The sequence below is a fragment of the Podarcis vaucheri genome (assembly GCF_965113315.1).
Source record: "Podarcis vaucheri genome assembly, chromosome: 14".
NCBI classification, from domain to species: Eukaryota; Metazoa; Chordata; class Lepidosauria; order Squamata; family Lacertidae; genus Podarcis; species Podarcis vaucheri.
Genome location: NC_138752.1, coordinates 42,154,270 through 43,307,702, shown reverse-complemented (window position 1 = coordinate 43,307,702; position 1,153,433 = coordinate 42,154,270). Strand labels below are relative to the sequence as shown.

The 1,153,433-nt window shown below is 44.9% G+C and overlaps 16 protein-coding genes and 4 long non-coding RNA genes across 41 annotated transcripts; 8 read left to right on the top strand and 12 right to left on the bottom strand.

Annotated features, from left to right (window-relative positions):
• Positions 1–98,579: 98,579 nt before the first annotated feature.
• On the top strand, positions 98,580–199,594 carry FAM20C (FAM20C golgi associated secretory pathway kinase). Of its 2 annotated transcripts, none has more exons than XM_082199749.1 (11): positions 98,580–100,721; positions 117,323–117,501; positions 142,987–143,065; positions 181,804–181,896; positions 183,918–184,033; positions 188,909–189,089; positions 191,170–191,279; positions 191,929–192,010; positions 192,978–193,037; positions 196,580–198,235; positions 198,340–199,594. In XM_082199749.1, the coding sequence occupies exons 1-10, from the start codon at positions 99,919–99,921 to the stop codon at positions 196,830–196,832; spliced, it is 1,956 nt and encodes a 651-aa protein (XP_082055875.1). In that variant the 5' UTR covers positions 98,580–99,918; the 3' UTR covers positions 196,833–198,235; positions 198,340–199,594. The 2 variants fall into 2 exon arrangements, with proteins under 2 accessions (XP_082055875.1, XP_082055876.1); XM_082199750.1 differs by lacking the exon at positions 198,340–199,594 and having other exon boundaries at positions 196,580–197,349; positions 197,386–197,606.
• Positions 199,595–246,764: 47,170 nt separating this feature from the next.
• Positions 246,765–258,973, top strand: FOXL3 (forkhead box L3). Its single transcript, XM_082199905.1, has 5 exons — positions 246,765–246,997; positions 247,241–247,369; positions 250,043–250,211; positions 256,465–257,524; positions 258,006–258,973. The coding sequence occupies exons 1-4, from the start codon at positions 246,822–246,824 to the stop codon at positions 256,939–256,941; spliced, it is 951 nt and encodes a 316-aa protein (XP_082056031.1). The 5' UTR covers positions 246,765–246,821; the 3' UTR covers positions 256,942–257,524; positions 258,006–258,973.
• A 137,096-nt stretch (positions 258,974–396,069) lies between these two features.
• LOC309519185 lies at positions 396,070–416,282 on the bottom strand. The gene is made up of 3 exons (XR_014213733.1): positions 416,147–416,282; positions 414,673–414,813; positions 396,070–396,181 (listed from the first exon to the last, which is right to left on the bottom strand). It is a non-coding gene; the product is annotated as an uncharacterized lncRNA (long non-coding RNA).
• Positions 416,283–503,692: 87,410 nt separating this feature from the next.
• Positions 503,693–571,124, bottom strand: PDGFA (platelet derived growth factor subunit A). 2 transcript variants are annotated; one of them, XM_082199937.1, is made up of 7 exons: positions 570,408–571,124; positions 567,993–568,089; positions 530,889–530,993; positions 529,247–529,434; positions 508,446–508,572; positions 506,274–506,350; positions 503,693–504,563 (listed from the first exon to the last, which is right to left on the bottom strand). In XM_082199937.1, the coding sequence occupies exons 1-6, from the start codon at positions 570,468–570,470 to the stop codon at positions 506,295–506,297; spliced, it is 636 nt and encodes a 211-aa protein (XP_082056063.1). In that variant the 5' UTR covers positions 570,471–571,124; the 3' UTR covers positions 503,693–504,563; positions 506,274–506,294. The 2 variants fall into 2 exon arrangements, with proteins under 2 accessions (XP_082056063.1, XP_082056064.1); XM_082199938.1 differs by lacking the exon at positions 506,274–506,350 and having other exon boundaries at positions 570,408–571,117.
• A 38,375-nt stretch (positions 571,125–609,499) lies between these two features.
• On the bottom strand, positions 609,500–730,502 carry PRKAR1B (protein kinase cAMP-dependent type I regulatory subunit beta). 6 transcript variants are annotated; one of them, XM_082199852.1, is made up of 11 exons: positions 730,188–730,502; positions 728,361–728,564; positions 707,607–707,777; positions 704,804–704,895; positions 681,663–681,724; positions 679,243–679,289; positions 668,301–668,459; positions 650,637–650,697; positions 646,884–647,005; positions 614,615–614,696; positions 609,500–613,862 (listed from the first exon to the last, which is right to left on the bottom strand). In XM_082199852.1, the coding sequence occupies exons 2-11, from the start codon at positions 728,535–728,537 to the stop codon at positions 613,690–613,692; spliced, it is 1,146 nt and encodes a 381-aa protein (XP_082055978.1). In that variant the 5' UTR covers positions 728,538–728,564; positions 730,188–730,502; the 3' UTR covers positions 609,500–613,689. The 6 variants fall into 6 exon arrangements, with proteins under 6 accessions (XP_082055978.1, XP_082055979.1, XP_082055977.1 ...); XM_082199853.1 differs by having other exon boundaries at positions 728,361–728,545; positions 730,232–730,502; XM_082199851.1 differs by having other exon boundaries at positions 728,361–728,545; positions 730,188–730,500.
• Positions 609,500–764,983, bottom strand: LOC309519154. Its single transcript, XR_014213694.1, has 2 exons — positions 764,818–764,983; positions 609,500–612,599 (listed from the first exon to the last, which is right to left on the bottom strand). It is a non-coding gene; the product is annotated as an uncharacterized lncRNA (long non-coding RNA).
• DNAAF5 (dynein axonemal assembly factor 5) lies at positions 733,739–761,056 on the top strand. Its single transcript, XM_082199708.1, has 13 exons — positions 733,739–734,312; positions 736,903–737,087; positions 737,648–737,772; positions 738,455–738,570; positions 742,211–742,443; positions 744,563–744,775; positions 745,797–745,940; positions 748,538–748,706; positions 749,244–749,391; positions 754,122–754,272; positions 757,014–757,161; positions 758,381–758,572; positions 759,917–761,056. The coding sequence occupies exons 1-13, from the start codon at positions 733,754–733,756 to the stop codon at positions 760,060–760,062; spliced, it is 2,529 nt and encodes an 842-aa protein (XP_082055834.1). The 5' UTR covers positions 733,739–733,753; the 3' UTR covers positions 760,063–761,056.
• On the bottom strand, positions 752,112–754,115 carry LOC309519200. Its single transcript, XR_014213748.1, has 2 exons — positions 752,385–754,115; positions 752,112–752,338 (listed from the first exon to the last, which is right to left on the bottom strand). It is a non-coding gene; the product is annotated as an uncharacterized lncRNA (long non-coding RNA).
• Positions 763,711–818,437, top strand: SUN1 (Sad1 and UNC84 domain containing 1). 11 transcript variants are annotated; one of them, XM_082199689.1, is made up of 22 exons: positions 763,711–763,839; positions 786,903–787,106; positions 789,894–790,084; positions 794,861–794,887; positions 794,975–795,169; positions 796,358–796,480; positions 798,130–798,213; positions 798,778–798,888; positions 799,585–799,683; positions 801,575–801,668; positions 803,470–803,528; positions 805,036–805,181; positions 806,018–806,254; positions 806,837–806,923; positions 808,174–808,217; positions 809,009–809,147; positions 809,767–810,021; positions 812,179–812,263; positions 813,697–813,812; positions 815,210–815,377; positions 816,022–816,114; positions 817,012–818,437. In XM_082199689.1, the coding sequence occupies exons 2-22, from the start codon at positions 786,976–786,978 to the stop codon at positions 817,123–817,125; spliced, it is 2,598 nt and encodes an 865-aa protein (XP_082055815.1). In that variant the 5' UTR covers positions 763,711–763,839; positions 786,903–786,975; the 3' UTR covers positions 817,126–818,437. The 11 variants fall into 11 exon arrangements, with proteins under 11 accessions (XP_082055815.1, XP_082055814.1, XP_082055816.1 ...); XM_082199688.1 differs by having other exon boundaries at positions 763,755–763,902; XM_082199690.1 differs by lacking the exon at positions 763,711–763,839 and adding an exon at positions 765,844–765,957.
• A 3,736-nt stretch (positions 818,438–822,173) lies between these two features.
• GET4 (guided entry of tail-anchored proteins factor 4) lies at positions 822,174–851,010 on the top strand. The gene is made up of 9 exons (XM_082199895.1): positions 822,174–822,403; positions 838,989–839,067; positions 839,856–839,937; positions 841,059–841,208; positions 846,662–846,800; positions 847,610–847,750; positions 847,839–847,914; positions 850,118–850,190; positions 850,588–851,010. The coding sequence occupies exons 1-9, from the start codon at positions 822,252–822,254 to the stop codon at positions 850,674–850,676; spliced, it is 981 nt and encodes a 326-aa protein (XP_082056021.1). The 5' UTR covers positions 822,174–822,251; the 3' UTR covers positions 850,677–851,010.
• Positions 851,011–851,450: 440 nt separating this feature from the next.
• Positions 851,451–858,490, bottom strand: LOC309519194. Its single transcript, XR_014213742.1, has 2 exons — positions 853,809–858,490; positions 851,451–853,343 (listed from the first exon to the last, which is right to left on the bottom strand). It is a non-coding gene; the product is annotated as an uncharacterized lncRNA (long non-coding RNA).
• A 1,072-nt stretch (positions 858,491–859,562) lies between these two features.
• Positions 859,563–932,294, bottom strand: ADAP1 (ArfGAP with dual PH domains 1). Its single transcript, XM_082199858.1, has 11 exons — positions 931,801–932,294; positions 921,160–921,290; positions 918,688–918,779; positions 913,101–913,183; positions 886,443–886,555; positions 883,180–883,326; positions 876,611–876,694; positions 870,651–870,713; positions 867,966–868,037; positions 865,735–865,963; positions 859,563–864,550 (listed from the first exon to the last, which is right to left on the bottom strand). The coding sequence occupies exons 1-11, from the start codon at positions 931,883–931,885 to the stop codon at positions 864,522–864,524; spliced, it is 1,128 nt and encodes a 375-aa protein (XP_082055984.1). The 5' UTR covers positions 931,886–932,294; the 3' UTR covers positions 859,563–864,521.
• Positions 932,295–954,498: 22,204 nt separating this feature from the next.
• Positions 954,499–957,620, bottom strand: COX19 (cytochrome c oxidase assembly factor COX19). The gene is made up of 3 exons (XM_082199972.1): positions 957,430–957,620; positions 955,979–956,090; positions 954,499–955,166 (listed from the first exon to the last, which is right to left on the bottom strand). Exons 1-3 carry the CDS (start codon positions 957,509–957,511, stop codon positions 955,079–955,081), a joined length of 282 nt encoding a protein of 93 aa, XP_082056098.1. The 5' UTR covers positions 957,512–957,620; the 3' UTR covers positions 954,499–955,078.
• A 14,280-nt stretch (positions 957,621–971,900) lies between these two features.
• On the top strand, positions 971,901–987,474 carry LOC309519036 (cytochrome P450 2W1-like). The gene is made up of 9 exons (XM_082199793.1): positions 971,901–972,215; positions 974,645–974,807; positions 976,355–976,504; positions 978,708–978,865; positions 980,080–980,253; positions 981,672–981,813; positions 982,836–983,020; positions 984,718–984,859; positions 986,544–987,474. The coding sequence occupies exons 1-9, from the start codon at positions 972,018–972,020 to the stop codon at positions 986,732–986,734; spliced, it is 1,503 nt and encodes a 500-aa protein (XP_082055919.1). The 5' UTR covers positions 971,901–972,017; the 3' UTR covers positions 986,735–987,474.
• Positions 987,475–989,352: 1,878 nt separating this feature from the next.
• VWA3A (von Willebrand factor A domain containing 3A) lies at positions 989,353–1,039,513 on the bottom strand. 5 transcript variants are annotated; one of them, XM_082199622.1, is made up of 36 exons: positions 1,039,044–1,039,511; positions 1,035,296–1,035,370; positions 1,034,992–1,035,063; positions 1,034,406–1,034,477; positions 1,032,529–1,032,649; positions 1,031,870–1,031,994; positions 1,031,720–1,031,794; positions 1,026,993–1,027,047; positions 1,025,512–1,025,610; positions 1,023,833–1,023,939; positions 1,021,715–1,021,840; positions 1,020,396–1,020,504; positions 1,019,550–1,019,615; positions 1,018,129–1,018,254; positions 1,017,000–1,017,138; positions 1,014,874–1,014,977; positions 1,014,502–1,014,582; positions 1,013,627–1,013,721; positions 1,012,830–1,012,949; positions 1,011,844–1,011,918; positions 1,010,755–1,010,899; positions 1,009,879–1,010,071; positions 1,008,607–1,008,677; positions 1,007,136–1,007,294; positions 1,006,586–1,006,676; positions 1,004,417–1,004,530; positions 1,002,348–1,002,445; positions 1,001,844–1,001,996; positions 1,000,627–1,000,735; positions 998,991–999,135; positions 996,896–997,040; positions 996,364–996,515; positions 995,578–995,704; positions 992,054–992,151; positions 991,553–991,616; positions 989,353–990,305 (listed from the first exon to the last, which is right to left on the bottom strand). In XM_082199622.1, exons 2-35 carry the CDS (start codon positions 1,035,355–1,035,357, stop codon positions 991,568–991,570), a joined length of 3,678 nt encoding a protein of 1,225 aa, XP_082055748.1. In that variant the 5' UTR covers positions 1,035,358–1,035,370; positions 1,039,044–1,039,511; the 3' UTR covers positions 989,353–990,305; positions 991,553–991,567. The 5 variants fall into 5 exon arrangements, with proteins under 5 accessions (XP_082055748.1, XP_082055752.1, XP_082055749.1 ...); XM_082199626.1 differs by lacking the exon at positions 1,007,136–1,007,294 and having other exon boundaries at positions 1,039,044–1,039,513; XM_082199623.1 differs by lacking the exon at positions 1,019,550–1,019,615 and having other exon boundaries at positions 1,039,044–1,039,512.
• Positions 1,039,514–1,042,273: 2,760 nt separating this feature from the next.
• On the bottom strand, positions 1,042,274–1,089,422 carry MOSMO (modulator of smoothened). Its single transcript, XM_082199976.1, has 3 exons — positions 1,089,119–1,089,422; positions 1,053,162–1,053,374; positions 1,042,274–1,047,732 (listed from the first exon to the last, which is right to left on the bottom strand). The coding sequence occupies exons 1-3, from the start codon at positions 1,089,222–1,089,224 to the stop codon at positions 1,047,548–1,047,550; spliced, it is 504 nt and encodes a 167-aa protein (XP_082056102.1). The 5' UTR covers positions 1,089,225–1,089,422; the 3' UTR covers positions 1,042,274–1,047,547.
• Positions 1,089,423–1,089,986: 564 nt separating this feature from the next.
• Positions 1,089,987–1,101,994, top strand: PDZD9 (PDZ domain containing 9). The gene is made up of 6 exons (XM_082199981.1): positions 1,089,987–1,092,113; positions 1,093,453–1,093,509; positions 1,095,692–1,095,871; positions 1,096,296–1,096,488; positions 1,099,471–1,100,283; positions 1,101,655–1,101,994. Exons 1-5 carry the CDS (start codon positions 1,091,900–1,091,902, stop codon positions 1,099,994–1,099,996), a joined length of 1,170 nt encoding a protein of 389 aa, XP_082056107.1. The 5' UTR covers positions 1,089,987–1,091,899; the 3' UTR covers positions 1,099,997–1,100,283; positions 1,101,655–1,101,994.
• Positions 1,101,172–1,116,809, bottom strand: UQCRC2 (ubiquinol-cytochrome c reductase core protein 2). Its single transcript, XM_082199794.1, has 14 exons — positions 1,116,633–1,116,809; positions 1,115,304–1,115,396; positions 1,115,042–1,115,191; positions 1,112,403–1,112,467; positions 1,110,043–1,110,099; positions 1,109,408–1,109,532; positions 1,108,706–1,108,803; positions 1,107,299–1,107,356; positions 1,107,100–1,107,195; positions 1,105,393–1,105,592; positions 1,103,851–1,103,931; positions 1,103,032–1,103,108; positions 1,102,001–1,102,154; positions 1,101,172–1,101,417 (listed from the first exon to the last, which is right to left on the bottom strand). The coding sequence occupies exons 1-14, from the start codon at positions 1,116,792–1,116,794 to the stop codon at positions 1,101,334–1,101,336; spliced, it is 1,500 nt and encodes a 499-aa protein (XP_082055920.1). The 5' UTR covers positions 1,116,795–1,116,809; the 3' UTR covers positions 1,101,172–1,101,333.
• A 3,537-nt stretch (positions 1,116,810–1,120,346) lies between these two features.
• On the top strand, positions 1,120,347–1,136,971 carry CRYM (crystallin mu). Its single transcript, XM_082199529.1, has 8 exons — positions 1,120,347–1,120,604; positions 1,123,970–1,124,120; positions 1,124,755–1,124,817; positions 1,125,617–1,125,718; positions 1,128,044–1,128,227; positions 1,133,144–1,133,265; positions 1,133,962–1,134,046; positions 1,136,612–1,136,971. Exons 1-8 carry the CDS (start codon positions 1,120,426–1,120,428, stop codon positions 1,136,674–1,136,676), a joined length of 951 nt encoding a protein of 316 aa, XP_082055655.1. The 5' UTR covers positions 1,120,347–1,120,425; the 3' UTR covers positions 1,136,677–1,136,971.
• A 3,113-nt stretch (positions 1,136,972–1,140,084) lies between these two features.
• ANKS4B (ankyrin repeat and sterile alpha motif domain containing 4B) lies at positions 1,140,085–1,152,428 on the bottom strand. The gene is made up of 2 exons (XM_082199837.1): positions 1,151,915–1,152,428; positions 1,140,085–1,142,380 (listed from the first exon to the last, which is right to left on the bottom strand). Exons 1-2 carry the CDS (start codon positions 1,152,076–1,152,078, stop codon positions 1,141,297–1,141,299), a joined length of 1,248 nt encoding a protein of 415 aa, XP_082055963.1. The 5' UTR covers positions 1,152,079–1,152,428; the 3' UTR covers positions 1,140,085–1,141,296.
• Positions 1,152,429–1,153,433: the final 1,005 nt, after the last annotated feature.

Here is a 1,153,433-nt window from a genome sequence, read left to right as displayed (position 1 = left end):
AGATTAACTTCTGACAGCGAGGGGCAAAGTTTGAAGCAAATCTGTTTTTTTAAAAAAGAAATCCTCTAACATCCCTTCTTGTGATGGATTCCATCTCCAAGATCCTTCACCATCAAGATCATTGGAGTCATGCAGCCCAAGTGATAGTGACTTACCAAAGTGCCGTTTTCCCAAGTGTCTAAACGCTGAAGTTTTATTTGAAGATCAGCAGATTTCGCAACGGCAAGCCAAGCCTTGTGATATCCCTTGTGTGACAGACGAGCCACCCAGCTTAACAGGGGAACATCTGCATCTTCAAAGGGGAAAGCAGAGGTGTGCTTTGACCCCGAGACTCTCAAGAATACAGGTGGAAGTCTTTTGATTTGATTTCATCAAAGGGAAGAGGAGTTCAGACACTTCACTTTCCATTCCAATTATGCCTTTGGAGAAAGACCAAAAAAGAAAGAAGAGGCGAGGCTTTGACCAGAGGGGGGTGGGGAGGGAATGAGAGAAACCACAACTCTTGTTGTCAAAGGAGAGTGAAGGAAGATCAGCTGACCTGTGTTTATTCCGGGCAAGTTGTATTCCGGGATTTCGTATATATCTATTTTGGTCAATGACCAGAAGAACTCTGGGAGAAGGAATCCTATCTATAGCAGCAAGGGTATTGTTAGGTGGTGACTGGGGGCACCCTGTATTTTCTTGGCCAACCCCCATACTTCCTGTCCCCTTTCCCTTTCTAACACCCCTTTTTGAGGGGGGTGGGAATGCTTTAAATGGCAAACAGGGTGTGCTAAAAATTGCAATCCCAAGGAGATCTCACCTTTCCTGTCACCTTCATTTGCCCAGGGGCACTCTATACGTTTCTGCCTGTGCGCTGAGTACCTTAAGTGCCCCTGGCCTGCAGCTCTACCGTCTTCATTCAGTTATCTCAGATGCATGAAAGGACAGAGGGTCATGTTTCAGTGGCAGAGCCTCTGCACTGCATGTGGAAGGCCCCAGCTTCAAGTAGGTCTGAGAAGGTTCCCTGCCAGTAACCCTCCAGTGTCCACACCATGGGTGTTCCAATGTAACTTGGAAAAAGAGACATTGCACATACTTTTGTAAACCAAGGAATCTTTAATAAAAAATACATTTAAAAGAGAGAGAGAGAGACTCTACAGTGGACACTCGGGTTGCGAACGTGATCCGTGCGGGAGGCACGTTCGCAACCCGCAGCGCCGCATCTGCGCGGGTTGTGATTCGGCGCTTCTGCGCATGCGCAAAGCGTGAGTTAGCACTTCTGCACATGCACAAGCACTGAAACGTGGAAGTAACCCATTCCGGTACTTCCTGGTTCAGCATGGTGCGCAACCCAAAAACACACAACCTGAAGCGTCTGTAACCTGAGGTATGACTGTACCTTGTTTTCTCTGCTTTTGCTGCCACCGGGGGAGGAATAGCTTTCCCGAAGCCTTGACAGAGCCTTGACATCATGTCAAGTCACGTTGCGACGTCATGATGGCACGGCACGCGTGCGCACTCCTGCGACGAGGCAGCACCTTGGCCCAGGGCCTAGGTTGGGGTCCACTGTGGCCACACTCGCACCCTGGAAGTATTTCCACAGTGGCAGAGGGCCCTAGTGCCAGAGCACCAGAGGTAAAGTGGCATGCGGTGGGTGGCAGTGGGTGGCGGCGGGTGGTGCATGGCAGCAGGGGCGGAGGCTGGGCAGCCATGGCAAAAATATTGTGGGTGCCTGGAGTTGGCACCAGTGTCTGCACACATGACATGGCATCCTTCCAGATGCCTTTGCTGAAGTTTTCAGCAACTGGTATTGAGAAGCATACGGCCTCCAGCTGTGGAAGTGCTACATAGCCATCCTGACTGGTAGTCATTTTTAGCCTTCTCCTCCTCCATGAAGTTGTCTAATCCTCTTTTCAAGTCATCCAAGGTGGTGGTCCTCATTGCCACCTATGGGAGCTGATCCCATAGTTCTTTCTTTAGTCTGTTCAGCCAAGATGCCAAAATAGGAGACAGTTCCTGATCAACTTAAGCTAAGCCCTGTCCAATTTCATTTTAGAAATTAAGCGCAAGAAATTGAACACATTTTTATGATTGTCATCCCAGCGAAGTCAGCACTTCAGAAGCTAACATCCAGGTCTGTGTGTGCTGAATCTAAGAGAAAACAGTGGCATTTAATATGAAATGAATGCAAGCTGCAGGCAGACACATGGCAGAGAGAGAGAGGAATATTCCCCTTGTTTTAACACTTGCATAGTTCTGAATAATTATCAGGCACTTTTTGGTTCCCCTGCCGGTGGCTGATTCTCGGTGTCTCATTTGCGCCCATTTAGTCCAATCGGTTGTTGCAACCACTGCAAATCTGTTTTTGTTCATCCACAAGGTCATCATATTAGGGGGGTGGGGAATGCGTCTGACGAAAACAGTGCGACTCGACACGGCTAATCAAATTAAATGGAGGTCTGGGCAAATGAGGTGAAGGACAGTGAAGGTAAAGAAGAAGAGGCTGTCATGAAACAACGGCAGCCCAAGGAACAAAAGGCCACAAAACAGCAGGAGAGCAACAGAAATGCATAGGGATGGAGGGAAATCTGGAGTGATCTACATCTGTCAAAAGTGGGGTGAATATGAAGGATGGCGTTGGTCAGCAAAGAGAGGGGCGGAGAAGTGGCTGGTGCAGGCAAGACTCTGACTTCATCATCTCCTTTTGGGTGTTTAAAGTGGTATGATACTGCTTCATGTGTATTGTGCAGATGGGGCCATAGTCTAACCAGCACATAAGCTTTGTGCAAGCAGAACAGGATAGATGATGAATAAACAGGTTGTCTCAGGAGCCATAAATGCATTCAGGCAGGGCCGGATTTAGGTTTGATGAGGCCCTAAGTTACTGAGATAATGCGGGCTTTTATATGTCCAGCTGTCCTTTGTCAACAACAAATTGTCACTGTTTTGCGTGTTGAATATATGCTATACGGTAATTTATGGACCTAATAGGTATCGAAAGCCATTTGCACATGTGCAACCAGTCCATGCAGAATGTAGGCACCCTATATATAGAAATGAGCAAACCAGTGATATTTCAGGGAGCTCTAACTCGGCCCTCCATATGTTTTGAGACTACATTTCCCACCATCCCTGACTAGCTAGCTAGGGATCATGGGAGTTGTAGGCCAAAAACATCTGGAGGGCCGAGTTAGAGGAAGCCTGTTATACGCAAATCTGGTGCTGGGTTCAGGTCATTTCTACTATTAAAATGCCAGTTTACGAATTGTCCTTGGGCAACTTTATTAAATTTACTTGTAAGATGAAAACAGCCATTACTCCCCCCCCCCAAAGTCTTGGGAAGTGTAGCTTTGTCAAGAGTTGATGGGAGACCCTCTTAATCCCCTTGCGCAGCTTCAAATTCCAGAATTCCCTCTGAATAGAGATTGATTGCTAAGACACTCTGGAATTTGTAGCTTTGTGGGAGGGAGAATAGGAAGGCCTCCAAGCCTCTCTCAGCACCCAGGACTCTTGAGGGGAAGCCGTGACTCTTCAAAGTGGTGTGTTGCTTCTTCAAATGGGACAGGTAAGACAGAGGGCATTTTAAACAGCCAGCCGTGGATTCCCGTGGAAAGCTGTGCGCTGCCATCAGCCAAGAAAGCCCTGAACTGAATTGTGGCTTTCATAACTCAGAGCTGTTCCACATGGCTGCCCACTCAACACCTGCAATCCATCACACAAGCATCCCTGGCCTGTTTGCTCATTGTCATGTACCAGCAATGGATTGGATTTAATTTAAAATGGTATTCAAATGTCTACTGGCAGCGGTTCCAATGAATCCTTTAAAAGGGGGGGGGGGGAGTAAGGACAGACAAGAATGTTGGCAATGGAAATGCAATTAATAGTCCATATGTCCACTTAATCTAAAACACCTAATTTTCTGCCGGCACCTGTGTTTTATTCAGCATTAATTTGTATCTATGAGAGCGCAGCAACTCTGGTACTGGGCTCACTGGGAGATCGGAATCAGCATTGGCCAAGCTCCAAAGAGCTGTTTTAAGTGTTCCCTGTGGGATTTATCTTCTTCCTCTCCACCCTTTGCTTCTTTCTTTTGAACAACAGGCTGCATTGAGACATATCTATTTGCATTTCACCGGTTGGTTGTCTTACTAGGTATAAGCTGCATGGGCAGGGATGGGGATTCTCAGACTTAGGGGCCAAATATGGCCTCCAGCTCTCTTCATCTGGCCCTTGCGATTGTCTCTAGGCCATGCCCCTTCCCATGCCACACCCCTCTCTGGCCCATTCACTCATTAATTATTATTATTTTTTCCCTGGCTGGAGTGTGCCCTTGAACTGTGACACTGTCTCTTGCTTACCTGCATGAATGCAGAACAGATCTGGATTGAATGTCCTGAATGTAGCCTAATATGAATCCACTTTTGGCCTCCAGCCATGCCCATCACTGGGATGTTTCCACCTCAATAAGGTTGCCCATGAAGGACTGTGGTTCTGGGGCTGAAAACACTTCCCCACCCATACTGCAATGGGCAGCTTTCTGCATATATTGTTGTTGTTGTTTCGTTGTTTAGTCGTGTCCGACTCTTTGTGACCCCATGGACCAGAGCATGCCAGGCACTTCTGTCTTCCACTGCCTCCTGCAGTTTGGTCAAACTCATGCTGGTAGCTTCGAGAACACTGTCCAACCATCTTGTCCTCTGTCGTCCCCTTCTCCTTGTGCCCTCCATCTTTCCCAACATCAGGGTCTTTTCCAGGGAGTCTTCTCTTCTCATGAGGTGGCCAAAGTATTGGAGTCTCAGCTTCAGGATCTGTCCTTCCAGTGAGCACTAAGGGCTGATTTCCTTCATAATGGAGTGGTTTGATCTTCTTGCAGTCCATGGGACTCTCAAGAGTCTCCTCCAGCACCATAATTCAAAAGCATCAATTCTTCGGCGATCAGCCTTCTTTATGGTCCAGCTCTCACTTCCATACATCACTACTGGGAAAACCATAGCTTTAACTATACGGACTTTTGTTGGCAAGGTGATGTCTCTGCTTTTTAGGATGTCTAGGTTTGTCATTGCTTTTCTCCTAAGAAGCAGGCGTCTTTTAATTCCATGGCTGCTGTCACCATCTGCAGTGATGCATATATACCATCCACCAACAAGAATCCCTCAGCCTATAAGCATCCCACTCCAAAACCAGAAGAATCAAGCCAATGGGAAAAGGACCTCACAAGAGCAGATGGCTCTGAAATGGAGAAGTTTCGGAAATTCAGGAAATATCCCATCACATCAAGATGACCTTCTTACAATCCAGTTTGGAGACCCCCTGCTTAATTGGACTGAAGATCCAGCTTCTCTTGCACCCTGTTTTCCACAGTAGTCAACAACTGGGTGCTTTCAGGAAGCTCCTTAGCAGTACTTGAAGGCAATAGTTCTCCTTTTCTGTATGTGTATTGGCACATGTATACTGTTAGATATACCATATGCAAACTTGGAGGCTCTATTCAATGATGATGGCCAATAGCCATTGTTAGATCTGACCTCTATGATGGCAAACATCAAGGATGCTATGGCTGAACAGGCTGGTGGGCAAAGCAAATGCAACTTAGCACTAAATGAACAGAAGAATAGACTTGCAAGCTCCCAGATGTATGTAAATGGGCAGGGCATTAAAAAAATGGATTTCAGAGTCAGAGGTCTCCCACTTGCCCCCGTTTTCAAATAAGCATTGTTCGCCCTCTAAATGTAGCAGCCACGTAATCTCTTAGCCACGCACCTGTTTTGGTCCTTGAGTGTTTCTAACCTTAAGCAATCAAGTTTAACATCCACCTCGCCATGTTGCGACCCTGCTCGCCTCAGCATTTTCCATTACATTAATGCATCAGGGAAAGGTCAGGTATGAAACAGGATTTGAGTTGAAAAGTCTGTAAGGTTAAAAAATGTGTGTGCGTGCGTGTGTGCACAGGGGCAAGGGGGAGAATATAAGATATTGACTGAAAGGCCAACTCTCCAAATTAGGCCTCCGAGCGCTCTGTTTAAATATTCCAAGACAGTCGGTGAGAAAAGTCAGCTGGCGTGGTGGGTTTGGGAATCCCGGGGTGGTCATAGAAGAATACTGATATGATGTCTGGAACAGAAGTGGAGAACCTCATACCAGATGCCCATCCTTTTTTTAAAGCATCTTTACTGAAAGTTCAAAAAGTACATAATTATATGTGCATTAAACATTGTGAGATGTAAATAAAAGAGAGAGAAAGAGAATCCATGTAGAAGGGAAAATAAAGGGGAGGGAAACTCAAAACTGTATACTTTACAAGGTTGTTATTGTACTTCACCAGATCTTAACCTATTACAGTATTTGTAAACATGGGTTCCAAATATCACTGAATTTGTCCATGGCAAGTCTGCATTTATATGCAAGTTGTTCGTATGTTGCCAGTTTGTATAAGTCTTCAATTCAATCATACAAGTGAGCCTCCTTTTTATTTTTCTAATTCACCAGTATCAGTCTTTTTGCTGTGATAAGGGAATGGAGAGTCCACTCGTATTGTCCTTTTGTAAGGTTCCATGTGCTGGGTATAGAATTCAAGAGGATATTTTGCTCGGTGAATGTAAAGTTGTTTCATACAGTTCTGTTGATAGTTTCAGTTGCTTTCGGCCAAAAATCTTTCAATATAGGACAATGAAAAAACATATGTTTTAGAGAAGCATTTTCCCTAGTGCATCTCCAACAGTTACATACCTTGGATAGCCCTTTTTTAAAACAAATGTAATGGGGACCAGTATATTCTAAATATTATTTTCTGTTGTATGAGCTTTGAGGGGAGCTGGGCAACATGTCCATGTTGATGGGTGTTTTAAAAGAGTCAGTTTTCCCTGATAATAACGCAGGAGAGTTCTGTAGTTAACTGCTTGCGGTAGCATTAAGGTATTGTACTCATGTGAAGGCTGACCTGTGTCCACTTAGAATCACAGAATTGTAGAGTTGAAAGGGAAGCCAAGGATCACCTAGTCCAACAGCCTGCAATGCAGGAATGTCAACTAAAGCATCCATGACTGACAGGTGGCCATCCAACCTCTGCTTAAAAACCTCCAAGGAAGAAGGGTCCACAGCCTCCTGAGGAAGACCATTCCACTCTCGAAGAGATCTTACTATCAGAAAGTTCTTCATTATGTTTAGCCAGAATCTCCTTTCTTATAACTTGAAGCCACTGGTTCAAGTCCTACCCTTTGGAGCTGGAGAAAACAAGCTTGACATCTGAAGGGAGCCAGCGTGGCGTAGTGGTTAAGAGCGGTAGTCTCGTAATCTGGTGAACTGGGTTCGGTTCCCCGCTCCTCCACATGCAGCTGCTGGGTGACCTTGGGCTAGTCACACTTCTCTGAAGTCTCTCAGCCCCACTCACCTCACAGAGTGTTTGTTGTGGGGGGGGGAGGGAAAGGAGATGTTAGCCGCTTTGAAACTCCTTTTTGAATGCTGTAACTCGATAGTGAGACCTGGGAGTTTGATGGGTGTGGGTGTGGGTGTGGTTGGAAGGTGGTTTGTTTGGTTGTTGCTGTTGTTTTGTTTTTGTTGTTTTTAAGGGATGGCATCCAATTTCGTTGCACTTGTGCAATGTTGCACTAGTGTAATGACAATAAAGAATCTATCTATCTATCTATCTATCTATCTATCTATCATCTTAGGGTAGTGATAAAGCAGGATATCAAATCTAAACTCTTCTTCTTGTTGTTCCATCTTCCATGTGAAAGCCCTTGAGATATTTGAAGAGGGCTGTCACTTATCACCCACCCAGAGGTTCATATTCATAGTATAAGCAAGCACTTCTGGATAAAACTAGCCTTTTTATTGGCTCACACTCCATGAGGGTTTTCAGCTTGATGGTCAAACTATACAAGATGTCTGTAGGGCCACTGATTCCACATTGCTAAGCTAAAGCTTCCCAAGACTGTTTGTTTTAACTTCCTATAGCATTCCTCTGACCTGAACCCTCCAAGGCACTGCAAGTTTCGTCTGAGGGTGCAGTTGGTGGTGGCCTTTCCTCCTCCTTTGCAGCTTCCATCTCCCTGCCTAACTATATGGACCTGGTCAAAACGTCCCATGCAACTGCCGAATTCCATTAAGGCAGCATGATTTCAAGGTGCCTCCTGATGTAGCACGCACACATATTTCTCAAATGGAATCTGATGTTTCCTAATATATTACGATGGGAGTTAATAAGATCAAATTATGTCTGATCATACTACATTAGGACGTGTCACGTCAAATTAGTCATTTGGGGAGTTGTAGCCAGGCATGGAGAGCAACTCCAAATAACTTTCCCAAGGCAAAGAAGCAGGAATCAAAGTGAAGAGTTTGGGGCTGTGTGCTCAAGTCACTCCATAGTTCCTGGAGTCAAGTCCTTTCCTGAAACTTTCTGTTCTCAAGCACCATGAACCTTGAACAGTGATGCAGAGATCATGGAGTGGTTGGAGACCTGTTTCCAGGCACAAGTGTTGGTGCTGATCTTTATTATTATTTATACCCCGCCCATCTGGCTGGGTTTCCCCAGTCACTCTGGGTGGCTTCCAGCAAAATATTAAAATACAATAATTCATCAAATATTAAAAGCTTCCCTAAACAGGGCTTCCTTCCTTCAGATGTCTTCTAAAAGTCAGATAGTGGTTTATTTCTTTGACATCTGGTGGGAGGGCATTCCACAGGGCACTACCAAGAAGGCCCTCTGCCTGGTTCCCTGTAACTTGGCTTCTCGCAGTGAGGGAACTGCCAGAAGGTGCTTGGCGCTGGACCTCAGTGTCCAGGCAGAACGATGGGGGTGGAGATGCTCCTTCAGGTATACTGAGATAAGGCCATTGATATGGCTATTATACTTATATAAGATGACGAGGAGGAAGAAGAAGAAGATGTCATCAATTTTGATTTCTTACCCTTCTTACCTTTCAGCATAAAGTCCTAGGGTGGGCTGCAACAATTTAAAAAGACACCATTAAAAGCAGTTTCAAACAACTTGAAGAAGGTGTGTCCGGCAAAGATATCTGTCAGGTGTCAAAGACCCAAGTAAAAAGACCACAGAAACCGCATCATGAAGGTGTCTGACGTACCTCCATGCAGAGGGTTTCCACAGCCACATTCCAGCCATGAAATTCCAAGGTTTTCTACACAGACACACATTCCACCAATCAAGCAAGCAAGAAACATCATCCCAACTCACAGGCACATTCCAGCCAAGCAAAAGCACCCAAGAGTGTGGAACAGGTCCATTGAAGGGCATGTCCTGGAGAGGGGTCATAGCTTAGTGAGGGCCCTGTGGGGGCCAGACAGAGAACCTTGAAGAGCCATATTTGGCCCCCAAACTGAGTATCCTATAACTTGGTGTAGAGCAGGGTTTCTGAAACTTGGGTCTCCAGAACTTTTTGGACTTCAACTCCCAACATCCCTTGCTAGCAGGACCAGTGGTCAGGGATGATGGGAACTGCAGTCCAAAAACAGCTGGAGGCCCAAATTTGGGAAACACTGGTGTAGAGCAAGTATAAAAGGGCCAAGCACCTTCCATCTTCCGCAGCTGTTCTGCTATGTATTCATTATATACTATCACGGCCTTTTTGAAAAATATTCCTTTTGAAATTACGTTGGGCTTGGAGCCTTTTTAAGTTTCTTGAGATAATGTCTCGGAAATTCTTTTCCCATTGTCTTCTTTGTGCTCCCAAGCTTCTCTTATCGTGGAGGGCTATAAATATTGACACTTGTTCTCAGTTGCAAGACTCCTTAGGATCACATTATAAATAGAGACAATAGGAATTCAGAATTCAAAGAAAACTGTTTTAAGAACTGGGTTAAAGGAGGAGAAGCAGCAGTAGGAGAATAATATGACTATCAACAATTCACGGTGCAGAAAAGTGCAGGCTTCACTTGCACCTGGGAGACAGCAGAATCAGCACAAGGCAGATGTTTAGTGGGCACGTCTTCTGCCACCAGCAGAGATGGATGAAACAGCCTTGATCTGCTCCATGTTCCTTGTCCATGAGAAGATGGGCAAGTCCATCCCATGCCAAATCCATGTTGCATGGGGGGGGAGGGATCCTTTAAAATATTTGCAAAGCGGTCAGAAATAATATCAAAGGGGGGGGAAATGCTGTGGAAAATCGCTTAGAATTTTATTTTGCTCTCTAGCACCTTCTGGTGTTGCATGTTTATAACACATTCAAAACACTGTTTTCTGACTAATGTAGCTGAGTCCTGAATGCGTTAAAACAGTTTTTAGTTTACAAAAGTAGTATGGATAGAGGAATCTGTTCCTTTCACTTCACCTCAGTTTCATTTTGAAGATTTTTATTTATAAGTTTTCAGGTTTGCAGTTATATCATTTCCCATTCTTACACAATTCCTTTCGACTTCCCACCCAGCACTTCACGACAGCTCTTTGTACATCTTGTTTAGCTGCATTGATTCCTTCACCTTATTTTCTACCGTCATATCCTTTGTGTGATCAACTGTTGGTCACAAGATAACCCCTACCTGGAATTTGTATTTAAGATCATTTTTTTTGTAAGTATTCCCCTAAATTCCCCCACTCACTCTTCGTCTGTTTATCATCTAGATTTCTTATTTTAGCTATCATACTCTTCAAGAGAAACCCCGGGGAAAGAACAATGACTAAATAAACACTTTCCCACAGTTTCTCATTCTCCCCAGCCTTAAATTCCCTTCTCCCTGTTTCAACCGCAATGTGTGATTGTGTTTTTAAGAAATCCTCATGGAAATCCATTAGCATCTTAGTTCAAATTCTCCTAAAACACACATTTCTGTGTACTGTTTTGCCTCGGAGGTGAAGAAGCTTTGGCCTTCCAGACATTGCTGAACTACAACTTCCATCTGTTAACGGAAAAATCCGAGGGCTCCCTTGGACAAAAACAAAGACACCAACCAGGATTACTTGGAGCAAAACAGCAGCCTGTAGGCTTGGCCTTTATTGAACTGTTGCAACAGGGTGCTCCCCTCACTTGCAGGTGAGAGGAAAGACACAGAAAAAATGGTTCCAGTTACAGATAGGTAGCCATGTTGGTCTGCCATAGTAAAAATAAAAAAATTCCTTCCAGTAGCACCTTAAAGACCAACTAAGTTAGTTCTTGGTATGAGCTTTTGTGTGCATGCACACTTCTTCAGATACACTGAAACAGAAGTTGCCAGATCCTTCTATATAGTGAGAAGGTGGGGAGGGGTATTACTCAGAAGGGTGGTGGGAATGGGAGATTGGCAGGTAGCTGAGATGAGCCTGTTGACGACTCTTAACGACTGCAATAGATCTTACAGGAAAAGGCAAGGGGTGAGAAGGTGAGAAATGGCTTAGTCATGTATAATGAGATAAGAATCCAATGTCTTTGTTCAGACCAGGTCTCTCCATGGTTTTAAGTTTGGTAATGAGTTGCAATTCAGCAGCTTCTCTTTCCAGAAAAAAATGGTGTGCAAGGTCTTATAAAGACTTTTGAAATTGCCACCCTGTAGATCAAGACCACCCCCAGAAATATCACACATACATCACAGAAGGGGTGTAACCTAAGACCACCCCTAAGACCACCCCTACATCACAGAAAGGAGGGGTTGAGGGAGGAGTATCCTGAGGGAGGAGGTAACTGTCACCTGGCTGGTTCCCCCTTTCCCCATGAGTACTTTCCAGGTGACAGAGGGGAGTTTGCAGTTTCCTGTCCCCAGAGGGAAGAGCTGATTATTGTCCTTTATTCCAGTCCCTGCTGAATCCACTCCCATATGCAAGTTCTTTGTGATCTTGATGGTCTTCTGTCTAGGACCATCAGGGTTGGCATAGCAACTGGTCAGGGCTCCTGTGTATGTGCTGGTATGCCCAAGGGATTATGGCTGCCCTGTATCAAACCTTCCCCATTTTGTAGTCCTTCCTTCATGGAGTAAAATAAAAGTGGAACAGTGCAAATCCGATGTATGGTTGATTTTCTATGAATTTATAACAGAAGCGTAGCGTATGTAGTGTGTGAGTGTGAGTGTGTGTGAAGTTTGTACAAACTGAATGATTGGGGGGGGGGTTTCCTGCGACACATCGTCCTTGGGCATTGGCCATGCTTGCTGCAGCTGATGGACACTGTAGTTCAGCAGGACAGTTCAGCAGCTGATGGACACTGTAGTTCAGCAGGACACTGTAGTTCTGGAGGGCCAAAGGTTCCTCATATTTGTTCTATATAAATCTATCTGCATAGCCTTCTCAAGAAATGGAGGAGCAGATTTTGCCAAAGCAAGGAATCTTGATCTGCATCTCTTACAGATAAATTATGCTGCCTAACCTCAATGAGTGAAGTCTTGGCTCCCTTTATAGTGCTTTTTAAAAATGTTCTGGAAACCAGAAGGAAGGAGAGATTTTTTTTTTATCACTTGCATCTGATGTGTGAAAATTCTTGCAGAGTTTTCTAGGCAATTTTAAGAGCACGGCCTACATGCGACTTGAGATGGGAAGAAGTGTAATGAAAATGCAGAGATGTGGTTATGTAAATATTTATAACAAGCCAATTCACTAACCATCCTCCCCTCACCTCAGAAAGTGTGAAGGGGCTGAGAAAGCAGGAGGGTGGCAGAAGAGGGAGGGGAGAGACAACCCTTCTTCTCCCACAAGTGACAAACAGAAGTATAGCCTGAGGGATTTGAGTCAAACTTTAGCATGCATTGAGGTTAAATTTGTGAAATGTTCTAACATCTCCACGGGCACAATGTGCAGCAACCTCATTCAGGGGCAAACCAGTGATATCAGACTTAGAGAGTGTAGGTGCATAAGTTAGCAGAGTATAGAACCTGTTCTTTCCTACAGAAGTCTTCCAACATCTTTGGGAACAGATTATGTGAATGAATGCCCCTTTAGATTGTTTTTGGGGTGTGTGATTGCATTCTGAAACAGAGCTTTGCAAACGGTGGTCTGTGGACCACCAGTGGTCCATAAGCTTCATCCCTGTGGTCTGCAGTGTGCCTGTGGGTTTGTGGTTGAAGGTGGGACACAGCACACACATTGCTTTATATTGATTTTCACATTGGTTGCTTAGTTTATTTCTTAAACTTTTTTTTTTATTGTGTTGAAATTTGAATTCTTTGGAATTGCAGTGTCTCCCATAGGCAGGAAAGCCATTAAGTGGTCCACCAATAATACTGCTTGAGTGGTGACGTGGACTGGTTGGATGAAGAAGAATGGTGGGGACCACCAGCTGGGGAACCCCCAAGGGAGCCCCCATGGGAAGAAGGCTCACAGCCAGGGGATTGGTGGTAAGATGACAATGAGTTTTCAGAGGGGGAAGAGGGAGAAGGCTGGAAGGAGCAGGTGTCTGAAGCTGGAGAGGCAACAGGGTTTAGTGAGCAGGAAGAGGCTGTGGCAGAGAGCAGTCCAGACTCAGAAGCAGAGGGGGTCAAGAGGCAGAGTTGCAGCAGGCTGCTGAAGAAGCCAGGCAGACTCCCTCTCCTGCTGCAACCAGCTTCCCTCTCCCCTGGTCTCCCAGAATATGCAGAGAGCAGACCGGTGAGAGACAAGATGACAGAGCCATAGGCTGCTGGGGAATGAACCAGGGGAGGAGCCTTAGAGAGCGGTGAAGAATAAGGAAACCCCAGCAAAAGAACAGTGGCAAGAGAAATTGATGAACTATGCAGAACTGGCTAAACTGACATGCAAACTGTGAGATAAGGACAAATGTGACTTCAAAGAAGAATGGGAACTCTTTACAAATTATTTAAAAAAACAAAATGAACTGGACTCCTTGGCAGGTTTTGAATAAACATACACAAATCTATTGATGGTTAATATAGTAGATAGATAATATAAGGATTTATACAATTTTACAGTATGCAGAGAACAATATGCGTTGAGAAATCAGAGAGAGGGGCTGAGGGATGTCTTGGGGGTGGGTTTGTTGGGGAGGTGGGCGGGAAAGGGGGGAAATAATGAAGATGATATGTTCTGATATTTTGTTATGTTGAAATTGTTAATAATAATAAAAGAGAGAGAGAGAGCGGTGGGAAGGTGGGAACCTTCAGTCCTTGCAACTGCCTCATTGGGACCTACTTGGAAGAGTTGCTGAGATCACTAGGCCTGCACCGTTTTGGTTTCTTTGCATAAAGAGTTAACTTCACTGACACTGGGTGTTTTATTGCTGACCTCCCCTGATTCTGACTCTTTGACAAGCTGTCCTGCCAGGCTTCTCCATTATCGCCATCTGGAGCAGGACTCTTGTGCAGAGCCAAACTGACTATTCATGGCATGAAAAGTTGTAGGATTTCAGCAGCAAGTTATGGGATATGCACCACTTGGAACCAAAGTAGTACGGCCACCCTGAAACCTTTGCAGCATGTCACCCAACTTTTGGGGACAGGAAAGCGGTACATCCGTGCAGTCATTCTGCCATGCCCCTTCCTCCCACCTGATCCACACGCTCTTTCTGTCAGCCCCTGTCTCATTCCTGGTCTCTTTTTAACACCCGCTCCTCCCAATCTGCACTTTTTCTCCCACACCATACCCAATCTCCACGTTCTTTCTCCTGCCTGAAGATCTGTGCTCGTTTTCTGGCAACCTCTGCCACATCTGTCACTTCTTTTCAATATCCATCTCTGAAAAGAGAGGTATAGTTGTTTGGAAGTTAGAAAAAGAGACTGTGTTATATACTGAAGTTCTCACCCTGGGCCAGCAGGGGGATAATATAGATAGTTATGCAAATAAGGGATCGAAAGTGACGTTCAGTGATTGGATAGTTTTAGAAAGTTGTTACAATTATGTGTACTGGAGCTCTGTATAAGCAGGCTGACTGAACCCTTCAGCTCAGTTCTGTTCTGGCCTCTGAATAAACAAGAGCTGTTTGAAGAATCACTGTGTCATCTGATATGTTCACCCACAACTTAACAGTAAGCTCATGCTTGGGGGAGCATGTGGCTATAAATATTAGGTTTTAATTCATCTATAAGTTTCTGCAAGTAAAGTTTTTGAATGTTAAAGTCTGGACATTGTTCTGATTTTCAAACAAGAGTGTCAGTCGTATATATGATTTAGCTTCTTTACTCTGGCTTCAAAAGGAGCTCCACTGCCTATGCTACTTCTGGTAAATAGGAATAGCATAGAAAGCTATCTTTGACTGCATCAGATCATTGGTCCAATTAGCTCAGTGTTGTCTGCACAGACTGGCAGCTGGTCTCCAGGGTTTCAGCCAGGGGGCATTTTCAGGCATACCTGGAGATGCTCTGGATTGAATCTGGGACCTTCTGTGCGCAAAGCAGATGCTCCACTGTTGAGCTAGAGCCCATTTCCAGCAGTGCCATGGTTTGCAGCCCACTCTGTCGCATGTGATCAATCCCACATTAAGTAAAGTCTATTGTTCTGGTTCTAATCGCTGTCTTGTCTTGCAGTTTCATATCAAACAGAGAGCTCCCCGAAGCATAATTTCCACCTACTCCCCCCACACACACCTCCTCTGTCACTGCCTAGCTTTCTCTGTGTCTTATTATTGTCTTCTTGGAATTATTTCATTCTAAGCATCAAATATTACCTTGTTGCAAACATCGGTTTTCTTAGGAAATCTGTCCTCTGGGGTTGTTAATTAAAATATTTCCATGAATATTTGAACCAACCTGAAATGCTTCCGAGAAACGGGGAGGGTGGCAGCGAGAAAAGAAACAGCTCTCTTTTCAATTAAAGAGGCAGCCTTTGAAATACAGAGAGTTGCCATTTTCCAAATGCATTTCTGAGCTGTGGGAGTTTCCTCCACTGCCATTAATTTAATTTGGGAAGAACCCTCTAAGAATCCAATGAATAAAGGCTTCAAGGGGAACTGAACTGTTAACACCCGCTCTGTCCAATTTCCAATTAGGGGCAAGGCTAGGAGTTGAACTGAAACTCATATGCAGAAACTAGAAACAATTTATGCAAGATCGTAAGAGGAGTCCTCTCATGTCAAGTCAATGGTCCATCTTTCCCAATGTCTTGTTTGCAAGAATGTTCTTATGTGAACTACCCTGAAATCTTATGATGAAAGGTGGCATATAAATCAAACAGACAAGGAAACTTAAAAGTAAATAAATAACTAGAATGGCCAAGTTGCCTTTGGGAAGACCACCAGCAAAGAACATGAGGGCAGGAATTCTCTCTCCCATTGATGTCATTGTTGTTGTCATCTTCATTTCTGAATTGCCTCCCATGAGGCAACCCTAAGCAATTTACAATAGAACAACATTCATTACCTTGGGGGGGCAGTAACTGCCTCTCCACCTAGCCTTCCTCACAGGGTTGTTGTGGGGATTAAAAGAGATGGGGAGGGGAAACCATGTAAGCCACCTTAATGTCAGATGTCAGAGGATCCAACCTCCATGGTAGGTTGCCAGGAACAGATAAGACAAGGAAAGTTCTTACCAACTGCTTTTTATTCAATATTCACAGAGAGAAGCTTAGAAATGCAGCCTCTTAGAGTAATGGCATTGCTCTGAGGGATAATAATACAATAAACCAACAACACCACAAACTGGCTAATAAGTCTAAAACCAAATTTACTAGAATAATAGCTAGAATAGAGATATATAACCATTCAAACAACAAACATACTAAGGTGCCATGTGCAAGACAAAGCCTGAAGATACTGTAAACATGGAGTGGATAAATGTACAACTCTATCTTGACAAGTTACATGTGCAGTAAACGTTATACAGACTGGATAAATGAACCGTTCAACAAGTAGCGTAAGTCCAGTCACAGAATGGCAACTCCGTGACGCCACAACGGCAAGGGTAGCACACTGGACAATATGGAAAAATTTTTCAAAGCTGTTTTTCAAAGATTGAACTGGATGAGATATTCTTCAATGGGTCTTGAGTTGGAAACACAAAGCCGTATGCATGGATCAATCATGGGAAGGCAAATCAAAGCCACCACCCTGGTGAGAATAACGCAAGTGGGCAAAAGGAGACCTGTTCTCCGGATATATTACAGGTTTCGCTACATGCTTCATCAGTCCAAAAAGAATAAGAAGAGTTTGGATTTGATATCCCGTTTTATCACTACCTGAAGGAGTCTCAAAGCAGCTAACATTCTCCTTTCCCTTTCTCCCCCACAACAAACACTCTGTGAGGTGAGTGGGGCTGAGAGACTTCAGAGAAGTGTGACTAGCCCAAGGTCACCCAGCAGCTGCATGTGGAGGAGCGGAGACGCGAACCCAGTTCCCCAGATTACGAGTCCACCGCTCTTAACCATTAGACCATACTGGCTGCATGATACAAAATAGCACTCCCATTACAGTGTGTGGTAAACTCATAGGGAGTCTCCACCCCCTCCCTCTCTCCCATTATGCGTCATCACTACAGGTGCTGAGATATGCCCTCTGCCTCTGAGTTCTCTGCTCTCCTACTTTCAATGCCTGTTGGGTTCTGGGAGAGGGGGGGTCTGGAGTGCTTTCTAAAAACACTGTGTCAGTGAGCTGTCTCCCCTCTGGTGCTTCTTCTTCCTCCTCTCCCATTATTTCCCAGCTTTCCCCCTCATCTGCCTCTGAGAAGTGACCTCCCTCAAACCCCTGTTGTCATTCTGAACTGTCTTCTTCTCTGGAAGGGTCAGGCTGGGAAGGTGGTCTCCACCACTCCTCCTCTGCTCAGCCCCTGACACTTAAGCTCCTTGGAGGAAAAAGTGGAACAGAACTGCAATAAATAAGTAATAATAACATATTTTAACCAAGCCAGTTAAAACAGTATAAAAGCAATTATGAAAACAGTTTTTAAATAACGTCAGTACATCTCAAACATCATTTTGTATTCAAGACAAATACTAAGTAAAGTAAAGAACTTAGAAGGCACAGTTGAAAGAAAAGTTTTAGCAGGAACCAAAACAAAGAAGGTGTGTGTCTGACATGCAGTGGGAGGGAATTCCAAAGGGTAGGTTCTGCCACACGAAAGGCTTGATTCTGATATTGTGTAAAACGGACCTCCTGATTAGGATGGAATCTGCAATGCTGTATGTGATAAATTCAGGGCAGAAGAGGGAGACAATGCCTTGTTACAACACCATGGGATGAACTCTTTTTTTACCCAGCATATGAACGTGAACATCCCATCCTCTTTCAGATGCACCACCTCTACACCAAAGCGCCAACAAGGTTTTCCAAGCATCCTGTTGCCATTTTAAATCCTTGCAAATGAATGGGGTGTTTTTTGTCCCAGCAATTTACTCAGGCAAGTATGTCCTGGAGTGTTTCTACAGAGTGAAGCTTCCGGTACGACCCTCCCTTTATCTTCCTAGTCTTTTTCTCTGAACTGATTTGAGAGAAGGTTCCTTTTGGCATTTTTTTCCTGCTAGCTGGATCCATGCCCAGCCTTGTTTTCATGTTCTTTGGCCTGGGAGGACTTTGTCAAGATTCCAACTGAGGAGGTGGACAAGCATTTGAAAACATAGAGCTGTCCATCCATACACCCAGAAGTGCAAACGTGTGCTAAATTTGGAGCCAAAAATAGGAACGGGTGGTGGAACCAATGACGAAGGAATGATAAGTCACGTTGGAATCCTGGGAACTGTTGCTTAAGAGGACTATTACTGTTAAATGAGATTCAAACCATATTAGGAGTGGTGGTGGTATTGATTATGATGTTGAATCATTATTGCATTTCTTGGCCAAGCTTCACCAAACGGTCCCAGGTGAGTGACACACCTCTTTAAACTGGCCTTTGACTCCCAATATATGTGTTTTAAGGTCCCACCCATGACTGCAAGTTGTTTTAAACTGTTTCAGTATTTAAATTTAAATTGTTGAAACCCACCCTGGGACCTGAGAGTGAAAAGCGGGTCAGAAATTGAATTATCAAATACAGTGGTACCTTGGGTTACATACGCTTCAGGTTACAGACTCCACTAACTCAGAAATAGTACCTCGGGTTAAGAACTTTGCTTCAAGATGAGAACAGAAATTGTGTTCCGGCAGCATGGCGGCAGCAGGAGGCCCCATTAGCTAAAGTGGTGCTTCAGGTTAAGAACACTTTCAGGTTAAGAACGGACCTCCGGAACAAATTAAGTACTTAACCCGAGGTACCACTGTAAATAAAAACACAAGGCAGCTAAAACAATTGTTTTTAAAAACTACCCCCAAAACCCCGAAACAATAATTCCAAACAGCACATTGCAGCAAGGATGCCAAAATAAGTTCTTCGGTTTCCAAAGGGCAGGACAAAGAGGTGCCAATATGTAAACTGCATCTCCTCCCCCCACAAATGGGGATCATCCTGTAGCTCAGAGACAAGGCTGCGGACGTCATATTCCAACTGGCTTCCAAGAGTCACCCTGCATGCCAGATCTCACATCTGGTCTGCAGGAAAGCCCACTCAAGGGAGGGGGAAGACATTCCAAGTCAATTTACAAGTTGCAACAAATTATAATGTTGAGGAACCAAAAATATCTTCCTGCCATAAAGTGTGGCCTGTGAACTGTCGATGGTTATTCTGATTCAGCTGCTCTTGGCAGAGAAAAACACGCATGAATAATAATAATAGGAAAAGAAGAGGAGATTTTCTTTGCAGTCAGGCAAAACCAGCACAGAATATTGCAGGGAGGGCCTGAGGGGAAGAAATCCAAACAAAGGTGGCATAAGAATGCAAATGGCGGGGTATTGGGGGAGGGCAAGGCACTCTGAGCAACAGAAGGAGACATGGCATATTTTGTGTTGATCCAAACTAGAGGTGGATAAATCATTACTCCATGGCCATATCGGCACCATACGTAATACCACTTTAATTATAACCACAAAGAATCCTGGGAAGTGTAGTTTGTTAAGGGGGCTGAGGGTCCTTAGGAGATGACCATTTCCCTTACAGAGCTAAAATTCCCAGAGTTCCCTGGCAAGAGGGGCTGACTGTTAAACTACTCTTGAACATTGTAGCCTGCCTCTGAATGCCTTCCAGCTTGCTGAGTAGCCTTCTTCAACTCAGAAGCAGCTTGTCAGGTGGGGGCTGAGTTGTCTTCCAAGCGGCTGGGTTGCTATTGCTTCACTGGAGGAAAAGAGGTGAGGCAATGGGGAGGTCAGCATGGTGCAAACACATTGGCAGAGCCAATACAGTTCTCCTGCTGGTGCAATTGCACTGCACTGACCTCCCTGTGCAGTTCTTCAGCCAAGGAATCCATGCAAGAATGTGTAAATTAACGAGAAGTGCATGCAAAAATGTGAATCATAATAATAGTTGCTGTTGTTGTTGTCCAGGTTTTTACGAAGGCACCTCAAAGCTACTTGCAATACTTGCACTGAAAAGGCCTGTTCTTGTGTTGCCATGGCAAAATAATGCACAAAAATGTATTCTGCTTGTGGAAAAATGCTTTCGAAGTGCACAAACAAAGCACAACAGCATACCAAAAAAAATGCATATATTGGGAGAAATGCAACAAAAAGTAGAATTTTTCATGCAGACTTCATTTAATTGCAAGTGCAGGCAGAATTGGGGGGAACTAAACGCAAGGTTGGAAGAATGAGAAGCTGAGAGAAATCAAAATGGGAGGGATTCATTTTCCATCCCTAGACCAGTTGGATCTTTTCTCCCATCAAACCCAGAGGTCTTTCAGACACTGTTTTAAAAAATACGAGGCTATGATTTGTGCCCCTCTGCTTTCCTCTCTTACAAACAGAATTCCAAACACAAACTGTAAGATGTGGAGAAATAAGAAAGGAACCCTCTCTACCCCACCCCCTTAAAATAATAATCCACCATGATGGAAATGGGGGGGGGAATCAAGTGCTGAAGCATTTCTGATGATGGGATAAGTCTAGGATCTTTGTTCAGAATATAAATGGATACATTAAAGAGTGCATGCAGCAGCCCGCTGCCTTAAGAGGAGTAGTCAAAAATGAGAAAGTCGGCTTCATAAAATGACACCCATCGTGTAAGCTACTCAGAAAACATTGGACTATATATACACTGGGGGAAAATGCCAATTTGCTCTTAAAATAGCTGTAAAATTGGTAGGCTGCACTCCGAGCGTATACACACATTGTTGACACAGTGGCTGCGCTGCAAAACGGAACGGTAGAAAATGCAGTATTTGTAAGAGGATGGGGGAAAGTGGTCTTTGGGGCCCTATCCTTTCCTAGAAATCTGTTCCCATATTGGTGCTGGCCTGTAGGCTGTTGAGGGCATGGGTGCTGATGCCCAAATCCCATCAAGTTGAGAACCAGAGTTGGAAGGAAATACAGGGGCAGACATGGAGGTTGGAGTGGCCAGAAGTGGGGAGGGACAAATAGGGTGTGGCCATCCACATTCTCCCATGCACACAGAGAGACAGACAGACAAACAAACAGACCGACAGACAGACAATCACACAAAATCCAGTGGCATAGCATGGGTTGTCAGTGCCCGGGGCTGCACAGAGAGGTGGGAGGGAAACGGACAGAGGATGTGTGTGCATTCAACTGCCTAACAGTGTTTGAGTCACCCAGGAAATCACAGCTGCAGAGATAAGAAGAGTCATTCCGTTGCTTGGAGAGCTCAACCCTGACTGGCAGCTGCATTTTAGGACCTCAGGCCGCCCTAAGACCAAACTGAATATAAGGCAACTATCTATGTATCTTCAACATTTCATGATGGTTTCAGGTTAAAAGCCAGATGCTCACAACCTTTACCGTTGTGCAATTTCCTTGGGGTTTTTTTTTCTTTGAGACCTGGCACCAGATTTCTCTGTTGTGCCTCCTTACTTTCAAGAACTGGGACAAGCAACAGAAATAGTGTCAGTGTGTGAAGTCTAAGCAGACAAGTGGGGAATTGGTGAGGAGAGGTGAAGAACACTGAAGCTGCTGAGCTGTCAGGACTGATAAGCATTTTACAGCAGGTCTGCCCAGTCTCCTTCTCGGTGGCCCACTTGAAAACAAGAATTAGTTTTGAGGCCACAGCATGGCTCCACCCACTTCCCATAGCCAGCCTATCAGTTCCTCCTGACCAGAGCGGGCTACAAATTCGACATGAGTGAATTGGTGCAGGGAGAAGTTCAATTCAGTTCATATTTTAAGGTGAACTTACCTAATCTGCACTTTCTGAAGCAATACGCAAACTAAAAAATACACCCATCTTCCAAAATCCAAATTTTGCAATGCAATTCTAACTTCCCTTTCCTGGGAGTAAGCCCTGTTGAGTTCAGTTGCCTCTACTTCTGAATCAACATGGTCAGGATCGCAAGAAAGACGTGTAACAATATACATATTTACTTAACATGCAGAAGATAACATGTACTGAAGAAACCAGAAAGGGAAGATGAGGGAAGTCAAGGGGAGGGTGGGTATTGCAAAATATAAAATTTGGATATGTGTAATTACAATCTGTTGTGACAAAGAAACTTAATAAAAATGTATTATTATTATTATTACAGTGGTACCTTGGGTTAAGTACTTAATTCGTTCCGGAGGTCCGTACTTAACCTGAAACTGTTCTTAACCTGAAGCACCACTTTAGCTAATGGGGCCTCCTGCTGCCGCCACGCCGCCGGACCACAATTTCTGTTCTCATCCTGAAGCAAAGTTCATAACCTGAAGCACTATTTCTGGGTTAGTGGAGTCTGTAACCTGAAGCGTATGTAACCTGAAGCGTATGTAACCTGAGGTACCACTGTATTATTATTATTATTACTATTATTATTATTATTTAAAGGGATTGCACTGTAGCAGAACAAGTTGGAACTTGAAGAAATACTTAGGAAATCAGATTTTTTGGGAAAGGTAGGATCTACTCATGAATTGATAAGGCTCTAGATAACTTTCAACCCAATCCTCTCCACTACTCTAGAAGGGAAACTAATAATTGTCCAACAGAGAATGAAAAGCAATCTGGAAAAATTGTTATGAAGAAGTGAAGCAGATAAGGTGGATAAGAAGAAGTGGAGCAGATAAGGAGCTTGCTGGATCAGGCAGTGGCCCATGTTATGCAGAATCCTGTTCTCACAATGCCCAGCCAAATGGCTGTAGGAAGCTTGCAAGCAGAATCTGAGTGCAAGTGCATTCTGCTCTCCTGTGCTTTCCAACAACTGGCATTCAGAAGCATTTCCATACCCTCCAAGTGTCCTAATTTTCCAGGGGCAGTCCTGGAATTACAAAAGACATCCCGGTTCTCTGATTTGACCCTGGAATGTCCCTGTTTTCAGCGCCAGCGCTGCTGCCCCTGAGCTCAGGGAGGAGGGGGAGGCAGTGGCGTAGCGTGGGGGTGCAGGGGGGGCCGGCCGCACCGGGTGCAACATCTGGGGGTTAGGGTTAGGGGGCGCAAATCCACGGGTTAGGGGGCACAAATTACTTGCCTTGCCCCGGGTGCTGACAACCCACGCTACGCCACTGGGGGGAGGAGCCGACGCTTGTTTTTATTAAATAAAATAATTTTATAAAATAAAATAAAATTGGGATTAAGGTGTTTTCTTAGGACAACAGAGGGTGTGTATGCTGTGTCCTGTTGTAGTAGCAGTGGCGGCACTCGAACTTCTTCTGATGGGAAATGCCCTGTGGGGGGGACACAAAAATTGGGGGGGGGTCAAGGATGATCAGTTGTGGGGGGAGTGAGAAATGTCCCTATTTTCATCTGAGGAATGTTGGAAGGTATGCATTTTGCCTTAACTCTGGTGGCAGTACATAACTATGAGCAGTCAATGATAACCTTCTCCTCCATGAATTTGTCTAATGCTCTTTTTAAGCCATCTAGGTTGGTGGCTGTGGTGATCACACAGGGTCCCTGAACGTTTAACGGTCTATTGATCCCTGTGCTACCACTGTGCTCGCTTCCCCGCTGCCACCAACCAGTTACTCTCTGGTAAAACACTGAGTCCAGTCAGTTGTTAAAAGTGAACCCAAAAAACAAGTTTATTTTAAAAACCATAACAAGTTTATGGTTTCTCAGATAATATTCCTGTCAGTATCTTAACTTTAGTTTCTTTACCGGCCTATACCTTCCTAATACCTTCTGAGTGATTGTCTCAACTGTTGGACCGACTCCTCTTGACAAATTCTCTCCCTCTCCCACACCAGACTAGCCCAACCCACAGACTTATCTTCTGTGTCTCTTCTAACCCCAGACTGTCTTCCCAACAACTCTAACTCTCTTAAAAAAACCTCTGTGCTTAAACCTTATACACAGATAACTCTGCCCCTTGGGTTCCCATTGGTTAGTCATGTTGCAATTAGTTAACCCTTTCCCTATGAACCTAGTATGATGTCACACACATAGGAGGGCAAACGCCACAGTGGCCATCGTATCTTCCTGTGTGAGGGAGTTCCACAGTTTAACTTTGTGCTGTGCAAAAAAAGTACTTTCTTTTGCCTGTGCTGACTCTTCCAACACAAAGATGCACACTTTGTACAAGTTGTTTTCTTTCTTTCTTTCTTTCTTTCTTTCTTTCTTTCTTTCTTTCTTTCTTTCTTTCTTTCTTTCTTTTTCTTTCTTTCTTTCTTTGCTTTGTTCATGCTATTATAAATAGATACAAATTAAATCATCAGGCACCTTAGCACTTTGGATTCAAGTCTAGCTAGCAGATATCCTTTGAAGGAAAGGCACCAGCAGGAGTCTCAGGGGCAGAACTGGCCATGATACAATAGAGGAGATTATAATGAACATCATTGGAATAGAAAGAAGTGGAGAGGCCCAGCAGTTGAGAAGGAAGTAAACCTTGAGGGATATGATGTAATCTGTGCACAATGCCAGAGACAGCATGTGGGAGAGAGACGATGGCAGTCACCAGGAATTAGCTGAATATTTAAACACATGCACACCAAATCCATCAGCAGGAACATATGCCGTTTTCCTGACACACTGTGAAGTTTGGATACTATACAGTGGTACCTCAGGTTAAGAACTTAATTCGTTCTGGAGGTCTGTTCTTAACCTGAAACTGTTCTTAACTTGAGGTACCACTTTAGCTAATGGGGCCTCCTGCTGCTGCCATGACACGATTTCTGTTCTCATCCTGAAGCAAAGTTCTTAACCCGAGGTACTATTTCTGGGTTAGCAGAGTCTGTAACCTGAAGCGTCTGTAACCTGAAGTGTCTGTAACCCAAGGTACCACTGTATAGGAAATGGGTCCTTTTATACTGGGGGAGGGGGCCAGGATGGTGGGGGCCACATTGCTTTAGGAAGATGCAAACTGGTGATCTCAGAGAAACGCATCTGAACTGTTGCCATCATCAAGGTGGAATTGCTATTTGCATCTCAAACCCCTGGTCCAGTAAAAGTTCAGCTGAACAGGCCATTCACTTGCTTTGATGCAATGATAATTATTATTATTATTATTATTATTATTATTATTATTATTATTATTATATTTATACGCCATCCTTCCCGGTTCAAAAACCAGGCTCAGGGTGGCTAACAATAAATTTAAAACACTTTAAAACACTTAATTCTAAAAGCAGCATAAAATACGGTATAAAAACATGAATAACAATAAAATTCAAAAAAACAATCAGATAATCCCCAGGGCTAGCTAGCTAAATTGGTCCTACCTGGGCCAGCGAGGAGGCCAGGGGAGAATTTGCTGTGGGGTCTCAGAGCAGGTGATCTTCATAAAAAGGGGGGGAGGGAAGAGAAGGGAAATACAGGTTACATACGCTTCAGGTTACAGACTCCGCTAACCCAGAAATAGTGCTTCAGGTTAAGAACTTTGCTTCAGGATAAGAACAGAAATCATGCTCCGGCGGCGCGGCAGCAGCAGGAGGCCCCATTAGCTAAAGTGGTGCTTCATGTTAAGAACAGTTTCAGGTTAAGAACGGACCTCCAGAACGAATTACTGTAAGTACTTAACCTGAGGTACCACTGTAAGGGGAAGGGAACGGAGTGGTTTGTTTTCCCCCAAGCCATGATGAGGTGTGGGTGAAAAACAACCGACTAAAGCACAGTGTGCTTCTGAATATCAGTCCCTAGGAATCGCAGGTGGGCAGGGGGCTATTGTACTCGATTCCTTATTTTGGGCTCCCCACAGGCATCTGGTTGGCCACTGTGAAAGCAGGATGCTGGATTAGATTGGCCAGCGGCCTGATCCAGCTGGGCTCTTCCTGTGTTCTCATGACTCACTTCGAATCTGGCAGCAAGACAGAGCAATCTGACAAGCACCTGTTTGTGCAGGACATTTGTAACGCCTCGCATTCAGCATGTGAGCCTGGAGCGCTTCCAGCTGTGTGACTTCACATTCACACACGGCCTGGAGGACATCGGAAGGATGCTCTCCGGGCCCAGAGGGTGATGGCCAAACTTGGTAAAGGTCTGACTGAAATCCAGCAAACTGGAATGTGCAGTACTCTGGTGGGCGATCCCCTGGGACTCTCATGAAGACCACATGGACCTCCTTGTGTGCTGCAGGAGGACAGAAATGTATGTACAGTGGTACCTCTGTGTAATAGGTATGAGTTACTCGTGCGTAAACTGGTGCCTTTCTCGGTTAATTTGCCTTGTTAAACCTTTCTGACTGCACAGCCCCTTCTCATCGTGGCTGCCTCAGTCACTGGCAGAATCCGTCAGTGGACATTTCTTGAACCTCTTCCAACATAAAAGTTGTTTGACCCCCAGTCTCCTCCTCCTCTCACTGCGCGGGAGTCTTCTGCGCAGGGAAGGCGTGGGTAGCGGAGGACCTGGGCTCTCCTCACTGATGTCCAGTGAAGAGTCCTGGAGCCCTCTCTCCAATTCCCCCGTCTGCCCCCCTTTATCCCTGGTGTTGCGCTGATTGACATTCCCCTCTACTGAGCTGTTTCTCCCCCTGCTGCTGGGTCCTTCGCCAGCATCATCTGGGAGCCTTCCCTTCGCCTCTCGCTCCGATGTCAGTTCCCTGACACTCTGGTTACAAACTTAATTCGTTCTTAACCTGAGGTACCACTTTAGCTAATGGGGCCTCCTGCTGCCGCCATGCGATTTCTGTTCTCATCCTGAAGCAAAGTTCTTGACCCGAGGTACTATTTCTGGGTTAGTGGAGTATATAACCGGAAGCGTATGTAACCCAAGGTAACACTGTATCTGCAGAAATAGACCAAACAAAAATGCCTAAGGGTTCCTTCTTTCTCTTTCTTTCTTTCTTTCTTTCTTTCTTTTTCTTTCTTTCTGCATTAACTACTTTTCTGCTAAAATTATAACTCAAGCAAGGCATTGTAATCCCAAAAGAGGTTTAGTTAGCCTTTAGCAGAGGCCAAGTCTTTAAAGTGGCAGACCCTGCCCTGAACTCCTTGCCCATAGACATTCAGCAGGAGTCACCCCTGCTTTCTCTGTTATCTTTTTGAAACAGTGTTCTGCAAACAGACCTTAGGAATGTGAGTTTTTTTACCAACCAGATTTTAATGCTTATTGATGTTTTGAACATTATTGTAGCATTGTGGGGTTTCTTTTTAATGCTGGTGCCCATTGGGACTGGTAGGGAGGAAGGCAGAGAGGTCAACAGAAGGTGGTGCTAGAGTTAATGGCAGGCAGAGCCAATCTGGTCTCCATCCTCCCCACTGCTGACTTTTACAACAGCAACACTGAGATGGTAAAAGAGGAGGGAGCTGACTCACAGTACTACCCCAAGGACTGGTTGTAAGAAGGGAAGCAGGTTGGTTTAGGGAAGACGGTGGTTAATGGGGTAATGACCCAGTTGCCCTAATAGACCACTCTCCACTTTATGCCACACACGCCCTTCTTATATGGTGTAGGAAAGTGTGGTTTATAATTTACAAGCCCCCTACCCCCAGCTCTGTGATTCTACTAATGGCACCCCCAAACTCGACCCTCCAGATGTTTTGGGACTACACTTCCCATCATCCCTGACCACTGGTCCTGTTAGCTAAGGATCATGGGAGTTGTAGTCCCAAAACATCTGGAGGGCTGAGTTTGGGGATGCCCACTCTACTAGAATAAGAATAGAAGAATAGAAGAATAATAGAATAACAGAATCATAAAAATGTAGAGTTGGAAGGTTCCCTGGGGATCATTTAGCTCAACACTCTGCAATGCAGGAATCTCAACTAAGGCTCCATGACAGATGGCCATCCAACCTCTGCTTAAAAACCTCCAGTGAAGAAGAGTCCACAACCTCTTGAGGGAGATCTTTCCACTGTCAAACAGCTCTTACTGGCAGAAAGTTCTTCCTGATGTTTAGTCAGAATCTCCTTTCTTGTAACTTGAAGCCACTAGTTTGAGTTCCTCCAGAGCAGGAGAAAACAAGCTTGTTCCCTCTTCCAGGTGACAGCCCTTGAGATATTTGAAGATGGCTGTCATACCTCCTCTCAGTCTTCTCTTTTCCAGGCTCAACATCCCCAGCTCCCTCAAACATTCCTCATAAGGCTTGGTTTCCAGACCCTTGACCATCTTGTTCGCCCTCCTCTGCACACCTTCCAGCTTGTCAACTTCCTTCTTAAACTGTGATGCCCAGAATTGTACAAAGTATTCTGGGTGGAGTTTGACCAAGGCAGAATCAAGTTGTACTATTACTTCCCTTGATCGGGACACTATACTTCTGTTGATACAGTAATACTGTATAGTTTTTCAACCCAACAAAAAATTAAACATTATCTTGATGCTGGGCACAGTGTACACACACACACACACACACACATCCACACCATCTGTATGGATGGCATCAGTTCAAGGTTTCCTGGATCATCATACCTATCTTTGCCTGTCATGACCTTGAGGGGATCTTTCTGGATGCCTCCCAAATCATTTCCCTGCTTAGCTATTTTGCTGAAAACTGCCAAGCGTGTTCACAATTAATGCCAATCATTGGGCTGGTTGCTGTGATGTCAACACCTGTCCCCGGGCCAACTGCAGCACTCCAGGCTGCTTCATGTGCTGAAAATACATATTAACAATGGAGTACGCATGCCCATCAGAAACATGAAAGGAAGCTGGCCTTCTTTGAAAGTTTAAAGCATTTTGTCTTTGCTGAAGGTGCTGCTTGCTAAAATCAATGAGAACAGGTTTGTGAATCATTCTGGGAGAATCTAAAGCAAGGGTGCTCATCGTGGTACCTTCTAGATGTTGTTGGACTCCAATTCCCATCACCCCTGACTCTTGACTGTGCTATTTAGTCCATTTCTTGAGGACCTACTGGGCTTTTACCCTGGCACACTACCAGCACGTGTGGTTAGGGCTGGGCAGTGAATCAATACATCATCAAAAATTGTTTTGAAGTCCACATTGTGGTGAGGATTTCATAATATTCAACATGGTGATACCCTGGTTCCTGTTGTTCCAGTAAGTCCCCAAAGTTGTTGAGCTTTTTTAAAAAAGGAAACACTGAAATTTTTTGGGTGACTTGCTGAAGATCCAGGACAAAATGCCGCCTTTCGGAAATCCCAGTAATGTCTGGGGAAAGCCAGACATTTGACAGCCCTAGCATGTAGTATGTAAAAAGCCATGATATAGGGCAAACTGCAAAGCTTGTCACCACTTCTCTCATGATTTCTGCCTCCCCTGTTGCTCGGTACTATAAAATAACAGTTGTAACAATATGTTAAAGGTAAGTAAGGCAAAGGTAAAGGTAAAGGACACTTGGACGGTTAAGTCCAGTCAAAGGCGACTATGTGTTGTGGCGCTTATCTTGCTTTCAGGCCAAGGGAGCCAGCGTTTGTCCAGGTCATGTGGCCAGTGTGACTAAACCGCAACAGAACACTAGAGCGCACAGAAACGCTGTTTACCTTCCTGCTGCAGAGGTACCTATTTATCTACTTGCACTTTGACGTGCTTTCAAACTGCTAGGTTGGCAGGAGCTGGGACAGAGCAACGGGAGCTCACCCCGTCGCGTGGATTCGAAAATGTATCAGTTTTAGACCTCTAGTAGTAACAGTTTCCAGGGCATTACCCCATTCTCCTCCACACAGTTACATCCTTATTTCAGTCATCGTGATATATTGGTATATCACAATGTTTGGCTAGTGATATATCACGATGTTGAAAGCCCCCTGGTCAGCCCTACATGTTGTGCTGGATAGGAATGGGAGGGTGACAACCTTCGCTGTGAGCCTGTGCCAAATCCAGCATGTTGGTGCAAGGCAGGGGAAGGGTTAATATTTTTCCACCCTGTAAAAGGTGTAAGAGTATCTGCATGCCTGAAAGTGCAGAGATAGCAGGGAGAACAGCTGGGACAACTGTCATGAATTAAGCAAGTCTGTGATGTGGTACAAGGATTTGCCCCAGGGAGTTAGATTGGGTGGGTTTAAGAGCTAAGCTGCAGGTGTGCCACCAATAAGAAGCATTACTGACTTGCCAAGTTCTTTCTTTTATTGCTAAAGCACACACATACAATCAAGCACCAATGGCAATTAGTGTTACCATGACATGTTCCATAAACTGGATTTTTTTGTTTGTTCCCTGAACAGAATATGGATTTGGGTCAGGGGTCTGCAACCCACGGCTCCGGAGCCGCATGTGGCTCTTTTACAGCTTTGCCGTGGCTCCGGGGCGGATACTAGCGAGGGAAGGAGGCGCATTGTGCGCCCCGACACTCCCCACTATGGCGGGCACTGTACTGGTTGTGACGTCGCATGGGGGCGGTGCGTGCATTAGTCATGCACCGTCCCGACGTCACCTTCCCGCCTGCCCGATACATTGTACGCTGGTCACGGCATTGAAAGGGGGCATGTACGCTGGTCAGTGTTTTGAAGAGGAGTGAAGAACACACACACACACACAAAGGTAACTTGCTAATTTAACGTTTATTTCTATGAGGAGGAGTAATTCTGAGGGGTCAAACAAAGAAATAATAAAAAGTGACAAAAAAGTTATTTTTATAATGACGAGTTCTGCGGCTCCGTTTTTTTCCCTTCGGAAACGGGTCCAAGTGGCTCTTTTTGTTTTAAAGGTTGCAGACCCCTGATTTGGGTGATAGGTTAGGTCGGCTCTTCCAGACCTTGGTTCTGCATATGATGTTAGACCACCAGCAACCACTCAGCAACCATGGCCAGTGGTCAGGAACGATGGATGTTGTGTGGTCCAACAAAATCTGGAACAGAAGGCTGGGGAATGATGTCCAGTGCCCAAGGTCCTGAAATAGTATTGCAGATATTATTATTTTCCAAACGAGCAGAAAGAAGAAGCAGTAGCATCCTTCAGCTAGCTCAGAAAGATGGCTTCTCAGGGCTGGCCCACTCATGAGGAAAGGTGAGACGGCTGTCTCAGGACGGCACCTGGAGGAGGAAGAGAAGGAGAAGTCACCATGGTCACATTAGATTAGCATAGGCAATATATAGCCAAAGTTGTCCAACCATGCAAACAAATCAAGATGAATACTCAGTAAAGTGGTTGCCCAGGAGCTCCCTGGGTGTACATTTCCAAAATATAAGATAAAAAACAAATAAACCTACATACAGCAACAGTGTTGTGTGTTGTGTATGGACCTATTACGTCAGGCAAATGGTCAGGGATGCCTATGCCTGCATTAGACAGCAGCCTCAGCAAAAAGGAGGGGATGTTGTTGTTCCATAGTGGCCTCTCTCTCTCTCTTTCCCTCACCTCACTCTCACTAATCATCTCGCTCACCCTCACTCTCGGTCTCTCCCTTGCTCACCTTCTCACCTGCCTTAGCTCACTCGCTTGCTGCCACAGCCACTGTGTCCCCAGTACTCATTGCCTCCTCTTCATTGGCAGTGCCTGACCACCCACCTGTCTGCTTGCCTCCTCCTCCACCGTGTGCAGCCAGCTTTCCTTGTGGGTCTCCATTTTGAAAACCAAAACTTTTCCCTGCCCCCAAGGAACAAGAGGAGAGGAGGAGGAGATGTCACTCAATGAGCTTCATGGCCAAGGGAGGGTTTGAACCCTGATCTCCCAGGTCCAACCATTCTAACCACCACACCACACTGGCTGAGGAACCTCAAATGGGGAGCAAGAATCCACCGGATCAGAAAACATTGGGCTGTGAACCCAGGATCAAATCCCAGCTCAGCTAAGACATTCAGTGGTACCTCAGGTTACAGACGCTTCAGGTTACAAACTTCGTTAACCCAGAAATAGTACCTCGGGTTAAGAACTTTGCTTCAGGATGAGAACAGAAATCGCGCAGCGGCGACAGTGGGAGGACCTATTAGCTAAAGTGGTACCTCAGGTTAAGAACAGTTTCAGGTTAAGAACGGACCTCCAGAATGAATTAAGTTCTTAACCCGAGGTACCACTGTAATTCAACATCCACCTTCAACATCCATTTTCTACCCTTGAAATTAAAAAAGTGCATGCATTTGCACCTCTTTTCTGCCTTAAGGATAAAGAGAGTACCATAGGAAAAATAATAAGACTGTGAGGAGTGGGGAAGAGCCAGTGAATCATCAACGGGGAGGAAAATGTGGACTTGATTTTGCAAACCGGTAAGCCCACATTCTTTCAGGCTGTCTCAGAGCCCCTGGGGAGTGTGATGCAGTCCCAAGATACTGAGTTAAGACTCCTTAAAATTGTGAGTCATTACAGGTTACCAGGGATCACTAAGACAGGCAGGAGAAATAAAGGCATTGCACAAATGTATTACCCATTTTAATTAGAAATCCGTGGGTGAAGCCAATTGTTGAGTAATTTGACAAAGGTAATAAAACCATCCTGTTTTCTTTCCAAAGGTAATATGCTCGGCTGTAAATTGTATAAGTAGCAAGGGGATGACTCTGACCTCTGATGTAACAGTAGCACTGATTCTTGCCAGGAAATAGCCCAAGAGAGCTGAAAGGAAGTCTGAATTAAGCTGACCTGTATAATTCACCAATTCCAGCAGGTTATCGAACTGCGCTCTCTTCTCCGGCGTTTTTTCAAGAGACGGGCAGCTCTCACTTATGCCGACAGGAGGGGAAAAGGCGGGGGGGGGGGAGAGAGAGAAGTATGGTTTCTGATTGTTTCTACCAAAAGGTCAAGCCTGGCATTAAGTAACACGTGCGTCTTTCTGACCCGATGGCGAGCTGCTATATAAGCGTTGAGTGGTTTTTAGAAAACGCCAAGTGGAAGTATTTACTTCCATCACACGGAGGGATGGAGAGCGCCGGCAGGCCTGGCTGATAGCAATCATGAATCTGTTGCTTCAGAGTGTAGGCCGAGAACCGAGAGAATTTGCAGAGGAGCAGATGTCAGCTGAAGAGGACTACAAGTCCCACAGTGGTTGAACAATCAATCCCGGGGAACTCTGGGGACTGTAGCCCTGGGAGAGGAATAGGGAGCCTCTTATCAGCTCTCAACATCTGTAACTACCTACAGGCCCCAGGAGTGAATGGGGGAAGCCACAACTGCTTCAAGTGGTATAATTCTACTTTAAATGCAAAGTGCAGATTGGGCTGCTGTGTCTTGGGTCTGGAAATACTGAACGTGCCCCAGAATTCTTTGTCATGCTCTGGGGCAGAAACCCTGGGGTTTTGAAGCAAGATGCTAATGCATGATCAATGCCATGCCCTAAGGCCACCTGAAAGCCGCTGCTGTAGTCAAATGAGAGAACAGGTGGGTGACAGTCTCAAGTCACTTGTCTGTTATGATGCAAAATCATCATGGAGAGGGACCACTGCAAAGAGCTACAGCCAAGAATTTGTTAGGGCCTCCTCTACTATGCCTCAACCAGGGGTGTAGTGTGTGGGGAGGTGCTGCCAGGGCAATCACCCCAGGCACGGGGTTTTTTTTGGGGGGGGGGGACATGCTGCTCACACCACCCTCCTTGAGCCAGCCCTGGTTGCTTTGCGAGACTGGGAACTGATCAGATCCCAGCCTCGCAAAACAGCTTGGGGAGGGAGGCATGAGAAGGATGCAACAGCCATGCCCCCCTCAATCCCAACCCCCCCCCCAGGGCAAGGATAGGATCAAAGGGTGTATGGCTGCTGTGTCCTTCTCACAGCGTCCTCCCCCAGCTGCATTGTGAGACTGGGGTCATTCCAGTCTCGCGAAGTGGCTGGGGGCTGGTGACACTCTGGTGGTGTCAGTGGCGAGGGCTGAGCTGGCACACAGCAGACTCCATTTTCCCTCTGTGCCCCCCACCCTCTGTTGTGCATGCCCCCCCCCCAGGCACCATAAAAACACACTTGCCAACACAGTGTTTTTCAACCTTGAGTTTGCGGGTCTCACTGGACTACAACTCCTGTCATGCCTGACCGTTGGCTAAGCCAATACAGGTCAGCTTCATTCAGACTTCCATTAGCTATGCTGTCTAATGAATTTGTCCATCCCTAATCTTCACAGCACACGGGTGGCGCTGTGGGTTAAACCACAGAGCCTAGGACTTGCTGACCAGAAAGTCGGCGGTCCGAATCCCTGCGACGGGGTGAGCTCCCATCGTTCAGTCCCTGCTCCTGCCAACCTAGCAGTTCAAAAGCACGTCAAAGTGCAAGTAGATAAATAGGTACCGCTCTGGTGGGAAGGTAAACGGCGTTTCCGTGCGCTGCTCTGGTTCGCCAGAAGCGGCTAAGTCACGCTGGCCACATGACCCGGAAGCTGTATGCCGGCTCCCTCGGCCAATAAAACAAGATGAGTGCCGCAACCCCAGAGTCGGCCACAACTGGACCTAATGGTCAGGAGTCCCTTTACCTTTACCTGTAATCTTCACTACCCCCAGTCCTACAATATGGCCTTAATGCCCTAGTGGCGAGTTTCCCAGAAACCCTTGATTGGTCATGGTGGAAAGCAGGACTCCAGATTCGATGGACTTTCCGTCTGACCCAGCAGGTCTCTTCTTACCTCCTGAAGCTCAGGACATCGTTTGAGAAGTTTCATTTTCCATTACTTCCCGATTACGGGAATGCACTGTGACAACTTTATACCTGATTCTGTAAGCCTAAATTTAATAAATTCAGGAGCGCCTGAAGTGGTTGAGATGGAAACATCTGAGCAGGCTTACCTTTGCTCTGATTAACCACTTGGCTGGGTTTCGGAGGACTCTCTCTAATCACACGGCCTTGTTTTGCTTCGCTAAGCCCCCCTCCCCCTCCTTCCAGTTGGAATAGATGTTAGTTAGAGAAGAAATTGAAAAATGAGCTTGGTGACCTATCAGAGGTGGATGATTAATTGTTCGGAGATTGCAGTCATGATTACAGAGCCTTTCATCTCAGGTGACGCTAATTAGGTTTCTCATTCTTCTGCATGTCTACGTGAGACCAGAAGCAAGCATCCATAGCGCTTCCCCACCCCCCACAAAAACCCCACAGCCTCTCTTGGGCTGCAGAGCCCATAGACTCTTGCTTATTATGCACTGCCATGGTATTTAATCAGCCTTCTTCTTCTTTTTTAAAATAGGAAGCACCACCAGTAATCATCAAGCAACACAGAACAGTAAATATCCAAACAGCAGCGCTAGCAAAGACTCAGATTCTCGGCCATGGACCCAGAGTGGGTGGATGTGAGGAGCTCTTTGCGTTGCTATGGCGATGGCATTCTACCTGTAACCCAGCCATATCCAATTACTAACAGGGGTGTTCTTAAGGCGCCCAGAATCAATACAGGGCAGGGATCCTGTGCCGTTCACAGAGAAGCCTCTGGCAGGTGCAGATTTGTCCATCATAGTGGTCTTGGCAAGGCAGTAGTTTTGAAGGAGTGCTGTGTTGTTAAATTGCTAACTAGCTGGATCAGGTCCGCAGCCCAAATATTTTCCAGGGGCAGTCCCAGAATTATTACAAAAACCATCCCGGCTTCTGATTTGATCCTGGAATATCCATATTTTCCCTGCCAGTGCTGCTGCAAGGGAGCATAACATTGCCTCTCCATGGCCACCGCTGGCCTCCTCCCTTGGGCAGCTCATAGCAGTTGCTAGAGAGCAGGTGAGGTGGACGAGGGTCTGCCTCCATTGAGGCCCAGCCCCACGTGATGTGCAAGCTCTGAGGGACAGGACTGTCCTGGGCAGAAAGAAAGGGGGAGCAGAGCAGAGCACAAGGAGTCTTGGTTTGTTTTTTGTTTTTAAATGCTTTGTGCATTCACATATAATCTTGCCCCTTTCTAAAATTTATTTATTGCTGTGTGTTTTTCTTTTTGTAGATCTACCAAAGAATAAAATAAAACCAGGATTAAGGGGTTTTCTCAGTGTGGTGGAGGCCGTGTGTGATGTGTCCCATTGGTGAAATGGTGGTGGCACTTGCCCTTCTACTGTTTGGAAATGCTCTGTGGCGGAGAGGGGAACAAAAATGGTGGGTTGAGGAGGGTCAGTTGGGGGTGGGGGAGTGAGAAATGTCCCTATTTTCATCTGAGGAAAGTTGGAGGGTATGCACACAGCCCAAGTAGGGGAGACTTCAGCAAGTTGGTGGCACAACAAGCATCTTCTCATTTTCCCCTCAGGTGGTGAAACAGGCTGGGCCACAAAATCTGGGGAGCTAGAAATTCCCCACACCTGCTTTATGTGACAGGTGACAAGTTTGCGTAGGCCTAAACTGGGCCAAAACCGGCTTTCTTTGTGCATAAATGGAGCGGGGGCTGTGAATGGACTCCATTCTGTATTCATTTTCCTCCCTGACGAGTTCGCTCTCTGTCACTTTCTGAGTTATTTCTCTTCAACTTGGAGGAGGAAGAGGCGGAGGGGAAGCGTTGGGGGACTAGGAAGTTGAGTTCTCTTGCCAATGAAGTTAAATATCAAGTCACAATTAGGCAGCAGCACTCAAGACTGAATACCTAGAAAAACTCTAGCAAGCCTGACAAGACTGAAGTGGTGTAGGGAAATGTCAACAGACACTATCAACTCTTGTTGGGCCTGGAGCTTTTCACAGGGAGCTCTGCCAAAGGAGTGTAGTAAACAGCTTCAGATTCTTAAGTGCCAACCAGCACAGGATACGATGAGGGAGATGGGGGGGGGATGTCACAGAGAAATGGCTGAAAGCAGATTTTGGAAGGCAGAAGGGATGAGGAAGACAAATTTTGAAAATGAATGTTTCAAAACAATAACAAAAAGGGTACAGACGGAGGGGAAAGAGGGGCTGTAACTTAGTGGTAGAGCCTATGCCTTCCATGCATACAGTCAAAATGCAATAAATAAACGCCATTCCACACCCTCCAACATTTCTCCAGTGAAAATAGGCAACTCCTACTCCATAATAGATGGGACGCGGGTGGCGCTGTGGGTTAAACCACAGAGCCTAGGACTTGCCGATCAGAAGGTCGGCGGTTTGAATCCCCATGACGGGGTGAGCTCCCATTGCTCGGTCCCTGCTCCTGCCAACCCAGCAGTTCGAAAGCACGTCAAACTGCAAGTAGATAAATAGGTACCACTCCAGTGGGAAGATAAATGGCATTTCCGTGTGCTGCTCTGGTTTGCCAGAAGCGGCTTAGTCATGCTGGCCACATGACCCGGAAGCAGCACGCCAGCTCCCTCGGCCAATAAAGCGAGATGAGTGCCGCAACCCCAGAGTTGGTCATGACTGGACCTAATAGTCAGGGGTCCCTTTACCTTTAAGGAAAAGTGGGACATTCCAGGATCAAATCAGAAACTGGGACGGCTTCTGTAAATTTAGGACTGTCCCTGGAAAATAGGGACACTGGATTGTGTCTGCCATTGTGAAGTTGAGGTCTGGAGATACAGGTTGTATCACTAAGCTCTACTCCAAGTAGGGTCATTGAAATTAATGGCTCCAAGTTGTCTGGGTCTGGACAGAGCATGGGGTTAGGGGTCCCAAAACCACAGAGGCTTACTTCACCCTTTGTCCAAGGCTTACACCACAGGGATATTGTGATGTTGGTATGAAATTGATGAGGTGTGCAGCATGGCTGGTGCCCAGTGGGACTGGTAGGGCAGAATGCAGAGAGGTCAATAGGTGATTGAGGTGGAGCCACAACCAATGACAGACAGAACAAACTGATTGTGTCCCCATGCTCCTCCACCCAAGCGAGTTCTACAAGGACAACACCAAGACGAAGGAGGAGGAAGTTGACTGGCAGGGCCACCCTGTGGGCCAATTGTAAGTAAGAAGGCAGGCAAGTTGGGGGTGACTAAGGTGGGTGCCCTAGTGATGGTACGTGAAGAGCATATGATTATAAGTGGATCTGGTGTCACCCACTACTGAAAGGCAGCCCCAACAGTTTTACATCAGAGTAATTGGGCCCCTTAGCCCAGGCATAGGCAACCTTCGGCCCACCAGATGTTTTGGACTACAATTTCCATCATCCCTGACCACTGGTCCTGTTAGCTAGGGATCATGGGTGTTGTAGGCCAAAACATCTGGAGGCCTGAAGGTTGCCTGTGCCTGCCTTAGCCCCTTCAAACGAAATCCCTCGGAAGGTGTTGCCATCTGCTTCGTTGGAGGTTTTTAAGCAGAGGTGGGATGGCCACTGTCAGGGAACTGCCATCGGAGGGACAGGTGGTGGAAGGGCTCACGGAGGTTGGGAGAGACCCAGCAGCTGAAGCAGGAACCAGCAGGGGGAGAGGTGGGTCTCTGAGGGAAAGCGAGCAAGAGGGAGGGCTCAGGGACACGTCCAGCGAGAACAGTGGGGAGGTTTCTGGACCTCCCATAGGGAGACCCACTCCTCGCCGGAAACTGTCACGCCGTGAGTCCAGAAGACGTGTTTCCGTTAAGGAGCTTTTATGTTGGAAGCGATTCCGAAAGCAGCCACTGTCGGAATCTGCAAGTGACTAGAGCAGCCATGTCTGAGGGGCCCCGTCACAGACAGAGGTTTGTGGACTTGAACAAACTCTGAGGGACTACGATTTTACACACAAGCAGCTCATCATCCCATCACAGCCACCTATCAGGGATGCTTAAGCTATGATTCACAGGGGGTTGGACTAGATGACCCTCAGGGTCCCTTCCAACTCTACAGTTCTTTGATTCTGTGAACACGCTTCCTTGTATGTGATCTATAGTAAGATTTTCTTTCTTCGCCACACCTCTTTTGCCAGCCCTCGGGGAAGTAGACTTTACTGGGCATTTATGCAATCATATTTATTTTTATTTATTTTTTATTTTATTATTTTATTTTATTTTATTAAAGTTTTTTAAAATATAACAATGAAAATGAAAAATAAAAAGAAACAAAATACGAAATACAACATAAAAACAGTTAAAAAACAAATAGTTTTCCATAACATACCTTCCTTACACTTATTTTATTTTTAAAGCATTGTCTGGTTTATTTTTTTTAGCATGTTGTATTGATGCTTTTGATTTTATTTTAAAAGTCTTTTAATGTTTGGTATGTAATGTTAGGTTACCATTTTATGGTTGTTAAGTTGCCTCCATTGGGTGGAAAACCAATGTCACAAATGAATTAAACTAAAATGCAGTACAATTGTCTACTCCTTTCCTCAGCAGGAATTCCCATTGTTCTCCAGGGAACTGTGCGTAGAACTACAGCCTCAGGTATAGAATTTAAGATAAAAGACTTATAATATGCAACACTTTTTCTGTCAACAGCTCCCTGACAGTGGATTACATTAAACGGCCTACGTAGACATTCCTTTCTATTAGTACTACGCTATTCTATTAATACAGGGGCAACTAACATGGTTATCTCCAGATGTTTTTTGGACTACAGCTTATGCTCTTATGAGATTTGGGACAGAAACAAGAAAGTACTTCTTCACACAGTGCATAGTCAGATGATGGAACTCTCCTACATGAGGCAGTGATGACCACCAATCTAAAGGTAAAGGTAAAGGTACCCCTGCCCGAACGGGCCAGTCTTGACAGACTCTGGGGTTTGTGCGCCCATCTCACATCTATTGGCCGGGGGCCAGCGCTGTCCGCAGACACTTCCGGGTCACGTGGCCAGCGTGACAACGCTGCTCTGGTGAGCCAGAGCCGCACACGGAACGCCGTTTACCTTCCCGCTGGTAAGCGGTACCTATTTATCTACTTGCCCCCGGGGGTGCTTTCGAACTGCTAGGTGGGCAGGCGCTGGGACCGAGCAGCGGGAGCGCACCCCGCCGCGGGGATTCGAACCGCCGACCTTTCGATCGGCAAGCCCTAGGCGCTGAGGCTTTAGCCCACAGCGCCACCCGCGTCCCCCTTCTTCACACAGTGCATAGTCAGATGATGGAACTCTCCTACATGAGGCAGTGATGACCACCAATCTAGGAGACTTTAAAAGAGCCATCAGCCATCAGTCCCAGCTGTGGGAATGTTCTGGGTGGCAGGAGTGAAACTCGGAAAATTAGAATATCGTGGAAAAGTTCATTTATTTCAGTAATTCAACTTAAAAGGTAAAACTAATATATGAGATAGACTCATGACATGCAAAGCGAGATATGTCAAGCCTTTATTTGTTATAATTGTGATGATTATAGCGTACAGCTGATAAAAACCCCAAATTAACAATCTCAGAAAATTAGAATATTAAATGAAATCAGCAACACAAGGATTGCAAATAGAGCAATATTGGACCTCTGAGAAGTAGAAGCATGCATATGTACTCAGTACCTGGTTTGGGCCCCTTTTGCATCAATTACTGCCTCAGTGTGGCATGGCATGGATGCTATCAGCCTGTGGCACTGCTGAGGTGTTATGGAAGACCAGGAAGCTTCAATAGCAGCCTTCAGCTCTTCTGCAATTCTCGGTCCCATGTCTCTCATCTGTCTCTTGGCAATGCCCCATAGATTCTCTATGGGGTTCAGGTCAGACGAGTTTGCTGGCCAATCAAGCACAGTAATCCCATGAGCATTGAACCAGGTTTTGGTACTTTTGGCAGTGTGGGCAGGTGTCAAAGTCCGGCTGGAAAATGAAGTCAGCATCCCCATAAAGCTCGGCTGCAGAAGGAAGCATGATGTGCTCCAAAATCTCCCGGTAGATGGCTGTGTTGACCCTGGACTCAATGAAGCACAGTGGACCAACACCAGCTGATGACATGGCTCCCCAAATCAACACAGACTGTGGAAACTTCACACTGGACTTCAAGCATCTGGCATTGTGTGCCTCCCCATTCTTCCTCCAGACTCTGGGGCCTTGGTTTCCAAATGAGATGCAAAAGCTGCTCTCATCAGAAAAGAGATTTGGGGAGTCCATTAGACTTGGTTCGAAAACCAAGGTTTCCAATTGGCTGCAGGAGCCACGTTGGACGTCTGGCTTCCAAAAAACGTTCGCAAACCAGAACCCTCACTTCCGGGTTTGCGGCGTTCAGGAGCCAAAACGTCCAAGTACCAAGGCGTTCGACAACCAAGGCACAACTGTATACTGGTAGAGATTGTAGTTCTTCCCATCCTCTGTACAGAGACTATAGCTAAATATGTGTAACATATCCCCTCTAAATGGAAGACATAGGTGTCCAAGGTTAAACTAAAATGAGGGTGATTTCTGGGCCAAGAATTATGGTTTGCTTAAGAGGGTTTGTGCCTGTGTGCTGACTTTTTTGGCTTTTCAGTGCTGGGCTTCATGGAATATTCACACCACATAGTTCTGCATTGTTAGCCGCGCATAGCTCCACAGGCAAACATAATTCTGCCATATGGTGATGAATCAACAGATGCCAAGGGAGTGATGGAATCTTCAGTATTGTCAAATGTGCAATCGCTGTTGTGCCAGACACTCATTCACTCGATATCTGATTGACGTCAGCAAAACTGGGTGAAGGCTTAGAAAGCAACGTGATTTGGGAAACAGGTTAATGACAGTTGAAAATCTAGAGGCCTTGCCTGATTTGGATAATTATCAACCCTTACTTAGGAACTGGTCATTTATGGACATGACCTATCATCATCATCAAGGGCTCTAGGAGTGCAGGAAGGCCTGAGGCTGCTGTGTAAACTGTTGGCTGAGTTTTACACCACTCCCCATTCTGGAGTTACTCTTTGAGGAACCCAATTTATTACAGTGTTTGCTTATTTACTTAAAATATTTGTAGCCCAATTTGTTTCCAAGGAGGGATCCCAGAGCAGGTTGCTGCTGGAAAAGCATTAAACATAATAATAATAAAACAAAGCAAAAACCATATATATAGATATCTGCACACCTAGACACACACAGAGAGAGTTAAAACAGAAGTAAATCATATAAATGCTTGGGTAAATAAATAGATGTTTAGCTAATGCCAGAAATGTTCAATGTTTGACACCAGTTTATTTGGGAGGGGAAAATACAGAACTAATAGAAGCTGTCATGGCCAAGCCATCTTTGCACAAATCAGACGTCAGTCTCACCAGAAATTTTCACAATTATTTTCTGACTAACTGATCATCTTTGGAAACTTTTCAATAAAATTAATTGTTGGGGGGGGTTGTGTTGATGGATTTTTTAAAAAGTGATTTTATTTAGATTCTATTTTGCATATTTCCATTGGACTTTTTTTTTTAAGCTGTTCCATCTACTATTTAATGGGTAATCCTGATTTATTGTGCACTGGTGTTTTGGATTACTTTTATGTTCACTGCTACCAGGGCCATCTGCTAAAAAGCATCAATGCATCACTGTGCCATGTGGTAAGAGAGCTGCGGTGGAAAACATTTTCCAAGGGCAGTACCGTATATGGTGTCTTTTGTGTGTGTGCAAGTGAATATTCCTTCTGCAGCTACCTGATACCCCAATGCGACATGTATTCCCAGGACAAAGTTTGATTTATAAGGGAATGGTGGCAAGAGGCAGCTGTTCCACTGTCCATGGCAACTGTGCATAGGAATACACTGAGCTGCTTTATACTGAATCAGGCCATCGCTCCATCTAGCTCAGTAATGTCTACACCAACTGGAGCAGCTCTCCAGGGTTTCGGACAGGCAGCCTTTCCCAGCCCTACCTAGAGGTGCCAGGGATTGAACTTAGGACCTTCCGTGTGCAAAGCAGATGATCTACCACTAAGCTATACCCCTTCTCCCTAAATCCAGAGTTTAATCCAGAAACTATGTGAATGATGCAATCATAGAAGAGTTGGAAGGGACCCTAAGGGTCATCTAATCCAATGCCCTGCAACACGGGAATCTCAGCTACAGCATCCATGACAGATGGACATCCAATCTCTGCTTGAAAACCTCCAAGGAAGGAGAGTTCACAACTTCCCGAGGTTGCCCTGTCGAACAGATCTTACTCTCAGAAAGTTTTTCTGTATGTTTAGTCAGGATCTCCATTCTCGTAAATTGGGTCCTACCACCACTGATGTTGAGTTTGTGGTCCTCCTTATATATTTGCATTCATTTGATCCCACCTTCTTCCCGAAGGAGCTCATGGTGTCATACATCATTCTCTCCCTCAGTTCATTCCCACAACAACCATCTGAAGTAGGTTAGGGTGAGGGGCAGTGACTGGCCCAAGGCCACCCAGTTGAGCTTCATGGTCAAACAGGGATATGAATCCTGGTTTCCCAGCTCCTCATCCAGCACTCTAACCACTGCCCCACACTGGTTCTGCTTATTCCACTGGGGTGCAATTATGAATCCAGATCAATATGTCAGAGGGACTGTGGCCGTGACCAAGGTCACTAAGTGGGAGTTTTTAACTTAAGTCTCCTCGTCTGGTACCCTGACCATTGGATCACACTGGCAATAAAGTAGACCAAAGATAAATATGAACGAGCTAAACGCATAAAACAATTGACAATACTGGCATTTGCTTAAAAAACAACATGTGGTGTATCACAGAGATTTCATGAGTAGAGATGGGGGGGGAAATAATTCCATCTAATTTGCACTTCCTGAAACAATACACAAAATTGAGAAACAACTATCCTTAAGAATTCACACTCCTCCAAATGTTGTGGTGCAGTTCTCCATCCCGAAAACTGTACAAAAAGTTGTATGTTGGGGAAGCATGGGCATAAAAAGGCACATATTCATGAAAGTGATATTGTTAAATATCCATTATATTAGGGGAAATTGCTTGCAAAAGCATGCCTATTAAGCAAAACTTCATATAAAAAATGTGTCTATTAGGAGGAAAAGGCACCAAACTGCTGGTGAATTTTCATGAGGATTTTTAAATTATTATTTAAGAGACTGCAAACTGATGTAGAAATGTGGCAAACTGGATGTTCACAAATTCAGCCCAGGTTCCTGCATGTTTCCTCTTTCTTTCCAGTGAGAACATGCAAGGCAGCATCTCACTAGATTGTCCCCTCAGATCAATCTGTATTCCACATTTCAGGGCAAGTTGTCCATTAGCTACACAGCATTCCAGAGGTGGTTAAAAGGCTCGGCCATAACACAAAACCTCCTCACTCCCTAGTGCCTCCAGAAAATATAAATAATGCATTTATCAGTGTCTCCATTGTTTTCTCGAGGCACAACCATCAGAACTATGAACAAGGCAGCAGTGGCTCTTTGGAAATTAAGTTACATGGTCATCTAAGCTTATCGCTGATAAACTGAAATGTATGCCATTTGGTAATTTAATCCTGCCAGTGTAACTGTGCTTCACGATCAGGATTGGTGGGTTCTCTGTCTCTCCCACACCCACCCACGATTTCCTAGCTACAAAATTAATTTAAGAAATGAGCCTAGATGACATGAAAGTCCCTTTCTTTCTCCGAGGTGGTAGGGGGTTTCAGCACCGCTTGTTGCTTAGAAGGGTTTGAAAAGAAGAGCGGTTCATTTTACAGGACTTCAATCTGCCTCATAAAGGGACAGATTTCTGCATGGGGCAGCAGTTGGCGTACATAAACAGGCCTTTGTCTTCGTAAAAAAACCCTGCTGTGGGTCATTCAGGAGCGAGAGCAGCTGGGTTTTCATGGATAAGGCACCCAGCTAGTGATTGGGGCAGGTATGCAGAATGGAGGGGGGGGATAGAGACAGCCCTCCTTCCGGATAATAATTTCCTTGGTGAAGGGCAGCTGAGCATTCCTGCAATTTCCTTTCCACTGTAAACTGTTGCTACGTGTGTGGTTAAAAATAAAGAGATTCTTAGTCATTGTAGTTTCCTGAAAGCACCTGGGAGTTTTTGGCTTGGAGGTAAAAAATTAACAGCAAGTTTAATGAGTCACTAAAGAGAGGCTTGGGATGCGGGTGGCGCTGTGGGTTAAACCACAGAGCCTAGGGCTTGCCAATCAGAAGGTCAGCGGTTCGAATCCCCACAATGGAGTGAGCTCCCGTTGCTCAGTCCCTGCTCCTGCCAACCTAACAGTTCAAAAGCACATTGAAGTGCAAGTTGATAAATAGGTACTGCTCCAGCGGGAAGGTAAACAGTGTTTCCAGGCACTGCTCTGGTTCACCAGAAGCGGCTTAGTCATGCTGGCCACATGACCCGGAAGCTGTACGCCGGCTCCCTTGGCCAATAAAGCGAGATGAGCACCGCAACCCCAGAGTTGGCCACGACTGGACCTAATGGCCAGGGGTCCCTTTACCTTCAAAGAGAGGCTTAGTGGGGGCACCAAGAAAGTCAGTTTCCCGTGTTCCTCGCCTCTTACCAAATCACTGCTGCTCATGCACTCCCTTCAAATCCTTAGCCGTCTCTTTCCATTTGGTTGGATTAAAATATGCATGATTTGTTATTAATTAAAGGATGATGATGATGATGATAAGCACCAGTGCTAATTTTCTAGATAAAGAGGTGCCGGAACTCACCATGAACACCTCCCTCGTTCTCATAGAATGGCAGTAGCGCCTACCTGAGAGGTGCTGGAACTGAGTTCCAGAGAGTTCTGACTGGGGGGGAAATAGCCCTGATTACCACTTTGCAGATTTTTTTTTTCAAAAATCCCCCATTTTCTTTTCATTTTTGTGTAGCATGTACCATTTCCCCTCCACGGTGCCTCAGAACTATGTGGAGTGTCGCTGAGGATGCAACATGATAGCCAAGCCGCCATCACCGTTGCTGCCACTACTTCCAGCAGCAACCAAAACAAAGCAACTTTAGAAATGAAGAGAAGGGGGGGACATGTATGATCACTTCTAATGGTGATTTTTGACCCAAGAGAGTTTGGGTGAATTTCCATGCAGAAGCTCCTAAGTTCCATCTCCAGATGAATCATAGAATCATAGAGTTGGAAGAGACCACAAGGGCCATCGAGTCCAACCCCCTGTCAAGCAGGAAACACCATCAGAGCACTCCTGACATATATGAAAGGCTCAAGCTGCAGGTAAGGAGAATGAGACCCTGGAGAACCACTTTCAATCAGTGTAGACCAACTTTCCTCAACCTTGGTGTTATGTACTGAGTTGAATAGGATCCAAACTGCAGCAGTCTGATTGGTCCTAGAACAATAGGATCCAAATTGCAGCAGTCTGATTGGTCCTAGAACAATAGGATTCAGAATGCAGCAGTCTGATTGGTCCAAGAACAATGCAGCAGTATGATTGGTTGGCAGGAACCACCCAATCATGCTCCAGATATAAGTGAATCCACAACCTGATTGGCTTACAGTAGAATTCCGGAATTAGCCAATCATGTGCAGCCCATTGTGTAAATAATGTATATAAAGCAGATACTTTGAGGGGACTTTCATTCATTCCTCCTCACCACTATGAGCTGAATAAAGAGCATAAAATCACCTTGCGACTCTGAGTATATTTCACTTGGCTTTCTATATTGTTGGACTATGACCTTCATCAACCCCAGCCAGCATGACCAATGGCCTTGGTTAATGGGAGCTTCTGTCTGTTGCAGGGATTTATGTATAGGTGGGGGGGGGTTGCCCCTCCAGCAGATATCATACACATGCAGCCCACTACCAAAATCAGCACAATCACTTTTGTAACTTTTGTGATTTGTCCCCAGAAAACACTTCATCACAGTTTCTTCCTATCTATTCAAAGGGCCTGGTAAATGTATCTATGTACTGGGCTCACAGGGAAAACTTCAGAAATTCATATAGACATGTGAGCTCAGCTACTCAGCAGCCCCTCTGGCTGAGTGATAATTCCTGGCATCCTGATACCTGAGTGCCAGACAGGTAGCCATTCCAGAAATAACAAACCCAGATGAAGACAAAAGGGTGTGATTAGCTTGGCTGGGAAACAGGGAAATGTAAATATCTCTTCTGTTACACTTGATGGGTGTTTAGTGGAGGGCAAGGAGAACCATGGGGCAGGGTCCAGGATGCTCAGATTACTGCCACCAGACCTCCCCTTTCATGATGTAACCATGATGTATTAGTGATGTAGTTTGGGGGGTGTAACATGGGAATTAGCAGTTAATAAAAGTTTGGGGGCTCTTTTGTTCAGGGCTTCCATCTTGCTTCGTCTTGTTGTGAGTTGGAGTCCTGTCGTGACAGTTTCAATAAAGACCAAGCCTACTGGCTGCTGTTTTGCTCCAATTTTCCTGCTTGGTGTCTTTGCTTTTTGTCCAAGGGAGCCCTCGGATTTCTCCAATGGCACCTGAAGATCCAAGGTCAGGGAAGGCAGGCTGGATCAACATTACGACACAGTTTAAGGCATATTGGCAGTGGAAGCTGGTCCATTAGGGAAAATGGGGCAGTGCCCCACTGACCTCAGCAAGTTCCCAGCTGCCTGCCTTCCTACTAACAAACCCACCAAGGGGGAGGCACTGTCTGTCAGCTTCTTCCTCCTTAGGCTCGCTGTTGCCCTTGTAGAGCTCAGCAAGGAGGAAAATGGGGACAAACTTAGTACTGCCTGCTGTTGGCTTTGGCACCACCTACTGTTGACCTCCCTGCTTTCCACCTTGCCAGTCCCAATGGGACGTGCCACCACCGGCAGCTTCCGCTTCCTAATGTAACCCGAAACGGCCCTCAACTTTAATCCAATCCCTGTCTTTAATTCCTTCCCAGAGATGTGTGATTCATTATTAATCCCCCTGCAGCACAAAACAGGAAGGGGCAAGGGGGCTTTAATTAAAGGCACAGAGAGGGGCCTTGAAAACCTCCGGAGCATTTTGCAATTGCATATTGAATGTGCTTAAGTGGCTACAGATAAAGTAGTCCCTGCAGCAATTTGTAAACAGCATCATATGGATTCTCCACCACTTCTTCTGTTCAAGGGGGTGGGGAGACTGGCCTTGTAAATAAATGCAAGAGCCTTGAACCTGACCCAAAAGCGTATGAACAGCCAGTGCAGCACTGGAGTTCTGTGCTGGCAATTGTTTGTCCTCATCAACAGACTAGTCCTAGTATTTGAATTGGAGGTTCAGATATTCCTCACCGTTCACTCTGCCAAATGTAGCCCCATTGAAGGGTTTGGTGCTTCCACTTGGGAAAGAGTCCAACAGAGTATTGTGAAAGCTACAACCACTAATTTCTACTATTAAAGTCGTGGAATAAGAAATGGGAAAGAAAGAGCTATTAGGTCATGCTTCATCTACAGGCCAAGCCCAGCACACATCCTATGCCCACATATCTCTCTCTCTCTCTCTCTCTCTCTCTCTCTCTCTCTCTCTCGCTTTTGACCAATCAAATTTTAAATGAGTAGCATAACTGGGATTCCTTCCACTGTGGACTAGGGCTCAGGGAAAACTGAAATGGCAAATGGTGTGGGAATCCTTTCAGACAGCTTTCAATTGCTTTGTCCACATCTCCTTAGTTTCTCCAGATGTCATTGGACTCTTTCAGTCCCAGGTAGCATGGTAAATGGTCAAGGGTTATGGGAGTTGTAGTCCATCAGCAGGTACTAGTAACTTCCAGATTGGACCATTGCAATGCACTTTACATGGGGGCAGCCAGGTTTCTGCTGCTGTATGGAAAAGCACATGAATCTGGCCTTTGAGAAGTTTGTAAGTAAATCATTTTTAGCTTACCCAATGTATGGTCTCCTTCTATGCTAAGAAAAGTAAGGAACTTTGGAAGAAACTTAGAAGGAGATATTTTAAAGGTCTATATTTCCATGCTTTGCTTTGCTGCATATTATTTTATTTTGAATCTCTACTGGGGCTCTCTCACCAAAGAGTACTTGGATCCTAGATCCAGATAATTCTCCTTTTTCAAAAAATTCTGTACCAATATCTATTTACCTTTTAAAAAACCAAAAAACGACAGTTGCAAATCGCTGTGCAAATCGCTGCAAACAGCAAAACGGATATTGTGGACAAATTGTTTGGTGAACATTTTATGCCTCCAACAGCCCTCTGTTCGCATGAAAAATGCTTGAAAGTGAAAATCTGGCACAGTCATCTCTGGCTCCCCCTTCATCCACTTCCACACACTTCTGTGATGCTCTCTAGCCCATCTTTGACTCTGCCTTGGCTGTTTCCCATGAAAGAACACTCTGCCTTCTGTTCAAACTCTTGGGCACACAGACTAGCATTAAGGAATGGCTAAACAGTAGCTGCAGTCATTCATTCCATCCCACCGAACCAGAATCCCTTCCCCCTGTACGATCAGCCCACTCCACTGGCCTCACCCTCCCACCTCAACCAAAGCATCCATTAAAAACAGAATTATTATTTTAAAGAAACAGCCTATCAAAACCCTCCCAGCCAGTCCACAACCCTCCAGCTCTCACCCAGAAGGGTGGATTCATCTTTTAATGATGCCTTAATCCATTCCTCTCTCTGCTACAACACATTGCAGCCGCCCTCTATTTGCTCGGCGGACGCTGTTTGACTTTCCGTAGCTGGTTGCCTTTGCTGAAGGGTGGGAGAGGTCTCTAGCATTCTGCAAGAACTCCTTTCAATTATATCCCCTTCCTAATGCCTGAGTATTAGTTCCACTTATCTTTGGCTAATAGTTCTGCTCATAGTCAAATACCTATTAACATAAAATCAACACAGCAAATTTGTCTGAGTCCTTGTGTCATTAACCCATTTAAAGGGGATCTGCGCTTTGCACTTCAAATATGCTTAATTATTGACTTAATAACAGGGAAAGAGAATGTGGTCTTTAGCTCCAAAAATAGAGGAGATATTTGCCATTCATGAATTTCTACTACAGCTTTCTTCTCAGAAACAATCCCGTAAATTCAGTGCTGAGTGCTGAATTTTAAAAAATTTAAAACCAAAACAAAACCCACCACCTTGTGCCAGCATCACCTGCACCATTTCCTGAGGATGTTAAAAAGAAAAGAAAAAGTAAGGCTACATACAACAGGAAAGATGGGCAAGATACAGTTTCCAATCTGTATCACTTTTGCATTTGAACACCTCTCTTCTAGGGACGCGGGTGGCGCTGTGGGTTAAACCACAGAGCCTAGGGCTTGCCGATCAGAAGGTTGGCGGTTCGAATCCCCATGACAGGGTGAGCTCCCGTTGCTCGGTCCCTGCTCCTGCCAACCTAGCAGTTCGAAAGCACATCAAAGTGCAAGTAGATAAATAGGTACCACTCCGGCAGGAAGGTAAACGGTGTTTCCGTGTGCTGCTCTGGTTCGCCAGAAGCGGCTCAGTCATGCTGGCCACATGACCTGGAAGCTGTACACCGGCTCCCTCAGACAATGAAGCAAGATGAGCGCCGCAACCCCAGAGTCGGCCACGACTGGACCTAATGTTCAGGGGTCCCTTTACCTTTGCCTTTTACCTCTCTTCTGGGTGGTTTCCACACTGGACAACCTGAAGGTCCCTGCGGTCCTTTCTTAGGGTTCCTTATCATTTATCACTTTTCAGAGGATGGATTGTAGCTCAGCGGTAGAGTATTTGCTTTGCATGCAGAAGGTTCCCTCTCCAACCCCGCATCATATCCAGGTATGATACCCATGAAAGACTCCCTGAGTGAGACCTTGGAGAGTCACTGCCAGTCAATTGTAGACAATAACAGCCAGTTGGAGCAACAGTCCGACTCAGTATAAGGCAGCTTCCTATATTTGTAAAGAGGCCTTGGACTTCAAATAGAGGTCCCCTTCAAATATAGGACAATGTGTAGGGCATATGGACGGGGGCAGAGGAAGGGGAGTGCGGTGGAGAAATGTCGGAGGGTATGGAATTATCCGACCCCCAAGCCAATTCTGTATAGGGAAGTTTTATAATGTTTAATGTTCTATTATGTTTTTATATATGTTGGAAGCTGCCCAGAGTGGCTAGGACAACCCAGTGTGGGGTATAAATAGTAAAATTGTCATTATGGAATGGGACATTCCTATTTTCATCAGAGAAATGTTGGAGGGTATGTCCCCTCACAGAGCTACAATTTACAGACTGATTTAATTATCAGTCCCTCTTCTGAGGAAATTCTGGGAATCGTAGCCTTGTGAGGGGAATAGGGCCTTTCTCTCAACACCTTTAACAAACTACAGACCCCACAATTCTCTGGGGCAATAATTCCCTCCCTGACTACTTGAAGTGGCATAATACTGATTTAAATGTCTGGTGTGAACATGGTCTGCATCTGCCAGTCTTTACACACACAAAATGAGCTCATTTGCAGCATCGCATGCTGTCTTCCCAGCTCCTTGTCGTCTATTTCCACTCCCCCAGTTGCTTTGTCATGGTGTAACTTTATTTATATATTATTTCAGCGAGCGCAGTAATTTACTTCCTTACAGCTACCTTTAAGGTAATTTTTGTGTCTGTAATAAAAACAGAACGAGACTTTGCACCAGTTCTTTAAAACCTGATTGCTTATAACTCTTTGTCGAAATCTTATTTTCCCAGTTGCGATTCTATTCTTGTTTAGTGTGGAATAAACCCCCACCCTGTGCTTTCCTCCCCATTTTTATTGAGGCAGCTGCTTATTTTATAGGGTGCCACTGTAATTCTGGCTATTTTTGTAAAAAAAAATTAAAAAAACCTGGAGAAGGAAGGAAACCTATGCAAAAGCAATAAAATGTGACAGGGAAGGAATTTATGAAAGTGTCCTTGAAATTCCTAGAGATATTTCATTGATATTAGACAAAACTACCTCCTGTGCTCCCTGCCTGAATTTCCTACAGATTTTCAGTGACTAGCAGCTATTAGAAGATATCAGCACTATACATGATCAAGTATTTTTTATTATACTCACGGTGCCAGATTCTGGCTTTGGGCCTGAATTCACTCTGAGACTGCCTGTGTGCCATATTTTAAAGCACACACCTCTCCCACAGAATCCTGGGAATTCTAGTTTGTTATGGGTGCTGGGAACTGTAGCTCTGTGCTGGGTTAAACGACAGTTCACAGGGGTTGCTTGTTGTGGTGAGGGGGGGGGAAGGAATGTGCTTTCGATGTGCTTTATATATATAGTAGGCAGCCTGAGAGGATTCAGTTGCCTTTTCCTCAGCAATCATTCATTCTTATAGCAAGGCCTGTAATTCTGTGCCAACAGGTCTGGAGCCAAACCAGGACCACTGAGGAACAAGGACAGGATGTCCACATACTTGTGGGACCTCCAAGGTTTTACAAAAAATGGAAAAGCAACATGGGGGGAGATAAAGGTGGACCAAACAGTCCGTGACCAAATAGTCCAGTACTAGGCATGTTCAGTAGGGACGCGGGTGGCGCTGTGGGCTAAAACCTCAACGCCTAGGGCTTGCCGATCGAAAGGTCGGCGGTTCGAATCCCCGCGGCGGGGTGCGCTCCCGCTGTTCGGTCCCAGCGCCTGCCCACCTAGCAGTTCGAAAGCACCCCCGGGGGCAAGTAGATAAATAGGTACCGCTTACCAGCGGGAAGGTAAACGGCGTTCCGTGTGCGGCTCTGGCTCGCCAGAGCAGCGATGTCACGCTGGCCACGTGACCCGGAAGTGTCCCCGGACAGCGCTGGCCCCCGGCCAATAAATGTGAGATGGGCGCACAAACCCCACAGTCTGTCAAGACTGGCCCGTTCGGGCAGGGGTACCTTTACCTTTACCTTAGGCATGTTCAGTAGCTGCAGAATATTAAGCATCAGTTTGGGGTGAGGAACCAAAAACCAGGGAGTCGGGTTAATGAAATTTCCTGCTTGGAAGGAATGGCTGACTTAAACCCTGACCAGTGACTCAGCTACATTAGTCAAAATACAACGTTATTTTATTTTATTTATTTTACAAATGTAAATTAATTACAATACCAAATACATATCCATAGAGTGAGATTTCTCTGAATCTTGAGACTTTCTGCCCGATCCCCTCCATGGTTCCTATTGTCAACATTTCCAACTGCATATTATTTCATAGTCTATGTTTTGTATCTATCCATATTGTCCATAGTATTTGTTACATTACAAGTTTTCATCTGCTTACAGATGAATAAATAAATTACACGTTTTAAATGCGTCATAACACTGTGACACCAGATGGCACTGTAGAGTTCAGCAATGTGATTTTGCATTATGAGCTTTACAACGCGTTTTCCTGAAACTTTTTTTTATGTGTCTAGATCCAGCCCAGGAACACTACTGTTGTAGTAGTAGTAGTAGTAGTAGTAGTAGTAGTAGTAGTAGTAGTAATAGCCCATCTTTTTACCTGACAAGGACTCAAGGCTGCTTACAGATAACAATAGGTAAAGGTAAAGGGACCCCTGACCGTTAGGTCCAGTCATGGCCGACTCTGGGGTTGCGGCGCTCATCTCGCTTTATTGGCCGAGGGAACCGGTGTACAGCTTCCGGGTCATGTGGCCAGCATGACTAAGCGCTACTGGCAAACCAGAGCAGCACACGGAAACGCCATTTACCTTCCCGCCGGAGTGGTACCTATTTATCTACTTGCACTTTGACATGCTTTCTAACTGCTAAGTTGGCTGGAGCAGGGACCAAGCAATGGGAGCTCACCCCTTTGCAGGGATTCAAACTGCCGACCTTCTGATCGGCAAGCCCTAGGCTCTGTGGTTTAACCCACAGCGCCACCCGCATCCCTACAGATAACAATAGGAAGCACTAAAATAATTACACATTTATAGAATTAAGACTATCTATAGTTGTGTGTGTGTGTGTGTGTGTGTGTGCGCACACACACATATGAAACACTATAACTTTTTGTCATAAGAAAAAAACAGGCCAACCAGAGTTTATTTGAGAAGCAGAGCGGCTAGTAACCCTGATCTTTATTAAAGGAAAATAAACTGTTTCAACAGGGTCCCCACTCGCCGCACACAGGAGGGAGGAGAACCCTGAACAATGGTGCACAAGCTCTCATATAGACTCTTGAAACTGCCCACCCTGTAGCCCAAGACCACCACCCCCCCAAAAAAAAAATACATCATACATACATCACAGAAGGAGGCGGTCTAGAGCAAAAATCCTGCCTGCCAGGATACCTGATAATGGTCACTGGTTGCATTACCTGGGCAGTCTGGCCATTCTTTTGTGATTTAGTTCCTGAATCCAGGTCACAGGCTCCCCCTGTTCATACACAAATATGCCCTTAAGACAGGATTTGCAAGCAAAAAGACAATGGAAGGCTTCCCCCCATTCGCCTCCCTTACTGCAGCGGAATATCTGAGGTCATTGGGAGAGCCAAAACAGCTTCAGGATTGCTTTCCCATACTATTTCAGGCACATGGTTCATATATTTAGATATGTGTGCCTTTATGAATATTCTACATTTGAGACCTTAAAATTCTTATAACATTTTGCAGGTAGTGGTTAACAAGAGGCAATAGGAATCTGCTTAATAATAATAATAATAATAATAATAACAACAACAACAACTTTATTATTTATACCCCGCCCATCTGGCTGGGTCTCACAAGCCACCCTGGGCGGCTTCCAACAAAGTACAGTGGTACCTCGCAAGACGAATGCCTCGCAAGACAAAAAAACTCGCTAGACGAAAGGTTTTTCCATTTTCGATTTGCCTCGCAAAACGAATTTCACCTATGGGCTTGCTTCGCAAGACGAAAACGTCTCGAGACTTTGTTTCCTTTGTCTAAAAACAAAGACATGTTTTGTTTATAAAGTTAATTTATTTTCCCTTCAATTTTTGAACTGCTCTTTACAGTATGTGTGACTTTAAAGAGCAGTTAATAAACTGTTGTTGTACCAAATTTGGCTTTGTTTGGACTTTTTTTGACCATAAAGGTAAAGGTAAAGGTACCCCTGCCCGAACGGGCCAGTCTTGACAGACTCTGGGGTTTGTGCGCCCATCTCACATCTATTGGCCGGGGGCCAGCGCTGTCCGCAGACACTTCCGGGTCACGTGGCCAGCGTGACAACGCTGCTCTGGCGAGCCAGAGCCGCACACGGAACGCCGTTTACCTTCCCGCTGGTAAGCGGTACCTATTTATCTACTTGCCCCCGGGGGTGCTTTCGAACTGCTAGGTGGGCAGGCGCTGGGACCGAGCAGCGGGAGCGCACCCCGCCGCGGGGATTCGAACCGCCGACCTTTCGATCGGCAAGCCCTAGGCGCTGAGGCTTTAGCCCACAGCGCCACCCGCGTCCCTTTTTTTGACCATAGGAACGCATTAATTGATTTTCAATGCATTCCTATGGGATTTCGTGATTTGCAAGACGAAAAATTCGTTAGACGACAAAACTTGCGGAACGAATTAATTTCGTCTTGCGGGGCACCACTGTATTAAAATACAGTGGTCTGTTAAACATTAAAAGCTTCCCTAAACAGGGCTGCCTTCAAATGTCTTCTAAAAGTCTGGTAGTTGTTCTTCTCTTTGACATCTGGTGGGAGGGCATTCCACAGGGCAGGTGCCACTACCAAGAAGGCCCTCTGCCTTGTTCCCTGTAACTTGCTTTCTCGCAGTGAGGGAATCACCAGAAGGCCCTCGGCCCTGGACCTCATAGTTACAAGCTTTGTGGGAGTCAGTCTGGAGGACACCCAATCTAGTTTGTACGGCAGGGGTTTGGCCTGGGGTGTGCGAAAGCAGGTTGGCTGTTGCCTCCACTGTGGGCTGTGCTGGAGCCAGCAAGTTTTTAAAATAAAATAATAAAAGAGAGAGAGATGAGCAGAAAACACTTTCTGACACAGTCCAAATGCACAGATTCCTGCTCTACCCCTGAGCTAGAGTCCTTCCCTATATTTCTTATAACATCTAGTTCTGCTCCAGGGAAAGGCACGCTTATGGATTTTTTAATTTCATTTTTAGGAGAGCTCCCTCCTCCCCAATTTAAAAGAACGAGAGAGTTTTTGCCAGATGGGAAAGGGTTTCCCTTCTCTTGAAACAGAAGGATTTCCATCCCTGCAGCCTTGGCACCCAATCACAAAACTGTCATGGACTTCAAAGGTGCCAGACTTCAGCAGTCTCATTTGCAGCCTGTCAGCCAGGACGGCAGCTCATTGCCGAAATCTGCAGCTGTGTTATGGGGAGGGGACGGGGAGAGAACCAATGGGAATGCTTATCTTGATGCCTGGGTAAATGTAAATTGTGCAAATGTAGCCAGATTTATCCTGATTGCATTTGTGCGCAGAAAGCAGTATTCATGCCACTGTTGTCATTTAAGACTGCAGTCAGAAACACATTTAAGGCTGCAATTGTATACACCTTTGTCTGGGAGCAAGCCCCATTGAGCAGAGTTTGACTTGCGTCTGAGTAAACATGCATCAGAGCATGCCCTAAAAACGATAAATAAATTAGGCACAAGGACATCATAATATCATTTGTTCCCATCTTTTAAACATGGCTTGCAGACACACACACACACACCATATTGCCTAGGCAATCGTTTTCCTATTATCACATTTCTATGAACAGAATAATCCTCCTATTATCTACCCTGAAAGAAAGTGAAATAGCTCTGAAAGAGTGTGGATGAGGGTAAGCTAAGAGCTGCAGGAAACCAAGTCCTGCTCAGAGTCTGCTCATTGCAATTAATGGACCTGACTTTGGTGGGTCTGTTAAGTTCAATGGGTCTACTCTGAGTAGGAGCACCGTTACATTTCACCAGTGCTACAGAGAGTCCTACATGTCCACATCAATTTGCAAATCATTATCATTTTTTAAAAGTCCTCAGCAGAATTTGTCAGCCTTTTAGGGCGCATTTCTCCCAACACACACATCTCTGCAACCCATTTCCCCTAATATAATGCGATTTTGCATCTTATTTTCTCAAATACATGCCTTTGAGCCAAAGGTTTCTCCTGTTTTGCACAGTTTTGCACATATGGTTTGGCTGGAGAATCGCACTGCAAAATATAGAAAATTTTGAATCTCCAGTGTTAGCCACATTCCAGTTTGTTTCAGGAAGAGAGAATCAGGGAGTTTCGTATTAAGCTGAGAACTGAACCAAATATTTTCCCCATAGCCAAGGTACAACTTGGCAACCTTTTATGCAGAAATTCTAGCTCAGCTGTGCTACTTAAGAAATCAAATGTGCATAATTTGGTCCTCTTTCAGTGATCACATTTCACCAAGCAAGTAACACTTCCTTCATTGCCTGTGTGTGTGTGTGTGTGTGTGTGTTTTACCCAGAACCCTCCTCTCCTTCTCTCTTGGCATGTAAACATTTCTGCTGCTGTTGCCGAAGTTAAAGAGAACTGGAGAGCTGTCAAGGAGTCAGCGTTCCCTTCCAAAATACTCAGAGACCTGACGGCGTGGCTGTGGGATCTTCAGCATGCAGGCACAGAATCCAAAGCGAGCGGTATTTACGGAACGAGGTGACTCAGGAATAAGCAGCATGCACTGACCCTGCCAGGCTAGGATCCCCAGCTGCTCATAGGAAAGGCGCCCACACGTCGCCAAGTGGGTTACATCATCTGCGCCTCCGTAAGTGGGAGTCTTGCAGCGCTGACACACCACCTGGGTTTTATACCGTTTGTCAGTTTTATATTCTGCTCTGCTGAGCCAGAATTGCCAACACGCGGTCACCAGACAACCTCCCAAGTTCATGTGCTTCTTTCCTTTCTTTTCCAGGGGCAGAATACACACACACACACACACACACACACACACACACGATGAGATTGCATCATTTTGTTTGCAGGCGGGGGGGCGGTGAGAGACAGACAGTAGAGGAGAAAGACAGAAGACAGGGAGAGAAGAAGCTCAAATGGACTGAAAAGAAAGTGGAAAAGAGTTCAGAATTGCTTGTCACTGTCCCATGTTTGTTAGTTCTTATGAAGGATTCCTCCTCCCCCAGTTGCAGCAAGAGCAGAGAAAACAAGATACAGTGGTGCCTCGGGTTACATACGCTTCAGGTTACGTACACTTCAGGTTACAGACTTCGCTAACCCAGAAATAGTACCTCAGGTTAAGAACTTTGCTTCAGGATGAGAACAGAAATCACGGTGTGGCGGCGCAGCGGGAGGCCCCATTAGCTAAAGTGGGGCTTCAGGTTAAGAACAGTTTCAGGTTAAGAACAGACCGCCAGAACGAATTAAGTTCTTAACCCAAGGTACCACTGTAGAGTCCTTTTTCATGAGTTTTTTCAATCATAATAGTGAGAGACAAAAGAACGCAACCAGCCTTAACAATGGCGTTGCTCCAAAGTGGGCTCCTTCCTTCTCCATCCCAGCAACAGCATCTCCCCTTACGGTGGTCGCTCGGGGTCAAATGTCTCTGGTTCTGTTGTTCTTGCACTCTTAACGAATGCCAAGTTCTGGGAGAAGGGGGATCACAAATACTCTCCAGTGACAAAGTGTCATCTGGCTGCCCTGCTGCAGTCATCATCCCCCCATTCTTCTAACACTGCCCGACTCTTCTGTTCATCTATCTCTGAGCTGTGACTTTCCTCAAAGCCCTCTTGTAAATCAATCCTGCATCCAGTGTGGTGTAGTGGTTAAGAGCAGTGGACTTGTAATCTGGTGAACCAGGTTCGCTTCCCCGCTCCTCCACATGCAGCTGCTAGGTGACCTTGAGCTAGTCAAAAGTCTCTCAGCCTCACTCACCTCACAGGTTACAGATAGGTAGCCGTGTTGGTCTGCCATAGTCAAAATAAAAATTAAAAAAATTCCTTTCAGTAGCACCTTAAAGACCAACTAAGTTAGTTCTTGGTATGAGCTTTCGTGTGCATGCACACTTGTGTATCTGAAGAAGTGTGCAAGCACACGAAAGCTCATACCAAGAACTAACTTAGTTGGTCTTTAAGGTGCTACTGGAAGGAATTTTTTTATTTCACCTCACAGGGTGTTTGTTGTGGGGGAGGAAGGGAAAGGAGATTGTTAGCTGCTTTGAGACTCCTTCAGGTAGCAATAAAGCGGGATATCAAATCCAAACTCTTTTTCTTCTTCTCTTCTACTGCAGCATTTGAAGACGGGGCGGGTGATCTCCACCATTCCTCCTCCTCCATCTTGCCCTCTTGAGTCCAATCCCTGACACCTCCTCACACACAGATTATTGTTTAGGGCAAGACTGCTTCACACACCACAAAATAAAGACCGTGGTCCTAGCTCTGTGCTTTGCGTGGTGAGCTGGCCTCTCCGCCCACAGTTGGGTCTATCCCACCCCACGCAGGGCCTCAGTTCAGAGCAGGGAGGGCTTAAGAAAGTAAGAAATGCATGGCTGAGTCAGGCCCAAAGGCCCGCCTGGTCCATCACTCTGGGATCAATGTGGTCGGCTGGATGCTCTGCTGGGAAGACCACTTGGGAAGACCAATTTCCCATCCTTTGCTGTGCTTAATTTTGCCTTGGGCCTCACCACTGATATTTCGCCCTCAGGACGGTTGTCCAGAGATAAAAGTGAGCAGAGCAATCAGTGGCGTAGCGTGGGGGGTGCAGGGGGGGCCGGCTGCACCGGCCGCAACATCTGGGGGTTAGGGTTAGGGGGCGCAAATCCATGGGTTAGGGGGCGCAAATCCACGGGTTAGGGGGCACAAATTACTTGCCTTGCCCCGGGTGCTGACAACCCACGCTACGCCACTGAGAGCAATGGCATACCGTCCAACTTTTTCTAAGCAAAATCTGGGGCACCCCCCTCCCCAGATATCATTCTGCCCCTCACCCTTGCCTCTTGCCCTCCCTGCCTGCACCACTCACCTTCGCCCTTCCTGCCCACTTGCGCTCCTCGCTCTTGCTGCTCTCACCCGGCGCTCTGGCGATCAGTGGAGTTGCACCAGGGCACTGGAACGGAAGGAGCTTTGGCACAACGCTGCTAATGATCACCAGAATGAGCGTCTTTTGGTCCATTACTCACAAAAAGGGAAGGGGGCATTCCAGGATCGAAACAGAAACTGGGATTGGCTTCTGTGATGTCCCACTTAAATCAGGACACTTGGTGGGTCTGCAATGGAGGTGGGTTTTACTTTTGTTGCTTTCTACATGCACTCATGTGCTCCTCTCTAATCACCAGGTACATGGGTGGTGCTGTGGTCTAAACCAGTGTTTCCCAACCTTGGGCCTCCAGCTGTTTTTGAACTACAATTCCCATCATCCCTGACCACTGGTCTTGCTAGCTAGGGATGATGGGAGTTGTAGTCCAAAAACAGCTGGAGGCCCAAGGTTGGGAAACACTGGTCTAAACCACTGAGCCTCGTGGGCTTGCTGTTCAGAAGGTCAGCGGTTCAAATCCACATGATGGGGTGAGCTCCCATTGCTCTGTCCCAGCTTCTGCCAACCTATCAGTTCAAAAGCACACCAGTTCGAGTAGACAAATAGGTACTGCTGTGGCAGGAAGGTAAACGGTTTTTCTGTGTGCTCTGATTTCTGTCATGGTGTTTTGCTGCACCAGAAACGGTTTAGTCCTGCTGGCCACATGACCCGGAAAGCTGTCTGTGGACAAATGCTGGCTCCCTCGGCCTAAAAGCGATATGAGTACCACAACCTCATAGTCGCCTTTGACTGGACTGAACCATCCAGGGGTCCTTTACCTTACCTTTACCTCTCTAGTCACCACCAAGAGGCATCATCTGGGTTCAGAGACACATTCCAATTGGAGGGGGTGTGGATCTAGGAGAGTGCAAAGCAAGGCTAGTAATAGAGATATCAGGAGGGTGCATGGCCTGGGGAGAGTTTGAAGCACCAGACAAAGATGCCTGGAGGTCCTGATCTGGCCCCTAGACCAAAGGTTCAGAGTATTTAATCTCTACTCTTTTTTCCTTTCTTTTTAAAGTCTTCATTTGTTCTTTTCTGATTCCGGTTTCTGTCTTTTGTCACGACCTCTGGTCTGGGCACGCAAACCAATTGTGACTTGAGTGCCACAGGGGTAGAAAATACCTTGTTTGTCCCTTCTCTTGTAAGGTCAGCTCTCATCTGCTGTCTAAAGTATATGAAGAGGACATAAGATTTCTTAGGTCTTGGCTGACCTCGGTAGCATTATCTGCCAGGGCCACTTTGCCAAAAAAATTGCTTCTACCCTAAGGGAAACCCTGAGAGCACATTTTATTCTGTCCCCCTGCCTCCCTGAAGATGACACAACCCACTCAAAACTCCCCGGCCTCTTTGCCAACTGTGCTGCAGCCCTGACAGATATTAAATGACATCTTCAAAGAAGGCTTCAAATAATGAATTGTAGGATTTCCCCCCTTCAGCCTAGTGCTAACTCAAAGCGTTTCAGTAGGAAATAGGCCTTGCTTGGCAGTATCTGCCAATAAGCAATGCCCTTACTCTCTGCGACAAAGTCTGGATTAGAATCGTAGAATTGTAGAGTTGGAAGGGAGTCCCGAGGGTCGTCAAATCCAACCCCCTGCAATGCAAGAATCTCAATTAATCATCCATGACAGATGACCATGCAACCTCTGCTTAATAACCTCCAAGGAAGGAGAGTCCACAAGCTCCCGAGGGAGTCTGTTCCCTTTTCAAACAGTTGTGACAAAGATCTCTTTCAAAGGTCTCTGGACTGTAGCTTGTGGGATTGCGATGCATATGGAATCCCTATAGGGAAAGTGACGACCTGATCTATACCAATTTGGCTAACGCCAGACAGGAACTTAACAATCTAACAGATTCTACACTTCTCTGAATTTTGCAATAATAATTATAATAATAATAATTTATTATTTATACCCTGCCCATCCGGCTGGGTTACCCCAGCCACTCTGGGCGGCTTCCAACAGAATATTAAAATACAATACTCTATTAAACATTAAAAGCTTCCCTAAACAGGGCTGCTTTCAGATGTCTTCTAAATGTCTGGTAGCTGTTTTTCTCTTTGACATCTGGTGGGAGGGTGTTCCACAGGGTGGGTGCCACTACCGAGAAGGCCCTCTGTCTGGTTCCCTGTGACTTGGTATCTCGTAACAAGGGAACTGCCAGAAGGCCCTCGGAACTGGACCTCAGTGTCTGGGCAGAATGATAGGGGTGGAGACACTCCTTCAGGTATACTGAACCGAGGCCGTTTAAGGCTTTAAAGGTCAGCACCAACACTTTGAATTGTGCTCAGAAACGTACTGGGAGCCAATGTAGGTCTTTCAGGACTGGTGTTATGCAGTCTCAGCAGCCACTCCCAGTCACCAGTCTAGCTGCAGCATTCTGGATTACTTGTAGCAATGCAGTTCTTGGCAGTTTAAACCAGTGGTGGTGGTGACAGAGGGACCTCCAGGTATAATTAGACCCCCCTAGGCTAACTCCTGAGGCAGATTTGGATTAGCTATGTCCACCTGCCATACAAGTGATACAGCCTGCAGAGAACGCCCTTTCAAAAGCAATGCAATGCAGTGACCCTGGAGTCCAGTGGTAGCTAGGACACTGAATCAGAAGCCACAGGTATGGTTGCCAGACCTCCAGAGCTGACCTGAAGTCTCCAGGTTTGCCTGGCACCCCGCAAGTGACAAAGGGAAGGATTGAGTCTCCAGGTGGGCATGAGAGCTTTTCAAAAAAGTTTGTTAAATTAAGACTGGCTATAGCTCTGAATGGCTTCAAGCAGAGCTCTTTCCTGTTCCTACCTCAAGATGCCAAGTATGGAAGTTGGAACCTTCTGCATGAGAACCAGGTGCTCCACCAATGAATGCCAGCCCTTCGCTCTTCAGGGCAACTTGACCTTGAGTTGGCACTGCGCTCCAGCTTACTCATAGTAACAATAATAATTATTTATTATTTATACCCCGCCCATCTGGCTGGGTTTCCCCAGCCACTCTGGGCGGCTTCCAACAGAATATTAAAATACTCATAGAAGGAACTTCTTCTTTTGAAAAACTTTCCATAATTCCAGGGCACCACAACATCACCCAATGCATTATAATACATAAGAACTTTCGCATGCCCCTAACAATAACAGTGCAGTGCCCGACAATTTAGTACAAGATGAAAAATACCTCAAGGACCACCTCTCCCCATATAAACCACCCCAAACTCTGCATTCATCATCTGAGGCCCTTCTTCAAGTGTCTCCTCCACGAGAGGTTTGGAAGGTGGCAACACAAGAAAGGGCCTTCTCAGTGGTGGCTCCCTTTTTGTGGAATGCTCTCGCCAGGGAGGCTCCCTGGGCACCTTCATTGTACACCTTTAGGCATCAGGCTAAAACATTCCTCTTCAATCAGGCCTTTGGCTGATTGATATGCCCTTTTAAATATGCAGTGGGTTGTCTTTGTTCTTATTTTTATTATGTGTTTTGTGTTTTTTATATTGTAATTTTATATTGTGAACTGCCCTGAGATCTACAGGTATAGTGCAGTGTACAAATTTAATTAATTATTATTATTAATAGTAATAATATTACAGTGGTACCTCGGGTTACATACGCTTCAGGTTACAGACTCCGCTAACCCAGAAATATTACCTTGGGTTAAGAACGTTGCTTCAGGATGAGAACAGAAATCGTGCCCCGGCGGTGCGGCGGCAGCGGGAGGCACCATTAGCTAAAGTGGTGCTTCAGGTTAAGAACAGTTTCAGGTTAAGAACAGACCTCCGGAACGAATTAAGTACTTAATCCAAGATACCAATGTAAAAGGAAAATGCATCAATTTAACAAAAATGGCCGGGGACTGCTTAGCCAGGAAGGCGCCTCGTTAATCAATCTAATCAAAAAAGTTTCTGGGAAAGTGGCAGGGGTACTGCACCTCTCTGACTGACCACATGGTGCTAAAAGGGATCCCACATATCTGCAGATCTGTCCCTCCTGCTATCATCCTCATTCCCTTTTGTCTCTACGTAAGTTTTCCAGCTAGGGCAGGAGACCAGACTAGGGCTTGGAACACCATCCCTGCCACAACAACTTCTGAAAGGAGTTTTGGAGATAAATAAAAGCACACCCAGTGGCTTCTGTATACCCAGTGGCTTTCAGGGTTGGAACAAAGGATAAATTCCCCGTCATTGCAAAGGGCAGTCCAGCCACATCTGCTTCCCCTGAATGCTGAAGATCATTCTGTTATGTGGAACCTGTGACCCTTTGGATGTTGCTAGACTACAACTCCCATCATCCCTGACCACTGGCCATCAGCTGTTTGGGTCTGATGTGAGTTTGAGTTTCAGATTCCAGGCCTGCTTTAAAGCTACAGTAGCAGGAAATATCCGTCTCCTGCATTGCATGGTTAAAGGGAGAAAATTGCTCTTCTGTGGTTTAATACAAACTTCCAACTAAAATGTGGCTCTTCAACTCATCTAGGCTGGGGGATATCATTGGACTATTGCTGGGAGAATTATTAATGTTCTAATACGTTCCAAATATTTCTAGCAAGTGGGGCAGTTTTAATTCCCAATGAATGGCCCGCACCTGCAAAATTAACCCCCTCCCCTCTTATAAATCAAAACAGAAAAGAAAGGGGGAATGTATCACATCTGCCAGACATGAATCAAATTCTCCTCCAGCTATTTTGTTGAGGCGCTATTGTTTCACTGCGATTTCCCCGTTTAATAAAACCTGACAGAAGCAGAATCTTCAGCTGCTTTTTGCAGGAGCCTGCCAAGCCTGAAATTATATTTCGCATTATCCCCATTCTGTTTGTCTCACTTGGGTATTCAGTGAGTAGATCAAGAAAGGAAGTAATGCCTAGTGGCTAAATTATTAGATTAGAAGTCTACAGAACTGGGAATAATTCTATTGACCTACATCCACAGCGCTGTAGAATTTAATTTGTGCATGGGACTACAAAAAGACTGCAGGTTTGTGAGATGTGTGGGATAACCAGCCTCATATAACCACCATGCTTAAGTCCAATTCATGCATGAAGGGGTTAATACCATAAGAGCAAACTGTCCTGCCAGGCTTAGCTATGTCCACTTTTCTTACCCTGTGAGCAAATAGGTAATCAAGCCTATTGTTCCTCCCCCAGTCTACCTGAGAAGCTCAGTGTGTGATGAGGTTTGTGCTTCGTAATTTAGGAACTTTTACCACTTTGTAACTATGTCATACCCTTCAACATTTCTCTGATGAAAATAGGGACGAACTAAGGAATAGTGGGGACGCGGGTGGCGCTGTGGGTTAAACCACAGAGCCTAGGACTTGCTGATCAGAAGGTCGGCGGTTCGAATCCCCGCAACAGGGTGAGCTCCCGTTGCTCAGTCCCTGCTCCTGCCAACCTAGCAGTTCGAAAGCACGTCAAAGTGCAAGTAGATAAATGGGTACTGCTTTGGCGGGAAGGTAAACAGTGTTTCCATGTGCTGCTCTGGTTCGCCAGAAGTGGCTCAGTCATGCTGGCCACATGACCCGGAAGCTGTACGCCGGCTCCCTCGGCCAATAAAGCGAGATGAACGCCGCAACCCCAGAGTCGGTCATGACTGGACCTAATGGTCAGGGGTCCCTTTACCTTTAAGGAATAGTGGGACATTATGGGATCAAATAAAAAACTTGGATGGTTTCTGTAAATCTGGGACTGTCCCTGGGAAATGGGGACACTTGGGGAGTCTGCTATGCTAAGTTTTACTGCCTGTGCAGATGTATGGAAAAGCACATGAACCAGACCTTTACAGAGTTTGTAAGTAAACCAATTTTAAATGACCAAATTTATAGTCTTTTCCCTATACTGGGGGAAGAGGGGAACTTGGAAGGAACTTGGAAGGACATATCTTAAAGGTTTAACTCCTATATTTCCATGATTTACCTTGATGCATATTTTGTGATTTTAAATTTCTGCTGGGGTTCAGAAGAACCGCACCAAAGCTTAGTTGCCCCAAATTTGGATCTTGGCATCCAGAAATTCACAGACCAGATAGGCAGACAGGCAGCTATAGAGATATAGCATCAACAAGATCTACCAAAGGGAAAGTCTTCCTTGGAATGTTCTCCTAGGGACACCTGCTTGGCCTCTGTGAGAATAGAGCATTGGACTAGATGGGCCTCCAGCAGGCTTTTCCAATTGGGACGCAGGTGGCGCTGTGGGTTAAACCACAGAGCCTAGGGCTTGCCAATCAGAAGGTCAGCGGTTCGGATCCCCGCAATGGGGTGAGCTCCCGTTGCTCGGTCCCAGCTCCTGCCAACCTAGCAGTTCGAAAGCACGTCAAAGTGCAAGTAGATAAATAGGTACCGCTCGAGCGGGAAGGTAAACGGCGTTTCCGTGGGCTGCTCTGGTTCGCCAGAAGCAGCTTAGTCATGCTGGCCACATGACCCGGAAGCTGTACGCCGGCTCCCTCGGCCAATAAAGAGAGATGAGCACCGCAACCCGAGAGTCGATCACAACTGGACCTAATGGTCAGGGGTCCCTTTACCTTTACTATGTAGTAGTACCTTGGTTGTCAAACGGATTGGTAATCGGACGTTTTGGTTCCCGAACACTGTAAACCCAGAAGCATGTCTTCTGGTTTGCAAATGTTTTTTGGAAGCCGAATATCCATTTTGGCTATCAGCATTGTTTCTGGGGCCAATCAGAAGCCACGCCTTGGTTTGCAATTTTTTTGGAAGTTGGAACGGATTCCATTTGACAACCAAGGCACGCTTGTACTAAGATAGAAGGCAGAGAGACCAACAGTAGGTGTAGCTAGAGCCACCAACTAATTGTGGTTTTGCCCTCTTCCTCCTCCCTGCTGTGTCTGATAAAGGCAACACAGACTAAGAAGGAAGAAGCTGGCAGTCACTGCTACCCCCTGGACTCCTTTTAAGTAGGAAGGCAGGCACATGGTGGGTGAGCTCATTAAACAACCACTGTCTGTTCTGGAGAAAGCAGCCGTCACCGGTTCCTTGGCAGGATGCTTAATCAGAACCATTCACTCCATGGGAGCCTTGGTTCCTGGCCATCAGTGCATATTGTTGGCATGGAGGTGGGAGGCCTTGCGCAGGAGCAGAGGGAGAGGAACATGCCCACCAGACTGCTTGCTTTGTGCCACGTATTATGTGGTCCACAGGAAGGAACCAAGAAAGCTGAGCATCAGAACATAGAAAGCTGCCTTATATTGAATCAGAAGAAGAAGAAGAAGAAGAAGAAGAAGAAGAAGAAGAAGAAGAAGAGGAGGAGGAGGAGGAGGAGGAGGAGGAGGAGGAGGGGGGGGAGTAGTTTGGATTTGATATCCTGCTTTATCACTACCCGAAGGAGTCTCAAAGCAGCTAACATTCTCCTTTCCCTTCCTCTCCCACAACAAACACACTGTGAGGTGAGTGGGGCTGAGAGACTTCAGAGAAGTGTGACTAGCCCAAGGTCACCCAGCAGCTGCATGTGGAGGAGCGGGGAAGCGAACCTGGTTCACCAGATTACGAGTCCACCGCTCTTAACCACTACACCACACAAGCTTAACCACTACACCACACCACTACACAGTGGTGGAGCATGACTCCAACACACCCAGGACGGGAGGGTGAGAGCAGGAGGGGGTGGCCACCCACCCCCGTAAGGGGGCGGGGCAAGTGGCAGAGAACAAACGCATCGCACAGCCAACCCCCACTGCCAGCTGGAGCGACCCCAGCCCCGAGCGGAGGCTGTTGCGCCCTTCTGGCACCCCCCCCTCCCAAGATCTGAGCCTTGCAAGGCTGCTCAGTGTGGGGACGCGGCGCAAACAAAAGTCACCTGGCTCAGTTGCTTTGCTTGTGTTTTGAAAGACACTTGTTGCTGCAGGGCGCCTGTTTGTGCGTGTTGTGTTTTCCTGCGGAAGGTTCTGCTTCCAAGTTCGCACCCGCCCCATGCTCCAGTGGGATAGAGTCAGGCTTCACCCCCCACTCCCCACGGCTCCCCAAGCCGCCCCCAGTTCAGGATGGTAGTGCCAGGAGGCGGGCAGCACTCTTGGAGCCGAGCGCCGGCATCGGGGAAGTGGCGCCCCCCTTTCCAGCTGGTTGGCCATTTTGTCACCTCCCTTATTGATGACACCTGGGGCGGATCGCACACCCCGCACTCCCCTTCCTACCCCACTGCATCTACACTGACTGGCAGCTGGGGTATCAAGCAGGATTCTCTCCCAGGTTTACCTGAAGGTGCTGGAGATACCTGGAACCTTCTGCCTGCAAAGCAGATGCCACTGGAGGCTGATCCATCAAATCTACCAACCTCAGTCAGCCCTCACCACCCCCCACCTGCATATCTTCTCACTTACAACATGCCCAGGGGATCATGGCCCTAACTGCCAGCTTCCTCCCCCTCGGTCTCAGCGTCACCCTTGTAGAATCCAGCAAGGAGGAGGATGGGGACAAAGCAAGAATTAGTTGGCTCTGCCTGCTGTTGGTTCTGGCGTCACCTACTGCTGGGCTCCCTGCCTTCTGCCCTACCAATCACAATGGGTACCAGGTACCACTGGCAAATGACATATCACCTTTCCAACACCCCAACATAACAGCTGGCTAGGGCTGATGGGAGTTGTGGTCCCAAATATCTAGAGTGCACCAGTTGAGGAAGGCTGCCTTCTTTGTAGGCGTGCAAGGTTTCATCAGAAAACTAATGAAGCTATCTGCTTTACTTGGGCCCAGTGTCACCTAATGAGGCTGCAAATTTAGAGAGACATTTCTTTTGGGAATGGGAGGGGTGCTCTTTGGATGCTGTGCTCATGTGTTAGTGTTTTAGAAAATAATAATAATAATAATAATAATAATAATAATAATAATAATAATAATAATAATGGACATGGCTGATTTCTCCCCTAGACGATTTGTGGGAGGTTTTGCTTCATACATTGTAATCTCTTTTACAGTCCCTATAGTAAGTGATGAATGGGAATCTGGAGTGTAAGGCTTCGAAGAATGTAAGCAGAGTTCTGCTGGATCTGACCCAAGGACTATCTAGTCTGGCATTCTCTTCTCACAGTGGCCAACCAGATGCCTCTAGGAAGCCCCCTGGCAGTGTATGAGCACAATAGCTCTTTCCCACTGGTGACCCCCAGAAACTGGTGATCCTGACAGGCTTCTATGGCATCTGTGGCAGGCAGCAGCTGCCACACACTGATCAATACCAGCTTGCTGGGTCTGTGACCTGCCATTTTAGCTTTCTAACACATTCCCAACATAGCACTGAATTTGTTCCAGGTCAACCATCCTCTGAAGACCTTTCAGAAACTGAAGCTAGCCCCGAATCCAGCAGCCAGATGGTTGGCTGGGACCAGATGCTCAGAGCATGTAACACAACTTCTGGTCCAACTGGTCTAGCTACCAGTTGGTTTCTGGGCTCCATCCAAAGGGCTGGCTTTGACCTATAAAGCCCTATGCAGCTCAGGAGTCTCATACTTCAATGGCAGCCTCTTCCCGATGATCCTAGTTTGGTCACCAGAAGCCCTTCTCCATGTACCTTTTCAGGTCTTCTCAGTGGTGGCCCCTCATTTCTGGGATGCTGTCTCCAGGGAAACTCAAAATGCAGCATCTCCTTCCCTTGGCCCCAATTTTGATAGCCCTGAGAAGCTCCAAGAGGGCCAAACTCAGGGTGATTCAGGGCTGTCTCAACTTGCTCTGGGTGAAGGCCATATCAGCCCATCAACCAGACTTTAGATGGATTGATGGCTCACCTTACTGGGTATGTGCCTCATGCACCTCCAGATTCCATTTTAGGAAGTGAGACTTGACTCCTTAAAACTTAGCAAAGACCTTGAATGGGTAGCATTTCTAAGTAGTTAGGAAGATATATACCAAGTTATTGTACAATTGACAATGGCTGGTGCGTGTTGTACTGTTGGAAAATATGCTACAATTCAAAACTTAATTGGTTTTTTATTATTATTGCCTGGCCTTCCTGCACTCCTGTGCGTCAACGCAACTAATACGGCAGCCTTACGTGTGTCAGCTACTTTGAGGTACTGTATTTCACGTACCCCAGAGCTTTCTTGCATGCTGCTGTGTCAATAATCTCCATATATAAACGTCTCTGAGGCCTCGTTGCCGCAAATTGCAATCGCAAGTTTTAAGAGTTTTAATGGAAGAGGAGGTCAATAACGTGTGCTGTAAAAGAAAGAAAGAAAGAAAAAATCTTTCTGAAATTGTACATTGTGAGATTTATGGGCTCCAGTTTTATACCTTATGGCTTTGGAAACAGCAGCAGAAAGTAGAGCCAATGTGGTGTGCTGCTTAGGATGTTGGACTAAGACCTGGGAAACCAGGGCTCAAATCTTCACTCAGCCATGCAGCTCACGGGGTCACTTCCGGAGCCAGCCATTGCCGCTCAGCCTAAACTACTTCACAGGGGTGTTGTGGGGATTAACTGAGGAGGGGGAGGACCCCCTCCTTGAGCTCCTGGGAGGAAATGCGGGCTGTGAATGCAAAGAGCATGTATAGACACAATAAAGAGCTGGTGGGGGGTCTTGTGGGATGTTATGACAATGCAAGTGAAGGTGCTCTTATGGTCTCATTCTTGCAAGTCTGTGTGATGGCCTGGGACTTGGGCTCAGACTCAGAGCCAGTGGAGTCTCAGTCATAGCTGTCAACGTTTCCCTTTATTTAAGGGAAATTCCCTTGTTCCAAATAGGATTCCTCGCAAGAAAAGGGAAAAGTTGACAGCTGTGGTCTCAGTCCGCACCGGATCCTTTGCCTCACGTGGCAGCTGAACCTAGTCTGGGGCCTGATTCTGAAGAGCCCGTCTGCACAGGTTCCCCTGCAACAAGCACCAGCTGGGCCGAGACAGGGGCCTGATCCTGCCCTGGCTCCAGATGCGGGGATTACCTCATTGCCTTCAGCTGGGCCATCACTTACAGCTGTTCCATTAGTCAGGAGAGGCTCAGGCGGCCTCTGGGTCTAGTAACCCACCGACATCTCCCGAGCTACAGAGACTGAGGTCTGAGAGACGGAGAGACCCGAGTACTCGCAGGAGGAGTGCTCGTCTTCGGGTGAGACAGAGTCACCGGGGGATCAGGACCGGACGTTACCCTGACAGAGATAAAAGGCTGCTGGACCCAGGTTGTGGGAGCAATGTTGCTGTTTACCAGAACCTGCCTGTGATCCTGTGCCTGACCTTGCCTGGTTTCCTGCCTTGGGCCTGTCCGACTGACTCCTCGCAGAACCCTTGGATTTGGGACCGGACCTGGACCGTGTTGCTCGGGTTACCCCTGGGCCCAGCACAGCCTAATTCTTGACCTGCCTTTCAGCACCTGCTACTGAATCTGTGTGGTGAATCACTGCAGGCTGCGGCTCCTCACCCCTGTAGAACCTTCTGACCCTGGGCTGCTTCCACTCACCTAAGCTGGCCATTGGATCTACCTGGGCTGTTCTTCTTGCTTCAGCTGAGCCTCACTTGAGCAACCAGTTACAGATAGGTAGCCGTGTTGGTCTGCCATAGTCAAAATAAAAAAAAATCCTTCCAGTAGCACCTTAAAGACCAACTAAGTTCTTGGTATGAGCTTTCGTGTGCATGCACACTTCTTCAGATACACTGAAACAGAAGTTGCCAGATCCTTCTATATAGTGAGAAGGTGGGGAGGGGTATTACTCAGAAGGGTGGTGGGAATGGGAGATTGGCAGATAGCTGAGATGAGCCTGTTGACGACTCTTAACGACTGTAATAGGTTTTACAGGAAAAGGCAAGGGGTGAGAAGGTCTTCATACCAAGAACTAACTTAGTTGGTCTTTAAGGTGCTACTGGAAGGAATTTTTTTATTTTGAGCAACCAGGTAATTCTGAGTCCAAGTGTGTCTCCTTGTTGATTCTTTGGTCCTGACTTCCTTCCTCAGCCCCATCTCCTGGCTTGTCCTCTGGTCCTCAATTGTCCAGGGCTCCCCTCAGACTGGGGAATGGCTGCAGCTAAATGGAAGAGCATCTGCTGTCCATGCAGAAGGCCGCAGGTTCAATCCCCGGCATTGCCAGGTAGAACTGGGACAAGATCCTTGCCTAGACTTTGGAGAGCTGCTGCTAGCCAATGTAGGCAATACTCAGCTAGGTGGACAAATGGTCACAGCCCACCCCTGGTACTACCACTGATGCATTTTCCCCATTCAAATCTCTCCTGGCTTTTTTCTTCTAACCTGCAACAAATGCACTAGAAATTTTACTGTTCTCGTTCCCACCTGCTTTCCTTCCAATTTACCAATTTCTTTTGCATATGCACAGTTTCACCAAGGCTTTAACTCCTTCTGTTCAGAGGCTGCCCTGGGACAGTTTGCAGCCTGGGGCCTTCGGAATAGGGGTGGGAAACCTTTTCCAGAGGCCGCATTCCTTTCTGGGTAAATTTCTGAGGGCCACATGCCAATTATAAGAATGGCCAGAAGCAAAAGTTGTTGGTGGTATTATATCACACTCTATTTTCCACCCAGGTAAGCAAGGAGCGGGACGCGGGTGGTGCTGTGGGTTAAACCACAGAGCCTAGGACTTACCAATCAGAAGGTGGGCAGTTCGAATCCCCACAACGGGGTGAGCTCCCGTTGCTTGGTCCCTGCTCCTGCCAACCTAGCAGTTCGAAAGCACATCCAAGTGCAAGTAGATAAATAGGTACCACTCCAGCGGGAAGGTAAACAGCGTTTCCGTGCGCTGCTCTGGTTCGCCAGAAGCAGCTTAGTCATGCTGGCCACATGACCCGGAAGATGTACGCCGGCTCCCTTGGCCAATAAAGCAAGATGAGCGCCGCAACCCCAGAGTCGGCCACGATTGGACCTAATGGTCAGGGGTCCCTTCACCTTTACCTAAGCAAGGAGCATTGCAGTGGCAGACTGTGGGTTCTCAAATCTCAGTGGTGCCTAGTGCGATGCTAAAATCCAGTACCCCCTCCCCTGCCTCTCGCGCTCTGTTCTACACCATTGTTACAGCACCCCCTGCAGCCAAACAGAATGCACTACCTTAGAACTGCCTCTGAGCATTATCAGACTTCAGTAATAAATCCTAGCCAGGTCAAGAGAGTCAAATTACTTTTTAAAGAAACAACGAAAAGAGGGAACGGACAGGAAGACAACCTCTGATGCCAATCCATAGCAGTGTGCGAATCTGGAGTGTGCAACTGCCAGAAGCCCACACACGTCTAGGCAGATCAAATCAAGTGCTTCTTCAGAATCGCACCTTGCCATCCCTAACTGGGTCAGGTGGGAGTTACTGGCCGCCACCCTAACCACCCTTAAGCCAGTCCGAATGTGTGTGGATTCGTCAGAGGTGTCTATCTGCTTATTTCTTCCAGCTCGGCTGGTCTCCGCCAGCTGCCAAACATGTGGGTGGCTGGAAGGCTGCCTGGTGGCATCCCTGCCAACGGAGTCTGGTGGAAAGCTCCAAGAGAGGCCATCATAAAGGTGGCAAGGGGGCCGGCCTGAGCCAACCACCAGATCCTGATCTGGTCTCACAAGTGGCCAACTTCAGGCCTGATCACTGCACCAGCATGGACCTGGCATAGGGCCGGACCCAGTCTGCCTGGGTCCCCTTCTGTTTCTGCCACTGCTGCCATGAATAGCTGGTTGGGGGTACAGTGGTGGACCCCCCTCCACAGAGCCCCAGCAGTGGAGAAGTCAGGCTTGCTCTGATCACTTCTAAACATCTGGAGAGCACTAGGTCAGGGTAAGATGGTTTAGACTGCTGTAGCCTCAGATTAGCTTGGCATAACAAATAAAATAAAAACACTATGTGACTCACAAGGGTGTATTTCTGTGGCTTGATCTACCAGGGCTTTGGCACCAACCCTAGACAAGATGCAACATCAGAAATTCTCCGCCTGGCCCATCACTGGGCCACTGTTGTCTTCCCAAGGCCTTCTGTTTTTTTAAACTTTCTACTCATAGAGCAAAACAAAATAAATTGTGGTGTATGCATGTTTCCTTGAACCGCAGGAGCCTACTGAAGGCGGGGTGGGGAAACAAAACAAAATTATGGTATATCGCTGTGGTGAATCTTTTCAGAGCACTCATTTGCATGCGCTTCATTAGGACCTGGATGAACTCTGGAGGACAGGAGACGACTGGCTGCTGCAATACTAAGAGTGGGGTAGGGGGGACCAGTTGTGTATCAGTTGTTTCCAAGGTTAGAGCTGAGTTGGAAGTTCCTTGAAGAAGGTTTCTTCCTCAGAATAGATAGCTCTTAGGGGCACTGGCGGAGGAAGAGGAGTGCGGGGGGAGCACACCACCCCCAGCAGCGCAATCCCGTGAGGTGCCATTGCGGCTGCCCCCCCACCTGTGCAGGGCACCATGCCCCCAGGATGCACGCCACGCCCCTGCAGGGAGCGCATCACGCCCCCAAGACACGTGCCAGCCCAGCCCCCACCTGTACTCCGCCCCCAGTGCCAGAGCATAAAGCTCCGCCACTGCTCAGGGTTGAGAGAAAAAGTAGTCCAGGCTAGATTACTGCCATGTATTCTATTTGGGGCTGCCCTCAAAGACACACCGGAAATTGCTAATTGTGAAAAATGCTGTGCCAAGAATGATGGTAGGGGCAATAGGCTTCAGGCGTATTACCCGTACCTCAAATCAGCCACACTATTTCCACTCACATTTCCACTGGAATTCTCTGACAACCAATCCCTCCCTCTCCCTCTCTCACAAATAGAATCATCATACTGTTGAGCTGGACGGGACCGCAAATTGGAGTCCCCCCATATAGGGGTCATGTTATACATGGAAAAATACGGTAATTGTTTTCATCGATAATTTTCATTGTTTTATCCCCTTTTTGCAAAGCACTTTAAGAGTTCCCCCAACCATTAAACTTGGGTATAAATTTTATAGAAAGAAAGAAAGAAAGCATTCTATGAAAAAGCAGTTTCCGTTTGGCAGGTTTCTCCCTCCCACAACATGGTTATGTCCTCCTGATTTCCCACCTCCAGGCCTGGCTCCTTTGTCCCCCATTCCTCTGCTTTCTTGCCTTGACGCCCTGGCACTGCAGCTCAGTGGGTGACACCTCGCGAGGGAACAAATGGCTTCAGGCATCACCTACCCCATGGTACTGAGCAAAGCACAATTGCATCCCTTGCTGTTCTGAATGGGGGGGATGCCTGTCAGGAGATGCGCAAATGTCACCGCAGAGAAACGTGATCTTGAAACATTTTGGAGAGGAGTCAGACCTGCTGCCGCTGGTGGGCAATATCAAAACCACTGCTCTTCCCACCAACACCTGGGATTATCCATTTGAAGTCTGGGGCCTTATAAAGACCTTGCTGTCTGACAGAAATCTCACAGGAAGCTGGTGTTTCGCTCCAGGGAACAGACCAAAAATATGTACATAAAAGGCCTCAGCTTTTCAAAGTGAAAACTCCCCACCCTTTTTATTCCCTTTAAATAAACATTAAAAAGTTGTAGTAGTAGGGAAAGAGTTAGCTGCCCACCAAGCCAGTTCCATGTTGGCAGAACTCTGAGTACTTGAAGCTAACATGAGCCACATTCCGCAGCACTAAAGCCATATTCCGCAACCAGAATAAATTATATGAATTTACCTCGGTGCGTTTTTAGAGACCGGCAAATTCTCCTCTCTTTTATTTATTTCATTTTTATACCTTCCGGCCTCCAATGAGCTCAAGGCAGAGTGCCTGGCTCTCCTCCACCCATTGGCCAACTTGATTATCTCAGAGACCCTGTGATGCAGGTTGGGCTGAGTGGTCATGACTGCATCCAGGTCAGCATATGAGTTTGATGACCGAGTGGGGATTGGAAAGAGGGTCTCCCTACTCTGACCTCTCTGCCATGCTGGATATTTTTTAGAAATCTACTGGATGTGTTCTAAAATCATAACATTCTGGGAGGATAAACTAGCTGAAATTGAAGGGATTGTAGGCTACATTATACCTGTTGATCGTCTAATTTTACTATTTGCTAACAATGGTTATTATTATTATTATTATTATTATTATTATTATTATTATTATTATTTTGCACTAACAGAAGACAGGGAATTTATACAGCATCTGCAAACTGCTGCCAGGTTGGTTATTTGCCAAAACGGGAAGAAAATAAGGACACCATGAAATAACAGATAACCCAACTGGGGGGGGGGCATCATCTTTGCTGCTAAACTTAAAAATATGATGAGAACCAGGGAAGGTACACAGTCAAATAACTTCATTGTGAGAAAATGAAATCTTTTCATAATTTATGAAAGTAATAAGGTTCAGGATGACATGAAGCCATCTGTATTCCTCAGAACCATATGTTTTTGTCCTGCCATATTTGACTTTGCATTGCATGGGGTTGGGCTGGATGACCCTTGGTGTACCTCCCAACTCTATACAGTGGTACCTTGGGTTACAGACGCTTCAGGTTACAGACTCTGCTAACCCAGAAACAGTACCTCGGGTTAAGAACTTTGCTTCAGGATGAGAACAGAAATCGCATGGCAGCGGCGCGGCAGCAGTGGGAGGCCCCATTAGCTAAAGTGGTACCTCAGGTTAAGAATAGTTTCAGGTTAAGAACGGACCTCCAGAACGAATAAAGTTCTTAACCCGAGGTACCACTGTAATCCAGTGAGACTATGATTCTACAACAGATTCTAAATCTGTTTTGTATGTTTTTAGTCATGGATATCTATTTTCTTCTGGTGTTTGTCAATTTGAAGGCATCCTGTTTTGTCTTGTCTATTGGTCTCTACGTAGAAGAAGAGGAGGAGTTTGGATATGATATCCCGCTTTATCACTACCCTAAGGAGTCTCAAAGCAGCTAACATTCTCCTTTCCCTTCCTGCCCGACAACAAACACTCTGTGAGGTGAGTGAGGCTGAGAGTCTTCAGAGAAGTGTGACTAGCCCAAGGTCACCCAGCAGCTGCATGTGGAGGAGTGGGGAAGTGAACCCGGTTCACCAGATTACGAGTCCACTGTTCTTAACCACTACACCACACTGTATATAATAATGAATTATAATTGGGGGGTGTACTATCTGGAAATGCAGTGCATCTGGAAAATAAAACAAGCTCTCTAAGTTAATTATGGAGAAGGCAGTTGACCTTGGAACCTCTCGGGCCTCGTTTATGTTTGGTGACACCATCAGAGTCAAACAGGCTGCTCATGACAAGTGAGTTTGGTGGACTGCGATTTGTACTGTAAAATACCTCCTGGCATTTACAGCCGAACTGGCCAGGTGGGTGTGTTAATACGACTGTTATTAACCCCCGGCACTCTCTTTCAGGCAGTGCCAGTGGGACCTGCAACAAAGTGTTGCAGCATGGCATGCTTCTCTTCAGGATTCCAGATGCTTCATTCCTCCTTCCCCTGGTTTTCCATCCTCTTTGCCTCTCCAAAGCTTTACACGTCCACTGAGCATGTTTAGTCCCCTTGGCCACTTTATGTGTGTGTAGTTTCCCCCCTTGAGAGTTTCTTTCTAAATATTCTTTTAGACATAAGCCAACTGATAGCCGCCACAGCATTAAAAAAAACCCCTGAGGTACCTATTCATACATGTAAGCTGTGATTCTTGCATTGTAGCGGGTTGGACTAGATGACCCTCGGTGTACCTTGAAGTTCTACCATTTTGTGACATGTATATTATGATCCCTTTGTTATAAGAAAATACTGCTCCTTTTCCCTTATGAGGAATTCCAGAGCCCAATACAGAGTCCTTAAGTGGGTTCCCTATTGGTAGGAGAAAATAACAGAGGCCAACCAGAGTAAATTGAAAAGCAAAGCGGCTAGTAAACCTGATCTTTATTCAAGGAATTGTTGCAACAGGGTCCCCACTCACCAAATGTAGGAGGGAGGAGGACCCTGAACAATGGTGCGCAAGCCCTTATATAGACTTTTGAAACTTCCCACCCTGTAGCCCAAGGTAAAGGTAAAGGGGTCTCTGACCATTAGGTCCCATCATGAACGACTCTGGGGTTGCGGCGCTCATCTCGCTTTACTGGCTGAGGGAGCCGACGTTTGTCCGCAGACAGTTTTTCCGGGTCATGTAGCCAGCATGACTAAGCCACTTCTGGTGAACCAGAGCAGTGCATGGAAACGCCGTTTACCTTCCCACCGGAGTGGTACCTATTTATCTACTTGCACTTTGACATGCTTTTGAACTGCTAGGTTGGCAGCCCAAGACCACCACCCAAAACATCATATATACATCACAGAAGAAGGCGGTCTACAGCAGAAATCCTGCCTTCCAGGATACCTGATAATGGTCACTGATTGCATTATCTGGGCAACCTGGCCATTCTTTAGTGATGGCTAGTACCTTAGTTCCTGAGTCCAGGTCACAGGCTCACCGTATTCATACACAAAGACACCCTTAAGACAGAATTTGCAAGTGAAAAGACAATGGGAAGGCTTTCCCCATTTTCCTTCCTTACTTCAGAGGAATATTTGAGGTCATTGGGAGAGTCAAAATGGCCCCAGGATTTCTCTCCCACACTATTTCAGACACATGGTTCATATATTTAGATATGTGTGCATTTATGAATATTCTATATTTGAGACCTATATTTATTCTATATTTCAGACACATGGTTCATATATTTAGATATGTGTGCATTTATGAATATTTATTCTATATTTGAGACCTTGAAATTCTTATAACACCTTGTTGATTCATCCACTTGTGTAGATATGTGGATCTTCAAAATACCAAACATTGTCAGCAACTCAAGGGCAGAATAGCGTTTTGCTGAAAATCTGGTGCATGGGAATATTGTTCTGCTGAAAATCTGGTGCATAGAGAGAGAAAAGGAGGAAGAGAAGCATGAAAATGACAAGCATCAAAGAAAGAACAAAAGCCAAGTGAATTAAAGAGAAAAACAATGAAGTTAAAAGAACAAGGAGTTTGATAAGACCATCTGAATTTAATTTTTTTAAAAACCCCAAACCAAAAAACCCTAATGAAATAATGAGACAAGAGAGGAATAAAGAGTGATGGATGCGCACTCTGAGTGCCGTTTGCATAAGTTCAAATGGGCCAGAACAAATGTTTGCTCTTCACTTATTGGCTCTCCAATGAAAGCTGCTTCTCTTGTTCCAATTCCCCTCTCAGATTCCACCTAAACATTAGGAAGAACTTCCTGACAGTAAGAGCTGTTTGACAATGGAATTTGCTGCCAAGGAGTGTGGTGGAGTCTCCTACTTTGGAGGTCTTTAAGCAGAGGCTTGACAACCATATGTCAGGAGTGCTCTGATGGTGTTTCCTGCTTGGCAGGGGGTTGGACACGATGGCCCTTGTGGTCTCTTCCAACTCTATGATTCTATGTGAAGAATCAGCCGAAAGACGAAGAGGGTGTGTTTTTTTATGCAAGGATGATCAGACACAAGCGTTCAGGCTCCTTCCCATATCAATCTACAATCACTCTCAATGTGCTGGCTCATGCGCCAAACTAGGAAGGGGAGTCCGCAAATGTTCCAATTAGGGACAGGGGAGAAATTTGATTCAGTTTGCATTTAAAGCCAAATCTTTCTAAAACAATATGAGAACTGAAACACAGCCATCCTAAGGTGCAGGCAATGCTGATTACCAAACCAGAGCAAATTGCATTTTAATTGCTAGTTTAAAATGTGCTGTGATGAATTTTAATCATTGCTTTTTAACTAGTTTGCTTTTATTATTCTGCATCTTGCAACCGGTGCTTTTAAATGTTGTGAGGTGCCTTGAAACCCCAGCTTGGGAGAAAGGTCAGCTAGGAATATATTAAATAAATAAAACAAATCCTTCAAAGATCTCAACTCATTTTGCAATGCAGTTCTCCAACTGAGGAATGTTTACAGAAATGCATATATTAGAGACCTAGCACACAGAAATGTGCACATTAATCAATCTGCATACAAAAAAATGAGTTTATTGGGGGCGGGAAATCACTCTAAAATGCTAATGAATTTTCATGAGAATTTTTTAAAAATGGCAGAAAAAATGTAAGGAATTGAATCCAAGATTGGTTCTCTTCATTTCTCATTTTTCCAAAGTGGACAGATACTTCCATTCCGAGCTCTAACCCAGTGAAGAGTGAAATGCCAGGTGTGAAATCAGGGTTGTTTGAGCCAGCGGCGTAGCGTGAGTTGTCAGCACCCGGGGCAACGCAAGTAATTTGCGCCCCCTAACCCGGGGCAAGGCAAGTAATTTGCACCCCCCCTAACCCCTAACCTGCGAGTTGCCGCTGGCGCTGCCGCCCAAACGACGCCGCTTGCCCGGAGGAGGAGGGGGGCAGAGAGGCGAGGAAAATGCAACATGGCCCAGCAGCTGCAGCAGCAGCGGCGGAGGCGGGGCTGTGAGGAGGGGCTGCCTGGCGCGTCCTCCACGGCGAGCGCTGAGAGCCGCTGCCTGCCGGGCGCCTTCAGCCCGGACGCGCGCACAGCTCGTCGGTTCCGCGAGACATGCAGCTCTGCTACAGCCTGCGCCCAAGGCTCTTCGGCGACTCCGGAGGCATCGAGCGCGCCACCCCCAGATGTTGGGCCCGGTGCGGCCTGCCCCCCTTGCACCCCCCACGCTATGCCACTGGTTTGAGCTATGACTGCCTCTAGGTTTGAGGAGACCTTCAGCAAAGCGACCCCTGGTGGGGCCTCTTCTATGTAGATAGAAATGGGTAAATCTGTCCATTTTGTTTTCTCTTGTTCTCTCATTTTTCCAGCCTCATATTCAGTTCTCCACATTTCCCCATTGGTTTGCAATTTTTAAAGTCCTTGTGGAAATTCAGTATGCAATTTTGTCCCATTTTGTGCAACGCTGTTTTCCCTAATATATGATGCATTTTCAGCGTCGCTTTCACTAATCTATGCATTCATATGCACACTTTACAATAGTATAGTGTGCATCTTTGTACATATTCCTTGGCAGGAGAATTGCATTGAAAAATACTTGTCTTGTGTTTCGGTTCAGTTAATATACATTTTTATGCTGTAAACCACCCTGTACTCTTTGGGTGAAGTATATCAATTTAAATTTAAATTTAAATAATAATGCTAATAATGATATTCTGTGAACCGCCCTGAGACCCCTGCAGTGCCGGATTTGTGTATAAGCTAAACAAGCTATAGCTTAGGGCCCCACTTTCTTGGGGGCCCAAAAAAAATTTAAAGGGGGAAAACTGGTTGTACATTTCCAAAAAATAAGATAAAAAACAAATAAAATGAAACGTACATACAGCAACAGTGTTTTGTGTTGTGCAGGCTCCTATGATGTAAGTAACAGGCCCCATCTGCTAGCTTGCTCCCTAAAATATCACTGGCTTGCTCATCAATTACTTTAATAAAATACATATTTTGTTATGTGCAAATGGCTTTAGATACCTATTAGGTCCATAAATAACCATACAGCATATATTCAACACAAAAACCAGCGACAATTTGTTGTTGACAAAGGACAGCTGGGCATATAAAGGGCCCCATTACCTTCAGTAGCTTAGGGACTCATCAAACCTAAATCCGGCCCTGGACCCCTGGGTATAGGGCGTTATATAAATTCAATCAATCAATATTATTACTATAATTATTATTCAGAAAGTGTGACTTAGGGGTGCTCTCCTTTAAATGTGAACTAAATCATATTCCCGTGCCCCATCCCTACCTCAGGCTTACCTGGTGGTGGCAGCACAACTATGAGTGGCCATTTTGAATTCTCTACAGGACCCCAAATCTAGCATCTGCCTCCTCCAACCTATGCTTTCCCATTTTGTGAGGAGGGGGATCGCCGACACAGCTTCAATTATCAAACGAACACCATTAAAGGAAGAGAGGAAAAGATGGAAACCATTTAAAATGAAGGGATTTGAGACAGTGCACTTGCATTCACTGTCCCGGCCCCTGAAGTGGAGACCAGGTGGCCTCTGCCGTCTTCAGTGTCCTTATCTTCGCCCACAGCAAGTTGCCAAGAAGCACAATGAACAAAAGGAGGCTGTGGAAGGAAGCAAGGAGGAGTTCTGTGGTCAAGAGTTTGTTCACCTCACCACGCTCCCGATTTATGCCTTCCTTCCTGTCTTGAGCTCGTGACTCAGGAAGCTTGGCTTCCAACCAGTGAATCACTGCTTCAGTCAAGATGTTTTTTCTCGAGGAGGGTAGGAGTGGAGGGAAACCAAACCAAAAATTAACACAAAACAAAGGTCACTGAACAGCTCTGTTGACAGAGCAGCTTACGGTACACTCCAAGAAGCCAGAACAAAGCACAAAATCCACCACTATCTCCTTCTGTGTCATAATTTCCATGGTAACCTTAACTAGATCAGCCAAGAGTTGACCGATGGAAGGGGGCGCAGGAAGCATAGGTTTGAAGCTTTAAAAAGAACTTTGTGGGAAGGCTCCTGGAAACTTTGGCAGGCGTGATCATTGTTGACCTCCCAGCTCCTTCCTTAAGTCCTCTGGTGTGTCCACCGACCTCACGGGTGGAGAAAGGTAAGTCTCTGAGGTTGGACAACAGCTGGAATTTGTCATAGTTAATAATTAAATTTATATCCCTTCTTCCCTCCCAAAGGAGCCCTGGGGGACAAATTGCCTGATACTTATTATCTACAGAATTTAATCGGGGTACAATGACTGTATGTGGGGTCAAGATGGGTGGCTGTCAGTTTTGATTTCTCTCTGTTTCTCTCTTAAGTTCAGGTCTACAGCAAGTCCTTCTTAAAATTCATCAGCATTTCAGTCTGAATTTCCCTAGAACACACCAGATTTGGCAGAATCCCGGATAACACACTGATTCAGGCAGGTTCAAGTTGACCCAGGATTTAGCCGAATCAGGTTGAGACAACCCAGGATTGCCACAAGTTAGAATGGGTCCATCTGGAGTAACTCGAATCTGTGAAACGGGGTGGTAGTCTGGCAGCGAGAAAAGGAGGGCAGCAGGAGTAGCCTTTGTGGATCTCTTTCTTACCCTCCCTCCCTCCATTAACTGCATCTTTAATTAAACCCTGATTCAAGATCCAGTCAGGAGGAGAAGAAGGTGTATGTCTCCTCCTCCACAAAATCTGGCTGCTTGTTTAGTTGGGGTTTTAGATGTGCAAGGATCCCAAATCAGGCCCAGAACAGGGTCAGGATTAGATCAGAAGTACCAGATCAGGCCCCAAATCTGATTGAAGGTAGACCCATACACAGCCCAGCAATTTCTCCTGATATAATGCTGTTTTTGTTTGTTATTTTGCATGTTCAGACCCAGAGACCTCCACCCTAAATAAAAACACATTTGACTCAGATTTTATTTTGGTTTTTGGCAGAATTTAGGCCACAACTTGATTGATTACAGAAAGTGAGTGGTTGCATAGCCTCTGATTTGACTAGCTCCCTGCACCCTTGCAGGTAGCGCTGATTCAGAGCTCTATCATAGGTCAGCCAAGGGTGAACACCTGTGGTAGGTAGAAAGCCTGGTTACAGGCTATGTCCACTCCCCAGATGCTCCCCTGGACTCAGGCATGGGCACAACCCCCTCTTGGGGGTTGACCAAACCAAGTTGAGTCCCTGGATTCCTTTAACGGAATACCCTTCACATAGGGATGGCAAGACTGTTCCCCCATCCCTATCACCTGAACCAGTGCCTATCCACAAAGTTGTGACAATTTGCTACATGGCAGGTGAAACCCAAATGGCAACAGCCAATCAGCCTGGTGGGGAAAATCCCTGCCGTGCCCCTGTCCCAATGACAAACAACACGACGGCATAGCAAGGTCAATCGCAAAATGCCCTAAATATAGGGAGAGGTGTGCGGGTGTCCCGATGCACGAGCCAAAAGAAGAAGCTCTGGGTCACATGCATGGGTTTATATAGGTCCCTCAATCCATTTAGACTGCACCCCATTGGCCAGATTAAACCCAGCAATGAGGGACCTACCAGTCGGGTGTTGTGACCGTCCAATATACCCACCCACAACAACAAGGTCAGTCTCCAGGTCTCACCACAACACGTGCCCTTTTTTAGGGAGGACGCACTTTCACTAACATAAGACATTCTAACGCACACTTTCACCAAATATAGGCATTTTGTTTACACATTATCCTCCGCAATAGAAGCCTTTTCATACACATGATTTGGACGGCACCACAAAATTTGCCCGAGTGTGATTATTGAAGGATAGCTAAGTTCTGGTTCACAAACTGTTTTGGAAAATGGTGGTCACTCCTGATCTGGGGTATGTGGGGAGATGAATGCCTAGGGGCATCTCTGCATGGTGGCAAGACCCCCTACCTTTGTAAGGCAGAAGAAAGAAGAGTTCACAGGAGCTAGCAGCTTCTGGGAGAAGTTGCTTAAATCTCTCTCGCCACTTCCTGAGTGGCACTGCACATTCTTTGCATGCAGAAGGTGCCAGGCTCAATTCCTGGGAATTGTAGTTGAGTGCCAGGGGGTACAGAACCCCTGCCTGAGGCTCCGGAGACTCACAACCAGTCAGAATGGGCAATACCAGGGTAGATGAACTAATGGTTTGATCAGACATAAGGCAGTTCTCTGTGCTCCCAAGTATCTCTCCGCCTGATACAAGGTGACTAAATGACCTCAGGAATTCCCTAGTTTTCAGAGGGCTTGGAGGTCAGACTCTTATATGACACTCTGAAGTGCAGAGAAACAACCCCTCTGTACACTTTGATCAGTGCAGAAGGAAGATCATTTAAAACAGCACAGGAATATTAGGCTCCACTCTTGATCTCCATACATTTAGGGAGGTTTTTTTCCTGAAAATATCGTGGTCATGCTTACCCGCATGGATTCCACCCCACTAATTCATGTCTTGCTCCTTGATATTGATGCAAAGCAAGTTTTTCCAATTCTTTATTCTTTTACCAGTGCCACTGAAAGTACAAACTCATATGCATTATAAGACACCCCCAGTTTCCTCAAATAACCAGCACTTAAGCAAATACATACAATAATGCATTTAACTTTATATTTTAAAAAATAGCTTTACTTGCCCATGCCTATAAAATGCTGCAAATAAATAGTATTGCAAGGGGGTTAACCGTTTTATTTATTCATCTTTACCATAATCTTTTATTGTATTTTATTGTAATATTTTGCTGGGGGCTACCCAGAGTGGCTGGGGAAACCCAGCCAGATGGGCAGTGTATAAATAAATTATTATTATTATTATTATTATTATTATTATTATTATTATTATATTTTCATCATCATTATATTCTATTCATGAATTGCTTCCATGAAGCATACCAAATATATGCATATTAAAAACAGGTAAAACATTATATATGACAATTTAAATCTCTCTCTCTCTCTCTCTCTCTCTCTCTCTCTCTCCTTCTCTCTCTCACACACACACACACACACCCTTTCAGATTCAATACAGACAGAGATACCAAGTTATAGTTTATGCATTTCCCCCTCAGATGCCATATAATTAGCAAGGTTTAAAATCCAACATTTCACAAATAGCCAAAACAAAAGCAAGTGTGCTGATATATGTGGGACTCACTCAGACCAGAGCTGTCTGAATAAGTTAGTGACCATTAGTTAGTGACCTCCCACATCCCTGCATGCATTCGCTTGAGTGTCAGAAGAGACCCTCCATATGTACAAGGGTACGTCCGAGAGGGTCTCTCTCTGCACAGCTGGGAACTGGGCCTTCACTAGTCAGTTGCCTCTGCTGACACGTTTGGGGAATGCAGTTCCAGCCCAACCGTCCAGTGTGGATAGAGGGAAGGCAGGCAGGCAGGTTTCAGTCCTAATCAGGGATCCAGTAACAAAGGGGAGTCAGGCACAGGTCTTTCAGGACCCCGGACAGGGGACAGGGATCAGGCAACTTGGTCCTCTGAAAGCAGAGCTTCCCACAAACCCTTTTAGGTGTCATTCCATTTCAGAATCACTTCCTATGAAGCTTCTTGAAGCGATTTCTGAACTCGATAGAAGTATATCTAAAGAAGCACATGTATGAAAATCAGTTTAAACAACTGCATATTAAAAACAGTTGCACATATTAAAAATAAAGGTAAAGGTAAAGGCACCCCTGCCCGAACGGGCCAGTCTTGACAGACTCTGGGGTTTGTGCGCCCATCTCACTCAAGAGGCCGGGGGCCAGCGCTGTCCGGAGACACTTCCGGGTCACGTGGCCAGCGTGACAAAGCTGCATCTGGCGAGCCAGCGCAGCACACGGAACGCCGTTTACCTTCCCGCTGGTAAGCAGTACCTATTTATCTACTTGCACCCGGGGGTGCTTTCGAACTGCTAGGTTGGCAGGTGCTGGGACCGAGCAGCGGGAGCGCACCCCGCCGCGGGGATTCGAACCGCCGACCTTTCGATTGGCAAGCCCTAGGCGCTGAGGCTTTTACCCACAGCGCCACCCGGGTCCCCATATTAAAAATAGCTGTGTGTTATGTATTACATGTATTTTCCTCCAAGCAGCTCAAGTTCTCCATGGTTCTCTTCATTCTCCCAACAGCCTTGTGAGGCTGAGAGATGGTGACTGGCCCAAGGTCACTCAGTGAGCTTCACAGCTGAGTGGGGATTCGAACCCCGGTCTCCCAGGTCAGAGCCCAACACACTAACCATTGCGCCACACTGGTGAAGGGAATTGCATATATGAAACAGTTTCAGATTCCATAGAGATACTGACTGTCATAAAAGAAATCTCCATTTAGAAGGCTTTCTGGAGGAAGAAAGTCTTCAGCAGGCAACAAGACAATCAAGACAACACCAATCTGATAAGTCACAGGAGTTTGTTCTAAAGAACAGGTGCCACCACACTAAAGGCATCGTGTGGAACGGCATTGAGCTTCATGGCTGAGTGGAGATTCGAACCCTGGCACCCTAGGTTCTAGTTCAGCCCACTAACCAATACACAACACTAGTTCTTGCCTCAGCGGAAAGACTGTGAAGTGCTGACCTAGAAATGGAAGACTCTGTCTCAGCAATGGAGGATGATCCATTAGAGTGAATGGGCAATGCTCCACCAATGTCAGTGTGCTTTCAACACACCAGTCCTGAAAGACCTTACATGGGCTCCCAGTACATTTCCGAGCACAATTCAAAGTGTTGGTGCTGACCTTTAAAGCCCTAAACGGCCTCGGCCCGGTATACCTGAAGGAGCGTCTCCACCACCATCGTTCAGCCCAGACACTGAGGTCCAGCACTGAGGGCTTTCTGGCGGTTCCCTCACTGCGAGAAGTGAGGTTACAGGGAACCAGGCAGAGGGCCTTCTAGGTGGTGGCGCCTGCCCTGTGGAACGTCCTCCCATCAGATGTCAAGAAAATAAACAACTATCTGACTTTTAGAAGACATCTGAAGGCAGCCCTGTTTAGGGAAGTTTTTAATGTTTAATGTTTTATCATGACTTTAATATTCTGTTGGGAGCCGCCAATATTATTATTATTATTATTATTATTATTATTATTATTATTATTATTTCATTGTGCACCCTGTATGTCTGTCTGTCTTTTAAAAAGGTCATTGCACTAGTCCTCAAGGTGACTAGCCCACACAAATAAAGGGAACATGGCCAACACATGCAAAGGAAAGAGAGCAGCTTCTTGAAAAAGCTGATCTGCTGAAAGGAGAGGCAGTGATATATTTTCTAGCTGGCTCGGCATGCCACACACACAGCAGCCTGCCTTTTGAAGTCCCTCCCCTCCACAATGGAGCCCTATCTTGTGTTGCTCCTTTTATTTTCATTATCTAGCCAGAGCTTACTAGCTCAATGCAGCTCCAATGAACCTTAGCGAAACGATGAAGGGAAAGGGATGACTAACCAGACAAGCAGAGCTGCTTTTTTGTGGGGGGGGGGAGGCGGAGAGGCGGCAGCTGGCAAGAGGTGATGCGAACAGGATGGCAACTGCAGCAGACAGGTTCCTGCTCCCTGAGAGAAACAGAGAGGGGAAAGAACATGAACTGGATTTTCAGATTTTTGGTGCATAGATAAATGGATAAATTGATCTGAGGTCCCCAATATGGCACCTGTGGGTCAAGCAGTTTCCCTGGACAAAGATAGCCCTACTCAATGCTAATCCTACAATGAATGTGACCAGTGCTATTTTTCCAGAAAAACAGGTGCCGGAACATTCCATGAATCTCATTCTCTTAGAACAGCAATGGTGCCCACCTGAGAGGTGCCGGAACTGAGTTCTGGCATGTTCCAGCTGAAAAAAAGCCCTGGATGTGACTAACTAGGGTCCATTCATTTCAATGGATACAGCGCTAGGTGTCCATCGAAACCCTCTGTCCACTCTCTTAAAAGTTTTTTCTTTTTCTTTTCTGGCTTTTGGGAGTTGGTGGGAATTGGCCTGCTTTCTTGCGATCCTTGGGGGGGGGGGGATAATTCAGATGGAAATTCCCATGTGTCAAAAAAAAAAGGTTATTTATGCATGCCACACTGCAGCCTGTGTTTCATTAACCCAAAAATGGGAAATGAGCGAGGTCTCAACCAAAGAAGAATGGCAACTTAAACTGATGGAATATGCACAGCTTGCAGATCTAACTTACAGAATAAGAGAACAAGAAGAACATTCAGTTAAAGAAGATTGGAAAATGTTTATTGAATATATGGGGGGAAATTGTGTACACTTGAAAATGTTGGCAGCATTAAGATAAATTCAACAGTGTAAATAAGTTTTGATGGAAGTAATAATGGGTTACTGAATGGTTTAGTTTAGATAATAATAACAATAAATTATTATTATTATTATTATTATTATTATTATTATTATTATTATTATTAAAGATATTTATTAAGATTTTCAAAATATTACAAAATGAAAAAAGAAAAAAGAAAAATACAAAATAAAAATAGTTAAAAACAACTCAATCTTTCCATTACTTATTTTTCATTAGCTTGTTTCCCGGACCTCCTTACGCCTCCCTTTTTTGTATTCCAGTTCAGTTTGTTGGTTCAGCAAATCCTTCCCCTCTTTGTTTATCCTAGTCTTTAATCTTAAAATATTGTGACATTAAATTTTTACCTATTAGTAATCCATTTTTCATATTCCCTTATAGTATTACAGCTAAAAACCACTTAATTTCTATCCAACATCATTCTAACACTCATTAATTTTACAATATTTCTGTAAATAGTCTTTAAACTTTTTCCAATCTTCTTCCACCGACTCTTCTCCCTGGTCTCGGATTCTGCCAGTCATTTCCGTCAATTCCATATAGTCCATCACCTTCATCTGCCATTCTTCCAGGGTGGGTAAATCTTGTGTCTTCCAGTACTTTGCAATAAGTAGTCTTGCTGCTGTTGTGGCGTACATAAAGAAAGTTCTATCCTTCTTTGACACCAATTGGCCGACTATGCCCGGGAGAAAGGCCTCAGGTTTCTTCAGGAAGGTATATTTAAATACCTTTTTCATTTCATTATATATCATCTCCCAGAAAGCCTTAATCCTTGGGCACGTCCACCAAAGGTGAAAGAATGTACCTTCAGTTTCTTTACATTTCCAACATTTATTATCGGGCAAGTGATAGATTTTTGCAAGCTTGACTGGTGTCATGTACCACCTGTATATCATTTTCATAATATTCTCTCTTAAAGCATTACATGCCGTAAACTTCATACCTGTGGTCCACAACTGTTCCAAATTATTATTATTATTATTATTACCCCACCCATTTGGCTGGGTTTCCCCAGCCGCTCTGGGCAGCTCCCAACAGAATATTAAAAACAGAATAAAATATGCAGGGATTTATGCTGTGTAAAATGAACAACGGAAAGAGAAGAAGGGTATTATTGACATTTTAAGGTTGTATAAATGAATATTCTAAACTGTAAAACAGAAAATTTAATAAAAATTATATATAGAAAACAAAACAAAAAACAAAGTACAATTACAGCACTTTGATTTCCAGGTGGGCCCTGGCCAACCCGCAAACTTGGGGACCGGACCCCTGAAATAGATACACACATACAATTTCCCCCTTAAGTCACCAAGATGCCACATCTATCTGGATCCCAAAGTGAAGCGTAAGTTTGCATAACAGCATTTCTCCAAATACACCCTCCAATCTCTTCTCTCTCCGCCCTGATCTCTTCATGGTTTTTGTTCCTGGCCATTCCAAAGTTGCAGTCTTGTGCTTACTTACTTGCAGGGGTGGCTGGTACCTATGGGGTCTGGTAGGGCAGAAAGTGGGGAGTCCAACACTAGGTGGAGCCAGAGCCAATGACAGGCAGAACCCACTAATTCTAGTTATCTCCCCATCCTCCTCCTCTGTGGTGAGTTCAACAAGGGCAACACCAAGACTGAGGAGGAAGAAGCTGAGAGCCAGGACCCCACTCTGATTGTACAAAAGCAAGTGGGGCTGCTGGAATCTAGACTGAGGTTGGTGGGACAGTGCCCCATTTGCTCTAAGGGGAGCAGTCTCCACTGAACACAGCAGGACCTTCGATTAATTGAACTTACATAGTGTTCCGTTGCCAGGTTAGCGAGCCCTTGGGGGCTGAGAACTCTTGGGTTTGGTTTGCATGTGCTCCCCACGCATCGTGCTGTGCCAAAACACCGATGCCACTATATAAATAGTCTCTATTACACAGTAGCTCTAAGCGCGAATCGTAGTAAAATTCCCAGCTGGGCCTATTGTGTTTGTGCAGACATGCATGTTGTCCAGAAGCCAGCTGAAAACAAATTTCAGTCGCTTAATATGTGTACTCAGGAGAACCCAGACTCATTTAATTTAAACAAATCACGCAAATTCCCACCATTGCCAACGTGACTGCGAAGGCAAATAGATAAATCTGGGGGAGAGATCTGGCAAACCTGCCTTTTCCGGCAAACCGTATCATAAGCGTGCACAAGCGATAAGAGTTACCACGCAATTGCCAATCCTTAAAATACAATACAGAGGGAAGGATGCAACAGAGGCGTGAGATGTGGGATTTGTGCCACAGGTCAGCTCCACCTTCTTCACTTCACATTACTGCTGACTCTCAGGGAGACCTGTCTAAAACATCAAGCATTGTGCCCAGCTTGCTCCCACTGGGTACACACACAGGGGTAGAGCAGTGATGGAGGATCACACACCTGGGGAATCAGACCATGTCAGCATATAGTAGGTGTGCTCAGACACCTACCCTGGTTGCTGATTTGCTGCTGATACAGGTTCAAGGTGATATATATATATATATATATATGCAGGTTTTGGTGTCTTCGGGTGTCTTCCCGTGTAAGAGTCGGGGTGTCTGTGCGACGTTTCGACGAGGTCTCACTCGTCATCTTCAGGCTGGTGCTTTCGGCTTCTTGTTACTGGAACAGAGCAGAGTCTGGTGTTTGAGTTCCTATAAATACTGTTGAGGGGTGTGGTGTATAGCCTCCAACGTTCTGGGCAGAGAGGAAGTTCCTAGATTAGTGTGCCTTTTCTTCTTTTGTTCCTTAATTACTTGAGGGATATCTTGGGTGATTTCATGAGTGATATTCTGAATATCACTGGGTGGGTCATTAAGTGTAGATTAGTTGCTAAAGCTTTCGTGTCTTGACCTCTTGAGCTTGTGAAGAGTTTTTCTGAGAAGATGGCTGTGCTGCATTTAGTTGTGCTCTGGCTTGGCTTCGTGTATAGGGGCGAGCTGTGGTTTTGTGCCTTGTGCCAGCCAGATCTGTGTAGGGATTGCAGGGGGGTGCAGCATCCGGAGGTGCCACTATAGTTTGGCTACTGGATGGAGTCTGTAATATGTCTGTGGAGAGGGTCTGGGTTTGGGTCTGGTACCCGTGAAAATCTACGAAAGCATATATATATATATATATATATATATATATATATATATATATATATATATATATATCAGGACGCGGGTGGCGTTGTGGTCTAAACCACTGAGCCTCCTGGGTGTGCCGATCGGAAGGTCAGCAGTTCAAATCCCTGCAACAGAGTGAGCTCCCGTTGCTCTGTCCCAGCTCCTGCCAACCTAGCAGTTCGAAAGCATACCAGTGCAAGTAGATAAATAGGTACCACTGCAGCAGGAAGGTAAACAGCATTCCCGTGCACTCTGGTTTCCGTCACAGTGTCCCGTTGCACCAGAAGCGGTTTAGTCATGCTGGCCACATGACCTGGAAAGCTGTCTGTAGACAAACACTGGCTCCCCCGGCTGGAAAGTGAGATGAGTCACCTTTGACTGGACGTAACCGCCCAGGGGGTCCTTTACCTTTACTTTTTTATTAGTATATAAAGCACTTAATAACTTGAGAACTGTTTACCTGCAAGATGGGCTGGCAAGATGACTCTTACATATGCCACATAATTTCCTCTTCTACCATGTAATAAATCATTCTTTTAGCATGGCAGCACCTACACTCTGGAACTCCCTGCCTATTGACATCATACCATAGAATGTGGAACGCAGGTGGCTCTGTGGTCTAAACCACTGAGCCTCTTGGGCTTGCTGATAAGAAGGTTGGCGGTTCGAATCCATGCGATGGGATAACCACAAGGAAGGGGGAGTAAAATGGAGCGACTGGAAGCCTGTGGGAAAGCACTCCAAATTTGTGTCGGTCCTCTTCATAATAAGCTTCTAAAGCCAATAATTTCTAATGAATGCTTTCATGTGGCATCACCCTGTTCCAGTACTGAATGAATGGGCTCCATTGTCTCAGCGAGGCTTCTTTTAATTTACTTTTCCCACCCCAGAGAGGTTTGAAACAAGTCACCTTATGCATTAATATAGTGCTCCAATTATTTTTAATATCTCAATTGCTGGAAAATGTCCTTATTTGGAGAGTGAAGCCATTAAAATCGTACCTGTGGTTAAGAGATTTGCAAGGAGATGCCTAGAGGGTCAATTTAACGTTGGGTTTCCAGCAGCCTAATAGGACAGTTATAGGCATCATATCCAATAGATTTCCAAAAAACTGCTGGTACAATGTGTCTCTCTGCCTGCATTTGAATGATTCCTTATCTCATTGACCCTATCTCTCCAGTGTTTCCTGTATCTCAAAAGCCTCTTTCTGGAGAATGCCGGATCCTCAGGACTGATTTTGGAGGGGCTCGGGGACGGTAATGTGGAGGAAGAGGGGATGGAAAAGCCCCATTATATGAGTGAGCTTCCACACCTCCAGATCTGGCACATTCTTTGGCCTATCTCCATTTAACATCCCACCAGCCCCTGCCAGCCTTAGACAGCATGGACAATAGTCAGCGATGATGGGAGCTGTTGTCCAGTGCCTGCCTTGCCACAGATTCCCTATTCATTTGTCTAGTCAAGGAGTGGAGAACCTCCAGCCTGCAGGGCAATCTTGGCCCACCAGGGGGAGTCCAAGCTGGCCCACAAGGCCATTTCTGGCCAATCCAGACTCCTCAGCTGATATCACTTGTGACATCATCTGATGGGTGGTAGGGTAGGATTAAATTTGTTCGTTTGTGCATTTTTATCCTCCCTTGCTCAAGGTGGTGTCCATCATTCTCTCACCACCATTTTATCCAAGAGACCATATTGGCTGTGATTCCTGGAAGCCTCTTTCCTTTGGAACCTACCTGGACCCTGAGATCATCTTCTGAGGCCCTCCTTCGTGTGCTGGCTCCTCGAGAGGTTTGGAGAGTGGCATCATGAGAACAGGGCCTTCTCTGCAGTGGCTCCCCATTTGTGGAAAGCTCTCCCCAGGAAAGTTCGCCTGGTGCCTTCATTACACACCTTTAGGCACCAGGCAAAAACGTTCCTTTTTAACCAGGCCTTTAGGTGATCTGTTTGGCACCCTATACCCTTTTTAAATGTGGCTCTTCTCTCTCTCTCTCTCTCTCTCTCTCTCTCTCTCTCTCTCTCTGTGTGTGTGTGTGTGTGTGTGTTATTGGGTTGCTTTTATTCTGATTATATATGTTGTGATCTTTTCTGTAAACCACCCTGAGACCTCTGGGTATAGGGCAGTATATAAACAACAACAACAACAACAACAACAACAACAACAATAATACCTGCCCATTGAGAAATAAATAAATAAATTGCACCCCAGTATAATCCCTGACTGCTCATTCAGAGCAATCAAAATGGGCAAAGAGAGAGACTAAAATGGGGCAGGTATTGCTTCATCTACTTCCATGATCATCCAAGTTGTCAACATTAGTCTTTGGGATAGGGGTAGGGATCAGAATCAATAAGGCTTGGACAGAAGTCAATTTAGAAATCAAAGCTGACAAAGCAGCATCAATGAGGTCATGAGCAGATCCAAGACTGAGTTCTGAATTCTGAAGGGAGCATACTAGGCAGGTGGTTTTGAATCAGAAAGGAGAGCTGGAGTTGAATCTTGATGAATTATAGGTGGAGTTAGCCAGAACCTAGGACCGGGGTCTGCAACCCGCGGCTCCGCATGTGGCTCTTTTACACCTTTGCCACCTCTGGGGCGGATACTAGCGAGGGGAGGAGGCGCATTGTGTGCCCCAACACTCCCCACTGTGGCGGGTGCTGTACTAGCTGTGACGTCGCATGGGGGCGGTGCGTATGTTAGTCACGCACCGTCCTGACGTCACCTTCCCGCCTGCCCGCCCACTACATTGTAAGGGGCATGTACGCTGGTCACTGTTTTGAAGGGGAGTGAAGAACACACACACAAAAAAAGTAACTTGTTAATTTAACGTTTATTTCTATGAGGAGGGTCAAACAAAGAAATAATAAAAAGTGACAAAAAAGTTATTTTTATAATGACGAGTTTTGCGGCTCCCAGTTTTTCTTTCCTTCAGAAACGGGTCCAAGTGGCTCTTTTTGTCTTAAAGGTTGCAGACCCCTGACCTAGGAGAATCAACTGGCTCCCCTGCCCCCGAATGCTCATTGCTTGGAGTGTGCATCAGATTTGGTGGGGAGGGAGTTAAAGGTCAAGCAGAAGTGAGGTGCCTCAGTGAGATTTTGGGCTTGTTAGACGTGAAGCAGGACACACCAGCCTGTGTGTCAAAGCAGACACCCACGGAACTGTTTCATGGCGCCTCGATGATCCAGGTATCCAAAAATGCTGCAGACAAATGCCCGCTAAAAGCAATTTCCCCAAGCCTATCATTTGAGCAATCTCACCATGGTGAAGAAAGAGAGAACATCCGAATGGGGAGTACGCCTAGGGATAGCTCTGTGGTAACTGACAAGTACAGTGGTACCTCGGGTTAGGTACTTAATTTGTTCCGAAGGTCCGTACTTAACCTGAAACTGTTCTTAGCCGGAGGTACCACTTTAGTTAATGGGGCCTCCTGTTGCCACCACGTGATTTCTGTTCTCATCCTGAAGCAAAGTTCTTAACCTGAAGCACTATTTCTGGGTTAGCGGTGTCTGTAACCTGAAGCGTATGTAACCTGAAGCGTATGTAACCCAAGGTACCACTGTATAGCTTGTAGTCAGAGGGAAAGATGTTATCCCGAAGTGAATCCTTTCTAGTCCTCCTCTCCCCACCCCCGCCCCAAGAAAAAACACATTAAAGGTACCTAGTGCAAAAGTCACTGGGCTGATTTGCCTGAAACTAGCAGGTTTCTTGCCCAGGGGAACCTCTTTCATAGCTGAAAATTTCAGACCAATTGTCCTGAAAATACCATGGAAGATTAAGTGATTAATTCTTCCCTCCCCAAGGTGGTGGCTGCCCCAGCAGAAAAACCATGACAATTATCTTTTTGGAATTTGGTAGGATTCTTTGACTCAAAAGGGGCAATGTTGCCTGTGAATTTCATTCAACTCTGCCCTCCCCCAATAAAATAAAAGTTACAGAAGATTCCTGCAACTACCATCCACTTCTGCCAAAATAAGGTACTTACTAGGTACCTGCCACAAAAAAACTTCTGCTCCTTAAAAGAGCACTGATTGTCAGTCTTACACGCAACAGTTAGTTGCAAACGGTTGTCTGTGTTACATTTCTATAATTATATTTGTTGTTCAGTCACAAGATCATACACCAGACTTGCTGATATTAGCTACTCATATCAATAATGCGGGGGCAGAGGGGAAAGAGGAAGAGAGAAAGAGAACAGGAACTGTTTCCAGGCAAAAAATAATGATAAATCACAATAGGTGCCACCATATACGAAAGAGTTCATTTTATTACATTTATCAGCCAGCAAAAAACCCATATTAATGGCAAGCAATTCCATTAAGAGCTCATTATTTCCTTGTGTTTATAATAGGGGAAGCATTATCAAGGGTAATATTCATCTGACACAGCAGAAACTGAAAGCGTGAAACAGTTTGGGAAAGTCACAGGAGACGACGTTGAGCTTAATTCCTAAAAAGAAATAGTTATATTCCTCCCCACCCCCACCCCCCAACTGAGTTCTGCTCATCAAAAGCATATCAAACCTTCATCGGAAGGGATGAGGGTGCAGAGGCGTCTATATAAACGCAATGTATATATTATTGTCTCGGTAATCCCCGTAACAAATTAAAGTAGGCAATTTATGTTAGCCGCACATTGCAGAGGGAGACCAACCCAGTGTGTCAAAGACTAAACTGACATTTCAACCAAGGACCTGCAGGCATTAAACCACTATGCTACAATTAACTGATATTGTTATAATTTGGCTATTATTGGGGGAATATTGGAAAACCAATAAGAACTTATTAGTTATTCTGCAACGCTATTGTCAGGGGTTCAGGAGCAGAGGCGAGGGCAAGGGAGGAAACAGAGAGCGAAGGGGAGGAGGCAGAAGAAAAGATGAGTGATGACGACGACCCGAGATCTCCGAGTCTTTCCAGTGAATCAGAAGATTCACAGGAAGGAGCGCCAGTGGCCAGAGCAAGGGGGGAGCTTAGGGGGACACCCCAGGAAGAAGGGTCCAGAGGGGGCTCAGAGAGCAGCAGTTGGAAATCGGGGCCAGCATCACCAGCAGAACGCAGTGGGGAGGAAGGGCGCCAGGTACCGAGTTCTGGCAGCTCGCAGCAGGAGGGAGGGCATGAGTCAGGAGTGGCCACACCTCCATCGGGGAGCGAGGAAACGGTCAGGTGGCAAGTGGAAGGTTGGGCGCGCGCGCCAAGTTCAAATACACAGGAAGGTGGAGCAGTAAGCAGCCCGGAAAGGGAGCCAGGTCCTAAAGCCCGACGCAAGGAGACAGAAGGGTCCGGGGGGTCAGCGTCAGAAGCGTCCAGAAAGGAAGAGACCACGGGGGGCAGAGGGACCCAGAGAAGAATGGTCAGGCGGAAAAGGTGGAGTAAGGCTAGGGTACTTAGCTGGTGTACAGGGGGCGGAGACTCAGACGGAGCTTCGCCGGTCTAACCCATAAGACGTAGAGTTGCACGCAGCAGCTTGAGAATGGAAACTGTAATTCAATAAAGACTTTTACTAAGTAACCGCTGGCTAGCGTGATCCTCTGTGAGCTAGGATCTTGAAGCAGCTCTGACAGCTATCTTCATTTATTGCATGGTTGGAGAACCTAAGCTTTGGGGCTTAATTGCAGCCCTCCAAGCCTCTCTATCTGGTTCTTGGGGCTTTCTCTTGGCCACACCCTCTTTCCCCAAGCCACACCCCTCCCTGGCCTTGCATCACAGCCTCCTTGAGGGTTTTTGCCTGGCTGTTATGTGCCCTGGACTCTCATAGAGGTTCTTGCTTGCCTGGATGGATGATAGACAGAAGAGGGTGAATGTGCAAAGTTTGGACTGCACTTCCCATTGCCCCTGAGCATTGGACATGATTGCTGGAGCAGATGACATACCCCCCAACATTTCTCTGATGAAAATAGGGACATCCTATTCTATTATTGGGAAGTGGGTGGCGCTGTGGGTTAAACCACAGAGCCTAGGACTTGCCGATCAGAAGGTCGGCGGTTCGAATCCCCGCGACGGGGTGAGCTCCCGTTGCTTGGTCCCTGCTCCTGCCAACATAGCAGTTCAAAAAGAATGTCAAAGTGCAAGTAGATAAATAGATACCACTCTGGCGGGAAGGTAAATGGTGTTTCTGTGCGCTGCTCTGGTTCGCCAGAAGCGGCTTAGTCATGCTGGCCACATGACCCGGAAGCTGTATGCCGGCTCCCTCGGCCAATAAAGCAAAATGAGCGCCGAAACCCCAGAGTCGGCCATGAGTGGACCTAATGGTCAGGGGTCCCTTTACCTTTACAGTGGTACCTCGGGTTACATATGCTTCAGGTTACATATGCTATAGGTTACAGACTCCGCTAACCCAGAAATAGTGCTTCAGGTTAAGAACTTTGCTTCAGGATGAGAACAGAAATTGTGCTCCATTGGTGCGGCGGCAGCGGGAGGCCCCATTAGCTAAAGTGGTGCTTCAGGTAAAGAACAGTTTCAGGTTAAGTAGGGAGCTCTGGAACAAATTAAATACTTAACCCGAGGTACCACTGTATTCTATTATTATTATTATTATTATTATTATTATTATTATTATTATTATACCCCACCCATCTGAATGGGTTGCTGCAGGCACTCTGGGCAGCTTCCAACGTATATAAAAACACAATAAAACATTAAACATCAAAAAGCTTCCTTATACTGGGCTGCCTTTAGGCGGCTCGAGGGTCGGATAACTCCATACCCTCCAACATTCCTCCGATGAAAATAGGGACGTCCTAAGGAAAAGCGGGACGTTCTGGGATCAAATCAGAAACTGGGAATGCTTCTGTAAATCTGGGGATGCCATTGGGAAACAGGGACACTTGGAGGGTCTGAGATGGGAATCAGGGTGCAACAATGTTGGCTATTCCTGACCCAACAGTCAGTTTCATTCCAGTGGCTTTTGGATTCGTCTTGCAGTCATCTCATACAGAAACCACAATAAAATCTGGCCTGGTGTGCCTACTTAACCCTGGAGAGCTGCTCTGGGAGCAATTACGTGTGCATTTATGGATTGATTATTTTTGCATTAAACGCGCGCACACACACACCCTGTGTGCATCTCTCATCCTTCTGTAAAAAAACAAAACCCAAACCAAAATAATGACCTTGCAAAAGGAGCCAGATGCACTTCTCCTTTGCATCTCGTTTGCGAAATGTGCTCTGTGTAATGCAGACGATGACAACAGCAAAAAAAAATATTAAAATAATAATTCAAGTCCCTCTGATCCGACGCAGCCAGACTGCCCTCATACTTTGCAATCATAGATTTTCTTCCTTTCCCCTCTCTCTCTCTTTCTCCCCTGCTACCAGGCCTTCCCCTCCTCAAACCTTTGAGAAAAAGACGCCCTCTTTTTGCCCTAGTTGGATCTGCAGTAAAAATGAGAGAGATACTGGGGGGAAAGGAGAGAGAGACAGCTTTTGGGCTGAGGTTTTCCTGTTACTATCACTGTAGCATTTATTTAGCCAATCTCTTAACTATGACGTCTGGGTGGATGGCTTGCTCATAATATTTTAACACACCCACCGAAGGCCGGCGCTGCCTCCTCCTCTCTTGGCCAGCCAATCTGCGGCATTCAGTGTGGCTCCGAGGGGGGAGTCGCGCTGCACCTGCCAAACGCTCCCTCCGAGCGCGCTCTCTCTCCCTCCTCCTCCCCCTTTTCCTTTTTTGCCTTTTCACATTTATTTACCCCCTTCCTCTTCTTCCCCACGAAAAGCAGATCCGCACAACCCAGCGCGGATACAACCCCAGCTGCTGCCTTGTTCCAAGAAGGACCGCTATTGAATGTGATGCTTCTATAGATCTTTTATTTCCCCCCCTTCTAATTCGCCAAACCCCCCCCCCCCGCACCACCCTATTTAAATTCTCTATTTTGGGTCATCTGGGAGGTTACTATTTCTTTATCTCTCCCCCTTCCTCTTTGGAGCAAATGACAGTATTGCATTTTTCTTATATATAGTGCGGGTTTTCTTTTTTCTCCTGCACTGATTTATTTTTTAAGAGAAAACCTCTGTCCTTTCAACCCCCCCCCCCTCTCGCTACCCAATTCCTGGATGAGCCGATCGCTCTCGCCCAAGCGCTGGAAGGAAGCTCCGGAAAGAAACATGTTAAAGAAAAAAACCAGCGTCCAGCCAATGTTTTGAAACAGTCGCGCAGAGAGGGAGAGAGCGAGAGAGCGAAGAGAAAACGGCCAGAGGAGAGAGAGAAGGCAGGAAGATTTTCGCCTCCTGCCTTTTTCCAGCAGCCGCCTCGCTCGTTTTGCAGAGAACCGGGTAGGAAAAGAGAAGCTCAAACAGAGGACCAGAAAAATAATGGGCTGATTCCTTCTCCACCATCACCCCCTCTCTTATGGTCCTTTTCTGAAATCTCGTCATCCACCCCCCTCCTTTTACCTTTTTAATTTAATTCTTTTTAAATGCTGCTGATTTCTTTTCCTTTATTTCCCTTGGCTTCTTTCTCCCTCCCTTTTCCCCCCAAAGGCAAAAAGAGGCCGATGTTGTGTGCGTTCGGGGAGGTCACGTCCAACATCCGACTCTCTCTTTATTTTTTGCATCTGTTTTGACCCCTTCCTGCATTTAACCCGTCCGATCGCGGGGTGCTCCGAGGACTTTTAATTTGCAACTCTACAGATCGCGATGCTGCTGCTGCTGCTTCCGTCGCCGGCTGCTCCTCGGTTTTAAAAAGACTTGCCTGGTGCGGGGGTAAAGAAAAACCGATTCATTTATTTCTGGAAATGACTGGCTGGACCGGACCGGGAAGTCCCGACGCTTTTGTGTTTCTTTTTCTGTGAAAAAGCCCACCCAACTCCCGCCAGCCTTTCTTCCCACCTGGCTGGGGTCCCTTCATATATTTATTTCCAAATTAACCCCCGATATATATATATATATTTATTTATTTCCTCCTCCTTTCCAACCGAGCCATGAAGATGATTTTGGTGCGCAAATTCCGGATCCTTATCCTGATGGTGTTCCTCATCGCCTGCACCATGCATATCATGATCGACCTGCTGCCCAAGCTGGAGAAGCGGGCGGCGGGCGCCGACGGAGCCGGAGACGGCAGAGGAGGCGCTGGCGGAGCCGGAGGAGGCAGCGCCAACGCGGGCTGCTCCTGCTCGCACGCCGCGGCCGCCGCCGCCGCTGCAGCCAGCCGAGCCGGGGAGAAGGAAGGCGCGCGGGGCTGGGCGCCGGCTCCGGAGCTACCCGAGCAACCGCAGCAGCAAGCGGCTGCAGCAGCGCCGGCGGAGAGGGCCGGCGCCTCGGAAGCTGCCGCTGCAGCCCCGGGCTGGCCTAGCAAGCACACGCTGCGGATCCTGCAGGACTTCAGCAGCGACCCCAGCTCCAACGTGAGCTCGCACTCGCTGGAGAAAGGCGCCTCGGAGCGGGCCGAAGCCTTCAAGCGCGCGCAGCAGGAGAAGCAGCAGCCAAAGGGGCCGGATCTGACCCAGAAAGCGCTCATCCAAGATGGGGAGCTGCGCCACGGCCAGCCGAGCAAGAGGAGGCAGCAGCAGCAGCAGCCGGGGAACCGCCTGGGAGGCCACCGGCCTCGCCAGCAGCCGGGCTATGAGGAGGAGGACGAGGAAGGCGCGTATTTCTCCAAGCTGGCGGCTCTCTTCGAGCACCCGCTGTACAAGCTGCCCGTCCCGCCGCTGGGAGACCAGGACGTCCTGTTCAGCGTCAACAGCGACATCCGATTCAACCCCAAAGCGGCGGAGAATCAGGAATGGTGAGTTGGGGATTGCTGGGGTGGGGTGGGGGGAGAAAAGAGGCTTTGCAAAACGCCCCGCCGTCGAAAATAGAGGAGTGGGGGGGGGTCTACGGTAGGAGTGAAACTAGGCTTTCTTTCACCCGGGGCAAAAACCCAGGTTGGTAGACTCCCCGTGCGCATTTGCGCGCACGCACACACAGGCTGGGAGTCCCAATAGCGCCCCTTTGGAGGCTTCACCCAGGGCAAAAAACCCCACCCCGGCTAGCTTCCCCACTGAATTGGGGTTGGGGGATGGGGAGGAGAGAAGTGGCTTTGGCTTTAGGTAACGCCCCACCGCGCCGTCCAAAATAGAGGAGTGGGGGGGGGGTCTAAGGGAGCGTTGCCTGAAGCGGCCCTTTCGGATTCTCGGCTTAGGAGCAATCCTTAAAGAGCCTTGTCCTAATTGATTCTCCGCGCCCCCCACCCCTTCCGCACCGGTGTCTTTCTTTGCCCGTTCAGATTCTTGCATTGAGCGATTCTCTGCCCCCCCCATTAAATAGAGTGGGGAGTCTTTGCCCCTTCTGGTTCTCTCCTGAAGAACAGGCAGCGTTGCTTGATTCTCTTCTGTCCCCTAAAATTGCAACAGGGAAGGAGTCAGCTGGTGCTGTTGCCCCTTCTCCACCCTCAGAGTTTAATATCTCCCCCTTCCCTGCCTGAAGACTGGAAGAGAAACTTGCATGGGCTGACAAGCCCCCCACCCATATACTTCAGTAGCAGCAGCATAGAGGGAAGGGGGCAGAAAGTATTAGCTGATGTTGGCGGTACCACCTTGCTGGGTCTTGCCTTCCCTTCTTGAAGAGAGGGAGAAGAGAATCTTACATTGACAGTCTGCCCACCCACCCTGTAAATAAAACAGGGAATGGGGCTTTCTAAGAGAGCTTCGAGTGATGTTGCCCCCTAGGAATCTTCAGCTCCTTCCAAAAATTACCAGCTCCTTCCTTAACAAAAATGGATACGAGCCCCCTCTTGACATTTACTGCTCTCCCCAGCCCAAGAATACAGTGCAGAAGTCGTAGTAGCAGTGATAACATTTCAGAAATCTTCCTCCCTTATGAAAAAAAATTGGACAAGTCTTGCATTGGCTACCACCAGCCCCCCTTAATATATTTTTTTAAAGGCCTCACACACCCTACAAAAATATAAGAGACAGCCGAGTTCTGTAACAGCATCAGCTGATGCCACTCCTTCTGATTTTCTCCTCCCTTCAAACCTAAAATATATAGGTAAGATTCTTGCAGTAGTTAATGCCCCCCATAAGAGTCTTATAGTGATTGACACTCCCTTCTTAAACTAGATAAGATATCCTGAGATAGCAATGGCTGGTGTCTCTCTCTCTCTCTCTCTCTCTCTCTCTCTCTCTCTCCTGCTCCTAGTTTTGCAGTTATTGATGCCAAGGCTAACATTAACAAATACAAATATTTTACTGACTGTCACCCTTCCAAAAAACAAACAAACCAGAGTGCATTCTATGATACTGCTTTCTCAGTAAGTTGTTCCTGTGGAAGATATTTCTCTTCTCCAGCTGTTGTAAAAATGAAGAAGTCTTGGTTGACCTCCCCTCCCCCCAAATAAATAACGGCAGAGATAACATTTCTAAGAGAGCACTGTGTGTTGTGAAAGGTAGCTTTGGTTTATGTTAAACCCCTTCTTTGATTCCCACCCACCCACCCCGCCTGCACTGTGGAAAGAGATAAGGATCTCAGGGGCAAAATGGCAATGTTTTCCTTTAAAGATAGCACCTGGAGATGTCTTGCCCACCCAACCAAAAACTGAAGAGGCAGAATTGCCATGTCTTCTTCTCACTCTCAGTGATTCTCCCACTGGTACTGCCCCCCCTTCAAACAACAGATAATGGGTAGTGGGTCTTTCAAAAATAACACAAACTAATGTCTTTTATAATACCACTTTGAACTTCCTGATTAGTCCTCAGTGTCTCTCTGCCTATGTGCAATCAGAATTGTTACCCTTCTCCCCAAAAAGGAAGGTGAGATACAGTGTTTTTAGGAATCCTGTCACTGAGAAGAAGGTTGTTAGATTGTTTCATCTGAGCTGAAATGGGTTTGCAGAGTTAATCTACCCAAAAGACAAATAACTAGGAATAAGAAGAAGGATATTCATGGTCTTTCCACCTGTCAGTGATCCCCCAGCCCATGTTTACCCCTTGTTAGGTAGAGAAAATAGAATTTGGAGGATTTTATTTCAGTGGAGGTGCCAGATTTAATTCACCACAGCAAGAGGAACTGGATAGATGTTATGACTTCCACCACAGCCAGCCTTCCCTTCCCAGAAACCTTTCTTAAAAAACAACAAGGAGTTGTGTGAATGGAGCCTGCTAATCTCATCCACCAAAGATGAAGCTGTGATGGTGAAATAGGAAGTATGTCCAATCCCATCTCGTTTCTCCACTGCCTTTGTCAGTGTATAATCTACTCACCTCCAACCCTTTGCTGGAACTGCTGAATGAATTGCTTACTTTTAATTATATAGGATGTGTCTCTAGCTTAAACGGCTGTTTCACCTGGAAATAAGCCCCATCAACCATAGTGGGATTTACTTCTGAGTAGACATGTACAGGATTGTGCTAGTAGTGGGTTCCTGAAGAGAACCAAGTATGTTAGAAAAAAGGTGTGTCTTTCTCTCTCCCCCTCCCTATCTTTTCAGGCTTCCGTGTTCCCACTTTCTCTTTTTTAAAAAAAACAAACCCCAGGGATGAAGATCTTAGTATATTGTCCAATAATTTGAACTGCTGAGGGAACTCCTGCAGATTTAAGCCCAGACACACCCTGGCAGGATGCAGAGAATTTGAGATAACCATGCTGACATCCTCGCCCACTGCCACTACTACCACTTCCAGTGTTCGAAACTCCCATTGTTCTAGGCACATTTCGCAACAGGGAATTTCATTAGCGTGAGCCGTTTCTGAGCCCTGGGTGCAGTATTGCGCCTAAGATTTCAGATTAAAACTGCAGAGTGGAAGGAAAGGAGGACCTTTTTTCTGCCTCCCTACTTCCAGCTACTCTCTGAAGATCGGAGAAGAGACCCTCTTGAAGAATATTAGTGAGGTGGGCAGGGGAAGGACTAGAACATGTGAAAAATGAGCATAATATTTTAGCTGCAGTTCATTCATATTTCAGCTCTGTATTCTTATAAAAAAGAGTGCCTAGACATTCCGTAGTTGTGCCCATAACCTAGGTTTAAGGTGTTATTCAGCTCCTAGCTTTCATATCTGTTTCTAACACTGACCACTACTATACTAGATCCCATTTTCCAGATATTTGGTGACACCACTAGATATTGTTCCCACAGGAAGCAGTGATGGCCACCGATTTGGGTGGCTTTCAAAGAGGATTATTCGAGTCAATGGAGAGGAAGGCTATTGATGGCTACTGGCCAAGACGGTTATACTCTGCCACCACAGTCAGAGACATTAATGCTTCTGAATACCAGTTGTTGGAAACCATAGGAGTAGGGAAAGTGCTCTTGAGCTCTGGTCCCACTTGTGAGTTTTCCACAGACATGTGGGTGGCCACTTTGAGAACAGGATGTGGACTAGATGGGCCGTTGGTCTGATCCAGCAGAGTTCATATGCTCTTACCTTTCACACTCTGGTCATTTGCTGATTGATCCTGTAGTCTAGGCATGTCCCAAAGTCCATTTTGGGGGCCTGGTCGGTTTAATCTGTCCCCTGTGGCAGTTTATTTACTGGGTTAAAATCCCCAAAAATATTCAATCCTAAAAAAGGTCAACAACTTTGGTCAGCCCTCATGGCCCTCCACTTCATCAAATCTGGCCCTCTTTGAAAAAGGTTTGGACACTACTGCTGTATTCCTATACTCACTAAGAGTGAGCCCCTTTGGATAGACATGTGTAGGGCTGCACTGCTAACTTCCAAAGCTGAAAGAATTGCAGGTGGTCTAAACACTGTTTGCAAAAACTCTTCCCACCCCTTAGGATAGCATTGTAGGAGTTGCTGTTATAAAGATAAAAGGAAGTGCAAATCCCCTCAATGTTGAATTCTAGGGTCCATCTCCGAATAAGAGTATTAGGAGCTGGATCAGGCCAAAGTCGCATCCTGTTCTCGCTGTGGCCAGCCAGAAACCTATGGGTAGCCTGAGAGCAAGAGCTGAGTGAAAGAATACTCTTCCTGCCCCCTTTGTGATTTCTAGAGGCTGGTATTCAGACATCCATTTGATGCTTTGCTTACTGCATTTATAACCCACTTGTTCCTTCAAGGAGCTCAACGTGATGCCTTTAGATCTCCACCTCCCCGTTTCTTCCTCACTACAACCCTCTGAGGTAGGTTAGGCTGAGAGTGAGTGACGGGCCCAAGCTCACCCAGTGAGCTTCATAACCGAGTGGAGATTCGAACCTTGGTCTCATATGCTAGTCGGACACTCTAACCACAATACCACACAGGCTCTCTTTTTTATTGTCCCCGAAAGAGTCAGAGATCCTACTGGATAAGGTGCAAGCTTCCATTCTCTCCCCCGACAAAAGTAATTTGTCCATTTACACTCCACCCAACAAAGACACCCTTTTTGTATATGCAAATGTCATGTGCTAAATTGTAGCCCCAAAGACATAGATATATAACAAAAGGTGTGAGCTGTATCCTTCCTCCTTTTGTGGCCTCATTCAGGATTGTCCCTTCCCTGCTGTTAAACAATGCATTCATAAAAAATGAATACGGGTGGATAATATTTTTATTGTACAGGTAGGTAGCCGTGTTGGTCTGCCGTAGTCAAAAGTAAATAAAAAAATTCCTTCCAGTAGCACCTTAGAAACTAACTATGTTTGTTATTGGTATGAGCTTTCGTGTGCATGCACACTTCTTCAGATACACTGAAACAGAAGTCACCAGACCCTTATAGATAGTGAGAGGGTGGGGAGGGGTTATTACTCAGAAGGGTGGTGGGAATGGGAAATTGGCTGATAGGTGTGGTAAACCTGTTGACGATTGTTAGTTGGTCTTACAGGAAAAAGCAAGGGGTGAGATGGCTAAAGACAGCTTTATCATGTATAATGAGATAAGAATCCAATGTCTCTATTCAGACCAGGTCTCTCCATGGTTTTAAGTTTGGTAATGAGTTGCAATTCAGCAACTTCTCTTTCCAGTCTATTTCTGAAATTCTTTTGTAATAAGACAGCTACAGGTTTACCACACCTATCAGCCAATCTCCCATTCCCACCACCCTTCTGAGTAATACCCCTCCCCACCCTCTCACTATATATAAGGGTCTGGTGACTTCTGTTTCAGCGTATCTGAAGAAGTGTGCATGCACACAAAAGCTCATACCAATAACAAACTTAGTTGGTCTTTAAGGTGTTACTGGAAGGAATTTTTTAATTTTCTTTTTATATTGCTGGAGGCAATTGCTGGGTCCTTTTTTCTGATTGAACTAGTCCCCCTTTCCCTCAATACAGAGGGATGACTTCTTGGATATACAAGGCCAGGTAGGCAGGCTCTTTTCTTAACTCCTCTCTGGACTCCTGCTCTCCTCATATTGTCCCTTAAAATGGCAGGGCCTTTGATACATACATCTGTTACATATCTTTCCCATCTGTCCTCCAATGAGCTCAAGGTGGTGTCATATACATTTCTTATTTCACTGCATGTCCCTGTTCTCGTAGGTGCATTATATATTGAGGCAGCTTGCTTATTTATCTCCTCTCCCCATCCACATTGGATGCAAAGTCCCAAGGATGCCACCTTCACCTTTTTACAGCAGCTTTCCTCAGCCTGATGCCCACTAGATGAGGCTCCCAACCAGTGCCGGATTTATATATAAGCTAAGGGACGTGGGTGGCACTGTGGGCTAAACCACAGAGCCTAGGGCTTGCCAATCAGAAGGTTGGCGGTTTGAATCCCCGTGACAGGGTGAGCTCCTGTTGCTCGGCCCCTGCTCCTGCCAACCTAGCAGTTCGAAAGCACGTCAAAGTGCAAGTAGATCAATAGGTAACGCTCCGGTGGGAAGGTAAACGGCATTTCCGTGTGCTGCTCTGGTTTACCAGAAGTGGCTTAGTTATGCTGGCCACATGACCCGGAAGCTGTATGCCGGCTCCCTCGGCCAATAAAGCGAGATGAGCGCCACAACCCCAGAGTCAGCCATGACTGGACCTAATGGTCAGGGGCCCCTTTACCTTTACTTTAAACAAGCTATAGTTTAGGGCCCCACTCTCTTTTGCGACCCCCAAAAAAATTAAAGGAAAAAAACCTGAATGTACATTTCCCAAATATAAGAGAAAAAACAAATAAAATACAATCAACAGTGTTTTGTGTTGTGTAGGCTCCTATGATGTAAGTCATGGACCCCGCCTGCTAGCCTGCTCCCTAAAATATCGCTGGTTTGCTCATTTCTATATATAGGGTGCCTACATTCTGCATGGACTGGTTGCATGACAACATGTTCAAATGGCTTTAGATACCTATTAGGTCCATAAAGTACCATGTAGCATATATTCAACACGAAAAACAGTGACAATTTGTTGTCGACAAAGGACAGCTGGACATATAAAGGGCCCCATTACCTCCAGTAGCTTAGGGCCTCATCAAACCTAAATCTGGCCCTGCCCCTAACCCTCTTTCAGCCCCAGATCAGTGGTACAGCAACTGCTTTGCATGCAGAAACCCCCCAGATCCAGTCTCTGGCATCTCCAGGTAGGGTTAGGAATGTCCCCCCTCTGAAATTCTGGAGAGCCAAGCTGGTCATTGGATAAGTGGACCCGATGGTCTGTATAAGGTAGTGTCAATAGGTGAAGTGTTGCAGCTGAGAAGGCCTTTAAAGATGCAAGCCTAAACATGTCTACTTAGATCCAGCTGATTTCAAGAAGGCATACCCCCAAGTGCATACAGCCTGAGATGATGGCCAGATGGGAGGATTTTGCCCTGTGTGGCTTTGCCCATCATAATTCTTTGAGGTTGGTATGTGTGTTGAAACTGCAATGGATATTCCCCACGCCCATCCCTTTGCTGTGCAACTCGTAAAAACCTTCGTTGCCCTCTCATCTGGACCCTAATTATTTATTTCCATCATTTATATCCTGCAGCTTCTTCAACATAGATATTTGTTTGTTGTTGTTCCCAAGCTGGTCTACAGGGGGGGAAAGTACCATTGAAAATAAACGATTTAATAGGATAACAAGGTTTATTACCTGTTGGAACCCTTTTAGTACACAGAGTGAGTAGCATTTAAACTAGTGAATCTTGGTTAGAGAGTAGATTTTGTTCATTGCAGTCACACACATACACATAAATGCCTGCACGTAAAAAGTAAAATAAAGTTGTTTATTGTAGGAAATAAATAACTTGGACAGAAAAGGTGTCTAGTTTTAGAGGTTGGGTGGCCATTTGTCTTGGCTGTTTTAGTTGAGATTCCTACATTGCAGGGGGTTGACTTGACGACCCCTAGACTTCCTTCCAACTCTACAATTCCTTGAACTAGACAAGAACAAGGCAACCATGCTTACTTCCTTGTTCTCTCAGGGAGGGGGAGAGACAGGGGGGGGAGGAGGAGGAGGAAAACAGGGTGCTACCTGAGAATATCATTCTAATATCAAAGAGAGAGGGATTAAAAGTACAGGGATAGTCTGGGACCGTGGTCCCCAACTTTTGTTTGTTTTAACCCCATGCAAAACCCCTCTTCTGCAAGCTGGGTCGCACCCAAATGCCCGGCATAATATAACAGAAAGCCTACAAAAAAAAAACCTAATGCAGCAAATTAAAAACAAACCTAAAGCAGCAACAACCAATTTAAGCAGATGGTAAAATCAAACGGCTCTGAGTTTCGGAACGCTTACATTAGCAGTTCTTCAAAGCCTGGGAAAACAGGAATGTTTTTTGCCTGGCGCCTAAATGATAGTAATGAGGTCTCTAGGCAGACTCCCTCAGGAAGGGCAGGATGAAGGCGCTGAACCCTCCTCTTCTCCCTTTTTTTCTCATCACACATGAAAAGGGATCTAGGGATCCTCCAGTTGGACCAGGAGGGCCATGCTCTACCTCTACTGGCTTCTGAATTCCAGCTTCTGGGAATTGCAAATAGGGAGAGAACGATATGGCACTCAGATTCCGCCTGCTGGCTTCCTAGGGGTTGGACATTGTGGAAACAGACTGCTGGATGGGATGGGACTTGACATAATCCAGCAGAGTTCTTCTATTTTCATGTTCCTCATAAGGCCTATTGCTAGTGAAGGCTGCAATCTGAATACCACTTATCTCTGGGAGCGTTGAATCTGGTAGGACTTACTTGTGAGTACTCACGGGTAGGACTGTAACCAGTTCAGTCTGAAAGCTCAGAACTGGATGAAAGACACCTTTAAGAAATAAATAAAAATCATTATCCTGTTATAAGAATTTTAAGTTTGTGTGTGTGTGTGTGTGTGTGTGTGTGTGTTCGTTCATAACTGTATATATAAACCACATGTCTGAAACCCCACAGATTAGATCCTGAACAAATTGACCTCAAATATTTCTCTGCAAGGTCAAGGTGGGAAACATCCCCATTGTCTCTTTCCTCACAAATCCTGTCTTAAGGGCACATTCAAGATATGAACAGGGTGTGACCTGTGATCTAGATTCAGGAATTAAGTAGTTATAATAACAAAAGAGTGGCCAAGACCCAGATAATGCAATCAGGTAACTTGCCAGACAGGAGATAAACAACGCACTCAGATTTCTGTTGTAGACCGCCTTTTCTGTGATATAGGAATGATGTATCTGGGTGGTGGTCTTGGGCTCCACCCCTTCTGTGATGTATGTATGATGTTTCTGGGGGTGGTCTTGGACTCCAGGGTGGACAATTTAAAATGTCCATACAGTATAAGGGCTTGCATGCATGGCTCTGGGTCCTCCTCTTCTCTCCTGTGTGTGGGGTAGCACCCTGTTGTAACAGTTTAATAAAGATCAGGCTTACTAGCTGCTTTGCTTCTCAATATTCTCTGGTTGGTCTCTGTTATTTTCTCCTACTAATACATAACCTACAAAAGGACTCTATATGGGCTCTTGGGTACCCCATAAGGGAAAAGGAGCAGGTTTTTTTTTACTTATGTCATCCCAAAAGTGCACCACTGAAGAATTAGCTCAGAGTCAATTTTGGCAGGGATATCAAATCAACTTCTCCCCTGGTGGAGAACTCTTTCTTCAAGGCATCCTTACCAAGGCATCCTTCCTAATGCAAAAAGTGGGGGTGTCAGCATGGTCAAGGGGAACTCCAATATTTTCCACATCATCATCATCAACAACAAAACCCTTTAGGGGTATGCGTGTCTACATATAGGCACCAAACCTGGGTATTATGGAACCTGAGTTCTTCCAGGTGGAGAAGCTGTGATTTAAGATGAGGCCTCAGCAACCATGAGGAACTTTTGTATACTTGGTCATTTTAGTAAAAGGATCAACCTGGGTGGTGTTGGGTGAGTTATTCATTGTGAGACAAGTCAGGAGTTGCACATGTTGTTTTTATATTGCAAAAACCAATGGATGATTCTGGAGATTGATTGTATATATATTTCTTTTCAAAGCAATCTCATGTTAAGGGCATATATTCAGGGGTGGCTTGTATTTGGACCAATATGGGAAAGGTGTGTGTGTGAGAGAGAGAGAGAGAGAGAGAGATAGAGAGAGAGAGGGGGGGACAGACAGACAGACAGACAGACAGACAGACAGACAGACAGACACCCTGAGACCAACAGCTCAATGAAGGCTAATCAAGCTTAGTGGCTACAAAATGCTGACTGGCTGTTCTAGGAAGGGATTGGAATAGAATGCAATGGAGTAGCCTGGAAATGGACCACAGGTAGCTGGCTGGCCAGCATCCTGAACAGTAACATATTTTTTTTACAAGTCCACTTGTATTCCTTATATTCAGTCAAATATCTTTTAACATTGGGGGGCTCCAGCTTCTATAGATCATAGCGATCACATCTTCTTTTAGCAAGTTTTCTATCACAGTTCTGGGGTATGTGTGTGTGTGTTTCCAATATATTGTATAGAAAATGTGCTGGTTTAGTTATGCGAGAGAATTCCTGTCACACTTTTCCATCTAGAGCACCTGCAATTCAGCTTACTTTTTAAAGGTTATGACATTGTTGCTTCTAAGCTTTGAAATGCTGTCATTCGGGGAACTGTTTGATTTTCTCAGCAGTTGAGAAAGGGCTTACGACTGTGCCAAGAGGGGCTGAAACAAGATAACGTTATAAGTTATTTACCTGCACTTTTAAATCCAAACACAGAGTTGATGTGTGTGTATTTGTGTGTTAACTGACAGTATGCAAGGTGCTTTTTATCATTAAACTTAATTCCCTGTTTTTATTTTTTTAAAAAAATATTTATTCTTTATTCCTGTACTTGGGCTGCCACCACACACCGGGGAGTAAGTCCCACTGAGTTCAATGGAATTGACTTCTTAGAAGACGTTCATTGCTTTGTGTTGCCTATGGATTTTCAAAATTTGAAACCCTGTAAATAAAGGCAACAATTTACTGGCGATTGCTCCTGCCTGAACCTAATAGGAATAAACAGGAGCTGCTGCAATGAATGGAGAAATTCCCTTTCGACTGTACATCTATTTGAAATACCCATCTCACTCTCGCTCTGCCTTGTAGTAAGAACAAACAATAAAGTAGCACAATTGCCTTCCAAAACCTCCTGACCAGACAGCCTGTCTCCCTGCATACGTGTATCGGTAATCTTGGCACCTGAGAACACAAAAACGGTGGGGCTAAAAAGCAAACTGCATTTTTCAGTCAGTAGTGGACCTTCCTGCTAAATGTAAAGCATACACCACTATTGAAAATGTTTCTCCCAAGAGCTAGGATGCCACGAGTAATTTAGCAACAAAATACAAGAGGTGTTCTTTTATATAATACCCTATATGCAGCTACCTGCACTGCTATACTTGCAAATGACCGTAAGAGGCATGGCTTGCAAGTCCCTTTCAGGTTTGCATAAAGCTACACATCTGGTATTATTTAGCGCATATCTATATAACACGCACGTACATTATATTCGTCCGTGTTGCTCCCTCTTTTCCTGCCCTGCTCAACCCACCTCCTTTTCCATTAGAGCCTATTCCCACTCACAGGGAACCCCTACATTCACCGAGATTTAGGGTGCGGAGAAAAGATTTGTAAGTTCCTACAGAACTTTAATGCAAATCTATCTCCGAATGGGGGACTGATACGGAAGGGGGGGGCATGTCTTCTTCACCTTCTTCTTCGCTACAATATATCCATTTATTTCCAATTGTCAATGTCAAAAGGGGCTAAATTCTATAAAATTCATAGAAAATCAACGTGCCAATTTGCTCAATTTCTCTAGGACCCCATGACACCTCCCCTGTCCTCCATAATCCCTCAAGCAAGGTGTCAAGACCCTAATCCGGTCAAATCGCTCTGCCAAGCCCTTCCTCCGGGTGATGCCAGGTGACAGACTATGCATACATGGACCATTGTCTTCTCAGGATGTGCTTATCTGCGCATCTCTGCATATTCCACCCTCCCTCCTCCATATCTCCAGCTCTCTGCATATTCCCCCCTCCCTCCTCCATATCTCCAGCTCTCTGCATATTCCCCCCTCCCTCCTCCATATGTTAATCCGGTGTAACCCAACCTCTTCCTAATGTATTCGTGATGTAATCTGTGTAACCCAACCTCTTAATGTATTCGTGATGTAACTGGGATGTATTTTGCACTGTATTCTGGGATATGGAGGGAAATTTCAAAAGTTCATGTCACCCCTTTCTCGGGGTTCAATCTCGCCTTGAACCTGTTGCGCAATAAACTTGGATCTTCTGCAGTTTGCTCCTGCTTCCGGCTGAGCTCATTTTCTTCCGCATGGACCCGCGGACCTAGTCCGACGAGCTGGGTGGCAGAGTAGCCCTGCACCCAGATTTTAGCCGTAACACCCCCAAATGTTAATGTTAGTTTTCTCTTGAAATGTAGGTGTTTTTTTCCTAGACAGTTTACAGTATTTTACTCTCTTTTTGTAACACTTTTAACCTTTTGTTGTTTGTAATTGAAAATGAGAATAATGGCTTATTAAAGGATCTGAAATTGGGTTGCTTATTCAGATCCAGGGGCAGAGCAGAGGCATCCATTTACTGCACAGAACAATTCTGTCTCCACTGAACAAGTGCTTTCTTGCTCTGGTTTTGTCATGCAAACCTGATCTGAAAGCACAAGACACAAAATGTTTTCTGGAACCCAAAACCTCCCCCAAAATACACCAGAAATCTCATGAAAGTACTAAAACACCTCCAAAACATTGCTGTTTGTTTGTTTTGAGAGTGGACGAAAGTTAAGCAGACATTTATCGTAATTATTATTGATCTGCCCAGCACCCTCAATGCGCACTGTGCTTTGCACCATACAAGAGGCTAGGTCCCTGCCCTGCTGAGCTTACAATTTAAAATTGGAGATGTGAGGGAAATGGCAGCAGGAGCTAAACAGAGGAAGACCAATGAATTTGCTCTGGTCATTAGCTGCAAGTTCTGCTGCCAAGATGCTACTTGCTACCAAGTGTTTTACACTTTCCGTGTTACTCTTTCGTTGTCTTGATGGCATATTTAGTCAGTTTCAAAATTTGCCCATAAGCTGCCTTGGAGAGCCTTTGGCAAGGCGGAAGCGGGGTGGGAGCTTTCCCAGGGAATAAAATGAAATGTCGAAACCGCACATTCCAGATCCTCTCCCCCTCCTGAAAGCTAACAAAGCTAAACACACATATAAAGTGGGAAAAGGGATGTGAGAGCTGCACTGTAGAATATTAACTCCTCTTGCAAACAGGAGAATCAGCATCAAAGGTCACAAAGAAAAACCATTTGCAAGTATGGATTGCTTAATGGGGATTTCCCCCCTCTATCCCTGAGAGTTTTGAGTTATCTTCATGTCCTAAATGGCAGCTTGAGAACTCTGCAGTCTTCAGCTATTGCTTCATACTGCAGTGGCGTAGCATGGGGGGTGCAGGGGGGGCCAGCCGCACTGGGCGCAACATCTGGGGGTTAGGGTTAGAGGGCGCAAATCCACGGGTTAGGGGGCGCAAATCCATGGGTTAGGGGGCGCAAATTACTTGCCTTGCCCCGGGTGCTGACAACCCACGCTACGCCACTGTCATACTGTTATGGAAAAATCTAGGTGTGAGGCTGCTCAGTCACCCAACTCGTCGGGCAGAGCCTGTGGGTCCCTGAAGAATAAAGGAAGGAGTCCAGCCACCAACCGGAGCAAATAGCTGTAGACCAAAGTTTATTGCGCAACAGGTTCAAAGAGGAATTTTGAATCCCGAGGATGGGGTGACAAGGACTTTTAAAACTTTCCCACCATATCCCAGAATACAGTTTGTACAGCATCATTGATACATCATCGACACATCACTGAAATGTTGCAAAAAGGGGAGGAGTAGACAGGGGTTGGGATGCAGGTGGTGCTGTGGGTTAAACCACAGAGCCTAGGACTTGCCAATCAGAAGGTTGGCGGTTTGATCAGAAGGTTGGCGGTTTGAATCCCCGTGATGGGGTGAGCTTCCGTTGCTTGGTCCCTGCTGCTGCCAACCTAGCAGTTCAAAGGCACATCCAAGTGCAAGTAGATAAATAGGTACCGCTCCGGCAGGAAGGTAAACGGCGTTTCCGTGCGCTGCTCTGGTTTGCCAGAAGCTGCTCCCTCGGCCAATAAAGCGAGATGAGCGCCGCAACCCCAGAGTCAGTCACGACTGGACCTAATAGTCAGGGGTCCCTTTACCTTTTTAGACAGGGGTTACACTAGTTTAACCTTGGCAAACATGTCAGGGCAAGACCCAGGTAGAAGATTAGCATAGGCAAACAGCTCTGAAGTCCCACCACCCAAAGTACAATAGAACTCCCTTTGCATGTCTGGACCCCTTGGCAAGTCTGGTGATGGGATTAGGCTTTCCTTGGCCAACAATCAGCTCAGCAATTGTCACCTCTGGGCACTTCCTGGAGTCCCTATTTTTCAAGGGCAAAACAGTGTTGGAATGGAGGAAACTGGCAAAGGAGTTGATTTTATATGATTGTTAAAGCTAGGTGACTTCCCTGAGCTGCCAAGTCGAAAGGATACATTGAAGCATAATATTTGTAACATTTAACAACTTTAAAGATGTGCCCCCCCCCATAATTTCCATACCAATACTGAAAAGGCGTTTTTGGATTTCCTCTGTGGATGCCACACTTGCCAACATGAGCAGGTGATTCTTAACCCAGCCGCACCCCCCTTCCCAATGTACTGACACAGCCCTGTTGCATTGTGGTATGTTATACCTGCTCTGGCAGACAACCAAGATGGGTGGTTTTTGTAACTTCACATCCCGCTTTTTAAAAAAGTCTTCCTTCCTCGGGATCAATTCATATTGGAATGAAATAGGTCAGACATGTCCAAAGTCCGTTTTGGGGGCCTAATCCAGCCCCTGTGGCTGTTTATTTCCTGGGGTAAAATCCTAAAAAAAGAAAAAAGCAAAAAAGCTCAACAACTTCAATCCTAAAAAAAGCTCAACAACGTTGGTTGGCCCTCACGCATGTTCACTTCATCAAATCTGGCCCTCTTTGAAAAAGGTTAGGACACCCCTGAGATAGGTACATCAGTTTTTTTGGGGGGGGCATGTCATGAGGGGTGGAGAGAGAACATCTCCTGAAGACCAAACCATTCTTCTTGGGATGGGGTGTGTGATAGGAATTTTGAAGTCTTAGATATATGTTAAATGTTCATAAGTGTACCAACCAAGCACGTACATAGATCAGCACAGGAAGACCAACCTGGAACCATTTTGATTCCCAAACTGTCCCAAACTGACCAAATGTTTTCTCTGCAAGGTCAAAGGAAAATGGAAAGGCCTCCCCATTGTCTTTTCCTTCACAAATCCTGTCTTAAGGGTATGTCTGTGTTTGAATAGGGTGTGAGCCTGTGACATGGCCCACAAACTAAGTATTTATCATTACAAAAAGACTGGTCAGGCTCCCCAGGCAATCCAATCAAGTAACCTGCCAGACAGGAGATAAACAAGGACAGGAGAAAAACAACATTCAAATTTCTGTTTTAGACCACCTTTTCTGTGATGTAGGTATGATGTATCTGGGGGTGGTCTTGATCTACAGGGTGGCAATTTCAAAAGTCCATATAAGTCCTTGCACGGCATTGTTCTGGGTTCCTCCTCTCTCCTACGGGTGAGGGGAGCACCCTGTTGCAACAGATCAATAAAGATCAGGCTTACTAGCTGCTTTGCTTTTCTGGTTGGCCTCTATTATTTTCTCCTACCAATAGGGAACCTATGCAAGGACTCTATATGGGCTCTTGGATACCTCATAAGGGAAAAAGGGCAGATTTTTGTTTACAATAGGTGGAGGTTTCTAAGTTCTTTCACATTTATTTGGGGGTCGACTTAGAGGTTGCCAGCGTGACACCCATGGGCCCAGTGGTGCCCTTGAAGTCTTCCCCTGGTGCCAGCTAAGACTTGCAGCTCCCTCCCCCTACACTCTGCTCCTCTGGTCATGAAGTGGTGAGGGAGATACAGTGGTACCTCTGGTTAAGAACTTAATTCGTTCTGGAGGTCCATTCTTAACCTGAAACTGTTCTTAACCTGAAGCACCACTTTAGCTAATGGGGCCTCCTGCTGCCGCTGTGCCAGCGCTGTGCGATTTCTGTTCTCATCCTGAAGCAAAGTTCTTAACCCAAGGTACTATTTCTGGGTTAGCGGAGTCTGTAACCTGAAGCGTCTGTAACCCAAGGTACCACTGTACCCCCTTTCCCCCTCTCCCTTGAAAAACTAGAGCATGGCATCTGTTGATTGTTGTTTTATTAGAGAAGGTGACTCAGGAAAGCAAGGCCTAGAGTTTGCTTATGTAGGCCTGGCAAATATTAATGTTTAGGGCCATTTTTGACAGTGTTTTCATTTTGCTTTCTGAGGTGCTATAGGATTATGCACTTTATGTAGACAGTTAACTGTCAACTGTCTTTGAAGACAGTTTTGAAACTTCACGTGGTCCAAATTGAAAACACACAAAGAGGGTTGTTAGCAAAGTCTCTTTAAATAATGCAGATGGAGTCCAAGCCTTTAATGATGAAACTATTTAGTGCATAGTTTAGTGTGTAATTTTAGGAGAAATAAGCAGAGAGCTTTTGCACACTGGCAATTTAACTTCAGGACTTGTACACAGCAGGGAGACATGAAACCAAATACACAGAGGAAAAGCTCCCTCAGAACTATGCAGCCAATCAGAGTATCTGCTATCTCAGCAAACATCATGCCACTCTGTCTGGCTGCTAAGCAACACTGCCACTCATCCCCCTCTTGGCTAGTTGACTATAACACTAACAGAATCAGCACATAAGTTACACATTGAATGATCTCTGCCATTGCACTTCCAACGCAAGCAAGCCAGAACACTCATCTGCAGTACAACAGAGTTTAAGAATTGCTGCCCTGACCTATTGCTTTTCTTGGCACCTCCCCAGGCTTGGAATCCGTCCCATTTGCTCCCCTCCCCAATTTCTCCTCTCCCTCACTGACATGTTGCAAAGTGCATTGCTGGCATTTTAAGGAAACCTAATCTTCTCCCGTCTCTTGTTCTATTTTATTTTGGTAGGCAAAATGAAGGCAATGAAGACGAAGAGTTTCTACCCACTGGAGAAACGTCAATTGATTCCTATCCAAACTGGCTCAAATTCCACATTGGCATTAATCGATATGAACTGTATTCCAGACACAACCCGGCAGTCGGAGCCTTGCTTCAGGACCTGGCCTCCCAGAAAATAACAAGTGTCGGTAGGTTGATGAAAACGCAGTTCCTAACAGCAGACTGTGCAAATCATTTGTTCCTTCTTTTTGTTTCTGCTTGTGGATGAGGGATATTTTACTTGGGTTTATACTGGTTGCTCCTAAAAGATGGTTCCAATAAGGTTTGCTTTCTGCTTTGGGAGGCTGTAAAGAGAAGCCACTGCTAGCTATGAATTGGCTTTACAGCAAACCTGCTACTGGCTCCAAATTGGATTTAAAGCGAATCTGCTCCTGGCTCTGTATTGGCTTTACAGCGAACTTGCTGCTAGCTCTGAATTGGCTTTAAAGCAAAGTTTCTGCCAGCTCTGTATTGGCTTTAGAAGCAATTCCTAAGAACAACCCTTAGAGGCGTCTAGTGGCAAAATGCAGCCATAGTGTTGAGCTGAGAGGCAGAAACTTTATGGGGCCTCTTTGGTGGTGGTGACACGTGAGAAAATCTAGAACTTCTCAGGGATAGGGGCTTTGATGGACAAAGAGCATTGGCTTTTTCCATTCTTCTTTCAAATGTAGTTTGCTACCAATGCTCATGCCTGGCCCACAATGCCCACCTTGGAATAACCCTATTTAGTATTATTCTAAAGGAGGGCATGCTGGAGGGAATGGCTGCTGTTGATAGTATCTGAACTACATTAAATAGAGTAGAATCCCACTGCCTATCCAGTGTCCCAGTCACACCCTAATAGTCCTCAAGATTTTCTCCCTTCCCCCATTTTTTTTGAGAAAAATCTATATATTTGTTTGCATATAGGTTCCTTTTATATACTACCTGTTTCTGTTAGTGAAGGTGCTTTTCATTTGATAACAATGACGTGCAATCTAAGAGACGTGCTACTAAAGGAAAAACGGATGAGGAGGGTAGAGAAGAAATAAGGCCAGGTGCTAACTCTTTTGTTGCTTTTACGTAATGAAGTTACATGTTGCCCTGGCTGGAATGGCCAGCGGTTATTGGTTTGTTGTTCCTGTTTTTATTAAGTATTATGCGTTTTTTATCTTGTATTTTTATGTTGTGAACCGCTCCTGAGATGAAGAGCGGCATACAAATTTTAAAAATAATTAAGTCCAGAAGGGAAGATCCAGGTAGTGGGTCGCTTGCAGCTGAGCCAATGGAAGGGGCTTTGATTCTTTTGCCTCTTTCTCAGACATGGGTGGATGGAATGATAGAGCTGATGCAGGCAGCTCTGGCAAAGGAGGAGACCCCTGAGCGGACAGATGGGGTCTCACCATCTTGCACCTTTCTCAGATGCATTTGTGCTGGTTTATGCCAAGTTAGACACGTTTGACTCATGTGGTTAATATGTTTCATTGATCCGTCTTGCCACCTAACTTTGATCTGTTATGCCTCCCCACTTTTACATGTTTGAAGAATGTACTCCCTGACTAGTCTGTTTAACCCAGTTCACATCCGCACTGGACATTTAATGCGCTCTTATACCACTTCAACTCTGAACAACGGTATCCCCTGAAGCATCCTGGGAACTGTAGTTTGTTAAGAGATTTGCTAGGAGACCTGTATTTCCCTCGCAGAGAAATACAATTATGAGGAAGAGGAGTTGATTGTTAAACCACTCTGGAGTTTGTAGCTGTTTGAGGGGAACAGTCTCTTGACCACTCTCGGCACTCTTAAACTACAGTTCCCAGGATGTGGGGGTGGGGGAGGAGCAGGAGCCATGACTGCTACAGTGATGCAATAGTGCTTTAAATGCACAGTGTGCATGTGTTGCCACAGATGGGAGCTGTGAAGTTCGGCACTAGCGGGCTCTGTGGAGAAGCAAACCTGTCTCTTGGCATCTTTGCCAGTCCTGTACAGTTTTGGCAGATGCGGCAGCTCGCAGCCTTCCCAGACCAGCTGAACCTACCAACATTTAATAATAATAATAATAATACTTTTTTATTTATACCGCGCCCATCTGGCTGGGTTTCCCCAGCCACTCTGGGCGGCTCCAAACAGAATATTAAAAACATGATAAAGCATCAAACATAAAAAATTTCCCTGAACAGGGGCTGCCTTCAGATGTCTTCTAAAAGTCAGATAGTTGCTTCTCTCCTTTACATCTGATGGGAGGGCGTTCCACAGGGCAGGTGCCACCACCGAGAAGGCCCTCTGCCTGGTTCTCAGTAACCTCACTCCTCGCAGTGAGGGAACTGCCAGAAGGCCCTTGGCACTGGACCTCAGGGCTGAACGATGGGGGTGGAGACGCTCCTTCAGGTATACTGGGCCAAGGACTCAAAGGACCCATGCCCTCTATACTGGGTCACCATTCTTGCTTCTGTCTCAGGGTGCCACCCAGGCAATGAGGAGGGACAAAGGGTTCAAACATGTACATGTCCTTTGGAGAAAAATCCAGTAAAGGTGGTTTCCTGGTGGGAATAAATGCGAAGGGAGCACTAGGGCCACATTTCTTCGTAGGCCACATTCTCGTGGGCCACATACTGTTCAGGGCAGGACCAACGGCAAACGTGGGTGGAGCAACAGAGATGATTCTTTCCTTGGTACAGTGGGGTACAAGAATCAGAGGTTCATATATACAAACACATCTCTTTCTCCATCCTCCATTCTGGCAAGCAAGAGCCATTGCCACAGTTCAAGGACATACTCCAGCCAGGCAAAAACCACAAGGAATGTGTGAAGTATGGCCTTGATCCTGCAAGGACTTACGGTCTGGTTTGATGAAGAAGAGTTTGGATTTGATATCCCGCCTCTCACTCCCTTTAAGGAGTCTCAAAGCGGCTAACATTCTCCTTTCCCTTCCTCCCCCACAACAAACAGTCTGTGAGGTGAGTGGGGCTGAGAGACCTCAGAGAAGTGTGACTGGCCCAAGGTCACCCAGCAGCTGCATGTGGAGGAGAGGGGACGCGAACCCGGTCCCCCAGATTACGAGACTACCGCTCTTAACCACTACACCACACTGGCTCTCCACAGAGCCAGTAGCAGCCCAGGAGGACTCCACAGAGTTGCAGGCCAGGGCCAGGGAATTTATTTCTCACAGGTCTTTAGTTTTCTGGTTTGATCCAGCACTGCAAAGATGGATAGATCCCCCATGAACCTACCTGGGTTGGTTCTCACAGTTTAATATCATGACGTAACAAGGTGTCATTGGCTTAACACCTAGGAGCACTGGTGTACAGATTACAGAATGTAGCACCAATTATCAGTTGACAACCAAGAGATTAGCACATATAACAGGTGGAAGTGTTTTCCGCAGGAATTCTGACGTGTGATTCAACTTTGAAACGTCTCCACATTTTTGGCACTGTTAAGGAACTGCCTAGTACATTATATTTGCACAAGCCTTTGAATATTCTAGTTAGGATTAGTCAGTGGCAAAACCCTGAACGCAACTTCTCAGCAGCAAACAACACTGAATTCACGGGTGCTTACTTCCAGGTTGAGAGGGTAGGGTGGTAACCTGAAATGCAATCTTAATAACTTAACTGTGGTTGCTGCTGCTGTTTTAATTTATTAATCACTTGCAGCATAAGCAGTCTTGGAAAGGGAGCAGCCAAATTAAAAACAATAAAATGAAGCATAGCATAGAACGGGGAGAAAAGAGTGAATCATAATACAATAATAAAAATACTCCGTTCATACAGCACACCCTGTAAAATAGCTAGAAACATCGGCAGCAAAATCAGAATCAGTGTGGTGTAGTGGTTAGAGCACATACCAGGACATAGGAGACCAGGTTTTGCATTCCTATTCAGCTGCAAAGCTCCCAGGTGACCTTGAGATGGTCACTAATTCTCAGCCTAACCTACCTCACAGGGTTGTTGTGAGGACAAAATGGGGAGCAGAAGAACCATGTATATGCCATGTTCAGCTCCATGTAGGATAGAAAAGGTGCAACACGCATAAATCTGCTCAGAAGCATGTTTCGCTGAGATCAGTGTCACCTACCGTATTTTGTGCCCCATAGGACGCTCCGGCCCATAGGACGCACCTAGTTTTTTTGGGGGGAAATAAAGAAAAAAAATTATTTCCCCCCCAGGTGTGGGGCTGGAAGAACCAGGTCGGGGAACAGCGGGAAGGCGCGCTCTGCCTCCCCGCTGTCCCCCGAGCTTGTGGAGCTGGCTATGGGGAGAAGTGCGCTGATCCCGGGACTGCAGGCAGCTCTGCGCGGCCATCGGGAGTGGGACGGGACTTCGCGCCCGGCTCCCAGTGGCCGCGCAGAGCTGCGCTGATCCCGGGACTGCAGGCAGCTCTGCGCGGCCATCGGGAGTGGGGCGGGACTTCGCGCCCGGCTCCCGGTGGCCACGCAGAGCTGCGCTGATCCCGGGACTGCAGGCAGCTCTGCGCGGCCATTGGGAGTGGGGCGGGACTTCGCGCCCGGCTCCCGGTGGCCACGCAGAGCTGCGCTGATCCCGGGACTGCAGGCAGCTCTGCGCAACCCTCGGAGCTGGTCTCCCGAGGGTTGCGCAGAGCTTCCTGAAAGCTGGAGAGCCAGAGGGGTCGGTGCACACTGACCCCTCTCGCTCTCCAGGCTTCAGCGAAAGCCTGCATTCGCCCCATAAGACGCACCCACATTTCCCCTTCATTTTTGGAGGGGGAAAAGTGCGTCCTATAAGGCGAAAAATACGGTACTTGCAAGTAAGCTTGAATAGGATGGCAGTCTTAGGTGTTGAATAAGCTCTTAAAATAGAAATTTAGGAACTTATGCCCTTCCAGATTCTCCTGGACTACCAGTCCCATTACCCTTGAATCATATTAGAAACTCAGATATAAAAGCTAGGCACCTTAAAACCTAGGTTGCGATCATCACAACAGAACGTCTGTTTGCCAGGGGGTTGGACTAGATGACCCCCGGGATCCCTTCCAGTGCTACAATTCTACGATTCTGTGGTCTCAACTACATTGCTTGACTGTAGTTTGCTCTTAAAACAATTCTCGCCCCCCAGTATGCAAGAAGGAGAAACACATATGGCGGCAAAGGAGATGGTATTTACTACGGACCAAGGCAGAGGTCTTTAAAATGTGGTTATGAACCTGGCACCTGGAAATCTCTACGTAGTCGGATTGGACCCACACCAGGAGCAAAACACACCTGGCGCTTGGGGAATTTCAAACACTGCCCTTGAACTGTTGGCTGTGCTGGATGGAGCTGATGGGAGTTGTAGTTCAGCAGCACCAGGGAGGCCAGAGGTTCCTCACACATGCTTTGCTCATTTTTTTGTGGAGGATCCTGATGTTGCCAGGGAATCTTTGCAATCCTTTGTCTTCTGGGGGCTGGTAGGAGGTGAACACCTGGAGACCACAGGTGCCTCTCTGTCCCATCTTGAACCAAGTTTGACACACCTGGAGACCACAGGTGCCTCTCTGCCCCATCTTGAACCAAGTTTGACATTGCTGAGGCATCTGATCCAGGATCAGGACCTTCCCTTGTGGGGAAGTAAAGCTGAATGTGCAGCAGTAGACTACAGAAGGATGAAGGGGATTAGGCAAGCCTCGTTGCCATGGTGACAGGGGGAAAAAAGAACTCCACATAACACTCAAGCAGACAATGTGACCTTTTGGGAGTGGATAAAATGGAAGCCAGTAGGCCAAAATAAGTCAGGTGTGCCCCACTTACCTCCTCATTAAACACAAAACCAAACAAAAGAATGGGAGACACAGCTGAACTAGGTCAGACAACTTGCTTTGAGAGCTTCAGCTACTTGGTTCTTTGCTGGCTCCATTCAGACTTAATGTTGCTCAGTCCTTTTTTCTGTTAAAATGCATACTCCGGGGTGCCTAGTGTCCTCCAGTTGTTGCTGGATTACAACTCCCATCATGCCTGACCATTTGCTCTATTGGCTGGGGCTGCTGGGAGCTGGAGTCAAACAAGGCCTCAGAAGGCTCTCTGGTTCCCCACTCACTCTCACTTTATTGAGATGATTTATTTATTTATATACTAGTGGGGACTTACAGGCGTTGCCTGTGAATTTGTAGAAACACCTCTCCCCCTCCCATTAATTTGGTTGATTTTTTAAAATGGATTTTAAAAAATTTGTGAGTTTGGATCCATCACACCAAAGGTCAGGTGAAGGCACGCCTAAGTCGTGTTTTGGTCTGCCATCTTAATTCAAAATGGCACCCGGCGTCCAAATGGCAATGAAAACTGCCATATTGGGAACCCTCCTGTTGAGTTTGGATGTGCAGCGCTTTGAGCTCCTTAAAGGAAAAGGTGGTAGATAAATGCAATTAATAAATTAATAAATCTTCACAGTCACAAAGACTAGAACCTTGGTTTAAGTTTTGAGCTCAGCAGGAGGCTGAATTCTAGGCCTATTGCTATCAAATGCAAGCACCTCTTTTCAGTGCTCCGGAGCAGAATTGTGATTCTGGTCTTTATTACCACCCTCACATGCTGTAGCGTTAGTTTCAAGATCTTTTATCTTGCGTAGCTCCTGGGCAGTGTATGTTTCTTTGAAGAGTTTCTGTTTGAGGCACCTGAGTGTGTTTCACTTTTCATATGTGAAATTGTGTGTGTGTCAGCAACCCACAAAGCATCTTTCAAAATACGTTTGAACAAAGGCAGGGGTGGAAAATCCCATACAACTGTGTTTCTGTCTCACTGCTTTTGAGATACAGAATATTGGTGGCTGACTTAGGCAGGCAAGAGTTTGGTGGGGTCATATTTCGCCAGCTACTTTCAGAAGCAAGGCCTTCTGAAATTAATAATGGGACAGAATGTTTGGGAGCATGTCAGATGGACAGTATAATCTAGTGGTGTCAAAATTAACAGAGCACCTCTAAGGATTCCAGTGGTACCTCGGGTTACATACGCTTCAGTTTACATACGCTTCAGGTTACAGACTCTGCTACCCAGAAATAGTACCTCGGGTTAAGAACTTTGCTTCAGGATGAGAACAGAAATCGTGCTCCAGTGGCATGGCAGCAGCAGCATTAGCTAAAGTGGTGCTTCAGGTTAAGAACAGTTTCAGGTTAAGAACGAACCTCTGGAACGAATTATAACCCGAGGTACCACTGTATTCAGATTTGCAAAATGCTGGTCATTTTAGTATGGGAGAGATGAGAGGAACCTGTGACTTTCTAGATTATTATTGCAGTCCCTCCAACTGTCCCTATTTCCCAGGGAGAGTCCTGGATACAGAAGCTGTCCTGGTTTCTGATTTGATCCTAGAATGTCCCACTTTTTCTTTGTTGCTGTTGTTTAGTCGTTTAGTTGTGTCCGACTCTTCGTGACCCCATGGACCAAAGCATGCCAGGCACTCCTGTCTTCCACTGCCTCCCGCAGTTTGGTCAAACTCATGCTGGTAGCTTCGAAAACACTGTCCAACCATCTTGTCCTCTGTCGTCCCCTTCTCCTTGTGCCCTCCATCTTTCCCAACATCAGGGCCTTTTCCAGGGAGTCTTCTCTTCTCATGAGGTGGCCAAAGTATTGGAGCCTCAGCTTCACGATCTGTCCTTCCAGTCAGCACTCAGGGCTGATTTCCTTCAGAATGGATAGGTTTGATCTTCTTGCAGTCCACGGGACTCTCAAGAGTCTCTTCCAGCACCATAATTCAAAAGCATCAATTATTCGGCGATCAGCCCTCTTTATGGTCCAGTTCTTTTAGCACGTCCCTATTCTCATCTGAGAAATGTAGGAGGGTATGGAGTTATGTGACCCCTGAGCCAAGGAGATAAGTAACTATACAACCTTTAGAAGACACCTGAAGTCAGCCCTGTATAGGGAGCTTTTAAATGTTTAATGTTTTATTATGTTGTGTGTGTGTGTGTGTATGTGTGTGTGTGTGTGTGTGTATGTATATATATATATATATATATATATATATATATATATATATATATATATTGGAAGCTGCTCAAAGTGGCTGGGGCAACCCAGTTGGATGGGCGAGGTACTAAACATATATATTATGATGATTATTATTATGGAATAGGATGTCCCTATTTTCATCAGAGAAATGTTGGAGGGTATGAAGGTGGACACACACCCCCCCCCAGCTTTCACCTGGGTGTCTACCTCTTCTCCCAGTCTCCCACCCTGAGAGACTGGATTTGCACAAAATGTTGATCATTTTGGACTGCACTTTTTCAGGAAAGAAGTTGGATCGCAAAGCAGTTTCAGGTACGGCCGCAATTGGCCTCCTTAACAATTTTCAGGGGTGAAAATTATGTATTTATTCATAGATATGGATTCCCTCTAGCAGAAGAGGAAGAACCTTTGGCCCTCCAGATGTTGCTGAACTGCTCCCCGGCCACTAGCCATTTTGCTGGGACTGATGGGAGTTGTAGTTCAACAACATCTGGAGGGCCAAAGGTTCCCCATACCCAGTGTTCAGGACTGGATTGGATTGCCAGCCAGCAATGTACCACCTATCTATTCAAATTCAGTTACGCAGGGCTTTTAAAGCTGAGGAAAGGGGGGTGTTTGTACTTATGAGAGAAAGTTGCCATAGCAGTGCAAGGTAATGTTTTACTAAATGAAATATTTACACTTAACACTGCTACATATGGTGTAATTTTCAAGCAATTAAAGAGTGCCATGAAAACAAAAGCCAAAAAGACGACCAGATGCTACTGCAGAACGCAAGTCGTGACCGGCTGGGAGGGATAGCCTGTCATTTTCGGTTTCTCTGCATTTCTCAGCTTCCCAGTCTTCTCTTCAGTCCTCCACGTATCAATCAGTTTGCAATTTATTCATTTTTTAAAATAAAAAAAACCCTCATGAAAATGCCTTTGCTTTTTAGTGAAAGCCCATTTTTGCAAGCTATTTCCCCTGATATAATGCACTCTATGTATAGCTTTCACTAACATATTCGTTATCTTATCTATTTATCTAGTTTTCAAAGTTATACAGAAATACCTATTTTAATGCACACTTTCCCCTAATGTACTGTATGCATTTAACTGGAGAATGGCATTGTAAAATTGGGAGAAGTGTGAATTTGCAGGGATAGAATCATAGAATCATAGAATCATAGAGTTGGAAGAGACCACAAGGGCCATCAAGTCCAACCCCCTGCCAAGCAGGAAACACCATCAGAGCACTCCTGACATATGGTTGTCAAGCCTCTGCTTAAAGACCTCCAAAGTAGGAGACTCCACCACACTCCTTGGCAGCAAATTCCACTGTCGAACAGCTCTTACTGTCAGGAAGTTCTTCCTAATGTTTAGGTGGAATCTTCTTTCTTGTAGTTTGGATCCATTGCTCCGTGTCCGCTTCTCCGGAGCAGCAGAAAACAACCTTTCTCCCTCCTCTATGTGACATCCTTTTATATATTTGAACATGGCTATCATATCACCCCTTAACCTCCTCTTCTCCAGGCTAAACATGCCCAGCTCCCTTAGCTGTTCCTCATAAGGCATCGTTTCCAGGCCTTTGACCATTTTGGTTGCCCTCCTCTGGACACGTTCCAGTTTGTCAGTGTCCTTCTTGAATTGTGGTGCCCAGAACTGGACACAGTACTCCAGGTGTGGTCTGACCAGAGCAGAATACAGTGGCACTATTACTTCCCTTGATCTAGATGCTATACTCCTATTGATGCAGCCCAGAATTGCATTGGCTTTTTTAGCTGCCGCGTCACACTGTTGGCTCATGTCAAGTTTGTGGTCAACCAAGACTCCTAGATCCTTTTCACATGTATTGCTCTCAAGCCAGGTGTCCCCCATCTTGTATTTGTGCCTCTCATTTTTTTTGCCCAAGTGCAATACTTTACATTTCTCCCTGTTAAAATTCATCTTGTTTATTTTTGCCCAGTTCTCTAATCTGTCAAGGTCGTTTTGAAGTGTGATCCTGTCCTCTGGGGTGTTAGCCACCCCTCCCAGTTTGGTGTCATCTGCAAATTTGATCAGGATGCCCTTGAGTCCATCATCCAAGTCGTTGATAAAGATGTTGAATAAGACCGGGCCCAAGACAGAACCCTGTGGCACCCCACTAGTCACTCTTTTCCAGGATGAAGAGGAACCATTGATGAGCACCCTTTGGGTTCGGTCAGCCAGCCAGTTACAAATCCACTGAGTGGTAGCATAGTCAAGACCGCATTTTACCAGCTTCTTTACAAGAATATCATGGGGCACCTTGTCAAATGCCTTGCTGAAATCAAGGTAGGCTACATCCACTGCGTTCCCTTCATCCACCAGGCTTGTAATTCTGTCAAAAAACGAGATCAGGTTAGTCTGACATGACTTATTTTTCAGAAATCCATGCTGACTATTGGTGATCACAGCATTCCTTTCTAGGTGCTCACAGACTGTTTGCTTAATGATCTGCTCCAGAATCTTCCCTTGTATTGATGTCAGACTGGGATAGCTGTGTTTTGGCTTGCATATTGTTCCAAAAAGTGCAAATTAGAGAAGTTTGCATTATAAGTCTAACTGAACCATATTTATCCTCCATCCCTACAGGGTGGTTGCTAATCATGAGATATTGGTGCTTTAAAATGACTGTGATAATCTGAAGGTGGTCAGGCGAAAGTTAACCTGGTTGAGCTGCAGTGACTTCCCCTGCCCCCTGGAGAACCCTGAGAATTGTAGTTTTCTGAAGTTATTTGATAATTCCATTCACAGAACTACAATACCAAAGAGTCCTGCAATGGGGAAGGGCCCCCATGACAGTAAAACTGGTTGAACTATATGGAATACCCCAGACATACACTACTTTGATTTGTGTGGGGCAAGGATGGTGCACATGTGAGCCACACAGATGCTGTTGAACTAGAACTCCCACCATCCCTATTTGCCATGGGCTCGCCAATCAGAAGGTCAGCGGCTCAAATCCCCATGACAGAGTGAGCTCCTGTTGCTCTGTCCCAGCTCCTGCCAACCTAGCAGTTCGAAAGCATACCAGTGCAAGTAGATAAATAGGTACCACTCCGGTGGGAAGGTAAACAGCATTTCCATGCTCTCTGGTTTCCGTCATGGTGTTCTGTTGTGCCAGAAGCTGTTCAGTCATGCTGGCCACATGGCCTGGAAAGCTGCCTGTGGACAAATGCTGGCTCCCTCGGCCTGAAAGCAAGATGAGCAACCCCATAGTTGCCTTTGACTGGACTTAACCATCTACGGCTGCTTTGCCTTTACCTTAATGGAATCCAACAGTGCCACAAGGTCCTAATCCTTGGGCCAGAGAAACTTGGACCAGGCTCAGATGTCTGCTCATCCTTCCAATCCACTAAGCTGACCTGAAAAAAGACCTGAAGTCTGCTTTTTTTCAGCCAGAACTCAAAAAAACTCAGTTCCAGCACCTCTCTGGGGAGCGCCATCACCATTATAAGAGAACTACGGGGGCATTCATGTTGAGTTCCTGCACCATCAGCCCCCTTCAGCATGGGAGACACCAAATGGGAATTGCAGTGCAACAACTCTGGAGGGCCACAAATTCCCCTTTCCTTTTCTATGGAGCTCCAGACAATGCACATTGTTTCTCTACCTCCTCCATTTTCTCTGGTCCTAGGCATTAGGACCTTGTGGCAACCAGCACTGCTGGATTCCATCAGCCTGAGCCAACAATGATCAATAAGTAGGAATGGTGGGAGTTCTAGTTCAACAACATCTACGTGGCTCACAAGTGCCCCAGGCCCAAATGTCTGCTGAGCCTTCACCATTATATTAGGAAATGTTGCTTTGCAAAAAGAGGAAGTATATATTAGGCAAAATTGCACACAGATAGGTGTATATTTGGAGAAATTGGCAGTCAAACGCTGCTGATTTTTCATGTGGACTTTTTTAAAAAAAGTAATCACAAACTAATGTGCAGAACCAAATTTAAGGTTGGAGAAATGAGAAACTGCAGTTGAGAGTTTGGACCATTCATGTTTCTTTTTTTATGTTATCTCCCCTCCCCCATTCATTCCATGCTATGCTCTTAAAGGATAATTAGATCCTTAATATTATTTTGAACTGAACACTGGCAGTATATTTTCTGGGAAAGGTGAGCATTCTGAGCTCATAGGCTCAGAAACATAATTATCTGAATCAAGACTCAAAAATGACCATAATTAGCCATTTCTTTGTGCAATTTGAAATTTACATCTGCAATAATGCCACCTGCATGAGCCAAAGAGTTGTTTAATTAGAAACGCGGCATGGTGTAGAATGGTTAGATGCAACTTGCTAATAACATTGGGCCTTTTCCTTCCCCAAGTTAAAATTAACGGGAGGCTTGAGCTTGATTTCTTAGGGAAGAAGGTAGGCCTCAAGGTGGTTTGTTTTATTTCCCTGCCCGAAGAAACGAGTGCCTAACTCGAGTCAGTTCATTTCTGAAATCTACAATGCGTCTTGCTTGGGTGGGCGAAGTAATTAAAGAGGTGCATGCAGTTATGGAAGCAATTAGCGAGTGGGACCGATAAGTAATCTGGGCACTGGTGAAATGAAAATGAGTTCAGAGTTCAGCCCAGAGAAAGTTGTATTCAGTGGCGTAGCGTGTGCAGGGGGGGCCGGCCGCACTGGGCGCAACATCTGGGGGTTAGGGGGTGCAAATCCACAGGTTAGGGGCACAAATTACTTGCCTTGCCCCAGGTGCTGACAACCCACGCTACACCACTGGTTGTATTCAGTTAAATATTTGGCTGTGTGTGAGATCCTATGTGTATTTACCCAGAGGTCAGCCCCACTGACTTAGAGATGCATCTTGAGGGTCAAAGTTCATGTTCTGACTATGAATAAGTCAGAAAGGGGCCCATCTTGTCTAGCGCCCTGGCCAGTCCAATTGCTGCAGGAATACCACAGGCAGGGCACAAAGGCAACAGTCTTCCTGCTCTGTTACTCATAAGAGCCTAAGAAAAGTCTTCTTGGATCAGGACAATGGCTTACCTAATGCCAACACTCTGAACTACCACCCTAACTCTCCATTCCTTGAAATGCTAGATTTCCCTGTGCAAGGATTATTTTGCCTGGGAATAATAGAATTGCAATTTGTTCCTGCTTATTGGGGGTGGGGTGGCACATCCCACACACTGTTTGCCCCATAAAGAACCAAATCTATTTCTATCTGTGACTTATGAATTGGTCATTGGCTTGGAAATGGAGGAAAAAACAAAAAGCTGGTGTTTCCATCTGTCAGCAGATTTTTTAAAAAAGTAAATGATATTCTGGTGATGGGGAAAAATAAATCACATGCCAAGTCAAAGACATGACTGAGACAGACCTACTGACTTCCCCCATTGATTGGTATCCTTTCTCAAGATATCTAGAGCTATCTAATACAATGCCTTACTCTGGCATCTGAATTTTACATTAAAGGCCTCATTTGCGCTATACATTTAAAGCAGTATCCTACCACCTTAAGCAGCCATGGCTTCCCCAACAAAGGATCATGGGGACTGTAGTTTGTGAATGGTGCTGAGTGTTGTTAGAAGACCCCTATTCCCTTCACAGAGTTACAGTTCCCAGAATTCCCCAGGAAGAGGGGCTGAAGTTAGTTAAACCACTGTGTCCTAGTCAAGTGAAGTAAGAGTGGCACTATATTCTGCCTTGGTCTGACCACATCTGGAGTGCTGTGTCCAATTCTGGACATCACAATTTAAGAGGCATGTTGACATGTTGGAACATGTGCAGAGGACGACAACCAAGGTGATCAAGGGTGTGGAAACCAAGCTTTATGAGGAATGGTTGAAGGAGCTGGGTATGTCTAGCCTGGATAAGAGGAGAGTGAGAGGAGATATGATAGCCATCTTCAAATAGCTCAAGGGTTGTCACATGGAAGAGGGAACAAGCTTGTTTGCTCCTGCTCTGTAGGATAGGACCCAAACCAATGGATTTAAGTTACAAGAAAGGAGATTCTGACTAAACATCAGGAAGAACTTTCTGACAGTAAGAGCTGTTTGACAGAGGAACAGTCTCCCTCAGGAAGTGGTGAACTCTTCTTCATTGGAGGGTTTTAAGCAGAGGTTGGGTCATGGATGCTTTAGCTGAGATTCTTGCATTGCAGGGGGTTGGAATAGATGACCCCCAGGGTCCCTTCCAGGTCTACAATTCTGTGATTCCATGATAGGAATAAGAGTTCTCCCAACTATGGTGTATCGTGAAACAGTGACATTTTGTATCTGGAGATGTAGTGATTGTGGCACAACTTGAGACAACTTTGTCAGAGGATTAGACAAACACATGGAGGGTAAGGCTAGCAATAGCTACAAAGTCGTAATGCATATATGGGGCAATCAGGGACACGGGTGGCGCTGTGGGTTAAACCACAGAGCCTAGGGCTTGCTGATCAGAAGGTTGGCGGTTCAAATCCCCTGATGGGTTGAGCTCCCATTGCTTGGTCCCTGCTCCTGCCAACCTAGCAGTTCGAAAGCACGTCAAAGTGCAAGTAGATAAATAGATACCGCTCCAGCGGGAAGGTAAACGGCGTTTCCGTGTGCTGCTCTGGTTCACCAGAAGCAGCTTAGTCATGCTGGCCACATGACTCGGAAGCTGTACACCGGCTCCCTCGGCCAATAAAGTGAGATGAGCGCCACAACCCCAGAGTCGGCCACAACTGGACCTAATGGTCAGGGGTCCCTTTATCTTTAGTATCAGAGACAGCTGGTTGCTGCTGAACATTACAATTCTGTGATTCTATGGAGAGAGGGCCATGTCTTGCTTGTTCTGTACTGCAGGAGCAGAATGCTTGACTAGATGGACTTCTCCTGCTCCAGAAGTACGCTTCGGAAGTTTCTTCATGGTGTTTCCTGGGAATTCAGTGCCTTGCCTGCAAATTGAGTTGAAACAGAGGAGGAAAGGCAGCTAGGAAAGGATTGTCCCATGCTATTCATTTACAGATACATATAGATAGAAGGGCAGAAAAATGGGTTCTACTTAGCACAGTTATAGTCTGGAAGAAACAGGAAAACATGGTGGTTGGAGATCAAGAGTCCCAGGGGCAGCTTCCAGTGTTTCAGATCGGGGCTGTCCTTTAACCATGAGAGAAGGCAGCTTGAGAAGCACATTTGTGTTGCCTCTGCTGTTTTTGGACGATTGGCAGCTCCCCCTCTGATGAGGATCTCATGACCATTTGAGGATGGCTGCGGAGCAGGATGACTCTGCAGGTTCCATAAACCACTGGCTTCCTTGATAACTTGCAGCTGCCTCGAGTTTCGAAAGGAATAGAGGGGAAAGTCTGACTTTTAGGACGGCTGTGAAGTAACAGCCTGTTACCCAACCCAGGCAATCAGTAAGGTTAAATGACAGGGAAGGAGATTTCTTGTCCAGGCAGGTTTATTGCAGTTCGGTAATGGAATGAGATACATCAGCAGGATTGCTTTCTCTGGAGATGCGATAGTAGAGGAGGCTGGGCAAGCACTGTTTGGGGAAGGGAGCTGGGTTGGTGCATGGCTGTTGGGGACTTTGTGGCTTCCTCTGCATAGACACGGGGTGCAAGGAAAGGGTCGAATCGTGCGCTGCAGTGTGGAGGTGGCTAATAGGGGAAGGATGTAATAAAACTGGGGGGTTTCCTTTGCACTTGATCCACAAGCTGCAGTTAGTGCAGAATGCTGCAGCACAATTGCTGGCAGGAGGGAGACCTTGTCAGCATATAACACCTGTGCTCCGAGATCTGCACTGGCTGCTGAATTGCTGGCGCACTAAGTTCAATGTGCTACAGTTAGTATAAACGTAAAAGGACCCCTGCCCATTAGGTCCAGTCGTGACCGACTCTGGGGTTGCGGCGCTCATCTCGCTTTATTGGCCTAGGGAGCCAGCATGACTAAGCCGCTTCTGGCGAACCAGAGCAGTGCACGGAAATGCTGCTTACCTTCCCGCCAGAGTGGTACCTATTTATCTATTTGCACTTTGACGTGCTTTCAAACTGCTTGGTTGGCAGGAGCAGGGACCGAGCAACAGGAGCCGAACCGCTGACCTTCTGATGGGCAAGTCCTAGGCTCTGTGGTTTAACCCACAGCGCCACCCGCATCCCACAGTTAGTATATGAAGCCCTTAACAACTTGGGGTCTCTGAGATCACTGTACCCTATGTACTCAGTTGCTTTGAACAGCAGAACTGGCACTGGTTACAGGTGCCATGTAATGCCTTTCCTGGTTTTGTAAGAAATCAATCTTTTAGTGTGGCAGGACCCTTTGGAACTCCCAGCTTATTGACGTCAGGCAAGCGCCTTCACTGTACTCTTTTCAGCGCCTGCTAAAAAACATTTTTGTTTAGACAAGCCTACCCAGATATGTTGACTGTTGACTTGTATGTTAATCTGTTTTTGTTTTATCACTGATTTATTTATTTTTTACAATATTTAAATAATTGTTTTTAGCTGCTTTTAGCAATAATATTATTGCTTTTTTGTTAACTGCTTGGGTTTTGCCTGTACAATCAAGCGGCATACAATTTTTGTAGGAAATAAAATAAATAAATAAATAACTGGGGCTGTGGAAAAAGGCCTCTAGGAGAGGGGGGTTGAGCAATATTAAGCCCACCCCGTGACCATGAGATGTCCTCTTAGGCAAGGTTCCCCTTTTGATTGTGACTTTTCATCTCCAGTCTAGAGCATGTGGGCGTGACATTGAGGTTATGAGTATTAACTGAGAAGCTCTCAGCACCACTCGCTTCAAATGTCACTTCACTCTCTTCACAGGGAACTCTGGGAATTGTAGCTCTGGGAGGGGAATAGGGGCATCGTGATAACTCTCAGCACCCTTAACAAACTACAGCTCTCATAAGTCTTTGGGGGAAGCCATAATAATAATAATAATAATAATAATAATAATAATAATAATAATAATAATAATAATTTATTATTTGTACCCCGCCCATCTGGCTGAGTTTCCCCAGCCGCTCTGGGCAGCTTCCACAGAGACCAAACATACACTAAAATATCATACATTAAAAACTTCCCTGAACAGGGCTGCCTTAAGATGTCTTCTGAGGTAGTTGTTTATCTCTTTGACATCTGAAGGAAGGGCGTTCCACAGGGCGGGCGCCACTACCGAGAAGGCCCTCTGTCTGGTTCCCTGTAACCTCACTTCTCACAATGAGGGAACCGCCAGAAGGCCCTCAGTGCTGGATCTCAGTGTCCGGGCTGAACGATGGGGGTGGAGACCATGACTGCTGAAAGTGGTATCACAGTGCTTCAGATGTATGGTATAAATGTCTTAGTCTTATAAAACACAACTGCTCTTCCCCTGCAATGTGCAGCTGTTGGACATCTTCTGGGGCACACTGTCAGCTGATACAGAGCAAGAACCCAAAGGCCTAGCTAGAGTCCATTGATTTGACCCTACAGCAGGGATGAGGACCCAGTGGTCCTCCAGAGGTTGCTGGACAACAATTCCCATCATCCCTGACCATCAACCAAGCTGGTTGGGAATGATGGGCGTTGGAGTCCAACAACATCTGGAGGGCCAAAGGGTCTCCACTCCTGGCTTCATCTCACCATAGGTGCTAAATGGACAGAATTGTGCATGTCTCCTCTTCTGTAACTATTGCATCTGTTGGGGCCAGGCTGAATAACTCTCCTAAGGACCACCTTAAGGAAAGCCTAAATCCAGAATAGCCAATGTGCTACCTTCTGGATACTGTTGGACTACAACTCCCATCATCTCAGGACCATTGGCCAGGGTGGCTGAGGCTGATGGGAACTGGAGTCCTGCCCTAGGATCCTGTGCTGGAACATGCATCTGAGAAGATCCCCCAGAATCCTTTGCAATATGAAATTGTTCTCTAGCATACAAGCTGTCATCTAAAATGTTCCAGTAAGATAGAAAGTTTTTGGGAAATGGAAAGGCGGGTGATCCAAAGGGAAGATGACATGAGAAGGAGGTCAGGGCAGGAGAATATAATTAAAGGTTTGATCGACAGCCAAACAGTCATGGAACACTTTCCTGAGTGCAGTCCTGAAACTCTTCCAGTTTTCCCCCTCTTTTACCTGAAAGTAAAAGTAAGCTGAAATTCTAACTCTCAAATTGGCTGTGCCCTTCTCCCTTGACTTTGGGGTCAAGGTGATTGCTGGTCTTTTTGTTTGTTTGTTAATCTTTATATAAGATTACTTAACTTACTCTTTGCTTTCCATTCTTTGGGGTGTGTTTTTTCAGATGCTGAAAGATTAAATGTAACATTTGCATTTGAATGCACTTTCAACACTATGTAAACGTTCTGGGTAATCTTTGCCAGAGTTAATGATATATACCTTGGGGAGTTGTAAAGGCTATGACGAAAATAAAATCTCTGCTTCCAGCATTCATACATACCTAAGGGCTTCTGGGGGAAAGGGCGATTATGACTGTGATTAGAGGAAACTTTAAAAAAAAAAATCACACCTCTTGTTTTATATTCCTTTTGAGGCTTTTCAGAGAACCTTGTGGATCTGTTGGGTGGGGGGAATCCAGTGTCTTAATGGAGTCATACTTTTATCAAGACCAACTGAAAGGTGGTGTGGAACCTCCAGCCCCTGGGTGCAAACAGGCTTTCTTAAATGGCCCAAGGGACTGCTTTGGCCAAACTACACCCACCCCACCCGACAGGGATCTTCTGGTGGAAGAGAAACTGCAGCAGATGGGGAAAAGTGGTGTGTGCCACAAATACAGGGTTTGAAAGGGAAACAAGGCATTTTTGCCTTCCTGCACATGAGACTATTGCAAGGCAGAAAGCAGAAGTAAACTGTTATAAGAATTCCTGGGTCTCAAATATATATCTAAATATATGAACCATGTGTCTGAAATAGTATGGGAGAGCAATCCTGGGGCCATTTTGACTCTCCCAATGACCTCAAATATTCCTCTGCAGTAAGGGAGGCAAATGGGGAAAGCTTCCCCATTGTCTTTTCACTTGCAAATCTTGTCTTAAGGGTGTCTTTGTGTATGAATAGGGTGAGCCTGTGACCTGAATTCAGGAACTAAAGTATTAACCATCACAAAAGAATGGCCAGGCTGCCCAGGTAATGCAATTAGTGACCATTATCAGGTATCCCAGCAGAAAGGATTTCTGCTGAAGACTGACTCCTCTGCTGTAGACCACCTCCTTCTGTGATGTATGTATGATGTTTTAGGGGAGTGGTCTTGAGCTACAGGGTGGGCAGTTTCGAAAGTCTATATAAGAGCTTGTGCACTATTGTTCAGGGTTCTCCTCCCTCCTGTGTGTGGTGAGTGGAGACCCTGTTGCAACAGTTCCTTTAATAAAGATCAGGCTTACTAGCCGCTTTGCTTTTCAGTTTACTCTGGTTGGCCTCTGTTATTTTCTCCTACCAATAAGGAGCCCATGTACAGGCTCCGGAATACCCCATAAGAGAAAGGGAGCAGTTTTTCTTGTAACAAAACAAACAAACAAAAAACTTGGTAGTCTTTTTGCTGCTAAAGAGAGCTGGAAATTCTGGTGGGAGCCAAATTGGCCTCCCATTTTGAGGCCTCGTTAGCATGCCGTTCCAAGGCCATTACTGGCAGCAATGACTTAGTGTCATTATTATGTGGCTTCCTTGAAAACTGTTGACACAGTTCTGCCTGCTGTAAATCCTTATGACAATGTTGTTTGGACAGAAACGAGAGTCTCGAGTTGTCATCTCCAAATGTGCAAACAGAGTCTTGGAAACGTGAGTGGCTTTCTTGTAAAAGAGAAAAAAAAAGGAAAGGAAAGGGGGGAAAACATTGGTTGGTCTGACACAGGAATGCAAAGCAAAATTGCCATGTGTCGTTCATAAAAATAGGACCGGAAACAAGAACATGAAACTCAGTGTGGTTGGGAACGCGTGGGTGGGCTGGGCATATATTTGAGTCAATTTGGATGACGTACACAGATCCTGGCAGGCTTCAGGCTTTTATGGACTTCTCAGTTCTCGGAGCACCATAATGTCAGGGATTGGCAATGTAGCATCCTCCAGTCGTTGTTCCATTCCTCCAACCCCCATCAGCCGCAGCCAACATGAACAACGGCTTGAGAGCATCACGTTGGCTACCCCTGCCATACATAATGCTCCGTTGAAAATATGTCTGCGCACATTCTTCTTATTTCCTGTAGGGTTTTTTTCCTTTTTAGGTTTTTTTAGGGGATGCTGTCAGTCTGCATGATTTTTTTTCCAGGGCTGGAGTGGGGCAAATACTCCAAATACACACACACACACACACACACACAATCCTGGGAACTGTAGTTTTCTAAGGGTGCAGAGAGTTGTTAGGAAACGATTGCAGTTTGGAACACTGAGAGTTTGAAAATCTCTTTGCCAAACTTCAAAGGGTATAATGCCACAATTATTTTACCAAAAGGATAAATTCCAGCTTGACGCTTGCTCCTGCTATATGTCAACTCCCTTTGCAGGAAGGAACCCCTCCTCCCCCAATTGCATGATGTAAAATGAGTGTGTATTTATCAGTCTAAAAAGGTAAAAAAGGTAAAGGACCCCTGACAGTTAAGTCCAGTCGCAGACGACTCTGGGATTGCGGTGCTCATCTCGCTTTACAGGCTGAGGGAGCCGGCATTTGCCCGACTACAGTTTTTCCAGGTCATGTGGCCAGCATGACTAAGCCGCTTCTGGCAAACCAGAGCAGCACACAGAAATGCTGTTTACCTTCCCGCCGGAGTGGTACCTATTTATCTACTTGCACTGGCGTGCTTTTGACAGGAGCTGGGACAGATCAATAGGAGCTCACCCCATTGCAGGGATTCAAACTGCCGACCTTCTGATCAACAAGCCCAAGAGGCTCAGTGGCTTAGACCACAGCGCCACCCGCGTCCCATTTATCAGGCTGTGTGTGGCCAAATGCCAGAGGACTTTCTGACATTGACCTGAGCTTATCTCTCGTGGCTTAGGTTCTTACAGCTATATATTTGGCTTTTTCTGGTTGTATTTGTAGTTTGGTTAATGGTTTTGTATTTTGTTGCTGGCAGGAGGTTTGGGCAGGGGCTGCTCACTTTTGTTCTTTTGTCAAACTCCCAGGAGAATGCTAAGCTGCTGGGTGGATGATTGCTCAAGGTATCAGTTGTGTTTGCTGGGGAAAGTCCAAAATCAACCTGGTAGGATGGATGATTCTGCAAGTGTTTTCATAGACAAGGAATAGTCAAGAGCCTGTAAGTGCCAAAAAATGAATCACTATGGTCATATTGGCAGTGATAATGCCTTTTGCTTGTCTGGATTATGGGTAGACAAACTAAGGTCCGGGGGCCAGATTTGGCCCAATAACCTTCTCAATCCAGCCCACGGACAGTCCAGGAATCAGCGTGTTTTTACATGAGTAGAATGTGTACTTTTATGCAAAATGCATCTCTGGGTTATTTGTGGGGCATAGGAATTCGTTCTTCCCCCAAACAAAATATAGTCCAGTGCCCCACAAGGTCTAAGGGACAGTGCTGAAAAAGTTTGCTGACCTCTGCTCTGGATGGAGGCTAGAGAGGGTTTCATGCATGTGTGTAAAAAACTACCCTAGTGTACAAAATTTGCATCCATTGCCAGGCTCATTTTGCCACTGGCACGTAGCGCTTAAAAGATTGCCCAGTAACGAATGTGGTCATTAGTCCAAAAAAGATTTCGCACTCCTGTTCTGCATGATTATTCTTATTCATTAATTCATATACTGCCAAAATGGCTTCTAAGTAGTTTACAACAGTGAAATCAATACATAGTAAAAATACGCCATAAGAAATCCACAATTAAAAAGCATAGCAGTTAAAAAGCGTACAAATTTAATAAAAAAATTAAAAATAAAAATAAAATAAAACCAGAAATTCTGCTTGCCCAAACAAGTGTGCCTTCAGGATGAGGTGGAATACCAACATTAACAATGCCTCTTGTATCCAGCTATCCCTGGATAGCTCAGTTGGTTAGAGCATGGTGCTGATAATGGCAAGGTTGCAGGTTCAATCCCCATAAGGGGCAGCTGCATATTTCTGCATTGCGAGGGGTTGGACTAGATGATCCTCAGGGTCCCTTCCACCTTTACAGTTCTATGATTCTTTGATTTCAGTGGGGGGGGCATTCCGCAACACTGGCGCCATCAGTGAAAAAGCCCACCTGCATGGTACCACAAGCTGATGATCTTCATACATTGGCAGCAGACTCATTCTTTGAGTCTGGATATTGATAAAGCAAGCACAGAATCATCCAAAGGCAATAGGGACGCATAAGCAGGCTTGGAGAAACCCCAAATTTTGTACTCAAAAAACCTTTGGCAGACCCTAGGGCAACCCTTCCCCAATAACCCCAGTCCAAATGGGGACTGAGAATTGGTAGTCGCTGTGAAATGCTGACTGATTGATCATCAAGAGGGACATGAAAAACCAGAGAGGGAGAATGAAAGGGAATGGAGTACAGTGGTACCTCGGGTTAAGTACTTAATTCGTTCTGGAGGTCCGTTCTTAACCTGAAACTGTTCTTAACCTGAAGCACCACTTTAGCTAATGGGTTTTGCCTTTTGCCGCCGCACGATTTCTGTTCTCATCATGAAGCAAAGTTCTTAACCCGAGGTATTATTTTTGGGTTAGCGGAGTCTGTAACCTGAAGCGTATGTAACCTGAAGCATATGTAACCCGAGGTACCACTGTATTCTGGAAAGGGAATTGCTGGCTGGCTGGCTGGCTACCTAGAAGGACCCCTGAACAGAAGTAGCCCACCAAACAACATTTTGTTTCAGGTGCCACTTGTTTTATAAACAAGTGAAGAGAGTTGAAATGAGGACACACGGCGTGTTCTCAAGCAGCCTTGACAATGTATGGCGAAATTTTGTTACCATGCGCTGTGCATTTGCAAGAGACCTGACTTCAGGCAGCTGCTTCGAGTACTGGAAATGAGGTTTTGCTTTCTTTAAAATGACAGCATGCTTTTCTCCCCTTAAATGCATTCCGAGTTTTGGCCTACTCAGCACCACCAACTTAATCTAATATGTGAAACCTGTGCGTTCCTGCTCTGCCTATTCGGTGCAAATTGCTTAATGCACTTTAATTTCTAATTATTTATTTGTTCCTGTGGGATGGGTCGGTAATGCAAGAGAAGGCTAGGGTCAGCAGAAAACAGCGAGGCTGGAGGGACTGTTTTGCTCAAGCCGAAGAGTAATTAAACTGACCGGATTTGCATAACATTTTGTAGCACAGAAAAGAAAGGAGGAGGGAAAAGGACAGATTACAAGCTGGTGACCTATCGGTAACAGAGCACCGAGAGGAGTAATTAAAAGGACGTGTAGCTAATATCATTGGTTCAGGGAGAGAAAACGTACAGGGCCAAAGAAACTGAAGGACAACAGATCTGAAGTAGAATAATGTGACATTTATTTACGCACGCACACCCCCAAAAATAAATCTGGATTATTTTTTTGTCAGCTCTCCAAAAGATGTGGGTTATCTGACCTTTGGAAGGAAGGGGTTTTTATTTTATTTATTTAAAGAAAGGACGAAATTGCACACACTAAGCTGCCTGACAGAATCAGCTTTGAAGATAGTGCTTTTAAAAGCTAAGGTGCAGCTTGTTACATGTTGTCTGCTGCTGGTGTGATGACTTGTGTGTTTGTGCATATGTGTTACCACCCCTGAACCCAGCCCCGCCTGCAATGCCTCCAAAGAGAATCCAAATAAGGAAGAAAAATTGGGAGATGAGGCTAGTGGCTACTAGCCATCGTAGCTATCTTCAACCTCACTGCTGGAGGCAGTTTGCCTCTGGAAACCAGCTGCTGAGAATCATAGAATCATAGAATCATAGAGTTGGAAGAGACCACAAGGGCCATCGAGTCCAACCCCCTGCCAAGCAGGAAACACCATCAGAGCACTCCTGACATATGGTTGTCAAGCCTCTGCTTAAAGACCTCCAAAGTAGGAGACTCCACCACACTCCTTGGCAGCAAATCCCACTGTCGAACAGCTCTTACTGTCAGGAAGTTCTTCCTAATCTTTAGGTGGAATCTTCTTTCTTGTAGTTTGGATCCATTGCTCCGTGTCCGCTTCTCTGGAGCAGCAGAAAACAACCTTTCTCCCTCCTCTATATGACATCCTTTTATATATTTGAACATGGCTATCATATCACCCCTTAACCTCCTCTTCTCCAGGCTAAACATGCCCAGCTCCCTTAGCCGTTCCTCATAAGGCATCGTTTCCAGGCCTTTGACCATTTTGGTTGCCCTCCTCTGGACACGCTCTGGAATCACAAGTGGGGAGAGTTGGTCCTGCTTATGGGCTTCCCATATGCATCTGGTCACCCACAGTGAGAAGAAGATGCTGTACTAGATGGGTTTTTGGCTTGATCCAACAGGCTCTTATTAATATTCTTATGATGCTTAACCCTGTTGGTTTGTGTGGGGGTTTTTCGGGGGGGGGGTTTCAGCATCTCCTGTACTCTCCCAGCTTAGGAACAACACCCGCTTTGCCTTCTTCAGACTCTGAGGACTGCCCCTTTAACCTCTGTCTTGGAGAAGCCAGTGATTCCAGAAACAGGCAATGGTTCTTTGAGGAGCAAAGCTTCTCCAGGGAGGTGGGTCCAATTCCAGAAGACATGCTCGCTAGCCTTCATGGGGCTTCCAATGGATACAGCTCTTTGCTAAGGCAACATTCCCCCCATTACCTACAATAGAGCCAGCAGAAGAACCCACTGGGAGCTATCCGTGGTCCTGATGAGACTTGTCTGGCTCCGAATATACCTTGCCAAGCCACATTCTCTTGGATCTGGACTTTACTTAGCATCACCCTCCTTCCTGAAGACACTGCTTGGCACGTCCTTGCCAAGTGGCACTTGAAGATGTGGCCTTACTTTTGTAAATTCATGGAGGAAAGGGCTGCCAGTGGCTGCCAGCCATGATGGCTATGGTCTACCTCCTCAGCTAGAGGCAGGAATGCTCTGAATACAGTACCAGTTGCTGGAAAAAATGGGGTGGGAAGCGTACTCTTGCGCTGATGTTCTGTGTCCTGGTTTCCCACAGGCATTTGGGGTTTACTATTGTGAGAACAAGATGCTGGACTAGATGGGTCAATGGCATAGTTCAACTGGCTATTCTTCTGTTCTTAACCTTGCCTTGAGGGGAAGCTAGGAATGGGGGATAAATATTGGTTCACTTCTTGCTTCAGTATGAACCTATCCAGTATGGAGACCAAAGTGCACATTGCCTTACAAATTTCCCCTTTTCCAGATTTTGCAATCCAGTTTTCCCAATAACAACAAAAGAGAATAAGAATGCATATATTAGGGGAACATGCATATACTATATGCGCAGAAATGCATGTATTTGTGGAAACCATGTGCTAAAATGCTTGCAAGGGAAGTCTGCTTGCATGTGCTAGGAAAATGTGTGCTAAAAGGCTGGTGAATTTTCATGAGGGCTTTTTAAAATAACAGTACTAATAATTCACAAACTGATGTGGAAATCTGGTGAAGATGAGACTGAAAACTGAGCAACTGGGAGAAATCGAAACTGACAAGCTCATCCAGCTCTCAAGGAGACCACACATGAAAAAAGCTTCCCAGTGTTAAAAATGGCACTGCTGTGTTTTTGATGCTGACTGCCCTATAAATAACCCTTCTTTCTCGCTGCAGGTGGTTAACTGTGACATTTCAGTATTAAAAATTTGCTGGGTGTCTATTGAACTGTACGGGCATGGTTTAACTATTTTTCTCTTTCTTTCTCCCCTTCTGCTTTCCCCTTCCTCTACAGCAATGAAATCAGGAGGCACCCAGCTCAAACTGATAATGACATTCCAGAATTACGGGCAAGCCTTGTTTAAGCCAATGAAGTAAGTGGGAAATCCCTGTCTTTTAAAAGCAAGTTTACAAAATTTCTGATGCCTGCGAAGAGATCACTAATGGGCATTCTTGTCTGTAGCCAAGCTTGTGGTGGAAAGAGATATGACAGTAATGACACAAGGAGCAATGATTGTTTGGGTGCCCCTACCTGCTTTTAAATTAAAGGGAGGCCTCGGGTGTGTGTGGAATCTGGTGCAGACTAAAGGTAAAGGTAAAGGGACTCCTGACCATTAGGTCCAGTAGGGACCGACTCTGGGGTTGCGGCGCTCATCTCGCATTATTGGCCAAGGGAGCTGTCGTACAGCTTCCGGGTCATGTGACCAGCATGACTAAGCTGCTTCTGGCGAACCAGAGCAACGCACAGAAATGCCGTTTACCTTCCCGCAAGAGCGGTACCTATTTATCTACTTGCACTGGCGTGCTTTCGAACTGCTAGGTGGGCAGAAGCAGGGACTGAGCAACAGGAGCTCACCCCGCCGTGGGGATTCGAACTGCCGACCTTCTGATCGGCAAGTCCTAGGCTTTGTGGTTTAACCCACAGCGCCACCCGTGTCCCTATGGTGCAGACTACAGCATAAATAAAAGGGACTTTTAACACTTTCCCCTACATTGGTCCCAATCAACCCCCACCTCCATTCAGGTGTAGATGATATTTGCATGGGGGATGGAGACATAGCACGAAATAATATTTTGTGCTGAGGATACATTCACGACCAGAGGCGTAAACTCAACTCAGGTTGGTAAGGCAAGCATGCACTAACCAGAAAAGCTCATTTGCTTTGCAGATGTCTTACTGCTTTCAACTTGCCTCCTGTATGAACCTCTGCCAGACATTAATGAACTCAGGGAAGGTCAAATATGGGTTAAGGCTCATGAGTTAGATTTGGGTTTAAGATTCCAGATTTACCTTGGACTCATTGTGGGGAAGAGCTTGGAAAATAATTCATCTTCAGATGGTAGGAAAACTGATTCACGTTTACGGTAATAGCCAAATGCATCCCCCTGCCCTGCCGCTCCCAGATTTCCCTTTGGTTGTATATTCTTTTGTGATTTGTGCTCGTGATTGCATCAGTAAGTAAAAAAAATATAAATCCAAATTATTATATTATTAATTAATTAATTAAATTTGTTAGTTGCTTTTTTGCTATGGCAACTCAAAGTGATGTGCAGTATTTTAAGCAAAAAATAATAATGCCTACATACAGTAAAACCAGCATATATGTGTATACACACACACACACCTGCATACAACCAGCTGTCTACAAGCTGCTGGGATCCTGCACATGCCAGATATTTAAGTGTCTTCTTGGCCCCAGATCAAGCTAAACCTTGGGGAACAGGCTGACTGCTCTGATTTAGATCTCTGAATTTGCAATAAGCTGCAAGGTGGTCGAGAAAATGCACCAAAGCGCCTGCGTTTCTCAAGCTCCCAGCACCACTTGGCTGCCTGTTTGGGGATATTTTATGGGTGGCTTGAAGTTATTTTGTGCATAGCTACTCCAATCCCCCTTCACAAAACCCAAATCCCCTGCTGGTTCTGATTAACAGAGCAGATGAAAAGATAATGGAAAAAAACATTCTCCTACAGACAGACTTGCCCAGTTGCTCACATCTCCGCACCTTTTGGATTGGAGCTAATCCTCCAATCTGTGTTAGTTAAAACCTTTTGGGGCCTTGTGATAATCTCTGGTGATCTCTACCATTTACCTGGTGCCATCAACAACCTTTCCCTCTCTTCCTGCCCCAACCAGGCCCTGCAAGGAACAGTCTCAGTCACAAACAGTCCAGTCCTGTGCATTGTCTACTTAAGAGCAGGAATAGGGAATGTGTGGCCCTCCCGAGGCTGTTGGGATTCCAAAAGACTCAGCCAGCATGCCCAGCGGTCAGGAATGATAAGAATAACATCTGGAGGCCCCTCAGGGCAGAGACCTCTTATGATTTGTCCTGTATCAAATGGAGCAGCTGCAGCCAGTGGCCAGTCAGTCTTCTGTATTCTCCTAGGCTACATATGCACTATGCATTTGAAACAGGCGACTCTTTTCAAAGAATCCTGGGAACATTAGTTTTGAGAATTGTAGTTGACGGTAGGATTACCATATTTCCAAAAAGTAAAAACCAGGACACCCCGAACGTTGTTGATGGGTTGTTGTTTTTTAAGGAAGGCCCCCAAAGGCCACCTTTCAATTTTTCAATCCCACCTTTGAAATCCCGGCAATGTCCAGAAATATCTGGATGTATAGCAGCCCTAGTTTATGGGGAAACTACAGTTCTGCCCGGTGGTGTTAGGGTGGTTCACAGATCTTTGCTTACCCAAAAGGCGATCAGATTGAAGAACAGCAGCAGACCTGGATGCTAGGGTGAAGATGAAGATGTGCTGCAGCTCTGGAAAAGGCAGGGTTGTGCCTCTGAATTCCACTTGCTGGGAACAACATTAGGAGAGAGATCCTGTGCTGTGTTCTGCTCCTGGGTTTTCCATAAACATCTGGTTGGCCACTGACTGGAAGGTGGACTGGATAAGCCTTTGGCCTGATCCAGCAGGGCTATGTTCTGATCATAGAATTGTAGAGTCGGATGGGGCATCCAGGATCATCCAGTCTAGGCTTCCTCAAACTCAGTCCTCCAGATGTTTTGAGACTACAATTCCCATCATCCCTGACCACTGGTCCTGCTTGCTAGGGATGATGGGAGTTGTAGTCCCAAAACATCTGGAGGGCCAAGGTTGAGGAAGCCTGATCCAGTCCAACCCGTGCAATGCAGGATTGTGCCTGGTACCGGTTTTGTTTTGTAGTAAACAAAAATTCTCTGACCGGCCACAGCTCTCCAGGGCCTCGGATCTAGGCCTTTCTCATCTCGGATCCTTTTAACTAGAGGTTAGGTAAAGGTAAAGGGACCCCTGACCATTAGGTCCAGTCGTGACCGACTCTGGTGTTGCGGCGCTCATCTCACTTTATTGGCTGAGGGAGCCGGTGTACAACTTCCGGGTCATGTGGCCAGCATAACTAAGCTGCTTCTGGTGAAGCAGAGCAGCGCACAGAATCACCGTTTACCTTCCCGCTGGAGTGGTACCTATTTATCTACTTGCACTTGACGTGCTTTCGAACTGCTAGGTTGGCAGGAGCAGAACAACGGGAGCTCACCCCGTTGCGGGGATTCAAACCGCCGACCTTCTGATTGGCAAGCCCTAGGCTCTGTGGTTTAACCCACAGCGCCACCCGCGTCCCTAACTAGAGGTTAACTGGGGCTTAAATTTGGCACCCTTTACCTGCAGACCAGCTCTGCCCTCGAGTTGCTGCCCTTTCCTTTGTTGGGAGAATGTGCAAAAGAATGTATTGGATGGACGTTCCATATTAGTGACTTGTGTTGGAGGCGAGCCCTGTGGTTGTCATCCAGAAGGATGATAATGCACCCATCAAGATTTCTGTTTGGGGAGGGGATTCCAGGAACCTAAAGCAAGCCGAGGAAAGCAGAAGGGCACCTTGGCGACAAATACCGTAGGCTTGGTTTTCTTAACCCAGGAGGGATTGGACTTTCAAATTAGGGACGAGGGTGGATATCAAAAGCGGAGGTAAGGAAATTTGAATAAAGGCAGGGGCACACTCGAAGGAGGTCAACACTAAAGCGGAAGCGTGGTGTGTTTATTACACTGGGTTTTGCAAAGTTGCTTGGGGCCACCGGAGGTTTAACAAAGCCGTTCAGCATCCGTGTTGGGGCCTTGCCGCAATCATAGGCTCATTTCCTTGCTTTGTTTCCCTGGTATAGAAGTTCAATTATTAGTTCCCTCCAAGTGGGTCCGTAAAGCAGGAGAGCCGTGGAGGATAAGTGGCTTTGAGTGTCTATTTAGTATTCCTCACATCCATGCTAAACATCAGGTTTCCTGTATGAAGCCTTCAGAAGACTGCAGTACTTAATTTTTCAAATGAGAATCAGCGGGGCTCACAAATCATGTTTTCTGGCCTAGTGGCTTTTTCCTCCCAGTCTCGGATTTTTTGTGGGAGGGGGGCATGTGCTCTGCTTGATGGAGCACAGGCCACTATTTCAGGGATAGCGAAACCTGCATCTCTAAAGATGTTGTTGGAACTCCCGCTCTCATCAGCACCACCCAGCATGGCCAGTGGTCAGGGATGATGGAACCAGGCTGCCCAAAGGATCTCCTGGTTCTCGGTAGTAGAGCATCTGTTGTTTTGGTTCCCTCATTGCGAGAAGTGAGGTTACAGGGAACCAGACAGAGGGCCTTCTCAGTAGTGGAGACCACCCTGTGGAATGCCCTCCCTTCAGATGTCAAGGAAATAAGCAGCTATCTTATCTTTAAAAGATATCTGAAGGCAGCCCTGTTTAGGGAAGTTTTTAATATTTAATGCTGTATTGTTTTTAACACTCGACTGGGAGCCGCCCAGAGTGGCTGGGGAAGCTCAGCCAGATGGGCAGGGAATAAATAAATTATTATTATTATTATTATTATTATTATTATTATTATTATTATTATTTGCATGCAAAGGTCCCAGGTTCAATCCCCAACATCTGCTGTTGAGGCTGGGAATGTCCACTACCTGAAACCTTGGAGAGCCACTGTTGGACCATATAAGACAATGCTGAGCTAGATAGACCCAAGAGTGGCTGGGGCAACTCAGTTAGAAGAGCGTCAAATAAATAATAAATTATTGCTATTATTATATCTGTAGCAACAATATACAGTGGTGCCCCGCAAGACGAATGCCTCGCAAGACGGAGAACTCGCTAGACGAAAGAGTTTTCCGTTTTGGAGGTGCTTCGCAAAACGAATCTCCTATGGGCTTGCTTCGCAAGACGAAAATGTCTTGCGAGTTCCTGCGGGGGTTTTTTCCTCCCCCCCTTTTGCTAAGCCGCTAAGCCGCTTATCAGCTGATCTGATAAGCTGATAAGCCGCTAATAGCGCTAATCCGCTAATCCGTCAATGGGCTTGCTTCGCAAGACGAAAAAACCGCTAGACGAAGAGAATCACAGAACGGATTATTTTCGTCTTGCGAGGCACCACTTTACTACTGCAATATTGAGAAAAAGTTTGCAGTAAAGGAGACAAAGTATCATTGCAGTTGCAAAGTGTACATTTCCACTAGGCTTTACGAGGAACCATAAAGCACAAAATAAATAATAATTATATCAAAGAATACTTTAAGCAGCAGACAACAAGGCTTCTGGGCAAGGTCCTGTTTCAAAGATCTTCCTCAGATAATAATAAAGTTCAAAAACCTTTTGAAGTTTTCACAAATGGGAGGACTCCAGGAATGTTTATCTCTCCAGAGACATTACTTGATTCCAGAAGGATAATACTAGTGCGAGGGTCCAAAATTATAATGATATACAGTATTATAATGATATTTTGTCTACTTGAGGGAGTTGGGTATGCTCAGCATGGAAAAATGGAGACTGAGGGGAGATGTGATAGCCATCTTCAAATATTGGAAGGGCTGTCACATGGGAGATTGAGTAAGCTTATTTTCTCCAGCTCTGGAAGTTAGGACCCAATCCAATGGATTCAAGTTACAAGAAGGGATATTCCGATGGAAGAACTTCCGACGGAAGGGACAACTTTTTGACTGTAAGAGCTGTTCCACAGTGGAACGGACTCCCTCAGGAGGTGGTGAACATTCTTTCCTTGAAGGTTTTGAAGCAGATTGGATGGCCATCAGACAGGGATACTTTAGCTGAGATTCCGGCATTGCAGGCGGCTGGACTACGTGACCATACCAGCTTATCTTTCTGGCATTTGCCAGGGACTACGATGATGATGGTGGGACGCGGGTGGCGGTGGGACGCGGGTGGCACTGTGGGTAAAAGCCTCAGCGCCTAGGGCTTGCCGATCGAAAGGTCGGCGGTTCGAATCCCCGCGGCGGGGTGCGCTCCCGCTGCTCGGTCCCAGCGCCTGCCAACCTAGCAGTTCGAAAGCACCCCCGGGTGCAAGTAGATAAATAGGTACCGCTTACCAGCGGGAAGGTAAACGGCGTTCCGTGTGCTGCGCTGGCTCGCCAGATGCAGCTTTGTCACGCTGGCCACGTGACCCGGAAGTGTCTCCGGACAGCGCTGGCCCCCGGCCTCTAGATGTGAGATGGGCGCACAAACCCCAGAGTCTGTCAAGACTGGCCCGTTCGGGCAGGGGTACCTTTACCTTTCCCTTTACGATGATGATGACCTTTGAAGAGTCTTTTATCTCTTGAACTGAGCCGCCTTGCCTTTGCTTTTATTCCAGTGATCTTGTTTTGTACCTTTCCTGTGTTTTATGATGTGGACAGTTTGATGCCATTGTGCGCAAGGCATTGGATAGAATTTGAAGCAAGTTGTTCGTTTCTTCTTGTCTGTTATTAATCTACCTAATAAGATCAATGCATAAAGAAGCATTTTGGAGACCACTGTGGTAGCGGAGGCTAAGGTTCACTTAGGAAGGCAGACATTTACCACCATGATCCCTGGGCTATGGAGTTCCCGTCAGGTTGAGGTCATGCTTGTGTCCTTCAAATTAATGTCTGACTAAGGCTGAATCCATGCTATATATTTAAGACAGTATAATCCTGCTTTTGTGGGACGCGGGTGGCGCTGTGGGCTAAAGCCTCAGCGCCTAGGGCTTGCCGATCGAAAGGTCGGCGGTTCGAATCCCCGCGGCGGGGTGCGCTCCCGCTGCTCGGTCCCAGCGCCTGCCAACCTAGCAGTTCGAAAGCACCCCCGGGGGCAAGTAGATAAATAGGTACCACTTACCAGCGGGAAGGTAAACGGCGTTCCGTGTGCGGCTCTGGCTCGCCAGAGCAGCGTTGTCACGCTGGCCACGTGACCCGGAAGTGTCTCCGGACAGCGCTGGCCCCCGGCCAATAAATGTGAGATGGGCGCACAAACCCCAGAGTCTGGCAAGACTGGCCCGTTTGGGCAGGGGTACCTTTACCTTTACCTTTAATCCTGCTTTAAAGCCATGGCCTCCCCCCACCACCAAAGAACCCTGGGAAGTGTAGTTTGCTAAGAGTGCTGAGAGAAGTTAAGAGACCCCCTCATAGAACTACAATTCCCAGAGTTCTCTGGAAAGAAACATTGACTGCTAAACCATTCTTGAGGGCTGTAGCTCTGTGAGAGGAAATAAGAACAACTGTCAGTACCCACAACTCTCAGCACCCATAACAAGGTACACTACCCAGGATTTTGGTGGGGATGCCATGACTGTTTAAAATGGTATCTATAGTGCGTTGAGGACCTAAGAGGAAAGAGAATGCTGTTTTTGTGGTGACACCCAAGCTCTAAATCTCTCTTTCCAGGAGAGTCCACCTCACCCCTTTCCTAGGTGGTCATCAAATCTTCCTTTTAAGCACATTGTTCAGCCTTAGCGACTTCAATGTAGCCTGTCCAGCTGCTTTAAAATGCTGCTCTTATTATTTTTAATTTTCTGATCTGCTCCTGCTTGTTTCTTTCTGACAATTAAGTTTTTAGGACTTTTTCAATTGAAAAAAATACGTTTGTATTTATTTTTAAAGCATATGTGGATCTCCTTTTTCCACTAGCCATCTTGAGGTTTATGTGTGAAAGGGACATACAAAAGTTTTAAACAAAGAAAGAAATAAAGAACATGTGTGTGATAGCGAAGCAACAACAACACTCAATGGTCTGATCTTCTCAGAATGTTTCTGAATGTTCTAAATGTTCAGGGAATAAAACTGTCGGAATATTTGCAGTTACGTTTCTGTTAGCAGAACGGCAGTGGTAATTTTGGCTGGGCTAGAAACCTCAGTCACAGCCTGGGAATATTACCTTTTGAAGGGCAGGTTGAGTAGTGGAAATAATTTCCAGGTGATAGGGAAACTGACAGGCAGCGAGCTCAGTTGTTGAGGAGAATATACAGGGAAGGTAACAGGACTGGAAACAGGAAGGGTAAGTGAAGGAGAAAGAGGCTTGAAGAAACTGGGGCGCACGATGGGGTTAATAAGATAAGGGGCAGATTTACTTATTGATTTGAGCCAACCAGCCTGCACTTGGACTGCAGGCTTCTAATTGCTTTATTCTCCGACCTCTTAAATCAAATGAAAGGCAGGGAAGGAAGACTGAAAGAATGCCCTTGCGTGAGCGGAGCCCACCGTGCAACAATTATTTCATTTATTTGAAGATCTACATCCTCCATCCTGAACTAATTGCCCATAAAAGGTTGCAGGGTTAGCCAGCTCTATTTACAAATCCTTATTGCCCAATGCAAATTCTGTTGCTAATTCTGCATGAATCAACCCCAAATGAGAATGCTTCCAGGAAACACCAAGGGAGTTCTGAACATAGCTGAAATGTATCTAACAAACAATTAGCGTGGAGCTTTGCTTAATATACTGCAATATTCCCCACATATTGAGATTTCTCATGCCAGGCTTTCTTAAACGGCTCGATACGTAGGGTGGGTAGGAAGCCACCCAAAGCCAGCCCAGCCAAATGCTGGAAGGTTAGCAACACCAAGTGGCTTTTTATTACAGTGGTACCTTGGCTCTCAAACTTAATCCGTTCCAGAAGTCCGTTTCAAAACCTAAGCGTTCTAAAACCAAGGTGCAAATTTGAATTGGGATATAGATAAAAGTACAAGCTGCAGAGCTGTGCAAGACAGGGAATCCTTGGGCTGGCTTATGCAAACCAACCTGGCTGGCCTAGCAAAGAGCAAATCTGTTAACATGACAAAATGTGTTGATGAGCCGTCTAAAAGGAATCATTTGGCCTGGGGAGACACATGCTGCCAAGGTAATGGGGTGTGTGAAGTGACGGGAAAAGAGAGTTTTTAGCTGGGTGTTCTGGGAGGAAGAAGGAGGAAGAAAGATGGGGATCCATGTTGGGCAGGCTGGCTGAAGGCTGGCTGGGAGAGATGCCTTGGACTCCAGGGCTGCACTGCTTTGAGGGGCAAGCACTTCTTGAAATGCCCATGCTGTAGGATCTGGACTCCCTCCATGAAGACTGAAGGTGTAAATGGGTGAATAGACCATATTTCTCAAAGCTACAGCAGTCGCCACTGTGTCTCAATTCTCCAAAGCTCCACAGACCCGGGGTGAGTGCCTGAAATCCCATGGGCTCTTGCCAGCAGAGGGAGGATGAGGCAACCAACTTTTGTAGTTTTGTAACATTATGTTCCCTGGATTCCCCAAACAGTTGTGTTACCCTCCCTCTTTCTCAGTTTTCAGTTGGTATCTCCTCAACTCGTGCCAGGAAAAGACAAATAAAATTACTTGGAGAAGCTGCGGGGCATTCCTTCCTTTTAGCATGGCGAGGGTGTGGCCATCTTCACAGTAATTTTTGAATTACCTTTCTACTAAACATGCTCAAGGCAATGCAGAATTAAAACAACAACAACATAGAAATGACAGTCCAATAATTTATTGGTGTCTCCTGCTTTCAAAGGGCCAGAAATTGGTGTACAGTTGCCAGGGCCTGAGAACAGCCCAAGCAAGTTGTGGCTGGATGAAACTTGAACCGACAGCTGGATTCAAACAAGACCTGCTTGGTGTCTGTGCTGTTTGCAACACAACTGCACAGTCACCTGCAGATTTTCATAAATGTGGCTACCTACCCTTAATGTGATTCACAATCCTTCTTCCCTCCCTCCGTCCTTGTTCCTAACATTTGTACCTCATTCATCACCCAAAAGATGACCCACAGCAGCTTGCAGATCAATCAAACCAGCATAACCCTTGCAGGCATGACACAAGAGGAAAGGGGAATGGAGAGGGAAGAGGAAATCAAGAATGCTCAGACACCAAATACTTAAGGCTATATGGTTCTTGTTAGTCATCATAGACAGCTGAGATTTGGAGGGGGGGAACAGTCACCTGTGATAGGACCTTCTCAATGGTAGTTCCCAACTTACAGATGCCTTCCTAGTGAGATGTGTCAGTCTCCTTCATTGTTAACTTTTAGAATAAACTTGAAAACATCTCTTTTCACCCAGGAATTTGAAGGTTGAAAAACGTGCCCCTGGCCACCCTGAAATTAATCATTTTGACAGTAGGTGATGGTTTAAGGAATTTAGAGGTGTTCATCAGGTTGTTTTAAACTGTTCACCACCAGCATGCCTCTATAACTGAAATACTTTGTGCAGACCTTGTTTTGGAGATCTGGGTTTGCCACGAAATGCCTGCTTTGTTCCCCTGCCAGCTTGCATGGGCGATGGCTGGTGTTAAGTGGCAGACATCTTAGATGGAGCCTAACATCAGCCTGTAAGAATCCAAAACCCTTTGAAAACGATTCATTTGAAAAGGAAAATAAAATAACATTGCATGCATTTCTGACTCTGGGGATGGGGGTGGGGGAAGGCGGAATTAATTTGGCACACTTGGCTTCCAGCATCAACACACCGCTCCAGAGTCAACGTAGCAATTAATTCAAATTGCAGTGGCTCCCCACCTTCACTCCAGCATCTTCCTAAATGCAAGATGCGTTCAGTAACCATGATTCTAAAAACACTGGGATTGCTCTGTGACACGCTCTGCTGAAGGAGCCACGGTGGATGCGCAGAGAACGCCACTCTGGCTGGAGAAACAGCTTAAAGCAATTTCCCATGAGGATGTCGCTGTTGCAATCCTTCTGTGCACAAGAGGCTGATATTCCAGATTTGTGATGCGACAAGCTGATCTGAAGGGCAGAAGCTGATAATCAAAACATTCAGGACTGCCGTGCATGTTCAGAACTAAGAAGTGCCTTGTGTCTGAAGATAGGAAACAGGAAATGCCTCTCTCTCTCTCTCTCTCTCTCTCTCTCTCTCTCTCTCTCTCTCTGTTGTGAGCATATATTTTGACGGAGAAGCATCATTGTTTTCTATTCTGCCCTGTATTCACCATGTGCAGCACTGTCTCCCTTCAATTCGCCTCCTGCCCAGAATCATGCTATTTGTTTCGTCATGGCGAAAGTACATAACTTACGTAATTTACGCAATTTACGCAATTAATTGCATAAATTGCCTTGCCATGCTGTTATTCCACACCACTCATTTCCATGAAAAAGTGACAAAGTGGAAATTGGGGTGAGTGGTGTTAATCAATTGCATATTGTTTGCAGACTAAAAACCAACAATAACAGCAAATGCCAATTATATTCAACGGATTGATTTCTGCACTGGACATGGGATGAACAAGCAGATATTGGCATTATCCATTCCCATTTTCACCAGAATCCCCCGACATTCCTTGCTAAGCATGCTTGCAATTTAGCAGAACAATCCAGCCCGTGGTTCAAACGCAGGGTGTGTGCATGCTTGCAAGGGGAGCTGCTATCATGGCTCCTGTGTGCAGCAGTGACCTGGACACAGATTCGGAGGCTGCAGTGGCACCAGATGGGGAGCTGTGTCTGGGTATCTCCTACCACATATCACAAGCCTGGGAGGGCACCAAGAGGAACAAAGGAATGTCTTGTTCCACAGGGCTACAATTTCCAGAGTTCTCTTGAAGAGGGATTAGAGCCTAGGACTTGCTGATCAGAAGGTCAGCAGTTCGAATCCCTGCGACAGGGTGAGCTCCCGTTGCTTGGTCTCTGCTCCTGCCAACCTAGCAGTTTGAAAGCACGTCAAAGTGCAAGTAGATAAATAGGTACTACTCCGGCGGGAAGGTAAACGGCATTTCCATGTGCTGCTCTGGTTTGCCAGAAGCGGCTTAGTTATGCTGGCCACATGACCCAGAAGCTGTATGCCAGCTCCCTCAGCCAATAAAGTAATATGAGCGCCGCAACCCCAGAGTCGGCCACGACTGGACCTAATGGTCAGGGGTCCCTTTACCTTTACTTTAGGAACTGTAGCTCTGTGACAGGAATAGGCACCTCCTAACAACACCCGAAGCTGGACGCGGGTGGCGCTGTGGGTAAAACCTCAGTGCCTAGGACTTGCCGATCACATGGTCAGCGGTTCGAATCCCCGCGGCGGGGTGCGCTCCCATCGTTCGGTCCCAGCGCCTGCCAACCTAGCAGTTTGAAAGCACCTCTGGGTGCAAGTAGATAAATAGGGACCGCTTACCAGTGGGAAGGTAAACGGCGTTCTGTGTGCTGCGCTGGCTCGCCAGATGCAGCTTGTCACGCTGGCCACATGACCCGGAAGTGTCTGCGGACAGCGCTGGCTCCCAGCCTCTAGAGTGAGATGAGCGCACAACCCTAGAGTCTGTCAAGACTGGCCCGTACGGGCAGGGGTACCTTTACCTTAACAACACCCTTAACAAACTACAGTTCCCATGATTCTTTGGGGGGGACAGCTTTAAATGTGTAGTGTGAATGTGGCTTGTGAGAACAAAGATGCTGGAGTAGCTAGGCCTTTGGTGTGGAGCTAGCAAGGCTTTTCTTAAGTTCTTCACAGAAAACAATAACAGCCCATCTTCCCCATCAAAATCGAGCTTGTTGCTTCCTGTTCTGCAGATGTGTTTACTATAAAACTGCTTCTCTCCCTCTCTTTTTTTTTTAAAAAAGAACTAAAGCACATTTTTGCATTTACAGTGTTGTCCTGTTTCTTTTCCAAGTCCTGCCCACACCAGGTCAGGCCTAGGTAAAGGTCCAGCTCTGAATTCACGGAAGTGGGCACTTTTGGCTCTGGCAGTCAGTATTTACTGTCAATCCCACCCCTCCACCCCCACCCTTAAGGCCTCTGGCCAGCTCATCCTTTCCGTAGGGCCTATTTAGTAACCCTCAGCTTCCTGCCTGTGGACATGTCTAAAAATCAAAGGTAAATATATAAACAGCAGGAACTCTTGCGGAGAAGGCAAAACCAATACAGAGGTTTCCGGATCCCTGGGTTCAAGCCTTGCTAAAGGCTGAATGACTAGGCGGCAGTCCTCAGAGCACTGGATGGGTGCAAACAATCCACACCCCAGTGTAGTGAAGAAAGCGTTTTGGCTAGCAGGGTACTGTTGAGGCTCAATAAGCCGGAGGAGAAGGAGAAGACGATGTTTGCTCAAGCTTCCCTGTACCATAATGCTCACCCTGCAATTGTGGCTGAGCTCTGCTGAGGAAAAAGCTCGGGCAGAAATTACAGGGTGTTGTAGACCGAGGCTCTAGGACTGTTTGGCAGTTCTTTAGTTCTAACAGGACTAAAGAAAGCTGTGCTGCTCGTGTTGTCCTAGCATTAAGGGAAGCTAACTTGGCTAAACTTTACGGAATAATGTTTTCAAGGAAAAGAAACCGTCCTCATCTAAATTAAAAGGACGTGGGGCGAACCTGTTGGATCAAACCAAAGGCCTAGCTCAGTGTTTCCCAAACTTGATTTTCCAGCTGTTTTTGGACTACAGTTCCCATCATCCCGAACCACTGGTCCTGCTAGCTAAGGATGATGGGAGTTGTAGTCCAAAAAACAGCTGGAGACCCAAGTTTGCGAAACGCTGGCCTAGCTAGTGCAGTATCCTGGTTCTCCAGATGTTCTGGAAAACAGACCCCATCATTCCCTCACCACTGGCCGTAGTCGCTGGGCCTGATGGGAGGTGTGGTCTGAACCATGTGGCAGGCAGCAGGCTCAGGAAGGCTGGAATGGTGTAATATTTTTCATCTGTTTATTATTACATTTGTATCGCACCTTGGTTACTAGCCATGATGGCTATGTTCTGCCTCCACGTCCAGAGACAGTGATGCTGGAAAGCTTGGGAGGCAGGGAGTGATCTTCTGCTTGGGACCTGCTTATGGGCTTCTCATAGAGAGCCAGTGTGGTGTAGTGGTTAAGAGCGGTAGATTCGTAATCTGGGGAACCGGGTTCGCGTCTCCGCTCCTCCACATGCAGCTGCCGGGTGACCTCAGGCTAGTCACATTCTCTGAAGTCTCTCAGCCCCACTCACCTCACAGAGTGTTTGCTGTGGGGGAGGAAGGGAAAGGAGAATGTTAGCCGCTTTGAGACTCCTTCAGGTAGTGATAAAGCGGGATATCAAATCCAAACTCTTCTTCTTCTTCATTGGAGCATCTGCTTGGCCATTGTGAGACCAGGATGCTAAATGGGCCACAGGTCTGATCCAGCAGGTCTCTCCCTATGGCCATACCTTTCCTCCAAGTAGCTCCAGCTGGCCTTCTGCTTCCCCATTTTTTATTCTCACCGCAAGGCTGAGAGACAGTGACTGGCCCAAGGTGAGTGGGAATTCGAACCCTGCTCTGCCAGGTCCTGGTCCAACACTCTAACCCACAGGTGGGGAACTGGTAGCCTTTCAGATGCTGCTCCCATCATTCCTGAGCATGGGCCTGATAGGAATTGGAGTCCGATGAGACCCAGAGGGTCACAGGTTCCCCTTCCCTGCTCTAACCACTCCACCACATTGTCCCCTGAACCATGCTGCAGCCTGCAATGCAGCCTCCACTCTCTGTGGTTACTAGGGAGATAAAGAGTTGCTTACTGAGATAGCGAAGCCGGAACCGCTATACCGTGCGAGAGTGAGCCAGGAAAGGATCTAGCGTTGGTGCTGCCCAAGAGAAGAGGGAATCCATGCAGAAAGAGAAGTTCTTGCAGTGTGGCCAAGCTGCCTGCTCAAACCCCTGCCATTCTGGCACACAGGATGTTGTCTGACAACTCGTGTGCAGGCTCAGTGCCATCCGGGCAGATGGATGCCATTCGTCTGGCAGGCAAAGATGCCTGGCTGGCTGTCCCTTGCGGGTGTCAAGGGCAGAAATGCCCGGCTGGTCTGTAAATTGCCAAAATATCTCTCTCTCTCTCTCTCTCTCTCTCTCTCTCTCTCTGTGTGTGTGTGTGTGTGTTTCTGGAGGCTATTATAAGCTGATGAGGAATGCAAGAGGTAGCAGGAAGACTATAGGTCTGTTGTTGAAGAATTTTGATCATTGGGCCATGACTGAACCCACCATCTGTCTTGGGGTGATCTTTAACTGCTCCATTGTTAATAAGTGGGATCCTTTGTGGAAAGATTCATTGATATGCCTTGGAAGTAAAATGCAGAGCAATAGAAGCTGGCAGGGTCAGAACTGTTGAGGACCTATTTGCCCACCTCTTCTCCATCTTCTCTCATTTTTAGTTGAGTTCTGAACATTTCTCTCTTCTGGAAACTGGGTGGGAGAAGAGCGAATCCACAAATTACAGGAAAAATGCAGTGACCCCCCCCCTTTTTATTTGCCCAAGAGCCTTGAACATTTGGCTTCCAGATGTTGCTGGACTCCAGCTCTTGTCAGCCGCAGCCAGCATGACCAGTGATCAGGGATGATGGGAATTGCAGGCAACAAGATCTGCAGGGCCACAGATTTCTTAGCCCTGATATACCAGATTCAAATTTCTAAGACCCCTCCCTGCCCCTTGAGATATGCCTCATTCCCAGATCTACACCAGCAGCCAATCTGCATTCAGCTGTGAAGGTTGTTGTCCCTTTGAGGAAGAGCCATATAGCTCAGCGGTAGAACATTTGCTTTGCATTCAGAAGGTTCCAGGTTCAATCCCTAGGTCGGGCTGGAAGAAAGTCTGAAGGCAGCCCTGTTTAGGGAAGCTTTTAATGTTTAATAGGTTATTGTATTTTAGTGTTCTATCAGAAGCCACCCAGAGTGGCTGGGGAAACCCATCCAGATGGGTGGGGTATAAATAAATTATTATTATTATTATTATTATTATTATTATTATTATTATTATTACCACTACTACTAGTAGTGTTCAAAACTGGGACAGAAAAACTATTCGCCACATGGTTCCTGGAACCTAGGTTGCAGGTGCAACAACAGAATGTCTAGTCATACCCCCATCTCATTCAGTCACACTTTCTATTGATATTTTCAAAACTGTTATTTTAAAATGTGATATTGTTATCTGAATGTATGTGTGTGTGTTACATAAAGTATTTTGCCAGATTTGAACTTGCATGTTTGGCGTGGGGGAGAAGAGGCAAAGCGTCACACAGAAGGGAGCAGCCAGCGATCTAACTTGTGTGCATTTCCATGCCCTCAGTGGTCAGCGGCGGCCATTTTCTTCTTGAGTCTAAGTCGCCACACGAGGCGCCAAGACATTGTAGAATCATAGAACTGTAGAATCCAACTCCCTGCAGTGCAGGAATAGTGTGCCCAGCGTGGGTCTCGAACCCAGAACCGTGAGTTTTAAGAGCCTCGTTCTCTACTGACTGAGCTAGCTGCTCGCGATCTGCCAATCCCCGGTCACAAAATGTATCCGGTGCCCGACTAATTCTGAACCCTGGGAGAGGCCGCTGTCTAAAACCCTGGAACGCTTCTGCCAGCCAGTGTGGATGATACTGAGCTCAGTGGACAAAGGACCTGACTTTGCATAAAGCAGTTTCCTGTGTTCCTCAACCCAAACGACCTCATAGGGTTGTTGTGAAAATTAAATTTTGGGGAAAGCTGTGTATGCCTCCATCAGCAACTTGGAGGAAAGGCGAGGTGCATAGTAGTGGTGATGGTCATGATGATACATAATCAGTGTCATAGAGAAGAGGTTTGTTCCTGCAGCTGCATTAAATTAGCTGTTCTGTGCATTCACACACAACGTGAGTCATGCTAGGCCAAAGGTTGAAAGGCGCTGATGTTTCATTAAACAGCAGGATCGTTACGTCTCAATTAAGAGACGTTGCGACTGCCAAAACCTTTAAGCATGTACTAGGGGCTGTTTTTGCCGTTTTGTTTTGTTTTGCAGAGCTAAGCAATGTTGGGCTGGGGTTGTTGTTTTCCCGCCCTTGCTTCGGCCATCATTTTCAAATACTAGCACCATTGTGTGAGCAGATGAAACCATCAATAGGAGCCTGGAATTTAATAAGCTCACTGCTGAAAAGCTCTGTTGAAGCCATATAAAATGTCTTTCTTGGGAGAGGGGTTACCCCGTCCCCCACCCCTTCCCTGGCAACTCTCCAGCGATTCAAGCACATTGCTCTGATTGTGAGAAGGTCCCCCCAGGAGGTTTTTGTACAGGTTGGATGTGCAAGAAAATAACATTTTGCTTATATTCCACCTTCCTTCTGTCACAGGGAGGTGCGTATATGTTTCGTAGGCAGTCTCCCATCCAGAAATTGACCAGAACTAGACCTGCTTAGCCTTATCAAAGTGGTTGACCCATGTACTTTCGGAACCAAGCACCGCTGCCCGTGCTGGATTAATGCACAAGCCCAGGGGTCAGCACTGTCCCTCAGACCTTGTAGGGGGCCAGACTATATTTTGAAGAAGAAGAAAAAAGAACGAATTCCTATGCCCCACAAATAACCCAGAGATGCATGAAGGTAGGCCTTCGTTTGCCTACCTATGCACAAGCCCAATAAGGTACAGTTTAGGACTGTCCAAGGCCTCTGAATACAAAAAAACAATTACAAAGCCTGCTTCTTCACCATACATTTAAAGCATATAACTTCCCCCAAGGAATTATGGGAACTGTAGTTTGTTAAGGGCACTGGGAACTGTAGCTCTGCAAGTGGGGATACTACCATTCCCAAAATTCATTGGAGGAGGTTACATGCTGGGAATGTGTTGTTCTTATGCAGCCTAAATTTTGAGTTTCAAATCCTTGGATGGAACGGGGAAACCTGACTTTAAAACAAGACGTTATCATTGTGATATGACAAAATGCTTCCTAACGGCATAACTTTACCTAAATTTTATCAGACCATGTGTCCATAAGCGGTCAAATAGGTGGCATGTGAGACGTGGTTCAAGGTACAGAGCCTCTTAAACTTATATAGGGCTTTGACCTCTCTAAGGCCCCATCTGCACTATATATTTAAAGCAGTATCATACCACCGTAAACAGTCATGGCTTCCCCCAGAGAATTCTGAGAGCTGTAGTTTGTCAAGGGTGCTGAGGGTTGCTAGGAGACCCCCCTTTTCCCCTCTCAGGACTACAGTTCCCAGAGTTCCCTGGGAAGATGGATTGATGATTAAACCTTTCTGAGCAACTTCTCATGCTTCTATGCAACTTTCATATGCTTTTGAATGTAACCTAGCAGGATAACCTTATAATTGATTACACTCTTCTTGTGGAGCTACACTTAGAAGTACATGTTTAATTAACACATACAAATTTATTTGCTTTTCATACTTGGCCTCTGCAGGTGGGCAACAATAAATCTCCTTGGAATTAATTTTTCACCTAGATGAAGAAGCTCACCATTCCCTTCTCCCTCCTACCCTTGAGGCTGCATCGGGGATGGTTACCTAGATACCTTGCTATAAAGGATGTGCTTGCCAGAGCCATTTAAATAGCTTGATTTGTCATCGAAATGCTGGCATCATTAGGGAAGTGCTCTTTGGCTGCAGTGCTGTCAGCTCAATAGTAATGATTCCTTTTGGCACAGCAGAGTGAGATTCACTTTGATTGCCAAATCTCACTGCTCTTACATGATTGTAACTCGCAAACGGAGAAGCCCAGTCCCCAAAATAAGTTTCTTGATCCCGCCCTCCCTCCCTGCATCCTGCACAACAGTAGGAAAAAATACTATTTTTTAAGGACCACGCAGAAACTTTCCCCCACCCCATTAACCATAAAATTAAGCTATTTTTTTTTGGGGGGGCACACATTTTTTAAAAAGAGTATATGGTATTAGGGCATACCATGGCGGTAGGGTTTTTGGGGGGATTCTTAGCAGCTTCCAGAGCAGGAAACTTTCCCCAGCCCTATCTTTGAGTTGCCAGGGTTTGAACCTGCGACTGAGATGCTCTACTGCTGAGCTACAGCCTGTTCCCAATACAAGGCAGCTTCCAATGTACAGCTAACGAAACACGAACAGCAAGGGATTCATTATGCCATCACCAGGGGAAGCCCAAGCCATCTGTTGCAACTTTGATGAATTTCATGTCTGCCCTCAGTTGCTTCGGGGTACAGGTGGATGAATTGGGGTGCTTGCAATTATGCTATCCCTCCAATTTTAAAGCTGAAGGTTCTTGTTAAGAGTTCCAGACTCTGCTCGGCTCTTTAAAGAAATTGATTTTGCTTGCATTATAAAAGCCTGAACCTGACAATGAGTCAATTTATTTAGTGCTTTTAACAGCAGCATGTGGGGACAGGAAACCTCGGTCCATGGTAGCTTATTCATGTTTGATTTTTATAGGTGTTTTTGCATGAAATGATTGTGGTGATGATATTTATTACTAATTTATAGGCTTCTTGATGCCAAAATAAGCTTATATAAACACTGAGAACCACTTCTGTGGTGGCTGAGGGCTTTGTAGCTGCCCTGATGACCATGGGGCTGCCCCAACATGTCATTGGACCAATGGATGTGGCAGTCCACACTTCGGACTTCGTTTTCTCAACTGGGTAGGAAGAGGGTGGTCTGAAAGTGGGGGGTATTCAAATCAGCCCCTTGGCATGGTCAGATCATTTCCTGTTACAATTTCGGCTTTCAGCACCTTTCCCCCTTGCAGATGGGTCCAGTGAGTTTTCAGACAGCCCTGGGGGATTTTCCGGCTGATATGACTGGCGCTCCTGTTGAAGCCCAGGACAACATCCCAAAGACTCAAGATGTTGAAACGATCTCCCCTGAGCACCCTCTCCTACTTCGTGGAGCCTATTTGGCTTCTTTGTATACTCTGTATCTTAGGTCGAGGAAACAAGCTCTGAGATGACTCCAACACAAGTGGAGGAAAGGACTGGCTAACTGCAATTGCATGAGCAAGGGCTCATCACTGAGCCTAGCTAGCAGCAGACATTTATACCTCCCTGTACAGCACTGCCTTCAGATATCTTCTAAAAGTCATAAAGTTACAGTGGATAAGAAGTTAATTCATTCCAGAGGTCTGTTCTTAACCTGGAACTGTTCTTAACCTGAGGTACTGCTTTAGCTAATGGGGCCTTCTGCTGCCGCCGCGCGATTTCTGTTCTCATCCTGAAGCAAAGTTCTTAACCTGAGGTACTACTTCCAGGTTAGTGGAGTCTGTAACCTTAAGCATTTGTAACCCGAAGCGTTTGTAACCTGAGGTGCCACTGTATTTATTTGTTTGACATCCGATAGGAGGGCATGGCACAGTATGAGTGCCACAACTGAGAAGGTCCTCTGCTTGGTTCCTTGCCACTTCACTTCTCGCAGTGAGGGAACCACCAGAAGGCCCTCAAAGCTAGACCTCAGTGTCTGAGCTGGATGATGGGAGTGGAGACACTCTTTCAGGTATACAAGGCCAAAGCCACTGAGGGCTTTAAAGGTCAGCACCAACACTTTGAATTGTGCTTGGAAGCATACTGGGAGCCGATGTAGATCTTTTAGGGCCAGTGGTAATAATAATAATAATAATAATAATAATAATTAATAATAATTATTTATACCCCACCTTCCCTGGCCAGAGCCGGGCTCAGGGCGGCTAACACCAGTAAAATTACAGTAAAAACATAATAGGAAAAAAAACGCAATTTAAAATACATGCTAAAATGCAATTTAAAATGCAGCCTCGTTTAAAAAGTAGCCCATAGATCAAAACCAGAAGGGGAGGAAAACATAAGGGTCAGAATGAGTCCAAACTAAAGGCCAGGCGGAACAGCTCTGTCTTGCAGGCCCTGCGGAAAGATGTCGAGTCCCGCAGGGCCCTAGTCTCTTGTGACAGAGCGTTCCACCAAGTCGGGGCCAGTACTGAAAAGGCCCTGGCCCTAGTTATATGGTCCCCTTGGCCGCTCCCAGTCACCAGTCTGGCAGCCACATTCTGGATTAGTCCCAGTTTCTGAGTCACACATTATCCTTCCCGTAGTTTCTGTATGGTTAAGGCACCTGCAGTTGGGAGCATAGGAAGATCATTGGTCCATTGAGGCCAGTATTGTCTACACTGACTGGCAGCAGCTCTCCAAGGTTTCAGGCAGTTATCTTCTCCCAGCCCTGACTGGAAATAACATTGAGGATTGAATTTAGGACCTTCTGCATGTAAGATACTTCGCTACTGGCTCTTCCTTGCTGTTCTTCTGCTGACCTATAACATACTGCTCCTTACCCTTTTCCATTTTTAATTGCTGTTCCCGAATGCTTTATATAGCTAGTCTTTTAGATTCAACGTTGGCCAGGCCTGTGATTTATTTGATGCCATTAAAACCAAAGCAAAAAAAAGGCAAGCATTTTCTCCCGATTAGCAAGCTCCAATTCCGCCTCTACCGACGGATCAGTCAACACAGGTATTTTCGTAATTGGAGATGCATCGGGATTGTTTTATAAGTTGAATTTATCGGAGGAAGCATCTCATCATAACCGATTTTTTCTTCCCGTAAATCTGGGCGCATGCATACATCTTCCAGGTGGTGATTAAATTCCTTCGGTGACACGCGGTGTATTTTCTGAATGTCTTCCTCATAATGAATATATTTATCATCGTAGAAGCCCACAATATTTTCTGGCTGTTGTGCCAGTAGATCTCCGTGTATAAATAATGCAAAGCGTGATGGGGGGTGGGTAATCTCCCCCCCCCCACTCCCATCGCCCAGCTTTTCCACATCTATTATGCCATTTTTAAAAAATCTCCTGCTGCTCTTTCAGCTAGGGACATGCGGCATGGAAAGAGATTTGAGAGAATGTTTTCAGTGATCAGCAGCCCTGGAAGCAGGGAAAAGTTGATGCCTGTATCTGCAAGTGCCAAGTCAGGTAGTTTTACTGGCAATTGCTGGCGTTAATTACCGCACTGAATCATAGCGGGTGGAAAGCGCATAGAATTGTAGAGTCAGGAGGGAACCCAGGGGTCATCTAGTCCAACCCGCTGCAAGTGGAAAGCTGAAAATTGAAGCTGAAAGATTAGCTGAAGTAAAGTCCTTGGAAATCAAGGGAATTTAAGCCCTGTTCAGGAGATGGGGCATGTTGCCTAGCACTTGCCCCAGCATCACACACTCTGACTCCACCCCCACCCCAGCATCCATCCATGTTGCACAAATAGCCACAAAGAAGCCGCCTTCACACCTGAGGGATTTGTTCTCCAACAAATTGTGTTAAGGGTCAGGGCAGTGCTCAGAATATGGGAGGGGAAAGGAAGTAGAAGGCTTTGCACAAGCCCCACCTCCCAACCCCCACCAATTTTAAACAAAATAATGCTCTTTGTATCCCCCCCCCAAAAAAAAATAACCCCAAGCATTCATATCAATTGGTAGGAGTCTGGAATTTCCTGCCCTTCGCCTGTAATTTGAGTATAGGTTAGTAGAAATAATAATAATAATAATAATAATAATAATAATAATAATAATAATTTTTAAAAAAGCGAGGGTGCCTTTGCAGCTCTGCAATTGTTTATATCGACTAGCCAGTCACTATAGTGATTATCTGTGTTTTTAATTGCAATTTTTAAAATGGCGGTATAGAAAGGCTTCTGTATATAAATGGGAGGAGGGGCAGCACATGGACACCCCCAGAATCTGGGAACATTGAGTGGGAGAGAGGAACAGTAGGTCCACAACTTGCAGTGATTCTTGAGGGTCAGGAAAACTTGCCTCTGCTGAGTAGGGACATCAGTGGGACAGGTTGTTTTTGACCTGGAAATGTGCAGTTTTTGAAACCAGCAACAGACGTCAAAAGTCTCAAGCTGTGCACCTGGCCTAGCACTCCAAATACTCTTTAAGTTCTTGTTATGTCTTGCCTTTGGAGTGTTGCAACAGCCCACAGACATAATTTCAGTGTTTCTGTTTTGATGTCTTACTGAACCTTTTGGTGGGTTTCAATCACGGCTTTTATCTTCTGTGCCGGCTTTTTGCTTGCGGTTTTACGGTTGCAGTCGGCGTGGACTGTGAAGCGGCATATAAATCATTCAGATGAATGAAAAAGGAAGAATGAATAGAAGAATGATCGATTAGACCCCAGGCCTTTCTGGAAGCTCCAAACCAAGAAGATATGGACAGGGCAGTTCTCAGCAGGCTACAACCGACTTGCCAAGGGATGTAGCTGCCATCTGTGCCAATCCAGGCTGACGTTCAAGTATCGATTGGCTATTTTAATTGAAAGTGTACTTTGCAGCGACAATTTTAGAGCCCTTAATTAGCTGCGCACACTTGTGGCAAATCAGTATTGCCACCATGTGCTGTTGGCAAGTGCCAGGGATGGGGAAACTCAAAGCTCTCCCGATTCTGTTAGTTCCTGTCATCCCCAATCCTTAGCCATGGATGGCTAACAATATCTGGAGGGCCACAGGTTCCCCATCTCTGGTCAGCGTGCAGACCTACCAGTTACAGATCCAACCAGTTACAAAATCTGGACTGAACTCGATACCGCAGTGAACCGCAGACCTGGATGCTAAATGCAGCCATTTTAGGACGGGAGAGAGACAGGGGGAAAATCACGAATTAGAAACATTCCCATAGGAATCAGTGGGAATCGTGGACTCATTATGCAAACACTCACTTAACAAACAATTTCCAGGGAACCTATTTTGTTTGCTAAACAGGACCTGCATGCATTGCTCTTATTTTGTACCCCACCTCCCTCTGGTTCTGTGCTAAAGCATTGCAAGGCCACATCCTGCACTGATGGCTGCATGCCTTGCAGGCGCCCTCAATGCCATCGACATGTTAAACAGTCCCCCCCATGCTTTCCTGTCCAAAAATCTAGGATTGCTTTTTCCTCCTGCCTCCAGATACCACCACCAGGCTGCATATAGCTTCGTTTAAGTGACTGTTTCCTTGTCCCTGTTAACCCGCCTCTGCCGTCACCACCTCTTGCTGATAAACAGCGCTGCAAGCCTTCCTGGAGACAGCATAACTTCTCCAAGGGCTGCATAAAGCTAACACAGAGCATCAAAAGTGGTACCCTCTGCCCTTCCTCATGCATCATCCCCCTCCAAGTCCACACATCCATTGGTTGCTCCTCCCAGTGACACTGTGCATGCCTCAAAGTTGGGTTGTTCGCTTTTTCCAGGGGGGCAGCTTTGTTAACCTCTTGCAGCAAAAACGCTGTTATCATGGCCTGAGCTTTCGTCAGCTATCCCGAGTGCTTCCGTTTCTCTACCTGCTGTGGGACTTTGAATGTTCAAGCAGGTCATCCTTTGGGAAGGGGGAGAGGAGGTTAATAATAATAATAATAATAATAATAATAATAATAATAATAATAATAATTTATTTATACCCCGCCCATCTGGCTGGGTTTCCCCAGCCACACTGGGCAGCTTCCAACCAAATATTAAAAACAATACAGCATCAGACATTAAAAACTTCCCTAAACAGGGTCACCTTCAGTTGTCTTTTAGAAGTAAAATAGTTTTTTATTGCCTTGACATCTGATGGGAGGGCGCCAGTACCGAGAAGGCCCTCTGCCTGGTTCCCTGTAACCTCACTTCTCACAATGAGGGAACCGCCAGAAGGCCCTCGGCGCTGGACCTCAATGTCTGGGCTGAACGACATTCAGTTTAGACCAGGGTTTCTCAAACTTGGGTCTCCAGCTGGTTTTGGACTACAGTTCCCACCCTCCCTGACCACTGGTCCTGCTAGCTAGGGATGATGGGAGTTGTAGTCCAAAAACAGCTGGAGACCTAAGTTTGGGAAACCCTGGTTTAGACAAATATGAATATGACTATGTAAAGGTATGGTTGGGTTTTTATAAAATAAAATAAACTCAGAGGAGAAGTGCTACCAATGAACTTCTTCTTATATTTGTCATTCAGCGCTTTCACATTACAGTCTCCCTTTGGACGTCTTTTTACTTGAGGTTGCCTACCTTAAAGTCACTTGCAGAGTACCCTAGAACAGTGTTTCCCAACCTTTTTTGGGCAAAGGCACACTTGTTTCATGAAAAAATTCTCGAGGCACACCACCATTACAGCCCCGTGACGTCAGCGCGCAGCGTCACGCCGGGAGAGACGCACGAAAGTGTAAGTTTCAATTTCCCCCTCCCCCTTGCCTTCCTTCTGTGCCAACCGCCAAAAAGCCAAGAATCGCGGGACCGCCGGCGGAGGGGGGGAGGGCGAGCGGAGGCAGCGGCGAGCCCCGTTCCTCCCCATCCGCCCCATTCCATGCAAGGCGCGCGAACAGGTGTGAAAAGGGGGTCAAACCTGCGGGCCGGCGCCGGGGAACCTCCAAGCTTTGGGGGTGGGGGGGGAGGAGGCAGCAAAGCGAGGCAGGAAGGAGAGCGCGGCTTGGCTGGGTGAGCTTTGGCAGGGGCAGGGAATGAGAGCCGCGAGGCGGGCGCTGCGGACGGAGGCGCTGCCCGCCGAGCTCGCAGGCAGCCAGGCAGGCAGACGGCGAGAGCCCCGCGCTGGGCAGCCTCTCCTCGCCGCCGCCGCCCCGCCTCTCGCCGCCCGACTCGCCCGCCTCCCTCCGGGGACGGCGCCCCAATCGAAAATTTGACTTTAAAAAAAAACTTTCGAATTTTTTAATTTTTCCCGCGGCACACCAGGCAAACTCGCGGCACACAGTGGTTGAAAAACACTGCCCTAGAAGGTCAACATGCCTCCTCCTCCTGGTTTTTCTGTATTTCCCCTTCCGATATCCAGATTTGATATCCTTTTTGTGTAGAGACTGGCCTGCTTTTCAGCTTTGGGGTATTTAAAACTATGAAAATTGGCTATATCGTGAAATCAATCTAAAAAAAAAAAAAAGCATGTCAGCATTTAAAGTTTCTGACCGATTTTTTTTTAAGATGATTTCATGATATAGCCAATTTTCATAAATACTCCCAAACTGAAAAACAAGTCTGCACTTTTGAAAAACAACAACCCTGTAATCAATATTATTTTAGATTTTAAGATGAACAACTTTGTTTTATTAATTTTTTCTTTTACAGCTATGGATTGTAGGAAAGTTGTACCCAGTAGCCATTCCCACCCACCCCCAATTATGTCCAAAAACCATAAAATTTTGTTACAAGACATAAGAGACCCATAAATTTTATTCTTTGTTGAGAAAGAGCATGTCTTTGCAATAATTTTCACCATCAAAAACTTTTGATTGCATCGTGCCCTAATGCTGAAAATTCAGGTTTCCTAAACCTAGTTTTTCCACCAAAAAATGCTACATTTATACATTTTTTAAGGCATTTATAAAATCTTTTGAGTGCTGGTGTATTTTTTCCTGAAATCCTCATCATGTTATTGATCTCTGTGTAAAATTTCAAAGAGATCTGATCATTGGTTATGGAGGAAAAAAAAAATACACACAAGGCCAAGGATCTCAAGAGGGACAGAAAAACAGACTTCACAAAACTTTGAAGTGCTATAAAATTTAAACCGTTTGAGATAGAGAGGGGAAATTTAAGGGTTTTTTTTTCAACCATAAGGGAAGGGTGTACACAAAGTTTCACCAAAATCTGAGACAGTGGGTGGCGATACCCTTGTTTTTTGCGTTGATTTGATGTGGAATGACCCGCAAATGACTTGAACCCGTGGTGTTGTGAGTGACATCATTAGGCCCTGTGACAGGTCTGCCAGGGTAGACACAGTGGAAGAGTTGATCTCTGGGTCTACTGTAAGATTCTGGTTCCCTGTGGCCGTATCTCTGCTCTGTGGGGTAGGACAGCATTCCAGATGTGTTCCTTGTTGGATGGCAAGTGTTTATATAGATAGAGCTTCTGATTGTTGAGAGCACACAGCGAGAGGAAAGGAGGGTCCATTCAGCAGGCCACATGCATCAATTCCCCTTGCCTCACAACTATGGATGGGGGGCGGGGGCGGGGATTCACTGGATTGGTGCTTCCTGAATTCTGACAGCTGTCAGTTGCCTGGTGTCATTGTGACATCAGGTAATTGGCAGGTGGGTGGTCCTGGACACCTGTCAAAATCAACCAGAGCTGGGTAGAGAAATTAACTTCCCCACCTCTGCTTTGTAGGGCTTGAACCTGGCTATTCTAGCAACGCGAGACTCCTTCTCCAACAGAGCTCAATTGGTAGAGCACGAGACTCTTAATCTCATGGTTGTGGGTTTGAACCCCACAGTGGGCAGAAGATTCCTGCATTGCAGGGGGTTGGACTAGATGACCCTAATGGTCCCTTCCAACTCTTATCATTCTATGATTACAATTCGGAACGTTCTGCAACCTTGTTTGCAATTAGGCAAAAGGCCTGGAAAACGAGAAAGGAAACTTTGCAGCACAAGAAACATAATAAAATACCCTATTGTATCAGAGCAAATCCCATTACTTTTATCCTTTTTTCCCCCTCTTGCAAAACACAACCTGAAACAATTAAAACTCTCCCCCCACCGGGCACCTCGCCCTTTGCTGTGCATTAAAGAATGTTAATTGCAGCAGTAAAACAAGTTCAAGGGTGTGTGTTCTTTATTAGGAAATGGCACTTCTGAAGATTCAGACACTTTTAGCCCTAGGGTGTGATTATAGCGCTGTAACCACATGCCTCCTATCACGGCCAGGATAATTATTAAATATCTTCGGGATTTTGAGCAGAGACAGTCTGGGAGAGGAGGTGCACTTTTTTCCAGGGACGCAGCTCAGGGGATGAACATCTGCCTTGATTGCAAAAGTTTCCAGGTTCGGTCACTGGTCTCTCCAATTAGGGCTGGGAAGAATTCCTGCCTGAGACCTGGAGAGCTGCTGCCAGTCAGTGTCAGCTATATTGAGCTAGATGGAACAGTGGTCTGCAAAAAAAAAAAAAAAATAGAAGAAGAAGAAGAAAAGGAGTTGCTGCACCTTGCCTGCTGATAGGCTAGGACTGGGCCAAATGTCTGCTGATTTTCAGGCTGGACGCGGGTGGCGCTGTGGTCTAAATCACTGAACCGCTTGGGCTTGCCGATCAGAAGGTTGGCGGTTCGAATCCACACAATGAGGTGAGCTCCCATTGCTCTGCCCCAGCTTCTGCCAACCTAGCAGTTCAAAAGCAAGCCAGTGCAAGTAGATAAATTGGTACCACTGTAGTGGGAAGGTAAACATCGTTTCCGTGCACTCTGGTTTCCGTCACAGTGTCCTGTTGCACCAGAGGCAGTTTAGTCATGATGGCCACGTGACCCAGAAAGCTGTCTGTGGACAAACGCTAGCTCCCTCGGCCTGAAAGCAAGATGAGCGCCACACCCCATAGTCGCCTTTGATTGGACTTAACCATCCAGGGGTCCTTTACCTTTACCTTCTTCCCTGTTTGTTTGCAAAGCCTTACAGTGGTACCTTGGTTTAAGAACAGCTTAGTTTATGAACAACTTAGATTAAGAACTCTGCAAACCCGGAAGTAGGTGTTTTGGTTTGTGAACTTTGCCTTGGAAGCAGAACATGTTCCGCTTCCTGTTGAGCGTGTTGCATTTGTAAATTGAGTCCCCCGCTGCTTTGGGAAAGCATGCCTTGGTTTAAGAATGCTTTGGTTTAAGAACGGACTTCCGGAACGGATTAAGTTTGTAAACCAAGGTACCACTGTATTTCCTTTTGGCTAGAGTCATGCCAGCCAGGGCATGTAACACTGTCATAACACTTTCTAGCTTTTCTGTCCTGGAGACAGTATATCTCCATCCTGATGAGGAGCCGCGTGTAGCATTATTCTCCACCGATTTGTCTACTCCCCTTCTGAAGCTATCTGAGTTGGCAGCCACATCTTATATGAGCTGATTTCATAAATTAATTTTGCATTGTGTGAAGAAGCACTTCTCTCTCTGATTTACATCTCCTGCCAATCTTGTTTCATTGGCGGACACACACTCCTTGAATTCTAGCATTATGAAAGGGATAGAAACCACTCTTATCAATTTCCTCTCTGCTGCACATCATTTTATCAAACCTCTTTGTCTTCCCCTGTGCTAAAATGGGGGGGGGGGGCGGGGAGAGTGAGAGAAAAACGAAACATTTTTATTCGGGTTTTTCAACTCGCCTTGTTCCCAACAGCTTAGGACAAGCAGCAGCAGATAAAACAAAGTAATCGAAAGATGTGGAAATGTGAAAACGCATTAAAAGTACCTGCAAAATTAAAAGAGCGTATGGCTCATTCACAAGTTCTGAAGAACAATTTATACATCCATGTACTCCCTTTAATAGCTAATGACTCAGCAACTAATCAGTCAGTGGCTTCCAACCGATGGGCCTGTTTGAGTGGGAAACTGGGTTCCTGCATTTTTCTACTGCTCTTGAAAGGACCTTTTCCTTGCCTTGCTAGCTTGCTGCATGGTGACGAACCCCCTCAGTGGAGTGCAGTGAAATTTTTCATAGGGGAACAGCTCACGAGGGTGATTGGGGTAGGGCGTGATGTGTGCATGTGAGCATCGCACCTCCCTCTCTAAGCCAGGCAGAAGTTCCCCAGGCTTTGAGAAAGAGGTGCCAGGTAAACATTGGCTAGCCTAGTCCCCCTGGTCTACTGATCCCACACCACTGAACCCTCTGCAGTCTGTGGAGCATTCAGACATGCAATCCCCCCCCCAACTAGAGCTTGATGAGGTATAGTCCAGAAAATGCTTGAACACGGATGGGAAACCTGTGACATTCCAGATATTCTTGGACTACAACTCCTGTTGGCTGTGCTGTCAGGGGCTGGTGGGAGCTGGAGTCCAGCAACATGCAGAGGGACACAGGGTCTCTACCTGTGCTTCAGTAGATGATATTGAAGATTATATAATATTGGTTTTGCCTTCTTCCTTTTCTAAAAGTGTTCTATATCACATACACACTTACCTGGGAGTAAGCCCAGCTGAACTCAGTGGGGAAGTTTAAGCCTCGGATTGCACTGTCAATCTGCCTGTGCTAAAAAAACAAGAAACAAACAAAAACCAACAACCACCAAATTTCAAACATGAATCATAGAATTGTAGAGTTGGAAGGGACCCTGTGGACCATATATTCCAACCCACTGCAATGCAGGAATATGCAGTTGTCCCTTAAGAGGACACAACCTGCAACCGTGGCATTATCAGCACCAAGCTCTAACCAGCTGAACTATTCAGATGTTGTGAAAAATAAACTACAGGACAGTTTTCTTCCTGGAGAGAGAGAGGGGGGGGGGAGGGAGGGAGGGGAAAATAGTTTTGGTGAATACATATTGGATGCTGATATAGAAGCATTGCAAGTATATCAGTTGGGAGCATGCATACCTGAACCAGCCTATGGCAAGCTGCCATAGAAAGAGCATTGCATTTGATGTGGTGCATGAGCACATGAATTCTTGGGTCTGTGGTTGGGAGGCTTGCGTGAAATTCTTCCCTGGATTTTTGAGTTCCCAGTTTTGTTGCTCTGTTGCTTTGTGTTTTATAGATGCTAATTCCTTCTCTGGTGATTTGTTAATAATTCAATTAATTATTCAATATGATTTATGCTGTATTTGTGATGTTTTATTGGGTTCAATCACACTGTTGTTAGCTATTGTTTGGAAGCCACTTTGTGATTCATTCGACTGAAAAGCAGCATAGAAATGAATTAAATCAGCTGCCTGACATTCTTGCCACCCTCCTCCCCTCCCTATGGCACCATCATTCAGGCAAAGGGGGCTGAGTGGGGCAGGGACCCATGGGGGCAGTGGTCCAAGTACATACACCCCGCTCTGCCTTCCTGGACATAACCAGTACAGTGGTACCTCTGGTTGCGGACACGATCCATTCCGGGGTGCCCTTCGCACACCGAAAAGTCCATCACCAGAGCAGCGCTTCTGCGCATGTGTGAAGTGCAATAGAGTGCTTCTGCGCATGCACGAACCATGCAGAACACTTCTGCGCATGTGCGAAGCACGCAGAACACTTCTGCGCCCATCACCCCTAGCTAGCAAGGCCAGAGCTCATGGATGATGGGAGTTGTAGTCCAACAACATCTGGGGACCCACAGTTGAGAACTGCTGCTCTAAGTCATCTGCTTGGCCCCTGTGAGGTCAGGATTGGGCCATTGGCTTTTACCCAGGAGGCTCTTCTTATGTGCTTATCACTAAATGTGCCAGTGTGGTTTTTTTGATCCACTTTTGTTGCACTTTGAGTGCAAGAGTTCCCCTCCAGATAGCAATAATTCAGTGAGGTTGGTGGAACCTCACAATGCTAACAAAGTAGGATGGCATGGGGACCACCCAGTATAGATCCACCACTTTCACTGTTGTGGTGCTAAAGACAGGTTGCAGAATACACCTACTGGGGGGGGGAACCAATTGGTTAGGAGGACCCCTCAAATTACTGCAGTGTTGTTTTTCTTGTTGCTACTTTGATTTAATTGCTTCTGCGGCTTATGTCATTTCCCTTTTGAACATCACTTTATTTCGGTGTAGATAAAAGCTTTTTTATCCTCTTCTTTTTTTTAAAAAAAAAGGAAAGGGAAAAAGAAGTCTTCATCTGTTAATAAATTCTCCGCCAAACTGATTCCCTTATTGGAATACAGAAGCCCATTTGGATGACGCTGGTGTCAGCAGAATTTCAATTTTATATTGGGAGAGAGAAAGCAATGTACATCGGAAATGGTTGACTTGGGAATTATATATAGTCAGGCTGTCAGCCGATTAAAGATTATTTAGTTGATTCATCAACCGGCTTTCAATTAAATCAGTGCAGTTTAAATAAATTGCTGCATGACCAAAGCAGCAGTGTAGGTGCCTTTTTGAGAATATTGAAGGCAAATGAACTCTCCTTTAAAAAGAGAGATAGAGGCTTCTGTTCTCCTTACAAAGCCACAGTTCTATTCTGCAAGTTGTAGCTGTATGAGGGGAATGGGGTCTCCTAGCCACTCTCAGCACCCTGAAGCTACAGTTCCCAGGGTTCTTTGGGGGAAAACCAAGACTACGTAAAGTGAGACTGCTTTAAATGTATAGTACAGAATTCTGGCTTTGTTCTGTGGGCTCTCATCATGAATAGAACATCCATTTAGTGCATGGTTGACGCATTGGGCTCTATTGAACAATGCATGTGCAATGGATCTTTGGTTTCCCTGCAGTCCTCCAATACCCTTCCCCCCCAAAAAAAAAAGGTTTTCCACAAGTTGGGGAGGGGGCAACCAAACATTGTAGGCTTTGTCTTCTGGGGCTGCAGTGGAAAGTTGTCCTGTTTCAGTTGGAGGAAGAGGAGGCCAGAAGGTCCCAACTTTACACCAAGCCCTAGATCAAGCTCCACATGGGGGTGAGGAGCTGGGATCCTTTGACAAGGCTGAGGAGGGGCCATCTGCACCCAGGGCGAGTTCAGCCTCTGACATCGAGGAGGAATGGGTCCCAAGTTTGAGGGAAAGCCTTAAACTCTAGGTGGAAACCCAGCCAATCCAGAGAAGCACCCAACTACAGGCATTAGGGCTGGGTGATATATTAATATATCATCCAAAACTGGTTTGAAATCCGTATTGCGATATCGGTTTCATAATTTTTGACTTAGCAACATACAGTGGTACCTCAGGTTACATACGCTTCAGGTTACATATGCTTCAGGTTACAGACTCCACTAACCCAGAAATAGAGCTTCAGGTTAAGAACTTTGCTTCAGGATGAGAACAGAAATCGTGCAGCGGCGGCATAGCGACAGCAGGAGGCCCCATTAGCTAAAGTGGTGCTTCAGGTTAAGAACAGTTTCAGGTTAAGTACGGACCTCTGGAACAAATTAAGCACTTAACCTGAGGTACCACTGTATTGTGAATCATGATGCATGTCTGCACTGGGTTATATATCGTCCGAAACTGGTTTAAAGTCCATATCATGATATCAGTTTCATAATTTTTGTCCTGGCAACATATAATGCAAATCATGTTTTTTTTTTGTGTGTGTGTGTGTGTGTGTGTGTGTGTGTGTGTGTGTGTGCTATGCAATAGCCATCATGCAGGAAAAACAATGGCTTAGTCTACATAGTTCCATCCTTATTTCAGACATTGTGATATATTAGTATATCGTGATGTTTAACTGGTGATATATCACGATGTTGAAAACAATATACTGCCCAGCCCTATTCCTCATCAGTAAAGGACTCTTTAGGAGTAAACTCCTCCTCTCAGAAGACAAGGGATAGGAGTCAGCTGAGGTTGGGTGGGGTTCGAGCAGCTACAGCTGAGAAACCCCAGTGCTGGGCTGGACTTACTCCTGGAGCAACTTCTGGGCTTTGCTTGTTACTGGATCATTGGCCTGCACCAAACCTGACTGCAGGCTGCTCAGATTTTGCCTCTCACTTGACCCTTTGTTGTGGAATCGGCTGGACTGGACGCTGGCCTTGGACCTGCCCTTGAATGCTGCTTCGGTTGCTGCCCTGTTGCTTCTGGCAAGTCCACTACTGACTCAGGAGCTCAGGGAGAACAGGACAAAGGTTGCCAGTCTCTTTTTAAAAAGTTAAATATTTTATTCATTTTCCAGAAAAAGGATTTAAGCGTGAACATAAACATTATCAAAACAATTGGTTTCCTGCTGCTCCCAGCCCTTCCCCCAGAACAGAAAACTAATGCATCAGATTTCCCCATAAACCTATATATATAGTTGGTGAGTGCCAGTCACAAAGGTGTTCCTTTGAGTATTTTATAAAAAAAGTACCATAGTTCAACAAACTCATCTGTATCATAGGCATCATTCAAGGCAGGTACTTAGTTTCTCAGATAAAGCAATTGTCTATACATTCTGTTTCCATTGTGCAATGTGTAGACAAGAAGGTCCTTTCCCAAAATGGTTGCACCAAGTTACATGTCCACCACATGTGGAAAGTCGTGCCCGTTACCTTGTCCCCTCTCCACCATGTGGAAGAGGATGCTTTGGCCATATAGCTGAGTCTTACAGGTGTTATATGCCATCTAGGTAAAAGGTAAAGGACCCCTGGACGTTTAAGTCCAATCAAAGGTGACTGTGGGGTTGCGGCGCTCATCTCGCTTTCAGGCCGGGGGAGCTGTTGTTTGCCCGCAAACAGCTCTCCAGTTCATGTGGCCAGCATGACTAAACCACTTCTCGTGCAATGGAACACCGTGACAGAAACCAGAGCGCACGGAAATGCCTTTTACCTTCCCGTCACAGCAGTACCTATTTATCTACTTGTGCTGGCATGCTTTCAAACTGCTAGGTTGGCAGGAGCTGGGACAGAGCAACAGGAGCTCACTCCATCCTGCGGATTCGAACCACCAACCTTCCAATCCGCAAGCCCAAGAGGCTCAGTGGTTTAGACCACATCGCCACCCGCGTCCATCTATGTATTAACTTAAAATAATTTTCTCTAATGCAGATTGATGTTAATTTTTGGAGGTGGTTGCCCATAGGTTGTTCCAATCTAAAGGTCTCCAGTCTTAGGTCAGTGGAGGAAAAGTCTCCTTTGCCTAATATCAGTGGATTCTCGATTCTCCCTGCAGCCCCATCAACACAGTCTGCTGTGGCTGGTCTGCTTTGTTGCCTGCACCAATTCTCTTGATGGCAGGAGGAGGGAAGTGGAAAGCTCCATTGTGTGAGCTTGACTTTGACACCTTGTCCATGTCAAATCTAACCCATTGACTTGGCCTCCCTTCCTTATTACATTTGTCGGTTACATCCTGTTCTTAGAAATGGCTGGTGTGTAACCAGATGTGCCACCGCCGGTGCCAAAGAATTCAAGCACCCAGATTCCAGCGGCGCTAGAGAAAGGCGTTGGGTCATTTTGGCACCGTGTACCCATTGATGCATTAGCACAGCAAGTACCATTCATTTTCCCAAGGACGCACTAAGCCCCCGAAATGCATGCCAAGTGGTGTTAGTAAAGAATCTTGCAAGTGATTCTAATCTATGTGCAAAATTTATTAAGCTTGGTGCAAGGGACAATGGCGCGACAGCCTCAGAGGCATTCCTTTTGTCTACAGGCTGCCTCTTTCATTTAGGATAAATCAGGTTTACACTACCTTGGGGCAATCTCGATTCAGTCTCTGCACAGTCAGAGTCAACATCAGCGAATGCAGGGGAATAGCTTGGAAGACGTTGGCAGCCTTCCTTTCAGGTGCTAAGAAGTTGTTGTTGTTGTTGTTACAGCTCGTTTGTTGCTTGTTACACAAACAAAATGTGCATAAGCAATGTAAAACGTGTTTAAGAGCACAAGCATAGGTAAAAAATACATTTAAAGAAAGAAAACACGAAATTGCTTTGGTGTCACAACTAAGAGCAAACAATAAAATTGCAATCCAACAATGGGCAGGCCAGAAAGTGAGTTTTTCATCTGGCATGGAAAAGGTGTCAGCGGAAGCTCCAGGCAGGCCTCACAGGGGAGGGCATTCCACAAATGGGGAGCCACAACTGAAAAGGCCCTGTCTCCTGTCATCCTCCTCTGAGCCTCCCTCACAGGAGGGATTCTGTTGCATGTGCAAACGCAGGACCAACTCCAGAAAATGTAAGAGAGCGATATGTAAGGGGGGGAATTGTAGAATGTATATATAATTCTGTTTTCTATTATATACATGGTCAGGGATGGTGGAGGGTCACAAGTTAGCTGGGGCTATCTTAGTGCATTAACTTCCATGTGACTCCTCTGAATTTATGTATATTGTATTCTTAAATACAATATACATAAAAATGCAAAACTAAGGTGCAGGTGGCAGTGGGTTGCGGGGTTGTCAAGATTAGTAATAGCCATCTATATTGTTGCTTGGAGCTGTGGGGAGTTAATAGAAAAGTAACATTTCCAAGAGTATATTATTCCAGCAGTGCTGTAATGACCACTCCCTATGTCCGAGAGGCAGCAGCAATGAACAATTAATGTTTTCAGCAGATAGCTCTGCTCTCATGAGAGAAGAGTTTGGATTTGATATCCTGCTTTATCACTACCCGAAGGAGTCTCAAAGCAGCTAACATTCTCCTTTCCCTTCCTCCCCCACAACAAACACTCTGTGAGGTGAGTGGGGCTGAGAGACTTCAAAGAAGTGTGACTAGCCCAAGGTCACCCAGCAGCTGCATGTGGAGGAGCGGAGATGCAAACCCAGTTCCCCAGATTACAAATCTACCACTCTTAACCACTACACCACACTGGCTCTTTGTTGGGTATACTTGGACGCGGGTGGCGATGTGGTCTAAACCACTGAGCCTCTTGGGTTTGCCAATCAGAAGGTCGGCATTTTGAATCTCTGTGATGGGGTGAACTCCCATTGCTTTGTCCCAGCTCTTGCCAACCTAGCAGTTTGAAAGCACACCACTGCAAGTAGATAAATAGGTACCACTGTGGCAGGAAGGTGAATGGCATTTCCGTGCACTCTGGTTTCCTTCACAGAGTTCTGTTGCACCAGAAGCGGTTTAGTCATGCTGGCCACATGACCTGGAAAGCTGTCTGTGGACAAACGCCGGCACCCTCTGCCTAAAAGTGAAATGAGCGCCACAACCCCATAGTCGCCTTTGGCTGGACTTAATGGTCCTTTACCTTTACCTATAGTTGGAGATATCACCACAGGCCCTGTGGAACCCCTTGAGATCCTTCCCAGCACCTTCACCCTTCTGGGCTTTTGCTCTACTAGAACTTTGCATCTCTCCCCAGTTCTTCCTTTTCTGGCCCCACTCCAGAAAAGAGAAATGGTCTAGCAGATGTGTCTCTCAGAAATTCTCCATCAGCAAGCCCCACAGCTGCCCGAGGTGGCTCCTGGTGGCCCGTTGCAGTCTGTATGCAAGTGGAGCCCACAACAGCCCCTCCTGTTGGTTTTGACCCACGGACCCAAAAAAGTTAGCGGCCACTGGCTTGGCCATTTCTCCAGCCACATTGGCAATACTTCAGCTTCGTAGAGACTCCATGTGGAAGGGGCCTGAACATGACATAGAGCATCTTCTCCTGGGCACCCACAGGCAGTGGGGCGGCGCTTCAGGGCACACTAATGCTAGGCGTGGGATGAGCCTGCACTGACCCACACACCCCTCTTCGAATGCACATAAGGTTTTGATTTTAAGCAAATAATCATCATAATAATAGTCATTCTGGATCGATCCTGCCCCCAAATGCACCCGAGATGAAGGAACTACGGGTTCTTCCTTCTCTTGAGCTTATTAATATGCAGGAGAGCACGGCACATGCCAAGTGACTATAAATGCGGAGATGGAGAGAACATTGGTGGAGCTCAGATGTAAAGCGGAACTGTCATGTTTTACAGCGGAAGCAGTGCAGCAGCCAAAGTTGAAAGAGAAGCACGATGACTTTCGGAAATGTTATAATTGGGATTCACAAGGGTCTAATAAAGCAACCATCTTTTCTGCTGCTCTCCTTAGATGTTGTTCGACAGAGAGTTTGTGTGTTGAGAAGGGATGGTTTGTGGGGGGGAACTTTCCCATATACATGTGTCGCTTGGAACCTGGAATTTTCTCATAATTAGGGCTTGTTTGCACAGTTGTAGATGTGAGAATGTTGTACAATGCAGTCACATGGCACATATGACGTAACTTAAGTTGCAGCTCCATCAGCAGTATAAGGGTGGTAATACTGGACTACCTCACAGGGCTGTTGTAAGATTACTAAAATAATGTGTTCAAAGCCACTCTGAATTAGGAATGAATGAGACCTTCTACTTCCAGCCCCATTTTCCATGTGTTGATTCTTAAGTCTATCCCACATTTTTTCCACATTGAGCAGAGACCCTGTTTCATGTGTTTGAATCTTCTAGATTGTCTTTCTGTTTTGATGTTTTAATTATTTTTTAGACTGAGCACCACTTAGAGATTTTTTAAAATATTAACTGGTTTTTATTTAATGCTTTTAAATAAATAAATAATTTGCAGCTTTTTAATATAAATTGCACAGAAATTCAGATTTAAGTAGTATCTCATCTCAAAATACATAGCAATTCCATTTTAGCTTAATATATGCATTTCTATATCTATTTTAGCCCAAGATCCATATTTCATAGCAGCTTTTGAGCTAAGAATTTTACAGGAAACCTGCAACTTATGTGCATTAACTTGTGTGCAATCAAATTTTTGCTCGTGGCAAAAAATATACATTAAAATTAAAAAGGGAGTGGGAAGCAGGCAGTGTTCCAGGGAAAATGACTTCAGCAATCCCAGTTACCATTGAACCCAGTAGGTCGTAACTACAGTCGTACTTCGGCTCCCAAATGCCTTCAGAGTCAAATGTTCCTGCTCCCAAATGATCAAAAACCGGAAGTGAGTGTTTCGGTTTTCAAACGTTCTTTTGGAAGCCAAATGTCCAATGGGGTTTCTGTGGCTTCTGAATGTTTTGGAAGTCAAATGGACTTCTGGAATGGATTCCGTTCGACTTCCGAGGTACAACTGTATATGAAATTTTGGCTCTAGGAACGACCCCCAGAACGTAACCCTTGTGCAAGTTGCGAGCTTACTGTATTGCAGATTTTGAGGAAATGCGAATGTTGAAGGAGAAATGTTTGCCATCCCTCAGATTAGGCCCCATCTGCACTCTACATTTAAAGCAGTATCTTGCCACTTTAAACAGTCATAGCTTCTCCCAAAGAACCCTGGGAGTTGTAGTTTCTAAAAGGTGCTAAGAACCCTAATAGGAGACCCCTATTCCCCTCACAGAGCTACAATTCCCAGAGTTCCATAGAAAGAGAGATTGGTTGTTAAATTGCTCCAAGAACTATAGCTCTGTGAGTGGGATAGGGGTCTCCTAATAGGGTTCTCAGCACCTTTTAGAAACTACAGCTCCCAGGATTCTTTGGGAGAAACCATGGCCATAGTGCTTTCAATGCAAAGACCAGGTGGGTCTTTAACCTGGGAGCCTGGATTAGGTAAGTTTGCACCAGCAGTCACAGGAATCATGTACTGTTATGTACTGAAGTTCTCACCCTGGGCCAGCAGGGGGATACTGTAGATAGTTTTCACTCAGGTCCACATATGCAAATAAGGAATTGAAAGTGACGTTCAGATTTGGATAGTTACAGAAAGTTGTTACTGTTGCTTTGTAGTTGAGCTCTATATAAGCAGGTTGGCTGAACCCTTCAGCTCAGTTCTGTTGTGGGCCTGTGAATAAACAAGAGCTGTTGAAGAATCGCTGTGTCGTCTGATATGTTCACCCACAACTTAACGTGTACCTCAAGCATCCCTGCTTAAAAGGCTCCAAAAGCTTCTCACTACAGAGACTTACTAACCCTTTTGTTGCTTAGCCTCAAGTGTGCAATCTTCTCCTGTCTTTCTTTTTACAGGCAAACGAGAGAGCAAGAAACTCCCCCAGACTTTTTCTATTTCTCGGACTACGAGCGGCACAATGCGGAAATTGCAGCATTTCACCTGGACAGGTAGGGAGCACAGAGCAATAAAAACAAAAAAAATGACAGGGAATCACCTACTGAGTTTTAGGTTTGTATGTTGCGTGGATATCTATCTATCTATCTATCTATCTATCTATCTATCTATCTATTTATTTATTTATTAAAAAACAACCCTTGTGAAGTCTGACTCGGTGAACTGTGTGCCTGCTCAGTCCACTGCCTGAGGTGCTAACAGCTATTGCAGGGATAGGAAACTCCAGCCCTCCAGATGTTTGGGACTACAATTCCCATCATCCCTGATCACTAGTCCTGTTAGCTAGGGATGATGGGAATTGTAGTCCCAAACATCTGGAGGGCCAGAGTTTGTCTATGCCTGAGCTGTTGGGTAACTTCAAGCCCCCGTCTGCTCTCTTTCCTTTTCTTTGAGAGCCAGTGTGGTGTAGTGGTTAGAGTGCTGGATTAGGACTTGGGTGACGAGGGTTCGAATCCCCACTGGGCCATGAAGCTCGTTGCGGGGGGCAGTGCCATATTTACATATAAGCTAAACAAGCTATAGCTTAGGGCCCCACTCTCTTGGGGCCCCCCAAAAAAATTAAAGGAAAGAAACCTGAATGTACATCTCCAAAATATAAGATAAAAAACAAATAAAATAAAACCTAGGTACAGCAACAGTGTTTTGTGTCATGTAGGCTCCTGTTTGTTATGTGACTTTAGATACCTAGTAGGTCCATAAATTACCATGTAGCATATATTCAACACGAAAAACAGTGGCAATTTGTTGCTGACAAAGGACAGCTGGACATATAAAGGGCCCCATTACCTTCAGTAGCTTAGGGCCTCATCAAACCTAAATCCGGCCCGGGGGAGGGCAGTCAGTGCCTCTCAGCCTAACCTCCCTCACAGGGGAGGGGAACCATGTACACTATCTTGAGCTCCATGGAGAAAAGGAGTGGGGTATAAATTAAATAAATTAACAAGACTTGGGCCAGGCAGCCTTTCAAACAGATGACACATTCAGACAGGGTACTGTCCATTGTAAAGTAGGGCACCCGATTGCCCCTTGCTGAGGTCTATAAACAACACAAGCAAAAAGTCTGCCTTTGAATTCAGTAGTATGTACAATGCTTAAGGGCAGTGAGTTTGTTTAGTTCGCACATTCATGCAAATCTATTTTACATTTCCTAAGCAATCCGCGAACCAGAGCATAGCAATCCTTCAAAACACTTCTCTGAATGTTGGCGTTCTGTTCTCCAAACGAGCAAACAAAATGTGTTTAAAAAGCACATATATTGGGGGGGGGGATGTGCCCGAAAGTGTGTGCATTTGGGATAGTGATACAGTGGTACCTTTGTTCTCAAACTTAATCCGTTCCAGAAGTCCGTTCCAAAACCAAAGCATTTTGAAACCAAGGCACTCTTTCCCATAGAAAGTAATGCAAAATGGATTATTCGGTTCCAGACTTTTAAAAACAACCCTTAAAACAGCAATTTAACATGAATTTTACTATCTAACGAGACCATTGATCCATAAAATGAAAGCAATAAACAATGTACTGCAGTCACACAATCAATCAATTGATCAATCAGTAGCTGAACTGGGTTCCACACAGTCACAAAAACAAAAACGCAAAATAAATAGCAAAAACAGACTGACCTCAGCTTAACACTCAGAACGGAAGTATGGCACTCAAAACGGAAGCGTGACAGTCAAAATGGAGTATATTTGGCTTCTGGAAAAAGTTCACAAACCAGAACACTTACTTCCTGGTTTGCAGTGTTTGGGTTCCAAGTTGTTTGAGTACCAAGGCGTTTGAGAACCATGGCACCACTGTATATCAAAAATGCACTACAGATGGGAAAATGGCTTGCAAAAGTGCATCTATTGAAAGAACTGGCTGCCCAAAGACCCAGAACTTTTCATGCAGTCTGGTACAGAAGTGGGCAAAACAGATTTCAAGACAGGAAAAATGAGAAACTGAATTGGCCAGGATTGTCATTTCAATGCCATTCTCTCTCTCTCTCTCTCTCGCCCCCCCCCCCACTGCTCAGAATCCTGGATTTCCGGCGTGTCCCACCAGTCGCAGGCAGATTAGTTAACATGACCAGAGAAATAAGGGACGTTACGCGTGACAAGAAACTATGGAGGACCTTTTTCATCTCACCAGGTATGTACTTCCGTTCTGAAATGTAATTCTCTTTCTTATTAAAAAATCTTTATGACAATATATTCCAGAGGGCTTTGCAGCAATACAGCAAGTAAAATTACAAACTGGATAAGGCAATCAACCATCTAGCTGCACAGATAAAAACTACACTATTTAAAATAAGCCCTTTTTTTGCCTGACATAGAAAATAAAGCAAGGTTGGCAGCAATCGAGCCTCTCAGGGGAGGGCATATTTTTCTAACTGCCATAAAAACAAGTCTTATTTTAACATGGTGCAGGTCAGGTTGATGGTTCCCACTGAGTCCTGCATCTTTTAGAAGAGGGAAACTGAATCTTCGGCCTTCCAGATATAGTGGACTACAACGTAAATACACTGCAAATACATCTTTCTGCCCAGAGTTGGTTAATCTCCCCTAAGGTCTCCTTATATATAAAGCACATGGCTTACCCCAAAGAATCCTGGGAACCACCATTTGTTAAGGGTGCCAAGCTTTGCGGGAGGTAAGCTACAGTTCCCAAGATTCTTTGCAGGAAAGCCATGATTTGTAAATGTATGGTGTGGATGTTATATTCAAACTATGGTGGCTCATTCCCCCAGAAAGCAGTGATGGCCACCAACTCGGATGGCTTTAAAAGAGAATTGGATAAATTCATGGAGGAGGGGACCATCCCTGGCTACTGGCTGTGATGTCTATGATCTGCCTCTACAGTTGGAGGCATCCATGATTCCAAATACCAGTTCCTGAAACCACAGGAGGGGAGAGGGCTCTCATGTTCCTATTCTGCTCCCTGGTTTCCCATGGGCATCTGGTTGGCCACTGTGGTTGGCTAGACTAGGTGGGCTGTGATGGGCTGAGACTCAGACTCAGAGCCAGAGGAGTCTCGGTCTGCACCAGATTCTTTGCCTCAGGCGGCATCTGAACCGAGTCTGGGGCCTGATTCTGAAGAGCCCCAGTCTGCACAGGTTCCCCTGCAACAACCTCCAGCTGGGCCGAGTCAGGGGCCTGAGCCTGCCCTGGCTCCAGATGCGGGGATTACCATGTTGCCTCCAGCTGGGCCATCACTTACAGCTGCTCCACTACCAGTTGGGCAGGAGAGGTTGAGGTGGCCTCTGGGTCTAGTAACCCACCGACATCTCCCGAGCTGCAGAGACTGGGGTCTGAGAGAAGGAGAGACCTGAGTACTCGCAGGAGGAGTGCTTGCCTTCAGACGAGACAGGGAGGTGAGTCACCTGGGGATCAGGACCGGCCATTACCCCAACAGAGATAAAAGGCTGCTGGACCCTGCCCCAACGTTGCTGTTTGCCAGAACCTGCCTATGATCCTGTGCCTGACCTTGCCTGGTTTCCTGCCTCGTGTCCTGCCTTGGCCCTGTCGGACTGACTCCTCGCGGAACCCTTGGATTCAGGACCGGACCTGGACTGTGTTACTCGGATTACCCCTGGGCCCAGCACATGGGCCCTTGGCCTGATCCTGCAGACTCCTCTTACGTTTCATGCAGGATGGAGTTTATGGCTCTCCATTTCCTCCAGGGTCCAAACCTTTGTGCCCATCCTGTTCCCTGAATCGCTGCCTTTTGATGCCAGTTTTCCATACTCTGCTTATACTGGTGAGGCTTAATGAACTTCAGCATTCGTAGAGAAAGACCCCTGGTGACGTTTTGTTAATAACAGCTGACTGGCAAAGAAATGGGCAGGGGGAGCTAGATCACCTCCACGTAAATATTTCAAGCGATTTGCAGATATTTAAAATTCTTAACTGGACTCCTCTCGCTAACAAAAATAGACAGAGGCTGCACCGTTCTATGAACGTCTAAAATTATATAAGGATTGTAAGGAGACGGTTATCTTAGTTGGCAGCCTGAACAGTGAGTTCCTGGGCTTCTGTTGTTTTAAGTTCCCAAGTTGCCTCTGCAGTTTTACTTCTGGAAATTACTCAGGTTGTTCCTTAGGCTTCAATATATAACCAGGGTTGTTATAATAATGACAGAGCTTTTGCAACCTTTGCTGAAGCCTGGTGGTAAGGATGAGGAAGAAATTTGATCGAGTTGCATTTAAAGGCAAACCTATTGAATTCCAAAACAATGCATGAACTGGAGCACCCAGCAGGATGAAAACCCACCTCCTCCAGCTGATTGACAGGTGGACTCCATTTGTGGAAGATGACCTCATGCATCAAACTGGATCCCCTGACAAGCTAGAAGTTCCTTTATGGGTCTGGGGCTGCCCCACAGGCAAGCGGTTCCTCATCTCTTAAACACACACACACACACAAACACACACACACAGCTGTTTTGGAGTTTCTACAGGGTGTTTGGGGCTGAAAAATGGCCATCACAGTTTTGTTCAAGAATTACTCTCCATCGAAGGCACCAGCCTTTTGTTCGAAGAAACCTGCCTGAAAGTGGCAGGGAGGGGGAAGGCGGGAAGTCGATAACACAATGCTACATTTGGAAAGAAAAAGAGGGCTGGAGCACTTTAGACTAAATGTGAGGAATGGAAATAGGTCAGTAATTATTTAAATGCACTGATACGTCCTTTTGCAGTTGGGCCGACTGCTATAACTCCAGGCCTTGGACGAATGAATGGTAATTTAGCAGCAAAAAGAGACATATTAACAATGTCTGCCATAGTTTCCAGAGTAATTGAGGTGGTAGTTTACCGAAATCAATGTTACATAGTTAGTAAGTGCTGGGGCTTTTGTTCAGGTTAACCAATCACAGGGGATTATGGATTTCCACCCCAGTATCCCCCCTCCCTCCAAGTAAGCAAACAATAGCATATCTGCTCCTGTTACCCAGGAGAGAGAGATTAAGATCTCTCTGTGCTTCCTTTGAATGTGTGTTAGATGAGTATCGCTCTCCAGGATTTGAACGTGCAGAAGGATAAATGACTAACTGTGCAAACCATATTTCTAACCCTACCAAGACACAGAGGACTCTCCACAGATTACACAGCCAGAGGCCCAGGGTTTTCTCCCAGCTACCCAACGGGGCACCACAGCCTGTGGCAAGCCTAAAATATGACTGCCTGAGGCAAAATATAAGATGACGCCTCCCTCTCCATTCTGCAAGAGAAAGTGGATAGAGAAAAGCTTTTTTTCTTCCTCTCCCATTAACAGTAGAACTCAAGGGCATGCAATGAAGCTGATTCGGGACAGATAAATGAAAGTTGGAACTCCCTGCCACTGGAGGCAATGATGGTCACCAACTTGGATGGCTTTAAAAGAGGAGGAGACAAATTCCAGGAGGAGAGGGCTATTGATGGCTACTGTCATGGACTGGCTAGATGCAGAGGACTGGTGGGAGGCTACAGTTGGGGAACCCCCAGGGGAAGAAGGCTCAGAGTCTGGGGATTGGTGGTGGGATGACAATGAGTGGTCAGACGGAGAAGAGGGAGCAGACTAGGAAGAGGAGGTGTTGGAATCTGAAGAGGCAACGGGGTTTAGTGAGCAGGGAGAGGCTGTGGCAGAGAGCAGTCCAGACTCAGAGGCAGGAGAGGGGGTGGGAGACACAGAGATGAGGCAGGCTGCTGAAGAAGCCAGGGAGTCTCCCCCTCCTGCTGCAGCCAGCTCATCCAGTCTCCCAGAACCCACAGAGAAATGAAGAGAGCAGAGCAGAAAATGCTTCTGTGCAGATGCAGTCTCTCAAAAAACCCTGCAGAAGAGGAGACTTAGGCAATTGCAGGAAAGCAGGGACCTTCTGTCCTCACAACTGCTGCATTGTGGAAGACCTACTGGAAAGAGTTGCTGGGATCACTAGGCCTGCGCTGTTTGGGTTTCTTTGAATAAAGAGTTAAATTCACAGACATTGTGTTTTTTATCGCTGACCTAGACCTGACTCCCATCTCCTGAAGGCTCCTGTCATCTTGAAACTTCCGCCATCAGCAACCCTTCCTCCTGGTTACATTAGGACAGTATTCTTCAGCCTTTGTTCTCCAGACGTTGCAAGACCAAACTCCACTTATCCCAGACCTTTGGCTAAGCTGGCTGAGGATGATGGGAGTTTTAGTCCAAAAGGCCAAAAGGTTGAAGAACACCCCTACTTTTTTTGGGGGGGACCAACTGATTTTTGGCTTTTAACCTCCCAGAATTGCTTCCTGCAGTGAGCATTCCACCTGGGCATTATGTAGCTTCATTATGTAGATGTTTGAAAAAGTCAGTATGAGAATTTGCTTATGTTCTCCTTTGGTTCCCCACCTCACCCCTCTTTTGTATCTGTCTCAAAGCCATTATGATAAACAGGAAACTGCTGAAATGCTTTGGCAAAAAAGGCAATGCGTAAATGTAGCAAAATAAATAAATATATATAATTCCCTCTAATGGCAAACTCAGTCGGTGAGTGCTGATTAGGATTTGTAGCCAAAATGGGGCCACTGAAAAACACGACAAAGTTATTGGCATGCTCAGGGAGATGTTGAGGCTAGTAGAAGTATATTTTTTTTATAAAAAAAGAAAAGAATATATAGAGAGAGAAACAAAGGAAAAACCTAGCTCACTGAGAACTGAGCAAGCCGAACATGAGTACTGGGGTGTTGATAGTCAGTTTGGAAAATAAAAACAAGGAAATGGGAGGTGGTTGGAATGGCATAGCCTGGAAAAGGGGCTTGGCTGGCCAACTTGCAGGAACCCTGAAGCTGAACGTTCCTCCTAGGAGCTGAAGATATCTGCTCAGTAGCCATAAAAACAGGAAAGCAGGTGGTGAACAAAATGGAGTATTCTGGAAAAGGGCACGTCTGCCTGGCTAGGAGCTGAGGATACACAGCAGCATTTTGTAGCAGGTCCCGTTTGTATCAGCTAGTCATTCTGTTGCTCTCTTTTAACATCAAAGACATGGAAGATGCTCCCTCACCACCTCTCTCTTTCTCTCTCTCCTCAGCCAACAACATCTGTTTCTACGGCGAGTGCTCTTACTACTGCTCCACGGAGCATGCTCTTTGTGGGAAACCAGATCAGATCGAAGGCTCCCTCGCTGCCTTTCTGCCAGACCTGTCTTTGGCCAAAAGGAAAACTTGGAGGAATCCGTGGAGACGTTCCTATCACAAGCGCAAGAAAGCTGAGTGAGTCCTCCTCCCATTTAGGCAAAAGGCTTCCCGGCACCCCAGCGGCTATTTTTGCTGGGCCGCTTATGAGCAGCAGGCAATTAGTTTTCCGAGGTTTTGTAGCCAGACTTTGATTCAAAACCTGCTGAGAATGATGGGCACGTTTCCATCGGCTTCAGTTGGCTCTCTTGAGGAGAGCAAAACCATAAACCGTTCCAACCCATGTTCCCCCATCTGGACACCACTTTTATTTAATTCAATTAAGTGATCTTCTTTTCCCCCCTGCCGATGTCATAGTCTCCATAGGAGAGTCCGCTTGAAATGCTTCAAAATCAAAGCTTCTGGACTCCATTGCAGCTGTGCTGAATCACATACTTAGGAAGATACCTTATACTGATTCAGATCATTGATCCACCTACCTCTGTATTGTCTGCACTGACTGCCAGCAACTCTCCAGGGTTTCAGGCAGGGATATTTCCCAGCTTTACCTGGAGGTGCCAGGGATTGAACCCGGGACCTTCTGCATGCAAAGCACATGTTCTACCACTGAGCTGCAGCCTTTCCCCTTGCATTCTCTAGAACTGATAAAGAATCTGCCCCCTTCTACACCAACACGCATCTGTACCAAAGCAGAGATGTGAAAGGGAGAAATCTGCGTGTCTCTGTCCCGCACTGCCTTTTCTAGGTATTCTGTTTCTTCCTCCCAGATTTCTCCCTGTGCCCCCCATTCGCATCTCTGTACACCTGCATTGTGGTGCAGAAGGAGTTGACCAGATGCAGCTCTAATGAGATGCACAAGTGTTTACCACTTAAACAATTTTGTGTTTACCACAGCTACACAAGTGTTTACCACTTAAACAATCAGACAGTTATCACAGCAGTTGTGTTCATCACAGTTAAACAGTTACAACACAGTTGTCATTCTTAAACCACTCAGAGATCCTTTGACCCTTCTGACTACCCCAACATTCTCTTTTTAATATGTGAATACACATAACCATCTTTCAGCATCTTTCTTTGTTGTCCTCTAATAGCTCTGTGTATTATCTGTCAGCCAATGTCTGTTGTCAGTTATCTATGTTGACATTTGGGGTCTCTTCTTGACCTAGGATTTAGTGTATTTACTTTGCTCAGCCAACCTCCTAGCGTTTAGTTCTTCGTGTCACATCTTTCCAGATCGTATTCTATCCCTTCCAGTTGGGGTAGGAACTATAAAAGAACCACAGCTTGTCCGTGCGTCTCCTTAAAAGCAGCCTGTTTGTTAGTAAAGCTCATGCACAGATTTCAGACTGCAAAGTTCTGAATGCACAAAATGAATTTGGAGATGAAATAAAATGGGGACATTCTCCTACGCTACCTTACCAGCAGGTGGGTCGTTTGCTTACCTGGAGCAAGAAGTGAGCAGGGAGGTCAGTGTGGTGGAAAAGCAGGAGCAGGAGTGCTGGATTGGATCCTCCCTCTGTTGTGTTTGCACTATGCTGACCTCCTCATCACCTCCTCTGTCTCTCAGAAAGCAACAGCCTTCTGCCTGCTGGGAACCCAGTATAGTAACTCTGCCCCACCCAGGGAGCTGATTCACCCGAACCATCTTATATGTAATTGGAAGTGATCTTTTAGATTCCTGGCTATTTATAGAATAAATAGGCAAATGCCACCCTGTCAAAAGTACGTCCGTCTTCCTTTGACCTTTCATTACTTGAAGTCTGTGACATGATCTTTCCAATATAACTATTTGCCAAACTCTAAAGTACCAATACTGTAGATTCTTGAACTTAATTCTCCTGCCTCAGTATTTAGCTATTGTCGCTCTCACTGTGAAAAGATGACTAATCAGTTCCTTCTCCTTCAGATCTTGCTAAATAAATAAGTCTAAAACTGTTCCCTACACCACACTGGCTGTCAGCTTCTTGTAAGGGTGACTGTAATACACACACAAAGAGAGAGAGAAATAAAATTGGGACGCATGCCAGAAAGCCCTGAAGATTTTCTCCTGTTTATTTTGAACTCAAGGAGAAAGCTCCTGCTGACTTTAATATTGAAAAGATAAGAGCTGTGTGTTTTTCCATCTGAATTCTCCTAACACTGTTGCTTTTCCCAGGTGGGAAGTTGACCCGGACTATTGCGAAGAGGTCAAGCAAACACCGCCCTATGACAGGGGGACCAGAGTGCTGGATATAATGGACATGACCATTTTTGACTTTCTCATGGGTAGGTTTCCTAGATCTCGAAATAAAAATGGCACCGTGTGAATCCCAACTCAATCCTGCACATGTTAGCAGGCCTTTGGGATGGAGGAAAAATTCATTTCATTTTTAAGCAAACACACACACACACACACACACACACACACACACACACATCCTGCACTGATACATAGATTGGCATGTAATTATTCTTCTGATGCATGGCCCCCTCAATCGTGGGGCAAGGTGACAGGCTTGCTGTGGAGGGAATCGTGCTCCATTTGGAGGAAGCGGCTCAATGCAAAGTGCTTTCTCAGCAGAGGGGGAAATGTTCCTTTTCGACTCCAGAAGGAGCCTTTCCCCCTCTGCAAAGATCTTCCATAAATCGTAGAATAGAATTATGGACTTGGAAGGGAGCCCACCAGACTGGTGTTTGCACACAACCCCCTCTCAACCTGATGTCATTATGGCGTCTTGTGATTGACAGGTGGGTGTTCCTGTGGGGGGCAGCAGAGTTAGGGATCCATTACCTATCCATGGTTTACTGTCATGTGTGAACGCAACCAAAGTTTGATGGAAATATGTGCAGTGTTGCTTTTCCAGGCTCCGAGCCATTTAATAAGTATTTGGTGTGCATTTGTGTTTATCCCTCCTGCCTTTCCCCCCCTTTATAGGCAATATGGATCGCCATCATTACGAAACCTTTGAGAAGTTTGGAAATGAGACATTTATTATCCACTTAGACAACGGAAGAGGGTAATTGCTGGTGTTTCTTTCCCTTTTTAACCAATATATTTGTTTAATTTCCCCCAACATTTTTACCCACCTCCCCTCACAGAACCATCTGACACCACCTGCCCCCTGGGAAGGGTTCTGATGATGATTATTAATATTAAGTTACTTATTTGCCACATTTTCCTTAAAAGCTGAGGCGTAAGGAGTCACAATAAATAAATAAGTCCACAACCAGTCACCTTATCATTCCTGCAGACCAGCATATAAACTGGCCATGCCGTAGATCTTGAGAAAGTTCTTGTCACTTTAAGAATTGCACAGAAGGGGAAACTCTGCTTACTGCAGATGTCCCACAGCAAAAGCTGCTCTTAAAGCTACAGGGCCTTCTTAGATTTTTGCGCTGGCAAAAGGCCATAGCTCAGTGGTAGGGCATATACTTTGTATTCAGAGCATCTCCAATGAGTGCTGAGAAGGACTCATTTGCAGAAGAGGGCAACCAAGATGATAAAGGATCTGGAAACCAAGACTTACAAGGAATGCTTGGGGGTGTCGGACATGTTTAACCTGGAGAAGAGAAGACTTAGAGCGCATGGGATAGATAGCTGCCTTCAAATATCTGAAGGGCTTTCACACAGAAGATGGAGCAAGCTTGTTTTCTGTTGCTCCAGCAGGCAGGACTCGAACCAGTGAATTCACCTGACAAGAAAGCAGATTCCAACTAAACATCGGGAAGAACTTTCTGAGGGGAAGGACTGTTTGATTCCCTCAGAAGGTGCCCAACTCTTCTTCCTCACAGGCTTTGTGCCCACAGAAGTGGTAGCTTATTCCAGCCACCCACCATCAGGGGGCATCATTGGAAAGAGCTGCAGTTTTCCAGACCCAGCACTGCACGCCTACGTTTATCCTGGTTAAACAAACTCCATTGCAAAACTGATGCCTCAAGATGCCCTCCTGACACTCTCTTCTCTTGTTTCTGTCTCTGTGATAGGTTTGGAAAATATTCCCACGACGAGCTATCCATCTTGGTGCCTTTAAATCAGTGCTGCAGGTATGCCTTCCCTTGTCAGTCATGAGCCCAGTGGCAGCCTCATGGGGGATGATTTACGGGGGTGGGCGATGTCTCGAGAAACACTAAGTGTTTTGAGGATTGGTCTGTAGTGGTGGCAGTTCTCTAATGGACCTCCCCGAATAGCTGGGAGTGAACCACATGCCCAAAAGCCATTTTAATTTCACCAGGGGGAAGTACAGTGGTGCCCTGCAAGACGAATGCCTCGCAAGACGGAAAACTCGCTAGATGAAAGAGTTTTCCGTTTTGGAGGTGCTTCGGAAAACAAATTTCATATGGGCTTGCTTCGCAAGACGACAATGTCTTGCGAGTTCCTGCTGGTTTTTTTCCTTCCCCCCCTTTTTCTAAGCCGCTAAGCCGCTTATCAGCTGATCCGATCAGCAGATAAGCCGCTAATAGCGCTAATCCGCTAATCCGTCAATGGGCTTGCTTCGCAAGACGAAAAAACCGCTAGACGAAGAGAATCACAGAACGGATTCTCCTCGTCTTGCGAGGCACCACTGTAGTTGTTGTTATTTATTAAATTTATGTACAGTGGTACCTCGGGTCAAGAACGTAATTCATTCTGGAGGTCCATTCTTAACCTGAAACTGTTCTTAACTTGAGGTACCACTTTAGCTAATGGGGCCTCCCACTGCCGTGCGATTTCTGTTCTCATCCTGAGGTAAAGTTCTCAACCCAAGGTACTATTTCTGGGTTAGCAGAATCTGTAACCTGAAGCGTCTGTAACCCGAGGTACCACTGTACTGCCCTTTATCCACAGATCTCTCTTTTTTTAAAATAATAATAATAATAATATTCAACATTCAACATTAACTTACACAGCAATACACAATAGTACAATATATACAAACTACATACACATACTTTACAGAAAAAGAAAAGAAGAAAAGTAAAAGAAGAAAGTAAAAGATAAAAGATGGAATAAATAAAATAAACTTCTGATTCTCCGCAGATCTCAGGTCGGGTCATAACATAAAAAGACAAGATTAAAGAAACACAAAATACATAATAGAGGGAGGAAAACACTTACATAACCATCCTGTCAGTGCAGCATGGTTACTTAGCACCACATCAGATGCAAGCCGTTGTTTCTATGTTTCAAGTCACCCCTAGAAATATCTGCTCAGGCGTCAAGTCACTGGGTAGGCCGTTCTCTCATATTTGGCCCCCTTCTAAGATACAAGCCTATCCTACAGGGATACTAAAATGCCCTTCAGCTGGAATAGAGATGTTGCCTCAGATAGCATGGCAAATAATCTGTGTCATCCAGGAACATCTGGAGGGGCCATAGGTTCTCAACCTAGAGTTACACTGACCAGAGAAAAATTGCAAAATAGGGCCTTTGTACATCTTCCATCAAAGCAGCAAACTTGGCATGTACCCAGGGATGGAGGAGGAGTTTTCACCCACCATGGCAATCTAAACTTTGTCAGAGACTCGTGGCCCAGAGCATCTATGGGGGTGGGGAGGAAGAGAAGCACATTTGTGAAAGCCCCTCTTTCTCTGCCCTGTAGAAACTCATATCCATTTGGTATTTTGGAACTGTTCCAGCTCCATGCCTAGTTTACCCTCCCTCCCTCCCTCCTTCCCCTTGCAGCGTCCCCCAATTTCCATTGTGTTGTCCTTCCTGGACCAGCCGTTAGAAAACCAAGGTGATGCCTACTGAGAAATGAAACAGCCCTTTGAGATCTCAGGTTACTTGATTCTTTCCGAGGGCACAAAATGTACCTTGGATTCAGTGCATTCCAGTCCCCGGAATTAGATGACTAGTACTTGACATTTAATTAAATCTGGCTTTTACAGAACAGAGCACAAGGGTGAGGGAGAAAGAGGGCCGTAAATGAAGAATGTAAGAAAAACCCTGTTGGATGAAACCAAAGGTCCAGCATTTTGTTCCCACAGTGGTTAACCAGAGGCTTTCAGGAGAGCCACAAGCGGAGGCTGGAACACAAACAGCTCTTTCCTGCTGTTGCTCCTAAGCTGTTTAGTATTCAGTGACATACAGCACAGAGCAGGGGCTTCCAAAATGGACCACCAGTCATCTGCAAGCTTCACTCCGGTGGTCTGTGGCATGTTCACAGTAAACACCCGAATTTTTTTGAAATTGCATTTTTATTGCTTCTTCCGTTTCTTCTATTGCATCTCACAGCGTTGCAGTTCTCCCGCGTGCAAATTGCAACACAGCATAAGAAATAAGAGAAACCATAAAAATGCAATTAAAAATCGTGCGGCATCTGACACAGGCAGAAAAATCATTAAGGCTATCAGCAGTTCTCAAAAATGTTTGGGTGCCGTTGACACAGAAGCTCTGGATCCCAGACTACGCTGATGGCTTGGTTGCTCTCCAGAGACCACAACTGCCTCCAGCTGCCATTTCAAGGCTTCTGCTGCTTTCTGGGTTCAGATCAGAATGGGGAAGCTTTTTCAGCCTCAAGCCTGTATTCATTTTGTTGAATTAATTAAACTAAACAGTGTTAATTGAATTTCAAATGAATGTACAGCAGTTACAAGCTACCGGTCTCTGCAGCCACAGCAGGCGCTGTGATTCTCCAGCCATATGACTTCACCCCTGGAGGTGCACTCCATTGTCCTTCGAGACAGACAGATGCCAACAAAACTTGCATTTTATTGTGTTGTGATCGTCCTTAGTGAGTCAAACAGACCCCTGTTCTGAATACAGTGGTACCTTGGTTCTCAAACTTAACCCGTTCCGGAAGTCCGTTCCAAAACCAAAGCGTTCCAAAACCAAGGCGCGCTTTCCCATAGAAAGTAATGCAAAGCAAATATTAATCCGTTCCAGATTTTAAAAAACCCTAAAACAGCAATTTAACATGAATTTTACTATCTAACAAGACCATTGATCCATTAAATTAAAGCAATTGTCAATGTACTGTACTATAAAATAAATAAGACAGTATTGCAGATGATAAAAAATTCAAATTAATTATTTCGTTAACTGCACTGATGATAGTCATTGTTATCCATTTCCGCAGTCACACCATCTATCAGTAGCTGAACTGGGTTCCACACAGTCACAAAAAGAAACTAACCGAAAAAGCCTCGCAAACAAAAACGCAAATAAATAGCAAAAACAAAAGCGCCAAACTTAATACGTTCCGGAAGTCTGTTTGGCTCTGAAATGTTTGAAAACCAAGGTGCAGCTTCTGATTAGTGCAGGTGCCCCAGAAGCAGCAGCCAAGAGACATTCGGCTTCTGAGAAACGTTCAAAAACCAGAACACTTACTTCTGGGTTTTCACCATTTGGGAACCAATGCATTTGAGAACCAAGGCACCACTGTAATGTTTTTATCAGGTAGGGTGGCCTGGGGATGAGTTTATGGAACTCATGGGGAGGTGGCTTGAAAAACTTTGGGAACTGCTGCTCTAACCACTCCACCGCAATGCCTCTCTTCCCCTGCTACCGCCAGAGCCAGCAGCGCTGGCAGAACTCCATGTACCACTCGCCACGGCAAACCTTAAATGCGGTCCTTTTCCCTCACCTTGCCTCTTCCTTTCCTTAGAATACGGAAGTCCACCTACCTGCGGTTGCAGCTGCTAGCCAAGGAGGAATACAAGCTCAGCCACCTGATGGAAGAATCCTTGCTGATGGACAAGATCGCGCCCATCTTGTACAAGCTGCACCTGGAAGCAATGGACAGAAGGCTCCGGATAGTCCTCAAGGCCGTCAGTGACTGTATAGAGAAAGATGGCTACAGCAACGTCGTCGAAAATGACTTTGTTTCCGACGTGAACACGATGGCTACCAAGAGGTAGTGGAGATCGCAGGACCACGTTTTTATTGGTTCCGTGAAAGAAAGAACCGGAGCCGGGGAGGGAGGAACAGTCTTGCGAGGGACTGTGTATGCCGCTGTGTGAATTCAGTGAATTCAGAAATTGTGATAATACCATTCTCAAAGTAGCTAAGGCGTTGACTCTGGAGAGGATTTAGCCCTGGGGCTCGGGCGCAACCAGATGGACCAGTTTGGATGCCCCTTGGGGAATCTACAAGTTTTTGGCAGAAGCGGCCTCCCAGTTGCCACGGCCTCCATGCAGTCCTTCTTCCCTTCAGCCCTAAATTATTTCTTCCCGTTGCCCATGGCGGCACAAGGGTTACACTTTGTGGGCGGAGCTTCTGGCAAGCCCCGCCTTGTGTGGTATTGCTGTAGATCCTGCAATGTGGTTGTGGCCAAGCCCTCTCCAACCTATGCGCAGACACAAGACATACAGGCATGCGGGGCACATGGGCGAAGCATACCAGCAATGTGGGGAAGGGCTTGCAGGAAATTTTGAGGTGGGTAAAGGAATGGTTGTCTATCTCCGGATCAAGTGATTAGAAAAAGAAATGCACTCATTGCCACACTTTTAAAAAGAGCCGATCCCCAAAACGTGATTTGGAAAAATATTTTGAGAACATGAATTGCCTGGTGGCAAAATGCACTTCTTTCCTTTCCTTTTGAGCTAATTTTTTTTGTACAGAAAGCAGATCTTTATTTAATATTTTGTATTTATATATGGAAAAAGTTGTCCTTTTTGTTTCGTTTTGTTTTTTTTAAAAAAATGCAAGCCTGAGGGAGGGAAGGAGAAAGCAACCGCCTCATGTTCACAGCTCACGATTTACTGTCAAAGAAGGGCCATACAGAAATAATTCAACGCTGTTTGCAACTATCCTGGGACTCTTTTCCACTTAGGAATCCCAAGCAGGGAGAGAATCGAACCATTATGTGCTCCCCAAGTTCAAAACTGCATGCGCATAGGAAATGTAACATGTCAAGGGGAAGGTTTGGCCTATAAATATTGTTCCTGGCATGCTAGCTTTCAAAGTGCAGAACAACTGGCGACATGGAAGAAGCTTTCTCCTCCCCCTCCACACCCACAGAGACGTATTTAAATGGTACAGTCTTATAGAAGAACATGCTTAGGAATCAAAGAATCAGAGAATTGCAGAGTTGGAAGGGACCCTGTGGATCATCTAATCCAACCCCTTGCAATGAATTTCAACTAAAGCATCCATGACAGGTGGCCATCCAACCTCTGCTTAAAAACCTCCATTGAAGGAGAGTCCACCACTTTCTGAAGCAGTACGTTCCATGGTCAAACAGCTCTTACTGTCAGATAGCTATTCCTGATGTTTCGTCGGAATCTCCTTGTGACTTGAATCCGTTAGTTTGGGTCCTACCGTCTGGAGCAGGAGAAAGCAAGCTTGGTCTGGAAACCAAGCCTTATGAGGAATGGTTGAGGCAACTGGGTATGTTTAGCCTGGTCAAGAGCAGACTGAGAGGAGATATTATAGCATCTTTATATGGAAGATGAAGATGGCTATAATATCTCCTCTCAGTCTGCTCTTGACCAGGCTAAACATACCCAGTTGCCTCAACCATTCCTCATAAGGCTTGGTTTCCAGACCCTTGTTCATCTTGGCCATCCCCCTTTGCACATGTTCCAGCTTTTTAAATTGTGGCGCCCAGAACCTCACACAGTACTCTGGGTGTGGTCTGACCAAGACAGACTAGAATGGTACTATTACTTACTTCTCCTGATGGGGAAGAAATTTGGTTCAGCTGATATTTGAAGGTGAACCTACTTACCACAATGGTACATGAACCAAAATGCAGCCATCCATCGAAATTCTGCATTTTGCAGGGCAGTTCTCTAAGCTAGTGCAAAATGTACAAAAAAAGTATGTATGCTCCCATAAAACTTGGGTCAGAATGCACATATTAGTCTATCATTTTATTGGTCCAATTCGCTTGGAAAAACATGTGCATTAAGTAAAATTGCAAACCAGAATGTGTATACTAGGAAGAATTTTGCACTAAGATGCTGGTGGATTTTCATGAGGACTTATTTTTTAAAAATTGCAAACTGGTGTGGAAATGTGAAGAAATGAACTCAGCACTGGCAGAAATGAGAAACGAGGAGAAACCGAAATTGAGAGATCCGCCCATCCCTAGCTATGCCTTCTGCGTTTATTTCTCCATGTGCCATTAAGATTCTTGTGTTCGGGTTGTTTCCTTTACTTTATTTAAATTGCTTCCGCCCCAACCCTACCCATGTCTGCTCAGCGCGTCAAGGATGGAGACATCTCAGAAACTGTTTTCAAAGGCAGAAAGCCCCACTCGATAAACGGCAACCCGCCTAGACATAGTCAAAGCTACAGCGACGTAGTCAAGAAGCGGATTTTGATAATTTGTGCATTGACAGGAATACTTGAATGTGGTTTTACAAAGTGATGTAAAAAAAGATATATGACAAATTGTACTATTTATCCATAAGGAAAAGTAGCGGCTCTTATCTTTCTAGACTGTCATAGCAGAGCAGCTGCTTTCCAGACTTTGCTTTTGATAGTTTTTGTGTAAATATATACATATACGAGTTTAAAAAAAACAACCTGAAGATTTAAAAAACAGACAAAAAAAAGAGGCTGCTTTTGGCAGTGATAGACTTACTTTTGCAGCATTTTTTTTTTTTTTTGGTGGATTTGTTTGCAATGTGGTCCCAGTGCAATAAAGATATGGCAAATGTGTAGCCAGAAAGTCTATGCGATGCTTATTTTGTCCATTTCAGCAGAACGAAATAAGGGAGAACGAAAACTCGGGAGAAGGAACTCACTGTGTAGTAGGGCTTCCCCCCTAAAGATGTGGCTAGACCACAGCTCACATCACCCCAGCCAACAACATCTGGAGAGCTTCAGGGTCTCCACCCTGCTGTATAATCAGAGAGATATCCCTATGGAAACAGGCTCTGAGCTGGCCCTGCCCAGCCAGTGTCCCCATTGGACAGGAAGGGCTTCCTGTTGGACTAGGAACTTGTCCCAGCAATGAGATTCTCTTCTTGGCTCTGCTGCATTCTCTGCCTCTCTTGGCTGCGACTTCTTGGCTCCTCTCTGGGTTCCTACTTATCGTCTCTCCTCCGACAGCTACCTACAGCTCAGCCCTGACAGCTTGGGTGCAAACGGAGCCCTCAGTCACAGGTGCAAAGTCCCGGGACTGCATTCAGGGTTGAATTTCACCTTAAGTGTTCTCTGGCAGCGGCACTTCATGCTGAGGGCATTGCATGCGTGCGTGCATGGCTGGGAGGTTGAAACACCTTTTTCTGCTTGTGTGACAAGCAGATTAGCAGAAGAAGATTCAGCGGCTCTGAAAGGGTGTCACTGTTTATTAGATCAGGAATCCGAGAGCTCAGGGGAATTAACATGACGAAGCGCAATGTCCTCTTGGAAGCTCAGCACACATCCTTCCAAAGGAGGGGGGCGGTTGCTTGAGTGCACCTTAAATCAGGGGGAGGAAATTTCCATAGGAATAAGAAAAGTTGCAGGGCTTCAAGGGTTATTGTTATTTACAGGGCGTTTTTCCAGCCAGAACTGACTGGAACTTTCAGGTGGTGCCATTGCCATTCTAAGAGAACGAGGAAGGCATTCATGGTGAATTTTGGCAGCTCTTTTTCTAGAAAAACACAACTGGTTATTTCTAATTACACCCCACCTTTGCTCCAGGGGGCATGCATCCCCCCCTCTCTGTTTTATCCTCACAAAATCCCTGTGAGGTAGATTAATGCTGAGAGACTGTGACTGTTGCAAGGTCACCCAGAGAGCTTCATGACCGAGTGGGAGGATTCGAACCCAGGTCCTACTCCACTACACCACACTGGTTCTCAATAAGGTGTGCTATCACAAAACGGAGTTCAGTTGCTTGTTAGTTGTTCAGATCAAGAACCACATAACACCGGTCCTGAGAGATCTGCATTGGCTCCCAGTACGTTTCCGAGCACAATTCAAAGTGTTGGTGCTGACCTTTAAAGCCCTAAACGGCCTCGGTCCAGTATACCTGAAGGAGCATCTCCACCCCCATCATTCAGCCCGGACACTGAGATCCAGCGCCGAGGGCCTTCTGGCGGTTCCCTCATTGCAAGAAGTGAGGTTACAGGGAACCAGGCAGAGGGCCTTCTCAGTGGTGGCGCCCACCCTGTGGAACACCCTTCAGATGTGAAGGAAATAAGCAGCTATCCTATCTTTAAAAGACATCTGAAGGCAGCCCTGTTTAGGGAAGTTTTTAATATTTAATGCTGTACTGTTTTTAACACTTGATTGGGAGCCTCCCAGAGTGGTTGGGGAAGCTCAGCCAGATGGTTGGGGTATAAATAATAAATTATTATTATTATTATTATTAGGTGAAAAATTTCCTCCACATACCCAGCACATAATAAAGCGAAAGTTGGGATTCGCAGTTCTTTCAAATTCGGCAAATGTTCTGGTATCGCTGCTTGAGTTTCAGATGTGCTGCTTCAGATTCAAAATCTGAATTTACACTTCAAATGTGAAATGTCGGCAACATGCCATTGAGGCTTTGTTAGTTGTTCTGCGATGGAAGGTTTTGCAGTGCAAACAATTCTACAGAATTTCAGCAGGCAGCTGCGAGATTTGCACTGAATGGAAGAGAAGTGGTATGTGTGCCCTGAAACATTTGCAGGCAAAACAGTGGAAAGTGGGATTGAGTATAACTGCCCCAATACCATCATGAACACAAATAATCATGAACGCACAATAAAAAAAAAAGATGTCTCGGCCCATATTCCGACTCAAAACCTTTTTTCCTAACTCAGTATTGTGTACCCTGACATGCAGTGGTTTTGCAGGGTCTCAAAAAATTGAGTCTTTTTCCAGACCTACCGTATTTTTCGCTCTATAAGATGCACCAGACCACAAGACGCACCTAGTTTTTGGAGGAGGAAAACAAGGAAAAAAATATTCTGAATCTCAGAAGCCAGAACAGCAAGAGGGATCGCTGCGCAGCAAAAGCAGCAATCCCTCTTGCTGTTCTGGCTTCTGGGATAGCTGCACAGACTGCATTCACTCCATAAGACGCACATACATCTCCCTTTACTTTTTAGGAGGGGAAAAGTGAGTCTTATAGAGCAAAAAATACTGTATCTAGAAATGTGAGGGGTTGATCCTGGGCCTTTCTACGTGCAAAGTAGATGCTCTGACATTAAGCAGTGGCCCTTTCCCAGAGTGGTTTTGGCTTTATGGCTTTGTGTTTTGGCAGACATCAAATATGAAACCTCCATAAGCTGTCCAACACTGTCAGTTATTAAATATTTCACAGAGCTGTCAAATAACATTTGAATATTAAACACTATTGCACACCGACCTTCAGATGCTGTCAGATACTAAGATCCATTGTACGTCAGCTAAGAAATACTGTCTCCAGTGCTAAATATCATTGCAATGCCATCAAGTCAAATACTGCCAGGCTGCTGCCATTGCATGTCTGGATTAAAGGCTAAAGAGCATTGCATGCCTGCTGTCCCAATATCAAATCGGAAAATCATTTACAATGTCAATTGCAGAGATGATATTCTATGAATATCTTCCAATACATGTGAAAATGTAAGGTGTCATGTTCTGGCAGCCATGCTAACCGCAGCATGAGAAATGGCAGGCAGGGTCAGGTGAGATGTTTAATGTGCCTATAGTGAGGTTTTAAGGGATGGGGGTGGTGCTGTGGGTTAAACCACAGAGCCTAGGACTTACCGATAAGAAGGTCAGCGGTTCGAATCCCCATGACAGGGTGAGCTCCTGTTGCTCGGTCCCTGCTCCTGCCAACCTAGCAGTTCGAAAGCACGTCACAGTGCAAGTAGATAAATAGGTACCACTCTGGCAGGAAGGTAAACGGCGTTTCCGTGCACTGTTCTGGTTTGCCAGAAGTGGCTTAGTCATGCTGGCCACATGACCCGGAAGCTGTACGCCGGCTCCCTCAGCCACTAAAGTGAGATGAGCGCCGCAACCCCAGAGTCAGCCATGACTGGACCTAATGGTCAGGGGTCCCTTTACCTTTACCTTACACCGTCTTCCATGCAGCTGGAGTCAGGAAGCAAAGCAGACCCAAAGCTGAGGACCAACGAAGGAATAACATTAACATCCCTCCTGCCTTGCAGTTCTTGGTCAAATAAGGGCTTGCCAAGCCTACAGAAGGACTACCTTCATAATCAGTTGTTGATCAGTTGCATCCAGCCCTGACTTCTGATTCTTCAGAGCCCAAACCCCTGATTTTTCAAGTTCCTCCCTAACTCAGCTCCATCCCCTCAACTCACCAGAAGGCCAGTATATATTTTATTTTTAAAAACCAGAGGCTGGCAGATGCCAGATCAACGGGTCACATCCAAGGCAAGGCCTTTTGACAGGTTCTGTGCTAAACTGCGAAGAGAACTCTCTCCAGACTCTCCATATAATCAGTGTTAACAATTCCCCAGAAAGCTAAGAGGCACTTAAAATCTTTTTTTTCCTAGCCCTCAAAGCCTGCTATTGTGAGCCTTTGATAAATAAATAAGCTGAACGTCTCTCTCACTGTCTCAGGCATAATTCCTACTATAAATAGCCCATTCTGTTGATTTTTAAATAATTCTTATTAATCAGCAAAGTCAGTGGCAGTTTTATAAAAGCCAGATTAAGTCCATTATATTTCTCTAACTGTCCTATTCACCGCTGAATAGTTTTACCGATTCTCTGGGTTCCTTACTTAATACTGTTCAAAAAAAATATTATTGTGATATGCCTTGACATTCATCTTACTCCTTTAATTTATATATATATATATTTATTCTTTCCTTGCATGGAGGATTCAGCTATGCTTCTTTATAAACCTCTCAACATCAGAGGTTTCTCAAAGTTGGGCAGCTTTTTGAAAGAGGTGTTGGGCCGAGTAATCCTATTAGTGTGGGGGAGAGGGAAAATCTGTGGGGAAAGAGTCACCAAATCCACACACACCACCCCGTTTGTGCCGGCCAAGATAGAAAGGAGAAAATATATTTGGAGGGGAGAGCCCTCACACTTTAGAGCAAATAATTAGGGAACAAGAAATAGTGTCATTGGAGTCAGGGTCTGGGACCCAAAGTCCCCATGGTGAGCCTATAACAGGAGATGGAACATAAGGAAACTCCGCCCACTTTCCACAGTGGGCGGTGTTGTGGCCGGGCATCTGGGACCTTCAGTGACCCGGCTGTGGGGTGGAGGGATGCCGCCCGTGTCATACTGACTCCCGGCCATGTCACACCCTTGTAGCAATCGCCACAACTTTGTAAGGTCAGACATTGGGTCAGCCTTTGTTTATGGGAGAGGAGATTGTAGCTTCCGCCAGCCCCTCCGCAATAAGGGTATCCTGTTAAAGGGATCTGGGGGTGTGGATCCCGTCCGAAGCCTGGGCATTGGCTAGGGCCATGCCACAAACCCAATGGGGACCCCATGAGATGCCCCAATTTTACATATGTTGTAATAATAATAATAATAATAATAATAGTAATAATAATAGTAATTATTTATACCCTGCCCTCCCCAGCCAGAGCCAGGCTCAGGGCAGCTAACACCAATTAAATTTCAGTAAAAACATAATAAGAAAAAAGAAAATAAAATTAAAATACAGTGGTACCTCGGGTTACATACGCTTCAGGTTACAGATGCTTTAGGTTACAGACTCCGCTAACCCAGAAATACTACCTCGGGTTTAGAACTTTGCTTCAGGGTGAGAAAAGAAATTGTGATCCAGTGGTGCGGCGGCAGCAGGAGGCCTCATTTGCTAAAGTGGTCTTCAGGTTAAGAACAGTTTCAGGTTAAGAACGGACCTCCGGAACGAATTAAGTTCTTAACCCGAGGTACCACTGTACAGGTTAAAATGCAATTTAAAATGCAGCATCATTTTAAAAGTCAAAACCATAAGGGGAGGGGAACATAAGGGTCAGACAGAGTCCAAACCAAAGGCCAGGCGGAACAGCTCTGTCTTTCAGGCCCTGCGGAAAGATGTCAAGTCCCGCAGGGCCCTAGTCTCTTGTGACAGAGCGTTCCACCAAGTTGGGGCCAGTACTGAAAAGGCCCTGGCCCTAGTTGAGACCAACCTAACCACCTTGTGACTTGGGACCTCCAAAATGTTGTCATTTTTGGACCTTAAGGTCCTTTGTGGGGCATACCAGGAGAGGCGGTCCCGTATGTACGTAGAGCTTTAAAGGTCAAAACCAGCACCTTAAACCTGACCCTATACTCCACCAGGAGCCAGTGCAGTTGGTAAAGCACTGGAGGAATGTGATACCGCGGCAAGGCTCCCCCTACTGGTGGTTTACCCTTAGTGAGACTTCCTGAAGACTGGCAGGAGTCGGGATATAGCCAGGCTTCACTCAATGCCTAAGCCAAACCACTCACATCTGTAACCAGTAAAGTTGTGGCCTAATATATCCCATTAACCTAAAATATTTGTGTCCATGTGTTTATTATCTGAGGGAACTGTGGGGCATGGAAGTAGGGGAAGGAAAATGGGGAATGGACAAGCCCAGAGGAGGAGTCCAGGGATGAAAAGGGGTGTGTGAGCTCTTGTAGAAAAGGTCCCATCCAGTAGGATTATATTAGCTCTCCAAGGACCCTACGGAGGGCAAGAAGTGATGGATAAACATAGAGCTGGACCATAAAGAAGGCTGATCACCGAAGAATTGATGGTTTTGAATTATGGTGTTGGAGGAGACTCTTGAGAGTCCCATGGACTGCAAGAAGATCAAACCTATCCATTCTGAAGGAAATCAGCCCTGAGTGCCCACTGGAAGGACAGATCCTGAAGCTGAGGCTCCAATACTTTGGCCACCTCATGAGAAGAGAAGACTCCCTGGAAAAGACCCTGATGTTGGGAAAGATGGAGGGCACAAGGAGAAGGGGACGACAGAGGACGAGATGGTTGGACAGTGTTCTCGAAGCTACCAGCATGAGTTTGACCAAACTGCGGGAGTGCCTGGCGTGCTCTGGTCCATGGGGTCACAAAGAGTCGGACACGACTAAATGACTAAACAACAACAACACAGTAATCTTTAACCTGATCTGCTCTGTTTCATACTTCAGCAGCAAGTTGTATATTTTCACCGATCAATGTTTATCTGATACCATTTCTTTTGTGCCCCTGCCAGTTCAGTGGGTGGATATCTGAGAGGAGTACTTTTTCCAGGATGGCATGGCATGCCCTCCCCAGAGGTTCAGCTGGCGTATAAGCTGCAGTCTTCTCTATGCCAGGGGGAAATGTTTTTCATTTTCCTGGGCTTTCAGATCTGGAAAACTCTTAATGCTTTCTGTATCTCTTGGGTATTTCTGGAGTTTAAAGAGCTGTTGAAACTTTGAGGCAGGGGGTGGGGGCTGTTGGGAGTTTTGCTATATTGGTATTATCCTCTGTTGCTGCTTATATGCTGTAATGTGCTATGTTAGTCTTTTATGGTTTGGGCAACTTGTCGTTTCCTTGAATTTTCATAGCCCATAATGCATGAAACATGAAACAATGATCCCCCTACTTCCCTGAAAATAACAAAAATAATTATAATTATCCTCCCCAGTTGCAAACTTTTATTCGGGTTCACTTAGCGTAAAACAAACAGAAAGCAATTTCTTCAGAGGCAATTAGTACAAATATATCATTCGCTCCTTTTTTCCTCGTCCCAGTTCATAGGCTCTGTTTCCAAATATGTGATTGCTCACCAACTTTCTTCCATAAAACGATCCCCTTTGGAGTCCTAATTTGCCGTGCTAATTTATCTGTCATGAATAAACCCCAGATATTTTTCTAAAAAACCCCAATTTAATTCTGTAGGTGTTTTGATAGATTTCAATTTGCCGTGCTATCTGCACTGATCGGGCAGCTGCTAGCAAAGTATCAATTACGCTTTTATGGTTTTGGTATATGGCAGTTCTTACTTCTGTTGTAAGCCGTCCAAAGAACTGCCTTTATTGGGAAACATATACAAGCCATAAATAGAATCCATAAATTTGTGTGTGTGTTGTATTCTTTATTTAGCAGACTTCTATCCCATCTTTCTTCCATTGTGGAACTCAAGGTGAGATACTAGATGTTATAGTTGTTGTTTAGTCATTTAGTCGTGTCCAACTCTTCGTGACCCCATGGACCAGAGCACGCCAGGCACTCCTGTCTTCCACTGCCTCCCACAGTTTGGTCAAACTCATGTTAGTAGCTACGAGAACACTGTCCAGCCATCTCATCCTCTGTCCTCCCTTCTCCTTGTGCCCTCCATCTTTCCCAACATCAGGGTCTTTTCCAGGGAGTCTTCTCTTCTCATGTGGTGGCCAAAGTATTGGAGCCTCAGCTTCAGGATCTGTCCTTCCAGTGAGCACTCAGGGCTGATTTCCTTCAGAATGGATAGGTTTGATCTTCTTGCAGTCCATGGGACTCTCAAGAGTGAGCACTCAGGGCTGATTTCCTTAAGAATGGAGAGGTTTGATCTTCTTGCAGTCCATGGGACTCTCAAGAGTCTCCTCCAGCACCGTAATTCAAAAGCATCAATTCTTCGGCGATCAGCCTTCTTTATGGTCCAGATTACTGTATATATGGTTTAATGGGTCAGAAAGTTGGAGGAAATAGCACAAGGATGGAAGAATGAGGAAATCCCGACAAAAGAACAGTGGCAAGAGAAACTGATGAATTATGCAGAACTGGCTAAATTGACATATAAATTGTGAGATAAGGACAACTGTGACTTTAAAGAAGAATGGGAACTTTTCACAAATTACTTTAAAAGACAACAAAATGAATTGGACTCCTTGGCAGGTTTTGAATAAGCATACACAAATTTATTGATTGATAATATGGTAGATAGATAACATAAGGATTTGCATAATTTTATAACATGCAGAGAATAATATGTGTTGAGAAATCAGAGAGAGGAACTGAGGGAAGTCTCTGGGGGAGGGGAGGGAAGGTTTGAGGGGGTGGGGGAAAAGGGGGGAAGTAATAAATATGATATGTTTTGATAAGTTGTTATGTTGAAATTGCCAATAATTTTTTTTAAAAAAGAAAGAAAGAAAGAAAGAAAGAAAGTTGGAGGAAATATACCAATGGAGGTTTGGGAGAAGCTACAGATAATTGCACAGTTCTCCCTGCATTCATGGATGAGGGGGAAATTGTTATAAAATAATGTGCAAGTGGTGTATTATTTATCCAATTTTTTTTTAAAAAAAATCCCTCACATGTTGGAAATGTCAGAAAGGAAAATACGCCCCCCCCCCAGATGTGGTGGAAATGTGAGCTAGCAAAAAGAAAAACAAAAAAGAATGGATAAAAGCTGAGTTAGGAAGAATTTTGGGTTATGAGGTTCTGCTGGATCCAGTAATATTTCTGTCGAATTATTTGGAAAGATTGACAAAGGAAGAACATAAAGAAATGAGTTATAATTCATCAGCATCTTCCAGAATCTTAGACACTGGGGAATGTCAAGGAATGGCACGATAAAATATAGGACAGTAAATAATGGCAGAATGAATGTATTATGTAAAATTCAAGGATTACAATTACAGGCAAAATATTTTTTTTATGTGAAGAAGGAACCAATTTGTGGATTATTGTAAGCTACCCGGAGTATATCCGAGTGCTAGTTATTGATGACGGCAGCTGAATATTGTTTGTATAATGAGCCTCTCTTCTTTTTGTCAATACGGCTTTGAATTGTGTGTGTGTGTGTGTGTGTGTGTGTGTGTGTGGTCTCTGAAGATGCTCATCGGATCCAGGTAGGTACCTGTGGAGGGAAGTGTTCCTTCAGACAAGACTAATAATTATTCATACAACATATAATAACAAATAACACATTTCTGACATTTGCTATTATTATCATCAACATCATCACTATCTCCATTTACATGTTGCTTACTACCAATGAAATGTATCAAAACAACTTACAACAGCAAAAACCATAGAAATGCAAAACTATTAAACTAAAAGTGCTCATTCTACAATATTCGAACAAGGAGAAATTTTACCCCGTCCCACTAAAAGATGAAAAGCACAGTGTTATTTTTGCTATGTTTACTAGAACCACACCAGTGTGCTCCCCTAAATCCACCTCTGACCTATATGGCCAGTCTAGACCGCATTGCCCTCCCTCTAGTAGGTTTCGGTTTTGTCTAATGATGTCACCTTAGTGATGTCAATTGCCATTGTAATGCCATCATGCCCAGTATGTGATTCCAGATTGCCAACAACAACACAAAGATGAATGTTGGAGGGGAGTGGGATGGCCATGGACTTTGGGGAAAGTGGCTGCAGACAGCCCCAAACTTAGTTATCAGTTGTGTTTTTGTGGAGCTAGGAAAGCCCTCGAGAGCCAGTGTGGTGTAGTGGTTAAGAGCGGTAGTCACGTAATCTGGGAAACCGGGTTCGTGTCTCCGCTCCTCCACATGCAGCTGCTGGGTGACCTTGGGCCAGTCACACTTCTCTGAAGTCTCTCAGCCCCACTCACCTCACAGAGTGTTTGTTGTGGAGGAGGAAGGGAAAGGAGAATGTTAGCCGCTTTGAGACTCCTGAAGGGGAGTGAAAGGCGGGATATCAAATCCAAACTCTTCTTCTTCTTCTATACATTTACCTTAGCTGTATTGCCTTTTGTTTGCCAGGAATTGACTTTGTGTTGGCCTTTGGCCATCACTCTGTCTTTGAGACTCTACTTTCAAAACAGACTTGTTAATTCCTGGAAAGCAGGAAGAGGGAAACTCATCTGTTATTCATGCGAGTGGCTGTATGGATGTGTATCGGGCCCCGCTGGGATTCTGGAGTTCTGGCAGATGAGATAATACATTGGCACCAGCGGAGGAAAGAGTGGAAGAAGTGGAAGATCTATGGCAAAGAGCAGAGTCCTATCGCAGCTCAGATCCATGTACTGAGGAGGCCCACAAACTACTAAGGAGGAGAGTACAGTTGGAGACAAAATGTCTTTGGATACCAGTTGTTGGGAACTGTAAGGGGGAAAGTGTGTTATTGCACTCAGGTCCTGCTTATCGGCTTCTCATTGGAACATCTGGTTGGCCACCTGTCGAACAGGATGCTGGACTATTGGCCTCATTCAGCAGGAGTCTTCTTATGCTCTTAGGAACACATTTCAACAAGTCCATTTCTCCAAGGAGCTTCAGTTGTTATGGAATGCAGATGGGCAGGCGAGAAGCGACAGGAAGCACAAGTGACATACTTCCTGCCCTCTGCACTTATTTGTATTGCTTGTCCTCTTCGTACTGCTTCCCTTGCAATTGAATGTTACGTTCTTACTGCAAGGACACCTTGCGTTTCCTAGTCCCGCCCCACAAAAACCCATCCTTTCTGATGTCTCCATCATCATCCAAAGGCAACTTCAGAAGGGGAAAGTGTTGGCAAGAACCAGAAAGTGGGAAATCATGGTGTCTTAAGCCCTTTAAGAGATACCTAAGGCAGTAACTCATATGATGATGCATGGTTCGGGTATACTGGACTTCACAGCGCCTTTATCAAAACAGCTAGATATTGACAATGTGACATTGAAAACACCTCTTTGAAGCATTATTATTTATTAACTTTCTATAGAGCCCATCATATGAGGTGCACAGGGTAGTTTACAATATGAAAACACAAAAATGCATAACATAGTAACAAACAAAAACAATAACGTTCCCCAGTTTAAAAGGCCATTAGGTTGTTTAATTAGCCAAAGATCTGGGACAAATGGAATGTCTTTTCCTGGCACCTAAAGATATGTAATGAAGGCACCAGCCTCCTTGGAGAGAGCATTCCACAACCAGGTAGCTACCACAAAGAAAGGCCCACTTACATGTTGCCATCCTCTGGAACTTTTGTGGAGTGGCCCATGAAGAAGGGCCTCAGATGATGATTACAGGGTCCAGGTCAGTTCATATGGGAAGAGGCATATGATATGGGCATGTCCTGTGCTTAGGTATGGAATAATCTGTCCATTTCAGTTTTCTGAATTTCTCAAACATTTTGAAAGTAACTTCAGTTCTCCAGAATTCTAAAGTAATTTGCTATTTTAAAAAAGCAACTTGTGAAAACTCCTCCATGTTTAAGTGCAAATGACACGCTTTTGTATGCGGTTTTGACTAATGGATAACTTTTCCGGTAGCAGTTTCTCCTAATACAATGCATTTTTCTATGTCGCTTTTGCTAATACATTGCATTTTTATGCACAAATTAGTCTAATACATGCATTTTTGTAAGCATTGCTTGGTTGGAGAACTGTATCACAAAATTCAGAGAAGTGCAAATTTCGAAGGATGGCTGGACTCTGGTTCCCACGCTTTGGGTTGACAATCTTAGGGACTGGCAACCCCAGAGGTGATGCCAACTGGGCTCACGGGGACGGGGTGGTGTGTGACTGGGCAACAACAGCAAGGAGGAAAGTCCACCAGCAATATTTTCCACCAAAACCTAGAATTGGCCTTGGCTTTATATGATTCCAAAAGATAGCGATTTCTTCCATTTATCCAGAAATGTGCATATGCAATTTCAAGGTCCTTTGGCCATTATCTCACAAGTGCTACTGCCACAAAGAGCTTTATTCGAAATCCCACAGTCCTCCGCTCCACAATTTCCCATGTATCATATTTAAGTAAGATGCAGGATGAAGTTACAGTGACTGACAATAATTTTCATCACCGGGGCTGCCGAAATTGCAGCTAGAGCCCTCGTGCCCTATTACTTCCCCAGGCGAAGATCCACTTGATTTATGGAAAACTGCAATATATATCATCCTGTTCGGGCCTGCAGGCATGCTGCAATCATTATGAATGCAGCCCCAGTGAATGATGAATAATCCTCTTCCCTGCATAATCTCAGACCTACCAGACGTCGGCTTTGAGGGTCTCGCTGACCAGGACTTTAAAGTCATATTTGAGTATAGACTATTATTTATTAACAGAACTCTGTCGGAGGGAAAGCCTGCATAATGCGATAGTAGTTATTGCATGCAACATCTCTGTTCAAGTAGCATCACAGCTGATAAAGGCCAAAGCATCCGCAGTCCAGGGTAGTGGGTAGGTTTTGCCCATATTGCAAGGTTCTCCTCAAACATTTTATTTCATCTTTTCCCATCATTACATTTAACTGTATCCTGGAAGAACAAGGTGGTGTAGGTGGTTCTCTTCCTCCCCATTTTATCCTTGCAATAGGCCTGTGAGGAAGGTTAGGCTGAGAGGCAGTGACTGGCCCAAGGTCAGTCACCCACCCAGAGACTCGTAATCTGGTGAACCGGGTTCGCTTCCCTACTCCTCCACCTGCAGCTGCTGGGTGACCTTGGGCCAGTCACACTTCTCTGAAGTCTCTCAGCCTCACTCACCTCACAGAGTGTTTGTTGTGGGGGAGGAAGGAAAAGGCGAATGTTAGCCACTTTGAGACTCCTTCGAATAGTGATAAAGCAGGAAATCAAATCCAAACTCTTCTTCTTAACTTCACGGCTCAGCAGGGATTTGAACCCTGGTCTCCCAGGTCCTAGTCTAACACTCTCACCCCTACACCACACTGGCGGCCATTCGTGTTTGTGGGTAAATTAAGACGCCTAGGGTGTCCATTTACAGCTCACTGTCATGGACTAGTTGGATACAGGGGAATGGTAGGAGGAAACAGCTGGGGAACCATCAAAGGAAGAAGGCTCAGAGCCTGGGGAATGGTGGTAGGACAATGGTGAGTGGACAGAGCAGCAGTGTAGCTAGCCGTTGAGTTACTTGGGGCGGCGCACACACCCTGCAGCCGGGGGCGGAGCGAGCCACCAATGGGGGGGGGCAAGCTGCGCATGGGGTGGGGCGAGCCAAGGCAGGGAGCGCTGCATGGAGCCTCTCTGCAGGGGGACCTCAGCTGTAGGGTGGCTGAGACGGTGGGCAGATGCAAGCCCGACGCTGCTCGAAAAAGCAGCACCAAGCTTGCCGGCAGTCCGCCTGCCACATCCCCCCCCCCAGGAGAGATGCGTGGCTCAGGCATGTTGCAGGCCCCACGGTGTGATGCCCAGTGCCCCCCCCGCCTCACCTAGCTACGCCTCTGGATTAGGCAGATTCGTGGAGGAGAGAGCTGTCGAAGGTTACTAGCCATAAATGCTGTGCTCTGCCTGCAAAGTTGGAGCCAGCAATGCTTATGGTTTCTGGAAATCACTCAAGAGGAGAGTGCTCCTTCAGTGGAATAGGAAGTGGCATGCAGTGGGTGCGGAAGTTATTCAAAAACACATATTTTTGGCATTTTGTCACCCCCTCCTCAGTGATGACACCCGGGGCAGCCTACACACACACCTTCCCATGCCACTGGGTCAGAGGGAGAAGACGGGGTAGGGGAGGCTGTTGGAAGCTAGGAGGTAACAGGGCTTAGTGAGCTGAGAGAGTCTGTGACAGAGATCACAGAGTCCAGAATCAGAGGCAGCAGCTGAAGCAGGAGCTGCCGAATATCAATTCAGACCATTGGCCCCTTTTGCTCAGTAGCGTCCACAGTGATGGGCAGAGGCTCTCCAGGATTTCAGACAGGGAACATTCCCAGCCAGCCATACCTGGATAGGTTTGCCCAGTCAGGAGCATCCTGGAACCTGAGATTGCAGAGTCCAACTTGAGCCCTAGACCCTGGTGATGTCATGGGGGTGGGCCCTGGAGACAGAGGTTAATTGGGAGAGGGGAGGGAAGGAGGGCAGACCCTCCAGAGTGTATGTGCCATAATTACACATACATACACAAGTATGTTAAACCACAGAGCCTAGGACTTCCTGATCAGAAGGTCAACGGTTCGAATCCCTGTGACGGGGTGAGCTCCCATTGCTCAGTCCCTGCTCCTGCCAACCTAGCAGTTCGAAAGTACGTCAAAAGTGCAAGCAGATAAATAGGTACCGCTCGGGTGGGAAGGTAAACGGCGTTTCCGTGCGCTGCTCTGGTTTTTCCAGAAGCAGCTTGGTCATGCTGGCCACATGACCCGGAAGCTGTACACCGGCTCCCTCGGCCAATTAAGCAAGATGAGCGCCGCAACCTCAGAGTCGGTCACGACTGGACCTAACAGTCAGGGGTCCCTTTACCTTTACCTTACACAAGTATGTATGTGTGTATATCACTCTTGCCCACATGGATATTCAAGCCCTCCATATGCCGCATGATGAGGACTAGGAAAACCTGGAGACTTCACTTCAGAGCTGGAGGTCCAGCAACCATATATCTGGCTATGCTGATGTTTGAACCCAGGATTTTCTGCACGCAAAGCAGATGAGCTACCCCTGAGCTACCTTGTCTTCCCTATGCTCCATAGGGTCATAGCTCACGGTCAACCAGGGCATGGGTAAGATTGGCCAGGCTCTCTCTGCCTGGGGAAGAGTTTCAGCTGATGCACCAGAATTTCTATTAGAAGGCCTTTCTGCCCACACCCAACTCTAGCATCTCCCCAGGGCATTGCTAAAACCAGGCATTCTTTAGATATTATGGCTTGGGACCTGCATGAATTAGTTTGCTTTCCCAATCAAGGGGGGGGGCCCAGACTTCTTGTACAAGCAGCTGAGGCGGAGGCATATTCAAATAAGTTCACACCATGAGAGGGGAAAGATAAATTAGTTGCACCCTGTTCCAACGGCGCAACTGTCCCCTGTGAGAAAAGGTGTGATTTCCAATCTGGTTTTGATGAACAGCTGCTTCTGCTCGGCTGTCTCCACATAACAAATACATCCCTAGCACTTAAAATGAATTAGCTTCCTCGAATCTCCCTGATATATATATTTTTAAAAAACAAACAAACCGGCACATGCCTCTGCTTATTTATTCATTCATTAGTTCTTATTTTTAATGCACTGTGATTATACTGCTATAGATATCGTTCTCAAGGGAATCCCAGGGGAGAAGGCTATACATTTTTCGTACAAACACATCTTCTCCCATAAATTAGAGGGAAGGCTTTCAAAGCGAAGCAAAACCTTCATTTCCTCGTTTTTCTTATGTTTTTCTCAAGGAGGAGGAGGAGGAAGGCATTGAGCTGAGGTAATTGCTTAAAAAGACACCAGCCTTCTCAAGTGCAAATGGGTTTAGTAAAGTCTCTTTTGAAACGCAGGAAGATGCCTTGTTTGTTTGCTTACCATCTTTATCTTCCAAGGAGCTCAAGATGGTGTACGTGGGCCTCCCTCTTCTCATTTCATCCTCACAACAACCCTGCGAGGTGGGCTAGGCTGAGAGACAGTGGCTGGCCCAAGGTCACCCAGCACGTTTCATGGCTGAGTGGAGATTTGAACCTCAGTCTCACAGGTCTTAGTCCAACACTTTAACCACGACGCCACGCTTGGTTCCAGAACTGTCTACATCACAAGTCCAAAATTGCTCTCCTGTCAAGATTCACTTGAGGGTCAATCCGCTGAGGATTGCGGTGGGAAGAACCCAGACAATCTGGGCAAATCTGTCCATTTCATCCCCCCTCCCCACCAGTTTCTCATTTTCCCTAGTCTTCAGTTTGGTCCACCCCATTTCTGTAACAGTCTGCGATGTTTTGTTCCCTTTGAAAAAGTCCTTAGGAAAGTTTGTCACCGTTTAAGTCCCAATGTACACATTCTTGCAAAGCAATTTCCCTTAATATAATGCAGTTCTGTATGCTGCTTTCACTAATATGTGCATTTCATTGCACACTTTAGCCCAGTTCTATTGCAATTTTGTCTCCGTTGCCAGAAGCAGAAATGCTTCTGAATACCAGTTTCTGGAAACCTCTGGAAGGGAGAGTGTTTTTGTGCTTGAGTCCTGCTTTCGGGTTTCCCGCAGGAATCTCGTTGGTCACTGTGAGAGCAGGATGCTAGACTAGACTGGTCCATTGGCCGGATGCAGCAGGCTCTTCTATGTTCTTGACAGGCTACCTCCAGAAGCGGTGGTCTGTACATCACCAGAACTGTTTAAGCAGAGGTTGCAGAGGAATCTGTACAGTGGCACCTCGGGTTAAGTACTTAATTCATTCCGGAGGTCCGTTCTTAACCTGAAACTGTTCTTAACCTGAAGCACCACTTTAGCTAATGGGGCTTCCTGCTGCCGCCGTACGATTTCTGTTCTCATCCTGAGGCAAAGTTCTTAACCTGAAGTACTATTTCTGGGTTAGCGGAGTCTGTAACCTGAAGCGTATGTAAGCTGAAGCTTATGTAAGCTGAGGTACCACTATAGAGTGGTACCTCAGATGAAGAACTTAATTTGTTCTGGAGGTCTGTTCTTAACCTGAAACTGTTCTTAACCTGAGGTACCACTTTAGCTAATGGGGCCTCCCGCTGCCACCGTGCAATTTCTGTACTCATCCTGAAGCAAAGTTCTTAACCCAAGGTACTATTTCTGGGATAGTGGAGTCTGTAACCTGAAGTGTGTGTAACCCAAGGTACCACTGTAGTTGCATTCTGCGTTGCAGATCCCGGCCAAGAGGTGAGACCAGATGACCTTCTAGCATCCCTTCCAAGTGATTTGATGCCCTGATTCAATACTCAGTCCTTGCTTCAGAATGACTTGGGGCTTCCCAGAAGAAAATGAAACAGTCACAGAACATCCCTCCCCGCACTTTCTGCAACTAATAACAAAGACCTAATTATATATTTAAAGATGGGGGGGGGTGAAGGAGGGGGAGTCAGAGGGAAGCAGCTTCAGGGAGCAGAGCTGATCTGAATTCACTGTTATTTCCAGCGGCTCGTCTGATTAATGGTTATGCCTCTTGCTGTTTCTGTTTGATAGGTGCAGGGATATGCGGGGGGGGGGGAGAGGGACGTGTGTTCTTCATAATTGCCTCCGAGCCTGAATCAATGAGGCTTTCTCTTCCAGAGTAAACAATTTTCCTCTCTCTCTCCCCCCCCCCCGCTTCTCCCTTCCCTGCTTCTAAAATCACATGGGGGGGGGGAGAAGTGTTGAAGTCTGAGCTGGCTAAATTGGCACGAAAGGTTTTATGAGTTTGAAAGCTGATATCAGGTTTTCTCTTTGGGGCTTTTTTTGGGGGGGGCTATGCTTGCACCGGGAAGGAGAGAAAGGCTGCAGATTAATAGGAAGCTGTACGCCGGCTCCCTTGGCAATAAAGCGAGATGAGCGCCGCAACGCCAGAGTCGGTCACGACTGGACCTAATGGTCAGGGGTCCCTTTATCTTTACCTTACACACACACACACACACACACACACACACACTTTACTGGAAACAAAGGAAGCTGCCTTACCCCAGGTCAGACCATTTGTCCACATGGCCCATCCAGGAGAGTCTACTCAAGCCTTCATCCAACTTTATGCGCTTCAGATGGTTTGAACTGCAAACTTCATTCAGTTTGCATTCAGACCAGAATGACCAATGGGCAGGGATGGTGAGAAGGGCTGTAGCTCAATGATAGGGCACCTGTTTTGCATTCACATGGTCCCACCTCCGATCCCTGGTATCTCCAGGTTGGGCTGGGAGACAGACGGATATCCTTGAGAGTTGCTATTCAACAGTGTAGGCAGTACTGAACCAAATGGACCCAATGGTCTGATTCAGTATCATCAAACTGTAGAGTTGGAAGGGTCCCTGAATGTCATCTGGTCCAACCCCCTGCAAGGCAGGAATCTCAACTAAAGCTTCCATGACAGATGGTCATCCAACCTCTGCCTAAAAACCTCCAAGGAAGGAGAATACACCAACTTCTGAGGGATACCATTTCTCTCTCAAACATCTCTTACTGTCAGAAATTTCTTCCTAACGTTTAGTCGGATGATTTTTAACAAGCTTGTTTTCTCCTGCCCTGGAGACTAGGACATGAACATGACCCGGAAAACTGTCTGCGGACAAACGCCGGCTCCCTCGGCCTGAAAGCGAGATGAGCACAGCAACCCCATAGTCGCCTTTGACTGGACTTGACCATCCAGGGGTCCCTTACGTTTACCTTTTAGAGGGACAACAAATCTGAATTTCCAGTAACACATTGAAACACTGTGCTGAAGGGAAGCCCCTTGGGAATTCGGGACTCTGCGTGGAAAAGTGTGGAGTCGTGATGGCTTAAGGGTTTTTTGTGATGATCCTGGTATTTGTGGGGCAGTTGGAGGGCATGGTAGGGCCTGTTCCCTAAGCCATCCAGGCAAGCAAAAGCACCTAAAGATGGGTCAGAGCAGGGCTGGTGAATGATGTGGTCTGAGGAAGTGCCCTGAGGACCAGAAGGAGTGGACAGGTGGGCTTCATTTGGTCCAGGGCCTGATGTTCCCCATCCCTCCTTTGGAAGAAAGGAATTTATATGCACTGCATATTTCTTAATCTGAGTGCTTCTCAGTACTCCCAGTGAGAATGTTTAGCCCTATCCCTTCAGGTACATTATCTGTGAGATTTCTTTTTCCGTATTCCAAGCTCTTTTATGTGTGCATAAGGAGATACTATTTATTTATTTATTTTACCCCTTTGACACCAGGTTGGTGATAAGTTCTTGATAACTACTGCTTGTGATCCTGGGTATCAGTGGGGCTGTGGCTGATAGGGCACCCGCTTCAGCCAGGAAGAGCAGGGAGCACGTTCCTGCACTCTCTAATTGATAAAAGCATGTTTTGAACAGAGAACAGAAGTCGACATATTGCTCAGGGGGGCTTCTGATAATGGAAGTTGTTCCGTTTCCAGATATATAGGCACTTCATTTCCATGCACTTAGCGAACCTGAGAGTTCTTGTGCAAATTAATATGAGTATATAAAACTGCCTTTGTGCAGAGTCAGATCACAGGGCCATCTGCTGAGGCTGGCAGCCACTCCTTGGGGCCTCAACTGGGGAGACTTCCCCATCTTTGATGCTGGGGATTAAATTTGGCAACCACTGTGCACTGTACATTCAAAGCAGCACGATGCTACCTTAAACACTCATGCCTTCCCCCAAAGAATCATGAGAAGTGTAGTCTTCCAAGGGTACTAAGCATTGTTGGCAGAGCCCTGTCCCCCTCATGTTGTTGTTTAGTCGTTTAGTCGTGTCCGACTCTTCGTGACCCCATGGACCAGAGCATGCCACGCATTCCTGTCTTCCACTGCCTCCCGCAGTTTGGTCAGACTCATGCTGGTAGCTTCGAGAACACTGTCCAACCATCTTGTCCTCTGTCGTCCCCTTCTCCTAGTGCCCTCCATCTTTCCCAACATCAGGGTCTTTTCCAGGGAGTCTTCTCTTCTCATGAGGTGGCCAAAGTATTGGAGCCTCAGCTTCACAATCTGTCCTTCCAGTGAGCACTCAGGGCTGATTTCCTTCAGAATGGATAGGTCTAATCTTCTTGCAGTCCATGGGACTCTCAAGAGTCTCCTCCAGCACCATAATTCAAAAGCATCAATTCTTCGACAATCAGCCTTCTTTATAGTCCAGCTCTCACTTCCATACATCACTACTGGGAAAACCATCCCCCTCATAGAATTACAATTCCTAGAGTGGTTCAACAATCAGTCCCTTTCCCCAGGGAACTCTGGGAATTGTAACTCTATGAGGGAGATAGCAGACTGTCCAGATGCTGTCAGTGGCTCCTGGCTGGTTGCCCAGGAAAGTATATAGACAAGGAGAAGTTTCTTACAGTCTGTTTTTTATTTCAAAATTTACAGAGAGAGGCTACAGAACCCAGCCTCTTGGGTAATGGCGTTGTCCCGAGTGAATCTCCACTCCCTGTCTATCCCACTTCCTCACAGGTGCTGCTACGTGCCCTCTGTCTTTGAGCTCTTTGCTCTCCTACTTTTAAGGCTCGCCCAGTTCTGGGAGATGGAGGGTCTGGAATGCTTTCTAGTGACAACATGTCAGCCAGCTGCTCCAGCTCTGCCTGCTCCTCCTCTCCCATTATTTCCTAACTTTTCCCCTCATCTTCCTCTGAGCTCTGAGCTCCTGCAAACATTTGTTGTAAATATATACTGTCTTCCTCTTTCTCTTCCTCTTCCCTGGAAGGGTCGGGGTGGGAAGGCAGTTTCCACCAACACTCCTCCTCCTCTTCCCACCCACTGACAGACCCTTCAAGTATCCCTATTTTCCAGGGACATCCCGGATTTACAGAAGCCATCCCAGTTCCTGATATGATCCTGGAATGTCCCGCTTTCCTTAGGATGTCCCTATCTTCATTGGAGAAATGTTGGAGTCTATGGAGTTATGCAACCCCTAAGCCATGGAGATAAGTAACCATACAACCTTTAGAAGACATCTGAAGGCAGCCCTGTATAGGGAAGCTTTTTTAAAAAAATGTTTGATGTTTATGTTTTTATATATTTTGGAAGCCATCCAGAGTGGCTGGGGCAACCAAGTCATTTGGGCAGGGTATAAATAGTAAAATCATCATCATTATCATCATTGAATAGGACATCCCTATTTTCATCAGAGAGATGTTGGAGGGTATGAGATAGATATGCTATATAGCCAGTGCTTTTCCCCCTAGGGGTACGCATCCCCCTAAACATTTTGTGTATCTTTGTACTTTTGTCCATTTGCAGCATTTATTTTCCCTGATTTAAACTATACAGTGGTACCTCGCAAGACGAATGCCTCGCAAGACGAAAAACTCGCAAGACGAAAGAGTTTTTCGTTTTTTGAGTTGCTTCGCAAGACGAATTTCCCTATGGGCTTGCTTCGCAAGATGAAAACGTCTTGCAAGTTTGTTTCCTTTTTCTTAAAACGGTTAATACCCAGGGAAACCGTGCTTCGCAAGACGAAAAATTCGCAAGATGAAAAAACTCGCAGAACGAATTAATTTCCTCTTGCGAGGCACCACTGTAAAATGGTGGTTTTCTTGAGTTAAAATGAGAGTACCCCTAAACATTTTTTTAAGAAAAAAGCACTGTATATAGTGCTATAGCTCAGATCAAAGGACTTGCCAGGAGCTGCAGAGCAGTCCTAAAATGAAATAACTGCTCAGTTTAAGATATTTTACAACATTATTTACTCCTAACAGGCCCCTTAATTAGCTGGCTTGCCAGCAACACAAGCATGAAATGCCTTGATGTGTTATTTACATAAAGGGAACATGGCAATCCATTTGGTCCTGGCTGAAACAGGCCTGGAGAATTCATATGCGGGTGCCTGAAAGCATCTTTACCCATCCCTAGTGGTAACAAACAAAAAGCAAGCAAGCCCAGACCCCCTTTCTGGGCTACTTCCCTCGCATCCCACCCATCTCTGTTGTGCTCTCAAAGCACATGTTCTTCTCTTAGTTCGGTTCGCTTGAGATCATCACATATTCATGGAGAACTAAAGAATGGCTTTAAAATGCATTTACCTTGTAAAAAATAAAATAAAAAAAGCGCAGCTCTTCTTTCAAAACGAACACTGGTGAATTATGAATGACGACACGCGGAGCTGAAAGCCTCGGCTTATACATTTTTAAAACTGGCCTCTCGTTTCTGATAATACTTTCTAAAACCCACTGGACTGCAGTCTGTAGACTATTGCAAGCGAGCAAACAAACAGGGGGGAAATATTGAGTCCGTGCCATGCTTCATCCTCCGAGGATGCTCTCAGGTGCTCTGGAAAAGCTGCTTATCTTGCAGCTCACCCTGCTTTCGCAGTGAGGACCAGACAAAATGCAGATTTGGCCCGAGATGGGCTGGGAAATGACTGCTTAGATCAGCTTACAAGGACTTTGTGCCGGGTGCGTATTCTGCGACTGCACACAAAGGCAGGGAATGTGCAGGACTCACCTCCCCAAAGATCTTAGCTTCCAGTAAAGAAACACATCTATTCATAGGGTGCATTGAGATATAGGGACTATTGTCTTAATTTTCCTAGTGGCTCTCTTTCTCTCTTTTTTCTGCGGGAATGTTCAGGGTGGCAGGATACAGTGGTACCTCGGGTTACATATGCTTCAGGTTACATACACTTCAGGTGACAGACTCCGCTAACCCAGAAATAGTACCTCAGGTTAAGAACTTTGCTTCAGGATGAGAACAGAAATTGTGCTCCGGCGGTGTGGTGACAGCAGGAGGCCCCATTAGCTAAAGTGGTGCTTCAGGTTAAGAACAGTTTCAGGTTAAGAACGGACCTCCAGAATGAATTAAGTACTTAACCGGAGGTACCACTGTATATTGTTTATTAATATCCTTCCTAACTTGCATTAGCAGGTTCCTTTACTTAGCAGAGTTTACATTCCCCTTTTAAATGCACAGTGGGTAGCTGGTTGCAGGCTCGTGTAAGCTTCTCACTCTTATACAAAATAAAAAAAAATCCTTCCAGTAGCACCTTAAAGACCAACTAAGTTAGTTCTTGGTATGAGCTTTCGTGTGCATGCACACTTCTTCAGATACACTGAAACAGAAGTTGCCAGATCCTTCTATATAGTGAGAAGGTGGGGAGGGGTATTACTCAGAAGGGTGGTGGGAATGGGAGATTGGCAGATAGCTGAGATGTGCCTGTTGACGACTCTTAACGACTGTAATAGGTCTTACAGGAAAAGGCAAGGGGTGAGAAGGTGAGAAATGGCTTAGTCATGTATAATGGGATAAGAATCCAATGTCTTTGTTCAAACCAGGTCTCTCCATGGTGTTAAGTTTGGTAATGAGTTGCAATTCAGCAGCTTCTCTTTCTAGTCTATTTCTGAAATTACTTTGTAGTAAAACAGCTACTTTGAGATCTTGTATAGAATGTCCTGGGAGATTGAAGTGTTCTCCTACTGGTTTCTCTGTTTTGTGATTCTTGATGTCAGATTTATGTCCGTTTATTCTTTGGTGTAAGGTTTGGCCTGTTTGTCCAATATAGAGAGCTGAAGGACACTGTTGGCATTTGATGGCATACACAATGTTAGACGCTGAGCAATTGAATAGTCCCGAGACGGTATGTGTGATGTTGTTGGGGCCAGTAATGGTGTTGTCCGGATGTATGTGGCAGCAAAGTTGGCATCTGGGTTTATTGCAGGCTCTGGTGCCAGTGTCCGTGTTAAGTCTGGTTGTAGTATTATTGTGGGTTAGGAGTTGTTTAAGATTTAAGGTTGTTTAACATTTCTCACCGTCTCACCCCTTGCCTTTTCCTGTAAGACCTATTACAGTCGTTAAGAGTCGTCAACAGGCACATCTCAGCTTTCTGCCAATCTCCCATTCCCACCACCCTTCTGAGTAATACCCCTCCCCACCTTCTCACTATATAGAAGGATCTGGCAACTTCTGTTTCAGTGTATCTGAAGAAGTGTGCATGCACACGAAAGCTCATACCAAGAACTAACTTAGTTGGTCTTTAAGGTGCTACTGGAAGGATTTTTTTTTTTTTTGACTATGGCAGACCAACACGGCTACCTATCTGTCACTCTTATACAATTCAGTCTGTCTCAGATTGAGTTGTACGTTCCTGGTACGTTCCCTTGAATCCCTCTTAAAAGAATAAAGATGCCACAATCTTATTCAAACTCAACAAAAGATGTTTACTTACATCAGTTCACAGTTGGATTCCTGAAGGCAGACTTAGTTGCAAATATGTACATGTGGATCTACCCCATATGGGGGAATAATCCCAGAGAGCTAACAGAGCAGTCCTAGCTAAAAGCTGGCAAAACAAAGAAGGAAGTTAAAAAGAAGGAAGGGTGCTGTGTGACTTGTCCTTTTGTTACCTGGACAGGTTAGGTCACGCCCACCTTCGTTCTTTTTTTAAATGATATTTATTTTTAAAAAGAATTTTTTAAATCACAAAGAAAAGAAAAAGAGAAAATTACAGGGGGGGGAGACAAAAACAGGAATAATAAAAAAGAAAAAACAAAACCACCATTTTCAAATTCTCCACTTTCTTTACCTTCTTTCCATGACCTCCTCCTCCTCCCATCTCTTGTATCTTGATTAATAATTGTCACAGCAAATCCTTTCCATAATTCATAATATTCTGTCATCACGCCCACCTTCTATCACATGCAAAAGGAAGGATGCTCCAGCCAGGAGGAACAGGAAGTTTCGACTGGCTGGACCAAACATTCCCTTGTATGTCTTCTCTAGCATTTCAAGGAATGTTGTACTTGACTGCCTCTCATGGATCACATCCCATATTTTCACTGCAACTTGTCCTCACCACACACACACTATCCGGAGTGCTCATGTGCCTATGTTCTGCTCGTATCTGCTCAGCCACTGTGAGAATAGGATGCAAAACTAGATGTGCCATTGGAAGGATCCAGAAGCCTCTTCTTATGTAAGAGCTGCTGTCCTTTTCTTTCCATCATGGTTGCCTGAAATATGGAGCGGGTGGCGGAATTGGGATGTGTTGTTTATCAGATGTATGCATCAGCTTTCTGTGCACCCGACACTGCAAAGTTAATCAGGGTTTTTCAGGGATGGTTTGCACACTTCCAAGTCTGATTGTGCCATTTACAAGGCGCCTCAAGCGCGCTAGTGGCCAAAATTGTGGAAAACTTTTGGGAAAAGTGCATTTCTGAGATTTGATGACACCAGTTTTCTTTGGAGTAATACCATAAAATTATATATCAATGGAAAGATAATTTAATGAGGAATGCAATGCAACAAAGTTTGTTCAGTTATCTGTCTTCTATCAAAAATTATAGCCAAATAATCAGAAAAAGGAAGGACAACTTGCTTAGTAGCAGCAGCTTTCCTTCATTTGAATGTAGCCAATGAGCATGAGTGTTGAGAGAGCCAATCGGGTGTTATGAGCCATCGAACCTCGGAAATACACTTGTTCCAAAAGGTTTCCACAATTTCAGCCGCTAGTGTAAGTGCAAGGACTTCCTAAGCCAGGACTGGCCCAAGACATTTTTGCACCTAAGGCAAACCACCAAATGGTGCCCACCCTCAGCCAGGGGTGAGTGAAGATCTACACAAGGAACAAGGGAGGAATAAAAAACTACATCAGCTGTGCTGCTCCTGTTGATCCTGCCACCTGAGGTGGTCTGCTCACCTGGTCTCATGGTAGGACCGGCCCTGCCCTAAGCGTCCCAGTGGCTCTATGGTCTCAGCTTTGCAAATAATGCCTGATGTTCACCCCACCACGTGAGAAATGGGCCTTGCTGACTGGGGAGATGTGCAGGGCTCAAGAAGGAAGGGGGTGGAAAAGTGGAGGTATCTTTCATTTTGATGGACAGGCCTGGGTTTTACAATTAAGTATCTTCCCAGGTCACACTATAGAAACCATTTTTTTCCTTGTGCAGATTAATTTATTTGCCAAAATGTAGATACTGCTTACTTGTAAATTAAACCTGTAAGCTGGGTTAATGGAGAGGTCTCCATGGGGAAGAGGCAGAGATCATAGAATCATAGAATCATAGAATCATAGAATCATAGAATCATAGAATCATAGAATCATAGAATCATAGAATCATAGAGTTGGAATAGACCACAAGGGCCATCAAGTCTAACCCCCTGCCAAGCAGGAAACATCATCAGAGCACTCCTGACATATGGTTGTCAAGCCTCTGCTTAAAGACCTCCAAAGTAGGAGACTCCACCACACTCCTTGGCAGCAAATTCCACTGTCAAACAGCTCTTACTGTCAGGAAGTTCTTCCTAATGTTTAGGTGGAATCTTCTTTCTTGTAGTTTGGATCCATTGCTCCATGTCCGCTTCTCTGGAGCAGCAGAAAACAACCTTTCTCCCTCCTCTATATGACATCCTTTTATATATTTGAACATGGCTATCATATCACCTCTTAACCTCCTCTTCTCCAGGCTAAACATGCCCAGCTCCCTTAGCCGTTCCTCATAAGGCATCATTTCCAGGCCTTTGACCATTTTGGTTGCTCTCCTCTGGACACGTTCCAGTTTGTCAGTGTCCTTCTTGGCAGCAAATTCCACTGTCGAACAGCTCTTACTGTCAGGAAGTTCTTCCTAATGTTTAGGTGGAATCTTCTTTCTTGTAGTTTGGATTCACAACAACAACTCTTGGAGATCAACAACAACAACTCTTGGAGTAGCAAGGAAGAAACCGTTCTACCACCCTACTCTTTTTCTGGGGGTTTAGGTTATTTTCCACCTGCTACCCCCCATGCAAGGGACGCGGGTGGCACTGTGGTCTAAACCACACAGCCTAGGTTTTGCCGATCAGAAGGTCGCGGTTCAAATCCCCACGGCGGGGTGAGCTCCCGTTGCTCGGTCCCTGCTCCTGCCAAGCTAGCAGTTCAAAAGTACATCAAAATGCAAGTAGATAAATAGGTACCACTCCGACGGGAAGGTAAACGGTGTTTCTGTGCGCTGCTCTGGTTCGCCAGAAGCAGATTAGTCATGCTGGCCACATGACCCGGAAGCTGTACGCTGGCTCCCTTGGCCAATAAAGCGAGATGAGCGCCGCAACCCCTGAGTCATCCACGACTGGACCTAATGGTCAGGGGCCCCTTTACCTTTACCTTACACCCTATGCAAGTCAATGGAGAGTTCTTTCTCTCCCAATGAAAAGAGTTTGCATCCCCCTCAAAAAAAACCCCAAATGTGGGGGAAGAGGCTCACCCCACACCAGTGATCATTGGGGTAACAGGATTCTTTGTGGGGGAACATTTTCCCACCCCAGTCTTCTTTGGGGATCCATGGTCTGTTTTCACCATCCCCCTCCCCCTGTGCAAGTTAATGGAGAGATCTATCTTTCCCTTGGAAAAGAGCCTGTAACTCCAGAAATCCACAAGGGAGAAGTCCCTATAGAGCAACAAGGTAATTGCTGGTGGATGAGATCCCTTCAGTGTTTACTGGAAATCTGTTATCCCTTCTCTATCTCATCCTTGTCCCCTTCCCCCAGAATTCCTATGGTGATCACCCCCAAAAGGTAAAATCAGCCTTTGCGGAAGAACTGCTGGCATTTTCTGGGCTTCATTCCCAAAGAAGTGGTGGTGATGCTTGAAAGTTGAATCAAATTCTGGCCTCAGATAAAATAAAAAGCTTTAGACTGTGCTTTTGCTTAAAAAGTCAAAATTTTAAAGTGCTCTGTACAGAAACTCCTGGGTGTCACTGTCGACAGTTCGGATGCCTTAATCCACTTTGGAAGGGCTGAGATGCCAGCAAATTTCATGCACTTCTGCAAATACATTTTGGGTCTCCCAATTATACTGAATGGGGAGGGGGCAGAGCTTTGCTCCCAAATAACGTCAAATTGAAAAGATACAGAGTGGCTTGGGAACAGATTGGGGTGCTTACCTAAGCTGCAGATGCAGATGTCAATACAGACACCTATAATTTATTTTTAAAAACTAAGGATGAATGGTAGGTCATCGGGAATTGCTTCCCCATAGCAATTATGTATGTGCTGTTGTTGCTACACTGTGTGTGTGTGTGTGTAGAAATAGTTTTTAACTGTTTTTATATATGTAACTGTTTTATCTTGGTTATTATATTGTACATCACTTCTGGGATGCCTCATGGGAAGCAAGTCATAAATGAAATGAAATGAAAATATGTTGGCTAGAGAATGGAGTGTTAGAAGGTCCTAAAACGTCACAATATTCTTTCATTTCATCCCTACCTGTGTCTGTTCTGCTCAATGGAACATTTCAACCCAACTTAAGTTGTGCTCTATTGCCCTCTAGTGGTCAACCCTTTTAAAGAAGGAACATCAGCTGACAATTCCATACACTTTTGCGGGCACAGATATCCTTTTTCTCCTCCCCCAATGGCCTTAATGTTTGTTTTTCCAGTAGAAGCCAAAAATAACAACACCTTTCCCCAAAATAAATCCGGATTCCATCTCACTGCATCATACCAGCATGGTGCAGTCACTGGAGAGATACACAAAGAAGCAACAGCGGTCACATCTTGAGTCTACGCCATACATGAAAGCACATTTAAAAGCTTGTGGCATTTCCCAAAGAATCATGGGAACTGTAGTTTGTTAAGGGTGCTGGGAATTGTAGATCTTCACAAGGTAAAGTACAGTTATCGGGATTCTTTGGGAGGAAATCCATGCACTTTAAGTGAGTTTTCAGTGACTGGGATCATATTGCAGTGCACCTCTCTAACCAAAGGATGTCTGCAAGAATGTGTAAATTGCAAGGAAGGGCATCTAAAAACCCATGCATTAGTGAAAAAAGCAAACACAAATGTGTTCTGATAGAGAAAGTGGCCTGCAAAATTGTGTATGTTGGGCAAAACAAAATGCAAAAATGTGTCTGTTAAGAGAAAAGTGCCCTAAAATGCTGGCAGATTTTCACAAGGACTGGAGAGAGAGAAAATATTTACTATTAATGTGTTGCAAAATATATTGTTATCAGATTGCACCATCTAGAGGAGAACAGGTGAACATTATGGCATCTCACTGAATGACTGATAGTCAGAGTTTCAGGGGGGAAAGGCTGATCATGAACTCAGAGCTGGTGGACTTCAGTGCTGAGATGTTGAGTGGCTCCCTGGATTTATTCTCCTCTTAGTCCTCACAGGCACACAGGAAACTGCCTTTTACTGAATGAGACCAATTGAGGCAACTAGCTTGGTATTGTCTAAACAGACTGGCGGCAGCTGTCCAAGGTTTCAGCTAGGAGATTGTCCCATGCATTGCAGAGATTGTTTTTAATGGCTTTTAACATTTTAAAAGGTTGTAACCCACCCCGGGACCTTACGGACCCTCCAACTTTTCCCAGATGGAAATAGGGACATTCTATTCTACATCAGGAAGCTTCTCACATGTTAGGTCTTGCTGCACACATGGGCTTTATCTGTCAGCTTGAACCAGTTACAGCCAGTGACCAACTCTGGGGTTGCGGCACTTATCTCGCTTTACTGGCTGAGGGAACCGGCGTACAGCTTCTGGGTCATGTGGCCAGCATGACTAAGCCGCTTCTGGCAAACCAGAGCAGAGCACGGAAACGCCGTTTAGCTTCCCGCCGGAGTGGTACCTATTTATCTACTTGCACTTTGATGTGCTTTCGAACTGCTAGGTGGGCAGGAGCAGGGACCGAGCAACGGGAGCTCATCCCATCGCAGGGATTCGAACCGCCGACCTTCTGATCGGCAAGTCCTAGGCTCTGTGCTTTAACCCACAGCGCTACTCGCATCCCAACCTACTTCACAGGATTGTTGTAAAGAAAACTTGTTCGAGGGAAGGGATTGTGTACAACAACCTCAGCAGATAAATGGAATGAAATAACATTTTACTGTAAGCTGCCTTGAGTCCCTGCCAAGGAAAAAGGCGGGATATATTACTACTAATACTAATAGTGCTACTAATAACCATCATCATCAAAACTGTGAGAATGATCAGGAACATAAATCCTGTTGAAGTCAGTGGGACTTGGTTCTAAGTAAAAATGCTTAGGGTTGCGATGTGAGACTGCAGTCTTTACCCAGTTACCTGGGAGTAAGCTGCATTGACTTACTTCTGAGCAGACATGTAAAGTCTTGTAATGTAAGGCTCCATTTACAAAAAGGAATAACACCAGTTAAACTGGCCAATATGTATAGAACAAAAAATGAATGTTGGAAATGTAAGGAAAAGGAAGGTACTTTTTACCATATGTGGTGGACATGTAAAGAGGTAAAAGCTTTCTGGGAAATGATATATAATGAGCCAAAGAATATGTTTAAAAACACTTTTGTTAAAAAAAACCAGAAGCTTTTTTATTGGGTATAGTGGGTAGAAAGATAAAGAGACAAGATAAAGAGACAAGATAAAAAAATTGTTGTTATATGCAACAACTGCGGCAAGAATTTTTGCAGTGTGAGGCTGCAGTCTTTTCCCAGTTACCTGGGAGTAAGCTGCATTGACTTACTTCTGAGCAGACATGTAAAGTCTTGTAATGTAAGGCTCCATTTACAAAAAGGAATAAACATTCCACACATTTCCTTAAAAATTGCTGTCTGCTGAAGCATTGTCATTATAGAATTTTAAATGGATTGGTGACATTTTTCTTCAAAATTATAAGAAGGGCTTCATATGCCAGCTTCACCATTTCCTTCCTTTGGTGCAGGTATTTTATTTTCAGTATAAACAGGACTCAATTTTTGCACCTACACAGAGAGAGAGAGAGAGAGCGTGCAAAGGCTCCTGTTATCAAGAAGGACAGGAAACCATTTTAATTGTTCTCTGAGACATAAAGGAAAGGAAAAAGAAAAACTGGGGCATTTAGAATCAAATGGGAAACTGGGGTGGCTTCTGTAATTCTGGGACTCTCCCTGGAAAATTGGGACGCTTAGAGGGTATGACCTGATGGTGAAGGCGAGGCAATAAATAAATTAATAATACAGTGGTACCTTGGCTCTCAAACTTAATCCGTTCCAGACGTCCATTCCAAAACCAAAGCATTCCAAAACCAAGGCGCACTTTCCCAAAGAAAGTAACGCAAAATGGATGAATCCGTTCCAGGCTTTTTTTAAAAAAACCAATAACCCCTAAAACAGTGATTTAACATGAATTTTACTATCTAACAAGACCATTGATCCATAAAATGAAAGCAATAGACAATGTGCTGCAGTCACACAATCAATCAACCAGTAGCTGAACTGGGTTCCACGCAGTCACAAAAACAAAACAAAAAAGCCGCAAAAACAAAAATGCAAAATAAATAGCAAAAACCTCAGCGTAACACTCAAAGCGGAAGTTACACTGTGTGGCACTCAAAATGGAGCACGTTCAGCTTCCGAAAAAGTTTGCAAGCCAGAACACTTACTTTTGGGTTTGCAGTGTTTGCGTTCCAAGCTGTTTGAGTACCAAGGCGTTTGAGAACCAAGGTACTACTGTCATGTCTCTTGTTGGTATCTGTCTGTCTCAGGAGACAATGGAGTGCACCCCTGGGAGTGAAGTCAAACCATTGTGTTAGTAGCACCAAAGTGACCCCTCTGGGATGCAAGCCTGGGCTGCCCAGATGACAAATGGAGAGAGCCATCAAGAAGGACACTGACAAACTGGAACGTGTCCAGAGGAGGGCAACCAAAATGGTCAAAGGCCTGGAAACGATGCCTTATGAGGAACGGCTAAGGGAGCTGGGCATGTTTAGCCTGGAGAAGAGGAGGTTAAGGGGTGATATGATAGCCATGTTCAAATATATAAAAGGATGTCATATAGAGGAGGGAGAAAGGTTGTTTTCTGCTGCTCCAGAGAAGCGGACCCGGAGCAATGGATCCAAACTACAAGAAAGAAGATTCCACCTAAACATTAGGAAGAACTTCCTGACAGTAAGAGCTGTTCAACAGTGGAATTTGCTGCCAAGGAGTGTGGTGGAGTCTCCTACTTTGGAGGTCTTTAAGCAGAGGCTTGACAACCATATGTCAGGAGTGCTCTGATGGTGTTTTCTGCTTGGCAGGGGGTTGGACTTGATGGCCTTTGTGGTCTATTCCAACTCTATGATTCTATGATTCTATGATTCTATTCTATGATTCTACGAGCCCTACTTTGCTGTGGGCCTCCCACAATCATCTGCTTGGCCACTGTGAGAATACGTTGAGCTAGATGAACCACTGCCCAAATCCAACAAGGCTGTCAGTATCTTCTCTGAATTACTGGTCGATGGGGAGAAACTGGAGAATTGCATTGCTGAATGACGAGGAAGCATCAGTGACCATCGTTCTTCAATCATGATTTCCCCCGATGTTGCTAGGCTACAACTCCCAACATCCCCAGTCAACTTTCCCAATGGTCCAGGATAATGGACATTGTAGTCCCACAACATCTGGGGAACCAAGGTTGAAGAACACTGAGTTAGTCTAACCAAGGGTGATTTCTCAGCAAACATGTATTGTGTTCATTTTCAGCTGTATCTACCGCTTCTTCCATCTCAAACCTTTGTCACCTGCTGGGCTATAAAATCATCTCTCCCACACTCAGTTTTAGGTGTCAACTTAGAGATAGAATTAATCGCTGCCAAGACTTGCTTCAAGGGTTGGTGTGTTTCTTGATTCACAGGTGATCTCCACTTTGTAGGATCTTTTTCACAGGTCACCGGTTCCGCTGCAAATCACTCGAGCATGTCTGAAGAATATATTTATTAATAATGAAACAGTGTGTGTTAATGCCTTGATGATAGAGTGATTAATAATTTGTTTCCTCAGATGTCACACTGCTGAACGATGAACGGCCTCCCTGCTGATTTAGAGGTAGATGTGAAAACTTGGTTTGAATTTTAAAAGAACTGCAGTAAATCTGCATCAAAAAGCCCACCAAATATATTCGGTCAGATCCACCTGGCAGTGTGAACATAAAAGATGCAGCCGTAGGCCCAGCTTACAGACATCAGAAATCACCATCACACACACACACACACAAATGCTTCTGAAAGTCCCCCACACTCAATTTCTCTCCCGATTCTGGCATTCCCCATTATATAGACTAATATTGTAACCTTTCCTTATAGGCGAGTTACTTATTTATTATTAAATTTATATACCGCCTTTCATCCGAGGATAACAGGGCAGTTTGCAGCTTAAAAAGTGTGAAGAATGGGTGTGTTTTGGCTTGTGCATTGTATGGAAAGGATGAAGTGGGGTGAATTTGGTAGGTTCACATTCAAATATGAACTGAATCTAATTTCTCTCCCATCCAGTGCTTTTTTTAAAAAAAAATGTTTAGGGGTACTCTCATTTTGACTCAAGAAATGAGTTTTATAGTTCAAATCAGGAAAAATATATATGGTAAATGGACAAAAGTACAAAGATTCACAAAATGTTTAGGGATATGCATACCCCTGCACCCCCCAGAAAAAAGCGCTGCTCCCATCACTAAGAGACCCTGAGGTAGGCCTGTTCAGGACAATATCCAGGTGTTAAAATCTTCAACGTCATTACTGCTGTCTTCTGTTCAGTTCCCAGAGTAGTCCCATTACAATTAATGGACCTTCATGCTCATTAATTACAACTTAGCACCTTTAACCCAGACAGTGTTTGAAACAGAATGCTGTGATCTGACAGGCCTTTAAACTAGAGAATAGTCCTGCTTTATGTAGGACACAAGTCCTGCAAGTATACTTAGGATACCAGACGACCCCATTTCCTGCGGACAGTCCCTGGATTTACAAATCAGTCCCCTGACAAAATCCACGTATTTAGCAAGAAGTTGAAAAGTGTCCCCGGAGTCATTGAAAAAAAGATGGTCACCTTAGAGTATACCCCGGCACAAAACATTTGCTCATTTTATTTTTAAGCGGGAAAACTTTGATGGAGGTTTGAAATGTTGGTACAGAGTGGTTATTCCTGGCAGCTCTCTATCCAATTCCATGTAATGATTTGAGCAATAAACAAGGGTGATTTCAAAAGGAATGGGTATACTGTTATAAAACACCACTTCAATCTTCAGTCAAGAGTTCCTGTGGAAGACCTTCCTTTCTCCCCGCAACCCTAGTGCACAACTCCCTGCAGAGCTGGGGGAACTCTGGCCCTTCAGACGTTGTTGGACTCCAACTCCCATCAGCCCCTGCCAGCATGTCCAACCATTGGGGATGATGCGAATCATGGTCTACCAACATCTGGAGAACCACTGGTTTAGGAGATGTTCACAAATTACCAATTCGTGCGAAGGGATTGACTGTTGCTCAAAATGACGAGGTATCTCTAAACTGCAAACCATCAGCACACCAGGAATGGCTATAAATGCCGAGCTGAGACCCTAGGAGGGAAGAAGGCCTGTGTGGGCCAAATCCTGCCCAGGGCATCTGGAAAATTCAGATGTGGAGTGATTATCCTCCCCCCCTCTCCATTTAGCTTCATATGTTGAGCTTCAGGCTTGCAGAGTGTAATTTCATCTTGCAGAACTCATGTTAGATCACAAGACACACCTGCCTTCAAACAGAAGGGCATGTCTTTAATCAAAGCTGCTCCTTCGTAGCATGGAGATTTTGTATCGATAAGGCAAAGTGCAGAGACCCTTTTCCTCCCTCGCCTCCTTTGAATTCCATGGCATTCAAGGAGGAGATATGCTTCATTTCCTGATTAACCGGGCATTTCCTTGGCTCTTTCTGTAGCTAACCGGGAGGTACGTAATTGTCGACAGACAAAAGTTCTGAGACATGTGATAAGAGAGCTGCCTGTGTATTATGGCCTACCTTCGTGTGCACAGCTAGTGAGATAGAGGCATCCTGTTAGCCACCGCTGGAAGCTACTTGCTAGAACAGAAAGACCTTTGGCGTATTCCGGTAGTGAGGTTTGCAGGCAGAAAAAAGTCCTTGTAGAAATTGATCAGCATTTGAGTGATGAATACACATGCGTTTGTTTACCTAACAGCTTTCAGTACCCTTTTGTCGCCTGCTGAAGACATTATTTAGACAAGCCTACCCAGATGTTTAGAAAGTTTTAATTTCTTTAAGTCTATTTGATTGCAGTTTTAACCTTCCATATGTTTTATATTACAGTGGTGAATTTTTTTTTAGTGATAATTTTATTGTTCTATCTTTTTTGTAAACCACTTTGAGGTTTTTTCTGCAATCAAGCAATATATAAATCTTATTAAACAAACAAATAAACAACAAACTACATAACCAATCCTCACCCCCTAGGCTATAAATGGATGTGGATAATACAATAAAAGAGAAAATGTGCAGAGCTTTGCAAACTAAGGTTTGCTAGAAATGCAACTCATCCTATGTTAATGGTGTTTTGATTTTTATAGACCTGATACAATTTCTATTATACCAAAAGTCTGGAATGTACTAAAGGGGCCCTTTTTGTATCTCCTTCAATATTTCATACCTGTTTTCTGTCATTGTTTTGTTTTATGATTGATTTTGCATTTTACTAAAGCAAACAAATAAACAAACTACACTTCCTAGGATTCCTTGGGGGGGCGGCGGGACATGATTGTTAAAGTGGTATCAGAGTGCTTAAAATGTATAATACAGATGTGACCTAACTTAGCACTTACTACTAGGAATGGGACTTAACATTGGATACAAACCATTCCTTTCAGCATTTGGAAACAAACTGCTATTTTGATACAAATCATTGTTTCTAGTGTTTGGATACCAACTGTTGGTTTGATCCAAACAATTGTTTCTAGTGTTTGGATACAAACCATTGTTTCTAGGAATTCTTATGAAGAACACACAATAAAACAAAAGGTGTGTGTGAGGGAGGGAGAGAGGGAGGGAGAAATGAATAAACGGGAGGAGGATGCTGCAATTTTTCCCCTTCAAGGAATTATTGACACCAGCTCCAAAATACTGTGTTAGCAGAAGACTTATCTGCTGCAGTCTTCACAGTAGGGTTATCTGCCCCTTTAACGTGATAGATGGTTGGAGACGTGAAGGATGATAGATGTGCGAGTCCAAGTGGTGATTCTAATTTAGGAGGTGGGGAGCTTGGTGTGTGAAAGAGAGAGACTGTCTGTCTTTGGTGAAATGTTACATAGAATCCCTGACACAAGCTCTATCAAGGCTTCACTCTGGCAGCAAAATTTGCCTCACAACTGTCACTTTCACCAGCAGGCAATCTTCCCAGAATCAACGATGAGGCTCGTTAAAAAGAACTTTTCTCATGCTCTTTATAGTAAAACCAAGGAAGGGTGACGGGTCAGTACAGACTGTCCTCAGCTAAAGTCAGGATTAGCTAGGCATTTACAAACTTTTTGGTGAGCAACATTGGAGGGGGGATGGTGCCAGGGAGAATCATCTGATCCCAAAAGTTCTCTCCTGTCTTTAAAGGTTCCTTCAGTCGACCCATTTATTGAGCCCTGGTCCTTATTTCCTTGCACAAAGCTGGCATGTAAATTAGATGGCTTTCAATTTTTACTGTGCTCTAATGGGGTGTATCTGGTACTGCCTGGGAATTTGTAGAACCCCCCCCCCAAATAATAATAATATTGTGAGTCTTGAATAATATATAATTTGTATGTCTGTGTCTAATCTTGCCCCTTTCTAAAATTTATTTATTGGTGTGTTTTGCTTTTGTAAATCTGCCAAAGAATAAAACAAAATAAAATCAGGATTAATGGGTTTTCTTAGGGTGGTGGAGGGTGTGTGTGTTGTGTTCCATTGGCGAAGTAGTGGCTCTTGACCTTTTCCTAATAGATGGGGGGGACCAAAACATGGGGGGTCGAGGAGGGTCAGTTTGGGGGGAGTGAGAAATGTCGCAATCTTTACCTGAGGAATGTTGGAGGGTATGGGCTTTGCACACCTGTGGACTGTTTTGGCCCGGCTGGAATGTGTCTTTGAACTCCATATTTCGTATTTGCCTGGATGGAGGACAGAGAAGTGTGTGTGTGTGTGTGGAACCCATTCTTCTGCAGAAAAGCAAAGTTTGCATTCATTACTCCACCTACTTTTGCTACTGGCCCCGCCTACAACTTGCATGTGGTCCTCAGAAAACTGCCCAGAAGGGAGCTGCACATCTCAGAATGGTCTACAAGTCGATCACTCTTCACAGGGAATTCTGGAAATTGTAGCTATGTAAGGGGGAATTTATAGCCATGTAAGGGTGGCGCTGTGGGTTAAACCACAGAGCCTAGGACTTGCCGATCAGAAGGTTGGTGGTTTGAATCCCTGCGACGGGGTGAGCTCCCGTCGCTCGGTCCCTGCTCCTGCCAACCTAGCAGTTCGAAAGCACGTCAAAGTGCAAGTAGATAAATAGGCACCACTCTGGTGTGAAGGTAAACGGCATTTCCGTGCACTGCTCTGGTTTGCCAGAAGGGGGTTTGTCATGCTGGCCACATGACCCGGAAGCTGTACGCCGGCTCCCTCTGCCAGTAAAGCGTGATGAGCGCCGCAACCCCAGAGTCGGTCACAACTGGACCTAATGGTCAGGGGTCCTTTTACCTTTACCTTAAGGGGGAATAGGCCCCTCCTAACAACTCTCAGCACCCTTAACGAACTCCAGCTCCCAGAATCCTTTGGAGGGTAGCCATGACTGCTTAAAGCAGTATCATAGTGCTTTCAAATGTATGATGCCCGTATATTCTCAAGCTTGGGTCCCCAGATTTTGTTGGACTACAAGTCCCATCATCCCTAGCTAGCAGGACTAGTGGTCAGGGATGATGGGAGTTGTAGTCCAACAACATCTGGGGACCCAAGCTCAAGAAAGGCTGCCTTAGATGGATTCGCTTGCACCCCTATCCACTTGCAAGCAGCAGGGAGTGTTGTTGCATACAGCAGCCAGCCACTTTCCACAGCTGCCGCTCATTTTCCCCCCGAATCTGTTCTCTCAGCAAAAGCAGTTTAATTAAAATTGGTGCGTAACTGTCTGATGCCATTTTGGGCACCAACGAAGGCGGTGAACATCTGGAACAAGTTCCTCGTCCACAGTTAGTGTTTAAGTCAGAATGTAAACACTTACATTCGTCCAAACAAACCTTTAATTGGCTAGGCAGTGCTGTGAAGACCAGTGGAATAGTTCAGGTCAGCATCCCCTGAAATATGCAATTGTGGGAGAGGGATAAGAAACACCCCAATTTTATTTAGGTGTATCTTTTTATCATGTTCTTCAGCCCCCCAAAATGTACTCAGAGTGACTTACGAGTCATTAAAATTATAAGAAGAAGCAGCAGTCCCTGCCTTCAGGCTTACAATCTAAACAAGGCACAACACAAAAGGAAAATGTATTGGGATGTGAGGAGGAAAAACCAAAACTCGGGCTCAAGTTCATAGTAACCATTTATTTATTTATAAAAATATTTCTATGCAGCTCATACAGATATTATTAATAAACATGTGGTTTAACAATCCATTTCTCTTTCCAGTGATTTATGGGAATTGTAGCTCTGTGAGGGTAAGGCGGGGGGGGGGGTCTCCTAACAACTCTCAGGACTCTTCCCAAGCTCACAGGATTATTTGGGGGAAAGTTATGTCTTGCTTAAAGTAGTATGGTACTGCTTTAAATGCACATTGCAGATGGAGCCCTGGACTGTGCAAATTGTATCTTGACTACTCATATTGTTTCCTTCTGTTGGCTACTTAGCTTCACTTCATTTGTAATCTGTGTTTTCTCCAAAAAGCTCAGGGTAGCACCTATAGTTCATACACACACTCACATTTTATCTTCACCACAACCCTCTGTGGTAGGACAGGCCCAAGATCACCCAGTGAGCTTCATAGCCAAGAGAGGATTCAAAGCTAGGACCTCCTACACACACATAAACCCTCACTTTCTCCTTCTCTCTACAGTGGTACCTCGAGTTAAGTACTTAATTCATTCAGGAGGTCCATTCTTAACCTGAAACTGTTCTTAACCTGAAGCACCACTTTAGCTAATGGGGGCCTCCCGCTGCCACCGTGCCACTGGAGCACGATTTCTGTTCTCATCCTGAAGCAAAGTTCTTAACCTGAAGCATTATTTCTGGGTTAGCAGAGTCTGTAACCTGAAGTGTATGTAACCTGAAGCATATGTAACCTGAGGTACCACTGCATCTCGACTTCAGGACAAGCTTTACCCTTTTCTGACTTTTATGCAGCCCTCAAAGGTGTAGAGCAGGCTTCCTCAACCTCAGCCCTACCAGATGTTTTGAGACTCCAGATGTTTTGAGTTCCCATCATCCCTGACCACTGGTCCTGGTAGCTAGGGATCATGGGAGTTGTAGGCCAAAAACATCTGGAGGGCCGAGGTTGAGCGTTTCTGTCCTAAGAATAGGTGATGATTTGACTAGCTTAAATATAATCAATTAGAATTTGAGGTCACCTGGGAAACATCTGTAGCCCTTTGCTCTGAATTTCTAAGTGGAAAGCTGCAGGTGCTGATCAATTAATCTGTTACTATAATTGATTTACGGGACGCGGGTGGCGCTGTGGGTTAAAGCCTCAGCGCCTAGGACTTGCCGATCGAAAGGTCGGCGGTTCGAATCCCCGCGGCGGGGTGCGCTCCCGCTGCTCGGTCCCAGCGCCTGCCAACCTAGCAGTTCGAAAGCACCCCCGGGTGCAAGTAGATAAATAGGTACCGCTTACCAGCGGGAAGGTAAACGGCATTCTGTGTGCTGCGCTGGCTCGCCAGATGCAGCTTGTCACGCTGGCCACGTGACCCGGAAGTGTCTCCGGACAGCACTGGCCCCCGGCCAATAGATGTGAGATGGGCGCACAAACCCCAGAGTCTGTCAAGACTGGCCCGTACGGGCAGGGGTACCTTTACCTTTTATAATTGATTTACAGTGCAATCACAGAAGTAGAGTTCAATGAGACTTACTTCCACACTTGGACTTATTTCTGGAGAAGAAGATCCACAGGTTTGTACACTACCGTAAATCCCTTTGTAATCAATTGAAAAGTTATCCCTGATTAACTGGGCGAGACTTTGTCTTTTAAAAAATAATGCTAATTAATTTTAATGCAGGCACAAAATGCAGCAGAAAGGAATTCCCCCTTCAATCTCATATATGAAGGAATGCCTATTTTAAGATGGCATATAAGAAGCTTATAGAATCATAGAATCATAGAGTTAGAATAGACCACAAGGGCCATCGAGTCCAACCCCCTGCCAAGCAGGAAACACCATCAGAGCACTCCTGACATATGGTTGTCAAGCCTCTGCTTAAAGACCTCCAAAGTAGGAGACTCCACCACACTCCTTGGCAGCAAATTCCACTGTCGAACAGCTCTTACTGTCAGGAAGTTCTTCCTAATGTTTAGGTGGAATCTTCTTTCTTGTAGTTTGGATCCATTGCTCTGTGTCCGCTTCTCTGGAGCAGCAGAAAACAACCTTTCTCCCTCCTCTATGTGACATCCTTTTATATATTTGAACATGGCTATCATATCACCCCTTAACCTCCTCTTCTCCAGGCTAAACATGCCCAGCTCCCTTAGCCATTCCTCATAAGGCATCGTTTCCAGGCCTTTGACCATTTTGGTTGCCCTCCTCTGGACACGTTCCAGTTTGTCAGTGTCCTTCTTGAACTGTGGTGCCCAGAACTGGATACAGTACTCCAGGTGAGGTCTGACCATGGCAGAATACAGTGGCACTATTATTTCCCTTGATCTAGATGCTATACTCCTATTGATGCAGCCCAGAATTGCATTGGCTGGGCACAAGATGTTGGACATAACATAATGATGGCTGATTGGGAACAGTTATGGACCACAGGTATGAAGTTTACGGCATGTAATGCCTTAAGAGAGAATATTATGAAAATGATATACAGGTGGTACATAACCCCAGTCAAGCTTGCAAAAATCTACCATTTGCCCGATAACAAATGTTGGAAATGTAAAGAAACTGAAGGTACATTCTTTCACCTTTGGTGGACGTGCCCAAGGATTAAGGCTTTCTGGGAGATGATATATAATGAATTGAAAAAGGTATTTAAATATACCTTCTTGAAGAAACCAGAGGCCTTTCTCCTGGGCATAGTCGGCCAATCGGTGTTAAAGAAGGACAGAACTTTCTTTATGTATGCTACAACAGCAGCAAGAATACTTACTGCAAAGTATTGGAAGACACAAGACTTACTCACTCTGGAAGAATGGCAGATGAAAATGATGGACTACATGGAATTGGCGGAAATGACTGGCAGAATCCGAGACCAGGGAGAAGAGTCGGTGGAAGAAGATTGGAAGAAATTTAAAGACTATTTACAGAAATATTGCAAAATTAATGAATGTTAGAATGATGTTGGATTGAAGTTAAGTGGTTTCTAGCTGTAATGGTTTAAAAGAATATGGAAAAATTGGATTTTTAATAGGTAAAAATTTAATGTTATAATATATTAAGATTAAAGATCAGGATAATAAGGAGGGAAAGGAATTGCTGAACTAATAAATTGAACTGGAATACAAAAAAGGGAGGTATGAGGAGGTCCGGGAAACAAGTAAATGAAAGATAAGTGACGAAAAGATGGAATTATTTTTAACTGTTTTTTATTTTATTTTATTTTGTTTTTGTTTTGTTGTTTTTTTGTTTTTTCATTATGTAATACTGTGAAAACTTTAATAAATATTTATATATACAGTGGTGCCTCGCAAGACGAAATTAATTCGTTCCGCAAGTCTCTTCGTCTTGCGAGTTTTTTGTCTTGCAAAGCATGGTTTCCCACAGGAATGCATTGAAAATCAATTAATGTGTTCCTATGGAGACTGCCTTCAGACCAGGTCCGGGGACAGTCTGTACCCGGACCTCTTCTGAAGGCAGGCCGGGGGGAGAACGGCAAGCTCCGGGGACAGAGGTGAAGGGGCAGCGCTCCTTCGCCTCTTTCCTCGAACCTCTTCTGTAGGCAGGCGGGGGGAGAACGGCTTTTCTTCCCACCGCCAGCCTTCAGAAGGCTGTTCTGAAGGCTGGGGGTGGGAAGAAAAGCCCTTCTCCCCCCACCGGACTTTAAAAGAGCTGCGGGAAGTCCGGCGGGGGTCCAAGGGATTCCCTCACCGCCGCCAGCCTTTAGAAGCGCTCGGGGAAAGCAGCGCGCTTCGCTGCTTTGCCCAGAGTGCTTTTAAATGCGGGAGGCGGTGAGGGAATACCTTGGCCCCCCGCCGGACTTCCCGAAGCTCTTTTGAAGTCCGGCGGGGGGGCCAAGGGATTCCCTTGAAGTCCGGCTGTCCCAGAGATTTCCCTATGGGCTTTCGTCTTGTGAAGCAAGCCCATAGGGAAATTCGTTTTGCGAAGCGCCTCCAAAACGGAAAACCCTTTCGTCTAGCGGGTTTTCCATCTTGCGAGGCGTTCGTCTTGCGGGGTACCACTGTATATAAAAAAAACAGAATTGCATTGGCTTTTTTAGCTGCCGCGTCACACTGTTAGCTCATGTCAAGTTTGTGGTCAACCAATACTCCTAGATCCTTTTCACATGTACTGCTCTCAAGCCAGGTGTCACCCATCTTGTATTTGTGCCTCTCATTTTTTTTGCCCAAGTGCAATACTTTACATTTCTCCCTGTTAAAGTTCATCTTGTTTGTTTTGGCCCAGTTCTCTAATCTGTCAAGGTCGTTTTGAAGTGTGATCCTGTCCTCTGGGGTGTTAGCCACCCCTCCCAGTTTGGTGTCATCTGCAAATTTGATCAGGATGCCCTTGAGTCCATCATCCAAGTCGTTGATAAAGATGTTGAATAAGACTGGGCCCAAGACAGAACCCTGTGGCACCACACTAGTCACTCTTCTCCAGGATGAAGAGGAACAATTTGTCTTCCGCCAAGTCAAAAATATGGGTTCATTTAGCTCAGTATTGTCAACACTGACTGGCAGCTGTTCTCCAGAGCTGGCAGTGCCACCTGCCATACCTGGAGATGTTAGAGATTGCACCTGGACCTTTTACAAGCCAGGTAGATGCTGTAAAATCAAAACACTTGATAAAGTTGCTAAAATTCCTTGCTGCATTAATCACCTTTATATTACCAATTGTCATTTTCTATGTTTCTAATATTTGCTTGGTATTCCAATTTTTAAAATATCCTTTCCCCTATTCCCAGTCTGCATGCATTGTCCATTGCACCCATGCCTAGACTTTGGATTGGATAGAAAAGTAAACAATTATTGCTCCCTTTTATTAACAATTATGGGATGGGGGGATAACCCCCCTGGAATTATAAAAAGATCCAACTGCATGCATCACATTCTTTTAATCATTGTCATAATGATATAATATTTCAGCTCGGTTTTAATATGAAAGTTTTATTTTGCTCTGGCTTTCTCTCTTTTCACAGAAAGCAAATCTTACATGGCATTTTAATCATCCGCTTAATCTCCCAAATCAAATAGTTTACAGCTTTACATTCTGGAAATATACACCAGAAGGGTTGAAAAAAGTGCCCAGTAAAATTATGGTTTTATGATAATGCCGGGTATGAGTTACAGTTTCCCCAGTAAAATCACCGCAGCCAAACAGATGCTAAGGCAAAACCATTGCTCAGCTTCACTCCTCTATAATAATTGGGACACCTGCTAATGTTGCCATTGCAGTTAAAGGTCCTCCTATATTTCTTTTGTAAACATTCTTTTGGGGAGATTTATCAACTGGCCATAAATAGTCAGCCAGGGATGAAATGCAGCACAGAAGGCCTTAAAACAAAAGACACACTGCCATTTGGATTTCAAAAGCACGTTGGCAGCATTCGGTTGTTGTGTCTATTTGCTCACTGTAGGAATCCAAATTCCTACTTTGTTTGTTGACTTCAAGTAATCTAGGGCAGTTGTCTAGTTGTTATTGTTTTTCCAATCTGCAAGAAGATGCACCCAATGGCCCATGCTTGACATTCGTTTTTAGAACAACCGCAACACGCCCAAACAATGCAAGGCAGACAAAACAGGGTAAGTTAAATTTAGCACGTTAGAGCAACTCGCAAAACAGAAATGTTGCTAATATTACCGAAATGCTTTCAGCTCCCTGAAACTCCTACAGGTAGGTTGTGTGAGAAGGTTTTACATCCATATCCCATTTCATTTTAGGAAAAATTCCATTCCATCCCCCCACACCCACTTCTCCCTTTCCTTCCAGGGCCGGATTTAGGTTTGATGAGGCCCTAAGCTACTGAAGGAAATGGGGCCCCTTATATGGCCAGCTGTCCTTTTGTCAACAACAAATTGTCCCTTTTTTGTGTGTTGAATATATGTATGGTATGGTAATTTATGGACCTAATAGGTATCTAAAGCCATTTGCACATAACAAACAGGAGCCTACACAACACAAAACACTGTTGCTGTATGTAGGTTTTATTCTATATGTTTTTTATCTTATATTTTGGAAATGTACATCCAGGTTTTTTTCCTTTAATTTTTTTTGGGGGGCCCAAGAGAGTGGGGCCCTAAGATATAGCTTGTTTAGCTTATACAGTGGTACCTCGGGTTACATACGCTTCAGGTTACAGACTCCGCTAACCCAGAAATAGTACCTCGGGTTAAGAACTTTGCTTCAGGATAAGAACAGAAATCGTGCTCTGGCGGTGCGGCGGCCGTGGGAGGCCCCATTAGCTAAAGTGGTGCTTCAGGTTAAGAACAGTTTCAGGTTAAGAACAAATTAAGTTCTTAACCCGAGGTACCACTGTACTTAAATCCGGCACTGTTCCCTTCTCTTCCCCAATAGTCAATTAGCATTCTGCGACTGCTGAGCATGCTCAGTTCCCATTTGGCTCTTTTTGAGACTCTTCCCCTCCAAGCACGCACTCCTTAAGGTTCTAGTTTCAAAGATTTTTAGCACATCTGAAAGCCTTGGGGTTCTCTTGAGCTTGATGATACCTTCATCTTGCACATGGATGGTGCTGTTTTGGTGACAAAAGGTTCTGCACTCCACCCCATAACTTCTGAAATGGAAGCAATGGGAACTCGGCTTTCTATGCTTGGTGTAGAGATGCTCAAGGCATAAGATGTGCCACAAATTCCTGCACTCTTTGCTGTGCCTCTGTGGACACAATATGGGGCAATCTGAAACCAGGGATGAGAGAATCTGTCTGCTTCAGTTTCTCCCCGTTTCTCATTTTTCCAGCCTAAAGTTCAGTTCCCAACATTTCCATTCAATTTCGTGATTTTTCTTCCTTTTTCTTTTCTTTAAAAAAGTCCTCGTGAGAATTCATCAGGATTTTTGTGCAAATTGCTTCTGATCAACCCATCTTCCCTATGCATTTTGTCTAATAAGCATATTTTCCCCAAAAACGTTCTCCTTTAATATCATGCTTTGGTGTTTGCTTCTTTTTTTCCTTCATAATATAGATGCATTTTTATAGACACTTTTCACCATAACATAGACATTTGGCTTGGCTGGAGAACTGCATCGCAAAATTTGGAGAAGTGCGAATTTTGGACAATCACTGAGCTTCCGCTCATAAAAGTGTGTAATCAGTAGATTTGCCTTTAAATGCAAACGGATTCAAATTCCTCACCATCTTTAACCACCCTGTGTCTGCCTCCAGAGTGTATGGAAGAAGAACACATGAAGCTGTTAAAAAAGAGTGCTACATAGGGGGGGGGACCTGTGGCCCTCCAGAAATGGTTGAATAATAATAATAATAATAATAATAATAATAATAATAATAATAATAATAATAATTTATTATTTATACCCTGCCCATCTGGCTGGGTCTCCCCAGCCACTCTGGGCGGCTTCCAACAAAACACTAAAATACAATAACCTATTAAACATTGAAAGCTTCCCTAAACAGGGCTGCCTTCAGGTGTGTTCTAAAAGTTTGGTAGTTATTTTTCTCTTTGACATCTGGTGGGAGGGCGTTCCACAGGGTGGGTGCCACTACTGAGAAGGCCCTCTGCCTGGTTCCCTGTAACTTGGCTTCTTGCAGTGAGGGAACCACCAGAAGGCCCTCTGCGCTGGACCTCAGTGTCCAGGCAGAACGATGGAGGTGGAGGCGCTCCTTCAGGTATACTGGGCCAAGGCCATTTAGGGCTTTAAAGGTCAGCGCCAACACTTGTCAACTCCCATCAACTCCCAGCCAGCAAAGCCAATGGTCAGGGATGGTGATAGTTGCAGTCCATCAACACCTGGATGGCACTGTTTAGCCCTGATTTACACACAGAGAGAAGCTTGGTTCACACACATCACTGTAAGCCAAAGCTAAGATTAACTCAGTACTAGGATTCTAGATTCAGGTAGGTAGCCATGTTGGTCTGACGCAATCAAAATAAATTAAAAATTAAAAAATTGTCCAGTAGCACCTTAGAGACCAACTAAGTTTGTTCTGGGTATAAGCTTTTGTGTGCATGCACACTTCTTCAGATACACTGAAACAGAAGTCACCAGACCCTTATATTTAGTGGGAGGATGGGGTGGGGTTTGGGGAAATTAGGAATTGAGGTGAAATTCAATTCAGGTCTCATTTAAAGCCAAATCTACAAAATTTGCACATCCTAAATTACCATGTAAACCGAAGCATAGCTAGCCTTTGAAATTTGCACTCATCTGAATTTTGCAATGCAGGTCGCCAATGAAACAGTCTTTACAAAAATGAGTTTATTAGAATAAAGTGTGCATAAAAATGAAGATGTGAGTGAAGATAACATTCAGAAATCCATTATATTTGGGGAAACTGCTTGCAAAAATGTGCACACGTAGAAATGAAGCAGGTACTTTCTATTTCAACCTTGAAATGTCTGCTGAAAACATTTCTATTCCACCAGGATAGTCTGACCATAGTTGTCCATAAAATCATAGAATCGTAGCATTGGGAGGGACCCAGAGGATCATTTAGTCCAGTGATGGCCGAACATGGCCCTCCCGCTGTTTTGGGACTACAACTCCCATCATTCCTAGCTAACAGGACCAGTGGTCAGGGATGATGGGAATTGTAGTCCCCAAACAGCTGGAGGGCCAAGTTTGGCCATCACTGATCTAGTCCAACCCTGTGTAATGCAGGAATATGCAGCTATTCCATATGGGGACCTAACTTGCAACCTTGTTCTGATAACCTCCAAGTCCATGTTCTGATAACCTCCAAGTTGTACAATTGCAATGCCGTTCTTGGCCAGGGAAACACCCTAAGGGCTGGTTGGAAAAGCACCAAGGGCCACATTTGACCCCTGGACCTGAGATTCCCTACCCTGATGTAGAGAATATTTCATTGGGTGGACCAGTGATCCAACTTCCTTTGTTCCCGCCTTTCCCACCGTTTTCCAACCCAGCCAACCCTCTTCCAAAACAAGCCACCGATTTGCATTGGCCTCTCTTCTCCTCAGAGTAACTGGCTTCCTGGGGGAAGTGGCTGTCTTCAAATAATTTAATTATCATGTAGCGTGCACACCTTTCAGGGAACCCCCTCCTTTCCCATAATGAAACCGTTGAATGATTTGCCTTTAGTTTTACAACACATGTTGGAAACCACTCCAAAGCATTGCAAGAGAAGGAGGGGGGGGGGAGAGAGAGAGAGAGAGAGAGAGAGAGAGAGAGAGAGAGAGAGAGAGAGAAACTATCAAATTGTTACAGGATTGGATGCCAACACAGAGAGTTATTAGTCTAATTCATCCTACAGATCAAAGCCCACACAGGCAGCTATCCTGCCTACAGCTATTTTCCTTTTACTTTCCTACTTGACAGTAGTCCCCCCCCCACCAGTCCTTCTGTTCTGTCCTCTTTGACACACACAGAGACACACACATTTGTGTGTATTCCCTCCCCAGTTGTGGAAACAGAATTTACGCCCGTTGGGGGGGGGCGGTTTAAAAAACAAAACAAAGCAAAACACCAGGATGGGCAGTTTGCCATGTCCTCTCAAGGGGTTTTTATTTATGACTCAATGAGGGATGGATTTTGGAAAAGAAAAACGACAGCAACCCAGAGTGATTGGGACTGTCCTATGTCTCCTTTATTTGTCTTAAACACCAAGGAAGAGAAGGAACTCTGGAGCCTTGTTTACAAGAAAGAGTTATGAAGCCAGTTGGGCTATTTAATTTGGCCACATTGTGTATGTCGTTGGCAAGTGGGAGGCTGGTGCCCATCTTGCCAGTGGGGGACCACCCAGGAAGGCAGGATTGCATAGCTACTGGCTGTTGCATACACCCAAGTTCAAAGGTTCAGGAGAGACCTTTACCACACTTGAATCGGTTAGTCGCTGCCTTTTTCATTTTCCTCCAGCGAGAGCAGGGGGAAGGGAGAACGAGCCCACCGAGGATATTCAGAAAGGGTTGTTTGGGGACTCCAAGACTGCAACAACAAAAATTGCCACTGTGTGGATTAAAAAGGGGGGGGAGGGAGGGTGGAAGCAAAGGAAAAGAGGGAGGAGAGAAGAAACAGAGAAGCATCATTCTTCCACCTCTCTCCCTCACTCTTTCTCTCCTACTTCACAGAAGCCAAAAGAGGACAAGGAATATGTTTGATAACACCCAGTACCCCTATAATTGCTTTAATTACGATGGGGATGATTACCCAACCTGCAGCTCTGATGAAGAGAAAAGGTTCACCAGACCAGCATACAGGTAAGCTTAACTTTTCCAACTCTCTTTCTCTCTCTCTCTCCATATTGTCAGTTGCTGGGGAATTCCTCTGTGATTCTTTGCAACACTCATCCGTAAGCATCTTCCAGGTGTGGGCAAACAAAAACAAAATAAAATGGATATGGGGTTGCAATGATTTTTGGATTTTTTTTTAATGACTCGTTTTTATGCATTTCAACTGCTCGCATTATTTTAAAAATAGGAGCCAGTTTGAGCTTGGGATTTCAACCAGGGGGGCTCCAGACTGAAGTGGCAAAAAAAGGTTTGCTTGGGTGGCCTCAGTCTGATCAGACTTTGCCTACTGCAGAGGGTTGTTTGGCAGATAAAATGTGTACAGTGTCATAAGTATTTCCCCCAAAAAATGTAGCCTTATTTTAGTTTTAGAATTGATAGGGATTGCTGTCCTCTGATCAATCTCCAAACCCCCTCCCCATTCTCTACAACAATCTAATGAATATGTCTTAAATGCATAAGGTGCTAAATTAACCACTTTAGGCAAGGATATAAGTGAAATACTCAGGACCTCAGCCTCTTAAGCAAGTCTGATTAGTCACTTCTAAATCTTTCAAAACGGCTGGATTTTGACTTACTAAGTAGCTAATCAAATGTGCATATTACAAAAAAATATCTAGGTTCATTTTTGAGAGATTGAAGGAAGCTTATGGTTACTGAGCAAAAACTTACGACTCATTATTAAAAAAGAAGATTGTCTTTAACCGTTTCTTCTTTATTCTCTCTTGCATTAACACCACACCTTAAAAAACAGAGTATGTCCGTAACTCTCAGATCCACTGCTAAAGATTAATCAACCAAAGCATGAGTTGGTTAATACACTATTTACATTAAGTTGCACTTCCCAAAGATCACAAAGAGAAATACTTCCTGTTCCACTATGCACAGTTGTATGGGAATAACTGGGCAACCAATGCATGTCTACTCATAGGCAAGCCCCATTAAGTTCTGTGGGGCTTACTCCCAGGTAAACATGTGTAGAATTGTCACCTGAGCTCCCTAGAACTCAGTGGCACATGCCACATCCAAGTCAACCTGGACAGAACTGAATTGCAAAGTGATCCATTGATATGAAGTGCAACCGCCTGCCACAATTCACAGGAATTTCAGTGCTGAGAAACTTCTGTTGTTGTTGTTGGTTTTTCAAAAAAAGTTGCAAAACGTGCCTGGGCATGCTTTTTGGTGGTGGTGTGTGTTTGTGTGTTTTAAATCAAAGCTCTTTCACTTGAGTGGAATGGAAAAACAGTTGCCAAAACAGAGAGATTGCATTTCTCACTGTGCAACTGGAAGAATCCTTAAGTATTTTCCTTATGCAGTCAGCAGCAGTCCTGCTACTTCTCATGCAATAATGGGCCAGTCATTGCTGTAGACGAGGACTGAAGGAGAATCCAGGACATCTCTACTAGGCGCAAATCCTACTTTCAAGATCTCTTTTTAAAGAAACGTTTTGTGCTTTCCGCAATCAACTTTCCTGAGTCATAAACGCCCAGGTGTTCTCAGTGAGAGAATGTGACTTGATTTGAGAGCTAACGTGAGATTTGGACTCAAATTCCAGCATGCGGACTTTGTTTGTCGATGACTTGGAAGTTTTTCCAACTTACCCTCTTCTTGTTGCGACTCACCCTGGGACCTTATGACAAAGGGCAGTTAACTTCAATGGGTCTACTCTGTGTAGGACTAGTGTTGGACACAACCTAATACCCACTGACCCCACCTCATGGAGCCCAGTGCTTCAAACAACTCTCTCAAGAGACTATCCAAAGAAAGTGGGCATCTCAAGAGCAGCGCTGTCCAATGGACGGAGCTGTGCAGCGCAAATGTTAAGAGCATGAGCGATGAGCTGGAAAGCTCCCAGTTCAGTTACCACACTGACCTCAGGCAGGCTTCTATCTCTCAGTCTCAGTCTCCACTGGTAATATGGGAGACAGTGTGGTATAGCAATTTGAGCGCTGGACCAAGGCTGATTCACATCCCCACTAAGTTATAGAGGTCACTAGGTGACCTTGGGCCAGAAACACACTTTGCCTCTGTTTCTGATCCTATCCTACCTCACAGAGTTGTTGTGCTGCGAAAATACGGTGGGGTAGAGAATTACGAATGTTCACCTGTGTTCCCTGAAGGAAAGATGAGAAATAAATAAATAAAGCAGGGGTCATCATCACCATCATCACCATACATTACTGCAGCAATGATTTGAGAACTTAGAACAGCATTATGCATGAAATATTTCTAGGGTTGGATCCTGACTAAGGCTAAAGCTGTAGTCCTACTGAAAACAAAGGCACTTACTCCTGAGGAAGCGTGTTAGTTATTGGGCATTGGGTCTCATTGTTATTTAGGTCCCATTGTTGTTACTTTGGTTTCAATGGGACCGTTCTGCATAGTTAGTCCTGACTTAATTGAAGCCCCATTGACTTCAATGGGAAGTCACTGTAACTAACCATCCTATGCATGTCTATTTGGAACAAAGTCCTTGCCATATTCAGCGGAGCTTATTCCTGAATGTGTATTGTTTAGGATCACAGCCTTGGAGTTGGATTGAATCTTATGTGATGTTGCTTCCAGAGTCTCTATGCCCGTAGCATCGACACCTTTCTCTACAGGATGGCATTGCGATTCGTTTTCTTTTGTTTCATGTTGCAGCTACATCGCTTTAATTGCAATGGCCATTCAGCAGAGCCCCTCCAACAAAGTGACTCTTTCTGGCATTTATGACTTCATCATGAAGAAATTCCCTTACTACAGGACAAACCAGCGAGCCTGGCAGAACTCCATCCGCCACAACCTCTCCCTCAACAGCTGCTTTGTCAAGGTAGGACCAACAAACCACAGCAGCAGTCCACCACCTGGAAAGGGAGACTTGGGTTCTGCAAGCTGCTCTGTTGGGAGCCCTATTTGCAAGAGGATGCTGTGCACATCTGGCTGTAGAATCAGCTCAGATGTGGCCATAGGGAACCAGCACTGTGCTGAAAACTGTCTCTTGATTTCTCCCCTGTGAAAGGAGGCTTTCAATAAGCCTCTCAGCGCCAGTTGCTGCGAATCACAAACTGGAAGAGCTCTGTTGCGCTCACATCCTGCTTTCAGTCTTCCCATGCCATCGTCATTATATTAAATTTGTATACTGCCCTATACTCATAGATCTCAGAGCAGTTCACAACATAAATTAACAGTGAAACCTCAGGTTGCGAACATGATCCGTGTGGGAGGCACATTCGCAACCCGCAGCATTCACAACCCACAGCGGCACCTCTGCGCACACACTGGTTGCAATTTGACATTTCTGTGCATGCGCACAGCACAATTTAGTGTTTCCATGCATGCGTGAGCGCCGAAACCCTGAAGTAACCCATTCTGGTACTTTCGGGTTCAGCGTGGTGCACAACCCGAAAACACACAACCTGAAGTGTCTGTAACCCGAGGTATGACTGTACAAAATAAACAACACAAAATACACAATAAAAATAAGAATAAAGACAACCCAATAATCCCTCCATCCATAACACTTTTAAAAGGGCCACTGTGAGAAGAATAATAATAATTTATTATTTATAACCCTGCCCATCTGGTTGGGTTTCCCCAGCCACTCTGGGCAACTCCCAACAGAGTATTAAAAACACGATAAAACATGAAACATAAAAACTTCCCTAAACAGGGCTGCCTTCAGATGTCTTCTAAAAGTCAGATAGTTATTTATTTCCCTGACATCTGATGGGAGGGCGTTCCACAGGAGAGGCGCCACTACCGAGAAGGCCCTCTGCCTGGTTCCCTGTAACCTCACTTCTCACAGTGAGGGAACCGCCAGAAGGCCCTCGGAGCTGGACCTCAGTGTCTGGACAGAACGATGGGGGTGGAGACGCTCCTTCAGGTATACTAGAACAGGACTAGAGCCATTAGCCTGATTCAGCAGAAATTTCCTTATGTTATTATAATCACAGATTCAAACGATTGTAGAGTTGGACCCAAGGGCCATCTAGTCCAATGTACAAATTACAGTTAAAGTACATCTGACAGATGGTTATCCAACCTCTGCTGAAAAATGGAAAAAAAGTCTAACAGCTTCTGAGGAAGTCCATTCCACTATCAAATAGCCCTTGCCATCAGGAAGTTCTCCCTAATGTTTAGCCAAAATCTCCTTACTTGCAATGGGAATTCATTTGTTTGGGTTCTACCTTCTTGAGCGATTAGAAAACAAGCTTGTTCCACCTTCTATGTGACAGCCCTTCAGGTATCTGAAGACGGCTATCATATTCCTCTCTCTTCTCTTCTCCAGGTTGAACATGCCCAACTCCCTCAACCACTCCTCATAAGGCTTGGTTTACACTCCATTTGCATGTCTCCATCTCTGGACCCTTGAGAGATGCTTTAGGAAAGGGGTCAGCAAACTTTGTCAGCAGGGGGCTGGTTCACTGTCCCTCAGACCTTGGGGGGGGGGAGGGCGGATTATATTTTGGAAGAGAAAAAAATGAACGAATTTCTGTGCCCCACAAATAACCCAGAGATGCATTTTAAATAAAAGGACACATTCTACTCATGTAAAAACACATTGATTCCTGGACTGTCCGCCAGCCAGATTTAGAAGGCGATTGGGCCGGATCTGGCCCCCAGGGCTTAGTTTGCCTACCCATGCTTTAGGGTTTTGGTGCGTGTGGAGTTCTGAGCTTCCTTTGGCATTGTGAGGTGGCTGAGGGTGGTGTGTGTGTGTTCTTTCCAAGAAACATAACTCCATCTCTTTGCAACCTCCTTGGCTGCCTGTGCTTCCTGATCTGACGTCTTCCTTCGAACTTTCAGTGAAGCATGGGCACCCAGGAGACCTGTAGTTTGCAGGCGATTTGTAGAACAAAGGAAATGAAACTCAGAAACGCCCTGGGTCATCTTGAAAGCAGAAGAAGCACATGCACATCTGACCCAGGGAAGTTTCACCAAAATGTGCTCTCCTTTTGGATAATTTTTTTTTAAAAAAGCAATTTATGTATGGAGAATGACCAGCAAGGAACAGGGAGGCGAGGACAGGAATAGGTTTTCAGCATAGCACTATAGGAAACGAAGAGAGCTCTATTATAGCAGTTCTCAAGATGTTGGGTCCCAAGATGTTGTTGGACTACAACTCCCATCATCCCTGAGCTCTGGCCTTGCTAGCTAGGGATGATGGGAGTTGTAGTCCAGTAACATCTGGGGACCCACAGGTTGAGAAAGGCTGCTCTATGATGATGGGTGAGGCTGTTTGTCCATCGAGGCCTGAATTGTCTTCTCTAGATGAGAGCAGCTCTCCGGGGTCACAGACAGGGGGCTTAGCTGGTCCTTTTGACAGCAAATGTCAAAGATCTGACTTGGAATCTTCCATATGCAAGGTGTGCTCTCTACTATAGAGCCGTCGTCCAAGCATTCTCGAGGTGCAGCTGCATGAGCAAAAATATCCCCTCTATTTCTGAAGTCCAGGTTGCGAGTGCTATGGCTGGTGATGGTTGGCAACTATGGTGACTGGTTGGGTGGAAGGCAGGGAGCCCAACAGTAGGTGGCGCCAGAGCCAATGGCAGGAAGAGCCAATGAATTCTCAGTTTGCCCCATCCTCCTCCCTGCTGGGTTCTGCAAAGGGCAACAAAGACTATGAGGAAGAGGAAGTGGACAAGCAGTGTCAATTCCTGGACTTCTTGTAAGCAGAAAGGCAGACTGGTAATAGCTGACTGAGAATAGATGGAGGTTGATGGGGCAATGCCCGTAGTGGAGAAACATCCATGGGCTGTTGCTTATGGAGCTAAAATGCCACCACCACCACCCCACACACAGAGGGTATTTGGAGGGGAAAACTTAAGCTGGAGCCCCCAACAACCGAGTGAGGACTGAACATGCTCAGTGGACATGGAATGCTGGCTAATTCTTGGGTTCGATGATTGAAAGCCAAGTGGGAAGGGGAATGGAATGGAGTTTCCTGTACAAGATTCCTTCCACGCTGCAACATTTTGTTGCAGATCCCATATTTAGCAGGATTTCTATACCGCTAAATCATCTGTAGCCTCTAAGCGGTTTACATATTTAACTCATGATTTCAGCATGTCCTCAGTTGCAGCCACTGCTCTCCGATGATAATGCATAGGAGTGCTAGTGTACATTTATCAGCTCATGTGCAGGTGGAAGGTGTGCTGAGTGAGATGCTAAATGACTGTGCGACCCAGGAACATGCAGGCCATCTGGATAGCAGGCAAATGTTACATAGTGGGACCTTAGCTCAATGGTGGAGCACATACTTTGAATACAGAAGGTCCCAGGTTTAGTCAGTTGTATCACCAGTGAAAAGGATCGGGTAGCAAGTGATGGGCAAGATCTGTGCCTTGAGGAGATGCTGCCATCCAGTGAAGGCAATAGAGTGGTGCCTCGCAAGATGAAATTAATTCGTTCCGCGAGTTTTGTCGTCTTGCGATTTTTTCGTCTTGCGAAGCACGGTGTCGGGAAAGTTTTGGAAAAGCTTCAAAAATCACCAAAGTCTTTAAAAACCTCAAAAAAGCCACCACACCGCGTTCTATGAGTTGCTCCTCGAAGTCAAGTCGCAACTGTATTAACGGTGTTAAGAAAAAGGAAACAAACTTGCAAGACGTTTTCGTCTTGCGAAGCAAGCCCATAGGGAAAATCGTCTTGCGAAGCAACTCAAAAAAACAAAAACCCTTTCGTCTTGCGAGTTTTTTGTCTTGCGAGGCATTCGTCTTGCGAGGTACCACTGTAGTGATCTAGCATCATTGCAAACCAGAAAAAGAAACTTCATGCAATGGTGTGGTTCTTTTTGCGTGGCATTTTACTGATGTCCTCGTGAGGTCTTGCAAGGGGAAAAAATATCTAAATATAACTGTTCCTACAATCATATGGAGATTGCTGCTATCTAGAGATGTGGGAGAAAATTGATTCAGTTCACATTTAAGAGAAACATACCTAATTTGCACCAAAATGCAACCTAAAACACAGCCATCCTTTGAAATTCACACTTCTCCATATTTTGGGCTGCAGTTCTTCAGCCAAGTTATTTGTACAAAAATGTGTATACTAATGCAAAGTGTGCATATAAATGAATGCAACATGCAGAATTGCATTACATTAGGGGAGAGTTACTTGCAAAGATGTGTATATTAGTTAAAACCGAATGTATTTATTAGGAGAATCTGCATTAAGTTGCTGATGAATTTTCAGGAGGATCAGCAGCAACAAATACCCGTGGAAATAGGGAAAACTGAATTTAAGATTGGAAAAATGAGAACCTTGGAGAACCAAAATTGACAGATTTGTCCATTCCTCCTTTTATAACAATGTGTTCTCAATGCAGGTTCGTAACATAGAGGGGAGAAAGATGCAAATCAGCTGCAACAAGCTGCATAGCCAGAATTAATTAATTTTTAAAAAAATTTTCTGCATTGATCCAGAATTAAGAAGGGGAGGATCTTAGGGCAGAGCAGACCCTTGGGATGATATAGCAAAAGCCTTGCACACAAACACACAGAGAATATCTCCAATATCTGTGTTCCCTAATGTGTATTAGGGATGCGGGTGGCGCTGTGGGTAAAAACCTCAGTGCCTAGGACTTGCTGATCGTATGGTCGGCGGTTCGAATCCCCGCAGCGGGGTGAGCTCCCGTCTTTCGGTCCCAGCTCCTGCCCACCTAGCAGTTTGAAAGCACCCCTAAGTGCAAGTAGATAAATAGGTACGTTTCCGTGTGCTGCGCTGGTGCTGGCTCGCCAGAGCAGCTTCGTCACGCTGGCCACGTGACCCGGAAGTGTCTCCGGACAGCGCTGGCCCCCGGCCTCTTAAGTGAGATGGGCGCACAACCCTAGAGTCGGACATGACTGGCCCGTACGGGCAGGGGTACCTTTACCTTTACCTTAATGTGTATATGACCAGATACTCTCCAGATATTTTGAACTACAGCTCTTGTCATTCCTCACCCTTGAGCCTGCTGGCTGAACAGGGAAGATAATAATAATAATTTATTATTTATACCCCGCCCATCTGGCTGAGTTTCCCCAGCCACTCTGGGCGGCTCCCAATTGAGTGTTAAAAACAATACAGCATTAAATATTAAAAACTTCCCTAAAGAGGGCTGCCTTCAGATGTCTTTTTAAAATAGGATAGTTGCTTATTTCCTTGACATCTGATGGGAGGGCGTTCCACAGGGTGGGCGCCACTACCGAGAAGGCCCTCTGTCTGGTTCCCTGTAACCTCACTTCTTGCAGTGAGGGAACCGCCAGAAGGCCCTCGGTGCTGGACCTCAGTGTCCGGGCTGAACGATGGAGGTGGAGATGCTCCTTCAGGTATATAGGACCGAGGCTGCTTAGGGCTTTAAGGGTCAGCACCAACAAGATCATTAATAGAGGGCAAGCTGCCTTTCCGGAAAGCTTATACACCATGATGGATATTTTCCTCACATAACTCCTGATAAGCTTTGGAGGAACCACAAAGCTCTGTGGAACACAGTTTGAAAGCCACTGTCCAAGGTTGGTAGGGAGAAAGAGAAGCTCAGCTCTAAGTAAATGGAGATCGTTGAAAATGGAGATCTTTTCAACCTCTTAGCTGCTTCTGAATGGAAGGATAGAAAATGCAGATATTGTTTTCTTCTGATGTATGCTAGTACATAGCAAATGAAAGGGGCTATTTGCCTACAACTTGTATAATTAGAGAGCCTGGTCTTCAACAGTTTGTCATATATGTTTATACGAGACTTGCATTTAAACGGACACAGATGTTGAAGCGGCTGTGTTTGTAGCACACACGCACACAAATGCCGAATTCGGGTTTTGCTTTCGCCCAGACTTCAGCTCCGCAATCTGTTCAGAATGCTGTGCATCAACCTTAGACCTTTGGAATGAATAGCAATAAGAAAACTGAGAGAGTTCCTGTGCATGTGCAGAGTGCAATCCCCCACTCTCTTCCACTCTTGGATTAGGGGATAAAGGTCTGAGATGAGGGAAAGGTTGCAGTTTCCAGACAGCCTTGACAGATGGTTTTATATTTCTCTTAAAGGCAGTCACTGACAGAATGGATGCTTTTTCTCTCTTTTTTATTATTATTTTAAAAACAATGAATTGCAGGTTCCCCGGACAGAAGGCAATGACAAAGGGAAGGGGAATTACTGGAGCTTTGCATTGGGATGTGAATCTATGTTAGACCTGTTTGAAAACGGGAACTACAGGAGGAGGAGGAGGAGGAAGAACGTCAAAAGGGAACCCAGAGACAAACGGCCAAATGGCGGGAGCGACTGCTTGCAAGCTCTGTCCCCGGTGGATTCCGGATTCCCCGGAATCAACTCCTGTCCCGGTCAGAGAGTGCAATCCCAGCCCAAAGCTTTGGAGACTTGCGAGCTTTTTCCAAACGCCGCCGCCAGCCAAGAGAGTCTAAACAGCTCCTCCATAGGAAAATCTGACTCCGAAATTAAATTTAGCATTGATTACATTCTCTCCTCCCCAGACCCTCTGCCTGTCCTGAGGTCTCCATATCACACGGAAGATAATAAATACCACCTCTTGGATTCTCAGCAGCTGGTGAACCTTCAGTTTTGGACAATGTGAGCTTGCAAACTGGGAGGCAAACTGAGAAGGAAACAAGGGACTTTTTTCTGTCCAACAGTGACTGCAGTCATCCCCAGGAACAGGAGACTAGATGCTTCATTGGGCTATTCAGTATCTCAAAAATGAATTTCTCTGAGGTTGGAAACTTACCACTAAACCATCCTACTGCTTGTGAACTTGCTTATGGGTCTGTGGCACTTGCCAGTTCCTGCTTGAATCGAGTGTATCTGGTGGCCCCTTTCCTCCCTTATCGGGCCCAGCTGGGCTTATTCTGTGCACACCAAACAGCACCAAGTAGCTGGGTCAAGCTGCCATTTTTATTTCCCACAATGCCCCTAAAATGGGCTGCGAGCACCTCTGGCTCTCCAGAGGTTGCTGAACTACAACTCCCATCATCCCTGATCATTGGCCCATCCTTGGTGGGGCACTGATGGGAGTTGGAGTCCAGCACTGATTGGAGGACCAAAGGTTTTGCGACCCTGCCCTAAAATGATTGCTAGACCCAACTGCTTGGAGCTCTGGTCTGAGGGGAAATATTTAAAGGAAGGGTTCAGGGCAAGAATCAGTTAGTGGGGGCAGTGGCGTAGCGTGGGTTCTCAGCACCCGGGGCAAGGCAAGTAATTTGCGCCCCCTAACCCGTGGATTTTAGCACTCGAGTCTCTTCCGTGCCCCCCCCAGATGTTGCGCCAGGTGCGGCAGGCCCCCCCTGCACCCCCCATGCTACGCCACTGCTCCCACCACAAGTCTTCAGGACAGCCATCCGAAGGCTGGCGCGGGGAGAAGGTCTCTCCGCCCCACCGCCAGGCTTCGGAGCAGCCTTCCAAAGGCTGGTGCGGGGAGAAGGTCTCTCCGCCCCACCGCCAGGCTTCGGAGCAGCCTTCCAAAGGCTGGCGGCGAAAGGAGGTCTCTCCGCCCCACCGCCAGCCTTCGGAGGAGGTCCGAGGACAGTGGGGTTCCTGCTTCCTCTAGGAGGGCTGGCCAAATGCGCCCCCCCAAATGTTGCGCCCGGTGCGGCCGGCACCCCTGGCACCCCCCACGCTACGCCACTGAGTGGGGGCTGTCAGGTTGATAGGGTTCATCCCACAAGGATTCCAAGTGTGAAGCCAGCCTTAATCGGTGGTATAAAATAAAGGTTTTCTTTTCCATGGTCATCTGATTACACTTCACTACATTTCTATTCTTTCAGGATGTTGGAATGACTATGGCCAGTTTTGTTCTATGGTTGCTGTCCACACACACACAGAGAGAGAGAGAGAGAGAGAGAGAGAGAGAGAGAAGCAGGGGGTTTTTCAGCCAAAACTCTGCCACCTCTCAGCTGGGCATCATTGCCATTCTAAGAGAACTAGGGAGGTGTTCATGGTGAGTTCCAGCACCTCTTTTTCTAGAAAAATAGCACTGCGGACACAGGTGTATTTGTACTTGCAGCGATTACACAGAAGCAGCTCAAGAAGAAAATACACACATACCAGAAGTGGGCCAAGATTTCTCTGAAAACATTTTTCTGAGGAGAATTTCTGATCTGGCTCCCTAGAAAATAAAACTTACTTTGCCAAATGTTCTCTGAATATTCTTTACAATTTGTTTCTGTGGCAGCTGCCACTTCCCACCCCTACAATGCTCTGGAACGACAATACGTCTGGGGTATTGTGGATGGTGCAACTTGGTGGGTAGGCCGCCAACACAGTAGCCATAGAAACAACATCAACAATCTATGCAAAAAGAAAAGAAAAAAGCTCTACTGCTACCCTCTGAGAAAATATTACAGAATTTTTAAAAACCCCTGGATAAATTTAGTGGTTTGACCACACACACCCCAGCATTTCTCTGTCAACAAATAGTGCTGATAATTTAGAGAAACCATTGGTACATTACTATTCTTGGTTATTAAATTTGTATACCACCCTTCACCCATAGGTCTGTGAACTGCCCTGAGACCTCCGGGTATAAATTCAATAAATAATAATAATAGGTCTCAGGGTGGTTCACAGGATAAAAATACAGGATAAAAACACAAAATACATAAGAAGAAGAAGAAGAAGAAGAGTTTGGATTTGATATCCCGCCTTTCACTCCCCTTCAGGAGTCTCAAAGCGGCTAACATTCTCCTTTCCCTTCCTCCCCCACAACAAACACTCTGTGAGGTGAGTGAGGCTGAGAGACTTCACAGAAGTGTGACTGGCCCAAGGTCACCCAGCAGCTGCATGTGGAGGAGCGGAGACGCGAACCCGGTTTCCCAGATTACGTGACTACCGCTCTTAACCACTACACCACACTGGCTCCTGAGCAAAACAAAAACAAACCGAGCCAGAGCCAAAGGCAAGCAGAACCAACCAATTCTAGATTTCTCCCCATTCTTACTCTCCTCCCTGCTGAGTCCTACAAGAGCAGCATTGAGGCTAAGGTCAGTGGCGCATCTGCCCTAACGGACCACCCTGTACTGCTTCTCAGAGCCAGTGTGGTGTAGTGGTTAAGAGCGGTGGACTCGTAATCTGGGGAACCGGGTTCGCGTCTCCGCTCCTCCACATGCAGCTGCTGGGTGACCTTGGGCCAGTCACACTTCTTTGAAGTCTCTCAGCCCCACTCACCTCACAGAGTGTTTGTTGTGGGGGAGGAAGGGAAAGGAGAATGTTAGCCGCTTCAAGACTCCTTCGGGTAGTGATAAAGCGGGATATCATATCCAAAACTCCTCTTCTTCTTCTCAGTTCCTCTTCCCTCTTTCCCATAAAATGTGTGTAGAGAGGTCGTTCCAGCCTTAGAGCCCACCATCTTCCAGTTTCAATGGGAGGGAGATGGTTTTGATGACCAAAAAATGGACCCAGAAACTGTTTAACAGAACTGTCTCCCCAACCTTTGCCCTGCTGGTACTGGTAAAGGTGGTCCATCTGTCATTGATTCTTACTATCATCAATTGCTGTGTAAATGTGTACTTCCTTCCCAAATACCTGCTTAATTGTGTGTGTCCCCAAACATCCATAGCCTGGACCCTCCTCCCTCTAGGGCTGAATCTCCAACATCCTGGTTAGGATTCAGTAGCAGACCACACGTTATTCCTAAACCGCAGACAGAACACAGTCTATAGGAAGTGCAAATCTCTCTCTACCTGTGTCTTATGCCCTAAGAATGTAGGATTCTACCTGGGATCCTCATATCTAATAATTCACCCACCTCTATTTGGCAGCTTCTATGGCAGCCTTCTCCAACCTCATGCCTCTCAGATTTTGTTGGCCAGTACTGCCAATGGGACGCGGGTGGCGCTGTGGGTTAAAGCCTCAGCGCCTAGGGCTTGCCGATCGAAAGGTCGGCGGTTCGAATCCCCGCGGCGGGGTGCGCTCCCGCTGCTCGGTCCCAGCGCCTGCCAACCTAGCAGTTCGAAAGCACCCCCGGGGGCAAGTAGATAAATAGGTACCGCTTACCAGCGGGAAGGTAAACGGCGTTCCGTGTGCGGCTCTGGCTCGCCAGAGCAGCGTTGTCACGCTGGCCACGTGACCCGGAAGTGTCTTCGGACAGCGCTGGCCCCCGGCCAATAGATGTGAGATGGGCGCACAAACCCCAGAGTCTGTCAAGACTGGCCCGTTCGGGCAGGGGTACCTTTACCTTTACCTTACTGCCAATGGTCAGGGATGATGGGCATTGTCCAAAACATCTGAAAGGTACCGGGCTGGGGATGATCACTCTGCTATATGCTTGACCCATTTCTCAGATTTCCCCAGGATTGTGAAGTTTATGTTGTTTTACTTTCCCCCCACTGTGCTCAGAGTTACAGCAGCAGCTGGAGGAAGCAGGCAAGGTATGACTCAGGACATATGGACAAAGGCTGTTATGTGGAAGTCAGTCTCCAAATTCAATCCATTGGGCCCAGTACTTGGTTCACAAGAGTAACCTTCTTCACTGAAAGCATGAAGCAAATGCAAAATTATCTTGCAGCATCCGTGCACATCAGGACAGCCTGTGACACCATTCCTGTTCTAGAGCAGGGATAGGGAACCTCCAGATATTGTTGAAGTCCAACTCCCATCAGCCCCAGCCAGCATGGTCAGTGGTCCAGGATGTGGAAGCTGTAGTCCTGCAACATCTGGGGGACCACAGGTTCTGCATCCCTGTCCTAGAGGGAATGTTGTATCTGGTTCATATGGTAAAAGCCAATTGGGGACAAGACAGGAAGCATTCATAAAGAGCTGACATTCGGTTAGGGAACATGTTTTTACCCAGCACCAATAGACCTGTTGACCATATGCAAACCACCAGCATAATGACACACACTTTGCAGTGATTGCTGCAGTCTGCATGGTGATTTCTGTTGCTTCATTGTACCTCAATGTCCAGCTGAACTGTAGATTTGCATCTATGGAGAAATCAGTTATTCACTAACACGATGCTGTCATTTCCCTTCATGTTTCAAAAGGAAACCAAACTGATTCAAAGAGTACAAAGGAGGTGTCCAAGGTGCGCACATTGTTGACTTTGTTTTACTTCTGTCTGTCAAAGGTTAGACAAAGTCTACAAAAAAAAAAAGGTGCTTTAACCTCAATCTTGATGGCTTGTGAGAAAGTTTTTCAGGAAGTTGTGAGTGCCTCTTTGCCTGTAATTGATAAGTATGGACAAAACTTGAAACTTTACCTGCTGAATAGATTCATATGTATAATATATATGTGTGTGCATATATATGCAGATTATATATGCAAAACAAATAGATTTATTTCCACCTTTCCTTCCAATAATCAAGAAAGTGATGTGATGCAATTTCCAACAAAACTAGTGAGATCCCTAATGTTCTTACCTTAACCTCAGTACCATGAGCAACACACATATGTATATCGCCTCATTTTTGCTCTAGCCAGTGCACTAATAATCCATTAAGTTTCACTGAGATAGAAGGAGGAACCTTGATGTCAATTTCCCCACTTTGGATAAGGACTCGCTGGGGGAACCTCTGGCAAACTCCCTTCAGCCTCAGTTTCAACATCTATAAAATGGGAACAATACTATCTTTCTTTACAGGGATGTAATGAAGCATGCCGAAAACTGTATAGCACCTAAATATATTTATATAAACATGAATGATATATATGATCAATATGCAGTAGTTCCTTCAAAAGGACACATTTGCAATATTGGTAGCTTGTGTTTCTGAATGGTAGCATCAGTGTGAATTCCTCATAATTTTGTAATACACTCACTCTGGCAGCCGTCAATGTAAACCCTGTTTTTCCTTTCAAAACGAAACAAATTTCAGAGCGACAGGCAACAATAATATCAAGCCAATCTGTAGTAAGTTTATTTACATTAGCCGAACAGAGACTTGTTAATGTATATATTTCATTGAGTGCAGCTTTGCATCTTTCCATAGAAATATAGACAATGTTTTTGAGCGCTTGTCCTTTTTGTCTCCTAATGTCCCTATCCATGCACAGGGATCACCAAGATGTCATTCGCTTCTGGTCTGCTGGCTCTTAATGGAATCTCAAGTAACCTGCATTTTCATTTCAAATAAAAAGCAATTGTCTAGTCACCATGATTGTAGAGATAGTTCTTCAGTTGTGATGGCAAACATTTGAGGTCATGACCTTTGGCCTGTAAACCATTAGAGTGGTACCTTGGGTTAAGAACATAATTTGTTCTGGAGGTCCGTTCTTAACCTGAAACTGTTCTCAACCTGAAGCACCACTTTAGCTAATGGGGCCTCCCGCTGCTGCCACGCCGCTGGAGCCCGATTTCTGTTCTCATCCTGAAGCAAAGTTCTTAACTGAGGTACTATTTCTGGGTTAGCGGAGTCTGTAACCTGAAGCATATGTAACCCGAGGTACCACTGTACATTGGTACCTTGGTTTGCAACCGCTTTGGATTACAACCATTTTGGATTACAACCACATCAAACCCGGAAGTGCTTGTCCCTTTTTTTGCATTACAACCCTTTTGGGGGGGATTACAACCATTTTGGGGGGGGAGGCCCCATTGGCAAAAGCACGCCTTGGGTTACAACCTGTTTTGGTTTACAACCAGACTTCCGGAACGGATTATGGTTGTAAACCAAGGTACCACTGTATTCGTCTACCAGCTCTTCACAGGCTAACGATCATATTGTTTTCACTTTAGCAGTCCCCTGTACTTAATTCATTCTGGAGGTCCGTTCTTAACCTGAAACTGTTCTTAACCCGAGGTACCACTTTAGCTAATGGGGCCTCCCGCTGCCGCTGTGCTGCCGGAGCACGATTTCTGTTCTCATCCTGAAGCAAAGTTCTTAACCCGAGGTAATATTTCTGGGTTAGCGGAGTCTGTAACCTGAAGCATCTGTAACCTGAAGCGTATGTAACCCAAGGTACCACTGTATTCATCCGTTCTTGTTATTAATAGGTTGAAATCATTTGGGCAGATTCCAGCACAGCAGTAAGTCTCTCATTGCGCAATGGGTTGTTCCCCATCTTCTCCCTACCCCCCCATCCCTAAATCTGTTCTAGAGGTTCCCACAACGCTCTAGAACAGATTTGGAGAGAGTGCAGGGCAGACATGGCAGGAGGAGAGGGGAGAAAGTCCCACTGCACAAGCAGAAATCCTTGTACTTCTGGAACATGGTAGTTGGACACCATATTTTTTCTACAGCTGAGCAGGAGGGGGTGATCTTCACCTTGTTTGTGGGTGATTATATGGAAGGGGAGATTTAACGAGTGACAATATTCTCCAACAGTTTGGAGGTGCGAAAAAGAAATCCCTCTTCTGATAAATTTTGCTTCAATTGATGCTGAATAAAGCTATAGTGCAAATTCATAGTGTTGGGTGAAGGAAAGCTCTGACAAAAGAGAGGAGGACTGGGAATTGTGAGAGCCAAGCACATTGCTTCCTTCAGCGATATGAAAGTATACCAGGACGGATTCACAGTTGTACCTGAATGCTTCCCAACCTTTTCATGAGTGGAGAAATTGGGGGCATATCGTCAAATACCCTCTGGGGGAGTGAAATTCTGTCAGTTTGTGGGAAGCGCCTGATAAAGGACATTCTCAAGGGATTTAATGTTAGCTCCAGATTTTTACTTTAACAGTGGAGAGCTCAGTTGGTTAGAGCGTGGTACTGATAACGCCAAGATTGCAGGTTCAATCACCAAATGGGACAGCTGCATATTCTTGCATTGCAGGGAATTGGACTAGATGATCCTCAGGGTCCTGTCCAACTCTACAATTTTATTAAAAGAAAACACCCCTTTGTAGCATCAGCTCAAGACCAACGAAAGCATTTGAAACGGCATTAAAGGTTACCTGGAACAGGTGTAGGAGACACTCTTCGACATGAAAGCTTCATTATGTGAGCAGGCAAAAGTGGGCAGAGCAAAGGATGTGACTTGCCCTAGAGATGGTAGGCTATATTCCAGCCTTAGGTTTTGACACACAGACACACACCTCTCTCTCCATCCTCCATCTGGGCAAGCAAGAGGTAGCATCTTTTCAAGGCAAAGGCATAAGGTGAGGGGGGTGATCTAGGAAGGAAAGTAGCCTGAAAGCCAGAGAGAAATCTGGAGGGCCGCTCCCTGCCCCCAGCCTGAGATTCTCTACCCCTGACCTGGAGCACTGGTAACCAACATGGTGCCCATCTATAGCACCTGCCATCTGTCACCATTGGCCATGCCAGCTGGGACTAATGGGAGTCCAGCAGCAGAGTGGCACCCTCCCTATAGAACACTCTCCTTTCAGATGTCAAGGAGATAAAGAATCACACCACTTTTAGAAGTCATCTGAAGGCATCTGAAGGAGGTTTTTAATGATGTTTTTATTATGTTTTTAGATATGATGTGAGTTGCCCAGATGGGAAGAGTATAAATACTACTACTATTACTGCTACGACTACTGCTGCTACTACTACTACTACTACTACTATCTACTATTATTACAACTTGCTCTAGGCATGCACCTACTGATTGATTTAATTTTTTTTTACAAAAGTGTACACATAAAAAAACTAATATAAGAGTGACCTATGTTGAATTGCCACCTTTGCAATGTCAATTTATGCCATGTTGTTATGCTAAGCATTTCCTCAGCCTTGGCTGGGAATGGGCCAGGGCAGATCGCCGAAGAATTGATGCTTTTGAATTATGGTGCTGGAGGAGACTCTTGAGAGTCCCGCGAACTGCAAGAAGATCAAACCTCTCCATTCTGAAGGAAATCAGCCCTGAGTGCTCACTGGAAGGACAGGTCCTGAAGCTGAGGCTCCAATACTTTGGCCACCTCATGAGAAGAGAAAACTCCCTGGAAAAGACCCTGATGTTGGGAAAGATGGAGGGCACAAGGAGAAGGGGACGACAGAGGATGAGATGGTTGGACAGTGTTCTCAAAGCTACCAGCATGAGTCTGACCAAACTGCGGGAGGCAGTGGAAGACAGGAGTGCCTGGCGTGCTCTGTTCCATGGGGCCACGAAGAGTCGGACACGACTAAACGACTAAACAACAACAACATCCGCACCATGCATTTAAATCTTATACCACTTCAACAGTGACGGAGAATCCCCGGGAAATGGTAGTTTGCTAAGGGTGCTGAGAATTGTCGTTCTGAGAGGTCAGCGCCCTTAACAGCCTACAGTTCCCAGGGTTCTTTGGGGGATGCAGGGCAGTCAAAGTGGTACGAGAGTGCTTTGAATGTATGGTGTGGATCTGGCCCTCAGCAGAAGTCAAGTTATGCATTACAGCATGAGGAAAGATCTTGGCACTCTGCAAATGTTTTCTCTAACATGCATCTCCATCTTCATGCAACCCATTCTTCTTCTTTTTAAGGTTTCATGTACAGCAACTACCAGAATCCAATCTACCCCTAAACCATTTGATGCAGTTGCAAATTCATGCACCTGGACCTGTATGTGTGAACATCTAGACTCGAACCCTTCTCTTATTTTCTTAGATGCAACCCTGGTCTATTCAGAGTTATCAGGAGAGCGGCTATTCTGTTTAATGCATGGTAACTCTACACTTTCTCTGTGTGTGTTCTGCTGATAAATATACCCTCTGGCTACATTGTGTTTACACTTACTGGGTTGCTGGCCTTTACCAAAGAAAATGAGATCAAGTCTGCCCCGAGTACAACTCTGCTTAAAGGTAATTGGGTTATTAACGAAGTGGAATATTAAAGGGGGGGGGAATCTGAGTAGGTATTTATGCACTAGGATCTTTTCATTGCCTTTCTGAATTTTCATCAATAGTAAAGTTGCAGTAAATATGGGCAAGCATTTAAAAAGTAGGCACACGGAAAGCTGCCCGAGTCAGACCATTGGCTCATCTAGTTCAGTACTGTAAAAGGTAAAAAGGTAAAGGACCCCTGGATGGTTAAGTCCAGACAAAGGCAACTATGGGGTTGCAGCGCTCATCTCGCTTCAGGTTGAGAGAGCCGGTGTTTGTCCACAGACAGCTTTCCAAGTCATGTGGCCAGCATGGCTAAGCTGCTTCTGGTGCAATGGAACACCGTGATGGAAACCAGAGCGCACGGAAACACCGTTTACCTTCCCACCTCAGGGGTACCTATTTATCTACTTGCACTGGTGTGCTTTCGAACTGCTAGGTTAGCAGGAGCTGCGACAGAGCAATGGGAGCTCACACAGTTGTGGGGATTCAAACCGCCGACCTTCTGATCGGCAAGCCCAAGAGGCTCAGTGGTTTAGACCACAGCGCCACCCACATCAGTATTGTATACCCTGACTGGTAGCAGCTCTTCAGCATTTCAGTTGGGTGTCTCTTCCATTGGTATCTGGAGATGCCAAGGATTGAACCTGTAACCTTCTGCATGCAAGCAGATGCTCTGACACAGTGTTATGGCCCTTCTCCTAAATTACCACAGTATGCAAGTAGGAATATATACTACTGTCAGCTGTGTGCTCACCCTCTGCCTCCCCAGTGATGCACCATAGCAACAAATATCCTGTAAAGTTGTGCCATCTCCTGTAAAATGCAGCTGGTCCCACCAGGAACCAGGGTGAAGTAGAGGGAACATGCCTCCATTGCCGAGACAATAAGACTGAAGCTCCTGTGCGCTGGGCATACATTGAAATATGCATCTGACATTGAAATCAGCACAGTGCCAAAGGATGGCACTGTAGACAATGCAGATGTCTTCATGTAAATCTAAATGTACTTGTCATGCAGGGAACCAGGCAGAGGGCCTTCTCGGTAGTGGCACCCGCCCTGTGGAACGCCCTCCCACCAGATGTCAAAGAGAAAACAAACTACCATACTTTTAGAAGACATCTAATAGTCTGTTGGAAGCCACCCGGAGTGGCTGGGGAAACCCAGCCAGATGGGCAGGGTATAAATCAATTACTACTACTACTACTACTACTACTACTACTACTATTATCATCATTATTATGCATTTAGAGGCATGCCAAATGCAAATGCATGGTCAGGAGCCCCAGCCTTGTGACGTGGGACATTTGGTGTTCAGCCCACAGCAACCTCATCAGACTCAGAAGGGAACAGAGGAGTGCAACATCGGCCACTGCAGCTGACAGGTAGAGTTAAGCCTCCGACTTGGCCAGACCTGGTATCAAAAGTAGAGGCCTGACCTTTGTCTGGTCAAGAGAGCACCACTGCCTGTCTGTTGCATTTCAGATACCTTCAAGTGATTGCAGACAACCATGGGAGGAGATCATGTACTCCAGGTCTGATGTTGAGTGTGGCGTCTGAACCAGTTATACCTGGGGGGGGGGACACAACTGTTTTAAGGTAGGTCATGAGGAGTAATGATGTTCCAGAGTCTGAGCTGTCAGTAGACCACTGTACACTCATTCCAAAAATGTCTGAGACTTTATAGGACATCTCTCCACAACCTACAGGAATAAGCTATCACCTTACCTGTTGTTTGCCCCAAAGCACCGAAAACCATGAAAGTGATGGGTGGTTGGTGAAGGACCCTGGGTGAGAGGCAGGGTAGGGAAGATCTCCCAGGGTGAGAGAATGGGAGAAGAAAAGAAAGCTCTCAGGTGAGAGCTGGGAGGCTCCACCCCTGCCTGTGCGAGATAAGAGTTAAGGGCTGCATTTGAGAGAGGTCTCTGCATTTTTCTTTCTTTTTCTGTTTTCATTTAGAATAGTTTATTTTTAATTGTATTGTGTTATGAAAACCCTTCATAAAATTGTGTGTGTGTGAAGAACTGGGATACCTAGCAGCTATAGCTTTGCACCTCTATCAAATGAATACAGCAATGTTGTTGTTGTCTTGCTTGTATCCAGAACAGGGCACTTCTGAAGGGATTGTGTTTTGGGATAACCCCAAGTATCTGGGACTTCTGACTCTCTTCAAAAGTGGAAGATTCTGGAATCATGTGACCATTCCCAACACTGCAGGTCCTAAATCACCAACTGTGGTCCTCAAGAGCTTGCCAAGTCAGATTCGTCCCCGACTTTTGGGAAAGCAAGTCAACAAAACGAATACAAACCTGTTCCATTTGCCTGTAAAGGTTAGCATGGGAAGCTGACATCAATCGACAGCAAGTAAAATTAATGTAATACACGCTGATACCTGTTATCTTGGTCCACATTAGATTCCAGCAGCAGGATAAAGCTCTCAGTGTCCCTGATGCTTAATCAAAGGCATTTGTGTACTGCTGTTCTCCTGGTGTTTGGTTTGCCAGGGATATCAATCATCTTCCTAAAAACCTAGGGACATTTTTTCAATTTACCTGGTGTATTGTAGTCTGACGACTTCCAAAAGGTTTCCAGCCCTTAAAATGAATGACATTTAATATAGGACAACATAAGAGAGGTTAGGGCTAGATGTGACCTTATTCAAATGTCGTTGCCATTACAAAGCCATTCCCAACATAATTATAATTAAATACTTTATGCCTTTCTTGCAAATCCTTTTGATCAATCACTGATATTAACATTAATATGGCATTGCCCCTCAGCAAATGCCTCCCCGCTCAAGTGTTTACGGATCATCAGGTTTCCATTAACAAAGTTGCAAGGTACTACCACACACCAGTCCTGGGTAAATTTACGTAAATTACCTCTTCATGAGAAATGGGGAAGGAGAGGAAACTTCCAGGCTTTGCCTGGAATAGGAGAACATCTCTTCTGCTTCTGTTTCTTTTTTAAAAGTATATTTCTAAGCAACAAAGCCAGATAATACACATGCAAATTAAAAAAAGCAGACACTGACAATGACAAAATAAGGGACAACTTGATGCATCTCAGTGGACAAATATCTTTTTTTGATGGAGTTACAAGCTTGGTGGATCAGGGGAATGCTGTGGACATACTGTATTTTGACTTCAGTGAGGCTTTTGACAAAGTCCCCCATGATATTCCTGCAAGGAAGGTGGTAAAATGTGGGCTGAACGAGGTAACAGTTAGGTGGATTTGTTGACTGGCTGAATCCAAAGAGTATTCATTAATGGTTCCTCGTCATCCTGGAAAAACGGGACAAGTGATGTGCCGCAGGGTTTTGTCCTGGGCCTGTTGTCGCTCAACATCTGTATAAATGACTTGGATGAAGGAATTGAGAGGATGCTAATCAGATTTGCCGATGACACCAAACTCAGAGGGGCAGCTAATTCCATAGAAGACAGAGTCAGGATTCAAAATGACCTTAACAGATTGGAGAACTGGGCGCAAACAAACAAAATGATTTTCATCAGGGGCAAATGTCAGGTTCTGCTCTTAGACAGAAAGAACCAGATGCACAAATATAGGATGGGGGACACCTGGCTTGCTAGTAGTACATGTGAAAAGGATCTAGGGGTCTTAGTAGACCGCATGCTTAACATGAGTCAACAGAGTGATACAGCAGCAAAAAAATCTAATGCTATTCTAGGCTGCATCAATGGAAGTACAGTGGTATCTCGAGTTACAGACGCTTCAGGTTACAGACTCTGCTAACCCAGAAATAGTACCTCGGGTTAAGAACGTTGCTTCAGGATGAGAACAGAAATCGCACGGTGGCAGCGCGGCGGCAACGGGAGGCCCTATTAGCTAAAGTGGTACCTCCGGTTAAGAACAGTTTCAGGTTAAGAATGGACCTCCAGAACGAATTAAGTTCTTAACCTGAGGTACCACTGTATAGTGTCCCAGTTTGCATCTGTATTGAAACAATTCCCAATACTTTTTATACATGGAAGTGTTTCAAAATGTTTGTATTGTATTGATACAGGGACTAGTTTTTAATTATTTTATGTAAGGAACTATTTTCAGTTGATTGGTTTTCCCCCCCATTTCTTGCTTTATAGCTGTAAATGTTTTGTTTGTTTTTATTTGTTAATTGCCTTGGGACCCAGTGATAAAAGGAAGGTAAGTAATCTAATACAAAGACTCTCTCCCTGGAAGAGAGGGGAGTGGTTGTGGGTGGGAGACCGAGCTCCGCCCCTGGTAGGGGGCATTAGCCCCCTCCCCTCCTACCTGGCTGGCGCCCACGCCCACCGGAGGTGGCCAACCAGGTGCCTCCGGGGGGCGTGTGTAGTAGCTTAATGCTGTGGTGCCAGCTCCGCCTCCTCCTCATTCGTCGTCGTCCCTCAGCGAGTCACCCACCCTCCACTCCCATTTAGCTCAGGGTATAGGTTTTTGGCCTTGCTATGGACCTTAGGTTGGTTGCCCCGGTTGTCTGGGGGGCCTGGTAGGAATTTTTCCATTTGGCATTAGGCCTTCTGGTTTTTTCGCCTACCTCGTAGCAATCGTCACAACTTTTGTGGTATTGGTGGGTAGGTTAGGCATTGGATTCATGTGTTGTGCTGTGTCAAGGGCTAGGTGTGGCCATCGCCTATGCTATCTACCGTGGGTTATTCCGTTAAAGGAATCTGGCGGTCGTGTATTCCGTCCGATGCCTGCTTGGCGGGAGGCCATGGCACGACCCTCGGTGACATCAGGGGGTGAGCCTATAGTTGGATGAGCATCAACAGGCTCCACCTACTGGTGAATAAACCCACCACCTATAGTCATCCAATGCCTAAGCTAATACCTTTTCACTGCTGTAATCAATAAAGTTGTGGCCTTTTCTTGCCCATTAACCTTATATCACGTGTCCTTGTGTATTTATTTCACATAGCGGGGTCGGGCCCTTGATCCACAATACAATACAATACAATACAATACAATACAATACAATACGTGTTGCAAGAATAGGAAAAGGGCAACATCCTGTTCTATTCATAGTTACCTCAACTTTTCACATGGATGACCTCTTCAGAAGTTTACACCAGAAACAGTTTTAGGTTTCTGTTCATCATCTTTATTTCATTCCAAGCATTAAATTGAACAATCTATTTAAAAAGACACAAGACAGGGGTGGTTTGTTAGAGTAAGTGTGGGTTGTTGTTGTTGTTCTTTAAGGAAAGAAGCCATGGTGTATTACCTACAGCTGTGTTTTGCTACAGATGAAATTAAATGAAGGCAAATATTTGCAAAATGACATATTTTTACATCCCTACAAACGCCCGATGCGTTTCATGTAAATTACGGAAACATCAGTGGCTTTGTTGTTCTAAGTAACTATTTCCTTTGAACCAAATGAAATGCCTGTTGTGCAGCGATACTGCGGCTTATAAATTAGCGGTTCTCATACGCTGCCCTCCCCCGCCCTTCTTCCTCATGCAATTACCTCCTCCGTAAGCTTTAGGCTAACTTCGGGAGAGCAGAAAATAAATAAATAAAATGAAAATTAAAGTAAACTGTGAAGTCACTGAACTGAAACTTGTGACATGAGACTAATAGTAAACAAGGGTAGGTCAGGTTACTGTGCCATGAAAAGAAAAGAAAAAATTTGAGGGCTCCTACATGCACCCCAGCAAAAGAAACAATTTTTTTTTAAGTTGACCAAAGGCCTACTTTTGTTCCTCTAGAAATATCTAAGATCAAGATTGAGTTTTTAATTAATGCCCCATGTTATATGACTAATCTGGACTAACAGAGCCCATTGCCAGATAGTAGCTAAGCAACTGGGTTTGTGGAACATGGGCCATTCTGTCCTACCACTTTAAAGAAGAGGAGGTTAAGGGGTGATATGATAGCCATGTTCAAATATATAAAAGGATGTCACATAGAGGAGGGAGAAAGGTTGTTTTCTGCTGCTCCAGAGAAGCGGACACGGAGCAATGGATCCAAACTACAAGAAAGAAGATTCCACCTAAACATTAGGAAGAACTTCCTGACAGTGAGAGCTGTTCGACAGTGGAATTTGCTGCCAAGGAGTGTGGTGGAGTCTCCTACTTTGGAGGTCTTTAAGCAGAGGCTTGACAACCATATGTCAGGAGTGCTCTGATGGTGTTTGCTGCTTGGCAGGGGGTTGGACTCGATGGCCCTTGTGGTCTCTTCCAACTCTATGATTCTATGATTCTATGATTTAAACAGTAATGGCTTCCCTCAAAGAATTCTGAGGACTGAGGATTCTTAGGAGAACCCCATTCCCTCCACAGAGTTACAGTTCCCAGAGTCAATCCCTCTTCCAGGGATTTCTGGGAATTGTAGCTCTGTGAGGCAGGAAGACCAACAGTAAGTGGAGCCAGAGCTAGAGCTTCGTTGTCTACAAAGACAACAGAGGAAGCCAACAGCCAGGACAATCCTCTGAACTAGCTGTGAACAAGAAGACAGAGAGGTGGGGACCAGCTGAGGGCAGGCAGGGGTTAAAAACACATGATGAACCTGCTGGGTCAGGCCAATGTCCCATCTGGTCCAGCATCCTGTCCTCACAGTGGCCAACCAGAGGACCGTAGGGAGCAGAACATGAGCACACAAGCACTCTGCCCTCCCATGGTTTCCAAAATAATTATACATTCCTTATCCATCTTCTGAGAAAAATACAATACTTTGTGCAAAGCCACAGAAACTTGCATTATCTGCTGATAGAGCGTGCATCAGCTCTGGAATGTGGCAAGCTATTTCTGGAGCTCGTGTTGCTAATTGCTGATACTGCATGTCTACGGGAGATCGATGGACGTCTGGAGGCGACATGGAGTCATGATGGACTTTGTCTCCCTGGCAGTATCCCAACAGCTGAGACCCTACCTGCCTGCATACTGTCTCACCAGATTGGTGCAGGCTCTGGTTATCTCCCGCTTGGACTACCGCAATGCGTTCTATGTGAGGCTACCTTCGAAGGTGACCTGGAAACTGCAACTAATCCAGAATGCGGCAGCTAGACTGGCGACTAGGAGTGGCTGCTGAGACCACATAACACCGGTTCTGAGAGATCAGCATTGGCTCCCAATACATTTCCGAGCACAATTCAAAGTGTTGGTGCTGACCTTTAAAGCCCTAAACGGCCTCGGTCCTGTATACCTGAAGGAGCGTCTCCACCCCCATCGTTCAGCCCGGACACTGAGATCCAGCGCCGAGGGACATCTGGCGGTTACCTCATTGCGAGAAGTGAGGTTACAGGGAACCAGGCAGAGGGCCTTCTCAGTAGTGGCGCCCACCCTGTGGAACACCCTCCCTTCAGATGTGAAGGAAATAAGTAGCTATCCTATCTTTAAAAGACATCTGAAGGCAGCCCTGTTCAGGGAACTTTTTAACATTTAACGCTGTATTGTTTTTAATACTTGATTGGGAGCCGCCCAGAGTGGCTGGGGAAACTCAGCCAGATGGGCGGGGTATAAATAATAAATTATTATTATTATTATTATAGTTTGACTGTGCAGTATGTGAAGAAGCACTTTCTTTCATCAGTTCTGAGTCTTCCAACATTCAGCTTTTATGGATGTTCATGGGTTCTAGGGTTAGGAGAGAGGGTCTGTCCATTTCCTCCATGTCCAGCCTCCAGTGGTCCCTACCATGCCCCCCAAACTCCTAATGTAAGTAAGCAGAGTAATGCACATTACCATCTAGTGAGGGTCCCCCTTCCAGTAAGACCACAGAGTCCAGAGTCTAAAATGCAGTGGTGCCCCGCAAGATGAATGCCTCGCAAGACGGAAAGCTCGCTAGACGAAAGAGTTTTCCATTTTGGAGGTGCTTCGCAAAACGAATTTCCTATGGGCTTGCTTCGCAAGACGACAATGTCTTGCGAGTTCCTGCTGATTTTTCCCCCTCCCCCCTTTTTCTAAGCCGCTAAGCCACTTATCAGCTGATCCGATCAGCAAATAAGCCGCTAAAAGCCGCTAATCCGCTAATCCGTCAATGGGCTTGCTTCGCAAGACGAAAAAACCGCTAGACGAAGAGAATCACAAAACGGATTCTTTTCGTCTTGCGAGGCACCACTGTAACTTAACTTCACAGCTGCTAGGTCTGCAACGTTTGCCGTCGCCCATTTCCCTTGTGCAAAATGTTTAAACTTAGCTGGAACTCTGAAAAGTTTGCTTCTAATTATTTTCGCAGATTTTTAATTTTGATTGCAATGAATGGGCAGCGCTTCAAAAATGGTCGGTTCTTTGGCTGCCCACAATACAAAATGAATGGACAAGCTGTTAAGATTGATAATCAGGCTGCTGGTCTCCTGGGCTGTGAGCTAGTTATACTGATGGACCCTGTAAGGAAATTGAAATCCGGCAAACACAGAGCTGCAGCTAGAGGCTATTAAAGAAGAAGAATCAGTATTGTATTCATTTTAGCCAGAACATGATGAGAACACCAGTGGGAATTATATAAGCATGTTTGAAAAAGCATCAAATGTTACATTTTCTCACCTTTGTTCAACAGCTCAAAATGCAGTGTTCAGAGGTGGGGGGGTGTATTAAGAGCTCAGAGAAGGAAGGACATTCAGCAAGGTCATATGAACACACAAACACACACACACAGCGGCAGGAAACAACATCAATATTGCCATAAATATCTCACAGCAGTCAAATTCATTCATGGCAGTAAAAATAAAGTTATTTTCATTATTAGAACTTCAACCACTATTAGTATTATTGTTCCTACCATGTTATTACTATCATTACTATTATTGCTGTAATTATTTTTATTATCATTACTGCTACTGCTATTATCACTTTATGAAATTACTACTTTACTACTACTCTTATACTTATTATTACTTCTACTACTAATTCTATTTTTTCTATTTATTCCTATTACTATTTGTATTACAGTGGTAAAAAGGTAAAGGGACCCCTGACCATTAGGTCCAGTCATGGCCAATTCTGGGGTTGCGGCGCTCATCTCAATTTATTGGCCGAGGGAGCTGGTGTACAGCTTCTGGGTCATGTGGCCAGCATGACTAAGCCACTTCTGGCGAACCAGAGCAGCGCACGGAAACACCGTTTACCTTCCTGCCAGAGTGGTACCTATTTATCTACTTGCACTTTGACATACTTTTAAACTGTTAGGTTGGCAGGAGCAGGGACCGAGCAATGGGAGCTCACCCCGTTGCGGGGATTCGAACCGCCAACCTTCTGATCGGCAAGCACTAGGCTCTGTGGTTTAACCCACAGTGCCACCTAAGTCCCTTATTACAGTGGTACCTCGGGCTAAGAACTTAATTCGTTCGGGAGGTCCGTTCTTAACCTGAAACTGTTCTTAACCTGAGGTACCACTTTAGCTAATGGGGCCTCCCGCTGCTGCCGTGCCACCGCCGCACAATTTCTGTTCTCATCCTGAAGCAAAGTTCTTAACCTGAGGTACTATTTCGGGGTTAGCAGAGTCTGTAACCTGAAGCGTCTGTAACCTGAAGTGTCTGTAACCCGAGGTACCATTGTATTCTACAACAAAATATTGCAAAGTGGGGTCCTTCCTGCCTCTTTCCAGGATACTCCATTCCATTCCACCTTCCACCCAGTTTTCTGTCCCTGCCCCCGTCAGAGCTAACCAGCATTCCATTACCACTGAGCATACGCAGTCCTCACTGACCTGCTTTTCCTCCCCTGCCCCTGAGAGTCGTATTTATGCTTGAGCAGATCAGATCTCCTCTTGCAGAATGGCTCCTTCCTTTCCTCTTGCCTGCTCTGTAGCCCCTTATGTGTCCCAAAAATCTGCTCCGGAAGGGGAGGCAAGGCTGAAGAAGCCCTGCTGCACGTGTCAAAGCCTATATCTGTAGAATGCTGGGTTTTCCCCAGAAGGTTCCCCCCACCCAAAGATTCGCTGTGCTACTGTAAAACTTGGATTTCCCCCCAGGTCTGCTGATACCACCCCCTTTTGCATTTGGCTACATGTGGACTGATACTCCGCATGCTAAAATCATTATTTGATTGGTTTTCAGTATTTATACCCCATACTTTCTATTCCAAACTTTTTAACCTGGTGGCTGAAACACTGCAAGTTTGGGACCAAGTTAAATGCCTTTGTGGGGAAATATTTAATAACCAGGGTGCAGCCACAAGTGCAACTCACCCAGTCAGGGAAGCTCAAAGAAAAGTTTCTAGTGATAATCTTAAGAGCCACACAAGTTCATACAGGAATACCGAACAGAGCTTGCCAATCAAGGGGAGGGGGGAATGAATGTGTACAATTATATAAATTTACTGAATGACATACTTTGAATAACTTATTTTCTCTGCCTAGACTTTACATCCGTTTTGATTCAGGCTAGGAACAGCCTGTTTGGTTGGCGATTTTCTCCCACCAGCAGCCAAACAAGTTAGAAATTATTCCAGCCTTTCTGGTGTGTTTACATTAGCAAGGAACTTGGCAAAATTGCACGTGAAATTATTTTAATCCCCGGCATGACAAAGAAAGGAAGTTTGAACAAAAGTGGTATGTAAACATTCTGTTTTCTCTATAGTAGATGTATTTGAGAAATTAAACATATTTCTGAAAATGGAACAAACTTGTTTACTTTCATAGAGTGGCTTAAAAAGAAGTAGAATGTGAGCACAGTTTGTGCCTCTGGGTATACCTGACAAGAATAATAGGACTTCAGAGTCAAATTATGCCAGAAAATACTCTAAATCCACTTCCAATTGATCATTTTGGTGTTTTTGGCAACTTTCCCGGGGGCAGGTAAAATTCTGACACCTTGTATGCAGAAAAGTCTTGCCTAAATACAAGGTAGATGTGTTTTTATTTTGTCCTTTTATGTTGTGAATCACCCTGAGATCTACGAATGAAGGGTGGCATACAAATAAGGGGTAACCCATAGCCCCCCATAAGTTGTTGGACTCCAATTCCCATCAACCCCAGACAGCAGAACTAATGATATGGGATGATGCCTCAAAACACCTGAAGGACCACAGGCTCTCCAGGTGCTCTTGAACTGTGCCAAAGCAAACATCCTTCATGCAGGGGTGCCTGGAAGAAACAGTACGAAAAGCTTTCCCTGAAAAATTGGCAAGCCTTTAGGATTGTGCTCACTCCAAGGGACCTTTTGCATCCTTTCAGGAGAGCTGTCGGGTCCTGATCATGCCCATGTTCCTTTGAGTAAGGACTGTAGCTCATTGGTAGAGCATCTGCTTTGCATACAGAAGATACCAGGTTCAATCCTCCAGGTAAGGTTGGAAGAGATTCCCTGTCTCAAACCGCTGCCAGTCAGGGTGGACTATACTGAACTAGATGGACCAATTACCTGTTGAAAATGTATAATTTGCTCCTGGAATAGGATACCAAAGATGAACAGGTCTAATCTGTGATGATACAATGGGCGAAAGAAGTAGGACATAATATACAAATGACAAACTGGGAGAGGCTATGGAAAATAGATCTGAAATTTGCGGGCATGTTCTTTATTGAAAGAAAATTATATGAAAATGATGTACCAGTGGTATTTGACCCCGGTAAAACTAGCAAAAAATGTATAGAGCAAGTACCAATATATGCTGGAAAAAGAAGGTACCTTCTATCATATGTGGTGGACCTGTAATATAACTAAAAAAAATTCTGGGAAATGATATATAATGAAATGAAAAAGAATTTCAATATAACTTTTGTTTTTTAAAAAAACAAAAACAGAAGCGTTTTTATTAGAAATTATAGGTACCGAGATCCCAAAGGACCAGAGGAAACTGTTCATGTATGCTACAATGGCCACCCGGATGTTACTAGCCCAGAGATGGAAGGAAGAGACAGCCCTGACCAGAGAAGAATGGCAAATCAAGTTGATGGACTGTGCCAAAATGGCAAAACTAACTTGGAAGCTCTGGAATCGAGAAGACAATAAATTTTTAAAAGAATGGGAAATGTTTATAATGTATATACAAAATCATTGTAAACAGGTCAAAACATTAGCAGGATTCTAGATACACTTGTAATGTAACAGAACATATAGATAACTTAGGAAGATGAAAAATGGGAGAAGTATTGATATGCAGTTGAAAATAGAATCAAAAGGACACATGGAAGGAATGGGGTGAAGTCAGGAGATTCAGAGTGATCTTGATATTTGGATTTTGTACTGTTTTATGTTGTATGTTTATATTTTTGAAAATTAAATAAAAAGATTATTAAAAAATAATAAATAGATGGGCCAATTCTCTGACTCAGTAATAAGGCAGCTCCCCATGTTCCTGGTTCAACAATGTTCTCAAGGTGTTAGACCCAAGTGCTCTAAATCCTCCTTCAAAAGGGTATCAATGTAACTTTTGCACAGATGAATGTCCCATTTGCATTCAGAAGGATTATCGCCATCCGTGTGCAGAATGCTAACTTCCCAGAGAAAGACCCCAGGATCTCCGTGATATTTGTCATATAATGGCTCCGTTTATTTGTGTAAATATGAGCATCCATCAACTGCACAAAACAGACTTTTCATTAGCCATTTTACCATGGCGGGGGAAAGCTATTAATTTAGTCAGTTCCTTACAATAAACTCTTGGGTTGCTGCGATACCAGAAACTGATGAAAAGAAAATAAATGTTAAGACTGTATTAGATGTAAAGGTTAATCCATAAATCAAAAGGAAAATGTCAGTTGCCTTTTAACATTGATTGAGATGTAATTTGGTGTCGGTAGCAATGTGTTTGTTATATAAATTCGCAAATTCTCTCCTGTTTAGGAGCCCAGGTCTTTGTAACCTGAAACAAATTAAGTCATTTGTTTTGTTTATATAACCACATCAAGATTGATCACCTTGTTCCATTTTGCTTTCCATGAATTGCACATTTAAAAAGAAATGAATATTTACAGCTGTCTGTTCAGCTCCTGATGGCTGGCAGACATGGAATGCCACATTGCCTTGAGTTTCTATTAATTTACTTTAAATATCATTTCGTCAAATGCATGCTTATTTTCTATTTTAAATGTTATAATATTGTAGACTTAAAAAAAAAACCTGACTGGGAGAGTGTGTACAGAAAGGGCCTGGCTATATCTCACAGATAGACTACTGTAATATTCTCGCTATGAGGCTGTCCTCACACCTGCAGCTTGTGCAGAATACTACAGCCCAGGTGGCGAATGGTCCTTCTTACCAGACATATATGATACTATGGCTAAGACATCTGCACTGCCTGCTTATCAGCCGCCAAGACAGTTTGACGGTATTGTTATTTACGTACAAAGCACTAAGTAACTCTGGACCAGGTTACCTGAAATATCACATTCCCCTCTCTATTGCCTGTTAAGGAAATCCTTGTTTGTGGGCTATTGCCCTTCTGTGATTCTGTTGTTGTGCTCCTCTCTCCAGGAGGGAAGAAGGGAGATGGGAGTCCTGCTTCAGATTTGAGGCCTCATGCTAGGAAGGAGAAGTACCCATTGTGTCCACCCTCTGGTCTCCAGTCTCAGCCCACCCCCATGCCTAGGAGCCAACTCCTAGGGGCCATGGGGACTTTGGCTCCCACAATAAAATATTTGAGGGGGCCAGGTGTCGGCATGCATAGGGCTGGCAAGCCAGCTGGCAAGCCCCAGCTGGGCCATCTCCTTCCCGTCTTCCCGCTTCAAAGACCATCGGCATCTGCTCCAAGGTAAATCAGCGACCCGGGCTTTCAAGCCAGGACACACTATCAGCAGAGCAAACTCTGCACACAGAATAGGCGTGAGGCTTGTGGAAGCATACTACAACTACAGATTTATTAATCATAAATCAGGACAAAGAAACATGTCGTCTCTCTCGTCGTCTCAGAGAGAACAGGAAAAGCAAAAGCTATACAGAACGGAAGTTCCCAGTAAGCTGTGCTGGAATGTAAACAGACATGTGACACACAACAATTCCACACGTCTGCTCCTTAAGGTGGAATGGAAATGCCAATGTCAGCACCCACCCCCCAAGTTGATGGGCATTCCCACTCAAATGGTATGTGTGCACTGTTTCATGTGATCGATTATGTGGGGTGGGGCTTACTTGGACCCCCACAATATTTTATTCAAGTTGGCACCCCTGCCCCCATGCCAACTTCCTGTTCCCCCTCAAGGCTTGTCTCAGCCTGGCAAGACCCTGGGATTCATGACAGCATTTCCCCTAATATAATGCATTTCTGTATGTTATTTTCACAAATATATGCATTTCTATCCACACTTTATCCCAGTGTATGCATTATTGTACTGTGCGCATTACCCGGCAGGAGATTGCAAAATTCGGAGAAATGTGAACTTTGAAGGGTGGTTGTGTTTTGGTTCTTGCATTGTTCCGGAAAGTGTAAAAGGTAAAGGTAAAGGGACCCCTGACCATTAGGTCCAGTCGTGGCCGACTCTGGGGTTGCGGCGCTCATCTCGCTTTACTGGCCGAGGGAGCCGGAGTACAGCTTCCGGGTCATGTGGCCAGCATGACTAAGCCACTTCTGGCAAACCAGAGCAGCACACGGAAATGCCTTTTACCTTCCTACCTGAGTGGTACCTATTTATCTACTTGCACTTTGATGTGCTTTGAAACTGCTAGGTTGGCAGGAGTTGGGACCGGGCAGGGGGAGCTCACCCTGTCGCAGGGATTTGAACTGCTGACCTTCTGATCAGCAAGTCCTAGGCTCTGTGGTTTAACCCACAGCGCCACCTGCGTCCCCCTCCGGAAAGTGTAAGGTAAAGGTAAAGGTACCCCTGCCCGAACGGGCCAGTCTTGACAGACTCTGGGGTTTGTGCGCCCATCTCACATCTATAGGCCGGGGGCCAGCGCTGTCCGGAGACACTTCCGGGTCACGTGGCCAGCGTGACAAAGCTGCATCTGGCGAGCCAGTGCAGCACACGGAACGCCGTTTACCTTCCCGCTGGTAAGCGGTACCTATTTATCTACTTGCACCCGGGGGTGCTTTCGAACTGCTAGGTTGGCAGGCGCTGGGACCGAGCAGCGGGAGCGCACCCCGCCGCGGGGATTCGAACCGCCGACCTTTCGATCGGCAAGCCCTAGGCGCTGAGGCTTTAACCCACAGCGCCACCCGCGTCCCTCCGGAAAGTGTAGGTAGGTTCAAATCTAAATGTGAAGTCATCACCCCCACCCTGGTCCCATCTATGCCTTTTTGTGGAACTGCAGCAGTACCTTCTGCTTATGCCTGACCCTGCCATCAGGCAGAGTGAAGGGTTTCCAGTTAGAAGAAGAAGAAAATTGGAGACGAGGCAAGCTAGGCTGAACTAGCATAAGGGGACAAGCAATCAAGGCCAGTCCTACCATTAGACAGAGTGAGCCAGCTGCCTCTGGCGGCTGATGTTGGGTGTTGTGAAAGGGCAGTACATAATAAAAGCCCTGGGAGCCTTTATAAGAGAGCTGCTCTGCTCCAGAGGAAGAACTGAGGGGAGAGAGGCTTTCTGCTGGTCATCAAGCAATGGCTTTCCCACCTGTCTCGTCCCACCTTCCAGCTCTAGGAGCCTTCCCCAGACCTTTGAGAACAGCAGAAGCAGCAGGGAAGAGAGGAATTCAGGAATTTAAAAAATAAATAAATTAGAAGTTGTGTTCCTTGTTTCTCAATTTGATCCTTTTACATGGTTTTGTATGTTTTGTTGTATTTTATGGATTGTGATTTGCTGTTATCTTAATTGATTATAGATTGGTAATTCTTTATTGTAATTGATAAGTGTAAACTGCTTATTATTTGCTGATGTTTAATTCTGCTGTTTACTATTTGATCCTAATGGATTGTTGAATATTGCTTTATTTGATATAAGTTGTTTAAGTTATTGTGGCTTTTTATATTGGATCAGACTGTTACTATTAATTTTTTATGTTTTATTGTTATTATTTTTATAGGTGTTGGAAGCTGCCCAGACAGATGTACAGGGTATAAATAATAAATTGTTGTTGTTGATATCATTATCTTCACTGAATGTTAATACAATAATATCAATGGACTTTTCAACTTAGAGAAAAGGTGAGTAAGAAATGATGTGATAGAAGTTTATAAAATTCTGCACGGCATAGAGAAAGTCAATAGGGAAAAGTTTTTCTCACTCTCTTATAACCCATAGAGAGGCAAAGAAACTGGATACTGGAAGATTCGAGACAGATAATAATAATAATAATAATAATAATAATAATAATAATAATAATTTATTATTTATACCCCGCCCATCCGGCTGGGCTTCCCCAGCCACTCTGTCGGCTTCCAAAAGAATATTAAAATACTATAATACATCAAACATTAAAAGCTTCCCGAAACAGGGCTTCAGATGTGTTCTAAAAGTCTGGTAGTTGTTGTTCTCTTTGACATCTGGTGGGAGGGTGTTCCACAGGGAAGGCGCCACTACCGAGAAGGCCCTCTGCCTGGTTCCCTGTAACTTGGCTTCTCGCAGTGAGGGAACTGCCAGAAGGCCCTCGGTACTGGACCTCAGCGTTCGGGCAGAACGATGGGGGTGGAGAAAGTACTTCTTCACACAGTGCATAGTTAAACTACAGAACTCTTTCCCACAGGAAACAGTGATGACCATCAACTTGGATGGCTTTAAAAGAGGATTGGACAAATTCATGGAGGAGAAGGCCACCAATGGCTACTAGCCATGGGCTCTTCCTCAATGGCCAGGGGCAGCAATGCTTCTGCATGTCAGCTGCAGGAAACCATGGGAGGAAAGGGTGTTCTTGTGCGTGCTGGTTCACCACAGACATTCAGTTGTCCACTGTGAGAATAGGATGCTGGTCTAGATGGGCCCTTGGCCTGACCCAGCAGGGCCCTCTTCTGTTCTAGTCTACTGCCAGAGATTTTGTGAGATTTTACTGCCCCAAGATGCCTTCCTTCTCCTTTATGATGCAGTTTTCCTGGTCCAAATACAGCCATGTCAGTTTCAGTCAGGAAGAAGAAGAAGAACAATAATAAATAATAATAATAATAATAATAATAATAATAATAATAATAATAATTTATTTATACCCCGCCCATCTGGCTGGGCCTCCCCAGCCACTCTGGGCGGCTTCCATAAAAACCGAAAATACAGTAAAATATCACACGTTAAAAACTTCCCTGAACAGGGCTGCCTTAAGATGTATTCTGAATGTCAGGTAGTTGTTTATCGCTTTGACATCTGCTGGAAGGGTGTTCCACAGGGCGGGCGCCACTACCGAGAAGGCCCTCTGCCTGGTTCCCTGTAGCTTTGCTTCTCGCAATGAGGGAACCGCCAGAAGGCCCTCGGCGCTGGACCTCAGCGTCCGGGCAGAATGATGGGGGTGGAGACGCTCCTTCAGGTATACTGGACCGAAGCCGTAGAAGAAGAGTTTGGATTTGATATCCCGCTTTATCACTACCTGAAAGAGTCTCAAAGAGGCTAACATTCTCCTTTCCCTTCCTCCCCCACAACAAATACTCTGTGAGGTGTGTGGGGCTGAAAGACTTCAGAGAAGTGTGTCTAGCCCAAGGTCACCCAGCAGCTGCATGTGGAGGAGCGGAGACGCGAACCCGGTTCCCCAGATTACGAGACTACCGCTCTTCACCACTACACCGCACGGGCTCTCTCTCCCTAGGAAGCACTCTAGGATCCACTTGGTGGCTGCAGACAGCTTGCAAATTGAGAATACAAACCCTACAGAGGAATTCCATGTCAGTGCCAGCTGTGCTTTGGGATGTTCAGCACTAGCACGTAAACTGTGGTACCTGGGAAGAGATTCAAGGAAGGGGGTGTGGCTGTTGCATATCAGTTGAGCAACCACTATGTAAAAGCAGTTCTAGCAGTTCCAACAACCTTAAGAATCAATGCCTAGGGAAAGAATCCAACACAAACTAGATATAGTAGCCACCTTTGGAAGCAAGGGGGCAGCAGATGACAACATTGTCTAATCTGTATGTTTACCTACCTCCCTTTAATGGACCATCCTGTTTTAGGCAGAATGATGTTAGTAAAGGGTTAAGGTCGCACCAGCAACCAGTTTCCATGCAAGAAAATATTTATTTCTCTTTCATACTGATCGGTCTCAGGGGGCACCCACTTTTGTAGGGCAGACAAGATAAAGAGCTTATTTCAATGAAGCCTATTTAACTTACATAATTCACAGCCACAAGACAGGGGTGCTGATAATCACTAGACAACGGACAAAACAGAGTTAATGTCACTCATGCAACTGTAAATCAGAACAATGGGTTAAATATATCATGCAGGCCTGAGAGGCCCACTGTGGATTAGGCACAAGGGTCAAAGAATTGTAGAGTTGGAAGGGAACCCCCCTGCAAGACAGTAATCTCAACTAAAACATCAATGATAGGTGGCCATCCAATCTCTGCTTAAAAACTTCCAAGAAGGAGAATCCATCAACTTCTGAGGGAGACCATTTCTCTCTCAAACAGCTCTTACTGTCAGAAAGCTCTTCCTAATGTTTAGTTGGAAACTCCTTTCTTGTAACTTGAAACCAGTGGTTCAAGTCCTAGCCTCTGGAGCAGGAGAAAGCAAGCTTGCTCCATCTTCCATGTGACAGCCCTCAAGACATTTGAAGATAGTTATCATACCTCCTCTCATCTAGGCCAAACATATCCAAACTCCCTCAACTGTTCCTCATAAGGCTTGTTTTCCAGACCCTTGCTCATTAATTTCCATCTTCTTCACATGTTCCAGCTTGTCAATATTTTTCTTCAATTGTGGTGCCCAGAACTGGACACAGTACTCCAGGTGTAGTCTGACCAAGGCAGAATAGAGTAAGACTATTACTTCCATTGATCCTGACACTATACTTCTTTTGATGCAGCCTAGAATAGCATTAACTCCAACCCTAAAAACTGTGCCATTTCTTGCTTACTCTTTGTACTTATTGAGACAAGATGTCTGCTATTTCTCTCCTTCATTTCTATTCATCCTGTAAATAGTTCTTACCAAGATACAGTGGTACCTCGGGTTACAAACGCTTCGGGTTACAAGCGCTTTGGGTTACAAACTCCACTAACCTGGAAGTAGTACCTCGGATTGAGAACTGTGCCCCAGGATGAGACGGAAATCGCGTGCTGGTGGCACAGCGGCAGCAGGAAGCCCCATTAGTGAAAGCACGCCTCAGGTTAAAAACAGTTTTGGGTTAAGAACGGACCTCTGGAACAAATTAAGTTTGTAACCCGAAGTACCACTGGATATCCATTCCTACATGAATAAAGCCTTTGAACTCCAGAAACTGTAAGTGATTGTTTCCATCTAATTCCCCCAAGATGCAAGCTCTCCTAACAAATGTGAGGGGATTCCAAAAGCTAAGTGCCACAACACTAAAGGCCTGATTCCTATATTGTACAGTAGTACCTCGGGTTAAGGACTTAATTCGTGGTTAGTTTGTGTGAGATACTGTACATGTGATACCACCATCTGCAATCTGAAGTGGTACAATCCACTAAGAAGCCACATGACGTGATTCTGCCAGACACAGAATCAGCTCCTGCAAAATTCAGATTTTTATAAATCCTTGTCCCAAATTGTACAGGGCTTTATACCACAGCACATCTATTTCAGTCCTCAAACAGCTTTTGAAAAGAATTTAACAAAATCCTCTTCCTCTCTTCCTCACATCCCAACTTTCATATGCCACTAGATGGCAGGAAGAAACAAACAAACAAACAAACAAACCAGATAGCAGCAGCATGTCAGATAAGTTGAACTCCTAAAGGAACTCTAGAATCAAGCTTATTTTTATTGCATTTCAATACATTGAAGGCTGCTGCAAGAACCTCAGTAAACGGGCAGATTAGATAGATGAAGATAGATGATAGATAGATAGATAGATAGATAGATAGATAGATAGAGATAGATGATGATGATGATAGATAGATAGATGATAGATTAGATAGATAGATAGATAGATAGATAGATAGATAGATAGATGATAGATAGATAGATGGATGATAGATGATAGATAGATAGATAGATAGATAGATAGATAGATAGATAGATAGATAGATAGATATAGATAGGTAAATATAGATAGATAGATTTGGATACAGACATACACACACATATATAATTTTGTTTGATACAGGTATTTAAAAATGCTAAAGTTGTTGTTGTTGTTGTTGTTGTTGTTGTTATTATTATTATTATTATTATTATTATTATTATTATTATTATTTCATTGGGCATCAACATTTCCTTCATCCAAAAGGGGGAAATGGCTGCTTTGTGAAGCAATGCTTTTCTTTTTTAACTTTACAAGGTGGTTGTTGTAATTCACCTATTACAGTATTTGTAACAATGGATTCCAAATATCATTGAATTTGCCCATATAAAGTCTGCGTTTATAATGCAAGTTGTTCATATGTTGCGAGTTTGTATACGTCTTCGATCCAATCATAGAAGGGAGCCGCATTTTTATTTTTCCAATTCATCAGTGTCATTCTTTTCGTTGTGATAAGGGCACGGAGAGTCCACTCGTATTGCCCTTTTGTAAGGCTCCATGTGCTGGGTATATAATTCAAGAGGATATTTTGCTCTGTAAATGTACGGTTGTTCCGTACAGTTCTGTTGATAGTTTCGGTTACCTTCTGCCAAAAATCCTTCGGTATAGGATAATGAAAAAACATGTTTTAGAGAAGCATTATCCCTATTGCATCTCCAACAGTTAGATATCTTAGATAGCCCTTTTTAAAAGATAGAATGTACAGTGGTACCTCAGGTTAAGTACTTAATTCGTTCCGGAGGTCCGTTCTTAACCTGAAACTGTTCTTAACCTGAGGTACCACTTTAGCTAATGGGGCCTCCTGCTGCCGCCGTGCCGCCGGAGCACGATTTCTGTTCTCATCCTGAAGCAAAGTTCTTAACCTGAAGCACTATTTCTGGGTTAGCAGAGTCTGTAACCTGAAGCGTATGTAACCTGAGGTACCACTGTATATGTTAGGGAAGGGATGTAGTTCAGTGGCAGAGCATCTATTCTGCATGCAGGAGGCCCCAATTTATCTCCAGGTAGAGGTGAGGAAGGTGCCTTGTCTGAAATTCTGGAGAGACCCTGTCAGTCAGTGTAGACAATACTGAGCTGGTAGGACCACTGGTCTGACTCTGGGTAAGGCAGCTTCTGATGTTCCACTCCACATAAAAGTCACCTTTCTTTCAGATAAAATAGGCATGCAATAGGCAGAATAGTACCCTCTTTAAGGGGCCTGGTCATTCAAATGGGTCTTAACCAAGTGACAAAAGCAAGCTACTGGGTTCCATATTTCATTAGCACATTCAAAGACATTTAATTTTTTTATTGGACACCATCAAGTTGACTAATAAAAGACCTTCATCAGCTCCGAGTCTGCCTGCCGTTGGCTCTGGCGCCACCTACTGCTGGCCTCTCTGCCTTCCACCCACTGCTTTTTATCCTTCAGGATCTAGTTAACCTATCAGGGTAGGACTTTGGGGGTGGAAATACAGGGCTCCTCTCAGCAAAAGGAGACCCCAACACAGCAGGACTGGGAAGCAAGAAAGGTGATACACAGTGGCATCTAAATAGGAGCAGGGAGGTTGAAATATTATTCAGGCCAGAGCCTACAATTACCTAACCACATCATTGCCAAAATCTGCGGACCTCTAAAAGCCTGATCTAGATTTGTTTTGGGGGGGCTAGGCCCTGATTTCAAATGGTCTAGAGTTTGATCCAAAATGGTAATGAATGTTAGAAGGATGTTGGAATGAAGCCATATGGTTTTAGCAGAAATGTAATAAAGAACTAAGTAAAAGCTGATTTATAATGGGCCAAAATGAAAAAAATTAAGGTTAGACCGTTAAGATAAATTATAGAACAAAAACTGAGAAAGATGGAAAGAATTTGCTGAAATAGTTAATTGAACTAGAATACGAAAAGGGAGGTGTGAGGAGGTCGATGAAACAAGTAAATGAAAGGTAAAGATATGGAATATCGGATGTGTTTTAATGTTTTTTCTTTTTTGTTGTATTGTTGTGTTGTTTTTATTTTATGTTTTTTCTTTTTTATATATGTATTGCAATGTATGTTTTGTTAATTTTTTATTGATTTTTCTTTTTCTTTTTTTTCTTTTTCTGCTTTCTGTAATTCTTAAACTCTTAATAAATATCTTTTTTAAAAAAAATGGATCCATGCAGAGCTAGCTGGCCCACTCATGAGACAAGGCGAGGAAATTGCCTCAGGTGGCAGGATCAACAGGGGCAGCAGGTTCTGATGTAGATCTTTATCCCATCTCCCCAAATTGTCCCTGAGGTAGATATTCACCTACCCCTTCTTCCCTGGCGGGGAGGGGGCGCCATTTTGTGGTTCTCCTCAGTTGCCCAAATGTCTTGGGCTGGCTCTGGATCCATGGGAGCAGACAGATCCGGCAACATCATCCAAAGTTTTGCTGAGCTGCTGTGTCTCTAGTGAAAGCAAATACATTGAAATTATACAGAAGGAGTGTTGTGGGTTGAGAGAGAAAGTGGACTTGTGTGTCCATCTGGATTTCCTGGCGGATCGGCTGAGGGGAATTCCACCACACATCACCCCAACTTAGCGGAAAACTCTGCCCCATGGCGTATCTCATTTCACTGGGATTACCAACAGCTTGAGACGTTGACTAAGAGGCTGGAAACTTCCTCAGGAATGCAAAAGGGTTCCCCTTTCCCAGGCTATTAAAAAAAAGAAGTCATTTGTTTGTATAACCTTAATATAGACACACTTCATCTTAACCATTATAGAACTACTGCACAGAACACTTTTCCCCTACCATTTCTACCATACAGCTGTGAGACTAAAGAGTCCCCAAAACAGACATGAACAATTTAGAGTTTGGGGTCCCCGCTTAAAAAAATAACCCAGTTCAACCTGACAGACACGAACATTATCCAGGTGATGAAGTTAAAAAAAGCCAACAGAATGCTAGTGAGGCCCTATTTTTCCCACGAGGTGGCAGTAGAATTAAAGGTTTAGGGGGAACGATTTTTCTGGAAGCTTAGACAATGACAGGGAAAAGATCCCAGTGACTGTTCAACAAGCATTACAAGCTGTTTCTCTCTCTCTCTCTCTCTCTCTCTCTCTCTCTCTCTCTCTCTCTGGGAGATTTGGGACAGCCATGCTCAACTTCTTTGTAGAGGGACACAGCTCACCAAATTGGATGGGTGGGAACAACACAATATTGTTGAGCATGGCAATGAATGTATTTCAACTTTTATGTTGCCCAAACTGAAGAAAGGAGTGGGGGGGAAGAGTAAGACCTATTCTCTTCAGATACCACATCAGAAGCCACTCTCTGACAGTGCAAAGCCATATTCTCCTAAATTGTGAGATGAACTTCACGTAAAGGCATAAGCATTTTCAAGCGGCAGGTAACGTTCCTGTCGATACATCCAGTATTTATTTGTTTGTGTGTTTGGTTAAGGAAGACAGAAGTGGCTTCAAGTGTCAGTTCATGGCAACGGGAACACACTGAGTAACCTAGAGGGGGGAGTACACTCAGCATCTCATTTATGCTCCTACTTTGACACCAGAGATTGTCCCCGAGACCTAGAGACATTGCAAAACAGTATTTCATTGATGTATGAAGACTCATCAGAACACAGTTTGATGGCCCCACAGTGCAGAGCAGTCTCCGGCAATCTAGTGCCCTCCAGATGTTTTTGGACAACAATACAGGAGTCCCAGCCATCTGGAGTCCAAGCAGCTGTGGTCCAAACACATCTGGCATCATGGAAGCATGGCACAGGTGGTGTGAACTGTGAGGTGGAGCTTTGTGTGGATGCAGATCCTAACATTATAACAAATGTGAATGCTTCTGGTTCAGAGAGGCATTATGCCTTTGAGTACCAGCTGCAAGCAGACAAAAATGGAAGCAGGTGATCCCCTTTTCTGGGGAGTGTAGGCTGTTAAGAGTAGTGGAGTTGTTAGGAGACCCCCCCTTCCCCACACAGAGCTACAGTTCCCAGAGTTCCCTGGGAAGAGGTATTGACTGTTAAGCCACTCTGGGAGTTGTGGTTCTGAGAGGGGCAACAGAAGTTCTCCTGAAAACTCTCAGCACCCTTAACAAAATATAAGACCCAGGAGCTGCGTATTCTAGGCTGGACTAAATGATCCTCAGGATCCCTTCCAATTCTATGATTCTTTAGGAAAAGCCATGAGTGTTTAAAGTGACATGACACTGCTTTAAATGTATAGGGCAGATGGGTCCTCTGTGTTGTGACCAGTGGCGTAGCGTGGGTTGTCAGCATCCGGGGCAAGGCAAGTAATTTGCGCCCCCTAACCCGTGGATTTGCGCCCCCTAACCCATGGATTTGCGCCCCCTAACCCTACCCCCAGATGTTGCGGCCGGTGCGGCCGCCCCCCCCAGCACCCCCCACGCTACGCCACTGGTTGTGACCACTCCCTGACAGAGAACAAGACACAGTAAATAATGAGCTGTCCCTTGACAGAAGCCCTTTGATTCGCGTGTGAATGTTTCTCTTTGCTGTTGCTTTGCACATATTATAGATTTCCCTGCTTGCCTGTGCAACAGGAGGCGAGAGGAAGAATTCCCCCAAGAGGGGTCACATTTTTTTATAGTGCTCTTCCTGAGCAATTAATATAAATCACTCAGAAAAGGAGGTGGGATAAGAGCAATTCTATAATCCACCGGTTGAAACTAAACCAATGTACCAAGCTGAAAAACTAACACACACTCTCACACATGCACACATGAACTTGAAAGCAACAGAAGATGTGTGCATGGAGGAGAGGTGTCTGTTGCTATTTATGGCTGCCCTTTGAATGGGTAAGGAGTGAAATTTGTTTGGTTAAGGCTGGAGACGGAGTCCTAGCTTGGGCACACTCTGGAGTGCTTTGACTGTACCTCCTTTGAATGGAAGGCCTTCAAAATCTTTCTCTGGTATCAGACTTGCATTCTTATTCCACCCCTCCCCTGAGCAGCTCAGCTTTATTCCCCTTCCCTCATTTATTTTCACAGCAGCCCTGTGAGGGAGATCGATGTGAGGAACCATGGCTGACCCAAGGTCAGCTGGTCAGCTTGGGTGAAGAGTAAGGGCTGGAGGAGACAATCGATTCGATATCCATTTGAAGCTGAATCAAATTTGCACTTTCCCAAACAGTACGGAAACAGGAAACACAGAGAGCCTTCAAAAGCCACATTTATCTGAATTTTGCAATGCAGTTCTCCAACAAAACCATGTTTTTCATCTATTAGGGGGAACTGCTTGCAAAACAGTATACATTAGTCAAAGCTGTATGTAAAAATGTGTTTATTAGCAGAATTTTGGCACTAAAAGGCTGATGGATCTTTCTCAGATCACGAATTGCTGCAAAATGCGGGGAACTGATTTTAAGATTGGAAAAGTGAGAAAATGACAGAACTGAACTTGACAGATTCTTCCATCCCTTAGCACGGAATTAAAACTGGGCCTTCCTCATCTAGGTCTGATACGCTATGCCCAGGGATGGGGAAACCGTTGCCCTTGATATGTTTTTTGGACTACAGTTCCCATCATCCTTCACCACTGGCCACACTGGCTAGAACTAGCTCTAGCTTTTACCTCAGTGGGTTCAATCTCAGTGGGTCCTTGTCCCTTTTCGACTTCTCGCTTATGTGCTGCTTACACATTTTCATTTCAAACGGTGTTGCGCAAGCTACCCTGAAGCCTGCTAGATAAGGGGAAGAGAATCTAAACAAATACACCAGAACGCCCATCATTATATATAACATTCTCTCCCATAAACTGGAAAATATGAGTGAACGGTGGGCCGGCTGCCAGATATTTAAATCGCCATGAACCAGCTCCTCTGAGCTCATTTGGAAAACCTGATGGATTGTAATGCCATTCACCAATTTCAGTCCAGGCCAAAAAAAGAAATACTGAACACTTGGGAATCCTGCTTTTTTGCCAACCTCTGACAACAGTTTCATTTTTTTTGTTTTAAAGAAGTTTAATGTATGGCTGATCACCATATGGGAAGACATTTCCTGCCATGGAGAGCTATTTTTCTAGAAAAAGAGGTGCCGGAACTCACTATGAACACCTCCCTCACTTAGAATAGCAATAGTGCTCACCTGAGAGGTGCCGGAACTGAGTTTCTGCAAGTTCCAGCTGAAAAAAAGCCCTGCTGCCAGGCAAAATGTGCTAGGAACCCTAGCCATCTTAGATCTCTCCCTGTAGCAGTACAATTGGCTAATTCACTTGAGCACATATTTGCATCTGTATCAACCGCAAACACCAGATTTCAGCTAAGTGTGGGTGAATTGTGTCAAGTTTGGTCCCTTGTTTTTCCAACCTAAACTTCAATTCTCCACATTTATTACATCTGTTTGTGATTTTATTTTTTGAAACTCCTCATGAAAATTCGCTAGCATTTTAGTGTGAATTTGTGAATGTCAGAGGCTGTTTTGATTCTTGTATTGTTTCAAAAAATGTGAAGTAGATGGGTTCACCTTTATATGTGAACTGAATCAAATTCTTCTCCCATGCCTAGCTTCAACTTGTGGGGTGTTGGGCACCCAAACTGAGTCACAGACCAACCTACAGCGAGTTCCATCAGGCCCCAGATTCCTAGATCTTTCTGTCTGTTTTAAGTTACGATTTCAGAGGAGAAAGAGAATAATTGATATAAAGGGGGAAAGTTGGGGTAGGGAAATCTCTATGAACATTTTTCCAAGTGCCCACCCCCCCACCCCCCTGGGAAAGAGGGCTATTTTATTAGAGAGTTACTGAATATGTTGTTTACCCTCACCCAGTGCCTAAGAACAAATACTGGAGGGTACAGTATTTATTTTATACCCCATCTTTCCTCCATGGAGCTCAATGGAGTGTTAATTGTTCTCCCTCTCCCAATTTCATCCTCACAACAACCTTGTGAGATAAGTTGGGCTGAGAGACAACAAGCTTCATGGCTGAGTGGGGATTTGAATGCCTGGTTCCCTGGGTCCTAGTCCAGCACACTAACCCTACACTGGCACATGGTGCCCAAGCTGCCATCGTTTCTGACATTTGTGGTGTCATTAATATAGAAAAGGGAGGGAAGAAAGGTGTGCCTCTAACTCAGTTGATGGTGAGCACCAGTGGCGTAGCGTGGGTTGTCAGCACCCGGGGCAAGGCAAGTAATTTGCGCCCCCTAACCCATGGATTTGCACCCCCTAACCCTAACCCCCAGGTGTTGAGCCCGGTGCGGCCGGCCCCCCCTGCACCCCCCATGGTGAGCACCATGCCTCCCCAAATTACTAGCATATTTTGCTGGTTAGAGACTATTCAGCAACACTCCTCCCATCACTATTACTGCCATTTTGTCTCCAGTGAATAGGACGGAGGTTTATGGAGGGCCATTTTCACCCACCACCAGTGCTGCTGTTACCACCGCAGCACTTTGGGACACAAATCCAGAACCCAATTTAGTAGAATCAGCAGGAGGACCGCCCCTCCCAGGGCAGCTGGGCTGGCACACCACATTTGGAAGCAACAGAAGTAATAAGCATTACCATCTAAAGCGGGGGTGGAGGTTAGGGTGTCCCTGGACAAAAAATATTTGCTGGACTCCAACTCCCATCAGCCTCAGCCAGCCTGGCTAATGGTCATGGATTATGGGAACTGGAGTCCAGGAATTTCTAGAGGGCCCAGGTTCCCCATCCCTGATCTGAAGAGTGGAGAATATTTGGAGTCTAAAATTACCTAACTGACCACTGCTCAGCTCTAGCAAAAATGGAGAGGAGAGAGAGAGAGAGAGAGAGAGAGAGAGAGAGAGAGAGAGAGAGAGAGAGAGATGCAATTGATGAAACACAAATAATAGGTCTCATGAAGCAAGCTGGGATTAATGATGGGTCCTGGGCTGAAATGATTCCTGCCCCAGATGAACCCAAGTTGTACAGGACAATCTACAAGAGGTTGGCTAGGGGAATGAAATGTTTTGGCCTCTTGGCAAAGGATAAACTAGATGCCCTTTAGGTGTCCTCCATCTCTACGGTTCTATGAATGGGAGAACTGGACAAACACACACACACACACACAGAGAGAGAGAGAGAGAGAGAGAGAGAGAATGGTGCTGATACTTTGTCCAGCCCTGACAGCTGCAGGAGAAGGATTCGTCATGGCACGATGCCATTCCCAAGCAGCCGACATGCATATGAGCTCACTGGCTTTGTGCTAACTTGTGAGCACAGCTATAGATTGTTTGGGAGAGGTGCTTAGCCCAGGGATGGAAAATCAGGATTTATCACAGTCTTCAAAATGTGCCAAGGGGATGATCAGCTGGGCTAGGGCCAGGTGTGAAACCCACAGAACAGATTCCATTTTCATGTCCGCTTTTTCTGGCTGTTTTGTATGATTTCTGGTTTGTTTTCATTTTTGTTATTGTTTTAAAAAAGCCAATCCATTACCTTTAAGGGGGCGGTTCTTCTCACCTCTTGACCATACCTGAGATTAGTGCATCATGTGCCTGCAAAACATAGTCCCAAGCTGTGGTGTGAAGGCATGTGATGCTGTAACCTTGCTGACATTGAACGGATTAGCCTCTGGTTCAGGGTTGAGTAGGTGTCAGGGGCTGGACAGTGGAGACCGCCTCCCCAGCCTGACCCTTCCAGAGAAGAAGAAGGCAGTTCTGAAATACAACAGGGGTTTGAGGGAGGTCACAGCTCAGAGGCAGATGAGGGGGAAAGCTGGGAAATAATGGGAGAGGAGGAAGAGGACAAGGAACCACCAGGAGGGCAACAGCTGATGGATGCAGTGTCTTTAGAAAGCATTCCAGAACCCTCCTCTCCCAGAATCTGGCAAGCCTTGGAAGTAGGAGAGCAAAGGGCTCAGAAGCAAAGGGCCTTCAGCACCATCCTTAGAGGAGAAGGTGACAAATGAGGAATTGGGAGGAAAGGGGGAGGGAGAATCACTTGGGACAACGCCATTACAGTGGTACTCGGGTTAAGAACTTAATTCGTTCTGGTGGTCCGTTCTTAACCTGAAACTGTTCTTAACCTGAGGTACCACTTTAGCTAATGGAGCTTCCCGCTGCTGCCACACGCTTTCTGTTCTCATCCTGAAGCAAAGTTCTTAACCTGAGGTACTATTTCTGGGTTAGTGGAGTGTGTAACCTGAAGCGTCTGTAACCTGAAGCATCTGTAACCCGAGGTACTACTATATTCCAAGAGAATGTGTTCCAAGCTTCTCACTGTAAATATTGAACAAAAAGCAGATAGTAAGGACTTTTCCTTGTCTTATCCGTTCCTGGCAACCTGCAGTGGGGGTTGTTTACTCTGTCGCCTGACAGTAGGAGACCACCTTAAAACCCCATCGACATTGCCTCTTCCACTTCAAGAGAAAATGTGGGCTATAAATGTGAATTATTGAATTGTTGAGCTGGAATGGACCCAAAGGATCATCTAGTCCACCGCCCTGCAAAGCAGGATGACTTACTATGACATTCACCCATGTTCATTTTGATTTGGATTCTGCAAACCTTCGCTGAGTACTGCGTACAGTATTAGGTGGGGAGACTGGGGAAACTGTGTCCTCCTTGATATTGTTGAAATTCTATCAGCCTCAGTTAGCATGGCATTCAAGGATGGTGCTGCAGTCTGGGAACACCGGGGGGTGGGAGGAGAGGTCACAGTTTCCCCAGTCTGGTAATTTATCTATGCCTAAAATAAGGATGGGGTAGAGATTTGATTTTGTTCGCATTTTATTGAAAAGCTAGCTAATTCACACAGTTTGAACAAACAAGTGCACTGAAAACTCAATTAATTTTCTAAACTCACACTTCCCCAGATTTTCCGATGCAGTTCTGGAGCCAAAGAACATGTGAAAATAATCTTCGATTAGGGGGATATTTGCATAAAGAGGCATACATTCATGCATTACATTGGAAGAAATTGCCTGCAAAAACAGGTATATTAGTCAAAACTGCCAATGTGCAGTTTAGGAGAAATCACACTAAAATGCTGACAAATCTGAATGAGGGTCTTTTTTAAAACACACACACACAAACACACACACACACACAAATTGCTGCATAAATGTGGAGAGTTGGGTTTATGAAAAGAAAAGAAATTTGGAGGATTCATCCAACCCAACCTAACTGCATGTAACAAAAAACAAATGCATATTCTCTCCCTGTTAGCCACCTTCCCCCACACCTCCATTTATCTCTTCTTCCTCTGCTATTTCTAGACAGCATGGCCCCATTTGCACAATATGCTAAAAGGAGTATCATTCCATTTTAACAACTTATGGCTTCCCCCCAAAGAATTCTGGGAACTGTAGTTTGTTAAGGTTGCTGAGAGTTGTTAGACAACTCCCAAAGTGGTTTAACAGTCAATCTCTCTTCCCGGGGAACTCTGGAAATTGCAGCTCTCTGAAACCCAGCCAAATGGGTGGGGTATAAGTAGGAGGAGGAGGAGGTGAACAGGGGTCTCCAAACAACTCTTAGCAACTTTCACAAACTACAGTTCCCAGGATTCTTTGAGGGAAGCCATGGCTGTTTAAAGCGGTATCCAAGTGCTTTAAACGAATGGTGCAGCTGTGGCCAAAGTCTGGTTTTCAAGATAAGGAAGCATAACAAGGAAAAGCTAGAATCTTGACATTGCTGGTACAGTGGTACCTCAAGAACTTAATTCGTTCTGGAGGTCCGTTCTTAACCTGAAACTGTTCTTAACCTGAAGCACCACTTTAGCTAATGGGGCCTCCCGCTGCTGCTGCGCCGCCAGAGCACAATTTCTGTTCTCAACCTGAAGTAAAGTTCTTAACCCAAGGTACTATTTCTGGGTTAGCAGAGTCTGTAACCTGAAGCGTTTGTAACCTGAAGTCTTTAACCTGAGGTACCACTGTACAAAGTTAGCCGCACCCGGTCAGCAAACTGAGCCAGCACCCAAATCACCTGGTGCCTTCCTCACTATGGCAAAATGCAACGTATTTCAGCTTAAATTATAGTAATTATTCCAAAAGGTGGGCCTGTAACATATAAATCATCTATGAAAATGTTATGCAAATCGGTGTCCTGTCCTTGTTTTCTCGGGTGATGCAAACCCTCTTTTGGCAGGGGGGAGAGATTTGTACCCGGCCAACCTCCACCCAGCCTTCTGCTCTTCTGGAATTCAGGAAACCAGCAAGGAAGGCTGGTTAAGAATCAAAGAAGTGGTGCAAGTGTTGAGCTCTCTTTGGACCCACCAAAACCTGGAGCTGGCCCCAGAGACGCACCTGGTAACAAGGAGGTCAGTGTGGGGATGACTCAGCATGCAAACTTCTGGATGTGCCAGAGTTGGGTTGAGAGACACATGCAGCTGCTCAACCACAACGGGTAAACTGAGGTTACTGGCGGTCTAGTTTCTGCCCCCTCCCAGCTTCCCTTACAGTGGGTTGCTTTGTGGCAGGGATGGAGAGTCGGTGGCCCTCCAAATCTTACGGGACTTCAACTCCCACCAATCCTAGTCAGCATGGATGGTGGTTAAGGATGATGGGAATTGAAGTCCAATATCTGAAGGGCGAAAGGTTCCCCATCCCTGGTATAAATGCAAGCATGAATCAAGATTCTACTAGGGGCTGCCGACCCTGCTCACTGCCAACAATACGAAAGGCATGGCACAAAAGGAAAAAGAGACTGGGGGGGGGAGGAGGAAAAAAGCAAACCCAGCAACCAGTTCTTAAAGTTATAGTCCTTCTAACTACTAGCTGTAATGAAAACAGTACTGGAGCAAGGAACAAACTCCATGTTAGATGACCTTGCTAATTCTCATGCACTCTGAATATTTCCACAAGCTTTACAGTCATTTATTGATGGATTGGGTATATGCTTTATCTCCTTTCAAATCGAAGGCAGATTGAATCCCACGGATCTTGGTTAAATGGGAATCCATTACAGAAAGCCACTAAAAGTTTCATCCTTCAAAACCTGCCCAACATTCATTCTGTCCTTAGACAGGAGGAGACGGACAGTGATTCATTGACATCCAGATTGGTTCAGAGGGTACAACACCTGCCCCTGATCTCCACAGACAATTACTGCATTCCAAAGGAAGCAATATTTAAGGAGAAAATTTGTTGCATTTCCTTCTTCTTCTGCGGGATGGATTTGTGGATTTCAACGAGTCTGTGCGTGGCCTCCGTGAATCCTACCTAATTGTCTGGGCACTTTTGAAATGTTGCAGTGGGTGGACAGACACAGTTATTTGCTGATTGCGCCTCAGCCATATGTACCCTCAGAGGAATTCCATTGAAGTAAAAAAATGCTACTTGTTTTCCGACAGAAAAAAATTTGCAGACAGCGATGATAATTAGAAGGCAGAAACTTCAGCTTGTTCAACACAGTCTTCCCCCACGACTACCCCTTGAACCCCAGCCTGATGTTAATATCTAATTATCTGGATTAATGACTGATTATGCTTCCCCAGTGTCTTTGACCTTTAGTAATTCCTGTACCAACATGTTTTACTGGGGGTGGGGGGGGGATGTTATCTGAAGTGTGAAATTAACCGTTCCTTTGTTATGAAATCACCACTTGGCACACTATGCTATTAAAGAGTTTCCAAACCTGAGACTTATTTGAACTGTTTCCAAGTTCATCCAGAGCATGACCATGTGTGTTTTCCAATAATTAGAATTGCCTACGTAATAGATGGCTGTAGAAGAGCTGGGGAGGGGGGGCAGAGGAAATTTGTAGACAGCTGCGGAGAGGGGGATGACACTAGGTAATAAAGCTTCAGAGCAAGTGTGGGGAACCTGTGGCCTTCCAGATATTGGCTATACTTCCCAACATCCCTGATCACTGGCCAAGCTGATTGTGGCTGGTGGATGTTGTCCCATAGGTTCACCACCCATCCTCTAAAGCTACCATGTCTGCTTGCATGAACTTACAATTGACAGGCAGCATGAGGAAGGGGTAAGCAATTGATATCTTCCAAACATTTTCACCTTGTCCACAGTGGCCTGGTTTAGATGTGAGAGAAGGTGCTCTTACCAAAGAATCTTAGCACCTGGGCAGGTTGCTATGGGGAGGAAACGCCGTTTACCTTCCCGCCGGAGTGGTACCTATTTATCTACTTGCACTTTGATGTGCTTTCCAACTGCTAGGTTGGCAGGAGCAGGGACCGAGCAATGGGAGCTCACCCCGTTGTGGGGATTCGAACTGCCGACCTTCTGATCGGAAAGCCCTAGGCTCTGTGGTTTAACCCACAGCGCCGCTAGCTGCCTCAATAAATGCAAGACTGAAGACTGAATTAGCACAAAAGATGAGTGGATGGGAAGGACAGCCTTAGGAAACAATGAGGCATTTCTTCTGGGGTTTCCTCTTCCCCTCCTGGTTTGACCACCCAGTACAAGTTTGTCCAAGTCTTCACCCAACCTTATTCCCTTGTAAAGTCCCTCCATCCACCCCTTCATTTTCTTCCCCCAGTGATATTTCATCAGAATCAAACACAAGGCACAGAACTTGAGGCAGCCTTTTTGGCAAGATGAAGCCACAGAGTGTGATGGTTACGTCAGCACCTTCTCCCTTGGCCGAAGGTTACATTGGACAGCCTGAAAGGCCTTTTCATTATTGTATTGGGCGGGGGGGGGACCTCCTACCACTGCAGATCTTGTAATCAAAGAACTTTTTTATGTAAAACGTTACATCCCCTCCCGCCCAGAAAAGAAAAGAAAACCCAGAAAACTTCCAGCTCAGCATATAAACATTAGGCCCATTATTTAGTGGAAACCCTTTGGTTCTAGAATTGGATCAAAGTGAATAAATTGCTACAGGTTTGTGGGTTAGTTAGGATCAGCAGATTTCTGGTTTTCTTACACACACACACACACACACACACACACACACCCCATTGATGCCTTTATAAAGTTACAAATAAGGAAATTCTATCAGTGGCTTTCATGTGCTTTCCAAGTCAGCTAGGCTGCCGCGTGTGCGAAAAGACGTCCCTGATAAGCGGAGGCAGATTATTTTCTTGATACGACAATAGCTGCATTCCGTAGACTTACAGCGCCGCATTCTCAAACGCAGATGCGAGCGGCAAAGAATGTGAGTCAGGTAAGAAATGGGCCTTTGTTCTGGTGCCAACCTTTCCTGCAACCCCGTTTGGGGGAAAAGGCAGAGATGGTCGTTCATCAACTGTGGGCAACTCAAGGCCAACCAGGCTTCAAAGGCCCTGTTTCGATAGCTTCTGCATCCCAGAGAAATGCGTATGCAATGTTTGCATTTGTTCCCACTTTATAAAAGCACACATGCATCTTTGAAAGAAAAGCCATAGTTTAGTGGCAGAGCACATAGAACCATAGAACTGCATGACCCCCAGGGTCATCTTTGCATTCTGAAGGTTCTCCAGGTTGCACTTGGAAACAGTGGCATAGCATGGTGGGGGCCACAGGGGCCATTGGCCTGGGCGCAAAATTATTGGGGGTGCAAAATTCCAACACTGCCTCAATACAGCTGTGTGTCTCCGTTGCTGGGCTCAGCTGGAAACGGCTTCTCCATGCGAACCAGAAAGTGACATCTCTAGACAACAGAACGACTCTTCTTATCTCTGCAGCTGCGATCACCTGAGTGATGTAGACACCATCAGGCAGTTGAATGTGCATGCATAGTCCGTCCGTTTCCCTCCCTCCCATCCCACCGGCCTCTGCGCGGCCCCGGGCACTGTTAACCCACACTACACCACTGCTTGGAAAGGCTCCCATCTGAAACTCTGCAGAGCTGATGCCAAATGTATACAGCAGCCAACATCATGCCCAACTGTTGTCTCCATCCATGCCAGCCAGCATGGGCAATGGTCAAGGATGATGGGAACTGTAATAATAATAATAATAATAATAATAATAATAATAATAATAATAATAATAATAATAAATTTATTATTATTTATACCCTGTCCATCTGGCTGGGTTTCCCCAACCACTCTGGGTGGCTTCCAACAAAGTATTAAAATACAGTAGTCTGTTAAACATTAAAAGCTTTCCTAAAGAGGGCTGCCTTCAGATGTCTTCTAAAAGTCTGGTTGTTGTTCTTTTCTTTGACATCTGGTGAGAGGGCGTTCCACAGGGAGGGCGTCACTACCGAGAAGGCCCTCTGCCTGGTTCCCTGTAACTTGGCTTCTCACAATGAGGGAACCACCAGAAAGCCCTCGGCACGGGACCTCAGTGTCCAGGCAGAACGATGAGGGTGGAGACGCTCCTTCAGGTATACTGGGCCGAGGCCATTTAGGGCTTTAAAGGTCAGAACCAAAACTTTGAATTGTGCTCGGAAATGTACTGGGAGCCAATGTAGGACTTTCAAGACTGGTGTTATGTGGTCTCGGTGGCTGCTCCCAGTCACTGTAGTCCACCACATCTGACAGGCACCATATTTGCTACCCCTAATGTTGGGGAACTTGGGTAGGTGGACCAATGGTCTACAAGCTATGATAGCTATGTTCTCCATCCACAGTCAGAGGCAATATGCCTCTGAATGGCAGTTGCCAGGATTCCTAAGTGGAGAGAGTGCAGCTGTACTCAGGTCCAGGGGTCAGGCTCCCCATCGAGGCATCTAGTTGGCCACTGTGCAAAGAGGATGCTGGACTAAGTTGGCCATTGGCCTGATCCAGCAGCCTCTTAACTTCTTACATCTCAGTAGAAAGCAACATCCCACATGATTTTCCTTCTTCATTTTGGGCTGTGCATTTATTTTTATTTCACAAAATGCCCAGTCAGAAGCAGCCTCGCTCCTCGAATTGCATCGGCTCCCCTAGCAAGCTTTTAAGGAAGGAAGGCTTTTGCAAAAGAGAGTTCCCTTTGTGCTGAGGTTTTTCTTTCTCATTGTGGTGAGCAGGAGGGGAAGTCATTTTAACCATTATTATTTTTATCTCGAACCAATTACGCATAATAGCTTTTAATACCCGCTATCAGATCCGACTTCCTACACATGTACAATCTTTCCACAAGTTAATCTGGTGCTTAACTGCATTATGTAAGGAGGCCCGAGACACAAAAATAAGATACTTAAAATGGGTATTTTTTAAAAAAATAATAGAATAACAAATGCTGAATAAAGTGCTTGTTATAAGCTGCCCTTGACATAGCCTCAGGAATGCAAAACTTTTATATTGACTCAAGATAAGTGCAGGGAAAACGACAAGAAGCAGTCCATTGTTTGCAAGTGGGGGCTAGGGGAGGGTTCAGTGGAGTCCTTCTGTTTAACTATGATAGGAAACAATCCAATGAAATCTGGAGACACGGGAGATGCTATGTTTGGCACGCTCCTGGGGGTGTAATGATCTTTCCCTGTGAGCCTGAAAGGAGAAAGGGTCTATTTCTGCATCATCTATATAGGAGGGGAAGGTCCATAGCTCAGTAGCAGAACATCTGCTTTTCATACAGAAGGTCCCTGGTTTGATCCCCAGCATCTCCAGGTTAGTACTGGCAGAGAAGCCTGAGTGAAAAACCCTGGACAGCTGCTGCCAGTGAGTATAGGAAATATTGAAAAAGATGGACCAACAATCTGCTATAAGGCAGCTTTCAATATTCCTCTGTACATTGCAAATTGGCTGACGTGCTGCAGTAAACATCTGCACAAAGGGTCTTGTTAAAATGGGACAGGACATGAGACATGCCTCTTTGGTGACTCCCATTCAGTTTGCATGTTCCTCCCTAGCTCACCTGCAGTGCTGAATTTATGTACGGTGGTACCTCGGTTTAAGAACAGTCCTGTTTACGAACGATTCAGTTTACGAACTCCGCAAAACCGGAAGTAGTGTCCCGGTTTGCAAACTTTACTTTGGTCTAAGAATGGAATCCGAACGGTGGAAGGGAACTGGCAGCGGGAGGCCTCATTAGGGAAAGCGTGCCTCGGTTTAAGAATAGTTTTGGTTTAAGAACAGACTTCCGGAATGGATTAAGTTCGTAAATGGAGGTGTTGTTGTTGTTTAGTCGTTTAGTCGTGTCCGACTCTTTGTGACCCCATGGACCAGAGCACGCCAGGCACTCCTGTCTTCCACTGCCTCCTGCAGTTTGGTCAAACTCATGTTCGTAGCTTTGAGAACACTGTCCAACCATCTCGTCCTCTGTCGTCCCCTTCTCCTTGTGCCCTCCATCTTTCCCAACATCAGGGTCTTTTCCAGGGAGTCTTCTTTTCTCATGAGGTGGCCAAAGTATTGGAGCCTCAGCTTCAGGATCTGTCCTTCCAGTGAGCACTCAGGGCTGATTTCCTTCAGAATGGATAGGTTTGATCTTCTTGCAGTCCATGGGGCTCTCAAGAGTCTCCTCCAGCACCATAATTCAAAAGCATCAATTCTTCGGCGATCAGCTTTCTTTATGGTCCAGCTCTCACTTCCATACATCACTACTGGGAAAACCATAGCTTTAACTATATGGACCTTTGTTGGCAAGGTGATGTCTCTCTAAATCGAGGTACCACTGTATAAACTAAAGAAGCTATAGCTTAGGGCCCCACTCTTTTGGGGACCCCCAAAAAAATTAAAGAAAAACAACTGGATGTACATTTCCAAAATATAAGATAAAAAACAAATAAAATAAAACCTAATACAGCAACAGTGTTTTGTGTTGTGTAGGCTCCTACAATGTAAGTCAGGGGTCAGCAACCCTTTTCAGCCATGGGCCAGTCCACTGTCCCTCAGACCATGTGGTGGGCCGGATTATATTTTGAAAGGGGGGGAATGAACGCATTCCTATGACCCACAAATAACCCAGAGATGCATTTTAAATAAAAGGACACATTCTACTCATGTAAAAACACACTGATTCCCAGACCATCCACGGGCTGGATTGAGAAGGCGAATGGGCTGCATCCGGCCCCCGGTCCTTAGGTTGCCTACCCCTGATGTAAGTAATGGGCCCCGCCTGCTAGCCTGCTCCCTAAAATTTTACTGGTTTGTTCATTTCTATATACAGTGGTGGGACGCAGGTGGCGCTGTGGGTTAAACCACAGAGCCTAGGGCTTGCCGATCAGAAGGTTGGCGGTTTGAATCCCTGTGACAGGGTGAGCTCCCGTTGCTCGGTCCCTGCTCCTTCCAACCTAGCAGTTCGAAAGCATGTCAAAGTGCAAGTAGATAAATAGGTACCGCTCCGGCGGGAAGGTAAACGGCGTTTCCGTGCGCTGCTCTGGTTTGCCAGAAGCGGCTTAGTCATACTGGCCACATGACCCAGAAGCTGTACACCGGCTCCCTTGGCCAATAAAGCAAGATGAGCGCCACAACCCCAGAGTCAGCCATGACTGGACCTAATGGTCAGGGGTCCCTTTACCTTTACCTTATATACAGTGGTACCTTGGTTCTGAAACTTAAAGGGCCCCATTGCCTTCAGCAACTTACGGCCTCATCAAACCTAAATCTGCCCCTGCTCACCTGTGCCTCACTGGGTCAGATTATAGTCTGTAAGCCCCTCGGGGCAGGGACCTGTTATCTTGTACTTTGTATAGTAACAGAAACATAAGAAAAGCCCTGCTAGATCAGGCTAACCAGATGCCTTTGTGAAGCCCCAGAGCAATACTGTCCTCTACATGCAGCTGCACTCTCCTCACTTGTGATTCCTGGAAACTGGTATTCAGTGACATACAGTCTCCCAGTGGCGGACCTACATTTTTTATGCTCTTGGTGCACTTTCATTAGGCCAGGCAGCCTGAGTGCCTTCCTCTAACACAGGTTGCAGAATTATGAACAGGTGAAAGATACGCTATTCTAGGAAACTGCGATGACTGTGATGGTGAGAGTAGGGAAGAGGTAGAGACTCCGAATGGATGCCCTGAATGAAAAGGCCAACAGTCAGCACTGCAATTAAGAGATGACTGTCAAGTGATTGACTCAGCCTGTTGTTGGAGCACAAGATGTAAAAGGAAAAGAATGTGTTGTGGCTGGGAGCGGCGGCTTCCTATTTCAGTGTAGATGTGCACAGAGAACTGGAAATACGTGACAAGGTAGGGATGGGAAAATCTGCTTATTTCAGCTTCTCTCAGTTTTTTTTAAAAAAAGGTAAAGTTTTTATTATATATATATTTTAAAAAAATAGAACGCATATAAAACAGAAAGAACAATTGTAACCAGCAAAAGGATGAAAAACAAAACGATAAAACTGGTGCATAGAATGAATAGTTGCCCGTGAGTTAAAATAACAAAGCCCAAGTAAAGACTGTTAGCTTTATCAGATCCTCAGGTATACAGTGGATGCTCGGGTTGCGAACATAGAATCATAGAATCATAGAGTTGGAAGAGACCACAAGGGCCATCGAGTCCAACCCCCTGCCAAGCAGGAAACACCATCAGAGCACTCCTGACATATGGTTGTCAAGCCTCTGTGTCAGGGGATGATTAGCTGCTTGTGCTTAAAATTGTGCCCCCTCAGAGTTTGTGCGGCTCCACAAACCTCTGTGTGTGACAGAGCTCCTCAGACATGTCTGCTCTAGTCACTAGTAGAGTCTCACAGTGGCTGCCTGCGGAAGCGTTTCCAGCAAAGAAGCTCCTTAACGGAAACGCGTCTCCTGGACTCACGACGTGGCAGCTTCCGGCGAAGTATGGGTCTCCCTACAGTTGCTTCTGACACCTCCCCGCTATTTTCGCTGGACGTGTCTCTCACCCCTTTCTCTCCCCTGATGTTTCCTGCCTGGGCTGCTGCGTCTCTCTCAGCATTACTGAGATCCTCCTCCAGAGACCCCTCGCTCCCCCTGCTGGTCCCTGCTTTGGCTGCTGACTCTCTCCCAGTCTCTGGGAGCCCTACCAACTCCCTTTCCTCTGATGTCAGTTCCCTGACATCCACCTCCCCTCCAGGGCCCCCTTCCCCCCCCGCCCCTACTCTCTCCTCTGGGCGGTGAGGAGCTAAAACCCCGAAAAGAATCCTCTTCATCTTCAGACGTCTCGAACATTTCCCTCCATCGGTCTTCGTTCCGGCTCGCCGAATCCTCCTCCGCCTCGGAATCAGAGAACCCCTCCAACTCTTCTTCTTCGTCGGTGGTGGCGAAGTATTCCCTCCGGAACCTCGCCACTGGCTGAGGTTTACGAGGGAATCTCTGATGAAAAGTTTCTATCAAAACCTCGTCATCTACATCCTCTGCCATGACCCAGGTGTTTTCCGACTCCGGCTCCCCTTCCCACATTACCAAATACTCTACTTGATCTCCCTTCCACCTGGAATCGAGAATCTCCGCTACATGGTAGCTGTGTTCTTTTTCCTCCATAGCTGGTCCCCTATTGACCCTCCCTTCTCTGTCCCCTTTATACGGTGACAGCAACGACCTGTGGAACACTGGGTGCAGCTTCATGTGGTTCGGTAACCGGAGTCTGAAAGCCACTGGGTTGACCTGCTGCGTGACTTCAAATGGGCCCAGCCTTTTGGGTCTTAACTTCTTACAACCCCCTTTGAATGGTAACCCTTGGGTGGACAGCCACACCTGGTCCCCCACCCTAATGCTTTCCCCTTCCCTTCTGGTTTTGTCTGCCTGCCTCTTATATTCCTCCTTAGCCCTGTTTAAGTTAAGTTGGAGCTGGCGATGGATCGCTTCCATTTCTTCAACGAACTGTTCTGCAGCTGGAACGCTCCAGTTCTCCCCTTCCCCCCCTGGGAAGGCTCGGGGATGACACCCGTGATTAGCCAAAAAGGGGCTCATCCCCGTGGACACGTTCTCTGCATTGTTGTAGGCAAATTCTGCCAACGCCAGCTTCTCCACCCAATCATTCTCTCTGTCATTCACATAACACCTCAAATATTGCTGGAGGACACCATTAGCTCTTTCCGCCTGCCCGTTGGTTTCTGGATGACGGGCAGTTGAGAAATTCACCTCTACATGCAATAAGCTCATGAGCTTCCTCCAGAACCTGGAAGTAAATTGTTTCCCTCGGTCAGAAACCACCCTCAAGGGGGCGCCATGCAGCCTAAACACATTTTCCACAAACAATTTAGCGGTTTCTTCCGCTGTGACCGCATGTGAGCAGGCTATAAAGTGGGCCATCTTGGTTAACAGGTCTACCACAACCATGATGGCTGTTTTCCCTCTGGACCTTGGCAGATCAGTCATGAAATCTATTGCCACTGCCTCCCATGGCCTTTCCGGCGTGGGTAGTGGTTCTAATAAACCGGCCGGTGCCCGCCTCTCCCCCTTGGCTCGTTGGCATTGGTCACACCCTCTCACATACTCCCGCACATCTTCCCTGAACTTGGGCCACCAGAATTCCCTGGTAACCAGCCACATGGTTTTGTGTTGCCCAAAATGCCCTGCTGTGGGGCTATCGTGCAGTTGCTTGAGTACCTTTTCCCTCAATTCCCCTTCAGGTATATATAACGCTCCCTTGTAGTACAACGCCCCGTTTCTCTCCTCAAAACCCCCGGGTTTGTCTCCCTCCCTCCTGAGACCCCTGAGTTTGTCCTGGGCGTATTCATCCTGCACCGTTCCCTCTACCAGTTCCCTTTGCCCCACCAATGCCGCCCCACACACCCAGCGGTCCTCTGGAATGACATGGGTCTCTTCGGGTGCACCCTCCCCCTCCAAATATTCAGGTTTGCGTGAGAGAGCGTCCGCCCTAACGTTCTCTGGGCCTGGCACGTAACAAATCTCAAAGTTAAATTTGGAGAACTCCTGGGCCCATCTCAACTGCCGTTGGTTGAGCACTCGCGCAGTTCTCCAATACTCTAGATTCTTATGGTCCGTGCACACTTGCACCTTATGTTGTGCACCAATTAGCAGGTGCCTCCATCTCCGGAAAGCCTCATGAATCGCAAGAAGTTCCCGGTCGTACACCGTGTAGTTCCTCTCGGATTTGTTCAGCTTTCGCGAAAAGAAGGCACACGGTCGCCACTCTGACTCCTCCTTCCCCGGCTGCAGAAGAAGCACCGCCCCTATGGCTCTGTCAGAAGCGTCTGTTTCGACCCTCAGCTTTTTTTGTAAATCTACATGCAGAAGTTGTTCATCAGAGGCGAAGGCCCTTTTCAGTTCCTCAAACGCTCGCTCCGCCTCCGCCGTCCAAACAAACTTCTTTTTACTGCTGAGACAGTCCGTGATGGGCGCCGTCAGGTGGGCGAAGTTTCGGATGAACTTACGATAAAAGTTTCCAAACCCTAGGAACCTCTGCACATCCTTCTTGGTTTTGGGTGTTTTCCATTCCAGCACTGCTTGAACCTTGCCGGGGTCCATGGCCAACCCCTTGTCTGACAAGCGGTACCCCAGGAATTCCACCTCCTTGGTATGAAACTGACACTTCTCCAGTTTCACCCACAGCCTGTTGGCTTGCAGCCTGCTCAACACTTCTCTGACGTCTCTCACATGTTGCTCCTCATTCTCCGAATACACCAACACATCATCTAGGAAGGCCACGCAATTCTTGTAGAGCAAAGGCCCCAGTACGTGGTTCATGAAGGCTTGAAAACACGCGGAGCCTGTTTGTAATCCAAAAGGCATAACGAGGTATTCAAATGCCCCCAAAGGGGTGAACATGGTGGTTTTCCATTCATCCCCTTTCCTTATACGTATCAGGTTGTACGCCCCCCTTAGGTCCAGCTTTGTAAAAATCTTTCCTTTCCGCACCCTGGTCAAAATATCATCAATCCTGGGCATAGGAAAAGCCGCCGGCTCTGTCACTGCATTTAACCGCCTGAAATCACATACAAGTCTCGGCTTGTCCGTGTGCTTTTTATCCACAAAAAACACTGGGCTACCCCCCGCTGCCTTGGACTCTCTGATGAAGCCTCTCTTCAGGTTCTTGTCAATGAACTCTCGCAACTCCTGCATTTCCCTGTCTGACATGGCATACAACTTGCCTACAGGAAGCTGTGCTCCAGGGAGTAAATTGATCTGGCAATCAAAGGGCCTATGCGGGGGTAGTTGGTCAGCTTCCTTCTCGCTGAACACGTCGCTGAGATCAGCATACTGTGGTGGCACCTTCCCCTTCTCCATTACTTCAGTCCCTGCCAGGGTGGCTTGGGCCCCTGCTGACCCCTTTTCCCCCCTGCAGTGTTCTAAGCAATGTGCTGAACCGAAGGAAACCACTCTTTGATGCCAGCCCACCAGCGGATCATGTAGGGCTAGCCAGCTCATTCCCAAAATAATGGGAGCGCCTCCCAAAGTGGCCACATTAAACGCTATCAGTTCTGTGTGCCTTGCCACCCTCATTATCATTGGGACGGTCTGCAAGCTGACTCCTCCTCCCAACAGTTCCCTGCCATCGATCGTGGTCACCTGCAGGGGGTTGCTTAAAGGGATCGTCTGTATCTGGTGTTCAGCAGCAAACTCCTTGCTCATAAAATTGCAGGAGCTGCCTGGGTCCAACAGCGCCTTTATTTTTAGGGGGTGTCCATTTTGCAGCTCTAGCGACACTTCAATCACTAGAGCAGGTCGAGGAGCTTCTGGCACGGGCACTTTCACTGCTCTTTGGCCTGGCTGCAGTGCCCTGACGGTGGCAACCAGGCGTTGGCTTTTACCTGCTCCGTTTCTCCCTGCTCTCCCCCCTCAACAGCTCCCACCATACCTTGCCATTCCTTCCTCTGGGGGCAGACTCTGGCAAAGTGGCCTGGCTGTTGGCAGAGATAGCATTTCCGGGCTCCTTTTCCCTCCTTCTTAGCCCCCTCACTGGGCTTTGAAACTGCGCGCGCGCGGGCTGTTCCGATTTCCATCGGCTCTGCCGGCGGGAAAGCTGGCTCAGGAATGTCTGGAATGCGGAACTCCTTCCAACGTTCCCCTCTCCCTTCCCGCCTCTCCAAGGCTCTTGCCTCCTGGCGCGCTCCAATGGTCAGCGCAGATTTGGTCAGCTGATCCATAGACACCGCCCTGGGGCTCCGGGACAGCTCGTCTTTCACAGCCGAAGAAAGACCTTCTTCAAATAGCATCTGAATGGGTGCCGCCGATAAATCCCACCCCAATCTGTGAATCAGCATGGTAAATTCAGTCCAGTACTCACGGACAGATCTGCTTCCCTGCTTGCAAGCCATTAGCTGTCTGCGCACCACCCCTTCCTCAATATCGCTGGAAAACATGATATCCATTGCACGAAAGAACTTCATAGTGTCCTTTAGGATATCATTGTGCGTTGCCATCAGGGGTCGAACCCAGTCTCGCGCCCCCTTCTCAAGATGCCCAATTACGAAAGCAACTCGCGATTTCTCATCAGGGAACTCATCAAACTGCACATTAAGGGCATATTGCATCTCTGTCCTAAAGGCATGGTAATCCTTGGGGTCCCCCCCAAACTTCTGCACCAATCCTGGTACCTTTCTGGGGAACTGAGTGGTTCTCCCCTTTTTGTCTGCATCCTGAGCCCTTCTCTCCTCGAGCCTCGCCGTCTGCAGCGCAAGTTGGACCTCCAGAGCTTGATACCTTTCTTCCAAGCTTGGACCAGCTCCAACCCCTGCCTCTCCGGTTCCGGCTGGGTTGCTCATGATGCTTTCTCCTGCACAGGCAGCGTACAGAGACTGTCAGACTGCTGTCAGGGGATGATTAGCTGCTTGTGCTTAAAATTGTGCCCCCTCAGAGTTTGTGCGGCTCCACAAACCTCTGTGTGTGACAGAGCTCCTCAGACATGTCTGCTCTAGTCACTAGTAGAGTCTGACAGTGGCTGCCTGCGGAAGCGTTTCCAGCAAAGAAGCTCCTTAACGGAAACGCGTCTCCTGGACTCACGACGTGGCAGCTTCCGGCGAAGTATGGGTCTCCCTACAGTTGCTTCTGACACCTCCCCGCTATTTTCGCTGGACGTGTCTCTCACCCCTTTCTCTCCCCTGATGTTTCCTGCCTGGGCTGCTGCGTCTCTCTCAGCATTACTGAGATCCTCCTCCAGAGACCCCTCGCTCCCCCTGCTGGTCCCTGCTTTGGCTGCTGACTCTCTCCCAGTCTCTGGGAGCCCTACCAACTCCCTTTCCTCTGATGTCAGTTCCCTGACACTCTGCTTAAAGACCTCCAAAGTAGGAGACTACACCACACTCCTTGGCAGCAAATTCCACTGTCAAACAGCTCTTACTGTCAGGAAGTTCTTCCTAATGTTTAGGTGGAATCTTCTTTCTTGTAGTTTGGATCCATTGCTCCGGGTCCGCTTCTCTGGAGCAGCAGAAAACAACCTTTCTCCCTCCTCTATGTGACATCCTGATCCATGCAGGATGCACATTCTCAACCCGCAGCGTTCGCAACCCACGTCTGTGTGTCTGCGCACGCACGGGTTGCAATTCTGTGCTTCTGTGCATGCGCAAAGCACGATTTAGTGCTTCTGCACATGCACAACTGCCAAAACCCAGAACTAACCCGTTCCGGTACTTCTGGGTTTCGGCAGTCCACAACCCAAGAAGAAACACAACCTGAAGCGGACGCAACATGAAGTATGACTGTATTTCCATATTTGCCAGGCTTGCAACAAGGATTGTCTTGAAAATATCTGGGTGATTTGAGTCTATCCCTGCTCCCACTGAAGATGTGTAGCCTGGATAGCTCAGTTGTTAAGAGCATGGTGCTGACGACACAAAGGTTGCAGGTTCGATCCCTGTATGGGGCAGCTGCATATTCCTGCATTGCAGAGGGTTGGGCTAGATGAACCACAGGGTCCTTTCCAACTCTACGGTTCTATGATTTTATGTCTGCTGCTGAGCCTGGACATTATGAGTGCAAAGCATCCACTGCCACAGAGCTCATGACTCTTCCCTACCAAACTCTAGCTTCTGGAGCAGAGACGGGAAACCCATATCCCATTCCATTTTTTATGATAAGGATCTGTCGTCCCTGCTGCTCTGGCACTTGAAGAGTCAAGCTGATATTTCCTGTTTTGAATTTTTTCCTCCAGCTAGACCCACTCATCCTCCATGGGCCTTTTTAAGGACTAGATTAAATGGATGCCTTAAAAAAAAGAAAAAGACTGCCTTTGCCAAAATGTGTGCAAGAATGTTTCCTTTGGGTAAGAATATTTTTCACCAACAGGTTGGGGCAATGTACGAAACTATGCACAAGGCCGTATTTTTGTCAGCTTGCTTTGCTCTGAAAAAATAAACCCATTATGTATTGCAGAAAAATAAGTGGCAGGGAGGCTGGAGAGGGATTTTGGAAGAGAGCCACAGAGCTGTCTGATCTTTACAATATTGTATTGGCTCTGGTACATACAACCTGTTTCAAAAGTAGAGTAGGTGAAGCTTGTTTGACATGTAGCTTTCATGATTCCTGTCGTGTTATCTCAGCCTGGATAGCAAACATTGCCTGATGAAGTTTTTAGTTGTTGTATAGGAATATAATTATATTATATAGGAATATAAGAAGTGTCTGCCGGATCAGCCAAAAGGCCCCTCCAGCCCAGCATCCTGTTCTCTCAGGTGGCCAACCATATGCCTGTGAGAAATCCTCAAACACAAGAGAGTTCTCTTCTCCTGAGCTCCCGTTGCTCGGTCCCTGCTCCTGCCAACCTAGCAGTTCGAAAGCACGTCAAAGTGCAAGTAGATAAATAGGTACCACTCCAGTGCGAATGTCAGGGAACTGACATCGGAGCTAGAGGCGGAGGGAAGGCTCTCAAATGATGCTGGAGAAGGGCCCAGCAGGGAGAGAGGCAGCTCCGCAGATGGGGAAGCAAATCAGCGCAACACCAGGGATAAAGGGGGGCTGATGGGGGAATCGGCGAGAGGGCTCCAGGACTCTTCACCGGACACCAGCGGGGAGAGCACGGGTCCTCCGCTACCCATGCCCTCCCTGCGCAGAAGACTTCCGCGCAGAGAGAGTAGGAGGAGACTGGGTGTCAAACAACTTTTATGTTGGAAAAGATTTAAGAAACGCCCACTGACGGATTCTGCTACCGACTGAGGCAGCCACGAATTGAAGGGCTGTCCAGACAGAAAGGTTTAACAAGGCAACAAAACCAGGAGAGGCGGCAACTTACACACGAGCAACCCCATACCCATTACAGAGAAGGTAAACAGCGTTTCCGTGCGCTGCTCTGGTTCACCAGAAGCGGCTTAGTCATGCTGGCTCCCTCGGCCAATAAAGCGAGATGAGCGCCGCAACCCTGAGTCAGTCACGACTGGACCTAATGGTCAGGGTTCCCTTTACCTTTACCTTTACTGAATAGGAGCCTTGATCTGTAGACATTTCAGACTGATGGGTGGTTGAACTCAGGCCTTGGACAGAATCTGGCCCTCCAGGCATCTCTATCTGTGCCTCAGGGTTTTCCCCAGTTGTGACCCCTCCCTGCACCACATCTCTTCCCAGCACTAATCTGTGCCCTCACTCAGTGCTTTTCCTCAGATGAAATGTGTCACTGAACTCTGGTAATGCCTATCTGGATGGAAGATGGAAAGATGTTCATACATGTGTAGCTAACTCTGACCTTTACGTGGCTGCAATGTAGCCCATTGTACAAAGATAGGAGTTGCATCTGTTGCTCTGCCCTCCCCCCCCCGAACATCTGCAAGGAGCCCCCAGAAGTTTGCTCACGAGGAAATGTGGCCCTAAGGCTGTCAAATGGCCTCCACCACTGCTTTAGTTGAAAAAACAAAGCCCAATGTCTTCATTAAGTTTCCTAAAACAGTGTAGGCCTGGCCTGGATTTTCACAGGCTGTTGTGGTTTCCTGGTTTCATAGCTGACTGGTAGCTTAACAAGTAACTATGGTTTGCATTGTTTCTGTCTGGGGGGAGCAAGTTCCATTAGGGTCGAAAGAGGTCACCTTTCTTGCCAACCAAACCCTGGAAAGGAAACAAATCTGTCAAGCCTGAAAGCAGCACATGAGTCACTCTCTTAAATTTACGGCAAACTGTTGAACAAGGCTGTGCTTAACAAAACTCGTGTGCGTTATATAAAATGCACCTTAAAATGAAATTTCCTCTATGGCTTCCAACCTTCCAGTTGCTAATAAGGTACTACCCGCTATTGTTAACATCTTGGTTCAAGAAAAACAATATAAAAACCACACCATTCCAAATCTGGACACATCCTGTATTTCAGGGTTCTAAATACTGGAAGCTCTAATTGTAGAAAAGCTTTATGGAACATAATGCCAACTATGGCTTTCTGCAAAATAAAATAAAATAAATGTCGCAGTGCAGAGGCAAGAGACCTTTTTTAACCTGAGAGGCACATTCCCTTCTGGACAACTGTTTTGAGGGCCACATGCCAGTAATGGGCAGGTCCAGAAGCAAAAGTAGGTTAAGCAATGATGATGATGATGATGATGATGATTTTGTACAGTAGAGCCTTTTGTATCCTCTAAAAGAGGTTGTGATGAGGCACCTGCCTTGGACACAGAACGTCCTTGTTTCAATCCTCGGCAGCTCCAAGTAGGGCTGGGAATGACCCCCTGTCTGAAACTTTGAAGAGTCACTGCCAGTCCGTGGAAGACAGTGCTGAGTTGGATGAGCCAATGGTCAGACTCATTCTAAGGCGGCATCCTATGCACCTGCATTTTCTTTTCTTTTACTATGTGTACCAGGTTGCGATCACGTACTCATTCTGTATCCAATTGTCTAAAGGTAAAGGGACCCCTGATCATTAGGTCCAGTCGTGGCCAACTCTATTTATCTACTTGCACTTTGACATGCTTTCAAACTGCTAGGTTGGCAGGAGCAGGGACCGAGCAACGGGAGCTCACCCTGTCATGGGGATTCGAACTGCCGACCTTCTGATTGGCAAGTCCTAGGCTCTATGGTTTAACCCACAGCGCCACCCACGTCCCTACCCAATTGTCTACTGAACTGTATATTTTGTTGGGGTAACACAGCTTCTGTTCTCCATCACGTCCTACAGTTCTGAAGAGATTGGTGCTTTTAGTTTTGACGTATCTCAATTCTGGGCTAAGCTTTTAAGAGTGGCTGGGGAAACCCAGACAGATGGGCAAGGTATAAATAATAAATTTTACTATTATTATTATTATTATTATTATTATTATTATTATTATTAGGTTTTTGTGTAGTCCGGCAAGGCCAAAATTGTCAAAATGGAAAATGCACCCCCTCACAACTCACAAACGGAATGAGGTAAAAGATTAAAATTTTAGATTTAAGCTTAGTTTTGATCACTCAACAAGCGTACAAAATATTAACAAAATTGGATGGTATGAGGTAAAAAAAGTTGGATCACTTGTTACAGAATGACCCAGCTGGGCATTTTGAAGGAAGACTGGTAAAGATGGACAAGCTATTTTTCAGAGTAGTTCATGTATGACTTTTAGGGAAAGGGTTAGCTGCCTTCTGTATGTTGTTTTGATTGGTCTGAGGCTGGAGTAGCCAACATGGTGCTTTCTAGATGTTGACAGTGGACTACAACTCCCATCATCCCAGATCATAGGTCCTGCTGGGAACTGGAGTCCACAACATCCAGAGGGTGCCACTTGGGTCAAAGGTGTGGTCTTGACTGATGGCTTCTGGGGCTAGTCTTTTGACCCAGACTGCCCCTTCTCTACTCATGACTGGTTGTATTCCCAAACAATACAGAAACATTGTTGGCACATAATGTAGACCACCAGAGTTGAAAGATGACAAATATTTATTCAACCAGTTCTACATTTTTACAAAGCCACAGGAAACATCAGACCCGAGAGGCAGCTCTTTAAGAGCTCAGGAATGTGTGGGGAAACTAAGACATCTTAGAATGCATGATCAAAGGAGTTTAAGGTGTCTCTACTGGAGTATTTTAGGACTATAGAATTTGGTCTGAGAGGAAATAAACCATGAGTTTATTTGTATTTGACATAATCTGTTACAATTTTCTTTTTACAAAACGCTATGGCATTTTCTTTGGCTCATTTTCTGATAACCCTCAGAACAGGAAGTCATGCTTCTTAGACTGATCAGTTGGCAACAAAAAGTGGTATTGAGATAATTTTAGGGAACATTACTGAAAAAAATGAAAATGCAGTCTTATTTTTTTTCTATATTTCACTTATGGATAAAATTGTTTGTCCAATAACAGCTAACCTGGTCTTTAAGATCTGCAGGGTCAGACTTCCTCGTGGCCTCTAATAGGATTACTTGTGGGGAGCATGTGACAGGGTCTCCTCTGTTGTGGCACCCAGATAATGGAAGTCCCTCAGACTGGAAGTGTCTTTGTACTCCTCACTTTTGAGTTACAGGCATCAGTTGGAGACACATTTGTGTAGCCAGACATCTGAAAGGCAAAGACATTTTGCAGCTGTGGTGATTTTTGTGGCAAATCAAATAAAAAAAAAACACCAAAAAAACATTGAGTTCAGTTTTAAGGAAGGGTGGCCTGAAAACGCAGTTAAATAAATAAATAATTAAAATAATAATAATAATAAATTTTATTTATATCCCACCCTCCCCAGCTGAGCCGGGCTCAGGGCGGCTAACAACAATCAAATAAACAATCAAATAGTAACACATTCTAAAAATATTTCATTATAAAAATTAGTTAAAATCAAATTGATGGCAACCGATTAAACAAAATTCTGTGCAGGTTGCCAGAGGAGGGAGTCAGGCTGTGCCCTGACCAAAGGCCTGGCGGAACAACTCTGTCTTGCAGGCCCTGCGGAAAGATGTCAAGTCCCGCAGGGCCCTAGTCTCTTGTGACAGAGCATTCCACCAGTTTGGAGCCGCAGCCGAGAAGGCCCTGGCTCTAGTTGAGGCCAGCCTAACCTCTCTGAGGCCTGGGACCTTGAGGGTGTTATTATTTGTAGACCGTAGGTTTCTCTGTGGGGCATACCAGGAGAGGCGGTCCCGTAGGTACGAGGGTCCTAGGCCGTATAGGGATCCAGATTTCTCATGGCGGTGGTAGTACTGGAAACATCAGATTAGTGTGCCTCAGACAATTAGGTAGCTGGTTCTGAGAGTTTTAAATTGGGGTATTAAAGATATATAATTGGCTGATAACAAGCAATGTTGCTTAAATAATAGGAATAACTTTTTAAGAACTATTTCTCCCAATTTATTATTATTATTATTCTCCTCCTTCTCCTCCTCCTCCTCCTCTTCATATTTCAGCCAGCCATTCCTTCACAGAACTCATGAGGACAATTTTGAATCTTTGACAATTTCAATTTCCAAATGTTTACATGATGTTGTGGTTTAGTCGTTTAGTCGTGTCCGACTCTTCGTGACCTCATGGACCAGAGCACGCCAGGCACTCCTGTCTTCCACTGCCTCCCGCAGTTTGGTCAAACTCATGCTGGTAGCTTCAAGAACACTGTCCAACCATCTCATCCTCTGTCGTCCCCTTCTCCTTGTGCCCTCCATCTTTCCCAACATCAGGGTCTTTTCCAGGGAGTCTTCTCTTCTCATGAGGTGGGCAAAGTATTGGAGCCTCAGCTTCAGGATCTGTCCTTCCAGTGAACACTCAGGGCTGATTTCCTTAAGAATGAATCGGTTTGATCTTCTTGCAGTCCATGGGACTCTCAAGAGTCTCCTCCAGCACCATATATTAACATATCGATCCTTTACTGCCTGCCTGTTTGTTTCAATGTGAGTTGGGACCAGAGAGTCCTCCAAACAGAGAACTGCCTTTCTCAAGTATGACACATGGCTGCTTTGTGGTAGAGCCAGCCCTATAAAAAAGACAAATACAAATACTGATGAATTCTAGACACCATTACTTTTATAGTAAAATCACTAAAACCCCATGTTAAAGAAGGAAAAGTGATTGAACGCAAACAAATTCATTACCTGGAGCAGGCTCCACCAACCTGGTGCCCTCTAGATGTTTTGGCCTCTCCAACGTCTGCATCATAGCTCAGTTTGCAGAGTATGAGACTCCTAATCTCAAGGTCATGGGTTCAAGCCCCATGCTGAACAAAAAGATTGGTGTGGCGAGTTCCCACCTTCCTCCAGTGGAAATAAAGACACATGACACAATTATTAAGGTTAATGGGCGAAATAAGGCCACAACTTTATTGGTTACAGGTGATGAGCAGCATTGGTCCTAACCGGCTATATCTGGCTTAAGCCCGTCCGCTTGAAGTCTGGGAAGGGTTAACCACCAGTAGGGGGAGTCCTGCTGATGCACATCAACTAGGAACCCGCCCACCCCCCAGGGTCACCGCTCAGGAGCGTGCCTTAGGCCCTCACCTCGATAGGCTTTGGACAGGGCCATGCCCCCTGGAATCCTTTATCTGACTACCCTTCAATATGCGGGGCAGGTGATGGTGTTTCCTCCCCTCTTCAGTCTACATAACAATACCAATACCAATAACTATCCGCTAATACCAAGAAAGTTGTGACGATTTGCTACGAGGTAGGCGAAAACCAAGTGGCTGGTGCCAATTTGCCAAGTGGAAAAATTCCTACCAGGCCCTTCAACGGTGACCAACCAAGGTCCATAGCAAGGTCAAGGAACAAAAACTTTAAAGGGCGGGAGGGTGGGAAACAGGAGCAGCTGGAGGCGACAAAAGAGGGAGATCTCCCGGCCGCATCCTGCCTTAAATAGGGCAGGCCACGCCCCCGAGCCAGCTGATTGGCTGGCCAGGGGGTGACGCGGCCAGGGATTCCCTCAATCGCGCAGAGGCTGAGCTCCGGCCGCCGTGCGCATGGTGGGGGCGTGACGCCCACAAGTGGCTTTCTGCATTGCAGGGGGTTGGAACGATGACCTTCCTGGTCCCTACAAACTCTATGATTCCATCAGCCCCAGCCAGCTGTTGAGAGTTCTAGTCCAAAACATCTGGAGGGTGTGAACATCTGGTTGGTAAAGGCTGACTGAGAGCAACAGCAATTGTGCAGTGATGGTCTAAATTTAATATTGCATCCACATAGCAGTTTGGGAACTCCCTCGTTTTAGGGTCATCACCCTGTCCAGTGGTTCCACTTAATGCTACAGCAAGGGAATTTCTGAATGCCAAGACCTCAGCCTTCACTGGCCACTCTTACCTTTGGCATTCCTCGTCCCTATACAGTAAGTTGCATTGACAAGTTTGCACTATAAACACAAAGCCTAAAATTAAATAGCGGGGTAAGGAGGGAGGGAGAACTCAGCTTGCCAAAGAGCAAATGGAGAGGGCAAGCACCTTGTTCAATGGAGTTCTGTTTCCAAACAGTCCGTGGTTTCTTTTTTCTTTTTCACCAAAAATACTAAATGGTGCAAAAGGCAGGTCAGGGCTATTTTGAGAAAGTGTGGAAGTCAGTTCTATAGCCCTTTGACGCCAGGATTCCAAAGTCCCAGACGCTGCGAAATGTTAATGCAAAAACCCACCCAGTGTTAGAGGAGCTCAGTGGCTATCCTTAGCCTGCCCACAATTGAAACAGAAAAAAAGGGGGGGGGGAGAGAGATTGAAAGTCATATTTCAACTTGATTTAAATCCAGTAAATAAATTTCAGTGGCTGGCCGGCAATCCAGTTTAACTGGAAATCTGATTTCAATACTTTGCAACATGCCTATTGGTCATTTAATTTAACATTCTCTCACACACAGTTATGATCTGTTTTGCAAATGTATGGAAATCTCCGCCCCTATTTTAATTGGTTTTTCTCCTCAATGTTTGATTATGCATTACGCATGGAGCCTGACAGCTTTTGAAAACTGGGTTTCCACTCTGACATCCACCTCTAAAAAGAGCCTATCAACCGGCAGTAGGTGGAGCCAGATCCTAAGCCACACCCCCTCTCAAGGCTTCTAAGTAAGAAGGCAGGCAAGTCCAGACTGGATGACAGTAGCTTGAGGTCATTGTGGGCAGTTCTCTCTCTCACACTCAGGTGCCAACCTGAAGATGCCAGGGGTTGAACCTGGGAACTTTGGCATGCAAGGCAGATGTTCTGCCACTGAGTTGTGGTCCTTGCACAGCTAACACAAAGCTTATGTTGTTCACAGTTGGGGACTGGGTTTTAGAAGGGCAACACTGAGGAAGATGTCAAAAGGAAGGACCCCCTCCAGGGCCTGATAGGAAAGAAAGAAGGAAAGAAGGGAGGGAGGGAGGGAGGGAGGGAGGAAGGAAGGAAGGGAGGGAGGGAAGAAGGGAGGGAGGGAGGGAGGAGGCAGGCAAGGGCTGACTGAGAGCGACTAAGATTGATGGGAAAGAGCCCCATTTGCTTTTATGGACCAGTCTCCATAAAGGAGGTCTAGCTCTCTGCACAAAGACGCTATTGATGACCCCACCCACCACAGATATTCATGTCAACGTTCCTCCATTGCAGGGGGTTGGACTAGATGACCCTTGGGGGCCCTTCCAACTCTATGAATCGATGATTCTATATGGCACAAATAGCAAGGGGCATTCCTTCTGTGCTGATGAACATGGGAACCCTCTTTTTTGTGAGTCCTGGGAAACCTGCTCCCTATCTTGCAGGCCCCTTTTCACTTGGCCTAGGAGGGCAGGGCCCGGACTGACTCCAGCTACAAAAGTTGAGACTGCTAAATAGACGCTTGGGCTAGGGGGTTGTTTGGGAGGGGGTTGTTGCTGTTAATGGTATGTTGTTGTTGTTGTGATTTATGTGAAAATTGTTCTGTTTGGTTGTGTATTTTTTAATGTTTCATTTATTGTTTATGGATACTTACGTTATGTTGCAGTAATTTTTCATGTTGAAAACTGCCTCATGTATGGTTTGAACTGTGTAAAGTTGGCATACAAATAAAATCAGATAGGTATGTAACACTAACACCAGTCTTTATCTTTTGACCATTTGAATCCTGCCCAGAAAACTCCCCTGTTTAAAATGCAGGCCGAGTCAACTTTTTGATTGGCTGAGTTAACTTTCTGATTGATGTTTGGTCCTTTTAAAAGGCCCCAAGTAGTCGGAGCCCCTATTACTTAATAAGTGCACTTAAGCCTCTAATTGCACACATTTGGCTAATCACTGTTATGTACAGTCAATTAAACCTACGGTTTTAAAGCACTTTAAATGGCGCACTCTGCCCCATACTGAGTAAATAAATAAGTAGGGAGATATTAAAATGCAAATTCTCAATATGGAGGAACAATTACCAGGGAGGCAAGAATCTGAGCTCATGGATTTATTGACTGTATCGGCAATAGGCATTTCTTCAGCTCCGAAGCAGACACAACACTGATATGCTCCTTTGGGGCAGAACATAAGGATGTGGTGTGGAAAAAGTCCTAAAGACCAGGTAAGGAGGCTAGGAAGGGCACTTCTGGCCCCCAAACCCAAGGTTCCTGACCTCTTTCCTACTGTCTGTGGACAAAGTTCTCCATCTCCCTTTTTCCAATCTTCAAAGAATTAGAATCTCTTATTGTCACTATACGCCTCCATCCCTTAATCCAGGCACGGGGAAACTTCCACCCTGCAGATGGAGTTGAACTTCAACTCCCATAATTCCTGGGCCATGCTTGCTAAGGCTGATGGGAGTTGAAGTACACAGCAACATCTAGAAGGCTGAAGATTCTCCAGTCCTGCCTTAACCCAACTGTTCATTGTTGGATTTACTGTTATCGTTTATTGCAGTTTTTTGTATCCTGCCTTACAGGATACAAATCCTTCCAAGGTGGCATACAAGAAATGTGAAAAAAGAAATACATTTTTGAACAAAACATCAATGCAATAAGCCAGGGGTCAGCAAACTTTTTCAGCAGGGGGCCGGTCCACTATCCCTCAGACTTCGTGGGGGGGCCAGACTATTTTTTTTTGGGGGGGGGACGAATTCCTATGCCCCACAAATAACCCAGAGATGCATTTTAAATAAAAGCGCACATTCTACTCATGTAAAAACATGCTGATTCCCGGAGGGCTGGATTTAGAAGGCGATTGGGCCGGATCCGGCCCCCGGGCCTTAGTTTGCCTACCCATGCAATAAGCTATATGAATGTATAAGGATGTTTCTATATGAATGTATAAGGATGATCATATGGATGTTTCTCCCAGGGCAGCTGTTGATACAATGGCCTTGCGATGGTGCTTAATCTAGGTGAAACAGCTAGTCATTGCCATTGTCTCTTTCTCTCCTCGAATCTTTCCGCAGGGTAGTTGAAGGGATCCCAAGGGTTGTCTAGTCCAGCCCCCTGCAATGCAGGAATCACAGCTAAAGAATCCCTGACAGATGGCCACCCAACCTGTTCTTTAAAACCTTCAGTGAAGGAGAGTCCACCATCTTCCAAGGTATCCCAACAGCTCTTACCACCCAAAAATTTATTCCTAATGTTTAGTTGGAATCTTCCCTCTTGTAATGTGAGAATCCATTGGTTCAGGCCCTGGAGCAGCAGAAAAGATGCTTGGTCCATCTTCCATATGACATTCCTTCAGATACAGTGGTACCTCGGGTTACAGACGCTTCAGGTTCCAGACGCTTCAGGTTCCAGACTCCGCTAGCCCAGAAATAGTACCTTGGGTTAAGAACTTTGCTTCAGAGTGAGAACAGAAACCATGTTCCGGCGGTGCAGCGGCAGCAGGAGGCCCCATTAGCTAAAGTTGGTGCTTCAGGTTAAGAACAGTTTCAGGTTAAGAATGGACCTCCGGAACGAATTAAGTTCTTAACCCGAGGTACCATTGTAATTGAAGGCGGCTATCATATCGCCTCTCAGCCCTCTCTTCTCCAAGCTAAACATCCCCTACTCCTTCAACCCTTCCTCCTGAGGTTTGGTTTCCAGACCCTTGATCATCGTGGTCCTTCTCCTCTGCGCATGTTCCAGCTTGTCAATATCCTTCTTAAGCTGTGGTAGATAGCCCTGTGAGGTTGTTTTGGGAGGAGTCCATCTGGAATAAGCTGCACCACTCTCTGTCCTAGAAGCCTTCATACCAATCCTCCCTTCCAAATTGTTATGCTGTAGTGATTCTTTGATTGTGCATTTTGATTATTACACTATCAGTGCAATGGATTCCTCCCCCCTTAAACCATTTTGAGCATAACTGTACTTGTAGAAAACATGCCATATAAATGCAGCCTATAAAACACTCTATGAAGACACATGCCATCGTTTATTTACTTTTGTAGGACCTGGTGTGTTTGCTCCAGGAAGCATTTTTAGCAAATGTATAACTTTTTTTGTGCACAAGAATTCCAGACGCAGGTGGTCTGTACGTTCCTGCATACATTATTTAGAATGGAAATTCTTTAGCCAATTTGAGAGGGGAGAAAGAAAATTGCACCAGCTGGTACCAAAGAGTTATCTTTGTCGACATGAACTCATGTTTGCTTTGACACTGAGCTAATCTGCATTTTCCCTTTGAACACTTTTATATATGTTTCTTTACTCTCTTGCTTAGCCAGTAAAGCTTTATGAGGTCTTAAATGGAGCAGATATCTGTTGCCTTGGGATGGACAGATCTTGGTTTCTCTCCATTTCTCAATTTTCCTGTCTTAAGTTCAGTTCTCTACATTCCTGCTTCAGCATGGGCTTGTGTGTATTTCATTTTTTTAAGTCCACAGGAAAATCTTCAGCATTTTAGCACACATCTTCCCTAATATACACATTTTTTCCAAGCATGTTTTCCCTAATACTGTATAGGGACACGGGTGGCGCTGTGGGTTAAACCACAGAGCCTAGGACTTGCCGATCAGAAGGTTGGCGGTTCGAATCCCCATGACAGGGTGAGCTCCCGTTGCTCGGTCCCTGCTCCTGCCAACCTAGCAGTTCGAAAGCACGTCAAAGTGCAAGTAGATAAATAGGTACCACTCCAGCAGGAAGGTAAACGGCGTTTCCGTGTGCTGCTCTGGTTCGCCAGAAGCGGCTTAGTCATGCTGGCCACATGAATCGGAAGCTGTACGCCGGCTCCCTCAGCCAATAAAATGAGATGAGCGCTGCAACCCCAGAGTCGGCCACGACTGGACCTAATGGTCAGGGGTCCTGTTACCTTTACCACTGTATAACACATTTTCGTGAATATGTGCACACTTTCCCCTAATAGACACATCCTTGTAGACATTATTTGGTTGTGAGATGCTCTTCAGGGTTTCAGACAGTGTCCTTTCCCACACATACACGGAGATGCAAAGGACTGAACCCGGGACCTTCCCCCAAAGGCTTCCCATCACATGGGGGGAATCTTCTAAAACAGGAGTAGGGGGTCTGTGACCCTCCAGGTGTTGTTTGGCTCCAACTCCCATCAGCTCCAATCTCTATGGCCAATGGTCAGAGATGATGCAATTCAACAACAGACCATAAGCTTCGCCATCCCTATTCTAACATACATGGAAATCCACAATGCTCCGTGGTTCTGCCAGCTTTGGGAATGAGGAATGTTCTCCCGTGACCTTCTGGCAATACTTTACTTGAGATATTGCTGAAGATCTTTTCTTTAAGGTGCTGAGAAACCTGCAGTTTCTTTAAGCTGCTTCAGAGAGCTGAAGCATTCTTTTGAGGGGGTCCCCCCCCCCGGTGGCATTAAGATTGTGAAAGATCAGAAGCCCCTCTGAAGAATGCTGAGATACGTCACATTCCTTATGAAACATGAAGCCAGGAGCATGGGTGGCAACCTTCCAAACATATCTTGGCTTTCTATTGTAAGTTGACCCCTTGCTTCTGTAAAGCTACATTCCCCCTCCCCTACTGCTTTTGTATGGCCACCCTCTTCACTTGGGGAGCACTATATGCAGCTCTGGTGCGGTGCAGAGAATCTGACAGTGTAGAAGGAGGATGTTCACGGGGAATAAAGCTACTAGCCTCCATTATGGCTGTCTCTACCTGCACTACCAGAGGCACTGTGTCTCTGAATACTAGTAACTGGGAATCACAGGTGAGGAGAGCGTTGTTGCGCGAGATTCTGTTTGCAGACTGGCTGTTCTCACCGTGAGAACAGGATGGTGGACTAGATGGGACCTTGGCGTCATCCAGCCAGGGGCGGAAGAAGAGGGGTGCAGTGGGTGCCGACCGCCCCGGGTGTCACCACTGAGGGAGGGGGTGACAAAATGCCAGGTGGCACTCACTGCGGGGCCTGCAGCAAACCCAAGCCACGTGTCTCTCCTGGGAGAGACGCGGTGGCTTGGGCACACGCAGGCTCCACGCTGCTCAAATGGTCCACCTGCTGCCTCCTCCCCTCAGCTGTAGGGCGGCTGAGTGGGAGGAGGCAGGCAGACTCTGGAGGCCCTGTGGTGCGCCCCGCCCCTATGGGTGGCTCGCCCTGCCCTCGCCCCGCCCCTATAGACGGAGCATCCCACCCCTGGGTGTGCCGCTCCATGTGCCCGTGTGGCTTCCTCCACCGCTGCAGCCAGCAGCCAGTCTCTGCTTATGTTCTTAGAAGATGAAGAAGAAGAAGAAGAAGAAGAAGAAGAAGAAGAAGAAGAGCGCTTTATCACTACCCGAAGGAGTCTTAAAGTGGCTAACAATCTCCTTTCCTTTCCTCCCTCACAACAAACACTCTGTGAGGTGAGTGAGGCTGAGAGACTTCAGAGAAGTGTGACTAGCCCAAGGTCACCCAGCAGCTGCATGTGGAGGAGAGGGGACGCGAACCCGGTTCACCAGATTACGAGTCCACCGCTCTTAACCAGTGCACCACACTGGCTCTTATGCAAGGAGGAAGATGAAACTGGAGACTGAATGAGGATGGACCTTGCAAGATACAGAATACCTCCCTCTGATTCCATAGGCCTTCTTCTTCTTCTTCTTCTTCTTCTTCTTCTTCTTCTTCTGGGCAAACACTGGCCTGTGTGCATTTCAACATTTCTAGACAGTAATGAGGGTAAATGACCTTTGTGGAAAATCTAAAATTCCATTGGTTAGGAATCAGTATCATTTGCCAGTTCTGGAAGAAATACTGCTTGCTGAAGATCAAAAAGATGAACAGCTGGGCTCTGTGTGTGTGTTTATGAGTGCAAAGTGGGGGAAAGGGAGCAGGTCCACAACACATGAATCAAAGTGTGAGACAATGTTCTGTGTATTCTGCCAAAGGAACAAGTACAAGATTTGGGCAACGTCAGACTTCCAAGCTTTTATCCAGAGGGCTTTAGGTATGTCAGTCAGCAGGGAGGTCAACCCAGCTAGTCACAGATCTCTTGGGAATCCAAAAGTCTTGTTTCCAATAAGACAAAGGGAACATTAATATATCTGTGTTTGTTGGTTGGTTGGTTGGTTGGTTGTCTGTTGCTTTGGTTTGCCTTGGGCAAGAGAAAGTGACTAAAACATTAACACCAACACCAACATGGGGAGAACGTTCCATAAATTTAGACACACACACACGCACACACCAATATGTAGATTATATTCTATTATTTCCTTTCAATGTTTATATCCCATATCTCAATGTATGATCAGGACAGGTTACACAGAAAAGGGGAGGTGTTTTTCAGCAGAATGGCAATGCGTTTTTGCTTGGTCCGATTGGTTACCAGGAGTCACCTGATCTACATGCACCTGCTTCATAGGAAGGTGAGCTTCATCAAAGCACATTTCTACTTTTGGAGCTTGCTGGCATGTTGTGACAGCTTCCTCTGCTTCCTTAAGAAATCAGTGCATTGCTGCCTGGCCACCTTAAGTATGAGGGCTGCAATGTAGGTGAGTGGAGTACGGTAAGTGGGCTGGGGAGACTAGGCTAGTCCCCTAAATGTTCCCCTGGTGCCTCCTTCCCAAAGGCCAGGAAGCTTCTGCCTGGCTTAGGGAGGAAGGCACAATACTCCAACGGGTCCAAGAGCCCTCCTGCCATCCTGCCCAAAGCCTGCCCAGTTTGGGGAAAGAGGCAAGAAGGCTTCAGCATCCTGCCAGAGCCCTGGTGCCTCCTCAAAGCCGGCAGAGCTTTTGCCCAGCTTGGGGTGGGAGGGGTGATGATCACACACACAATGTCAGGACGTCACAACACCATACCCACAAGCTGGTGCCTCTGACCTTAACCGTTCCCCTACGGAAAAATGTCGCCGGACGCCACTGATGTAGCTGTTGCTTCTAGAAAAAGAGTTGACTGCTAAAAGCATGTTTGTTTGTTTGTTTGTTTGTTTGTTTGTTTGTTTGTTTGATGTATCCCTTCCCCCTAAAACACCTCCCCAAAGTTCTTTAAGAAATAGATGGAAAAGCATCTTTCCAGCGATAGCATCTGAAGCAAGCTAAGCCCTGGAATGCAAGGAGATTCTCGGAGTATCCCAAAGGAGCTTCTTCTGCTGCCAATCCACAAACAATCCAAGTTTTTCACATAATAAACTGGATTCCAGGTTACGCAGATGATCCGCAGGCATCGGCTGAACTTCGCCTGACCCAGTTCTTCGTTTCAGGTTGGTAATAAAAATCCAAACCCCAAGGAAATTTTCCACGTGGCTTTATTTCTTTTAAAAAGAAAGAGAGAGAGAATAAAGGAAAGGTTTGAGCAACTCCACCAACGTCAGTTCGGACACTTCAAGCTCCCCGAATTGACAGGTTCAGCTACTGGTCTTCTTTTTTTCCAGGGAATGTACAGAACACAGCTTTTGCTGGCTATACAATAGCCATATGTTGAAAAACCTTGCCATTGCTGAGATCGAGATATAATCATCATCATTGATATGTGCTATGGATGCTTCTGTTGTCTTTGTCCATGGAGCTTTCTTGGCAGGGATACTGGAGTGGCTTGCCGGTTCCTGCTCCAGGTGGATCACGTTTGGTCAAAACTCTCCACTATGACCTGTCCGTCATGGGTGGCCCTGCATGGCATAGCTCATAGCTTCTCTGAGTTCTTCAAGCCTCTTCGCCATGACAAGGCAGTGATCCACGAAGGAGAAGGGGACGACAGAGGACGAGATGGTTGGACAGTGTTCTCGAAGCTACGAATATGAGTTTGACCAAACTGTGGGAGGCAGTGGAAGACAGGAGTGCCTGGCGTGCTCTGCTCCATGGGGTCACGAAGAGTCGGACACAACTAAATGACTAAACAATAACAACAACATTGATGCTTTTGGTACGTGACTACACAGTGACAAGAAAAGAGGTCCTTGTCTTGAGGAACTTACAGTCTAGGGTTCACGAGAATGAAGGGTGGTGGTGGTGAGGGAACAGGGCAAGAATGTACTTTCATTTCAGCAATATACACTTGGGCTTAATTTCAGTATCAGAACAAAAGAACATGAGAAGACCTCTGATGGATCAGGCCAATGGGCTATCTAGTCCAGCATCCTGTTTTCACAGAGTTCTCTAGGAAGGAGGCTTAATTGTTAAACCACTCTGGGAATTCATAACATCGTAGGGTCTAGTCCCACTTGCTGCAATGCAGGAATCTCAACTAAAGCATCCCTGAAGCCATGCAACTTCTGCTTAAAAATCTCCAGTGAATGAGAGTCCATCACTTTCCAAGGGAGTCCATTCCAATGTTGAACAGCTCTTACCGTCATAGAGTTCTTCCTGATATCGGAATCAACTTTCTTGCAAATTGAAGCCATTAGTTTGGTTCCTAGACTCCAGAGCAGGAGAAAACAAGCTTGCTCCATCTTCCATGTTACAATCCTTTAAGTATTTGAAGATGGCTATCACACTTCCTCTTAGTATCCTCTTTTCCAGGCTAAACACACTCATCTGTTCCTCATAAGGCTTGGTTCCCAGACCCTTGATCATCAGTTCCCCCTCCTCTGCACACATTCCAGCTTATCAATATCCTTCTTCAACTGTGGTGCCCAGAACTAGACACAATACTCTAGGTGTGGTCTCATCAAAGCAGAAGAGAGGCCTGCAGAATTATATGTCGAGGGAGGTCATATTGAGCTGAGGGCATATGACATCCCATTTGTCTCAGAACAGCCCATTTTCTCCCTTTGTGCTTTTCATACTTATGGTAAAGGTAAAGGGACCCCTGACCATTAGGTCCAGTCGTGGCTGACTCTGGGGTTGCGGCACTCATCTCACTTTATTGGCCGAGGGACCCAGCGTACAGCTTCCGGGTCATGTGGCCAGCATGACTAAGCCGCTTCTGGCGAACCAGAGCAGTGCACGGTGTGGAAACACTGTTTACCTTCCCGCCGGAGTGGTACCTATTTATCTACTTGCACTTTGACGTGCTTTCGAACTGCTAGGTGGGCAGGAGCAGGGACCGAGCAACAGGAGCTCACCCCATCACAGGGATTTGAACCGCCGACCTTCTGATCGGCAAATCCTAGGCTCTGTGGTTTAACCCACAGTGCCACCCGTGTCCCACTTTTTCATAGTTGGTGCATCCCAATGTTTGCTTCTATCCCACTGGATCAGGAATCAGACTTACGGTGTGAAACCCTGATCCCTATGACCTCTCTAGGCAATTGTCCTCGTAGCTTAATTGCCTTATTAATAAGCTCGGGTGCTGTGCTCCCTTCCCCACTTCTCCCTGAAAGCTTGAACTAGTCTGACTGGTTATGATTCCATTCCGCCAATCCATTGCCCATCTTCTTTGCTTAAGCAGTTAATAATGAACCACTTAGAATGGTCAAGCAGAGCATTGGGGAAACTTGGTGTCATGACTGGAGGTTTAGATGGAAGGGTTCACTTAAAGTTCACCATCTGACTCAGACCGGTGGCATATAGAATAGTTTAATCATGCCGTGGGAAAAAAACAATTCTCGCAGAAGGGGACCCTTAGGCAGGGCCTGAAGGATAAACTTCCATTTGTTCCAAAGAAAGCCTCCCTCTTCACCACCCTTCCAAAAAGAGGGAGGTCTTCAGGAAATGGAGATAGACTATTTACTCAAATGCAGCAGATGAATTCATCTGTCCCTCAACAATCAGAAAAGCTATCTGAAAATGATAGAATCTATTTGGCGGACATTTTTGGATGACGGGATAAGTGAAGAGCTTTCTTCATCTTCTTCTATTTCTCACTGCAGTTAAAATAATAATAATAATAATAATTCAGGAACACAATGCAAAGGCAGAGATTGAAAAGGACCCTCTGTTGCACAGGCCGCTGATTGTTGTCTGAGTAGTGACAGGACTTTTGTTTAAGAAGAGATCCCACCAATGCATTAAATTACTGCCCTGTATAGACTTTCATTCTTGTTTTCTAAAACCCTCCACTGAGCTATGTGCAAATGGACGCTTGAAAACTCCACCTGCACCCTGTTATCTGTGGCCAGAGAAGCCGAGGAAACAATTCCAGTGAAATTTTCCAGCAGTTTCTCACAGGTGTGTGTGGGGGGGGGGGAATCACTGTTAGCAGTATCAGAAGCATAGTTTCTTTTTTCTGTTATTAATATTTAGATTGCCACTTTAAGAGGTGTCAGCCTGGCCAGCATTTTGAATGTCTCAGGCGTAAGGTAAAGGTAAAGGATCCCTGGATGGTTAGGTCCGGTCAAAGGTGACTATGGGGTGTGGTGCACATCATGCTTCAAGCCAAAGGAGCCGGCATTTGTCTACAGACAGCTTTCTGGGTCCTGTGGCCAGCATGACTAAACCGCTTCTGGCACAATGGGACACTGTGACAGAAACCAGAGTGCACAGAAACACTTTACCTTCCCGCCATAGCAGTACCTCTTTATCTACTTGCACTAGCATGCTTTCGAACTTCTAGGTTGGCAGAAGCTGGGACAGAGCAATGGGAGCTCACCACCATCGTGTGGATTCAAACCGCTGACCTTTTGATCGGCAAGCCCAGAGGCTCAATGGTTTAGACCACAGAACCACCCAACTCAGATGTAGTAGTCAAAGAATGTAAAGCCAGGCTGCCATTATGGTCACTGCTGGTGCCATTTCATTCATTCATTCATTCATTCATTCATTCACCCTATTTCCTATAAGGACCCAGAGCAGAAGGTCACCAGAATACAAAATGCAGTATTAAAATGGTTAGAACAAATTAGAATCACAACTCAGGTGAATCCTAATATTTATATACCTCAAGTGTCAGAGACAAAGTTAAAGAGATGCATCTTCAGCATATGATGGAAGCTATTTAAAGACGGTTCTGGGGACAGTTGAAGGGTTGCCCAAGGGAATGCCCTTTCCCAGGCAGCCATCCTCCAAATTTCCAAGGCCAACAGAACCGCTAAGTCCTTCTGCCCCATCTTAACACCCAAGAGGGTTTGTAGATGGTGCTGGCATCAGTCTGTTTTAAGAGACAATGGAGTGCGCCTTCAGTGGTGGTCAAACTGCTGTGGCTGAAGACCAGTAACTTGTAATTGCTGCCTCTCGAGTTGCTTTTGCTGCTTTAGCAGCACCGAAATGACCTCTCTGGGGTGCAAGTCTGGGCAGTGTGTATGGAGGTCCTGGGCTGCCCAGACAACAAAGACCCCCTCATGGCCTTGCGGATGTGGTCCAACGGAAAGCAGAGCAAGATGTTTGGCACCAGCTTGGCTGCAGGAGTTGCCAGAAGGAGGCATACAATAAACCATCTTAGGGACTTCACTCTGGATTTGTGTAGCCTTTTTCTTCTCTCAAAGATACCCTGCAAATCAGCAGGTACATATATTTCTTCAGGGTTTACTCCATGAATGAGGATAGCCACAAGGCAGCAGAGGTTTAGGTCAGAGATTTCCTTCTCCTGGATGGGCTACCTTCCCAGGTTGATGAGCCCCATCATATTTACGGGACCGCCTCTCCTGGTATGCCCCGCAGAGGACCTTAAGGTCCATGAATAATCATAGTTTTGAGGTCCCGGGCCCTAAGGAAGTCAGATGATCCTCCACCAGGGCCAGGGCCTTCTCAATGATGGCTCCTACCTGGTGGAATGCTCTGTCCTATGAGACCAGGGCCCTGCAGGATTTAACTTCCTTCCGCAGGGCCTATAAGACAGAGCTATTCCACATGGCTTTCAATTTGAACTTAGCCTGATCTTTTATTCCCCTTCCTTCCCTTCCCCCTCCCCTTTTTATAAAGATTACCCACTCTGGGATCCCACAGCTAATTTTCCCTTGGTCTCCTCGCTGGCCCAAATAGGACTAATTTAGCCAGTTAGCGCTGGTGATCATCTAATGTTTATTGGATGGATTTCCCCCCTAAATTGATTTTTGAATCCTGAATTTATTGTTATTCACGTTTTATACTGTATTTTATGCTGTTTGGTTGCATCAATTAAGTGTTTTAAATGTGTTGTTAGCTGCCCTGAGCCCAGTTTTCTGAACCGGGAAGTGTGGGGTATAAATAAAAATTTATTAATAATAATACTACTAATAATAATAATAATGCCTTCTTGACCATTGGACCCACTATTGCTCTTGTCCGCTCGATCCACCAGAGCCTATCTTCACATGCAGGGGAATTCTCTAACTCACCAAGGGCTTGAGACCTATCAGCTGCCCTCCCTGATTTAGCCGGTCAGTCGAAACTGTTTCCCGGGATGTAGCCACTGTCTCATGCTGACTGCTTCTAGGAACCCCGGGGGAGAGCTGAGTCCAGGGTAAGGTCCACAGATGGACAAACTACCTCAGAAGGAGCGTGGTGTGTCCCCTACCCCTGCAACCCTGAGAAGGAGAACAGTGGAGAATATTGATATAAAATTCTATGACCAGAAGTATTTTTGTTAGGGACTGTAGGGCAAGACCTGCCAAGGAAAATAAAGAACTTATTTATGTATGCTACAACAGCAGCAAGAGTCTTGATAGCACAAGGATGGAAGAATGAGGAAACCCTGACAAAAGAACAGTGGCAAGAAAAATTGATGAACTATGCAGAACTGGCCAAATTGACATACAAATTGCAAGACAAGGACAACTGTGACTTCAAGGAGGAATGGGAACTTTACACAAATTATTTAAAAACACAACAAAATGAACTGGACTCCTTGGCATGTTTTGAATAAACATACACAAATTTATTATTGATAACGTGATGGACAGATATGCAAGGATATATACAATTTTATAATATGCAGAGAAAATATGTGCAGCGAAATAAGGGAGAGGAGCTGAGGGAAGTCCTTGTGGGGGGGAGGGGAAATTATGTAGGTGATTATATGGTTTGATAATTGGTTATGTGGAAATTGAGCAATAAAAATATTTTTAAAAAAGATAAAATTCTCATATGTGGCTTTCTTTTTCTAGTGGGCTGAGAAAAAGAAAAATCTTAGAAATATTATCAGGTTAAATATTAAGGTTTCGTTGTTGTTGTTGTTTAGTCATTTAGTCGTGTCCGACTCTTTGTGACCCCATGGACCAGAGCACGCCAGGCACTTCTGTCTTCCACTGCCTCCCATAGTTTGGTCAAACTCATGCTGGTAGCTTCAAGAACACTATCCAACCATCTCATCCTCTGTTGTCCCCTTCTCCTTGTGCCCTCCACCTTTCCCAACATTAGGGTCTTTTCCAGGGAGTCTTCTCTTCTCATGAGGTGGCCAAAGTATTGGAGCCTCAGCTTTAGGATCTGTCCTTCCAGTGAGCACTCAGGGCTGATTTCCTTCAGAATGGATAGGTTTGATCTTCTTGCAGTCCATGGGACTCTCAAGAGTCTCCTCCAGCACCATAATTCAAAAGCATCAATTCTTCGGTGATCCAGGAGAAATATTCCCAGGTTAAATATTCTCAGGTTTCAGCTCGGCTCTACCCTCAATGTTCCAGCTTGTGCCCTTCTGGGTTCGAAATTATATTGGCTGCTTCTTTCCTCTCTAAAAGTGACTGCAGAATGGAAAGGGGAAAGGGAACCACATCCCCAACATAGACCTGGTATATTGTTTGCTTTCTTCTTTCTCTTTAAAATGAAATAACACTGGCACGAGGGAACAGTTGAAATGAGGGCTGAACAAATTAATTTCTTTCTCTCCCTTTTCTTCCCTTGTTTTCCTTCCAGCTAAACACAGAAAGAAAAGTTGTCGCTTCAGGCAAGCAGCGACTTGCTGGAAATTTTGCCGCTGAAAAGGCAAGTCAAACCTGGCCAAGTTTTTGTTAATCCGTCATTCAGGTTATTAGCTGCCAGTGTTGCTCCACCACATCCTGTCCCCTCCCTTGTTCAGCAACTACAAAATAATAATAATAATAATCTTGGTGCGGTTTGGATTAACTCCTGCCAATTCCTAGTTTCCTATCAATTTTAACATTTAAAGAATTGGAATTGGGTTCCTGCAAAAATAATAATTAAAAAATCCAAAGGAGAAAAGGACCGTTCCCGGAGAGCTTTAACAGTGTAACCCACTTACTTCTGAGGACTGTCACTCTGTAAAGGGAATATGGAGTCTCCTAACAACTCTCAGGACCCTTAAGAAACTACAGTTCCCAGAATTCTTTGGAAGGAAGCCATGACTGTTGAAAGTGATGCAGCACCCCCCCCCCAAGCTAATACAATTATAGGACAGGGAAGTAATAGTACCACTCTATTCTGCCTTGATCAGACCCCTCCCCCCCCCCACACTTGATGTACTGCATCCAGTTCTGGGCACCTCAATTTAAGAAGGATATGGATAAGCTGGAAGTGTTCAGAGGAGGGCGACCAAGATGGGTAGGACCCAAACCAAGCAATTCAACTTACAAAAAGGAATTGCAACTAAAGTGTGTTTAGCTTGGGGAAAAGGATACTGAGAGGAGGTGTGATAGCAATCTTCAAATACAGTGGTACCTCCGGTTGCGAATGGGATCCATTCTGGAGGTCTGGTTGCATCCCAGGGAATTCGCAACCAGAGGACCACTTCGGCGCATGCGTGTGGCGTGGTTTAGCGCTTCTGCACATGCACACAGCGCAGTTTTGCGGTTCTGCGCATGCACGCATGGCGAAACCCGGAAAAATACTTCCAGGTTTGCCACCTTCGCATCCCGAAGTTTACATACCCAGAGGGATACGTAAGCGGAGGTACAACTGTATCTAAAGGACTGTCACATAGAAGATGGATTAAGCTTGTTTTCTCCTCCTCTGGAGTCTAGGACCCAAAGTAATGGCTTCAATTTGCAAGAAATTTGATTCTGACATCAGGAAGAAGAAGTGGGACAAACTCCCCTGGGCAGTGGTGGCCTCTCCTTCACTGGAGGTTTTAAAGCAGAAGTTGGATAGTCATCTGTCAGGAATTCTTTAGCTGTGATTCCTGCATTGAGGGGTCGGACTAGGCAACCCTTGGAGTCCATTTCAACTCTACAATTCTATGATTCAGTGCAGGGCCTTCCCCCCCCAGCCAGAACTCACTGGGATGCAGCTCCAGCCCCTCTCAGGTGGACACCAATGCCATTCTAAGAGGAGTCCCTGGTGAGTTCCAGCACCCCTTTTTTCTAGAAATATAGCACTGGTTCTATGATGCTTCAAATGCATAGCGTAGATGGGGCCTTATCCTCTGAAGGATAGATGAGGGTCAGTAGGGATAGGCAACAAAGGTCCGTATAGTTAAAGCTATGGTTTTCTCAGTAGTGATGTATGGAAGTGAGAGCTGGACCATCAAGAAGGCTGATCGCCGAAGAATTGATGCTTTTGAATTATGGTGCTGGAGGAGACTCTTGAGAGTCCCATGGACTGCAAGAAGATCAAACCTATCCATTCTTAAGGAAATCAGCCCTGAGTGTTCACTGGAAGGACAGATCCTGAAACTGAGGCTCCAACATTTTGGCCACCTCATGAGAAGAGAAGACTCCCTGGAAAAGACCCTGATGTTGGGAAAGATGGAGGGCACAAGGAGAAGGGGACGAGAGAGGACGAGATGGTTGGACAGTGTTCTCTAAGCTACCAGCATGAGTCTGACCAAACTGCAGGAGGCAGTGTAAGACAGGAGTGCCTATGCTCTGGTTCATGGGGTCACAAAGAGTTGGACACGACTAAACGACTAAACAACAACAACAGGGATAGGCAATTTACATGGTAATCCTATATTCAGAAGTAAGCGTCATTGGTTCAATTGGGGCTTATTCACAGGAAAGTGGGCATCACACTGCCAGTGTGTCTAGAGGGGACTTTGATCTTACCCAGCGGGGATTCTTCTGGGTCTTAATGATCTTACAGTAAACCTGAAGGCTTGTGTTATCTGTTATTTCTGATCCCCCTCCTGTTCTCTGTAAAGCTGAAGTTAAAACAGAACTCAGGTCTTGTATGTTCTGTGACCTTTTTGATTTTCAGGAAGGATCTTACTTTGGCAGTATTTGGGTGGAACCTGGTTTAATCAGCTCAGTGTTTACGGAGGCCAACAATCCGTCTGGGGAAGTCAGGTGAGGAAGGTGCCATCTTGAATAACCATTTAAAAAGCAAGCAAGCCATCGCCCTCCTGTCCCACAGATTAAAGATGACCACTGACCTTATGGAACTGTCTTCCTTCCACAAGAAAATGAGGTTTACCCTAAGAGAATACAAAGGACAGTCAAGCCATCTTAACATAGCTGAAAGAAGGATGGGAACTGTTGTAAGTCCTGCGGCCATACTGAATTTTAATTAGTTGTGAATTCATTTGGGGGTTAAGACTTTCATTTGTCATAGAAGCCCTGTTCAGGGAAGTTTTTAATATGTGACATTTTAATGTATTTTCAATCTTTGTTGGAAGCCGCCCAGAGTGGCTGGGGAAGCCCAGCCAGATGGGCAGGGTACAAATAAATTATTATTATTATTATTATTATTATTATTATTATTATTATTATTATTATTATTATTGTTATTGTTATTATTATTATTATCAGAGAGAAGGCTTTGCTGTTTTGCTGTCTGTGAAATCGTACCCACCCAGGTAATACAGTTAAAGATGAAAAGAATAAAAGCACATGGGCACAATGAAATGAAAAATGCCATACCATCCAACATGTCAAATCTCAGCTAAAGCATCTTTGAAAGATACGGAAAGGAGTTAGGGTGAGACCAGCAGAGTCTCACAGAGGTCTACCATGCATCCCTAGTGTAGTACAAACTGCCTTAGAGAACTTTAAACACACACACGCATATGAACCTCACTGTGAAACCCATAGCAAAGGCTATTGAAAATGGACTAGTAATTTGATTTGAGGGTTAAACAATAGGGAACCATCAGTGGCATTGTCTGATACATAGAATCTCTGAGGCATTGTGCAGAATTATTGCAGAGAATACCTACAAGTTTGCTTTTGGAAGATACACTTTGCATTATCTGACAGGGGGATTAATATTAATGTAGCCTACTGACAGCCAGACAAGAGAAGACAGTAGTCCATTAAGAAGAAGAAGCGTCTAAGTATCTGAAACTGCTCTATAGCACTGTAAATGGAAAAGCCATTTCCCCCCCAGAGTTAACAGACTAGATTAATAACGTTATCCTAGTCATGAGTGAGGGATTATGTCTGAGCCCCAACTTGCTGGCAGAGAAACAGACACCATTGGGGCTGCTTTGGTAGCCCTGAACTCCATAGGGCCAGGCTCCCAGCAGTCCATGCAAAAGGAAGTGGGAAGAGGTTACTGGCAGGTTGGTCCAAAATATCATTCCCCAAACAACTTGACAGCCTGTTTAAAGCTGCTCAATATCCCTGAACAAACCACTCTGTCAGTCCTTTATTTTGTCATTCTGGAAAAGGTCACAAGCCAGAAGGCCTTTTGTTCAGACATATATTGGCAGATCTTAGAATAACCATTAAAATTCAGAGCATGTGGTCCAGATATTCTGTGGGCATCATATTGAATGACAGAGAAACCCAACATAAATCAGCAAATGTTAAAGTTGGGGAGCCTGTGGACCACTGTTGATGGACTGCAACTCGCATCAGCCCCTGTTAAACTATGCAGATACTTCAGATATGTTCTAATGGTTGTAAACTTAGAAGCTATCAGAAGATATCTCCTGGGCTCTGGGGTTGCATAACTCCATATCCTCCAATACTTCCCTGATGAAAATAGGGACCTCCAAAGGAAAAGAGGAACATTCTGGGCTCAAATCAGAAACTGGGATGACTTCTGTAAACCCAGGACTGTCCCTAGAAAATAGGGGCACTTGGAGGGTCTGGGAGGGTCTCTCAGACTTGCCTGAAGATGCTGGGGGCTGAACCTAAGACTTTCCCCTTTCACATGCTCTGAGCAATGGGCCTTTCCCATAAGTTGTGATGTAGCAGCACCAGGAAGGTTACAGGTTTCCCACATGGGGGAAAGATCATGAAAGTGACTATTCAGATGCTGGAAATAGTACCATGTTGACCAACTAAATCTGCAACGTGCCTTGTAGTGATGTAGAAACTTTACTCTTAATAAATACCTTGAAATGTACTGCCTCTGTTGCATTCAAAAGCTGAAGCTCCACTTATCAGAGTCTCAGGAACTCCTCTGCAGTGAAGGCTGGTCCACAAGGCCTTGTGGGGTACTGCCACACCAAAATCCATTGGCTCTGTCTGCCATTGTCTCTGGCTCCACCTACTGTTAGCCTCCTGCCTTACACCCTACCAGCCCCAATGGATCTTTGAGTGGCGCCTAAGAATGACAGGCAGAGTAGAAGTCTAAAAGGTGCTCCATTCTTGCCTCAGCAACTCACCACCATGGCTTAGTCAATTGTATGCATTCAAACAGAGTATAATCCTGCCGTAAGCTTTGTTTAAATTTCAATAAGCAGTTCAGAACATTTTCCAAGAATTGCCCAGCATGTTTATACTGCATAGATAGTCCTTGCTGGCTCATAGTCCTAAACAACAATATGTAGGCAGAACTGTCAAGATCTCTGTTCAGCATTGCCCTTGCTTATCTTTATGCCTTCATTTTTATCATACTTCTGTCTTTTTTTCCTGTTCCACTCACAGACCACTTTGGAACGTCTTTATACTTTCAAAGGGTGAGGGGCTGAGCTTACCTTGCAGAGCTGGGAAAAGGTTCAAAAAAGGGCAACTGAAATGATCTAGGCAGGGATGAAGCAGCAACTCCCCTGCGAGGAAAGATTGCAGGACTTGGGGCTTTTCTTAGTTTAGAGAAAAGGCAGAGGTGACATGATAATGCTTATAAAATGATACATGGCATGGAGAAAATGAATAGAGTGTTATAAGTTTGGAGGGGAACACACACACACACACTCAAGAAATTAATGAATGTTGGAATCTTGCTCATATTTGGGATAAGGGAAAATGCAGGCTGCAGAACTGTGCCAAGAAAGGAGTTTCAGGCAAAGCAGTCAGGCTAGTCGAAAGCCGAACCGCTAAGAAACGGCACTGGGTCAATAAGGGCCATTGACAGTGCAAAAGAGCTTTCCTTCCCCCCAGGTCTGAGGAGTGGACAGAGATAGAAGAATTGGCAGGTTACCAAGGTGATGGGGGACGGGTGAGGTACGTTTCCGAGCACAATTCAAAGTGTTGGTACTGACCTTTAAAGCCCTAAACGGCCTCGGCCCAGTAGACCTGAAGGAGCGTCTTTACCCCCATCATTCTGCCCAGACACTGAGGTCCAGCGCCGAGGGCCTTCTGGAGGTTCCCTCACTGCGTGAAGCCAAGTTACAGGGAACCAGGCAGAGGGCCTTCTCAGTAGTGGCACCCGCCCTGTGGAATGCCCTCCCACCAGATGTCAAAGAGAAAAATAACTACCAAACTTTTAGAAGACATCTGAAGGCAGCCCTCTTTAGGGAAGCTTTTAATGTTTAATAGGTTATTGTATTTTAGTGTTTCATTGGAAGCCACCCAGAGTGGCTGGGGAAACCCAGCCAGATGGGCGGGGTATAAATAATAAATTATTATTGCTGTTGTTTAGTCATTTAGTCGTGTCCGACTCTTCGTGACCCCATGGACCAGACCATGCCAGGCACTCCTGTCTTCCACTGCCTCCCGCAGTTTGGTCAAACTCATGCTGGTAGCTTTGAGAACACTGTCCAACCACCTCGTCCTCTGTCGTCCCCTTCTCCTTGTGCCCTCCGTCTTTCCCAACATCAGGGGCTTTTCCAGGGAGTCTTCTCTTCTCATGAGGTGGCCAAAGTATTGGAGCCTCAGCTTCAGGATCTGTCCTTCCAGTGAGCACTCAGGGCTGATTTGTTTGAGAATGGATATTATTATTATTATTACTACCGGAAAAGAGTGTCCTTTTGCAAGGAGCAGGGATTGCTGGGAACAAGAAAGGAGAACAGAGGCGGGAACCATCTTGGCTGCTGGGTAGAGAGGCTGCAACCCAGAGATCATACCCTCCAAGTGTCTTTATTTTCCAGGGACAGTCCCAAAAATACAGAAGCCATCCTGGCTTCTAATTTGAACCCAAAATGTCCCTATTTGCCCCGGCAGCGCTGCTGCCACTGAGCTTGGGGAGGACGATGAGCTGGTGCTTGTCCTTGGCAGAGGTGAGGCAGCACCCTGTTGCCTCTCTGTGGCTTCCAGTGCCCGCCTCGTCCCTTGGGCAGCTCTTAGCGGCTGCTGGAAAACAGATGAGGATGGGGAGGGGGAGAGGATACCACTGCTGAGGCCCAGCCTTGTATGATGTGTTGTCTCTCGGGTACAGGAAGAGGGCAGGGTCGCCCTGGATGGGAAGAAAGGGGGAGTGGAGTGGTGCGCAAGGAGTCTTGATTTTTTTTTAATAAAAAAAATATTTGTGTGTCTGCATCTAATCTTGCCCTTCACTTCCCTGTCTTCCAACTTGGTCAAAATAAAAAAATTCCTTCCAGTAGCACCTTAAAGACCAACTAAGTTAGTTCTTGGTATGAGCTTTCGTGTGCATGCACACTTCTTCAGATACACAAGTGTGCATGCACACGAAAGCTCATACCAAGAACTAACTTAGTTGGTCTTTAAGGTGCTAGTGGAAGGAATTTTTTTATTTTGACTATGGCAGACCAACACAGCTACCTATCTGTTCCTACTTGGTGATCACTCGTAGCCGAGTAAGATTGTCTTCCATAAACACAGTTTTAACAATGAGTCTGTAAGTGACTTCCCTGTACAGCGCATGCAGAAACCACCTTCTTGACCGCTGGGCCCAATATTGGTCTTGTCTGCTCAATCCATAAGAGCCTGCTTTTGTATGCAGAGGAAATCCCTAACTCACCAAAGGTTTGAGACCCATCAGCTACCCTTACCTGGTTTAGTGTCAGGGACTGGACGGAGGAGGAATGGTGAACCTCCCCCCCCCCCTTACTGAACCTCCCCAAGAAGAGGAAGACAGTATAGATTTAGAACCGTGGTTTGCAGAAGGTCACAATTCAGAGGCACAGACTCAGTGCCTTTAGACAGCATTCCTGACCCCCCCCCCCAGGACCTGGCGTGCATTGAGAGTAGTAGAACAGAAAGCTCAGAGGCAGAAAGCACAGTTAAGCCAGCGCAGGGATGACATAGAATAGGAGAGACGGAGGGGGTTGGACTTTACTCGGAGCAACGCCATTACCTGAGAAGTGGCATCATCCATCACTCTTTGTGAATATTGAATAAAATACTATGGTAAGAACATCTTGTCTTCCCATTTCTGGCTGCCAGCCATGAGGGAGGGGAATCAGATTCTCTGACATCTGATATTTAGCTGGCCAGTCAAAGCCGTTTCCCGGGGTGTCACCACTCTCACATGCTGATAGCCTCTAGGAGCCACAGGTGACAGCTGAGTGCAGGATAGGGACCAAAGGTGGACAAACTACCCCAGAAGGAGCATGATGTGTCCCCCACTAGAAGTACTACACCTTTCCTAACACCCCATAAAAAAGATAAAACACACACACAAAGAATAACTGTATATGTTGTTTCGTTGCCACCAGTTGAGTCCCAGCAACTATCATTGTTTTCCATTGAGCTATCACTACATCACACAACAGTCTATATCATGTGGCTCAGTGATGGATTTAAGATATGATCTCATATGGCACGCAGCGGTGGTGTGATTTACCCCTGCTTGAAGGTATGATATGAAGGAGTGTTCTCCGATGGAAACTGCCAAGAACTAGGAGTTAGTGTACTGTCGCTTTTGGAGCCACTGCCAGAATCAACACCTATGCTAAGCTTGAGGCTTATGAAAGCCGCTCTTTCAAAGCCTCGTCAGATAGCTGCATCTATATTGGAGCATCGTGAGGCACCGGGTGGGTGCCAGAGCAGATGTTTGTTCTGCTATATTAATTTCTCAGCCAGACATTTTTAGACCTCTGGGCCACTGAGGTGGGAGAGATTTCTTCTGGGAGATCAGACAATCTGAGTTGTCAGGCCCCTTTTAACTTGAAAGCCCATAATACCAGGATTCACTTGAGCAAGAGTTCAACACAGCTCAACTCTGGAAGACGTGAGATGAGATACTAGGAGGAGGTGGTGACGAGGAGGCTGAGAAGTTCTGAGAAGGCTTCTAGAAGAATCTTCTTGGGTGCTCTACTTTTTCGTAAAACCCAATACTCACGCTTATCCTCGGGATTGGTGAATTTTGCTTTGGATAGACCAGACTTCACGCACAAAGTCCGTTTATGAAAGTTTTACTGTATCAGCAAAATTCATATCGCCAGCTAAAAGCAGCTGTATGAGGCTATCTAATACACATATTTTTGTCTGCAACTTTGAGGAGTGTAGACATTTTTGCAAGCAATTTTTCCTAACATAATGAATTATTTTCACTATTATTTTCATTTTTTGTGCACATTGCACCCTAATATATGAATTCTGGGAAGCATTGTTTAGTGGCAGAACTGCACTGCCAAATTCGGATATGTGCAAATCGGCTGTGTTTCAGTACTCATATTGTGTGCAGATTTTAAAGGTTTGGCTCAGTCAGTAAAAGCATGAAACTCTTACTCTCAGGGTTGTGGGTTTGAGCCCCACATTGCGCAAAAAGATTCCTGCATTGCAGGGGTTGGACTAGATGACCCTCGTGGTCCCATCCAAGTCTGTGATTCTATGATTTCATCAAGTGAAAGGTGCATGCCAAAATATATCTGGATATACAGATATGAGCAAACTGTTCAAAATGAAAAAAGGAGCACAACCATTGAGGATCTTGACTCAAATGTTATTGATGGACTTCTCTGGGGAAGTCCAGGGATGAAGGATGAGGGAAACAGAATAAATAAAATTCCTGTGGTACATAGTGCACTGCCATTTCCCATTTCCCATGCTCCTATTTTTAGTAGAGGGTAAATGGAGGAGGCAGCATGAGGTGGGGCTGATGCAGATTTTTTTATGGGGTCTGATTTTTATTTTTATTTTGCAGCAAAAATATATTTCAGAAGATGAGTTTTTATCAAGCCCAAGCTGCATAAATATGCAATAAACACGTGTATGTGTGTGTGTGTGTGTGTGTGTGTAAGGGGGTGCTTAAAATGACTACTTTTTATTTTGATGAATAAAATGAGTTGCGAGGCCCTGACCTAGAACATGTTCCTAATCCAGAAGTAGAGAAAAGACCGCCAGTCAGATCTCCATAGAGAAAGCATTTTAGGGGTCACCACTGAGAAACCCCTGTCCCACATTGCCATCCCACTCACTCCAGATCAAAATCAAAGTCAGACTGAGTCACCGAAAGTCACCGTGTGTGTGTGGGGGGGGGGGTTGCCTGTCGCTTAAAGATACATAACGGTTCCAAACTATTTTTTATATATGAAAATTTTTACATACATTTGCGATGTGAAAATGATTCATAGGGTGCAATTCGTAAATGAAATATAATAAAATAAATGTGATCTGCACAGATAAATGGATAAAACAATAAAATATTAATATTACTGATTATTGTAAATGCTTTTTTAAAAAAACTGAATAACGGAGACTGGGGCAGAATTAGAGTAAGCAAAATGATGTACTTGCCTTTTAAACAGAGAATATGTGTTAAGAGCTTCTTTTTTTAGACAGCCCCCCAGTCTGACAATCAGGAAAGTGGTCAGGAATTGAAGAGACTTTAATCAGAAGAAAAACCCCCACAAACCACCATCCTCAAGCTGGGTTCTCAGGTGCTGCGCCAATTCAAAGGCTCCCTATCTGGGAGCTAGTTGATTGTGGCCTATAAATCAGTCTTGTAAATCAGGAGTCCGGGCCACCCTATCCCTGAACGCTGATTTGCCAGCACCTTGGAAATAAACAACCAGAAAGAGAGTGGGGTAGGTACTGTAAAGGGTGTGTTTTTCACCCCTCCATTCACTGGAGGAGGTGGGAGGAATGTGGATCTTGAAACACAAGACGGAGCTGTCCGTGGGAGAAGATTTCTCCTCTGTTCTGGGTTCACAGATTTTGAATCCTGTCTCCATGCCACAGTGGTAGTTACAATGTCGGAAGGCATTTTCTGTGCTTCCTTGCCCCTCACCGCCCCCCACCCACCCCATAACAAAACACCACAAAGCCAACCTTCAGCAATTGGTCAGCTTTAGAAACAAAAGGCTCCATTGACTCCATCTAAGGAACAGCAGAAGACAATTCCTCAACCATCTCACTTTGAGCTGAATTCCATTTTTATATGAGGGCTGCTTCGTGACACAAACACACACACCCCAAACAGAGAAACTACTTTTTGTGCAATGGCTGGCATGTGAGCCAGAGAAGGGAACTTTCCCTTTGTTCAGAAGCAATTGATTTCTTGTTCCAGTTTATCATTTTCCCCCAGGAAAAACTAGATACTGTATTATTATTTATCGGAGGAATGTCTGTCGACAAGGTTGTGTTAGAGCTGATTGATTATTTTGATTATTTAATTTCTATGCTGCTTAATGTATTGAAAATACCTCTGAGCGCTCCCTTCCAGCTCTGTGATTCTATGGCTCCATCAGAAAGCCAGAAGTAGAAGTAGAAGTAGAAGTAGAAGAAGAAGAAGAAGAAGAAGAAGAAGAAGAAACAGCAGCAGCAGCAGCATTCAGGGTGTAATAAACAAAATCTGCCATTATTCCCTTATGGGTGACACAAGAGCCCTTCTAGAGTCCTTTGTAGGTTCCCCATCGGTCAGAGAAAATAACAGAGGGCAACCAGAGAATACTGAGAAGGAAAGCAGCTAGTGAGCCCGATCTTTATTGAACTGTTGCAACAGGGTATTCCCCTACACGGAGAAGAAAGGAGGAGGACCCAGAACAAAGGTGTGCCTGCCCTTATACAGACATTTTAAATTCCCTTCCCTGGAACTCAAGACCACCCCCACAAACATCATACCTACATCACAGAAAAGGCAGTCTACAACAGAAATTTGAGTGTTGTTGTTTTTCCTGTCTGCCAGGTTATCTGATAATGCCTTATCTGATTGCCTTCCCTGGTAGTCTGGCTATTCCTTTGAGATGGTGATTACCCAATTCCTAAGACAATGGGAAGGTTCCCTCACCCCCTCCCTCCTTGCAGAGAAAAACATTTGGTCAGTTTGGGAACATTCATTATATATATATAAGACCTTAATTTTTTTTATTTCAATGGGAAAGGAGAACTGGTGAGGAGAAGGGCCTAAAGAGAGACGGTTGGGCAATTGTTGTTTGCAAATGATCCCCCCCCCCGAAACAAATAACAAGCAAATGAGAACTAAATTTGCACCACATCCCAGAAGCAGCTTTTACATCATGTGAAAGCTCACATATAATGCAGAACTTAACAGTCAGGAAAAAGTCAGGAAAATGGAATGAACTGCCATGCGGATGCAGCCCCTGGTTTCTTTGAAAACTCTGTTGTACTCTAGACTCCCAAAGCAGGTGGCCAGATACTTTATCTATAGTATAAATTTATCAGTCACATTCCCCCACCCACAGAAGTTCTCAAAGCAACAGGAAACAAAATAAAAGGAAGCTAACGAGCATCTCCCACCACCTTTACTAAGTTTTTTTTTTTTAAGCTTTCACAAAAATCTGCTTCATAATTCCTTCAAGGCCAACACTTTAAACACTGAAAGGGGGGGGATAGTTAAGAATATCAGCAACAGAACCTTGAGATAAGGGGCTGAAGCAAACTCCCCTGTGAGGAAGTTTATAGCATTCAGCACTTTGAGGAAAGGCAAGTAAGGAGGGACATGACTGAGGGGTTTCAGATTATACATGGTATGTGTGTGAGGAAAAGTGGATAGGGAGACGCTTTCCCCTCTCTCATGACACTACAACTTGGGGGCATTCCATGAAGCTGAAGGATAGAAGATCTGGGAGAGACAAAAAAGAAATGACTTCTTCATGCAGTGCAGAATTAAACTGTGGAATTCACTTTCTCAAGATATAGCAATGGCCACCAATCTGAAATACAGTCATACCTCGTGTTGCGTTTGCTTCAGGTTGAGCATTTTCAGGTTGCGTCCCATGGCGACCCGGAAATACCAGAAAGGGTTACTTCCGGGTTTTGCCACTCGCACATGCACAGATGCTCAAAATGACGTCGTGCAGAAGCAGCGAATCACAACCCGCAGATGCACAGACACGGGTTGCGATTTGCTCAGGTTGCGAACAGGGCTCCGGAACAGATCCCGTTCGCAACCAGAGGTACCACTGTACTTCAGACTCAGATAGCTCAATTGGTAGCGCTTGAGACTCTTAATCTCAGGGTTGTGGGTCAGAGTCCCATGTTGGGCCAAAGATTCCTGCATTGCAGGGAGGGGGGTTGGACTAGATGGCGCTTGGGGTCAACTTCCAACTCTTCACCATCACTAGATCCTCTAAGCAGTCATAGAATCATAGGAGAAGACTATCAATGACTACTAGCCATGAGGGCTATGTTCTATGTCTACTGCCAAGACATTGTTGTTGTTGTTTAGTCGTTTAGTCGTTTCTGACTCTTCGTGACCCCATGGACCAGAGCACACCAGGCACTCCTGTCTTCCGCTGCCTCCCGCAGTTTGGTCAAACTCATGTTAGTAGCTTCGATAACACTGTCCAACCATCTCGTCCTCTGTCATCCCCTCCTCCAAGACATTAGGCCTCTGAATACCAGTTGTTTTGATTCATAAGTGAGGAAAGATCTCTCTGCACCCAGGTCCTCCTTGTGTTCTTTCCATGGGCACCTGCTTGGCCACTGTTGCTGTTGTCATCCTTCTGCCTCAAGAGACAATGGAGTGTGCCTCCAGGAGTGAAGTCAAACTGCTGCATTAGCAGCACTGTAGTGACCTCCTCAGGGCACAAGGCCACTATGAGAACAAGATATCAGACAATCTGTGCCTTTGGTCTCGTTCATCAGGCTCTTCTTAAGCAAAAAACCTTTTCTTCTTCTTCAGATGCAACACATGTGACAACTAGAACCTGAGGATACTTGGGACTCATCCAGGCCACCAGAGATGGATTTTGGGCAGTGTGACCAGTTCCACTGCATTGAGCACCAAAGCTAGAGAGAGGGACCACCTCTCCTGGTATGTCCCACGGAGGACCTTACGGTCTTCAAATAAAAACATCTTGGAGATCCCAGGCCACAGGGAGGTTAGGCTGGCCTCAACCAGAGCCAGGGCTTTTTCAGCCATGCCCCCAATCTGGTGGAACGCTCTGTCACAAGAGACTAGGGCCCTGTGGGACTTGACATCTTTCCGCAGGGCCTGCAAGACAGAGCTGTTCCACCAGGCCTTTGGCCAAGGCACAGCCTGACCCCCTCTCTCCTTCTGTAATCTTCATAGAACTCTAGCCCAATGGTTGCCATTCATTTGATTCTGAACTGATTTTAGAATGTATTTCAATTAAATGACTGTGATTTTATGCAAAATGTGCTATTGTTACTGTTGTTAGCTGCTCTGAGCCCAGCTGTGGCTGGGGAGGGCAGGATATAATAAATTATTATTATTATTATTATTACAACATAGAGAACTGAGCAGAAAGAAAGACAAGAGGCAGGGTTTGCCATATTTTGGGCTCACACAGGGCGCCGCTGAAATGTTAAAGACTAGTCTGCCCCTGGGGACGCGGGTGGCGCTGTGGGTTAAAGCCTCAGCGCCTAGGGCTTGCCGATCGAAAGGTCGGCGGTTCGAATCCCCGCGGCGGGGTGCGCTCCCGCTGCTCGGTCCCAGCGCCTGCCAACCTAGCAGTTCGAAAGCACCCCCGGGGGCAAGTAGATAAATAGGTACCGCTTACCAGCGGGAAGGTAAACGGCGTTCCGTGTGCAGCTCTGGCTCGCCAGAGCAGCGTTGTCACGCTGGCCACGTGACCCGGAAGTGTCTTCGGACAGCGCTGGCCCCCGGCCAATAGATGTGAGATGGGCGCACAAACCCCAGAGTCTGTCAAGACTGGCCCGTTCGGGCAGGGGTACCTTTACCTTTACCTTTTTAGTCTGCCCCTGAGACCACAAATCTGTATTACTGTTATTAATAATGGTGATGAATTGCTTCCCAAGAGGCATCTTGAAGTGACCTACAGTACAATAAATATATATATAAGACAACCGTGTGTGTGTGTGTGTGTGTGTGTGTGTGTGTGTACACACACACACACACACACACACACACACATTAAAAATACATATGAAACAGTTAAAATAATTCCATATATAAAAGCAATTTCAAATCCAATGCAGATTCCAGCTGGGATAACCATCTTTGCTTAGAAGATTTCTTGGATGAGGAAATGCTTCAGAAAGCACCAACATAACATTCAGCATTCATCCTGATTTGCTTGCACCAAGCTTACAGGGAAGCTACATTATATGTGACCATTACTTCGCATTTGTCCTGATTTGCTCAAGGGGAGGTTAAACATCTTCTCACTAAGAAATCATTCCTTCCACGCTTTCGGATGCATTTCCCCTTTGCTTTCATAACAGTCAAGAAATCTTTTATTGGCAGCCAAATTTACAAAAGAATTAACCCAAAGCTTCATCTCTATAGGGTTCTTTTTTAAAAAAAAAAGACACTTTTTTTTCTTCAACGTGGTTTGAGTTTATTGACTTTACAAATCAAGAAACTGAATTTCTGGCAACTCTGGAAAGATGTGTAAGTTTATGGAATGTTCCAAAGCAAGAACAGGGGGAAACCACCTTTGGAATTCCCCGTTGCTTCAGATGAACTATGGAAGGGCCCCATTGCTTCATATGAACATGCCCAGGTTCTCACATATTCGGGGGGGGGGGCTTCTCTTGCTCCCACCACCCTCACAGTCATGTCTGGTGGGGATGCAGGAGAAGACCTTCTTGGTGGCTGCTACCAGAATCTAGAACTCCCTCCCTGGAGAAGCTAAACGAGCTCCCTACTTGTTGTCCTTCTGCCAGCAGGTGAAGACTATCTTATTCTGACAGGCTTTGGGGAATTGAGTGCTGACAAGGAAAAGGGTTTTAATGGTGCTGTGCTGTTGTTGTTGTTTTACTAGATTTGTTTGGATTTTAGCTGGTTTTTAGTTGCTTTAGTTCGATTATACAGTAGTTCAATTACTTTTCAACTATTACCTTGTAGATGTTTTTAGCTTGCTGTGTTTTATTCATGTTTAATTTTCGTGAGCCTCCTTGAGCCCTGTTTTTTTTTGGGGGGGGGAGGCACGATACAGATTAAAATGCATAAATGTGGCCCTCTGCCTGAAAAAGTTCCCCTGCCCTGATTCTGTTAGATAATTCGACTTTGGGGATCCTTTTCCAGGCTACTCCATTTCTCAGGGGAAATCCAGCTTTTAGCAACGTGGCGAAATGCCAGGGAGCGGTGTTCCTGGAGAAAGGGTGCAGCAGTTGGCTGGATGCTCTTCATCCAAAACAGAAAACAAAGGCAAAAAAAAAAAAAACCCACTCACCAAAAAAACCCACCCCAAACCCATCACCCAATATTTAATCACTCAAAGTGCAAGAGATTAGGGAAAGCCCTTAAATGGTGCCCGTGTGTCTGCCTCACTGCCTCGGTGATTTTCGTCGTAAGCACTTGGATCAAAGCTGTCTCGTCCACACCACCACATTAGACGAAGGGCAGTCCGTGGAAAGACCACGGTCGATTTATGCACCAATTATACATGAGGAAATCTCTCCCCCCCCCCCAAGCTATAAACAACACTCCCTCTCACCAGGGTAAACATAAACCACCTAAATAAAATCATTGATGATGACTTTGCTCAAGAAAGATGCAGATTCTCAGGAGGAAATTCTACCCAAGTTTTTTTGGGTGCTTTTTCAGAGCTGCTGTCCAGAGCAGGAATATGTTGGACAGAACATGCGTGAAGGATCTGCAAATCACTATGTGCACAATCAGCCAAAGCAGCCATTCCTATCTTCAGTTATTATCGCGGTTCCATCATGCTGCATGACTTTCTGGAGCAAATTTGAGAAACTTGCCACAAGGCACAGCAGTGAAGAGGGAGACTTCATGACCAGGACGAATCCCTCACTTGTGGGGGTTTTTTTGCTGCCCCTCCATGTCTTTAGGATGGATGGGGAGATTGATCTGACACTTCAGAGCAGCCCTTATCCGACCTGGGATGACCTGTAGCTGACCCAGCCTGACCCAGATCTGGCACCCAAACATTGCACAGTATTTAATTATTATTTAGTAAAGGTAAGGGGACCCCTAGGTCCAGTCGTGGCCGACTCTGGGGTTGCGGCACTCATCTCGCTTTATTGGCCGAGGGACCCAGCGTACAGCTTCCGGATCATGTGGCCAGCATGATTAAGCTGCTTCTGGTGAACCAGAGCAGTGCACCGAAACGCCGTTTACCTTCCCACCAGAGCAGTACCTATTTATATACTTGCACTTTGACTTGCTTTCGAACTGCTAGGTGGGCAGGAGCAGGGACCAAGCAACAGGAGCTCACCCCGTCACGGGGATTCGAACTGCCAACCTTCTGATCGGCATGTCCTAGGCTCTGTGGTTTAACCCACAGCGCCACCCGCGTCCCTTTCAATTATTATTTAAAAACCCCAATTAAACATGTGGTTTGAGGGCACAGGAGAATGATCATAGAATAATCGAAAGTGAGAGTTTGAAGGGAACGCCAGGGTCATCCAGTCCAACCCCCTGCAATGAAGGTTTCACAGTTAAACCAGAACCTTGTGGTGCAAAAAATTGAAGGATTTCAGCAGGAAGCTATGGGACAAACACAAATTGGAAATGGCCACTTAACCTTCTTGGGGATGGGCAGCAGTTGCCGTTCATCACGGGCTCCCCATTAGTCCCCGGCAGGAGTGCCGAATTGAATAAAATATTGGGGGGGGCAGCCACGTCAGCCCCACCCTGCATAATTGATCACAAGACACGACACACACACACACCATTTGAATGGCAATGCCCATCAACTTTGAGGGGGCCTCAGCCCCCTCAAATATTCTATTAGGAGGGCCAAAGGGACCTCGGCCCTTAGGCGTTGGATGCTATGGTCCCCAGGGGTTGAGAGCCATGTCTTCGCTGCTGGCCATTGGGTCTTTCCCCAGCCTGCAGCTTGTGATGGTGGGATAGCCTGCCTACTCTAAATTTGATCTGCCCAATAATGGACAGTTGGAGGTGGGAGCCCAGGCAAGTCAGGAGTCCTTTGCTGTGGTCCACTGTCTAGAAATAAAAGCCAACAGTGCCTGGGTCAGTCAGCCAAAGAGCAAGGAGGAGGTGAGCCGAAGATTTTGAAGACCTGAAGATCTGAAGATCTGGACGTTGTCTTGCCAAGTTTGTCGGCCCCTGCTGGGGTGGAGGGGGTTCAGCAATGGGGTCCGCAATGAAGTAATACAGTGGTACCTCGGGTTACAGATGCTTCAGGTTACAGACGCTTCAGGTTACAGACTCCACTAACCCAGAAATAGTACCCCGGATTAAGAAGTTTGCTTCAGGATGAGAACAGAAATCGTGCGGCAGTGGGAGGCCCCATTAGCTAAAGTGGTGCTTCAGGTTTAGAACAGTTTCAGGTTAAGAACGGACCTCCAGAACGAATTAAGTTCTTAACCCGAGGTACCACTGTATGTGCACATCAGAACTTGCAAGGACAAAACGGAATTGCAAATGGGATCCTGTCTAACTGCCCCAATACCATCACGAGCACAAATCATCATGAAAAGGGGATCTAGGGAGGCCTACAGTGTCAAGAAATACTTTAGCAACTCCATGATGGAGAGCTGCACCCATGCAGGGAATCTGGGGTTATTGCAACAGCTCTGCAGATTTTGCACTGGGGCTCCCTAGGTGCACGACCTTTCTTATTTTAAGCCACCTTAGCAGCAGCTGCACTTGTTTCTTGGAGTGCATTCATCCGCAAACCTACATGCAGCCATGATAAACATGTTGAAGTGACCTATTTCCCCCCCTCCTCCAGCTTGAGGAAAAGGCATGCATGGTTCAGAGGAGGAGATCTTGTTTGCCAGCTGTTGCAAAAGGACACGAACTGGAAAAAGCACCATCCAGAACTTGCAACGTTGGGGTTATTTACAGCAGGCCTCACAGGTGGTCACTTTCAGAATGATCTGAGCCATCTTTGTAAAAATTATTATTATTATTATTATTATTATTATTATTATTATTATTATTATTATTATTTTGAGAAAGGGAGTTGGTCCAGAGAGGGCTGTTGGCACAGGGGAGTCCACTTGTAATAGTTCCTGTCTGATCTCTCTAGAACTGTGCAGATGTACTGCTCAGATATAAAACTTACTCCTGAGTAGAGAAAGCAAAGATAAGCATTCAAAGCTCCACTCCTGTTGCTGACCCATCGCCACCAACTCCTGGATTTTGAAGTTCTGAATCAGAGAGCCTCCTGTCCTCATGGAGGCTCCTTGCACAATTTAGGAGCCCAAATTTGCAGGATTCTTGATCGCCCAGGGAAAGAATCTCATAAGGACAGGAAGCTGCCTTCTTCAGAAATTCACCATCTGTGAGCTGGTGGGAGATGTGGGCAGAGCTTAGTGTCCCCATTCTTATTCTCCCTGGTCACCTGAAGACTTTATTCTCAAGCAAAACACCTGCACCACCCTTTTTGTTTCCACTCATTTATGAAACAGGCCAAAGACCCATCTAGTCAAGCGTCGGGTTCTCATAATGACCAACCAGGACCTCTGCTGTCTGGCAGTGTACCTCTAAATACTACTTGCTGGAACTCACAAGTGGGAAGAGTACTGGTGCTGTCATATCCTGGTGCTGTCACACTAGTGGGCATCCCATAGCCATCTGGTTGAGCAGTTCATACTCAAGTGTGAAGCTGCAAGGGTTGCCACCCGTCCCTAGAAAAACATGGTCCTGGACCCTGTCCTGTTTGGACTTCAAATGAGATGCCTTTTTATTTTTTAACATGCTCAGGCTCATCCTCATCCTCAGAACAGCATGTGCAGAGGGTGGGTCTGTTGGAAGGAAAACACTGAGAGCCTGAGCAGGAGGAGTTGGGTGGGTCATGAGGAGGGTGGGTCTATGAGGAGAAGAGCCAGGAATGAGAGTGAGAGTTATTGTGGGACATGGGCAGAGGGTGGGGTAGGGCCAGAAGGAGGAGTTTGAGAGAGTTTATGTGTGGGCAGAGGATGGGGCATGGAGAGCCATAGCGGAGGGTTGAACTTGCAGTGCATGGGTCAGCTGCAGTGGTCTTTGGTTTTTTCAGGGACAGGGGCAACGACGGATGGGTTGGAGAGTGAGAGAGCAGTTTTGCACTGCCCTGGTGGAGAGCAGGATGAAAGAGAGTTTTTGCGCAGGCAGAGACTGGTGGGTCTCATGCGCCATAGTAATGGATTGCTTTGAAGTTGTTTTGCACCAGGTTAAGTCATTTTTAGCCCCGCCAATACCCCCAACCTGTCCCGTATTTTGCCCGACCTGTCTTTGATTTTGCCCTACCAAAGATGGTAACTCTAGAAACTGCTGGTCTTCTAACAAAACAGGTGTCACTTGTCCCCAATATCAGCCTTTTGCACCAAAGTATGGAATAGCTTGGTCTAAACAGCCTCCCTATTAAGACACCTGAATTTGAAATAGTTCATTCATGTTGGTGTTGCTATTCCTACATACATTGTGCTGCTCTGTACTCTCTCTTTCTCTCTCTATATATATATCTATATCTGCACATTCCTTTGACTTTTATTACGACGGCAGAATTTCAAATCTGCCAAGGAAGGAATTCCACTAAACCCCGCTGCATTTGAATGGACTGACTTCTAAGGTTCTCAGAACTGTTGTTCCAACACTGTAGTCTCTTTGTTAAAGCCCTTGTATACACTTGTACAAAAGAAAGATGAAAGGAGGAGAGAGTGGTTGATACGGCTTGAAAGAAATTGGGGTGAGGGGTGGGAGACGGGGAGATTAGAAGGCGAGGCGGCAGGTCAGGTTACAGACAATGTAAGCTGAAGCGGATCAAAGGATGCCAAGGGGGAAAGGCTAGATCAAAGTCCCAGAAGCCATGTACAAGAATAAAGGGGGAAGATAATCGTGAGCAGTGAGAAAAGTGCTGGGATCGAAATGCGATCATGTTATGACCTCATGGCTCAGCGTTCTTTTTGGCACATGCCATTGGCTGTCTGCACCTCCTAAGCTAAGGGGGATAGTCCTGAGTTAAGGTCCCCTGCCTCCAGTTTCTTAAAAAATATGGATAAACTAAACCTCGGTGCCTTGTACATGACCCAGCAGTTGGGCGTGCACACCAAATTTCGCCTGTGAGCATGATGATGTGTGCATGTGTATGACTGGGCCCAGTATACCTGAAGGAGCGTCTCCTCCCCCGTTGTTCTGCCCAGACACTGAGGTCCAGCTCTGAGGGCCTTCTGGCGGTTCCATCACTGTGAGAAGTGAGGTTACAGGGAACCAGGCAGAGGGCCTTCTCGGTAGTGGCACCCGCCCTGTGGAACGCCCTCCCATCAGATGTCAAGGAAATAAACAACTCTCTGACTTTTAGAAGGCATCTGAAGGTAGCCCTGTTTTAATGTTTGATTTTTTTATTGTGCTTTTAATTCTGTTGGGAGCTGCCCAGAGTGGCCACGGAAACCCAGACAGATGGGTGGGGTATAAATAATAAAGCATTGTTGTTGTTGTTGTTAAGTTGTGGGTGAACATATCAGGCGACACAGCGATTCTTCAGACAGCTCTTGTTTATTCACAGGCCAGAACAGAACTGAACTGAAGGGTTCAGCCAACCTGCTTATATAGAGCTCCACTGGAACGCAACAGTAACAACTTTCTGTAACTATCCAGTCACTGAATGTCACTTTCAATTCCTTATTTGCATATGTGGACCTGAGTGAAAACTCTGACCCAGGGTGAGAACTTCAGTACATAACAGTTGTTGTTGTTTTTGTTGTTGTTGCTGCTGTTGCTGTTGTTGTTGCTGTTGTTGTTTCCAATCTGGAAAGAACATCCATGTCGGCTGGGGTGGTGTAATGATTGCAGTAATTTGAAGACATTTCCCGACAGAAGCCATTCAGCTGGGAGTCCAGAGACGATCCCTGGTGTGAGCAGGCAGAGTGTGGTTGAGAGAAAGGGCTCCAGCAGACGACGAGTGTTTGCTGCAACCGCTACTTACTTTATCCGACTTTGCTCTCTACTCTTTTCTCAATATATTGAACTCAAGTGCCAGAAATGGAGGCCACACGTCTTCCGAAGCCGCGCAGCTTTCTTCTGCCTTGGGAACAGCTGAGTGCTGTGGGCAAGGAGGGCCCCACCCTAGCAAGCCTGGAGGCAAGTGGCTGGCTGGTGTTGCAGACAAGGCTGCTGCTGGACGAGATGGGCCTTTTGAATCTCAACCAGCCAGGCAGCTCTTTTTGTTCTCCCCTGATCCTCTCAGCTTTGCCAACTTGGCAAGGCAGGAGCCGTATAGCTCATTCATGGCAGTCCATTCACACCTCTGCCAAAGCTGCCATTGACTTCAATAAGGTGAGTGTCTGGGCCTCACAGACACCGCCACAGTCTTCCCAACACTTGGCACCAGGCTTCCCATTTTGTGTGTGTGTGTGTTTGTATGTGAATTTTATTTAACCAGCAATCCACATCCATCAATGCAGACACCCCATCCCTTTTCATTTCCAGATGTCCTGAAAAGGGTTGATCGTGGCCAAGGGTTGCGCAGGGTAAAAGCTGAGCTGGTGTATTTGCTCATCTCTTTCTCTCTCTCTTTCTCTTGGCCATTCTCAATATAAAATGGGGGATTAGTAACAAAAGAGACCAGTCAGCAACAAACTGGGCTCTTTCTGAATCGCCACAGCATGGAAGGCCATGCCAAAGACTTCAGCCAGCCTCCCAGTAGCATCAGGAAAAGCAAACAGTGACCACCAGAGAGCAAAGAGAAGGCTGTCTGTTGTCTCTCATTTCACAGACGCAACGTTATGTTGTGTCTGGAAGGGACAAACAATGCCTTGAGCTGTTTAATTCTTCTCCTTGCTGTTTCTTTTTCCCAAGGAGGACGTGTAAGAACATAAGAAGGGTTTGCTGGATCAGGCCAAAGGCTCATTGAGTCCAGCATCCAGTTCTCACAGTGGCTAACTAGAGGAATGTGGGAAATCTCCAAGCAGGATTTGAGCACAAGAGCACTCTGCTCTCCTGTGATTTCCAGCAACCGGTGTTCAGAATTAATTAGTTTGCAACATACCAGATTGACGGGTGCAACTATATCACACAAAGCATATAATGGTACTCTGAACATAGTATGCCGAAGGCGTTCTTAATTTCTTAAAAGAAAGATGCTCAGGTTATAGGTCAGGAGTGGGGAACCTGTGACTCTCCAGATGTTGATGGTCTCCTATAATCCGGGACCATTCTCCATGTTGGCTGGGGCTGATAGGAATTGGAGTCCCAACAATATCTTGAAGGCCACCGGTTCCCTGCCTCTATCTTGGTTGCCTAAGTGGCAAGACTTTGATCTGGAATCCTTCTTTTTCTTTCAGTCCAGATGCTCAGGCAGGATGGTCATTGATGGGTCACCAAAAATGAAGACAGAAGAACATGGAGTTGCTTAACATGTGTCTTCTCCTATTCTTTACATTGTTCCCAACAATGTATGTGGTTCTACATTTTTCTTGCAGTTTGTTACATGATGATGGGACTCCCATTTCTCAATGGGAGTTAGTATTTAATTGTCTGCCTTCTTCAGGAAGACCAAAATTTTTATAGGGAACGGGGGGGGGGGGAATTATAACTTACCTTAAGAACCATTTTAAACAGTTAAAATCGTTAGTAGGATTGGAGTAGTTTAAGGTTGAATTCTGGACATAATGGAAGAGGTAAAGGATATGATTTATCATAAAAGATGTGGGAGGAAATGATTAATAGTAGAACCCACAAAGGGGAGGATGGAAGTCCGGGAGATTCCTTGGAATCTTGTTTCTATTATTTATGTTTAATATATCTCTGTAAAAATTTTAATTGGGAAACCAAATAAATATTTATTTATTTTTAATTGCCTGCTTTCTGCAACCCACTTCATTATTAGTTAATTAGTACCATGTGGACCCCATCCCAAACCCTTCAAAGCCAATCTTCTGATATTGGGCTTCTCACATTTTCCAATTTAAGCAAATTGTCAAGAGGTGTAATATCATTTCTCTGCCCTCCAATCAAATGTAACATTTTACTTGCCAGCTAATGGGCCTGACATATGAAAATTTTATACGGGTGTATGTGTGTGGATTGATTGATTGATTGATTGATTGATTGATTGATGTAATGCATTAATGGCCTGCCTATGTTGCTGGTAGCCAGTTCAACTTCTATGCAGAAATCTCTCCAGAAACAGAGCTGCAAAGCTAGCACACCTGCCACCAGCCCTCACGAGCCAGACCTGAATCGATTCTCCTGTCCAAAGCTACAGAGGCTGTTAATCTTCCTTTCCCCCATTCCTTTCTTGCTGAGCTACACAGACCTCGCCTGAGGCATCATTCCTGAAAGAAAACTGGGCTAGCACAACTTCAGATTGATTGGGGCTGCATGGGAAGCAGCTTGGCAGGAAACGCATTCACCTTCACACACAGCCATCCCAGTTCCGCAAGATGCATCCATCTCATCTAGCGACCCGTTTGGTTGCCCTATGAAGAAGTGCTGAAAAGACGGGTGGTGCTCTTTTGGTTCTAGAAAAAAGCAGTGGAGGCTGGCTTGCTAGAGCCTCACCAACCTGAGACTGCCCTCAGCTCAACTGGACATTACAGACATTGCGTCCTCTTTTATTTGTCTCCATGCTAGTTTGTTGGTTAGCTTTTCTAGTATGGCTGTTTTCCCTTACAGTTTGGTACCAGTGGTCCATGTTCGCTCCTGACAGGTCCCTCCTGTTCATCCATTGTTAGCTGGCTTTGGGGAGGGGAGTTGGGTAAAGCTTGACTAACTTACCAGCTCCAGATTTAGGTTTGATGTGGCCCTAAGCTACTGAAGGTAATGGGGCACTTTATATGTCCAGCTGTCCTTTGTCAACAACAAATTGTTGAACTGAAAGAAGAAGTATATGAATAGTGAAATAATGATTAAGCTATTAAAGAGCCTACACAACACAAAACACTTTTGGTGTATGTAGGTTTTATTTTATTTGTTTTTTATCTTATATTTTGGAAATGTGCGTCCAGGGTTTTTTTCTTTAATTTCTTGGGGGGCCCTAAGCAATAGCTTGTTTAGCTTATACGTAAATCTGGCACTGCTAACTACACACAAATTTGTTCATTATACATTTATGAAGGAGTAAAAACTAACTGCTCTGAATCTCTGCAGCATCATTTTATATGCATTCACACTGAAGAGTTTTTTAAAAAGTTGTGTGCATTTCTTAGCATCCATTTATGTGCTAGTTACTCCTAGAAACCTGGAGTGTATTTGCACAGAATATTAGGAGTAGCATCTGGCTAAGTTCTGCTCAGAGGAGACCCATTGAAAGTAATAGATGGAAGTTCATCATGGCCACTCATGGGCTGCAACACTGCGCATAAAATAGTGCATAATATATGCACAACTTGTTCATATTTTTACCATAATGGTTGTTGTTGTTGTTTTTAAGCCCTAGACTCTCTGTCGAGATCAAGGAGCAATGTGAGAATTATGAAGAAGAAGAGAAATCCACGTGGATGAGCTTGACGTCAAGATTTTCAGAAGAGTCCACCCCCTGGCCTCAGGCATGGGAAGATCAGCTTCTCTTTGCTTTTCTTCCTTAGGTCAGCACAATCTAAGGGCAGCAGTGCCAATGGGTTTATTGGCTTGTAACAAGGTGCAGCTGACACAATAAGATGTTGCGACTGGTCCTGGTTATCGTGCACACACCCATCCCCAGCAATGACGGCATCATGTGCTGCTTGCGTTCATCCAGAAGCTGCCATAAAGCTAATCGTGAAACATGTTCCTCCCTGCACATTCTGAACTGTCCTAGGCTGCAGTTACAGATAGGTAGCCGTGTTGGTCTGCAATAGTCAAAATAAAAAAAATTCCTTCCAGTAGCACCTTAAAGACCAACTAAGTTAGTTCTTGGTATGAGCTTTCGTGTGCATGCACACTTCTTCAGATACACTGAAACAGAAGTTGCCAGACCCTTCTATATAGTGAGAAGGTGGGGAGGGGTATTACTCAGAAGGTTGGTGGGAATGGGAGATTGGCAGATAGCTGAGATGAGCCTGTTGACGACTCTTAACGACTGCAATAGGTCTTACAGGAAAAGGCAAGGGGTGAGAAGGTGAAAAATGGCTTAGTCAGTGACCAGCAGGCCTACCTGTCTATGGTGGAACTGAGAAATCGGGAAAATAATTTAAGATTATGATCTATCCCAGAGCTTGAGAAAGAAGACTTGATTGGCTATTTGACAGTAGAGTTCTCTAAGTTCTGGGGTATAAAAGTAGACCAAGACTTTAGAATAACAACTGCGTTTAGACTGGGGAGAGTAACAAGGAAGGACAGACCCAGGGATTGTTTGATCATTTTGAGATCCAAACAGGAGAGAGATAAAATACTAGACCTTCATTTCAAGAAATCGCTTGAGATCTAAAAGAGCGGAAATCTACAAGGATATACCAAAACAACTTTTGGACCTCAGAGCCGTATACACTGATCTAGCAAGATTACTGAGAGGCAACGGGATACCCTACAGGTGGGAGTTTCCTCAAGGTTTATCTTTCAACTATAAAGGAAAAAAAATTAAAATCAAAACAAAAGAGGACAACCAGAAGTTCCTGCAAGACCACGGAGAGGACCTACAGAAGGGAATAGCGGTTCCTTGGCCTCAACCACAGCTTGGAGTAGAACCATCACCTTCTACCTCGGGTCTGGAAGAAAAGGAGGACACCCCATAAAGAGCAACAACAGATTGATTCAGGATGTCTCTGCAGCTGTACAGTTGGAACATTAATGGCGCAAATTCCCCGGAGAAAAGGAAAAGGATTTTTCATATCTTGAAAAAAGAACATTTGGATATAATTTGTCTGCAGGAAACACATGTGACGAGACTCCATAGGAAAGTGTTAATTAACAAAAGACTGGGCCAAGAATTTATTTCATCAGACAGAGTCAAGAAGAGAGGCGTGGTGATTTATGCAAAAGAGAACCTGTCACCGAAATTTTTGTTTAAAGATGAACATGGACGAATCCTGGCAATTGAAATACAAACTCAAGGAGAAAAAGTTTTGATATTAGGAATTTATGCACCAAATGAGGGGAAATCGGAATTTTACAAGAAGCTGCATGAGATATTGCTGGACTATCTGGACTACTCTAACATCATTATGATGGGAGATATGAATGGGGTGGTCTCTACTTTAATGGATAAGTCTCAAAACCAAAATTTAACTAAGGACGGCAGACTACCTAAAACCTTTTTTGAACTGACAGACAATATGGATTTGATTGATACTTGGAGGACAAGGAACCCTCTAGGTAACGAAGGAACTTTTTTCTCTGAGGCCCATCTGTCATGGACAAGAATCGACCAGATCTGGGCAACTAGAGGGCTGGCACCTAAGATTACAAGAGTGGAAATCTGCCCAAAGACCTGCTCCGACCACAACGCCCTGAAAATGGAATTAAGATTTACCCCAGCCGGTTCCTTCAGATGGAAAATGAATGACAACCTGCTAAGAGATCAAGAGATTGTAAAGAAGGCCCAAAAAGCTTTAAAGGACTATTTCGAAATTAATTTGAACACCTCGGTGGAAAAGAGAATAATCTGGGACGCAAGTAAAGCTGTAATGAGAGGGTTTCTGATACAACAGAATACGATCAAGAAAAAACTCTGGAATGGAAAAAAGGATAAGATATTGGAGAAGATAAGAGATGGAGAGAAAAAATTGAGATCAAAACCAAAATCAAAAGAGATTTTGAGAGAAATTAAATTCCACCAATCACAATATATGAAATTGATAAACCAAGAAGTGGAATGGAAAATTAAACAAATGAAACAAAGATCTTTTGAATCAGTGAATAAATGTGGAAAACTGCTAGCATGGCAGTTGAAGAAAAGACAAAAATTGAACTATGTTACCAATCTAGAGGTTGAAGGGAAAAATATTCAGAAACCAGGTGAAATTAGAAAGTGTTTCCAGAAATATTTTAAAAAACTATACACGCAAGGGCCCGAGGAAGTGTTTGAGATGGATCAATTTTTAAAAGTCAATGGTCTACCAGAACTATCTCAGGAAAAGAGATCAATCTTGAACCACAAAATAACACAACAGGAAATTGAGGATGCCATTCAGAATATGCAGTTGGGCAAATCTCCAGGCCCAGATGGACTTACCTCCAAGTATTATGAGATATTAAAAGACTATCTGATACAACCATTAATGGAGGTCTGTAACCAGATTATGGAAGGAGGGAGGGCACCGGAAACGTGGAAAGAAGCTTTCATTACATTGATACCTAAAGTGGAAACTGAAAAGACTCAGCTTAAGAACTACCGTCCCATCTCACTCCTAAATGTGGATTACAAAATATTTGCAGACATTTTGGCAAGTAGACTTAAAAAGGTATTGAATGAAGTAATTCACAAGGACCAGGCAGGCTTTCTCCCAGGCAGACATTTGTTTGACAACACCAGGAATATTATTGATATTCTGGAACTTTTGCAAACTAATATTAACACTAAAGCAGTGTTAATTTTCATCGATGCGGAGAAGGCCTTTGACAATATTTCCTGGAAGTTTATGAAGAAAAACTTGGAAGGGATGGGAGTGGGACGGGGGTTTGAAAATGGTTTAGAAGCAATTTATTCAGAACAAAAAGCTAAGTTGATTGTGAACAATGTGGTGACAGAAGAGTTTCAAATTGAAAAAGGAACACGGCAAGGGTGCCCTCTCTCCCCCCTACTGTTTATTTCAGTCCTGGAGGTGCTTTTGAATATGATTAGGAAGGACCGGCAGGTACAAGGAGTACAGGTCGGAGCGAAACAATATAAACTGAAAGCTTTCGCAGATGACTTGGTTTTAACATTACAGGAGCCAGAATCCAGTACAAAAAGAGTCTTAGAATTGATTCAGGAGTTTGGTCGGGTGGCGGGATTTAAGTTGAATAAACAAAAAACCAAGGTATTGGGGAAAAATTTGACAACTTCAGAAACAGATGGGTTTCAGAGGGAAACAGAGTTAAATGTGGTTAAAAAAGTGAAATACCTGGGGGTTAACTTGTCTTCCAAAAATTTGAATTTATTCAAAGATAATTATGAAAAATGTTGGTTAGAAGTTAAAAAAGATCTAGAAATTTGGTCAAGACTGAAACTTTCCTTGTTGGGCCGAATAGCAGCTATAAAAATGAACGTTTTGCCAAAGATGTTGTTTTTGTTTCCAACCTTACAGATCGTGGACAGAGTGGAATGTTTTGGAAAGTGGCAGAAGGGTATCTCAAAGTTTGTTTGGCAGGGCAAAAAGCCCCGAATAAAGTTTAAAATACTAACTGATGCAAAAGAAAGAGGGGGGTTTGCCCTGCCAGACTTAAGGTTATATTATGAAGCTGCAGCCTTCTGCTGGATGAAAGATTGGTTGTTATTAGAGAACACTGATGTCCTAGATCTGGAAGGGTTTAATAATTCGTTGAAAAATGGCTTAGTCATGTATAATGAGATAAGAATCCAATGTCTTTGTTCAGACCAGGTCTCTCCATGGTTTTAAGTTTGGTAATGAGTTGCAATTCAGCAGCTTCTCTTTCCTTTGTTCTAGGCTGGCAGCTCATCTCAGCAAGCTCCAGTAAGTCCAGACTTCTGTTGCTTCTCCTGTTGGGTTTGAAGTTTTGCTCCCATGATAGAAGCTCTGGTAACCACTGAAGAGCTGGACCAGTCATTGATGTATTTCTTTGTTAATATAATTTATGTCCTGCAGCACCTTGGACCTAGACTTAGGTTTTCAGAGCGGCTAAAAGACTAATAAGATAAGAAAAGTGGGCTGTGAATAACATTAAGGAAGCAAAGTGTACAGACTAATATAGCACATTAAAACAACAAACGAAAACAGCTAATTTAAATAGATGGTGGGAATCAATATGGCCCAAGTTAAGGAATGCTTCCATTAGCAGGTGTTAGAATGCCTGGGGGGGAGGCCATTCCAGTGGAAAGGAGCCACCACAAAAAAGGCTCTCCCTCCAGTCATCATCCATCTGCCCCACTTCATATGGTGGAGGAAGCTGGAATTTGGCCACAGATGACCATCTTGGTAGATATGTGGATAGATGTGAGAAAAGTCATCCCCACAAATATCTAAGCTGCATAGGGTTTTAAGGGCAAAGACCAGCACTTTGAATTGGACTCAGGTGAACACATGGAGCCAGTGGAGTTGTTTCAGTGCAGGCGAGATACGATTTCTTTGTCTGGTTTCCATTAGCAACCTAGCAGCACTGCTTTGGACTAGCTGCAGTTTCCAAATTGTCTCCAAAGGTAGCCTCATGTAAAGAGCATTGCAGTTACCCAGCCTTCCATGTGAACAGGGCATGGGTATCTCTGTTCAGGAGACATTGCAGTCATTGTATCAGCTTGTATAAAGTCCTTTAGCAAGTGTCTGGAAATTACAGCTGGCCTAGAAGACAGAAACCAAGCTGCTAACAGATGCCAGCTAGAGAGACATGAATAACACTATTTCTCACTGCAAGGAGAAAACAAGCCCTGCTAGTCTAGAACTCCTCTTCTGACATGCTAGATTTCTACTTCCTTACAGTTTGTTTGTTTGTTTGTTTGTTTGTTTGTTTGTTTGTTTGTTAAAGGGGAGCATTAAAAAGGGGGGAGCATTTCTCCCACCTGCAGACTAAAGTGGGCACAGTGTCTCAGAATTCAACCGCCCCCATTCTCCCAAATGCATGCGCCAGATTTCATATCACACAATCACGGAGTCTAAAGACACTGAGTATATCATGTCAGATCTTTGCATCAATACACAAACCCTTATATCAGGGGTGGGGGTCCTGTGGCCCATTGGAATTCAGTTGTCTCTTAGACCCTGCTAGCATGGCCATTGGTCAGGGAGTTCATGTCCATCATTGCAAGCCCTATGCAACTTGGGAACAGATACCTAGGAGGTCATCTTGCCCCTTATACACCTAATTGATCATTGTGTTCTGCAGGTGAGGGCATCTAATCAGGAGGTCCATGCTGCACAATATAGAATCAGGCTTTCAGTGTGGTGATACCAAGCCTTCGGAATTTCCTCCCGTAGAATATTAGGCAAGCAACTTCTTTTGTCTTCGGGGCACGTCCTGAAGACCATTCTCTTTCAACAAAAGCCTTTTAAGTAGAGCTCTTTCTCAAGTGTGCAGCTGTATTGGATTTGTTTTCAGATTTTTGATTTTTTTATTATTATTGCTAATGCACTTGTTGCCCATGGCTCCTTTGGGAGGAAAGATGGGAGTCTTGAGGGTGGCCAGGGAGAGGGCATTCTCTGTGGTGGCCCCTAAGGTGTGGGACTCCCTCCACACAGAGGGGTGCCTGGTGCCTTCATTGGAAAGTTTCAGAAGAATGCTGATGACACGCCTCTTTACCATGGCTTCTTGTATATTTTAGGGTCTGTCTTATTTTTGTGATTGTAAGTTATTTTAAGTTGTTTTTAAGATTGTGTTTTAACATTGTCACCCACCCTGGTGAAGAGTGGGTAATAATAAAAAATATAATAGTAAGGTAAAAGGTAAAGGTAAAGGACCCCTGGATGGTTAAGTCCAGTCAAAGGCGACTTTGGGGTTGCGGCACTCATCTCGCTTTCAGGCCGAGGGAGCCGGCGTTTGTCCATAGACAACTTTCCGGGTCATGCGGCCAGCATGACTAAACCGCTTCTGGCACAACGGGACACTGTGACGGAAGCCAGAGTGCACAGAAACGCCGTTTAGCTTCCCGCCGGAGCGGTACCTATTTATCTACTTGCACTGGTGTGCTTTCGAACTGCTAGGTTGGCAGGAGTTGGGACAGAGCAACGAGAGCTCACCCCATCATGGGGATTTGAACCACAAACCTTCCAATTGGCAAGCCCAAGAGGCTCAGTGGTTTAGACCACAGCGCCAACCGCGTCCCCTTACCTTATAATAGTAATAATAGTGATAGTAGTAGTAGTAGTTGTCGTCGTAGTAGTAGTAATTTAACAACAACATAAAAAGAGTCACAGTTTTCCTGTCCTTGGACTACTTTAATTAATTCAGCTCACTGCAAAGCTTCTAGGACTCTTTTGAGGAAATAACCGATGAAGACCACTTGAGAGGAAAGTCGACATGAAAGGACTCTTGGTGGTGGCCTCTCTCTCTCATATTCTTGTTCCCTATAAATCTTTGGGAAGGTTGGATGTCAGACAAGGACCTCAAGACATCTACGCCAAACCAACTTGATAGGTTCTCTCCCTCTCTCTCTCTCTCTCTCTCTCTCTCTCTCTCTCTCTCTCTCTTAATGGCCAGCACATGGATGAGCCATCATTCCTTGTGCCAATGCAACATGAAGGGAGACATTGTTGAAGGGAGAAGTTTGATCTTCAGGATTTCCTTACTTCTGTTCTGGCTGTGTTTTCCAAGCCAGACCACTGGATTACTTAATTATGAGAGGGTTATTACTCCCTAACTGAAGCTCAATGAATCCTTGTGCATACAGAACCGTTTGAAGAAAAGAAGCCTGAGCAGAGAACATCTCTCTCCAATTCCCCTTTTGCTCCCCGAGAAAGGACAAGATAACTCCAGGAATAACTGAAGGTTGTCTGTCCCAAGGTTGTTTTCTTTCTTCTGCAATGGAATCCCTGCTGCCAGGGATTCCATTCCATGCCATTTCTCCTCTAGTAACCTCATTTTATAGTCTCCCCCCCCCTTGAAAGAAGACTCCCTCCCCTCCAATATGTCCCTTTCCTTTTGAGGAATCTGACTCAATTTGTCCCCTCACTGTGTGGCTTCTTAAGTAAAACATCGGAAGAGGAAAGACTAACTCAACTCACAGGCCTGTCTATTGATGGAGAGGCGGCGGGGAGGTTCCACTCAGCTACGTGGGACTTGCAGAAACCTTCCATTTGCAAGAACATTGTCAGTTTTGAGGATGGGTGGCTGGTAAGCTCAGGGCAGGCCCAAGCCAATTTGACGCCTGAAGCAAAGGGACAAGACGGCGCTCCGCTCCAAGTCCATGTCCAGAAGTTAGGGATGGGAAAATATGTCCATTTCAGTTTCTCTCCATTGCTCATTTCCCCAGACATCAGTTCATTTCTTCACTTTTCCACATCAGCTCATGTTTTTTTTAAAAAAGTCATTGTGAAAATCTTTAGATGCAACGTTTGCCTAATATGCACATTTTGGCAAAGCGATGTTCCGTTACATAATGCATTTTGTATGCTCATTTCACCAATATATGCATTTCTATGCACGCTTCAACCCAGTATATGCATTTTTGTACACATTGCTTGGCTAGAGAACTAAATCTGTGCAAAATTTGGAGACATGCAGGTTTCGAAGGATGGGTTGTGTCTTTTTTTGAGAAATGTGAATTGGGTAGAAATGCAAACCAAATTGGATTTATTCTCCATCCTGAGCACAGAACCCTGAGGAGAGGACACTGTCCTCCATCATGCCTGGATAGCGAACTATCTTAGGAGACAGAGGGCAACCAGTGTGTCCTGCACCCAGTTCTGTCCCCCAGCACCTCATCACTAATCAATGCCATCCCCCCAGCATTTGTTGCCTGAGGCCGCTGCTTCACTCTGCCTAATGGTTGGGCCAGCCCTGGATAGGTCGCACGGAAAGGAATGCATGACTGGAACACATGCATCACACACATGTGTGCATGTATATGTCACACACATGATTACACCGCCAGGTACAAAATGAAGGCTACCGTGCGTGCATAAAAGCTTTAATCACTGCAGGGAATCCTGGTAGCTTAGGCTGAGAAACTGGCTGGCCCAAAGGTCACCCAGTGAGCTCCATGGCTGAGTAGGGATTTGAAACCTGGGAGTCAGCTAGATGGGTAAAGAAAAAGCGTTTTAGATGTGATATAATACCATGACACCAGATGGCGCTGTGGAGTTCCATTTTTGCCAATGCGATTTCTCATTCTAAAGGTTACAACGCGTTTTTCTGAAATGTTCTTTCAATGGGTCTAGATCCAGCCAAGGTCTCCCAGGGCCTAATCCACCATTCCACATTGGCAGTCTTCACCATAAACAGCATGATGATACTGGATTTCCTTCATGGATCATCTCAAAGCAATTTACACAAATATACCTTCAAAATAGGAAGTGGGTGGCGCTGTGGGTTAAACCACAGAGCCTAGGACTTGCCGATCAGAAGGTCAGCAGTTCAAATCCCCGCAACGGGGTGAGCTCCCGTTGCTCGGTCCCTGCTCCTGCCAACCTAGCAGTTCGAAAGCACGTCAAAGTGCAAGTAGATAAATAGGTACTGCTCCAGCAGGAAGGTAAACGGTGTTTCCGTATGCTGCTCTGGTTCGCCAGAAGTGGCTTAATCATGCTGGCCACATGACCTGGAAGCTGTATGCCGGCTCCCTCGGCCAATAAAGCGAGATGAGCGCCGCAACCCCAGAGTCGGCAGTGACTGGTCTCTTTACCTTTACCTTCAAAATGCGGCTGGCACAGCATCTCTCCTACCATGTGGAAGAATGGCAGACACAACTGATAGACTATATGGAATTGGCAGAAATGACTGGCAAATGACTGGAAAAAGTTCAAGGACTATTTGCAAAAGTATTGTAAACTGTATGAATGTTAAGATGATGCAGGATAGGAAATAATCTGGCATTAGTAACTTAGTGGAAAGTTGCATGAAAACAAGCGAACCATAAGAACAAAATTGAAGCTTTGATTAATATTATGCCAAATTTAAACAGCATCTCTCCTACCACGATGGTAGATGCCCATTTCAGCCACGAGCTGAATTTATTATTTGTGCTTTGCAAACCCCACTCCTCCCCCCACTCCGGTGGTGTTTGGTCTCCCATTTGTGAGATGAATAATCTCCATTTGGAGTTCAACGGAGTTGGATGCTGCTGCCAGCCTAGAGCTTACAGCAGAACTGACCTCATCGAAAGAATGAATCACTTGTCCCCTAAGGGAAAGAATACTTCTTCCAGGATCTGAAGCCCCTGTCTTATAATAGCAGCCATCATCAGCAGAGAACAAGGAGGTGGAATCTGTCGGGGCAACACACCTGGCTTGTAGATAAGTTTCTACGCCTGCCGGGCATTTCACCATCTAGCAACTACCTATTTGATTTGACATTTGCCAATAGATGTGGGGTGCTGGGGGTGGGGGAGGATAGGGAGAGAAGGAGGGGGAAATGTTTGGAAACAAAAGCTCAGAAGGGAAATTTGAGGATCACAATTTGGCGTTGGTTTCTGCCAAAGCTCGCTGGGTGCTCGATCCCAGGAATTGAAAAATAATATGTATTTTTTAAAAAAAAAAAGTCCATCGGTATCTGATTGTTCCTAGCTTCGTGGGAGGTTGCAGGCAGATTGGGGAAAGAGTAGGGGCTTTCCAAGGTCTTGGGGAGAGTTCAGAGAGGGCGCCCACTGCCAAGGGTGCAAAGGATTTCCAGGGCGGAATGCAAGGCAGGAAATCCCCTCCTTATTCATCTGAAGCGGCACGTGTCTCCAGCAAATGTCTATATTTTGCACGTGGGCACATAGGAATCTGGGACCGGGGTCACGGTGCAAAACAGAGTTTGGCACTCCTGGTTTTAATTTCATTTATTTCCAGGGCTGAGCCAAAACTATTTTAAAAATAATAATTACAGTGTTGCCAAGTTGGGAAAGGTATGCAATTTTCAAAACCATTTTCCAATCCTTTCATTCGCCCATACTTATTCATCAGTGTTCCCCTTACTTCTCACTCTCAAATGATTGCCATCAGTGATGATACTACATAGCCAAATCTGACTGGCTGGCTAGCATCCATTCACTAGGTTGTCCCTGACTGACTGGGGTCGCCCAGGTAAGATGCCAGGAGCCGGAGTCAGGAATAGGTCAGCAATAAAACACCAGGTGTCTGTGAAGTTAACGATTTGTTCAAAGAAACCAAAAAAGCGCAGGCCTAGTGACCACAGCAACTCTCCCAGGGGGTCTTGCTCCAATGAGGCAGTTGCAAGGACTGAAGGTCCCTGCCTTCCCACTGCTTTCCAAGGTCCTTCTCCAGTTCCTTCCCCAGCAGCCTAAGGCTCATTCGTCTTGTCTCACTTTACTCCACCCTCTTCATTTCTCTGCATGTTCTGGTAGACCAGAGGGAAGGGAACTGGTTACAGCAGAATGGGGAGACTCCCTGGATTCTTCAACTCTGCCCCCATCTCTGTCTCCACTCCTCTCCTGCCTCTGAGTCTAGACCAGGCACCACCCCCCAACCTTTGGCCCTCCAGATGTTTTGGACTACAATTCCCATCATCCCTGACCATTGGTCATGTTAGCTAGGGATCATGGGAGTTGTAGGCCAAAACATATGGAGGGCCGCAGGTTGGGGGTGCCTGGTCTAGACTGCTCTCTGCCATAGCTTCTTCCTGCTCACTTAACCCTGTTACCTCTTCAGCTCCCTGTCACTTCCTCCCAGTTTTCTCCCTCTGATAACCCATTATTGTCCCACCAGCAATCCTTTGGCTCTGTGCCTTCTTCCCTTGGGGTTCCCTGAGCTCCTGCCACTCCTCTGCATCCAGCCAGTCCATGAAATAAGCTTTCACTCTTCATGGCCATTTGACATGTAAGCAATATAGAAACTTGATAATGATAATGATGATGACACACACATTTCTGTGTACCCTTTTGGGGCCTGCCGATCAGAAGGTCGGTGGTTCGAATCCCCACGACGGGGTGAGCTCTCGTTGTTCTGTCCCTGCTTCTGCCAACCTAGCAGTTTGAAAGCACATCAAAGTGCAAGTAGATAAATACGTACAGCTCCGGCAGGAAGGTAAACGGCATTTCCATGCGCTGCTCTGGTTCGCCAGAAGAGGCTTAGTCAGGCTGGCCACATGACCCGGAAGCTGTCTGCGGACAAACGCCAGCTCCCTCGGCCTATAGAGCAAGATGAGCGCCACAACCCCAGAGTCATCCACGACTGGACCTAATGGTCAGGGGTACCTTTACTTTTACTGCATCATAAAATCCTCAGAAACATGCAGTCAATTGATAGTTGTGCTCTGATCTGCATGCAAATTTGGAATAAACACATTTGATCAGTCCCCCAAAAGCAGACCAAAAAAATCATCCACCACCACTAGACTGGGCTACTCATTTAGTAATATATGAGGGTTGGCTGATGTTGAACAGCAGCAGCAGCAATTTATATTGTTTCCTCTATTTCAAATTAAAAAAAAAAATCATTGTTAATACTGCTCCCTTGGTTATTTGAATCTGTCTTGTGTTTAATGATGAGCAAGCCACTTTGGGTACACCATGCAAAAAAAAGGCTGATAGATAAATTACATAAATAAATAAAGGGTTCTAATTTTCCCCACCTTAAATTCAGTTCTCCCTATTCTCACAGTTTGTGATATGATTATTTTGTAAGTTCTAATGAGAGACTGTCGGCACTGTGGTTCATGCTGCTTCCAGCCTACACTTTTCTGCAAGCTATTTTCATCAATATGTGCTTCTTAAATTCATGCTTTCACCTAAATGCACATTTCTTCCTACTTATTACATGCTTGTAAAACTGCACCACAAAATTCAGAGAAGTGTGAATGTCAAAGGATAGGTGTAGTTTTGCTATTGCGTCGTCTGAATTAAGTAGCTTGGCATTAAAATGCAAACTGGACCAAGTTTCTCCCCACCCCCAGTCAACTGTCACAACAGATTCATTCCATCGGCTTCAGTGCTGGACTTGCAAACCTGGCTTTCTCATGCTCTGCAATAGGAAGACTTTAACTGATGAAATGCAGGAGCGAGGTAGGCAAACAAAAATGTGAAGGCTTTTCACATTTGAACCCCACCCTTTTGCAGAGACTTTTAAAAAATTAAGCTGTCTTCAGGCAAAACCCCCACCCCACCTGAACCTCCACTCTCAGTGCTACTGCTAAATATGCTAACCTAAAACCTGCCTCCAGTCTGTTTGCAAGGCCTCGTTCCTGACCACCGCTTGCTTGGTTATGGTGTTGCTTGTTTTGTTTTACTGTGTTGTTTTTCAGCATTTAATTGTCTTTTGGGGGGGAGGCAGCAGCTGGGGAACCTCCAAGAGAAGAAGGCTCAAAGCTAAGGGACTGGTGGTGGGATGACAGTGAGTGTTCAGAGGGAGAAGAGGGAGCAGACTGGAGGGGGGAGGTGTTAGAAGCTGGAGAGGCAACAGGGTTTAGTGAGAAGGAAGAGGCTATGGCAGAGAGCAGTCCAGACTCAGAGGCAGGAGTGGAGGGGGGAGAGGAGATAGAGATGAGGCAGGCTGCTGAAGAAGCCAGGGAGTCTCCCCTTCCTGCTGCAATCAGCTAGCCTCCCTCTTCCCTGATCTCCCAGAACCAAAAGAGGGATGAAGAGGGCGGAGCAAAGGCTGACAAGGCAAAGAAGCCTCAGATTGATTGGGAAGGGGACATAGGAAGCTGTGGGAAGGCAGAGACCTTCAGTCCTCACAACTGCCTCGTTGGGGAAAGACCTACTGGGAAGAGCTGCTGTGCCCAAGAGGCCTGAGTTGTTTTGTTTCTTTGAATAAAGACACATTGAGAGTTTTGACTGACCTGCTCCCGACTCCTGCCTTGACATTAATACTCCATTAGTCCAAGGAATAGTGGCTTGCCATTCAGAAACAAATTCTAAAACAATAATTACATTTAGTATGTTTACTTGCTCTGCTTTCCCTGCTGTGACCAGGCTTTTCTGAGAGCCCTAGAGCTAAGAGGCAAATCCTTCTATTTTTTTTTTTATAAAATTTTTTATTGGGTTTTCACATTTTATATAGACAAAGACAAAAACACGAAAAACATAAAAACAAACAAACAGAAAAATAAAACAACAAACATATATAGTTTCCAAAAAAAACTTATTTTCTAACCCTGGTCATTGACTTCCCCCCACCCCCTCCCTTGCATCCCTATTCCCAAATTTGTATCAGCAAATTGGCATTTCCTTATCCATCTTAATATTAGTCCTTTAAATATATAAAAAAAAGCAAAATTAAATTTATTCTAAGTTGGACCTCAGTTCCCTTCCAACGATTTCCCATTTTGTCTTAAATAATAATCTTATTAGCTAAATCCCTTAGTCTTAAGTGTTGTTGAAACTAGATTCTTCCCTCCCTCCCTTCCCCGGTTTGTGTCCCTTCCGAAAACATGTCCAAAATAGCAATTATTAGCCCGGATTCCTTACGTCCGAGGCTCTCAAATCTCTTTCAGTCCCTCTCCGCCGGCCTAGTTGGCAATCCTTTATGTCGGTCTTCACGTCTCGAAAGAGTTCTTTCACAGTCAGTCCAAAATCTCTTCCCATATTTGCAAGCAACTGCTGAGGAATTTCCACAAGGCATGAATTTTGAACATAATCAAAGTCAGAGTCTATGTGGAGGCCCCAATTATATTTCTTTATTTTAAATTCCTTGATTTCATAAATTCCCAGGGCCTCCACTTTCATCTTCTGGATCTTTCGTAGATTTGTAGTAGGTTCAGTCCAATAGTCTCCTTGTTTATATTCCACAGATGTCAGCTTCTGGACAATATTTTCCCATTTCAGTTCTTCTCTTTCTTGTTTTGTCTTCTCCTCTTCTTTGGTTATCATTTCCGGCTCAGCTGTGGATTCTTTCTCAGCCAGGTTCTCATTACATTGAACAGAACTACTTGTTTCAGGATTCAAGGTCATCAATTGTTCACTCATAGCCGTAGTCTGTTCCTGTAAGATTCCAACCAAATAAAACATCCTTTCGATTTCTCCCAGTATCTTTCCATCCACAGCCATTGTAATTCCACAGATTTCCCCCTAGAGGGAATCTGGTTACTTAGTGTTCTTTTCTCCAACAGTCCTCTGTCTTATTATTGATTCTTTGTTTCCAACAATTTTAGTTCAATTGTAACTCCTTTTAATCCAGAGGGGTCTTAAGTAGCAATTTTTCTACTATTAACAGTCCGTTTGACAGCTTTGACAGCTGTCAAAGTCTGCTCTTCTTATACAAGCTCCAAAGTAGGACACTCCCGGGCCCGGGAGGGGGGGTTGCTTACAACAGAAATATACCCCTTCCAACACTCCTCTCTCTTGCTCAAAAAAAAAAAATTCCTTTTCCAAATCTTGGAAGTTACTGTCTTTTTAAACTCACCCTTTACAGGGTAGGCACTCCAGCTTAGTTCTTTTATCGTTGCTCTGGATCGTCTGCAAGGGGGGGGTGCGGACTTCCTTTTAACACATCCCCCGATCGTCTCAAATTCAATAGGTGAAATTCTTAAAATCCAAATTCAATTAACTCACGGGTTCTTTTTCTCAGCCGAATTTCAAGGAAGGAAGTCAGCGCTCTCCGGTCATGGCTCGCGGCTTCGCTCAGCAGAGGTAGCGATGGACTCTCGGTGCCACGCCACCCCCCGTATCCCCTCCGCAGCCTTTAAAAAGGCTCTTTGCGGATCAGGGGGGCGCTTAAGGCACCCACCGAGTCTTCAGTCCGCAGGCTTCCGTGCCTGCGGTTTTAAGGGTCCCCGTGTCGCCGGCACGGCAAAGACCCGTCCCCCGCTGAGCCGATTCCCTCCGGAGCTCGGAGGGAATCCGCCATTCCCAGATCGCGCCAACCCCGGAAGTCGAGGCAAATCCTTCTAGTGGTGAGAAACAGGCCAGTCTGGCATAGGGTGCTGCTGGCCCCCATTTACCAAAGGACCAAAGGATCTTGTGGGAGAGTAAAAAGGAGAGAATAAAGGTGGACACAGCTCAGGTGTAGAGCACAGTTTGCCTGTCAAATAATATCCCTGGAAAGCTCGAACCAAGAACCAGAGCCTGGGTTTCCTTCTTTCCTCTTCCCTCCCAATTCCTTTTTCCTTTTGTGTCATCTCTTTTACATAAGCCTGAGGGTAGGGACCGTCTTATTACTCATCACCCGCTCTGGAAGCCTTGTTTCATTTTGGGTTTTTTGGCTGAAGAGCAGGGTGAAAACACTTTTAAAATACAGTGGTACCTCAGGTTAAGTACTTAATTCGTTCTGGAGGTCCGTTCTTAACCTGAAACTGTTCTTAACCTGAAGCACCACTTTAGCTAATGGGGCCTCCTGCTGCTGCTGCACCGCCGGAACACGATTTCTGTTCTCATCCTGAAGCAAAGTTCTTAACCTGAAGCACTATTTCTGGGTTAGCTGAGTCTGTAACATGGACATGGACTTGGAGCGGAGCGCCCCACAGATCAGGGTGCAACTCAGGGGCAGATCATAACCCAACTGCTTACCTGTGTTACCTGTGTAGCTGCTTACCTGTGTTGCAAGGATTGGGGGGGTGAGCTGTGGTGGTCTTGGACTCCAAAAACCATCAGCCCGAGCCAACAAGGCCAGTGATCAGCAATGATGGGAACTGTAGTCCAGCCCCCCCCCACTGAATTGCATCTTCTGGGGTGGAGTTATAGATGTGTTCAGTCCCTACTGCAGGGAATTTTTATTTTTATAAAAAAAAACCTGTGTTCTGCCGGTACCCAGAAGGCTGTTTCCGCATGGAAAGTTAAGTAAATCTCAGCCATTCAGCAGGCAGTTGTCTGTTTGTCTATAAATAAATAAGCTATATGTCTTAAACACAGGAGTTCAAATAGGAAGATCATAAGAACAGCTGGATGGAAAGACTGTGGGTTTTCAAGAACTTCTGGTGGCTGGCTGGGGTGGAGTGGGGGCTCCCCCATAAAAAGGTTGTTTGTGATCACACACCAAGGTTGTGCACTTTGCAACTTGCCGGTCTTCTTATTTCCTAGACAAAACAGTGATCTAAACTTTAGCAGGAGACTACAACACATCTTTCATACCAAGAAACTACCTCAGAAAGCATCATTTTGTAATTTATTTATTTTTTCCCCCAAGTTATGTTTAGAGCATTTCCCCCCCTTGTTTGCTGGGCTGGGAGACACCAGCTTCTTGGAGACTTTTCATCAAGACCAATGGAGCATTCCTGGGTTTCCTTCTGAATTTGCTCGTTCTGGAGAAAGGGGTTTTTGTGAGAGTTGATGACTAAATGTTAGGCTTTGTTGGCACAGTTGTGGACTCAGCAGGTCCAGGTTTAAATCCTACCTCAGCCGTTGAATGACTATGGAGGGAGCCACCTTGGACACAAAGGTAGCTTTAGTTCTCCATGCATGTAAAAGAAATTGTGAGTGGGTTCAGAAAAACTGGAGCCACACTCTTGCCCAGGGGTAACCAACGTGACATCTATGGCCCAATGGTACCCGTGAAGTCTTCGCTCATGCCCACCAAACCTATGAGGACCCACCCACACATTCACTGCCTCCTTCATCACTGGGTGGTAAGCTACTTTTTCCTTCCTCAAAATGGATGCAGAGCTGAAGGAGGAAGTAGGAAGGGGTTACGCTCTTCCCCACTTCCTCTTTCCATTCTATGTGATTTTCAAAGCTCAGATCAATTCTGTCAGACCCAGCTTTTACCCAGATTCCTTGGAAAAGCTAAGTCTATACATCCATACTTCTTCTCTTGCTGCTTCTCAGGGCATGGCGCTGATTTGAGGGAGTGAGGTGACAGAGGAGCTGGCACCCATGGCATCCGCTCAACAATCAAAATGTACCCATGGGCCTAAAAAGGTTGGCATCCTCTAACCTAGCCAGTTGAAAGTTTCTTGTGTGCTACCTATGAACATGAAAAGAAGGGGGAATGTCTGAAGCTTCCCTTCTTTCAAGTGGGTCCATCTTCTTGCCACTGTCACCTCTACCTAGTCACTTTCCCTCTGGGCCCAATCCACAGCATCAGCCAGGAAGAGAAGACACAGCAAAGTAGAGGACATTGCTTCTTCTCCATGCTGTTATTCACTATGCAGCTCCTAAGCTGCATCGTCGAATCTGGTTCACGTTACAAGGCAAGGGAGTTCCACTCCTCCATGGAGATCCCTGCCTAACTTGATTGTCTTTCTTTCTCTTGTGGGTTCAGATCCGAGATGGATAGAGAAACAGCTACCATGGCCAGTGGAGGCTGGTCCATTTGGGTAAATGGAGCCCTGCCCCACCAACCAGTCCCGAAGGCACCAGTCGCCACTGATCGCAACTCAACAATAGGTAGTGCTCTGTAGCTCAGTTGGTTGGAGTCTGGTGCTGATAACACCAAAGTTGCAGGTTCGATCCCCATATGGGACAGCTGCATATTTCTACATTGCAGGAAGTTGGACTAGATGATCCTCATGGTATCTTCCAACTCTATAATCCTACTAGCTGCTCCATTCCAGACTGCAGGTGGAGGCTCACTTAACTGAATGGTCCTCTAGGTGTGTGTATACACACACACAAACACACAACTCTCCACGGGGAGCTAGGCTAGAATTCTTAAAATCGGGTGGGTGAGAGCTGCTATGCTAGCTTCACAATTGGTGGGTCACTCTTGCACACTGGGAGGAAGAGGGACAAGGTGTGGGGAGGTCATTGCAGTGCAAACACATTGGCAAGAAGTAGTTTGGGCTTGATATCCTGCCTTTCACTCCCCTTTAGGAGTCTCAAAGCAGCTAACATTCTCCTTTCCCTTCCTCATCCACAACAAACACTCTGTGAGGTGAGTGGGGCTGAGAGACTTCACAGAAGTGTGACTAGCCCAAGGTCACCCAGCAGCTGCATGTGGAGGAGCGGGGACGCGAACCCGGTTCACCAGATTACGAGTCCACCACTCTTAACCACTACACCAGGCTGTCTCCACCAGAATATTTCCACCATGATCTACCAACATAGGACAAGCCTGTTGGATCAGGCCAGTGGCCCATCTAGCTCAGTATTCTGCTCTCACAGTGGGCAACCAGGTGTCTATGGGATACAAGCTGGAGATGGGCTGTGATTCCCAGCCACTAGTATTCAGCATGCAAGACAGAGAGATCTGGAGGGCTGCGTTTGACCACTGAGCTTGAGGTTCCCCAGTTAGAGAACCTCCAAAGAGGTGTTGAAGATTGAGCTCAGAGAGGATGGGCAAGCCCATCAGCAGCTGTGAGCACTTTTGCCAAGGCTCCCGTGTCCTCAAATAAAGAAAACCTGGAGTTAACCCTGCTTGGAGCACCACTATAGCATCCCTATGATGGTATGAATTATGGCTGCTGCAGGAACTGTTACTCCGGTTGCTCTGCTGATGCATGAATGCAGCATCTTCCAGACGTCCTGTCTTAGAAAGGAAAAGTTCCCCATTGAAAAATAGCCAGCGCTTTGAGAAAAGACGGGAGGAGGGGCTGCTTCCCCTCGCAGCAGCCAGTGCATGGAAAGAATGGCTCCTTTTATGCCGAGGTTAATACTTGCGGCTTGGGGAGGAAAGTCTGGTTGTAAAAACTCCTCTGCGCTTTGAACACTCCATTGGCAAGTATCAAAGTGGCAATTATAGAGCCTCAAAGGGACATCATGTGCTCTGCCCTCCAGGAACAAGGAGAGGTCACTTCATGCAATAGGGGAAGGTGATCTAAGAGGCTGAACCTCTTAGATGCTGAAGAGCCCCTTTGGAGAAGACACCCTTCGGGTACAACCTATTGGAATGGGACAGATCACCCTCAGTTGTTGCCAACAAATTCGGATAACTGGATCATATATATTTTTCTTTTTCAAAATATGAAAAATTATATATTTTTTCCTTTACATATTTTGGGTGGTTTCTGTGTTTGTTTTGTTTTGCATCTACAGTTCAGGCCTGGGTCTAGCTCTGCTTTCAAGGGGCCCCTGTGGCGAATTTCCAGCTACACCAATGCTTTTCCTGGAGGAGGAAAGCAAGCACAGGGTGGGTCATGTGTGGTGTAGTGGTTAGAGTGTCAGGCTATGACCTGGGAGACCAGGGTTCAAATCCCCACTCAGCTGTGAAGCTCGCTGGATGACCTTGGGCCAGGCATTGCCTTTCAGCCTTACCTACCTCACAGGATAGTTGTGGGGATTAAATGAGGAAGGGGAGAAGCATGGCTGCCACCTTAAGCTCCTTGGATAACATGATGGGATAAAAATGCAATAAACAAACAACATGTCCTATTTTTCAAAGGACAGGCCTCTTTGAAGGAATGTCAAAGGAACAGTCCTCTATTTCAGGGTTTCCCAAACTTGGGTCTCCAGCTGCTTTTGGACTACAGCTGAGGAATTTTCATAACAACTTCAAAAAAATAACCTGCACAATGATGCAAAATTGTGAAAACTGAACTTAAAACACTGGAAATGGAGAGAAGCCCACACAATTTGTCCATCTCTCAATCCTTTCAGTTGAAATTGCTTGGGATGCTTCTGTTAGGCATTATAGGGGGCAGAATTTTTATTTTTTAAAAAATTTAAAGTTGTTTATGTATGTAACAACAGCAGCTAAGGTTCTATCTGAGCAGAAATGGGAAAAAGAAGACGTTCCAACCGAAGAAGAATGGATAAGTAACACAATGGACTACAGTGGTACCTCGGGTTAAGAACTTAATTCGTTCTGGAGGTCTGTTCTTAACCTGAAACTGTTCTTAACCTGAAGCACCACTTTAGCTAATGGGGCCTCCTGCTGCTGCCGCACCACCGGAGCACAATTTCTGTTCTCATCCTGAAGCAAAGTTCTTAACCCGAGGTACTATTTCTGGGTTAGCGGAGTCTGTAAGCTGAAGCATCTGTAACCCGAGGTACCACTGTATATGCAGAACTGGCAAAATTAACAGCAAGATTCAGAGAATCGAATGATGAGTGATTTATGGAAGAATGGATGCCTTTCCCAAACTATTTAAAGAAATATTATGGTATGATGAACTCGGGAGCAGGATTTGAGCTATGAGCAACAGAAATAATGAGATTATAATATCGTGGTTAGGATATGATGGACGGAAAACAGGGTGTAGCAGAAGGGGAGGAAGAACAAAAAAAAAGGGGTGGGAAGTAGACGAAAATGAGAGAAAAGGCGAAAATTGCGTTTGATTGTGTATGTTAAAAATGTTGAAACTTAACAAAATGCAATTGAAATTGTTTGGGATGTAGCTTCCTCAATGTGGTACAACAATCAGAATTGCTCCCCACTGTTTCCATTCCAGTTTTCTGCCTGCTTCTTGCAGTGAGCTCGGAGGTGTGCTCACACAGCCTCCTTTACAAGCCCCTGGCCTCTCGACAGCTTTACGGATGTTTGTGCTAAGTAGCTTTTAGCGGCCCACTGCTGAACCGAGCCACCGTGCTTGGCTTCTCTGCAAAGGCTCTTTGGTCCTAATGCCTACAAACGGTAATCCATTTGGCCTGACTAATCCAGCCTAAAAGGAGGCCAGTGGACTTGAAAGGATGGTCTCATGGGCCAAGCATCTCACCTTTAGGGACAGGTCCCGGAAGCAGCCTCCCTCCCTTCCCATTGGCTGATCTATTTCGCAAAATTAATTAAGGAAGAGACGTGGATTGAGTTTCATTCGCCAGCTTTTGAATCGGGGGGGGGGAGGGTTGGGGGATATTCTCCTTGGACCTTTGATGGTATCAGGGTGAGCAGAAGCATCGCCCCATCATTACCAAACCATAACAAAGACACTTTAAGCTTTCTCTCCCCCCCTAAAAAAAAACTTGTCCCCCACCCATCCCCAAGTTAGCAATTATATGGGATTACCTATAGCCCAGGGACACTGGCTACCAATGGGGATTTCATTCTCTTATCTGAAAGGAGCCACTCAGGCTATCTAGCGGTCCATATGAATGCAGGAGACGTGGAAATGAGAGTTTTCGGGTTTGCATTTTCTGATGGGTAAGAAGGGCACTGGCTCTGCCAAGATGTCAGCAGGAAAGAGAGGGAGGAGACGTTTCGGATCGTGTTTGGTCCTCGTCTAATCAAGTCAAATCTGAAATTAATGAGCGCTAAAGGGGGAGAGCGCAATCTCGATGCTTTGGGGCAATTGTGAGCTATGCGGCTTTATTTCGCAAAAATGTAAAGCAATATCCTTTTTGGCTGCAGATGAAACAGGGAGAGAAGCATTTTTCATCTTTTCCCATTTGATTTAATACCCCGCTGACTAGCCAGTTTTTGTGTGTGCGAGTGTGTCAAAAGCTCTTTCTCTCTTTTCTTCCAGAGAGCAGAACAAAATTGCAAATCATTTCGAAGGTTAGTGTTCTGGTCTAGCTTTGGCTCATGACAAATTAAACATCTAGGATGAGAAAAGGTCACCCGCAGAAGTCACACTGTTTCTTTCGGCTAACTACAGTTGACTGTCCAAAGCTTATTTTGCATGGCACCAACTAGTCCAGAGTTCCAGAATTAATGAAGAAGCTTTGAGGTCCTGCTAGCCTGAAACGTGGGCATGTTGAGAGGACAGCCAAAAAAGTAAGGGCAGTCAACACTGAGTTTTTCGGAGGGTGGTACAAAATTTGCACTTGGTTCCTTCCTCCAAACCCACCCCTCACTCTATGAGCATGACCCCATGTCCGCCCCTCAGGGCTGCAGGCCTGTCTCCTGAACCTCTTCCTCAGAGCTCCTTGAGGAGGGAGATAATAAAAATGAAGAGAAAATAGCAGAGAAAATAGCAGAGAAAAGGAACTGTTGAAACAACTCAACAACTTCTACCTGCACCCTTAAAGGTAAAGGTAAAGGTACCCCTGCCCGAACGGGCCAGTCTTGACAGACTCTGGGGTTTGTGCGCCCATCTCACATCTATAGGCCGGGAGCCAGCGCTGTCCGGAGACACTTCCGGGTCACGTGGCCAGCGTGACAAAGCTGCATCTGGCGAGCCAGCGCAGCACACGGAACGCCGTTTACCTTCCCGCTAGTAAGCAGTCCCTATTTATCTACTTGCACCCGGGGGTGCTTTCGAACTGCTAGGTTGGCAGGCGCTGGGACCGAGCAGCGGGAGCGCACCCCGCCGCGGGGATTCGAACTGCCGACCTTTCGATCGGCAAGCCCTAGTCGCTGAGGCTTTAACCCACAGCGCCACCTGCACCCTTAATGCACCCTTAATGCTTCCACACACACTGTAATCCTCCTAAAAAGTTCTTCCACACCAACCACACAAGGAGCAACTGCAAGAATGTGGGTCCCCCCCTAAAGTAAATATTAGCAGCCCAATACAGAGCAGGACTCTGGAGAGGGGAGGGGGGGCTTTAACACTTTATTCTCTCTTCCTGCCAGTGCCATGGTCCAAACGTAGATTGTGATATTTACATTGGAAGGAAAGTTTCCAAGGGAGATTCTCCATGGAAAGAGAGCAGGCATGGGGCTACAGTTCCCAGGGAATTCTTGGAATTATGAGAATCACAGGCCCTCCAAGTGTCCCTATTTTCCAGGGACAGTCCTGGATTTACAGAAGAAGAAGAAGAAGAAGAAGAAGAAGAAGAAGAAGAAGAAGAGAAGAAGAAGAAGAAGAAGAAGAAGAAGAGAAGAAGAAGAAGAAGAAGAAGAAGAAGAAGAAGAAGAGAAGAAGAAGAAGAAGAAGAAGAAGAAGAAGAAGAAGAAGAAGAAGAAGAAGAAGAAGTTTGGATTTGATATCCTGCCTTTCACTCCCTTTAAGGCGTCTCAAAGCGGCTAACATTCTCCTTTCCCTTCCTCCCCCACAACAAACACTCTGTGAGGTGAGTGGGGCTGAGAGACTTCAGAGAAGTGTGACTGGCCCAAGGTCACCCAGCAGCTGCATGTGGAGGAGCGGAGTCGCGAACCCAGTTCCCCAGATTACGTGACTACTCTTAACCACTACATCACACTGGCTTTCATACCGGTTTCTGATTTGATCCCAGAGTGTCCCACTTTTCCTTAGGACATCCCTATTTTCATCAAAGAAATGTTGGAGGGGTGAACAGAGGTCTCCAAACACATCTCAGCACCCTTAACAAACTACACTTCCCAGGATACTCGGGGTGAATCCATAACTCTTTAAAGTAATATAATGCCATTTTAAATGTATAGTGCAAATGGGATCCAGCACTGGGGAAGCTGTGAGCCTTGTTGAACTCCAACTCCTTTCTGTCAGAGCCAGCATTCGTAATGGTAAAGAAAAGTCAGAGTATTAATCCAGCAAAATCTGGAGAAGAACAAATTCCCCACCCCTCCATCCTCCCGCAGCCTATAAAGGGATATTTTCTCTTTTTCCAGCAGGTTACAGGATGGTATTTTCATGGGTCAGTAGTGGAGAGAGCACATTTGACTTTGATAACAAGTCCAGATTTGGAGAATTTGAACATTCTTCCCTAATTTTGTTGTTTCGATCCAATGCACTTCCGATTGAAGCGGAAGTAGCTGACATGATGCCCACAAGACATTGTCGGACTCTGGCTCCCATCATCCCTGACCATTGGCCATGCTGGTGGGGCATGATGGGAACTGGAGTCGAACAACATCTGAAGAGTACCATTTTACCAAGTCTAAAGGATAAGGGAAGGATCCTAGCTGTGCGAGAGAGAAAGAGCAACCAACTCTTCTCTAGGACCAAAAGTTAATTCATACTGAGAGAATTTCAAGAAAGCAACTATTTATAGAAATAGCTTGGTAACCTTCATGTAGATCGACACCTTGGTGCAAACATGTAGGATGTGGGGAAATCAAAACTAACTAACCATATATATATATATATATATATATATATATATATATATATATATCCTTGCAAAGTACATCTGCCCAACTTTTTAGCATTTTAGCAAATAACTTCATCTTTATTTATTTACGCTGACCTCATAAGCTTTTCATTTGGCTGGCTGTGGAGCCTCACACACAAGCCACCTTGGAAAACTTCAAAACTGGTTTTCATAATGACCCCCCTATCAAATAGCCCTCCATCGCAGCAAGAGCCAAACCACGAAGCGAATTCACAAGTCAGGAGTTCAACGTCGCATTTAGCCTCTGAATGTCAACATCCCTGAAATGCCTGCATAGGATGTATCTCTCTTCGCCATCCTCCAAATACACAATTCAAAACCTTTTCAGAAATATATATATATAGGTGTTTCTCTAGCTTGTCAGCTGCTTTTGGTGATTTCTGATGCCAGGGTGTATCGCCTTTCACAGTTCAAGTTGTGCTTTGTTATATAAAGTTGTCACAACTTCCAGAATCCAGCAATTGACCAAGACACAAAGGCTGCAGAGGCAGTGGCAGATGTGGCAGCCATTTTGTGCTATAGCACATACTATACCATAGTTGTCAACTTTTCCCTTTTCTTGCGAGGAATCCTATTCGGAATAAAGGAATTTCCTTTTTAAAAAGGGAAACATTGACAGCTATGTACTGTACCCATGGAGGGGACGCGGGTGGCGCTGTTGTCTAAACCACTGTGCCTAGGGCTTGCCGATCGGAAGGTTGGTGGTTCAAATCCCCACGACGGGGTGAGCTCCCATTGCTCGGTCCCAGCTCTTGCCTACCTAGCAGTTCGAAAGCATGTCAAAGTGCAAGTAGATAAATAGGTACCACTCCAGCAGGAAGGTAAACAGCATTTCTGTGCACTGCTCTGGTTTTGCCAGAAGTGGTTTATAATAATAATAATAATAATAATTTATTATTTATACCCCGCCCATCTGGCTAGGCCTCCCCAGCCACTCTGGGCGGCTTCCATAAAAACCAAAAATACAGTAAAATATCACACGTTAAAAACTTCCCTGAACAGGGCTGCCTTAAGATGTCTCCTGAATGTCAGGTAGTTGTTTATCGCTTTGACATCTGCTGGAAGGGCGTTCCACAGGGCGGGCGCCACTACCGAGAAGGCCCTCTGCCTGGTTCCCTGTAGCTTTGCTTCTCGCAATGAGGGAACCGCCAGAAGGCCCTCGGCGCTGGACCTCAGCGTCCGGGCAGAATGATGGGGGTGGAGACGCTCCTTCAGGTATACTGGACCGAGGCCGTTTAGGGCTTTAAAGGTCAGCACCAACACTTTGAATTGTGCTCGGAAACGTACTGGGAGCCAATGCAGGTCTTTCAAGACTGGTGTTATATGGTCTCGGCGGCCGCTCCCAGTCACCAGTCTAGCTGCCGCATTCTGGATTAGTTGTAGTTTCCGAGTCACCTTCAAAGGTAGCCCCACGTAGAGTGCATTGCAGTAGTCCAAGCGGGAGATAACCAGAGCATGCACCACTCTGGCGAGACAGTCCGCAGGCAGATAGGGTCTCAGCCTACGTACCAGATGGAGCTGGTAAACAGCTGCCCTGGACACAGATTTGACCTGTGCCTCCATGGACAGCTGTGAGTCCAAAATGACTCCCAGGCTGCGCACCTGGTCCTTCAGGGGCACAGTTACCCCATTCAGGACCAGGGAATCCTCCACACCTGCCCGCCTCCTGTCCCCCAAAAACAGTACTTCTGTCTTGTCAGGATTCAACCTCAATCTGTTAGCCGCCATCCATCCTCCAACCGCCTCCAGACACTCACACAGGACCTTCACCGCCTTCACTGGTTCTGATTTAAAAGAGAGGTAGAGCTGGGTGTCATCCGCATACTGATGAACACCCAGCCCAAACCTCCTGATGATCTCTCCCAGCGGCCGCATGTAGATGTTGAAAAGCATGGGGGAGAGGACAGAACCCTGAGGCACCCCACAAGTGAGAGCCCAGGGGTCTGAACACTCATCCCCCACCACCACTTTCTGAACACGGCCCAGGAGGAAGGAGCGGAACCACTGTATAACAGTGCCCCCAGCTCCCAGCCCCTCAAGACGGTCCAGAAGGATGCTATGGTCGATGGTATCAAACGCCGCTGAGAGATCCAGCAGAACTAGGAAACAGCTCTCACCTTTGTCCCTAGCCCGCCGGAGATCATCAACCAGTGCGACCAAGGCAGTTTCAGTCCCATGATGAGGCCTGAATCCCGACTGGAAGGGATCCAAATGGTCCGCTTCTTCCAGGCGTGCCTGGAGTTGTTCGGCAACCGCTCGCTCAATCACCTTGCCCAGGAATGGAAGATTTGAGACTGGGCGATAGTTGGCCATCGTGGCCGCATCTAAAGATGGTTTTTTAAGAAGCGGTTTAATAACCGCCTCTTTCAGCGGGTCTGGGAAGGCTCCCTCACGGAGGGAAGCATTCACCACCCCACGAAGCCCATCGCCCAGTCCTTCCCGGCTAGCTTTTATAAGCCAGGATGGGCAAGGATCCAGGAGACAGGTGGTTGGTTTCACTCGTCCAAGCAGCCTGTCCACATCCTCGGAGGTAACAGATTGAAATTGATCCCACTCAACTTGACTAGACAGAGCTCTAGCACTCTCCCGCCCCGGCCCTGCTCCCACGGTGGAGTCTACTTCTTCCCAAATCTGGGCGATTTTATCTGCAAAAAACTTTGCAAAATCATTGCAGGAGAACATGTGGCCCGTACTGGGCCCCGATGTTGCAGGTGGTTCCGCTAAATTGTGAACCACCTGAAAAAGTCTCCTGCTGCTGTTTTCTGCAGATGCAATAGAGGCGGTGAAGAAATTCTTCTTCGCCGTCGCTATCGCCACTTGGTAGGCTCGACGTTGAGCTCTAACCTGTGTCCGGTCAGATTCGGAATGAGTTATCCGCCACCGGCGCTCTAGCCGTCTCAACGATTGTTTCATTGCCCTCAGATCCGTGGAAAACCACGGGGCTGTCCGGGCTCCATGCAATCGGAGAGGGCGCTTCGGAGCCAAACAGTCAATAGCCCTGGTTAACTCCACATTCCAGCGGGCCACCAGGGAATCAGCTGAAAGGCCATCAACATGGGATAAAGCATCCCCTACCACTCTCTGGAAACCATTTGGATCCATTAAGTGGCGGGGGCGGACCATCCGAATTGGTCCCACCTCCCTGCAGAGGGGATGGGTCGCAGAGAAGTCCAGTTGCACCAGGAAGTGATCTGACCATGGCACTTCTTTCGTTTCGCTTTTACTTAGTGTCAGATCACCAACATCCATAGAGGTAAACACCAGGTCCAAGGCATGTCCGTGGCTATGAGTTGGGCCAGACTTATTCAGGGACAGCCCCATGGAGGCCATGCTTTCCACGAAGTCCCGAGCGGCCCCTTGTAAGGTCGTGTCGGCATGGATGTTAAAATCCCCTAGGACGACCAGGCTAGGTGTCTCCAGGAGAACATCCGCCACGACCTGAAGCAGCTCGGGCAGGGAATCCTTGGCGCAGCGGGGAGGTCGGTACACCAAAAGGAATCCTGTACTGCCCCTATTGCCCAACTTCCAGAACATGCACTCAGAAAACTGGGTCTTCCCAATAGGACGCCTGGTGCAAACTAATGACTTCCTAAAAATCACTGCAACCCCCCCTCCCCGCCCACGTGACCTGGGTTGCTGTGTGTAAGAGAAACCTGGTGGACAAGCAGCGGCAAGGACAGGCCCATCTGCTTCATCCAACCAAGTCTCTGTTACACATGCCAGGTCAAATCCTCCATCCATGATCAAGTCATGGATGGCAGTGGTCTTATGAATCATTGACCTGGCATTGCACAGCAGCACCTTCAGGTCATGTGGGTATCCCTTGCTGATTCTAGTATCCATCCGGTCAGGACCAGATCCGGAGGCAGGGATAGTCCTCAGACAACGACTAAACCTGCCTCCTCTGTAATGACATGGTCTGGTCTTAGCGTAACTCCTCCTCCTGCCCGTGATCACTGAGATCGGTTGTCCCAGTGCATCCCCCCCTGTGGAACATGCCCCAGCCATTTTGTGGGCTGGGACCCACTCCCCGGCAGCCCTGACCCCTCCCCCTAAAAACAAAATAACACCTTAAACAAACAAACAAAACCAATAAAACAATACAAACAAAAAAATGTAAAAATTACAAAAACATCAAAATAAAAAAAATAATAATTCCCCAAGCCCAACAAAACATCCATCCCACCCCCACCCCCCACATACAAAAAATCCAAAGAAAATTTTTAAAAACATTTTAAAAACACTCTGTGCCTCTCCGGCAGTAACAACTGTCCTAGTGAGGCCTGTCAGGCCCCGCCCTGGGCCAGGTGGTAAGTGGCAGGGAGGAGCAGGGCCCTCAGGCACTCACTCAGGGGACTCCTCCTGGGCAGCAGGCAGCAAGCAGCACGCAGTCCTTGTGAGGCTTCAGGCCCCGCCCCAGGCCAGATGGTAAGTGGCAAAAGCAGGGCCCTCAAGCACTCACTCAGGGGAGTCCTCCTGGGCAGCAGGCAGCAAGCAGCACACAGTCCTTGTGAGGCCCCAGGCCCCGCCCCAAGCCAGATGGTAAGTGGCAAGAGCAGGGCCCTCAAGCACTCACTCAGGGGAGTCCTCCTGGGCAGCAGGCAGCAAGCAGCACACAGTCCTTGTGAGGCCCCAGGCCCCGCCCCAAGCCAGATGGTAAGTGGCAAAAGCAGGGCCCTCAAGCACTCACTCAGGGGAGTCCTCCTGGGCAGCAGGCAGCAAGCAGCAGGCAGTCCTTGTGAGGCCCCAGGCCCCGCCCCAAGCCAGATGGTAAGTGGCAAAAGCAGGGCCCTCAAGCACTCACTCAGGGGAGTCCTCCTGGGCAGCAGGCAGCAAGCAGCACACAGTCCTTTATGAGGCCCCAGGCCCCGCCCCAAGCCAGATGGTAAGTGGCAAAAGCAGGGCCCTCAAGCACTCACTCAGGGGAGTCCTCCTGGGCAGCAGGCAGCAAGCAGCACACAGTCCTTTATGAGGCCCCAGGCCCCGCCCCAGGCCAGATGGTAAGTGGCAAAAGCAGGGCCCTCAAGCACTCACTCAGGGGAGTCCTCCTGGGCAGCAGGCAGCAAGCAGCACACAGTCCTTTATGAGGCCCCAGGCCCCGCCCCAGGCCAGATGGTAAGTGGCAAGAGCAGGGCCCTCAAGCACTCACTCAGGGGAGTCCTCCTGGGCAGCAGGCAGCAAGCCGCACGCAGTTCTTTATGAGGCCCCAGGCCCCGCCCCAAGCCAGATGGTAAGTGGCAAGAGCAGGGCCCTCAAGCACTCACTCAGGGAGTCTTCCTGGGCAGCAGGCAGCAAGCAGCAGGCAGTTCTTTATGAGGCCCCAGGCCCCGCCCCAAGCCAGATGGTAAGTGGCAAAAGCAGGGCCCTCAAGCACTCACTCAGGGGAGTCCTCCTGGGCAGCAGGCAGCAAGCAGCAGGCAGTTCTTTATGAGGCCCCAGGCCCCGCCCCAAGCCAGATGGTAAGTGGCAAAAGCAGGGCCCTCAAGCACTCACTCAGGGGAGTCCTCCTGGGCAGCAGGCAGCAAGCAGCAGGCAGTCCTTATGAGGCCCCAGGCCCCGCCCCAAGCCAGATGGTAAGTGGCAAAAGCAGGGCCCTCAAGCCCTCACTCAGGGGAGTCCTCCTGGGCAGCAGGCAGCAAGCAGCAGGCAGTTCTTTATGAGGCCCCAGGCCCCGCCCCAAGCCAGATGGTAAGTGGCAAGAGCAGGGCCCTCAAGCACTCACTCAGGGGAGTCCTCCTGGGCAGCAGGCAGCAAGCCGCACGCAGTTCTTTATGAGGCCCCAGGCCCCGCCCCAGGCCAGATGGTAAGTGGCAAAAGCAGGGCCCTCAAGCCCTCACTCAGGGGAGTCCTCCTGGGCAGCAGGCAGCAAGCAGCAGGCAGTCCTTATGAGGCCCCAGGCCCCGCCCCAAGCCAGATGGTAAGTGGCAAAAGCAGGGCCCTCAAGCACTCACTCAGGGGAGTCCTCCTGGGCAGCAGGCAGCAAGCAGCACACAGTCCTTTATGAGGCCCCAGGCCCCGCCCCAAGCCAGATGGTAAGTGGCAAGAGCAGGGCCCTCAAGCACTCACTCAGGGGAGTCCTCCTGGGCAGCTGGCCACATGACCCGGGGAAAAACTGTCTACAGATGAACGTCGGCTCCCTCGGCCAGTAAAGCAAGATGAGCGCCACAATCCCAGAGTCATTCATGAATGGACTTAACTGTCAGGGGTCCTTTACCTTTTTATACCTATGGAAGCCATTGCAGAAGCCATAGTAGGTTGCTGACTCTGGGCCTGGTGGGGATTGGGGGGGGCACAAAATTTGAGAGTAGTGAGCAGTGGGTCCCCAGACCAGATGGATGTATCTGTCATTTTTGTTTCTCATTTTTCCAATCACAAATTCAGTTCTGCACATCAATTAGCCTTAAAAAAAATGAAAAGTCCTCATGAAGATTAATCAGCAAGTTATTTATTTTATTTGTGTCAGGAAAAATTATATATTGTTTGATGTTAAAAAAAAAAACCAAAACAAAACAGAAATTGGAGTGGTTTGCAAAAAGTTAATGTGAATGTCTTTTCTTTTCTTCGCAAAGCAATTTTCAGAAATATTGTGCAACATTCAGCCAGGCCCAAATCCTGAGCAAAACTTGTCCTATTCATAGGAATCCAAGCCTCCTTTGAGTTGGGTCCAGACACCCCCAAACCATTTAAAACACAACTTGGTATGCTGAAATCCCAAACAGGACATCATTGCGCTCCAAATGGGCAATGTCAATCTGAGCATCACATCTGTGAAGACTGGACCTTGCTACCCCGCTGCCCCTTATCTGGCCAAGCAGTGGAAATAGCACCAGCATCTCAAGGCAAGGGCAAGATATTTTGCTGTTTACAGCAAAATACAGTATGTTGCTCCCCTCCATTCCTCATATGGAAGACAACTATGATTCTATGATTCCATGAACATTGTTCCTGGCAACCTTGAAATCATTGGATGGAAGAGTCTTTTTCAGCTTTAACAGTTCTCAGGTGTATCTCACCGCGATTGTTTTTAGAATGCTTTTGCCTCTAACCCCACCTGCCATTCATTTGGCCCCCAGAAGGCTGCCCAGGGAAGAATGCGGCCCTCATGCCGGAAAAGCTTCCCCAGCCCTGACTCAGCTATCTGTGTGAGAACACGTTACAAACTGTCTTCCTGTCCCTGGAGTGCCGTTCTTTAGATGGCCGTTTTGTGTGCCCCTTTCATTTGCAAAGCACCTATCAGCCAGAACGCTTCCGCATATTTATTCTGGATTCTGCAATGTTTTTTTTTTTAAAAAAAAAACGGCATTTAATGTACACTTGTGGGGTGGAATTTTATATTCCTATGATCAGATATATCCGCAGGACACTGATCCCAATAAAACTTCACAGCCCTCACAGTGCCAAGAAAAACCACTTCTTAGTTTGTCTACCTCATAGAAAAATATATTGATCGGCCAATCATGTCATTAAATGCTTTGAAACAGTCGTCAGTTTCTTAAATCCTAGCAGGTACCCCTTTGGAGTCCCAAAGGTTAAAGAAGCGGCTGAAATAATAACTATTTCTGGCATATGATTAATTATACCACTTTTATTTTTAGGAAGAGGGTAATTTAAAAAAAAAAATTGAGGGGGAGGGAATAGATTGCTATATTACCTGGGCTCAGAAAATCCATCCTGGCCTTAGACTGCCTCAGGCTTAAAACCTATATGTGCAGCTATATGTCAGCAAGCTTCACTGAATACAGTGGTACCTCGAGTTACAGACGCTTCAGGTTACAGACTCTGCTAACCATACCATAATATTTCTTTAAATAGTTTGGGAAAGGCATCCATTCTTCCATAAATCACTCATCATTCAATTCTCTGAATCTTGCTGTTAATTTTGCCAGTTCTGCATATACAGTGGTACCTCAGGTTACAGATGCTTCAGCTTACAGACTCCGCTAACCCAGAAATAGTACCTCGGATTAAGAACTTTGCTTCAGGATGAGAACAGAAATTGTGCTCCGGCGGCGCGGCGGCAGCGGGAGGCCCCATTAGCTAAAGTGGTGTTTCAGGTTAAGAGCAGTTTCAGGTTAAGAACAGACCTCCGGAACGAATTAAGTACTTAACCCGAGGTACCACTGTACCCACAGGATTTACTTCTGAGTAACCATATATCGGATTTCACTGTTGATGAGGTTCTGTTAACATCACAGTCTCTTTTAACTGTATTTCATACAATTCTTTGAGCTGGGAGCAACATTCTTTGGTAAACGTTGCAGCTTCTGCCTTGGTCCACATTACTAAATATTTTTAACATTTGTTCCCTCAGTCACTCATTGGCATGCAAAATGCTGCAATCAACTGCAGAAGAACCTACTGGATCCATTTAAAAGCTCACCAAGCCCATCATCCAGTTCTCACAGTGGCCAACCAGATTATTACATCGGGAATATTATTTATTTATTTTTATTTATGCAGGTGGCGACCATTTTGCACACATCCAATTGCATCGCCTCCGACATTTCTCCGATGAAAATTGGGACGTCCCATTCCTTAACGATAATTTTACTATTTATACCCCCACACATCTTACTAGGTTGCCCCAAGCACTCTGGGCAGCTTCCAACATGTATAAAAACATAATAAAACATGCAACATTTTTTAAAAAAAAAAACCTTCCCTATACAGGATTGCCTCCAGATATCTCAGGGGTCAGATAACTCCATACCCTCCAACATTTCTTCAATGAAAATAGGGACGTCCTAAGGAAAAGCTCAACATCAAAAAAACGAAGCTCAACATCAAAAAAACGAAGATCATGGCCACTGGGCCCATCACCTCCTGGCAAATAGAAGGGGAAGAAATGGAGGCAGTGAGAGATTTTACTTTCTTGGGCTCCATGATCAGTGCAGATGGTGACAGCAGTCACGAAATTAAAAGACGCCTGCTCCTTGGGAGAAAGGCGATGGCAAACCTAGACAACATCTTAAAAAGCAGAGACATCACCTTGCCAACAAAGGTCCGTATAGTAAAAGCCATGATTTTCCCAGTAGTGATGTATGGAAGTGAGAGCTGGACCATAAAGAAGGCTGATCGCCGAAGAATTGATGCTTTTGAATTATGGTGCTGGAGGAGACTCTTGAGAGTCCCATGGACTGCAAGAAGATCAAACCTCTCCATTCTGAAGGAAATCAGCCCTGAGCGCTCACTGGAAGGACAGATCGTGAAACTGAGGCTCCAATACTTTGGCCACCTCATGAGAAGAGAAGACTCACTGGAAAAGACCCTGATGTTGGGAAAGATGGAGGGCACAAGGAGAAGGGGACGACAGAGAATGAGATGGTTGGATGGTGTTCTTGAAGCTACCAGCATGAGTTTGATCAAACTGCGGGAGGCAGTGGAGGACAGAAGTGCCTGGCGTGCTCTGGTCCATGGGGTCACGAAGAGTCGGACACGACTAAATGACTAAACAACCCAACAACAAAACAACAAGGAAAAGTGGGACATTCCAGGATCAAATCAGAAACCATGATGGCTTCTCTAAATCAGGGATGTCCCTGGAAAACAGGGACACTTGGAGGGTCTGCAATTGACACATGACCACTGACGTGCAGGTTCTTTTGGACCCAGAAAAGGGCAGAATGGGGCGGGGCCAATGGTTGCAGGGGCAGGAGTGGAACCCCCACACAAAATGGTTGCCGTGTTTACCACCCTTGTCACGGTCCGTGGAACAAGTAAACAGCAATACATAAAATCATTTAATACACACGTGCACACACAAAATCCAGGTAAGCCTTACCCTACATAATCTATCAAGTGACACAGCACATACACACAATTTGAATGGCAATGCCCATTAATTGGGGGGGCGCTCAAATATTTTGTTGGGGGGGAGAAGCCCCTGATGCCCCTAGGAGTTGGCTCCTATGTTAAAAAGGTAAAGGGACCCCTAACCGTTAGGTCCAGTCACGGATGACTCTGGGGTTGCAGCGCTCATCTCGCTTTACTGGCAAACCATTGCAGGCAGATCAGAGAGCAACTATCAATTGATTGCATGTTTTTGCAGATTTTATGATGCAGTAAAGGTAAAGGTACCCCTGACCGTTAGGTCCAGTCGCAGACGACTCTGGTGTTGCAGCGCTTATCTCGCTCTATAGGCCAAGGGAGCTGGCGTTTGTCCGCAGACAGCTTCCAGGTCATGTGGCCACCATGACTAAGCCGCTTCTGGCAAACCAGAGCAGCGCATGGAAACACAGTTTACCTTCCCACTTACCTTCCTATTCATCTACTTGCACTTTGATGTGCTTTTGAACTGCTAGGTTGGCAGGAGCAGGGACCAAGCAATGGGAGCTCACCCCGTTGAAGGGATTCGAACTGCTGACCTTCTGATCGGCAAGTCCTAGGCTCTGTGGTTTAACCCACAGCGCCACCTGCGTCCTTTGTTAGGAGGCCCCTATTCCCCTCACAGAGCTACAATTCCCAGAGTGCTTTAAGAACCAATCCCCTTTCCTAGGGAACTATGTGAATTGTAGCCACCCTGGAGCATAGCTGTCAACGTTTCCCCTTTTTAAAGGAAAATTCCCTTATTCTGAATAGGATTCCTCGCAAGAAAAGGAAAAAGTTGACAGCTATGCCCTGGAGGGTTGGCCAGAGGTGCAAATAAATGTTAACAACCCCCATCTTAGGGAATGGAAAACTGAGAAAAACTGTGATTCCAGTGTTGTTTTTAGGTGAGGGCTTGGGCAAGATGTCATCATTAGGAGCCCCTCTCACTCCTATCACTGCTGCTCACTCACTTGCCCTCTCCCTCTGGGCCCAATCCATGCAACCACCCAAAGGGAGAGTGTGAGGCAAGCGGAGGTGCTGATCCATCTCCTGGCACCCATCAGTCCTTTCAAGTTTGGAGAGGGCAAGTGGGAGCCAGAGGAGAGCAACAGGACCAGGAGGTCTCGGGAGTATGGCCCTCAGCAGGTGCCCAACTTAGCCTTCCTCTAGTGCCAGCCAGCATTTCAACCATACAGGGAATCGAAACTTAAGCTGAGCTTGGAATCAGAAACCTCCAGGTCACACTCTCACGTTCACCAGTTGACTTGCCACAATGGGCTTGCCACTGTGTCTCAAAACACCCATCTTTGCATCAACCACAGGTTGGATGAGATTACCTGAAAGGGGTCTTTTCTGATTCTAAAATCCCACGATTTGTTCCTACTATTAAATAGAACCTGGGCACATTTCCTTTCCTAACCACTCTCTCATATCTAAAAAAGAATGCAGTTAAAAAAACAACGCACAAGTTCCTTAATAAAGTAACCTAATGCCATTTAGCTGTCCAAACACACTGCTGCTAATTATGGTTATTAGTTTAAAGAGATCATTTTTGTTATTGCAATTTCATTCCATTTCCTACCATTATATAGACCCTGGGCACATTTCTGTAAATAGCCAAGCTTTTTTTAAAGTCATGGGGTCCATAGCAAAGTGGATGCAAAGATTCCACACTATCTGAACTGGGAAATTGTGTGTGTGTGTGTGTGTGTGTGTGTGTGTGTGTGTGTGTGTGTGTTTCTAACCTGTTTAATCTGGCTGCAGCCATTTGTCCTGTGGTCAACTGACATCCCAGCTAATGGTTTTTGATGAAACCCATTATTCCTGAAGCTATTTTTAAAATATGATGGAAAACAAATCAGTTCAACCCACCTAGAAGACTAATATTTTTCAGGAATGTGCAGAGACAGTGGTCCATAACCACAGCCCTTTCCTTCTGAACTCAGATTTTGAACTCACACAAGAAATGTGAGCTTACCTTGACATTCCTCACGGCACAGAAGGCCAGATCTTTGAACACCAAGCAGCCATAGTATCTCTTGTGGGAAAGAGGGTGTTCGGGAGAGCCTGTCATGCCCACTTCTTCCTTGATGTCAAAGAGCGCAACAACTACCAGACTTTTAGAAGACATCTGAAGGCAGCCCTGTTTAGGGAAGCTTTTAATGTTTGATGCATTACTGTATTTTAATATTGAAATATACTCAGAGTCGCAAAGTGATTTCATGCTCTTTATTCAGCTCATAGTGGTGAGGAGGAATGAATGAATGTCCCCTCACAGTATCTGCTTTATATACATTATTTACACAATGGGCTGCACATGATTGGCTAATTCCGGAATTCTACTGTAAACCAATCAGGTTGTGGATTCACTTCTATCTGGAGCAGGATTGGGTGGTTCCTGCCAACCAATCATACTGCTGCATTGTTCTAGGACCAATCAGACTTGCTGCATTCTGAATCCTATTGTTCTAAGACCAATCAGACTGCTGCAGTTTGGATCCTATTCAACTCAGTACATAACAAATATTTTGTTGGAAGCCCCCCAGAGTGGCTGGGGAAGCCCAGCCAGATGGGTGGGGTATAAATAATAAAGTATTATTATTATTATTATTATTATTATTATTATTATTATTATTGCCCAACTGTTACACAACAGCCCTGCATTGCTGCCAGTTGGATCTTACCATCTGGTAGTTGTTACCAACACCTTCCTTTTTGGTCACCTACAGACCCAGGCTAGATCTAGACACATAAAAAAAAAAACATTTCAGGAAAGCGTGTAGTAAAGCTCACAATGGTAAATCACGTCGCCGAAGGATTGAACTCCAAAGCGCCATCTGGTGTCACAGTGTTACAAAACATTTAAAACGCTAATTTAACAAATTTACATTTAACTAATGTAGCTGAGTCCCAAGAAACAAGGTGGGGAAAACTGGGCAGCCAAATAATTGTTAAATCCAGGCAATCGCTTGCCATTTTTTCGCAGAGTGCAAAACCAGCTCTCTGGCCCTCCGCTACTCCGAGAAAAGGGCCAGATCCTGGCTTTACCCACTCTCATCTTGGCATGACATTCAAAGTCAAATAGGCATGTGGAGGTTCCTGAATCCCTAGGGTAATAATCATGCTCCAAATCCACTAGCCCAATTGTGAAATTTTATTAGACATAACAGACAAGGAGAAAGCAGGCAACAGCTCACACAGAACACATAATAAACAAGAGCACTGCAGCTCTAAAACTGGACTAAGCCTGGCCTGTCTACTTCAGTATAATACTCCTAGTCTATTTGCACATAGGCAGAATATATCAAACTGGAGAATCAGCTTCCTGGTGGTTTGGAAGACCCGGACTGGATCCAGGGTGGTGAGACAGGGAAGAAAACTGTAAAGGCAGTGCAGTCTTTGAAGGCTCTCTCTTCGCTGTCATTGGAGGGAGTTGACCTCTGACCTCTTTCTGACCAATGAGAGCCAGGTTCGGTTAGTCAGCCTGGCGTAGAGAAATGGCAGGGACAGGCGATCAAGATGCTGTGTTGCATCTCTTAACATTCATAGAGAAGGAAGGTGTAAGAAATGGCATATCTGCATTTATGTTCAGAAGAGAACACCGGAGAAATGTTGGAGGTTATGTATTATTATGGGATGTGGGTGGCGCTGTGGGTTAAACCACAGAGCCTAGGACTTGCCGATCAGAAGGTTGGCAGTTCGAATCCCCGCAACGGGGTGAGCTCCCGTTGCTCGGTCCCAGCTCCTGCCAACCTAGCAGTTTGAAAGCACAAAGTGCAAATAGATAAATAGGTACCGCTTTGGCGGGAAGGTAAACGGCATTTCCGTGCACTGCTCTGGTTCACCAGAAGCGGCTCAGTCATGTTGGCCACATGATCCAGAAGCTGTACCCCGGGCAATAAAGCGAGATGAGCGCCACAACCCCAGAGTCGGTCACGACTGGACCTAATGGTCAGGGGTCCCTTTACATTTTATGTATTATTATTGAACAGGGTGCCCCTATTTTCACTGGGGAAATGTTGGAGGGTATGTGGTGATAGATAAATACATATTGCATTGTGTCGCCCTCCGTCAACAGCATCTTGGAGGTGAATTTAGGCACAGTGCTCTGAAGTGACCTTAAAGTCTGGTTCATCAGTTGTGCCTCTTGGCCTGAAATTAGTAACCATATCGGATCCGTCTCCACGGGGGATGACAAGGAAGACAGCGTAAAAGGAGATGTTTATGGGCCACCCAGGATGAAGAAGGCTTCGCAGCATTCTTTGCCGAGACCGGTCACTGGAGCGTTCTTGGCACATCTTGGGAAGAAAATGGAAATCTAAGAAGGAAGGAAACAGTGGGTGGAATACAGATTAAAATCAAAACAAAACCTGATGCTGTCTATGATCGCTGATATGAATAGCAGTTTTGTATACCAGCGTGGCTTAAATGCATATCAGCCAATGGCCGTGCTCGTCTTAGGGAGAGAGAGAGAGCAGCCTTTATCTGCATCCTGTCAGGAACGAGTCAGGTCCAGGGAGAAAGCCAAGATCACAGGAACAGGAACTGGGCCAGCGAGAGGCAAATTTATCCACACGCACCACACTTGTCATCGGGTCCTAGGAGGAAACTGATACTCGGCAGATAACAGGCCTGCGGAGCCAAAGAATCAAGTTGCGGCATGTACAACTCAATTCTGTATTTCTGCATATTTGTGCACACTCACATGTACCAACACTGCACTAATCCATTAAAGAAGAAATGTGGATTTCACAATGTAAATCAAATAACTGTGGGGCGTCACATGCATGTTATGGTCAGCCATTGGCTGAATCAGGCATTCTGTTTCCCCTTACAAGAGCATCAGGCGTTCTCTAAGGGCCAAACGGCGCATTACCTTCCTGAGGCGACAGATCATTCTTATTAAAGAAAACTAAATCTAAAAGTTTAGAAATAACAATTTATTATGTTAGAAATAAGAGAGAAGAAAACAAGGGCATGATTCTATCATTTGTGCTCCAGCATATTAGAAATGATCAATCTACATTCCTAAGAAACATGTTTCATTATCTATATGTATAATAAATGCAAATTAATAAGAAGTTAATTAAAAGAGCAAACATGGAGGCACATCCTAACATAGCCCAAATCTGCTCCTTACATTTAAAGCTGAAACATGCCAGTTCAAACCATCCTGGCTTCCTCTACCCAATACTATAGTATTGTAGGGGTGCAGGGAATCTTTAGGAGGCTCCTATTCCCCCCCCCCCCGAGAGCTACAATTCCCAGAGTTCCCTGCGAAGAGTGATTTTGGAAGCGTATGTAATGGCACCGTGCCCCCAAAGATCAGAAATAATGGGAATGTCATAATGGGAGTTCCAGAAAGTGATGTCATCCACTTTAAACGATGACTTTTGAAGATCAGGAGAGCTAAATGTCTCAACAGTTGCGGAAGTTTAGCTAGAGCAACGGACCAGGGTCTCTGAAGCCCAGAATCCCCTGCGAAACAATGGCTCCTTTCTCCCTTCTCACGACTTCACTTTCCAGAAAGGGCCAAAGTTCTGGCTTTCGAAAGGCAGCCTCTGCAGGCATACCAAAGACAACCGCCTCCCTTTTTTAAAAACACACACACACCATTTTAAAAAAGTTAGAGCATTGTATTCCAACCCGAAATGCGGTGGAATTTTATAAGGCTAAGTGACGCCACCGTTACAACAGACCCTTCTTCACTTCAACTGCTCCCCCCCCCCATTGATTTAAGGGAAATCACAGCTCTTGTCACCGAACTCATTACATCTCCGGCTTTGGAGTTAACGGTCCTCTGATGCTAAGCCCAAAGATACTGCCAGATAGAGAAGGAACAGATAATGACACTTTCAAGGAATGGCTTTAACTGGTTGACACATTGAATGTGTGTCCTCCTGATATCTGAGTGGGATCAGGCTCCCTGTGTTTCTGCTTGGACCACACAAGCAGCAAGATAAGCCCCACGATGACTAATCTAGATGACTAATTCTGGATCGAGAACCGCAGGCAGGCGTGAGGGCGGGGAATCAGGCTAGCTTCTCTTATCTCGCCACTCATTCATCTTCCAAGTGGGAGAGATTAATTAATAATCCGTCCACTTCAGGACTAGGGAGAGAGGGATCAGTTTGTTCCATGTCTATGTCCATTTTCCAACTGAACAGTAAAAGAAATTCACAATAAAATTCATTTTTAAATATGCATCTAGAGCAGTGTAGGGATAGATAGATGATAGATGTTAGATGATGATGATAGATAGATAGATAGATAGATAGATGATAGATAGATAGATAGATAGATAGATAGATAGATAGATAGATAGATGATAGATAGATAGATAGATGATAGATAGATGATAGATAGATGATAGATAGATGATAGATAGATAGAGATAGATAATAGATAGATAGATAGATAGATGATAGATAGATAGATAGATAGATAGATGATAGATAGATAGATAGATAGATAGATAGATAGATAGATACTGCAATTTCATTTTTTAAAATGTGTTTTTGCACATTTTCTCAGTCAGCAACTGTATCCCATCTTTCCTGACTGTTGACCATGTACCTGGGGAGTTGGAGTCCATCTAGAGGAGTATCTCCCAAACTTGGGTCTCCAGCTGTTGTTGGACTACAACTCCCATCATCCTAGGTATCAGTGGTTAGGGATTATGGGAACTGAAGGCCCGAGTTTGGGAAACCCTGATCTAGAGGGCCAAAGGTTCATCATCCCTTGTCTAGCATATAGGGAAGGCTCTGTCATCTTTCACACTTGCAAGAAAGGAGCTGGAGATCCCCTGGGTTATGACTTGCTGGGAATGTGTCTCCATTCATACTTTACTTACTGGAATGGGTTACTTCCGGGTTTCGTGCTCGCGCATGTGCAAAAGCACCAGATCGCGCCTGCACAGACACAGCACTTCAGGATGCGAACAATGCAGGTTGTGGATGTGCCTCCATCACGGATTATGTCCGCAACCCGAGGTTCCCCTGTACACTGAAACAGAAGTCACCAGACCCTTATAGATAGTGAGAGGGTGGGGAGGGGTATTACTCGGAAGGGTGGTGGGAATGGGTGATTGGCTGATAGGTGTGGTAAGCCATCACCCATTCCCACCACCCTTCTGAATAATACCCCTCCCCACCCTCTCACTATATATAAGGGTCTGGTGACTTCTGTTTCAGTGTATCTGAAGAAGTGTGCATGCACATGAAAGCTCATACCAATAACAAACTTAGTTGGTCTCTAAGGGGCTACTGGAAGGATTTTTTTTATTTTGTTTCAACTACGGCAGACCGACACGGCTACCTATCTGTAACTTAGAACAATTGATTTAGGTTATTGTTTGCTGACTGAAAGCAGCATCAGCAGCAAACACTGATTTTATTTTCTGGATTGGTTTCTGTTTCAGGCATGGAATAAGTAAGCAAACACCAGCCATTTCCTCTCCCATTTCTGAATCGTCTGACATCCCTCCTTTAGGCTTTGCTCTGTCCAAACTGACCCCTTTTAAAAACTGGCCAGAACACTTGTTTACCCTCTTACGCAACCAACAAATGTTGGAAGGTATGATATCAGGAAAGAGGGAACGAAATCTAACAGGTGGAGAGAGGAGTGGGAGGGGTGTGCAAGTATTATTATTATGGCAACCCTGCCGTGTCAATTGCTATGGGAACCAAAGAGTTCTGTTCTGCAGTTCCTTCTGCCACCTACATAAAAGAGAGTGACTTAAACAGCAAGATAACCCCTCCAGCTGAGTTCTGTTCCTGTAATGTCTGGCAGTGTTTAAATGAACTCATGAAGGAAAGTGTTGAGTAGTGAAAGACAAATGACCTTTCCCATCTGGGAAAGGTCTCTGCATCTTTCAAGCGACACTGTCTGCTCTGAAGAAGAGCTGAAAGGAAAAAGGAGGAATGGGAAGAGAGGCGGAAAAACCCAAATCAAATCAAACAGAAGGCGATGTCAGGCTACAAAGGGGCCGGTGACCTTGTAAAGAGAAAGGGCAGGGGAATCCATGGCTGAATCTGTGCACTGGGAGAAGAAAAAAAGCTAACTAATGAGTCTATGGTTGTGGCTCCACAGTGGACGATGAAACAGGAAAGGCAGAAATCATAACACCAGGCTTTGGTTGAATAAGAAAGCTTGACTCAGGCTAAAATCTTCCATCCAGAACACCCGCTCAGTGGAGCTGATCTGGCCCACATCTCTTTATTTATATCAATAGGCAGCGTTATAAATGAAGAGATCAGAGCTGGATTACCTTCTGTGCTAAGTCTGCTTTGGAATGAAGGACAACGGGTCCAATATGCTGCAGAATGGAAGCCCAAAGGCAAACCAGAGATGCTTGAATATATTGCTCTTCTCTTCCCCTTTGACAATATTCTTGTAGCTTGGGCAGTGGTGGCTATTTGCAGGGGGGGGGGATTCAAAATGCTAGGAGTCTGCACTGGGAATATGCCGGTCATATTCTTTGTTCTGCAAAATGTTCTTGAGCGGGTGAGGCGGGGCGGGGGGCGGAGAGAAGTCTACTACTGCTATTTCATGTTATTACCAGTAGACATTGTATCTAAAAGTGGCATAGTCCTTGCCTGGGGTGGAGGGGGGACGTTTGGGACATACTCTGTAACTGGACTGTCAAAATAGTGATGGGAATAGGCATCAGGGCAGGTTCAAGTATGGTGAGATTCAGAAGGGTTCTTGATTTGGAGCCTCTTGACAAGGAAAATGAGAAGAGAAGAGAAGAGAAGAGAAGAGAAGAGAAGAGAAGAGAAGAGAAGAGAAGAGTTGCTGGATGAATGAGGCTGCAATCATGTAGTCCAGGTGTAGGGAACCATTTTCAGACTGAGGGGCCATGCTCACTCTACCTAACGATAGGGCTGGGTCAAACGCTGAAGCCAGGAAACATTAGCAGGAGGCTGATATGTGCCATGAGTCATATATCTGAGGGAGGTGGAAATGAGGTCACTGTTGTGATTCATTGAGGTTAGGCTGGGTGCCAATAGGTTGCATCCCATTCTAGCCTTACTCAGAGTAGACTCATTGTTCTTAATGAGCATGACAAACTTAGGTTCATTCATTTCAATGGGTCTACTTTGCGTAGAACTTAGTTGAATACCACTCAATATTTTTGCTGGTAGAGGTTTTTTAAATGTTATTCTATTAGCTTTTGGTTTTTAAAAGCCCTAATGTTTATATGATTTCAGTGATGGATTTTGACATTGTCATTTCATTGTATTTTTCCTTTGTAACATTTGCAGATCCCTTTTGGAGGACCTTTGGTCTGGGGGCAAAATCAACAATTTGCAACCTAGTAATAATAATGAATAAAACACGAAAAATGGCTCACCTTTGCATTCTTTCCTATGTCCTCCCTCCCATAAAGATTACTAATATCTGGGTCCAAGGAGAAAAGGCATCTGAGGCCCAGATCTCAAAAGGCAAGCTGTTCCTCCCGAGCCAAGAGGATTTCTCTGCAGTAACACCGGCCGTGTCGGTTTGATGGCGTGTGGGGGCAAGGAGTACAGAATCCCTGTGATTGTTCAAAAGTTTGGGAGCGAAGGCTTTGCGCTGTAATGTGTTTGACCCTTCCTGAAAAGATCACCCACCAATTATCTTCCTAACAGCTCAGGAGATTAGCTGAACTCTATTAGTATACATCTGTATGTTCAGGCTGTGAGTTTTAACTAGCAAGAGGACCACCTACAGCTTGCCCAGCAAGACCCTGGTATGTAGCCACTTGGAAAAGACGCAGGGTTTTTTTTTCCCACCCCCCTCGGACAAAACTAAGTCATGAATACAACTAAAGGGTTCTAAACAGCTCCATAAACTAGCTGCCCTCGCCCCTCTTAAATTTGACCACAGTGCTTAGCAGAGACTGACATTGTGGGGAAATGAGATGGAGAGAAGCTTTTCTTTTTCTCTTAACCAGTGTCGGATTTATGTATAGGCTAAACAAGCTATAGCATAGGGCCCCACTCTCTTGGGGGGCCCCAAAAAAAATTAAAGGGGGAAAAACTGGATGTACATTTTCAAAATATAAGGAAAAAAGAAATAAAATAAAACCTACATACAGCAACAGTGTTTTGTGTTGTGTAGGCCTCCTATGATGTAAGTAATGGGCCCTGCCTGCTAGCCTGCTCCCTGAAATATCACTGGTTTGCTCATTTCTATATATAGGGTGCCTACATTCTGCATGGACTGGTTGCATGGCTAATATTAGCTCCATAAATTACCATATAGCATATATTCAATACAAAAAAAAACACAGTGACAATTTGTTGTTGGCAAAGGACAGCTGGACAAATAAAGGGCCCCATTACCTTCAGTAGCTTAGGGCCTCATCAAACCTAATTCCAGCCCTGCTCTTAACAGTAAAATTCGGGAACATCAGATGAAGATGGAGTGCGCAGGCAGGCCAAAGGAAGCAGCGCTTCATATGTCGCAAAGCTAAACGATGCAATTGAGTCCCACAAGTTGTAGTGGGGGCCACCGACTTGGGTGTCTTTAAAATGAATTTTTTTTTTTTTAGCAATTCACTGAATCACCTGGGGAATGGGACCAAACACATGCAAAATAGATATGGATCAGAGGTGGACTAGATTTGTTTGATTGATTGATTGACTGATCATAGATACAAGTCAAGAGTCTTTTTGTAAACCACTTTGAGAGGTGAGGGAGTTACAATTAAGTAATTTATAAATTTAAATAAATCAATGATGCCTAGTTCTGCAGTAATGCTTCTGAATACAGTGGTACCTCGGGTTAAGAACCTAATTCGTTCTGGAGGTCCGTTCTTAACCTGAAACTGTTCTTAACCTGAGGTACTATTTTAGCTAATGGAGCCTCCCGCTGCCGCCATGCCGCCACCACACAATTTCTGTTCTCATCCTGAAGCAAAGTTCTTAACCCAAGGTACTATTTCTGGGTTAGCGGAGTCTGTAACCTGAAGCGTCTGTAGCCTGAAGCGTCCACTGTAACCTGAAGGTACCACTGTACAGTACCAGCTGCTGGGAGCCACAGGACGGGAGAGTGCTGTTATGCTCAGGTGATGTCTGTGAGTTTCCTACAGGTATCTGAGAGGCCACTGTGAGAATAGGATGCTGGAGTAGATAAGCCATTAACTCTTGTTACGTTCTTACTTTATCTAACAAGGTTTATATACCACTTTTAATTTTTATTTTAAAAAAACCTAAACAGTTTACATAAAATATCATATATAAGCACTGATAAAACCAGACCTTTTAAAAAACACACACAACCAGGTAGACATAATAAAATTATCAAAACCTAGATAAAATCAGCAGTTTTAAAAACAATAAAGATAATCCAATTACATGGCTGGGTAGATGTGCCTAAACAGGAAAGTTTTAGCAGCACGATTAAGGTGCCTACTTAATATTATTTGGTTATGATTGATATATTGATTGCTGTTGTCGCACACACAAAATAGCCCTGCATGATCTAAGTGTCTGTCTTTCAACCTGTCTCCTTGAAGCTTCGATTTCCTGTAATAATAATTGCTGCTGCTCGGTTGGCTAGCTTGGGAAGAACACTTATCGGACCATGATGCTAAACATCCTTCCATTGGTATTCACGAGCTTTTAAAGAGCACTCCTTGCCACATTCAGTGAGCCATTTAGGGTCGAGAGGAACTAAGTGTAACTCGCTAAAGCAAGCCCTGTGACAGGTGAGATGAGGGGCAGAGCACATATTTTCATGCAGAAAGATCTCCATCCACTTCCCAGCACTTCTCCTTAAAAGAAAGTCTGGAGGCAGAGCAGGGAAAGTCCCCAAAACCCTGCAGTGCTACTGCCATTTAGGAACGCAGTCAGACCATTGGTCAATCTAGTTCAGTATTGTCTACACTGGTTAGCAGCAGATCTCCAGGGCTTTGGTCTCCAGCCTTACCTAGAGAGGTCAGGGATCAAACCCGGGACTTTCTGCATGCAAGGCAGTTGCTCTACCACTGAGCTATGGTCTTGGTGAGATGGACCAGTGGTTGGCTCAGTACCATGTGATCCCACTGCAAGGCAGTCAGGGAAGCTGCCTTATCCGGAGTCTGACCATTTGCTCATCTAGCCCAGTACTAGCCATATTACTCAGTGCAGAGGCATTTAAATTAATGCACCTAAATGAGTCAGGTCCATTAATGTCGGTTGGTCTACTCTTGAGTATGACCAGCATCACATACAACCCATTGACTGGCAGTGGCTCTGCAATAATTATTGTTGTTTTGTTGTAAGATGGCCAGGAGAGGTAGCCATGTACATTTAATAAGGGACTAAAATTCTATTATGCCAGCATGGTGTAGTGGTTAAGAGCGGTGGACTCGTAATCTGGTGAATCGGGTTCGCTTCCCCGCTCCTCCACATGCAGCTGCTGGGTGACCTTGGGCTAGTCACACTTATCTCAGCCTCACCTCACAGAGTGTTTGTTGTGGGGGAGGAAGGGAAAGGAGATTGTTAGCTGCTTTGAGACTTCTTAAGGGGAGTGAAAGGCGGGATATCAAGTCAAAACTCTCTTCTTTTTCTTCGTTTTCTTCTTTCTCTTCTTATTATTCTATTTTCTGGTTGCAGAATTACAAAAAAAAATTACCTTTATTATTATTATCTTTTTCATTATCATCATCAGTCTTTATTATTTATTTATTTATTCATACATACATACATACATACATACATACATACATACCCCACCCATCTGACTGGGTTTCCCCAGCCACTTCAGACATTCAGTCATTGAATACACAGATCAGGCACTGAATTTTATAATTCTACTGAACTCAAGTATGAAATAGTATTATTATATATCATCTCCAAGCATTCATAATAATCATATATACAGTCTTTAAGCATAGTATTAAAAATAATACTATTTCATGCTTGAAATGCATATAATAATAATATTTAATGCTTGTACACAAAAATGCTAACTATTGTTATATGCAGTTTTCAAGCTTCCATAATAATAATAAGACATACATTCTTCTAGCATGATATAATGGTGATGCCATTTAATGCTTGAATAATGATATGATTAATAATTATAATAAGATCAACATCAGTCTAGGTGCATGCCACATAATGGAATTTCACACTCCCGTAGAAGATTCCCTTCAAGGCTTCCATATTGCTCCTGTCATAATCAATCAGAATCCAGTGCCAGCCGCCTCGAATGGCGTCTCCAAAGAGCGGCCTCCGTTCTCTCCTGGCGTGCAGCGAAAACAAATAAGCAGGGCTGCCCACCTGCTCCCGGGCCGCTTTGTCATATGCAATACTTTCAAGGTGCGGCGTTTGCCTGTCACCGTGATTTCTGGAGGCTGATGCAGGGGAGGGAAAGAACATCTGCTATAGCTACTCTGCCACCAGCCTCATTAAGATGAAAAGATGCCACCACATCTCATCTTGAAAGCCGAGATGTTTTCAAAAGTTTGAGTCTGCAAAAAGAGCAGGCAACCCTCTAGGGGAAGCACTGTGGTTCAGCAGCAGAGCACGTTCAATTCCCGGCCCCACGTTCAATTCCCGGCCTCTCCAGGTGAGATTGAGAGAGAACCCTGCCTGGAATCATGGACGGCAGCTGCCGTCGACAATACTGTGCTTGATGGACTAATGGTCTGAATTCGGTGTAGAGCAGCACTTTCTGTTCTTCCCTACCTGCCCGCGGACTGTCTCGCCAGAGTGGTGCATTCTCTGGTTATCTCCTGCTTGGACTACTGCAATGCGCTCTATGTGGGGCTACCTTTGAAGGTGAACTACAACTAATCCAGAATGCAGCAGCTAGACTGGTGACTGGGAGTGGCTGCCGAGAACACATAACACCAGTCCTGAAAGACCTGCATTGGCTCCCAGTACGTTTCTGAGCACAATTCAAAGTGTTGGTGTTGACCTTGAAAGCCTTAAATGGCCTCAAAGGCCCAGTATACCTGAAGGAGTGTCTCCACCTCCATCGTTTTGCACGCACACTGAGGTCCAGAACTGAGGGCCTCCTGCAGTTCCCACATTGTGAGAAGCGAAGTTACAGGGAACCAGGCAGAGGGCCTTCTTGGTAGTGGCGCCTGCCCTGTGGAACACCCTCCCACCAGATGTCAAAGAAATAAACAACTATCTGACTTTTAGAAGACATCTGAAGGCAGCCCTATTTGGGGAAGCTTTTAATATTTGATGAATTGTTGTATTTTAATATTTTGCTGGAAGCCGCCCAGAGTGGCTGGGAAACCCAGCCAGATGGGTGGGGTATAAATAATAAAATTATTACTATTGTTATTATTATTCCCCTGTTTTCAGGGTGGTTCTCTGGCTCCTTTGACATCAAACTGGAGGTGGGGTGTAGCTCAGTGGCAGAGTATCTGATTTAAATTAAGAAGCCCCCAGGTTGAACCCCCAGGATCTCCAGATAGGGCAGGGGAAATCTCCTTTCTGAAATCCCAGATAGCTCCTGCAAGTCAGCGTGCATTCAACAAACAGGGGAAATCAGCAAATCCCAGGTGTTGTCAATACTCTTTTGCCATGAATCAACCAATTATAACTGATGGGTGGTGCATCCTCAATGGGCCGCCATGTTTTTGAAATGGAACCAGCTATAAAAATATGAGTGCAAAGCATATTCCTTGGCCATTTCTTCTTCCCTCTTTACGTTTGCTGGAGAAGTCAAGCAGCCAGACAAAAGCATCTGAGGGGTCATTCCGTTTATCAGTTCTGGGACTGGTTGCTTCTCACTGACTTTTTGGGTTCTGATTCTTCAGCCGTTGTCTCCACTTGTAAGTTCCTTTGAACAAGCAGGAATGGGTACAACTGCCAATTTTGGCTTATCTTGGTTTCACATTTTTCCAGTCTGAAGTTCAACTTCTCCACATTTCTATATCAGATTGCAATTTTTAAAAATAGTACTCATGAAAATTCATCAGCAGTTTACTGTGAATTTCCCCTAATGTACACAATTTTGCAATTTTGCCTAACCTATACATTTTTTGCAAAAAAAATTCTCCCTAATATAATGCATGATTATGCTTTATTTTCATTAATGTGTGTGTTCCTGTGCTCCCCTCTTTTACCCCAGTATATGCATTCTTGTACATGCTACTTGACCGGAGAACTTGTTCTGTAAAATTTGAACAATTTTGAAGGATGGTTGCTTCTTGGTTTTCATGTGGTTTTGGAAACTGAATTAAGCAGGTTCGCCTTTAAATGCAAACTGAGTCAGAATTTCTCCCCCATCCCTAGTCCCAACCAAATTCAGAAATCCCACTGAAAATAAACAAATCAACTGACCACTCAGGAAGGGGGTGTGTGGAAATCCACTTCATTTCCAGCTGCCACTCTACCAGAATTTACCCCTTTAAACACACTTGAAAACTTACTAAATTTAGAGGGGAAAACACTGACTTGGGCATTGATGCAGGATGAACATTTAGTTTCTCTCCCTCTGGACCGTTCTGAAGCCCCATCTGTGCCGTACATTTAAAGCAGTCTCGTGCCATTTTAAACAGCCATGGCTTCCAGCTAAGAATCCTACAGCTCTGTGATATAACCAAATAGAATAACGTTTTATGCAAAGTTCCCCTTCCAGCAGGTACACCCTGAAAAGTTCTAGGCTGCCTACAAAAGTCAAGTATCCTTACATGGATATATGCTCCCTGTATATTTTCAAGGGACACACCCTTTCTCTCTCTCTCTGCTACCATGAGGACTAGAAGCATGAAAATCATCATCATCATCATCATCATCATCATCTATTATTTGTACCCCGCCCATCTGGCTGGGTTTCCCCAGCCACTCTGGGCGGCTTCCACAGAGACCAAAAATACACTAAAATGTCACACATTAAAAACTTCCTTGAACAGGGCTGCCTTCAGATGTCTTCTGAATGTCAGGTAGTTGTTTATCGCTTTGACATCTGATGGGAGGGCATTCCACAGGGCGGGCGCCACTACCGAGAAGGCCCTCCGCCTGGTTCCCTGTAGCTTTGCTTCTCGCAATGAGGGAACTGCCAGAAGGCCCTCGGCGCTGGACCTCAGCGTCCGGGCAGAACAATGGGGGTGGAGACGCTCCTTCAGGTATACTGGACCAAGGCCGTTTAGGGCTTTAAAGGTTAACACCAACACTTTGAATTGCGCTCGGAAACGTACTGGGAGCCAATGTAGGTCTTTCAGGACCGGTGTTATGTGGTCACGGCAGCCACTCCCAGTCACCAGTCTAGCTGCCGCATTCTGGATTGGTTGTAGTTTCCGGGTCACCTTCAAAGGTAGCCCCACGTAGAGCGTAAAGGACATGCAGGGATATCTTTCCTTTTTCTGGTGAAGTTTGTACCATTCGGATCTCTTGCTATTGGTCAGCAAGGGTGAAACGAATGAAGCTTAAGCTTCGGGGCTCCTAACCCCAGAGTGGTTCCAGAAATGACTTTAGCCCATCTTGCTTTAAAATGTTGGGTCTACTAGAACAAATTTGAGTCAGATGACTCAATTTGATTTAAAAAAAAATTTGCATGTATTTCAACAATCCCAAAGTTTGAGGGCCAGCGGCACAGATGTTGTGAAGGTGTGGTGATGCGACATGGAACAACCCCTCTGAAGAAGACAACAGCAGTTATCCAGACCTCGTTGCTGGTTGCAAAGGCTCATGACAGTTCAACCTTCAAGGCGCCCAGAAATGTCGGTCAGAAAAGCAACTTGCCGGTGATTAATGCAAAGGTGTGAAGCGACATGGAAAGTGAAGGTGATGGACTAACAAGTCGGCTCAGCCAAATGGTGCGCTTGGCTTTTTAATAATAGGTTGTGGGAGCAGCGGCACATTTTCCTGTTTCTTCACCTAAAATATCCCCGTTGAAAAAAATATCTATTTTCAGAGTCAAATACAACTCAGTGATTCATCATTCCTACAGGAAATTAAAAGGGATCACACCTGGGCTTGACGATATCATAGGCCTTTGCCAAGAAGACTCACAATCAGGAAAAAGGAAGTAATGTTGATTCATCTGTCCCACCGAGAGCCAAATACTGCAGCCACCGACACTGGCTTAGTATTTTGGGGCCTCTCTGCAAACTTAGAGCTGCTTGAAAGACATTTGGTGGTGTGAGGCTGGAACCCAGATTTCAACTGCAGGGTTACAGAGATGTTGAATAAGTCCTTAGTTCATGGAAGGTACAGTAAGAAGAGGCCAGCATTCTTGGAAGTGGAACAGCAAGGATCATTCCATGTTGTAACTCAGGCACAGGCAAACTCGGCCCTCCAGATGTTTTGGGACTACAGTTCCCATCATCCCTGACCACTGGTCCTGCTAGGTAGGGATCATGGGAGTTGTAGGCCAAAAACATGTGGAGGGCGGAGTTTGCCTATGCCTGTTGTAACTTAAGGGTTAATTCTGTTAAAGTCAGCTAACCAAGAGGGAGCAGGGTGGGTGTATTGCTTAGCAACCAGACAGAGTGTCGTGCTTGCTGAGTAGTACATGCCATGATTGGCTGTGCAGTTCTGAGGGAGGTTTTCCCCCCCTCTGTATGTTTGGTTGACTACCTCCCTGTCCTGTACAAGGCCTCATGTAAGAAAGGCAAAAACTTCCTGCCTATTTCTCTTCACTGGTTTTGTTCAGTTTGCTCGCTAAGGTGCCATTAGGGCTATTCACTCTGAACTCCATCTGTGCCATTTAACAAACCTGAAGTCCATCTACTTCAGCATCTGGCAGTAGATGGACTGAACGAGATGGTTTTGGGAAGCCCATAAACTGAGCATGGCACATTCTGCAGGCAACAAATGTGCTCCACCATAACAGTTTATCCTCATCACTGGCATAACATAGAGACGCAACAGCGGCCATGTCAATTAATCACTGGGTTTTATTTGTTGTGTTCTCTGTTCATACAGGCATCAACCTTGCATCTGTCTTGGATTAAACAGCCTGAGCTTTGGAGCATGCTCAGATTTGGCTTTCTCAAGCAAATGAATCCACTTTTGGGGTACTAGGTGACTAGGTGACCACAGCCATCCAGCTCACACATTTTATCCTACAAAGCAACCTTCAACCTGGTGGCTCCCAACAGATAATTTGGAGTGCAACTCCTGTCATCTTTAACCATTGGCCATGTTTCATAGGACTGGGGGGAGTTCGACTCCAAGCACCTGGGAAGGCTGCTACTGAGATCCACCAAGAGTCACCAACACGGCACCTGCGGGCACCAGTATGCCTGCCAGTAACTTCAAACGTGCTTTCATTGTCTCCATGAATTTTGTGACTGGTACCCACAGCACTTTCTCAACATTCCAAGGGTGGCATTGAGCTACGTCTTGCTGAAAGAAGACCCACTGAAATTAATGAACTAAGTTAGGTCCATTAATTTCAATAGGCTTACTCTGAGTCCAGTTCAGTTGACTACCGCTCCAAACGCGCCCCTGACCCCAAAATGTTGGAGACTTCTGAAGTACACAACTTGGAACCCAAAGACATTAAGAGACCTGTATCTGTCCTTCTGAGGGATGCGGGTGGCGCTGTGGGTTAAACCACAGAGCCTGGGGCTTGCCGATCAGAAGGTCGGCAGTTCAAATCCCCACGATGGGGTGAGCTCCTGTTGCTCGGTCCCTGCCCCTGCCAACCTAGCAGTTTGAAAGCACAACAGTGCAAGTAGATAAATAGGTACCGCTCCGGCAGGAAGGTAAACGGCGTTTCCGTGTGCTGCTCTGGTTCACCAGAAGCGGCTTAGTCATGCTGGCCACATGACCCAGAAGCTGTATGCTGGCTCCCTCGGTCAATAAAGCGAGATGAGCACTGCAACCCCAGAGTCATCCGCAACTGGACCTAATGGTCAGGGGCCCCTTTACCTTTACCTTTATCTGTCCTTCCCACCCATATTCGCCCATTAAACTGGGACCTGCTTCAGCCAGCTGCTATTTCAGTGGGTGGACCACCTACACTATTAGTTCCCCCCTCCTTTTGCATCTCAGCCTCTGTGGTGCCAGGAAGGGTCCTCAGCACCTTCTTTACAGAATCTGCTCATGGGGGGAATGACTCAAACACACTCCTGTTGATTTCAAAGGGCCTCGCGCAAGATTGTTTCAAAAGCCATTCAACCCTTGATACCGAGAAACCATTTTTCAGCACCTCTGGGTCCACACAAGTTAATTTTGCTCAAATCAAAAGCTGTCAACAGGAAAGTATGCTAGAGGGAGGGGGCGGTATGAGTGGGCTGCAGCAGAGGAGCAGAGACTCACACAAAAATCTCGTCCAAATCTCATCACATGCACACAGCCTCTTTTTTATTCCACCTGGGCAAATCAGAAAATAGATCTTCTTCATCGTGGAATGAAGACGGATCTGTGCATCTGGCACTCAGAATGCGATTAGGTGGCAAAAAAAAACCTCGCTGTGCTGAAAGATACGCCAGCTGCTGAATCGGGGGAATTCACTCCAGCTTGTATTTTTAGCAGATTCCTGCATCTTTTAAAACTGTTTTTCTTGTATCACTCAGGCCCACCTGAAGTATTAAACTAATTCTAAAATCAGAACCCTGAGATGGGCAGCTAAGATACAGACAAACTAGTTTGGCTGAGTGTCACCCGCTGATCATATCTCATTTCCCGCGAGATTAATAGCTTTAAAAAACAACATCTCTACAGGTGCACATTGCTCATGTCTTGTGCCTTTATGGTGCTTCAGACTTTGCAGAATACCAGACAAACATATACCTCACAGTAGATAAAATTCTGCTTGGAAAAATTGTAACATCTCACAGTACTCCAGGATCTGTCCCTTTTGCTTAGGATTCAAGCCGTGTGCTTTCCGGGGCAGTGGTTGTGTGATCTAACCATAACTATGTTTATGTAGAAGTAACCAAGCCTAACAAGACTTACATTACTCTCAGGAAAGTGGGGTGGGGTGTGGGTGTGGGTGTGGGGTTGCAATAGTAGCTCTGCATTATTATTGACTATCAGCCACTTAACGGGCATCGCTCGAGAATTCAAAGAAACGAACAAAAAAATCAGTGGAATTTTGAAACTAATGGTTAAAATCAATACAGCTTTGGAAAGTTCACTACACCATATTGCTTCAAACTGGTGTCCAAATGTACTCCAACATAGACAAAAACCTGCTCCCTTCACCTCAGGAGCTATTGTGCAAAATTTGGTTGACATTGGTGCAGTTTTGAAAGGTTTTTTTCCCTCAGAAAATTGTCTTCAGAGGCACTCCGGCTTAACGTTGAACAAAACTCTATCGTTTGCTCACATTGGTAGATACGCAGAAAGTGACAGGGGTCAAGCCAATTGCTTCCTTCAAAGGCATAATATTAAACAATATTAAAGCTCAATCCACAGTTGCGCCCAAAATTCATGAGTGGCAAAATTGGGAGAGGCCATTCAGCAAACATCCAGAGGAGACCAGGGAAAAGAGACGGCGGAAGAAGATTGGAAGAAATTTAAGAACTATCTTAAGAAACATTGTAAAATTAATGAGTCTTAAAATGATGTGGTTTTAGAAAGTAAGCAGATTACAGCTGTAAAGATTAAGTTAAAAGAAAAGAAAGGTTGACAATTAGATAAAATCAAGGGTGAGGATTTGCTGAACTAAATATTTGAAATTGGAATGCAGAAAGGGGAGGTATGAGGAGGTCGGTGAAGTAAGTTTTAAGAAAATAAGGATTTGAAATTATACTTGTTTTTTCTTGTTTGTGTTTGTTTGTATTGTTGTGTTTGATTATATAATTTGTGAAACTTTAATAAATATCTTATAAAAAAAAACATCCAGAGGAGAACTGAAATTTCCAACAACTGTTCAAAAAGTGCCCAGCAATGAAATCTATCAAAAACCTGGCAGAAAATTCTTCGCTGAAAAAATTCGGCTCACCCCAGATGCAACTTGATGGCAGATTTGACAGACAAACGGTTTGGGTGCTTCTCTAGCTGAGAAGGGAAACATTCTCAGTGAGGAACACATTCTCATCAAGGCAACTGTCGGGGGGGGGGTGTCACATGCCAGTGGTGGGTGGGGTCAGAGGCAAAAGTGGGCGGAGCAATCAATGTAAATTTTACCTTTGTACAGTAGTCTAATTTCAATACACACCCACACACCCCTCTTTTTCCTTCATCCAGACAAGTGTGAGGCATGGCCAGCGTTTAAGGACATATTCCAGTCAGGTAAAAAAACACTGAAGGAGGGTGCGGAGCAGGGGTGGTGAGGAGGGAGGACCTAGAGAGAGAGGGAGGCTTCCAAGGGCTGGACAGAGAGGTTTTGAGGGCCACATTTGGCCCATAGTCCAGAGGCAAATACTAATACTAATACTAATAATAATAATAATAATAATAATAATAATAATAATAATAATAATAATTTATTATTTATACCCCACCCATCTGGCTGGGCTTCCCCAGCCACTCTGGGCGGCTTCCAAAAAATATTAAAATACTGTAATACATTAAACATTAAAAGCTTCCCTAAGCAGGGCTGCCTTCAAATGTCTTCTAAAAGTCTGGTAGTTGTTGTTCTCTTTGACATCTGGTGGGAAGGCGTTCCACAGGGCGGGTGCCACTACCGAGAAGGCCTTCTGCCTGGTGCCCTGTAACTTGGCTTCTTACAGTGAGGGAACCGCCAGGAAGCCCTCGGTGCTGGACCTCAGTGTCCGGGCTGAACGATGGGGGTGGAGACGCTCCTTCAGGTATACTGGACCGAGGCCGTTTAGCAATTGCAATCGGCTACAACGGCAGAGTTTTGATCCTGCCCTGCAAACCTCTGTTAAAACTATTTTTTAAAAAAAGAAGAAGGCTGCAGCCTGCAAAAACACTGGCAAATGTTTCGTTGAAGGATAAAGCTTATGAAACATTAACAGATGTTGTTGTTATCAACTGACATTTTCGATGGCTGCTTGCTTCCTATCCACCGCCACCCCTTCCAGAATTTCTTTTGCTAATTGCCAATCTTGCTGTGGGATTCATTACATTCGAGCTCGAGGAAGGGATGGAGGGGGGGGAAATAACATGACTCGGCGGGTTTTATTAGCACCTGAAACGATTTGTGGTTTTCTTCAGACTTGGCTTTGAACACGATTCCCACCCCCTTCTCTCCAATTAAGACCCCGCTTCTCTTGGAATCTAGCATGGATGGCATATCAGTTTGGGTGATCTATAGCAAATGCACAAAATAAAACCCAAACCAGTGACTTCTTAAAAAAATATAAAATCCTTCAGCCACCTGTAAGCTAAATTGGTTCTTCTATAAACAAATCTAAAGCAGGTATGTCTACCAGACAAGGGAAGCTGGAGAAAAAGGCTGGCCCCTTTGTTGCACTTGTGCAGCTGGTGTTCCAGGAAGGGTGCCAAAAGAGCTCGAGGGACTGCTTTTGCCATCTTAAAGCCTGACATGTAGCAACTTCTGTCAAGCCAGCAGGCTGGCACAAGCACTTCCTACCCATAGGAGGCCGTCACAGCCCCCTACCAGGCTCAGCGAAATGCAATGGGGGTGTCATGCCCCGCTCGGTTTCATCAGGATCTGGCATGAGGAAGGAGAGGAAGCAGAAGGAGTTGGATTTGAAGACTGGCACCCAGGGATGGATGGTGGAGGTTCTCCGCCTTTTGACTTCATGTGTCAGAGAAGAAGACATTGATCTGCTTGGTCTCTCCACAGACCTTCCTGCAAAGCCCAGAGCCTCATGGAAGAAGGGGAAAGCCTTTGAACAGCCGGTGGTGGTGGCTGAGAAAGTGGTGGAGATAGCATAGACAGCATCTGAGGGTGCAGCATTGTTCACCAGTGCTATTTTTCTAGAAAAAGAGGTGCCAGAACTCACCATGAACACCTCCCTCCTTCTCTTAGAATGGTAACGGCACCCACCTGAAAGGTGCCCAAATGGAGTTCCAGTGAATTCCAGCTGGGGGAAAGAAGCCCTAATTTCCCCCAAGATCAGGAACCAACTCCATAGATGGGTTTGGACACTTCCACCCGTTGAAGCGCATGTCTACACGTGTGGCATTCCTGTAAAGCAACAGAGTCTCGCGAGTGAGCTTGTCACACCTTGCCTTTAAATGCTGGGCAGGAGGGCTGTTGACAACTGTTGGGACATCTTCATTCAGTTCTGCACCTTTTGCCCTGTTGGTATAATTTGGAATTACGACTTCTGAATGAAGGTATTTTTCTTACAAGTACCTTGGTTCTCAAACTTAATCCGTTCCGGAAGTCCGTTCCAAAACCAAAGCGTTCCAAAACCAAGGTGCTCTTTCCCATAGAACGTAATGCAAAATGGATTAATCTGTTCCAGGCTTTTAAAAACAACCTCTAAAACAGCAATTTAACGTGAATTTTACTATCTAGTGAGACCATTGATCCATATAATGAAAGCAATAAACAACGTGCTGTAGTCGCACAATCAAGCAATCGGTAGCTGAACTGGGCTCCACACTGTCACAAAAACAAAACAAAAAGAGCCGCAAAAACAAAAACGCAAAATAAATAGCAAAAACAGACAGACCTCAGTGTAACACTCAAAACGGAGCATGTTCGGCTTCCAAAAAGAGTTCACAAGCCAGAACACTTACTTCCGGGTTTGCAGTGTTTGGGTATCAGGTTGTTTGAGTTCCAAGACGTTTGAGAACCAAGGTACCACTGTAAAGGCATCTGTCATTGTATTTTGGACCAGGAGTAAAGCAGGGCACATGGCTTGTTGTATTGGGGTTCAGAGAGGAAACAATATGTAGCCAGACCATCAGGCACAACCTTGCTTTATTGCAACAAAGTTAGAATGAGGTGGAGAAACTCCATTCAGCAGCTAGAACTGTAACAGACTACAGGTTCCCAGTCAGACCTCAATGCACCACCTTAACCCATTAGCTTACACAAAATGGTCGCCCTAATGGTCAAGGATGATATATTAGCTCTGGTGAAATTCAATTTTGTTTCATTTTAATGAGAAACCACCTAATTGGCATTTCTCCAACCCATGCATGAACCGAAATGATCCCTTTAAATTCTCACTCCTCCGAATTTTGCAATGAACTTCGCCAGCCCACCAACGTGTGCAAATATGCATAAATTAGGTGACAGAATGTATACAAATGCACATGTTCATGAAAATGCTGTACAAGCATGCATTCTGTAAGAGAAACCTGCTCACAAATATACACCTGTTGGTTAAAATTGCATATAAAAATGTGTTTCTTAGGAGAAATCAGTGCAAAAATGTTTGCAGATTTGGGGTTTTTTTTTTGTTTTCTAATGCAAATTGCTGCCTAAATGTGAAGAACTGGATTTAAGGAGCTGGAATGGACAGATCTTCCTACCTTAGCCAAATCCTTGCAGGGGAAATTCTTACCTGGAGCGAAGGGAAAGTCCCTGGCAACAACCGAGAAAGGTTGTTTTGCCGCATGGAAGAGATCATCTGAAGATACTTTTATTACAGGGGCACACTGGGCATGGTAACTTCCGAATCAGCAATTAGCTCCTGACTTTTTCCTAAGAGCTTTGCTATGTCCCTAGGCACATCCAGTTCAAATTAAACATTTCCCCAGTGCAGGCCTACACAAGTAAGATGGGAATGGCTCCGGGCAGCCCCAAACCTGGCACATGTATATATTTCCTAAAGGTAATATAATCAAGGATGGTTATATTTACAGTTGCTTGGGTGAGCAGGCCCCAAAACGAGAAGAAGGTGGGAGGGTAGCAACTGTTAAAGGCTGTCACAAGAGAAACCTTGCTGATTTCTCTTGTTAAAATAAACCTTTGCAAAAGAATTGTAAGAAGTAACCGAGGGGCCAATTTCAGATCTTTTTTATTTATATTATCATGTCTATATCCGCCCTTTTTCTCCACTGAGTTCAAAGTGGTGTAAATGGCTCTCCCCCTCCTCCATGACAACCCTGGGAGTTAGGTTAGGCTGAGAGGCAATGACTGGTCCAAAGTCACACACTGAGCTTCATGGCCGAGTGGGCATTTGACCCCATCTCCCAAGGCCCTAGTCCAACAGTCTAACCCCAATCTCCCTCTCTTGTGATCCTCAACTTAAGCAGCCCCTCAAAGTGTCCCTATTTTCCAGGGACAGTCCCGGATTTACAGAAACTGTCCCAATTTCTTGTTTGTTTGTTTGTTTGTTTGTTTGTTTGTTTGTTTGTTAATATTTTTATTAGGAATTTCAACATAACAACTTATCAAAAATATATCATCCTCATTTCCCCCCCCCCATTTCCCCTTCCCCCCTCCTCCCAAAAAGAAAAACCCACCCTCCCACCCCCAGACTTCCCTCAGCTCCTCTCTCTGGTTTCTCAGCGCATGTTATTCTCTGCATGTTATAAAACTGAAAATTGTAAAGATCCTCAATTTATCTATCTGTATATTATCAATAAAGAGTTTGTGAATGTTTATTCAAAACCTGCCAAGGAGTCCAGTTCGTTTTGTTGTTTCTTTAAATACTTCATAAAAGGTTCCCATTCTTCTTTAAAGTCACAGTTGTCCTTGTTTATGTGTCAATTTCGCCAATTCCACATAGTCCATCAGTTTCTCTTGCCACAGTTCTTTAGTCGGGATTTCCTCATTCTGAAGCTGTCCCAATTTCTGATTTGATCCTGGAATGCCCTACTTTTCCTTAGAACGTCCCTATTTTAATCAGAGAAATGTTGGGGGGTATGGAATTATGCAACTCCTGAGCCAAGGAGATAAGTAACTATGCAACCTTTAGAAGACATCTGAAGGCAGCCGTGTATAGCAAAGATTTTTTTAAATGGTTAATGTTTTATTATGTTTTTATATGTGTTGGAAGCTGTCCAGAGTGGCTGGGGCAACCCAGTCAGATGGGTGGGAAATAATAATAATAATAATAATAATAATAATAATAATAATAGGACGTCCCTATTTTCATCGGAGAAATATTGGAGGGTATGCTATAAAGCAATACAATATAGGTTGATCAATCTAGTCATGGTGTTTTGGAAAAAAATTGGTTCCCAAACTGTTTTCAAAGGCAGCCCTATTTAGAGCACCTAATTTTGTCTCCTCACAGAGGGAAATAAAACACTGCAAATCAAAACAGCCATAAATGTGAATATTTGTCAGACCTACATAAGGATATAACTCCTGGCCTTTCTTTCCTGCTTGAAAACATGAGTTTCCACTGAGTCACCTTCCCTAATCAAACAGCAATCGATAGCCGCCATGCCCGTATTAAAAAGTCATCTCATAAAACAAGCAAGGAAGCTTTTCAGCATGGAGATTAAATGATCTTGGGCAGTAAAATGCAGGCTATAGATTTTATTTTATTTTTTAATTGCTGCAAAGGAACTCGAAAGCGAGAGTTGGAGCATGGAATTGACTGGCTGTTAGACTCAGCTCCTGTCAAATAATGGGTGTGCAGGCTATCTATCAGAGGAAGGACAGCTGGAAAGTCACCTTGCTGATCAGAAGACAAGGCAAGCTTGAGAAGGAGATACTCGTAGTCTTAAAAAAACAAACGAACCATTTCCTGTATTTTGGAGCTTTGGAAAATGGAACTAACTCCTTTATCATGTATTCGGCCTCATTATTTGGTATCTGTATTGGGTTCAAATTGATTTTGTATGTGTGCTGTTGTTGTTTTAATGTGTGTGTGTGTGTGTTCAGAGGAGGTGGGGTTGCGAGCTTCACGCCCCCTCCACGCACACGGTGGGTGGAGGCCAGCCCCTGCGCAGTTGGGGGGATTCCCGGCCATGTCACATCCTGGCTGGCCAATCGGCCAGCTCAGGGGGCGTGGCCTGCCCTATAAAGGCAGGCCGCAGCCGGGGATCTCCCTCTTTACAGCTGTTCTATTTTTAGGCATTGGTATAGTTCTGTAGATGGAAGAGGGGAGGTAACGCCATCACCTGGCTGCCCTGAATTTTGAAGGGTAGTTCGATAAAGGATTCTGGGGGGCGTGGCCCTGTCCGAAGCCTGTGGAGGTGAGGGCCTAAGGCACGCCCCGTATCGGTGACCCCGGGGGAGTTCCTAGTTGATGTGCATCAGCAGGACTCCCTCTACTGGTAGTTAACCCTTGCCGGACTTCAAGCGGACAGGCTGAAGCCAGATATAGTCGGTTAGGACCAATGCCTAAGCCAATACCGCTCATCACCTGTAACCAATAAAGTTGTGGCCTTTTTCTAGCCCATTAACCTTAATAATTGTGTCATGCATCAGTATTTCCACCTGGGGGGGACTCGTCATGCAACTCAAAGTAGCTTCTCCAACACTCTGCCCTCCAAATGTCCTTAATAATAATAATAATTTATTATTTTTACCCCGCCCATCTGGCTGAGTTTCCCCAGCCACTCTCGGCGGCTCCCAATCGAGTGTTAAAAACAATACAGCGTTAAATATTAAAAACTTCCCTGAACAGGGCTGCCTTCAGATGTCTTTTAAAGATAAGATAGCTGCTTATTTCCTTCACATCTGAAGGGAGGGTGTTCCACAGGGCAGGCGCCACTACCGAGAAGGCCCTCTGCCTGGTTCCCTGTAGCCTCACTTCTCACAATGAGGTAACCGCCAGAAGTCCCTCGGTGCTGGATCTCAGTGTCCAGGCTGAACGATGGGGGGTGGAGACGCTCCTTCAGGTATACAGGACCGAGGCCGTTTAGGGCTTTGAAGGTCAGCACCAACACTTTGAATTGTGCTCGGAAATGTACTGGGAGCCAATGCAGATCTCTCAGAACCAGTGTTATGTGGTCCCGGCAGCCACCCCCAGTCACCAGTCTAGCTGCCGCATTCCTTGGACACCTGCTCTCATCAGCCCTAGCCATGGTGGGCAAGCATTGGGAATGATGGGAAATGGAGTCTCGCTACACTTGGAAGGCCACACGTTCCTAATCCCCATTCAAAAACCAACTTGACGTGGTCTTTTCTTTTGCTCACTCGGGGGCGGGGGAGGGAGCTGTACCAACATTGCTCTTCCACAAACAAAATTAGGCTTAGGCCCAAGGCTAGGGATGTCTTCAGGAGCAAAGGGGGAAGTTAAAACCACATCATTAAAGGAAGAAGCTAGAGAGAGACATTTATCGACGCAATTCAGAAGAGAAGAACTGCAAAGGTCTTAAAATATATTCAAGAGGTCTTAAAATATATGGACAATCTGCTTTGATGGGGCAGAATTTAAAAGCTTTCTGCAGCCGAGCGAGTTGCGTTAAGTCTCTGTGTGCGATATGCGCCGGTATATTATTTAGGTAACCTGCAGTTTTCTCGTCACATAGCAATTTCCACCTCCTGCCCTGTCAAGCAGCAGAAATGTTTTCACCTTAAATCTCCAACGACGATGGAGCCAAACAGCAGGAGAGGAGGGGGAAGGTATAAATGAAAGTAATTTAGGCGGTAAGGGTTGACTGACGTGAAGAGACAATGAAAGTTATGATAATGTTAGGGATATCAAAGTGGGGGAACCAGGTGGGCAGACTAGAACAGGCAAGTTCTCAAATAAATCTGATACTGGGTGGAGGGGTGGAGGCCTTCAACACTAGGGAAACTCCAGTCATTTATTTTCCAGACTATCATTCAATGGGTCAAGGGGGGGGGATTGCTAGGTATTCAGTTTTGAGCACAAAGAACAACTTTGTTTTTCAAAAATAATAACAATAGTAATAATATTGTGTGTGTTTGTATGTGCATTTGATCCCAAACATTGAAATAATGTTTGGAATTTTTCCTCAGTAAATTAGATTTTTTTTTAACAGTGGTACCTCGGGTTAAGTACTTAATTCGTTCCGCAGGTGTGTTCTTAACCTGAAACTGTTCTTAACCTGAAGCACCACTTTAGTTAATGGGGCCTCCCACCGCCGCCCCGCAATTTCTGTTCTCATCCTGAAGCAAAGTTCTTAACCCAAGGTAATATTTCTGGGTTAGCGGAGTCTGTAACCTGAAGCGTATGTAACCTGAAGCGTGTTTAACCTGAAGCGTATGTAACCCGAGGTACCACTGTATTTTTTAAAAAAATAAATGAGACATTCTACCACCCCACCCCGCTTCTTTCTCAAAATAGAGCAAGATAAGAAACTCATGGCTGCAATCCTATGTTTAGTTACCTGGAAGTAAGCCCCACTGAGCTCAACAGGCCTCACCTCTGGGATGGGCCTCTATCTGATAATAATAATAATAATAATAATAATAATAATAATAATAATAATACAGTGGTGCCTCGCAAGACGAAATTAATTCGTTCCGCAAGTTTTTTCTTCTTGCGAGTTTTTCGTCTTGCAAAGCACGGTTTCCCATAGGAATGCATTGAAAATCAATCAATGCATTCCTATGGAGACCGTCCGGGGACAGAGGGGACCTGTTTTAAAGCAAGGGAAGGGGCAGTGGGGAGAATCGCTTCTCCCCGTTGCCGCCCCTTGGTTCAAAAGGGGTCCGGGGACAGAGGGGAAGGCGCACGCGCGCCTTCCCCTCTGTCCCCGGAGATTGCGGGGCTGGCAACGGGGAGAAGCGATCTTCTCCCCGCCACCCCTTACTTCAAAAGAGGTCCGGGGTGCGGGGGCAAGCTTCGTTTTGCAAAGCAAGCCCATAGGGAAATTCGTCTTGCGAAGCAACTCAAAAACGAAAAAACCTTTCGTCTTGCGAGTTTTTCGTCTCGCGAGGCGTTCGTCTTGCGGGGCACCACTGTAATAATAATACATTATTGCTATTGCTATTGCTATTGCTATTGCTATTGCTATTGCTATTAAAACAGTGCTGCTTTTCTGATCCCTGGGTCAATCAGTGCTGCGCCTGTTGAATTCCTGCCTGTCTATTGGGGGAGAATGTGACAGTCTTGGCACATCCCCAGTCATTTATTTCTAAGTTTCCAAACGCAGGCGACTCAAGTCTGAAGACTCGCAATGGCATCCTGTGTTCTCAGTGGTGTCAGATCTGGTGATGCAGCCCCTACAGAAAGATGTCAAGATCCCTCCCTGGAAGAAGAAGAAAAGGTTGGAAAATAAATACTATTTCAGTCCGGTACTCTTATTCTGCCAGGCAAGTGACATAAATACCCAACTTCCCCGCTGGGGAACAGAAGAAATCTGACAGAACCAATGCTTATCGTGCCCAGAACATGCAAGCAGGTGCTCAAAACCTTTTCAACTTGGAGCTGAGAGTTCTTTAAAACTAAGATCTAGGAGACCTGGCATTGGCAAGCACTTGCCAAGGGCTAATAATAAATAATAATAACCCACAAAAGTTCCTGCTGACGAGAACCCCCTGGATCTGCTGCAGTGAGCAAGTAGATCCATTACTGTAGATCCACCACAGCACTCTGCCCTCCTGAGGTTTCCAACAGCTGGTACAGTCGTACCTCGGCTCCCAAACGCCGTGGGAGTCGAACATTTCGGCTCCCAAACGATCAACAACCGGAAGTGAGTGTTCCGGTTTTCAAACGTCCTTTCGGTAGCTGAATGTCCGACGGGTCTTCTGCGGTTTCCAATTGGCTGCAAGAAGCCATGCCTTAGAAGTTGAATGTTTCAGAAGTCAAACGGACCTCCGGAACGGATTCTGCTTCACTTCCGTGGTAAGACTGTATTCAGAATCATTACTGCCTCCAACTATGGAGGTAGAGCAGAGCTAGCATGGCTAAAACCTGAGGGCCATCAAACGAAGCTGAAGGTTAGAAGATTCCAGGTAGACAACAGATAGTACTTCCTCACACAGCACGTAGTTAAACTATGGAATCCACTCCCATAAGATGTACAGTGGTACCTCGGGTTAAGTACTTAATTCGTTCTGGAGGTCTGTTCTTAACCTGAAACTGTTCTTAACCTGAAGCACCACTTTAGCTAATGGGGCCTCCTGCTGCCACCGTGCTGCTGGAGCACGATTTCTGTTCTCATCCTGAAGCAAAGTTCTTAACCCGAGGTAATATTTCTGGGTTAGCGGAGTCTATAACCTGAAGCGTATGTAACCTGAAGCGTATGTAACCCGAGGTACCACTGTAGTGGCGGAGTCGCCATTTTGGATGGTTTAGGCAAAGCCACAGAGGATAACATTAGGCTAGCAAGGGTTACTAGCCACGATGGCAATGTCATACCCTCCAACATTTCTCCGGTGAAAATAGGGATGTCCTATTAATAATATTGGGGTGCGGGTGGCGCTGTGGGTTAAACCACAGAGCCTAGGACTTGCTGATCAGAAGGTCGACGGTTTGAATCCCCATGAGGGGTGAGCTCCTGTTGCTCAGTCCCTGCTCCTGCCAACCTAGCAGTTTGAAAGCACATCAAAGTGCAAGTAGATAAATAGGTACCGCTCTGGCGGGAAGGTAAACGGCGTTTCTGTGCGCTGCTCTGGTTCGCCAGAAACAGCTTAGTCATGCTGGCCACATAACCCAGAAAGCTGTCTGTGGACAAACACTGGCTCCCTCAGTCTGAAAAGCGAGATGAGCGCCGCAACTTCATAGTCACCTTTGACTGGACTTAACCATCCAGGGGTCCTTTACCTTTACAGTGCTTCAAACAGAGGATGCCTTTAAACAGAGCACTGTCCTCTGAGGAGGAGGACACAAGGCTAGCCCAACGAGAGAATCTCCAAGCGGATTTTGTGTTAACTATCATTAGTGAGGCCCTACTAATTGGATGCTCTGCTTTAGGCAACACAATGTTTTTTTGGACCGGCCTTGCTTCTAGATAATTAGCTCCCTGGAGTTAATTTGTGGCTATAGATGGCTGGGGAAAAAAGAAACGTATTCTCCCTCAGCCTCCTTCCCGTTAGTTCGGGCGCCCCTCCCCACCCCTGCCTCTTGAAATAATACATTTCAACAATGCCATGACGAATCAGCAGAGCAGCTGTGCCAGAGATATGATTAATGGCCTTTTGCACTTGTAGTCCTCTGCATGTTTATATGTAACCAGAGCTACAGTCTCCAAACTTGAATATTATCCCTACTGCTCGGAAAGGAGGTGGAAAAAGGTTCAGAAGGAACCGAAGGGGGCCGATTTCACTGTTGGCGCATGACATTCTCTTAATTTCCTTAAGCGTTCATAAAAAAAAAAACAATTGCGGAGCTAAACTGTGCTATGCCTTAAATCGGGGTGATTCAACCAGACCTCAAATGATGGGGGAGAAAAATCAGGGCGGTCCTTCATAAAACGAAATAAGAACCCTGCCAGATCAAGTGACAGTAAGAGCTGTTCGAGAGTGGAATTTGCTGCCAAGGAGTGTGGTGGAGTCTCCTTCTTTGGAGGTCTTTAAGCAGAGGCTTGACAACCATATGTCAGGAGTGCTCTGATGGTGTTTCCTGCTTGGCAGGGGGTTGGACTCGATGGCCCTTGTGGTCTCTTCCAACTCTATGATTCTAAGTCCAAAGCATTCCTGTTCTCATTGTGGCTGACCAGGTGCTATGGGAAGCTGGCAAGCATAGGCTAATTTATATGTGGAGGTGCCTCCGGGTGAATTAAGATGGCAAGCGTGGGAATCTCACCCCTGTGTTTCTGCAAGGATTTGGTCTAATGTGGTGCATTTGAAGTATGCCTATTTTCATTCATATTTGCTCTTTTGACCCTCCTTCCCTTCTGCTGCAGGAGGAGGAGGAAGCAGCCATTGAAGATGGGCCATGCTCCCTGATCTACCTCTGCCCCACACACGATTTTTTGGACAATGGGTGGGCTGGCCTACTCCCAAAAATAATAGGGTGCCCCAAAGGGCTCAGCCCCCATGAGTCGGCGCCCCTGGTATATTCATTTTGTATACGTATCTGTTGGCTGGAGAACTGCATTGCAAAATTCAGAGTACAGTGGTACCTCTGGTTAAGAACTTAATTCGTTCCGGAGGTCCGTTCTTAACCTGAAACTGTTCTTAACCTGAGGTACCACTTTAGCTAATGGGGCTTCCCGCTGCCGCTGCACGATTTCTGTTCTCATCCTGAAGCAAAGTTCTTAACCCGAGGTACTATTTCTGGGTTAGCGGAGTCTGTAACCTGAAGCGTCTGTAACCTGAGGTACCACTGTACTGCCCATTTCAAAAGGAAGCTCGGTTTGGGTTCCTGTATTATCGAAGGAAGTGGAAATAAGGCAGCTTCACCTTTTAAAGTGAATGGAACCAAATTTCTGCCCCAACCCTACCAAAAACCTATTTTTTTTTTAAGGGGAAAAAGGTGGGGGGGACCAGCTGAGCAGAGGCAAGGGCTCATACAGATTCTGGCATGCAAGAGGGCAGCACCGCCTCCCAATATGTTTGGGGAGGGGTCTGCAATTGCCGGGGGGAGGGGGAACAGCATTCTGGATACCCCCTTCGTGTCAGGATTCCCCAGTGATGTATTGTTCTTAAAAGGATGTTCTGAAAAGTAAGACCTGCAGCAGCAGCAGCAGCAACTATAGTCCTAATTACAGGAAGGAAGGCAGGAAGGAGGGAGGGAGGTATTTAGGCATTAGGGGAGATTCATCATGCTAAAATAGAATTTCCGTCGCTGAGTTTAAAGGTTGGTGGGGAAGCGAGTGCAACAAAAAAAGCTAACAAAAACAGGCCCATAGACACAGGCAATGAACATTCAGCCACACGGATTCTAGTGTTATGAGAGAGGGGAGTAAACTTTTCTCTTTCCATACTCTCCACACCATGCCACCTCTTCCTTGACTTTTCTCTAAACTATAAAGTCCTCAATGATGCTATTTTTCCTCATGGGGGAGTCTCTCCACCCCCCTGATCAATTTATGGGTATGGTTCTATGGGCAAGTAACACATGAACAGAGCTAGCACATACCCCCCAACATGGGGAGACCCAGCCAGATGGGCAGGGTATAAATAAATTATTATTATTATTATTATTATTATTATTATTATTATTATTATTTTGTGTCCCAAAACCAGGGTGCGCATCTTCCCATCTGTGTGAGCCATGTGACCTGCACAAGACCACAGAGCCACAAAGACACACCCTTTTCGGAAAGGTTCTCTCAGGGCTCCCAAAAATGCACCATGCAAAATTGGAGGCCCCCACAAAAAAAAAAAAAAACCCACAACCCACGCTTTTTCAGGGTGAGATTTGGGCACAATAGCACAGTGCCCAAAATGGCCGCCATGCTCTCTCAGGAAAAACCAGGAAGTCCCGTTATTCCCTGGGACACTTGCAAAGTATGCTGTTGTACGACAGCTTCCAGTGTTCCTTAATATCCAGGAAAGTTGGTGAGGAGCTTCCAGCCCTGTGCTCTGGAGCTGTATTCATCTTCGGGTTTCCCCTTTCGTTCTTCACCGTTATTTATTTTCCAAGCCTAGCAACTGGCAATTTGTTCCCCTTTGTCATCTCTTTTCATATCTGTCATGTTGAGCAGGAGCCTGTGGGCAGGGCTGGATCTCTGGGCTTGATCTTTGTGCGCACGGCCAACAGATCTGAGGTGCTTTGGAATAAATTACCCCCTCCTTCCCCACCCAAACGCATACAACCCACTCACAGGGAGCCACGGCACACAACCAGAAATCTCTTTTCTTCAGAGTTCAGCAACAAGGCAAAGTTGCAGTAATTTATCGATTCCTTAACTTGTATTGCTATCCCACCCTATTCCTCCAGCAACAATCTCTTTATAAGGCAAACATGTGCACACACACACACCGCAATGCACCTTTGTTTTTCCAGGTCTGTTTGCCGTTTCTTTGCCCTCAAGCTCTCTCAGAGAACAGTAAATAATTCTATTTATCAAGAGGCAAGCCTCACATAGATTCCACTCTAGACTGTGTGTGTGCTCTGCCACACGCACTCTCATTCATTGATGGCACCAGGATAATAATAATAATAATAATAATAATAATAATAATAATAATTTTTATTTATACCCCGCCCTCCCCAGCCAAGGCCGGGCTCAGGGTGGCTGAATTCTGATGGGGCAAAGTGCATTTTGGAACGTGTGGGGAAGGTTTGCCCCACGTCAGGGTGGGGAAACTTTACACCTGAAGGACTCGTTCCCTTCTAGACAGCCTTCTGAGGGTCACATGACAGTGGTGGGCGGGGCCACAGGCAAAGTGGGCAGAGCAACACATGCCCTGGAGCAAAACACACCCCTCTCTGTCCTCTCTCAAGGCAAGCAAGCAGCATCCTTGGGGTCCAAGGCCACATTCCAGCCAGGCCAAAACCTCAAGGGTGGTGTGTACCAGGGTTGGTAGCTGGGGCATTTGAGCTCTGTACAGTAGGCTAGTTTCTACAAACACTCCTGTTTCTCCTCCATCCTGGCAAGCAAAAGCACTTGGGGTGCAAAGGAGCAGACCACTTTGCCAGTGCAATTTTCTCGTTTCGCTGTGTTCTTATTATCCTATGTTGACTTTGGCAAGCTGCTTTGGATGATATCTTTTGAACAGGAAAGCATCGTAGCGTTACAAAAGTCGGGTACCACTCCCACTCTCTGCAGAGCAGTAGCAAGAGTCCATGGGGTTCCAGGTACTCCGTGTTCCTCTGGAGAATCGAGACACGGCGGAGACTGTCGTAGCTTTAAGAAATATGGTTTATTCCACCCCACCCCACTCGCCATTCCCCCCAACCCCTCTCCCCCCCTTTTTAATTCTTCTTCCTAATTGTTTAAACCAATTCATGAACCTATACACTGACCACTAATAATGGAACATATGTTGTAGATATTTTTCCACGTTTATTATGCTATTTTTTGTGATACACCAGTGGAGTGAGAAAACTTGGTATACCTATTTGTATTACGGTATTCTTGTTTATGTTGGGACGCGGGTGGCGCTGTGGTCTAAACCACAGAGCCTAGGGCTTGCCGATCAGAATTTTGGCGGTTCAAATCTCCGTGACGGGGTGAGCTCCCGTTGCTCAGTCCCTGCTCCTGCCCACCTAGCAGTTCAAAAGCATGTCAAAATGCAAGTAGATAAATAGGTGCCACTCTGGCGGGAAGGTAAACGGCATTTCCATGCACTGCTCTGGTTTCACCAGAAGCGGCTTAGTCATGCTGGCCACATGACCCGGAAAAACTGTCTGCACACAAATGTCTGCTCCCTTGGCCAGTAAAGCGCTGCAACCCCAGACTTGTCCGTGACTGGACCTGATGGTCAGGGGCACCTTTACCTTTATTCTTGCTTATAAGACCCAATAAAAAAAGAAAGAAATATGTTTTATTCACCCGTTTACACCTTCAGTCTTCATGGAGGGATCTTACAGCATGGTCATTTCAAGAGGGACTCGCACCCTACAAGACTGCATCCCTGGAGTCCAAGGCGGGCAGCCTTCAGCCAGCCTGCCCAAGATGGATCTCATTTCTTCCTCCTCCTTCTTCCCAGCAACCCTTGCTCAAGACTCCCTTTTCCTGTCACCTCACACCCAGTTACCCTGACAACATCTGTCTCCCCAGACCTAAAGTTTCCTCTCAGATGGCCCATCAACACCTTTTGTCACGTTCACAGATTTGCTCTTTGCTAGGCCTGGCAGGCTGGTTTGCGAGTCCAGGGATTCCTTGTCTGGAACAATTCTGCAGCTTGTACATTCACCCACATCCCAATTAATCAAAACCCAACCATTAATTAATTTCTAGGGTTTAGGAGGGGGGGGTCCCGCCCCAATAGAAATATATTTCAGGGTGTCAATATAATGGGAATAGATAAACTTCTTCTTTTTTTGAGGTAGATATGGGCTGCTGACCTCTCTGCATGGTAAGCAAAGTCTAATAGTGTGGGATGAACACCCAAGTTTTTTGTCGCATGGGGACTCAGCATTCCTATCGTGCACGGCCACGCCTTGCAGATTCTGAGCGGAGAAAATAAAAAGCCCTGTTCAGCGTTCCTTAAGCCATAAATCTGAGATGGAATTCCACCTAAGTGGGTGTGTTTATAGCTGTGTGGGGAACAGAGGGCACTAATGGCCCCCAGGGTTGCATCACAGACAAAATAGTTACTCATTGCCAGAATCCCATGGCTTTAACCGGCAGTGGAATTCCATCCTCCCCTCCTTCTATCATTTGCAGATAACGAAGCCCCGCACCATTCAACCTGCCATGCTAATTGCTCCGCATCATCCTCTCATTTATCAAACACAAACATCCATCCCTTAACGAGCTAGCGAAGGCATCCAGGGAATTCCTGAATGCCTCTGCCTCTTAAGCCTTCTCAGTTACAACCGCCAAAGCCAGCGGGCTAAGCAAATAACCCAATCATCTTTCACCGCCCAATTGGGCTCCCAATCTGTTATGAAAAGGGCCTATCAACTAAATGGGTGAATCATTAACTGCCTACACAAGGACACACTTGTTAATAGCAATTAACTGAGCAAATGTTAGCGTGGTCCTCCGTTCGTGGCGTGTGATGGGGGTTATCGCCACACGGCATGCTCCTAACGCACTGGAACACAGGAAGCTGCCTTAGACAGAGTCCGATGATTGGTCCATCTCACTCAGTATTATCTATGATGATTGACAGGAAATCTCCAGGTTTTCTGGCAACATGCACTACTAACCCTACCCGGAGTTGCGGGGAATTGAACCTGGAACCTTCTGCATGCAAAGCAGAGGCTGTGCCACTGAGCTATGGTGCTTCCGCTACTGGTTTCTTGGCTCTGGGTGTGTATTTCTGACCTGTTCATTTTTCTCACAGCTTTGTCATGGTGACTGAAGCACACCTCAAGGAAAAGGCTCCTACCTGCCTGTACAGGACTTTAGCACTCCCTAACCTGCAGCAGAATATGGAAATTGCCTCCACCTGTGCCCATCAAGGGGTTGAGATGTTCTGCCTACGATGACTGGCTCATTCACACTGTCACAAATCTCTCCACAGCCACCATTTGCACACTAATGGAAGCCTCTGTTGGTGCCAGACAGTAAGGACTTCAAGTGACATGCATGTAGAACAGTGGTTCTCAACCTGTGAGTCCCCAGATGTTGTTGGACTACAACTCCCATTGTCCCTGACCACTGGTCATGCTGGCTAGGAATGATGGGAGTTGTAGTCCAACAACATCTGGGGACCCACAGGTTGAGAACTACTGATGTAGAAGCTTTGGGAGGGCAAATTTTGTCATAAACGCAGCAGGAAACAAAAAATAGCTATACTCCTCGTGATGGCTGTTGTAGGCAGAGGTCTGTATGCAATGTTGCTCCTACTCAGAACAGACCTATCAAAATCAATGCGCATGACTAATGTTGGCTTATTCATTTCAATGGGAGTTTGCTGAATAGTACTGAGCGGGACAGAAGTCAGAAGGTTCTGGGCAATGTTGGAATGTTGCTCCAGCAGCAAATTAACCAGAACCAAGCCTGTTCAGTAGCAGAACTCCCATGGTTTAAAAAGGTATAGTCTGTTTCAGCAGCTGTAGACTCCCATGCTACAGTCATACCTTGGAAGTCATACCTTGGAAATTTGTTCGACTTCCAAAACGTTCAGAAACCAAAGCCCGGTTTCTGATTGGCTGCATCCAGGAAGATCCTGCAGCCGATCGGAAGCTGCAGAAGCCCCATTGGATGTTCAGGTTCCAAAGAACGTTCACAAACAGGAACACTTACTTCCAGGTTTGCAGCGTTCGGGAGCCAAAATGTCTGAGTACCAAGGCATTTGGGATCCAAGGTACAACTGTATTGGGTTCTGCTGGATCTCATGGTTGAAGGGCGGAAATGCAACCCCCTTAGGTCAAAAATATGTTGGCAGAATGGCCTCAGCCTATCCTGGAGCTTCCGAGAAAAGGCTTCATGGCCAGCACTGCAAGCACTGCCCTCTTGTTCCAAATCCATAGTTTCATCCCCCACAGAGAGGAAGTTGGACCCTGAAGCCATGACAACTTCCTGTCCGCTCCTCCTGGTCCCAAAACTATGCAAGCATCCCCACGAAATCTATTTACATAACAAAAATTAATTGATTTAAAGCCCTGAAATCTACAGGTGAAGGGTGGTATACAAATTTAATAAATAAACAAATCTAGCTTGGTTCTCCTTGTGAGCTTCACTTTGGGCCAAGGGGTGTGCTCATTTCACTTTCAGAATGAATCTAGTTGCAAAGCCACAGGTGGCAAGTGTGTTTTCTCTCAAGGATCTTTGTTAAATCCGTTATTTTAAAAAAAAAATCAAGAAGAAATAAAGGATTAAATATCTCATTTCTTTAATCCCGAAGTGGAGAGAACAGGGTGAAAATGTTGAAGGAACTAAACCGGGGAGGGAGGGGGGAGTAATCCCAGCAAAGTCAAGAGGGCAGCATCTGCTGCTATCCAAGTATTTGGGTTCTGGGTCAGGATATAAGACTCTGAAAAGGTTTAGTCCAAATTTAGCCCAAAGAACCGTGGCTTTTTTTATCCGACAACATTTGCATATCATATACGAAAAAATTCCAAGGGTATTAGGATAGGATTAGCATTCATGGGTCCTGTAAGTCCTTGCTCATATTTCGGAGGGAAGAAATGCCACCCGTTGTCTGATTATATGTGCTTTTCCACTGTATATCTCTGTGTTTCTTAACATCCTTCAGAATGCTCTTATAGGCAACTGCAATTTAAGAGAGCTATTTCTGTAAATAAGAAATCCCAAAGTTGTACAATGCAGGGTGTGAAGTAACCAGCACCTTTTGCCAGTACTTTTTCTTTCTAGAAAAAAAGGGTGGGAACTCACCACAAAGTCTGTTTGTTTGTTTGTTTGTTTGTTTGTTGTGGGCACAGTCACAGTGCCACCCTCACCCCAGCCCACCACAGTGAATAAATGTTAAGATGTGATTAATAAACTCAAGCAGACAATGATCTACATCAGAAGTGGACGCAGCTTTATTGATTACAGATAAAGGTAGATTTTGGGCTCAGAAGTTGGGTGTATAACTGTTCCAGCCCCCCCCCCAAATATAAAAAGGTAAAGGGACCCCAACCATTAGGTCCAGTCGTGGCTGACTCTGGGGTTGCGGCACTCATCTCGCTTTATTGGCCGAGGGAGCCAGCGTACATGTGGCCAGCATGACTAACCAGAGCAGCGCATGGAAACGCCGTTTACCTTCCTGCCGGAGTGGTACCTATTTATCTACTTGCACTTTGACGTGCTTTCAAACTGCTAGGTTGGCAGGAGCAGGGACCGAGCAACGGGCGCTCACCCCATATATATTAATGATAAGGGAATTCACTTTTCCTGAGTTCCTGCTCAAAAAAAAACCCTGCCTTTTGCTATCCTTGTGGATTCTTAAAATGGCACAGAAAACTACTAACATGAGGCATTTCTGTTCCATGACTTGTTCCACAGGACCTGAGTATTGCAATGAGCTCTGTGTGGGCCTCATCCGGTGGCTCCAGCTGCTGCAAAATGCTGTGGCGAGACTGTTGATGGGGGACACATAACTCCCACGCTCAATGGCCTGCAGTGGTTGCCCCTACACTGCTCGGCGAGGTTCGGTGTTCCTGTAATATTTTACAAGGCCCTTAATAACTTGAGTCCAGACTACTTCAACAAGTTTTCTTGGATTTGCTGAAACCCTTCCCAAATTCCTCCTTTTTCCAAGGCAATTTTTCTGTGCACACTCAGTAAGCAAGCATAGCCCTTTCAGACACTCCCCTATCACCTTCAACCTTAGCCAGGTCTTTACTTTCCCTCTGCAAGGTACCGAATGACGGCTCCATGGTACAAGTGCCTGAGCGAGAGAGATGAGCAGAGCCTTTTTGTGTAAGGGAAAAACATTTCTCTCTCTTTTACTAGGTCTGCTACGTTCAGCTCTTTTAACTGTTCTTTGTCTTATGTCAATAAAGACCAATAGCAATAATAACTGCTCTTTGCTGATCTTCTAACATTGGGTATGCCATCAAATTGGACAAACAGGTCAAACCCTACGCCAAAGGATAAATGGACATAAATCTGACATCAGGAATCACAAGACAGAGAAGCCAGTAGGAGAACACTTCAATCTCCCAGGACATTCAATACAAGATCTCGAAGCAGCTGTCTTATTACAAAAGAATTTCAGAAATAGACTTGGAAGAGAAGTTGCTGAATTACAACTTATTACCAAACTGAAAACTATGGAGAGACCTGGTCTTAATAGAGATATTGGATTCTTATCTCATTACACATGCTAAAGCTACAGTACTATCCCTTGCTTTTTCCTGTACGACTAATTGCAGTCGTTAACAGTCATCAACAAGTTTACCATACCCATTGAGCCAATCACCCATCTCCTACTACCCTTCTGAGAAATACCCCACCCCACCCTCCCACTATATATGAAGGTCTGGTGACTTCTGCTTCAGTGAATCTGAAGAAGTGTGCATGCACACGAAAGCTTATACCAGAACAAACTTAGTTGGTCTATAAGGTGCTACTGGACAGTTTTTTACTTTTTATTTTTATTTCGACTGCTCTTTGCTGTGTTTCAAATATTCTGGTTATTTCTCATTTTAGTTAAGTATTTATTATTTATTTACTGTCCTCTCTCCTCCACCCAGCAACCTCCATGCATCCTCCTCCCTGCTGGAGTCTACAAGGGCCAAAACTGAGATTAAAGAAGGAGAAGTTGACATACAGGCAGCCCCCGCCTCTGTGCTGCTTATAAGTAGGAAGGCATGCTGAGGTTGGTGGAGCAAGTGCCCCATTTGCCCCAGTACACCAACCTCCACTGCCTACCCCTGTGTAATATAACTACTTTCAAAAATTAGAGCCAGTATGAGTCAGGACTGGGGGGTGTAGCTTATGAGATCTTCCACAAAGAAGATCCAGCATGTCCTAAAAGGTGGGCACTGAGTTGACTAGGACTGCCAAAAAAGCTCAACGACTTTGGTCCCCCTAAAAAACAGAAACAACTCTGTCCTAGTTTCCACTTTTGGAGATATAGCAACCCTAGAGTTGACCAGATGAGCTCCTATGGGCAGGGAATTCCAAAGAACGATGGCACTACCCAGAAGGCTCTAATACAAGTTTCAATTCTGTGTCCAGGGCAGCTGTTTATCAGCTCCATCTGGTACACAGGCTGAGACTGTCTCGCCAGAGTGGTGCATGCTCTAGTTATCTCTCGCTTGGACTACTGCAATGCGCTCCAAGTGGGGCTACCTTTGAAGGTGACCCAAAAACTACAATTAATGCAGAATGCGGCAGAGAGACTGGTGACTGGGAGCGGCCACTGAGACCACATAACACCGGTCTTGAAAGACCTACACTGGCTCCCAGTACATTTCCGAGCACAATTCAAAGTGTTGGTGCTGACCTTTAAAGTCCTAAACGGCCTCGGTCCAGTATATCTGAAGGAGCGTCTCCACCCCCATCGTTCTACCCGGACACTGAGGTCCAGCGCCGAGGGCCTTCTGGCAGTTCCCTCACTGCGAGAAGCCAAGTTACAGGGAACCAGGCAGAGGGCCTTCTCGGTAGTGGCACCCGCCCTGTGGAACACCCTCCCACCAGATGTCAAAGAGAAAAACAACTACCAGGCTTTAAGAAGACATTTGAAGACAGCCCTGTTTAGGGAAGCTTTTAATGTTTAATAAATTATTGTATTTTGATAGTCTGTTGGAAGCTGCCGGGTGGGGTATAAATAAATTATTATTATTATTATTATTATTATTATTATTCTACACAGTGAACCTCCTAAGATGACATCAAGTCTCCTCACAAGGTATTAAAGAACAAGGAGTAGGATAAAAAAGAACTTTAATATAAGCTCTTCTTTTGCTGAAGGGAAGGGCTTCCCTTTGAAGCATCAAGTTGGCTGCTGTAAAAACAGAGTGTTGGACTAAATAGGCCTTTGGCCTGATCCAGCAGGGGTCTTCTTATGTTCTTACGGTTTGCATTTATCACCATGCATGAATTTATCACCACAAGCCTGCTCCTGTCCTGGTCATTGCCCGTGAAACCACTGGCTTTGCGATCTGAAAAGTCCACTGAAGGCAAAAATGCCTCTTTCTCTTGACTTCAGTCTCCCCATTGTCTTCAGTCGGGGTTGCGATCCGGCACGTTCTGCCAGGTTGCGTGGACCGAGTACAAAGCAAACACTTTGGGCAGAGACGGTCGCGTCACGCGACTCCTCCAACCCAACCCGACAGCTGCCTCTTTCAGTGTGAATCACTTTCCTTGGGAAGATTGGTCCACCAGCTGAGAAACTGGTTCGCAGCTCAAAGATTGCCATGCCGCACTGGCAATTACTGCAGTAATTACCCATCGCAATTACCTGCAGAGGAAAAGAAGAGACAGTCCTCCCAAAAGGTCCGCGAGCCTTGGGATTCAAAGAGCAGAGATCTTCACACCAAAGGTGCTGTTTACCTGCAGGGCTTTCTGGCTAAGAGGTAAAATGCTGGGACTAGCTTTTTGATGGGTGCTCGGCTCCCACAGAAATTTGCATGAAGAAAGTGCCCTTCTCTCCTAGATGCCAGCCCACGGTGCCCAGCTGTCGGAGAACTTCAATGCACACTGTCTTTCCTCTTTTATTCCTTCCAGCAGCTTTGCAGCTCCCGGGATGAAAGCAGCAAGAGTCGATTCCCTCTAATTAGTGGCTTTAAAATTCCAAACGGCTGCGTTTCACACACACACACACACACACACACACACACACAGGCACTCTTTTAAGGGCACCCAAATTATGCCACGGGTACACAAAGTAGTTAGAGCAACCTAAATGTCAGCTGTTGAAGAGTCAATAGAATTTCCATTTCTCTTTTGCAGCACTTCAAGAAAGATACAGAACCACCGGGGGGGGGGGTGCAAATCTAAAGTGGAGCCCTGAAAACAAAAGGCCTAGAGAGTTTGACCTTTGGGGAAAGGGTTGCATTTGTGTAGCTTGGAGAAGAAAGGGGACTTCGGAGCTGCTTTATATTGAGTGAAACCATGTGTCTATCGAGCTTAGTATTGTCTACACGGACCGGCAGCAGCTTTCAGACATGAGTCTGTTTCCCAGCCCTACCTGTAATGCCAGGGATTCATGGAATTCGTTGAACTGTAGTTGGAAGGGACCCTGAGGATCATCTATTCTAACCCACTGCAATGCAAGAATATGCAGGGATCAAACCTGCGACCTTGGCCTTATCAGCACCTTCTGCATGCAAAGCAGACCGTGTACCATTGAGCTATCTCTCTTCCTTCTTTCTCCTCGCACGGCATTGACTCCTTCCAACTGGAGAGGCCAAACACCAAGCCTGGGATCTTCTCCAGGCAAAGTGATGGTGGGTTCTATGCTCCCTTCACAAGATTTCATTTGGGGGGGGGGGAGGCAGTGGTCTTTCCCTGTCCTGCCTGGAAGTGTCAAACTTTTTCACACACAAAAAAAGAGTACATAAATGTTTTAAACCTCTCAACAAGCTACTTCCTGTGAATGGTGAGGCATGGCCCTAATCTCAGAATTGCACCTACTTTTGCATCTCCGCGTCACACAGTGCAAAGATGGAGAGCTTGTGGTAGTCCAGATGTTCTTTGGCTCCAGCATCCATCAGCCCAAGCCAGCAAGGCCCAATAGTCAGGGATGATAGGCCTAGCCCAAAAATATCTGGAGAGCCACATCCATCCCTTGCTGTAGTAGATCATGAATCCACCGCCACCACAAAAGGCTGAGGCCACTAGTTTAAAGGTGAAGGTAAAGGGACCCCTGACCATTAGGTCCAGTCGTGACCGACTCTGGGGTTGCGGCGCTCATCTCGCTTTATTGGCCAAGGGAGCCGGCATACAGCTTCCGGGTCATGTGGCCAGCATAACTAAGCCGCTTCTGGCGAACCAGAGCAGCGCATGGAAACGCCGTTTACCTTCCCACCAGAGTGGTACCTATTTATCTACTTGCACTTTGACGTGCTTTCGAACTGCTAGGTTGGCAGGAGCAGGGACCGAGCAACAGGAGCTCACCCCGTTGCGGGGATTCGAACCGCCGACCTTTTGATCGGCAAGCCCTAGGCTCTGTGGTTTAGACCACAGTGCCACCCGCGTCCCAATGGCCACTAGTTTACATGGCTGTAAAAGCAATTTCGTGGAATATGAAAACCCTATCAGTGACAGCTATATAGAGCTTCCATGTTCGAGAGGAGGATGCCACTGAATATCAGCTACTGGGAGGCAAGGAAAGGGCTGCTTCATTCTGTTTCTGCTTGTGGGCTTCCCAGAGGTTTCTGGTTGGCCGCTCTGGGAAACAGGAAGTGGACCTTTGGGCTCGATCCAGCAGTGCTCTTGTTACAGTCCAAGTCCAAACCTCCACAATATCGCTCTCTCTCTCAGGCAGGGTTCAAAGGAAGCATTGCAGGCAAGACAGACATAACAATTTAGATTCACTTCAGATGTAAATCCTGCTCTCAATAAACTTGAGCCCGATAATTCCAGGTGCGATAATAGAACACGTTTTATCGGCAGAGAGCCGCCGAGATGAAAAGCATTCGTCTTTGCCTTCAGTCTCACCCAGAACAAGTCTTAGCAGTCTGGAACAGGTTAAATATATGATCCAATTAACGAACCAGACTGGAGCTTTTCCACGAGTAGAGCAATAATTTAATTTTGCTGATTAATAACCAAAAGAAAAAAAAAGGAAAAAGGAAACCTGTGTTGCTGCAGATTGTAAAACCTGAGTTATCCCTCCAGCATGTTAATTTAAAAGAGAAGCTTTAACAATCTTATATAAGCAATGCAGATGATGCAAGAGGTGGAAGCGAATGAATGAGACACTGAGAAGTTTGCCTGCTTTCCCCTCTTCCCATTTAGATGTCAGCTTGTTCACTGATGCATCTATTGCTTTGTCTTTGAAGACTTTATTCCAAGGAGTCTGGGGGGCCGGGAGCGGGTGTGACATTTTCGCCTTGCTTTGGACCGTCCTAATAGAAGGCCCATTCTTCAGGAATTCCTCCTTGAAATCAGAGATGGCTCAGAGGTCCACCTAACATCCAACTGAGAAGATCAGTTAAACCAGCCCCCTCTTGTAAAGCAGCGCCCAGCGCCGGGGCATTCATCCTGCGCTACCGCAGGTCTTAACAGCTTTAAAGGGGATGACTACAAAACCCGTCGAATGCACTTTTCAGCAGTCCAGGAATACAGAACAAAAGAACCACACTCCAGTTGGCGTCAGGAATCTGGCTTGAACTTTGAGAAATTTCATCGTTGAAAAGAAGGGAACCATGGGGTCTGAAAGGGCAAGATTTTGATCAGGAAGAGTGATTTATTTGTTTTAGGCAAAAGCTTTCTTCGATCTGAAGATTAACTGAGAGGATCAGGAAGAGTGTTTGGAAAACACACACACACATATATATATATTTATGCAGAAGTAATAAACAGCCGCAGAACAGAACACTATTTATGCAATGCATGTTCCATCCCACGAAAGTTTACACCAAATTCTCTAAAAGGCTCCATCAAAAGGAATGTGTGATTGGTTCTTCAAAGTGCAATTTTGCAAAGTTTTCTGGTGCCCAAAATTGCCAGATTTTAGAAGGCCTCCCGCTTTCCTGGTGTACAATTTAAGGAGGGTGAGGAAGAATATGATGCACCTCTTGATCCCCACATTTCAGTTCACGTATTAGGTTTGGTGAATTAACTGCCCACATTTCCAGTAAGTGCAATTCAACTTCCAGAATCCCCTCACCTCCCTTGGACTAAGAGAAGACATGTTCCAGGCCTGACAGGAGTGGCATATATGGTGATAGATAGATATAGATGATAGATAGATAGATGATAGATAGATACATAGATAGATACATAGATAGATACATAGATAGATAGATAGATAGATGATATAGATGATAGATAGATGATAGATAGATAGATAGATGATAGATAGATAGATAGATAGATAGATAGATAGATGGTAGATGATAGATAGATGATAGATGATAGATAGATAGATAGATAGATAGATAGATAGATAGATAGATAGATAGATAGATGATAGATAGATGATAGATAGATAGATAGATAGATAGATAGATAGATAGATAGATAGATGATAGATAGATGATAGATAGATAGAGATAGATAGATAGATGATAGATAGAGATAGATGATGATAGATAGATGATAGATAGATAGATAGATAGATAGATAGATAGATAGATCAGTGTTTCCCAAATGTTTTTGGGCAACGGCACACCTGTTTACCGGAAAAAAATCTCGCGGCACACCACCATTAAAGCCCCGCCCCGTGACGTCAGCGCGCAGCGTCACGCCGGGAGGGACGCACAAAAGTGAACATTTTTTCCCTTCCCCTTGCCGGGGTGGGAGGAGGCAGCAGAGCGAGGGACTGAGGGACGGCGGCAGCTGAGGCGGCAGCGGCTGTTGTGGTGGTGGCGGCGATAGCGGGCGGAGGAGGAGCCGTCGCCGGGAGTTGCTGCTGCTGCTGTTGCTGCCCGGACATGCCGACCTCCTCCTCCTCCGCTGTCTTTTGGGGTGTAGGCTGTTGAGATGTGTGAGGAAGCTATCTAGTTTTTCTTTCCCGTGTGGCCAAATTACAAAGGTGTAAAGATCACCCCTCTCACCGGTCATCGCAAATTTGTACATGGAACACTTTGAAACCAATGCTTTAGACAAGTCAGAACACAAACCCAAACTTTGGCTCAGATATGTTGACGACACCTTTGTAATTTGGCCACACGGGAAAGAAAAACTAGATAGCTTCCTCACACATCTCAACAGCCTACACCCCAAAATACAATTCACTATGGAAATAGAAGACAACAACCAACTCCCCTTTCTTGACGTCCTAATCTACAAAAAACCTGATGGCTCCCTAGGACACACTATCTACCGGAAAAAAACACACACCAACCGCTACTTACATGCACAATCACACCACCACCCTGCACAAATAAACTCCGTAGCCAAGACTCTCATCTCCAGAACCAAACGCCTGGCTGACAAAGACCACTTGACAACTGAGTTACAGAATCTCTCAAATGTGTTAATCGCCAATGGATACCAGAAAAACAGGGTTACGAAGCTAATCCAAAAAGAAACACCCCCCAAAAACCAAGACACAGAAGAAAACAATGGCATGGCCCTCCTTCCTTATATCAAGGGCACTACAGACAAAATCAGCAAAATCCTCCATAAACACAATATCAAAACAGCCTTCTGCACCAACCAAAAAATAGCCAATATCCTCAGAAACCCAAAAGACAAAATCCAGCTGGAAAACCAAGGGGTCTATGAAATACCCTGCAAAGTCTGCCCAGCCACGTACATTGGACAAACAAACAGACGAATAAATGCACGTATCGCAGAACACAAGAATGCCGTCAAAAAAGAAGAAAAAACTTCCTCTCTTTTCCAACACATGAAAGAAACAGGACACGAAATTAATTTTGCAGATTCCAAATTGCTCTTTAACATGGAACATCACCACAAGAGAATAATCATGGAAGCCATCGAGATAGAGAAACACCCTCACAACATGAACAAGCGTGACGACACGTCCCGCCTGCCAGACATCTGGAAATTAGCCCTCCCCACAAAAACCGACACCAGAACCAGAGGCACACAGAACGCCGTCACCAATCAACCACACCAGACCCAAACCCAGACCCTCTCCACAGACATATTACAGACTCCATCCAGTAGCCAAACTATAGTGGCACCTCCGGATGCTGCACCCCCCGGCAATCCCTACACAGATCTGGCTGGCACAAGGCACAAAACCACAGCTCGCCCCTATACACGAAGCCAAGCCAGAGCACAACTAAATGCAGCATAGCCATCTTCTCAGAAAAACTCTTCACAAGCTCAAGAGGTCAAGACACAAAAGCTTTAGCAACTAATCTACACTTAATGACCCACCCAGTGGTATTCAGAATATCACTCATGAAATCACTCAAGATATCCCTCAAGTAATTAAGGAACAAAAGAAGAAAAGGCACACTAATCTAGGAACTTCCTCTCTGCCCAGAACGTTGGAGGCTATACACCACACCCCTCAACAGTATTTATAGGAACTCAAACACCAGACTCTGCTCTGTTCCAGTAACAAGAAGCCGAAAGCACCAGCCTGAAGATGACGAGTGAGACCTCGTCGAAACGTCGCACAGACACCCCGACTCTTACACGGGAAGACACCCGAAGACACCAAAACCTGCATTCCTGTACCCGTGAAAATCTACGAAAGCATATATATATATATATATATATATATATATATATATATATATGCAGGTTTTGGTGTCTTCGGGTGTCTTCCCGTGTAAGAGTCGGGGTGTCTGGGCGACGTTTCGACGAGGTCACCCAGACACCCCGACTCTTACACGGGAAGACACCCGAAGACACCAAAACCTGCATTCCTGTACCCGTGAAAATCTACGAAAGCATATATATATATATATATATATAGCGCTCCACCCATTGGTTGGCAGTTGGCACATTCCAAATTTAAGTAGCTATTATGAAGCAAGCCATATGGTGGGAATTGGTATCCTCCAATAAGAGAACCCAGTGGTCGACACTGCAATACATAGAAATTGATGGTTTTCCTATAGGGGTAGTAGCATTGATGGAAAAATAAGCTTCAATCCACATGTGCCAGGTTCTGCCCAACTATGCCTCTCAGTCCTACTCAGAAGCCATGGCCCAGCCAACTACTTTGAGGTCCATCAGACCACAGCCTCTCCAAGCTCGTCTGCCTTAAACCAACCTCCACATGGCTTCCTTCTCACTTGCAGCCTATCCAGCGCATGGCACTGCCTGTCTGCTTCCTCTTCCTCCTTAGTCTTGATGTTGCTCTTATCACAGCAGGGGCAAAAGCATTTGCATTGGAATAGTCTAGCACCACCTACTGGCCGGAGGTGCTACATACATCCCCCCCATGAATTTCCCTTTTTCTCCCTCAGGCTGATGTAGAAGATCCTTATATAGATTCACTGGTGGAAAAACAGTTCTTGGACATTTTTAAAAAACCCAGATGGCAGGGACCTCTTTTAGAGGTGTGAAGCCAGTGGGCCTACCCACAGAGTGAACCTAAAAAGTCATTTCCAGCCCTTTGACTTTATGATAGAAACTCAAAATATGAGGGGAAACACCTCCTGGCATCCGGATAACCGCTGTGATTGATGGTAAGTTCCTTCTCAAAGAGTAAAGCTACACATCTCACTTTGGCTAACAGGAACTGTCTTTTGAAGCTTTTCAAGTTCCAAAGAGTTACACTCTTTCACCTGTACAAACACCCCACAACCTTCCATTTCTGTTGCATGGGGTGGGTGTCCAAACATTAGTAAGTTTAAAATCAGGACCATCCCAAGAGGCTCCAGATGCAGAAAATGTGTCCCTGCTATAGACAAAAGAATAGCAAACAAAACCATAGTCATTTGCTTTCTTTTTATGGTGTCCAGAATCATTTGCATGGCAGAAAGTGTAAGGAGCTCAACCGACACTCAAGTAGGACCCTGGCAGAGACACATGCCCAACTGGCATGTTCTCTCCCTCCTGGTCAATCGTTCAGGAGCTTCATAAACGTCCTTCAGCCCGGACATCACAGCAACCGATGCCAACAGACACTGGCACACAGAGTTTGAGCATCATGCGTGACAGACCTCAGCAACTCAGCATTTTGGCTAATCTACTTCATATACATATAAACACACACGGAGCATTGCAACATGGCTCCCTCTCTCTCTAGCGTCAGACAGCAAAGAGAAAAAGAACGAAAGACAATAGTCCCGCTTCACGGAACGCAGTAACACAAACATCCTGTCTCTGTCACTTCCCACTCTGTGGAGTCAAAACATGTATCGTCATGTGATAGATAAAACTCCTATGACTGCAATAACGGAGCCAGAAATTCTAACAGAAAGATCTTCATCTTCCTCGTGACAAGTTGAAGGGAGCACCTAGGCCCCACCTAAACTAGACATTTGAAGAAGCATCATGCTGCTTTAGACAGTCACGGTTACCCCCAAAGAATCTTGGAAACTGTAGTTTGCTGGGAGCTGCTTGGCTTTCAAAGATGAAATTGACGTCGGGGGGGGGGAGGATTTCTGAAAGGCATCACTTTGTCCTAGATCTTAGGAAAGCCTAATTTTTAAAAATCGTGAGTTTTGGGCATTTTTGTAAAGAAAAGCTAAACAACATTGAGGTTTTCCTTTAAAAAGCTCAACATTGTTGGGGTCCTCGTAAAAACAGCTGAGCAACTTTCGGGGTTTCCTGGTTTTTACTTTTTTGAAATATGGCAACCCTACGTTAGGATACCCCGAGTCCCCTCACAGAGTTACAATTCCAGAGCGGTTTTACAATCTATCTCTCTGGGAAACGACAACTGATGCTTATAAGCCATGTGTTGGGAATGTAGAAAGAGCAGTGAGATCTTCTGACTACAGAGTCATAGATGGTGGGCGTTTGTCCTTCCAGACAAGTCTCTCAGCCACCACAAGTGCTCACAAAGTCCACTTCTGTGGCCCATGTGTTAGTCTCCACATGACAAGAATATAATTTAAGTGTGCATGAACATCCACAACTATCAACAGTTTCCCCCAGAACAACGTTAACAACGTTAACATGGACAATAATTTCTAACCAGAAAGAAGACACCGCAGTACATCCATCCCTCTGGAAAGTCCTCTTCTTGTGATGCCAGAACTTCTCCCCTCAAATGCCTGTCCCCTATACAAACACATATACACACAATAGACACATTTCAAGTCACTTATCCCTTTGTGTCTTGTCTCCCTGCCATCTCCTAGTCACCCTGCCTTCTCCTATGACTTCTTCTCTTGCCGTAGGTGCCCAGAAGTAGGTACAGATATGTCTACAAACTACTTGGAGCTGGTCCCTAGCCAAGCCATTCCAACTGGGTCCTTGCTCAGTGAAAGAAGGCAGGGATTTCTTTTGCCAGGATGACTCAGCATGCCACTTCCAGATCACACCTAGGTGGCAATGTGTGGCTTGGCTGTGAGTCTTGGAAGACCAGCTCCCTGCCTCACAGGCCTTTCCCCACCTGGCCTAGGATAGTGGGGCACGGACTGACTCCAACTACAACATCTGAGGCTGCTGAACAGATGCTTGGGTTGGGCTTTGTTGAAAAAGAAAGCCGATAGACAAATCCCATTTCTGCAAAGGAATGAGAGAAAAAGAGGCAAAGAAGTGTGGTTTTCTTGCCATGCGTGGCTTCTACTCACATGAATTGGACACCCCTGGGGCACAGCTCCCTATATTTCCCCTGGCTTAATGGCTGGCGTGTGATTTGCGTGGTTCGTTTCTTTCCCCCCACTCCTTCCAAGTTACCCCTAATCTTAATTTAATTTGTCATGAAAGTGTGGAACTTTTGGAAACTAAAGATTAATCTCCAAAGATTAAGAAACTTTCTATGGGGAAAACTTTCAAGGGCCAAAGAAGAAGAGAGGAGGGGAATCCATCTAACCCCTGTAATTACACACTAGCGTGTTTTTCAAAGGCTTATTGGAAAGGAGGTTTAAAAGGAGATAAATTCAGACTTAAAAAATAAATACATGAAAAATGACTTAAGGAATATGTCAATGTGATTTAAAGAACGTTTTTAATGTGGGCTGCAGAGTTCCCAATTGGGAGGGGGGGTTCCTTTGCCATTTCCACTGAAGTTGCTGGAAACTGGAGAGGGGGGGAGGTTAAGTAGGGAGATATCTGAGCCAATCCTTTATTCCTTATCCTAAGGGCACAAAATGCCTTTCATGTGGCTATTGGCCCAGTGAAGCTTCTATCTGCTCATATGAAACCACCAAGCTGGCAGTTCCACGAAAACCCCGAGCAAATAACACTTCTTCATGTTTTCGCTACTGATGTCCAAAAGTGACATATGAAAGGACTTCAGCACACGGCTTGAGGAAGAGATGAAGCGAGCGGCGGAGGGGCAGAAGCCACAGAGGCCAGGATAGTTATCCAAAGTTCAAATAGTTTCAGGCTGGGCTCTCTGAGGCCACATCCCCATGATACATTTAAAGAACTCATTGTACCACTTAAACAGTCATGGCTTCCCCCTAAGCATCATGGGAACCTGTAAAGTGCTGAGAGTGGTTAAGAGACTCCTATTCCCCTAACAGAGCTATGATTTCCAGTACTCTTAACAAACTACAGGTTCCCAGGATTCTCAGGGCAAAGCAATGTGCTCTAAATGTATGGTTTGGGTGTGACCCAAGCCCAGGGCGACATGTTCATCTATGCACACATCCCTCTCTTTCCTCCATTCAAGCAAGAAAGCAGCTTTGCCAAAGTTCAAGGACATACTCCTGCCAGACAAAAGCATGCAAGGAGGACATAAGGCAAAGTTGGTGAGGGGTGTTTGGCTGCGGAAAGAGTCCTGAGGGCCAGAACTCCACAGCCAATCAGAGCATGTGCTGCCTCAGCAGATGATCATGCCACTCTACCTGGTTGCTAAGCAACACTTCTACCCACCCACCCTTTCGGCTGGCTGAGTTACTGACAACAGAATTAACCTTTGGGGTGCAAACTGAATGCTCCCTGCTGTTGCATTTCCAATGGCAACAAGAGAACACATTGGATGGTCACAGGATTGTCCTCTAGTTACTTCCCCCAGGACAAAGCTAAGTACAACATTTCCCCCGTAGATGTGTCTTCAGCTATTAAATAATCACATCCTTGTTGTGTAAGGTTGCCTTAAATAAGTAGCTGTTGCAAGAGGAGGGTTTTATACATTTGGTCCCCTGGCTGAAGTCCAGACTTATTCGCAACTATGCCAGAAAACATTTCCATGGGCTTGATTCATCTCTGTTATATGTCACGCTTTAAAAGCAAACAAAAAACAAACTACAACATTAAAATGCACCCATAGCTCAATCATACAAAAATCATGCATGCTTGAATATCTAAAAATTCAAATACTTGCACAGTGTTAAAATGAATGCTTAACAAGTGGTCAGCTTTCACCATATGGCTGCTGTCAGCAAAGGGCTTCCCACATCCCTTTTCTCCTTATTGAAATGAAATGACAAGTGTAGTCTATTTTTACATCACATATATCTATATCTATATATACAACCATCTGCATCTCAAAATAGAAACATCAAGCCAGAGTGATCAATTTACATTTAGAACAAATATTTCTTTAACTTGCGTTTGAGTGAGCAGTTATAAACATCGCAGCAGTCCTCTCACCTCTAGAAAAATAGGAGAATTGTAAGGCTGCAAGTCAGGGCTGTGGGGAGAAAACCTCTGACATCCCTGGTCACTGGCCAGTCTGGCTGGGCTGATGTGGGTTTGGAAGCCCAGCAAGATCTAGAGCAGGCATAGGCAACCTTGGCCCTCCAGAAGTTTTTGGACTACAACTCCCATGATTCCTAGCTAACAGGACCAGGGGTCAGGGATGATGGGAATTGTAGTCCCAGAACAGCTGGAGGGCCGAGGTTGCCTATGCCTGATCTAGAGGGTCACAAATACACAAATACCCCTGCTTACTACAGTAACACACACAACCCTGCAGGGATCTTCCATACACAAATAAAGCGAGCCTCCTGTTCCACTGTGACTCCGACTCCTCTATCTACTGTCACCTCCTTGGGCAGAAACTTTCCTCGTTTAAAATGCTGCTCTGCAAAGCACCAGCTATTCTACCCCAATAGTTGTATGCATTGGGTTGTAGCCTGTTATTATGATCATTATTTATTACATTCATATCCCGCCTTTCTTCCAAGGCGCTCAAGGTGGTATGCCCACATCTCCTTCTCCCAAATTTTATCCTCACAACTACCCTGTGAAGTAGGTCAGGCCCAAAGCCACCCAGTGAACCTTCATGACCAATGTGGTCCAAGGGAAAGCAGAGCAAGGCGTTTGGCACCAGTTGGGCCACAGGAGTTGACGGAAGGGGGCATACAAGGCGTCATCCAGCCATCTTAGGGGCACCACTCTGGATTTGTGTAAGGTTCACTCCTGAGTCTTTTCTTCTCCTGAAGATATCCCACAAGGCAGTGGAGGTTTAGGATCAGATATTTCCTTCTCCTTGATGGGCTACCTTCCCAGGTGGATGAGGCCCATCTGCCCCTCACTTCCCTCTACAGCATGTGCACAAGCTGTCATCTTGATCATTGGACCCACTTTTGACCTCATTCACTCAATCCGCCAAGGCTTGTTTCTGCATGTAGGGGAAGACCCTAACTCACTAAGCATTTGAGACCCATCAGCTGACCGCACCTAGTTTAGCCGGCCAGTCGAACCTGTTCCTTGGGATGTGGCTATTTCACATACTGGCAGCTTCCAGGAGCCACAAATGAGAGCTGAGTGCAGGATAGGGACCAAAGGTGGACCAACTACCCCAGAAGGGGCATGACATGTCCCCCAGCAGAGATACTACCCCTACCCTAACAACCCATACACCATGGTAGACTTAACAGACTTAGGCATTCAGATCTGTTTGCATTATAGCAGGGTTGTCCAACTTACAAGAGACTGTGATCTACTCCCACTATAAAAAAACTGCCAGTGGTCTACCTATTGGATTGACAAAGTTGTTGAGCTTTCTTTTACGGACCCAAAGTTATTGAGCTTTTTTTTAGGGACACAAAGTTGTTGAGCTTTCTTTGGGGAGGGGAGGATATCGCAATTGACCATGATCTACCACGGACCCACCGCAATCGACCAGTAGATCGCGATCCACCTGTTGGACATCCCTGCATTATAGCAACGATCAAGCAAAAAACCATCATAAATAGAGTTTTTGCTTCTCTCTCCTTTTTTTTGTCATTTGCAGCAGGGTACATGGGGCTTCTGAGGAATTCCTGAAGGGATGAGTCATTGAGCAGACATATAAATTAAGCAGCAAAAATCACGACAGATTAGAATTAATAGCACCGTTAAAGGATTTAAACACTCAGGCAGGCTGATACAAAACTTTTCCAGAAAGCCCATCAGCCCTTAACAGGATCATACGCCGCAGAACACAGGGGGTGAGATGCCTGCTACTGTAAATTGTTTAATTGGGAAATCAGAAAGACTGCTTAGATGTCTTCTTTTGGTGTGGGGAGGGGGATGTAACAAAGCAACCACTGTTTGGACTACTGACAACAAAGGCATGAAGATGAATGATAAGTAACGTCTATGTGATTTCTTTTATGGGGAGCTTTGCTTAAAAGGCAGCGTTCTTGAAGCAATAGCTTTCCCAAAGTCTCTATAAACATAGAGAGAAAGAGGGAAGGCTTGGAACTTGGTGAAGCCATGGTTGTAATCCAATCCTCCATGTAGATCAGGGATGAGGAACATCAAGCCTGAGAACCAAATGCAGCCTCCCCTCAGGCTTTCTGTCTGGTCCACAGGGGCAACCCTAGGCCACAGCCCTCCTTGGTCCTGATTTGCATCCTTCTCGGGTGTTTTTTCCCAGGCTGGAATGCGTCCTTGAACTCTGATTGTGCTTCTTGTTTGTCTGGAATACTTTGTCCAATTCTGGGCACCACAATTTTAAAAGGATGTTGACAAGCTGAAACGTGTGCAGAGGAAGGAGACCAAGATGATCAAGGGTCTGGAAACCAAGCCTGATGAAGAAGAAGAAGAAGAAGAAGAAGAAGAAGAAGAAGAAGAAGAGAAGAAGAGTTTGGATTTGATATCCCGCTTTATCACTACCCGAAGGAATCTCAAAGCGGCTAACAATCTCCTTTCCCTTCCTCCCCCACAACAAACACTCTGTGAGGTGTGGGGCTGAGAGACTTCAGAGAAGTGTGACTAGCCCAAGGTCACCCAGCAGCTGCATGTGGAGGAGCGGAGACGCGAACCCGGTTCACCAGATTACGAGTCTACCGCTCTTAACCACTACACCACACTGGTTCTGGATGAGGAACGGTTGAAGGATCTGGGTATGCTTAACCTGGAAAAGAGGAGGCTGGCAGGAGATACGATAACCATCTTCAAATATCTAAAGGGCTGTCAATTGGAAAACAGAGCAAGCTTGTTTTCTCCTGCTCCAGAGGGCAGGACTCGAACCAATGGATTCAAGTTACAAGAAAAGAGATTCCGACTAAACATACAGAAAAGGCTTTCTGACAATAAGAGCTGTTTGACAGCGGTACAGTCTCCCTCGGAAGGTTGGGGACTCTCCTTCCTTGGAGGTTTCTAAGCAAAGGTTGAATGGCCATCTGTCATGTATGATGAAGTTGAGATTCCTGTGTTGCAGGGGGTTGGACTAGATGACCCTTGGTGTACCTTCCAATTCTACAATTCTAGGATTCATGGGTTCAGCCTCAAGTTGGGCAAAAGGTTCTTCCATTGCAAATATTCCTGCATTGCAGAGAATTGGACAAGATGGCCCTCAAGGCCCCTTCCAACTCTACGATTCTAAGAGAGCTCAGTGTTATTATCTATAATCAAGTAAATGATCATAATTACATCTAAATCTGCACCTCTCTATATAAAGTAGCATATGCAGATTGCATGCAAATCTACATCCTCTTCTGCCTTTGCTGTGTGTGCATGAGGGGTGAATTTCGCATACTGCCCAACCGTCCCTATTTGAGTGGGACATCCTGAAATTACAGAAGCCGTCCCAGATTGAATCCCGGAATGCCCCGGTTTTTGGTCCAGCGCTTTGATGCAAGTTAGCTGGCTTTCGCCAAAGTGCCTGACCAAACGACACTCGTTTTTTAGTCTTGCTACCTCCTGCAAGAGCTCAGGGCCCAAAAAAACCACATATGAGCATTTTGATCAGCAAGATGTTTCAAGGTATGATTTCCTCTCTTTTGGCAATACCTAAATGGCCCTCCTACACAGGACCGGACTCTTCCAGCTGCATTTGATAGGTGCTTCTAGGAAAGTAAAAGAGCTAAACTTGTGCCAGGTAAGATGATATTGGTGGCCGAGCAGGAATTCCTGGCAACCCTATAGATGGAGCCTTGTTCTTTGTGGCTTCAGAAGGTTGGACAAGACCCCTCCTCCTCCTCCTCCTCCTCCTCCTCCTCCTCATGCCCTAATACCCCTTTTGCCTGTCAGAGCGGCTGTAACATGGAAGACACACTGACCAGAGCCATGCTTAGATAGGGAGCCTTGCGGAGATATAGGCCCCATCTGCACTGTGCACATTAAAGCAGTATCATACCACTTCAAACAGCCATGGCTTCCTGCAAAGAACCCTAGGAAGAAGGACTGGTTGCTAAACCACTGTGGGAATTGTAGCTCTGTGGGCGGGAATAGGGAATCTCCCAACAACCCTCAGCACCCTTAAGAAACTACACTGCCTAGGATTGGGGCCTCAATGTGCAAACTTAAAGTTCCAATATGCGCTTGTCTCCCTCCTGTAGAATATGGACAGTCTGGCAGCACCTTTAGCAGCCTGCAAATTAGCACAGGTCGTTCCTCTTGAGGTACGCACTTAGTTTGATTCCTGGAGCTGAACCAGATCCCTTTCCTGCATTTCCTTTGGCTCCCCTTACATCTGTCCGTGTTACAGTCTGGAATGCTGAAACGGCATGCCGTGATCAGGGAGTGTCCAAGATGACTTAATAGGTCAGCCCTATCTTTAAGCTTTGCTCTTCAAAATAGAAACAAGCCTCTCGTCAAAGCCTTTTGAAGGTTGCAAAAAAAAAGAAAAAAAAGATGGAGAGTTCGCTAACCTTTCCTATTCTTGTGGGGTTCCTTTTCTGCCACCATCAGAGTATTTCAAGAAATCCAATGTGACAGATCCAGGCACTTAAGTTGTCGGGAAAGGTCATAATCTCCCCAAAACAGAGAATGTGGCACTTCCAAAAAGGCTTATTGAATCCCTTGCAGCATATTTCAATTTTTAAAAAAACTATTAGTATCTCAAGGGCCACCAACCAAGCCAACAATATGTCTGGGGATCTTTTTTGAGAGGGGCTTGGGAGAACCATTGTTGCATGCAGATAAACGAGACCCTAGTAATATGTTAGACCCTCCAAGTATCCCTATTTTCCAGGGACAATCTCAGATTTACAGAAGATGTCCTGGTTTCTGATTTGACTCCGGAATGTCCCACTTTTCCTTAAAGGTAAAGAGTAAAGGGACCCCTGACCGTTAGGTCCTGTCGTGGCCAACTCTGGGGTTGCGACGCTCATCTCGCTTTATTGGCTGAAGGAGCCGGTGTACAGCTTCCGGGTCATGTGGCCAGCATGACTAAGCCGCTTCTGGCGAACCAGAGCAGCGAACGGAAACGCTGTTTACCTTCCTGCCTAAGCAGTACCTATTTATCTACTTGCACTTTGACGTGCTTTCGAACTGCTAGGTTGGCAGGAGCAGGGACCGAGCAACGGGAGCTCACCCCGTCACGGGGATTCGAACCTCCAACCTTCTGATCGGCAAGTCCTAGGCTCTGTGGTTTAACCCACAGTGCCACCTGCGTCCCATCACTTTTCCTTAGGCTGCCCCTATTTTCATCGAAGAAATGTTGGAGGGTATGATATGTTCAAAGCACAATTCCTATGCATGTCTACTCAGAACTAAGGTCCACTAAGTTCCATGGGGCTCACTCCCAGGAGAGTCTAGGATTGCAGCCTTACAATGATTAAGGCAGGAGTCAGACAGTTTTCAGATCTGCTTCATATGAGACAGGAAGCCAAACGACGGCTCACTGAGACCACACAACTGTGAGAGCTCCCACAGAGGAGCTGGCACTCATTTGGGTCCTCCTCGGACCTTTGTAAGATCCTGCCGTCCTGAGCTGAGCCAGAGTTTGCCTTAGCGTGTCATCTGAACCAGAACTCTAGTTAGCTTCTCTGCTCACCAACTTGCTTTGTTCTTAACTAGAACTGGAGAGCTTAACTACAGCTTAACCTTTGGCCTAGCTCAGCACATTGCTACTGAGAAGAGGCAGGAACAAAGTAGTCATGAGCTCCACATGTTGACATAGGCCACATTCATGCCAAACATTGAAAGCACCATGATACGATTTTAAACATCATCATCGTCGTCATCGTCATCGTTATTTATTTATTTTATACCTCCCTTCATCACAAGATCTTGGGGAGGTTCACAGGGTAAAAATACAATGTAAAACAATAATCTCCCCTCCTTCAAACACATTTAAAAGGCAGTAGAATATTAATCAGCCAAAGGCCTGGTTAAAGAGGAACATTTGTGCCTGGTGCCTAAAGATATATAATGAAGGTGCCAGGCAAATCTCCCTGGGGAGAGCATTCCACAAACGCGGAGCCACTGCGGAAAAGGCCTGGTTTTTTGTGGCCATCCTTCAGGCCTCACGTGAAGGTGGCACATGAAGAAGGGCCTCAGAGGATGAACATAGAGTCCAGGTCAGTTTATATGGGGAGAGGTTGTCCTTGAGGTACTGCAGTCCTGAGCCGTTTACGGCTTCCACCCAGATAACTAATGGTTTCCCCCAGGAGATGTAGTTAAAGGTGATAGATAATTGATACCCCTGTTCCCCTCCCAAGGCTACAATTCCCTATAGAGTTCCCTATAAAGAGGGATTTATGGTTAAAGCACTCTGAGAACTGAAGCTGTGTGAGGGGAGTTCACACAGTTGAAGTCCAACAACAGCTGAGGACCCAAGTTTGAGAAACGCTGCAAAGTGCAAATGTGACCACAGTATTGATATGTCAAAGTTTGGCTTACCGGGTTGTCCTAACCAGGCCTAGGTCCAGCAACTATATCTCTAGCTGATCTCCATGTGCTCATTTCTGCCTTTCCTGGTGATGAAACTTGAGGTGAAGAGGAGAATTTAGGAGTCGTGGGCCAGCCAACAGGCTCTCTTCCTTCCTCCTCTTCTGAGAGAGGCTCTCTCACCCCACCAACTGTCTCTGGCTTTCATTCCTCACCTCTCCTTTTTGGGAGGAGAAGCCTCTCCAGGCAAAGAGGAGGCTTCTAACCACAACCTGTTTGAGCAGTTTTCCACCTGACCTGAGTGCCATGTTTTCCTTTTCCATTTTTAGCACCTAAAGCCTATTCAGATACAAGTGAAGAGGGAAAGTCCATCCTAGACCTGGCAACTCTTGTGCCCATGGGAGGGAGACTTTGTCAATGTAAACCTTCAAGTGTGGTCTAGCTCAGGGTCCCCCTGGAGGATCACCTCAGGCTGGTTCTTCTACCACAGCCTCCTGAAAAACTGTAAACAAAGCAAATGTGCCAAATACACCAGTAGGCTCCAGTGTACTCTCGTCCAAAGCAAGCTAACCGCCCCATGACACTGTCCCTAGAATTTCTCACCACTTGGAAGTGGGGAACATGCATATAGTCCTGGGAAAGCCCTGCTGGGTCAGCTAGTCTTGTCCAGCATCCTGTTCTCACAGCGGCCAACTAGATGATGATGATGATGATGATGATGATGATGATTATTATTATTATTATTATTTATTTGTTCCCCAGCCACTCTGGGCGCCTTCCAACAAAGATTAAAAATACATCAAAATGTCACACATTAAAAACTTCCCTGAACAGGGCTGCCTTCAGATGTCTTCTAAATGTCAAGTACAGTGGTACTTTGGGTTAAGAACTTAATTCGTTCCGGAGGTCCGTTCTTAACCTGAAACTGTTCTTAACCTTAAGCACCACTTTAGCTAATGGGGCCTCCTGCTGCCGCCGTGCCGCAGCTGCGCAATTTCTGTTCTCATCCTGAAGCAAAGTTCTTAACCCAAGGTACTATTTCTGGGTTAGCAGAGCCTGTAACCTGAAGCGTCTGTAACCTGAGGTACCACTGTAGTTGTTTATCTCTTTGACATCTGATGGGGGGGGCGTTCCACAGGGTGGGCGCCACTAGAGAAGGCCCTTTGTCTGGTTCCCTCTAGCTTTGCTTCTCATAGTGAGGGAACCACTAGAAAGCCTTCAGCACTGGACCTCAGCATCTGAGCAGATTGATGGGGGGGAGCAGGATTCAGGCAAAAGAGCATGCTCCCTTCCAGTGGTTTCCAGCAGCTGGTACTCAGAAGTATTACTGGCACCAACTGTAGTGGCTGAGTTTAGCCATCGGGGCAGACCCTCCAAGTGTCCCTATTTTCCAGTGACATTCCTGGAGCACAATCACCTCTGGCAGCAAAGACAGAACACAGCCAACATAGCTAGTTGCTGTGTCCGCCATGAACTTGTTTACCCCTCTTTTAAATGCCACCCAAGTTGGTGGCCATCACGGCCTCCCCTGAAAGCAAATCCCATAGTTTAACTATAAAACGTTGTCTGTCCTGAATCTTCCAAGGTTTAGCTTTGCTGGATGCAACAATACTTAACATTACATTGACAGATAGGTAGCCGTGTTGGTCTGCCATAGTCAAAATAAAAAAATTCCTTCCAGTAGCACCTTAAAGACCAACTAAGTTAGTTCTTGGTATGAGCTTTCGTGTGCACGCACACTTCTTCAGATCTTCAGGTATCTGAAGAAGTGTGCGTGCACACGAAAGCTCATACCAAGAACTAACTTAGTTGGTCTTTAAGGTGCTACTGGAAGGAATTTTTTTTATTTTAACATTACATTGGTCCATCTACTGTAGCTCAGGGTTGTCTGCAACAGAGATGGGGAAATTGTGACCCTTACATTGTTGCTAGACTATAACACCCATCAATCCAATCAGCATGACCAATGATAAGGGTTTATGGGAGCTGTCGTTTAACAGCACAGGCTCCTTAGTCTATGTTGAATTGCGGTAGCTCTATGGGGCTTCAGTCAAGGGTTTTTCCCATCCCTACATGGGGATGCCAGTAACTGAACTTATGACCTTCTGAATGTAAGTATGTGCTCTACAACTAATCCCTAGCTTTTCCCTTAAGCATTTGATAGCATTTCTATATTATAGGTATTGTTTCAGTCGTGTTGGAGAAGTAAAACTCTGATTCTAAACCTCTTCTGCCTTGAGGCTATACTCATTTGCGAGAAAGGTTTTAGGAGTAAACCTTGATGAAAAACCTGTACTTGCTGCCTTGCGGGACACCTTTGGGAAAAGAAAAGGCTAAGGAGTAAACTCTACAGAAATCTAGACTGGAGTCGCTAAGGCGGTTGGATAGCGTCTTGTATAACTCCTTCCAGCAATTGCTGCAGTCAAGCTGGTGCCAAATGTACAGGCAACAACCGATTTTTATGCAAGTCTATTTGACATGCGACCATGCAAATGCGCATCACGGCAACCCAGAAGTGGCTGGGAAAGAGGGCAGGGCAGGGATGTAATGGGGTGTAAAGGGACAGGCCAGGCTTGTGTGCACTCTGCTGTTGCATACAATGACCCAAAATGCAACCTCCGCACAAATTGAGGGTTGCCTGTATTGCTCTCCTTTCCTCTGGACCACATCAGTGAGGTCATAATGTGAACAGCCTAGGACCTCCATGCACACTGCCCTGCCGTGCGTCCCAGAGAGGTTCCTTTGGTGTGCCAACACAGCAAAAACATGGGAGGCAGCAGTTACGAGTTACTGGTCTCTGCAGCCACAGCAGGCGCTGTGATTCTCCAGTGGTTTGACTTCACTCCCAGAGACACACTCCAATGACTCTCAAGACAGGCAGATGCCAACAGAATTTCAGTCATCCTTACCATGGCCCTGCCTAGCAGCTGTAAGGCAACTAAAAAAATTATTATCTAGGGAAGTTGTGGAATCTCCTTCCTGGGAGCTTTTCAGACATACACACACAAAATTTTGGACAGATATATGCTGGCGGTTGGTGGTGCTTTAAGTTTCAAGACACTTTGTTTCGTGATTGAATCCTTTCCAGTTTTATACAGTGGTACCTCTGGTTACGTACTTAATTTGTTCTGAAGGTCCGTTCTTAACCTGAAACTGTTCTTAACCTGAGGTACCACTTTAGCTAATGGGGCCTCCCACTGCCGCTGCACCGCTGGAGCACGATTTCTGTTCTCATCCTGAAGCAAAGCTCTTAACCTGAAGTACTATTTCTGGGTTAGCGGAGTCTGTAACCTGAAGCGTCTGTAACCTGAAGCGTATGTAACCCTAGGTACCACTGTATAGCCAAAATCTTAGATGAAGGCAGGAGAACCAATGTGAAACCCGAACTGCATTATCTAGAGTGTTGGGATTATCTTCCAGCCAGCTGAAATAGCCCCACCAGAAGGTCCATATTCAATCTATATTGTAGCTTGACAGACAACCACATCTTCCTCTGGACCAAGTCCAGACCCACAAAAGGGGCGGGGTGGGAAGATGAGTGTAGGGGTTTGCCAACTGGCATCCAGCTCATGTGAGCGGTGGGCAGAGAGATACGGCTGGCAAAGAAGAATATGTGCTGGCAGAGAGCCTTCCTTTCACATCTCAGACAACGAGTGAGGAGGCACATTTCCCACTGAGGTCGCCGTTCGGTCAGGGGGATACCAGTTTCTATAAACATGCTCACAAATAGCTACGCAGCGACTAAATTAGCCTGCTCATCAGTCATCAGGCCCAACGGCAGCATATCTGCTTACTGAGGGAGAAGGGAGAGGGAGGGATTGCTTAAATTCTTCCAGGGAGGTTCCCTTGACAGAATTGCTGTTTTATAGGGTGGGAGGATTCCCCCCCCCCCCATCTTGAGGGTGCATTCCTTTAGGCATGGTGTTATGTACTAAGCTTGGGTCCTAGAACAATAGGCAAGTAGGATCCTAGAATGCAACAACCGATTGGCCTGCAAGAAAAGACCAATAAGGCTCCAGGAGGGAAGCAGAATCAGCCAATCAGACGGGACTCATTGTGTAAATAATGTATATAAAAGTGAAATATACTCGGAGTCGAGTGTGGATTTAATGCTCTTTATTCAGCTCATAGTAGTGAGGAATGAAAGTTTTCCCAAAATATCTGCTTTATATACATTATTTACACAATGGGTCGCACGTGACTGGCTAATTCTGGGATTCTCCTGTAGGCCAATCAGGTTGCGGATTCACTTACACCTGGAGCTGGATTGGGTGGCTCCTGCAGACCATTCATACTGCTGCATTGTTCTAGGACCAATCAGACTGCTGCATTCTGAATCCTATTGTTCTAGAACCAATCAGACTGCTGCCTTTTGGATCCTATTCAACTCAGTACATAACAAAAAGCCTGAGGTTTGGGGGACAATTCAATCACTGCAATACAAGCTGCAATAAAGAACATGAAATCACTACAGGACTCCGAGTATATTTCACATAATCTGTTTCGGAGTGCTTGATGGCTGCGGATGAGGCTGTGGGTGAAGCAGGGCCAAAGCCAAAAGTAGGCGGGGCTACTCATTTTCTCTCCCTTTCCTTTTTTCTGCCTCCTCTTCTCTTTCTCTTTCTCTTTCTCTCTCTCTCTCTCTCTCTCTCTCTCTCTCTCTCTCTCTCTCTCTCTCCAACATAACATTTCCATCTCCTTCTCTCTGACACCCACATCCTTTACCACCTACTCTGTCTCCCTCTTTTCTCCTCACACATCAGGATGCCATAGGAAGGAATACGGGTTTGTAAGCAGACCCTAAACCGGGAGCGATCAGCAGCGCCACACCTCGCTCCATCGCTCTCTCTTTTTGCTCACTAATGTGGGAGAAGACTAGATGAGCCCTGCTCTCCATCCTGTTTCCCACAGCATCCAATCAGACGCCTTTGGAGAGCCCAAAGGCAGGGCTGGACCACCCTTTCCTGCTGCCACTGTTATTCTTCTTACATAAGAGCCCTTGGCCAGCCTGTTGGGTTGGGTCATTGGCCCGCATCCTGTTTTCACAGGGGCCAACCAGATGCCTGTGGAAAACCCACAAGACAGATGGGATTGCAGCAGTCCTCGCCACACATAACATCTCTGACAGTGGAGACGGAACATAACCATGGTGGCTAGTAGCCAGAGAGAGACCTGTCCTCTGTGAATTTGTCCAATCCCCTTCCAAAGCCATCCAAGTTGGTGGCCATCACTGCCTCCTGTGAGAAACTATGGAACTTCTGTTCATGTTCCACAGTTTGACCATGTGTGGCTTGCGGAAGTATTTTATTTTATCTTCCAACATTCAGCTTCATTGGAGGCCCACAAATTCTAGAGGGAGGACTTCTCACTATCCACTGTCTTGCCAACGTGCATAATTTGACAAACTTCTATGATGTCACCCCTTCCTCACTTTTTCTCTAAACTGAAAAGTCCCCAACACTGCAACTTTTCTTCATACAGGAGTTGCTTCAGCCTCTCGATCATTTTGGCTGCTCTGCTCAATCTGGCCCTGGCATAGTTATCATGGGCAATACCCACGGTTAGATTTCTCCAATCCCATCTGAAGCCACCTAAGCCCAAAAGAATCTTGTGGCAGCCAATTCCATCAATTGATTGCTTTGTTGTCGTCATCAATAAGTGCTTTCTTTTGGTCCAGCCTGAATCTACTGCCTAGGAAACTGCCTTGTATCAGAAGAGACTACTTGTCCACCTGGCCCAGTATTGTCTATTCTGACTAGCAGTAGCAGGTAAAGAGGTCTTTCATGTAAACCAGGAACGGGAAACTTAGGACCCTCCAGACATTGCTGGACTCCAGTTCCCACCAGCCCCAATCAACATGGCCATTTATCAGGGATGATGGGAGTTGTAGTTCAACGATATCTGGAAGGATACAGTTTCTCCATCCCTGATACAATCTGTCCCCTGATCATTACTATTAGCTGGCAATTATCATTAACTATTGTATCTTAATATTTTGTTGGAAGCCGCCCAGAGTGGCTGGGGAAACCCAGCCAGATGGGCAGGGTATAAATAAAGTATTATTATTATTATTATTATTATTATTATTATTATTATTATTAAACTTTATTGTTTTAACTGGCGGTATCAGGGATTGAACCTGAGACCTTTTTACTCCAATCACTGAGCCATTATGGCTCCTGCTGAGCCTAGCTTGTTGGTTCTATATCAAGCTCAGCCTCATACCAGGAGGCCAATAAAGTTACTCTGGGACTGATGGTGGTCCACCTATCTGAAGAACACAGGGAGTTCCTTATAGTCACTCATACCATTGCACCATCTAGCTCAGAATTGTCTACAATGAGTGGCAGAGGCTCTCCAGGATTTCAGACAAGGTTCTCCTCCAGTCCTACCTGGGATTGAACCTGGGACCTTCTGTTTGCAAAGCACACTTACTTTATGAGTAACTGATGATTTCTTCATAGAGTTGGAAGGGACCATGGGGGTCATCTAACCCAACCCCCTGCAATGCAGGAAACCTTTGCCCAACTGGACCCTGAGATTAAGAGTTTCATGCTCTACCAACTGAGCTATCAAGGGTTGCTCTCAAGCCTGAGAGAATGGGGTCTAATATGCACAAGATCTAAGCCTCCCTTTTCACTGTCTCCAAAAGTTAAACGCTATGGCAGGAAAGTCAATCAGTGGATTTAACTATTCTATAATTGGCAAATGTTTCAAACACGCTGGAATGGATTCTGAGACGGAAGAAGATGTGCTGTTATGAAAAGAGCGGGGGGAATAAATTCAGCCATCTCCAACACTGATATTTCATTTAATAAATTTTCTCCGAACTGGTCTTTCTTGCCTATAGGAGATAATTTCCACAAAGCCATCTCGATTTACCCCACATCCCGAAGAAACCGAGCAAACGGGAGATGAATTGTTCAAGCTACCTTTTTCGAAATGTATTAGAAGTCATCTAGGTTGCTGAGCCGTGAGAGATGTGTGATAAAATTTAATAGTATGAAAATGGATCACATCTGTACCTCATTTTCCACTGTGGTAAATATTATATCTGCAGGTAGCAATTTAATGGCAATGGACATCTTATTTTTGTGCTCAAGGAAAGTGGGGGAAAGAACATCAAAAACTAGCTGGCACCTGCTGTGGTTAAGATAGCAGAAGGGTGGGTGTGTGAAATTCTCCCATGAATATTATTTACCAGGGCTGCAGGCTTTAAAGTGCTAGCTGATGCATATTTATTCGGAAATGAGTCTTGCTGTGTTCAATTGGACTTGCTCCCAGGTATGTGAGCACAGAGCTGCAACCATGGTTAGTTAATAGTTAGATTAAAATTAAAAACCTTTTGGCTGAGGGGGGGGAAGGTGCCCCTGATTAAAATATTAGAATTACAGGGCTGGAAAAGGACTTCAGGGATCATCAGCTCCTACCCCCTGCTAATGCAGAAATTCCTCTGCTACAACTTCCTTGATAAGTGGCCATCCCGCTTCCACTGATACACCTCTAACAAAGATAAATGTTTTGCTCAATGGTACAGAAAGGTGAGGCTCAAAGGCAAGGTGGAACTGGTTCCTGGGATGTTGCTCCAGTAAGAACAAGCTGGAAAAGTGGGGAGTGCCCAGCTCTGCCTGGGTATCTTTTAGAAACCCTAAAATATTGTCATTTTTAAATGGATATTGTGATTCGCCCCGCACAGAGCACCCAGCCGAGGGGGCACAAAGTAATAATAAGAGCCATAATGTGCCTGTATTTAAAGGGGTACCTATTGTAAGGGAGAGGGACACGGGTGGCGCTGTGGGTTAAACCACAGAGCCTAGGACTTGCTGACCAAAAGTTCAGCAGTTTGAATCCCCACGACGGGGTGAGCTCCTGTTGCTTAGTCCCTGCTCCTGCCCACCTAGCAGTTCGAAAGCACATCAAAGTGCAAGTAGATAAATAGGTACCACTCCTGCGGGAAGGTAAACGGCATTTCCGTGCGCTGCTCTGGTTCGCCAGAAGCGGCTTAGTCATGCTGGCCACATGACCCGGAAGCTGTCTGTGAACAAACACTGGTTCCCTCAGCCTATAGAGCAAGATGAGTGCCGCAACCCCAGAGTCGGCCATGAGTGAACCTAATGGTCAGGGGTCCCTTTACCTTTACTGCGAAGGGGCAGATATGGCTCATCCACCTGGGAAGGTAGCACATCTAGGAGAGGGAAAATTCTGATCCTAAACCTCTGCTGGAAAAGGCTAAGGAGTAACCCCCAGACAAATCCAGAGTGTTGTCCCTAAGACGGTTGGATGGCGCCTTGTACACCTCCTTCCAGGAACTTTTGCAGCCAAGCTGGTGCCAAACATATTGCTCTGCTTTCCTTTGGACCACATCAGTGAAGCCAAGAGGGGGGGTCTTGTTTTCTGGGCAGCCCAGGACCTTCATACACACTGCTCAAGCCCACATCTCAGAGAGGTCACTCTGGTGCTACTAACACAGTAGTTTGACTTCACACCCAGAGGAGCCTCTTCAGACAGACAGATGCCAACAACGAGTCTGATTTGTGAGTTTGGGATCATCACGCCAAAAATTGGGCACTCACACCAATGTCATGTTTTGATCCACCATCTTGATTCAAAATGGTACCTGGTGTCCAAACCTCAACCGGAGTTTGGCTATGGTATCTCAATGGTGGCTGAACTGATGCCCCCCAAATGGGTGTCATCCCACCAAAGTCACATCTTGGTCTTCCATCTTGATTCTAGTGCCCAGTGCACAGATATATCTCACAGGTATATCTCAGAGAGCATGCCCTCCCCCTTCTGCTTCAGAGTCCTCACCCTCACCACCTGAAGATAAAGAATTCAACTCCAGGGTCATGTCAACGAGTCCACCATGTTCCAAAGCAGTTAGTTCCACACTTAATGTCATCATTGTTTTAAAAGGATATTGTCAAGTTGGAACGTGTGCAGAGGAGGGCAGCCAAAGGTCTGGAAACCAAGCCTGATGAGGGGCAGTTAAGGGAGCTGGGTATATTTAGCTTGGAGAAGAGAAGACTTGAGTGGTGATACGATAGCCATCTTCAAATATCTGAAGGGCTGTTGCATGGAAAATGGAGCAAGCCTGTTTTCTGCTGCTCCAGAGGGTAGAATCCATACCAACAGGTTCAAATTACAAGAAATGAGATTCTGAATAACGATAAAGAAGATCTTTCTGATAGTAAGAGCTGTTTGACAGAGGGATGGATTCCCTCAGAAGGTGGTAGACTCTCCTTAAATGGAGGTTTTTTAATGGAGGTTCAATGGCTATCTGTCAGGGATTCTTTACCTGTGAATCTTGCATTTCAGTAGATGTGGACTAGGTAACTCATGAAGGTCTATTCCAGGCATAGGCAAACTCGGCCTTCCAGATGTTTTGGGACTACAACTCCTTTCATCACTGATTCTGTTAGCTAGGGATGATGGGAGTTGTAGTCCCAAAACATCTGGAGGGCCAAGTTTGAATGTGGCTGGTCTATCCCAATCCTACAATTCTACGATCTTGGTTTTCAAATAGATCAAATCCATCTTCTCGCACACTCCACGGCATTCTGTCAATTACACAACAGTGGCAACTTAAGAAAAATCAGGTTTCATTGTTTCTCAACTGAGGCGGAGGGAGGCCAGGCACACAGCAGCTGTAGAAAGTGTGGAGTGATTCGTTAAGCATTTGGTTGGTATCAATAGCCATAGAAAAGGCCGTGAAATCAGTGGGGTTTCCATGGCTCCATAGTCAAGCATCAGAGAAGGTAAAGAGCTTGCCATGTGGCTCAGAACAGCATTTCTTGTGTTTACGGGAAGAATGAACCCTCATCTTGAATGCCATTAATGGCCGTAATCCCTGCAGGCTCCGTGGTACATCTGAGAGCTGGTGTAGCATAGCAGCTAAGAGAGCGAGATGGAAATTCAGTGGTTAGGTTCAGCCATGTTTTACATGTAGAAGGTCCTCAGGTTCAATCCCTGGCATGTCCAGGTTTAGCTGAAATCCTGAAGAGCTGCTGCCCGTCATGTGGATGAGCTAGTTGCACCAATGTTCTCATCCAATACTGAGCTAGTTGCACCAATGTTCTCATCCAATACTGAGCTAGTTGCACCAATGTTCTCATCCAATACTGAGCTAGTTGCACCAATGTTCTCATCCAATACTGAGCTAGTTGCACCAATGTTCTCATCCAATACTGAGCTAGTTGCACCAATGATCTCATCCAATACTGAGCTAGTTGCACCAATGTTCTCATCCAATACTGAGCTAGTTGCACCAATGTTCTCATCCAATACTGAGCTAGTTGCACCAATGTTCTCATCCAATACTGAGCTAGTTGCACCAATGATCTCATCCAATACTGAGCTAGTTGCACCAGCGGCGTAGCGTGAGTTGTCAGCACCCGGGGCAACGCAAGTAATTTGCGCCCCCCCAACCCCTAACCTGCGAGTTGCCGCTGCCGCTGCCGCCCAAACGACGCCGCTTGCCCGGAGGAGGAGGGGGACAGAGAGGCGAGGAAAATGCAACGGCCCAGCAGCTGCAGCAGCACCGGCGGAGGCAGGGCTGTGAGGAGGGGCTGCCTGGCGCGTCCTCCGCGGCGAGCGCTGAGAGCCGCTGCCTGCCGGGCACCTTCAGCCCGGACTTGCGCACAGCTCGTCGGTTCCGCGAGACATGCGGCTCCGCTACAGCCTACGCTCTTCGGCGACTCCGGAGGCAGCGAGCGTGCCCCCCCCAGATGTTGCGCCCGGTGCGGCCGGCACCCCTGGCACCCCCCACGCTACGCCACTGAGTTGCACCAATGTTCTCATCCAATACTGAGCTAGTTGCACCAATGTTCTCATCCAATACTGAGCTAGTTGCACCAATGATCTCATCCAATACTGAGCTAGTTGCACCAGCGGCGTAGCGTGAGTTGTCAGCACCCGGGGCAACGCAAGTAATTTGCGCCCCCTAACCCGGGGCAAGGCAAGAAATTTGCGCCCCCCCAACCCCTAACCTGCGAGTTGCCGCTGCCGCTGCCGCCCAAACGACGCCGCTTGCCCGGAGGAGGAGGGGGGCAGAGAGGCGAGGAAAATGCAACGGCCCAGCAGCTGCAGCAGCACCGGCGGAGGCAGGGCTGTGAGGAGGGGCTGCCTGGCGCGTCCTCCGCGGCGAGCGCTGAGAGCCGCTGCCTGCCGGGCGCCTTCAGCCCGGACGCGCGCACAGCTCGTCGGTTCCGCGAGACATGCGGCTCCGCTACAGCCTACGCCCGAGGCTCTTCGGCGACTCCGGAGGCAGCGAGCGCGCCCCCCCCAGATGTTGCGCCCGGTGCGGCCGGCACCCCTGGCACCCCCCACGCTACGCCACTGAGTTGCACCAATGTTCTCATCCAATACTGAGCTAGTTGCACCAATGTTCTCATCCAATACTGAGCTAGTTGCACCAATGTTTTCATCCAATAGTGAGCTAGTTGCACCAATGTTCTCATCCAATACTGAGCTAGTTGCACCAATGTTCTCATCCAATAGTGAGCTAGTTGCACCAATGATCTCATCCAATACTGAGCTAGTTGCACCAATGATCTCATCCAATACTGAGCTAGTTGCACCAATGATCTCATCCAATACTGAGCTAGTTGCACCAATGATCTCATCCAATACTGAGCTAGTTGCACCAATGATCTCATCCAATACTGAGCTAGTTGCACCAATGATCTCATCCAATACTGAGCTAGTTGCACCAATGATCTCATCCAATACTGAGCTAGTTGCACCAATGATCTCATCCAATACTGAGCTAGTTGCACCAATGATCTCATCCAATACTGAGCTAGTTGCACCAATGATCTCTCCAATACAAAGTAGCTACCAAAAATTGCAGTGTAAAAACAAAATGTCTTACAGCAGGGGTCAACAAACTTTTTCAGCAGGGGGCCGGTCAACTGTCCCTCAGACCTTGCGGGGGGGCAGACTATATTTGGGGGGGGTGAACGAATTCCTATGCCCCACAAATAACCCAGAGATGCATTTTAAATAAAAGGACACATTCTACTCATGTAAAAACACGCTGATTCCCGGACCGTCCGCAGGCCGGATTTAGAAGGCAATTGGGCTGGATACGGCCCCCCCCCAGGACTTAGTTTGCCTACTCATGTCTTATAGCTTCCTCTAGATTGCTATACTACCTACCTGCGCTTCTTGACAGGCTAATTAGCTGTCAATATTATAGCTAATTGGTCTGCCACATTTTCCACTATATAGTAGCTCAGCATCTGTGTGTGGTAATTAGCACGTGTTGCTTTGATCGAACACACCCATTTCTTGGCCCTGAATGAAACTTACCTGTCCAGAGCAGCTAGATTAAAGCAGGGTCCTCTGTCATTAAGTTCTGCCCATTGATTTTAAGATTACCAGCAACTTGAATTGTCAAGGGACTCTGGTTCTTCAGCAGCGTACGTATTTCTGCAGCCTGCAAATTTCTCCAGCCTTCTTTTCACAACTGCCTGGCAACAGTTAAAGGCTTGGATCTAACAATGAAGTAAAAATGGTGATTGTGTCATTTAAAAACTTAAGTCCTTTAATTCTTCGGGCCACTGAAAAAGTTCATGGGACAGCTGTCTTTTTTTTTCAGACCACTAAGATGTGTTCCTGCTTATAGGCATTTACCACTGCATTATATATCCAGCTATGGATGGGGGAGAAATTTGATTCAGTTCAGGTTTTAACACGAGTCTTCCTAATTTGCACCATCTGAAACAGTACAAGAACTGAAATGCAGCCCTGCTTTGTGTGGGGTAACCAGCTTCGTATAGCCAACATGTTAAAGTCTAATTAATGCATGAAGGGGTTAAGACCATAGAGTAAGCTGTCCAGCCAGGCTTAGCTCACCTTGGGAGGAACTAAGTAATCAAGACTTTGTCCCCCACGCCAGTCTACCTGAGAAACTCAGTGTGTGAAGAAACTAAGCTAGTTGGTCCAGCTTAGCCATGTGGCCCTCACAAGCCACTCTTGAGTTCCTATACCAATAATTTAGGAGCTTTCACCACTTTGCAATGAAGCCAAGTTTTACTGCCTGTGAAACTTTTCTGACTGATGTATGGAAGAGCACATGAAGCTGACCTTAGAATCATAGAATCATAGAATCATAGAGTTGGAAGAGACCACAAGGGCCATCGAGTCCAACCCCCAGCCAAGCAGGAAACACCATCAGAGCACTCCTGACATATGGTTGTCAAGCCTCTGCTTAAAGACCTCCAAAGTAGGAGACTCCACCACACTCCCTTAGCCGTTCCTCATAAGGCATCGTTTCCAGGCCTTTGACCATTTTGGTTGCCCTCCTCTGGACACGTTCCAGTTTGTCAGTGTCCTTCTTGAATTGTGGTGCCCAGAACTGGACACAGTACTCCAGGTGTGGTCTGACCAGAGCAGAATACAGTGGCACTATTACTTCCCTTGATCTAGATGCTATACTCCTATTGATGCAGCCCAGAATTGCATTGGCTTTTTTAGCTGCCGCGTCACACTGTTGGCTCATGTCAAGTTTGTGGTCAACCAAGACTCCTAGATCCTTTTCACATGTGCTGCTCTCAAGCCAGGTGTCACCCATCTTGCATTTGTGCCTCTCATTTTTTTTGCCCAAGTGCAATACTTTACATTTCTCCCTGTTAAAATTCATCTTGTTTGTTTTTGCCCAGTTCTCTAATCTGTCAAGGTCGTTTTGAAGTGTGATCCTGTCCTCTGGGGTGTTAGCCACCCCTCCCAGTTTGGTGTCATCTGCAAATTTGATCAGGATGCCCTTGAGTCCATCATCCAAGTCGTTGATAAAGATGTTGAATAAGACCGGGCCCAAGACAGAACCCTGTGGCACCCCACTAGTCACTCTTCTCCAGGATGAAGAGGAACCATTGATGAGCACCCTTTGGGTTCGGTCAGTCAGCCAGTTACAAATCCACTGAGTGGTAGCATAGTCAAGACCGCATTTTACCAGCTTCTTTACAAGAATATCATGGGGCACCTTGTCAAATGCCTTGCTGAAATCAAGGTAGGCTACATCCACTGCGTTCCCTTCATCTACCAGGCTTGTAATTCTGTCAAAAAACGAGATCAGGTTAGTCTGACATGACTTATTTTTCAGAAATCCATGCTGACTTATTTTTCAGAAATCCATGCTGACCTTTGAAGGGTGTGTAAGTAAACCAATTTTAAACTTACCAAATGTGTGGTCTTTTCCTATGCTGGGGGAAGAGGAGGGTTTGGGAACTCTGAAGGGCATATTTTAAAGGTCTAATAGCCTATGTTTCTATACTTTGTTACATGTTCTGTGATTTTAGATCTCTGCTGGGGTTTTCTCACCAAAGACCACTTGTCGCAGCCTAGATCTTGGCATCCAGGGAGTTCTCCTTTTCATACCTATTTTTTCCTTAAAACAATATTTCAAAATCATATTTCTACAAATGTTACAATGCAGTTCTCCAGCTCAGTAATGTATACAAAAATGTAAGTATTAGGGGGAATGCATGCATATATTACTGAAAATAATGCACAAAAAATGCATTACATTACAGAGCACTTCCTTGCAAAAAAATCTCCATATTAAGCAAAATGACATTAAAATTCTGTATATTAGAAGGAATTTGCATAAAATGTTGCTTACATTCCCTACATATCACCCAGTAGTGGCTGGGAATGGAGGAGGCATTTTATTCTGTTCCCATTTAAGGGCAAATCTACCTAAATGGCAAGCAGAGCAGAGCCATCCGTTCAAATCCTCACTTTTCTGGATTTTGCAGTGAAGTTCTTCATCCAAGCAACGTGTATGAAAACACATTAGTGAAACATATTAGTGAAAATAAAATGCATAGATGCATTGTCTTTGGAGTATTTGCTTTGCAAAAATGTGCGTACTGGGGGAATTTGCCTACAAAAATGTGCATGATCGGGGGGGGGGGGACATAAAAATGCTGTTTCCCATCTTTTCACCTGCCTCCCTCATTAGCAACTTTCAAAGATATTTTAAAAAATAATAATTTCCTGTTTATTCAGGCATTTAATGCCTGAAAGATACTGCCCATGGCAACCATGAAATGGACACCTGTGGGGATGTGTGGTTTCTTTTAACTGTTTTTAGATGTTCCAAAAATATTTTTAGACAGTTAAAAAAATGTTTTTAAATGAATTTTTCAATGATTTTAAATTGCACTGTTTTAATAGTTTGCTGTTTGTCACCCTGCGCTCCTGGGGGGGGGGGCGGGGAGGAAGAGTGGGGTACAAATTTAAGGAATAAAGGTTACCAAGCATTTGAAAACACGAAACTCAAAAGTGCAGCTCAGGAGCTACGTTTACCATCTTTGGCAGAAAAGGAAAACACAGAGAAGAACAATAGTGAGAGCTTTAAAGGCCAGTGAATGTTGGTCAGATTTCCCCACACACACACACACACACACACCTTGGCCCATTGTGTTTAAACCAGAGTTTTGAATGCAGGATGCTGAGTAAATTACACAGGCCTCCAGAAGGCAAGTCAGATTTGGAAATAAATGGTGCCTTTGGCTCCAGTGCCAGGTGACTCTGCTCATTTGGCAAATGGGAGCGGTTGCATAACACTTCCTAGAAGACTCCGCATTCAGATTTGGCCTGGGAATTATTATTATTTAAATCAGAAGCTAAAATGAGCTGGGAATAAACAATATCCGTACAATAGAGTTGGGCAAGCGGGAGATCGGGATCTACTGGCAGTTCATACAGTTTGCAGTAGATGAACAAGGGCCTCCTCTGGCTCCCAATTGTTTAGCAAGAGCAAAGTCACTTCCACCCCCAGCCGTCCTAGTTTGTCAGAATCTCTGCTCTGTAGTAGCTCCAGCGTATATTTCCGCTTGCATATGGAAGTGGTCTCAGATAGGACTCCTGTAATGATGGTCCATTAGAAAGAGTGCAGCCAGCGAGAAGAAAAGGAGGGGGGCACTGCCCAGCCAACCACAGCCTGTCTGTCCTACACCAGCCTCCACCTGCCTGCCTTCCTCCTTCCAACCAGTCCAAGGGATGCCACTGCCTGCCAGCTTCCTCCTCTAAGTGCTGCCTTAAAATCATAAAACTGTAGAGTTGGAAGGGACATTGAGGGCCATCTAGTCCAACCCCCTGCAATGCAGGAATATGCAGGTGGTTCATGTGGGGATCAAACCCATGACCTTGATGCTATCAACACCATGCTCTAAGGTCCATAAATAATCATAGTTTTGAGGTCCCGGGCCCTAAGGAAGTCAGATTATCCTCCACCAGGGCCAGGGCCTTCTCAGTGATGGCTCCGACCTGGTGGACTGCTCTGCCCCATGAGACCAGGGCCCTGCAGGATTTAACTTCCGCAGGGCCTGTAAGACAAAGCTATTCCACCTGGCTTTCAATTTAAACTTAGCCTGATCTTTTATTCCCCTTCCTTCCTTCCCTCCCCTTCCCCTTTTTATGAAGATTACCCACTCTGGGATCCCACAGCTAATTCTCCCCTGGCCTCCTTGCTGGCCCAAATAGGACTAATTTAGCCAGCTAGCCCTGGTGGATCATCTAATGTTTATTTGATGGATTTTCCCCCTAAATTGATTTTTGAATTCTGAATTTATTGTTATTCACGTTTCACACTGTATTTTATGCTGTTTTTTGTTGCATCAATTAAGTGTTTTAAATTTGTTGTTAGCCGCCCTGAGCCCAGTTTTCTGAACTGGGAAGGGCAGGGTATGACTAAAAATTTATTATTGTTATTAACCAACTGAGCTAACAGAGTCCTTTGTAGAACTGAAAAGGGAGGAGGAGGAGAAAACCGCCCTGGCTCCCATCCCAACGCTTCCACGGAGCCTGTGTGTAAGTAAGCTGTATCCAGGTCAGACTACACATATGGATTAATAAGGCATAACTGTAGAGTTCAAGAATGACGTCAGGGGCCTGAGACAGGCCAAAAGTATATCTGTCCAGTATATCTGAAGGAGCGTCTCCACCCCCATCGTTCTACCCAGACACTGAGGTCCAGCACCGAGGGCCTTCTGGCGGTTCCCTCAAAGCGAGAAGCCAAGTTACAGGGAACCAGGCAGAGGGCCTTCTCGGTAGTGGCGCCCTCCCTGTGGAATGCCCTCCCACCAGATGTCAAAGAGAACAACAACTACCAGACTTATAGAAGACATCTGAAGGCAGCCCTGTTTAGGGAAGCTTTTAATGTTTGATGTATTGCAGTGTTTTAATATATATTTTTGGAAGCCGCCCAGAGTGGCTGGGGAAGCCCAGCCAGATGAGCAGAGTATAAATAATAAATTATTATTATTATTATTCAAGACTAGTGTGCTTGGAGACATGCGAGTTCCCAAGGGACTTGTGTCTGTTGCCAACAGTGAAGTTTCCCAGTTTGTAGCTGTTTGCATGGGTTTATGTTTATTGCTCTGCTTTCCATCTTGCTAGCATACTGCTGTTGCTGTTCTGTAGATGCCCATTATAATTCACATACAGCACCAGTCTTCCAGTCCACAGATACATTTGCCCTCAAGGGGAAATTGCACTTGAAACCATTGGCTGCAGGTGCCATTGTACCGAGAATATTTTATCAATGGGTAGAATGAAGCTCAGTGCTCATCTAATTTGAACTCCGGAGGCAAACTGAGCTTTTTCCAATTCTCCCGATTCCTTATATGGCAAAACGTTAGAAAATGGGGAGTTATTTATATCACACTTTTTTGGGTTTTGGAGGGGAGGCTGGAATGTTTGCAGTTCAACCGAAGTATCACGAATGACATGGAAATCTTCAAACAGCAGTCGCTTTAGTCCCATAACGTGGTGAATTGCCATCTCCGTGGTAATTAAAATGTTTGTGGTCAAGGCTCTGAATACTTTAAAAGTACAAATCATAGGCTATATAGATAGGCAGGGAATATGATTTATTTGCATGCTTTCCGAATTTTATGCTTTCTTCTTTTCTCGTAAGAGAGCCTAGAAGGGACATGTTTTGCAAAGGGTTCTTGGTTCCATATGGACGTAATACTGGCTCCCTGTAAACCATGGTTTGCAAATCAGGAGGGGACTCTCAAACGTGCTTTAGCAGCACATCTGCTCTGATGCAAACCATGGTTAAGGGAAGGACCATAGCTCAACAGTAGAACATCTGTTTTGCATCCACAAAGTCCCAGTCCAAAATCCTGGAGAGCCACGAGCAGTCAGAGTAGACACTATTGAACGAAATGAATGGTCTCATTCAGTATAAGGCAGCTTCTTATCGTCTTTTGTTCCAAATGCCAACCAGGGTTTCCTGCCTACGCTGAATTTGGAAAAAGGGGTTTTTAATGAGTTTTCAGAGTCCCCACCATCAGTTTCAAAGGAACTTAAAATAATTCAGCTATCTGCTAGGGGTCCCCCTGCTCCTGTTTATTACAGCCTTTTTGTGAAATCAGTTTCAGAAACAAACTTTATTTTCAGGGGGTGGGGGAAACTCGTGGGGTGTATATTTTATATTTTAAAAAAAAAACCCTCATCATATTTACTTGAATAGAAACCAGTGACCTTTTCTTTAATAGCAAGAGATTTATCGAAGCCGACTTTGAGGGCATGGTCTCAGAAGGTTCCAGAAACCGCTGCCCAGTTACCCTTTCCAAATGTCAGCGACTTTCTGCTTCATGAGAAAATAGCTCTGTAGGGCAAGGGAAATGTATTCTCCGTAGAGTTTCTACTCAGCCTAGATTTTTCATTGTCAGAAAGGGCAAGGTGGAACTACATCTATGCTGTGTTAAGTTGCGCCCATTGTCTGTTCCCTTCCCGGCACAATTCAAGGTGTTTGGGGCTTCCAGAGGTTCTCGGGCTCCCAATTCCCACCAGCCCCAACTCCCATAGGCAATGATCAGGCATGATGGGAGTTGGAGTTCGCTCACATCTGGAGGGCCACAAGGATTGCAAACATGCTGCCTTCCAGATGTAGTTGACTCCCATCAACCCTAATTGATATATAGCTTGTTTTGAGAGTCCAGAGTGCTTTGAATTCATTATCCCAGTAAGTAGGAAACTCTGAGATGCTTATACCAGCAACCAACCACCTGGGTGCCAGCTGGCTCTTTGCACACAGAAGATTCCAGGTTCAGTCCCTGACATCTCTCAATAGAGCTGGGAAAGCAGTTCCCCTGAAAACAATGCATTTCTTTTTCTTTTTTTAAAATATATTTATTAAATTTCATAAACAAATTTTAAACAGGTTTTAAACATAAAATGCATAGCACAAAAAAGAAAAAAATCCAGGAATAAGAAAAAATACAAAGCAAAACAGATATTCAACAGAAAGACAGTTACCAAAAAGAAAAAGAAGTCATAACAAACGCCAACCCACCCTGAAAAAGAAGAAAAAAGAAAAATTATACCTCCAAATATTATATCTTATTCACTAGTTTCTTGACCTCCTCACACCTCCCTTTCTGTATTCCAATTCAAATACTTAGTTCAGCAAGTTCTTACCCTCTGTCATTTAACCTTGTTCAACATCTTAAACTATGATAAAAATATAATTTCCGTCATTATCAATCCAAATTTACATATTCTTAACAATGCATTTCTGTATGTTCTGTATGAAAACAATGCATTTCTGTATGTTATTTTCACCAGTGTTTGCCCTTTTATGGGCACTACCCCCAATATATACATTTTTGTACTGGGGAATTGTACTGCAAAGTTCAGAGAGTTGATGGTTTTGAATGATGGCCATGTTTTGGTTCATGCATTGTCTTGGGAAAGGTGGATTCTGGAGGTTCACTTTTGTCTTGGGAAAGGTGGATTCTGGAGGTTCACTTTTGTCTTGGGAAAGGTGGATTCTGGAGGTTCACACACACACACACACACCAAACAGCTTTTATTGGAAGGGCTGTGAAGAAACAAGAAGCCAAGGTGCAGAGTCTCCTCAGACCCAAAGTGAGCCCTGGGCACTGCAGTATATGGCAACATCCTTGTCATTCCTGATTTACACTCAGTTCCTCTTGGCATTACGATTCCTGCATCCTGTTTTCCTTTCCCCACCACAGCTGTGTGTTAAGGTGAGAGCCCAGTGATTATTTTTCAACCCAAGAATAACTCATAGAGGCATTTTTGGTGTCAGTGTGTAGCTGTCTCTCCCTCCCTCCCTCCCTCCCTCTCTCTCTCTCTCTCTCTCTCTCTCCCTCTCTCTCTCTCTCTCTATATATAGCACATATTTCCAGCTGGATTAACAGACAGGAAAGGGAACATAGCCTCACCAATGACCCAGTACACATCAAATTCGCTGGACCTCTTCAAAACAGGCTAGGGCATTGGCCTTTTAACTGGTGGGTGGGAGCACAACTGGTTCATGATCTGATCTAAGTTGGGTCATAATAGCAGCATCATACAAATGGATGGGAGGCAATGGGTCCCCCAATGGATGTTTGGGTAAACAGTCCTGCTAGATCTGAAATAGTGGAACCCAGCGCATGGGAATCCAGGGGGCAAGGGGACAGGGGCTCCTCCACTCCCAAATTGAGCATAACCCTCAGATTTCCAGCTTGCTTTTGGTTTAAGCACATTTCCAGCATTTGTAAAACCTAAGAAGTAAGGTAAAATGTGCAGGCACTTTTATTCTCATTTTTGGTGAGAAATTAGCCAAGGTGACATATGGGGGAATAATGTGGGATAATAACATAAGCAGTCAAATACAACATTTCCTGTTTGCCTAGAGTGGACATGCAGGGGGGTGTTGGTCCAGCCAGCTAAACTTCCTGTTACACCTGGTTTGAAGCATCCTTCCTTTACATGTGACCAGGTAGGTGGGCGTGACCCTTGCAGACCCCACAAAATGGGCCAATCACGCAGCCATCTCCCTCTCTTGACACATGCTTTTCCTTTCGCCCTCCACGCCCCGCATCCTTCTGGTGCAAGTGCAAGTGCCTGCCCGTTGGTGGCAAGGGCTGGAGGAGTGCAAAAGGTAAAGGGCACCCTCTGCACTCTCCCAGCCCTTGCCGCCAATGGCCAGGCACTTGTGGGCACAGAGAGTGCTACACACACACATCCAACCCTCACTGCCAGAGCCAAGCAAGGCACAATGAGGATCTCTGTGAGGAGCACCTGGTTCATGCCTCCCCCCGATTTTGCACCTGGGGACACGGCCCCCTGCCCTCCCCCACTATACCCCTGATCTGACACTTTAATTATGGTGTTTCTGTCATAAGCTGAAGATGTAGCTCTTTACCCTGGCTTTTGACTTTTTTTTTACAACTTTAATATTTTTGAACCCACCTGGTTCTTCTGAAGATGATTTACTTTAAATGAATTTTAAGGTTTAATTTAAATTGTTGGGACCTACCCTGGGACCTCAGAGTTGAAGGACAGGTAAATCATCGTTTCATACAGGACTCGGCAAAGGCTGAGTTCCTCACACATTTCTACACTCACAGAACCTTGCCATCCGCTGATCTAGCTCTGAGATGGTGGGATCTTTTCATAAAACGGCACACACTGTTAGTGCAATAGGCATATTGACATAGTTCCATGTTCAGAAGGCCCTGAGATAACTTGCAAAACTTCTATATCTGATTCAAATCAAACTGAGAAATTCGTGGGCCTTCCCTGCCCCTCTGAGCTCCCTTCAAACAACAGTAATAAATAAAGTATGTTGCCAGCTAGTCCTCAGGGATGTCTCCGTTTTTCCATGAACATAACCTTTGCCATGTTGGGATACACACTGTTTGCCTTGGCAGCCTGAGAAGTCTGCAATTTCACCATGGTAACCATTATTTTATTTTATTTTTAGTTTGGGTCTGGAGATTTGGATTGTTTTGTTTTGGCTGTCTTGTGGCATTGGGACAAATTCAAGCGCACCTCTTCATCTGCATGGACCAATCGATTCGGAAGAATTGAACTCTGGCCTCAGTCTGTAGCTTGAGCTGTGTACACCCCATGCAGTGGTACCTCTGGTTACGAACTTAATGTGTTCCGGAGGTCCGTTCTGAAGCTGAAACCATTCTTATCCTGAGGCACACTTTTGCTAATGGGGCATCCCGCAGCGTGCGATTTCCGTTTGCATCCTGGGGCAAAGTTCACAACCAGGAGCAACTACTTCCGGGTTAGCGGAGTTCGTAACCCAAAATGTTTGTAACCAGAAGCATTCGTAACCGGAGGTACCACAGTACATTTAAATGATGTTACTCCCCCCCCCAAAAAAATCCCAGATTTTGGTGAAGGGCAACCTCCACAAAAAAATGCTCGATGACTCAGGGCAATCTCCCCCCTCTTAATTTTGGTTTCAAAAAAATAGGGGTCATACATGGGGGCGTTTTATACATAGAAAAATACATGTCTAACACACACACACACACACACACACAAACATACATCTCTCCAGCCCACATGGTTGTGGAACTTCAAGAGTTATACCAATACATTTGATTGAACCAATAGCAAAGTGATTTCCAATCTAGTGCTATAAAGCAGGGGGTCTCAAGCTGGGAGACCTCCAATGATTTTAACACAGCCTTAAGATCCAACGACCATAGTCTGGGGCAAAAGATACACATGTAAGATGAAAGTGTCTAGGAATTTGTTATGAGCACCAGAACTGATTGGAGCTCACAGTCTTTCCACAACACAAACGTAAGCACATACAAAACTCCTAGTAAACACCACCCCCTCTTCTGTTGGGGAGGGGGGATTGCTTTCACTGATCTTCTTAAACTATTGCAAATCGGAAATCTTTCCTGAGCAACTTCAGGTCACTCAAAGATCTATCCATAGATCTCAATCTCCTTCCTACTGCAAAGGACACTTTTGCCTTAAAGTGCACAGAACGGTTTTGATAAACAACATTCTACTCCATCGAAGTTGCCTGCTTTGCTGCTAATTAAGTGCACAGCAAAAAAGCAATTTTGTGAAGTGGCATTGGGAGCACCATGAAATGAGCACATCTTTCCGCCACATCAGCCAGACTTATTTAACCACTCGTATTTTTAGAACCACCGGCATGCTCGGTCAGGTTGTGCTTGTGTGTTTTAATTGCCTCGGTTCTACCATCACGAGCACATGATTTCTCTGGGCTGATCTATCTTCCTTTCGTTTCAGATTTGCTGCTCGCCGATAAGCAAATAAATAAACACAGCTAATAAACGGCAAATGCTCCATGCTGTTGTCTATGCTCCCTTTTGTTTGGGGAACTGCAATCCCCAATCTGCAGGCTTCAAAACATGTTGCCATGGGAATGATGATTGTGCTGGTGTAACTTAAAAAAAAAGTATTGCAGGATCATTGGGACTGAAGAGTAAACAAGGAGAGAGATTCGGTGCTGGCAGCAGGATGTGGGTATGATACATGGAAATCTTGGAACAGCCAGGATATGCTGAAAGATAAACCCAATGTGTGTTTGTGTGTGTGTTTTTATAAGTTATCATCAAGGTCCACTGGAAATGATGGGAGCATTGGGGCAGAGCAAAAAACCCTCTTTTTAAAAAAATGTGAACACATTTTTAGAAAGTATTTCCTCTTAGCAACGATGAGATGGTTTAGAAGAAATGATGCCCTGTCAGCTCTAACAGCAATATCATTGTTTCAGATACTTAAGCCAGAGTAGCTGAATATAAGCAACTGTAGCCTATGGCAGTGTTTTTCAACCACTGTTCCGTGGCACACTAGTGTGCCGCGAGATGTTGCCTGGGGTGCTGTGGGAAAAATTGAAAAATTCGAAAGATAAAAAAGTTGAATTTTCGCCCACTAGGCGGGCGCTGGACTGTGTCCACCCTATTTTCCATCCATCCTGGGTGGGGATCTAATCGGATGGGATCGGATGAGAGTGGACAGGCGGTCCGCTCTCATCCGATTCCCCATAGAGAGCAGCGGGGCTCTGACATCTCCCTCTCCGCACACAGTGGTGGTGTGCCTCATGATTTTTTTTCATGAAACAAGTGTGCCTTTGCCCAAAAAAGGTTGAAAAACACTGGCCTATGGACAGGCAAATCTGTCGATTTCAGTTTCTCTCAGTTTCTGATTATTCCAATCTTGAATTCAGTGTTCCACATTTCCAATCAGCTTTTAAAAAAAAAAAATTAAAAAGTCTTCATGAAAATGAAGGAGGCCAGCACAATTTGCCCAGATAGCCTCCGAGACCTGGAACTGGCACTAGTCGCTGGTTTGGACTTTAGCATCCCTGACGCACTTTCAGTGCCTGTCTGCTTTTGAGGTAAGGGCAGGTACATTCATGTTTCGCACCCTGCTGTCTGGAGTGTCAGTTGGTGTCAATCAATCAATCTCTTTAGCGATTAGTAGTTCAAAGAAACTTTGTACAAATACATAAAATAATACACAATAGATCAAAAGAGAGAACCATACCAGTAAAAATTGCAAATAACTGTATTGTACCGTATAATGCCAGGCACACAAAAAACAAAATGATAACTTTACTAAAATTAGACTGTGGAGAATTGACCCTCGTGGTCCTTTACATGATTCTATGATTCTAATTTTACATGCAGCTGCCCGGTATTTTGCTTTCTTGGAAGATATGGGTGTTTTCTGACCTGAAAGGAGTAAAAAGTTATAAAATGCACCTAATCATCTTGGGAACTTCTATATTTCACAATAAAAAGAGCAATACAAAAGAACACAAGTTATCAATTTTACCTTTTCAGATTCACATGGGCATTTCTGTTGAATGTGGAGGATTTTTTGAAACCTCGCGTCCAGAACTGCTCATGGGATAATATTTAAATGCACCAGAGTAAAGTCTCTGCAATGTTTTTGAACAGAGAGCATGTAAAGATAGTTTATAGTGCTGAAGTGTGGTTGGGTCAGTTGGTGCCATCACCTCGGTGTCTTGATTGTGCCCAAAAGGATGGAAAAACAAAGCTTCAAAGATTATCCTAACCAAAATGATAGATGTTGTGGGACATTTCCTGACTTCCTTCCTGGGCCAGTGGCAGAGTTAGGCGGAGATGGACAAGGGAAGCCACAAGCTTACAGCCCGTTGCCAAAAATACTTAGTATATAAATCATCCCAATCAATACCAAACAAATGTTGCTTAGGAAGCTGCCTCTCCTGCAACCCATTAGCTGGTCGGATGCTGAAGCAACTGCCCTGACAGACGGGAATCTCACATCACCCTGATTCTGCTCCCCTTCAGACCTTCTCTAGCTGGTGCTATAAATGGACCCTTAACATTAGGAAGCTTCTCACTCCTGGTCTGTCATTGCAGCAGGTCAAAGTTCTCAAGAGCAGGGTTTTCGATTCTCATTCACGAGAAAGGTGTGTGCCTATGAGATGCCATTTGAGAAGCCGTGAATGAGAAATGAATCAGATGCTCAGATGTGTTTACAAATGCACCCTCGTGCATGAGAAGGAGGAGAAAGGGGAGGAAAGGGGAGGGGGAAAGGGTGTTGTGCAACTATCGAGAAGAAGGAATTGCTGTGATTTGGCGCTTGGAAGGGCAAACAGACCTCTGTGGGTTTAAACAACCTATGCAAGGATTTTAGCCTGTTGCTAAGGAACCGTAAGGCATCTTACATTTAGGTGAACACTCCTCTGCCTTTACCAAAGCTGACCAATACGAAAGAGGCAGAGAGAGAAGAGAGCATCGCTGTGAACAGAGGAGCCCCTGCATTGATTTATGTTTGCATTTTTTAAATGGGAGGCATTTCTACTAAAGTTTCCTGACGCAGGTGACCCCCAAAGCAGTGCTAATACTATAATGGCATGATAGCAATTACAAATAATGGTTTAAAATCAATTTAAAAGCATTTCTTTGGGGGGGGGGTGTAGAAAAGCAGCAGCATGTAAAATAATAAGAGGGAAAGAGCCTAACTATCCCACAGATCAAGAGGAAGACCTTGACAGAGCTGCAAGAAGCCATCAGTGAAGGAGCAAGGTGGTCCTCTTTCAAGATGGAGATCCCAAACCTGGGTGCAGCCACACATAAGGCCCTGTCCTGTATTTTGGCTCAATGATCACCCAACAGTGGCAGGGCATGGTGGCAGGGTATGGTGAAGCTGGTTCATCTGGGAAGGGGTGGTCCTTCAATTTTGTCTGGACAGGATCATCTGGGAAGAAATGGCTGCCAACCTGGATGGCTTTAGAAGAGGACTAGGCAAATTCATGGAGAATCAGTGGCTGCTAACACGAATGACTATGGTCTCTCTCCACTGCCAAAGGCAATATGTTACCGAATACCACTTGCTGCAAAGAGTGCTATTGGGAAATCAGCCCTGAGTGCTCACTGGAAGGACAGATCCTGAAGCTGAGGCTCCAGTACTTTGGCCACCTCATGAGAAGAGAAGACTCCCTGGAAAAGACCCTGATGTCGGGAAAGATGGAGGGCACAAGGAGAAGGGGACGACAGAGGATGAGATGGTTGGGCAGTGTTCTCAAAGCTACTAGCATGAGTTTGACCAAACTGCAGGAGGCAGTGGAAGACAGAAGTGCCTGGTGTGCTCTGGTCCATGGGGTCACGAAGAGTCGGACACGACTGAACGACTAAACAACAAGAACAATTGGTAAGGTACATGCTTTGTATTCAGAAGTTCCCCTGTTCTGGGGAGTGGGGAATCTGTGGCCTCTGGATATTGCTGGACTCTCTTACATTCTTACGTTCCTAAGCCTTTTAGGGTTTTCATATCCAGCACTTTGAATCGGGATGAGAAGCAGATCGGAAGTCAATTATAAATGTACATTAGGAAGAACTGTATGTAAAATTGTGTGTACTAGAATGCTGATAAAGTTTAAGAGGACTTATATTTAAGGGGGGGGGGAAATGGGAAACCGATGTCAAAGTGTAACGAACTGACCTTTCGACTGGATAAATGAGAAAGTGAGAAAAACCTGAAACGGACAGATTTGCTTGTCACTTATTCGCACAGGGGACTGGAGCCAGTTTGGACCTTTGATCAGTTTGGACCTTTGATAAAAGGGACTTGTCTGTCCTCCTTCAGGTAAAAAGGGAGGGAGGGTGTGAGAGAGAAGAGGGGGAGAAGGAAGAAATTCTTTTGGCTCTGGCCTCACCAATCACTGGCTTATTTCCCACCCTTTGATATCACATGACCTATGACATCAAATTGCCACACCCACTTCCGGCTTCTCCCCACTCACAGAAAAAGGTGGGCTATCCCAAGATTAAAATTATGGATTAATTTCTCAAAGCATCAAGGCACTGTATCGCGCCCCCCCCCTGCAGACTGTTATACCTATGCTACAATTATCCAGCACTAAACATTTCCTGCCATGGTGCATTTGAAATGCTCTCCTTGTATGTATTAATAACTGTTCTCTGCTTCAACATCCTCTCCTGCCAACTCTGCTGCCATAAGATTCATGTTTGTTTGACAATCATGTAAATGAATCCCTTTCACTCAAATGAAGCAATTAATATCGTTTGCTACTTGAAAGGGAGGCCTTTTTTGCATTAAAAAGAAAAAAGTCTGGAGATGAGTTCATTATTCTGACAAGATGAGGTGGCAGCTTTGTGAAAGCAATCTTTGCTTAGCTCATAGTTCTTTCTCCCCCCCGACAGCGAGCAAACATGAAAGATTAAAAACATTTCATGGATTATTATAATAGAACGTTCGTTTGCAGCAGAACTGCTTTTGCCCTTCAAAACATTTATTAAACATTACAGAGCAAATTGAGAATCCGGATTATTGACCTCCTAAGAACTGCCCAGTTTTCTTCAGCTTGAGGAGCAGCTGGAGGAGGAGGAGGAGGAGAGGACGGAGGAGGAAGAAATAGCTATGAGAGGAGGGGGGGCCCTATTCCCATCCTCTGGACCCTCCAGGAAACTCAACAAACATGCTGCCCCTGGAACTGGGCCTGGAAAGTATACCTGAATGAGACATTGCTGTGGGCTACCTGAGGCAGTGGGGACACGGGTGGCGCTGTGGTCTAAACCACAGAGCCTAGGGCTTGCTGATCAGAAGGTCGGCGGTTTGAATCCCTGCGACGGGATGAGCTCCTGTTGTTTGGTCCCTGCTCCTGCCAACCTAGCAGTTCAAAAGCATGTCAAAGTGCAAGTAGATAAATAGGTACCACTCCGGCAGGAAGGTAAATGGCGTTTCCGTGCGCTGCTCTGGTTCAGAGCCAGTGTGGTGTAGTGGTTAAAGAGCGGTAGTCACATAATCTGGGTAACCGGGTTCGCGTCTCCGCTCCTCCGCATGCAGCTGCTGGGTGACCTTGGGCCAGTCACACTTCTGTGAAGTCTCTCAGCCCCACTCACCTCACAGAGTGTTTGTTGTGGGGGAGGAAGGGAAAGGAGAATGTTAGCCGCTTTGAGACTCCTTAAAGGGAGTGAAAGGCGGGATATCAAATCCAAACTCTTCTTCTTCTTCTTCTTCTTCACCAGAAGTGGCTTAGTCATGCTGGCCACATGACCCGGAAGCTGTCTGCAGACAAACGCCAGCTCCCTCGGCCTGTAAAGCGAAATGAGCGCCACAACCCCCAAGTCGTTCATGACTGGACTTAAATGTCAGGGGTACCTTTACCTGAGGAAGTACCATTCATCTTGCGCCTGCCCATAAAAAGCAAGTCTAGAGTGAGAGACTAGAGTGATGTCCACTGTCTCCAGGAACGCTTCTCATTGTGAGATATTTGTAGGTGAGCTGAGAATTCGTTTGAACCCTGGACATGTAGAAAGGTAAAAGAATATTGGGAAATGATTCATAATGAGTTGGGGGGGAATTTACCTTCCCAAAAAACCAGAGGGGGGGAAAGGGGGAATTTGTTTGAACTCTGCGTGAGAACCTAGAGACTGATAGGGAAGGTGTGTCAGAAGGAAAACGAATTGAATAATTGAGAAACTTTTTGTAATAGATAAAGATATAATGCAGTAGAAAACCCTGCAGAAGAGGGAAGTCCTTTTATGAAACAATGTAACTATTTGATAGGAATATTATTGTGAAATTGTTTGAAAAAATTAATAAAAAGTATTATACAGAGAAGGAAAACGAATTGGTATTAGTAACTTTTGTACCCATGTATTCACATTTTTATATGTAACCGTACTTTTGTAATATTTTGTTTAAGTTGTCTGTTGTTGCTTCAGTTTTTTTGTATGCTGCTTAGATACATTTTTTATATATTAAGCAGTATAGAAATTTAATAATCAATCAATATCTTGAGAATGTCCACCAATCTTGCAAGATGGTTCATATCAGCCCTAGTACTGAGAAGAAGAAAAGCTGAAAGCTTCTTAAAATGAGCTGCTTAAATTATTACTGCTGACTGTGATCAAGAAGAATATGAACTAAGTTTCTCCAGCTCGATTCCTAGGAGTTCTGCCAATTGGCAGCAAACGGTTTGATTTTTCCATCCATACATAAGCATTTTTGCCATAAAAGGATATAATAAAGATAATGAGATGTGTTTAAAGCACGCTATTAGCTCTGTCTCCCGCCCCCCATGCTAATTGCAGTTCCTATCAATCCACTAGTAAAGATTTGTCTACCAGTATCACACACTCACAGAACAGTCGACTCTCACTTGAACTTGCCCAAATGTTAAGTGTGTCCTTTGAAGTCCTTGTCCCGACCCCTCACCCTCTGAGACTAGACCAGTTCTCCCCAGCGTTTCAACAGCCAGCCAAGTTATAGGAAGGGCCACTGGAGTACTTGCTTTGCATCCAGAAGATCCTAGGTTAAACCCCCAACATCTCCAGATAGGGCTAAGAATATCCACAGTCCAAAACCCACCAGAGCTGCTGCCAGTCTGTGTAGACAATACCAAGTCAGTTGGACTGGTCCTGTTGTGCGGATGCCTGATTATCGTCTTCCAAAGCAACTACTCTATTCTGAACTTAACAATGGAAAGCGTAATGCTGGCAGTCAACAAAAGAGGTTTAAATACTCTCTCAAGGCAAATCTTAAAAAATGTAGTATAAACACTGACAATTGGCAAACACTGGCCTGCGAGCGCTCCAATTGGAGAACAGCCTTTACCAAAGGTGTCATGGGCTTTGAAGACGCTCGAACTCAGGACAAAAGGGAGAAACGTGCTAAGAGGAAGGCACGCTTAGCAAATCATCACTGTGATCAACTCCTGCCCAGAAACCAATGTCTCCACTGTGAAAGGATGTGTGGATCCAGAACTGGCCTCCACAGCCACTTACGGACTCATTGTTAAAACTGTGTTTATGGAAGACAATCTTACTTGGCTACGAGGAGAAGAAGAAGAAGAAGAAGAAGAAGAAGAAGAAGAAGAAGAAGAAGAAGAAGAAGAAGAAGAAGAAGAGATGGACCAATGGTCTGACTTGATACTTGACTTCCTATGTTTCTGGCTGGGACTGATGGGAGAGTTGTGGTCCAAAAAGATATAGATTGGGGAAGAATGGGTTGAATGACTAGTGACTGTGAAGATAGATTTTTCACTGATGCCTCATTTGTGGAATGTTCTCCTTTGGGAGACTCACCAAGTGCTGAATCTTGTGTCGTTCTGGCTTCAGTTGAATATATTTTTGTTTAACCAGACCTTTTATAATAGGGGGGCTATGGAGCCATGACAGCTAGATCTGCTCTCTGGTGACAACATGCCCATGAAATGTTACACTGCCTTTGGGACTTCCAAAGCACATGGGGTTGTGGTGTGGCTAAGAAATAGCTTGAAATCTGTGGAGAAAGAGGTTAAGAAAGACCCCGATGGAAATAGACATTTTTAAAAGGGGCGGTTGGAGAGAAAGTAATTGTGTTGGGAAATACATTTTGTCCACATGTAGATCTATTGCCATTTGTAGAAAAGACGGTAATGGTTTTTGGAAGACTTTCACGTTGGTGAAATAATTTTGGATGCCATCCTAAACCTAATAATAGATTCCAAACTTGACAGGACAGAGCCTGCACCAAAATGTATGCAATGACAAGGGAAGAGACTAAAAATTATGCCCCAGTGGTTTGGTTATAACTGGTGTGTGGTATGCAATTCTTCCTGGTCAGCGAGTAGGAGAAATCATGTATACACTAGAATTGATTTATGGGTGAAACTGTCAGTTTTTATTTCTTTCACTTTTTCATTTCCCCAGTTTTCCACGTTAAGATTGCAATTAAAAGGAGGAAAATCTCATGAGATTTCACCAACATTTTAGTGTGAATTTATCCTAACATGCATATTTCGGCATGCAATTTTGCCTAAACATCGTGCAAAGCAATTTCCGCTCATATAATGCATTTTGGTAGGCTATTTTCACCAATATATGCATTCTTATGCACACTTTACCTCGTTGTACATGTAGCTTGGCTGGAGAATGGCATTGCAAAATTCAGATGATTGCGAATTTTAAAGGATAGCTGTGTTTTAGTTCATGCATTGTTTAAAAAAGTGAGAATTTGGTAGGTTCACCTTTAAATGCAAATTGAATTGAATTCACCACCACCACCACATCATCTGTATTTCCTTCCCCATCCCCTGCTTGCCTTGGTGTATCCCAGTCCCAGCCACACCCCTCACCAGGATCCTCTTCCTACTCCCTGTCATCCTACCAGTTTATGACACCCATGTGGTATAAGGGTCAAAGTGCTGGACTATGACCTGGGAGACTGGGGTTTGAATCCCCACGCGGTCACAAAGCTTACTGGGTGACCTTGAGCCAGTCAATGTATCTCAGCTGTACCTGCCTCAAAGGGCTGTTGGGAAGATAAAATAAGGAAAAGCACGCACACCAACTTGAGCTCCTTTGGCAAAAAGGGTGGTATATAAATGTCATTAGTAATGGTAAAGGGACCCGTGACCATTAGGTCCAGTCATGGCCAACTCTGGGGTTGCGGCGCTCATCTCGCTTTATTGGCCAAGGGAGCCGGCATACAGCTTCCGGGTCATGTGGCCAGCATGACTAAGCCGCTTCTGGTGAACCAGAGCAGCGCACAGAAATGCCGTTTACCTTCCTGCCGGAGTGGTACCTATTTATCTACTTGCACTTTGACGTGCTTTCGAACTGCTAGGTTGGCAGGAGCAGGGACTGAGCAATGGGAGCTCACCCCATTGCACGGATTCAAACCACCGACCTTCTGATTGGCAAGTCCTAGGCTCTGTGGTTTAACCCACAGCGCCACCTGCGTCCCAAATGTCATTAATGAACAAACAAAATAATTGCCATTCTACTGTGTGATCTAGATTGGGTGGTGGTGCAAGGCAAAGAAAACTCCATTCCACCTGCCCCCATACTGTGGGTGATGCGGGTGGTGCTGTGGTATAAACCACTGAGCCCCTTGGGCTTGCCGATCAGAAGGTCAGCAATTTGAATCCCCATGACGGGGTGAGCTCCCATTGCTCTGTCCCAGCTCCTGCCAAACTAGCAGTTCCAAAGCACACCAGTGCAAGTAGATAAATAGGTACCGCTATGGCAGGAAGGTAAACGGTGTTTCCGTGCACTCTGGCTTCTGTCATGGTGTCCCTTTGCACCAGAAGCTGTCTGTGGACAAACGCCGGCTCCCTCGGCCTGAAAGCGAGATGAGCGCCGCAACCCCTTAGTCGTCTTTGACTGGACTAAACCATCCAGGGGTCCCTTACCTTTTTTACCTATACTGTGGCCCAGATCTGCCCCAAACAGGACTGTCCAAAGCTGCTTTTACAGAAATAAAAGATTACTCTGGGCTGCTCCGAACACGGAGGTCCGATGTAGCAAATCATTTGGCTCTTTTGTTGAGACCTCTGGCTTCTGTGTGCATTCAGAATGGTGGCTGAGGGGAAAAGGAGGCAATGCACACTTTTATTTCCCAAGTGATTTTTTGTTTTGTTTCCAGAGACAAAACCATAGCATACTAATGGAACATAGTCAACACCAAAGGCATGAAATTCTGATTACATAAAGAGCAGACAGCTGCATGTTCTGATAAAACAGGGCTTTATGGGGATTTCCTCCTCCCCATTTGCTTTCATGTTGTCTCTGTGCGCAAAAGAATATAATTTCTTTTATTGGCAGCAAGCACAACAATAATTTGGCAAGTCACATTAGACAAAAGAAAAACTGTCACAGAAGAATAACTTGGAGTAAATTAACTCAGTTTTCATAAGTGCTGGATTCCATGCCATAGGCTAGCTTTGGAAAACAGGAACCTGCCTTAGACTAAGTCAGACCTTTGATTCCTCTGGCTCAGTGTTGTCTGCACTGATTGGCAGCTGCTGTCTAGGATTTCAGGCAAAGAACATTCCTGGCCCTACCCAGGGATGCTGGAGATTGAAAGTGGGAGCTTTAGCTTGCTCACTTGCCTGCCAGTCTCTCGTTATGCTGGAGTTGGTGTGGCCACCTATAGGTGGTTGTGGCAACTGCAAGATGACAGCCTTACATTTTTATGTATATAGGAAGAAAGAGCAAATCATTTGCTGTCCATTCATAAAATCTGGGGGGGGGGGATGTTCCTGTGGCAGCTGCCTCTCTTTGCCTAATGGTATTTATTTGTTTACTTATCTATCCAGTCACATAGCTTCTCCCCAAGTCAGACTTCTCCAGAATGTTTTTTGCCTAGCTGGAATATGTCCTTGAACTCTGATAATGCATCTTGCTTGCCTGGATGAAGGCTAGAGAAAGCTGTGTGAATGTGTGTAGAAACTACAATTTACCGTATTTTTCGCCCCATAGGACGCACCGGCCCATAGGACGCACCAAGTTTTTTGGGGGGGGAAATAAAGAGAGAGAAAATTATTTTTCCCCCCCAGGTGCTTGTGGGGCTGGCAGCGGGGAGAAGCACGCGTCTTCCCACCGTCAGCCTCCAAACCACATTGGGAGACAGCGGGATGACGGCGTTCCGCCTCCCCGCTGTCCCCCGACCTTGTGGGGCTGGCGCTGCGACTCTCCTGAAGCCTGGAGAGCGAGAGGGGTCGGTGCGCACCGACCCCTCTCACTTTCCAGGCTTCAGCGAAAGCCTGCATTCGCCCCATAGGACGCACACACATTTCCCCTTCATTTTTGGAGGGGGAAAAGTGTGTCCTATAGGGCGAAAAATACGGTACTTATCTATTCAGAATGGGGTGGGGAAGAAATGAAATACAATTGTTGCCTGAAGTAAGGGTGAACACAACCCCTTTCACTTCAATGCACATTCTTTCCCTCAAAGAATATTGACCCTGTAGTTTACCCTTAAGGCCCCAACAACTCTTAACAAACTACAATGCCCAGAATTCTCTGAGGGGGGTGGTGGAATAAGCTGTGAATGTGCTTTAAGTGTGCTATAATCTCAAAACTATTAATTTGAGGAAAGGATGAAAAGGCCATTCTGTCTGTGGCTGTCAAAGGTCTCAGGCGGCCAATTCATTCAGCCGTTTCTCTCTCTTTTCCACAAGGGAGTTTTGGCAATCAGCTTGAGGAGAGTTTCTCATTTGTCATGTGGACAAATAAAGACATGAGTAACGAGGGCAGAGAGAAGCCTGACAGCTTGCAAATTGGAAATGCTCTTCTCGGTGGAAGGGGCAACCCAGCGATCCCTCCTTGCTCCGCAAATGTCACATCAGTTCCACAATTCTTGGTCCCTCCCCTCCCCCACCCACATCATCTAAGGCAGCGGTTCTCAACCTGTGGGACCCCACATGTTGTTGGACTACAACTCCCACCATCCCTGAGCTCTGGCCTTGCTAGCTAGGGGTGATGGGAGTTGTAGTTCAACAACATCTGGGGACCCACAGGTTGAGAAAGGCTGATTTAAGGGATCATATTCTGTCACTGGAAGGACAGATCCTGAAGCTGAGACTCCAATACTTGGGCTACCTCATGAGAAGAGAAGACTCCCTGGAAAAGACCCTGATGTTGGGAAAGATGGAGGGCACAAGGAGAAGAGGACGAGATGGTTGGACAGTGTTCTCGAAGCGACCAACATGAGTTTGACCAAACTGCGGGAGGCAGTGGAAGGCTGGAGTGCCTGGTGTGCTCTGGTCCATGGGGTCATGAAGAGTCGGACACGACTAAATGACTAAACAACAACATTATCACAAAGTATACACCTTATATTTAAAGCATACTACAAAGAATCCTGGGGTAAAGTGGAAATGGCTCTGGATTAGTTAGCATCTCAAGATCCTTTAAGGTAAAGGAAAAGGACCCCTGACAGTTAAGTCCAGCCGCAAACGACTCTGGGGTTGTGGCGCTCATCTCGCTTTACTGGCTGAGGGAGCTGGCATTTGTCCGTAGAGTTTTTCTGTGCCATAACTAAGCCGCTTCTGGCGAAACCAGAGCAGCGCACGGAAATGTCATTTACCTTCCCGCCGGAGCGGTACCTATTTATCTACTTGCTCTGGTGTGCTTTTGAACTGCTAGGTTGGCAGGAGCTGGGACCGAGCAACGGGAGCTCACCCCGTCATGGGGATTTGAGCTGCCAACCTTCCGATCGGCAAGCCCAAGAGACTCAGTGGTTTAGACCACAGCGCCACCCGCATCCCCCAGGGTCCCTTTAACACGGCATAAAAACCAAGATACGAGCTCACTGGTGATGCCAATACTGTGCAATGCTGCTGCTCAATTAAGCGAGCTCCACTTTGCAAAGTTTGCAAGTGTTTGCTACGACCCTGTGAATTTTGCCCGTAGCACCAGCAAATGCTTAACGCCACATTTAAATAGATCATTCCATGAAAGGCAAACAAATACTGGAGGAAACAGGAATCAGAGGTATCCCCCCCCAAGTTATTAGGCAAAGGTCAGGAAAAGTTCACAAGTGTAAAATGCTTCTATGAGATATGAAATTACACCAAGTGGGTAGTCTTCACGTTGTAGCCCTGAAAGCAGATGGCGATTGCAGCGGCGGTGACACAGCAACAAGTTACAGCATGCCTCTCCCTCTCTGGGACCTTCAGATTTTTTGCTGTACAAGAAGATGATGATCATTGCAATCCTCTGAGGGATTCACACACTATTCTTTTCCTACACTGGAAGAAGTAGGAAGTAATGTGTAACTCATTAGTAGACTGATGCACCTGACAATCCCTGGTGGATTTCTCTGGCTTCCCCGATATTGTTGGACTACAACTCCCATTATCCCTGGCCAGTGACTATGTAGCCTGAGTCCAACAATACTGGCAAGGAGCTATGCCTTCCCCACCTCTGTGCTTCCCTTGTGCTACCCCAATTGGCCACAGTTGCCCTGTGTTTAGGGAAGGCAGAGAAATTCAATTCAGTTCATATCTGAAACCAAATCTTTCAAATTCTCACTTTCCAATACGAGAACCGAAAAAACACAGTCGTCCTTTGAAGTTTGCACTTTTATGAATTTTGCAATGTGGTTCTCCCTCCCCGCTGTGTCTACCAAAATGTATACATTAGCTACAATTTTCAGAGTGGTTTAACAATCAATCCCTCTTCACAGGGAACTCTGAGAACAGTAGCTCTGCAAAGGCAGTAAGGGCTTTCAGAGGACTCTGAGCACCCTTAACAAGCTACAGTTCCCATAATTATTTTGGAGGTGGTTGAGTGATTTTTCGCAGCCCCCCCCAAAAAAAAGCTCTGGGCCATCTCCCCGATTTTATTAAATTGGAGTTCCCAAAAATAGGGTGTGTCTTATACAAGAGGGCGTCTTATAGACAGAAAAATACAGTATTTACACTATTGAATTTATCTTAATGCTACCAGCATTTTTCAAACTTACACAATTTTCACTGATATATTCAGTAAACATTTTCCAGTCTTCTTTAAATGTGCATTCTTCTTGTTCTCTTATTCTATAAGTCTGCAAGCTGTGTGTATTCCATCAGTTGCCATTCCTCACTCGTTTTCCATTTTTGGGCTGACAATACATGGGCTGTGGTAGTAGCATACATAAATAGCCTTTTTTGACACCTGAGAATTTCCCTCTGAATTATCCCCAACAAAAAGGACTCTGGTTTTTTGGAAATGTACTTTTAAACATTTTTTTCCCAATTCATTATATATCACATCCCAATACTCTTTTACCCTTTTACAAATCCACAACATATGATAAAATGTACCATCAACCTCTTTACATCTCCAACACATATCTGATTCAGACTTATATATTTTAGCAAGTCTACTCAGAGTTAAATACCATCTACAAATAATTTTCAGATAGTTCTCCTTCAAAGAATAGCATGCTGTGAACTTCAAATCACTCTTCTAGAGTTTTTCCCAGAGGTTCAAATCTATATTATGCCCTATATCTATTGCACTCTTGTGAGTTTTCTGGTTTGCTTGGTTTTTTAGCCTGGCGATGGTGGTTAACTAGCATTGCTCAAAAGGCATGCCTCTTTGCACACAGAAGGTGCACAAGGTGAAGCTTTCTGAGCTGCAGGCAAACTCTTTGCTACCTCATTAACATCTGCTGATACTTCAGGGGAGCCAATGTCACACAGAGAAACCACTCACGGGTGGCTAGTGTTAATGAGCCCAGCTGAAGGCAACTGGCCAGGATCTGAACAAACTTCCCTTAAACTGCTGCTTGAAACCACCTGCCTTTTAGACAGCTATACATCCATCTGAGTTGTGAGCTGCATGGATATTCAATTGGTAAAGGTAAAGGAACCCCCTGACCATTAAGTCCAGTCAGGGACGACTCTGAGGTTGCGGCATTCATCTTGCTTTACTGGCCGAGGGAGCCAGCATACAGCTTCCGGGTCATGTGGCCAGCATGACTAAGCCGCTTCTGGCAAACCAGAGCAGTGCACGGAAACACTATTTATCTACTTGCACTTTGACGTGCTTTCGAACTGCTAGGTTGGCAGGAGCAGGGACTGAGCAATGGGAGCTCGCCCCGTTGCGGGGATTCGAACCGCCGACCTTCTGATCAGCAAGCCCAAGAGGCTCAGTGGTTTAGACTACAGTGCCACCCGTATCCCCTCAATTGGTACTGGGCACAAAATTCAGCGGCTTAGTACAAAAGCCTGCGTTCGTTTCTAGGCAAATTTCTAGTCCTTAAGATTCAGGAGGTGGGGTCAAATTACCTGAATCTCAGAAGCAAAATGGCAGGGTACATTGTGAAGGGATGTGAATAGGATTTCCAGTATCAGGTAGAAGGGGGCAGCTTCAGTGCTTTATAGGGTAGCCTCTTCCTCACCAGTAGTGATGGACGGATCTGTCAATTTTGCAACTCTCAGTTTCTCAATGTTCCAAACTTAAATTCTCCACATTTCTGCACCAACTTGTGATTTAAAAATAAAACAAATCCATTATAAAAATTCAGCATTTGAGTGCGAATTTCTTCTAATAAACACATTTATGTGCAGTTTTGGCTAACATACACAAGCAACTTCTCGTAAAGATACCCTTTTATATTATTTTCGCCAATATATTCATTTTTATGCACAATTTCTTCTGATATATGCATTTAGGCAAACCTGGGCTGGAGAACTGCCAAATGTGAAGTAAATGCAGATTTCAAAGGGTGACTGTGTTTCGGTTTTCATATTGTTTTTGAAAGTGTGCGTTTGATAGTTTTGGCCTTAAATGTGAACTGAATCTTCACATCCTCTTCCCACATCCTTACCCATTGCCCCCAAAGAGGACAGAAAAATCACCTGTGCAAATTTAGAAAGAATTAAGGTAATTTCAGTAGAGATGCATCTCACCATAGTAGGGTGACCTGCTGTGCTGTGTGCCTTCGTCACTCTACTGTCCAGGTCCTAATGGCTGATGGACAACTTCAAAGTGCCTGATTTCTTCTCTTGAGGCTTCTTTATCTTTAAACAGTACATGGGTTGGACAGTCCTTTGGACAAAGGACTCCTTCAAACAAAGGACATGAGAAGGGCCTGTTGTATCAGGCCAATGGCCCCTCAAGCCCATCATCACATTGGCCAACCAGGTGTCTGTGGGAAACCCACAAGAAGGACCAGAGAGTAAGAGACCTCTCCTGTTTTTTCATTCCAAGCAACTGGTTTTCAGAAGCACGGCTGCCTCCAACTTTGAAGCAGAGCAGAGACATCATGGCCAGCAGCCATCGACAACCCTCTCCTCCATGAATTTGTCCCATCATCCTTTAAAGCCATATAAGGTAAAGGGACCCCTGACCATTAGGTCCAGTCGTGACCGACTCTGGGGTTGCGGCGCTCATCTCACTTTATTGGCCGAGGGAGCCAGCGTACAGCTTCCGGGTCATGTGGCCAGCATGACTAAGCTGCTTCTGGCAAACCAGAGCAGCGCACGGAAATGCCGTTTACCTTCCCGCCGGAGCAGTACCTATTTATCTACTTTCACTTTGTGCTTTTGAACTGCTAGGTTGGCAGGAGCTGGGACCGAGCAACGGGAGCTCACCCCGTTGTGGGGATTCAAACCGCCGACGTTCTGATCGGCAAGTCCTAGGCTCTGTGGTTTAACCCACAGCGCCACCCGCGTCCCTTTAAAGCCATATAGATTGGTGAAAATCACTGCCTCCTGTGGGTGCCAGTTCCACACGGGTGCAAGGGCACCATGCCACTGAAGGCAGCAAACGGAGGGACACTGGAAGCTGCCTTATACTGGTTCAGTTGGTACACCATTAATCTACACCGTTTGGCTCTCCAGGGTCTAGGACAGGGAAGGTCTCCCAGCCGTCCCGGGAGATTCCTGGGACTGAACCTGACCCTTCTGCATGCAAGGCAGTTCATATTTTGTTCTGTTGACAGCAGACTGCAGCACAGTTAAACAGTTGTTGTTTTTCCAAACATTATCTTTAACCAAAATAGTAAAGGTAAAGGGACCCCTGACCATTAGGTCCAGTCGTGGCTGACTCTGGGGTTGCGGCACTCATCTCGCTTTATTGGCCGAGGGTGCCGGCGTACAGCTTCCAGGTCATGTGGCTAAGCTGCTTCTGGCGAACCAGAGCAGTGCATGGAAATGCCGTTTACCTTCCCACCGGAGTGGTACCTATTTATCTACTTGCACTTTGACGTGCTTTCAAACTGCTAGGTTGGCAGGAGCAGGGACCGAGCAACGGGAGCTCACCCCGTCGCAGGGATTCGAACCGCCGACCTTCTGATCAGCAAGTCCTTGGCTCTGTGCTTTAACTCACAGCACCACCCGTGTCCCTGTTAAGTTGGCTTTTAAATCCACAGAGGAGAGGGCAGATCAATGCAACATATAGCAGGCAACGTAGATCCTGGGAGAGATCCTTGGTGTGGGAATTGTGAGTGTTAAAAGCACATTCCTGCTTTCATCTGTGAAATGTGGGAGGTTGTACATGAATCTGTAGCTCCTCAGTGGATGATTGGGGCTGTGAAGGAGAATTCAGCTAGCCAGCCTGAATATTGAGGGGACGTAACAGGGAGCCCTGTAACTTGAGCTCCACAGGCTGGGCCTGTCTCTGTGGAAATAAATTCTTATTTCACACGGGATACGCGGAATGTATTTATATTCATTCCGCCCTTGGAAGCAAAACAAACCCATTTTCACGAGTTATTCTACTTGCTAATTGGGACAAACGTCTGATAAGAAATACTTAACATATTTTACAAAGCAAAATACGTCCTGACCCAAAGTAGATGAGCTTTTCATGTTTTGTTTAATTTGTTGAGTAAAAAAGCCACAATTTCCCTCTCCATGTTGGTCTCATGCCATTATATTTACCAGGGCAATTCAGCTTCAAGAAAGCCTTTGTGGGAAGCTGTCTTTCTGGAAGAATTACGCATTGCTGTTTGAACGGGTCCAGGAAATAAATCTATTTTTATAGCACTAATAATATCACAATAATAAAAAGAGGGGATTGTTTTTAAGCAGATGCCGAAAAAGAATTAAAGGCTTGAGGGTTTTATGGTGCAGACTGCAATCCTAAAGAAATGTGATATTTGCGTTCTATCCTTCCTGTAAAAAGATTAGGGAGGTATATATAGGGGGATATCCCATTTTCTTCTCACAACGACCCTGTGAGGCTGGTTAGGGTGAATGATAATAAATGGCTCAAGGCCAGCAAGTAGACTACATGGGAAAGCAGGGACCTGAACAATGTTCTCCACATCTGGGGTAGTCAACCTGGAGTTTTCCAGATGTTGCTGAACTCCATCAGCCCTGGTCAGCATGGCCAATGGGAGATGCAGTTCAGCAAATGTCCAGAGAGCCACAGGTTCCCCATTCCTTCACTACATAAAAAAGCAAAGTTGTTTTTTAAGCCGTTTCTCACACTGACTTCCAATGGTACAGATCAGGTCAGCTTTGGAACATAAAATCATCATCAACCTTTTTATTTGACCGTCAGTCAGAAAAAAGTACATTTGTCAATACACAGTTAAAAGCTCCAGGAAGATTTTAGAACTTAGCCAACACTAAAATGGGCTAAGCAGATAGCCCCATATCAATACAGTCAATTATAGTCTTGCGACGCTTAAAAGCTAAAAAAAGAAATTTGGCCACCAAGGAAGGTATAGCTCTAGTGACGTTATTCAGCAAGTGTAAAACCTGGTTTTCTCCGGATAGGAAGCTAAATTGACATAGGAGTGGGTCTATAAAATTTTGTCTAAGCTCTGCATAAGAAGGGCAAGTCAAGAGAATGTGTTCGGTGGACTCAACCACACCCATGGCACAATGACAGGTTCTCTGGGCGTATGGTACTCCCCTGTACCTTCCCCACAATATTGCAGATTCAAGGACATTTAATCTAGCCGCTGTAAGAAGTCTACGGTATTCCACATAGTGAGTTTCTGCAAGGTAGGGGGCTGGTATGGTCCGATAAATCTGATCCCCTAGGAACATCCCTGGTTTTACCTGGACTATGTCCTCTTGTCTGGCAATGTCACTCAGTCTCCGGGAGATCACAGCTCTAGCTTGATTGTACGTCATAGACTCAAAGTAAAGGTGAGACAATCCGCAGGATTGAACCTCATTAGTGACCTCCCTTTCCCACGATGATTGGAAATCGTCCCTCAATATCAAGGGGGCTACATAAACATAACATAAAAAATAATTAAATTAGTTGTGAGAAGAGAGTTGTTAGGAGATCCCCTTAATCCCCTCACAGACCTACAATCTACAGAATTGTTCAACCATCAATTTCTCTTCAAGGGAAATTCTGAAAACTGTAGCTCTGGGAAGGGAATGGGGGTCTCCTAACAACTTCTCAGTGCCCTTAACTACAGCTCCCAGAATTCTCTGGGGGAGGGTGTTGCGCAATCATCTGGGTGGTCACTGTGAGAACAGGATGGTGGACAAGATGGGCCATGGGCCTGATCCAGCAGGCTTTTTCTTATGTCTTTACGTCCCTTCTAACAGACAACACCTTCAAAGCGAAGGCAGTCTATATACAGTGGTATCATAGTGTTTTCAATGTGTGTTGTGACTGTGGCCTATGAGACTATGGGAAGTAATAGTGCCACTGTATTCTGCTCTGGTCAGACCTCACCTGGAGTACTGTGTCCAGTTCTGGGCACCACAGTTCAAGAAGGACACTGACAAACTGGAACGTGTCCAGAGGAGGGCAACCAAAATGGTCAAAGGCCTGGAAACGATGCCTTATGAGGAACGGCTAAGGGAGCTGAGCATGTTTAGCCTGGAGAAGAGGAGGTTAAGGGGTGATATGATAACCATGTTCAAATATATAAAAGGATGTCACATAGAGGAGGGAGAAAGGTTGTTTTCTGCTGCTCCAGAGAAGCGGACACGAAGCAATGGATCCAAACTACAAGAAAGAAGATTCCACCTAAACATTAGGAAGAACTTCCTGGCAGTAAGAGCTGTTCGACAGTGGAATTTGCTGCCAAGGAGTGTGGTGGAGTCTCCTACTTTGGAGGTCTTTAAGCAGAGGCTTGACAACCATATGTCAGAGTGCTCTGATGGTGTTTCCTGCTTGGCAGGGGGTTGGACTCGATGGCCCTTGTGGTCTCTTCCAACTCTATGATTCTATGATTCTATTACTCTGTTTTAGAGGCGTTCAGTGGTTTATTGCTGGGATTGTATTATGTATAATTTGACATTGCTGCTTCATATGTCTTAATTGGGCCCATGATGGATTGACAACACGGAACATAATAAACAGTGTATGTCAATACATCACATCTCCCTACAATGCAAAGAATCAAAACAGTTATGTAGATAAGATTCATAGTACTGTGGTACCTCGGGTTACATACGCTTCAGGTTACAGATGCTTCAGGTTACAGACTCCGCTAACCCAGAAATAGTACCTCGGGTTAAGAACTTTGCTTCAGGATGAGAACAGAAATCGTGCTCCGGCAGCGTGGCAGCAGCAGGAGGCCCCATTAGCTAAAGTGGTGCTTCAGGTTAAGAACAGTTTCAGGTTAAGAACGGACCTCTGGAACGAATTAAGTACGTAACCAGAGGTACCACTGTACCACTATGTCACACTGCTCCTTGTGGCTAGGCTGACTAGGGCTCATGGGAGTTATAGTTCAAAAGACCAAGGAATGCATCAGTTTGAGGAAGGTTGGCATAATGCGCCCAGTGAAGGGCTCTTTGCAAAGATTCATTTCTTGCCAATCCAAATATCACCCCTTTCTTTGCGTTCCGTTTCTCAAGCATGAAGTTGACAGGAGGCAATGAAGAATTGCTCAGGGTGTGTGTGTGTGTGTGTGTGTGTGTGTGTGTGTGTGTGTGTTCAATACTGTCTCTAATGAATTGCTGGCAATTCCCATGAGAAGCACGAGTCTGAATCTGCTGAATCGGTGCTGCCTTTGCATACTCCACTGCCATGGGAGTCACGGGAGACTGGATATTTTGATGTGCAGGAAATGACTATCTGATGATAGCATAACAGACTTGTTTCTCCCCGGTGCTATTTATTTGTTATGAGAAATGGGCCAAACTCTGGATTTTCATCAAGACCACCAGGATGAAAGTAGGAATGTTGAGATACCAGTTGGTTTCCATGGTGGATATGTGCTGGTTTTATGCATGTTCTTGTAAAATTGTTTTTAATATCTGTTAAGATACCTGTTTTTATATCTGCTAAGTCCATTGCACATATTTCTACGCTTAGGCACCAGGCAAAAATGTTTCTTTTTAACAGGTTTTGGAGTGTTTCAATATTTGTGGGCTGTTTGCAGAAGAGGGGTGTGTTAGACCTGCCTTTCATAGGTATGGAGGGGTTACTTTTCTCTTTTAGCTTTAAACTGGTTTTAAATTTTGTACTGCTCTGTAAGTCTATTTGAGATACATTTGGTAAAAGGGGGGGGGCAACTAATAAATCCAACACAGTGGTACCTTGGTACTCAAACGCCTTGGAACTCAAACAACTTGGAACCCAAACACTGCAAACCCAGAAGTGTTCCAGTTTGTGAACTTTTTTCAGAAGCCGAACATGCTCCGTTTTGAGTGTTACGCTTCCATTTTGAGTGCCACACTACCAATTTGAGTGTTTCGCTGAGGTCTGTCTGTTTTTGCTATTTATTTTGCGTTTTTGTTTTTGCAGCTCTTTTTGTTTTGTTTTTGTGACTGTGTGGAACCCAGTTCAGCTACTGATTGATTGTGTGACTGCAGTACATTGTTTATTACTTTCATTTTATGGATCAATGGTCTCGTTAGGTAGTAAAATTCATGTTAAATTGCTGTTTTAGCGGTTGTTTTTTAAAGTTTGGAGCAGATCAATCCATTTTGCATTACTTTCTATGGGAAAGCGCACCTTGGTTTTGGAACCGACTTCCGGAATGGATTAAGTTTGAGAACCAAGGTACCACTGTAAATACATCACTTCTAGAAGCCCTGCAGGAAGTGATTCATAAAGAGAATAATAATAACCAGTGGCAGGTGATTTGCAGAATCAGAGGAAAAGAGGAAAGCTCGCAGGATCAGGGGTGGAGGAAGAGATGAAGTCTAGCATGCTATGCCCTGCAATTGCCCAACCAGTTGCCTCCAAGAAGCTCGCAAGTTTGAGGCATGAAGGCAATATCCCTTCTCTGTTGACTTCTCCCAAATAGCTGGGATTCACTGACATTCTGCCTCCAAATCTGAGAAGTCCCCATCTCCAAGCCAGCCTCTCTTCACAGAGGCGCCCAAAGGGTTTCACAGGTTTTTGAAGAGGTGCATCAAAGTTGTGCTTTTTCCAGCTGGTGCTGCAGGGTTAGAAGCCACAGCTGTTGCTAAGTTTCCTTCCAACATAAGGCACTCTGGATTACAACCACTGATGCACACCCCAAGCCCCTGGAATTTGGTTGACTCCACACAGGCAGTGGGATGTTGCGGTAGAACGGACTGGGTCACTTCAAACTACAGCGGGGGGTGCTGCTGCTGAATGGTCTCAAATATCTAAAACACAAGCAAAACCTCCAGTCATAGAAAATGAGCAACACGGGGAGGAAGGGTCCAGCTCAGACGGTTGCAAGCTTTGCTGGGGAGCAGCCTTCGTTTAAAGTGGCACTATTCATTCTACCAACTCTGAAAAGACAAATAGAGTAGGAAAAGTAGACCCTTTGGGTCTGGTGTTGAGATTTCTGCATTGCAGAGGGTTGGACTAAATGAACCTCAGGGTCCCTTCCAATGCTACAATTCTATAAAGGTAAAGGGACCCCCAGTTGTGGCCGACTCTGGGGTTGTGGTGCTCATCTCACTTTATTGGACGAGGGAGCCGGTGTACAGCTTCCGGGTCATGTGGCCAGCATGACTAAGCCACTTCTGGCGAACCAGAGCAGCGCACGGAAACACCGTTTACCTTCCCACCAGAGCAGTACCTATTTATCTACTTGCACTTGGAGGTGCTTTCGAACTGCTAGGTTGGCAGGAGCAGGGACCGAGCAACGGGAGCTCACCCTGTCGAAAGGGATTCAAACCGCTGACCTTCTGATCGGCAAGTCCTAGGCTCTGTGGTTTAACCCACAGCGCCACAATTCTACAACCCCCTGCATATTGCTGAATTACAGCTCCCTGGCCTTTGGCCATGCTTTCTGGGGCTGATGGGAATTGTAGTTCAGCAACATCTGGACTGAGCCAAATGTTCCCCACATCAGTTTTGGGTGCTATTCAAAGAAGTTTTACTTACGAGCAGACCCACTGAAATTAAGGCACACAGCTAAGATAGGTCCAGTGATTTCAGTAGGTCTGCTGGGAGGGAAACTCAGTTGACTACCACACTTCCATTCCCTGGTATACAAAGAGTCCACCTTCAGAATACCGCGTGCAAACTCTTAAGCTCGCAACGCAGGAAATGTTTTATATCAAAGACTAACTTGCATATAATATGGATGAGCCAGAAACAGAAAACACAAGAGGGACCTGCATCAAAGGGTTGCATCCAATTAAGTGCTGTTCAGAGTAGACTCATTGGAATGAATAGACCTAAGGAAGTCACATCCACTAATTCTGATGAGTATACTCGGAGTTGGAGTAGCATTTGGATACAACCCTAAGTGCTGCATGGTGGAGTGCTCCTCTGCAGTGCTCCAGTTCATCAGCCACGCCCTCCCCCAGCTTACTCCATTCCATTCCTCCCCTTCCAGTCATTGTGATTTCTCTTTCTCCAGCACCTGTCAGCCAGCTTTTGGCAGCCACTGGCGATGCTCTAGTTTCACTGGGCTGGGTTTGGGGGGTTTTCCTCCTCAAAAAGATCATTTCCCTACTTCTACAGACCTCAGAGTTCCTCCAAGCAGACGTAACGCCCGCTCTCTTCACAGAATCGCAGACTTGGAAAGGATACCAAGTGTCAACTAGTCCAACTCCTTACAAAAGCAGGCAGAAATCCCAACTCTTGTGTGTTGGTGGTGTGATTTTGGATCCATGAGCAACCTCAGCCCTACCTGAACACTGGGAAGAAGATGCTTGAAACACCTCATTCTATTGCATGGGTAAGACCCATTCCGCAGCCACACTTCCTATTCAAAAGCTTTAGGGTGGCAGAACTTCTTCTCCCCCTGCAGCCTCCTCCAATCAGCTCTGGAGGGTTGTGGGGACCCCAGGAACAGATTTAGGGGACACGCAGAGGGGAAGGAAAGCTCTGTTTTGCAAGGGTTCACTCTTGCGCTAACAGAACAACAGATCTAATGCAACTCTGTATACAAACCATAGTATGCAACTAGACAGCAATGCCAAAAGGCTTCAACTTCTCCTTTTCTTTGGATGGTGGCCTCAAGAGGACAAATTAGGCCATTCTGGGATGTTGCCCAGGCACAACAATTGCCCTCGATGTCAAGGGGCCACATTAGGGGCCGCCACACAGCGATGGTTTGAGTAAGCTCCATGGATGGCCAGCCTGCAATATTTCTGGATTGAGACAGTTGCTTTGCTTATCGGCAAACCAGCGATTGACTTGAAAGGAACCTGCTGGAAGTTTTGCTGCGGACTTCCAAGCGCTCCAGAGGGCTTTAGGCTTCTCTTTAAGATATAGTGGTACTGAAAAATTGCCTTCAGGCTGCAAGTCTCAGACGCATAATTACTGAAAAGCTCTTCATCCAGTCTTCAATTTCCCATCCTTTGAAGGCAAAAAAATTGGACTAGTGCTGATAAAATGCATGTCTCCACTTGCTTGTGTGTGCTGGGAAGGAAGGGGGATCTCCTTCTGCATAAGACTGCAGTCCTACATCCACTTTCCTGGGGGTCCTACTGAACTCAATGGGATTTACTTTTGAGTAGACATGTATGGGATTGTGCTGCAAATCCGCTAGCATCCACAGCTCTCAGTGGCTAGGGGCACATTTTGGGAACTTCTTCCACTGGAATATATCCTACCGAACTCCGACAGGAATTCCAGATGCTTCTGTTATCTGCTGTTGAGTGCTGTTACCACACAGTTTATCTCCCCCAAATCAAGGTGTGTGGGTTGGTCCAGTTAACACTGGTTTTCCTAGTGATCAAGAGTGCTGACAAACACCAGCATTATTCACTCTGCCTGGTTAAAAGGAAGGTGTCTTCCTTTCTGGTTCGGTTTCTATCCCGCCCACATAATGCAACAGAATCATGGACAATCTCAGAAATCTGCAAGTCCACAAGCGGCAATGGGATCTTGACCAAACCAGTGAAATCTACAATTGACACCGGTATATGAAATCTATTAAAATATAGTGGCACCTCAGTTTTCAAATGTAATCCGTTCCGGAAGACTGTTTGACTTCCGAAACATTTTAAAACCAAGAAGCGCAAAGGGTGGCCTGCAAATTTAATGGAGAAACACTCAGCGAAAGCTGTTACGACTTCCGAGGCGCGTTCAAAAGCAGAAGCATTTGCTTCTGGGTTTTCATAGTTCGAAAACTGAAACGTTTGACTTCCAAGATGTTTGAAAACCAAGGTACCACTGTATTTTCTTTTTTAGATGGGGGGGGTGAAGGGAATCAAGATTGAAGCAACATTACTGCCACATCCCACTCAGACATAAATATATAAATTACACTTTATACATTCCCCCCCTCCCATGTAGACACATACATTCATGTGCATAACACTGTGAGACTGTTACACTCAGTGGTAGACAAGCACAGACACTTTAAAGCACAATTCTTCCTATCCACACCACTGGGGTAGATGCTTTTCAGCCAACAGGACTGTGGCTTTAAAGTCTGAACACCCCAAAGCCAGGAATACCTCTCCCATTATTTTCATTCAAATGCTTTGGCTTAGGTCAAGTTGCACAAGAGGGATGGAGCAAAAGGAGGAAAAACAAATAAGTGCCGGAAAGCATAAGCCGGAACCGTAAGCAGATTCTGGCTACAATGAACTCAAGAGCAAATCACCCTTATTGGCATCAATGAGAAAAGTCCTCCCTTTCCCTTTTCTTAGATGTAGTTTTTACTTCTGAAAATGAGACAGATTAGTCAACACTGCACACACAAAAGCACATCCACATTTGAATGCAGATTAAAGACAGTAACATTATTTTTGCCGTACCTCGTGGTCCGTACCTATGAGATGTGAGGAAAAGGCTATTTCTTTGGAAACTTGTTTTGTAAATAATTCCAGTTTTATTTTACACAATCGGTATAACAAAAAACAAAGTGGGGCACAGGAGGGAGGGAAATAATCATTTCGGGGAGAACTGTGCTTCTCCCAAGCTCCTTGTTATCCAGATTCATTGTGGACCACTTACCACATCATCAATTTATGTAGTCCATTTGCCACAATTTATGTACTCCCAAGTGCTCCTAGGTAAGGCTATGAGTATTCTGCAAGTGTGAAGCTACAGAACTTGGAGCCTTGGCACACATGCTGCCAAAATGGAAAAAAAAACTCAACTTTTCTTCTTCGAAGCAAGTTTGCAATTCTTACGGGAAGGAAGACAACCAGTAAAACGGACAAGTTAAGCAAGGGCTTCTCGTGTTCAAGGTATAGCTCTAGGTGCTTGGCATACCAAATGCTGTTCCTCCACATTCAGCAGGAACAGACTAAAAATGATGTCAAACAAGAATACGTTTTCTAAAAGAAGCAAGGAGGTTTTATTCCCGTTTCAGAATGTGGTCTGTTCTGATGTAGGGTTTGGGTAATCCTGGTCCAGAATTTGCATTTTGGGTTGAATGTGCACGAAACCCTAGTTGCCTGGAAACGTAACAGGGGAAGTATGAATACAACGTGCTTTCAGTTTAAATTCCGACACACCTCACAGTGCCCAAATCCAAAACCAGGAGCCCCTTATGTATCAAGGGTCCCCATGACCAGTGCTTGGAAAGAATGATCTATGTGGACATTGAGCTGTTTACTCTTCCATAGCCAACAGTCCGATCCAAACTGATGGTTCACAGCCTAGGAAGACAAGGTGAGGACCAGTGTGTAGGATTACTCCTTTGATATAAATTCATAATGTGTGAAAGGGACCTCTGGGTCCTCACCGAGTCAGTGTAAGCAGCACTTAGTCTGACCTGACAACAAACACTTGAATGGCCTGGGGAAGAGAAGGTGCCGTACCATAAGCTAAGGCATGAAAGGGAACATAGTAAGGCAAGTTGGCCAAGTGGGCTACCATAAAACAGCTTGCATAGTCCTCAAAGGGTCAAATCAGGTGGTCTGAGGCAACATTGAAGGTCATCCAGTTCTGAAAGTACCTAGACATGGGCCAATCCTGTTCCCATCAACGGCGGGAAGGAACTCTGTGCATTTCACAGAATTGAGTACATGGGCATAAGCCATAGAATGGCAGCAGTTACTGCCTATGTCCTACGGCAAGGGTGGGTAGAGAGTAGATCAGATTACCGGTGGATCTCTGGGGGATTTGTAGAAGATTTCTGACCCTGAGTTGTTGTCGTTTTTCCCAGAAGCAGGATGATGGAAAGAAGAAAACTCATGGGGGAGCAAGGGGAGACCAGGAATTGATTTTCGTACTATTAGACTAAAAGCTCAGATCTGGTACCAAAAGCAAAATCCTGGGTGTACACTTAACCACGCCTTGATTGTAAGTGTATGCTCACTCTTTTAAAACACAGTTTTTCACTTGGTGGACTTTGGGGTCCAGAGCGGGGAGATAAATTAGATTTTACAAGCTTGAAGTGCCCTCAGGAATTGCACTGTGCCTATGGAATTATTTAGAGAAGGTTGGAACATAAAATGTTGTCCTTTGAGCTTACAGGACAGCACCACCACCCAGAGTCTGGTGCCCTCTAGATGTTGTTGGACTACAACTCCCATCATCCCTGACTATTGGCCATGCTGGCTGTGGCTGATGGGAGTTGAAGTCCCACAAGGTTCAGAGGATATCCCAGGATGGGGATGGATGCTGCAAGGGGCGAGGCCTAAGTCTTTTCATTTACCTTGCTACAATGAAAACAGTATTTAAAATTATATGGACTATTAATGGAAGCTAGAAAAACACACCCATAATATGCATTTCCTGACCCCCGACCCTGTGCTCTTTTTTCCTTCTTCAAGAAAACATAGCAGGCTTTCTCGGGTATATAAAACCATTAATTTTAGATTTAAAAAAATACAAACTTCACCTTTACAAAATAAACCACTTATTTTGTTGAATACACTTAAAGCATAACTTTTTTTAATACCAAAAATAAAGAAATTTAGGCTTTTCGGCAGGGTCACCCCCGTGCCACAGTGACATCATACAATACGGATAACAAGAAGAGTTTGTACATCTCACATAGATTAAACATGTGAAATAGTAAAAGGGATTTGTCTACGGAGAGGCATGGTAATTGCTACAACATCACTGATCAGCAACTGGTGTCTTCCCCCCACCCCAAACACACACACACACACACACAAACTGCTCGCATATAGCCAGAGGTTGCTTATGCACATCAGGGAGTTGTGGCGCTGGGTTTTTTTGTCTCTAAAAAACAAAACAGTGACTTTCAAACTTCTTCCCCTCAGGAAGGTCTGTTGACCTGTCTTGTTGAGGGAACTCTGGGCATCAGCCACAAAATTCTTGCATGTTGCTGAGGATTCTGGGTACAGTGGATGCTCGGGTTGCAAACATGATCCGTGCGGGAAACACGTCCGCAACCCGCAGCACCGCATGTGTGGGTCGCGATTTGGTCTTCTGCGCACGCGCCAAAACCCGGAAGTAACCCGTTCTGGTACTTCCGGGTTTGGCACTGTGCGCAACCTGAAATCGCGTAACCCGAAGCGTCTGTAACCCAAGGTATGACTGTATATTCTTGGACGTCCTTTGACACACACAAGGGCCAATACTACTGGGCCTTGCTATTGCCTCATGTTAATGAAAATGCATCCAAGAATCCACCCCACCTCCACCTGATCTCTGCTCTGTGGCTGTACATGGCAGAGGACGATCAGGAGCACCAAACCTTCCATCATTACAATCCTTTTCGCCGACAAAAAGCAAACAAACCCTGGCAACATTTCTGAAAAGCCACTGTTTTAAATAACGTGTGCGGGAATGGAGGAGGTTGGGGGGTGGGGGCGGGGAGGAGAGGGCAAACGGGACATAAACCAAGAAACATTTAGAAAATTATGCATAGGTATACCATTTTTATTTTAATACATCTCATTAGTTTGCATCCCACTAGGAGAAATTCCATACTTGTCTGTGTGTCCCGTTTCGCCATGGCTACAGCAGTCTTCTATATGGGTTATTGGTAAATGTAGTCCAAAAAGGATAATAAAAAGCTAGGCAAAGAGTAAAAAGAAAGCTTAATAATAACTTTATGGTGTAAAAAACAAAAAAACAAAATAAACCAAAACATCCACTTAAGGCGCCCCAGAAGGATTTTTTTTTTTGTATAGACGTTAAAATACCGTCAAGCAAAATCACACTGCTTCTATTAAGTGTCTGCTGTGGCATTTGATACATTCCTGCTCTTTTTTTTCTCTTTTTCTTTTTTGTATGTGTGCCTAAACTCCATCAGTGTCCATCCATCTTCATCAAGAATGCAGGCACATTTCTTGACAGAAACAAACAGAAAAGAAAGCACCATTGACTGCTCTTCTCAGAGGAAATCTGTTCTTCACTTAATTTAGCATTGTCTTTTGTTGTGTTGCCAGGGTACTTTTGGTATTCCTCTACCAATGCCATTTTGTTTTTCTTGAGTTGTCTTCTTGGGTTGTTGTTGTTGTTTTGGACAGGGAAACTTCGTATTGTTTCATAGAGTGCTACAATACTTGCTTTGATGTCGTATTAAACAAATGTACATTGTCTCTTTGTTCTTGTGAAGTCTCTCTCTTTCTCTCTCTTTCTTTAAGACAATTTCCCCCCCAACGTAGGAGAATGAATGAAGTATACAGTCATTAAAGCACCATACACAGTAGGTTCAGGAATGTAACAAACAATGTACATCCATGTCCCAGAGAGAAATGTTTTCTAGCTTATTTTCACCTTACATCTGCAAAAGAGAAAGAGAAAAGGGATGGGGAGCACAAGGCAATTGTACGGTTAGAAGGTTGAACTTCCTTCTTAAGATCATTTTGGGGGGGGGACCCCCTCCTCATTCCTGACTGAAACGTTACTTATGTGGCCTTTATATGACATAACAGGGGCATTGGGAGTGGCTATCTCACACATTAATTCAGCGGTTGCTAACTTGTGGCCTTGCGGAGGTGGTCAGCCTCCAACCACAAGCCAGAATGGCCAACGGTCAGGGATGGTGCGAGATGAAGGCTTACCACCCTTGCTTTAAAAAATTAGGCATTAAAGTGCTAGCACCACAGGAGTTTTCCACACTCCATTCCCTGAATGGATATGGGAAGGACCCATGGGATTGGCTCCATCAGAAATGGAGCTGAACCTTTCAACATCTTGGCAGTGCCACGAGATGAATCACATTTATGTAGAATCAGAGAGTCCCGTAACCTTGACACTATCAGCACCACACTCTAACCAACTGAGCTGTCCAGCGGTCACAGAAAAGTGGTACCCATGCCCCTTCTGGATGATGATGATGATCATCATCATCATCAAGTTTATATACTGCCCTTCATCCGAGGATCTCAGGGCTGTTCACAACATAAAAAACAAAATGTGCAGGGTTCCTAACACCAGCCAAGAAACTACTCGTTGTTATCTTTTGACTGTGTTGCATGCTTAGATTTAACCTGCCCAAACCTTTGCTTATATAATACAGTTCCCACAAGTTCTGGGCTCACCTGGAAGACAGGACTTGCAACAAACCAGAGTACTATCCTTAACAATTCCCCCCACCACCCAGTAGTTCATAAAGACTATCCAGTTGACATAGAATATATTCGGTTCCTTTACACATATCATTTGCGCAGTGCGTTAAATAATTCAGCTTTTTCAGTGCAACACCCAGGAACTTTTGCCTTCATCTCTACTACGCTAAGGGAGATTAATTGTATGGGGCATGCCTGGTGATGTAGATCTTCTTACAGCAAAACTCTACACCCTCGGTTCCTAATATATCCTTGAAGACTAGGGCCACGTTCAAATCTGGTACAAGCCTGCTGGAATACAAATAGGAGTGGCAAGCCATATTTTATTGATGGTGCGTGTTTGGGGGCCAGAATATTTGAAGGCCAGTGTGGTGTAGTGATTAGAGTGTCAGACTTAAACCTGGGAGACCAGGGTTCAAATCCCCTCTTGGCCACGAAGGGTGACCTTGGGCCATTCGTTGCCTCTCAGCCTAACCTACCTCACAGGGTTGTTGTGGGGATTAAGTGAGGAGAGGGAAAACTGTGTCCCCACCCCTAACAAATATCAAGCAAATAAGGATCCTTGTTCAATAGCATTTCAGTATTATCACAGAACACCTGAACCACCCTTGGAAATCAACGGCACTTCAAAAATAGCAGGGAGCTGCAGATTGCAAGCGTTTAATATTAATCCCTCCAAAATTAAATTATGGAAAGGAAAGGAAAGAAAGGATGTGAGGTGCTTGCAGCAACAAGCATAGCTGTCAAGGGGAAAGAAACTCGTGAAAAGAATTATCTGAGCCAATCATTTCTGATTTCTTGGCTGCTCCAAAACAGCCACGTGTAAAGATTTTTGAACAGTGATTAGGTGGGAGAGTGAGAATAGCTGATTATATTTTCAGTTGCTTGTGGTATTAAGGGTAGTTTCAGCAGACAGGTCCTACCTGGTCAGCGGCAGTATTTTTTTATGAGGGTTTTAACTTTTTTCTTTTCCGTTTTTTACCTTTCCCCCCAGGCCTTCCTGTTGACACAAGGGCAGGGATGGCGTAAAAAGAAGAAGAAGCAAACACCCAAAGGAAATGCATTTATTGATTTTAAAAAATTCAATCGTTTCCATTATTCCTTCTCCAAAAAAATAAAAGAACAGTAATTTGTTCCACCTGGTTAAGGTGTTTAGTTTTACCTCTCCAAGGTATTACCTGACGGGTGCAGAAAATGCATAGCATTTGGGACAGGACCATTCAGATATCACATGAAACTGATGTAAAAAGAAGAGTGGGATCAAGACCACTCGTATCTCTTGCCCCCATGCCATTTATGTACGAACCTGTACACTCCCAACTCCATCAGCCCCAATCAGCATGTCTGGTGGGGGGGTGGAGGCACCATAACTGGACACAGCATTGGTTAACCCTGGGGTACAGGCTCTGTAACCGCAACTGGGTATCTTGGGGTACAGGTTCTTTCAAGCTCTATGCATATATTGCACCTAAAAGTAGGGCAAGTACCACAGCCCCACTCCCTCCTCTCTAAGTGTGTTCAGAATGATAACTGAACAGCCAAAGGAACACTGGAAGCTGTCTTAAATTGTATGAGTCAGGCCACTGGGTCTGTTTAGTTCAATAGTTGTCTACATTGACAGGTAGATGTTCTTCATGTTATCTGGCAGGGGGTGATTCTCAAAATTGCCTGGAGATGCCGGGAATGGAATGAAAAGACTCCATGACTGAACAAATGGCCCTTTCCCATTAATCCTTACCATTACTCAAATTTGCCAGCAAAACAACAGCAACAAGTGTGAGCCAAATCTAAAACAGTGCTTGATTTTTAGAGATTTCTTTCGTAATCTGCCTGTTGCCCTTTCACCTCTGCTTATGCTATACAGTCGTACCTCAGAAGTCAAACAGACTCTGTTCCGGAAGTCCGTTCGACTTCCAAAACATTCGGAAACCAAGGTGTGGCTTCCGATTGGCTGCAGGAAGCTCCTGTCAGATGTTCAGGTTCCAAAGAATTTTCACAAACCGGAACAACCACTTCCGGGTTTGTGGTGTTCGGTAGCCAAAACGTTTGTCTTTCAAGGTGTTTGACTTCCGAGGTACGACAGTACTCTGTTTTGCCCTTTATACAACTCACCTAGTGATCGATCCCTTCCCTTAAAATATATATATATTAAAAATTCCACAAGGGAGCTATTTAAAAATTAGATGGCCGTTGGCCAATGTCAACAAGTTTGTTACCTGTAATAGGGTAGCTTTGCATGTGCTGGCAGTGAGAAATCTACAGATTGCCCTTTTGATCTGAAACAGCACTGGCTGCCAAGAGAATTTTTAATTTGTTTAATTGATAAGAGGAACTTGACAAGGTAAAAAAACCAAAAACCAAAAAACCCACATTTCTGAACATTTGTGTGTTACCTTCCTCCGGGTGTTTTGTGAATTATATTGTAGTGGCCATTAGCTATAAACAATGCAAATCTGACTGACTGTACCCTCCTGATATAAAGCCAGCACAAGGCATGGATTCCTGGCCACTACACCTGGCTGAGTTGCCTAGAGGAAGGGGAGGACTTCAAAGTTAACTAAGGAGACTCGCCACACTCCCTCTCTGAAGGCCTTTCGTCACTTTATGAAGAGCTTAGGCATTTGGTCTGCCCAGATGATAATTTTAGCTCTCCTAGCATGTGAATCCGCGGTTTTAAGTTACGGCGTTGTAGCCAGCTAAGTAACACACACACACAGCGGCCAATCGATATGAATTTAAATCCATTGATTTCAGTGGGTCTACTCTAAGTAAGATTTAATTGGCCACAACCCATAATCTGCCACCTATTGCTGCTTTTCATCGCCGGATTTGTGTTTTATTGTATTGTTTTCAATACTGCGCTGCAAGCCGCCTTGAACATTTTATCAGAAAGGAGTGATATAGGAATATTCAAGTAAACAAGTAAAGCACAATTCCAAATGCTGTGATTGGAACTTCTGACCACCACCTGTTCTCCTCTCCTGGCTTTAAGTGCTTGAGACCCCGCCCCGCTCCCCAGAGAACTTCAAGAGCCACATTGTACCCAGATGTTCCAGCTTAAATTAAAGCCCATCCGCACCCGAATGTCAACATACCCGTTTCTTCTTCTCGAAAATCTGAATTAGAATTTGACGACGTACAGGTGCATTCCATATGCTCTTCTAGCTTCACCAGGACTTCTTTTAATTTTGGCTTTTTTCTAACATATTCCACTTTTGCCACCTGCATTAGAAACATACGGGCGTTAAAGGCTTGTTAATGCATTAGGTCAGCAAAGAACAAAGTTTCAAGTGTCCAGTTACGCAAGACCATCCCAATCCTGCTAGGAGAGGGGGTCATTTGCATGCACACACACACAGAAGCAAGTGTCCTAGATAGGCATCCTTTTAGCTGGATGAGGAATAGCACAAACTTCACGGGCAGGGACTCCTCTGCTCAAGTTGAGAGCTATTGGAGAGCTTCCAGGGTATGGTTTTAAAAAGCAGAGACAAGCCAAATGCGAATCAGGGTATATTGGTTTGCTAGAGGGTTTGTAGAAGACCACTAAGAATTTACGGCTGTTAATTTTTAAACAATTATCAGCAACGAAAAGACCCCCTCCACACACACACACACCCCAAGAAAAATATTGGGCTGTTAGAATCTCTGTTCTGTAGCATCTCAGATGTAGATTTGCACAGGCAAGCAAGTTCTGTGCCTGACACCCGGGGTTGGGAGATGCAACTGGCTCTGTCCCATAAGCCAGCATGTTGGGTCTGGCTCCTTGAACCACTGTTTTGCCGCTGGCTCCTGCTGGTGAGCCTTGGGTGTTCTAGCGCAAACCCATGGAGATCTTGCAAGTCTGACATCTGCCCACACCTGGCTTCAAGGCACATGGCTCAGGAACCTTCCTGAAGCGAAGGAAATCCGGATGCTGTCATTGCCTGCTAAAGCGACCACCTGGGAACCCTACAAATACTGCCTTGGGCTCAAATTATAGAAGGCAGGCCGGATGTAAATTTAATAAATAAAATTGGCAACGGTACAGGGGAGCTGTTCAGGAACCGGATTTGGGCCTCATCGTCACTCGGCTCTCCCTGCCAAATTGGCACTGCGGCCAATTTTCTGACAGGGTGTGTACGCAGCTGGACTGAGGCTTGTGGGTGTGTTTTGTGCATTTCTGCAGCAGAAAAGCATTGTTACTTCCAAGCGGGGAGAAGTTCGAGGTGTAGTGCTGCCGAATGGGTTTCGCTTCCTTTGAAAAGGGGTCAAAAGCTTACGGGGTCTTTATAATAGCTGCCTTCTTTATAAATATATACAAGCCAAGCATGAGTACAGACAGACAGACTTTCCTACTGCAAGGAGCGTAAGGGCCCCAAGAGGTTACTGGGCACCTCTGGCCAGCAACTCCAGCTGGAAACCTTCTGACTTTTGTCTCCTAAAACCTGCTGTTCCTCAAATCTAAATCTGTCTGCCTGTGCCATTCCTACAGGTGAACTGTCCATTCAAACAGGCCCAGCAGCAGCATCAGGAAGATTGGGGGGTGGCTACAGCGTTTGGGGCAGCAAAGAGAGGTGATGGGTTGGGGTGATGGGTTTTGTGCCATGTGGGACCTATCCTGCACCCTGTGCCCTAGTTTAGTGTCCTCAGGTACAGTGGAGGCTCCTGCTCTGTAGCCAGGCGTAAAGTAAGGTTTGACTTCCAGGCCAGTTAACTTCTGTACAGTGATACCTTGGTTCTCCAGCACCTTGGTACTCAAACAACTTGGAACCCAAACACTGCAAACCCAGAAGTAAGTGTTCCAGTTTGCAAACCCTTTTCGGAAGCCGAACGTGCTCCGTTTTGAGTGTTACGCTTCTGATTTGAGTGCCACACTTCCGTTTTGAGTGTTATGCTGAGGTCTGTTTTTGCTATTTATTTTGTGTTTCTGTTTTTGCGACTCTTTTTGTTTTTGTGACCGTGTGGAACCCAGTTCAGCTACTGATTGATTGAATGATTGTGTGACTGCAGTACATTGTTTATTGCTTTCATTTTATGGATCAATAGTCTCGTTAGGTAGTAAAATTCACGTTAAATTGCTGCTTTAGGGTTTGTTTTTAAAAGTCTGCACCAGATTAATCCATTTTGCATTACTTTCTATGGGAAAGTGCGCCTTGGTTTTGGAACGGACTTCTGGAACGGATTAAGTTTGAGAACCAAGGTGCCACTGTACATGGAATTGGGGGTGCCCATCTCTGGCCCCATCTATGCTATCAAAACACTATGATACCACTTTTAGCAGACATGGCTTCCCACGAAGAATCTTGGGAAATGGAGTTTGTTAAGGGTGCTGAGAGTTGCTAAGAGACCCCCTGTTTCCCTCACAGAGGTACAGTTCCCAGAATTCCATGGGAAGAGGAGTTGATTGTTACACAGCTCTGAAATTTTTGAGGGGAATAGGGGTATCCTAGCAACTCTCAGCATCCTTAACAAACTCCATTTCCCAGGATTCTTTGGGGAAGCCATTGCTCTTTAAAGTGGTACCACAGTGCTTTTAATGCATAGTGCAGATGGGGGCCTTTCTCTCAGGCAGCGAAAGGCCTCAAGATGGCTCCGCAGTTAGGAAACATCCACAGATATTGAATAATATTTAAGGAGTGGGTGTTTCCTTCCCCAACATCCCAGACTCCAATCCAGAGTCACTTTAGTTTATTCATTCATTGATTTATTTTGCACGTTTAGACCACCTTTCATCCTGAAGGGTCTCAGAGCATCGAACGGTTCAGATGAAACCATGGCAATAGTCTCATTCACAGTAATCAGATCGTAAACACCCAACGGTATTTACATTCCTATTTTATTGCTTAAGGTAAAAAGAAAGAAAGAAAGAATTGCTAAAGGTCTTATTCTCTGGGCCTCAGTGGTTTACATTTCTGCTGTCTTTCCAAGAGGCAAGAATAAAATATTGTTGGCTTCCCATCTACCAAGTTTCAAGCGAGTCTACATTTCGGGACCTTCCGTTTTAAGGACCGGTGGTGCCCTCTTCGTTTGTTTCCAAAAAAAAGTATAAAACACACTCAAACAGGCACGCCTGCCAAAATACCCCAGATGCAAAAGCAGGACATTTTAAAACAAGCAAGCCCACAAGGGAAGTCATGCTATGCTGGGAACACAGGTCTGAGTAGTATTTGGCCAGGAGCCACTCATATTATAAATGCTTGTCCAACTATCTTGGATAACTTCCGGCTGATGAAAGATGCTGCCTTTCTTTTCGAGAAGAATTTCACCTACTCCCTTGGCAGGAGGGAAGCTGGAGTCTATTGCTCTCACGCAGGCAGGGGCTCCTCCTCTAGCTATTAGAGCTCCGGAGCCCTTCCCCTCTGGCTTGTTCCTCTTCCTTTGCCAACAAAAGCCCTGCCGGTATGCAAACCCCCTTTGATCATTTCTGCCAGCCCGTATTACAAAGCAGCAAAACGTCAACAAAAGTCTCCCAAACCCCTGTTTCGGTTTGAAAGATCTCTGTCTTGGGCAGCTATTATTATTACGTTGTCATCATCGACTGCAGCTACTACCACAACTATTGATATTTAACACTGATAAAGCACCTGATTTATTTTTATTTTTTAAGCACTGTGGTATTAAAAGACAAGACAGCCCACAGGATCACAAAACAGAGGCAATGAAAAGGAATGAGGGTAGGGGGAGAGGAGAGCCAACATTAGCACAGCTGCTCCTTCATGGCCAAGTTGGTCTCCCCTTTCCCATGATATTTTGCTCTGGGGTGCAGTCTTGGCACCCTGGCTGATGGCAGAGGCCAGTGTGTGTCTCCCTGTAGTCCTGCCACCCTCTGATAACTGGCAGAGAGGCGGTTAATTTAAAAAATGTTGCCTCTACGCCTCTGGATTCACATTCTCTCCACTTAGCAGCAGCAGAAGAAGAATAGTTTGGATTTGATATCCCGCTTTATCACTACCCGAAGGAGTCTCAAAGCAGCTAACATTCTCCTTTCCCTTCCTCCCCCACAACAAACACTCTGTGAGGTGAGTGGGGCTGAGAGACTTCAGAGAAGTGTGACTAGCCCAAGGTCACCCAGCAGCTGCATGTGGAGGAGTGGAGACGTGAACCCGGTTCACCAGATTACTAATCTACCGCTCCTAACCACTATACCACACTGGCACCAGCACTGAACTATCTAATCCTAGGCTTGCTGTGACATCAGAGCAGGCAAGCCAATGGCACAGAGAGGCATTGCTTTTGCCTGCAAAGCCTCACTGTGGCCTCAGAGTATCCAGCAGCACCCGAAGAAGTGGGGCGAAGAGAAACCAGCAAAGAACATTTTATGAAAGGACAAAAATACAGCCCGTCATGTTAACAGGGCTTCCCCACAAGAGCTGGAAGGATCTTAAAGGCCATCTCACCAGAACCTCCTACCCAAAAGGCAAGACTCACAGATCAACCAATCTGGCATATCCAGGAAGTCCATTTCCAACTGAACTTGGAGAAGGGGTGTATGTGGAGAATGGAAGACAACAAAGTCCTAGGGTGAGTTATGAGCCTATCAAGCTAATTCCTGGCATCTGTGGACTACAAGGCACTAAAAATAAGAACAAGAGTCCTGCTAGATCAGACCAAAGGTTTATCTAGTCCAACATCCTGTTTCCCACAGTGGATAATCAGATACCTCTGGGAAGCCCAAGGGCAGGACTCCTCTGTTGTTGTTCCCCAGAGACTGCTACTCAGAGGCACGCTGCCATCCATCGTAGCCATCAAGATTTGCAATCAGACAAAGTCACAAGACAATTCGTAGGTCTTTCAGGCACTCTCATTTTGCCCCAGGGACTGAGGGGACTGAGGACAATGTCAACCCAAATCTAGTCCTTTGGCTGTCAAGAGACTTCGGTAACATGGATTGACTGTGCAACCTTACAATCAGCAGTTTTTTGAAGTTCATTTGTTCCATATTTTAAAGCGAACAACAGGTAAATAAGCAGGTTGTGGAAGTGATTTATGTCCTGCATATTGTAGGTTTTCTGTTTATATTTTTTGCACTGACACGGCAAAAAACCTCTTCCAAGGAACAAAAAACAGGACTGTCCTGTAAGAAGAGAGTTGTCAGAGCAGGCAGGGGAGCAGGGTCTGACAAAGTATACAGCTGCACACATGCTCAACAGCTAGAACATGCTATTCATCCGAGTTGAGAAGCACATTGCATTATTGCTTTGAGAGCACATGATGAGTCCAGCTTCCTATAGCCCAGTTTTCCATCTAGCCACCACCCCTCGGTATTGTCTGCATTGCCTCGCACCAGATGTCCGAGATCTCAGGTGAAGTCTTTTCCAGCCTGGCTACCAGAAATCATTTGGTGCTCTCCAACTATTGGTAATGGTGGCTGAGTCTAATTGGTGGTTGAAGTCCAACAGCATCTGGAAAGCCATAAATCCCATATCCCTGTTCTACATGCAAGGCATGAGCCCTGCTGAGCCCTTCTACTTCCTGTACCAAAGCATGATATTTCCACTAATCCAAAATCTCTATGGAATTAATTCATAGTACCCAAAATATTTTTTTTCATTAGTACGTAAGAGTTACCATGTCAAGGCATCTGAAGGACAGGGGGGAAAGCTCCCTAAATTTATTTCTTAGAGGTTCAAGCAAGTTGAAATACTTTATTGTCACTTGTACAACTTGTATACAGTGAGATGACACAATTTATCACAGATAAATAAGATAAATAATTAGAAGTTATCGCAGATGCTTTGGGAGGTGAAGATCTTTCTAGGGTTAGCACTGGCCACCGTTTTTTTGGCCACAGACGTCATGTCTGAAACGTTCGCATTTGCAACATTTTTCAAGGCTGACAGTTTTCCACCAAGATAGATTTACAGCAGGCTACAACTCGTAAGAATGCTTTGCTCGAAAGGTCACCCATGGGTTGAAGCAATATGCTCCGAGCCTCCTCTGGCATGGTCTAAATTCTAACCAAGTGCAAAGTTTGAAGGAAAACGTATGGCAAATCTGAGTCACCCGGCATCAAAGGATGACTAAGCCGGTCGCATTCACAACAACAAAACACAGATTAAGACCTTTGTAATCAAAGATACAGACAAGAACGCCAGCAATAATGGAACAACTTTCATATTGGCTGCACTTATTTCAGACATTGGAATGAATCAGCAATGGGGAAAATTACATGTGTCAGAAATAAACTGTAATCAATTTTTCCCCCCAGTGCAGATAAAGTATAAACCAAGAGCACACATACTCCTCAAGCTAAGCATACTATACACGTATGCTAACAAAGTGTTTGGGGATTCCGTAATGATAGTACTGAGTCAATTAGCAGGTACAGTCAACTCTATAAATGTTTGACCCAAGTAATGTCTCACAACAAATGTAACTGATCCATAGAAAACACAACCTGAAAAAAGAGACAATGAACGTGCTTTTGTAAACTAAGAAAACCTTTAATAAAAATTATTTTAAAAGCAAACAAACAAGGGGCACAGGAACACAGCTGTCTTACATGTAGTCAGTCCATTGTTCCACCTAGCTCAGTACTGTCTACACTGGCTGGCAGCAGCTTTCCAGGATTTCATGCACAGTATCTCTCCCAGCCCCACCTGGAGATGACAGGGGTTGAACCCGGGGAACTTCTGCATGCAAAGCAAATACTCTGACATTGAGCTACACAGACATGCTCGGCTTTTAGGTATTCCACTTCAGGTGGCTGATCGATGGTCACCTCGGCATCAAATGATTGCCCTGTATGTTCTCCAAAAAGATCAGCATAGTAATCCACCCAGCGTTGTGCCGATATGGTGGCATCTAGTGTTGATCTTGATTTTTTCATGCCCCGAGACACCAAAAGCCAAAACTTGTCCTCTCTTTGCTTGGTCACTGCCAACCCTAGTTCTTGCCATTGGCTTCTCACAAAGCTTGCCTTTTTGTTCTCAAGAATTTTCTTATATGCTGCTCTGCTCCTTCCCATGTTTTCCTTGTTGATTTCAGAAGGTTTTCCCCGATAGATTCTAATAGCCCTTAGCAGATCTCTCTCTGCATCCTTGCATTGCCCATCAAACCAGCCTCTTTGATTTCTCTGTGTGCTGTTTGTAGCATTGGGCTTGGCTAAATAAGGTCTGGAGAGCGTGCTGATTTGTAGGAAATCCGAAACTGGGTTTGCTGAGATGTTTATGTCAGATATATAAGCTATAGGTGGCCAAATGGCTCCTTCAACTGGCGTTACAGTCGCCAAAACAAAACACCCAGTAGCCATTTGGGAGCCAAGCAGCTTGAAAGTTGTGTTTTTCAATATGACTTTTTGGTTCCTGAAATTCGTTCTGGTTGCGGAGATAAAAAAAAATCATGGATACATTTCTACAGGGTTCATTGCTAATGCATAAAAACAGTCAAGATCCACGGATCCCCAGGCACACACCTCCAGATGGTGGAGACATCAGACGCCATCCTGGCACCTGGGCATATTCCTTTGGTCACAAGCGACCAATAAAAGGTAAAGGGACCCCTGACTATTAGGTCCAGTCATGACCACCTCTGGGGTTGCGGCGCTCATCTCGCTTTACTGGCTGAGGGAGCCGGCATACAGCTTCCGGGTCATGTGGCCAGCATGACTAAGCCACTTCTGGCGAACCAGAGCAGCACATGGAAATGCCGTTTACCTTCCCGCCGGAGCGATACCTATTTATCTACTTGCACTTTGATGTGCTTTCGAACTGCTAGGTTGGCAGGAGCAGGGACTGAGCAATGGGAGCTCACCCCGTTGTGGGGATTTGAACCGCCAACCTTCTGATCAGCAAGCCCTAGGCTCTGTGGTTTAACCCACAGTGCCACCCGCAACCAATAGCCAGGTTCAAAATGCACCTGGCAAATTTCAAATGCTGCTGATCCCCTATTATTATTTTCTGCACAAAAACTTTTCTATTTATCTCTAGATAGATTTTTAAAAATATTTCAGATCCGTCAAAAAGAATCCATGTTATATATTGGCAGGTCTTGTTTAATAATGTAAAAATTAATTGCGGGGAGAACTTTCTGCATAAACTTTTCACTAGTCATTAAAAAGAAAAAAGAAAAAAATTATTGAAGAGCTCCCACATGATGGAATGCCTTTTGGAACGGGAGTCACGTTTCTCAAAGGACATTTATTTGCCGCAGCTCTCAAGTGGATTAGCAACAGTGCGATGGAATGACGGCCGATGGAAGTGGTCCATATCCCCAAAGGGCCGCAAGGGTCAAGCTAGAGCGCTGGGATACAGGTCTGGCATTCTGTTGGGGTTTAAATAGACAACACAAAAGCCAGCAGGACAGAAAAGTGACAGCTGAGAGACCAAGAATGTTTGCACAAAGTGGCTCAAGAAGCGATAGGTGGATTATGCTTCAGGGGGAAAGGAATTAATGGATGGGGCTTTTTGGAAGGCAAAGTGGATTTACAACATTCATCCATCCTACTGGAAACGCCGAACAGAAGACAGCATCTTCTTAACTACATGACAAGGGAGAAAGGCTGTCCGGGTGGACAGAGAAGATATGTGGAGATCAAATTACAAAAGGGCAATTTGGTAAATGGAAGGCATTCATTTGTTTAGTCACCAGCAGACTAATGCCAAGATGGGTTCAATACTACTGCACTTCACACAAGGCACAGCAACGGCTACACCATGCACTTAATTCAGTAGAAGTTAACATTTAAAGGCTACTGGACTCCGTACGAATACGGGAGGGAAGGGGAAGATTGCTGGAATGTGTGAATAAAGGTGCAGATTGATAGTACATGATTTAGATGTTTCAGTTTGGCGATTCTTTGGTGTGGCAGAAGTCCAGGAAGCAAACTGAATGTTGCTGGTGTGTAACCAAATCTTTTTCTTTTTTTTTCTTCAGAGACATGCTCAAACTTACTTATTGTAAGTTTAAGTTAAGTCTGCTGCAACTGGATTTCTTATGGACAGTGCCAATCCTGACTGTATGGGATTTGTGACCATTTGCCTTCAGTAGCAGTAAGGCTCTGCTGGATGAAACACAATTGCCTCTGGTCCATTTTGGGGGAATCCTGCAACGTGTTTAAGTTTTTATTCTGCTAACTATACACTGGAGTTCTCCTCTGGATCAATGTTGAGTAGAATTCCATGACACTGGAATTATTCTGAAATATGGGAAGTCAAGGTGGGAATCAACATGACTGACTTTTTAGGATTAGGCTAAAATCCTTTAAAATATTTCTTTTTTAAAAATGCAACGGCATGAAACCAGATTAATACTCCAGAAAAGGTAACACTCCAGAACAGGCAGTCAACCAGGCAGACTATATAAGGAACCAGGAAATCAAGATACGATTTGGCTAAAGCTAATTGTGCTTCCTGATGTGGTGTGATGAACCTTAAGAATAGTTGATTAAAAAAGAAATGTCTAATTACCACTCACTCTATCGGCTGTGCTGTGAGAGCATCAGACTGCCTCAGTGGGAGAGACAGGAAGCAGGGCTCATTTTACCAGCTTTGCTGGGAGCCCAGCTCCATCAGGCCCCATCTGCCCCTGAATGTGTGCCAGCTGGTTTTTATAGAAGCAACTGTTTAGAAAGCAGCGCCTGAGCTTGATTTTCATCTTCCTCTTCCCTCCCTGTCCCTCTTCCCTTGCATGCCATGCTTTCCTTTTTCTTCTTCTGAAGACTGTAAGCCTGTAGGCAGTGGGTGTCTTGTGAAAAGCAGGGTACAGTTGCTCCTAAAAAAATAATTTTGTTGGATGCTAACATTGGGAAAGGACTGGAACAGAGCAAGGTATGGAATGGACAGCTGCGATTTTGACTGCTACACAGAAAAGGCCAATCAGAACATCACCACCAGCGGAACGGTGTGACATCAACATGGAGCCACCATGACAGCAATAACAATAATAATAATAATAATAATTTTAAAGCATTCACAAATGGGGCATTAAATAAGGAATGCAAAGAACTATTCTTCCCCCTCCATAAGTTCCAGCTGCATGACCTGGCCCATCCACCATGCATGTACCACCTGAGATGAATATTATGATACTGGAGCAATACAATCCAGCTTTCTAGGGCAGTTGATCCTGCTCATTTGGCAGCATTCTCCAGCAACCAGCCTAGGGAGGAGAGGCTAGCACCCTGGCACCATGTCCCTGGCTCAAGACAGGCAGTGCATTTGACTTCCCGATTCTCTCGTCAGTCTCCTGGCCTCTGCTGTCCTTGCATCCTACACAGTGACCTCTCCACTAACTGGATAAACTTGCAGTCAGAGGGGGCTTATTAGGGAAGGCGCGATGATCTCACCATCTTGTCAATAAAGCACGGGTGAGAAATGGAGGTCTTTTTCAGTGTCAACCCCAAAAGGGGGCCTTTTACATAAGCTTGACATCATGGAAGCAGAACAAGGGAGCCTCTCAACTCCGTTCTGGGAATAAGCAAAACAGATCCCATCCTCCAGCCCTCGCCACCTTCCGTGTGACCCCCAAAGAGGATCTTCTGGATTATGATACACTCAAGCCATTCATCTCCGCAACATGGGAATTCCCAAGAGCTTGAGAAACAATTAATTATATCAAAGAGAGAAAGAGAGTACATCTGACGCAGGAGGAAATAAATATGGATTTTCTTGTTTGGAGACTACTGGTGTGGTGTGGTGGGGGTCAGGCAGCCCTCCTCTACAAAGAACACACTGCTCCGAAGCGACTCCTCGTTTTTAATTAACGTTTTGAAGGGGGAGGATTTTCTCAAGACCTCTGGAGCACAACATTTAAAAAACAGTGGGCATGGGTCACAACGTGATGTCACTTGTTAATCTAAGCGGCTAACACCAGCAGATAAGAATTATCCAGTTTCTCAAGAGCAGCGATGATTCAAATCCAAAGAACTGTACAAACAAAAGGGGGCTTTAAAATATTTTACAGGCAACTCCCCGTGTGTGTGTGTTCGAGTCATGGGCGACCACGCACATGCGCACTGCCACAAAATAAACCCTGAAATGGCCCGCAAACAGTGTGAAAACAGCTTCAAGCAATCCCATGAGCCTTTTCCATTGCAATCCCACAAGCCTTTGCACCAACCTTTGAGGTCTGTGGAGGGTTGGAGTTTGGAGGAAGTCTAGTAAGTGCTGATGGTTTTTGAAAGGGTTTTACCAAGGTGTGTTTCCAGAGCTGGACATCAGTGTCCGGACTGAACGATGTGGGTTCCAGACACTCCTTCAGGTACAAAGGGCTGAAGCCATTTAGGGTTTTAAAGGACAGCACCAGCACTTTGAATTGTGCTCGGAAACATACAAAGAGCCAATGTAGACCTTTTAGGACCAGCTTTTTGCATGTTTCCCTTTTTCTACTGTTGGGGAAATTCATGCTCTGCCATCATGAGCCAGAGCAAGTTGTGTATTAATGCTGACCCATGCGTCAGGTAACAAATGCTCACCTATGACTAACCGGGAAGATGCTTCGAAGCAAAGCTGCTATTGCTTCCCAGAACCACATGATTTCCCAGGACCCAGGAAATTCTTGGCTATAGCACTCGAGTGATCTGGTTCTGAATGCCTGCGTTTCCGTTCTCAAGCCCAGGGGTCACCAACCTTTTTGGCCCAATGGGCACACTTCAATTTTTGAGAGCGTGCTGCGGGTGCCAGTCAAAAATTAGCTGCAAAATAATTGATGGGTGTGGCAGAACACAAACCTTACCATGGGAAGTGAGCTTTGGTCTGCTGGTCCTGATCATAGAGACCACACTTTATTGACTACACACACACACACCAGGGCCGGATTTAGGTTTGATGAGGCCGTAAGCTACTGAAGGTAATGGGGCCCTTTATATGTCCAGCTGTCCTTTGTCAACAACAAATTGTCACTGTTTTTTGTGTTGAATATATGCTATGTGGTAATTTATGGATCTAATTACATTATAGGAGCCAACACAACACAAAATACTGTTGTTGTATGTAGGTTTTATCTTACATTTTGGAAATGTACATCCAGTTTTTTTTCTTTAAATGTTTTTGCAGCCCCCAAGAGAGTGGGGCCCTAAGCTACAGCTTGTTTAGCTTACACACACACACACACAGAGAGAGAGAGAGAGAGAGAGAGAGAGAGAGAGAGAGAGATATGGATGGATGCTGTCTAATAGCAACAGGGAGCATTCCTCAGTACCTGGAAAAATATACAAGGTGGCTGCAATACACTCTCCTTTCACAGAAATTGCTTTGAAGGCACCGGCACAATTCACCCCATAACTTTCTTTCTAGGACAGCTAGAGACTTACTTTTTAAGAAAAGAAAGAAACTTTCCCAAGCATCATGGCACCCGCTGACTCCTAGCTGGCGCCCCCTGCTCTAAACATTTTCATGGCACACTGCAACTTCAGCAAGCACCTCCGGCCTCCCCCACCCTGAGCAACTGCCCCCAAATGCCTCAAGGAGGCCCAAGCTAAATGATGCTCAGAGCTAACCAGTCAACTCTGGCAAGTCAAAACCGCTTCCAGGCTTATCTGCAGTGCAGAGTTACCTTTGAGGACCCCAATCATCATCAAAAGGAGCAATGCAATCTCCATCCACCATAAATACTGCAGTAGCAGCAGGCAGCTCATGTTTGCTAAACAGCTGTGTTTGTTCTTGAGGCTGCAGGTTAATTAGATTTGTCTCCGATCCTCCTTTGCTTTTAAAATTAATGTTTGCCAAGCGTATTGAGGAGCTATATATATGTATTTAAGGACTCACTTGAAAATAGAATTGGTTCCGGGAAGCCTGATGAAGGTTGCGTGCGGCAACAACATCTGAGTATCAAAACTGCACTGCGCCCTTTCCCAAAGTGAATTGTTTTCAATTTAAGATTAACACAAGTGGGCGAGAGAGAATCGCAGAATTGCTGAGTTGGAAGATGCATTTGGATCAATGTGGTGCTGCGCTACCTTAGTTGCAAAGTAGCGTTGCTTTCTCCCAGACACACCTGCCCAGGTATTTTGAATCTTCTCCAGAAGCCCTTCTATAGGTTCTTCCACTTACTTAACTGCCAGTGCTGCTTATCAACACAAGTTATAGGACAGGACAGGATAGGGTCTCCCCCCAGCCTATGGAATTTTGTCCTGCAGGAGATGCATATGGCCTCTTCAGCAGAGACGAGTAAATACCTATCTTTTCACCTTAGACTTTCAGAGTGAAATGAAGATTTAGGACAGGATTATTAAGAGGACCACTGAAGTATTTATATGACGAATGAATAACAACAAATTTGGATTGTTACTTTTGAATGTTTAACTGATTGCTTGCTTCATCTGGAATTTCAATTATAATAATAATAATATTTTATTTATATCCTGCCCTCCCCAGCCAAAGACGGGCTCAGAGCGGCTAAGAACAGTAAAAGTAACACAGTTTTCATATAATCACAATCAATTAATTAAAATACATATTAATGTTATGGTTTTAATAGATTGATTTGCTTTGTTTTGGTGTTTTTATCGCAAATTGTATTTGGGTGGGGGTTTCTTTTAATGGAAATCGCCCAAAGAACTTATACAAATGTAATAAAGCAAGCAGAAGATAAAAGAAAGTAATCAGATGATAGCAATCTCCAGGCTATTACGAAAGGAAAGCCAAGTATGTGTGGGCAGGTGAGATAGCTATATTTGATGAGCTATTAACCAGGGAAGTTCAATTACAGATGTCTCCAGCTAAAAACAAATGATCTCGGGGAGCAAGTGCCCAGGACCATGGACAGCTGCTGCTGCTGCTAGCCAGAGGTTCAGATGCTCCTGTAGATGGACCAGTGGTGTGACTCTGTATAAGGCAGTCCACACTTCTAACGAGAAAACACATCAACCCGGTCTCCTTCCTGACATAATGGCTTTCTATGTACAGGGAACATTATTGTGCGGAGGTGCATTCTATCATATTGAAATCTTGGCACCCATTTTAAATAAAGGAGTTATCAGTGCCAGCTGAAAAGCCTACCTATTTGCACAGCAAAAAAAAGACAAACAACCCAGGCAGGCAATATCTTATCAATTACTACAATAACATTTGCTCCAACGAAATTTTATCTTGATATTTTTACAGGAGCTTTCCGTGTTAAAAAACTTCCTTCCCCACTGATAAAGCTCTTTCACAGGAACTTACTACTGTACGAAATTTGCTTCTCTGATATATAATACAGATTACCGGGACTTATCTATTTCGCATTATTCATTTCTTCAGCTATACGTCTGCACAAAACATATACATAATAGCTCCCATCAATGACCAGTTTTCCTCATTCATAAACCCAAAGAGCCTAGACTTGTTGCTGACCCAATGAGGTGCACTAACTATACATGTGCTGATACTTAAAATGTGCAGATTAGATTAATAAAGTTGATACAAACCTCTTCCTATTCTCTTTCATACAAAACAACACCGGTATTCAAAATATATTTGAATGAATACTTTCTTTTCATAGCTTTTATCTATTTGCCCAGGTCTTGGGAGGAGTCTCCTGAATTTGTTGTTTATGTATTTTACTTTTCATGGAATCATAGAATTGTGAAGTTGGAAGGTGTGTGTGTGTGTGTGTGTGTGTGTGTGTGTGTGTTGCAGATGCATTGGCAAATGGGTGCTGCTGATTTGAACCAGCATACAGTTAACAGGGGGACCAAGCCCAACCTAACAAACAAATACCACTCCTTTTCCAAAATGTCTGTTTGATAGATTGTGGCAAGCAGAAAAAATGGATTTCGCCTAATGAGTAAATGTGGAATCAAGCCATAAGGAATCTCAAATCCCAGGAGATGAGAATATATGAAACACATTTCCCTCCCACCAGCAGATCAAAAGCACTGTATTTCCACAAATAAAAGCCCAATTTAGCCTACATAATATTTAATTAAGGAAACATGACTGTACAAGGATTTTTACATTCAAAATGTCCCCTGAGTCATTTTATCATTTAAAATCAAGAACAAGGCTGTGGGAGTTTGTGGGAAAGGCATAATCAGGCCTGTTTGCTTGTTAATGCTATTTAGCATTCCTACACATTTGGGGTCATAACTGACCCCAGAGGGGGATGAAACAAAAGAAAAAAATATTTTATTTTTTAAACAAAACACCACCCCTAATCTGTGCCACTTCATTCTTTACATACTTCCTTGCAAAAAGGCGAAGGATTGTTTAGTGTGTTCCAGGCCACACTCGCAGTGTGAGCATGGATGTTTTAATTTTCAGGGTTTCTCTAAAAGGTAGTAACTTCGGGTGGAACACAATGTTTAAATGCAAAATGTCCTCAGGAAGAGCTTGGAGAGCCTTGTTTGAAAACCTGGAGAACCACTAAGCCAGAAAGGCAAAGGGCCTGATGACTAAGGGCTTGTTTACACTGACACTTGTCCTGTGTCTAGAAAACTGGGTCCGAAAGGTTTTTTTGTTTCTCCCACTGCTTTCTCTAGGAAAACCCACTGTATTGGAACCAATGTCCATCAGACAGAAAAACCAATTGATGTTTACTCCGATTCAGCGGTAAGCAGTGTATTTTCCTGGGGGGAAATGGCAGGACAAACCAAATTGTTGGAAGGGACCACAAGGGCCATCCAGATTAAGATTCTGATGCTCTACTGACTGAGCTATCCCAACTCAAATGTGGATGAGCCCTCAGCATAAAGCAGCACCATAGGTTGTAAACAGCTAAATGGGCCAGTTTGCTCTTGCTTATAATGGGGGAGAAACAAAAGCATTGCACACCGAAAGTCACTACACTCAGAGCTCGTCCACACTTTGTTTGTCCCCCACTTAGGAAGCATGGGCTCGAGTGGTTTTCTGCTCGTTCCGTACTTTCTAGGCATGTTTCTAAGTGGTTTTCCATTTGCTCCAGCACTTTACCCTGGAAATCCCACTCTTTTAACACTGAATCGGAGCAAATCTCTAGTGGAAGTGTGCAAGAGCCCTCATTTATCACCACAACAGCTAATTCCGTTAGCTATTCTTTAAAGTGTTTACCATCAGCACTGCTTGCAGTGCACTTCCAGGAAGAAAAATAAAGTTTAACTAAATGGAAGCTTCCCCCAATTTAGGTGTCATCCAGTCATTTAGTACCACTACTGGCCATACCAACAAAGGGTGATGAGACTTGCAGTCTGAAATCAGCTGCAAGTACAGTAGCACCTTGGTTCTCGAATGCCTTGGTACTCAAACATCTTGGCTCCCGAACACCGCAAACCCAGAAGTGAGTGCTTCAGTTTGCAAATGTTTTTTGGAAGCTGAACGTCCAACACGGCTTCCCATTGAGTGCAGAAAGCTACTGCAGCCAATTGGAAGCCATGCCTTGGTTTTCCAACATTTTCAGAAGTTGAACGGACTTCCGGAACGGATTACAGTGGTACCTCGGGTTCCATACGCTTCAGGTTACAGACTCCGCTAACCCAGAAAGCAGAATTCTTCAAAAAACTTCATGAAACTTTGACGGATTATTTGGAATACAATATGATAATCATGGGAGATATGAATGGTGTAGTTTCTACAAATATGGATAAGACACAAAGATTGACACTTACTAAAGAAGGGAGACTCCCCAAGACTTTTTTCGAAATGACTGACAATATGGACTTAATAGACATTTGGAGAACAAGGAACCCTCTTGAAAGAGAGGGAACCTTTTTCTCCCATGCAAAGATGACCTGGACCAGAATTGACCAAATATGGGTTACTAGTGGAATGGCTCCGAAGATTAAGAAGGTAGAAATCTGCCCAAAAACCTGTTCCGACCATAACGCCGTGAAGATGGAAATGAAATTTACAACAACTGGTCAGTTTAGATGGAGAATGAATGACACCCTGTTTCGAGATAGAGAGATCCACATGAAGGCCCAAAAAACTCTAAAGGACTATTTTGAAATTAATCTAAAGGGCGATGTGGAGAAAAGAGTGATCTGGGACGCAAGCAAAGCTGTGATGCGAGGATTTTTGATTCAACAAAATTCAATAAAGAAGAGAAAACAGATTGAGAAAAAGGAAAAAATTTTGGAAAAGATAAAAGAAGGAGAGAAAAAATTAAGATCAAAACCAAAGTCCCAGGAGATTTTGAGAGAGATTAAATTGTATCAAACGCAATATATGGAATTGATGAACCAAGAGATAGAATGGAAAATAAAGCAAATGAAGCAAAAGACATTTGAGTCGGCAGACAAATGTGGTAAACTTCTGGCATGGCAACTTAAGAAAAGACAGAAATTAAATACAGTCACAAGCCTAGAAGTGGATGGAAAAAATATATCTAAACCCAACGAGATAAGAAATTGTTTTGTGAGTTATTTTAAAAAACTTTATTCCCAAGGATTACAAAATGAAGAGGACATAGATAAATTCCTTAATAAATATGGATTACAAAAGATCTCTCATCATAGCAAGGTGGATCTAAACCAGAGAATAACAGAACAAGAGATAGAGGGGGCCATTCAGGACATGCAATTGGGCAAATCTCCAGGGCCAGACGGACTGACTTCCAGATATTACAAATCTTTAAAGGAATGGTTGATACAACCGTTAAAGGAGGTGTGTAACGAGATCCTAGAGGGAAAAAAGGCACCCGAATCGTGGAAAGAAGCATACATTTCACTCATACCAAAGACAGAGACTGAAAAGACTCAACTGAAGAACTACCGCCCAATTTCGTTATTGAATGTGGATTACAAAATCTTTGCAGACATTTTAGCAAAAAGATTTAAAAGAGTATTGATGGAGAAGATTCACAGAGACCAAGCAGGCTTTCTCCCAAAAAGACACCTCTCAGACAATGTTAGGAACATAATAGATATTTTGGAAAAGTTAGAGGTGAACATAAATACTAAAGCAGTTTTGATATTTGTGGATGCGGAGAAAGCCTTTGACAATATTTCGTGGAGTTTTATGAAAAAGAATCTTCATGGGATGGGGGTAGGACAAGGATTTGAGAATGGTATGGGTGCAATATATTCCGAACAAAAAGCTAAGCTGATTGTAAACAATGTAATAACTGAGGAACTTAAGATAGAAAAAGGAACACGACAGGGGTGCCCAATTTCCCCATTGCTTTTTATTTCGGTCCTGGAGGTGTTGCTGAACATGATTAGAGATGACCAGCAAGTCAAAGGTGTAATGGTCGGAACCAAACACTATAAGTTAAGAGCATTCGCAGATGACCTTGTATTGACCTTGCAGGAGCCAAACACTAGTACAAAAAGAGTGTTGGAAATAATCCAACAATTTGGACAGGTAGCTGGATTTAAATTGAATAAACAAAAAACTAAAGTCTTAGGGAAAAACCTAACAGATATGGAAAAGAATAAGTTTCAAGAAGAGACAGGTCTGACGGTGGTTAAGAAGGTGAAATACCTAGGGGTTAATTTAACATCTAAAAACTTGAATTTGTATAAGGACAATTATGAAAAATGTTGGTCAGAAATTAAAAAAGATCTAGAAATATGGTCAAATTTGAGATTGTCAATGTTAGGCCGAATTGCAGTGATTAAGATGAATGTATTGCCTAGAATGTTATTTTTATTTCAAACTTTGCAGATTATTGACAAGATGGACTGTTTCAAGAGGTGGCAGAAAGACATTGCGAAATTTGTCTGGCAGGGCAAAAAGCCCAGAATAAAATATAAAATATTAACAGATGCAAAAGAAAGAGGGGGATTTGCCCTGCCGGACTTAAAATTGTATTATGAAGCAGCAGCATTCTGCTGGCTGAAAGAGTGGATGCTCCTCGAGAATACAGATATCTTGGACCTAGAAGGTTTCAATAATGCATTTGGATGGCATGCATATCTATGGTATGACAAAATCAAAGTGCATAGTGCCTTTAAAAATCATATTGTAAGGAAAGCATTGTTTAATGTTTGGATGAGATATAAAGATCTGTTGGAAAACAAAACCCCTAGATGGTTGTCACCCTTAGAGGCTAAGGCCCACAAGAAAGTTAATATGGAGGTCGGATGGCCAAAGTATTGTGAGATCTTAGAACAGGATGGAGAGAAACTGAAATTAAAGAGCCATGAAAAACTAAAACCCAAAGTACAAGATTGGCTCCACTATTATCAAATAATGGAGGTTTTCAAACAAGACAGGAAAATTGGCTTCCAGGTGGAAAAATCAAAACTTGAGACAGAATTGTTAGAACCCAATACTAAGAATTTGTCAAGAATGTATAACTTGCTGTTGAAATGGAATACACAAGATGAAACAGTTAAATCAGCTATGATTAAGTGGGCACAGGACATTGGTCATAATATTATGTCTGCTGACTGGGAAAGGTTGTGGAACACCGGTATTAAATTTACGGCATGTAGTGCCTTAAAGGAAAATGTGATGAAAATGGTCTATAGGTGGTACATGACCCCAGTTAAGCTAGCAAAAATTTACCATTTGCCTGACAACAAATGTTGGAAATGTAAGGAAACTGAAGGTACCTTTTATCACCTTTGGTGGACATGCCCGAAGATTAAGGCTTTCTGGGAGATGATATATAATGAAATGAAAAAGGTATTTAAATATACCTTCCTTAAGAAACCAGAGGCCTTTCTCCTGGGCATTGTCGGCCAATTGGTGCCAAAAAAGGATAGAACTTTTTTTATGTATGCAACAACAGCAGCAAGAATACTGATTGCAAAGTATTGGAAGACACAAGATCTACCCACCTTGGAGGAATGGCAGATGAAAGTGATTGACTACATGACATTGGCGGAAATGACGAGCAGAATTCGTGACCAGGGAAAGGAGGCTGCGGAAGAAGACTGGAAGAAATTTAAGATCTATCTTAAGAACTATTATAAACTTGATGAAGTTTAGATTGTCGAGATTTTACAGAAAGAAAGGGTTGCAGTAATATAAGAATAGATCAAGAAAGGACTATGAGGAACCAGGATGGGAAAAAATATTTATAAGTTGCTATAAAATTTGGACATGAGGATGCAGAAAGGGGAGGTATGGGGAAGTCCGAGGAAAGAAGTTTATGAAAGGATATTTTGAAATTATATTTCTTTGTTTGTCTGTTTTTCTTTTATGTTTGTTTGTTATAAAAACTTTTGTAAAACTAATAAAAATTTTATAAAAAAAAAAAAAAGAACTTTGCTTCAGGATGAGAACAGAAATTGTGCTCTAGTGGCGCGGCGGCAGCGGGAGGCCCCATAAGCGGGAGGCCTCCAGTATACCTGAAGGAGCATCTCCACCCCCATTGTTCTACCCGGACACTGAGGTCCAACACCGAGGGTCTTCTGGCAGTTCCCTCACTGCGAGAAGCCAAGTTACAGGGAACCAGGCAGAGGGCCTTCTCGGTAGTGGCACCCTCCCTGTGGAATGCCCTCCCACCAGATGTCAAAGAGAACAACAACTACCAGACTTTTAGAAGACATCTGAAGGCAGCCCTGTTTAGGGAAGCTTTTAATGTTTGATGTATTACAGTATTTTAATATTCTTTTGGAAGCCGCCCAGAGTGGCTGGGGAAGCCCAGCCAGATGGGCAGGGTATAAATAATAAGTTGTTGTTGTTGTTGTTGTTGTTGTTGTTGTTGTTGTTATAAGCTAAAATGGTGCTTCAGGTTAAGAACAGTTTCAGGTTAATACGGACCTCCGGAACAAATTAAGTACTTAACCCGAGGTACCACTGTACGTTCAAGAACCAAGGTACAACTGTACCCAGGATAAGAAAGGCTGAGCAAAGGTGTAACCAAGTGAGAGCCAATAGGAATTCACACTGAGGGATAATGATGATGATTTTTAAAAAATATTATTCAATTTGTATACTGCCCTATACAGGCAGGTCTCGGGGGGGGGGGCGGGTTCACGGGATAAAATCACAGAATACATAACCAAAATCAAAACAGAAACAAGGCGAGAAAAATGAAAACGACAGGATCCGAACAAAATGCTGAACCACCTCTTCCCTCAAAACACCCACCTCCCACCCCGCTGCACCTGTGTTCCATTTCTCCTCACCTTGACGCTTCTGTGGTGTATCCGTGACGGCTGGCATTTCACACTGCTGGTGTTGCAACAGCCCGTGCAACGCTTCACCTCCACGCACGGCGGCCATATCAGAAAGTTAGCAGACGTCGGGTCAATCTGACTCCGAGGTATCTCGTATATAACGGTTCGCGTTTTGCAGACGGCAGGAATGGCTTCCTCTGCAGAGGGGGAAATAATGGTGTACCCAGATAAGCGATGGCCTCTGCTTTGAAACAAGCCTGCTAGCTGTGTGTCGGACCCCCGGGCTGCGTGTGGCAATGCTAGGGGAAAACCCTCTCTCTGCTCTTGCAATATATAATAAACAAGAACCGTTGCAAGCATATTGGGATGTCTTTGCATTATTCACCCATAAGGGCATTCAGGACATCATGAACGAAAGGATATACTGGCACACTGTACAGATAGCATGCAAGAATATCCTCTAACCAAGGAGATCTCTCCAAAGTCCACCATGGGACTGTAGGGAGTCTATTCTTCTTGTCCTGTGTGAGATATAAATGATTGTCACCGTATTTCTGCCTTCTGATCACACCTGAAATAACACACCAGCCTAGCTGAGATGAAGCTCTGCGTTTTGGCTTTGGGGGGGGTATTTCAAATAAATAAATAAGCAAGCAGCACACAGTCCACAATGACTAAGGAACAATAAATGCAAAAATAAAAAGCAAAAGCAGTGCAGCTTTCAGTGGGCAGTCCTAGGTAGCAATCTAGGTCTACCTGATAGCAAAACAGGCTCCAGACGACAGCAATTCTGCTCTGTTTTAAAAGCAGCCTTCTGTTCTGATAGTTCAGATATTATATTTGATCTGGCAGAGGGTATCTTCAGAGCAAGCAGGTCGTAACAATGCACGTTCATAAAACACTGCTGTTTAAGGTCAATTAGTACCCATTTAATTCCAACACCCTTGCTTCTGCCAGAACATTACTATGAAGAGCACTGTTTATTAGGGTGAAGATTGATGTAATATTTTAAAATAAATTGCAGCGACTTCCTCCCAGCTCTGCAGTTTGTATGATACATTTTGTTAAGTTAAAGGCTGTGTATGATACATTTTGTTAAGTTGAAGGCTGCGTTGGGTATTAGCTTAGCCCTTAGGCTTTCCATTATTTAATTAACTCTTCCCAACGTGATCTCAGGGTTGCACCAGTCTGTGGCCGGCGCCTCACCTGAAAACAACTGAAAGGAACAGACACTGCACTGCATTTCCAAACTCACATTTCCACATGAGCATCCTGCAGCAAAAGAAATAATTTTCTGGATGAGCTACCCCACTAGAAGTTGACTGACTTGTGCAAAAGAGCAGAAAATAATAATTAAAAAGTGTATGGGGGGGTGTCCTCCTTGGGTTTATAACAGGCACGGGCAAACTCGGCCCTCCAGATGTTTTGGGACTACAACTCCCATCATCCCTAGCTAACAGGACCAGTGGTCAGGGATGATGGGAATTGTAGTCTCAAAACATCTGGAGGGCCGAGTTTGCCTATGCCTGGTTTATAAGGTCATTTTTCTTTCTGCCCTTAAAAAAAGACTCATTTTTCAGGACCAGTCCTTCCATCCCAGCCTTGTGGCATATTTTTTTAAAAATATAGGTTTGGTTTTCCCATTCCTTACCAACACTTCTTTTCCTGCGAATAGGTCTGGGACGATTTTCTTGCCCGTGTTTGACAGAGTGAATGCTGTGCGGTATCAAGTTTGTCTCTGACGGATCATCATATCCTAAAAATGACACAACGAAACAGTCAGCCCTGTTTGTTATTATTTATTTGGTTATTATTTATTTATTTAAAAGAACCTACTTCATTTGAATATATATTTTTTCCAATTACAAAGGAGCAATACATTAACCAACATTAGATTAAGCCTTCATTAAGTCTCTTACACACATCCACTTTAAAAGAGCCTTTCTATGCCAGAAACAAGAACCACTTTCCTAGGAAATCATCCTTGAAATTATTTGTTTTATAAACATCATTTATACCTCTCCCTTCCAGCTCTACCGTTCGGGAAGTGGCTTAGCGGCAATAAACGCCATTATGTAAAAAAAAAAAAAATCTAACACATACCTTTCCAAGAAATATCAGGAAACCTATTTTATGTCTACAGGCAAGAAACAGATTATTTGCAAAGTACTTGGGAGTCAAATTCCAAACTAAGGGAAGCAAAATTAACTGCTCTAACCACAAAACTTCAGGATGCAATTCAGGCCTGGAGGCCAGAGATTATTTCCATAATGAATAAACTCTCAAGCTCCATTCAGAATCATCTTTTTTTCTTTTCTTTCTAGAATGGCTGAATATTGGGCACTGTATCTGTTTTGCTACGAGAAGGATTCATACTCACCTGTAGTATGCCAAGTTTCATTAAAAACAATAAAAATTAAAACATAAAAGTCAAAAATGACAACATGAAAACAAACAAGACCACAGGGCAAGCAATTTTGTGCGGGCTCAAGTACCCTATGAAACAGTCATATCTTAACCGGCTGCCACTGAAAAGGTGCTACACTGGAAAGAAGCACTTATTATTAATAATAATAATTTTTACTATCATTTATTAAATTTGCATACCATCCTTCACCCACAGATCTCAGGGAGGTACGCGGCATAAAAATACAATATAAAAACACAAAGTGCAGAATAAAAACAAAGCAATAACCCTCCTTCTCACAACCACATTTTGAATAAAATTAATCAGCCAAAGGCCTGGTTGAAGAAGAACCTTTTCACCTGCCATCTAAAGGTTTATAAGGAAGGCACCAGGCAGGCCTCCCTGGGGCAAGCATTCCACTAGCAACGGAAGGAAAGGCCTGGGCCATATGTCACACTAAGACAAGCCTTGGCTTGGCGCAAATGCGCCAGCTTCCAGAAATGTGCTTGCAGCTGCTTTGATCCTCCCCAGGTCATCTTTGCTGCCATGCCTATCTATTTCCTGTTTTTCAGCTTGCGGTTAGTCTGGAGAGACCTAAACCACGAGCCTGGATTCCTACAGCATGCAATGCCAAACCTTAGTCCTAGCAGACCAGCGAGCAGCAAAGCATTTGCAAAGGGCTCTCCAGGAACCTATGAACCTATGCACTGGCTCACCGTAACAGAGCATCACTCCTTTGCTTTCCTTGTCCCATGAGACTAGGGCCCTGCAGGATTTAACCTCCTTCCATCGGGCCTGTAAGACAGAGCTATTCCGCCTGGCCTTTCATTCAGCTTGATCTTTTATTTCCCTTCTCTTCCCTCCTGCTCCCCTTTTATGAAGATCCACTCTGAGACCCCACAGCTAATTCTCCCCTGGCCTCCTCGCTGGCCCAAGTAGGACCAATTCAGCCAGCTAGCCCTGGGGATTATCTAATCGATTTTTGAATTTTATTGTTATTCATGTTTTTATACAGTGGTACCTTGGGTTAAGTACTTAATTCGTTCTGGAGGTCCGTTCTTAACCTGAAACTGTTCTTAACCTGAAACTGTTCTTAACCTAAAGCAACACTTTAGCTAATGGGGCCTCCCACTGCTGCTGCACCACCGGAGCACGATTTCTGTTCTCATCCTGAAGCAAAGTACTTAACCTGAGGTACTATTTCGGGGTTAGCGGAGTCTGTAACCTGAAGCGTATGTAACCCGAGGTACCACATTTTATGCTGCTTTTATAATTAAGTGTTTTAAAGTGTTTTAAATTTGTTGTTAGCCGCCCTGAGTCCGGTTTTTGAACCGGGAAGGGTGGGGTATAAATAATTTGTTGTTGTTGTTGTTGTCAAATACCCCAGTGGCTTTGCACATGCGACAAAGCACTGGAAGGTGGGAGTAGCTTTGCTTCTACCTAATAGCTAATTGTGAGGAAGATGCTCTAAACCAGGGGTGAGCATACTTTTCCGCCGGTGGGCTGAATCACCTGTGCACGTGAGCATGCACACGCCCGCCGATCTTTCTCCGCTGGCTTCCGGAGCTTCCTGCAGCCAATAGGAAGCTGTGGCTGCGTCCCGGAAGTCAGTCCCTGCGAAGAGCTAAAGCGGTGCACCACGTTGGTTTAGCTCCACGCAGGAACTGACCGAGCGGGCGCCAAGAGCCGGTTTAACAGAGAAATGCACAACAGAGAGAACAGTCTATCCCCTGCCCATGTTTTTGCATGGAGGTTGGGGGGGTATGAGATTGTAGCTGTTTGGGGATATTCTGTGCACCTCTATGCAATTGCCTAGTAGATAGGGTGCGTCTTCTGGCTCTGTCAGTGCTCTCATGTGCTCTCACAGCCGCCACCCCACCCCCAGGGGGAAAAGTGAAAATCATGGAGTAAGCCTATGAACATGCAACAGGGTCTAATTTATATAGACACTTCCCCGAATATACGGACAAAGAAGGTGAGGCCAGGAAGCACAACTTCTTCTCCCTCTCCACACCGTCGCAATCATATGAACAAGAATAAGAATAATTTATTATTTAGACCCCACCCATCTGGCTGGGTATCCCCAGCCATTCTGGGCAGCTCCCAACAGAATATTAAAAACACGGTCAAACATTAAAAACTTCCCTAAACAGGGTTGCCTTCAGATGTCTTCTAAAAGTCAGATAGTTGTTTATTTCCTTGACATTCTACATGGTGGGCGCCACTACCGAAAAGGCCCTCTGAACAAGAGCCAGTTTGATTCCCTCCCCCCTTTCTTTTTCCTTTCTTCTCTTGTGATGAGGCTGCATTTTAATATTTTAATGTTGTATTTTAATCTTGTTTTTAAGTTGTATTCATTCAACTTGTTTTTATTATTGCTTGTTAGCCGCCCTGAGCCGCCCTTGGCTGGGGAGGGCGGGGTATAAATAAAAATTATTATTATCTGTTATTGTGTGGCCTTTCGCCTGCACAATTTACTCTACCACCCATACGCACACTCGTGATCATTGATACCAGTCAACTGATCAGAATACTTTACACTCCTGAGGATACCCCATTTATTTATGTCACAATAAATTTAGGTTTAAGGCAACAACCAATGGCCTGCAATTCAGGAATCTCCGCTAAAGCATCAGCTAAAGTAAAAGATGACCATTCAACCTCTGCTTAAAAGCCTATGAAGGAGATGTTTTGGACTACTAGGTCACTGATGTGCCACAGATATGCTAAGACAGGCTGGCTAGTAAACATTTTTATGGGCAACTAACTTTTGCAGGCTTATTTGCAAGGCTCTTATGCAACCTGTCCATAATGTAGGAAATGCCAGCTTCCATATGAAAGCACACAGAGACCATGAAAACCTACGGATTAGGCCTTGTTCCTGCTTCCATCAGCAGCATAAGGTAAACTTCACAGAAGAACAGGGTGTTCGTGGCAATCCCTCCCAAGAGATGCCAGCCTGCAAATTTACTTGTTTAATAATGTACTTGTTTAGACAGGTATTTGCATACAACTCTCCATAAAAGCTGGGTTTTATGGAACTTAGTGGCACGATTACAGCATGTTACGCTGTTTTACATGAGATTCATATTTTTTATTGTTCTGTGAGCGGCACAAAACACTCTGGTCTTCCTTTTGGAAGGGCAAGTCAGAAATACTGCCTTAAACACAAGAGTGTGAATCTTTTTCTTGTCTCTTTAATGTAGATTAGATGGGTAAGACTGTCTTTCTTATAGGGAAGGCTCATCTACATCTAGCCTGACATTCTGTTCTCACAGAGGCTAACCAGTTGCCCATGGGAAGCCCGTGAAGCAAAACATGACTGCAACAGCACTTTCCTATTGTAGACCCCCAGCGACTGATACCCTGGGGAAATAATACACAAGCCACCGTGTTTAGTAACCATAATGACTAATGGCCATTGGTAAAGGTAAAAAAGGTAAAGGATCCCTGGACGGTTAAGTCCAGTCAAAGGCGACTATGGGATTGTGGCGCTCATCTTGCTTGCAGGCCGAGGGAGCCGGCGTTTGTCCACAGACAGCTTTCCGGGTCACGTGCCCAGCATGACTAAACCGCTTCTGGCACAACAGGACACCGTGACGGAAACCAGAGCCCACGGAAATGCCATTTACCTTCCCCGCCACAGAAGTATCTATTTATCTACTTGCACTGGCGTGCTTTCATGACTTAAAGGTAAAGGTAAAGGTACCCCTGCCCGTACGGGCCAGTCCTGACAGACTCTAGGGTTGTGCGCTCATCTCAGTCTAGAGGCCGGGAGCCAGCGCTGTCCGCAGACACTTCCGGGTTGCGTGGCCAGCGTGACGAAGCTGCTCCGGCGAACCGGCACCAGAGCAGCACACGGAACGCCGTTTACCTTCCCACTAGAAAGCGGTACCTATTTATCTACTTGCACTTAATTGTGCTTTCGAACTGCTAGGTGGGCAGCAGCTGGGACCGAACGACGGGAGCTCACCCCGCCGCGGGGATTCGAACTGCCGACCATGCGATCAGCAATTCCTAGGCACTGAGGTTTTACCCACAGCGCCACCCGCGTCCCCGACTTACCCACTTTTAAAGTCATCCAAGGCAGTGACTGGTGGGAGCAAATTCTATAGTTTAACTACGTGTTTGGCAAAGAAATGCTTCATTTCATCTGCCCTACATCTGTCCCCAAAGCGACTTTAAGTCCTGAGGGTTTCCTCTCATCCGAAAGACAACTTAACCCCACAATGCTACTCCTGGAACTGAGGAAGTGCATAAATATATGAAGATGGGACACTATACCTTTAAATGACATCCTCCCCCAAGAATTCTGGGCAATGTAGTTTGTTAAGGATATGGTGTGTATGCATTTGAAAGTTCCTGCTTTTCCAGCCAATGAGATTTTAAACTATGGACCTTCTACATGCCCACATGTGGTTCTACCTCTGAGTTATGGGCCCTCTCCAAAACAAACAGTTAATAGCAGTGCGGAAGTGTGCATTTATCCAATGTACAGTTATCAAGGAGAGTGTTGAACAAACAAACTCTTATCAACACACATCCGGGGTCACTTGAGGCAGATTTCAGAGGCAGCAACACCCTTTTAGGAATGAGTGGGGCCGCCCTTCTTGTTTTAGGAGCTTCAATATTTGTGGCCAACTCACTCTCTCTACACATCCAGGACTTTATATATACACTTAAATGGGCTCTGAGGTTTGAAACCTAACAACATTTTTATGATGCATGAAACACAATCACCAAAATCCACTGGTGTGTTTCCTTGCAATATAGCCTTGAAAGTGGGCTATATATTTGATCCTCACAAGATGATTACTTTCTCCACTCCCATGAATGAGATCGCACCCACATTTGTCCTACCACCCTCATGAGTGGTGTTCATTCGTTCCAAGATGCACAGAAGTATATTCAGCAATCATAGAGGGCAATTTGGATCCCAGCCAAAGCTTATTGAACCCAGTTCAAACAGATAAAATTCTTAGTAGCCATGCATCTTTCCACTGGTCCAGATCACTGAACTGAAATCCAGGCACGCCTCAGTGTTTGATACTGCAATGCTGGTCTTTGACAGGCTGTGCTTAATAAAAATGGTTCTGTAGAACCATCCAGGTTGTTCCACATTTCAGCCTCCAATGTTGAGCAAATTGTTAAGCCTTCTAGGCTCAGAAGAATACAATGAAGGATTGGAGGACAGCAGATACTTTTTAGCACAATTCAGTTAAGCACAGAAGAGGATATTTGCAATCAATTTGGAATCAACACTGGCTGCCTCTTAGCCATCAATCCCAGTTTTAAGATTCTGCTACTTGCATACAAAGCCTTAAGTAACTCTGGAGTAGGGTACCTGAAAAACAGTCTTCCTCTACTCCAGGGGTCAGCAACCTTTTCCAGCCGTGGGCCAGTCCACCGCCCCTTAGACCATGTAGGACAGACTTATGGGGGGGGGTATGCACAAATTTCTATGCCCCACAAATAACCCAGAGACGCATTTTAGATAAAAGGACACATTCTACTCATGTAAAAACACCCTGATTCCCGGACTGTCCGCAGGCTGGATTGAGAAGGCGATTGGGCCGCATCCGGCCCCCAGGCTTAGGTTGCCTACCCCTGCTCTACACTGCCTGCTAAGGTGCAATATGATTGGCTAATGCAACCCAGGTGGTTTTGCCACAGCCTTATTATTATCTGCTTGTGGTTAACACAGAAGCAGGACTTTCTCATCAGTGGCCCCAGTGTTGTGTAATGCCCTCTCCGCTGAAACAACAGCATCTCTATCAGCATTGGCATTCCACCAGCTGCTGAAGAAAACTCCTATTTACGCAAGTATCCTATGCCCTCGAACACCCTGAAGCCCAAATCTGGCGCTCCATCTTCCCATTTTTTTTATCACAAGAGCACAGAGGCCATTTTGATTGCTGTGATCTCTTCATACCGCAGTTCCCCCCTCACAAGTACTTTTTCACGCACAGCGCAAAAAAATACGTATTTTGGGGCGCTGTGCAAGATCACAGCCCTGAAAAGCACTTTTGGGGGGGGGGGCAAATTGCATACAATCGTGGGTGGAGTGGAGAAGACAGGACCTCAGTTGTCGAACAGGAGGTGGGAACACACTAGAAAGCCAGTATGGTATAATAGTTACAGCATGAACAGGTAAGACCCAGTTTCAAATCCTCGTAAAGCTCATTGGAGTACCACGGTCCCACTATGATCTCTCAGCCTAATCCACCTCGGAGAATTCTTGGGAGGATGAAGAACTATTTACATGGCCTTCAGCTCCTTGGAAGGAAAAAAAATTAGGATATAAATGTGAGAAATATATAAGAATGTGGACTTTAATTCTGGCAGATTTTCAGAATGAAAGCCTGGAGGGCAGTGCCTTGTGATGTTTAATTATCATTGCACAGCACCTAGCATAAATTTGATGATTGCAGCTCCCCCTCTGTGCAGTAACAATGCTGCCTCTATATACTATAAACTCTTCTGACTTTTTTAAAATAAAAAACCCCTCAAATAATTTGAGAACAAGAAGCAACTCGTTGGGTTTTCCTGTTCAGCCTCTATGTTGCAGAACCAATCTTTTACAGAGGAGCCTTAACCTTTCAGAGTGGCATCTGAAACAACTGGAGACTCTGGGACGGCATCCAGACATGTCCTGTTCCTTAAATAATCCAACCACATGGTTCAAGGGCCATGAGAAAAAGCAAAGATAGAAAACTTGGCATTTTGCTTATCGGAAGACAATGAAGCAGTTGAGGAGACTGGCCAGGCAACCGAAAGCTAAAATGCGGGGAAAGAGATGGGAGTGAAATTAGCAAGATGCCAGCGCATTAAGAGCTCTTATTATCAATGTTGTGGTTTGCAAAAATGCCATTTGCAGCAAAATGGGGAATTTCAACATGACGATGCTCAGGGAATGCAACTGGCTGAGACTGGCTGTGGGCTCAAATCCGATTATCTTGATGCAAAGAAGTTTCATAGGGAAAGTTGAGACAACTTGGTAGCAGTTTGTAAGCATAACGAGAAACTAACAAGAAGCCTGAATGTATGTATCTTGTGGGGAAAACCAAACCCTTGCGATTTCTCAAACGTATCTTGTGATTTGGGGGAGCTGATTCATCATGTTGAACACTTTCAACACCTGATCACCCTCAAGTGGGTGGAAGGCTGACTCATCATGTGATGTTTATAACATGATAACGGGATCATTTATATCTGGAGCAATAAAGCAGGCAGAATAAGAAGCATGCATGATGCAGCATATATATGTATTGAGAAGTGAAGCAGGAGCCAATGGAGAGAACAAAAAAAATACTATTGTCATTTTGTATGCTGGCCATTAACCACACGTATCCTCTGGGAAGTTCACCCCAAAAAAAAAAAAGAAAAAAGGAAGAGAAATCTATTATGAAACAGAATAATGAAATACGAATAAGGCTGATACAAATACCCACATAAAACAGCATCAACAGCAAAAAAAAAGCCTTCTAAAAATCATTAAGATGCAGCTAAAAATAGTATGGATTAAAGCACAGTTGCACTGAAGCATAATTTAAAAGGATCAAAGGGTGTGAATCTGGATGGACTACTGAACAATTGAGAAAGCTGGTATGTGGTTAGAGAGAAAGATTAGGGCTGGAATAAGCTTGTGTTCAAATCCCTGCTCAACCATGAAGCTACTAGCTGCATAATTTACTTATATGGTTGCTTTTTTTTTGCCATGGCACCTCAACGCAGCCTGCCATTATTTTAAACAAATAAACACAGACGGACATTAAAACCAGCATTCAAACAAAAAAACCCCATCAACCTGATCCTGTGGGATCTGCTAATGTTCTTAAGAGCCTCTGCCGGCCAGTGTAGTCGATACTGAGAAAGATAGACCAGTGTTGTGACTCAGTGTAAGGCAAAGTTACCTATGGTGACTGTGAGAACAGGCTGCTAAGACTAGATGGGACCGTTGGTCTGACCCAGGAGGCCTGTTCTTATTATCTCTCTGTTCATTCATTCCCCCACCTTTTTCTCCAAGGAACTCAATGTGGCATGCATCGTTTTCCCTCCTTCCTAATTTAATCTCAACAACAACCCTGTGAGGGAGGTTAGGCTAAGAGGCAGTGACCGGGCCCAAGGTCACTCAGTGAGTTTCATGGCCAAGTGAAGACTTGAGCCCTAGTCTCCCAGGTCCTAATCTAAAAAGCTAGCCACTATACCCCGCCAGCTCTCAACAAATTAAAGATAAAGGTAAAGGGACCCCTGACCATTAGGTCCAGTGGTGACCGACTCTGGGGTTGCGGCGCTCATCTTTCTTTATTGGCCAAGGGAGCCGGCGTACAGCTTCCGGGTCATGTGGCCAGCATGACTAAGCGGCTTCTGGCAAACAAGAACAGTGCACGGAAACGCCGTTTACCTTCCCACCAGAGCGGTACCTATTTATCTACTTGCACTTTGACGTGCTTTCGAACTGCTAGGTTGGCAGGAGCAGGGACCGAGCAACGGGAGCTCACCCCGTCGCAGGGATTCAAACCACTGACCTTCTGATCAGCAAGTCCTAGGCTCTGTGGTTTAACCCACAGTGCCAAATTACTTGCATGTAATTAGAATTGCAGAGGGCAGAATTGCTTCCTGATACAGTTGGTTGAGGTTTAGTTTATTCTCTGGCTGACAGCAGTTCTCCACGGTCTTTTCCCAAACCTGCTACCTGAGCTTTTCCCCATCTGGAGACAGCAGAATTGGGAGTTTTCTGCATGAAAAGCAATATTAAAAGGGTCCCCTTCCAGCTCTACAAAAAGAGACACAATAACTCAAGCAAAAAGACAAAAGAAGCCATGCTGGGTCAAGGATGGGGGTGGGCACGTGTGTGAAGGGTGCATCCAAAAATCTACGGGCAGCCAACACCTTTTAGGAGCAACCCAAATGCCACAACAGGTAGCGGGCTTGAAATTTCTCCAGAACTTTTCATCAGGCCGGATGTTGAACAAAGCTGAATAGAAGGGGAGGAAAAGACAGGATGGGGGCTGCAGCCACAGAGTCACAGTCTTACATTAAGATAGGAACAGGGTGGGGAGACAGATTTCTTTCTATTAGGTGCTGCTAAGCAGGTTTCGGAGGAGACTCTTGAGAGTCCCATGGACTGCAAGAAGATCAAACCTCTCCATTCTGAAGGAAATCAGCCCTGAGTGCTCACTGGAAGGACAGATTGTGAAGCTGAGGCTCCAATACTTTGGCCACCTCATGAGAAGAGAGGACTCCCTGGTAAAGACCCTGATGTTGGGAAAGGAGAAGGGGACGACAGAGGACAAGATGGTTGGACAGTGTTCTCGAAGCTACCAGCATGAGTTTGACCAAACTGCGGGAGGCAGTGGAAGACAGGAGTGCCTGACGTGCTCTGGTCCATGGGGTCATGAAGAGTCGGACACGACTAAACGACGACAACAAAGCAGGTTTCAGACTGCACCTAAGCCTGTCCCAGGACTGCTGGGACTAATGCAGATAAAGGGGGCAGATCCTCCACTTCTGAAATATAAATCCACCTGTTAGTAACACACATAGGCTAGAACGGTGCCTTACACCGGGTAAGAGCCTTAGGCCCATCTCACTACTGTCTACTCTACACTAACAGACAGGAGCTCTCCAAAATTTCAGCCAGCAGGTCTTCCCCAGTTTGGAGAGGCTGGGGATTGAGACTCATGAAATGAAAAACAGTTTATCTACCACAGAACTATGACCTCTGACTCAACAGGGGAGATAAGCTTCCCTGAAAGACCCATGCTTACTGATCTTTACCTGCGAACCACAGCTGTAGGCCAGCATGCGAAATGCTCTAGGGTGTTATGTTCAAGCTGGATCTCTATGTGCAGCAGAATTTGATGGGAACCAGGTAGCAGAATGTGCTGTGGTACTTCAGAATCATATTATTTGGAACACCAGTTGATATTTGAGACTAAAATTGAAAATCTCTCCTTAGCTGGCTTCTTGAAGGGTGGTTTTGTTTTTTGGATAATGTGAAGTAGCATTTTTTAAAAAATGTATTCAGTGTGAATACCTCAGGATTCTACCACCTCATTTCATAACACTTGAAGTTCAGGTTTCAGTTAAAGCAGGGCAACCATGATGCCCAAAGGGTATTACCATTATTAGTCATTTAATTTACTGCCCACCCTCAGGCCCCAGGGCAGGTGACAACAATGTAAAACTCAGCACTGAAAACAGATTAAAAGGAACGGGTCACAAAAGTAGGGTGGGTCCTAAAAATATACAATTCAGCTATCAGAGGCCAAGATAAACAACATTCGCCGAAAACTGTGCTTTGAAGGTGCCAGACCCACCTCTGTACTGAGGGAATTTCATAACTGAGAGGATGCCAGAGAATGGCCTCTTTTGGGCCGCCAACACACAAATTTCTGAGGGCAGTGGAAATACCAAGATCTGCTGATCTTAACACCCAAGAGGGTCTGTAGGGAAGGAGGTGTTATTTCCAATATCTGGGGCCTAAGTCACTTGGGGCTTTAAACACTAATGTTAGCATTTGAACTGGGCCTGGAAATGGGCCTGGAACAACCAATGCAGCTCTTTTAAGAGAGGGGTAGACTTGCACCACACCTCCTACTGCAGCATCTTTCATTGTTGAACTGCTCTTACAACCACCAAGTTCCTTCCAGTGTTTAGCCTCCATCCATCTCCCGGTAGACAAAAACCCACGTCTTCCTGTCCTGCCCCTCTGAGTAGGTGGATGGACATTTGCTTGCCTTATTTTTATTCGTGATGAACAGGTAGGAGAATTGGCTGCAGCTACACTACATTCCCACGGCCTATTTTTCTTTCAGAGCTTCTGCAAACAGATTAAAGGAGAATGGGTAACACGCATTAAAAATTGCCAAGTGGGTGGCCATCAGGAAAATGAAGAGAAAAAAGGAAAACAAAATCAATTACACTCTGCTGGTTAAGAGAGCATGTAATGATCTCCCTGTTTCTCCACCTTTTTGCTGTCCTAAAACTTTGCACCTCCAGCCCTTCTCACTTTTAACCCATCTGCATGCAGATTTCACAAGGCCTTTGTATTAGGTCATGCCCTGTTTGGCGTCTGACTTATGTTAACAGCAGAGCTCACACCCAACAGCTCGGTAAACAAACCAACCCCTTTCCTTTTACTTTCTCGAGGAATCACACCCAACCAGAGCCTGCGGTCATGAAATCATTTCATGCCTCAGGTGTACAGTAAGATGAATAGACGCAAGCCAGGTGCCTGCAGTACCTTTAAAACGAACCACGTGACTCTCCTGGGGTGGAATGCATCACTGTGTTGTCGTTCTCGTTTCAAAACAAGTTGTGGTTTTGCTGTCAACATGCAGGCAAAATTAACTGCCCCTCCAAGTCCTCAGTAAGCCATGACTTATACGTCTTTTCTGAGCAAGTCTTATTATTTTAAGACTTTACCTAATTGAATGTTTGCTTTTTAGTTGACTGCTCATCTGCATTTAAACATTAAAAAAAAAAAGCAGCGTGGTAGCACTGACCTCATGTAGCTCCCATAAACCTGATGTGTTTAGCATGGTCTCCATTTCTCACATTTATAAATTCCTCACCTGTAGCCATACAGGTAGATTTCTGGAGCAATTCGATAAACTAATGTGATGCCATCTTTGTTTCTTTTCCTCATTTCTGTAGCAAGAGACCTGTACTTGTTTTGTTGTTATTGTTACTCTATTGTAAGATTTAGACTGTACAAAACTTGATGAACACATTTTTTTATATTAAAAAAATGCAGATCTTTTGGACAGCATCTCTTATCATTGCTAACTGTGGCTGAGGGAGCTGGACTCTCAACTGGACTCCAACGTAGGATTTGAAAGATGGAAGGGGAAAAAATATGTGCCATCATACCTGTGGTTTGCTGTGTACTTGACCAGGAGAGGAGCAAAAAAAAACCTTGAATTGGTGGTGGTGGTTGCAAGCAATATCAAAACAATAAAAGTTAAAACACTTCAAAAGCTAGCACCATGTGGATTTGAAGTTACAACATCTTACAGGAGCAACTTAAAACAACAGTTAGATTTATAAAAAAAGGGTTACTGGTTTTAAACTAAGTCAACATAAATAATTGCCTTTTTTGAGAGGCTAAAGGAAACATGACTTAAACATACAGCTTAATAATAAACACCTCAGAGGGTCATTTTTAACATTTCACAGAATCATAAAATTGTAGATCACCTAGTCCAACTCCATGCAATGCAAGAAACTCAACTAGATTGTACATGACAGATGTTCATCCAACCTCTGCTTTAAAAACCTCCAAAGAAGGAGAGTCTACCACCTTCTGAGGGAGACCGTTCCACGGTCAATCAGCTCTTACTGGGAGAAAGTTCTTCCTGATGTTTAGCCACAATCTCCTGTCTTTTAACTTGAATCCATTAGTTCAGGTCCTATTCTCTAGAGCAGGTGAAAACAAGCTTGTTCCCTCTTCCATGTGACAGCCCTTGAGATATTTGAAGATAGCTATCTCATATCCTCTCCATCCTCTCTTCTTTAGGCTAAACATCCCCAATTCCCTCAACCGTTTGGTTTCCAGACTCTTGATCATCTTGGTCACCCTCCTCTGCACACGTTCCTGCTTGCCAATCTCCTACTTAAATTGTGGTGCCCAGAACAGGACACAGTATTCCAGCTGTGGTATTACTACATAGCAACTTCAATAGGCATGGCACAATGGAGAAGAACAGCCAAAACAAAACCAAAAGCCCAATGAGCTTACAATCCGTATCAAGCCAGCCTCAAAAAGAATCAAATGCCCTTATCTTCAGCCCTACCAATTACAGTTGGGTCCTATCAGTTAACTAACTAGAGCGTCCATGAACTTGTCTAGTGATTAATGCTCACAGCCCTAATTAATAGTTATCCACACACTGTTAATTATATCATCTGCATGTGTTTCATATGCAGAATTAAATTTTTGAGTTTCAAAAGTAATATATGATGAAATCCTCACTTGGCCTTCACTCTTACTTTCTCCCCAAACCCCAGAACTCAGAGCAAGATGGGCCTTTGGGCCTGATCCAGCGACTAATGTTCAGTTGGGAATCTAGCCCAGTGGTTTTTAAATTACAGTTCTGGAGTCTCCTTTGAAGTAAATGGGACTAGAAAGTGGTTTTGATCTTAAATAGCCTTTAATGATCCACTGCCACATGGGGGTTTTTCTCTCCTCCGGACTTGTGGCTACTTTCTTTGCCTCAGCATACTCAATCATTCTCCAAAGAAAGATGCATTGATTTTTCTCACATAAGATCCTAGCTCAGCATATGAACCTTTCTTACTTAGGGTTTTAAAAATAAACTTTAAAACAATCTGTTAAAAAAAACCAAAAACCCCACATGAACAACCTGATTCTTGAATCTCATTGTATTTTAACAACCTCCGTATTTTAAACTGGAACAAATAAAGGTCAAAATGTGTATCATCCATAGGTTCTAAATGTTTCCTACATACAATATCCCGATCCTAAAATCCTAGCTGAATCCCCAAGATTTTGCAGATTGAGTCCTACTAGTTGTCCCCCATGATACAAGAGGTCCAGCCAACCTCCACCGGAAGTCAGGCATCTAGCGTCACTAACTCCATGGTGTCAAATGCTTTTCCTGCAGAGATGCAGCAGGCACCCTCACTTTCCAAGAATCCCTTCGAAGAACATTTTTCTAACTAGCCAGCAATCTTAATGACGATCTTGTGCTGTTTTTAATGGTGCTTTATGTTTAAATGCATACTGCAATGTGTATGGGTTGCTCGTGCGTAAGTTGCCGCCTCTCCAGGCTTTGTTGCCTTGCTAAACCTTTCAGTCTGGGCAGCCCTTCACTTCGTGGCTGCCTCAGTCGCTAGCAGAATCTGTCAGTGGGCGTTTCTTAAATCTTTTCCAACATAAAAGTTGTTTGACACCCAGTCTCCTCCTACTCTCTCTGCACGGAAGTCTTCTGCGCAGGGTGGGCGTGGGTAGCAGAGGACCCGTGCTCTCCCCGCTGGTGTCCGGTGAAGAGTCCTGGAGCCCTCTCGCCGATTCCCCCATCAGCCCCTCTATATCCCTGGTGTTGCGCTGATTAGCTTCCCCATCTGCGGAGCTGCCTCTCTCCCTGCTGGGCCCTTCTCCAGCATCATTTGAGAGCCTTCCCTCCGCCTCTAGCTCCGATGTCAGTTCCCTGACACATACATATTGTGGTACATCGCCCAGATATTTTATGAGATGGAGGCTTTGGACTGGATTGGTTTTGCTTTACATCTTATGCTAATAAGGCAGGCTGTTCCAACAGCAGCCCCATCAACCCACAGTTCATTATAACAAGACTTTCCTGGGTTAAAACAATGATGTACGTATCTAAAATTGGAAGGTACCACTGCTAACACCTGCTTTGTTTGTTATCTGTATTTTGCTTTATTTCTTATTTGCAGTTTTTGAACATCTGAATTAAGTTTTTTGGAGTGAGGGAAACTCTTATTCAGGTTGGATAGTAAACAAAGAACGGGGCAGAATTGGATTCAAATCTGGTCTTACTTAAAGTCCCATTTATGTCAATGGGTGTACTCTTTAAGATAACACTCGGGAGATATTAACATAGACTTGTGGTGTAATAAAGGTAAAAGGTAAAGGACCCCTGGGCGGTTAAGTCCAGTCAAAGGCGTCTATAGGGTTGTGGCGCTCATCTGGCTTTCAGGCTGAGGGAGCTGGCGTTTGTCCACAGACAGTTTTCCGGGTCATGCGGCCAGCAGGACTAAACCGCTTCTGGCGCAATGGAACACCGTAACGAAAACAAGAGCGCATGGAAACACTGTTTACCTTCCCACCGCAGTAGTACCTATTTATCTACTTGCACTGGCATGCTTTCGAACTGCTAGGTCGGCAGGAGCTGGGACAGAGCAACAGGAGCTCACACGTTCGTGGGGATTCGAACCGCCGACCTTCTGATCGGCAAGCCCAAGAGGCTCAGTGGTTTAGACCACAGAATTTGGGTTACTCCAATGTAAGTCACACTGTCTTCAATGGGCTTATACTCTAAGAAGTGTATATAGTACTTTATCACTCCAACATCAACTGATGACATGAACAAAATGGGCCATCGCAGACTTAATACCGAAGACCAGAGGTCCACCTAGTTCAGCATCCTGTTCCCCCACAATGGCCAGTCAGATGCCTCCAAGGAAGCCCATGGGCAAGGCACTGTTGCTACTCCACAGCAAGAAGCTATGCCCTGCAGATGTTGTTGCACAACAACTCCCATCATCACCCTGACCACCGGCCATGTTGGCTGCAGCTAATGAAGTACAACACCGGGGGGGGGGGTCACAGAGACACCTGCCCATTGCACTAGAGAAAGATCCCAACTACTGCCGCTTTGATAAAAGAAACATTTGACTCGGCAGTAGACCAGGGTGTCTCCAACTTTGCCGTAGCAAATGAAATTCCACCGAAACTCCAATATGCTCTCAATCTTTTGTTGATGCTGTTCGTAAGAAAAATGAAAAGAGAGATGTCATCTATATGAGCAGAAACGCATGGATGCAGGCAGCAAGCGCCTTTGACAGTCGTTTTATTCCTTTCAGCAGCTGAAGCCTGGAGTGAGCCTAGCTAAAATCAATAAAGGTTTATACTGTGCTCCTGAGATTACAACCATAAAATCATGAATAACCGTTCCGGAGTCAGGTCTGCAAACATGAGAGCTGTGTTGTGCCACCCAGTTTGCAACCAACTTTACATTCCGGAATAAACACTAAAAGATTTTCATTTTTGCCCTTTTACAGTGCAAACAAATATGGCATTTGAAGGGCTCTCACAGATTCAGCAGATTTGCTTTCTGTGGGACCCAAACAAATAAGTTCAAACTACAACAGGGAGGACTTTGATCTAATATTAGGAAGACCTTCTCAACAGCAAGAGCTGTTCAACAGTAGGAAAGACTCAGCTGGAAGCTGGTGGAATCTCCCACATTAGAGGATTTAACCTGAGGTTGAGTTGCTACCTCTCCAGGATGCTATAGTACAGGATTTCCTACACCGTCAGAAGGTTGACAAGATGAGCTTTTAAGAGTTCAACTCTGGCCCCATCGGCACCACACATTTAAAGCAGTATCCTGCAACTTTCAACAGCCAAGGCTTCGCCCAAGGAATCCTGGCAACTGTGGTTTGTCAAGGGTGCTGAGAGTTGTTAAGAGACCCTCTCAGAGCTACAATTCCCAGAGTGGTTTGACAGTCATTCCCTCATAGGGGAAAAAAAACCAAGAAAAATTCAAGTGAGGTGGGGTGGAGTTTTTTTCCTAGGCCTTCACATCACTAAGCATGGCATCCAAATCCAGAAAGTCAGAATCCAAACTCCAGTAACAAATCTTGATTTAAGTCTGGGTAGCAATCCTGGCATGTCAGGGGAACAAACTATCAATCTCATGTCATTCCCGTTTGGATGACACATTGAACTACAGTGGTACCTCAGGTTACATATGCTTCAGGTTACAGACTCCGCTAACCCAGAAATAGTGCTTCAGGTTAAGAACTTTGCTTCAGGATGAGAACAGAAATCAGGCTCCGGCGGCGCGGCGGCAGCAGGAGGCCCCATTATCTAAAGTGGTTTTCAGATTAAGAACAGCTTCAGGTTAAGAACGTACCTCTGGAACGAATTAAGTACTTAACCCGAGGTACCACTGTAGTTTGTTTACCTGCTTGAACCACGGCTTACTGTTACGTCTAAACACAGGTCACGATCCCTAGTATTAAGAACGTAAGAACTGCCTTGCTAAATCAGACAAGGGTTCATTCCCACCTGCATTCTAGTCTCCAAAGCAGCTGCCCAATTGTCCCCAGACACTCACAAAAATACGGCACCTCTACTGTTTATGCCCAGCACCCGGAACTGAAAGATATGCTGCCTCTGTATGGGGAAGTTCCATTCAAATGTCATGATTAACAACCCTTGACAGACCTATCCATGAACATCCTCCATGAATTAAAAAGCCGAAGAATCCCTTTTTAACGCCACCGTTCCATCCCTTGCAAGCCGGTTCCACAACTTAATTCGGGTGCAATTGAAAAAGTGCTGACTTTTGTCCGTTCTCAGCACACAGCCATGGTTTCTAAACATGGCACCAATCGAATGTGGTCTCTGGACAAACAACTAGCCTCCTCGACACATGATTCCCTGGGGTTACTAGCAACTGCCTCAAAGGAAGTAAACACACAAGAGGCATAACTGACCCGCCTCTTATCACAGGGGTGGGAGACCTTTTCCTTCTCCAGAACCATAGCTTCAGTATCACCTGTAAGTTTTTCATTTTTTGAGTGCTGGTGTTTTTCCCCCCCTGAAATCCTCATCATGTTATTGAGCTCTGTGTAAAATTTCAAAGAATTCCGATCATTGGTTATGGGGGGGGGGGGATAAAATGTACACAAGGCCAAAGATCTCAAGAGGGGCAGAAACACAGAGTTCACAAACTTTGAAGTGCTATAAAATTTAAACTGTTTGAGATAGAAGGGAAAAATTTAAGGAGCTTTCTTTCAACCATAAGGGAAGGGTGTACACCAAGTTTCATCAAAATCCAAGACAGTGGGTGGCGAACCCCTTGTTTTTTGGGTTGATTTGATGTGGAATGACCCCTTTATAGTAGGTAACATTCCAACCATGCAAAAATTGGATAACTCAGTTGGTTAGAATGCGGTGCTGATAACAAGGTTGCAGGTTTGATCCCTGCATGGGACAGTTGCACATTCCTGCATTGCAGGGGTTTGGACAAAATGATCCTCGGGGTCATTCCCAACTCTACAATTCTATCATTGCAGTCAGGGAAAGCAAAACAACAACAACCAGGGGTGACCCTGGAGCAGGGCCATTAAGGGTGGATAATTTAGTGAGAGTCCCAGACTTCGGAGTGGCACGTTTGTCCCCCGGGTCAGAGGTTCTTCGCCCCATCTCCGTTGTAACAGGGGGATCTGAGCAAGTACAGTGGCACCTTGGTTCTCAAACTTAATCCGTTCCTGAAGTCTGTTCCAAAACCAAAGCGTTCCAAAACCAAGGCATGCTTTCCCATAGAGAGTAATGCAAAATGGTTGTTCCAGACTTTTAAAAACAACCCCTAAAACAGCAAGTTAACATGAATTTTACTATCTAACGAGACCACTGATCCATAAAATTAAAGCAATCAACCAATCAGTAGCTGAATTGGGTCCCATACAGTCACAAAAACAAAAGAGCCGCAAAAACAAAAACGCAAAATAAATAGCAAAAACAGACAGACCTCAGCATAACGCTAAAAACAGAAGTGTTAACACTCAAAACAGAGCACGATCTGCTTCTGAAAAATGTTCGCAAACCGGAACACTCACTTCCAGGTTTGCAGTGTTTGGGTTCCAAGTTGTTTGAGAACCAGGGCATTTGAGAACCAAGGCACCACTGCATCTCTTTCTTCCTCCCTTTCAAAACAACATGGTGCTACTTCCTCCTTTCTGAGATTGCTGTGACACTTCAGAAGGGGGGAAATCACATTAACCCCCCCCCTTGAAAAAAAACCACACATAGGAAGCTGGCAACAAAGCAGGGAGAAGTCAGGGCAAGAAATCTTTAATGTGAGGTTTAAGTGTTCCCCACATTTGGAGAAGGGTAGCATATCTTGTACCCAGAAGGCCTGCATTCATTCCCAGGCTCCTCTAGGTATGACTGAGAGATCTGTCTAAATTCCTGGAGAGCCACTGCCCATCAAGATAATGCTGAGAGCAGTGTTAGAAACTGAGATATGAAAGCTAGGAGCTAAATGGCACCTTAAACCTAGGTTATGAGCGCAACAACGGAATGTCTAGGTGTGCTTTTTTAATAACAAGAAGACAAAGCCGAAAATGAATGAACTGCAGATAAAATATTATGTTCCTTTTTCACAAGGTCTACCCTACAAGGTCTGCCCACCCCCTCCCCCCAATATTCTGAAGAGGGTCTCCTTTCCAGTCCTCAAAGAGAAGCTGGAAGTGAGGAAGCAGATAAAAGGTCCTCCTTCCTTCTACTCTGCAGTTTTAATCGGAAATCTTCAGCGCAGTATTGCGCCCACAGCTCAGAAACTGCTTGCCCTAATGAAATGGGAGTTCTGAACACTGGCTGAGAGCTAGAGGGACCAAGGGTCTGTATCATTATAAAGCAACTTTCTATGTTCCTATGATCACTTGACTCTCCACCTGCATTAAATAAACATGTTTTTGGATTAGCGACGTGTCTACTTATTTGCTGGGCTGCTGAACCTCTTCATTCCCACATTAAAACAAAATTTCTCACACACACATATACCTTCCCCCACCCCACAGGTCTGACTTGTGGGGAGGGTTCAGGTTCACGCTCCCCAGTAGAGTTGTGTCAGCTTCTGAATCCTTTTTTTTTTATACAGTTACAGAAGATCTCAAAGTAGCTGTTTTACTACAAAGGAATTTCAGAAATAGACTGGAAAGAGAAGCTGCTGAATTGCAACTCATTACCAAACTTAAAACCATGGAGAGACCTGGTCTGAACAAAGACATTGGATTCTTATCTCATTATACATGACTAAGCCATTTCTCACCTTCTCACCCCTTGCCTTTTCCTGTAAGACCTATTGCAGTCGTTAAGAGTCGTCAACAGGCTCATCTCAGCTATCTGCCAATCTCCCATTCCCACCACCCTTCTGAGTAATACCCCTCCCCACCTTCTCACTATATAGAAGGATCTGGCAATTTCTGTTTCAGTGTATCTGAAGAAGTGTGCATGCACACGAAAGCTCATACCAAGAACTAACTTAGTTGGTCTTTAAGGTGCTACTGGAAGAAAACCTTTTTTTTATGTTACTCACACAGCATTCCTTTTGATGCAGAACACCCCTTGCAGCATCTAAGCTAAGTCATCTCTGCATCATTGCGCCCAAACAAGCAACAAATAGCCCCTGCATACACTGTTCTTATCAAGGCTTTGAAAGGGACAGGGGGTGGGGTGGAGAGTTTCAGTTTTGGGACGAATAAGCAGGAAAGATGTCTAGCGAGTCAGATTTCAGTCAGGCAAATCCAAGCAGGGAACGTTAATATAGTAGGGTTTAGAATAAGAGAAATACTTCCAAATTCTTGCAAATGGGAATTCGGGTTCTTAGAAGCGTGTATCAAATACGGGCAACTCCTCATTTGCACACATTCTGGGCATGTGCAACTGCGCACAGACATGTCGCCGCAAACCCGGAAGTGGCATGAGAAGGGGCAAAAACAGCCATAAAAGAACTTGAAAACAGCAAAAATGGCACAGAAACAGCATCCAGCAATTTCACGAGCCTTTGCAAGTGCAATCCCAGGAGCCCTTGCACCAACCTTTGAGACTTGTAGAGAGTTGGAGTTTGAGTGAGGAAGTTTTGAGGGAGTTATTGAGGTGTTTGAAGGCTTTTTTCAATGGTGTTCCCAATATACGTGATTTCACTTAAATGTGCAGTGCCTCAGAACGTACTTGAAGGCTAGCCCTCTGCAGATGAGTAGCAAACGCCTTAAAGGAGAAATTCTGTCTTAAAAGTAAATACATCTTCCAATATGATGCTTCCCATCTGCCATTTTTTATAAATATTTGCATTTTTAAAAATTATGAGTCTTTTCTAATCCGCTGCTGCCTGATGAAGCACGTGACTTTCCTTTCTTTACTATTTTTTCTAAAGTAAATCAACCATTTTTTAACAGCTGCAATACTAAACACACTTATCAGGGAGGTAAATCCTATTGAACTTACTTGAGAGTAGAACACATATAGGAGAGATGCTGCCAAGTCAGTGTAGACAATACTGTGCCTGAATCTTCCTACAGTGGAACTCCTTGAACATCTTGGGAGGAAGCAGAGAAGTGGGACCCCCTGGCTATGGGATGCTTTTCTTAGAGAAGCCCGCCTGGTACCCAAATTGCTGCCATTTGGGCACCAGGTTGAGACTTTTAAGTTCTCCATGGCCTTTTAAGATCTGGTTTTAAGTTACTGTGGTTTTAAAGCTTGTATTTTATGACTGTTTTAGTTCTGGGCTGCAAATAATATTTTCAGTGTGAAGGTTTTGTATTTGGAGTTTTATGTTGGTAGCCTGTTAATCTTATTGTGGCTTCATTATAATGTGGTTTTATACTATATATATATATATATACCGGTGTGTGTGTGTGTGTGTGTATACACACACACACAATACATATATATATATATATATATATACATATACACAACTAAATGCAGCACAGCCATCTTCTCAGAAAAACTCTTCACAAGCTCAAGAGGTCAAGACACGAAAGCTTTAGCAACTAATCTACACTTAATGACCCACCCAGTGGTATTCAGAATATCACTCATGAAATCACTCAAGATATCCCTCAAGTAATTAAGGAACAAAAGAAGAAAAGGCACACTAATCTAGGAACTTCCTCTCTGCCCAGAACGTTGGAGGCTATACACCACACCCCTCAACAGTATTTATAGGAACTCAAACACCAGACTCTGCTCTGTTCCAGTAACAAGAAGCCGAAAGCACCAGCCTGAAGATGACGAGTGAGACCTCGTCGAAACGTCGCACAGACACCCCGACTCTTACACGGGAAGACACCCGAAGACACCAAAACCTGCATTCCTGTACCCGTGAAAATCTACGAAAGCAAATACATATACATATACATATATATATATATATATATATATATATATATATATATACACACACACACACACACTCTCTCTCTATATATATATATATATATTGTTTTACAATATATATATATTGTAAAACGCCTAGAGAATTTATTTTATGAGGTGGCTCACAGATATAATATATAAATAATCAATTGCCTTTCTTTTCTTTTTTTAATGGATTTTCCCCAGCAGCTAGCTAACAAAACAAGTTTTCTTTTTCATCTCTTAGGCTTTGCTTTACTGACATTTTTGTTATGAAAGATCTCACATCTCAAGCAATTTGTCCTACTCTGTCCATTAATGTAGCTAAATTTGTTTTTCGTTTTGCTTTCTTCTTCTGCCAGGCTGGGGTTGTTGTTGTTTTTGTTGCTCCTCCATCATGTCATTGACTCGCTAATACATAAATAGATGAAGAGGCTTTCTCGGATACAGTGCCAATGAGAAATTGCTCCTCAGTCTAATGGAAAGGGCCCAGGGAGCAGGCCTCCCGTTGAATAAACAGGTCAATTTGCGAAGTGCGCCATCATTACCTCTCTATTTCTCTCTGCGGCAATTTGACACAGGAAAATGAGACAGACTGGCTGTATGACAAGTCAACAAGAGGCATTCGAATTATGACAATGCACAGGGCTAAGGGCCACAAAAGGCAGACAAAAGACCCACTGTTAACTCCAACCAGGAAAAACAGGGCTCATTGTTTTGTACCAACCTTCTCCTTCTCTCTCTAGGGTGGCCAAATAGCAAGGAGGACAGGGGCCATCTAACAAATGCCAGGATGGGGAACCCGTGGCTCTACAAACACTGTCGGACTACAATTCCCATCGCCCTTGACTGCTGGCCTTGCTATCTAGGGCTAATAGGAGTTTGAGAGTCAAATAATCTACGGAGGGCCACAGTTCCCCCACTTATGGCTTTCATCATCTGCCAGGTCCAGACACAACACAGCTAAACCACAGCTCCACAAACGGGGAGCAACTGCAGAACAGGTTATTCTTCTATTGATCCCAAAAAAATTTCACTAGCAGCTGCACGGACAGATTCTATTCACTAAGTTTTGTATTATAACCTCCTGCAGGATCTCCTATAAACAGGAAAGCTAAGGGGGGAAATCTCTGCCTGCAACTTTTTTTTACAAGCCAAAAGCATCATCATGCACTTTCACAGCTTCAGGGTGAACTGTACTGGACCACACAGACCAGTGGTTTGGCTCAGGGAGGGCAAGAGAGGGTGGAAAATCTCAGGTTTGAGCCCCAGCATCTCTAGGTAGGGCTGGGAAAGGCAGCTGCCCAAAATCCTGGCAAGCTTGTGTGACCCCTGAGCCAAGGAGATAAGTAACTATACAACCTTTAGAAGACATCTGAAGGCAGCCCTGTACAGGGTAGTTGTAAAAAAATATTTAATGTTTTATTATGAAACTGCTCAGAGTGACTGGGGCAATCAAGTCAGATGGGTGGGGTATTATTATTATTACTATTATTGTTGTTGTTGTTGTTATTGAATAGGGCATCCCTATTTTCATTGGAGAACTGTTGGAGGGCATGCTACTGCCAATTTTACTGAGCTGGGCAGATCAACGGCTTTCGATATACCCCAGATTCCTACATCTCACTACAAGACAACTCCTTCATATTCTCCAAAGCTAACAAGGTCATCCACATCCGCGAAGGCTGATGACTAATCCAAAAAACGTTTTAAGTGCAGCGTTCAAAACAGACACTAAATAAACGTTTACACTCAATATGTCACGAGTGTGTATATTTTCATGAGCAACGAAACTGTATCTTTACTCCTCAGATACAAAAGTGGTTCAGAGAAACTCCCATTAGGAAGATGCCATAACGAAGTGCTGCTGTGGGGGATTATAATGGCAGCTAGACCTAGTCTCCTGTCATTGATTTTTTAAAAAAAAAAGTTTAGGAGGGGCTACAGGGCAGGCATTAGTGGTGGGCCTGCCAGGCAGCTAGGGTCTTAACACGTGGCAAAATATTGCCAAGTGATACCCACAGCCTTGATCTGAGCCCCTCACATGCACCTAATTCTCTTGATTCTGCATCTGGCATCTTCACCATACAAATTTTGGCGAATACTGTAAACACACCTCTTTATCCTGGTTCTTTGACATATGACATGTGCGTTTTGAGAACCCAGCCTACTCCTGTGCCTGTAATCCGTTTTAACTTTTTGAATACAGTGGTACCTCGGGTTGCATACGCTTCAGGTTACAGACTCTGCTTACCCAGAAATATTACCTCGGGTTAAGAACTTTGCCTCAGGATGAGAACAGAAATTGTGCGGCAGCTGCAGGAGGCCCCATTAGCTAAAGTGGTACCTCAGGTTAAGAACAGTTTCAGGTTAAGAACGGACCTCAGGAACGAATTAAGTACTTAACCTGAGGTACCACTGTACTGGACTTTAAACTGTTGTAAACCACCCTGCTGGTGAAAGGCAGGCAATAAATTTATTACTAAGAGTAATAACAATACTTGAGGCCTGAGGCTTACAACAGGGGCAGTGGGCATAGCCCCAAACACAAAGGCCAGTGGTCAGAAACAATCCAACTAGTTCAGTCCCTCATCATTTTCTTGGTCAACAAATGCATGCTGTTGTTTTAGGGAGCTGAGGGTTGTTAGCAGACGCCTATTCCCTGCCCAAACTACAGTTTCCAAACAATCCCTCTTCACAGGAACTCTGGGAATTGTAGTTCTGTGGAATCGGGGGGTCTCCTAACAAACTTAACACTTAACAAACTACAGCTCCCAGAATCCTTTGGGGGAAGCCATGTCGTGTGTATTAAAAGCAGTATGATGATGCTATAAAGATGTGGGACGAATGCAGCTTGCGTATCCCTTTAGTAAATCCATTAGCCAGACATATCGCCGCTTGCTTTGGACTGAATCCCCCTTGATACCAGAATCCCCCTCGAAGCTGAGCATGGTTCATAACAGGAACCTTGGTCCGAAAAAGAAAATTGTGCCTGGGAAAAGGGGGCTCTCATACAGTGTCATTTGGATTCCAGAGCTCTGCAAACAGTTGCCATGCTGCTTGAAGCCGAACAGCAATACTGTAGTCAAAATAAAAAAATTCCTTCCAGTAGCACCTTAAAGACCAAGTAAGTTAGTTCTTGGTATGAGCTTTCGTGTGCATGCACACTTCTTCAGATACACTGAAATAGAAGTCGCCAGTTCCTCTATATAGTGAGAAGGTGGGGAGGGGTATTACTCAGAAGGGTGGTGGGAATGGGAGATTGGCAGATAGCTGAGATGAGCCTGTTGACGACTCTAAACGACTGCAATAGGTCTACAGGAAAAGGCAAGGGGTGAGAAGGTGAAAGATGGCTTAGTCATGTATAATGAGATAAGAATCCAATGTCTCTGTTCAGACCAGGTCTCTCCATGGTTTTAAGTTTTGTAATGAGTTGCAATTCAGCAGCTTCTCTTTCCAGTCTATTTCTGAAATTCCTTTGTAGTAAAACAGCTACTTTGAGATCTTGTATAGAATGTCCTGGGAGATTGAAGTGTTCTCCTACTGGTTTCTCTGTTTTGTGATTCTTGATGTCGGATTTATGTTCGTTTATGCTTTGGCGTAAGGTTTGGCCTGTTTGTCCAATATAGAGAGCTGTTGGCATTTGATGGCATACACTATGTTAGACGATGAGCAATTAAATAGTCCCGAGATGGTATGTGTGATGTTGTTGGGGCCAGTAATGGTGTTGTCCGGGTGTATGTGGCAGCAAAGTTGGCATCTGGGTTTATTGCAGGCTCTGGTGCCAGTGTCCGTGTTAATACTGTAAGGAGCCTTTCTCAACCTGTGGGTCCCCAGATGTTGTGGGACTGCAACTCCCATCATCCCTAGCTAGCAAAGCCAGAGCTCAGGGATGATGGGAGTTGTAGTCCAACAACATCTGGGGACCCACAGGTTGAGAACCGCTGCTAAGGGGTACTGCTAACATCTGGAAGCAACCCAGCTGCCAAGGAAGCTTCATTATTTAGGCAGAAATTCAGCAGACAAGAGACAATAGCTGCTGTACCTACACAAAACAAACAATTGGAAGGCTTGCAAGGTGAAGGGCTTGTGTGCAAAAACAAACCCTCGAGGGTCCTTTGATGCTCATGTTATGAAATTCTTGACTTTTGCCTTCAAAGAATTCAGCCAAACAGAGCCCAGTGGATTTCCCACAAATACCCTCAACAAAGCCTTGGGTAGGAGCAGTCTGTTTTATCCGAACATCACTCTGAGTTGGCATTGTAGATTTTTAAAGAAATGCACCCAACTCGACCCTAACTCAGTGATCCATTACATTGAATCTATAATCTAATAATAATAATATCACAATAGCAAGAGTATGCTGCACCTATCTAGTGATATTCAGTCAATGACTTAACCAGAAAGAATACCATGATAGAATGTAAGCATTCCTGACTATGCCTGGAGGCAGGGAGCAAAAATACAGAGGTTTGCTCTAAAAACCGACAGTTTCCAGGTGGCTCATGAGAAGATGCTATCATACCATTCTTACGCATTACCTCTTTGAGGAATTACCTGATCTACTACCCCTCTACCCAGGTTTAAATCAGCAAAGGACTGCAATGTATTATATTTCCAAAATACCAGGCACACTCTTTGATTTTTGTGGGTGAGCAAGATGCCCAAGAATGGCAATGAGGAATGAACAAGCTCAAATCAGAGGGAAGAACAGAAAATGTTTCAAACCTCTCCGGGGGCAGGGGGTGCTCCCTCTATCAACACGCATGAAAATCTCTTGTGAGAGCAAGAATCATGCAGCTGGGGTCCAAGAAAGCCAGGTTCCAAATTAGAATTGCAAACTTTGTTTCCAAAAACCTATTATTATTTCCACAGGCCATGTACAGAGTGCCCCCTAGGAAAGCAGCCGATATTGTTGCGTTTCTGCTTTTGTTGGAGAGGGTTAAGCCTCCACCATCGGAGCACAATCAAGTTGCCATTATTTTTAAAACAACTGTTTCTTTTTCCAGAAAAGAGTGAACTACTGAGAATGCCAAGCAAACCAATTAATTGTGTTTTTACATCTCCTGTGGCGGCAAACAGCCAGGAGGATGGAATTCTGGACTGCCTCCATAAGTCACCTTGTTGAATCTTTTTTCTTCCCTTTCTTTTAATTAAATAAATAAAGAACGTTAGCAGAAACAACAGCAACTGCTCTACCAAAGGGGAGGGTGCTGCTGTAGCTTCAGGGTCAGATCAGGATTGTGCCTGGCTGAGGGAAGCTTGGGAATACTGTCCGCTATCCTCTGAACAGTAGGCACACTGTTTTTGAAGATTAAAAGAGCTCATAGTAACAGCATGCGATCTTCGTTTTGGTGGGCGAGAGGTGTGTTTGTTACTAACAGCCCACGTGAAAAGTAGACCATACAGAACCACCACACATGGCTGCAAGTACCCATGGAACTTTTGTTGTGCAATAGCTCTGCCTTTATCTTGCAAATATCCCTTCACACATGGCTGGTGGCCCTCAGGTGACAACAGAGAAATATCTGAGGGAAGGGACCCTGACAAACCATCTTGTCCAACTCTCTGCAATGCAGGAAATGCAAAAGGAGCTAGTGAAAAAACAAGGAGGCGGCAAGAAAGACGGTCCAACTCATGGCATTTTCATATTCTTCTTTTGAAGTCATTCTCAATAATTTCTTTGAAGAATTGGCCCAAACAATGGACATAAACAAGTTCATAATCTGTACATCACTTTGTGCACCACATTGATCAATGAAGTAGGTCCACTGGTTGCTGCCTGGCAACAAGAGTCCCGGATGTGTAGAAGAAAAAGAGTTTGGATTTGATAGCCCCCTTTCTCACTACCCAAAGGAGTCTCAAAGGGGCTAACATTCTCCTTTCCCTTCCTCCCCCACAACAAACACTCTGTGAGGTGAGTGGGGCTGAGAGACTTCAGAGAAGTGTGACTGGCCCAAGGTCACCCAGCAGCTGCATGTGGAGGAGCGGGGAAGCGAACCCGGTTCACCAGATTACGAGTCCACCGCTCTTAACCACTACACCACACTGGTAGAGCCATTACATTAATTTCTTGCTACTTATTTGATTCTACTTGCTATCCTGCAAGGAAGCTGTAATGTAATTTCTGTATGCAGCCTTGCAATGGTCACACACGAAAGGCAGTATAGTTTGAATGAGTAATGAGAGTTGGTAAGGATTCATAGTGGCTATCAGAGCTGAAGAGTTTGCCTGCTCCTGAAATGCAGATGAATCCTGTGCAACAAGTTGTTCTTATCAATCAGCACTCTGGAAAGCTATAACACATCAAGAAGTGATTCTGTAATGCTACTTTCTGCACAACTTTCTTGCCTTCTCTTCCTCTGTCCATTGCTATTGTGAATGCCCAGGTTGCAGTCACCATATGCGACAGCTTACTGTAAGGAGATATATTTACTTTCTCCAGCTGCCCCCTCCGCACCTCCACTTCTCACCTCTTCACTCTGCCAAATTCCTCCTTGACCTCTTAGTTCTCTTATCGCCCTGCCTCTCTTGATGATGTGATTGGCTAATCAGCTCTTATGTCACAGTGAGCCTGGGCAGCTGTCATTGGCTTAGTTGCTCTGATGTCACAGAAAGGAGGTGGTGAAGAGCAATCCAGCATTAGGCAGCGATGTGCTCGGAAGCTGGGAGGAACACTTGTTGAATTTGAACTCTTAATTCCCTAGACATGATGGGATTTCAGATGGTAAGAAAAAACTCTGCTGAATCAGACTAAATGCCCAAGAAATCCAGCATCCTGTTTCACACAGTGGTTAACCAGAAGCTACCAGAAGGAATAGAACCCTGAAAAAATGGTATACAATAATTATTCTAAGCAAACAGAACACTACCCACATAATGCTCTGCTGGATCAGACAGTAGCTAACTCACCACCCGGGTCTGCCCAAAACCCAAATCTTCCTGTTAAAACTCCAACGAGAGTTTCCATTGTTTTACAAGACCAGACCGTAAAAGAACAATCTGGCCTTTTTGCAATAAAAAAAAGTCAGAAAGATTGATTAAAGCGCTGTGTTGCTGAATGCTGATTATTCTTAACATGATGGCAGATGATCTGGGGGTGTGGTTTCTAATTTTATGAGAAGGCATTATCAGCCGTTCATCCTCTAAAATGCAGCATCAGAATCTGTTGCAAAGCAAGAGAAAACTCTTTCACCCAACAAATCGCAAAAGAGAAAGGGGCTGTTTTTAATCACAATTCTCCTTCCTGAATTACATAAAGCAAGACACTTTGAAGAACAGGAGACTCCTTGGGACAGTCATGGAAAGAGAGGGCACCAACAAATCAATAATAATAATAATGATAATGATAATAATTTTATTATTTATACCCCGCCCATCTGGCTGGGTTTCCCCAGCCACTCTGGGCGGCTCCCAACAGAGGACCAAAAACAGAATAAAATTAAAAACTTCCCTGAAAGACAACTTTCAGATGTCTTCTGAAAATCAGATAGTTGTTTATTTCCTTGACATCTGGTGGGAGGGCGTTCCACAGGGTGGGTGCCACTACCGAGAAGGCCCTCTGCCTGGTTCCCTGTAGCTTCACTTCTCACAGTGAGGGAACCACCAGAAGGCCCTCGGAGCTGGACCTCAGTGTCTGGGCTGAATGATGTGGGTGGAGACACTCCTTCAGGTATACTGGGCCAAGGCCGTTTAGGGCTTTAAAGGTCAGCACGAACACTTTGAATTGTGTTTGGAAACGTACTGGGAGGCAATGTAGGTCTTTCAGGACTGGTGTTATGTGGTCTCAGCAGCCACTCCCAGTCACCAATCTAGCTGCCGCATTCTGGATTAGTTGCAGTATCCAGGTCACCTTCAAAGGTAGCCCCACGTAGAGCACATTGCAGTAGTCCAAGCAGGGGGTAACTAGAGCATGCACCACTCTGGCGAGACAGTCCGCAGGAAGGTAGGGTCTCATCCTACCTACCAGATGGAGCTGGTAGTCAGCTGCCCTGGACACAGAATTGACCTGCATTTTGGACAGCTGTGAGTTTCAAATGACTCCCAGGCTGCACACCTAGTCTTTCAGGGGCACAGTTACCCCATCCAGGACCACCACCATCACCACCATTTATTACCCATGCTTCATGCAATGGTCCCAGGGGCAGGTAACAACAATTAAAACACAATATTAAATCCTTCCTTAAGAAACCAGTGTTTCCTCGCATGAGTACCTCCAGTAAATGAAAGGGACCATTCAGTTGACAAGAGTCTAGTCGTGCTGGAAATTTAATGAAGAAATTTGTGGTGGGGGTGGGCATTCATCCCAACCTGGCTGGCACATCAAGGTCTATAGAATCTGAGACTACCACTAGGTTCAGAAGCCCAAACCCAACAGAACACAACGTAATTGACTGACTAGGTTCTTTGCCATTTAGGTGGGGTTTTTTAATTTTTAAAAAAATTGTACACACACTTGTGTCTGCATGGATAATTTGTGATATGCAGTTTTAAAAGGGAGATGTAAAAAACCTAAACTCTCTGGAAATTCCCAAGCTTCTAAGCTTGCTCCTCAGATCGCAAGCAAAAACTACAGAAACGTCACAACAGATCTTGGCAACTCAAGAAGACACCGGGGCCTTCTTGTGCTGATCTACAGCTGCACAATGAAATACTCCTGGCTTTTCACAAATTATGAATCAAAGCTGTCCGCTTGCAAAGCATCCTTTGTTCCAAAATAACATGCCAGTCCAAGGAATGCCTTATGCCTTCCAAAAACATGCAGAACCTACACAAGAATTCCTTCAAAGCAGCCCACACAATAGTTTCAACGCCAATTCCTACCAATCCTGACAGTAGGATGGTGCCACAGGATAGCACTGTCAGGCTGAGGCCCACAAGCATGATGATATCACAGCCCTGTCAGATCAGGAAGGCTCGACAAAGACGTGAACAACTCGACTTGAGTACGTATAAAAAGGTAAAGGTAAAGGAACCCCTGACCATTAGGTCCAGTCGTGACTGACTCTGGGGTTGCAGCGCTCATCTCACTTTATTGGCCGAGGGAGCCGGCGTACAGCTTCCGGGTCATGTGGCCAGCATGACTAAACCGCTTCTGGTGAACCGGAGCAGCGCACGGAAACGCTGTTTACCTTCCCGCCTGAGCAGTACCTATTTATCTACTTGCACTTTGACGTGCTTTCGAACTGCTAGGTGGGCAGGAACAGGGACCAGGCAACAGGAGCTCACCCCGTCACGGGGATTCGAACCGCCGACCTTCTGATCGGCAAGTCCTAGGCTCTGTGGTTTAACCCACAGTGCCACCCGCGTCCCTATAGAGTACGTATGGAAACAGGTGAAAGAAAATACTTCCTTCGCACAGAGCAAGGTTAACTATGGAACTCGCTCCCATGGGAAACAGTGATGGCCACCAGCTTGGATGGCTTAAAATAGGATTGGGCAAATTCATGGAGAAGAATATCAATGTCTACTAGTCACAAAGGCTATGTTCTGCTTCCAGCTACAGGCAGCAATGCTCCCAAATGCTGTTGCCGAAAACTACAGGCGGGGAGACTGCTCTTGTCCTCAGGATCTGCTTGTGGGTTTCAAGCAGACATCTGGTTGGCCACTGTGAGAACAGGATGCTGGACTTCATGGGCCACTGGACGGATCCAGCAAGTTCTCTTTATGTTCTTTGGGGGCAAAAGTTGAGGGCTGTTACCTTCACACCCTGCTTGTAGACTTCCGAAAATATTTTGTCAGACGCAGTGGTCAAGCAGCTGAGGCCAGCCCCCCATGAGGAAAGTTTGCAACGTTTGGGGCTTCTTGGTTAACAACAAAATAAAAGAGGCAAATAGGAGAGGGCAGAGAATCATGTAATCACAGAGCTGGAAGGGACCCTGAGGGTCATCCAGTCCAACCCCCTGCAATGCAGGAACATGCCGCTGTCTTGAACCTGCAACCTTGGTCTTATCAGCACCATGCTCTAACCAACGGAGCTATTGGGGACATGATGGGGGCAGGTGAAAATATGGATGAAGCGAGTGGAGATCACTCAGTTTGCTTCATGACTGAGTGGAGATTTGAAGCCTGGCCTCTAACCACAAAGGTAAAAGTTAAAGGACCCCTGGACGGTGAAGTCCAGTCAAAGGTGACAATGGGGTTGCGGCGCTTTCAGGCAGAGGGAACCGGCGTTTGTCCACAGACAGCTTTCCAGGTCATGTGGCCAGCATGACTAAACCACTTCTGGTGCAACGGAACACCGTGACGGAAATCAGAGCGCATGGAAACGCCGTTCACCTTCCCGTCGCAGTGGTACCTATTTATCTACTCGTACTGGTGTGTTTTCGAACTTCTAGGTTGGCAGGAGTTGGGACGGAGCAATGGGAGCTCACCCCATTGCGGGGATTCGAACTGCTGACCTTCTTATCAACAAGCCCAAGAGGCTCAGTATTTTGTTCTTACATCCTACATACAAGGAACCCAAAGCAGCATACATGTAGTTTCTAGGCGGTCACCCATCCAGACACTGACCAGACCCAGACCTGCTTAGCTTCAGCAAGGTGGTGGCTTCATGTTCCTTCAGACAATACCTTCAGTATCAGGGACAGTAAGTCCCTAATATCAGATGCTGGGGAACATGAGCAGGAAAGGGCAAGGGCATTGTGCTCATGTCCTGCTTTTGGGCTTGCCTCGCTGGGAGAACTGGGTACTGGACTGAACGGCCCTTTGGTCCTGCTCCAGCTGGGTTCTTCTTATGCGCTTGAGGAGACCCTGCTAAGGACACACAGTGAGTTCAAGGGCAAGGTGAGATGTGCAATCTAAGCACACTTTCCATTATGAGACTTACTTCCACACCAACATACATAACACTGTGGTGTTAAAGCAGAGTTGCTCTCGGCTCAGTTCCTTCAGGTACTATGTTACACCTGCTCCTTAATCCTAACTGAAGGAAGGAGCTGCCGTTACTTAGGGGTGTGGGGAGGGAACTTTGCATATTAGCTTAGCGGCAGCTTCACCTGCTCCGGGTCTCAGCTCCTGGTATTAAAAGCAGATTTAACTACCTTCACTACTGGGTAGAATATGTCTCTCAAAACCACAGAATCATCGGGAACCTGAGTGGGAACAGTGTTCATGCCTTGCTTGTAGACTGCCCATCAGCATCTGACTGGTCACTTTAAGAACAGGATCACTGGATAAGATGACCTCTGGACTGAGCCAGCAAGACTCTTCTTGCATTCTTATGACAATTCTAATAAGCAGCTTGGTGGGCTAGACAGATCTCTGAGGGGCTTGACATCGGATTCTAAAGGCCCACCTAATCCTGCTTCCTAACCAAGACAAGTCTAGGAAATCCAGAGGAGGCTATGAAGGCAATGAAGACTGTTGCTCATCTCTCACCTCCTGGTGGTATACTGTCCTTGAACATGGAGGTTCTATGTAGCTATTAGCCTTCCTTAAATTTGATCCGTTAACCATGCTCCAAGCAAATCCATTAAAATTAATGACCTTAACTTGCTTGGGCCCATTCATTTCAATGGGTCTACTCTTGAGTATGACTAACACTGGAATACAACCCTATATATAGCAGGTCTGGGAGACTTTTAGCCCTTCCAAGTGCCGTGGAACTACAACTCCCACCATCCTCAGCCAACAACCACGCTTGCCAAGGTTGATGGGATTTGTAGTTCAGCAACATCGAGAGACCCCAAAGTTCCCTACATCTGCTATGCAGTTATCATGGCTAGCAGCCAGTCACAGACCTCTTTCCCCCCAAATTTGTCTGATCTCCTGTTAAAGACCTGAAGATGGTGGTTTTGATACATTCATTAGACGTTGGGTGAAGACTTGCTTTGTTTTACCCAAACTTTCTAACATTCAGATTCATTAAGTTTTCCATTTCACAACCGGCGTGGAGAAGGGAAGGAACACAGCAAGGAAGGAAGCCGCCTTTATGTTGCCGGGACTACATCTCCCATCATCCTTGACAACTGGCCATGCTGACTTTGGCTGATGGGCGCTGCAATCCAACAACATCCTGAGGACCACAGGTGGGCCACTTCTGCTCTATCATACTCTTCGCTGGGCTTCACACTTACCTGGGACCAACTCCCATTGAACCCAGCAGGGCCAACCTCAGAGCAGATATTGCAACAGGACTGTGCTGTTAAGAGGTCTTCTCCCCGCCCCACTCCCCCCAAATGCTCTGAGCTGCCCTTGCAGGGAAAGACACAGTCATTTTGGTTGCAACTTCTGCAGCTCTCTGGAAGTAAGGCTTGCCAAGGAAAACTCTCCCCAGTGGATCCTGCCTTTTGGATGCAAACTTGATGCTATGTCCCCTAGAGTAGGCCCACTGAAATTAGAGCGCTCCTCCTGAGGTGGGGGGGGAGGAATGTATCTGTGAAAGTAACTCTGGAGGAACTTTCAAAGGGCCCCTGCAATTTTATTTTTTTGGAAGAAAAAAAAAGCATAGCAACTATGCAGTCTTTGTTTAAATGGAGCAGCTCCACTATTAACAACACAAGCAGCAACATGCCAGATTCCTGACTCAGGATACAAGATTGGTAGAGACTTCCCTTGCCTTTAAAAGAATAAATAAATATGCATTTTTTTCCCTCCCCTTTCATATTTTTTTGCAAAATAAACAAAGCAATCACTCCCGGCATAGTACATGATCGTGAAATCTGCTTGGACCCGACAGTGACAACTGTGAGAGATCAGATTTAATAGCAGGATGGGTCTGTTGCAGTACAGAAATATTAGCAAATTGCACGTTTGCCCTTCGAAGCATTTGTAGATCTAATGATGCAGAAAATAACCTTGGGCTATTTAATAAAAAATAAAAAATGTGAATGCTGATTGTTTGGAAGCTCAATGTAGCAGGCTTTCTGTTTAAAGTCAAAAGAAAGGAGTTTATTTTTCCTTTCACTGGAGAAGAAGAAGAAAGCAGTCCCCACCATCTTGTAGAGACATGACTTCATTCATAAACACGACTTGGAATTTTTTTTACAAATGAACCCAAGGCAATAGATCTTGAAGATAACAACACAGTGGCATGAATTAGAGGCAATGTGATGGGAGTTCTTCCTCGCTAGAGAAATTATCCTGAACCTATAAAAGTCTCAGCCACCTACAACACTGCTGGGTTGTGGGGAGGTTTAAATTATGAGGCTATATTGAAGCTGCATTGCTGAGCATGCAAAGCGTAGAGTTCTGACACACAAGTATAATATCTTGCAAGAAAAGGCCAGTTGGGAACTCTACACACAAATAAATATCCCATTTTTACATTAGGAAAGAACCACCACGTGCACAGGATCCCCTATCAAATTTTCCTGTGGCACCTGAAATTCCATGGTTCACCCAGACACACTCATCACTTGATGACTGCAACATCAGCTAACACTGCAGACAGAATTTCCCTATTGACTCAATCCAAACACAATATTTTTAATCCAACAGCCCTCAGGTAATATTCTGCATGCCTACACACAGGTAAGCCTCCCCAAGTATAATGGGTCTTACTCCCAGGAAAGGATTGCCAGCTGAATGGAGGAAAATCACGAGATGGTAAAAGCATGGGTGATCCAACACTAAATCTGTCCAATCAAAAGTAGGGGAACATTTTGATTTTATAGATGGGCAGAATGTGTGCATCCAACTAAGTCCTACTCTGAGGTGCACCACTGAAATCAGTGGGCCAACGAGAACTGTGTTGATTAATTTTAACAGGTCTACTCTGAGTGGGACAAACATTGAGTGCAACCCTGTGAGTTCAAAGTCCAACTTAGTTAGGCCTTAGCTGTCATCCTCAGTTCCTTGCTGAAAAATGGAGTATTAACAAAACAAAACAAAACCACGCACAACACAAACTAAGATTACCGCACACGTGAACCCAATGAAGAGTATAAATTACATTTTCCACATTTTGTGCCATATAAATGAAAAATCATAGTAGAATTTCGCACAAATGTCAAAAAATAAAAGCAGCAGCAGCAGCAGAAGTTCCCTGCTCATGTGGACCACCGAAAGCAGGAGTTCCGTCACTGGATGTCAAACACAATCACAGCCACACAACCAACAATTCAAAAGCATGAGCACAACTGATCTGGTCAGACACGCAAGCGCTGATAGCCATAATGGCAAAACAGAAGGGACAAGCTCCAAAGGCTCTGTACTGCAGAATTCAGCTTGCCTGGGGGGGCAACCTTCTGGGGAAGGCGATTGCTTCAAACCCTGCTTGTAGAAGCACCCAGAAAAAGACAATAAACCAAGCCAGACCACTCCTTCCTTCAATCCAGCAAGGTTGCCATGTTTTTTTCAGGTGCACCCCCTATACACACAGACGTGCAAGAACTCAAAATACGACGCTGGGCCGGGCTGGAAGCAGTGAAACTCTGTCCTGAGGCCGAAATGTTCCCGCGGCTTGGGAAAAATGCCTGACTCAGCCTGCATCCCTGAAAGCTGACCTTTGGGTTCCATCTGCCTGCCCAAAGCAGGAGTGAATTTAAGAGTGGACAGAAGACATTTGGAAAGCATCGGTCCCATGTGCAGAGCCGCCGGTGACTCCCCACAGAGATTTTTAAGGAAAACGCATCACTCCCCAAAGCAGTATCTCTCTCTTTTTCTCTTTGACCGTTTCGTAAGATGACATGGATTTAACTGGCAATTCGTTTATCGTCACAAAAAAGCAAAAAGTAAGGGGGGAAAGCATGGAAATAATTTACCTACGGAGTCAATCTCCAGGAGGCGCTGCAGGTCACGGATGCTGTGGATCTCGCTGTGAGCCAGCCTTTCAATCACCTCTTGAGGGATCTCAGCTTCCTTGAAAAAAATAAAACAGACAGACAGACACAGGCTGATCGCTCTCTCTTCTCACTCCAAAAGCACTTTCTGAGTACAGCCTGTAGGGTTGCATCTTGTGGCCACTGAAGCCTCTTCGCCTGCTATCTAATCTACTCCCCCCGCCTTCCTCCAACTGCTAAAGGGCAATTTAAATCATCATCATCATCATTTTGAAACCGCATCCAGCATTGCACAAAGCAACACAAATCCTTGCGATGAAACTCTGCTGCTATCTGGCAGGTGTCTACATTTTGCCTGCGTTCGCCAGGAGGTTGGAAACTGTTTGGGGCCCCACCTGATTGTGAGGAGGGGGTCAGAAAGACTGTGTTTCTCACCCAGGGAATTTCGCTTCCTTGATTTCGGAGGAAGTCCAGCAAGTTTGAAAGGCAAAAAAAGGGGGGGGGGGAAGACTGGTTGGTTGGTTTTTGAATCACATCCCAAGCACACTTCATTGGAAGTAAATCCTATTGAATTCTGCAGGAATTAGTAACTGTATACAGGTATAGGCTGCTCAGCTGCCATTTCACACACACTTACTTGGGAGTAAGTCCCGTGCAAAATGAACAGAACTGATTCCTGAGTAACCCTGTTTAGGATTGGGCTGTTGGGGCGGGGAGAAGGGTGTCCCTGGGCACCATCGTTAAAAAAAAAAACACAGCATGAGCTAGATCAAGTTTAAAGGCAGCACAGCTCAGTAACCCAGCCAACTCCTGGGAGCCTTTCCAAGAAGGCAATCCTATGAGCTCTCCCTGGGGAGTAAGTCCTCTTGAACTCAGACAGGGCTTTGCAAACATGCATTGGATCAGACCAGTAAGGACTTTCCTCCTCCTCCTCCTACGTATGTACTTGAAAATTGCCTCTCTTTCTTAATTACACACACTTGGTCTGCAGCGTAAGATATTTATCCATGCATTTCTTTTCAGCAGCAGGAAAGTTAGCACAGTAATAAAGTTTTAGGTTGGCATTGGTGTCAACTTAGTACTTAACTCCCCCTCACTTAAAAAAAAATAAATCTGTCTGGTTGGGAATGTGAAGGAAGGGGGAGACAGAGAGAGACAGAGGGAGGGGGAGATTATGGATCCAGAACTAATACAATCCTACAGGTTTCCCACGTCGGAAGACTGCAAAAAAACTGCTTTGGGAGCTATAATTTTACACATCACAGTGTTTACAAGCAAGGTCAATCCAGTGTGCCTTTTAAAAGAGATGTCCTTCCTTATAAATAATTTAATTCCCACATCTCTTTCCCCCAGAAATGGCCACCTGTAATAATCCTCAAAATTGGAAGAGGAGAGGGAGAGATTTTATCAAATCCAAAACTATGCCCGTGAAAATCCAAAATATGCCCATAAAGAGCAATAAGCAGGCTTAGAGGGAACTCGTCCTTTTCCCCCAAATAAAGCCGGAATCCTAAACAGTGCACCTACTTTGGTCAGGGCAGGTGGACCCACTGAACTCAGTGGGATACTCTTCCAAGTAAACACGCTATGATTTTATCTCTTCTGACCTTATAAAGTGAATTCCTAAGGTGGATGGAGGTAACGCGCCGCTCCCTCTAGAATGCCAAAGCAAGGCTCTAGTACATCAATTAGAATCCCACTAGCCTAATTGCTTCATTATTATTCTATTTTAGCAGATTCATGCTAGCTTCTCATTAACAGGAAACCGCGCTATTAAAATCCCTCTTCCCAACTCGCCTCCCCACCCCGCTCGCCAGGCGGCACTCGCGCCAACCCAGGGCGCCCTTTGCAAACCGTTCCAGGGGACTTGCAACGCGCGTTCGAACGCTCGCACGTTTTACACGCGTGTAAGGGCACACACAGCAAGCAGTGCAACCCCCCGCCTCCATGCCAGCCCCGGGGAAACCAGCGCGCTGCACGATCTTAATTCGGATCGCAGCCATGCATCTTAACGTGACGAGCGGCTCTCCACTACCACCACTCCCTCACTACTTGATCTTTTTGCAAGATTTTAGAAGCGAGTCTCTCTCTCTCTCTCCTTTTCTCCTCCCTCCTTCATCCAGGGCGAAGCTAAAGCCATCCATGGTATTGCAAACATAGTAGGTCTTCCGACTTGGGCTTGCGGGGGGGGGGGGGAGAGATTGGAGAGATCAGCCTCTCATCCAAAACATTAAGAAGGGGAAGAAGGAAGAATTACACTTGTCATGCAAAACTACAGAAATAGTTGAGGCATAAGAAAAATAAAGACAGGGATGTTAAGCCTGCTACTGCCGCCGCCCGGATCTCCCCCCCCCCAAAAAAAAACCCCAACCCGATTTCCAACGGCGAAGCACCTACCTCCGCCAGCACGAGGGCCAGGTAGAACAAGCCTATGAGCCAAAATCCTGCCCAGGTCCTCATCGCGGTCTCATGCACTGTAGCCAGGAATACAATTCAACGGGGCTGCGAAGGAGGAGCACCAGCCCGCCTCCCTGGGCTGGGAAAATAACAACCATCCCTCAGAGGGATCGCCACACCGGTGTGGAGTTCTCTCCGGCTTGGGCGCTGATCGGGGTGGCGGCGGGGAGGATGGGGGGGGCGGCTCTCTTTGGATTTATTGATTTCACAGAGGATCGATCGGGGTCTCCTTTTGCGCGCGGGGTTTCTCTCCTCGGGTAGAGGCGCCACGGGGAGAAGGAAGGAAGAAGAGGCTTGCAAGGGGGTGGCGGTTCTTGGTTTCTCCCCACCACCCCACCCCGCTTCGCTCTCCAAAAGATAAAAAAATAAAAAACGCGGGTGGTGGTGGTGGGGGAAAAGGGGGCTTTGCAGCTGATCGCTCTCGCTCCTCTCGCTCGCTCGCTTCTCCTGCGCGTTGCCTCCCTTGGCTTTCGCAGGACTAAACCAGCCGGTACTTCTGCATATTTGCTTAGATCGCAGCGAAGTGAAACCCTAGCAGGCCGCCGAAACGCCCATCACCTGTGTCTGGAGACAGCTCGCCCCCTTCCAGACATGCGGAGAGTTACCAGTCCCTCCTTCTCAATCGCTCTTCCTCTCTCTCCACCCCCCCCCCACCGCTCACCCCAACCTGCTTTCTAAATACCCACCCACCCCGCAGCGAGATGGGAAAAGGAGAGAGGGGAAAGATCGCTAGCTGATCTTTTGCAAATGCACCCTTCTCTGCAAGGCGCATCCACGCCCCTTTGATAATATTAGATTCACATGTATATACTACTGTACTTCTGTTGGAGCGGGAGGAGGGGTGGGGGAAAAGAAATAATAAAGGATCAACGTCCTTTCTGCAAGTGTGCACCCTTCTTCCGCGAGGGAAACAGGAATCTTCTTGCTCGTTTGCTTTTTCAGGGGGAGAGGAGGGGGGGAGAGACCAAAATATTAAAAGGACCGGAAGATTTGCTAGAGGAAACGGAGCCACTTTGGGCACGGATTATTTGCAACAACAACAAAAAGTCACTGTGGTTTTTAATTTAAAATGCAAAAAATCCAGCAAGGTTAATCAGGCGGAGACATGAGGGCGCACGGACTCCGGCGTCCCTTTTTGGAGTCTCCAAAATGTTCCCCAGGCGGCGCGGTGCGGGGTCCCCTCCCTGTGTCCCTGCCCAGGCACAGCTCCTCCTCCCCCCCCCCACAACCCTCCGCCCTACACCGTGGTCGGCTCCCGGCAGGCGGCCCTAGACTCGTGTAGGTCTGCCGCTTCCGAGCCGAGAGGGGGAGTCTAGGGCGCCCGGCGTACCGCACTGCCAGTGCCGAGCTGCACCACGCCGCGCCACCTCGCGCCCCCCACCCCCAAATATATATAAAAATAAAAGAGGCGGAGGTGGAAGGAGCAAAGGGATTGGAGATCGGAGCCCGAGGGCTGGGCGGGAAGAGGGCGATCTTCTGGCAAGCGCCCCGCAACTCTCCGGCATTGCTTTATATCAATGGTCTGGGGGGGGGGGGGTCCCTGTTTCTCCTCTTGCCGCCGCCGCCGCCTCCAGCGCCGCCTTGTCACCTCGCCCCGGGTTTCTCTGCGGCACTGGGGAGGGAGGAGGGAGGGAAGGAGAGAGGGGGAAGGAGGGATCAACAGCCGACGAGGCTTCTGCGCAGATCCCCCGTTGTAACCTTAAGGAATCCACCTTGTACTTTATTTATAAGGCGAAAGGGAATCGCCATGATTAAGCAAAAGCACGCCCTCTCCCTCCCAGCAGCCGGGTTCAGGGGCGAGGATTGTATGGGAGCATTCATAGAAATAGATACAGATAGATAGATAGATAGATAGATAGATGATAGATAGATAGATAGATAGATAGATAGATAGATATACACTGTATATATGTATATATATACTGTATATATATATACTATATATATATGTGTGTGTGTGTATACACACATATACATACATATATACATACACACACACACTTACAATACATATAATTATATACTCAAACGTACTTGAGTTGCTTTTAGCTGCAAAGGAGAGGAAAGGGTTGATCTCCTCATTTTAGCCTTGACTGCAAAACAGCACAGACCTTACACGTGTCTATCCCACTGAGTTCAATGGGACTTACTGTCAGATAAACGGAGAGGAGGAGTTCAGCCTGTAAAGATCCTATTTCCACGTTGGTCTCACCAAGTCAGAAGTTTGCATCATTATCATTATTATGACACATTCATAGTCTGCCTTTCTCCCAAGGCGCTCAATGTGGTAAACATGCCCCCCCACTCTGTTTTTATCCTCACAACAACCCTGTGAGGTAAGTCGGGCTGAGAGTCTGCGACTGGCCCAAGTTCACCCGGCGAGCTTGGGTGAGGATTTGAGCCCTGGTGTCCCCAGGCCTAGCTAAGAATCAGAGAACTGTATAAAGGGACCCTGAGGGTCATCCAGTCCAACCCCCCTGCGATGCAGGGATCTTTTGCCCGACATGCAGCTCGAACCCACGACCCTGAGATTAAGAATCTCATGCTTTACCGACAGAGCTATCCAGCTATGCCTCGGATGGGGTGACTTGTTTTGCTTTCCTGCAGCGTTCGCCAGCTTGGTGCTGACAGTCTTACAAATGGCTCCCTTTGGGCCCATTTTGCTGCCTGAGGGGAAGGAAAAGATGGCGGCTCTCCCCCTTGGGCTGGCAGCTGGAGTTTTAGCCTCGGGGACCAAAAAGTCATCCGATTCACAGAATTGTCCTGGTTGCAATGTACACCCCATCCATTGAAAGCCCATTCTTCCCACCCCGTTGTCAGAATCCCGGGAACTGTAGTTTGCAAAGGGTGCTGGGAACTTTGGCTCTGTGAGGGATAAGCTACAGTTCCCCAGTTACTGGGAGTGGGTGCTTTAATTGTATGGTTGTGTACATAACCACTTTTTTTATAAACCCTTCTTGGTATCAAGGACACGGTTTGGGGTTAAGGCCTGTTCTGTCCTGCTCCCCAGTGGCAAAGTATGGGCCAAGCCCATTGTTTTGATAATACGATAACACTTGCAACCTACAAGTGGACTGCTTACAAACATAGACTCTGCTCGGATAAATACGACAATATTGGGAATGAATTTATACAAAACTTAGTAGACTGTTAATATTCCTATTAGTATTAGGATAATGATATCGAATTTACGAAAGAATGTATGGGTTAGGGTATTTTTTGTATATATTCATATAATGTTTCCTTCCCCCCTCCCTGGCTTTACACAGTTCTGCGTTTTGTCCTTTCCCCCTTTTTCTTACTTTTATGTCGCTTTACTGCTTTATATTTGATTTTCCCCCAATAAAATATCAGTTAATAAATGGGGGAGAAAAGTATGGGTCAAGCCATGCATAGACTTGGCTTAGTAGTTGTATCTATTGGTCTCCTTCTGCAGGGCCTGTAAGAGAGCTATTCCGCCTGGCCTTCAATCTGAACTAGCCTGATCCTCTATTCCTTTTTCCCCTTTCCTCTTCTATGAAGAAACCCTCCCCCCCCATGACCTCTGAATTTTTGAATTTTATTGATATTGATGCTGCATTTTATAGTGTATTTTATGCTGTTTTGTGCTGTTTTTAAGTCGCATTCGAATCAATGTTTTATATTTGCTGTTAGCCGCCCTGAGCCCGGTTTTTAAACTGGGAAGGGCGGGGTATAAATAATTTATTATTATTATTAACTTGGAGATGTGTGTGTGTGTGTGTGTGTGTGTGTGTGTGTGTGTGTATGGTTTACATATCTCAATAAAAAAGATGTAAAAATACAGATTCCATATCCAATGCAGCTACTGCTGTCAGATTAGGTAGGACTTGGAAAACCAGGATTCAAATCCCCGCTTGGTGACCTTCAGCAAGTCATCATCTTGGCCTAGCCTCCCTGGAGGAAAAAGTGGTATATAAATGCAACAAATGAATAAAGCAATCATAATATAAAAAACCTCATTTTATGTAATGTAATTAAACAATCCACCTCTCAAAACAATGTACATAAAATAAAGGAAAAAACTAAAGCGAATCATATTTTAAAAATGCATGAAGATACAACATCAGAATACGACACCATGAAAATATGTATCTTTAAAAAGAAGAGCCTCACATGTAATACTGTAATGCAAATCAGGAATTCAGGCACCGTGGTGCTCTTATAACCATCTCGTTCTCGTTGTAGCTTCCTGATCACTCCATCCAGTCCAACCTCCCTTCCATAAAACAGTCAAATGGTCCCCAACCAACCAACAGTCCAACAACAGGTGAAAAGCCCAAAGAAAGCAGCCATTTCCAGACTATGGATGAGACTTAATGACTACTATTGAATTACTCCTCAGAGTAATTGGATAGAAAGTTTACAGTCAATGCTTGGATTAAGCAAGCAGATGATTCCCCTCTCCTAATAATAATAATAATAATATTTTATATACCGCTCAGCACCAAAATAGATTCCTGCTTTGCATTTTTAACACAGGTGTTTATGCACACAGGAGACAGCAAGTGCCATTTTATGGCTGCATTCAGACCTGGGGTTTATTGCGTTGGTTTTCCTGGTTATAATCCTCGCGCTTCTGTCCCAATTTCAAACATTCCATTTTGCACTGCAGCAGCAGCAGCAACAACACCTGTTGCATTATGGAACAGTGGCTTTTTAAACAGTGGGAAAGTACTGTGTGCCAGGATACCGCCCCAAATTTCTCCCATGAAAACACAGTGCAACATTCCTGCGATTTTCTAAATTAACAAGATTGCAAATAGGTTTTTTGTATTTATTTAAAAAAAAGAATCAGATGGAAATGACACCTCTTAAAGGTGTGTGAAAGATCCCATTAAAAGGCAGAAATTATCAGGTCAGGAAATATCGTCTGAAAAACCAGCATATCTAAAGTCCGTTTTGGGGGTGCAATCTGGCCCCTGTGGCAGTTTATTTCCCTAAAAAAAGCCCAACAACTTTGGGGTAAAATCATTAAAAAACTACTTCAATCCATAGCTGTCAACTTTTCCCTTTTCTTGCAAGGAATCCTATTTGGAACAAGGGAATTTCACTTAAAAAAAGGGGAAAGTTGACAGCTGTGCTTCAATCCTTTTTTAAAAAAAGTCAACAACTTTGGTCGGCCCCCACAGCCCTTCACTTTATCAAATTTGGCCCTCCTTGAAAAAATTTTGGACACCACTAGTCTAAAAGAGGTGTTTACCTTTACCATGTGCCCTACTCTATGCACACACACTTGGCAAATTTTGTACAAATCTCTGCCCTCTTGCCCTCTCTTTTGGGGGTGATGTGTTTTCTCTTTTTCCAGGGTCCCTTCAGTTTCCACCCTGCCTCTCATGCACAGGGCAAACGCTTCTTTCAAGTTAGTGCCTGCCTCAAGACATGTGTGCATGTCCTTCTAGAAACAAAGGAAACGTCGCTTCCCGATTCAGAAGCATTACATTGACACAGCTGAGATAAAGTCAGGTGATTGAATTGTTTGACATTTCTTGACTCAAGTTGCGGCCATGGAAGTTGGGTGGAGTTTCGCGGACAGGGAGACTTTGCTTGGCACTGCTAGAGCTGCCTGGGTTTCTGTCTTCCTGGGTATATTTGAGGCAGGGCCAGGAGAAGTTCAAAGTCAACATCACAGCCTTTGAGTTACACATTAAACCCATCTCCTATTGATTCAGCCCCTCCTTGGCCTTCTGGAAGCCAAGAACCCAGTTGGAGTTTACGCAACCGAACTGGTGCAGCTGTCCAATTGACTTCCATGCAACCCTGTTAAAGATTAACATTTACTCACTTTCTCTAGAAGCAAGAGGTGCTTTCCATGCCCTGCTTCCTTCCAGGGATGAGATATACATTTCCGATTCCTCCGTCTCATGCACAAGCGCTAACTCACACTTCGGCGTTACTGATGAATAAATATATCATGTTGCGAAATGAAAATTGGTACAGATCAGAAATTGTTCTTATATGCAACAACATTGGTGAGGTTATTATTAGCCCAGGTTTGGAAACAACAGCAATTGCCAACAGTGGAAGAATGGCGACAGAAGGTAATGGAATACGCTGAAATAGCTAAATTAACGGGGGAAATTCGACAACAGGGCGATGAAACATTTCAAAAAGAATGGGAAAAATTTATGTCGTACATAGGAAAGATAAGGTGAAATAGTGAAACCAGTAGAACTGAAACAAACCTCATAATGTGAAATATAAAGAAATTTATTGGATAATAAAAACAATAAGAAGTAAAAAGTATAATGTGACTAATAGTAGCTGTAAATGACAGACAACAATAATTGTATATATAGAAGGATTTATTTGTTTATAGATATTCTATGGACAAATATGGAAGAAGAAGAACTATACAAAATGGATGGAGACAATGCAAAAAAATGAGATGCAATATAAAAAAGCCAGAAGAAGGAAGGAGGGAAGCCAGCTCTTAGGAGCAAGAATAAATGTAAAATGCAATACAATACGTGTATGTGGAGTATGTAACTGAAAAACCAATAAAGATTATAAAAAAAAGAAAATTGGTACATGTATGTTATTGTTAGTAACGCTATATTACCTGTTTTTTTTTTTTTAAATGGCTGATTAATAAAATCCAATGATTTTTAATCAGTTTAAATCTGACTAAATGATTTCTTTGCTGAATATAGTGGGTCTTGGGTTGGTATCCAACTAACATAGTCCATCACTACAAAGATTTCCACTTTCATGGGGGAATTCTCGCTTGTACACACCTTGCACCCTCCCCTATTCTCTGGAGGGTTGGGGAAAATATTTAGGGGGCACACAGGGGAAGAAGAGAGGGGAGTTCCATTGCGCAAGCAGAAATCCTTGCAATGATGGAATGAGTTGCTTGGGCATCGCCCTGTGTTCCAATTAAACATGTACAGTATAGGATTGAGCTGTAAATCTGCATAATATATGATGAAGTGTTTTGGAAGGGGGTGCCTGCTTGGAGAAAAAATGTTCCAAATACAGTGGTACCTCAGGTTAAGTACTTAATTTGTTCCGGAGGTCCGTTCTTAACCTGAAACTGTTCTTAACCTGAAGCACCACTTTAGCTAATGGGGCCTCCCGCTCCCGCTGCCTGATTTCTGTTCTCATCCTGAAGCAAAGTTCTTAACCCGAGGTACTATTTCTGGGTTAGCGGAGTCTGTAACCTGAAGCGTATGTAACCCGAGGTACCACTGTACATGTTGGAGCAGAAGGCACCATCTTAGAAGATTACCTCCTGCGTGGGGGACACGGAAAGCTGCCTTACCCTGCCTGAGTCAAAGCACTGGTCCATCTAGCTTCACCAGGGGTCAGCAGACTTTTTCAGCAGTGGGCAGGTCCACTGTCCCTCAGATCTTGTGGGGGGTCAGACTATTTGGGGGGGGGATGAACAAATTCCTATGCCCCACAAATAACCCAGAAATGCATTTTAAATAAAAAGGACACATTCTACTCATGTAAAAACACGCTGATTCCCGGACCAGCCGCGGGCCAGATTTAGATGGCGATTGGGCTGGATCCAGCCTCTGGGCCTTAGTTTGCCTACCCATGGTCTAAACGGACCAGCAGCAGTTCTCTCCAGCACCCACACTGTGTGGAGACGCTGGGGATTGAACCTGGGACCTTCTGCATGCAAAGCAGTTGCTCTTCCACTCAGCCACAGCCCTCCAACAAATGAAGGGCAGTGTTGTCCCGAGGGTACCTTGTGCCCCCAGTGAGGAACTATATCGGAAAGCCCACACCACCAGAGAAACCATTTTACCGCAATAGCCACATTAGAAATTACTACATTTACTCACGTACTCAAAGTGTCCAGAGTGAGGGCAAGGCAAGGAGAAAGGGCAAAAAAATAAAGTGCACACTTTTGCACCACAGTGTGAGAAGGATGGGAAGCTTCTCCTGCATTTCATCATGTGTCTCCACCCCCATCATTCAGCGTGGACACTAAGATCCGGCCCCGAGGGCCTTCTGGCAGTTCCCTCACTGCGGGACCTGAAGCTACAGGGAACCAGGCAGAGGGCCTTCTCGGTAGTGGCGCCCGCCCTGTGGAACGCCCTCCCATCAGATGTCAAGGAGATAAACAAGTATTTGACTTTTAGAAGACATTTGAAGGTCAGTTTTTAATGTTTGAGGTTTTATTGTATTTTTATATTTTGCTGGAAGACGCCCAGAGTGGCTGGGCGTTTTTATTATTATTATTATTATTATTATTATTATTATTATTATTATTGCACTTAGTTGCCAGCATAGCATTCTTGGTCTCCTATGGCAACCAGCCCAGCACTGAAAACCTTAAAATACAAGCCTGACCTAACAGATTAATCAGTGCAGATTTGCAACCCTGATCTTTAATGGTATGCTGTTGTCATCTGGTATTTTGCTCTGCTTTTCCATCGAGGCAACACACACATTCCCCACCCCGACTCTGGATTCCCCAAAAGTCCGTGCATTTTTCAATATGTGGTATTCGCCTGGATTTCAGATCACGAAATGTCAAATGTGAATGCACAGGCAAAGTCTTTAGGTCCAGAGCAAAGATTGCATAGGGCGATATAAATAGCTTGATGGTAACGTATACGTTTGGCATGTGTCAATCTCGGGTGTCGGGGTGGGGTAAGATCTCTGCACAACATGACCCTGCAGAGCAGCTGAGAAAAGCTGGATTCTGCAGTCGGCATCAATTATGCAACGCAAGCCAGGCAGCGTCTCATACATTTGCTTGATTGAACATCCTTTCTCCTGCTGCATCTGCTAAGTTCATGGACAGCAAGAAAGTCTGAATCAGTGATAGTCCTGCTCTCTGCTTCCCACTCCCTTCCTGATCTCCTGAGATTTTGCTATTTATTGTGGGAAAATCCAGGGATGCAGGAGAGGATATATTATTTATTAATATCCTTCCTAACCTGCACTAGCAAGTTCCTTTACTTAGCAGAGTTTCACATTCCCCTTTTAAATGCAGAGTGGGTAGCTGGTTGCTTGTGTAAGCCTCTCACTAGTAGGTTCCTGGTACGTTCCCTTATATCCCTCTTAAAAGAATAACCATGCCACAATCTTGTGTAAAGTATATAAAAGTAGTTTACTCACATTCAGTTCACAGTTGGATCCCTGAAGGCAGACTTACCATAGTTACAAAGTATATACATGTGGAGCTATCCCATATGCAGATAATCCCAGTGTCTAAAAGCTGCTCCAACAACGGAGGAAGTCAAAGAGAGGTGGGAAATGCTGTGTGCCTTGTCCTTTTGTTACCTGGACAGTAGTCACATGCAAAAGGAAGGATGCTCCAGCCAAGGAGGAAACAGGAAGTGTTTGATTGGCTGGACCAAACATCCTGTTGCATGTCCACTCTAGGAAAACAAGGAATGTTCTATTTGAGTGCTCCCAGTGGATTACATCCCACATTTATCACACACGTTTCAGCCAGTTTCTCCACAGGCTTGAGGACTAGAGACTTGTTGGGGAGTGTTTAATGAAAACCGGTTTGCGAGGGAAGGGTGGTTTCTAAGGAGCAGCTACACCAAAATGGTTAAAAGAACTGCACTGGGAGCATCTCTGGTTAAAAGTACAGTGCATTACGCATGTTCATTTGGAAGTAATTCCCACTAAGTTCAATGGAAAGTGCGCATGGGATGACATTGTACATCTCACCTCAGAACCGAACTTAGTGTGTGTCCTTAGCAAGCTCCTTTCTCAGTCCTCACTGCCCAACTGCAATATGCAGTGGTACCTCTGGTTACGTACTTAATTCGTTCCGGAGGTCCGTTCTTAACCTGAAACTGTTCTTAACCTGAAGCACCACTTTAGCTAATGGCGCCTCCTGCCACCGCCGCACAATTTCTGTTCTCATCCTGAAGTTCTTAACCTGAGATACTATTTCTGGGTTAGCGGAGTCTGTAACCTGAAGCGTCTGTAACCTGAAGCATATATAACCCGAGGTACCACGGTACTATAAAGGTAAAGGGACCCCTGACCATCTCGCTTTATTGGCCGAGGGAGCCAGCATACAGCTTCCGGGTCATGTGGCCAGCATGACTAAGCCGCTTCTGGCGAACCAGAGCAGCGCACGGAAACGCCGTTTACCTTCCCACCGGAGGGGTACCTATTTATCTACTTGCACTTTTGATGTGCTTTCGAACTGCTAGGTTGGCAGGAGCAGGGACCGAGCAACGGGAGCTCACCCCGTCGCGGGGATTCGAACCGCCGACCTTCTGATCGGCAAGTCCTAGGCTCTGTGGTTTAACCTACGTGGAAGTGACTTCAAGCCTTTAAGCACTGCATGAATACATACAGAACGGTAATCCTGGGGAGGCCAAAGAGCATCTCGGGCCAGGCGGACATAAGTCCCGGCACCTCTCTTTTACTGTAGAAATTAAGCACCGCAGCTATGTACCCTCCCCACCCACGCCGCCGTCTCGCTGAGCTCCCAGTGGGTTTTTTAAACAACAGGCCTTTTCTCTTTCTAAACAAAGCATGTTAATAGAAGGAGCAAGGAATTCAGCTGCGGGTCTGACAATCCCAAAGGCATTTAACTGGATTAACTGCAATAACACAACCGGGGAGTGATAACTAGCCTTTGGGCGAGACAATTGACTGTAAAATGCACAACCCAGAGCTTTCATCTACAGCAGCTTTACACCAGTATGTTAGGAGAAGGCGGGGGGGGGGAGTTCTCAAATGGGGCTCGCCAGTTTGAAAGCTTGCAGTGCTTAGACATGTTCTCCCTTGCACTCCCTCCCTCCCCCCTTTAAAAAAAAAGTGTGCTTTTAATGGGCCACTTTGCAAATTCCCACCAAAACACAAGTGGTCTTTTCAAGTGCCCCATGATGTCATCCAGCCTTACAGGGTGGTCTTGGGGAAGAAGCAAGGAGGATGCTGAAGCCTCGGGTCTTAAAAGGACAAGTCGCCAGCCTCCAAGTGTTTCCAAGAGGGATTTTGCGTTTGGGATGGGAGAAGGCCTTGCAGAGAGCTGTTGCCTCTTGCAATTTTGACAGCGAAATCCTTGAGTTTCCGGGCCACGATCTGAAGTTTGATGAAGCTCAGCAGGGCCGCATTCACCCAACGCATTCCACACCCTCCAACATTTCTCCGATGGAAATAGGGGCGTCCCATCCCATAACGATAAGTTTATTTTTTACACCACCACACATCTTACTGGGTTGCCCCAGCCACTCTGGGCAGCTTCCAACATATATAAAAACATAATAAAACATTAAACTTTTAAAAAAAATCCTTCCCTATACAGTAGTGCCTTGGGTTATGTACGCTTCATGTTACGTATGCTTCAGGTTATAGACTCCGCTAACCCAGAAATAGTACCTCGGGTTAAGAACTTTGCTTCAGGTTGAGAACAGAAATCGTGCAGCAACGGTACGGTGGTAGCGGGAGGCCCCATTAGCTAAAGTGGTGCTTCAGGTTAAGAACAGTTTCAGGTTAAGAACGGACCTCCAGAACGAATTAAGTACTTAACCCGAGGTACCACTGTAGTAGAATTCTAAATATATGGTGTGAATGTGGCCAAGGTCTGGGCTGGTCAGTGCCTCAGTGTGTGGCCCTCTGAATATACCACAGCTGCTGGCCTTGAGCTACCTGGCAAAACTGTGATATCATCATCAATTTATTTATTTATTTATTTATCTATCACTTTATTAATTAAATTTGTATGCCGCCCTATACCTGTAGATCACAGAGCATAAAATCACAATATAAAAATTAGTAAATGAGCAGAAAGCATATGGGGAGGGCTGTACCTTGCTAAAAAAATAAAATAAGAATGCAGCTTAGCTCAGTTGGTTAGAGCATGGTGTTGACGACCCCAAGGTCACAGGTTCGATCCCCCTATGGGACAGCTGCACATTCCTGCATTGCAGGGGGTTGGACTAGATGACCCTCAGGGTCTCTTCCAACTCTACAATTCTGTGATCCTAAGAGCAAAAATCTGCACCCTGCATAAATTGAGGAAATGGGCTTTTTAACTACCGTATTTTTCGCTCTATAACACGCACCAGACCATAACACGCACATAGTTTTTAGAGGAGGAAAACAAGAAAAAAAAATATTCTAAACGAAACAGTGGATGTATGATTTTTGTGGTTCATGCTGTGGCCACAGACATGTGATCTGACAGTGAGTTTGGAGTAGCCCAATGCAAAAATCCTGAGAATCCATGTGGATCCATGTTTTGTAACCACGTTTTTGCACCACTGCGACCCCAGGCAACAGTGGGTGCGTGATTGTTTTGGTGCAAGATGTAGCCATGGACATGCTATGTGATCTGATGGTGAATTTGGGGTGACCCAGTGCAAAAATCCTGAGGATCCATGTGGATACATGCTTTGTAACCACGCTTTAAGTGGGGAGGGAAGGAAAAGCACTCAAGGGACAAGGAGCACGCATGGGGTGTGTGGAGAAGGATGCTGCTAATAATGCTATTTAGCGAGCTGAGTGGGGAGGAAAGAGGGACAGAGAGCCTGCTTGCTTTAAAGGAGCCAACTGAACAGGAGCCACTTACACTCGTCTCCTCTCCTCTCCCGCTTTGCTCCCCTCTCCCGCTTTGCTCCTTTAAAGCAAGCAGGCTCTCTGTCCCTCTCTCCTCCCCACTCAGCGGCTCTTCTCCCGCTTTGCTGTTTCAAAGCGAGCCACGGAGGAGGGAAGGAAGGGGATCCTCTGCTCACGACTGCAGCAGATTCCCCCCCCCCGCCACCCGCAGGCATTCGCTCCATAACACGCACAGACATTTCCCCTTACTTTCTAGGAGGAAAAAAGTGAGTGTTATGGTGCAAAAAATACGGTAGTTACGGGAGAGAGAAAGAGGTGCAAAGAAGAGCATCAGGGCACTGAAGCTTTGGCCTCTGGCACATAATGAGAAGCATTTTTAGGAAATGTGGTATTCTGGGGGGGGGGGAGGGTCCTGGGTCAGTGGCAGAGTATCTGGTTTGTGTGCAGAGGGTCCCAATTTCAATCCCTGGCTGGCATCTCCAGGTAGAGAAACAAGAGTCTGAGCACTGAAACTGATGAACATGACTAAGTTCAGCCAATTGATTTCAGCAGGTCTACTCTGAGTATAACTTATTTGACCCAGTACCAAGGCTGCTTCCTGCGTTCCCATATGAAGTTTTGCCGTCTGTATCAATTAAGTTCGATAACTCTTGCTGGTGGAAGAGGAACGCATTGATGGAACATTGCCAGACAGACGGGCAGTTATCACCTTTCTCTCCCACCAAAAGGAAACAGATGACATCACCCAGCCAGCAAAAAAAATGATTAATGTTTAAGATGTCTGACCAACTGCAATAGTTCTCCAGGGTTAAATGGTCCCGTCCCCCCTCCCAAAAAAATTATGATTAGGGTTGTCATAGCAATAACAACAACAGGCACTCCTTCAAACAAGACCTTGACCATTTTCATAATAGGAATCTCATGGAACAATGATTCTTCCCCCAGACTAGTTCATTGGCAGGGGCTTATCTATAAATGAATTTTGCTGGAAACAAAACAAGAAGGTGGTAGTTGCAGGGGGAAAGTGGTGGTTTCTATTAAAATAACATGTAAAAGAAAGAGTGGACGCAGCTAAAACCAACTTTGCTTTTTTAATCCCAGTTTTCAATTTAAAGAAGTATTGGGGAGGTTTCTAGCCCTCATGACTACAGAGAGAACCTCAAACGTCTGATGAAATCCGAGGAGCCAGAGAGATGCTCAGGAAAGAATTCCTAATTTCCAGGATGCAAGGTTTTACATGCACCTTGTCCCTCCCTGTAGCTAGCAGAATAAATTATGCAAAGTTGGCAAGGGTTCGTATTTGTATACCTTAATTCAGAGTGTAGATTTTGGGTTTCCATGGTACAGAATGGATGGGGGCGGCAGTCACAAAGCACACGCAGTTCTGTTGAAGTGTCACCCAGATAACATTTCGCTTTGTGGTGTCATGTTTTATAATGCTTTTCTCTTTTGCAACGCAAAAGAAAAAGGGGGAAAGAATTGGCTGTAAATCACATTTACTTCAAAATTACGGGCTGCAGAGAGTTTTGTACCTTGAGATGCTAATGCAAAATAATAACAGTAATAGGCTTATTTATTTGTTGCATTTATATTGTTGCATGCCACCCCTAAACTCTGAGAGGTGCAAGATTCCAGGAGTTCCAGGTGTTCAGCTAGGGTTCGATTTTCCTTTTGGGAATGAGGCACAGTGGAGAATGTGGTGTCTTTAGGATATATGGCTTATTTTCACATACAGTGGTACCTTGGTTTATGAACTTAATCTGTTCCGGAAGTCCATTCTTAAACCAAAACCATTCTTAAACCAAGGTGCGCTTTCCCTAATGAGGCCTCCCACCGCTGGTGCCCTTCCACCGTTTGGATTCCGTTCTTAGACCAAGGTAAAGTTCTCAAACCAAGACACTATTTCCGGTTTTGCAGAGTTTGTAAACCAAATCTTTCTTAAACCGGACTGTTCTTAAACTGAGGTACCACTGTATATACCACCTGAGCCTACAGTGGAGGGGCTCCCAGCATTAACATCCCAGAAGTGGCTGGTTTCTCCAATAGCCATAGCCCTGGATTCAGGCATAAATCATCCATGGTGCTCAGTCTCTCTCTCTCTCTCTCTCTCTCTCTCTCTCTCTCTCTCTGCCTTTCCATCATGGAGGTTTTTTCTCCAGGTCACATCACAGCAAACTCCTGCTCTCAAACTCTGGCTTTGTCCTTCCAAGTATCTAAGAGGGGCCCCACCCATTTTTATCTGGCACAGAATCCCCTTTCCTTTGTTATCTTAATGGCCCATCACCCAGGAAGCTAGCCTGGCTTATTTAACTTTTAACACTTAAAAGGATTATAGGGGTCTGGTACCCACAAACTCATAACAATATACACTTTCCTCCAAGGAGCTCTAGGTGGTTCTTCTCCCCCCCTTTTTTTTTTATCCTCTCAACAACCTTGTGAGAGGCAGTGACTGGCCCAAGCTCAACCAAGTGAGGTTCATAGTGTTATTGATTATGGTTGTCTCTAACTCCCATTAGTTAGATCGCCAAAGAATTGATGCTTTTGAATTGTGGTGCTGGAGGAGACTCTTGAGAGTCCCATGGACTGCAAGAAGATCGAACCTCTCCATTCTTAAGGAAATCAGCCCCGAGTGCTCACTGGAAGGACAGATCCTGAAGCTGAGGCTCCAATACTTTGGCCACCTCATGAGAAGAGAAGACTCCCTGAAAAAGACCCTGATGTTGGGAAAGATGGAGGGCACAAGGAGAAGGGGACGACAGAGGATGAGGTGGTTGGACAGTGTTCTCGAAGCTACCAGCATGAGTTTGACCAAACTGCAGGAGGCAGTGGAAGACAGGAGTGCCTGGCGTGCTCTGGTCCATGGGGTCACGAAGAGTCGGACACAACTAAACAACAACAAACTCCCATTATACTCAGAGTAGACCCATTGAAATTACTGGACCTAACATGCCCATGGCCATTAATTTCAATGTTTACTTTGAGTAGGGATAACATTGACTACAATACAATACAGTAATACTTTCCCTAAGAGGCCACTTTATAATGGCATAAATTACGGCGTTTGGGGCGCCCTGGATTCGGCAGTGCAGGATGTTCCTCTGGTCTCTGCTTCAGACTCTTTTGGGTCCTTTTTGGAGTGCACACTAGTTGATGACAGAGAGAGAGAGAGAGAGAGAGAGAGAGAGAGAGAGAGAGAGAGAGATGGAGAGAAAACCCTGCTGCCACCACACTTGCTTTGGCAGCAAAAGACCAAAATGTCTACATGGAGCAGCAGGTGGTCTTCCCAGATTGATGCTGTGGATGAGGAAGTTCAGCAGGGCCTGCGGTTGAGCACACCCCCAAGGTGAGAAAATTTGCTTTGCTGTGCAGCCGCCACCGCCCTGGCCAGCTTCCACGGGGAATATTTTGTCTGTGCATAATTCAGCCTTTCAGCTGGGAAGAGAAGAAGCTGCCTTTCACTCACTTCTAGCCCTGTATTGTCTGCTTTGACTGGAACCAGCCATTTCTGAGCACATGGCTTCCGTGCAAGATTCCTAGCAACTGTTGTTTACCGCCCACAGAACTACAATTCCCAACACCCTTAACAAACTACAGTTCCCATGATTCTTTTTTTGGGGGGTGGGGGGGGGGACATATGAATTAACTGCGCTTTAAATGGACGATGTGTACTGGGTTCTCAATTTTCCTTCCAATGCATGTGTTTTCTCTCACTGGACCGTGGGGTCGGGTTGTGGACATGTTTCAAAAAGCCGCAGCCAGATCAAAGAGAGACTGCGACCATTCCTCATCCTGTCCCTTTAGGGAACCCTCTGGGCAAAGCCACCGCAAACATTCGTAAAGTACTGGATGTGCTCTTCTGTTATTTCTTTTCACTTTCTGAAGAAAAAAGAGGAGGAGGAGGAGAAGAAGCAGAAAAGATTTTTCATTCTTTCCAAGTATTGTGAGAACAGGAATTTCCCCGTTTTAGCCAATTCCACATACTTTTTGTCACCAGAGAGGACGCGGACTGAAGGGTTTAGCAGAGGCTAAAACAGGGGAACCGCAGGGTATATTCTGGTAGCAGATCAAGCAAACACAAAGTAATTGAAAAGGCCAGAAAGAAGGGATAAAAAGTAGTTTAATGCCAGCTCCGGGCAGCGTTGGAGTAAAGACCATGAAGGTATCTATTATGAGGAATAGCAAGCTGGTAGAGCAGGCGATCCCAAGCTATGCCATGAGAAATAAATTCATTAAAGGGCTCCAGTGAGCCAGAAACACCATCGATGGTGGAGGAGGGTACCCGTTGCCCCACTGCATGAGCTACTGTTCTAGATGTTGCCTCCCTTCTCATCAGCCTCGGCTGTGGGGTAGGCAATTCCTCTGTATCAGATCATTCACCATTCTCCTGATGAATAGCAGATTGACTCTCTCTCACAGGAGGATGCCTGTTGCTTCTCTGCTGATGCTCCAAGACAATCCTCTTGTCAGGAGCTGCTGGGAGAGCGTGGAAAAGAATGACGCATTCTAAAAGTGAGTGTGAGTCTTGACTCCTACCTCAACTTGCTTTCAAGTTATCAGAAATTTGAGGAACGCTGTGATAAGAGAGCAAACAAAATTGCAGGAGTCAGTAGGAAATCCTTGTTCCAGTTCTATGCACTCAGCACAGGCCATAATTGCTGACTCCCGCCCCCCTTCATGTCCCACCTTCTGTGCCTAGAAAGTGATTAGTGCTGCTACAGCTTCGTGCTGTAGTAACCGCCCAGTACGTTTTCTCTGGCTACACAAGAGAGAAGTTTGCATTGATGCAATTGTGCAAAGTTTCCTAGCAAGCACTGGCAGCCTGTCTCCTCGCCTCTTCCTTTTCTCCCTTACTATTGGTTGGTTCAACATCAATCTGCCACCTGTGCAAAAGCCCTAAATGGCCTCGGTCCAGTATACCTGAAGGAGCATCTCCACCCCCATCATTCTGCCTGGACACTGAGGTCCAGTGCTGAGGGCCTTCTGGACGTTCCCTCGCTGTGAGAAGCCAAGTTACAGGGAACCAGGCAGAGGGCCTTCTCGGTAGTGGCACCCGCCCTGTGGAACGCCCTCCAATCAGATGTCAAAGAGAAAAACAACTACCAGACTTTTAGAAGACATCTGAAGGCAGCCCTGTTTAGGGAAGCTTTTAATGTTTAATAGGTTATTGTATTTTAATATTCTGTTTGAAGAGTGGCTGGAGAAACCCAGCCAGATGAGCGGGGTATAAATACATTATTATTATTATTATTATTATTATTATTATTATTATTATTATTATTAGACCAGCCTGGGCCCATCCATCCATTGGCCAATAGAAGAGCAGCTTCAGGAAGTTCCTCCTCCCTCTGCCCCTGTGTGTCAGAAAGAGCACTCAGCTGCAGAATGCAGAAGCAGGCATGGGGAAAGGACACTCTGTCTGGACCAATCCACCAACCCCCCAAAATAGGAGCAACCCACCACAATTCAAGCAAGGGAAAAGCAACCGAGCTTGCCCTGGGTAGAATTGCCACCTTACAACTCACCACTTTGACCTGGGCTTCAAGAACTGATCTGCCTTTTCCCTCCTCTCCCCTGAACACCATGTGCTTTGTTTTTATAGTTTTTAAGCAACACCTGCCACACATTTTTAAAATAAAATGTATTGATGTGGGAATGTTCCCTAGGAAGATGGGTGGATTGTTAAACCACGCTGGGAATTGTAGCTTTCTGAGGGGAAAAATGGAGGGGTGTGTGTCTCCTAACAACTCTCAGCGCCCTTGTCAAACTACAGTTCCCAAAATCCTTTAAGGCAAAACTGCCGCTATTTAAAGTGGTATGTTACGGTTTTAAATGTGTGGTGCAAAAGGACCATGATGAGTATGTATAGACCTATTCCCCATGAATTTGTTCTAATCCCCTCTTTCAAACTATAAATCCCATCTTGTGGCGGTGGGTTCCAGAAGTTGCATGCTGGGGAGTTGCTTGAATATTTGCAGAACACTAACCACTACACCAAGGGATGCGGGTGGCGCTGTGGGTTAAACCACAGAGCCTAGGGCTTGCCGATCAGAAAGTCAGCAGTTCAAATCCCCGTGACGGAGTGAGCTCTCGTTGTTCGGTCCTTGCTCCTACCAACCTAGCAGTTTGAAAGCATGTCAAGTGCAAGTAGATAAATAGGTACCACTCTGGCGGGAAGGTAAACGGTGTTTCCGTGCGCTGCTCTGGTTTGCCAGAAGCGGCTTAGTCATTCTGGCCACATGACCCGGAAGCTGTACGCCGGCTCCCTCGACCAATAAAGCGAGATGAGCGTCGCAACCCCAGAGTCGGCCACAACTGGACCTAATGGTCAGGGGTCCCTTTACCTTTTTTAACCAGTACACCACCCTGGCTGAGCTGACGGGGTTGTTAAGCAGAGAGGGGTGTACGTTTGGGTAAGAGGCTACAGCGGGTAACAGCTCCAGGCTCCCAGCTGCCAACTCTCCTGTCTTAGGTGAACAGATGAATAATTCTCTCTCTCTCCCTCTGAGTCTTTGCGCCTTGAACAGCGGATGCCTGGCCTTGCCAGAGAAAAGATCGCAGTAAAGAGTCATCAGGGACAGCGTGAGGAATTTAACGCCACAGGCCCTAAAGATTTATCACCCTCAGTCCCTTTTTACAGCCAACCTGAATCCTCCAATTATCTCTTTATGTCTGCCCGTTCCCCCTAATGGGGAGGAAGGTTGCCGGCACTTCTGGGTCAGCGGAAAGCAGAAAGAGCCTCATTGCTCACCTGCGACAGGCCAGATGGAAGACAACCAGCTGGGGGAAGGTTGCAACACACATGGTGCGGCTGGAGGCAGGCCGCCTCTGGATGGCTGCAAAGGTTGCTTATCAGCTTCCTTCACATTTCGCCACCTTTGCCCACCCCCCAAAAAACGAGGCAATGGCTTTATTACTATTTATTACTATTATTATTATTATTTGGCTCAGTGTACATCATACATTTAAAAGCACATTTCACACCCTCCCAGGAATCCTGGGAACTGTAAGGATGCTGGGAATTCTTTTTATTTTATTTTTAAGATGGCAAGCTTGCTGGCAGAGACTGCCTTGTTTTAATTGACTGTATGTAAGCCGCTCTTGTGAGCCTTTCTGGATGAAGATCTGGGTACAATTTCTTGAAATAAATGCATAAATATCCTCCCTCCCTTCTTGTTGGAGTGGGATGGAGGAATGCTCCTTCACCAGCAATGGAGAACGATGTTCTCTCAGGTGTCCTTGTAGCCGGAGTCCTCTTGGCAGTTGACACCTCCAGAGCTTTCGCTAGAATGGACTTGTTGCTGTTCCTCGTCGTGAGCGGAGTGCTTGGATCAAACAAGGCTCGTGGCGATGTGCCTAAGTCATACCGAAAGTATTTGTTTGATCCCAGCAACTCGGTGTCTGTTGGGAGAGCCAGCAGCAGTCTCTGTAGCAGCAAGCGTGTGCCGACATGTTGCAGCAACACCAAAACCAGGGGATTCTGGGCCATTAGGGCAAATGGGACACTTGCCCCATCAACCTTGATTTGCCTTCTTCCTTACATACAGTCCAGGGGGAATCACTCCTCCTCCAGCTTCCTCAAGCCCCGTCTGCACTATACAGTTAAAGCAGTATAGTACCACTTTATAAACAGTCATGTCTTCCCCCTAAGAATCTTGGGAAGCAGAGCCTTGTTACAGGCCTTGGAGATTATTTAGCTCTGTTTCCCTCGCAGAGCCACAATTCCCAGAGAAGAGGCAGTGATCAGCTCAGTTAGCTAAAGCACGGTGATTATAACAGCAAGGTTGCGGGTTCAATCCCTGTATGGGACAGTTGCATATTCCTGCATTTCAGAGGGTTGGACTAGATGATCCTCAGGGTCCCTTCCAACGCTACAATTCTGTGGTTAAGCCACTCTGAGAACTGTAGCTGTGTGAGGCACACCACTGAACAACAACTTTCTTAACACTTTCATTATTTGCTGAATTTTTCTCATTGAAAGCCAGTGCAGTGTAGTGGTTAAGAACAGTAGTCTCGTAATCTGGTGAACCGGGTTCGCTTCCCCGCTCCTCCACATGCAGCTGCTGGGTGACCTTGGGCCAGTCACACTTCTCTGAAGTCTCTCAGCCCCACTCACCTCACAGAGTGTTTGTTGTGGGGGAGGAAGGGAAAGGAGAATGTTAGCCGCTTTGAGACTCCTTAAAGGGAGTGAAAGGCGGGATTATCAAATCCAAACTCTTCTTCATTGCCCCTCTGTCGGGAAAATTCCATCTTAGTTGGTTTAGTATTATGCTCCCAATCTCCCCCGTTTCATCCATGTTCACCTTCATTACGCTGCCTAACATGATGTATTCAGGGACAGTGAATTAACTGTTCACTGTTTCTTAAGCATGCCTAGCTTCTGGACTTCACCCTTCCCTTGAACTATGAAACCTTCTGCAGGCCTGTATTCAGAGTATAGTTCCCTTGAGCTATGAAAACCTGCTGCAGGCCTGCATTAAGAGCTGGAACAGAGTGTTGTAAATAACCCAGTTAATATTATCTGTTAAATTACCAACTGCCATGTGAAGCCTGAATTCTGTAGTCAACAGACAGCATGTTTACTGTGTAATCTTTCACAACCCTACTCGAAAGTAAACTCCTTTGTGTTCGATGGGACTTGCTCCCAGTTAAGTGAGTACAGGATTGAAACCTCCATTGAGCCATACGTGGCCGTTGATTTCCCTCATGTGACGACACAAAGGAGAATGGAGGTACGCTGGCAAGGTACTCACAAAGGAGAATGGAGGTACTCTCTCTCTGGCACATCACATTTTACAGCACACCATGAACTGAGGAGCGCACTTCTGAAGCGGGGGGCCTTTGGGCTCTGAATCAGGGGGGTCCCTGCTTCAGAAGAATGTCCTGCAACATGTTGAGGGCTGTAAAGGTCAAAAGGATAATGCAAGGTTAAAAGCAATGCTGAAATCACATTTCATCCAACTGTGGAGATGTTGGTGATGGAAAATGCAGTTCCAAGGAATTGCTTTTGACACAAAAGGTTCTGCAACATTCCATTGTGACTCTGGAAATCCTGAACTGAAAATGGTGTTGAAATATTTTGAATGAATAAAATAAACAAAATAAAAAGGGTTAGCATTTTCTGCCCTTCTTCGCACTTTTAGTTCCTTGCCCGGCCTTGAGAGTTGTATCAGCTGAGGCATCAATTAGCCAACATTGTCCCCAAACACCTCCTAACAATTGATTCTTTTCGTGCCACCCTAGAAATGATGCAGATGGCGTTCCATAAGAAATGCAATCCATCTGTCAGCCATGGCCTGGCATCTACCGTTTCCACACACATTATGTAAATAATGTGGAAATAAAACATACAAATGAGTCGTACCCCTCCAGCTCACACCCTGGTTCAATCGGGGCCCTCTGCAACCAAGCAAGGAAGCTACAGATTCTGCCACTGAGGAGAATATTTGGGTACATCCCATCATGGCTGACTCAAGACGTTGTGCTGCCTGAGGCAAAGGAGAAGATGGCGCCCTCGCCACTCCACACACAGAAGCCAACCAGACTCGTAGTTGAATCTTACTTGAACATGGGATAGTATCTTCCACTACACCTGAGGGCAGAAAACTGGTTTATGAGGCGCAAGGCAAATTAACCAAGGGGAATGTCTGAGGGGACTGCCAATGCTGCCTCCCCAACCAGTGAGCCTTGCATGTGGAGGCCATCTTACTCCTTGTCTATTGGTGGAGCTGTAGAAGCTCCTGTTTCTATGGTAGAGATTCACACCATTGTTGGCTAAATTCCTGTCGTTCTGCTGTGGAGCTTCTCTAAGTAAGGTTGCTCCTGTCCTCTTTTGTTGGACTTTTCTTTGCCAACCAAGTTTGCGCAAGACTGGGACGATGGAATAAAAAGTTGCCCATAATATCTTCAATGTCTGTACTTCAATGCGCAAAGCATGGGAAATAAACAAGATGAGCTTGAGCTCTTGGTACAGCAAACTAAATATGACATAATAGGCATCACTGAAACCTGGTGGGATAAGTCCCACGATTGGAATGTAATAATGGGGGGATACAATCTATTTCAGAGAAACAGACCAGACAAGAAAGGAGGAGGAGTGGCGTTATATGTCAGGGATGTGTATACCTGTGAAGAGATGCAAGATTTAGAACCTCAAAGCCAAAGTGAGAGCATTTGGGTCAAAATTAAGGGAGAGAAGAATAACAGAGATCTCATTGTGGGAGTTTACTATAGATCCCCAAGCCAAACGGAGGACATAGATGATGCCTTCCTGGAACAGATGGCCAAGCATGCAAAAGGAAGGGAGATAGTAGTAATGGGGGACTTCAATTACCCGGATATTTGTTGGATGTCAAACTCAGCCAAGAGCATAAGGTCAAACAGATTCCTCACTGGCCTTGCAGACAACTTCATTATCCAGAAAGTGGGAGAAGCAACAAGAGGAACAGCCATTTTAGATCTGGTCCTAACCAATGTTGATGACCTGGTTAGTGGGGTAGAAGTGGAAGGATCATTAGGCGCGAGTGATCATGCTCTTCTGAAGTTTACTATACAGCGGAAAGGAGCAGCCAAGCATACTAGGACTCAATTTCTTGACTTTAAGAAAGCCGACTTCATAAAACTTAGGGAAGTGCTGGGTGAGATCCCATGGACAGTAATACTAAAAGGAAAGGGAGTTCATGATGGCTGGGAGTTTGTTAAGAGGGAGATAGTAAAAGCACAACGTCAGGCAATACCAATGAGACGGAAACATGGAAGGTGCTTAAAGAAGCCAGGGTGGCTATCTAAAGAACTTTTAACTAAGTTAAGATTAAAAAAGGATGTGTACAAAAAATGGAAAAGGGAGGAAACCACCAAAGAGGAATTCAAACAAATAGCCAGCACGTGTAGACACAAAGTCAGAAAAGCTAAAGCACAGAATGAACTCAGGCTGGCTAGAGAGGTTAAAAGCAACAAAAAAGGCTTTTATGGGTATGTTCGTAGCAAAAGGAAGAACAAAGAAACAGTGGGGTCACTCAGAGGAGAAGATGGTGAAATGCAAACAGGGGACACAGAAAGGGCTGAACTCCTCAATGCCTTCTTTGCCTCAGTCTTCTCCGATAAAGAAAACAATGCCCGACCTGAAGAATTTGGAGCAAATGATTCAGCAAAGCAAACAGCCCAGAATAACTAAGGAGATAGTACAAGAATACTTGGCTAGTTTAGATGTATTCAAGTCTCCAGGGCCAGATGAACTGCATCCAAGAGTATTAAAAGAACTGGCAGATGTGATCTCAGAACCACTGGCAGTCATCTTTGAGAATTCCTGGAGAACAGGCGAAGTCCCGGCAGACTGGAGGAGGGCAAATGTTGTCCCTATTTTCAAAAAGGGGAAAAGAGAGGACCCAAATAATTATCGCCCAGTCAGTCTGACATCAATACCAGGGAAGATTCTGGAGCAGATCATTAAGCAAACAGTCTGTGAGCACCTAGAAAGGAATGCTGTGATCACCAATAGTCAGCATGGATTTCTGAAAAATAAGTCATGTCAGACTAACCGGATCTCGTTTTTTGACAGAATTACAAGCCTGGTAGATGAAGGGAACGCAGTGGATGTAGCCTACCTTGATTTCAGCAAGGCATTTGACAAGGTGCCCCATGATATTCTTGTAAAGAAGCTGGTAAAATGCGGTCTTGACTATGCTACCACTCAGTGGATTTGTAACTGGCTGACTGACCGAACCCAAAGGGTGCTCATCAATGGTTCCTCTTCATCCTGGAGAAGAGTGACTAGTGAGGTGCCACAGGGTTCTGTCTTGGCCCGGTCTTATTCAACATCTTTATCAACGACTTGGATGATGGACTCAAGGGCATCCTGATCAAATTTGCAGATGACACCAAACTGGGAGGGGTGGCTAACACCCCAGAGGACAGGATCACACTTCAAAACGACCTTGACAGATTAGAGAACTGGGCCAAAACAAACAAGATGAATTTTAACAGGGAGAAATGTAAAGTATTGCACTTGGGCAAAAAAAATGAGAGGCACAAATACAAGATGGGTGACACCTGGCTTGAGAGCAGTACATGCGAAAAGGATCTAGGAGTCTTGGTTGACCATAAACTTGACATGAGCCAACAGTGTGACGCGGCAGCTAAAAAAGCCAATGCAATTCTGGGCTGCATCAATAGGAGTATAGCATCTAGATCAAGGGAAGTAATAGTGCCACTGTATTCTGCTCTGGTCAGACCTCACCTAGAGTACTGTGTCCAGTTCTGGGCACCACAATTCAAGAAGGACACTGACAAACTGGAACGTGTCCAGAGGAGGGCAACCAAAATGGTCAAAGGCCTGGAAACGATGCCTTATGAGGAACGGCTAAGGGAGCTGGGCATGTTTAGCCTGGAGAAGAGGAGGTTAAGGGGTGATATGATAGCCATGTTCAAATATATAAAAGGATGTCACATAGAGGAGGGAGAAAGGTTGTTTTCTGCTGCTCCGGAGAAGCGGACACGGAGCAATGGATCCAAACTACAAGAAAGAAGATTCCACCTAAACCTTAGGAAGAACTTCCTGACAGTAAGAGCTGTTCGACAGTGGAATTTGCTGCCAAGGAGTGTGGTGGAGTCTCCTCCTTTGGAGGTCTTTAAGCAGAGGCTTGACAACCATATGTCAGGAGTGCTCTGATGGAGTTTCCTGCTTGGCAGGGGGTTGGACTCGATGGCCCTTGTGGTCTCTTCCAACTCTATGATTCTATGATTCTATGATCTTTGCTTAGCTTTATTTTAAGTAATAATCAAACAGCTGCAAAACACCCCTTCTCACTACTACACACTCCCCCAGTCATTAACCAAATTCTTTAACACTACACTAGTCAATTAGCAAGTCAAACAGAGAGTACAAAACAAGAGAGCAAAATAGCAAGATATGATACAGAGCATTTGGTCAACTTAAATACAGTATTCAAAATAATAAATTATCCTATCACATCGCTGTATTCATTGCAGCAGGTAAACTCCCCCTGCTAGTTAGGCAAACTGCTAACATACCACAGGTGTGCTGAATTGTCGATACCTCACAGGCGTGCCGCCATGCAGGCTAAGATTACAAACACACACACCTCTCTGAGTAGCACCATTGACCACATTAATATTAGGAAAACCTAACATTTTTGTCAACCAAGGAGAAGATACTCGGGTCTGGGCTAGAAATGCTGCTTCCACTGCTGGTCTTCCAAGCTCAGGTCCTGCTTTGCTTTTGAAAAGAATAGGTGACTGGACACAAATCCCAGCAGGAAACTGTTTGAAGAGATGCTTACTGCTACCTCTTATCTTTGGAAATGACAAGTTGCAAATGGCCTCACTACAACCCTGCGAGGTCTGTCCCCCTCATTCCCATTTCACAGACCAGAAGCAAGTGGAGGCTGAGACAGGAATGCCAACTTGGGCACACAACTGTGGGTGCCCCCGGGGCCGTGGGTGCCATGCAGCATGCGCGGCCCTGGCATCAAAATTTGTGGGTGCCCAGACCCTTCATGGGGAATTTTGTGTGTGCTCAGGCACCCAGGGCCCAAGGGAGTTGGCACCTATGGACTGAGAGACAGTGACTTGTCTAAAGGCAAAGAGTTTCAGAAGGCTGCCTGTAAACAACTGTGGTGCAGTGTCCTTAATCGCATGAGGCAGCCATCTTATTTTGAACTACCCATCTTCTGATGCTTTTTTGTTTTTAAATCGGTGTCTTGCTTCTGGCAATTTAATAATAATAATAATAATAATAATAATAATAATAATAATAATAATAATATCTTTATTGTCATTGCCCCCTCTCGGGGACAACGAAATTACTTGGCTGCTCCATCCACCCAGGTAGGGCACTCCACACAAAATCAAAACAACTATAAAAACACTAATTAAAACAATACAGTATAAAACAGCAAGGAAGATTAGATGACTTTCAAAGTCCAGGCTTCCCATTCAGGGCCGAGATCGCTCTGGGGAAGAAGCTGTTCTTAAGACGGCTCGTTCTTGTCTTCATCGTCCTGTATCTCCGTCCCGACGGCAGGAGCTCGAAGAGACCGCTAGCCTCAGTTATTTCTTGTCTGTGAAATGGGAATTGCGGGTGGGGTGGGGTGGGGATATACCAAACAGGACTGTAGCTTGTGAAGTACTTTTTAAAGAACTTTTCATTTGCAATGATAAGTAGCATAAGTTGGTTCCTCGTTGTCTGAGAAACAGAGAAAACAAGGAGAGTCTTCTTTGTGGTGGCTCCCTGCCTTAGTAATGCCTTCCTGGCAGGTGTAAGACTGACATAGCTTTTAAAGTCATTTCCATGCCAGATTTATTTGCTGGGCATTTAAAACTGTTTAGGTAAGTTTTTAATGTTTGATGTTTTATCCCTTTATTATTAATAATACTAATATTCTGTTGGGAGCTGCCCAGAGTGGCTGGGGAAACCCAGACAAATGGGAAGGGTATAAATAATAAATTAATATTATGATTATTAGAAACTTGGTTGAACTGCTCTGCTTACATTTCTTATCTGCTTCTAATTCATGTTCTGATGATGATTGTTTTATTGCATTGCATTATGCATTATGAGTTTTATTTGCATTTGTTGTAAACGACCTGGTATCATGAGACTGAAGGGGAATCTTAAAACTATTTCTAACAATAGATAGGTAAACAAACAAACTTTTCATATGGTAAAAAACAGTAAATTTGCGGATTGTGCAGGCATCCATAAGCTTTTTTGCACACTTAATATGTAACCCCATATACATCTACTCAGATGTGATTTCCATTTAAGTTCAATTGGACTTACTCCTAGATAAGTGAGCAAAGGATTTGAAGCTCTAAGGAACAATTTGTTCTTTGTATGGATAATGCCTTCCGCAATATAAAATGCCTTCAGGAATCCTTCTGTTCCTAAATCCTGGAGATAAAAAACGTTGGTTTAGATATCAACTTCAATTAATCTCCGTATAATCTATGACAAATATTAATATACAGAGAAAGAGCGGCAGGGTTTGTTTACATTTGGAAATAAGTGCCAAAGAGGTTTCCGATGCAGATTATCCGGCTAATCTAAATGTAATCTGTTTGGCAAGCAGAGGGGATGTGAATGACTCTTTACTGAATCATGGCGTCATTTACCTGTGCAAGGTATTGAACGGGCGAGTTCAAAAAGGGAAAGTGTGTGTGTGTATTTGACCTGGTGGAACAAAACTGCTAACTTTGGAGGATGGCCACATCCCACTTTTTCAAAAGAACAACTAAAACTAGATCCAGAAAATTCCAATGATAAACTTACTTCCGCAGCCCAAAGGAATGTTTTCAAATTCCTCCTGAGAGTTAATAATGATGGAGACAGATGCACCTCGCTCGGGAGGGCATTCCACAAACAGGGAGCTACCACTGAAAAAGCCCTGTCATGGGTCAGAATGAACTGGGCGGCCACCAATTGCAGCGCCATCAACAAGGCACCACCTGCAAATGTGGGCTCCAAGATGGGTGATAATGGGGAGAGCACTCTTTCAGGTACTCTGTCCACTCACGGGGGCTCACTTTTTCACCCAAGCGATGCTTCAACTCCCAACCAAGCCCCAAACGAGATTGTTATGGGAACATAGGAAGGTGCCTTACAGCCCATCTCGCTCAGAACTGTCTCCAGAAGGGGTGGAGAACCTTTGGCCCTCTTGATATTGCTGAACTACAACTGTACATTATAGCATAGACACTTTGCAGGGTCTGCTGCCCTCTGCTCCCCTCTCCCAATTAACCTCTGTCTCCAGGGCCCACCCCAATGACATCACCTGGGGCTGCCCTTAAGTCTGAGACTTGGGCCATGAAATGTCAGGGTCTGGGATGCTCCTCACCTGGCCACCCAACTTTCTGGCCACTGGAATTCTCTCTGGGCCATGCACACCACAGGCTCTGCTTGGCACCCACACTATGAGCTGGCCACCAAGGGACAACCTCCTCCCAAACCTGTCTGCCCACACCTGAAGATCTGCTGGGAGTCTCTTCTTCATGGCCCAAAGGTGATCAAGAAACTGCTGTTGGTATGCAAGAGATGTTCTTCGGTGGTTACATCTAGGTTGTGGGACTCCCTGCCTCATATGTCCCTTTGGGCCCCTCTTCAGCCATGTGGCCAAAGACATTTATGTTCCAACAAATATTTGACCTACCAGGTTGGAGGGTTTTGCCTGGCTGGACTGTGTCCTTGAACTCTGGTCATGTCTCTTGTGTCAGGAGCTGGAGTCAAGCGTACGTCACCAATAACAAACACCAGTGAAGTTAACTCTTTATTCAAAGCAAACAAATAATAATAAGAAGAAGAATTTATTATTTATACCCCACCCATCCGGGTTTCCCCAGCCACTCTGGGTGGCTCCCCACAGATTAAAACAGAATAAAACATCAAACATTAAAAACTTCCCTAAGCAGGGTTGCCTCCAGATGTCTTCTAAAAGTCAGAGAGTCACTTATTTCCTTGACATCTGACAGGAGGACGTTCCACAGAGTGGGCACCACTACCAAGAAGGCCCTCTGCCTGGTTCCCTGGAACCTCACTTCTCACAGGGAGGGAACTGCCAGAAGGACCTCAGTGTCCCGGCTGAACGATGGGGGCTGGAGATGCTCCTTCCAATATACTGGGCTGAGGCCATTTAGGGCTTTAAAAGTCAGCACCAACACTTTGAACCAAAACAGTATAGGCCAGTAATCCCAGCAACTCTTCCCAGTAGGTCATGCCCCAATGAGCCAGTTGCAAGATCTGAAGGTGCCCACCTTCCCACAACTGCCTAAGACCCCTCCTCAGCAGGGCTTTCCCCAAACAGTTGTAGACTGTGTCTGCACACCACCAATCTCTGCTCTGCTCTTTTTATTTCTCTGCATGTTCTGGGAGACCAGGAAGGAGAGGAGCTGGTTACAGCAGGAGGGGGAGACTCCCTGGATTCTTCAGCTCTGCCTCTTGGCCTCCCTCCTCTCCAGCCTCTGATTCTGGGCTGTTCTCTGCCACAGCCTCTTCCTGCTCACTAAACGCTGTTGCCTCTTCAGCTTCTGACGCCGCCTCCTCCCAGTCTGTTCCCTCTTCTCCCTCTGACCACTCATCGTCATCCCATCACCACGCCCCATCTCTGAGCCTTCTTCCCTTGGGGGTTCCCATGGGGTTCCCCAGCTGGTGCCCCCACCACTCCTCTTCATCCAATAGGTCATAGGTAGGCAAACTAAGGCCCGGGGGCCAGATCCGGCCCAATCACCTTCTAAATTCGGCCCGCGGACAGTCCAGGAATCAGCGTGTTTTTACATGCGTAGAATGTGTCCTTTTATTTAAAATGCATCTCTGGGTTATTTGTGGGGCCTGCCTGGTGTTTTAACACGAGTAGAATGTGTTCTTTTATTTAAAATGCATCTCTGGGTTATCTGTGGGGCATAGGAATGCGTTCATTCCCCCCCCCCAAAAAAACTATAGTCCGGCCTCCCACAAGGTCTGAGGGACAGTGGACCAGCCCCCTGCTGAAAAGGTTTGCTGACCCCTGCAATAGGTCCATGACTTCTGCTTGCCTGGATAGAGAGGTACGCAAGTGTGGGGTTAGAAATTAGCCTACAGCACAGAGGTAAAATTTACATCTGATGCCCCACCCACTTTTCCTCGGGTCCCCTCCCACTCTTGGCATGTGGCCCTCCAAAGGTTGCTCAGAAGGGAACCCTCACCTATGGCATATATAGTTGTTTCACACCTTAGAGGCTTGGCAGGTGCATCCCTTGTGTTCATAACGCAGAATGTTTCTCCCTTCACCCTTTTCCCAAACTGACTTTTTCTCGCCAAACACATTGGCTCAGCGCCATGAGCTACAGCTGCCGCCCTCCCAGTGCCGTCCTTTGAGCCTTGACCAAGAAAGAGAACCCAGTTGAATGTCCTCTTGGCACACCAACCTCTCCCCTCCCCCTGCAACAAAACCAAAGGGAGCATATTCATGGCTCTTTGGACAGGCCAACTTTCATCCCTTGCCAGATTCTGCCACAATTTGCTCCACACACACTCCAGCCACCTCAACGAATTGGCCAGACAGTTCTTATGCTCCTTGCGAACAGGTGAAAACACCAGAGGTTTTGTTTTGTTTTTAAAAAAACAAATAATAAAGCTTGTCTTCTCAAGCCCATCTGTGGGACTCGGCAGGTAAAGGTCTGTTCACACCTGAGAACAGGGGCCACGCGATTGCTGCTTCCTGCCTATTCATTGGTGTGTCTTGGGTATCTCTGCAGAGCACCAACTTATTTAAAACTCTAACAGCATAAGAAAGAATCTTCTGTTGAGTCCAGAATCTTCAGCTGCCAAGAAGATTCCTATGGGAAACCCACAAACAACATTTGTGCATTTCTCTAGTAACTGGTACAGTATAATGCCCTGGTGGCTAAATGATTGACTTGTCTCAAAGTTATCTCTCTACCCAGAAATGGTCAGGTGGAGTTGCACAGAGGCTATTTATTTCCTTTAAAAAATCCTTTACATGATCTCTCTTCTAACATGGAACCCAAGGCAGCTTACACATGAATCCCAGGCAGTCACCCATCCAAGCACTGACCAAACCCAGGCCTGTTAGCTTCAGCAGATTTGGTGGCCTCATGTGCCTTCAGAATGCAGTCTGGGGCCATTTACACAATTGCATATTGGCCTTTAAGGGAAACAGGGCAAGAACCCTGAAGCTGAGGCTAGGGGAGAATTGAATTCTTCTCCGACTTGGATTTAAAATCCAATCTGGGGAAGAATGGTAACATCATATTGCCTCGAGACAGGTGCCTATCAGAATTGTAGATTTGGAAAGGGATTCTGAGGGTCATCAAGCCCAACCTCCTGCAATGCAGGAATCACAGCTAAAAGCAGTCATGACAGGTGACCATCCAACCTCTATTTAAAAACTTCCAGTGAAAGACGATCCACAACTTCCCTAGGGAGCCTGTTCCACTCGTGTGATGGTGTTAAGGCACCTACTGAAGGAGTTTCTGCTTAGGAAGATCAATCTGATGTTATATTGTTGTTTTTAGAGTTTGTATGGATGATTTTATTGTTTTAGATTCTGGGGAACAGATTTTCTTGTCATCAGAGCTTGTGTTTCAGTGCTTCGTTCTGATTTTACTGTGTACTCTGCTTTGATGGATTTATGACTGGAAGCAGTCTACAGTGGTACCTCTGATTATGAACTTAATTCGTTCCGGAGGTACGTTCTTAACCTGAGGTACCACTTTAGCTAATGGGGCCTCTCGCTGCCACCACACCGCCAGCACGCGATTTCTGTTCTCATCCTGAGGTAAAATTCTTAACCCGAGGTACTGCTTCCGGGTTAGCAGAGTCTGTAACCTGAAGTGTTTGTAACCTGAGGTGTTTGTAACCCAAGGTACCACTGTACAAATTTATTTAATAATAGTGGCGATTTCTGTTCTCATCCTGAGGTAAAATTCTTAACCCAAGGTACTGCTTCCGGGTTAGCAGAGTCTGTAACCCGAAGTCTTTGTAACCCGAGGTGTTTGTAACCCAAGGTGTTTGTAACCCAAGGTACCACTGTATGAATTTATTTAATAAAAGAGACAACAACAACAGTACCCCTGTTTGACCACTGCTTGACGCAGGCCAAGTATTGTAGTCTGTTGGATGGGCTGCAGCTGGCTCTGAACCCTGAAAACAAACAATATTTTTGAGCTGGTGCTTAAAAATCGACTCCATGGTGGTGGGGGAGAGCACTGTCTCAAAGGGGCTTCAGTAACAGCCGAGCCTCACATTCCAGATCCAAGAGTAGAATTAGAAGGCAGACATGCATAATATCGGAAAGACTTAATGAAATAATCCATATTCTTCAGCCTGAGCCAATTCCTGAGCCCCAAGCACAGCTGGGCCATGAAGGCAGACCTCCAAACACCACATCTTATTTGCTTCTCAGCATAGCTGCATTTCTCCGTGTTGGAACAAAACGCTTTAGCCCACTGGGGACCATGCCGAGGTCGATTTGCCCGAGGCCATGGTTTTGCATGATTTTGAGGTATGTGCTTTCTTGCCTTTGCTCTGCAACTGTGACTTAAAGGAAGGGGGGGGATGTAAGAGAAAGGAACCCCACTGGAAATGCAGCTAATCAACAGATTATCTTAAACACATGGTAACGTAATGAAGCCATTCTGCGGCCCGTGTAAATTCCACACTTACAAAAGAATGTGAAGCATCTATTGTGAGCAAACCCTTGTCAGATTCCTTTCTCTCTCTCTTTTTTTTTTTAATCACTGTGGGAAATATATATGTCTAGTTGTATGTGCTCTGTTACCAGGATTGTAGGCTTTCAAGTCAACATTGTGGTTTTGTGGGTCCTCTGGGGTTCTGGCCTGAAGATGCTATAGATGAAGGATGTCTCAGAAAGTGTCTCCCTCCTTCTCCTGTGCTCACACAGAGTTCTGAGCAATCATGGGCAGTGCTGGGTGAATGTGATCCCGCAGCGGGGACCCCATAAGGAGTCTCGCCTCGGCATTCTGCACCCTCTCCATAATGAGGCTCTGTGCTCTGGAGGCGGGGCAGAGAAGAAAGCTAGGAGCTTTGCTTCTCCCTCTCTGATATATAGAATCACAAGGGGAGGACCTGCTTCCTCCATCCCTGGGTGCCAGCCTTCCATCCCCTCATCTGCTCCTTCTTCTCCCTCCTCTGCCTGGTCTTTTTGGGACTTCCAATCCATGCTAGGTCCTGACAGAGCCAAGAGGTCCATGGCACTCAGAGACATTGGGGGGGGGGATAGATGGGCAGGTGACCACAGCCTTGCAACAGGTAAAAACAATTCTCTAGCATTTAGCTCACATTCAGGAAACTGACAATTTTTGTTTCTTTCAAGTTTTGTAGTTTTCCACTCCACATTTCCACATCAGCTTATGATTTTAAAAAAGAAGTTCTCATGAAAACTCACCAGCATTTTAGTGTTGTTGTTGTTTAGTCGTTTAGTCGTGTCCAACTCTTCGTGACCCCATGGACCAGAGCACACCAGGCACTCCTGTCTTCCACTGCCTCCCGCAGTTTGGTCAGGCTACATTTTAGTGTAGGTGCCTCCTAATATTCTACATTTTTGCAAAACAATTTCCCTTAATATAATGCATTTTTGTAATTTTCCCTACATCATAGCTGTCAACATTTCCCTTTTTAAAAGGGAAATTCACTTATTCTGAATAGGATTCCTCACAAGAAAAGGGAAAAGTTGACAGCTATGCCCTATATGCCTTCTGCTACACATTTCTTTGGTCAGAAAATTGGATTGCAAAATTCAGGGAAGAGTGACCTTGAAAGGGTGGCTGTGTTTCATTTCCTTTATTGTTGCAGAAAACGTGAATTTGGTAAATTTGCCTTTAAATGGGAAGGGAATTGAATTTCACTCCCATTCCTAGTCACTTAACATAATCTTTGGGCCTCAATTTCATTTCAGCTGAACATGCCCCCAGCAAGACAGCAAACTCATCCCTGTGGCTGCGCACGGCAAGGCAAACTGGAATAGTGGCGTGTGAGCTTGTTTTCCAAGAAGGTTTGTTAGCCACACCTGATCTTCTCAGGAATGAATAATGGAATCATAGAATTGTAGGGCTGGAAGGAACCCCGAGCAGCCCTTGATAAAGTTGGAGGAGTCCCCAGGGTTCTCCAGAACACATTATGAAGCACACTGCTGTAAACCTTGCAGAGGCCTTCATAAATTTCAGCCCAGAGTGCAAGCCAAATGGAAATTGGAATTAATGCAGCAAGAGCGCAATGGTGTCGCCACTCCAGATTATGTTAGCAGCTGCGCCGCCTGCCAAGTCATTCAGCGTTGCTGGTGGACGCACCAAAATGGCATGTTTGGATGCACTTGAGCCTGGCACGACTGCCTTCCTCTCTGCTAAGCCGACTTTTTGAGCCTTCCCCAGTCTCAATGCAAGCTTTAGAAAAGAGAGAGGAGAGAGCGAAAGAGACAGAGAGCACAGCAGGTTCCCGTTGCATCCTGAGTGTATGGAAGAGCCCAGAATCTGTGGGGATTTTCCACGCACGTGCAATTTGAGAGAGGCCCCTCCCAATTTCATTTCAAAACATAGATACGGGTGTGCAGAGCGTAGCCCACCACTGCCATGTAGCTTATCTGTTATGTTGTAGGATGTGTCTACAAAGGACCTTCGCATCCCTAGTCTAAATTTCCCGTAACAAGATGCCTAGCTTTTTGTTTTTGGCAGTGGTGGTCATCATTTGGGGTAGAGCCTAGCAATATTTATTATAGCCTCAGCCTGAAACGGTCATAGGCACATGAATGAATCATAATCACTCAAAACAGGCAGGGAGACAATCTAGGAATCACTATCTACACTGGGACCCTGTGCCCCTCCCTCCAGATGTTGTTGGACTCCAACTCCCATCAGCCCCAGCCCCAGCCAGCATGGCCAATGGTCAAGGATGATGGAAGCCGGAGTCCCAAAAAATATTTGGATGGATTATTTCCTATCCCTGATTTGCACACTCACTCTATTCAAGGCAGGCAGGATCGAAATGTTAATAACAACAAAAACAACAGAAATAGGCCAAGATTTCCAATTTAAAAACACATTGGGGGGGGCAGAGGGTTGCCTTTGTCCATTGCGTTTCTGGCAACAAGCCCAAAAGCCAAAAAATGTTCCAGGTTGATGTGTTTATGGTCTGCTGGCAACCTAAATTAAAGGGCAGCAGACTCTCAATGACCGATTTTTATTTTTTTTAATTAATATTATTGCTACTGGGGGAACGAGGGGCAGCATTTGGAGGAGGCCGTCTCAGGCACTAAAATCTCTCAGGCCATCTGTGCAAAACAGGAGTGTGGGCAGCAGTCCCAGTGGAAGGGCAAGAGCTCCCCACGTGTGTGGAGGTTACTCTGACAGGCCTTTATCTATGTTAAACACGACTGTTCTGTATCAGATTTTGTCAAGAGAAAACCCAGATTCTGCCCCAGATGTGTGTGTTTGCTGATTGCCATAGGTTTCCAGATTTTGCCCAATTCCTGTTGCCTTTCTGCTCACAGAGAAGGCCCATGTTTCCAGAGCAATCTGCGGGTTCTTTATATATATTTGTGTGTGTGTGTGTGTGTGTGTGTGTGTGTGTGTGTATTTCTCATAAAAATTTATCAGCATTTTAGTGCGGATTTCTTCCAATAGACACATTTTTATTTTTATTTTATTAAATTTTCACAATAGAAAAACACTCAAGAAAATACACCACAACAAAGAAAACACAAAACCACCAAAAAAAACCCAACAATACAATACCAAAATACAAACATTAAACACATCAAAAGAAAAAAAGAAAAAGATAAAAAACACATATAATAGCAAAAAACAAAAATTCCCTCTTTCTTAATTTCTCATCTTCAATTAACTTATTTTCCCGACTTCCTCACGTCTCCCGTTCTTGTATCCCTTTTAGAAATTAATTCAGCAAATTCATATCCTATTTAATTTATCTGTTATTAATCCAATCTTACATTTCACCAATAGACACATTTTTTATACCAATTTGATGAACGTGCATGTTTTTGCAAGTGATTTCCCTGTATCTAATCTGTTGTTGTTTTTTAGATATATTTCTTACATCAATGCATGCGTCTTAATGTACACTTTCCCTAATAAATGCAGTTTATTACATTTTGTATACATTGGAGAACTGCATTAGTCTGTGAACCGCCCCGAGTTCTTGTGATGAAAGGCCGTATACTGTATAAATTTAATGAATAAATAAATAAGCCACCCAGAGTGGCTGGTGCAACCTAGCCAGATTGGTAGGGTAGAAATAATAAAATTATTATCATTATCATAAAATTGCAAAATTCAGAGAAGGGCAACTTTTGAAGGATAACTGTGATTTGATTCCTGTATTGGTTCAAAATGCGCAGATAGGTAGTTTCTCATTGAAATCCAAACATAATTGAATGTCTTGCACACACCTAACCTCAGGGACTGCTTCCTTCCATATAAACATGCCTAGGTATTATTTTTTGAATTATGTCCATGTAACCCATATATCAGGGACGCGGGTGGCGCTGTGGGGTAAACCACAGAGCCTAGGATTTCCTGGTCAGAAGGTTGGCGGTTCGAATCCCCGCGACAGGGTGAGCTCCTGTTGTTCGATCCCTGCTCCTGCCAACCTAGCAGTTCGAAAGCACCTTAAAGTGCAAGTAGATAAATAGGTACCCCTCCGGTGGGAAGGTAAACGGCGTTTCTGTGTGCTGCTCTGGTTTGCCAGAAGCGGCTTAGTCATGCTGGCCACATAACCTGGAAGCTGTACGCCAGCTCTCTCGGCCAATAAAGCGAGATGAGCGCCACAACCCCAAAGTCGGTCACGACTGGACCTAATGGTCAGGGGTCCCTTTAACCCATATATAGCAGAACAAAACTGCATGAGGCAAATGTAGGTCCCATTGAGATCCTCAGCAGAAGTCCTTCTGCAGGCCCTTTCACCATCTACAATGGTCCATTAGGGCCCCACCAACTCACAGCCAGCCCCAGCCAACCTTCTTTCTTACAAGCACTCCAGAAGTATTTGCCTCCCTGTTCCTGATTTCTATTGCATGGGGGCTTTGTTGACATTTTCTTTTTAGTATCGCTGTAAGCCGCTTTGACAGGTGCCTGTCTCTAAAAAGTCCTGCAGAAGTGTTCGAAACGAATGCATCAATTCTGCAAACTTCTCAGGATCCTGCAAATTTCTCAGGACCCTCGCCCAACCAGAAACCTTCCCAACACGCTTTGAAATTTCCTCTTTGGCAAAATCCTTGCCGCTGCAAGTCTTCCTCTGTGCCTCCCCTCTGCTTCAGAGGTTTTCGTTAAGCCTGGGTGCATGCTTTGTGAAGCTAGGATCGCCAGCCTCCTGAATCCTGTGCCTAATACCAGCGCTGGACAATTGTGTCGTTCACACACCCTCGGCAGACTATGATCCTCCGTATTATGGTTGGACCAGCCTGATGGAGCGCAAAACGTCTCCCGCATTCCAGCCAGCGGACAGATGGTAGCAGATGTTGCCTCTGTGGCTGGCCAGCTCTTTTACCCTGCAAAGGATGTTAGCCAAATAAATCTTTAATTCCCCAACTAGGAGCTGTGGGGGATTTTAAAAAAAGACCAAAAACATTGGGTATGGGACACACCATGCCAATAGTTTTGAATTGATTTGTACAGCTGCACTCCCAGGCACAATTGCACACAAGCTTGTCTCACTGCAGCCACATGGCCATCCTACTTCCTACCTCATGATAGGTAACAATGGCAATCCCCATTGACCCCGAACTATTGACCACGCTGGCAAGGATTCATTGATCTCCTATAACATACAGTGGGCATCATGTTGAGCAAGGCTGCTTTATATCAACAGAGAAGGCTGGAGAGGTGAGCAGAGGCATTAGGGGCAGCAAAGGGCAAGGATTCCACCTTCGAATGGGACATGCCCATTCATCTCTTGGGAAAGTTGAGGAAAGGAGCCAAGAGCTGTGTGATGTAGTCGTTTGCAGAAGGCTGGAAGTCAAGGCTGGGGCCAGTGGGAAGGTACAGGGGTGTAAGGCAGCACAGAAAACCCTCTGGACCCAATTCACAGAAGACTCTAAATAGTCCTAGTGCAAATTAGGCTGCAAATTACCTACCCACCCCTGCAAAGGAAAGCCACTGAACCTGTTTCTACTTCTGTGGATTTGTGCAGTGGCAGTGACTCCCCTTCTGGGTGGGTGGGTGGGAAGAACAGGAACCTACACTGATATCTAAACATTGTATACAGGCAACTGAGCTAACTGTTCTCCATTTAACTCTTCCTGAACCTCTGGTTGCCTTTGTTCATGTGAATGAGCATACGTCTTGCTTGGTGCCGCAGTACACCTCCAATTGACGAATGGGCACATGATGTTGCAACTGAAGCGAGACCTGTCACAACATGCCGTGTCCTGGAGTCCTCCTGTTCCAGCCACCACCGGCCATGCTTTCTTGAAGGACCCCCCGTTCCACTTCTCATTCTCCTCCCCCATTTTCCTGCCCCATCCCTGCCACAGTCAGGCACCATCCCATGGCCATGGAGCATGCTCAGTCTTCATATTCCTTATTTGGGTCCCCTCCTCTAAAGATCTGTTGTAGTTCTGCAGAACTGGTGTTCCCGCTAAGCCTGCCAATAACCTTGTGGGTTGACATCATCGCTTTGGCTACACAGTCATATCTTGGATCCTGAATGCCTTGCAAGTCAAATGTTTTTGGCTCCCGAACACCGCAAACCCGGAAGTGAGTGTCCCGGTTTGCAAACGTTCTTTGGAACCCGAACGTCCAACGTGACTTCTGTGGCTTCCGATTGGATGCAGGAGCTTCCTGCAGCTAATCGGAAGCTGCACTTTGGTTTCTGAACGTTTTGGAAGTCGAACGGACTTCTGGAATGGATTCTGTTTGACTTCCAAGGTACCACTGTATAAGGATTGGGATGAGTTCACTTCTGCTGTAAACTATGCAATGATACATTCTATTAGTATAAGCCACGTAGGGTCTTTCCTTACTGAAAGAAGCTCACAAACCACTTCTAAGTTCCAAGAATTTTATTCATGACATCATTCTGTCCCGTGATCCCAATCGGTAATCCTGAAAATGCAACATTGCTTGTTTTGCTTCCACTGAAATGCACTCTAGTGGTCCACGCTTCTGCTTCTCATTGGAACAGTTACAACAATAATTGCAATGCGGTTTTGGCCGAATGACAGGTTTCTTGCAAAGACTGGGTGCAATCCAGAAGAATAAGGGGTGCCCAGGTCCCATTTGAAATTAATAATACTTCATTAATTGTGCACAAAAGCTGCTAGCTCCCACTTTACAGTGAAGCAATGGTGAGATCCTTTGTCAATTCTCACGGACAGAAAAACCCTACTCACATCTCTTAACTTTAGACAGCAGCACTGCTCAAAAGCACTTCAAAATGGGTTGACTATTCTCATCGATTTTAGACCATCTCCCACACAGAAGGAAATGCTTCTGCTGACTCATAAACATGGAGGGTAACCCTGCTAATAGCTTCTAGCCACCATGTCTATGTTCTCTCACTACTGTTCCAGGCAGTATACCGTACTTTCCCGTGTATAAGACTAGGTGTTTTTTTTACTGTAAAATAATGATAAAAAACAGGGGTTGTCTTATACACGGATAGTGCATAGGGGGGATGTGTGATTGGTTGCAGCCCCCAAAATAGGGGTTGTCTTATACATGGGGGCACATTATACATGGGAAAATATGGTACTTCTGCATATCAGTTTCTGGGTGTTACAGGCACGGAGGATACTGTGTGCTCATGTCTTGCTTGAGGGATGCCTGGGTGGACACTGGGAGAACAAGAATGCTGGGCGAGATGTGCCATTGGCCGGATCCAGCTTCTTAGGTTCATAATTACATGCCTACTAGGGGGGAAATCCTGCTTCTTGCTTCATAATAGACTGCCTTTACTTACAGGTAAAATCAGTGCATGCATGGATTATGCCTGCATCTCTTGGAGGAGGAATTCCCTCCATATGGGAGAAAAGCATGGGGCTTGCCATCAAGAAGTCCTTGCATTAAAAACCATAGTTTTTTTTAAAAGGAAGAATTTTAAAGAATATTCTTTTTTGAAATATATTGCTTTTTATTAGCTTTTTGTAAATGTGTTTGGATTTTAGTACTTGGTAGGTTAAAATCCTTCAATGCAATATTTTTTAAAAAAATAATAATAGTTTTTCGAAAAAGTTAATCAGCAGCAGCTTTTTTTGTCCATTAAAATGGGGTTGCGGTGTTTTTTTAAAAAAAACACCTCATTTTAACTACTTTATCAATTATTCACTGCAGCACTACTTATGCAACCTCTAGCTGGGTCCTAGGTTCTGTGCGTATATTTCAATGGGACTTGTGCATCTATTTTTTGTTGAATTGCACCCAGTCTTTTTCTACCTATAAACCTTTCCACTGTGAGTCTGATACTCTCCGCAATGTGACAGCGATCAAATGTTTCCTGCATTACTACACCAGGCACATTTATTTATTTTTACCAAAGCAGTCAATGAAATGCAATAAGCAAAACAGAAAGAACGATCAAACATTCACTCTTTTCTCTCTCTCTTTTTTAGAAAAGCGCTTTTTTCTTTAAAAAAAAAAAATCCACACAGGACAGAATACCAAAACATTTCACAAGGAGGTAAGTCTTAGATAAGTATTACATATATTGTATTTTAAAAATCTTTTTTAGATGGTGCCATTACATTATCTAACATGGCATCTGATTTTCCACATTTTTCAATGCATGCAAAAACAGTAACCAAGGTCATAAATAAGAATAATAAACAGTTTACAAAGATCAAACAAAGTGTGGAGGGGGAGGGAACCCACGAGACTGAAACTCTTCTTGCAGAGACAGGATCCCATCCTAACATTCATGGCACAGGACACAGTCCAGCTGGAATCTGCCTCAAACAAGCCTCACTGGAAGATGAAAGGGCGCCATAGGTCTCATAGGCAGCCCCCATTCATTCCGCACAGCCTTGCAGAATCCTGCAGAACTGTGCCTGCAGCCTATGAATGGAGTGAAATATTGTATGGCAACGTGATTAGAGTGTTAAATCTAGTGAGTTCAAAAGGGCGGACAACCTAACAAACTACAGTCTAAAATCAGTTCACATTTTACGAATATCACTGAAATGAATTACTGTCAGAACGTAGCGGATTCCCTGCTTCCGTAAATGTCCATCTAAACATTTATGCAAACGGTGACTAAACTTTCATTCAGGGTGCAAGTAAGCAATTCCCACAGCAAAGAGATCTGACCTTTGCCAAGGTTTGCGAATTTAGGGAGTGCGGGAAATATAAACCGATTGCTTCAAAACTTCACGTTCTGAAAAGCTATGGATTTGGATTCATTTTTTCTTTGGCGTTTTCTTCACCTCTCGAGTCCATGCAGATGGACCACCTGCCAAGTAGTAACTTGTCGCCGTGTGTGGATGTCTTAAGAACTACTTTGTAAGCCAGTCCTCTGCTTTGCCTTGCCAAGGGGGTGAGATGAATCTTGCCACTCTTTTGGCACCTGATCAGAAGTCCAGGGGAAACAGCAGGGGGAGCGGCAAAATTCTCTTCCACGCTGAGCAGGGCATTATTAATTATTACCATTAGCCCCAGCAAGGCTAATAAATGCTTGGGCAGGGCGGGGGCCAGCGAGAGCTAAATTGAGAAAACATTGAAGGGGATGCAGCTAAACACCACTGCCACAACCACCCGTCTTTCACTTCTCCAATCAAAACCAAAGCTTTACAGTTTGTTTGCTTTTAAGGTGGAAAATATGATCAGGGATCACAGGTGCTAATCAGGGGTCACACAAACCCAGTATATTTTTGCCCCCTCAAAATCGCTCCATGTTTGACTCTATGGGCTGTGTTGGCCATCTCTGCCTTAAAGACTGTCCAAATTCATACTCCACCTATTCCACTATCAGTTGCCACGCACCACGTTCCTTCATGTAAAGAACTTGCCATTCGTTGATGCTTCCTCCACGGTGAAGGAGCAGCAATGACTCAGCGCTGGAGAGCATGCATCAAATACAGTCCCCAGCATCTTCAATTAAGAGGGTCTCGAGCCGCAGGGTTGAGGGAAAGAGATCTGTTGGAGACCTACCTTTCAGTCAGAGGAGGCTATAAGGTATGTAGCTGGGTAGAACTACAGTCTAACTCAGTGTAAGGCAACTCCCTCCTCAATGACATGCTGGATTCAGAAGAGGAAACAGCGTAACAGATATAACTGCCCCCCAAAGGTATTTCAGTTCTGGCAGCGTCAGTGTCCCATTGCCATGCCCAAGTCACCTGCTACGTGACTGTGCCAAAAGCAGCCTCCCTCCCCACTGGTGCCAAATTCCTGAGCCGTGTGGAGCTACGGTATCCTTAACGCAGGAAGAAGCTTTGACGTGGAGCAGCAAAGCTGAGGTCCCACCCACTTCTTACACCATGTTGCTATTTTGAGCCATCGTTCTCAGGGCAGAGTTGGATGTCCAAAAAGGAAGGCAAAACAAATCTTATCGCACTGATGAGCACACTCAGGGTAGGATATTCATAAAAGGGAGACCTGTTTTGGTGTTAGTCTCTGTTCTGAATATCCTTCAACTCTCTCTGTAGCTTAAGCCTGGTGATTTCAATGAGCTTATGTGCCTGTTGCTCCTTGTTGGACTATGGCTCTATTCACTAATCAACTCTCACAAATGTTAAAAGGGGATTTTGTATTTTTTTGTGAGGGGAGGGTCTTAGGAAACATCTAATCCGCCTAAGAAGAATTCTGAAGGTGAATATTCAAGTTAAGTAGTTGTGGGTTTAGGTGTTTTGTTTTACAGTTTGACAAAACATAGATACGACCAGCTGTTCAGCACACTTAGGTAAAATAAATGCTGAAATGTGTGGTTTTCAGTATTTAAATCTGCATTCCGAGAGGCGTCATGACCAGGGCAACCAGGAATGTAATTCAGGATGTGAAAAAATAAATTTTTAAAAATCCTACAAATGGTTCACGAAAGCCACTTTCATCAAGCTCTCTACTGCCTTTTTTCTAACATAATAACAAAGATGATGATTGGATATCTAGTGCCCCTGACATGATCGTTTAAAAAATATACGTAAAATACACACGTCTCTTGTTTTCTTCAAAAAGCTATGGAACGGCATGGGTCGAAATTTAAGTGCACAAGTTTTTAACATAAAAGGCAGCCAGCAGGAATGACTTAAACAGTGAGGGAAATGAAACTGTTGTATCTCTGGATGTTCCTCTTGAGGATTTCTGAGCAAGGACCAAGGACTCGTTCGAAGCGAGGGCGATCCAGCTTGACACACTTCAGGGGCCCACGAGCCACCACAGTGGCAGCCCGGGGCCTGTTGAGCAAGAGGGCTATCTCTCCTGGAAGAGAGAGAGAGGGGGGGAATACCATCATCACATTTCTGAAGATTTTGCACGTTACCTGTTGCTTTGATCACAGCCTCTGTTCTCTCCTCTGTGGGATTGTCTGCGTGTTTGTGTGTGTTTTAAAGTCTGCAAATGATACCCAGTTAATTATTTTTCACTCATGTTTCCTTTACATTGAAATGAACGCAAGTTATGTGAAAAGTTAATGTAAGCTATGTAGAGCAGACAGCTGGGTGAATTAACGTATTTGGCAGAAACTGGTCTGCAGCAGAATGGAAACAGCACTGCTTGTGGCTAATACAGGTTGGAATGGAAGCCATATCCCTCTTTACCTCCACTGTCGGAGGCAGTATGCCTGTGAAGACTCATCGCTGAGAATGACAAGTGGGGAGAGGGCTGTTGCACACAGTCCCTGCTTGTGGGCCTATGAAAAGCCTCTTGTTGGCCGCTGTGAGAAAAGGATGCTGGACTAGATGGGCAACTTCGTATATGTTATTACATTCCAAGCCAATTGGATCATCCTGTGGGCCATCTTGAGTAATTTTCAGATGGCTACTTTAGCCAACTGGCCACTAGAAACTCTCACACCTTCTCGGCGATGGCCTCATGTGGAAGCACAAAGGGAGACTCACATCCTGCACAACAGAACACAGCCACTCCCACATAGCCACCCCAAGGACATAATAAACCTACACTTGCTTGTCTTTCTGACTGTTTCCCAAACTGAAATAAAATTGGGAATTTACCAAAATAATCTGATGGTCCAAGCCGTCCGACCTCCACATACTCTTCGTTGTCAGACCTGCGCTGGAGAACGGAAGCTGTGCCCTGAAAAACAGAGGCAGAAAGGTTTGCTTTGCTTGAATGCACAAGTTTGGGAGAGGGGCCATAGCCCATCGTGATTTGCGTGTAGAAAGTCCCAGGATTAATCACCGGCCCCTCCAGTTGAAAGCAGTCCAAACTCCTTTCACCTCGGTCACCTGACCTAGCAACCTGGTAGAACTCAGTCGATCCAAAGGCTGTTGTGAGTCAAGTTCCTCCAAATTCTTCCTGAACAGAGTTTGGAACAGGGGTAGCTTAGGCTGAATTTCTATAGACAGGGTTGCTCAGAAAATTACTCCTTTCACATTTCACACTTCTCTGAATTTCACAGTTCAGTTCTTGGTTTTTTTAAAAAAGTATCAAAGTGCATTTTAAGATGAGCATTTAAGGATAAAAAGCACTTAGAAATGTGTATGTTTCAGAACACCTTGTTCAGCAACTCAAAGAAGTCTGATCACTTGGGCAAAGTTTGGTTTGCAGTCTTGAAATATGTCTGTGAAGAGAGAGGCAGTCATCTCATTCCCCCGGCATCCCAATCATCCCCTTAGCTCAAGCTATTGCAGCCCTAAGTTATCTGTTTTAGCACTGTGCTTTGTGCTTGCTTTGGGATCAGTCATGCTCTGAGTACCTATGCTGTTCCTTATTACTACAGTCATACCTTGGGTTACAGATGCTTCAGGTTGCATTTTTTTGGGTTATGGACCACCGAAACCCGGAATTACCAGAACGGGTTACTTCCGAGTTTTGGTGGTCGCGCATGTGCAGAAGCACTAAATTGCGCTTTGCACATGCACAGAAGCACTGGTTTGCAACCTGCATGTGCGCAGACGCACCTCTGTGGGTTGCGAACGTGCACCCCACACGGATCACGTTCGCAACCCGAGCATCCACTGTATTGTGGTTGTTTACTGCTACTGTTTTCCATTTCGTGCTCTTTCCTGCATAATAAAAAATTAGTGGGAGGGGGCAGAGTATTGCATACTTGAGTGTTGTAAAACACACACTTACATGATTGTGTGTCACTAAATGCAGATTTGATACAAACATAGAGACAGAATGAAGGTTTTTCTCTTTTTTTCTTTTAAAAAAGGTTCGATTGTAAATTTTCACTCTAGCATTTCAACAACCAGTAATTAATACGGTAAATGGAAGAAATATAATAAAAGGGGGGGTGTACCAAGAAAAAAACCCACTTATAAAATAAAATATTAAATCGATGTAAGTTATAAGATGGAATGTCATCATTTATCATTCCAGAACTGAATAGATATTGCCCATCTTTCTGTAAATGTATTGCCTTATTATACACTGACTGCATTCCTCTTGTATGTCAACTTCAGCATTAGCAAAACTTGCCAGGTTTTCCTCAGTGACAGAACGGAACCGACATGTGGAATCGACACAAAACGCATCTATCCCTACATACTAGTCACAAGAAACCTATGGCTGTTTTTTGTTTGCTTAAATTTTCATTTGGCTTTTTTTTAAAAAAAAGATGGAGCAGGGAAGAAACCTCTGAAGTCTTGCCTTCGCCCAGAGGAGTCTCGTTGTCTGATGAGTCTCGTGTTTGGAAGATTATGGCGGCCAAGTGAAAGGGCTAGAGAGCACCATGCAGGTCTGCACATTTTGGAAGACGTGCCGAACTACTGCCCGATTAATACCTGCTGCTCTCAGTGGCCGTGTAGGAATAATCTCCCAGAGGTCATGGCCATTGTGCAGGAGAGCCTTAATCACTCAGGTGCTGCCTTGCATCCTGCCAAATCTTTTCCTATGTCTGCATACACACCATACAGGTGAAGCACATTCTCCTCTCTCCACTTCACAAATCCTGGGAATCCTCCTTAATGGAACAACAATTCACAGCACCCTTTTAAAAAAACTACAGTTCCCAGGATTCCTTGGGGGGGGAGGTGCAGCTATAGTGTCCTCCACTCACTCATTCAGCCACCACAGCCACTGCTTTGAATGAGCAAGTTCTCGGCTGGAAACCCAGAAGGGTTGTTGCCAGTCAGAGTGGACAATACTAGGCTTAGATGGACCAAGTGGCCCGAACTGGCACAAGGTTTCACATGTTGCTATGAAAAAAATAAAACTCCCTTATTGTGGCCAAACGCTCATTACTCAGCCAAATAATTTTGTCTGTGCTATCTGGGAAAGAAAGCTCCTTCATGTCTCAGTTTCTAAGATTTATTGCAGAGGAAAGGAGGGAGGCAGGCAGGGAGGGAGAGATTTGCACTCCTGCATTCTGTAAGGAAAAAGAGAATAAACCACCCTGTCTGGTCTCAAACCTGATGCTTGCAGTGTGTCCCCACAGCCCCTCGCTCTCCCTCCACATATCAGAGCCCAATAGCGGAGAGTTTTCTGGAGCAATCTCTTCTGCCACCCAGTTGCCTTCTGAATCCAAGGAATACTGCGACTCTTAATATGCTGCAGGAGGGCAGAACTGGCCAGCCTCCACAATATTAAAAAAAGAAGATGTAGAAGGAGCAAAATATCTCAGTTTGGCAGCAGAGAGCAATGCCTATTCCAGACACATTCCACCCCCCCCCCCCATTCTTGTTTTTTCAACAGTCACATTTTCTGCCTCTGCCCAGCAAGAATGGGCCTATTGCAGACCAAAGAAGGCTTGTGATACCCAGACAACAGGAAGCAGATGTGAGATCAGATTATATCATTTCACCTCTTGCTGCAAAGCCCTGCGCTCCACAAATGCTTCCTGGAGCACTGCTAGGGGCGACCCTCCTGGAAATATGGTCTTTTCCAGGGCGCAAAGGACAGGATGCTCATAATTAATCACCAACAGCCATGCCATTTTACACTTGGGATAAACCCTGTAGGATCTTCCATCTCAATGAATCCTCATTATTCCGTCCGCTAAGGATGTGAAGACCAGTTGTAGAAACACTGATAACATAACCCACTAACGGTAAGCCGTTGTCACTCGGTGATGCACAAATATTGATGTTTCCAGACCCACGCTGCTTCCCCAAAACTTCTTCTGACTACCCTAAATGGTTCACAACCCTTTGATGAGGACGAATATGGACACAGAAAGGAAAACAAGGTCCTGTGGGTTGTACCAGGGTTGTCAGTCCTTCAATGGTTGTTTCTAAATCAGTGGGGGCCATTTAGTTCATGAAAGATTCACTCAATGCACATCAGTGCACCTTAACACTGTTCAATCAACTCTAATATATTACATAGATTTCTAATGAAACCATGGAAACAACAGGATATTCATTTATAGTGAACAATGGCTCCTAGGGAGATACAAATAAACACTGATTTATTCTTAATGGGCATTACTCAGGCATTTTTCTGCCTAACAAGACCACAATGGTTATTACCTTTCTTCCTTTTCTATTTTTTGGGGACGCGGGTGGTGCTGTGGGTAAAAGCCTCAGCGCCTAGGGCTTGCCGATCGAAAGGTCGGCGGCTCGAATCCCCGCGGCGGGGTGCGCTCCCGCTGCTCGGTCCCAGCGCCTGCCAACCTAGCAGTTCGAAAGCACCCCAGGGTGCAAGTAGATAAATAGGTACCGCTTACCAGCGGGAAGGTAAACGGCGTTCCGTGTGCTGCGCTGGCTCGCCAGAAGCAGCTTGTCACGCTGGCCACGTGACCCAGAATTGTCTCCGGACAGCGCTGGCCCCCGGCCTATAGATGTAAGATGGGCGCACAAACCCCAGAGTCTGTCAAGACTGGCCCGTTCGGGCAGGGGTACCTTTACCTTTATTCTATTTTTACATACTTGAAATTTAACAACCTCACAGATAAATGTGTGCCCGTAACTTGTAGCCCCACAGACTTTGAATTTGCCTTCACAGACTGGCCAACTACACTTATCCTAACGAATAAAGCTTCCAGACCAAGGATTCAGGCTGAGACTACTGTTGTTGCTTAATTTGCCTTGGCTGCAACAAAACATGTCTCTCCCATTTTGGTCTCTACAGCCACAGCAGGTGCTATAACTATCTCATGGTTTGATTTCACACCCACCCACCCAGGCACACTCCTCTATTTTCTCCCGAGACAGACGGATGTCAACAACACCAATGTTGCTTTCAGTCTACAAACCATACGTACTTGATTTTGCCTCCTCTAGCCCAGCACATTTGCCTTCTGTTTCCCACTGGGGTGGAACAGCATGACAATGCAATTATGTGATTTACACAATTAATTCATAAATACATATTTTCACCAGAGCAGACACCAAGATGAATAGCTTAGTTATGGGCAGAAGATGAACTGCAGCAGAATGGAAACAACGCTGCATGTGATGGATACAGGGCAGAACGAAAATTGATGCCTTCTTTGCATATGGATCTCATAGACCCCTGAGTGGTAATTTTACAGTATTGGAATTGAAAACACTGGTCACATGCACAAGGGCTCGTGGCCTCCCTGCGTTGCTCACTTGAGACTTACTGTGTCAGTCGTAAAGTTTTGCAGCTTTATCTTTAGGTCCTATGAGCTCCCAACACTTCACGTCTCACCTTCAGGTTTGAGAAGGGCGTTTGACCTCGTGAGCAGAGAGGCTGGCCCTCCAGGCTAATAAATGTTTGGGGACTGAAATGATAAATCTTTGGTGATCTCAGGAATTTTGAAAAAGCACTGGAGGGTCTCTCTCTTCCCAGTAACTGATATCATTGAGCCTTTTCTCCTCCCCTCCAAGTAAATATGAGCATCGCATTGCAAAAACAACAGGAGTCACTGACCTAAAAACAGGCTGCCTTTGCCACCCATCCAGTATCCTTGCTTCCCCTCCCTCTCTGCCCCATGCACCTGTCCGCCTCCCCCTGCCCCCTGCCAACCACCCCAAACACTCCTTTATGGCAAACCATCTCAGTTTGCAGCAAAGCGCAGTTATTTCCTAATGGCTTTCAGATGCCCCGGTGACTTGCTGCGCAAAAATTTACAGCTTATTTATGGCGTCATAATTTAGGAGATTAAAAATGAATGAAAATTAACAGCCCATGAACTTGCATCCCTTCTGAAGTTATGAGGGGGTTTTCCCCCCCTCCTATGAAACAAAACCCACCAAATCACTGAATGATGCTTCATTTTGAAATGATGGAACATGCACCAAATGCTGGGAAGACCTGGTTGCAAAGCCTGATTCATAGGAGTTAGAAGCTGATACTTTACTGCAGATGGAAAGGTGCCGAGAAACCCATTTCCTTTGCTTTTCCTGGTTGCACATTTTGGCCCAAGTCCTGATAAAAAGGCTTGCCATCTTGTTTCTAGGTGGGCATCCAGCATAACCAGGGAGTTTGCAGTCCAGTTAAGACACTTCTGGTCTGCAGCTCAGGACACAGTTCAGGCTTACAAAATCCTGCACAGTCACGAAGTCCTGCTTGCCACAAAACCACCTGATCATGATGACAGTCTTCTGAGGTGCTTCTCTGCTTTCCAGTGTGAGGGGGAATGACCCCAGGACTGTCATTGTTCCTCCCTCTGTTCCAGACGTGGTTGCCTAACCTCAAAAAGGATATTGCAGAGTTGGAAAGGTTTCAGCAAAGGGCAACAAAAGTTAGCAAGGGGGCGGAGTGACTTCCTAGCAGGAAAGGTTGCAGCAATGGGACTTTTTAGTTTGAGGAAAGAGGTGGCACGATAGAAGTTTGTAAAAATACGCAAAAGTTTTTCTCCCTCTCTCCTAACATTAGACAGGCATAGGCAAACTCAGCCCTCCAGATGTTCTGGGACTACAATTCCTATCACCCTTGACCACTGGTCCTTGTTAGCTAGGGATGATGGGAGTTGTAGTCCCAAAACATCTGGAGGGCCGAGTTTGCCTATGCCTGCATTAGAATTTATGGACATTCAACGGAGCTGAACACTAAGATTCAGGACAGACAAAAGCCGGTACTTTTCCACAAAGTGCATAATTAAAACCATGGCGCTCAATCTCACAGGAGGCAGTGATGCCCATCAACTTGGATGGCTTTAGAAGAGGATTGGATTCATGGAGGAGAAGGCTGTCCACTATCTCCACTTTCTGGGGCACCATACTTCTGAATACCAGTTACTGGGGAGAGTGCTGTTGTACTGTTATCCTGCTTGTGGGTTTCTCCACAGGCGTCTGACTGGCCCCTGTGAAAACAGGGTGCTGTTCTCAGTGACCCATGGGCCTGATCCATCAGGCTCATCTTATGTCCTTCTTTTTCAGAGGTGTGTTCTAGGTCCACCAGTGGAACACCTGCTTTCTGGCCTTATTGCCTTAGAACCCTGTAGGGGGTCAGAAATGGTGGTGCTTTCTTGATGTTGCATCAGGGAGGTCTCTGGCCTTGGGCCTCTCCCTCTGTCCATCCTCTGTCTCCTATCCTACAGACGGAGGTCTACAGCATCCAACAACCTCCAGCTGCCCTTCCGGGGTGCACCCGTAGTTTCCAATTTATTTTCATACCTGTGATATTTCATTTACATATTTGATTTAATACCTGTGTGGTTGGGTTTCTTAAAGTTTTAAAAAGTTTAAGGAGGGGGGAACCCAGTTATTATATAAAGAAAGAGAGAGAAACTGAGACAGCATCTGATAGCCAATGATGTGTCCAATTCTGGGCACCACAATTTAAAAAGGATCTTGGCAAGCTGAAACGTGTGCAGAGGAAGGAGACCAAGATGGTCAAGGGTCTGGAAACCAAGCCTGATGAGGAAGGGTTGAAGGAGTTGGGGATGTCTAGCCTGGAAAAGAGGAGACCAAGGGGAGATATGATAATCCATCTTCAAATATCTAAAGGGCTATCACATGGATGGTGGAGCAACCTTGTTTTCTCCTGCTTCAGAGGGGAGAACCCAAACCAATGGATTCAGGTTGCAAGAAATGAGATTCGGACTAAACATTAGGAAGAACTTTCTGACAGCGAGAGCTGTTTGACAGTGGGACAGACTCCCTCGGAAGGTGGTGGAGTCTCTTTCCTTGGAGGTTTTTAAGCAGAGGTTGGATGGCCATCTGCCATCCATGATCTAGTTGAGGTCTCTGCATTGTAGAGGGTTGGTCTAGATGGCACTCAAGGTCCCTTCCAACTCTACAATGCTAGGATTCTATAATGTTTTAAATTACGGTTTCAATAATAAATCAGAAGCATGAATTATATCGATTGATGAGCGTGCGCTGTTTTTCCAATAAATGTTACCTGGTTTTGAACAGAGCCATTGCATGCTTTTTCTCTTAGGCGGAGACAACTGATGCACATTCCTACAACTTATTTTCCCATTGAGGCAAACTGGTGTTTTTTCTTTTAAGGAACTGCTCGTTTAATGAAATGCTATAAACTACTGCCACTCCTTTGAGTGCTGTTGGGAAGCTCCCTACAGCTGTCGCTAACATGGCCCACCTGCCCAGTCCGAACGAACCAGGTTATAACAGCTCCAGCTACTTTCTCCATTACAACACCGCTGCTGAATTTTGGCTTAGCAAAGAAACTACTGAACATTTTACTAGTGTAAAATGTGGAATAGTATACCAAAAAGAAAAAGGGAAAACTCACACAAAACAAACTCAGCTACTACTTAGCATGAGCCAAACGAAAACACAATCCAAGTCACGGCGAAGTCAATGGAAACTCTTCTTGGCTCCTGCTGCTGTAGTTGGACAAAACCCCGCGAGTGCAAAATACATTTACGGCACAGAAGTATATTTTTTTTCATCCTCTTTGGTCATGTGTTTGATAATTTACCAGAAATTGACTGACTGACACTGTGGCTCATGGTCATTATTAGTTTGAATTAAGGTGGTTACTGAAGCCGCAACTGCTGGAATTACAAGTTTGGAAATGCAGACAGACTAATAACTCCAGCAGATGGACTGAGATTCAACCCAACCTCAAGGTGATGTTTTTAAAACCCCAAAAAACAGTTTTAAGGCAGAGCAGCTGTTTTTAATTTAAACCCTACACCGGCGTAATTTCAAGCAATTTCGGTTCAATTTCACCAGCCTTTCCTTGCATGCCTACTCCGGCTTCTTGCCTGTTATAATGATTACCCCCTTCTGAATCAGGGTTGCCTGGACAGGCCTCACATTTGCATTTCAAAAGCAAACACTCTCTTGGAGTGATGTCCACCAACTGACTCGCTCTTTTCTTGGTCCGTGAAGATTAATTCGACATTAATGTGATGAAACAAGCATTTCTCAATCTGTGGAGACACCAGCTTCCAAGCAACAGGAAGGGCTGGTGACTTCTTAACAAAATTGTAAATTATTTCGTGCCAAACAGCCACATGCTGCTTTGTGAATGATGGGCTACTGGAAGAGGAGTGCCAAGGCTCTCCAAATCCTGTCAGTGCCCGGGGGAAACTTACAGAAAGGACAGAGAAACATATCTAACAGGACTGAACCCGAAAGACTGAACCCATGTCATAAGCAGCATTGCAGTGGCAAGTGTTAGAATTTTTAGAACACAATTATTTTATAACACCAGTCCTAAAAGATCTACACTGGCTACATTTCCGAGCACAATTCAAAGCGTTGGTGCTGACATTTAAAGCCCTAAACAGCCGTGGCCCTGTATACTTGAAGGAGCGTCTCCACCTCCATTGCCCAGCCTGGACACTGAGGTCCAGCTCTGAGGGCCTTCTGGAGGTTCCCTCCCTGCGAGAAGTAAGGTTACAGGGAACCAGGCAGAGGGTCTTCTCGGTAGTGGCACCCACCCTGTGGAACACCCTCCCTTCAGATGTCAAATAGATAAACAACTATTTGACTTTTTGAAGACACCTGAAAGCAGCCCTGTTCAGGGAAGTTTTAAATGTTTGATCTTTTATTGTGTTTTTAATATTTTGTTGGGAGCCGCCCAGAGTGGTTGGGGAAACCCAACCAGATGGGCAGGGTATAAATAATACATTGTTGTTGTTGTTGTTGTTGGTTTATGTTTTACTGTGTTTTTAATATTTTGTTGGGAGCCGCCCAGAGTGGTTGCAGCGACCCAGTTGGATGGGCGGCATATAAATAATAATAATAGTAGTAGTAGTAGTAGTAATAATAATAATAATAATAATAATAATAATAATAATAATAATTGTTGTTGTTGTTAACTTCTATCTAGGGGTCTTCTATCTGGGGTCATTGCTTGGTCCTTAAAAGATTTGCACATGTCAATGCAAATGTATAGATTGAAATGTAGGTCTTTGGACAAATTGAGATGGTTGGGTGCATGGAGTTTCTCGCCGCTCTGCTTTGCGGTATCGGCAGCAGCCCTGTTGTGTGTGTGTGGTTTATTTAAGGTGCTTAAAATGAGCTCAGTAGTAAAACACCTGCTTTGCATGCAGAAGGTCCCAGATTCCACCACCGGCATTTCCAGGGTAAGGGAGGAAGTAGACAAACACTTCGCCTCCCTTCCCTCTACCTGCAGGAACCTCTTCACACAAGGCACGCTAATCACTGAAGTCAGCTTTTCTTGGCACAAACATTTGATTGCAATTAAAACACACGCGGATGCTGTGTCCACCACCGGTCAAGGTATACACCCTCTTTTGCAATGACTCAGGCATTCTAAAAAAAGCACTCCCTGAGTCTAATTTGGAAAGAATAGAGAAAAGATCAAGGAAGAGGAATTTCCTGGTGATTAATGGGCAGGCGGGTGGAGCCACGTCTGGGCTTTAACCCTGCCCTTTCATGGGTCCCTCGGAAATGCCTCCTGGGCTTAGTTGTTTTTACTGCACGCTAGTCATGAGGGATTGTCCTTCTGAGAAGGATCCCTCCATCTCCCTCTTTCTACCCTGCCTTGTGGCTATTTCTGTGTGTGCCCGAAAAGATCAAGCTGACCTTCTTCTCCTCCTGCTTCTGCTTCTTTCTAGGTGTATATCAGGGCAGGGAGCTCTTTTTCACTTGAGGGCCACAGTGCTGTGTGGGCAATCTTCCAGGGGCCACGTGCCAGAGATGGGAAGGGCCAGGGAAGAAAGTGGGCGTGGCCAGAGGCAAAAGTGGGCAGATCAGCAAATGCAGATTTCACCTTTGTACAGTGGGCTGGCTTGTAACACATTCAGTCTCTCTTTCTCTCTCTCTCTCTCTCTCTCTCTCTCTCTCTCACTGGCCACTGTAATGCCCAGGAAAGCAAGAGGCATTACAGTGGTACCTTGGATTAAGAACTTAATTCATTCCGGACGTCCGTTCTTAAGCTGAAACTGTTCTTAACCTGAGGCACCACTTTAGCTAATGGGGCCTCCCGCTGCCGCCGTGCAATTTCTGTTCTCATCCTGAAACAAAGTTCTTAACCCAAGGTACTATTTCTGGGTTAGCGGAGTCTGTAACCTGAAGCGTCTGTAACCCAAGGTACCACTGTATCTGAGTTCAAGGACACATTCCAGCCATGCAAAAGCATTTGGATTGTGAAGCAGGGCAAGTGAGGGGTGTGGTTTTGAGGGCCAGAGAGAGAGAGGCTTGGTGCTTAGACCCAAGGTCCCCCACCCCTACTCTAAAACATAGTGGTTATTATCGTCATCATCATCATCATATTGCTCAGAAATGTACCGGGAGCCAATGTAGGTCTTTTAAGACCGGTGTTATATGGTCCCAGCAGCTGCTCCCAGTCACCACTTTGGCAGCCGCTTTCTAGATTAGTTGTAGTTTCCGAGTCACCTTCAAAGGTAGCCCCACATAGAGAGCATTGCAGTAGTCCAAGCGGGAGACAACTGTTAGTTTCAGCTCTCTTCACTGTGCAGCGAAGTGCTTGTCACGAGACAATGTTTACATTCCACAGTCAGAGTACTGTTGGGTTTTCACACGGGAATGGGAAGCTGGATGTGACGTACACTGGTTTCCTGTTTTTCACTGTTCTCTCGGTGTTCGTTAGTCCGAGGAGAAGGACGGTTGCTTCTCTGCTCCCGCAGAGGCAAGATGCATGATTGTAATTTCTCTACAATGAACTGTAAATAAAGCAACTTAAAGCATGTGGCACGTACTATTCATCATTCCGTTGTGCAAATGGACTCTGCTATATCAACATTTTGGTTCCGGGCCCAGAAAGACGTAAATCAAACTGAGGAATGCAGACTCCAGCAGTCGAGTCGGAATGCCGGCAGAGGAACAGAGGAACGGATCGGCGTTATCTGCTCTGCGCGTCAAGTTTGATTGATGAAGGTATGTGCTCATGCTCCCGGAGCAGCCTGCCAGCTCCTTGTTTATGCTTTATGGCTGGACTTTGAACTTTTAAAGCCGTTTTGCCGCGTAACAGGCAAAGGCTCCAAAAGGCACAAGCTCACAGGCTTGGATGGCTGGGAAAACGAAAGTACTTTTAAAAGTGCTTTTGGCTAAAGCTGCAGGACTGTGACGCAGCTCGTTTTAAGCAGCAGAAATGATGGATAACGCAAAGCTGGTTGATGCTTTTGGGATTCCTAAGCTCAATAAGAATAACTACACGGAGTGGGTGCTATATGCAGAGGCAGTTCTGCGGAAAGAAGGTCTGTTTAATGTTATTACAGACAACCCCCCAGCTCCAGTTACAGCTGAATGGAATGCTAAGGATTCCAAAGCAAGGGGAACGCTTACATTGATAGTATCCCCAGAAGAGCTCTGTTTGTTGCGTGGAAAGACCACAGCCAGAGAAATTTGGAACTCTTTAAGACAAAGCTCACTTGAGGACAGAAGCTGGTTCCTCAATGTACTATTATGCCAAGCTGCATGATATGGCTCTTGCTGAAGGTGGAGATGTGCGTAAACACCTGATGGAGATGCAGAATCTAAGACATGAGTTGCAACAGAGAGGACTCAACTTTCCAGAGGCTGTGTATTCCTTCATGATACTACATTCTTTGGGACCAAGTTGGGAGTCCGTTGCCACTCAGATTGCTGTTCAACCAACTGCTCAGCTCACAGTAGCCTATGTTACTGCCGTGATCCAGAATGAAGCAGATCGCCGGGGTGCTAGCTGCATGGGAAAGGGGGAGTCTTCACAGACGTCATCCCAGAGTGCAGTGGAACCACCAGAGGGCGCCAAAGCTTTGAAGGCAGTGAAATGCTACTCGTGTGGACGTCTAGGCCATATGAAGAGGGAATGCAGATATCCCAGGGCCAAGACAGAGCAGCGCAGCGGAAGCTCATCACGTGGAAAAGGCCAAAGCAAAGGCAAAGGTCCAGTGTCCAGGACAACGCAGCACAAGGCAATGGTCTCACGCTTCACTCCAAAGGTTGCAAAGGTCCAGAAGACGTCTAGATCTTTCTTCGTTGTTGATTCAGCAGCTACCCACCACATGTGCAACGACAAGAGACTGTTCGTGTCTTTTACACCGCAGGAAGGTGCGATTCACCAGGCGGATGACCACACGATTCCCAGTCAAGGCTACGGAACTGTTGTTCTTCACAGTTTGGACTTATCGATACAGGATGTACTTTATGTTCCAGATGCCACACACAATCTTCTCAGTGTGATGCAGCTGAATGAACGGAACATTGACGTTTCCTTCAAGAACAAGAAATGCACCATCACAAAGAAAGACGATTATGTATTGCATGCTGAATGTGTTGATCGTTTGTTTGTTTTGTATTATGATGATGTTGTGCAGAATGAGACTTGTTGCATTGCAGGTTCTAACAAAAGTTTGCATGCAGGATGTATTCACGATTTTCACCGAAAATTTGGTCATTTGCATTTTGAGGCAGTATCTAAAATGCCTACCTTGGTTGAAGGTATGACTATTAAACCCTGCAGGTACCACATGAAGTGCAAAGCATGCGCAGCAAACAAGGTGAAAATGGCTGCGAAAGGTAAGGTGTCTAGTAGGCAAGCTACAGAACCATACCAGATTGTTCATGCTGATTTAGTTGGTCCACTATCGCCCTCTTTAAGTGGCAATAGGTTCTTCATGGTTCTCATTGATGCATTTTCCAGGTATATTTACGTGTACAATCTCAAGCAGAAATCAGAGGCTTTTCCAAGGTTCAAGGAATTCTGTGCTTGGTTGGAAAATGTGCATGGTAAGAAGATAAAAATTCTTTTCACAGATCGCGGGGGAGAATTCACTTCTCAGCAGTTTGAAGCTTTTCTGACTGAGAAAGGAATTCAACACGATTTGTCCAGTCCTCGCTCGCCATGGCAGAATGGGCTTTGCGAAAGGGCAAATCAAACATTGCTTCAAGGGTTAAAAACCTTGCTGCATGATGCAAATCTTCCAGAGAGTTATTGGGCCGAAGCTCTCTCATGTTTTGTTTACAGTTACAATCGCAGGTTATCTTCAGCGATTGGTTGTACCCCCTATGAGAAGATGTTTGGCAAGAAACCATACATCAAACACATGAAAATATTTGGTTCTGATATGTGGATTCATTCACCACAAAGCTCCAAGTTAGGCAAACGTGGATTGCATGGTATCTTTCTAGGTTATCAGAAAGGTTCTTACAGAATAATGATGACTGACTCTAAGACAATTAGGCTCACAAGAAGTGTTGAGTACAATGCCAAGTGGGGGGAGAATGTGGGAATTTTCCAATGTTATCCTGATGACAGTGATGAGACTGAGGATAAGCAACAACAACCCACACCCACTGATGAAGGTTCTGATTCTGAGTCTGAAACTGAATCAGATAAGTCAGAGGATTTCAAGAGTGCGAAAGCCTCTATGCGACCCTCTGAAAGCTCTGATCAGGAATTGGAGGAACCATTGTTCACAATAGGTCAATTTTCTCCTAAGAAGGAAGAGGAAAGTGTTGAAGACCAAAGGCTGATTCGCAGGTCACAAAGAGCCACAAAAGGCAGACCTCCAAAGAGATTTGCTGATGAATATGCTAAGACAGCAGTAGCAGCTGTTAAAAGCTCCAAGAAGGTATTTGAACCTTCAAGTTTCCAAGAAATCCAGGATTTGGATTCTAAGGAAGCTGAGCCATGGTTAAATGCAATGAAGGCTGAGCTTGATTCCTTAGAAAGGAACAAAACTTGGGAGCTAGTTCCAGTAGTTCCAGGAATGAAACTGCTTGGAAGCAAATGGGTCTTCAAAGCGAAGACTGATCAAAATGGCAAGATAGTCAGACACAAAGCCAGATTGGTAGCCAGAGGTTTTGCACAGGTACCAGGTGAAGACTATCACGAGACCTACTCACCCACGGTGAGGTATGAGAGCATTAGGCTTATGCTCAAGCTAGCTGCAGAGGAGAATCTACACATTAGTCACCACGATGTAAATACAGCGTTTTTGTACGGATCTCTAGGTGAATCACTTTATATGCTTCCACCAGATGGCGTACAGGTAAAACAGGGATTTGTTTGTGCTCTGAAAAGGTCCCTTTATGGTCTCAAACAAAGTGCACGGTGTTGGCACACAAAACTCACTGAAGCATTGTTTTCTCTAGGTTTTCAGCAAGGGAAAGCTGATCCATGTGTATTTGTCAAAGAGGAGGGGCAAAAGAAGCTGTATTGTTTGTTTTATGTTGATGATATTTTATTCTTTTGGAAAGATGTCACAATGTACAATAACGCCCTAGCTCAACTGAAAGAGCATTTTGACATGAAAGATCTTGGTGAGGTAAACAACTACCTATCTCTGGAAATAGAGAGAGATCAAGATGGTAACATTCTAGTACACCAGTCACGGAAAATTGCTGATGTGTTAAGCAAACTGAACCTGATGGATGCTAACCCTGTAGACACACCGATGACAACAGGTTATCAGGTAGAAGACACTGAAGAAGCATTTTCTGACACTACACTGTACAGAAGTGTGCTAGGCAAGCTAAACTTCATTGCCAGATGTTCAAGACCTGACATTGCTGTTAGCTGTAATTTGCTAAGCAGACAAGTCAACAATCCTACTGTTAAGGATTGGAAAGCTTTAAAACGCATAGCACGCTATTTGAAAGGCACTATGCATTACAGACTGAGATTTAACAATCAGAAGTCTGGTGGTCTTGAAATTTTTGCAGATGCAAGTTTTGGAAGTGACACTACAGACAGGAAAAGTACGTCTGGAGTTTGCTACATGTACAATCAGGGTCTATTTGATTGGTCATGCAAGAAGCAAACAACAATTAGCTTAAGTACTTGTGAAGCTGAACTGAATGCACTGTCTTATTCACTTAAGGATTGTGAATGGTTATTACAATTGTGCAAAGACATGAAAATTCCTGTCAAATGTCCAATCCAGGTTTACCAGGACAACAAAGCATGTTTGGCTTTGCTGAATTCGGAAGGTTGTAAGCAAAGCACGAAGCACTTGCAGTTGAAGGTGCAACATGCTAGGGAACATATTCAGAAGGGACTCGTAACGGTGTCCTATATGCCAGGTAATGAAATTCTTGCTGATGTATTGTCCAAGATTGTATCAAGGGATCAACACTGTACCTATGTACAGAAGTTGGGTTTGTACTGATATTGTACGAACACGCTGCCCAGTGATGTTCACAGAAAGGGGGAGGATGTTAGTTTCAGCTCTCTTCACTGTGCAGCGAAGTGCTTGTCACGAGACAATGTTTACATTCCACAGTCAGAGTACTGTTGGGTTTTCACACGGGAATGGGAAGCTGGATGTGACGTACACTGGTTTCCTGTTTTTCACTGTTCTCTCGGTGTTCGTTAGTCCGAGGAGAAGGACGGTTGCTTCTCTGCTCCCGCAGAGGCAAGATGCATGATTGTAATTTCTCTACAATGAACTGTAAATAAAGCAACTTAAAGCATGTGGCACGTACTATTCATCATTCCGTTGTGCAAATGGACTCTGCTATATCAACAACAACCAGGGCATGTACTACCCTGGCGAGACAGTGCACAGGCAGGCAGGGTCTTAGCCTGCATACCAGATGGAGCTGGTAGACAGCTGCCCTGGAAACAGAATTGACCTGCGCTTCCATGGAGAGCTGTGAGTCCAAAATGACTCCCAGGCTGTGCACCTGGTCCTTTAGGTGCACAGTTACCCTATTCAGGATTATTATTATTATTATTTTAAAACCAACACATTATTATCATTGCTCTTGTAAACTACTCACCATCGACATACAGAGCATGTCACCAGTTGCCATAGGGTTGTATCTAACTAAGTTCTACTCAGAGTAGACCTATTAGAATTAATTGATCTAAGTTAGTTATGCCCACCTATTTCAAGCTATCAGGGAACATCCCAGTCCTGAGGGTGAAAAAGTGATCCCAAGGAACTTTGTGTTTAATAAAAAACAACAAACGCTTGCTATTCAGAGGGAAAAGCCAACTTTTAATATTTTCTTTCTCATTACCACGCACACACACTCCAGAAAGAAACAGGTGTTTCTTTAATTCTCTCAACCACACTGATTAATCTACAGATCAAATGAATTCAGTCTTGCAGCCCTACTTGCAATGCTACCATGGCGAGAGAACGAGAGAACCCCAAGTGAGAGATAGATCCACAACTATGAAAGAGGGGATCTGTCACCATATTTAAGTGCATCAGTTCTGAAAGTAGCATTCAGGTGTCAACCCAGAAAGAATCACCTGAAGGACACTTTGCCCATGAAAAAAAATAACCACCAGTGTCTGTGGGAAAACAGCAGAATTAACATGCACCCTGACACCAGATCTTTCTGTGCCAAGCAGTGTGGCGCAGGGCCAAGCAGGCTCTGTTTTCCTCCTTCAGACATGCCAGCGGACAAAGCCATAAAAGTTACAAAAGGGGGAGAAGAGACTGGGGTGAGGGGGGGAGAGAAATGTTGCATTTTAAAGATTCCTCCACTCGACAAAGCTCGCCATTCTCTTTTGCTTTCTCTCGGAAGCCAGGAAATGTCCACTGAGTCAACATATAAAGCAGCTCGATAATGGCTTATTCATCAGCTCTTCATATTTGGAATTGACCTTAGCAGCTACCATGTTCAGAGCAGAGACGTTGCAGAATTGCCGCCTCCTACCAAGTCAGCAGGATTGAATGCAAATAAAGGAAAGAAGGAAGAGGAGATAAGATTTTAAAGAGAGAGAGAGAGAGAGACGGGGAGTTGGGTGGGTAGGATTTGAAAGGTGGAGGCAGAGCAGAACAGCCCTAGCTTGAGTAACCCATCCCCAAATGCCTTTCTGGAGAAAATTGTTTTAAGCCAATAATATTGTATTATGGTCGGGTTACTCCCACCACCACCTGCTACCCTGTGAAAATATTCAGCAGACAGCAATGCACGCAGACTGAGCAGAGGGGATGGAGCAGGAACCATAGACAGGCATCATAACTAAAGCCTTTCAAAGGATGTTAAGGTTGGTGGCTGGGGCAGCAGCTACAGTAGGTTAAGGCAGCGGTGCCTGAGCAAGAATGAAAAGGAGACATTTCTGAATATGTTGTCCTTCGGGGAAGAGTCATAGCTCAGTGGCAGAGCATGTACTTTGCATGCAGAAGGTCCCAGGTGCCATAACCTGGGACCTCCCAGTAGGAGTGCCTCCTTTCTGAAACTCTGGATGCACAATGTTGAGCTGGACACACCAGCAAGGGCAGAGGAGAAAATTGATTCCAATCACATTTCAAGGCAAAGTTGGCACAAACAATACGCAAGCCAAAAGGCAGCCCACCTTTTACAATACACGCGTCTCTGGATTTTCCCGTGCAGTTCCACAGCCAAGGGATGTGTACAAGAATGCATATATATTGGTACCCCCGGTTGCACACGGAATCCATTCCAGAGCTCTGGTTGGATCCCAAGGTGTGTGTGTATTCGGACATGCCGCTTCTGTGCATGCGTGTAGCACGTAGAGCACTTCTGTGCATGGGCGTGCAACAAAACCCGGAAAAATACTTCCGGGTTTGCTGCGCACGTATTCCGAAGGATACGTAACCGGAGGTGAACGTAAGTAGAGGTACCACTGTAATGGGATAAATTGTGAACATGCATGTAACAGTGACAATAACATACAAAGAAAATCACACACAAAGCAAGTATATCAGGAGAAATTTACACTAAAATGCTGGTGAAGTCATAGAACAGTTGGAAGGGACCCTTAGGAACATTTATTCCAACTCCCTGCAGTGCAGGAATCTGCAGCCATCCTACAGGTTTCAAACCTGCAACCTGGGCATTATCAGCACCACCCTCTTACCAACTGAGCTATCCGTGCAGGGTTAAACAAGTATGTGCCCATCCCTATGGACCAGTGGTGTGACTCAGTATAAGGTAGCTCCCTGTGTTTCTGGTGGGGGTGGAATTAATCATTTGGACACAATCCTTAGAATTCAGCCACGTCTGGCTGAATGGGTGTTGCACAGCTATTAGGGTGGAAAAGAGACTCTGCGTCATTTAAAAGTGGACAGAGATCATTCTGTCCAGCAACAGCAACTATATAGCTCTCAATACTTGCCTTTGGCTTAACAAGTGGGCATTTGGGTGATGATAATGAACCCAATAAAATAGTTCCACAAAGAGCATAGCTGGACACAATGATATATGTAGATCGACATGTCATCAGAAACTGCCTTGCTAGCGAGTTAAAGCCCTCCATGACATTTATTTTTTGACAGAAGCTTTGTTACCCTATCTTTCCATCCAGATACCCTCGATGTGGCCTGCAGCAACACCCTTCAGTATTAAAACTAATCGGAAAAAGAAAAACACACAGCCAAATTTGCAAACAACAACAGCAGAACACAACTAAAATCTGAGAATACAAAATTTGCAGGAAAGGTACTGGACTTCATTTGCCCCAGCCCAAGTGGTTGGTAAGCAAAGCCACATCTTTGCTGTTCAGTGAAAGGCAAGCCGCTGAGAGGCTGGGCAGGCCTCTCTGGGGAGGGCATTCCACAACCTAGACAGAGTAACTGAGAAAACCCTTTATCTGGTCTCCTCCACCCAGCACCCTTCAGACAGCAGCAGGGGCATACAGCAAAATTTCCCTTGATGAGCCAAGTGCACCGGCAGATTCACAAAGAAAGAATGAATGAGCAACTGACCACAAGATGGGAAGTGGTCTTAAAACTGAGTCAGGTCATTGGTCCATCTGTTGTCTATACTGACTGGCAGAGGCTTCTCCAGGTTTTCAGGCAGGGAAAGCTCCTATCTGGAGATGCCAGAGATTGTGCCCAGGACCCCAAAGCAAATGCTCTCAGCTACTAGTTGGTCCTGGGAAAACTGACCTCTGCCCTGCTCCATTCCATTGGCTGCCACTGGCAAGGTCAGGGTTACTGTCCATGGATAAGGATTACTATACAGAGAGTAGGGAGAATTCAACAAAGGTTTGCTATTGCCTGCAGAAACACCATATTAATTAATGTCCAGATCTCCACGAAGCTCCTTTTTACTGGAAACATGGCTGAAAAGTCCTCCACAAAGGAAAGCTCGGTTTAATCCATCCCAATAGCCAGGGCGTTACTCCACTTAACATCATTTTCAAGAAGCCATTTCCGTGATATCTTGCATAGGGATGTTGCAGGATTCTGACAAAAACAGAAATGGGAGTGGAAATTGCCGATGTTTGCTTGTCTATCGCATGCCCACTAGATTAGTCTAGTGAATGCAGTTTGCATTTGCTCTTGTTGTAGCTTTGAGTCCACAAACTGACTACATTTCTTCCCCTCCTGCACCCATTTGCATTGTATTTCCTTTGCAGTGAAATAAATGTGGTGGGGAAATGTAATGAAAATGTGATTTACATACTCTATATCAGTGCTTTTTTTCTGGTGAGTACGCAGGGGTACACATATCCCCTAAACATTTTGTGAATCTTTGTATTTTTGTCCATTTACTGTATTTATTTTCCTTTATTTCAACCATAAAATTGTGATTTTCTTGAGTCAAAATGAGAGTACCCCTAAACATTTTTTTTTTTTAGAAAAAAGGCACTGTTCTATATAATTAACTATGTAAATCATGCAAGTTACATTATTTTGCCACAGCAGACAATGAGACAGATAACAGTATTTGGTGGATGATGAAACTGCAGCGGAATGAAAACAGTGAAGTACGCAGGACGGAATGAAAAACAGTGCCTTCTTACATCCTTAACCTTGAAGAAAGGATTGGAGGGAGGGGCTCTGCTTCTGACCATTGCCTTTGGGAAGTCTCTAAAAGACGGGATGGATCAATACCATTGAAAACAGGAGGTTTCTCTCTCTCTCTGTGTGTGTGTGTCTGTCTGTCTGTCTGTCTGAAGCTTTGACTACATAGGGATATCTCAAATGCATTTTTGAATATTTAATCAACATGTATACTGGCAATATTCAAGAGAGTATCCCAGCCTCCATTAGCATTCTCAAATCTCAAGAGAGTTGTTTACCATAGTAAGAAAGCTGCGCTAAGGAGAAAAATGCATTGATCACACACACACACACACACACACACACACACACACACACCAAATTAAGGGGCTGTGATTGACAGCAATGGTCAGCTTTTGTGGGCACTCCTGCCTGAATGCTTGCAACATCTGTAGATGTTCCTGCTTCGTGCGTGAACAGGGAACAGAAGCCCACGAATGCCACAATGACGTTTAATTTGCCTTTCAGTGACACCAGCTAACTGGGTTCAGTCCAGAAAGAGGAGCAAGCAGGATGTCCTAGCTGCACCATCCATAAAAGGGGAAGCGCCAAGAAAACTTGACGTTCTCAAAACTTTCTGAAGCCCAAGTGATCTGTAAGATGTGACACTTGTCGGAAGTGAATGCACACTAGATTTACACACCCGAATACATCACCTTTCCCCTTCTAGATATCAAAGGAGCCTGTGGTGGGAACTGTTAGCTCCCAGCATAGTTAAGAACGTATCGGCATTTCCAGCGTAAACCTCAATTTTAAGGGGTTTATGAATCACATGTTTTAGATTACATCTGGATGAGGCTGAACTGCTTGGAGGAAGCTGTCATCCCAGATGTGAATTTAAAAGCCAGCCTTACTGATTTGTTGTGCTACATGTTGAGCATGCAAAAGAGAAGCTTTGAGCACTTAAAAAGAAGCTTGAGGTTGACATTCTTCGGGGCGTTTGTGGATTCTTTTTATGTTGCAAGGCTGGGAAAGGTAGCCCAAGTAGGGATAAGTCACCCAGGTTTTGCAGACCACCGAACCACATATGATGTGGAGGAGAATGTTTTCATGCGTTCATGAACTCATCAAATCCCATCCCTTTGGTTCCATCATCTTTTTGCCCCCTTTACCTATTGCTAAAACTTCTTTCCATGTTCCAGTTACCTCTCACATTGACTTGCCCATGGTGGACACGGTTTCCGCCCCCTGCTCCAATTGGGCACTACAGCCCATGTATGCTTCTGAAATCCTTTTAATTTATATTCACTTCAGTTTCTTTTATTCCAAACCAAGGTTTCTCAAACTTGGGTCTCCAGCTGTTTTTGGACTACAACTCCCATCATTCCTAGCTAGCAGGACCAGTGGTCAGAGATGATGTTTGATGTTTTACTATGTTTTATATATGCTGTAAGCCGTGCAGAGTGGCTGGGGAAACCCAGTCAGATGGGTGGGGTGTAACAACAACAACAACAACAACAACAACAACAACAACAACAACAACAACAAACACAATTCCAACCATGAGCTGTATCCAACAAAGTTCTACTCAGAGCAGACCCACTGAAATTAATAAGCCTAATTAATAGGCACAAATTAATAGGCATGCCTAATGCCTTCAGACCTTCCATGTGTCCCTATTTTCCAGGGACAGTCCCGGATTTACAGAAGCTGTCCCGGTTTCTGATTTGATCCCGGAATGTCCCGCTTTTCCTGCGGATGCCCCTATTTCCATTGGAGAAATGTTGGACGGTATGCGCTTATTCATTTCTATGGGTCCATTCGTGAGTAGGGCGTGCTGGACACAAGGGCGGAGCTCCTCTAGGGCCTAATGAACTGAAAGAGACCTCCTCCCAGGTGAGAGGAGTTGGCACTGCTGCCTTAGTTTGTGTTGAACAAAAGGATGACTGCACGGATCACTGGGAACTAGGGGAGGGGGGAGAAAGGAAGCTGAGAGGAGATCGCTGCCACAGCCGACTCAAAACATGGGTGACCGTGGAGGATTTGCAGCGCAGCCTTTGTTGCTCCTTCTGGACAGCCTTCCCAGTCCTTGTTACTAATTAATCAGGCTGTGTTTCTGCAAGAGATTACCAGGCCTGATAGCAAAGTGTGCCTAAGGTGGGCCTGTGGCTCCATTCATCCTGACAGAAGACATTTACCCAGACGTTATCACGCCTGGCCTGGCTGTGTTTGTGTGTGTTCGAGCCAAAGGGGTCCTTCTCAGGTTAAGATGGCAAGCAGTTGAGAGCGCACACCATTCCTTCGTTCCTTCCAGTGTTGGCCACACAAATCAGCAGTAGCGGATCAGCTTGCATGATCATTCTAAGCAGAGGTTTTTAACTGAGCAGGCTGTAAGGCAACATGAAGCATCCAGGCCAAGAGGCAAGCAAAACCAACATGCAACAGCAACAAAAAATATACCGTATTTTTTGCACCATAACACTCTCTTTTTTCCTCCTAGAAATTAAGGGGAAATGTCTGTGCGTGTTATGGAGCAAATGCCTACGGGTGGTGGTGGGGGATCTGCTGCAGTCGTGAGCAGAGGATCCATGGTTCCCCTTCCTTCCCTCCTCCGTGGTTACAAAGCATTGATCCACATGGATCCTCAGGATTTTTGCATTGGGCTACTCTAAACTCACTGTCAGATCACATGTCTGTGGCCACAGCATGAACCACAAAAATCATATATCCACTATTTCGTTGAGAATATTTTTTTCTTGTTTTCCTCCTCTAAAAACTATGTGCGTGTTATGGTCTGGTGCGTGTTATAGAGCGAAAAATACGGTATATAAATCTGAGGCATTCTGGAGCTGAACGCCTTCATCTGCCTCAGCTGCAACAAAACAAGTCTCTCCCTTGTCGTTCTCTACAGCAGGCGCTGTAACCCCAAAGGTGAACTCCTTCATTGTCTCCCGAGACAAATGGATGCCATGATGATGAAGAAGAAGAGTTTGGATTTGATGTCCCGCTTTATCACTACCCTAAGGAGTCTCAAAGCGGCTAACATTCTCCTTTCCCTTCCTCCCCCACAACAAACACTCTGTGAGGTGAGTGAGGCTGAGAGACTTCAGAGAAGTGTGACTGGCCCAAGGTCACCCAGCAGCTGCAGGTAGAGGAGCGGAGACGCGAACCCGATTCACCAGATTACGAGTCCACTGTTCTTAACCACTACACCACACTGGCTCTCACTCACACACTGGCCCTCACATGAAGCTCACTCAAGCCTGGATTTGGTAAATCACTAAAATAATATGCATGTTACTGTGATTTATGAAGCAGAGTGTTATTATTTTTTCTTTATGTGGTAAAATGTTCTGGCTTCTGCCTCCATCAGCTGCTCTGATATAAATGATGATGTTTCCAAGATGGCAGTAAAAGAGTTTTGGGGGTGGGATGCTCAGAAGGTCTTCATCTGATGTAGCTAAGAGATGCTGGTCCTATGCGCCAGGTTGAGACCATGTGGTGTTTGTGTGTTCAGCATGTACACCCAGGAATAATAATAATAATAATAATAATAATAATAATAATAATAATAGGAATTTTAGTTACATTTCTTATTTTTCTGTTGGGTACTTTATTTTCATTAGATTTATTTTCTCTTAAGCCACCTTCAGCCATGGGGCAGAAAGAGAAACAAATAAACCTGCACTTAAAAATCTGCACCTGTTCTCATTTAAGGATTAGCTATATTAATCACTGCAATCAATTAGAAAGTTAAATGGCGCAATTACTCAGCACTTCAGAGCTCCAGACATTTTACCCATGGCCTGCAATTTAAGTAGAGGGAAATGGCTGCCAGCATCCACAACTCACCAAAATCAATGTCAGAATTCCTATCTGATGTGAATGTTGTGATGGCGAGCATGGAAAACCTTTGATGGCTTTGCTCAGCCGTTTCCAACTTGGTGCCCCCCAATTATTTTGCACTACAATTCCCATTAGCTGCAGGAAGCAAGGTCAGTGGTCAGGGGCGATGGAAGCTGGACTCCAAAATATATAGGGAGCACCAGGCTGGGATTAGACTGGATTAACTGAATTGGATTAGTTTAATGTTGCAGAGGAGCTTAGCAGGCAGAAAGCACTCAGGCTGCCATTGGCTGAGATGGTCTAAGGGTCTTTGGCTCCTTTAACTCAGTGGAAAACTGGGTCTCTATAAATTACATGAACTAATCTGGCATCGTCCCCTTGCTTCCTTTTTAATTGCACCCTCCTCCATCTCCCTAACGTTGCTTGAATGGTTTCCCATCAACAAGATGGCACTTAGCCCAACTGCTAATCCAGCATGAAGTTCTCAACATGCAACCGATATCAGGGGGTTGGGGAGGGGAGGGAGGGGCAGCTCTCTCAGCATACCGAGAGGAGTTCCATGACATAACTCCAGACCATATATGGTGCTTGCTGACGAGAACTAGAGCCAAAGGATCTGATACGGGGGAAGCGTGGGAGCTGAAGAAGCCAGGATGGGCTGCCACAGCTGTGGACTACGGCATTCTCGGGCAGCTGAATCAGTCCAGCTCCCTCCTTGATGCTGTGCTACTAAAGCTAGTCTTGGGAGAGGCTCAGGTTGGAGTTCCTGAGAACAACTCCCACTCTGAAGAACAGTCTGCGGATAACATCCCACGAGGCCAGCTCGACACCTTAGCCTTAAAAAATACAAGAGAGCAGGAAGCTGGGAGCACCAGAACCAACTCCTAGGGGCCTCCACAATAAAATATTTGTGGTGGCCAAGCCCCCGCAAAATTGATGAGCATTCCCCTTCAAATGGTGTGTGTGCACTGCATCATGCGATCGGTTATGCGGGGCTGGACTTACCTGGGCCCACACAATATTTTATTCAAGTTGGCACCCCTGGCTGGGAGACATTGTGACGTGCGGCTACTTGCTCAGAGTTCAGAGGGTTTAAGTTCTCCAGCACTCCCTTCCTTGTGCTGTCATCCCCTCCTTCCAGTCAATTCTTGATTGACCTAGAACAGGGGCAGGGAAGCTTTCGCCCTCCAGATGTTGTTCCAGTCAGCATGTCCAATTGTCAGGGACAAAGGGAGGTGTAGTTCTGCAACATCAGGTGGGCAACAGGTTCTTGGTTCCTGTCTAAGGCCTCACACCATATATTTATAGCACCGATACCACTTTAAACAGTCCTGGCTTCCCCCAAAGGATTCTGGGAGCTGTTGCTTGTGCTGAGAGTTGTTAGGAGAGCCCCTGTTCCCTTCACAGAGCTACAATTCCCAGAGTTCCCTAGGAAGATGGATTGGCTGCTAAAGCACTCTGGGAAATGTAGCTCTGGGAGGGGAACAGGGGGTCTCAAACCCCCTGTGGTAACAAACCACAGCTCCCAGAATCCTTGGGGGGGCATGACAGTTTGAAAGCACTGATACCACTGTAAGGTATGGTGTGAATGTGGCCTTAGAATTTCCTACCCGCAATTCCATCAAATATGCTCAATACACTTGCTGTGTAATAGTAACACACACTTTCAAAAAGGCTGCGGCTCAGTGGTACAGCACATTTTTTGCAAGTAAAAGGTATTGTGTTCAGTCCCTGGCACTTCCATCAGGAGGCGAGTGATGAGAGAGACTTTTTCTGTCTTGGAGCTGGTGCCAGTCACAGCATACAATATTGGGCAGGACATGTTAGAAGCGAGCTTCCTATGTCCCTAAGTCATTATAACAAGAAACAGATAGTAAATTCAACGAGGCTGCATTCCCACAACACTTTATCCCATTTCCCCGAAGTTTCCTTACGTGATCATTTTTGTGCTTTATGTGGTCTTTCACATGCGATAAAAGGTACTTCTGGGAATCTAGCGGAAGTTTAAGGAATGAGGAAAAAGGAACATTCTATTTGATTATATGGGTTTATTTTGTGGGAAGCCGTAGGACTCAATCTGAATAATGTTTAAATCAATAGACTTGCTTAGTATGCTTTTGGTTTTATTTCCTTGGGGTGGGTGGGGGGAATTAAATGTAATGATGACCCAAATAAATGGGCAGGTTTGTACAGGGAGAGGAGGTCCACTTATGTGGCCCAATGTAAAGGGGTTTGCTCAGGGACATTATTAGAACTGAGGACTGGACCAGTTCCTTGACCTCAGGGACCATAGCATCTAGAACAGCGGTTCTCAACCTGTGGGTCCCCAGATGTTGTTGGACTACAACTCCCATCATCCCTGAGCTCTGGCCTTGCTAGCTAGGGGTGGTGGGAGTTGTAGTTCAACAACATCTGGGGACCCACAGGTTGAGAAAGGCTGATCTAGAAGAAAGGTGCTGCTTTGCTTCCTGTTGGCTCAGGTTGCAGAAGATTCCATTTTTAACCTGTGACGTCTGCCAAGGCTGAGGGCAACCCCTTCCCTTTCTCAATGCCATGGAATTCCCCCAGGTGGGGGGAAGAAGACATGAAGATGCTTCACTCTGAGCCAGACTCCTGTGTCCAACCAAACTCACAACTCTGACCGCTTCAGGATCTCAAGCAGAAATATGTCCCTTATCTGCTTATCAATATCCTTTTCAACAGTTCATGCCGGGGACTAGAACTGTGACCGTCTGCATGCAAAGCAGGGGACCACTTCTGCTCCCATTTCCTAAGGACTGGGGAGGAAAATCACCTGTGTGATAGCCGCTACACCAGGCCTGCATAACTAAAGCAACATGTGTTGGGTCCATGAACAACAGCTCTTCAGACAGCTGTTTCTCTGAAGGGAGGATGGAGATTGCTTTATGGTAGGGTGGAGACATCGGCTGTTTGAATCTGTCCCACCTCGCTGTCCCACCCACTGTTCACTAACATTATATATGGGGTTGTTTTATAGCCGAACTGGAAAACTAGCAAGACCCAGCTAAATATACAGCCTGGCTCTTGAAAACAAATACCTTAAAAGCACACACGCCAATGAAATCAGAAAGGCAAAAATCTCCTGTGTGTTATGTACACACACACACAGTGGTGATAGTTTATGATATGGCTGCAAATTTGTTTTTTGTTTTTTCGGGACTGTGCATCTGTTACGAGGTTCACTTGCCAAAATATAATTCTTTATGGCAACAAGCATTGCACGGCGCTTAAGGTTCTGCACCTCAGTGCCAGGAATCTCAAATGGGATAATTCCATGACCTTGAAAATCCAGCAGATGCATTCCACATCTGCCCAGGCTGGGAAAGCCTGATGTTGTTGTGTGAAAAAGCAGGGTGGGAAACAAGATCTCAAAAATGTCTGAAGGAAGACAGGGAGGGGGAGGTGAGAACTACTGACAGGAGGTTTTTAAAATACCCCCCCCCCCCAGCCATTGTTCACTAGTTTTCACAGATCAAACTGCAAACCTGTTACACACTGGGGACATAGGAAACTTCCGTATACTAAGGTCAGATGATTTGTTTACATAGCCCAGTATGCAGCAAGTGTCCAATACAGATGCACACAACAACCTGTATATTTTGTTCAGTGTCAGTTTTGAATGCATTCAGTCTGAAATTTGTTCCATCCCATTTAAATCATGCATTTAAATTGGGTGCACAGTCCCCTAAAATGTACATTCTGAATGGATTCCTCTAAAAATATGTTTTATTTCTGTGCCTTTTCTTCTAAAATACATGTTTTTGTATGCATTTTCACTTTGAAAACACATGTTTCCGCACGTTGAACCAAACTGCACCTGATCCTTTTAACTGGCAATGCTGAGGACAGGTGCTTCAGGACGAGAGCGGAGAGAGAGAATGGCAGAAAGGCACTTGTAGGGCACACAGGTGATTTTGATCACACACTGTTGAATGTGTGTGTGTGTGTCAGGCCATGAGGAATCCAGAAACCCAGGAGAGCAGGGGGAAATACTTCACCTGTCTTGAATAAGACTCTCAGACCCAATGCATGAGCCAATCCCCTCACCACAAGTCAACCTAAGGCAGAGATGGGGGAAACCCATCCCCTCCCACTGATGCTTTGGGACTCCAGGTCCCATCATCCTGAGCCAGCATGGAACCCCCACACCTAATATAAGGGGAACCCTCCATTTTGGGAAATGTAATGTGTGATTGCTTTAGGGCGAAAGATGAAAAATTCCTGAATGTGGAAGACAATTAATTTGAGAGGGGTATCCTAGTAAAGCTAGTAAGACTGTGTTGTCATCAATTACTGGTCATCTTGTATGCCATATGTGGGGATCCAGATGTGCCTGAACTACAACTCCCATCAACCCTGACCATTGGCCTTGTTTGCTGGGGATGATGGGAATTGTAGTTTGTCAACATCTAGAGGTCAAAAGGTTCCCCATACCTGCTGTATACGTTTGAGATTTCATGGGCAATGCACCTCCTGGGTTCTGTGGCCTTTTGGCACCTTTGTTTCAATAATAATAATAATAATAATAATAATAATAATAATAATAATAATAATAATATAATTTATTATTTGTACCCCGCCCATCTGGCTGGGTTTCCCCAGCCACTCTTTGCGGCTTCCAACAAAGACCAAAAATACACTAAGGTGTCACACATTAAAAACTTCCCTGAACAGGGCTGCCTTCAGATGTCTTCTGAATGTCAGGTAGTTGTTGTTCTCTTTGACATCTGATGGGAGGGCGTTCCACAGGGCGGGCGCCACTACCAAGAAGGCCCTCTGCCTGGTTCCCTGTAACTTGGCCTCTCGCAATGAGGGAACCTTCCCTTTACACCTGTCTAAATGCCACATCCACTTACTGGCAATAGTACTTCATGTGACAGAAGAATGTGGCACAATGGGAGAGTGGGTCTGGCTGTTAACCAGAAGGTTGATGGTTCAAGCCCACCCAGGGATGGCTATGGGTAGAATTTCTGCATTGCAGGGGGGTTGGACTAGAAAACCACTGGTAGCCCCTTCCAACTCTACAATTTTATGATTCTATGTGGGGTTTGTCCAGGGGTAGGTGGCAAGCTGCTGGAGAAGAATAAAGATGGAAGCCTAAATAATCCTGGTTCTGTCTGGGACACCATGTAACTTTTGTTCCTGACTTAGATCCGAATGGGATTTTTTAAGTTTCGGAGCATTTTGTAAGCCGCTTTTGAAGCTATAAACCAGGATACAAATGTCTCAATATCCCAGGGCCACCCCACAGGGACAGTATTATGGCAGTCTAGTTGGGGTAAAAAAGAATACTGCTGGGAGATGAAAATAAAATCTTTCTTTCTCGCTATCTCTTTGACTCACTAATCACTTTGCAATTCCCCCACCACAATGCATAAAAATCGTCCACCCACGTATTATTAGCACAAATATGGAAAAGAGGTAAAGTGCCAACAAAAAAAGACTGGCATATTAAACTGTTAGAATATGCGGAGTTAGCAGGGACGACCACTAGAATAAGAAACCGAAACGATGAAAGCTTTAGAGAAAACTGGCTACTATTTACAGAATATATGGGAAAGTATTAAAAGGAAACAATTTATCTAGCAGGATGGCAAATTTTCAGCAGAGTAACAAATAAATAAAGTATATAAAAGTGGTTGTGATAGATGAGGTGAACTAAGAAAACATGAGCAGAAGAGGGGTTAAACAGAACTACGGAAAGAGAGGATAGGAAGCCAGTTAATGTTTTCTGATTTTTTTGTCAATTATTTAAAATCTTTGAAAGGAAATATTTTTCTTTGTTGTATCGTTTTTGTTTATGCTTTGTTTGAAATGTTATCAGAAAAGCAAAGAAATAAAATATGCAAAGAAAACAACAACAATCAGGCAGGATACAATCCAGAAAAACTAAATGCAACATTATTAATTTAGCCAAATGAATATTATTGCATAGATGTGCTCCCTTAAATCGGAACTCTTTCTCAGCCCTCCACTTCACACACACACACACACACACACACACACACACACACACACACCCTACACACGGATACAGCTCACACCTGTGTTTCAACCCAGCACACCGCTTAGAAACAGCAGGGGGGGCGGGTATAGAGATAAGTGGGAGGCAGGCAACTCCCTGCTGTTTCGGTGCAGAGTGCTAAATTCTCCAGGTCTGTTATGGCTGTAAATCCCCATGAAACGAGGTTTTAAATTGCGGCCCCAAACTGTGATGAGAACCAAAAGTTCAGGACTGCAGAGTTGCTGAGTAAATCTATGCTACAGACCTGAAGCAGTTTAACACTCATATACTTTCTCTCTGTCTCTCTGTCTCTCTCTCTCTCTGGGAATTGCAGTTCTGGGAAAGAGTGGCAATTGGGCTGCGAAGTACCTCTCAGTGGCTGCATTCATGTTTCACAACACTTCCCTAACTTTTAATTTCCACATTAAAGCTGAGCTTTCACATGATGTTAATAATAATAATAATAATAATAATAATAATAATAATAATAATAATTTATATCCCGCCCTCTCCAGCCAAAGCTGGGCTCAGGGCGGCTAACAACAATAAAATAGTACAACATTCTAAAATCATTCATTATAAAATTAATTCAAATCAAATTGATGGCAACCATTGGGCTAGAGTTCTGTGAAGATTGCCAAAGGAGGGGGTCAGGCTGTGCCTTGCCAAAGGCCTGGTGGAACAGCTCTGTCTTGCAGGCCCTGCGGAAAGATGTCAAGTCCCACAGGACCCTAGTCTCTTGTGACAGAGCGTTCCACCAGATTGGAGCCCCAGCCGAAAAAGCCCTGGCTCTAGTTGAGGCCAGCCTAACCTCTCTGTGGCCTGGGACCTTCAAGATGTTTTTGTTTGAAGACCGTAAGTTCCTCTGTGGGACATACCAGGAGAGGCGGTCTTCTGGAGCAATAGTGTGACAATAGCACAAGTACAGCACTGATTCCCATATTATTTGCAAATGGTTTTTTTCTGGAAGCAAATAGCATGGAAATGAGCACTGTATTCCATGGTTGTTCCAGAAGTGGCTTCTACGTTGGGCGAAAGCTCAAACGTAATTCAGAACTTAATAGTTGGGGGGGAAAGGCATGAAAACGGAATGAACTGCCGTGTGAATGCAGATGTAGAGCATCGTTAGCACAACACAGCTCCCAGGATTCTTTGCAGGGGGAGCTGCAACAGCTCAAAAGGGGGTAAAAATACAAGTTTGCAGCATTATTTAGGCCATGAGCTGATGAATGTGTCACTCTTACAGAGCTAATGCAGAAAAATACGGATCACCTCCATGTGAACAGGCAACACACAAAAGGCAGGTTGGGCAGAGAGGTAAAGGAGCAACCATTCGGGTTTGTGTCCTCCTTTGCTGCCCGTCAAGGCTGGCACAGCGAATGGGCATGTCTGGGCACCTGATGAGGCCTTTTCTCCAGTGGGAAGGCAACAACTAACCCCTCTGCATTATTTTACATTGCTACCTTGGTTGTCAAACATAATCTGTTTCGGAATACCGTTTGACTTCCAAAACGTTCGACAACCGAGGAGCGATGGGCAGTTGGCAAATTCCATTGAGAAAATGGAGAAACACGCCTAGGAAGCCGTTTGACTTCTGAAAACGGAAGCATTCACTTCTGGGTTTTTGCGTTCGGGTTCTGAATTGTTCAGCTCAAAAACTGAGGTTCCACTGTATTCTAGAAAACAGGTCGACATCTCTGTTGGCAGGCTTTTGGAAGAGGGGTGAGGAGAAGAATTCCTGGTTTTTTAAAGTTGGGCTTTTATAGACCTGGAGAATATTTTAAGGCTGCACCCCCCCTTTCTTCCCTGTGTGTTGGAATTATGGAATTCTTTTCATTTTGATGCATCTCCCCCCCCATTGTACTGTTTCATGTTTTTATGGATGTAAATTGCTCTAGGGCCTACTGGCAAAGGGCAGTGTGCAAAACGTTTAGACAAAATGAACTCACTCAAGGCTCCCGATGGAAGCATACACCCCAAGGAAGTAGAAAGACAGAAAGTCAGGTTTTGCATCCATGGCAGTGACCAGAGGAGGAATGACCACTGAAAGGAGCGCACACCATGGTGCATCAGCATCAGCAAAACCAGACGCCTTCATCTGCCCCGGCTGCAACAAAACATGTCTCTCTCGTGTTGGTCTCTACAGCCACAGCAGTTCCTGCAAAACTCCCAACAGTTTGACTTCACCCTCAAAGGCGGGCTCCTCCACTGTCTCCCAAGACTGACGGGTGCCAACACACACAACACCAGTTGAATCTGCACCTAGAATTGTTTGCAAAACAGTTGCTTTTGCTTTTATCCACAGCACATCGATCCATGCGCTCAGTTTGCAAAACCGGCTCACATACTCTAATGTTCGCTTGCACAAGGCCTCCTTGCAGTTCTGAGCTTGGAATCTTACCCGCGGTCCCAGTTAACAGAGTCGATGCAACGCAGTCACTTGGTAGTTATAAACACTTTCGTGAATTGTGCCAGGTTAGAAAGTCAGACTTACCTCTGTGATGATGAAAAAGTCATCTCCTGGCTCTCCCTGAACAACTATCTTTTCTCCGTCTTCAAACTGGACGGGTTCTAGCGCATCTGCCACAGTCAACCGCTCCCATTTGTCAAGAGATTCTGAAACATGGAAGAACACAAGGAGGGTTTTTCTCAATGCACCTGTTTTATTCGTGTTGGTTTGCCTCTAAAAGTTTAACAGACCTTTTCTACAAGCACCAATCCAAACACAAAAGTTGTTGAGCTTATTTCTTTCTTTCTTTTTTTGTTTTGCCCAAAGTTGAGCTTTTTGACGTTTTTAAGCTATTTTTAAGGGAATTCGCCAAAATCTAGACATCAGACATTGGTTGCCATATGTCCGGATTTTCACTGACATTTCAGCGATTTCCACCTGGGCACTGCTTCCAACTGCAGTATTCCAGCTATGTCAGGGAAATTCTGGACTTACGGCAACCCTAAGCACCAATCAAAACCCATTTCACCCTGCCCTCGTCCTTCCTTCAGAATGGTGGAAAACTTACACAGGGTTGTGCAACTCTACGTTTAAAGAAATTTTGCCTTTTGCCTTTGCACTTAAAACAATAAATGGATTTAATTTGCACCTTACAAGTGCAGGTACTGGGACCTTTCCATTGCTCGCTCTGATTTGCCGTAATTGGCACTCTTAAAATTATCGCTGCAATGCAGGTCCTTTCTGGCAGTCTGGAACGGATGATATCCCAGACCTTTCGCTAAGCATCGCAAGGGTAATTGCAAGTTCTCCTTTTTGTGATGCAATAAGAAGTTCAAGTGCATTTCCCCTCCCCAAGCAAAAATGGTAAAGGGCTATTGTCTAATAGGCATGTTGCAGGGTGCAAACCAGGATGTTGTTGCCGGTGTAATAGGATTGGGAGGCTGAGGAGTCAGTGAGGATTGGAAATATAAAGGGCACCTAACAGGGGACAGCAGGCAGTAGGCAGGATTCAGGAGAGATACAGATTCAGGGAAGGTTACAGTAGAGAAGAGGGGCGAACTCAGCAGAGCTACAAAGATGTTTCCCTAGTCTCTGGGAAACAACAGTGAAAGACAGCTATTTCCCTTTGTTTGGTGGCACGTGACTGGCCACTTTGGGAGCAGGATGTTGGACCAGATTGGCCGCTGGTCTGATCCAGCAGGTCCCTTCTTATATCTGTTAAGGTTGAAGGTGAGAAACAACTTTGACCCACCTGCTAGCAGCCTCTTCAAGCCTGCAGCCAGAAATTTTAGCAGTGTGGGGGCCTAAACTTACAGAGGGTGAAATACAGGTAATCTGATATGGCGGGAGTTATTTAATGCTATTACATCTGAATAATATTAGATTCAACGTAATGGCATCCAAAAACGAGGCTCTGGTGACTGAGTGATTCCAGAATCTTAGGAGGTGGGAGCAGGTTTTATACTGTAAATAATTTGGACGATGCATGCTTTCGTGCTTTGTTGTTGCTTTAAATAAAAGCTGAAAATCCAGAGTTAGATCTGAGCCAGCCAGGATCCTATTGCCCGCTGCCCCATGGTTATGGACCGAATGCTTCCTTTTATAGGTAGGGTGCCAGTGATGCTGCCTGGGGCAGCTGCTCCGCTCTGCCTAATGGTAGGGCAAAAAAAAAGAAACGAGGCTGAAAAGAGGGTCAGATTTGCATAAAGTTTGCATAGTTTATTTTTTAATGCGTAGGTGCCATTTAAAAAATCATTACTCCAATTTAAATAGAAATTCAATACATTTAATCATAGTGGTGCTGGCTGTGTCAAGGAGACTTGCATGCCCACTCATCCTGTTCCCTGTTGATGAGCAATGTCAATGAGTTATCTATCTTTAATCCAGACTTGGACCACAGTCCTCCAATTAAGGGCTGTCCTCTTAATGCCCTTCAAATGGTGCGCTCAATACATGAAGGCATATGAACACCTTGAAGCCGCCTTTTACCAAGCCAGAGGGCTGTCGCATGGAAGTTGGAGGAAGCTTGTTTTCTCCTGCTCTGGAGGCCAGGTCCTGAACCAATGGCTTCAAGTTACAAGAAAGAGGATTCCGACTAAACATACAAGCAATATTAAGAACTGCTTTCATCTAGTCGGGGGGGGGGGGAACATTTCTCACCTGTCAACTGGGAAACCTAATAGTTTATGGCACAATCATATCTCTCCACACTCCCTGCATTTTCTGACTGCCCAAATGAGAAATGATTGCAAGGATTATCAGGGAGTGGGGGTGTGGGGGGAGAATGACTGCTCAACTATTCCAGAAAGCGTTGTACACATACAAAACCCTGCTGTGGTAGGCATGGGAGAAGAGGAAAATTATGACCGCCCATGCCAGGAGTCCCGTGTCTTTCTTATCTCTGCCAGGAAGATGCTAAGGTGAAGTCTTGGTATTAAATCAGTGTTGTTGTTGCCAACATTTCATTAAAAGTAACAAATGTATTTGTGACCACTGGCGGCTGGGTGGCCATCCTCTCCCACTCCAGTACACCTGTGAACCAGCCCGTGGCAAATTATTTTATCTGCATGCAGAGGTTGCTAGGTCCAGTCCCCCAGGATGGGCTAGCAAAGACTCCGGTCTAATATCCTTGGGATAAGAGTTATGCTGCCAGTTCGTCTAGATCAGGGGTGAGGAATTTCAGTCCAGAGACTAAGTGAGGCTTTCCAGACCATGGTGCCTGGCCCTTGGGGACTCACTGCAAGCCACACCCCTGACACACCTTTTTGCCTGGAATGTGTCCTGTGTAATGCCTCTTGCTTGCCTGGATGGAGCATGTGTGTGTGTAAATCTCTTGCTTATAAATGGCTGGAATGTAGCCTACTGTACAAAGGAAAGAGTTGCATCTGTTGCTCTAGCTGTTGCTTGCAACTCACCTTGCAACAGAGGGATCTACATGAAGCTAATGCCAACAAAAGTAAGAGTTCTCCATGTTCCCAAACTATCCCTGTACCTTTAAATCTATGCTGACTCCTCTCTCTATCTCTTGGCTGTTTACACTGATACATATTAGGTTGCATCCTGTTTACAGCTTCCTCCTCCTCCTCACTGGGTGATCTTCGGCCAGGCACCGTCACTCAGCCTAACCTACCTCACGGGGTTGTCGTGAGGATAAAAATGGAGCAGAGCAGAATTACGAACAACAGCTTTTGCTCCTTGGAAGAAAGACAGGATATAAAAGTAACAACAACAACAGAATGGGGGGGGGGGAACATACAGTAGTTAGAATAGTGCATTTCAATAGCTATGAACTAGCAGAAAAGTCAACAGGTGGTCTGCCAAGATCCTAAGCAATTTCCCAATGATCTGCAGAATACTGAGTTTGGGAACCATTGGGCTACAGAGAACCCCATGTGAGGGCGATGGCAGAAAGGACTGCACCACTTCAGACTGTGTGAGTGGGAGAAAAAGGCATTTTTGGAGGCTCCTCTATATTAAAAACTCTCCCACAAAAACAAGACAGAAAATGCCCAGCTCATCAGGGAGAAATGCTCTAACTAAGCTCACTGCCAGCTGTGGTTGTTTTTGAATTGCTGGGAGTAATTTTACATATGGGAGATTTCCACTTTCCTTTTAAAAGATGAATCTCCCACCTGCAGCCTGTTCTTACAACCTTAATTTGCTGCGTTGTGTAGACCAGGCTTTATACATGTGCACACAGGCTTTCTGCGTATTTCCTTGATGGTTTTTTTACCGCTCGACCACCATATATTTTTCATCGGTGCAACAATATCCAAAAGGAAAGGAAAGGCAACACACCCAAAATGGAGACCTTGCTGAGGAATTCTTCGTACATCTTCCGCTTCCTCAGGGTGCTGCCCTGAAAGAGAATGAGAAAAGGGAGTAAGTGAAGCCAATAAGAATTGCCTTCTAGGAATAGGAGAGAAAAGTCCCTGCTGTCTAGCAGTCTGTCTCTCCAGCAGTGGCCAGCCAGAAGTTGTCTCCTGTTGGAAGTAAGAGGAAGGGTCATTGCTCAGTGCTGGAGCAGGTGCCAGTTAACATCTTATATGTAACTGTGCCTTTTTGTAGCATTTGTTGTTGTTTAAGTTGTCTGCTGTTGTTGCTTCAGTTTTCGGTATATCACATATTTGTGCATGAGCTGTGCCTGAGAAGTATCAAAGTGCCTCTGAACCAATACTTCGTCCACAGGATTCCTGTTACAGCCCTACAGCATGTGAACTCCGGGACTCCCAAAACTAAATGCAATACTCTATCTGCCACCCCAAAGGTGGGGAAACCTGTGACCCTCTAGAACATGGGTAGGCAAACTATGGTCCGTGGGCAGGATCAGACCTAATTGCCTGGATCCGGCCTGCGGACAGTCTGGAAATCGCCACGTGGCTCGCCAGCGCACACGTTTTTCCCCTCTCCCTCCCTCTCCCTCACATGGTGGTGGCGGCAGCACCTCCTCCCTCCCTCCTCCTGGCTTCTCCCCACCCTGCCTAGAGGAGGAAGGGGGCTGGGCTTTGTTGGTGCCAGCAGCAGCAGCTCTCGAGTGGCCGTCATTTTAAGCAGCCCCTCTCCAGAGCCCTTTTGCGTGCCGCTCATCGTCCTGCCAATCCCCCCCCTGCTGTCAGCCCCTACCGCTTGCAAGACACAGGTAAGCAGCCACTGGGGCTCGTGGTGCTCTTCCACCATTTTTTCCCCCCTTCAAAATATAGTCCGGCCCCCAGCAAGGTCTGAGGGACAGTAGACCAGCCCCCTGCTGAAAAAGTGCGCTGACCCCTGCTCTAGAAATTCCAATTCCCATAATCTCTGATCATTGGCTAGCGTGGCGTAATGGTGAGAGTGTTGGACTAGGACATGGGAGAGCAGGGTTCGAATCCCCACTCAGCCATGAAGCTTACTGGGTGACCTTGGGCCACTCACTACCTCTCAGCCTAACCTACCTCACAGGGTTCTTGTGAAGATGGAATGGGGAGGAAGAGAACAATGTGTACCACCTTGAGCTCCTTGGAAGAAGGGGGGGGATGAACAAATTCCTCTGCCCCACAAATAACCCAGAGATGCATTTAAAATAAAAGTACACATTCTACTCATGTAAAAACACGATGATTCCCGGACCGTCCATGGGCCGGATTGAGAAGGCGATTGGGCTGGATCCAGTCCCTGGCATAGGCGCCGACTCCATGGGGCTTGAGGGGGCCCGAGCCCCCTCAAAAATTCGTTTGGGGGGGCTCTGCCCCCCCAATAATCTCCGGCGCCCCTCCAGCAGAGCGCCACCGCCGCCCCTCCCCCAGCCCAAAATGCACAGGGTCGGGCTGCATGCCTCCTGCCCTCCCTCTCGAGCAAAAGCTCCACCCAATTTCCTTTGGAGCTGATTAATAGGCGCAGCACGCTCTCCCCTATTCGCTCACGAGGAGGCGGCGCCACTTTATTTGCATATTCATGAGCTTATTTATTATTCATGAGCTTTCCCGGGGGCCCCCCCCCAATATTTTTTATAAGTCCGCATCCCTGGTCCCTGGGTCTTAGTTTGCCTACCCATGGGCTACACTGACTAGCGGTGGCTCTCCAGAATTTCAGGCACGGGGCATTCCCAGCCCTTCCTGGAGGTGCCAGGGGCTGAAGCAGGAACCTTCTGCATGCAAGACAAATGTCCTGGCACTGAGCCACGCCCTTCCCCGTGCTGCACAACGCAGTTTTGCTGCGATGCTGCCAAGCTGCACAAGTTATTTCCCACAACGTGCACTTGCAGTTCTTGTTTTCTTGCTTCGGACTGCTTCTGCGGCTGTCTCCCTGCTCCTCCAAACCTTCAGCGCTGCCAAAGCAAACAGCCTAAGGAGAAAGTTCTTTTGCAGCTCTACCTGGGATCAGTTAAACCCCCAAGAAGGAAGAGCAAAAGGGGGGTGTCAAATTAATGCCTGGTGGAGCTCCGCCAGCTTTCTCACCACACAGACCAAATGAAACCAAGCTGGGTGAATCTGGGCCCATCACTCTTTTCTTTCTTCTCAACAAGAAAGGCTAAGCAGAGGCATCTATCTGTTAAACTGCCTCGTTATCCTCTAAAAGTTAAGCAAGCCTGTAATTAAAACAAGAGGAAGCTATTCAAGTGACAGTGCTGTGTCCCCAAAGGCCTGATTGAGAATGGAGCTCGCCGCCTGGTTTCCTATCTTATATATGTCTCTGTCTCCCTGGGGGTGGAGGGGCGGAAGCACAGGATATAAGGGAGCCTATAGTGAAAGGGGGAAATTATGGACACACACTAGGACACATGCAGAGAGTTTCCTTCTCCACTGGAGTGAATGGAGAAACCTGTTCGAACATGCGCCCTGGAGTATGTAAAGGGCTGTGAATTAAGATGGGTGGATGAAATCTAGAGAAAGGCAGCCGCTCCTAAGGTTGCAGTCCTACGTACCAGTTGCTTTTCATTCTGAATTTTTGTAACCTGCCCTCATAATGTACAACTGGCTATTAAGATCTGATACTTAAATAAATAACACTTGGGAGTAGGTGGTCTTATGCCCTGCTTTGCCTAAGATAAGCTCTCTGTTTAAAGGGTAGTGTAATGGGAATTGGGGTTGCTTGTGCGTAAACTGCAAACTGCTCCAAGCTGGTCGTATAGCTAAACCTTTCCCTGGTTTGACAGCCCTTATAACCCGACTGTCTTAGTCACTGGCAGAATCCGTGAGTGGGCGTCTCCTAAACTTCCTCCAACATAGAAATTCTTTGACGCCAAGTCTCCTCCTAGATTCTCTGCGCGGAAGCCTTCTGCGCAGCGTGGGCGTGCCAAGCGGAGGTCCTGTGCTCTCTCCGCTGATTTCACTGGAAGAGTCTCGGAGCCTCCCCTCCGCAGTACTCTCAGCCTCCCCTTTCTCCCTGGTGTCCCCTGGATTTCCTTCCCCAGCGGAAGCTCTCTCTCTCTCCTTGCTAGTTCCCTCCCCTGCATCATTGGAGCGTCTTACCTCTCCCCTTGCCTCTGATGGCAGTTCCCTGACAGGTAGCCACAGCACTGCCCTCTGTTTGAAAGGCCTCCCAGCTCAAAGATGAAGAACGCTAAGGAGGGAGAGCAAGAGCAGCCACAAAATTTCACAGCCGTGGTTGGGCTATTAGCCATGATGGCGATGCTCTGCCTCCATCGCTGGAGGAAGTGATGCTTCTGAATACCAGCTGCTGGGAACCTCAGGAGCTGAGAGTGCTCTTGTGTTCAGATCCAGTGTGAAGGTTTCCCAGAGGTATCTGACTGGACATTGTAAGAACAGGATTCTGGACCAGATGGGCCATTGGCCTAATCCAGCAGGATCTCCTCACGTTATTATGTTGCTCAAGGGGCCTGAGCAGGCACACAGGTCACCTGAAACAGTTACAGATAGGTAGCCGTGTTGGTCTGCCATAGTCAAAATAAAAAAATTCCTTCCAGTAGCACCTTAAAGACCAACTAAGTTAGTTCTTGGTATGAGCTTTCGTGTGCATGCACACTTCTTCAGATACACTTCTTCAGATACACACAGGTCACCTGAACACAGTCATAGAGTTGGAAGGGACCACGAGAGTCTAATAATAATAATTTATTATTTATACCCCGCCCATCTGGCTGGGCTTCCCCAGCCACTCTGGGCGGCTTTCAACAAAATATTAAAATACATTAATGCATCAAACATTAAAAGCTTCCCTAAACAGGGCTGCCTTCAGATGTCTTCTAAAAGTCTGGTAGTTGTTGTTCTCTTTGACATCTGGTGGGAGGGTGTTCCACAGGGCGGGCGCCACTACCGAGAAGGCCCTCTGCCTGGTTCCAACTCCCTGCAACACAGGAACCTTTTGCCCAAAGTGGGGCTCGAACCCACAACCCTGAGAGTAAGAGTCTCCCGCTCTACCGACTCAGCTACCCCAATCCTCCCCACTATGGTAAATTCCTATTTAAAATTATAATAACAATTTCTAAATTTGCACCGATACATATAAATTAGCATATGCAAATACACATGCAGGTGTTTTGTTTTTTTCTTTTTGTTTTATTATGTGTAAATGACCATCCTCTCTTTGGGAGCAGGTTCAGTGGAACTCATTGTGGCTAACGTCCCAGCAAAGATGCACAAGATTGGGCTGCATGGGCCATTTCATCCAGGGGGACTTTGTTTCGGAGGGGGACACTCTCCAGGCAGTGGGGGGCTCCACCCTCCTTTCCTTCCAGCTGTTGGGAAGCAGCCTCAGAGCGATCCACGCCCCACTGTGCACAGCTCCCCTGTTTAACTGCAAGGCTTTTCAGATCTGCAATCAACGCTTTAACCGATTTATCACACCAATTAGCCGGTTCAAGCTTGCAGACTTAATGCTGAGCTGTACCAAATCACTTCCTGTCTTCCTCTTCTGTGGCTCCGCACCTGCCAGCCCCACACTTAGAGGAGGCCACAAAAAAAGACTTAGCAGAGGGGTGACATGTTAATCTATCAAGGACCAGGGAAGCAGAAGCTGGGCTGGGCGGCTAAGCCGTAAACAAACACTGGGATGTTTGCTTATAGCAAAGGGGGAAAGGGCACCTGCCTCGTCTTCCGTGCGAGGAAAGGGTGCTGATAAACTAAGAGAGGAGACAAGGAAGTGGACAGCGGCTACAAGGAGCAAGCAGAGGGCATCCTTCTCTATGCCGACAGTAAGCTCGTTCTCCAAGCGATGACCTTTATTCAGCCAGCAGCCTTACCCCCCAGGCAAGGTGAAGCGGTAGCCTCAGAGGCACCCGATTCTGGGTGTCATGAAAGGGCAGCAATTTGTTAGTCATCTAATTTATTATTTGTGCCAGGGAGGTGGGAGAGGCCCCTGGAGGAGTTTCTGCATTCAGGTGCCAAAATAAGTTGGCTGGACTTGGGTACGTACCAAGCACCTTGATTTGTGATGGGGGGGAGGTGTGTATATTGGCTGCTTCGCTTCAGGCAACAAAAAGGCATCAGTTCAGGGATGGAGGTGGGGAAGAAATTCGGCTCAGTTCACAGTGAAATGTGAATGCTGAAACAATACCTGAACCGAAACATGGCTTTACTTTGACATTCACATTTCTCTGAATTTTGCAGTGTAGTTCTCCAGCCAAGAAATGTGTATAAATATACAGTGGTACCTTGGGTAACAGATGCTTCAGGTTACAGACGCTTCAGGTTACAGACTCTGCTAACCCAGAAATAGTACCTCGGGTTAAGAACTTTGCTTCAGGATGAGAACAGAAACCGTACAGCGGCGGCAGCGGGAGGCCCCATTAGCTAAAGTGGTACCTCAGGTTAGGAACAGTTTCAGGTTAAGAACAGACCTCCAGAACGAATTAAGTTCTTAATCCGAGGTACCACTGTACATATATACCAGCACAGCCTTTCTCAATCTTGGCTCCCCAGCTGTTGTTGGACTACAACTCCCATCATCCCTGACCACTGGTCTTGATAGTTAGGGATGATGGGAGTTGTAGTCCAACAACATCTGGGGTGGAAGGTCGAGGAAGGCTGTATTCGAGTGAAACTCTGCATTAAAATGCATATATTAGTGAAAATAACCCACAAAAGTGCATTATGTTAGTGAACATCGCTTTGCAAAAATGTGTTTAAGAAGGATGTTGACAAGCTGGAACATGTGCAGAGAAGGGCGACTGAAATTATAAAAGGTCTGGAAACTGAGCTGTTGAGGGAGCTGAGTGTGTTTAGACTGGATAAGAGAAGACTGAGCGGAGATAAGATAGCCACCTTCAAATATCGGAAGGGTTGCCACATGGAAGATGGAGCAAGCTTGTTTTCTGGTGCTCCAAAGGGTAAGATCCGAACCAATGGATTCAAATTATAAGCCAGGAAATTCGGACTCAACATTAGGAAGAACTTTCTGAGGGCAAAAGCTGTTTGACAGTGGAGTGGACCACCTTGGAAGGTAATGGACTCTCCTTCCTTGGAGGTTTTCCAGCAGAGGTCAGGTGGCCATCTGTCAGGGATTCTTTAGCTGTGATTTCTGCATTGCAGGGGCTGGACTAGACAACCCTTGGGATCCCTTCCAACTATAGGATTTTTTTATTCTATGTGTATATTAGGAGAAATTCACACAAAAATGGGGGTGAATTTTTAAAAAATTATCAAACTGATGTGGAAATGTGGAGGACTGGACATAGGACCAGGATAGATGATGCTGCCTTTGTAGGGTGAGTATCACAGGCCTTCACCAGCAGTTAAGCTGAGGGAGACGGATCGAGGCCCCTTCCATTGGCCTTCCTCACCCAACTGCCACTTGGTCCTTCTGCCTCAGCAGTGAGGAGGGGGACCCAACCCTTGCCCTCTTCTGACAGCTGCTCACCTTGGCCTTCCCAGTCTCCTTCCCCTTGTGCTTTTCTTTTCTTTTGTCCTTAATTGCGTCTTTATCGTTTCAGAGCTTAAGCCTGAGGGCAGGGGTGTCTGTTGTTTCTACGTTTTATACAGCACGTAGCAAGCGTAGGTGGCTTTATAAAGAAATAACCACCTGCGCTGAGAAACCATCACATTTCTTTACCTTTTTTAAGTGTCATGGCTTCCTGCAAGGAACTCTGGAAAGCTTCTGCAAGAGGGTTCCTTAGCGCACCGCCACATAGTTCCCAGATGCCGGGAACAATAATTAAACTTGTTTGACACTCAAGGATTGTCCCACTGAACACACATACTGCACCAAGACTGTTGATTATGGATTTACATTTATAGCACAGCTTTTCCTCAAAGCAGTTCACGGTGGTAAGCATACGTCTCTCTATTATTATTATTTTATCCTTGCAACAATCTAGTGCAGCACATTAGGCTGAGAGCTGACCCAAGGCCACATAGCAAAGTTCATGGCTGAGTGGAAATTTGAACCTGAGTCCAGCACTCTAACCACTACACCATACCACCTTGAGTATCATTGCTGGAAGGACCTCTATAGAGAGCCTTGGAGAGCTGTAACCACTGATCTAGCTAGACCATCAGTGCCATCATGCCCATAAGGCAGGGTGAGGCGGCAACCTCCCAAGGAGAGTCACCCCCATTCCAACACCCAGCTTTGCCATGGGTCTCCCCAGCCTCTAGGCACAAGGAGAGAGATCTCCCTTCCACTGAGAGGTGTGGCTTTTACCATCTTCTCCTAAAAGGCAAAGCTGGTGCATAGCTCCACCACTGAGCGGGTGTGTGGGGGGGAATCTATAAACAATCTGCCCCCCTACCCAGTGGGGGCAACTCCTCAAGGGCTTCTTGAGGAGAAGACCTTATGGAGTTTGCCCCCCTACATTGTGGGGACAACAGTGGGGCATTCCATCTCAGGTGCCATAACACCTTGGGCCACCCCTGTAGACCATTATTGCCTTATTTGAGAAGCTCTCCAGCTCTTCCCTGGAGATAGCAGGGATGGAACATGGTTTGGTACTGAGAACTGGCTTTGGCCTACTGGGTCACTGAAGGCAGCTTGCTTTGTTAGGTCCAGCGGGCCTCTCTGTTTGGGCCCACAAGGATATGTTGGCCTGGCCAAGTCACACCTACCCATCCTACACCAGAACTGATATCATGCATGACATCAGGTGTATGTTACATAAAGATGCAGCTGTGTCAAAGCAGAGTTTGCTCCTGGCAGTCAGCACCTGTGAAGTCCCAGGCACGGTGCTTTGCAAGCCCTGGCAATCAGCTGATGGTTACGACTTGCAAACCGAGGCACCTTTGATTTCAACCCACGTGGGCAAAAACTGGTCACTTGGGAGTTCTCCACCCTTGGTCTAGGGCCAATACAGGCCTAGGCTCGCCATGGTTTTAAGCCGTGTCAGATTCTCTGGCCCTCTGGCTGTTGCTAAACTACAACTCCCATCATCCCTGACCATCTGGGCTGATGGGAGCTGATATCCAACAACATCTGGACGGCCACCAGTTTCCCATCTCTACTTTAAACAGAAATGCCAGGGATCAGATTCGTGCAAAGCAGATGTTCTTTCGCTGAGTGACAGGCTCAGTAAGATAAGTGCTGAAAAAACACACGGTGTGTGCTCAGGCCTATTTCGCCGGGGTCTTTGCTGTGAACTGCCTTGGCCGGCTCTGACCCTTATCTGACCTCCCCGTCGGATGAACCTGGCTCCTGATCCTGGAGGATGCCTGAGCCCTGGAAATGCTAGACGTTCTAACAACAAGCCCTCGCCAAAGCCTGACAGCTCAGCGTGGGACAGCAAGTGGAAAGCTGGACACTGTGCATCCATCCATGTCCTCCTGCAGCAGCGTCCAGGGTGGAAACTTCAACTGGCGCATGCACCCAAGTTGGCGGCTGTGGAAAACCAGGCAGGTGTGTGCCTTGTGGCGATAGGCTTGGAGGGAGAAGGAGGTGGGCGGGCTGGGGGGGGGAGCAAAGGCAGATGGTGCATCTACTGCTCTTTGAAAATGACTGTGGGCGCAGAAGAATTTTAAGAAGCAGTAATCAAGGAGCCAGGGAGGGCTGCACAACCACAGCCTGGAATAGTTTAAAGGAAAAGCAGAGATGGGAAAGCAGGAATTCAGCTTGGAAGGAGGGTGAAAGAATAAAACTGTAACAACAACAACAAAACTAACCTACAGCTGCTTCCTGTAGGAAAAGACCTTTTGACACTGAAGGGCACTTCCAGACTGTCACTATTTTCAGAGGGGAGGGTTGAATTCAAGTATGCACCTTCTGCAAATGTGGGTGCAACTCAGTTTGCAGAAGAGGAGTTTGCATGGAGATAAGACAAGAGTGAGGAACCTCCAGGTTCTCAGACTATCCCTGTAGTTTTATTTCTATGGTGGCTTCTCTTTCTATCTTTCTGTTGTTTAGACTGATACTTCTCTGAAAGGCACATCTCTGAAATGTACCTGTATGGAGGTTCTGGTCATTTGCAGGCCTAAGTTACAACTTTTGTGTAAGGACATTTTTGGCACAGAAGTGGGAGCCTGAGGGTCCCAGACAAGTTCTCCAAGAGTGCTCCTGAAACCTGTGTCTTCTGCACCATTTTGTTCTGGTTCACTGATCCTCTTAATTCTTCTTTAAGAGATTTGTCTTCTTGACGGCTACATTATATAGCCAATCGAGGATCACGTGGCTAGGGTGATGATGTCATAACTGTTAGAATTCCTGCTCCATGATTGCAGTCATGGGGTTGTTGTCTATCACATGACTGTATATGTTTTGACTCCACAGAGTGGGAAGTGATGGAGACAGGATGTTTGTGTTACTGTGTTCCATGAAGTGGGACTATTGTCCTTTGTTCTTTTTCTCTTTGCTGTCTGATGCTAGAGAGAGAGAGAGCCATGTTGCAGTGCTCTGTGTGTGTTTATATGTAAATAAAGTAGATTAGCCAAAATGCTGAGTTGCTGAGGTCTGTTACGCATGATGCGCAAACTCTGCGGATCCCTAAGTGTGCCGGTGTCTGTTGGCATCAGTCGCTGTGATGTTTGGGCTGAAGAAAGCTTTTGAAGCTCCCAAACAAGCGACCAGGAGGGAGAGAACATGCCAGTCAGGCATGTGTCTATGGCTAGGTCCTACTCAAGTGTAGGCTGAACTCCTGACAATAACAACGTGTACCAATCATCTTTGGCTATGTGATGACACTTCAAAGTAAGCACAATGCTTTCTGGCCTTTCTCTGAAAGCAGAAACACCATCAGCTTGTTTTTCTAGTCCAATGTAAAAATTATGGCCAAAATGGAGGAACCCATTTCACAGGGCGAATGTTTGCACAAAACACTCACTATTTTGACACTGTCTTTATAATATGCAGTAATATTACAGTACTGGGGCAGTAGTGGATGAGATTAGAGTGCTGTACTAGGACCTGGGAGACCAGGGTTCAAATCCCCTTTCAGCAATGAAGCCCACGCTGAGTTACTTTGGGCCAGTCACTACTTCTCAGGGTGGTTGTGGAGGACAGGGAGAACCATGTATGCCACCTTGATCTCTTTGGAGAGAAAAGTGGGATATAAATGCTAATAATAATAATAATAAATTGTGCAAATTTAATGTCTCAATGAATCAGTGCACTGCATAAAAGACAGCTGATGAATGAAGAACAGTCCTTAGACTGTGATCCTAAAGCATACTTTCCAGGGAACAAGTACTATTTGACTCAGTGGGACTTACGCTTGGGTATACATGAGAGCAGTATGCTGTTAAACTGACTAGTCCTGAACACAAGTCATTTATTATTATTATTATTATTATTATTATTATTATTATTATTATAAAGTAATAACCGAATGTGTTAGCAGATCATAAAAAAATAAGATACTTCTAAACCATATGCTGCAGGGTTATCAATAAGATGCATTTTGGAAAACTGGAACTTTGGTATCCAGGCCATTAAAAAAAAAGAGGCACAAAGATTCAATAGAAAAGAAGAATGCCAAAAAGGGATTTACAGGCAGTGAAGTGAGTCCAGGGTTTGCAACACGATATGGCATCAGGAAAATAAAAGCTGATGCCATTTCGATTAGGGTTGTGTTTTTTTTGCAAACACACCATCACACAACTGGCCAGGGAGATGACAGTCTCAATCTCTGTGGCTCTGATGTTCCTGCACCTGCGGCCCCATCTTCCATCTGGATGTCTCATTGCCAGAAACATCTCGGCAAACAGAGTTCAGAAGTATTGCTTTAAAAAATCCAGCAGTGATTTATGGGGGGCAGGATAAGCATTTAAAGCTTTGCAGCTTTTCATTCTGTTAAACACCGCACGCCCCGTCCTCCTGCCGCCCTTCTCCAAGGCGGACAGCAATCAAGGAAACTTTGGACAAACAAGAGAAGCCAGTGGAAAGTCTTCAGGTATATTTAGAGGGTGAAAATCCCAAAGAGAGGGGTGAACGAGGAACTCGTTAAAAAAATTAAATGAAAGCTACACGGCTAGACAGACTGAACTGGAAAAGATTGGGAAATCCACCTGACTTGGTGATCTTTTAGTCAGTGCAAAAAAAATAAAAATGGTTTTCCATGGAAAGTAATGGTCATTTCTTTAAGCACACAGTGGACAGAACTCTGGCAAATGCACTCTGGTGAGGAAAGGATACCAAACCGCCTGCATGTTGTCAAAAGAGGGTGCCAAATAGATTTGACCTCAGAAGATATCGTGAGAGGCAGCAAACCAAGTTCTCCTCTCAGAAATCTGTAAGCGCAGCCCATCTTCATATGCTCCCCATCCCCTGGGCTTAGGTTGGCCTCTAAGGTATTGCCCAAACAAGAGGACGAAAAGGGGCTCGTTGGAATTGAAGAAGAAGAAGAGTTTGGATTTGATATCCTGCTTTATCACTACCCGAAGGAGTCTCAAAGCGGCTAATATTCTCCTTTCCCTTCCTCCCCCACATCAAACACTCTGTGAGGTGAGTGAGGCTGAGAGACTTCAAAGAAGTGTGACTGGCCCAAGGTCACCCAGCAGCTGCATGTGGAGGAGCGGAGACACGAACCCGGTTTCCCAGATTATGAGTCCACCGCTCTTAACCACTACACCACACTGGCTCTCGTTGCATGTGCTAAATTGCATGCATGGATGCAAATGTAGAAATAAATGGTTTAATTCAAATATAGATACATCTCACCATAGTGAAGGAGGCTGCCACCAAGTGACACGCTGTGTGCGTTGCTCACTCTTCTATGAACCTAAGAATGTAAGGAGAGCTTGCTGGATCAGGCCAATGGCCCATCCAAGCAGGATCTGACCACAAGAGCCCTCTCCCCTCCTGTGGTCCCCAGCAACTGATATTCAGAAGTATTGCTTCCTCCAGCTGAGGAGGCAAAGCATAACCATCATGGCAAGTGGCCATTGCTGGCTGTCCAGGCACCAATGAGCGATAGGCAAATTCAAGCCCTCGCCTACTTACCTTCCAACCAGATTTGGACCTGACAAGCCTTCAGAAAGAGGACTGTGTTTTTGTGTATGCTTTCGGTGGGACCCTTGAACCCATTTCTCCCCTAAACTCCTTTCTTTTGTGTAATTTTATTTATTTGCTTGTGGCTCTTGCATCGATGTCACACTTTTTCCTCCAAGGAGCTCAAGGTGGCCTAGATGGTTCTCCTGTTCCTCGTTTAATCCTCACAAGAACCCTGTGGTGTAGGTTAGGCTGACAGTGAGTGGCTGGCCCAAGGTCACCCTGTGAGATTCATGGCTGAGGGAGGATTTGAACCCAGAAGACGAAGAAGAAGAAGAAGAAGAAGAAGAAGAAGAAGAAGAAGAAGAAGAAGAAGAAGGGTAGTTTGGACTTGATATCCCACCTTTTACTCCCCTTAAGGCAGCGGTTCTCAACCTGTGGGTCCCCAGATGTTGTTGGACTACAACTCCCATCATCCCTAGCTAGCAAGGCCAGAGCTCAGGGATGATGGGCGTTGTAGTCCAACAACATCTGGGGACCCACAGGTTGAGAACCGCTGCCTTAAGGAGTCTCAAAGCAGCTAACAATCTCCTTTCCCTTCCTCCCCCACAACAAACACTCTGTGAGGTGAGTGAGGCTGAGAGACTTCAGAGAAGTGTGACTAGCCCAAGGTCACCCAGCAGCTGCATGTGGAGGAGCGGAGACGCGAACCCGGTTCCCCAGATTACAAGTCCACCGTTCTTAACCACTACACCACAATGGCTCCCTAGTCTCCCAGATCCTAGTCTGACACTCTAACCACTGCATGACCACACTGGTAATCCCTCCTAGAGTATGAGGGGGCACTCCTGCTTAGAAGGTCCTCATAGCCATTTCACCTTTTTCAACTCCAGGGTTCTGTGACTTTTAAGAATGAGACAGCAAATGCAGTTGTTTGGGGGCAGCACCAACCAGCCCTCCCAGTCTCCCCATTCCTTCTGGTAATCTGGAGCAGGCCCCTGGCCCTCTTGACCAAGGTTTTTTTTTTATCATTTCCAGTAAAAACAAAACAAACAAAACCCCTTACTTTTACCAAGCATCTAAAGCAACAACAACTAGAGAAGTTCTGTTCAAAAGACATAAATCCTTACATCGTAAATTCATTTAAAAAAAAAAACTGCATAAAGCAATCCCAAACAGCGGATCAGCCATTTCCAAAATGCTTGGCAGTGGAAAGAATGGTATAAATAATAACACTGCGTTGCTTATGCAGCCCAAACAGTGCCACCCATGCAGAGGCTGGAGCCATCAACGAAGTTTGCAAAAGCAGTGGAGGGGGAATTTGGAGAGGAACCCCTGCTTCACCACCACCACCACCAATATATACATTGCAGGGGGCTGGACTAGATCGCTCTTGTGGCCTCTTCCAACTCTACAATTCTACAATTCTACAAATTTTGTAAACAATGCTTGGCTGGAGAACTACATTGCAAAATTCAGATAATTGCTAATTTCAATGGAGGGGGCGGGGGTGGGCTATGTTTCCCATATTGTTTCAGAAAGTACGAATTTGAGAGATTTGCCTTTCAGTAAGAACTGCATTGAAGCCCTCCCCTGTCCCTGTCTATCACATAAGAATGTACAAAGAGCCTGTAGGATCAGACCAATGACCTATCTAGTCCAGCATCTTGTTCCTACAGTGGCCAGCCATATGCCCATGGGGAGCCCAAAAGGAGGACTTGTATGAATAGTCCTTCCAGCAGATTCACGGGACAGATATTATGGGCTGTCCCGTGAATCCGCTGGATGAAATAGCGGAAGAACGTTGCCTCAGGAGAGTGAGGAAAATTCTCAGGGATGATTCACACCCTGGCCGGCACTTTCTGGATCTCCTGCCCTCGGTCAGAAGATATAGAAGCATGATTAGTTGCGCCAACAGGGTAAAGAACAGCTTCTATCCATGGGCTGTTAGGCTGCTGAATGAAAAGATAACAACAGGGCAACTGACTTTCGGGTTTGGTGGGCGTGCGTCAGTAAACGAGGGGAATGAAGACGAAGAGAGCTGAGTGGGGAGTGCTCGTGTAATCTCACTGTATACAAGTTGTACAAGTGACAATAAAGTATTTCAATTTCAATTTCAATTCAATTTCGATTCCAAAGCACACAACAAACCACCTAGTCCCATCAACTCCACCCTCTGTGGTATCTCCTTTTCTTCTCCTCCAATCCGCTCTCCCCCTCTGGCTTGGTTCCCTCTCTGCATCTCATTCTCTCACTCCGGGTTTCCTTTTGCCTCCTCTCCCCTGTTCCCTCTCTCCATCCTCAGAACCCCCTACATCTGTGCTAACAGGAGTTGAGGGGCTGCTTCCTAGAAAGCTGCGCCTTGAATTTGGGAGCTCAACCAACTGAAGCCAGGAGAATGGGGAGAGAAGGCCCAGGTTGCAAATAAGAAGGCGGATCCTGGCAAGCGGGGAGCTGGCTTGAGGTCCCAGTGTGAAGCCCTAGTTAATTCTTATGTAAGCCTGATATTGAATTATGCTTAGAATGGAACATTCTTAGCAGAGCACAAAACAGTCTGTGCGCACACAGCCGCTGAAACAAACGCGTTGCTGATCATGAAACCAAAATACTTCAAAAGACCCTGGCACTATCCGTTCCACGGCGCTAAGTAGAGTTGCAGCAATGGGTTTGTTTTACATCTGAGGGTTTGTTATTCACAGAATCGCAGAGCTGAGAGTTTCTGGGGGCAGGAGGAATTTTTAAAATGTTCTCAAATCCCGAATTCTTTTGAAGAGCGGCTGGCAAAAACAGGGTTTTGGAACCACGTTTCTGAAAAGTGTTGAAGGATTGTTATTTTTTTCAGCATATTAATTTTAAAGATTTCTAAACCACTCTTCTTCGCCCTCCTTCAGCTTTGGCAGACTCAGTCGGCTGTATACAATGCACAGAGTAGACCCACTGAAATGAATGGACATGAGTGGTTCATTCATTTCAGTGGGTATGCTCTGCATAGAACTTAGTTGGATAAACCCCAATATTATTTATATGTTTGACAGCTTCAAGTTGAGGAAACAGTACTGATAGTTTGTGGAGAGAGACTAGCTGACTAACTTGCATTAGTCATGAAGGATGTCCCAATAAGGAAACGTACTCAATCATCCTCAGGGCTGCCTCGCAGATGTGGAGTTGTATGTACGCTACTGGTTATTACACATACACTCAAAAAAAGAGCCCCGCAAAGGTATTCAGGCCATGAGTACATGACTCCTGGATGGATTAGTCAGATGCCCAGTGCGGTAAGTAGCAGGGCCCCCTCAGAGAAGTTATGGCTGACAAGAAAAGTGTTGCACAACATGCTCCATTTGATCTCTCTAAACAACAGCAATAAGTATTTCCCACCTACTGGGTGAGAAAGTGAGTAAAAAAGGAACTAGTAGGAAAAGGGATGGGGGGAAGACCTACTGACTGAGCGGTAGTTTGGGGAGGATGATTAATCAATTTAGAAATGATAGCGGGCGTACAAATTTTAGGAAGAGGTGATGAAGGAAATTTCTGAAATAATAGGTGAGCTGGTGCCTTGAAACCCAAACTGTCTTTTATCCATTTGTGATGGGTTGACTGCGGACTTAATATGTAAGCCACTTACAATTTGTCTGTTAGTAGCTGCTGGCTTAGCCACATCTCAAGGCTGGCTTGGCCAAGTGGCTGATATAGGACATGGAGCCAGGATGTATACAAGGACCCAGGGAAGAGGGATGGGGGCTAGCAAAGGCTACACCAAGTCCTGCTATCTACCCGCTCATTGTGCAAAAACTCACTTAAAGGACCCCTGACCATTAGGTCCAGTGGTGGCCGACTCTGGGGTTGTGGCGCTTATTTTGCTTTATTGGCTGAGGGAGCCGGCGTACAGCTTCCGGGTCATGTGGCCAGCATGACTAAGCCACTTCTGGAGAAACAGAGCAGCACACGGAAACGCCGTTTATCTTCCCGCCAGAGCGGTACCTATTTATCTGCTTGCACTTTGACGTGCTTTCAAACTGCTAGGTTGGCAGGAGCAGGAACTGAGCAATGAGAGCTCACCCCGTCGTGGGGATTCGAACCGCCGACCTTCTGATCAGCAAGCCCTAGGCTCTGTGGTTTAACCCACAGCGCCACCTGTGTCCCAAAAAATCACTTATCCACACATAAAGAATTATGCCCAAACGTCACTATAAGTACCGCAGATTCAGATATCCAAACATTGGGAGTTTGCCCACTTCCTTATTTCCTTGCTTGTTTCTGCTTTGCTGGTGAACGGCAGCCATTTTGGGGCAGAAACCATGCAGGAAACGAGCAAGATTAGACAAAACAGAGAACAGAAGAGATCAGACAAATCAGTGTTTTCCTTGGGCTGCAGCCACTTTAGGGAAAAACCATTGGGGGAAAAGGGGAGAAATGGACAAATCCCAAATCATAAATATTTCCATAGGAAACAATGGAAGTTGTAGACTTGTTATGTGAACATTTGCCTAATAAACGATTTCCCGGCAAACGTTCACATAACAAGTCTACAGTTTCCACAGAACACATATACTGTAAGTGGGACCTGTGTGTATATAAATGCTGGAGGAAACAACAGGCAGAGAGGAAGGGGGGAGGTCTTAAAAAAAGAGGGCTGGAAGAACAAAAATGTGGGGCTGAAGAGGGATAACCCTTTGTGGCCCAAAAGCAGCATATAAATAAACCATAACGAAACATAACATTTCACTTGGCTCCATCAGTATACAAATTTAAGAAATAAACCCGGCAAATTGGTGAGGCAGCAAAGCCCTCTCCGTCGGCCTGGCTGGACCAACCACCATTGGGCTCCTCCTCTCCCAGGAATGCCCCTATTACTGTTTGCAGTACACCCCATGTTCTCTAGCGCAGCTATTATAATGGCAGGCAGGGTGTGGGGAGAGGAAGGACTCTCAATGGATGAGGATAAGGCAACATCAGCCCTTCCAACTGGCCGGCAGTATGGAGTCTCTGGATTGGCCAAGTGTAGCCTAAGTACTATGGGCTGGGCTTTCAGCCTCCACTTGCTCAGTAAAGCTATACAGTGGTACCTCGGGTTACATACGCTTCAGGTTACAGACTCCGCTAACCCAGAAATAGTACCTCGGGTTAAGAACTTTGCTTCAGGATAAGAACAGAAAACGGGGTCCGGCAGCGCGCCGGTGGCAAGAGGCCCCATTAAAGTGGTGCTTCCGGTTAAGAACATTTTCAGGTTAAGAACGGACCTCCGGAACGAATTAAGTACTTAACCCGAGGTACCACTGTACTTGCTGATCTTCAGGTTCCAGCTTCCCACTACTTCCATCCTTTTTGCAACTTCCAGGCTTAGATTTGGGTTTGGTCGCCCACGACGTGATCCCAGCCAGGTCCCGACCGTTTTCCTGCTGGCTACTTTTCTGGAGGCAAAAGGGGAAGGCTGGAAGCATCTCACTTCTCATAAAGACAATATGGGATGGTGCATTCTGTTTACAGTGCCTTTCTCTCCCACAGTAGAAACCCATGCACTGCTGTTGATTTTCCAAGCAGAGCAGACACCAAACCCTCAATTTTCAAAACATTTAACCTCTGTTGTAAAACACTAAAGCACCATATGGGTTTACGGCATCCGTAAAGGAACCAGTGAAATAGCAGCAATAACTTAGGCAAATAATTAGGTTTTAAACCCACCATTAGAATGCGCCTGTAGCTGTCCCTGTCGATACCCCAAAGCTTGAGGTCTGTCTTGGCTTTAACCGTTGCAGCTCTTGGCGTTCCGTAGATGAGGGCGAGTTCTCCAAAGCTTCCTCCTTCTCCAATGCTGGTGACCCATTCTCCATTCACATACACCTGCCAGTGAGAGAAAAAAGCAATGTGAGCATCAGTGATAGCTCAGTTGGTTAGAACACAGTGCTGATAACGCCAAGGTTGCAGGTTTGATTCCCGTATGGGGCAGCTTCATATTCCTGCATTGCAGGGGGCTGGACTAGATCAGGGGTCAGCAAACTTTTTCAGCAGGGGGCTAATCCACTGTCCCTCAGACCTTGTGGGGGACCAGACTATATTTTTTGGGGGGGAAATGAACGAATTCCTATGCCCCACAAATAACCCAGAGATGCATTTTTAATAAAAGCACACATTCTACTCATGTAAAAACACCAGGCAGGCCCCACAAATAACCCAGAGATGCATTTTAAATAAAAGGGCACACTCTATTCATGTAAAAACACACTGATTTCCAGACTGTCCGTGGGCCGGATTTAGAAGGCGATTGGGCCGGATCCGGCCCCCGGGCCTTAGCTTGCCTACCCATGGACTAGATGATGATGATGAAAACAATTTTATTATTTATACCCTGCCCATTTAGCTGTGTTTCCCCGGTGTCCCTTCCAACTCTACAGTTCTATGATTCTATGATAAGAATAATTCATCAGTGTTAAACATATATAGAAGGGGGGACCCCGGGCCTGGCAATCAAATGTGGCCCTCCAGGCCTTTCTATGTGGCTGTCATAACTCCCATCAGGCTTCACTGGCCTTGTTTGGTACCCAGAACGTTTTGGCCTGCCTGGAATGTGTTCCTGAGCTCTGATGCCCCTTACTTTCCCAGATGGAGGCTAGAGAAGGGTGTGTGTGCAGAGGTCAATGTACAAAGGAAACGTTTACATTCATTTCTCTGCCAACTTTTGACATGGACTGAAGAGGAATGGTGGAGATGGCCTCCTCCTTCTCCTGAACCTTCCTGAGAAGAGGAAGATGGTATAGATTTACAACGGTGGTTTGCAGAGGGTCACAGCTCAGAGATAGAAGAGGGGCAAAGCTGGGAAATAACGGGAGAAGCGGAGCAGGAACAGCTGGCTGACGCATTATCGCTAGAGAGCATTCCAGACCCCCCCCCTTCTCCCAGAACACGGAGAGCAATGAAAGTAGGAGAGCAGAGAGCCCAGAGGCAATTGTCCCTAAGCAGACACCGTAAGGGGGGTGGGGCTGTTGACGACGGAGAAGGGAAGGGGGGAAGATATTACTCGAAGCAACGCCATTATCCAAGAGACAGCATTTCTACGGCTCTCTCTGTGAATATTGAATAAAAGACTTGGTAAGAGCTTTTTGTCTTTCCATTACTGGCAGCCTGCCGTGAGGGAGGGGGGTCGGATTCCCTAAAGCCTGACAGCAGCCCTCAGAACGCTACTCAGAAGAGAATGTGGCCCTTGGCCTAGTTCCCCCCCCCCGCCCCACCCAATGTATAGTAGCATAGGCTTTCTCATGTGTTATCCAAAGAAGATTGACAATTGCAAGAAATAGATTCAAACGAGAAAGGGCAATAAGAGATTCAGACCATTGCCTAACCAATGTCAAGCGTTTATCCTTCCAACTTCAATATCCATTTTCTCTTAATTCCCACACCATAGGAATATAATTTGCGAATGTCTGCAAATATCACAGATTTTTCCAAAACAATACCCCTGGTTACCCTTAACTAAATTGGTTTTATTGAGTTAAGGGCAACCAGGGGCAAAAGATAGTGGACCCATTTGAGAAAAAAATTGAGGAAAGTCTTTATTGATGACACAAGTGTAAAGGATAATGCCTCCTCCTTCCCCATCCTTGATGTACACTAGACTATGGGACTTCTGAGTTATCTCTTCATCTCACAACCCTGTAAAGAAGAATTTTGTAATGGAAAACCTAAAGGGGGCAGAACGTATCGAGATTATCTTTATGTATAGCTATTGAGCTGTACAAAGCCTGTTATATTAATAACTTACCCTTTGTATCTGTTTTGTTTTTTTTTAATTTGAATTTTCAAGCAAGTTTAATACACAGATTTTTATTTTATTTTTTAAAAAACCCAATTTAGGAACTTAGTTGAAGGGGAAATGACTGTTCTTCCAAAATACACGTTGCAAAATGCACATTCCAAAAAATAGCTGTCTCCCTCACATGCTATGGGTCTCTGGAAGTCAACAGTCCAGAAACAATAGCTGAGCCATTTCCTTACAGAGTCACTAAAAACAACCGCAGTGATTGGTGGAACAACCTGCTTTGCAGACAGAATTTCAAGTCTTCTTGCTTTTAGTACAAGGGCTGCATTTGCTCTTTGAGTTTCCAGCTCCCTGTGGTGTGTTGGCATCTGAGGGTTTCCCCCAGCGCACCCTCTTTGTAGAGTCTGGCGCGCACAGAACCAAGGGGCAGGGCTGTCACTGTCTTCCTTTTTCTGTTTCGGCAATACTGTCGGACTTGAAAGGAGAGGAGAAGGTAGCTGCAAGGAAGTTTGCAGGAAAACACCACCATTGTGAAACTCAAAAGAAATCCAGCACGGAACAGGGGAAAGATCTTACATAAAAGGGATGCCTTCCTCTCCCCCACCGCACGCCTCTGCTTTATAAACTTCATTAGCAAAGTGGAATTCAAGCAATTGCTGGGGCCGCAGGCACACAGGAAGTTGCTTTATACTGAGTCAAACTTTTGGTCCATCTAGCTTCCTACTGTCCACACTGACGGACAGTAGCTCTCTGAGGTCCAGCACAGGGGCCTTCTGGAGGCTCCCTCATTGCAGGAAGGGAGGTTACAGGGAACCAGGCAGAGGGCCTTCTTAGTAGTGGCGCCCGCCCTGTGGGATGCTCTCTTGTCAGATGTCAAGGAGATAACCTACCCTCGTACCTACGGGACCGCCTCTCCTGGTATGTCCCACAGAGAAATTTACGGTCTGCAAATAAAAACACCCTAAAGATCCCAGGCCTCAGAGAGGTTAGGCTGGCCTCAACTAGAGCCAGGGCCTTCTCGGCCGCGGCTCCAATCTGGTGGAACGCTCTGTCACAAGAGACTAGGGCCCTGCAGGACCTGACATCCTTCCGCAGGGCCTGCAAGACAGAGCTGTTCCACCAGGCCTTTTGTCAGGGCGCAGCCTGACCCCCTCCTCTGGCAATCTGCACAAAACTTTGCTTGATGGTTGCCATTAATTTGATTTTAATTTGATTAATTAATTTTATAATGAATGTTTTACAATGTTGAACCATTTGATTGTTGTTAGCCGCCCTGAGCCCAGCTTCGGCTGGGAAGGGCGGGATATAAATAAAATTTATTATTATTATTATTATTACTCCACAAGCTTCCATTGACAACCAAGGGCAGCGCTGTATCAGGAAGCTTTTAATATTTGATGTTTTGTTATGTTCTTTTATTTTATGTTGGAAGCTGCCCAGAGTGGGCAACAAATTAAAACACAGAATAATAATAATAATAATAATAATAATAATAATAATAATAATAATTTATACCCCGCCCATCTGGCTGAGTTTCCCCAGCCACTCTGGGCGGCTCCCAATCAAGTGTTAAAAACAATACAGCATTAAATATTAAAAACTTCCCTAAACAGGGCTGCCTTCAGATGTCTTTTAAAGATAAGATAGCTGCTTGTTTCCTTCACATCTGAAGGGAGGGCGTTCCACAGGGTGGGTGCCACTACTAAGAAGGCCCTCTGTCTGGTTCCCTGTAACCTCACTTCTCGCAATGAGGGAACAGCCAGAAGGCCCTTGGCACTGGACCTCAGCGTCCGGGCAAAACGATGGGGGTGGAGATGCTCCTTCAGATTTACAGGACCAAGGCCGTTTAGGGCGTCAAAGGTCAGCACCAACACTTTGAATTGTGCTCGGAAACGTACTGGGAGCCCATTCACAGAACACAGGAAAACATCAAACATTAAAAACTTCCTGATACAAGGCTGCCTTCGCATGTCTTTTAAAAGTCAAATAGTTGTTTATTTACAGTGCTACTTTTCTAGAAAAAGCACTGCCATGAACACCTCTTAGAATGGCAATGGCGACCACCTGAGAGGTGCCAGAACTGAGTTCTGGTGAGTTCCATCTAAAATAAAAAGAGCGCAGTTTATTTCCTTGACGTCTGATGGGAGGGCATTCCACAGGGCAGGAGGCACTGCCAAGAAGGCCCTCTGCCTGGTTTTCCTGTAACTTCACTTCTTGCAATGAGGGAACCACCAGAAGGCCCTTGGAGCTGGACTTCAGTGTCTGGACTGAGCAATTGGGGTAGCTATGCTTCTTCAGGTATACAGTGCCAAAGCCATGTAGGGCTTTAAAGGTCAGCACCAACATTTTCAATTTTGCTCAGAAACCACCCTTGCTCCCTTCTCTAGTGACCAAGAAGGAGCGCATAATGCAGCTGTCTGGACGTGTTGTAATTCTCCAGCAATGTGAACTTAAGAACCTGCATTCACTTCCCCAATAAAAATGTCATTTTCTAATATCAGCCTCAGAAATGAGGTGGGAAAGTGTGTTTTGGGGGTTAGAGGAACTAACACAAGTGACCGGAGTGATTGAAACAGGAAAACACTGTACTCAAAGTTTAAAACCTCAGTGCTAGGCCAGACATGACACAGTGAATTTTGTTTTCGCGATGATGACAAAGTGTATTGATGATACATGGCCCTGTCATCCTGTCCTCTGGGCTGAAAGTTCAGCCACGCTAAGTTTACTTGCAAATCTGCCTTTTTTTAAAAAAAAAGGAGGAAGAATGAAACATTGTCCACGTGGAAGAAGTCTATTTAAGGTCCCAGCTTATTTTAGCCTTCTGGTTTCCTGAGAAAGAATGAAGAAAGGTGAAAAATATCAGCCAAAGGGAGCACTCCCCCCCCACACACACATACACCTAGAGACAGGGTGTGAGGGAAAGTTTTAAGAAATCTGCTTCTTAAGAGATGGAAAGGACACATGCACACCAATTTAAGTAATGTAAGAGATCGAATTTGTTATTTGGAGTAGAGCTGTGTTGGGTTCAGTGGTAAAGCACATGATTTGCATGTATTAAGCCTGAGGTTCAGTCCTTGGCTTCTCTATTTAAATGGGTCTTGGGGGAACCTCTGTCAATGATATGGGAGAGCCATTTATTGCCAGTCAAAACGCTGGACTAGACCAAGGCAGGATAAAAAAATATATATCTGACAATTTTGTTCTTTCAATTTATCTCCCCTATCCCGCCGCAATCTGCAGCAATTTATCATTAGTGTCTTCTTTTTAATCCTCATGAAAATTCATGGGCATTTTTAGTGCGAATTTCTCTGAACAGGCACATTTTCGCAAAGCAATGTTACCCAAACATAATGCATTTTTTAATTAATTTATTTTTTGCAGGTCATTTTCACCAACATGTGCATTTTTATGCACACTTTACTCTAATGTGTGCATTTGGGCACACATGACCTGGGGTGGAGAATGGCATTGCAAAACTCGGAGAAGTGCAAATTTCAAAGGGTGGCTTGCTTCGGTTTGCATAGTGTCTGGAAAGCATAAATTAGGTAGGTTCACCTTTAAATGCAAACTGAATCAGATTTCTCCCCCTTCCCACCCCTCTGCGACTCCAGCTACAAAGGCTGTTCCTGCAGCTGCCCAGAGGCTCCCAGGGTGGGGTCTTGTTTAGCTGCTGTAGCTGGGGGCAATGTTTAGTTTTGGTTAAGGCGTATTATTTTTGCTGCTATTTCAGTGGGTTGTGTTTTCTTAATTTTTTACTTCTGTTGTTAGCAATAGTATGAATAATTTGTGCATTGTTCAATCTAAGTGTATATCTATTTAGATGCTTTGATTAGCCTATTAATACTCATGCCCGTGGCTATTTAAACTTTGCTATGCCTTGCAACTTAAACGTTGAGGAAGGTTTATATTTTGTTATGTAAACTCTGGTGATGTAGTGAGCTGCTCTCATAGATTCATAGAACTGTAAATTTGTAAGGGACCTGAAGGGTCATTTAGTCCAGCCCAGCCATCCAACCTCTGCTTTAAAAACTCAGATGAAGGAGATCCCACAGCCTCCTGAGGAAGCCCGTTCCAATGTTGAACAGTAACTCCTTTCTTGTCTCCTCTTTTCCCGGCTAAAATACCCAGCTACTTCGACCGTTCTTCATATGGTGTGGTTTGTACTGTAGTTATACAAGCAAACAGTTGATGGTGATGATGAAAAAGAAGAGAGTGAGAGGTGATATGATATAGATTCAAAAATCTAAAGGGCTGCCACATGGAAGATGCAGCAAGCTTGTTTTCTCCTGTGCCAGGGGGTTGGATCTGAACCAATGGTTTCAAGTTATAAGAAAATAAATTTCAGCTCAAAATCAGGAAGAACTTTCTGACTGTAAGAGCTGTTCTACAGTGAAACGGCTAAGCGTTATTTTCTTTTTATGCAGGGAAGAAAAGGGGGAAAGAGCAAGGCTTGTAAAATGAAAGTAACCAACAGGAAGGAGGTTTATATTTGGAAATATAGATCTGGGACTCCTCCCCCCCCCATCAAAAACACACACTTTGGAGCAGGTACTTTCAGAGGGTTTTTTTTTTTTACTGGAAGCCCATCATTTATGTTTCACCAGATACGTTGAGGCAGGTCGCCAGGCTTCATGAGGAAGCGATGCGACTGCCTAACCACCAAGACGGAAAGATACTTAAGCTGCTCCTCTATCTAGATTTTCTGGATTCAGAGACTTTTGAATGTGAATAAACAAGGTGGCTGGAAGATCAATTGTAATAGCAAAGTAGCAGGCTTCCTAGGGATGGAAATGGGGATGCAACAGGATCTGACCGCCCCCCCCCCCCTAAACACACACACACACACACAGAGAGAGAGAGTGCAGTCTTTCTCTCCTCTTTCCAGGGCAACCCAGGACTCAAAAGAACACAGTCAATGGATCATTCTGCGTAAAAGCCAAGGGCAGCTCATTTAAACATATGCAAATCAGGCTTAGCGGAAAAAGTTAACCTATGTATGTACGCAGGCGGAATACTGTCAAGAAGAACAACAACATTTTTATTCACAGTATTCTGTGAGTAATAGCATCCAGTTGCGAGAGGGGCCATTGTCAGCAGTTCAAGTGAAGCCAAGTGTGTTATGCAGTGTGGTGTAGAGGTTAAAGTGTTAGACTAGGACCTGGGAGACCAGGGGAAGAATTCAACATCACACTAAGGCAAATGTGTTTCATCAGAAGGCTAGATGGAATGATTCCCCCCTCTCCTCTCCAAGCATGGTTATGGGGGGCCCTCCCCCCGCTGATTAGAGGTACATGGGGGGGCAGAGAGGGAGAATGGCAAGCACCATTCTGCAAACATATGAGACTCTTGCAGATGGAGTTCGTTAGGGCTCAAATCCCCACTAGGTCATGAAGTTTGCTGGGTACCTAAGACCAGATTGAATTATGGTGCTGGAGGAGACTCTTGAGAGTCCCATGGACTGCAAGAAGATCAAACCTCTCCATTCTTAAGGAAATCAGCCCTGAGTGCTCACTGGAAGGACAGATCCTGAAGCTGAGGCTCCAATACTTTGGCCACCTCATGAGAAGAGAAGACTCCCTGGAAAAGACCCTGATGTTGGGAAAGATGGAGGGCACAAGGAGAAGGGGACGACAGAGGACGAGATGGTTGGATAGTGTTCGCGAAGCTACCAGCATGAGTTTGACCAAACTACGGGTGGCAGTGGAAGACAGGAGTGCCTGGTGTGCTCTGGTCCATGGGGTCACGAAGAGTCGGACACGACTAAACGACTAAACAACAACAAGACCAGATGCTCTCTTTCAGCCTAACCTACCTCTCATGGTTGTTATGAGGTTAAAATGAAGAGAAGGAGGAGCATATACACCACCTTGAGCTCCTTGGAGGAAAGGTGAGAGAGAAATGGATGCATGGATGGATGGATGGATGGAGGGATGGATGGATGTATCCTAGATCAGGCTATTTGTCCATCTAGTCCAGGAGAACGAACACATGGTGCTTGTCTTATACTGAGTCAGACCACTGGTCCATGTAGCTCAGTACTGTTTTCACAGACTGGCAGTGGCTCCCTAGGGTCTCAGGCAGCGGCTATTCCTAGCCCTACCCGGAGATGCTGTTGTTTGAACCTGAGACCTTTTGTAGGCAAAACATGTGGTCTATCACCAAGATATGGCCCACTCTGCACAATGCTGACAGATGACAGCCACACAGAGTGGCAAAAGCTCAGCAGCATAGTATATGCTCAGGATCCATCCCTGCAATGTGTAGTTTGACCAGTGGTCACATCCGCACTGTCCGTTTAAAGCTCAGGGCTTTCCCCCAAAGAATCTTGGGAACTGTAGTTCATTAAGGGTGCTGGGCATTGTAGTTCTGTGAGGAGAAAACCAGAGCTTCTGGGGTAGTTTTATTTTTATTAGGGTAGTTTTAGTTTTATTATGGGGTGTGCTTAAATATGGATGGGGTGTGCGCAGTGCCAGATTTACGTATAAACTAAACAGGGTATAGCTTAGGGTCCCACTCTCTTGGGGGCCCAAAAAAAAATTAAAGGGAAAAAAACCTGGATGTACATTTCCAAAATATAAGATAAAAAAACAAATAAAAGAAAACCTACATACAGCAACAGTGATTTGTGTTGTGTAGGCTCCTATTTTGTTATGTACAAATGGCTTTAGATACCTATTAGGTCCATAAATTACCATATCGCATATATCCAACACAAAAAACAGTGACAATTTGTTGTTGACAAAGGACAGCTGGACATATAAAGGGCCCCATTACCTTCAGTAGCTTAGGGCCTCATCAAAGCTAAATCCAGCCCTGGGTGTGCACAGCCTTAGGTTCAGCAAGAGATGGAGTCTGTGGGGATGAGCTGAAGGCTTTGTAGAAAGTGCACTTTTTTGAGGAGAGTTTTGGAGGCGGCTAGTGGCAGTAGACCTTGAGAGAAGGAGCAAATGTGCACCGTTTCTTAGCGTGCACAATTTGACCTGCCTTGGCACAGGATCTGGGGGTACCTAGGTGCCAGATTTTGATGCCTGTCCCCTTACTGCAGGGCAGAATAGATACCCGGCCATGCTCAAGCCTCCGCAAGCCTGTTGGCTGCTAAGGTGCCACTAAGTTTTAAAAATAAAGCCAACGTTACCACACGTCTATAAACACTGCAGTTGTGATAATTGTCAAGTTTTGCCTCTCCTCCTTGACCTGCCGATGTGGCATTGCTACCTTCCTTGATAGGAACAATGAGTCACACGGATTTCCTGAGGAGTGACTTTCGGAGTGTGAGGTTTTCGATTCCGAACAATGCCAATTAGACGGTCCCCTGACACAAACAAGCACTTTTTTAAAAAGAAGAAGAAGATGCCTCTCACTAAAATAACTGCAAGGAGCTGCTGGGCAGCTTAAAATACACCGCTTGCTTCTTGAAATAGAAGAGGGATGGGAAGAGACTTTCCGCATCAGATAACCTGATCCCTGTGTCCCTAAGATTAGCCAGTACTGAAATAAGCCACACACACACACACACACACACACAAAAATCACATTTCCAAAGCTTACTTTTAAAAACTACAAAGAGGATTTCAGAACAACAACCTCAAGCATCTGATATTCTAGATGATTGTTAACAGCAGCAACAAACACCCACCAGGTTCTGCAACAAAAAGTTGCAGAGTGGAATGCTCCCTGGTTGGCATTCCATCTACTCCATTGTGTTCCCTTCCCTTCATTTTTTTAAAACAGCCCATCATCATCTCATGACCTCTGGGCATGTTCTGTACATCATGGGATTTGGGGGTTCTTGCCCTCCACAAAAAATAAAAAGGACCACTCTCCTGAATCTATTTATGCTTGCTCCAGACTGGAGAGGGTTAAGGGGATCTCTGCTTGTATCCCAACGTCATCCCTTAACAGATGCACAATCCAACCTGTGTGTGTGTGTGTTTCTAAAGTCCCTAAGCAGGTTTCCCTATTTGCAATGCTATCTCCCTGAATGGCATGGGACAGAACTTTTGGGTGCCCAGGCATCTATACAGCCAGGACGAATCTCGCATCTGCTTGATGAAAGGGCTCCCTTTGCAAGCACTTCCAATTCAAGGTTTAGCCCTTCGGGAGCAAGTTCTGAAGAGCACAGTGAGATTCCTGAAGATGAAACCATCAGCCCGAGGCTGCCGCTCTCGTCCTCTATGGGAAGAGGCAAGCTACACGTAAACTAAACTGGGTGATTACCGAAAATAGTCTGCTCTCCTTTCTCGCGGCCCCTCGGGTGCATTCCATCTTGATAGCCTTCCATCTTGATCATCCAGTGGCAAAATGTCTTGCCTACAGGTGTGGTTAATATGGCTTCTAAAGTAATTTGTTTGCATATGATACCCCATTAACCTACTTCACGCGGACAAATAAGCTTGGCTCACGAACTGTGCCGCGTGGGAAAATTGCTTCTTGCAAGCCAAGTCAGCCCCGAAGAGCTGCTCCCTTTCGGACTAGAACCTATTGTGGAAGCAAGGTTTTTAAAACTGAGCTGGGTGGACATATGGGAAGAGGAGAAGTATTTTTTAGGGCACCATGACTTGGTTCGAACATAATACGAATGGCTCATCCACACTGAAGTTAAATGTGCCTTTGAAATTGCTTCTCTCTCTCTCTCTCTCTCTCTCTCTCTTTTACAGGAGCTACACAATGTCCAGCACATGCAAGTGGCAACACTTTGTCCCTGCAGACATGCCAAGGATGACTGGAGCCACTGCCAGTCAGTGTAGGCAATACTAAGTGGACCAGGAGGTCTGAGTATAAGGCAGTTTTTCTCTGTTCCTGAGGTAGCATGAATAAGATCTGAAGGGAAACCACAAAATTCCATCAGGTAAGAGGTGAATTCGCACTTACATCCACTTCTCCTTGGTCGATTACGTAGAAGTTGTCTCCTTCGTCTCCTGCAAGGAAACAAAAACAAGTTTTGATCGTTTTCACAAACCGTTTCCAAAATGGAGACAGCAGACTCTTGCGCAGACTCATGGAACCAGGCAAGAGCTCCCATTTCCAACTTGTGTATTTGGTTATTTCAAAATACCACCTTATATATTCATGATCAACAGGATATCGCTGGAAATTAAAGTATTCCTGCATTTTACTGCATAGCCATCTGGCAAGTAAGCGCATGACATGATGAACTGCCAAGTATATTAACTCTCATTAACACATCTTCAATTTCAGCTTTCCTTATTAATTCTGTTTCTAGCAAAGATACTCAGGCAGCTTTTCTCAAGTGAATTAAGGCCAGCACTACAGAAAGCTCGTGTTTAGAGTGCCAGACCTAGGACCTGGGAGACCAGGGTTGAAATTCACACAGAGCCCTGAAGCTCACTGGGTATTCTTGGGCCAATCCTTGCCTCTCAGCCCAATCTGCCAGGGTTGTTGTGGAGAATAAACATGAAGGCGGAGAATGGTGAACACTACCTTCAGCTCCTTGGAGAAGGAGGTGGGGTGTAAATGCAATAAATAAATAAAATAAATAAATACATGCTACACTTCTGGCTGGTGCCTTCAAAGCCCATAGGTCACTTCTCCTGGGAAGGCGATTCTTCCACCAAATAAATGGCGAACAGGTGGAACTAAACCTCCTTCTCAGTCATCACTTTCTCCATCCAACTGCTCTCCCTACACTTTCCCAACAGTCTAAGTCAGTGGTTCTCAAACTTTCTTCTCTGGACCACAATTTCAGAATGAAAATTTGCTCACATCATGCCAATTTTTTAATTGACAAGAAATACATTGGGGGGGGGGGGAGGACAAATAAACAACTCCTAGCAGTGCTTGATGGTGTTATAGAACACAACTACTTTAGAATACGGTCATGGGACATCCAGAAAATATAAAACAATGCAGCTACATAAGAACATGAACCATTCCCAAAATATAATTTTAAACTAGCCTCTTAAAATATAATTTTAAACTAGTTTCTTAGATATGTACCTTAAGCATGTGTACAAACTCGATGAGTGGTGCGAGCTTGCTTTTGCTGGGTAATCTTGTTTATATTAGGTCTAATTTAAGACCAAAAAAATGTGCATCTTCTCCTCAACACAAAGAAAGCTTTCTCTTTTCTCATCTTTCATATTTGTCAGAGTTGAAAATCCCTGCTCACAACAACAGGTTGAGCAGAACTGTAGAGCAGCCAGAGGCGTGGATACTGTCCCTGGTTGTATATCCCAACAAAATTATTTTGATACTATACTACACTACGTTGAAATGTTCAAATGCCTATTTGATTGTCCTTGAGCCTTCACACCATCTTCTCCTGCCAAACCCTTTGAGAACCATTGGCCTAGGTTCTGGACCAAGACTGGAAGACCTGTAGCATGTTTCTTTCTTTCTTTCTTTCTTTCTTTCTTTCTTTCTTTCTTTCTTTCTTTCTTTCTTTCTTTCTTTCTTTTTACAAACAACCAAAACCCAACAGTGAAACCCCCCAGGCGGCTGATACATTGAGCATACATAATCAATAATAACATATTCAAATCGACCATATGCACAATTCTGTATACATTTACACTCCTCGCTCCACAAGGTTTATTTAACTTTTAACAATTTAATTTCCCCAAATTGTTCAAATCTACCCAAATAATTCAGTATCTTCTCAAACCAATCCTCCTCTTTCTCACTGACCTTAAACCCTTTCATTCTGTGCATCTTCACAGTTAGATATTCTAAAATTATAATATTATTCAATTTTTTCCTCCATTGGTTCTCCCCTAGCTCTTCTGCATTTTTCCAATTACTCGCTATAACCTGTCTGGCTGCAGTTACCATCAATTTTACCCATAACTCGGTGCTACTCAGGCTAATAAGAACCATTTATTTAGATATTTCCACCTTCCTACCCACAATTTCCAATACTTCTATACCAATCTGTTTCCAAAATTCATTAACTAATGGACAATCCCACCACCTGTAGCTTGTTGTTGAGCTTCAGCTCGAATCAACTTCATTCCCTGTGGCCAATGGTCAAGGATTATAGGAGTTGCACTACAGCAACTCTTGGAAGACCCATTTCCCATCCCTGCTCTAGACCCAGAAAACCCCGATGGGTGGCAAGTGGCTGGAGGAGGAGTTGGAAGAAGAGCAGAAGGCATGGGAAGGTCTACGTTCCTGTTACCCACTAGAGAAGTCACTCTTTCAGCCCCCCCCCCTTTTGTAGAAGAGAGGCAGGGGCTGAGCTCCAAGGTCACAGCATTTCCCCCCAAACATGGATGTTCATGGAGCAATGCGTTTCACGCTTCCACCAGACATATGCAGGGTGGGATGCTTACCCTGTTGTATGACAGTCTCTCCAGCAATGTGTGTGACAGGGAACATGGCATCAAATATGTCACTGTAAAAGAGAAAGAGACCTATTTAGACATCTTTGTCCTGCTTGAAAGCCCTCAGTTCCCCATGATGTGTGGATTCTTCACATTCAGCATGTAAAGAAGCTGGCATGTTGTTTAAGGTCGCTTATTTGCGGTAACTTAATGCAGAGCAGTTCACACACACACACGGAAAACTGTCAAAATGAAAAATAGTGATTTAGGACAGCTCCTAAACATTATAAACAGCAACAACAAAACAATGAACTAGGCAATTAACATTGGTCCTAGTAACATAAATAATCATTGAAGTTTAACAATAATAATTTAATAATAAGAATAAGTAATTGGAGTTAATTGGAGGTAGGCATCGATGAACCCTTTTGTTTATGTATTTAAGACTACAATTTGTGGAGATTCATATTCATATCTTCTCATACAACTGAGAACGGATGGTAGCTAATCCCTCTCTTTCTGCTTTTCCGGACTTCTTTGAACATCGCCTGTTCTTGTTCCAATTTATTTTCTTTCCCCCTTGTTTAACCCAAGTGATTTTGCTCAGGAGTTGTCAGTTCCCATAATTTAATAAGCTATCCCCTTAGACAGGGACATTCTCTCTCTTCCCCCCGCCTCCCCCGGTATTTTGCATATAAAATCCTTGCCGCTAAAAGCATATGAAATAATAATTTCTCTCTGTGTCTTTGGGAACCATGACAGCGAATGCCTCTTTACAGCCTTTAATGACATTCTCATACAAGGAGAAATGTGAACATTTTCAAAACTTGAAATCCTGATGAATGCTGGGATTTCCATGAGTCAGCCCACACAGTTCATAAGAGGGCTGGGCCTACTCAGTGCCAGTGGCAGCTGCCCATTGGGAATGATTGGGCAGAAGGCTGGTAGGCCAACAGTAGGGGGTGCCAGAGCCAATGACAAATGTGCTAATTCTTGCCCCCCATCGTCCTCCCTGCTGAATTCTAATCCCATACAGTCATACCTCATGTTACGTCCGCTTCATGTTACGTTCTTTCAGGTTACATCCCTCAGCGACCCAGAAGTACCGGAAAGGGTTACTTCCGGGTTTCGCCGCTCGCGCATGCGCAGACACGCAAAATGATGTCATGTGCAGAAGCGGCAAATCACAAGCCACGTGTGCGAAGACACGCCACTGCAGGTTGCGCTCTTTTCATGTTGCAAACGGGCCTCCGGAATGGATCCCGTTTGCAACCTCAAGTTAAGTACTTAATTCGTTCCGGAGGTCCGTTCTTAACCTGAAACTGTTCTTAACCTGAAGCACCACTTTAGCTAACGGGGCCTCCTGCTGCTGCTGCGCCGCCAGAGCACGATTTCTGTTCTCATCCTGAAGCAAAGTTCTGAACCTGAAGCACTGTTTCTGGGTTAGCGGAGTCTGTAACCTGAAGCGTATGTAACCCGAGGTACCACTGCACTGTTTTATACTGCAGAGGTTCTGGCTTATTTTTCTCTTGCTTTTGTTGCGCTATAGCCCTTCCAGACAGCGATAATTTAGTAACATTGGGGAAAGATAACAGAACAACGAATAAAGCAAAATAAATCCACCACTAAGGCAGTATTATTGTGTCAATGAAATATTGCAGAACACATGCACAATAAAACACCAGTGGCTAAAGACATACTTAATACTATGCGCTTCAAGAAGAACTGTCCAATTGCTTCCTACTGAAGCAGCACACAGAACAACAAGGTGTTGCAAATTCATTTATTGCCACAGGGCGCAGAGAGAAGGTACATTGTGGGATGCAGAGGGCGGCTGTGTGCACACCATACATTTAAAGCACATGCTTCCCCCAAATAATATTGGGAACTGTAGTTTGCCTCACAGAGCTACAGTTCCCAGCACCCTTAACAAACGACAGTTTCCATTATTATTTGGGAAGGTCGTGTGCTTTAACTGTATGTTTTAAGTTTAAAAGGTGCATAAAAAAGCATTATTATATGAAGTGAGAGAGGGAAGGGGGGTCAGAGAGATCTGTGATGGATCAGAGAAATGAGACTGCCTGCTCCAGGGTGCTGTGGCAAACAAGAAGTTAACAAGGCATGGGATAATGAGTTTAAAATGATAATAAAAATGCTTTCTGGTGATTAATGCAGTGGTGCAGCCCCCTTGAGTTAATATTGTTTTAATGGCCTTTGGAGTGATTTGAGTTGCGCACCCCTGGTGTACAGCACATTCCTCAGCATGCCACATGAGCAAGGAGAACAAAGGGAATTCTTATAATAATAATAATAAATAAAAAAGATTCACCCAAATTGCCGGGAGGTCAGCAACTAACCTGTGGCAACTTTTCGCTCCCATATATGGGAAACTGAGCATTGCAAAATCCCATTATTAGCTTATTTCCTGTCCAGCAGTTCCAAAATTCACTCGCTCAGGCTTGGATCTAGGAAACACCCGGTCATAAAGTTGAACCAAAGCACTATCGTTTGCTCCTGAAAAGTTATATTTTCGCCGGAGAGCCTCTGTTTGATTCAGAGGCAGAGAGGGACTCGGCTAGGGGAGTGGCTGGCAGGCTCAAGGCTGCCCCCTGCTGGGGAAGCCACTGTGGGGATTGGGATGCTTCTGTAGAGGTGGCCAAGGGGCCTCCGGGAATTGATGGCCTCACTGCATCCAGCTCCCATTCCAGATGTGGCCAATGAAGATGTGAGGGGATGAGATGGAACGTGCTCATAAGGCTTTCTTTGCCGACTGGAGAGTACGCCCCAATTTCATGGCTATCATTGGCTAACAGTCATGATGGCTATATATTACCTCAGGCGGCACAGGACTCTGAACGCTGGAGAACATGATGGGATAAGGCTACTGCATTCCTGCCCTGCCTGTGAGCAACCCACAGGCATCTGGATGGCCACTGTGGCTTTATTTTCTTCCTATGTGGGGCTGCTGAAAGGAGGAACGTGTTCAAAGTCACCACAGTCCTTATTTTGAAGTGCCCCTCGGAGCCAATGTTTTGCCCCCTGTCTCTGGTTGGTAGGCCTCAGGGCTCTTGTTTGAAACAAAACGAAGCGGATCTAGTGACTCTGAAGGAAGGCCGGCCCTACCATTTGACAGGTGTGCAGCTGCGACCTCAGGCAGCGAATGTTGGGTGTCTTGGAAAGGCTTCCCTTGGGCCTGTTCCGGAGTCTCCAGCTGCTACAAGATGCTATGGTGAGACTGTCAATGGAGCAAGATTGGCGCCAGCACGCAACTCTGGTGATCAAAAGTCTGCACTGGCTGCCCATACACTGTTGGACCAGGTTAAAAGTATCTGAACAGTGATACCTCAGGTTACATACGCTTCAGGTTACAGACTCCGCTAACCCAGAAATAGTACCTCGGGTTAAGAACTTTGCTTCAGGATGAGAACAGAAATTGTGCTCCGGTGGCGTGGCAGCAGCGGAAGGCCCCATTAGCTAAAGTGGTGCTTCAGGTTAAGAACAGTGTCAGGTTAAGAATGGACCTCCGGAACGAATAAAGTACTTAACCTGAGGTACCACTGTATTCATTTACAAGGACCTCCAGCATCTTGAGTCCCAACCACACGAGATCCTAGAGCCCAAAAGACACACATATTCAGCGTTGTGCTCCCACGGCACCCAAAAACACGCATTTTGGGGTGCCATGCGAGATCGTTTCCCCGAAAAAGCACTCCCCCAGGAGAGAAGCGCTTTCTTCTGGGCGAGACCTCAGCACAAAATCCTGCAGTATCGCAGCACCCAAAATGGCCGCCGTGCTGTCATGTGAGAAAACGGGATGCCCCGTTTTTCCCAGGACACTTGACAACTTGGGTCCAGAATATGTCGAGGACTGCCTGATCTCTTATAGCCCTGCCTGATCACTGAGATCTTTTGAGGCGTGACTGTTAGTGGATCCCCCATGACACAGATGCACAGCTCGGATCCAACAGTAGTTGCGCGCTCAATACTGTGGGCCCAATTTATGGCCAGGTGTGCCCCCCCCTTGAACCTCCAGCACTTCTGGATAATCTTTCATCTTATTTCCAGCAGGTTTTAAACTGAATTCTGATTTTAGAGTTTTACCTCATTTTAAGTCGTATTGTATCGGGTCTCCTTTGATGAAGTGACATAAAAATTGTCGAAATAAGCAGTAACGTAGAAGGCATAAATAAAAGGCACGCGATTGTTAGTCACAGAGAGCATTGTTGTATTTTTACCAGCAGGGAAGGAGAAAACTGCCTCTGAAGTTTTCTGCTGAGGGTTAGTAGCTAAGGATACTATGGGAGTGCGCAGGACGAAGCACTATTTGTTTTACGTCAGGCGAGAAGATGCCTTGGGCTGGCCTTGGCCTGAACTCTGCCCAAACTTGCTCCAGAATCTTCTGCAGTGCGGAAACACAGGGCTTCCTCAGCTGAGACAACCCTTTGTAAACAAAATTCTCTGAAAGTCTGAAAACCGCTAGGCAAACATTGGCGTAGGAGCTTATGGCTCCACGGCCGAGTTCTCTGTGAAGGAATGGTATATCTTTTGTGAGAGCAATGCCCTTGTTCAGTGTTTCTTTCTTTTCATACATATATTTTTTTGAAAGCTGACGTCTTTAGCTCATGGGGGGGGGGGAGGTAGGGAAGTGCCTGTCACAAATTCATAATTTAAAAACCATTATAATCCGTAGATTAAGGCTTGACAGACCCGACAGGTGTTCTGTATTTTCCTTGCTCTGCTGAACTTTTATTACCCAAGACAAAGGACGTGCCTCCAGGCACCCAGCACCCTCAACTGAGCCCACAAGGAGAGCACCTCACAGGAGGTGGGGTGGAGCAGGAGCAGTCAAAGCCGCATGTTTATTTGTCCTTTTGTTTATTTATTACCTCTGTTTGTTATTATCCCGCCTTCTGAGCCAAAGGATTTTCGGAACAGCATGTGAAGATGAAGTTGAGAAGGGCAAACAATGTCAAACACATTTTAAAGGCTGCCGTTCCAACAATCCCGGGATAAAAACCAAAAGAGCACAGATTCGAAGGAGACAGAGGGCCCTATTTCAACCTTCGACTCATTTGTGCAAGGGAAATTGGGGGGGGGCGCTGCGGGTGAACCCCACACCCAAGCATCTTTAAAGGTAAAGGTAAAGGTACCCCTGCCCGAACGGGCCAGTCTTGACAGACTCTGGGGTTTGTGCGCCCATCTCACATTTATTGGCCGGGGGCCAGCGCTGTCCGCGGACACTTCCGGGTCACGTGGCCAGCGTGACAACGCTGCTCTGGCGAGCCAGAGCCGCACACGGAACGCCGTTTACCTTCCCGCTGGTAAGCGGTACCTATTTATCTACTTGCCCCCGGGGGTGCTTTCGAACTGCTAGGTGGGCAGGCGCTGGGACCGAGCAGCGGGAGCGCACCCCGCCGCGGGGATTCGAACCGCCGACCTTTTGATCGGCAAGCCCTAGGCGTTGAGGCTTTAGCCCACAGCGCCACCCGCGTCCCTCAAGCATCTTTACAGCCCTCCAAAAGCTGATGGGAAACTGCTAAATCAGGCAGCTTCCTGGACCTGTGAAGGCTCCCAGTGCAATTTACAACCCTGTGTATGTATTATTATTTAGAAGAATTATATACCGCTTAATGAAAAAGGTGGGGTACAGAGTCAATAAAAATGAAATAAATAAAATTGAGTGGGAAAGTGCTGGCGCCTCCTAGTCAGCCAATCTCAGAATAAAATACTGGACCTAATAAGCTGGTGATCAGATCCTGCAAGGCTCGCTGTACATTCTTATGTTCTCTCCCCTCTGTGGACCTCAGGACCAAACAGCCTGGATACCTCAGTTGGTTAGAGTGTGGTGCTGATAACGCCAAGGTTGCAGGTTCAATCCTGTAAGGGATATGTCATAGGCCAGGGATCAGCTTCACCTGTTGAGCAGCAGCCTGAAGGAGCAGGAAGCAGAGTGACTCCACCTGCTGCTGATCAGCTTTCTTGCTCCTGATAAGAACCAGCTGGCTCCAGCTTTCTTATGCTGGGTTTCCAGCCTCAGTCAGTTGCTGGAAACAAAATTTGTCGTTCCTGGCCAGACCTTGCTGCTTCTTGCGACCTTGGATTCTCAGCTTCCTTGACCCCTGGACTGTCTGATTGCGTGAACTGAGATACTCCTGACCTTAGGACTGGACTGAACCTGGCATATGGACTCTGCCCCCAGGCCAGTACCCCCCTGAGACTTGGCTGGTTGGCTGGCCTCGCCTGCCACTGAGCTCTGCTGTGTCTGAGCAGCGTGGGACTACAACAGGATAGCTGCATATTCCTGCAGTGCAGGGAGTTGGATGAAATGTTCCTCATGTTCCCTCCCAAATCTGTAATTCTATGATCTAGGAAACTACCATCCTGTTGTGCAGAGCTCTGCTGGTCCATTCTGCCTGGCTTCATACTGTAATCAGAAAACCTTCCCAAAGTCCCTGCGAGGAGGAAGAGAGGTTAAGTGCAGGAATTGCTGAGTGCTTTTTTGATACCGTGCTCTACCACGATACATCAAATTCTAAGCAAAAAAAGAAAAAGGTACAAGCATGTAATGTTAAGGTTCGTGTTAGCTAGATGAGCAAAAAGAAGATGGGAGAATTTGTTCAGACACGAAAGTTTTATCTACTGGATAATGACCAAAAATACCCCAGCTGCCTTCTCTAAGAAAATCAAATTTTAGAAGATTTTTCTTTTCTTTTTTAATGGCTGTGGCTATCAAAGACTTGCTGCAGGTTTTAACATGCAGAGAGCCCTGAAAGCTACTGAAGTTTCTTCTAGAGTTATAAATACCATCTCTGTCTTGTAACGCATATAGTCATTCATACTTAAGCAAAGAGGACTGGAAGACTCTGTGTACAAGAAGTGTGTAAATGACGGCACATTAGCTCACCTGGAGAGGTATTTTGGCATCCGTTCCAGAAGGCTCACGACACATTTCTCCTGAGTAAGACTTTTAAATCCCAGTATCACTTCTTACTAAGAAATCCCAGCAGTTCCAGGCCTCCCGTGTGTTTGCCTACACTCGGTTAAGTAAATATTGCTGATGCTCCTTTTCAAAAGCTTCCTCTGGTCTTTCATGCTGAACACTACAAAGTAGGAAACGGCCCGCCTCCTTGTGTTTGTCTGTAATAAGCTGGCTGCCGATGTCTTCAAATGATAACAACCAGCTCTGAGCAAACATCACAGGCATCCTTCACAGCAAGGACAATGGACGTTGCCACCCCACAAACCACTTAATCCTGAACTTTTGTACTCGACGCTGCCTCACTCCGTTGGGCTCAAACCTGAGGGCCGGTTCACCCAGGTAGATACGTCACTTTGTTCCTGGATTGTTAAACAGTCATACCTCATGTTATGTTTGCTTCATGTTACATTCTTTCAGGTTACGTCTCGCGGTGACCCGGAAGTACCGGAAAGAGTTACTTCCGGGTTTCGCCGCTCGTGCATGCGCAGAAGCGCTAAATCATGTTTCGCACATGTGCACAAGCGCCAAATCGCGCCGCGGACCTGCACAGATACGGCGCTTCAGGTTGTGCTCTTTTCATGTTGCGAACGGGCCTCCAGAACGGATCCCGTTCGCAACCAGAGGTACCACTGTATTCACTTATGGGTGGCATCTGAATGCACGAATTTTATACACTGAAAAGTGTTGTTTGAGGGGATGGAAAAGCTGTGTGTGTGTGTGTGGGTGGGTGGGTGGGTGGGTGGTTGGGTGGTTTGTTTCATGATGGCCTATTCGCATAGCCTGAGGATTAAATTCAGCCCTGAATGACTTGGGACCAGGTTACCTGAAAGACTGCCTCTTCCACCTGACCCAATGCTTAAGAACCTCTTTGGATGCCATGTGCTGGGTGCTACCTCTGAATGAAGTGAGGTGGGTAAACACCACAGAGTGGGCCTTTCTACTCTTAGCATCTGCTTATGGAGCAGCCTTCCAAAACAGGCTGGCCTGATGCCATCTTTGTACTCTTTTGGGTACCAGGCTAATATATTTTTGTTTATCCAGGCCTTTTAGAAAAACTGACTTAATCTGGGTCTCATGGCTGTCTTTAAATTGTTGTTTTAACTGTGGACCAATCAGCGCTACACATTTAAAACAGTATTATACCACTTTAAGCAGTACCCTTAACAAACTACAGCTCCCATAATTCTTGGGGGGGGGGGGACACGAGTGTTTAAATTAGTACCATAGCACTTTTTAATATATATTTTTATTGGGGGGAAATACAAAGTTACAAGTGCACAGAGTGAAATAAGGCACAAAAAGAAACAAGAAATGGTACCCATGCAGAAAACAAAACAGAACAAAAAGGATATTGTGTACATTGCAAAAAAGGGGGGGAATTGTTACTGTAGTGAACCAGACCTTAACCTAATGTGGTATTTATAAAAATGAAATGGAATTCATCGTAGTGTTTTAAATGCATGGTGTAAATGGAGCCCTGGTCAACAGAGCAGCACCTTCTGACTGATGCGCTTCTGCTTTCAACTCCTCCCTCTCCCAGTTTCACCACCGCCCTCTCCTTGTTTCATTCCAGGGTTCACATTCACTTCAGTGCCCTTCCCAAGGACCACATGCCCATGGCGGACTGGGCCAGAGGCAAAATCAGGAAGAGCAATGTACAGATGTTTTACCTCCGTACAGGCAGTTTCTATGCGCACTCGCACACCCCTCTCATCCGAACCCCTGGGCCATCTGAAGACAATCATGTATAGGTATTTTTTTTTTAAAAAAATATTTTATTCTGTTTATATAGATATATTGGAAGCTGCCCAGAGTGACTGGGGCAACCCAGTAAGATGTGTGGGGTAGAAATAGTAAGAATTATCGTTATGGAATGGGCAGTGGCGTAGCGTGGGTTGTCAGCACCCGGGGCAAGGCAAGTAATTTGCGCCCCCTAACCCGTGGATTTGCGCCCCCTAACCCTAACCCCCCAGATGTTGTTCCCGGTGCGGCCGGCCCCCCTACACCCCCCACGCTATGCCACTGGGAATGGGAGGTCCCTATTTTCATCGGAGAAATGTTGGAGGGTATGCTCTCTATCCAGGGAACCTAGAGGCATCATGGGAGTCCAATAATGCATTCCTGTCAAGAGGAAAAACTCAAGGAAGGAGTGAATTGGGGCCAGTAGGTGGTGTGACTGGAAAAGGCGAGTGGCCTGAGGAGAGCCCAGAGGTCTGGGAGGCTGCAAATGGCCCTGGGCCTGAGATTCCCTGGCCCTAGATTTAGATGTGGCTCTCCACCAGGCCCCCGTGCTTCTATACAGGCTGAATGCCAGCTACGTAATTTACGCTTTGTACTAGGATCAATGAAGACCTTCCAATGCAGTTTCAAAAACTGCTTGTGATGGGAGTCTTGCTTTCCTTATGAAATGGCGGGCATTAATGAGCCCAGTTTATTCATCAGTCTCAATCAGCTTCAGGGTGTGTGTATCTCCTGCTTATCTGTCCCCAAGAGCTTAGCAGCAGCGGGTTTTGGGCTCTCAAATGTCATGGCTCCCTGTGCAATGCTAAAATTCAGCGCCCCCTGCCTCTCCGTTCTGCAGCGATGTTTCGGCGCCCCCAGCAGCGTGGTGTCAGGTGCAGCCGCACCATTCGCGCCACCCTAAAAATGCCTCTGCACTTAGTTCCACATCTGCATGCGTGAAGGAGCTGAGGAATGCATGCAGGCCCTGGTGAGCACATGTTTACCTCGTGATGACTTGCAGCACTGTTGCAGCAGCACGCTGACCAAAAAGGTAGAGCCTGTTTTACTCAACAACATTGTTCTGAAAGCCTATTTCCCCCTTCCCTCCCCGCCCCAGATAGCAAATCCATTGAATGTTTTGTTGTTTTAATTGGTAGCAGTTCTACAGCACCCAAATTGAATGGAGCACCTCCTTTTTTCAGAGATTTAGCACTTCACACACAGGAGTCAGCTGAGACAGATGCAGGCCTCTGGGCCTGACTGCCAGATTTCACTGTCTGCCCTCCTTTCTTGTTGTTTTCAAATGATAAAGCAGCTGAACGGCTCAGCCAGGACACTTCCCCACCTGCCAGGATTTTACTGGCTGGACCAGAATTTCATCCTCATGTATGGCTGCCAGAACAGAAGGATGGAAAGCCAGAAAAGTCTATGCTCAGTGCTTTCATTATAAACTTCTTCTAGAAGCTGCGCTTTAATTTTTTTTTAAAAAATAGCACTCTTGGGTACACTCCGCACATGTTTGGAGACAGCCCTAACAGATTAGTCAGCTGGTTAAAGAAATTTAAAGCTGCAGTCTTTGATATGAGCTCTACTGACCACATTCGGACTGAGGCTCAAACTACATGCTGCATAGCTTTATGGCAAGGGGCCTGATCCAGATCAGGAGCCAAGCATAAGCAAATAAGAAGAGCCTTGCTGGATCAGGCCAATCCAGGATTCTGTTCTCACAGTGGCCAACCAAATGGCTGTGGCTAAACCAGCAAGCAGAACCTAATACACAGAGACTTTAAGCTTTTACCACCCCCATCCACTGTAGTCCCAGTCCACATAGGGGATCCATGCCTGCAGTTTGCAGGGCCAGATAGAGAGACTTGGAAGGGCAGTTTGGGCCCTCAGGCCTGGAGCTGTTCAACCCTGCCCTAGGAGCCCACCAGTTACAGAGACCCACCACGGCAACACAAAATGGCTCGATCTCCCTCAGCCATTCTCTCCCAAACGAACATGCAGGAAACTGGTACATAAGATAGACGAGACAGTTTATGAGTAGGAATAAGCACCTGCTACTTTAAATTTCAGATAATTAATGTGCCGTGATTTTGTTGGGTTATAAATACCAATCTAGTAAACATGATGCTATTTTAATCAAGCTGCCTCTCTATTACGCTTAAAAAACAAAAAGACTCAGGTGGTTGGGGTGAGGGATAATGACAACTATTATTGATTCTGGATTTTCATGTCCCATTTTTATATTTTCAGAGGAAATGTATCTAATGCACATTTGATACTACCTTACCATAAAAGAAGAATAAAGTATAATTCTGACTCATCCCCATGAGTTGGGGGGACACTGTTTTTATGGTGGTTTCACTCCTGAGTCAGTGACACTGACTCAGCCCTCCAAACCTAGGTGGCTGCCTTCAAACTCTCTCTCTGCCCCCGCTTCTTATCCTTTCTCCTTCTCCTCCTCCCCTTCCACCTGCAGCTACCAAACCATGGCAGATCCTGATGGAACTGAAGAGCCCTTGGCACATAATGCCTGACCACTACTGGTTGGAGGTGATGGGAGTTGCGAGTCCAAAAACCTCTGAAGGATGCCACATTGGGTATCCCTGCTACAGAGAGAGCCCTGGTTAACATTGTTAGGATGATGCAACATTTCTCAAGTCCCTAGGCACACACACACACACCAACCATCAAATCAAACCTTTATTGCATTAGCATACAGCCATAGCAAAATAAGACATAAATACTAGAGACAAGCAACCAAACAAAATTCAAAGCGATATTACTGGCGTAATGACATTTAAATTACCCTAAGACAATAATGTAAAGATTTAGTTGCCAGCGCCAAGAATCTAAAATGCGGATGTATATAAAGCATAAAAAGGCCTCAAAATAGGCTCGGCACATTGGGTTAAAAAAGTAATAAAAAGAATTAAAACAGGTCCAGGTCTAGGACACACTACCCAGTCAGAGTAGCCCTGAGTTTCAGAGCCTGCACAATAAAGATTGCCACCCCATGTGAAATTTGGGGATTTGCGTCCACAAGAAGCGATTTCAAACAGTCTTCCTTAGATGTAATGGTGGACGGGATCAAGAGGAGGAGCTTAGGTCTTATTGGCTCATAAATAGGGCAGTAGAAAAAGAAATGTATGAAGTCCTCTACTTCATTCATTGTGCATGGACATAAACGCTGAGTAATAGGGGTCTTAGAGTAAATCCCCTGCAGGAAGGCCGTGGGTATAGAATGGAAACCCACCAACCATGTTGCTTCAGAAGGAAGAGAAAGTGGAAATGACCATCATGAACTAAAGTGTTACCCTTCGCTCCATGCTGAGCTTCTGGGAAAAGAACCTTCTGCACAATCGTGGATGGAGCTTAGAGAATGAATGGCAGGCAGCAGTGGGGAGTGAGAAGGGAAGGAACTGGCAAATACGGAGTTCTGGTGCCAGCTGCCAAAAGATATCATGATTGAGCTCCCGAGGAAGCACATTTGAAGAAACCCCTCCCTTCCTCTTACGTCTCTGCATCCCCTTCACACCAGCAGCTTTACAGCAACTTCTTTTCCTAAGCCTTATTGTGATTACGGATGAATGCAGAATTTCTATTCATATATATATATATGTATAGGCGGATCTACTTAATTCACACCATCTGAAATAATACCCAAGCTGAAACATAGCCATGTTTTGAAATTTGCACTCCTCTGAATTTTGCAGTGAAGTTCCACAGCTAACTAATGAGTACAAAGATGCATTTGCTAGTGCAAAGCGTGCATAAAAATGCATGTATTGGTGAAAACGGCATATGAGAATGCATTGTAGACAGGGAAATTGCACTGCAAAAAATGTGTGTGTTAGGCAGAACTGCAGAAAAGATGTGTACGTTATTAGAAATCCGCACGAAAATGCTGCTGAATTTTCATGAGGACTTGTTTCCTAAGATATGCTGAAATATGCAGAACTGAACTTAAGCATGGGGAAATGGGGTGTTAAAAAGGCACTGATTTCTGCCCATCAGTCACATGCTGCGCTGTGTCTGCTTCACTGCAGTTCAGCTTATCGCAAAAACTACATTATTTGCCTCGCTGTCCACTGTAGTGGAATTTTATGTCATCAGTTACATAATTAATGACATCGCCATCACCATATTCCATACCGTTCACTTCAATGCAAGGAAATGCGATGCAAATGGGAGGCAGAGGACAGTCATCAACTGTGTATTGCTTGTGAACTGAAAACAACCGCAAGTCCTGATTGCAGTCTGTTGAAATCCCCACTCAGTCGTGGGTCGATCGCTATCCCTCAGCCTGACCTACCTCACAGGGTTATTGTAGGGATTAAATGAGGAGAGAGAGAACCATGCACACCACCTGGAGCTCCTTGGAGAAAAAGTTGGGGTACAAAGGCATAGAATCATCAAATAGTATAGTTGGAAGGGACCCCAAGGGTCATCTAGTCCAACCCCCTGCAATGCAGGAATCCTAACTAAAGCATCCATGACAGATGACCATCCAGCCTCTGCTTAAAAGCCTCTAGTGAAGATTAGTCCACCACCTTCTGAGGGAGTCTGCTCCACTGTCTCTTACCATCTGCTCTTACCATCAGAAAGTTTTTCCTGGTATTTAGCCGGAATCTCCTTTAATATCCAATTACCCTTCCAATTCAAAACTAAAAGCATGGGTAAATTAGCATGTTGTTGCTTGTTGCCTAAAGACAGACAACAATGACACCAGGCTGGCTTCCCTGGGAAGAGCGTTCCACAAATGGGGAGCCACCACTAAAAAGGCTATGAGTATCGAACAGATGAAAGAAAACCTTTGGAGCTGTTAGGTTCCCTGGCATCCCTTCTGGTGAATGGTGAGATAAAAACTGCTTGAATAAATCATCACAATATAATATAGTTGTGTTATATCTCCTTCATGTCAAGACCAATCTCCAGAGCTGGAGATCCATGCTTGACAGAAAAGGTATAATTCTTGCCTTACATTTTTCATTTTCTTGATCTAACAAAGTAATCCACATGAACACCCGAAATATCCAATTAATTCTGTTTTTACCTCAGCTGTTAACTGATTCCATTTATTTAATTCTTCTTGATAATTAACTCTCTTCTTCAGCATTGCTGACAACTTAATGAAGCTCAGTTGTTTCCAGATTTTTCTGATTACCCTGCTTTGTTGGTTGACATGTTCTCTTCTGTGCTTTGGCAAATAACAGCTTTGAAATGGTCAAAACACGTAGGATCTGGATCTCACAGGAATATAGGGGCTGAATTCTTTTTTTTACAAAATCTAATAAGTAACTCAGCTTGCGAGCTTTCTCTTAAGGTTTCAACCACACAGTTCCCAAACCTCTTTGCTTTAATGCACCCCACTACGAATGGAAGAAATCTCCCTTTGTTGGATTTGCAAAATCAACACGTTTCATCTCTAACTTTCTTTATGATCTTTGACTTTTGCTTTTTTTTGTTGTTTTTGCTGCCACTGCCTGCTTTATACAGTTCTGTTAATCAAACGCTGACAACAATAACCTCCTTTGCAAATATGACTTCAAGCAGGTATGTGGCTCAGACAAGTGCGATCAGGCCTTCTTCTATAAAACAGCTCAGGAAAAAAATGGCCTCTGGCGTTCTAATCTCTCTAAATGTTAACTGCAAAGGAAGGGGGGAAATGCTTTACAATCCTTGCCCCCCACCACCACCGCCGCCCACCCCCTTGAGGGCTTGACATAAGGCTGAGCCAAAATTACCCCAGCCAAAATAAGAAAGAAAGAGGAAAAAAATGCATGGCCTTGACATTTTATTTCTGAATGAAACGTTAGGAAAGTCACTGTGCAAATTCCTTTCGGTTAAACCCTGAAGTCCAAGAAGATCAGGGCTAGGAAGCCCCATTAAAAAGGTTATCTGATCCATTTCTCTGCACTGAAGCAGCACCAAATCCGTCAGAACCAAGTAGACATGATGATCAATGCATCACATGGAAAAGAGGGAAGCATCCTTTTAAAATTGAGAGTAGGCACAAGTAATACCTGTTTTCACCGGGGCTGGAATTCCTGTGGTGTAGAGGATTAATTATCCCCACCCCCCATCATGATGCCAGTGAAAATGCCCCCCCCAAATGAAAATGCACTGTTACATATCTTCCAACATCCCACTGATCAAAACTGGGACGCTTGTCTTTAGGTCCTGAGCTGTTCCAGGAGACAGGTGACTCGCTCAAGGTTACCAAAAAAACCTAGCGTCTTTTGGTCCAGCGCTCTGGCACCAGCCATCTATTCACGCAAGAACGTGAGACCCAAAAAACAGGGCATCCAATCAGAAGCTGAGATTGCTTCTGTAATTCCGGGATGTCCCGCTTAAATTGGGACGGTTTAGGGGTATGCTGTTAGACACAGCCACTGTGTACTTCTGAGTTACGCATTTTGTGCTGCATCTATTCCGAGCCTCAAGAAGCAAATCCCTCGCTTCCTTTTAACAAAATAAGCAACCTCATAAATTCTCCTATGAGGAAGGGGCATAGCTCCATAGGAGAGAACATGCTTGGCATGCTAAATGAATAAATAAATAGCCCCAGGTTTGATCCCTGGTCTTTCCAGGTGAGGCTGGAAAACAATCCTGCCAATCAAAATACTGAACTAGACGGAGCAACAGTCTGACATCGTTCTTTAAAACGCCGAGCTCTGTCTAGAAAGTGAGCCCTAAACTCAGAACAGACCCAATGGGCCTAAGTGAGCCCATTCATTTTAACGGGTCTAGTCTGAATAAAAGGTAAAGGGACCCCTGACCATTAGGTCCAGTTGTGGCCGACTCTGGGGTTGCGATGCTCATCTCGCTTTATTGGCCAAGGGAGCCGGCGTACAGTTTCCGGGTCATGTGGCCAACATTACTAAGCCGCTTCTGGCGAACCAGAGCAGCACACGGAAACGCCGTTTACCTTCCCGCCAGAGTGGTACCTACTTATCTACTTGCACTTTGACGTGCTTTCGAACTGCTAAGTTGGCAGGAGCAGGGACCGAGCAACGGGAGCTCACCCCGTCACGGGGATTCAAACCGCCAACCTTCTGATCAGCAAGTCCTAGGCTCTGTGGTTTAACCCACAGCGCCACCCGCATCCTGGTCTGAATAGAGCTAACATTATATCCAACCCAATTGATCCAGACACCTATCTACCAGGAATTGAGTTGCACACTAAAGTTTGCTACTATGATTGGCAAAGGGCTGTAGTTTGGTGGCAGAGCAGCTGCTTTGAATGCAGAAGATCCTGGGTTCAAACCCCCGTCTTTCCAGGTAATGCTGAGAAAGAGATGCCGGAGTGAAACCCTGGAGAGCTGCTTCCTGCCAGTGTTGGAAATACTGAGCTAGATGGGTTCTGAGTCGGTATAAGATTTCCTTCTAGTGAAATCTGCACTCAACTTGGTTCCGCCTCCAATTGTTTCTGCTGGCTGCTTCCAGCGAGGGAAGAATGCAAGGATGTGGCGATGGGGGCAGGGGGTGGAGGAAAGTGATTAAGATGGCAATAAACTAGGGCCTATTGCAAAAAGGAAGGAACTTCTAGGTGAGACTTCAAGAAAGGAAATGATTCAGTGGTCGGGGTGGGAGATATCTACAAGCAGATGGAGTTTCATATACTTAATTAAATCCGACTCCATTGTAAGGAAGGAGGTGCCGGGATCCAAGTTGAAAAAACAATATCAAATTGAGGAGGCTGTTTATGTGGGGGGCTTGGCTAGAGAGGGACGGATCTGTCGCTCTCATTTTATTTTCTTGTCTCTGGTTCATATTACCCCATTTCCACTTCAGTCTGCAATTTTTTAAAAGTCTGCATGAAAATATATATGCTGTTTTTTTTTTTAAAAAAAAAGCTGCTGTTGTTTTTTAAACGGGTTGTAATCTATGCTAGTCCTACTTAGAATAGAACCATTAAAATTAAAGTACAGGACAAAGATAAGTTTATTAATACAACCCATTGTTTTTATACATGCAGTTATTTTAACTCTGTGTGTGGGAGTATAATGTTTTATATATGCAATTGTATAAGTTTTTATTTGTGTGTACCTGTTTTATAAATGCTTTTATTATGTTGTGAATAGCCTTGGAATGCCTCATGGGAAGTGATTGATAAATGAAATAACAATAAAAACGTTTTGTGCACATTTTTCTTAACATGGGGCATTCCCGGATGCTATTTTCATTTCTGTGCACGCTTCCCCCAATATATGCATTTATTTTGGTTGGAGAACTGCTTCAGAAAATTCAGAGAAGTACATTTCCCAGTAGCTGCTACTCAGAGGTTGTCACCTCTGGCAGTAGAGGTACCACATAGCTTTATCCTTCATGAATTAGTCTCACCCCCTTTTCAAGCCATCCAAGCTAACAACCATAACCACATCCTGTGGCAGTGAGTTCCACAGTTTAGCAAGGTGTTGTGCAAAGAAGGATTTCCGGCTGTCTGCTCTGAATCTTCCAATAAACAGTTTCATTGGCTTGTCCCAGGTTCTACTATTGTAAGCAAGGAAGAAAGTGTCTCTCTTTCGTCTTTCTGCGCACAGTATCAAAGTGTTGTCATCCCCAGGAACTCTCCAGATTCCTCCCTCCTTCTCCAGCTACCCGATTCTCTTACCTGGAGATGTCAGGGGTTGAACATGGGACATTCTGTAACCCAAGCATATGTTCTAATCTATACCACTGAGATATGATCCCTCCCTAAAGGCTATTCCTTTCTTCACTTAATTTCATTAACAGTATTTACCGTATTTTTCGCTCCATAGGGCGCACCGGACCATAGGCCACACCTAGTTTTTAGGGGGGGGGGAATAAAGAAAAAAAATATTCCCCCCCCAGCCCCAAAGAGCAAAGAAGCCAAGACAGCGAGCGGGATCCATCCCGCTCGCTGTCTTGGCTTCCTTTTTAGCCGTGGGGCTGGGGCGGGGGAAGCCCAAGCTTCCCCCAACCCCAGCCCCCAGAACGGGTCTGGGAGCGGGGGCGAGGTTGCGCACAACCTCGCCTTCACTCCCGGAGCTTGCTGCTATCTGCAAGCCGGGCTCCAAAGGCTTGCGGATAGCTGCCTGAAGCCTGGAGAGCGAGAGGGGTCAGTACGCACCGACCCCTCTCACTCTCCAGGCTTCAGCGAAAGCCTGCATTCGCTGCATAGGACGCACACACATTTCCCCTTCATTTTTGGAGGGGGAAAACTGCGTCCTATAGAGCGAGAAATACGGTATATACCACCCAACAGCTTGAGAGTCCATCTCAAGAATAGGAAGAACTTTCTGACGGTAAGAGCTGCTTGATCGCAGAACGGACTACCGTGAAAAATGGTGGATTCTCCTTCATTGGAGATTTCAAACACAGTTTGTACGGCCATGTTTCAAGGATTATTTAGCTGTGATTCCTGGATTGCAAGGGGTTGCACTGGATGACCTTGAGGTCCCTTCCAGCTCTACAGATCTGTGATTTTAAGCCTGCCTCTTGCTTTGACATAACATGCTTTCCCTCTGCCCTACTGGGTAGAAGGCAGAGCAGCTTTCAAAACAAAGCCTCACAATTTCTGCCAGTACAAACTTCCTCCTCCTCCTCCTCCATCCCTCCAATGGTATGACGTCTTTCCATTTAAGCCCTCAAGTCTGTTTTAGTGATGTTCTCAGCCTCTCAGCAAAGCAGCCTGGGTCAAACACAGAGATAGATAGATATCCCATCTCTGGGGGAGGCGTGATAATCCAATCGCCTGGTGCGTGCATAAGAAGGGAGGGGTATCTCATATATACCATGGAATAAAGAGGCACACTTGGAATTGCAATCATGGGAAAGGCCATACGATGAATGTTAAAACAGGGCAACCTGGAAGAACATAGGAGAAGCAGCTGCAGGAATGCAGAGCAAAAGCACATTTCTCCAGATGTGGCTTCAAGCTGTCTTTCTCATCACCACCTGTTGGACTTTAGCCTCCCGCTTTACAACAACATGGAAGTGGAAGCATCCATCCCTGCGGTTGTGGGGCTGGCATTTCCTGGCCAGAGGTCTAGACTGGCACTGTGGGCAAGGCAAGTAGCCTATGGCTGCATTAATGCCAAGTTGTGTAGCTTCAATGCTGTTCATACCATACAAAAGGCCCTCTCTGCAGCTAGGTACATACCAAACACTTAAAGCACATGACTTCCCCCAAATAATCCTGAGAATTCTGGTTGGGTAAGGGCACTGGGAATAATAGCTCTGTGGGGGTAAACTACAGTTCCCAGTTGTGCATGCAGTCCAACAGTTATGGGACTGCCAGATGTGTCCATACAAACAGCTATCCATACATCCTGTGTGAATCAGGTCCACCTCCTTCCCTGCTGGAAGTGGCAGGTTGTCCTCTTACTCTAGAGATCAGGCATAGGCAAACTCAGCCCTCCAGATGTTTTGGGACTACAATTCCCATCATCCCTGACCACTGGTCCTGTTAGCTAGGGATGATGGGAGTTGTAGTCCCAAAACATCTGGAGGGCCGAGTTTGCCTATGCCCACTAGAGATGCTCTGTTACAACCAAACAGAAGTGTAATGTGAATTAAACGACAGTGTAATGTTTCCGTTTCTGACAATTAAAGATTTTGTCTTTTTTGGCTGCCTGATCAGTGTCACACTATGCGGGGCTTTTTCCCCCCAGGGGGAACTCATAGGAATTCAGTTCCGGCATGTCTCTGGTGGGTGCCACTGCCATGCTAAGAGAATGAGGGAGGTGTTCATGGTGAGTTCCAGCACCTCTTTTTATAGAAAAAGAGCACTGTGTAAATGTATATTCAAATTTCTTGAACACAGTGACACCAGGTGGCAAAGACCAAAATGGCTACCCTCTTATGACCAGACATGAACCACTTGATCTTTCAGCTGAAAAGGCAGGAACAAAATAATTCCCCCGATGAAATCATGGGACTCAAAAGGCAGTATGTGCACCGTGGTGGCTGGCTGTGATTTGAGATCATGGCAAAAAACGGAATGTGAAAAACAGGAGCAGCAGTATGTCTGAGCAGATATTGTGGAACCTTAATGTGCTATGATTAATGGCATGCTGAGAAATGTACAAGGATTAGTTATGTGAAATGCAACGTAATTGGGTGGGCTGGATGCGAAGTCAGGGAACACCCAGATATGGGGTTCCAGATCCCATGCCAAGAATCATCTAGTCTAACCTTCTGCAATGCAGGAATTATAGCTCAACACTGCTAAAGAGTCCCTGACAGATGGCCATCCAATCTCTTTGTGGAAACCTCCAATGAAAGAGAGTCCATCACCTTCCAAGGAAGTCCATCTCTCTGTCAAACAGGTCTTGACGTCGGAAGTGCTCTACCACTGAGCTATGGCACATTGTTTCCTGGAGGGAAAACTATCCCGGGGGAGGGGGCTTACTGGTTTGGTTACTGTGCAACTGAGGGGTTTTGGTGCCCAACCAAAGCTTTTTCGGCAACCAAGTGGCCAAACAATCGCTGGGCTTCCCATTAGCCTTGGATCAGAGGAAAGGGCATGGATTTCAGCGCTATTGCCAGGACAATCCCCACCCACTCAAATATGGAACCCTACATGTAAACGTTCTCCAGAGGAGAAGAAGATGATGATTTTGGATTTGATATCCTGCTTTATCACTACCCGAAGGAGTCTCAAAGCGGCTAACATTCTCCTTTCCCTTCCTCCCCCACAACAAACACTCTGTGAGGTGAGTGGGGCTGAGAGTGTGACTGACCCAAGGTCACCCAGCAGCTGCATGTGGAGGAGTGGGGAAGCGAACCTGGTTCACCAGATTATGAGTCCACCGCTCTTAACCACTACACCGCACTGGCTCTCAGAGGAGCAAAGCAAAAGCTGTAGGGGGGCTTATTTCCATCAGGAACCCGAGGCAGATGGAAAGAGTAAAACAACAACTTCTACTTTCCTCTTTCAGTGTTGCAGTCCTAATTGAAATCACACACACACACACACACTCCTGCACGTTACACAAAAATATAAATGCTTTCCATCTAGTTTGGTGCCAATTTCTTAGAGGAATGCTCCTTCTGTGATGTCACAGCATTGCACCATGCAGATTGGTCGTGGGTTAACTACGCATCGTTAAAAAGAGGGAAAAGCACATTGCTAAATAAAAAACAGGGGAAGATTTGTGCAGATTAGCATAAAATGTATGTATGAAAATTTGTATGTATAGGTGCAAATTTTAAAATACTCCCTGAAATATAAATAGGCTTTCCCCCCCCCCTAAAATTGAGAATTGCTTTCAGATGGAGGACTCTCCTCTGTAAAGTAGGACACATCACCATCCTCATAGAATTGTAGCGTTGGAAGGGATCCCGAGGGGTTCCAGTCCCCTGCAATGCAGGAATCTCAGCTAGAGCTTCCACGACAGATGACCATCCAACTTCTGCTCAAAAACTTCCAGTGAAGGAGAGTCATTCATCGTCCATCAGTCCAGCTGCAAAAAAATGGGCTTGTCTACTGCCAAAGACACGACCCTAAGCACCTGAGGGCTGCCTGTGACACGGAACGCACAGACATGCAAATTCTTCCCAGGAAGCATTCACATTGTGGCTGCCATCCATCCTTACCACCAGCCACTAAAATACTGCATAACCCCACTTTAAAAAAAGAAAAGAAAGAACAAATGACAAAATCATCTGGAGTTACCAAATGCTTGAAGTATTCTGTTACGGGCAGTCTAAATATCCGCGCGCAGCAGCTGACAGAACAGGGCATACCAGGCTCTTACAGCTGTTGTAGCTGATTCAAAGACCACCTTTGTTTCTGGAAACAAAGGACAAGGATAAGCCCAGCTGCCACCTCACAAGATGCAGCGCCGCTCAGGTCAAGAAACCTAGGCTGTAATCCATAACTTATTTAGTCCGGAAGCATTCCATTAAAGTTGACTGGGCTGCTCTGCAGTGAACGGGTTGTGGACTGCACCCTCTGCAAAGCTGAGCTGTACCACGTTACTTACAGATGTATATAAACTGAACGTTAAAACAGGAGACCCACTGAATCTTTCTTCTATGGGTGAGCCTGTTTTCCTCCTGCATCCACAACGTAAATGACATAGTAGTGGTTTGAACCCACAACTGGGCTACAGCCATCCTTCCCCTTATGCAGGCTCTCATTATTATTATTATTATTATTATTATTATTATTATTATTATTGCAGATAGGTAGCCGTGTTGGTCTGCCATAGTCAAAATAAAAAAATTCCTTCCAGTAGCACCTTAAAGACCAACTAAGTTAGTTCTTGGTATGAGCTTTCGTGTGCATGCACACTTCTTCAGATACACTGAAACAGAAGTTGCCAGATCCTTCTATATAGTGAGAAGGTGGCGAGGGGTATTACTCAGAAGGGTGGTGGGAATGGGAGATTGGCAGATAGCTGAGATGAGCCTGTTGACGACTCTTAACGACTGTAATAGGTCTTACAGGAAAAGGCAAGGGGTGAGAAGGTGAGAAATGGCTTAGTCATGTATAATGAGATAAGAATCCAATGTCTCTGTTCAGACCAGGTCTCCTGTAAGACCTATTACAGTCGTTAAGAGTCATCAACAGGCTCATCTCAGCTATCTGCCAATCTCCCATTCCCACCACCCTTCTGAGTAATACCCCTCCCCACCTTCTCACTATATAGAAGGATCTGGCAACTTCTGTTTCAGTGTATCTGAAGAAGTGTGCATGCACACGAAAGCTCATACCAAGAACTGACTTAGTTGGTCTTTAAGGTGCTACTGGAAGGAATTTTATTATTATTATTATTATTATTATTATTATTATTATTATTAAGCACTGAGTATACCTTTATTCATTTAAACATCCGCATGTCACCTTATTTTTTTTTCAAAAAGCACAATCAGTTTTAAAAGAGTTGCAAAGGTTCTCTAGGGGATAATGATGCTACAGGCCACAGCCAATCAGTGCTGTGCATGCCGGGTTTCTGTGGCAAACTCACTAAACAGGATGACATTGAATAGTGGCAGACTTTGGCGCCTCAAATTTCAGTGGCGCCCTGTGAAATGCCAAAATCTGGCAGCGGCCTCCCACCCCACCCCCCACTGCCTCTCACCTTCTGATGGTTGTCATAGTTGTGGTTCCTGCTGCAGTGCCCCAGAAGCCCCATGCCTGGTGCAACCGCACCGAGCGCTCTCTCTTAGATCCACCTTTGCACTGAGCTCAACTCAGAAGACAATTTGAATCAAATGCAGTGCCTGCAGTTCTGGAGAGGTCTCAATGGTCAAGTAAGGTTATTGTGACCACCTTACCCTTAAATGTCTACCGCTTGGTGGAAAGAAGAGCACAAATTTAACAAATGAATAAGTGAAATAAACCGCTGCTCAACTGCTCGGCTAAAACCCAGCTTGATTATCCATTCCTGTTGCCAATCCTAGATGGGCACTCGGCTAGCAATGGATAGCCAAAATGTGAATAAGGTGAAATCAGAGGATCATATCCTACCTTCTCTCATTATCATCCAGGTGAGCAAAGAGCACGTTCTTAGAGATGGCCTTTGCCAGAGCAGTCATGGTTTTATAGTCCTTGGGAATAACCTAGGCAAGGAGGAAGAGAGAGACACAACAATCTAGGTTCAGTCAAACGCCCCACCACGGACAATCTCACAATGAGGGATGCTCCTGAGTTTTAAATTCCTAATAATCTTTTTCTAAACAAAAATTAAGAAACATTTAAAAATAACACATCTAAGCAGTACAGTACAGTGGTACCTCAGGTTACAGACTCCACTAATCCGGAAGTAGTACCTTGGGTTAAGAACTTTGCTTCAGGATGAGAACAGAAATTGTACAGTGGCAGCAGGAGGCCCCATTAGCTAAAGTGGTACCTCAGGTTAAGAACAGTTTCAGGTTAAGAATGGACCTCCAGAACAAATTAAGTTCTTAACCCGAGGTACCACTGTATAGCCATATATAACAGTGCATGAGAACATCAAAGCCCAGATAAAGTCCTCATATTTCTGATGCACTGATCTCAAATGAGGATCAGATGCAATGATGAAAGCCCCTGTTGTGCAGTGGTTAGAGGAGGGGGGTCTATAGCCCAAGGGTACCTAACCTGTGGCCCTCCAGATGCTGCTGAACTACAACTCCCATCATCCATGATCCAGCTAGGGCTGGTGGAAGTTGGATGGGGACCATATGTTGAGATTCCTGCTTTACAGGCTGTTGGACTACATGATCCTCAGGGCCCCTTCCAACTCTACAATTGTATGATTCTGTGATCTTATAAAGGAACTGGTTTGACCCCTTCAGCAGTCCCTTCAAACTCTCATCTTACAGATGTAAATTCACAGGCTATTGGGGATCCAAAAGGCATCACCCAAACCACCCCCTTCCCTTTCCTGTAACAATGTACTGAGCACTGAAGTGTGCATGTATTTTGTAAAATGAAGTTTAAGCTGCACAGTGGTGTAGCGTGGGGGGTGCAGGGGGGGCCGGCCGCACCGGGCGCAACATCTGGGAGTTAGGGTTAGAGGGCGCAAATCCACGGGTTAGGGGGCACAAATTACTTGCCTTGCCCCGGGTGCTGACAACCCACGCTACGCCACTGAAGCTGCATTTTAATGGAGAAGTTGGGAGCCCCTGGGCTAGCCTGTGGCTTTCCTTATGACCTGGACTGTGCCAGCAAAGGGGAAAAGGGCAGGAGAGGGAGAGGCATTATTACCCTGCAAGGAACATCAAATGGGGATATTAAGAACAGCTGACTAGGAAATAATTAAGCAGCCAGCAGTATCTTATAAAATATTACTTTTTGTAAATGCATCTTATGCAGTGAGATACATTAATCATTTAACTCGCTGTCTCAAATACTGGGTGGCTGCCAGCACGGCTTTATTTAAACCTGGGAGAGAAGCCCAGGGAACTGTTTTGACATGAAGAGAAACAAGGATGAAGCGATTCAGGGCCCATTCGCACAATCGCTTCTGCATAGGATGGCTGCCACTTGGGACATGAGAGGCGGCTGTGTTGGTGATCTGTAGGAACTGGTATATTTTCTGCGCTCTGCCCTGATGAAATTGTTGAGCTGATCAGCAGCATGCCTGGCTGAAACGACGTGCGTGCCAATATGGGCATGTGAAACCTCAGCATGGGCTCACTTAGCGATGTGAACAGCCTAATCATCTTGGATCGCAGAGGAAAGGGGTAGAAGGCTCCTTTTGTGCTCTCGCTATTCATGCCATGCTGCTGTTCAATGGTGTTCTCTGGGCTTTTAGTTTCCATGCAGAAACAGGGAACCTGCCACCACCAAGTGTTGCTGAAAGCCCACCATACGTTTAAAGCAATCCTCCCAAACAATCCCTCTTCCCAGGGAACTCTGGGAACAGTAGCTCTGCGGGTAAGGGTAAAGGTAAAGGACCCCTGGACGGTTAAGTCCAGTTAAAGGCGTCTATGGGGTTGTGGCGCTCATCTCGCTTTCAGGCCAAGGGAGCCAGCGTTTGTCCATAGAAAACTTTCCGGGTCATGTGGCCAGAATGACTAAACCACCTCTGGCGTGATGGCATACAGTGACGGAAACCAGAGCGCACAGAAGCATTGTTTACCTTCCCGCCACAGTGGTACCTATTTATCTACTTGCACCGGCGTGCTTTCGAACTGATAGGTTGGCAGAAGCTGGGACAGAGCTATGGCAGCTCTCCCCGTTGGGGGGATTTGAACCACTGACCTTCTGATCGGCAAGCCCAAGAGGCTCAGTGGTTTAGACCACAGTGCTACCTGCATCCCTTCAGCTCTGTGGAGGGGAATAGGGGTCTCCTAACAACTCTCTTAACAAACCACAATTCCCAGTATTCTTTATGTGGAAGCCATGACTGTTAAAGTGCTATAGGAGTGATTTGAATGGGTGCTGTGAATGGGACCCACGTTCCCCACAGAGAACTCGGTCATGTGTAGCTATTCCAGTAGGGATTAATGTATTGCCCACCAGCTGAGGGGAGCTGACTGCAGCCCTTTTGCACTATGGCTAACCATAGTGTGAGGAATTTACATATACATTGCAGGGGGTTGGTCTAGATAACTCTTGGGATCCCTTCTAACTCTATGGTTCTATGGGCAGAGCAGAAAACATGGCTCTGGAGATCCAGCTAATGGGGAAGTTCTAGTCTGTTCCCAAGTCAGCATCACTTTTGATTTCTGGATAGGTACGGTAGCTTATTGACGCAGCTTGGGGGTGGGGGAATTTTGCTGTGTGTGCGTCAATGAGCCATTTATAGCACTGATCTCAAGAACAGGATCCCGCAGATCTTTACCTTCCTGACATAAGAAACCGCATCTTCTTCCGTGTACACTTCTGCACTGACTCCACCCCTTCTGTGCCGCGCCTTGACCACCGGGTTAGGGGGCGGAGGAGAAATTTCGTCATCGTGGGAATCCGATTGTGAGTTGGATTTCTGCCAAGCCAGGATCTGTTTGCATTCTTCCTGCAAGGGAGAAAGAAGAGTGAGAACCTGTTCTCCTCCACAACTGCCAGCCCAAACCATTTAATACCAGTTAACCCCACCAGTCGTCATCACACATTGAAAACGGAGGCTACGTACTGTAAATATTTGCTAGTGTCCGACTCTTGGTACAGAAATGAGATTTGCAGTTTCAGAACCGCTTTCGCTATTAGGACTTAATCCCCCAAGCACGGCTGTAAAACAAGCTCTGAATTTTTACAGAGCTGAGTTTCTATATAGGAGAGGGACACTGAATGGTCTCGTTGGGGGGCTATTTCTTTGAACTGCAAAACTGAAAATCATTGTACACATAACTGTTAAGTTTTACCGACAAACAAAGAGTTGGAGCTGAAAAGAGGATTGTATGCGTGTGCGAGAGAGAATTATTCCTACAAACGCCAAAGAACTGCAGAATAGCAGACAGAGGCAATGTTCAATCATCCCAACCTATCCATCTCCCTTCCACAATCACTAGGAAATTTAGAAACCTGGAAAGAAGGGTAGGAGTGTATATAAAGGGTAGGTGATAGAGCTCAGTCTTGCTTGGGATATATACCCTTTGATGGGAAAGTCATCACCCCTAATCCCAGATGATTGTGGGCTACCTATGGCTCCTCCACACTAAAAGAAAGACAGTCTGCACATGCTTAAATGAATCCCTTGATTATTATGCTTTACATTGGGATAACCAATGTTGTGTCCTCCAGATGGTGTTGGACTACAACTCCCATCATCCCCAGGCAATCACAGCCAAGGATGACAAAATTGTATGTAGCCCAACAACTTCTGAAGAGCACCACATTGGCTTCCCTGTTGAAAAGCACAATAATCGCATTCACTACCTCCCAATTTACATTTTCTAGGATTTCACACACGCACATATCCCAGCCAAAGTCAATTAATAGTGAGATCAAAATCCTCCGCTGGAAGCTGTGGCGTACGGAAAGGGAGGTAAAGATTTTACAAAATCATGGGCGGCCTGCCTATTATCAGGTGGAACGTTTCATAGAGTGCAAATCACCACCCAGTAAAGAAGACCCTCCAAGTGTCCCTATTTTCCAGGCAGAGGCCTGGATTTACAGAAGCCATCCCGATTTCTGATTTGATCCCAGAACGTCTTGCTTTTCTTTAGGACGTCCTTCTTTTCACTGGAGAAATGTTGGTGGGTATGGAGTTATGCAACCCCTGAGCCAAGGAGATAATAAACTATACAACCTTTAGAAGCCATCTGAAGGCAGCCCTGTATAGGGAAGTTTTTAAAAGTTTTATATATGTTGGAAGCCGCCTAGAGTGGCTGGGGCAATACAATCAGATGAGTGGGATACAGTCATACCTCATGTTACGTCCGCTTCATGTTACGTTCTTTCACGTTACGTCCCGCGGCAACCCAGAAGTACTGGAAAGGGTTACTTCCGGGTTTTGTCGCTCGCGCATGTGCACAAAATGATGTCACACACATGCACAGAAGCAGTGAATGGCAACCCACACATGCGGAGATGTGCCACTGTGGGTTGTGCTCTTTTCATGTTGCGAACAGGCCTCCAGAATGGATCCTGTTCGTAACTAGAGGTACCACTGTATAAATAATAAAATGATGATGTTGATGATGGAACAGGACATCCCTATTTTCATTGGAAAAATACTGGAGGGTATGGGATGGCACAGATGACAAAGCTACCCCCTAATAGCTACTTAGCTTAGGACCACAGTGGCAGATTTATGGTCTGCAGGGCCCTGTGTACAGTCCTTTTGGAGGGCCCTATTCATCCACCTAAACAAAAGTGATGGGGGAGATGAATTTACACCGACTGGCAGGGGTTCTCCAGAGTTTCAGGCAGGAGTATCTGCCAGCCCTGGCTGGAGATGCCAGGGACTGAAAGTGGGAACCTCTGCACGCAGTGCATATGCTCTACCAATGAGTTACACTTGAGTCCAAACCCCACAGTCCAACAACATCTGGAGGGCTATGGGTTCTCCATTCCTGACTCAAAGTGACTTGACTGATAGCTTTCCAGCGAAAAACCTCTCCAGACCCAAGCAGATTGCTCATCGCCGTGTTCTGTCGTGCCATACACCGGGCCAGAGTCCCTGCCAAGTCTGCTCACCTCTAGTATTGCACTGACAAGACAATTTAGGAAGTGTGTCTACCAAATAGCAGGGTGCGGAGGAGGGAACAGCTCGGATCTCGGTGTCAGACATGTGGCTAATTACCATCTTAATCAGCTGGTTGTATTGACACAGGAAATGAGTTATGGTTAGCTCATCAGCTGTAGCATGAGAAAAAAGAAAGGAGTGCGGTGCTCAAAACTGTCTCCTGATTTAATGGCTTCTTCCCAAAAGGTGTAAGAGCGGCGAGAAAAACAGGTGATTCATGGACCAGTCAGCAGGAATATGTGCAACCATCTCAAAAAGATTATCTTTGAGCTAGGGACAATGCACACAAAAAAGGGCAAGGAGAGGCCAGGTCAACAGTAAAAGCAGTGGCCTCCATATGTTGTTGAAAAACAGTCAGTGCTGCCAGGGTCCAGGGTTGTGAGGTGTCGATCACCCACAACCGTTTCTGCAGCAGGGTCCCTGTGAGCGTCTTAGAGCTACCCAATCAGCATGGAAAGGGAGCCTTTTTATCCACTGCCTGCTCCAAAGCATTTGGAGGAAGCTGAAAGCACAAAGCGCTTCCGTTTCAAGAGAATGGTTTGCAAGCACTGTTAGCTACAATGGTGCTTCACAGAAAATACAACAAATCATTCCAAAAGGCGATATTGGGGCACTCCACATCACTTGCACATGCACAGGAAACAGTAGATCTAACTCCAAGGCAATACATGGAGGTCTGCAATGATCTCTGCAATGCATTCCTAATGGTTGTACACACTCAGAAAGTTGCATCATCTTAGAAGGGAGATGGCTGTGACTGTCATGAATGGACCCTGCACTTTTGAACTTGCCCCTCTACTACTGAGTATGACTCCCACCATCCCAGAACATTGGCCTTCCTGGCTGGGGCTGATTGGAGTTGGGGTTCAACAATATCTTTGGGGCACTATATTGACTCACCATGGGCTAGGTCCTTTGGAGATTTCCATTTTAGGAGGTGGGGAAGAGAACTAAATTGCAGAGATTTTTAGGAGTACGCATAGCATGGAGAATGAGGACAAAGAGGAGTTCTCTTCCTCTCATTCTATTAGAACACAAGATCACCCAGTGTAATAATAATAATAACAAGTAGTAGTAGTAGTAGTAGTAGTAGTAGTAGTAGTATACCACCCTATACTCCCACATCTCAGGGCGGTTACAACATAAAATCACTATAGGAAACCACAAAATACATAATCAAAACAAAAACAACCCAATAACCTTCCCCCTTCCAACACATTTTAAAAGGGCTTTGGATATCAATCAGCCCAAGGCTTGCTTAAAAAGGATCATTTTTGCCTGGCGCCTAAAGGTATATAATGAAGGCGCCAGGCAAACCTCGTCAGAGAGAGCATTCCACAAACAGGGAGCCACTGCAGAGAAAGCCCGTTCTTGTCTTGTCACTCTCCACATCTCCCTTGGAAGAGATTCAGGACAGACCACAGTTGTTCACAAAATGAACTTATGGAATTTGATGCCACCAGTTACAGAGTATTAAGAACCCTGGAGTAAACATAAAATTGATGCAACTGATGATCTTGGCTGACGAATGAGTGATACTTGTAATGCAAATTGTCACTAATTGGTTTTTAAATGTTTTTAATGTTGCAGTTTTAAATAGTATTGTGATAGGTGTGTTAGAAATTCAATAATAAAAGAACAAAAGGTTTGTGTTCCGTTCAGCAGAAGAACAAATTTGCTCCAATCCACAGAAACTTTTCCAACCTGTTTCTGAGCTCAACTTTGTCAAAAGAGAGCTTTTAAACAGGCAAGTCTTGTTCATTCTCTGCAAACTCGGTGCCCTCCATAAACATTCCAACAGATTCCTACTATCCTGTCACCAGATGCATCCACACCACTAACTTAACCTGGTATGGTACCTGTTTAACTGGCATGGCTTCCCATAAATCCTAGGCATTGTAATTTGGTGAAGGTACCGAGAACAATACTCTGTTTGCAGATGGTAAGCTTCTCTGACAAAAATAATTTCCCAGATTAGAATGACTATTAATCCAGTTTGAGCCTGTGGCATAGATACACGATACCTGAAACCACGATACACAAATCTGCCAGTATTATAGCACTGGATGAAATCTAGGGGAACTCAGATACAAATATCTGCTTGGTTACAAAGCTCACTGAGTAACTTGGACCAGTCACTATCTCTCACCTCAATAAACCATCTCAGGGTTGTTGTGAAGATAAAGGGGGGGAGGAAGCCAGGTACACTGTATTTAGTTCCTTCCAGGCAGGCAGCATATAGATACAATAAACAAACAAACAACACAAAATGGTGCATAGCAGCACCAACCTTTTTAAAAGAAAATTGTAGAAGAAAAACTGTACCTCTGTAGCAGCAGTAAATGATCGCCGACTAGCAAGATCAACCATGTTTCAGAAACAGCAGACCACAGCATATTAGAGTTAGTGGAAGGAAACTTTGGAGTCACCTGTTTCTGCTTCAGGCGGGGCCCGTATGCATACCTGAGGCATTCCTCCCAAATGCCTAGATGCCACCTCATCCTCAAATGCCCCCAAAATAAAGATTCCACAAGAGCTCACTTTCATAGAGGCTTCCCAATATTTTGCACTCTGCTGGCTCGGAACGGCTTGTCCATCAGCTCCTCAACTGCAGCACTGAGGATTCTGTGCTACCACAAAGCAAAACTCATCTGTTCTGCATTTCAGAATTTGCACTCGGAAAAACACTGAGATAGCTGCTAGCATTAAGCTAAGAGGACTAGCTTTATATCGCTTTGGATTCACCATGCCACAAATATTGCTAACACAAATCCTCTCCGTTCCCCATATCTGATTCCCCCCCCAAAAAAAATGTTTTGGGGACTGATTTACAAAGCAACTCCAGCTGCAAATAGGCTTTTTGCAGTCCGAGGTCACTGTCTTGCCCCCTCTTTTCCCAGCACCAAATCGCCCTGACCACAACTTTGCTTCCCCCCCCCAACTTCTTTGGTGCATGGTAAACTTAACGGAGGGCCCCTTATTGGACCGTCTGCTGCAATGAACAATGTAAGAATTGTGGAACCGGAAGGTTATTAAATCAAACAGACAGAGAGACAGAAAACCCCACTTTATAAGCCTGAGGGAAGCACCTTGAAATGATAAAGTACAAAATCCAAAGGATGCATCAAGATTAACATTTATATACTTCTTCTAAAGGAGCCCTCCCGCTTAGCTTGGGTTTTTTGTTGTTGTTGTTGTTAGAGAGTAAATATAAAAATGCAAGTTACCATACGGTTCATTTGTTTAAAAAGAGATCTCTTCGCTACCAACTCCCTTTCTACGCAGCGAAGCAGCTAGCATTCCCCATATGCTTCTCTTTGCTGCCCAGGTTCGAAAATCCATTACAGAACTCAGGCAAGGAAACTCAGGAAGGCACGACAGCCAGGGCTAAGCTTTTAAAAAGTCATCGTCCACATATCCTGGGGTAAAACCACACACTTGCGCACTCTCTCTCTCTCTTTCTCTCTCTCTCTCTCTCTCTCTCTCTCACACACACACACACACACACACATACAGTTGTAGCAAATCTTTTAAAGGAACAATCAACAAACCTTTCAAGAGGGGCCCTTTAAGTATATCCATCTTCCAACGTAGCCTGCCATGAAGCCATCAACAGAAGTCACAAGTAAACACCTCACCCGTCCTTTTATTTATTTATTAAAACTGTCATCATGGCAACAAGCTCTCATGATGTACCAGAATGGCACGCATAATTCACAAGCGCAGAGATATTATGAGTTTGGACACTCTCTCCTTGACTTCATGCATGCTTGGTTTAAACACACACAGAGAGAGAGACAAACACAAAGCCCCAGGGCTACAGAAAATAGAATGGGCCTTGTTGTACCCTTATTTCAGTGAAGGACTTAAGGAGAAAGAAGGGTTGGTCCAAGGCATATTGATGACTGAGGCAGAGCAGCAAATGGTGTCTCACGCTTCTCACCCACCCCCAGCCAAGACGCTTAGAACCAGTGGTGGGTGGTGGCCATAGGGCGGAAGCCAGGGAGGTCAACAGTAGGTGGCGCCAGAGCCAGTGGACAGGCAGAGCCAACAACTTCTGGTTTTGTCGCCATCCTCTTCCTCCCTGTTGGGTTCTACAAGGGCAACACTGAATAGAAGGAGGAGGCAGCAGCTGATAGCCAACACCACCCCTTGGGCTGGGTGTAGGTAAGAAGGCAGGCAGGTGGGGGCTGCTGATGCCACTGAGGTGGTTAGGGGCTCTGCCCCATTTGCCCTAAAGGAGCAGCCTCCACTCCATAGTACCCAAGGTCAGTGCACAAGGTCAGTCAAGTGGCTTTGTTGTGTCTCCACTATCAGAGGCTTTTGAGTACTAATTGCTAGAAACCACAGGCTGGGAGAGCGCTGCTGTGTACAGATCCTGCTTGCGAGCTTCCCAGGGGGCATCTGGTTGGCCACTGTGAGAACGGGACAGTGGACATTGGACATTGGTCCATTTGGACTAATGCGGCACTGTCCCACCAATCTCAGTCTGCCCTCAGCTAGCCACCATCTTCCTGCCTTCTTAATTCCCGCCATTCCAAAGAGTTGCACTGCCTGTTGGCTTCCTCCTCCTTAATCTCAGTGTTGCTCTTGTAGAACTCAGCAGGGAGAAGGTCAGGAACAAAACTAGAATTAGGTCTGCCTATCATTGGCTCTGGCGCCACCTACTGTTGGACCTCCAGGCCTTCTGCCCCACCAGTCCCAGTGGGCACCCAGATGCTGGGCTGATTGGGATACTGGCTCTTCTTAATTAAGCCAACGGCTGCATAAAATTCGGCCAAAGGCTGTAAGATTGCTTATAACCTGGTTGTTGTTTTTTCCAATTCTACAAAGCAAATCTCCTGACAGGTCCACGGGACTTGCTTATTTCAGTGATTCTTTATTTCCAAGAAAATAGCATTTTCTTCCTTGTCATTACATCTGTTGACCTCCTCCATCACCATCTAAGAGGTTTCAGCTTGTAAGCGCTAGACTCAAATTGACTATATGGATTTTTCCGGGAAGGGCTTCAAAAGAAAACGCTAGCTATTAAATACCACCTAAGTGCTCTCCATTTGTTCTCTTCCACCTCTCGCAGCATTCTGAAAAATAACAGCATGGAGCATGTTCCAAATAAATTATTCCATTCCTTTCTTTTCATCAGGATTGATCCTAAGAAACATCACCCAAGTTGCCCTGAAAACCATTTCATCTACAAAACGAAACAAAAATTCTAAAACTCTTTTCTGGTTGTCCTTGAAATTATCCACAGTGACCTGCATCGCTATTGTTGCTAATTAATTACAGAGGCTGCAATCCCAGCTTCATGTTTTTATCATTTCAAAAAGAGTATAAACAAGTGCAAAAATACAAAATACAGAAAAACAGTGGGCAAATCCAACTCTCTTAAACACTTGTGAGAAATTGGAAACCCTAAAAATTGCTCACCTCTCCCCTAAAGGCAATCCATATATATAATACCAGCACAATTAAGTAGCAGATATGGGGAAAGCCCCAATGAATTCAATAGGAACGTAAGAAAGTACGTTTGACTATAAAGCGTACATAAGTTTGTGAATCTGCTTCCCTGCATGCCACTCTTTCATTCCCACCCACACCCAGTCCAGCTCCAGTAATGGAAATGAGTCCAATGTAGCAGGGTCTTCAAGCAGCCCAGCAACTCTCCCCCCAATTTACAGCAAAACTGGCAAGCATTTGCTCAACCACAACAATACTTGGTTAAGTTTCCAAATGGGGTTAAAATGGGCCAATCATAAATCCCTCTTTTTTATTGCTCTGGTTTCTCCATAACACCCACTTTTTGTTTCACAAAAAAACATGTTTATAACTTTCTTTACTATGTGCTGATTGGATTTTCCTTGGACCTACATAGAACCCATCTGTGCCATCCCTGTGCAATTACTTGATGCTCCTTGGACCTGCATAGAACCCATTGCTTCACTTCCTGGTCTCCCTCTCAATGCTCCTCTGACCTGCCTACAACCTCCACTGTCTTTCCTCCATGCATTCTTGCTTGGTGCTCCTTCTACCCATGTGAAACCTTCTTTTGATATCCTTTTTCATACTTGTTCTTGGCTTGCCGAGACTTGACATTTCCAATGCAGAAATAACATTTCAAAAAGAAGATTGAGAAGTCTCAAACAAAGATTTTTCAAATGTATTAATTTTTGCTGCAGCATAGAACCCTTGTTGGCAACTAACTAATTAAACAAGGAACAAATCTTGAACTCAACAATGCACAGAGGCCAACCGTCACTGGATCTGACACCAAATGCATTCCCAGGCAAGTTGAGACACTGAAATCCCATCTCTCAACAACAGGGGCTATGGCACACCCTGCCCTTGAGCAGGCACCTTACAGGCTAGTCCAGGGATAGGAAATGGGTGGCCTTCCAGATGTTGATGTCGTGAACCCTGTCTGGACAAAGAGTTGAAGGCTGCAGGGTCACATGAGGGTCTGGGTCTGGGTAAGGGCTCAGAGCTGACTTCGGAAGACAGGAAGACTATTGTGCCTGAGGCAGTTGGACAAGAACTTAGAGATGAATCTCCTAGACCACCAAAGCCAGAGCTTGGACCCTCACAGGCAACCTTCCCTGAGCCTGAAGAACCAATGTCTCCCACCACACATCACTAGTCAGGGACAGCTGTGAGTGCAGAAAGGTTATGGAACAAAGGAAGGGTCTTCAGGTCAGAGGGTTGGCCCTTAAGTTACTCAAGGTGTGGGGAGGAAGTCTGGAGTGAGAGGCATAAGAGGCCTCAATCTGCTCCCCACCTTTGTTGGAGAAAGTTGCTTGCATGGAGCTTTCTGCGGCGAGAGAGGCATAAAAGGCATCTGGAGAAAGAGGTGGGTATAGAAGGCTTTAGTCTGCTCCCAACCATTGATGGAGAAAGATGCTCACTCAGAGCTGTCCATGGTCCAAAAACCTTCAACCAGCTTTGCTTCTTTCTCTGTAGGCTTTGGAACTGGACCAGAACACAACTCCTGTTTTCACTGGCCTCAGCTAGCACAGCCAATATTTAGGGACAATGTGATATTTATTCCAGAGACATCTGGAGGACCACTGTCCCCAGCCCAGGTATAATTCCATGCCCATTTCTCCAGAGGTAGTTTGTTTTATTTATTTCTAGTTATTTGCACCATGCCTAGGCTGGCCACTTACCCAACACCCAAAAGTGGATCACCAAAAAAGCAGACAAAGGAGAATGCCAATTTGCACAGGATTTGTATACGATTACTTGAATGCACCGATGCAAATTTAGATATATTACTGTAGGTTATAAGAAATACAATACATTTTGCCATAGTGGTAAAGACTGACCAGCTGGCCTGTGCTGACTGTAAACAGGGGAGGAAGTGCTCTCCCATCCTAAGAGTTCTTTATCTTAAAATGAGCCTTGGACTGGACATCCCATCAAATGGAGGACCAGTCCTGCCATGCTTACTGTCTTGAACTGGCAGGACAATGGAGAGGAAGAAGAGCATCCCAGTGAGGGGTGCAGCCATGACTGGGACCCACTGGAGCAAGCCAGGGATGGGAAAGGAGAGGTTGGGGTTTCAGAAAGTACACACGGGGTGACAGATGCCGGCGAGGGGATGGGGGTCAGTGTGCAGGGACCAGAAGAGCAGGACCCCTACTCAGGGCCAGAGAGGCCCCCATCTCCATGAACAAGGTGGGCTCTGAGACAGAGGGAGAGGTGGGAAGTATGCTTGGGGAGGCTGAGGCAGGCAAGGGCCCACAGCCCAGGTGGAGTAGGCTCAGAACAGGTGAGAATCACATGCCTTGTCAAGACCAGATGCTGCAATCAACATGCAAGGTATAAACGGGAAGCAGAGCTGAGGTGCTGGTTCTGCTTAAATGTTGATGGACCTCTGCTTAGATGCTCTGGCACCTCTATGGGACTGTGCTTCGGTTTTGGCTTTGGACTGTTTTTTCTGACTGATGGACTTTGGGTTTGGCTTACTTGGATTGACCCTAGACTATGTTCCCTGACTTTGGATTTGACATACTGTACACACCAGCAGGAGGGACGCGGGTGGCTCTGTGGTTTAAACAACAGAGCCTAGGACTTGCCGATCAGAAGATCGGCGGATCGAATCCCCGCGACGGGGTGAGCTCCCGTTTTTCAGTCCCAGCTCCTGCCAACCTAGCAGTTTGAAAGCACGTCAGAGTGCGAGTAGATAAATAGGTACCACTCCGTCGGGAAGGTAACTGGCATTTCCTTGTGCAGCTCTGGTTCGCCAGAAATGGCTTAGTCATGCTGGCCACATGACCCAGAAGCTGTACGCTGGCTCCCTTACCCAATAAAGTGAGATGAGCGCTGCAACCCCAGAGTTGGTCACGACTGGACCTAATGGTCAGGGATCCCTTTACCTTTACCTTTATACACCAGCAGGACTTGCCGCTAGGTAGACCAGGGGGTTCAGGACACACTCATGACTTATTGTTGTTGTTTCATTTTGTATTTTTTGATGTAAACCACCCCAGATCTTTGGATGAAGGGTGTATATAAATGATGAAGATGATGATGTAACATCAGCATCCTTTACAGCAGGGATGGGTAGTCTATGGTCCTTCAGATGTTGTTCAACTCCAACTCCCACCAGCCTAGCCAACTGTCGGGGATGAAGGGAGCTGTAGTCCAGCAAGGTCTGGAGGAGCACAGGTCTCCTGTTTCTGCTTCACGTGATAATAACAACCTCATATCTCTCTTATGTTCCTCCAGCTCTACTTCTCCTCCCACAATATTCTTTCCCTTATAAGAACATGAGCTATTATCAAATCCTGTAAACTTTTCAAGAGAATTACCGTTGCCCTTGGCAATCCAACCCTAAATTAACAAAAAGACTCAAATGCTTGGGAAAGAGCTATATGTGAATTATGTTCTCTTTCAGGCAGGTGTTCTTGCCTTGTGAGGTCATGGAACTCCTCACAAAGCTAAGGCACCCTTCTGCGCATGCTCCTGGTAGGCCACATTGGCCAGGAACAGGAATGGTTGTCTTCATAGATTAACTTTCAGCTCATCATCAACAAACCGTCTTTGTAACAAGCCTGTTGCTTCCAGAAGGATTACTCTGCTGTGGTTTGTGCAAGATATTTGGGATTTATAACCAGGGCTGGCTTTTGTTTTTTAATTTCCCTTGACTATAGCCACATTGCTCTGGTTCAAATGTCTTGTGCTGTATACTTCCAAATATCACAATGCCTGTGCAAGTAAATAATAATAATAATAATAATAATAATAATAATAATAATAATTTATTTCTACCCCGCCTATCTGGCTGGGTTTCCCCAGCCACTCTGGGCAGCTCCCAACAGAGGACTAAAAACAGAACAAAACTTCAAACATTAAAAACTTCCCTAAACAGGGCTGCCTTCAGATGTCTTCTAAAAGTCAGATAGTTGTTTATTTCCTTGACATCTGGTGGGAGGGCGTTCCACAGGGCGGGCGCCACTACCGAGAAGGCCCTCTGCTTTAGTTTGCTCTGTGATGCTTCCCCAGTGCTGCCACATTGGCCCCATCTGCACAATACTGTGGTGGGTTGTTGTTTTTTTAGCCTCTGCTTAAAACATTTGTGTTTGGACAATACCAATAGGCAAACTCGGTCCTCCAGATGTTTTTGAGACTACAGTTCCCATCATCCCTGACCACTGGTCCTGTTAGCTAGGGATGGCGAGAGTTGTAGTCCCAAAATATCTGGAGGGCCAAGTTTGCCTATGCCTGGGCAATACTATCCAGACACGTAGAGGTTTACATGTTTAAAACTCTCTTTAGTTGGTAGCTGGTTTTAATATTGCTTTTAGACAGAGATATATAATGCTTTTAACAACTTGTTTTTAGCTGCTTTTGCTGGTAGTTTTAATATTTCTTGTAAATTACTTAAAGGTTTTGTTACAGTCAAGCAGTATATATAAATTTTGTTGAACAAATTAGTAAAACCAGGGCTTGCTTGCCTCTGAAACAATACATTCACACATTTTATCAAGGATTCTAGTAAAATCTACTTAGCGAATATTCTTGCTCCATTCCTGCTTCCATCCTCACTTTCCTTCACAAGCAGTGACCTTCTCAAAGCCTCCATCCCCGTTTTCTCTTGACTGCTTCACTGTCGAGCACAAAGGAGGCACATTCCCCATCCTTCAAAGCTCATTTAGCCGAACAGAGCTGCCGTCATCCTGAAACGCAAGCTTTTCATGCAAAATTCATACCCACATCTCTGCAGACATGGCTTTTATGATGCATTAAGCTGTAACGTCAAGCTAAGCTGCAAACACGGCTACGCTTGCTCTGCAAAACGGCAAGACACTAATAAGGGAAGGTGGCAACTATTAGGGTGGGGGTGGGGGGGTCAAATCTACTCTGGCTGTGCTGAAGATTAAAGCAGGATTGTACAACAACACATCACCCGTCCCCTCTTCAGTTTAGAGGTTGATGGGTCTGAGTTCAGCTGATGCCAATAACTCCAACACGGAAAAAGTTAGCAAGGAAATGTCTTGGCGGCTGGTGCCTATTAGAAATGGTAAGGCAGAAGGCAAATGACCAACAGGAGGTGGAGCCAGAACCAATGATATGCAGAGCTGACTGATTGCAAGTAAGAAAACTTTCAGGTAGGTGCTGGCTAGCTGAGGGCAGATGGAAGCCGGTGGAGTAGTGCCCCTTTGCCCTAATGGAGCAGCCGCCCGTGACTACATGGCGGACACCATGAGCTTCAGAGTCAGAATCCTACGCTGGTTCACTGTGCCACCAGCATCTGCTGGATGGGAAAGGGAACTGCTGGGATATCAAACTAGGAGACTTGGCACCAAAGTACGGAATCCTCCGGGTTCACCCAGGGGCCAATCTAGCTGCATGTCCTCACGACTAAGGGGGCCACTTATCCATTTCCCAAAACAGAGAGAACAAAACAGGACACCAATTTGCCTATCAGTTGCATGTACTAGTTTACATGTAAAGATGAAGATAATTGGAAATAATTACTACAATTTAAATAGGCATTCAATACACCCCATCCTTGTAGGGAACCAGGCAGAGGGCCTTCTCGGTAGTGGCGCCCGCCCTGTGGAACACCGTCCCATCAGATGTCAAGGAAATAAATAACTATCTGGCTTTTAGAAGACATATGGAGGCAGCCCTGTTTAGGGAAGTTTTTAATGTTTGATGTTTTATCGTGTTTTTAATATTCTGTTGGGAGCCGACCAGAGTGGTTGGGGAAACCCAGCCAGATGAGTGGGGTGTAAATAGTAAAATAATAATAGGAATAGTAGTAGTAGTAGTAGTAGTAGTAGTAGTAGTAGTAATAATAATATCACTGTGACCAGGTAACCTGTGTGCCTGTTCAGTCTGTTATCCAGGTGCTGCTAACTTCAAGGTCCTGCACCTGTTCTCCCTTCTTAGGGGTGTTTGACTTTAAGCTGACCTCAGAGTAGACACCATTCAAATAGAAGGCAGTTCTCCAACATTTTTCAAACAGAAGATAGGACACCCTAGTCATAGCTCTGGCAATTTCCAGGACTAAAGCAGTTCCATCATCCCTGACCATTGGCTAAGCTGGCTGGGGATGATGGGAGTTGTAGTCCATCAATGCCTGGGTATCCAAGGTGAAAGAAAACTGGACTAGAAGCTGAGGGTCAGTGGTCCACCACTGAACCAGAGCTCCTCAAGTCCAAGATGCCACAGATCTCTGGGCCAGAGACTCCAATTCCAGGTCCAGCAAGCACTGGCGAGTTGGTGTTGTGTTGAAACTGGGCCGAGCAGCCCCAATGGAGCACCAGGTGGCCTAGTGAGTTACCTCAGGAGCACAGAACCTTTTTCAGCCTGAGTGTCACATTCCCTTCTGAGGCCACATAGCAGTCATCAATGGGGACAGAGGCAAAGTGGGAAACGCAACTAACGTAAATTTCATCTCTGTATGGTAGATTGTTTTCTACATACATTCACACACTCCTCTCTGTCGCCCATCCGGGCAGGCAAGAGGAATGATCAAAGTTCAAAGATATTTGCCAGTCAGGGAATAACACCCAAGGAGGACATGAAACAACAACACGTGCAACCAATGCTTTTTTGGGAGGTACAAAATGAGGTGCCAGTACTTGTATCTTGATTAACGTGCAAAATGGCTGCCATGGGCAGAAAAAATAGAGAGAGAGAGGTGTCAGTACTTCATTAAAAAAGCAGATAAAAGCAAGAACATAATCAGAGAGTGACTGTTAGGCATGGAAGTCTATACCAATGGTGGCCAGCTGAATTGGGTCTCAGAAGCCCTTCCCTTTCTTCCCTGAGCACTTATAGAACTGAGCAGGCAGGAAAATGGGGACCTAGCTAGAATTAGTTGGCTTTTCTGTCATTGGCTATAGCTCCCCCTACTGTTGGCCTCCTGCCCGACCAGTATCAATGGGCACCAGCCACTCCTGACTCAAAGTTGTTATGGGAAAGTCCACCTGTTTCTTCCTCTGCTCGGTCAAATTTCTGGCTTTGGGCTGGCCTGTCTCTCTGCATGTTTTAACTCAGCTGGCAGCCCACAGTTATCTGAGAGGCCTGCCTGCCTACCCTCAACTTCAGAGTCTGACAAGGTAAGCTCAAGACCTAGTTCCCCCATCACATTGTGGCCACATCCATACCATAACCCTGAAGCACTCGTGCCATTTTAAGGGCCATGACTTTTCCCAAAGAATTCTGGGAACTGTAGTTTGTTAAAGGTGCTGAGAATTGCTATCAGCAATTCCCATAATTCTTTAGGAAGGACGCCTTGGCTCTTAAAGTTGTAGAAGAGTGTTTTCAATGCATGGTCTGAATTTGTGTAAAACCTACTCATTGGGCCCACAATGGGCCTCTTTTTATAAGCTCAATTTTGGAAGAGAACTGCGGTGGGCTCTCTTCTGACCTCCACCATACCGCCGCACTTTTAGAAGATACTAATAACTGAGGAGAAAAGGAAAGAACATCTTTTAAATGTACGTATCCATAATTTAGCCAAGCTTGCGTTGTTCCTTGTTGACAAGAAGCCAAGCCTTAAGACACAAAGCTTCTTTCTCATGTACTGAAGATGAAACTTTGCCTTTGGCACATTTCAAAATGTGTTTTGGAAACACGACGGAACAGTAGATTATTATTATGATGCGTTATATACAAAACACTCGCCCATTGCCATCACGTATGAGGAGGGAAGGTGAGCTACACAACCAAGAGGCAGACCAAATGACGAGGTTTCAGAAACTGCATTCAAAACCCTGCACACTTTTATAGAGTCTTTGCTCAACCATCTTGTGTGTCTCTGCACAACCACACTTCCTAGTCGAAGATAAAGTGCCTTAGCATCTTTACCCATCCGCCAGGCCCTTCTGCTCTCCCCACACCCCAGCAAAGAGCCTGGACTGAATCATCAATGGCCAGGAGCCAGAGGAGAATGCCACACACAGAGGGATGGGGGAAGAACAGTGGCTCAGTGCACATTTAAAGGCAAAATGACTTTGTTGCAATGAGAGTCCAACAGTTTATGTTCAGAAGACTTCCATTCACGACTTAATTTGCACTTTCTGAAACAATACAAGTAGTGAAACACAGCCATCCTTCAAAATTCAGCTTCTCCAAATGTTGTGGTACAGTGCTCCAAACAAGTAATTTTTTTTATTTTAAAAAATACATATATTGGGGAAAATGTGCATAAAATTGTTATAGAGCATGTACCTCTCCCACAAGACATGGGATCACAGAATTGTAATGTTGTAAGGGACCCTGAGGGTCATCTGGCCCAACCCCCCGCAATGCGGGATTTTTTTGCCCAATTTGGGCTCAAACCCACGACTGTGAGATTAAGAATCTCATACTCTACTGACTGAGCTCTCTCTCACACAATGAATCTATTGTTGAAAAATAACATACACAAATGCACTACGTTATGGCAAGTTGCCTGCCAGAGTATGTACATTAGTTGAAACTGCCTACAAAAATATGTTTATTAAGAATAATTTTGCACTCAAACGTTAACAGATTTTAATTAGGATTTTAAAAAGAAAAAGGAAAATGCAAATTGCTGCAGAAATGTGGAGAACTAAATTTCAGACTTGAAACTGAGAACTGAAACTGATATAGCTGTTCATTTCTACATATGCACATACCAATTTTCATTGTAATTCCTCTTGGAAATCAACCTCAGTTGAAAAGCACAGCATAAATTGAATAAAATGGCAAACAATGATCTCGTCTCGGTCAGTAATACAAGCCAAACTGCACATCTCGGGATCTGTCCTGTGTTCTTTTGCATATATGACAATGCAACAGGTGCAGGAGCTCAGCGTTACAGCACCATCGATAGCCTTGCCCTCTGTGAATTTGTCTATTCCTCTTCCAAAGGCCTTGTGATTAAAGCGTCACAGAGGTATCCAAGGAAGATTCAGATTCAGGTGTCAAAAGGGCCTGCACAAAATCTCACCTCTCCTTCTGCATCTTTCCTTATTTGAAAGACTTCATCATTGAAAGACTGGATAGACCAGGCATCCCCAACCTTTGACCCTCCAGATGTTTTGGCCTACAACTCTCACGATCCCTAGCTAACAGGACCAGTGGTCAGGGATGATGGGAATTGTAGTCCAAAACATCTGGAGGGCCAAAGGTTGGGGATGCCTGGGATAGACACATCTCAAGCAACCGCTCCCCCCTCCCAAAACATGATAGTTAATTCTTTAGTTAACTCTGCTCCACAGGAACACAAGAGATGATCCTTCTGATTTTCTCTTCTTTCATTCCCTAAGTAAAGCAATGATCACCTCCAAGCCAAGCAAGCATCTCAGAAGATTTCCTGTGCACTTGGTCTGCCTCAGGCTGCCCCACAGCCCTCTCTCTATGAGTTGGGCTTCTCTTACCCACCCCTCTGTCACCCAAGCGTACGTGAGGTGATTTTAACTCGTTTTCGTCTTCACCAGAACAACTTAGGCCCGAAATGTCTGAAAGACCACCTTCATCCCCACAGGCCCTCTTGCGTGTTAAGATCAGCAAAGGAGACTCATTTGGTATGATTCTCATTATTATGAATAATAACAATATCCCACATTTTCCTCCAAGGAGATCAAAGTGGCATAAATGGTCCCCCCCCCTTAATCACTACAACAACCCTGTGAAGTAAGTTAGGCTTGTCGGATTCTCAAGCCTTATCAGAGGAAAACTCCAGGCACTCGGCTTGAGATCCTTGTTGACCTCCCCGTCTGCAACTCCCGGCAGGATACAGGCTAGGTCACTATCGGCGATCCTCCTCAAATGTGAGAAGAACACACCACTCTCCTCTCCTCCCTGCCTCCCCCAGGGAGGGGAAAGAGACAGACAGAAATGTATTTACATGTCTTTATTTCTGTCTTTGCAGCAGTACAGAGAAACGCGTCTGCACTCATCAGACTCCAACAGTAGAGAGAAAAAACTCCACCCCTGTACTTCCATTACAGGTCAGATGACACTCTGAGCTAACATCCGGTGCTCAGTACAGTGAATAGACTGCCCCTTTGTTTCCCCGGTACAGTCCCAAACATTCACATCCTGTTTTGCTTTCCAGCCACCTGCAGCTCGCTCCCGCATTGCTGCTTTTCCGTAACAAGGCTGAGAGACAGTGACTGGCCTGAGGTCACCTGGTGAGTTTCATGGCTGAGTGGGGATTTGAACACTCTTGTCCCATGTCCTTGTCCTACACTCTATCCACTAAACCACCACAGTGGCTCTCTGAAATTGTTGTTGTTGTTGTTCCTTATCCATCCTTCACCATAAGGTCCCAAGGAAGGACACAGCAATTTAAAATTCAATAATTAAAAAAGCAGTTAAAACAAATTCCAGTCACAGAAATGGGGTAGGTTCTGAAAAGACATATCTCAAGGGTCAAAGGCCAGGGCAAAAATATGTGTCTTCAGCATGTGGTGGGAAACTATACAAGAAAAGTGCCAGACACACCTCTCTGGGGAGAGAGTTCTGCAAGCTAAGAGCTGCCACAAAGAATGCCCTCTCCTGAGCCACCACAAACCCCCCCCCCCGAACTTCTGAGGGTGGTGGAACTCCCAAGAGGGCCTCCTCTGCTGGTCTTCAGGCATGAAGAAGGTCTGCAGGATACTTCCACCAGCCTCAGAAGCATGGGCATAGCCGGGGTGTGCAGCTGCCCTCCCTATCAAATAAATAAAAATGCTTAACTAGCTGACCAATTGCATCACAGATAACTTGGTTCTGCCCCCCCCCCCACAAAAAAAACACAAAGCTTGCCCACCCCCCAAAATAAATCCTGGATATGCCCATGCTCAGAAGTGTGGGGAAAGCTGGTCTGGGAGTGGGCATTACCTGTGGCAGACCCTAAATTGTGGCACTCCCTCCTCACAAAGGCTCATTAACCACCTGCATCTCCCTTCTGCTGTCTACCACAAAGATACCTCTTTACCTTGGTCTCTGGTGAGTATTTTGCTTTGTGGGACCCTCCTCATTTGATGGAGGTATACTGTACAGTTTTTGAATGCATTTTCTTGGCTTTTTAAAAATACCTGTAACCGTTATGTCTGTGTTTATAACTGTATATTATACTGTAGCAACCCACCCTGGGACCTTAAAGGTGAAGGGCAGGCAGAAAATCTTACAAATAAACAATGAATAAAAATCTTGACCATTCCTGCTTATGCCAGCCTTGCAAGTTGACCGCCGTTGTTTGCTGAAAGTGTTAGGCTAGCTAGATGCTAAGTTTGCGTTTTATTTTATCTTGTACTCTGCTTATCTCTGTCCCCCCTTCTTTAATCACTGTTCTTTACCGAAATAAACTCTCTATCATTTCGAATGCCGGAGGTTGGCTGGTTGCTTTCAGATTGCTACAGTTTTATCTCCCCCACACCAGGCTCCTCGGCAGCATGTCCCAAGGTCTGGACAAACAGAGACTCCAGAGAGCACAGTCCCATTCTTGCATCTAGCAGAGAGTCTGCTGACATTTCCCAGTTTCCAGGACAAGAGCCCGAAAGCTGTGGGTATCCCTGATCCCCACTAACTTAGAGGCTTATACAGTGGTAACTCAGATTACATACACTTCAGGTTACATACGCTTCAGGTTACAGACGCCGCTAACCCAGAAATAGTACAGTACCTCAGGTTAAGAACTTTGCTTCAGGATGAGAACAGAAATCGTGCAGCGGCAGAGGTTAAGAACAGTTTCAGGTTAAGAATGGACCTCTGGAACAAATTAAGTACTTAACCCAAGTTACCACTGTGGTACCTCAGGATGCGAATGGGATCTGTTCCGGAGCCCCGTTTGCGTCCCGAAGTGAACGTAACCCGTGTCCACGCGTGCGCGGATCGCGTTTTGGCGCTTCTGCGCATGCACGTGACGTCATTTTGAGCATCTGCGCATGGGCACGCGGCAAAACCCAGAAGTAACGCACTCCGTTACTTCCAGGTTGCCGCGGAGCGCAACCCGAAAATATTCATCCCGAAGCGTATTTATCCCGAGGTATGACTGTATGATAATGTTGTGACTGTGCTACCTAAAGCTTAGAACCATCTATGAATTGTGTTTTACACCGTCGCACAGTAGATGTACGCACAAGGCTCAGTGATTGCCCCACTTGTCGGAGCCCTTGGCATCGGGCACAGCAAAGGACATAACTCGGCATGAAATTTGCATATTCTGATTTAAATGTAAAGATTCCTCTGGGAAATTTGGGTGGTGGGTGGCTGAGGTTTCAGCACGACACTCTATAAAGCGGCCAGGCGTCCTGTAAGCAAAGATTTCACTTTGTTTTTCGTTTATAAAAAGTAGGAAAGGGCAGGAATTTGGGATAGGCGAATCTGTCCATTTCTGTTTCTCTCCGTTTCTCATTTCCCCATGCTTCAGTTCTCCAGATCTCCACATCAGTTTGTGATTCCTTTTTCCCTCTCGTGGAAATTCATCAGCGCTGTTGTGAAATTTCTCCTAATACACAGCTTTTGGTGCGCAACCAAATATGTTTTTGCAAGCAATTTCAACAAATGTAATGCATTCTGCATGTTACTTTCCCAAATATACGCCTTTCTATGCACACTTTACCCCCACCATATGCATTCTTGTGCACATTACTTGGCCAGAAAACTGCACTGAAAAATTTGGAGAAATGCAAATTTCAAAGGATGGCTTTGTTCTGGTTCATATACTGATTCAGAAAGTGTAGAATAGGTAGATTCACCTTAAAATGAATAGAATTTCTCCCCCAACCCCAAACAGGATGTGTAGAGGTTGCCAGGAAAGACCTGTGGTTCAGGCCCACAACACCACCACCTTACACCTTCCTGTGATGTAAACATCACAGAGCTAGACAGACCAAGGGTCTCAGTCAGTAGCAAGTAGCTTCCTAAATACTGGAAGTATCTTTGATTTTGCCCTGCTGTTACATTTGTGCCCTTTGCCCCTGTGCATATTTGACAATCACTGACCTTCTCCAGTTTCTCAAAATGTTCTCGCAAGAACTTCATCGGCCGGTCAGGTTTTGCTATGCAGAGGTTGACAATGCACTCTTTCAGAATCTGCTGGATATTATGCTTCTGAACGTAGCGTTCACATCCCTTCAGGCTCTCGTCATCTTCCACATTGCAAGAGGACGAAGCAGCCATCTTTGTGACTGTAAACAGACAACAAACCTGGGTGAGAAAACGGCATGGTGTTTCAAGAAGCATAAGCCATTCTCCAAAGTCTTCAGGTGTACAAAACTGGACAGAAATCAAGTTTTCAAATACTGGGCAAAAAGTAACTTTCAGTATCTCAGTCCTATCAAATCATCTGCCAGCAACATAGAATATACACTGCATGTTCTTACCCAAAAGGCTTGAATAGAAAACCCACGGTGTAGCAGTCCTTAAATGTTCAGTGTGTTATAAGTCGTAGGCTCTTCATTAGAAATTTACCCCCCCCCAAAAAAAAAAGTGAACATGATCTTTCTACATAATCTTCTGCTACATCTGCATCATGGAGCAAAAAATATCCTAGCTCTGCCTGCAATAGACTAGTTTGCTATTAAATATATTTTTTTCATAATAATTGTTGGACACTGGTTTTGGTGAAACTGATCTTTATCTAATGGACCTGGTGAGGTGGTGGCTTAGCCTTTTGGCATACAGAACACCCCAATGCTATTTCCTTTCCTCTCTCTGCAAATTCCAAAGAAACCATTGCATACTATTCTTTGTCAAATTCTGAACTGTTCAGTTCATTCTCCAGCAAATGTGGTACAGAGAATACCACCTCCACACCTTTTTGTGTGTGTTTTTATGGTTCTAGATATTAGTGCAGAAAAATATCTCAAGGAAACAATATTGGTTCGTGAAAGACTATAAAACAGCACTCCTCTTTCATCAAAGCAAACAAGAGGGCGAATGACCCATTCCTCCCGTCAATGCATTTCAGACGCCAAGCTCATCCAAAATAAAAGGACACGTGTTCGAACTGCAACTGAGATTGATCGGGATGTGCAAACAAGAGAGCGGACTGTGCAGTGTCAATCACTGGTTGCATTTCCCTCTCTTTAGGTAAGCATAGGTCCAAGATTCGGATGTGTTTTGCATGCACGGATCCCCCATTGGCAGAGGACCTGACATCACATATTTTTGGAAGGTGATCCCCACAAGACTTCTAAGAGAGGAGGGACGGCAGGTCCAATCTCTTGTCAAACTGAATCTCAAATTACTGGAAGAAGATTAAAATTTGGGAGAAAACTGAGAAACGGAGCAACAAATAAAATTGCACAGCCTTAAGAGCTGCGCAGCGAGGGAAACCTCCTCCCCTTCCTTGTGCATCCTTCTCAAAAGAGCAACATCTCTTAACACTGTGAGTGATTCAGACTGAGGGTTGCAGTCCGCCAACATCCTCATCCCTTGCTGGGGTTTGATTTATACATGGGGAAAGGCTGTCTCCCCAAGCATTCCCAATGCCTCCTTATATCCCCCAACAAAGCACCATCGCAGTCTCTCTCTCTCTCTCTCTCCCTCTTTCTCGCTCTCGATGGAGAAGGAGGGGTATCCTTCATCCTCTTCCCCCCCTCCCTCTTCCACCGTCTCCATCAGCAACAGCCCTTTGTGCTGAATTAATTCTCTCAGCCATTGTTGCTGGGGGAACAGCTGCCAAAAGCAAGCAAGGGAGGAAGGAGGGATGGAGAGAGAGGAGGGTGAGTGGGGGGGAGAGATCAGAGATCCCCTCTCCATAGCGCTAGGGGGACAAGAGCAGGCTGCGCGTGCAATGCCAGAGGGGACCATAGCTAAATACCGTACCTGAGTTGCTGGATCAGCGACAAGCAGCAGCGGCAGCTACAAACCTCTTCCTCTTTTAGCTCCCGTTATTCCGCAGTGCAGCCTCCTCCTCTTCCTCCTCCAGCGGCGAATCCCCCTTTCCCCTCCTCCGTGTGCTTTCAGAAAAGCCCCGGCAAAAGAGATCCCCGCTACTTATCCACCCCCAGATTTGTCTGCCTGCCTGTGTTTTGATTCACCCCCCCCCCTTTTCTTATTCCCCTTGCACACAAAGCGTTAAGGCTCTGTTGCGCTAGCAGCAGCAAACCCCCACACACAGGAAGTCCCAGCTGGCTGTCAGTCATAGGCAAGTTCAGCCTCCCTCCTGCATGGAGAGAGAAAAACACACACACAGACACACACACACAGGCTGGGAAGGAACGTGCTCCAGGCCCTGTGTGATGCTTGCGGTTATGTTAGTCCAGTCACTTGCTTGGGGGATGATGATGATGTTGCTGCTGTTATTTTAAACTCACCCAAAATGGAACAGGTAGGGGAGAACTGATGCACCGATGGAGAGGCAAGGATCTGGGGTGATGGCTGAAGGAAGCAAGGATTTGGTGCCTGTTGGGACTGGTAGGGCAGAAGGCAATGAGCCCAGCAGTGGCTGGAGACAGAGCTGATGGCTGATGTAGCTAGAGCCAATGGCAGCCAAAACACACTAGGTCTAGTTTTGCTCCCCACCCTCTTCCTACCTCCCAGGTTCTGCAAGGAGTAATCCTAAAGAAGAGGAAACCGATAGACAGTGTGACCCCCTGGACTTTGACTTTTGTTGGCCTCTGTCTTTTCAGAGCTGGTATCCACCTGTAGCTGAAGCATACATCTGAGGACTATTTTTTAATTTCACTGTACATTTGTATGGTGACAGTGCTGCTGTTGTGACTCATCCTAGGTCAGGCTGTGACCTATAATGTGTCCTGAAGACTAATGTATTGTACATATGCTCATCTGGGTCGCTTGTGAACAGATTGTGCACTATAATACACTTCCCTTGCATGAAGGACCATAGCTCAGTGGTAGAACATAGGCTTTTCATGAGGAAGCTCCCAGGTTCCGTTCTTGGCATCATGAGTTAAAAGGGTTCAGGCGACAGCTTACACCAGGGCATAGGTGTCAACTTTTCCCTTTTCTTGCGAGTAATCCTATTCGGAATAAGGGAATTTGCCTTAAAAAAATAGTTGACAGCTATGCACCAGGGGCGTGATTTGTAGCCGATGACCAAGGATTTCTGACTCCCTGTTCTTTAACAGTAGCAACAGTTCTCCTTCTCCCAAAACCAAGCAGCCAAAATGAAGAAAAGAGGGGTGACAGGGATGCATTTTTATGACTTAAATTTGCAATTGATCCAGCAAAAACTGATGTTTAATGTATACGGGCCTCCACAATATTTTTACTGGAAGGCACTGTGTAATACAGAAAGACACTGGAGGTGTAATGATGGAAATATCTCATTGAAGCATATGATGAGAGCATGCCCAGTGATATTTTCTTTTTAGGCTGAAGTTATCCAGGTTGGGTTTTTTATTGGCAAAATCCTTGAAATTTGCAAATGTACATGCAGTTTTAAATTACATTCCTGTAGTATGGTGATTAATGGCAAAACAACAAAGTAGATTTTGTGAGCCTTTATGGTTGCTGAAAGACTTCTACTTCGAGCTGGAAGGATAAACATCCACCACCTATTTCCAGTGGTCTGAGGATCTCACTGCCCTTGCCACATTTGAACACATTTCTTATGTCTGAAATCTGTTTCATCATGTTTTTACTGTATATTTCATTGTTATTTCTCTTTTTTATTGTATACTGCTTGGATATTTTGATGTTTAGCCGTCTACATGTTCTGCAAAATACATAGACATAAATAAACAAATTGCACCACTCTGTCTCAGCTGGAAATCTTCCATCTGTGTTCTGAATGAAATGAAATTTCTGGGCCCTCTTCTGAAGCAGACCCACCCATATTCAATGTATTGCAGTAATCCAAACAGGAGGCTATCATGGCATGGATACCAGAAGCCAAGCTAGGGTTAAAAGGTGGTTCTTTCCACAATGACAACCTTCTTCTTCACTGACAAAGACGGTCAAAGTGTACATCAAAACAACATATCTGATCTTTTAAGCCAGAGATGGGGAGCTTGTGACCCTCCCAGCTGTTGCTGCACTACAGCTCCCATCATCACTAGCTATGCTGGCAGAAGCAAATAGCAGCTGCATCTGAACATCATGAGTAACCCACCTTTTTTGGCTGGTCCTTTCTATGTTCTGATATGTCCACCCCCAATGTTGTGGCAATTAAACATGAAAGCAACAACATGGGAGAGGTGTTTCCAGCTATCTCACTCCTTGCCTTTATGAGGCCTTGCAAGTTGCTGCAGGGGAGGGTCTTTTTTTAGGACCAAGGGGAAACTGTCCAGCTTCCTTGTTATTTTTGCTATTTACAGGTGGAGTAATGTTGTTAATGTAAGCTTGTTATATTTCTAGAACTTAAATCGTGTGTGTATGTTTTGGTATGTTGTTACATTTGCTTTTGTTTCATTGTGAACTTGCTTTTGCCCTGTTTTCCCCTGCTTTCTCTGTCATAAGCAGCTTTGAGTATGATTTTTTCAGCGTGTGTGGGAAAACGGCAAATAAAATCATGAACGAATGAGTGAAAAAGTAAAGGGAAAGTGCATTCTTATCTGTCATTTGAATATAAAGCTATTCTCCTTTTATTTCCTAGTAGAATCTCTGCTTTGCTAGTAAGAATGCTGAGGGTCCACTTGCTGCTCATGTTAACCACACTCCCACTTGGGCGCACAAAACGCTGTGCGAAGGCACACACTTGCCTTGCTGTCCCAAGACCTTGCATGGAGCCTTGTACGCCTCCTTCCAGCAACTCCTACAGCCAAACGTACTGCTCTGCTTTCCTTTGGACCACATCAGTGAGACTGAGGGTCTTGTGGTCTAGCAGCCCAGGACCTCCAGACACACTACCAAGACTTGCGTTCCAAGGAAGTCACTTGGCTGCCGTTAACACAGAGGTTTGGCTTCACCCCCAGCTGCACACTCCATTGTATCTCAAGACAACAAGAATTCAGTAACCATTGACACTGGGTGAACTCCCCTGTGCTCTTATTGGATGGAACCAGAAATGAACTAGCCTGTTTCCAGGAAACAGGCTGAAATGGCAGAAGTGCTTGGGGTGGGTTTGCCTTCACCCTCAGAGGTGCACTGTCGCTTGAGACAGACAAATGCCAACAACGACGACGACATTATGAATTGCAAAGCATTTTATTTATTGACTCGTCGCTTTTGTGTTGCTTTAGGGTTCTCTCATAAGCTGCTTCGCGGCAACTTAGTAGCAGAAAAGCGTAAGAGCTCAGGAAGCGATCATTGCTTATTGAGTATAGTTAGCGCTGCTTTAGCGAGCCGCGTCCTCGCTTTCCGGCCCCTGCCGTAAAGCACGTCGCCGGGCGCCGTAAACAAACACCGCCGGCGGCCGCGAAGCCGCGTCGGGGCCCTTAGCAACGGGCCTAGCCGCCGCCTTCCCTTAGCAACGGGCACGCGGCAGCATGGCGGACGAGCCTGGGGCCATCGGAGACCACCACCCTCGGGTGGCCGAGGTCAGCCAAGCGGTGTCCCGGCACCTCGACCGCCTGCAGGACGGGTCCCGGCAGTCCCGCTTGCAGGGGCTGGCAGGCCTCCGCGCGGCGGTCCTGGAGCGGCCGCTGCCGCCGCCGGTGCTCCAGGAGGTGTTCGCCAAGGAGATGCTCCGGCCTCTGGCACGCTGCCTGGTGGCCGACCCGGCCGAGCGCTGCCGGGAGCTGGCGCTGGAGCTGACCCGCCACGGCGTGAGCCAGGGCAGCCGGCCGGAGCAGGCGCTGCCCTGCCTGGTGCCGGCGCTGACGCAGCGCCTGGGCCTCCCGCCGGGCGAAGGCGAGCCGTGCGAGGAGCTGCGCCTGGGCCTCCTGCAGCTGCTCAGCCTCCTGCTGCAGGCGTGCCGGGGAGACGCCCTGGCGCCTTACCTGCCCGAGCTGGTGCGCGCCCTGCGCAGCGCCCTCCTCGACCCGTATCCGCAGGCCAAGCGAGAGGGCTGCGCGGGAGCCGCCGCCTGCGCCAAGGCCATGCCAGGTGCGCGCAGGGGGGAGATGCGTGTGGGGTTGAGGAAGGGGCTGCCTGGTGGACTGGCGGGTGGGGAGGGTGCAGAGAAGAAGCCTGGCTTGGGGGGGGGGAGGAAAGGGGGCCAGGGCACTTTGAAGAACAGTGGAGAAAAGGTGTTTGTTCCCCCCCCAGCTGGAGTTGGGTTGCTATAGGTAAAGAAAAAAGGTAAAGGACCCCTGGACGGTTAAGTCCAGTCAAAAGCGACTATGGGGTTGCGGCGCTCATCTCGCTTTTAGGCCGAGGGAGCTGGCGTTTGTCCCGAGACAGCTTTCCGGGTCATGCGACCAGCATGACTATACTGCTTCTGGTGCAGCGGGATACCGTGACGTGAAACCAAAGCGCAAGGAAATGATGTTTACCTTTCCGCCGCAGCAGTACCTATTTATCTACTTGCACTGGCGTGCTTTCGAAGTGCTAGGTTGGCAGGAGCTGGGACAGAGCAACGGGAGCTCAACTCGTCATACGGATTTGAACCACCGACCTTCTGATCGGCAAGCCCAAGAGGCTCCGTGGTTTAGACCACAGCGCAAATTCATTCACAGAATCACAGATTTGTAGAGTTGGGGGAGATTGTACATCCAACCCCTACCATGCAGGAATCTTTCACCCAACGTGGGACTCCAAACTCAAGACCCTGATATGAAAAGTCTCGTGGTCCTGTTTCATTTAAAATAAATCTCAAAGCGGTTTACCAAAAGGTAAAACCGTAAAATCAAGAAATAAGAAACCTCAACCCTTCCTTAAAACATGCAAAAGTTAACCGGCTAAAATAGATTGAAATTACCTCAACTTTCTAAGTATCCAGGTACGCGCGGCTGCAACAGGAATGTTTATAGCAGGTGCCGAAAAAGAGTGTGGTGAAGGCAAGACCTGCTTGATCTCCATAGGCAAGGTGTTCCCAAGTGCAGGCGCTGCCACACAAAGTGTTTGAATTTGTAGTGCAGGTATTATATGACACCTGTGAAAGTGCCAGTTGTGCCAATCAAAGCAGTCAAGTGGGCACATGTGGGGGTAAGGCGATCTTTTAGGTAAACTGGTCACAAGTTGATAGGGGCTTCATCTACTGATAGTAACACCTTGAACTTGGCCCAGCAGCAAATCGGCAACCAGTGCAGATCTCTGAGCGTAGGTGTTATATGCTGACAAGGCCTTACTCCTTACTCCTGCTGCAGCATTCTAGACTAATTGCAGCTTCCAGATCAAGCATGAGGGAAGCCCTACACATCACTGTTCCTTCTCTTAGGACAAATGAAGTTGCATAAGAAAATGAGTCTCCTGGATTAGGCCCAGGGGCCCATCTGATCCACATCCTCTTCTCACAGTGGCAGTAGTACTCTGCTCAGCAGTGATCCCAGCGAATGGTGTTCAGAGGCATAATGCCACTTATAGTGGAGATGGAACAGGAGCCCTGTTTTTGGCCACTTCCATGCCATATGTTTCAAGCACATGGCTTCTCCCCCAAAAAGAATCCTGGGAACTCTGGTTTGTTCAGGGTGCTGGCAATTGTAGTTCTATTTCAGGGAAGCCATGTGCTTTAAATTAATATGGTGTGGATGTGATCCCCCTACCCACATTTGCACTTAGGGAAAGGGCCGCAGCTCCTTGGTAGAGCATCTGTTTGCATCTAGAAGGTCCCAGGTTCAGCCCCTGGTATCTCCTGGTAGAGCTGGGAAAGAACCCAGCCTAGAACCCTGGAGCATTGCTGCCAGTCAGTGTAGGCCAGGGGTTCCCAACTATGGGGACACATTTGGAAACGAGAAACTCCTGTGGGCACCACAGTACACACCTACAACTAAAACCTGCTATCAAACCTAATTTTGTATATGTGCCCTGGGGGTGGGGAGGACCCTGAGAGTGCCAGAGAAGGCATCTGTGGGCATATGTTAAGTGACCCCTCATGTGGCAAATAATACTGAGCTAGAGGACTGCTTCTGTATATAAGGCAACTACATCTTACTAAAAGACCACAGGAGAAGTGAAAACTTAACAGCCTGGGTTGCTTTTGTCTTTAAGAGCAGCAGACTGAAGAAGCCAAGTCATAGGTGGTGTCAGAAGAGGATGGGCAGTCACCCCCAAGAGACGTAAAATGTCCCCCCCCATGGCTAAACCAGTATGCTGGACCCTATCTGAAGGCAATTTGCACATATAAACTGGAAATCAAAATAATGCACTCATCTATGCTTACTTGAAGGTTAAAACATGATTTAAATCAATAACATTTATTCATAAGAAACATGTTTAAGACAAGAATGTTGATGTGAAATAGTTCTCTTATCAAAAATGTATGATAAAGCTCACCTTGGCCCCACTTTGACCTTTCTGTGACCTCCCATTTCCACTGCCCCCTGCAGAAAATACAGAAAAAGGCAGCTGAAATGAAATCTTCCAGTAAGATTAAGATTGCTGTTCTACCATTCCACAGCACCCTTACAGATTCATTGGAGGCTGTATATTGGTAGTGTCCAAGTCTTTGCTCAGCATTCTATTATAAAACAGTGCACACACCTAACTACACTACTTCACCAGGAGTAACATAATTTTTCTTTATTTTCTCTGCCAGATACCTTTCACCTGCAGTCAGAAAGTTTGATCAATCCCTTAATGCAAGCAATTTCCCATCAACACTATAGAGTCCGTGTTGCTGTCATTCAGGCTACAGGAGCAGTGATTCAGTATGGCAATGTGAAGTCTCTGGACGATGTGCTTTCTCACCTAGCCCAGCGGTGCTTTGATGAGATCCCACAGGTAACTTGGTTCTGGCTAAATTGTATTCCAAGCAGTTATTTCTTGAAGATACATGTGAGAGACCATATTTAATATTTAATTTTAGCACTGCAATCTTGGAACAGTTTTTCTCTTTAGTTTTTTGCTGTCAGATTTCCAAGACTGTTTTAAGATTTTCCTGTTTGAAATGAGGCTTTTATAACTAAATTTATGGAACACCAGTTTGCGTGTTATGATGAAGGATAAAGTAAAAGCCTGCCTGGGTTATATTTCTTTTTATTTCTTATTTATTTATTTAATTTATATACCACCCTTCATTCAAAGATCACAGGGTGGTTTACAGTATAAAACCACAAAAACACATAACATAATAACAAACAAACCCCTCCCCCTCCATCTCAAAGAACTTGCAGGGATGTATGAAGAAAGCTGAATCTTTATTTTTAAAAGAAGTTTAACAAAAACCTCAGGCTGCATGAGTTATGGGTTGCTGTTGTTTTTTTAAAAAAAAGTAGTACAATGATCTGTTTTTATATTTGATGGATGTAAATGTGTCATACATTGCTTTTAAATATTTCTAGGTTAGAGAGGCTGTTATCAGTGTCACTGGAGAGTGGCTACTGCACCTCCGGGATAGATACTCTTATTTTCACAAGTTAATTCCTCTGTTACTCAGTGGCCTTACTGACGAAATACATGAAAACAAGTAAGTAGAGCTCAGAATCCAGTTTATATAATTTATGCTCTATTTGGATGTTGCAGGTCATGTATTAAAATAGAGAGTGGGACCATGCTGTCTAGCTCTACAACTGAAATGGTGTGTTCGTCCATCGCTAATGTATGTGCATTGAAATGAATGAAGGTGGAAGCTGTATGCACAAAGGCTTCCAGTCAGAAAGTAACATTTACTGCTGTACGCAAAAGAGATCTGCTGACCCAAGGCTCAGAATACTTGCTTTCCTTCTGTGTCTCAAGCATCAGCCAAATGAAAACACATCCATGTACCTAAGGATCTCTCATTACTTGATGACTCTCAGCTGAATGCTTTTTTTTTTTACCTTTGCACTGAAAAGTATGTCCTTTGAGTTGAAATACCAATATGAAAGGTCAGTCTATTCTGAGGAATCTGTGATGGCTCATTCACACATGCAGATTGTCCTTTGACGCTACATTCAGTGACTGGCACATGTACCAAATTCCAGGGACCTTAGATATGCAGCTGTGGAGATTGCCTCAGAGAGTGATTTTTTTTAAAAAAAACAACAAAACCCCAACACTTTCAGATTTGCTGAAAAGGGATTTCGTTGTTTTTAAGTGACACACTTGTTAAACTTCTTTGTGTATGTTATATATAATGTGTGTTTTTGATGCCTTTGTTTTACACTTAGGGAACTGGCTCTAACTTATTGGAAGAAAGTAGGCTCGCAATGGGAAAAAGAAAACGAGAACGATATTAAAGATAAACTTGACTTCTATGTTGTGCCACCTTATTATCCTCCAGGATGTGAGTATAATGAAAAAATGTTCAGGGTGCAAATTTCTTGTCCCGTTATTATCTCCACAAGCCTGTAATGAGCAGCTATTTGATATGGCAGGTACAAAGCATCTCTTAATGAGAAAGTAAAATGCAAACATTTTGAAATATTTGGAAATTTAATGTGTTATTTTAAAATTTGAAATATTATAAAAAACAAAATGTTTGTCTATTAGATAATCTCTTTGTAGTTAGGGGTCATGTGATGATACTTAGAGTACTTAGTAGCTTTGGTAAGACTACTGTAATAATTTGAGGCATAACAGCCAAGCGGGTGCTAGAGGATAAATTGTTATGCAGCAGAGATAGCTGGTGAGTAATAACAAGCATTAAAGGATCTGTGTGAGACAATGTTCTTTGCAAAACAAGTGTAGATCACAAGGTTGGGCAATCCCCCAACTGCCTAGCTGAGCTGAGATTTTTCATGCATCGTGCCTTCTAACATCTTGTAATTGCATCTCCTGTGGAAAGATTTATGGACCTTTTTAGACAACTGACCTGATAATTTTTCAGTATATCTTTTAAGAAGTTCAAAACAGGTTTGTGGAATGGTTCTTGTTCTCTCTCCCTTTACTAAAGAATTGTACGAGGCAAGCTCTTACCTGGCTGTGACAACTTTAACAGTGGCCAGTCTTTTTGGCAAGCCTTTTGTGATGTAAGGTGAGGCCAAAGCATGAGCGATTGCTGCTTTCATGTGCACTGCAGTACATGAGAGGCTACTGCGCTCTGGTGTAATTTTAGTTTATTGAGCTGGGGACGAGCACACCTGCGACACCAAGGCAGGAGTATAGGAATAACCAGGGCTACAGGTCCTTCTACCTTTGCCCCAAATGACTGCAGCTTGTGCAACGTGTGGTGCCTGTGCTACAGGCTGACTGCTGATGATTTAACATGTTTAACAGACGTCTTCAATGATAGTAGCAAATGCTTCCTCATTTTACATTTGGGGCATTTTAAGAACTCCTAGACCTGGTGAAATCCATTAAAGTTTATTTTGGTGTTTTCTGTAAACAACCTGTTGGGGAAATATTTGGCACAGTTTATGGCACCTTTTCCCTTTTTTATTCAAGTTGTAAAGCACAATTGATTCGAAAATTCCAAATAAATAAATAAATACAAGAACAAATCCCTTTACCAAGTTACATAAAATACAGGCAACCCCATTTCTGCAGGGGTTACAAGACAGGGGCTTATGTACACATCACAGTGTGTGTTAGATCAAGGCAAGACGTACAGTCTAATCATGCCAGTGCCAACACATTATAAACACATTACGTTCCAAGGCACCAAGTTTAATCTCCAACATCCATGTAACAGGTATATTTCAGTATCTGCTTCTCTCTCTAACAGAAGCTAAATGGTTTCTGAAGAACTTCACCTCCAAAATGCAGACCACCCGTTTCCTTCCTCCCCCTGCTCCTGAATTTTTCTCTCTAACCCCAGTTTTTCTAGCTGCAAGCTAATGAACCTGACACCTCTGCCTCAGTGTGCTTTGATCTCCCGTTGACAGAGATTGCAGGTCAGGGTGAAAAGCAAAGAAGGAACTGAAAGCCATCCTGACAATAGGGCGACTTTCCACTGAGAAGAAGAAGAAAGCATTGCCTTAGGATAGGGGTGCAGACAGGTTAGGAAAAGGTAGGGGGCAGCGGAGAAGCCTTTGACAGGAGTGAGATATGCGGATGAAATAGCTGCATTTGTGCATCAGAAATGAAGGGAACTGTTGAAAAGGACCAGTCAAAAATCATTGGGGGGTGAGGGGGGGGGAGATGCCTCTGGTCAAATGGGATGCCACTCTCTATCTTTGTCTTCTCAGGCAGGATTTCTGAATTTGACCTCTTTGTTTTTCTGCTGTCAATTTCCATAATCCAAATGCTCTCTTCCATGACAAAAAGAAGCCTTAGTTCAGAGTGCCTTTGAAGATCCTTCCCTTTAAGTAGGTGCTTCACAAACACTTCTGTGTTCTGCATCCTGTTTAAGTTTTACATCAGGGGTTTTTTATTATTTGTACAGCCACACAAGTAGAGGGCCTCATGCAAACTGCAGTATGCTTGAGGGCTTTCTTTTGTGAGAGTCTGCTCCTTCAGTCAATTCCATTTTACCAACAACCCTCCTCCTATTAGCATTGTCTTCATTTATCTTTATTTCAGAACTGCACCTCTGTGTTTTCTTTTTTTAAAAAATAAAATGTTCAAAGTGGTGCACAATACATACTAATAAAAAAACGAGAAGACCTTTTGAAATACAGTTCATTTAAAAACTCAAAGCTGCAAAATTGAAAAAAATTGAAGCAAGCATCAAGCAATAAAAATAAATAGATGAGAAAATACCCTGAAATAAATAAAATGGCCTATGTAAGAGTTCTCTGCAGATCAGATAACAAAGTGTTGTTTCTTAAAAGCTTGGGCAGATTAAAAAGGACATGGTATCTAAAAATTTAAAAGGGAAGTGCTGGACGGATCATTCAGTCAGGAGGGGAAACTGCATGAGCATTGGTGCCACCACCAAATAAGCCCCTGTCTCTGGTTGCCATCCACCTCTCCTGTGAAGGTGGGATACTCAACCTCTGAAGAGGATCTTAATATTTGAATGGAGTGCTGGGCTGTAGCAGTTTATATTATAAGAAATAAAGTATCCCATTGCCCATTTCTTAGGGCCATGCTTGTGTCTTTTACATCTGGATAGTGAATGACACCTCATTAGTCTTGAATTGCCTATAGCTGCTGTTCACAGTTCATGCCAGACTGCCAAAAGAATGTTATGTCCACCCATCAAGAGTGTCCAGCCAAATCGCAGGCTGTTTCGATAGAGCTGACTTGTTAGCTCTGTTAGCAAAGGTAATTAAAACTATACATCCTACAAAACAGACAGATATCAGGAAAAGGTTTTTAAAATCGTACTGGCAGTGTTGGAAAAGAGCAACAACAGCAACATCCTGAGAAAGAATAAAGCCATATTCTGAGGTTTCTGAATCAAACACCAGAGCAGTTTTGCGGGACGGGGGAGGGGGTAGGACATTGGAGAGATCCTTTTCAGGGTTTTGCAATGGAAAAAGTCAGAAAAGTGAGCAATAAGGTGCATCTGGAGCATTTTAAAAAATCACATTAGGGATATTTGTAGACCTATTTACATATATAAGGGTGCTGGCTAAGGTTCATATTTTTCCGCATGTATGCAGAAGGCTGCATATAAACTGGAGGTTCATGTGTACTTTTTTAGGTGCCCTTTCTGTGATACCTTTTATCATGACTGGTCCAAATAGGGCTGCTGTGGTCACGGCACTTGCAGGTCATCTCTTTTCTATGTACCACCACTTTCCAATACTACTTTGTCCATGCAAATAGTTGGGTGTGCAGGTAGAAGGTTTGGTAACAGCACCACCTATGTGAGCTGACCCTTTCTTTTTGTGAGATTACAGTATTTCATTTCCTTTTGATGCATTCGCAAACAAAATGTGCTTAGTGCTTTGGGTATAGCTTGCGTACTCTAGTTCCATTGTAGGCATACCTGTTGTGACTCAAGAACTTAAAAACATACAGCTGTTTCACAGGCCTTTCCCTAACCCTGAATTCTCTCTCTCTCTTTTTTCTTTAATTTTTTTCTTTCACTCTAGTGACTCGTCCAGATCTGGGATGTCGGGAGCTGGTGATCAGAAACATCTTCAAAATACTTCCTGGTCTCTGCCATGATATAACTGACTGGGTTGAGGGCACCAGAATAAAGGCATCACAGCTTCTGGTTATATTATTGCAACATGTAGAGGACCACATCACACAGCACATGGAACTCCTCCTTAGAACTCTGTACCGGGTGTGCTCAGATGAGGAAAGTAATGTGACTAGGAATGTAAGTCTGCAAATTTCAAATTCACCCCCTTTGTGAAACACGGTTTCCAGAAAGATTTCTGCTCCTCTGGGCTGACAGAGACCTGGTTTAGCATGTTAACGGACTTGTCTTTGGTAAAACTAAAAAGTTGGCTTAATGTTACACACTTCATAAATATTCTAAAAGTTTTCCTAATAGCTAAATAGCTGTGTGTGGTTTAAACGTTAGGTTCAAACAAATTCAAAGCTTTACTTGGAACATTTATTGGAACATTTGTAAATATTTTAAGAGATAACTCAGTAGCACAGATTTCCCTTGCATTGTTTAGATTATGAGAGGGGAGGACAGGACTGTTTATACTAATTTTAGCATTCCTGAAATGCTGCAGTGCATAAATATATTTGTTTCCTAGGAAAAGAAGTTAATTATTATAATTTTTATTTTAGATTTGACTAATACCGTATCCATTCAAATTTGATTTGATTGTGTCCATTCGTTTAGTTATTGATTTGTTTTTATGATAGGAATCATAAAAGTGAAAAAAAATTCCATGGAGAAATCCAGCTGGAAATTTTCTGGAAACGGTTTTTTTTCTTTCCATTTTAGTAAATTCTCTGCAGAGACCTTTTCACCACACATAACTGTGCTCCATGGTTGTTAACCATAGTAAACCTAGCACAACCAAGTCCTAGATATTTTTCTTCCTGCATGCTACGCAATTTTTTTGAACGTGTGGGAGACAGTCCAGGATGGTAATCCACTTGTGGATCATCCTTGCTAGATCAGGGCAGATAGGAAACTTATACAGGCACTCATAAACTAAATGTATATCTCTTCGATTATACAGATCAATGGTGAGATTGTTCCAAGTATCACCTGTGGTGAGGGCCAAGTGAAAGCATTAACAGCCTCTTAAAAATCATAAGCAGGAGATTAAAGTGTAAATGCTTGGGGGGATAAATTCCATTTTAAAACTATGTGCAGTTCATGCCCTTTCTAGTTAATTTCACGTTATCTTTTTCTCCCTCTTTCTGCTGCATAATCCTCCCACAATATTAAAGTATGTGTGTTCCATGTGATACCTTTAATCGGTGTTCAGACATGGCAAGTTTAGGCTTCCTTCCTGCTGTTTTCCTTTGTCTTTGTGGAAGCAATAATTAATCCACTTTATTATTTGCAGTAGGTGCCATTTAAAACCCAACCTTAAGAAAGTTTGCATGCTTATTTAGCAGCACAGCATGTGAACAGTAAAAAAGACACTCCTAGGGGTAAAAATAATGCTTAAGGATCTTCTTTCCCATTTCATAATGTTAGTAAAACTTGCAAGCAAAACTATAAATGATAATGTTGATGAAGAGAATATTGCATTTTTGTCCATTTCTGAAAAATCAATAAGCGAATTGGATTTGAATGGCTACTCATTTGTCGTGTTCCAAAGCTCGTGTGTGCAGGAATGGCATAGAGAAAAAGTCTATCAATGGCTGCTAGTCATGATGGCTGTATTGAACCTCTGGGATTCAAAGGCAGTATGTCTGTCAGTATCAGTTGCTGGGAGAAGCAACAGGAAAAGGCAACTCTTTTTGTGTCCTGCCCAAGGGCTTCCCCAAGGCATCACTTTGGCCTCTGTGGGGATTCTGGTCTTATCTAGTAGGCTTCTTCTTTCGTTCTTAGGATTTGCCATTCTTCCTCGCTAAAAAGTAAAAAGTTGGGCTCAATTTGAGGCAACACCCCAAACCATTGTTAAGGAAGCTTACTATGGTGTGGCATGGTATCTGAATGGACAGATCGTGGTTTGTTACTAGCCAGTAAACCAGAATGTGAAAGGATGGCTTACAGTAGGTTTGTAAGCCATCAATATGCTATTTGGCATGATGCCTGTTTGAGGGGTTGGTGCTGAAAGAAGGCATCTGAGCACTTGTTTTGAGCTTTTTGATACATGTCAAGAAAACTTTGTCATCCATAAAATTATGAGTGAAAGAGTGGAAAGGCCTACAAGGCAATTTCTGAAGCATTTTTTTAAAAATGAGCAAAGGCAAACAAGCTGGTGTCCTCGGTTTTTGTTTTTAAAATGGCCACGTTGAATTTGTTTGGTCCTTTGCCTCTCATAATCTGGGCAACGTGTTTGTGTTCCCTTTCATAGTGTGTGAATGCAGCGGAGCTGATTGGCGCCTTTGTCAGCCCAGCGGTATCTCTGAAGTTAATCACGTCTGACCTCAAAAAAGTGCCTATGCCATCCTACCTCATGGTTCTAGCGGCAGTTATAAGGGGTTCGCCAAGGAAAGTCTTGCAGCCTCATTTGGTGGACCTTGCCAGCACACTGGACTGCCCTGAAATAAGACAGCGGTCTGAAGAGGTAAGGAGAATGCAAAATAAGCTGCAATTATAGACAGTATCCAGATCCTGTAAGTCTTTTAAGTCTTGTCTCAGATAGTTCCTTAGGCTTGATGCATTGCATTGCATTGCATTGCATTGCATTGCATTACATACCGCCCTTCATCCGCAACCATTTTTAGGGCAGCTTTGGTAACAGTAATCAGAATCATCGAGTTGGAAGGGACCCCTGGGGTCATCTAGTCCAACCCTAGTCCAATCTCAGCTAAAGCATCCATGACAGATGGCCATCTAACCTCTGCTTAAAAACCTCCAATGAAGGAGAGTCCACAACATCCCAAGGGATTTTGTTACACTGTCAAAGAGCTCTTACTGTCTGAAAGTTATTCCTGATGTTTAGGAGGAACTTGTAACTTGAATCCATTGGTTCAGGGCCTAGCCTCTGGAGCAGGAGAAAGCAAACTGGTTCCCTCTTTCGTGTGACGGCCCTTTAGATATCTGAAGATGGCTATCATATCTCCTCTCAGCCGCCTCTTTCCCAAGCTAAACATACCCAGCTCCTTCAACCGTTCTTCATAAGGCTTGAGACCCTTGATCATCTTGGTTGCCCTCCCTTGCACACATTCAGCTTATCAATATCTTTCTTAAATTGTGGCATCCAGAACTGGAGACAGTACTCCAGGTGTGGTCCGACCAAGGAAGAACAGAGCATAACTATTACTTCCCATGATCGGGAAACTATACTTCGGTTGATGCTGCCTAGAACAGCATTAGCTTTTTTTGCTGCTGCATCACACTCATGATTCATGTTAAGCTTGGGGTCCACTAAGACCCCTAGGTCCTTTTCAGATAATGATTGTTTCCTGTTGTGTTTACATGGCCTTTGGCCACAGTGATTAGCATAGTTGTAACTATGGGAGAATACAGGCTTTCATGGCCACCATGAAACAACGTGGATATGGCCATGTGACTTAAGGCAGAGCAATACGAAAACGTCAACAATTGCCTTGTGGAAGCATTTCCTTTCTGTTTGTATTTGGTAGGTCTTTTACATGGAGCAGCTGCTTTGCTGTGTGGAAGCGCTCATTGATGTATGCCAAGAGGACTGTAAAGAAGTAAGCCTTCAGCTAACGAAGGTTTTGGTAACGATAACAGCAATCCCAACTTCTGGACCCTTGCATGTGAAGGTAACCTTGACAGAACCACTGCTGTATGGTCCTGTGTTTTGATTTTGTTTGGTTCCTTAAGTCAAATGCCATTGAACTTACTGGTTCTTTCCAGGTGTGGCATCTTCAGACGCTCGCAATTGAGCAGCAAAGACTAAAAATAAAGCAGTCTGAAAAATAGAAAAATAAAAATTACTGCCCGAAAATGTACTAAGCTTGTGGTCAGCATGGTTAAGCCTGTGCACCATATTTGGCTTGCCAAAGCTGGCCCTTTATCCTCAGGACGTTGAACCGGTCGTCATCCAGGTGTTGTTGGATTCTACCTACCATCAGCACCTACCAGCATAACAAATGGTCATGAATGACAGGAGTTACACACCAGCATCATTTGGAAGGGTCTATAGGTTTCCCTGCTTTAGCGCACAAAGCTTTGTAGTGTCCCCAAGTGATGATACAACAGAAAAAGCAGAGCTGCCTTACACCAAATTCTATCAGTGGTACAATTTGGTTTTATCTAACTGATGGCAGCTCTCCAAGATCCTCAGCAGGGCCTTTCCCAAACTGGCTACCTAAAATCCCTGTAGTGGAGGTTTCAGGGATTGAATTGGGGAATGTTCTGCATGCGAATTGTGTGCTCTATCACCAAGCTGTGTCCTTTCCTATAAGCCACCAGACAAAAAGCTGAAAACCAAGACCTTTTTAATTACCCTCACTAATTATGCAGTGTACCATGTTTCACGGCAGGATTTCAGAGTACTATCTGAGCTTCATTATAAAACCTTTATTTGGAACTTCCCCGAAGGGAAAAGATTATCCATAAAGAAGTGGTCTCAAAGGATGGATTTGTTTTAATCTCTTGGAGCTAGCATCGTGGAAAAAAAGACCCAAGCGTGTGGTTTTTTTTGCAAATGCTGCAGAAGGGGTGATCTTAGCTAAAAAATAAGAGGGGGGGGGGGAGCAACCACAAACCTGCAAGTCAGAGCAAACCCAAAATATACTTTGTACCGGGAATACATTAGGTATTCTTCAGCCTAAGGTTATGCATTCTCTCAAAACCGTAAAGAAATCAGCTGCTAATGATACTAGTCTTTTTTGTGCCAATTGCGATAACTCAGAATATGTTTTTTTAAAAAGTTTTCTTTCTGTACTTAGTCAAAGGATACAGCAATGTCTTTTCGGTAGCTGCCCTTTTCACCTCCACACCCATCCTAAGTTTAAAAATGTTTCAGTCATTATTTAAAATCGGAGGCAACAGCCAAAGATGCCTTTGATAAAGGCTGGCCTTTTTTCCTCCTGATGGCTATCTCCGAACCATAAATCACTTTCTTCCCAAGTCGGATGCCAAATAAATCAGGCCGCCATCTTTTCATAGTAGCTCTTTGGTGGCCCAAGCAAGCTTTGTTGCCAGACTTGTTTCTTCATTTACTTCTTCACTTACTTCTTCATAATGACTGTTTTACTTCCTGTACTGTTGCTCTAGGCATGATAATCTCAGCTGGTATTTATGGCCCTTGTCACTGACAAGCAACTTCCAAAAAAGTCATAATTTTGAAAGTTGGTTTCAAAACTGTAAATGTAATGCACCTTAATTTTGCATTAATTTATACACAAAAGCTAGAAAGAATACTTAGAGGTATGGAGTCACGACGCTTGTACAAAGTCACAGGAATCTCGTTTTTCAGTGTGGGGGGCCTGTTTGGTGTATTTTAAAAGAATAAATTCCTGAACAACATGATTTTGAAGGAAAATGGGTTGTCTAGACAAGTTGGAAGAAAATGTTCAGTGCTGATAGCATCCAAATAGATGTCCTTTGAGAAAATTGAGCCTTTTCCTGGTGAACAGTACATTCATTGAACCTTAAGAACCTCACCTTTCTGCTTAACATCTTTTCTCTCTTTTTTTGAGAAAATCCTGAAAATGGATGACGCATACTTTATTATCCAAGCAGTGCTCCCCAGGTATAGTTGCTTTTACAGCCTGAAGCCAAGGCTCCCAGAGACAGGCAGATGTGCTCCGTTTGCTTAATGTTCCCAGTGCAAGACTAGTGCAGGGAAGAGAGGTCCTGGTTGTTGCAGGGGAACTGACTATCTAAAGAAGGAAGAAAGAAGTCAAAGTGGCAGTCGAATGGAGGAGGACAGGAATCTTAAGAAGTGATCAAAGCTGGAGCAGCAATCTAAGAAGAATTGACAGAGTGATTAAGCAGGGAGTTGGATATGGGGTTTTCTTTTGTTGTTACTGTAATATTTCTTACCTGCCCTTCGTTAGCAGGTCCCAAGGCAGGTTACAGCAATTTAGGCACACCAGAGTCGAGATGAGATATCAGAGCATATAAATGGGCTGCAGAAGGTTAGATTAAAAAAAAAAACAAAACAGTTGTGTCTTGAAGGCAGACAAACTGATCACTAGAAAAGGTGGCTGTTTAAAGGACCATTTCATGTGTGGCATGATCGGAAAAACAGCTAAACACTCTTTTTAGTCAGCTGGTTAAAAATAAATAAATCATGTTTTCAAGGCATCATTGTTTTTAACAGCCCGTTGTGTGAGGATTCACAGAGTGAGCTGGTTAAAACCAACACTTTCTAAACTCTCTCTCTCTCTCTCTCTCCCCCCCCCCCCAGTTAGAAGAGGCAATGGATTCATTGGCTCAAGTGCAGCACTTGGAGGGTGCAGTTGGCCTCTATCAACAACATATATCTCAACTTATGGAATGGGTATCCTTAACTCACGAGCGTTGGACCTGCTTCTCTCCAGAATTACTACAGTTTGATGTGATTGCCACTCATTCAGGTAATGTGGACTTAGCAGAGTTGGTATGAATGTGAACGATCATGGGAGAACACAATAATTCCAAAAGGAATGACGCCTCTAAAGTGATAGGGATAACATAGGCTTAATGCAAATACAGATTTCCCCACATTTTAATCATGATTAAGCGATCACTAGCAGCTGTGAGCTTCCTTCTCCCTTCGATTGTGCATATTTCCCTCTATCTTTTCTTTTGAAATTTTTCCATGGGGCAGTATTGCAACAGGACCGATGTTCATGCTAACCTTGGTTTGCTTCAAACTGGTGTTTGCAACCTCAGCTTGAAGTAGGTTCAAATATTCTGGCACATTGGAGTTTATGTTTCCCAGGCCTTGTCTTTGCAAAATCCAAAAGAAGATGTGTTTTGTTCTTTTTGGCTTTCTTCCATTTCAAGAGGGAAGAGTTTAATTTATTTAACAGCTTTTGTTTGTCTTCAGTGCTAAGCCTTTAGATGCAAGGTATACTATACTACTAATTCCTGCTAGTACAAAACACAGTGTTTCCACTTTTATTTTTTAGGCCCCACGATTGGCAAAGCTCTTCGGGATTTTATTCTCATTCTTAAAACATGTCTTCAGACATCTAGAGATCCCAGGATGCGTCTGAAACTATTCAGTACTTTATCCCAGTTGCTTCAGAAACCAAATGAGACGGTCAATTCTCAAGGGTAAGCACCATTCAGTTGCACATAATGGCATAAAGCATTATGTTCAGGGTAAGCTATTAGCTGATTTCACTCACTTTGTTTATCTCCTAGCATGGGCAACAAACCATGATCCTTGGCTTAGCATTATGTCCAAAATGGGATTGTGGCTTGCTTAACTCAAACCACGATTGGTAGGCCAAAAACAAAGCTAGCTTCAATTCATGATTTGTTCAGAGAGAGACAAACCAAAAGTCCAAAGTTTGTTGCTCTGGTTTGCATTGGGGGTGGGGGTGGGGGTGGGGAGTGAAATGGGTGCCATTTGTGCATTCACAACAAACTTTTAACTGGTTGACCATGACATGAGAACTCCAGCATTGCCATGTGGTTTGGTGCTCTGCGTGATGTGGTTAGTGTGTGATGTTGATAATGCCAAAGTTGCAGGTTCGATCCCCATATGGGACAGCTGCACGTTCCTGCATTGCAGGGGGGCTGACTAGAGATCCTTAGGGTCTCTTCCAACTCTGCAATTCTTTGGTTCCTTCATAATATAACACCTGTTCTCAGATGTTTCTATTCTCAACCTGTCTCATATATAGTCCCAGTTAAAGGAAGTTGTTATAGCGCACTGGCACAAATTGTATAAAAGCAATATAAGATGTTCCAATAGGCCAAGTCCAGAAATGGAAAAACCCAAAGGCACAATTCAAAGCTTACTGTAAACACATCTTCAATTATGCCCATAGTAACTCCAGCTTTCATTATGATTTTAGAACTGTACTCATGATCATGCATGCCTAGAAGCTTGTTGTGTAGAAAAGGGACTTCCTGAGTTTACAGGTCCTTGGATGGGAATTTTCCAGTAAGAGACCTTCCTTGTGTCTCTAGACACTTGCTTAAATCGTAGAAAGCATCTGTACTGTAGAGTGGATTTGACTGAAGAATGCTGTCCCTCCCCTGATCTATGAATTCCCACGATGTATGGCAATAACATGTTAAAATATTATTGCATAGTGAGATTTGATTTATTTCTGGCAGCAAATGTAGACAAGTGCTGAATGTATGATGGGGAAATGAGGGGGAACCCCTGAGGTAAATAAGGATTAAAGGGGTGGGGTTGGTTTTGGGGAAAAGGCAGGAGGCATTTTCAGAAGCTGCTTCTGCTACTCCCAACCTTATGCCATGCATTGGACATCCTCTGAATCTTCAAGTGCTTGGACTGGAGCCAGCCTGCAAGTCCCAACACCTGCCTAATCTCCTGGCAAGCAGCCATTTTTTGCATTGTAACCCTTGACATTCTGCAGCCTCGGGTGGAGGTTTTTTTTTGCGGGGGTGGGCGGGAGAAGGGAAGGAGGAATTCTGAGACACTCCAGAATAAAATGATGTCAGCGATTGTACATCAATCTTAGTAACCAAGCTGGCCCAAAGACAAAAATAGTTTAAATTGGACTTCTTCAGGCACACATAGAAAAATCCCTAAGGCTGTTGTTAATCTGGTAAAGTGGAGGCTAGGAAATCTTAAACAGAAGCTGTATTAACTGGATTACAAATGGTCATGGTCTCCCTACCCCTCTCTGAAGTAGAACCTGTACTTTCGGAACATTTAGAAACAAAAACAAAACTGCTTACTTTAAGAACATCCCATAAGCCAAATATAGCAGCATTTTTATGTAGGCTTGACAGTGGTTCTGTCCTTTCAACAGCTGTGGGACAGGCAAAAATAATTAAGCATAGCTACACTCACTACTGCCTCCGTACTGGAAAAAGCTGCACCTGTTGATTTTCCATGTTGAAGTTATTGTAACTGCAGTGCCTCTATGCCAAAAAAGCTATCTTTGCAACCTTGTTTTCATGAAACATTTTCTTAAAGTAATTCAGAGGATCTGCATGAAAGGAATAGCTATAGGAGCCAATCTATCGATTTTATGAGGGCTTAATTTAAAAATGAAGTATTATTTGAAGGCTGCATTTCAACTTCTTTCTTGGGGAGTGGGGTGGAGTTAAAGAGGCTTCATGTCTCTTATTCTAGTATCCTGCTTAAATCCCCCAAGATTTGCTGTTTTCAAGCACTATCTTGAAGCCTGTCTTTCCCTTTGCTCTTCTGGGGGTTCTCTTCATCCATTAACAAAGACAAATTGAAATCATGTGTTTTTGCATTATGGGTAAGCCATTCTCGGGGGAAGGGACATGATTTCTTCATGTTTTCACTGTTACAATCACAGTAATGGTGCTTTATTGATAATTACTAATATTGAGAGCAATTCAGGTCCCCAATAGGAAGAGAAGGGTGCAATTTAAGTCTCATTTTGAGCAAAAGACAGACACATTCCCATGTTGGAACAACTACCACATCTTTATAAGCAAGTGTGCACTTTCTTTTAACCATGCAATAGACTTTATTTTCTGGCAACTGTGTGTGTGAATGGTTCAAACTGACAGGTTGCAATGTACCTTGTTAAAGCTCTTGAGCAGATATCTCATTTTTCCGAACAATTTGGCAGTGCTATTCCTCTTTTGCCTCAAAGATATTAAATATAACACATTTCTAAATGCATTCGTCTTCGCAGAGAGCATTCCTTTGCCAGTGAGTAAGTGGCTCTGCTAAAACCCATCTTTTGTGTTTTTGACACATTTTATTTAAGGGATTAAAAGAAGCCATTACCAAAAACGTGAAGGTTCTCAGGGGTCATTTAGCATAGACCACCTCGGAGCCAAACACTGGTTTGAAATGACTTGATGGAGGAAATGGCTATATAGCTTTTAATAATACAATATAATACAATCAGTAATACATTTTTAAAAATAGAGGTGCATTCAGGCATGGTCACACGACCACCATGTTTGTTGGAGTTTATAGAAATTGTAGGGCATTGTGGCTCTTTGCCAATGGCAAGCTGGCTAGATGTTACACAGCTGTGTCATGTGTATGAATTTTTTTTTAATGTGGCCCATAGAAAAATATAATTAAGGTCTTTTTATGTGGCCCTTTGTCACATTTTTATGTGGCCCTTTGTCACATTTTTATGTGGCCCTTTGTCACAACAGTCAAAATAAAACATAACTAACACAATACAATCAATGCATTGTGGAGTCTTGGTAACATGCAAAAAACAATCCTGAATATTGCCATGAGGCACACATTTGGCCATTTCCCTCCAGGCAGCTGATGTGCACATTAGGTTCAAGCAATTTCTGCACGCCCATTTGGACCTTGAGTTGATTTTGATTTGAAGATGTAAATGCCCCGATCCTGCTTGGGAGACCTGTGCAGATATCATTTGCTGGTGGAAATCCAGTATGCGTTAGATTGTGTATCCACGTCAATTGCAATTCATCTGCATTGCATTGTTTTCAGTAGCATGCACATTTGAATGTGAATCCTCATTCTGGCTCAACTAGGCACATCTAAATGCCATTTAAAAAGAGCTAATGTTAGAATGGGATGAAAGCATGTTGAGCTGTTGGTTTTTATTTGAGCTTAGAGCTGTTTGCTGTCTTCACTACTAATTCTTAAATGCCACCTGCTGGAGGAAAAAATATACATAAGATTGGGAAATCTGTCTTGTGAGGGCCAACTAATAACTGTTGGTAGCCAGTAGCTGCTTGAAAATGCTACACATGTAGGCTCCCAACCCTTGGGTAATGCAGCCGGTACCATGTGGATAATCAGTCATTTTACACATCACTGCAAAAATGCTTTTCCAGTATTTGCCAAGGAACACGCAACATTTGATCATGCATAGGGCATCACTTGAGCATGACCACTGGGTGATAGGCAAGATGTCAACACGTAGGCGTATGGTTGCATAAATGAGCATTTAATATTAAAAGCTTTTGCTGTTTTCATAGTTTCAAAGTTCCCCAAGTGCTACACCAAAGGTATTGACCAGTATAGGTTGGCCCTTATCTGCTGCCATAGAAACATGGCAGGTCCCCATTCTGCTGCCATAGAAACATATCTGAATATCTGAAAAGTTATTCCTGATTCTGGCCTGTATCACAGAGGAATGTTGATGCTTGAGATTAAGTTCTGAGACAGGTAAATGCTCCATGGTTAGTTCATTGTTTGAGGTTGACAAGATGAATTTGTAACAAGTGTAACTTCTTGTATACTGGGGCTGTGGTCTTGCACGCTGCACTCGCCAACCCCTCTGCCATTGCCTCTCAGAGTGCCTCCATCCTTGCTTTCCTTAAACTTCTGTCATTTTTGTAAAAAACAACAACACTACTTTCCCCTCTCAGTGCTGCTCCCAAGCCATAGCGACTCTGTAGTGCAAGCGATCTTCACTTTTGCTCCCTTTCCCTGCCCTGACTTCATGGAAATCCAGGATTGTGATGCAGCAGGTGGGCTACACAACAACATTCTTACATTTTTATTATATAGAGAAACATTAAAAGCCTCTTCAAGTCAACTTGGAGTGGTTTGTTTCTGAGACACTAGAGTAAGGGGCCTGTTGGGATGACAAGGAACATACCTTGCAGAGCCTGAAGCTGAGAAAGATTTCTGCCTCTCCTCCTCCTGAAATGTTTATACAAAGTCCACTTACTTTCCCTCAAAAGAAATCTGAGTAATGAAGTATTGTTAACATACACTGTCATCATATTAGATTCATTCTTTTTCTTTTTCATGCTTCGTTCTTCCTGTTCTGGCTATCTTGTTTTCAAGACTGAAAATGTGCTTTTTCACCCTCCCAGTCATTCCATCACGTTCACACAAAGCTTCTTATTTTGCTGCTCTTTGTTCTTGGCTTCAGGCAGTTTTGTAACTACCTTGAGATCCTGATAAAAGACATCCTGGCTCCTAATCTGCAGTGGCAAGCTGGAAGAACAGCAGCTGCCATCCGCACGACTGCTGTATCATGCCTCTGGGCTCTTATTTACAGTGAACTGCTTTCACCAGAAGAGGTAAACGTCCCCCTCCTCCCCTGATATTCTGAATATTGTCATACAGAAATGCAAATCATCTCTGTCTTTCTATAAATCAAAGCTCTTGCCAAAATACAGGCTATGAAGACAAGTTTAGAATATGGGTTTAGCCTGAAAATTGATACTTGGGTAGCAAGCATTTTCTCATTAGGTCACTCCTAACATACATATTTTTGATGGCGGGGGAGGGATCTGCAATCAAAAAGGCAGAAATTCTGAAACTCTTCACTTGCAAACAGGGCAGCAGCTATTTGCAGGGGTGGGGAAGTATTATTAGAGAGCTGACCCCTTCTTTGAATGTCGAAGGCTTTGTTTTAAAATATGTAAATTTCTAGCCTGGAAGTCACATGCAGGCAATATTCTGTCCAATTGCTCAGTAAGAAGTAAATCTGCTTGCACCTTCCAGCATCCTGTCAAATGAGAGAGCAAAGGCACTGGGCTAAGTGGCAAGTGATTGGCCCTTATATTTAATTTTATTCAAATCCTTTAGCGAGTGACTTTAAATGCATTGCTACCTGTATTTAGAGCCTTGCTGTGTCCCACTGACTTCCAAAGTCCCCCTCCAGGGTCATTCCTTTCCCCCTCTTCCACCCTCACAGGTCTGTCTGCTTCACAAATAGTATTGATGAAATAATTTTAAAAGGTGGCCTTAGGTTTTATAATATTGGAGCTTTGCATTCGTATATTAAGCAACGCTATCTAAATCATAAAAATAAAGGGTTGGAGCTGGAATAAGTTAGTCACCCCTAGGTCCTATTGAAATGAATGTGAAAAGTGAGTAATAATTAACAAATGACACTGATTTTAATGGGAACTTGGTGCCACTAACATAGTCTGGATCCAGCCCATAGCTTTTAAAGAAAAAAAATGCCCAATGCTTGGATCAGTTTCTTTTAAAGTGGGCTTTAAAAGAGGATTAGACAAATTCAAGGGGTAAATACAGCAGCTATTGCCCAAATAGCTCAATCAAACTACTTTGGAGAAGCTATGCTGCTGAATATCAGTTGCTGTTGGCAACATCAGAAGACTATTGCCTTATGGCCCTTCTTGTGGGCTCCCAGGAGACTTCTGCTTGACCACCCAAGAAAGCAGTATGTTAGACTAGAGAATTTTTATCAGCTTTCCTTATATTCTTTTGCCATTTGCGTGATCTGGCACTGACTTGATCCTTGTCCTAAATGGTTTCTGCAAGCTGGTACATATCTTAACTGCGCTGCAGCAGAATAAAATTGAAACATGATACAGGAGCATGAAACGGTATGGAGGAGACCCCTGAACTGAACAAAGTGCGAGGAGAGTTATTAATTGGGAACCACACATGGTAACAGAGGTTTGTGTGGAAGATCTGGAGAATGAGAAGCTGCTACGCAACAAAAAAGGAGGCAGATGAAATAGTAGGCAATGGCTGTTCAAAGGTTTCGTACAACTTGGGAAAGGAGTAACACTAAGTATTATCTGCCCCTATCTCTGATGTAGAGTTTGTGCACGAACCCTAGCAATCCATATTTTTCTCTCTTTTGAGATTTGGGTGGTCTGTTACAAATGTAGTTTGACTTTTACTGTTTGTCTATATTTGGATATTGTGGCTGCTTATGGCCAAGACAATAAAACTCACTTGACTGAGAGACTAAACAGTTTGGAAGATAGCTCAGAAGATTCCTCTAGGGGAAATGCAAGGCATGCACATCCTTGCATTTATTAGAATGCAAATGTTCTTCTGCATACTTTACTCAAAAGCAGGCTGTGTAGTGTAGAGCATGGTTTGCACCCTAGTAGAATATGTGTCACACCAGTACTATAGCCATGGTCCTCTTTCTGCTTTTGCCTTAATATTTTTTAGAAATTGAAAAGCTAAAGGGTAGAGGGTATATTGGTTGCAAGATGGGGCTAAGGTGCGTCTTGGGTTGAAGACTCTTGGTTTAAGAGCTTAAATTTGAACATGAGCACCATCTTCTGGAATACTAAAGAAATGCTAACTTTAAATCATTCATCTCTCACTCCAGAAGTGTGCTGGTGGTGGCAGCCATGTCATATGTTCGTTGGAATTGCTTCCCTAGCCTTCAAAGCATGTGCCTAATCCCCTGAAATATTTCTATTGTGGTTTTAGAGAACTCTACTGTACCCCACGGAGCTGAAACGGCAGATACACAGAAAATGAAAAGGTCATGAGAACATGGCTGGGATCCAGAGGGTTCGGTGTGCATGTGCCCAGTGCGATTTCCCCCACTACCTTTCTCTGATGCCAATGCCATATCACAAACTGCTTTTGATAGTTTCAAAAGCAGTTTGCCACATCATAGTTTGATGAGTTCTCTATCTGTGTGTGTCTGTTTCTGTATAGGAAACCCAAACTCATCATAACCTCCTCTTAGGGCCAGGCAGTTCATATTTTCACCTAGCCATTTTTATTATATCTGCCATTAATTTAATTGAACAAGCCAAAAGGGTAAAGAGATCAAGAACAAGCTATGTGAATGCATGTTTTCTTTCAGGAGCAAATCCCCACACATCGAGCTGTTCACGGTGGTTAAAGGAAAAATCTGCTCAGTGAATGAGCCAAGACGACAATGCTTTTCTTAAGAGATTTACTTTATTAGCATCTGTCCCTGTCCTTGGCGTTTGCCTGTGTCCTGCAGTCGTCAGTGAATATAACAGAAATCAAACTGGTTGTAAATGCAGTCCCCTTTTCTTAAGCTGGCGGTTCATTTCCTTGGTTTCAGATGCTGAAAGTTGAAGATATTCTGATGCCCAAAATAGTTGCCACACTGGAAGAAGATTCCAAAATGACACGCTTAATGTCTTGTCGGATAATCAGCATTTTTCTAGACGGCTGCATAAAACAATTTGAACTCAGCAAAATTTATCCAGGTATGATAGCCATTGGTAGTGGTGGCCAATCTTTCTGACTTCTCTTGTTTGAGAATGTGCCCCTCAAGTTCACAGGTACAGGTGCATCCTCCTGCACCTTCTTATGTTTTACCTTCTAGCCTGCTAAACTGTGGAGCAGGAGAGTGCAAGACAGTCTGAGTGGAGTGGACCTGACTGGTTACCATAACCAGACCCATAGGCATGTACAGGTGTGAAGAGGCCCTCTTAGCCTCTGCTACTTGTGCCACCCATGTCACAGTTTGCCCATCTAGTTTACATGGTGTGTTTCTTTTAAATGACGTAAATACCCACAGTGTTAAAATTAATTTCAAATTTACATAATGACAGCTGACACAAGAACGCTAATTTCTTACAGCTCATCTTACTTTTGGGGAAGCTGAAAGTAGCACAGGTGGGGTTCCTGTATAGTTTCTCCCATAGGAGGCCTGGGCGGATTAGCTCCAGCAAGGTTTTTGCATCGTGTGGCTATGCCCTGAGCCACTTGCAGTTTGATGAGAGTCGGAGCAAGTGCTGCTGCATCTGCAAAAGCAGCTGCTGACCATTGCAGATTGAAATGGTGTAAAACGTGATCTCTGCGCAAACTTGTATGGAGAACAGAAACAAGTGGTTCACACATGTGAAGGTGCCCTTTTAAAGCAATGACTCTGTTGGGCTATATTTTTGAACATAACTGAGCCAAGAAAGGTGGGGGAGCAATGTAATCTGCTAACCATAGGCAACAATTGTGGTTTTGCTGGGAAGGGCAGATCAGTATGAAGAGGAGCAATTGGGAAACCTGTGCCCCCTCAAATATTGTTAAGCTCTGTTTCTCATCAGCCACAGGCAGCATGGTCAGCAGTTGAGGATGTGAGTCTAACAGAGCCTGGAGGTGCACAACAGGTTCCCATACTTGGCATAGAATCTCCTTACCTTTTTGTTTTTATTCAGGAAGTCAATTGAAGAAAATAAAGACATTTTTACTTTGCTTTATTGTGTTAATTTTATTGTATGGAATGTTTTTAATTGGTGTGTGTGTGTGTGTGTGAGAGAGAGAGAGAGAGAGGGGGGGGGGGAGAGACTACTAGATCCTAGTCAGCAGAGTGTAAATTTTAGGAACAAAATAAGTCCCCCATCTCTTTGCAACATAATTTCCATTTGTTACTGAATATGGCATAGTGTCCATATAGTAAACTTTTGGTGCTGTTTTATCATTTTTCAGAACTCCTAAAGCGTTTGGATGATTCATCGCATGAGGTCCGACTAGCAGCTGCCAATGCCTTGCTCAGCTGGTTCAAATGTATAAACAATGACGAAAAGAAAGCCCTATTAAAAACCAACATTGAGTTCCTGTATCAAGAACTGTTGGTTCACCTGGATGACCCTGACCAGAATATCCAGTCTGCTGTTTTAGGTAAGCCTTGAATGAGCTGTTGCTTTGATGTTTTTTAAGAAGTTGGATTAAGCACCTATTTTCTGGGGCAGTAGTACCTGTGATACCAAATGAGGGTCAGAAAAGAGAGAGAGTTGCTTGATCTTTCTGGGTGGAGGAGAGTGCTCTGGCAATGTGAAGTATCTTAAGTGCTTGTGGGAAATCATGTTCTGTGTGAAAGGTAGTCAGCTTTGAGAAGGTAAGGTGCTTGCTAGGGCAGCAATTAATAATAATAATAATAATAATAATAATAATAATAATAATTTTTTATTTATACCCCGCCCTCCCCAGCCAAGGCCGGGCTCAGAGCGGCTTACAAGCAATAATAAAAACAAGGTGAATGATTACAACTTAAAAACAAAAATAAATTACAACATTAAAATAATGGAACATTAAAATATTAAAATGTAGCCTCATTGCAGGAGGAAAAGAAAAAAGAAAAGGGGGGGGGAGGGAAGGGACTTGGAAGGAACCGGAGAGGAAGGGATGAAGGAGGTTGTCTTTCCAAAGGCACAGATATACGAATCCTGCTTATACTAAATCCCATGAGAAGTAATTTCTGAATAAATGTACACATGGATGCCTTAGTTTGGCTAATGAGGTAGGTGGGAAGAACTCTGTAAAATAAGAGTTTACACTTTCCTTGTAGATCTAGACTAAACTCTCTAATGTCCCTTTTTATTTGTTTGACTTGTCTGTGTTAGGAGTAGCTTCACCAATTGTTGTGGAAGGTTTTATTACTGCTGTTGAGAAAATAATTTTTCCAAGCTTGCAATCTTTGTCTTTCATAATCTACCCACCACATGATTGGTTTATCTTATTAAGACCTGTGCAAAATGTCATTTTAACTTGCTTGACACTGACTACAGGTTTTACCAAGCACTGTGTCTGTGACTGAAGCATGCAACTTTGGGCTCAAATTACACTGAGCTCTTCTTGCAGGTGCACCAATGCATTAATACAGCAAGACTTTCCTCCATTTCAGTGGAGGAAGCAGCTCCTTTGCACAAAATATTCAAATTTGCATTAGTGTGTATATGGGGCTCTTAAATGTGCCGGCTGCATAAAAACAAACAGGAATCCATGGAGGCATCATTTTTTCCTGAAAAAACCCCAGGAGAATTTTGGGGGGGTTTGCAGCACAGGGAGAAACAATGAAAATACTTAAAGTTCATGTGCTTTTAAAAGTTTTGTATTTATATTTGGTATGATCAGCTTCATATTGTTTCTGAAAAAAATGCATGCTTTCTAAGCTAAGAAGGCTCCTGTGTTTTTGGCAAACAGTAGGAAGTTTTTGGTAACTGTATATAAACTTGTGTTTTGCAGATATTTTGAAAGAAGGAGGTGTTCTCTATCCAGATAGCTTGGCAAAAGAAATTGAAGCAGTTGTGCGCAAACATCGCTCTCCAGCCTACTGTGATCAGTTGCTGCTGCACATTGAATCAACGGGCTGGAGATACTCAGAATCATAAATGCCTTTGTGGGCTGTGACTTCTTATTTGTACCATACAATGTTGATACTTCAATAAATGGAGAAGTTTCAGCTGCCACATACTGACATTCATGCAGATATAAATAAAAACTCTTACAGGCAAAATATTTTTAACTTTTTTAACAGAAAAAAACCTTGAAAAGACAAATGTGTGAATAAGAGTTACATTGTTTTTCATATTGTTGCAAATCCCACATCTAACATCTCTGCAGTGAACTTTAGACCACTGAATGATGTTACAATGTGTTTCTCAGCTGTGTATTATACAAGTTACCTGCATATTGTAAGATCTGTATGACACAAAATCTCTATGACACAGAATGAAGATCTGGAGACATTTAAAGGTTTACCAAGCAGCAGAATTCAAATCTATTTTTGACCTTGGTAGTTTTTTAAAAGTATTGCTATTGGACCTCTCAAGTGTGAAGCATTTAGACCCCGACCTAGACACTCATCACTGCAAGGAGGAGTGGCTGTCTTCATTTGAATTAAGACTGGATGTGTCTGGCCATGACAACATGCATACATTGCGGGAAGAGCAAGAAAGTGCAATCTCCTTTCATTTAAATTTATGTTACCGCATTTCCGGTAATGTAAATACCCAATATCCTGGGCATGTATCATTATACTGCTTTGGATTACTATGTGATGAGTGTGTTATTTGAGGAGTCTTAACTATAGATGGGTTTTGGTAAGGAATGAATGAATTATAGATAATAATTAAATTATTTGCATTTCTCTCTGGATATTCATTACAGTTTGGTTTGTTGCAATTTTTCTTTTGTTCCATGTCTAAGTGCCTTTATTAAATGAACCAGTTTTTCCTTTATTGGTTGGGCTGCAAGTAACTGAACTCCCATTGCAAATAACTGATTTCTCATGTTAGCTTACAGTGCCCAGTTTTGGTGACATGTTTAATGTATGTCATTTGGTTTTTTGATACTTTATCATAAAATGCATCACATGTGTCCATATTTGTGTGTGTGTGTGTATAAGTCAAGTGACTGGCAAAACAGAAAAGAGGCTTAACATTCTACAGTTAAATATATTAGCATCTGCCTTTGTCTTCACTAAAGGCTCCTGAGCAAACAGCATTCATGAGGCAAGGGCATGTGGCCTGTTGTGGATATGAAACTGGTTAAAGAGAGGGGAGACAATGTTCACAGTTGATGAAAATAAGTAACCCAGAAGCTGTATTTAACTTCTAAATTATCTGAAGCAAGGGATGAGTGATGAGGTAACTAAATATCATATTCACTATCAGAAGGCATGGGCAGGGGAGATGTATTTGCATGGCACTAAAGAGATGTCCACAATGGGGCTAGGCAGACCTCACCATATCATTGTGTGCGGGTATGTATTTATTGTTGAGCCCCACTAGCAAAAATATTTTCAAAGGGCACAATAGCCATTTAAAAATTAAATTGGGTTTAATTTATAAACTCCTTTGTGCCTCACCTTTCGCTCCTAGTTATTTTGTTTCTATTTTGGGCTGCCTTTTAGGGCATAGTCCTCACAAGCTACATACAGAAACAAACACAGAAGAAAAGAACAAAAACAAGATTCAAAACAATTATAAAGGAGCAGCTTAAATAAAGATGCCAGAAGCATTCCATAAAAATCGGATGAAACTCCCTGCCTGGGCATATTAGCCAAGTTTACAGTGAATAGTATATACTCTGCCTAAAGGATGCTAAGGAGTCCTGTACCCTAGGGAGATATGGCACTTGGCTCAACTAAAACACCAGAAACTTCTCGCTCTCCCCAGCCTTCAACTACAGTAGTCCATTTTAGCAGGATGTTGCAGGAACTGTTGCCAACTCAGATCTAGTGCATCCAAGTTTGCCTTCTCCTTCTCCCTCCCAGTCCCTCTTTCATTTTGTGTCTTCGTCTTTTTAGAATTATAAACCGAAGGTCAGGGACTATCTTTGTAAACTGCAAATCTATCTAATTTTTTTTCCAGCTGAAGAACAGTCTTCAAAACAAAACAAAACCAAAAACCAACCCTTGGAACAAATGCAATCTAAAGGCTCCCAGATGTTGTTGGACTCCAGCTTCCATCACCACCAGCCAGTATGACTTGCAGCAGTTCTCAACCTGTGGGTCCCCAGATGATGTTGGACTACAACTCCCATCATTCCTGAGCTCTGGCCTTGCTAGCTAGGGGTGATGGGAGTTGTAGTTCAGCAACATCTGGAGACCCACAGGTTGAGAAAGGCTGAGTCTTAAGGGATTAATTAGGTCACTGTAGTGCAAGGATACCCAGAGGTTTCCCCACCCTCATGGGCTTCGCTTTATCCTCAACAGGTATTTTTCAGATTAATTTTTTTTGCTGTTTTCACTTTCCATATTTTATTTGGTACTTGGTGTTTCCCTCCCCCCCTTGTGTATTGTACGGTGCCACAGGGCAGGGGTGTAGGGCGGGGTGTGTGTGGGAAAATGATTGCTTGTACATGAGAGCATGAGCAAAGTTCTTATTGTTGCAGGGTGATTTCATAGCTAGAAGCATCCTTGGAGCATGAACAGCGCGTGAACAGCTCGTGCTGTCCTATATGATTGGCTAACGTAGCATGGCCTGATGCTCGCACGGCCTAGTGCGAAGGTCCTTATCTGCTGGCTGAGAACAAATTGCTTGCTTGTATTTTGTATCTTTCTGATTTCACACAATAAAAGCTGTGCTGCATTAGCCCTAGGAGCAGCCATATTTCGGAACCTAACATGGTGTGAGACTGATCTTTCTTTGGATGCCGAGCTGCAACTCGACAGGTGTGTGTGTGTGACAAATTATCAGGGAACAATTACTGCCCTACAAGGGCAGTTCATAAAAACCTTTTTTTAGAAAATGCCTGCTCCAAAGGTCTTATTTTACTACACTTGGGATTATATAGCTATATATGAAATTTCATGCATATCAGTTAATATTTTGACCCTCGTCCATGAAAATAGCTGTTTACTTGGCCGTTTTCCTATGTCGTGAAGGCTGAAATTTCAATTCAGTGGAGCACTTACTGTTCCCAACCCTAACCCTGCGGAAAGCCATCTAATTAGACTTTAATTTGATTTTGACATGTTTTTAGGAGGTAATTTAATTATTGTGTGATTTTATATCAATGTTATGTATCTGATGATAGCTGCCCTGAGTCCGACTTCAGCCGGGAGGGCAGGATATAAATAAAAGTTGTTTATTATTATTATTATTCCTTTGTAAGGAAATATGAAATAACATAAAACCATTTTTTCAGGCAAAAAAAAAAAATCCATGTTGGGGGGTGACAAGAAATTTGGGTACCACCTGACCTTCCTACGCCTCTGCCGCGGGGCAATCCCTGCTTCGGAGCTGCAGGTGCGGTTTAGGCACACCTAGAAACGAAGGAAGCGGGGAAAGGCACCGGCTGAGGAGAAATATCCGTTTTCCCACTGAGCATGTGCAGAGAGCGCTTCTCCTACCCTGACCAACCGCCTCCGTGCGGAAGAGGGGCGGTGGGCGTGGCTTCCCGCAGCCCAGCCCATTCCTGCGGTTGCCGCCATTTTCGAAAATGAACCGTTGCCCGCGGCCGAAGGGGGCGGGGCGGGGCATGAGGAGCAGAGAGAGGGGAGAGAGAGATTCTGGGGGCCTCTTAGGGAAGCGGCGAGTCCGCCGACGCCTCCCGCCCAGCTCCCCTCAGTCAAGCGGGGCGGGGGGCGGGCGGGCGGGAAACGGACGCGTAGCGGCGCCGCTCCCGTAAAGCAGCGCGAGATTCCTCGTCACCTTCCTCAGGTGCGCTGACCCGGCAGCCAGAAGCGGCGTCCTCCCAGGGCACGTGCGCGTGCCTCTCGTCAGGTAACTAACGGCCGAGCTTGAGAGACAGGGCGCGCGCTGCGGCCGAGGCGCCTGGTTGGACTCCGTTTCCATTGCTCTTGCTTCTCCTTTCCTTTCCTTCTCTTCCTCTCTTGGCCGGGAATACATGAAAGGGAAAGAGCAGGCGGCGGTATTATGTTAACGCGGCCCTCTCTCGGTTTCTCAGCGAGATACATTGCTTGCCGCCGCAGCCGCCGCCTTCATTCGCTTTGGAGTTTCTCGGTTTCTTCACCACAACCGCCACCGCAGCCTCCGTTTTTATATTGTGGAGGTTGAGGAGTGGAAATCCCCCCCCCGTCAGTTTAGCGCGAGTGTTGTTCGTAGGCCCCCACCCAACACCCTCGCTTCTGCCCCCCTCAATAATGGGGGGGGGCTCTTCTCTTTGACCCCCCCCCAGGCCACACAAGCAAATCGAGAGAAAGGCGGGGAGGGAGAATATCTGGTGGCTTCATTCTCCCTCCCCTTCTTCCTTTCCACTCCCCTTTTATATGAACAAATAGTTGCATGCTGCTATTCCAAAACAAACCCCAAAACGAATTATTGCATTGCAGAGGGTTGAACTAGATGACACTTGAAACCCCTTCTACTCAATGATTCATAATTCATATTTTTTTTTTGGGGGGGGGGAATCAGGTTTAGGACGACCATTTACACACCATACAATTTATTGGTTGCTTTTTAAAAAACCAAAGTAGCTTACAACAAGCACGTCCATTGAAACAGGCATAAAATAAAGGGAACGAACAAGGATAAATCCGTTTTCAAAAGGCAGGTTTAAATCATTCCATCCACTGGAGGCTGCAGATAATTAAGAGCCAGAGGCCTTGTGAAACATATATATGCACATACAATAAAAGATGAGTTTAAAATTTGAAAGGAACAATTCCAGAAAGGTACCGTATTTTTCGCTCTATAAGACACACCAGACCACAAGATGCACCTAGTTTTTGGAGGAGGAAAACAAGAAAAAAAATATTCTGAATCCCAGAAGCCAGAACAGCAAGAGGGATCGCTGCTTTTTGTTCTGGCTTCTGGGATAGCTGCGCAGCCTGCATTCGCTCCATAAGACGCACACACACACTTCCCCTTACTTTTTAGGAGGGAAAAAGTGAGTCTTATAGAGCAAAAAATACGGTATTTTCTTAACTGCTTGCTCAACCCATTGTGGTGGTGTAGTTAAGAGTGTTGGGCTGGCAGGCAAAAGAGTTCAAGTCTCCACTCAGCCATAAAGCTCATTGGGTGACCTTGGGCAAATCACTGTCTCTTAGCCTGGCTTAACTCACAGGGCTGTTGCGAGAATAAAATGGAGGGCGGAAACTATGTATGCCACCTTGAGCTCCTTTGGATGAAAGATGGAACATTAAATCAAATACATAAAAATGCATTAGCTTCCAGCTAGGGCAGGGGTGTGTAGCCTGTGATCCTCCACATCTTGCTAAAATACCTCTATCCCTAAGGTAGTTTAGCAAGTTAGGGCTTATTGGGGCTGATGGGAGTTTGTATCCAACAACAATCTGAAGGACCACAGGTTCCCCCTCTAGGATTAAAATAAAAAGAGAAAGTAGCCCCTGCTGCTCCATAAGAAGGCTCCAAAAGCTGCAGCCAGGTAATGCTTTTATTGGGGCAAACCAAGATGTCGACAAAATAAGTCACAATACCTATCTTGATGGTTTTGTTGTTGTTATCTTACTACATTTATAGTCTGCCTTTCATTCAAGGTAGCATACCAAGACCTGGTGTTCAAGTCCCCATCCAGCTATGAACTTAAATGTGTGTCCTTGAGCCAGTTCCTCCCTCTCAGCCTAACCTACCTTAAAGGGTGGCTGTGCAGATAAAATGGGAGGAGAGGACCATGTAAGCTGCCCTGCACCACTTGGAGGACAAACTATGAATGTAACCATTTTTTTGAAGTGAAATTTCCCCCCTCCTTCCTTTCCCCTCTCTTCACTCCGCCTACTTTTGCTTTCACATCCAGTCTGAAGAAAACTTATGGAGCATTTGAAAGTTTGTTCCTTGTTTTGGAAGGTTCTGATAAAGGTATGGCCTGCCTGAATTTAGGATTAAAACTTCTTAAATGTTTGTTTTCAGTCTGTCTAGTGGTCACCAGTACTTTCAGACTTTGGCATTATATTATCTTTCTTTTTAAAATTATACATAGCTGAATTCTGTTTCCTGTGCCGTATTCTATTTCTTCCTGTTTTTAGATGGGTGTTGCAAATATTTTTATTCTGTCAGGCATTTTATATTTGGTTTCTACATTTTCATGCTTCCTCTTTGAGTTTCATTGTGATTTTTTCCCCTTTTATGTAGCTTCCAATCTGTGCTTGGAACCCTCTGGGCTGGGACTTGTACTCATGTGTCATGTGACTATCAATCAGTGAATAACTAATAGTTTTCCTACTCACACTTACATACTGTGAGCTGCTGGGTATGGTGGAATATGAGCTCACATAAGTTAGTACTCAGTTCAAGGTGCCCTGCATGCCTAATAGAAAGGCTGCACAGCTCAGTGGTAGAGCACAAGTTTTGCATGCAAAAGGTTACAGGAAGGACTGTAGTTCAGTGGAATAATACCAGCTTTGCATGCAGAAGGTCCCAAGTTCAACCCCAGGCATCTCCATGTAGGACTGGAAAAAGACTTCTACCTGAAATCCTGGAGAATGGGTACTAACTAGTCTGAATGCTTAGCTAGATGAACCAATGATCCAACCTGGTATAAGGCAGCTTCCTATGACTGCCACTACAACTTTTAAGACCACCAGGGAGTGCTGTCAATATAGACACCAAACGAAAGCTCATACCAAGAACTAACTTAGTTGGTCTTTAAGGTGCTACTGGAAGGAATTTGAAGAAGTGTGCATGCACACGAAAGCTCATACCAAGAACTAACTTAGTTGGTCTTTAAGGTGCTACTGGAAGGAATTTTTTTATTTCAAATCAAAATCTGTAAGGATACACATTAAGGGTATTCTTGGCTACCCCTCAATGTCTAAGGGCCCAATTTTCTTGAAGAATGCCTCCTCCCATTCAAACCTGCGTGAATTTTAAGATCTATAGGAAAAGCTCTGCTGGTGGCTCCCAGGCCTAATGAGGTGTATGTGGTAGGGGCAGGGGCCCATAGGTGGGCTTTCTTTTCAGTGGCCTCTTGTCTTTGAAATGACTTCCCCTCTGAGGTATGTCTTACTACAACACTGATGTCATTTCATCAGCAGCTGATGACACCTCTTTGCCTAGCCTTTTGGGATTCAGGTGTATTAGCCATTTGAGTTTCTGTTGCTGCTGGTGGTTTTATTTGTAACTGAATTCTGTGTTTTGTTTTACATTGTTTTTGTTTTATTTTTTTGTTTTTAACAGCATATAGTTCTGACATGGGATGTTTGGTAAATATTGGATTATAAATATTTTAATACAGTAATGTAAATAAATAATCTTCAGTGAGTTTCTATGGAAAATAATGCTTTATTGTATTTATTCTGAAAAGTGTATTTATTCTGAAAAACCGTATGAGGATTTAATTTGGTTTTTAATAGCCAGTGATGGAGTCAAGCATATTATTATCCGCCTCAAGACTTTGGAATAGGAAGAACTGTGTCCAATAAATACATATGAAAGTTGCTTAAAATGGTGGGCGTTTGACCCAGTTCTGTTAAGTAGCACCCTGATTTTAGTAACTTGTGGTAAAATTGTTTCCTTGTGATTGTTGCTGAGGACAATGTACCAGTAAGTAAGAAGAAATTAAAGAGAGTGATATAAAAGTTCAGAATGAGAGGTGGTTTTGAACAGGCATGAAGTTTTGGTAGTCATATTTTGTAGTAAAAATAGTTGGATAGCACTTTGCAGACAGGTAGTTATGTTTTCTTTCTCCAGGAAATTATTAAGTGTATTATATTCAAATACACCCCCTCATATGGGAATGTGGCACAGTTAGTCCTATAAGGATAATCCAGGCTCACAAGGCTTTAATAGAGTTCTGATTAGAACAGTAGCAGCTGTGCCTTCTGTCTCTTTGGCAGATAAATGACCTGTCCACAAAAGAGCAACAAACGGCTCTCTGTGCTTTCACTATTTGTGGTACTTTGCTCCAGAGTGGTCTGGGGGTTTGTAACAGACAGCTGGGAAACAAAAAACGGCATGCTTTATTCAAATGAAAAGATGTCCTTCTGCTAGCATTGCAACTGGGTTGGCATCTTGCTGGGCGTTGGTGGTATATTTTAGTCAATAAAGAATTTGATGACAGGTTGCATAAATGCCAGGAAACATATGGTGATGTCTCCAATACTATTAGTTATTATTGCCATTGCTGCTGTTAACAGTAGTGGATTAATTCTGCAAGGAAGACTTGAATACAACATATTTTGGGGCTATGCCCCATTGAATGAATGAATGAAACTTTATTTGCGTCAGCCGTCGGCCATAGCAACAAAAATACATCGTGATATACACAGAACAAAAGAAAACGTCGATTATAGTAGACCATTGGTATTGGTCTACTATGATTTTTTGTAATGCCCATCTTTCACATTGTCTCTCTGGTTTTAGCATGCTTATGTGGTTCTGAAGTAGAGTTATGGATTTAGTGATATTGTGATCCAGGCTAAAATGGTAAAGATCTTGGCAGTACAGCATGGAACATGATGGTGCCAGCATGGCATTAAGATATGGAAAATGAAATGTGCGCATCAGGTTTTGAATGTTGAAACAAGGAAAATTTACCTAGGCAGGCAGGTTTTGAGTGTGCAATTATGGTACTAAAGACTATAAATATTCCATTAATAAGTGAGGCTAGACTGATTTATTTACTGCAAACTTTCTCATATTTATATGTGTTTCTTAGTTATCTCTGAAGAAGATGAACATCAGCTCTCTTCTTAACTAGTCTAAGGGTTATCAGAACTTAAGCAAAAAAATTGTAAGCCCTTACACACAGGCAACTTAAATATAGATGGTCAAGTGTGATAATTGCACAAGTCTGCTTACTTGTGTGCTCCTGTGGTGTATACGTGCAGAGAAACTGCAGCCAAACATAGATTTCCATCATGGTGTACATATAGAAAAATGTGTGTTTATTTAAAAGTGTGACTGTTTATATTGTGGTAACATGCTAATTCCCATCAGAACAAATGTATGTGTTTCACTCTGAGAAACTGTGATTGGTCATGGATTCTAGGGCTTGTATGCAGCATGTTCATCCAACAAAATGTATTTGTGTGCAATTATATGGTATGTAGATTGTATATTAAGGCATTTGGAAACAAGTGCTTTGCGCTTAAGAATTACATACTGTTTGAAGTATCCTTGCTATAAAATGGAATCCTAGCATGTTCCACCTATGAATAACTCTGTGGGGGTTTTTTTGGGAGGGGGCAGTACATGTGAGAGAGCTGCTAATTCTTATTACAGTGTAAGCTAATTTGAAAATTGAAGGCGCAAGATGTATTTTTCAACTCCAATTTCAATAGTCCGTATACAGTGGTACCTTGGGTTACATATGCTTCAGATTACACATGCTTCAGGTTACAGACTCTGCTAACTCAGAAATAATGCCTTGGGTTAAGAACTTTGCTTAACAGAAATTTCGCGGCAGCGGGAAGCCCCATTAGCTAAAGTGGTACTTCGGGTTAAGAACAGTTTCAGGTTAGGCTTGATTGTGTACTCTAACCAGTGCTAAACTGCCTTTGTAACAAAGACCTGGGTTCTAGTTGTTGTCCAGCCTGTTTTATCATCCATAATTACTTGAAGTACCAAGTTGCTGAACAGACTACATAGCACTGGAGAGAAAACTAGATTGCTAAACTTTCAATTGTCCATCTTATCTTGCCATTCTATAGCAAGACTAGGACCTTTCATATGAATGCCTGCCCCATCCACTGGGAAATTCCCAAGAACTTTAAGCAATTCATCATATTCCATTGGTCTCTGGGCTGGGATCAGGGAGCAGACCATCTAAATGGGTCCTCCACCCTGTAGGGGGATGTAGGCACTAAAATTCCAAACTATACCTGGAAATGTTCTAACCATGGCAATGATGTTATAGAATTGTAGAGTTGAAAGGGACCCTGAGGATCATCTAATCTAACCCACTGCTATGTACGAATCTCAACTGAAGCATCTATGACCAAAATTGAAGGTGGAAAAGGGAGAGAAAGAAAATGGTGGTTTTTACACTGTATAGCATGGTTTTATTAAATTTATAAATGAAACATCACATGGATGAGAAATATTCTTTTAGGAATTGTCGGTAATGAAATAAATAGAAAGGACCATAAACTTTTCCAATATGCAGTAACAGCAGCAAGAATATTACTGGCCCAGAAATGGAAACAAGAACAAATACCAGCGTTGGAAGAGTGGAGAATGAAGCTGATAGACTATGCAGAACTTCATAAACTGACTGGGAAGATCAGATATCTACGAGATCAAAAGTTCATCAAGGACTGGGGAAAATTAGTTGAATACTGGGAATGTATAAGTGATAATGAAATAACGCTAGTGGCATTTAGAGAAACTCTGTAACAGCATAAGAAATATTGTAAAAAGGCAAAATAGAAGTGGGGGGTAGGTATAAAGGCAATAGCAAAATTTGGAAATGTGTAACTGAAGAAGTTAGAATTTGGGTGACTGGCAGAGAAGCCGAAGGAAGTAAAAAACAGGAAATTTAATAGAAATTGTAATGTGGTATGAATGTATGGAAAATTAATAAAATATATATTTTTTTTAAAAAAAGAGAAATACAACATATATTGCTATATGATATAGATATGCAGGCACTACTCATAAACTCACTCCTATTATTCTCTTTTCCAAGTTGATTTATTGAAGAATTCATTGAACTGGTTTACTATATCACCTCATTATCATGTACTACAAAATAATAGATTTAGTAGTTTACATGAAAGATATTTTGCTTGGTGCTGCCAATCTTTCCCAGAAATCTGCAGCTGTAGGGGAGTATTAGATGTCTACTTCCAATACATATGTGTTAATGGTGATTTGGTGAGGTGAGCCCAACAAACTTGGGTGGCACCCTCTCTGAAATGACTGTGTGGCTAGAGCACACCACAAAGTACTTGGGTCTTTTGGTGGGCTAGTTAATGCTAAACAGATTCCTTGAAGCTAGAAAGCTTTAAAACAACTGCTCCTGGCATTTTTGATATGTGTAATGCTGAGGAGGCATGTGCTATAATCAGGGGAGGGCCAAGCCTCTCTTTGGCCCCTCCTCGGGTGTGTATTGGCTTCACCATCCTGCCAGTTTAATGCACCAAACCTTGTGCCCTGTTTGAGTATTGATTAGTCCTTGGGGGTTCACTAGAGTGCATCCTGCATATTCAAAGAATGTCATGGTCTCATGCAGCCCCAGACAACTGCTTCTGTATGTCAGGGTTAAGAATGAGCATGAATGAGCCATTGGATGAGCTGCCAGTTTTGTTTTATCTGTTGAAGTGAGGGAGGGAGGCTTTCAGCGAGGCTTCCTTTGACAAGGTTATGGGAACCTTGAGGGAGGGAAGGAAGAGCAAGGGATCACTGTAGCAATAGTGGGGAGGAGTACTGCCACCCTTTTGATTAGGTATGGCATGCATGTGGGTGAGCAACAGGTGGCAGCAATGAGAGGCAGAGAGGGGAGTGGGGAGCTGCATACCTAAGCACTGTGAAAGCTGACAATCTCTAAGATGGAGATGAAGGCTCTGGACAGTTCTAGGTGGGATGAATAAACTCATGTTGCCAGATTTCAAAAGCTCTAGTCTTGCATGATGTGGGACATTTTAATATTTCCTCTAAGGCCAGCTCTTGTTGAGGTAGGAAAAGGTTTTTAAGTTAAGTTGTTCCAAAGAATAAGGAAAATGCTCCTGACATTCAAATTTTGCTTTGCATATGATGAAAGTGTTAGAGCTGTGCAGATAATTTACATAGGTAAAGGTCCCCCCCCCATAAGAATGTCGTTTAGCATTTGAATAACTGCACTTGCCTCCTTGCTATTAAAGTATCAATTTTGCTAGCACAGGTTTAATGGAGTTCTTGCTCATAGGTTTCTAGAGCGTATTTTTAAAAAGCAGGGAAGAGCCTGATCCCGCCTCCTCCCTGCCTTCCTTTTGCTAAATGGAAGCATGTTGTGGAAACAGAACATTGCAGGTTGCCTAGGAAAACAACAAAAGCATGTTGGGGGGATCTTCTGTGCAGTATTGTCCTTGCTAAAGAGCTAATTAAAGGTGAGAATGAAAGTGCCATGGAAACCTGTAACTATAAATAAAACACTGGGAAAAGGTTTTCAGTATGTACATCCTTGAAGGAAATTAAGTGGTTAAATATTGTGGGCTGGCTGAAGTAGCTTTGTCCAATAAATTCAAAGTCTGCCTCTGAGTGACAATGGAAGCTTTAAGAGGCTGGATTAGATTCGTCTGATCCTTCAGGCTTTGTTGACGCTGGGAAGCCATTTTGGGATTCTGCAGTGTGGAACAGAAAGAATGTGCTGTCAACTCTCAAACTTCTTTTGAGTTATTGGGCAGGAGATCGCCCCGTCCTGGAACACAATGCTGAATTAAAGTATTCTTCCTTCCTTCTCTGTGGGATGAATGATGCTGCATTTTGAAAAGATCCAGGTTTGAAGGTGTACCTCTGCTGCTGTTTTCTGATCATTTGTGTAGGTCTGATAGATCTGGAGCGTAACTTGGCAACTTGAGTTTGTTTTTAGCTGTGCCAAAGCACCGAGTTGCTTGCTTGTTCTGCTTTAGTGAGCCTTGTTTTGCAATTTGTTTCTTAGTAATTTGGGATCTGACTGACTTATTGTACAGAACAAGTTGAGTTGGATTTTTCAGTCATTGCTGTTTTTCAGGGTTACTAGCTTGTAAAGTGAAAACACTCATGTTATCTGAAGCATGTAGAAAATGCTCAGTATTTTTATAAATTCCATGTTCTGCTAACTGCAATTTAGCTATGTATGTTCCTCTTAAGTTCAGAATATTTTTTTAAAAAAATATTTACAGTGTTGTAATATGTGCTCTCTTTTGACAGCCACAGTCTAAGTAATATTACAGTTAAAGCTTGCACCAAGTGCAATATATTATAGATGATCAGATTTGTATGTCAGAATACCTGTGTTTTTTAAACATATGATTGGTACATCTTTCTGAAACACTGTCTTTTGCCATAAATGTTGTACTGTATTTACTTTTGCTCGAAGCTCTTTGCTTTTCAGCCTGTTCTTTTTAAATTTTAATGTGGGGAGGTACGTGAAAGAGGCTGCAAAATGTTAGATATTTCCTGTAAGATAACTCAGATTTTTGGGAATGAGTTTTCAGAGACTAAAATGAAATACTATAGTTAGATTTGCTTGTAAACTGCTGAAGCAGCAGCAGCAAAGTTCTTAAAATCTGAAGGTGCAAGCTATTTGTTATTGGCTGCATTAACCATAATTTAATGTACTGCACTGAAAAGAGAGTTTATAGCTCAGTTTGTTTTGAGGAGGCATTTGGAATATACATAGTTAGCATATTATAGCTCATAAGTAACCATATTGTTTTTAAAATGCTTTAGAATAGCAGGTCTTGGTTTTTAAACCTGCACTATGGATGTTTTGTTTATTGTTTGATCAGTAATACTATCCTTTTAATTCTAAAATGAAGGCCCATTTTATAGACAATTATTGCCTTATGTATTATTACTGCTAGTGTATTCTTATAAGAGATATGTTCCAGTTGTTCTAAAAGATGCCTGTTTTCTGTGAACATCTAATATCCTACTCCTTCAATCTCTTTTCCTTATCAAAAGTGAAACTAGAGTGGAATGTATTCATATTCTTTACCACAACCTGTGAATTGAGCAGCAAAAGGAAACTGATGTCCATGGTTCTGAATTTGTTAAAAAGAATAATAGCAGCTTTGAAATGTAGCACGTGAGTTGCATCAACAACTTACTTAAACAGAATATCAGGTACCACTTTTTGTACTTCTGATTACTACCATCCCACCATCCAGACCTGTTAAGAAAAATAAGTGGAGATATCCACCCCCCAAAAAAAGTCTTATTTTTGAACCTTATTCAAAAACAAAAGTGAAAGTTTGAAGCCTTTTGCAATTTGCATAGTTTTCTCCTGAGCCATGGACTTCTGTCAATAAGATTGCTGAGTACCGAGAGACACATTGGAATCATTGTGAGGAGCAGAAAATCCCCCTCCCTTTTAAAATGTGGCTATTTTTACTTGAGTGATGAAGCTATTGCACTATAGCCATGTTCTCACCCATTTCATCCTCACAACAACCCTGTGAGTTAGGTTAAGCTAAGAGATAGTGACTGGCCCAAGGAGCTTCATGGCTGAGTGGGGATTCGAACCATGGTCTCCCAGGTCAGAAGCCAGCACTCTAACCATTATGCCATACTGGCTTTCATTGTTTTGTCTCCTCTCTATACATTGAGTAAATTTGGAACTGGAGGTGCAAACAGGGCTCTGTCTTCTATGCAATAATGTAGGAGTTGGCCACAATTTTTTGCGATGTTTCTTGGATCATTTGAATTTATAATATTTTTCTCTGTGCACTCTGTGGCCAGATAATTCTTGGTCACAGGACAGCAGAGAAGGCTGGGCTGGCTTAAGCCCTTCTCTGGTCCAAGGCAGGGACAGCAATTTTGATATCCCTTCTGTGCAGGAGGTTCCTGTGCTTATTCAGTTTTTCTACAGAGATGTGGGTTTGGAGGCCTCCTTGCTCATTTATTCAGGCATTTCAGCCTATCTTCCCTCTGACAGAAAGTGAGGGAAGAGTGCTTCTATAACTTCATAGCCTCGTAACCCACACAGGTTTGATCACAGGCTCAGGAAAGGGAGGACAAGATGCTGCGGCTTCCAAACCTATCACAAAATGTTTTATCCTCTTCCATAGAAGTGATGGATAGGTGCACTGTCCTCTCAGTGGATGGCTTCGTGGCTGCATTAATACCCATGCCAGCGATTCCCCCAAAAAAGCAGAATTCAAGATGAATCCTTGATAGGAAGAATCGTGCTGGCCTATGGTAGATTTGATCCGGATGCTTCTTTCGTAGAATTGTAAAGTTGGAAGGGATCCCAAGGGTCATCTAGTCCAACCCCTGCAATACAAGAATCTCTACTAAAGCTACCAGGACAGATGGCCATCCAACCTCTGCTTTAAAATCTCAAAGGAAGGAGAGACCACAACCTCCTGAGGGAGACCATTCCACTTCCATCAAAGCCACCACTGCCAATTATTTTGGTGTGAGCTCCCATTCTTGTTATTTGAGTGGATCAGCTATTTTGGGCTGGGCAGCTGAAATTTATGGTGGACTTTCTTTTGGTTTCAGCAAGGACAGTATCATCTAGAACTCATTAAATAACTTTTAATCTGGGCTTCTTAATTGTCAATATATTCTTCATGTCCAAAGGAACCCCAAAATGGCACACTGCTTCTCCAAATTCCAATAATGGGGATATTAAGTGGTAGATTCACTTTTTCTACAGTGGCTACTAGGCCTCCTATATACCTTTCTGTCTCTCTACTTTTAGGGAAAGTCCTATGCAAGACACAGTCATTCCACATGGAAATCTGAAATATTCTACATGGCTGACCAAGATTCCCAGACTTAATGGAATGTGAGATTCTGGGCCCTTGACCCTTCCTCATCTCACTGTCTTCTCTCTCAGAGCCCAATCTACCATCCCTTTGATATCAGTCATACTTTTATGCTTCAAAACTGAACAGCAATGCTGTCAAGACTGGGATTGTGAGGAAAACAATTAACACCATTCTGACCTCCTGCAGATTCTCAGCTTCACAGACTTATGAAATAACATGGAAAGCCATCCACAGATCCCAAGAGAGAAACACTCCATTCCGTTTCTGCCTCTGGTCAGGACTTCTTAGCCTTCTCCAACAGGCTGACCAAGAGCTCAGCAATCATTACTCTTAAGAGACAGATGGCAATGCTTGATAACATTCTTGGGTAGCTTCTTAACAAAATGTATATACTATTAAAATTTAAATAATAAAAACAGTTTAAAAATAATTACAGCTAACAGTATAAGAGATTAAAACAGTCCACATCTACATTTCATTCTTATCCCATCATCTCACATAAAAAAATAAAATTAAGGAGTAAGTTCATTATCTACTCTCGCTCTGTTCACAGGTGCCACACTTGCAACCATTCCTTAGTCCTGAAAGCTCTTACTGGCCCTCCTTCTGAACCTATTTGAGTGCTTACCTGGAAAATTGGGTTTTGAATTATGTTTATTTCCCCCATGAATTGGGGGCACAAGAGCATTGTTGGTCATAGAAAATGAGTGTATTTATTTTCAAGAAGACAGGGTTGTGCTCCACACCAACTCATCCTTCATAGCTAACATTTATTTGACTTTCCATATGAATTTGTTGGGCTTTCCATGTAAAAAACAAACAAACGAACAGTTGTCCCACTAAATTTTGCCCCAATCTACTTTTCCCAAAGAGAAAGTTTAGCAATAACCAAGTTCTTTGTGTTTACATATTTGTAGATTTTCAAACGTCCTTTCTCTTGTTTATGAGTTTGAGGGTCATTGTGCTCCTCCAAGGATCAGTGCCTGCTTTTTCTAGAAACCTGACCTTTCCGCAGAAATATTAATGCTACACTAGATTGCATTTTTAGGGTATGCACTTGCGTTTTTTTGCAACAGAAGGCTGAAGACAATACTAGCTATAAGTGGGAGTTTCCAATAACCTTGCCGTTAGTTTTCGCTGTGATTGTAGCTATACAGAATAGTCTGAAGAAGGAGCAAAATATATTTAGTTTTAGTTCTTGGAAAGTTGCCAGATGCCTTGTGTGGGAAAGGAATCTTAATGATTAAACAGCTCATCTCCAACTTGAGTAAAGGGGGATGTATGCAAATAATAGCTATGTGTCCAGTTCCTGTAGAACACAAGTCACAGCTCACTACGTAGTTTGTGTTTGTGCCTGTTAAAGATCATTCCCTGGCAATCTAAGGTTTCATATGTGGGGTTTCAGGAGGGTGACGACAGCTGTTGAGCAGCCAGGTCAAAATTAGATTTGTTGATGCAATGCTGCTTGGTAAGTAACAGTGTCTCTTAGTCTGTGTTTGGGCCCAGAGGGAACTGTAGACAGCCAGGTTTCTCAATTGTTTCCAGTATCTCTAGCTGTTGGGTACACTGCTTTGCAGTTTTATACGAGTAATTACACTGCTCCAGATCAGACAGTGCATTGCCCAGTTGCCAAGCCAGTCAGGCAATTGGGAGCATCCCATTCTCTTACACACCCCTCCCTTATTATTCCCTCTTCTTTTCCCTGAAACTGTTGTTTCACATTGCATCTGAACCAGCATTGCAATAGGTACCTCTAACCTTAGACTCCCCTCAAACCTATGGCTGAAACCAGAATTATAACCTGATTTCAACTTCTGGTTGTCTTGCAAATTAAACATGATAGTAACTGTGCCAATTTGGTGATTATTAGACATTATTTATTTATTTATGAATAGTTTCCTATGAGCCATCTCAAAACGATTTCACATTACAGAAAAAACATTTATAAAACAATTGGATGTATATATAGAGCACACATAGTTTTAGAAATTGCATGTATAAATGCAGTACACTTATGGACTGGGATAAAACTCTTTTCTGAGACTGTGTACACATTCCCATTTACTCCGGCTCCAGTGCCCTCCCACTGCTGATATTTGAAACTGTGTACATACGATGTTAGCTGCAATTCGTATGCATCTTGTAGTTTCCTGGGAGATACTGCTGTTTGATGCATTATCTCTCAAACCAGCTTCCATCTGATTTGTAAATGTAAGTTGCAGTTAAGCAGAGATGTGTAGATCTGAGATCTCTGTTGTGCATGTGCAGATGACAACTTCATTGAATAGGAGTTTTGCTGGGCTGTGGGTGCCAGTAAATAAACCAGGTAATGCGCATAGGGTGAAGACATCACTGTGCCAAATTGCACAAATGTTGTTAAAATTAGCTGCAAGGTCATTAACTTTCTGTGCTTTGTCATAGACCTTTTATAAACAAGTTCCCCAACCTACGTACTCTGTGTTCTCTGTTGGTCAGGTGTTTGGGGTGTTTCTTTTTTTTTTTTATAAAATTTTTATTAGTTTTACAAAAGTTTTTATAACAAACAAACATAAAAGAAAAACAAACAAACAAACAAATATAATTTCAAAATATCCTTTCATAGACTTCTTTCCTCGGACTTCCCCATACCTCCCCTTTCTGCATCCTCATGTCCAAATTTTATAGCAACTTATAAATGTTCTTTCCCATCCTAATTCATCATAGTCCTTTCTTAATCTGATCTTATATTACTGCAACCCTTTCTCTCTGTAAAATCTCGACATTCTAAGCTTCATCAAGTTTATAATAGTTCTTAAGATAAATCTTGAATTTCTTCCAGTCTTCTTCCGCAGTCTCCTTTCCCTGGTGTTTGGGGTGTTTCTGAGCATCAACATCCTCTTCTGGGTTTTGAAGCAAATTACAGCTAATTAATTTTTGTCGTCAAGGCATTGCAATCCAGACACATTCACGTGCGCTGCCTGTGTTCTGAATGTGCTTGTCTGGTAGAACCGCCTTACCATTCCAGCTCCACACTACTGAGCTGTGGTTGTGAGAGTGCTAATTCTGGACTGAGGCCTTTTACCTTACTGTATGTGTTTGGCCATAGCCTGTTCTGTCACCGTCGGAACAGCAAGCACAGAGCACTTCATTTCATCTATGAGGTGCTCATTTCACAAATGGAGTGAACATTTCCTTATAAACCTCTTTGTCTTCAAGGCCAAATTATAGCTGCTATTATTATTATTTTTATTATTAATACCCCACCCATCTGGCTGGATTTCCCCAGCCACTCTATGTGAAATAATATTCTTTTTAAAAAATATTGGCAACTCCCTCTTTGCACGGGGGTTGTGTTTTGGGTCATTGCACTTGTGTGAAATCAGAAAGCCCATTGAAAAAGCCTGCAAACACCCCGCCCCACCCCCCAATTTAGTGATGTTTCAGTGACATCCTTATGACGTTTTCACATTGCTTCCAGATTTGGCACTGTGCACGCATGTGTGACCATGCACATAACGGTAGTTGCCTGTTTTAGCACATTGGTACAGGACAGATCAAAACTGTTCTGAGAACCTGGCCCTGCATGAGTAACTTGCCTTACTATTATATTAAAAGCAAGCACTGGATTTCATCTAGTTTTAATAACCAGAATCTTGTGTCATCTAGCGTCCTCCTTTTGTCCAAAGCAGCAGTTTGTCAGTCTTAGTCACTATGAGTTTTAGCTGAATACTTCATACTCAATGTTGACCTTTTTAAATGAATGGGACTATATTAGTCATGCTCATGCATTTCTGAGGGTTTGTTCTTGGTAGGGCTAGCACTGGATACAACCCTTTGAGGGCAGCACATCACTTCTTCTTAAGGCTCACCATGGGAGAGGTGGGTTGGCTTTGGTTCTTGCATGTTCGTCCTCTCCCTCCTCCTAGTCCTGTACTGATGATGATTGTTGACACTTAGCATGATGTAAGCAGTCAGAATAGAATCCCTGGTTTGTGTCTAGCATGCACATAAGAGCACAGATGAACAGTGTTTGTGCGCCTGATGTGATCTTAAAACAGGGTGAATTAGTTTATATCAGCCTTGAAGGCACCCTTTTGCCCAGTAAGTCTAAAAATACCAGCCTTTACAGCTAATATTGCTCAATGTTTTGTGTTGTGTTCTTATGAAAGAACATTTCTTCATGCTTCTGTTACTTGAACTGCTCCGTAAATCTAGGCATTTTGCAACCTTAAATTGTGGTTTTGTTTAAAATTTTAGTGTTTCCTTCACTTTCAGTCTAGCAGCCCTTCAGCTAATATCCATTCAGTTTTTATACTCATCGTAAAAGACTGAAAACTCAAAAATCCTGCTTTCAGGCTGCAGCAGAATTAGAGAAGAGAAGCAGGGCTGTTCCATCAGCTCTGCAGGGAGACCGGTTGCTTTTGGCTCTTCATCATCATCACCTGTCACTCAGCAAGGGTTATTATAATAATTTTAATAATGATTTATTATTTATATCCTGCCCATCTTGCTGGGTTTCCCCATTTCATCATTCCATCATTCCTCATTCCATTATTCCATCAGGCCACCTGAACTGTTTCCACCCCAGCTGGTCTCTATAAGAATTGTAACTTTAAATTGTCCCTAAGTTAGCTTCCCCCCTCCTCCCTACCCATTTCTTTTTCCTTTAGTCTTTTACACTATAGGCCTAAAGGCAAGGCTGGAGTTTTTCTTTCTTTTTTTAGTTGATCTGGAAACTACTCTGAAACATTTTCTGCTGAAGCGTGGGATAAGAATGCTTTGAATAAGACTGGAATCCAAAGAGCTACTGCAGGCCCATCCAAGACCTTCAGTGTGCTGTGTGGGATTTTTTTCTGCATTCCAAACCATACAAAAATACTTTACAAATGCTTAGTTTTAAAAGTAGCTTGCATTCAGGACTGCTTCTTGAAAAACACATACCCAAAGGCCCTTTGGATGAGCAAAACTAGCTGTGTGGCTCTTTAGATCACAGTCTAAACATTTCAAAGTGACTCCCTTAAAATGCCTGAGCTAAAACAAGTTCCAGAAATACAGATCCAGCACTAGATTTGTGATTGCATTTTGGATCAGCCTTTAGGGTGTGTACATAAGCGCCTTTGCTCCCTTCGAGGTGATTAGTTGACTCAATCCCAGCTAAACAGGGCTGTGTCTCTTTCAAAGCACAAGCCGAGCCAGACTCCCTCTTTCCATTCCAGTGGCATAAATGAAATGTTAAAAGAAAAATGTGTTGTTACATGAAACACATCACTTTTTGTTTACTTAACTGTTTTGATTGGTGCAGTTCTCAATACCTAGAAAACCTTTAGTTTAGTATCAGTGGGAAAAAATACTATTGTGGGTGTTGTAAACTCTTGGTTTTTTCCAGCAAAGTGCAGTTTAATAATCTGTCAAGTATACTATAAGCAGCACTGTAGGTATGGACAGGGTTTAGCTTTTTATTACACCATTTGAGAGAACTTTGTAAATAGAACACAGCATGCCTAAGACTTTTGAAAAAGCTGTCCAGAAGAGGAAGTGCTTAGGGTTCATGTGACTTTTGATAAGGGATATCTAACATTAGCAGCCACATTAAAAATGCACACTACTTCTGATACCAGTGGCTTTTTTCCTCCTCTGCCAAAGCATTATTTGCAGTATTCTAAAGTAGCGGCTGAACCAAGCAAGAGCTCTTTTTTCTGTCTTTTAAACTGTTATATAGCACTGTGTTTTCAACTTTTTGCAGTATGATTTGAACAGTGACCATGGATTTTTCACGTCTTCACACGTATACCCCTCCCCAATGCGTGCCAGAGAACACTGGCTATACTTATGCACTCAGGTGAGAATCTTTTTCCTTATGGAGAAGCTGCCTTCTATAGAACCTGGTTTCTTTGTATGTTGTTTCGTGGCAAGATTTAAATCAAGGAAAGAAACCTGGCATTTGATCATAAATCTCACTGACTTTCCTGTTTATAGTTACATGTAGCAGTTTGGTTTTAGGTTTTTACAGTAGATTCTAATCCAGCACCACTGGTGACTAAGACAGTGACTCAGGATTTGGCAGTAGCTGTAAATAAAATATTTGGGAACCACACCCAAATACCATTGTTTTAGCTTGCAAATGCAGGGTGGGGGGTATTACATGGCAGGGTGTGTGTGTGTAGATAACTTAATATAGTTCCATACTGCAAAGAGGAATCCTTGTCAGTTTTGCAGAGTAAGTACAAAGGTATAAATTTACTGTTACTCGTACTTGTGCTTTTATTGCTAAGTTTTGCAATAAACTTTTAATGTTACATGTTACTGATCCTGCAGTATTAATATGGGCAGGGGTAACTGTTAGGAAGATAGTATTGTCAGAGATTTGTCAGGTTGCCTAGACCTAGATGAAAAAGGAAAATAGTAGATCAAGTTTGAGTATTACTGAATAATGGTTATGCCCCGAGTAAGTCACCATGAAAAATATGTGGAGCTTAAAAAACTGGTGTGTTCTGTAGCTCTTTTTCTCATACTAGCCTTGTAAATAGCTACTTGTTTGGTTGCTGGTGGTCAGTTACCTCCAGGCTACTAGGTAAGAAGTTTGCTTTACCTGGAAAGGGGTTGTATCCTTCCCCTTTTCCAACCTCCACTGTGCCACCAACATAGCTTGTGTGAGAAGTAGATGGGGCTGGCTACTTTTGTGGATTTATTTCCATCTCTGAAATTTACAACTGACAATTGTTTTTCTTGCACTGTTAATGTTTGAGCAATTTTCTTGTTTGTAGGACACCATTTATGCTGTTACTAGCTAGAGTAATAAGACCTGAAAAACAATCTGCATTTGTGAGCAGCCCTCACAAATATGCTATTAAACAAATAGGTGTGTTTGCCAAGTGAAAACAAATTGGGGCTAGTGGCAGCTGTCTGCAGCGCCTGGTACTTCATTTGAATAGTGTGCCTGTAGTACATCACTTGCAGAAGTAGAATAAAAACAGCCGTATAATAACAAGTGCCAATAGTAGCTTGTGGGGAGTGTTTAAATAGACTATTGCCATCACTCCCTTAAAAAGCAAAATTGTGAGCTGCCAGGTACTAAATGAAGTTACAACAGGAACAAGCAATCTTTTTCAGCCCAAGAGCCACATTCCATTTTGGGCAACCTTCTGAGGGCCACATGCCTGTGAGGCCAGAGGCAAAAGTGGGAGGAAGAATGAATATAAATGTTATTGGTTCAAGAAAAATAGATATAAAAGGAAGAAAATTCTGGAATGCCAAGATTGGTGAGAGAAAACCAGCGGATATAAATTCATAAAATATGAGGCAAATGAAGTGTGAAAATGTAGGATGTAAAACCTTAAAAATATGTTATTCTGGGTGAGTTCCAAAACTGTCCCATTTAAAAGTTCCTTCTGAAGTTTCCCAGCATAGAACACACATTCGGTAACTTAAATTGGCATACTTACAAACTCACCAAAGGCCTCAGGAACCTGCCCTGAGATTTATGGGTAATAATAAATAATGTGTTATTCCATACGTCAGTTAGAAAAGTTGCAGAGGCAGTAAAAAGTAGCTTAGTTACAAAGCGGTAAAACATTACTAAACTATTTGTATAGGAACACGAGAGGTTGGTGAGAGCAGTGCAGCGGAGCTGGAGGAACCAGCTCAGACCTCCTCACATGCTGAGTTCTCAAGTAGACCGGGAAGCAGGGAACAAAGTGTTGTTTACCTATTTCTGCCCAGGGTAAGGGGAAGTGACATAGCTAAGCTTGGCAGGACAGCTTACTCTATAGTATTAAACCCTTCATGCATTAATTAGACTAAAGCATGCTGGTTATATGAAGCTGGTTATCCTGTAAATTTTACATGCATCCGTCTCTGTCCTTTATTCAGACAAGCAAGAGGTATGATCAGAGTTCAAGGACCCATTCAAAGAACACTCAGGCTTGGAAGCAGGGCCTGTGAAGGGTGCAACCTGGTCAGAGTTTCAAGGGCCAGCTAGAGACCTGGAGGCCTGCTTTCGGCCCCTGTGCTTGAACCTCCCCATCTTCAGTTATCGTAGAACATGCTTTTAATGCATCTTAAGCAACCCTGGTCCAGCTTATCTGAGGCCCAATACGATTTGGGCTGCTGTGGATGGCCTAGTTCTCTTTCAGACAGCAAACCTGTGTCTGGGCTGTCCCACTTCAGACAGTGGGTGGGGGCAGGGATTCGACACACATGATTGAATGTGGCACTCCACACTCAATCCCTGCAGACCCCTGATTATTTGTAGACAAGCTGGAGATAATTCTCCTTTGTGGTGGTTAATCTTAAAATGATTAGCAAATAATTTAGACTCTCCTCTGCCCATGTGCTGGAATGTTCCCTTCCGTGCCAGTGGAAGGGAAGACTATATTCAGTTTCTTCCTACGTGTGAAACTGCAGAATTAATGGAGAAATATGTTTATATATGCAATTAAAAGTCTAGAGTATAAATCTTGGATCCTGGGAAGCTGCTTTAAACCAAGCTAGGTGAACCAATGGTCTGACTCAGTAATACACATCGATTGGCAACAGCTCTCTAGGGTTTCAGACAAGGGTCTTTCTCAGCCCTACCTGGACATACTTATTAGGACTGAAACATTTTGTTTGCAAAGCACATGTTCTGCCGCTGAGCTACCCCATTCTTCCCCATAAATGATTGAACCCAATCTTCTGTTATGATTGCAGTCTCCTGGCATTCCTGCTTTTAAAACTGAAGCTGTGCATGTTTTTGTCTCTGGGTTTTATTGGTGTAACTCAGAAGATAAACCATTTTTGGCCTGCAACAGTTTCAGTTTAATAACTTTTAGCAATGAGATTCTCAAGCCAGAATTCTGTTTTTTTCCTCCCTCTAACACTAACCACACAACGCTCAAGGCTGCTTTCTCTTCATCGTTAGTTCCACTTCATTGACATTTGGTTTAATGTGGCATTACATTTTCTTCTCCATGAAAAGGGAGTCTCTTCAGACCATTGTTTTGCTTTTAAAAATGTAATCCTAAATTAGTTTCCCCTAAAATAACTTATATTTTCATGGGTGCATTTAACAACTTTGTTTTTGCTACAACAGACTAACATGGCTCCCTGGATATAAGGACAGACCACTTGTTATTGCAGGCACTGTGCTGGCCCTTGAAAAATGTATCACCATTTTAAAATTATTATTATTTTTAGTTTACCACATTACTTGATTGTAATAATAAAACCTCTAAGTTGTTTACAAAAAAGCATTAGAATTAACAAATGAAAACAGGTATTTAAAAACAATCATAATATAATAAACAAAAAGCGGTTGCTGAGTACTGCAAAGATGCCTGTCTGATATCAATAGGTGGTGCTGCCACACTAAAAAATCAGATTCTTACAAGTGTGGAACAAGTATTGTATGGCACCTGTAACAGTGCCAGTTCTGTAGATTGGAGTGAATGGATACTTATGGGGTAGGGCAATCCACAATTAAACTGGTCCCAGGCTGTTATGGACTTGATATACTAACAGTAATACCTTGAACTCGGTCATTTGACAAATTGGGTTCCCATGCAGATATCTGAGCAGAGGCGTTATATTCTGACGAGGTCTCACTCCTGTCAGCAACTGTGCTGCAGCATTCTGCACTAATTGCAGTTTCCAGAGCAAGTACAGTAGAGTGCATTTCAGTCATGGGGAGAGTCACCATGTCTGTCACCCCCACTCTTTCCTAATGATGACTTCACTGTATCCTGCCACTTGATAGTAGTAGTAGTGGTACTGGGCAGGGAAACACATGGGATGGTGTTTTACGTGCAAAAGTGAAGCTGTGTGCTGCAGGAAGAAAGTAGCATAGGGAAGACCAATAGGTGATCCTTTGTGGAGAGCACCTGCCTTGTCTACTCCAAAGTTTGTGTCACAGTTCTGCTTGTAAACTTAGTTTCTGGCCATGTTTGCCAAGCTGCCACGCCTTTTAGACTTCAAGATAGGACATATTTGAAAGCAAGTGAAACTACCCAACAGTGGCATAGCGTGGGGGGTGCAGGGGGGGCCGGCCGCACCGGGCGCAACATCTGGGGGGGTGCGCTCGCACTCGCAGCTCTCAGCCCCTACCTGGCTCACTCACTCACTCTCACTGCAGTGCTGTCTGTGCGAATCCGATCCGAGCCGCTGGGTCGCCGCCCACTGTGGAGGGGGTGGGTGCCAGGCATGCGGTGCGGAGAGAGAGCAAGGGACTATCTGGGGGAGGGACAGTGCAGTGGCAGCGCAGCGCTGAGCGCGGGAGATAACCACACCAGACCAGACCAGGCAGCAGCAAGAAGAAGCTGGCAGCGGCGGCAGGTTAGGGGTTGGGGGCGCAAATTACTTGCCTTGCCCCGGGTTAGGGGGCACAAATTACTTGCCTTGCCCCAGGTAAGGGGCGCAAATTACTTGCCTTGCCCTGGGTGCTGACAACCCACGCTACTCCGCTGCTACCCAAACTGATCCCTCGGACAAATTCAAACTTTAACAGTGATGATAAAAACACAAAACCTTTTTGGAACCAGAGGGCCACATTTTCTTCTTGGCAGCATTCCAGGGAGTGCATACCAGTGGTGGAAAGCGCCAGAAACAAAAGTGGCAGAACAAGAGATGTGACCCTTTTCTTTGTGTAGGAGGTTACAGTCCACCCATGCAAAAACTAGAGGTTTATATAAACATACATACCTCTGTTCTCCCAAGCAAGCAAGAAGCATCATCACAGTTTCAAGGACACATTCCAGCAATGCAAAAGTACTCAATGAAGTTATGGTCTGTGGGAGAAGTTACACCCCTGGGGAGAGTGACAAGGGCCAAATAGAGAGGCCTGAGATTCCCCACCTTTACTCTAGGATTCAAAACTAACTTTCCTGAAGCACTGGAATATTTATTCATTCATTTAAAATATTTAAAACCTTTTGAGGCTACTCTGAGAAATTAGTTAAAGTGATAAAAAGATACATGCCCACTCCATAGCAATAAGTAAATAACTGGACATTATTTTGTTTAATGTCCAATCCTGTAGAACAGCAGATGATTAAAATGGATTATTTTATTGCAACAGCTCACATCCTGAATGTCTTCATAAGCAAGTGGGCCTCACGTTTCCCCCTTGAGATTAAGAAAGAGGTAGATTTCAAAGCCTTGAAAAGGATGGTGTTCCTTTCCGATGTTCTGATCTTTCTGCATGATGGGAAGTAGCATTGATCTTCAATAAAATGTTGGGTTTGCACAAGGAGAAATGGGGACTCTCTCAGATGAGCAAGGCCCAAAGAGATTCAAAGATTTAAGTGCCTTAATTTTTACTTGGAAGCATTAACAGCAATCCGTATGGATTGTTCAACAGCAGTTAATTATACTCCTGTCTCCTCATCTCTGTTGAGAAGCTGCCTGCTGCCTTCAGCAGATATACCAAAATCTTTTTCTGTCTTTTCTTTATAGTTCAAGCTACTCATCAACTGCTCTAGATTTTGAGACTGAACACAAACTGGACCCTGTGTTTGACTCCCCAAGAATGTCAAGGCGCAGCTTACGTTTGTCTGCTGTAACATATAACACACCTGAGGATACACACAATGAAGGCATCTTTGGTGGTGGCAGCGGCTCCTATGGCGGGAAAAAGGCATTTGCAGACCAGTCAACTAAGTAAGCATTTCTTTTAATAGGTACTTCATGTAAGTTACCTTCTTACTGCTTCCATTCTATTAAATTTTAAGGGGTTCAACTGCAAGCTGTGATTTTTGTTTTGTATTTCTATATTGCATTGGGAATTATGATAGTTACTAGTTTTTCTTTAAAAGGTTTGGGTTTTCAGTGGGCAAAAAGAAGAATACTGCTCCTCCCAAATTTAGGCATCTTCTCCTGGAGAACTGAAGGTGATGCTTCAGTTTTGCAAATACCTCTGTTGTACTGTAGAATTTCTTTAAAAGAATATTTGTTAAAAAATGGTACTAGTTACTATTGTAGCCTCCAATTGAGTTAGGTTTTCTTCCCTAACCTTTTAGCACATGCTTTTGTGACTCTTGAGTCCAAGAAAAGTAGCAGCAGCAATTGGAGAGTGTGGTTTGTACGAGAAACTCAAAGTACTGGTTGAGGATGGAGCTTCTAAACTTTTAATAGTTGCATAATCTTAAGAGTGGGGCAGCTTTTCTCATATCTTTAACAAGCTGTTCTTGCCAAACTTCCCCCCTCTGTGCAAGATCCTCCTTTGTACCTGGTCATTCTGTGAAGCATTAATGTAAGCTCAGTGTTCTGCGTCCCCAACTAAAATAAAAGAGGCAAGTAGATCTTCAAGACAGCTATATTATATATGTAGTCCACATGGCTACATTATTTTCAGATCTGTCAACCACAGGAGATGCTTCTCTGGTGACCAGTGACTGGTTACATTTCTGGACTGTTCAAATGGATTGATTAACTCTGTAACTGGAAATTCTAGTAATCATTTTATCTTGTTTTGCATTGTGCACTCAGTGTGGTTAACATTGCATTTTGGGGGGGGGTGGGGGGAGTTTCTAATTGGAGGTTCTCATCAGAGAAAGCTATACAGTATCATTCAGGTTATTCTAATCTTGTTCCTTCTTCAGTCATTAGCTGGAATATCTTTTGTCTACCCCTCCCTTACCATGATTTAAATTGTTTATTCTATCAGTGATTCTGGCTGATCACAAATATGTTCATACTAGATGGAAGGAGGTAATATTCACAAGAAAAACATTTTAGGATTATGGATTATCTTGGCTTCTTATGAGAACTCAAAAGCTGCAAATGGCATGTAACGCAGTTCCTTGTGACCTCAGTGGGACTTAAGTAGAACTATTTCACATGTACACATTGCCTGCACAGCCACCCTATCCCCTGTAGAAAATGTATGAACTGTTCATTGGGTTAATCCCAATGAAATGGTTTTGTGAGTGCCACTCTTTAAACCCTGTTACTGCATCTTTATTTTAAAGTAGTCCCTTCTGAGTTGCTTCCAAGTAGGACAACATAAGTCACATGTTACTCAGTGGGTCTTCCTACAAGAAACCCCACTATTAATCTTCATTCCAAAGGATGCTTATTTAATCATCAAAGTTCATGGACCTTGCTTCTTGGAAATACTATTACAGTAACAGAGGATTCAGAATGTATATGTGCATATTGGTTTTTTTTTATGATGTGACCATTTCTAGTGCTAAAAATAAAATAAAATTGGCATAGTCAGTCAAAAAATTAAAAGTACAATTGATTTAAAATGGGAGAAATGCAGACTTTTACTTACTTCATGCATTAAAAGTTGGACTTTAAAGGGCTAACTTTGCCTAGATTATACTACTTTATTTAGAAGCTACAGGTATTTAATTTTAATTGGACTTGTTTCCAAATTTAGGATCAGTGGTTTAAAAAAGGACTTCTGCATATTTTTTGGCATAGTATATAGAACAGGGTTGGCTTGAAAAGAGATCCACAAATTTGGAACAGCTTTGGTATGCAGCCATTATGTATAGTTGTGACCCTTCTTTCCTCCCATAAGTCCTTTGGGGAAAAAGAATGTGATGTTACACCAGGTACCAGAGTTGTGCAGAAGCAGAAGCAGTGTTTGTCACTGCTTGTGATTATTGTGCAAAGTCAGAGATTGCCCTCCTCCTCCCATGAGTCATATAGAACTCTGGGAGGGGCTGGCTTGATATTTTCACAATGCATATGCTTTCAAAGATGCTTAGAAGCAGAATGAAAGCATTTTTCTGTGTATGCCACAAAATTTGTGACAAGAGGGATCTTCTTTCCTCATTGGCACCTATAGGTTAGCAGTTCTCAGGAAGAGATTTATTGTTATCATAAACTACCCTGGAAGTTCAGTTTTCACACAGTTCAGACACCTTGTGAAGCCATGATTGTGGTGTCCTAATTTCTGTGTCATTTCGACTAAGCTGGGAATTCTTAACAGAAAGAAAACAAAAAAACCAGCAAGCAACTCTGAAATAAACTGTACTTTGCCTCATTGTGTAGATTACAACCTGTGTTTCCACATTGTATAGACCCTGTGGTTAGCATAGACTGTAGACTGGTGTATCTGAATAGAGCCACTATCTGCTGTGTGATGGTTTTAATGTTGGAGTAATGTTTCCCAACAACAAAATTATTATTTATACCCCACCCATCTGGCTGGGTTGCCCCAGCCATTCTGGGTAGCTTCCAACGCATATAAAAACACATTAAAATGTCAAACATTAAAAACTTCCTGATACAGAGCTGCCTTCACGTGTCTTCCTAGTTTAAGAGGAAAGGAAAACTGCTTCCTTTTTTGTTGCTATAGCCAGTGACATGGCTTCAGAAGACCTGCTGGATTATTATGCCCCTTTTCTTTTGCCTTGTGTTACAGATTCTTAATATGCCTGAAATGTTGGTGAATGTTTCACATTTATGCTTTGACATTTCTTTTTCTTTAAGGTTTGTAAAGCAGCGTAAAAGTGTGGTGAAACAGTCTGGCTCTGTAAGACATACCCCAAGAAAAAGTGTGCCGAGCTCTTCCAGTTTTAGCCACAGTAGTTTCAGTAGCCACGCAAGTGATGGCTCTTTAATGTCAACCATATTGGATGAGTCTTCAATACAGGAGCAGACAGCTGTTGACCATTTTTGGGGTAGGTAATAATGTACTACGATACACATACCGTATATTTAGCATGTATACTCTTATCTGTCATGTCAGTTCTAGTTCAAAGCGCAAGCTGCATTATACTCAATAAGGCAGAGTAAGAAAGAAATGGTTACACATCTAGGCCACTGTCATGGCTAAAATGGCCGCTGTTTCTTACATTTCAAAACTATATATATATATATATATATGCAGGTTTTGGTGTCTTCGGGTGTCTTCCCGTGTAAGAGTCGGGGTGTCTGTGCGACGTTTCGACGAGGTCTCACTCGTCATCTTCAGGCTGGTGCTTTCGGCTTCTTGTTACTGGAACAGAGCAGAGTCTGGTGTTTGAGTTCCTATAAATACTGTTGAGGGGTGTGGTGTATAGCCTCCAACATTCTGGGTAGAGAGGAAGTTCCTAGATTAGTGTGCCTTTTCTTCTTTTGTTCCTTAATTACTTGAGGGATATCTTGGGTGATTTCATGAGTGATATTCTGAATATCACTGGGTGGGTCATTAATTACTTGAGGGATATCTTGGGTGATTTCATGAGTGATATTCTGAATATCACTGGGTGGGTCATTAAGTGTAGATTAGTTGCTAAAGCTCTTGTGTCTTGACCTCTTGAGCTTGTGAAGAGTTTTTCTGAGAAGATGGCTGTGCTGCATTTAGTTGTGCTCTGGCTTGGCTTCGTGTATAGGGGCGAGCTATGGTTTTGTGCCTTGTGCCAGCCAGATCTGTGTAGGGATTGCAGGGGGGTGCAGCATCCGGAGGTGCCACTATAGTTTGGCTACTGGATGGAGTCTGTAATATGTCTGTGGAGAGGGTCTGGGTTTGGGTCTGGTGTGGGTGATTGGTGACGGCGTTCTGTGTGCCTCTGGTTCTGGTGTCGGTTTTTGTGGGGAGGGCTAATTTCCAGATGTCTGGCAGGCGGGACGTGTCGTCACGCTTGTTCATGTTGTGAGGGTGTTTCTCTATCTCGATGGCTTCCATGATTATTCTCTTGTGGTGATGTTCCATGTTAAAGAGCAATTTGGAATCTGCAAAATTAATTTCATGTCCTGTTTCTTTCATGTGTTGGAAAAGAGAGGAAGTTTTTTCTTCTTTTTTGACGGCATTCTTGTGTTCTGCGATACGTGCATTTATTCGTCTGTTTGTTTGTCCAATGTACGTGGCTGGGCAGACTTTGCAGGGTATTTCATAGACCCCTTGGTTTTCCAGCTGGATTTTGTCTTTTGGGTTTCTGAGGATATTGGCTATTTTTTGGTTGGTGCAGAAGGCTGTTTTGATATTGTGTTTATGGAGGATTTTGCTGATTTTGTCTGTAGTGCCCTTGATATAAGGAAGGAGGGCCATGCCATTGTTTTCTTCTGTGTCTTGGTTTTTGGGGGGTGTTTCTTTTTGGATTAGCTTCGTAACCCTGTTTTTCTGGTATCCATTGGCGATTAACACCAAAAAATAGCCAATATCCTCAGAAACCCAAAAGACAAAATCCAGCTGGAAAACCAAGGGGTCTATGAAATACCCTGCAAAGTCTGCCCAGCCACGTACATTGGACAAACAAACAGACGAATAAATGCACGTATCGCAGAACACAAGAATGCCGTCAAAAAAGAAGAAAAAACTTCCTCTCTTTTCCAACACATGAAAGAAACAGGACATGAAATTAATTTTGCAGATTCCAAATTGCTCTTTAACATGGAACATCACCACAAGAGAATAATCATGGAAGCCATCGAGATAGAGAAACACCCTCACAACATGAACAAGCGTGACGACACGTCCCGCCTGCCAGACATCTGGAAATTAGCCCTCCCCACAAAAACCGACACCAGAACCAGAGGCACACAGAATGCCGTCACCAATCAACCACACCAGACCCAAACCCAGACCCTCTCCACAGACATATTACAGACTCCATCCAGTAGCCAAACTATAGTGGCACCTCCGGATGCTGCACCCCCCTGCAATCCCTACACAGATCTGGCTGGCACAAGGCACAAAACCATAGCTCGCCCCTATACACGAAGCCAAGCCAGAGCACAACTAAATGCAGCACAGCCATCTTCTCAGAAAAACTCTTCACAAGCTCAAGAGGTCAAGACACAAGAGCTTTAGCAACTAATCTACACTTAATGACCCACCCAGTGATATTCAGAATATCACTCATGAAATCACCCAAGATATCCCTCAAGTAATTAATGACCCACCCAGTGATATTCAGAATATCACTCATGAAATCACCCAAGATATCCCTCAAGTAATTAAGGAACAAAAGAAGAAAAGGCACACTAATCTAGGAACTTCCTCTCTACCCAGAATGTTGGAGGCTATACACCACACCCCTCAACAGTATTTATAGGAACTCAAACACCAGACTCTGCTCTGTTCCAGTAACAAGAAGCCGAAAGCACCAGCCTGAAGATGACGAGTGAGACCTCGTCGAAACGTCGCACAGACACCCCGACTCTTACACGGGAAGACACCCGAAGACACCAAAACCTGCATTCCTATACCCGTGAAAATCTACGAAAGCATATATATATATATATATATATATATATATATATATATATATATATATATATGAAGAAGCAGTTTTGTGATTAAAACAGAGGGAGAGGCCATAGCTCAACAACACACATGCTTTGTTGTTTGCAAAAAGTCGAGCTTCAGTCCCTAACACCTCCAGGCAAGGCTGCAAAAGATTGGTCAAAAATCCTAGAGGCCTACTATAAATCAGTGTAGAGACAATACTGAGCTAGATGGACCACTAATTCAACTTAATATGGCAGCTTCCTATGTGGATCTATGGCTCTAAATTCTGCTGACCAAATACAAGTGAATTTGTACTTAAAGGATCTCTCTGGGTCCAACTTAGTATTTTGAGAATGAGCTTTCACAGAGTGTGGAGCATGAAGACTTACTATCACCTTCAGAGTTGTGAATATGTCTACAACAAAACCCACACTTTGATTCTTTCAGCAGAAATACACGATGGCTGAAGATTCTGAGAGTTATTAAACAAGGAATTGTGGATTCTGTATTGAAAAGTAAATTTGTCCTGTAAAGTGTGTGTGTTTCAAATATAAACCCTGTCATTGACTTCCCCTGTGAAAAGTTGCACTCAGGTGGCACTCCTTTTGATGGGAGGGTGGAGGAGACTAGGTAAAGGTAAAGGACCACTGACCATTAGGTCCAGTCATGACCGACTCTGGGGTTGCGGCGCTCATCTCGCTTTATTGGCCGAGGGAGCCGGCGTACAGCTTCCGGGTCATGTGGCCAGCATGACTAAGCCGCTTCTGGCGAACCAGAGCAGTGCACGGAAACGCCGTTTACCTTCCTACCGGAGCGGTACCTATTTATCTACTTGCACTTTGACGTGCTTTCGAACTGCTAGGTTGGCAGGAGCAGGGACCGAGCAACAGGAGCTCACCCCGTTGTGGGGATTCGAACCGCTGACCTTCTGATTGGCAAGCCCTAGGCTCTGTGGTTTAACCCACAACGCCACCTGCGTCCCTATAGTGCCAATGCCCCATGTTACGATTTGAATTTTGGACATATATGAAACCAGTTTAGTTACTGATATGATTTCATTCAAGATGACTTGTCATTCTTACAGTGTTGGATTTGCTTCCATCTGTAAATTGTTCAGGCATTTTGTCAATTAAAAATACCCTTTGAGATGGAAGTATTTTTATAGCAATACGTTTCAAAATACAGGGAATATGCATTCCAGTCCGGCTGCTTTCTACTTGAAATAGCAAGTTAAACAGAGGGTCTGAATGTAAAACACTAGGAGAATTGTGGAAGATTCACTAATGTCTTTTTTAATGGCCAGGTGCCTGAGAAACTAGAGAAAGGGGAAACAGAGGGACAGATGACTCTCTTAAAGCAGCTTATATCCTGTTTCCTGTCAAGGAGGCATGCTGTGTGGGGATTGCTAGAATTGTAGAGCAGCAGGCGCATTAATTTCCAAGTGGAGCAAGGTACTGCTTTGTCACTGTAAATTGACTTCAAGGACAGATTTGAGACAAAGCCTTAGTCCACCTTGATAAATTATCTTTTATTTGGAAAGTCTGTGTAAAAGAGCATCTGTGGGGCTACTGTACCTGGGGAGACAGATGAGGAACATAATGTGTATAAAGCTTTCCGCCCTCCTTCCTTATAATCCTTTCTGACTTGAGGTCTGACCTTGTTCAGGCCAATTTCCCACTTACTCTGGTGTAAGGTGTGCAGGACTGGGCGCCAAATGAGCAGCGCTACTGTCAGAAGATCTTGATCCTGTGTGAGCAGAGAAAGGTGCTGTTGTAGTTGTAGGCCGTATGCTACTTAACTAGCCTAGTTGTAGGCCTCCGCTTACCTCAGGTTGAAGAAACCTGTGTTAACTACTAGTAGCGCATTTTTAAGTGTAAATTTTGGCATTAACCGCCTTGTTTTACTACTATGTAGTGAGCTACAGCTAGAGCAAGTGGTAACCAAGCAACAGAAACATTGTGTGCTTCCAATTATCTAGCTTCCCCAGTAGCAACACGGGTAATAAAAGACAGTTTTTTTGTTGCTTTACATTTCCGCCTGGAAATGTAACCCTGTTTGGTAGATAACATAAATGGTTGTTCTTAATAAAAAAAAGATATTCCCTTGTACATAGTAAAGTTTCCACTATGCTTCTTGTTTATTGTTCTAGAATTAGCAGGAGAATTTCTTTTGGCATAGCAGTTAACGTTGACTTAGAAATAGTGCACGTCCTTGAATTTAAACAAAGCATCCCTTTACTTTTCAGGTCTTGATGATGATGGTGATCTCAAAGGTAACCAGGCGGTCTTTTTCATTATAATTTCTTCTCTCCCAAATTGACTGGATTTGGATTGTTAGATCATTTATTGCCATTCAACAGGTGGAGACACTACAGTGATTCAGGGCAATGGTGACTTAGCAACAGCTGAGAACCAAACAACACTGAGCAATGGGTATACCTGCAGTGACTGCAGCATGCTTTCTGAGCGGAAGGAGGCCCTCACAGCATACTCGGCTGCTCGCATGCCATCCTCAAGAATTTACTCCAGGGATCGAAGCCAAAAACACAAGTCTAGTAAGTAATGTTGGTGTTCATTCTGTTGGTTTACCACTGTTGAGAAATGGTGCATGAATGATATCTTACTGTGTGAAAAATGTGTTGAGTTACATTGGTTTAGGATTCTAGTCCTAAAGGCTGGGGAATTTTTGATTTAATAGAACGTTCCCATGGCAATCTGTCTGCAACTGCTTCTGGTACAAAGGAAGTTCTTGTGTGCTGCTGATCCTTTTTTGAAGATCATGACATTCTTTGTAATCGAAAACAGAGAAACCCAAGCCGTTTCTAGCATAGAAACACCAGCATGGTAGGAATTGGTTGCTTCATCTGAACTTGGTAGGCTCTCTTGATGAACAGGTTTATCCAACCCTCATGCGTATGGTAATCTCACATTGCATATCTTCATTGCGAGGAAGGCATCTGATCACATTTTTGTTCAGAAAAACTCCATAGAACTGATGTTCTTTCCATAAGCTGTTCCAATAGGCATCTGAAGTAGGAGGCAGAGTTACTAGAGCGTGGTTACATTCTTAAATGAAGAAGAATTAAAAGGAGCAAACTTTGGTTTCTCACTTTCAAGTGCACAATCTCCAAAACCACTTTCCCAGAGCAACTGTATCTAACACATCATTCTTTACTTCTGTCTTATTTTCCAGAATGATCCATCATCTCATTGGGGTTTCTTTACTTAGTGGCAGCCTCTATGAAACTATAGGATTACATCTGTCAGTAGTATTGATTGTCTTTGCTTCTAGGAGTTCTGCATTCTGCTTGTCTGAATGTATCCCATGGAAATTAGTGTTGAGAGCGGCTCATTCTTTCCGTGCAATTATTTGAATGCTGAAGAAGAACACATTTTGCGCTAACCAGTTTTGCTCATCTGCCAACTTTTGGCTAGTAAATTTGCAAAGCAAGGAATGCAGGAAACATTGTGCTACATGTTTTTCTGAAGTTGTTAGTTACATGGACTGGTACTTAACAGTGTTTTTCGGTAACTTGGTTGTTGTCTTTTAACCCCATGTGCTTATTCTCCATGTGCTTCAATGAATGAAAGATAAAAATGACTGTTGCCATGGGGTGACTTCTCATATTTTGGAAAGTAAGAAATAACCATACTGCACCTACGTGGGTTAGCTTTGTATTTTCACTGTGTTAGTCAGTAGAGAAATGGAAGCAACTAACATGCTACTGATGCTCTTTTAATAGGGGGCCTCCCTTTCTACACAAATCAGATTCTGCGAGCAGCCAAGTATACCACAACATCTTTTTCATCACTCATAGTGCAGTTATTTCAAATGATCTTGCTGAAGCTGGGCTATGACTGTAAAGGTATTTCATTTTTTAGCTTATTTTTTTCTTTGTCCATCCGTGCCACACACTTAAAAAACAAATTCTGAACCCCTCTACTGCCTTAGTGGGTGTATATTTCTTCCTGTCTTTCACTCTGCAGCTTTATTATGTCCTCTTTGGTGACCTGGCTTCTTTCTTGCTTTCAGTTGCCTGCCATATATATATATATATATATATATATATATATATTCTCTTAGAAGCATCGGTATGCAGGCATAAGGCACTGGTGCAGGTTCTCCTTTTTTCTTCCTTTCTTGAAAAGGCATGAATAGTGGGTTTTGAATGAAAGCTTAAACTTGATTATGAAAGTAGATTATTTAAATTGCATTACATTATAGATAAAAATCACACTGTCCCAGTCTTTAAGTGCTGGGTTTTTTCTTCTTTCTTTAGTGTTTATATACAGTGTATTTAACAACAATCATGCTTGCTTTGGTCAGGTATATTTCATATTCCGCCAGAGAAGTGTAACTCCTGGCTGTCATTGGCCAACTACTGCTTCTCATTTGTGTTTTAAGATAGTCCCATTAAACATTTTTACATGAATGCCCAGAAATGTAATGTGTGGATGTGACAAGTGTGTTTTCATCTGCATATATCATACCAGTCTGTGCCCAAGGAAGCTGGGATGGTCTGCAGCTTCTGTTGCAAACCCACACTTCCATTGCATAATACTGTGCTTGAAATATTGGCCCTGGATACAAAGAACTATGTATCTAATGCCCAAGAGTGCTTTGGAATTATGTTTCTCAAGCACCATGGCACCATGTTTTTGGTACTGTGTAACATGACTTTCCGATCTGCAAATTCCACCATATGGGGCTGAGCCCTTGGTGACCTCTTTGGATCCTGGTGTTGTCTTGTAATGGCCTTTCTCATCAAGATGTACTTGGTTTCTCTTTCACAATTTGTTTCCTGCAGGAAATCAAAGCATATTAAAGTATTTTAAAATATTTTTCTGGTGTCCTTTGGTCTCCAGAAGTGAAAAGAGAGTGTGTTTAAAATGTCAGAAACAGCAGGCCTGGTCTTCTTTAGAAGGCTTCTAAGCAGGACAAATATTAGCAAGCAACAATCACCCAGGAATATAAATAGCCTTAGAAATGCAGACCAGCCGAATTCATGAGCAACCCGCCCCCCCCTGCAAAAAAAAAAAAAAAACTACGATGGAGCATAGCTCATCCTAGCTAGTTCAACTTAAACATCATTTTCTGGGTTGAGTTTCTTAGAACCTCAACTAGCTTTTAACAAAAGAGAATCATTTATTTGCTGTCAGCTATGTGCAAACTGGGGTACTGTATATATGGGTACAATCCAAAGAACAGCTGGCCTTAAAATAGGCACACCCTGAGGGTCTTTATGTTTGTATTTCTTCACCACACTACTCCAAAGATACCTGTGCTCTCCCCTTTTTCTCCTTTCTGGGTGTGGGGTGGTGAGCTGCTTTTGTAAATAAGGTGACTTTCCATGTCACATTGCAGTTTATCTGTGAAAGATGCTGTGCAAAGAAATCAAAAGATTGCAGTGGACACATCGTGCCTGCTGTTGGACCTTTCTGGGTTGTATTTTCTGTTTTTGTAGCCTGTGAAAATCTTTGTTCTTCTTAATTATTTGTTTTTCTTGTGCTGCAGCCCACTCTAGCTACTGTGGAAGCATGAATGTAAAAGAATTTCTCAGGGAAGATGGCCACCTGGGTATGAATGGAGAATCAATGTGTAAGTTTGACAGATTTTGAAAAAGTGTTATTTTATTTATTGTTGCATTTAAATCCCACCTTTCCTCTAAGGAGATGAAGGTGGCATACATGGTGGCATTCCTATTTTGTCATAACAACCCTGTTAATAATTCTGACTTTTGCAGGGATATTACGTAATTTTGTGGAAGCTGGAAAAGCAATGTATCTTGGCCATGATTCATCCTGCACTTGCAGGAAGTTCCAGTTGTTTGCTCCGTTACCTCTCTAAGTGCTTTATTATCAATTACCTTTTAACAGTTGTCTTCATAGATGCAACTGTCTATGGGATTTAATTTAATTTTTCGCTAAAGTTTGGGAGGCAAATCTGCAGCATGAATGTGTCAAGTGATGCAGACTACAGAGGTTGTGGCATGCCTGCCTCTCCCACTGCATTGCTGCCTGCTCCCATTTCTATAGACAAGAGGCAGAAACACACCAAGATTCTGGGGGAGGAATCTGGGGAAAATAAATTTCTGTGACATATCTGGCACACCACTGTCTTCTTGAATGTGTTATATTAATTGATTGTTACCACAACCAACAGGTGATGACTGTAAGGGGAAGAAACACCTTGAAACACACACAACAGCCCACATGCAATCCTCAAGGTCTAAAAGAGTAGCAAGGACCATTTGGCACATCTTTTCTTACACAGGTTGACTTGCACCATTTTGTTTTCGTATTTTGATTTCTTTTGCTCTCATTATCACAATCTCTTCATTGTTAATTGCTCTCACTGTTGTTGTTTTTAGAGCTTTCTTGCAAAGTAGATTAGAGTGACTTGCTTGTGTCAGCCAACACCTCTTATCACCTCTTGCTATGAGTTTAGGTTGACCCCTGTCATGAAGGAAGCTTGGAGCAGATAATCCTCATTCTACATATGTTGCAGAACTGTTAGGAAGGCAGAATACAATAGCTTGTGCTATTGTGCTAAAATGGAATGTTACAGATGAGGAACAATAATCTTAGAGAAGAGAGTTTCTGGTCCGCGCCCCCCCCCCCCAATCTTCTAGCTAAAATAGATCTACGCCTAATAAATACAGTCTTTTTATTTTAATAACAAATGCTTAGTAGTATGACTCTTTCAGTGAAATACGTAGTATTCTCTCTCAAAACCATTCTTGTTTATTAAAAATAACATGGTAGTAAACCCATGGAAAACAGCCTGTTGAATTATCAAATCCAATGTTTCTTTATAATGTTAGTTCCAGTTTTTCTCTGCTGTAATGCTAATAATATATTTTGTATGTGGATGAAAAACAAAACAATCCCAGAGTGTTTTAAAATGGTAGTGTTTTTAATTGAAGATGCTCCCCATTTTCTGTGTTCATATTCATCTGTGTTATATTAGGTTACTTCTTGCTACATATGTTACAAAGAATGGGAACAGCTGGATGGTTTGTGTCCAGGAAGATTTTGTCACTCCTTTGGCTAGCTGTTGTGTCTCCAGGTTACTATTGATTTTGTGTGTGTATGTTTATGCTTTTGCATGAGTATTCTGCCTTTTAAAGCATACTGGCATCTTATAGTAGATGTGATCAGCTGATTTAACCTGGATTTGTGATCCTTAGGGCAGCTTCAAATGCTACACAGAAACATTTCCTACACAAAAAGCACTTCCTGTAAGTGCCATGGGGCTTGTTTGCACCATCAGTATATCTGATGAGGCATGGGCTTTGGAAAGAAGGCTTTCAAATCAATAGGCTGAAATCTCTGTATAGAACTACCTACCTAAACAGTCCGGAGATCAGGAGGAACCAACCACTTTCTATTTCCTGCAGGTACTAGCCCTGCTATGAACAAAAGGTCACAAGTGTTCTCCATCGTCCTATACAGCTCCGCCTTCTTAGTTCCTGAATGTCCAGCATTTTTATTTGGAAAAGAGGATGAAACTTGTGTGTAGACTCAGTGGCATAGCTAGCCGCTCAGGTGCCGGGGGCGGCCCACACATCCTGCAGCCGGGGGCAGGGTGAGCCGCCTATGGGAGCTGGGCTTGCTGCATGGAGCCTCTCTGCTGCCTTCCCCTCAGCTGTAGGGCGGCTGAGGGAGAGGCGGTGGGCGGGCGCAAGCCCCACGCTGTCATTTCAGGCAGCGCGGAACCTGCAGGCACCCAAGCCACCATGTCACTCCCAGGAGAGACGTGTGGCTGGCGCACGCTGCAGGCCCCACAATAACTGCTGTCCCCCACGGTGTGGCGCCCAGTGCCACTCGCATTTCGTTACATTTGTTGATTGAACTAAAAAGTTTTGTGAGCCAAGGTTTTTTGTTTTTTGTTTTTTTAAAAACCACCCTAATATTTTTGTCATTTTGTCACCCCCCTCAGAGATGACACCCGGGCGGCCCGCACCCCCCTTCCTCCTCCACTGTGTAGACTGGCTTAGTTTTCACATTGTTGCCTATGTTGAAGCGCTTTTAATGTAGGAAATGAACTTGTTTCAAGCATCCTTTTGGTTTTTCCACCATTGTTTGCTTAATGCTAACATCTGTAGCGTGGTTGTGTACACAGCTTATTAATAACCCAGCATACCTTATACAGCGTGCCTGCTTCCAGTATTGCGAGGCAGAATTAGCTAGTTGTCAAAACAGAGGGCTGCTCTCAGAAATAGAGAAACAGACTCCTTGCTATTCCATGTAACCTTGGGCATCTTACTTCATCTCATTCCCTAAGGGGTTTCATTGACACACTAAGTACATATTAAGAATGCAGCTTCAGCATGCACTTTTCTTTTGTAAATTGTCAGACCTAAGCTGCATTACTCTCTGCTGCATGACTTTGTGCATGCCTGTGTGACATTTCAGGTTATGAATATAGATTGTAATATGTGTTACGGACTGATTTTAATGTTGCATGTGTGTGGTCATTTGCCAGTACTCATTTACACCCAAAATCTGCATGTCCTTTAATATTCTTCTACAGCACTCACCTGTTGCTTCCACTTGGTCTCCTCCTAAGCCAGTGGTTTTCAAACTGTGTTCCAGGGAAGCTTAGATCTCCTCAATGAAAAGATGTGTAATGGTGGACAAACTTTCCCAAGAGGCCACTCGCCCAACATTACAGAACATCCCCTGCAGTGTGAAGCTACAGGGCCATGTTGGCTGTCTCCTTGGGTGCATCTTGGTTCATGGATGGTAGTGGCTAAGCTCTGCAGGCCTAGCCAGTGTCTGTGTGAACAGAGGATGTGACTTAGAATATGTCCCAGGATCCTCATCCACTTACAGGGATTCCCAGCAGACATGTTGATTTGGAAAAGTTTCCCTGAAGACCCAAACGTTTGAAAACTATTGTCTTCGGTGATTATCTTACATTCCCAATTCAGCCAGCGTTGTCTGTTCTCACCTAGGGAAGGCAGCTGCAGGAGTGTTCTGGTGGCTTGGGACTGGATGGTATCAACTTGTTACTCTGATTTCTTTGCTGAATGTGTTCCTTCTTACAAGGTTTGTAAGCATTTCTTAACAGAATTTGATCACCATGTGTTTAGGAAACTGATTGTAAATCAGTTTTCTTCATCACAGTTTTATCACTGGAAACAATTGGATTAAAGATGATACAGTCTCATTTTTCAGCTGGTTCATACATTATGACAAACCACTGGATTATTACAAAGCAGAGGGAGTCTTGGACACAAATGTTCTCCCCCAACTCCATGATGTGGTTGCAAGCAGATTGGAAACTTTCATTTTCGTTTTAAAACAACCACTGTTTGTCAAGGACAAATAGTGATTAATTTTAATATTTAATCCTATTGCTGTTGGTTGAAATAAGCCAGCTTCAAACCATTGATTATAAAAATGACATGTTTCAACAAGTTAACCACCAATTAGGTTACAGATGTAATGCTGTACTGATATTAGCTGAAAATGGAAATGAAAGTGTCCAGTCTTCACAGCTATGCTGTGGGTGCCAGGGTGCACATAGGCAGAGGCTTGCTGCTGCTTGTTCCTGTTATGATGAACCATGTGCCTTGGAAAGCACTCAGTTTGCTGAGCTTGCCTGGTGGTTATTAAATTCTGCAAGCTAAGCTAAGAAGTTGCCTCCTGGTTTCAATACTGGGGTTCTCAAGACAAAGTGGTAGATTTTCTCTGAAAGAATAACGCTACCCTGAGCAGATTGGGATCCAATTTTAGATAGATAGATAGATAGATAGATAGATAGATAGATAGATAGATATTATTTTATTTTATTTTAGTAACCAAAACTAAAAAAGTATGCCATGTTAATTTCCCTTGCTGTATAAATATCTCAGAAGTTTTCCCCCAAAAGTATTTGAATTTAAATATCTTCCTTTTAAATGAATAAAATAAAATAAAGCATAGTTAATGTACATAAAAACAAATTCAGTTTATTGGAATACTTGTAAGTACAGTGTTACCTCGGGTTACATACGCTTCAGGTTACAGGCTCCGCTAACCCAGAAATAGTACCTCAGGTTAAGAACTTTGCTTCAGGATGAGAACAGAAATCGTGCTCCGGTGGCGTGGCGGCAGCGGGAGGCCCCATTAGCTAAAGTGGTGCTTCAGGTTAAGAACGGACCTCCGGAACGAATTAAGTACTTAACCCGAGGTACCACTATATTTTAAGCATGGCAAATCTTTTTAAAGAAAGAAAACGTTAGCACTGAAACTGGTTAAATTAACTTGGCCATGCTCTAAGAACTTCCTGTCCCCATTCCAGTTGCTCAGCTTGACTTGTATTAATTCATTATGTTATTTTTAAAAAATGTATGTAGTAATGTATTCCACAAATGGAAACTTTTCAATGGATGTATATAGCAGTGGAAAAAATTCCATCCCACATCACTCCTCTAAATTTATTTTTAAAATTGACTTTATAACACAGAGGAGAGATAATGGCCACAATCCTAAAATCCATGCAATTTATTTTCTGCGACCATCAGGACTGGAACACAAGCTTCTGTTGAGAACATCAATGCGTTCGAGGCAGTTTGCAGTACATCACACCAAGTCACTGTTCAAGAGAGAAAAGTCCTCCTAGGCACCTTTTAAGCCTATGGGGAAGTCTAAACTGTTCTAGATTGTGGTCTGTAGTCTAATATGTGCTGCTGTTTTCTCTCTGAATTGGTTACAAAACTATCTTCATAATGTTGTTGGCATTGTTACAGATCACGGTCATAAAGAGCTTAAGTAATGGAATTGAAATTTTCAGTTATATGTTACATGTTTAGGCAACCAATGGCAGTGAGCTAATTGCAGTGAAATTCCTTTATCTATTTTCCAGATGCCTTCCAAAGATATTCAGACTGCTGTTGTTTCTCCTCCCGCTATTGCTGTTGCTAGGTAGGCGGAAATGTATCAGTAGAATGAGCCTGAAATCTTACTAATCTAGGTTACCTATTTATAGGGTTGTGTGTATTCAGCCTACATGTGTGGCCCACTCAGACTGAATGCAGCCAACCAGCCACATAACAGTCGTTCATCTAGAAAAACGATGTCCAACTTCCAAGAGATGTGATCTACTCCCACTATAAAAACACTGGCAGTGATCTACCCATTGGATTGACCAAAGTTGTTGAGCTTTTTGGGGGGAGCCTTCACCAAAGTTGTTGAGGGTTTTTGGGGTGTGTCATTCAATCAGAATCACCTGATCGACCAGGAACACCCCATGATCAACCAGTCGATCACAATCAACTGGTTGGACATCCCAGATCTAGAATAATTTCCCAAACTTGGGTCTCAAGCTGTTTTTGGACTACAACTCCCATCATCCCAAGCTAGCAGGACCAGTGGTCAGAGATGATGGGAAATGAAGTCCAAAATCAACTGGAGGCTCAAGTTTGGGAAACACTTATCTAGAAGCTTGAGCAGCCTTTTTTCCTGCTTGCCTAGGTCTGGAAGTGTGTGTGTGTGTGTGTGTGTGTGTGTGTGTGTACACATGCCTAGTACCTGGTGAGCCACAAGTATGATGAATAATTCATTGCAGAGCCCAACATCCAATCCATGTAGGTGTGGTCCGATCCCACCACAGCTGGAAGGTTAAGAGTGTGCCCAGCTACACTGACGGAGAATCTTTGTAGCAACAGAAGTGTCTAAGTACAATAATTATGTAGAAGAGCACTTCATATAGTGGGATGACTGAAAGGTTTTAAGTAGCGGAATTGGTAGAAATCATTAATTTATTGGAGGGCATGGGCCCTGGGATTTATTGGGAGCACTGGAAGCTCCTTTATTCTAAGTCAGGCTGTTGGTCCACATCACACTCTATGTCTGCACGGATTGGCAGTGATTCTCCGTGATTTCCGCCCTATCAGGAGATGCTGGAGATTGTAGCTGAGGCCTTCTGCATGCAGCATATATGCTTTCCAACTGAGTAATGGCACTTCCCTGTTGCTCTTGAGTTCCCATAGTTTTCATATCTGCATTGAAAAAGGATGTAGACCATGGGTAGGCAAACTAAGGCCCAGGGGCCGGATCGGCCCAGTCGCCTTCTAAATCCAGCCTGCGGATGGTCCGGGAATCAGCATGCTTTTACATGGGTAGAATGTGTCCTTTTATTAAAATACATCTCTGGGTTATTTGTGGGGCATAGGAATTTGTTCATTTCACACACACCCCACCCAAAAAAAATAATAGTCTGGCCCCCCACAAGGTCTGAGGAACAGTGGACCGGCCCCCTGCTGAAAATGTTTGCTGACCCCTGATATAGACTGTGGTCAAAGTTATTAATTTAATGATTAATGCCGAATTAAAGTTGGTTTATTTTGTCGAACTTACTTTAGAAAAAAATCTGAGGATTTCCTGTTATCAAGAGTTTTATCTTTACCCCTTTTTGCCTTCTTTCTTTTAGGATTATGGCACTGGGGTACTGAAGGTTTCCTTTCGTTATTGCCAGCTTTGAATTGGACGGGCATACACAGAATACACAGCTGGGAAGATTCTGCAAATATCATTGAGCCTCAGCCCGATGACTCTTATGCTCTTCCGTACCCCGATGTAAGTGCTCTTTAAAAATATGTGTCTTAAGGCTTTTTGTTTCGCATGTGAAGGCTAAGGGGGTCCGGATGTTACTCACTTTTCTATTAGATGATGGCCTTTGGTCTATCCATCTGCAAATGAATACCTGCCATTATTATGGAGGGTTGGGAGTGATACAACCAAGAGCTGGCCATATTATTTTGTTCCTGTTGTGCAGGCCTTAGTCCGCTATGCCAAACATGACATATGCCAGCCATGTACAGCAGCCTACCAGAAACTATTGTTGCTTCCTGTCTTGACTTTCCAGGTGTCTGACAGGCTTTCTCTTTTTGAAACTCCAGAGCATGAGGCTGGCTTGATGCTTCACATGTTGTGTTGACTGATAGATAGCTCATCAATATGCATAGTGCATAGTTTTGCTATGTTTTTTTTTTAAAAAAGCCCCTTCCCCAATGGATGACCTTTGGACTCCTCCCCATCTCCTTTCCATGTGCAGTGTATGGTTTAAATCCACCTCTTAAATTTTATCATTCGTTGCTTTGGGGATAATGAAAATTAATCCCAAAATCTGGAATAAACTCCCAAGAGAGGTATACCATTCTTATCACTGCATGCTTTTAGGCAAAACAGTGGAGACAATTTTATTTCATTGGACCTTTTCTGAATGGTGTTATTATTCAGGATTAACTGCAGCTGCTACTTTAGTCTGCTTCTCTAACTTGTTTTAAGGGTTTTTGTTTTGCTTTACAACTGTAATTTGTTGCAGTTGTGAGCTATTTTGTTACTGTAAACCACTATGAATGTTTTAGAACAGAGCTGGAGTATAAATGAATAAATACCCTTTAAAATTATAGGAAACTATGAAGGTATTTGATGCAGATCGTGTGATAGAGCTGGAAAAGAAAATGGTCTTTATGTCTAAGAGATGGCATCATCGGGATGAAGAATATAGTAAAATGCTACTTCTCCTGCAAAGCCTTCAAGATCAAGTTACCCAGATGAATGACAAAAGTGAAATGCTGACACTCATTAAAAATGTGGTGGGCCAGCATATTAAAGAAATGAAACCTGATGAAACACTGCACCCAGCGGTAATTTGTTTGGAACTGTTTCTTAAAACTTGGGAGTTTTAATGTGATCATTACAGACTTGTCATTCAAATACTCAATAATACTTCTGTTGTAGGAGGCTGTTTAGAACTGACATGGGAAATGAGAGCTTGTGTGGGTGGGATACAAGTGTTTTCAGCTTGCACATGATAATAGTTTAGCAGATTGCATTATAGTCATTCTCACTGGAAGCATTTCATTGTAATTCCATTCAGCCAAATGCATATGCTTAACCTGAGGATGGTAACATTAAAAATGCATTATTTGATATAAAGCCCAACATGCAGTACATTTAACACACGTTCCTATGATTAGCTTAAGAGTTGAATCACTGTCTCTTAAAGGAAGAAAATACGCTTTTCATGAATGGATTTTAAAATGATACCATTTCACTTCTTTACCTTTTCAAACTGCATTAAATAGCTCTCATATGGTCATTGTACTTAAATATGGCTTCAGATATTATTTTGGGTTGTGTGGTTAAAATCCATACAATATTTAAATATGGGAGGGATCTTGTGAGCAATAAGCTTCAAAAGTTACTATTCTCTTTTATCTTTAAAGCGTGACTTTCTGACCTTGCACCAAGAACATGAATGGCGCATTGTAGCTTTAGAAGATCTCCTTGCAAAACTCTCAGAAAAATCGGAGGTAATGAAAAGAGTGATAGACTTGCTTTAAGAGTTTCTTTCAGTAGCAAAGGCTGTAATTTTAAGAATACTTGATTGGAAGTAAGTCCCAGTGAAATCCACAGGTTGCTTCCAAGCAAATATGCTTAAGGAAGGGGAAGAAGAAAAAGAGAAATCTGTCACCTCATGAGTGTGGAACCTCAGGCCAGGGAGCCAAATGTGAGTGTCCAGGCCTCTCTATTTTTGGATATTATCTCCTAGAACTAATGCTGTTGCAAACCCTCCTCCAATTGGTCATCTGGCAAGAATGTCTCCTTGAACTTTGGTAATGCCTCTTGCTTGCCTAGATGGAAAGAGATGTCTTTGGGCACAAAGTGGTAGTTTAATGGCTATTATGCTGGGCTTGGATGTGGGAAGTCTAGGTTCCAATTGTCTAAAAATCTCACTGGGGGTACCCCTTGGCACTTTATAATCTGTCAATCAAACTAGCTTCTGAGGATCGTTGTGAGGATAAATACCACAAGTTGCTCATAAGGCCAAAAGTGTGTCAAATGTATAATTTGTTGTGAGAACCAGAATATTCAAATTTGGAAGGCAGATCTATTTTTCCAGCATTAAGAAACATTTTTTTAAAAAAATGCAGTTAGCACTCTAAGCATTTCTCAAAAGCATTAAAAAATAAGATATGTGCTGGGATAATGGAAGACAGTTGGTTTGACCAAACAAGATTTATTCTGGATAAACATCAGACAGAAAGAGGAAAGGATTTTTCACTTGCAAAGAGGCCCTAGTGAAAATACGATTAGTAACCTCAAGTTGCAGTCTTGGGATCCAGAGTGTTATGTGGATCTCCATATGTCAGGTAATGTTTCTGCTTCTTCTCTGGAAGAAGGATTGTGCCTTCCTTTCTTGTGATGCACTCCCTTCCCCCAAACCATATGTTGAGTTAATGGATAAGAGCTGGATTACAATAACTACCACCACCGAGTAGTTTAAGAGCAGTTTTCTTCCCCAAGTCACATGCAGTCCCAATTGGAGTCCAGTGCCTCTGCCACTTTCTCTCACCTGCCCCCATTCCACCATGGCATGAATATGTCAAAATTGTTATCAGAAATTTTGAATGAAGTTTAGAAAGTATGCAAATTGGTTCCTCATCCTCTACTATTTCCAAGTCCGAGTTTCTGTTGTCTGGGAATCTTTTCTCACAGCATCTCATCTGTAGCTCAGAATAAGGAGGTTCCATGTGAATTTAATCGTTTTGTTATTTTTCAGGGCCTTCAAAAGGAACTTGAGCTAACCAAAGCACAAAGAATGAGGTACGGCTGCAGCTAGCTCCTTGCCACTAAGCAGTTAAAACTAGCCTGTAAACAGATGATAACTGTTCTTCTTTTAACACCTCTGGATTAAAAATGGGTGGGTGGCTCTATAAGGGGGGTGGTTTTAGCTACTGAATGTTTGGCCTTTGTTGTCACTGCATCTTGAAATTACATTCTAAAACTTGCTATAAGTCTGGAATATCATTCTGTCATTCCACCAACTCAGAATTTATTTTCTTTCTGGTGACTTATTTAAATTCTATACTTGTTTTACACTGGCTTAAACCATATGCCCAGAAAATTGATTTTAAAGTTTCAAAATTCAGTTTGTTTGCTGATTAGCTTACTGCTGCTTTGTGCTGAAACTATAAGGGAATTCAGCATTTTCACCCCACCATGCTACTTTAAAACAACAATTGGAATTTAATGTCTGTTTCATGTCTACGTATAGTAGCAAATTCAACAAAATGCTGTGAATTGCATAGAAATTTCCAAAGAATCGTATGAACTTTGGGTGGCTTTGAACATTTCCCCAAATGAATAATAAGCTAAGTGTGAATGGTTCATACCTTCATCTCCATTGCTGCTTTTTTATCTTGTTCATAGTGGAGTAGAAGGAACATGTTTATCACATCAAATATGTTCTTGCATGCATGGGGAGCACATCTCTCTGCCAAAAACTTGCTCATTTTGTTTTACTTCAGCATAATGTTTTGTTGACTGTTACTAGATCTGTTCCTAATAGTTCTGATATTTGAACTTTGTCTTTTATTATCTTTCTGTGCTGTCAGTGACACTGATGAACAAAACAAGCATCTGTTATCCAAGATTAAACACCTAGAACTTGAGTTAGGTCACATGAAATCAGAACTGCTAAGTTCACAGGGTTTGAAAACTTGCTGTGACAGAATGGATACCCTTCATGAAAAGGTAAGTTCAAAAGGAGACTTCCCTGAATGAAGTTTAATATGTTGTATTTGTGCACCCAATCTGACAAAGCATTTTGTGTCCAAGGCAAGATTGCTGGAGGGATTGATTTGCTGAGAAGCATATGGTTGTGTTTGTTTAGCTTACTCAAAATACAATACCATAAGATGCAATTGGTTTCAGGACTTTACAGGACTGTCTACAAGCAGAGGCTGGCCTACTCAATTTCTGTGGGCAGTCACTAGCGTATAGTTATTTAGAATTTTCTTTTGGCTATCCTTGTCATTCCATTTGAAGATCATGGTAAATGGATTAAAGGCTGTAGAGCTGGGATCCAAAGAGCAGATTAGGCCCGCAGAAGGGGTTTACAGAAACCCAGTGGAATTTCTGACTTATTTCCTTTGAATAGTTAACATGAATGACTATGACAGAGGGAATATGGTTTGTTCCCTAACAGTGTATTAAAACATAATGTTGAAGAACCTCAACTTTTATGTTACAGCAGTCTGATTGTTGGGAATAGCAGGAAACTAAAATAAGCATGTGTGTTAAGAGAACCACTATTCTATTTGGAAAGTGATCCAAAGCCAGTGATATAACTTGCCATATGATATGTTTCTAGGTAGATGCCCAAGTTAAAGAATCAGTCAAGATCATGCTTTTTGGCAACCAACAAGGAGACTTGCCAGAATCACTGCTTCAGTGGCTAACATCCAAATTTGTGAGCAAGAGCGACTTGCAAAATTTGTTACAAGACCTGGAGTTGCAGATCCTCAAGAACATAACTCTCCACATGTCTGTCGCAAATACAAAGTCAACTTCAGAGGTAGTAACGAGCGTTGTGAATGAGGCTGGGATTTCAGGCATCACAGAAGCGGTAAGTAAGACGAAAAATATTGTACATTTCCACTAAAACTCTAGATTGCACTTTTGTGAAACAGCTTCATTAAACTTATGCTTAAGTTTCTGTGCATTTCATTTTTAAGACAGTAAGTGCAATTCGTCTTTAACTATAAATGTTTTTCAGGAGAAAGATGTGAGCAAATATTTTAGATAAATGATAAAAAGATGGAGATGGAGACAGTCCATGTTTTTGTCTATTAACATACGTTTAATTTAGTGTGGTATGATTTTGTAATGTTAGCTTTTTTACTTTGGCCTCTAAGGACTCTTATTTTGAATGTCAGCTTTTTAAATAATGCAGTGTCCCATACCTTTCCATACGAATAATCCAGATTAACTCCTGCCAAGTCTGTTCACAATTGCAAAATTCTGAATCATGCTGCAATAAGAAAGTGTCCAGCTAATTGCTCGCTGTACATTGTAGTGTCTTTAAGGAGTGCCAGGTGTGGAGAAGGTGTATCCTGGCATTTTATGGTAGTTCCAGTTTCATAGAGTACTGCATCCCCAAAGCATTTAACCTTTGGGCAATCCCACCATAAATGAAAGCACATCTCAAGGGTTTGGCATCCCCTCCAACATTTTGGTGAAGAACCAGTGCTCGTGTAAAATAGTTATGTGGTGTTAAGTACAGTTTGTGAATTGACTTTAATGTGAGTTCTTTGTTCCTCACTGAGTCAGAACGAAATGTTAGTCTTGCTCCAGTATTTGAAATTATAATTTCATCAGTGTCATTAGATGATGATACCTTGGATCCAGAGTTACTCTTCCATGAATGGAAGGGTGTATGAACTTGTGGAAGCCCACACTGGCAGAAGTGAAGGAGGCAATTTTTCAGTGATTCCTCTTTCTCTCTGTGCCACACCTCATTCTGTTCTGAAGGATCCTGCAAAATTCATGAGCAGATCTTCAGGGCGCTGCAAGAGAAAGGAAGTTTCAACAAAATTGCCTCTCTCTCCCTAAGCCGTTGCTCCCAACTTTCATCCACTAGAAGCACCCCATGAGCAAAGATTCACTTCCAATAACATGGGATCCAAGCCACTGACTGTGATGTCGTGCTGGGAACGAACTTTGCAGCTGGCTTGTAGAAACAAATGCTTTGCTACCAATACCAGTCCTAATTTTGTAGACCTCTGCCCATATTAATCATGTCTGGTTTTTGCAGAAGTTGGTCTTTCTCTTCTTTCAAGCTTTCCTTATCTAGTCATTTGCAGATAATTATTACCCAACACAAATTCCTAGGCTGGTGTCTATGTGCAATTCTGAGAAGGTGATGTCTTGAGGGCTTGCTGGGTTATAAAGCTGGAAATAAAAAATAATAGGCATATAAAATAAATCCTGATGAAACATTTACAGTGGTACCTCGGGTTAAGTACTTAATTCGTTCTGGAGGTCTGTACTTAACCTGAAACTGTTCTTAACCTGAAGCACCACTTTAGCTAATGGAGGCCTCCTGCTGCTGCCGTGCCACCGGAGCACGATTTCTGTTCTCATCCTGAAGCAAAGTTCTTAACCTGAGGTACTATTTCTGGGTTAGCGGTGTCTGTAACCTGAAGCATATGTAACCTGAAGCATATGCAACCTGAAGCATATGTAACCCGAGGTACCACTGTATTTGAAATTTACATACCACATTTTCTGCCAATAAGAGCGGCACTCAAGGTAGATAGGCAACAAAATTAAATAATATAATAAAGGTAATGTAACAAACACAAACATAATTTAAAAATCAAATTGTCAGATTGGACTGCTTAAAAATTAAAAATGCAGCCAGAGAAACATCAATAAAATTCCCACCATAAAAAGGAAAACCAGTCCCATTCATTCTGAATGGCGTTTCATAAAGAGGACAGCACATCCATATTGACTGTATTGCTTACTGCTCAGGAGTACAATTTGTACTATTGAACACTAACTCAATTCATAGTTCTGGCATTGACCTTTAAAACTGTTAATCGCCTGAGGCTTTGTCACATCAAAGACCAGATTTGCCCATATGTTGCTTCAAAGACTAGTTTGAGAATGCTGTATAAAACAATTCTATGGCAAAAGCACAACTTGACAGAATGTGTCAGAATGCTGAAATACAGTGTTTACTCTCAATTTCTCATATTCCTCTTATGTATATTTGCAGCAAGCACGCATTATTGTCAACAACGCACTGAAACTCTTTTCACAAGACAAGACTGGAATGGTTGACTTTGCCTTGGAATCTGGAGGTAAGTTCTGAGGGGATATTGCCTGTCTTATACCAGAGGTGTTGAGCAACCATTTAAATAGTTTAAACATTTTGAGCTGATCTTCATTACAGTAAGTTCTGCAGAAGTTTTGCTGGCTCTAGGAGCCTTTCCTGTTGTGGTCCCCAAAGCCTTTAACTTTTTCCCTGGGTGTATTTGACTACCACCTAAAATAGCAGGGAGGAACCTTAGGCCGGGGTGGGGGGGCAAATGCAGTATTCCAGGCTTCTCTTTCTGGTCCTTGGGGCTCTCACCAGGGCACAACCCCTCCTTACCCTCTACCATCTCTCCCCCAGGCCATACTTTTCACTCAACTTCATACCCCCCTTGAGTGCTACAGCATTATACTAATTAGAACTTGCTACTACTTTTGTTTCATTTTGTAGTTTTCAGTGCCAGTTTTGCTTGATTTTAAATGGATTTGTTTTGTAAGCTGCCTTCAGGGCCCTTGTCAAAAGGCTGGGGTATAAATCCCCAAAATAAATAAATATAGAATGCTTCATCCCATAACAGGCTTTAGCTCAGAGACTAATAGAGTTTGTGTGTAAGAGGCTCAGACATAAGAGAAGTGGGTGGAGACAGCTTGGAAAATATGGCCTGGGCACCCCAGGAGATTAACAGCTAGTTGCACTGAGGAAAGAACAATTTACTCTTGACTCTGCAGTTATGGGAATCTAGAAATGTGCTTTAAATCAATCACTAGCAAAACTAAAATTCTCCAACCTGAAAACCTCTTTCTAACTGGTATAGAAAGGAACGCTAGTCTGCAGGAGTCATGGTTGAGATTAGCACTGCTCTTGTTAAAGTTGAACTTATTTCCTATAAAAATCCATCTTGTGTAGGTTTATGGTTAATTTAAGAAGGATATACAGATGATTATTGTATCCAAAATGTGAGCCAACAGTGGGTTTTGTTTTTCCTACACTTTTTTCCTTTATTTTCCTTTTTATTTGTTAAACTTGCTTTTAAGAATTACTTTTTAAAAATAAGATTGGCATAGATATTTTTGCCTAGTGTTCAGGTGATGGGAATGTAAATAATTCACTGCCAAGTGGGGAAGAGGTGGAAGAAGGGGGAGCACATGTTTGAAAAGCTAGCTCCTAATTGCTCAACCACAGCTAAGAGCAGAAGGGCCAGCTCCATCTGCACCACCAGCCCTTGGACTCTAGATTATTAGAGCAAGGAAGGTGAGGCTGTGCTTCTTTATAAAGGAGAAAACAGACTGCTGTCCAGCAGCTAGAGTTTGTGCTGGCTGCCATCTGTAGTCCCCCAAAGCATAGTTGGCTGCCAAGGGTTGAAAACGGCTGCATTAAGTAGCACAAGGTTTTAGTATTTAAAAAGAATGAAGAGGCACACGCAGAGTAAGTCTGCACTGTCTTATTAACAAACCTGAATAGTTTCCTTTTTTCTTCAAGGTGGCAGTATTTTGAGTACTCGCTGTTCGGAGACGTACGAAACCAAAACAGCTCTAATTAGTCTCTTTGGAATTCCTTTGTGGTACTTCTCTCAATCTCCTCGCGTAGTGATCCAGGTAATTAAAAGGCTAGGGATTTTTAAAACACTTGGGAAACATATTTTTCCTCTTAAAGGCATAACTTGCTCAGGACTTTTGTCCAGAAGGGTTTCTGTGTCAACAGGTAAGGTCATTTCTGCTTAGTACAGCAGTATCTTGGCTTCCTCACATCTTGTTGGCATCCTGGCATCAGCTTCTTTCTTTGCTCATGGAATAGGAATGAATTTTGTGCCAATATTGGATGAGCTAACCTTGCTATCACTTAGTTTCCATCTCTTGTTAGCTTTTCTTCCAGAATCTCTGGCAAGAATTCGATGAAGGTTCATTTATATGTTGACTGTTGCTCAGTTCCTTACCACTGAGATGATTTGCAGCTAAATTTGTGCACTCTTCAGAACCCAAATGTTGACCGGCTTTCTGAAACGATGTTACAGTCATGAATTCTGATGTCTAGTATATCCCGTGTGTGCACATTCTTGAGGTATAGGGCTGTTCCGTAGGGGTGTATGCCCTTATACAGCCAGGACAGTTGTCACTGACCCAACACTGAGCTTCTTTTATTAGCTATTTCATATTTTTTTATGCACTAGATTGTAAAAAAACACCAGTAGTTTTCAAATTGTGTACACAGGAAGCCTGTGGCTTCTCAGGGTGTTCATTGAGAAGATCAGTAATAAACTTCCTTGAAAAACTGCTTGCCCACCAATAAGCACCTTCTGCAGTGTTCATGTACAGGGGTACTGAGCATGCAACAGGTCTGGATAAAAGGCAGAACATGGCTTGTTGGCTCCTGAGGTGTCTCCCCCCACCCACCCACCCAGAATGCTGGACTAGAAAGCCTGATCCAGTCCTTAAAAAAGAGAGCACATTTAGGGTGACAATGCAGATCAGTCATACCTCTTGCTTTGTAACTATAAAATATACAAGTAGACTGTGGGGATTCTAGCTTAAAAACAAAACAAAGAGACAGATCACACCAAACTAAGGTCAGCTCATAATTATTTTAGGAGGCACAGTAAGTTTAGAGAAGGTGATGGTGAAACCAAACAGGCCTCAAACATGTCACTCAAATCCCCTACAATAGGTAGATTTCCCAAAACAGATAAAACAGTGCAGAAAGTTTTAAAACCACTGAATTATGCAACAAAAGTTGCTTAAAGGTTTCTTAAAGGAAGCTATTTCAGATTATAATTGCTTCACATTTTTTATGATGATGCCACACAGCGTTATTATGTTGCTGTACTTTAGTTATTATAATTTTGAGCTGCTGAGCTACATGACTTAAAGGATACGCACCATCTAAGGAAATTATGCAATTTCTCAGTATATGCTTTGTCCACATTATAATGTCAGATCTCTTGTTATTTTTAAACTTATTAATGGAACTGTAACTTTTTTTTATTTCTTCCCTTAAGCCTGACATGTATCCTGGAAACTGCTGGGCTTTCAAAGGATCACAGGGATATCTGGTTGTCAGGCTTTCCATGATGATCTACCCTACAGCCTTCACCCTGGAACACATACCAAAAACACTTTCACCAACAGGCAATATTACCAGTGCTCCAAAGGATTTTTCAGTATATGTAAGCTTTATCTTTGACAAAATAGATTAGGGTGATTTTCCTCAAATTTATTTATTTTGCAATTCTTATAAAAGGGGGATCAAAGGAAAAGGACTTTGAATACCTCAGTATATTGATTTATCACCTAACCTGCCCCGGATGTGCCTGCTTCAAAACTCTTCCCTTGGGAACTGTATTTGACATCTGTACAAGCAGCTGTAAGAACAGACTGTTCTAATTAGCTTTTCAGTGTACCCAGATAGATAACATAAAAGAATTTTCAGTAAAACAAAGAAATGAAAAGACCAGGAGATCACACTTTCAACTTAATATATTTTGTGTTAAAATTAAAGTAGAAAGTCAAGATGTGACGGTTTAGAAAAGTTACTCTTGCATACAGACCACATTTCAGCCATTTCTAGTATTTTACATTGCAATTATCCTGAGACTTTGTGGTGGTCTTTGTAGAAATCCAAGTAGTAAATTCATATTTTTCATATCCTAAAAATATTCAGGGTGTGTGGGGGATATGTTGTGTGTCCTACCTGCTTTTATTGTGATCTTGTCTTTTAATAGGGACTGAGAGAGGTTGAAATTAAAACTGAATCTTATAGTTACCTTCTCTGGTGAGAACTCAGAATAATATTAAACATTTGTGTTGGCAGGGTCTTGAAAGTGAGTATGAACAAGAGGGTGTACTTCTTGGGCAATATATTTATGATCAAGATGGAGAGCCATTACAGATGTTTCAAGTAACGGTATGTCAACATTAGTACAAAGCCTATCTGCCTTTAGGCTTCTTCTTTTTTACACTCTTGGAGGCATTGACATGAATGCAAATAGTATTAGGTTTGGATTTGCTCCTGTAAAGCAAAGAAGCTAGACCATGCATGTGACAAATAAAATATGAAAGTTTGGTTTGCTCCAGTCTTGCATATAAGCCCACAGAGAGTTTTACTAGCATTACTGCTCACTCACAGAAATCTTAAAGTAGCACAAGGCTTTCCAAACTGGAGGAAATTTGCATTTCAAATTCCCCTAACTGCAAATTCTCCCCTCCTCTAATATCACATAAATTGATCTGTGAACTATTGGCCCTGCCTTTTTGCATGGGCTTGATGGATTTTTTACCTATTTTGACTGCAATAGTGCATGTAAAGTTGAATGCAAAGGAAGCTGTAGCAACAGTTATAGATACAACATTGTAATCCTGCTTCTTTTAAGGACAAAATACCGAAAGGCTAATGGTTGTGTTCAATACTGGTCCTGCTCAAAGTAAACCCATTGAAGTTAATGAACATGACTAAGGGTTGCTAGGTCCTGCTGAGAAGAGACCCAATGAAATTAATAAACCTAAGTTATTCACATCCACTAACTTCAGTAGGTCTACTCTGTGTAGGACTAGCACTGCATACCACCCTAACTTCTGTCCATTAGTTTCATTGAGTCTGCTATGAGTAGGTTTTGGGTACAACCATAAGCACCCAATTTATTGCAATAAGAAATAACTGGTGTGAGTTATATGGTTAACAAGGGTTGGACTGAATTCATAGCATTTAACATTTATAACAGTATAATTTATTCTACAGACAAATTACTTTTAAAATAAGTTATCTGCTAAGTTCTAACTTCTTCCTCGTCCTTTATTTTTTTAGGAGACAACTGAAAAACCATTCCAGATAGTGGAGCTAAGAATTTTTTCTAACTGGGGCCATACAGAGTACACTTGCCTCTATCGGTTTAGAGTGCATGGGAGACCTGCTGAATGAATCTTATGTACCCTTTCCTACTTCTTGATGTATATTTTTTCTGTTTATATGTATATAAAGGGAAAGCCTGGAACACTGGAATTCTTAAAAGATACGTGATGGGCTGCAGGTTCCAAGTTCTTGGCTAAGTATAGAAGACTGCCAACAGAATTGTATATCAAACCAAATGGTTATTTGCTCGGATGCTCAGCTTGTACCTTCCAGACAGCTTTATATTTTTAACGTGTTCATTCTAAGAAAAATATTGCATGCCAACCGCTCTCATTTGCAAAACTCAGTTAACAAGCTAGTAAATATCTATTTTATTACTTTGCAATATAAGCTTTTTAAAACTTCTTTTTTTGGCAGCTAGGAATCTGTTTTCATTGTGGGGGCTCACCTTCCCCACGTATATGATTTTTAAAAAACGACCGTGGAAGCAGTCTACCATGTTCTGCAGTTAAATAGTTTCCAGTCACTTTGACAGGGTTTGCATGTGGTTCCAGCACTCGTTAAGGGATGAAGACTGTGTGGCACCAGTAGTTGCTGCATTGCCTTTTGGCCACAACCTCCCAGACCTGGTGCCACTTCACATACTTTAAATTCTCAGCAGGATTTGACACCAGTGTTGTGTTTTTGAGGGAAAGGTTCTGATTTCATCTGGAATTGTCTAAGAACATCTTGCTAAAAGACACATTTGGTAAGAATATATTATGTTTTAATGTTACAGATAGGAAAGGGATAGAGCCAGAAGTCTATTCAGACTGGTAACCAAACTGGAAAAACAAAAGAAAAAAGCATCATTAACAGGTGTTTTAAACATAAATGGGTTTAAATTTTGATTTTTTAATAACTTTCCTTTTAAGCAAGTTGATGGTTACAGTAGCTAATAGCAGTTGAATGAATTAGAAGGTTTCCATGAGTGCTAAGTACAAATTTGGCCAAGCTTTTCAGCGTAATATCAACAGAAGTATATGCTGAATAAAGGAGGAAGAGGTCTCATCAGTAAGAAATGGCCTGAACAGGATTGAATTAGAATGGCTTACAAGAGTAGATGCTGAAAGATGGGAAATTATAAGGAAGTGGAAGTGGAACCAGAATTAAAAGGATGATGCCAGAAATGCTAAACCTCAGATGAGGTAACCTGCAACCATGTTTCATCCCTGGGGCTTACTCATACATTCTCTTTTGTGCAGTTAAATATCCCAAGCCTCACTGGGTATTCTGGGGTTGCTGCTAATCTCTGGAAAGCCAGAGGAAACTTCACAAGATTGAATGTTGTTGAAACCTCAGGGGCAAAGTTTTGACACCACTTCTCCCAAAACAACTGTTTGTTTAAAAAAACACCCACACAATAACATGGTTATAAACTTCAGGACAGAAAATGAAGTTTTCCTAGAGCTCTTGTTACACATGGAACTTGTTGCATGCCCCGACAACTTGACATCTTTTAAATTGGAATTATTATTAGAAACCTTCCTTAGGAAAAAGATTCCTGAAAGTGGTGGCGTGTGAAAATCTTACCTTACGTTTTGCTTTTTTGGAGAGTTTATAATAATTGTTCTTTTGGGAACGACAAAATGGAGAGTTAATGTATGTTGCACAAAGAGTCCTCAAATATTTATAGAGAGTTTTATTTCCAGAAGACCATTTGCTTGCCTAAGTTCAGCTAGAAATAGAACCAATGGCCTATTGAGAAGAGCTTGTTAAAACCTGTACAGCTGTTACATAAACTGTAGGTTAAATATATAAATCAGAATTATCCTGTATAAATCCAAATGGGGGAAGTTGACGGGGTGGGGAATATTTTGCATAACACTAACTTATTTTTTAAAGACGTGAGATAGGACTTTGTGCAATGTATTTTTGTAAATGCTTTTTTCAAAATATTTGTCTCTGGTATACTTTGCTGCCTCCAAACTGACAAGAAGCTATTGAAAATGTTTTAAGAGTTTAACTTTTGGAAAGTGCATGTAATATTTGGAACTAAGTAATAAAAGTTTTCTTTTTTTCCCCTTTTGGTATTTATGCTGAATGCTTGTAATAACTTGGCGATTTTTAACGCCGCTGAAAGGCAGCTGGCAGTCATCTTATTTAAGTGCAAAGTGACTTGTTTCAGGACAATCTGGTTTATGACTGCTGCCCAACACACAGCACAGTTATGTATGTTAATAGAAAAGCAATGTGCCACACCACTTAAGCTACTACATAGCTAGCCTTGGAAAGGATTCAGCAAACTTGGAGACGATGGATCTTTCAATGGTTATTAGTCTTGATAGTTAAAGGTAACCCCCATCTGCAAACGCCTGTACCTCTGATGACCAGACTTTCAGGTACAAATAGGACAGCAGTCACTCATTCCCCACCTCTGACCTTTCCAGAGCAATCTGGTTGACAACAGCTACCAGACTCAGAACGCTAAACTTGGGTCCAATTCAGTCTGGCATTTTCTTCTTCTAGTTCTATTTGCCTATCTCTGCACCAAATGCTCTGCCTTCCCCCCCCCAAATTATGCAGAAAGTATATTATGGGGGTACTTTTCTTCACGTTTTATAGATCCAAGGGCATGTAGAATTTGCTGTGTGTGTCTTGTGTGAAGGAAACACACAACCATGCAAGAATTAAATTTTATATAAAAGTTCAAGAAATGCTTTTACTTCTTAAATTACTCCTGGTTTGCTACTAAATACCTGCAATATATCCTGGTTTTGCTCCAAGGAGCTCAAGCACAGCTATCCCCCCTCCTCCATTTTATCCTCATGACAACCCTGCAGTGTTTTTGCACAGTGCTTAAATCTGTACCCAGTATCATATTACACTTTGTGAGGATTCATTGGAGTCACACAAGGTGAGATCGGTGATTGGGCATCTGTATGCCTTCCCTAGCCTAGCAGCTTTGGGGAAGGAGCTATCTAGACTGAGGAAATATTGCAGTGGAATGATTAAAAGAGAAATGGTGATTGATCTACAAGCTGGGACCCTGCCCAGCTGCATAATAAGAACTGGAGAGAAGGAAACATCAGGAGATCCAGTTATGGATCTCCTGCAGCTCTTCTAGCTTTGTCCTCTTGTCTCCTCTTTCTGGAAACGAGGAGTAGCATTAATGCAAAATGAAACATCTGTTTTAATTAATCTGTTCAAGTCAGGTCCTGAACATCTGTAAAGAAAAAAATGTATTCAGGGGAACATTTTCAGAATGCTTTAGTATGGAAGTTTTTTGTCACAGTTTAAAGCTGTTGTGTACTAATGAAGCATATCTATCAACTTGACATCGTTGCGTTCCAATGAGGGAGCAAATATGCAATTTGGTTGCTAACTGCAGGAGAGAGAACAAAAATTGCTTAGTTGTGCCTGTTTGAAAGAGATTTGCAATTTCTTGCCCTTATAAAAACCTGACTCTGTTGGAAACAAATAGTATGCTTGAAACATGTTCAGAATATAACAGATAGGACAGGTGTGGTTTCTTCTGCCGCATTTTTTTAAGAGTAATTTAGCCACATGTCTGTTTACAGAGAAACACCCAGTACCAATGTTGTTCGTTTCAATTGTGTTGGTAGTTTAACAGGTTCCGTTTCCATGGCTTGTCATTACTGATGAAGGTAGATGTTTCCTGGGTACTTCCCAAATAAGAAGCAATGTCTTGTAAACCGGAAGCAGTTCTGGATGAATTGCGTGTAGCTCCATCTATTTTTTTATATAAAAAACAAAAAAAAACTGGCTCTTGATTGACATTGTCAATATAGAATGAATGCTGTGAGGTTTCCCACACATCCAGCATGCACTCCAGCCACATTTTAGCTTTTACAAGATTCTCCTACATGCCTTTTCAGTGTCTAAAATATTTTAAATAAAGCCAATGGGTCAGAAACTGGAAGAGCATTGCTGCAGATGGGGAATAGGAAGGAGTAACCTTGCTGCTCTTCTCTACTTAAAATAAGTTCTGGATTAATATTCTGTAGAGTGGTGTGTTAGAGAGGTAGAGCACAAGGGAGCTTCAGACAAATTTTATGTGTGAGGAGGGGTGTTGTGTTGTGCTGGCTACCTCTGTTGTCCAGAATGTATTTTTGTTTAATTTGATCCACATAGCCCAAGTATCAAAATAAAACTTCATAAAACAAATGCATAAAAACGAAACCAAACCAAGGCTGGCATGGGATGTTACATTCACAAGAAAATATGATACAGCTGGTTATCTCTATAATTGCAATAAGATAGAGACAATTGAAGAGTACTGTCATAGCAAACGAAAGAATGATGTACAGTATACGGAAACCTAAGCCTAAACCTATAACAAGAAACCATCAGAGACACAAGGAGTACCAAGAAAAAAAAAGGCTACCGTGTCAAGAAAAATGTTCAGCCAGTTAGATGTTACCTATCTTAGGGCTGTGGAAGAGAAAAGTGTAAATTTTCTTTTTTATGTATTCAATGAAATCCCAACAGACAAAAGAGGTGGTTCCTTTCCAAAAACGAGGATTAGGAAAATTTCTCACGTAATGCAATATTCCAAATATTATTTCACCATAACGTGGTGTTAAATTAAAAATGTTTTCCATCTTTGGGTAATCGGTCGGCGTGCAGAAAAAAAGGCAATGTAACAAATCTTTTAATTTTTGTATCTTGATATTCTTTCCTTCAAAAAAACCCAAACAATTTTGGCAAGAGTAAAATGTTTTCTTTTAGGATCTTATTTATGTCACCAGAAGCCTTCCGCCAAAATCGCTGCACCTCAGATCAGTCCCACCAAAGGCGGTAGTGGGTCCACCTTGATCCAACAACTCCTCCAGGAATCCGACGAGGCGCTCGAGGGACATGCGAGAGAATTGAATCATAGAACTGGAAGGAACCACGAGGGTCATCTCGTCCAACCCCCTTGCAGGCAACGTCGTCATGGAAACGCCGCTGGAAACGCCCCCTGCGCCCTACACCCCCTCATCTGAGGCGCGCGCCGAGCCACGTCGGACGTCACACTCTCGGAGGCGCCGGGGGCGGGGCTCGTTTGCGTGCGCATGTCCCTCGGCGGCCGCCACCCTCCCCATTGTTGACTAGGCGGAGCCGACGGAAGCCGGGAAGGCCGCCGCGCATGCGCCGCGCTGCGTGAGGCAACTCCGGCCGTCTTGTGTGGCGTTTCTCCCCGCCCCGCAGTCATGGCGGCGGAGCAAGAGGCCTTGAAGGGCGGCAGCGCCGTCAGCGGCCGGAACCGGGGCGGCGTCCAACGCGTCGAGGGCAAACTCCGCGCCAGCGTGGAGAAAGGGGACTATTACGAGGCACACCAGATGTACCGGACGCTGTTCTTCAGGTACGCCGGGGCGCCGCTCGCGCTTCGTTTCACACATAGCCCCCCTTCCCCCCCCTCGCGCCGCCGTGAATATACTCCTCGCTTCGCCCCGCCTCTTTCCAGACGCTTCTAATTGCGCATCAGTAGTCCTCCGCGCGCACGCCCCCGCCCTTTCCCCAATACGATTGGCTGAGCCTCTTGCCTTTCTCGATTCGCCGAAGCTCTATTGGTCGAGAAAAGGGGCGGGGTTCGCGGGAGGGAGGAGGGGGCCCTCGGTGTGTCTCCCCATCTATGCGAAACTCCGGATCAGAAGAGAGATGGAGGGAGAGCAGAGTTAATGAGTGAGGCATTTAGAGTCGTCTGTATGTGTATAGGTGCGTACCTGTAGGTAGGTAGGTGGGTGGATGGATGCTCCTATATACACGCACACAAACCCCGCATATACGCATACTTACAAAACAGATGTTGAAGCTTGCTATATACACACACACACACACACCATAGAAACAGAGAATTGTAGAGTTGGAAGGGGTCCCCAGGCTCCATCTAGTCCAGCCCCCTGCAATGCAGGAATATCAACTAAAGCATCCATGACAGATGGCCATCCAACCTCTGCTTAAAAGCCTCGAAGGAAGGAGAGTCCAGGATCTCCCGAGGGAGAACGTTCCACTAGTGCACTAGTGTCTCGTGCACAGAAGCAGAGACCCACAAAACAAATACACATACTTACGAAACAGAGATGTTAAAGGCTTAAAGCAAACAGCTTTGCTATCCACCCTCTGCTGCCCTGATGCAATGTGGTTCACGTCAGAGCAGCTGAAAAGGGCGGAAGCCAGATCATCTTGCTTTATGAGTTTTAATATATGTGTTAAATTACTGCAATGGAAATATGGCTGTAGTGCTTTAATTGCAGCCTTCCAAGATCCGGTGCAAACTGGTCAGAAGTGCTGTTCAATGCATTTAAAATTGCCCTGTGTGATATATTCAGTGAGAGAGTGATTAATAGGTTTATTGTGCCAATGCTTTCATGTGTAAGTTGGTGCCCGCTTTGTCAGATGCATGGTTATCCTTAGTTGGCAGATATATTTTGGCATGCTTTGGAGGGTGAGGCGGCAAGGACAGTAAACAATGGGTTGAAAAGACCATGGAATGCAAGAGTTAAACATTTCGTGACATTTCTGTTCAAAGCTGAAATGTAGACCTGGTAAGTGCAGTAAGCATTTGCAGCACCAGTAACTGGAAATAGCAGCCTTTCCAGCATTTTCTTCTGTTGTAGCAAAGTGATGTAGCTACTTCTCTTTAATCTTGCTTAGTACAACACTCACTGTCAGCCAGTGATTTTAATTAGCGGTAGGTTATTAAGGAACTATTGCTGCTTCATTCATCACTTAATGAGTAGAATCTATTCCACAGAATTTTGGGACAGCCACCAACTTGGGTAGCTCTGACAAGGCTTAAACAAATTCATAGGAAGTAATTGCTTTAAGTCACTAATCTTGACTGCTAAATAGAGCTTCCATTTTTCAGAAGCAGTCGACCACTGAGAACTATGTGGGGAGAGCACAAAGTGTGCTGCTCACACATTGCTGAACTAGATAGACTTATTTGATCTAGCAAGGCATTGGTTATTTTACAACCACCTTTTATATCCAGCAAGTGGATAGGCATCTTACTGATATTTGAGAAGGGAAAGCTATGTTTATTTTAAGATTCAGAAATGCCTTGTTTCATAAGCTATTGTAGGCTGGATCTTGCTTCATCAGATGTATCTGACCAAGCAGGCTTCAGCTTGTCAAAATCTATGACACAATGTAACTGTTACTCGGGGAGCCTTCAAAGTATACTTACTTTGTATACTTTGTATACCTACTTCATCATCATCATCATCCTTTCCATAGTTAAAACCATAGTCAAGGCAGCTTACCAACATGAAAAGATTAAAAAAATTACAAACATAACAAAAGGATACATAAACCACAACAGATAAATAAAATACATTGAAAAATACACAACCGTAATTGAAGACTTTCCACAGAAATCATTATAAGATCTAAGAAGAAAGATACAAAAAAATTATTATCAATAACAGCAACAAAAACCCCTAAACAATACTGAAACTCAGGAATCTGTTCAGCAACCTCAGCTTTGGTAGCTGGAGTCAGTCAGGACCCCAACCTCCCAAACCTGGTGGAACAGACTAGCAATGCAGGGTGCAGGGCGGTAAGTCACTTTGAAATAAAATGGTATTGGTTTTTCGCAACACTCGGTTCTCATTATAAGCATGATTATAGGTTTTTTTCTTTTCAGTTGAACTCATAGCTGTCAACGTTTCCTCTTTTTAAAGGGAAACTCCCTTATTCCGAATAGGATTCCTCGCAAAAAAAAGGGAAAAGTTGACAGCTATGGTTGAACCACTTAACCTCTGCACCTTTAGAACTTGGAGCAGATGGCAACATATTTAAACAAAGCCAGTAAGTGAAGATGCACAGTTAAAATAAGGCATTCTGTACAGGAGAAATCCTTTTACCTGTACAGAAAGTCTTGGAACAAATTCATTGTAGTGTGTATGACAGGATAGCTAAAATGTTAATGAGTAAGTATAACCTTTTGATTAGTTATCTATAACGTGCAGCCAGTATCCCAGTCAACCTGAAGTACTGGGATAATGGAGAGGATATTTGGGGTTATAAGCAGATGCATTTGAGGTCAGTGTGTAAAACAGGTTAAGGTGGAAGCATTTACATCCAAGTTCCATTACTTCAGACAAGAGGTATAGAGTAGAAGAAACCTTGTTCATTATCAGGAGTGGGAGAAGGAATTTAATTTGTATTGGAAATTGTTATTGCTGCCTTGAGTCTTGCAGCTAGAAGAGGGAAAATATTTTAATGTGTGAGCTGAGTCAAGCACTGTCATAGATCAAATATTTCCCCAGAGGTCTGGTTGTAATTGCAGTAGTTTGAGGCAATGGTAAATGCATTGTAGGGTAGAAAAATGGCAAAGGTTTCATTGACTCAAGCTAACTGAGTTGATATTTTGTACTTTCATGTTGGAGTTGATAATTGTACCTCAGTTTCCCTCTCTACTTTCCTCTTGTCTCATTTTCTTACCCATTTGATACAAATCCTTATACAGTATAGATCAGAGAAATTAAAGTATTTGAATATGAGGCATAGCTTGCATTGGGAAAATATTTCTATGACACTTGGAAATATATTCAAGGCATATTGGGAACTTGGGCTTTTATGCTTCCATTACAATCACAAATCACCAGCTACTGCAGAAATTATCTTACTTGTCTGCAGAAAGCCAGTTGTGAGCATTATCCGTGGGAGTTGTATAGTCCAGAACGTCTGGAGCACCCCACATTGTCTATCCCTGAGTTAACTCCCCACAAACAACCCATGAGAGGTTTGATTGAGAGAGTAGCTGGCCCAAGGCTGCCTAGTGAACATCATGGTTGAACAGGGGTTTGTACTATCTGCTAGTTCCTTTCTCTGAGGTTACAGCTTCTGGAGAGGTTGGTTGTGCTACTCCGTTGTAGCAAAAACATTGGACTGTTGTAGAACCTTAAATATTAACTACAGTATTTTAATATTTAAGTGGGTGGCGCTGTGGTCTAAACCACTGAGCCTAGGGCTTGCCGATTGGATGGTAGGTGGTTCAAATCTCTGTGACAGGGTGAGCTCCTATTGCTCAGCCCCTTCTCCTGCCAACCTAGCAGTTCGAAAGCATGTCAAAGTGCAAGTAGATAAATAAGTACTGCTTCGGTGGGAAGATAAACGTTGTTTCTGTGCGCTGCTCTGGTTTCGTCAGAAGCAGCTTGGTCATGCTGGCCACATGACCCGGAAAAACTGTCTGTGGACAAATGGTGGCTCCCTCGGCCAGTAAAGCGAGATGAGCGCCGCAACCCCAGAGTCATCCGCGACTGGACTTAACTGTCAGGGGTCCTTTACCTTTTATTTTATTATGGTGTAAGTTTTTACTTTTCTCAGGTTAGGGTTGATAATTGCATGTCTTGGCTTTTGTCTTTTTCTTCCTCAGGCCCATTTCTCTTACCCTGCAAATACAAAGCTTTTTGCAGATTTGAGAAATTGGGACACTTGATCAAGTCATTTCTGAAACATAGGTCCATGCTGCAGTACATTCAAGTCAACTGAACCGCTCATTTGAAATGGAAAATAAAATGAGGTTGGATTCCTTAAAAGGTTGATATATCATTTGTCACTGAGAGCAGCTTGAAGAAATATGGGGATATATAGCATTTTTATAAAAAATGAATGCTGAAGCCTGGGTGTAAAAAGATTTTCAGCAAACAAGTTGCAATAACATTTAAAGTTGTTTGTTAGCTGCTTTATAGGAAAAAAAAGTATCAAAGTGATTTAATGAGATAAAATAAAAGAGTTAAATACAGTCAATTAAAAGCCAAGAATATTGAAACCAATGTACAATACAACATTCCTAAAATGTTCATCCTACATTAGAATGAGGACAAGTCCTACTCCTCCCCACATGCACAAGATGACACCACACTAGAGGCTAGCTTAACAACTAAAGGCCTGAGTAAAGGTTTTTGCTGATGAAGACTATAGGGGTCAGGGTTGGTTCATGTGGGGAAAGGTGGTCTTTGTGGTATTGGGGTCCTTGGCCGCATATGGCAGTTTGAATTGAGCATGGAAATTAATTGGTAGCTAGTGCATTTGGGCCAGTTTCTGTGTAATATTCTCAGACCTTTGGGTCTCAGACAGCAATCTGACTGCTGAATTCTGCATTACCTGTAGTTTCCAAACTGTATTCAAAGGTAGCTTAACTGTCTTTGTGTAATCTAATAAGAGCATAGACAACTGATGCTAGACATTGTTGTTGTTGTTGTTTAGTCATTTAGTCGTGTCCGACTCTTCGTGACCCCATGGACCAGAGCACGCCAGGCACTTCTGTCCTCCACTGCCTCCCGCAGTTTGATCAAACTCATGCTAGTGGCTTCAAGAACACCATCCAACCATCTCATTCTCTGTCGTCCCCTTCTCCTTGTGCCCTCCATCTTTCCCAACATCAGGGTCTTTTCCAGGGAGTCCTCTCTTCTCATGAGGTGGCCAAAGTATTGGAGCCTCAGCTTCACGATCTGTCCTTCCAGTGAGCACTCAGGGCTGATTTCCTTCAGAATGGAGAGGTTTGATCTTCTTGCAGTCCATGGGACTCTCAAGAGTCTCCTCCAGCACCATAATTCAAAAGCATCAATTCTTCGGCGATCAGCCTTCTTTATGGTCCAGCTCTCACTTCCATACATCACTACTGGGAAAACCATGGCTTTTACTATACGGACCTTTGTTGGCAAGGTGATGTCTCTGCTTTTTAAGATGTTGTCTAGGCTTGCCATCGCCTTTCTCCCAAGGAGCAGGCGTCTTTTAATTTCGTGACTGCTGTCACCATCTGCACTGATCATGGAGCCCAAGAAAGTAAAATCTCTCACTGCCTCCATTTCTTCCCCATCTATTTGCCAGGAGGTGATGGGCCCAGTGGCCATGATCTTCGTTTTTTTGATGTTGAGCTTCAGACCATATTTTGCGCTCTCCTCTTTCACCCTCATTAAAAGGTTCTTTAATTCCTCTTCACTTTCTGCCATCAAGGTTGTGTCATCTGCATATCTGAGGTTGTTGATATTTCTTCCGGCAATCTTAATTCCGGCTTGGGATTCATCCAGCCCAGCCTTTCGCATGATGAATTCTGCATATAAGTTAAATAAGCAGGGAGACAATATACAGCCTTGCCGTACTCCTTTCCCAATTTGGAACCAATCAGTTGTTCCATATCCAGTTCTAACTGTAGCTTCTTGTCCCACATAGAGATTTCGCAGGAGACAGATGAGGTGATCAGGCACTCCCATTTCTTTAAGAACTTGCCATAGTTTGCTGTGGTCAACACAGTCAAAGGCTTTTGCATAGTCAATGAAGCAGAAGTAGATGTCTTTCTGGAACTCTCTAGCTTTCTCCATAATCCAGCGCATGTTTGCAATTTGGTCTCTGGTTCCTCTGCCTCTTCTAAATCCAGCTTGCACTTCTGGGAGTTCTCGGTCCACATACTGCTTGAGCCTTCCTTGTAGAATTTTAAGCATAACCTTGCTAGCATGTGAAATGAGTGAAATTGTGCGGTAGTTGGAGCATTCTTTGGCACTGCCTTTCTTTGGGATTGGAATGTAGACTGATCTTCTCCAATCCTCTGGCCACTGCTGAGTTTTCCAAACTTGCTGGCATATTGAGTGTAGCACCTTAACAGCATCATCTTTTAAAATTTTAAACAGTTCAGCTGGAATACCATCACTTCCACTGGCCTTGTTATTTGCAGTGCTTTCTAAGGCCCCTTTGACTTCACTCTCCAGGATGTCTGGCTCAAGGTCAGCAACCACACTACCTGGGGTGTACGAGACATCCATATCTTTCTGGTATAATTCCTTTGTGTATTCTTGCCACCTCTTCTTGATGTCTTCTGCTTCAGTTAGATCTTTACCACTTTTGTCCTTTATTATGGTAATCTTTGTACGAAATGTTCCTTTCATATTTCCGATTTTCTTGAACAGATCTCTGGTTCTTCCCATTCTGTTGCTTTCCTCTATTTCTTTGCATTGCTCGTTTAAGAAGGCCTTCTTGTCTCTCCTTGCTGTTCTTTGGAAATCTGCATTCAATTTCCTGTATCTTTCACTATCTCCCTCGCATTTTGCTTGCCTTCTCTCCCCCGCTATTTGTAAGGCCTCGTTGGACAGCCACTTTGCTTTCTTGCATTTCTTTTTCATTGGGATGGTTTTAGTTGCTGCCTCCTGTATAATGTTGCGAGCCTCCATCCATAGTTCTTCAGGCACTCTGTCCAGCAAATCTAAATCCTTAAACCTGTTCCTCACTTCCACTGTGTATTCATAAGGGATTTGGTTTAGATTGTATCTTACCTGTCCAGTGGTTTTTCCTACTTTCTTCAGTTTAAGCTTGAATTTTGCTATAAGGAGCTGATGATCTGAGCCACAGTCAGCTCCAGGTCTTGTTTTTGCTGACTGTATAGAGCTTCTCCATCTTTGGCTGCAGAGAATATAATCAATCTGATTTCGATGTTGCCCATCTGGGGATGTCCATGTGTAGAGTCGTCTCTTGTGTTGTTGGAAAAGCGTGTTTGTGATGACCAGCTTGTTCTCTTGACAGAACTCTATTAGCCTTTGCCCTGCTTCGTTTTGATCTCCAAGGCCAAACTTGCCAGTTGTTCCTTTTATCTCTTGATTCCCTACTTTAGCATTCCAATCCCCTATAATGAGCAGAACATCCTTCTTTGGTGTCACTTCGATAAGGTTTTGTAAGTCTTCATAGAACTGGTCAATTTCAGTTTCTTCAGCACCAGTAGTTGGTGCATAAACTTGGATTACTGTGATGTTAAAAGGTCTGCCTTGGATTCGTATCGAGATCATTCTATCATTTTTGAGACTGCATCCCAGTACAGCTTTCGCCACTCTTTTGTTGACTATGAGGGCCACTCCATTTCTCTTACGGGTTTCTTGCCCACAGTAGTAGATATGGTAGTCATCCGAACTGAATTCGCCCATTCCCGTCCATTTTAGCTCACTGATGCCCAGGATGTCAATATTTATTCTTGCCATCTCATTTTTGACCACATCCAACTTACCCAGGTTCATGGTTCTTACATTCCAGGTTCCTATGCAATATTTTTCTTTACAGCATTGGACTTTCCTTTCGCTTCCATGCATATCCACAACTGAGCGTCCTTTCGGCTTTGGCCCAGCCGCTTCATCAGCTCTGGATCTACTTGTACTTGTCCTCCGCTCTTCCCCAGTAGCATGTTGGACACCTTCCGACCTGAGGGGCTCATCTTCCAGTGTCATAACTTTTATATGCCTGTTGTCTTTGTCCATGGAGTTTTCTTGGCAGGGATACTGGAGTGGCTTGCCGATTCCTACTCCAGGTGGATCACGTTTGGTCAAAACTCTCCACTATGACCTGTTCATCTTGGGTGCCCTGCTCGGCGTAGTTCATAGCTTCTCTGAGTTCTTCAAGCCCCTTCGCCACGGCAAGGCAGTGATCCATGAAGGGGGATGCTAGACATAGCCTTCCATTTTCTGATCAAGATTGAGATACACACGCCAAAATTTATTTGGCACACAAGTCTTTTTATTTGGACCAAGGCAGTTGAATGAGCTTGTTAAAAGTACTTAGTTCACTTTTAAATTCTATTTATAGACAAGCAATACAAGAAACCTTTGAAATGTCCTTTGTGAACTGGTCTGAAGTGGTAGGTTTTAGGATGCTTTAGATGGCATTGAGTGCACAGTTTGAATTCTGTTGAAAGCCAGCAGTGTGGGGCAAGGTTCAAGAGTGCTTGAAAGATCACAAAATAAGCTCATGTCCCAGATGTTGTGTAAGGGTATCTGTTTAAGTAGTTCAAACGCTAGTGAAAACTACTGTAGAGGAAATGGCAATTGTACATATTGTAAGGACGTCATAGAATCATCTGTGAACTGTTAAGAGTTTGAAATTGTTTTTTGTTTTGTTTTCTGTACCTCCTCATCCCTATCACTGCATATTTACCTAAGCTGTTGGATTTGTTAGATTATAAACATCTGAACGTTAGGTCTCAAGGATGTCCTTGAGTTTGTGCCGACGATAAATTGATAAAAAGTAGATCTCATTGGGACAAGTTTGGAAATATGTTGATGTGGTACTTGTGATGATTTGGGCAGTACCTGCCCTCTTTGTACCACTGTGGTCTGGGGAGCTTTCAGGTGCTGCATAGCAAACTTGTGGATGGTATCTTCTCCAAACTGCATGGTTGCAAAGTTAATTACAGTTCTGCTATATTATTTATAATTCCAGAAAACCTGAGAGGTGCAGGCTTTTCCTTCTATAGTTCATCCATTTGTTTTATGTTGTGTCATTTCTGTAAACATAACTGATGAAACAAAAAGTCTGGGAGCTATTAATTGGAGCATAACATCAGCTTGATGTTCTTAGTTATGCCGATACTCCAGAGCAGTGGAAAATAATGGTCTGGACTCTTAGTAAAACAGTCAAGGTTATGATTAAACCATGATCAGAGCTGTGATACTGGGCACTGCACAAATTCGGTGCCAAGAAAAATGGGATTTGGTGACCTCTGCAAGGTTAGCATATTAAACAAATCTGTTTCCATTTTTGCATAATACTGTCGGATAATTATGGAAGGAATCAAGGAGCCTGTCAGGGAACTGACATCGGAGGAAAGGGAAGTGGTAAGGCTCCCAGAGACTGGGAGAGAGTCAACAGCCAAAGCAGGGACCAGCAGGGGGAGCGCGGGGTCTCTGGAGGAGGATCTCAGTAATGCTGAGAGAGACGCAGCAGCCCAGGCAGGAAGCAGCAGGGGAGAGAAAGGGGTGAGAGACACTTCGAGCGAAAATAGCGGGGAGGTGTCAGAAGCAACTGCAGGGAGACCCATGCTGCGCCGGAAGCTGCCACGTCGTGAGTCCAGGAGACGCGTTTCCGTTAAGGAACTTCTTTGCTGGAAGCGCTTCCGCAGACAGCCACTGTCAGACTCTACTAGTGACTAGAGCAGACATGTCTGAGGAGCTCTGTCACACACAGAGGTTTGTGGGGTCGCACAAACTCTGAAGGGGCACAATTTTAAGCACAAGCAGCTAACCATCCCCTGACAGCAGTCTGACAGTCTCTGTACGCTGCCTGTGCAGGAGAAAGCATCATGAGCAACCCAGTCGGAACCGGAGACGCAGGGGTTGGAGCGGGTCCAAGCTTGGAAGAAAGGTATCAAGCTCTGGAGGTCCAACTTGCGCTGCAGACGGCGAGGCTCGAGGAGAGAAGGGCTCAGGATGCTGACAAAAAGGGGAGAACCACTCAGTTCCCCAGAAAGGTACCAGGATTGGTGCAGAAGTTTGGGGGGGACCCCAAGGATTACCATGCCTTTAGGACTGAGATGCAATATGCTCTGAATGTGCAGTTTGATGAGTTCCCTGATGAGGAATCGCGAGTTGCGTTCGTAATTGGGCATCTTGAGAAGGGGGCGCGGGACTGGGTTCGACCCCTGATGGCAACGCACAACGATATCCTAAAGGACACTATGAAATTCTTTCGTGCAATGGATATCATGTTTTCCAGCGATATTGAGGAAGGGTTGGTACGCAGACAGCTAATGGCTTGCAAGCAGGGAAGCAGATCTGTCCGTGAGTACTGGACTGAATTTACCATGCTGATTCACAGATTGGGGTGGGATTTATCGGCGGCACCCATTCAGATGCTATTTGAAGAAGGTCTTTCTTCAGCTGTGAAAGACGAGCTGGCCAGGAGCCCCAGGGCGGGGTCTATGGATCAGCTGACCAAATCTGCGCTGACCATTGGAGCGCGCCAGGAGGCAAGAGCCTTGGAGAGGCGGGAAGGGAGAGGGGAACGTTGGAAGGAGTTACGCATTCCAGACATTCCTGAGCCAGCTTTCCCGCCGGCAGAGCCGATGGAAATCGGAACAGCCCGCGCGCGCGCGGAGTTTCAAAGCCCAGTGAGGGGGCGAAGAAGGAGGGAAAGGGAGCCCGGAAATGCTATCTCTGCCAACAGCCAGGCCACTTTGCCAGAGTCTGCCCCCAGAGGAAGGAATGGCAAGGGATGGTGGGAGCTGTTGAGGGGGAAGAGCAGGGAGAAACGGAGCAGGTAAAAGCCAACGCCTGGTTGCCAGCAGGGCACTGCAGCCAGGCCAAAGAGCAGTGAAAGTGCCCCTTCCCCAAGTGCCAGTGCCAGAAGCTCCTCGACCTGCTCTAGTGATTGAAGTGTCGCTAGAGCTGCAAAATGGACACCCCCTAAAAATAAAGGCGCTGTTGGACTCAGGCAGCTCCTGCAATTTCATGAGCAAGGAGTTTGCTGCTGAACACCAGATACAGACTATCCCTTTAAGCAACCCCCTGCAGGTGACCACGATTGATGGCAGGGAACTGTTGGGAGGAGGCGTCAGCTTGCAGACCGTCCCAATGATAATGAGGGTGGCAAGGCACACAGAACTGATAGCGTTTAATGTGGCCACCTTGGGAGGCGCTCCCATTATTTTGGGAATGAGCTGGCTAGCCCTACATGATCCGCTGGTGGGCTGGCATCAAAGAGTGGTTTCCTTCGGTTCCGCACACTGCTTAGAACACTGCAGGGCGGAAAAGGGGTCAGCAGGGGCCCAAGCCACCCTAGCAGGGACGGAAGTGATGGAGAAGGGGAAGGTGCCACCACAGTATGCTGATCTCAGCGACGTGTTCAGCGAGAAGGAAGCTGACCAACTACCCCCGCATAGGCCCTTTGATTGCCAGATCAATTTACTCCCTGGAGCACAGCTTCCTGTAGGCAAGTTGTATGCCATGTCAGACCGGGAGATGCAGGAGTTGCGAGCGTTCATTGACAAGAACCTGAAGAGAGGCTTCATCAGAGAGTCCAAGGCAGCGGGGGGTAGCCCAGTGTTTTTTGTGGATAAAAAAAACACGGACAAGCCGAGGCTGGTATGTGACTTTCGGGCCCTAAATGCAGTGACAGAGCCGGCGGCTTTTCCTATGCCCAGGATTGATGATATTTTGACCAGGGTGCGAAAAGGAAAGATTTTTACAAAGCTGGACCTAAGGGGGGGCGTACAACCTGATACGTATAAGGAAAGGGGATGAATGGAAGACCACCATGTTCACCCCTTTGGGGGCATTTGAATACCTCGTTATGCCTTTTGGATTACAAACAGGCTCCGCGTGTTTTCAAGCCTTTATGAACCATGTACTGGGGCCTTTGCTCTACAAGAATTGCGTGGCCTTCTTAGATGACGTGTTGGTGTATTCGGAGAATGAGGAGCAACATGTGAGAGACGTCAGAGAAGTGTTGAGCAGGCTGCAAGCCAACAGACTGTGGGTGAAACTCGAAAAGTGTCAGTTTCATACCAAGGAGGTGGAATTCCTGGGGTACCGCTTGTCAGACAAGGGGTTGGCCATGGACCCCGGCAAGGTTCAAGCGGTGCTGGAATGGAAAACACCCAAGACCAAGAAGGATGTGCAGAGGTTCCTAGGGTTTGGAAACTTTTATCGTAAGTTCATCCGAAACTTCGCCCACCTGACGGCGCCCATCACGGACTGTCTCAGCAGCAAAAAGAAGTTTGTTTGGACGGGGGAGGCGGAGCGAGCGTTTGAGGAACTGAAAAGGGCCTTCGCCTCTGACGAACAACTTCTACATGTGGATTTACAAAAAAAGCTGAGGGTCGAAACAGACGCTTCGGACAGAGCCATAGGGGCGGTGCTTCTTCTGCAGCCGGGGAAGGAGGGGTCAGAGTGGCGACCGTGTGCCTTCTTTTCGCGAAAGCTGAACAAATCTGAGAGAAACTACACGGTGCACGACCGGGAACTTCTTGCGATTTATGAGGCCTTCCGGAGATGGAGGCATCTACTAATTGGTGCACAACAGAAGGTGCAAGTGTGCACGGACCATAAGAATCTAGAGTATTGGAGAACTGTGCGAGTGCTCAACCAAAGGCAGTTGAGATGGGCCCAGGAGTTCTCCAAATTTAACTTTGAGATTTGTTACGTACCAGGCCCGGAGAACGTTAGGGCGGACGCTCTCTCACGCAAACCTGAATATTTGGAGGGAGAGGGTGCACCCGAAGAGACCCATGTTATTCCCGAGGACCGCTGGGTGTGTGGGGCGGCTTTGGTGGGGCAAAGGGAACTGGTAGAGGGAACGGTGCAGGATGAATACGCCCAGGACAAACTCAGGGGTCTCAGGAGGGAGGGAGACAAACCCGGGGGTTTTGAGGAGAGAAACGGGGCGTTGTACTACAAGGGAGCGTTATACATACCTGAAGGGGAATTGAGGGAAAAGGTACTCAAGCAACTGCACGATAGCCCCACAGCAGGGCATTTTGGGCAACACAAAACCATGTGGCTGGTTACCAGGGAATTCTGGTGGCCCAAGGTCAGGGAAGATGTGCGTGAATATGTGAGAGGGTGTGACCGATGTCAACGAGCCAAGGGGGAGAGGCGGGCACCGGCAGGTTTATTAGAACCACTACCCACGCCGGAAAGACCATGGGAGGCAGTGGCAATAGATTTCATGACTGATCTGCCCAGGTCCAAAGGGAAGACAGCCATTATGGTTGTGGTAGACCTGTTAACCAAGATGGCCCACTTTATAGCCTGCTCACATGCGGTCACAGCAGAAGAAACCGCTAAATTGTTTGTGGAAAATGTGTTTAGGTTGCATGGTGCCCCCTTGAGGGTGGTTTCGGACCGAGGGAAACAATTTACTTCCAGGTTCTGGAGGAAGCTCATGAGCTTATTGCATGTAGAGGTGAATTTTTCCACTGCCCGTCATCCAGAAACCAATGGGCAGGCGGAAAGAGCTAATGGTGTCCTCCAGCAATATTTGAGGTGTTATGTGAATGACAGAGAGAATGATTGGGTGGAGAAGCTGGCGTTGGCAGAATTTGCCTATAACAATGCAGAGAACGTGTCCACGGGGATGAGCCCTTTTTTGACCAATCACGGGTGTCATCCCCGAGCCTTCCCAGGGGGGGAGGGGGAGAACTGGAGCGTTCCTGCCGCAGAACAGTTCGTTGAAGAAATGGAAGCGATCCATCGCCAGCTCCAACTTAATTTAAACAGGGCGAAGGAGGAATATAAGAGGCAGGCAGACAAAACCAGAAGGGAAGGGGAAAGCATTAGGGTGGGGGACCAGGTGTGGCTGTCCACCCAAGGGTTACCATTTAAAGGAGGTTGTAAGAAGTTAAGACCCAAAAGACTGGGCCCATTTGAAGTCACGCAACAGGTCAACCCAGTGGCTTTCAGACTCCGGTTACCGAACCACATGAAGTTGCACCCAGTGTTCCACAGATCATTGCTGTCACCGTATATAGGGGACAGAGAGGGGAGGGTCAATAGGGGACCAGCTATGGAAGAAAAAGAACACAGCTACCATGTAGCGGAGATTCTCGATTCCAGGTGGAGGGGAGAGCAAGTAGAGTATTTGGTAATGTGGGAAGGGGAGCCGGAGTCGGAAAACACCTGGGTCAGGGCAGAGGAGGTAGATGACGAGGTTTTGATTGAAACTTTTCATCAGAGATTCCCTAGAAAACCCCAGCCAGTGGCGAGGTTCCGGAGGGAATACTTCGCCACCACCGACGACGAAGAAGAGTTGGAGGGGTTCGCTGATTCCGAGGTGGAGGAGGATTCAGCGAGTCGGAACGAAGACCGATGGAGGGAATTGTTCGAGACGTCTGAAGATGAAGAGGATTCTTTTAGGGGTTTCAGCTCCTCACCGCCCAGAGGAGAAAGTAGGGGCGGGGGAGAGGGGGGCCCTGGAGGGGAGGTGGATGTCAGGGAACTGACATCGGAGGAAAGGGAAGTGGTAAGGCTCCCAGAGACTGGGAGAGAGTCAACAGCCAAAGCAGGGACCAGCAGGGGGAGCGCGGGGTCTCTGGAGGAGGATCTCAGTAATGCTGAGAGAGACGCAGCAGCCCAGGCAGGAAGCAGCAGGGGAGAGAAAGGGGTGAGAGACACTTCGAGCGAAAATAGCGGGGAGGTGTCAGAAGCAACTGCAGGGAGACCCATGCTGCGCCGGAAGCTGCCACGTCGTGAGTCCAGGAGACGCGTTTCCGTTAAGGAACTTCTTTGCTGGAAGCGCTTCCGCAGACAGCCACTGTCAGACTCTACTAGTGACTAGAGCAGACATGTCTGAGGAGCTCTGTCACACACAGAGGTTTGTGGGGTCGCACAAACTCTGAAGGGGCACAATTTTAAGCACAAGCAGCTAACCAAAAACTCCCTTTTTTACACCAAAAATACCCATAATTTTTTGTCTGCCCTCTAGCAGACTATGTGCTTCATCTGGGAAACTGCCCTTTTCTATGGAATCTTCATTATGTTCTTGTGCTTGGAAGCAGTTGTTTCATATAGAGCTATGCTTGTTTGGTTTCTCACAGATACTTCGAAATAGTGACCATGAATCCTAAAGTTCCCATGAGCAAAAAACCCTTTTCTGTACCTCTGCCTTATCCTAGTATGTAGAAAGGGGCAAAATCACTTTGAATGGGGGCAGTTGAGAAGCGCTTTGAAATGGGGAATCTCATATAATCAGCAAAGCAGAATTGTGTGCTGGAAGAAGATGGTGGCTTTTGGAAGGAAACTGTCTCTGTAGGCATTAGGTAACGATTTTGCAGGCTATAAGGAGTTGGGGTGAATCTCTACACTGAATGAAAAGGTTCTTAAATAAGGTACTTCCTAGTATGTATGGAATAGCTTGAGCTAATATGGTATGTGATTTTGATCTTTGAGGGCGGGAGCATTGGTACTGAAGCTTTCCTAGGGTGCAGCAGTTTCGAAGATAGACAGATGTGTGCACTGTAAACACCTGCAGTCTGCATGCTTCAGCTGCTCTGTGTGGTGCTAATCATTTGCTATTTCCATCCCATCCATGATGCGGGTGTTAGTGAGCATAGGATCTGTTTGGTCATGCAGCCCATATGACAAGGGCTACTACACAGTGAACATGTGCCCCCCCAAAAAAGTGTCTGCATTTTGAGGTTGCCTGCTATGCCATCTTCCTGAGATTCTGGTTTGGCATGCAAGTATCAAACCCACGTTGCCATCTGGTCACACTTTTACTGCCTGTCCAAATTTACCGAGGCTGTCTATTTCAGCTGCTGTTAACTGCTGTTTGCCATATGCCACACCCTGCTTGGGGATTTTAGATGGGAAAGCAGCAGCCTGAAGGACCCCTTCATTGTAAATGCAGTGCACATAACACTGGTGTCTAGAAATCAGCAGGGGCTTGGCAAATTCAGGAAAGCTGGAACCAGTGGCAGGGTGTGGTGGGTTTTGAAAGTGCAAGGAGAAGGCTACAGGGGATTGTGGGGGCCATTCGGTCAGGATTAGAGATAGCCGCCTCCATCCTCCTGCAGACATTGACCTGCAGAAGAAGAGAGCAGGTTCTATTTCCTCGGAGGCTAATACTGACAAGCCATGGCTGGAGGGGGCTTTCTGCACTGTGGAGAGAAAATAAATGAGATATTTCTTTTTAAGGCTTGGTGCTGCTGCCAAAGACAGCTGGGTGGCAGCTCAGTGGGAAAATAGTTCTTAAATAATGCTGTCTTATTCATGTGGTGAATCTTCATTTACATACTAGGTGTTGTTTGGCTTTTTGTTTCGATTTTCGCAGTCTTCTCTCTGTCAGTTTTCTTGTCTACTCAGTTGGTGGGCAGGAGGAGCATCTCTCCTCGCCAGGAATATATGGATTCGCAGTGGGATGCCAAGAACACTGTGCAGCAGTCTGGTTTTTCGGAGGGTTGAGTGGGGTGGGAGTTTGCTTTCTTCTTTGAGACCAAGGAATGCTCATATGCATACATTCTCTCATTAGGTGGGTACCTGTGTAAATTGGCCCCCTAAGATTGAGGGGCAATTCAAAATACATTTCTCGTGAACATCTTCCATGAGTTTTTGTTTGTTTCTGCAGTCTGCGGCATCTCATGATTTAAAAGATAAAAATACATTCAGTACAAAGCATTTTCAAACATATGCTAGCTTGCCTCTTTCTGCTGTATTCTGAATACCTTTCACTCTTTTTTCCCCCATGTGCAGGTACATGTCACAAGGCAAACATGTGGAAGCTAGAGAACTCATGTATTCGGGGGCCCTCTTGTTCTTCAGCCACAATCAAGTAAGACCCATTCAAAATGGTGCAAATGTAATAAATATTGAACACTGAAAGATAGCGGTGGGAATGCCTTGATAAATGCTGGGTTGTGGCCAACTGCAGCAGTTTTAAAGCAGCCTAACAATCTGCTACTTATGCGCTTACCTGGTGCATGAGCAGTTATTCTGGGAAAGCACTGAGGTGGCAAATGCATCTGCTGTGCTTATGTCTCTCTCTTAGCGGCCCTTTGAAGTTAGGAAAGAGAGATGATCATTATTGCCCAAACAATAAGTATTTTAATATATAGCACAGGGCAACTCTGGAACAACTGCTCAGATTGCCCCTCTTTCCTTTCTCCCTCCCCCCCCCCCAATCTTTGAAGGCTGAAAGAGAGTATCTGATGCAACAGTGTGCACAGCCTCAGCTCTTCCACTTCTCCTACTGCCTTAGAGAGAAACCTTTTAAGTTTAGAAAAATGGGGAGCTGCCTGGTTTCATGGTTGCATTGTTGAATGAGTAGTAGCAGCAGCCTATGTAAGACATAAGCACACCCTAAATAATTGATTCTTAGACTATTGCAAAAGCTCTCTACAAATAGAATATAAAGATAGCAGCCTACACCAGCATATTTGTGCTGGTTTGAATAAAACTGTTCAGAAATCTCGGGGAAATTAGTCCAAGCAACATTAATGACACAATCCAAGTGGGGTTTTTTTTATATATAATTTGTGACATATACACACCCCACCCTGCCCTCTTAATGTTGATGGTTTACTTCAATCTATTCAGTATTGTTTCTTCTGTATCTTCTAGCAAAACAGCGCTGCTGATTTGTCCATGCTAGTTCTAGAGACGCTAGAGAAATCGGATGCAAAAGTTACAGATGAGCTATTAGGTAAGAGCTTCTTCAGTTTTTGTTTCATAGTTGGGCACCTAGAGTTCTGAGGTGTAAGCAGTAGCGTCAAGTGCTTTGATTCCTTTTTTTTGTTTTGGTCCTCTGTCACCCTGAGTTGGGAGAACTTAAGAATTGTCTTCCTGGACCAGAACAGTTCTGATCTAGTCCATCACTATTTCCATCAGTGGCCAGCCAGGTGGCTCTGACAACTTACAAACTGTGTGTGAAGGTGATAGCTATCCTTCGCTTTTTGTTGTTTTGCCTTACTTACCTGAGAGATGCTGCTTCTGAACACCAAACACGAGCTACTATGGCTAGAAGCCTCTGCTAGACCTATCGTCGACTGATGCCAAGTTACTGAAAAATAAACTTTTATAATGAACTGACCATGGTTCTGAGTAAACTAGAGTTGTTTGTAGGTGGAGCGTGATCTTTGGCACTATCCTCTCCCCAACACAGGCACAACCTGTAATGTCTGCACAATAATTGACCTCTCTGCCGTTTTGATGGACAGCCACTTCTCCAGTCTGCTTGGCGATGCGCTCACTGCTTGCGGGTCGACCTTTTTGCCCTTTACTTATCAGACTGCCTGATTCGGTAAGCATGCAGTTGATAAAGCTCTTCACACAAGCTGCCAGTCTGGAAATCCTTTGGAGAGTCTTTTCCACGTTGACCACTGATCCAGGGGTTTGTGGACAGAATGAAGGCCGGGAGAGAAAGAGTTTTGTAGCTTGCCAACCTGGCAACTTACCTGGTGTCCTGCAACCCAACTCCATCTTCAGGCTTTGGTCCTTGACAGAATCCTCTGATGGAAGATAGTCTTCTCTTCACCTGCCTGAAATTATGGTAGATTCAGAACATCTGTGTTAAGCCATTCAACAAGGGAACTTGCCCCCTGACGTGCCATCACGTATTAGGAAAGGGTGTGGCTCCTTGCACTGCAGCGGAGAGGTCAATTAGGTGTTCCTTGCTGATTTCTATCTAAAGAAACTCACGCTTTAAAGACATTTTAACTGCGTATATTCTGGTAATTTTGCACGACCTTTGTGTTTAAACAAAAAGGATGCAGTTGCCGTTAAAAGAATGTTTAGCTAAGTGTTGCTTGTTGTGTTTGCTTCTAGAGAACCTGGCCAAAGTGTTCAGCCTGATGGATCCAAATTCACCTGAAAGAGTGGCCTTTGTTTCCAGGGCGCTGAAATGGTCTAGTGGCGGATCAGGAAAACTTGGGCATCCAAAATTACACCAGTTGCTAGCCATCACGCTGTGGAAAGGTAGGAAGTTAATGTGAGTGGCCATTAAGCTGGTTGGCTGCTTGCTCTTCAAAAGATCCAGATACTGGCTTTGTTTGCATGTAATGTTCTACCATGAATATGCTGAACCCAGTCAATTTATTCCTCCCTGCTCATGCCAGGAAGAAACAAACCATGATCCATGGCTTAGTGTTACATACAAGCTCAGGGCAATCATTTGTTTTGCTCCCAACGCACCACAATCTGTAGTGGGCGAAACAGACCACAATCCCTGGTTTGGACATAATGTCAAACCAGGGATTGTGGTTTGCTTCCGCTGTCCTCTAATGAGACAAACAGGAAAGGCAAGTTCATGAACTGTGGTTTACTGTGACTAGTGTACCAGGCCACTGTGGCCTAGATCTAAAAAGAGTTCTATGCCCCAAAGGGGGCTTTGAAGAGCAGCTCCCATACTGCACTTCCAATCACCTATGAAACACAGAGGGATCTCCAAAGTGATCTGGGATATCGAATTGAGGGTGGGTCTATATGTCCCAACTGGTACATGCAGACTGGTGGGAATACTTAAAATAGCTCTCTCGAGAGCATAGCTTGCATCTTTTAAATGTCTTGTTTTAATGCTCAGCCTTGAAGCCTATCAGACTGGAGTGAAAGATCTTGGCTTGTAAAATACTAAACCTGGTCTGGCCCGATTGCTTGAGATTATGGCAACTTGGATTAGTGTGTGTTCAGTGTCTGCTTTATTTTTAAATCTGGGATGAACACAACAGAGATAAATTAGGAACTTGGCAGCATGTCTCTAGATTTTTTTATGCCTCCGATCCCTCATATCCGTACAGTATTGACACCTGCTCAATAGACTTCTTTTAACATGAATGCATTTCAGCGTCTTACTACGTTATAATACGTATGTTATAAAATACAGCATATATTCTTCAAAAGTGTTCAGCTTTAGGAACGTAGGAGGCTCCCTTATATACCAAGTCAGACCATTGGTCCAGCTAGCTCAGTATTGTCTACACTGACTAGCAGCAGTTGTCCTGGATTTCAGGCAGGGGGCATTCCCAGCCCTCCCTTAAACTGCCAGGGATTGATCCTGGGACCTTCTGCATACAAAGCCGATGTCCTTTCATTGAGCTGCAGCCCTACACCAAAGTTTGTTCATATTCTATGCTGCTGTCTCCACCCTCCACACAAATTCAAGCTGCGTTTCAAGGAAATTCATAATTCTTGTTTACTCGGTTCACAGTTTGTCACTAACATACTTTTATCAGCCACTGTTTGACCTGTTGGAAATATGGAGGGAGTGGGGAGAAGGGGGCAGGTGGGTAGAGTGGAGCATGTAGAAGAGGGAGGATAAGGGATCTTGTATATTTCTGACCTCTGATAACCCTCCGAAATGACTCAAGCTTTCCGTGCATTCATATGGACTAGAAACTTTAAAAACAAAGTAGAACATTATGCCAATTGAATGAAAATAGGGTAGCACCTTACTTTGTTTTATGGAAGATTACAGAGCTGTGTGGCACCACTTAACCTCGTGGTTTACTTTAGATAAAGCTACCAGGCTGGCAGCACAAAGATTTTCCACACCTATTAAACACCTGTCTACATATACTAGAGATACTGGCTCAAATCCAATCTAATCCGTGCTTTAGCACTCTATTTAAAATTCCCTATACTTATAAAAATAGATAAAGACCTGGCTCATCACCTTACACTGCAGTTTATTGTAATGAGAAACTGACAGATAAACAAGTATTAGGGAATTTTAAAATATGAGAGGACTATGGTCTAATCTGAGATTGCAAATATGTTAACGCAGAGTTGCTGATACTGGCAACTCTGGCCTCTCATTATTTTTAGTCTCTACAAATAAGTTAGTTAGTGACCTCCATAAGTGCTAAGCATAACTCATTGAGTGACTGCACTAACAATCAAAGACACTATAGGTCAGCTATGTAAAATCTCAGCAAATTTAGATACTGTTAGTCATCCCTTCCTAGGTACATGGGAAGGTGAGGTTAATGACAATATTCCACATACAGCATGGCAATGGAAATGAAATCCACATTTCACACACCATTTGAATTTTCCCCCCTTTATAGATTATTCTTCAGAAGATATTTAACTTCATGAAAACTAAGCAGAATATACAAAAACACAACAGATAAATGTTGGGAGATGTAACTGGTATGCCCATTTTTAAACTATATTTTGGGCTTGCCTCAAATTAGAAATTTGGTTCTGATAATAAGTGAAATGGAAAATAACACCAGTTATGAGATGTCTGTTGATCTCTTAATCATTCCTCTAGGCTACCTGAAAGACATAATAGTTAATACATTTACTGACAGTGGCCAAATGGTCAAATAGTTGTAGATCGAGAAAGGTCAACCCAAAATTCTTTGAAAGACGCCTTTTAAGAATCTGGGATGTAGCCTATATGGTTAAATTTATTGATTTCATAAGAAAAAGAAAGGGAAGACAAGAGAATGACAAGAGAGTGGCATTTGTTAATTCATTAACAAAGACCATTAGGCATGCTCGATTAAAAACATACTTAGCTAGGAACAATCTAATTAATCACTTTCCTTTTTTTAGGTTATTTTAATTTCCTTCTTAATGATACCTGGAAAATTCAGAAGAATTATTTTAAAATGATTTATTCATCTATTAATTTTAGGGAATCTAAAATAGCGAACTAATTATTAACTTATTATTGAGAGATAGGTATTTTATTTTCACCAGTCACTGGCCTTTGCAGTCAGAGTATAAAACGCAAAAAACTAAGCAGGGAAAATTATCAGACCAAATGAAAGCACCAGCCATTGCAATTTGTATACAAAATATGAACACAAGAATGCTGCTAAGCAGATAAAACCACCAAAATCAATTAGAATTTTAAAACCATACAATTCTAAAAACTAGGGCATTGTTGTGGCCCTTATTTTGATGGTGGTTGCTAATAATTTTAAAGTGTCTGCTTTCACCAGCCTGTTACGATCTGCAAGGAATAAACTTTCTTAAAGGAAAGCGGCACTAACTTCTTCCTTAACACCACAGCTGCAGTCGATACGCCGCACAATCGAACGAAGTTCCAAGTAGCCTTATTGTACAAGGACAATGGAGTTAGGACAAATCTGAGGAGCTGAAGGACCCTTTAACGGTCCTCCTCCAGCCTCAGCAGTTTTTGTGGGTGTGGGTGTGGGTGGGTGTTTTCTCTTTAAGTATTTGCCCAGGACGATATCTACCTTTACCTCCCCACCCCCATTTTATGTTGTTATTTTAATGTATATCATGCTATGGCCACACGGCTAATGCAGTAAAATTTATAAACTGAAAATTTATAAACCGAAACTTTCTTAAATAAATAAAATTTTACTAGTTTTCAACAATGTATAGGCAGAACAAGACGTTTTCCCCATTTTCACCCTCTTCCCCTGGAACAGAAGATGAATGTATAAGATTTTGCCATAAATCCACATGCGTTGTTGGAGTATTTTATGAAGGGTTGCTCAAACTTCAGTAAAATCATCCACATCATACATATTGTTCAAGGCATGTACCTTCTTCATAAGTTTTTTTTCTGGATAAAATGTATGGCCTATCTCCATTGTGTGATAGTCAGATATTCAAGTCCTTTCTAATTCTGCACTAGAAGTAATTGTGCCACCACCAGAAGAAAAATAGTAAGTTCCTTATATAATGAAGCAAGTTGCCCTTCCTTAAGCATTGTTAATTGACCCAAACTTTCATTACCCAGTACTTTCTGATTGTTAATTATTTCAGCAAATTCAGACAATTCCATGTCCTCCACATGGAATGTGGAATGTTGTACCAGTTGCCCAGCATGTGGGTGAAGATGTTCTATGTATGACTTAAGAGAGTCATATGCCACTTGTCAATGAACTTAAAGGAGTTTTCTCTTACGCATGTTGATACCCATTTTAAAGGGCTTTTTTGTCCATTGGTTGTTCTAGTCAGCTTCTTCAATTTCAGTGCCTAAGTCTGTTTCCCAAAGTTGTTTGGTGTTTGAACATTGCCCAACAGCAAGATCATTGAGTATATAAGCTTTTTTTAGAATGCTCAGCCACATTTAAAAGTAATTTTTCCAAAAGTCTCAATGATGCTTGAGAATTTAACTTCTGGATTTGAAATAATTTTTTTGACCTCATCCAAACTTTCCATAATTTATTCTGCTCCAAGAATGTTATCATTTTCGTAGAGATTACCTGGTCTGTATAAGCCCTTTCCTTTCCATTTTACATCAAATAGGTTTCCTTCAGGTGAGTAAAAGTGCAATGTGGATGGGATTAGTGGTGATATAGGTGGGGCTAATTTGGAGACCCAAGACTGCCAGATTTTCTGCTTTTGCAAATGGGTTTTGCAATTATTCATTTCTAGAATAATTTTATTATGGATTTTAAAATGTATGCTTGGGATTCTGTGTTGCATAGCTTTATCAAATTCCATTTGCACCCATGCCTTTCCTTTTATGTTGTGCATCATGCCAAAGGCATTTTGTATGTGGGCAGCATCGTGGTATTTTTGCAGATTTGCTAGGCACCTGCCCCTTCCCTCTGAGATTTTTTTATACAACACCGTTAAGCACATCCTGGGTCTTTTGCTGTCGTATGCAAAGTTCACAATCATTTTTTTGCCATTTCTTAAGAGTATAAGTACATATGGGCAAAGTTTGGAACAGAAATAAAATCGTTGGCAATATCATAATCTTGGCTGATGCTACCCTCCCCATCCACAACACGGATGTCTTGGACCACGTTTTAAGGTCTCTCTCCCCCCCCCCCTCTTTTTATACTCTTCACCATTGACAAAAAGTTGGCTCTGTACTGTAGGACTTTGTGATATTAATTTCCAGGTATTTAATATGATGTGGGCAAAGTTTAAAGCCTGTTTTGAATTGTAACCTTATTTGCAATTCTGAGGGGACGTTCAAACATAGCAGCTCTGAATTAGTTTTATTGATGGTCAATCCGGCTATTTTAACAAATGCTTCAGTTTCCCTGATGACCTCCAACAGGTTTGTCTCTGGGTCCAAGACTATCGGTTCAATGTCATCAACAGCAAAAACAGCTGAAATCTGCATCTATTTTTTAAGATACCTTTTATTTTATTATTGTTCTGAATGTGCAAGGAAGTAACTTACCACTGCATTATTGTCTTATCAATTTCTTGCAACATTTTTAAAATATGGAATATTTTTCGTCAGAATATTGAATTAAAATAATAATAAACCTCACTCATATCTTAGGATTCCAACCTTCATGCTGCATGCTATAATGTACTTTCTTTATTGGCTTGTTCAAATCTTGCAATATTCTCGAGAAGTAAAATGGCTTCCACCTTGCCAATATAAACTGAGACTGTTATATACATATTTCACACACACACACACAGGGAGAGAGAGAGATACACAGCAAACTGATTTTCTTTTTCAACTTCTTTTCCAGAGCAAAACTATTGTGAATCTCGGTATCACTTCTTGCACTCCACAGACGGTGAAGGATGTGCAAACATGTTGGTAGAATATTCCTCATCCAGGGGTTATCGCAGCGAAGTGGACATGTTTGTCGCTCAGGCAGTGTTACAGTATGTGTTTTGATCTTAATTTGCTTGCACGCTTGTGTGGTTGTTCAGATAACTTTTTTTTAGCCATAAGGGAAGGAGGGGTTATTAGTTTGCTGTTGGTTTTCTTTTGTTTTGTATATGGTGTTCTCATTTTGTCTTTTTATGTTGTGATCTTTAGATGAAGGGCAGGATACAAATGTGAGCCGTTAAATTTAAAAAAGGAGCAGAAAGGTATACGAGCTCTGCGTCACAGACTAATCTTGGCCCACCAAGGGGTCCAAATTGGCCCACATAGCCCTTTCCCCAGAAACACACTCATTTGTCCCATCAGCTGACATCACTGGGTTACACCCACAGATGTGCAAGGTTCAATCCTGCTTGCTGCTGCTTCACCAACACATTCCCCAGCAGGGACAGAGAGCAGGACTGTGAACCCTGTGCTCATGGGCAAACCCATGAGGTGGGTCAGTTTTATTACCCTCTGTGTCTCTCGAGATGAGAGAATAGGGAGAATGTAGCTGAGAGGGGCTTTAAACCACAATCACCCAGGTTTGTCCTCCAAGCAACAGCGTTCTACCACCAACGCAAGACTCCACTCTCGACCTTAATTTCCCTTCTCTAATACATTAATAGCGGTGACGCCAGAGGTTACAGTGAAGGCGACCTGCTTAATATGCAAATTTTCAGGTATGCTCTGTGAGCACGAAACAATAAAAAGAGTGTTAAGCTCATTGAGTTCTTCTTGTCCGAGCACTGATATTGTACATAGCTCTTCTCTAAACCTTTTGCCGTTATTCGTAACTTCAAAAATTCTGTTTCCTATTTTTCAGATTCCTGTGCTTGAAGAACAAAAGCAGTGCATTAGTGGTTTTTACGACCTATACACAGAAGCATCCTTCCATAGAAAGAGGACCTCCCTTTGTACAGCCATTGCTCAATTTCATTTGGTTTCTGCTGCTGGCAGTTGATGGGTATGGTTTTGTTTTAGCCGCAAAGCACAATGCTGTCATTTTTTTGCCCTTGTGCCTGGTTTTACATTCTCTGTTGCTTCTCTTTTAGAGGAAAACTAACAGTATTTACAGTATTGTGTGAACAGTATCAACCTTCATTGAAGAGGGATCCTATGTATAATGAAGTAAGTTAACTTTTAAATTGGTGGAATTTAATTCCTTTACGGTCACCTTTATAAACTTTCATTTTGCTTCTGTGCTTTTCAGTCCCATATGTGTCCCCCCCCCCCGAACACTTCACAACACAATAAAGCAGCAGCAGTGCCATTAAAACAACTTAGTTTATTAAAAAAACCAGCCGCATCATAAACTCTGGGAATCAAACAGCATAAAAGCACTTCAAAATAAAAGCATGTTATCAATCTCATGAACCACCCTGATATTTACAGATGATGGGTGGTATACAGATTTTATAAATCGTCATCATCTTTCTGACGGCTTCAAGGCAAGGTGCTAAACAGTTCTCCCAAGGGAAGCAGATTCAGGGCCTAGGCCCCACCACTGAAAATGCCCTATTCTCCATATTTGCTGAGCGCATTGCTCAACGCATCCTTGCCCAGCCTTGGATTCCCAGATGCTGCTGGTTAGCATGTACACTGCCTTAAGATGGATTGTTATAGGCAGTATATAAGTACTTGCTCTAAATACAGTGGTACCTTGGGTTAAGAACTTAATTCGTTCTGGAGGTCCGTTCTTAACCTGAAACTGTTCTTAACCTGAGGCACCACTTTAGCTAATGGGGCGTCCCTCTGCCAAGTTCTTAACCCGAGGTACTATTTCTGGGTTAGCGGAGTCTGTAACCTGAAGCGCCTGTAACCTGAAGTGTCTGTAACCTGAGGTACCACTGTAAACCCATTAGTCCCAGCCAGCATGGCCAGGAGGTAACATCTGTAGGGCCACAGGTGGTTTTTATGATGGTGATGGTGATTGCTATTTAGATAGGCTACCTTAAAGGATAGCATGCAGATCAACCTTGCTTTCAGTGTCCTCTAAATCAGGGTTACAAAGCAGTGTGTGTGTGTAGAGACTAATTCAGGAGGGGGTGATACTTACACGGGACTTTCAAGTGTTCAAAGCACCTCACATATCAGTAATACTGTAAAGTAGGCTGATATCAGTGGCAGACTTGGGACTTTCAACTTTCAGTGGCGTCCTGTGTGATGCCAAAGCTCAGTGTCCTCCACCTCTTGCCCTCTGTTCTAAGTCATTGTTGTGGCGCCCATTGCGGGCAAATCAGTTGTGCTCCCCTAAATCTGCCTCCGCTGATATTACTACCCCCCAGATTGCAGATAGAGGTGCTGAAGCTGAGAGAATAGCAGTGTGCCTTGAAGTCATCTGGCTGCACTGCATGTATTTGACATTGGCAGCTAAGCCTCACACCTGCAATGCTACACCCAAAAAGTAGTAATACAAGCTGTGTGTGTGAGAGAGAGAGGAGGGAATGGGCTGGGGAGAAGCAAACAAAGTGTAATTCTGTTGCTAGAAATTAATTGGTTTTCCCTGTGCAGGAATTATTGTGGTTCAGTCGGACATCAGACCATGGTTAAGGATCTTTAATGATAGTTTGGCAGGGTGTCAAAACTGATACACCATTAATTCTCCTTTAGGGAATTGTCATAGACTAAGGAATGGACTTAATGGAGCCGAGTGGTGGGGAAATGAGAATAGCTTTCCACAGTAATACATTGTAGTACATTTGAAGGATCGAGCTATGGTTTGGATTCTAATCTACAGCTAATGCAAACCATGGCTTTGTGTGGTGTCTGAATTGAGACAGCAATAACTACAGTAATAACTACTACTAATCCAGAAAGCGGCAGCTAGACTGGTGACTGGAAGTGGCTGCTGGGACCGTATAACACCGGCCCTGAAAGACCTACATTGGCTCCCAATACATTTACGAGCACAATTCAAAGTGTTGGTGCTGACCTTTAAAGCCCTAAACATCCTCAGCCCGGTATATGTGAATGAACATCTCCACCCCCATCATTCAGCCCAGACACTGAGGTCCAGCTCTGAGGGCCTTCTGGCGGTTCCCTCCCTGCAAAATTGAGTTTACAGGGAACCGGGCAGAGGGCCCTCTCGGTAGTGGCACCCGCCCTGTGGAACGCCCTCCATCAGATGTCAAGGAAATAAACAACTATCTGACTTTTAGAAGACATGAAGGCAGCCCTGTTTAGGGAAGTTTTTAACGTATGATGTTTTATCGTGTTCTTAATATTCTGTTGGGAGCCGCCCAGAGTGGCTTGGGAAACCCAGCCAGATGGGCGGGGTATAAATAATAAATTATTATTAATATAACATTCCCTCTTTCTTGTGCTTTTTTAGTATCTAGACAGAATAGGACAGCTCTTCTTTGGTGTCCCACCCAAACAAACATCATCCTATGGAGGACTATTAGGTGAGTTTAACACCATAGATAAACAAGATAATCTAAATGAAAAGAGACTGCTGGATGCTTGTCACTCATTGTCATCTGAAGTTCAGTAGCTTACAGGGCTTAGGGCTTGTGTGTACTGATGGCAGTTTTCCTACTTACAGTCTGCATTTTGTCAGAAAAATAGCACCATCTCCCTCAATCTAGAAAGCTACTTGTCAGCTAATCCAATGTTTCCTGCTGCATGTTTGACACAACACTAGTGTCTCGTCACCAGGTTACTCAACCCTGGCAGACAACCAGGTGACAGCTGTCATTTCAGCATATCTCTCAAACAGAATGTGGGAACTTGCCCTTCCACTGGGCACTCGAAAATGGCCGCTTCTTGATACTTTCCCCTTATCCTGTACTTCCATCCTAGGCAATCTTTTAAACAGCCTGATGGTAGCTGGGGAGGAGGATGACACGGAAGATGGACAGGAAGACAGCAGCCCCATTGAACTGGATTGAGACCTTCCAGAGCAGCTTGGAATCTGACCATGTGCTCACTGGGGGATAAAAGAAAGAAAAGACACTTTGAGAACGAGTCCTGCAGTCGTTTCTCAACAGGTCAAAGGGCTCCTCTGTTCTGTTTAAAAGAAGGTTGCTGAGATGTTCATAATGTTTTGGTCTATATTATTTATGTAAAAATGCAATGGGGTAGCCAAGAGAGCTGATTTGGTGTGATCATTAGTGGACCTCTGATAACGCTGGCTGGTGATGGACTGAGATGTAGCCTTCTCTGTGATTCCATGAGCAGTATTCCCTCTTTTCACAGTCACACTAAATAAAGCTGAAACACACATTTGTTGCTTTACATTTTTTAAAAAACTACACTTTTGTTTCAGTAAACTAATGAATTAAGCGCTTAACTGTCACCAAGGGACCCCGTAAAATGCAGAGTTGTAATTGCTGTAGCGGATGATCGGTAGACCCGGTGCCAAAAGCGTTTCAAGATGAGCCAAAGAAATCAAAACCCCAAGCAGAAATACCAAATTAATTTCCATTGTAGAAAATGAGATGATTTGGAAACCCAGGGTGATTTTGAGTATACCGTGTGGGCTGTGAATTGACCAAATCATCTTTAAGGTCTTGCTCCACTCTTAATATATGTGATTTAATGCAAGTGGATCACTTGAATACTGAAGGCTTAATCAAAGTAGACCCTCTCTGAGTCCAGTTAACACTGTATGTATATGTACTGTGGCTGAAATACTTTTCATTCCCCGAGAGACAGCTCCCCCCCCCCCTGCACCCATTCAGTGATCTTGCTACAACCCAGCCAAAACACTGCATTTTGGCAGACGAAACAGGGCATGCAAATATTTGAAACAGGGTGATCCTTGGAGAAGGGGAAGCTGCAGACCTCTTGGTTCTTTCTTGTTCAATATTTATTTTTATGGGATGATTTATTGATTCATTTTAACACTTTATGTAAAAAAAAGAAAAGAACAAAATTACAAGTAACTGCAAACCACATGTTAGGCTTAATATAATTCTACATCTTGTCTCCATTAATGCACAACACCAGATGTTAGCGGTATGATTAAAAGATGAAATGGGGGAAACACTTTATTTTTTCACATTTAAAATTTTAAAAAGGCTTAGATTAATACAGTGATCATGCATGAGGGGGAATAATACATTTTTATTTACTGTAAAAATAAAAATAAAAGGATGAATTTGTGTTAATTGTTGAGTATTAAATAAATACTTTATACTGGGATCTCTACTGCTCTTGGGTTTTGAACATGGTTCTGGATCAGCTGTTTTATAGGTCTCTGATGAGAACTTTGAGCAATGATTTTGCAGGGTTTGCAAAACTGGTTCTTCTGGCCTGAGAAGTGCAGCTGCTCCAATCCTGGGTAGTCAGATACTTTCAAGTCCTTTCATTCAGTCCATCTAGAGGGTGTTTGCTTTTCATGCCTTTCTGCATCTGCATCTTCCATCTTTCTTGCAGGTTTAATATCTTTTGTAATCCTTTTTGGTATGCCACACACCCTTTGTTTCATGGCATTATAAAACAAAATCAGTTTTCATACTTTACATCCCTTCTTTCCACAAAAATTGGCTCTTGTTCATTGCAAAGTGCTTTTCCAGTTCCTGGAGGCGAATTCCCAGAATACTATATTTGTTGTTGCTGTTGTGAGCCTGCTTTAGGTAAGAATTAGTGAGATGTGGAAAGTTGGCAGCATCTATTACCCATCTGCAAATAGCTTTCATTGGAAACAAGGTGTATTGAGGAAGATTGCCTTTCTCAGGCAGCACATAATATGAATTCTCAGGCAGGCAGCTTTGATATTGTTTCATGTAGAAAAGCAGAATCGCGTCTGAAATTAAGAGTTGTCTAAATGAACCCTTGAACCAGACCTCCTCAGCCTGGTGCCTTCCAGCTGATGTGGGACAACAACTCCCATTGGCCATGCTGGCTTCCGCTGATGGGAAGAATTCTGGCCCAACAATCTTTGGAGCACACCATCTTGGGAGAGGCTGCCTTTTGTAGTTGGCACACAATGCCGTATGTTGCTACTTCTATATAGCAAAACCATGCTGCAGATTCTATGTGGCAAGCTGCCTCCTCTGGCTTTGAATCTCTTCCTTTGACAGCATTCATTGTAAAAGCGGGGTGGGGTGGGGGGAGTATTCTGCAGCTGGGGAAAGTGGCATCATTAAGGTTGCAGTTTTCATGCTTTCTAGAGAACCCTTTTTCTTGCCTCTTCTGTGGAGCCCTCACAAAGTCTGCCTTTTGGAGACACATTTTATGGCATAACCTCTGTTCATGCGGAGCTCTGGTCAGGCCACTTGAAGACCACTGTTGGCCCTATTCAAGCCTGAACACAAACCAAGTTCTTTAGCTATGGTTGACCTTCAGAGAGGTAAGGCAGCAGGCCCCACTCCCATTGATTTGGCTAGAGGCAGCTGCCTCCTTAGACTATGTCCTTAGGCTTAGTGGCTGTTTTAACTATTCATTAAGGTACTGGGAAAGTTTTTGGTTCTTACATTGGCTTGTTTTCCTCTTCCCTTCTCATCCCTTTTTTCCTTATGTGTCGTGTCTCTTAGATTGTAATCTGAAGGGTGGGGCCTTTATAATTTTTTTAAAATCTAGGTGTAGTAATAATAAATAGATTTTTAAAAAATCTAGTAGTAGTAATAAATAAAAGCCATGGTTTTCCCAGTAGTGATGTATGGAAGTGAGAGCTGGACCATAAAGAAGGCTGATCGCCGAAGAATTGATGCTTTTGAATTATGGTGCTGGAGGAGACTCTTGAGAGTCCCATGGACTGCAAGAAGATCAAACCTCTCCATTCTGAAGGAAATCAGCCCTGGGTGCTCACTGGAAGGACAGATTGTGAAGCTGAGGCTCCAATACTTTGGCCACCTCATGAGAAGAGAAGACTCCCTGGAAAAGACCCTGATGTTGGGAAAGATGGAGGGCACAAGGAGAAGGGGACGACAGAGAATGAGATGGTTGGATGGTGTTCTTGAAGCTACTAGCATGAGTTTGATCAAACTGCGGGAGGCAGTGGAGGACAGAAGTGCCTGGCGTGCTCTGGTCCATGGGGTCACGAAGAGTCGGACACGACTAAACGACTAAACAACAACAACAACAGTAGTAGTAATAATAATAATACAGTTGCACATTGTAAGGGAAGAGTATTAGGGAGGGCAAAATGTTTCATCTGCCACCACTAATTTCAGTGAGAAGCTTCAAGCTTTCCCAAAGCACAGTTTTGGCAAAAGTGTTTAAGGATTCGAGAATCTGCACAAAGGTAACTTGGAATATGCACCTGTACTGTACAACCCACTGCTGAGAATGAGCAGGTTCATGCTGTGAAACAAAGCATTTTGATGAATGGCGCTCACGATTTTTGTACATGCTTTGCCTAAATTGCAATCGGTAGCCTATTTCAAGGTTCTTACGCTGATTAAAATTCATTTTTCTCCTCCCAATGTCTTGCTGACATTTAGCAGCTTGTGTGGGTTGTTCCTGGTTTTTTTCCTTAAAAGAAAAACCCACATGGAGAGAGACGCCAACAGCCAAGCTAAATCCAAATCCCTAATTTGAAAACCTGTCACATGGGGACGCTTTTGTATTTTATTTTGAATCACTAGGTGGCACCAGAGTCTTCATTCTTGGCTTCTTGCTGTTTTCAGAAACAAAAGGGGCTCTTATCTCTGAGTCCAACACCCCTCCCCAATGCTGAATTGCTTTTAACAGCAGCAAATGCATGGTGTGGAGTGTTAGGAAACAATTCTCCCTCTTCATCCCCACGCCCACCATATTGTTTGGTTGAACTGCATGCAAGGTTCTCTTCAAATCACCTGGGACAGGTATGATTGTATGTATCCATGTGCAGACCGAAAGCTTGTACCAAGTGGTTCCTGTGATAATAGTAAGCATGGCTGACGTGATTTAATTCACAGCAACTGTGCAGTTTCCAAGAATTCAGAATTGCTTGCCCAAGGAAGTGAGGGAGATGAGAGAAGCCCTGTGCAAGACCCCAGCTGGTTTCAGGTGATGGTCAGTGTTTGAAATTCGCCAGGTGCCAGACCCATTTTGCACCTGGCTGCCAGCCACTTGTGACCAAGTGAAGATGCCTGGGTGCCAGGATGGTGCCTGACATCTCCACCATCTGAAGGCGCGTGTCTGGGTATCCTTGGATCTGGACTGTTTTAACATACTAGCAGCACATCTTGTAGAATTCTATCTGTTACTGTTTATCTGCGTAATCAGAATGAATTCCAGGAACCAAAAAGTCAGATTGAAATGTGTGTTTTTGAGCCATCTGGCCCAAAAATGGCAGCTAGGCCAGACTATAATCCTGGTTTAAAAGCCATTTGGCACCTAGCTTATCTATCTGAATTTCTAACACTGGGTGGGGTAGGAAATCGCAACGCCATAGCAGAACCACTGCCCTGCATGCAGGAAGTGGCAGGCACAGTCCTTGGCATCTGCAGTTCAAAAAGAATCAAGTAGCTGGTGAGAAGAAAGACCCTAGAGAGTTGCTGCCGGCCAGTAGCAGGCAGCACTAGTCTAAGTAAAAACGGACAAAATGACTTGGCAAGATAAGTCACCTTCCTTGGTGGTTCTTCTCGTTGGCATCTGTCTGTCTTGGGAGACAATGGAGTGCACCTCTGGAGCTGAAGACAAACTGCATAGTGGCTTCCCCAGGATGCAAGCCTTGGCAATGTATATGGAGGTCCTGGGCTGCCCAGAAGACAAGACCTCCCTCGGCTGTCTTGATGTGGCCCAAATGAAAGCAGAGTAAGATGTTTGGCACCAGCTTGGCTTCAGGAGTTGCCAGAAGGAGGAGTGCAAGGCACCCTCCAACAATCTTATGGACTCCACTGCGGATTTGTGTAGGTTTACGCCTCGGCTTAGCCTTTTCTTCTCGCGAAGATGTCCTGCAAAGCAGGGTTTACTCCCAAAGCCTTTCTCATGAATGAGTGTAGCTGCAAGGCAGCCGAGGTTAGGATCAGTGTCTTCCTTTCCCTAGTTGGGTTACCTTCCCAAGTTGACAAACCCCACCTGCCCCTCATTTCCTTCTTCTCACTTCTTGTATACTCCATAATTCATAGTAAGCCTAAAATCTCCCATGCATTCCCAAGAGTTTTGCTATCTGCAAGGGTTTCGCATTTGTTTTGTGTGGTCATCCAAGCAAAATGGTGTGTTGGAGTGTTCATGGACTTCTGAATAAGAAAGCAAGTATGCTAGATCTCTCTGGCTAATCAGACGGGCTCCTCTAACCCATCACATCCTCCCAACTAACCGTTTAAGGCAGACCTTATCCCTATATTACAGATATTAAAAGAACAGCTTGCCTACCAATTATAGGTTCATAGTGTAATCTCCAGTTGCTGCCCTTGTCTATAATCACAGTGCTTGTTTTAAGCTTTAATTGCCGTGTTGTAGACTATGTTTTGCATCTCATTGCCATCTGACCCTCACAGTTTGCAATTTACTCTCTCTGCACCAGTGTGTAGATGGATGGGTATGTGGTTGGCAAGCAGAATGAGCAGGGTTGGTAGCCCCTGTTATAATGCAACATCATTATTATTATTATTATTATTATTATTATTATTATTATTATTATTTTATATTGTGTGACTATGACAGCTGAGAGCTCTTCATAGATATGATGTAGAAAGCTTATGCCATTATTAGGTCTTCAAGAGTCTTTGTTTTTGGTGAGCTCATAATAGAAGTAAGATTGAACCCAGGGCTTTTATGTTCCACACCTTGGGTTTTTGTGCTCCTGCGCTTCACTAGCTTGCTTTAGTCTCACAGAATAAAACTGGGCTCTGTGCAGTATCTATCCTAGTCCACCTCCCCATCCCTCAGGCAGGGCACCAAGAGCATCCTTGTCAGGTGCTCAATCAAGCATCTTTTGCTTGACAGCTCCAGATTTTCACAGCCTCCTCTGGTTAGGCTCCTTGCAGTCAGCATGTACTTCCTGCTGTTTAGCCAAAATACACATCCCGGTATCTTAAACCAGGCCTTTTCCCTCCCAGCCTTGGCAAGTAGGATAAACGGTTATCCCCTCTCTTTTGAGATACTGCTAAATACTTCAAAACTGTCAACATCTCTTGTCTGTAATCCTCTTTTTCGCTTGGCTAAAAATACCTACTTCCTTCAGCCTTTCTCATAGGGTTTTTCATTCAGGACCTTTCATCAGCACAGCTTTTCTCTGAACCCTCCTCCACTTTAACATCCACCTTCATGTGCGATGCCCAGAACTGACCTCCTATTTGCAGGCTCCAAATAATGGATTGAGCACCCAAACCTGGTGTTTTGAGCAATCCTGGAAGAGTCCCACTGCTGTGCCACGTTCTTGCCAATCTTTCCTCTGTTAAGCTCGAAAGGCCTTTTTTCTCTGAAATTCGGTTGTGAAATAGGTGTCGGCCTTTGAAGGCATTTGCAGAAATAACACGCCCCGTGCAAGTTGGGAAATGCTTCCTGGGTAGCGAGGCCCCTTGTGAAGCAAGCTGAATGTTATGAAACGGCAAAGAGTATGAGAACAGCTGACCTTGATGCAAAGTACTGCAGGAGTACATTGAGAAGGGGTTGCTCCTGGGCACTAGGGAAAGCTCCTTCTTTAGCTATATAGATTGTGGTGAAACCGATATGAGCCATACACTCATGACTAGCAGTAGACGTTGCTCTGCACTGCCCTTTTCTGTCTACTCTGCATACATGTAATCTCAGCTCTTGGATCATGAAGGGGAACTGCAAATGTAACACCCATTAGGAACCTAAGAGCCCTGCTGGATCAAGCCAGTGGCCTCATCTAGTCCAGCATCCTCTTCTCCCAGTGGCCAACCAGATGCCTGTGGGAAGCCCGTAAGCAGGACCTGAGCATGACAGCACTCTCTCCACCTGTGGCTTCCAGGAACTGATATTCAGAAGCCTCCCCCTAAACAAGGAAGATCGTAGCCATTGCGCCTAGTTAGTCCTCTCCATGAATTTGTGTCATCTTCTTTTAAAGCAGGCATGGCCAAACTTGGCCCTCCAGTTGTTTTGGGACTACAGCTCCCATCATCCCTAGCTAACAGGACCAGTGGTCAGGGATGATGGGAATTGTAGTCCCAAAACAGCTGAAGGGCCAAGTTTGGCCATGCCTGCTTCAAAGGCATCCAATTTGGTGGCCACTGATGCATTTTATGGGAGCGAATTCCGTAGTCTTAACTATGTGCTGTGCGAATAAGTACTTCTTTTCATCTGTCCAGTGTATTCCAGCACACGAAGCTCCAGATTCGGCTGTAGATGCTTATTTATTTATCTCGGTAATTGTATCCTGCCTTCCAAAGCTCAACCCTTCGCATATACCCTTCACAATACAGTACTGCAAGGCAATTTGCATGTAATATTAAAAGGAGAAGAAAACAAGCACAGAACCAGCCTTAAAGGCAACTAAAGGAACCACCAGAGGCAGAACAAACATGGAATATTTAAGACCAGTCCTATTCACACTTAGAGTGAGTCCCTCTGAAAGTGAATAGTTGGCTGAATATACACCAAGAAGGATAGCACTGTTAAACGGCACCAGAATCTCAATGATTTGCTGGAAAAACTCTTCAGCCACTGATAGCACATAAGTAAAAAAGGTAAAGGTAAAGGGACCCCTGACCATTAGGTCCACTCGCGGACGACTCTGGGGTTGCGGCGCTCATCTTGTTTTATTGGCCGAGGGAGCCAGCGTACAGCTTCCGGGTCATGTGGCCAGCATGACTAAGTTGCTTCTAGCGAACCAGAGCAGCGCACGGAAACGCCGTTTACCTTCCCGCCGGAGCGGTACCTATTTATCTACTTGCGCTTTGACGTGCTTTCGAACTCGAACTGCTAGGTTGGCAGGAGCAGGGACCAAGCAATGGAAGCTCACCCCATTGCGGGGATTTGAACCGCGACCTTCTGATCAGCAAGTCCTAGGCTCTGTGGTTTAACCCACAGCACCACCCGCGTCCCTAGCACATAAGTAAAGGGAGAGCTAATTTAAGATCTTGGGGCAGTGAGTTCCATGTATGAGGTGCTGCCCTAGAAGAAAGCTTCTTCTTGTATTACTACCAACTGTACCTTATAAGATGCAGGGGAGCCTGCTTCCACAGGTGTATAGCCCCTCCTGGCTGGTTTGGAGCCAGCTGTTATTGCAGGAGCACCTCTGAAAGCGTCACCTGACAAAGGTGGAAAACCCGGTGCAACTTGTTTTATATAGCTAACGGCATGCCTGCACTGTCTCTTCAGAGAGCCCTTCGCCTCGACATACTGATCTTCTATACTGTGAATTTCCAACCTCGGGAGGGCTAGTGTTCTATGAAGAATAGTTAAGCACCAAACAGCTTAACTATAGAGCCTGCCTGATGTACGTACATCTCTGTGGCTGTGGCTTCACTGCCTTTTAATCAACCTCCATGGGGGAGGAGATGGGCCAAGGTCACTCTGCTGCATCTCTCCCCCTCACATCACTGGATCATCCTATTTCAGGGAGGCTGCCTACTTTTGAGGAGGCTGCCTGGTGTGCCTCTGCATGATATACTGCTCTGGATTTGCAATCCACCTCTGCTGCAAGACAGGCAATTCTGCTGTCACATGTCACATATCAGGCATGACTGGATCATCCAGTCTCTCCAGGTGCAGAATAACCTTCTCAGATGAGATTTCCCGTCACTTCTCTGCATGAGTTGGGCTCCTTTGTGGGCAAGTATTTATTGCTCTTGTGTGCTATAAGTAAAACTTTCTGAGATGCAATAATGCCATCTTCACTTTTAAAACTGCTTCTGATACTGGATAGATATTTTGAAAACTCTTTTATCATGTTGCCTGCGCCACCAATTTATTTGCTCCACAAATTTAACCAGACATTTGTCTCCATTGATCAGACAGAATAATAATTTATTGGTATGGATGACATTTAGTACCAAAATTTTTTTATAACCAGCGACTTAACACATGTATGCAATGGATAAGAGGGCATTTATCTTACAAACACTGACTTAAGAAAGAAATGCATTCTGTTCTGAGACTTGAAACATACCAGCTTCACCCTTTCTCCCTTTTACTGAGGTTGAGCAATCATTTCAGGGGAAAACCAAGGCTGTATTGTGTGTGGCACTGATAATGCTGTGGGTGTGCTCTCTCTTACATAATTTGAGAAATTGGTGGAGATTATTGTTGAGACTGTGGGGGCAGCGAGAATTAATATAATTCAGCAGTGTTGGGGGGGAGACGAAGCACCAACCAAGTGATAGAGCAAGCAGATGTTGGCAAAGCATGAAGGCTGGCTAAATCTGTCAGTATTACTATAATAGAAAGGTAAACACAGCTAGAACCATAAGAGGGGGCGTGTGTCTTATAATAGCGTAAGGCAGAAATATTTACCATATTGTAACTTGTTTGCTAACTTCAAGAGTCCCAGCGAAGGTTTGTTAGTTGGGGGTGATTATCTGGCAGCAGCAAAATCTATGAACTTCTGCAACAGCCACTTAAAGGTGAAGGTAAAGGGACCCCTGGCAATTAAGTCCAGTCGTGAACGACTCTGGGGTTGCGGCGCTCATCTTGCTTTACTGGCCAAGGGAGCCGGCGTTTGTCCGCAGACAGCTTCTGGGTCATGTGGCTAGCATGACCATGCCGCTTCTGGCGAACCAGAGCAGGGGTAAAAAAGATCTACGATCTCATGCCCTCGGTCAGGAATAGCCAGCACAGTGCCTCCAGATATTGTTGGACTCTTCCTCCCATCAGTCCTAGCCACCCTGGCGAATGATAAGGCATGATGGGAGCCGTAGTCCAACAACCTCTGCAGGACAAGCGTTGCAGCTAATGGGTCTTTCACCAAATCTATATGGACTTTGCTTCCTGACTTGTTTCCGATGCATTCCACCTGTACAGTGCATAGTGGTTTGTTTGGGGGTTTTTTGGAACAATAAATATTACCACTGTTGTGTAAACTGGGGTTGTTTTGTTGAGGGGGGGGGAGGCTTATAGGGCCCGCTTTGGGTTACAGGGGGGTGGGCTTAGCAGAAAGCCCTCCAGAGCGCCCCCTTTCTGTGTCAGAGGGCCCTTGCGAGTGTGCACCTGAAAGAGGCAGCAGCAGAAGACGCCAAGGTCCCAATGCCACTGTTGCAATTTCCCACAATGGCCCCGATTAAGCATCACTGCAGAACATTGTGCAAAACGAACACAGCAGTTCCCAACCCCAGCTGCTTTTTTTGTTCCCCAAAGGCGGCGGGTGGTAGCCAGAACAGGCACCAGCAATGCTTTTGGTTGGGACAGTGGGACCACCAGCAGCTACCCAAAGAAGCTGCGTGCTGAGCCTAGGAAATTGCCCTTTCAGTCTTCTATAGGAATCTCTTGGGTACAGAACCATTTCACTTCCACACCTCCCACTCAGCCGCCAGCAAGCTGCTATTAAGTCAACCCTGGGTGGAAACCAACAGGGATGTTCTGTCCATTGCTCTTGCCCACATGCCGCTTCTTTCAATGGACACCCTGCGGGACTTTTCTGGCTCTCCCTGAATGAGGCAGTGGCATTGCAGAGTCTGGGCCCAAAACAAGTAATGCCCTGAGGACCAGCTCCATTCTGCTCATCAGTGTGAAAAGGATACAAACCCAGTACAAGACTGGGACAATCTTCAGTGCAGGGATGGGTAGATCGGTGCTGGACCAAGACGTTTTGCTGCCCGAGACAAAGGATGCAGTGGTGTGTTCCCGCCCCACTATTCACGTACAGAAACTGAACTGATTGGCAAGTGAATGTTAATTCAACACTGGCAGCAAAGAGAGCTTCCTCCGCCATACCTCAAGGCAGCAGGCTAGTTTGTGGGGTGCAAGGAAGGCTGCTTGAGACCCACCCAGCTATGTCCTCCCAGCTTTTGCTGCCCACTTTGTCAAATAGTAGGGATGGCCCGAGGTAAGATTGCAGAGATGCACTCTTGAGCAAGTCGCACACTTTCATTCTGATCCAGCAAGGGAAGTCTGTCTCTGGAAGCTCATGTGGTGTTCATTCTGAATTCATTCATCCATATTGCAATGATCAGCTGGGCCTATTGAACTTGTGTTGGGGAGGATTGGGTGGAGGATTCGGGCTATACAGACAGACATCCCTACCAGAGGACTCTGGTTATGTGACAAGTTGCACATAATTAGAGCCAGATCAATTTACAGGGGGAGGAGTAGTTGCAGGGGGAGGAGTCAGTTGCTGCAAAATCAGCAAAGATATTTGTTTTGTGCCACATGTTATTGTGGCATGAGTTTCAGGGACTTGAGTCCACCTGCTGATAATGCCAAGGTTGAAGGATTATGGTGTGCCATGAAACTTTCTGCAAGGGCTTTTGCTTAGCCTGGAATGGTCTCAGATTGGCCATATGAAGAGCCTTTGTTTCATCAAAGTGTCCATCTGTTATTAACATCACAGGCAGATTCCCCATCCTTCAGGAAGTTTCGGGGCTCAATTGCCCCACCGTTTTCTCAGAGCAGTGTGCTTTTTTTTGTTAAGGTCACTTCTCAAGTTACAATTTAGCAGCACAGAAGGAACGTTGAAAGTCACCCTTGTCCAGAGAGCCCTGTGCGCACACTTGTGCACACAAGGTTTCCCCATTCTCTTCCATGAAGAGGACAAGTGCAATATCCACTTGGCCATACCAGTGCATAGGTACGGCCCAGCCAGTTTCAAGACCTATGGAATCCAGTAGGAGAAATTTAAGCATGTGCTTAACCCTCGTTGAAACCATGGGTGATGCAGGCCCATCCTTGAAAATCCCACTGCACTGATAGGAAGCTAGCTTATACCAAGTCAGACCAAAGGTACCTCACTCAGTATTGGCTTCACTGACCAGCAATGGCTCTCCAGAGTTTCAGGTAAGAGTTTTTCCCAGCCCTAATTGGAGATGTGGGGATTGAACCTGAGACCTTCTGCATGCACAACAGGTGTTCTGCCCACTGAGATAACTCCCATTCCCAAGCAGCGCACAGGATTGCAGCCTTAAAAGTGCTTAGCTTGCCAATTTGTGCCCAGTTTCCCACATACTAATTTTTATCTCAAAACCACACCAGTCACACAAAGCCATTCAACCATTTTCGGGAATAAAGTGTGTATGTGGGCACACTTCCAAAGGACTGAATATATTTCAGCTCGGTAGCAAAAGTCCAGCTGAGAATCCCATGATGTTAACAGTGAGCTTATGTGGAAGAAGCTTTCCTGTGAATTTTTACAACAAATGGCTCCCTTTGTTAATGAAAATCGGAAGAAAGTCACAACATTCTCTGGGCTCAGAAAGGAAAGGTAGGTCTGATTACCATGCTTCAGGCTGGGCCTGCTCAATCTGTGGCCTCCCAAGTAAAAAATAAATATAGGTAGCCACATTTCTTTGGCCTACATCAATAACCTCAGAGAGGTAGCAAAACAGATCCTAAAGAGCCTCTCTGGTGGACCAGTTTTGTTGGAGCTGAGGAGGAGTGTGTGAAAAATTTCATATATGAAAGCCTTTCTCTACCTTTTCCACGGCTTCCACCACTTTTCTTGTGATGGTGCCAGCACTATCAGTTGCACTCCCGGGAGTCCATCAAGAGTGAGGTCAGGAGCCATTGCCCTCACTCCAAAATGGCTTCATCATAAGATCATGTCAACAAATGGAACCAGATTTCCAGGGGACCAGATTTCCAGTCATCGCGCCGAAGCCTAGTAGGTCAAAAAGAGCAAAGAAATGGACACACACTTGGAGCTGCAAGCATAATTGCCACGACAGGTAAACACTGCCCCCTCTTTGCGTATTGGGTGGGGGGTGAAATTAGGGGAGGGACTTTTTAACTCGGCCACCAAGTTGCCTGCCTCAGCCCAGAACCACACCAGGCTACATGGCTTGGAATAACCATCTTCCATTCAAATACTCCATGAACAGGTCCTAATGCCTAAACACCAGTGATTGTTCAAAGAGTGAGGAGGGACAGAGGCAGAGGTATCTGAGTGGTGGTGCGCTCACTATTAAAGGAGCTTCAGATTGGTGGTGACCTCACTGCCAGTGCCTCACTCTCTCATGACAAGCACGCTGGTGGGGGAGCACCACTTCCTCTGCCTTCCCCCTCACGAGCCGCCGCTGCCACACGCCATGACCAAAGCCATCTCGTCCAGCAGAGGTGGACCTGCTACTTGGACCTGTAGAATCACAAGGCGATAGGCAAACCACAGACCAATGCGCATAAACGTTTTGTCAAACAGTCGGATGAAGTGATGCTTCGCAGGATGCAGTGACCAGCTGGCGGTTGTCTTTTGCTGAAATGTCAGCATCGTGCACAGTGCTTCTGGGCTTCGTAATGATTCTTCCTAGTGGGTTTAAGGACACTCTTTCCTGGGTGTTTTCTCGGTATTTGTCAAGCAAACGGCTGCCATCCTCTGAAAAAGACATCCTTGGTCGCTGGAGATGTTTAGACCCTTTAAGAAAGTGTTTTGGCAACATTGCTGCTTAAGGAGGGAGTGGACTGTGTGGGTATTTCCCCAAATCTCCTGCGGTGAGCTTCTTGCCAAATGTTACATGTCCAAGGACAATGTCCCCAAGGGAAGTGCTTCAGACAGCCTGAGATGTTAAGAAACGCATCATCACCTCCAGCTTAGGAAATGCAACTTTTCATATGTATTAAAAAAAAAGTGTCTGCTTTGGCCCCACAACACTGTTGTCGCCGGCCCAGAGGCCCCTGTTATAGCACCTCCCACCTTGCTAGTCCGACGTGATTCGCTGAATATGTTGTCGTTGCTCACATTGCAAGGAACAAACAATGTTATTGGGTTGTAAACAGATTCTCCTTCCTTGGTTCTGTCCAGCATGATACTACTATGGTTTATGCTTGAAATGGGCTTCCACTGTGAGGAGGGGGGAAACGACAGCATTAAAACACTGACATGTAAAGGACAGCTGCAATCTTAAGTGGTTAGTGGCTAAACCATGCCTGACCATTAAGTGCAAATACAACCATCAGGTTGCATCCAATAAGTTCTCCTCACAGTAGACCTATTGGACTTAATGAACCCAAGTTAGTTGTGTCTTTTAATTCCAGTAGGTCTGCTCTGTGTACAAAACAGGATGCAACGCAGTGTCTTAAAGTTCAGCCAGTTAGGTGATTGATTTAAATGTTTTTGATTGATTACAAAACTACTAATAAAAAACCACAGATGGCAGGTACATGATAGTTTTGGAGGGAACATCAAATAGATAGATAGATAGATAGATAGATAGATAGATAGATAGATAGATAGATATAGATAGATTCCATAGAAACTTAACAAAGAGGGTTAACTTTAAAAATAAATAAATCAGACCAGCAGGCAGAGTAAAAACTACACAGGAATCACTCTCCAAAAAGTACAGTACAAAGTGCATCTTTTAAAATATGATGTATATGCTAAAACAAAGGAAGTACTGTATACTTCTTTGTTTTATTCCCTATGCAGAGTGAATCAATTAATTAATAGCTTGATTGATGAAAAGTCAGTCAACTGATTTAATTCCCAGGCATATATTCGAAAACCCCATCTCTGCTTCACATTTAAGGCAGGACCATGCTACTTGAAACAGTCATGAGTCCCCCCCCCAAAGATCCTGGTAATTGTAGCTTGCTAAGGTGCTAAGAGTTGTTTAAGAGACCAGTCTTCTTCTCCCAGAGCTTCAATTCCCAGAGCGGTTTAACAGTCAGTCCCTTTTCCTAGGGAATTCTGGGAATTGTGGCCCTGAGAGTGTCATAGGGGCCTCCTAACCACTCTCAGCACCCTTAACAAACTACAGCTCCCATAAATCTTTAGGGTGAGCCATGCCTGGGGTATGATAGTGCTTTAAACGGTGTGAATGTGGCCTAAGAGAGCTTCCTCTGCCTCTCCACCTTCTTGCCTTCTAAATGGCGAATGAGGAAACCCATTTTTCCCTCCCTTGCAGGGCTTAGGTCTTCCTTTCTGCAGCAGGTGCTGGGAACCGAATCTTCAAAACACAAGCTGTGCCACCGAAGCATGATGACCCGCCATCATTGCCAGTCACGTCCCACCCCTCACCTCACCTGCATATTCCTGCGGCAGCATTGGCCTACTGATCACTTTCTGGAAAGCTGCAATCCACTCCAGCTGGTCGCTTTCCGTCTCGCAGGCAAAAAGGAACTTCCTGTCTGGAGTCACGATGGTGATTCCATGTTGCCAGTGGTTTCCCTGTATGGATGGCGGGAGCCCTTCCAAGACCTTGTAGCTGTTTTCTTTGCTTCCAATAAAAACTTCCCCCCTGGCGAAGGCATCCTGTGCGGGCGACATAGCATAGGATCTCAGAAGATCAAGGAGGCACCGGCATTTTTTTCTTCCAAAAATTCATCCATGTCCCCTAGATTCCATAGGCCTGACACTGCTGTCCCTGTTCAAAATGGCTTCGGGGCTTATGACAAAGCACTGTTGCTATATATCTCCTATGATGAAGGCATTGCATGAGATAACAAACAAAATTATCGCAGAGCAGCTGACGTAATGTCCCTGCCTTCTTGGCTTCAAAGATTTCTGCAGCAAGTTGGTTTTTTGGGGGTAGGGGTTAAGGTGTATTTCAGGCAACTGGAAACTACAATTCTACCATCCTTTCTCAACAGAGGCTTCCAAGCTGTATACAAAAAACAAAAACAAAAACCCAACCTTTCAAGGAAGTCATTTCAAAATGAACAGGAAGTCTCTCCCATTTTTTCCAGCATCCTTGACAGAAACAACTCCACACAAAAACTGCAGGGAGATGTTGCAGCTTCAGACAGTAATTTATTCCACTGCCCATCTGTTCTCAGTTTCTTTATCTCCCCCATTCATCTCAATCAATCTGCGCATCTCCAACTTGAGGCTAATAAAATTGTGTCCTAGCTGTGAAAGGGCAAGAACATAAGAGGACTCCTGCTGGATCAGTCCAGTGGCCTGTATTGTCCATCATCTTAGAATCATGGAACTGTGGAGTTAGAAGGGATCCCAAGGGTCATCTAGTCCAACCCCCTGCAATGCAGGAATCACAGCTAAAGAAAACCTGACAGGTGGTCATCCAAACTCTGCTTAAAACCCTCCAAGGAAGGAGAGTCCACAACCTCCTGAGACGACCAAAGAGCTCTTCCCATCACCTCACATGGATAGCTCAGTTAGTTAGAGCATGGTGCTGATAACGCCAAGGTCGCAGGTTTGATCCCCCTATGGGACAGCTGCATTGCAGGGGGTTGGACTAGATGATCCTCAGGGTCCCTTCCAGCTCTATGATTCTATCAGGAAGTTCTTTTGAATGTTGAGTTGGAATAATCTTTCTTGTCATTTGAATCCATTGATTCAGGTCCTACTGCGTGGAGCAGCAGAAAGCAAGCTTTCTCCATCTTCCACGTGACAGCCCTTGAGATATCTGAAGATGGCTTTCCTATCTCCTCTCAGTCTCCTCTTTACCAGGCTTATCACACCCAACTCCCTCAACCATTCCTCAAAAGGCTTGGTTTCCAGGCCCTTGATCATCTTGGCCTTTGGCCCAGGTCCTTCAGTCCCCCCTCCTCTGCACACATTTCAGCTTGTCAATATCCTTCTTAAATTGTGGTGCTCAGAACTGGACACAGGACTCCAGGTGTGGTTTCACCAAGGCAGGATAGATTTGTTCTGTTCTCACAGTGGACAACCAGATGCCCATAGGAAGCCCATTAGCGGGACATGAGCAAACCACAATTTCCCCCCACTTGCAGTTCCCCAAAACTGGATAGATCAATTTAGTTTCATTCCATTCCATGACAGTTTTGCACATGTTCATTCATAAGTCTGTCCAATCCTATTTCTGGGACCAGTGGGACAAAAATGAATGAATGAATGAATGAATGAATGAATGAACGAACAAACAAACAAACAAACTGGATCACAAAATTCAGAGAACAGTGAAATTCAAAGGATACTCGTGTTCTGATCTGTGTATTAACTAAGGAGGTGCAAATCAGGTTGACTGACTTAAAAATGTGAACTGAACAGAATCCACCCTTATCTCTAGTTTTTGCTGGCCCTAATTAATCCCCCCCCCCCCCGCTCATTTGGAACATTTATAAGCCACTTGATCAAAAAATATACAAATATATATAAAACGGCCACCATTGAAAACAAATCTGTTTGGAAACAAATATGCATAGAATTGTTATCATTAAAAGCAAAGATAAAAATCCTTTGTGAAAGTGGAATGTTTTGAAATCCTGCCATGAAGTTCTGCAGTTGCCAGTCCCTGGAGCAGCCTGAGATCATTAGCAAACATGGGCCTTACCAGGGGATCTTTGAAGTACATTAGTCTTCTGTCATCCATGGTGAACCACCGCTTCTTGAAGCCTTCAGTTTGCTAAAGAGTGGGAAAGAGGAAATAAACAGTGGGGGAAAACATTTGTATTACATGGAGTTCGGTGGGACTTATTTCCAATCAGTTTGCTTAGGAGGGCAGCTACGGGCCATTAATTTATTTCTTCGGGTGTGAATAGAGCATGATGAAATGCAATGCCAAAATGTAGATATGACAATTGTTTCCAACAATGCTACCGATGCTTGAACAACTTTCTTCCCCCCTACAAAGGGACAGTGTCAATTAAAGTATGGTGAAAAGCCTAGATTTATTTAATTTGCAGCTAATGAATTGGTTAGCCACAGAGACAGCTTGATTAAAATGCTATTGGCTCACGGCAACAAGAAAATAATTAATTTCTCTGCACGTCTTCTTAATTAGGATAGAGATGCTGAAGTGTGAATAGTGAGCAAGACTGGTGTGCTTGCCTTCGAGGCTAGATTTAGGAACAGATGACCTAAGAAACTGCCTAGGATGTGGCGTCTGAAGATAATCGCCAGGTTCAAGGTATACACATGGTAAGGGCACCTTTCTGAACCTCAGACTCTTCATCCCAGCTTGGGATCCAAACTTGGAGAGCTAAGTACCTACCAGTTTGGAAGAGGAAAATGGCGCCTCTCAAAAATAAGATAGTGATTTCTTACTTACTCAGGGCACTCCCTAGCTATGCAGAATATACAAGTTTGAAAATTAACAAAAATTAACCCAAATACAGCCTTTGAGCTTCTGGGCCTTTCATAATGTTAAGATGTCAGTTGAGAGGGTTTGTGTGAGGCCTCTTGGCTCCAGTGACACAATGCCATGGTCCAATGTGAGTTGAGGGAGTTGGACAACAGGGCATGGAGACTAAGGAAGACTGCTTTGCCCCTCACTTTAGTGACTGAACAAATCCCAAACTTTCAAATAAACTATAAACACAGATATGCAAGGCTGTCTTGTGTGCAGTGGCGTAGCGTGGGTTGTCAGCACCCGGGGCAAGGCAAGTAATTTGCGCCCCCTAACCCGTGGATTTGCGCCCCCTAACCCGTGGATTTGCGCCCCCTAACCCTAACCCCCAGATGTTGCGCCCGGTGCGGCCGGCCCCCCCTGCACCCCCCACGCTATGCCACTGCTTGTGTGTTGCACAGAATGTCACATATGTCTGCCAGTCAGGCAGACGTCATGGGTGTGTGGCTGGCGCAATGAGCTCCTACGCCCCAGGGAATGAGTTTGTTCCCTTGAGGCCAAGATGGCTGACCTGGAGAACATGAAAGAGGCTGAGACGTTGGTGGACAAAGCTTTTAGAGACACGATATCTGCGTCCCACTCCCAGAGTGACAGCTCCCTGCTGTCACGGAGAAGGAGGGTCTCCAAGAAAGATGGTGTCACTCTGAGGGAAATTATCCCTTAGAAAGGGCCCCGTTTCCCTGAGGAATGAGGAGTTGTTCTGTCATGCCAACGATACTATCGCAAGGGATAGAGATACTCCCAATAGTGGGCGATTTGATCATCTGGGGCCTAGACAGCTAGGTTTATGATGCGAGTGCAGGCGGCATAGTGACTTGCCTTCCTGGCACAAAGTCTGTTATACAGCGCCCATAATTCTTTGCAGGAAGCAATGGATGCCACTCTGAATGCCTTGGAGGACAAAATATGGTATATAAATGTAATAAATAATGCAAAAATAAAAGATTGTATGCAAAACAGCTCCATTTGACCAATGGTGGCTGTGCTGCATAATTCAGCTTTTCTTTAAGCAGAATTTGGGGTGCAAAGCTTTTTTGGGTTCGGTACTTCAGGCCCACAAACACACCCCAAATCTAGGCCAATTTAAGGCACTGTTTATGACTGACCCCATCCAGAGCTACTTGAGTCGGTCAGCCCCAAACAGCTGCTGCTTTGCCCTGCTATTACGAGGCGAACTATTACGAGGTTTCAGCTGTCTAGCTAGTGTAAAAATATCGTAGCCATTTTGGGGTTTCACATCATGGCCTCCGGAATTTGCTTGTACTACGAAGTATACTAGTATATGTCAGCTTTCTAGCTCACGGAGAAATACCCCAAATATTTATTTATCTTTGGATGTGACGGCCGCTTCATTTTAGATCTAATGTGATGCCGTGGCTTCCAGCCATGAAATGCAAACACGATGTGGATTTTTAAGCCGTCTATTTCCAGTTTACAACATAGCGTGTAGTAGACAGTGCAATGTGGAAAACATGGCTATAGATAGGGCTTGAGCACAGAGCACTGATGCACAAGATACGCAGTGCAGTGTTGCGAGTGTCTGACTAGGACCTGGGACACCAAGTCTCAACTCCTCAGCCAGAAAGCTCCCTGGGTAACCCTGGAACAGTCACTGTCCCTCAGCCTAATGTCCCTCACAGGGTTGTTGTGAGGATAAAATGGAGAGGAGGAGAGCTATGCAGGCTCCCTTGAGCTTCTCAGAGGACAAGTGGGATGTAATTGCAATAATAAATAAATATAAAATAGTAAGTCAGAAGCATCATGGTTGGTTTCTGGTAATGTGAGGCAGAACATTGATAAAACACTTGAACCCACCCCAAAGTTTCTAAACAGCACAAATAAGAATATTCTTTCTTTTAGCACAGACAGAAAACATAACATGTCCCCTACCTTTGGCCCAGTCTTTTCCATGTATCCTTCCTTCAAGTAGTTCCTAGAAAGCTTTGGCACCAGCTAGAGTTGGTGAGAAATAAGGGACAGTGATACTGCAGGTAGTAGATAGTGGGTAAAAAAAAAATAATGCACGAGAAAAACTTGGGTGTTAATGGACTCAGTATAGATTTGGTTGACCACTTTAGCCAGAGCTTCTGGTGAAAAACAGAAGTCAGATGTGGATTAGCAGACATGACACAGTTCGACAACTGGCACACAATTCCCACATGGTCTTCCCATCCGTTGCGCTGCGCTAGTCGAGGGTTTGATCCCCCCCAAGATATAGGCTGCAACCCTGCAGGTGAGAATCCTCAGAGCCCAGGGATCCAATGTGGCCCTGCAGTCCTTTTTCTCTGGCCTTCGGCTCCACACTCTCCCAGGCCACGCCCCTTCCAAGCCTAGCTCCGCCCCCTCCTCCAGCCCTTTTGGAATGCCTCCTTGAACTGTGGCAATGCCTCTTGCTTGCCTGGGTAGATAGAGAGCTGTGGCAAAAGTTCTTGCTTTTTGCAAGGCCGGAATGCAGCCTAATATGCAAAGCTGAGAGGTGCTGGCATTGCTCTGCCTCGTGCCCCAACACCGCTCGAATGTGCCCATAGAGGAATGTCAGCCACAAGCTGAAAAAGTTCCCCCACTTATGCTGTATGCATGTAGCTGGGAATCATTCCTACTGAACTCAATAGGACTTACTTCTGAGCAGAAAGAACTGGAAAAATCAGGGGGCTTCAGTCATTACCACAGTTCCCCCCCAGCACCTAACAGTGCTTGAACATTTATAGTGCATTCCCAAAAGCACACCAGAGAGACCAAATTGCCCCTAGACACAGCTAAACAGAATGCATTCTCAGGCAAAATTCTTGCAAGCAAATGAGATGCCAAAACACTGGTGAAGATCTGGGAGCTCTGGGGACCTTGAAATGCAAAAGGGAGTGCACCAATCGCTTAAATCAAGAAGGAGAACACAAATCACTGAAACAAAGAGCATTTTCAATACGGGGAATGGATGTTGTTGTTTTTATAAAGTATTGTTTTTAGTTCTATGAATGTTGGGAAAATGTTGAAATGAAATTACTTGGCTCTTGTTAAAATGCTTAAAGAACTAGGCAAAAAGGTAATGGATATGAGAAGTTGGTAAAAAAGATTTAAGTTTTAAGCTCTAAGGTCGTTTTTATAAGATAAAATGAGAATAGAGTAAGGTAACGAGAATAGAGTAAGGTAACGTAATGATAAAATATTATGAGTTATGGAAAGGATTTGCTGCGATAATTATTAATCAAGATACAAGAGATGGGAGGAGGAGGAGGTCATGGAAAGAAGGTAATGGAATTTGGAGAATTTGATAAGGATGGTTTTATTTTTTCTTCTTTTCTTTTTCTCATGATTTTGTTTTTTTAAATTTTTTTAAATTTTGTCTTTTGTGTGTGTGTATTTTTAAAAAAATTCTTTTGTTTCAATAAATATATATATAAAGTATTGTTTTTAACACTCAATTGGGAGCCGCCCAGAGTGGCTGGGGAAACTAAGCCAGATGGGTGGGGTATAAATAATAAATTATTATTATTATAATAATAATTATTAGTGGGGAACCTCTTACCCACAGTTCCTCACCGAAGCCTCACCTTTTGGCCCACTGGGGTCTTTTTAGCTAACTTCACCTACCTGCCTGGATGCCAGACTTAAAAGAAGCACAGGCCATGCACTGAAATGCTTGGTTCACTTGAATAAGGGACTTGAGCATTGAAAACTGAACTTTGTAAATTTCAAGGCAATGCTCTACTGCAGTTGGTTAGGTCAAAGCAACCCAGAAAAAGGGAGATACAGCTTTCAGCAGCAATTGCATCAATCTGCAGCTAGTTTAATCAACAAAACACTTATCGCTAACAAACAAATGATCAGAAACACCATTATTCACCGCCCATAAGATTCATCTATGTACCAATCCATTGCAATTCACCCAGAATTAACAAATCCATCATTCAAACTGAAGAATCAGGAGAGACATGATCGATCAATCCTTTCTGCTGCCAGAATCTCTTTCAGCTGTTACATGAACTCAAGGTCCCTCTTTAGGTGAATGCACATAAAAAATAGCCACTTTAGAAGAAACCCTCACATTTAGATTGAGACCCTTCTATAGTGAACTTGTCAGTGCTGAAAGTCTGTTGCAAGAAGTTTCAAAAGCTCGTTTTTATAAATGTCACAGAATCAGGGGTCTGGAAATTCCAGTTCTCTCCATTTCTCATTTTTCCAATCTTAAATTCACTTCTCCATATTTCAGCAACGATTTGTGATTTATTTAGCTGTGATTACTGCATTGCAAGGGGTTGGACTGGGGGGTCACTGGGGGTCCCTTCCAACTTTACAGTTCTGGTGTGGGTCTGTCTGTATACAGGAACCCTTTAACATCTGTTTTGTAAGTATGTGTATTTGTGCTTATTTCTATGATTCTAATTATTCTAATTAACTATTGGCCTCAGTTCAAGGTGCTGGTTTTGGTGTATAAAAAAATAAGCAGCTTGAGATCAGGCTTCCTGAAAAATCATCTCACCCCTTATTTACCCAACCACTCACTGTGCACCGAGGGCTTCTTGCAGATACTTATAGGGAGGACCTGTCCCTTGGAGTCCCTGCCTCGTGACAGGCATTTTCTCTGTTGTCTTTTCAATGCCTACTGAAACCCTTTCTCCTTCAGCAAGCCTTTTAAGTAGAGCTCTTTTCCCCATCCTGCATTTAGACTGAATTGGTTTCTGGATGTTCTACTTCTTTGCGTGTTTGCCACCATGAGCAGGATATAGGTGGTTGTTGCAGTCTAGCAAGCATCTGGAAATCTACAAGCTCCCCATCTCTGTGCACAAAGGCAGCAGCTCTCTCCCTCTCTGCCTCCCATTAAAAGGCAACAACACCCTGTGAAATATACTCGGAGTCGAGTGTGGATTTCATGCTCTTTATTCAGCTCATAGTGGTGAGGAGGAATGGAAGTTCCCCCAGAATGTCTGCTTTAGATACATTATTTACACGATGGGCCCCACGTGATTGGCTAATTCCAGGATTCTCCTGTAGGCCAATCAGGTTGCGGATTCACTTCCACCTGGAGCTGGATTGGGTGGCTCCTGCGGAGCAATCAGACTGCTGCATTCTGAATCCTGTTGTTCTAGGACCAATCAGACTGCTGCATTTTGGATCCTATTCAACTCAGTACATAACACCCTGGCATCAAGAGACACTATTCTTCTGAACCACAAGCTCCTATTTAGCTATTCTCTAGCCATTCAAGGCTTCTCCATGAATTTCTCTACTCCCTCTTCAAAGGGGTCAACACCGTACCTTGTGGCAGGTAGTTCCATAGGCCATATTTTTGAGATAGCTATTAGCTGCCCTGGGCTCTGGTGGGGGGAAGGGCAGAGTATTGGGAAGCAATGGACATAAATGAATAAAGTTAATTCTGCAATGTGCGAAAAGTGTTTTGTTCCTTTTGCCTGCCCTGAATCTTCTGAATCATAACCCTGCCAAAGAAACATCCCCACTTGTCCAAATGTCACAAAGAGGGTGTAGCTCAGGGACAGAACACCTGCTCTGAAGCTCAGGCCCACAGCATCTCCCTGTTTGCAGGGCTGAAAAGGGCTGGAGAACGTCTGGGTTTGGTGCACCAGTAGTCTGACTCATGAAGCCTGACAGAATCATAGAATCAGAGAATTGTAGAGTTGGAAGGGACCCTGAGGATCATCTATTCCAGCCCCTACAATGCAGGAATATGTGGCTGCCCCATACAGGGATCGAACCTGCAACCTGAGCATTCTCAGCGCCATGCTCTTGTTAGGATATTTCCGTTCCACCTTAAAAAGGGAGCAGGTTGTTGTGTCACAGCCTGCGTATTTCCTGTTCACAGGATGTTTCTGTTTTGTATATAGCTGTTGTTTTTCTCTCTGTGCCTCGACACGCAGGCAGGCAGTCATGTTTTTCTTTGTTCTGACCAACGCTGAATAAAGTTGTAAATAATGCTCTCCTGAGTGCATCTTTCGCTGTGCGAACTCTGCGAAGGGCGTGCACCAGTCCTTGGAATGTGGACAGATGTTTCTGAGGCTTGTGTCGCTAATTGACTGATACTGTTCTACGGGAGATTGATGGATTGTCCGGAGACGGCGTGGGGTCATGATGGCCTTTGTCTCCCTGGCAGTATCCCAACAGCTCCAACCAGCTGATCACGGACATGTGCAAACAGCAAGCCATCCAGGCTGCAGCCGTCTGGGCCACTGGGGTGAATAAGCTAGGACTGTATTGTGTTGAAATACTTATGGGGATCCACGACAGGGCCTGATTTCTGCTAAAAACACAACCTCAGAGCGGGAGGAAGAACAAGTCGCTCCAAAGGACCCCCATCAGCACAAAATGTACTGCAATGATTTTATAATCCAAAGGAGTACATTCAGCCAAGCTGAAATGTTGATCAACCATTTCTTTTGGCCAAGGGCAAGAGAGAAGACAATGCCATTTTTCTCCCACTACTTAAGCAGTGCAGTTGCATGATTAAAAGCCATCTCTGACCGCCATCTCCAAAGACTGGGAGATTCAGTCCTGCTAATAATAATAATAATTTATTTGTACCCAACCTATCTGGATGGGTTGCCCCTGACATTCTGGGCTCCTTCCAGCATATATAAAAACACAGCAAAACATTAAACCTTAAAAAGCTTCCCTATACAGGGCTGCCTTCAGATGCTTCCTAAATGTTATATAATTACTCATCTCCTTGACATCTTATGGGAGGGCATTCCACAGAACGGTCACAACTACCAAGAAGGCACTCTGTCTGGTTCCCTGTAACCTCACTTCTTGCAGCGAGGGAACCGCCAGAAGGCCCTCAGAGCTGGACCTCAGTGTCCGGGCTGAACGATGGGGGTGGAGACGTTCCTTCAGGTATACTGGGCCAAGGCCACTTAGGGCTTTAAAGGTCAGCACCAACACTTTGAATTGTGCTCGGAAACGTAATGGTCCCTTCCTGACCACTCAACTAGAAACACCTAGGAACAGGGGGAGTCAGAGCATCTAGTTCAGTATTGTCTACACTGATTGGCAGGGGCTGTTTGGTTTTTCAGGCAGGATACCAGGCAGCCTGTAGGGAAATATTATTCTTTTTTTTTAAAAAAAAATAATTTTTATTAATTTTCTTTTCTCAAAACAAGTCTCCAATATCATTGCTAAACATACATTTTCCACCCCACCCCCCCGTTGACTTCCCTCAACTACCATTTCTGGTTTATTACGTCAGATGATACATCCCCCCTCATTTATATATATTTTTTGATGGCACCCATTATATGAGATTTTGTATATAAATTTTCCCTCGGCTCTTTTTGCTGGCCCATGTAGGACCAGCATGGATAGTTGGCCCTGGTGAATATTTCACATTTTCTCCCCTTATGGCTTTGATCTATAGGCTACCACTAAAACGAGGCTGCATTTTAAATTCCATTTTAAACTGTATTCTAACTTATATTTTAATCAACTGTTTGTTTTGTTTTGTTTTTAATGTTTTTAACTGTATTTCTATTCTGTATTTCTGTTCAGTGTTAGCTGCCCTGAGCCCAGTCTTGGCCGGGGTATAAATAAAAATTTATTATTATTGTTATTACAATATTATGTTATCACATTGTTGTACTTCTTGTTCTCTGTAAATAAAATTGCAAATGTTTATTTAAATCCTGCCAGCGAGACCATTTCCTTCTGTTGTTTCTGCAATATAGGGAAATATTCAACAAAATAGATCTCTCAGCCACAAGGACTTCCGGTTATGCAAATCAGCTCTACAGGGATTGGGAGAAAAACCCCAGAAGAGATTTAGGGGACTCTCCCCAGGCACTGACAGCAACACATCAAGCAATGAAGAAAGAAAGAGAAAAGGCAAGAGAGAATGAGGAACTCACATCAAGGTCGCTCGCTCCAGGGAATGCCACTTGTAAGTAATGGAATCGAGCGGCGCGAATGGCGTTGAACCAGTCCACCATTTCCTGGGAGGAGGAAGAAAACAGCATTTGAGGGGAAAGAGGCAGAAGGGATAGCAATAGGGCACGTCCATAGATGCTGCACCAGCCTCAGGTCAACTCTGATTTGATCTGAGTTTAAATGCAATTTAAATTTGCTGGTGGTTACTTCTGCAGGCTTTTGTAGCATTCTGGTCTTTGCCACAATTCTTACGCGTGCTTTCTTCAAAGTCCCACTGTGTTTGCTGGGGCTCAGTCCTTAATAAGCTTAGGAATTGCCTATTCCATGGCAACTCATTGCTTGCATTGAGAAGGACCCCCTTGTTGTTATATGCGGATGACGCGGCCATCATCTCACGTTCCAGACCAGGTTTGAAATATCTGCTGAGGAAGTTTTCTGATTACTGTTCTGGAAATGGTTTATCCATTATTTATGAAAAATCTAAAATTTTAGTATTCAAAAGAAGCTTCTCCCGGTCTAAATGGGTGCTGGATGGCCATAACCTTGAACAGATTAAATACTTCAGTTATCTAGGGCTCAAATTCCATCATACAGGATCTTGGAAGCACCATTGGCAAACCTCCCTTGAAAAGGTGGAGATCACAAAGCTAGCCATACTCAGATTCTTTTTCACAAAGGGCGGCAAATGTGTTCCAGCAGCCTTAAGGGTTTCCAACGCAAAATCCGTTTCCCAACTCCTGTATGCTGCAAATGTCTGGCATAATGGGGACCTGCCTAAGCTAGATGGCTTTCAGGCAAAATTTCTTGCGGGGGTGGGGAGGGGAGGTTAATCGTTTTGCATTTCACTGATTTTGTAAGCTGCCCTGTGTATTTTATCTATTACTAATACATATGTTTTAAAATAATTTCTAAACCTTTAAGATCTCTAAGCAACACATAGAAATACGAACGGGGTGTGTGTGTAATAAAAACAGAGATTAAAAACGGAACTCTAGTAATAACAGAGTCCAATCCCATTATAGAATTGTGGAGTTGGAAGGGGACTCGAGGATCACCTAGCCTAACCCCCAACAATGCAAGAATCACAGCTAAGGAACCCCCAACAGATGGCTGTCTAACCTCTGTTTAAAAACCTCCAAAAAAGGAGAACACACCACTTTCTGAGGTCATTCGTTCCACTGTCAAGCAGCTCTTATCGTCACAAAGTTCTTCCTAATGTTTAGCCGAAATCTCCTTTCTTGTAACTTGAATCCACTGCTTTGAATCTTACCCTCCAGAGCAAGAGAAAACAAGCTTGCTCCATCTTCCACGTGATAGATATTTGAAGATGGCTATCATATCCCCTCTTAGTCATCTCTTCCCCAACTCCCTCAACCGTTCCTCAAAAGACTCCGTTTCCAGACCCTTGATCATCTCAGTCACCCTCCTTTGCCCACATTTGAACTTGTCACCGTGATCCTGGTCAAGGAAAGTCTGGGTGCTTTCCATTTAAAGCAGAGTCATTTCACTTTAAACAGCCATGGCTTCACCTAAATAATCCTGGGAACTGTAGCTAGTTAAGGGTGCTGAGAGGAGGCCCTCTATTTTCCTTACAGAGCTACAATTCCTAGAGTCCACTGCAAAGAACTATAGTCCAGATAGGGCTCTGGAGAGTCACATTTGCACTACAGTGCAACGAAAACAACACCCCTGGATTATTTGCGATGTGAAAAGTTACAGGATTTCAGCAAGGAGCTACAGGACAGGCACCGAATGGAAACAAAACAGTACGTCTGCCTCAAAATCTTTATAGTCATAAACAGTACTGAAAACGGGAACATTGCTCCAGTTCCCTCAGGAGCACAAATCCTCATGAATGGGCAATGCAAAAGGATGTCTGCAGGGGCCCTGAGAATGCGTATAACATAAAATGATAATTATTAGAAATCTGTTATATATTACAGTAGTACCATTCTGGGAGTGCATTCGATTCCTGAAAACATTCGAAAACCAAGGCGTGGCTTCCAATTGGCTGCAGAAGATTCCTGCACTCAAGCAAAAGCCACGTCGGATGTTCAGCTTCCAAAAAACTTTCTCAGACTGGAACACTTACTTCCAGGTTTGCGGCATTTGGGAGCCAATTTGTTCGGCAACTAAGCCGTTCAGGAATCAAGGTTTGACTGTATTAGCAAACCTACAGCTTTTTGATCACCACCTTTGACGATTTCATTTCGAAGGCAAGCCCACAGGCGTAATGGTAGCAACAACCTTTCACAGTATATTATCAATGCAGCACATTTAAAGAAATCTCCTGCTGGCCAGAACTTGCTGCTGAGATTTGCTGCAAGGCTGGGAGACAGCCTGCAGAGGGTGCTTCGGCTACAAAGTGGTGCCCTGATGACAGAGAAAGGGCAGGCAGAGGCAGGTCAGCAGTGCTGTCTAGTAAATCAAGTTCACTCTTGTATGCTTTCGCGGGGATCAGAGCCGATCAAGGCTTGCCAGCCCTGTCAAAAAATGGGGTACAAAAATGGGGAAACCTAACGCTGCCTTGCTTGCTTCTTCTACCGTACTGGAGCACAGGTTTATCTCGAAGAAGAAGAAGAAGAAGAAGAAGAAGAAGAAGAAGAAGAAGAAGAAGAAGCTCATCAGATCATAGAAGGTACACTTTGCAAGTCACTGGGAGGTGTCAAATCCAGAAAACCAAAACGCTTTACACAGGGTAGTCCTCTGTTTGAAGGCATCCTTGAAGCGCTGTCTCCCAGCCTTGCAGCAAATCTGGTTCAAGTTCAGTGTAAATAAAAGCAGGGCTGTCTTAAGCATATGTGACGCCAGCATGCAAAGATCTGCCCGGCGCCCCCCCCTCCCCAGTTGGCCAGTCCCAGGCGTGCAGGAGGGCAAAGCCGGCCAGCCACCTCAGCGTCTTGCTGGTTCAGTTGCCCCTGCAACTGAAGAGCCTGCTGCAGCACTCCGACCGATGGGCAGGCTCTTCCTTGGACTCAACTCTTGGGCCCTGGACTCTTGGCCTGGCGCCCCTGAGAGCCCGGCGCCTGAGTGCCTGCACCCCTAGTGCAAGACAGCCTTGAATAAAAGGATAGCTCAGTTGGTTAGAGCAGTGTTTCCCAACCACTGTTCCGCGGCACACTAGTGTGCCGCGAGATGTTGCCTGGTGTGCCGCGGGAAAAATTAAAAAATGCGAAAGATTTTTTTTTTAAAGTCAAATTTTCGATTGGGGCGCCGTCACTAGATGACCCCTGGGGTTCCCTCCCTCCCTCCCGCTCTGCGCCTCCCTCCTCCTCCTCCTCCTCCTCGGGGGAGGCCCTTCCTGGCTCTCGGCCAAGGCTTGGCGGCTGCCACTCACTCACTCGCTCGCCCACCCGTCCCTCCATCCCTGCACCCGGCCTCTCCCCCTCCGTCCCCGGCGCGGGGGCTGCCGGGATCCGTAGTCCCCTCGCCCTTGGGCTCCGCGCCCGCGCGGGGTGCACGAACTACGTTTCCCAGCGTGGCCTGGCGGGCCGGGCGTTTTGTTTGAAGCGCTCTTCTCCCGGCCATGGAATGAGCGCAGTGGCGGCAGCCGGGCGGGCAGGGGCTCTTCCGCGCAGACCCCGCGCAGCCTGCCTGCGCCCCCGTGGAGATCGGGCAGCAGGATGGAGCCCGGGGATCCCCGCGGAGGCGGAGCGGCGGAGGCTGCCCCCCAGGTAGGGCTGCGTCTGGGGTTTTTTATTTTTGCAATGCTGCATCCGCGCCGGAGGGGACGCATCAGACCGCGGGGAGACCCCTTGGCGGGCGTGCAAGGCAATGCATGCGTGCAGGCGTTGCATGGAGTGCAGTGCAATGCAATGGCAACACGGCGCCTTGCATGCATGCATGCAACTTCCACCGGCGCTCCGGACTTGGCAGGTGAGGGGGGTCCCCAGTGGGCGGCAGAGAGAGCCGGGAGGGCGAAGGGGAGCCGGGGGGGAGCAGCGCTGCTCCCCGAGCCGAGCCTGGGGGGAAACTTCGGCGTCGTTGCGCCGGGTGTTGGAAGCGGAGGCTGGCGGGGGCCCCTCACCTGCAAAACCTGGTCGCCTCTCATATATTTCGTGCATTGCATTCATCGCCCGCTTTCTCCTCCAAGGAGCTCCCGGGCGCGCGCGTGGTTCTCCCCGTGTTATCCTCGCAACAACAGCCCTGCGAGGTGGGTCAGGCAAGTGGCCCAAGGGAGCACCCAGGGATTGTCCTGGCCAGGTGGGGTGATTTGAACCCTGCTCTCTGCCCGGTCTTCGTCCTCATTTAGCCCCCACATGTGCATGACTGAGGTTTTCCCCCCTCGTCTAGGCTATGGTGTGAGTCTGTGCTGTTAATTAATGGGGTTCTGCCTTCGGAGAAGATGAACCAGCCCTCAAGGAGGTGATTATGTAATTTGCTAGCAATTCATGTCCCTCCCGGCGTGACGCTGCGCGCTGACGTCACGGGGCTGTAATGGTGGTGTGCCTCGAGATTTTTTTCATGAAACAAGTGTGCCTTTGCCCAAAAAGGGTTGGGAAACACTGGGTTAGAGCACAGTGCTGACAATGCCAAGTTTGCAGGTTCTATCCCTGTATGGGACAGCTGCATATTCCTGCATTGTGGGGGTTGGGTTGGATAATCCTCAAGGTCCCTTTCCAACTCTACAGGTCTAGGAGTCTAGGATTCAAAACGAATTCTGCGATTCACTGATTCTATGACCTTAAGAAGGGAGAGCAGGAGGGGCCCTTGACATTGCCCATCAATAGTTAGCAGCTGTGCAGCAGATGGACCAGTCACAGCTTTCCTCACTATGATACCTCTCTTCAAATTATAGTGGAAAAAATCTGCATCCACCCCGATAAAAGCAGCATATGCACATTTTCTGCAAGTCAATGAAAGGGCAACTGTCTCAAAACAAATAGCATCTGTCCACACATGGGGATGGTGGTACTGAAACACTGCTTTGGGCACTGCTGTGGAGCTCTTTGCAAAGAGATCTGTGTAAGGAGTTAATCACCTTTATTAATATTACCTCACCCAGGGAACTCAGCTGATGATGACGATGCGACTTTTCTCCTTGCAGATCAAGATAAGCTGGTGACAGCATGGCCTAACTATTCCTAGCGAACATATTCCTAGCGACAGGCACTAAAGTAGGGGCCGCAGTGATGGTCTCTGAGCTTTAAGCCGTATCACTAATTTAGTTTGGGAATCTGACCTGCTTAGTTGCATTTATGCACATTGCAATGGCTGGTGCAAATATCTATCGAACTATCTGCATCTGAAAACCACAAGAAGAAAATAAAAGGAACTGAGGACTGGCGAGGTGGATCTCAAACCTTTTCTGATCAGGCGGCATCTCCTGACTCCAGGTAACCCAGGGCAGAATCCTTCTCCTCCTCCTAGACAGCGAATCCAGAGCCATCATACTGCAGTACTTAAATGATACTGTATGGTGGGGGACTTGTGGCCCTTTCCAGATGTTGTTGAACTCCAACTCCCATCAGCCCCACAAAGGGACATAGGAGGTTGCCTTATACCAACTCAGACCATTGGTCCATCTAGTTCAGTACTGTCTACACTGGCTGGCAGCAGCTCTCCAGGGTTATTAGTGGGGTAGGAGAGCTAAAAATAATGCCAATATATTCAACATCTGGCAACCAATGCACCCCTTGGGTTTCAGATATAGCAGAAAGCCCTGGAAACAAATCTTCACGGCCCTCTACTAGCTATGGTGGCTCATTTAACAGAAGTAATGTATTTAGTTTACTCGATTCTGACCAAACTAAGCCTCCTATGTATATTCCGGTCTCACAGTGCATCTGGTATTTTGCACTTGCAACAGAACAGGTGTGACACAAAAACACATTGAGCGATATTTGATGCTCCTGGTAGTCAACATGATGGCAAGGAAGGTCCATGACTCAACAGAAGAGAGTCTGCTTTGTCTGCAGATGGGCAAACAGTCTGAGCTGGTATTAAAGCAGCTTCTTTGTTCCTCCTCACATCATGGCATACAACTCCTGTCAAGGCAACATCTAACTTGCCTAGGAGCTCTCCAAGGTCCTGAAGATTTCAAACCTTTTTCTGCCCTCTACACCCACTTTCTTGAAACCTAGAGTCTGTTGCCTAATCTCAACTGTCAGGTGCTGGACAGCTCCAGCAGATCACCATTCAATATCTAGGTCTTAAGATCTACAGAATGAATGGCCCTCTTGGTAGGTCCCGCACCCTCAGAAATTCAGGGAGGCAGCCAGAGAGAAGGCCTCCTTTGTGGCAGCCCCTAAAATGCAGGACTCTTGTCCGATAGAGGTACATCTGGGACCTTCCTTAGATTGAAATCATATGCTGAATATGCACCTCTTTATCCTGGGCATTGAAAAGCAGGTAAGAAATCATCATCGCCATCACAATATGGCGATGGTACAAAGCTGGGAGAGATGCCGTAGTTTCTTTGTTTGCACAAAAAACAAAAAACATGGGGAATGTGCAAGCCCCACACATGGGTGCTCTCTACTGCCCTTTCCTTATGACACATGCAAGGCGGCTCTTACAGCAGCCTCCTTTCTTACTTCAGAGCTCCCACCTTGCCATCTTCATGGTAAACAAAGATGTTCCTTGTGCTGTTGTCTTTCAAGTACGTGATTTGCAGCCCGTGCGGGTTCCCGATTTTGGCAGGCTGGAAAGTGGCGTTCAGGTGCTCAATCTTCATGATTGCTTTGGGTTCTTTTGCCTGGGAGGGGGGGGGGAGAAAGGAAACCGAGAGCAGTAAGAAGCCAAGGCGAAGGCAGCAAGCATGCTCTGCAAAACACAGGCCTTCAAAACAAAAGAGCACTTTTACTGAGAGTGCAGCCTTGATCCAGTAGCTCCAGGAAGGGCAAAGGGGGCCTGACCACACACATACACCCCGGAGAAATGTGCAATAAAGTGCTCTGTCCCCCCCCCCCAAAAAAAATTAGCTTGATAATGTACAGTGGTAAAGAATTGTAGAGTTAGAGGGGACTCTGAGGGTCATCTAGTCCAACCCCCTGCAATGCATTCTATTATTGTATTGAAAAACACTCAATATGACCTGAAACTCTGTTCTGCTTCACTAGAGATGCCACGAGTTGAATCTTCTACATGCAAAACGCATACAATACTTATCAGTGATCTATGGTCCTTTCCCCTGGGAGGTTCCCAGATATTTGGTCTGTGGTTGCGCACACGGCATACATTTATAATATATGACTTCCTCCTAAAGAATCCTGGGAACTGTAGTTTACCCCTCAGAATTACAGTTCCCAGCACCTTTAACTAGCTACAGTTCCCAGGATTCTTTGGGGGAAGTGATGTATGTGTTAGATGTATGGCACAAGTGCAGCCTGGGGCACCGGCTCAAATGCCTAAGTCAATTAAAAAATGCAAATAAGTAAGGCTAGCCCAACAATCAGTTAAATGAAATATGGATTGACTAACACTGGACTTTAAATTGTGCTTTTATATCAAATTTCCTTTTCTGCATATACTGTAATGTTTTACTGTTGCTATGGCCATTGGCTAATGCGAACAAAGTTTTATTTATCTATCTACACGGAACAGTTCCCTTTATTATGGTGGATGAGATCAACACCATGACCAGTCTTTTGAAATACCTGGGGGGAGGGGGAATCCACCCATCTTCCACACCCAGTTAGATAGCAATGGTTCATGATGGAGTGCCGTGGACTCTCACTTCCCCAAGGGTCAAGACGGCTTCAGCCCCATATGAAAGAAAGAGCAGCAACATCTTAGCCCACTCACTGGGAAATCCCCTTTGACAGAGTAATCCAAATCATGTCTTCTTGAAAGCAAACAGCACCGATTTCAATGGGGCTTACTCCTAAGTAGGTGGGTGCAATAGTGCAGCCTGGAAATGCCCTGGAGAAAGGGCGGAAAAGGTGATTGTATCTAAAACTGGCTTCCTGGGAAAAGAGAACAGCTTGCAACATCACTATGGAACTCTGGAACCCTATGGAACCCTCTTTCCCTGGTGCAACCACTCCTCCATTTTCCAGGGCATGGCCAACATGTGGCTTTCTTAAGAACAGGCTTTTTGGAGAAGTTGCATTCTGATTCTTGGTAGTGATGATGACTCCAGATTCCAGGAGGCCCTTGGGCAGAACCAACTTGTGGGCGAACCCATGTGGAAGTCGGAAGGGCCAGAAACAAGACTTGACTCACCTAGCCTGTGCAACTACACCCATGACCAAGCCCAGGTAGGAGACCCTGCTGGATTAGACCAAAGGCATACCTAGTCCAGCATCATGGGAACTGTAGTTTCACCTTCACAGAGATACAATTCGCAGCAAGCTACAGTTTCCAGGATTCCTGGAGGGGAGTGGTGTGTTTCAAATGTGTGCTGGATGTGTTTCAGTGCATGCTTTGGATCTGTCCCTGCTTTTCCAGGAAGTCCACAAGCGTCACAGACTGGTCGGGCATAGAGGAGTGGTGGGGGGAACCAGCTGGGGAACCCCCAAGGGAAGAAGACTCAGAGTCTGGGCAGTGGTGGTGGAACAATGATGATTGGTCAGAGGGAGAAGAGGGAGCAGACTGGGAGGAGGAGGTGTCAGAAGGGGTGACAGGGCTTAGCTGGGAGAGTTTGTGGCAGAGAACAGTCCAGAATCAGAGGCAGGAGCAGGAGAGGAGCAGGGCCAAGAGGCAGAGACGAGTCAGGCTGGTGAAGAGGCATGGGTGTCTCCTCTTCCTGCAGTGACAAGTTCCCCTCCCCTGCACACTTTTGCCTCTCACCCCTCCCATCACCAGCACATGGACCCCAGAAGGTGGACCAGGTGGGGGTCTGGCCCTCGGTCCAAGGAAGGTTCCTCCCCCCTGCCTTTCACTGCTGCTTCCCCGTGTTGCGTTTTAGATTGGAAGTTCCTTGGGGCTGAGACCTTCCTTGGTGTGCTCCGTACAATGGCACAGCCCCCGATGGTGCTACGTAAGTGATAAAAATGAGGTAGCAAGGTGTTGGCGAATAAGCATCACTAGTCTCGTCCCTACCAGAGAGGAGTGGCAAACCAAGCTGATGGACTATGGCGAGATGGCAAAGCTGACTGGAAAACTCAGAAACCAAGAGGATAAAAACTTTATAAAAGGATGGGGGCGGGAATTATAAGTTAATTAGGAGACCAATGTAAGCAATTAATATAGAGATATCATATGAAGATATTTGAAAGCAGGGGGAGTTATTATGGGGGGAGGACCAGAAGCGGAAGTTGAGGGAAGTTGTGGGGAGGGGACTGGGGAAATGTATCTTGTTGAGTTTGGTGATCTGATATGTTATAATGTGATAAAAATGTAAAATCCAATTTTTTATATATAAAGATTAATAACAGGAGACCACTGTAAGCAGATGGAAACAAGAGCAGGATTTTGACTCACTTGTAGTGTAAAAAATTATTATGGACAATATGGTTTGATATAAAAACTGGAGTATGGATGAAGATGCAGTTGTAGATGTTTAATTTGAGACCCCACGGAGGGGATGGGGGGAAGTCTCGAGATACATTTTTACTAGTTTGTGCTTATTTATACTTTGCATTTGTAAAACCAATACAAATGATTTTTAAAAAAGAAGAAGCAACGGGAGTCTCGTGGCCCCATTACGTGACCTGCTAGCAGTGGCGTAGCGTGGGGGGTGCAGGGGGGGTCGGCCGCACCGGGCGCAACATCTGGGGGTTAGGGTTAGGGGGCGCAAATCCATGGGTTAGGGGGCGCAAATTACTTGCCTTGCCCCGGGTGCTGACAACCCACGCTACGCCACTGCCTGCTAGCTATTCAAAACTGAAAAAAGGACCAGCCCCTTGGACCCAACCCCCGTTCTCTTACGTCATTTTTGTTGTAATACTTCAGGGCACCTTCCCGTTCTGAAAGCACGAATTTCCTGCTCAAGAACTGCCCGTTGTCACGGCCCCTCTTCCAGAGAAATCCTTCCCGGTACCCTATGGAGGAAGAGAACAACAACGGAGAAATATAGTCTTCCCATGGCAACTTTTTGAAACTGTTTGAAAAACAGAGGGAAGGGGAATAGTTTGATGTTTTAATTTGTTGGAAGCCGCCCAGAGTGGCTGGGGCAACCCAGTCAGATGGGCGACATATAAACGAATTATTATTATTATTATTATTAGCCTTTTTTTGGCACTGAGGTGGTTGCCACAATGTCTCCCTCTGGCTAGATGTCAGATCCTCGTTTGCTGCTCTGATCTTTTGGCGCTGGGCAAATGTGGACCTGAGAGGAGCATCCCTAGGAGGAAGCAGCAATCTACTTAAGATATTATGCATAGGTTAAGTCCAGTCAAAGGTGACTATGGGGTTGCAGCGCTCATCTCACTTTCAGGCCATGGGAGCCAGCGTTTGTCCACAGACAGCTTTCCGGGTCGTGTGGCCAACGTGACTAAACCACTTCTGGCACAACAGAACACCGTGACAGAAACCAGAGCACACGGAAACACTGTTTACCTTCCCGCCGCAGTGCTTTCGAACTGCTAGGTTGGCAGGAACTGGGACAGAGCAAATGGGAGCTCACCCTGTCGCGGGGATTCGAACCACTGACCTTCTGATTCTCAAGCCCAAGAGGCTCAGTGGTTTAGACCGCAGGACTAGGGTCTTAGGAATCTGTGCAATTTCATTTAGAGGTAGCCAAGGCAACAGCAGACAGATCCAGGATGAAGCTTTCACTCCTTCCACTGGCTTTAACAGGAATTGCCGTAACAAAGCCATTAAGCAAATTGTATTCTGGTCATTTCCATAAGTATGTTAACAGTTTAGCTTGTCACATTCCATTTGTAAATATCAGGGTGGTGGTGGGGGAACTATCCATAGCTTGCTTTGGGAAAGAGCTGCAGCTCAACAGAAGAGCAACTGCTTTGCTTGCACAAGGTCCCAGATCCAATCCCTGGCTTCTCCAGACCCCTGCCAGTAATCCGGGAGAGCTGCTGCCAGCCAGTGTTGACAATACTGATCTAGGTGGACCAGTGCACTGACTCTGCATAAGGCAGCTTCCGATACGATATGATATGATATGATAATCTTTATTGTCATTGTCCTATACAGAACAACAAAATTGAAAAAAATGATATAAGACATTCAAAAACCAACAAGCCTGCTATCGCAGCTATCCCAACCTGGTTAGCCCCCTAAAAACTCTGATACCCCATTTTTAAATACAATATACTCCCATAGAGACTCCTTACACTGCGTTTAAAACCAAAATCGCATTTGGGTAGAAATTGTTTCTCAGACAGCTAGTCCTAGTTTTTATAACCCTGTACCTTCTTCCAGAAGGCAGAAGCTGAAAGGGATCATTTCCAGGGTGCGCACTATCCTGCGCTATCTCTGCAGCTTTCTTATGGCACCTGGAAGCATAGATTTGATCCAAGGTGAGAAGAGTGCACCCAATTATTCTCTCCGCAGTCTTTACAACCCTGGACAGCATTGTTCTTTCCCTGACCGTGCAGCTCCCAAACCACACACACAGATCATAAGTTAATACACTCTCCACAGTACAATGGTAAAATGCCATCAATAGGTCCTTTAAGAGATTGTTTTTCCGGAGGATTCTCAGAAAATATAATCTCTGCTGTGCTCTCTTCATCAGGTCTTTGCTGTTTTCTCCCCAGGTTAGATCATCTCTCAACTCCATTCCATGTTTTTCTCGCAGAAAACGGCAAAGCTTAGCTCAGAAAATTAGCACTTCCCCAGCTTTGGAAAGGTGTGGAAGGGCTCTAGGACTTTGCCAGAGCCTCACACTGCCTTCCCAAAGCCTGGCACCTCACTTATCTGGTTTTGGGAAAGCAGCATGAGCAGGGTGTGTGTGTGTGTGTGTGTGTGTGTGTGTGTGTGTGTGTGAGAGAGAGAGAGAGAGAGAGAGAGAGAGAAATTTTGGCCTCCCTCCCACACCCATTCAACAAGAAGAAGAAGAAGAAGAGTTTGGATTTGATATCCCGCCTTTCACTCCCCTTCAGGAGTCTCAAAGCGGCTAACATTCTCCTTGCCCTTCCTCCCCCACAACAAACACTCTGTGAGGTGAGTGGGGCTGAGAGACTTCACAGAAGTGTGACTGGCCCAAGGTCACCCAGCAGCTGCATGTGGAGGAGCAGGGAAGCGAACCCGGTTCACCAGATTACGTGACTACCGCTCTTAACCACTACACCACACTGGCTCTCTTAATCTTAGGCCAGTGACACACCTTCTCCTCTCACACACCCACATGCACACACAGCTACAGTTCCCAGGATTCTTGGGGGGGGGACCATGGCTGCTTAAAGTGGAGCAGTCCTGCTTTAAATGCATAGTGCAGATAAGGTCCTTAGCAACACTTTGATGGTCCCACTCTTCATTTGGTTCTTCCAGCCACTCCAATTTTACCCTCACAAGAACCTTGTGGGGTAAGTAAGGCTGAGAGGGCGTGAGCACCTGGGATAACAGAGTTGTGGGTTCGAGTCCCACATTGGGCAAAAAGATTCATGCATAGCAACGGCTTGATCCTTGTGGTCCTTTCCAACACCACAATTCTGTGATTCTGTGGTTCTGTGACTGGCCCAAGGTCACTCAGTGAGCTTCATGGGTGGGGATTTGAACCCGAGTCCAACCCTCTACCCACCACACCACGCTGACATTTATCAGAATAGGCTCTTTAAAATATGGCATACGTCAGTGAAAGACTCGTTGAGCCACCCGGCTGAATACTTCCAGGAGAAAAAACTGCTTGCTGTTTTGTTATTCGAGGAAGTGAACTGTTAAAAGACTCCAAAACTGTCAAAGCTCAGGAAGCGTGACTGTCAGCTCTTGAGCAAGCCTGATGGTTTAATCAACCATATCCTCCAGGCATCACTTGTGTACCTGTCTGTTTTCTGTCAGCCTTCCCGAGGGAGAACTTCATCAGCCTCCTTGTGATCTATCATGTGCGATGCAACATGGAATTAAGCAGTATTCCACACTCGAATCACGGAGGCTTGGCAGGTAAAGTGAGAAGGATGCCACCAATAATAATTTGGGCCCCTCAAAAGTCAAGAAAATATGACCTGTTTTGTATCTGACGTGTGTGGAAGGAGGAGTCACTTCCTGTTTTAGCTTCATCTATTAGCTGTGATTCCTGCATTGCCAGGGGGCGGACTGGATAAGCCCTGGGGTTCCCGTCCAACACTGCCATTCTGCAGAGTGCCTGAGTGGTAGATCTCAAATGCTGGGGAATGTTCATTCAGGAGGAGACATTTCAGAAGAAGAAGAAGAAGAAGAAGAAGAAGAAGAAGAAGAAGAAGAAGAAGAAAGAATCATTTTCTTCTCAGATTCTCAAAAGCAAGCCATCATAAATATGGATTAGTGGGTGGAGGAGACATTCAATTCAGTTCACATTTTTAAAAAATAAGCATTCACCTTCCTCCCAATTTTGTGGCGCAGTTCTCCAAGTAATAAGTGCAAAAATGCATTTGCTAGATGCTGCTGTGTGCTTTGTCGTGGTGTTGTCCCAAATCAAAACCACTCCTTTTGATGGGAAGGGTGATCCTAATAATAATAATAATAATAATAATAATAATACAGTGGTACCTCTGGTTGCAAACCGGAGGCCCATTCGCAACATGAAAGGAACGCAACCCGCAACAGCGCATCTGCGTGCGCACAGGTTGCAATTCACCACTTCTGCGCATGTGCATGATGCTATTTTGCACGTCTGCGCATACGCGAGCGGTGAAACCCAGAAGTAACCCTTTCCGGTACTTCTGGGTCGCCGCAGGACGCAACCTGAAAAAACATAACATGAAGCAAACATAACACGAGGTATGACTGTAATAATAATAATAATAATAATAATAATAATAATAATAATAATACAGTGGTACCTCAGGTTACATACACTTCAGATTACATATGCTTCAGGTTACAGACTCTGCTAACCCAGAAATAGTGCTTCAGGTTCAGAACTTTGCTTCAGGATGAGAACAGGAATCGTGCTCTGGTGGTGCGGCAACAGCAGGAGGCCCCATTAGCTAAAGTGGTGCTTCAGGTTAAGAACAGTTTCAGGTTAAGTACGGACCTCCGGAATGAATTAAGTTCTTAACCCGAGGTACCACTGTACTACTACTAATAATAATATTAAAGTTTTTCTTTTGTGTAACAAAAAAAGGGGTGAGTGTGGGACCAAAATGTATGGGAAACCACCCTATTAGAAAAGCTAACCGACAAACTCAAACTAGCAGAGGGGCAAGCAAAGGAGGATACCTTCACCCTTTATCACATATACAACACAACTACACAAGGAGTCAAAGAAGATGGGGAAGGTGTGCGAATCATTTTAAAACCCATGCACCATATTTGCCTTTCAACAACTTTGGCACTCCGCTTCTCAGAAGGAAGCAACCCGCTACTTCAGCTCCCAAATCTCAGCCAATTGGAGCTGAGGAAAGCATGTTGACAGGTTTGGAAAGCAGACTAGGAAGGCTTTCAAGATGATGTCATAGGTATGGAGCCAGGTGCGAGTCAGGTGCATTTCTGTTTTTGTTCCGAAAAAGCAAATTCCCCACCAGACACCGAACACTAGAGGAAGCAAGAAGCTGAATGGAGACAAAGCATTTTGGGCTCCTAGCTCACACTCTTTTCCAAGGGTGGTTTCTCCATAGGAGTTGGCAGATCTTATCTACTATACAGCGATGATTCATTTATGAATGCCCTCCACCCCTGCTGCAAAAATTAAAAAACCACCCGGGGAACACTTTTAAGAAGATTTTCAATCTGTGACAAAACATTACCTGCCTGGAGGTGAAGGTGAAGAAGAGGAGGTTCTGGCCACAAAGTAAAAGGTGTTTTGACATGGTTTGAGTAATTTAACTGTAGAAATTGGGACCATTCTACCTTCATCTAATTTGTGTACCTGCTGTCTCTGGCACTGCCTGCCATTTAAGGGCTTAATAAATGCTTACACCTAGCATGTCCAATTCCCCTTGCCATCCTTCTTGAAGCTGCACATTATCAACTTCCCAAGTGCACATTTTGTGTCCAATTGCACAATTAAAAAAAATCCCTGGTACAAGTAATAGCTGGTGGAAGACCTCTCCTTTTAAGGCTTAAAGGAGAAAATGACTGGGGGGGGGGAGAGATCTGTAACAAATTTCCAGCCCTTATAGAATTGTTTCCCTTTGCATCACAGCCAAAGGAACATTTTGAAAGGAAGGATTGATAGCTTTTGCTTCCCAGGCGCTGGAAATCAATACAGTGAAATGCAGCCAGCAACCAAGGTGTCTTTCTCACTAAACTATCAGACAAAAGCTTGGTAAAATGCCCATGGCCTCTCTTCGCTTGTGAAAAAGAAGCAGGCATCTCCCCCATTCAAGTGCTGCTGGATTTTATTTATTTTTATTTCTGGAAATATTGGTGCACCACTGCTCATTAAAAACAAAACCAAAGCAGTCTGTGACAACCATATGCATATGCAATAAAAACAGTGTAAATGTTTAAAATTGGAGATCCACTAACCATTACATACACATACTCTCCAACATTTATCCAATGAAAATAGGTACATCCTATTCCATTATCAAGAACACGGGTGGCGCTGTGGGTTAAACCACAGAGCCTAGGACTTGCCAATCAGAAGGTCGGTGGTTCGAATCCCCGCAACGGGGTGAGCTCCCGTTGCTCGGTCCCCACTCCTGCCAACCTAGCAGTTCGAAAGCATGTCAAAGTGCAAGTAGATAAATAGGTACCGCTCCGGCGGGATGGTAAACGATGTTTCTGTGCGCTGCTCTGGTTTGCCAGAAGCGGCTTAGTCATGCTGGCCACATGACCCGGAAGCTGTACGCTGGCTCCCTCGGCCAATAAAGCAAGATGAGCGCCACAACCCCAGAGTTGGTCATGACTGGACCTAATGGTCAGGGGTCCCTTTACCTTTTATTCCATTATTATTATTATTTTACTATTTATGCCTCAGCCATCTGACTAGGTTGTACCAGCCACTCTTGGTGCCTTCCAACATATATAACAAAATAACGAAACATTAAACATTGAAAAACTTCCCTATACAGGGCTGTCTTCAGATGGCTCAGGGATCAGATGACTCCACACCCTCCAATATTTCTCCAATGAAAATAGGGATGCCTTAAGGAAAAACACGACATTCTGGGATAAAATAAGAAACTGGGACCCTTTTGCAAATCTGGGACTGTCCCTGGAAAATAGGGACATGGGTGGCGGGTCAGCAGATAGATGTTATCTTAACAACCTGCACAAGCTTGGCAACATAGAGAGGTTTCCAGCCGGCATTTATAGGTTGTAGCAGAAGGTGTCTGCTGATGAGCCTTGCCAGCTCAGGGGATGATCTCAGTGACTGGGTGGTCCCTAAGGTACCTTGGACCTAAGTTGCTCAGGCGTCTGTAAACCAAAACAGGCAAACCCTGATTTGCACAGGATGCTTTCTGGGTCATTGTGCATGACAGTGGAGCATGCATAAGTCCACTCTGCCCCGTGGCTTTTTCATTTATCAACTAGTCATCCACACTTACAATACTCCAGTTTCCCAGTTTCCCTTTACAGGTCTCAAGGCCATGTACCATATTTTTTGCTCTATAAGACACACTTTTTCCCTCCTAAGGGGAAATGTGTGTGCATCTTATGGCGCGAATGCAGGCTGTGCAGCTATCCCAGAAGCCAGAACAGCAAGAGTGATCGCTGCGCAGTGCTCCCTCTTGCTGTTCTAGCTTCGGGGATAGTCCCTCAGTCCCTTCCCCCACCTCCCGGAAAAGCCCCCCCTCTTGGGGGCTTTTCCCCAAGCAGTGAGAAGGGCAGCCCATCAGTGACGGGCTGTCCTTCTCCCTTCTCGGGGAAAAGCCTACAAGCGCCGCACACCTACTCCACACGGCTCGTGAAAGGGAGTGCTGAGCAGAGCCTGGGATGCCTACAGGCTCTGCTCAGCGCTCCCTTCAAAGAATATTGTTTTTCTTGCATTCCCCCTCTAAAAACTAGGTGCGTCTTATGGTCAGGTGCATCTTATGGAGCGAAAAATACAGTGTATGCTGTTCTCTCTCTTCCCATTTTGCACTCAGAACAGCCTTGCAAGATAGGTTAGACTGAGCTATGTTTCAGCAGTAGCCTCTGACAACCGGTTACCGAGGGCCACATGCAGGGAGAGTGATGTTGCAGTCATGCTCTGCTTGTGGGCTCCCCATGGGCATCCGGTTGGCCACTGTGAGAACAAAATGCTGGACCAAATAGGCCTCAGCATGACCCAGAAGGACTCTTCTGATGTTAAGTGCTGACTTGCTCCCTCATCCAGCGTCTTGTTAAATAATGCAAATAGTTTTCCTCTGCAGGCGAAATTGCTGGGATAGATGCTATCTGGTACACCAACAATTTCAAGGTGAAAACTGTCTGTGAGCAGCGGGGTAGAGGAGTGGGGAAAGGCGAATACCGTACAGATCTTTGCCCTATATTTTTTTCCAGGGCTCTCATTAGCATCCTTGGCAGAAGCCTTTCTGCAGCGCCCTGTCTGAAACTCTGCTTTGTCATCTGCAGCGCTGAAACATATACAGCCTTGCCTGCCCTTAGAGGGTGACCTAATTCCCTTGACTTTATCTCTTCAGCAGCCTCCAGCTCAAACACCTGGGTTGCTTTCTCCCTCTACCTTAAGTTCCTCTCCCACCTGCAAAAGGAGACCACCAGATAATTTGTGCGCCAGAGGCTACAGATGGTCCAGCTGGCTCATGGAAAGGCAGAACATTCCCACCTGCTGTGTTGAACCAAAGATGATCTGTTCCAAAAGCTTTGCTGATGTCATCTTGATAATCGAGATAACCTCCCAATTAACTGGCAGTTGTTGTAGCAGCAATGAGCTCAGGTGTGCTTATATTCAATTGCTTTGATATAAAGCAATTGGCTTGTTGTGATGTTCTCCTTGGGATGCTGGACTGTGAGTCCAGAAAGGGGAGCTACCTGTAAGATTTGGCTATTTGCCACCAATGCCCTCAACTGGTCAAGTGAATAGATGGGCAGTTCTGCACAAAGTATGCTGCTTTGTGTATAAATAATGTCTGCATGTTTGCTTGGGTGTGGACAAGCCATCTCCTTGCTACAGTGTCCGTCTGGCATCTGCAAAGGCTCTGCAAAGGCAGGCTGCTTTGCTGTAAGTCTACACCTTTCTTTAATAAAGCATCCTTGTTTGGTGTCCCTGCAGCCTCGTAATGCTGGTGATTGACAAAAGAGGTTTAAAGACTTTCTCAAGGCAAATCTAAAAAAATGTAGCATAAAAACCGACAACTGGGAAACACTGGCCTGCGAGCGCCTCACTTGGAGAACAGCCTTTACCAAAAGTGTCATGAGCTTCAAAGAAGCTTGAACTCAGGACAAAAGGGAGAAACGTGCTAAGAGGAAGGCACGCTTGGCAAATACACACCGTGATCAACTCCCACCCGGAAACTTATGTCTCCACTGTGGAAGGACATGTGGGTCCAGAACTGGCCTCCACAGCCACTTACGGACTCACTGTTAAAACCGTGTTTATGGAAGACCATCTTATTCGGCTACAAGGGATCACCAAAGAAGAAGAAGAAGATACCTGAACCAAACCACTCCCATAAGCCGGTGGATCAGGATACCTGGACTTACTTAGGACTCAATGCAGCACATTTAGTCTGAGCTTATGGCACTTTCCTTAAAAGGGAAGTAAGGGTCCAGTCCTCATGATTCTGAATTATATAGGAACCTAGGAAACTGGTTTATACTGAATCAGACTGAATCAGACCAGTGATTCATCTAGCTTAGTACAGTCTACTCTACACTGACTGGCAGCAGGGTTTGGGGCAGGGGTCTCTCCCAACCGTACCTGGAGATGCTGATGATCACACCCAAGACCTTCTGCATGCAGGAAGCTGCACCCCCACTGAGCTACGGTCTTTCCCATGTTGGTGAAAGTGCTACATAAGGTTTGGTTCAGCCTTTCCCAATCTGATCCCTTCTTGATGTTTTGTACTACAATAGGGATGGGGGAAGAACCTAGATCCAGCTTGCATTTAAAGGTGAATCCACCTAATGGGCATTCCCTTCAAAATTAATTCTCCAGCCAGGTAATGTGTATAAAGATGTAAAGTGTGCATAGAAGTGCATATAATAAGTGACATTAACATGCGAAATGCATTCTATTTGAGGAAAGCTCTGTGCAAAAATGTGTATAGTAGGCAAAACAATACTGCACACAAAAATGTGCATATTTGGGGAAATTCACATTAAAATGCTGGCGAATTTTCATGCGTGTGTGTGTGTGTTTTAAATTGCAAACTAACGTGTAGAACTGAACTTAGGTTTAGAAAAACACGAGAAACCCAAACTGGCAGATTTGCCTGCCTCTAATTCAGACTCCCATCAGCCCCAGCCACAATGCCCAATGATCATAGAATCCTAGAGTTGGAAGAGACCACAAGGGCCATTGAGTCCAACCCCCTGCCAAGCAGGAAACACCATCAGAGCACTCCTGACATATGGTTGTCAAGCCTCTGCTTAAAGACCTCCAAAGTAGGAGACTCCACCACACTCCTTGGCAGCAAATTCCACTGTCAAACAGCTCTTACTGTCAGGAAGTTCTTCCTAATGTTTAGGTGGAATCTTCTTTCTTGTAGTTTGGATCCATTGCTCCGTGTCCGCTTCTCTGGAGCAGCAGCAAACAACCTTTCTCCCTCCTCTATGTGACATCCTTTTATATATTTGAACATGGCTATCATATCACCCCTTAACCTCCTCTTCTCCAAGGCTAAACATGCCCAGCTCCCTTAGCCGTTCCTCATAAGGCATCGTTTCCAGGCCTTTGACCAGGGAGGATGGGAGCTGTAATAATAAAAAAGGGGGGAGGAAACATCTGGAGGCACCAGGTTGCAGATAGCAGTGGCTCCTCTGATCCCTTCCACTGCACCATATTTACGTGAGTTGCTAACCTGAGCCGCAGACGGAGGCTGCAGCTATTATCAGAGGAAGTGCGTTCTGCATTGACACGCGCACTGCTCTTTGACGGCAAAATAACAAACGCCTCCAGGCACCAGGCCTCCCCCTGGGAAGCGTGCGCTGGGCATTAGAGCCAGCTCCCTGGTGCCCAGGGAGGAGAAACTCAGCAGCCTCTCTGGATGACTCATTCCCCCTGCAAGACAGGATGATGTAATTGATGGAGGAGCCGTGAGTCCGCTTTGTGGCAAGCTCCCCTGCTGCCTGGGAAAAAGGCACCCTCCCCTCACCAGCGATGCGATTTTACTTCTGCATTGCCCAGAAGGGTAATTTCGGCCCTGGGTGCCAATCCTGACTGCGCTGATCTTTCCAGCTCCACGTCCCGCCATAAAACTTAACATTAAACAAGAAAAATGATATAGAGGAAGGAACTAAAGATATTTAAACCAAACGCTGAAGGATATAGTCCATGCACGACTGCTGCCCGTGTATACATTTTATTTCCGTCAGCGATTTCATCCCCTGGTGTGTATATAAGTTTTATTTATTGCCTCCATTTCTACCCAGCTTTTTCCATCCAAATGGGACACATCGCAGAGGCTAAGATTATGTCATAAAGATATACACCTCCAAATCTTTATTGCAGTCATAGACCAGCATACATATACACCTATAAATAATAAAAAAACACACACACCACTGTACAGTGCTGAACAAGAATGCATTGCAGGCAGCCTGACAAAAATATCAGCCTGTACAGCACTGTTTCTCCTCGTCCACAAAAGATATTCTGTGAGCAGGGATGATGGAGGAATTTGCAATTTCCAATGCAAACTGAGTGAGTGCAAAATTTCTGGCCTGTTGTGCAGATCGGATCGGAATATAGTTATTCTTTGGATTTTGCTCTTTTCTGAATGGTGCAATATAGAAATGTGCCCTTTGGAAGAAAATGTGGAAGAAATGTGCCCTTTGGAAGAAAATGTGGAAGAAATGTGCCCTTTGGAAGAAAATGTGCCCTTTGGAAGACAGGTGCAGATGCACACACACACACCTTAAATGGTACCCTTTTGTACAATGCGGGAAACAACAGCGACCACTCTAATGTGTGAATGCTGACATTCAGAAACACATGCCAAGCAACTGCTGGGTTTACACCAGGGGCCAGGAAACTTTTTCAGCAGGGGGCTGGTCCACTGTCCCTCAGACCTTGTGGGGGGCCGGACTATATTTTGGAAGAGAAAAAAATACAACGAATTCCTATGCCCCACAAAGAACCCAGAGATGCATTTTAAATAAAAGGACACATTCTACTCATGTAAAAACACACTGATTCCTGGACCGTCCATGGGCCAGATAGAGAAGGCGATTGGGTCGGATCCGGCCCCCGGACCTACCCATGGTTTACACGGTTCAATGTGCATTTCAAACACATGACTCGCCCCCACACAAAGAATCCCCGGAAGTGCAGTTTGTTTAAGGGGGCTGAGAATTGTAGCTCTGTGAGGGTGAAACTACAGTTCCTAGTTTTCTTTGAAGGAGGTCCTGTGCTCTAAATGCACATTACGGATCTGCCTAATGTGTGACATTCACCAAAATGCTGCACTACATCCTTTTCCCCTAGCACAGGGCGAGCCAATGCCTGTCAGACATTTTGGACTACAACTCCCATCAGCCCCCACCCAGAATGACCAATGACGGGGGGCAATGGGAGTACAGTGAGAGGGCTCCACATTGGCAGGAATTTTTCAATTTATTTTCACTTTTAATTTGTATACCGCCATTCTATATTACTATAGACAGGGCAGTTTGCAGCAACAAAATATACAACAAACAACACACACCTTATAATAACCTGATCCAATACAAAAAATCATAATAAAACATAACTTTAAAATGAATGACTTTATTTAATATAAAGTAATATTCAATAGATTATTGAATATTGTTGTTGTCGTTTAGTCGTGCCCGACTCTTCCATGGGGTCACGAAGAGTCGGACATGACTAAATGACTAAACAACAACAACAATATTCAATAATCTATTAGAATATAATAGTACACAATAAAATTAACTCATAAAACACCAGCAAGTAATAATGAAACACAAATTCCCTATTAACAATTACAATAAATAATTGCTAAGCTATGATCAATAAAAATAAGGGCAAATCACAATGCATAAAGGACCACAACACTTTGAAAAACCATGTAAAAGGATCAAAGACAGACGACTTATATACTTATTTTTAAAATATTGGGTTTAAAAAAAAAAACTGAACTCCTCTTCTCCCTTCTCGGCTGCTTCTGCTATTCTTAATGTCATGGCCTGGGAGAGGCTAATTGTTCAGCTGGACTTGATTGAAAGTGGGGGAGATGAGACTCCCCCCCCTTTCTTTACTCCTGTACATGGCTTCAACCAGCCAGGATTTTATGAACTGCTACAGGATCAAGCACACAGATCCCCTCTCCCCTTCTCCATTTTGCTTTCCCAACTGAAAGTCAACATTCAGAGGCTCCTGAAGACATCTGTGGATGCTCTGCCCTTATTAGGCTGGCTGGGTGATGCCCAATTGGACGTTTCTGTTTCCTAAACTTCTGCCTGTCTCAAGATCCATCCGAGAAAGTTGACCCCTTCCTCTCACTTCCCACTGGCCCTGGTACGGTTCCAATCCTGCCGGCACGTCAACATTAGCGGGAACGGAGGGGTTTTGGCACAACACGTCAGGGGTTTGCTTTTCTGAAAGCAGACAAGACTCGGGGCAAGGGCTCCAGCGGCAACAAAAGTGCTCCCTCATCCTACGCTAGCTGCTTAATATTCCCACAAGCTCCCTTCTTGTTTGTTGTTGTTGTCCTTTAGAACAAAGGGCGGACAGAACCGCCGAGGCCTGGCCCAGCTTTGCACAGCCAAGGAATGAAACAAGGGTCTGTGCGCTAGATCATACGGACACAATGGGAAACCGTAAATGCCAAAGTTCTTGTTGGGCCGCACGCCGTGAAAGATGTGTGTTTCCCAACACAACCCTCGAGGCCCTGAATGCCACCAGCCGCCATGTACCCAGCTGTGCCATTTCCAGTCCTGCACCCACCATTTTGTTAACAATAGTATTACTGTTCCGTCTGTCAGCGGGATGGAAGACTGAAACTGCTTGCTATTGGAATGGCATGTGAAAGATGAAGAGGTTAAGTCAGCAATGATACATTGGGCTAATGACTTGGGTTACAGTATACAATTAGAAGATTGGGAAAAGCTGTGGAAAGAAGGTATAAACTTTACAGCGTGTAATGCTTTGAAAGAAAACATACAGTCATACCTCATGTTACTTCCGCTTCATGTTACTTTCTTTCAGGTTATGTCTCGCGGCAACCCAGAAGTACCGGAAAAAGTTACTTCCGGGTTTCGCCGCTTGCGCATGCGCAGAAGCACAAAATGACTTCACGCGCATGTGTAGAAGCGGTGAGTCACAACCCGCGCATGCGCAGATGCGCTGCTGCAGGTTGCGCTCTTTTCATGTTGCGAACAGGCCTCCGGAATGGATCCTGTTCGCAACCAGAGGTACCACTGTAACGAAAATGATGTATAGATGGTACATAACACCAGTAAAGTTAGCCAAAATGTATAAAGTAAGCAATAAATGTTGGAAATGTAAAGTAAAAGAAGGTACCTTTCACCATATGTGGTGGGCTTGTAAGAAAGTAAAATGCTTCTGGGAAATGATATATAATGAGATGAAGAAAATGTTGAAATATACATTTGTGGGGGGAAACCAGAAGCATTTTTACTTGGTATTGTAGGTACAGAAATTAATAGACAGGATAAAAACTTGTTTTTATACGCAACTACAGCAGTGAGAGTACTATTAGCCCAACGCTGGGAACAGGAAGAATTACCAACGAAGGAGGAGTGGCAAATAAAATTGATGGAGTATGCAGAACTGGCAAAGTTGACTGGGAGAATTCGGAACCAGAAAGACCAGGACTTCCTTAAGGATTGGAAGAAATATATGATTTATTTGAAAGGCAATTGCATTAATGTAAAATCGCTTGTAGGTTTACAAGACGTTTTGTAAGGAGGACTATATAAATTATTGTAAAATGATTTAGGAAGGAAATCATTAGGAAACGAAGTTTAAAAGCATTAATTATAACAATAAAATGCAAGATAACAAATCTGAAAATCACTGGACAGGATTGACGGAAGTCTCAGGCTATAATAGCCAAAATGAGGATGATGTGATGTGAAGTTTTGTTTGGAAAATATATGCAAAAACTAATAAAAATGATTAAAAAGGAAGACTGAAACTGCAGCGGGTTTCTTTTGCATGTTTTGCGCCCAAAGCAAGGCAATAAGTGTGTTGGGTGCCTGGAATCTTCAGCCCCATCTTGACCTCCTTCTAGCACTTTGGATCAGGGTTTGCTCAGATTGGGCCCCACCAGCACGGATTTAGCTTTGATGAGGCCCTAAGCTACTGAAGGTAATGGGGCCCTTTATATGTCCAGCTGTCCTTTGTCAACAACAAATTGTCACTGTTTTTTTTGTGTTGAGTATATGCTATATGGTAATTTATGGACCTAACAGGTATCTAAAGCCATCTGCACATGTTGCCGTGCAACCAGTCCATGCAGAATGTAGGCACCCTATATATAGAAATGAGCAAACCAGGGATATTTTAGGGAGCAAGCTAGCAGGTGGCTCCCATTATTTACATCATAGGAGCCTACACAATAGAAAACACTGTTGCTGTATGTAGGTTTTATTTTATTTGTTTTTTATCTTATATTTTGGAAATGTACATCCAGTGGTTTTTTCCCCTTTGATTTTTTTTTGGGGGGGGCCCATGAGAATGGGGCCCTAAGCTATAGCTTGTTTAGCTTATACGTAAATCCAGCACTGCACGGTACATTTAGAGCTGCATCATATCGCTTTAAATAGCCGCAGGCTTCTCCCCCCCCCCCGAATCCTGGGAATTGTAGATTGTTACACTACACACACAAAACAAATGTTCTACCCCTGAGCTACAGAACTGGAACAGTTTCAAAGAGCCTCGTGGCACCTTAAAGACTAACAAGCTTACGGCACCAGCTTTTTATGGGCTTGTGGCATAATAAATAAAGTTTATGTTCTAATATATCAAAGATACTTTGATGGCTTTTGCTGCTGGAGACTAAAAACGGCTGCCCCTCTGGATTTTTTAAAAGGAGTTGAAAGTAGGACAACAAAAGCATCACTGACTGTGGCACAGATTTATTTTGTCCTCTGGTGAAACAAGCAGACTTCTTTTGAAGCACATCAGCCCTCTGAAGAACAAACTGTGATTTTTCCCAAGTCGCAGTTCCCTGCCATCAGAGGTCCACCTGGGAACATCCACACTATGCGTCTGAAGCACTCTTGCAGCACTTCAACCGTCATGGCTTCCCCAAAAGCATCCTGGGAACTGTAGTTTGTGAAGGGGCTGACTTCACGGGCCAGCACTTCCCAGCACCCTTCACAAACTACAGTTCCCATGATGTTTGGGGGGAAAGCCATTATGACCGATGAAGTCATATATGAGAGCTTCAAATGTAGGGCAAGGTTGTGACCCTAGGCAAATGGGTGAAGCTTTTTCACTTCTGGCCTAAACACCTAAACAAACAAACAAAAGCCCTTTATGCATAGGGAGCATCTATGCCCCTCCATGGTCTCCAGTTTTATGGTTAAGAATGTTAGTAGAACCTTGTTGGATCAGATCAAAGGTCTTCTCAAAGTTGCCATTCATATACCTTCAGGAAGCCTGGAACATGAGCACAACAGCCTTCCTCCATGGTTGCCATCTTTCCAGTGGCGTAGCGTGGGGGGTGCCAGGGGTGCCGGCCGCACCGGGCGCAACATTTGGGGGGCGCGTTTGGCCGGCCCCCCTCGAGGAAGCGGGAACCTCTCCAAGGCGGGAGAGACCTCCTCCCGCCCCACTGCCAGGCTTCGGAAGGGAGGAGGTCTCTCCACCCCACCACCAGGCTTCGGAAGGCTGCTCCGAAGCCTGGCGGCGGGAGGAGGGCTCTCCGCCCCACCGCCAGCCTTCGGAAGGCTCCTCCGAAGCCTGGCAGTGGGGCGGAGAGACCTCCTCCCGCCGCCAGCCTTCGGAAGGCTGCTCCGAAGCCTGGCGGTGGGGCGGAGAGACCTTCTCCCCGTGCCAGCCTTCGGATGGCTGTCCTGAAGACTTGTGGTGGGAGCAGTGGCGTAGCGTGGGGGGTGCAGGGGGGGCTGCCGCACCTGGCGCAACATCTGGGGGGGGGGCGCGGAAGAGACTCGAGTGCTAAAATCCACGGGTTAGGGGGCGCAAATTACTTGCCTTGCCCCGGGTGCTGAGAACCCACGCTACGCCACTGCATCTTTCCACACACACACACACACCCCATCCAGGCCTTGCCTCACCCCATACGTTAAACGGCCCCAAATAGGGAAGGTACTCCAAATAAATTTAAGGTTTCGATTGTCTTCTTCTGCCCAGTGTTCAAGGGTCTATAGCTCAGACTGGGAGAAGCCTCCCCTACACAAATAGTGCTCTTGTGGTTTTCTTTGCTCGCCGCTTCGTCTGCTTGAGACAAAAATAAAATGGTCTAGAGCGATGACACTGTGGTATGTCAACAGAAATATATGGCCTCAGAGTAAAGGCAAGACTATTTATGGTGCACACACTTTCTGGTTTTTATATACTTATTGGAACCTCAGTGTGAGGAAGAAAGACTGCAGTCCATGACCTTCCTAAGAAAAAAAGAGTCTTTGCAGCAGTGACATCAGCGAGATTTGCAGGGCGTCTGAAGGGGATTTATATTTTATGATATGCGGCAGGCACCTTCACTGCACTGTTTTCAACACCTGACCTCAAACCTTTTTGTCCAGAAAAGCTTACACAGACCTGTATTTTTTTATTTTTTTTATTATGTACTTGCAACCAGTCAGGGAATGGCTCCTGCCTGACACTTTCTCTGTCCCCACCTCCTATTGGCCTCATAGTAACCTTAGGTCAGGTGAAAAGGTATTGAGTTGCAAATCGCCATCTTGAAAGGGTGGTGACTTTAGTCTTTCTCTGAATGCCACAGAGAGAAAAAGGATGTTAATGGCTCTCCAATAGCCGCATAGCCTTAGGAAGGCTAAGGCAGGCTGGAATTGGGGAGAGAGATACCGTTTTGATTTCTGGGGTTATCTTTTATTTCTAAAATGCTGAGACTGTGCTGGACAGCGCAAAACATTGTATGGATGTTTTGGGTGTATCATGTTATGTCTTTTGTTGTTGTTGTTGTTGTTGTTGTTGTTTTGAAGAGTTTTTCAAGAAAACTTTGAATAATGTAATAATGTTTTTATGGTTTTCTTCCAAAAGGAGTCAGTTTCTATGCTTCCAGTCACTTCAAACTGTGCAATATTAATATCTTCAGTAAGGTTTGCCTTTAAATGTGAATGCAATCGCCATTCGGAGCCAATTTGGGAATGGGTTTGCCATTAGTATCATAGATAGACCAATCTCCTACACCAGGGATTAGTCTAATTCCCTTTTCTAAAGCCATCTAAGCTAATTCACAAACCCACCTCCCATAACAGCAGTTATCACTGGGCATGAAGAAAAGTTGTTTCCGAGAATCAGAGTGCTTTGAGGATTAAAAGTTAAGGTGATGAAAGAAAAGTGTTATTTTATCCTGTTGGGAGAACTTTAATGGTAACGTATCTGATTCTTCGCCTAATGCAGATTGCACTTCCATCATCTGATAGAGGACTTAATGGGATTTGGAGATCCAGATCTGTACTTTGCACAAGCAATCGTCAGGTTTTGCTGTATTAAATGCTACATGAAAAATGCAAAAGGCCACAGTGTTGTTAGGCAACAGATAGTGTGGTACAGTGGTACCTCGGGTTAAGTACTTAATTCGTTCCAGAGGTCTGTACTTAACCTGAAACTGTTCTTAAGCTGAAGCACCACTTTAGCTAATGGGGCCTCCAGCTGCCGCCGCACCGCTGAAGCCTGATTTCTGTTCTTATCCTGAAGCAAAGTTCTTAACCTGAAGCACTATTTCTAAGTTAGCAGAGTGTGTAACCTGAAGCGTATGTAACCTGAATCGTATGTAACCCGAGGTACCACTGTATAGGGTTTTGAATGCCAGATTAGGGAAAGGAGGCCTCAGTCCAACTCAACCCTGAAACTCAGGCCCCATCTACACTCTATGAAACACTATAATACCATTTTCAACAGTTATGGATTCCCCCAAAGACTCCAGGGACGTGTAGTTTGTCAATGATGCTAAGAGTTGCAAGGAGAACTTCTGTTCCCCTCATACAGCTACAATTCCCAGAGTTCCCTGGGAAGAGGGCTTGACTGTTAAACCACTCTGAGAATTGTAGCAGGGGTCCATGAGGGGAACAACTCTCAACACCCTTAACACACTACAGTTCCCAGGATTATTGGGGGGGGGTTAGCCATGACTGTCTAAAGTCGTATTATAGAGCTTAAAATTTATAGTGCAAATGTGGTCTCGCTGGGTGACTCTGGCCCAGTCAATAACCTACATCACAGGGTTCTTTGTGAGGATAAAAATGAGTGGAGCATGAATTCTCTATTGAGTTCCTTGGAGAATGGGAAGGATAACACAGCAATAAACCCAATAAAATATTCATTGTCTAATGGCTGCAAGTCTATAGTTATTTCATCCAGCACTTACAACTGCTCTATTTACCCCCTTCAAGTTCTGTTGGGCTCCAACTTCCATCAATCTGAGCTAGCATAGGCACTGGCTAGGAGAGATGAGGTTTTTAGTTCAGTAGCATCTGCAAGGAACCAGATTCCCTATCCCAAATGTAACAGCATTCTAGAGCAAGCATAGATTTAAAGTTGAGGTCACCAAGATGGTGTTTTGGAGAGAAGTTCAGCAACACAAAGGTTTAACACCACTGCAGAAATGGGAACTCTCTAGAAAACCAGCAACTGACAGAATGGGAAAATAATACATGTTAAAAAGAACACCCTTTATGGACAGTGTTCACTCAATCATTTAAAAAGGTTATTGAGCTCAGAATATATCTGCAATTCTAATCCCACAGAATGGTGTGTTGTATAGGACTTTCCCAACCCACTGGGGATTTGAACCCAGATCTCTGTGATCCAACACTTCATAAGCACAAAGGTTCTCAGGTTGGGATCCTATAAACAATTCCTTGGGGAAAATTGCCATTGTCATTGAACTCAATGAGGCTTACTTCTGAGTAGACAAATGCAGAGTTGCACTGTTGGTGAAAGAACAGCGCAGAATAATGTCTGGAGGGCTCAATAACTGGCTTTAAGGGTAGGAAAATTACTTGTTGCCATTGCATCCAACACATCCTATGGCAGTGAACACTCCTAATGCTTTAAAAATGGCTTATACGGTGTAAATAACACTCAATTTCATAAGGTTTGGACAGCGTGAACACATTATTTGGCTTTAATACACCACGTTCAAAACGAAAACAGCTCACTTGGATGAAAAAAGTCATAACTTTGGGATCAATAGCAGGGCACTGAAGCATTTAATCACTCCGTTACTTAGCTAGCGGGAACTGGCTCCTCACACCAGAATCAATGAGCCTAATACATCCATTAATTTGGGGGCTTTTGGAAGAATGGAAGCAGCAGGGCTTATTCTATTAAAAGGAAAAACCAAACAAAGCCCCCGGTCACTGAAGCCAACCATTGTCAGAGGAGCATGAGCCAAATGAGTCACGCAAGGGGGGATTTTGCAGCCCCTACAAAATTCATAAGAAGCCAATGCTCAGCGAACTCAGAATAATCCGAGGTGGATTATTTGTGGCCTGGCGCCTGCACTCCCGATCTTCTTGGGGACTCACCGGGTTGCCCTAGCCAGCCCGCCTTCCCAGCGCCGCATTGGGGGTTCCCGCCCAAACCCATTTAAACGAGCCAATCCATGGCGGGGCCAGGGGTGGGGCCACAGGAGTGGACCAAGAGTAAGCAGGCTTCACTCAGGTCCATCCGGTATCTTAAAAGGGGGGCAGAGCCAGCGCTCAGAATAGACCCAGTAAAAATAATGGACAGGACTAACTGAGGCCCATTTACTTCAAGGAGTCTACTCTAAGTATGGGATGGGGGAGGAATTTGATTCAGTTCACGGTTATAGGCAAACCTACCCCATTTGTGTTTTCCGAAACAATAAGTCAACCGAAACACAGAAATCCATTTTTTAAAAAATGCACTTCTCTGAAATTTGTAAAGCAGTTCCTTGGTCCAAGTTATATGTACAAAAAAGCTAGGCTGAATCGTGCATATAAATGCATTTGTTACTGAAAACAACATACCAAGGTGCACTATACTGGGGGGAATTGCTTTGCAAAAATATGTGTATTAGACAAAATTGCACATGATGATGTGACTATTCAGAGAAATGCACATTAAAATGCTGATGAATTTTCATGAGAACTTAAAAAAATTACACACAAAGAGAGAGAGAAAATTGCAGACTGGTGTGGAAATGGGATGGACCAAACTTAAGATTGGAAAGATGAGAAAATGAGAGGAACCAAAATTGAAAGCTTTAGTCCAACCCTGTGGGTTAAACCACAGAACCTAGGACTTGCCGATCAGAAGGTCGGCGGTTTGAATCCCCGCGATGGGGTGAGCTCCCATTGCTCGGTCCCTGCTCCTGCCCACCTAGCAGTTCGAAAGCACCTCAAAGTGCAAGTAGATAACTAGGTACCGCTCCGGCGGGAAGGTAAACAGCGTTTCCATGCACTGCTCTGGTTCGCCAGAAGCGGCTTAGTCATGCTGGCCACATGACCCGGAAGCTGTACGCCAGCTCCCTCGGCCAATAAAACAAGATGAGCGCCGCAACCCCAGAGTCGGCCATGACTGGACCTAATGGTCAGGGGTCCCTTTACCTTTTACCTTTACTAAATTTCTAACTTGGCTGGATACAAACCCATAGAATCATAAATGGCGCTGGAGGTCATCTAGCCCAAAAAAGGCAAGATATGGAGCACCCATGACAGCTGCCTGCCTCTGCAACAAACCCTCAGTTGCATATATTTTCATTGCAACTGTTTTATTATCCCCCCCCCCCCGTGAAGACAGGGGGAACAGAAAAAAAGCTCTGAAGGCCAATTCTTAGCAAAAGCAATGCGAAAGGAGCAACCAGCCCAGTGCTTGTTTTCCACTTTAGTTTGTAGCTTCTCCAGCTGGATTTTTAGAATATTATAAAATGTCTGGGTCAAACTACCCTGTGTCATCTGGCCCCAAGTCAACTCTCAACCATTGGGAATGCTGTGACTGTTGCTCTGCGTATCCTCCAGAAACACAAGTCTGGGGTTGCCGTGAGGATCAGCGAAGCGGAAGAGAGGGTTTTTTGACAGCTGTCCAGGGAACTCTGCAAGGCTTCCAAACTTCTCTTTCCAGCGTGGTCCCCAGATGGAGATTCTTTCTCTCTCACCCTTGGGGTAGCCTTGGTGCTTATTCATATTCTCCCTCTAGGATCCTCCTTCAAGCATCCCAGCACATTTGGGCTTTGGAGCCTCAGAGATGAGCGAAGACCTTTCTCTCCCAAGACTCTACTAAGGTACAATTGTCAGCTAAGCTGCAACTGCATTGCTTTGGCATTTGCAAACACTTGACAGTCTATCTCCAAAAGACTTTTTAGACACACACACATGCATGCACATACAGTCATACCTTGGGTTGAAGTAGCTTCAGGTTGAGCATTTTTGGGTTGCGCTCTGCAGCGACCCGGAAGTAACGGAATGCGTTGCTTCCGGGTTTCGTCGCTCACGCATGCGCAGATGCTCAAAATGACGTCACGCACATGCACGGAAGCGACGAATTGCGACCCGCGGATGCGCAGACGTGGGTTGCATTCATTTCAGGATGTGAATGGGGCTCCAGAACGGATCCTGCTCACATCCAGAGGTACCACTGTACACACATATTTCAAGTTTCCCCTGCATGCAAAGATAGGCTCTGGCGGTTTGAGCGAATGAGACCAATAGTGGGTCCAACAGTCAAGAAGGTGGTTCCTGCATGTGCTGAAAGGCAGATTGGGCCTGTCAACCTGGGATAGTAGCCCATCTAGGAGAAGGAAAACTCTGATCCCAAACCTCTGCAATCTTGTATGCCTCCTTCCGGCAACTCCTACAGCCAATCTGATGCCAAAGGTATTGCTCTGCTTTCCTTTGGACCACATCAGCCCGGCCAACAGAGGTGTCTTGTCATGTGGGCAGCCCAGGAACTCCATGCGCACTGCCCAGGCTTGTGTCCCAGGGAGGTCGCTTTGGTGCTACTGACACCGGTTTGGCTTCACCCCTGGAGGCACACTCCATTGCCTCTTGAGACAGAAGGGTACCAAAAATGTCAAGCTCCATTGTAAATAAAACTTCTTAAGATGTTTCCAGGCTGCCACTATTTTCAGATGGGATTCTATCACATTTGCCAGCACAAATTCAGGTTGAACGAATACACTGGACAGGAAGGTCTTGTGCAACAAACTCATTTCTTCTGACCCCATCCTCCTCCTTGCCGAGTTCTGCAAGGGCAAGGCTGAGGCTGAGGTGGAGGAAGCTGACAGCCAGGCCCAGGCTGGCAAGTGCGGACAGGTTGACAGTAGACTAGGGTTGCTGGGGCAAATCCCCGCCTACCCTGATAGACCAGCCTCCACTGTCATGGTTGCTTCAAGGCAAGACAGGAGCTTCTTCAGATCAAGGGCCACCTTAGCAACCTTCAAGAGCGGTGGGTGAGGCCAGAGGCAGAGATGGGCGGGGAAATGGATGCAAATGTTGCCTTTCTACAATAGGCCCTCTCTACCCAGCATCTGGGCAAGCAAGAGGCAAGAACATGATTCAAGGGCACATTCCAGCCAGGCAAGGACACCCACAGAGGGGTCAAATTGGGGCCAGTGGGGGGCATGGCCTGGAGGGAGTCCCAAGAGACAGAGGTCTGGACGGCCACATCTGGCCTCAAGGCCTGAAGCTTCCTCACCCATGGTTTGAGGGGAACTGAACATTGTCCCAGGATCCCCTGCAAAGGACTATGTAGTAATAGTAGTAGTAGTAGTAGTAGTAATAATAATAATAATAATAATAATAATAATAATAATAATAATAATAATAATTTATCTATACCCCAACCATCTGGCTGGGTTTCCCCAGCCGCTCTAGGCAGCTCCCAACAGAATATTAAAAACGCGATTAAAAAGCAAACATTAAAAACTTCCCTAAACAGGGCTGCCTTCAGATGTCTTCTAAAAGTCAGATAGTTGTTTATTTCCTTGACATCTGATGGGAGGGTGTTCCACAGGGCAGGCACCACTACCGAGAAGGCCCTCTGCCTGGTTCCTTGTAACCTCACTTCTTGCAGTGAGGGAACCACCAAGCTGATTATTGAGATTAAGTTATTTTCTCAAACTTTTTTCCTCTGGGCCACACTTTCAGAATAAAAATTTGGTTGCGCCACACAAAAAATTTAATTGATATGAAATATATTGGGGGGGAGCAACTCCTAGCAGTGGCTGATTTATAATATAAAACACAACTACTTTATAATATGATAATGGGACGTCCAAAAGTACAAACCAATGCAGCTACATAAGAACACAAACCATTCCCCAAATATAATATTGTCTTTGAGTCTTCCTGCCATGCTTGCCCTCCTCTCCTGCCACACCAATGTGGTGTGCTACACCCTTTGAGAACCACTGTTAAAACACATTTACAAGCAGAACTCTTCTTCTTCTACCAAAGCCCACAAGCCTCAAATGCTCCTTCCGACAAGGGAAGCTGACTCGACAAAGGCAACCCCGGACTTCCCAGCACTCACAGAAGGGGAAGCCAAACGTCAGACCCAGTACGTTCCCACACTGGCGGCCACAACCAAAAAGAGATAGTCCCCAGCGCACGTAAGATGCTGTCTGGATTTGCAGCCGAATGTTTGCATTCAGAAGCCTCCTCCATGGCAGGCCTCCTTCCAGACTGACGAAGTTGAATGTTGGGGCAGATAAGAAGGAAGTGCTCTTTCAGACGGTTACGCTATGGGATTTTCTCCCACAAGAGACAGAGATGGCCACCAAGTTGAATGGCTTGGGATGGGATTAGTTCACAGAGGATAAGGCTGACAAGGGATATTAGCAGCTGGTGCTGTCGTCTAAAACCACTGAGCCTTTTGGGCTTGCCGATCAGAAGGTCGGTGGTTTGAATCCCCGCTCCCATTGCCCTGTCCCAGCTTCTGCCAACCTAGCAGTTTGAAAGCACACCAATGCGAGTAGATAAATAGGTAAGGTAAACAGTGTTTCCATGCACTCTGGTTTCCGTCACGGTGTTCCGTTGCACCAGAAGCAATTTACTCTTGCTGGCCACGTGACCCGGAAAGCTGTCTGTGGACGAACGCCGGCTCCCTCGTCCTGAAAGCGAGATGAGTGCCGCAACCCCATAGTCACCTTTGACTGGACTTAACCACCCAGGGGTCCTTTACCTTTTTTCTTTTTTACATATGCAGTATGCCTCTGCTGCACACCTGTTGCTGGGAATTGCAAGCGAGGAGACTGCTGCTGAGCTCACCTCCTGCTTGAAGGCTCCCCCAAGACATCTGGTTGACCAATGAGAGAAGAGGATGCTCGACTAGATGGGCCAATGGCCCGGGATTGTATTCTAGCTTAAAGCCTGCAACATCAAGCCCAACCCTCAACTGTCATCTACAACAGCCATTCCGCCAGGCCATGAGAGTGAGGGGCAGCCTCTCTCCTGGGCTTCAGGCAGAGGGACCCTTCCAGCCCTAATGGGAGATGCCAGGAATTGAACCTGCAACCTTCTGCATGCAAAGCAGATGCTCTACCCCTGAGCTAGGCCCTTGCCTTAAAACACAAGCTGCTGTAAGCTCTGTGTTCCGGTGCTCCTCCTTTTCCTTCCCTCCTCTTTGGTACTGTCAGAGCTGCTTCCAGATCCTAGCTCACAGAGGATCACGCTAGCCAGCGGTCACTTTGTAAAAGTCTTTATTGAGTTACAGTTTCCATTCTCAAGCTGCTGCGTGCAGCTCTACATCTTAAGGGTTAGACCGGCGAAGCTCCGTCTGAGTCTCCGCCCCCTGTACACCAGCTAAGTACCCTAGCCTTACTCCACCTCTTCCGTCTTTCCTTCCTTCTCTGGGTCCCTCTGCCCCCCGTGGTCTCTTCCTTTCTGGACGCTTCTGACGCTGACCCCCCGGACCCTTCTGTCTCCTTGCGTCGGGCTTTAGGACCTGGCTCCCTTTCCGGGCTGCTTACTGCTCCACCTTCCTGTGTATTTGAACTTGGCGCGCGCGCCCAACCTTCCACTTTCCGCCTGACCGTTTCCTCGCTCCCCGATGGAGGTGTGGCCACTCCTGACTCATGCCCTCCCTCCTGCTGCGAGCTGCCAGAGCTCGGTACCTGGCGCCCTTCCTCTCCACTGCGTTCTGCTGGTGATGCTGGCCCCGATTTCCAACTGCTGCTCTCTGAGCCCCCTCTGGACCCTTCTTCCTGGGGTGCCCCCCTAAGCTCCCCCCTTGCCCTGGCCACTGGCGCTCCTTCCTGTGAATCTTCTGATTCACTGGAAAGACTCGGAGATCTCGGGTCGTTGTCATCACTCATCTTTTCTTCTGCCTCCTCCCCCTCGCTCTCTGTTTCCTCCCTTGCCCTCGCCTCTGCTCCTGAACCCCTGACAGGTATGCTTGAGGAGATGAGAAGCTTCTTCCTTGTGATATCCAAGCTGTGCAAACTGTGGTTAGTTAAAACCCAGGACAGTCCATGTGGGCCCCTCCAGATGCTGCTGGACTCCAACCCCCATCAACCCTAGACAGCATGGACAATAGTCAGGGATTGTGGAAGTTGTAGTTCTGCAACATTTAGAAGGCACCCATATTGGCTACCCCTAACTTAAATAAGGGTTGGTGAAAACAAGTCCAGATCAAAATGTGGTTTAGACCAGGGATGGGGGAAGCTTTTTGGCTCCATGGACCAGATACTTATTCAGATCTAGCATTGTGGGTCAAATTTGCCAGGGGTGGAGCTACCCACCTGTCAATCACTTGGTGTCACAATGACAACATCATGTCCGATCCAGCAGTTTACAGTCAAAGCCTGCTTTCTCTTGCCAATGCACGATTGGGAGATCAATTTAAGGCTCATGGTTGTGCATTGGTAGGTGGGCACGATTTGAGGAAAACAGCCTCAAAGTTTAAGCCAGGGTTTCCCAAACTTGGGTCTCAAACTGTTTTTGGACTACAGTTCCCACCATCCCTAACTGCTATGGATGATGGGAGTTGTAGCCAAAAAACAGCTGGAGATCCAAGTCTGGGAAACCCTGGTTTAAACAAACCACATTTTCCTTGGGTTTTGAGGAAGTGTGACACCATGGGAAACTATGGCTTCCAGCCTCATTCTTTGGGGACTGAAAAAGGAGGGAGAGAGGAGGGGGCTGCATAAGCTAAATGCTTGCTAGTACTAATTTTTGTAGTCAGCACCATGGCTTCCCACTGCATCTGAACCGAGCCTTTAAACAAATTCCGCTAAATGATACCTTTGAACAATAAATAGAAACGTTTGAACTCAGAAAACTTCGCCCAACTACCTGCAGAGTAAGGCTCCTGCTTCTCAATGTAAATGAACTCTTTCCTTTCATACTTGGCTCTGATCCATTGTTCCCGTAGCAGCCTGTGAAAAATGAAATAAAGGGAAAAGTGGGGGGGATCAGATATATGGTCGGGAATCAGCCAGGAATGTATTAATTCTGCGTCGAAAGCAGCACTGTACAGGAATAAGTTAAAACACAGACTGGAATCCTGGTTCCATTTCTGTTTCTTCTTTTAACATCTTGAAGGGGGAAATATAACAGATTCCCTCTCTGAATACACAATTGATTTTAAAAAAGAGAAATAAATAAAAGTCGGCTCCCCAGCTACAACAATAAAACTTTGCAAGCATCGCACACTGTTTAGATTTTGAAATGCTGGCCCAGGAGGCAATGTCTTTCTCAGGCTGCAGATGTTTCCAGACTGGCGCTCATTTTGGGTAGGACTGAATCGCATGCTGGCAAATTCAGATTGGGCCATTATAGTCGCTTGACAGGCATTGCGCAACAAACCCACTTCCCCAAAAGACCGGACTTTGTGTGATAAGGAAGGTGACGGGAAAATTCTTTGGAAAGTGCAGGTTAAAGACAAGGATGGGCAAACCTGCCAGTTTCGGTTTCTCTGAGTTTCTCATTTTTCCAATCGTTAGTTCAGTTCTCTACATTTCCACATCAGTTTGCTTAAAAAACCCCCAACCCAATTCTTCATGTAAATACATCAGCATTTTAGTGAGAATTTCTCCTAGAACTGTAGAGTTGGAAGGGATCCCAGGGGCCATCTAGTCCAACCCCCTGCAATGCTGCTAAAGAAGAATGAGAGTCCACCATTTTCCAAGTGAGTCCCTTTTACTAAGGCAACATATTTTTTGTTCGCAATATTACCCAACATACACATCTTTGTGAGGCACTTTCTTTTAAAATGATGGATTTTTGTGTGATATTCTCCCTTCTTTTATGCACACGTTACCCTACTACATTGGTTCTGGTGCAAATTACTTGGCCGGGGAACCACACTCAAAATTCGGAGGTGCACAAATTTCAAGGAACTACTGAACGACAGTTCATGTGTTGTTTTGGAAACCGGGGTTGAGTAACTTCGCCTCGCAGAGCTACAATTCCCAGGGTTCCCTAGGAAAAGGGGTTGTTTATTAAACCACTCTGAGAACTGGTAGCTCTGTGAGGGAGCAGAGAAGTCTCTTAACAACTTTCAAAATAAAACCCTACAGCTCCCAGGATTCTTTGGAGGAAGCCATGACTGTTTAAGGAGGCACAGCACTGCTTTCCTCAGATAGTACAGATGGGGCCTAAGACAACTTCCTATGTTCAACATCTTCTTCTGCCTCTGAATATGGTATCCCTGAAGGCCTCGGTCAGTATACCTGAAGGAGCGTCTCCACCCCCATCGGTCCAATTGGACATTGAGGTCCAGTGCCAAGGCCCTTCTGGCAGTTCCCTCACTGCAAGAAGCCAAGTTACAGGGAACCAGGCAAAGGGCCTTCTCAGTGGTGGCACCTGCCCTGTGGAACGCCCTCCCATCAGGTGTCAAACTACCTGACATTTAGAAGACATCTGAAGGCAGCCTTATTTATGGAAGCTTTTAATGTTTAATAGGCTATTGTATTTTAATATTCTGTTGGAAGCCGCCCAGAGTGGCTGGGGAAACCCAGCCAGATGGGCGAGGTATAAATAAATTATTATTATTATTATTATTATTATTATTATTATTATGCAAAGGAAGGGCTCTGCCACTGAGCTATTCTAGTCAGTCTTGATCACAAAACATGGCTCCTTCCAGCTCCCCGGCTGCTAACACCCCAAGTTTTTTGCAGTATATCCTCCACCCTGCTCTGCTTCCCTCTTTGGCTCACCACAGGCTTCCTGAAAAAGCCCTTTACGAGGGCTCCTGCAGCACAGCGAAATATTTCAACAAATATAATTTTAACTCGGCCGCTTCCTTTCACGCACGCCCTGAAAATGCAGCAGTCTGCAATTTTTTTACTTCATTTAACCCTGAGCAATCCACTGGAAACTGTGTGTGTGTGTTCAAATCATCGCCTTGGAGCACAGTGGTGTCTGTCCTCCCCACCCCCTGTGTTTCTCAGCTCCCCCCGTCTGCTGCTGTTCACATCAACATGGCTTCATTAGTGTCAGATTCGTTTCTGTTTATGTATACACCAGCGGGCATTGATGGGGCAGGGATGTCTCTGCCCTATGCAAAGGCATTCACGCCTTGAGTAGAGATGAATTAGGAGCAGCTTAAAGGCTCTAGTCCGTCTTAAACTGGTTTGGGAACACGTCAAACATAGGTATTCATTAATGAAGTACAGGATGTGTATGCTTTTGGATAATGCTGTATGAACGCAGATTAAAAAAACCCTGGGGGTCATCTAGTCCAACCCCCTGCAATGCAGGAATCTCAACTAAAGCATCCATCCAACCTCTGTTTTAAAAACCTCCAATGAAGGAGAGTCCAACACCTCCTGAGGGAGTCTGTTCCACTATCAAACAGCTCTTATTGCCAGAAAGTTCTTCCTGATGTTCAGTTGGATTCTCCTTCCTTGTAGCTTGAAGCCACTGGTTCGAGTCCTACCCTCCAGAGCAACAGCCTTGCTCCATCTTCCATGTGGCAGCCTTTAGGCCATGGGTAGGCAAACTAAGGCCCGGGGGCCGGGTCAGGCCCAATCGCCTTCTAAATCCGGCCCGCGGACAGTCCAGGAATCAGCGTGTTTTTACATGAGTAGAATGTGTGCTTTTATTTAAAATGCATCTCTGGGTTATTTGTGGGCAGTGGCTTAGCATGGGTTGTCAGCACCCGGGGCAAGGCAAGTAATTTGCGCCCCCTAACCCGTGGATTTTAGTAGGGGGAGAGCTGGGAGTGCGAGCGAGCGCCCCCCAGATGTTGCGCCCGGTGCGGCCGGCCCCCCCTGCACCCCCATGCTACACCATTGCTTGTGGGGCATAGGAATTTGTTCATTTCCCCCAAAAAATATAGTACACCCACCCCAAGGTCTGAGGGACAGTGGACCGGCCCCCTGCTGAAACGGTTTGCTGGCCCCTGCCTTAGGCTATTTGAAGATGGCTATCATATCTCCTCTCCATCTATTTTCCAGGCCAAACATACCCAGCTCCTTCAACCATTCCTCATAAGGTTGCCCTCCTCCATGCATGTTCCAGCTTGTCAATATCCTTCTTAAATTGTGGTGCCCAGAACTGGACACAGCATTCCAGATGCGGTCTGACCAAGGCAGAATAGCTCCTCTCTCCCCTTCTCCATCCTTCAGCACCATTATCAGCTTTTAAAATTTTTCTTAAAGCTTTTTTTTTTAAATAGCGGCAAGTGCTGAGGAGGCAAGGCTGGGGGCTGGAAGGGAGACCCCAGGGGCCAGAGCCTTCCTACTTGTGTCAATCACTACATCACCAGGATCGACAGCAAGCCCCACATTTATGCTGCTAACTAAATTGGCCCTACAAGCCACTAGACCTCAACAGAAGTGCCTGTTGACTCGAAGCTCAAGACGCAAGCAGCTTCAGCTGGATATCAGTCCATTCCTCTCCCTCTCCTTTCTATCCCGGGAGAAGCTAAGTGGGGATGGGGGGGTTAAGAAAGGAACATAAATAATGTTATGTCCGGAGGCTTCCAAGAAGCTACAAATAGCTCGCTGGGTTCAATCCAAAAGCGGGAAAGGAATTTTTGCTGCGTTTTCCACTCAGAGACTGACAGGGTTGTGCAAAGAGAGGGAAAACAGAGAACCAGAGAGGCTTGAGAAAGTCCCGTTGAAACCGAGAGGTGGCAAACTATGGCCCTGCAGGAATGAATGACATGGGCAAGCTCAGAAGCAAACCCTTGCTTACTCTCCTGCATGAATTCTTACTCAGGCCAGGCAACTAGACAGGTATATTGCTAAGGAGGTGGTTGGAGGATGGATGGCAGCTAACAGATTGAGGTTGAATCCTGACAAGACAGAAGTACTGTTTTGGGGGGGGACAGGGGGCGGGTGGGGGCAGAGGACTCCCTGGTCCTGAATGGGGTAACTGTGCCCCTGAAGGATCAGGTGCACAGTTTGGGAGTCATTTTGGACTCACAGCTGTCCATGGAGGCGCAGGTTAATTCTGTGTCCAGGGCAGCTGTCTACCAGCTCCATCTGGTACGCAGGCTGCGACCCTACCTGTCCGCAGACTGTCTCACCAGAGTGGTGCATGCTCTGGTTATCTCCCGCTTGGACTACTGCAATGCGCTCTACATGGGGCTACCTTCGAATGTGACCTGGAAACTGCAACTAATCCAGAATGCAGCAGCTAGACTGGTGACTGGGAGTGGCTGCCGAGACCATATAACACCGGTCCTGAAAGACCTACATTGGTTCCCAGTATGTTTATGAGCACAATTCAAAGTGCTGGTGCTGACCTTTGAAGTCCTAAACGGCCTCGGCCCAGTATACCTGAAGGAGCATCTCCACCCCATTGTTCAGCCCGAACACTCAGGCCTTCTGGCGGTTCTCTCACTGCAAGAAGTGAAGCTACTGGGAACCCGGCAGAGGGCCTTCTCGGTAGTGGCGCCCGCCCTGTAGAACACCCTCCCATCTGTCAAAGAAATAAACAACTATCTGACTTTTAGAAGACATCTGAAGGCAGCACTGTTTAGGGAAGTTTTTAATGTTTGATGTGTTATTGTGTTTTTAATATTTTACTGGGAGCCGCCTAGAGTGGCTAGGGAAACCCAGTCAGATGGGCAAGGTATAGATAAATTATTATTACTAATAATAGGAGTAGTCAAAGGCAAAAGAGTCCTCCCCAATATCTAAATCAGCTACTCTTTGTCCACTGGGTCCCTTCCCAGGATTCAGTTCTGCACTTCCATTCTATTCCTCCTGCCATTTTGACCAGCCCTGCCAAGACATCTCCATGGGGCTCATTGCAAAGTGTGGCTTGGTGTTATGTACGAACTGGGTCTTTGAGATTATTTTATGAAGTGGGATATATCTTTCTAAATAAATACAGTGGTACCTCGGGTTAAGTACTTAATTCGTTCTGGAGGTCTGTTCTTAACCTGACACTGTTCTTAACCTGAAGCACCACTTTAGCTAATGGGGCCTCCTGCTGCTGCCACGCCGCGATTTCTGTTCTCATCCTGAAGCAAAGTTCTTAACCCGAGATACTATTTCTGGGTTAGCGGAGTCTGTAACCTGAAGCGTATGTAACCCGAGGTACCACTGTAACTCAAAGTGGTGATTTTTTTTTAAAAAAACAACAACAACCAGTGCTTTGTTTTGTTTTTAAACTTGCTCACAGCTGGCATTTTCATAACCCAAGACAGTCTGAAATAAGGAAAGGAAAACAAAGCCATTGATTTCTCCTGAAACATCCAGGCATAAGAGAAGTTATTTGCTGAAGAGGCACTGCGATGTGCTGAGCTCCCCAAAGCATCTGCAGAGGCCAGGGATTCTCAGGGCCTTTTTATTAAGTCAAGCCCCACCAAGGGATTAAAAATTCAGCAGAAACAAGCAAAATACAAATTGCAGATGGTGCAGCTGCACGCACGGCTTTTCCCACCGCTGCAAAATTATATTTTGGGGGGTAGGGTACTTACAGGCAGTCCGAAAATGTTGGCTTGTAATAAAATGGTGGGATTTTCGATTCGTATTTTGCTTTCGACACGCTGTTTCCGCTAGAAGCCATCAGCTGCAAGAGAAAACGGGAAAGTTTGGTTTAAAAGAGAGAGATGAAAATTTGCCACCTGATTTCTTTAATTCTATAGCAGGGATGGGAAGCCTAGGACCATACAGGTGATAATGGAATCTACCTCCCCAGACCAACATGGAGGGCTGCAGGTTCCCTGCCCAAGTTCCTTATCAGGGCTGCAGCAGCTTTGGCCCTCCAGATGTTACCGGACTACAACTCCCATCATCCCTAACCAGTGGGGCTGAGGATGATGGGAGTTGTAGTCCAACAAAAATCTGGGGGAACCAAAATTGCCCTTGTCCTGTTCAACAGAGTGTATTTTAATCATTCCTCCCTCACCTTTAAGGGCTGCTATGTCAGAGATGGGCAGAAGGTCAACTGAGATCTATTTCCAAAGAATCAGCAAAGGTTTTTTACTGCCAAGTGTGTTCTTTTGAACAAAAAGCCCTCCTCACAACCAGATAGGTTGCTATAATTCTTGATCTGAATGAACACAGATGCAGAGTTTATTTTATAAAGTAGTTTACATATACTTAAGTATGTAAGTAAAAGGGAGGGAGACATTAGGGATATAAAACACCATACAAGCTTTCCTGTACAATGACTTCTGCAGCTTTTTACACACAATTACAGTGGTACCTCAGGGGTTAAGAACTTAATTCGTTCTGGAGGTCCGTTCTTAACCTGAAACTCTTCTTAACCTGAGGCACCACTTTAGCTAATGGGGCCTCCCACTGCCACCGCGCTGCTGCCGCACGATTTCTGTTCTCATCCTGAAGCAAAGTTCTTAACGCAAGGTACTATTTCTGGGTTAGCGGAGTCTGTAACCTGAAGCGACTGTAACCTGAAGCATCTGTAACCCGAGGTACCACTGCGTATGAGAGTTCAGGATTACCCACAGCCAAACCATGGAGAAATTTGATTCAGTTTGCATATAAAGTTGAATCTATATGCTAGAAATTGCCAATACCTTATATGCAAACAATTAGAGAAGGGCTTTAATTTCAGCAATTAAAGAATGGTACAGCAAAATAAGAGATTATATAGTAACAGCTAAATTAAGTTATTAAATCAGATTTAGAGAATATAATGACAGTTACAGAGATGTTGTTGTTAAAGTGGAATCTATTCACTGATTGTTGGAGTTTATATGAATTACCTCCAAGTGTGATATATGGATTTTCAGTGTTTTGATGAGAAGACTATTGGAATATTGTGCTTGCAATGGCATAACCCTCACTGCTTTTTCAGCTGCTGTTGTCATGTAGTTATATGAAAGCCAAATTTATGGAATCTGCACTTTCGGAAACAGTACAGCTCAAAATTCGCACTCATCTGAATTTTGCGAGGCAGATCTCCACCCAAAGCTTCTAAAAATGTACATATTACATTAAAATTACTAAGTTAATGAAATAACAAACAAAAATGTATGGTATTGGGGGAAATTCTTTGCACAAATGTGCACATCAGTCAAAACTGCGTGCAAAAATGTGTATTTATTAGGAGAATTCACATTAAAATGCTGGTGAATTCTCATGATAAATTAAGTGGAAGAAAATCTTCAAAGTGCTGCAAAGTGTAGAGAACTGGATTTAAGAATGGGAAAATGAGAAACTAGGGCTGCCATAATTCAATAAGTGATAATTCGGACACCAACAAATTGAGATTTATTTTTTTTTTAAGTTCCCAGAGTTGTTAAGCTTTTTTTTCTTGAAAAACACACACACATAAAAGTAATGTCCGGGAAAATCTGGGTGTATGGCAACCCAAGAGAAAATGAAACTGAGAGTACCTAAAGGGACAGATCCTTCCTTGCCTAGGGTTGTGGGAGATCTATGGTCAGATCTCGTGACATTTTATTTATACTTAAAAGCAGCATGGGATAGGGCCTCGAAAACTTAAACAAAAAAGTGGGTAGATAAGATAATCACTCCCCTGCCCCTAAATAAAGCAGCTTTGATGTGATCATAAGCATGATTAAACCAAGATTCTTGCGTGTGCTGTTTTAGCAATACAGTGGTACCTCGGGTTAAGTACTTAATTCGTTCCGGAGGTCCGTTCTTAACCTGAAACTGTTCTTAACCTGAAGCACCACTTTAGGTAATGTGGCCTCCCGCTGCCACCACACCGCTGGAGCACGATTTCTGTTCTTATCCTGAGGCAAAGTTCTTAACCCAAGGTACTATTTCTGGGTTAGCGGAGTCTGTAACCCAAAGCAAGGTACCACTGTAATGTGCAAACCAATGGAGAATCAGGTAGGAGGGGGAATGAAACCAAGTGGCTGGATTTCTGAAAAGAAAGCATTTCAGTCCATTTTGTTACAAGTCCTGGTCTGTCCCCCACCCCTTAAAAGACACAACATCCTTTCCTTTGTACATACCTCAACTTGCACATTGTCCCATTCATCTAAACGGACAGATTTCACTTTGCTGACATGTGGGATGTTGCGGTGGATTCCCGAACAATTTAAGCAGATGAACACTCCTAAAGTATGAGATGCCCAGTCTGGATCTGGAAGATATAAAGGAAATAATAAGAATTTTAAAAACAAACAAACCCACACCTCACCCCATAGGAGCTGATTCCTATGAACTAGTGCAAGATACAGTGACTTGGCTTTTAAATGGAGCGGCTAGTCAGAACCATATTGCACCTGTTCTTAAATATCTGCATGGGCTGCCAACTCAATGGGACTTACTTCCAAGTAAAGAAAGATATAATTGCACTGTTAGCCACTGTCTTGCTCTGGAAAAAGGCCCCAGCTGACAGAAACTGCTAAGGAATTTGGTTGTGGGCCAGCACATAGAGTTTTAAGTAAAATCTTTCTATACAAAATAAGGTAAAGGTAAAGGGACCCCTGACAATTAGGTCCAGTTGTAACCGCCTCTGGGGTTGCAGCACTCATTTCGCTTTATTGGCCAAGGGAGCCGGGGTACAGCTTCCGGGTCATGTGGCCAGCATGACTAAACTGCTTTTGGTGAACCAGAGCAGCGCACGGAAACGCCGTTTACCTTCCCGCCGGAGTGGTACCTATTTATCTACTTGCACTTTGACGTGCTTTCGAACTGCTAGGTTGGCAGGAGCTGGGACCGAGCAATGGGAGCTCACCCCATTGCGGGGATTCAAACTGTCCACCTTCTGATCGGCAAGTCCTAGGCTCTGTGGTTTAATCCAGAGCACCACCCGTATCCCCTATACAAAATAGACCTATCAAAAAGGCCATCCTATTGCATTTCCAAGTTGTCAAGAGTGTGCATGGAAATTGCTGGTCCTTGTTACTTCTACACATGGTTAATCAGCTTAATGGCACTTATTCCACCTCAAGATCACCATGCCAACATGATCATGTAGCTATGTGCCTAAAACATTTTCAAGTTCAGGACCCCAATTTTCCAGTGACTGTTTATGAAAAGGAGGCACTCAGCTCTTGAGGCTCCCGGTTAATGGGAGCCACCACCTCCCCCGGCTGAATTCAAGCAGTTTCAGAACACAGAAGATAATTAACACGCCGTAAAACATTATTATCCCTAGAAAAACACTAATAAGCCAATGCAAGAGGAATCACCAACAGAGGTAATTAACTCAGAAGAACAGGCAGGAGGGAGAAAGGTTGTTTTCTGCTGCTCCAGAGAAGCGGACACGGAGCAATGGATCCAAACTACAAGAAAGAAGATTCCACCTAAACATTAGGAAGAACTTCCTGACAGTAAGAGCTGTTCGACAGTGGAATTTGCTGCCAAGGAGTGTGGTGGAGTCTCCTACTTTGGAGGTCTTTAAGCAGAGGCTTGACAACCATATGTCAGGAGTGCTCTGATGGTGTTTCCTGCTTGGCAGGGGGTTGGACTCGATGGCCCTTGTGGTCTCTTCCAACTCTATGATTCTATGATTCTAGGCATCTGAACCAGGTTAGTTCCCACCACTGAACAGAATTCCAGCTTCGGAGCTTACAAATATCTGACTGGACAAGTGCCATTTTTGCTGTATACACAGCATACATTTAAAGCACATAGTTTTCCCCCAAAGAATCTTCCCAAAGAATCTTGGGAACGGGAGTTTGCCCCTCAGAGCTACAATTCCCAGCACCCTTAACAAACTACAGTTCTCAGGATTCTTGGGGCGGGGCATGATGTTCTTTAAATGCATCGCGCATACACAAACTTCGTGGATCTCGAATCCCTGTTTTGGACTGGAATTTCAGAGTGCTGCAAAAGCGATACAGTGGTACCTTGGCTCTCGAACTTAATCTGTTCCAGGAGTCCATTCGACTCCTGAAACGATTTGAAAACCAAGGCGCAGCTTCCGATTGGCTGCAGGAGCTTCCTGCACTCAACTGGAATCTGTGGAAGCCACATTGGATGTTTGGCTTCCGAAAAACGTTCGCAAACCGGAACACTTACTGGAACATTTGTTCGACAACTAAACCGTTCGGGAACCAAGCCGTTCGGGAACCGAGGTACCACTGTATCCCACTTTAAGCCAGTGCATGACCCCCTTCGGTTCTCAATCACCCAGTCACCCATGGAGTGCTATTGCTGCTACTGACTAGGTAAGCCTCAGGGGACCCATCAACATGAGAGGGCATTTTGCATTTTGCTCAAGCCTGGAGTTTATGATAAAGGACTTAGGATCCAACTTGTTTCCTTTCCCTTCCCACCAAGGGGTTTCTAGTTCTGCTGTTTCTGACTCTTGAAAAGGTTACCAATGTGATGGCTCATTTTTTGTTGGGCCTTTGCTTTTCTCAAGCCACAGACGTAATAAAGGAATGAAGCCAAAGTGATCTGAAATCACGGGGAGTGCCCATGGATTTCAGAGCATCATCTGCTGCCCAGCCTCTCCAGCAGCCTCCCCCAGCCTGTCCCCTTCCAGACGTTTTGGGTACAATTCCCAAAAAGTTCAAAACATCTGGAAAGGCACCAGGTTGGGGAGAGGCTGCTGTGTGGACAAAGGCATTAAAAGCCATGCAGGATCTCAGATGCATTAAATTTTCTAGGAATGTATCAATAAGCAAGAGAACAGCAGAAAAAGGGAAAGTGGGGAAAGCCCCACAGTGGTAACTGACAGGGGAATGACTAATGGACAGTTTGTTTTAAAATAAAAATAAAAAAGTGTTATTATACATAGTCATTGTAAGGGGTGGTGCAGGAGAGAGAAATGCAATGGGAGAATGGGAGGCAAAACACAGCAGGAGAGATCTGCTCTAATATCCCATTCTACCCTAATGTCAAGAGACGCGGGTAGCCAGTAGCGTAGCGTGGGGGGTGCAGGGGGGCCGGCCGCACCGGGCGCAACATCTGGGGGTTAGGGTTAGAGGGCGCAAATCCACGGGTTAGGGGGCGCAAATTACTTGCCTTGCCCCGGGTGCTGACAACCCACGCTACGCCACTGCGGGTAGCGCTGTGGGTTAAACCACAGAGCCTAGGACTTGCCGATCAGAAGGTCGGTGGTTCAAATCCCCACGATGGGGTGAGCTTCCGTTGCTCGGTCCCTGCTCCTGCCAACCTAGCAGTTCGAAAGCACGTAAAAAGTGCAAGTAGATAAATAGGTACTGCTCCAGCAGGAAGGTAAACGGCGTTTCCGTGCACTGCTCTGGTTCGCCAGAAGCGGATTAGTCATGCTGGCCACATGACCCGGAAGCTGTACGCCGGCTCCCTCGGCCAATAAAGCGAGATGAGCGCCGCAACCCCAGAGTCGGCCACGACTGGACCTGCTGGTATTCCCCCACCCCTCGTGTGTGTGTGCGTGGCATGTGCACACATGTGGTGTCCTTTTGGCTACATAAGCAACTACATCAGAGAAGGCGTTTACTATTTAGGGCCCCTCTGGACGGGTGGGTTTCGTTCGTTTGCTTTTTGTGGATATATGGCCACACCCACTTAACCCACATAAAGCACTATGATATTGCTTTTACAGTCATGGAGAATCCTGGGAACTGTGCTTTGTTTAGGGGGCTGGGAACTGCAGCTCTGTGAGGTCAACACCCTCAGCAACCTACAGTTCCCAGGATCAGTGGTGTAGCATGGGTTGCCGGTGCCCGGGCAGCCGGGCAGATGTGGGATGGGAGGGAGGGAAACAGGAGTACACATGTGTATTCAACTCCCTAATGGCATCTGCACCACCCAGGAGATCACAGCTGCAGAGATAAGAAAAGAAGAGTTGTTCCATTATCTGGAGTGGTCACTTCCTGGTTCACTTGGAGAAGCTGTTTTCATCGGAGCCCAGTGACAGAAACATGCAGCTGTATTGAGTATTGAGGCAGCATCGGGTGCTGAAATTCTGCACCCCTAACAATTTTGCGCCCGGGGCAACCACCCCACAGTGCGCCACTTTCCAGAACATTCCATCACAGTTAACGTCGTGCAATAGAGCGTTAAAAATGGGGTGCAGACATGTGTGTATTCTGCACAATGTTACTGATACTATAATAGTGCATTTGAGGCCATCCACACAATGTTGTGTTTTCTTAGTTGTTCTGTGATGCTTCCCCAAGGTTACTACAGGATGGAAAACAAGGAGGAGCACCCATTCTGCTGCACCTCCACATTCAGAGCAAGCCAATCGCCCGATACAGAGATGCAACAGAAGAAGCCTGTCCCCCAGCAACAGCTACATAGCTAGAAGGAGGCAGAGCTGGAGTAGGTAGTCACAGAGACACAGCAGACAGGCCCCTATGTTGGCAGGCCTTTGGGGCTCAGGGGAGCCTCCTAAGCCTGGAGCCACATCACGTTTTCATGGCATGCAACCAGTTCTCTCACAGCACGTAGCTTGGGAATTACACAAGTTCTTGATCAGGAAAGGCAAGGCAAAGCTCAACAAGGTCATCACTGCAGTCAGATTCAAGCCGGGCCCAGCAAGATGTCATTCGTGTCAGGTTAATAAGGTTACATGGAAGCATCAGCTGGCAGAAGCAGTGGGAGGCAGCAGGCTCATAGAGCCGCAATGCAAGAATTCAGGGGAAGTGGCTGGGTGTATTTGCCAGGGCTCATCGGAGCTGACCAGCAGTGCCATCAAAAACATAAGCCCAAGATCCCACTCAGCAGAATGGGCAGCAGGGTTGCAAATGCCACAGAATGAGCCTGACCACATCTGGGAGTGCGCCAAGCATCTCCTACATTCATATCCTGCTTTTCCTCCCAGGAATTCAAAGCGGCTCACACAGTTCTCTCAAACTCCATTTTATGCTCACAACAACCCTGAGTTTCAAAACTGAGTCAGGATTTGAACCCTGGTCTTATGGGACCTTTGCCACTACATCAGACAGGTCCTATCATCTAGGGAAATCTAGAGAAGTCTACAATTGCCCAACGGAGAATGCAACATGTCAAGGTCAGGGATCCACAGTTGAGAGTGGTCCCAGAGATCTGGTTCACACACGTATGTATTTCTCAATTGCTTTTTCATTTTCATTACACCTGTCCTCTAAGGGGTCCAGGATGAACACAACACTCTCCATCTCCCCAGGTAAATCATTCAGATCAGCTCCCAGCTTCGCAAAGCGGTGCAGGGCTGGTAGGGCAGCGTGGGAAGGATGCAAACCCAGCATCGGCCTCACTTTGCAAGGCTGGGGTCAAAGGGCACATGGCTGCTGCCTCCTCCTCAGGGGTATTTGCCCACAAGGGCCATGTCATTCAGCCGAGCTTCCCCGGGCGCCGGCAAACCACATTACACCACTGCTGGGTTGCCCCAATTTATTCAAACAAACAAAACATCAAGCTAAAAGTAATTTTTAAAAGAAAGAAACAGCTGTAAAAGCAGGAAGAATAAAATCATCACCTTCTTTAAAAAGAATGAGTGGTGTAAAATATATCCCACAGCAGAATACAACGTTCATATTTGCAGCAAACATGCCAAATGATCACGAACATTGCCAAATAAAGTCATATTTAGTGGGATTGTGCCAAACACGAGATTGTTCAGTCATCTAAATCACAAAACGCCCCCAATCAGAAGCAAAGGCGGAGGAGTCCACATTCCCCTTGGTGGCACGTGTTGTATGAGTTAGGTGTTTGTAGCTCCCTGCTCTTCCTCATGCATGTGGTGCCTCAGGACGTTACCTCACTCTGCCTAATGATAGGGCTGGCCATGTTTTTGTCCTGCCTTTTCTCTAAGGATGGACAGACTGCCTTATAAAAAGTCAGTGCATTGGCCCATCTAGGTCTGTGCTATCTACACGGACTGGCAGGTTTTCGAGAAGGACGACTTTTGCAGCTCTCCCTGGAGATGCCAGGGAGCAAAGAACCTTCTGAACACAGAACATCAGTCCTTTTCCTTGACTGGAATGGGGGAGCCTCAAGCTCTAGGGTCAAATGTGGCCCTCCAGGCATCCTTACCAGGCCCTTGGGACCCTCCCAAGGCCATGCCTCTCACCAGCCTCACTTCACACCTTCCTCCAGGACTTTTGCCTGCCTGGAATGTGTCCTTGAACTCTGAGAATGGCTCTTGTTTGCCCGGATGGAGGAAAAAGCCAGGTGCATTGTGTATGTGTAGGAACTAGCTTATACAGTTAATTTGGTTGCTCCGCCCACTTTTGCTCTGGCCCCACCCACCACGGAGAGGTGGCCCTCAGGAGGTTGCCCAGAACAAAAAGTGGCCCCCAGACTCAAAGCATCCCCTACTCCCTGCCCTAAAGAAACAAATTTGTGTTGTTCTACTGTTCATCAGAGTATATAATACACAATTTTTTATAAATTGTGTTGTTTAAAATCAGTGAGTTGCAGATTTTTTCTTATTTAAAAAAGGCAACCCGGCAATGCAGTCAGGAGCAGATGGGTTCTTGTTTGCCTTTATTTTTAAAAAACACAGGTACACATTCAAGTTGTGGAGCAAAGTTCAGCGTGCCATGTGCCTCTCGGAGGTCTCTGCCAACAGTCGCAGAGCAGTGTTGTGTGTTTATTATCTTTGCTGGTGAAGGAGTGCCTGGCAGGAAAGTTGCAAGGGCAGGAGGCCTTCTCCTAGGCAGGGCATAGCAATGAAAATACGGGAGCAGCGACACAGTGAAGGACCAGTAAAAAAGGGCTCCTAGGTTCAGTTCCCCAGACTTCCAGCTAAATGAGCGAGGCAGCTGAGCTGGAAAGTTCCCATCTCTGCCTGAAACCCTGCAGGTGTCGCTGCCAGTCAGAGCGGGCACTGAAAATTGCCTTCTACCGAGTCAGACCCATCTATTGTCTGTGCTGGCTTGCAAGGGCTCTCCTGGGTTTCAGCCAAGGGTATATGGAGCCGTATATGGAGATGCCAGGGATTTAACCCAGTGGAGGCTGGTGCCAAGAGGGCAGAAGGCAGGAAGGACAACAAGGAGGACAGGCAGAGCAATCTAACTGCAGTTCGGTCCCCATCCACCTCCTCTCTGCTGAGTTCTGTGCTGGCAACACTGAGACTAAGGAGGAGGAAGCCGAAAACCAGTGTCAACCCCTGGACTGGGTTTAAGTAGGAAGGCAGATAGCTGAGGACCGGCTAAGGCTGTGTTCTCTGCTGCCTCCCATGCTATTTTTGCAGTGTTAGCAGCACTGAAGTGACCTCCTTGGAGCCCAGTCCTGGAGGTCCTGGGCTGCCCAGATGTCAAGCCCACCCCTCTCAGCCTTGCAGGTATGGTCCAAAGGAAAGCAGGGCAATATGCTGGGAACCAGTTTAGCTGCAGGAGCTGGTGGAAGGAGGTGTAGAAGATGTCTTAGGGATTCCACTCCAAATTTGTGTAGGATTTACTCTTACATTGGCTCCCAGTACGTTTCTGAGCACAATTCAAAGTGTTGGTGCTGACCTTTAAAGCTCTAAACGGCCTTGGTCCTGTATACCTGAAGGAGCATCTCCACCCCCATCATTCAGCCCGGACACTGAGGTCCAGCTCCAAGGGCCTTCTGGCAGTTCCCTCACTGCGAGAAGCAAAGCTACAGGGAACCAGGCAGAGGGCCTTCTCGGTAGTGGCGCCCGCCCTGTGGAACGCCCTCCCATCAGATGTCTAAGAGATAAACAACTATTTTACTTTTAAAAGACACCCTGTGTAGGGAAGCTTTTACTGTCTGACGCTGTATTGTTTTTAATATTTGGTTGGAAGCCACTCAGAGTGGCTGGGGAGACCCAGTCAGATGGGCGGGGTATGAATAATAAATTCTTATCATTTTTATTATTATTATAAACAACTACCTGACATTCAGAAGACATCTGAAGGCAGCCCTGTTCAGGGAAGTTTTTAATGTGTGACATTTTAATGTATTTTTAATCTTTGATGGAAGCCACCAAGAGTGGCCAGGTAGACACAGCTAGATGGGCGGGGTACAAATAATAAATTATTATTATTATTATTATTATTATTATTATTTAGCCTTTTCTTCTCCCAAAGGTGTCCTGAAAGATAGCGGGTACAGATTGTTCCTCAGGGTTTACTCCCCAAGCCTTTCTCATGAATGAATGCAAGGCAGTGGAGGTTGAGGACCAGTTTTCCTTCTCCTGGACGGGCTCTCCTTCCAAGTTGACGGGCCCAATCCGCCCCTGTGTGCACCCTCCTGTTGATTGTGCACTCACTGAGTTTCAAGCACCAGGTTTCAATCCATGCTGACACACAACAGTTCTCCAAAAGGGCCTATGGATCCTTGCAGGAAAAGATTAGCAAAGGAGGTGGACTCTCCTTTGTTGGAGGTATGTAAACAGAGACTGGATGGCCACGATTCCTGCATTGCAGGGGGATGGACTAGATGGCCCTGGGCTCCCTTCCAGCTCCATGATTCTGTGACTGCTGTTGGATGTGTCATTTCTCAAACAAGCTTTACAATGATTGGGAAGCCTTGATTTGTTTCCTGCCAAGGCATGAGCACTTCTGTGTAGGGTGAAGTCATCCCTGCCCATCTACGTCCCCCTAGTTTGTATGCAAACATACAGTGGTACCTCGGGTTAAGAACTTAATTTGTTCTGGAGGTCCGTTCTTAACCTGAAACTCTTCTTAACCTGAGGTACCACTTTAGCTAATGGGGTCTCCCGCTGCTGCCGCACGATTTCTGTTCTCATCCTGAAGTAAAGTTCTTAACCCGAGGTACTATTTCTGGGTTAGCGGAGTCTGTAACCTGAAGCATCTGTAACCTGAAGCGTCTGTAACCCGAGGTACCACTGTATTTATTTATTTATTGGCCGCTGTATAAGCCAAGCTATATTGGTGGCCATCTTGCAGGGATTAAATGGAACAAAATTTACAGTAAATCACTATAAATCAGTTTATACACAGTATAATACACCTTGTAAAATAAGGTACAGTGGTACCTCTGGTTAGGAACTTAATGCGTTCCGGTGGTCCATTCTTAACCTGAAACTATTCTTAACCTGAGGTACCACTTTAGCCAACACTAACAAAGCCATGCTGATGTGAACAACCAAGGGGCAGAGGGAACCAGCAACTTCACTACACTCTAAGGTGTTAATCAAACACACCCTAAGGTCAGTCTGAGGTTGCTGGGGCAGTCTCCCTTGCATTCCCATCAACCAGGCTCCACAGATTGGAAGATATAAAATAAGCTTATTAGGTTTACTTGGGTCCATTTCTGTGCCCCCCTCCTGTCTTTTGTGCAACTTTCCACCCCTCCAGTCTATCAGCTCCTGCCTTGTCGTTGCCAGTTTAAACAGGCATGCTTGCCTCCTGCTTCTTTTAGGAATTGCAGCCTGCACTGCAGTTCGCAGCAGACGTACAGCTTGAGTCCCAAAGTAGCATTTGGTATGACATCAGCACTTCCAACTCAAGCCAGGGAGAAAGCGAGAGGATGGGGAGGGGTCGCCTGAGTCAAGAGAGACACCTCCCTGCCTCTTCTCATAGTATGTTGGGGGGGGGGGTGCCTGACCTCTTCCACAAGCTGTAAGGTTGCCACCAAAACACACACACACACACACACACACACACACACTCCTGCAGCTTCCATGCAGACTTTGCTGTCAGTCCTCCACAGCCAATAAGGGCACCCTTTCTGTGCTGTGAGATGCCTATCCAGCCAATTTCAGCACATTCAGATCAATGACAGGCGCAGGATACCCTGGATAAGTTGGCATCCTTAGTTGACACCAAACACCCTCTCTAGGTGGGAAAACAGACTGCACCTCCCACCCCAATGAAGGTGGCTATTGACTCCCAAGAAAACCAGAGAGAAAGAGATTGTTATGTAGGACTCCCAGCATATTTCAGAGATCATCTCTCCACCCAATGCTTCGATTCCCTTTGTCATTTAAGTTGGCATTGGATCACACTCACACCAAAGCTATATCTATCATCTATATCTCCAGTGCAAATCCTACTCACTGAAATGAAAAGGGCATGGCTAACCTTATTTCTGCAATAGTAAGTCAAAATTGCTTTTCATATTGTGTTTCAATTGCTGTAACTGGCTCAGGGTCATGAATTAAAGCAGCAAACTGGAGCCGTTCATCTCAATAGGTCTACTCGGAGTAGGGCTAGCCTTGGACAGAGCACACACTTTCTCTAAGAATGAATAATGGGATGACTTGAGTTTCCTCTCTGGAAGTTTTTTTTTTTTGGGGGGGGGGGTTCCATATACTCAGCTTACAGATATCCATTCTCTCCCCCCCCCCTTTCTCAGCGCAGCGAGGACGCTCTTCCCTTCCACCGGCTACCGGTTCCTCTTTCCTGAATCTTGCAACAGCCTAGCAGAGACCGAGAAGAGGAGGAGAAAGAGGATGGGGAAACCGGAGGGTGGCGGCGGCGGCGGGGGGGGGGGTTAAGAAAGATAGGAAGGAGCTTCACCCAGTCATCTACCACCCTCCAAGATAAGGCTGAGGAACAGGGTCGGGGAGGGAGATCCATTTAGCCCCCCACCCTTAGCCCCGGGAGCAATTTGATTGGAGGGGGGGCGGTTAAAGGAAAGTTGGGGTGCGGGAGGGGTAGGGGCTGGACTGCTGCGAGGAGCAGGTGCGTGCCCCCCAAAAAAGCCACCTCCCTCCAGGGTGTCCCTCCCTCGTCCCCCACCTCGCAGCTCAGCCCAAGAAAGGACCCCCCCCCATCACCACCACGCGCCCCCACCCCACCTTTCCGCCTTACCGGGCGCATCGCAGTCCGCACACGCGTCGTTGCCCTCCCTCCGGAGCAGTTCCAGCAGAGCCTTTTTATATTTCTCCTTCGCCATGGGGGCGCTCGGTGCGGGTGGGGGGCAGGTGTTGTGGGGGGGGGAGAAGCAGCGCCCACTCTGCCCTAAGCGATCTTCATAGAGCTCAACTGCCAGCGAGGGAGAGGCTTACAAGCCGGGGTGGGGGGGGTGGCGGGAGGGAGGGGGAGGAGAGGGCAGGGTTGTCGATTTCGGGGAGGGGGCTGCTTCATGTAGGACCCCCCCCTGCGCTGCTGGCAGCAGCCCTTAGGGGTGGGGGCGAGGGGAGCGCGGCGTCCCTCCCCGTCCCTCCTGCCCTTTCAGCATCACTCCTGCAAGCGGTAGCAGCCCGTCTGCTTTGCACGGGGGAAGGTTCCGCATTCCTCCAGCCGGAGAGAGCATTCTGCCTTTAATAAGGGAGGGAAAAGAGAAAATTAATCCAACTCTTCCCCCCCCCACCTCACCCCACCCCGCGCTCCACCCCACCTCCCGCAAGGACAGAGCGTTGCCCGACGGCGACTCCTCGCGGCCGCGGCGCCTTCCTACACCCTGACCCTGAGAGAGAGAGAGAGATGGGGGTCCCCGAAATAGTAAGGAGTTTTAGGCTTAAGGTTGCTCAGACCAATTTTCTTCGTGTCTTTCTCTTCCGGCAAGGCTGCTGCGTGGTGACTTGAGTTGGGATGCGGGCATCGCAGGGGGTGGGACTAGATGACCCTTGGGTCCCTTCCCAGTCTATTATTCTAGTACAGTGGTACCTTGGGTTAAGAACTTAATTTGTTCTGGAGGTCCGTTCTTAACCTGAAACTCTTCTTAACCTGAGGTACCACTATAGCTAATGGGGTTTCCAACTGCCGCTGCTCCGCCACTGTGCGATTTCTGTTCTCATCCTGAAGCAAAGTTCTTAACGTGAGGTACTATTTCTGGGTTAGCAGAGTCTGTAACCTGAGGCATTTGTAACCTGAAGCATCTGTAACCCGAGGTACCACTGTATGCTTTTTTTAATTAAAAAAAAATGGATATAATTAAGCCCTGGTTTAATTGTGGGGTTTTTTTAACACACACACACACACGAAGAATTATGCAATACAGTGGTACCTCTGGTGAAGAACTTAATTCATTCTGGTGGTCCGTTCTTAACCTGAAACTGTTCTTAACCTGAGGTACCACTTTAGCTAATGGGGCCTCCTGCTGCCGCCACACAATTTCTGTTCTCATCCTGAAGCAAAGTTCTTAATCTGAGGTAATATTTCTGGGTTAGCGGAGTCTGTAACCTGAAGCGTCTGTAACCTGAAGCGTCTGTAACCTGAAGCGTCTGTAGGCAGATCCACCATAGACCATTGCTTCACCCTAGCCTATTTAATTGACAAATATGCCAAAAAATCCCGTGGGGTGTTATATGCAGCCTTTATTGATCTAAAGGCTGCTTTCGATTCAATTCCACGTGTAAGACTCTGGGACAAATTGAGCACCTCTAGCATTGACAAAAGACTATTATTTCTGATCAGCTGTTTATACAAAGACACGGTGCTGCATGTAAGAACTTCGTTAAATGGCCATCTTATAGGACCAGTTCCTGTCAGTAAGGGGGTCAAGCAAGGCTGTATCCTGGCTCCAGTTCTATTCAACATCTACATCAATGATATGGTTAACTGTTTGTCATCTCCGGACTTCCACGCCCCCAAACTGGCTGACAAAGCAATATCAGTGCTTTTGTACGCTGACGATGCGATACTCCTATCCCGAACAAGAATAGGTTTAAATAGGCTCATAGATGAATTCTCAGCATACTGTAGAAGAGAGCAACTTGCAATAAACTATCAGAAAACCAAAATCATGGTTTTTGCAAGGAAACACAGACAGTACAGCTGGAGGATGGATAACCAGACAATTGAACAAGTCAAAGCCTTCAAATATCTGGGTATCGTTTTCCAGTCGACCGGGTCCTGGGATGTCCACCAAAAATGTGCCAAAGAAAAAGCTGCTCAAAGCATCAAGATGCTGTCCCGCTTCTTCTATACGAAGGGGGGCAGATACATCCCAGCAGCCCTTGAAGTTTATCAAGCAAAACCTCTGGCGCAGTTATTGTACGGGGCGCAAATCTGGACGGGGACCCATTGCTCCAGTTTTGAAACTGTCCAGTCCAAATTTCTAAGGCAAATACTCGGTGTCCCCCCCTGTGTTCCAAACGCAGCATTGCGACTCGAGGCCTGCCTTCCATCTGTGGAAACTCGGACCTGGCAGAGAACATTTAATTATTGGCTTCGTCTTAATCTGAATCCTCCTGGTCTACTGCCGTTAGTAATGCAAGACCCTCACGAAAGCAAGTGGTTTAAAACCGTGCATAAAAAACTCCTTACATGCGGTTTGCACTCACAGTCCCTACTATCAATGGGCCTCATCAAAGCAAAGAGTCTAATAGGCCAGCGCCTGAAAGACATCGAACGACAAAACAACCTGACTATCTTAAAGAAACTGTGCCCATGGTATACCTACTTTCCCCCTTCTCATTTTGACTCTCCAGCCTCATATTTGTCTAAACTAACCATCCCAAAATACAGACGTGCCTTTACATTGGCTAGATGGGATGTTCTTCCCTCTGCTGTACTCGAAGGTCGTTACCAAAAGACCCCATTTGAAAAACGACTCTGCCCATGTGGAGATGGTAACACGGAAACAGTGTCCCACGTCCTTTTTTCTTGCCCTCTTTACAAAGACCTAAGGAATGAGATTATTACTCCACTCATTCTCTCCAACCCCGGCCGTTCAACAGACATTACACTGCATTTTCTATTATCTGATACGAACAGTCAGATAACAGAGAAGGTCGCGAGGTACATCGAGAGAGCTGTGAAATTGAGGGCCACCATCTGAGTGACAGACCTGTTCACCCGACGGACCTCCTTTTGTCTGTTCTTTTCTTCCTTTTATCCCTATTCTCATTTTTAACTTTTGTACAGCTGTGGCCTGTTGGCTTTGCTAATAAAGTTTTGATTTGATTTGATTTGAAGCGTCTGTAACCCGAGGTACCACTATAGCTGTCAACATTTCCCTTTTTTTTAAGGGAAATTCCCTTATTCCAAATAGGATTCCTCTCAAGAAAGGGGGAAGTTGACAGCTATGGGTACCACTGTAATTCAAACTTCCTTGGGAGAACAAAAGGGGATCACAGCCCGGTGTCGGCTGGGTTCCTTTGGTGGGATGGGAGGCCAACACTAGGTGGTGCAAGAAGCAATGACAGGCAGAGCCAACTCCTAGAATCCTAGAGTTGCAGAGTTGGAAGGCACCCTGAGGGTCATCTAGTCCAACCCTCTGCAATGCAAGGATCTCAATTAAAGCATAAACAGATGCCCATCTCCTCTAGGTCTAAGGAGGTGGAAGCTGGCAGCCAGTGCCAGCCTGCTTGACTGGTTGTAAGTAGGGAAGTAGGTGGGGACTGGCTAAGGGCAGAGCTGATGTTGCTGGGACCACACTCACCCGAATGGTCCAGGTTCAATTGATGGGCAGAGAAAACCACTGCTGTTAGAACGGCTCCTAAGCCTGCTGACGTTCACTGGAATGGCTATACCTGTTTCATCATAATGCAGCCCTGGGGGTTTTAAAATGCAAATCATTTTGATTCAGCATAGCTTCACACGTGTGAATATGTGGTAAACCACTCCTGATTAAAAACACACTACATCAAAATGTTCTCGGTACTGTGAAACGGATGCAGTCTCATAAGAATGCACTGTGCCGAGTTCTCGTCAGGGAGGGCAACTAAGAGGAAAGGGCTTTTTAATATTAAATAAATAAGCACACAAATCAAATTTTGGCTTGTAGCTTTTCTGTGGAAGTTTATCGATTTTCTTTATTTTATTTTAAATCTGGTTGCTAAGCAATCCCTCTCTCCTCCCTCCGCAATGGGAACAGAGGAAGGATGGGGGGGGGGGCAAGGAGAAATTTATATCTTGCAATAAAATCAAATAAGGAGATGGGAACATTTCCTACCTTCGGAAACCTGTCATGGGGGGGGGGAGGATGCAAAGATCAGTCAATATTAACAAGCATCATTTCAGCGAAAAGAACAATTCGGTTTATAGACAGCATTGTCCTTACATGGCATCAATGATTCACTCGGCGGCTGCTATCGCCAGGCCCAGAACCAGCAGGGCAGCTCAGATAAAACAAAGTCAGATGCTCAGCTTCGGCCTAACCAAAGTCTAACCTGGCCTTTGCCAACCTGGTGCCCGTCCAGACACGTTGGACTACAACTCCCATCAGCGTGTGGTGGCAGGGGCTGATGGGAGTTGTAGTCCCAAAAATCTGGAGGGCCCCGGGTTGGCAAAGGTGAGGCATAGACGCTAAAGAAGGCAATCAGGTTAGGTAGGAGGCCAGGGTCTCGCTAAAAGGGATGGAATTTGATTCATTTCTCATTTAAAGGCAAGCCTACTTCATTCACACCTTCTGGAACAAATCTTCCCAGAGAGCTGCTGCCAGCCAGTGTAGACAATATTGGCCTAGATCAGGGATCTGCAACCTTTAGGACAAAAAGAGCCACTTGGACCCGTTTCCGAAGAAAAAAAACTTGGGAGCCGCAAAACACGTCATTGTAAAAATAACTTTTTTGTCACTTTTTTATTATTTCTTTGTTTGACCCCTCAGAATTACTCCTCCTCATAGAAATAAACGTTAAATTAACAAGTTACCTTTTTGTGTGTGTGTGTTCTTCACTCCCCTTCAAAACAGTGACCAGCATACACGCCCCCTTTCAATGCAGTGACCAGCGTACATGCCCCTTACAATGTAGCGGGTGGGTGGGCGGGAAGGTGACGTCGGGACGGTGCGTGACTAACGCACGCACCGCCTCCATGCGACGTCACAGCCAGTACAGCGCCTGCCACAGTGGGGAGTGTCGGGGCGCACAATGCGCCTCCTCCCCTCGCTAGTATCCGCCCCGGAGCCACGGCAAAGGTGTAAAAGAGCCACATGTGGCTCCGGAGCCGCGGGTTGCTGACCCCTGGCCTAAATGGACCACTGGTCTGGTGACACGGCATAAGGCCTCTTGCTATGGTCCAATGTAATATGTGTACTGAAAAACAGCCATCCTTCCAAATTTGCACTTTCTGAATATAGATTTGCAATGAGGTTCTCCGGCCAAGTCATGTGCAGAAAACACATTGCTGCTATTGTTGCTGTTACAGCATTTATTAATTTTTTATGCCGCTTGGATGCCCAAATGCAGATACTGTGTTAAAGGGTGCATAAGTGAGAGCTGGACCATCAAGAATGCTGATTGCCGAAGAATTGATGCTTTTGAATTATGGTGCTGGAGGAGACTCTTGAGAGTCCCATGGACTGCAAGAAGATCAAACCTATCCATTCGGAAGGAAATCAGCCCTGAGTGCTCACTGGAAGGACAGATCCTGAAGCTGAGGCTCCAATAATTTGGACACCTCATGAGAAGAGAAGACTCCCTGGAAAAGACCCTGATGTTGGGAAAGATGGAGGGCACAAGGAGAAGGGGACGACTGAGGACGAGATGGTTGGACAGTGTTCTCGAAGCTACTAACATGAGTTTGACCAACTGCGGGAGGCAGTGGAAGACAGGAGTGCCTGGCGTGCTCTGGTCCATGGGGTCACGAAGTGTCAGACACGTCTAAACAACAACAACACCACATTGATTTATTGAAATGATGCACCAAAATGCGTCCTATGGGGGAAACCTGCCTTGCAGAAATGCATTTGGTTAGGCAAAAATCACACACAAAAATGTGCATTAGAAGAAATCCACCCTAAAAAGGCTGATGACTTTTCATAAAGACCCTTTTTATTTTTTAAAAAAATAATTGTGAAAAGTTGATGTGGAGATGTGCAGAACTGACAACTCTTCCTCCTAGCAGATTGTAGACATGACTTTAAGAAGCTATTATCAAAAGATGACCAAGGCAGATCCTGATGTCTTTTTCTTTCAGCCACAATGCCTTCTGCTTTTTAAATTGCTTGTGTTAGACGATGGGCAAATTATTTTTTAGTCCTTATAGCTAAAGCTGATGGAGGCAGCATTTTCCACCCTGAAAGACTGCTTTCTGGCTCAGAATGGCCATAAAAAAATACCTCTCCTTCCGTCTGCAGCCATCGACAGCTCAGTGAAGTTATTTTAAAAACCAGAAATCTATTTGCCTGTTGTCGGGAATAGCAGATGGAGAGAGATCAAAGCAGATTTCACAAAATGAAGGATGTCCCAAAAAATATAAAAATGGGGGTGGGGACCCAAAGTATTGCTTCAGTCTGCAGGAAATAGGATTGAAGTCAGCAGAACCTGGTGATAGAATGGAAGGATACTAAAGGAGTGCGGCTTGGAGACGTTTTCAGGTGCAATGATGCCTGAGTGTCAGGGCTCTAGCAAATGAATGTGGGGATAATGAGTCTTTCAAGTCTGATCAAATTCACGGGAGAGAAGGCAATCAGCAGCTGCTGGCCACAAGAGCGATGTTCCACCTCCACCGTCAGGAAACACAGAGGAGCAGAATGCTGCTATGCTCACATCCAGCTTGGCGGCTTCCCACAGGTATCCAGTGGGCCACTGTGAAAACAGGATGTTGGACTAGGTGGCTCATTGGCCTGATCCAACGGGCTCAAATTATGCTCTTATGTTCTCATTGTCATTTGTGCCAGAGAAGCATAGAAGAATTCAGAAGTCAATTTTGATCTGGGGGATGAGAGAATGTAGCATGTTGGACTCCTACAAGAAATTCACACAGACTACGTATTTAGCACCAATATACCGTATTTTTTGCACCATGACACTCACTTTTTTCCTCCTAGAAAGTAAGGGGAAATGTCTGTGCGTGTTATGGAGGGAATGCCTACGGGTGGCATGCCTACGGATTTTCCTCCTCTAAAAACTACGTGCGTGTTATGGTCGGGTGCGTGTTATAGAGCGAAAAATACGGTACTTCTTTTTGTGCTATTTTGCAAATACACACATTTTTGCAAAGCAAGCTTCCCTAATACAAGTGCTTACTGTATGTTATTTTCTCTAATATATGCATTTTTAATGCACATTTACCCTAGGATGTGCATTTCTGTCCATACCACTTAGCCAGAGAAGTGCATTGCAAAATTCAGAGAAGTAGGAGTTTAGAAGGATGGCTGTGTTATGGTCTGTGTATCATTCCTGAAAGTGTGAATTAAGTAGGGTGAAATGAATTGAATCTCTTGCCCATCTTCCCCATCCCTACTTAGAAGCAAACACTATTGATAACAGCAACGACTGAATTATTCTCCTTGTGATACTTGTGCCACTGCTGCTAAAGGTGACCCACAGACGAGGCTGCCTCTCCTCCTCCTCCTCTTCCCCCTACTTCTCTCTCTGCCACACACACACTTTCTTGCTTGTGACAGAGCCAGATAAGAGACAAGCTGCACAAAGCACAGCGGCAAATCAGCCCTTTGTCCTGGAAATCACTTTCTCATTTTGCTCCGTTTCCAGTCATTTGAACTTTTCCCGTTCTGAGGTGGATCCTTCCAGGAACCGCTCCCGGAGTCATTCAAGCAGATCAATCCCGCTGCATGGCGTCATGGCTTTGTGTCAGGGAACCGGAGCGAAAACAAGTGCCAAGGGGTCTGGAATGGCCTGTGCCATCTGCGGCAACAGCTTGCCAACTCACTGAGAAGCAAGGAAATGGAGCCATCAACTCGCAAATGTTGTGAACGCCATGGGGTCAGTCTGCCCTCCACACCAGGGATAAGCAGCCTTTTCTTCTGCTGAGGAACAGATTCCCTTGGGGGTAGTCTGTTGGGGTCATTTGCTGGTGATTGGCAAAGTCATAATTGCCGGTGGGTGGAGGCTGGGGGCATTGCCAGATGACCTGTTGATGGAGCATTCAGCTTGATTTGTTTTGCAAGGAATCAGATGATGCTTGCTATTTAATCATAATAAGTTATTATTTATACCCTGCCCATCTGGCTGGGCTTCCCCAGCCACTCTGGGCGGCTTCCAACAAAATATTAAAATACAGCAATGCATCAAACATTAAAAGCTTCCCTAAACAGGGCTGCCTTCAGATGTCTTCTAAAAGTCTGGTAGTTGTTGTTCTCTTTGACATCTGGTGGGAGGGCATTCCCCAGGGCGGGTGCCACTACCGAGAAGGCCCTCTGCCTGGTTCCCTGTAACTTGGCTTCTCGTACTGAGGGAACCGCCAGAAGGCCCTCGGCGCTGGACCTCAGTGTCCGGCAGAACGATGGGGGTGGAGATGCTCTTTCAGGTATACGTGACCAAGGCCGTTTAGGGCTTTAAAGGTCAGCACCAACACTTTGAATTCATTCTGTTTCCCTCACAGGGAAATGAGATGGCATTGTGTTAGAACGAGTGTGGTTCCTGGGAATACAAAAAGGTCAGAAACTATTGGGAAATGATATATAATGGTTAAGAAACCAGAAGCATTCCTCCTAGGTATTTTAGATCAAGAAATAAGAAAAGACAACTGGAAATTATTTATGTATGCAACAACAGCGGCAAGAATTGTACTAGCACAAGCATGGAAGACAGAAGAAATCCCAACGAAAGAACAATGGCAACAGAAACTTATGGAATATGCAGAATTAGCAAAATTAACAGATAAATTACATGAAAGGGACAACAAAGACTTCAAAAGAGAACGGGAACCACTTACAATATACATGAAGAGACAACATGAGGAGTTGGACTCATTGGCAAAGTTTGAGTAAACATTCACAAATGTATATGATAATAAAAAATAGATGTAAATGTATTAGGAATTAATTGGGGAAATAATATGCAGGATGAATATACTGAAAGTAAAACAAAGTGGAAGAATGAGGGAAGTCCAAGGGAGGGTGGCAGGAAAAAATGGAAAATTGTTAGAGAGGTATTTCATAAAGGATGTATTTATTGAAAAACCAATAAAAAATAATTTAAAAGGGGGGGGGAGAACGAGTGTTGTTGCACTCCTTCCAGAGCATTGTAGGACCACTTTCTTTATTTCAAAACGTTCAGTCTTTTGAAGGAAATGCAAGACTTTCCCAATCAATGAAAATAATGTAGCCTGAGTTGGCCAGTAAGTCAGAGAGGCTGTGTAGCCACAGCAGCTTAAAGGGGATTCGGCATGTCCCATGTTTCCAAATTCTTCACATCGCCCATACAACATTGTCCCCCTCCAAGTGACAACATGCACTTTCCATTAAAAAGAAATCAAAACGCACGTCAACATTCTGCATTTCTAGAGAGGCTTGCCTATTGTTTATTTTGTTGTTGTTTATTCATTGCATTTATATCACACCATTTTTTTCTCTGAAGGAGTTCAAGGTGACACACATCTCTCTTCCCCCCTCTTCATATAATCCCCACAACAACCCCATGAGGGAGGTTAGGCTGAAAGGCAGTGAGCTTCGTGGCTTTAATACTGTGGTGAAGCCTTTTCATTTTAATTTGCTTGATGTAGATGTTGCATTTACCATGGATATCTGAACTGGACCCCTGTGCAGTTCCAAATAACATTAATATATATATATTATTAACGCAGGTAAATGGAAGCAGCCAGCAGGTAAAAGCTCCATTACGTTCCCTAATTCATTTCCGCAACATCTCCTATTGCGATGCATTATTAATGGCATTCTGCATCCTGCTCAACGCATCCCTCATCCTCAGATTCTCCATGAGGATGTCTGCATTATTTGTGGTCACTGTTAAGTGAATACAGTATTGAGAGTATTGAGAACAGAGGCAAGAATTCTTTTAGCCCCCAAATGGAAACAAGTACCAAGGAAAGAAGAGTGGCAGATGAAGACGATCGGCTTTGCAGAACTGGCAAAGTTGACAGGAAAAATCTGAAACCAGCATGACCAAGTATTCCAAAAGGACTGGAGTAAATTTATAAGATTTCTGAAAGGTTAGTGTAAGCAATTAACATCACTAGCAGGCTTGCCTGAAGTCTTGTAAGGAGAAATTTTCTACCTTTCTATGTTTATTTAAAGTTTGAGCTATTTTGTAATGAATGCAACTAGAATTTGAAAACGGTCAAAATGCAATGATACAAAGGTTAGTTTTGAAAGCTATGAGGCGGGAGGGAAGTTGATAGGCTCTAAAGAGCCAGGGAGGTAAAGTGGATAATAATGATGTGAATGTATATTATTAAAAAGGAAAATAAATAAAAATTATATATATATATATATATATATATATATATATATATATATATATATATATATATAAAGATAGAGAATATTGAGAACAGCATTCTCTTTCAGGCATATTATATTGGAATTGACTTGTTTGGATAGATGCTGGCGATGTCATGCTGAAAACGCCTCTCTGAGGCATATGATGCGGGCATTAACTTAGTTCTGGAAAGAAAATCCTTCATGTTCATGCACTTTGAAATTACTTTCCAGTGATCTGTGGGCCTGACAAGATGTCTCGGGAAGTGTGCTGTCTCCCCGGGGCTAAGATCCAAGATGTAACTGAACGACTGCAAGGAATCATAAAACCCACTGACAAATACCCCTTCCTCTTGGTTCATGTGGGAACCAATGACACTGCAAGCAATAGCCTCCAGAAGATCAAAAGAGACTACGAGGCTCTCGGCAGGAAATTGAAGCAACTAAATGCACAAATTGTCATCTCATCTGTCCTCCCAGTTGAACGACGTGGCCCAGGGAGAGAGGGGAAAATAGTGGAAGTGAACAGCTGGCTTCGCAAATGGTGTAAACAGGAACGGTTTGGATTCTTAGATCACGGACTGCAGTTTCTTGAAGATGGACTTCTGGCAAGTGATGGGCTGCACCTCACAACGGTTGGGAGAAATGTTTTTGCCAAAAATCTCAGAAACCTCATCAGGAGGGCTTTAAACTGACTAATGTGGGGGAGGGAGACAGTGCTCCTGAAGGTAGGAGCCTATCAATTAATGAAGATGATCATCCAAATGTCATAGACCAAATGGAGAAAACAGCACGCGGACCTAGTGGTGGGAGGAAAAAATCCTTAAATAAGAGACACGGGGGAATGATTAATGGACTTCAATGTCTGTACACTAATGCGCAAAGCATGGGAAATAAACAAGATGAGCTTGAGCTCTTGGTACAGCAAACTAAATATGACATAATAGGCATCACTGAAACCTGGTGGGATAAGTCCCACGATTGGAATGTAATAATGGGGGGATACAATCTATTTCAGAGAAACAGACCAGACAAGAAAGGAGGAGGAGTGGCGTTATATGTCAGGGATGTGTATACCTGTGAAGAGATCCAAGATTTAGATCCTCAAAGCCAAAGTGAGAGCATTTGGGTCAAAATTAAGGGAGAGAAGAATAACAGAGACCTCATTGTGGGAGTTTACTATAGATCCCCAAGCCAAACGGAGGACATAGATGATGCCTTCCTGGAACAGATGGCCAAGCATGCAAAAGGAAGGGAGATAGTAGTAATGGGGGACTTCAATTACCCGGATATTTGTTGGACGTCAAACTCAGCAAAGAGCATAAGGTCAAACAGATTCCTCACTGGTCTTGCAGACAACTTCATTGTCCAGAAAGTGGGAGAAGCAACAAGAGGAACAGCCATTTTAGATCTGGTCCTAACCAATGTTGATGACCTGGTTAGTGGGGTAGAAGTGGAAGGATCATTAGGCGCGAGTGATCATGCTCTTCTGAAGTTTACTATACAGCGGAAAGGAGCAGCCAAGCATACTAGGACTCAATTTCTTGACTTTAAGAAAGCCGACTTCATAAAACTTAGGGAAGTGCTGGGTGAGATCCCATGGACAACAATACTAAAAGGAAAGGGAGTTCATGATGGCTGGGAGTTTGTTAAGAGGGAGATACTAAAAGCACAACGTCAGGCAATACCAATGAGACGGAAACATGGAAGGTGCCTAAAGAAGCCAGGGTGGCTATCTAAAGAATTTTTAACTGAATTAAGATTAAAAAAGGATGTGTACAAAAAATGGAAAAGGGGGGAAACCACCAAAGAGGAATTCAAACAAATAGCCAGCACATGTAGACACAAAGTCAGAAAAGCTAAAGCACAGAATGAACTCAGGCTTGCTAGAGAGGTTAAAAGCAACAAAAAAGGCTTTTATGGGTATGTTCGTAGCAAAAGGAAGAACAAAGAAACTGTGAGGTCACTCAGAGGAGAAGATGGTGAAATGCAAACAGGGGACACAGAAAGGGCTGAACTACTCAATGCCTTCTTTGCCTCAGTCTTCTCCGATAAAGAAAACAATGCCCGACCTGAAGAATTTGGAGCAAATGATTCAGCAAAGGAAACACAGCCCAGAATAACTAAGGAGATAGTACAAGAATATTTGGCTAGTTTAGATGTATTCAAGTCTCCAGGGCCAGATGAACTGCATCCAAGAGTATTAAAAGAACTGGCAGATGTGATCTCAGAACCACTGGCAGTCATCTTTGAGAATTCCTGGAGAACAGGCGAAGTCCCGGCAGACTGGGGGAGGGCAAATGTTGTCCCTATTTTCAAAAAGGGGAAAAGAGAGGACCCAAATAATTACCGCCCAGTCAGTCTGACATCAATAGCAGGGAAGATTCTGGAGCAGATCATTAAGCAAACAGTCTGTGAGCACCTAGAAAGGAATGCTGTGATCACCAATAGTCAGCATGGATTTCTGAAAAATAAGTCATGTCAGACTAACCTGATCTCATTTTTTGACAGAATTACAAGCCTGGTAGATGAAGGGAACGCAGTGGATGTAGCCTACCTTGATTTCAGCAAGGCATTTGACAAGGTGCCCCATGATATTCTTGTAAAGAAGCTGGTAAAATGCGGTCTTGACTATGCTACCACTCAGTGGATTTGTAACTGGCTGACTGACCGAACCCAAAGGGTGCTCATCAATGGTTCCTCTTCATCCTGGAGAAGAGTGACTAGTGGGGTGCCACAGGGTTCTGTCTTGGGCCCGGTCTTATTCAACATCTTTATCAACGACTTGGATGATGGACTCAAGGGCATCCTGATCAAATTTGCAGATGACACCAAACTGGGAGGGGTGGCTAACACCCCAGAGGACAGGATCACACTTCAAAACGACCTTGACAGATTAGAGAACTGGGCAAAAATAAACAAGATGAATTTTAACAGGGAGAAATGTAAAGTATTGCATTTGGGCAAAAAAAATGAGAGGCACAAATACAAGATGGGTGACACCTGGCTTGAGAGCAGTACATGTGAAAAGGATCTAGGAGTCTTGGTTGACCACAAACTTGACATGAGCCAACAGTGTGACGCGGCAGCTAAAAAAGCCAATGCAATTCTGGGCTGCATCAATAGGAGTATAGCATCTAGATCAAGGGAAGTAATAGTGCCACTGTATTCTGCTCTGGTCAGACCACACCTGGAGTACTGTGTCCAGTTCTGGGCACCACAATTCAAGAAGGACACTGACAAACTGGAACGTGTCCAGAGGAGGGCAACCAAAATGGTCAAAGGCCTGGAAACGATGCCTTATGAGGAACGGCTAAGGGAGCTGGGCATGTTTAGCCTGGAGAAGAGGAGGTTAAGGGGTGATATGATAGCCATGTTCAAATATATAAAAGGATGTCACATAGAGGAGGGTGAAAGGTTGTTTTCTGCTGCTCCGGAGAAGCGGACATGGAGCAATGGATCCAAACTACAAGAAAGAAGATTCCACCTAAACATTAGGAAGAACTTCCTGACAGTAAGAGCTGTTCGACAGTGGAATTTGCTGCCAAGGAGTGTGGTGGAGTCTCCTACTTTGGAGGTCTTTAAGCAGAGGCTTGACAACCATATGTCAGGAGTGCTCTGATGGTGTTTCCTGCTTGGCAGGGGGTTGGACTCGATGGCCCTTGTGGTCTCTTCCAACTCTATGATTCTATGATTCTATGATGTGGGGACTAACAGATGGGCAAGGAAAGTGGACCCTTATGGTGGCAAAGAAACACCCACCATCTATGACTTACTCAGTGGTCTGCTCATCTTATGTCTCACTCCTCATCCTATGTCTAAAGATATAGCTTATACTCAACCATCTCATTTAGAAGCCTGTTATTTTTATTTTATTGCATCTATATCCCGCCTCTTCTTCAAGGAGCTCAAGGAGGTATACATGGCTCTTCCGATCCACATTTAACCCCCACAACGACCCTGGGAGGTAGATTAGGCATACAAGCAGTGAATGCTCCCCACCCCCAAGTGAGCTTCATAGCCGAGTGGGGATTTGAACCCTGGCCCAACAATCTTCTAACCACTCTACACCACATATGGTCTGCTTATAGGAACTTATATGTTGAAGTCAGCATTGATGGGACATTGATCAGACATTCTTAAATGTCAACTGATGATGCTTCCATCTTTTCTTCCTGTTGTTGTTGTTGTTCTAAAAAAGATTGGGTTGTACCCAAAGCTAGTCCTTCTTCAGTATGACCAAATGAGGTCCATTAATTTCAATGGGTTTGTTCTAAGTAAAGCTTTGTTGGATGCAGCCCATTTTTAAGAAAAACGGCAGCAACACACAATAACATAGAAACATGGGTACCTCCTGGAAATGTCGGGTCAGATCCTGGACCCTCATTGGCACCTTCCTCTGAGCTTGAGGAACCAAATGCCTGCCCTAGGAGGTGGAGAGAAAGACAGACAGAGAAAGATGTTGGCTATTTGCAGATTAGTTGCGCTGCAGAGAGCTTGCCAGGGAGACCACACATTACAAGGAACGCAAAATAACTTTAGCTAGGTTTTAATATACAAAACAAAAACTCCTTTTACATTAATTATAATATATGAATAAGCATGACCCAACCAGCAGCCCATCCACCAGGGTACAGAGAGAGCTAGGTGCTGCTCTCCATATACTATCCCAATTGCTGACACAGCTTAATCAACACAACTTAACAGCACCTGCTATACTGCTTCACAGCTGTAAAACTAGGTAATGTTGTTTGCTCCGGCCCTTAAAGAAATACACATCTTGTGGAACAATAATGAACCTTCAGATTTAAAGAGACCATTCAACGAGACACACACACACACACAGAGAGAGAGAGAGAGAGAGAGAGAGAGAGAGAGAGAGAGAGAGAGAGGTGTCTCTTGGAGCTATCCATGGTTCTGAAACCCAACCAATGCTTTTCCCTTTCCAGGCTCCAGCATCAGACCAGGACATGACATTACAGTCCATGGTTCAAATTCCTGCTCAGCCATGAAGCGCATAGGATAGTCACAGACAAGACACTGTTTGCTGAGTCCTGCCAGGGTTGTTTTGAGGTTTTTAAAAAAGGGGGAGGATCTATGCCATCTCAAGGTAACCTGGATGTCGGGAAAATGAATAAACCCTGTATTAACTGAATCTAGCGGTTAACTTACTTTCTTGTTCTTTAGCTTTGTGATTTATGCATATTGTCAACTGGGCGAGGATTGCAGTGGTAATAATAATAAAAATAATATTAATATTAATAATAATTAATTATTTATAACCCACCCATCTGGTGGGGTTTCCCCAGCCACTCTGGGCAGCCCCAACAGAATATTAATAATAATAAAGTGATGAAGCATCAAACATTAAAAAACTTCCCTAAACAAGCACAGAGTACATTTCGTACTCCAGTCAGGAAAGGCAACAAACACAGGCATATCACGTAACGTGGTGGTGGACAAGAATGGGGTTTCCCCACCCCAGTTAAATGTCCAACAATTCACAGACAAAAAAGACAAACAATTGAGCATGGTCAGGAAAGCAGATGAAAGATTAAATAAATAAATGAAACTTGTGCAAAAGAGGCAATATGGCAGTATTTAAAGACAAGACAGAAACAACAGATAAAATACTCGTGTAATCAAAAACAGTGCCAGATGAAATCATATTTGGATGGAACTTGCCATCTGTATGAATGTGTTGTTGAATAAGGTGTGCTAAAAAAAACCAAGCCTCAGAAACCCCAAGTTGGTGAGTCAATTTCTCTGATGAAGTGTTTTCAGATCAGGGAGTCTGACTTCCAAACAGGTCTGAGTGACTGCCAAAACACCCTCATCTTATTCCTTAAGCCCTAGCTATGTCGCTTTAATATTTCACATGGAGGGTTCGAATACTGACCCATTCACAGGGCACAGAGAGGCTCTCTCTGAATTGCCAGAGATGACAGCGCATGGAAAAGCCAAAAGACATTAGCCGTGACCAGCAGCTGATCTGGCTCATTTTGGATTACGTCATCCGTTCCACCGAACCAGTGTGGGAGCTGATGAGCAAATGGAAAGCGATCTGCACATGAGCGCACCGTGTACCCTTGCTCCAGTTCTACTGCCAGTGAGAACATCTTCCCAAAGTGGAAGATTAATCATGCGCTATCTAGTGGGCTCATGCAGCAGGGAGAGCGCGTGAGAGAGGGCGGAAACAGGCCAGTAAGATCTACGAAAGCCCACAGTAAACAAAACTGCTTCCCCACTATCAAGAAAGGTGAGCAAAACAAAGCATGAGGCCATTCTTAAAAGCGGGAACTGCAACAAAAAGTTGCAAAGTGCTCCTGGTTCATGGTCCCAGCCAGCCATGCCCTTTCAGAATTCTCCATTCCATCTCCCACCTCCTGTGTTCAATTTTCCTGCAACATTGCCAATTCTGCACATTGAAGTGTTCAAGTGGGTATATATAGGGTAAGGTGATATTGCAAGTAATTAATTACTAGTGATCTTCAATGGATCTCAAAGAAGGGAAATGTTTAAAAAAGAACCCTCATTTCAAAGTTAATTTAAGTAGCTTTGAAAGGGAGGGGAGGTTTAAAAGTCCACCTGACAGCTCCCAGAGTCTTTTACTGATAAAAGTTGGCAGATATTTTCATAGGTTGAGCCTTTTTATCAGGATAATTTGGTCATTAGAGCTCCTACTCACGCAGCAGAGACTCAGCTGAGACTTGATCCGGCGCCATCTTTCTCCCGGGATCTTCAATGGATCTCAAGGAAGGGAAATGTTTAAAAAAGAACCCTCATTTCTACCCCATTTCTTCCATAACTTCCCCACAAGGGGGAGTTTTCCTACTGTTTTGCAGTAAAATTAGAAACCACCAGCTCTGCAGCAAGTTAGCAAGGGAGAAATTTGCCTTGATGCATGTTATAGGCAAAACAGTAGCAAAACAAATCACAGCTCTCTTTAGAAATCTTCACTTTCCTGAATGTTTGCAGTTCCCCAGCCAAGTGTACGAAAAATGCGTATACAAGAATGAAATGTGTGCAAGTTGTTGGAAATAACATACAAAGATTGGCTTATAGTATTTTTATTTTATTTATTTATTAAATTTGCATACCGCCCTTCACTTGAAGACCGCAGGGCAGTTCACAACGTAAAAATACAAAATGGAACATTTGCTTAGCAAAAAGAGAGAGGGGAAATTGGGCAAAATTTCAGTAAGAATGTGTTAGAAGAAATTTGCGCTAAAATGCTGGTGAATTTTCATGAGGACTATCTCTCTTCTCTCTATGCAGACTGTTGCAGAAAAGTGCAGAACCAAACTTAAGATTTTTTTTGGCAGGGGGGAGAAAGAGAGAAATAAAAACGGACAGATTTGCTCATGCCTCTTTTGCAGCACAGTCGTAATCCTGTTATGAGGCTCTCTTTGCTCATTAGAGGCAATAAAGGGTTGTGTGTGAAAGTTTTAAAGAAAATATAAATAGCAGTCTTGAGAGTGTAGTTAAAAATGATGGAATTTGCCCCCCAAAGGAAGCAGTTATGGCTGCCATCTTGGATGGCGTTGAAAGAAGATTGGCCAAATTTCTAGAGGTAAAGGCTTATCAAAGGCTAAGAGTCATCATGGCTACGTTTTGTCTCCACTGTCAGAGGCAGCATGGCTCTGAATATGACCCAGAGTCCCAAGTGGGGAAGAAGAAGAAGAGTTTGGATTTGATATCCCGCTTTATCACTACCCGAAGGAGTCTCAAAGCTGCTAACATTCTCCTTTCCCTTCCTCCCCCACAACAAACACTCTGTGAGGTGAGTGGGGCTGAGAGACTTCAAAGAAGTGTGACTAGCCCAAGGTCACCCAGCAGCTTCATGTGGAGGAGCGCAGATGCGAACCCGGTTCACCAGATTACGAGTCTACCGCTCTTAACCACTACACCACCCTGGCACACTGGGAGAGGGGTCTTGTGTTGGGGTCCTGCTTGTGGGTTTCCTGCAGGCATCTGGGCGGCCACTGTGAGATCAGGCTAGATGGGCCATCCAGCACACTCCTCTTCTCGGACCCAGCCAGCAAGGACAATGGTCAGGGATAATGGGAGTTGTATCAAAACAACATTTTTTGGGGGGTTGTTCCAGCTTGGGGGAGCTGGCACTGCACAAATGGTTTGCAGGGTGTGCAAAATGGGCCATCGCTGCCCAAGCAGCAAAGCACCACACCAGCCCTTCAAGAAGCAAACAATGATCCTTCCATGAAACATTTTCCTCCACATTTGTCCTTGGGCTTTATCTTACGAATGCTGGAACTAATGTACCTCTCCCCCACCCCAGTGATTTACCTGGGTCCTCATAATAGCTGCTTCTTTCCATTTAACACACAGGATAAAAATCTAGCAGACACCCATTTAAGAATGGCCACCATTGTTTGTCAATTGCAGTCAGTGCCAGTAAGTGGCTTCCAGTCATAGCCTTGAGCAGATTCTCTTCATAATACCCAGACAGCACAGAGGCAAGAAATGCCATTTATCTTCTTGGAAGGTACTGGAGATTGTTTTCATACTTTCACAGCGTTCTTTGGAAAAGGGAGGGATGTCCCGTCCTCTGTTTTAGCACAAAACCTGTTTTGGCAATGAAAGCACACTATCACTTTTATTACGTTATTAATCTGAAACGATCATGCTGCCCTCAAAAATGGTAGGGTTAGAAAAGGTTCAGGGAAGAAAGAGCAACCAAAATGACCATAGGAATGGAACGAGGGGACTTCTTAGTTTAGAGAAAAGGCGAGGAGGAAGTGCATAAATTCATAAAAATCATTCATGGCAAGGAGACAGTGGAGAACATAATTCTCCCTCTCTCGTAGCACTGGGCACCCAATGAAGCTGAACATGGAGAGGCTCAGGATAGATAAAAGTTGAACTATGGAATTGTTGTTGTTTAGTCGTTTATTCGTGTTCGACTCTTCGTGACCCCATGGACCAGAGCATGCCAGGCACTCCTGTCTTCCACTGCCTCCCGCAGTTTGGTCAAACTCATGTTTGTAGCTTCAAGAACACTATCCAACCATCTCGTCTTCTGTCATCCCCTTCTCCTTGTGCCCTCCATCTTTCCCAACATCAGGGTCTTTCCCAGGGAGTCTTCTCTTCTCATGAGGTGGCCAAAGTATTGGAGCCTCAGCTTCACGATCTGTCCTTCCAGTGAGCACTCAGGGTTGATTTCCTTAAGAATGGAGAGGTTTGATCTTCTTGCAGTCCAGGGGACTCTCAAGAGTCTCCTCCAGCACCGAACTATGGAATTAGCACCCACAATAGACAGGTATAGCCACCAACTTCAATGGCTTCAAAAGAGGACCAGACAATTTCATGGAGGTATAGACTTTCAATGGCTACTAACCATGATGGCTATGCTCAGTCTCCACTGTTGCAAGGCAGTCATCCTTCTGAATACCAGTTGCTGGAAGCCATAGGAGGGGAGAGTGCTGAATTCAGGTCCTGCTTGCGGGCTTTCCCCCGGCCCTAAGGCATTTGGGTGGCCACTGCAAGACCAGGATGTAGGACTAGATGGGCCAATGGCCTGATCCAGCAGCCTGTTCTCATGTTTTCACGCATTCTTTAAATAACTGAAGGGCCATCACATCAACTTCCTGCAAGACTTGTTGTCTGCTGCCCCAGAGGGCAGGACTAGCACAAAGAGGCTCAAGTTACAGAAGGGTTAACTTCCTAACAGCAAGAGCAGTTTGACAACTGGTGCCAACAGGAACACGAGGCTGTACCCAATGCTGTGCTCCTTATAGAGTAGACCAAATAGGCCCATCTGCACTACAAAGTTATAGCAGTGTCGCAGCCAAAGAATCCTGGGAAGTGTAGTTTGTTAAAGATGTGAGTCATCCCCAGAACAGCTCAGTAATCAACCCCACTTCCCAGAGAACTATGGACACTGTAGCTCTGTGAGGGGAGTGGGGTCTCCTTCAGCGCTCTTTTTCAAAATTAAAATATATTTTTCATTTTCACATTTTACAAGCATTTTTAACGAGAAAAACAAAATCTTTACAAATTTAATTTGCATTTCCCTCAACTCCCCTCCCCTCCTTTCTGCAGTTATTTAGTTTATATCTTTTTATTACTGTATATCCAATTCAAACCTATTCACCAATTTTCCTTTATCTTCCCCTTTAATTATCTCTTGCTGCATGTGTTTATATCAATGCTGCTAACATTTTAATTTATTTACAATGTATCTTCAAATATAATCCATTATTTCCCCCTATTGTGTTTTTAAAGAATCTCTCGTCTTGATTTCTAATTCTTCCAGTAAGTTTTGCCAATTCTCCGTACTCCATCAATTAAAACTGCCAGTCCTCTTTTGTTCGGACTGTTTCTTCTTTCCATCTTTGTGTGTAAATCATCTGGGAAGCCGTGGTAGCATACATAAAGTTTTTTTCCTGTTCATTGCGTACCTCTCTGCCAATTATACCTAGAAGAAAAACTTCTGGTTTTTTCACAAAAGTGATCTTCATTCCCCCCCCCCAACTCATTATAAATCATTTCACAGAAAGCTTTTGCTAACTCACATGACAGTTCTCAGCATTCTTAACCAATTATGCTTCCCACGATTCTTTGGGGTGAAGTCAAAGTGATATGATACAGCTTTAAATGTATGGTGCAGAAGGGACCTTAGGTCGATTCATTTTAGGAGTTCTTACCACTGAATGAAGCTGAGTTGACTATACAGTGATACCTCAGGTCAAGAACTTAATTCATTCTGGAGGTTCGTTCTTAACCTGAAACTGTTCTTAACCTGAGATACCACTTTAGCTCAAGGGGCCGCCCACTGCCGCCACATGATTTCTGTTCTCATGCTGAAGCAAAGTTCTTAACCCGAGGTACTATTTCTGGGTTAGCGGAGTCTGTAACCTGAAGCGTCTATAACCCGAGGTACCACTGTATTTATTTATTGGCCGCCGTATAAACCAAACTATATTTGTGGCAATCTTGCAGGGATTAAATGGAACAAAATTTACAGTAAATCAGTATAATGCAGTTTATACACTGTATAATACGCCTTGTAAAATAAGGTACAGTGGTACCTCTGGTTATGAACTTAATTCGTTCCGACGGTCCATTCTTAACCTGAAACTGTTCTTGACCTGAGGTACCACTTTAGCTCATGGGGCCTCCCCACCACCGCCGCTCAATTTCTGTTGTCATCCTGAGGTACATTTCTTAACCCAAAGTACTATATCTGGGTTATCAGAGTCTGTAACCTGAAGCGTCTGTAACCCAAGGTACCACTGTAACCTGAAGAAGAATAGGAAGCTGCTTTTTATGGAACCAGGCCATTAGCAGTGTAGTTATCAGCTACACTGATCACAGTGGCTCTCCAGGGTTTCAGAGAGGGGTCTCTCCCAGCCTTCCTTGGTAGTTGCTGGGCTTTGAAGCTGGGACCCTTTGCGTGCAAAGCAGACCCTCCATCACTACAGCCTGTCCCAAGAGCACTTTGACAATGGTACCAGGTGGCCCCAAAGGTGGCAATGGACTCTCCCTGGTTGGAGGCCACCTGTCAACGATGCTCTCCTGCCTCTGGCGTTCCTGCATTGAGCAGAGGGTTAGACTATCTGACACCCCTCTCCATGGTTCTCTGGCAATCTTAGCAAGGGCCGTTGAGATTATCGCGGTTGGTGGGAACAATGCGTTGGAATATTGGTTGCTGGAAACTGCAGGAGGGCAGAGGAATCAAGTCCTGCTTCTTAAACAAGCTTGGTTGGCCACTGTGAGGACAGGATGCTGTACTAGATGGCAGTGGCGTAGCGTGGGTTGTCAGCACCCGGGGCAAGGCAAGTAATTTGCGCCCCCTAACCCGTGGATTTGCGCCCCCTAACCCTAACCCCCAGATGTTGCGCCCGGTGCGGCCGGCCCCCCCTGCACCCCCCACGCTACGCCACTGCTAGATGGGCCATTGGCCTGATCCAGCCTGGTCCTACTTAAGGCATTCTTAGGGTTAACCCAGACAGCATGAGCTGAGGTGCCAGAGTGGGTGGGAAGATGACAAGGAAGACGTCCTGCCTCTCTTGCGAAGGCAGCTTCAAGTTGCAAAGGAAAGGGCAAGGTGTGGGTTGTAGGTTTCAGTTAGGGTCCTTCCTGTCTCCCCACCCCACGCAGGAGAATCACCTTCAAATCAAAGGGTATGCCGTTCCTCAAACAAACTCTTCAAAACAATCACATATACACACCCCATTCAAAGTCATGCAAATCGTGGCCACATTTCAGCACACAATTAGTTACATTTCTGCGCATTACGGGCTTAAGTGTGCCTCACTTTGCCCTGGATTGGGGCCTGTATTTCTCACTGCCTCATTTACCAATGTACTAGGACACACTGTATTTTCTTTCTGTTTTAAGACAGCAACAACAAAAAAATCTCAAAACAGGCACCTGTATTTCTGAAAGGGGCAACAGAGTTACATTTTCATAACTGAAACTGAAAGAGATGGAGAGGAGGGCTGGATTCAGGAATGAAATGATCAGAAACAATCTGATTCAAAAACAAATGATTTATTTACATGCCTATCCTAGAGGTCTTTCATTTGGATGCAAATCCCAGTGAATAATTTCAGCACACTTTATTTCTAACCAAGTACACTTAAGATCCTAGGAAGCATTTCTCTCAAATAATAATAATTTATAATAATAATTTATTATTTATACCAATTGTAAGAAGAGAAGCTGAACCCAATCCACAGTGCAATGAGCAAGTACTGGAGCAAGTCCAGATTTGGAGCAAGTCCAAATCTGAATATCCAAGGAATATTTCCTTTCCCACACTAACAGCACATACATGTCCTCATATGGAAACACACTGAGTTCACTGGGACCAACTAGGTGGGGATAGCATCACAACAATCCGATCCCTTTACTTGGGAGTAAGCCCTATTAAACTCAGTGAGATTTAGTGCTGAGTAGATAAGTGTACAAGATTGCACTGTAAATCTTCTACTTGGCAACAGCTTCTTCCAAGGAGCACTTCATATCAAGATAGGATCTGAAATGTACAATATGTACCACAGCAGATTTGCTCCTTTCTATAGGAGAAGGTCAGGATTCTCTTTATCTTCATCACAATGTCTCCTGTTGGGTTTCTGATTTTTCTTCTATTAGGTCTTTAAATCCCAATTTTGCCAGTGGTTCTTTGGCCATAAGTTGTCTAAACAAACAAGCAAACAAAAAACAATTTGAAAAGCATTAAACTTGAAATTGGCATGCTTAGCAATTTCATTTCCTGAATAATTTTGTGCCCCTTAAAATCAAACAAAAAACAAAAAACCCAGAAGATTCACATGATTCTACAGGACTACAGAGGAACCCCTGGCAAATAATTTGTATAATTAAGGGTGTTGGTTTGCTTTCTTTTAAAGGAAGGTTCCTGGCTTATGGATATAAAAATATGCTTGAAAATATGTGGGCAGTGGTTGCTTAAGAATGCACAGGAGCTCACAAACGGGAATTGCCAAGGATGTCAGTTTTCCTTTTAAAAACAACAAAAGGTTTCTAGTCCATTGGACCACTCAGCTGCCCTAGAAACACAGGGACATAGGAAGCTACTTTATACAAAGTCAGATCAAAAACAACAAAGTGATTTAACAATCAATTGTTCTTCTCAGGAAACTGTAGCTCTGGGAGGGAAACAGGGGGTCTCCTAAAAACTCTCAAAACCCTTAACAAACTACAGTTCCCATGATTCCTTGGGGAAAGCAGTGACTGTTAAAGGGGTACAACAGTGCTTTAAATGTATGGGGTGGATGTGGACTCACTGTCAGCAAAAAAGAAGAAGAAGAGAAAAGAAAAGAGGGCACGGGGAATTAAGTACTGTAATTTTACAGATTTCAAAAATGAAGCAGTGGTTTGCGGAGCCAAAAATCCACCATGCACTGACAGCCCAGCATAAGTTGTCTCTGGCAAATTGAGAGCAAACATCCATTAGCTTAAGTGAAGTGTTGCAAATAAGAATGCACTTGCCTCTCCATTCTGCATTCTAAATATTCCTTTGATTCCTGTCTGCACAATGCATTCTCAAAGCTGTTCTCCCTCAGACACTTCATGAATTTTTCTTTGAAAGCTGTGCATTCACCTGTTCGACAGAAGGAAAGCACGTTTTTTGAAACAGGAGGCATGAAAAGAAACAGACATGGAATTAAGAGGAAGACAAAACAATAGTGCTATTCAAAGGACAGGCTGGCTGCTGTGGCTCAGCACGAGAACGTAATGCAGTAGGTGGGGGGACACCTTGAAACCACCGAGGCGCCAGCAAACCTCCAGGTCACTAAGCTCCAAGAAAAAAATAGTTTCAAAGGGGGAATTCAGTGTGAAGTTGCTGGTTTAGAATTCATTAGCAGTTCTCAGGATTCTTTGGGGGAAGCCATGACTATTTAAGTGGTGTGATGCTGCTTTAGATCTATAGTGGCATTGGCTCAATCTAGCAGGCTGTTCTTATGCTATTGCTTTATATGTACAGTGCAGATGATGCCTTACAGAGGGGGAGAATTACAAATGCCACCTTGAGCTCCTTGCCCCCCACCAAAGGGAGATATATATATATTTTTGTATGTTTTAAAATAGGCTTGTAATTTTTTTCTTGATTCTATTTTTGTAGACTGCTTTGAGGTTTGTCTATTTTATACAGTGGTACCTCAGGTTAAGAACTTAATTCGTTCTGGAGGTCTGTTCTTAACCTGAGGTACCACTTTAGCTAATGGGGCCTCCCGCTGCTGCCGCGCCACCAGAGCACGATTTCTGTTCTCAACCTGAAGCAAAGTTCTTAACCCGAGGTACTATTTCTGGGTTAGCGGAGTCTGTAACCTGAAGCGTATTTAACTTGAAGCGTATGTAACCCGAGGTACCACTGTACAATCAAATGGTGCATAAATTTTACAAAATAAGATAAATAAATAAAAATGCAAAATAAATAAATAAATAATGAATGAATGAATAAATAAATAAATGTTCTGCTGCCTCTCTTACTGGTCCCAGTGTCAATTCTTGTGCTGGAGGTGGAGCTTTAAAAAACATTGATTTGCAGCCCTCCTCTTCCATTTTTATGGCGGAAAATGCGCCCCCCAAGTGTTGTGGGACTCCAACTCCCATCAGCCCTAGCCAGCACGGCCCCCACCAAGGATGATGGAAGTTATAGTCCATCAGCAACACGATAGTCAAAAGTTCCCCTCCCCTAGGGGGCCCATGACAGAAGTTCGGCTAACGGAAAGCTCTCGTTTCTATGGGCTCACAGCGGTACCGCTCTATCCCTTGCGCATCTATGGCAAGCGCCCTTATTGGGAGTTCGCTTTTAGGCCGGAAATGCCTGCCGTACTTTCTATCCCCCCACCCAACGTCCTCTCTATGGTCGGTGGACGAATCTCACATGCGCAATCGAGGGGATGGGCGGTTGCGGGGGGGGGGCGGAACCTTCTCACCGAAATGATCCAGAGGGAAAGCGCCTTTGTCCGGCGGTCTCGGCTTGAAGCTTTTCGTCCCGAAGTTCATAGCCGTAGACATGACGACGACTCTCCGAGGACGCGACGCAGCCGCTGCGCCTCTGAGCGAACCTTCGCCTCACTTCCGGGATCTCCGTGTTGTCAAGTCCCAGGTTGTGGAGTGGAGCGCCGAGCCAGGCCAGAAGAAACGAGAGCAGAGCTGATCGGGCGGGGAGGAGCCGAGCAGTTAGCCCCGCCTCCTTCAGCCCCAGGTGGATGCCTGGCCGGGATGGAGCTGGCATTTTTAAATCTTATTTTATTTATTGATAAATGAATATGTCCTTTGCAGAAAGCAAAGGAGCCTTGCGATATTTCAGAGACTAACCAGTCTTAATTGCACCTTCAGATTGAAACTGGAAGATGTGATTTCTTCAATTCTAGGAAATCTATATCGCTTTACTGTGTAATTCTTTAGAAAATAAATAAATAACTCTCCAAGCGGTTTGCAATCTACCTATATCAAAACATCATCCCTATGGGAGCACGCTGGAGCCAGATGACTTGGTAATGCCTTTCACTGGCTCTACTTTTGACCTCTCTCTGCCTTCTGTCCTTTCTGTCTCAAGGGGCACCGAACACCACTGGTTGTTGTGAGACACTGGTTGCCTGTAACTCCTGGGAAGCAGCGTTGAATATACACGGGATAAAACAGTTGCAGAAAAGCAGGTGTTTCGGCAGCTTTCCCTGCGAAGGTGTGAAATGCCATAACATCACCTGGGCATGCCTTTACTTTGTTCTGTTCATTGCATAATAAGCCCTGCGGTTGGTATACTCATACGGGAACTGTATTTGGTGATTTATTACCACTGGCATTCTGAACAAAATGTTCTTCCAAGAAAAACTTAGTTCTGATTTGACTGGGTTTTTAAAAAAGAAAAAGAAAAGATGGCCTAAGTTACTTAACAGACTGAAGAGTTCAGTGGCATGCAGTCCTGCGCATGTTTACTTCTGAGTCAGCCCCCACTGTGTGTAGTGGAGCTTCATTTTCACAAACATGTGCACAGGATCCTTTTGCCCCATCTAAATTCTTAAGATCAACCCTACAAGTACCTAAACACGTCTCCAATGCTACCATACATCTCGAAGCTGGATTCATAAGAATCGAGGCCAGAGTATGGCTTGCCACACTGAATTATTGGCTGAGACTATCCTTCTTCCCACGTGGTCTTGCTCCCTTAACTATTAAGGATGGCTTCCAAACAACAGGGAAATGTGTTACATACTCAGTTGCTAGTTTTATGTGTTTTAAGTTTTATGTGTTCAGTTTATCTGTGTGTTTTATCTTATTCTGGCCTGGGACTGAAATAAAGTTTGATACTGATACTACCTCATTTTAACTTGCTGGGATTTGTTGCAGGATGAGCTGCAGCCAGCTGCATACCGACACATTTCAGTTACAAGAAAGCCTGATAATTTATAGGCATATCCATGAGCTTCTTTCTTTTTCTTAATAGAGTCATACCTCGGGTTGAAGTTGCTTCAGGTTGAGCACTTTCGGGTTACTCTTTCATAGTTTATTAGCAGCCAGTCTTATGTTATATCAACTTGTTTTTTTGAAGTGAGTAATATTGTTTTGACAGCTGTAATATTTATTTATTTCTCCTCATGTTTCCTAAAATTTAATATATATGTTAAGGACCTTGCTCCCATACGTTATGCGCAGCAGCAGAAAGTAGATCCAAACTTGGGGTATGTGGGTGGGGCAAACTGAACATGCCTGTTCCGCGGTGATTGTAAACTTAGTAGACATCAGATCCATCAAAAGGTGGTCAGTAAGAGATCTCAATGAGCAGGGAAGTACCTAGATGCTCTCTCGCGCGTCCAGATCATAAGGTAATCATTGTAAAAATATCACTGCCGCTCAAGGCGACCTGTTGTTTGTGCTCCTTAATCCTTTCCCACTCTAGAATTTGAAACTGTAAATGGAAAAGTACACCCAGTTTAGTTACATAACCATCGGATTAGGCATCTTGAAATCTGAGGTCTTAATTATGTTGTTCCTGCAAACCATGAGTAATGAATTTTTTGGGGGTTTCTAAGCAACTGATTGTTTTCTACGGTATATAATGCAATTAGCACTTTGAAATCTGGCTGGTTATTACTTTTGGCAATAACACGAGGAAGGAAACAAGCAGGAGGAAACACTAGGGTTGCCATATTTTTAAAAATCTTTTTCCTTTCTGGCAAAAGCTGTTAACCTTCCCCCCCCCCAGTTTTCTCCAAACTTGTTGAGCTTTTTCAGCAAAAACGGCACTGCTGCTAGGGGCTGCTATTCGGCTGGATTTTTCCCAAAATTTTCCTGATTGCCACCCAGACACTGTTGCTGACTGCAGCATTCAAATAACCACACCTAGAATGCTGGTGAGCCCCTTGCCCAGTCACACATCCCTGCTTCTCTTTCCATAAGAATATCCCCTTCAACATTCCTCACATGAAAACATTTGTGAGTCAAGGACCCACCGCCCACTTGAGGATAAGAAAGACACAAGGACTCAGTATATTAGGTTAATGGGCTCAAAAAGGCCACACCTTTATTGATTACAGCATGTGAGTGGTACAGTGGTACCTCGGGTTACATACGCTTCAGGTTACACACTCTGCTAACCCAGAAATAGTGCTTCAGGTTAAGAACTTTGCTTCAAGATAAGAACAGAAATCGTGCTCCGGCGGCGCAGCAGCAGCGGGAGGCCCCATTAGCTAAAGTGGTGCTTCAGGTTAAGAACAGTTTCAGGTTAAGAACAGACCTCTGGAACGAATTAAGTACTTAACCTGAGGTACCACTGTATTGGCTTAGGCATTGGATAAAACAACAGAGCGTGAGTCCACCCCCTCAGGGAGGGGTGAGTCTATCAAGGGTTAACCACCAGTAGGAGGAGCTTGTTGATGCAAATACAACTGGAAGCTCCCCCTGATGTCACCGGGGGTCGTGCCATGGCCCTAGCCACCTAGCAAGGGCGTCAGACAGGATCCATGACCGCCGGATTCCTTTAACGGAATACCCAAAAGTGGAGGGGTAGGCGATGGCGACACCCTGCCCTCTAATATACAAACATATTCCAATGCCTAACCGCCACCTGAGCCAAAAAAGGCTCACCGCCAATACCCTCACAGCTGCAACCAATCCCTAAGACTTCTGATGATGTCGGCCAGCCAAATATCATTGCCGAGATCCAAAAGGTGAACACCATCTTCCCAGAACAGAGTCAACTCGCTGAACCGGATGTCAGCATGCACAATCACATAGCCATTCATAAAGCGCAATTTGCATGCCACCACACGATTTACAAGTTTTCTGGAGTTGTCGATGACCGTAGGGCTACGGGAGCCTCGCCAAAACCTCCTCTTCAGAAGGTTGGACCAAAACAAAATTGTCCTGGGGAATAGAGCAGCCGGATCATCATCCAACGTAACCCAGCAGCGCAATGAGAAGGCAATGCTGCCACAGCCGCATTTGAGCGGCTAAACCCCGCCTCCTCAGCTTCCGCCCGATTGGTTGGTTGCCAGGGGGCGTGGCACAGCAGCTGGGACAGCAGACGCAGGGGCCGGAACACCCCCCACCACGCGGGAAACGACTCCCGCTCACAACTCCTCCCCTCTGGAAGGAGGAGAGGCTTTCTCAACCCAACCCTTCTTGACCCATTTTTTTGTCCTCCCTCCTCCTAGAGCACTTCCACCACCACTATCCCAACGAGGCACAGCACACCCTCCCTCCACTGTCCCGGGAAAACCCCTTTATCCCAATTTTGTTGTTTTCTTGGGTAATAATAATAATAATAATAATAATAATAATAATAATAATAGTTTATACCCTGCCCATCTGGCTGGGCTTCCCCAACCACTCTGGATGACTTCCAACAAAATATTAAAATACAGTAGTCCATCAAACATTAAAAGCTTCCCTAAACAGGGCTTCCTTCAGATGCCTTCTAAATGTCTGGTAGTTGTTGTTGGGTAGATTTACAAAAAGAAAAAAAAACACACACAAATTTTTTTTTTTAGAAAGGGGCACGATTAGATGCCCCCTCGCTCACCACTACATTAATTTGTCCAGTTCATAGAAATCATAGAATTGTAGACAATCATTCTAGTCCAAATGCCTGCAATGGAAGTGAGGAAATTGCTGTTACCCACTAAGGCCTTTCACACAAACCAGATGCTGCAACAGCGCTGTAGTTACCCAAGTAAACAACTGCAGTGACTATGTTCTATCTCCAATGTTTAGAAATATATATATTGTAAGCAAATAGTCACGAAATTAAAAGACGCCAGTTTCTTGGGAGAAAAGCAATGACAAACCTAGACAGCATCTTAAAAAGCAGGAAAATCACCTTGCCAACAAAAGTCCGTATAGTTAAAGCTATGGTTTTTCCAGTAGTGATGCATGGAAGTGAGAGCTGGACCATAAAGAAGGCTGATCGCCAAAGAATTGATGCTTTTGAATTATGGTGCTGGAGGAGACTCTTGAGAGTCCCATGGACTGCAAGAAGATCAAACCTCTCCATTCTTAAGGAAATCAGCCCTGAGTGCTCACTGGAAGGACAGATCCTGAAGCTGAGGCTCCAATACTTTGGCCACCACATGAGAAAAGAAGACTCCCTGGAAAAGACCCAGATGTTGGGAAAGATTGAGGGCACAAGTAGAAGGGGATGAGAGAGGACGAGATGGCTGAACAGTGTTCTTGAAGCTACCAGCATGAGTTTGACCAAACTGCGGGAGGCAGTGGAAGACAGGAGTGCCTGGCGTGCTCTGGTCACGAAGAGTCAGACACGACTAAACGACTAAACAACATCAAATACACACACACACACATATTTATATTCAAATATCCATCCATTTTATTTTATTGTTTTACAGTTATATATTTGTTTTGTTTAACAGGATTTATATAGCACATACACAGAGTGCACATTGCTGTCAGAGTGGAATGGACTTATAAATGTTGAAAATAACTTTTGTTAAAAAAAACCAGATGCTTATCTTTTAGGTATAATTGAGGAAGAGGTGCCCAAGGATAAGAAAAAAAGCTATTTGTGTATGCTACCACAGCTGCCCAAATGGTATATGCCTAAAGATGGAAATAAGTTTCAACGAAAGTCCATCATCAGCAATTGAGACAGATGGAATACACACAGATGGCGAAACTTGCCGGGAAGAACAAGAGATCAAGATGAGAGACTTTTCTTAACGGTATGGGGAAAATTTGTCAAATATATGAAAACAAATTGTAAATGATAAAAACATTAGCAGACATGAGCAGTAAGAAATAAAGGGAGTGAAAAGGTAACATTTGTAAATAGGTTTGAATTGGTTATGTAGTAAGATTGTGATATATAATGGGGGGGTTGAAGAAAAAGCAGGTTGAATTTGTTTAGATTTAATTTTTGTTGTTAAAATATTGTAAAATATTTTTTAAAATTGATATGTGAACCTGACATGAACCAGAAATAGATTAACCCATCCATCCCTCGTCTGAGAAAACCTTGTTAGGATGTTTAAGACAAACAAGTAAGACCAAATCATGCTTCTGGACTGCAGAGCTGCATCCACAGACTCATAATCTTTCAATTTATTTGCTGTTGCGACCATTATGATGATTTCAACCATCACTAAAAAAAGAAATATACGTCCTATCCATACTATACAGAATGTGCATAGATGCACCATTAAAAGACCATAGACTCACAGTGCACGTGGTTGGTTTGCCGCTAGTTACATACATTGAGTATCCCTCGATGTTTCTAGACAATGGAGTGACTTGTATCGGAAAAATGCCCTTGTATCGGAAAAAGGGGCCCTAGTTTGTTCTCTGGTATTTTCTGGTTCTTGAGCACAAAGGCAAGCTAAGTATAGATTAACTTAGTTGTTCTTTACCAAGGGATAGTTTGCCAGGCTGCGCATGTAACCAGCTGATTGCTGATCATCCATATCAGCCTGCAAATACAATTCTGTATCAGAAACCCAGGAAGTGGAGGAATGATAAAATTCTCATCACTTGGCCGGATGATACAGGAGATTAGATTATCACATGGTTACATACGCAGTCGTGTAATGCATTACCACTGGGTAAATGATTGTCTGCATTCGCCCAGTGAGATCAAGATTTCCAGAAATATCACATTCAAACTAAACCTACATCTTGCTGAATACCAACAAACTTGCATTTCAGTTTCAGCCTAAAGCATATTAGTTAGTCTTAGCCTTTTTCCTTCTGCATTTGAAAGTATTGTAGAAATCAAATATGAGATCAGCTGTGATGAGTGCATATATTATGCTTTGCGGTATTTCAGTTTTATTTTGTGGCTTTCAGTTGTTGGACTTCTTAGTTATATAAGTATTATTTCTTTGGCTGCCTGGATTACAGCGGATGAGCATTACGATTTAAAATGTATAAATTGTAACATTGGACATGCTTATCTCATTCATACAGATGATAAGAAATCTTCTAAACCAGGGTAGGTAACCTCCACCACATGGACTCACCTTGACCCACCAAGGGTTCCAATTAAAACCACACCCACTTGTCAATCAGGTGACATCACATCAATAGGCTAGCAACATCACTTTGATAGAATGTCCTTCCACTGGCAGGTGAAGACATTTTTTTACTCCAGTAGGCTTTTTGGGAGCTGGTTTTTAAGGAATGGGCTCTTAATAGTAGTTGTTTTGTTTTCTAAGCTATCTGCATTTTAATAGGTATGCTTTTGTATTGTTTTCATCCCAAAGTTAGTATATTTAAAAGGTAAAGGGACCTCTGACCATTAGGTCCAGTCGTGACCGACTCTGGGGTTGCGGCGCTCATCTCACTTTATTGGCCGAGGGAGCCGGCATACAGCTTCCGGGTCATGTGGCCAGCATGACTAAGCCGCTTCTGGCGAACCAGAGCAGTGCACGGAAACGCCGTTTACCTTCCCGCCAAAGTGGTACCTATTTATCTACTTGCACTTTGACGTGCTTTCGAACTGTTAGGTGGGCAGGAGCAGGGACCGAGCAACGGGAGCTCGCCCCGTCACAGGGATTCGAACCGCCAACCTTCTGATCGGCAAGTCCTAGGCTCTGTGGCTTAACCCACAGCACCACCCGTGTCCCTCTAATTTATTTAGTTTATTTAGTGGTGTGCATTTTAGCTGTATTTGTTTTGAGTTTTGTGAGCTGCTTGGATCTGGGAAAAAGACAGGATATAAATAAAACAACAATAATAATGTGTTTTGGAATTGTTAAAATTTAGTGTCTGTTTTAAGAGGTACAACTAAGCTCACCTGGAGCCTTTGCCCAGCTTCCTTGAACAGCCTCAGGGACACCCCAGAGCCACCAGAATCCCTTCCTCTTCTAGAGCCAGCTGTAACTTCTGAATAATCACTAGGTAACCACTTTTGTTGCCGTAATCCTGAATCACTTTGAGGGCATAAAGCTTCCAACCATAGCTGGCAGATGTGGGGGATGGAATGTGGCTAAGAAACTTTGCCTGAAGTACTCTTGACTGTAAGAATCGGGCTGGGGGGGGGGCTGTTAGAATTCCTGCTCTATGATTGCAGTCATGGGATTGTTGTCTATCATATGACTGTATATGTTTTGACTCCACAGAGTGGGAAGTGACAGAGACAGGATGTTTATGTTACTGTGTTCCATGAAGTGAAACTATTGTCTTTTGTTCTTTTTTCTCTTTGCTGTCTGATGCTAGAGAGAGAGGGAGCCATGTTGCAGTGCTCTGTGTGTGTTTATATGTAAATAAAGTAGATTAGCCAAAATGCTGAGTTGCTGAGGTCTGTCACACAAGGTGCGCAAACTCTGCAGATCCCTAAGTGTGCCGGTGTCGGTTGGCATCAGTCGCTGTGATGCTCAGGCTGAAGAAAGCTTATGAAACTCCCGAACGATCGACCAGGAGGGAGGGAACATGTCAGTCGGGCATGTGTCCCTGCCAGGGTCCTACTTGAGTGTAGGCTGAACTCCTGACAGAAACCTCCATAGAACTTCATATGGACATATGGCCTCCAGAAAGTTGCCCTGAAGAGATGGTGACCTTCAAGCTGAAAAGCATTCCCCTTTTATAAAGCAATGGCAATCCATTACTTTAATTTGAAAATTTCATGTCTGGGAAGCGGGGACCCAAAATATAATTGTAATTAGGAGCCAGATTGAGAAGAGCAGGGGTAACCTTACAAGGATAAACTTTAGTTTTTTCCAGAGTTGCTCCAAGCTAATAGTAACCTTTCTGATGGCAGGAATCTCCTGCAAGACATCTGATCACAAATACTTTTACCGTAACCAGTGAAAAGAACATACCAGGAAAGCAAAAGGCAGCATCTTGTTGGGCCACACCTGCAATTTTGCAAAAGGTAAGTGTATTCCATTTAGTCCGGCTGTCATCTGATGGAAAAACAATGTCTAATCAGTTTTGTTTAACAATGTTAACCTCTTCTGCCTTAAAGAAACAGCTTACAGCAAACATGTAATCCGCCCCAAACTTTTATCAGCTAGAGCAGGCTTAAACCGAAAGCATAAATCATTGAGTGAACGAATCTATTGTCAAAGTTGTTCTTACGCTTAGTGCACAAGCCTCGTACTTAGCTTGCCTTAAAAGCATTGAGCTAATGGACAGGTTGATCTGCCTTCAGGCTGGACCCTTGTCCCTGACAGACAGTGGTTAATCCTTCATTTGACAAGCATAATCTTCCTTGCCATGACGGGGAGAACCAGTGTCAGAAAATGAGAAAGACATGCTCTATAAAAATCCTTCCAAGTTTTCTTTGACGTTCAGCACTATCCTGTATCTCTTGCATGGCCCACTGATTTCCATATGGCTTACTCTCTTGTAAAGAGAGTATTATAGTATTTTAATATTCTTTTGGAAGCCGCCCAGAGTGGTTGGGGAAGCCCAGCCAGATGGGCGGGGTATAAATAATAAATTATTATTATTATTATTATTATTATTATTATTATTATTATTATTATTATTATGTGTACTCTGCATTTCTTGCCAGTTTGTATTTGGGCCCAATTCAAGCTGCTCACGTTTGTTTTTTTAAAAACCTGCTTGGTTCCAAGTATTGGAAATACTGCCTCCTTCCCTAAAGACCTTCTCAGGTATTTGCATCAGCTGTTTATTTATTATATATATTAGTCAATTATGTTTTCCCTCACTTTTGCATTTTTCTAGTCTTAAATTCAGTTCTCCATATTTTCACGTCACTTCACTGTTTTATTTTTCTAGTCATCATGAAGATTCATTGATGAATTTATCCTAATATATACTCTTTTATCTGCCTAATTTGCCTAAAACACACCTTTCCCCCCGCAAAGCAATTTTCTATATTTTGATGCATTTTTGTATGTGACTGTCACATTTCTATACGTTCTACACACACAATGCCCTTGTAAATGCTTTTTGGAAAACATGACTCGGCTGGAAAACTGCAGTGCATAATTCAGAGAGGTGCGAATTGGAAAGGATGGCCGCGTTTCGGTTTGTGTATCGTGGGCATAGGCAAACTTGGCCCTCCAGATGTTTTGGGACTACAACTCCCATCATCCCTGACCACTGGTCCTGTTAGCTAGGGATGGCGGGAGTTGTAGTCCCAAAACATCTGGAGGGCTGAGTTTTCCTGTGCCTGGTGTATCGTTTCGGGAACTGTGAATTAGGCAAGTTCGCCTTTAAATGCAAACTGAACCCAATTTCGCCCATCCTCCATTCCCAGTTCACAAATAATTGCTCCTTGTCCCCTGGCAATGAGTCACACCTTTAAGAAAGAGCCTCCACCGCCTGCATTCTCCGCAGTAAATAAACCCCCTACTCTGTTTCTGCTCAACCTGGGAGGCACGTAGACTATCTGTGCAATAAACAGACAGAAAACAGAGGCACTTTCTGGGCAGGAATTTCCTTTCAGCGCAGCAGCCTTGCATAACCTTGTCATTTAAACTGCTCCTCTCTACATCTCTTGACCTTTGTACAAGACAATCCCAGCTTGTGAAGGAGAACATTCCCTCTATCAAGGCATGGGCAAGGGGCCAAAGTAGTGGGTAGGGGCACATACCTCTTTGGTGGGGGGGTGAGGGGTGTGTCTCAGCAAGCAAAAATCCTCCCCGATGATACATGTCAAGCTGGCTTGGGATTTATTTATTTTTCCACACGTAGCCACCTGGGCCTTGAACAAATATCACCATGCGTAGTATTCTGCTGGTTCTGACTTTGGCATTAACACCCCCCCCCAGTCCCTCATTCTTTCTCCCCTCTCTGTGCAGTGTGGGAAAGGGCCATGGTTCAGTGCCAGAGCCTCTGTTTCACACTTGGAGATGGTCTTAGGTTCAGTCTCTGCCATCTCCAAGGAGAGATGGGGAAAACTTGAGTCTGTCACCACGGAGAGCTACTGTCAGTGCAGGCAGGACTAAGATAGATGTAACTCTGGTTTGGCTCAGCTTCTTAAGGCAGCTCCCTATACACAATTTTTCGTCGGGCACCTGATAAACGATACGGCCCTTGCTGTTCCATCAAATGAAAAGCAAAGACCTTCTGATTCCTGATTTTAGCTCAGTGGTCAGCAACCTTTTTCAGCCATGGGCCGGTCCACCGTCCCTCAGACCATGTGGTGAGCCAAACTATATTTTGGAGGGTGGGGGGGATGAACGAATTCCTATGCCCCACAAATAACCCAGAGATGCATTTTAAATAAAAGCACACCTTCTACTCATGTAAAAACACCAGGCGAGCCCCACAAATAACCCAGAGATGCATTTTGAATAAAAGGACACTTTCTACTCATGTAAAAACACGCTGATTCCTGGACCATCCATGGGCCGGATTGAGAAGGCAATAGGGCCGCATCCAGCCCACGGGCCTTAGGTTGCCAACCCCTGTTTTATCTAAATCATACTGTCTTCTCTCCATAGTCTTCAAATACTGGACCCCAGGACCCCTTCTGCAATTTCCAGTTCTTTTTTTCAATCTGCAAACAGAACGTAATTGATTATATTGATTCCAACCCATTTACACTGCGTTTCCTTTACATTGAAATGAATGGTGCGGAATGATGTCCTGATAACGTTATCAGTTACGTAAAATTCCACCTCAGCAGACAGTGAGGGGAGTAATGTAGTTTGGGTGAAATGTGAACTGCAGCAGAATGGAAACAGTCCTGCGTGCGATGGATGTGAGTCGGAATGAAAATTGAAGACCTTTGACAACCCTACAAAATTTGCAAAGGTTATTTTGTTTTATTTATTTTCTTTACAGACTTTATTGAAAATTTCAAAAACCCAACACAAAGGTGGTCTTCTAAGACAAACACATGCAGTGCTTTTTTGGGGGGGGGGCTTTTGTCCATATACTGTCTTTATTTCCCCCGATTTGAACTATAAAATGGTGGTTTCCTTGAGTCAAAATGAGAGTACCCCGAAACATTTTTTAAGGGGAAAAAAAAGCACTGAATACATGTACGTGTCCTTTCTGTCTCCGTTGCAGAAATTATGAAGAAATTATCTGAACGCTTTAGATTGAAGTATATCCCATGGATGTGAGCTGAATTCATACTGCAAAATAATTTCCCAAGTTTTAATGCCATGTGAATGACTACTTATGATGACTGCTAATTTATATGTCTGTTTATAATTTAATGTGGTTGTTGTTGTTTTAACAAAAGGGAGAGAAATGAGTAGGCTCTCTGAGGCTCGGCTCAAAAGAGCCAGGTCTCCGGTCTCTTGGGTTACTCCCTAACAACGCCCTTGAATTCGGCCAATGCGCCTGCCACTTATTACCACCATCCCTTGCAATGCTGGCTGCCACTGGCTTTTTGAGGAAGATGTCTTTGCAGGGTTTCAGGTCATTGGAGCACAGGGACACAGGAAGGTGTCTTATGCTGAGCAAGAGCATTTGCCCATCTACCTCAGTAATCAATCAATCAAATATCCTTTATTAGGCATAGCAAACCACACAAACACCATATACAAATTGTGCAAAATACAAGCTCAACATAACAAGCTTTGTCCCAGTCAGATCTTTAACTCCAGAGAAAATCAACTTGCATAAATAATACAATACAGCCACTAAATCTCTTTATAATGGCCCAGTCTTTCTACATGGACAGCACTCAAGAATTCAGCCACTATTAAAGTAATCTGATCATTACTGTCCGAAAGCTATCTAGCTCAGTATTGTCTACACCGACTGGTAGCGACTCTCCAGGAGTTTTAAGCAAGGAGCCTTTCCAAACCCCGACAGGAGTTGAACCTGCGACCTTCTGCATGCAAAGCAGATGCTCTCCTACTGAGCTAAGGAGAAAAGGCAGACCTGAACCCCAAAGCTCTTTTTTAAAAGAGAGGGAGGGAGGGAAAAGAAATTTGCAGCCATGCAGATTTTTAGACTGCCCCCCAGTTGCCTGAGAGTTGTGCAAACCTTTGCACTTTGTTTTGCACCGTTTCCCTGTGGGATTCAATCATGTCGCCAGCAAATTCAGGTTGAACCATTCAGCTTGATTTAGAGCTCTTGTGCAACAAACTCGCTTCCACCTCCAAAACCAGACCTTCTTTTGGGTTGGGTGGAGAATATAGAAAAACGGAGTGGAACGTGTGGGATAGCATTTGCTTGGTGCAACTTCATCTCCAAACAAATCAGAATGAATGTCGTCCAAGCTTCCTTGCAAATTTGGTGTAAGCAAATCAGAATGAATGCTCAGTTATGAGGTCACATGGAAGCAACCTTTGTAACCTTCCCTTCTCCTTTTGTGTTCCTGTAAAAGTGGGATTTAACCTTCACAGCACTTTTTTTGGGGGGGGGCACAGTGTTTTCCATGACCATCGCAGCCAGCTCTTTGTGTTCCAGGCTTACAAGGGTCATGAAAATGCCAGGAATTTGGTCTGTCTGCATTCTTTAGGGAGCTGCCTATGCGGGAGATAGAAGGCCATCCATCTGCCTCACTTACAGTAAATGCTTGATGAAACCTTCCAAGTCAAGCATGGCAAAAATTAATAATAATTGCAACATACCTGGCTGAAGTGCCAACTGCAGAGACAAATCAGCAGGGCATGACGTACTTATTAAGAAATCAAATGGAAAAGTTAAATAAGAAGAACTGAAACATGATCATTAGCAATTAAATATGTTTGGCTGTTCTGAAATCGCCCGGGGCATGGAGCTGAGTAACTTCATTCTGCTTCTTCTTGCCCAAGTCCCAAGTTGTGTTCCCCTCGGTTGCTTGACAAGAAGTAAGAGGTTCAGGATCCCAGCCAACCAACTAAGCCATCTCCCAGAATATTCCATTGCATTCCTCTCCCCTCTGGTTTTCCAACTCCCCCCCTCCCTCCCAAAATAATAAAAAGCTACCCCACCCTCAGTAAATCAGCATTCTGTGAACACTAAGCATGCTCAGTCTCCCCGCAGAGCTGTTTTGGGTGTTCTCCTCCACTTTAGGGGTCAGCCCTGATCACAAAGCCTTTGTTGCATTTCTGCAAACCTTGGGGGTTCCGCTGAGCCTGGTGAGATCCTCTACTCCCCCCCCAAGGGTGGTGCCAACTTCGCTATTTGGATACAATGAAATTAAGTGACAGGTGACATGTTGCGGCTGCCCTGTGGAGGTTCTCTGGTTCATCACAGAGGTGAAAAGCTGAGGATCGGTGGGAGGCAAGAAGCCATAACCGAAGGAAAGGTTGCTCTCGGGCAGCCATGCCCTCCGGATGTTTTGGACTACAACTCCCATCAGCCCCAGGCAGCGTGCTGATAGGAGTTGTAGTCCATCCCTACATACAGTGGTTACATATGCTTCAGGTTACAGAAGCTTCAGGTTACAGACTCTGCTAACCCAGAAATAGTACCTCGGGTTAAGAACTTTGCTTCAGGATGAGAACAGAAATCGTGCGACGGCAACAGGAGGCCCCATTAGCTAAAGTGGTACCTCCAGCTAAGAACAGTTTCAGGTTAAGAATGGACCTCCGGAACGAATTAAGTACTTAACCCGAGGTACCACTGTACATCCACTTTCAAATCAGCCTGTGCACACTTCATGCAAACCCATGCGTTCTTTGTGATGGTGGCTAAGCAGTCACCCACACCAGATTCAGGGTTCACTCTGTGAACCTCCTTCCTTGCCCCACTTGCTCTGAAGAAGCTGGTAGCCCCCAATTCCTGCCGCAATTCAGTTTAAAAGGGAAATGAGGGCGATCCAGCAGTTTGGCCCCAAGTCACACACCCAGAAGGCTAGAAGGGTGTGTGAAGCCCCATGGTGCCATACAATGTTTGTATCTAATCCTGTACCCACAGGCAGGGCCCGTAACTCAAAACCGACTTCTTTCTTTCCAATCAGAAACTGCTTAGACCACATTCTCCAGAAGTGTTTAAAAAGGGTGGGGTTACTGCATTTACACAAGCTCTGCTAGATTTTGTGTGTGTGTGTGTGTGTGTGTGTGTGTGTGTGTGTGTGTATGTGTGTGTGTGGTAATTGCAAAGCAGAAATATAAAGCTCAGAACCAGTGGACAGATCGGGGCAACTGAATATTTTCTCCCATTCTTTCTGGAGAAACAACTTTAAACATTCTTTTTTTAAAAAATGCCTCTGTTAAATTTCCTCCTCTCTTCTCCTGCGTGCATCTGTCTGCTGTGCCTGGTCTTCTTCTTGGCATCGCTCTATTTTCCAAGGAGCTTCGGAAAACCGAATTTTACATTCCCGCCTGGTCCGACGCCTCTCCCAATCATTGGGAACCTACATCTGCTGGATATGAAAAGGCAGGACAAATCCATATTGAAGGTAGGGAATAAAATCGCTTCACAAAAGTTGTGCTTTTGGTCCCTTTGTGCAAATTCAAGAAAGGGTTAGGGAAGAGGGAGAAGTCCGATTCGGTTCACAGGCGAACTTAACCAAATCCACACATTCCAAAAGAATGTGCGAACTGAAATCCACACTTTTCTACTTTTATATTTTTTGCAATGCAGTTCTCTAACTAAGCTACTGTTAGGGTAAAATGTACCTATGCATGCATATATTACTGAAAACATAAAGGGAAGTATTGTATTTGGCTGAATCGCTTGCAAAAATATGTATATCTGTCAAAACTGCATACAAAAAAAATGTGTTTATTAGGAGAATTTTTTACTAAAATGCTGCTGAATTTGTGTAAGGATCTTTTTTAAGTCGCAAATTGCTACAGAAATGTGCAGAACTGAATTTAAAATTGGGAAACCGAGAGACTGAGAGAACTGATAATTGACAGATTTGCCCATCCCTAGTAAAGATTTATATTTCTGGCATACATTTGTTTTAAATCAGTTGAGTAAGATAATGCTGTGCTGCAGGAGAACCACGAATGCAATCACATGTTGGTTCGAGTTTAACACAGTTGTTATCTCTTTATGTGCACATCCTCTACGTATTTCATCCATCTTATTTATTTTTTACTTTTGTGGAATTACTCTAGAGTAAACAAGGAGTGGGTTGCAGTTGTGCACTTTGAAATGGGTCTTCCTGAATTACTTCCACCAGCCCCTATTCAATAATCAATTAAATTTGCTGTAACTGTGGGGGCTTTATATATTAATTTGACAGCTCCCATCCCCTGCTTTAGCAAACAACTGGTGTAAAGAGAACTCACAGTACAATTATGTAACATGCATTTGGCTCTAAAGAGGCAAAGTGTTTGTTTAGATAATCTTTTTTGAATAGGGATGGGTTGGGGGGAGAGTTTTCATTTAAAGGCAAACTTACATAACTGGCATTTTCCAAAAGTGTATGAGAGCCAAAACACAGCCACTCTTCAAAATTTGCAGTTCTCCAGATTTTGCAGTGGACTTCACCAGCCAAATAATGTGCAGTTGTCAGGGGCCCAGCAGAGCTTTCTGTTTGTACCTGCATTAAGCCATGTCTAGGCACTTAAGCATTCAAGAATGTACATACCTTGGTTCTCGAACGCCTTGGTACTCGTACGTTTTGGCTCCCAAACGCCGAAAACCCGGAAGTGTGTGTTCCGATTTTCAAATGTTCTTTGGAAGCCAAACGTCCAACGCGGCTTCCACGGCTTCCGATTGAGTGCAGGAAGCTCCTGCAGCCAACCAGAAGTCGCGCCTTGGTTTTCGAACAGTTCCGGAAGCCAAACGGACTCCCGGAACGGATTAAGTTTGACAACCAAGGTACCACTGTCTTATTTGTACTAAAATGCTGATAAGTTTTCATGAGGACTTTTTTATAATAATTGCAATGTAATATGGAAGTGTGAAGAACTGAAGATCAGAAAAATGTGAAACTAAGAGAAACTGAAACTGACAAGACTCTCTGGTCCCTAATGACAAGGCTGAGCAATTGGTTAGTCAGTCTATCCTTCCTGGGCACAAAGTCTCCTCCAAATATGTAAATGTCAAAGAACAGTGAAATATACTTGGAGACCTGTAGTGATTTCATGCTCTTTATTGCAGCTTGTAAAACAGTGATTGAATTGCCCCCCAAACCTCAGGCTTTTATATACATTATTTACACAACGAGTCCCGTTTGATTGGTTGATTCTGCTTCCCTCCTGGAGCCTGATTGGTCTTTTCCTGCAGGCCAATCAGTTGTTGCATTCTACGATCCTACCAGCCTAATAGGCTGATTAACTTCCTCCTGGAGCCTGATTGGTCTTTTCCGGCAAGCCAATCAGTTGTTGCATTCTAGGATCCTACTTGCCTATTGTTCTAGGATCCAAGCTTAGTATATAACAAATAGCTATTCATCAGAAGCAGAGTTCTCTACTGCCTTCCACTCCAGATCTCCAAGAACTCTTCAGATACCCTGAAAACAAGATCCATCTTCAGGGAAGAGGAAGCTGATGATATTATTCAAGTCATTCTCGTTTGCCTCCGTTAAGGTGTAGGGAATTGAGGGAGATTCGATTCAGTTCGCATTTAAAGACAAACCAAGCAATCCCTACTTTCTGAACCAATATGTGAACTGAAATACAGTTACCCTTCAGAATTTGAACTTCTCCAAATTTTTCAGTCAAGGAATGGGTACCAAAAATGCATGTATATTGGGTGTGCATAAGAATACATACATTAACAAGCAGAAATGCACAAATAAAATGCATTATATAGGAGGAAAATGCTTTGCCAAAGTGTAAATTATTGGGCAAAACTGTATATTAGGAGAAATTTGCAGCCGCAACAAGACCATTTGAAGGTACTTTGTTATAACCCCTAATTACCTTTCAGCTTGCTGAGAAATATGGCCCGGTGTTCACCCTCCATTTTGGATTCCAAAAGGTAGTAGTGCTGACTGGCTACGAAGCTGTGAGAGATGCCCTTGTGACCTTTACGGAGGACTTTGTGGACAGGCCGCCAATCCCAATATTTGAAGAGATTCAGCGTGGAAATGGTAACGGACTGTCATGGACTGGCTGGATACAGAGGAATGGGAGGAAGCACCAGCTGGGGAACCCCCAAGGAAACCCTCAAAGGTTCAGAGCCAGAGGATTGTTGGTGGGATGACAATGAGGGAAAAGAGGGAGCAGAATGGGAGGCGGAGGTGTCAGAAACGGCAACAGGGTTTAGTGAGCAGGAAGAAGCTGTGGCAGAGAGCAGTCCAGACTCAGAGGCAGGAGAGGAGGGTGGCAGATGAGTCAGGCTGCTGAAGAAGCCAGGGAATCTCCCCCTCCTGCTGTGACCGGCTCCCCTCTCCCCCAGTGTCCCAGAACATGCAGAGAAATGAAGAGGGTGGAGTACAGAGAGACAAGACGAATGAGCCTTAGGCTGCTGGGGAATGAACCTTAGAGAGTGATGGGAAGGCAGGGACCTTCAGTCCTTGCAACTGCTTCACTGGGGCAAGAGTTGCTGTGGTCACTAGGCCTGTGCTGTTTTGGTTTCTTTGACTAAAGAGTTAACTTTGCTGACAGTAGTGTTTTTTTTAATTCCTGACTCCTCCTCCAGACATTGACTAAACACAATTGCCTTAATTCCTGCTTTTCTGCAAGTCCCTTATAAAGTTTTGGCATGATTTTGTAAGGCAATCAGCAGCTTGTGAGGAGGAGGGGGGCTTTGATGTCAGGATGCTTGGAACTGCTGAGGGAACTCAGGGTTTGGGAATGTCAAGTTGCAGAGGAACCAACCCCCACGGCAGGTTGACAGGAACAGATAAGACAAGAAAAAGGCCTTACCACCTATTCAACATTTACAGAGAGAGGCTTGGGAATGCAGCCTCTCAGAATAATGGTGTTGTCCCGAGTGGCTCTCTCCCCCCCCCCTTCTCTCCCACTTCCTCATTCGTCAATAGTAGCACCCCCTCTGCAGTTGACCCTTAGGGCCATCTGTCTTCAAGCTCTTTGCTCTCCTACTTTTAAAGCTCGCCGGGTTCTGGGAGATGGTGGGTCTGGAATGCTTTCTAATGATAACGTGTCAGCCAGCTGCTCCTCTCCCATTATTTCCCAGCTTTCCCCCTCATCTTCCTCTGAGCTGTGACCTCCCTCAAACTCCTGTTGTAATTTTGAACCGTCATCTTCTTCTCTGGAAGGGTCACGCTGGGGAGGCAGTCTCCACTATTCCTCCTCTGCCCAGTCCCTGACAGGGGAATGGGGAAGATGAGAAGAACAGTAGTTCTGGTGATATATATCTGGTGATAGTTCTGGTGATATATATAGTTCTGTTCCAGTAACAAGAAGCCGAAAGCACCAGCCTGAAGATGACGAGTGAGACCTCGTCGAAACGTCGCACAGACACCCCGACTCTTACACGGGAAGACACCCGAAGACACCAAAACCTGCATTCCTATACCCGTGAAAATCTACGAAAGCAAATATATATATATATATATATATATATATTATAAAGGAAGTCTGATGTATGATGTATCTTTAAAAAAAAAATCATTTCACAGAACTCTTCCCTAATTCAAATGAACAAGACCATGTCTTATGTCTACCCCTACAGGGGTGTTTTTTTCCACCGGAGAGCTGTGGAGGACTACCCGAAGATTCACGATGGCCAGCATGCGCAATCTTGGCGTGGGGAAGAAGCTCATAGAGCAGCAGATTAATGAAGAACTTGGTTTCCTTGTAGAGGACATTAAATCCTTTGAAGGTGAGTTTGGAAAATTTAGGAGGTTAGGACAGAACTAGCTGCACAGATATAAGATGGTGGACACCTGGCTTGCCAGTAGTACATGTAAAAGGGATCTGGGGGTCTTAGGAGACCACAAGCTTAGCATGAGTCCACAGTGTGATGCAGCAGCAAAAAGAAAAAAAGCTAATGGTATTCTGTGCTGCATCAACAGAAGTATAGTGTCGCAATCAGGAAAGTCTTAGTCCCGCTCTATTCTGTCTTGGTCAGACCTATCCTGGAGTCCTGTGTCCATTTCTGGTCAGCACAATTTAAGAAGGATATTGAAAACCTGGAACATGTGCAAAGGACGGAAATGAAGATGATAAAGGGTCTGGAAACCAAGGCTTATGGGGTAATTGGGTATGTTTGGCCTGGTAAAGAGAAGATTAAGAGGATATATGATTGTTGTTGTTTAGTCATTTAGTCGTGTCCGACTCTTCGTGACCCCCTGGACCAGAGCACGCCAGGCACTCCTGTCTTCCACTGCCTTCCGCAGTTTGGTCAAACTTACGTTCGTAGTTTTAAGAACACTGTCCAACCATCTCGTCCTCTGTCATCCCCTTCTCCTTCTGCCCTCAGTCTTTCCCAACATCAGGGTCTTTTCCAGGGAGTCTTCTCTTCTCATGAGGTGTCCAAATTATTGGAGCCTCAGCTTGACGATCTGTCCTTCCAGTGAGCACTCAGGGCTGATTTCCTTCAGAATGGAGAGGTTTGATCTTCTTGCAGTCCATAGGACTCTCAAGAGTCTCCCTCAGCACCATAATTCAAAAGCATCAATTCTTCAGCGATCGGCCTTCTTTATGGTCCAGCTCTCACTTCCGTACATCACTACTGGGAAAACCATAGCTTTAACTATACAGACCTTGGTCAGCAAGGTGATGCCTCTGCTTTTTTAAGATGCTGTCTAGATTTGGCCTGCTAAAGAGAAGATTAAGAGGAGATATGATAGCCATCTTCAAATAAAGGGCTGTCACATGGAAGATGGAACATGCTTGCTTATCCTGCTCCAGTGACTAGGACCCCGTTAATGGCTTCAAGCTACAAGAAAGGAGATTCTGACTAAACATTAGGAAGAATTTTCTAACAGTAAGGGCTGTTTGACAGTGGGACAGACAAGAGGTGGTGGACACTCCTTCCTGGGGGGGGGGGTTAAGCAGAGGTTGGATGGCCACCGGTCATGTATGATCTAGTTGAGATTCCTTCCTTGCAGGGGGTTGGACTTGATGACCCTCAAGGTCCCTCCCAGCTCTACAATCCTATGATTCTAAGTCAGAGCGACTGCTCAAAATAGCCAACGTTGTCCAATCTTCTTGTAAACAAGTGAGGATAAATGCTCAATGAACAGATTGTCCCAAGTCTCCAAGGTGTGGGTGTCCCTAGCACACATGGGCATGAGCATTAACACACCAAGCTGTGCCCAGCTTACCATTTCACACCCTGCAGCTACTGAGGGATATTTAGAACCACTGGCATTGATCCAAGACAGGAGGTGGTGATAATGGGAAAACTGTTGAAATGCAGAGGACCGGGAGACCAGCTGACTAGCCCCAGCTGGGCTGTCTCCTTCCAGTCTTCCTGCTGCGAAGACCATCAGCCTCTGCTCCGACATAAATCAGCGACCCAGGCTTTCAAGCCAGAGCACACTATCAGCAGAGCGAACTGCACACACAGAATAGGTGTGAGGCTTGTGGAAGCATACTACAACTACAGATTTATTAATAATAAATCAGGTCAAAGAAACATGTTGTCTCTCTCTCTCTCATCTTCTCAGAGAGAGCCGGAAAAGCAAAAGTTATACACAATGGAAGTTCCCAGCAAGCTGTGCTGGAATGTAAACAGACATGTGACATGCAACAGTTCCACACGTCTGCTCCTTAAGGTGGAATGGAAATCTCAACAAAAACTGGGTCATTTTGTGGCAAGGATCGTTGCACTAGTTGGGTTCTTTATCACTTCCAACTCTATAATTTCCCTTATGTGCACAGTGAGCAACTGGTTTTATAGGAAAACCATACTGGAGAAATTATGGACCCCACAGTTTTTACTCCCTCCCTCCATGAACTTTTCTTACCTCTTGACTTCTATGATTCTATGATTGACTTGGCAAGTAGCTACTGATCTTCATTTATTGTTGATTCCACCAGAACTTGTCCCTGTTTTATTCTCGGTTTCATCCATTTAGGTGAACCATTCGTTCTCAGAACCTTTAACACTGCCCCAACCAACATTACTTTCGCTCTGCTGTTTGGAGAGAGGTTCGACTACAAAGATCCAGTATTCACCACTCTGCTAAGACTCATAGACGAAGTTATGTGCCTTCTTGGATCTCCATTCTTGCATGTAAGAAAACTTTGTAGCTGCTACTTTGTACACTTATGGGGTAATAAACTGAAAGGAATTCCAAACTAGATGTGCTGACTGAGGGTCCAGGATTTGTCTTCCCCATTCAATAGAAAGTAAGAATGATGGGTTTATTACATGAAGAAGAGTGAAATTTCCCCTGGGAGCTGTAGTTTGCTAAGGGAGCTGATCTCACAGTTACCTGCACCCTTAAAATGGTGTCTCAGTGCCTTAAATATGTGATGTGGATGTGACCATAGTCTAATACTCAGTTTCCCCCTGTTCTAAGTCCAATTTGCTAGCCACTATACCACGTTAGTTCTCTTTAGCATGTAAGATTCTCAACCTTGAGTGTAAGACACATTCACACAATTTTAGGTCCCATCTACATCATACATTGAAATCACTCCTATGGCAGCTTTCAGTTAAATTGGATAAATCTCAACTGCTTATTGTGTTACAAAGCTGAAGGTTAATAGAAAGTCCATGCAAAATCAGAATGCAACAAGCATTCACTTTGACCTATAGATACCTGATCCAAGAGAGGGGAATCCAAGACTATTATAATCCCAGTCTGGGTTAATTTTCATTTTACTCCAGGGGGCTCTGACCTCTTTTCGTCACAAACAGTGCTGTTTCCATTCCGCTGCAGTTCAGTTCACACCAAATACTATTTTATTAATCTCACTGTCTACTATTTAACACAACTGATATATATACTCGTGTGTGTGTGTGTGTGTGTGTGTAAAACTTCATTACGGTTACAGATCAGCATATACAACTGACATAAATTTTCTCTGTGTGGTGTTAGTTACAAATTTAAGCTAATTGATGACATTTCCTCCCTATACCATTCGTTTCAATGCAAAGGCCATTTATTTTGATCCTGAGGAAACACAATTCAAGTCGGGCGGGGGTGCAGAGTGACCGTCATCAATTACATACCCTTTGCAGACTGAAAACAGCAACAGCAGCAAATACCAATTGGTATTCACTGGATTGATCTCCATTTCATGTGTGGGTTGAGTAAGCAGACATCAACAATTTCTGCTTCCTGAAGACTCTGGGGAGGGGTAAGACAGTCACGGGAATACCTATTTCCTTGGACAATCCTTTCCCCAAGCACAATCCTAGTGAATGACTTTTGTCTACATTACTTTTCAAGGTAACTAACATTTATTTCACCCCCTCCCCCTTAATTTCCTCCTGACTAGCTGTTTAATTTCTACCCGTTCCTTGGATTTCTTTTCAACGCTCACAAAATTCTACTGAAGAGGATCGAAGACGTCCGTATCATTATAAGGGAATACATCAAGACAAGCAAGCAAGACATCAACGCCAACAGCCTCAAAAGCTACACAGATGCATTGGTCTTCAAGCAACGAGAGGTATTTTGATGATTCAAGTTTCAGGACCTCAGAAGTACCCTACTGCAGGGGTTGGGAATCTCAAACCCAGGGGCCAAACGCATCCTTCTGTCTGGCCCTCGGCACTCTCGCCAGGCTGCACCTCCTCCTAGGACCACCTCACACTTTTCACCAACCCAATTATGCACCATCTTTGAGTGGTTTTGCCTGGTTGGAAGATAGAAGAGAGTCTGTGTACAAACTAGCCTACTGTACAAAGACAAGCAATACATTCATGGCTCTGCCAGCTTTTGCCTCTGGCCCCCCATCCACTATGGGGAGCCAGTGTGGCCTAGTGGCTAGAGCAGCCTTCCTTCCTCAGACTTGGCCCTCCAGATGTTTTTGGCCTACAACTCCCATGATCCCTAGCTAGCAGGACCAGTGGTCAGGGATGATGGGAATCGTAGTCTCCAAACATCTGGAGGGCCAAGTTTGAGGAAGCCTGGGTTAGAGTATTGGGCTAGGAGCTGGGTGACCAGGGTTCGAATCCCCACTCAGCCATGAAGCTCACTGGGTGACTTTGGGCCAGTCACTGCCTCTCAGCATTATTGTGGGGATTAAATGTGTATGCCACCCTGAGTTACTTGGAGGAAGATGGGATAGAAATGTAACAAATAATGCAATAATAAATAGATAATGTGGCCCTTGAAAGGTTTCTCCAGAAATGAATGCGGCCTTCAGGCTGAAGTCCCAACTTTGGGACTTCAAAGCGCCCAATCACCTGTCATCCTTGCCCCCGATCCCCACACCTGTTGGATTTGGCCTGAGGCTGGATCTAGACACATCGAAAAAGCATTTCAGGAAAACACATTGTAAAAGCAGGAAATCGTGTCAGGGAAAGACACAACTCCACAGCGCCATCTAGTGTCACGGTGTTATAACACATATAAAACACTTTTCCTTTACTAATTTAGCTGAGTCCTGAGAGGCTATGATCCAATTAAGAATTGGGCTTGTTGAGCCAAAAAGGTCCCTCACCCCTGGCCTGTCTAGTCCAGCATCTTGGCCAACAAGATGAGTCTATGTGTCAGAAGTCCACAAGCAAGATGTGATGCTTGTGTTCCTCAGCAATTGGGTGCCAGAGGCATATATTTCCACCAATACCTGTGTACAGTGGTACCTCGGGTTACAGACGCTTCAGGTTACAGACTCCGCTCACCCAGAAATAGTACCTCAGGTTAAGAACTTTGCTTCAGAATGAGAACAGAAATCGCGCAGCAACAGTGCGGTGGCAGCGGGAGGTCCCATTAGCTAAAGTGGTACCTCAGGTTAAGAGCAGTTTCAGGTTAAGAACGGACCTCCGGAACGAATTAAGTTCTTAACCCAAGGTACCAATGTATTAAATAGTGTGAGAGTATTTTTGTCTTCAATTTCAATCCTGTGTTCTACCACCGCCTCAGGATACGACTAAGCGAGAGAACCTTTTTAATGATGACAACCTCATCGCTTCCATCCTGGATCTTGTCATGGCTGGAACAGAGACCACGGCAACGACATTGCAATGGGCCATTCTGCTGATGATGAAGTACCCAAAGATTCAAAGTGAGTAGCCAGTTCTTTCACAGTCTCCTCCTGCTGCTACTGCTTCTAGATGATATGAGCTTCTAGGCAAAAGAAGCCCCATGGCTGAATTAGGCCCCATGCCCATCTATTCCAGCATCTGTTTCTCACAGCAACCAATCCGATGCCTCTGGGAAGCCCACAACTGGAACCTAAGGGCAATAGCTCTCTCTGAACTTGGGAGGGAGGAGAAATTCAAGTCAGTATGCATTTAAAGCCAAATCTATCAAATTTGCACTTCCTGAAACAATACACGCAAGTCCCACTATCCAAACACAACGTGTTATCACGGAATTGTTTGTTTGACAAGCGTTTGCATAATGAGTCAACGATTTCCACTTATTCCTATGGGGAAATCTCTAATGTGTTTCTGACCAAGGAAATTTGACCCCAAAAGGATAAAAGAAACCTGGGAAAACCTGTGGATCAGAAAAATCACAACAAATTAAGGTTCTTATGAAGGCTGCTGGGGACGCGGGTGGCGCTGTGGGCTAAAGCCTCAGCGCCTAGGGCTTGCCGATCGAGAGGTCGGCGGTTCGAATCCCCGCGGCGGGGTGCGCTCCCGCTGCTCGGTCCCAGCGCCTGCCAACCTAGCAGTTCGAAAGCACCCCCGGGGGGCAAGTAGATAAATAGGGACCGCTTACCAGCGGGAAGGTAAACGGCGTTCCGTGTGCGGCTCTGGCTCGCCAGAGCAGCGTTGTCACGCTGGCCACGTGACCCGGAAGTGTCTTCGGACAGCGCTGGCCCCCGGCCAATAGATGTGAGATGGGCGCACAAACCCCAGAGTCTGTCAAGACTGGCCCGCTCGGGCAGGGGTACCTTTACCTTTACCCTTATGAAGGCTGCTTATTTGTTTACAGTGCTACACGCAAGTCCAGCTGTTTGGATATCTGAATCTGCGGTGTGTACTAATTCCTCGTGTTTGGATAAGTGAATTATCCAAGCCAGGAGTATCTGGAGGTGCAAGGAATTTAATTGCACCCTGTTCTTCGGTTTTGTTCCAGAAAAGGTTCAAGAGGAGATTGGGCGGGTTGTGAAACCAGGCCACTGGGCCACATACGATGACCGGAAAGACATGCCCTATACCAATGCAGTGATCCACGAGGTGCAGAGATTCATCACGCTGTTGCCGCATGTCCCACGCAGCACATCAGCTGACACGCATTTCAGGGGCTACTTTCTCCCAAAGGTACCTTCTCCAAAGGTGCATGCCTGATTTTGCATGCTGAGAATACTTCATTGTACTTTAGCATTGTTCTGTTAACTCTAGTCAATTTTAACAGCTGAGCTGCTCTTGAGCATGACTTGTGTTCTGTTCTCCCTTCACAGCTGCAGGTTCCTCACTTGATGGCAATGTAATGCCATGCTGACCCTGACATGTATGTGTGAATGAAACACGTGCTTTCTTGTGGGTCCATTCACACATGCAGCTCATCAGGGGTTGAAACCATAGAACACTGGTCCCGAAAGACCTACATTGGCTCCCAGTACGTTTCCGAGCACAATCCAAAGTGTTGGTGCTGAACTTTAAAGCCCTAAACAGCCTTGGCCCAGTATACCTGAAAGAGCATCTCCACCTCCATCGTTCAGCTCAGACACTGAGGTCCAGCTCTGAGGGCCTTCTGGCGGTTCCCTCACTGAGAAAAATGAAGTTACAAGGAACCAGGCAGAGGGCCTTCTCGGTAGTGGCACCCGCCCTGTGGAACGCCCTCCCATCAGATGTCAAGGAAATAAATAACTATCTGACTTTTAAAAGACATCTGAAGGCAGCCCTGTTTAGGGAAGCTTTTAATGTTTGATGTTTTATTCTGTTTAATATTCTGTTGGGAGCTGCCCAGAGTGGCTGGGGAAACCCAGCCAGATGGGCGAGGTGTAAATAAATAAATTTTATTTTTATTTTTAATAAATGAAGGTAACATTCACGTGGGAGTTAGCCCTTGGTCAAGTCACGTTTCATAGAATCAGAGAACTGTAGTGTTGGGAGGGACGAGGGTTGTCTATGCAATTTCTGCAATGTAGAAATTTTTTACCCAGTGTAAGGCTCGAACCCACGACATTGATATTAAGAGTCTCATGCTCTACCGACTGAGCTATCCCAATCTGCCATCTGGTGCTGCTCCTAAGAAAGGCACCATAGGTGACTAGCAGAAGGCCTCTGAAGGGGAAACTGCAGTCTGCCTTCTGTATATCCGTTCTCTGCTGAGTGCATTTGTGAATGTTTGTGTTTGCCTGCCCGTCTTTACATCCTCAAGTTGGAAGATTCAGGACAGATAAAAGAAAGTACATCTTCATGCAACATATAGTTAAACTATGAAACTCATTCCCCAGGAGGCAGGGATGGCTACCAACAAGTTTGTTAAGAGAGCTGGGAATAGTAGCTCGGCGGGGGACGACTACAGTTCCCAGGATTATTTCAGTGGAAGTGAGTGTGCTTTAAATGTATGGTGTGTGTGCAGCCTTGGTTTGTAAATTGCAAACTGGGTAGGTTCCCTTTAAAAATGCAGCATGAACAAAACCCTTCAAGGCTAAAGTACTGTATTTTTCGCTCTATAGGACGCACCGGACCGCTCCCCGGGCTTCGGGCTGCAGGCAGCTATCCGCAAGCCTGCGGAGCCCAGAGGGAGTTCCCGCTGGGCTTTGCAGGCTTGCAGATAGCTTCCTGAAGCCTGCATTCGCTCCATAGGACGCACACACTTCTCCCCTTCATTTTTGGTGGGGAAAAAGTGCATCCTATACAGCAAAAAATACGGTATTTTCCATTGCCTTATTGCATCAATGCAGGAGCAGTCCTGGTAAATGAGATAGCAGTTTTCAGACTCTAAACCTGATTTTCTCTCATCTCTGCTTACAATTTCCATCACCTCCCCCCCATGCTGTCTGATCCAGGGAACGATGGTGATTCCTTCGCTCACTTCAGTGCTTCTGGATCAAAATCATTGGGAGACCCCTCATGAGTTCAACCCCAACCACTTCCTTGACGCTGATGGGAAGTTTGTCAAGAAAGAAGCCTTCATGCCTTTCTCCTTAGGTACTTATTTTTTTCCCCAAATACATATTTATTAAATTTCCACTTTAAACAAAGAAAAAAACAATAAATTTCAACAATCATTCACACAACTTCTTTTCCACCGCTCTGCCAAGCAAAGACTTCCTTCCCTTCCTCCAACAGGTTTTCCTATTCCAATCTGCGTCTCGCGGTTTCCTCATATTTTGTCAAGTCCACATTGTAAGACTTATTTCAATCCTGCTAGTCTCTTCAAACTTCTACAGTTATTATTTATGTAGTCTATAAATTTACTCCAGTCTCTTTGGAATTTTGATTCCTCCTGATCTTAGATCCTGCAGGTCAGTTTTGCCAATTCCGCGTAATCCATCATTTTCGTCTGCCACTCCTCCAATGTTGGTAACTCCTGTAATTTCCACTTTGGGCCTAATAACGTTCTGGCAGCGGTTGTTGCATACATAAATAGTATTTGGTCCACCTTTGCAATTTCCTCTCCCATCAAGCCCAGCAAAAAACCTTCTGGCTTTTTGGGAAAGGTGTATTTAAACATCTTTTTCAGTTCATTAAAAAACCCTTGTTTTCTCGCATGTCCACCACATATGATAAAAGTCTCCATCCTTCTCTTTACATTTCCAGCATACTTTATTACGGTACTTCTCCTTAGGTACTTAAAGGGGTTCGTTCGTCTTGGCGGTATAAATCTGTTGAAAAATTATCAGCCCCCTGTGCAGTGTGATGGGGGAGGAGCTGTATCTTGAGAAATTCTCCCCTCTCTGCAGCTCTTAAGATGGAGCCCCCTCACGTGGTCTGGAACAAGTAACTCCCTTGCATTGGGAGCAAGGTGTGTGGTTATTTCTATGGCCCTGTAGGCTGTTCCAAGTGTGAACTGTTTGTCTCTTTTATAATTCTTCCAACAGCCTTGTAAGGTAAACCCCATATTGCAGATGAGGCCGAGGTGAGGGTTGACTGGGTCACTCTATTGCTAGCCAATGCCAGTTTTGCATGTACATTCACAAAGGGCCTTCCTATCCTGTTTCCACACTATAATGAGATTTTGAAAACTGCATTGTAAATGTATTTTTTCCACAAACATAGTCAGGTGTGCGTTTTACCCTAAAATGTTCGTTTTGTTTTTTGTTTTTTGTTTTATTGACTTAAAAATATATATATACAGACAGCAGAACAAAGAAGTCTAAATTAACATTGCCTTCTACCGATAAGAAATAATAATAACTATTACAATAATGAAAATACTAAAAGTACATTTACTTCCGCTTTTAAACTTCTATTCTGGTTACAATATATTACTATTCTATAAGAATCTATTATAGCCTTTGCTGTCCCATATATTATTTCCCAAATTCAACCTAACCCTCCCCTCCTCCCCACTGCTTACCTTCACCTGCGTGAAATCTTCCCATCATAATATATTTTTTCAAGTTGCTTTGATAAAAAAAGAGTAACTTGAAAACTGTTAAATTATAATTACTTCTTTTGTCCTTACACGCTTAACAATTTGTTAAGCAATTGCTAAAATGTTCTTTTTGTAGGCACTTCCCCACCCTGTAATGTACCCATTTTTGAACACATTTCTGCTTCTTTTTAACAGTCCCTTTTGGTACATTTTCTCAGCTACGGCACGCGATTCAGAGAAGTGCAAAGGACAGGAGGGCTCTTTTCAACTCCCAATTCTTTTTCGGTTTTGCAGGGCGCCGAAATTGCATCGGCGAAAGCTTGGCCAAGATGGAACTTTTCTTGTTCTTCACGGGACTGCTGCAGAAATTCACTTTTCAGCCGCCACCAGGGCTTACGGAAACTGACTTGGACTTGACCGTTCCCAAGACGACCTTCACTTTGAGGCCACAACCTCAGCTGACTTGCGCCATTCCCCAGGAATGAAGAGAGGACATTGTGATGAGATAATCCACACACCATGAGGGGGAACTCAAGTAGGGCATTCCTTTTGGCGGAGCAGGAACTGATGGATCAGTACCTTAGCAAAGCTAGAGTTGACATGGGGTGTATGCTTGAGAGGCAAATGCAACTGGTCCCAACAAACTTGACTTTTTCCATGCTTGTCATGCTTTTAAATATATGCATAACAGCTAAAGCATGTGGGAAAGCAAACGTCCTATACTTGGACTTTCAGAAAGCTTTTGCTAAAAGGGTGAGTTCGATATTGGAGATCATTACGAAAAGGATTGTGGGAAAAAAATTATAGGTACCATCATGCCTTTATAGAAACCTATAGTGTGCCCAAACTTGGAATACTCTGTGGAATTAGGATTGTTGCACCTCAAAAAAGATATTGTAGAGCTGGGTAAAGGGCAGGAAAGCACAGCCAGAATGATTAGAGAGTAGAGGAGCTCCCCTGTAGAGAAAGAGGCATGATGTTTGGGGCTTTTTAGTTTTTTTGGGGGGGAAAGAGAGTATTCAAAAGATCTTAGGTTTTGTTTCCCTTAATCGTTGCTGCTTCCCAGAGGCGGGATAATTAATAGCAGTACTCAACACCAAAACCCGTTCTCAATTCCCAATTCAGAGACTCTGCTGCCTCCCTGCTGCTAGTCGAGGTCACAGCAAGCACTTTCCCAAAACCTTTTCTGCTAATAAATTTACACTTGGGGTTCTAAAATCCACAATTACTGAGTCCATTTTGTTCTCATATTCTGCTGTCCCAGGACTATACTTCCTGCCTATTTTGGATCTAGAGTCACATTAAAATTTATTAATGGGAAATAGACTAAGGAGAGGTATTCCAGCCCCTTGTTTGCAGGTTCACAGCAGATTCAATAATACTAAAGATGTTTTGAAAAAACAAGGAACAAAGATTATGACGGTTATAAGAAGCCACGTGGAGAAGAAAGGTTTATCGTACTCTCAATGTCTTGTTTTCAGATCATGATCTATGGTTTCAGCCAGTGAAAACCACTCACCTCACAGAGTGTTTGTTGTGGGGGAGGAAGGGAAAGGAGAATGTTAGCCGCTTTGAGACTCCTTAAAGGGAGTGAAAGGCGGGATATCAAATCCAAACTCCTCCTCCTCCTCCTCTTCTTCTTCTTCGGGTGGTAACCTAGATGCTTGTGTGCTTTGTCTATTCAGAAAGTGTGGGTGATAATCAGATTCCTCATCTGTGAAAGCAAAAGAACTGGGACATAAGCAGACAACACCCTTACCCTAACCCAGGGGTCTGCAACCCGCGGCTCTGGAGCCGCATGTGGCTCTTTCACACCTTTGCCGCGGCTCCGGGGCGGATACTAGCGAGAGGAGGAGGCGCATTGTGCGCCCCGACACTCCCCACTGTGGCGGGCACTGTACTGGCTGTGATGTCACATGGGGGCGGTACGTGCATTAGTCACGCACCGTCCCGACGTCACCTTCCCGCCCGCCCGCCCGCCCGCTACACTGTAAGGGGCATGTACGCTGGTCACTGCATTGAAAGGGGGCATGTACGCTGGTCACTGTTTTGAAGGGGAGTGAAGAACACACACACACAAAAAGGTAACTTCTTAATTTAACGTTTATTTCTATGAGGAGGAGTAATTCTGAGGGGTCAAACAAAGAAATAATAAAAAGTGACAAAAAAGTTATTTTTATAATGACGAGTTTTGTGGCTCCCAGTTTTTTTTTCTTCGGAAACGGGTCCAAGTGGCTCTTTTTGTCTTAAAGGTTGCAGACCCCTGCCCTAACCGAACCAGGGTGGCAATAGTGAAAATGAGTGAAAAATGAACCCTTCTGTCAGGCGGCAAAATTCAAAAACGATATTATATAAAAAAGAGGCTGGATTGCTATCTGTCAGGTTGTTTTGCTGCTGCATGCCTGTGAAGTGTTTAATGACGGGAAGAGGCACTTCACAGAGCGGTTTGCCATTAAAATGTTCTCCTGGGATGCCTACCACCTAAGCTGCTCACTCACCCACCTGACATTGTTTTCACACTGGAGTTAGCATGACGACAACCTTACATTTTTATGTATATAGGCAGATAAATAAATATGCTAAACAAAAGCTTGACATTGGCATAATTTGCATCTGTTGCGCCAAGTATCAGGTGAAGCCATGGCAATGTCATGGTTCAAACCGCCAGCTTGCTTCAAAATGGCAGCCAGCATCCCAACGTTGACAAAACTTGCCACTCCCACCTCAGGAATCCTTGTGCCAAATTTGACAACGATCTCTTAAGAAGTGTTGAAACGCATAGAGAACAAATAGACAAACTGTTCCCCAAAATATAGAGTAGATAATAATTTATTATTATTATTATTATTACCATTATGCAAATTAATACACACCACCCTTTTAACCACCACCCTTTCCCTAGTTGGATGACCAACAGAGACATTCAACAGTCAGAAAAATACAATGGTTTATTGAGTTTGGAGACTCCAGTTTGTTCATGACACTATGGAGACTTTGTTCCTCTCCTTTGCAAAACGCTAATGTGGGTAAAATATATGTTCAACCAGAAACAGGAGATGATATCCAACCAAGTCACACTCAGAAAGCCCCACACAAATCAGTGGACTTATATAACTGAATTGATTTTAATGGGACTATGCCTGCCAGCATTGGATCCCATCCACAGCTTTACAAGATATTGACAGAATGTGGGCTTCTATTAATGCAGAGCACTTAATCAAAATCACAAACTAGCTGGGTTCATCTTATCAAGGACTAGAGGTAGTGTTCTTTTAAAAAGATGAATGGCAAAACCTTCCCAATCTTTGGAATAAAGGGAGAAAGAAGGGGAGAGGGGGACGCCCCATATGAAGAAATTTTTCACATGGCAGTTAGCAAACAGTACAGCTGGTTCCCATCAGCATATGTCACATTGCCTTGGTCCCATTTCTAGTGCCAATTTCACATGACTGAAAGTTCACCTCTGCTTTAAAACCACATGATGCATCTGTGTCAGCAATCATGGGTTCTGTGATTCCAGTTTGCTCCTTGGCCAAGAGCCTAGGAGGAGGACAGCTAGCATCTCCATTTGATATGGCACCCAGGCTACAATGTTTCGTCCTTCTTTATGAGAGATGGTGCTGGTTTGCAGCAAGCGTTTGAATTGCATTTCCTTGAAAGGCTCCTGAGATCAGCCCCAAGCTTTTGCAATGCACTCAATTCTTTGCAGACCTCTGGGCAAGCTGCTGCTGAAACAAGCAACTGGAGAACACGGTGCAACTCTCATTCAGATGCGGTCTGATCATACTCAAGTGTCTAACTGTATTTTTCTAGATCAAACAGGGGGATCAGTCAGGCACGTGTCTGCTAGATTTTTGAGTCACTCGCACTGCCCCCCCCCCCCCAGTTTTGGATGGCACAAATGTTTGAGGAAAAACAAACAAATCAGAATGAAAACCCAGCTGAAAGGTGCACTCGTTTTCATTGAAGGATGTGTGGATTCATGAAGACACATTTGCCATCTCAGATATGGAGCTGATAAAGTTCCATTAAGTCCTCCTTTGCTGTCTCCGTGTCCTGTTAAAAAACAACATCACTTAATAAAAACTGGTCAGGTGATGGGAGCAAACTTTCTGCCTAAGACCCTGGTGCAAAAAGCAACTAAAATCTGAGCGAGGTTTTGCCTATATTCATGGTTACACACCCAGCTCCTTAAGCCCAGAAGAACTAATTACTCCTATGAGGAAATGGCCCCCTGATACAGGACCTAAGTGAGGAGCAAAGCATCCTTTGAGTTAATTCGGCCTTTGATTTTCTTAGTGTTGGGTGTCTGATAGGGAATTTGTGCAGTTAGAAAACCTGCTTTTTTAAGAAAAACACCAGGCAGCCATCTTGCTCTGTCTAATGGTATGGCCCATAGGTGTGGACAGCCCCTTGATACATTTGTTTCAGTGAAAGAAGGAGCGCAAATGACTAGACAAACAAATAAGGACAGGGGAAAGGTAAGTAGGCAAAATGCTAACAAAATAACCACAACAAGAGTAGTCAAGAAGTCAAAACAGAAGATTTTTCCTGCGAAGTTTTTGATGTGTGACATTTTAATGTATTTTTAATCTTTGTTGGAAGCTGCCCAGAGTGGCAGGGTACAAATTATTATTATTATTATTATTATTATTATTATTATTATTATTATTATTATTTCAAGCAGATTTGGAGGGCAGAGGGCAGGGTGGCTCCTCTTCCTCCTTGCTTGCAAGCTGCAAAAGCAGCCCCTCACTCTCACAGATTTCTTTCCACAAAAGATGGAAAGTGGAGCTTGGACAGAGACTGAGCAATGAGACAAGAGATAGATGCAGAAAAAGGCTTCTATCTGTGGAGGAGGAGGGAGAAGGAGTCCTTCTTTCTCCCTTACTGCAATTGCTGGAGCCAATCACCCCCCGAGACAGATCCAGTCAGAAGCTGCACCTCAATTCCGGCCTTTTTATTCTGCCTGCATCTCTTTCTCTCTGCATTCCTCGATATCCACTTTCTTGAAACTTTAGCGGCTGCCTGAGCACCCTCAGCACACCCCTTGAGCACACCTGTAGTAAGGTCGCCATTGTCGCTAATCCAAAGCCTGAGTGTACTTAGCAATGTCATTTGGAAAGCACATATACAGTAGACATTTTGTCAGTTGGTAGAGCATGAGACTTTTAATCTCAGGGTCATGCCCCACAGTGGGCAAAAGATTCTTGCATAGCAAGGGGTTGGACTACGTGACCCTCGTGGTCCCTTCCAACTCTCCAATTCTATGATTTCAGAGGATTTTTTAAAAAGTATTATACCTGAAGGCAACTGTTTCATGGGCAGCGGTCCTTCTGGTTTACGTTCTTTTTTTCTAATAGCGATCTAATAAAAGAAATAGGAGACAATTTATTTATTTCAACTAAGTAGATTTATATTTGATATAAGTATCAAAATATGAAAAGCTGAAAAGTATGGTGCACATAAAAAAGCACACTTAAGGATGAATACATTTTGCAAAATTAGAATAGAAAGAAGTAAACTAAAAACAGGGAGCCCAGGTTTCATAGTTTAATTATGAAAGAAGTACATTAACTATGAAGAAGTATATTCTTTTGTCTGTCCTGGATCTCCCAATATTCAGCTACATTGAATACCCACATGTTCCAGCAGTATGAGAGAGGGAGAAAATCTTTTATCTACCCACTTTATCCGTGCAATGCATGAATTCCTTGATCAGCAGGGAATTAGTGGCCATTGTAACAAAGAGTCAGGTTTTCAGAAAATTCGCCATTACCGGAAGCTGACAGATAGCCACTCACTTAAAGAACTTGGCCTGTGTTAAATAGCTCCTAGCTTTTGCGATTTCATCAACAAGTTTCTTTAAATCATCTCCTTCAAACAAGGGGAAAGCTGGATCCTGAAGAAAGAAATAAGAATTCATGTCTTTGGATGGATGGAAATTTATCGGTAAAGAAAATAAAAAGTTTTTACAAAATGATGTAGAAATGTAGAGAGAGAACTGAAGAGCAGAAAAATGAGGAAGTGAGAGAAACCAAATTGTTTTTTTTTTAAATAATCATATTTATTAGAATTTCCAATAATAACAGAATAAGAAAGATAGAAAAGATAAAGAAAAGAAAGAAAAAGAGAGAAAAATTTAAAACCTTACTTTCATAACCTTCTTTCTAGGACTCCCTCCTTCCCCTCCCGACTGTATTCCCCTTTCCTTAAGTTGGTTCCACAAGCTCTCACTCCCAATTTAAAACCTAATATATTTAACCCATTAACCAATTTAAATTTATACAATCTTACCATCACTCCTCATCTTTAACAGAAAAAGAAAAAAGATTTCCCCCCCAAGATCTGCCCCAATTTCCTTCCACGAATTCCCCCCTTTTTTAAAAAACATGTTAGATTAAAATACAAAAGTTATATAAAGAAATAGAAGATAAAAGATATAAGAAGATTCAAAAAGTTGGTTACATAGCCTTTGGATTCCAAGATTCCCCCTCCCTTCCCCGGTTTGAATTCCCCATGTCCATCAGTCTGTATGTTATCAACCTGGAGGTCTCAAGTCCATAGCCAAATTTTTCCCATTCCACCTTGCCGGTTTTCTTTTAATTTGTTTGTTTTAATGATGTTTAACTTCAAAAATCCAGTCTAATAGAGGCCTTTAGTTTCCTTAGTCTTTGTTGTTCCTCCCATTGTTCTTTCCGTGTCGTAATTGGTCCTTTGTTCTTTTTGTTCCTTACTTTCTCAGGTTTCTTGTCTTGTTCAGCTGCTAAAACGTTCTTATTCCGAGATCTGGTATCTCTACAGAGGTTTGTTATTCAGGAACACAAACTTACGTCCAGTCCCTTCCTTTCTTCAATAGAAAATTCTATTGTCTCCTTTTAGTGTAAACACCTCTGTAGACAAAATACTATTTCAGTTTTGCAGCTTTCCCAGAAGATAAGACCTGTGCACATCCCAGAGTAATTTTCCACATACGACCACTTGTAATGTCCCTAAACCCCTCTAGGGGGATTGCAATAACTTTGTATCCTCTGATCCAAAAGTCAAATTGTTGTTTCTTTTTTTCCCCCGACAGTTTGTATCCATATTATATCAAATTGTAACAGAATTAACCAACAAAGTACTTGTAAGAAAGTCCTCTTTATATTCTCAAGGTTTGACAGCTACTTTGACAGCTGTCAAATTCTCCGTCTCTCTTCGCCAGGTTCTACGAATCGCCCCGGTTCCCAGGGGGGGTTGCCTTTTCTCTCTCACCCTCCACTCTTCTCCTCCAGCACAATTCTTGTAATTTCCCATCGTGGAATTAATAATTTTTATCAGCGGTAAACTTCTGAATCGATCTTGGTTACCCAGTCCTTGTTTTAGCATGTTTACAATCAGGGGGGGACTGACTTCCTTTTTAGATCACCCCCGCTCGTGCCGAATCCGAAAAAAATTCTTTTTTTCTCCTTTTGTACCCGGTTTCCCAATTACTCACGGGTTGTTGTTGAAAGTCCGAATTTCCAATGGAAGAAGCCAGCGCTCTCCGTCGAATGGCATGCGGCTGCACTCGGCAGGGGAAGCGGAGGACTCACAGCACCACGCCACTCCCCGGCACCCGATCGGAAGCCTTTAAAAAGGCTCCTTACCGAGTCGGGAGGGCGCTAGCGGTGCCAGCTGAGTCACCATGTCCACGGGCTCCGTGCCCGTGGTTTTTAAGGGTCCCCGCGTCGCCGGCGCGGTAGGACCCAGCCCCTGCCGAGCAGACTCCCTCCGGAGCTCGGAGGGAGTCCGCCATCCGGCGATGGCGCCAACCCGGAAGTGTGAGAGAAACCAAATTGGACAGATCTGAGTAGCTCTAATCTCATCTCACTTTTCATAGGCACAACTATGAACCAGAAAATTAGAGAACTGGTACGTCTGTCTATCTGCAGGTATGCCCTGTGCTTGCCTTGCCCTCTTAAATTGGTTCATCTATGTGTACAGGTAGTGTCCCAGGTGCAGGCTGCTTAAATGGGCAAGGGATGGATCCATGGGAAGCCTATCCCGCCCTGTTGGCTCCGCCCCCCGAACACAGCCCAAGTCCCCAGCCTGCATCCCCATTTGCCAAAGCAGGGTTCAGGCTAGGATCCGGTTCCTGATAGGCGGAATAAATAAAAAGGTTAAGTGGAATAGAGATTGAGAAATGACTGTTCCTGAAGAGCTATGGGAATGTTTATGATATTTATTTTTCTTGTTTTTCTATTGCAACCAGGGAAAACTGTTTTAAGGGGGCATATGGCAGCATAGAGAATTCATAAAATATATAATATAGGAGAAGGTAATGCTGAATTTGTCAGGAGGAAAGGGGAGACTTTGCTCATGTATGGTGATGGAAAAATCAGAAAGCAAAATGTTTTTGAAGTCTGGTGATAAAGTTGATTAAGGACACTTTCCCAGTTAAACCTTAAACCCAAACCCAATTGCAAAATTTACTGGAAGCAGTAAAAATAGTTATTAGCCTGGATAAACACAAGGCAGTTTTATATGCAATTACAAATGCAAGAAACATATTTGCTATATTATGGAAGGGTATTTAAAAAAACCACTAGTAAAACAGAGTTGATTAAAAAAATATGGGATCAATCTGAAATGGCTAAGCTTACAGCACTTGAACGCATCAATAAAATAGGCATTGGCATTAGAGAGATGAGAACCTGTGATTAAAAATATTTTTAAAAGGAGTTGCCTATAAATGACTTGGAGTGACTTGGAGTCATTTACAGAAGTCTATAAAGGTTAGGTTTTTTAAGTGACTCCACTGGAATGGATTACTTGTGGCAGAGACAAACCACACATACAGGAGTCTCCCCACTTAAGTGTGAGCGAATCGAACACGACTGTGTACATGTGCGGTGCCGGGAAATAAATCATTCAGACTCAGAAATGGAGGGAGAAAGCTGGTGAGTCCTCGTCGCTCACAAGGAGACCCTCCCTGGAACCTGAAGAGGATGTCAGTGAGGGCGGAGGAAGCCCCAAAGAAACCAGTCATATTCCCATGTCAATTTGTTTGTGGTTGGCAAACCCAGAAGGGAATCCTCTCCTTCCACAAATGACTCGCCATGTGAAACTGCTCAAAAAAGCAGAATGAGCTATGACCCAAAAGGCACTCTCCAGAGATTTTCTTTTTGGAATAACAGGGAGGGAAAAACCTGTTATTTGTTGATGGATGGGGGTACATATCAAGATTCCCATGCTTGCCTTAGCAGCTCAAAGGACCAGACAGACTTTCATGGTACTACATGGGATCCTATGTGCTGGGATCCAGAGTGCAAAATACAGCAGGAGATGCTACATCAACTCAACATACATCTTCGTCCTTAAAGCCTTCCGACAGTAGCCGGTGTGCTGCCATCTGTCCGTCCACATCCCCGTGGCACCGATGGTAGCGCCCACCTGTCTGGAAGGCCAGTTTCTTAAGAAAGTCATTAGCTGCTCTGTGGAAGACAAGAGGGACGGGGGAGGGGAGGAGTTCTTTGACCAATCTTTCAAATAGGTTTGGGTGTTATCATCACATCTCTTCTAAGAACGTCATTTCAACGTGGGTGACATCACTGCTATGTTGCATCAGCCCTGCCCAGAGAAATAATTCACATTTGCTTGTAACTTCTGGTTTCAGATCAAACCAAGTCCCTGGGACTGTTAAGAGTGAGGTTCGTTCTTGGTTTTTGTTTATTAAGCACAAAAGCTGTTAAACATTAAATGAATGCACTTTATTGAAATAATATTGGACCCCTCTGGTTTTCTATTCACCCATCTCTCACTGTTAGCGAGCATTCTGAGCATGTTAAAACTGCCTGAACTTCTCCCCAACCCTGTAAAGGTATGCCTCTCTCTTTTTGCTAGTTCTGTGAACCTTGAATTGTCTCAAAGCCTGCTGATCCCTCCCTCTTGTGCATGGACAATGCAATTTGAGGAAACTTTCGGAACCAGTGAAGCTCCAGCCCTAACCTTACAGATCATGCAGTTTTAAGTGGAAGACCTTGTGGAAATGGAGAACACTCTGTTCAGTTGCCAGTTTCATCCATGTTTTCCCTCATGTCAACCAAAAAAAAGATTAGAAAGCCAACTTTTCCCCCAGCAAAGCAAAACATACCTGTCTGAGCAATTAAACGAAATAGTGTGGATTATAATTGCTCGCTTCTTCAAAAGCATTTCAATTTCTTTCAGGACCAAACTGCAGCTGGTGTCTGGCTTTCCATCAGTCAGAACGTACAAAGCCTCAACGTCCGGAAGGCTGAAAGCTCTCTGAAAGAGCAGAATGGCATAATCTATATAATAATCAGGCTATGCAGAAGCACACTATGGTGAAATATAGTTCACCCCACAGGCAATCAGGGGGAATAATTGGCTCTTTCTAACTGTCTGTGCTTCGCAGCTTTGTTTGCACAATGCTAAACCTAACTCTTCAAATGGCTTAGTCCCTGCCCTTCCTCCAAGCTCAGCAAGTCACAAACAAAAGGATGGACCCTCATTTGGAATTTTCTAGGAGGCAGAAACTTCCAGCAGAACAGAGATGGAGCCACAGTAATAGCTGCATGCCAGCTAGAGGTCTTCAGTAGGGAGACACCCGCTCTCTGCCACAGGGACCCTGGTGCACACAAAACGCTCTGCCCTGCTTAACAAACCCGTAAAGCCTTGAGAATGGATGTATTCCCATGAGCGTGAAATGTTGACAGCCACTGCACAGCGTCATGGCATGTTTCGTTTGTGGCCTCCACAAGGCACTCCTGCCAAACGTCAACATCTTCGGCAAAGCTGATGAGACTGAACCTGATGAGAAAGAGGTGTGTCTGTCAAAACATTTAGCCAGCTAAGGCTGCCATATCAACTACGGAGCTGAGAAAACCCCAGCTTTCAACATTCAACTGGCGTGCAAAATCTGTTAGGCAAAAGAAAACATTTAGCTCCACCCACAAGCTTTTTGCCGTGAAATGTGCCTCTTTGTATTATCTAAGCTGGTTGCCTAATGCCCAGGCAGGCGTTCCTGAGGCTGTAGTTAATTTTCTGCTAGAAACAAAACCACTGGGTTTGGTCTGGACATAAAGACAGAGGTTACCATTAAACATGGCTGATGACACCCAGCTGTATCTCTCTCTCCTTTTCATCCAACACAGGAGAAGCACCAGGGGCCTAGTCCACTTCTTCATCCAGTTTGTCGCAGGATCTTCCTCTGCCCTTTGTGTGGTGGCTATTGTGTGGTGCTGGACCTTGCTGTGGTTAACTGTTGGTTGCTGTATTCAGGGCCCGGTAGGAATTTGCCCAAGGGACATATTGGCTCTGTCCTTTGCTTTCACCTACCTCATAGCAATTGTTACCACTTTGGTGGTTAAGGCATTGGGTAAGTCTTTGGTGGAGGGGAGGTTGTAGCCTGCAGGTGTATCTCATTAAAGGGATCCAGGAGAAACTGCTTCTGTCCAGAAGCCCGGGTGGGGGCTAGGGCCATAGCACGCCTCGAGATGGCAAGCCTGCAAGGGGTACCTATTTGATGTGTGCCATTAGGTCCTCTTTGCCTTGGGTTGACCCCAAACAATAAACCTCAGTAGGCTGCCTAATGCTCAAACGGTTTCCCAATGCCTTGCCAAACCTTTTCATATGTAATCAATAAAGTCTTGGCCTGATTTGACCTAAGCTACGTGTCCTATGTAATCACTGGCATTGGTCCTGGGGGGTGGGGGCGCCTGATTTCTGCAATGATGCTTACCTCACTAAGGCTTGCACAAGAGTGTTAAAAGGATATTGCGCAAGATGCCTGCACTGATTAAAAACCAAAAAAGAAAAAGAAAGATTATTTATGTCGTGAAATTATAATCTCCTATGGGAATCTCCCACGCGTTCTGGGTGGAGAATTGAAGATAACAATCCCTCCTAACTGAAATAAAAAAATTCCTTCCAGTAGCACCTTAAAGACCAACTAAGTTAGTTCTTGGTATGAGCTTTTGTGTGCATGCACACTTCTTCAGATACACTGAAACAGAAGTTGCCAGATCCTTCTATATAGTAAGAAAGGGGGGTATTACTCAGAAGGGTGGTGGGAATGGGAGATGGGCAGATAGCTGAGATGAGCCTGTTGACGACTCTTAACGACTGCAATAGGTCTTACAGGAAAAGGCAAGGGGTGAGAAGGTGAAAAATGGCTTAGTCATGTATAATGAGATAAGAATGGATTTTATCCTTTCTGAGAAGAAACACTTGAGGAAAGCCATATGAGAGCATTTGAATATCCATAAGGAGGCTACTTTGGTGGGAAAGCAAGTTGATACCCCAAAGCAGGATCCTCTCAACGACTCCTTTTTTCTAATATTAAATTCAGTTCTCCACATTTCCGCAGCAATTTGCGGATTCTTAAAAATAATAATATTTTTTAAAAATCCTCATGAAAATTCTTCAGCATTTTAGTGCAAATTTCACCTTATAAACACATTTTTTTGTATATAGTCTTGATTTATGCACATATTTTTGTACGCAATTTCTCCTACTATAATGCATGCTATTTTCACAAATATAATCATTTTTGTGCTGGTTCCCCCCTAATATATGTATTTTGGTAAACAATGGATGGAGAATTGCTTTGCAAAATTTGGATACGTGTGAATTTATAAGCATGGCTGTGTTTCGGTTTTCAAATTGTTTCGGAAAGTGCAAATTCGATAAGTTCGCCATTAAATCTGAACTGACTTGCGTTTCTCCCTCATTTTAAGGTCACCTCTGCACCTTCCTTACTTCACATTATTCTTCCTCAGCTGTTCCCAGATAAGGGAGGTGAGCTCTTTTGTGACCTCCTGCAAAGAACGGTCCATGGAACCAGACGTATCAATCAGGATGCAAACTTTCGCTTCCAAAACAACACCAAACAATCGACGACTACCTATTTTTTTTTAAAAAAAGAAAGAAATAAAATGAGCAGGTAGGCTGAACATTTAGATGGGGTGGAGTGTTACTGCATTTGTTTTCATGGTTATAATGCCACTGCTTCTGTCCCGATTTGTAAGGTTCCTTTCACTCCGCAACACCCTTAGTTTTTGTAACACAGGGGAATTGAAGGCCATTATGGGCTGCACTGACATGCATTTTACAAAACACAAAACTCAACTGAGTGTGTTTGCGCACAGATGATGTGGGGCTGGGTGGAACTGAACAGCTACATGACAGTGAATCCCATCCCTAGTCACCACCACATCTAGCTTGTTTCTCAGCTCAGTAATTAAACTCAAGTGGCCTTGCACTAGTTACCATCTTTAGGTCTTTATTCTCACTCACAGTTTTTTTAAAAAAATGACAGTGATGATATTAACTAATAATAAACTTCATGTGAGCTATGGGCTATTCAAATGTTGGAAGCCGACTTGCAAATAATTATCACCTCTCCTTTGTAATTTCTGTCTCAAAACTATCACAATTGCAAAATGTTAGCTGTTCTCATGCAGTGTCTTAAGAAGGGGGCAATGTTGGTCTTGTCTTTTGGTCAAACTCTGCTTCCTATGAACACCCCTGGAATGTTAAGTGTGCTTTCTCCATGAATCCTTTGGCTGGCCACTCCATACTGGAAGAGTCAGCTCTAGGGGCTGGCTGCAAGACCAGCTGCTGCTGCTGCTGCCACCACACACAAAACAAAGCCTTCTCTCCGTTGGGTTTAGAGCAGAGATGTGTCCTTTAGGGCTAGTGGGTCAAGGAGATCAACAGTTGGAGGAGACACAGTCAATGACAGGCAGAGGCAACTAATTCTAGTTTTGTTCCCATCCTCCTCCCTGCTGAATTCTACAACAGACAACCCTGAGATTACAGAGAAGAAAACTGAGGGCGGATCTACACTCTACACTCATCATTTATAACATTAAAAATGTGCTATTAAAATGTGACACCAGAGGGCGCTGCAGAGCAGCGAGCCCCCAGCAAAGGGAAACTGCCATTAAACATTATAGAACATTATATTTTATAGCGTTTAGAAGATCAATGTAGATCCAGCCTGAGAGGCAGTGCTGCCTCCTGGAGTGAATCAAGGTTGGCTGGGGAGGTAATATATACCCATCCAATTTTGTCAAAATATCTATTATCTTCTTTATACATGAAGAATTACTGGGGGAACTGTAGAAGGCAATTTGTGGGTGAGATGGAGATAAAGTTTAGTACACTGAATAGAGCTCTGGCTTTGAGCAGGACAACACTGAGTTCAAAACCTTGCTTAATCACAAACACCTTGGATTATCTTGGACGACTTAATTCTCTCTCAGCCTCAATCCATTATCTAGTGAAAGGAAACTTCCCTCCCAAGGCTGTGTGAATTAGCTTTGTATCCTAGGGCAATAAACAGATATTATCAACACTGCAGGGACTTCTCCTTCTTAGAGGTGGTACACACCTGACAGAAGCCACTGGACTCTTCGAGCGTAGCACCGCAACACTCTCTCCATCTGTTCAATGTACACTTCCAGGTCCTTGGGCTGAATCTGCAGATGTTTGACAATACCCTAAAAACAGAGATTGCATTTTGTCACTACAGATGTGCAGGTGTACAGTGGTACCTCCGTTTACAAACTTAATTCGTTCCAGAGGTCTGTCCTTAACCTGGAACCGTTCCTATCCTGAGGCGCGCTTTCACTAATGGGGCCTCCCACTGCCGCCACACTGCTAGTACGTGACTTCCGCTCGCATCCTGGGGCAAAGTTTGCTACTTGGAACACCTACTTCCGGGTTAGCGAAGCTCGTTACCCGAAGGGTTTGTAAGGAGGACAGTATGTAACCTGAGGTTCCACTGTAATGTTAAATTAAGGTCATGTCAGATATTTATAGGTTAGACAGGATAGAAGTTCCTAGACTTGGGTGATCATGTTAAATAATTACCTGGGTGCATTTGGGGAAAGGGTGCGGGCAAACTTGAGGGAGGGTGGCTGGTGGTGGGAGTTGAGGGTCATAGGCCTGAGCATGTTCTTTATTAACAGATTGGGTGAAAAAATCTATTTTCAATAGTTCACTGGGCCATCTTGAAAATAATTCATTTGGGAGCCAAGCTATACACAGGAATATTAATTAATAACTCTTCTTTTAAGTCCATAGGGATAAAGAACACTTTTGTTTGGTCCCATGGCCAAGAGAAATAGGTCCCAAATCTTGCATATTGGCTCCTTCTACATCTCATACCCTCCAACAGTTCACCGATGAAAATAGGGACGTCTTAAGAAAAAGCGGGACATTATGGGATCAAATCAGAAACCGGGACAGCTTCTCTAAATCAGGGACGTCCCTGGAAAATAGGGACATTTTGCAGGGTCTGACATCCAAATTCTTCCTCCCATTTCCTTTCAGTAGCTTTGCAAGGGTCACAATGGGGTCTCCTGTTTCTTGAAAAATTCAGCCATATCTTTGGAGCCAGAAAGAAGAAGGCTCAAGTATTTCATGAAAAATTTGTTTTTATATGCAACAGCAGCTTATTCTATGATTTCAAAAAGGCCAGTGTAAATTTGACTGGAACACAGGAAACCACATTGAAAGATGTTGGCGTCAAAGCAGAAGTCTAGGTAACTGGCCAGAATAAGACATTTTTTGTACTACAATAGGAGGAAAAGCCAAAAGACTTACGTGAATCTCTACGCTCGGGAAGATGTCACAGTATTTTGCTGAGACTTGCTTGTGCAAAGATGCCACCATTTCCTTCTGATGCACACACTCAGGTCCAAAAACAAGGCTGGGCAAGTCTAACTTCAATTTCTTTATACTGAATCTGCTCAGCCACTTTTTGAGAGAAAGGAGGACAAAATAATAACTATGCTCAACCATCTTATTTATTCAGAAAGTTATTCCCCCCTCCACAAGGCAGATGCAGCTTACAGATATAAATTGAAACATACAAACAACCATAATGCCACCAATAAAACACAAATGTATCAAACTAAAGATGATATGTATATCAGTCAAAGACATACTGCCGCCCTAGGCTTCTTTGGGGAGAAGGGCAGGATATAAAATGAGTGAATGAATAAAATGAAGAACACTCAATGCTTCCACAGCAATTCATATCAAAGCGGTAAAATCAATAAAGAATCTAGTGGCGTTTTAAGGCCCAACAGAGCTATCTCTTCATACCGCTTTACTGGAGCATATCTCTTCTTCAAATGGCAAAACAGGAACAGGAATCTGCTTCTTCACATTTTTCGTGTTTGAATATTTTTTATAAACTGCACCTAGGAAAAAAAGAAGCTGCAGTGTTCCACTCTGGGCAAAAATATGCTTCATACCTAAAAAATATCGCATGCCATATGCTGGTGGAGGCATATATAACTTGCATTACAGTGGTACCTCTGGATGCGAACGGGATCCATTCCAGAGCCCTGTTCGCATCCTGAAGCGAACGTAACATGTGACTGCACATCTGCGCGTGGTCGCGTTTTGCTGCTTCCGTGCATGCACGTGATGTCATTTTGAGCGTCTGCGCATGCGCGAGCAGCAAAACCCGGAAGTAACGCACTCCATTATTTCTGGGTCACCGCGGAGCGCAATCCAAAAATATTCACCCCGAAGCTACTTCAACCCGAGGTATGACTGTATCTACTTCCTACCTAATATAAGAGCTCTACCAGCGGGTGGCGCTGTGGGTTAAACCACAGAGCCTAGGACTTGCCGATCAGAAGGTCGGCGGTTCGAACCCCCGCGATGGGGTGAGCTCCCATTGCTCGGTCCCTGTTCCTGCCTACCTAGCAGTTCGAAAGCACGTCAAAGTGCAAGTATAGATAAATAGGTACCGCTCCAGTGGGAAGGTAAACAACGTTTCCGTGCACTGCTCTGGTTTGCCAGAAGCGCCTTAGTCATGCTGGCCACATGACCTGGAAGCTGTACGCCGGCTCCTTCGGCCAATAAAGCGAGATGAGCGCCACAACCCCAGAGTCGTTCACGACTGGACCTAATGGTCAGGGGTCCCTTTACCCCTTTACCTTTACCATAGCACACCAAGGATCCATCCAGTGCCCCACTTCCCCAAATGGCCAGCTGGATGCTTCTTGAAAGCACTTAAGCATGAAGGCAACAACCTTCCCCCATGTCCCATGTCTGGAACAGAAATCAGTGCAACTAACACAATTGGCGTTTGCTGTTGCTTTCAGTCCGCAAACAATGTCATTGACTGCATCCTCTGCACTGAAATGAATGGGGTGGAATAACGTAATGACTTGTGTAATTTACAAAATTAATTGCATAAATAGCTTAATGTCGCCACATCAGACAGCAAGAGAAATAATCTAGGTTTTGGCAGAAGACAAACTGCAGGGGAATGGAAACAGTGCTGCATGTGACAAATACATAATAGAATGGAAGATGATGTCTTCCATCTTCCCAGTTTGGCTCTACTAGAGGTGAGTCAAGCATTCTTAGGTGAAAAGCTGCAGACTCAAAACTGGATGTTGAAATCACTGATAGGCTCCACCCCTAGTTTCACGGGAGTAGAACAAGGAGAGCCCATCTCAATGGGACTGACAGCTGCCTCTCCTTCAAGTCATCTGAGAATCACCACCACCACCAAAATTCCCTTTTAGTCATTGTGTAACGTTATTTCAGATTACTTTTAGGGGTGACAACAGTCAACAGGAAGAGCTGTTTGCCACCTCTCCCCCCTCCCATAGTTTTGTCCACCTCCCTCCCTGAATAATAGCTGAAATTCTCCCCTCTGCTGCCATTCCACCACTTGTAAATAGGGCTCAGCCAAAGAATTTCCCGTGATAAATCTCCTTTGATTTAAAGTCATAGCACTTTAAGTGGCGTCAAAAAGCAACGTACGTGTAGGCTGTAAACAGGACCTAGTGTGGTACTGAAGACATAACCCAACAAATGCTTCTAAAACACTAACCCAGCAGTTCTCATCCTGTGAGTCCTCAGATGTTGTTGGACTACAACTCCCATCATCCCTAGCTAGCAAGGCCAGAGCTCAGGGATGATGGGAGTTGTAGTCCAACAACATCTGGGGACCCACAGGTTGAGAACCGCTGCACTAACCCCTCTTCTCACTCCTCCGACCCCTGAAATGCCTCCCCTCTAACACACTCAATCACTATTGGAACAAGTCAGAGAAAAGGAGAAAATCTGCAGTGAAACTCCTCATTATCAAAGTTTTAAAACTCTGCTGGTTTAGTAAGAAAAGGACCACACACCCTGGGGACACCCACCTACTTTTTTTCCTTTGTCAGCATAAAATAACAAGAGAGAAACCTCTGGACGCTTCTTTGACTTGAAGTTGTGTTTCTTTTTTCCGCTTGTCAGATAAATTTCCTTTGAAGGTACTGCAACACAAGGGCAAAAAAATAATTATTATTATTCTATTGAACCTAAGAATGCAATGCTTATCGGAATATTTATTTATCATCATCATCATCATCATCATAATCTCTGGCAGGGTTTAAATCATGGGGCTATGGAGAGGGGGTCCCCCAAGCTACAGTGTTAGCAAACTATGGAGAAGGTCATGATTTGGCACTGAAGCCCAGCTACCAAAGTTCAGACACTGCCCTGATTTGGCTGCTTTAAGCAGTGTTTTTTTCCTGGGGGGACGCAGGAGTATGCATACCCCTAAACATTTTGTGAATCTAAGTTTGGCCTCATTGAGGGGCAGTATTTCAATATGAGTAGGAAAATGAGAGTACCCCTAAACATTTTTTTAAAGAAAAAAAGCACTGACTTTAAATATCAAGATTCCCTTTTAGGAAACAAAGATGAAAAGCGGAAATAGGCAAGGCTCAGATGGCTCCACAAAGGAATACTGCAGAAAACTTGTATTGTGGAACTTGTGGACAGTGTGAGATAAATATGTTATTAATATGAGGAACACTGTTGCCCTGAACTCTTCCCTTAGCCACAGTTATAACCTGCCGTTTCAGCCCTTTGTGAGACCCTCGACTCACAAACATCAGTCAAAGAAATATGCAGTCAAATGTTTTCTTTAACTGTTAATGACAGTAGGACCACCAGTAATTATGAAACAGTTTTCCTAAACGCAGCAAGCCTTGAAACAATTTTTTAGCTTTCATTCCTTCTTCCCCTACTTGAGCTGGTTACTAGGGCTTATGCACTGGATCCAGGATCATTGGGGAGGGGATTCTGGCTTCAGCTGAGTTGAGTGCAATCAGCCACAGATCACCACAGGCTCTGTTGAGCCACAGAGATGGTCCTTAAAGCATCCTGGGCCTAAGTTATTCAGGAAATGGTACAGTGGGATAGACGCCTATGAGAGGTGATCGACTCTCCTTCCTTGGGAGGTTTTTAAGCAGAGCTTGGATGGCCATCTGTCATGGATGATCCAGCTGAGATTCCTGCATTGCAGAGGGTTGGACTAGATGACCCGAGGGGTCCCTTCCAACAATCCTATGGTTCTAAGAATGGCCCAGTTGCAGATGGGAAGCCAGTGCAAATCTTTCGACACTGGTAGCTTGTGTTCCCAGTCTAGTTGCAGCATTCTGCACTACCTGGAGCTTCTGGACCAGACCCAAGGATAACCCCACATACAGCCTATTGAAGTAATGCAGTCTTGAGGTTCCCAGCGCATCAATGTCAGCAGTCAGATTATCCGTATCCAGGAATGGCCATAGCTGATGTATCAGCCAAAACTGATAAAAGGCACTCCCAGGCACAAGAGGTCAAGCAACAGTGAAGGTTCAAGGAGTATCCCCAAAGTGCATACCTGCTCCTTCAGAACGAGTGCAACCCCACCCAAGGCAGACAATTGGCTTATTCCCTGGATCCGAGAACCCCCACCCACAAGGCCTCTGTCTTTGCAGTGTATTGTCCCTCATCCAGCCTACCACTGCATGCAGGCACCTGTCCTGGTCTTTCAAAGCTTATCTTGAATCAGATGTCATGGAGAAACAGAAATGGGTAACATTAGCATGCTGAACCATCCATCAGATGCATTAGCCACCCAGAAAGGAAGAAGCCTCTTATTTTAAAAACTGAGAGATTATTCAAGACTGCAGGTACGGATCTAGCAACCTGGAGAGTCTGCAGCTGCAGTTCCTTGTGACAGAAGAAGTCTGGGCATGCCTACATCTTGGATTTACCCAACTCAGTACTACTCAGAGTAGATCCATTGAAATTAATGAACCTAAGTTAGTCATGCCCATTAACTTGAATGGTACCACTGTTGAGTTGGACTAGCACTGGTTGCAAACCATACATAATCAAGAGCCAATTCTTCTCCAGACGCCTCGCCCACTTCATCCAGCCTTAGCAGGCTTTGCTATTTCATCAAGCTGGTAGTAAACAAAGCTTGTGACAACAAATATATCTATTTGTAATCATGCAAGCAATACCAATTCAAATCCATGAGCTTAATTTACACACACCTGGAGGAATTTCCGCTTTGGCACTTGGTGGACGCCATAGGAGAGCTTTCATCGTGCCATTTCTGGCCCCATCGGGCTGGTCTCTGAAGTTCTAAAAAGGTACAGTCAACATCTGAGAAAACCTTCTGCCACTTTGCCCCTGCCTACCAGCATGCTACGTGGTTCTTATTTTCAAAACCGCTTTTGGGATACCACAATGGCAACAATTGTGCAACCAGATTGCTGAGTGGAGCGCCTGGACTCACAGGTCACACCTGTGCTGAGTGAGCTGCTCTGGTTGCCAGCCAGCTGCCAGGTCATGTTCAAGGTCTTGTTGTTTACTTGGCCCTGAGCATCTTGGGACCAGGCTACCTGAAAGACTGCCTGGCCCTGTATAGACCTGTATGATCTGCACTCAACCCCATCACAGAGCAGCAACCCCCCCCCCGCCCCCAAGGCATTTTCAGCTTTTGTCCCTGTATTGTAGAATCATAGAAGCCAACTCCTAGGGACATGGTTAGTGGCATTGATGAAGGCAGTTTTCATCTCAAAATACCAAACAGTGTCATACCATTCTGGCAAGAGTGAGAGCAGTTGGCTTTGGAAATGGCAGCCTCTGTGGTCTACTCTTCTTCTGTGTTTCTAGCATTGTTAGGTCTCCTTCAGGCATCAGCTGATTAGTCAAATGACTTCCTGAACGTTGCCTTAAGGATCCCACTAGTAAGGCACACTGAAAAACAGAAGGAATAGGAAAGGTTTAGACTTTCCCTGGAAAGCAAATGCAATGGGGGTGGGGGAAGACTTATTAGTTTCTATGAGGACTGAACTCAAAAGGAAATAGCTAATGTATTGCCTTCAGATGGGCAAAATGGGGGGGGGTCCCCATTCCACAACACTTGGAGAAATACAACAGAGAACCACACATACACATCCTCTTCTGATGTGCCTTATGCATCGATTAAAAAAAAATATTTCTTGTTCTCTCTTCTGATATGGTCTATGTATTATTATTTAGATCACAGTCTCTTTGAATTTGTGTTGGAACACTGAACATAGTTTGTTCTTGTTTCAATCTGGTTGTTAGCTGTCTTGGAGGGCCAAACCTGACAATGGAATGTAAGATAAGAATTTGAAAAATCATCATCATTGTCATCATCAACATTAGATGCTGTTCCCAAGCCATCAATTATCATCAACACAGTATGATGTTGTCGTTCCCAAGTGATCCATCATCATTGTCCATGAACCTAAGAGGATGCAGTTCCTATGTCATTGCAAATTTGGAAATTCACCTTTCCATTTCATGTTTTATGGGTTTAACAATGGAACACCAGCCTATTCAGGCTGTCACCAAACTGATGGCTACCAACGTGGATAGATTTACAAGGGGATGAGACAATGGCCACATCCACACCATACATTTAAAGCACTCTTATACCAATTTAATAGCCATGCCTTCCCCCAAAAGGATTTTGGGAAGTGTAGTTTGCTAAGGGTTCTGAGCATTGTTAGAAGACCCCCCCCCCATTACCACCCAGCACCCAAATGTTACAGTTCCCTGGGAAGATTGCTAAACCACTCTGGGAACTGTAGCTCTGTGAGGGGAATAGAGGTCTTCTAACAACTCACAGTATCTTTAAGAAATCACAACTACCATGGTTCTCCAGGAGGGGGGAGCCATGACTATTAAAGTGGTATAAGCACCTGGTGAGGATATGGCCAAATTAATGGAAGATATTAATGGCTACTCATCATGACAACTATGTACTACCTTCAATATAGGAGGCAGTATGCCCCCAAGTCCCAGTTGAGGGAACACAAGTGGGAGAGGTCTATTGCATTCATGTTGTGCTTCCCATAGACGTCTGGTTGGTCAATGTGGGTAACAGAATGCTGGACCAACTAGGGTTTGATGTGGTCCAGAATAGGTCTTCTTAAGTTCTTAAATGTAAAGCAGATCCTGTACATGTCTGAACAGATGCATTCCGTTCAACCTAACAAACACAGCACCCATTTCAGAAGAAGAATATCTGAATGTATACCTTGTGAGAATAGTTGACAGCTTTTTCCATTTCAGATAGGATAATGCTGATATCGTCACTTTCATAGATGCCTAACAGGAGGAGAGAAAAGTAGAGGAAAAAAGGCTAGCAGAAGGACCGTCCTTAAACTCCCTAGCGCTTAATTTTTTTTAATAGATCAGTAAGCAACTGCAACACGGAGAAGCATATTGATCATTGATTGTCCCAGAACTGTTTCTGTTGAAACATTGTAGGGTTGAGTTGTTGTTGTCCGTTTCATTTCTATACCACTTTATATTTTTAAGAAAAAATAATCTCAAAGCGGCTTACAATCTACATTAAAACGTCAAATAAAACAACCCAAAATAAAACTTTACTGAAGAAAATTAAGTGCACGATCAAGGCAACTAAAATATCATCTTTTTAAAAATCTCAAAATAAAACATGGTGAAAGGAAGTCAAATATAAAACAGCATAATTAGTAAAAGAATAAAATATTATCAGAAGCATAGGACATATCTGCTGCTGTTGCTGCCAATCCTGCCTATGGTGGTTCACGGTGGGCGGTGGCTGTGGAAGCTCAGGCTCAGTGACCTGGGTCTGCACTAAGAGACAGCCAAGAGGGTCTCTTGCCTCTTCAGCAGACTCAGCTTTTGTAGCTGGAGCTGAATAAGGATGGGAGCGTGAGCAAGTAAAGGAAAAGTTTTTCTAAAAGTAAAAGGAGGTCCCAATAGGGTTGCAGAAGATTCCCAGTTCAAGTTCAAAACCACGTGTACAGTTTGTGAGCAAGTGAAGAACCGCAACAACCTGCCCTTCACCCTAAGGTCTCAAGGTGGGTCACAACAATTTAATGTAATCTATTTGATAATATTTCTATATCGCTTACATTAAAAGTAATCTCACAGCAGTTTACAATATACATTGAATCAGTGTTACAGATAACTGGGCAGAAGGTACAGGGCTATCATTTCAGGGAAGCCCAAGTAAACAAGTTTTTACTAAATGCTGGGCTGCAAACACCCAACAGTCACTATCTTCTGAATAAAACTACACCATCTGTACTGCTGCAGGTTGCAGCTTTATTAGCAAGGTTTCCTCCTTTGATCTTAGCAAAGGTAGTCAGTCCTTTAGCATCCCAGGCACTGGAGACCCTGAGAAATACACTGTGTGTCCCAGGGCTCCTTGGGCCAGGGATCCATGCCATTTAAAACACAGCATTAAAAACAGTTTAAAACAAATTGCAATCCTTAAAATGCATGTCACAAACAAACAAAACATCTGAACATCATATACCTGTCTCTCCAAACCAATGAAACCGACCGTTGGCAGTCTGGGCGATTTCTTTACAAATCGCAGCCGTTTCATTCAGACTTGCATAACGCGGCGGGATATCATCCAGGGAGAAACCGTCGACGCTGAACAGACAGACATGCAGCTTCAAGTCACAGCCGCCACAGACCTCAGCCAGGTAAGAACAGATGGCATGCTGGAAGGCAAGAATATAAGCCATTGGAACCACTTGGGAGTATTGTTTGATGATACTAATTCAACAATTTTAGCATTTGTATAGCGCTCGCAGTCATCACAGTCTGTAAGGCAAGGTGGGAATCCTTTTCCAAACTGAGGGCTGCATTTCCTCATGTGCAACTTTCTGGAGGCTGGTTGCCGTGAGAGGCAAGGTGGGCAGAGCAGCCAGAATGACTCTGTACAGTAGTCAACCTTCCAGCCAGGCAATAGCCAGTGGTTGACGCACACATCTCTCTGCCCTGGCAAGTAAGAGTCATTGCACCACTCAAAGACACATTCCCGCCAGGCAAAAAAGTATTGAAGGAATGCACAGAGAAAGGGCAGCGAGGGGCGTGGCCTGAGAAGAATTGCAGAGTCTGCATACAGAAGCCTGGAGGTTGTTACTGGCCCCTGGGTCAAACTTAACATAGAGCACGCAGCACAAGCCCTGTGAGCCAGAACCACCTTAGAGTCCAGGGGGCCATCTCACCCACAGCCACCTGGAGTTGGCTCCTATGCTTAGAATGCATGTAGGAGAACACATGTTTGAATACATACAGGCGTCAAAGTCTCTCTGCAAGTGCAAAGCTAGCATGCAATAGTTCAGACAATCTAGCAAGCAGCTCTGGGCAGATGGTAAGCTGGTTTGGGGATTTTACCCACCTTTTCTTGGTCAGGGACTCCAGTCGTAAGCAGGTAAATGCTTTGAGACTTATGCTTGTCTTTATCTTTAAAGTCTATCTCCACAGCTCTTCTAAGTGCGGTCATAAGATTTCTAGTGCCTTCACACTGAAGGGTCAGTACCCAGCTAGAAGAGGTGTTGAACAGTTTTTTTATTTTATTTTTAAATGCCCAAGTATCATCAAAACACTAACCATGGCTTCCAAACATTTTATGACTGCCATGCTGGCTCATGCTAACAATCCTAGGACAAACTCAGGTAGGGATAAAAGAAAACATTGATTTCTGCTCCGGCCCACATTTGTCACACTGCTGTTTCCATTCAGCTGCAATTCGGCTTCTGAGGGAAATAATGCTATATGTCACAGATATTGACATAATTAATTATGTAAATAATTATGTAATTATTATGCAATTCCACACCGTTCATTTCAACGCAAAGGAAACACAATGCAAATGGTGGGAAAAGTCATTGATTACGTATCGTTTGCAGAATACAAACCACAGAAGGAAATACCAATCGTATTTGCTGCATTGGTAGAAATAAGCGTACATTGGCAATTTCTGCCCCCATTTGCATCAGAACTCTTCAGCATACCTAGGCATGGGAAACCTGTGGCCCTCCAGATGTTGTTAAACTGCAGATCCCATCAGCGCCAGCCAGAATGATGCATGGTCAGGGATGAAGCTAAACTTGTGGGAAGCCACAATTTGTGGGTGGCCACAAGTCCCCAAATCCTATCCTATAAACAGTTCCAGGCATAGCCTGAAAGCAGGGAAATAGGAAGATGGAGTAAATCCCACTTCCTGTTTTTGAGTGGTGGCAAGGGCAGACTTGTATGGGAGAGATGTGCAAACTGATTCCATTTCTGGGATAAGCATATCTCCCCTAAATGAGTCCCTTCTCTAATTTTATACCAGCTGTGTACAAATAAGGAGCTGAACCCATTCATGACTCCCATTAGTCCACAACTAGGTAATCTTAAATGCATGTGAAAATTGGATTGAACAAAGATCACTAACCTAGGGGGTTTCGCCAGTGAGGCTTCCCTTAAAAGGTGTTTTACTTACCTCCAGGCCCTTTGTAGGTTGTCTAGGTGCAAAGGAACCATTTCTGCCTGCCAGGCCTTAATGTCATTTCCAAAGCTGCAAGAAACACAGAGCAAATAACTAAATGCTGCTTCACAGCATATCAGCCTGCAACAGAAGATGCTTGAGCAGTTCAGGTTCCATAAACAGTAGCAATTCTACTACACCTATTGACCTGGGAGTAAGTTGCATTGCACTCAGTGAGACTTACTTCTGAGTAGGCATGTGTAGGATTGCGCTCTCGGACACTGAGCTGCAATGGGTACTTTCTGCTATTTTAAGCCTAAACATTCAGAGGAATAAAAATATAAGAAGAGGCCTGCTGGATGAAGTCAATGACCCAACTAGTCCAGCATCCTGTTTTCACAGTTGCCAACCAGATGCTTTTGAGAATCCTGCAAGCAAGAACCAAGCCCAAGAGCACTTTCCACTCCAGCAACTGTTTTTATTCAGAAGCATTCCTGCCTTGGAGGCAAAGCAATAGCTATCATGGCTAAAGGTAAAGGTAAAGGGACCCCTGACCATTAGGTCCAGTCGTGGCCGACTCTGGGGTTGCGGCGCTCATCTCGCTTTAGTGGCTGAGGGAGCCGGCATACAGCTTCCGGGTCATGTGGCCAGCATGACTAAACCGCTTCTGGCGAACCAGAGCAGTGCACAGAAATGTGGTTTGCCTTCCCGCTGGAGTGGTACCTATTTATCTATTTGCACTTTGACATGCTTTCGAACTGCTAGGTTGGCAGGAGCAGGGACCGAGTAATGGGAGCTCACCCCGTCGCGGGGAGTCGAACCGCCGACCTTCTGACTGGCAAGTCCTAGGCTCTGTGGTTTAACCCACAGCGCCACCCGCGTCCTAGCTATCATGGCTAGTAGCCCATTAATCAAAAGGTTAATTTAGCAAGGATGTCAAATGCTCATGGACAGACCTACCCCCAAGAAATGGTTGCAACCATCGCATGGCAGTTACTTACGCTATGATATTGAAGAAATCCTTGCTCGACATCTGCTCCTCGAGTAAAAGTCGCAGAGAATGTTGGATATGAATGATGTACATGGCATTTGTTTTGGAGACATCAATAAGAATGACAATCCTGTATGAGAGACCACCAGCATCAGAGACACAACGTTTAGATCAACGTTTCCCCATTTTTATTGTCTAGAAATTTTGAAGGGAAACTATACTGGTGTCAAAGGCTTTTGGGGTAATAGCTCAGTAGCTCAATTTCTTGAAGATGGGAGTGGAATTGTGCTCAAGGAACGTTCTACATCTACATGTGTGTGAAGCTCTGCTGGAGGGGAGAGGGTAGGGAGACCCTTAATGAAGACTAACTTTTTCTGATCCCTAACTATTTTAGGCAATTTGTGCCCTGCTTCCAGTTGCCTTTAAAAAAGCTACGGAGACAGAGCTTTTTAAAAAAGCAGATTCTGAGCATGCATACTCACCAAATGCATGGAAGCATCCATATTTCAAGATAGGGATTGGGAACCTGTGGCTCCCCAGATGCTGTTGGACTACAATTCCCATAAGCCCTGGTGCCATTCTATTAGCTATACTGGGACATTAGAGTGAAGGGCAGGCAACAAATTTATTAATAATATCTGTTTTTCATTATTTCTTGTACACTGTCATGTGTAGGGTGGCATGGAAATGTTCAGAATACATCTCTCTCTCTCTCTCACACACACACACACACACACACACACACACGAGGGGCAATTTAGGGCATCATTTTACAAAACTGGATGTGGATAAGCAAAACACTGATACCTCTTCTCACAAACAGTCCCCCAAATTCTCCTACTAGCTGTGGAGAGCCAGTCTACCCGCCTCTCATACATCCTCACCAGTCTGCCAAGCCGTTTCTGTAGACGCAATTCAAAACATAGTTGATGAGAACGATTACTTGCACATTTCAAACAACTGCTTCAGCAACCGTTCCATTCTTTGAGTACGTTCTTGGCTTCCACTATATTTCTCACCACACTTCATGGGCAACATACACCTTTCCCCCCTCCATTCTTAACCACCTCAGATAAATTAAAAACTCCCAGAACCAAAATGTAATTAAGATAGCCTTCACGCTAAGCATGATGCCTTGATAATAACTGCTTCCCTTTTCTTTGGGTGCTTCTTCCTATAGCAGTCCTGATGTGTCTTCCTGACAACCTGCTTACTGAGAGTTCACAGGAACATAGGAAGCTGTCTTATACCAAGCCACGCCATTGGTCAATCTTGCTCAGTATTGCCTCCATTGATTGGCAGCAGCTCTCCATGGTTTCACAAAGGAGACATTCCCAGTCCTGCCTGGAGATGTTAGGGAGTGGATCCCGGACCTTCTGCATGCAAGGCATGTGATCTGATGTTGAGTCTTACCCTATACTAGTGAGGAGAGTACTGAGCTAGATAGGCCAATGCAATATAAGGTAGCTCCCTACGTTCATCTTCAACCTGTGCACAAAGTTCACAGAGAGATTAGATGACAACAACTGTTTGTCAAGCCTTCATTCTGATTTGTTTGTGGGGAGGTTAGATGACATGCGCATCTTAGTCAAAACTACACACAAAAAGAGCGGTTGGCTTAGATTAAACTGGAATGCCATTAACTCTGGCTGTGGGGATTCATGTCTAGGTCCTTCAGTCACCTGATAGTCATACAGTATGGGTGGATCAACGTGAATATTTTTAATCGTCCCATCGTGCCATTCAAACTGGGTCATTGCTTTCTGAAACAAGGAGCGAGAGAGAGAGAGAGGCAGAGAGAGATAAAATTAATCCTATGTTCCGGTAACAAGTCTGACAACCAAATCATCATTCTGGTGACAGTTTGCTTCAGGGTGGGCAAAGAATGGTACCTGACGAATGCCAACAGCCAACAGAGCATGGGTGGCAAACCTGTGACCCTCTACAGCTGTTGTTGGACTACAACGCCCTTCATTTCTGGGCTGTTGGCCATGTGGGGTACGGGGTGTTGGACCACATGGCCTCCAGATTCTAATCTAAAACTCTTTACTTACCTCATGTAATGTGGACGATACCATTTTCCGAAGGACGGGCACAAATTCTTCCACAGGGGAAAAAGCATTGGGTGCCAAAACTTGATAAAGGCTTAATTTCCTGGCTGTAGCAAACAAGGAACCAAAAGGTAAATGAAAGGCCTGTTCAGGTGGATCAAGCAGGCTTCATTTCACATGGAACCTTTTGGCCAAGGATGGGAAAATCTCTGGTCCTGAGGCCAAATGCTTCTCTATTTGCCACTTGGAACTTCCCACAGCCCTCACAGGCCTTACTTCACAGCCTGAGTATTTTTGCCTGGCTGGGATGTGTCACTGAACTCTGGTCGTGCCTCTTTCTTGCTTGGATGGAAAGGGGCAGGTGAGTGTATACGGAAACTAGTCTACTGTACAAAGGTAACATCTTCATCTGTCGTGCCATCTATCTTTATTTCCCCGTGACCTTGCCCCACTAATTAATCCACGTGGAAACAGGCAGTGGCAACTAAAATCTCATCCCTGGGCTTCTCTCCAGGTCTTCTACTTAACATGGGATACGATCAGGCTAAAGCATTCATTAAACAACGTCAAAATAAAAAAATTTCTTCCAGTAGCACCTTAAAGACCAACTAAGTTAGTTCTTGGTATGAGCTTTCGTGTGCATGCAGATACACTGAAACAGAAGTTGCCAGATCCTTCTATATAGTGAGAAGGTGGGGAGGGGTATTACTCAGAAGGGTGGTGGGAATGGGAGATTGGCAGATAGCTGAGATGAGCCTGTTGACGACTCTTAACGACTGTAATAGGTCTTACAGGAAAAGGCAAGGGGTGAGAAGGTGAGAAATCTGACATCAAGAATCACAAAACAGAGAAACCAGTAGGAGAACACTTCAATCTCCCAGGACATTCTATACAAGATCTCAAAGTAGCTGTTTTACTACAAAGGAATTTCAGAAATAGACTGGAAAGAGAAGCTGCTGAATTGCAACTCATTACCAAACTTAAAACCATGGAGAGACCTGGTTTGAACAAAGACATTGGATTCTTATCCCATTATACATGACTAAGCCATTTCTCACCTTCTCACCCCTTGCCTTTTCCTGTAAGACCTATTACAGTCGTTAAGAGTCGTCAACAGGCTCATCTCAGCTATCTGTCAATCTCCCATTCCCACCACCCTTCTGAGTAATACCCCTCCCCACCTTCTCACTATATAGAAGGATCTGGCAACTTCTGTTTCAGTGTATCTGAAGAAGTGTGCATGCACACGAAAGCTCATACCAAGAACTAACTTAGTTGGTCTTTAAGGTGCTACTGGAAGGAATTTTTTTATTTTGACTATGGCAGACCAACACGGCTACCTATCTGTAATTAAACAATGTGTAGTAGACACAGAGTGCCAATTGGATCCACCAGGTACCTTGCCTCCTCTATGGCATATCTAACTAAAATCGAAGTCCCAAAACACCGAAGGGCTTTTACCCTGGCTCAATGTCATGCCCTTCCCTTGGTCGTTATTGAAGGCCAGTACAGGAAGATTGACTACCCGGAGAGACAATGCCCCTGTGCATGTCCTTCTCCAGTGCCTGTATTACAGAGACATTCACACTAGCCTGATTTTCCCATTACTTCATAAGCACCCAGGGCAAACAGGACAATTTTACATCTCCCTGCTGCTCTCGGATACTGATCCTGCTACAACGTATAGTGTTGCTAGGTTCTGCACAGCAGAACTCGAGATTTGTAGGTGGACGACCTGTGCCACAAATCAGCATATCAGAGTGCTCTGTAAATGATAGTTAAAGCCTTTATATATCAGCCTTTTGTGCTCCTCCACACCTGCCCAATGTTCCAGACCTTCTTTTGGATTCTTTTAGCTTGTTTAAAATTCTTATAGACTTTTACATTCACCTTGTGTTTTAATACCTTTTAGCTTTCTAAAGAGCTTTTTAGATTTTTAAATGCCGGTCTATGACTGTAATAAAGATTTGTTGTTGTTGTTGTTGTTGTTGTTGTTGTGCCATCCATGTTTGCCTTTGGCTCCTCCACCACTGGCAAATGGACCTCAGAACATTGCCCAGAAGGGAATACGATTCTCAAGCTGAAGAAGGTTTCCCACACCCAACCCTTGCCCTTCCAGTCTACTTTACCTTTTAGTCCATTCGTTTTTAACCATTCAGCCGAGGTTTGGGCCAAAAAGCTTGGGATTTGTATTGCAAGAGGACAATCATGTTTTGGCGGTTTTGGCAGGGAGGTCTCAGAGGGAAGCTTCAAACACTCCATGGAACCCTAAATAAAGATATTTAAAATCTCATCTACAAAATCCTGCATTTGCATTTCTCCTACAAACGCCCAAAAGCTGGGAACATATTAATGGAACATTTAAAAAGGCATTCCAATCTACTTATCTCTTTCCTACATTTTTTCTATTGTCCACTCCCTAAGATCAAGGGTAGACAACACAGTGCCTTCCAGATATTGTAGAAATGTAGTCCCAATAAAGAACCACACTCATTAAAAATATGTAGCATTGATCAAAACATCCACATTCAGGGGCAATATGCCTTTTGGTTATTGCAAGTTGCTGAGCCACAACAGCAGAAAAGGACTATTGTCTTTAGGTGTTCTGGGGGTGACAGGCTGGCTTCTATAAGCCAATGGATTCTGACCTAGACGTGTCTTTGGTCTGATCCTGCAGAGTTCTTATGTTCCTAGGCACCAGCATAATTTCCAAAGTTGCACCCCAGCCTCTCTCATTGGAAAGAAGAAGAAAAAGATTGTCACAATACATACAGCAAACACATCAAGGCTTTTCTTTTTTATATGTAAAAAAAGTGCAGACCGCTTGGTCTCAACTGTGTGGAATATTTTTAAAAGGCACTAACAACCTCTCCTCAGCCTCTCAAAATACCAAGCTGACACCTTCCACAAAACTTTGAAACAAAAGAACTTTTTTTAAAGGCCTTAAAAATATAGGTAAAAGAAAGGTTTAGATTGTGAGGCTGAGGACAGAGACTGTCTTATCGTTGACAATCGTAAGCCGCCATTCGTGAGACTTTTTTGGCTGAAGCAAGGGATATGCCTGCTGTTTTTAAGATAATAAAATAAAATGAGTAGAGAGCTCTAATTTGACTCAGGACTCACCAGAACTATTTACATAATGGTATCACTACAATACGTTTCTTTGTGGCTGAACACTAATTAGATGTCCAGCAGCTTTTTTAGATCTACTGGTCTTTTTAAAATAAAACAGCCGATTAAATGAGAACAGGTACTTACTTGTTTCATTACGTTAAAAAGTGTGTCACCCATCCTCCCCTGGTAAATTTCATTTATGATGTTGAGCAGCTCCTTGGCCTTTTGGCGTTCAAGAAGAATCAGTTGAATATCAGTGCTGTCACAATTCTGATCACACAACAGAATTAAAAAGCCAATCAGATTTATTCTTCATTTCTTGCGGGTATACTGTCTTAGTGACCTTTTATTATTATTAATTTAAAGCATTTTTCTTTTCTTTTTTGTTGATACAACCCCCTAGCAGTTAACAGCACAGGAAACTCTGACTAAGAGGTTAATTTTAAAATGGCAACATACAAAGTGACAAATGCTAAAACAGACGCTAAAATTCTGCAAGCAGCAGCAGCTTCAAAATAAAGGTGGAGGAAACAGTGAACCAAAAATGAATTACCGAAAGCCTGGCAGGCTTTAATGCAATGAATCCCCAATTATCTGGAAGAGGACCTCCTTCCTTATAGACAAACCCAGAGATTAAGATCAGTGGAAGAGATCCTCTTAGAGATTGGGTGTGGATGGTGGCTCATGAAGTAGCCTCAGACTCCACAAATTGTATTTAGTTATACATTAAAGTTAAAGGTAAAGGGACCCCTGACCATTAGGTCCAGTCGTGACCGACTCTGGACTTGCGGCGCTCATCTCACTTTATTGGCCAAGGGAGCCGGTGTACAGTTTCCGGGTCATGTGGCTAGCATGACTAAGCTGCTTCTGGCGAACCAGAGCAGCGCACGGAAAAGCTGTTTACCTTCCCGCCGGAGTGGTACCTATTTATCTACTTGCACTTTGACGTGCTTTTGAACTGCTAGGTTGGCAGGAGCAGGGACCGAGCAACAGGAGCTCACCCCATCGCAGGGATTCGAACTGCTGACCTTCTGATCAGCAAGTCCTAGGCTCAGTGGTTTAACCCACAGCGCCACCCATGTCCTCAGTTACACATTAACACTTATTTATATAGCACCATCAACGTACTTGTCTCAACCGCTTTTCAAGCTGTCCAAGTTGGTTGTCATCACGGCCCCCCATGGGAGCATCTGCTCACCTGGCACTCTGCACGGGTGGCCATTGCTGCACGACATGTCTGTGGTGGGTTCAGGGAATATGCCATGTTCCAGAGCAGGTGGGGAAGCTGATGATCACCTGGCGCTGCCCTCCTCCAGCCATGTTGGGCTCTCAGGTAAGAGCAGGCAGTGCCTGCTTAGCCAATCAGAGGCAGGGGCGTGGGGGCTGTGACCCCTAGCCTATTTAAGGGGATAGCCAGGTACAGGCCACCCTCTTTGCACTCTTATGAGCTCATAATTAAGTTTTCTGTCCACTTCTACAACCTTATGAGAGGGCTAGGCAATCACCAAGTACTTTGCTAACAACGTTTTAAAATAGTGTAGTTGTCCAAGTGAGGAGTGACCTACCTCTCTCTTTGAGGAGTAACAATGATAATAGCCTCCCACATCTTCTGCTATGCTTCTTACCACACCCTGCATAGATTGCATCAAAGAAAATGGTTGAGTGCAGAACGCCTGCATAAATCCCCATATTCACTAAACCTAGGGTTGCCATACGTCTGGACATAGCCGATATTCAGCCCTCTTAAACAGTGTCCGGGCGGAAAGCACTGAAATGTCTGGGAAATGGCAGCCCCAAAAAAGTTCAACTAACAAACAATGAGAAGGGGTGAGTGTTTCTTTGTTGTTGCTCACCTAACTATGGCATCAAAAACAGCCCTGCACTTGTAGGCATAACCACATAACGAACATAATGTAAAGCTGGGTCCTTAGTGTGCTTCAGTAAGACTCAAGTAGTGAAAGAAGGAACATAGAAAGTTGTCTTATACTAGATGAAATTTGCCGCCTAGCTCAGTCTTGTCTCCAGGCTAGGGATGGGCAAATCTATGCAATTTTGCCTAAGAGACACATTTTTTGCAAAGCAATTTCCCCTTATGCAATGGTTTTTTAACACAATATCCACCGATATGTGGATCTTCCAGCACACTAGTATATGCATTTTTGTACACATTTCTTTGTTGAAGAAATGCATTGAACTGCGCTTTGATTCGCATATTGCTTTGGGAAGTGTGAATTAAGGAGGCTGGCCTATAAAAACGAACTGACTCGAATTTCTCCCTCCTTCGCAGCTGGAGAGCTTCTACCACGTCAGCTGCACTTGCCTGGTCCTTTTAACTAGAGACAGACCGACCAGAGGCTGAACCTGAGACTGTCTTGACTCAAAGCTACGCTACCCTCCCCAGACAAACTTACAGGAGGAACTTGATTGCTACAGTCATATGTGACAGTGTGGACCAACAGCTTTCTCCCCACGGTACATTCCTGGATATACTCAGACAATATTTCCGAGGCTTGATCTGGGCTGGTTTGGGAAGGGTGGGGGGAGGAAAAACACACACATGAATATCAAACACAGGATGGATTCCTACAAAAGGGATGAAGAACCAGTGGCCCTCTAGATACAGATACTGCTACAATTCACATCATCACCCCTGAGACCATTGGTCATGTTGGCTGGGGCTCACAGAAGCTGCATACACACTAAACCAGGAATCCCCAAATTCGGCCCTCCAGATGTTTTGGGACTACAATTCCCAGCTTCCCTGACCACTGGTCCCAGCTTCCCTGACCACTGGTCCAGATGTTTTGGGACTACAATTCCCAGCTTCCCTGACCACTGGGGATGATGGGAGTTGTAGTCCCAAAACATCTGGAGGGCTGAGTTTGGGGGTACCTGCACTAAACATTTAAAGCTCCCCCGCAAAGGATTCTGGGACCTGTAATTTGAGTGCCTCTCTGTGGAGGAAGTAACTCTGTGAGGAATAAATGACAGTTCCCAAGATTCTTGGGGATGTGCAGATATATGCTATAAAACAGGGGTCAGCAAACTTTTTCAGCAAGGGGCTGGTTCACTGTCCCTCAGACCTTGTGGGGGGCCAGACTATATTTTTTTTTTGGGGGGTGAACGAATTCCTATGCCCCACAGATAACCCAGAAATGCATTTTAAATAAAAGCACACATTCTACTCAGGTGAAAACATGCTGATTCCTGGTCCGTCCGCGGGCTGGATTTAGAAGGCGAATGAGCCGGATCTGGCCCCCAGGCCTTAGTTTGCCTACCCATGCTATAAAAGGTAAAAATGTACTTTTAAGCTTTAAGTGTATGGCATGTGTGAATCTAGTGTCCATCAACAGCTGGAGAACCACATTCTCTATCCCAGTCCTGCAATATTTGGGGCTTTTAGACTTAAGAAGAATAGGAGGAGAGTGGGAAAAGTGATAAACTTGTGCATGATGTGGGGACAGTGTAAAGATAGACATGTTCCTCCCTTACTTATACTAGAACTGAGTATAGGAATTTAAATAATACAGGTGAAAATGCAAAGTGGTGCTAAGGAAATTGCTCTACCAGAGCAAGCATTTCTGCCTGATGGAATGATCTTCCCTCCCCACCCACCCCTGAAATGAATGCAACAAATTCGTTCATTTCAATGGGTCTACTCTGAACAGGACTCACATTGGGTACAGCCTAAAAGACAGTGTCTTGCCATGTATTCAGACAGATGACCTACCAGCTTCCTACCACAATCACCAGTGAATTCAGTTCTTTTACTGTAAGGGCTTTCTTCAGTGCTTTGAGCAAATTGCAGCCACCACTGGGTTTGAGATTTAGCACCCATTGCCTTGCTTCATCTAAACTAAAGGGGGAAAACAATAATTTGAAAGTGGAATCTATTGTACATCAATTAGATACCAGCAAAAGAGGTATGATAGGCAGGCAAGATGAAATAAACGGGCAACACGCAATGCCCCCAGGGGGCACATCACCCCCCCAGGACAGGCACCAGCCACACCCCCACCTGTTCTCCACTCCAGGGGTTGCAGCATGTTGTTCCGCCACTGTTGTGAATGACCACTTCAGAGGCCTTTCTGGCTAAAAGGCAGCCTAGAAATAAACTCTAATAATAACAGTGTTGGTCTTCGAAAGGCCTTTCAATTAGGAAGGACAAAACTCTCCCCCCTCCCAACATAAACTTATGGAATTTTCAGCCATTGCTGACCAATGGTCTGTACGGCTTGAAAGTGGAATTAGAAAAATTCATGGAAGTGATGTCTTCTTTAAAGCTGTCACCACAGTTAAGTGGAACCTTCATGTCATGTAGCTCAGTGGCAGAGGATATCTGCTTTGTGTGCAGAAGATTCCAGGTTCTATTCCTTGCTAAATATAATTGTTTAATTGTACACTGAAATGGAGAATGCCAGTATGCATGTTGCCGAAAGGGTTTTACATTGGAAAATTTCACTGAAGCATATTGAAGCTCTCTCAGCTTCTGATATTTAACTGTTGGTGTTCCCTGCTAGCTCTCATGTGAGTGTTTAACCCAGGGGTGGGCAAGGTTTACCTCGCCTGGGCCGGTTCACTCCAGCAGAGATCCCTCCGTGGGCCAGATCTTGCGTGTGCGCCCGTGATTTCCGGCATCTGCGCAGACACGGTTCCCAATGCCATGGAAGTGAGTCCCCAAGCCGCACCGCACCGGTTTAGCACAGCACGTGGGGACTCACCAAGGAGGCGGCTCAGTTCGGGGGCGGCCCGTGGGCCGCTTGTGGCCCATGGGTCTTAGGTTGCTGACCCCTGGTTTAACCTTAGAACAGGCGATTAAGGTACAGTGGTACCTTGGGTTACAGACGCTTCAGGCTACAGGCGCTTCAGGTTACAGACTCAGCTAACCCAGAAATAGTACCTCAAGTTAAGAACTTTGCTTCAGGGTGAGAACACAAATTGCGCAGTGGCGCCACAGCCACAGCAGCAGCAGGAGGCCCCATTAGCTAAAGTGGTACCTCGGGTTAAGAACAGTTTCAGGTTAAGAATGGACCTCCAGAATGAATTAAGTTCTTAACCCGAGGTACCACTATATTCAATTGCACATCTCCATTCTGAAAGGGAGTTGCCTTTACCTTTTGATCCCAGGCACAGGGAGAGGAAAGATGTGATAATGAAGCCTCTCCAAGAGCTGTGTAGCCTTAGGCTGGATGCAGGCTAATGTAAGCTATGGGAGAGACAGAGCTTTGATTTCTGCTCTGATCGTAATTATGCTATCTAAGAAGAAGAATCTATGTTTGGACAAGTATATGCTCTACACAACTTTCTGGCTGTATCATTGATGTTTTTGTACCTGTTTTGAAGAAGTTCTGGTTAGTAAAGCTTTGAATCATAATTATGGGTCTGGAGAACTTTTATTTCAAAAGGAGTCAGCTTTTACGCATCCATTTGCTTCATGCTGCACCATATTAATATCTGCAATATCCCTGGCAGTTAGTGGAGATAGCTTTAGAAGAGGATTAGACATGGAGGCTAAAAGGCTATTAATGGCTATGAGCCACAATATTCTCCCTCCACTGCTTTTGAATGCCAATTGCTGGGTATCATAAATGGGGAGAGTGTGCTGTTGTACGCAGGCTTCCTATGGGTATCTGGTGCAAGATGCTAGACTAGATGGGCCTCTGGCAGGATCTAATAGGACTCTTTTTATGTTTCTACTAAAGGTACCCAGAGTGGCATACAGCACAATCATAAACCCATAGAGTATAAGAAGAACAACTAGCAACCATTATCTGAATAAAACCAATATATAATATAACCAAGACCAACACACACACATAAATACTTTAGAGCCAAGCAACTCACTTACACCTTCTCGTCGATAAATCTTGGCTTCTCCCAAAGCAATGAAATATTGGTACCAAATGAAAGGAAGTATAACTTCTTCATGTAAAGCAGCTGCTCATCTATTACAGACTTAAGCAGAAAACAAAAGGTGGCAATTAGCTGCTTGCCAAGCTATATGGCAAGCCTAAATCAAGCTCTACACTGAGTGTTAGAGTTGCCTTCTTTCTTTTCCTACATTCATATCCTGCCATCATAGAACCCAAGAGAGCATCCATGTGGCTCTGAAATGGTCACCCACCCATACACAGACCAAACAGACTTTCATATTGATGGTAGGTTACATGCCTTCAGGCCAGCTCTCTCTAACATAGTGCCTTCCAGATGTTCCAGGCTACAAGTCCATCAACCCCAGCCAGCACAAGGGCCGGTGGAATTTTAAAGCCAAAACATTTGGAGAGAGAGCAGCAGGTTGGTGAAGACCATACCCTGGCACTAGTATATTTTGTTTATGACATCGCCATACACTGAAAATGAATAAAATGTATAAACAGTGACCAATGCCAAGCCTTTTTTCCTCTCCTCCCTCTGCTAGCTTTTCTGCTCTGCTTTAGTTTGCCCTTTTTGTTTTTATGGTTGCATTTGATATAAAAAGGACAAAGTCAAGAAAAATATTAGTACTTAAAACCAAAAAGATGATCAGGGAGGCCCCCTGAAGAAGACTTTGAATTCTTAACTCCAACCCTTCTTCCCCACAGATCAGCTTGTCATGTTGTCATTTTCTAGTTGGGAAAATAAAAAAAAATTCAACCCCATCTTGGTGTTAAGCCTGAATGAAATTAATCTCTCTCTACTCCCAAACACAACAGGTACAGTTGCTGAACAGAATTTTGTATCTTAGAAGAAGCTGCCTGCTGCCTGACAACAAGAAATGAACTAATAAATATATCAACTGAAGACTGGAAATACTGAATGAGAAGCGACTGAAAATTAAACATACTGCAGTCGAGAAGTTTGTTAGCGAAGCCATACAAAACTACAACCAGAAAATAAGAAAGATGCTAAATTTAAATTGATGTTAAATTTGTCTGATCATGATTGTGAAACTTTTTGTTTGTTTGTTTTACTATAGGAGTTACCACCACCCATTTCAATTCCCAGGGGAAAGAAATTGCCAGAAAGGAAATGTGGCAGTTGGTTAAATAATTATATGCAACTGCAGCATATAAACATCACCTGTCCATCGATAGAGCAAGGTAGCTCACATTATCTAAATCCAGTGAGGCATGACATAAAAAGGCCAATACTCAGAGCTATATCCAGTGTTTGTCCTACTTAAGTATAGGCCTTTCAAAATTAATTGTCATGACTAGTTTGGGTTGATTAATTTCAATGGTTATATAAAACTAAGTTCTCCTCATCCATTAGGATTAATGAACATAAGTTAGTAATGTCCATTTATTTCAATGGGTCCACTAAAACTCATTTGAATACAGTACAACCATATGTTTCCCTACTCAGGCCTCAAAGATACAGGCTGATAAAAATGTGAAGGAAATTAGACGAAAAGGCAGTGACTTGCCCAAGGCTTCCTACAGAGCATCATAGCCAATAAAACCTACATTTCGCCAGCCCAAAATGCTACCCACAAGTACATCATCATCTCTGATATTAAGAGTTAGCGAGTGCTTCAATAACATTTACCAGAAGATCTCTTTGGAAATCCTGCAGTCTGGGTCCACAGTTTACATCTGATGTGTCAATCAGAACTCCAACTTTATCCCCACGGATCATACCAAATATCTGGAAGGGGGAGAAAAAACAAAACAAAAGGAATGTTAAGGGGTGGCTCCAGTGCCAGGAGTGAACCAACAGAGTGCAACCTGCTCCCAAAGGAAGGATGCTCCCATTGGGATAGTGCATTTTTGGGATCACATGGGTTGAGGTTTCACACACAAGGGGTTCCCAAACACACATGTCTATTAGACCCCATGTTAACAGGGTACTGTTTTGAAGGGAAATATAATAAGAATGGAAACCATTAACAGTTTTTAGGAGAGAGGAAATTGCTCAAAAGACTTCGAGACTGTGAGAAGCAAAGTTACAGGGAACCAGGCAGAGGGCCTTTTCGGTAGTGGCACCCGCCCTGTGGAACACCCTCCCACCAGATGTCAAAGAGAAAAACAACTACCAGACTTTTAGAAGACATCTGAAGGCAGCCCTGTTTAGGGAAGCTTTTAATGATTAATAGGTTATTGTATTTTAATATTCCATTGGAAGCCATCCAGAGTGGCTGGGGAAACACAGCCAGATGGGCGTATAAATAATAATATATTATTATTATTATTATTATTATTATTATTATTATTATTATTATTATTATTATTATTATTATTATTATTATCATTATTATTGTTATGTACTGATGTTCTCACCCTGGGCCAGCAGGTGGATACTGTAGATAGTTATGCAAATGAAGGATCGAAAGTAACGTTCAGTGATTGGATAGTTTGTATGCAAATGAAGGATCGAAAAGTGACGTTCTGTGATTGGATAGTTTTAGAAAGTTGCAACAGTTACAATTGTTCTGGAGCTCTATATAAGCAGGCTGACTGAGCTCCTCAGTTAGTTCTGTTCCAGCTTACAAATAAAGAGCTGCTTGGAAGAATCGCTGTGTTGTCTGATATGTTCGCCCAAAACTTAACAATTATCATTATCATCATCATCATCATCATCATTATTCCAATGATGTACAAATGCCTCTAGTGAAGCAGGTGCAAAGTTGTCAAGATCCAGGCTGAAATCCCAAATCGCGCTCTTCTTTTGCTTTGCACTTCCTCTTGGCTCAAGCTGCAGAGACCAAAATGATGTACAGGAGCTGCTGCTCCTCCTCCCTGCCCCTTGTTGGTCAGACTACAAATTTGCTAGTGCCACTTGCCACAACTTCATTTTTGTGATGCATAAACAGTGTCCTTTAGGTTAGGGGTAAGGAACCTGTTCCCCATCAGATATTGCCGGTTCTTCTCTTCCTTCATCCATGACCATTGGCCGTGTTGTCGGAGGCTCATGGGAGCTGGAGTCCAGCAAGGCCCGTGGTCATGGACGATGGGCGATAGAGATCAGCAATATCTGGAGAGCCACAAGACCCTCACCACAGCTTTACGTGAACAAATTGTGCACAGTACCTTCCTGCTATCCTGCAGCAGCCACTCAATGCGTCTGTCATAGAGAGCAATAGTTCTGCGGGTGGGAAACAGAAGAAATGCAGTTAGTGCAATAAAAATTGTAAAATATTGCAATGGTGTTAAGAGATGAAGTTCTGCCTTTCTTATTCTAAATTCAAGTGGGAGAACATAAGATAGGGTTACCAGACGTCCCCGGATTGGCAAATCTGTCCCCGGACAAATTCCATCCCCGGAATGTCCCCAGATTTGCAAATCTGTCCCCGGGAATCATGGCAGCGGCAGCCTCAGCAACCACAGCAGCCCGGAGCCAGCCTGGTAGCTGGCTGCGGACTGCTGTCTGCTGCTACCGCCACCACTGCCGAAGAGGAACCAGGGATGTCTGGCAGTACAGATCTCCTGCCCCCTTCCCCCTTTGTTTTGACTGATGGGGAGGCTCGGGAGTTGCGGGCAGGTGGCTGTTGCCCAGGAGGGGCGCAAGGCGCATGGTTTCTCTGCCAGGCAAGGTGCAAAGCCCTTCTTTCTCACCCTGTGAAACATAAATGCACAGTTTTTTAAAAACTGGGCAACGGTGCACCACGCGCCCATGACTCCTTCTTTGGAGGTCTCCTTCTTTGGAGGTCTTTAAGCAGAGGCTTGACAACCATATGTCAGGAGTGCTCTGATGGTGTTTCCTGCTTGGAAGGGTGTTGGACTCGATGGCCCTTGTGGTCTCTTCCAACTCTATGATTCTATGATTCTATGACTCCCGAGCTTCCCCCAATCTCCTGCCCCCTTCCCCCTTTGTTTTGACAGATTGGGGAAGGCTCAGGAGCCACGGGCGGGCAGCCATTGCCCAGTTTTTTAAAACCTCTGCACATTTGTGTTTCACAGGGTGCGAAAGGAGGTCTTTGCACCTTTATACAATACGCATATGTGCTTGGGCCCAGGGTCTTTGCCTCACCATCCCCACTACTGACTCCCTGTTGCTACTCAGCTTCCAAAAAAAAAAAAGGGGGTCACCGGATTCATTGAAAAAAATCTGGTAACCATAACATAAGAGGTCGTAGCTTCTTCACTGGTGGCGCTAGTGGAGTGCCCTCCCTTGCTGAAATGCGAGAGGCTGTATCCATATTGGCATTCCACCAGTTTCTGCACACACACAGAGGAAACATGGAAACGTGGGTAAGCTGCCCTGTATCAGATCAGACCACTGGGTCCATCTAGCTCAGTATTGTCTATAATGACTACCAGCAACTCTTCAGTGTTTCAGACAAGTCATCGCCAGCCCTACCTGGAGAGGCTGGGGATTGAACCTGCAACCTTTCCCATGCAAGGCAGATGCTCTGTCACTGAGCTACAGCCCTTCCCCAGCTGCAATCCTTCCCCTGAACTTGAACTTCCTGACCTAATTTTTTGAATTGTATTTTAACTGTTTTAATAGTGATGCTTTCTAACTGGCTTGCCTTAGCGTATATTTTAGGTACAGGTGTTTTCAGATGCTCTGACTGGTTTGTTTTATTGTGCGACCTTATTATATTTGGGTTTTATAAATTGATTCTGTACTTGTAAATCACCCAGGCTGTGTACACACTAAGCCTTTAAAGCATATTCAAAACACTTCCTTTCTCTCAAAGGAAACTGTGGTTTCTCCCTCACAGAGTTACAATTCCCAGCAAGCCTTAACAAACTACAGTGCCCAGAATTCTTTCCCAGAAACCTTCTTTTGTATGCACTGTTGAGATTTCATTTCCTTCCCACCTTTCCTGTTATCGGTGCCTTCTGTCTGGTTTCTTTAGTTGTCCATCTAGCCCAATATTGTCAATTGGCAGCGGCTCTCACATTGTTTTCATTTGTGACACAAGACCAGAGGCCATATTATTATCTTTCTTTTTAAAAAAATCCCACAGTTGGCTGGCAAAAAAGCTGCTTAATTAATTAAAGACACCAGCCCTCCACAAAAGGGATCAGCAATGTATGCACATGGATTTTAATTAATGGCTATTTGGAAATAAAGCATAATGAAATGAATAGAGAGGCATAGGGGTCAGCTGCAAAAGCAAGGCAGGTCATCTCGCTCAATTTACTCACTGAGGATAAATTTAATTCCACCTTGGCAGGGACACTGTTTGAAAATAAAGACATATTGACACCAAAAGAAAGATAGCGCTTAGTAAAATGTTTTAGAGATCAGGGCCATTCTGATTTCATCCTGGCAAATAATAATTTTACAACCATTTCTAGGATGGTTGGAGAAAACTCAGCATTCTTTCATGAGCCTCACAAGGTTGTCAAGACTGGACTTGAGTTGGCAGGCTCTGATGGAAGAGGAGGAGGAGGAAGAAGAAACAGGGCTGAATTGTGAGAGTCTATGGTAGGAGGGTGGCACTGTGGGTTAAACCACAGAGCCTAGGACTTGCCGATCAGAAGGTCAGCGGTTCGAATCCCCATGACGGGGTGATCTCCTGTTGCTCGGTCCCTGCTCCTGCCAACCTAGCAGTCCAAAAGCACATCAAAGTGCAAGTAGATAAATAGGTACTGCTCCGGCGGGAAGGTAAACGTAAATGAAGGTACCTTCCAGTGGGAAGGTAAACGAAGGTAAACATTTCCGTGTGCTGCTCTGGTTCTCCAGAAGCGGCTTAGTCATGCTGGCCACATGACCCGGAAGCTGTACTCCAGCTCCCTTGGCCAATAAAGCAAGATGAGCGCCACAACCCCAGAGTCGGCCATGACTGGACCTAATGGTCAGGGGTCCCTTTACCTTTACCTAAGGTAGGAGGACAGGATTAATGCCCTTTCCACCTTGACTTCAGTCACTTCAGGGATGCTGGCTCTCCCCTCTGACCTTCCTGAGGAGTGGGAAGCCTCAGCGAAGGATCGGGAGGGCTCTGATCAGCCAATGAGAGAGACCAAATAGGAGGCAGCAGTGAGTGATCAGGAGTCTGTGCAGGAGAGTGCGGTCTTGACACCTAGAACTGCCACTGCAGATGAGAGCAGACCCACCCACCCTAACAGAGTGCACACTTACAATCCTGATATTTCCATAAGGCACGAGAAACTCACGAGTGAGTGTGCTATGCCTTGTCTGTAAAAGCTTGGCAGGAGGGGGGAGAGATTTGTTGGGACATCTTCGATGCTTCTGCCCAGTTCTGAACTTCTTGCCCAGGTCCTAAACTCCTGGATCATGACTCTCGAGTACTGTATCTGCTGCTGAGCCTGTACCATTACTTGCCTAAATAAATATCTATTTCTTACTTCCAGTTAAGAGCTTCTGTCTGCATGTGCTGGGCTCATTCACCAGAAACTAGTCTGAAACGAGCTTTTTGTTTTATTCAAAGCTAACTGCGGCCCTCCAAGTTTATCATTATGACTTGTTAAAATGTAATTGTTTAGAAAACAGAACACTCTCCCTTCCTGCGGTTTCTAGCCACAGGAATTCAACAGCATACTGCTTCTGATCATGGAGGGAGAGTCTAGGCATTGTGGCTAGTAGCCAACTGATCGTCTTTCCCCCCTATGAATATTTCTAATCTTCTTTTTAAAGCCATCCAAATTAAGACCATCACTGCCTCTGGTGGAAGCTCAGAGAACAACAACACGTTCCCCTTGCTCAGAGAAAGGTCTGTAAAGGGGAAGGAAACTGGATCAGACTCCTTGCCCATTTAATCTCATGTTCTCTGCTCTGAATGGGCACCAGCTCTCTGGGTTCTCAGTCAGAGAATGCCTTTCCTGCTATCTGATTCTTTTATCTGGAAATGCCTGGGGATTGGAGCTGGGACCTTCTGCCAGAAGCAGATTTAGGGGACTGTTGTTTAACTGTTGAGAATTTCCATTCCACCTTAAGGAGCAGACGTGTGGAACTATTGCGTGTCACATGTCTGTTTACATTCCAGCACAGCTTGCTGGGAACTTCCATTGTGTCTATTGCTTTTGTTTTTCCCCAGTCTCTCTGAGAAGTCGAAGAGAGACATGTTTCCTTGTCCTGATTTATGATTAATAAATCTGTAGTTGTAGTATGCTTTCACAAGCCTCATGCCTATTCTGTGTGCACAGTTTGATCTGCTGATAGTGTGCCCTGGCTTTGAAGCCTGGGTCGCTGATTTACATTGGAACAGAGGCCGATGGGTCTTTGCAGCAGGATGGCTGGAAGGAGATGGCCCAGCTGGGGCTAGCCAGCTGGCCTTTCAGCCCTCTACATGTCGACAAGAACAACTGGTTTGGTCACACCGGGCACAGAGCCTTGAGGGTGCTGCAACAATGATTCAGAATGGAAGGCGAGAGGGTGAGGGGGCTAAATTTCAGCATTGCACATTGCATAGGTAAAATTTGAGGCCTCAGGGTCTGCCACTGCTTCTACATTCCAGTCGGAGGACTTAGCACTATCCCAATATGGATGTTGCATGGGATGGAAGGTTATGTTGATTTCAGGTCTCTGTTCCTCATTTTTCCAATCTTAAATTCAGTTCTCCACATTTTCTGCAGCAATTTGCATTAAAAAAAAAATACACACAATATTCAGTTTTTATGGACGCTTTCCCCTAATGTTGTTTGATTGGAGAACCACACTGCAAAATCTGGATACATGTGAATCTCACAGAATGGCTGTGTTTAGGTTCTCATATTGTTTTGGAAAACGTGGATTTGATTGATTTGGCTTTAGATGCAAACTGAACTGGATTTCTCTCCCATTCCTAGATTTGACCATAAACAGATGCAAACCAGAGAGGGGACATGTTTCTGGGGATACTTACTTACGCAACTCAGATTCAAAATAGTTAACAGACTCCTTAGTAAATTCAATACTCTCTGTTGGATCATCTGGATTTCTAAAAAGGAAACATCGAAAAATGGATGAAAAGAGCAGACATGACCAGCTTGGAACAACATGATCTCATACTTACATCACAATGCTGCCCTTCTTCATTAGATCGTCAAATGAGAGTTGCAAGGGTTTTAAACCATATACTTGAATCCAGTCATCTGTGCACTTCAACCCAGCAAACAGCATTGCTGTATCCTTAAGTCTCTGTTGGGAGTCAAGAAAAAGCCATTCAGGGACGAAAAGCATGCACTTCAAGTTGTCAGAGCACATGGCTGTAGCAAGAATTTACTTTTGCACCACTTGTTTGTTACCCAGGGGAGGGAACACCTTTTAAATAAAAACAAGGAAGCAAGAGAATGACAGCAAGCCCAACAGATCCAGCAGGAACCTGGGTTATTAAAGACTTCACTTATTGCCTAAAAACAATGATGGGTGGGAGCAGTCAGTCCAACTCCCACCCTTCTTCTCAAAGGAGCCCAAGGCAGGAAACAGTAAGTGATTTAAAAATGAAACAATTCCAATACAGATTGGGGAAGATCTCAGTTTAAAAAAGTTGTTGGAGACACCAAAAAGACAACAGAGATGGGACCTTTCTCATATTCCAGAAGAGGGTGTTTCAGTGGGTTGGTGCCACCACATGAAAGGCCCTGTTCCTATGTTGTTTGCTACAGACCTCTACTGTTTCTATGATCCATGAAGAGCAGGCGATGAGTGCACATAATACAGATACTGACTTACCATTAAATCCTGTGTCTGGTTGATATTGGTAACCAATAATCCATCATCAGAGACTGCTGCAGAAACATTCCACAAAGATGGGCTTCCTTTTTGTAAAGTGGCATTTGACACTGAATTTACACTGGAGGGGAAAAGGGGTTCTTATGCAGCATTACAAAGCTTGTCTTTTCTTTTCTTTTCAGACATTATACACATCCGGCAATGTAATTGCTAAAGCATTCCACTTTAAGTCAAAACCACTTTAATGCAGTAAAATGGGAAATCTGGGGGAATTTTCATGGGAGATCTTGCCTAGCCTCTTCGATGTATATTTAGTAAGCCTAAAGAGCTGTGTGCAAGTATATGTGTTTCTGAAGTATAGGCACCCAAAAAAAATTAATTATAACTTTGATTTCAGATTTGACTTGTACTGCATTGATTCAAAATACACAATATGACTTGCCTTCATTCATTATGCTGCTAATAAATTTTATGAAATGATGTGTTTCTAAAAGTGGAAATTTTCCATGGAGAAATATAGCAGTAGCAAGTTTTCCATGATATGCAACTGCTTTAATAGAGATGTAACTAGATAAGAGTGTGCTCACCATGCGAGGACACTATTTCTCATACATAACAGGCAAGTAGCAGATGGGTATTTTAACATGGTTTCTTCCTAGGAAAACTTGGGAAAAACTGTACTTTAAAAAGTGTGTGTTTATTTAAATTGTTTAATATATAAACAACCCACCATTTAAAAATTACCATGGCAGTGTATTTAAACAGATATAATAATTCAAAATATGAAGCTAAAAACAGTGAATACAGTGGTACCTTGGTTTAAGAACAGCTAAGTTTATGCACAACTTGGATTAAGAACGCTGAAAACATGGAAGTAGGTGTTTTGGTTTGTGAACTTTGCCTTGGAATAAGAACATGTTTCACTTCCTGTTGAGTGTGTTCCATTTGTAAATTGAGTCCCCCACTGTTACGATATAGAAGCAATGCGGCCGTGAGCTGCTAGCTTGGAAGCAAAACATAATGGGAATGTTGGGACTGTTTCCGTGGGAAACAGAGGGACAGTCTATTCACAGTGCGAAGCACCAGAATTAGCTCAGAGTGTAATATGAGCTGTACAGGAAGTACAGTAGGTGGAGTTTGTCTCTCTGCTGTTGGAGTTTGAAGAGAGCAGACGTGTTTTTCTGTAATGCTGCAAAGACAGAAATAAAGGCATGTAAATACGTTTCTGTCTATCTCTTTCCCCTGCCGGGGGGGGGGGCCAGGAAAGAGTGGTGTGTTCTTCTCACGCTGAGGAGGATCGCCAATCGTGACCTCTGCCTGGATCCTGCCAGAGAATGCAGACAGGGAGGTCAACCAGTGATTCAAGCCGGGTGCCTGGAGAGTGGGAAGCACACCTTGGTTTAAGAACGCTTTGGTTCTTCTGGAACGGATTAAGTTCATAAACCAAGGTACCACTGTATGCATTAAATTCATATTTAATATCAACAGGAACAATATCCAACATTGCTACCCTGAAAAGGCCTGGTTGCAACTAGACTATTTCTGGTGGAACAGACAAAAAAGCACAAATCATGAACACAAATCATCCCGTGCATGAGATAAGCCAACAGGTGCAAGGTCAGCCAAGCCATTGCTGTGACAACGGCCCATTGCTGTCTATATCAGTGAGTATGGCATGTCAGATCATTAGTCAGTCTGTGAGTCTGAGCTATGGATGGACTCCCTGCCTTCCACCCACTGTGCAAAGTTCTTATACCAAACCCTTGGTGATGAAACGAGATAGCTACAAAAGCAGCAGCTGAACCTAGGTGGAACCTTCCAATTGTAAAGAGTCTGCCGACCATATCCAACTTGTTCAAAAGCTACAAGTCGCTTACCCAACTTTTTCCAAGAACTGCGCATCGTCCAGGAAACTTGCCACCTTCTTCTGCTTCGACGTACTGTCGGATCTTTTATTTTTTTAAAAGAAGAAAGAAAAGAGTGCCTTTGAAAAAAGTAGCACACTTTATTTTATTTTATTTGTATTGCCCCACAGTCCTTCTAGTACGCAGGGACGGAGGAAGCGGGGTGCAGTAGGAGCAGGCTGCCCCGGTGTCACCACTGGGGTGTGTGTGACAAAATGCCGAGCGGTACTCACCGTGGCGCCTGCAGCGAGGCTGAGCCATGAGTCTCTCCCGGCAGAGATGTGGTGGCTTGCAAGCGTGCAGGCTCCACGCTGCCCAAACGGTCTGCCCACTGCCTCCCCACCCCCCAGCTGTAGGGCGGCTGAGTGGGAGGAGGCAGGCAGACTCCGAAGGCCCCGAGGTGCGCCCCACCCCTATGGGCACGCCACCCATAGGGCGCTCAAGTGGCTTGCTCCGCCGCTGCTAGTATCACAAAGCAGCAGCAATTGCATTCTAATATTGTAATATGTAGGATTCTGCCCATCATATCCAACTTGTCCAAAAGCTACAAGTGGCTTACCCCACTTTTCCCAAGAACTGTGCATTGTCCAGGAAACTTGCCACCTTCTTCTGCTTCAACATATTGCTGGATCTTTTTAGAAAGAAAGAAAGAAAGAAAGAAAGAAAGAAAGAAAGAAAGAAAGAAAGAAAGAAAGAAAGAAAGAAAAGAGTGCCTTTGAAACAATTTGCACACTATTTTATTTTATTTGTTTTGTCCTACAGTCCTTCTAGTATCACAAAGCAGCAGCAATTACATTTCAATATTTTAATATGTAGAGTCTGCACACCATATCCAACTTCTTCAAAAGCTACAAGTCGCTTACCCCACTTTTCCCAAGAATTGTGCATTGTCCAAGAAACTTGCCACTTTCTTCTCCTTCGACATACTGTTGGATCTTCTATTTTGTATTTTTTTTAAAGAAAAGAAAAGAAAGGGAATAGCCGCTTTGAAACAATTAGCACACCATTTATTATTATTATCATTTGACCTACAGTCCTTCGAGTATCACAAAGCAGCAGCAATTGCATTTTAATATTGTAACATGCAGGGGACAAAACCTAATGCCCCCCCCCTTTAGCTTTCTCATTACAAAATTGGCATGCATTTTTGTTGCATGGCTGAATTGGTCCTTCTCTTTTGCCATATTATTTAAATATAGCCTCTGCTGCTACAGGCCTCCTAGTGAGTTCTGTGCTATTTGAAAGCTTAAAAGGTAAAGGTAAAGGGACCCCTGACCATTAGGTCCAGTCGTGGCCGACTCTGGGGTTGTGGCGCTCATCTCGCTTTATTGGCCGAGGGAGCTGGCGTACAGCTTCCGGGTCATGTGGCCAGCATGACTAAGCCTCTTCTGGCTAACCAGAGCAGCACACGGAAACACTGTTTACCTTCCTGCCGGAGCGGTACCTATTTATCTACTTGCACTTTTTACATGCTTTCGAACTGCTAGGTTGGCAGGAGCAGGGACCGAGCAACGGGAGCTCACCCCGTCGCGGGGATTCGAACCACTGACCTTCTGATTGGCAAGTCCTAGGCTCTGTGGTTTAACCCACAGCGCCACCCATGTCCCATTTGAAAGCTTACATCTCGGGGGGGGGGAATATATTTGAGCCGCCATCTTCTTTTCAGCCACTTGGTAGATGCTAAGATTGCCTTTGCCCGTTGCTGAAGAGCTCAAGTTATACCATCCATGAAAGAATGACTGATAAGATTGCCAAAACAAGCAAGTCAATTCAGTGTTATGTGAGGGAGCAATTGATAGACTGTTTTTCATTAACACGTCAGCTGGATACCACTTATAGCGGAGTGGAATGAATGGGTCTGTTTTATTACTGAACAGAAACTTGATTTTGTAGGGCAGGAATGAGGAGCCTGGGGGCCAATGTGGCTCACCATGCCCCTCTCTGTTTAGCCTTCGGGCATCACTCTAGCCTAGCCACAGTCCCTGCCATAGAATCATAGAATGTGAAGAGTTGGAAGGGACACAAAGGTCATCTAGTCCAACCCCCTAAAATGCAGGAATATTTTGCCCAATGTGGGGATCAAACCCACAACCCTGAGATTAAACGAGTCTCATGGGCTATAAGCTCAGCACCCCCAGGATGCACCACTCCTTGAACGGAAAGGGCCTCCATCTTGCCTGGATGGAGGAGGGAGGGAGAAAGGGAGGTGCTACTGTGCAAAGATAATAATTACATTTGTTGCTCTGCCCACTTTTGCCTTTGGCGCCACCCACAACTGGCATGTGGCCCTCAGAAGGCTGCCCAGAAGGAAATGTGGCCCTCAGACTGTATAGCAGGCTTCCTCAACCTCGGCCCTCCAGATGTTTTGACCTACAACTCCCATGATCCTTAGCTGGCAGGACCAGTGGTCAGGGATGATGGGAATTGTAGTCTCAAAACATCTGGAGGGCCGAGGTTGAGGAAGCCTGCTGTAAAGGTTCTCCACCCCTGTTGTAATCAAAATCAAGGTAAAAAGCTTAAAAATTGGCTGTACAGAAGATGACCTGCTTCAGGAAGGTGTGGTGCAGTGGTTAGACAGTTGGTCTAGGACCTACAGTAGGTTAGAGCATGGTGCTGATAATACCAAGGTTGCAGGTTCGATCCCCTTAGGGATAGCTGCATATTCCTTCATTGCAAGGGGCTGTGGGGGCTCTTAATTTTGGAGGGACTTTGAAACAGGTTCTTAAATACCACATGGAGTTCAGTGTGGACTATGGAAAAGGGGCTGTTTTGTTTAAGCTTTAAGGTTTTTTATAGAAGAAGAAGAAGAAGAGTTTGGATTTGATATCCCGCCTTTCACTCCCCTTCAGGAGTCTCAAAGCGGCTTACAATCTCCTTTCCCTTCCTCCCCCACAACAAACACTCTGTGAGGTGAGTGGGGCTGAGAGACTTCAAATAAGTGTGACTGGCCAAGGTCACCCAGCAGCTGCATGTGGAGGAGCGGAGACGCGAACCCGGTTTCCCAGATTACGTGACTACCGCTCTTAACCACTACACCACAGTAAGATAAGATTAAAATAGATTATGGTAATGTAATGACAGAATATTATGAAATATGGAAAGGATTTGCTGCGACAATTAACAACTAGGATACAAAAAAAGGGAGGAGGAGGAGGTCAAAGAAAGAAGGTAATGACAGTTAAGGTTTTGAGAATATTGGATTTGTTTTTAAATGTTTGTGGTATATTTTTGTCCTTTGATTGTGTTGTGTTATTTTTTGATTTTGATTTTTATTAATCTGTATTGTTTGATGTGGTTTGTTTTTTCTTGGTTTTTTCTTTTTCTTTTTCTGCCTTTTTTTCTTTTGTAATTCTAAAAAAATTTCAATAAATATCATTTTTTAAAAAAGGGATAGCTGCATATTCCTTCATTGCAAGGGGTTGGACTAGATGATCCTCAGAGTCCCTTTCAACTCTACAATTCTACAATTCTATTATTCTACAGTAGGGCAATCTACTGTGGAACCAGGTAAAACGTATAACTGCAAACAAAATGGGAGATGAATATCTAAATGACATAAAACGGAATAATATAAAATGTTATATTATAAAACACCAACATGTTTCTTCTTCAGTGGTCTCTGACACCCGTCTGTAAGGGTATGTAGCAAACACACACACAAATGTAAATTCAGAATACTTCCATACCGATGAAAAAGACAGGTAAAATATATACATAAACCCAAATAATTTAGGGCTTGTTGATATAGTTCTGATCAGACCATGGAATAATCTGAAATGTAGCACTTGTAGATGTGGGTTGAAATGCATTAGTCGCTTTATAACACACAATATTTCACTTTGTTTCATTCGGACACCCAGAGTACATTTTGTCCAGAACCAGCCAAAGATGACACAGAATAATGAAGCTATTCGAGTTCTCCAGAACTCCTAATCAGGCCGGATTTTGACACTGATTTTTTTTTTTACTGAGAAGTGACAACTAAAAATTCACAGTCCTAAGTATTTGTCACACTTGACAAGAAGAAACTTAAAAAGCAAGCCATTTTAAGGTGTAAGCTGGTATCCCACTCCAAACAAGGTTTTTAAAATAGAAAACGTGCCTGAGGTACATTTTTTACAGTTGTATTCTCAAAAATTAGTAAACATACAATAAAATGGAAAATGTGTATACTGCTTTTTTTTTTTTTTTTACCTCAGTGGGAAATTATCAAAGCCATTCACATCATAAAACCTACAACAACATGCAGTAAAATTTAAAAAGTTCTACAACGCATCAAAGTTTTTTTATGACAGATTTTCGGTGCATATGATGCATATATACAGTTTGAAAATCACACTAGATAAAACAAATCAGTTACAAGTATTCCCTCCATACCAGAGACACGGTGGATATCAGGTGTGAGACAAGAGCCCTGGGTAGTGACTGGAGAAAGGCACTTTGCACATACTCAGGGGCACAGTTTACTACTACCCTACACACGATGCTCTTCCAAAGCAGTTTTGGAGCTAAGCACATCATCCCACAGGTCGGGACACCATTGCTTCTTCACATCCCAACAGCCCTTCCTCTGCTAGGACCACCACAAAGCCGTGCAGCCTTGGGACTCACCAGCGATCGCTCACTCTGCCTTGCATCTTCCCCTGTGCATGTAAAGCCAGGCTTTATCCAGGAGCAAACACTCCCCTGGCCTGAGCTGTGTTTTCGTTGCCAACGGCAACAGAAGCAACCATTCTCCATAGCGGATGGAGGGAGATGAAAGATCTGCAAGGGAAACACAGCTGCGTCTCAAGAGGCGCACAGCGAATTAATCTGCCTGAAAAGCAAATCATGTTTCTGTCTGGGGGCTTTTTATATACCCAGCCAAAAGAGAAAACCATGTGTAGGACCAAAAAAGAGAGTATTTTGACACCTTTTAGAAGGAATGAGGAAGCTTTGGCCTTCCAGATGTGGCAGAACTACAACTCCCAGCAGCCTCAGCAAGAACGACCAATGGGCAAGGGGTGATGGGAGTTGCAGTTTGGCAACATCTGGAGGGCCAAAGGTTCCCCACAGCCACATTAAAACAAGGGAGGCAAACCCTTGTCACAGTCACGTGTGGGGCCACAAATGCGGGTTTTTGTCTTTGTACAAAAGCCTAGTTTTTACACATAAGACTCCCCTCTCCATCCTTCATCCAGACAAGCAAGAAGCCTGATCAGAGTTCAAGGATGCATTTCCGCTGGGCAAAAAACTTTCAGAGAAAGCGTGAAGCAGAATCAGTGAAGTGTGTGTGCGGCTTCAGAGGGTGCGACACCTGAGATTTCGGAGGGCCGGATTGAGAGGATTGGAGCGCCACAATCGGCCCCTGGGCACGAGGTTCCCAATTTTTGCCCTTGTAACTGACAGGATTTTTTGCATCAGAATTTTGGCAGATGCGCCAAGAACAGTAAATACATCTTCCCAGTGTGGTTCAGTGTGTCAGATTAAGACCCGAGAGACCAGGGTTTAAATCACCACTCAGACATGAAGATCACTGGTTGACCTCAGGCCAGTCACTCAGTCTCAGCCTAACCTAACTCACAGGGTTTTTGTGGGCATAAAACGGGAAAAACTCTGTATGCCCCCTTAAGCTCCTGGGAGGAAATGCAATAAATACAGATAAAAAATGGGTTTTCTGTTGTCCCATTTGAAGTTAAAGGGGTACCACACCCCGCCCCAAGCATGCTGCTATACTTCCCTCTTGTGTAATGTGGGCTCCTGTGAGTTTCCTCTCTGAAGGAGGGAGAATTTAACAAAAAATGACATTTCCAAGCGAATCCTTACAGCGCAAACAGGTCATAAAAATCAGATTTTTCTCTCTGCTTGGCAAGTCATTCCTCATTGTTGCCTTCGCATCCACGAAGTCATGGATAGGTATTTCAAATGTATTTGCTGTTTTTTAACTGTTTTTAAATCATTCGGGGCGCTTTCAACTCTATCTTTATCTTGAGATGATTCTTTAAAAGGAGATAAATAAATAAAACCAACTGGCTATTCCGCTGCTTCAAGTCCTGGAAGACCTGCTAGCCTGGAAGACCCTCGCTGGCCTTTCCCCACCTGGCCTGACCAGCTCCAGTTACAAAAGTTGAGGCTGCTGAACAGATTTTCCGGGCTGGGGTATGTTGCCGTTGCTGTTACTGATATTCCTTCGTGTCTTTCTTTTTAGACCTTTTTATGTGGATTTATTCTTCAGTGTGGTTGTGTACTTTTCCAATGAGTTTCCTTTAGTTTATGACTTTTGTTATGCTTCTAATTGTGTATTTTTTTTCATGTTGTATGGCGCCTCAAGGATGGTTTTAACCAGTGCTTTTTCCCCGGGTGGGTGGGTGAGTGTGGACGGGACGCAGGGGTACGCATACCCCTAAACATTTCCGAAATAAAATAAATAAATAATTCCTTCCAATAGCACCTTAGAGACCAACTAACTTAGATGGTCTCTAAGGTGCTACTAGAAGGAATTTATTTTATTTTATTTATTTTGTTTTGTTTCGACTACAGCAGACCAACACGGACTTGTAACCTAAACATTTTGTGACTCTAAGCTTGGCCTCATTGAGGGGCAGTATTTCAATATGAGTAGGAAAATGAGAGTATCCCTAAACATTTTTTTAGAGGAAAAAAGGCACTGGTTTTAACTATGGAAAGGTGGCATGCAAATAAAATGAGGTTTATGACAATGACATGCTGACAGTGTCTTCGGCACCAGACAAAGTTTTAACCATCCCAGCCTTTCAAATAATTCAAAGTTTCCCAGTTCTGTTTCTAAATCTGTTTTAACTTTTGTGGTGAGTTTTTGTTTTCTTGTCATATTTATGTCCCGTTTGCCTCATTATTTGGTATTTAAATTGCTTTTACTTTTTTTAAGGCTCCAGTTACAGATAGGTAGCCGTGTTGGTCTGCCATAGTCAAAATAAAAAAATTCCTTCCAGTAGCACCTTAAAGACCAACTAAGTTAGTTCTTGGTATGAGCTTTCATGTGCATGCACACTTCTTCAGATACCAGTATCTGAAGAAGTGTGCATGCACACGAAAGCTCATACCAAGAACTAACTTAGTTGGTCTTTAAGGTGCTACTGGAAGGATATTTTTTTTTAAGGCTGTCAGAACACTTTCTGTTAGGAGGTTGTACACACACACACACACACACACACACACTCACGAGTAAATAAATTGTATGCAAGAAAATGTTTGTGTTATATACCACCCTAAAGAAACAAAAACAAAATCAAACCAGATTTGTTTAAGTAGACAATTTATTTTGATAAACTTGCTCAATAACAAAAATACAAGTGAAGAAAATTATGTTCATTTTATACAGTTTGTATTAACAATTTGTTTGGAAATTAAATTGGGGCGGAGGAGAGAAATGTCCTAACCAATTAGAAAATAATCCTTAACAATTGGAAGAGGATATGGTTGCAGTGGAAAGGGGGAAGACCACCACGAAGACCTTGAGCCCAAACATTTATGGTCTCTTGGAGTAGCAGAAACAGAACTAGCAACTCCAAGGCAGGAAAACCTGAAAATGCCATTTCCTTCATCTTTTTGCTTTGGGATCCTTCACACAACTTTATATTTTTTTAACAGCAGGTCAAAACAGCAACTGAAATAACACACTGGAGAAAGGAGAGGGGTGTGAAAGTGAGCTTTAGCAGTGCACCGAAGTCATTAAAACAGAAATGCTTGGAAACAGATCTCTAAACTCTACAATTTTATCTCAGGCATGACCCCAGTGACTGTAAATTTGAAAAATAAGGCCTAAGCTTCAAGATTCCCGTCTCCCCTTCAATAAAAATCAATTTAAAAAAAAAAAAAAGATTCCCGTCTCCCCACCCTCAACCCTGAAAAGAAGGCTTTAAAATGGCAACAGGATAGTAAAAAAAAATGATATTGTAACAGACACAAATTCAGGTTTGGTTTTTTTCAGAGAAATCTCACAAAAGACTCCAAAAAAGCAGGGTGGGGAGGAAGAGTTGCTGCTGTGAAGTTTATTGGTCACAATAGAAATAGAGACCGTACAAGTTTACCATAAGCCTGTCAAAATGACTGTAGAATGAACTTCATTTCACCAGAACCAGGATGTTAAAAGCATTCGGAGTCGTGTGAATAATTTGGGGCATTCACGAAATAGCAGCAAAGTAAGTGTGACTGGACTAATACAAATAATTTGCTCTTAAAAGTAAAGCTGGCAGAATTTCAAAAGGCTTTATGTGAATGCTCACCCCACCAATGCAGATTTTGCTGGGCAAAAAAGTTGCACGCGCTGAACTGAATTAAGGGACAGGCATTTATTAAAAAGCCTGTAACAGGTTTTCCCAAAAAAGAGAAAAAAAATCCTTGTGCAAATACAAGCGACAAATATTTCTTTGCAGATTTTAGCATGATGCTCTTAGGTATGGGGAAGGGGGGGACACAATGCTGACCCCCCCCCCCAAAGTAACAGACAGAAGGTTGACAAACAATTGCACCATAAAACTGTGTTTTATATACAGTTTACAAGATATGGTCTTTCTGCTATAAATTAATACTGCATTCCATGTGATCTTATTAAAAGCAACTGCTGATCCTCTCTGTCCCTCCCATTCCTTTTTATAGTTAGAAGGATTATCCACCCCCCCCCAAATGACTGAAATTAAAGTTATACAAACATAACACACCAATTATTTATGCATTCTGCAGCTATATTGGTTTTCACAAATACCTGTAGACAGGCCAGGCTCCTGCTCACAATATACAGACTGGACACATTCCATGATCACAGAAGGTCATCGGCAGATGCTCTTCTTCTGAACTTTCCCAACCTGTTTTTAGTTAAGCCAGGAAAATGTCACCATGTGGTGATCTACAGGAAGGGGACAGTGGGGTGAGGTTGTTCTGGCAAATATGCCCCCCATGTCTTGGCTAGGTCTGGGTGATTTATCAATACACCGTCCAAAATCAGTTTGAAGTCCGCATCGTGGGAACAGTTTCATAATGTTTGACATGGTGATATATCGTGAATCACGATATCTGGCTATGTAAAAAGAAAATCACAATGTGGAAAAAACCGTGAAGCCGGTCATCACTATTCTCATGATTCCTGCCACCCCTGTTGCTCTGTACTATAAAAACAGTTGTAACAGTATGTTAATGTTAAGAAAAAACGTATCAGTTTTAGACCCCTAGATGCCAGGACATTATGCCATTTGCCTCTGAATAGTTCCATCCTTATTTCAGACATATATTTCATATATATCGGTATATCATGATGTTTAGCTTGTGATATATCGTGATGCTGAAAAGCAAATGTCGCTCTGCCCTAGTCTTGACGCTGCCCCTACTAAGGCTCCCATGATGCATTCTGGATACATGTCACCCATCTCCCAATACCCTTTGACCTCCTGTTTAGCAGAGAACACAAACCCATCAGCTTAGGTTGCTAATCTATGTTCTCAGGACAGTTTCAAACTCAAGTCAAGGCCAGCTTATATTAAACCCTTCCATTTAATAGTTTAAGGATGGGAGCTTGGGAGCATTCCTGGCTCTTCCAAACTAATAATAATAAATGGCCATTTAGTGAGCTTTCACGGTCTTCCTATTTCTCGACCAAAGCTCTTAAGTAATGGCATTTGCACATGTTTCCAAACAGGGGAGTTGAGGTTTAATTCAGCTTCCTAATGTAGAAAGGCAGGCTGAGCTTTGGATGCGGGTGCAAGATCCCACGTCTGAAAGATGGTGCCAACGGAGACGGGTGATGGCGGTATGAATTTGGGGTGGGGTGGGGAGATACACACTAAGAAAGAATAGAGAAAGGGCAGGGAGGGCTGCAAGAGATTTGGCCCAGCCATAACTCACTCTGCCTTCTTAGGCAGAGATTGTGCGAGGTTAAATGCTCCGATTCCTGTTCTCAAAATAGCACCTGCAGCAAGCAAGGTATGAAAAGAGGATCATACAGTTATTCAGATAATTGTAGGGTACTTATGTCATTAACTATGGCAAGACATAGAATGTAATAAAAGGGCAAGAGTTTGCAGTTTTTGTTTTTGTTTTTTTAAAAAACTCTGCTCCTGTGTCTTACAACAGCAGTCTGATATGTAGAAATTAAACAGGTGAAGGTTTCTAATATAATTTCATTTCCATGGCAGGAAAAGAGATCATTAGCTGTATATCTGGATGTCATGCTGCACAAGAGAAGAGGCAGTAACAATACTGGCAGCCCTAGAAAGAACCCAGGCAGGTAACAAACCAGGGATAAAACTTCTAGGAAAATGCACCACCTCCATATTATTCCATGGAACTATTTACAATAATCCTTTGGAGAAGGTGTCATTTTTACCCTTAATAAAACAGGTTATAGCTGCCAGGCCTTTTATCAGCTTGCTCATCCCTTTTAAGTACCAATTCATAAATGTGAACAAATTAACCCCATTAAACTATGAAGATCTCCTCAGAGCTCTGCATGGGATTTCCTGTTGCAATCCAGTTTTCTCCAACATTGCGCATTTTAAAAAGAACTTCCACATCCAAAACCAGCAAGCCCACATAGGGTGTCATTTTAGGAAAGCTGACAGAATTCAACAGCGCTCACAATTTCTTTTGTGAAGAACCCCTCAGCCAGCTGAGTGAACAGGTTAATTTTTTAAAAAACAAATACTCCAGGCAAAATATATATATATCACAATCATCCATAAACTCTACAGAGAAAGAAATCTGATACACCCAAGTCAGCCTCTGGCAACAATACTGTGATGGGAAAGTTTGCATGATTGGAAGGTTGTTCTGAAAATCATACATGATTTTTCTACCAGAGAATCCTCGTTTTTACAGCAAATTTTGCATACACAAATGAAAATTGGTCAGGATCTTTCTCTTGAAGCTGGAAGCAATTCCCCTCAGTGCCTGATTGTAGCATGAGATGCTGCCAGTCTGGTAACCTTACATTTTCCCACTGCTACGATGATTCCTCGTGGTCCCTTCCAACGCTACAATTCTATGACATCTTTGCAGTGATCAGTTGTACCCGTGAATAGAGAGCAACACCATGTGTTATGCTGAAAGTACAACAGCAGTGACTCCCTAAACAACTTGCATTAAAGGGCCAGCAGCTAGCATTCAACACTATTTCATAGGTTATCAACTTCTTCCAAAATAGTGTGGGGTTTCATTGTTGCTGCTGTTCCAGCTCCACTCAGTTGCCGTCACTTAAGTGAGCAGGGCTGGCGCCTAGGGTCAAAACCATCAGGCATCTGCCAAAGCCCACATCCTGGCAAAGGGCCTGCTGATGAATGGAGCTACTAAAACCAGACCACTGCTGCTGGGCCTGATGACGTGAATTAAGGAGCTTTAATGGGGGCTGCTCATGCCCAGAATGGCAAGCAGGTGCTGCTGCTCAGAAACACTCTGGCAAAAGAATGTTGCTCAGATCTTCCGTTTTGGCTATTGCAGGTCGTTCTTCACTTCTGGTGGGCCCATAAGTGCTCTCTTGGCCAGAGAGCAGAGAAAACAGGAGCTGCCTCCATTACTGAAGGAGGTTGGCAATGGCAGAATCTCTTAAGAGACCAGGATGAGAGGGGAGACGATGCTACGAACTGCAAAGGCCCCTTGGATGTGGGCAAGCCCTACGTTAAGCGTCAGAACAAGGCAAAGCATGGGGACGTCAAGTGACCATATGGCTCTCTTTTTTGTACCAGTGGATTTAACTTAATACTCGCACATGAAAGAAGAGTACGTCCCTCTTTGTAGCTTTTACTGCCCAACCACCCGGTTCATATTATGTAGCCAACTTGAGATGATATCTCACGGTAGATTTTCTGTGGAGAAATTCATATTAATAAGTGAAGCCAGAAAGAGCTGGCAAGGTGGAAAGAGGGTTGTGGAGGGGAGGAGAGAAACAGAGAGAGATGGAGAGAAATCAACCCACTTCAGTTGCCCATAATTTAAGTAGTGTAACTTCCCAATACTGGGATCGGACCTTTGCAAATTATGACACAAACTTGCCTTCTATCCCCAATATACAAATAAATTACCATATAAAGAACAAAACCCTCTTAGCTTAACTTAGAATTGCACCTAGAAAGGTATGGAGTTGTTTGTACCTATAACAAAACATCTGTTAAAACCAAGGGCTGCTACAAAGAATGAGGTAAACTGAAGACTTTCCCAGCTATGCAGCCTTCAGAGAAATGGCTTTGTGTTGTTTTTTTTCTATTTCACTTTCCCCCCTCTCCTATCGAGTTCTAGTTTTACACACCACAGTGTTTTGCTAGCAAAGCGCTCAAGAGCTCTCTTCCAGAAACATGTGTCTGCGTGTATATATATGTATGCGTGTATATACACACACACACACATATACACACACAAACATATATATACATATTCTGTATACTGCATCAGCAATATATATATATATATATATATATATATATATATATATATATATATATATATATAAATATAATGAAGAATTCCTAGCCACCCTGACGTTCCACGGTGTTTCTAGAGCTCACTGGGGTTGGCGAGAGAGATGGCAGGCAGACGTTTTTGTTGTAACAGATTTCCGAGAACATCTTTTGATCAATTGGCTTCAGGATGCAGTTAGTGTAATGTTGAGCTGTTGGTTGGTTGGTTTTTTTTGGTGGCAAATGCTTCTTGCCTATCACAGAAGGAAGATGCTTATCTCCTAAAGAGAGTGAGGCCAGCCCCACTTCCAACTCCCTTGGCAAACCTCTGGTCGACCAAAGTTCATAAATACTTTTGAGATTTTTCAAAATTGTCAAGTTATCTAAAATGGGTCCAGTACAGTGATGTGGGGGGTGGGGGGCAATAACGCTGCTCAGTGTAGAAAAGAATTATTCCACTACACTAGTTTCTATCACAGTGCACACCTGACCGCATTCAGACGCTCAGGAGAGGAGTCAAGGCTGTCTGTCTGTATTTGGTTGTAGGAAAGGCTCTCCGTTCAAAAACAAAAATAAATCCAAAGTGCATAGTGAGAACGCATCAGAGACCTCCTCGTTCCGGTAAGACTGCAGCAGCCCAACGCAGGCATCCTTCCGAGATAGCGACAGGCGTCCTACTCTCCTTCATGACCGAGTGAAGCAGTATCTAGACCTTTGTCAGCCAGGTAAACAGACTTTGCCAGCAAATAGGAGTCCCACTATTGTAAAGAAAATGGATAAAACAAACAGTACGTACGACGACCCAACCACTGTGTTGTTCGGCAGTTTATAAGGTTGGCCGCCCACTTCGTTGATATAAAATCCTATGGGAAATATTAGGGCCGCCATGCAGAATAGGATCACTGGAAGAAAATAAAAACAAAACAGGGATTAGTCCTTGGGGTGTGTGAGAGAGGGAGAGTCATGTTGATAGCTCATAGCATTAAACAACAACCACCAGGGACTGCAGGCCTTGGAAGTTTCATCCCACTACATCTCAAAAGGACAAGAAAGAGGATTGGGATTTAGAGGGATGTGGCATTCAAACCAACAGATCCTTACATAGATGTTGCTCTTTGTTCTCTGAGTATCTCCCAAGTTGCAAGGCACTACTTGTCTGCATATATACCTTTCTGTAACTTAAGAACCTCAGATTTCCTGCATCAGTAAAGGATTAAACTAGAGAACCTCACAGGTATCTTCCAACCCTACAATTCTCTGGCAGAGGGACTTCCTTGGGTGCTTCACCAGCTGCCATGTGGCAAACGGCTACCAAATAGAGAGCCTTCTCAGTGGTGGCACCTCAATTACAGAATGCCTCATGGAAAGCCTCTGTTGGTACCTGTATGCCCATCAGCGCTATGTTGGCAACCTCTGTACTACCCAATCATTCCCACCACCATCATTAGAGATCAGGCAAGGAATGGCTCAAGCGAAGGCCATTGTAACAGTATAATCCAGCAATAAATACCCTCCTTAAGGCCACTTACCCAACACCGTCCTGAGTTTTAGATGCCAGCTGAAGATTTTCTTATTAAACCAAGCTCAAAAAAAACAAACAGTAAATCATGATACCTTCAGTTGCTCTCCATTTTAGATGGCTGGACTCTTAGTGTGATGTTCTGTCCCACAGTTTTATCAACAGGGGCTTTTTAAAGCATTTTCATGGATTCCTGATTTAACTGTAAGCCATCTTGGAAATGTTCAATGAAAGATGGGGTACTGATGTGTAAAAATGTGTAAGTAAGTTGAAGACAGCACGGTACACATTCAACGCAAAACACACATATGCCGTACCTCAAGGGGGGCAGTATGCTAACTGGAACGAATATTTTGTGGTCTCACCCTAGGCACAAGCTAGGAGACCGATGGCTTCTCATGTCAAAGAAAGAACGCTATAGTAGCCATGGCGACACCTACCTGAAACAGACAGTCTACCAATCCAGTCTTAATTCAGTTTATCAGGACTCCAGCTGAAAAACCACTAGAGGGAGCTTAAAGCTTTCTGTTAATTCGGCACCCAAATGAACACTGCTAAGAGAACAGGATAGGGATGTGCGCTGACCAGGAGGTTTGGAAAACAGCCCACTTGGCTTCTGCTTGATTTGGCTCGGGTCAGAGGCACAGCACACTCTGGAATAAACAAGCCTTCAGCCTATTCTACTACCCTATCCCACTGCCTGTGTGGGTCCCAGATGTGAGGTAAGGAGGGGACACCTGCTCTTGGGAATTTCATGTTCCCAAGGGATCACACAGGATAAAATTCTAGGTTTGCTGACCCAGTGTCGATCACCTTCAACCTTGGCCAGGCTCTTCCTCCCAATACAGTTGCATCACTCCCCTCCCGCTGCCTGGAAACGATGCCTTATGAGGAACGGCTAAGGGAGCTGGGCATGTTTAGCCTGGAGAAGAGGAGGTTAAGAGGTGATATGATAGCCATGTTCAAATATATAAAAGGATGTCACATAGAGGAGGGAGAAAGGTTGTTTTCTGCTGCTCCAGAGAAGCGGACACGGAGCAATGGATCCAAACTACAAGAAAGAAGATTCCACCTAAACATTAGGAAGAACTTCCTGACAGTAAGAGCTGTTCAACAGTGGAATTTGCTGCCAAGGAGTGTGGTGGAGTCTCCTACTTTGGAGGTCTTTAAGCAGAGGCTTGACAACCATATGTCAGGAGTGCTCTGATGGTGTTTCCTGCTTGGCAGGGGGTTGGACTCGATGGCCCTTGTGGTCTCTTCCAACTCTATGATTCTATGATTCTAGAGCACAAAAGGAGCATTATGCCCATCGTATGGCTTATCAGAAGTGGACATGCACCTGGTCAGACCACCTACCCATCTAGCTTGGTACAACTGTCCATTCCAAATGGCAATAGCTCACCAGGGTCTCAGGTAGAGGTTTTTCCTCATCACTTGATACCTAAACCTTTTAACTGGGGGATACGAGAGACTGAGTAGGGGACCTTCTGCATGCAAAGTAGAGAATCAGAGTTGGCCGGCTCTACCATTGAACCAGAGTGCCTCCCAGAAGTCATGACGTTTCTGGCATGGCAACCATGGGGCAATAGGGAAAGGGAGCCCCTCTCTCAGCAAATAGAATTCAGAGAAAGGCCGACTCTGCACCTGAGCTCTGCACCGCCATCAAGTACCCACTGACAGTACTGCCCTCTCCTCCAACATTTCTACTCCATTTCTGATGTTCCTTTAGAAGGAGGTCTCAGCAAACTCAGGCTTGCAGAAGTATATTATTTAAGAAAAAAGAGTGAGTATGAACCCCCAAAACTCCACAATGCCGCATTCCCCCTTTTATCCATTTTTCTATTTACACTAGCTCTCAGTGATACTGTATGCAGCTGCCCAGGGCATTCTGAGTCTGTCTTTTAGATAATGTAGTGTTTTTACTTGGGGATATTCAAAATCCTGCAGTAGATTAGGCTCAGACACTTGCAGAAAATTGGTTTCTGGTCTAGGTGAAACTGTTGTTGACTAGAACAAAAAGCAGGGAATAAAGCAATCCTATTAAAACATGCATGTGCACCTACTCCATTTTTCAAAACGGATCCTATCTGTTATAATTAGTCTGCATAAAGAGATAAGCTTCCAATTACCCACCCCCAAACATGCGCAAAAGTTTGGAGAAGGGTGCTTCACGGAAAGCAGTATTTCTGATCTTCCTGGGTGGGTAAATATTTGTGAAAGGAGATCAGTCCAGCTCAAATTTCCCAACCTGCACTGCTGGCCCACAGTGACTGATGGCTTGTGAATATGGGGTAAGTTCTAACTTGTGGAGTGAGAAATAGGTTTGATCAAAGACAGCTTGAATATGCTCAGTGGAGGCTGGTCCATAAGGACAAATGCCCAACCACCTTCAGTGTGCCCTCAAACAGCCCATTATTATTATTATTATTATTATTATTATTATTATTATTATTATTATTATTTATGATACCCCACCTTTTCCTTAATCATCAGGGGGTTTGGGCTGGGTGTTCATCAGTATGTGGATGATACCCAAGCTCTACCTCTCTTTCAAATCAGAACCAGTGAAGGCGGTGACGGTTCTGTGTGAGTGTCTGGAGGCGGTTGAAGGATGGATGGCGGCAAACAGATTGAGATTGAATCCTGACAAGACAGAAGTACTGTTTCTGGGGGACAGGAGGCGGGCAGGTGTGGAGGATTCCCTGGCCCTGAATGAGGTAACTGTGCCCCTAAAGGACCAGGAGCGCAGCCTGGGAGTCAATTTGGACTCACAGCTGTCCATGGAGGCACAGGTTAAATCCGTGTCCAGGGCAGCTATGTACCAGCTCCATCTGGTACGTAGGCTGAGAGCCTATCTGCCCGCGGACTGCCTCGCCAGAGTGGTGCATGCTCTGGTTATCTCCCGCTTGGACTACTGCAATGCGCTCTACATGGGGCTACCTTTGAAGGTGACCCGGAAACCACAACTAATCCAGAATGCAGCAGCCAGACTGGTGACTGGGAGCGGCCGCCGAGACCATATAACACCGGTCTTGAAAGACCTACATTGGCTCCCACTACGTTTCCAAGCACAATTCAAAGTGTTGGTGCTGACCTTTAAAGCCCTAAACGGCCTCGGTCCAGTATACCTGAAGGAGCGTCTCCACCCCCATCGTTCTGCAGGGACACTGAGGTCCAGCTCCGAGGGCCTTCTGGCGGTTCCCTCATTGCGAGAAGCAAAGCTACAGGGAACCAGGCAGAGGGCCTTCTCGGTAGTGGCGTCCTCCATGTGGAACGCCCTCCCACCAGATGTCAAAGAGAACAAAAACTACCAGACCTTTAGAAGACATCTGAAGGCAGCCCTGTTTAGGGAAGCTTTTAATGTTTGATGTATCACAGTATTTTAATATTCTTTTGGAAGCCGCCCAGAGTGGCTGGGGAAGCCCAGCCAGATGGGTGGGGTATAAATAATAATTTAATTTATTTATTATTATTATATATTATTATTATTATTATTATTATTATTATTATTATTATTATTATTATTAATACCCCACCTTTTCCTTAATGGGACTCAAGTGGCTTACAGATAAAACAAGAACTGCTAAGCAACCAGTTCAAGAGGGGCACAGGCTGTAAACTTCCTCCTCTTCAGTTTCAGCATTGCTCCTTGTAGAACTCAGCAGGGAGAAGGACAAGGGCAAAACCAGAAGTAATTGGCTCTGCTTATCACTGGCACTGACTCCACCTACCACTGGCCTCCCTGCCTTATGCCCCACCAGCTCCAACAGTCACCAGCCACCAGTGCAAGTACTGTGTAACTCAGCAGCCATTGCTATTAATCTGCATTCATGCTTAACAGGTGCCACTTTTAAAAAAAAAAGTTGACAGATGAGCCTGACTTGTAGACAGTTAAAACTAAGTGAATATTGCAAACAAGGACTGCGAGTCTTTTTGGATCCTGTGTGGACAGCGAGTTGCATGTTCAGCAGCATTCAATGAAGTAGCCAATATTTGGTTTACGGGGCTTGAAGAAGGAGCTGCACTAGAGCAGGGGAAATCTGCTTCTGCTTTGGACATGAAGGAGTTTGATGAGGGAAACAGCGCCATCTCTGCCTCAAGACCTTTTGATCTGAACAGCAGGGGCTTGCAGACTTCCCTTGTGTACCTTCATGGGCTGCACAAAGCTGTACCTAAAGGCTGGCTGTGTGGGAGGCCTAATTAATGTATTGAATTCATTGCCACAAGATGTTGTGGTTGATCATGGGCTCAGGTGGCTCTGAAAAGGGAGTGGACAAATTCTGAACTATTGCCCGGTGGAATGCTCCTTTTCACTTTGTTCCACTCAGCCAGCCATGCCCTCCACTGTTAGCGTGCTGACCTTTGACAGAGGAACCCAAATTAGGCTTAGCAGTAGGGACGAAACTAGTATACTGCAACCTAGTTGTGTATGAGAGAAAAGAGCCTTACCCCTCACCCCCCCCCAAACTCAGAATGCATCCTACCTAGACCTCCTTGGGGGGAATATAAAATCTAATAAACCCTTCCTTCTTTCAGGTCACAGAAACCAATGGCAGATGCTATAGGTTTGCCATTGGCCTTTTCTATGCTGGAGGAGGAGTCAGTACATGCAGGTTTCTTGCAAACAGGGAAGCGTTTTCAGCTTCCTGCCAGGGAAGGGAGGGTCCACATGGGGTTTCAGGTTATGAGGAAGGTGTTCGGAAGCATCTCAGACACAGGTGCTCCCCTCTGCTGACTTCCCAAAAGACAAGGTGACTCCGAGAGGTTTGGCCTGCGGCCAGATCTACTCCAGAGCCCAGAAGGCAGACTTACTTCCAGTGAATGCTATCCAGCGTGCGTATTTAGTTGCTTCTCTTCGCCAGTGGGAAGCCACTAGCAAGCCACATGTGACAGTCAGTGAAATGATTCCCATGATGATGAAAAACAAGGTGGTGACCCACTCAGGAGGCAACCGTGGAGGAATACAGGTCCTGTCACGTCCATGAATGGTTTGACACTGTCGCACAAGGCCAACTGTGAGAGCACCTGAAACGACACACACGACAAGACAAGAACCCATTAACCGGTGTGCCTTTTACTCTCTGCCCGTCCCCACCTGCTTCCTCAAAACAAGGAGTTAGGAGCAGCCCTGGCTTGTCACACCAAAAGTCAATCCTGTCTCCCCCTACAATGGCCACCCAGGTATTTCTGGGGGGAATTAAGCTAACAGCCCTTCTGGCCATTGTTGCGACCTGGCAGCTGACATTGTGTGGCACATGGCTTCTGAACCAAGAGACTAGTAGCCATTTTGTAGAAAGTTTATATCAGTGGCTCCCAACGTTTCCCCCTCCATGGACCACCTGAAAATTCCTGAGCACCTCAGTGGGCCACCTGATGATTTTTCTGTCCTTTGTAGCAACTGTACTGTGCTAGATGCTGTATGATTTTTCAATCTCACTTTATTGCTTCATTTGCATTTTACTGTATTTCAATTTGAATTCCACAGAATGCAGGGAATACAATATAATAAATAAAAAGAATAAAAAATACAGGTAAAAATCACTATGAACATTTAATGTGATGGTTGTGCCATTTCCCATCCTCAACCAACAATCCAGAGGCATGCCACGGACCACTTGAATAAAGCTTGCAGATAGCAAGAGTGACCCAAGACAGAAAAAAAAAAGAATCAGTGCAATTAGACAGCATGGTTAGCCCAGGAAACTGATGCATTTCAAAGCAGAGGACGTTTTCTTCTCAGCTCCAACTTGCTGCCCACTCACCTTCGGGCATGAAGTTAAAAGGTTTAACACTGAAGGGGAGAAAAAAAAGCCTTGTGATCTGTACGGTTTAATGACTCCTCCCTTAAGACTAACTATAACACAATTGGATTAAAAGCACCTGCAGGCAGAGTCATTGTCTGTTTGTGGGAAATGCACACAGGCAAACACAATAGTCACTGTTCAGATGTCACAGTTGCAGTGTTAAGGAATTCTCTTGAGAATGGGCTCAGCCAAGTCTGTAACAGAGGCCACCAAATTGCAAATGCATCAACACGGACAATCCTCACGCTCATCTGCTTGTTCACCACAGGGCAGATGTTGCCTCCCTGCAACCAAAGCTAGCAGTTTGGAATTGTTGTCAGATTCCACATATCCCTGCCCTTTTTTGCCACTAGCATCTCTAACAACAACTTGTCCACAGTAGGAATTTGGGTATGGCTGGCTGTAAACTGCAATGCAAGGTCTATAGGCTGGCAGCCTGGGGTCTCCTGTTCTAGACACCACCTGCAGGTAGAAAATTAGTGGAATTTTCCAAGCTGCGCATTTTCCATTCAAACCAGAAGCTTTCCAAAAAGAGCTGCACAGATTGTGGGCAAATGAAAAGGTCAGTTGACACAGCTCTAAATGCCTCACATAACAGCAAAGGCTACTCTTGATTGTTACAAATGTCCTAATGATTTGCCACAGCGCACAGCCTTCATTTTCCGGAAAATTAGGCCAAAGATAATAGAATAAGGCTGTGCAATTAATACGCCTCGCTTGGCGCTGGGAGATCTATTTCAATTTAGCCGCCTTCACGAAAGGAGCAGGCCAGCATGACACGACTGCATGTGTTTACAGCACAGAATTCAGGTGCTTCTTGTTAGCTAAGAGCAAAGCATTCTCGTTTGAACAAATCTCACTTAGGGTACTCCAGATGCAAACGGTTTAACAAGTTGAAACCAATTACCTTGCAAATCCTCCTTAGCTCCTGTGCACCCACAGATATGAGCATTCTCACTATTTCCGGCCCTATTTTCTGCAGTGTGAGAAGTTTCAGTATCCAATAAAATGGTTTGGGGTTATCGTCCCAGATGAGGAATGAGCATGTTCTGTTGGGGCTACCAATGGCTGCTAGCCATGACAGCTATGTCGGTTGTTGGGTATCACCAGTTGCTGGAAACTATGGCAAGGGCTGCATGGAGGGAAGTGTTCTTGGGCTTGAATCCTGCCTACTGGTTTCCCACTGGCATTTGGTTGGCCACTGTGAGAACAGGGTACTGAACCAAAAGGGCTACTGGCCTGATCCACCGGGGCTTTTCTTATGTTTTTGGCCTGAGGAATGGCAATATTGCCAACCAGGGGCCTGGGCAAGAAACAGGTAGAGGGAGGGGAAAAGGGGAAAAGACCCTTGGTGGGCCTAGGAGGGGGAATGCATGAGGTTGTGGGCCAGGGTTAGAGTAGGTTTAGATTGGGTGGAATCAGTTTTGCCAAGTTCTTATTTTGTAGGAAAGGGACAGATCCTCTCTACCCACTTTCTCAGTATCACACATATTTTACAAGTCCCACTTGCAGGGAAAGAGTGTCCGTCTCCCTCTGGACACTGCTGGATTCCAACTTGACTGCCTGACTACTGGGGTTGATGGGAAATGGGGCTCCCCCATCCCTCCCTTACTGTGTGTCTTCATCCCCACCCACCGCCATTACTTGAAATGAACTAAGAAATGTTGAACACTTTAATCTTTTATCAGAGGGAAGATGCTCCAATTGTCTGATCGTTTGAATCACTTTTCCAGATCCTCAAGATCCTTTTTGAATTCTGAACCCACCTACGTACGCTATATAATCTCCGCTGAGCACAGGTATTATGTAGCGTGTATCTGAGCACATCTCGTTCCAATATACTTTTATCAAACTGAATAAAAGCCATCAACAGCTACACTCCCCTCCTCAGAAGAGATCAAAAGAAGCCAGTAAACCTGCTTTTGTAAGACACGAATTTGGACTTCTTTGGCAATCCAAGACAGTAGATCTGGAGGGGTCTGGAACTGCTGGGTCACAGCTGCTGTGCAGGATTACTCTTGGGGGGGGTCTGCTTTATAGGGAGATCTGCAAATGTCATATACACCCCAAGCTACAGCCTATGCAAGGAAACTAAAAACAACATGCCTGTAATTGCTATTAAATTAATGCAAATGTTACCAACTAGCTTTATAATAATAATAATAATTTTTCAGGGTTTATGGGAAGAATCAACAAAAAGAACCCCCTCAAAGGGAATAATGCCTGCAAACCACTTGTGACAAATTATTTCCCTGTCATTTGAAGAGAAAGAGGCCCATTCACTGCCCTGCCATAGATCTCTGTATGGGAAACTGAATCCCAACCATTCTTGTAAAAGGTAGGGTAGTGACAACTCAACCTCTGTTTCAAGACAACGATTCTCAAAAGACAAGATTGTCCGGGCTACGGTATAACTGAGCAACTGCGTGAGAGGGCAGCCTTTCCTTCCTAGAAAGAGCTGGATGAATTCACAGCAGAAAAAAACAACAGTGTTCTCTGTTTTCCATTTAACTCTGCAAGGAGCGGAGGTTGGTGGAATCTCTTCCATAGGGAGCATCAAAAGGACGGCTTGTTTACTTCCACTCAGTTAAACATGTGGAGACCTAAGAAGCCAGCAGAGTCTCCATGGACCCTATGCTGGCCAGCAGGAATGTTATTGCAGGTGAGAATTTGCATGGAGGAATGAACCTAGCTTAACTTTAAAGGCTCAGGCTGTAGCAACAGACAAGCCACCCATCGTCACCTAAAATTGGTAGTATCTAATGTCCACCACCCAGGTGCCAGGAGGAAGACGTGGAAGTAAATGGCAAAAGAAGTCATGCCTACTGAACATCCTCAAATGGGCAGCTGCTGAGCCAAAGTAAACTCTCTCTTTTGGGTTAAAGCCAACACTTCTCTTATTGCCCCTCAATTCATAATGTAACTATTATTAATTAAGTTCTCCCTGAATTATTTGCACACACAGACCTTCCTTGCAAACATCAATGCACATTTCCAGGAACATGATTTGAGGGGGTATCTGGGATAACAACTCATTAACCTGTTTCAACTCCCATTTTTTTTACACAGTTGGAGGACTGACTCAGCAACTAAATCAAAGGGGTGTGGTAAGGTCAACAATCTCTGCTAAGACCAGGATCTCTTTGAAATATCCCTTTCACACAGTGGTAACACTGTGTTATTTTGGTGGATTTCAGAATTCCATAAAAACAAAAAACAGCACCTGTGTGTGATGCTGGGGCTCACTAGAAGGCTAAGAGAATCGAAGGGAAAGTCAGGTAGACAACAGAGGATAATCTTAACAAACAGGGTCGGCCATAAGACAGAATGGCTGTATTAACCATGCGAACACCACCGAGTTAAGAGATGTGCATAATGCCAGGACTCCTCAAACACATCTGTCATTGGCACCACGTCATTTTAAAAGACTGAAAGAGATTAAAGACAATCTTTCAGGAGCCCAATGGAAAAGATTGACCAAGAATATTCTAGATCAGGCACCCCCAAACTCGGCCCTCCAGATGTTTTGGGGCTACAATTCCCATCATCCCTGACCACTGGTCCTGTTAGCTAGGGATGATGGGAGTTGTAGTCCCCAAACATCTGGAGGGCCGAGTTTGGGGATGCCTGTTCTAGATGATCCCAAGACTCCAAGAGATGTTGACAAGAGGACAGTGAAAGTCATCCCCATCCCTTCTTGATGGAGGCAGTCGGAGATGAACTCTTGATTGTAAGAATGAGCCAAGAGAGTCAGCGAATATCACTTCCCACAGCCCAGCATTTCTAAATTTCTTGTTCATGTGAATAGGGATTATCAGGTCTGCATAATACCTTTAGAGGGCCATCAATGCTTTTCTTCATGTCTTACAACTCTGATTAAGACACATTGCTGGACCCGTTAACATTGGAGACTATTTCAAAGAGATAATTATTTGGACTGCAGATTTAGGCCAAAACTTAGAAAGGAGAAGTGGAGCTAGAGGGAAGGTGTCCATAACTTAGCAAAGGCGATAAAAACCTGGGCTATTCGATTGATCAGCAGAGATAATTTCACAGAGGTGGAATATACCTTTGACAGCTGAAGCTACTTTGGATTCCACCTGATCATCAACATGCCAGCCGATGCTGGTTTCCTAGGCAACAACAAAAAAAAGGAAGTGCCTACAATAAAAAGGAAGGAAAAACACAGACAGTGGCACCTGCCTCTACTCCCACTTCTTAACACCTTTGAATTATTCAGACGGGCTCAGGGCTGAGAGCACAGCATTAACAGTGCCACCCCTCCTACCCCCCCAAAGGCAGAACAAAAATCGTGATGAATAATTTGTAGTGCAGCAGCCTCTGAAGACAGCCTTATCCCTTGTTCTGAAGAGTATACAAATAGGAAAGAGGGAAGGGAACTTCAGGGGGTCCAAGAATGCTAGGAGGCAAAGGTGAACGCATAAAACAGCTCCCTTGGAGGGGGGGGAGGGATATAGTTCAGTGGTGAAGCACCTGCAGGTTCAACTCGCAACATCTCCAGATAGGGCTGGGGAGAAGAGTAGTCTGGAACCCTGGAGCACTGGAGCACTGCTGCCAGTCAGTGTGGCCAATACTGATGTAGATGGGCCCTAAACAAGAGTCATTCATCAAGTAAGAGTCATTCTTACAGTTGGTGGTAACGTGGCTGGCGCTGTGGTCTAAACCACTGAGCCTGTTGGGCTTGCTGATCGGAAGGTCAGCGGTTCAAATCCCCGCAACGGGGTGAGCTCCCGTTGCTCTGTCCCAGCTCCTGCCAACCTAGCAGTTAGAAAGCATGCCAGTGCAAGTAGATAAATAGGTACTACTGCAGTGGGAAGGTAAATGACGTTTCCATGTGCTCTGGCACTCATCATGGTCCTCCGTGCATCAGTAGTGGTTTAGTCATGCTGGCCACATGACCCGGAAAACTGTCTGTGGACAAAGACCATCTCCCTCGGCCTGAAAGCGAGATGAGCACCACAACCCCATAGTTACCTTTGACTGGACTTAACCGTCCAGGGGTCCTTTACCTTACTTATTGACTCCATACATATACAATTCAAGCTGGCTGCCAATTAGTTTCTGGGCCCAATTCAAAGTGCTGGTGCTGACCTATAAAGCCTTACATGGCTCAGGACCTCATTACCTTAAGGACTGACTTACAAACTGACTCAAACCCTGCACTTGCCATCTGAGGCCCTTCTCCATGTCCTCGCTCCCCAAGAGGTTTGGAGGGTGGCAACATGAGAACAGGCTTTTACTGTGGTGGCTCCCCAACTGTCAGAGACCAGGCTGAGGAGCAGAACTCTGGTGAGGAACAGTGGGAGCCTACCCCTCCCCCTGCTCATGGCCAGGATCCTGAAACTCCACAGGAGCAGTGGAGTAGTGTGGATTTGGAACAATGGCTCATGGAGGGGCACAGATTGCAAGACAACAGTTGGGCAGAACTGGGAGGTGAACAGCAAGAAGAATGGGAAGAGAGTGAGCTAGCAGACTCTCTACCACTGGAAGATGGGCAGCCTCTCAGTCCCAAGGCTAGGAGATTAGCTAAGGTAACTGTGCAAAAGGCTCAATGGTTGAGAGATCAGGTGGCTAGGAGACGAGAGGGCGGAAGTGACTGGAGGGAAGTGGGCAGAACCTTCATTGGGAGCACCTGCACTCTGAGAAGGAGTGCTTGTTCTTTTGCTGTGTTCATTAAACAGTTCTGTTACTGGTAAGAGACTGCTTTCTCTTTATACTGCTTATCTATGGCCAAGGGAGGAGGAAGCAGAGCCCCCAAAGCCGACTGTGGAATGCTCTCCCCGGAGAAGTTCACCCAGCGCCATCGATATATGACTTTAGGCACCAGGCAAAGCCATTGCTCTTTACCCAGGCCTTTGGCCATTAAATAATCTACGGCCTATTAAATGTGGGCGGGGGACTGTTATTATGATTATTTTATTATTATGCTGTGTATTATGTTGTTTTATTATGCTCCATCTATTGTGTTCTGAATGTTGTACACCAGCCTGGGATCTTTGGATAAAGGGTGGTACAGTGGTACCTCGGGTTACAGACGCTTCAGGTTACAGACTCCGCTAACCCAGAAATAGTACCTCGGGCTAAGAACTTTGCTTCAGAATGAGAACAGAAATCACGTGGCAACGGCATGGCAGCAGCGGGAGGCCCCATTAGCTAAAGTGGTACCTCAGGTTAAGAACAGTTTCAGGTTAAGAACGGACCTCCAGAACGAATTAAGTTCTTAACCCAAGGTACCATTGTACATAAATAAATAAATAAATAAAATAAAATCTAAAATAAAATAAAATAAATAAATAAGTATATCCCATGGAGCCATACCAAGAGTCACAAGAAGCTGCCTTATAATTAGGGGGACATCTGCAGTACTTAAATCACCATGATACCAATTTAACAGCCAGGGCTTCCCCCAAGGAATCCTGGGAAGTGTTAAGGGTGCTGAGAGTTGTTAGGAAACCCCTATTTCCTCTCCCAGAGCAATAGTTCCCTGAGTGATTTAATCAATCCATCACTCTTCCCAGGGAACTCTGGGATGCTTTGCTCTTAGTACTCAGTGGACCAACCTAGAGTAGACCTATTGAAATTAATGGATCTGAGTAAAAGTTAGCTGGCTACAACCCAATGTCTTGGATGCCTGGTTTGCCCAATCTCCAAGAAGCAGTTGCCTTAGAGCTGGAAGAGGTGTATGGCAAAGGCACCAGAAAATCAGCTACAGGTTGCAGGATCTCCCTGCAGGGAAAGGTGGCAGTGTCTGGGGATTTTCAGTTGAGGTGGGGGGAGAGGAACTAAAGGCTAGACTTTATAAAATACTTCATAATACTGGAAATTGCAAGCATCTAATGAGAATCAATGAAAGGCAGCAGGTTCAAGAGGGACAAAGTCAAAGACAGTTTATGTGCATTAACCAAAAGGTCACTGCAAGTTCTTCCAGTAACACACAATTACATACAGCAGTTAAAGTTCAGTAGAATGTCAACAGCATTACATCAGTTAGTCTCCAGCAGCCACTTTCACCAACTTATCTGAAAGATTCTCAGCAGTTTTGGGGATTACTGCTGTCCTGCAAGTTACAAACCTATCTACAGCCTTAAAAAAGAGGTAGTTCGGTGCAATGGTTAGGATGCTGGTCGAGATCCACTGGGTGATATTGGACCATTCCTAGCTCTCAGCCTAACCTGCCTCACAGAGTTGTCAAATACGGATGCTAAAGATCCAGTTTTAAATCCTCCTCCACTAATTTGGAAAAGAGGATTTCTAGGAGGTGGCTTTTGAACACAACATTGCAGGAAAAACCATTTCAGATCTTCTACACCAGTTGTGAAGAAGCTTTGGCTCTCCACTTGTCACTGGACTACAACTCCCATCAGCCCCAGCAGGCATGGGCCAATGGCCAGGGATGATGGGAGTTTCAGTTCAGCAACTTCTAGAGCACCAAATGTTCCCCCACACCTGCACTGCATCCAAAGGATGCAACTAACCTCTGCCTTATTCTAGTCCCTAGGAAAGACTAGGCAGCTTTGTCCCTCAGCTTGATTTAAGAGGTGAACCGCTGCCTAAAGATGCTTCAGAAGATGTTTGTGAGAGAATAAATCCTTTGATTTAAAAACAAATAGGCAATAAGGTACAACTGTTCCTGGCCTGCGCCCTTTCAGACAGCTGACTGGAGGTCTCATGATGGAATGCTGTGAAGAAAAACCAATGATTATTCATAGACACTTAGAATGTCAGGGAGGCTATGAAAGAAACATTCTCCTTGACGTATGAGTTTTCCATGTACAGTCGTACCTTGGAAGTTGAATGGAATCTGTTCCAGAAGTCTGTTCGACTTCCAAAACATTTGGAAACCAAAGTGCAGCTTCTGATTGGCTGCAGGAAGATCCTGCAGCCAATCAGAAGCCACACCAGATGTTCGGCTTCCGAAAATCGTTCGTAAACCGGAAAACAAACTTCCAGGTTTTGATTGTTTGGGAGCCAATTTGTTCAGGAGCCAAGGCGTCCAAGATTCAAGGTACGACTGTATAGGGAATGTATGAGATTCGTGCATTGCAGGGGTTTGGACTAGATGATCCTCAGACTCCCTTCCAACTCTACAATTCTATGATTCTATGTTTTCTCTAGGTACAGAGAGTAAGTGCCATGCATCCATTCATAAGAGACCCCCCCATCCATCTGAAGTGGCACAGGCCAGATACAAGCTGATGTCCTCACCTGTTTGAGATAACTAAGCCTCATACACATTTATCTTAGTTAACTTTCTCAATACTGCTTCACTTTACTCACTATTGCTTTATCTTACAACATATCCCCTCCCCCCCCTTTTAAAAAGCATCATGAACAGGCATGTGGGAAACAGTTGGCAATAAAAATGATGTGTGACAAGGGAAATATGGACTCCATTCAAAACACACACACACAGTCTGAAAATGTAATAATATTGTCTCAGTAACCATTAGGTTACATTTAGATCGGATGCTTTAAAAAGCCCTCCACATTAATAATACTAAGAAGGAAATGTATATCCATATCCGGAGTCAGAGAGGTGCGGGTATTCCCTATATCTGTACCTTACTAGTATTGCTCTGAATACAGCCGATTTCTGTTGAGACTTCTTAAGATGTAATTTGAGGATGTATATTCAGAACACAGCATGATAGATGGAGGCTTTATTTCAAATGGGCTTCGGGCAGGTTGTTCTGTTTACAGATTAAGAGGCAAGCATATTCAGACTTTTGTGTCCTGAACTCATAAATCTTACCTCCACAACCTTCAGCTCTTGCCAGACATGGTGTAAAGCACATTATCACTTGCTTAAGAGGAAAATCAAGGCACAGAATGCACCAGTCAGAGACTGACTTATTATTCCATCAATGAGGAGAACATTTCTAATGTATCTGAATACTCTTTGGCCTTTCCCCCTCTTTAACTAGCAGCTATTTACTGAGGATGCATCAAGGAACATCACATTTGGAAGTTACTAGTATCTCAGAATGGGAAATCATCACACTCCTTTAGCACTTGCACCGTAAAAGCATATCAGTCTCTAGAGATGCTCTGACATGGAAATATCACAGCCATTACAGACTGTGCCTTTCCAGAGATCCACAAATGCAGGCAAAAAAGCATAGGAGGCCATAGACAAGGAGCACTGTTGGGAAGAGTGTCTCAATGTGGCCACACACGCAGGCCAGCTCCAGCCCAATTGCCCTGTTCCGATCGGCAGTGTGTGGGAGGTGTGAAGGAATAATCTTCATGCATTTGGCCAAATGGTCTTAAGGGACAGACCCATTACTCAGCTGAAAGCATAAAGACTCCTCCACCAGATCTTCCTTCTCAACACACAAAGCTCACCGCTGGCAGAGACCCTGGAAACAGGACAGTTCAGCAAACATCTGAACAGAGCTATTATTTGCACAACAACTACTGTTGTACTAAATTAGTGTGGTCCTGCAACTATGTTCACAAAAAGAATTGACCGCTGTTGTCATGTGTGAGTTCCTGGAGAGAAGAGAACTGGCCCAGTTTGCTTATACAGTGGTGCCCCGCAAGACGAATGCCTCGCAAGACAAAAAACCCACTAGACGAAAGGGTTTTTTGGTTTTGCGTTGCTTCGCTAGATAAATTTCCCTATGGGCTTGCTTCGCAAGACGAAAATGTCTTGCGCTTTTTTCTTAAAGCCGCTTGAAGAGGCGCAGTTGCGACGGACCGTGCTTCGCAAGACGAAAAACATCGCAAGACGAAAAGACTCGCGGAATGAATTATTTTCGTCTTGCGAGGCACCACTGTACATATGAAACTTTGTAAGGTGCCATGGAGAACACCAAAACTTCCTCCAGGAACACAGCCCACAATGCAAACCGCCCTACAACTGCTATTAGTTGCACCAGCTGCCAATTAGATAGGCTAGGTATATGGTGTACAAAACCCTACGCAGCTTGGGACCAGGATACCTCCAAGATCAGCTCACTGCCTGCATGCCCAAGCAATCATTGCATTTTACAGGAGAGGGCATCCTGCAGGAGGTCCATATCAGGAGGTCCATTCTGCATGCTCTTGGAAACACCGGCCCTTTGGATCATCCTCCCAATGAATATCAGACAGATGCCTTCTCTATTGCTTTTTGGTACCTGCTAAAGACGTTCCACTTTCAACAAACCTTCTAAAACCTTTATCCCGGTTGGTATCTGTCTTCAAACTGAATTGATTTTACATATGCAATTGTTTTATGTACTGTACTTTCCCATCTATAAGACGCCCCCCATGTATAAGAACCAACCATTTTGGGGGGCTCAGTTTTAAGAAAATAAGGGGAGATGGCCCAAAGTTGTTGAGCTTCTACCCGCACACAGCTGCGTGCAGGAAACACCCGTTAGATCGTTTCCCGCATGCAGTGGCATAGGGGGAAGTTGCGCTCCCGCCAGGCAGCCGGTTGGCTGGAGACAACTTCCCCCAGTACCGCTGCGTGCGGGAAATGATCTAGGGAGTGTTTGCTGCATGCAGCGGCATCAGGGGAAGCCAGCCAGCCGGTTGACTGGAGTGCAATTTCTCCCAATGCCACTACGCATGGGAAATGATCTAGGGAGTGTTTCCCGCACGCAGCGGCATCAGGGGAAGCCAGCCAGCTGGCTAGCAGTGCGCAGCTTCTCCCCGCACACAGCTGCGTGCAGGAAACACTCCCTAGATCGTTTCCCACTCCGGCAGCATTGGGGGAAGTTGCACTCCCGCCAACCGGCTGGCTGACTGGCACACCGCTTCTAACCCCCCCCCCCCCAATGCCACTACCCATGTATTGGACAACCCCTCGTCTAATACACAGAAAAATACGGTATGTTATACTGTAAATCGCTTTGGGGTGCCTTGTGAGAAGTGATTCAGAAATGAAATAAATAAATCAAACTTTAAAATAAAGTAAAATAAAGGCAATCCAGCACATTGATCTTTCAAGTTACAAGAGGAGAAAAAAAATGGCCACCTGGGCTTTAACACAATGACATTTAAAGCTACTCCAGCCCCTCTACCACTTAGGGGCATCTAGCACATTTCCCCAAACGTTTGCCTCCAGACAAGATAGAACTGGCAGGCACTGAAAAAAGTCACTCTCGGGCAGCACTCTGGAAAGCATAAAGACGACTTTGTTGAGCTCTTGCATACCGAAGCGTAGCATTTGGACTCATGCCGAAGGGTATTCTTGCCTAGCACAAAGTTTAATTAAGTGCCTGTCCCGTAGCTAATATACTGAACTGAGCTAGAAATGATTTACACACACACACACACACACACACACACACACCAGCACTGTGGCAAATCACAACTGCCACTGAAATCTGGAACGTGGGGTTTTCGTAATGGCAAGAGGCTGCAAGGGGGAGAACACACACCGAGAAAGGGAGAGAAAGAGAGAGATGTCAAGTAACTTTAAAGACACCGTTGACGTAGGCCAGTAACCAGCCTGTTGCATGAACCAACAGTGTGTTCTCCAATCTCCACCTTTCCAGTTATACGAGTTCTGGCCCTCGCTCTGGAGCATCGGAGCCAGAAGCTACAATGACCACACAGCTGTTCTGCTCCTGCGTAAGGCAGCTATATTTAGCTTCACGCAGATATGTAAAGTGATCCCTGTCATGCACAAGCTCCCAAACTACATAAAACCCACATCTCACAAAGTGGGAGGTACCTGCCCTGGGGGCTGGGGGCACGGATAGGTGAGGAGCAAGCTTGCCCCTAAACCCCATGCAAACGGATTCTCGCTTTGTCACTAACAATGGCAGGAGAGCATTTTTCAGCTGTTTAGCCATCAGTTACTGCAGACACTACTAAAAATGATTAGTCCATTTCCCTCTTTTCCTCCCACCCTGGTTTTGTCCCGACATGCTTCTCACTGGTCTTTGCTGGTTTCTCTGTTCTCGTCTTCATTTTAAGTTTTTGTGTTTTCAGACGTTTCCACTGAATTGATGCTCTGCAATTGTTTTTTTCTTCTTTCTAGGCTCTTCCCTGAACATTTTTCCTCTACAACTACCCATGTCCAAAGGACACCTAACTAATTCCCTTGCCCCCCTCCAGCTGCCCCTCATGTGAATGTCCTTTCATCCGATACTCTAGTCTTCCCATGTTTATATTTACAGTGCAATTCTACACTCAGACATAACCCGCGTTGTGTTCAAAGAGGCTTACTCATAGGTAAGGAGTATAATATTACAGCTTTAAGTAGTCACCTTGACATATCTCCAACTCAACCCCTTTCCTCCAAAATCTGGCTGGCCTATACCTTTCCTCTTGAGTTGCTTCATGTTTGAAAAACATCTAACAATTTCACATGGTGGTAGTAGCAGTAGCATTTATTAAAGTTTTATACTGCTGTTCATCCAAGGATCATAAGGCAGTTTACAATATAAAAGCTCAAAAATAAATATCATAATAGCAAAAACAATGAGCCTTCTTCCAACAATTAGCTTCACAAAATAGCCCAGAGTTTTGGGATACCTCAAAGTGTATTGTACCAAAGCAGGGTACAAATTGGTATCTCCCAGTGAATACTCTTCTGCAGGGAATGAGACTATTTAACACAGGGATCTGCTATAGACACACATCAGAACACTGAGTTGGTTGTTTTTCAAACCAGGCACCCAACACACTCTTCCTGCTCACACTTTATGGTGTTTATTACAGTCATGGACAGTATACATGCATGCAAGTACTCATAAGTCTGAAAGTCACCTTCAGTTAGGCTACCAAGGAGAACCCCAGACACGAATACTAGGCAGTGCTCTGTGCAACTCAGAAACATGCTATGTTAGTTGTCCCAGCAAGGGGAGTCCATCAACATGATTCCATTTTTAATACACACATACACAAATATACCGGCAGGGTCTCAAGATTCATAGTTGCTCAGAGCTCTTTCATCAGAACAGGACCTCTGTGGAACAAGGACACAGGCTTCCTGACCAACACAAGTGGGTCAAAAGTCTTATCATTTGAACCAAGTTTGCAAGGCTTCTCTGAAGGCTTGTCCTCTTCAAAATGCACGTGCCAGGTGGCTAGTAACAGCAAGCAACAGCACAGAAAAGACACAGGGCCCTCTCTGCCCCTATAAGCACAAGAAGACCAGTCCACCCCCTGCCTATGCACTTGGAAAATGGATGCAGAACCTCAGGCCGAGGGGCCAAACAAGACTCCTAAGGTCTTTCTATCTGCCCCTTGTGGGTCTCCCCAGAGACCACAAGTCAAGAGCGGGTATCAGGAGCAGGTCAGCAATAATGCATCCCTTGGGCTGAGAAAGGTACCCCAACGCTGCCTCAGAACGAAACCCTGCTCTGTGTTTTCTGCCCATCTTACATTTGGCAAAACAAGCACAAGAGACAGAGCCTTTTTGGTCATGGCACCCGGACCCTGAAATGCCCTTTTGGAGGAGGACTGACTGCCGGGCTTCCCATCTGCTTGGCTTCTGGCAAGCTGTGAAAACCTGGCTGTTTCAGCAGTCAACATCATTTATACTCAACTGACTGACATACTTATCAGGTTCTGGGTGGTTCCATATTTTGTGGCTTTCTTTATCCTGTTCCTTTTAAACTGTTTTATGACAGGATCCAAAAGGCAGGCTAGAAATGTCATCTGAGTCTCCCACAGGTAGTAATGAGAGAATTAGAAACAAAGTCACATCTACACATGTAAAGCAGATTTAAAGCACATGGCTTCCCCTCAAAGAATCTCAGGAACTGTAATTTAAGAGTGCTAGAAATTGTAGCTCTGTGGGAGATGAAACTACAGTTCCCACCATTCTTTGGGGAAGCCACGTGCTTTAGATCTATGGTGTGGATGTGACCCAAGACAGGATCCACTCTCAAAATAAGAGAACCAAGAAAGAAAAATATTAAAAACATAAAAGCAAGGTAATATTGAGTGAGAACATCTAGACTCTACACTTTTGTGGGAACTAGCTCCTGCATCCCATTTTAAAAATAAGTGGGTCAGAAAGTAGTCAATTTACAAAACTCAAACAAAACCTTGGCCTTCTCCCCCTTTTTCTGAATGGGTCTCCCTGCACACATAACGCCTCAACAAGATCCAATTTCGGTCAAGGAAAGTTCCTATAAATCCTTTCTGTGCAAAATGCGGACAGATTTTGAGCCAACATTAATAAAACTGCCTAAAGAGAACCAATTAACCTGAATGGGAGAAAGGAAACCCTGGAAATTTAAAGAGATATGTGTGAAGAACTTCGAACAAAATGCAAGATTCAGTGTTTTCACACTTTGTAACTGGGACTCCATTTCTATTCCAGAAACTTGCTAAGTTGGACTATTTTTGAGAAAGCCAAAAATAAAAAAATAAAAAACCCACCCATAAGTACTTAACTACAGATCACAGATTTATTTTGGAGTGAAAGCAAGGCTATAGACTGAAAATAATTGGCATACCAAAATGTAAGGGATACATTGCCCCAATTTTTAAAGAAACTGTTAATGGCATTGTGAGCAGTAGTGGAATTTTACTGAACACAATCCTTGGCCCCAGTATAGCCCTTCTGTAGCTCTGTTCCACTTGATCTGCTCGTAAACTTAGACTTTCATAATGTTATAAAAACATCTGTTGCCAATCTTGCTGCTGAGTGCTGGATTTTTTTTCTTGTTTGATCTGCATTTTAATTTCAACAGTCCAACAAACTACTGTAAACAACTCTTTGTCACCAAGAATCACTAAAACGCCTGATAAGCCATGCAAAAAAATTGCCAGCAAAGACCATCCAGGGAGAGGTAAATAAACTGGGGCGTTAGTAGCGTTACAATAGCAAGCCTGCATTTGGTGCTAACGCGTTATATTTGGACACAACAAAGAATGGATGGAGAACCTGTCCCCTTCCAGATGTTGCTTGACTCCCATTCCAAATGAGCACAAGTCACCATGGTCAGGGATGATGGGAACTGTAGTTCAACATCTGGAGGACCACAGGTCTTCCACCCCTGCAGTGAAGATATGGCAATGCACAGGGAAAGGGAAAGCTGTTCACATGGGAGACAATCTCAAGATGGTCCTCTGTCGGATTCTGACACACCCAGACCTGAACAGCGTTGATGCCAAACCAACACGATTTTTGAGAACAACACCTGAAAAGTGTTTCAAAAGGGGGGGGAGACTGTTGGAAGATGACAGAGAGGCGAACCAAATGCACACCTTAAAGGAGAATCCAATACATGTAGGCACATTAAGACACTTGAGAAGGCAAACAAGGTATGCAAGAACAGGAGCTGCAAGAATTGAAATATAACTGGGAGATTTTGCAGTGCAATCGACAGCCAGTGTGGCACCGCCATTAAAAGTATGGAATATATACCTTTTAAATAAAGGTTTTGGGAATGGGGGGGGGGGAAGAGACGCATTTCAATGTCTGTTTCTCACAACATCTTTATATAGGTGAATACAGTCAGGAAGCTTGCTGGCCAGGCCAGGCGAGTGGCCAGTTTACCAGGTCAGTGGCCCACGGCCACCTACCTTGTACATCTTCTCAGGGAAGCAGGAACCTGTAACCTTCCAGATGTTAGACTACCATTCTCATCATCCCTGACTGTGCTGGCTGGGGCTGGTGAGAGCTGAAATCCAACAACATCTGGAAGGCTTCAGGCTCCTGATCTCTGACATATCTGGGCAGGGATTGGTAGCCAGCTGTCTTGGAAAATGAAGCAACATACTATGGCTGTTAAAAGTGCTAAACTGTTCAAGTTCCCTTTCTTAGACGATGTCCACTGCATTTCCTTGGCCACAGAAAAGGGCAGAAGGCTCTGCCAGATGCATCCTTTTTTGCATCTGGAGCTAGAAAGGGTTCACAAAGGAAAACAGCAATACCAGCAAGCCTGGGTAGACAGTGCGGGGAGAACAGGACTAAAAGCAATGCCCCACTCTCAACACTTCTGCTTCTGTATTTTTGTGGAATGAAGAACTGTCAAGAAACTGACATGGAAGAATGCTGCAAAATGTAGTTTCAACGATAAAATGTACTGAAGTCTGGTAGCGTCTGCAGTCCTGAAAATGCCTTTTGAAATGGATACGAAAGGCAAACTTCTAGCTCTTGTTACAATAGGAAAGAATAGGCACGAAAAGGCCCATTAGCGCTGCCCACATTTCCAGAAGGATGAGGTCCTGTATGCTTCTGCTGTATCACAGGGCTCCACTGTCGTCTTGCTACTTCTGGCACCACACGTGCCAATGACGCAGGCTCCACTCCATCTGCACATAATTTTCACAGGCATTGCTCTGCAGAACACCCCAAGAGTATTCTGCTCATTCCACCCACTGCCGCCGATAGCAAGCACTCTATGGGAATCTGTGAATGATATTTCAGCAGCCTTCTTCATATGGGAGTTGGAAAGGGCTTTGCCAAACTGCTGTAAAAGCCTAGATTCTTCTTGCTGTCATACGCAGGGCAAAGCTGGGGGGAAACAAGAGGCAGGCAAGGATTGCATAATGTCTCCTTGCTTGCGAAGGGGACGGAAGCAATGCACTGGCCTGCATCAGATGTAAAAAGCCCCTCCAACAAACCATGATACGCTAAAGAATCAACAAGCATTAACAGCGACAGGCTTTGTGTACACTCAACTCTCTCACTCCACCTCCTGTACACCTGGCCATAGAGACCTTCTGGTTTCTTAAACGGCACTTTCCTCCGGTGTCTGAACCAGGAAATCATGGTTTAAGAACTCCCTACAAATCAAGATTGTAAAACCAGAACCTGATCCTGATTTGAAGATTACATTTTAACCACAGTTTCCTTGTCTGGGCTTCAAGGAAAATGTGGTTTAGAAACTAGTAAGTTTCCTCTGCAGGGAAGGACTTCAGAAGGAAAAGAAGGGAGAAAGCACTATAGCTCACGGGTCTTTTATGCTTCAACAAACCACGGAGTAACTCTGTGATGTCTGAACCAGGCAACCACCTCCACCACAGGCTTTAAAGGTAAAGGTACCCCTGCCCGAATGGGCCAGTCTTGACAGACTCTGGGGTTTGTGCGCCCATCTCACTCAAGAGGCCGGGGGCCAGCGCTGTCCGGAGACACTTCCGGGTCACGTGGCCAGCGTGACAAAGCTGCATCTGGCGAGCCAGCGCAGCACACGGAACGCCGTTTACCTTCCCGCTGGTAAGCGGTACCTATTTATCTACTTGCACCCGGGGGTGCTTTCGAACTGCTAGGTTGGCAGGCGCTGGGACCGAGCAGCGGGAGCGCACCCCGCCGCGGGGATTCGAACTGCCGACCTTTCGATCGGCAAGCCCTAGGCGCTGAGGCTTTAACCCACAGCGCCACCCGCGTCCCCTACACAGGCTTTAGCCCATCATTAATCTGGGCAAATTCTCATGGATCTACTCCTTTCAACCCAACACGAGACTGTGGAGAAGTCCAGGCTTTTGGTTTCTCACACACTTTGGTTGTCTTCTGCTATCCCAGGCGCAGTTCCTCTTGAACCTTCTAGTTTTGCTTGCCACAGCCTCTCTCTTTGGTAACAAGTTGCGCTGGGGCCATGGATGTCATCAGCAGCTTGACAACATGTTTTAATCATGTCTGAACTCTCATCTTCAGGACTGTTCTGCATTCCACTCTGTTGAGCACTACCTGAAAACAGAAAGCAGCATTATTAAAAATGTTTTCCTAATTATCACCAAAATACACTGTCCACCCCAAACCAACAAAATCTAGGTGGGAGGCCATGATGAAGCTGGTAGCCATACAGTAAGGGGAGAAACCTGAACTAGGACTGGAGGAACACTACAGCAGTCCAGCCTTGAGTTTGGACTGGAGGACCCAGACTCAAATACCCAACTCAGCCATGAAGCTATTTGGGTAATGTGGGCCAGTCACAACCCCACAGAGTTCTTGCAAGGTTAAAATCTGGAAGTGGAAATAGAACCATGACTGTTCAAAGTGGCAAGATATTGATCTAAATGCTTTGTGCAGATGGGGCCCAGGCACACCAGTGACCTTGCCTCATAGCCTCTTGTAAAGGTGCTGAACAACAGGACAGACATTAAGGAACACAGTCGTATCTTGGAAGTTGAATGGAATCTGTTCTGGAAGTCCATTCGACTTCCAAAATGTTCAGAAACAAAGGGTGGCTTCTGATTGGCTGACGGAAGCTCCTGCAGCCAATCGGAAGGCGCAGAAGCTCCGTTGGACATTCGGGTTCCAAAGAACGTTCGCAAACAGGAACACTCCCTACGGGGTTTGTGGCATTTGGGATAAAAAATGTCAGAGTACCAAGGCATTCGGGATCCAAAGTACAACTGTATACATAATGGAGCCCACAGGTGGAACTCTCCAAAGATAGCAACTGTCCATCCTCAGGGGCCATAGCTCAGTAGTAGAGAAATGCTTTGAATACAAAATGTCCCAGATCTCACACCTAACATCTCCCACCAGGTAGCAGATGATGGGAAAGGCAATCAATACTGAATCTGATGAATCAAGGGCCTGCTAGCATGAGGAAATCTGACAGTGGTTCTGCATGAACAACCTCACTGTACAGAACCAGTATAAACCCAGCATCCCGTGAGCGTTAAGTCTCAAGTCAACTGAAATATCTAAGGTGGAAAAGATGGGCAAATAGTAAACGGCAGACTATCCCAAGCTGCTGGTTTCTCAGAAGTTGTTGGACTACAACTCCCATCATTTCCAACCATTAGCCATGCTGACAAGGCCTGATGGGGGTTGTAGTCCAAAACATATGGAAGGTACCTTGTTCAGAAAGGTTGTAAGGAAGATTGAAATGAACTTACCGGTGGCTGACATCTCCAATGCAGGCATGCGTTGTGGTTGACGTGTGGCCGACTTCCCAGAGAAGGGGATGCAGGAGTTGGGAAGCTCTCCAGAAAAGGTTGAAAGATGGAGCTCCTGCTGCATCTTCATATGATGCTTTATTTATGGTACAGCAGCTCTCATTCTGCACTGTGAAGCCTGCCCAATTTCAGGGACATTATCCAGAAAAGAATAGAATGCTAGTAACTCTGACCCAGCTATACAGCCAAAAATCGGAAATGCCCCACTAATTTCTGAACTCAGAATAAAATCACGCAGATTGAATAAAGTATGCCAATAAAGCAATTCCATTCCAGCTTTCAATTTTAACGTATCAAAATAATACAAATATATATAAAAAAACCTGTCTCACAACTTCTCTGTGTGCATTCTCCAACACAACTAGGAAATGCAACCAAAGAGTAGACTAAATTATGAAGAGCAGCATCTATCAACAACCTCTGTGGCTCAGTTGTCAGATTGAATTTTATGGGATAAATACAAGCTGCCACTGGCAGATTTAGCCTTTTTGCCCTGTTTATAGACTATGAGTACATCTTCACCTTATCTGACATAAATGAAAAATAGCCATGCACCTCTATGGGGAAAATGACCATACTTCTGTAGAAAACCCAAACTACTACCTTGCACTTTATGGTAAAGCCAAAACATCTACTGAGTGGAGCCAGCTGGAGGAAGAATTCATTGCATCGCTGAGCACAGAAACCCACCAGCTTCCTTATCATGTGTCCTTGCAAAATTTGAAATTGCTAGTAGCATATCTACCCTCCTCCAGGAAGCTCAGAACAGGTTCTCCTGCCCCTCTTTGTGTACACAACCACTCTGCTAGGCAGGTGCCTTCTCTTTTTTACAGTGAAGTTGTTTATTATCATCATTATCATCACCATCACCACCATCATCTCTATACCATTAAATATTAAATAACAAATCTCAAAGCAGTTTACAACACATTAAAACGTCAAATAAAACAATCCAGATAAAAACCTAATTCAAGCTTCAAGAAAAATATTTCAGATCCTTCTCCATGCGGTCTTTTGCTTTCCCCAATTACCAACCTGGCAGCCAGAGATCTCCACATGGTCACAACTGGACCCATGTCGGTCGCAAAATGTGCCTGGAGCCTGGTTAACTTCTAACACAAGGTATGGACTGGGATGGTAGAGGGAGAAATGAAGTGAAGGATGATAGGGAAGCTGTAGAGAGGGGACTGATGTTCTGCCCCTCCAATGCTTAACTAAAGATGAAAAAATGCTAAAAAGAGGTGGGGGTGGAGCAAGCAGAGATCCTCAGGCAGCCAAATCTATTCCACAAATTCTTCAAAATATAATCATCATAGCTGACTGTTGTTGTTGTTGTTGTTGTTTAGTCATTTAGTCATGTCCGACTCTTTGTGACACCATGGACCAGAGCATGCCAGGCACTTCTGTCTTCCACTGCCTCCCGCAGTTTGGTCAGACTCATGCTGGTAGCTTTGAAGACACTATCCAACCATCTCGTCCTCTGTCGTCCCCTTCTCCTTGTGCCCTCCATCTTTCACAACATCAGGGTCTTTTCCAGGGAATCTTCTCTTCTCATGAGGTGGCCAAAGTATTGGAGCCTCAGCTTCACGATCTGTCCTTCCAGTGAGCACTCAGGGCTGATTTCCTTAAGAATGGATAGGTTTGATCTTCTTGCAGTCCATGGGACTCTCAAGAGTCTCCTCCAGCACAATTCAAAAGCATCAATTCTTCGGCGATCAGCCTTCTTTATGGTCCAACTCTCACTTCCATACATCACTACTGGAAAAACCATTGCTTTTACTATACGGACCTTGGTTGGCAAGGTGATGTCTCTACTTTTTAAGATGCTATCTAGGTTTGTCATTGTTTTCCTCCCAAGAAGCAGGCGTCTCTTAATTTCGTGGCTGCTGTCACCATCTGCAGTGATCATGGAGCCCAAGAAAGTAAAATCTCTCACTGCCTCCATTTCTTCCCCTTCTATTTGCCGGGAGGTGATGGGACCAGTGGCCATGATCTTCGTTTTTTTGATGTTGAGCTTCAGACCATATTTTGCGCTCTCCTCTTTCACCCTCAATAAAAGGTTCTTTAATTCCTCCTCACTTTCTGCCATCAAGGTTGTGTCATCTGCATATCTGAGGTTGTTGATATTAGCTGACCGTTAGTCACTGGCAATATGTAACTTCTGCAGAATATCTTGCATACCGTCAGCCATCCCTTTGAACAGACTACACATCCTTGTACGTGCACAGATAACACTTGACAGCTACTCATCTTTAGAACTATCAAAATTCAAGTTGCACTTTGACCTTGAGTCAAGAATTTTGTTCAGATGGAGGATTTCTTCCAATGAACCTTGGGCAACATTCAACAGGACGGTGGCATGCATAGGTCAAACAGTTCATGAAAATGTTGACATGTATGCGGCAAGAGTTCCTGAGTCCACAAAGAGCTATTTAAAATATGAATGGGATTCTCTTCCCTTGTTATTTCATTCATTTGTATTCAAGCTTTTGATCACTATGGCCATTTTTCTCTGACTCAGATTATCATAGCCCAACTCTTCAAATACAACACTTACACAGCAGGGATTAAGCCCCAGTCATTGCAACAGAAGTCAGAATTATGTGCAACTTTTGCCTCAAAGCACTGGAGCTCAGTTGGCCAGCTAGTGCAAACCACAGCAGAAGAAAAGAACTACATCTAGCTACTTTTGTTACAAGACTGTCAAAGGGAAAGAAATTAAAAAGGGAGGAAAACTTGAACAGTTCCTCTGCTACCTATTTTAAAGAAGGAAAGTAGGCCAAGTTGAAAAGTGTGACCCACAGTTCTTCCTAACTCTGGCAGAAATGCAAGTCAATGTTTTATATAATCCTATTCATGTGCAAGTACTGACTCCAAGGGAAACTGCTTTTAATAAGCCAGGAGTCATTAACAGATCACATTTTTCCAATGAGGTTTACTTGGCAATTGGATGATGTGTGGCTTCTTTTAAGCTAATTATGTAGTAACAACAAACAACTTGTATAGGTTTACGCCACCTTTTTTATATTCTGGGGAACAAATGCATAGACTGGGAAACATAGCGAGAGAGAGAAAGAAACGGGTCTATGTCTTGACCACTAAAATTCCCCTCCAAGTCCTTTTCGTTCCTAAACATCTAAGCCAAGATTCTTTCGTTCACTCATCAGGTTGATGCTCATCAATTCTGCATCAGACTACATATGATTTGCAGAAAAATCTGAAAGTCACTGCCCAGTGGTAAGCAGTCTTGGTGGCTTAGACAAGAATAATAATTTTAAAAATCATCTTTCTTGGAAGCGATCTTTCCAATCGCTTGAATCTGGTGCAATTATTGGGTTTACATTATGATCGGCTGTGTTGACCCCTCAACAAGGAATTGACAATGGTACTTTCTGGACACCTTCCAGTAAGAAGAAGAGTGACCACTGGGGTTGGGAGAGGGGAAGAACCATACAGTGAGTCACATACAATGCCCATGGCCTAGGGCCAAACTAGGCATTAATTGCATGGATGAAATTAATACACAAGCTTTAATTTTATGAAAACTGCAGTCCCTGGAAAAACTGAGCATGCTTGGGGTGTGTGTGTGTGTGTGTGTGTGTGTGAAACAGAAGCTGACCTCTCCCTCTCCTTCCTGCCTCAGACCTGACAAAAATCATCTCTCTGAAGCTGCTATATACATTTCAAGGGAAACCTCCGAGGACATAAAGTGGAAGCTTCTCTTGAAATGCAAACAATCGCTCCAAGGAGATGGTTTTTTGTCCAGATCCCTACAGTCACGAGGCTACTCAGACTTCCTCTTGGCCGCTATTTACATTTCAAGATACAGTAATATGTTCATGAGCTTAGTCCTTAATATAGATGCAAAATCACTTCCCTATCAACAAGGGGGTGGGGTATAACTGAACTACACCTTAGTTGTGGCCAGGCTTAACATACCTATCACTGGCAGTACAGTATAGGATAGGTGGGTGGGTGGGTGGGATTATGCACCTTCAGATTCCTAGGTGCTAGTCTCAAATTTTTAATCCACTAGACAACCAGGCACCTCTGCAGACCTGGCAATATGGAGGAGAAGGCTGTTAAAACCCACAATTAGATCTTGTTTCCAGGCTTAGAAACACTGACATTCCATTTGATTTATCAAATATTATGAGTGAGCATATGGGATTAGGAGATGGCCACCCTATTTAAAAAGGGGGGGAACCATTCATACCCAACGGGAAGGACTGAATCCATACTAAAGCAATAAAATCTCTCAACAGTATTGCAATAAAATCAGTCTGCAATTTTCTGCATTTATGAGAATCAGCCAACGCCAAAGGCTACATATGATTTGCTTTCCTTTATTCCAATACTTTTGATGTATGTAATGATGACAGAAAAAGGAGAGAAACAGGACTTAAATTGCTACTTTTCAGGCACTTTATTTATTATATGAAAATTGCCTAAATGTTTCAACTATGCATCCTCCTCGGAGACACCGAAACAATATTTTATTTTATTTTAGTGGGCATTAAAATGCAAGCACCATGCTGGAACATTTCATTACTAAATCTGGGTGCCTCCCCCACCCCACCAGCTGAATCAAAGCTCTCAATCAAAAGTTAAAATATATTATTGTACAAACAGCTTTTTAAAACAGGAGAATATACAAATTAAACCTTCCATCTCAAAATAAAAAAGAGGAACTCGGTTACCTCCTATAGAGGTTTGGCAAAATCTATGACCTCAGAAGACATGTGCTGCAGCTGGTATGCCAAGAAATTAAGTGCAAGTTTTATTTTGTGCTTTCAATACAAATCAAAGGGCAATCCCGTTATCTTCCTTACATCTCCAGGCCTCCTATGTATATGCCCTCATCAAAGAGAACTCAGGAAAAATGCAAACCATTTCACCTAGGACAATGTAATACCCAGAAAATTTTACATTTCTTCAGCTACAAAGAAGAGCTACAAAGGAAACACCACTGAAGAAGGTTTTGTGCACTATATAAAGCACATCAGGGTGAGCTATGTTATAGACTTTGCAGATCGTGCCAGCAAATAAGAGTTCTGAGAGCCTTCACTGTAATGCCACTCACCAGTATATGTTACCAGCGCATTACAGAACATTTTGAAGTGCGTAACGATAAATGCTTAATTTCAAAGGCATATTAGTTTAGAAGAACCAAGCAAAATTAAGTTTTTGTGCCAAATATTAACCCTAACCTGATTATCAGGCAACAGCTATATTAAATGTTTTATTCAGCTGCTCTTGTTTCAGATGGAGGAACCAATATCATCAACTTAATGTCTTCTCTTTATTACTCCTATTTATTTGGCAATACCACGTAAATGTGGAAGACAGATTTCATTAGAGCCACGCTTCCTCAAGGGTGAGGCAGAAACCATCTAGCTGACTGTAAAGAGTTTAATAAATCTGCTGTGAGGATGACAACCATGCATTCGGGCGGGGAAGAGATCACACAACTGGACTTCAACTGTTACCTCCTCGCTGGCTATAAAGAAGCATTTGTCCCAGTCTCTGATCTGCATGAGCTTGAAAAAGCAGGGACTGAACCTTTCTGGATCTGCTGATAACTCTGAAGAGGAAAGGATGAAACTGGTCTCCAGCTGGTGCTCAAATATTGTAGTTTAATTTTGTAAAGATTGCCCAATGCGTACAGACCAAGGTCTTCCCCAAGGGCAAAGACTCTTCAGGGAAAAGGTGGGATAAAAATATAATAAATGATTGATTTTAATAAACATGATTCCTGGTTTGGGCAAAACGGGAAGCTACTATCTCATTGGCAACATAGAAGGAGTGAATCTGAAGCAAATGCAGCTCATTCATAATAAACCACGACTTACTGTTATTTATGTATTTAATAAAATTTGCATGCTGTTGGATTGCAAGGAAACCTGCATTAAAGCTGTTTACAAAAAGAAGAAGAAGAGTCTCAAAGCGGCTAACATTCTCCTTTCCCTTCCTCCCCCACAACAAACACTCTGTGAGGTGAGTGAGGCTGAGAGACTTCAGAGACGTGTGACTAGCCCAAGGTCACCCAGCAGCTGCATGTGGAGGAGCAGGGAATCAAACCCAGTTCACCAGATTACGAGTCCACCGCTCTTAACCACTACACCACACTGGTAATAAAAAATATATGTAAAAACAGTTAAGAACAACTATTTCACAAGAGAAGACCCACGAGGGTCATCCAGTCCAATCCCCTGCAATGCAGGAATGTTTTGCCCAAGGTGGGGCGAGAACCCATGACCCTGAGATTAAGAGTCTCATGCTCTACCAACTGAGCTATCCAGTTAAAACATTCAAAAATTAAAACCAGCAAAAACCTAAAAACACATTAAAGCACACGTCAACATTCCAGATTTCTGAGTAGGCTTATCTAAACAAAAATGGTGCTAAAAAGTTGCTAAGGGCTTTATATGCTAATAGTGACACACTGAACTTGGACCAGTAGACAACTGACAAGCAGTACAGATCTTGGAGCACAGGGGTTATATGCTGACAAGGTCTCACTCCTATCAGCAATCATGCTGCAGGATTCTGCACTAACTGCAGCTTCCAGATCAAGCTCAAGGGGAGCCCCATATAAAGTTCATTGCAGTAATTGACTCTCGAAATAACTAATGCATGATGCGCTGTGGCCAGGCTTTCCCATTTAATGCAGCCAATGCTGAAGTGAATACCACAAATGTAGATTTTTCATTCTGCTCCTTACTACATTCCATTTATAGACTTAAGAAGTTTGAGAATATCCCCAGTTGTAATGCCGTAAGTAAGGAAACACAACTGCTGTTTTGCACCTACTTGTAAAGCGCAAATGTGCAAAATGCAAGGTGCAATGCTGAGGAAGGGTCATAGCTCAGCTGCAGAGCATCTTCTTTGCAAGCAAAAGGTCCCAAGTTCAATCCCCAGCATCTCTGGGAAATGCTCCCTGTTTGAAGCCCTAGAGCAGGGGTCAGCAAACTTTTTCAGCAGGGGGCTGGTCCACTGTCCCTCAGACCTTGTGGGGGGCTGGACTATATTCTGAAAAGAAAAGAAAAACGAACAAATTCCTATGCCCCACAAACACCCTAGAGATGCATTTTAAATAAAAGGACACATTCTACTCATGTAAAAACACGCTGATTCCTGGACCGTCCGCGGGCTGGATCTAGAAGGCGATTTCAGAACTATGCAGAACTGGCAAAAATGACAGAAAGACTAAGAGAAAAAGACAACAGAGACTTTGAAAAAGATTGGAAACCATTCATATTATATTTGCAGAAACAAAGAAAGGCAATCAACTTGATGGCAGGATTTAAATAAACATTCACATTATTCGCATCAGAAAATGTTTGGAAGACTGTGAAATAAGATGATGTATTTAATTTTATTTCTATGTTTTCAGGGTTTGATGTTATGTTTTTAATAACTTTTTCTGTTGAGAGATAGCAAAGTGGGTGAAAATAGAAAAAAACAGAAACAAAAGTTGGGGAAGTCTTGGAGGGGAGGGAGGGAGGAATATATAGCAAATGTTAAGAATTTGAGATGTACCGTATTTATCGCCCTATAAGACGCACCGGCCCATAGGACGCACCTAGTTTTCAGGGGGGGATATCAAGGAAAAAAATATTATTTCCCCTCCGCAGCTCTGGGAGCAGCGGACAGGCTGCACGCAGCCTGTGCGCTATTCCAAGACCTTCTCCCTGCTTTTGCGGGAGGTGGCGGAATTCCCCCACCTCCCGCAAAAGCCCACAGGAGCCCCACTTGACTCCTGTGGGCTTTTCGACCAGGAGGGAGAAGGGACTGAAAGGGCCAGTCAGTCCCTTCTCCCTCCTCGGGGAAAAGCCCCCAAGAGCAGCGCGCTATTTAAAGGGTGCAAGGCTCCTGCATGCTTTTCTAGGAGGTGGGGGAATTCCCCCCCTCGTAGAAAAGCCGGGGAGCCCCTTTAAAGAGCGCACGGCTTTTGCCTGCTTTTGCGGGAGGTGGGGGAATTCCCCCATCTCCCGCAAAAGCCCAAAGGAGGGTTGGAGAGTAGCGGGAAGGCGTCGCGCGCCTTCCTGCTGCCCCCCATCCTCTGGGGCTGGCGCTGGGGGAAGCGCTGCTTCCCCCCACCGCCAGCCTCAAACAGCAGACTCTCCTGGCTTCAGCGGAAGCAACGCGAAGCCTCCGGAGCGCAGGCTTCGGAGGCTTCGTGTTGCTATCGCTGAAGCCAAGGAGTCTGCATTCGCCCCATAGGACTCTCACACATTTCCCCTTCATTTTTGGAGGGGGAAAAAGTGCGTCTTATAGGGCGAAAAATACGGTATGTAATGAACGAAAATAAAAAATGAATACAAAATTTTTAAAAAGGCAATTGGGCCACATCTGGCCCCCGGGGCCTTAGTTTGCCTACCCATGCCCTAGAGATCTGCTGCCAGTCCGTGTGGCCAATACTGAGCGAAATGGTCCAATGGTCTAACTCAGAGGAAGGCAACTTTTTACTGTAATAGACCTGTTTTAAGTATGCAGCACAGCAACCAATCCCAAGACCGTATTCTTTGATTAACAGCTTGATAAACTACCAACTGTCCATATGGAAAATGCTCTAGGAAAGCTGGAAGATGCCAGTGTAAGTAAACTATTTTGGCAGTTAAAATACATCATTAAAATTCATAACTTATTACTGTCACAGTATCTCAGCTTACAGGGCTGTTTAAATGAGAAGAGGAGCAAGGTCACTTGTAAAAAAAAAAATATTACATTTCACAGTTGCACAGCCAACTGAAGTTTACTATTTAACAGTAGCTGCACACAAGTCAACACGGCGGCATGCCTGAAATATCAATTGCAGCCAATATGGCCATATGTGAAAATATGTATCAGTCTAAGTGGTTGTGAGCGTTCCTCATTTTGCTGAGTTACCCGCAGGGATTTAGCATCTAAATTTCACGACAGGTATAACGCAGTTACTTTCTGTGTTGCGCACTGACACTGAACAGATGCTCCCAAGGCAGCTGCTTGACTACTGCTTGAAATATAATTGAAGGCACAGGCATTCATTATGAGCTTTCATAAACACACAAGCTTCCCTTCTGATACATTGAAAAGCGGTTTGCTTTGGGGCGGGGACAGGCAATTAGAACTCACAAGTGCTTCCAGTTTCCAGCAATCAAGTTACAGCTTTAAAATGTCAAACATCTCTTCTGCACAACTTCCCTCTCCCCTAAATAAAGGCACCTACAGATGGGGAAGCCGTGGCCCTCCAGATGTTGTTGGAATACAACTTCTCCAGTGTAGGAAACTGGGATAGAAAAGCTAGGAGCTAAACGGCTTCTGGGACCTGGGTGCAGGGCACCAAAACAGAATGTCTAGTCGCCACTGCGGGGGGGAGAGAGGTTGGCAACACTTTTTATTTATTATTTTGATAAGCAGAACTAATACGCAATTCACATAAGTGACGCATTGTTAAAATCACATTTTTAGCAGAAACTGTCAATACATGTTTCATTTGGTGTTTACAATAAAAATATTGGTACCATACTTCAGTTTTCAAAACACGCTACTCTTTATTGTTGAACTCCTTAACATATTGTCTATCCTTAACATACACTTTGAGGCTTCAAAGCACATACATTTCAGTAATCCTTGAGTGTCAGCCAGGCGCAAAAAAATGACACCCAGACTTTTTGAGGTGCTTGCAAATGGAGAATCTTTAGGCACAAAATGCGCTAATTTTGAACCCTGCAACTCCCACTAACTGCCCACTGGCTAGTGTCAATAGAAATTGGAGTCCAACATCTGGGGGGGGGCAAAGGATCCCAATTCTATTATTTATATCATGGTGGTCCAACACAACTTAAGTGAAGCTCACAGGTAGAGCACATTCTTCGATTTAATTCCTGGTAAGGTTCAAAAGATCTCCAGGGAAAAGTGCTGAGAAAGGAACCCCCTTTGCGTTCAGTGGAGCTTAGTTCAAAGATAAATGCACATCAGATTGCAGCCTAAATACTTTCATATAGTTCAGAAATAACAAAGAAACTAGATCTTGCATTCCACGAGCTATCTTTTCCATAGCGGCAGTTTGCATTATTTAAGCTACTTGTCTCATTCCCTGCAGTTTTGCTGAGCTTCAGAAGCAACACACTTCTTTAAAGTATGTTGAAAGCCTAGTCAAAAGCAAGCCCTTGCCCATTTTGTCAGTCTGCACTGAGGCACTCTCTCCTCAGATTAAAAGGAAATGTAATCTGATGATGCAGGGAGCATGTCTGAGGACCCCTGTTCATGCTCTAACCTCTGGCCCTTCAGGTGCTTTTGGACTCCTGCCCCCATCAGCCCCTGCCTGCATTGCCAATTGTCTGGGATTGTTTGAGATTGTGGGAGCAGCTGGTAGACCACAGGATCCCCATCCTTTGTTTACAGGATCCAAAAAAGCTAAAAGTTTCAATCCACTGTTTTTAATTGCTGTTCTTACTGCATTTTTTTAATTCAGAGTTTGTGTTGCTTATCCACCCAACTGGGAACCAACTGGTAGAAGAGCCACATGCAAATACAAACACAATTTGTTAACAGAGTATTAAAACCACACATTTTACGCCCAGACGCAACAGTATTTACCACTGGAACAAAGACACACTTTAAAATCTTTACTATGCCACTTTAGCAGAAACATACCAGATGTCCACTCAGTATCAAAGCAATAGTATGAAGTGTTCTTTTCATACGCTGCGGTGTCTTCTGCTGTTAAGACTATTAATTTTCTCTCTCTTTAGGACTGAAAGAGGGAAATAGCAAACTAAACCAAAGTTCACCAAAATGCCAACTAAACAGTACAGAGCTTGAGAAAAATCAGTGGAAGCTTAAGATTTGCTAAGGTTACAAAGGATATTTAGGAGCTTTGCAACACGTTTTAAAAACACAAGGTTCGTGAAGTGCAGCCAAAGCATCAAATTAATTGATATTTAATGACTAGCAAAGAAGTACAGTACAAATAAGGGAGAATGTTTAACCTGAAAAACTTGCTTTCTTTTACAATGTCTATTTAGCAGACCCTCCTCTGGCTGATGGGGGGGGGGCGGAATAACCCGTGGTGCTCCAAATGCTATTGGACTAGAACTTCCATAAACTGTAATGATTGGTCAGGCCAGCAGATGATGGGAGTTGGGATTCCAATAACATTTGGAGGACCACAGGTTCCTCATCCCTGATCTGACTAACAGCAGCCGGAAGGAGTAGAGAGAGGACTCAGGTGAACATTAGCCTCCCAGGACCATGAACAGATTCCGTTACTCCCAAGAAAATCAGTTAAAGAACAGGCTAATCTCTCTCTTCTTGGGAATTCTCTCTGGGCAGCAGAACAACAATATTCACAAACAACTTGGACATACTTCTTGGATACACTTCATGGGAACAGTCATTGTGAGGACCTCATAAACACATTTGTTTGTAGTTACAGGTAAGTAGCCGTGTTGGTCTGCCGTAGTCAAAACAAAATAAAATAAAAATCATTCCAGTAGCACATTAGAAACCAACTAAGTTTGTTATTGGTGTGAGCTTTCGTGTGCATGCATGGTATCTGAAGAAGTGTGCATGCACACGAAAGCTCATACCAATAACAAACTTAGTTGGTCTCTAAGGTGCTACTGGAAGGAATTTTTTTATTTTGTTTCGACATTTGGTTGTGTTACTGTGAACCACTTTGAAGAGCCATTAAAGGCAGCCAAAAAGGGGTGTACATTCGTTTCATCTAAATAAAGAACAGGGATCTCAGGGAATTCCCCAGAGAGGGCCACTTTTCGGGTGCCCTCAATTTCACTGAAATTAGCCCAGTTTTAGGTTGCTATGAAATTAAATCATGCTGCTGTTTGCATGCATTCTATCCAATGGCTGAACAGTGCCCAGTGGAAATGTATACGTCAAAAGCAGCGTGTGACGATTGTTACACAGAAACAGAACAAGATACCTGACTTTTGCAGGCTCCACAAAAATTTACCCAACCAGTGATTTATTTATTTATTTGCCAAGAAAAACAATGGCTGGTTGTTTAGGACAGTCATGTCAAATAATGATACAAACGTTACCAAGTTTTTATCTACCGCATCCTTGCGAGCAAGAAAAGGAGTAGAAAGCAACTGCTGTTACCACAGGGAGGCCTCAAAGAAAGCGGATAAACTATATACAGTACTATTGAAATGTGACTAAATGAAAATATTTAAATAAACAATCACGTCTACAGTGAAGTCTACTGGCATTAAACTTCAGGAAAAACATGAAGGCCAATAACATTACATTAGCACACAATGTAAGAGACATCCTTGATGCATTTAAAAAAATGCAATCCAGCTCATGCAGAGTGAATTATTATGCCTGCGACCATACATGCTCCAGTCCCCAATGACTGCCTCACTGCTAACCATCTTGCTTTGCAACGCCCATCCTCAAAAGGTAAGGAGACCCAAATCCTTGAATTCCATTCCATAAAGATGGAATGGTCTTTGTGCTTTTACAGCACTTTTGAGGACCGGAAGGTCACTGTATGTTGTGGTCCGTTTATTTAGGCCCTGATGGAACTGACAAATCGAATGATGAAAATATGAAAATGATAACAGAGATTTGGAGGACAGGGGACGATGCAACTTGAACAACAAACACACAATAAGATTGCAACAATCTACTTTAGAGACTCACTGTCTTCTAAAGAATGTGTGAAGCATAACCCTACACTGAAATTTTGCAGTTCCAAAGCAGAGATCAGAAGAAAACGTAAGCAAAGGGAGGAAATTTAACAGCAATATTGTCCAGATTTACTAAATGGCTGCAGTAGTTCTCAGCTTCTGTCATCTCCATTTCCTAGTGCCTTTTTCCCATGGATCAAATATAAGATTCTAAGCTGATCAGAGTAAATTTGTTAATCATCCCATACACATTGATCACACGGGCACATACATACAACAATGAGTTGTCATCCGTCTTTGTCAGAAGGCTACTTCCGGCTTCCAAAGAACACACAATCATTGGAAGGCCTTCCACTTTCCCACAAGCCCAACCCTTAAAAGGAACTGACTAATGGGGGGGGGAGGTGCTTACCACTTTCATTAGCTGATTGTTGGAATTAAAAAACCTTTTCTCAGCACTTCCCAAGATTCACAAACATCAGAACGCCAAGGAAATAGTGCTACTTGCTATCATAAAACTAAGACTGTCAGAAATAAGACAAAAGGAGGATAAAATGTCCCAGAGGGCTACAGTAAGCCTCTGGTATCAGGTAGACTTAACTGCATGTCAACGCGGTGAACTCCATGGCATTAATTAAATCTATTCTGGTTGTTGTACCCTCTAGCACTGCAATTTACGTCCTTATTTCAGGAAGTTCACCCACACACAAAAAGGTTAGCATTTACAGTTGCATCAGAAAAACTAAACACCAGCACCAATGAAACCTATGCTGACATCCCAGTATAGCCTCAAGTGGCTGCTACTCATTATCACATTTACAAAGCAAATAGTGATCCAATTCAGATTCATCAAGCTGAAAAGGGGGGGGGGGTCAATTCCTTCAGCAATATATCTCACCATAACAATGTATCTGCTTTAGTACAATTAAGAGATGGCAGACTAGCCCTTATTTCTTCAGGGTCAAATATGCAAGTACATGTCTAAAGATGACACAGATGTTGTCTGACCACAGTTGAGACAGTTTTTGGTATCCAACACACACACACACACACAACCTTTATTTCAGGTTCAACTTCTCTTTCTCTAGTAATGCATTTCCCTTGTCTATTCCCCTCTGACTTTCACTCCCTATCAGGGCAATATAATGCAAAAAAAAAAAAAAGGTTTCAAGAACTCTAAGCTCTCCAAACCCAGGTTACTCAAGCCAGAGTACCGTATTTTTTGCTCTATAAGACTCACTTTTTCCCTCCTAAAAAGTAAGGGGAAATGTGTGTGCGTCTTATGGAGTGAATGCAGGCTGCGCAGCTATCCCAGAAGCCAGAACAGCAAGAGGGATCGCTGTGCAGCGATTCCTCTTGTTGTTCTGACTTCTGAGATTCAGAATATTTTTTTTCTTGTTTTCCTCCTCCAAAAACTGGGTGCGTCTTGTGGTCTGGTGCGTCTTATAGAGCGAAAAATACGGTACCTCTTTTTAGGTAGAAGTAGTCAATGCAATACCCTCCATACATTGTTGGGACTACAATGCCAATCATCTCTGGCCATTGGCCACTCTTACTGTGGCAGATGGGAGTTATAGTCCAACAACATTGCCTATCTCTGTGCTTGTGCAGTCTCTGTCCAATTTTCTTCCCACACACCATACTCCAAAAATTTCAGGGCAGCTCAGCTGAACCTCAGGAAAGAACATTTTTCAGGGGATGCATAGTGAAGGAAACTTCTCTTGCCCAAGCAGTTTCCATTCACACAAACTCTGGATCCAAACCACTACTTTCAGCCCTGTTCACACTTGCCACATCTCAAGGAACAGCTTGGACTGACTGCCCTTTATGGATAAAGGAAGAATTGTTCCCCCACCCAGAGTGATGCTAGTATGCAAATTTCATTCCCCTGATCCTTTAAAAATGATATTATCTGTGCAAGTCTAGTGTGCCATCATACGCAAGGAACATACACAATTTTTGAAGGACTAAATAGCAAGCCTAAACACAATTTATACTCACATAATTCGCCAGTGTCATCTGCCTTTCATCGCTTATCTGATGCGCAGCCCTTCCAAGCTGTTAGGATAATTGTTTTCCTACTTTTCTGTAAATTATCACAGACGCCATGCCAGGATTGCACATTCATTTCTCAAACACATTATGAGGCAGAACCTCCCATTAACAACAAACAGTGGAACATTATATTTATTTTCAGTAAACTCACATTCTACACAATAACTGATTTTCAGCTGCAGCTAGATGTTGAATAACTGGAGAGGGCTAGTGTCATGATGGACCTATCTTCAGACAGAGGATTAGACTTGATAACCTCTGGGCCTTGCTAACTGACTTGCAGCCAAAGTTCTCAAAGCCACAAGGATGCAGTAGAAACTTTAACAATGAAATTGCTCCATCCTTCACCCATACATTCTCATTTTATGATCAAACCCCTCCCTCATATATTTGCCCACTCCATCATTGGTTTCCCCCAACAGGGTTTACTGCATCTCCTACCCTTCCAAGGAAATGGCTTGATGACTCTGTGTAGTAAGGGGTGAGGAGTTATTTCTCTGTTCCCAAATACAAGAAGAGCTATGCTGGATCTGGCTAAAGGTTCAGCTAGTCCAATATCATTTGCTGCCAGATGCCCCTGGAAACCCAATAAGCAAGGCATGAAGGTAACAGACTGCTTCTAAAGTTGACCCCAGTACTCTATATTCTCTGGCATACTGCCTCTGAACCTGGAAGTTCTATTTAACCACTGCAGAACCACTGATTCCCTCGACTTCCCAGCTAAAAGCCTCCAATCTCAGATTTTATTTGGTAGTGTTTCAACCCTCCTTTCCACTGGGATGATGAAAGTATATGACAAAATCACCAAGAGGCAAGACAGCAATTTTCTATGAAGAATCACCCTAGGCAAAGGTTATGTTTCTGAGAGCAAGATCTGGCCAAATGGACACCTTCTGCCCCTCCGCCTGCCCCAGTATTTCACCTCCTGCTCTTCCTCTGCTTCCAAAGCACAAACAAGCCAAATGCCCATCAAGTCCAGCACGTTGGTTCCTACCGTGGCCAACTGCTTGGGGAGCTGGAGTCCCTCGCCACGACCCTTGCCCCCAACCCCGAACTCCTCCTGTCCCCAAACACAGGAACAGTGTCGGGTCACGGTGAATGTCTAGATGCCCCGATTTCCACAACAACCGACCTCGTGGGGAGAGCTGGATCCAGCCCCCCCCCCGGTTCTTCCCAATGCACTTCGCCCCCCCCCCTTCTTCTTCCAAAACACAAACAGACCACGCAGCGCGCAGCACCTCGGTCCCTGCAGCAGCCAGCCGCTTAGCAGCCTTGGGTTCGACCCCACTTACCCCTCCGGGTCCCTGCAGAGCCACCCACCCCTCGCCACAGCGGCTGCAGCGTTTGTGCCTCCAGGCTGCCACCCCGTTGCCCCGAGAAGACCCGACCCGACCCCCTCCTGCCCTCCCGCCCTGCCTGGTCCTTCCGTGCTTTGACCCACCCGCGGACTCGCCGGTGTTGATCCAGTCCGGGTTCGCCAGGCTGGCGATAGCGAAGATGTCGGCGGCCAGAAAGAGGCATCCTGAGATGATGGTCAGTTTGTCCATGTCCTCCGGCTCCGGCCTCGGCCCGGCTTCCCAAGAGCGGGGCCCGGGCCGGGGGCTCCTCACAGCCGCGGCTCCATGGCTCGGCTCGCCTTCCGGCTCCGCAGCAGACGCGCTCGCCGTCACCCCGCCGCCGCCGCCGCCCTCAGGGAGCCGCTGCCACAGGAGCGGGCTCGGGCCCCCCCCCGCGTCCCGACTCGGGACGGCGCCGGAAGCAAAACCCGAGCAGCCGCCGCGCAACCCGGAAGCGAAAGCTCACGCCCTCGTCCTCATCTCTCCCCGCGCCTTTCACACTTTGTCCCAGACGGGGCGGGGCCTGCTAAGGAGACGGCGGCGGCGGCAGCAAGAACATTGGGCGGGGCTTAGAGCGGAGAGGGCAGGCTTCAAGGGCGGGGCTTCCTACAGGGTGAAGGGGCGGGGTTGTAGAGATGTAATACTGCGCGAGCACGTGAGGGGCGGTGCTAAAGGGCGGGGCGGGGCTGAGGCTCGCTTAGGGGCGGGGCTCGGCGACGGGGGAAGCGTTGGGGAAGGGGGCGGGGCTAGCTATTTAAATAAATATATTGATTTTTGCTGAGGGGAATTGAATTGAGAAAAGGTGAAAGGAAAGTTGCGCTATTATTATACTACTGCTTACGTACTAAGGATTTATATGGGTGCTGGAGCAAGACTTGAGGAGAGCCGCGTTCAAATCCCCATTCGCTCCCTCTTTTCCTGCCCTACCTACAGGGCTGTTGTGAGGGAGGGATATCAGACTCTTGCCAGCTGCCAGCTGAGCTTCCTGGACTCTCCTGGGCAAGGCAGGCCACCTAATACAGTCTGAAATGGTGCAGCCATATATTTTCCACCCCAGAGAGAGCAATACATAAGCTCAAGAGCGTGTGTAATGAATTTGCTAACTACATTTTACTGCTCTTTTACAAGTAGCCAGAAATCTAAATCTGAACCACTTGCTACCAAGGGTGTGGGATGCTTGGCCAATGATTGGTATTCTAGACTGCCAAGTCTAGCAACTCCAAAGCCACAGAGTTGTATGGATTCTAAAAATATATTTAGCCATAGCAACACCCTTTCCTTTCAATGGCCATCTAGAAATACACACCCATAACACTGGTGCAGGGAAACCTAATTGCCATGTGACATTTAAGCTGCAGACTGTCTATCCAGTTTATTTTTAGACCCTTCTACACAAATTGCAAGGTATAAAAGTGCCATTATTCAAGCTGCAGTCCTGCACAGAATTACCTGGAAGTAAATGCAGTGGAACATAGGACAGAACAACACATTAGCAAACAGGAAGGAGAGGCGCTCACACAGGACGATCAGTAAAAGGGGTGCTCAACCCCTCCTGCACCCACTAATTTTTTCTCAGACATGCTCCGCTCTCCAAAGTTATTCTTGTCCACCCCATTCCAGCTCAAGTCACTTTCAGAGCCAGGCTATGGAAAGTACCATGGGGGGGAACCCTTGCTCAGTAGCAGAAGACAGGTGTTAGTAGCTGAATACCCATAGTTCAGTTCTTGGCATCTTCATTTTTTAATCTAGTAGCAAGTGAGATGTCCTCTGCTAAAGGCCCTAAGTATTGTCGCTACTTAGGCTGTGTACACACAACATTTTATTCTAGAATCTATGGAGGCTGGTCCAGCATACACACCTTTGAAGCACATTTCCCTGCACAAAGAATTCTAGGCACTATAGTCAGAGCTGTAATTCACAGCAACCCTTAACAAACTACAGTGCCCATAATTATTTGAGGGTGTGCTTCAAAGGTGCTTTAAAGGTGCAATGTATATGCAGCCTGAATACTTGATTTTTCTACGTAGTCCACACACAATCTATGATTATGACTTTTTGTTTTTCTATTGCATTGTTTTTGCTCCTGAAAAGCACATATTGACTAAGTGGCTTCATTCCAAAATAAAAGCTCATTTTGGATTGCTTCTGCATTACCCTGCAAGGTGTCTAGAACTTGTGGACATCCAATAAAGCTGAATGTTGGAAGATTCAGGACAGAGGAAAGAAAGTTCTTCATGCAGTACATAGTAAAACTATGGACCTTGCTCTCTCAGAAGGCAGTGATGGCCACCAAACTATTTGATTTTAAAAGAGGATTGGACAAATTCATGGAGGAGAGGGCTATTGATGGCTACTATTCATGCTGACTATGCTCCACCTCCACAGGTGTTTCCGAATGCCAGTTGCTGGGAACCACAGGAGAGGAGAATTCTTGTGTGCTCAGATCCTGCTTGTGGGTTTCCTGCAAGCATTTAGTTGGCCACTATGAGAACAGGATGCTGGACTAGATGGGTCTTTCGCCTGACCCCGCTTGCTCTTCTTATGTTCTTATGTTCATTGGAGATTCCAAGAATCTTGGAATTCCACAGTACTAGTATTCTAAACTGTTACTAGGCATCAATGTCACCTTGCCTACCGTAGTGTTATCCCTTCACATGACACTGTAGGCTGGTGGTCTCTTCCCAAAAGGCTTTCCAGAGGCATTTCTCTGACCGTCTTTGGCTACACAGAGAATCCACGGAGGCTTTGTCAACATGGATAGAAGAGGTTCGTCTTATGAAAGAAGGCCATCTATGCAACAAACGTCATATGAAAGAGAGATGTCATCTGACAGAAGAAGTTCAACTGCCAGAAGGAGATCATCTGCCAGAAGACGGCTGTCCGACATGGGAACTTCATTTGACAGAAGAAGGTCATCCGCCAGAAGAGCATCTGTCAGACGACCATCCTTCAGACGACCATCCTTCAGACGACCATCCTTCAGAAGACCATCTCTCAGACGGCCGTCTGTCAGAAGACCATCTGTCAAATGGTCATCCATCAGAAGACCATCTGTCAAAAAAAAATTGTCTTTCAAAAGTGCAACATATTTCCCACCAGGTAATCACAACACCAGAATTTGTTTAAGGTTCTTCTAAACATCTGTATACACAAAGCACATTTAAAACACCTGACCTCCCACAAAGAAATGTGGGAACTGTAGTTTGTTAAGTATGCTGGGCAATTTAGTTAAACATAGTTCCCAATATTCTTTGGGAGGAGCCATGTGCTTTAAATGTAAGGTGTGTATACATTCTGCTCTCATTAATGCCAGCAGTTCTTGGATGGGAACTGTTGAAATTGTCCCTTTGACACTGAGATGGCGCTGGATTGTGACCACATTGTCCTATACAGTACTCTTGGCTCCATGAATTATGGATTTGCATCTCAACACAGGCCCTACCTGGGATCCTGTGTCCAGTTCTGGACACCATGGTTTAAGAAGGATATTGACAAGCTGCAACATGTGCAGAGGAGGGCAACCAAGATGATTAAGGGTCTGGAATGGGTGAGGGAGTTGAGTATGTTTAGTTTGGAGAAAAGAAGTGATAGGAAAGCCATCTTCAAATATCTGTAGGGCTATCACATGGAAGGTGAAGTAAGCTTGTTTGCTGCTGCTCCAGAGGATAGGACCTGAACCAATGTATTCAAATCTAAAGATAGGAGATTCCAACTAAACATTAGGAATAACATTGTGACAGTAAGAGCTGTGGGTCAATGGAATGGATAACCTTGGAGGTGGTGGACGCTCCTTCATTGGAAGTTTTTAAACAGTGGTTGGGTGGCCATCTGCCAGGGATTCTTTAGCTGTGACTCTTGCATTGCTGGTGGTTGAACTGGACAATCAGTCCTTGGGATCCCTTCCAGCTCAGTAGTTCCATGAACACTCCTTGTTTTCAGGATTCCTAAATGAACCTCTCAGATGCTGATAGACAGGTATCGTGGCCAGGATCCAAAGAACTGTGCAACTAATTCCAGTATGCCCAATGGGGCTTTTGGGGCTCACATTTCTCCAACAGCAGTCTCCAGTGCTTCCTGGGGAAAGTCTTTTGAAAGCTAGTATGTCTCACACAGTTCTTTGGGTCCTAACCCTTGGAAATAATACATCTGGAATGAAATTGATTTGCTCTATAACTCTGAGCTTAAGTTTTGGGAACTGGGTCTTGAAGCCCATTAAGCTAAGGAGAATTGTATGCTTGGAGAAGGTGCTCAGAGCAACCTTTGGTCCTTCAGGTGTTGCAGAGTAAAACTCTCATCCTCCCTGTCCCATTGGTCATGCTTGCTGGTACTGGTGCAAGCTGTGGTTCAGCAACTTCTGGAGGGCCAAATGTTCTCCCGCACCTGGCCGAGAGGGTTAGGCCACATGAGCTTTGCAACATGTCCAAATTCTCTTCCTTAGCAGATGAAGAAGAAACCTCATCAACAGACTCTGATGATTATTACAGCTGGGACACAGGTGAGTGTGGCAAATTCAATACAGGCAAAAGAAAGGATTTCTTCACACAGTGCAAGATTAATTGCTGGAATTCACTGTCACCAGATGTTGGGGTGCTCAGTAGTTTCGATAGTTTAAAATGGGAATTAGACTAATTAATGGAGGATAGAGTTATCCACACCTGTTAGGCAGGATGCTCAAAAGTAATTGACCATATGAACATTGGAAGCTGAATCAGGCCAATGGTCCATCTATCACAGTTTAGTTAGCACTGATGGTTCTCATGGTTTTAGGGAGGGAATCTTTCCCAGCCCTACCTGGAGATGCCAGGGGCTGAAACAAAGATCTTCTGTGTTAAATACAGATGCTCCACCCCTGAGCACCCTCATGGACTGGTTGAACGCAGAGGAATGGTGGGAGGAACCAGCTGGGGAACCACCAAAGAAAGAAGTCTCAGAGGCTGGGGAGTGGTGATGGAACAGCAATGAGTGGTCAGAGGGAGAAAAGGGAGAAGACTGCGAGGAGGTGATATTGAAAGCTGAACAGGCAACAGGATTTAGTGAGCTGGGAGAGTCTGTGGCAGAGAGAAGTTCAGAGACAGTAGCTGAAGCAGAAGGGTGGGAGGAGAGAGACCAAGATGCAGAGATTAGTCAGGTTGGTGAAGAGTCATGGGTATCTCCCCCTCCTGTTGCAACCAGCTCCCCTCCCCCCACCCCCATTTCCCATAATCAGAAGAGGGTTGAAACAGGTGGAGCAGTGATATGCTGCATGCAAACACAGTCGCTGATTTCTTGGGGGAAAGCCCTGGGGGGGAGGGGATTTAGATGACTGTGGGGAGGGGGGCACTTTCAGCCACTGATTCATGGGGTAAGACCTACTGGAGATGAACTGCTGTGTTTATTTGGCCTGGCACTCAGCCAAGAGTTAACTCCAAATTTGAACAGTGTGATTTACTGCTGGCTCACTTTTTGACACCCTAGCACTGGATACCAGTTTCTAGTTGGGGGGGGGGGAAGGCTGTTGCTAGCATGCCCCCTCCCTGTAAGCTTCCCAAATGTAAGGTTGCCATATTTCAAAAAGTGAAAACCCGGACACAAAGGTTGTTGGGCTTTATTAATGAAATTTGCCAAAATCCACACTTCTGACATGGATTGCCATACATTCAGATTTACCCGGACATTTAAGCAATTTCCACCCAGACGCTGTTTACAAGGGCTGAATACCGGCTATGTCTGGGAAATTCCCAAAAGTATGACATCTGTTTGAGCATTGTGGAAAACTGGAGACTGGACTCAATGGATCTTCCGTCTGATCCAACAGGGATTTTGTTCTTGGGTGTCACCAGATTCAAAGAGCTACAGCAGTGACTAGAGGCTCTGCCAGGCAACCAGTTTATTCTGATTTGCTTGCATGAAACTTATACAGTGGTTAGACCAGGCTTCCTCCACCTCGGCCCTCCAGGTGTTTTGAGATTACAATTCCCATCATCCCTGACCGCTGGTCCTGCTAGTTAGGGATCATGGGAGTTGTAGGCCAAAAACATATGGTGGGCTGAGGTTGAGGAAGCCTGGGTTAGACTATAGACCCCTCCAGAATGATGGGGGGGGCGGTTTGGTGAGAGGAGAGTTGGGAGCGCATTGCACAACATGTCATTGACTAAATCACTAGTATTTAATCATTGACATGTTGCATTGCTAAGGGTTTTACACTGGACCATCTATGCACCAGGACGCGTGGATAGCAAGTTCAAAAGCACGTCAAAGTGCAAGTAGATAAATAGGTATCGCTCTGGCAGGAAGGTAAACGGCATTTCCGTTCACTGCTCTGGTTCGCCAGAAGCAGCTTAGTCATGCTGGCCACATGAGTCGGAAGCTGCTCCCTCGGCCAGTAAAGCGAGATGAGCGCCACGACCCCAGAGTCGTCCACGACTGGACCTAATGGTCAGGGGTCCCTTTACCTTTACCTATCCACCATTCTGTTTTATTAGTTGTCCTTTAATGTTTCCCCAGGGTTACCACTTGGAGGGGCACATATGAACCAAAGTGCAACAAAAGCCCGGGGGGGGGCACTCCAGAACATTTTTGGTATGAAAAGTCACAGGACTTCAGCAAGAAGCTAGGGGGCATGCACTAACAAAGCAGTATGTCCGCACAGAAGCTTTTGCAGGCGTAAACAAGAGTGGATTGCTTTCTTTCTCATTTAGATGAAGATACCAGTTCAGATACGAGTGGATCTGAACATACTTTAAGTGCCACTGTGAAGACAAATATCCAAATGGGAGAGCAGGGATTAGGCTTAATCCTCATTCAGAACGGGCCCTACATCCAGATCTCAAGCCTAGTAGAGAAAAGTGCAGCAGTAAGAGATGGGAAACTCCAACCAGGTAAGCAGGTGGAAACAACCTCAAACCTGGGGGGTGCATGGCTGGTATGTAGTAGGAACAGAAAGAGCTTTTACAGCAGCAAAGGAAAACCTCTCTCTTGGAACTCCCTCTCTTCCACTGCTTGTTGCATTAGACCCAAATTAGTCGCAAGCATTAATTTCAACAAGTCTATACTGAGTGGAACCAGCACCACACATCAATGAAATATAGGCAGTGTTTTATTTTATTAAAAAGAAAAAATGGTGACGGTACTCACCATGATGTTGTTACACTTAATATGGTGGGGATGGGGAGATGCTGGTACTGAGTACCCTTGAGTACCTCCATGGGCAGGCACTGGATGTAGGAACTACCGGGTTAAACAAGCCAAGAGTGCATTCTGCAAACAACTTCCCCCAAACTAATAGCTTTCCTTTCCTTCCAGGTGACATCCTGATTAAAATTGGGCATGCTAATGTCCTAGGGTGGACACTACGAGAGCTAAGGCAGCTTCTGCACACCACTCTCATTGGGACCGTTCTGCAGATCCAAGTTTACAGGGAATTTATGAAATTACCAGTCCGATGGGAAACTGCCATCGACAGCATTCCTGAAAGAAAGGGAGCCAAGCTAGGAGAGTAAGAAACCATACATTTCTAGTTCACTATTTGGGTAAAGGTCATGAGAGTGCTGGGAGGCGGGGGAGGGCTGGAAATCTAATGGTAACATTATTTGACCATGTCAACTTCCCGAAATGTGTTGTATCTCAGTGGAAGTGCATACACTTTGCATGCAGAGAACTCCAGGTTCAATCCCTGGGCTCTCTCTTCCAAGGGGTATAAAGACCCCATCAGAAACTCTGAAGAGCTACTGCCTGTCAATGTTGAGCAGGGAGGGATTAGGAACCTCAGGCCCTGGGGAGAAATGTGGCCCTTCAGGCTTCTCTATCTGGCCCTTGGGACTCTTCCCAGACCACCCGAGCACTGGTTGTGCTTCACATCCTAAATCTTTTTGCATGGCTGGCAGGTGCCTTTGAACTCTGCTAATACCTCTTGCTTGCCTGGACGGAGGATCGAGAAGGGTATGTGCACAGAGAACCTAGACAACTATGTGAAGGTGGAATCTGCATGTGTTGCTCCACCCATTTATGGAATGCTCTCCCCAGTGAGGCTCACCTGGTGCCTTCATTATATAGTTTAGGGGCCAGGCAAAAACATTCCTTTTCAACCAGGCCTTTGGCTGATTAATATCCTGCAGACTTGTGTATGTGTATATGGGAAGGGGGGTATTATTTGGCTGTTTTGATTTACTTATTTACTTGTAAATCCTGTTTTCACCCTGTATTTTATACCCTGAGATCTTATGATGAAGGGCAGTATTAATAACAACAACAACAACAATAGCAGCAGCACCTCGGGCCCTGCTCCATCAGTAGCATGCAGCCCCCAGGTGTTTGGTTGCCCAGAAGGGAAGGTGGTCACCTGGCTCAAAAAAGGTCCCAAACCCCCACTTTGGAACAGCTAAAAATGAGCCAGTGGTTAAATGATATAAGGGAAGCAGCAGAATTGCTCCCTTGCTCAGTTGTGAAAGTTTCATCTGGTAATTAGCAAAAGAAATTGGAAAACACATACCACACAATGGAGTGGTGTTTTGTAAAAATTAATATTCAGGATCACATGGAGCAACAGTTAATTCTATAAACTGGGATAACTCCGTTCAGTGAAACGAACAGAGTACCCAGTAGCATTTAGCAGAAGCTTCTTGTTCTTGCTCTTCCTCCTCCTAATTCCAGGACTTGAGGAAATAAGGGATAGAAGCATAGCTGTCAACGTTTCCCCTTTTTTTAGAGGGAAATTCCCTTAGGATTCCTCGCAAGAAAAGGGAAAAGTCGACAGCTATGGATAGAAGAAAGGGGTGTTCTAACCCAAGCTGTTAGGATGAGAAAGAGGTGCCAGTGGTCATGGGAGCTACCGGAAGGATGAGCTGTAGTGTTTCATCTGATGGCTGTCACCAATGCAAGTCTTCTTTGCAGCCACCCACACCCTATAAAATTAACCAGTAAAGAGGTCTCCACCACAACAGTTTGACATCAAAATCCACCTAAGCACTGTTTGCAGACCTTGAAGTAGCAGAGCGCTAGCTTTTCCCAAGCACATAATTTATATTTAATAGGCTGCTCTAGCCTAGCGACTTAATGCATACAATTATTATACACAATTTCCCTCATCTCCAAGGAGCTTGTAATGTTACGTTACAAAAGAGGTGGAGGAAACACAGCACGGAAGCCAGAAGTGCAGGGAGTAGAGGGTCAGCTGCTTTATTTTAAAAATACAGGAGGGTGTTGATAGTAGGCTATGTTGATTGGTAATATGATAGCAATAATCTAGGCCAAACCGGAAACGTATAGCAACAGGGGAAGCTGACATATACTGAGGCATGCCTCTGGTCTATACAAAAGGTGGGGAACCTTTTTTGGCCAGTGGGATAAATCCTTATCTCCCAACCCCCCAGCAGGCCATCCAATCAACTGACATCACAATGACATCAGGTAATGCTGCACTTTGAAGCCCCAATTGTTGGGACTTCAAAGTGCATCACAGGGGTTATCTGACAGCTCTTTTGCAAGCAGACCCCCAGAAGAGGGAAGAGGTTTCCAATGAAACTACTGTTTAATTGAACCTGGGACTGTTCTGCTTGCAAAGCTATGTTCTGTCACTGAATTGCAACCCCTTCCCGAGTTACTAAATGCCCCAAGTGGCCAAAGTACTTCTTTAAGATCTGTAGAATTGTAGAATGGTCAAGTTGGAAGGGACCACAAGGGTCATCTAGTCCAACCCCCTGCAATGCAGGAATCTTTTGCCCAACGTGGGGAATGAACCCACCGCCCTGAGATGCTTCTTCAGCATCCTCCAAAAGCTGTATAGCATTGGTGCCAGACACACCTCTGTAAGGAGGGAATTCCACAAGCTAGGATCTGCCGCAGAGAATGCCCTCACTTGGGGCACCACCAACACCCTGAACATCTGAGGGTAGTAGAACTATAAAGGCCCCCTATGCTGATCTTAACACTGATAGGAAAGCTGTTCTTTCAGATATTAAGAGCGCAAGCCATTTAGAGCTTTAAACACTAACATAATAAAGGAAGCACAGATTCAGCCTTAATATGTATAGACATCCTTAAGTTTATTTACATGTCCTCCTTCTCCCTTACCCAAACTTGCAAAGATGCCAAAGACTCTTTCACCATAACAAATCAACACTGTCCCTAGGAAGCCTTAACACTGTACCTATTTAGTTTTAAAAATCCACCCTGCCTTTTTCAAGTAACGCGGTGTCAAAGTGTTGGCTCTGGGCAAATGTATCTCTGGAGGGAGTTTCATGACGAGGGGACCACCACCAAGAAGGCTCAATTCTACCAAGTGCAGAGACTGTTGCACAGCAGCCAAAATGGGCAGAGAAAGTAAGTTGATTATGAAAATAACTGCTGTTGAAATTCCTCAATAGCTATCATGAAAGATCACCGGTAAAAGTTAATCTTGGTCTGCCCTCTATGAATCAAATAGAAGCAATCCTTACAACATAACTGCTTTCCAAGACTCTCTGTGTTGTGTTCATTTCAGGACGTCAACTTACACCAGTGAAGAAGCTTGGTCGAGCAGCGAAGACTCTGAAGATTATGAATGCGGCTGTCATGTTAGTGACGACGAGGAGCTTATTGGTGGGGGCCATGTCGTCAGCTTCGGTAGTGATGAGATCTATACTACAACCGATGAGATCTATACTACAACCGAAGTCACTGAGGTTCCTGTTAACAGAACTGTACATGCCGATGCTTTTCCTAATGTCAAAGCTGTACCATCACTTTCTTTTGAAACTTCTAAGCAACCCAAGTGGATCTCTAAAGACTGGCACATCTTTGAAAGGAAAACCTACACATTTACCGTGGGCTCAGACATTGGTAACGACATTATCATTCATAAAGATTTTGAAGATGAAAGTGATGCTGACATTTCAAGTTTGTATTTAACGTCCTCGTCGCCATATTGGACTATGCTAAAAGGTGTTGCGCCGCCATCGTTGTCATCTTCCTCCTCTACTGTGTCGGATGCATTTTGGCTTGAAAACGTTTCTCAAGAAGTTGAATGAGGCAACTGGATCCAGTTTTGCACTGCCAGGAACTGGGTTTCTGAAACTGGATCCAGTTATAAGCTGGATTTTCACTCATACAACCTCTCTGCCAACTGATGGGCGAGCAGGGAACTTGGGTGTTTGAAAGAAGCGATGCTCCCTCTTTCGAGGGAGGGAGAGAATAATCTCAACAGTGGAGAAATAACTACAGTCAGTTTTCATATAGACATGTCTCTGGAAGTCTAGCAGCCAAGCTATGTAGCACAACTGCAAGAGCAGAACTTGGCCATCTTCTGCTTGTGAAGGTAAGAAACAGTATTACTTCAAAATGAATTATGCCAGACTCGAAATTAATCTAACCCTTGCCACTTTTTAGCCGAACCATTAGCAAAGATTAGGGAATTCTGTTCTTAGCATTTTACCGCAACACACAGGCCCACACACATTTGGAAACTCATCTGTATGCAGGAATGGGTTCCCTGCACCCCACAATTCTGGTCCATGTAGCCTGATGGTATGGCATGCACCAATCAATGTACAATCCTCAAATTTGTCAAGGGCCCCTTGGATTATCGTAACAACCAAAGTTTCCCCAGTGGTGCCAAATTGATCCACGCCTACTTTATTTCTGACCCCTCCTTTAATTACTTATATCCTACCTTTTAAAGGGGGAAAGAAAACCATCCCAGTCCCGCTTTTTAACGCTTTATACAGTTCAATAAATTTGGTGTCAACACCAAGGAAGAATTTGGAATGTTGTGAATCCCCTCCATCACCACAAAGGGAGGGATTATATTTTGTACAAATACACCCCATTTCAACTAGCTCTTTGCGTTCCTAAAGCAGGTTAAGTGTGCACGATTAATTAAGCACACTTACATACCCCATTGTTTTAAAATGCTTTAAGCATTTGAACTTTGGAAGAATTAAAGGCATTCAACAATTCTCTCTCGACTCTCACAAGGCCATCCAATGAACCCATTGGCTATGGTGAGGTTTTAACCTGGGCTTCCTCGATCCAAAACCAATTCACCAGACACAAGACCAAACTGGCTCAGAACAAAAAAGCAGATACTCAGGGTTGTGCTCAACCTACACAATTCCATATTAAACACCAGATGCTGCTGTAAGAGCAATAGAAAATACTTTAAGTGCATAACAATACAGAAGACACAAAGATACTGAGAATCCTGTTGAGAGGATGAGCTCTGCACTTTATTTGGTGTAAGTCTACTGAAAGTAACCTACAGCTCCAAAGCATTAGGAACTCATAAATAATACAGGACGATAATGACAGTCAACACAACTGTCTTAGAACAAAGTCCATTTTGAGGCTGTGCCTCGTGTTCAACTTCTTACAACTCATCCACAAAAGGGGTGTTTGCCAAATCCCCACTAGCTGCCATTGACTTCTTCCCACTAACAAACTTCTTTGCGGCCTGAAAAATAAAGCAGAAAGATAGCAGAGAACAAAATGTTAGGCGACTGAGGCATCATCTGCTTTGGAATCAGCAAACAGAATCACTGTATTTGATGAGTGGCTATTTTTGAGCTTTAAAGGAACTATTGGATTAGAATTTGGCTTGCAGTGGGTGTAGGAAGAGCCATTTGTGGGGCAGAAAGCCAGTGTTGGTATTCATTTAATATATTTGTATTCTGCATTCTACCAAATCTAGGTCTCTGTGGCAGTTGGCAAAAGAGAAAAATGAGAAGCAAACCCAGACACAGAGGACTGCAAACTCCCCAAACGCAAAGGGTAACACCAGCAAAGTGCCATCGGACGTGTGGGCGGATGGAAACATTTAGGGTCAACACTTCACAGATACAGCTCTGATTGGTATCCCAGAGACTGGGAGTCAACGGAGCAAAGTCCTGTCCCTCAGAATTAGGGTTATGAGGATGGCTGGCCAACTCAAGAAGCAGGTCATCTATTTTGTCAGCGCTACAGAAAACAGGAAGAGGGGAAACCATCCTAAATACAAAGCTGCTGATTATGTTGTAATCTACAGGCACCTTACTTACATTCACAATGTCAGCAGTGGCCACAGAATCAATCTTTTCGGCCGCAGCACTTGGTGATGTGTATGCCCCAGATGCCAGGGCCTGAGAGCCAATTTCATCAAGCAAGCCTTCTGAAGACTCCACAGACATCAAGTAAGCCGCCTTCAGCTGGTTTCTGTCAAGAATATTGAGGAAAATGAGCATAGCAGCCTGCTTAGGAATCTGTAAATATGATGGCAGACAATTGGCAGGAAAAGTATAATGTGGAGTGCATTTATTTACACTGTCTTGCTTGCATTCGCAATGCACTTTGTAATTCTGACAAGTTACAGGATGCCTATTACTTTAAAACAGTCATCCGTGAGACTGGAAATCACAAGGCATTCTTGAAGGCAGGCATGAGAGAAAATCCAGCTTCATGGGAGGAAAAACAACCCTCAGTTAAATAGGCCAAAAAAGTGTTGTAATCATGTATTTTAAGAAATCATGTAAAACCTAACAATTTATTCGATTTCCATAGTTTAAGAGTAAAGTAGATTTTCTATACATTTTAGTGTTCCGTTGCTGCTCCTTTTTTTAAAAAAAAGTAGTCCAATAATGTATATTTTACATAAGAAACAGCCATTTGCCAATTCAGAGTATTTGTCCACCTTATCAATATTGCTTACTCTGACTAGCAGCTGGCAGTTCTCTAGAATCTTAGGCTGCCCAAACCTTTTAACTGGGTGACAAGCAGGGTTTGAACCTGGGATCTTCTGCATGCAAACCATGTGCTCAACAACTGAGCTACGCCGCCTTCTCTGAATGCCTCAACCCTATCTCATTTGTCCTAGATGAGAGGCACGTTTCTTATTTAGATATAAAAACGAGAGCTTTTACTTTACTTAAAAATACATCAACTTTTACTTTACTCAAAAATACATCAAATTTAAATGTATATCAACAATTCCCGAATATCAGGAACGTGTGCCGGGGCATAAAGAGGGTTGAGTATAATATACGATTTTGGGCTGTGAACAGGTCATAAGAATAGCTCTGGTAAGCTAACTTACTTGGCTCTTGTGACTTCCGCATCAGTGACTCCACCCTGGGCAACTGCCTTCACTTGGTTCAAAGCAGCTTTGATTACCTTGATTCACAAACATGAAAATATGTTGCTGCTGGCTACAAAAGTCAGAATTCAACCCCTGCCCCCCACTTTATTTACATATACCTAGAATTTTTATTAGACATATGCAACAAGAGCTGTCCCTTGAGGTTTGTAGGGCTGAGGGAGAATCACTCTGTGTGGTCCTCACATTATTTGTATACAGGGAAAATCTGAGCCAGATCGGGCCTTCGGCATCTGCAATGTGCACTGGGGGGGAATATCCAACTGGAGTGAATGCAAGTCCCATCCCCTGAGCAAGCTGCAGGGGCATGGATGGGTGGATTGAAAGTGGGTGGGTGAGAAAGAATAGCAGGTCTCTGGGGCTTCTTTTCACCTGCTACTAGATCCCTTTCTTTTAACTGGAGACGCCAAGGACCGAATCTGGGTTCTTCCACTATGGTCTTTTCCAGAGCCAGATTACTTTGTTTGCCCACTTACAATCATATGAATTAAGGAGATTTTTTAAAAGAAGCTAATCCACAAGAGGTTTCATAAAGACATCTATCATAAAGTACATCTATCCCTCTGACAATAGGAACTTAAGGACACATTTTCTACTTTCAGCACATCCTTCCTGAAAGCAAAACACCCCTTGCAGTGTCAGGAATACACACATTTGTCATAAAACCCTACCAATTGTTAAAAAAAATCCTTATTCAGAACTTGCAGACTGAACGTGCTTCCAATTAACTTGGTCTGAGAAAACCAACTGGTGACTTACCTCCCCAGCAGCTGAAGCCTGGGATACAGTGTAAACGCCAAAGAGTCCGGAATCAGAGTAATTCACATTAAATGCTGCTGCCTGCAAAAGAAATTTGATTTCAGTTAGCATATTCCAACAAGCTCTCTTCTTCATGCAGAAATATTTTTTGGCATTTTAAAGTAGTCCATGTTTAGAAAGGCTGAAATTCAAAATAGGAAACAGAGTTAGGAAATAGGCCTAGGAAATAGGGTTATCATTAGTTTATTATTGATTGTTCATATTTTAGTTAATGTATGTAATTGTGCATAAATTTAAAACAATCAGAAGCCATAATCTCAAATGAAAAATTCTCCTTGCCTGAGAGAAGTGGAAAATGCCACTTCTTAAGAGGGCATTTGCCATATGTAGGTTTTTTTAATTATTTGTACAGTAGTATCTTGGTTCTCAAACTTAATCCGTTCCAGGAGTCTGTTTGACTCCATAAAACGTTCAAAAACCAAGGTGCAGCTTCCAACTGGCTGCAGGAGCTTCCTGCACTCAAGCAGAAGTCATGTCGGACGTTTGGCTTCCAAAAAACGTTTGCAAACTGGAAGACTTACTTCCGGGTTTGCGGCGTTTGGGAGCTGATTTGTTCGGGAGCCAAGCCGTTCGAATACCAAGGTACTTGTAAATTTGCTTGTATTACTTAAGAAAAGAAATCCGTAGATTCATTTAATCAAAGACACTTTATAAAATTGCACTGAACACTGCAGCTCTGGTAGAAATCTTTGGCAAAAACCACTAGGAGCTTCTAACACAAGACCGCTTATAGAAATTCCATTCATTCCAAAGGGACCTCTGCCGCACGTCTGTTGTCATCGTTGCTGATAATAACTTAAATAATTTATATACCACTTATATGCTAAAATTACTTCTAACTGGGTTTAACAACTATACAATCAAGTATGAAATCCACAATTAAAAACACACACAATTACAATTCCATTGGGACATTAAATCACCCTTAATTATAACTAAAAAGAAACAAGCAAGTTAAAAAGTATAATTAATCCAGTAAGAGAAGTCCAAGGAAATGCTTGGCTAAACAGGTGTTTCCTCAGCAGTTGGCAGAATGCCAATACTGATGTGACCTCTCGTATTTCAGTAGGAGTGGCATTCCACACCACCAATCCCGCCAGTGAAAAAGCCACCCCACCCCCATGTTACCACAAGCCAATAATCACCAGGCTGTGGCAAAACTAACCAGGTTCCATTAGCGGATTGTAGCATCCTTACAAGGCACTGGAGATAAAAAGAATGGTTTTCAGGTAACTGGGTCCAGAGTTATTCAGGACACTGTATCTAAGCAGCAGAGCCTTAAAACTGGCTTGGTGGCTACTAGCCAGCCAGTGCATGCTTTTCCCAAATAATCATTTCCCAAAAATTACTGAACATAACTAACTTAGGTTCATTAATGTTAACAGTTCTACCCTGAGTAGGACTTACAATGGATACAACCCGACACTTCTCTGCTCTTTTTTTGCTCACATTAAAATCACAGGTGCAAGCCTACATACTTACATCAAAAGGTAGGGCAGTTGCCTTCGCAACACCTTGGATGAGCTTACTGGTAATGCTACTTCCTCTCTTAATGAGAGGCCCTGCCCCAAGAACATACTGAAGGACACTAAAGGCGTTTGCTTCTGCACTTCCTACAGCAGCTCCTTCAGCAACTACGGCAGCATGGACAAGGCTATGGCTGTTCATCTCTCGGATTTCACCTTAGTGAGAGGCAAAAAGAGGCATTATATGCTCATCAAAGCATAACACTTCAACAATCCCTGCAATAATTGCATTTTCTCTGTCAAATTGTCTACAGAGAAGCCTTCCTAAACCCACCATGAAACTGGTAGCGTTATCAAGCCACCTCCTAAGAAACTACAAAGTTCCCTAGAATGCAGTTTGAAAACTAACACAATCAAAACACAAATTCGGAGAGAAGCCAAAGTGACTTTCAGATAGGATGTTAATGCTACTGCCACGAAGTATGCTAGAGGGAGAGCTTAGAATTTCTCTAGATCTTTAAGGCTCAACAACAGACACATGATGGCTACTGAATTATGAAACTGAATTGTCAAGGTGATCAAATAGACAAGAAAATTCATTTTCTTCTGTACCCTGAAAAACTACAGCAGCCTTAGAATTTGGCCCTTGCCCAGCAGGCAGCAAGTCAAAGTGCACAGGCCAAAGTGGTGCGATGGCAATGGAATCCACTGAAAGGTAAGTCACATGCTCTCACCCTGCAGGACTGTTGTGAGGAGAACTAGGAACAGCACTGTGGGAGAACATCTGTTTTGAAGGGGGAAGGTCCCAGATTCATTTCCTGACATTTCCAGTTACATCAGCAAGCATCTGGAAAGGAATCTCCCTACTCAAGACTCTGGATGATCACTGCCAGCAAGAGCAGATGACAAAGGCCTAGATCAGCTTTTCCCAACTGTTTTGGACTACAATCCCCATCAGCCATAGCCAGTGCGGTTAATGATCAGGGATGATGGGAGTTTGGAGAGCACCATATTGATTGGGGAAGGATGGCCTTGATGGCAAAATAGCCCCAGCCTGGCAGTTAGGAACACGGAGTCCTAGGAAGCTGCCTTACACTGAATCAGGCCACTGGGTCCATCCAGCTTAGTATTGTCTACGCTGATGGAAGTAGCTCTCCAGGGGTTCAGGAAAGGTTCTCTCCAGAGCAGATGTTCTACCATTCATCCCCCAAAGAAAAGATGCTGCTTTGTGCTGAATAAGACCGTTGAACTGTCTGCACTGACTGGCAATGGCTCTCCAGTGTTTCATACAGGACATTCCCAGTTGTACTTGGGAATTACCGGGGATTGAACCTGTAACCTTCTGCATGCAAAGCAGATGTTCGAGCATTGAGCATTGGTCCCTATGTTCCTGTGAAGCATGAATGCCCCACCCTGAACATCTTGGAGGAAGGGTGTGATAAAAACGTAGCGAACTGTAATATGCCTATTGGGAACAGTAATCTACAAGCCATATAACATGTGCTGGAATTCTCTGGTCTTTGTGAAAGGTTGTCCCTGGGTGTGGAGTAAGGCAACAATGCAGTGGCTGGGGCAGGGGTACAGCAGGTTTGAAGGCTGGATGATGGCCCCACAGCAAGGTGTCAGAAGGCAGGATGGACTCACCCCATCAATCTAATTCAGCAGCACTGCTATAGAATTATCAAGAAATATGCAGGTACCAAAAAAGAGAGAGCACATTTACCTCCACGATACTTGGCCTTCTCACCAGCTGAGCCAGACCCACTGCGGATGTTTAGGAAATGCTCTCCAATCTGCTTCAGGTCAGAATGGCTGACACCTGAAAGGCAGCGTTAGCGTCAGAAGAGGTTTGCGGCAAAAGGTGTTTTTGTCTTTTAAAAGACCACAGTACAGCCACAAGACACAGATCTTGCCTTACATACCGAGCCCCACCAGAGCCATTCTGCCACTTGTGAAGTTGTTCTGTACAAACTGGTGCAGCTGTGATGAAAAGGAGGGTGTGCGTGTTAGTATTTCTGCCACATAACTAAAATAAGAACTTAAAGAGTCCTTCTGAATCACACCAAAAGGTCTATCGAGTCAAGCAGCCTGCTTTTACAGTGGCCAACCAGATGCTTCCGAGAAGCTCATAAGCAAGACATGGTAATCACAGAATCATAGAATTGTAGAGCTGGAAGAGACCCTAAGGATCATCTAGTCAACCCCCTGCAATGCAGGAATATGCAGCTGTCCCATAGGGGGATCGAACCTGCAACCTTTGCATTATCAGCACCAAGCTCTAACCAACTGAGCTACCCGGGGGCCATTTTAAAAAATTTACCTTATATAAGTTGTTTGCCTGGACTATGACTGTGCTTCACTTCCAAAAAAGCACATGGAGGAGCCTTAGCGTTTGAGGCATTTCAGAACAGAACTGGTTAAGTGACACCAGTTTTAAACATCTTCACAAATATTTTGATTAAGTGCAACATCTTGTGGAAACAAGTGTTAAAATGCAACACGATGCTTTATAACTGCAGCCCAATACACTTACTCTAGGGGAAGTCCCCAATGAATTCACTGGGGCTTCTCAGTTGGCAATGCATAGGATTACACTGTTGAAAAACCAACCAAAACAAAGTAAGGGGAAATGTTCCAGGTAGGATCAATACACTCAGATAGGGGAGGAAATTCGCCTCCAAACCACTACAGTGGAACCTTGTGTACTGTCCACCTTGCGAACGCTGCAGGTTACAAGCTCCGCTAACCTAGAAGTAGATGGTCCCGGTTGCAAACTTTGCCCCGGGATGCAAGCGGAAGTATTGCGGTAGCAGCAGCGGGAGGCCCCATTAGCAAAAGCGTGCCTCAGGTTATGAATGGTTTAGGCTTAATAATGGACTTCCAGAACAAATTAAGTTTGTAACCAGAGGTACCACTGTACTCAAAAAAGATGGCATCTTCCTTACAAATAAAAACTTTCAGGGTAAATTTAAGTTGTTCTTTTACCACTGCTTCTTTGAAAAGAGACATCTCCAGAACCCAAAGTTGCATTCAAGCAGGCAAAGGATGGCTTGCATTAACCAGGATCAAACCCTGGTTTTCACTTATGGTTTGCTGAACAAGTATAAATCATAGGACAGGGAACCTCTGGCCCTTCAGATGTTGCCAGACTACAACTCCCATCATCCCTAACCATAAGCTGTGCTGACCGGGGCTGATGAGAATTGGAAGCAAAACAGCAACAGGAGGGCAGGGAAGAGACGAGCGTTGCAATTAAGTTGATGTCTTTAGTGCCAAGCTTCTCTTCATCTACAATAATTAAGTATAGTAAGTGCTGTTTAAACTCTTACTTGTTCCGAAGTAATCTTCCCAATAACATAATCTGGACAGTACAAGGAGTTGGCAAGGGCATTACGATAAGCCGCTGCATGCAAGTTTTCAAGAACACCTATGCATAAGACAATGGAAGGTTTGTTTACTTGTTGTAGTGAATCATTTTTACCCAAGCTGTGCTCTGCAGAAATGTGTTTTTCATCGATTGTGTGGAGCTTCCCCTTCAATACTAAGGTGAAGCCCCTGTTCATGCAGAATATGTAAATCAAATCCACTCTGGGAAACAAACTGTCACTTAGCTCTGTCTAAACAATCTGCAAAATAGTTTGCTGGACCATGGATGTTGGGTAAGGATCGAAAAGATAGTTTTAGGCATATCCAAGGTCCTAGTGTGGGTCCACTCAGATTTAAATCACACATACCTTTGTTCACTAAAAAGCAGTCCTACATTTGTTTATTTATTTTTTTAAAAAAATGCTGCTCCTTAAATTCTGCTTGGCAGAGAATAATGTTTTTAAAGAAAGAACTCTTTATCACTGCAAATGTCGGCAATAAAAGATTATGGAATCATTAATTTAAAGCTGTATCAGTTGTTGAGGGCACACAAGATATCCACCCATAGGCAGGGGAAAACTATTCCACTCAAAAGGATTGTTTCATACTTGTACAATCTTAAAAGAAATACTCCTCGTAGCCCCCAGCAGATTAGGAACACTCACCAACTTGAGGATTCTGAAAGGCAATCGCCTTGTCAATTCTTAAACGGGGATTGGCCTCAGCCACTTCCCAGCGCCTGAATTCTGGGGCCGTTGTGACATTTAATAAATACTCCAAAACGGTATCACTGAATAAAGGAAGAACATCATGTATCAAGAAAGGATCAAACAACTGAGGCTTCAAAATATTAGAGAGCAGATCAAGGGCAAGCTGATGTTAAAATACAAAAATGCAAAGGTAAGTGGGTTAGCACGAATTTCAATGGCATTCCTTCTGAGAATTTAAGACTGGACTCAAAAGTTACCTAGTCTCTAGGTACCTTAAGGAAAACGGCTCCTGGACCAAGAAGCTTACAATCAATCAAAATACTGACGGGGGGCAGGGGGAGAGAGAGACAGGGAGTTAGGTAACGAACAAGGGCAGAATTAATAGATGTGTTTTCTTCCTGACAATCCTTTTAGGAACAGACCCACAGATAAACATGTGCCATGTTATTTATAGCTCAGAATAAAGTCAAACTGTGTATTTCAAGGGCAGGAACAAAAAATTACTTATGCAATGATGTTCTGTTGCATTATCAATGGGAATGCTTACAGAATGCGTTGAAAACTGATTTGCTACACATCTAGAGGCTTACATATAGTCACGCAGGCATTCGACAGAATAAACCATGTTCTCTCTGGTAGATGTCACACTAAAAAAAGAAAAAGTACATTGTTCAAAAGTTGATATGAGGTTACTGGTTCCTTCTGTTTACAGTCCTATTGTGGGCTTGCTTACAATTAAATGTTTTGTTATTAATGTTTTCTACCTTAAACCACAATACCCACATGCAGATTTAGTACACATGTATACCGCCTATTGTAAGAGTCCCCTTGAACAGTTATCTTTCAACCGTATAATAAACTACTAATTATGCAATGCTAAAACTCTTCTGACTGAGAAACATAAAACAAGACATAAGAGTTGTAGCCGATCAAGTTCTACTCAGAGTAGACCCAATGAAATTAATGAACGCAAGTTACCCATGTTTATTAATTTCAATTGGTTTACTCCAAGTATGGTCAGCACCGGATACAAGCCATGTGATTCTGATTCACAAGAGTCTGCAATAACACTGCATTAAATAAGCAGATAAAAGCCGCTGTTACTGCTGCCTCGTCCAGTTGCCGCAACAAGGACTCACAGGCCACCACTGATTGTCCCGCCACCACCAGGCCTTGCAGGTTGTCACCACTACTGCTAACACATACCACCATCATGGCCAGCTGCTCCTGCCTCCTAGCAGGTCTGCTGACAGTCCCACATTATTTGTATTCACTGACTCATCGCCATACTTTGGATTGTCCTGAATATCACCATTTGGTAGGCAAGCCCAAAACCAAAAGTCCTACTGGGATTCATTTTGGCTTGCCTGCTGATGAAACTGAGTGTGCGATGATTGATAAGATTGTCATTTATCTGTTTTAGGCCCCTAAGCAGTAGCAGTTGCCTGGACATTGTCCTGTTCACCTCTGTATAGTTCCTTCCTTATTTTAGACATTGTGGTAGATTGCAACGTTTAGCTGGTGATAACATTGCAACATTTAGCTGCTGATAACATTGCAGTGTTTAGCTGGTGAGTTATCATGTTGTTGAAAACCAGATATCGCCTAGCTCAGTGATGGCCAAACTTGGCCCTCCAGGTGTTTTGGGACTACAGTTCCCATTATCCCTGACCACTGGTCCTGTTACCTAGGGATGATGGGAGTTGTAGTCCCAAAACAGCTGGAGGGCCAAGTATGGCCATCACTGGCCTAGCCCTTACACACTTTGTGATGCCCTTACACACAATATTGCCAGCTCAAATATTATGAAACAATTATCAGGATGTGAACTTTGAAGCGGTTTTAGACAATATATCAATATATTGCCCAGCTCTATCTGCAACCCAGCTTCAGGTGCAGTAAAGGAGATGGAACACTGGAAGTTACCTCATAAAGGTAAAGGTAAAGGTACCCCTGCCCGAACGGGCCAGTCTTGACAGACTCTGGGGTTTGTGCGCCCATCTCACATCTATTGGCCGGGGGCCAGCGCTGTCCGAAGACACTTCCGGGTCACGTGGCCAGCGTGACAACGCTGCTCTGGCGAGCCAGAGCCGCACACGGAACGCCGTTTACCTTCCCGCTGGTAAGCGGTACCTATTTATCTACTTGCCCCCGGGGGTGCTTTCGAACTGCTAGGTGGGCAGGCGCTGGGACCGAGCAACGGGAGCGCACCCCGCCGCGGGGATTCGAACCGCCGACCTTTCGATCGGCAAGCCCTAGGCGCTGAGGCTTTAGCCCACAGCGCCACCCGCGTCCCCAAGTTACCTCATACCATTGGTCTATTTAGCTCAGTATTGTTTACAAAGTCTGGCAAAATCTCCAAGATTTTTTACTAGACTTTTTCCAAGTCCTTCCTCGAGATGCCGGGAACTGAGCCAAAAACACTCTGCATGCAAAGCCTGCACTGTCCCACTGAGACACAGCCACTCCTGACTTCTCACTCTAAGCGAGAATCATGCCCCAAGCAAAGTCATATGTTTCTAGAGATATGGCCCCTTTCCCCTGGTTTATATGAGCATATATGAAAAATACAGGACTCTCTTTCACTGTCATTACACTTCCTTTCTGCGCTGATATCACCACTGTTGAACCGTGTGCTATGGTTCTACATACCAACATGCTTGAGGAAGCACATATAAAACAAAATAATTAAACTGCAGGATGAAACCGGGAATCATTTTTGAAAGAACTATTGCAGGGGGAAGTGCAATTAAAATTGGATAGTGGAGAGATGTTTAAGTGAAGCCTGCCTTGAGATTAAAACATGAAAAATCACTTTTTAAAAACCCACCCACCCTTATTTTTCAGTACTTCTGCCTTGGGCTATTCAAAGTCATCCAACTATGAACTGCCATAATGCCATTTCCACGTAATTATTCAAAACACAGTTGAGCATTAAACAATTACAAACCTTAGGCTACCACCAACAGCTTCAATACCACGGGTGATTTTGAAGGCAGAAGCTCCTTTTGTAGTCTGTAGAAAAACCAACATTACACTTTCAACTGCAGGCCTCAAAACAAAACTTCAGTCATATCTAGCCCATGTTTTAACTTGGCCACTGGATATTGTAACCAAATATACACATCTAATGCTTGCATCGCTAAACTATTCAGGTATAATGAAAAAGCCAGAGCATGTTAAGTCAGTGTTAGGCTGCAAGATAAACGCCCTATGGAAATTCAGAAGGCTTATATACTTAATCCTTATGCTGGAACCAGACAAAACTGAAAGTAGCAAGACTGCACCTCCTTTTCTTCCACCCGGATACCAGTGATAGAATGTGGTGGTTTTAAGACAGGATCAGACAAAATCATGGAGGATAAGGGTATCAACAGCTACTAGCCATGATGACTAAGTTCAACCTTCACGGTTGCTGGGAATCACAAGTGAGGAGAGTGCTCTTGCATTCTGTTCCTGCTTGCAGGACTAGGGCAAAGGAGCAGGCAAGCCAGGCTAGACTTTTTTGCCGCCGTGCACGTCAGGTGTGTAGTGGAAGGTGGTGGCTGCTGCTAATCAGCTGGTCAGCCTCCACTTTGCTCAGGGGACCCAGGAGCAGCTGTGCTAGAGCATGTTAATAGCCTTCTAGTGCTCTGGCGAAGAGCCTCCTCATTAATAAAGGGAGGTTTTCCTCAAAGCCAGCTAAGCCTTTGGAATAATTAGAGACAAGGAGAATAAGGAGAAGAGTGACACATTTTTTGTGCTTGCAGGTCCTTTTAAGTTTCAGGTCTTTAGAAATATCTGCCAGCAGGGCCTCCTTAAGGGAAGAAATCATTTCTTTAGAAAATGAAGATGTTTACTTGGATACATTTGCAGGGTCTGCTGAGATTCAGAAAGGCTAATTTGCTGTTCCTTAAAACAAGAAAGCAGTCTTACATTGTTCTCCAAGGGCCTCTGGTGGTCATGGAAAGTCGTGCAGCCCAAAACTTTCAAATACAGTGGTGCCCCGCAAGACGAATGCCTCGCAAGACGGAAAACCCGCTAGACGAAAGGGTTTTCCGTTTTTGAGCTGCTTTGCAAGACGATTTTCCCCATGGGCTTGCTTTGCAAGATGAAAACGTATTGCGAGTGTTCCGATTTTTTTCCGCCCCCCCTTTTCTAAGCCGCTAAGCGCCTTTTAGCCGCTAATCCGCTAAGCCTTTAATAGCAGCTAAACCGCTAATAGCGCTAATCCGCTAATAGGGTTGCTTCGCAAGACGAAAAAACCGCTAGACGAAGAGACTCGCGGAACGGATTAATTTTGTCTTGCGAGGCACCACTGTAAACTGATGCTGCTCCAGCTGAGAAGGAAGAAACAGCAAAGGGACACAAACAGCTGGTCCAAACTCTTGGCACCTTGCACATTCAAGTGCAGAAGAGGAGGCAGCACTGCTGGTTCTCCAAGCCTTGTGCCAGTCGCTGGCATGGACCACTATGGCCACCTCCTTGACTTCTTGTGACACCATGTTGAGTGCCCAAGAGGGGCCCTGCGATAGAAGCATTCAGGGCTGGAGGCAATGGGACATTCAGTGATGGCAGAGGTATGCCACCCACCAGAGGCCCCTTGGTAAGGTATTCAGGGCAGGGTGGCTGAGAAACCTATTTCTGCTGCACTGCAATCTGCTTTGGGCATAGTCTGGGAAGGAGCCAATTTAGAAAAACAGCTTGAAGACAGCTCTGTCTTTGCCTGAAGATGTCATGGCAGCAGAGAAGAGGAAAGTAATAGCAGAAAATGAGGAATGGGAAGATTTTTTTTTAGGGTGAGTGAGGAAAGGGCAAAAAAGGCTAGAGAAGGAGCAAAATAAAAAGAAAACAAGAGTAGACCAAAAGTCCTTCTAGTTCAGCATCCAATTTCCTACAATGGCCAACCAGAGTCTCATGAGAAACAAAAAATCAAGGCATGAGTGCAGCATCCCTCTCGTTTTTCAGAGACATGGTGCTTCTGATTCTAGGAGGCAGTACACAGGAATGAAGATGAACAACCATTGATAGCCTTATCCTCAATGCATTTATCCACTTGCCTTTTAAAGCCAACTAACTGAAAAGCCTGGCTGAATTAGCTGAAAGTCCCACCTAGTCCAGCATCCTGTTCTCAAAGTGGCCAACCTTTGTGAGGCCTATAAGTAAGATCAGTGCAGAAGCAACAACAAATGGCACATAAGGCAGAAGTGATAGGAGAGGATATACATTTGATTGGGTGGAGGCAGAAAAAAAAGAGGGATACCCAAGAGAGTGCAGTATAATGATACTCAAAATCACATGGTCACTGCCTGGGCAAATGGCAACCCATCATGTAGATGCTACACACAGGCCAGCCTGAGAATGATTTTACTTGAATTTGTATCGACACCATTTTTTTCCTCCTATGAAAATAACAAAAAGTATTCTCCCCTGTGGTTTTTAACACAGTAACACAAACGTTTGTTTTTCCAGAATTTCAAAAGTACTCCACTCACCTCCCCACCCTTTCCAGCCTCCCAATTTCACTTTTAGGATACCAACACTAAATAAGCTGAATATAACACTTTGCTTTCTTAATCTAAAGTCAAAGAAGTTGAAGAAGAAACCCACCAGGTTAGATGCAAGGCGGAGCAGGTGAGCAGTTCCCAAATTGGTGGTGGTCTCATACCTGCTGCCTGCTTTGATGAAGACACCAATCCTTGAAACTGGAGAATAATTTTCCAGAGAAGCAATCATCAAGCCATTTGGTAGTTTTGCAATCTGCATTTATAAAGAGGACACATCAGTCTATGTGAAATCACACTGCTCCACTATGTGCTGCTCTAACTAGCAGAAATATCAAAATGCAAAATAACTTCCTCTTCAGACTAACCTCAAGATCCTGGGGGTGCAGCAGTACTTTTGACCGCTCTGCTCCTCCAGGGGCTTCAACTTTAGGCGCAGTCTTGAGAGAATAAAATCTCCTCTAATAAGAGAGAACAAACAATGGTAAGCTAGATCCATACACATTTCAACCAATTAAATTTGAAAGATAAGCAATGTGGTGTAGAGGTTAGTGTGTTGGACTATGACCTATGAGACCAGGGTTCAAACTCATCCATGCTGTTCACTGGGTGACCTTGGGCCTAACACTGCCTCTCACCCTAAACTACCTCACAGGATTGTTGTGAGGATAAAATTGGGTAAGAGAAATATGTATGGCTCCTTGAGTTCCCTGGAGAAAATATGTACTACGTTATAAATAAATAACTGGCACAAAGTAAACATGCCAGGAACAAGAATGTCCATGTTCCAAGTCTATGGATATCAAGCAGACATTCACTAAAAACCATCGTTTAGACCACCGAGCCTCTTGGACTTGCGGGTCAGAAGGTCGGCAGTTCGAATCTGCACAACGGGGTGCGCTCCTATTGCTCTGACCCAGGAACCTGTCTGTGGACAAACGGCGGCTCCTTCGACCTGAAAAGTGAGATGAGCGGCGCAACCCATAGTCGCCTTTGACTGGACTTAACCGTCCAGGGAGGGGTCCTTTACCTTTTTACCTTAGACAACCCTACCCTGATGCTTAGTTAGAAACGCTGATGTGAATTTTAATCTGCTTTTAGCTTCTTGTTCTTGCAATTTCTCCTGAATTTTCTGGTTTCCTCTTTTTGTAAAGCACTTGGATGTGTTGCTGTTGTTTGCAATAAGCGATGCGTAATTTTTTTTTACGAAATAAATAAATAGTTTAGCCGTTCTCCCTAGAGACTAATTTGTGGCCTGGGGGGTGTTTCCGTGCGGGGATTTCTTTCCTTCGTTTTCAACGGTCATTTCTCCCCCTGCCGGAGCGAACAGCATTCTGTCCTGCGTACGTCAAAAGGGGAAACGCCGACTGACCACTTCCGATGGTGCTGGGGCTCCAGGGGCAGGCCGACCTCGGGGCTCCTGCAGCGACCTTCAGCCTCCCGGCAGAAGAGGGGTCTGCCACCGCCCTCTTCTCTCCCCAAAGCGGCTGCTGAGAAGGAGGAGCGGCGCCCGGAGATGGATGAGGCGCCGGCCTTCCCTTTCCCCTCCTTCCCCGGTCGAAGGCCCGAGTCAAGGTCGCTCCCGGGAAGCGGGCGCTGCGCTTCCTCCATCGGGCCTTCACCGGCCCAGGCGCCTCTCTCGCTCCGGGCTCCCGCCCCTTCACCGCCGCCGCCGCCTACAGGGCGCTGCTACTCACCGAGAGGCACCGCGCTGCCGCCGGAATGGGCTTCATGGTCTCCGACCGCCACAGAGCCCTCCGGAGCCTCCCCGGGGAAGAAATCCAAGATGGCCGCCCAGGAAGCGGAAGGCTCTTCCGGCCCACGCCGCACTGCCACTCTTTCCGCGCCGCCCGAACCATAGAGAAAGCGGAGCCTTTCTATAATCTCGCGTCTATGCGCCCAGCGCCAGCGACTAGGGAAACGCCCCCGCCCCGTAGAGGTAGAGGAACGCTGTTCCAGCATGGAAACTAGGAGAGGAAAGCGGCTAGAGCGTCCCAGGCCAGTCCATCAAGGGGATAATCGTTCACCGCTAAGAATCATCATACACGTCCGGTTCTCATTTGCAGTTGGTAGACCCCTGGATGGCAAAGGACGAAAACAGAACCTGAGGACTGTGAACTCTGCTGTGCGCAGTTAGATCGCGGGCTGACCCTCCAGCCACCTAAGTTATAACTCACGAGCGTTTCGCAAATTTGATTTTCTCTCCCCCCCTCCCCCCTTGCATTTGAAGAAGAAAGGACATTAACCTTAATTCTGATAAATCTTCACATTGTTTTAATTCTCGAGGATCGGGAGCGAAAGCTGCAGCTGTTTTAAAGCATGCTCTATTCATTTCTTTTGTTCTCTCTGTAAAGGTGATTTGCGGTACTACCATCCAGAAACTGCCACCCACTTGTCAAGGAACAGCCAGGCGCACACATTTTTAAGCGCCTTTGCAGCCAGGTCTTGTACGTGCCCCACTGCAGTTTGGGGGGCGCAAGTTAAATTATGACCCTTGCAGGAGGAGTGGAGGTTCACCCCATGCATTTAAAGCACATGACTTCCCGCAAAGAATCCTGGGAACTGTGTTTTCCGCTTAAGGTAAAGGTAAAGGGACCCCTAACCATTAGGTCCAGTCGTGGCCAACTCTGGGGCTGCGGCGCTCATCTCGCTTTATTGGCCGAGGGAGTCAGCGTACAGCTTCCGGGTCATGTGGCCAGCATGACTGAGCTGCTTCTGGCGAACCAGAGCAGCGCACGGAAATGGCCGGAGCGGTACCTATTTATCTACTTGCACTTTGACGTGCTTTCGAACTGCGAGGTGGGCAGGAGCAGAGACCGAGCAACAGGAGCTCACCCCGCCGCGGGGATTTGAACCACCAACCTTCTGATCGGCAAGCCCTAGGCTCTGTGGTTTAACCCACAGCGCCACCTGCATCTACAATTCTCAGAATCCTTAACAAAGTACATAAAGTTCCCAGGATTCCTTGGGGGGGGGAAGCTTGATGAGAGCACTTGTCCTGGGAGGTCTAAAAGCACCATAAGACAGTGGCTCTGAAGAAACCCAGGATGATCTACAAGTCATCCGTCAACAGAAGATGCACACTCTTGCACATAGTTTATATTTCAAAATTCATTCCCTGTTTTTCTTTTCTTAAATAATTTTTCTTATTTTTTCATTTTTATCTTCATCACAATACATTCCCTGCTTTTCTTAAGTTCATGAAGTACAGTAAAGCAAAATGACAGGAAAACACACAAACCCCGTTGGAATGACCGAAGTCTGATTTGCACAACAGGACCCAAAGCATAGACCAAGCATCTGAGCATAAAAACAGGGAGGCTGGACATTAATCCACAGTTTAAGTCTGGCAGAGTCAAAAGGGTTTAGGATCTTCCTTTAGCTTAAGAGTGCAAGAGTCAAGGGAACCCATCTGGGAAGGGAGTTTCACAGCCTGGAATGCCTAATAAAAAAAGCCTTTGGGTTGTATGCACTGTTGGACCTACTCAGAGCAGATCCATTGAAATTAAGATATGATTAACTTAGCTCTATTAATATCAACAGGTCAACTATGAGTAAAAGTTAGCTGTGGGCAACCCATTGAAATCAATAGGCATGACTAACCTTCACAACTAACAACAAGGTCTTGGTAACCACTGTTGCCTTTTTCAATGGGGTTGTTCCTTGACAGATCACCACACCTTTACAACACACCTGTGCTGCTGACTTTGGGACTTTTGAAATATATACAATAAAAATAATAATCAATTTGAGTCCTGAGACTCCAGTTGGGTCTAGTAGACCCAAAAGGTTAAGCAATGTGGACTAAAGTCGCTTCTGGGGCTCCTCCAGGATTAGGTGCCCTGAAGCTTAAGCTTCATTTGATTCATAGTAGATCCATTCCAAGCAGGGTTGCCACCTGTCCTGTATAATACAGGATTGTCCCGTATTGTAATGTAAAATGCTATGTCCTGTAACGATACAGTTTTGTCCTTTATTTCAGGTCTTCTCTGTCTGTCTGTCTGTCTCTCTGCCAAGTTAGGGATCCTCTCCAAACGCATGTGTTCGAAAGGGTGTGTGGAATAACAACAACAACAACAATTTATTATTTGTACCCCACCCATCTGGCTGGGCTTCCCCAGCCACTCTGGGCAACTTCCAACAATGGAAGTCATGCATAAGCTCTGGGCATGGGTCTAGCCAGGATTTTTGTTGTGGGGGGGCGAACCTCAGTTTGCTATGTATTTTTATTGAATTTGATTGATTTAATGGGTTGCAGTTGCCCCTCCCTGCTCCCCTTGGCTACGCCCAGGGCTCTGGGTAGCCAAGTGCAGACAGATTTACAAATTCAGATATTTGTGTGTGTGACAAATTCCAGAGGGCCACCCCGTTAGGTTGCAACAGATTGCAGTTTATTTGCTTTGAAGTCACTTCAGCATTGAAAAAAATGTTGAAATATACATTTATTAAGAAACCAGAGGCCTTTCTTCTTGGAATAATAGGTTTGGAATGGCCCGAGAAAGATGTTAGATTGTTTTTGTATGCCACAACTGCTGCTAGGATTTTGCTGGCTAAAAATTGGAAAACACAAGAAGTGCCAACAGTGGATGAATGGCAGATGAAGCTGATGGACTTTTGGGAGCTAGCTGACCTGACCGGAAGAGTCTGCGACCAGGAGGAGGAGGAGTACCAGGAGGAATGGATGAAATTTAAAGACTATTTAGCTAAATATGCCAAGATAACTTAAATAGAAATACTTGCAAGTACCAGATTGGCTTAGGGTTTAAATATGTGATGTTATAGAATAATATATCTAAAGTTAAAATAAAAAAGAAAGAGGTTAATTGACTAAGTAAATTTTATGAGAAATTAGTTGTGGAAAACTGTTACAATGATATACATAGAAACTCAGCCAGGGGGATTTGAGGAAGTCACCTAACAATGTTAACAAAAGTGGAACTATTATAGTTAGGATTTTTGTTTGTTTGTTATTTGTTTTCTGATGTTTGTGATAAATTTGGAAAATCAATTAAAAAATGGGGGGGGAGGAAGTCACTTCAGCACCGGGTGGGGGGGGGGGAACGCTTCCCCTAACCGGTACTGTATTTTGCCAGTGTCATAGCGTGGGGGGTGCAAGGGGGGCCAGCCGCACCGGGAGCAACATCTGGGGGTTAGGGTTAGGGGGAGCAAATCCACGGGTTAGGGGGGCGCAAATCCATGGGTTAGGGGGCGCAAATTACTTGCCTTGCCCCGGGTGCTGACAACCCACGCTACGCCACTGTATTTTGCCAGATCGAAGCTGGCAAGCCTCCGAAGACCTTCCTGGGGGTTCCCTGCTGAGAGGTCCCGGAGCAGCTCCGTCGGGAGCAGCAGGCGTCTCGTCCGCCAGGGGGTGCTGGGCGCCGCCGCCTCTCGGGCGGCGAGACGGGGCGGGTGGGGGCGCCTGGCAGCGGGCGGCTCTCACTCGAGGGGCACCGGGCGCCGCCGCCTCTGCTCTCCGCAGTCCCCACCATGAGCCACGCCGTGCCGCCTCCCGTTTTCCTGGCGGCCGGAGAAGTGGAGAAGCATTTCCCCGCCGCCAGCCGGCTCATCCCCGCCCTGGCCACGGCCCTGGCCAACTTCTCCAGCGGCGCCGAGGGAGGCGTCGTGCAGCCGGTGCGCACCGTGGTGCCGATCCAGAAGTACAGCGGGTGAGGATTCGGGATCGGGATGGGGATCTCCTGCTAGGTATATCCCCAGGTCATGTGGGGTTTTTTTGGGGGGGGGTCGGTTTGTAGGGATGTCCCCCCGCCCGCCATGACATGCAATAAATATAATGAGTTTGATTCAAGCATAGGGACTAATTCTTTGGGGCTCTGGGTGCCCCAGCACCCACAAAATTCCCCATGAAGGGGCCGGGCACCCACATATTTCGGTGCAGCATGCCTGGCACCCACGACCCAGGGTATCCCCGGTCGCGGGAGCTGGCACTCCTGGATTCAAGTTACTGCTACTCTGAGTAGACCCATTGGATCTAATGCACCCCACTTATTCACGCCTATTAACTGGTCCGCTCTGAGTACAAGTTAGTTGAATGCAATCCAACTAAGGCTTACATAAGAGGAGACCCGGCGGAATTCGTTCCAAGAATTTCAGCCACGGGTCAGCTCCCAGCACGACTAAAGTTGGTTGACGTTTCCTACGGATGTAAGCTGACGAAATTAACCTGGAGAAACTGGGATCTTTCTGTGCCCGCAGCACTCTGTGGGCTTCCCTGGGAGTAAATCCATGGGATCTGGTTATAGGTTGGATCCAAACATAGTCAGCTATCCTAAACCCACTTTACCTGGGAATGAGCTCCCTATGCATTCAGTAACGCTTCCTTTTGAGTTGTTGTTGTTGTTGTTGTTTAGTCGTTTAGTCGTGTCCACTCTTCGTGACCCCATGGACCTTGAGTAGACATGGTTAAAAATTGTAGTGTTAGGCATGCTTTGAGTAGATGTGTTGAGATCGATGGGGCAACTTAGCAATTTAAAAAGACAAACAACGAAGAAGAAATAACTATTCTTACACACACACAATTTACAAGTTTTAAACCGTATATATTTAAAATTGGCACAGGTTAATGTTCAGTAAACTAAATACAACAAAATAAGGAATCCAGTTGGGCATGTACAAACCAGTTTCAAGCATAGTCATATAATTGTTGGGTTTTATTTTGCTGAATTTCATAATGTGTTCATAATAAAAGCAATTGCTGTTTTCACTGCACAGGGAAGAAAGGGAGTGAGCAGTGCTGAGTTGTGGTCTCAGAGGTTACTAACTTTAAGTTCAAGTGATTTCATGGGGTCCGCTCTAAGCACGACTAACGCCTGCATCCAACTTTGTGAATGAACATGCATAGAATTGTGCTGTCTGTCTAGTACCCATTGCAAAGGGTCACTTTTGCTTTTTAGAAAATCTTTACCTACAGTCATCAAAGGCTGTACTTTCCCCATTTTGTTCCCCTTTGGACCCTAGAGTCCATGAACGCACATTTGAGTGCATGCCTGCACATGTAATTCCAGCATTGGGGACTAGACAACTCTGTGGGTATGTTCCAACTCTACAATTCTATGCCTCTGTGTGCTCTCTGAAGTAAGCCCTGTTCAATGGGGCTTACTCCTAGGAAAATGGGCATAGGATTGTAGATGGGCAGAGAATTCTTGGAAGGGGGCCTGGGAAGCTTCATTAACTGCAAGCCCCGAAACAACAAAACCCTACAACACAGCTATAAAACTTTGGCTCCAAACTTAAAAGTTTGGAGTGAATTGGATAAGGCTGGATTTCTGGGTGTTAACTTCGAACCACAGCTTGATGTATCAATTACTCAGTTGGGGGTGTGGCATGGTAAAAAATGCATGGTTTGCGTTACAAAGCAGCTGCAAAACTTTGGCACCTGTATGGAGGGGACCCAAAATTCAAGGTTTGTAATTAATAAAGCCAGCTTAGGAAGCATCCACAGCCTGCTGGCCAAGTTGGAAGATGTAGGAACATTTTTTTGGTAATCTTTCAAGGTGGTGTAATTGAGCCCTTCTCTGGGGAACTGATTTGCTTAGGATCCTGCAGATCTGTGGCTGACCCAGCTCTGCTGTACACCCCCATAATGCCCATTTTTGGGACTCTCCGCACCAGCTTCTTGACTGCCTGTGCTTTTGACATTAATCAGGGTGTTATGGTTGTACTCTGAGTCTTTAGGGTGTCCCCAAAATCCTTGTTGTGCCCAGATGCTGCTGTCATGAATGCTCATTGTGCTGATGGCACACAGGTTTCTGGTTTGATTGTACAGTTCCAAACGGTTGTTCTTTCCAAGTAGAACTCAGTCACCCAAGCACTTTGCACATAAAAATGATCTAACCAAATTGTGAGCTGTTGATAATGACAGTCAGGAGCCTTGTGGTCTGCTAGAACACGAGAACAGATTGACTGTGGCAACATTGTGTGTGTGTGTGTGTGTGTGTGTGTGTGTGTGGACTGTCTCCCAGAAAATGCTGCTCTCCAAATTCACACACCCACAGCAGACCTGCCAACCTGCTTTGCTGAACTTTAATCAAATTGTTGTAAAAGCTTAGCCTGCGATTTTAGAAGACTTCTTTTGTGGGGGGAAAGAGAAAACAAGTTCCTGAATGCTTGCATCTGTGGCGATTTGCTTGAGGTTTGCCACCCTGGGTTTCTTTGGGAGGAATTCACAGAATGCTGTGTGAGATAGTAAGTCTGCAGGCTTGAGTTTGCTAGTTGATGCAACTGGTTGATGCGATCAGCCTACAATACTTCCTATGGAAGTGCTGAGTCAGAAAGACTCAGCAGTTATGTGCTGTCAGTTGACTGGCTGTCATCAGTTTAAAAGGGAAACCTGTCCAGCAGTAACAGTGTGTGTAGAAGAGTGTGGTCAGAGAGAGAGAGAGAGAGAGAGAGAGAGAGAGAGAAAGGTCTTCCTATTTGCCTTAAGGTGCAGCCAGGTACTCTGTTGGACTGTATGAACTGTTCGTGTATTACAGCCTGTAGATTCTTGTATATATTTGTGTATATATAGCACACAATAAATATACTGCACTGCACTGAAGAACCTGGAACTCTGAGCGTTTCTGCTAAAGCGCCGAAGAGAATTCGCGACAAGGCAGGGTAAAAATTCAATAAAGAAATGAACATAGAAATAATCTGCATGGTCTTTCACTGACACCTGCCTTGGGCTGCCTGTAAAACAGGAGTAGGAAATCTCTGGTCCTCCCTGTGCCAGGCATTGGCTTGGCAGTGTGTGTCAATGAAGGCATTGGCAGGGGAAAACTGTTACCTCCTGGAGCTGCTGGCACCATGAAAATAAGCTTTCTAGGACTCCTCCCGGAGGGGTACCACTAAAAGCAGATGGCCACGCTGGCCAGCACTTATGAAAGAGCCCTCGAACTTTCTTCCAACCCTGGTGGCTTAAGTTATTCATTACACTTTCTTTAAAGTTTTAGATTAACTTGCTAGCTTAGTTGCTGAGGGAAGAGACCACACTTGAATGATCATCGCGCCACCTCTGTCTTCTGCTTGTAAGCTTTTTAGGGATCATGCCTGCCTACAGCGAGAAAGATGACGCTTTGACAACCAAGCTGGTGACCTTTTATGAGCATGTGACGGATCCTGCAGTTCCTTCCCATCAAGCAACAGTGCTCCTGTTTGAGCCAAGCAACGGCACTCTCAAAGCTGTAAGTCTCCCAAGGCAACAGTGAGCACAATTTGAACTGCTTTAGCCCCACCAGCCTCAGGCTGCCCTCAGCCACCTGACCTCTTGCCTGCCTTTTCCCTTGCATTCAGTCCAGGAGGCGGCCCCGGCTGTCAGTTTTCTCCTCCTCCTCCTCCCTAATCTCAGAGTTGTGCTTGCAGAACCCATCAGGTAGGAGATGGGGACAAAACTAGGGGATAGACAGGCTCTGTCTGTCATTATCTCTGGCGCCACCTACTGTTGGACTCCTTGCCTCCCTCCCAATCAGTCCCAAAGGGCCCTAGTCACCACTGCCTGTCACATGTATGGCAGAGAAGAGCATGGCCCTCACCTCTATCAATGTGTGAGGGGCATTCCCTTGGAGGAGGGATTGTTTGTCAATCCAATCTGGGAATTGTAGCTCTCTGCAGGGAACAGGGATCTCTTAATGCCTCTCAGCTTAACAAGCCACACTTCCCAGGATCCTTTGGGAGGAAGCCATGACTGTTTAAAGTGGCATGATACAACTTGAAGGTGTTGGATGGATGGGCCTTGTCCACCTGAGGAAAAGCATTTTGTATTTAACTTCCATCTTGCCGTTTTTCTTTTCGTTCTGTTTGATGTTCTCGTTTGGAAAGGTCATGGATGGTAGCGTCATAACAGCCAAACGGACAGCGGCTGTTTCTGCGATAGCCACCAAGGTGGGTGCTTTTTATTAAGTGGGACGAAGACAGGGGCTGTGGTTTGGGGAATACGGCAGCACTGTCTTTAGCAAAAATCCACACAGAGCCCCCAAATTTAGTTTAGCCCCCAAATTAACTTTTATTATGCTTATGTCAGACACCACGCTTACTCCTTATTTATTGTTTACGAAAGAAGGGAGGAGAAAGAAACAAACTTTTTTATTTGCTCATTTATTTACAGTACACTTATACAGTACATTTATATACAATACACCACACTAAACGAGTATTGTTTAGGCACCTAACATAATATTTTTATGTAAGAGTTGATTTCAAGAGTTAATGTCAAGAGCCATTGTTGAGTCTGACAAGCGCTGCCATTGTGAATGACAAGCGCCACTGCTGCCACGGCGCATCTTTGATAAATGAGCGCACAAAGTCGAAAGTCCTTTAGTGAAATAGTAGGTATGCATTTCGGTAATACCTAGGTATATATGTATTTTGTTTTTCCAGCTTGATCAAAATTATTTATTATTTCATAACAGGTAGATAGTTAAGAGCTTAAGTGGGTTCAGCAGTGGACACCTGGCACCTCCCAGAATTCAGCACCCAGGTGTCTCGCACCTCTTGCACCCCTGGGCAAAGACGGCCCCAGAAAATGGCATGGTGGGCCAAATTGGAAACACAGGATTGACCAGCAGACTGGGTGTTCCCTACCCGATAGAAGGCCATGGAATTTAGGGTTGGCAAAAGTTGTTAATATGAAAGGTGCCATATGAACAAGTTTTTTACCTTCCCCTGTTGGATATATTTTCAGTACTTAATGCCGGTGGATTCTGAAGTGCTGTGTATCCTAGGAGCTGGTGTTCAAGCCTACAGCCACTATGAGATTTTCACAGAGATGTTCTCGTTTAAGGAGGTAGGAAGTTCAATTAAACCAACTGATTTTTATTTATTTTTAAACAAATTTACCACTCAACAAGAGCCTCTGCCTTAGGCATTTCTAGCACATACAGAGTACCTGTTGGTTTGTCAGGCACCTTTTGGGCCCTCCCCCCTTAATCTCTTAATCAGGGGTGGACATACTTCAAGATTGTGGGATCTGCTTTGTTTCTTAAAGGTAAAGGGACCCCTGGCCATTAGGTCCAGTCGTGACCGACTCTGGGGTTGCGGCGCTAATCTTGATTTATTGGCCGAGGGAGCCAGCATACAGCTTCCGGGTCATGTGGCCAGTATGACTAAGCCACTTCTGGCAAACCAGGGCAGCGCACGGAAACGCCGTTTACCTTCCCGCTGGAGTGGTACCTATTTATCTACTTGCACTTTGACGTGCTTTCGAACTGCTAGGTTGGCAGGAGCAGGGACCGAGCAACGGGCGCTTACCCTGTGGTGGGGATTCGAACCGCCGACCTTCTGATCGGCAAGTCCTAGGCTCTGTGGTTTAACCCACAGCACTACCCACGTCCCACTTTGTTTCTTAGGACCCTGAAATTCACCAGCTGGAGCCAAGTGTAAATCATGGCATAGATACAGGTAGGTAGCCGTGTTGGTCTGCCATAGTCAAAATAAAAAAATTCCTTCCAGTAGCACCTTAAAGACCAACTACCAAGAACTAACTTAGTTGGTCTTTAAGGTGCTACTGGAAGGATTTTTTTTTATTTTGATCATGGCATAGAGTTAAGGAAGAAGATATCTCTGAGGGCATCTCAGCCTCTCAGGGATTTGTTCCTCCCGCCCCCAGTTTTGCAAAGAAAGAATAAGACATTTTAGCAGAGGCTGCAGCATTGATAAAATCAAACCAATTATCAAGGGTTCTTAGGTATACTACAATATTGTATAAGTTTCTCTTTCAACAGTCTAGCTTACAGAGTTAATTACTATTTTCTTCTTTCATTTCTCCTCATCCTGCGGAGAAAATCAGATAGAGAACAAAGTCAGCATCAGCATTACAGGGATCAAAAAAGAAACCGTTGCCAGCAAATTGACTTCCATGATTTCCATGTTTTTCAAAGCTGCTGAAGATGTGGCCTGGGGATTTGTTTTCCGTTCCAGAAATGAACTCTCTGTTGTTTTTGATGGGAACAGGGATCCTGTGCCAGATTAGTGCCTGGTGGGGGTGGCAAGGCCTGGCCTGGTGCTACAAGGGAGGAGAGAGTAAGGAAAGGTTGGGATTACTTTGTAGACATTCTGGCCTGGCTACCTTAGAGTGTGTGCACAGATTGTTGACTCCTGCTTATCTCCTTGGCTAGCCAGGCCCACTTGAGATTATAGCAATTACAAGAATGCCATTCAACTGCAGAGGCAATAATAAAATTCAGCTGTGGAGGCAAGAGACCACCCACCTTTCTTTTCACCTCTTGGAGCAAAAAAATAGACCTCTAAGAAGCCCAGGATTGGCTGATTTGAAGTCTGAGTGGACATATGAGAGCCGTCTTCAAACATCTCAAGGGCTGGCACATGGAAGATGGAGTAAGCTTGTCTTCTGCTGCTCCAGAGGTTAGGATCTGAAGCAATGGATTCAAATGACAAGAAAGGAGAGTCTAACTAAATATTAGGAAAAACTCACTGACAGTAAGAGCTGTTTGATAGTGGAAAGGACTACAGTTGTACCTTGGAAGCTGAACGGAATCCGTTCCGGAAGTCCATTCAACTTCCAAAATGTTTGGAAACCAAGGTGCAGCTTCTGATTGGCTGCAGGAAGTTCCTGCAGCCAATCAGAAGCTGTGGGAGCCACAGCGGATGTTCGGGTTCCGAAAGAACGTTTGCAAACCAGAACACTCCCTTCCAGGTTTGTGGCATTCGGGAGCCAAAACGTTTGACTCCCAAGGCATTCGTCAACCGAGGTAAGACTGTACTTGGGCAGGTGGTGGACTCTCCTTCATTGGAGGTTTCATTGGACTAGATGACCCTTGGGGTACCTTCCAGTTTCCTTCCAGATCTATGATTCTATGATCCTAGGGATATAAAATACCCTGTTATAACACCTGAAGCCACTGTCCATCTTCTGATTGCATGTTGCTGCTTCTTTTGCCTGGTCCCGGACCTCACTGCCATTGCATGGGGCCAAGCATGGCTGAGGAATGCATTAGGGACTGGCAGATTAATTTTATGCATTTTCTTGTGTTTACACTGTCCTGGAAAAGTGTCCACAGGTCCCCTGTCCACATTGTAGTACTTCCTTGAGGCCAAGATTTTATGTAGTTCCCGAGAGGGTCAAAGACCAGCCGCTCCATTTCCCTTGTAGGTGAAGATCTGGAATCGGACCAAGGAGAAGGCAGAGAAGTTTGCGCGCTCGGTTCATGGGCCAGTCCAAGTCTGCTCTTCTGCTCAGGAGGCTGTCACCGGGGCGGATGTGATCGTAACAGTCACGATGGCAACAAAGCCAATTTTGCACGGAGAATGGGTGAAGCCCGGTGCCCATATCAATGGTAATGTATGCTTTGTGCATGGATTTCTCCCTCTCTGGATACTTAAAGGGGTGGTTGACTTTGTTGGAACCAGGGAGCGTGATGTGGTCCAAATACTAGGGGGGATGGGACCTGTTTTCTGGTGTTCCCAAACAGCTCCTTAAAGTGATAAGGGAGGGTTTTGGGGCTAAACGTTAGGAAGATCTTCCAAATAATTTGGGCTGTTCAACACAGAAGCAGGTTCCTTTGGAAGTGATGGACTCTCCTTTACTGAAGGATTTAAAGCAAGGGGTCAGGATCCTTGATTCCCCCTCCCTGGCCAACATCTCAGCTGGGCAAAGCCACTCACTTGTCCATCTCCTGCTGTCACCATGATGGAGGAGGGGGAAATTGATGGCTGTTGGCCTTGATGGCTATACTCTGCCTCCATGGTCAGAGGTAGCATCGCTTTTGCATACCATTTGCTGGCAACCACAGGAAGGGGAGAGAGCTGTGGCTTCAGGTCCTGCTTGGGGACTTTGCCACAGGCATCTGGTTGGCCACTGTGAGAACAGGAGAACAGCTGGACCAGGATGGGCCATCAACCTGATCCACCAGACTCTTAGGTACATATGCTTTGTTGTCAGCTGGTCGGAGGTGACAACAAGCCTTTCTTCACAAGAAACAGTCGGAAGCAGTAGCATAAATGGAGTAGTGAGACTGTTGTCCTAACCTTGAGCAGAAGGATCTAGGTGTGGTGCAAGATTGGCCATCAACATTCAACAGAAGTGTTAGCACTGCTCCCAGAAATAGGCTTAGTTGGAAAAGGGAAAAAGAAAAGCACCTTGCTTTAATGAGCTTTAGCTAAAGCATCTTGCAAAGGATTAGCTGATCCAGATTAACTGGTTTTAAAGAGGAGGTGCTAATCTGTTTACAATATCGATGCGAGGCACACTAACATTGTACTGCAGTCTGTTAAAATCGGTAGGATTCGCTTCTACACAATGTAGAAAACATAAAAACATTCCTGAGGCTCACCTGTATTCCACATTCCCGAATTACTCAGTACAGAATTTCATGATAGGCACATCAATTTGAATATAATATTGGGGGGCCCCACCCTGCCCTGTCAATCACAAGACACAGCGTGCACATCCCACTTGAACACATGCCCATGAACTTTGAGGGGCAGCCCCCTCAAGTATATTATTGGGGGGGGATCTTGGCTTCTAGGAGTTGGCTCCTCCTTCCATTGTGAGTTCTCTGAGTGGGGACAAATCACATCTCTTTTCAGGGTTTGACTCTATTCTCTGATTAATACCTTCACAACAGATGAAGAACCCGCCGGTTCTTTATTGGAAAATTTCTTTGAACTCTGGTTTATTCTCATTTTACTTCCTGGAGTGACCTCCCAGGGTTAAAAGGTCCCTGCAGATGTCTCCTTTCTTTATATTATGGTACACCCATTGAGATTAATGAACCTCAGTTAATCGTGTGCATTAATTTCTTCTCTGAGTAGAATCTAGTTGCATCATATCGCCCACTCCACTTCTGCCCTGCGTTGTCTGCAAAGGACATAGAAAGGGATCCATGGAAGCGAATGGGAGGTGCAATTCGAGATTTCATCACTGTGTGACCAATTTCCACCCACCCCTTCATAATCAATGCTTTGTGTGATGGATTCTTCATATTGTGTAGAGGCACACCACGAAGGGTCAGGGGACAATTGGTGTCCTCGTTCACCACCGCAACACATAAACAAAGCGCTGCTTCTCCTTGTGTCACCCCAGGGAACTCATTCCTAACGGTTGAGCAGATTTTCAGAAAAATATGCGAGTCTTTCTCTGTTTGTATAGCCACTTTCTGTCACATTTTTTTATATCCTCTTAAAAGAAGGCTGATGGTGGCTCCTTCTCCTTAATTATAGGTTTTGGATGAACACAAAAAACAACAGCCCTACAGCAAAATCTCTCCTAAAATTTCAAGTGATCCAATCAAATATTGTCACATGTGTCAGGGCTTTCAACTAGATGATGGGTTGAAAGTGCACCCCATTGGTACATCAAAACAAAACACTTTGTCAAATAGCTAAGCCTGCCCTGATCCAGTAGTGTAGGATTCTATCGCCTCTTGTGAGGATTCTGACTAACATCATGCCAGTTGTCTGAAGGAAGAACTGTGTGGCAGGATCTTATCTGAGGGGAAAGAGTGCTTCTGGGGAAGGACTGCTGTTTATTTATTTTATTTTTTATTTCTGCTGTGAGCTGATGGGAGCTCTTTTCATTGGAATTAATTTTGGTCAATTTCATTTACGACTCATTTGCAACAAGACACCCTGAAGCAGTTCACAAACATATGTAAAACAGTCATATGTTCTTTATGGAGGGCAAGACAGCCAGAACCACCAGTGGCATCAGCTGTAAGTTGAAGAACTATTAAGCAGAAGAATGTGCGAATTCCCCCCCCCCCCGTTTCCCCATTTCCCTTTAGAGCGATGTCTTCGATGTCTTCGTAAGGCACCCTGGAAGCCTCACTAGCTGAATGGGTGGGATCTAAATGCTAGGGGTATTCTTACTGCAGAGGTGTCCCCCTCCACACGGCATATGGCTCAAAATCTGTGGGTCTGGGATTGCACATGAGAAGTCTGGCTTCCTCGTTGTGAGGAGAAGACTTGGGGCTGGGAGATCTTGTGCTACCAAGTAGGCCCTGCCTCCATTTTGGTATGCTTGCCACTTCCGCTCTTGGGTGAACTGGAAGTGGCTGGAGCTGAGGAGCATAAAACCATAGAATTATAGAGTTGGAAGAGACCAGGTGAACATGAAATTTATTACCCTCAGAGACCAGCTTGAGAAACACAAATGGAACTACAATCCCAATAGCAAAACAAACACTGAAAACAATATACAACAATAGATTTTAAGTTTAAAAGTGCGATAGACATATAAACACATAAAAACTTTAAAATAGACTGCCTTAGAGAAATGACCCAAAGTCGCCCGTGGGTCCGGGTATGGGACTTTTCTTAACAAACTAGATTGAATCGGGGGATAGTCTGTGCCTACAGATCTGTGCGCGGAATCTGGCGACAATCTGGGTCATCTTGTGGTATTTGCCTAACAGGAGAAGATCAAATTTTTGCTTTACCGGGAGGTCAGTAAGCCTCATGAGCAGGGGGTCAATTGTTTCTCTACGTGCCTCGTCGTAAAAGGGACATCTAAAAAATATGTGTTCAGGGCTTCCTATATCCCCCAAAGGACAGGTGCAAATTCTCTGGTCATATGGGACTTTTTTAAAGGATCCTTCCAAGACTGGCAAGGGTAGAGCCGAGCTTCTGGCAAGTGTAAAAACCCTTCTTGCATTTTTGGATACAAGACAAAAGAGATATGCTGCTGGTGCAGCTATATCTCTCTCGATTTCTGCAATTTTGTAGTCGGGGCACCTTAAGCAGCCCTGTTGTCTCTCGGTCGGAAGAGACCATAAGGCTCATCGAGTCCAACCCTCTGCAATGCAGAAAACTTTTGACCATGACTCTGAGATTAAGAGCCTCAGGCTTTACCAGCTGAGCTATCCCAGCTTAGGATGAATGGAGCCAGTCTGAGCAAACTGCTTCCATCTTCGCAGGCAGGATTTTATGTGGAAAGTGGTCTCGGAGGTGGGGCCAGTCTAGGTTCATAGGTTTCATTGAGAATTGTAGGTGAACCTGTGACAAAATTAAGGGTTTCTGGCATATGGTATATGAAGAGTTAAATAAAATATTTAAATAAACTTTTGTAAAAAGAAAAAGAAAAAAAGAAGAAGCTTTTTTATTGGGTATACTAGATTCAGATATCATCAGGGAAAACAGGAAAATAATTCCTATATGCAACAGTGGCAGTGAGAACCCTAACTGTAAAAAATGAGACAGCACCAACAAAAAAAGAATGGCAAGAAAAATTATTTGACTACATTGAGTTGGTTAGAATGACAGATGCAATTAGGGGTCAGTCTAAACAAATTTTAAAAAAAGAATGGGGAAAATACAGAGATTATCTTAAAAAGCAGTGCCCTCAAATTAATACCTGGACTTGTTTGATTAAGTTTTGCAAAACAAATTATGGTATAAAAGCTTAAAAAAGAAAGAAGGGGGGGGACGAAGTGCAAAGGAAACAGTTTACTAAATATAAAAGAAGACCTGTGTTGAGGATGAAGGAAGTCAGCTAGAAGAAAAGAAGAACTGAAATATGGGTACATGTTCATTACTTTTTCATATTGGTTTTTGTATTTTCTTTTTAAGTTTTCTTTTTCAATGTTATGTGTGTTTGTGTTGCAAAATAAAATACCGTATTTTTCTCTCTATAAGACGCACCAGACCACAAGACACACCTAGTTTTTAGAGGAGGAAAACAAGGGAAAAAATATTCTGAATCTCAGAAGCCAGAACAGGAAGAGGGATTGCTGCGCAGTGAAAGCAGCAATCTCTCTTGCTGTTCTGGCTTCTGGGATAGCTGCGCAGTCTGCATTCGCTCCATAAGACGCACACACATTTCCCCTTACTTTTTAGGAGGGAAAAAGTGAGTCTTATAGAGCAAAAAATACGGTAAATGTGAAATGAAAAAAAGAGAGAATTGTAGGTCTGTGAGGAGAACAGGGATCTCCTAACCACTTTAAATAAACTATAGCACCCAGGGTTCTTTGGGGGAAGCCATCTCTGTTTAAAGTGGTATGATACTGCTTTCCGTATATGTGGTGTATATGTGGCTACTGTAAATGATACAAGAGCATGAATGAAGCCCATGGTTCAGCCTGGAGTCATTCAGCACCCTTTGCGTGTTAAGCATTAATATCGCTCCTGCTCTGCAAAAGTAATTCAAAGGCAATTGTCAATTGTGAACAAATTGTACCCATGAGGTTGGGGTGATTGTATTAACCCTTTTCATCTTGGGAGATAAATCTTCAGTTTGTTTGATTCTGACTTTTAGCCGTTGGAGCAAGCAGGCCTGACTGGCGGGAGCTGGACAACGATGTGATGAGGAACTCTGTATTGTACGTCGATTCGAGAGAGGCTGCTATCCGTGAATCGGGAGATGTCATTTTATCAGGGGTAAGCAAGCAGGGGCGGGGGGTGGAGAGTTGTGTGTCTCCTTCTTTTACCAATAAACTTTGAGTGAAGTTCCTGACACCTTTGCCCAAGGTAGCCACAAGTACTTTTGGAGATTTCTGTGGGGATGACCCCAGGTTTGAGGGGAAATTTTGGCAAAGGACCCTCTGAAGGACTCTTATATTTTGTGGGGTGCTGGCCACAGGTTTACCTCACCATTCCATCAAATTAAATTTCCCACAATCCCCCTGTGTAGCATTGTTGCTTCCATTGGAGCTGCCATTTTAATCTCCCACAATCCCCAGGAGTGACTCTACACCAGGGGGGATTGTGGGGAAGTTAAAATGGTGGTTTACACAGACTGAGCCATTCAGGGCAGATGTCTTGACCCTCAGTCTCTGCTAGCTGCCTGAGGGTGCCAAGTGCCGGTGCACTTGGTTTTCCGTGGGGACTGAAATCTTAAGAACCCTTAGGAACTTGTAACTGTGTTTAAAGGCAGGGCCAGAGCTCAGCGTGGGGAGAACCCAAAGCTCTTCCCCCGCCCCACAGGATTTCCTGCAAAACCTCAGGTTCCCCAAAGTCTTTCTATACCTCCCATTTGTGGTGCTGTTTTGGCTTTGAAAGCCATGCCGCGCTCAGTGTGAACCTCAGAAAAAGGTGGCACCAGAAGATGACAAAAGGTCTGTGTTTGTTTTGCAGGCAGAGATTTCTGCAGAGCTGGGTGAGGTGGTGCTGGGAACAAAACCAGCTTTGCGTGAGGAAATCACTGTGTTCAAGTCCCTGGGTAAGAATGGTCCCCTGCTGTGCTTGAATAAGAGTGCAAGACAACGCTTTATTATTTAACACCCCCCCCCCGCTTGCGTGAGAATGCTGGCGATTATCTTCAAACTGACAACGGATTCCCCCCATTTAACAAAGGCAGACATGCCTCTTTCCCTCCTCGAAGACACAAGACAGAAGCCATTAGCATCAACAGGGAAGCAAAGATGAATGAATGTATTGTTCGTCTTTGTACACTACTTGAGCTCTGATCATAACTATTCCCCCCCCCACTGCAAAGACTTAAGAACTTAACAAGAGTCCTGCTGGATCAGGCTAATAGACCATTGAGTCCCACATCCTGTTCTCACAGAGGCCAACCAGATGCCTCTGGGAAGCCCTAGAGCAGGGCATGAGTGACACAGCACTCATGAGAGCCAGTGTGGTGTAGTGGTTAAGAGCGGTAGTCTCGTAATCTGGGGAACTGGGTTCGCGTCTCCGCTCCTCCACATGCAGCTGCTGGGTGACCTTGGGCCAGTCACACTTCTCTGAAGTCTCTCAGCCTCACTCACCTCACAGAGTGTTTGTTGTGGGGGAGGAAGGGAAAGGAGAATGTTAGCCGCTTTGAGACTCTTTCGGGTAGTGATAAAGCGGGATATCAAATCCAAACTCTTCTTCTTCTTCCTCTTCTCCCCATTTGCAATTCCCAGCAACAGAAGCATACAGTCTCCAACAGTGAAGGGAGAACAAGACCATCATGCCTAGTAGCCGATAGCCCTGTCTTTCGGGCAAGATGTCACATTAAGCATTTATCCATTCCTTTGCCTCATTAAAAAAAAAAAAAAGTGCAAAACCTTTCCAGGAACTGGGTGGGAGGTTTTTTGTGACATCAAGGGGGGCATCAGCCAATCGGCACCAGGCACAACTTGAATGATAACAATTGGAAGGGACCACAAGGATCATCTAGTCCAGGGTTTCCCAAAGTTGGGTTTTCAGCTGTTTGGGGACTACAACTCCCATCGTCCCTAGCTAGCAGGACCAGTGGACAGGGATGATGGGAATTGTAGTCCACAAACAGCTGAAAACCCAACTTTGGGAAACCCTGATCTATTCCAACCCCCTGCAATGCAGGAACGTTTCATCCCATGTGGGGCTCAAACCCACGACCCTGAGATTAAGAGACTTGTGCTCTACCAGCTGAGCTGTCCCCTTTCTGTTGTCTTTTGGAACTCTGCAGGACCAGCTTTAGAGCTGTGACTCAGAGGAACTAGTTCCCTTCGAAGTGAGTTCTTAAATGAATGAAAGTACTTCTGGAACAGCCTTGGTGCTAAATAATAGTTGTGCGTGTGCCTTTCTTCCCCGAGAACAGCTGGCAGTCTAGATGGACTTTGTGCCTGTAGGGTGTGGAGCTGGCAACCCTTTGATCAGTGGGCAGGGCCATGCTGCCTTTATTCTTGCTCCATGGAGGGCAAATTCCTGAAAATGGGACATGGGTTGGTTGCAATGGTTGGTCAGCAGGCCAATTAATTAGGTGAGGGTCTTTGGGGTCTTGTCATCTTTTTTGCCACTCTGGAGTAATTGAGGCTGCTTACACACTGTAATTGAGGCTGCTTACACAAGGGACGCGGGTGGCACTGTGGGTTAAACCACAGAACCTAGGACTTGCCAATCAGAAGGTCGGAGGTTCGAATCCCCGCAACGGGGTGAGCTCCTGTTGTTCGGTCCCAGCTCCTGCCTACCAAGCAGTTCGAAAGCATGTCAAGTGCAAGTAGATAAATTTGGTACAGCTCCAGCGGGAAGGTAAATGGCGTTTCCATGTGCTGCTCTGGTTCGCCAGAAGCGGCTTAGTCATGCTGGCCACATGACCCGGATGCTGTCTGAGGACAAACGCCGGCTCCCTTAGCCAATAAAGCGAGATGAGCGCCGCAACCCCAGAGTCGGCCACAACTGGACCTAATGGTCAGGGGTCCCTTTACCTTTACACACTGTACACTTAAAGCAGGGTTTCCCAAACTTGGTTCTCCAGCTGTTGTTGGACTACAACTCCCACCCTCCCTAGCTAGCAGGATCAGTGGTCAGTCCCCTCCCTCCCTGAAAACAGCTGGAGACCCAAGTTTGGGAAACCCTGATTTAAAGCACACGGCTTCCTCCAAAGAACGCTGGGAGCTACAGTTCCTAGCCCTCTTAACAAACTACAGTTCCCAGGATTATTTGGGAAAGGTTATGTGCTTCAAATGCATGGTGGCACTGGTGGAAGTGGCACTAGGGCAGCATACTGGAGAAGGTTGGTGTAGATCGTATTAGAGCCTTGGGTCTTCCAGCTGTTGCTAAACTACAACTCCCATCAGCCCCAGCAAGCATGGTCAGAGTTCAACATCTGGAGGATTAATGGTTCCCACACCTGTATCAGATGGACCAATTTATGTGCAAATTTGCTTAATATGCAGACTCTTAGGGGTATTTTAGAATGCACTAGAAGTGACAGATTTTAAAATTCTTGTATATGATCTGATCAGTCTTTTCCTCCAGAAAATACTGTGGGGTTCCCCTCATCCTTGTTGACTGTGATGTCAATTGTTGTTTATTTTAGGAATGGCGATTGAAGACACAGTCCCGGCGAAAATGATATTTGATTCCTGGTCGGCTGGCAGCTAAAATGAAGATCTTCCAATAATCTAAGCACCAAAACAATATTGAGAATGAAGTAGCATTTAGGGTTGCATTCCCACTTTTAGCAGGAGCTGTTTTTTAAAAAATAAAAATGATAACATTTTCAATCTTATGCCCACTTACAATGGGAGAAAATCTCATTGAATTTGGGGGTGCTTTCTTTTGAGTCAATATGCATAGGATTGCAATATAACTTTTTATTTTTTTATAGTATTTCTGTTGAGGACAAAGTAGTTAAAATAGAAGAATAGAATAAACCAAACTTTTGTGACATGCATAACCAGTATGTTTTTCTGTCCACTTTGGTTTTGATTTACACTATTCAATTCTGTTTTGTGCTCACTATGAGGTAAACAGGCACAGGTTTCACCCCCCCCCCCCAAAAAAAAATATCTTTAGAAGGTTACATAATTTCTTGCTGCAAAGCATTAGGCTGAAAATTATTGTCAATAATAATAATAGGCTCCAACCACATTTTCGAGTCCCATTTGGCAGCTTAATTTCATATCTTCTCAAGGATGAGAAATAGTTCCAGAGGCTCATCTATGATTAAGCTTGCCGCAGTTGTAAAATAATAACTGGAATTTGCAGTTCTCTCCTACCTTCCCTGCCTTTTGTTGACACTGAGTGGATCAAGGGGGATTGCAAAAAATCATAATCGTGATGTGGGTCAAATCCTTTTGAGCGCTATTTGCTGAAAAAAATAGAGTAACAGAACACTACATTTTGTATTGCTTTTATACGTACTGACTTTCCCCTCTTACACTTTATTTTCCTTTTTAATTGAAGTGAGTCTGTGTTGGTTGAAAATCTCTGGTAATGGGTATCTACTGAATTTTGCTACAAGATAAAATGGTTATTTGCATTTTGATCAGATTTATTCCAAACGTATCAGCATTTGGTGTTTTCACAAGAAGTGGAGAGGGTGTACATGCCATGGTTTTCAAGATAATTCATGGTGTTTAAGAAGTGGATGGAGAGAGGTTCCCCCTCCCCTCAGAACACTAGAACCCAGGGTCATCCAATTAAACTAATTGGCAGGATATTCAGGACAAACAAAAAGCCCTTCTTTGCAGAACAGTTAATTTATATGTGGCATTCACTGCCATAGGTTGCAAGGATGACCTCTGGCACATATGGCTTTGAGAGGAGAGAGGACCATTTTCATGGAAGTCTTATCAGTAGGCCTTAGGGTCTCCCTCTGCAGGGGGCTTGTTTTGTTCTAAAATTTCAGACCCAGTTTGACTTTTATTTCTCATGTGTGCATGGGATGTCGTTTAGCCAGCCTGATCTTTACAGCCTTACTAACAGCCTGAAGAAGCCAACTGATCTCAAACAGCAATGTTATGCTGATGCAGATATGCTCTAATGGCTGGTGGGCAGTGGTAGCTGCTGAAGGATGCCAGTTGCCAACTAGGGGCTCAAGCATATGGCTGGGTGGCAAGAGAGTGGTTACCCCTGACAGTGATGGGGGATCTGGTGCCTGTCCAGCCAGCATGGGTAATGGTCAGGGGTGAAGTGAATTGTTGTTTGGCAACAACTGGAGGACAAAGGGCCCCCAGTCGTGGAGTTCACTTCATCAATCCTGGAGGGCATAATCTCTGACCAATCAATGGATACAAGCAAGTAAATGAAGTCAAGGTCTAAATCCATGATGGCCAAACTTGGCCCTCTAGCTGTTTTGGGACTACAACTCCCATCATCCCTAGCTAACAGGACCAGTGGTCAGAGATGATGGGAATTGTAGTCCCAGAACAGCTGGAGGGCCAAGTTTGGCCATCACTAGAAATGAACACAATATATTTCTATCATGTAGGTCTATAAGAATTTGAAAACTTTGCAAAAAAAGAAAAGGTCTATGCCTGGAAGCCAATAGAATGTATACCAACAACCCCCCCCCCCCAAATCCTTATGTACTTCACAACATCACAATGCAAACGCAGTATGTAATATCACTAAATTGTAACATACTGGCGATGCAGACTAAATTTGTCTCTCCAATACTAATTACCCTGCAGCAATGAACAAAGGCAGGTTATTCAAAATACATCTCTGGTAACTGTCTTTCATCATCTGGACTTCAAGTTTGTCCCTTTGCATTTGATTGCATCGCAGAGACCTTGACTTTATTCATTCATTTGTACATTTCATCAAGTCTAAGGCTGATCACCTTGCCTTCCTCCTCCTGGGGCGTCTGGGCTACAGCCAACCTGCAGAAGACCTACAGTTCAGGTGCAGAGCATATGCTCGGCATGTAGAAGGCTCCATATTACGTTCTTGGCTCACCTGGCTACTATATCTGAGGCAGCAGAGCTGGGAAAAGCTTCTGCCTGAGTCCAGGGATCCTGGCCCAGATACTTTTTGTGACAGCTGTCTTAGCTATTGTTTCAAAAGGCTATAGGGGCCTGAGAATTCATCCCCACGGCTCCCTGCCTCTATGTCCCTCTGTAATTTTATACTTGCTGAAGAAGGCAGTCTGGCCTTCACCTCTGCAATGCTTTGTTTTCCGAGGTTGTCTGCTGTGATCCCAGGGTCTGACTCTCCATCTTTGGGGAGACCCTGTTAAGTGAAGAGACTTCTCTAATCAGAGGCGGTGCCAGCCTTCCAGCCTGAGGTACAGCTCTACTTATGAGGCTGCTTGTTGCTGAAGCAACATTTGAGCCTCGCTGCTCTGAGTCTCCAGCTTGAATTCCTCATGGAGCTGTCCAAGGTGCTATCTGCAACCTGAACTTCCATGCTCTCTTGGGCTATATACCGTATTTTTCGTCCCATCGGACGCTCCGTCCCATAGGACGCACCTAGTTTTTTTTTGGGGGGGGGAATTAAAGGAAAAAAAATTTCCCTTTATTTCCCCCCCAAAAGCAGGTCGGGGAAACCGAACCAGGTCGAGGAACAGCGGGATGGTGGCGCTGCGCCTCCCTGCTGTCCCCCGAGCTTGTGGGGCTGGCCCATGTCTGCCCGGCGCGAGGGGCACTCTGTTTCAGGGCGCCCCGCCCGCCGGGCAGCAGGCTGCTATCCGCAGCGTGGGGAGCCCTGAGGGGGAGGTGGCGGGCGAACCGTTTGGGGCAGTGCAGAGCCTGCGGTGTTCAAGCCACCACGTCACTCCCAGGAGAGATGCGTGGCTCAGGCATGCTGCAGGCCCTGCTGTGAATGCCGCCCACCATTTTGTCACCCCCTCAGTGTTGACACCCGGGGCAACCTGCCCCCACCCTCCCACCCTTCCTCTGTCCCTGCCTGTGTTTTTGGAAGTTATGACTAAAATTAAGAAGTGTTACGGAGGGGGTCTGTGGATTTCATTAAGCCTCCCCCCTCCAATAATCAGAGCAACACCCGAGACCTCTGAATGTTGATAGCATTGGAGTAAACAGACCAAATGACTTGGTATAAGGCAGCTTTGTAACTTCCAATTTTATTTGCCTGATATAAATCAGCGGTGGTTTCACCATCTTAAATATACTGCATGAGAACAAAGGCTGGTTATTACAGTGGCTGTCACATGGAATGACATCTCATTTTCATGTACTGGGAAGATATATATCTTGCTTTGTTTTAAAATGGGCTTCCCTGGGGAAGCTGTGCGCACTTGCTCAAAGAAGCAAATAACCTGAAACCTGCCAGCACACATCAATCAACCTACCTTTACCCTCTCTGTGTTGACTGAAATTATTTTAGCGGCTGCGTGGATGGTGTCATTTTAGAGTTTCATCACGAGGATTTGGAGAATACATAGATGTGCATGTTAACAAACACATTCACATTAGAATAGTCTGCATGGGAATGTGAGGACCCATCTGCACTAGACATTTAAAACAGTATCAACCCACTTGAAACCGTCATGGCTTCCCCCAAAGAATCATGGGGAGTGTAATCTGTTAAGAGCTCGTAGGAGACCCCCCTATTCCTCTCCCAGAGCTACAATTCCCTGATTTCCCTTGGAAGAAAGATTGATTGTTAAACCACTCTGGAACTTGTACCACAAGCATTCCTCTTCTCCCAGGCCTTTGGCTAATTAAACAATCTACAACCTTTTGTTTTTGTTTGTTACTATGCTATGTAGCTTTGTGTTTTTGTGTTGTAAACCACCCTCTGATCCTCGGATGAAGGACAGCATAGAAATTTAATAAATAATAATATTAGCAATAATAATATGGGGTTCATTTGCATATATGACCTCCTTCTGCTCCTGTCTCTTCACGTGACGCTTTTCCATATAAAGATCACCTGTAGAAACCTTAATTGCTATTACGATCACAGAAGTGGCGGTACTCTGTCCCCTTGTAGGAACCAGTCCTATGCATGTATCTGAGCTACTAAAACCATCACCATGCAGGCCGCAGTTGAACCTGTTAAGTTGCACCACGGCTTCAAAAAACTCAAATCCCCTGCTGTCTAGAATCTAAACACATTGAATGAGGAGGCGGTGTCCCTTCAAACTGTTGCTGGACTGCAACTCACTGGCCATGCTGAAGGGAGTTTGAGTCCAACAGATGAATGGTTACTGGTTCCTCACCCCTGATCTAACACCCTGCAGGGCGCAGTACCATTGCAACAGCTGCACCCTGCAGCGGTTTTGGTGGAGCTATTGCAACGCAGGAACTTCATGGTTTATAACTGCGTATCCCCAGCCTTGCCCGGGTTTGCTAGAGCCTGCATTCGTCTGTCAACTGCATGAAGGATTTTCTTCCTCGGGCCCAGCTGCATCTGAATGCTCCGCAGGTCTTCATCCGAGCAAAGCATGAGGGCCTCTAAATCAATGTTTTCCCTCATCAAGATGGGAAGGAATTCGTTCAGGTTCTGGGATGCCAAAAACACCTCCAGGGGGGTGGTCTCCACTTTCTCATCATCCCACCTGATTTCCTCTTCGATCCAAGATTCTTCCGGATTGTTCTCCACATCTGCGTCACCACCGTCATCTTCAGGCTCTTTGAACTGAAGCAACTCATTGGGCATTTTGAAGCTGATGCCTTCTTTCTCGAGCATCACCGCGTCAAAGTTTTTGCCCATGGTGGGCAAGTTGTTTTTAAATACAATGTTGCCAAGACCTGGCCGGTGGAAGATGGACCTTTGGCCCAACTCGTCTTCATCTTCAGAAATGCCATTTTTTCTTTGAAAGTCCTTGGTCAGGTCTTCCTCGTCTTCTTCATTGAACACATCCATCACGGCGGTTCGTCCGGCTGGGGTACCTCCCTCTTGGGGATTTGCTTCTTGACCATCCAGATTCTCCTCTTTCTTTTTCATCCTTCGCGTGAAGGTGTCTTTCATCTTTTGGGGCAGCGTGCCCAGTGAAGTGGATGCAAAGAAACTGGAGACTTTCGTCCTGGTGGCTGTCCCCCTCTTCGAATGCATGGATCCTTTGCTGAAATTCCTGGCCATTTCGTGTTGATGTTTCTCCTGACGCAGTTCGCATTCGTGGATTTGCCTTTCTGCATTGCGCCGGGCCTGGGTCTTGAGCTGAGAGACTCTCTTGGGATTCTTGAGGTTCTGCTCAGTAGCGGCAGCGTCGAGGATCCGGACGCATTCGTATTGGTTCCTGCTGGCAGCCACGTCCAGAGGAGAACGCATGTCATTATCCAGGGCAAAGATATTGGCGCCAAAATTGATTAAGAATGTTATGCAATGGACGTGGCCATTCGCGGCAGCGTGGTGGAGGGGAGTGTTCCCCCAAATGTCACACTTATCTGGGTTACCTCTGGAAAGAAAAAAACATGAAGGACTCAGATAATTGAACTCAACTCTGGAGTTTTCCAAAGGCAACATGATAAGGTAGAATGGATGGTACTACTTCAAACTATAGCTGTGAGCACCATTTTTTAATTCTTCCCTGCAAGGCGAAAATTAGTACACCTAAGGAGACAGCTTCTGGGCCAGCACATTCCTAGCTGAACTACTTTTCTAAGTGTGGGGAATTTTTGCCACTTTATTCCCATTTTATTTTGTTGCAGAGCTGAAATTCCCAGAGTTTCCTGGGAAGAGGGCTGGTTAAACCATTCCGGTCATTGCTTGGGAACAGCCCAGAAATATTTTGAAATAAAATTTTAAATATCTAGTTCAACACTACAATCAGCAGGTCCAACTCTACAATCACTGAGGGTTGTGTGGTTGTCATTGACTTGTGACAAGGCCTTTTTGGTGGCGGTTCCCTGTTTGTGAAATGCCCGCCCTGGTGAGAGGAGTCTTGCTACTGACTTTCAAGAGGAAGGGAAAAGCATTCCTGTTTGCCCAGGCATTTGATGGCTGAAGATGATTGATCCTGAGAACCCTGAGATCACAGGGTGACCAAATGTTTTTAACTCCTTTTAGAATGTTTTGACTGTAACTCTTTCAGCTGTTTTTAGAATGCTTGTTTTTAAAGTAGTTTTGCTGTGGGTGTGCTTGCTCCTTGAAGAGGAAGGGCAAGCTATACATTCAATTACAATCTCTGTTTCCCCGACATTGGCAATATGGGCAACCTTATCTGCAGGTTTCCCTCTCTGAATATAAATTGTTGAGACTTACATTCAGTGACTGTATCCATGGCAGCGTCTTGTAAATTCAGTAAGAAGAAGCACATCCTGGCTCTATATACTTCACTTTAATGCTTTGCTATTGAATTCTGATAGAACTCATCTATTTCCCCCGAGCCCTTTGTTCTCCCAACTGTATTTGCTCTTGAGAAGCTTTTCAAACATTTGCACAGAAGGCATTACTTGTCTTCAACTGGAGCTGAATATATACCACATATTCAGAGCGTATCCCAGACCCCTCAACTGTCCCGATAAAATCAGAACGTCCTGTTTTGGGGTGCCACAGCAAAAGTAGTTCCTTTCCCAAATAGGTTTTATCTTAATAGCAAACACAATAAATAAAGAGTTCACTTGTAATACATCAGTGGTTCAGTGCTCATTTCTTCTCTTTCCAAAATAGATTTTATCTTGAACAATTGCAAACATAGTAATAGAGAATCCACTTGTGATATACCAGTGGTTCCGTGTTTGGATGTAGTTCCGGTAATCCAATGTTTTGTTGCTAAAGAGCTTAGTCATCAAACCTTGTAGTAAGTAATATACAATATGTAAATGACTTAAAGCAGGGCTATATCTATCCCCATCGGCATGTTTCCATCGGGAGGAGCATAAAAAGAGGATGATGTCCTTCAGATTGTTAAAGGAGGTTTAACAAACTAAAGGACATCATCCTCTTTCTGTTTTGGGAAAGAAACTATTTGCCATTTTTATGGATGTTTATTGTTTGTTTACAGATAGTTGCCTTGGTGATATTATCTTGTGTCAATTGCAGTAGTCATTGTATCACCATCCTGTTCATTGTTTTATAGTAAATACTCAGGCAGGCAGACAGACAGCATCAGTAAATACTGTTTGTCCCAAAGCTTCATCTCTCTGCCTATCCTCAGCCTGGCTCAAAATGATCCCCTGTGCTTTACACACACACACACACACACACACACCGGTCTGAAACATCCTCTGCTTGGATGCAGGGGAAGATCTCCGCCTTGTCAGGAATTTTCCAGTCATTCAAAAGGCAGCTATTGATAGCAATCTGACAATCTTCTGGACAAAGGAGACACGTGCAGCTATTTGGGTAAACTCCTGTCCAACTGCTTTAGCAGACTCTTGCCCGGACCCCAATCTTGCAATCATACAATTACAGAGTCACCGAACTGGAAAGAACACTCAATGCCATGACATCTACCTTCCCTAGCTCACCACGGGGGATTACACCCTGCCAAGTTCTGCTCAGTGCAACCCACTTATATTAATAGGCCTCAGTTGGTCATTCTCATTCATTTTAATGGGTTTCTCTGAGTAGAATTTAGTGGGATGCCGCCTATAATCAGGGGTCAGGCAACATAGGTATGTATACTAGTTTAACTGTCCTTCCCTCTTATGGGGTGGTGTTATTGGTTTGTTTTGCTTTCGTTCTTGATTTTATAATGCATTTTGTGTTTATGTTCTGGAACCATAGTGTGCAAGTTACATGCTAATTTCAGTGTTATTTGCTTCCAAAAAAACCAAACACACCCCACCTGCAAATAATATGGAAATGGTTGCTAAACTTGTGCAGGCATTCCACTATAGTTTCAGAAGTGCCTTTTATGTTGTGTTTGTGCTCAAATACAATGAGCACAAGTGTTTGTGCTCAAATGTAATGTGGAATTAACAGTTAGGGAAAGGTCATGAAAGTGCCATGTGGATGCTGCCTAAGCAACTCAGGGCAAAGTACATTGTTATTGCAATGCAATATAATACAATTCAAGAAACAGAAGCAATAAAAATGCAATTGCAAATCACCTAGCGCAGAGTACTGCAGTTGCTACAACAGGCAGAAAAATGATTAAGTGCTCCACCAAAACTCTCTACAACGTTCAAGTGCTCTGTAGAAGAAAGCAGTTTGGAAATTGCTGAACTAAATCGTTTTAGGAGGACTGATCTTGTGTAAGGCATCAGAGACACAGTCACACTTGGCTGGGAAGAAAGTTTCATAGAACTCAGTGGGATTAACTTCTGAGTAGATTTATACTGGATCATGTTGTAAGCTACAAATACCACAACCCACGGTTTGGATCTTGCTTCTGCCATGAACTCACTAGGCAAGCCACTCTCTGAGCAATATGGGTGACAATAATGCTATCTGACAGGGTTGTTGTAAGGATTGCAGCTAGATAATGCACATGAAGCATGTGAACACTTGAAAGCGCTACACAGATGCTAAGTATTATTTCTAATTAGCTTTGATTGCTTTGTATGCAGGCATAGGGCTACTATATAGCTTCTCATGAGTTTACCCATAACTGGGTTAAGCTAAACTGTTAAAATCTCATTTTACTCCTATTGACGTCAGTGAAATTAAGGGCCTGTCTGTGCAAATAGGTTTCCCTACAGTCCAGGTCACGGTGATTCAATGTTCTCCAACATAAGCTGCAGGGCATCTGTTGTCTTATACTAAAGGGTTTTATATAAAATCCAGACCAGGCACAAACTTTTATTGAGTTTGTCCCTTAGATAATTTAATGTGATCAGTCACAAGTCAGGAAGATGACCCATTTTTTAAATGGTAGTTTCGCTCGTTGAGATTTAGGATTTGCCTTTGTGATGGAGAACAAAGGCTTTGGGGGTGCCAGATTCCCCATAATTCCTGGATTTAGTAAGTGTTAGAATTTAATCAAGCCCCCAGAATCCCCAGCTCCAGCTGGGATTCAATTGCCGGAACAGCCAGCTCAGCATGAAAATGGCCACTAAGTATGAGTCACTAATTTAACAAAAGCAAGGTGATAAGACATTAAGAAAGCAGGGACTCTGCGTCGGATGGCTCTAGGGAGAGTAATGGCTGGTTTCTGCTGGCATCCAAGACTGTGGCCATGGAAGACGCAAAACCACCTTGGTGTGTTAATGCTGTGAGCCCCTCCATCATAGGCTCAGGTTGTATGTGTGTGTGTGCATATGTATATGTGCAAATAAACCATACATCCTAAAGACAGCACAGTCTCCGCTGTGCCTCATTTCCAAAAGGAAACATGAGCCATGGGTGAACACCTGGAGCCCCTGGAATCTTGCACTGCTCTGAGATTGAAGTGGCATGCAACATTATTTTGAAAATCTAGCTCATTGCTGTCTACACTAAGGGCTCATCCAGACTTCCTTTTGTGCCACTTTTCTTAGGCTTTAAAGCTCCATGTCTGAGCAGTGGCTTTTTTTGTTTGTTTTTGTCCTGGGGTTTTCCCAGGGAAACCTGCCTTTGTCTGGATGAGTGCTGAGTTACAGTGGCTCTTCAGGTTTTGAAGGATCTCCCAGCCCTACCTGGAGATACTGGGGATGGTACCTGGGACCTTCTGCATGCAGAGCATGCTCTGCCACTTGGCGATGGCCTTTCCTCAAAATGTTATTTTGCACTGAAGAGTGGATTCCAATTCCTGCTTCTCTCCAATGGACCACTTGACATTTACTGACCACGTCATGATCTTTCCGCCTCTTGCAGTCATTGTAATGCACTGTGCTAGACAGTACATGGTTTTAAACCGCATTTTAACAGGCTCACCATGGACCACCTGAATGACGTTTGCAGACCACTGGTGGTCCATAGACCGCAGTTTGGGAATCACTGGCATAGGGGAACATTTCATCATGTGACATCCCGCCCAACCAGTTCAAAGTGGTATAGCCCAAGCAGGCTATATAGATTGACCACCTCAGTAATGACAAGCCTTGGTTCCTTTTTGCATTAGTGAAGTCTGTGGAGTGATAATTCATTTTACTAGGCTGTAAATTTAGGATAAGCAACTGTACTGTTTAAAGGTTGCTTTTATGGGCAATAAAACATAGCATATGAAAGAGCAAGCCACACCCCAAACCAGGAACTAAGAATCTTCCTATACTTGAAGTTTGCCTTCTGTTCTAACACTCTAAGCCAGCAGTGAGGAATTGAGGGCCACATTCTGTTCTGAACAACTTTCTGGGGCCAACATGCCAAATGAGCTTTTACTGATAAGCATAACAGGAGTTGGACTTCCTGGGATTTGTATTCTGCTCCTAATGTCATCTGCTTAGGAACTGGGAAGGAGACAGGTTCCCTCCCCATATAAAAAAGAGGAATTGAACCTATTAGAAGCTTAGTTTTTCTCCGACCCTGATGCTGTAAAGAATGTTTTCCTGTAAGTATACCTGCTTTCCATCAGAGAATTTGGAGTTCTCTTTTTCTGAGACTCTCCAGTGATCGCTGATTGTATGTGCACAAATAAAGCTTACATGCAGCTGAAGATGTATTTTCCTGCATACATTTTAAAATGCACAACAGCACTGACAGGTGGATTCAGAGGCAAAAAGCAGGTGGATCTACACATGTGAGGGCATACCATACATTTAAAGCACATTCAACACACAAGATTCTTCCCCCCCAAAATCTTGGGAACTGAATTTTGTCAGAGGGGCTGGGAACTGGAGCTCTGTGAGAGCAAAACTACAGTTCTTGTGATTCTTTCTTTTTTTCCCGGAGGAGGGATCATGTTCTTTAAATGTGCATCTGATGTCCTTTAAATGGATCTGCCGTTGCTTTTGCATTGTGAACTGCATTGCGGATGAGCAAGAGTCATATTTCTAACTAGGCAAGCAGGAGGCACTGTTACAATTCAAGGGCACATTCCAGCCTGACAAAATTGCGTCAGGAGAACGCAAAGCAGGACAAGTGAGGCTTGTGGTTGGGTGGGGAAGTTGTGGCCTGAGGACAGTCCCAAGTGCTGGACAGACGGGTACATCTGTCCCCAGTGGGCTGTCAAATTTCAGTGACACAATGTGCAACATTTGGTGCCTCCCACCTCTCATCCTCTGTTCTACACTGCACTGTTGTGGCGCCCCCTCAGCACAACACCCCTCAGCACAACACTGCAGATGAACCAGTCACAATACCCTAAAACTGCCTCTGTTGCCTCCTAGGCTTGAGCCTCCCCCGCTTTATGCATTATTTCAGCATAGCTCATATTAGTCTTTTATTCTACACAGACACACACACCCCAGTACTACGGCCCTCAGTCAATATCCTTATTGGATTTGAAATTGTTTTTATACATGTAACTTATTAATCTGTTTTTGTATGCATAACAGTTTTTAACTGTTTTATACAGTGGTACCTTGGGTTAAGTACTTAATTCGTTCCGGAGGTCCGTACTTAACCTGAAACTGTTCTTAACCTGAAGCACCACTTTAGCTAATGGGGCCTCCCGCTGCTGCTGTGCCGCCGGAGCACGATTTCTGTTCTCATCCTGAAGCAAAGTTCTTAACCTGAAGCACTATTTCTGGGTTAGCAGAGTCTGTAACCTGAAGCGTATGTAACCTGAAGCGTATGCAACCCGAGGTACCACTGTATATGCAATTGCTTCATACAGATTTTTATTGGGTTGTGAAATCGCTTTGAGATGCCTCATAGGAGGCAATTCATAAATGAAATAAATAACAATAGTGTATTTTACGAGTATTTTAAAAACTGGGGCTAACACATAAAAAGGAAGCTGGAGGGTTCCGTTCTTGGTGATGCAGCAATAAAACTGTTAGCACATTTGCAAAGCTAAGCAGGGTGTGGTATGGTTTCAAATGGGATGGGAGACCATGTGTTGAGATTCCTGCATTGCTGGGGGTTGGACTACATGACCTTTGGGGTCCACGCCAACTCATACTATCATTTCCTCCTTGTTGATACTTATCCTCCTCATTGGGCCCATTGAACAATTCAACATGTGTCCAAAAATCCACATTCATCTCCCCCGTTCAGACAGCCCTTCACTGTGGAAGTTCAAGAGAGCAGTTCAACGCACTGATGCAGATTCCAACCCTAGCAGATTGAAAGAGATGAATACAGGCTACAAAGCAGTGGTTGAGGTACCTTTGTGTGAATCTAATTAGAAGAAGATTGCTTCTTAACTGAATTTCGATCATCTATGTCTCCCACAAACGCATGTCAGTGCTAAAGGCATTATTGCAGGTATTCTCTCTCTCTCTCTCTCTCTCTCTATATATATATATATATATATATATATATAATAAGCCTGGTTCAATTCTGTTCAATCCATTTCGAAGTCTACAAGCAATTTTGAGTCTACAGAAATTATTGTCTTCCATGTTCTGAATTCTTTGGGCTGGAAACCTCTGAGTTAAACAGGTTTCCTTGTTGGGAGCATTCCTTTCAGTGTTCAGGAAGAAGGCTCACCACATACACCCCACTTTCTCCTAGCCATGGTTCTGGTGTGGCCCAGGTTAGCTCAGTTGGTTAGAGCTTGGTGCTGATAACGGCAAGGTCACAGGTTTGATCCCCAGATGGTTGCAGATTCCTGCATTGCAGGGGATTGTACTAGATGAGTCTTAGGGTCCTTTCCAACTCTATGATTCTAGGAACCTGACCTTTAAAGCCATAAACGGCCTCGGTCCAGTATATCTGAAGGAGCGTCTCCACCCCCATCGTTCTACCCAGTCAGTGAGGTCCAGCACCAAGGGCCTGCTGGCGGTTCCCTCACTGCGAGAAGCCAAGTTACAGGGAACCAGGCAGAGGGCCTTCTTGGTAGTGGCACCCGTCCTGTGGAACGCCCTGCCACCAGATGTCAAAGAGAACAACAACTACCAGACTTTTAGAAGACGTCTGAAGGCAGCCCTGTTTAGGGAAGCTTTTAATGTTTGATGCATTACTGTATTTTAATATTTTGTTGAAAGCTGCTGAGTGGCTGGGGAAGCCCAGCCAGATGGGCAAGGTATAAATAATAAATTATTATTTATCATTATTATTATTTCTGAGTCAGATCATGGGACCATCTAGCAGAGTTTTGTCTACATAGACTGTGCACAGGGTTCTCCAGGGTTCCAGGTAGGGTTGAACTGGTGTCAGGGACATGGCCGGCAAAGAGGAGTCTGCAGGGGGGAAGGAAGAGGCAGAGGAAAACAGGAACTTGATTCTTTCACACAACGCAAGTGAGAGAAGCCCTTCTCACTTTGGAATGCTGCCTGTAAGTTTTCGCAGCAAACTTACATTAGATGCAGAAGTAGGAGGCAAGTGGTAGGAGGGTGTTGGATTCAGCTCCAGAGAAGGAGGAATTGGCGGCACCTGAGTCTCCAAGAAGCAGGAGGCAGAGCAAGCGATTAGAACAAAGGAAGACCAGCAGGAAGCGGAGGAGGACCTTGGGAGGAGCTAGAAGCCAGTCGAGTCAATTGACTCCAACAGTGAGGAATGAGCTGTGAGATCTCGGACCGCTGAAAGCCTGTTATTGCTAAATATTCCTCAATTAGTAAAACTGTCAGCTTTCCATGTCTTGTGTGACAGAAGTGCTAAATCTGACAACTGGAGAACTGCACCAGAGACCTTCTGGATGCAAAGCAGATGTGTTACCACTGAGCTATGGCCCTTTCTTCTAACCTTCTTCAGTATTTCTGCATGCACCCTGGCTCTACAAAATGATGCCTTCTTTCCTCAAGGGTCAGGATGGTTAGGCATCCCTGCAGGAAGTCCACTGAGAACCTGGGACCTGCTCTGGTTATTGTGGAGTTGGAAAAGGTTCAGGAAAAAAGGGCAACCAAAATGATCAAGAGGGTGGAGCGAATCCATCTATAAGCAAAGCTTACAGTGTTTGGGGCTTTTAAGCTTAGAGAAAAGGGGAATAAGAGGTGACCTGAAGGAAGCTTATAAAATTAGGCATGAAATGGGAGAAAGTGGATGGAGAAAAGTTTTTCTCCCTGTCTCCTAACCCCAGACTTCATGGACCTCTCATGAAGCCGAACATTGGAAGATCCAGGACAGATGAACAGAAGTCATTATTCACACAGTGACAAGTTAAACACAGAATTCAAACCCACAGGAGGCCCATGATGGCCACCAACTTGGATTGCTTTATAAGAGAATTAGAGAAATTAATGGAGCACACAAATATCAGTGGCCACTAGTCATGGTGGCTATGGTCTGCTTCCATGATCAGAAATAGTAATGCCTTTGAATACCAGCAAATAGAAACCACTGAAGGAGGGAGTGTTATTGACATCTGGTTGGTCACTGTGAGAACATGATGCTGGACTCAATGGGTCATTGGCCTTACCCAGCAGGCTTTACTTACGGTAGGTTGCTGCTGATATTATTTATTATTTCCAAAGGAGCCCACAGTGGCAAACATGTAAATGATGAAAGAATACAATTAAACACTCCTAAAGACAGTTTACCTTCTAAAAGGATCACCAGCTCTCAGCACTGATAATTCCAAGGTTGCCAAGAATCTTTCATCCATCAAATGCCTGGGTAAATAGGATTTTTGTTAAAAAAAGAAATCCCCCCTAGAAGTGCTTAATGAGGGAAACAGACACACCTCAGTAGAGAGGGCATTCCACAAATGAGGAACCACCACTAAAAAGGCTCTGCCATGGCTTCCACCACCAAGCAGGTAGCCCAAACTGACAGCACCACCAACAGGCTCCTTTATGTCTTAAACACAAGGCAAAAAGTTGTATCTAACTAGGTTCGACTCACACTAGAATCACTGAAATCAAGGCCCATTAATTTCAATAGGTCTGCTCTGTGTAGGACTAGCATGCGATACAACTTCAGGGTGGGGTTTCTTTCTTCCCCTCCTCATCCCCTGAAATCTGATCAGCTCTAAAACAAAGAACCTATTGCCTGTTATCCCATCCCTCTCCCTGCAGGTTTTAGGATTTTAAATAACAAACAAACCACACACATTGTGGCATCTATGAAAGCCTGCTGAATTTACCCTCTTCGGCAGATTATTTCCATAGCCTCCAGGTTGCCATGGTAAGCCACCAGCAAGGTCGGTGTCATCCCATCCGCGTCTGAGGTGTTCAGGTCTTTTCTGGTGGCTTCTCTGAGTAGGTCCAGATTGCCGTCGGCAGCTGCCTGGTGGTACCGGGTGGACATCTTCCCCACTGGTAGGATCCGTCTGAGGCAGAATCCCCCTCACACAGTGTAGCCGTTGGATTCAATGGCTGAATGCTTCCGGAAACACAGCTAGTTAATTAATAGCCGCAGGCAGCAGGGCGGTGAGATAAAAAAATGAGGAAGCAAAGGTCACTCCTGTTTGCATCGGTCTTGAAAATGTCATCTCCTCAGTCATAACCTTGAGGGACGTTCACTGTAGTTCTCACAATGCCCAAATGCCTGTGCAGAGTAAGGGCACCCCATCCAACTCCATTTTATTCAGCATTTGACAAGGGGAAATAGGCCTATTTGTCTTATAAATGAAGGCCTCTCCTAACAAAGGAAGCTGCCTTATACTGAGGCTACGTACATCCACACTGCACATTTAAAACGGTATTTAAACGCTCACGGCTTCCCCCAAAGCTGTGAGGAGACCCCTGCTCTCCTCCCAGAGTTACAGTTCTCTGAGCGGTTCAACAGCATAACTGTCAACTGTTCTGGGGGGAAGCGGGACATCCCGTTTTTAAACACAAGATCGTGTCAGCCATTTTGGGTGCTGTGATCTCCCCCAAAGTTGAGGGGAATTTCCATTCAAATGGTAGTGTGTGCCACATCATGTGATTAATTATACAGGGTGGGGCTTACCTGCTATCCCCCCCCCGCCAATATTTTATTCAAGTTGGCACCCTTGGCTAGGAGGGCTGTGTTGCAACATCCTGTGTTACAACTGAATATATTGAGCGACCAGCAGCGGGGGGGGGGGGTGTTATCATTTTTTTGGCCCTTTATAAGGAAACCAGCCAGAAGAAGAGGAGGAGGAGGAGGAGGAAGAGACTTAATGCCTAAAGAGTTACACTGTCGGTTCTGTCAAGCAGTTTGGAAAAGATCCAATGAGACCCACTGCAAATTTGCAAATTCCCTCTTGGGAATTTATTAGCCCTCCCATTCTAGACCCTTGCAAAGCTCTTGAAGAATGAGCTTCATTTGAGTGGGAGTCTTTCTTCTTCCTCTTTTTGTAAATGTTGAATCAACATTGAATGGTGTTTTGAGCTAGCAGAACGATTCATTCCCCTTTCATCCTCAGAAAAGAGATTCCAAGGCCCAAATGATTTCGCTCTGAAATGGGGAAATGAAGCCTCTGTGTGTGGGACTGATTAGGAGGAACTTGACAGTTGTTTGAAAGGATTATTTTAAACTTCTTATAGTTGTTTGATACCTTATCCTTGTAGTGCAAGCAAGTTTCCTGAAAGGAAGTACATTTCAGTGTGTTGTGGGTCTTACTCCCTTGTAAGCACTAAGCACTGCAGCCTTGGGGTTGGGTGGGGAGTTGGGGGAGAGGACTGGGATTGTTTTAT

What these genes read in the sequence shown, in the direction of transcription:
- PRKAR1B (XM_082199852.1), bottom strand. Translation starts at nt 728,537, where the DNA reads ATGGCTGCTTCGTCCTCTTGCAATGTGGAAGATGACGAGAGCCTGAAG. An exon ending in CGGTTTCTTATGTCAGGAAG is followed by an intron (nt 704,896 to 707,606) that starts GTAAAGATCTGC and finishes CTCCTTGCCTAG; the next exon opens with GTTATTCCCAAGGACTATAA. An exon ending in CAGCAAGGTCTCCATTTTGG is followed by an intron (nt 647,006 to 650,636) that starts GTGTGTTGCCTT and finishes TCCATGTTTCAG; the next exon opens with AATCTCTTGACAAATGGGAG.
- ADAP1 (XM_082199858.1), bottom strand. Translation starts at nt 931,885, where the DNA reads ATGGCGAAGGAGAAATATAAAAAGGCTCTGCTGGAACTGCTCCGGAGG. An exon ending in GGGACAATGTGCAAGTTGAG is followed by an intron (nt 918,780 to 921,159) that starts GTATGTACAAAG and finishes TTTCTCTTGCAG; the next exon opens with CTGATGGCTTCTAGCGGAAA. An exon ending in TTTACCATGAAGATGGCAAG is followed by an intron (nt 876,695 to 883,179) that starts GTGGGAGCTCTG and finishes TCCTCCTCCCAG; the next exon opens with GAAATGGTGGACTGGTTCAA.
- FOXL3 (XM_082199905.1), top strand. Translation starts at nt 246,822, where the DNA reads ATGAAGCCAGTTGGGCTATTTAATTTGGCCACATTGTGTATGTCGTTG. An exon ending in TTCACCAGACCAGCATACAG is followed by an intron (nt 247,370 to 250,042) that starts GTAAGCTTAACT and finishes TTCATGTTGCAG; the next exon opens with CTACATCGCTTTAATTGCAA. An exon ending in TCAACAGCTGCTTTGTCAAG is followed by an intron (nt 250,212 to 256,464) that starts GTAGGACCAACA and finishes AATGAATTGCAG; the next exon opens with GTTCCCCGGACAGAAGGCAA.
- LOC309519036 (XM_082199793.1), top strand. Translation starts at nt 972,018, where the DNA reads ATGCCTCTGTTAAATTTCCTCCTCTCTTCTCCTGCGTGCATCTGTCTG. An exon ending in GGGGCTACTTTCTCCCAAAG is followed by an intron (nt 983,021 to 984,717) that starts GTACCTTCTCCA and finishes TGTCTGATCCAG; the next exon opens with GGAACGATGGTGATTCCTTC. An exon ending in CTTCATGCCTTTCTCCTTAG is followed by an intron (nt 984,860 to 986,543) that starts GTACTTATTTTT and finishes TCGGTTTTGCAG; the next exon opens with GGCGCCGAAATTGCATCGGC.
- GET4 (XM_082199895.1), top strand. Translation starts at nt 822,252, where the DNA reads ATGGCGGCGGAGCAAGAGGCCTTGAAGGGCGGCAGCGCCGTCAGCGGC. An exon ending in TACCGGACGCTGTTCTTCAG is followed by an intron (nt 822,404 to 838,988) that starts GTACGCCGGGGC and finishes CCCCATGTGCAG; the next exon opens with GTACATGTCACAAGGCAAAC. An exon ending in AGCCATCACGCTGTGGAAAG is followed by an intron (nt 841,209 to 846,661) that starts GTAGGAAGTTAA and finishes CTTCTTTTCCAG; the next exon opens with AGCAAAACTATTGTGAATCT.
- ANKS4B (XM_082199837.1), bottom strand. Translation starts at nt 1,152,078, where the DNA reads ATGTCCACCCGGTACCACCAGGCAGCTGCCGACGGCAATCTGGACCTA. An exon ending in GAAATAATCTGCCGAAGAGG is followed by an intron (nt 1,142,381 to 1,151,914) that starts GTAAATTCAGCA and finishes TTTTCTTTCCAG; the next exon opens with AGGTAACCCAGATAAGTGTG.
- VWA3A (XM_082199622.1), bottom strand. Translation starts at nt 1,035,357, where the DNA reads ATGTCGAAGGAGAAGAAAGTGGCAAGTTTCTTGGACAATGCACAATTC. An exon ending in TTTTTAACGTAATGAAACAA is followed by an intron (nt 1,017,139 to 1,018,128) that starts GTAAGTACCTGT and finishes ATCTTTATTTAG; the next exon opens with GGTTCCATGGAGTGTTTGAA. An exon ending in TCCCGAGCGTAGAGATTCAC is followed by an intron (nt 1,000,736 to 1,001,843) that starts GTAAGTCTTTTG and finishes CTCTGTTTTTAG; the next exon opens with GGTATTGTCAAACATCTGCA.
- FAM20C (XM_082199749.1), top strand. Translation starts at nt 99,919, where the DNA reads ATGAAGATGATTTTGGTGCGCAAATTCCGGATCCTTATCCTGATGGTG. An exon ending in CCAGAAAATAACAAGTGTCG is followed by an intron (nt 117,502 to 142,986) that starts GTAGGTTGATGA and finishes CTTCCTCTACAG; the next exon opens with CAATGAAATCAGGAGGCACC. An exon ending in CATTTTTGACTTTCTCATGG is followed by an intron (nt 191,280 to 191,928) that starts GTAGGTTTCCTA and finishes CCCCCTTTATAG; the next exon opens with GCAATATGGATCGCCATCAT.
- SUN1 (XM_082199682.1), top strand. Translation starts at nt 781,238, where the DNA reads ATGGATTTTTCACGTCTTCACACGTATACCCCTCCCCAATGCGTGCCA. An exon ending in AAGCCAAAAACACAAGTCTA is followed by an intron (nt 795,170 to 796,357) that starts GTAAGTAATGTT and finishes CTCTTTTAATAG; the next exon opens with GGGGCCTCCCTTTCTACACA. An exon ending in ATGAAACACTGCACCCAGCG is followed by an intron (nt 806,255 to 806,836) that starts GTAATTTGTTTG and finishes TTATCTTTAAAG; the next exon opens with CGTGACTTTCTGACCTTGCA.
- COX19 (XM_082199972.1), bottom strand. Translation starts at nt 957,511, where the DNA reads ATGTCTACGGCTATGAACTTCGGGACGAAAAGCTTCAAGCCGAGACCG. An exon ending in TTTCCCTCTGGATCATTTCG is followed by an intron (nt 956,091 to 957,429) that starts GTGAGAAGGTTC and finishes TCTGTCGAACAG; the next exon opens with GTGAATGCACAGCTTTCAAA. An exon ending in TTAGAATGCAGAATGGAGAG is followed by an intron (nt 955,167 to 955,978) that starts GCAAGTGCATTC and finishes TTGTTTGTTTAG; the next exon opens with ACAACTTATGGCCAAAGAAC.
- PDGFA (XM_082199937.1), bottom strand. Translation starts at nt 570,470, where the DNA reads ATGAGGACCTGGGCAGGATTTTGGCTCATAGGCTTGTTCTACCTGGCC. An exon ending in TACACCACAGAAGCGTCAAG is followed by an intron (nt 508,573 to 529,246) that starts GTGAGGAGAAAT and finishes TTTCTAATGCAG; the next exon opens with GTGGCAAAAGTGGAATATGT. An exon ending in TTTTCGAGAAGAAGAAACGG is followed by an intron (nt 506,351 to 508,445) that starts GTATGTTGACAT and finishes TTGTGTCAACAG; the next exon opens with GAAGGCCTGGGGGGAAAGGT.
- PDZD9 (XM_082199981.1), top strand. Translation starts at nt 1,091,900, where the DNA reads ATGGGAACTTCATTTGACAGAAGAAGGTCATCCGCCAGAAGAGCATCT. An exon ending in TGCAACATATTTCCCACCAG is followed by an intron (nt 1,092,114 to 1,093,452) that starts GTAATCACAACA and finishes TCTCTTCCTTAG; the next exon opens with CAGATGAAGAAGAAACCTCA. An exon ending in AAGGGAGCCAAGCTAGGAGA is followed by an intron (nt 1,096,489 to 1,099,470) that starts GTAAGAAACCAT and finishes TGTTCATTTCAG; the next exon opens with GACGTCAACTTACACCAGTG.
- MOSMO (XM_082199976.1), bottom strand. Translation starts at nt 1,089,224, where the DNA reads ATGGACAAACTGACCATCATCTCAGGATGCCTCTTTCTGGCCGCCGAC. An exon ending in CAACACCGGCGAGTCCGCGG is followed by an intron (nt 1,053,375 to 1,089,118) that starts GTGGGTCAAAGC and finishes GTGTCGTTTCAG; the next exon opens with GTGCTCTCACAGTTGGCCTT. An exon ending in CTGGATAGCATTCACTGGAA is followed by an intron (nt 1,047,733 to 1,053,161) that starts GTAAGTCTGCCT and finishes ATTTTCTTCCAG; the next exon opens with TGATCCTATTCTGCATGGCG.
- UQCRC2 (XM_082199794.1), bottom strand. Translation starts at nt 1,116,794, where the DNA reads ATGGTTCGGGCGGCGCGGAAAGAGTGGCAGTGCGGCGTGGGCCGGAAG. An exon ending in GAATGCCTGCGTGACTATAT is followed by an intron (nt 1,109,533 to 1,110,042) that starts GTAAGCCTCTAG and finishes TCCTTTATTCAG; the next exon opens with TGATACCGTTTTGGAGTATT. An exon ending in GGAAGATTACTTCGGAACAA is followed by an intron (nt 1,107,357 to 1,108,705) that starts GTAAGAGTTTAA and finishes TTTTCATCACAG; the next exon opens with CTGCACCAGTTTGTACAGAA.
- DNAAF5 (XM_082199708.1), top strand. Translation starts at nt 733,754, where the DNA reads ATGGCGGACGAGCCTGGGGCCATCGGAGACCACCACCCTCGGGTGGCC. An exon ending in GACGAAATACATGAAAACAA is followed by an intron (nt 737,773 to 738,454) that starts GTAAGTAGAGCT and finishes TTTTACACTTAG; the next exon opens with GGAACTGGCTCTAACTTATT. An exon ending in ACTCAGCAAAATTTATCCAG is followed by an intron (nt 757,162 to 758,380) that starts GTATGATAGCCA and finishes ATCATTTTTCAG; the next exon opens with AACTCCTAAAGCGTTTGGAT.
- CRYM (XM_082199529.1), top strand. Translation starts at nt 1,120,426, where the DNA reads ATGAGCCACGCCGTGCCGCCTCCCGTTTTCCTGGCGGCCGGAGAAGTG. An exon ending in TTTCTGCGATAGCCACCAAG is followed by an intron (nt 1,124,818 to 1,125,616) that starts GTGGGTGCTTTT and finishes ATATATTTTCAG; the next exon opens with TACTTAATGCCGGTGGATTC. An exon ending in CACTGTGTTCAAGTCCCTGG is followed by an intron (nt 1,134,047 to 1,136,611) that starts GTAAGAATGGTC and finishes TGTTTATTTTAG; the next exon opens with GAATGGCGATTGAAGACACA.